Source organism: Scyliorhinus canicula, chromosome 5, assembly GCF_902713615.1.
Source record: "Scyliorhinus canicula chromosome 5, sScyCan1.1, whole genome shotgun sequence".
NCBI lineage: Eukaryota > Metazoa > Chordata > Chondrichthyes > Carcharhiniformes > Scyliorhinidae > Scyliorhinus > Scyliorhinus canicula.
The window spans coordinates 42234590-43317829 of record NC_052150.1 but is presented as its reverse complement, the minus strand read 5'-3'; the positions used below and the strand labels follow the sequence as shown (position 1 = coordinate 43317829).

The 1083240-nt window shown below is 45.5% G+C and overlaps 2 protein-coding genes and 1 long non-coding RNA gene across 6 annotated transcripts; 2 read left to right on the top strand and 1 right to left on the bottom strand.

The window, feature by feature from the left end:
- Positions 1 to 59510: 59510 nt before the first annotated feature.
- LOC119965939 (transcription factor E2F3-like) lies at positions 59511 to 139243 on the top strand. Its single transcript, XM_038796967.1, has 7 exons — positions 59511 to 60050; positions 99296 to 99407; positions 117136 to 117355; positions 125686 to 125844; positions 127347 to 127461; positions 127750 to 127891; positions 135298 to 139243. The coding sequence occupies exons 1-7, from the start codon at positions 59802 to 59804 to the stop codon at positions 135561 to 135563; spliced, it is 1263 nt and encodes a 420-aa protein (XP_038652895.1). The 5' UTR covers positions 59511 to 59801; the 3' UTR covers positions 135564 to 139243.
- A 20825-nt stretch (positions 139244 to 160068) lies between these two features.
- Positions 160069 to 942033, top strand: cdkal1 (CDK5 regulatory subunit associated protein 1-like 1). 4 transcript variants are annotated; one of them, XR_005460641.1, is made up of 16 exons: positions 160138 to 160333; positions 167899 to 168068; positions 181397 to 181509; positions 278544 to 278628; positions 343772 to 343868; positions 353060 to 353108; positions 370957 to 371077; positions 409262 to 409365; positions 527892 to 528058; positions 602155 to 602300; positions 725755 to 725935; positions 758258 to 758320; positions 902469 to 902552; positions 910286 to 910450; positions 919319 to 919473; positions 941528 to 942033. XR_005460641.1 is itself a non-coding variant. In XM_038796964.1 (15 exons), exons 2-15 carry the CDS (start codon positions 167902 to 167904, stop codon positions 941702 to 941704), a joined length of 1719 nt encoding a protein of 572 aa, XP_038652892.1. In that variant the 5' UTR covers positions 160069 to 160151; positions 167899 to 167901; the 3' UTR covers positions 941705 to 942033. The 4 variants fall into 4 exon arrangements, 3 of the variants coding, with proteins under 3 accessions (XP_038652892.1, XP_038652891.1, XP_038652893.1); XM_038796964.1 differs by lacking the exon at positions 919319 to 919473 and having other exon boundaries at positions 160069 to 160151; XM_038796963.1 differs by lacking the exon at positions 919319 to 919473.
- LOC119965938 lies at positions 598444 to 601798 on the bottom strand. The gene is made up of 2 exons (XR_005460642.1): positions 601715 to 601798; positions 598444 to 598947 (listed from the first exon to the last, which is right to left on the bottom strand). It is a non-coding gene; the product is annotated as an uncharacterized LOC119965938 (long non-coding RNA).
- Positions 942034 to 1083240: the final 141207 nt, after the last annotated feature.

The following is a 1083240-nucleotide window of genomic DNA, read 5'->3' as shown; positions in this document are numbered from 1 at the left end:
CCCTGCATGTGCAGATGACGTCAAGTGCCCTGTATGTATGTGCTTTTAGCACCAAATCATGAAGGACAGTTTCTTCCATTTTCTAGCTGCTGGCAAACAAGAAAAGAGTACTGTGAAGATGAATCATTTTCTTACACTGACGAGACCTTCAAAGTCACAAATAAACAGTATACCTACTGGCCAGATCTCACAACTGAATCTGCTGGAGAGAGCTGCTCGGGAGAGTCCAGTGCAGGACAGAACAGTGCTAGTGTCAGCTCTGTACAGGGTGCCAGCTGCAAAGAAAAAAAACATAACTTGGGAGAAAAGTAGTACCAAGATTTCCTGAAGTATGATTTTGTCAATTGTGCCAATGCAAATGAAGATGCAAAGCCCATGTGTGTTATATGCAGGAAAGTACTGGCAAATGAAAAGAGAAGTTTCAGATTTTGAAAGAGAAGTGGTGAGTGAAAAATTCCCTTTGAATCATAGAATTTACAGTGCCGAAGGAGGCCATTTGAGTCTGCACCGGCCCTTGGAAAGAGCACCCTACTTAAGTCCACGTCTCCACCTCTATCCCCATAACCCAGTAACCACACCAAACCTTTTGGACACTAAGAGGCAACTTAGCATGGCTAATCCACCTAACCTGGACATCTTTGGACTGTAAAGGTAAACCAGAGCACCTGGATGAAATCCACGCAGACACGGGGCGAAAGTGCAAACTCCACATAGACAGTCACACAAAGCTGGAATTGAACCCGAGACCCTGGAGCTGTGAGGCAGAAATGCTGACCACTATGCCACCGTGCCTCTCTTTGAGGCTGAAACCCCAGAGTTAGTTGATTCCCAGAGTTAGTTATTAACCTACAGCTGACTCTAAATGAAAAGATTATGCTGCTATATCTGACCCATGATAGCACATTTCCATTCTCACAAAGATGAAGACAGCACAAAGGAACTAGCTGAATTCTGCACCTGATATGCACATTGCTTTCCCCTGTGTACCTGATTGGAATGAGATCATGAGGATCAAGCAGGTTGTCTTTCGCATTAGGAGTAAGTGAATGTGGCATGTGTCACGAAGGTCGTCCAGTGTGGATTGCGAAGGTCGACCAGCATGGTCACGAAGGTAAACCGGTTGGCAAAAGTGGGTCCCAGGAAAATAAGTTTGAAAAACACTGTCCTGGAGAATCCTTTACCATGAGATCATTGGTTCATCCTGTCTTATTATGCATTACTTGGTCGAAAATAACCTTTTCCCTGATTGGTTCCACTATGTTTGTTCTAAGAAACTACCCTAAATAAACTATATGAACTCATCCTCAAATCTACCTTTGCCATTCCAAATGAAGATTAAAATCACTCACAGTTATTAAAATATCTTTCTTACAAGCCCCCATTATTTCATGACATATACTCTGTCCTGTGTTGTAGTTAATGTTAGGGAGCCTATAAACAAAATGTCCAGAAGAGCTTCATTCCAATGTAGTACTTTTGATAACTTAAGCAAGTCAGTTTTCACACAGTATTCCTGCAAACATAATGAGGTAAGTGATTTAATAATCTGTTTTACTTCATCTAGTGATTTGGAGATAATTGTTGATCAAGGCACCAGGATTAATCCCCTGATTCTATTTGATTTGTGCCATTGGATGCCCATTACGATCCCGGACCAGACCAAATGGAGATATGGTATATTAAAGCAAACTTTATTATTAACACAGTCTTAAACTAACTATAACGGCACATAAATATAGCTGACAATTACCAGTTAAACAATGCTTAACAGTAAAAATAAACATCTTAACTTCGAACTAATACCTTCTTTATCTCCAATCAAGCAAAATCCATCACAGGTCAAACACTACCTTTAAATACAGTTCGCAAACACAGCATTACTTGCCTACCTTTGGATAGAAAGTTGTTGTGAAAGACTGCTTGGAGAGAGAGAGAGAGAGATCCTGTCAGGAAGCAGCTTGCAGATTATTGTCTGTGTCAGACTACTGCTCAATCTGAGAGCCTTTTGAAGAAGCTTCTGTTCTGTTCACAGCCAAATCTAAACTGACTGCTCAAGACCTGGTACATACCTGGCTCCTCCCATTACTACATCATATTTATCCCACTCAAATCCTATGACCTCTTAACTTAAGTTTAAACACAATGTCTCTAATTATCTACTCCCCAGAAATCATAACAAAAACCCATTAGCCTCTCCTTTTAAATATAAGCATGGTTTGAAGTAATTATGATCTCACTTCTACGACATCTTAGTTGCACCATTTTGCAGCCACTGTGACTGTCCTTTTAAACCAGGATTTTAAAATATGTATATTACTGCAGCAGATATATACAGAGCCTAACCTGGGCATTTTAAACCATTACTGCACCAGATACATATAATACAATGTATATATATACCAATTTCTGACCTTCATCACATGCTTTCATCTGAAAGGACAGTTCAAATTCTTATCTGAAAAACGCAACCTCCATAAATGTTACTCTCTCAATACTACACTGAAATCCCAGCTAAGATAATACCTTCAAATGACTGGAATGGAGCTTGAACCTATGAATTTCTGACTAAGAGGGACTAAACCAACCATGGCATCTAAGTGCATTTAGCATTTAACTATATGTAATAGAGAAAGGAAATCACCCTTTTGAAGTACTCTGTGAAATTCTAGTCATCGAATGAATGAAGTTATTCCTCTTAACAGAGTACAGAAACATACCAATAAAAGTGATTGTGAGTATTCAGGAATTGAAGTTATGTATACAAATTAAGAAACATGGTCTTCTTTCCTTAGAGTTTTTCGGTAATTTAACTGAAGTTTTAAAGATTTGAAGAGAAGTGATGAAATTGATCGTGGGTGTTTAATCTATCTGTTTAAATGTCAAAGAACAAAATATGCAAAATATGCAAGTTAGGACACGCATATTAAACCTCTTCAACCAAAAGTAAAACAATCGTGAAATAAATTACCAGAGTAGACCATTAAAAAAGGCTGTATCAAAGAGTACCCAATTCATTTTTTCCGATTCAGGGACAATTTAGCGTGGCCAATCCACCTACCCTGCACATCTTTGGGTTGTGGGGGTGAAACCCACGCAAACATGGGGAGAATGTGCAAATTCCGCACGGACAGTGATCCAGAGCCGGGATCGAACCTATGACCTCGGCGCTGTGATGCAGCAGTGCTAACCACTGTGCCCCGTGCTGCCTCTGAAGATATATATTTAACGCTTTCTTCATTTATTAATTAATTATGACGCTCCAGAGTCAAATCAAAGGCAATTGTAGCCACCTAAGATGGACACTGGGCTACAAAATGGAGAACTGCTAAGGCTGCAGGGAGAAAACAGTCTTAGCAAGGACAAGCAGTTTGCAGAAGGATAATTAGCATTCTGCACGTACAGAAACCAGTTTGTGGCCAGGTGCAGAATCTCAGCTAAAGGTGTAAATGGCAACAACGATTTACATAGTAATGAGGTGATCCAGATCCAGGCCCACACAATAGAAACATTTAGGTATGAATGGATACTTTTGAGTAGACGCCCAGACGAAACGGCACCATAAGTATCCATCACAAAGAACCATAGAGACCGCCCCACCCATCGAGAAGCGACCCTCAGATTGGGGGGTTTGGAAAATATCGATTGGGAGAAGGCCCAATCGATACACAGCAGGTAGAGAACCGCCCCGAAGAGGCACGGACTTTGGGGACCTATAAAAGTAGTGTTTTTGGCTCCGGCTCTCTGCTGTTTTCATCGCTTTGCTGATACATCGCATCCTGACTCCAGTTCCATCACCAGCCGTTGAGCCACCAGCCATCGAACTGTAAGTGTCACCACAACGATCGCTACGTGATCCAGACTTGCTAGACCCTGACGATTTTAAGACCCTGAGAGTTGCAGACCAAGAACGGGACGAAGGCCTCGCTCCCTGACCTTGCCTGTTCCTGTCTAGATAAGTATTTCAGTCGTTTAGTTTAGAAGTAACTTAGTCTCTTTAGCGTATGCATGTGTATTTATTATATTTGTTATAATAAATATCAATCGTTTGAACTTACTAATCGGTGTACAGATTTATTACTTTGAACCTGACCTTGATGTACTTGTGAGGTGTCTAAATACGGCACCTGGCGACTCCTGAGCAGAATTACATACACAGAGCCGTAGTAGTGTTAAGCACACGGCCTTTAAACGGAGGCGTGTTAATACACTCCAATAAAACGCGTAACACTCAAGTAAAACGTGCAACCTTTTAGTGGCGACATCCTGACGGGACGCGGTTACAAGTGGCACCCCCACTCCGTCGAGGACCCAGAAATTTGAATTAGAAATCTGAGTAAAGAAAAAGGAAAAATCACAAGTAATCAAAGTGTTCAAACGAATAAACGTAATTCGGAAGTGTGTTTTGTGCATGCGTACTAACAGGGTTGTAAGGAAAACCTGAGAGCATTTTTGTTGCGACAAACTTTCGGGAGTTTTGTGAACGGAACATAGCGTAAGCCTTACCCGTCTCGTAAAACATAACCTCAACACCCCCTGTTCCAAATTTAAGTGAGTCAGAGAAAATGGCCATGCAGGCAATGGAACGCCTCATGAACCCAGAACGGTTTGTGGTCGCAGCGACCAGCAGTAGCCGAGTAGGTCAGTGTCCCGTGTGGGAGCTGGAACTCCGCAAGTATCTGCAAGGAAAGGGATGGCCCCTTTGGAAAGAGTTCTGTATGAATGAGGAGACAGGTCCCGGAAGTATAGGACATACTTGGTGGGAGAACCTCTCTCAAATTCATAAGAAAAACCTTAGTAAAGCACGCAAGCCGATGGCAATCGTGTCCTGTTTGGCACAATTGCGAGGCACAGAGGAGGTCGTTCAGACGCTCCGGGCAGAATTAGAAGAGAGAAATCGGATGAGCAAAGTGGATGTCAGGGACATCGAGAAGGAGAATATGGAACTTAGAGGGAAGCTGGCAGAGAAAGGTAGAGAGATAGATGATGCCAAGAGGGCACATCAGTCTTGTCTAGCCCATCTCAGCAGTTCCCAGACCCAGTACGAAAAGGCCTATCAGGACGTGCAACGTGCCGTCCTGATAAGAGAAGAATCAGAGAAGCAGGTAGAGGCTTTGCAGAGGCAATGCTCTGACCTAAAGGCAGCTTTAAGAGCACTCCGTGCTGCCACCACAGAACAAAGACAGAGTACAGTGGATCATGCGAAGTGTAGAAAGCAGATTGCAGAACTGCAATCTCTGCTTTCAGTGCAGAATGGGTTTCAAAGTACTTTTGGAACAAAGCTAGATGAGGAGAATGCCCCAGACTGGCAGGAATTAAGTGAGACAGCGCAGGGTTATGTTCAAGGAACATGTGCGCCAGCAGCGCAGCAGAAAAGACAAGCACCCCAACCCCCCACAGATCAGATAGTTACCGCACCAATGAATCCAGTCACCACCCAAAGGAAAGTGACCACAGAAGGCGCACCCGATATCACTTACACCACCCCCTTAACTGTAACCCAACTCAGGGACGCGTGTGAGAAGATCACTCCGTTTCTCCCCACCGCAGACCCCCACCAATTTTTCGCGAAAGTGAAACAACAGGCAACCATGTACGGCCTGGACGAGAGAGAGCAGGTTAAGCTCACGGTTCTGAGCTTAGACCAATCCGTAGTAGCAGCCCTCCCCGACCCACAGAACGTTGGTGGAGGCACCCTAGAGGAAATGCACACCACCATTTTAGATGCCATAGGGTATAACCGAGGTGACCCAGTTGAAGGACTTAACAAGTGCCGACAAAAGAAAACAGAGCACCCCACAGCATTTGCAGGAAGGCTGTGGATCCATTTTAACGCAGTTTTCGGCGATTTAAATAGAGCCCATTTGAACCGTGAAAACATGGTTAAATGGACGCGCACCATAATTTCCCATGCAACAGATGCAGGACAGAGTGCTTGCAACAGTTATGACCCCTCAGAAGAGGCCCACAATGAGAAATGGGTCCTGAAAAGATTGTCCCGCGCTTGGGAGCAATTAGTTCAGGGCAGAGGCAAAGTAAAGTCCCCAGAGGAAGCTCAGGCTGCAGCGGACATTCAGGCAGTGAGAGCACACCAAAACCCCGCGTGGGTAAATGAAGGGAAGAACAGCTCTCCACAGAAGTCGCAGGAATGCTACAACTGTGGCCAGTTAGGACATTGGGCTAAGGAATGCAATGCACCCCAAAGATCGCAGAGAGGCCAGCAGACAGGCACTCTGAATAGAAACAAAGCAAAGCCGATCCATAGCATAGGGTTACAGTCAGGACAGACCAATGTGGACGGGACGGACTGACGGTGTTCGGGCTCCCCCACTTGGGTCTGTGACACTCTTTGGGATCAATCCGGAAGACCGGTAGTCACAGCTAAGGTTAGAGGGAAGCCCATAGAGTTACTTTGGGACACAGGAGGGTCCCGCACCACGATTAATTCCACCACCACGGCACAGGCAGACACGTGGCCGACCACCTCCACCATCACACTTAGCGGTTTTACAGGTCACTCGCAGCAGGGACACATTACAGCACCCGTAGCAATCCAGCTAGGGAACATCTCCACCAAACACCCAGTTGTTTGAGTAAATCTTCCCCGTTCAGCAGAACACATATTGGGGATAGATTTTATGAATGCCCATAGCCTGTCGTTCGACCCAGTTAACCAGTGTGTCTGGCGAATGGCAAGATCAGACAGAGCACCCGCCACTCTCACAGTAGGAGAGTACGCTAATCGGATTAGCGCAGTAGGCGACTATTCATTTGACCTGACTACACTAAACACGGACAGACAAGTAAAAGCAGTATTAAACAAACACAGGACAGCATTTGCCAGTCACCGGCACGACTGCGGCAGAATGACTGGACAAATTCACGTTACCGGACCTGACCCCCGACCACAGAAACAATACAGATTTCCCCTAGAAGCAGAGGGAGAAATAGAGAAGGTAATAGGTAGCTTATTGGAGCAAGGGGTACTTAGAACAGTAGCCTCCACCAATAATGCCCCTATTTGGCCAGTGAGAAAGCCCGACGGATCATGGCGTCTGACCATTGATTATCGGGAGCTCAATAAAGTAACCCCAGCAGTAGCCCCCACGATAGCAACAAGTCCCGAGACCATGCTCAAACAGGGACTCAACTCCAAATTCTTCACGGTATTGGACATTAGCAATGGCTTCTGGTCAATCCCATTGGCAAAGGCGTGCCAGTACAAATTTGCCTTCACGTTCAAAGCACAGCAGTATACGTGGACATGCCTTCCACAAGGATTCCACAATTCCCCCTCCATTTTCCACCGACAGCTGGCAAATGGTTTAGAAAAATTTTCCCGCCCCGAATGTCTGGTACAGTATGTGGACGACCTACTACTGCAGACAGACACAAAGGCAGAGCACATTACGCTTCTGGCCGAGCTCCTGGAACTTTTAACCGAGATTGGATGTAAAGTCAACCCAAGAAAGGCCCAGATTTTGGAAAATAAAGTGATGTATTTGGGTACAGCCATCACACACGGCAAACGCGAGATCGAATTCAAAAGAATTGATTCGATTGTCAAATTGCCCCTTCCCCAGAATGTTTCAGCCCTCCGGTCGTTCTTAGGACTGGTTGGTTATTGTCGGAACCACATCGACGGATTCGCGACAAAGGCAGCCCCACTCTCAGACCTCCTTAAGAAAGGAGCCCCTTGGGAATGGCTTCCGCAGCATACAGAGGCTGTGGAGGAGTTAAAGAAAGCCCTTAGCGCAGCACCCGCGCTGCAAGTCCCAGACCAACTTTCCCCCTATGCAATAGAGGTAGCGAGCACAGATCTGACCCTCTCGGCCGTGTTACTTCAGGAATGGCACTAGCAGCTAAGACCAGTGGCTTATGCCTCCCGACTGTTAGACCCAGTAGAACAAGGATTCTCAGCCTGCAAGAGGCACCTCCTAGCAGTTTTCTGGGCAGTTCAATACTTCTCCTACATTACCGGACTCAACCCCATCACCATTTTGACCGAGCACACCCCCACATAGTTACTCCTAGACGGTCGACTGAAGGACGGTTCAGTTAGCCAGATTAGGGCAGCTAGGTGGACACTACTTTTACAAGGACGCGACATTACGGTAAAACGGACCCGGACACACACATTTTTAGCCGACAACCTCCAATACCCAGGACAGTCCCATGAATGTGAAATTGTAGCACCCCTACACAACACAGGACCCTTCATAGCGAAGACACCCCCCAGGAAGATAGGGAACCCAAGACAAAGCCCCCAACACACAGACACGTGTGGCCCACTAAGGATATACGTGGACGGTTCATCCACGGTTTTAGATGGTGAGCGTATCACTGGATGCGGCATCTATGTCGAGGACGCGCAGGGTCGCGCACTCGAAGAAATAGCATTAAAATTGCCAGGTCACTTAGGCGCGCAGGCAGCAGAGCTCGCGGCCATAGCTTACATAGTGGACCACCCCGATTCTTTCCCCAGCCCGGCAGACATATACTCGGACAGTCTATACGTCTGCAACAGTCTGACAGATTTTCTACCCCTGTGGAGGACACGAGGTTTTGTCTCCGCAGATGGGAAACCCCTTCCATCAGCCCCCTTACTCCGCCACATTCTAGACAAAGCGAAGGATAGGACCTTCGGCATTATAAAAGTTATAAGCCACCATAGGTCATCCCCCCCTGGGAATGTAAAAGCCGACGCACTGGCTAAAGCAGGTTCCAGGCGAGGACACTTGTGGACACCCCCAGCTAGCGCACCAGCTAGCGCCCCTGTGAGCGCAGTTCAAGTCTCACAGACGGACATCAAGGATTTAGCAGAAGCACAGAAGCAGGATGAGGATCTCAGGGAGATTTTTAAAGGCAACTTTGTGCCTCAGTATGATAAGTTCCGACACGCTCTGACCACACATGAGGGTGTGATCATCAAGGACCAGCTTTATGTGGTCCCGGAGCAGGACTGAAACCAAATGATTGCCTTGTTCCATGACGGACACGGACATCAAGGGATCGACACGACCACGAGGCACCTCAGGCAGCTCTGTTGGTGGCCTAACCTAAGGACCGATGTAACCCATTACATTGAGAATTGCCTTATTTGCGCCCAGAATAACCCGGAGAGGTATTCCAAGAAGGCACAGCTTCGGCATACTCGACTAGTTAATGGCCCCTGGACAAACCTCCAGATTGACTTTATAGGACCATTGCCCCCTTGTAGGAATGGCTATAAATACGTGCTGGTGGTAATTGATACCTTTACCAAATGGGTAGAGGCATTCCCCTCAAGAACAAATACAGCTAAGACAGCTGCAAAGATCCTGACCCACCACATCTTCACGAGTTGGGGTTTACCTAGAAGTATAGATTCGGACCAGGGATCTCACTTCACAGGACGTGTCATGAAGAACGTCCTGACCATATTCGGCATCAAACAAAATTTTCATATTGCGTATCACCCACAGTCCAGCGGGATTGTAGAGCGCATGAATCGGACACTAAAATCGACCCTTAGGAAAATGGTTCAAGAGAACAATTCTACATGGGATTCAATACTCCCATTTGCACTCATGTTTATCCGAAATACGGTTTCCACATCTACAGGTTTCACCCCACACACACTCATGACCGGACGCCCTATGAAAGGTACAGAATTCCTTTTAGGACTGGACATGACTAGCCCCGAAGTGACGGCCCTCACCCATGAGAAAGCTGTTAAAGACCTAGTTGAGACTGTGAGGTCTGCACAGATTGCAGCCGCAGTTCAACTAGGGAAACGGCGCAGACAAAGCACAGCCTGCTTTAATAAGAACGTACACCCCACAGAATTCCAAGTTGGGCAACAGGTAATACTATCTGTATATAACCCCAGCAGTTTTTTGGCACCATACTATTCCGGCCCGTATTCAATTTCGGACAAAATTAGCCCCTCAGTTTACAGGATAAAATACCCCAATGGAAAGACCACGTGGTTCCATATTAACCAGCTAAAGGCATATGGAACACAGTCTAACCATGCACACCATGTCCTGCTAGACGCAGCAGAACACCTCGCCCCGCCCACTAGAGACACGTTTCCACCATCCCCCTCACAGACCAGTTCTTCATCGCCCACGACTCCGCCCAGTGACCACAACAGACCACGCCCCGAAACGCCCACAAGCTGCCGCAGCAGAGACAGCGATACTGACACTGACTTTGAGGACAGCCACAGCACACAACCCTACAGCCCACACCGCAGCGACTATGACCCCGACTCCAGTGACCCCATGGAAGTCACCTATATCAAATATCCAGACCCACCACCCGACCCCGACTACCCCGACAACGCCCATTCAAGTTTAGACCCAACACTTTGGCACAGGGACAATTCCTACAGACTTGTCCGTAACGACGAAAGTGACCCCCGGTCACATAATTACAAAATTGCATGCCTGATCCACACAAGGGTGTGGGATCCGGGAGAGCAGGACGACACGGTGTCTGAATCCCGATACGGCAACCCCTTTGTGACCCTGTTCACAGAGGCAGAGAAAAAGTGAGGTGTCCAGATGATGTAAAATAGGAACCGCTTGAGGGAAGCGATATCCTTTCTGATGGAACCTACACGTATGTTTTGTTTGTGAGTTTATGTTTGTTTGTTTTAAATGTTAATGGTTCAGTTGGAGGTTGGACACCTTCTTTTCAGCTGAAAAGATTGTGACCACCTCGCCCGCACTTTAGCTTGTCCGCAGAAACCTTTGAGAACTTCAGTTCCCAATCCAATGGTTTGATTGGAGATCTTTTCAGCTGTAAGGCTTGTGACTGCCTTACACGCACACTAAGTTTCTCTGCTGAAATCTTTGAGAACTTCAGTTGTCTCCTCTGGTGAACTGACACGGTTCACGACTTGTTCCCTGTTTTTAGATGTTGGAGCATCTTGGCTCCTCCCTTGTTTTTAGGTGCCCCTCTATTCGGTGAATAGAGGCTGCAAACCCACGGTAAACACATTCTTGCCCGTTCATTCCAGGTTACTCAGGCAGTGGACAAACGGCACTGAGGACCCGCCCTGTCTGAGAACCCACTTTGGTCAGCCAAGCTCGGGTACGGCACAGCACGCCTTACCCGGGGATTCCATTCAAATCGTACCCGTAGCGGCCCATACGCAACCCATTGAACCTTTTGTTTCAAATTTGTTTTCATTTTTCGTTAGGTAGCCCTTAGGCCTCCATCCCACATGCTATTTACATCCAGGAACATTCGGATGGTAAATTAGCAAAGCCTGCGAGACGGCTCTCAGGAGGAAAGTTGTTAGGTGTATTCTGTTCCTAAAATTCGCTTTTGAAAAAAAAAAATGAGGGGAGTCACAGGGTGTGACTTGGCCAGTCATTTTAATGGGTCAATTGGAATGAGAGGACAGATACACTAACAAGTACAGATATTAAACTGTGTATTGACAGATACTGTGCTTGATCCCATAGCTTTCGAAGGACGAAAGAGGGTTCACAGCAAGGACCGGCCATACAGGAGGAAGAGAACAAAGAGAACGAAGAGAAGACCATGATGGAAGCCTACCTATTACTGTTAAATGTTATATTTGTATATGTGGAAGCGAGTCACGTTTCCCCCACAACCCCCGCCGTTAATGTTTCCCTCACACCAACTCCCCCGTGCTCAGCTCTGATCAGCGAAGTTCAGACCTGGTGCACAAAATTTATGACATGGTATTCAATGTCGTACGTGATTGAATCACTGCTAGTGATTGCAATCCTCTGCGTAATTGTACAGACCCTCAGGTTGAGGAAATGGAGAAGGAGAGCCTCCCGTTCCAGCCCCTCAACCATTTATGGAGTTCAATCCCCTATTTTTCGGTTTCATCAATCCCCCTTGCCCCTTGATGAATAAAGCACTATGTTAATAAAGGATACCCATGTATTATATTGTTCTGAACTCAACTGCCGAGTCAGGAAGTGATATGTAATGTGGTGTGAATGTATAAGGTTTTTAGACTGTAATAAAATGTTTAAGGATAAGGATAATAGTTGTGATAGGTAGAGGTTCCCGGTTTTGGTAATGCATGTCCCCTTTGACATAGCGCCAAGTAGAAATGTCAGATAAAAAAAATTTTCTTCCCATAGTTAAAGACAGAGTAGACGCCCAGGAACTTGCTGAGGTCAGGGAACCCAAAGAGGGCACCCAGAAGCACTCGAAGCAACGTGCATAGGTGATCCTTCACAATTTTATTGTGAGGATCACAAGGAGGGAATGTAGCCACCTAAGATGGACACTGGGCTACAAAATGGAGAACTGCTAAGGCTGCAGGGAGAAAACAGTCTTAGCAAGGACAAGCAGTTTGCAGAAGGATAATTAGCATTCTGCACGTACAGACACCAGTTTGTGGCCAGGTGCAGAATCTCAGCTAAAGGTGTAAATGGCAACAACGATTTACATAGTAATGAGGTGATCCAGATCCAGGCCCACACAATAGAAACATTTAGGTATGAATGGATACTTTTGAGTAGACGCCCAGACGAAACGGCACCATAAGTATCCATCACAAAGAACCATAGAGACCGCCCCACCCATCGAGAAGCGACCCTCAGATTGGGGGGTTTGGAAAATATCGATTGGGAGAAGGCCCAATCGATACACAGCAGGTAGAGAACCGCCCCGAAGAGGCACGGACTTTGGGGACCTATAAAAGTAGTGTTTTTGGCTCCGGCTCTCTGCTGTTTTCATCGCTTTGCTGATACATCGCATCCTGACTCCAGTTCCATCACCAGCCGTTGAGCCACCAGCCATCGAACTGTAAGTGTCACCACAACGATCGCTACGTGATCCAGACTTGCTAGACCCTGACGATTTTAAGACCCTGAGAGTTGCAGACCAAGAACGGGACGAAGGCCTCGCTCCCTGACCTTGCCTGTTCCTGTCTAGATAAGTATTTCAGTCGTTTAGTTTAGAAGTAACTTAGTCTCTTTAGCGTATGCATGTGTATTTATTATATTTGTTATAATAAATATCAATCGTTTGAACTTACTAATCGGTGTACAGATTTATTACTTTGAACCTGACCTTGATGTACTTGTGAGGTGTCTAAATACAGCACCTGGCGACTCCTGAGCAGAATTACATACACAGAGCCGTAGTAGTGTTAAGCACACGGCCTTTAAACGGAGGCGTGTTAATACACTCAAGTAAAACGTGCAACACAATTTACACCAGATAAATTACAATACAACAAAATATTGCATTATCATAGCAATATCAATATTGCATATGAGTTTGACTAATATTGATACCATGGATGTAGCAGAAATAAAGGTATGAAAGGACTAGGACACTGCATTGTCGTGACTGGATAAAGGGTGAAATTACTGTTTGAAAAGTTTTCATGTTCAATGCCATTTGAAAGATTTGAACAATATCTTGCAAAGCTATGTTTACAGATCTTGTAGCTTTGTAAAATGTTGAGCCCTGATTGTTCTTTTAAAAAGATTATATACCAGAATAGCTCACAGATTGGTTAAAAATAAATTCCCTTTTGAATAAATTTTTTTGAGCTGGAAAAATCTGAGCAGTTTTTACACACTTCGTTCCAGGGAGATTCACAGCCACAATCCTGCTGCTGAGAGCAAATGTAAATGTTACCACAGCCCAGAGGCTGCTCTCCGCTTTGAGAGCTGGCTGGTGGTGAGTTAACCTGAGGATCACCACACCTCAGGCAAGGGGCAGGTTTGAACCTGAATGAATAACCTCAGTTAGTATGGGAATTGAACCCACAATGTTGGCGTTGCTCCACATCATGAACCAACCAGTTGAGCTAACCAACCCCCATCCTGAGAGCATTACATTTTAAACAAATGCCTTTTCTTTGGGAAAGTTGTCATAGCATCAAAAAGTATGCAATCTTTTGCTTGAATGTGCCTCTACATTTTGTTTCCACACCTGAAAACTAAGAATATAAAACACTACGTATGGGAAATCCAGTACAGATTTAGATTATGTTTAATAGGAAAATATGGATCAATTCATACAAAACTATTCTTTCTAATGCTGTAGTTGTGGAATTTAAGCCATTCTGGAGCATGGTGTCAGGGATCCCCTTTTGACCTAAATGCATGGATTTATGTGTAATTCAGGATATTCTCCATTTCACTGAGCTACTAAATTCCTATCTTCAAATTCCTAGATGTGCACATCACCAACAATCTGTCTGTCCTAGTCCACCCATGTCAACACTACGACCAAGAAAGCACAACAGCGCCTATACTTCCTCAGGAAACTAAGGAAATTTAGCATGTCCACATTGACTCTTACCAATTTTTACAGATGTACCATAGAAAGCACCCTATTTGACTGCTTCACGTCTTGGTATGCCAATTGCTCGGCCCAAGACCATAAGAAACCTCAGAGAGTCATGAACACAGCCCAGTCCATCACACAAACCTGCCTCCCAACTATGGACTCTGTCCACACCTCCTGCTGCCTTGGAAAAGCAGACACCAGAGTCAAAGACTCCTGCCATAAGACCATAAAACCATAAGACATAGGAGCAGAATTAGGCCACTCGGTCCATTGAGTCTGCTCCGCTATTCAAGCATGGCTGCTATTTTCTCATCCCCATTCTCCTGCCTTCTCCCCATAATCCCTGATCCCCTTATTAATCAAGAACCTATCTATCTCTGTCTTAAAGCCACTCAGTGATTTAGCCTCCACAGATCATCACCAATGCTACAACCGATGTCTATGTTGATGTATTTACATTGTGTACTTATCTTATATACGACGTTTTTCCTGTATGGAACTATTTTCCTGGACTGTACACAGAACAAAACGTGTTACTATACCTCTGTACACATGACAATAAATCAAATCAATCAATTAATACAAACATTAGAATAATAAAGTTTTCCATATGTATATTGCTGTGGTGGTTTTCTAGCGGCGAGTCAGAAAGTTAAGGATTCAAGTCCCATTTCAGGGACTTGAGCACAAAATGTAAGCTGACATGTCAGCACAGTACTGAAGGAGTGCTGCACTTTTGGAGGTGCTGTGTATTTGATGAAATATGAAACCAAGGTCTACCCTTGCAAGTAAATGTAAAAGTTCTCATTGCATTATTTCAAAGAAGAGCAGGGGAGTTCTCCACAGTATACTGGCCAATATTTTTCTTCTACCATCATCACTAAAAATAGATTGTCTAGTCATTATCTTATTGCTGTATGCAAATTACTTGACATGTTTCCAACATTACAGAACAGTCTAAACTTCACCTAATTAGCTGTAAAACCCCATGTGTTGTCAAAGGTGCTATATAAATACAAGACCTTTATTTCATTAATACCTTTTTGTCACTTCCTACAGCCTCTTAAAATTTGAAAGTTCAGATGTAAGAGCAAAAGTGCAATATTTGCAAAGGTAAAAAAGTATATTTATTTCAAATAAGGAGATCAGAACTGTACACAGTATTCCAGATGTAGTCTCGTTAAGAGCCTGTACAATAGTTTTTTAAAATAAATTTAGAGTACCCAATTCATTTTTCCCAATTAAGGGGCAATTTAGCGTGGCCAATTCACCTACTCTGCACATCTTTGGGTATTGAGGCGAAACCCACGCAAACATGGGGAGAATGTGCAAACTCAACATGGACAGTGACCCAGAGCTGGGGTCGAACCTGAAACCATGGCGCTGTGAGGCAGCAGTGCGAACCATTGCGCCACCGTGCTGCCCCATGTGGCACAACCTTTATATTCCCACTCCCCTTGCAATAAATGTCAATATCCCATTTGCCTTTCTATTCACCTGCTGAACCTGCTTACTAACTTTTAGGTGATGCATGTACAATGACGTCTGATCCCTCTGTGCCGCCAAGTTTTGCAATCTCCCTCAATTCAAATAGTGTACTGCCTTCCCATGTTTCTTGCTGAAGTGGACAAGTTCACATTTTCCTACATTGTACTCCAGTTGCTAAATTTTTGCTCACTTACTTAACCGATCTATATAGAACATAGAACATAGAACAGTACAGCACAGAACAGGCCCTTCGGCCCTCAATGTTGTGCCGAGCCATGATCACCCTACTCAAACCCACGTATCCACCCTATACCCGTAACCCAACAACCCCCCCTTAACCTTACTTTATTAGGACACTACGGGCAATTTAGCATGGCCAATCCACCTAACCTGCACATCTTTGGACTGTGGGAGGAAACCGGAGCACCCGGAGGAAACCCACGCAAACAGGGGGAGGACGTGCAGACTCCACACAGACAGTGACCCAGCCGGGAATCGAACCTGGGACTCTGGAGCTGTGAAGCATTTATGCTAACCACCATGCTACCCTGCTGCAAAAATATCATTTTGCAGACACTCTACCTCCTCTTGCTAATTTACTTTCTTGGTGTCATCGGCAAATTTAGCTATCATGCATTCAATCCTTCACAAAATTCATTGGTGTAGATTGTAAATAATTCAGGCCCCAGCACTGATCCCTGTGGCATTCCACTTGCTCCAACTTGCCAATCCAAAAAAGATCAATTCATCCCTACTTTCTGCGTCTTATGAACTGACTAAACCTTTATCCAAGCTAATAAGCTACCTCCTACACTATGTAATATTATTTGGTGTAGTAACCTTTGATGTGGCATCTGATAAAATGCTTTCTGGAAATACAAATATACCACACCTTCATGTGCCTGTTACTTGCTCAAAAACCCAAATAAATTAATTAAACATGATTTCCCTTTCACAAACCCATGTTGGCTCTGCCTGATCAAATGATAATTTTCTTAGCATCCTGCTATGACCTCTTTGATAATGGACTCTAACCTTTTCCCTATGGCATTTTAGTCTAACCCGCCAGTAGTTTCTTGCATCCTGTCTTCCTCTTTTCTTAAATAAAGGTGTTGCATTAGCCACTTTCCAATCCACCGAGACTTTTTCAGGATCTAAGGAATTTTGGAGATTCTTTTTTTAAAATAAATTTAGAGTACTCAATTATCTTTTTTCCATTTAAGGGGCAATTTAGATTGACCAATCCACCTACCCTGCACGTCTTTGGGGTGAGGCCCACACAGACATGGATAAACACCACACCGACAGTGACCCGGGGCCGGGATCGAACTCAGTGCCATGAGGCAGCAGTGCTAACCACTGCACCACCGTGCTGTCAATTTTGGAGATTATAATCAATGCATCTACTATTACTACAGCCAGTTTGTTTAAGGCCCTCGGATGCAATCCAATTACTCCTGGGGATTTTTCAGCCTCCATCCCTCCATTCACGTCTTGTAGAATCATAGAATTTAGAGTGCAGGTGGAGGCCATTCGGCCCATCACATCTGCACCGGCCCTTGGAAAGAGCATTCTACTTAAGCCCATGCCTCCACCCTATCCCTATAACCCAGTAATCCCACCTAACCTTTTGGGCACTAAGCGGCAATTTAGCATGGGCAATCCACCTAACCTGCACATCTTTGGACTGTGGGAAGAAACCGGAGCACTCGGAGGAAACGCACGCAGACACAGGGAGAAAGTGCAAACTCCACACAGACAGTCATCCAAGGCCGGATTTGAACCGGGTCCCTGGAGCTGTGAGGCAGCAGTGCAAACCATCATGCCGCCGTAATTTTCAAGTATCTTTGGGAAGTTTCTGAAGTCTTCTACATGAAAGCAGTCACAAAATACCTATTCAAAGCATCTGCCATTTCCTTGTCTTTTTCCATTATCAATTCCCCAGACTCTCTCTAGACCAGCACTAGATTTAGTTACACTTTTCCTATTTAAATACTTGTAGATAGAAACTCTTATTTTTATATTAGCAGCTTTCATTCTCACATGTTTTTTTCTCCCTTTTTGTTTTTTTTTAGTCATTCCTTGCTGGTTCTTAAAATTTTTTAAAATAATTTTTATTGAAAGAGTTTTTCCATACAAACATTTACCCCTACTAATTTTTAAATTATTTACAACACAATCCCTCTAGGCAAATGTCCCTCCCTCGCCCGCCCTCTCGCGCGCACCAGTCCTCCCCCCCCCCCCCAGGCAACCTTAACAAACAAGGCAGCCTACAGTTTCAGACATGAGCAGCGAGCAGACTTGCCCGCGTTACAGTCGTGCATGTCCCCCCACGACCCTTGCTGCCCCCCCTCCCCTCCCCCCCCCTCCCCCCCTCCCTCCCCCCCCTCCCCCCCCTCCCTCCCTCCCCTCCCCCCCCTCCCTCCCCCCCTCCCCCCCCCCCCCCCCGGGTTGCTGCTGCCACGACCCCGAACGTCTATCTCTGATCTAAAAAGTCAAGGAAAGGTTGCCACCGCCTGGAGAATCCCTGTACCGACCCTCTCAGGGCAAATTTGATCCTTTCTAGCTGAATATAGCTAGCCATATCGTTAATCCAAGTTTCAACGCTTGGAGGCCTCGCGTCCTTCCATTGAATTAATATCCTTCGTCAAGCCACTAGGGACGCAAAGGCCAGTATTCCGGCCTCCCTAGCCTCCTGTACCCCCGGTTCTACCCCGACCCCAAAGATCGCAAGCCCCCATCCTGGTTTGACCCTGGACCCCACCACCTTCGACACCGTCCTTGCCACCCCCTTCCAGAACCCTTCCAGCACCGGACATGCCCAGAACATATGCACATGGTTCGCTGGGCTTCCCAGACATCTGACACACCTGTCCTCACCCCCAAAGAACCGGCTCATCCTTGTCCCCGTCATGTGAGCTCTATGCAGCACCTTAAATTGAATGAGGCTCAGTCTCGCACACGAGGAGGAAGAATTGACCTTCTCCAGTGCATCCGCCCACGTCCCGTCTTCTATCTGCTCTCCCAGCTCCCCTTCCCACTTGGCTTTCAGCTCCTCCCCTGATGCTTCTTCCGCCTCCTGCATTATCTTGTAGATGTCTGATATCTTCCCCCCTCCGACCCAGACCCCCGAGAGCACCCTATCACTCGCCCCCTTACTGGGGAGCAGGGGAAACCCCTCCACCTGCCGCCTAGCAAATGCCTTCACTTGTAAATATCTGAACATGTTTCCCGGGGGGAGCTCAAACTTCTCCTCCAGCCCTCCCAGGCTCGCAAACCTCCCCTCTATAAACAGGTCCTTCAGCTGCCGTATGCCCACCCTGTACCAGCTCTGAAATCCCCCGTCGATGTTCCCCGGGATAAATCTATGGTTCCCTCTTATTGGCGCCGCCAACAGACCTCCCATTTCCCCCCTATGTCGCCTCCACTGCCCCCATATCTTGAGGGTGGCCGCCACCACCGGGCTCGTGGTGTACCTCGTGGGGGGGAGCGGCCATGGTGCCGTTACTAGGGCCCCCAGGCTTGTGTTGCCACAGGACGCCCTCTCCATTTGTTTCCAAGCTGCCCCCTCCCCGTCCATCATCCACTTGCGCACCATTGACACATTTGCCGCCCAGTAGTACCCCGAGAGATTGGGCAGTGCCAGCCCTCCACTGTCCCTACTCCGCTCCAAAAAGACCCTCCTCACCCTTGGGGTGCCATGCGCCCACATGTAGCTCATGATGCTACTCGTCACCTTTTTGAAGAAGGCCCTAGGGAGGAAGATGGGCAAGCACTGAAATAAAAACAAGAACCTTGGGAGGACCGTCATTTTGATTGACTGCACCCTCCCCGCCAGCGACAACGGTACCATGTCCCACCTCTGAAATTCCTCCTCCATCTGTTCCACCAGCCTGGAAAAGTTCAACTTGTGGAGGGTCCCCCAGTTCCTTGCCACCTGCACCCCTAAGTACCTAAAGCTCTTTCCTGCTCGCTTGAAGGGGAGTCTCCCAATACCCTCTCCCTGGTCCCCCGGGTGTATCACAAAAACCTCGCTTTTGCCCAAATTTAGTTTGTACCCCGAAAAGTCCCCAAACTCTGCTAATAGTTCCATTATCTCCGGCATTCCCCCTTCTGGGTCTGCCACGTACAGCAGTAGATCATCCGCATACAGCGATACTCGATGTTCCTCCCCTCCCCTAGTCAGTCCTCTCCACCCCCCTGAACCCCTCAGTGCCATCGCCAACGGTTCAATCGCCAGTGCGAAAAGTAGGGGGGATAGGGGACATCCCTGCCTGGTCCCTCGGTGGAGCCCGAAATACTCCGACCTCCTCCCGTTTGTCACTACACTCGCCGTCGGGGCCGAGTAGAGCAACTTCACCCACTTAATAAACCCTTCCCCAAACCCAAACCGTTCCAACGTCTCCCACAGGTACTCCCACTCCACCCTATCGAATGCCTTCTCCGCGTCCAGCGCTACCACTATCTCAGCCTCCCCCTCCACTGCCGGCATCATAATTACATTCAGCAATCTCCGCACGTTCGTGTTGAGCTGCCGCCCCTTCACGAACCCCGTCTGGTCCTCATGGATTACCCCTGGCACACAATCCTCTATTCTAGCTGCCAGGATCTTTGCCAGCAACTTGGCATCCACGTTCAGAAGCGAGATAGGCCTGTAGGACCCGCACTGCACGGGGTCTTTATCCCGCTTCAATATCAGGGAGATCAGAGCCTGCGACATTGTCGGGGGCAGAACCCCCCCCCTCTCGCGCCTCATTAAAGGCTCGTACCAGTACCGGTCCCACCAAGTCCACATTTTTCTTATAGAATTCCACCGGGAACCCATCTGGCCCCGGCGCCTTCCCCGCTTGCATCTGACCTATTCCCTTGACTAGCTCCTCTAGCCCTATTGGCGCCCCCAGCCCTTCTACCAGCCCCTCCTGGACCCTTGGGAACCTCAATTTGTTTAGGAAGTCCTCCATTCCCCCTCTCCTCGTCGGCGGCTCAGACCGATACAACTCCTTGTAAAAATCCCTGAAGACCCCGTTCACTTCTTGCCCCTTCTGCACTACCTTCCCGCCCCTCTCCTTCACTCCCCCAATCTCCCTAGCCGCATCTCGTTTGCGAAGCTGGTGTGCCAGCATCCTGCTCGCCTTTTCCCCATACTCATAGACCGCGCCCTGTGCCCTTCTCCACTGCGTCTCTGCCTTCCTGGTGGTCAGCAGGTCGAACTTGACCTGCAGGCTGCGCCGTTCTCCCAGCAGCCCCTCCTCTGGTGCCTCCGCATATCTCCTATCCACTTCCAATAGCTCCCCCACCAGCCTCTCCCTCTCCTGCCTCTCCTTTCTTTCTCTGTGCGCCCTTATGGAGATCAGCTCTCCCCTGATCACTGCCTTCAGGGCCTCCCAGACCATCCCCACCTGCACCTCACCCATGTCATTCAAGTCCAGATAGCTCTCAATGCTCTTCCGGACCCTTTTACACACCTCGTCGTCCGCTAACAGCCCCACATCCAGCCGCCACAGCGGGCGCTGGTCCCGCGCCTCCCCCATTTCCACATCCACCCAATGTGGTGCATGATCAGAGATCGCAATGGCCGAGTACTCAGCTTCCCGTACCCTCGGGATCAGCCCCCTGCTCAACACAAAGAAATCGATTCTGGAGTACACTCTATGGACGTGGGAGAAAAAGGAATACTCCCTCGCCCTCGGCCTACCAAACCTCCATGGGTCTACTCCTCCCATCTGCTCCATGTACCCCCTCAGCACTTCTGCCGCTGCCGGCCTCCTATTGGTCCTTGAGCTCGATCTGTCTAGCCCGGGGGCCAGCACTGTGTTAAAGCCCCCCCCCATGATCAAGCCCCCTGCCTCCAGTCCCGGAATGAGGCCCAATAGGCGCCTCATAAAACCCGCGTCATCCCAGTTCGGGGCATATACGTTGACCATCACCACTTTCTCCCCCTGCAGCTTACCCTTCACCATCACATACCTACCCTCCTTATCCGCCACCACCTCCTCCGCCACGAACGACACCCTCTTTCCCACCAGAATCGCCACCCCCCGGTTCTTTGCGTCCAATCCAGAGTGGAACACCTGTCCCACCCACCCCCTTCTCAGGCGAACCTGGTCCACTACCTTCAAATGGGTCTCCTGTAACATTGCTACATCAGCCTTCAGTCCCTTCAGGTGTGAGAATACCCTTGATCTCTTGACCGGCCCATTCAACCCCCTCACGTTCCAAGTGATCAGCCGGGTCGCGGGACGACCCGCCCCCTTCCCCTGCCGATTAGCCATGTCCTGTTCCCTGCTCGCCCCGGGTCGACCCTCCCCTTCTGACCCGCTCCCCCTGGCGATGTCCCCCTCCCCCCACCTCTCCAGTCCTCCACTTCCCGTTTCTGGTCTTTTCAGCAGCAACCCGGTGTCCCTCCCTAACCCCCCCCCCCCCCCCCCAGGCTAGGACCCCTCCTAGCCGCGATGTACCCTCCATCGTACTCCTGTAAGTCAGCTGGTTCACGCTGACCCGGCTGCTCCTGCCACACTCCGACTCACCCCGGCTCGGGGGGGGCCTCCCCCCCCCCTTGCCACTCCTCCCTGGCCCCGCTCCAGCGCGGGAAAGGTCGCCATTGCTAGCCACGCCCCGCACTCCTCCCCTCCCCCCCTCCTCTGCCCCGCGCGCGGGAAAACAGAGGAAAGCCCGCGCTTTCGCCCTGCCACACCCCACCCCGCCATCTTCAGTTCCACCCCCGTCCCCGTCCATGCCTGTAAAGAACCCCCCCTAGGAGCCCATATCCCCGATCTGCTCTCCCCCGTCCCGCCTCCCCAACTTAACATTATAAATAACAGATAAATAACAAATAACAATGTACTTAACAGTCGCCCTCTACCAAACAGCATAAATAACCATAAATAACCATGAATAACCACAATAACAATAACTAAGGGAAGTTGGCAAAAGGGGAAAAAACATCAGAAGAAAAACCACAGCAAGAGTTCAAAATCCAAACAAAGAATTCAGCTGAAAGTACCCGAGCGGCTACGGCCGCCAAGTATCCCCTGGGTCTAATTTGAGTCCAGTTTCTCTTCCTGTACAAAGGCCCACGCCTCCTCTGGGGACTCAAAATAGTGGTGTTGGTTCCTGTAGGTGACCCACAAGCGCGCTGGCTGCAGCATTCCGAACCTGATCCGTTTTGCATGTAGCACCGCCTTCGTCCGGTTGTACCGGGCCCGCCGCTTTGCCACCTCCGCACTCCAGTCCTGGTAGACCCTCACCGTCGAATTCTCCCACTTGCTGCTCCTTTCCCTCTTGGCCCACTCCAGCACTCTCTCACGGTCGCTGAGTCGCTGGAACCGCACCAGCACCGCCCTCGGGGGCTCATTTGCTCTTGGCCTCCTAGCCATGACCCTGTAGGCCTCTTCCAGCTCCAGGGGCGAAGGGACGGCCCCTGCCCCCATCAGGGAGCTCAGCATTTCTGCTACATATCCCGGGAGGTCTGACCCCTCCAGGCCTTCTGCCAGGCCCAAGATCCTCAGGTTCTTCCGCCTCATTCGGGTATCCAGCTCCTCAAAACGGCTCTGCCATTTCAGGTGGAGTGCCTCGTGCACCTCTACCTTTCCCACGAGGACCGTGGCCTCCTCCTCCCTCACAGTCATCTCCTGTTGCAGCTCCCGAATCGACGCCTCTTGGGTCGCCTGGGCTCCCATCAGCCTGGTGGTCGTCGCATTCATTGACTCCAAGAGCTCCATTTTCAGCTCCGTAAAGAAGCGCAGGAGAGCGGCCTGCTGCTCCTCCGCCCATTTCCTCCATTCCTCGGGTGCGCCACCGGCCGCCATTTTGGTCTTCTTCCCCCGCTTTTTTTTGGGAGCTGCTGTTGCTTTCTTTACCACCCCACTCCGGGTACCGACCATAAAGTTGGTCTGGTTCTCTTCAGGGAGCCTTCCCCCACCGGGATTTGTCCTTACAGCGCCGTTGGGGCCCTCCAATCGGCCCGAAAACACCTTTGTAGCAGGAGCAGCCAAACGTGCGACTTAGCTGGTCATAGCCGCAACCGGAAGTCGCTGGTTCTTAAAATTTGACCAATCTTCTGACCTACCACTAATCTTTGCAGATTTGTGCAATGTTTCATTCAATTTGATACTTTCTTATTCAGCCACGGATGATGCATCCTTTTCAAAGAGTCTTTCTTTCCCACTGGGGATAAATTTTTGCTGAGGGTTATTAACTATTTCCTCAGAAGTCTACCACTACATTGCTACCATTTTACCTTGTAACATAGTTTCGTAACATAGTTTCCTTCAGCTAGATTTGCTTTCATACACTTACAATAATCTTTATTCCGGTCTAAAACATAAGTCTTAGATTCACACTTCTCCCCATCAAAATGAACATGAAATTATATCACGTTATGATTGCTGTCACATAGAGACTCCTTTATTATGAATTTTTTAATTAATCCCGTCTCATTACTCATTACCAGGACCAGGATATTTTGCTCCCTGGTTGACGTTATGTAATGAATGTAGAAATTGTTATATCGCAGAATCACAGAATACTACAGTGCAGAAGAGGCTCTTCGGCCCATCGAGTCTGAACCGACGCATGAAAGGCCCTGACCCGCCCACCTAATCCAGCTTGCGAGCATTTGACCCATAGTCTTGAAAGTTATAGCGTGCCAAGTACTCACCCAGGTACTTTTTAAAGGATGTGAGGCATCCTGCATCTACCACCCTCCCAGGCAGTGCATGCCAGACCGTCACCACTCTCAGGGTACAAAAGGTTTTCCTCAAATCCCCCCTGAACATTCCATCCCTCACTTTGAACTTGTGTCCCCTCATAACTGACCCTTCAACTAAGGGGAACAGCTGCTCCCTATCCACCTTGTCCATGTTCCTCATAATCTTGTACACCTCAATCAGATCGCCCTCAGTGTTCTCTACTTCAGAAAACAACCCAAGCCTATCCAACCTCCCTTTCTAACTTAAATGTTCCATCCCAGGCAACGTTCTGCTGAATCTTCTCTGCACCCCCTCCAGTGCAATCACATCTTTCCTATAATGTGGCGTCCAGAATTGCACACCGTACTCCAGCTGTGGCCTCACCAAAGTTCTATACAGCTCCATCATTACCTTCCTGCTTTTGTAACCTATGCCCCAATGATAAAAGCGAGAGTCCCATATGCCTTTTCACCCCCCTATTAACCTGCCCTTCTGCCTTCAGCGATTTATGGCCAAGGTCCCTTTGTTCTTCGGAACTTCCCAGTGTCAGACCTTTCATAGTATACTTCCTTGTTAAATTACTCCTTCCAAACTGGATCACCTCACACTTTTCCGGGTTAAATTCCATCCGTCACTTATCCGCCCATTTGGCCATTCCGTCGATATCTTCCTGTAACCCAAGACGCTCAACCTCACTGTTAACCACCCGGCCAATCTTTATGTCATCCGTAAACTTACTTATCCTACCCCCCACATAGTCATCTATGTCATTTATATAAATGACAAACAATAGGGAGCCTAGCACGGATCCTTGTAGTATGCCACTGGACATTGGCTTCCGGACACGGAAGCAGCCGTCTATCATCACTCTCTATCTCCTACCGCTGAACCAATTATGAATCCGCCTTATCAAATCACCCTGTCTCCTATGTGCATTTGCCTTCTTAATAAGTCTCCCATGTGGGACCTTGTCAAAGGCTTTGCTGAAATCCATGTAAAGTACCCTCCGAACCTTTTTGGACACTAAGGACAATTTAGCATGGCCAATCCACCTAACCTGCACATCTTTGGACTGTGGAAGGAAACCGGAGCATCCGGTGGAAACCCATGCAGATACGGGGAGAACGTGCAGACTCCGCACAGACAGTGACCCAAGCTGGGAATCGAGCCTGAGACTTGTAGCTGTGAAGCAACAGTGCTAACCACTGTGCTACCATGTCACCCAATACATCTACATCCTCTACATATTGATCTAAAAATTCCCCTATGTACATTTTAAGAACTCTATTCCATCTAAGTCCTTAACATGATGGCTATCCCAATTAATTTTGGGAAAGTTGAAATCACCTAATATAATTACCCCCTAATTACCCCCAAATATAATTAGCTTATTATTTTTACACCCCTCCACAAATCGTGCACATATTTGCTTCTTAATTTCCCACTGACTGTCTGGGGGTCTATAATAAACACCTAGCAACATAGCTGTCCCTTTTTTATTCCGAAGCTCTACCCACGAAGCTTCATTTGATGTCCCTTCCGAGATATCATCTCTCCTTACTGCAATAACTGCCTCTTTAACTGATAATGCAATGCCTTGTCCTCTTCTACCCCCTCCTCTGTCTTGCCTGAAGATTCTATATCCTGAGATGTTGAGCTGCCAATCCTGTCCATCACTCAACCATGTCTCTGCGATAGCTATTATATCATAATTACACGTGTCAGTCATCACCCTTAACTCATCCGTTTTACCTTTAATACTCCTGGTATTAAATTAGGGGCCATCCAGCTGCTGTATTCCCTCTGACCTGATTGTTTTTTTTTGTTATACTGTGTCCCTAGTGTGCTATCAGTCTGCGCCCCTTGCCTTGCCAAACTAGTTTAAACTCTTCCCAACAGCACTAGCAAACCCGCCAGCAAGGACGTTAGTTTTGATGTAGTCCGTCCCGCTTGTACAGGCCCCACCTTCCACAAAAATGGCCCCAATGGTCCAGGAATCTAAAACCCTCCCTCCTGCACCAACACTTAAGCCACACATTCATCTGTGCTATTCGCCTATTCCTGTACTCATTACCAAATGGCATTGAGAGTAATCCAGATATTGGATAGCACGGTAGCATTGTGGTTAGCACAATTGCTTCACAGCTCCAGGGTCCTAGGTTCGATTCCCGGCTTGGGTCACTGTCCATGCGGAGTCTACACATTCTCCCCATGTGTGCGACGGTTTCCTCCGGGTGCTCCGGTTTCCTCCCACAGTTCAAAGATGTGCAGGTTATGTGGATTGGCCATGCTAAATTGCCCTTAGTGTCCAAAATTGCCCTTAGTGTTGGGTGGGGTTACTGGGTTATGGGGATAGTGTGGAGGTGTGGACCTTGGGTAGGGTGCTCTTTCCAAGAGCCGGTGCAGACTCGATTGGCCGAATGGCCTCCTTCTGCACTGTAAATTCTATAATACACCCAGAAAGGTCGAGCTCTTAGTCTATTGCCTAACTCCTTGATTTCCTGATGCAAAACCTCATCACTCTTTCTAACTATGTCATTAGTACCAACATGTACCATGGCCTCTGCCTTATCACCCTCCCCCTTCAGGATGCCCTGCAGCCATTCAGTGACATCCAGGACCCTGGCACCAGGGAGGCACACACCATCCTGGAGTATTTTTCACGACCACAGAAGCGCCTATCTGTGCCCTGACTATGGAGTTCCCAATGCCTATTGCTCTTCTGCGCTTTAACCCTCCCTGCTGAACAACAGAGCCAGCCGTGGTGCCACAGCTCTGGCCGCTGCTGTTGCTTTCCCCTGATGGGCCATCATATTTTTGGCAGTGATATTATTAAAAACTCTGGTTTATAATACATACAGGCAGGGCTTCTATTAATGTTGTAATTATGAAGTCATAAAAGGTGAGGTAATTAATGATTTTAACCATTTACTTATTTACAGAGAGATGGCTCATAGGATATTGTTTTGATTGCTGAAGATTCCCTGAAAAGTGTGGCGACTAGGGGCTTTTTACGGTAACTTCATTTGAAGCCTACTCGTGACAATAAACGATTTTCATTTTTAGTGCTAGCTAACCAGGTGAAAGGGTGTCATGATGGTGCAGTGGTTAGCATTGCTGCCTCATGGTGCCAAGGAGCCGGGTTCGATCCTGGCCCCGAGTCTCTGTGCGTATGGAGTTTGCCCATTCTCTGCATGGGTCTCACCCCCACAACCCAAAGATGCGCAAGGTAAGTGGATTGGCCATGCTAAATTGCCCCTTAATTGGACAATTTTTTTTTAAAAACTGGCAGGTGATAGGACATCTCAGTGGGATACAGTGGATGTAATTAATGGGAGGAGCCAGGTCTGTCTGTAGTTTTCAATTTTTCAAAACGCTCTTAGGTTGAGCAGAAGAATCTGACAAGACAAAAGGATTTTCAGGCTGTTCCTGAAAGGGTCTCTCTCCAAAGATAAGCAAGTAATCTGTGTTGTTATATTTATTTATAAGTGGCATTTGAACTGTATTGTGCTGTTTAATTGTAATTAGTGGAAGGCGTAGATAGTAAATTAAGATTTTTCCTTTTATTTAGGAACGGTTTAACTGATAACTGTAAAGCTATTTCTTTGATGTTGTTTTTAAAATATTTTAATGCAAATTTTCAATATTTTAACATTCATACAAAGAATAAACACAAGCCCCTGCCCCGCCACAACCCCTTGACGGCAACCAGATTCCCAAAGTGGAAGATAAACAAACCCCATCTCTTGTGGAACCCGTCATCTGCCACTCTCAGAACAAATTTCACCTTCTCCAAGTACAGGAACTCCATTAGATCCCCCAGCCACACCGAGGCACAGAGGAAGAAGCTGACCTCCATCCCAACAGGACCCGCCTGCGTGCGATCAATGAGGTGAAGGCTAAGACATTTGCCCCCACACCCGTCTGCAAATCCGGCAGTCTGACACCCCGAATATGGTCTTCAGATATCAGGCTCCAAATCTACATGTAGGACATTTGACATGGTGCTAAGAGGCAACCCTCAAAATTTCTCCAACTTCGGGCAGGACTAGAACATGTGAACATGATTAGCTGGGCCACTCCCACACTCTTTGCAGCTATCCTCTACCCCCTCAAAGGGTTGGCTCATCTTCACGTTCATTAAGTGTGCCCTGTGCACCACTTTTAATTGAATCAATGCCAGCCTCGCATACGAGGTTGAGGCATTGTCCCTCCGCAGCACCTTGGACCATAATCCCTCCTCCAACACCATCCCCAGCTTCTCCTCCCATTTGGCCTTAATCTGTTCCATGGACACCTTATCCTCCTCCATGATCGTACTATAAATCATCCAAATGACCTCACCCTCCAGCCCCATCACTGACAGCACCTCCTCCAGCAATAAAGAGGACAGTGGCACCGGAAAATTAAGAAAGACTTTCTTGCAACGTTCCGCACCTGCATGTATCCAAAGCCCTCCTATTGGTGGAGCCCGACCCCAATGCTTGCGAATCGCCCCTCCAAAAACAAATTCTTCATCTCCTTCAACCCTCTCTCATCCCATCCACGGCACCTCGCATCTATTCTCCCTGGCTCAAATCCACGATTCCCTCTTATCGACAACACCCTTGAGCCTGTCCTCAACTTAAAATGCTGCCAAAATTGCCTCCAAATCTTGGCTATCACCACTAGACTCCCTGAATACTTGGCTGGGGAAAATGGTAGTGGCGCCGTTGCCAGCACCTGCAACTCCAACCTCTTACAGGAACCTGCCTCATCCACACCCATAAGGCATCCACCTCCCTACTCCCGCCCCGCACCTTCTCCACATTCGCTGCCCAGTAATAGTATCCCCAGAGTGCTGCCCTCTTTGAAGCACCACTTTCCTTATCCTAGCCATCTTCCCTGCCCACACAAACAACAAGACCAACCTATTCACCCCCTGAAAGCATGACTTTGGTAAAAAAAAGACCGGCAGACACTGAAAGAGAAACAAAAAACGTGGCAGAACGTTCACCTTCATTGCCTGCACCCGGACTGCCAACAACAAGGGGGACTATCCCACTGCAACAAGTCCTCCTTTATCTTCCCCACTAAGCTCATGAAATTGGGCTTATGAAGCCGTGCCCAATCCCGAGCCACCTGCACCCCCAAATACCTCAAATGAGTTGTCGCCAACCGAAATGGCAACCCCCCCCCACTCCCGCCCCAGCGCCTGGAGGAGATATTTCTTTGATGTTGATGTGGTTAATTCTGTATTTCAATTAAAGTGAGTTTTAAAATAAAAGATTGGTCAGAGTCATCACTCCTGAAGTATTGATTCCTCACAGTTTTAAAATAAAAAACGATTGTTTGATGCTCTCGTCCAGAAACCAAATGGGTGTCTGGTCCAGTCTCCAAACACACTCATGTTCCAGGCTACCTTTGCCAATCTGATTTGTCAAATCTACATGTTGATTAAAGTCACCCATTAATATTGCAATACCTTTTTACATTTTTTTTTACTCGTTCATGGGATGTGGGCATCGCTGGCTGGGACAGCATTTATTGTCCATCCCTGAGGGCCGTTAAGAGTCAACCACATTGCTATGGGTCTGGAGTCACATGTAGGCCAGGCCATGTAAGGACGGCAGATTTCCTTCCCTCAAGGACATTAGTGAACCAGATGGGGTTTTACAACAATCCACAATGATATCATGGTCATCATTAATTCCAGATTTCTAAGTAGAGGCGGCATCCTGTAAGAGTACGAGTTTGGAAGTTTTACTGTGGGGGAAGCCCGGCGAATCATGTACACATGTTTTGGGCGTGTCCAAAGTTGAGGGATTCTGGCAGGGATTTGTAGACATCATGTCAGAGGTCCTGGAAGGGAGGATGACTCCAAGTCCAGAATTGGCAATATTTGGGGTATCGGAAGATCTAGGGACCCGGGGGGTGGGGGAGGTCGATGTTCTGGCCTTCTCCTCCCTGGTGGCCTGGAGACAGATTTTGCTGGGATGGAGGGACTCGGAGCCTCCAAAGTCAGGAGTGTCGGTCAGCGACATGGCAGGGTTTCTCAGGCTGGAAAAGATTAAGTTTGCCTTGAGAGGTTCAATTCAGGGATTTGCCCAGAGGTGTCAGCCGTTCATCGACTTCTTCAAGGAAAATTGAACGTCAGCAGCAAGACGGGGGGGGGGGGGGGGGGGGGGGGGGGGGGGAGGAAAATGGGAGGCATGGTAGTGTAAAACAAGGATAGGGAACTTAATATATGGGTAATTAGGAAATAGGGTGGGTGTCATGTGAGAGTACCTTTAAGAAATCGGTGTTTAAGAAATGTACCTTTAAGAAATGAGAGTTTATCAGTGATGTCAGAGTGTGCGTGGAACTGTACTGTCTGTCAGATTTTTACTTTTGTTTTAGGCTGTTTGTTGCAGGGTGTGTTTTAGTTTTGTTTTCAATTTTGGAGCTGAAGCCAGACCAAGCAGGTGTACTGCTGCTCTCTCTGCCATCAAAAGACTATCCCTTGATCATTTGGTGAATTCAGAGTTCTAAATGTTCTCAGTAGTGCGGCAGCACGGTAGGGCAGCACGGTAGCATGGTGGTTAGCATAAATGCTTCACAGCTCCAGGGTCCCAGGTTCAATTCCCGGCTGGGTCACTGTCTCTGCGGAGTCTGCACATCCTCCCCGTGTGTGCGTGGGTTTCCTCCGGGTGCTCCGGTTTCCTCCCACAGTCCAAAGATGTGCGGGTTAGGTGGATTGGCCATGCTAAATTGCCCGTAGTGTCCTAAAAAGTAAGGTTAAGGGGGGGTTGTTGGGTTACGGGTATAGGGTGGATACGTGGGTTTGAGTAGGGTGATCATTGCTCGGCGCAACATCGAGGGCCGAAGGGCCTGTTCTGTGCTGTACTGTTCTATGTTCTAGTGAATGTAAACCTCACGTGCTTCTGTGAAAAGGTGTTTCTTTTGTCTTCTGGATGTTGTTTGGGAAGTTATTAAGCATTATTAAGCAGCAGGGTAGCATGGTGGTTAGCATCAATGCTTCACAGCTCCAAGGTCCCAGGTTCGATTCCCGGCTGGGTCACTATCTGTGTGGAGTCTGCACGTCCTCCCCCTGTGTGCGTGGGTTTCCTCCGGGTGCTCCGGTTTCCTCCCACAGTCCAAAGATGTGCGGGTTAGGTGGATTGGCCATGCTAAATTGCCCGTAGTGTCCTAATAAAAGTAAGGTTGGGGGGGTTGTTGGGTTACGGGTATAGGGTGGATACGTGGGTTGAGTAGGGTGATCATGGCTCGGCATAACATTGAGGGCCGAAGGGCCTGTTCTGTGCTGTACTGTTCTATGTTCTATGTACTTAGTGTTGTATTCTTTGGGGGTTGTTTTGAATTAATGGTTGCTAAGATGTTCACTGTATGTTTTAAAAAGATTAACTTGAGTTCATAGAATAAACATTGTTTTGCTTTAAAAAATACTTTTGCATTTCTGCTGTACCACACCAGTAGAGTGGGCCGTGTGCTCCCCAAACCACAATCTATTACAAGTTGTGGGTCAGGTGAACTCCATGATACACTTTGGGGTTCTCTGAAACCTGGCCCTTAACAGCGTGGGTAGTAGGGGATGTCATTCTTATGTTTTTTGTGTGTGTTGGCCCACGTGGTTGTTTAAGAAATGTTAAAGTGTTTAAACTGTGAAAATTACAAATGCTTCAATAAAATATTTTCTAAAAAAAAAATTCCAGATTTCTTATTGAATTCAGATTTTGAGATTCGAACTCCAGACCATTATACTGAATTTCTGGAATACTAGTCCAGTGACAGTACCACTGCACCACCACCTCCCCATAAATGGAGCTATTTATTTCTTCCAGTATACCTTATCCTACCATTTAACTACTGTTAGAGAGCCTATAAACTACTTTCACAGGTGACCTTACTATTTCTTAACTACTGAAACAGTTTCTACATTTTGCTGATCAAGCCAAGGTTACCTCTGACTCTTGTACTTATTGCATCCTATCTTAACAGAACTACCCTACCACCTTTTCTTCGCCTCCTATCTTTTCAAAATGTCAAATAGCTTTCAATGTTTAGATCCCAATCTTGCTCGACCTGCAATGGGGATTTTCCAGCCCCACCAGAGGCCGATGAAATGGAAGGTGGGTCCAGAAATATGGAGGAAGATGAAAAGTCTGTTTTGCACCATGTAAAAACAGGACACAAGTGTCCACTTCTGACTTTAATGGCAGCTCGGGTGTTCCACTGTGCCATGTTGGGAATGGTATTTGCATAGATTTAGATATCGGCCGGGATTCTCCGGTATCCGGCGGGGTGGGCCGTACCGGCGCCAAAGAGTGGCGTGACCCACTCCGGTGTCGGGCCGCCCGGAAGGTGCGGAATCCTCCGCACCTTTGGGGGCGAGGCCAGCGCTGGAGTGATTGGCGCACCGCCAACCGGTGCCGAAGGGCCTCCGCCAGCCGGCGCGAGTTGGGGCATGCACAGGTGCACCAGCGTGTTCCCAGAACCGCTGGCGTGATTCCTGCGCATGCGTAGGGGGTTTATTCTCCACGCCGGTCATGGCGGAGCTTTAGAAAAGCAAATTACTGCAGATGCTGGTATCTCAAACGAAAGGGAAAATGCTGGAAAATCTCAGCAAGGCTGGCAGCAAAGAGTCATCGGACTCGAAACGTTAGCTCTTTTCTCTCCCTACAGATGCTGCCAGACTTGCTGAGATTTTCCAGCATTTTCCCTTTCCTGGCGGAGCTTTACACAGGCCGGCGCAGAGGGAAAGATTGCCCCCACGGCACAGGCCCACCTGCAGATCGGTGGGCCCCGATCGTGGGCCAGACCACCGTGGGTGCCCCCTTGGGGCCCGATCCCCCGCGCTCCCCCGAGGACTCCGCATGCCGCCATCAGAGCCTGGTCCCGCCAGTACAGACCATGTGTAATTCACACCGGCGGCACTGCCCGAAAACGGGTGGCTGCTCGGCCCATCGGGGACCGAATCACCGGGGGGGGGCCACTTCCAACAGCCCCTGACCGGCGCGAACGCCAAAAAACCAGAGCCGGAGAATTTGGCAGCTGGCGTCAGAGCGGCGGGGTGGATTTCACGCCACCCCCGGCGATTCTCCGACCCGACCGGAGTCGGAGAATCCCGCCCATCATATATAGAAACATAGAAAATAGGAACAGGAGGAGGCCATTCGGCCCTTCAAGCCTGCTCCACCATTCATTATGATCATAGCTGATCATCCAACTCAATAGCCTAATCCCACTTTCCCCCCCGTATCCTTCCAGAGAAACATAGAAAGTGGAACAGGAGGATGTATGCTCATTACGAGTCTAGCACTTGCAGTGCCAAGCTGCGCAGGCAAGACCAGTGATAACTCAAGAGGGTTCTGAGGCAAGGCTCTCCATTTCAGACCTGCGGTAATGTGAGGGGAGAATAAAAGGGGCTGGAGGACAAAGGCTTGACTTGATATGAGGGGGTTCACACAAGACAGAGGCAAAGGAAGGGGTTGGAGGGCAAAGGCTTGACTGAGGAGCTGTGGAGACTGGCGAAGGATGCACTCAGACACATGGCGTGTGGTGGGGGGGGGGGGGGAGGGACATACTTGCAGTCAGAATGGAAAGTCACTCTTGTGCAAAAGCACAAATGATAGTTGGAGTCAATGGAAAGACTGTTCTGTGGCAAATCACACAATTTAGATGACTAAGCTTGGAAAGACAGTCCTTGGGAGGGGGAGGTTCTGTTAGTCCTTTGTCAGTCATATACAGCATGGTGTGCACAGGGCGTGATGATCCCATCCCACATGTCAGTCCTGGAGGTTTCTGGCTTCACATTATGCCACAGGGGGCACACTCTGTAATGACTTAGGCCAGGTCTTTGAAATTGGCCAATTAGCATATGAGTTGCCTGATTAGTGGCCGAATCAGGGAACCCCTTTCTCTGTATATAACACGGAGTGTCAGATCCCCTGCATTTCCAGTGTAGACAGCAAGCTGAATGCACCTGGTTGGTCGGCTGTTGGTTTTGTAAATAAAAGGAATTCTGGTGAAGCGTATTCTACCTCCGTGAACTTATTACACAGTCACAGTCAAGGGAGACATCTGCCGCCTATAAATAGGAAAGAGGTCATTTAGGAGCGGGCACTCAATGGTCTTATATTGGGATCTCTCGAAGTGACAGTACATTAGACTTCAAGTTGGAGAGGGGTCAGGTCAAGATGGGGCAAGGAGACATCAACATCAAACAGTTTGGTAGGACAGGGATACCCACGAATATGACTATGGGATCAAGAATCAGTGGGAGAAGAAGCAAAGTGATTGGAGGGCAGGAAGCCTGAGAACTGTGCTCCTCCAGGGTGATGGAAGAATTTCCATGTTCACAGGGGGAGATTCGAAGCTGGTCTGGAAGTCGTACCTCAGCACTACCATTTTCCAACCTGAATCGATAGTGCAGTTGTAAAAGAAAGTATGGCATACGCCTGCAGGGCAGGGCTCTTGAGGCTTGTGGAATGAGTCAACCACTGCACTGGTGAGCCAATTGATGGGCACCCTCCAAAATTCCACACCCCCAAATAAAGAGGGAGGCATAACTGAGACATGTTAGGAGCATTCAAACCCAATTTAGGGAATATGGAGCCTTCATGTTATAATGCTCTCATGCATGAGTAATTTATAATTAGGCTATTGAATGATCTCCTTACCAAAACCCTTTGTTCCATCAATTACGACGCAACGAGAGTAGAATGTAATCGAGGCTTTATTACACAGAGATGTTTGGCCTCCTGCAGCAGCTGACGAAATGGCTGCTGTTCAGAGAGCACACACATTTATACTCCGCCTACTGGGCGGAGCCAGCAGGCAGGGATCTACCCCCGTATCTGTAGTACAGGGGCCTTACCGTAATACCCATATATACAATATAATACAACAGTGGTGACTACCACATTCCAGTCTTGAAAAATCTAGATTGTAAGAATGCACCAATAGAAAAGGGGGCAACAGGACAAAATACTGATGCCTGTTGGCCATTACACCTCTAAACCCTACAACTGGCAGGTTTAGAGAAGGGGCCCCACACCCCTAAAATACTCCCAGTCCCGAATTGGTCATTTGAGCTGCTGTGTAAACAAATGGATGGAGTCTCGCAGAGCCATGCCTAATGTTTCAATGCCGGGCAAGGTTCTTGCAGGTTTAGGCGCCTGTCCAAAGTACTGTCATTGCGGTAGTGTCTGTTGGTGGTGGGGTAGCGCTTCAGTTGACCTGATGGCTGTAATAGCCTTGCCAAGGGATTAAATGGGGATGTAGCGGCTGGAATTGAAGTAACCCATTGGCTCCACAGTCACTCCCTGGTCAGCATCAGGAAGATGATATTTGGAGGTTAACACTCATTCACGTCTCTGTTCGATGATCCTGCAGAGAAATTTATGAGGGAAAGATGGATGGAGCTGCTAACATGGCCTTCATCCTGCCAGAAAGGTAACAGCAAGGGCAAATATGAAGGGCATATTGGTGCCATGTTGGTAAAAGGAAAAGGCATGTCAGTGCCATGTGGGTAAAAGGAAAGAGTCTCACCCTGATGTGCAAAGGGCCGTGGAGCATCTTCAGATCCAAGAGGTTGAGTTTCACAAAGACATTGAGCATAGGTGTCTGGCCAAACCACGGCCTCTTGTGGGCAGCGTTGACACTGACCACTGCTCACACCACCTCCAACACCAGATTGGTGATGTTGCTGCCCTCCTATGGTCAGTTTGGGGTAAAGGACATCATGATGGGCCTTCATGCATCCAAACGCCATTCCAGGGTGCATCACTGAATCGGCGGGGGGGGGGGGGGGGGGGGGGGGGGGCTGCACTCTTCTTGTCTTTCTGGGCCATGTCTTCAGTGGAGCAATCCTGGGCTGAAACTATTTGAGAACTATGTGCATGACTACAGTTTAAATATGGCACCAGGTGTGAGGAAGTGGTGAGTTAATGACATGGTGGCCGAGCCAGAGGCCGTCCAGCTGGCGTGTTTCCCATGCCTACATAATTAAAGAGGCGGGAAGCAGACGATACAGCACAAAAAATCAACATTATGGCCACAGGGAAAAGGCCAATTTCACGTCCACTCGTGCATTCAGTGCAATTCAGGGAAAATGCCACCCTGTCTTTTTACCATTCTCTAGCTTATCGGCTGGTGCACTCTTGAGTTTGTTATCTTTGTCCCTTTCTGCCACACTCTGGGAGGAGGAGAGGCTTTTAAAACAATTAATTTATGTGATGTGGGAGTCGCTGGTTAGGCCAGCATTTGTTGCCCGTCCCTAATTGCCTTTCGAAAGGTGGTGGTGAGTTGCCTTCTTGAACTGCTGCAGTCGCTGAGGTGTAGGTACATCCACTAAGACGTTCGGGAGGGAGTTCCAAGATTTTGACTCAGCGAAAGTAAAGGAATGGCGAAGCAACAACTTTGGACTAGTGGGAAAAATATTGTCAAGTCCACAAGCCAAGAGGGGAATTTTCCACCCCATTGGTGACAGGTGTGCTTGACCGCATGAGCAAACAATATGGCGGGAAGGCCAAACATCGATTTCACACCATTGTGAAACCAGTTAGCGGTCGTCCACTGTGCCAGTCAATGGTGGGCCACTGTCCTCGCCCTCCTACATCGGAATGTAATATTTATGTATCAGCATCTCATCACCTTGTCTGCCCACCGGAATCACCCCCCACATCTGATTTACCATCACATCGCCATGAAAGTACACCGGCCCAGAACATGTCCACATAAGCGTGTCATGCAAAAGTAGGCACTTACATTAATGGCCTTGCTCAGCTTACAGACATCCCAGGAGAGGAAGATGATGGAGGCCGACTGCTGCCGGATCCTGGAGGAACACATGTATTGCATTGTGGGTGGAGCATTATCAAGATGGCTTCTCTGTGAAACATCTTTCGGAAGATGCAAAGTCTCCACACACCGATTGTGACTTAGCTGCAGCTTCGGACCTGCTTCAGACGTTAAGAGACTGCACCATGGGAAGGTAGGGATGACCAGCGAGATTGGGGGACAGGAAAGGGTGAACCAGGGTGGGTGTGTTTGGAATGATGGATAAAAGTCTTAGGGAAGGGGTTGAGGCTGGGACGGGGGGTGGGGGAACCAAAGTGTCAGGAGGTGAGCATTGTGGTGATCTGCCTGTAAGCAATATCATAGAAGGATGTTGTGTGACCTCTAACCAGTAGGTGGCGGTGGAGACACACCATGCTGTCTCCAGACCGTGGTCATGTGACTAGGGACTCCCATATAAGTGGAGACACATCTGGTTATTATCAGAACATGAATAGAGGAGATGGTAGTAAGACATACAGGTGAACAGTTGTGCTCGGTGCAATTCCAGAGGAGTACAAAGAAATTTCATGACAACTTGCTCTGTAATAGATCGCTTTTGTGTTTGGTCCTTTATACCTTAGGAAGGAATCCACCAAACACTTCGACTTGTCCAAACCAAATTCTTTAACTGAGTCTTGTGTGGTAAGATAGCAATCTGATACAGAGCATGTTATAATGAAGTCTGTTTACTACTCCTCTAGACTGCACCTAGCACTGACCATTCACTTGTACGTCTTGTTACCCTCTCAATCTTCTTCTGAAGAGGGCCTGATGTGTCTCCCCTTATATGGGAGTCACTGGTCACATGCCTTGGTCGAGAGGCCGTGTGGTGTGCCTACCCGCCACCTGCTGGTCAGAGATTGCACACCATCCATCTGTGATACAGCCCATAGGCATATCACCACAATCACTATCTCAGCACACATGATTCAATAAAGATCCTAGTTTGGACAGGTCTAATTGGTGGATTCCTTAGCAAGGTATAGAAGACCAAACACAACATACTGACAAGTGTGCTGAGGATTTGAAGACAATGAAGGCAGTGACAAAGTTAGGAATTTGGTGGAGACTGGTAATCTGGTAAACTGAAGCCTGAGGCGACTCAACGCTATAGAAGGATGGAGCTAGAGATGGACAAAGTCAGTGGACCCCACCAGCTCCAGTTCACGTGTAACGTAGAAAAAAATTGGCGTCTTTTTAAGCAGCAATTCCAATTCTACCTTTTAGCCCTAGGCCTCCAGGCACAGCCTGTCAACAGGCTTATTGCGTTGCTGCTAGCGGTAGCAGTTCCTCAAGCAGCAGAACTATATACCTATGCCTAATGCAGTGAAGAGCAGAACAAGAGCTATGATGAAACGTTAAGTAACGTAACATAGTTAGTACGTGTACCCAGAAAGAAGGGCTTCAATCAGAAAGCCACAGTAAAATGTGTCTTGTGAATGAGGTGCCTGCACAGCAAAACCGCGCACTTAGCTCACACAATTTTGGCACCAACTCAGAGGAAGACACCAGCACCATTAGCGCTGTGACGCACGTCATGAAGAAACATGGTCTCAGTGCAGGAGGCCATTTTAATTGGCCGACAGGAGCCGCTGCCGCCACCTTGTGCCAAAAGTGGGGCACTCGACATGCCCCACGGCAGTGTCTGGCCTTTGGTAAAGTTTGCTCCAGGTGCGGCCTTATTGGGGATTTTGCAAAACAATGTTTTGCGCATTCTACAATCGACCACACACTGGGACACCAACTGCGAAAGAGGGAGGCGGCCAGGGAAATCGAGGGACTAAAGAATAAGGAGGGTAACACGGTCTTGGATCCAAGGGGCTGAACGGAGTCTTTAAGGAATTCTATGGTAAACTATACGAGTCGGAGCCCCCGACAGGAGTGGAAAGGATGAGGCAATTTTTGGACCAGTTGAGGTTTCCAAAGGTGGAAGAGGACCTGGTGGAGGGACTGGGCATCCCGATTGAATTGGAGGAGATTGTCAAGGGTATAGAGGGTAAAGCCCAGGGGCCGGATAGTTACCAGGTAGAATTCTATAAGAAATTTTCGGAAATATTGAGCCCACTCCTGATGAGGACCTTCAATGAGGCTAGAGAGAAATGAACCCTCCCCCCAACAATGTCACAGGCTTTGATCTCACTCATTCTTAAACGAGGGAAGGACCCGGAACATTGCGGGTCAGAGAGGCCGATTTCACTTTTAAACGTGGATGCCAAATTGCTAGCTAAGATTCTGGCCACAAGAATTGAGGATTGCGTCCCAGGGGTAATAGAGGAACAACAGACTGGGTTTGTTAAAGGCAGACAACTCAATACCAATGTCCGGAGACTTTTGAATATTATTATGATGCCCAAAGAGGGAGGGGAGGCGGAGGTGGTAACAACGATAGACGCAGAGAAAGCCTTTGACCGGGGGGAGTGGGAGTACCTGTGGGAAACGCTGGGGAGGTTCAGGTTTGGCGAGGGCTTTATTGGCTGGGTGAAATTGCTGTACCAGGCGCCTGTAGCAAGTGTATGTACAAACCGGCTGAGGTTGGGGTACTTCGGGCTTCACCGGGGAACGAGGCAGGGATGTCCCCTCTCCCCGTTACTATTTGCCCTAGCTATAGAACCGCTAGCTATGGCGCTGAGAGCCTCGAGGAACTGGCGGGGACTGGTTCGGGGGGGGAGGGGGTGTGTGGAACATCGGGTCTCGCTATATGCGGATGATTTGCTCCTGTACATTTCGGCCCTGTGGAGGGGATGGGAGAAGTGCTGCGTATCCTGAGGGATTTTGGTAGTTTTTCAGGGTACAAACTGAACATGGGAAAGAGCAAGTTGTTTGTGATCCAGGCCAAGGGGCAGGAGGAAATGGGATGCCCTGCACAGGCTCAACCTGGCCCGGTTGGTGGAGCAAATGGAAGGGGACTTTAAAAGCTGGGACATGCTCCTGCTGTCACTGGCAGGGAGGGTGCAGACCGTGAAAATGACTGTCCTCCTCAGAGTTTTGTTTGTCTTTCAGTGCCTCCCCATCTTCATCCCTAAGGCCTTTTTTAAGCAGGTGAGTAGGATCATTACGGACTTTGTGTGGGCGAATAAGACCCCGCGAGTAAGGAGATCGCTGTTGGAGTGCAGTCGGGGGGTGGAGGGGTGGGGGGGTGGGTTGGCGCTGCCGAACGTTCGAAACTACTACTGGGCGGCCAATATAGCTATGATTAGGAAGTGGGCGATGGGGGCGGGGGGGCAGCGTGGAAGCAGCTGGAGGCGGCGTCATGTAAAGGTTCTAGTCTGGGAGCTTTGATAACGGCTCCTTTGCCGCTCACCCCGACCCGTTACTCCACAAGTCCGGTGGTGGTGGCGACACTGCGGAGCTGGGGACAGTGGAGGAGGTACAAGAAGGTGGAGGGAGCGTCGGTCTGGACCCCGATATGTAACTACCACAGGTTTCTCCCGGGTAGGATGGATGGTGGGTTCCAGAGCTGGCAGAGGGAAGGCATCAGAAGGATGGGAGATCTGTTCATCTGTTCAATCTTTCCCAGTTTGAAGGCACGAGAGGACAAATTTAATCCTCCGCCAGGAAACGCCTTTAAATATCTGCAAGTACGAGCCTTTCTGAAAAAACAGGTAGTGGCCTTTCCAACGCTGCCGCCATTGAGGATACAGGACAGGGTGGTTGTGGTAAACCACTGTTGCACCTATATTAGGTGATGTATGGTAGGACCTGTACTACAGGTACAGCAGTAGTCCCTGCCTGCTGGCTCCATTCAGTAGGCGGAGTATAAATATGTGTGTCCTCCGTGCAGCAGCCATTTTGCCAGCTGCTGTGGGAGGCCACGCATCTTAGAGCAATAAAGCCTCAGTTGTATTCAACTCTCGTCTTTGTGCAATTGATCGTGCATCAGTGGTCTCCGGCACCTGGGTGGGGGAGGGGAGGGTGTCGGATGTCTACCAGGAACTACAGGAGGCGGAGGAAACCCCGGTGGAGGAGTTCAAGGGCAAGTGGGAGGAGGAGCTCGGTAAGGAATTGGAAGCGGGTCTGTGGGCAGAGAACCTGGGCAGGGTTAATTCCTCCTCATTATGTGCCAGGCATGTAATTCAATTTAAGGTGGGCCAGTGGGCACACATGACGGCAGCGAGAATGAGCAAGTTTTTTGGGGTAGAAGACAGTTGTATGAGGTGCAAGGGCAGCCCTGCAAACCATGTCCACATGTTTTGGGCATGCCCGGAGCTTAGAGAGTTCTGGCAAGCGTTCGCGAGGGCAATGTCCAAGGTGCTTAACACACTGGTGGTGCCGAGTCCAGAGATAGCAATCTTTAGAGTGTCAGAAGACCCGGGAGTTCAGGGGGCGAAAGAGGCCGACGTCTTGGCCTTTGCCTCCCTAGTAGCCCAGAGACGGATTTTATTAATGTGGAGGGACTCGAAGCCCCCCGAGCGTAGAGACTTGGGTTACCGACATGGCTGGGTTTCTCAGCCTCGAGAAAATAAAGTTTGCCTTAAGAGGGTCTACGCTAGGGTTCTCTCGGAGGTGGCAGCCGTTCGTCGACTTTCTCGGGGAAAATTAAAATGTCAGCAGCAATAGCAATCCGTGGGGGGTGGGGGTGAGTGCTTCATTGGGATGGTGTGGGAAGACTGGGTCGCGTGGGGTAATGTCTATTTAATTGTTATTGTATATTCTCTTTTTGCACTGTGTTAATGTTCACTCTAGTTTGTTTTGTATTATGGTTACTACTGTTTTATTATGAACAATTCTGCAAAACCTTAATAAAAATACTTTTTTAAAAAATAGACCACACACGAGTGGTACATGCAGTCGACGAGTTAAATACCGAAGAACAGTTTTTCTTCAATCTCATCGCGGCGAGGAACCAGAAGAGTCCGAAAAAAAATCATGAAAACATAATCGTTAGGAAGACTGAAGCAAGTAAGAACCCTCCGGAAACCTCGAAATCTACATTGAAATCGATAGTGATACTGAACAACTCTCTAATACGATGTGACTTTGACCATAAAGCAACAGCCAACCTATTGAGTGGGTCTGCCTTGCGAAAGCTGAGAGTGCAGCGGAAATTTGTTATCGGCCAGAGCTGCAGGTAGACTTCGGAACAAGAATGGTGGAGACCTTCTGTGTCTGTGAACTGGTGCTATCCATGGCAGACATGAGGTACTTTTCCAGATTGTAGACATGGACATTGCTTCCATCCGAGGAATAAAATCATGTGAATCCCTGAAGCTAGTCAAGCGACTATGTGTCCGAGAAGATGGCTGGTAAGCTGAACAAGACATTACAGTCTGCACGGGTTATGAGGATTCGGAAGAGATCCAGGTGGAGGATGACAATCCAGACGAGGGGACGGAAATGACGGTGAGCATTCTGCAATTCTGGTTAACAGTCTTCAAGAATGTACATCCGCTCAGTGGCATGATACAGTAACATGACGAACCTGTATTAAAGCATCTGCAAGATGTGAGTGTTAAATGGACAGAGCATGGGAAGCCATGGTACTTCACTCTGGAGTTTAAATTCGAGCCTAATGAGTATTTCACAAATGAGGTGATTACTAAAGTATATCAGTCGGACTCGCAGCCACTTAAATCATTCTTTGCAGAAGCACAAATCATCGGTTGCACAGGCTCCAAAATCGACTGGAGGGAGGGCAAGAATGTAATGAGGAGAACAATCCGAACGAAACCAAAGCACATAGGACGAAACACTCCCAGAACAGCGACGAAAACTGTACCAAACGAATCGTTCTTCAATTTCTTCAGTCCTACCGAAGTTCCACAGCGTTGAATGTTAAGCCAAGGTTCGGCGGACAAACTCAAGGCCGACTTGCGTGAACAAATAATTCTGTATGCAATGTTATATTTTACAGGAGAGATCATTGCAGGCGATGCTGAAACCGATGACGTCTACTACGAACATCGGCTAGAAGATGTCAATGATGACACAAAAAGTGATGGCATGGAAGGTGAGTCAGATAAAGACCAGTATGGATTGCTTGTAGATCTTTCTCACTGGAGCAAAGATGGATTCAATGAAAAGGCGCAAGAAGCGCTACCCTGGTGGTTTGGACGGAATTAAGTGGCGGTCACGGGGGACGTCCAGACCCTGCTGGACTCTGAGAAGGAGCATTTAAAAATTGAAGCTGCTGATACCACAGAAGATCAGCCACTGACTGAGCCAGAGACTGACAAAATCATCCCGATATTAGAGAAACTGGCCTCAGAGGTATGTGGTTACTCGTTCCAGGTCTTTGAAATGGTTCCTGGAATTCATCCCCAAACCATCTACAGCATCGATAGTGAATGGGAAGACATAAATGAGGACTGTGATGACAGCGACTTGGATGTTGCAGCAGTAGGCGACTCTGAGACTGACCCTGAGGAAGAGCTGATGACCATTTCAATATGCAGCTCCACATACCCCTCACACATTTGCGAGTTTGACTAAGATAACCCAGTGCCTGGATCAGCGCAACGTGAGAGCATTATAATCTCGAGTGACGAAGAGCACGTGAGTGATGCTCCAGCAAGCCAAGATACCTGCACCCCCAGTTCCAACCTTCACTCAGGCACCAGAAACTGAGGTACTCCAACATATCGGTGAGGCCGCAGATGGGGGCGTGGTCATACCACCCAAAGACGACACGATGTCTGAAACTCTGCACACCTCTCGGCACCGCGCCAGAGGTTGCTACGCCAAAACACAAAAGCAAGAGGCATAAAAAAATACATTATCGTGTTCCCAAAATAAAGAGGAAGAAGTAGAGAAGACTGAGAGAGCTAGCTCATCCTAACAACAAGCCAGCAACGGAAATAACGGCAAGTAGCAAACAACGTCATGCCAGGAAGCGCAAAAGAAAGAGACTGGTGTGGCAGTCACAGGCCTTCCAAAGGCACAGGGCAAAGAGGAAGAGAAAAAAGAGGCCGGCAAATGAACCGATCTTCGAAGAAGCAGGCAACAGTTCAAATGATCACAAAGCTGATCCTGTGCGGGATCTGTGCATAAAAACTAAACGGACACTGGCCAAGCATATCATGTTTTGGACACCCTAGTAAAACTAATTTTCCTTGTTAGACAAATATCATGATTGTATAAAGTTAAAAGATCAATGTTGCATGTCAACATATCTCAATGTTTGGTGAGGAAGGGGTATGCCTGTAAGCAATATCATAGATGGATGGTGTGTGACCTCCAAACGGCAGGTGGCGGTGCCGACACACCATGCGGTCTACAGACCATGGTCATGTGGCCAGGGATTCCCATATAAGTGGAGACACATCCAGCCATCATCAAAAGATGAATAGAAGAGATGGTGGTAAGACATACAGGTGAACAGTCGTGCTCGGTGCAGTTCCAGAGGAGTACAAAGAAACTCCATTATAACTTGCTCTGTGACAGATCGTTATCTTACCACGTGTGATTCAATAAAAATCCTGGTTTGGACAAGTCTACGTGTTTGGTGGATTCCTTAGCAAGGTATAGTAGACCAAACATAACAAGTATGAGAGTGGGGGAGGGAGATCAGAGGGGGAAAGTTGTAAAGGAAGATAGGAAGAGATTTTTTTTCAATATATAAAAGGTAAAGGGGCAGCACGGTGGCACAGTGAGTTAGCCCTGCTGCATCACGGTGCCGAGGCCCCAGGTTTGATCCTAGCTCTGGGTCACTGTCCGCGGAGAGTTTGAACATTCTCCCCGTATTTGCGTGGGTTTTGCCCCCACAACCCAAAAGATGTGCAAGCTCGGTGGATTGGCCATGCTAAAGGGGAGGTCATGTCTCACTAACTTGATAGAGTTTTTCGAAGAGGTCACAAAGATGATTGATGCAGGTGGGGCAATGGATTTTGCCTATATGGAGTTCAGTAAGGCCTTTGACATGGTCCCTCATGGCAGACTGGTACAAAAGGTGAAGTCACATGGGATCAGGGGTGAGCTGGCAAGATGGATACAGAACTGGCTAGGTCATAGAAGGCAGAGAGTAGCAATGGAAGGTTGCTTTTTTGATTGGAGGGCTGTGACTAGTGGTGTTCTGCAGGGATCAGTGCTGGGATCTTTGCTGTTCGTAGTATACATAAATGATTTGGAGGAAAATGTAACTGCTCTGATTGGTAAGTTTGCAGACGACACAAAGGTTGGTGGAATTGCGGATAGCGATGAGGACTGTCAGAAGATACCGCAGTATTTAGATCGTTTGGAGACTTGGGGGGAGAGATGGCAGATGGAGTTTAATCCGGACAAATGTGAGGTAATGCATTTTGGAAGGTCTAATGCAGGTAGGGCACATACAGTGAATGGTAGAACCCTCAAGAGTATTGACAGTCAGAGAGATCTAAGTGTACAGGTCCACAGGTCACTGAAAGGGACAACACAGGTGGACAAGGTAGTCAAGAAGGCATACGGCATGCTTGCCTTCATCGGCCAGGCAATGAGTATAAAAATTGGCAAGTCATATTGCAGCTGTATAGAACCACACTTAGGCCACACTTGGAGTATAGTGTTCAATTCTGGTCGCTACACTACCAGACGGATGTGGAGGCTTTAGAGAGGGTGCAGAAGAGATTTACCAGGATGTTGCCAGGTATGGAGGGCATTAGCTATGAGGAGCGGTTGAATAAACTCGGTTTGTTCTCACTGGAACGACGGAGATTGAGGGGCGACCTGATAGAGGTCTACAAAATTATGAGGGGCATGGACAGAGTGGATAGTCAGAGGCTTTTTCCCAGGGTAGAGGGGTCAATTACTAGGGGGCATAGGTTTAAGGTGCAAGGGGCAAGGTTTAGAGGAGATTTACGAGGCAAGTTTTTTACACAGAGGGTAGTGGATGCCTGGAACTCGCTGCTGTAGGTGGTGGAAGCAGGGATGATAGTGACATTTAAGGAGCATCTTGACAAATACATGAATAGGATGGGAATAGAGGGATACAGACCCAGGAAGTGTAGAAGATTTTAGTTCAGACGGGCAGCATAGTCGGCACAGGCTTGGAGGGCCGAAGGGCCTGTTCCTGTGCTGTACTTTTCTTTGTTCTTTGTTCTTTATTCTAAATTGCCCCTTAATTGTAAAAAAATTAATTGGGTACTCTAAATTTAAAAATAAATATATATGTATAAAGTGTGAGAGAGAGGCAAAAATAGACTTTGGACCACTGGAAAATGTGGCTGGAGAAGCAATAATAGGAAAGAAAGAAATGGCAGACAAACAAAATAATTACTTTGCATCAGTCTTCACAGTGGAAAACACCAATGGGATGCCAGAGGTCCAGGAGAACCAGGGGGCAGAGGCGAGTGCAAGGAGAAGGTTCTGGGGAAACTGAAAGGTCTGAAGGTGGATAGGTCATGTGGACCGGATGGACTGCACCCAGTGTCTTAAAAGAGATAGCTGAGGAAATTGTGGAGGCATTGGTGATGATCTTTCAGGAATCACTGGAGGCAGGAAGGGTCCCAGAAGACTGGAAGGGATGGAGGCAAAAGATGGGAAATTTTGGAGTCTGTTATTAAAGATGAGATTGCAAAGTACTTGGATGTGCATGGTAAAATAGGACTGAGTCAGCACTGCTTTGTCAAAGGGAGGTTGTGTCTGACAAATAGAGTTCTTTGAGGAGGTAACAAGGAAGTTAAGCTTCGGATATGCCCAAAACATATGGACATGATTTGTGGGCCCTCCTGCACACCTCACACACCTGTCCTCCATGCCAAAAAACCTGCTCATCAGGGCCACTGTCATGTGTGCCCGGTAAACCCAGTAAACCACCTTGAATTGTATCAGGTTGAGCCTGGCACATGATGAGGACATGTTGACTCTACTCAGAGCATCCTCCCACAGACCTGCCTCTAGCTCCTTGCCCAGCTCATCTTCCCACTTGCGCTTTACCTCCCCTCTCTGGGTTCCCTCCCACTCCATAAGCTCTTTTTAAATTCCCGAGACCTTTCCCTCCCCCACCCCCGTTTTAGAAACGACCTTATCCTGTATCCCTGTGGCAGTAGAAGCAGAAAGGTCGAAACCTGCCTTCGCACAAAATCCCTCACCTGCTGATAACGAAACCCATTCCCAACCAGCAATTCAAACTCCTTCTCCAAATCCTCCAACAAGGAAAGCTCCCATCGATAAACAGATCCCCCAGCCTCTCAATCCCTGCTCTCAGCCAACTCCGAAACCTCCCATCCAATATCCCTGGGACAAATTGATGATTGCCACAAATTGGAGCCCACACTGCCGCTCCTTCCACTCCCATATGCTTCCGCCACTGTCCCCAAACTCTCAGAGCCGCCACCACCACTGGGCTTGTAGAGTCCCGAGCCGGCGAGAATGGCAGAGACGCAGTTAACGAAGTCTTCAGACTCGTGCCGTTATCAGTGCTCCTAAACTTATGCCCCTACATGATGCCGTTTCCACCCGCTCCCATACCAACCACCCCCCTACTACCCACCATGGCTATATTTGCCACCCAGTAGTAATTCCTGAGGTTCGCCAGGGCCAACCCTCCCCCCACTAGGCTCCGCTCCAACAGCACTTTCCCTACTCGCGGGGTTTTACCCGCCCACACAAACCTACAGATCACCACATTAACCTGCTTAAAAAAAGCCTTTGGTATAAAAATAGGGAGACACTGGAAAACAAACAAAAATCTCAGGAGAACCGTAATTTTTACGGTCTGTACCCTCCCCGCCAGTGACAATGGGAGCATGTCCCACCTCCGAAAGTCCTCCTTCATTTGCTCAACTAACCAGGCCTAATTTAATTTATGCAACTGCTCCCATTCCCGTGCCACCTGAATTCCCAAGTATCGAAAACTCCCTCCCACCACTTTAAACAGCAACTCCCCCAGCCTCCTCTCCTGACCCCTTGCCTGGATCACCAAAATCTTACTTTTTCCCATATTCAATTTGTACCCCCAGAACTGGCCAAATTCCCCTAAGATCCACATAATCTCTCCCGTCTCCCCTAATGTGTCAGAAATATATAGGAGTAGGTCGTCCGCATACAACGAGACCGTACGCTCCAACCCCCCCCCCGCCCCTCCCCGCCCCGCCGGACTAGACCCTTCCAGTCCTTTGACGCTCTCAGCACCATCGCCAGTGGCTCTATAGCCAAGGGAAACAACAGTGGGGAGAATGGACATCCCTACCTTGTCCCTCTGCTCAGTCTGAAATATTCCGAACTCACCCGGTTCGTTTGCACACTCGCCACCTGCGCCTGGTACTGCAACCAGACCCAGTCTACAAATCCCTGCCAAAATCCAAACCGCCCAGTACCTCCCACAAATACTTCCACTCCACCTGGTCGAAGGCCTTCTCCGTGTCCATAGCGACCACCACCTCCACCTCCACTCAGAGGTGATGCACGATCAATGACTGCTAAAGCGAGGTTGTAGTCCAACCGAAGGCTTTAATAAGCTACATGTTTCCCCCCAGCAGCTCAGGTTCAGAAAGGAAGCTGCTGGGGCGGCACGGGCTCTTATACCCCGCCTTGCAGGGCGGAGCTACCATACAGGCTCGACCAATGGAAAGCATACATTATCTACAAATGGTGTTCCAGCATTACTTGGTACGTAATACCTCTACACAGACTACCACAGGAGGGCACCATGATGACATTCAAGAGCCTTCTAACATTGCCCGTTAGCTGCCTTTCTTTAACAAATCCAGTCTGGTCCTCCCCTATCACCCCCGGAACACAATTCTCTATTCTCAAGGCTAAAATCTTGGCCAGCAATTTGGCGTCAACATTTAGTGGGGAGATTGGTCTGTATCACCGGCGTTGTTCTGGGTCCTTCTCTCGCTTCAGGATCAATGAGATCGAAGCCTGTGACATTGTTGAGGGAAGATCCCCCCACTCCCTAGATTGCCTCAAGAGGTCCAGGTCCACAATTTTTGATAATGTTTTAAGTATCGAGATCCCCACTAAGAACATGTGGACATGATCAGCCGGTTCCCCTTTACACCTCTCACATTTATCTTCTACCTCTGTGAAGAATCTGCTAACTCTTTCTTGTGCCATATGGGCTCTATGTACTACCTCGAATTGTATTTTGCTTATCTGAAACAAAACCAGAAAATACTGGACAATCACAACAGCTCTGACAGCATCTGTGGAGAGAGAAGGGAGCTAACGTTTCGAGTCTGGATGACTCTTCGTCAAAGTTAGAGAGAGCTGGAAATAGGGTCAGATTTATACTGTTGTAGGCGGTGGGTGTGGAGTGGTGGGCCTGGATAGGGGGCCAGCGATAGGTGGCGATTGACAATGATGTCTTGAACAGAAAGACAAAAGGAATGTAAATGGAGGTGATTAAGGCGAAAAAGGATGCTGATTGGGGCACATAAAGAGATGAAGAGATGAAAGACATGAAAGAATAAAGATGAAGTATTGACCTGTGCATAATTTCGCTCTACAGCCCCCATCCCAATTCCATATTTAACTCTTCCTCCCACTTTTGTTTTATTTCTTCAATCGGTGTTTTCTTGGTGTCCATCAGCCACCTATAAATGTTTGTAATTTTCCCATCTCCTCAGACTCTCTTTGTCCTGCCACTCAGCAAATTTGTTAACCGGGTCAATACTTTGCCTTCGGTTCCATGAAATTCAACTTTAGTGACATGGATTAATGTTAGAGGTAATTCCTGCACTTCCCCATTTTCTTATTTAAATAATACAGGCCGAAGACCCACACTGGTATTAAACACCATTTTCTGTCTGAAAGTATTTTATCAATGTTTCTTTCTTTACAAGTCTGGGTTAACACAGGAACACGAGGAGGCAGTTCGGCCTTTCGAACCTCTGCCACCGTGCCATGAGACAATGGCTGATCTGTATCCAACTCCATCCACCTGTCTTGGCTCTATAATCCTCCATTTTAATTTTTTAAATTTTTTTTACGGTACCCAATTCATTTTTTCCAATTAAGGAGCAATTTAGCATGGCCAATCCACCTACCCTGCACATCTTTGGGTTGTGGGGGCGAAGCCCACACGAACACGGGGAGAACGTGAAAAATCCACACGGACAGTGACCCAGAGCCAGAATCGAACCTGGGACCTTGGCGCCGTGAGGCAGCAGGGCTAACCCACTGCACCACCGTGCTGCCCTCTATAATCCTCCATAACCTTAGCTTGCAAAAATATATTCCTCTCAGATTTAAAATTGAGTTCGGCAAGTATGGACAGCCTTTTGCGGGAGGAAGAATCACAGCTCTACCATCCTTTGTGTTACCCATGATTAATCTTGTCTCTTACCTGAGTCAAAGGTAGTGATAGGCTCAAGGTGTTGTCATTTGAATTAGATATTTAATTGAGGCCCCATCTGTCCTATCATGAGGACATAAAGGGCACGATTCAGCAACCCTGTTGCACATGGCATGAAAACGGGCACAACGGGTGAATCACTCGCGAGCCCAAAATCGGGCTCCTTGCTGGGCGCTGGTCGATCGCGAGTCACCCGACTTGTTGCACCCAGTGTAATCTGGATCCTGCCCTTGCTGGGCGAGATCCAGATTCGCACATGGCTCATTTAAATACCTGGACCACAGATTCACCAGGTGCCCAGGACTAAATGTCCGGACCTGGAAGGCTTCGCTAGGGTACTGTTTAGTACTGGTCCTAGTAAACATGGACCAGACGCAAAGGCACTTGGGATGGGTCCCAGGCCATTGGAGGCCCCCAGATGGTCTGGGACAGAGCAGTGTGGCACCCTGGCACTACCTGGGTGCAAACAGATCCGCCAGGGTGCCAGGCTGCCCGGTGCCAGGTCGGCACTGCCAGATGTTGGGCCTGGGTGTGCCTTGCCAGGTAGAGGGGGTCAGGGGGGGTTCCCGGGTCCCTCCTCCAAAGATTGGTGTTAAGGGGGGCCGCAAAAACGAGGGGGTGGGCGACCTAATATAGGGGAAGATTTAGGCAGCCTTCCAAAATGGCGCCCCGATCTGCGAGAAGCCTTTCTTGCTAGCAAGCTTCAGCTTGCCAACAGAAAATGGCAAAGTGCTGTTGAATAGTAGGGTCTTCCTTGCCACTACAGGCACTGGGAAACAGCCTGCTAAACCCCGCGTTCAGTGTACTTTAACTCAGGTCCGCTGAATCGCGCCACAAATATCCATGGGGACTATTTTGAAGAAGAGCAGGAATGTTATCATTGTAGGCAGCACGGTGACACAGTGGTTAGAACTGCTGCCTCATGGTGTCAAGAACCCAGGTTCAATCCCGGCCCTGAGTCACCGTCCGTGTGGAGTTTGCACATTGACCCCTTGTCTGCATGAGTCTCACCCCCACAACCCAAAGATGTGCAGGGTAGGTGGATTGGCCAGTACAAAAGGAAAGTTATCACTGGTTATATGGCCTGTATTTATCTTTCAATCAACAATACAAAAAACAGTGGGTGACACGTGGTCAGTGGTTAGCACTGGGACTACGGCGCTGAGGACCCGGGTTCTAATTCCAGCCCTAGGTCACTGTCCATGTGGAGTTTGCACATTCTCCCTGTGGCTGCGTGGGTTTCACCCCCACAACTCAAAGATGTGCGGGTTCGGTGGATTGGCCACACCAAATTTCCCCTTAATTGGGGAAAAAATAATAACTGGATACTCTTAAAAAAAAAAATTTTAATACAGAAAACAGATTTGCTAATCAGTCTCATGTTGGTTGTGGAAGGTGTTGTACTCAAAGTGACAACATCTTGTACTTGATTGGCTGAAAGGCACTTTGGGACATCCTGAGGTTATGAAAGATGCAAGAGAAATGTGCATATGAAGGTCTCAGGTGGATAACACGATTGAGAACAAGGTTCAATTTATAAGGTTCAGAGGAGTAGTGAAAAAACAAATAAGAAGCAGAGAGAGTATGGAAAGAGACTAGCAGTTAATATTGATTGGAATGTCAAAGTCTTCTGTAGGCACATTAATAGTAAAAGAGTGATGAAAGGTGGAGTGGGGCCAATTAAAGACCTAAAAGGGGAGTTAAGGATGGAAGTAGGGGGATATGGTTGAAGTATTAAATATGAATACTTTGCATCTGTTTTTACCAAGGAGGAAGATGCTGCATAAGCTATCGTGAAAGAGGAGATGGTGGAAACATTTGATGGGCTATCAATTGACCTTGTGAGTGTAAGTCATCAGTACCAGGCGAAATGCATGCAAGCAGGTTGAGGGGTGGTAATTGCAGAGGCACTGACTATAGTTTTTCATTCATCCTGACATAGAAAGGCAGTATCGGAAGACTTGAGAATTGAAACTGTTACACTGTTGCTCAAAAAATTCTATAATGATATGCCTATTAACTACAGGCCAATCAGTTTAATCGTGGTGGTGGGTAAGCTTTTAGAAATGATAATTAGGGACAAAAGTAACAGCCATTTGGACAAATGTGGACTAATTAAGGAATGTTAGCACTGATATGTTAAGGCAAAATTGTATTTACCAGTTTACTTGAGTTTATTGATGAGGTGATGAATGTAGGAATGTATTTGGTGGAATAAGAGTTAAAAGCCTGTGTTAGTGTGTGTATGACTGCTGCAGTAGTATTTTTAAAAACCCTGGTTTGCAAGGCTTCTATGTTTTGGGGAGCCAGAGGTGGAATTAAAGCATGGTAAAAGATTGGGATAATGGATTTTTGTTTGGATGAAGAAGGGTTCCCTGTGGAATACATTGTGTTCAGCTGGTAAGACGATGTAACTAATGGGAGGAGCAAGAGTACCAGACATTTTGCAGTGCAGTTCTGGAGATGGAAGTCAAACTATGAAAACAGTTTCTGAAGACGTCAGCTAGAGATCCTGCATTGTTCACATAGGCTTCAGGTCTATCTCTTATAACTGTCTCAAAGAACATCTCTTAAGCAAGTGTGGCTGGGTCTGCTAATTGTATTTAAAAATGGATTGACAGCTGAGATAGTGTTGTTGTTTGAGTGGGAATAAGGGCATCAGTTAAGGGTTATTGTGTTACTGTATTGAATAGCATTGTTTAAGGGGTAATTGTTGGCTATATTTCTTGTGTGACGTTAAAGATATTTTAATGAGCTGCTTCGTGCAGGGGCACCAGCTTGGCAGCCCTGGTCACGGCTCCTCTGCCGCTCCCCGCCGACCAGGTACTCCACCAGCCTATAGTGGTGGCGGCTCTGCGGATTTGTGGCCAATGGAGGAGGCATGCGGGGGGAGTGGGAGCATCAGTCTGGTCCCCAATATGTGACAACCACCGATTTGTCCCGGGGAAGATGGACGGCGGGTTTCGAGCGTGGCGGAGGGCGGGGTTGGGAAGGATGGGCGACTTGTTCCTGGAAGGGAGCTTCGCGAACATGGGGCGCTGGAGGAGAAGTTCGGGCTGGCGAGGGGGAATGACGTTCGGTACTTGCAGGTGCGGGATTTCGTACGTAGACAGGTCCCGTTCTTTCCACGCCTTCCACCAAGGGGGATCCAGGACAGGGTAGTTTCCAGGGGTGAGGTAGGCGAGGGGAGAGTCTCGGATATTTATAAGGAGCTTGTGGGAGCGGAGGACACTCCCGATAACCATACCCTTGCCCTCAGGGGCTTTGAGTCCCTCCATGCTAACAGTATTCGTCGCCGGGCTACCAGGGAAGCAAAGGCCAGAACATCGGCCTCTCTCTCTTCCTGGACTCCCGGGTCCTCCGAAACCCCAAAGATTGCCACCACAGGGCTCATTACCACCCCAGTTTTCAATACCTGGGACATGACATCTGCAAAACCCTGCCAATACCCCCTGAGTTTAGGGCACGACCAGGACATGTGTACATGGTTAGCCGGCCCTCCGGCGCATCTAGCACACTTGTCCTCCAGCCCGAAGAATCTGCTCATCCGGGCTACCGTCATGTGGGCCCGGTGCACGACCTGAAACTGGATCAGGCTGAGCCTGGCGCAGAAACAAGAAAAAAAAGATACATCCCAAAACGGGAGAGACACCACATATACTTAAAAGCTCTAACATGAGTCCAAACGTCCTCAGCTCAGGGCCAGCCCTTGCTTCTTAACAAAGTCCATCGCCTCTTCGGGTTCCTCGAAATAGTGGTGCTGGTTCTTATACATAACCCACAGTTGCGCCGAATTTCACCAAAGCAGCCCAAATTTCACCTTGTTTTTATGCAGTATCTCCTTCACCTGCCTGTAGCCTCCCCTCCTCCTGGCCACCTCCGCGCTCAAATATTGGTACACACGCAGGGTGGTATTGTCCCAAATACAGCTTTGTGTGCTCTTTGCCCATTGTAGCACCAGTTCCTTGTCTAGGTACCTGTGAAAGCTAACCACCATCGTTCGTGGGGGACCCCCTTGTCGCGACTGCCTCACCTGCACTCTGTGTGCCCTGTCCACCACCGGCGGGCACGGGAACACCTCGTTCCCCAGCAACTTCTGAAACAAACCCTCTACATATGCGGCAGCGTCTAGCCCCTCTGCCCCCTCCGGGAGGCCCACGATTCTCACATTCTGCTGGCGAGATCTGTTGTCCAGGTCCTCCAGCTTTCCAGAAGCACTTTTTGCTGGTCCCTCAGCCTCCGAATCGCCACATCCGCCACCGTTTGAAAGTCAGCCTGCTCCTCCACTGACTTCTCCAAATGCTGGAGCTTCTCAGCCTGATCATCCAGCCTTTTTCCCATCCGACCAATCGACTTCTGAAGTGGCTCCAAGTTGTCATGCTTCAAAGCCAAAAAGCCCTCCTGCATAGTCTGCAGCAGCTGCTCCATTGTGGGCTGGGCTGTCGGCTCCTTGCTCTGAACACCAGCCATGCTGGTCTCTCTCACAGCCTCCACTTGCCCTTACTCGACAACTTCTTCTTCATTTTACGGTCCCTCCGGCTTCTTAGATCCATACAATTCTGTATGGTTCCTGTGCCTGAGTACTATTGCTTTCCAGTTCCGCGCTCAAAACGCAAAAAAGTCAGGGGGAAAGGTCCAAAAGTCCGACCGAAACGGGAGCCACCAAATGTGCGACCTACTCCCTCATAGCCGCCACCGGAAGTCGAGAATTGGATTTGTAACTCTAGAGAAATAGTTGGCAGGGTCACAGGGAAAAGAGGGGTAAGTGGGATTGGGTGAGATGCTTTTGCTGAGAGCTGGCATTGGCACAACAGTCTGAATGGTCTCCTCCTGTGCTTTAACCATTCTATTATTCTTTTCTATAACTTACTTTTTGTGTGAAGAAGTGTTTCCTAACATCTCTCCTAAATGGCCTGGCTTTATTTTAAGGTTATTTCCTTTGTCTTTCGACTCCCTCAATAACACAAGCAGTCCTTTCTATGCTATTAGTTCCTTTCAAAATCAAAAAAAATTTCCGTATTCAACGTAATACAGGCCAAGTTTATATCAGCTCTCCTCCTAAGCCACTCCTTGGATCCCTGTTAACATTCTGGTGAATCGGGGGCAGCACGGTGGCACAGTGGTTAGCATTGCTGCCTCACGGCGCCGCGGTCCCAGGTTCGAACCCGGCTCTGGGTCACTGTCCGTGTTGAGTTTGCACATTCTCCCCGTGTCTGTGTGGGTCTCACCCCCACAACCCAAAGATCTGCAGGGTAGGTGGATTGGCCAAGCTAAATTGCCCCTCAATTGGAAAAAAATGAATTGGGTACACTAAATTAAAAAAAAAAATTCTGGTGAATCTGCACTGCACTCCTTCAAGGGCCAATATGTTCTTCCAAATGTGCAGTGAACAGAATTGTACATCATATTGCAAATGTGGTTTAAATGCAAGTCACCCGGCAGGATCCAGAGACCACCCATGCTAGCTCCTGACTGTAGTGAGGAGATTTGCTTGCTCCATTAGGAACCCAGCAATATGCACAGGAAGATCTGGTATCTTTCACAACGTTTTCACAGTGGACTGTTTAGCACACTGGGCTAAATCGCTGGCTTTTAAAGCAGACCGAGGCAGGCCAGCAGCACGGTTCGATTCCCGTAACAGCCTCCCCGAACAGGCGCCGGAATGTGGCGACTAGGGGCTTTTCACAGTAACTTCATTGAAGCCTACTCGTGACAATAAGCGATTTTCATTTCATTTCATTTCACATTGCAGTTTATGACATATGACACAAAGAACTTTTTTCTCTTTCTCAAAAAAAACACCTGCCAATCACTTTTTCATGGAGATTGTCTGTTTTAAAAGGGAAAATGGATCGCAAAAATGATCAAACACTCCCAAGTTTTATCCTGTTGAAACAATATATTTTTTAAAAATCACGTTTAGGTAGGAATTATCAAAATTGGAACAGTGATTAGCATTGCTGCCTACAGCACCAGGGACCTGGATTCAATTCCAGCCTTGGGTTACTGCCTGTGTGGAGTTTGCACATTCACCCCATGTCTGTGTGAGTTTCCTCCGGGTGCTCCGCTGTCCTCCCAGTCCAAAGATGTGCAAATTATGTGGATTGGTCATGCTAAATTGCCCCTTTGTGTCCAGGGATGTGTGCATTAAGTGGGGTTATGGGTTTCAGGGATAGGCAGGAGCTGTTTAGGGTGCTCTTTCAGAGGGGTTGTACAGACTTGATGGGCTGAATAGCCTCCCTCTGCACTGTCGTGATGCAATGATTCTAAAAGAAACATAGGAAATAATTGTGAAGTATGCCATTTGGCCCCTCAAACCCACTCCACCATTCAAGTCAATCGTGGATGATCTTCTGCCTCAACGCTGTTTTCCCACACTATCCCATATCCTTTGGTATCTTTAATATCTAGAAATCTATCTCTGTCTTCAACTTTTTTTCAAATTAAGGGAGAATTTATCATGGCCAATTCACCTACCCTGCACACCTTTTTGGGTTGTGGGGGTGAGACCCACGCAGACACGGGACAGAATGTGCAAACTCCACACGGACAGTGACCTGGGGCCGGGATCAAACCTGGGTCCTAGGCGTCATGAGGCAGCAGTGTTAACCACTGCGACACCATGCTGCCTACATCTCTGTCTTAAACATAATCATTGACTGAGCCTCCACAGCCCTCTGGAATACAGAATTCCAAAGATTCAACACCCTCTGAGTTAAGAAATTTCTCACCTTTCGCCCTAAATAACCTGCCTCTTATTCTGTGATTGTGTCCCCTGGTTCTAGATCCACCAGCCAGGAGAAACATCCGTCCTGCAACTATTCTGTTCAGCCCTGTAAGGATTTTGTATGCTTCAATGAGATCCCCTTTCATTCTTCTGAACTCTAAGGAATGTGAGCCTAGTCTCTTCAATCTCTCTTCCTAGGACAATCCTACCTGCCATCATCATAGAATTTTAAAAAAAATCATATGAATTGTAGCTAGATATTAGAAAGATTTTATGTTTAAATTATAAAAATATCCATTAATTAGAGGAATAACAAACAACAAATTAAAATGACATGATATAGATGTAAATTATTTAAAATGAGCTAAATAAGACCATACTGTAAGACACAGGAGCAGAATTAGGCCATTGGGCCCACCGTGTTTGCTCTACCATTCAATCATGGCTGATATGTTTCTCATCCCCATTCTCCTGCTCGCCATAACCCCTGATCTCCTGATCAATCAAGAACCTATCTATCTCTGTCTTAAACACACTCAGTGATTTTAGCTCTACAGCCGTCTGCAGCAAAGAGTTCCACAGATTCACAACTTATAGCTAAGTTCTCTGGCTGGAGAAATTCCTCCTCATCTCAGTTTTAAAGGATTGTCCCTTCAGTCTGAGGCTGTGACCTCGGGGTCTAGTTTTTTCTACAAAGCCTCTGCACATAGCTTCTCTGTATCCTGTAAGTTTCAATAAGATCCCCCCTCATCCTTCTAAACTCCAATGAGTACAGACCCAGAGTCCTCAACCGCTCCTCATATGACAGAGGTGGCTCGGTGGAGAACCATTCAATAACTGAAACTTTACCTCATTCTGTAGCTCTTAATCTTGTCCGCATAAACATGCAGGCATTGAAAAAAAATACAGATCAAAAAAGAAATAACTTATTACAACCTCATAAAGTTGTCAATGCAAATACCTCCCTTCTATCTATCCTTTTTACAAATTCATTCCTGGGATATAGGCCAGCATGTATTATCCATCTCAAATTGCCCTTGAGAGGTGGTGGTGAGTAGTCTTATTGAATCACTGTAGTCCATGTAGTTAGGAAGGGAGTTCCAGGATGTTGACCCAGTGACAGTGAAGGAACAGTGATATATTTCCAAGTCAGGATGGTGAGTGACTTGAAGGGGAACTTCCAGGTGGTGATGTTCTCAAGTGTCTGCTGCCCTTGGCCTTCTAGATGGCAGTGATCATGGGTTTGGGAGGTGCTGTCTAATCAGCCTTGGTGAGCTGCAGCACCGATGACCCGGGTTCGATTCCCGGCTTGGGACACTGTCCGTGCGGCATCTGCATGTTCTCCCCAAATCTGCGGTGGGTTTCCTCCGGGTGCTGCGGTTTCCTTCCTCAATCCAAAGATGTGCGGGTTAGGTGGATTGGCCATGATAAGTTGCCCTTAGTGTCCAAAAAGGTGAGGTGGGGTTACGGGTAGGGTAGGGTAGGCTGGGTGTAAACTTGGGTAGGGTGCTCTTTCCAAGGGCCGGTGCTGACTCGATGGACCGAATGACTTCCTTGAGGGGCTGGTTTAGCATACTGGGCTAAATCGCTGGCTTTTAAAGCTGACGAAGGCGGTTCAATTCCCGTACTAGCCTCCCCGAACAGGTGCCGGAATGTGGCATCGAGGGGCTTTTCACAGTAACTTCATTAAAGCCTACTCGTGACAATAAGCGATTTTCATTCATTCATTTCATTCTGTACTGTAAATTCCAAGATTCGAAGTGAAGGATCCGAAAATTGCAAAACGTACAATTGTTGCATTTATTTCCTGCAAGTGTACTTCGCCATCTAGTGGCTCGGTCAAACTGTTGTCAATAAGAAACAGAGAGCAGACTTTATTTGTTTTTTTTAATGTGAATGTCTACACCCAGAGTGATTATCAAAAGAGACAGAAAAGTCCCTGAAGCCGGGCGCAGGGGCGGCTCAAGCGTTGTTGCTGCTGCTGTGTGCGGGCGGCGGGGGAGGGGTACTGCGCCAGCACGTGGGGCATGTTGAAGGGGAGACCCGGGAAAAAGGCAACCTCCTGGAACGTTGAAGCGTTCCGCGGGCGTCATGGCAACCGGGAAGCTGGCAGCCAACCGGAGGCCTCGCTGCGGCCGGCCGCGCGCGCCGCCTCCCTCTCGGCCAATGGGGAGCCGGGGAGCCGTGGCGCCGCCGGGCGCGCTCGGCCAATGGGCGAGAGGGGGACATGCAAATGAGGTTTGAAAAAGCCGCGGGAAATCCGAGTTTCGCGGGAGGCATTACGCGCGGAAAGTGTCTCCCTTCATTCATCGTCAGCTTCCTGGAGCCATTTTCAGAGCTGGGGCTGCTTTAAGGACTTTTAAACCCTTCGCATCTGCCCCTCCCCGCGCTCAAATCCTGCCGTGACCAAAGCGAACGGCGGCCGGGGTCCGTCTCCTTCCGTGATCGGGGGATATTTTATTCAGGGAGGGCGAGTAAGATTTAAAAAAAAATAATAATTCACCAGCACCAGAGAGAGAGAGAGGGAGAGAGAGAGAGAGAGAGAAGTCTGAGCGGAGAGACCGTTCCAAAGTTGCGAGGTATGCGGAAAGGAATCCAAGCAGCTCCGGGGAGAGCCTCGGCCGGAGTTGGGGGTTCACCGGCGGCGAGCGGTCTTTTCGCAGTGTGCTCCGGACACGGCGGTCGACAGGAGCGGCCGGCGGGGAAGATCGTCGGTGTCGGCGGCCTCGGGGTCCGGGTCTTGTCGCAAGCGGCGGCCGAGGGTTACACCACTCCTCGCGGCACGGCGAGCAGGACGGGACTGGCGCCATCCACTCCGGGAAGGACTCCGGTAAATGAGGCGCGATTTCCTCCCCCCACTCCGGGGCCGGTGATTCCGCCTCCCGAGCACTGGGGTGGGGGAGGGGAGGGGAGATAAGGGGGTATTGGGGGAGGGAGGGGGTATTGGGGGTTACATCATTGCCCCTTTGGATTGTCACTGGTTGGAAGTGTAGCCGCGAATTGGATACTTTGTGAATGTATCAATTCTGGGAGGGTGCGGGTCAGGGCAGTGACTTTAACCTCGGCGTTTAGATCCACTCTGGTGGCGGATTGCATTTTTATCTCTTGCGGTGGGTGGGGGTTACACCCGGGGTTTGCTGTAGGACATCTCCAAGGAGTTCCCCATTCACATGTGTGTGTGTGTCCCTCTTCCACCCAGAACAGCCGTTTTTTGGGGGGGGTTTAAATGAACACGCCGCCGGCCCAGTGCTTGTGGGGAAATCAGCCGCGTGTCTCCAAAGGGCCTAGTGCCTGTGTGCCAGGTCCCCGTGTCACTTTAAACAGAGGCCTGGGTTTTTCTTTCTCTCCCTGTCTGGCCCCGGTGCCGGCTTTGCACCGGGCTGGAGTTTGCCATTTTGCTCCCACAGCTCGAATCCTCCTGCCGGTTCAGCTTGGTTTTCACCCCTTTCCAGGTTTACACACTGACCTTATTTGTGTTTTTTTTTGTTGTTGTTGCCTTTTGAGGAGTTTATAAAGAGCAAACAAGACGTAAAATTCGGGACATGTAGGGTTAAAGCCTTTACCAATTTTTTAAAATAAAGAAACGCCACGTTAATTTTATCCCACCCCACCAGCTCGAGAAAGCCAGGTATCTTCCAACAATGCACAACATCAGAATTTCAAAGTAGTACATTTTCCCACATATTATTGAGCTAAATATTACATGCTCCTGTTGCTGCATAACTGTTTTTCTATGTTAATTGTGAAAGACAAGTTTGTGCAACAATTGAATTGTCCTTTTGCTATAAAATCTTTGTTTGGGGGGGGGGGGGGGGGGGGGGAGAAATGTAATTATTGCATTTCCTGTCAGATTCTTGGAAATGTTGTAATGAATCAACTAGATATTATAGAACATTACAGCGTGTACAACCTTCCCAGAAATGAAGTAAAATAACTGAGGCCTAGATAATCTGAAAGGCCTTTGGGAGGGGGCAGAAGTGATTGGGTTAAAGTTTCAATCCATTAGAAATTTTTGTAGCTTTAAAAAAAAAAATTAAAACCATTTAAAACGTGTACCCACTATCCCATTCAAAACTTTGTTTGAAGCAGAGGAAGCAAAATGGAGTTTTGTCTAAGGCTACTAATACTATGTTAAGGTATAATTCGGATGCTTATGGCAGTGTCAAATTTTTATTATTTGCCCTATCATATACCTGTCTAGATTTAAGTTTGGGTAATTGATTATATTAACTTCTGAGTAACTGATTATATTTTGCACTGTCAGTAGTTCTTGTAGCTTAGGGATTGTTTCTTTTCCAATAACCAGCCCTACTGTCAAGCTTTGTTTAATTGGAAGCACTCACATTTGTGTGTTACACTGTGCACTCCCTTTGAAACTACCCAGCACTAATTGCAGCCTTTCACTGAATGGTATTTTGAATGAGCGGCCCTGGAATTTTATGTGCAGATTCAGCCATTTTCTTCTGGACCAAGTAAATGGCAAGTCCTCAAATATTGGGCTTTTTGTGTTAAAAGGGAGTCTGTATCATTAACAATGATATGGAAAAGTCATACAGCATCTTGGTGACTCTGTCAATTGAGGCCTGGGTGCAGTGAGGTTGGCAAGGCAGGTAAAGTTCTGCAGCTGTAGCATGTGGGAACTGGTGGACACCTGTGTGATCCACTGTAATCATGTCTGCAGTAAGTGACTGCTGCTTGAGGAACTTAAGCTCATGAGTTGGAACTTGAGCTTCAGACATTGTGGTGCATCAGGATGGGAGTAAGTTAACTGACACTTGTTCTTGGTGGTAGTCATGTCCCTTTGGTTAGTTAAATCTGATTTAGTGAGGGGTAGGAGGTGTGACTGAATGAGGCAACTTTGGGGATTGCCCAGGTAGCATTGGAGGAGCCACAGTCCTTGAACATGTCCAACAGGTTTGAGGTTGTTTCAGCCTCTGAGTGAAAGCAGGGAGTGTGAGCATAACACTGGTGTAGGGAACCATTACATTTGGGGGAATAACAATGAATGATCTAGTTGGGCAGCACGGTAGCACAAGTGGGTAGCACTGTGGTTTCACAGCACCAGGGTCCCAGGTTTGATTCCCCACTGGGTCACTATCTGTGCGGAGTCTGCACGTTCTTCCTGTGTCTGCCTGGGTCTCCTCCGGCTGCTCCGGTTTCCTCCCACAGTCTAAAGACGTGCAGGTTAGGTGGATTGGCCTTGCTCAATTGCTCTTGGTGTCCAAAAAGGTTAGGAGGGGCTATTGGGATATGGTGGAAGTGAGGGATTAAGTGGGTCTGTGCAGACTCGATGGGCTGAATGGCCTCCTTATGCACTGCATATTCTATGGGGCAGCATAGCTGAGGGGGATAGAAACTGTTCTCTGCAGCTGAGAACTTGAGTTCTGAAGGTGGCTTGCCTGTCTGGGCCAGGGTTAAGGACATCTCTGGGCTGGAGAGAAACTAGGAATTGGAGGGGAAAGATCCATTTCTTATGGTCCATTTAGGAAGTAATGGGCAGAATGAAAGGTTTAAGGGAATAAGAATAGCCAAGGGCTTAATTCAAAAACAAAAAACAACCACAGGTCATAACCTCTACATTACCACTTGAGCCATGAGTAATTGGTGCAGTAAATATGATCAGTATGTTGATGTGTGGCTTGAAGATTGTTGTAGGCGATGTGGGTTTTGATTTGTATGTCATTGGCCCTTTACTGGGGGAAGAGGGAGCTGTACTGCTGGGGCAGCCTTCATCTGAAGGATCCTGATGAATCGCACAGCAAGGCAGTAGAGAGGGCTTCAGATTTACTAGTGGTGGGGAGGGTGCAGGTGAGGGATGTTTTAGAAAATTAGAGAAAAGGTGAGGTAATAGTTTTAATTCATTTGGGCAATGCTAGCATTTATTGTCCATTCCTGATTACCACCACCTCAAGGGCAATGAGCTGCAACTGCAGTCCCTGAGGTGTCGGTACAACCACAGTGCTGTCAGGGACGATTTTCCAGGATTTTGATCCAGTGACTGGACAGGAACGGCGATATATTTCCAAGACAGGATGGTGGTGGAAGGGAACTTCAGGCAGTGGTGTTCCCAGGTATCTGCTGTCCTTCTAGATGGTGGTGGTTGTGGGTTTGGAAGGTGCTGTCTAAGGGGCCTTGTTGCGTTCCTGCAGTGCACCTTGTGATCAGTCTTGTCCAACTTTTTTGCTTTGGAGGGGGGCTCAGTTCCATTTTTATCCATTCGCAAGGCCAATGAGCAAATAAAAGAGAGAATTAATAAAATGAGCAGTGTGTGTGTGCGTGCCACCCCAGACTGGGAGGATGGTGTACACAAGCTCGCATGTGAACACTTACCCAATTCTATTTTCCCAATTAATGGGTAATTTAGTGTGGCAAATCCACTTAGCCTGCACATCTTTGAGTTGTGGGGGTGAGACCCATGCAGACACTGGGAGAATGACCCAGGGCCGGGACCGAACCCGGGCCCTCTGCGCTATAGGCAGCACTGCTAACCACCGTGCTGCCCATTCCATGAATGAATTAAAATAAACACATCCATACACATGCAAACCCCCCCTCCCACACACACACAGGCACCATTGGGGGCAAGAAGAGGCTGCTTGGCCCCTCAAACCTGCTTTGCCATTTAATAAGCTCATGGCTGATCTGAATGTGGCTTCAGTGCTATGTTCCTGCCTACCCCAAAGGACCTTTCATCCTTGAGCTTATCAAGAATTTATCTAGCTTTTCCTTCAAAATATTCCAAGGCTGCTTCCACTGCCTTTTGAGGAAGGGTCCCAGAGACTCGTAATCCTCTTGAGAGAAACAATTCTCATCTCTATCATGAGTTAGTGACCCCTTATTTTTAAACGTGGAGCCCTAGTTCTAAATTTTCCAACAAGAGGAAACATTCTCTCCACGTCCACAAAGGTTTAGATCAAGTCACATCTTACTCTTCTAAACTTGAGTCGGTACAAACCTATCCTCTCCCACCTTTCCTCATAAGACAACTTGCAAATTCTTGATATTAGTCTAGCGAACCTTCCCTGAGCTGCTAGCGGGTTTGCATCTTTCCTTAAGCAAGGAGACCAATACTGTACGCAATACCCCAGATATGGTCTCACCAATGCCCTGTACAACTGAAGCATGGCCCCCCTACTTTAGTAACTAATTCTCCTCAATATGCAATAACATTCCATTAGCTTTCCTAATTACTTGCCGTCTACTAGGCTTTTGTGGTGCATGCACAGGAATACCTAGGTCCCTCTGTATCCCCGAGCTCTGCAATCTCTCAGCATTCAGGTCATAAGCTTTTTTATTATTACTGCCAGAATGACAATTTATTTATTTTTAAAAATCTTTTTATTCTCCTCATTTTCATCAAATAAACAGCAAAAGAAAAAACAAAACAAATGCAGTACCAATCCCCCCAAACAGCATCCCCTCCAGTATATTGACCAAAACATCACCTGTATATTCCAAGTAAAAAAAAGAGTATAAGATGAACAATCAATCAGTAAACCATGTACTCAACAATAATCGCCTCCCCAATTTCAATGGCAACCAATTCTTGAAAGTGCCCAATAAACAGTCCCCATGGATTGCAGAACCCTTCCTTCACCCCCCCTCAGCTCAAACTTCACCTTCTCAAGAGTCAGAAATTCCAGTAGAACCCCCTGCCAAGCTGAGGCACGCACAGGGTGGAGGAGCTGACCTCCACCCCAACAGGACCCGCCTCTGGGCAATCAGCGAGGCAAAGGCTAAAACATCTGCCGCTGCAGCCCTGATCGGTCCAACACCCCAAAATTGGCTTCTAGGGGCTCTGGTTCCAAGTTCACATGCACCACCTGTGAGATGACACTGAAAACCTCCCTCCAATACTTCTCCAGCTTCGGACAGGACCTAAACATGTGTGTGTGTGTGGTTTGAGGGGCTCCGACCAGATCGGTCGCATACATCCTCCACTGCCTCAAAGAGTCGGCTCATCCTCTCCCTCGTGAGGAGCGCCCTATACACAATCTTCAGTTGTATCAGCCCAACCAGCGCACGAGATTGAGGTGTTCACCCTCCGGAGCACCTCACACCACAGACAGTATTCCGTAGCCTTCCTCAACTCTTCTTCCCACTTGTCTTTTTTAAAAAGTATTTTTATTCTCCATTTTAAACATTTTCTTCAGAATTTACACCCCACCAGTAAACGGTAACGAATACAATGTCAATCCCCTTATCAACAACACCGATCCCATTCTCCCACCAACCCAAACAACAGCCCACCTGACAAACCCTCCCAAGGTGGAAACAAAAAGGAATCAGGAATCACCTGTGGTCACCATTGACATGTACAGTCCACCCCCCAACCCGCCCCCCTAATATTCAATGCCATCCAATCCCCAAAAGAGTACAGTGAATGACACCCATGAATTGTAGACAACCCACCCCACACTCCTTCCCTTCACCTCCTCTTGTAAACTCCTCCCCCCAACCTCGGTTCCTTCCCCCAACTTTTCACTCCGGCTAGACGCACCAAAACCTGTTCTACCAGGTTCCAATGGCAGCAGCCCCTCCCCCCACCTCACCCCCGTTCACTGGCCAGCTTAAACTAGCCAGCGTGGAGGCCCTCCTCCGGGTCTCCATCCCCCTTGCCCGTTCCCAGGAAAACCAAGAAATCCCTTTTGACACAAACCCCGCATGCATACCCAAGCCCCAAAGAACCATCATTGCAAATGAAATCCCATCTCTTCCCTTGTCCAAATACATAGTGTTGACTCATTTAGTACATACACCAGCATGCAGTGAGAAAATAGTTACATGAGGCGCCATCGGTACACGACCGGTTCTCAATTCTGCCACAGTCTTTCTGTCTTCGCAAACTCCTCTGCTGCTTCCGCCGTCCCAAAATAAAAGTCCTTGGATTTGTAGGTCACCCTCAATTTAGCTGGAGAAACTATGCCGCCATGCACCTTGCTGATGTACAGTGCCTTCTTCAACCAGCTGAAGGCAGTCTGCCTCCTCGCCAGCTCCACTGTAAAGTCCTGGTATATACGTATACCAGCTCCAGCCCACTGCACCACCCGTTTCTGCTTTGCCCAGCACAGGACGTTCTCCTTCAAGCTATACCGACGGAAACAGAGTTACTACTCTTGGCGGCTCACGCGCCTTTGGTATAGGCCTCCATGACCGATGAGCCCGATCCAGTTCATATCAGGAGGGATTGTTCCCCCTCCCCCAATAGCTCCGCCAACATCGTGGTGAAATACTCCGTCGGCCTCGGGCCTTCCACCCCTTCAGGCAGACCCACAATCCTCAGATTCTGTCGCCTGGATCGGATTTCCAGGTCTTCCATTTTGGCTCGCAGACCCTTGTTGGTCTCTATCACCCTCTGCAACTCCTTCCCCATCGAGGTGAGTTGATCACTGTGCTGCGATAATGCCTCTTCCACTTCCTTCAGTGTCTCACCTTGCTCCCGCACCTCCGCCGCTGCGCTTGATACCGCCGCCCTCACCGGGGCAATCGCCTCCTCCACCAGCACTTTCAATACCGCTCCCATCTCCATTCTTCATCACTTCCATGTGTTTTGTGAACTGTTTTCCAAGTTCCATGGCCATCACCGTGGTCATTTCTTCTGCTGTGAATGGTGCGGCCTCCCCTGGTGCTCCAGCCTGCGCTTTCCTTACAGTTCCTGTGCTGACTTTTTCACTCACCGGCGAGCTTCCGTTAACCCCCTTTTTCACGGCCGTTTTTTCCCCAAACTTGGACATTTCTCCTCCCTGTGCCGCCTTACAGCCTTTTCAGCCTCTGTTGCCCTCGGGACGAGTGTTAAAACCCCAAAGTTTCTATTCCCGATCGGGAGCCCTCCTGTGTGCGGCTGCCTCCCGCCCGCCGTCACCGGACGTTCTTCCCACTTGTCTTTGATCCCCTCCATGGACCTGCTGTTTCCCCCCAGAATCCTCTGGTAGATCGCCGACGCCACCCCGTTCCTCCTGCCGTCATTACCTCTTCCAACAGTGAGGGTGTTGGCGCTATCTGGCTGCTCTGATCCTCCTTCCCAAACCTCTCCAGAACCACAATCAAATACCCCATTCTACTGGATCAAATGCCTTTTCCATGTCCAGCACAACCACCACCTCTGTCTCCTTTCCCTCAGCCGGCATCATGATTGCATTCAATAGCCTCCTAATATTTGAGAACAGCTACCTTCCTTTCATGAACCCTGTCTGGTCCTCTCCTATCACCTTTGGGAGGGGCCCCTCCAATGTAGCCACCAGTCTTTGCCAGTGTCTTTGCATCCATATTTAGCAGTGATATAGGCCTCTACAACCCACACTCTGCCAGGTCCTTATGTTTCTTTAACAAAAAGGAGATTGAGGCCTGCCCCAATGTTTAGGATAGCACCCCCTTCCCTATCGCCGCCTCATATAACCCCACCATAAGCGGTGCTAATTTCTCCTTAAATTTCCTGTTGTACTCTGCTGGGAACCCATCTGGCCCTGCCACCATCCCCAATTGCATCCTCCCAATTGCCTCCTTGACCTCCTGTTCCCTACCAACCTCTCCAGTGTGGTCCTATCTTCCTCCTCCAACCTTGGGTACACCAATCTGTCCAGGAACTCCCGCATCCCCGATCCTCCGGTGGCTCCGACCTATACAAAGTTTCACAGAATTCTTTAAACACCTTATTAATCTGGTCTGAAACCACCACCAATTTTCCCGTCCTATCCCGCACCTGGACAATTTCCCTCACCACTGCCTCCCTCCGAGATTGACCTGCCATCATGCGCCTTCAGCATACTCTTAAATTGCTTCCCTTGCGCGCCTCAGTTGGTGCACTGCCTTCCCCGTGGACAAATGATCAAAGCTAGCCTGTAGCTCCCTCCTTCTGTCCAAAAGTGCTGAATCTGCATTCCCGACGTACTTCCTGTCCACTTCCAACGTCTCATCTATCAGCCTTTGATGCTCTTCCCTCTCTTTATCCACCTTGGCCTCAAACGATATCACCTACCCCTCAGCATAACCACATCAGTCATTAAACGTTTTAGGTGCGCGAACACCCTCGACCTGTTCACTACCCCCCCCAACCCCTCATGTTCCATGTGACTGACCTGGCCATGGGGGCCTCACCCGCTCCATCCCTCCTATCTACCATTATCATAACTCCGGGCCCCCCTGTCCCATTGTTGTCATCAAGCCCATCGCCCTCCCAGAAACCCCCCCCCCCCATAACTTCCCCTCAAGCACCTCACCCAGTATCAGTCTCTCTTTCTCTCCCCCCCCCCCCCCCCCCCCCCCCCCCCACTTTTCACACCTCCTTGGCCCATCGAAACCTGTTCAATCAGGCACCAATGTCTGCAGCGCCTCCCCCACTTGCTAGTGTGGAGGCCCCTGCCCAGGCCCTACTCAAAATGGGCATTTTCACATTTGCCCTCAGTATACATTAAAAAAAATATATTTTTATTCTCCTCCTTTTTCACAATTTTTCTCACAAATTTACACCCAACAACAATCAATAACCAACAACAAATATCTCAAACCCCATAACAGTAACAACGGTCCCATCCTCCCACCATGCCCAGACATCAGCCCGCATGTTAACATAAACAAATGACAAAGAAAAAAAAAAGGAATCAGGGATTACCCATAGCCATCTTCAACATACACATCCCCCCCTGCCCCCGCACCCCCCACCCTCTCCCATCCCCCCCCCCCCCAACTAATGTTCGATGTTATCCAGTTCTTGAAAGTGCATAACAAATAGTGCCCATGACTTGTAGAACCCCTCCGAGCTTCCCCTCAGTTTGAACTTAACCTTCTCAAGGGTCAAGTATTCCAACAGGTCCCCCTGCCACGTCAGGGCACAGGGTGGAGAGGCTGCTCTCCATCCCAGCAGGATCTGCCTTCGGGCGATCAACGAGGCGAAGGCTATGACATCTGCCTCCGCACCCGTTTCCAACCCTGGCTGGTCCGACACCCCGAATATGGCCTCCCGGGAACCCGGGTCCAGCATCACATGCGCCACCGTGGAAATTACCCTAAACACCTCCTTCCAGTACTCCCCAAGCTTTGGACAGGACCAAAACATATGAACGTGATTAGCGGGGCCACCTCCGCAACGTTCACACACATCTTCTACCCCTTCAAAGAATTGGCTCATCCTTGTCCTCGTGAGCTGTGCCCTGTACATCATCTTCAGCTGTATCAGCCCCAACTTCGCACACGAGGTGGAAGCATTCACTCTCCGGAGCACCTCACACCAGACCCCCTCCTCTATAACCTCTCCCAATTCTTCCTCCCACTTTGCTTTGATCCCCTCCAGTGGTACCTTATCCTTTTCCAACATAGCTCCGTATACCGCTGACACTGTCCCCTTCTCCAGTCCACTTGCCGCCGCCACCTCCTCCAACATCGTGGAGGCCGGTTCCTCCGGGGAAACTCTGTATCTCCTTCCTGGCAAAGTCCTGAACCTGCATATATCTAAATACTTCTCCCTGCTCCAGCCCATACTTCGCTTCCAGCTCCCTCAATCCTGCAAATCGACCCCGAATAAACAAATCTTTTAGGGTCTTAATCCCCTTCTCTTCCCATTTCCGAAAGCTTCCGTCCCACCTCCCTGGCTCAAATCTGTGGTTCTCCCGGATTGGCATTTCCCTCGACCCTGCCCCCAACCTGAAGTGTTGGCGAAACTGCCTCCAGATTTTCAATGCAGCTATTACTACCGGACTCCCTGAGTATTTCCCTGGAGCTATTGGGAGCTGGGCCGTTGCTAGTGCCTTCAGCCCCGTCCCCCTGCACAAACTCTCTTCCAATCTGACCCACTGGGAATCAACCCCCCGGACCCAGCTCCGCAACTTCTTCACATTCGCCGCCCAGTAGTAGTACATCAGGTTCGGGAGACCCAAACCCCCTGCCTGCCTTCCCCTCTGTAGCAGCACCTTCCTCACTCTGGCCACCTTCCCTCCCCATATAAAAGAGGTAATCCTCCCCTCAATCTCCCTGAAAAAAGACTTTGGCAGGAAAATCGGTAGGCATTGAAAACTAAACAGAAATCGCGACAACACATTCCTCACTGGGCTAAATCGCAGGCTTTGAAAGCAGACATAGGCAGGCCAGCAGCACAGTTTAATTCCCGTACCAGCCTCCCCGGACAGGCGCTGGAATGTGGCGACTAGGGGCTTTTCACAGTAACTTCATTGAAGCCTACTCGTGACAATAAGCAATTTTCATTTCATTTTTCATTTTAACCGCCTGTACCCGACCCACCAGTGACACAGGGAGACCATCCCACCTCGCCAGGTCGGCTTTCACTCTCTCCACCAAACTAGTAATGTTGTATCTGCGAAGCCTTCCCCACTCCTGGGCAACCTGCAACCCCAAATACCTAAAGTGAGTCCCTGCCCTACGGAATGGCAGCCCCACCACCCCTGCCCCCACCCCCGGTTGAGACACCACAAAATACTCACTCTTGTCCAAGTTCAGCTTGTACCCAGAGAAAGACCCAAATACCTGCAGCAACTCCAATATTCCTCCTATCGACGCATTCGGCTCCGACACATACAGCAACAAGTCGTCGGCAGACTAGGACACCCTATGCTCTATCCCCCCCCCCCTAATATTCCTTTCCATGCTCCTGAACTACTTAATGCGATGGCCAACGTCTCAATCGCAAGCGCAAACAGCAGGGGGGACATAGGACATCCCTGCCTCATCCCACGGTGGAGAGAGAAGTATCTCAAACTGATATTGTTCGTGTGGACACTAGCCTTCGGCTCCTTATATAATAACTTTACCCAGTTCACAAATCTTGGTCCAATCCAAAACCGTTCCAGCACTGCCATCAGGTACCCCCATTCCACCCGATCAAACGCCTTCTCGGCATCCAGTGCAACCTGCAACCACCTCTGTTTCCTTCCCTTCCGCCGGTGCCATAACGACGTTCAAGACCCTCCTAATATTCGAAAACAGCTGCCTCCCTTTCACGAACCCTGTCTGATCCTCACCTATCATCTTTGGGAGGCACCACTCCAGCCTACCCGCCAGTACCTTAGCTAATACCTTTGCGTCCAGATTAAGAAGTGAAATGGGCCTATACGACCCACACTCCGTCGGATCCTTATTCTTTTTAAGCAACAGTGAAATCGATGCCTGCCCCAAGGTTTGCGGCAGCACTCCCTTCCCTATCGCCTCTTCAAACATCCCTACCATCAGGGGTGCCAACTTATCCTTACATTTTTTATAATATTCCACCACAAACCCATCCGGCCCTGCCACCTTCCCCAACTGCATCCTCCCAATCGCGTCTTTTATCTCCTGCTCCAGTATTGCTCCTTCTAATGTAGCCTTGTCTCCCTCCCCGAGCCTCGGGTACTCCAACCCATCCTGAAATTCCAGCATCTCACGGTCTACCCCGGGTGGCTCTGACCTGTACAACCTCTCGTGGAATTCCTCAAAAACCTTGTTAATCAGCTCTGGAGCCGCCACCACCAACTTCCCGGCCCTATCCCTTACCTGAAGAATTTCCGTTGTTGCTGCCTCCCTCCGGAGCTGACCTGCTAACATACATACCCCGCCTTGTCTCCATGTTCATAAACTTCACCCCTCGCTCGCCTCAGTTGGCGCACTGCCTTCCTGGTGGATCGTCAGTCGAAGCTCGCCTGTAGTTTGGGTCCCCATCCTCCGCATAACTCCTATATGCCTCCAACATCTCATCTATTAGCCTCCGCCGCTCCAAACTCTCCTCTTTGTCCACCCTGGCTTTAAACTAAATTACCTCACCCCTCACTACCGCCTTTAGAGCCCCCCAGACGACTGCCATTGACACCTCACCCGTACAGTTGAATCTTACATATTCCTTAATTACCATTTCAATTTTTTCACAGAATACTTGGTTCCCCAAAAGCCCCACATCCAGTTTCCACCCCGGCCTCTGCATTACCCCCTTCTCCCGTATCATATCCACCCTATGTGGCGCGTGATCTGACACAGCAATTGCAGAGTATTCTGACCCCTTGTCTCCAGCCAGCAAATCCTTTCCCACCAGAAAAACGTCAATCCGTGAGTATACCCTATGGACTGCTGAGAAAAACGAGTACTCCCGTTCCCCTGGGTGCAGGAACCTCCAAGGGTCCACCCCTCCCATTTCCATTATTAGCCCAGCCAGCGCCTTTGTCCCCCCTGATGGGACCAGTGAGCGCGTCTGTGATCTGTTCAGTCTTGGTTCCTGCACCAGGTTCCAGTCCCTCCCCACAATCAGCTCGTGTGTGTCCAAGTCCGGAATGGCTGCAAACACCTTCCTCGCAAATCCCGCATTGTCCCAGTTGGGACCGCATACACTTACCAGCGCCACTAATCTCCCGTCCAGCAGCCCGGCCACAATCACATATCTACCCCCCTGATCTGCCACCACCTCCATCTGGAAGCGTACCCTTTTGCTGACCAATACTGCTACCCCTCGAGCCCTTCCATCAAATCCAGAGTGAAACACTTGGCTAACCCAACTCTTTTTAAGGACCAGGTGATGGTCCTTCACCCTCAAGTGAGTCTCCTGCAGCATTGCCACATCGGTTTTCAGACTTTTAAGGTGCGCAAGCACCCTTGACCGGACCTCCTAGCCCTCTCGCGTTCCACGTAACTATCCTTACTGGGGGTCTCTAGTGTACGCCATTTGCCAGATTTTTGCCCACTTGCTGAACCTATGTCATTTAAACGTCCTTGCGTCCTCCTACAATTTATTTTCTTACCGTCACAATTTATTTTCCTGCTTATCTTTGTTTCGTCAGTGAATTTGGCAACTATACCATCAGTTTCCTCAACCAAGTCATTTTTATATAAATTGTAAGCAATGGAGGCCCCAGCACTTATCCCTGTGGCACACCACTTGTCATATCTTGCCAACCAGAGAAAGATCCATTTGTGCCCAGATACAAGCAAATTACTGCAGATGCCTGAATCTGAAACAGGAAATGCTGGAAAATCTCAGCAGGTCTGACAGCATTTGCCAAACTTCCACACTCCATTTGAAGTTGCACGCTTGCTTGCTGGCGCCTATGCTCGCCGGCACCTGTTAACCATTGGCCAGTTAGCTTGATGTCTTGAGGGGAGGCATTGAATCGATTGTTAAGAGGTTATCTCTGACAACTTGAAAGGCAATTGAGAAGAGTCAGCATGGTTTTGTGAAATGGCATTCATATTTAACCAATTAATTGGCGTTCTTTGAAGGAGTAACATGCTCTATGGATAAACGGGAGCCTGTAGCACTGTATTGGATTTCCAGACGACATTTGACGAGGTGCCACATCAAAGATTAGTGCGGAAAATAAAAGCTCCTGGTGCCTGGATAGAAGATTGGCTGCCTGGAAGATAAAGTGTGCAAAAATGGATCTTTTTCTGTATGGCAGGATGTGTTGAATGGTGTCGCGCAGTGGTCTGTGCTGGGGCCTCAATGTTTTAGAATTTATATCGACTTAGACAAGGGGAGCAAAGGCATTGTAGCTAAACTTACTTTCCTACCTATTAAGTATGTTGTGAAGAGACATGAGTTTGCAGATGGATTTGCAGAGTCAGTGGGCAAAAGTCTGGCAGATGGAGTATCATGTGGGAAATTGTTCACTTTGACAGGAAGAATTAAAAAAAAAAGCAGTGTTGCTTAAACAGAATGACTGCAGAATTCAGTGGTACAGAGGGATCTAGGTATTCTGGTGCACAAGTTGCAAAAAGTTAGTATGCAGGTGCAGCAAATAATTCAGAAAGATAATGGAATGTTATCCTTTATTGTGAGAGAAATTGGACATAAAAGTAAGGATGTTATGCTTCAGTTATACAGGGCATTGAGACCACATCTCTAGTATTCTGTGCCGTTTTGATATTATTTAAGGAACAATGTAAATGCACTGGTTGACGGTTCAGAGGAGGTTTACAAGACTGATATCTGGAATGAGCAGGCTTTCGTATGAGGAAAGGTTGGACCGAATGGGCTTGTTTCCAATGGAGTTCAGAAGAGTGCGGATACTTGATTAAAGTATGTAAGATCCTGAATGGTCGCGACAACGTAGACGTGGAAAGGATGTTTCCTCTAGTGATTGAGTCCAAACTAGGGGACATGGTTTTAAAATTAGTGGTCACCCTTCGCGGACGGAGATGGTGAGAAGTTTGTTTTGAGGGTTGTGATTTTGGAACTCTGCCTCAAAAGGTGGTGGAGACAGGTTATTGAATATTTATAAGGCGGAGGGAGATTGATTATTGTTGGGCAAGGGAATCCAAGGTTATCGTGGGTAGATTGGACATGTGGAATTTGTAACATGGATCAGCCATGGCCTTATTGAATGGCGGAGCTGGCCTGAGGGGCTAAATGGCCGACCTCTGCTCTTATTTCATATGTACATATGTTTCTATCTACAAGACAGAACTTGGGCGTATGATGGAACTCTGCACTTGCCCAGATGAGTGCAGCTCCAACAAGGGGCAGCACGGTAGCATTGTGGATAGCACAATCGCTTCACAGCTCCAGGGTCCCAGGTTCGATTCCGGCTTGGGTCACTGTCTGTGTGGAGTCTGCACATCCTCCCCGTGTGTGCGTGGGTTTCCTCCGGGTGCTCCGGTTTCCTCCCACAGTCCAAAGATGTGCAGGTTAGGTGGATTGGCAATGATAAATTGCCCTTCGTGTCCAAAGTTGCCCTTAGTGTTGGGTGGGGTTACCTGGTTATGGGATAGGGTGGAGGTGTTGACCTTGGGTAGGGTGCACTTTCCAAGAGCCGGTGCAGACTCGATGGGCCGAATGGCCTCCTTCTGCACTGTAAATTCTATGTAAAGATAAGCTGCACACCATTCAGGACACAGCAGTCCAGTTGATTGACACCCCATCCACCATCTCCAAAATCCACTCCCTTCACAGCCACTCAGTGGCAGCAGTGCGTACCATCCAGATGCACTGCAGCAACTGAACAAAGCTCTTTCAACAGCATCTTCAAAACCCGTGACCTCTACCACCTAGGACAGCGGGAGCAGATGCATGGGAACACTGCCACCAGCAAGTTTCCCATCATCCTGACTTGGAACTTTATCACCTTCCTTCATTGCTGTTGGGTGTTATTCCACCATACTGCAGCATTTCAAGGTGGCTCACCACCACTTTCTTGAGGGAAATGATGGTTTGGCAATAAATGCTGGCCTCGACAGCGACCCTCACATCCCATGAAAGAATAAAAACTAATTCTGCTTTCAATACTTGCTGATCCTTTTTCATGTCCTTGGCAGAATGGAATGATTTAATATGTGCATGCAAGTCTTATCTAAATTATGCCTGTACTGTTGTGTTTTTAAAAATAAATTTAAGTATCCAATTATTTTTTTTCCAATTAAGGAGCAATTTAGTGTGGCCACTCCACCTACCCTGCACATCTTTTGGGTTGTGGGGGTGAGACCCACGCAGACATGGGGGAGAATATGCAAACTCCACACGGACAGTGATCCGGGGCCGGGATAGAACCTGGGACCTCGGTGCCGTGAGACAGCAGTGCTAACCATTGCGCCACCGTGCTGCCCTATGCCTCTACAGTTGTGTGGGTATATGGGGCAGCCAGTTTTGCACACAGCAAAAGTCAGCAGTCGTTGATCTATGTTTTGGTGAGGTTATTTTGAAGGAAGGCTTTTGACTTTCACATCTTTGAATAGCACAACATAATGTTTAAAATTCACCCGAATCAGAAGACAGGCGAGGGTCACTTCTAACAGTGCCACAGGCCCTCGATATAACCCTGTGGCTGTGCATGGAAGCAATTGCTTCACCCCAAACCTGTACGTGCTTCCCAGAAAGACCAATCATGTGGACTGACAATCTACCAGGGATCTGCATCTGAATGCAAATGACAATTTCATGAATATGGTTTGCTCCATGGCACAGTACATCAGTCCTTTTGTACCTGCTCTATGACGGAGACGGCAATATCTTATAGCTCGATTTTAAGCCAGGCTTTTATAAGAACTGCTGCATGCCTGGCATATCCCGCACACCCATTGGTAAAAATCTGCATATAATTCCTGAACAATGTTTTACATACTACTTCTGGGATGCCCTCATTAGTCGGGCATTGCCTTCTGGGTGGCATGGTAGCACAGCGGTTAGCACTGTTGCTTCACAGCACCCGGGACCCAGGTTCCAATCCCGGCTTGGGTCACTGTCTGTGTGGAGTCGGCACGTTCTTCCCGTGTCTGCGTGGGTTTCCCCCCACAAGTCCCAAAAGACGTGCTTGTTGAGTGAATTGGACATTCTGAATTCTCCCTCGGTGTACCCGAACAGGCATCGGAGTGTGGGGACTAGGGGATTTTCACAGTAACTTCATTGCAGCCTACTTGTGACACTTGTTGACATTTCATTATCAATTTAGCCATTACTAAATGGAAACTGACTCCGAGGTTAGATACTGAAGATTGGGAATTGCTCCAATGATTTTACGAATACTCACTATGCTCTCAACTCCAATTTTGAGGTACTTATCTTTGTAATATTCTTGGCTATTTCACCTGAGAATTTTTAAAGCTAAATGCCTTTGGTGCTATTGTGTGGGATTATTTTTGTTTTAGTTCGCTCATTTTGTTGGTTGGCGTTTAATGGTAAAGTGAAGACCCTATGGACTCATCTTGTCTTCACTCTGGTAGCCACTGGTGTTGCTTTCTTCTGGATCAATTTACCTTGGGCCGCAAGAATTCAGATGTTTCCAGCTGAACCTTTCACTCCAATCCCCTGTTGTGTTATGGCCTCAGAAATCTTATATATTAAATCCAGTAACATTGGGGCTAACCTTTTGGCTTTTTGATTGGCAGAACTTGTGTGTGCAATGTGCACTTAAGTATATAAACTTGGAGTGATCCTTTCGCATCAGAAGGACGTGTGTACATTTTCTGTGCAGCAAAACACTTTTTGCAAAGTGATATTAAATTATGGAGCAGCATGTTTTGAAGTGCTACTCCAAATGAATATTGGAGCAGACTCGAAGGGCTAAATGGCTGCCTCCCGCTGCTATTTTATACATACTATTTTAAAATCTGGCATATATAGCAACATCAACAAAACTTACATTTACACAGTACTTTAGCTGAGCAAAATATATCAAGGTACTCATAAAAAAAAAAAAATAATTACCAGACAAAATTTTGCGATGAACTGTACAGATATTAGGTGGGTGATCAAAGGTTTGGTCAGAGATGCGGTTTTTATGGAGTGACTTGGCAGTGGAAAAAGACTGTGGGAATTGTAGGGCTTTGGGCTTAAGCAAGCAAGGGCACTTTCGGCAATGGTGAGATGTGGAAGTGTGACATGCACAAGAGGCCAGAATTGGAGGAGTGTGGCGATCTTAAACGGTTTTAGGGCTGGAGGAGGTTGTAATGGTGGGGGTGAGTGAGACCATGAAGTAAAGAGTGGATATTGAATTTAAAACAACTGGGTTCATTCGCGTATAATGTTGGCATCCCTGAAATCTATCCTCCTGGATCGGGGTTCTGATAAATGTATTTATAATGTCACCTCTGAAATAATTGAAGAATAATAGATACCACCATACATTTGATAGGGTCGTGTGGTTATGCACTGAGTAATTTATATGTGCCCAGAGAAAGGGAGGAGGGACAGAGACATGAAAATACTGCATCTGTTAAAGGTACTGCCTAACCTGCGAGGTGGGTTCATTCTCTTGATATTTTATGTTAATATTTTGGAGAATAATTAATTCCAGCTAGCCATGCATTGTCCTGGAAGACATCATGTTTGGGGACAGCTGTCTTTTTATAGAAAAGTTGCATTTTTGAAGTTAAAACCTTCTGGTTACTCAGTGTTCTTTTGCTTCCATTGACCCACGTCTCAATTTCTGCTCTGAAAACAGATCATGACCTTAAGACGGCTACTCCCGTGACAAACCAATTATTTAACAGAAATGGGATTAGTGCCTCTGATTAGTACAGCATGTCAGTAGGTGTAAAGGTTTCAACCCATTGTTCGCTGACCCTAATAGTAGTCAGGATGTGGGGCAGAAAATAAATCAGGAGATAGAAAAGGCTTGTAAAAAAAAAAGGCAATATTACAACTATCATGGGGGACTTCAATATGCAGGTGGACTGGGAAAATCAGGTTGTCAGTGGATCCCAAGAAAAGGAGTTTGTGGAATGTCTAAGATGTTTTTTTGGAGCAGCTTGTGACAAGAGTCTACCAGGAAACAGGCAATAGGGGATTTGGTGGTGTGTAATGAGGCAGACTTGATTAGGGAACTTAAGGTGAAGGAACCCTTGGGGATCAGTGACCACAATCTGATAAAATTTACCCTGCAGTTTGAGGGAGAAGCTGCAATCAGATGTAATGGTATTACAATTAAATAAGGGTAACTATAAAGACATGAGGGAGAAGGTGGCCAGAGTTGATTGGAAAAGAAGCGGAGCAGGGAAGACAGTGGAACAGCAATGGCAGGAATGTTTTGGGGTTATTCGGGAGGCACAACAGAAATTAATCCCAAGGAGGAGGAAACAGGCTAAGGGGAAGACGAGGCATCCATGGCTGACGAGGGAAGTCCAGGACAGCATAAAAGCTATAGAAAAAGCATACAAAGTGGCGAGGATTAGTGGGAAGCCAGAGGATTGGGAAGCCTTTAAAAGTGTGCAGAGGACAACTTAAAAAAAGCAACAAGGGGGAGAAGATGAAATATAAGTGCAAGCTAGCTAGTAATATAAAGGAAGATAGGAAGAGTTTTTTTCAATATATTAAAGGTAAGAAGGAGGCAAAAATAGACATTAGACCACTCGGAAATGTGGCTGGAGAAGTAATAATAGGAAACAAAGAAATTGCAGACGAACTGAATAGTTACTTTGCATCAGTCTTCAAGGTGGAAGACACCAGTGGTATGCCAGAGCTCCAGGACAACCAGGGGGCAGAGGTGAGTGCAGTGGCCATCACGAAGGAGAAGATTCTGGGGAAATTGAAAGGTCTGAAGGTGGATAAATCACCTGGACCGAATGGACTCCACCCCAGGGTTCTAAAAGAGATAGCTCAGGGGATTGTGGAGGAGTTGGTAATGATCATTCAGGAATCACTGGAGACAGGAAAGGTCCCAGATAGCTAATGTAACATCCTTATTTAAGAAGGGTGGGAGGCAGTCGACAGGAAATTATAGGCCAGTTATCCTGACTTCGGTAATTGGTAAGATTTTGGAGTCCATTATTAAAGATGCACGATGGAAGTGCATGATGAAATAGGATTGAGTCAGCACTGCTTCGTCAAGGGGCGGTCATGTCTGACAAATCTGTTAGACTTCTTTGAGGAAGTAACAAGGAAGTTAGACAAAGGAGAACCAGTGGATGTGATTTATTTGGATTTCCAGAAGGCCTTTGACAAGGTGCCACATAGGAGACTGTTAAATAAGTTTAAAGCCCCTGGTGTTAAGGGTAAGATCCTGGCATGGATAGAGGATTGGCTGGCTGGCAGAAGGCAGGGAGCGGGGATAAAGGAGTCTTATTCAGGATGGCAGCCGGTGACTAGTGGTGTGCCTTGGGTCAGTGCTGGGACCACAACCTTTCACAATATACATTAATGATCTGGAGGAAGGAACTGAAGGCACTGTTGCTAAGTTTGCAGATGATACAAAGATCTGTAGAGGGGCAAGTAGTATTGAGGAAGCAGGCAGACTGCAGAAGGACTTGGACATGCTAGGAGAGCGGGCAAAGAAGTGGCAGATAGAATACAATGTGGAAAAGCGTGAGGTTCTGCACTTTGGAAGGTGAAATGGAGGCATAGACTATTTTCTGAATGGGAAGATGCTTAGGAAATCAAAAGCACAAACGGACTTGGGAGTCCTTTTTCACGATTTTCTTAAGGTTATCGTGCATGTTCAGTCGGCAGTTAGGAAGGCAAATGCAATGTTAGCATTCGTGTCGAGAGGGCTAGAATACAAGACCAGGGATGTACTGCTGAGGCCATACAAGGCTCTGGTCAGACCCCATTTGGAGTATTGTGAGCAGTTTTGGGCCCCGTATCTAAGGAAGGATGTGCTGGCCTTGGAAAGGGTCCAGAGGAGTTCACAAGAATGGTCCCTGGAATGAAGAGCTTGTAGAGGAAACGGTTGAGGACTCTGATTCTGTACTCGTTGGAGTTTAGAAAGATGAGGAGAGGATCTTATTGAAACTTCCAGGATACTGCGTGGCTTGGATAGAATGGGTGTGGAGAGGATGTTTCCACTTGTAGGAAAAACTAGAAGCAGAGGACACAATCTCAGACGGAAGGGACGATCCTTTAAAACAGATGTGGAGGAATTTCTTCAGCCAGAGGGTGGTGAATCTGTGGAATTCTTTGCCGCAGAAGGCTGTGGAGGCCAAATCACTGAGTGTCTTTAAGATGGAGATAGATAGTTTCTTGATTAATAAGGGCTTATGGGGAGAAGGCAGGAGAATGAGGATGAGAAAAATATCAGCCATGATTGAATGACGGAGCAGACTCGATGGGCCGAGTGGTCTAGCTCCTATGTCTTGTGATGTTATGGACCAGGTGGTGATGCCGCTTGAAGGAATTGGATGCTCATATTGGCTCGACATGTGAAGGCCTTTTCACTGAGCATCTTCAAGCCCCTTTTTGTCCGTGTCTTGTATTCAGAAGTTTGAGATTTACAAACATGCTCCTGCTTGGTGGCTAACATTGATAATGAGAATGTTAACTGCAAAGCCATTACAAGTTCTGGCAAATATTACATACCAACAGTACAATGGCCGCTTCACTCTTTTTAAAGAAAATCTGCAGCACTGGTATAGACCATCCAGTCTGTTAACGTTTATGCTCCACGTGGGCTCCCCCCCCCCCCCCCCCCCCCCCCCCAACTCTAACCACCTTTTTCCACTCCTCCGACGTATCCCTCTGTTCTTCCCATTGATAGTCATCAATATCATCTGCTTCAACTACTCCATGTGCATTGCTACTTTGAGTGATATGATTTTTTAAACTCCATTCAGTTTCTTAACTACCAATGAACAAGTAGCTTCCTCATTCCTCCTACCCACATGAATGACCTTAATTTGCTTTGGCTGCACCCTTGAAACATTCTGCATTTTGGTGTATTCCTCTGCTTCATTTGTTCTACACCCCAACTGGTATCATCTGCAAATTTCAACGTCCCTCAACCTAGCCAATTTGTGTATGTGGTAACTGACCGGTCCCGGCCCTAAATGCATGTATCCCCATGGCAGACCACTTCCCACTTTCTGTCACTCTGAAACGCTGCTTGACTTGTACCCTCTTATTTCTGTTTTGTAACAATCTCTCTTCACCTTGTTACTTCTGTCAAGAGTGGCACCTTATCACAGACCTTCTGAAAGTCCAAGAATATTATATCCACTGAATTACTTTTGTCTACCTTCTGTTACTACATGAAATTCAGGCTTGGGCATAAAAAGGTTCATTGGCATGGCCTAGATGTCCAAACTGACATTTTTATTGCGATCTCTGTTTCCTGGCTCCGTTGTACTCCAGTTCTACACCTGTCGAAACATTAATGCTGTCCATTAATTGTTGAAATAATCTGATCCATTAGAAATTTAGTAAAGGAGTAATAACAACCTAAGTTGCATATCTGGACTTGTCTTTGTGTGAGCGGTGAGTTCATTTATGGGAAAGTGGAAGAGGCACAGCCAGTCTTCTCCAAATCCCCGATGCTGTAACTGTAACCATCCAGGAATGGTACAAAATTTACTCTCATGGTACAGATTGGAATTGTGTTGAAGCACTGAAAGGCTGTGACTGCTCTCTCGAATATTGTTAGCGATGTGATTTGGATAAGGGAGCAGTTTAACCATTCAGTTTCTCTTCTCTCTAGTTGTTTGTCAAGTTGGAACATGGTCTGAAACGAACAGGTTCTGCGTCAATGCTTCTGCTTTGTTCTTGGAGTGATTTCCCAAATCTGTGCCCATCTTGCCAGAAAATCGATGTTCGAATCTCTCCAATTGAGTTTTCGTCAGAGCATTGAAGTATTCTTTCATGGGACACCTCCAGTGGCAGCATACAGAAGGAGATCGCACACGTGGTAGCTCCCGCCAAGGAGTCCTCGGCTTCTAGTCCTTTGAGCTCATTTCCCGGGGCTAATTTGTGGACAGACTTATCCTATTTAATAGTTCTTCACAAGAAGGTGTCAAAGACTGCAAAACGAATATTGGAAAGAAGGGACAAGTGGTAGCCCTTCAGAGGAGCTGGGGAGAAGTCTGTCGGCAGCACAGATGGCAGAGGCAAGCTAATACATCAGTTATCAATAAAACATCAGTTCGGAAGACCCAAATCCCCTGCCTGCCTTCCTCTCTGTAGTAGCACCGTTCTAATTCTGACCACCTTCCCTCCCCATATGAACGAGGTAATCATCCTTTCAATCTTGGCAGGAAAATCGGCAGGCATTAGAAAATTAACAGAAATCGCGACAACTCGTTCATTTTAACCACCTGTACCCGACCCACCAGTAACAGAGGGAGACCATCCCACCTTGCCAGATCAGATTTCACCCTCCCCACCAAAGTAGAAACGTTGTACCGACGGAGCCCCCCCAATCCCGAGCAACCTGCACCCCCAGGTATCTAAAGTATCCCTGCCCCCACCCCCCGGCTGAGACACCACAAAATATTATAGAATCATAGAATTTACAGTGCAGAAGGAGGCCATTCGGCCCATCGAGTCTGCACCGGCCCTTAGAAAGAGCACCCTACTGAAGCCCACGTAACCCCCTCTTAACATTTTTTGGACACGAAGGGCAATTTATCATGGCCAATCCACCTAACCCGCAGATCTTTGGACTGTGGGAGGAAACCCACGCACACAGGGGGAGAACGTGCAGACTCCGCACAAACAGTGACCCAGCCGGGAATCGAACCTGGGACCCTGGAGCTGTGATGCCACTGTGCTAACCACTATGCTACCGTGCTGCCCCCACTATGCTACCGTGCTGCCCACTCTTGTTTAGATTTAATTTGTACCCCGAGAAAGACCCAACCACCCGAAGCAGCTCCATTATTCCCCCTATTGAGACGCTCTGTTCCGACATGTATAACAACAAATCATCGGCATATAAAGACACCTTATGCCCCCCCCCCCCCCCGCACTATCCCTTTCCATATCCCCGATGGCCAACGGCTCAATCGTGAGTACAAACAACAGGGGGCACAGAGGACATCACAGTGGAGAAAGACATATTCCGAGTTGATGTTATTTGTGCGGGCACTCTCCCTCTGCTCCTTGTACAGTAGCTTTACCCAGTCCACAAATTGTGGTCCAATCCCAAACCGCTCCAGAACTGCCATCAAATACCCCACTCTACCCCGTCAAACACTTTCTCGGCATCCAATGCCACAACCACCTCTGTTTCCTTCCCCTTTGCCGGTACCATAACCACGTTCAATACCCTTCTAATATTCGTAAACAGCTGCCTCCCTCTCACAAACCCCGTCTGATCTTCACCTTTGGGAGGCACTCCTCCAGCCTACCTGCCAGTACCTGCGCCTATATCTTTGTGTCTACGTTTAAAAGTAGTATGGGCAAGGGCAGCACGGTGGTGCAGTGGTTAGCATTGCTGTCTCATGGAGCCGAGGTCCCAGGTTCGATCCTGCCTCTGCGTCACTGTCCACGTAGAGTTTGCACATTCTCCCCGTGTTTGCGTGGGTTTTACCCCCACAACCCAACGATATGCAGGGTAGGTGGATTGGCCAAGCTAAATTTGACCCTTAATTGGAAAAAATGAATTGAGCATTCTAAATTTTACAAAAAAGTGACATGGGCCTATACGACCCGCACTCTGTCGGATCTGTATCATTTTTAAGCAACAGGGAAATCGATGTCTGCCTCAAGGTTTGTGGTAACACCCCCTTCCCTATCACCTCCTCAAACATCCCCACCATCAACGGTACCAGCTTATCCTTGAATTTGTTAGAATATTCCACCGGAAACGCATCCGGCCCTGACACCTTCCCCGACTGCATCCTCCCAATCTCATGTTTTATCCCTTGCTCCACTATCACCCCTTCTAATATAGCCCTGTCCCCCTCCCCTAACCTCGGGTACTCCAGCCCATCTAGAAATTCCTGCATCTGTATTTCGATAAGGTTAACTGACATTTATGATTCTGTATTGAGGGAGTTTATGATTCTGTATTGAGGGAGTATATACATCTGTCACCAGTGGATTGGTGAGGGCGAGTTCAAGTAGGTTATTCCTTCTTGGTTCCCTCACCACCTGTCGCAGACCCAGCCTGGCAGAGTCCTTCAGAGCTCTTTTCGCAGTGGGTCACTGAACCACTCTTGGTAATGAACATTGAATTCACCCACGCAGAGTACATCGGGGCTGGTTTAGCTCACTGAGCTAAATCGCTGGCTTTTACAGCACACCAAGCAGGCCAGCAGCACGGTTCGATTCCCGTACCAGCCTCCCCGAACAGGCGCCGGAATGTGGCGACTAGGGGCTTTTCACAGTAACTTCATTGAAGCCTACTCGTGACAATAAGCGATTTTCATTTCATTTCATTTTTCTATGCACTTTGCTACCCTCAGTGCTTCTTCAATTGGTGTTCAGCGTGGAGGAGTATTGATTGATTCTTTATCTGGAAGCAGGGGGTGGGGATGTTAGGTGATAATCAGCAGGCGGGTTTCTTGCCTGTGTTTGACCTGATGCCATGAGAGACCTCATGGTTTCTGAAGTCAATTTTGATGACCTCAGGGTCAGCTCTCTCTCGACTGAATACCATTATGCTGTATCTCTGGTGGGTCTGTCATGCCAGTGGGGACAGGCAATATCCAGGGGTGGCAACAGATGTGTCTGGGAGGTGTCTTGTCCCCTGTGCTTGTTAAATTCCAGTCTTGGATGAGCTGCAATTTCCTTGAGCTGAGCAATGGGAAGGCTTAATGCCGTTGACCTTGGCCTCCGTCACAAACATCAAACCATGCCATCGACTGCATCCCTGCCGTTGACCACCATCACAGGCTGAACGAGCTTGTTTGCAGTTTTGGTGTTCTTTACAATTGCAAACAGAACTTGTACCTTCATTCTCTTTTTAAAAAAATAAATAAATTTAGAGTACCCAATTCATTTTTTCAAATTAAGGGGTAATTTAGCGTGGCCAATCCACCTACCCTGCACATCTTTGTGTTGCAAACACGGGGAGTATGTGCAACCTCCACACAGACAGTGACCCAGAGCCGGGTTTGAACCTGGGACCTCGGCGCCTTGAGACAGCAGTGCTAACCACTGTGCCACCGTGCTGCCCGTACTCTCATTCTCTTCACCACAAGGATCACTCGCTTCCACCTCCTGCATTGCCTGTTTGAACTCCCAAATTCAAGATTTAGGATGCCATCAGAACCTGTTTGCAATTGATTCTGGTTGTTCATTTCACTTGCATGTTTTTCAGGACATAAAACATCAAACAAGAAGCTCACCTTCCTGATATCCACTTATTGGGCTTCCCACTGAATTGTTTCTCTTTCGCCATTCGTGCTGTGCAATGGGGCATGTTCTACAGTAGAGAGGCTATAATAATGCAAAGTGATGTTTCTTCTGTTCTCCAGAATAGCATACGGTCCGAGTTTGATTGGCAAAGGACTGAGTTCCTTGTGGTGCTTTTAAAAGAACAGTAAAATTGGTCGGACAGTTGATCCGATGCAAGCTGGTTCCAACCACCACCCGAGGTTTGAGGCAGTCATTGGCTGTACTAGAATGGCTCATCTCTACCTTCATACTGTTTTGGCGAGCAATCGCTGGAAAATAAAATTAGTGTAATGCTCAATCGGCATTCTTTCCCTATTTGTAAATACGTGCAGACTGCACAATTAAAAACAGAAAATGCTGGAACAACTCGGCAGGTCTGGCAGCATCTGTGGAGAGAGAAACAGTTAATGTTTCGAGTTTGTATGACTCTTCAGAGCTAAAAAGAGGGAGAAATGTGATTGATTTTATACTGTTGAGGAGGACTTCGGAATACGTGTTATCTGTCTTGACAATTGATGCAAGTCTTTGAGCCAAGTTATTTTACAATCAATCATGTTTATTTTCTGCAGATTGTGTAGGAGAAATGGACACCCAGGAGCTATTACAAGTAACAAGCACATTGAGAGATTCTAATGGTATCCTAAATCTTCAATGCAGACCTCAAACATGTTGCAATTGTCAACTCATCTTGATTCAAATGGCTGTCTCAGTTCGAATCAGTTAGAAGTGCCTCTAGCAACTGGTATTGTCTATTTTATGGAATAGCTTTGTTTTCTTTGTTGGCAATAGGTGCAGACCGTGTATTTGTGTTTGGGTTACATTGTAGGATTAATGATTGTGCTTTCAATGCTGCACAGGAATTTTGAAATTGTATGGCCCATGTAGATGTTATAAAGTTTTTGCACTGATTATGGTGCAACTTTTTATTTTTCATGGGATGTGTGTGTGGCTGGATAGGTCAGCATTTATTGCCCATTCCAAATTGTGCATCAGAATGTGGTTGTGACTGACCTCCTTGAACCACTGCTGTTCAGGAGGGACGACCCAACAAAATTGAAATGTGCTGTATAAGAAGCCTTGGTGAGTTTCTACAGTGCAACTTGTGGATGGTACACATTGCTGCCACTGTGTTGGTCGTGGAAGGAGTGATGTGGTGGAGGGGGTGCCAATCCAGCAGGCTGCTTTGTCCTGGATGATGTCCAACTGCTGTGGTGCTGTTGGAGCTGTATTCATCCAGGTAAGTGGAGAGCATTCCTTCATACTCCTGACTTGAGCGTTGTAGATAGTGGACAGGCTTTTGTGGATCAGGTGCTGAAGTTACACTGAGAGATGGGAGACTGTTGTGTTATAGGTTTATTTGATGTCTCACTGAGATCTGAGATTTGTATGTTTAAACATGAACCATTTGTTGGTAATCTTTAACCACGTACATATCTCTGTTACTCCCATACATGACACTGCTCCAATGCCGGTTTCTTCGAGGCTGTTATCACCGTCTATTACCATGCAACTCTACATAATACAGTGGGTGTGCCATTCTCCAGTACCCACAATAGCCCTCGCTCTGCTGAGCACCGTTACATGACAATGACATTCGGACAAATGCAGCAGCATCTATACACCCATGTGAATGTTCAAAGTGGGTGCCCACGGGCATGTTTTGAGGGGGCTGTGGTAGTGTCTATTTGCATGTGTGAGCATTTCTGTGTGCCGCACAGATGTGGCAGTTGGAGGTGTACGGGCGGGTGTGCAAAGAGCTGTCAGATGTGAGTTGCGGAACGTGGGCGCACACTGATACTTTGGGAGAGAAGAGGTGCATGGGGGTGACAAGAGTGTAGGGAAGTGTTTGTGTGTTATCTGGTTGGTGGTTGGCTAATGTGTGCAGATGTCGACCATGTCTACATTGGGATCGCTAGAAGTTTGGGCTAATGGACTTTTATTTATATTAAGAGGGTACCCTGAGGAGTCAATAATTAGAGACATTGTGCTCCGGTTAGTAAGATGTGGTTAATGGGATGAGCCAGAGGCTGAAGCAGTTGAGGTTTTCGGAGATAAATGTTTGACTGGAAGGGGAGCTGAGAAGATTTCTGGAGAATACAGCCAGAGATTCTGCATTATTCTGACAGGGTGTCGGGTCTCTCTTTCCAGCAGTCTGAAAAGATCTCTCTTTCTCAAAGTGGCGTATCCAAGATATCTCTTTGCAGCAAGCATTCCTGAGTCTGCTAACTGTATTTCAAAGTGGATTTTGAGCTGAGATGGTTTTGTTTAAGTGGAAATAAAGATGATCCTTAAGAGTTATTGTGTCACTATATTTATTGGCATTGTTTAAGGGGTAATTGTGAGCTAATTTCTTGTGTGATGTTAAAAATACTGTGTTAGTAATAAAGTGTGTTTTAATATGCCATATCCCCCCTGTTTTGTGTGAAATGACGCCTGGAGCGCGTGGTATGGGCGGCTTGGTTAGCACTGTTGCTTCACACCGCCAGGGACCGGGGTTCGATTTTCCCGGCTTGGGTCACTGTCTGTGCGGGGTCTGCATGTTCTCCCCATGTCTGCGTGGGTTTTCTCCGGGTGCTCCGGTTTCCTCCCACAAGTCCCGAAAGACATGCTTGTTTGGTAGTTTAGGCCGTCTGAAGTCTCCCTCTGTGTACCCGAACAGGCACCGGGGTGTGGTGACTGGGGCTTTTCACAGTAACTTTATTGCAGTGTTAATGCAAGACTACTTGTGACACTAATAAAGATTATTATTATTATTATTATTATCCTTTACTCGCAGTCTTAGAAAATTTAAATAAAATATTATGGTTTCTGTCTAGTGTTCTAGCAACTGTTGGGTCTAGCCTGGGATCATAATGTTCAACACAAAATCTGCTTGCATCGAGATGCTGCTCTCTGGATGAGATGCCCTCTTGGGTGGACATATCCGTGACTTTATTTAAAAAAAGAACAAGTGACTTATGTGTGTTCTGGCCAGCATTTATCCTTCAGTCCGCTTTGGGCTATGAGCCTGTATGACACCAAGGGCAGCTGTGGCCCATGTAGCATTAATGTATTGACCGGATTTAACTGACAGCTTCCAAGTTTAGTAAGTGTGTTCTTATTCATTTTTATTTTTGTCTTTTGGATCCTGTGACACCTGCACATTAGGGTTGACCAGGACTGGAAGCAAGCTCCCTTCTGCAAGATGACACAGTGGATTTAGAAAGTGGTATAGGGGCTGCATTGATCTTAGGATTCGGTTATATTGCAATCTGTAAATTCAATCCCTTGTGAGATCACCTCCCGCTTCACAGCTTAAGTGTGGGCAGTAGACTCCCAAGTCATGCTCTTAACTAATTTGCATTCAAGCAGAAGTTACAAAGTAACTATACTGTTAACTGGAGATTGATTTGTTGTATTCTGATGAGGTGAGGAACTTGCGGGACATTTTTGAAGTGCAAATGTGTTGGCCAATTTGTGCCGATCAGGGCCGCCTTGATGGAGAAATAAGAAATCCAGTTCTTGCCCATCGTCCCTCACCTTGTTGGTTCTATGCATCGCCTCCAGCACCTGGTATTGTCTAGCTGACGGGTTACAATAGGCATAGTCTAAGCAGTGTTTCTTGAAATAAATGTTTGCTTCTCAATTCCCCCTTGTAGCATCCATCCACTCTATCTTTCAAAGGACATGGTTTCAGCTCTATCTCAAATCCTTGGAACAACCAGAGGATATCGCGCTCTGGTTGCAATTTTCTTTTCCCGTGAGGAAGCATCCCAAGTTGGGGGAAGCTGGTTCTGCTAGTTGGGAAGTCTAGGCTTAGTGTACATAGCTAAAAAAATAGAGCTAAACTTTTAAAGGGGTGAAATTTGGAAACACCTATTGTAAGGGCCCATATCTATATGCAGTCATTTTGATCCATGGGGGAGGTTTTACTCGGGGAGAGGCAGAGACTGGGGGCACTATCCACGAGCAGGGCTGTGGAACAGCTTAGGAAGGCGAGGGGAGTGGTGTACGAGCATGGGGAAAAGGCTAGCAGACTGTTAGCGCAGCAACTCAGGAGGAGGGAGGCGGCCAGGGAAATAGGTAGAGTGAGGGACGAGGGGGGGCGCAAAGTGGAGGACCCGGCAGAATTGAATAGGGTATTCCGGGACTTCTATCGTAAGCTGTATACTTCGGAGCCGCCGGAAGAACCGGAGGGGATGAAAAGGTTTCTGGACGGGTTAACATTCCCAACAGTTGGTGGGGGGCGAGTGGAAGAGCTGGGGGCCCCGATTAGAGTAGAGGAGATATTGGGGGGCCTTAAGGCTATGCAGTCGGGGAAGTCCCCGGGGCCGGATGGATACCCAGTAGAGTTTTATAGGAAGTTCTCTGAGCTGGTGGGCCCGGTCTTGGCGAGGGTTTTCAATGAGGCAAGGGACAGAGGGACCCTGCCGCCGACGATGTCACAAGCCACCATATCTCTGATATTGAAGCGGGGTAAAGACCCGGAGGCGTGCGGGTCCTACAGGCCAATCTCCCTGATTAATGTAGACGCCAAGCTCCTGGCAAAGGTACTGGCGGGTAGAATGGAGGACTGTGTACCGGAGGTGATTGGGGAGGATCAAACGGGGTTCGTGAAAGGTAGGCAGCTGGCGGCCAATCTGAGGAGATTACTCAATGTGATAATGATGCCACCGGCGGGTAGGGAGGTGGAGGTAGTGGTGGCAATGGACGCCGAGAAGGCCTTTGACCGGGTGGAGTGGGACTATCTATGGGAGGTGCTCGGACGGTTTGGGTTCGGGGAGGGATTGGTGGATTGGATCAAATTATTATATCAGGCCCCAAGTGCCAGCGTCAGGACCAACAGAGAAGTGTCGGAGTACTTTAGGTTGTACCGAGGGACCAGACAGGGCTGCCCGCTCTCCCCGCTGCTGTTTGCGCTGGCCATAGAGCCGCTGGCGATTGCGCTGAGAGCCGCAGAGGGTTGGAAGGGGATGGTGAGGGGCGGGGTTGAACACAGGGTTTCTCTTTATGCAGACGACCTGCTCCTGTACGTGTCGGACCCAGTGGCCGGGATGGGAACTATACTGGGAATGCTGAGGAAGTTCGGTCAGTTCTCAGGATACAAATTAAATACGGTCAAGAGTGAAATGTTTGTGGTCCAGGCAAGGGGCCAGGAGAACAGATTGAGAGGGCTACCGTTTAGGCTGGTTGAGGAAAATTTCCGGTATTTGGGAATCCAGGTGGCACGAGACTGGGGCAGGCTGCATAAGTTAAATTTGGCCAGGGTGGTGGAGCAAATGAAGGGAGAGTTTCGGAGATGGGATGCACTCCCGCTGTCGCTGGCAGGGAGGGTGCAGACTGTAAAGATGACAATCCTCTCTTGATTTTTGTTTATTTTTCAGTGCCTCCTGATCTTTATCCCACAGTCCTTCTTCAAAAGAGTTAACGGGCTGATCATGAGCTTTGTCTGGGCGGGAAAATCCCCGCGGGTGAAGAAGGCGATGTTGAAGAGGAACCGCAGCGAGGGAGGGCTGGCTTTGCCGAGTCTGATCAATTATTACTGGGCGGCCAACATCGCTATGATAAGGAAGTGGATGGTGGGTACAGGGTCTATTTGGGAGCGGGTGGAGGCGGCTTCGTGCAGGGGCTCCAGCTTGGAAGCCCTGGTCACGGCTCCTCTACCGCTGCCGCCGGCCAAGTACACCACCAGCCCTGTAGTGGTGGCGACCCTGCGGATATGGGGCCAGTGGAGGAGGCATGTGGGGGCGTCTGTCTGGGCGCCAATCTGCGACAACCATCGGTTTGCCCCCGGCAGTATGGATGGGGGGTTCCGAGTATGGCGGCGAGCGGGGGCGGGAAGGGTGCGTGATATGTTCCTGGAAGGGAGCTTCGCGAGTTTGAGGAGCTTGGAGGAGAAATTTGGGTTGGTAAGGGGAAATGATTTTAGATACCTACAGTTGCGGGACTTTGTTCGTAGACAGGTCCCATCTTTCCCGCGCCTCCCGCCAATGGGGATCCTCGACAGAATAGTCTCTAGGAGGGAAGAAGGGGATGGCAGAGTCTCGGGTATATATAAGGTGCTCATGAGGGAGGAAGGGTCCCAGACAGAGGAACTGAAACTTAAATGGGAGGAGGAGCTAGGTGGGGAAATGGAGGATGGGCTGTGGGCAGAGGCCCTGAGTAGGGTAAATTCGAACGCGACATGTGCTAGGCTCGGGCTGATCCAATTGAAGGTCGTTCACCGGGCCCATATGACGGTGGCTCGGATGAGCAAATTTTTCGGGATAGAGGACAAATGCGCTAGGTGCGCGGGAGGACCAGCGAACCATGTTCACATGTTTTGGGCATGCCCTAAGCTGAGGGGGTACTGGGAGGGATTTGCGGGGGTCATGTCCCAGGTGCTAAAAACAAGGGTGGTGATGAGTCCAGGGGTGGCAATCTTTGGGGTTTCGGAAGACCCGGGCGTCCAGGGGGAGAAAGAGGCCGATGTTTTGGCCTTTGCTTCCCTGATAGCCCGGCGACGAATATTATTGGCGTGGAGGGACTCAAAGCCCCCGAAGACTAAGTGGTGGCATGCGGACATGTCGAGTTTCCTGGGGATGGAAAAAATTAAGTTCGCCTTGAGGGGATCTGTGCAGGGGTTCACCCGGAGGTGGCAACCATTTATTGACTTCTTTGCGGGAGAGTGAGCGTCAGCAAGGGGGGGGGGGGGTAGTAGAGTAGGAGGGAAAATATGGCGGGTAGTACCGGTGGGAGGGGAGCGGGCTTGTGCAATATGTTACGATGGAAGTATTGAAAGTACGTGGATGTTTGCACATTTTTGCTTTCTTTTTGATGATGTCTGTAACTGTTTATAAAGCCAAAAACTACCTCAATAAAATTGTTTATTTTAATAAAAAAAACTGTTCAAAATGACAAAAGACTAGGGTCAGATGACATGACCCATTAACGGGTTAATGGTTAACTATCAGTTTCTGTGCTTCTGGTCAGAATCCACTGATCTCCGTTTGGAGGTGGCGATTAGCATATCTTCCGGTACAAAGATTTTTGGTGATTCCCTTTTGTGGTAGTTTGGGTTGGTGAGCCAGTTCGTCTGCACTGCCTCTGCTTTTGTTGATTACAATGAGGTGCAAAATTTGCGAGAGGGGAATTATTTAGTTATTGGAACTCCTGGTGGTAATTCCCAGAACAAAGGGACTGGTTTAGCTCCGTTGGTTGGACGGCTGGTTTGTGCTGCAGAGCAAGGACGACAGTGCGAGTTCAATCCCCTTAGCGGCCCCTCACTCCTGAGGTGCGGTGATCCTCGGGTTAATTCGTCACCAATCAGCTCTCTCCCTCAAAGGGGAAACAGCCTATGGTCTCCTGTGGCTTTATTAAGGGTGGCGCAGTGGTCAGCACTGCTCCAGGGTCCCAGGTTCAATTCCAGCCTTGGGTGACTGTGTGGAGTTTTCACTTTCTCCCCGTGTCTGCATGGGTTTCCTCCGGGTGCTCTGGTTTCCTCCCACAGTCCAAAGATGTGCAGGTTAGGTGGATTGGCCATGATAAATTGCCCCCGAGTGTCCAAAAAGATTAGGTGGGGATACTGGGATACTGGGGTACGGAGGTAGGGTGGATGTATGGGCTGAACTAGGGTGCTCTTTCGAAGGGCTGGTGCAGACACGATGGGCTGAATGACCTCCTGCATTATTTCTCATCATGTGACTTGTAACAACCATCATATTCTGGCAGAAAGTCTATTTTTAAAAGAATAAAGTTTTGGATTTCTTTTCATGGCATATTAACTTTTTTTTTTTTTTTTTATTTTTTTTTTTAATAAATTTAGAGTACCCAATTCATTTTTCCAATTAAGGGGCAATTTAGTGAGGCCAATCCAGCTACTCTGCACATCTTTGGGTTGTGGGGGCGAAACCCACGCAGACACGGGGAGAATGTGCAAACTCCACACAGACAGTGACCCAGAGCCGGGATTCGAACCTGGGACCTCGACGCCGTGAGGCAACAGGGCTAACCCACTGCGCCACCGTGCTGCCCTTCATGGCATATTAACTTAACAGTTGCCACGACACTGCCAGTTTCTATACTTAATAATTGCATCTGCAATTCTCCTGTTTAAAAACAATACGTTAACATACAGTTGCTGTTTGAGAGGAGGGAAGCAATTGATTTAAAGTTTGCGGAAAGCTGTTGAACCTATCTGAAGGGTAAAATCGTTGTTATCTATCTGAACAGTAAAATTAATAACCTTGTCCGCCAAATGAGAAGAACTGCTTTCATCTGCGGTATTTCCACATGTTTGGGATCCGAGAAATGCTGTTGCTATTCCTGACCTTGACTTGCCCTGCTTCGACTTTTTAATGCAATGATGATGGAGTGCTTTTACTACTTTCATCAAGGTCTCTAGCTTTTGAAATATTGGGCACGTTTCAAATGCTCTGAAAGTCAGTTTAAAAATATTCGTTGCCGATCACTCTGGCGTTGCTCAGGGTGAGTCAGAGGATGCTAAAGTGTGGTGGGTTAAGAATGGGACACACAGGAAGTGTCAGATTCATGCAAAAACGTCAATATATTCTAGCTGCAGCTTGCGAATTTGCTGCTGATTATCGGTTCTGTATAAGGTGCGTAAAGAAATACGACATGGAGTTTGACCATACGGTTTTTGCCTTTCAAAGTGGACAAATGCATATAATGTGCAAACTTTGAGTGTGAATTATTGTAGTTACAAGCTCTGAAATGCTGTTGAAAGTTAAGTGTTTGGTTGCATTACTGAATAGTACAGTCTGTGTGTTTACCTGTGGAAGTGAACTGGAGCATGACAATTGTCACAGCTACTGTTTGGATTAAAACCTGCCTTTTTGATCAAAGGCAGATAATTTAAGGAAGGTATGAAAAGAGGTGAGAGGCAGATTTAGGCAGGGAATTCGAGGTTAGGACCCAGGCAACTGGGGATATTGCCACCAATGATGGCGTGATAATAAATTGGGGATGCACACAAAGCCAGAATTGGCAGATTGCAGAGTTGTGGGAGCTGGAGGAAGGGGGCAGGTGGGAGGGGTGAAGCTCTGGAGGAGTGAACGATTACTGAATGTGATACAGATGTGTGCGTGTTGCTGAAAGTCTTCAGTCCATCATACATTGTATATTTAGCAAGTATTGAATTCTCAGTCAAGATTAATAAGTCATGGAATCATATAGAACATAGAACAGTACAGCACAGAACAGGCCCTTCGGCCCTCGATGTTGTGCCGAGCAATGATCACCCTACTCAAACCCACGTATCCACCCTATACCCGTAACCCAACAACCCCCCCTTAACCTTACTTTTTAGGACACTACGGGCAATTTAGCATAGCCAATCCACCTAACCCGCACATCTTTGGACTGTGGGAGGAAACCGGAGCACCCGGAGGAAACCCACGCACACACGGGGAGGACGTGCAGACTCCGCACAGACAGTGACCCAGCCGGGAATCGAACCTGGGACCCTGGAGCTGTGAAGCATTTATGCTAATCACCATGCTACCGCGCTGCCCCTTATCATATAGAACATAGAACGATACAGCGCAGTACAGGCCCTTCGGCCCTCGATGTTGCACCGACATGGAAAAAAAAAACACTAAAGGCCATCTAACCTACACTATGCCCTTATCATCCATATGCTTATCCAATAAATTTTTAAATGCCCTCAATGTTGGCGAGTTCACTACTGTCACATGATCACAGAATTTACAGTGCAGAAGGAGGCCATTTGGCCTATCGAGTCTGCACTTACCCCGCCACCACAAATGTTGAAGAATAACAGATGTTATCCATGTGATCTTGACAACATGTACAAGCTTATAATTATCCCTAGCTTCGGGTTATCGACACCAAGAGAAGGAAGTGTTTTGTTTAAAAACAATGTTCTCTCTCGGTCTGTGTCCCTCACTTCTTTACCCAGGATGTCTTTTTTCCCCTCTGCCAAACCTGCATTCGAAGCTTTTTCTTTGGGGATGTTCTGGTTACTTTGAATATTAGTATTGAGCGTGTACGTTTTGCAATCTCATTATAATCAAATTTTTTTTTTTAATCCGCGAGTTCGATTTTGGCCACTGTTGCTGGTCCCAGAATCTTCTGCTCGAAGACATTGTTTCTTGTGCTTTATTCCAAAATTGAACTAGTGGGCTAAGATGTTTATTGTCATTGCAGTTGAAGCCAGTTGTAATAAATCTAAACCTGGCTGAATTTGCATTTTCTTGAACAAAAACAACAAAAAAAGGAATGAAACCGGGCAGGCCACCTGGCATCGAACCAGACACTGGAAACTACCACTGCACGGCACCGTCCTTGTCTTCAAATTGAGAGTACTCTATATCACATGTTGTGTGGCACTAACACCGTGCTAAATGGGATAGAGTCGAGGCTAGGCATCCATGAGGTGCTGTGGGCCGTCAGCAGTAGCAGAATTTTATTCAACCACAATCTGCAACCTCATGGCCCGGCATATCTCCCACTCTACCATTACGACTGAGCCAGGGGATCAACTCTGGTTCAATGAAGAGTGCAGGAAAGCATGCCAAGAGCAACATTTTGCATACCGAAAAAATGAGGGATCAACCTGGTGAGGCTACAACACAGGACCTCTTGTGTGCCAAACAGCAAGTGATAAACAGAGCCAAGCGATTCCACAACAAATGCATCAGATCTAAACTCTGTAGTCCTGCCACATCCAGTGAATGGTGGTGGACAAATAATCACATCACTGGAGAATGAGGCTCCGCAAATGTTCCCATCCTCCAGCCCATCTGTGCAAAAGACGAGGCTGGCGCATTTGCAACAATCTTCAGCCAGAAGTGCCGAGTGCATGATCCATCCCAGTCTCCTCTGGAGATCCCGAGCATCACAGATGTCAGTCTTCAGCCAATACGATTCACTCCACGTGATATCACAAAAACGGTTGAAGGCACTGGATACTGCAAAGGCTATGGGCCCTGACAATAGCGTTGAAGACTTGTGCTCCGGAACTTGCTGTACCCCTAGCCAAGCTGTTTTCAGTATAGCTACAACATTGGCACCTACCTGGCCATGTGGAAAATCGCCTAGGTGTGTCCTGCACACAAGACAGAGACAAATCAGCCCAGCCAATTACCACCCTATCAGTTTACTCTCCATCAGCAAAGTGGTGGAAGGAGTCATCAACAGTGCAATCAAGCGACACTTACTCGGCAATAAACTGCACACAAACACTCAGTTTGGATTCTGCCAGGGTCACTCAGCTCCTGACCTCATTACAGCCTTGGTTCAAATATGGACAAAAGAGCTGAATGCTAGAGGTTAGGCGGGAGTGACTGCTCTTGACATCAAGGCAGCATTTGATCGCCAGCAAAACTGGAGCAAATGGGAATGGGGCGGGGGTGGAGATAAACTCTCTGCTGGTTGAAGTCATGCCTGGCACAAAGCAAGATGATTGTGGTGGTTGGAGGTCAGTCATCTTCACTCCAGGACATCACTGCAGACGTTCCTCAGGGCAGTGTCCTAGGTCCAACCATCTTCAGCTGCTTCATCAATGACCTGCCTTCCATCATAAGGTCAGAAGTGGGGATGTTTGCGGATGACTGCACAATGTTCAGCACCATTTGCGGCAACTCCGGTAATGAAGCAGTCAGTGTCCAAATGCAACAAGACCTGGACAGTATCCAGGCTTGGGCTGACAAGTGGCAAGTTACATTTGTGTCAGACAATGACCATCTCCTGCAAGAAAGAATCTAACCACCACCCCATGACATTCAATGGCATTGCCATCGCTGAATCCCCCACTATCAACATCTTGCGGGTTACCATTGATCAGAAACTGAACTGGGCTAGCCACATTAATACTGTGGCTACCAGGCCAGGTCAAAGGCTAGGAATCCTACTGCAAATAACTCATTTCCTGGAACCCCACCCCCCACCCCCTGCACAAAAGCAAAAGGCTTGGCCACCATCGACAAGGCACATGTCAGGAGTGAAAATGGAATACACTCCTTGTCTGGATGAGTGCAGCTCCAACAACACTCCAGAAGCTCGACACCATTCAGGACAAAGCAGCCCATTTGATTGCTCCCCCTTCCACAAACATTCCAATCCTCCACCACTGATGAACAGTGGCAGCCGTGTGTACCATCTACAAGATGCAATGCTGTCACTCACCAAGGTTCCTTATGCAGCACCTTCTAATCCCACGACTGCTACCATCTAGAAGGACAAGAGCAGCAGATACCTGGGAACCCCACCACCTGGAGGTTCCCCTCCAAGTTCTTCACCACTCTGACTTGGAAAAATGTCGCTGTTCCTTCACTGTTGCTGGGGCAACACCCTGGAACACCCTCCCTAACAGCACTGTGAGTGTACCTACACCTAAAGGACTGCAGCAGTTCAGGAAGGTAATTCACCACCACCTTCTGAAGGGCAACAAGGATGGCCAATAAATGCTGGCCTAACCAGCGACACCGACTTCTGTAAAATGAATTTTAGCACAAAATTTTAAAAATGAAACGATTAATCAACAATTATTTTATTCCAAAATTGAACTAGTGGGCTACGTCATTGTAGTTAAAGCCAGTTGTAATAAATCTCGGCATGGCTGAATTTTCATTGTCTGAAGGAATGCAGCATTTTTATTTACTAATTTCCCATGAGATTGCAATACAACAAGCAGGTTGAACTGAGTTTACAACATGTAAACAAATAGGAATTTTCAGTGCACTCCTCGAAGCTGCAGTTGTAACTCTACCTTGGTTCATACTCATTAGCTTATCGTTTGGACGCCTAAATTCTAATAAATGGTGCATCCCAGTTGGTAACTGTTATATAACTTTGTCTAAGATATATATTACTCTTTTAAACCAGCTGAGTTGTTGGAATGAGCAGTCGTCTTCTTGTAAAGATACACTGATTTATTGAGTAATGTAAATAAGTATTGAGTTCTTTTTACTTAATACTCGACTAGTAAAACAAAGAAACACTTGTCGAGATAACTAATTAAATTATGCAATACAATACTTTGATAACTAATAACTTCCTCTCTCTAGCTTTCCTATGTCCGCTTTCTCTGCACTCCTGATACACACACCTTTAGAAAGAGTGGGAAAGCTATTTATATAGGTCCTGATAGTGAGACATCTAGTGTTCAACTGCCTGTACTAGCATTACATATATTGATCATGTATATTGTTATACAGAGATCACTACAGTAACATTTGGCATTGAGTTTTACGTGGCAGGAAAAGTTCTGGCAAAGCACAGTTGTGTGGTAGCTCGAGTTGGAAATTGTTTGAATTTGAAAACGCATCGCCATTCATCTTGAACTTTATCCTTCTTTTGGAAACTAACTCCTTGAAAGTGTTGATGGAAAATTATTTTATTCTCTGTTCTATGAAGTCATGTGTTTCAAATTTATTCTACATCTGATGCAGCAGAACACCCATGTCAAGGTTGTTCCTGATTCAGAAGCTTGGTTAAGAGTTGATTCATCCTGTTTGGTTTAAAAAAAAATATCTGCTTCACAGTTCTTCTCAATGCTTGCTTTCTGTCTGGTCTAATACATCAAGCGAATAAACCTTTATCAAGCTGCCTTACTACATGTGTTGCTTTTAAAGAGAATGGATGTGAAATGAGTTGATTGGGAGCATCATGGTTTATTTTTCCTTGCGCAGGCAAAGAGGAGACTGGAGTTGGAAGAAAGTGACCATCAGTACCTGGCTGCTGATGTTTGTACTCCAAAAGGAAAAGGAAGGGGTACAATGAGAAGCCCAAATAGTCCAAAAAGTAAGTGATTTGATGTACCTTGAGTTATCTCACCGAGGTTGACCGAATAGAGTGCAACTATCAGTCACATTGGAGTTGGAGCTTGCTTTTGGTGTGGTTGTAGAGTTCCCAGAAATCTGCAGGAATTTTCTTGATTTAAAAAAAAATATCGTATAAGGTACAGGAATAAATTAACTAATTGGTCCTGCTTGATTTCACCTGTGACCAGAGCACTTGATAGACTTACTGTTCTTGTTTCTTCCGATTTGTTCTCAATGCTTTTCCATCAAACAAATTGCAGACATCATCTAATAATTATTTTTCTACAGGCAACAATAAGAAGTAAAAAGTGACCAAAACTGATTGTGATAAGAGTTTATGATATTTGCATATACAGAGTTCAGCATATCTAAACCTCTGTTTTAAGGTTGCTTGCTGCAGTGTGGTTTCTCATTTTTCACTTGAGCTGCAGAAAATCATTATTGCTTTGTCATCTTGGACGGTGACTTTCAACAAGTTATTTATTGCATCCAAACTATTTATTTTTGGAAACTATAAGATTTGAACTGTCAATTTGGTTAAATACAGCTGCATTCTTTAAAAACACCTTTTCATCTGGGTAAAAATAGTACTTAAGTTGGCTAATATAGGCTGGAACTGTGTGCATCTTGCCATCGGGAGCACAATTGGAATACAGTTTAATTTCTGAGAATTAGATAACCCAGGATTCTTTGTAAAAGGTGCTATACATTTTAAGAGTGAATCCAGTTCCAAAATGGAATCCACAAGGTGTTTGCCGGGAGCACTGCTGTTCAATCTACCCAAACAATTTAATGCTAGAGAAGTGAAAGTAAAGTCGCTATAATCCCAGATGACCCTCGGCTGTTTTCCCCTTTGGGAAGCACATGAGGGAAAAGTGTATGTAATGCTATTAGCTCAGTAAGGTGGAGGCGTCTTGTATGGAACATATTAGCACTGAAACAGACCAGCTGTATCAAATGGTCGGATTCTGTGATCTAAATTCTACGCTAAATTGAGATTAATTAGGATGAGCAGTAATGGAAGAAAATTTGCATTGCACAGTTCTGCAAACAGCAAATTAGCTAAATGAACCAGGTAACCTGGTCACGTGACCATTATTGGCCAGGACAAAGTGAGCTTGCCTCCCTTCAAATCATGCCATAGGATTTTGTTTTCTCGGTCCATCGGAACAAGCAAATTTCAGCTGTGACGTTAAACAATGTACTTCACCAGGATGGCATTTTCAGGGTTAAGGTTGCTATTGCTATAACTGACTTGAGAGGTCTCACTGCTGACAGTATATCAGCATTTAACTCGCAGAATGAACATTTCTCATCCAAAATGCTCATGAATTTCGAGAAATGGATTGAATTGTTAAAAGGAAAAATTGTCAGAATTTGTTAAATATTTAGAATGAGTAATAATGTAATTCAAAATTGTATAGGTGTTGTGAATTATTACTGTAATCACAGTTGGTTCCAACACCAATTGTCTACTGGATCAAATGTATGGCCTTGTGCCTGTTAGTTTATCTTGTTTTACAGTTGGCGTGTAATGGAAGGTGCACGGTCATGCCTTGCTCATTTTGCTTAAGATGAGATGCATTGGAGAAAAATCCTCAATTATAAAATGAACCTTTGCCTTGCATATTATCCTTTTGTACGGCACCTTACTTGAATGCCATTTGAAAATCCAAGTATTCTGCATCTACGGATTTCTCTTCACCTACCCTACTAGTTACATATCCAAAATACAAATACATTTTTCAAACACTATTTTCCTTTTGCAAAACCATGTTGACTTTGTCTGATCACACTGATTTTTGAAGTGCTTTGCCAAGCCTTAATTAATAATAGAACCTGGGGGTGGGGAGAGAATTGGGCACTTAAAATTTATTTTTAAGATTAAAATAAATAAATAATAAAGTCTGACACTTTCCTGATGACTGATGTCAGACGAACTGGCCTGTACTTCTCTGTTTTCTCTACCTCCATTCTTGAACATTGTTATATTTGCTAACATCTAATCTGTCGAGGCTGTTCTAGAATCTAGATTTTCTGTTTGTGGAAAATCATGACCAGTTCCACTGTCTCTGCAGCTATCTCTTTTGAAACCCAATAGTGTAGGTGATCAGGTCCTGAGAATTTGCTAGATTTTAGTGTCTCCAATTTCTCCAATACTTTTTCTCTGCTGTTATAAATGATCGTTAAGTTCATCGCTTTTATTGGACCTGGACCAAGATTTGTGGACTGGATAAAGCTATACAAGGAGCTGTAGGTGAGTGTGGAGTGGAGATGAATGTGGAGAAGTCACGGAGCTGGGTCAGAGGGGTCAGGATAGAGGAGAGATTGGGTAGGGGAGGGGGATTGAAGGCGCTAGCAACAGCGCCACTTATGGCTCCGGGGAAATACTTGAGTCCGGTAATAAGAGCTTCATTGAGAATTTGGAGGCAGTTTTGCCAACACTTCGGGTTGGGGGCAGGGTCAAGGGAAATGCCGATCCGGGGGGGACCGCAGATTTGAGCCAGGGAAGTGAGCTGTAAATTTTCAGAAATGAGGAGAAAAGGATTAAGACACTAAAAGGTTTGTTTCTTGGGGGTTGGTTTGCAGGATTGAAGGAGTTGGGAGTGAAGTATGGGCTGGAGCAGGGGGATATGTTTAGATTATCATAGAATTTACTGTGCAGAAGGAGGCCATTCGACCCATCGAGTTTGCACCGGCTCTTGGAAAGAGCACCCTACCCAAGGTCAACACCTCCACCCTATCCCCATAACCCAGTAACCCCACCCAACACTACGGGCAATTTTGGACACTAAGGGCAATTTATCATGGCCAATCCACCTAACCTTCACATCTTTGGACTGTGGGAGGAAACCGGAGCACCCGGAGGAAACCCACGCGCACACTGGGAGGATATACAGACTCCGCACAGACAGTGACCCAAGCCGGAATCGAACCTGGGACCCTGGAGCTGTGAAGCAATTGTGCTATCCACAATGCTACTGTGCTGCCCAGTTTAGAAATTTTGCCAGGAAGGAGATGCAGAGCTTCCCGGTGGAGCCGGCTTCCACATTACTGGAGGAGGTGCTGACGACAGGGGGACTGGAGCAGGGGGTAGTGTTGTTGGTTTACGGGGCTATTTTGGAAGAGGGATCAAGGCAAAATGGGAGGAAGAGTTGGGAGAGGGTATGGAGGAGGGGTTCTGGTGCGAGGTGCTCCGGAGAGTGAATGCCTCCACCTGGTGTGCGAGGTTGAGGCTGATACAGCTGAAGGTGGTATATAGAGCACACCTCACGAGGCGAGGATGAGCCAGCTCTTTGAGGGGGTAGAAGATGTGTGTGAATGTTTGGGGGGGGGTTCATACGTTTTGGTCCTGTTCAAAGCTGGAGGATTACTGGAAGAAGGTTTTTAGGGTAATTTTTAAAGTGGTGCGCGTGAAACTGGACCCGGGCCCTCGGGAGGCCATATTCGGGGTGTTGGACCAGCCGGGGTCGGAAACTGGTGCAGAGCCAAATGTTGCAGCCTTCGCCCCATTGATCGCCCGAAGGTGGATCCTGTTGGGATGGAGAGCAACCTCTCCACCCTGTGCCCTGACTTGGTGGGGGGACCTGTTGGAATTCTTGACTCTTGGGAGAGGGGAAGGATGGAGGGATTCTACAATTCATGGGCGTTATTCATTATGCACTTTCACGAATTGAATAACATCGATCATTAGTGGGGGGGGCGGAGGGTTTGTGGGCAGGGGGGGGGACTGTATGTGTTAATGGTGGCTATGGGTGTATGTGTTAATGGTAGCTATGGGTGATTCCTGATTCCTTTTGTTATTTGTTTACGTTAACATGCGGGCAGTTGTTTGGGGCTTTGGGGGTTCAATGGGAGGGTGGGATTGTTGTTGTTGATATGGGGATTGACATTATATTCATTACTGCTTATTGCTTATTGTTGGTGGGTGTAAATTTGGGAGGAGAATAAAAATATTTTTTAGTTATTGCTCTTATTAGCCCTCAGGTTACCCCTCAATTTCTGGTATGTAACTTGTGCCCTCTGCAGTGAAGACGAACACAATATTTATTCGGTATTTGTGCCATTTCCTCATGCTCCATGATTTCTGCTGTCTCTGCTTCTAAGAGGTCAATGTTTATTTTAACCACTCTTTTCTATATACTTTTGAAAAGCTCTTACAATCTGAATATATATTCTTTGCTAGTTGGTTTCAAATGAAGTTACTGTGAAAAGCCCCTAGTTGCCACATTCTGGCGCCTGTTCGGGGAGGATGGTACCGGAATTGAACCGTGCTGCTGGCCTGCGTTGGTTTGCTTTAAAAGCCAGCTCTTTAGCCCTGTGCTAAACCATACCCGTAGTTAGCTCTCATTCTATTTTTCCCCTTTGATCTACTTTTTGGTTGTCTATTTGCTGGTTTCTAAAATGCTCCCAATCCCCAGACGTGCCCATTCTTTGCAGCATTATAAACCTCTTATTTTAATCTAATACTATTCTTAACTTCCTTAATAAGCCATGGGTGTCTTGAAACCTCAGTTATATTTTGAGGCCCACTATGCCCTTGTTTATCCATGTTGAATTTCATGCGAGTGTCAGCAAGTGTTCAGACATTGCCATGCCACATTGTCATAGATGTTTACAGCATGGAAACGGGCTCTTTGGCCCAGCTTGTCCATGCCACCCAGTTTCTATCACTAAGCTAGTCGCACTTGCCCGCATTTGGCCCATATCCCTCTATATCCACCCTGCCCATGTTACTGTCTAACTATTTTTTAAGGAAAAATTACACCCGCCTCTACCACTGCCTCTGGCAGCTCATTCCAGATGCTCACCATCCTTTGTGTGAAGAAATTTCCCCTCTGGTCACATTTGTATCTCTCTCCTCTCACCTTAAACCTATGCCCTCTAGTTGTAAACTCCTCGACCTTTAGGAAAAGATGTTGACTATCTACCTTATCTATGCTCCTCATTATTTTATAACCCTCTATAATATCACCCCTGAGCCTCCTACGGTCCAGGGGTGTGCATGTGAGGGTGTGCATGTGAGGGTGTGCATGTGAGGGTGTGCACCACCCACTTCTGCTTGGCCCAGCACAGGACCTTCTCCTTTACACTGTACCTACGGCAGAACAGAGTCACTACTCTTGGCGGCTCACTTGCCTTTGATACAGGCCTCCACGACCGATGAGCCCGATCCAGTTCATATCGGAAGGGATCCTCCCCCTCCCCCAATAGTTTCGGCAACATTGCGGCAAAATACTCAGTTGGCCTCGATCCTGCAACTTCTTCGGGCAGCCCCACAATCCTCAAATTCTGCTCCTTGGGTCTGTTTTCCAGGTCTTCCATTTTGCCTCGCAGATCCTTGTTGATCTCTTATCACCTTCCACATCTCCTTCCCCATTGAGATACGTTGATCACTGTGCTGCAATAATGTCTCTTCCACTTCCTCCAGCGCCTCGCCGTACCCCCGCACCTCCGCCACTGCGCTCGCCACCGCCACCCTCACCGGGGTAATCACCTCCTCCACCAGCGCTTTCAAAACTGCCCCCATCTCCTTCCTCATTGCCTCCATGTGTTTTGTGAACTGCCTTTCGAATTCCACGGCCATCACCGTAGTTATTTCTTCAGCCGTAAGCTATGCGGCCTCCCCTGGTGCTCCAGCCTCCATTTTCTTTACTGACCCCGCGGTGACCTTTCCACTCCCCGACGGGCTTTCAGCTGCTTTTTACACGGCCGTTTTTTTTACTGATCCTCAACATTTCCCTTCCCTGTGCTTTCTCCCGACTTTTACTGCCTTCGCTGCCCCTAGGACCGGGCGTTAACCCCCGACAAAGTCCATGTCAACAACATCGACTGCACTGCCCTCATCTACCTTCAGGGTTATCCCATCAAAAAACTCAATTAAACTGGTGAGACATGACTTTCCTCTTGCAAAGCCATGGCCTATTGGATGAAAAAAATTTCAGTTTTGCTGGTATATATCAAATTGATGTCTTTATCGAACTGTTCTGATTATTAATTGGAAATGTACTAGCATTGTCGGGGCTGCTTTGCTAAAGTTTGGATTCAGACATGTTAAGTACACCCCAAGACGGAAAGCACAGCCATTTTCTTGGAAATAACTTTCTGCAACTGATCATCGATGCAGTTGACCTGTAGTATTCTTGATTGATTTGAGATATTACCTTAGGGAGTTTGCCTCCTCCAATAGACACAGTCATGTACAAATGAATGTTCTCCTGACCTTCAGACAGATTTGAACCAGAGAATAAGCTCTAAGAACGTCAGTGTGCTAGATGGGGATCTCCAATTATTGGTCCATATTGTGATTTTTCCAGTGAAAATGAAAAATTAAAATCGCTTATTGTCATGAGTAGGCTTCAAATGAAGTTACTGGGAAAAGCCCCTAGTTGCCCTATTCCGGCGCCTGTTCGGGGAGGCTGTTACGGGAATTGAACCATGCTGCTGGCCTGCTTGGTCTGCTTTCAAAGCCAGCGATTTAACACAGTGTGCTAAACCAGCCCCACTATGTCAGATGGTAGAAGTATACACTCTGTGCCCACCATTTGGCTGCTAATTTTGTTTGGCCATTCATAACAGAAGATGTTAAAATTATGGATTTAGAACTGGTACAATGTTTTGGCAAAAGTAATGTTTAGTACGTTAACTCGCCTAGGAACAGGAGTAGGCCATTCTAAAAATTTGATTTGATCATGGAATCTTGCAGCTGTCATGTGAGAGTACCTTTAAGAAATGTATGTTTAAACAATGTACCTTTAAGAAATGGAGCAGCTCATATTACTGAAGTGATGTCAGAGGGGGAGCTGAGGTGAGATCACTTCTGCTTTTAGTTTCAGTTTGAGAAAGCAGCTGAAAAGTGCGTGGCTGGTTTGCTGTGAACTGTTTTGAAAGGAGAAAGCCAGTTTTGAGAAAAGAGTTTGGGTGTGTCTGTGTTTGCAGTAAGCTGGATCTGCTGTGATCTTTGCCAGGAAAGAATATCTTTGAATCATTTGGGTGATTTAAACTCATAATAGTAATGTCTTTAACCTGATGTGTTTCTGTTTAAAGGTATTAAGTCTTTTGGAAGTTTGAAGGAACATTTTGAGGAATTATTTAGTGTTGTATTATTTAAAGTAAGGGGTGTTAAGGGATCCAATGTTTATTTAAGAAGGTTAAGTTGAATTCATGGAATAAACATTGTTTTGTGTTTAAAAACCCACGTGTCCATAATTGTAGTACCACACCTGGAGAACAAGCCGTGTGCTTCAAAAGCAACAATACATTAAAGGGAGAGGTTGGTTGAACTCCATGATACATTTTGGGGTTCTGAAAACGCCTCTCCCATAACACAGCACAGAAGGAGACTGTCTGACCTATAATGCTCACCCTGACTCTTTGAAAGAGTTATCAAATAAGCTCTGCATGCCTGCTCTTTCCCTACATCCCTGAATATTTACCCCCTTCAAGTATTTATGCAAGCCACATTTCAACATTACTGAATCTGCTTCCATCGCCCTTTCAGATGGTACATTCCAAATCATCATATCTTGCTGTATAAAAATATTTTTCCCCATCTTGCTCTTTTGCCAATTACCTTAATGTCCTTTGGTAACTGACCTGTCAATCGGTGGATACATTAAATTCAGGCTCTTATCGGCCATTAGTTTAAACAGTTAAATCTACCAGTAACCACCTCTGCTGAGAAGAATCTCCGCTTCTCTCCTCCCTTCTGCATAATCCAAGTGTACCGTTCTAGTGAATCTTTGCAACCTCTCCATGACCATGATATCCTTCCTAAATCGGGGTGTCCAGAATTAATGTCCGATAGTAGAAGTATAAACTCTCTGTGCTCACTATTTGGCTGTTAAGTTTGTTTGGGCAGTCATAGTAGAAGATGATAAAATGATGAATTTAGTACTCCAGGTGAAGCCTGACCAGTAATAGGTTGAATATAATTTTCTCCCCCGTCCCCACACTCACTCTCGGCCTCTAAAGCCAATGACCCCATGTCCCTTTTTTGAGCAACGTTATCCTTTTGTCATACATAAACCTACCGGTTTCTTTTCCTGAATCCCTTTTAAAATTGCATTCCCTCATTCTTCCAAAATGCCTTATTTTACACTTCTCTGCATTAAGTTATATCTGCCGCACGTCTGCCCATTTCACCAGTCTGTGAAGTTTGCTGCTATTCCTCTTGCTGTTTACTATATTTGCAAGCTTTATGTCAACCTTCAAAATTATGCCCTCTCCAGGTCATTTAAATATGTTGAAAAGGACAGTGGCACTAATATGAACCTACGGAGAGCCTCAATGTGTATGTCACCACTGTTCTGTGCTTTCTGTCCCTTTGTCAATTTTATATCCATGTAGCTATCGTCTCTTTAATCCCATTGGCTTTTACCGATGGGTCTATTGTGTGGTACCTGTCAAATAGCTTTTAAAAATCCATATAGATTACAACTGCACCATCCTCATCACCCCCTCTGTTACTGCATCAAAGAATTCAATCCAGTTTGTCAAACACCCTTTGCTTTTAGCAAATTTTGGGTTGTGAAGTTTAAAAACTCACCACTATTCTTAGAATTCCCCCTATACTAAAAAGGGTCGATATTCTTTTTTTTTAATAAACAATTTTATTGAGGTAGTTTTTCGGCATTGTAAACAGTTACAGACATCAACAGAAAGAAAGCAAAAAAGGTGCAAACATCCACGTACATTCGATACTTCAATCGTAACATACTGCACAAGCCCGCTTCTCTCCCATCGGCACTACCCGCCAATTTATCCCTCCTACTCTACTCTACCCCCACCCACCCCCCCTGCTGACGCTCACTCTCCCACAAAGAAGTCAATGAATGGTTGCCACCTTCGGGCGAACCCCTGTACAGATCCCCTCGAGGCGAACTTAATCTTTTCCATACCCAGAAAAGTCGACATGTCCGCAAGCCACAACTCAGTCTTCGGGGGCTTTGAGTCCCTCCATGCTAATAATATTCGTTGCCGGGCTATCAGGGAAGCAAAGGCCAAAACATCGGCCTCTTTCTCACCCTGGACTCCTGGGTCTTCCAAAACCCCAAAGATTGCCACCCCTGGACCTATTGCCACCCTTGTTTTTAGAACCTGGGACATGATCCCCGCGAATCCCTCCCACTACCCCCTAAAAGGGTCGACATTCTAAATGGTGAACTTCCTGACTCCTATTCAGGCTTAGGTGAGTGCTATTCCGGTCAAACTATATTTTCAAGTTATCCCCCGGTATAACCCATACCTTCACAGAAGATTTCATCTGTTTACCACTTAGTAGCATCGATATCCTGGGTCCTGTGTTACTAAGTAAAGTAGGTTTTGTAATAACCACTGTTTCAGGTTAAAATTTTAAAGTTATTTTATTATTATACTTTTTCTTTTAAAAGATGCAATCACTGTCTTTATAGAAAAGTAAAAAGATCTTGCTTCTGGATTCTCCTGGTTGGTTGAAGAGACCTTCAGGTCCAACATGAAAATCACTTCTTTAGCTTTTGGTCTTCCTCCGATGGATTCACTGTTCTGCTCGGTTGCTATGCTCTATCTTTCCCACGTACCGAGCTATGAGAGCTGGCTCTCTCTCTTCAGCTTTTGGTCTTTCTCCGATGTATTAGCTGTTTTAGCTCGGCTGCTTTGCTCTGTCTCTTTCCCATGTCCGAGCTATGGGAGCTTACTCTGAGCTGACTCTGCTTGCTTCTCTTGTTCCTTCTCTGCTTCTCTGCCGACCGTCCCCTTTCACGGGGTTTATATATCTTTCTAACAGTTAAGTTTTTATGACTTTATTGTAAAGTAACTTTTATTTCACTTGGATTGTAAAAGGTACCTTTAATCTAAATTTTTCTAACATGACTAAGTATTCATTTTGAGCATGACTTCATCTCATAGATCTGTTTCCTTTGTGATGTTCAAAGATGCTTTGATTTCAAAGTGGTGCGACTTTTGATTCCTGTCATTTCTATACTTTTATTATTATCAAATTGTGTCCCCAGCTCATAATTTTGACTTTGATTTGGGTCTAATTTGTGTTCTCAAAGACACGTTGTCTCCAGCATTCATTAATTTACCTGATGTCAGTAGAACTTCACAACTATACATTTGTCACCTAATTCAACTGAAAACCTTATCCATTCTTTTCCAGCTGTTTACTTAGATAGCCAACTTCAAGAAGGTGCAAAACATTACTTTTAGCTGTATACTAAAATTGACTTGATTGTGACCTGAAAGACCTGCTTGTTTTATTTGCTAAGCCTGTTTGATGAAGGCGATCTGCATTTCACAGCCCTCTCCTGCAGCTGCTGTTAACCCTTCATTGGATTTTTCCCTACATTCTCTCATGCACTCTTAGATCAGGTATTGCCAGACCTCCATGTTTCAAATGACATATCTTTCCATATTTTCAATTACAGTTGGCTGTCAAATTATTTTTCAAGTTACGTTTGCTTTCCAGATTCTTGTGAGTCAAAGTTTTTCATAACTGACCTTGGGCTGTAATTTCTGAGTTTATGCCTCCTTTTCTTTAAAATAAAGAGTATATTGTTTGCAATACATTAGCCCTCTGCCACCACTCCGATATCTAAGGAGGTTTGGAAGATTGTGGCTAGAGCGTCTGCTGTTTCCACCTTTACTTCCCTCAGCAGCCCAGGGTGCATCCTGTTTGGGATGGTTACATCTGCCAACCTTTCCAATATCACCTCCTTATTTCTATTCCATGCAATTTTTCTAGCTCTTTCTCCTTTGCTCTTAATATTGATGTCATCACCATTGATGTTATCACCGTTGATGTTAAGTGCTGAGTATTAGTTTAGTACCTCAAACATGTTTCTGCCTCCACAACATGACCTCCTGTTTAGCAGCTACTTGCTCCCACATTTCCTTGATTATCCTTTTACCAGTTAAGAGTCAATTACATAACTGTGGATCTGGAGTCTAAGTCCAGACCAGGTCAGGATGGGGGTTTTCCTTCACTAAAGGACATTAGTGAACCGCATGCCTTTTTATTGTAATCACTATTACTGCGATGAGCTTTCAATTCACAGAATTGTTACGGTACAAAAGGAGGCCATTCACCCTGGCCTGTCTACATTTGCTCTCCGAATGATCATTGACTTTGTACCATTCTCCTGCCCTTTTCCCCTAACCCTGCACCTTGTTTATATTCAAATAATCATTTCATGCCCACTTGAGTGCCTCATTGAATTTTCCTCCACCACACTTCCAGGCAGTGCTTTCCAGACCTGAGCCACTCGCTGTGTGAAAAAGCTTTTTCTTGCACGGCTTTTGCAAATCACTTTAAATCTGTGCCCTCGAGTTCTGGATCTTTTTAATAGTGGGAATAGTTTCTCCCTATCAGCATTGTCCAGTCACCTCATAATGTTGAACATCTTCATCAAATCTCCTCTTAGCCTTTGGGGATTCTTGTGGCATGGGGTTGGGAGCAGCTACATAAATTAAATCTGGCCCGCTTAGTTGAACAAATAAAGGAAGACTTTTGGAGGTGGGACATGCTCTCGTTGTCACTGGCGGGGAGGGTGCAGACCGTAAAAATGACAGTCCTACTGAGATTTTTGTTTGTTTTCCAGTGCCTCCCTATTTTTATACCAAAGGCCTAAGCGGTTGAGTAGGGTGATATCTGGGTTTGTGTCGCCGGGTAAAACAGCGCGAGTAAAGAAAGTACTGTTGGAGTGGAGCTGAGGTGGGGCTGGCTGGCACCTCAGAACTTTAGGAACTACTACTGGGCGGCAAATATAGCCATGATTAGGAAGTGGGTAGTGGGGGAGGGGTCGGTGTGGGAGCGGGTGGAGGCGGCCTCGTGTAAGGGCACAAGTTTGGGGGCATTGGTAACGGCTCCTCTGCCGTTCCCGCCGGCCCGGTACTCCATAAACCCACTGGGAGTGTCGGCCCTGAGAGTTTGGGGGCAGCGGCGGAAGCATATAGGAGTGGATGGAGCATCGGTGTGAGCTCCAATTTGTGGTAATGACTGATTTGTCCCGGGGAGGATGGATGGGGGGTTCCGTAGATGGCAGAGGGCAGGGATTAAGAAGCTGGGCGATCTGTTTATTGATGGGAGCTTTCCCTGTTTGGAGGATCTGGGAGTTTGAATTGCCGGGTGGGAATGGATTTCGGTATCTGCAGATGAGGGATTTTATGTGAAGGCAGGTTTCGACCTTTCCGCTTCTACCACCACAGGGGATACAGGACAAGGTAGTTTCTAGAATGGGGGTGGGGATGGGAAGGTATTGGAAATCTATAAAGAGCTTACGGAGTGGGAGGAAACCCAGATAAGTGAGATGAAATGTAAATGGGAAGATGAGCTGGGTAAGGAATTAGAGGTGAGCCTGTGGTAAGATGCTCTGAGCAGCGGCAACCCGTCCTCATCATGTGCCAGGCTCAGCCTGATAACAATTCAAGGTGGTTCACTGGGCACACATGACGGTGGCCCAGGTGAGCAGGTTTTTTGGGGTAGAGGAAGGTGTGTGAGGTGGGCAGGAGGGCCTGCAAATCATGTCCACATGTTTTGGGCATGTCTGAAGCTCAGGGGATTCTGGCAGGGATTTGCGGATGTCATGTCTATGGTACTGAAAACGAGGATGGCGCCGAGCCCAAAGATGGCGATCTTTGGAGTGTTGGAGGACCCGGGAGTCCAGGGGGCAAGAGAGGCTGATGTTTTGGCCTTTGCCTCCTTGGTAGCCCGGAGACGGATATTACTAGCATGGAGGGACTTGAATCCCCGAAATCAGGGGTATGGGTTAGTGACATGGATGGGTTTCTCAGACTTGAGAAAATTAAATTTGCCCTGAGAGGATCAACGTTAGGGTTCATTCGGAGGTGGCAGCCGTCTATCGACTTCTTCAGAGAAAACTAAACTCAGCAGACTCCATAGGGGGTGGGGGGGGGGGGAATTCGGCTTCGATTAGGCGGGAATAGTGGGAGATGGAGGGATGTGTTACTCACTGAACTATGTTTGTATTTGTATCTTTTACTGTTATAAAACCATAACTGCCTTAATAAAATGTTTATTTAAAAAAAAAATCTCCTTTTAGTCTTCTCTTCAAGGAGAACAGTCCCAACCCCTCCAATCTATCTTCATAACTGAAGTTTCTTATCCCTGGAGCCATTCTTGTAAATATCTTCTGGACTCTCTCCGATGCACTCACATCGTTCTTAAAGTGTGGCACCCAGAACTGTACGCAATATTGCAGCTGAGGCCTATGAGCTCAGCTGACCCGCTTGTTCTTGTATTCTCGGAATAAAGCCTGGGATAATGCATGGTTTATTAACTGCTATCCTCACCTGTCTTACCATCTTTCACAACTTATGTACATATACACCCAGGCCCCTCAGTTCCTGCATGCCATTTAGAGTTGTATCCCTTATTTTATGTTGCCTCTCCATGTTCTTGTCAAAATGCATCACCTCTCACTTCTCCACATTGAACTTCATCTGCCACCTTTCTGCCCATTCCACCAACTTGTTTATGTCCTGTTGAAGTTCTGCACTGTCCTGCTCACAGTTTACAATGCTTCCAAGTTTTGCATCATCCCCAAACTTAGAACTTGTTCCCTGCACACCAAGATCTCGATCATTAATATATATATGCGGAACAGCAAGTGACCCAATATCAACCCCTGGGGAACTCCACTACAAACTTTCCTCCAGCCTGAAAATATCCATTAACCATTACTCTGTTTCCTATTATTCAGCCAATCTTGTATCCACATTGTTACTGCCCCTTTGCTTGAGCTATAACTTTTCTCATAACTCTGTGGTTTGACACTGTATTGAATGCCGTCTGAGAGTCCACGTGCACCACATCAACAGCGTTACCCTCATTAACCCTTTCTGTTACCTCTTCAAAGCCTCCAAGTTTAAGCACAATTTTCCCTTAGAAATCCATGCTGGCTCTTCCTAATCAATCCACATTTTCCATGTGACTACCAATTCTATCCTGAATATTTTTTTTCTCTAAGCCCCACCACCATCGAAGTTAAATTGACTAATCTGAAATTGCTGGGCTTTACAACCTTTTTTTGAACAAGGGTGTAACTTTTGCAATTCTCCTGTCCTCTGGCACCTCCCATGAGTCTAAAGATGACTGACAGATTTATGGCATGTACCCCTGCAATCGCCACTCAGTTTCTTCAATATCCTTTGAAGCATCTCATCTGGTCCGGATACTGTGTCAACTTAAGTACTGACAATTTATCCTCCTTCCTATCGATTTTAAACCCTTCTCATAATAGAGTTCCCTCCCCTGTCAACCTCAGTCTGGGTAGCATCTGTTTCCTTGGTAAAGACAGATGCAAAGTATTGATTTAACACCTCAGCCACACCCCTTATTCCTTGTGTAAATCCCTTTTTGGTTCCGAATTGGCCCTTTTACTATTTATGTGCCTATTGGAGACTCTGGGCTTCCCCTTTATGTTGCCACTCTTTGCTAATAATCCATCGTCACTTCTCGATTGCTTCTTCACCTCTCCTCTGAACCTTCTGTATTCCTCTTTGGTTCTCAGTTGTATTTTCTACCTGACTCCTGTCACAAGCACATTTTTTCTTAATCTTCGTTTCTATCTCCTTTTTCGTCCAGAGAGCTCTGGATTTGTTTCTCTTACCATTCCCTTTTGAGGGAATATAACTTGACTGTCTCTGAACCATTTCTTCTTTCAAGGTGGCCCATTGATTAGGTACAGTTTCCCCCACCAACCTTCGGTTCCAGTCTATCCAGCCAGCTTCTAATCATTCCTGCCCTGGATTGCCCACTATCCTTTTTTGCTGACTTCCGAAATCTGAGGATACAATGACCACCTTCGCCTAAAAATGTTCCCTCACTGACACTTGATCTATTTGACCCACCTCATTTCCAAGAACTAGGTTCAGAGTTTCCCCTTGTTGGACTGAACACAATTCTAGAAAAGTTTCCTGAACACTCGAGGGACCCTTGCCCCTCTCTTCCCTTAGATCACCCAAATATAGATTTGGAGAGTGGTGGTGTAAAGTCCTCCATCAATGTTCACACCTCTGTGCAATTTCCCTGTTGATTTGTTCCCCTACGTCCTCCTCATAGGCTACACCAAGTAGTGTAATTGCACCCTTTTTGATCCTTAACTCGAGCCAAATTGATTCTATCTTTGGACACTCTGGGACATTCTCTTTCTCCAATACTGCAATGCTTTCCTCAACCAATACTGCCACCTGCCTTGTCTTTCTTATGTACCTTGTACCCAGGAATATTTCACACCCATTCCTGCCGTTCTTTGAGCTAGGTCTCTGTTATCGCCGCAACATCATAATTCCTCATGGCAATCTGTGCCTGAAACTCCCCAATCTTATTTACTATACCCTGATTTTAGACTGCATTACTTTCTCCTTTACTCCACCTATTAATTTACTATTCTCTATTCTAATGCAATCTGTCTCTCCCAGTATTTTGTGCATCCTCCTGTTACTCTGATATGTTCTCCTGGCTCCCACACCCCTGCGGAGTTGGTTTAAAGCCTCCCCAACAGCAAAGGAAGGAACTGAATCCTGGCTCTCTTCTGGTGCAGCTCAACTTGCTTGTACATGTGCCATCACCCTCAGAACCAGTCCCACTAATCTAAAGCCCCTGCGCCAGCTTTCCAGATGGTGTGTGTTAATCTATATAGAATTGTAATGTTTAATCAATTCTCATATACTTTGCCCCTCTTGTTTGCTTTTTTTCTGTTCTCCCCTGTACTTTGCGTACTCTGCTCTGTTCTCTACTGATGTTTGTCATGAGGCATCGTCTTCTGTTTCTGTAATCTCCCAATTCAGTCATCTCGCGAGCTCTAGTTTTGGTTGCGTTCAATTACCCCATTTCTTTTTCCATCTCTCAGGAGTGGCACAGTGGGTTAGCACTGCTGCCTCACAGCGCCAGGGACCCGGGTTCAATTCTGGCCTCTGGTGATCGTCTAATTAAAAAAAAAAAAATCTTTATTGTCACAGGTAGGCTTACATTAACACTGCAATGAAGTTACTGTGAAAAGCCCCGAGTCGCCACGTTCCGGCGCCTGTTCGGGTACACAGAGGGAGAATTCAGAATGTCCATTTCAACCAACAGCACGTCTTTCGGGACTTGTGGGAGGAAACCGGGGCACCCGGACACAGGGAGAACGTGCAGAGTCCACACAGACATTGAACCAAGTGCGAATTGAATCTGGGACCCTGGAGCTATGAAGCAGCAGTGCTACCCACTGTGATACCGCATCTGTGTGGAGTTTGCACTTTCTCCCCATATCTGCATGGGTTTCCTCCAGGTTTCCTCCCACAGTCCAAAAATGTGCAGGTTACATTGATTGCCCGTTCGTGTCCAAAACATTAGGTGAGGTTACGGGGATAGGGTGGAGGTGTCCGCCTCGGTAGGGTACTCTTTCCTCGGGTCGGTGCAAACGCAATGGGACAAATGGCCTCCTTCTGCACTGCCCTGTAGGGATTCTATGAAACCGCTCTCAAATGGACAGAAATGAACTCCCTTCCAGGTGAATGCGCGTTATTTTTACATTTGATTGCACCTAGTTGATCTATGCCTTCCTTCTGGAAGTGAGACATCCCTCTCCTGTCACGTTACAATGCTGAGAAGGCATTTAGAAATACTTACTTGAAAAATGTCTGCAATTTTTGTTTGGGGCCGATGCTTGTTAAATGAATTGTTGTCCTTCACATGCACCCACCTGCTGCAGTAGCAGTCAGGCTTGATTGCTTCTCCATTTAAACTGTCCACAGGGAATTTAAGGAGTGCATGCTCTTTCCTCCTCTTAGCATTTCATTTTAGCTTTTGAGTGGTTAAGAGATTCTTTGTGCTTTTGAGAGTAATGAAAAAATTGGTTTTATTTCCATATTTGAAAACGTTGCAACGGCCATTTTGTTACTCAATTGAGATGCCAAACAGCATGTCTGGCATCTTATTTCTACCTGGTCATGTGCCAGCATTTGTGTCTATTTTGGGTCCAGGATTGTACTGACATATCTGGAGCTCAATCCTCTACTAAAACCCTCACGACAATTGCATTCGGTTTAGCCTCGTTTGGTGGGCTGAAGACAGCAACAGAAGCAATTGCCTTTGAGTATCGTTCAAGTTGAAGAGTGGATGCTTTTGGAAAATAGAACTGTCTCGCTGGGTTAAGAGTTGAAGTTGCATTGTTGTCAGAACTTTACTTTTCTTCCAAACTATTGGAGCTGGCTTGTTGCCAGAAGTACAGTAGAAATGTTTCCGTTTCTTAGTGCCGACGCCCCCACTTTTATGACCGGAAAGCGTTGGGCTGTGAAACCTCAGTTGGCAAAATTTGGACAAAAGTGTACATTTTACGGAGATGGGTAATTTTGCAGTAGGATGGAATTGGGGTTTTTTTTTTTGGTTTGTGGAGTAGTTGATCCAGTATGAAATTCTGCACGTATTGTTCAGTATTGATCTGACATTTTTTAGGCTTGGTCCCTTCGAAACATCTTCTAGCTGGAACGTTTTGATGCCATCTAAGCCTTTGTTTCCAGTCTGGGGAGGTTATGCCAGATTGCTTTCAAAGTAGTAGGAGATGCAGATTGGGATGTGCTAAAAGGGAAGTTGCTCCTACCTTATTTTCTTCCTGCTGAGTTTGTTACTGTTCGATCCACGGCTTCAAAAAGTGAGTAAGTTTGAGTTTCAGTGTGAGCCGGGTCAGTGAATGTTCTTTTATTCCTTTCCTTTCACAATACAGCTCCCAGGTCTCCATCAGAGAAGACTCGCTACAACACCTCATTGGTTCCCCTCACAAAGAATGTTGTTCAGCTCTTGAGCCAGTCTCTAGATGGGGTGTTGGACTTAAACCGAGCAGCAGAGGTCTTAAATGTGCCAAAGCGAAGGATCTATGACATCACAAACGTATTGGAGGGCATTCATCTCATTGAGAAGAAATCCAAAAATAATGTTCAATGGATGTAAGTTTTTATTTTGCAATTCCCATTCCTTACTTTGCCATTCAACTTGGATGTCTGTTTCACTTTTTCACTGGGACTCCATTATTTTACAGTAACAGAAATATTTCGGGGACTGTCACAGCCTACCTTATTTTAATTTTTAGTTTTGTTCGGTGCTGACAAATCTACTGTTCAAAATATTCAGATCCATACATAAAATCAATATATTTTTTCATGAATATACGTTGTTCTTTGTTCCGTTGTGATTATTTGAGCCACTGAATTTTGTGCTTTGTATTTATTTACTAGCACAATAAAGAGGAAATGTTATTTTTCTTCAGTCAAAGGGGAATCCTATTTCCTATGGGAATGACCTGTTGCCCTCTAAAATTGTAAAGCCTGCACCTTCATCTCCACTATGTATCTTGCCGTTCATGTATAGGCACCAGTAATTATTATTTTAAAAATCTTTTTGTCATTTTCACAACATTTCAACATTATGTACATTGACGTTCGTGTTTATTTATTGTACAGTGTAACGCAAAAAGGCCGTTATCTTATTTTACTTTATTTACAGATTGCTTCCATCTGTTTGCCATGTCTCTCCTCTTTCCCCCCCCCCCCCCCCAAACCCCCTTGCTATCCTCCCTGGTCGATACAGGGGGAATGCCCCCCCCCCCCCCCCTTTCTCCTTGCGCTCTCTATCTCTCCCTCCCCCCCCCCCCTCTCCCTTTGTCAGCTTCACTCCCTTGGATGGTGGGGGGGGGGGGGGGGCTGTCTCTCTTTGCCTGTCTCAGACTCTTTGCCCCCTCCCCCTTACTTTGTGCGTCCCTGGCATTGCTTCTTGTCTTTTGTTTTTTTTCACCTTCTCTAATCCTTCCAGTTCTCCCTCTACTGGCTGTTGATGGCCTCAAATAGGTTTTGGAACAGACTGACAAATTCCCCCATGCAGTAAGGAAGCCTTCTCCGACCCTTGGAAGGCGTATTTTATCTTCTCCAGGTGAAGAAATTCTGATAGGTCTGCCAGCCAGTCTGCAGCTGTGGTGGTGCTGCTGATCGCCAGACTTGCTGCTGATCGCCAGCCGAGAGGATTCTCCAGCTTGCGATTAGGGAAGCATTCGGGCATGGCTTTACCTTCACCCCCACCAGAGAAGGCTGTCCAGAACCCGGCAAGTTTGGGGCATGCCCAGAACGTGTCGGTGTGATTGGTCGGGCCCCTCTGGCACCGTTCACATTTATCCTCCACCTCCGGGAAGAACCTGCTCATTCGGGTTCTGCTCAGGTGCACCACTTTGAACTGCATGAGGCGGAGCCTTGCGTAGGAGGAGGTGGAGTTGGCCCTGCTCAGTGCATCGCTCCAGAGTCCCCAACCCACTTCTGTCCCCAGTTCATCCTCCCACTTCCGTCTGGTCTCATTCAGTGGTGTTCAAGCTCTGTCTAGTAGCTGCCCGTACAGTCCCCCCCCCCCCCCCTCCTTTCGGTCCGTGGTCATCAGGTCCTCCAATAGTGTAGTCTCCGGGGCCCTGGGGTAAACTACTGTCTCTGCGGAGAAAATGTTTTATTTGTAAGTGTCTAATTTCCTGTCCCTGTCGGCAATTCCCATTCCTCCGTCAGTTTGTTCAGCGTCGCTAGTCTGTGGCCGACGTAGAAGTCCCTAATTGTCAGCATTCCCCCTCCTGTCTCTCTTTTTTTAAAACATTGCATCTAACATGGCTGGCGGGAATCTGTGGTTACCGCAGATAGGGGACATCCTGGTCAGCCCAAAATGTTGTCTTAGCTGGCCCCACGTTTACAGTGTGGTCATTACCACTGGGCTCGATGTGTATTTCGCCGAGGGGGGTGAGTGTGCTGCTGTGGCCAGGGCCCGGAAGGTCGTTCCCTTACAGGAGGTCTCCTCCATCTATACCCACTCCAAGTTGGGCTCGTGCACCCACCCCCTCACTCTTTCCGCTTGTTTGCCCAGTGGTAATATTGCAGGTTTGGCAGTTCCAAGCCTCCCTTAATTTTCCTCCTTTTGCAGTGTTGATTTGGGGGATTCTTGCCCCCACCCCCCCATGGACCTAAACAGGAAGAGGAACCTCGGCAGCATTTTCATTTTGATCGTCTGCATTCTCCCCGCCATGAAGAGTTGGCTTGCGTCCCACCTCTGCGGGTCCTTTTTGACTTCCTCCACCAGGGGCTGGTTTAGCTCACTCAGCTAAATCGCTGGCTTTTAAAGCAGGCCAGCAGCACGGTTCGATTCCCGTACCAGCCTCCCCGGACAGGCGCCGGAGTGTGGCGACTAGGGGCTTTTCACAGTAACTTAATTGAAGCCTACTCGTGACAATAAGTGATTTTCATTTTCAGGCTGGTCAGGTTCCATTTGTGGATCTGTGACCAGTCTCTGCCTGTCTGGATCCCCAGGTATCCGAATCTGCTTTGAGCTGTTTTGAACGGGAGTCCCTCCCCCGTTTGGGTTCACTGGGAATGCCTCACTTTTGCCCAGGTTGAGTTTGCAACCTGAGAAGGTTCTGAACACTTTTAGGATCCGCATGATTTCTTTCAGTCCTTCCTGTGGCTTTGAGATGTACAGGAGCATGTCATCTGCACCGAGCGAAACTCTAGTGCTCTCTGTCTCCTCTTTGGATGCCCTTCCAGTTTTTCGCACCCTGAAGGTCTATTGCCAGGGGTTCGATTGCTAATGCAATCAGGAGCAGGGACAGTGGGCATCCTTGCCTTGTTCCTCTTTGTAGCTGGAAGTATTCAGAGCTGGTGGTGTTAATTCGAATGCTCCTGGGAGCATTGTACAGGAGTCTCACCCAGGCAGTGAATCTTGCTCCTAGCCCAAACCTTTCCAGTACCTTGAGGAGGTACTCCATTCGATTCTGTCGAAGGCCTATTGTGCATCCAGGGAGAGGACACCTCTGGTGTCATTATTACGTTCATCAACATTCAGCAGCAAAATGGGCCTATATGATACACATTCCGTCGGGTCTTTATCCTTTTTGGCTATCAGTGAGATTGTGGCCTGTGCTAGCATAGGAGGCAACGTGCCCATTGCCGGCGAGTCTGCGATCATGTCCCTTTAATGTGGGGCTAGGGCTGGTGCAAATTTTTTTATAGACATCTGCCGGGAACCAGTCAGGTCCCAGTTCCTTCCCCGCCTGCATGGAGCTGATGCTCTCCGTGATTTCTCCCAGATCTATTGGTGCTTCCAGCTCACCCGTCTGTCCTTCCCCCACAACCGGCATTTCCAGTCCGTCGAGGAACTGTTTCATCCCTGCGTCCCCATTGGGGGGGTTCGGAGGAGCACAGTCCTCCGTAGAAGGTCTCAAATGCTTTATTGACCTCTTTTGGTTCTGCTACTAGTCTACCTCTGCCATTCTGTACCTGCGCTATTCCCCTCGTGGCTGTCTGCTTTCTTAGCTGGTGAGCCAATAGACAGCCAGCCTTGTCTCCGTGTTCGTAGAAGGTCCCCCGTGTCTGGTGGAGTTGATTCACTGCTTTCCCGGTGGATAGCAGGTTAAAGTCCATTTGTAGCTTTTTCCTCTCCGCCAGCAGCTCTACGATCGGGGCCTCGGAGTAATTTCTGTCGACCTCCCAAGATGGAGTCGATCAACTGTTGCCTGGCCTCCCTCTCGTCTGTATTTCTGTGCCTTGTATTCTATTATTTCCCCTCAGATCACAGCCTTCAGTGCCTCCCACTACGTGGAAGGTGAGACTTCCTTGTTCCGGTTGTTAGTCACATAATCGCCTAAGGCTTGCGATGTTTTCTGGTAGAAGCCAGGAGGTTTGTGTCCAGCCTTCATGTGGGCCGGTGGGCACGGCCCGTCTCCAACCTCACAGCCATGTAGTGCGGAACATGGTTGAACATAAGAACATAAGAACTATATAAGAACAGAAGGACTATTGCAGAGTACTCTGCTCCTGTAATTCCTGGAAGCACCGATTTTCCCCACTGCAAAGAAGTCGATATTGGTATATACCTTGTGCATTTGTGGGGAAAAAAAACGACAATTCTTTTTCTCCCGTGTGCAGGAACCTCCATGCGTGCAATGCCCCCACCTGCTCCATAAATGCTCCCAGTTGCCCCCCATAATCAGTCGGTGTGTATCAATGTCGGGTATTTCCGCCTTGGTCTTTTTTATAAAGTCTGCGTCATCCCAATTGGGAGTGTACACATTTACCAGTACTACTGGTGCCCCTTCCAGGACACTGCTGACCATGACGGACCATCCCTTTGGATCCGTAACCGTCCTAGTCTGAGTAAGTCTTGCCCTGTTGCTGATCAGTATGGCCACTCCCCTAGCTGTCGTCCCGTAGCATGAATGGTACGTATGTCCCACGCAGCCCTTCCTTACCAGCAGTCTGTCCTTCTCCCTCAGGTGTGTCTCCTGCAGGTAGACTATGTCCGCCTTCAGGCTTCTCAGGGCGAAGACTCTGGATCTTTTCACTGGGCCGTTAAGTCCCCATGCGTTCCGGGTGACTATCCTGGTGGGGGTTTCTGACTTAACTGATGGACGTGCCCCTGCACTCCGGGTTTCCCTTTGTTAGGGGGCCATCCAAAATGGCTGCGCTCGCTGCTCTCACCATGAGGTTGGGCCCCTGCGCTCCGGGGTTTCCCCTTGTCCAGGGGGCACCCAACATGGCTGTCAACTGTGTCTGCCACATCGGTGCGCCAATGCACTCCAGGGTCTCCTTTTGTTTAGGGACCTTCCGAAGTGATTGCTTGCGGCGCCATCTTGATTCTTCGGCCTCCTCCATGCCTGCTGAGGCCTGTGTCTGTCTCGCAGCCAATCTTTTCCTATCCTTCTGCCCTTTTCCTGTTCTGTGAGGGCACCCGCCAGATGCTCCCTCTCCCCTGAGAGTTGCACCACGGCCCCCTTTACTGCTTGTTTTCCCGTGCTAGCCCTCCCTGGGCTGGTCTTGTCCTGTCTCTGTTCTGTCTGCCCATCTCCGTTCCCGTTGCCCATTCACCTGTTTCCCCTCTTCTCGCTTCCCTCTCTCTGTCCTACTTTAGTCCGAGAACGAGGCAGCACTGTCCTGCGCAAAGAGTCCCTACAGCGGATCTTCGTTCCGTTTCTTTCTCCACCTTCCGTCTTTTTCCCCGCTGCCCTCACCATTGCTGCGTCTGTTCCTTTTCTAGATTGTTGGTTTTCACAAACTCCTCGGCCTCCGCTGGGGTTACGAAGTAATGTTCTTTTCCTTTATAGGATACCCAGAGTCTGGCCGGAAACAACATGCCGAACCTCGCCCTGCTCTTGTAGAGCTTCGATTTCGCCTTATTGAATTTGGCCCTTTTCTTTTCGCGAGGTCTGCCCCAATGTCCTGATAAACCCTTATTCTGTGTCCTTCCCACAAGCATGACTTTCTCTGTTGGGCCAAACTCAGGATCTTTTCCCGTTCCTGGTACCAGTGCAGCTTCGCAATGATTGCTCTCGGTTGCTCCCCAGTCTTGGGTTTTGGCCGGAGCGACCTGTGTGCCCTGTCGAGTTCTGGGGAGGTTTGGGAAGCTGAATTTGCGATGTAGGTCATTTGGCCCCGTCCCCCCTCTCTGGCAGTCCCACAATACGGATGTTCTGTCGCCTGGACCTGTTTTCCTGGTCCTCTACCTTTCCCCTCGGGTTCCCTTGGGCCGCCACCAACTTTTTCATCTCGGTCTCCAGAGCCACAGTCCGATCACTCTGGTCAGTTGCCGCCCTTTCCAGGTCTAGGATCGTCCTTTCCTGGGCTTCCATCTTCTTTCCCAGGCTGTCCATTGTGCGCTGGAGGGCGGTCATTGCTTCCGTCACCATCTCTTTCTTCACCACCTGGAGTTCCATTTTGATCGCCTCCCTCATGGCAGCCAGTTATTTTTTTAGGAATGTCTGCCATCCATCCCTTGATAGAGTGGGGGGCATCGCTGCCTGATCATTCTCCACTGCCAGCACCCTCTCTTGCTTCGCCGGGGCCTCCGTCTCGCCTCGTGCCTCCGCTGGTCCGTCTGCTTTTTGCTCCTGCCCCTTGCTGCCACTTCTGCCTTCCCGCCGGCCCTTTGAACTACCGTTTGCCGGCATCTTCTCTTCTACTTCTTCGTTATAATGTCTTTTGGGTTTTTCGGAGTTTTGGGTGGCTTTTTGAGCCAAGAATCCTGGACAATGTGCTATTTTGGGTCCAATTGGGAGGAGAGTCACCTGATGTGCGCCGGTCAGCACATCGCCGCCACCGGACAGGCACCAGTAATTCTAACTGAAGTCGCCATCTTTTTTTTTTACACCTCCCGAGAGGACCAATGGAACATGAAGAATTTTCCCTTGGGGGGTAATCTTCATTTGTTCAGCTTCTATATTCGAATGGAAATTAATGTAAACTCTTGAAAGCTGGCTATTGTGTGGCAAATCAGATATTCTCTTCACCACGTACAAGACTCGAGCCAGGAGCATGGACCATCGCTGCTCACCTGGATGGGTGTTGCAGCAACAACACAAGGTTGATGACACAAAGTAATGCAGCTTATTTGACTGGTGCTATAGTCATTGGACCCTGTCAGCCCCCACTGCTGGTACATTGATTGCAGATCCAGATAATAGAATCACTACAGACAGAAGGAGGCTATTCAGCCCATTGAGTCTGCACCAACCCCCCTGAAAGAGCACTGCACCTCAGCCTTTTATCTTTTGAATTGTGGGAGGAAACCGGAGCACCAGGAGGAAACCCGTGCAGACACGGGAAGAAAGTGCAAACTCGAAACGGACAATCACCCAAGGCTGGAATCGAACCTGGGTTGTCTGTATTGCAGCAACTTGCCAGACTTGCTCCAACTGCCCTTTCCAGCTCTGTGACTTGCCACTAAGAAGGGGGGAAAAAAAAGAAACAATTCTGTGGAAACTCGAGCCATCTGTCACTTACCTTTCAAATCTTAAGTCATTCTGAGTTTTGTTTTTATTAATTCCTGGGATGTGGTGTCCATTGGCAAGACCAGGATTTATTGCCTATCCTTATTGTCCTTGAGAAGGTGGGTGGTATGCTGCTGTAATAAATGTGGTTCAGATACTTGTTTCATTCCGCGGTATTAAAGGGAGTGTGATACGTTTTCAAGCCGGGCTGGTCTGTGACTTGGATGTGAGCCAGCAGGTTCTGCCATTCCCATATACCTGCTACCCATAATCTTCTAGGTGGCAGAGGTCGCTGTCTGGGAGGTGAAATCAAAGTGGCCTTAGTGAGTTGCGGCTGTGCATCTTATACTTTATACCTGTTCCATCATCATCATTAGGTGTTTCTGGCAGCACCATTCCCTGCATAGAAAGGCATCATACCACGTTTTCATGGCGCATCAACACTGTAGCTTTTCAGTGTTATTTGGAGCAAAACTGGAAGAATCGTAGCCTTGTTATTTCTAGAGTGCACATTTTTGCACAGTTGAAACCCAGGGTTGAATAGGACTTGAAATCTCCCCTGGATCAAATTAAGCACGGTTTCCCTCCTACACAGCAATGGTGCTATTTTCAGTCATTCTGTCTGGACCATGGCTTGTTGTGCTGTGTGCCTGCTTATTCACCATGCTACTGTAGGTGAACTGAATGACACCCTTTGCTTGATCTCACTTTCCCAAGATACGCACGCGTCTTGATCTTTGTGAATGTGATACCCGCTGTTGCTGGGTCCAGGCTTGAAGCTCACTGAAACTCTCACTTTTACCCTTTCCGGGTATTCCCCTCACTGTGGGGTGCTGCCTTCAAATTCTGCCATGTAAATAGATTTACACTGAACAGTTTGTTTGATCTTGAAGCACAAACCACCACCCAATACACACTGGTGCGAACAAAATGACTGTCATATGATTGTCGAACAGCAATGTACGTTTTGACCTGATCTCCACGAAACACCACTTAATCTGCGCTGAATTCTATGGTTCTTTGCACTGAAGCATTTGTGATTGTGTTGAGGAAGTATAAGATCCAGTCTGCTGAAGGGCTCCCTGCTTTGAGGCAAAATATGCCATTTGTGTCAAATGGACTTTATTCAGAGATTTTTCCCCTGTAGAATGATGTGTTAAGAGTCTTCAAAATGGATGCAATGGTCTGAGTGGAGATATTCCTTGGCTTGTGCCAGAGTCTGATGAAAGAATTGGAACACAGAAAGTCATCGCACTTCAAAGGTGACTCCTCATTCTGAAACGTCAAGATTGGATCGCCTAGTAGTGTTGAAAGGATTGCTTGAGAAAGCTGCTGTCCCTCTGTTGGGTAAAAATGAAATGTGACCTTTCGATGGCTAACTCTTGCGGGGTCCGTTTCTCATCAACTTTCGACGAGGGGCTGGAGAGTGTCTCTTAATGATAGAATTTTTGACGTTTGTCAGAGTTGCTGAGCGCCATTTGTGATGTCTTCCTGCAGGGGTTGCAGCCTGACGGACAATGATGGTATGCTGAAACGATGCCAGGGTCTGAACCGGGAGGTGGCTGAGCTTAGCCTGAAAGAGAAGAGGTTGGATGACTTGATCCAGAGCTGCACCTTGGACCTCAAAAAGCTAACGGAGGACTCTGAAAACCAAAGATATCCTTTCTGATTTGCCGTTCCAAGTTTAAGAACTGGTCCAGTCATGACCGGTTTGGGTGCGTTTGATGATTTCTGAAGATCAGTAACATGGTTGTAGCAAACTTCTAGACAGCTCCAAAGGCCTTGCTTCTGAAAGCTTCAAGCCAAGTGAGGACTAGCATGACTTAAGTTTATTGACCAACTTTCAGTTAATCTGAAGAGCTTTCCATCAAAGTCTAACTTGTAAAGTTACATTGCCAATCCTTTTATTTATTTATTTTTAACTTGTTTCATTGTCCGCCATTTCAAAGGCTTTTGCCACGGTTACTTCTGAAATTGACGGCATCTACTGGCGTACACTCGTGCAGAGTTACACGTGGATGCCGTAAGTAAGTTATCAGTGATTCCGTGCTTCCCCACTGGGTGCGGACTGTTAATCAGACTGCAGTGAAGTAGAAATCACTGAACTAATGAGAAGTTGCTGAGTTACTTTATTAGTGCTGCTTTAAAAACCCTTAGAAAATTGAGTATTTAATGATATGCTGAAGTCATGGTTTCTGCTGAAAAACCCCTCTGTCCCTCGAAAATCGAATATGCATTTGTGGAATGTCAAATTTCTCATTTATGATATCACTCTTTCATTTTAAAAAAAAGTTTGATGTTGCACCGTCTGCCACGACTCCATGTGTCTCAGGACCAGGGGAAGCAAATTAAAACAGATGAGGAAGGGCTACTTTTCCCAAAGGGTAATGAATCTGTGGAATTTGCTACCCTAGAGTTCGGTGGATGCTGGGACAGTGAGTAAATTTAAGGAGGAGTTGGACAGGTTTTTAGTTAGTCATGGGTTGAAGGGGGTATGGAGAATGGGCAGGACGGTCGAGTTGAGGGCGAGAGGAGATCAGCCATGATCGTATTGAACGGTGGAGCAGGCTTGAGGGGCTAAATGGCCTAAACCTCCTAGTTGTGTTCTAAGAAGGAACTATTCTGTCTAATTCCACCTTCCAGCTGTTGATCTGTCGCCCTGTATGTAACCGCACCTCGAGCACAAATCTGGTGTTCTTGATTAATAATGGGGTCGGGGGTTATGGGGCACAGGCTGGAGAATGTGGATGAGGAACACAGCAGCCATGATCGAATGGCGGAGCAGACTCGATGGGCCGAATGACCTAATTCTGCTCCTATAATCTTATGGTCTTGTGTCAGTCCAATTGCTTATTTTGTTTCGTGAGGTTTGTCAGTGCATTTATGTCATTTGCTGTCTAATACTTTCAGAGCGATTGCTTACCCCGCTTGATGAGATCACTGCCCTAAATGCCTGACGATTCCCTTGGCACGAGGCTGGATTCGAACTTGCCTCGGGGAAAGTGGAATTGCATGTCGCCGAAACTTTTAGTTCACTTTAGTGCTTCTGCTGTCTAAGAATTTGAGGCCATTGTGTTTTTTTTTGTCCACCGAGTGAGAATTTGGGTCAGTTTTAATTGCTGTTCGATGCCCAGTTTAATCTCCTTAACATCCAACACGTTAAATTATGTGACTTATCAGGACATCCGAAAGATCCAGAGTTTAAAAGGACAAGTGATAATAGCTGTGAAAGCTCCTCCTGAAACAAGGCTGGAAGTATCTGATCCCTATAATGTAAGTTCAGGCTTATTGGAGAGAGCCGGTCGCATGTAATCAGTTGTTAGGTTTAGTATTACCTGATTTTTTTATCACTTGATTGCATATTTGATTGTCCTTGCTAATCCTGATCTGGGTGGAAATTTTCTTCGCATGTTGTTCAGACAGGCATTCACTGAAACAAATTTGAACAGGACAGTCTTCGCTCTGTATCTTTTTGTATATGTGTAAAATAGCTTGTGTTCTCCAAATGGCTTCCTAATTTTATCTGACATGCCTTCTTTTGCTTTTTTAAATTTCCTTTAGAATTTCCAGATACACTTGTTGAGCTCAAGGGGACCTGTTGAGGTTTACTTGTGTCCAGATGACACTGGAACATCCAGTAGTAGTCCGTTGAAGGCTGCCGGTCAGGAAAATTCTAGAAATATTTCCCAGTCACGAATCCGGGGTAAGCCCATGGCAATTATTATTTCTGATCTATGTGTAGTACATGTTTGTGTCTGCCTCTCGCAAGGTTTAGTTATGTATAATAGCTTTCTAAGGCTATTGAAAAAAGGTAAGTCTAGAACTAGCACTTATTTCTCGGAACAGAAAAATACACCAAAGTTGTGCTAAATTTGTATCACACCTTGGTTCAACCACACTTTGTGGGACGGGTGAATTGTCTAATGTTAGTAAAAAAAAAAGAAAGAAATAAAGGCACTGGAGGAGTGAAAAGAAAACATCAACCACGATACTAGAAATGGAAGGTTATATGGTGTTAAGGATAAGATCCTGGCATGGATAGAGGATTGGCTGACTGGCAGAAAGCAGAGAATGGGGATAAAGGGGTCCTTTTCAGGATGGTAGCCAGTGACTAGTGGTGTACCTCAGCGGTCGGTACTGGGACCACAACTTTTCATAATATACATTAATGATCTGGAGGAAGCAACTGAAGGCACTGTTGCTAAGTTTGCAGTTGACACAAAGATGATACAAGGGGCTTTCTTTTCACAGTAACTTCATTGAAGCCTACTTGTGACAATAAGCGATTATTATTATTAAGATCTGCAGAGGGGCAGGTAGTACTGAGGAAGCAAGGGGGCTGCAGAAGGATTTGGACAAGCTAGGAGAGTGGGCAGTGAAGTGGCAAATGAAGTACAATGTGGAAAAGTGGGAGGTTATGCACTTTGGAAGGAGAAATTTAGGCATAGACTATTTTCTAAACAGGAAATATTTAGGAAATCAGAAGCACAAAGGGACTTGGGAGTCCTTGTTCACGATTCTCTTCAGGTTAACGTGCAGGTTCAGTTGGCAGTTAAGAAGGCAAATGCAATGTTAGCATTCATGGCGAGAGGGCTAGAATACAAGGGATGTTATTCTGAGGCTGTGTAAGGCTCTGGTCAGACCCCATTTGGAGTATTGTGAGCAGTTTTGGGCCCCATATCTAAGGAAGGATGTGCTGGCCTTGGAAAGGGTCCAGAGGAGGTTCACAAGAATGATCCCTGGAATGAAGAACTTGTCGTATGAGGAACGGTTGAGGACTCTGGATCTGTACTTGTTGGACTTTAGAAGGATGAGGGGGGATCTTATTGAAACTTGCAGGATACTGCGAGGCCTGGATAGAGTGGACGTGGAGAGAATGTTTCTGCTTGCCGGAAAAACTAGAAGCAGAGGACACAATCTCAGACTAATGGGATAAAACAGAGGAGGAGGAATTTCTTCAGCCAGAGGGGGGTGAATCTATGGAAATCTTTGCCGCAGAAGGCTGTGGAGGCCAAATCACTGAGTGTCTTTAAGACAGAGATAGATAGGTTTTTGATCAATAAGGGGACCATGGGTTATTGGGGAAGGCAGGAGAATGGGGATGAGAAAAATATCAGCCATGATTGAGTGGCGGAGCAGACTCGATGGGCCGGGTGGTCTAATTCTGCTCCTATGTCTTATGGTCTTATATCAGCATGGAAGGATGAGCAGGCTGAGGCTGTTCTCTTTATAAGAGAACGCTGAGGTGTGAGCTGGTGCGTTGTTCAGAATTATGAAAGGTTTTAACAGAATATGGAGCTTCCTCCTGTGAGAAAAGCAAAACTAGTGACCATCAGCGTAAGTTGGTCACCACAAAAAGAATCTCCTTTACCCAGCGGGCAGTGTGAATGTGGAACTTACTGCCACAGGGAGTGTTTGTGGTGAATTGCAAAGATGTGTTTTAGGGGAAGGTAGGCAAGCACAGGAATAGAGCGTTTTTCTGATAGGGAAGGATGGGAGGAAGCTCAAGTGGGACATAAATGCTGGCATGGGCTAGTTGCGCCGAATGGCCTGTCTGTTGTATATTCTGTTAAATAGATCATTGTTGCCTTGAGGCTGTGATGCTGAACCACTCTGGTCTACGGAAATCTTGGCACATTATCTTAATTTTCCAATGCAGTGTTCTCTCTAATGCTCAAACCACCAATCTTTCCCATCTTCCTTTTCCAAAACAAGGCAAGGTCAAACTGCGGTGGTGTTCCTATATAAACTGCTTTGGCATTTCAATGCTTAATGTTTTTGCAAGAGCTTTGTTTTTAAAAGAGCGATGACATTTGTAAATGATCGTATAATAAATTGCAACCCCACCTGTGTGATTGTATCGGACTCGAGAGTACCAAACTGCTTGACCAGTAAATACTCCAGCGTAACGCTGCCATTGTGCTTTTAACCACTAGAGAGAGCTTGTGGTATGGTTTACCGTACTGATCTCCCTCTGGTGGCAGGGACAGTTTCTACAGAAGTGAATTCTCCCCCTCAAATTAATTTTCACTTTGTTTTGCACATTGATATTTCATGGTGAAGATCAAGGACTTTAGGTCCGTGCTCAATAAGTACATGAAAATGTTGATGTATGGTGGCCCCTGTTATATGTATATGTATACGTATGGGAACAGAATATTCTGCTGAGGCTCATTAATGAGGTATTGTTTAGCACAGGGCTAAATCGCTGGCTTTGAAAGCAGACCCAGGCAGGCCAGCAGCACGGTTCAATTCCCGTACCAGCCTCCTCAAACAGGCGCCGGAATGTGGCGACTAGGGGCTTTTCACAGTAACTTCATTGAAGCCTACTTGTGACAATAAGCGATTTTCATTTCATTTCTTTGTGACATTAGGAAAGTGCTTGAAGACGACAGTTGCCCAAGGAACCGTACCCCAACTGTGGGTTAATGTTTTTAGGAGAGGATGGAAAAAGTCAAGTTGTCCACCTTCCCCTTCAATTTTCTTTCCTTGTTTTCCCTCATGCATAGGCAAACTCAGTTGTTGAGGGGATGTAAACCCACACATCTCCATTATGCAGGTGTGTTTGACCCTCAAATCAGTCTATTGAAACACAGTGGGATCATTGTTGAGCCCAATCCTGAGCGTTCCCGCCTGTGTGGGTAACTTTTCAGAGCTGGCGACGGTGACTGAATTTCTCCCTCGTCACCTTTCCCTGGCTGCTTTAACCACTGTCCTGACTGTAAAACAATTTGGAACCTGAGACATTATGGCAATTGATGATTATGGTTACACTGAGTTTTTTTTTTCCTGGTTGGTTGATGGGTTTTGACAGGGTGAAGAAGTCCGAACTATTCTCTTCCAAAGGAAGCGAAGATTGGTGGGTAAAACTGTAACTGCCTTTTTAAAAAAAAAACAAAAGAGCTTGTTCACGTACAATCAAGGTACATTCCCAACGAAGTGGAAAGGTAGGGAAAGCAAATCCAGACCTCCTTGGATGATAAGAGGTAGAGAGTAATTAAACACCAAAACGAAATGCACATAACAGATGTCTGATGCGTAATACAGTTGAGAATTGGGCTCAATATTGAAGGTACAGAGAGGAATCTGAAAAGCAAATGAGAGAATCAAAGAGTGTGCGAGAAGAAAACCCAAGTAGAAAGCTGAAAAAACTCAGCAGGTCTGACAACGTTCATAGGGGGAGAAAAGAGAGTTTTTATTTTAAAAAAAATTAAAAATTATTTTTCCATAAGTTTAGAGTACCCAATTATTTTTTTCCAATATAGGGGCAATTTAGCGTGGCCAATCCACCTACCCTGCACATCTTTGGGTTGTGGGGACGAAACCCACGCAAACACGGGGAGAATGTGCAAACTCCACACGGACAGTGACCCGGAGCCGGGATCGAACCTGGGACCTCGGCGCCGTGAGGCACAGGGCTAACCCACTGCGCCACCGTGCTGCCCATGAGAAAACCGAGTTAATGTTTTGCGCCTGCATGACCCTTCTCCAGAATTGGAGAGGGAAAGAAATATTGGATTACACACTGTATAATGGGGGGGGGGGGGGGGGGGGGGGGGGAAATGGAAGAACTGACACAGTAATTCGTGGGAGCTGGGGGAGACTGCAACAAAAATGGAGCAAAACTTGAGAACAAGTGACAGATGGCCTGGTGGGGGCAGGGGCAGAAGGTTTTGTAATGATCATCGCTATTGTCACAAGTATGCTTCAATGATAATGTGAAAAGCCCCTAGTCGCCACATTCCGGCTCCTGTTCGGGGAGGCCGGTACAGGAATTGAACCCGCGCTGCTGGTCTTGTTCTGCACTACAAGCCAGCTATTTAGCCCACTGTGCTAAACCCCCCCCCCCCCCCCCCCCCCCCCCCCCCCCCCCCCCTCCCCCCCCCCCCCCGGTTGCTGCTGGGATTGACCACCCTCTAACCCTCCGGCAGAAAATCGAGAAAGGGCTGCCACCGCCGGAAGAACCCTTGTACCGATCCCCTCGGGGCAAACATGACCACCTCCAGTCTGATGAACCTGGCCACGTCATTAACCCAGGCCTCCGGGCTCGTGGGCTTCGCGTCCCTCCACTGCAAAAGAATCCTATGCCGGGCTAGGATTCCTGGATAACCGGCTGGACCCTACCCGCCAAAGAGAGCGGCAACGCGTCCCACCTCTTGAACTCCTCCTCCATCTGTTCCACCAACCTCGAAAAGTTTAGCCTCTGCAGGGCCCCCCAGCTCCTAGCTATCTGTACCCCAAGATATCTAAAGCTCCTCACTGCCCTCTTCAACGGGAGCTCTCCTATCTCCCTCTCCTGGTCCCCCAGGTGCAGTGCGAACAGGTCACTCTTCCCCACATTGAGCTTATAGCCTGAAAAATCCCCAAACTCCCCAAGTATCTTCAGCACCTCTGGCATCCCCCCCCCCCCCCCCGCCGGATCCGCAACGTACAGTAGTAAATCATCTGCGTACAGTGACAATTGGTGCTCTCTTCCCCCTCCAGTTCTTCGAATCCCTCAGCGCCATGGCCAAGGGCTCAATTGCTAACGCAAAGAGCAGGGGAGACGAGGGGCACCCCTACCTCATCCCCCGGGACAACCGAACGTCCTCTACCTCCTACCATTCGTTACCACACTCGCTACGGGGGCACTATACAGCAGCCTCACCCAACTAATGAATCCCTCACCAAACCCAAATCTCCTCATATTGACGGATTGCCGTCTGAGTCGCCGTGAGCTTGTCCAGCGAGGCCTTAAACGGTTCCAGGATCTCGGCCTTCAGCTCTCTGAAGCAGCGATGGAGCAGCTCCTGCTGCTCCTGCGCCCACTGCTGCCACGCTGCCGGTTCCCCGCCTGCCTCCATCTTTCTTTTCCTGCCTTGCACCTTTCTCTGCTCCAAAGCCAGTTTTTTGACCGCTCCGCTCCTGGTCCAGTCCATCCACCGGCAGATAATCTTAGTGGAAGTGTTCCCATATGGGGAAAAGTCCAACCAGCACGGCTACGGGCCCTTAAAGAGCCCAAAAGACCAAAAATAGCGGGAGCTACCGAATGTGCGGCTTAGCTCCGCATCACCGCAACCGGAAGTCGTCGCAAGTAGACTTTGACACTGCAATGAAGTTACTGTGAAAATCCCCTAGCCGCCACATTCTAGCGCCTGTTCAGGTACAGAGGGAGAATTCAGAATGTCCATTTCGCCTAACAAGCACGCCTTTTGGGACATGTGGGAGGAAACCGGTGAACCCGGAGGAAACCCACGCAGACACTGAGAGAACATGCAGACAGTGACCAAGCCGCGAATCTTACCCGGGACCCTGGCACTGAAGCAACAGTGCTAACCACTGTGCTACCATGCATTGCTTTTTGCAGAAGAACAAAGGTTCAGCTGGAGGAGAAAGGTCAGAAACTAAAGGTGTTGAGCTCCATATTGAGCCCCGAGGGTTGTAACGTGCCTAATCGGACGTTGAGATACTGCTCCAGTTTAAGAGCCTGACAGTGCACACAAGTGAATCCAGAAATAGCACAAATAGTAAAAGGAGGAGCGGGGCCGATTATGAATCAAAAAGAGGTGGTCGTTCAGGCATTTGAAATGAAATGAAAATCGCTTATTGCCACAAGTAGGCTTCAAATGAAGTTACTGTGAAAAGCCCCTAGTTGCCAAATTCCGGTGCCTGTTCGGGGAGGCTGGAATGGGAATTGAACCCGTGCGCGCTGCTGGCTTTGGTCTGCTTGACACGCCAGCTATTTAGCCCACTGTGCTAAACCAGTCCCGTGTGCTAAATACATTTGATTAGTTTAACATTGAGGAAGAAGAGGTATTGAATAGGCTGGGTGTGATGCATCCAAGGATGCTGAGGAAAGTGAAGCTGGAAATTGCAGAGGCACTCTGCATAATTTTCCGATTATCCTTAGACTTGGGGTTGGTGCCACAGGACTGGAGAATTGCAAATGTTTTTCAAGAAAGGGTGTAAAGGTCAGCGCAGCACCTTCAGGCCAATCACTTTAATTGTGTCCGAAGTCAGTTTCTAAACGTTTCCCCACCACAAAGTTAATAGTTACTTGGGAAAATGTGGATTAATTCAGGAAAGCCCGGCATGGATATGTTAAGGGAAAATTGTGTTCTACTAACTTAATGGATGGAGTTTTTTGATGAGGTAACAGCGGGTTGAGGAGGGTACTGTAGTTTGTGATGTACACTGACTTCCAAAATGCCTTTGAAGTGCCGGACAACAAGACTTGTGAGCAAAGTTGGAGTTCATGGATTAATAGGGACAGCAGCAACATGTGTACAAACTTGGCTGAGTGACAGGAAACTGTGATGAACAGTTGTTTTTTGGACTGGAGGCAGGTTTGTCGTGGCTTTGCCCAGGGGACCCTTGCTCTTCCTGATCAGTGAATGAAGCATATGGGATCCAGGGATTTCTAAATAAGGGCATAGAGCACAAAAGCAAGGAAGTTTTGATGAACCTGTATAAATGCTGGTATGGCCTCCACAGGAGGATCACAAAAATCGTTCTGGGTACCACACGTTTGGAAGGATGTGAAGACATTAGAGATGTGAGGAAAAGAGAATGGTTCCAGGGATGAGAAATTTCCAGTTATGCAGATAGATTGGAGGACCCAAGAGTTGTTCTCCTTTAAGAAGAGAAGGTTGAGAAGTGATTTGACAGAAGTATTCAAAATCCTGATGGGATTGGGTGCTGTGGGCACAGAGAAACTGTCCTCATTTGTGGAATAATTAAGAACCAGAGAGCGCAGATTTAAGGTAATTGGTAAAGAAAGCTACAGAAGCATGAAGGAAATCTTTTTTTTATGCCACGGGTGGTTGGGACTTGGAATGCATTGCTGGAGTGTATGGTGGAGGCAGATTCAATCATGGCATTCCAAAGGAATGTGAGATATTTGTAGGGCTACGGGGGAAAGGGCAAGGGGAGTGATACTTGGTGGATTGTTCTTGCAGGGAGTCAGTATAGATGGGCCAAATGGCCGCCTGTGCGATAACAATCCTTTGATTCTATGAAATGGGAGATTCCTTACTTTGAAAGGGAGCCAGCTATGAACTGGTTTTCAATCCTGTTGTGTGGTTGCCAGGTGACGGGACATGTGACTCATTTGTTCTTTTCTTTTCACAGACCTTGACATTTCTAATAGTTTTCAGCCCGGTGACAGTTCAGCGTCACACTTTTCACCTTTAACCTCACTGAACAGCCTCCTGCAGCAAACCGAAGATCAGATTTTGTTGCCCATGGAAGAGGAAGGACTGTTTGTAAATCTGTCTCCATCAGTTGCTCAGGAAGAGTACATACTGAGCATTGGTGAGAAAGCAGGAATCAGTGATCTGTTTGATTGTGATGTTGATGCGCTTTTCCCACTGGAAGATTTTTACATGACCAATTAAGTGTTCCTTTTTGAAGTATTGAATATCTGCTGCCAGTGATGGATCCAGGAACAGAATGTAAGTTTGGAAGCTGGTGAGTGATAAGGAAAGTCTGTATCTGTTACAGGAATAGTAATGGAACATTTTGCCAGTAAAACCACAGCCAGTTTTGTTGACCCTAACAGTCTACGGTCTATCTTGGCTACCGGCAATTGAGGTGTTTTGTGCTGGTATTTTATATAAATTATGTATTAGCATGAAATGAAACTTCACTATTGATTACCATACCCATGTAATAATGGAGTTGTTTTTAGTGGCTTTTGGCATGCACAATGTAGGTATTCACTCTTCAAGTTACTTCAAGGCCTGGAAACCTTTCTGACCATAGTCGTCTGAGGCGAGTTGAGCAGCTGTGGGAATTCTCTCGATAACCTGAGATGTGAAATAGTGTTGCATTTGGTCTTGCCTGAGAATAGGCTGTGGCTATACTGACGAGCCTTGTTTTGTCATGTGGCGGGTTTCAGTATGTGTTGATGAGTTTGATTTTATGTTGAGTGAGTAGAGGGAAAAAGAAGCTTATGAAGGGTACAAATCAAAGTTCAAAAATAATTGCCAATATGTTTTCTTGTTTGCAATAAAGACATTATTTATTAAAAAAACAAAAAACAAATTCGGTGTCTTTGCAACAACAACCAAGTTTGTAACTGCAGCTGGGTTTTTCCATGCATTTACATTTCTGCCCCTTTCTTCCATTATTGCTGTGAATGAATAAGGTGCTAGGTTAATTCTAGCTGCTGCTCCATACTGTCAGGCAGTGTTCCTCCGCTGCTTATTGCCAGCACTCGGCTTGTGGGGGATAATTTACATTCTACTGCTGCTGTATCTCAGATTGTGAAGTGAGGGATACCTGTCCGAATATACAATCTGACAACACCTGACCTATTATGGGAGATGCTGAGGATTAGCTAATACTCTTTTAGCCTTGGATTAATTTAGACCAGAGATGTGTTTGATTTATGTTACCAATGTCACAGCATTGTGCAGTCAATAAGTTTGTGTAATTAGCACCATCACCTATTGAACGGGTTCACAGCACATAGTTCCCTGAAATGTCTTTAGAGTGTGGGAGGGGGTTGGCACAAACAATGGTGGTTGAAAAGGCTACATTTCCTAGCATTATAATTCTTATTAAAGATCAATGCAATTAATGCAGATACATGCAATTAAATTCCTGATAAACAGAGCTGGAGGGTGTAAGGGGTAGTGATAGCATGTGAAAACAACCCCCCACCCCCTTATTAGCATGCTTGTTAAGTACACTGCCTGACATTTAACTGAGCCATCAAGACTAATTAGGTGCCTTGGCTATTGTCACTAGGGCAGCTGTAAAATTGGCTACAACATCCTTGCTGAGAGATGAGAGAAATCGACTGAGATTTGCAAGTACAGGATTGAAATCCATTTTGATGTCCCTTTGTGGTCCAATAGATGCATTTCCTTGAACTCGAGGTGTATAATCGCAAATTAGATGAGATGCTGGAGCCCTGCAGACATCAATGCATGAATTAACTTTCATGTGAATAGGTGCCTTCAAATAGGACATGTGGATTTTTGTCATGTTGTGAAATCCTTTGTTTGTGCAAGTTGATTAAAAAAGGTGATGGAGGCTGATGTAACGAGTGAGTGTGTGCTCTTTCTTTTTTAATCTGTGAAGTCTTGTCTTGGTCAATGATGCAAGAGTCCCATGCCACTGGTTTGGTGAGTTGAGGAATCGGCCAGGGTTTCTGCATCTGATCCTGTCCAATTCTGGAAAGTGCATTTATACAAGTGACGAGATTGGTTGACACCTGCCGCTGCAGGAGCTGATTTGTTTCCCTGGGTTTAGCTTTCATTTCTTCTGGCAGTTAATTTTAACCAGTTACAGCAAGCTTGAATTGGTTGCAAAGAATGTTAGAATTGATGAGGTATTGCATTGACATTTTGTTCAAGGAGCCAGCCTCCATAAGTCGATTCTTCTGTGGCCTCTCTCTCTCTCTCTCGTCCAAAACACTCTGAAGGATCACCACTTCGGGAATGGCTTATCCAAAAAGACTGAATGATGATAGAAACGTAGTAACCAATAGCTAAGTTACTAATTTTTTAAAGACTTTGTTGAAGAACCATTGTTTGGTAAACTCAGATTGTGATCAGCTTTGAGTCTGTTGGTTAATGCAGTGATCAAAGAAAGTTGAGGTGTCATGGCTACCACTGGATGCAGAACAGAAGTGTCCTCTTATCCTTTCCGCATTTGGCAATTTTAATTATATGTATAGATTCCTACTGGTGAAAACACGCAAATATATTTGTACCCCAATAACTGAACTGAATGTTGGACAGTGCATACATGGATTGCTTTCTCGTGACTCCTGGACTTTATACAACTTCAACAAATATCATCATTTCCCAACCCCACCCATTCTATACAGATATTTTGGTTGGCACACAAATGTACGTGCACATGTACTATCTCACAAACCAGTTCAAGGTCACAAAAAAATACTTTTTACTGTGCAGCACAAGTGCAATCTTAATCTGCCAATTATTTTTGTTCCTGGTCTCCATCCCCCACCCCCCTACAAGTGTGCTTCACTGATCTCTTGGCTGAGACTTCAGCCCACACTTTCTGCATAGTTGCCCAGTGCTTCAGCACTAAAGCTACCCTCAGATTCTAATAATTTCACTCCACTAGTGCCCATGCTTCAGGAGGGGTGGAGGAAGGGGGGTGTTTGGTCGCTTGTAATCTGTGTGGTAGCTGTGAGCACTTCTGGCCAGCGCCTTTTGAACCTGCTATTTACAAACCTATTCCGCTGTCACAATGACTAGAGGTACTCCAGTCCTGCACATTTTGTACGACAATTTTGTTGTTGTAAGACTATGTACTTGGGCGCAGGATACCAATGTTGTTTGTTTCCCATTTCTCTGTGCAAATCAAAAGGCCTATTTACACATCATCATCGTGAATAAAATTTAAACTTCATATTTCTCTACAAACCCATTTTGGATTCCAACACAGTTATGAAATGCTCATTTCAACAGGGAAGCATCCAGACCCTTGGTACCTCGTTGGCTGGGTTTTCAGTCTGTTGCTGCCCTTGAAGTTGTGCATTCAGAATCCATGCCTTTTTTTTCCCCCAGCTGTATAAATATGTACTGGAAGATCAGAGTGTAGCATGAGGACTGTGTGCAAAGGAATTGAACAATACATATGGTACTGTTTAGTACTGTGCTGGCTCTGGTTAATAAATTATGAAAAAAAAAATCTATAATCTATTTAAAGAGACTTTGCAATCTTTGACTTGTGTTCGCTGTCCTGCCTTTTTGTATAACATGTTTAGGCGCCAGTGTATTTTCTTGGCTTTTCCAAACTTAAATGGACACTGCCATCAAACTTTGTAAAGACTTGTAAAGGTTTTGTCACCTGCATTTGTAACTAGTTTTTTTTTAAAGATACTATTTAACCCGAGAACTGGATGCCTGTTTAAAAAGTGTACATAGTGTATATGAGAGAAGTGTGCAAAACACGTTAAACATGTGAAGTGCCAGCACAGTTCTAAATTGTGATGGTACCTTAAATAATGTTAAACTTTCAAGCTTTGTGGGGAAAGCTTCCCTTGAATTTCTAATGTTTAAATGCGAGTGTAAATAAAATATTTGAATTTAAATAATGTATCTTCCTGTATTCATCTTGGATTAAATATTTTTTTTCTCCATTCATCACATTGGGCAAAATGAGCCCGATAATTAGAGACGTTTATAGCAGGCATATCAGCAAGAGCCTGAATACAATGAAGCCGCAGCAATTAGGCCACTTGAAGCCAAGGCAGCATAGTCCTAAATGCCTCTGTTTCTCAGCTTCATGGTTTATCTTTTATTGGGCTGGACAGTTCTCTTATTGGCCTCGTCTCTCAATAGAACTATAGAATCCCTACAGTTCCGAAGGAAGCCATTTGATCCATCGGGTCTGCACCAATCCTCCAAAAGAGCACCCTACCTCGACCCACTCCCCCACCCTTTTCCCGTAACCCCACCTAACCTACACATCTTTAGATGCTATGGGGCAATTTAGCATGGCCAATTCACCTGACCTGCACATCTTTCGACTGTGGGAGGAAAACAGAGCACGTGGAGGAAACTCCAATCAGACAGTTGCCCAAGGCCGGAATGTTACCCAGGTCTCTGGCAGCAATGCTAACCACTGTGCCACCATGCCACCCATGATGAACAAAATTTATGGGCAGCATGGTGGCACAGTGGCTACCACTGCTGCCTCATGGTACCGAGGTCCCAGGTTCGATCCCGGCTCTGGGTCACATTGATTGATTTGATTTACTGTCACATGTACCGAAGTACAGTGAAAAGTATTTTTCTGCAGCTGAGGGAACGTACACAGTATGTACATAGTAGACAAAAGAATAATCAACAGAGAACATTGACAAATGGTACATTGACAAATAGTGATTGGTTACAGTGCGGAAGAAGGGGGTCAAACAAAGCAAATACATGAACAAGAGCAGCATAGGGTGTCGTGAATAGTGTTCTTACAGGGAACAGATCGGTCTGAGGGAGAGTCGTTGAGTCTTGTAGCTGTGGAGAAGAAGCTGTTCCTATGCCTGGATGTGCGGGTCTTCAGACTTCTGCCTGATGGAAGGGCCTGGATGAAGGTAATGCCTGGGTGGGAGGGGTCTCTGATAATGCTGTCTGCCTTCCTGAGGCAGCGGGAGGTGGCGGTGGCAAGCTTATGTGATGTGCTGGACTGAGTTCACCACACTCTGCAGTTTCTTGTGATCTTGGACCGAGCAGTTGCCATACCAGGCTGTGATGCAGTCGGATAGGATGCTCTCTGTGGCACATCTGTAGAATTTGTGAGAGTCGATGCAGACATGCCAAATTTCTTTCGCTTCCGTAGGAAGTAGAGACGTTGTTGGGCTTTCTTGACTGTTGAGTGGACCAGGACAGACTGTTGATGGTGACCTCCAGAAAGCTACGATCATCTCCACTTCGGAGCCATTGATGCAGACGGGAGTGTGTGCGTGCTACGCTTCCTGAAGTCGATGATCAGTTCCTTGGTTTTTCCAACATTTAGAGAGAGGTTGTTTTCGGTACACCATGCAACCAAGTGATTTATCTCCCTCCTGTAGTCTGATTAGTCTTTGTTCGAGATACGGCCCACCACAGTCATATCATCCGAGTTGGAGTTAAATCTTGCCACACAGTCATGTGTATATTGCGAGTAAAGTAGAAGACTGAGCACATATCCTTGCGGGGCCCCGGTGTTGAGGACTATTGTGGGGGAGGTGCTGTTGCTTATTCTTCCAGATTGTGGTCTGTTGGTGAGGAAGTCGAGAATCCAGCTGCACAGGAAGGAGTCAAGTCCAAGATTGCAAAGTTTGGTTATTAGTCTTGTCGGGATAATGGTCTTTAAGGAGCAGCTATGTTTGCTGAACAGCAGTCTTGCATAGGTGTCCTTGTTGTCGAGGTGTTAGACTGTTGATTGTAGAGCCAGGGAGATGTGTGGACCGGTTGCGGTGATAGGCAAACTGCAGTGCATCGAGGCTGGCAATGATCTGTCTCATGACTAGCCGTTTGAAGCATTTCATGATAACAGACGTCAGGGCCACTGGTCAGTAGTCGTTGAGGCAGACTACCTTATTCTTCTTTGCTACTGGTATTATGGTGGTCTTCTTGAAGGAGGTGGGAACCTCAGAATGGAGGAGTGAGGTGGTGAAGGTATCTGCGAATACACTCGCCAGTTGTTCTGCACAGGCTCGGAGTGCCCGCCCAGGGACTCCGTCAGGGCCCGTCGCTTTCCGCGGATTCACTTTCAAGCCCGTGTCCCTGCGGAGTTCGCACGTTCTCCCCGTGTTTGCGCGGGTTTTGCTCCCATAACCCAAAAGATGTGCAGGGTAGGTGGATTGGCCGTGCTAAATTGACCCTTAATTGGAAAAATTTAATTGGGCACTTTAATTTTTTTTTAAATGAATAAAATTTATGTAAGAAGACATGAGTTATGCCTGACCCATTATGTTTTTTTCAATACCTCCTACTGAGAAGGGCAGAGTAAGTACATGGTGCAGTTTATAGGCCTAAATTACACTTGTTGCCCAATACATAACTACTTGACTATTCGTAAACCAAAGGCCCAGGCTAATGCCTGGAATCAAAAGCTAGTCTCGACTACCATTGATTGTCATAACCCAACTGGTTTGCTTCATGAAAGAAAATCTTCCGTCTTTGCTTGATCTAGCCTCCATTTTATTTTACCAGGTAGAGATGGCAGATTTTCTTCCGAAAGGACAGAGGCAGCATGGTAGCATGGTGGTTAGCATCAATGCTTCACAGCTCCAGGGTCCCCGGTTCGATTCCCGGCTGGGTCACTGTCTGTGCGGAGTCTGCACGTCCTCCCCGTGTGTGCGTGGGTTTCCTCCGGGTGCTCCGGTTTCCTCCCACAGTCCAAAGATGTGCGGGTTAGGTGGATTGGCCAGGCTAAATTGCCCTTAGTGTCCTAAAAAATAATGTTAATGGGGGTTGTTGGGTTACTGGTGTAGGGTGGATACGTGGGCTTGAGTAGGGTGATCATTGCTCGGCACAACATTGAGGGCCGAAGGGCCTGTTCTGTGCTGTACTGTTCTAATTCTAAGGACATTAGTGAACAAAATGGCTTTTTATGGCAATCATTTCACCATCTGCCGTGGCGGGAGTTCATAGAATCGTAGAACTTCGTGCAGAGGGAGGCCATTTGGCCCATCGAGTCTGCACCGGCCCTTTGAAAGAACACCCTACTTAAGCCCATGCCTCCACCCTATCCCCGTAACCCCACCGAACCTTTTGGACACTAAGGGGCAATTTATCATGGCCAATCCACCCAACCTGCACATTTTTGGGTTGTGGGGATGAAACCCAGACAAACATGGGGAGAATTTGCAAACTCTACATAGACAATGACCCAGAGCTGGGATCGAACCTGTGACCTTGGTGCTGTGAGGCTGCAGTGCTAACCACTGCGCCACCGTGTTACCCTGAATCCACCTAACCTACACGTCTTTGGACTGTGGGAGGAAACCTGAGCACCCGGAGGAAACCCATGCAGACACGGAGAAAGTACGAACTCCACACAGACGGTCACCCGAGGCCGGAATTGAACTGGGGACCCTGGAGCTGTGAGGCAGCAGTGCTAAACGCTGTACCACTGTGCCGTTCCAGGTATCCAGATCTTGCTCTGGGTCACTCAATTGCTAGTCCAGTGATACTACTATGCCACTGCCTCACCCTAAACTTGTGAATTCAGATCCACAGCAATGTAGGTTGGTTCTTCACTGCCCTCTGAAATGGCCAAGCATACACTCAACTGTACCAAACTGCTAGCACTGTGGATGTACCTACAGCAGTTCAATAAGGTGGATCACCATCAACTTCGAGGCAATTGGGGACAATCAAAAAATGTGCAAGTTAGGTGAATTGGCCACGATCAATGTGTGGGGTTATGGGGACAGGGTGGGGGAGTGGGTCGAGGTAGAATGTTCTTTCGGAGGGTTGGTGTCGATTCGATGGGCCGAATGGCCATCTTCTGCACTGTAGGGATTCTATGGCAACAAATGTTGGCCTTGCCAATTACACCAAGTTCCCATGAAATAATTAAAAAAGAAAAAAAGAAAACCTACATAATATGCATATTGTTGCTTTTTTAACCTCTTCTGTGGTTTGCAAGTCCCACCACACATAGCAGACATGTTGGTCACAATTCAGTTTGTCCCCCTACGAGTTCAACAGTAACACTAAAAACCCAAATAACCAAAGGTTCTACTTTTTAAAACTGCAACTTGATTAAATGCGTTGCCTAATTGTTAACATCTGCATCAATAATCTCACCACAAAACTAATTTGCACTTGTACAAGGTGTGAGCAGCTGATTAAAACTCCCCACTGTGCCTGCAAGAAGCAGTGCCTTTACACTTCTGTACTTACTGAATTGCCCCAAATAACTTGAAGCCAGGCCGTGTTACAGAGGTGAGTTGGCTGTCTTGGCAATGGACAGGATATGAGGTCAAAAGCTTGTTGTCAAATGGGCAACAAGCTTGTGTACAATCTTGTTCAAGTTTAGACAATGGCTGAGGAGAAGTGAAGTTGGTGGGTAGGGAACAAAGTTTGTGGCAAGGGCTGAAGGCAATGACTTTGCTCTTGCCAATATTTAATTGGGGAGGACTTTCTGCTTATTTAATACTCGATGTCATAAAAAGTGTGTCATTGCAGATGGTGGAAATTTCGAGAAGTGGTGGTGTGGCAGAGCTGTACCTAGTTTGTGTACACGTGGAAACTGGTGTTTTCAGGGAATGTCACTGAATGGTGGAATGTAGATAGAAATGGGAGAAGGACAGATCCTTGGAGGACACCAGAGTTAACTGTGGGACTGGGGGGGAGGGAAACCAAATTATTGCAATTGATTCTCTGACTGTGACTAGAAATATAGGAATGGAGCTGGATAAAGCAAACCCACCCAGTTGGATAGGGAGGAAAGGTTTTGGAAGAGGATTGTATGGTCAATTGTCGTAAAGCCCAGACAGGTGAGAAGGGTGAAGGGGAATAGTTTACTACTGTCATAATAACAGAATGTCATTTGTGAACTTGATAAAAGCTATTTGTGTTTGACAGACGTGGAAACTACATGGAGTTGAACAGGAAGATGGGCACAAATTTGGGAGTGATTATGTTCAAGACGTTTGGAGAGGAAAGGGTGGTCGCAGATGTGATCATGTTCAACAACAGAGGTTTCAAGGATTTTTTTTTTTTAAGTAAGATGATAATGGCATATTCAGATGGGAGGGAGGCAGTACATTAATAGGGGGAATCAATATCAAGGAAAGTTGAGTGATCAGCAGTTCAGAGGAAATAGGATCAAGGGATTAAGAGGTGCGGGCAGTTGGTCTTGGCAAGTTGAAGGAAGGGAAGTGGCAAAGGCAGTTGAATGGAGGGTCTCAAATTTAGTGATAAATCCATGGGCTTCTTGTTAGACATGAGGGTGGAAGACACCAGGGAGAGGAGTTTGAGATGGAGAAGAGTAAACGGGGATTAGTTTTGCATCCCATCACACTAGCATAGCGACCAGTTTACACAACAGGGCTCAATAGTACTTTGTGGTCCAACCAGATCTGATGATTTGTGAAATCCACCATAAACACTCAAGTCTGCATCCCTTGGAATTGAGGGAATGGAGATGACTGTACCAAGTAAAATGACCAGGGCTTTAGGGGGTATCATCGAATCACGGATCCCTACAATGCAAAGGAGGCTGTATGGCCCATCGAGCCTACACCCTCCCTAGGTCCTCTGCCCGTCCTATCCCCACAATTCTGTACACATCTTTGGACACGGAGGGGAAATTTTACCATCACCAAACCACCTAAGCTGCACACCTTTGGACAGTAGGAGGAAACCGGAACACCCGGAGGAAATTCCACAAGGACAGTCACCCAAGGTTGGAATCGAACTCTGGTCCCTGATACTGTGAGGCAGCAGTGGTAATCACTGTGCCACCATGCCTCCCAACACACAGCATAAGGTAAGTGCACAAGGACTAAAGATGGAGACGAGGTATGCCATCACAAATTGATAACAAGGGAAATGTCATGTTCCATGTATATTCAATGATGAGAATTTGAAAATGATGCAACTTGATGGAAAGATTTTTCCAAAGGCAGACACACAGAAGTGGATTATGAGAGGGAAGGTGAATGTGAGTGGAGATGGATACAGGGAAGTGATCAGAAATGACCTTAATTGTGATTGATGTGAATAGTGAGACTACGTACAAGTGAGGTGCAGAGGGGGACTGAATATGAATAGGTGAGTTTATATGGAGGGAAGGAGAGGACAGAACTTGGAGGATAGAGGGCATGATGAGAGAGATTTAAATCACTAAGGATGCAAAGTCACTTCGTGCAACAGTTCGGATGAAAACCGTGAAGATATCTCGATGAGAAATTTGATGTGGCCACTTCAAATGAGCAGTACAGCCAAGGATTTTAAAAGTGGCGTGGAACAAGATGAGATTCTCAAAAGAGGGGAAGGTGTCACAGGAATAGGAGAGCACCTGAATGGTGACTTTACAGGCGCAGGTTAGGTCAGCAGCTGATCATAACTATACTCCAGTGCATGTGTGTGTAATGCCACAGGAACTCCGCCAGTGCTCATCATGCCAGATCTCAAAGCATTACCCTTGACCTCTGGTGTTCTGAAATATTTCCATAAAACACCAATCCATTTGAAGAGAACAGTTACAGAATATATCAATAAATATGAATGAAAACTTGTTACATACATATAGGCAGCCAGGAAGCCAATAGTATGGGCCACTGCACAAAATGTCTTGTGAAAAATGTTAGTCCCCTTGTTTCATCATTAACCTGAAGAACATAGATGGGAATTTTCAGTGACGTCATTGCTGTGTTAATGTAAGTCTACTTGTGACACTAATAAAGATTATTATTATTACAGACTACTATGTAGTGAAATTGAATGATTCCAACATTTCTGTTTACAAATGTTTAAAATTACTATCAATGACAATTATTGATGTGCCTGCAATCTAGTTTCAGTAACATCTATAGGTGCTGTAATTGACCAACTTCTATTAAAAATTGTCCACACTTTGTGCACAGACGTATATGTGTATGCATTCCTTGTATTCATGCCATTTCTAATTGAACGTTGCCACAAAGATGTAGGTTTTCCAGGTTCACTTGAATTTCTTCAACTTTGCTGAAGCATTTGCCTGTGAATGTCGAGAGCTGGAGTTGTAATAGAGCACACCCCACCACCATCCTGAACAAACTTAATGATTGAGTAATTGTTTTTAAGTAAACTGTAGAGTAATGGATTGATGGTTATGCTAATGCGACCATGTGATAATATAAGCACAACATCAGGAGTCAAACTATTCTGCGCCGAGCTCGTTTGCCGCCTCTTGTCATCCGTGTCTTAGAAACCATATAAGACCATAAGACTTAGGAGCAGAATTAGGCCACTCGACCCATCGAGTCTGCTCTGCCATTCAATCATGGCTGATATTTTTCTCATCCCCATTCTCCTGCCTTCTCCCCATAACCCCTGATCCCCTTATTAATCAAGACCTATCTCTCTCTGTCTTAAAGACACTCTGTGATTTGGCCTCCTTTTGCGACAATGAGTTCTACAGATTCACCACTCTGTCTGAAGAAATTCCTCCTCATCTCTGTTTTAAAGGATCGTCCCTTTAGTCTGAGATTGTGTCCTCTGCTTCTAGTTTTTCGTACAAGTGGAAACATCCTCTCCACGTCCACTCTATCCAGGCCATGCAGTATCCTGCAAGTTTCAATAAGATCCCCCTTCATCCATGTAAACTCCAGCGAGTACAGACTCAAGAGTCCTCAACTGTTCCTCATATGACAAGTTCTTCATTCCAGGGATCATTCTTGTGAACCTCCTCTGGACCCTTTCCAAGGCCAACACATCCTTCCTTAGAAATGGGGTCCAAAACTGCTCACAATACTCCAAATGGGGTCTGACCAGAGCCTTTTATAGCCTCAGAAGTACATCCCTGGTCTAGTATTCTCGCCCTCTCGACATGAATGCTAACATTGCATTTGCCTTCCGGACTGCTGACAGAACCTGCATGTTAACCTTAAGAGAATCGTGAACAAGGATTCCCAAGTCCCTTTGTGCTTCTGATTTCCTAAGCATTTCCCCATTTAGAAAATAGCCTATGCCTCCATTCCACCTTCCAAAGTGTATAACCTCACACTTTTCCACATTGTGTCCCATCTGCCACTTCTTTGCCCACTCTCCTAGCCTGTCCAAATCCTTCTGCAGCCTGCCTGCTTCATCAATACTACCTGTCCCTCTACAGATCTTTGTATCATCTTCCAGTTCCTCCTTCCAGATCATTAATGTATATTGTTGTGGTCCCAGCACCGATCCCTGAGGCACACCACTAGTCACTGGCTGCCATCCTGAAAAAGACCCTTTTATCCCCACTCTCTGCCTTCTGCCAGTCAGCCAATCCTCTATCCATGCCAGGAGCCTACCTGTAAAACCATGGGCTATTAACGTATTTAACAGTCTCCTATGCGGCACCTTGTCAAAGGCCTTCTGGAAATTGAAATAAATCACGTCCACTGGTTCTCCTTTGTCTAACCTCCTTGTTAGTTCTCAAAGAACTCGTAACAGATTTGTCAGATATGACCTCTCTTTGACGAAGCCGTGCTGACTCGGTCCTATTTATTCATGCACTTCCAAGTACTCCGCGATCGCATCTTTAATAATGGACTCTAAAATCTTACCAATGACTTAGGTCAGGCTAACCGACCTATAATTTCTCATCTTCTGCCTCCCTCTCTTTTTAAACAGCGGTGTTACATTAGTCATTTTCCAGTCCTCTGGGACCTTTCCTACCTCCAGTGATTCCTCAAAGGTCACTACCAATGCCTCCATAATCTCCTCCACTATCTCTTTTAGAACCCGAGGTATACTCCATCTGGTCCAGGTGATTTATCCACCTTCAGACCTTTCAGCTTTCCCAGAACCACCATCTTAGTGAAGGTCACTACACTCACCTCTGCCCCCTGATTCTCCTGGAGCTCTGGCATCCCACTGGTGTCTTCCACCATGAAGACTGATGTAAAGTAACTACTCAGTTTGTCTGCCATTTCTTTGTTCCCTATTATTACTTCACCAGCCACATTTTCCAGTGGTCCAATGTCTATATTTGCCTCTCCCCTACCTTTTATATATTGAAAAAAACCCTTCCTATCTTCCTTTATATTATTCGCTAGCTTGCACTTCTATTTAATCTTCTCCCCCCTTAATGCTTTTTTAGTTGTCCTCTGCTCGCTTTTTAAAAATAAACATTTTATTTAGGCATTTATAATTTTATAACAATAAACGGTATGAATACAAATATAAACATGGTGCAAAAAATATCTCTCACTAATCCTGCCTACCCTAAACGCAAAGTCGCCTAACACCCCGCCCCCTTATTGCCTCTGCTGACAGTTTTAACTTTCCCTGAAGAAGTCGATAAATGGCTGCCACCTCCGGACGAACCCTCGCGTTGACCCTCTCAGGGCGAACTTAATTTTCTCAAGTCTGAGAAACCCAGCCATGTCGCTAACCCAAATCTCTGATTTTGGGAGCTTCGGGTCCCTCCACGCTAACAATATCCATCTCCGGGCTACCAAGGAGGCAAAGACCAAAACATCAGCCTCTCTTGTCCCCTGGACTCCCGGACCTTCCGACACTCCAAAAATCGCCACCTCTGGACTCAGCGCCACACTTGTAAGTACCGTTGACATGACAACCGCAAATCCCTGCCAGTATCCCTTAAGCTTTGGGTATGCCCAAAACATATGGACATGGTTTGCTGGCCCTCCCACATTTGTCCTCCATCCCGAAAAACTTGCTCATCCGGGCCACTATCATGTGTGCCTAGTGAACCACCTTGAATTGTATCGGGCTGAGCCTGGCACATGATGAGGACACGCTGACATTGCTCAAAGCATCCGCCCACAGACCCGCCTCTACCTCCTCTTCCCCCCCCCCCCCCCCCCCCCCCCCCCGGTTCTAGAAACTGCCCTTTCCTATAGATCTCCCATCCTCTCAATCCCTGCTCTCTGCCATCTCCGAAACCCCCCCCCCAATCCAGCCTCCCTGGAACAAACCGGTGATTATCACAAGTTGGAGCCCACACCGATGCTCCCGCCACTCACATATGTTTCCTCCACTTCCCCAGACTCTCAGGGCTGGCACTGTCACCGGGCTTGTGGAGTACCGGGCCGGCGAGAACCCCAGAGGAGCCGTTGAAGAGCTTTTAAAGGCTTCCCAATCCTCTGGCTTCCCACTAATCCTTGCCACTTTTTGTACGCTTTTTCTTCTGCTTTGATGTTGTCCTTGACTTCCTTCGTCAGCCACGGATGCCTTGTCCTCCCCTTAGCATGTTTCCTCCTCCTTGGGATGAACTTCTGTTGTGCCTCCCGAATAACCACCCAAAACTCCTGCCAATGCTGTTCCACTGTCTTCCATGCTCGGCTCCTTTTCCAATCAACTCTGGCCTACTCCTCCCTCATGTCTTTGTAGTTACCCTTATTTAATTGTAATACCGTTACATCTGATTGTAGCTTCTCCCTCTCAAACTGCAGGGTAAATTCTATCATATTGTGGTCACTGCTCCTAAGGATTCCTTCACCATAAGTTCCCTAATCAAATTGGCCTCATTGTGTCATTGCACATCACCAAATCCCGAATTGCCTGTTCCCTAGTAGGCTCTGTCACAAGCTGCTCCAAAAAAACATTTCTTAGACATTCCACAAATTCCTTTTCTTGGGATCCACTAACAACCTGATTTTCCCAGTCCACCTGCATGTTGAAGTCCCCCATGATTGTTGTAATATTGCCTTTTTTACATGCCTTTTCTATCTCCTGATTTATTTTCTGCCCCACATCCTGACTACTGCTCGGGGGCCTGTACATAACTCCCATCAGGATCCTTTTATCTTTACGGTTCCTCAACTCTACCCGCAGAGATTCTATGCCTTCTGATCTTATATCGCTCCTTGCTATCGATTTAACTTCAATCCTTACTAACCATGCAACTCCGCCCCCTTTGCCCATCTGCCTGTCCTTTCGATAGGACACATATCCTTGGATATTTAGATCCCAGCCCTGCTCCCCTTGCAGCCACGTCTCTAATGTGCACAACATCGTACTGGCCAATTTCAATGCGTGGAACAAGCTCATTTACCTTGTTTTGTATACTGTGCGCGTTTAAGTACAACACTCAATCCTGCATTGACCACCTCCCTTCTCACACTTGTCACCTTTTTTGCTCTGCCTGAGGGTGATGTTGTTCTCTTATTTTGGTTCTCTATTTCCCCATCAATTATAACACCTTCTAAGCTAACATTCTGGTTCCCACCCCTCTGCCATGCTAGTTTAAATCCTCCCGAGTGACTGCAGCAAACCTCCCAGCCAGGATATCGGTGCCCCTCCAGTTTAGATGCAATTCTTCCTTCTTGTACAGGTCCCACCTGCCCCGGAAGAGATCCTAATGGTCCAGAAATGTGAAACACCCCCCCCCATACAACCAGTTTAGCTACGTGTTTATCTGCACTATCTTCCTATTTCTAGCCTCACTGGCATGTGGCACAGGGAGTAATCCTGAGATTACAACCCTGGAGGTCCTGCTTTTTAGCTTACTGCCTAGCTCGCTAAACTCCTTCTGCAGGACCTCATCATTCTTCCTGCCTATGTTGTTCGTACCTGTGTGTACTGTGACCTCTGGCTGTTCACCCTCCCCCTTCAGGATGTCCTGTGTTTGTTCAGAGACATCCTTGACCCTGGCACCTTGGGTGGGGGGTGGGGGGTGGGGGGGGGGGGGGGGGGGGGGAACACACCATTCTGGAGTCTCATTCATGTCTCTAGAAGCGCTTATCTGTGCCCCTTACTGTAGAGTCCCCTATAACTATTGCTCTCCTGCATTTTGCCCTCACCTGCTGAGCAACAGAGCCAGTTGTGATGCCACTGTTCTTGCTGCTGTTGTTTTCCCCTGATAGGCTATCCCCCTCAACAGTATCCAAAAGGGTATACCTGTTCGAGAGTGGGACAGCCGCAGGGGATTCCTGCACTGACTGCCTACCGTTTCCAGCGGTCACCCATCTGTCTGCCTGTACCGTGGGTGTGACCATGTCTCCATAACTCCTATCTATGACGCTTTCCGCCACCTGCATGCTCCTAAGTGCAACCAGCTGCTGCTCCAACCGAACCACGTGGCTTGAGGAGCTGCCATTGGTTACACTTGCTGCAGACGTAGTCGACCGGAACGCTGGAAGCGTCACGGATCTGTCACATCTCACAGTTGGAGCACTGCACCCCACCCCACTGAGTGACATTTAAGCACTCGTTAATTAATTTAAAATAAATACTTAAATTATTATTAGATTAAGTTTCAATTAACTATATGGCCCTGGCGCTAGATTTTTGCTGTAAAATAAAATGCTAAATACTAATTTCTGCCTCCGGTTTCGTTATTCCTCTACCAAGTTAATTAATAGGTTTTTCTCAATTTTTTCAAATTTAACAGATTCCCTACCAGCCAATTGGGTCCCAGCTTTACTGTGATGTCACTTCAGTTGTTTTCTCCCCACAATTTGAAAAGGTCTTTGTATCACTTATCTTCCCAGGATGCTCTCTGGATCTCTCTTTGCAGATTACCAGTTACAAAACCAGCAGGAAGAAAACAAAACAAAACAAAAAGGGAAAAAGCACCTACTCCCACTGTGCACCGAATTACCACACTGTTCCAAATAACCACATTTCAATCCTCACTCGGGCTCACTCACTCAGGCTGTCTCTACTTCATGTGTGCAAAGCTTACGTGTGCTTTATGCCTCCCTCTTACATAAAATCCAGCTAAACTGAGATGACTCGCACTAGTTAAGCTTTAAACAGTAGAATGCAATTTACACCTTTCGCCTCTAATCAGGCTTCAGTATTATGAAGTCTTGCAAATAGTGTAAATAAATAGTTTTTAGAAAAACAATATGCCGACTTTATCAAGTTTATTATTGATTAAGCAAAGCGACCTCAAGGCATGGTAAGACAAGACAAGGTAACAAACCTCACCAAAGCTTGGTGAGATGAAATAGAAACTACCAATGTGCCGACCAAAAGTGAGTCATGTTTTAAAAAAAGATCACTACCACTGCTGACACCGTGTGTTCATAGAATCACTGAATTATTATGCTGTACAAAGAGGCCATTTGCCTATCATGTCTCCACCGGCTCTCCAAATGAGCATAGCGCTTCTGTCATTCTCCTGCTTTCTCCCCCTGTACTCTGGCACATTATTTCTGTTCTGTTCTGTTCTGCAAGCACTCCCTCTTGAGTGCCTTGATTGAACTTGCATCCACCACACTTCCAGACAGTGCATTCCAGACCCCAGCCACTCGCTGTGTGGAAAGATTTTCTCTCTGACATCACATTTGCTTCTTTTACAAATCACTTAAAATCTGTGCCCTCCGTTCTTGACCCTTTTACGTGTGGGAATAGTTTCTCCCTGTCTACTCTGTCCAGTCCACTCATGATCTCTATCAAATCTCCTAGTAGTCTTCTCTCTAAGGAGAACAGTCCCAACCTCTCCAATCCAACTGAAGTTTCTCCCCCTGGAACCATTATTGTAAATCTCTTCTGCAATCTCTCCAATGTGCTCACACCCTTCCAACAGTGTAGCACCCAGAAGTGTGCAGAAAACTTCAGCTGAGGTGTAATGAGTGTCTTGTACAAGTTCAGCATAACCACCTTGCTCTTGTACTCTATGCCACTCTTATGCCCCGAATACAATCTGCTTTTTTAACTGCAAATATATACTCAGGTTCTCTGTTTCTGCACCCCCTTAAGAATTTTCCCCCTTATTTTATATTGCCTCTCCATGTTCTTCCTACCAAAATGCATCACCTCACACTTTCCTGCATTGAACTTAATGGAGTGCCATCTATCTGCCCACTCCATCAACTTATCAATGTCCTTTGAAGTTCTACACTGAAATCTGAGAGCAGACAGGGTCCTGAATTGTTAAGTATTAAATGTTTTATCAACAAACTATCATGGAGATATGGCAGCGCAACTTAGACACACTAGAGAGAACTCTACGCGTGATACAAATGATATCCGGAAGCCATATACAAGGCAAATGAAGGTCCCATGCCAGAACTGCTGTGTTGCCGCGACTCGTAGCCCTCCCTGCCAAATCTGCTTCAGCATCTTTGAAATCATTGATGAAGCAAACCATTGACTGTATTTAAATGTATGGAGCTTCCTCTGTCTGTTAATGCAAAACATTCAAGTATATTTTTGAAACAAAGCTATTCTGGTGTGTATTCATGTTTGTTCCTAGTTGGAAGCGGTCACTTTAAGAGCCCGATCACGTGATGCGTTGATTATGTCATCGGCCATTTGTGTGGGCAAATGTGTAGTCTATCTTTACAGCCTGTTGAATAAACACCTTTCCAATAAAGCTCTTGTTCGTTTGTACCTTTGTGATTTGCAAGTCTATCCTTTAAAAAATACCACAAAGTAGGCAGTAACCTCGCTGGCTGTCTCCTAGAGAAAGAAAAATAGTCAATTTGTGTGCAGAAAACCAAAAAGGATGACTAAGTTTAAAAAACTTCACTGCACCCAGTGGTTAACACTGCTGCCTCACTGCACAGAGGTCCCAGGTTCGATCCTGGCCCTGGGTCACTGCCCGTGTGGAGTTTGCACATTCTCCCGTGTTTGTGTGGGTTTCACCCCCACAACCCAAAGATGTGCAGGGTAGGTGGATTGGCCATGTTAAATTGCCCCTTAATTGGAAAAAATGGATTGGGTACTCTAAATTTAATAACAAAAAACTTCATTACACCAAAGCTGGCGACGGAGGAGTGCTAAATATCGGTAACAGCCATTGAAGGAACCAAAACTTAAACACAGATTTCAGAGGAAATAACATCGGAAAGAAACTTGTCACATGCTCTGTCTGGAAAGATCTGGAACAGTATACGGAGTGTCTTGTTATGCTCTAGGCGTAGCATAAGTGGCTTCCTTGTGGTGCGTGCGTGCGCGCGTGTGTGTGTGTGTGTGTGTGTCCCATTGGTCGTGTCCTATCTTACTGACCTATTGGTTGAGTGTCTGTGTGTCATGTCTCTGGTGCTCCCTCTAGTGTCTAGATAGTCTACATGTATTTACATTAACCCCTTGTGTATTTACAATGATGCACATCACCACAGGGAGCTCTACCCTGCAACAACAGTTTTGAGCTGGGGGTGTTCCAAAACTCAGCACACCCGTTCCAAATTTAAAATGGCATGAATATTAGCCGCCATGGCTCGTATGTTGAGAACACCAGGCGATGGAGCTCCAAATACTAAAAAATGTGATTATTTTGGCCAAGCAAATAAAATTGTGGCAGATATTGTAGGCCAACTTCCCTGAGTACGGGGGGGACACACACCTTCAACCACCTGCAACGTCTGTTGCAGCGAGAAAAACCATGCTTGAGATTGTGGAGATGCTGCATAAACTTCTCTCATAAACCTTTAGCCGACACGGAGAGGTTCAGGTTCCATAAACATAACCAACAACAAAGTGAATCAATCACACAGTTCAGAGCTACTTTGCAGAAATCATCTGAATACTGTGAATTTAGAGATTTGAATGACACCAGTAAGAGACGGGCTAGTGTGTGGGTGGAATCAGAAGGAAGACTTTTGAAGTCACGATTTCGATGGAATTAGCAACTAAAGAAGCTTCAACAATTAAGTTTGAGCATGAGAATCCATCAAATGCCGGCTGAGACCCGAACACAGATTTGAAATTGTCATTGATGTGCCAAAACTGGTCCCGCGTCAGCAGACAGCTGGTATAAAGATGCAAAATGCAGGAATTGTGGTAAAGGGCCACATCGAATGTGTTTTGGAGGAAGACGCCACAAATTCCAAACAAGAACTATAAAAAGCAAGAAACTGGTGTATCAAATGGAAAACCAGATAAAAGGATCCACATGGTACAAAAAAGGCACAATTTATCTATTTTGTTTTTCTCCTGGAGTCTTCCAGCGTGGTTCCTACCTCCTTGTCACCAGGTCAGATGACAAACTGTTGTTGAACTTACTCGCAGCTTACTTTGTTGCAGGCGCAACAAACTATTACTGGGTCACTCCTTTACTGGATGACAACTGGTAAAAATGGAGGTGGACACTGGCGCTGCATTTTATTGGCACCTGAAACTGTTTACCAAGAGAAACTATGACATATCACCGCAAAACCCTCAGTAGGTAACACTTAAAACCTATACTGTTGAAGAGCCATATCGATGTAAATGTGCAGCTGAACGGACGGACCGCAGACTTGTCCCTGCACGCTGTTAAAGGTCACAGTCCAGCACGAATGGGGAGAACCTGGCTGGAGAGAACCGAGCTAAACTGGGCCGAGGCGAATCTCCTGTCAGGAGTCCGAAGCAGGTCTATCGAAGATTTTAAAGAATCACGCCACAGTCTTCAATCGAGAGCTGGGAACATGAAACAGATCTCGATCGAGCTAAAGATTAAGGATGAAAGCCAAGCAAGATTCTTAAAAGGCTAGGTCAATGCCATATGCCGTCAGGCCTACGGTCGAGGCAGAATTAAAGAATGCCGAACAAGACGGGGACCCGTTAATGCGAGTGATTCGTCCACGGCCATAGTACCCACGATCAAGAAAGATGGTTCGGTATGAATATGTGGTGATTTTAAAGTCACTATCAACCTGGTACTGTGTGCAGAGTTGTGCCCTCTGCCTTTGATGATTTATATGCTGGGTTGGCTGGAGGCCAGCATTTCAGTAAAGTTGACCTTTGCCTAGCTGATCTCCAGATAAATGTAGACCCAAATTCGCAAAAATATTTGACAATTGTGTCATACAAAAGGCTGTTCGGGTATAAATGACTTCCATTCGGCATCATATCCACACCTGCATTGTTCCAATGTGCTATGGATCAAATTCTACTAGGAATCCAGTGCTACTTTGATGATATATTGGTTGCTGGAAAGAATGAAGAAGAGCATCTTCAAAATTTAGATGCTACATTCCAGAGACTCTAAGCTTATGGACTACAAGTACAGAGGGATAAATGTGAATGTCCAATGGTGAAGAAAAGCCAATAATGTTTGCATCAAGATCCTTGAACAAAGCATAAATGAAATATGTGCAGATAGAGAAGGAAGCTCTAGGCATAATTTCGGAATCAAACATTTTTACCGATACACATATGGACAAAAATGTACTTTACTAAACAGATCATCAACTCTGTCAATGATATCAGGGCCGCACACCTGTATTCCATACCCTGCAGCGAGCCGGATGCGTTGTTATTGTCAACACATACATATATGATAAAATAACTTCCATAAAATCTCCATGGGAATGCTGATGGACTCTCTAGATTACCTTTACTTGATGAGTCATCAATGAATAGTTCCACTGGTAATATTTTCTATTTTTAAGAAATTGATAACTCTCCTGTGACCGCAGGACAAGTTAAGACGTACACCAGAAATAATCCACACCTGTCAGAAGGTATGGACATGATATTTTGTGGCAAGGCCACAGGAGCAAACCCAGAGTTAAAGCCATATGTTACCCAAAGACTCAAACTATCCATACAGGCTGGTTGTTTCCACTGGGGAATTAGGGTTAACGTTCAACCATTGCTAAAGGAGAAAGTCATTATGGAATAGTTAGGATGAAGGAGATGATGTGGAGATGCCGGCGTTGGACTGGGGTGAGCACAGTAAGAAGTCTTACAACACCAGGTTAAAGTCCAACAGGTTTGTTTCAAACACGAGCTTCCAGAGCGCAGCTCCTTCCTCAGGTGAATGGAGAGGTATGTTCCAGAAACATTTATATAGACAAAGTCAGAGATGCTGGACAATGCTTAGAATGCGAGCATTTGCAGGTAATCAAATCATTACAGATCCAGGGAGAGGGATAATCACAGGTTAAAGAGGTGTGAATTGTCTCAAACCAGAACAGTTCGTAGGATTTTGCAAGTCCAGGCCAGTGGTGGGGGGTGGATGTAATGCAACATGAATCCAAGAACCCGGTTGAGGCCGCACTCATGCGTGCGGAACTTGGCTATAAGTTTTTGCTCGGCAATTCTGCGTTGTCGCGTGTCCTGAAGACTGCTGAAGTGTTCCCCGACTGGAAGGGAATATTCCTGCCTGGTGATTGTCGCACGATGCCCATTCATTCGTTGTCGCAGTGTCTGCATGGTCTCGCCAATGTACCATGCTTTGGGACATCCTTTCCTGCAGCGTAAGAGGTAGACCACATTGGTCGAGTCACACGAGTATGTGCCGCGTACCTGGTGGGTGGTGTTGCCACGTGTAATGGTGGTATCCAAGTCGATGATCTGGCATGCCTTGCAGAGATTGCCCTGGCAGGGTTGTGTGGTGTTGTGGTCGCTGTTCTGAAGGTTGGGTAATTTGCTGGAAACAATGGTTTGTTTGAGGTTGCGCGGTTGTTTAAAGGCCAGTCGTTGGGGTGTGGGGATGACCTTGGCAAGATGTTCATCATCTTTGATGATGTGTTGAAGGCTGCAAAGAAGATGTGAAGGAGATAGACAGAAGCTATTTTTGGTGGCCAGGATTCAATGCCAAAATCAAAAAAAAGGTGGGCGTGTGTTTGGTTTGTAACAAGGTTAGAAGCCACTAGCGCAATTAAACCCATGGGAATGGCCAGAAGCGCCATGGCAAAGAGTTTGTATAGATTAAGCTGGACCATTTGAAGGACAAACGGTTTTCATTGTGCTAGACATACAGTTGAAAAGGCTTGAAGACTATGTCCTCGGAGAGAACAATAGAAAGACTGGGTGATATTTTTGCAAGATTCTGTTACCCTGAACAACTTGTTAGTAACAATGGGCAGTTTATTTTGCAGGAATTTATAAATTATCTAAAGGTGAGTGGAATCCAACACATCCGTCCCGCTCCTCATCATCCTGGCACAGATGGGCTGGCTGAAAGGTTTGTTCAAACAATGTTCAAACAAGGTAGGTAACTCATAAACAAGGATGATTATCAAAACAACGAAGTCAATTTCCGATGTCATACAGGAATACAACATATTCGGCAACCCAAAGTCTTCTGACATTACTCATAGCAAAACATCAGTCACACACTGTTTGATCTGTTGAAGCTGCTTAATACACGATAAATTGTTGAAACGAAACAGAAAAATAAGGGTTTGCAATGTGAGAACAGGGCTAAAAGCTCAGTTTTTCAGAAAGGTCAGGAAGTATTGGTAAGGAACTATACCACCAGTGAGAAATGGATACCTGCCATCGTCTTAGCACAGGCAGGACCGGTCTCCTAGGCTGTTCAAACTTGTGCTGATGTAGTGGGGAGAAGACACGCTGATCAGTTTTTAGCAATTAGAACTAGTTTGCTAGAGATGAGAGTTGACGAAGAATCCACAACAAACTGTGCCAAGTGAAGACCTAGACATTCTTGAGAACCTGACAATACCAGAAACAACTGTGGAAGACAGTACCCCAGTTGAGGATATTTCAACACCGAGTCAACCTCCAAACATGACGTTAACTCCGGTTGAGACAACTATGGACGATGTCCAAACTAAACCAAAACACCATAGAGATTGCAGTCAACACGAAAAAGCAGACACCCGAAGTTCGCCGACATCCACACAGAAATCGATGCCCTCCAGAATGTCTAACTTATTGACTGTTGTATTTATTAATTGTTCATATTGTTAATTTTGATCATTAACATTAGAATAGAGGTTCCTGCAATGAAACACAATGTGAAGGGAGAGGAAAGTGTTCATGTTTATTCCGAATTGGAACAAGGTCACTTTTAAGAGTCTGATCACGTGATGTATTAATGATGTAATCAGCCATTTGCCCATAAGTCTAACTTTGCAGCCTGTAGAGTGAACCCCTTTCCAATAAAGCTGTTTGTTTGTATCTTTGTGGTCTGCAAGTCTGCCCTTTAAAAAAAAATACCACACTATTATAACTATTGCCTCTATAGAACAATGGAGGGTGTTTACATTTCACTTCATATAGAATCGAATGTGGTCTCATGTGGAAGAATGGTAGTGTTAAATCATCTACCAGTATAGATTTCTCTGGAAGAAGGGAAATTAGTGCAAGAATTTATTATTGGTTTATTTGTCTTTAATTCACTTCGTCCCCAAACGTGAGTGAAGATCTAGCAAGAAGACATCCACTCAAGCTCACAGAGAAGGCACTGAAGTGCATGAAAAGTGGGGACAAAAGTAACAATCAAAGGGACAAATAAACAATATATTCCAAAATTGCCCTTAGTGTTGGGTGGGGTTACTGGGTTATGGGGATAAGGTGGAGGTATGGGCTTGCCGAGGGTGCTCTTTCAAAAAGAGCCGGTGCAGACTCGATGGGCTGAATGGCCTCCTTCTGCACTGTAAATTCTATAAACATTGCAGGGGAATTCGATCCTGACTCTGAGTCACAGTCTGTGTGGAGTTGGCACGTTCTCCCCATGTCTTCGTGGGTTTGGCCCCTACATCTTAGAGATGTGCAGGGTACGTGGATTGGCCACGCTAAATTGCCTTTTAATTAAAAAAAATGAAATGGGTACTCTACATTTATTTTGAAAAATGAAACAAAAATTGAAAATCCAAAAACAAAACTGAAGATGCTGGAAATATACAATGGATTAGGAAGTGATTGTAGGTTACAAATTGGCAAATGTTTGGGGCAGAATCGTTCAAAAGTTTGCTGTGGGATTGCAGAAGTTTGCCCGGGCACTAATTTTGGAAGTGAAATGAAGAGGGAGGGTTGTGGTCATTTTAAGTGAAGTGATGTTTAGTCCAACAGGACAACACTGGGCCGTTGACTGCTCTCACTGCGCCTGCCCGGGGGCGGGACTCTGGGGAGCGGCACGTGGTCGACCGACCGCGCGTTTGAAATCTCTCACCAGGTTAATTGTGTTCCGAGCGGTCTGCCGTCCGACAGAGAGAGAAAAAAAAACCCGGGGTGAGAGTTCGCCGAGTGATGGCGCAGCGCAGCTCAAGACGCGCGTAGTGAAGCTCGAGCCCGGGGCAGCGCAGCTTGAGCCCGGGGAAGCTCAGCTCGAGCCGCCAGACGGATCCAGCGCTCGCCAGGCGAGACTTTAGGCCGCTCGGCACCTTTCAAAACCTGCGGCGCAGAGTTCAGCGGTAATTAGCCGCCTTTAATGTTGATGCGGGTGTGCAGGGTGTGGGCAAGGGAGGGGTGTGTGTAAGATTTGGGGTATGGGCAAGGGTGTGTGTGGGCAAGGGGGGGGTGTGGGCAAGGGGGGTGTGTGTGGGCAAGGGGGTGTGTGTGTGGGCAAGGGGGGGTGTGTGTGGGCAAGGGGGGGGTGTGTGTGGGCAAGGGGGGGGTGTGTGTGGGCAAGGGGGGGGTGTGTGTGGGCAAGGGGGGGTGTGTGTGGGCAAGGGGGTGTGTGTGTGGGCAAGGGGGGGTGTGTGGGCAAGAGGGGGTGTGTGTGGGCAAGGGGGGGTGTGGGCAAGAGGGGGGTGTGGGCAATGGGGGGGTGTGGGCAAGGGGGGGGGTGTGGGCAAGGGGGGGTGTGGGCAGGGGGGGTGTGGGCAAGGGGGGTGTGTGTGGGCAAGGGGGGGTGTGTGGGCAAGGGGGGTGTGTGTGGGCAAGGGGGGGTGTGTGGGCAAGGGGGGGGTGTGTGGGAAGGGGGGGGTGTGGGCAAGGGGGGGTGTGTGGGCAAGGGGGGTGTGTGGGCAAGGGGGGTGTGTGTGGGCAAGGGGGGGTGTGTGGGCAAGGGGGGGGTGTGGGCAAGGGGGGGTGTGTGGGCAAGGTGGGGGGGGTGTGTGGGCAAGGGGGGTGTGGGCAAGGGGGGGGTGTGGGCAAGGGGGGGGTGTGTGGGCAAGGGGGGGGTGTGTGGGCAAGGGGGGGTGTGGGCAAGGGGGGGGTGTGGGCAAGGGGGGGTGTGGGCAAGGGGGGGGGTGTGGGCAAGGGGGGGTGTGGGCAAGGGGGGGTGTGTGTGGGCAAGGGGGGGGGTGTGTGGGCAAGGGGGTGTGTGGGCAAGGGGGTGTGTAGGCAAGGGTGTGTGTGGGCAAGGGGGTGTGTGGGCAAGGGGGGGGTGTGGGCAAGGGGGGGTTGTGGGCAAGGGGGGGTGTGGGCAAGGTGGGGGGGGTGTGGGCAAGGGGGGGTGTGTGGGCAGGGGGTGTGTGGGCAGGGGGTGTGTGGGCAGGGGGGTGTGTGTGGGCAAGGGGGTGTGTGTGGGCAAGGGGGGGTGTAAGATTTGGGGATCTGTAAGATTTGGGGATTTGGAGGGGGGGTGCAAGATTTGGGGATCTGGAGGAGTGGGTGTAAGATTTGGGGATCTGGAGGGGTGGGTGTAAGATTTTGTTGTCTGAAGGGGTGGGTGTAAGATTTGGGGTGTCTGGGGGGGGGGGGGGGTTGTAAGATTTGGGGTGTCTGGAGGGGGGTGGTGTAAGATTTGGGGTGTCTGGAGGGGGGTGGTGTAAGATTTGGGGTGTCTGGAGGGGGGTGGTGTAAGATTTGGGGTGTCTGGAGGGGGTGTGTAAGATTTGGGGTGTCTGGAGGGGGGTGGTGTAAGATTTGGGGTGTCTGGAGGGGGGTGGTGTAAGATTTGGGGTGTCTGGAGGGGGGTGGTGTAAGATTTGGGGTGTCTGGAGGGGTGGGTGTAAGATTTGGGGTGTCTGGAGGGGTGGGTGTAAGATTTGGGGGGTCTGGAGGGGTGGGTGTAAGATTTGGGGTGTCTGGAGGGGTGGAAGATTTGGGGTGTCTGGAGGGGTGGGTGGAAGATTTTGGGGGTCTGGAGGGGTGGGTGGAAGATTTTGGGGGTCTGGAGGGGTGGGTGGAAGATTTGGGGGGTCTGGAGGGGGGGGGGGGGCTGTAAGATTTGGGGGGTCTGGAGGGGGGGGGGGGGCTGTAAGATTTGGGGGGTCTGGAAGGGGGATGGGGAGGAGCGGGGGTCCGGAAGGGGGGTGGGGGGGAAAGAGGAGAGTGGGTCTGAAAGGGGGGGTGGGAAGGTACGGATGGTTGGGGAGGGGGGGTAGTATAATTTAAATTACAAACACTGCCGCCCAGGTTAAAAGCAGGTGTGGTGGATTAAACATAGAGTGCAGGCCTTGCAGGTTCTTCCAAAACCGTATTTAGAGGATGTTAACACTGCAAGCAGCGATGTTCGACTGCCCGTTTCCCTGCGCAAACACCCAATGACGTCTCGTAATCGTTCTCTCAAAGTGCCCGTGTTCAGCTACAAGCTGCTTGTGAGGAAACACAATAAACACTATGAATACATGACATTTCCTCCACCTTTATTTAAAGGCCCCTGACATTAGCAATCGATTTGCAACACGAACAATCAACAACAACAGTTAATATGCCAGACGTTCTGGCCGTTGTTCTCTATGTGGTTGTTGGCCATTTCTGCACACACTGACCAGGATTCACTGGAATAATTTCAAAGTCTGGTTTTGGGCACATTTGGCAGGGTGTTTTGTGACGGTTGCAGTGCCGCGATTGACCCTGCTGTTCAGCGCCGCTTAGCTGTTTCTTTTGGGCCTGCGGGAACTTCTTCCTGTCAAGGCCACACTTGGAAGGTTTTCCCGCACTGGGTTAGATTTGATTTATTGTCACATGTACCGAAGTCTAGTGAAAAGTATTTTTCTGCGGCTAAGGTATGTACATAGTAGACAAAAAAAGAATAATCAACCGAGAACATTGACAAATGGTACATCGACAAACAGTGATTGGTGACTGTGTGGAACAAGGGGCCAAACAAAGCAAATACATGAGCAAGAGCAGCATAGGACATTGTGAATAGTGTTTCTCTGAGGAAAGAAATGGTGCCATGGCGCAAAGAAATCCTGCCACTTTTCTCTGTGGAAAGAAATGCAGCCATGGCGCTAAAAAACCCTGCCACTTTTCTCTATGGAAGGACGTGCATGTGCACAATGTGCCATGAATGTTTAGCACTACCTTGCTTCCTTTCGCTTCACAACTCGAGCGTCGTCTGTTTTCCTTTGTGTTTTGCAACAACCCCAGCTCTAAATTTGTTGTTGTCGAGTACTTGCTACTCAGCTGCTGAGTTTGTTTAGGGCGGAGCACATGGTGGGCTTTTCTCCAAGTTTGCTCCCTTTGGATTTTTCGGTTTCTCTGGTGGCTGCAACCGTTTGGCTTCCCCAGTCTCCAGCTTTCATGTGGCGACTATTTCAATTATTCATTATTTCTTCAGGAGCCTACTGTTGCTCGTCTTGCTAAGTGTGCTTTACACTTAATTGCTCTGTTTTATAACCTTACTCTAGAGTCGGCAGGTATCTTTATGATACCACCACGAGGTTCAAGTTCAAGTGATGATCAATAACTCAATACACCAGTTAGTAAGGTTCAAATCAAAACACATTTATTATATACACAGTCAATCGCTACTCATGCATAAAATACTACAGAACTAGACTATTTCCAACACTAAAAGGCAAATACATAGCTTTGGAAAAGGGACCTACTAGGTCAGGGAACAATGGCCTCCTGTTCGATCCTGAGTCTGCAGGCTTCCAGCTGGTATGGACTAATGGTTAGTCTCGTAGCGTGCGTTGACTGGACACTTGTTGGTGCAGCTGCTAGGAAGGTCTCTGTCAAGGGTTGTTTCGAGCTGCTGAGAGACCCTGCCAAGAAGACCGAATTGAACTTGGGGACTCTAATTTATAGCCCCCAGGGGCTTCACGCCCTTTTGGGCGGACCCCGTACCTGGTTCCAATTGATTGGATCATGTTCCCAATCAATTGGTTTGATTTCCCCAATACTGGGGCTGATCGCTGGGCGGTTCCTAAGTGTCCGTTCGCTTCTTCTGTTTTGGCTCCTGCTGGCGCCGAGGAGTCTGGCGTTGCCTCGATTATCTTAACTGTTGCTATTGTTCCCGGGGATCGCTCATCAACATGCAGATGGTCGTCAGTTTCAGTGCTGTCTGGTTTTCTGCAAGTTCTAATATACAGGGAGCTTGGCATTCTGCTTGCTTCCCTGTACCTGTCCATTTTTCCCTGCGTTCTTAGCGAATCTCCATTTTAAAGTCGGGAAGTGGCCAACCCAGGTGGCTACACTACAAAAGCTGTACGTCTACCTTGTTGCCAGTTTCTATGTGGTCGTGAAAGGCGTAATTCTGTCTTGTGGATTAAAGATGAAGTCTGCGGGGCAGCACGGTGGCACGATGGTTAGCATTGCTGCCTACGGCGCTGAGGACCCGGCTTCAAATCCTGGCCCTGGGTCACTGTCCGTGTGGAGTTTGCACATTCTCCCCGTGTCTGCGTGGGTTTCACCCCCACAACCCAAAGATGTGCAGGATAGGTAGATTGGCCACTCTAAAATTGCCCCCTTAATTGGAAAAAATAATTGGGTATTCTAAATTAAAAAAAAAAAAGTTGAACTCTGCAGGCCTTGGAGGCTCAACCAAAACTTAGAGCTTTATTTAGAAGATGTTAACACTACAGGCTGGGTTGTTAGACTGCCCGTGGAAATGGCCGATGGCGTCATCAACTCTTAACGTGCCCCTGTTCAGCCACAAGGCTGCTTGTGAGGAAACACTGAAAACACTATGAATACTAGTACGATCCCTGACCAGACCCCAACAGTGGCTAGGATACAGGACTGAAACCCCAATATTTAATTTTAATTTTGTAAGAATGTGAGGAAATTATGCTTTGCTTCAGGAGTGATGGCGCAAAGAATTCGAGATATGGGCCATGCCACTTTTCAGCCTCGACCCGCCATCGGGATTCTCTGTTATGCCGACCGGTCAATGGGGTTTCCCACACCGTCGGGAAACCCCCGGGCACCGGCAAAACGGAGAATCACGCCCATGGTATTTTAAAACAAAATTTTATTACTAACATAGTTTTTTTTTAACTTTAAATTTAAAAAAAAAAATTTGAGTACCCAATTATTTTTTTCTCCAATTAAGGGGCAATTTAGCGTGGCCAATCCACCTAACCTGCACATCTGACATCATCTCACCAAACCAGAAAATAATTAATTTCCCCCCCCACCCCTGGCTCGGTGAATTGGATTTTGTATGCTGCAGAGAAGAGAGACCGGGTCTTGGTTATCTCAAGACTGGCAGCTGTGTTAGTACATCACTTAACAAATAACAACTTTAATTCATAAAACAACTTTAATGTAGTAGAGCAACCCAAGGTTCATCACTGGGATGCTATCAAGCAACATTTGCTACTGAGCCATATAGGCGATATTAGGGCAGATGAATGAAGAGGTGGATTTTAAAGAGTTATCTTAAAGGAAGAAAGAGAGTTGGAAAGGTTTGGGGAAGGAATTTCAGAGTTTATGGCTTCATTGCTGAAGGCATGGTTGTCACTGGTGGGATGATTAAAATCATTCAAGAGATGGGAGTGAGAGATATTTTGGAATGTTGTAGGACTGGAGGAGATTAGCGGTAGGAAGGGTGTAACTATGGAATGATTTGAAAACAAGAGAAATTTTAAATTAAGGCATTGCTCAACCGGGAGCCAGGATAGGTTAGTGGCATGGGTGAATATGATAGCCTGAGTTTAGGTTTACGAAGATAATGCGGGAGGCTATCCATGAGTGTGGGAATAGTCAAGTATAGAGGCCACAAAGGCATTGGATGAAGGTTTCAGCATCAAATGAATGAATGAAAATGAATGAAAATCGCTTATTGTCACAAGTAGGCTTTAAATGAAGTTACTGTGAAAAGCCCCTAGTCGCCACATTCTGGCGCCTGTTCGGGAAGGCTGTTACGGGAAAGTGGATACTGTCAGGTGATGTTCCAGGATGGAAATCTTAGTGATGATGTGAATGTGCGGTTGGAAGCTGAATCCCACAAGATTGCACTGGAGGACTGTCAGTCTAGAATACTCAAGTATCTTCTGGTGGGATTTGAACCCACAGCAACAGTAGCTTGGATTTATATAGCATATTTTAATGTAGCAAAATGTCCCAAGGTGCTTATTAGGAGCTTTGTCAAACAAAATGTGACATTTCAGCAGTGATTTAAAAGAGGAGTGAGAAATGGAGAGGATTAGGAAGGTAATTCCATGGTTTAGGCCTAAGCAGTTACTTCGGCGGGAGACAGTGGTGAAGTGCTAATGTCACTGGACTACTAATCCAGAGGCTCTGGGAATATTGGTTCACATCCCACATTAATAGCTAGTGGAATTTAAATTCAATCAATACAATCTAGAATTGAAAGGTCGTCTCATAATGGAGACCATGAAACTATCATTGATTGTTGTAAAAATCCATCATGCCCATAAGAGAAGGAAATCTGCTGTCCTTAGCTGGTGGCTTACATGTGACTTCAGACACAGAGTAGCAATATGGTTGACTCTACTGCCCTCTGAAATTGCCAAGCAAGCCACTCTGTTCAAGGCCAATTAGGGATGAACAACAGAAGCTGACCGTTTCACATTCCATGAAAGAATACGTTTTTAAAAAAGGTATGGCCGCCAATGGTGGAGAAAGGAAATCAGGGGTGCGCAAGAGTACAAAATTGGAGGAGCATAGAGATCTGAGAATTTCTTTTGATGGAGATCTTTACAGGGCTGCTGAGCTACAGCTGGCAGCTAAGCTGGTTCCAAGTTTGTGAAACCAATTTTCTATGGTTTTCCCCACAGCTCACTTGTCTGACACAAAGAAACAGATCTGGGGCTGTCCTTGTGCGTCTTCAAAGCTGCAATTTCTTTTCTTCTGTTTCTCAGTAGTCATTGCTTGTTACGATGTTCATAGTTGCTTCAAGTGACCTTGAAGTATTAAAAATGCATAATTACATATAAACACATCTCGACATGTTTACATGAACAGAGACAATTTGGAGTTTGTGTGCACAAGTCCTTAAAGGTAACTGGGCAAGTTGATAATATGACATCTTGCTTACTTGGATCTTTCTAGAACTTTCTAAGTGATTGGTTATGTCTCAGCTGGAGTATTACTGACAATTCTGAGCACCATGCTTCAGAAAAGATTTAAAAGAATTGTTGTGTAGGGGAGATTTACCCGCTTAAGAGACTTCTGTTTCTAAAAAGTTAGAAACTCCTTAGAACAGAGAAGGTTAAGAGGAAACTTGATGGAGGCTTCCAAGATGATCAGTTTTGCTAGATTAAGTAGAGAAAATTGATTTGCTTTGGTTAGTGGGTCAATAACTGTCAATGACTAGAGGCTATAGATTGAAAATGATTGGAAAAAGATTGAGGAAGATAATTTTTTTTCACTTGGAGTTGATGACACCTGTAAAGCTCGACATGAAAAAGTGGCAGAAGTTAATTTAAAAAGGTATTGAATAGGTACCTGAGGATGAACTTACATAAGTTGCAAAAACAAAGCAAGGAAGTGGGACGAAGCAGCATTGTTCTTTCAAAGAGCCTGTACGGTTACAATGGGCCAAATGACCTCATGTGCTGTAATTTTGTATGACTTCTAAAATACCCAACAATGAGGTAAGCATTACTTAATCCTTAATGACCAAAATTCAGCTGATAATGCCCAGCTGAAGCAAACATATACATTATAAAGTGCCCTCAATCATCTGGAGTTTCAGCTTTCTTATCTAAAAGATACCAACAATTGATTTGAAGTTAATATTGACAATCTGCATTTATTTTAATAAGTTGGATCTATTTTGTGTAATAACTAATGCTTACACAGATTTGTGCATAACAATAATCTCCAAGGAAATTGGTGTTCAATGTTTAACATTTATAATGGAATTATTCAGGATTCTTTTTTTTTGTAGATCATGCCGGCTGCTTGTGATTCGTTAGTGGAAGACATCGAAGATATTGTTTCAGCAGAAGATCCAACACCTCATGATCAACTGTTTGCAAAAAGGAGCATTGTTCCACATGTTAGAAAGAGAAACAAGCACAAACAGGATGATGGGACAGAAGATTTGCATGCTGATAGGTGAGTTCCATTTCTATAATTTTATCAAAAGTTGCAATGCTTGACTGCAGTTCCATGTTGGAATCCTTCCAGTCAAATTTCCACCCCTGCCACAGCATTGAGACAACCCTTATCAAAGTCGCAATCGCCTGTTGTAAACTGACCCTCTCCTCCTCATTCTTGACCAATGTGTAGCTTTTGATATAGTGGCTCACACCTTCCTCTTCAAACAATCCTCCTCCCTGGTCCAACAGGATGGCACTGTCTCATGAGTTACTATTCCAATGTCCAGACATTGCCAGAGAATCATCTCCTGTGCTTCCTCTTTCAGTCCCTGCAAGTTCCTCTGGATACCCACAAGGATCCATCCTTGTCTTCCCACTTCTATTTCTCATCAACATGTTGCCCCTAGGGGACATTATCCAAAAACATGTTAGGTTCCAGATATATGCTGGTGACCTGTTGCTCTAACTCAACACCAGCTCCCTAGATCCCTCTATAGTTGCTGATTTGTCACACTGCTTGTCCAACATCCAGCATTGGATGTGCAAAAAGTTCCTAGGGATTTTCACACTAACTTCATTGCAGTGTTACTGTAAGCCTACTTGTGACACTAATAAAGATTATTATTATGGGGAAGACCAAAGCTTCTGCCTTTCATAGAATCCCGACAGTACAGAAGGAGGCCATTCGACTCATCGAATCTGCATTGTTGTCTTTTTTTCTGTACTCTTTACTCTGTCCTTTCTGTGGCTCTGTTCCAATTATGGCAATCAGCGAAGTTGCCCTTCTTTCTATGTTATCTATGTCCTAATGCTTAGAGTCGCCAGGTATCAAACGATGCCACCACAATTTTCAACCGGCTATCGATCAAAGAGCCAAACACCAGTTAGTTAGTTCAAGGTCGAGTGTACTTTATTTTAAAAAAAATAAATTTAGATTACCCAATTATTTTTTCCAATTAAGGGGCAATTTAGTGTGGCCAATCCACCTACTCTGCACATTTTTGGGTTGTGGGGGTGAAACCCACGCAGACACGGGGTGAATGTGCAAACTCCACACGGACAGTGACCCAGAGCCGAGATCGAACCTGGGACCTCAGCGCCATGAGGCGGTTGTGCTAACCACTAGGCCACCGTTCTGCCCTGAGTGTACTTTATTTACACACAATTAGTCATGCAACATAAACACTACTAGTTAATTACACCTATCGACTAAGACAACATGTACTTAACTTCGGGCACCCGCCTTAGGTCAAAGAAACAGTGACCGCTGTTCTATTCTGGATCTATCGAGTCCAAAGGAGTGACTTCTGCTCAGCTAGGCTCATCCGTTTGGTAGCGAGTGTTGAACTTGTACTTGCTTCTGGTGTTGCTGCACTTGGAGATGGCCGTGACCGGGGTACCAGGACCAAGAGAGGACAAACGTGGTGGGCTGCTCTTCTTATACTTGGGGGTTTTCGCGTTCTTTTGGGCGGTCCTTCGGTTTGGGAATTAGTAATTGGGTGATCCCTGATCACTCCGTTCCATTCCGAACCAATAAGTGGGCGGGGATCTGGATGGCTGGGCGTGTCCCAAGCAGCCGCGGACCCCGTTGTTTGCGTTTTCCTTGAGCAGGGCGTGGCGCTGAAATGTCTGGGACTGTACCGGTTGCTCGAGTACCAGTCCTTTGTTTTGGTGAAGATGGGCCATCAAATGATAATCGGCCCCACTAAAATGCTAATTGGTCGGAGCTTCGATACCGTCTGGTCTTCTTGCTTACAAATATGTATTTCAGGCTCTGAGCCTGCCTGAGCCTTGGCTTGTCCATTTTACCCGCTAGGCTTTGCGAGTTCCTCTGTACCTAGTTGGAAGTGGCCATCCCAGATGGCTACAGCATCGACTCTTGTAAAGAGCACCCTACCTAGGCCCACGCCTCCACCCTATCCCCGTAACTCAGTAACCCCACCTAATCTTTTGGACACTAAGGGGCAATTTAGCATGGCCAATCCATCTAACCTGCACATCTTTGGACTGTGGAGGGAAACCAGAGTAACCGGAGGAAACCCATGCAGACACTGCAAACTCCACACAGACAGTCACCCGAGGCTGAAATTATATCCGGGACTCTGGAGCTGTGGTAGCAGTGCTAACCATTGTGCCACCTTGCCGTCCACTGGCACGTGATCACTGCCACAAACTCTCCCCTCTTCATGATCACAGTCTCAGACTGAACCAAACTGCTTGCAAGCTGGGCGTCCTATTTGCCCTGACCTGAGCTTCTGGCTCCCATATTTTCGGCATCAGTTACAATGCTGACTTCCATCTCTATAATCTCCACGTGCATCAAATTGCTGAAACCCCTCAACCATGATATCTCTGGTCTTGACAACTCCAGCGTTGTCCTAGCCGACCTACCATCTTGCACCATCTGTAAAGAAACGACATAGGTTAAAAAAAGGGATGAGGTCCTGAAAGCAGAATATAGGGAGTTAGGAAGAAAGTTGATAAGTCGGACCTGAAAGATAGTAATCACAGGATTATTACCAGTGCTATGAGCTAGTCAGAGTAGAAATAGCAGAGGATAGCACGGTGGTGCAGTGGTTAGCATTGTTGCCTCACGGCGCCGAGGTCCCAGGTTCAATCCCGGCTCTGGGTCACTGTACATGTGGAGTTTGCACATTCTCCCCGTGTTTGTGTGGGTTTTGCCCCCACAACCCAAAGGTGTGCAAGGTAGGTGGATTGGCCACGCTAAATTGCCCCTTAATTGGAAAAAAATGAATTGGGTACTCTAAATTCATTTTTAAAAAAAGAGTAGAAATAGCAGGATAGAGTGATTGGGGAGGATCTAAACTAATATGGCAGGGGGATGGGAACTTGGATAAGGATTCAGAGCAGGGCGGATCAAGAACAAGAGAGAAACACAGCAAGGACAATACGAATAGTGGTAGGCAGAGAAGGCTTTGTACCTGAATGCGTGGAGCATTTGAAATAAAATGGATGAGTTAGTTGCGCAGATAGATCTAAAGGGGTATGATATCGTTGGGATTACGGAGACATGGCTCCAAGGTGACCAAGGATGGGAACTAAACATTGAGGGCTGTTCAGCTTTCAGGAACGATGACAGAAAGGAAAAGTTGCATTGTTGATTAAACAAAATATTGATACAATATTGAGGAAAGATATCAACACAGACAATGTAGAATCTGTGGGTTGAGTTAAGATTGCTTTTTCTGATTTATATAAATGGTTTAGAAGTGGGTGTTGAGGGGAAAATCTCTAAATTTGCAGATGATACTAAGCTAGGGAAAATAGTGAATTGTGAGGACGATGCTGAATGACTTCAGAGGGATATTGACAAGTTGGCCCAATGGGCAGCCACCAACAGATGAACTTCAATGCAGCGAAATGTTAGGTAATGCATTTTGGTAGAAGAAACACGAGGAGTAAATATAGGCTCAATGGTACAACTTTGAGTGGAATACAGGAGCAGAGAGATCTCGGGGTTCAAGTGCATAATTCTCTGAAGGCGGCCACGCAAGCTGTTAAGAAGGATTACAGCATCCTTGGGTTTATAAATTGAGGCATTGAGTATAAAAGCAAGAAAATGATGCAACACCTCTACAAATCATTGGTCAGATCACATTTGGAGTATTGTGTTCAGTTCTAGGCACCTTTTTTAAGGAAGAATGTTAAAGCCCCGGAGAGAGTGCAGAGGAGAATGATGCAGGAATGAGGAATTTTAGATACAAGGAAGGATTGGAGAAATTGGGCTTGTTCTCCTTGGAGCTGAGAAGATTAAGATTAAAATTCTGAACAATTTTGACAGGGTAAAGAAGAATATTCTGTTTCGACTAGTTGGTATGTCAGTGACTAAATGGTGGCAAGAGAGCTAGGAGTGAAATGAGGCGATACCTCTACTCAGTTTTTGAGGTTTGGAATGCGCTCCTTTAGAGAGTGGTGGAGGTGGATTCCATAGGAGGTTTCAAAAGAGAACTGGATATATATTTGCAAGTGATGAATTTACAGGGATACGGAGATAGGGCTGGGGAATGGGACTAGCTAGGTTGCTCTTTTGGGAGCTGTTGCAGACACGATGGGCTGAATGACCTCCTTCTACGCTGTAAATAACAATCAAACACCACGGGACAAAAAACATTCATAGCAGTGGTATACACACCACCGAACAGCAGTGGTAACGTTGGGAATTGCATTAGACAGGACATCAGAGATGCATATGTTAAAGTAACATCTGTGATTATGGGTGACTTTAATCTGCATCTAGATTGGGTGAGTCCAATTAGTCACAGTACAATAGAAGAGGGATTTCTGGAGTGTATACTGGCTGTTTTTCTGGAGTAATAAACTTTGAGGAATCATCCTCAATGAGGATGGTGCAATGAGAAAGGATTAGTTGTGAGAGAACCCTTGCGATGAGTGCCCATGAAATGATAGAATTCTTTATCATGGTGGACAGTGAGGTAGTTGATTCTAAGACTAGGGTCCTGAATCTTAATAATGTGATGGTATGAGGCACATAGGGCAGCACGGTAGCATTGTGGATAGCACAATTGCTTCACAGCTCCAGGATCCCAGGTTCGATTCCGGCTTGGGTCACTGTCTGTGCGGAGTCTGCACATCCTCCCCGTGTGTGCGTGGGTTTCCTCCAGGGTGCTCCGGTTTCCTCCCACAGTCCAAAGATGTGCAGGTTAGGTGGATTGGCCATGATAAATTGCCCTTAGTGTCCAAAATTGCCCTTAGTGTTGGGTGGGGTTACTGGGTTATGGGGATAGGGTGGAGGTGTTGACCTTGGGTAGGGTGCTCTTTCCAAGAGCCGGTGCAGACTCGATGGGCCGAATGGCCTCCTTCTGCACTGTAAATTCTATGATAATCTATGATAAATTGGCTATGATGGATTGGGAAATATTACTGAAAGGAAGGACAGTGGACAGACAATGGCAGGCATTCAAGGAATGAATGGGTGAATTTCAAAAGTTGTTCATTCCTATTTAGTGTAAGAGTAGAAAGGGAACCATGGTCAAACCATGGCTTACATGGGAAATTAGAGTTAGTATTAGATTCAAAGAAGAGGCGTGCCAGTTAGTAAGAAAAAGCAATAGACCAGAGGATTGGGGACAGTCTAAAATTCAGCAAAGGCAGACCAATTAAGAAGAGGAAAATACAATATGAATGTAAGCTAGCGGGGAACATAAAAACTGACTGTAAAAGTTTCTATCGGTATGTAAAGAGAAAAAGATTGGTAAAAACGAGTGTAGGCCCCTTCCAGTCAGAAACAGGGGAATTCATAACGGATAACAAAGAAATGGCTGAGGAACTAAATTTGTACTTTGTTTCTGTCTTCACAAATGGAGTCATGAATAATGTACCGGAAGTTCTGAGAAAAACGAGTTTTAGTGAGGAGCTAAAGGAAATTAGTATTAGTAGAGAAATAGTTATAGGGAAATTAAAGGGATTGAAGACAGATAAATCTCCAGGGCCTGATAATCTTCATCCTAGAGTACTGAAGGAAGTAGCCGTGGAAATAGTAGATCCATTGGTTGTCATTTTCCAAAATGTTTTGGACTCTGGAATGGTCCTTACAGATTGGAGTGTAGCTAATATTTAAAAAAAAAAATTAGAGTACCCAATTAATTTTTTCAAATTAAGGGGCAATTTCGCGTGGCCAATCCACCTACGCTGCACATCTTTGGGTTGTGGGAGCGAAACCACGCAAACACAGGGAGAATGTGCAAACTCCACAGGGACAGTGACCCAGAGCCGAGATTGGACCTGGGACCTCGGCGTTGTGAGGCAGCAGGGCTAACCACTGCGCCACCATGCGGCCCGGAGGGTAGCTAATATAACTCCGCTATTCAAAAAGGGAGGTAGAGAGAAAAAGGGAACTAAAGACCAGTGAGTCTAACGTCGGTAGTAGGGAAGTTGCTAGAGTCCATTAGCAAGGATTTCATAGCACATCATTTGGAAAGCAGTGGTGTAATCAGACAAAGTTAGCATGGATTTATGAAAAGGAAATCATGTTTGACAAATCCACTGGAATTCTTTGAAGATGTAACTAGTAGAGTTGACCAGGGAGACACAGTGGATGTGGTTTATTTAGACTTTCAGAAGGATTTCGAAAGGTCTCGCATAACAGATTACTATGCAAAGTTAAAGCACATGGGATTGCGGGTAGTGTCTCGAGATGGATGGAAAGCTGGTTAGCAGACAGGAAACAAAATATTGGAATAAAATGGGTCTTTTTCCTATCAGTAGGCAGTGACTAGTACCGCAGGGATCTGTGCTAAGACCCCAACTGTTCACATTATATACTGATGATTTGGACGAGGGAACTAAATGTAGTATTTCCAAATTTGCAGGTGATACCAAGTTGGGGGTGTGGTGGGGGGAGGATGCAGAGATATTTCAGTGGGATTTGGACAGGCTGAGTGAGTGGGCATATGCATGGCAGATGCAGTAAATGTGGATGAATGTGAGGTTATCCACTTTGGTAGCAAAAATAGGAAGGCAGATTATTATTTGAATGGATGTAAATTGAGAGAGGTGGATGCTCTCGAGGACATTTGCATCCTCTTGCATCAGTCCCTGCAGGTAAGGGCACAGGTACAGCAGGCAGTAAAGAAGGCAATGGTATGTTGGCCTTCATAGCGAGAAGATTTGAGTATTCGGAAGAGGGATGCTTTACTACAATTGTATAAGGCATTGGTGAGGCCACACCTGGAGTATTGGTGCAGTTTTGGTGACCTTATTTGAGGAAGGATTTTCTTCTATGAAGGGGGTGCAGCGAAGGTTTACCAGGCTGATTCCAGACGTGGTGGGACTGTCATATGAGGAGAGACTAAGTCGGTTAGGATTATATTCTTTGGAGTTTAGAAGAGTGAGGGGGGAATAGCACAGAAACTTTAAAATACTAACAGGATTAGACAGGGTAGATTCAAAAAGAATGTAGTCGATGGTGGGAGAGTCCAGAACTAGGGGTCATAGTTTCAGGATAAGGGGTAAAGCTTTTAGGACTGAGTGAGGAGAAATGTCTTCACCCAGAGAATGGTGAACCTGTGGAATTCTCTACCACAATAAGTAGTTGAGGCAAAAAAGTGCAATTTCAGGAAGCTCTTGGGGCTAAAGGGATCAAGGGATATGGGGGGGAAGGTGGGATCAGGGTATTGAACTTGACGATCAGCCATGATCATAATAAATGGTGGAGCAGGCTCAAAGGGCAGAACGGCCTCCTCCTGCTTCTATTTTCTATGTAAACTTGAACTCGGCCAAAACCACATTGCCTTTATCCTAACACACAAAGTCCTTCTTATCCATCATCCCTGTGCACATTGACCTACACTGGCTCCTGGTCCAGCAACACCTTTATGTTAGCATTCATTTCTTTGTTTTCAATTACTTAGAATGATACCATGGAACTCCAGCCGTGGCTGCCGGCTGCAAATTGTCACTCAACAAGTTTGCAGTATGGAAAGAGGCCATTTGGCCCAGCCAGTCCATGCTGGCGCTATTGTTCACTTGAGCCTCCTTCCCGTCCTTTCTCATTTAACTATCAGCTATTTTCTTCTCTCTCACGCTTGCCTACCTTTCCCTCAGATACATATTTGTGGGGGTGGGGGGTGGGGGGGGGGTGGGGTGGGGGGGGGTGGGGGGGGTGGGGGGGTGGTGGGGCTGGGGGGGTTGGGTGGGGGGGGGGTGGTGGGGGTGGTGGGGGTGGGTGGGGGGGGGGGTGGGTGGGGGGTGGGGGTGGTGGGGTGTGGTGGGGGGGGGGTGGGTGGGGGGGTGGGGGTGGTGGGGTGTGGGGGTGTGAGCCTGTTCCATCATTCATATGATCATGGCTGATCTTGACCTTCAACTCCGCTTTCCCACCCTATCCCCATATCCCTTGATTCTGTTATCCCAGCCTTAAATGTATTCAACGACTTGAGAGTCCATATCTCGGGGATAGAGAATTTCCAAAGATTTACAACCCTTTGAGTGAAGTAATTTCTCACTTTAGTCCTAATGATTGACCCCTTATCCTGAGATGTGTCCCGTGTTTTAGAATCCCTGACCAGTGGAAACAATCTCTCGGTGCCTACCCTATCAAGCCCCTTCGGAATCTTGTATGCTTCAATGAGTTTATCTCTCATTCTTCTTAACTCCACAGAATATAGTCCCAATTTACTCAGCCTCTCATCATAGGATAATCCTCTCATTCCAGCAACCAATCTAGTGCACCTTTGCTGTCCACATGGTTAGACATATAACTTAAATTGCACTGAACATGACTATTTGACTGGGATGTCCTGTTTCAGAAGTAGATTTCTATAGATTCAATACAAGGCACAGATCTGGGGTGGGATCCTCCGTCCCACCAGCCCGGTTTTCCTTCGCAGCGCAGGATTCTCCTTTCCTGCAGCTGGCCAATGGACTTTCCCATTGTGGGCCACCCCATGCTGTGGGGAAATGCTGCCGGTGGGGTGGAGGATCCTGCCGACAGAGAATCCAGCAGCAAGTCTCGCAATATTATTATGCTCCCCATAGAGGTAAGTGATACAAAGGCATTTGGAATGTAAGGGTGTGATGTCTAATGTTATAGCCAGCTCACTGGTTATTTACTATTCTTTCGGATTGAGCAGCCATGTTCCCTCAATGATCAAACCTAATTGCCTAGTATCTACTAATCAGCACTGACTTATAAAAGAATGAGGTCGTTTTCTCAGTTTGACATTTTCTGCAAAGGAATGCCAGCTTCTTGCATATTTGTTTCCGAATGTTGAGGCCGTTGACGTTCAAGAATATTTTGGATAGCAGCTGCATGGGAAACTGCTGGTTAATTATGTTTGGAACAGTACAAGTTGACTAGACAATTAGGTCAGTTCCCCTGTATTTGATAGGGTGAGAGTGCCCCTTGCCTAAGCCTGCTACTGAAGGTGCTTTGTTTCTTTTTTTGTTAAAAGGAAATTTTATTCCAAACATATTCAACAAAATAACACAAGCTTAACATCCAATCAAAGTTTGTACATTTTCCCCTTTAAACCCCCCCCCCCCCCCCCCCCCATAACCCGTACAATCCTCGATAGAGTTCCAAACACTGCCTCCTAAAAGTTCTCCAACCCCACACAACCCCAGAACATATGAGCTTGATTTGCCGGACCCCTCCCACACTTCTCACAACTGTCTGATACCCCTGGAACAGACCCACTCCTCCGAGCCTGTGTCATGTGGATCCTGTGCACCACTAAGTTGTATCAAACTCATTCTTGCGCAGGAGGAAGTTGAATTCACTCGCCAAATTACCTCACACCAAAGACCCCTTCCTATCTCCCTCCCTAACCCCTCCCATTTCCGCTTGATCCTTTTCATTAATGTCTTGCCCTGCTCTTTCAGCCATCCATATATATCCCCAATCTGCTATCCCTCAGCTCATCTGGGAGCAGCATTTTCTCCAGAAGCATATACTCCACCACCCGAGGGAACAAAGGAAGTTCCTTAAGCACAAGGTCCTGCACCTGCCCATACCTAAACTCACTACCCCTTGGTAACTCAAACCTCCCTCACAGCTCCTCTGACCCACAAACGTCCCCTCCGCAAAGATGCCCCTGATCCGCACTACCCCTCCTCCCTCCAGTGCCTATACATTCCTACCCCTCCTCCCCAGAGTGAACCTATGGTTCCCATACAATGGCATCAACACCAACATGTGACCCAGTGCCTCCTCAGCTGGTTCCAGGTTTTTATAGATGACTCCACCACCGGACTTCCCGTATACTTCCTGGGAGTGAGTGGAAATGGGGCCGTCACCAAAGCCCTCAGGCCTGTACCCTTACAAGACTCCTCATCTAACCTGATCCATTCCGCCCCCGCCCCCGCCCCTCCCCCTCCCACCATCATCTCACTTTCTCCGGTTCGCTGCCTAATAATAACACAACACGTTCAGGAGTGCCAACCTCCCCTTCCGACTGTCTTTGCAACAAAGCCCTCTTCACCCTCGACATCTTCCCTGCCCACACAAATTCAGAGATTAGCGCAACAACCTTCTGAAAAAGGCCTTGGGGACAGGAATCTTGGCAGCATGTTCATCTTCACTACCTGCACCCTCCCCGCCAATGTCGGGTGCAGCGCATCCTACCTTTTTAAGGTCCTCCTTGACCTCTCTACCAACCCGTCAGGTTCCACCTATGCATTGTGGCCCACAGGTACCAAAACCGCTTCCTTGCCACCTTTAACGGCTGAGCCAGGTGGGTTGTTTCCTGAGGTGTTCTGTCAAATTCTTCTGTATTTTAGACCTACTGTTGATCTGTAAGGCCTTTTCTTTAATGAAAGCTAATTTCATCTTTACCTTGCAACAGGGAATTTATTTCTTTATGTCTGCCAGATTGAGGTTTAATTTTGTTTGGCTTCCTTATATCGAATCTGATTTGATCACGCCAAAGATTGCTGATGGAACATAGGTGCTGCGTAATTGACAGGATGCAATTTCTCTGGCTGCTGACCTCTATTGTCATATACGAATTTCATCTAAGTTAGGGGGAATGGAACAGTGCCAGAGGTAGTGCACTATGCCCACATTTTAAATCACCAGTCAGTAATTAAATAGTTGTTAGACTGATGACTCATATTGTTGCTGTGTCAGATGGCATTCCTTTTGGGTATTGGTTTGGAAGACTGAAGTAATAATTTGAGGATTTCTGGAAATATACTTTGTTTTGCTTTAGTGATGTTGGCTGCGACAGTACCTTTCTTCCAGTGGTGTTGGGTTTTTGGGAATCTTCTTGAGCCTTCGATGAGGATCTTTTGAATTGTACATGTGCTCTGTGTAAACTGAACAAAATAACAAAGATGAGTTTGTTTTATTCTTTCAAAGTCCTTCAGAATGCTAAAGATTTGAATATTATAAGGACATCAGTAACAACTTGTATTTCTATAACTCATTTAAACTAGTAAAATATCCCAGAGCACTTCACAAATGCCCTTTTAAAGCAAAGTATGACACTGAGTCACGTAAGGAGATAGGACAAATAATCAAAAACTTGGCCAAAAAGGTAGGTTTGAAATGAGGAACATAAGATAAGGGAGGTTTAAGGAGGGAGTTCCAGAACTTAGTGCCAAGGCAGCAGAAGACACAGTCATCAATAGTGGAGCACAGTTCTAGAAGCTGGAATTAGAGTACAGATAACTTGGAGAGTTTTAGGGCTGGAGTAGAGGTAAGGGACTGGACCATGGAGGGATTTGAAAAAAGGGTGGGAATTTTAAAATCGAGATGTTGTTTAAATTGGAACCAGTATTAGGACAGTGAGCACAAGGATGATGGGTGGATGGGATTTGATGTGAGTTGAGAAGGGACTGCAGAGTTTTGGATGGCCTAAATTTTACTGAGGGTAGAATGTGGGAGACCGGCCATGGGTTTGTTAGAATAGTTGAGTCCAGACATAGCAAAAGTCATGAATGAAGGATTTAGCAGCAGAACAGTCTGAGGCAAGGGCAGAGGCAGGTGATATTATGGAGGTGGAAATAGGCGGTCTTCGCGACAGCATAGATATACTGTAGATCTCCAATTGTTGAAATTGCTTGTTTTTGCTTCTGGGCCCTGATCATTTGTTTGTGGAATTGTTGCATTCCAAGCTTTGTCAGACTTCTGTCATCTCTGTTGAAACAACTGCAGTTCATCCATTCATTGTCTATATCGTATGAAATTTATGGAGCTTTGCCTAGAACGTTCTAAAAAAGTTCAGGAGGATATCAGTGGGTTTGCTGATCACTGCTTGTGCATATACATGGTCCACGTGATCCTGCCAGGTCGAATTATTCTGTTAAAATTTGCAATTGGGTTACTATATAAACTGCTTTGCTCAAATTTGAGATTTTTGTTATACTTCAGTTCACTAGTGTCATTGATTATCGTGGATCTGGAGCACTTTTGTTTTTAACTTGATGTTCCTTGAGTATTCATTACTATATTGTCACCAAGTATGGGAATACTTGTCTATCTGTGAGCTTCTGTTAAGGGAGGGAATTGGGGACAGCTAGTAATATTTTTGGTGTACCATATTATCCAGGCATTTGAAGTCTTCGAATCAAACAAATAATACTGGAAAACTCGGCTGATCTGGCTGGAAGCAAGAGTTAATGGACAGACTTTAGTTTCAACAGACCAGCTTGCAGTGAATTGAGAGCCTATTTGCTTCAGCAGCAGGCTTTGTCATGTTTAATTTAGTCGTGGCATTAGTATCTCACTTCCACTTTGCTCAAACACGAATGTGAATGTAATGATGACCCACACCTGTCAACGAAAGATTGTTTATTTAAATGGACTCTTGCTGCATGCCAAATATTTGTGAAGGCTGCTGGAAGAACAGTGATAGCAGGAACACATGGGAAAGCTGCCACTGGTTCTCTAAATCTTCTCTGGAGGAGATGCTTGGTGAGGGCCAGAAAAGATGTCATGTTTCCTGCAGACAGGAGGAAGAGGTCAATCACCAAAATCAAATGAGTGGCTGGCGATATAATTAATAGTGAGTGGCAGGAATGTGGTCTGTCATAGCTGGATACAAGTAGTTTAATGCTTGAATAAGATGCAGGGAAAATTAATGGCACAACCTTCCAGATGCCAAACACCATGGTCCAACTTCCCAAGCATTCTCCTGCAAAGCAGTGCTCACACCAGCACACCATGTACAGCTGCACTCATTCATTTCACTCCATGCAACCCCTTAAAGCCAACACTTCCATAATCTGATGTCTCGTGCTCAATACTTTTTATTAACCTCAGTGAAACCATACGAGAGCCACGCCGGCGGAACTTGGCCGGTTGACCGCTGAGAATCGCCATGAGGTCCTCTTTCATCTGCCCACGACCGGCGCTGTATCGACCGCGTGCGCGACTGGTGGTGATTCTCCGGTCGCTGGAGAATCGCGTCCGGGCATTGGAGCCGATCGGGGGGTCTGAGGCCCCATTCTCTGCCCCCACGCCAAGCACGATTTCGGGGCGGAGGGTGGAGAATCCCGGCCAGTGACTTTGAAATTGCTGACACTTTGGTATAAAGCAGAGGAGGGAGATTTGAAAATAACTGAATGCAAATAGATTGACCGTTCAAGATCAGAACTGTAAATTGCATTTAACAACAACAACACTATTTGGAGATTCCATCCACTGATTGTGAAGTGCTGGTCTCAGTCTTAACGTCTGTATGTCACTACAAACTGAATATTTGTGATGAACTGTTGTCTTACTATTCATTAGGTGCTAATGTGACCCTAAATTGAAACCATAGCAAATTCTTGGAGATATAGGGGAAGATATAGTAAAATGTTTTGAAATGTTGATGTTAATTGTTTCCACTGATTTTTTTTTGTGGTGTTTACTCATTGCAGTGTTATCCCTGGAACACAGAAGATCTGGGTGAAGACCTGGGGTTGTTCACATAACAATTCAGATGGCGAATACATGGCAGGCCAGCTGGCCGTTTATGGGTATAAAATTACAGGTAATGCACAATACAAATGTATTATACAGTGGTCATTGTACACCAGAATTTTTACATTTGCAACTTAAACTTATTAAAATAAATTCTTTGTGGTGTGTTGGAGTAAGTAGCACAACAAGACTTTGTATTTACCTGTTCTCACCATAGCTGTTGGTTCAAAAGTGCTACAAGCAAACATTAAAAGTAAATTTGATCCCATTTGTTGATACTTTATGATGGAAGTTACATTGAGTCTAACTTGCATTTGCTGGATTGTGCTTGCCAACATTGTATGATTTCAGTATGATATCAGGCTGGCCTGAGTCTGCCTACTTTGGCAGATATAGTATTCCATTTGGAAATTGTGTTCCCAACTGAAATTCTTCAATGTGTAATAGCTTTGTTTTCTTTGTATGAAGACAGGATTTTGTGCAGCTTTTCTCCTTAAAAGAATACGACATTGGAAGAAAATAAATTATTTATTTATTACCCTTTGTGTTCGATCCAAGTTGACATAACTATGCAGTGTATGATAGGCTTTGTGGATTTGTTGCAAATATAACCTTTATTTACACACTATTTGCAATGGTTTAAAAACTGCAAGTTTTTTTTAGAAAAGGAACTTCAGCTGTTGTTAAGCAGTTAAAGAGCTTTCCACTGATCAGGGTTGAAGTTTGTATTACTGTAAAAGCAGAAACTGATGTCAAGAGATAGCATAAACATCATGTCTAGTATAAATGTATCAAGTGCAATTAATAATTGGTGCAGTTTTGTAAAGTAGTTCACTAAATATTGAAATGCAGTATTGAGAGCTCTCTGCGATGTTTAGCATCTACCTGAAACCCAATATGAACAAATAAGAGTGATTTGATTGCTTTCCCTGTTCAAAAACAAAGGTTAAATACTTTTGGAAATTTAATGACAGCTGTGGTAGCTCAAACATTTGAGTGCTTGATTTTCAGAAAGGTTGTAAAGTTAGTTTCATTGCCTCAATCAGGTGAGTTTTATTCGTTCTGATCCAGGCACTAGATGGAGCATAGCTTTTAAAACAAAAACAGGTGCAGGAACGCATCATTCATGAACTTAAAAATGTGAACTGAAGTGAATTTACCAACTATCTTAGTTTTGACAAGTTTTGATGTTTTTTGAGTAGAGTAGAGTTTTTCTCTTTAATTCTTTACATATTTACATTTAGTACTGCAACTTTCCACAAGGGGGCAGATAGGGAAGCTGCTTAGAGAAGTTGTTTTCAACAGGCTTGATGAAGTGAACTGGATTGATTCACACTCGTTTTCTCATTTCTCCCCGTGATTCCCGGACAACTGCCTGACCCAACTGAGACAGGAGCAGCACGTTCTCTCTGAACATTGAGAGACTTTGTGCCTTGGTGGCATAGCCAATTTTATATGCTAGAGTTGCGCCATATAGCAGACAATGGTGTATCGTTGAGAGTGACTGCCGAAAATTACAGCTTGGTTAGTGTGTCCTTTATGACTTGCAGTGAGCAGATGTTACATGTAGCGGTATTGCTGACCGGTTGAAATATTTTCTCATTCATGTGTGCTTAATATTTTTATTCGTATTGTTCAGCTCTGAAACATATTGGGACTCTATTGCCATAAATGGAAACTTATTGCTTTTGCAAATGGACTCTTGTAATCTAGCCAAAGAATTTAGCTGACTTTAATTAAAAAAAAATATATTTTTATTCTCCTTTTTCACAATTTTTCTCCCGATTTACACCCACCAACAACAAAAAATAATCAACAACAAATATATCAAACCCCATAACAATAACAACAATCCCATCCTCCCACCAACCCCCAAACATCAGCTCGCATGTTTACATAAACAAATGACAAAGAAGGAATCAGGGATTACCCATAGTCATCTTTAACATACATAGCCCCACCCCAACCCACCCACCCACCCCGCCCAACTAATGTTCGATGTTATCCAATTCTTGAAAGTGCATAATAAATAGTGCCCAGAGGGATCCGCCTTCGGGCGATCAACGAGGCGAAGGCTATGATATCTGCCTCCGCACCCGTTTCCAACCCTGGCTGGTCCGACACCCCGAACATGGCCTCCCGGGGACCCGGGTCTAGTTTCATGCGCACCACCTTGGAAATTACCCTAAACACCTCCTTCCAGTACTCCCCTAGCTTTGGACAGGACCAAAACATATGAACGTGATTAGAGGGGCCCCCCCTGCAACGTTCACACACACCTTCTACCCCTTCAAAGAATCGGCTCATCCTTGCCCTCGTGAGGTGTGCTCTGTACACCACATTCAGCTGTATCAGCCCCAACCTCGCACACGAGGTGGAAGCATTCACTCTCCGGTGCACCTCACACCAGACCCCCACCTCTATAACCTCTCCCAACTCTTCCTCCCATTTTGCTTTGATCCCCTCCAGTGGTGCCTTATCCTTTTCCAACATAGCTCCGTATACCGCTGACACTGTCCCCTTCTCCAGTCCTCTTGCCGCCAGCACCTCCTCCAACAATGTGGAAACCGGTTCCTCCGGGAAACTCTATCTCCTTCCTGGCAAAGTCCCGAACCTGCATATATCTAAATACTTCTCCCTGCTCTAGCCCATACTTCGCTTCCAGCTCCCTCAATCCTGCAAATCGACCCCGAAGAAACAAATCTTTTAGGGTCTTAATCACCTTCTCTTCCCGTTTCCGAAAGCTTTTGTCCCACCTCCCTGGCTCAAATCTGTGGTTCTCCCGAATCGGCATTTCCCTTGACCCTGCCCCCAACCCAAAGTGTTGGTGAAACTGCCTCCAGATTTTCAATGAAGCTATTGTTACCGGACTCACTGAGTATTTCCCCGGAGCTATCGGGAGCGGTGCCATTGCTAGTGCTTTCAGTCCCGAGCCCCTGCACAAACTCTCCTCCATTCTGACCCACTGGGAATCAACCCCTCTGACCCAACTCCGCAACTTCTTCACATTCGCCGCCCAGTAGTAGTACATCAGGTTCGGGAGACCCAAACCCCCTGCCTGCCTTCCCCTCTGTAGCAGCACCTTCCTCACTCTGGCCACCTTCCCTCCCCATATGAACGAGGGAATCCTTCCCTCAATCTCCCCAAAAAAAGACTTTGGCAGGAAAATCAGTAGGCATTGAAAAATAAACAGAAATCACGGCAACACATTCATTTTAACCGCCTGTACCCGACCCGCCAGTGACAGAGGGAGACCATCCCACCTCGCCAGGTCGGCTTTCACTCTCCCCACCAAACTAGTGATGTTGTAACTGCGAAGCCTTCCCCACTCCCGGGCAACCTGCACCCCCGAATACCTAAAGTGGGTCCCTGCCCTACGGAATGGCAGCCCCCCCCCACCCCTGCCCCCACCCCCGGTTGAGACACCACAAAATACTCACTCTTGTCCAAGTTCAGCTTGTACCCCGAGAAAGACCCAAATACCCGCAGTAACTCCAATATTCCTCTTATTGATGCACTCGGTTCCGACACATACAGCAGCAAGTCGTCGGCATATAAGGACACCCTATGCTCTATCCCCCCACGCACTATTCCTTTCCATGCTCCTGAACTTCTTAATGCGATGGCCAATGGCTCAATCGCAAGTGCAAACAGCATGGGGGATGTAGGACATCCCTGCCTCGTCCCACGATGGAGAGAAAAGTATCTCGAATTGATATTGTTCGTGCGGACACTCGCCTTCGGCTCCTTCTACAATAGCTTTACCTAGTTCACAAATCCTTGTCCAATCCCAAACCGCTCCAGCACTGCCATCAGGTACCCCCATTCTACCCGATCAAACGCCTTCTCGGCATCCAATGCCACAACCACCTCTGTTTCCTTCCCTTCCGCCGGTGCCATAACGAAGTTCAAAACTCTTCTAATATTCGAAAACAGCTGCCTCCCTTTCACGAACCCTGTCTGATCCTCACCTATCATCTTCGGGAGGCACCACTCCAGCCTACCCGCCAGTACCTTAGCCAATACCTTTGCGCCCACATTCAGAAGTGATATGGGCCTATACGTCCCACACTCCGTCGGATCCTTATCCTTTTGAGCAACAGTGAAATCGATGCCTGCCCCAAGGTCTGCGGCAGCACTCCCTTCCCTATCGCCTCTTCAAACATCCCCATCATCAGGAGTGCCAACTTATCCTTAAATTTTTTATAATATTCCACCGGAAACCCATCCGGCCCTGCCACCTTCCCCGACTGCATCCTCCCAATCGCATCTTTTATCGCCTGCTCCAGTATTGCTCCTTATAATGTAACCCTGTCCCCCTCCCCTAGCCTCGGGTACTCCAACCCATCTAGAAATTCCAGCCTCTCACGGTCTCCCCCAGGTGGCTCTGACCTGTACAACCTCTCGTAAAATTCCTCAAAAACCTTGTGAACCAGCTCCGGAGCCACCACCAACTTCCTGGCCCTATCCCTTACCTGAAGAATTTCCCTTGTTGCTGCCTCCCTCCGGAGCTGACCTGCTAACATACAGCACCCCTTGCTCGTCTCAGTTCGCGCACCGCCTTCCTGGTGGATAGTCGGTCGAAGCTCGCCTGTAGTTCCTTCCTCTTTTCCAGCATCGCTGGGTCCCCATCCTCTGCATAACTCGTATCTACCTCCAACATCTCATCTATTACCCTCTGCCGCTCCAACCTCTACTCTTTGTCCACCCTAGCCGTGAACGAAATTACCTCAGCCCTCACCACCGCCTTCAAAGCTTCCCAGACGACTGCCATTGACACCTCACCCGTACAGTTAAATCTTACATATTCCTTAATTACCTTTTCAATTTTCTCACAGAATACTTGGTTCCCCAAAAGCCCCACATCCAGTTTCCACCCCGGCCTCTGCGCTACCCCCTTCTCCAGTATCATATCCACCCAATGTGGCGCGTGATCTGACACAGCAATTGCAGAGTATTTCGACCCCTTGACTCCGGCCAGCAAAGCCTTTTCCACCACAAAAAAGTCGATCCGCGAGTATACTTTATGGACTGCTGAAAAAAAACGAGTACTCCCGTTCCCCTGGGTGCAGGAACCTCCAAGGGTCCACCCCTCCCATTTCCATCATTAGCCCAGCCAGCGCCTTTGTCCCCCCTGATGGCATCAGCGAGCGTGGCCGTAATCTGTCCAACCTTGTCTCCTGCACCAATTTCCAGTCCCCCCCCCCCCCCCACCCCCCCCACCCCCACCCGCCCCACACAATCAGCTCGTGTGTGTCCAAGTCGGGAATAGCCCCAAACACCTTCCTCGCGAATCCCACATCGTCCCAATTGGGACCGCATACACTTACCAGCGCCACTAATCTCCCCTCTAGCGCCCCTGCCACAATCACATATCTACCCCCCTGATCTGCCACCACCACCTCCATCTGGAAGCGTACCATTTTGCTGACCAACACCTCTACCCTTCGAGTCCTTCCATCAAATCCAGAGTGAAACACTTGGCCAACCCAGCCCTTTTTAATTCTCACCTGGTCCTTCACCCTCAAGTGAGTCTCCTGCAGCATTGCCACATCGGTTTTCAAACTTTTCAGATGCGCAAGCACCCTTGACCTCTTGACGTGATCTCCTAGCCCTCTCACGTTCCACGTGACTATCCTTACTGGGGATCTCTCACACCCCCCCCCCCCCCCCCCCCCCCCCCCCCCCCCAACCTTTCTTATCCACCATCATCATCCTCCCGGGCCCTGCCCCTAAGCCTGACCCGCCCCAGTCCATTGTTAACACCGAACCCCTCCCCCCCCCCCCCTCCCAAGAACCCCCCCTACATTTCCCCCTGAAACAACATCGCCCAACATCCATCCCCCCCTCCCCCGCTCGCCTCGCAGGCCCATTGAAGCCTGCTATCCAGGCTCCAACGCCCGCAGCCCTCCTGTTCTCTCACCACCGTTCACTAGCTGACTTTAGCTAGCTAGTGCGGGTGGCTCCCCCCCCGCCAAGACATATCCTCCCCTTCCACCCAGTCCCAGAGAAAGAAACAAAACCAACCCAACAATCCAACCCCTTCAATTCACTAACATAACATTTAACCGTCGCAACACAGAACGCCAATCGACCCACCATTAACTTGAACTCTATAACAATGCAAAGAGAAGTAAATTACAATACAGATCCGTAAAAAGAAAGTTATAACATTTATACATTTTCCGGCTGTTCAAACACAGTCCATAGTCTCTCTTCCAGTTCCGCTCTTCATGTCTGTCCCAAGCCTTCTGCCTTCATGAACACCTCAGCTGCATCCGCTGTCTCAAAATAAAAGTCTTTGTCGTTATACGTTACCCTCAGCTTCGCTGGGTACACCATATCAAATCGCACCCCCTTCTTGTACAACATCGCCTTCACTCGCCCAAACACTGCTCGTCTTTTTGCCAACTCCACCGTCAAGTCCTGGTAGATCCGGACCGCAGTACCATCCCATAGTACCTCCCGCTTCTGCTTCGCCCAGTTTAATACCTTCTCCTTCATGCAAAATGTATGGAAGCAGATAATTACTGCCCTTGGCGGCTTGTTCACTTTGGGCTTCGGCCTTAATGACCGATGATCTCGGTCTAGCTCGTACTGGGAGGTGTTCTCACCCTCCTCCATCAGCTCCGCCAACTACTTAGCGAAGTATTGTGTTGGCCTTGCGCCCTCTGTCCCTTCGAGCAAGCCCACAATTCTCAAATTGTGCCGCCTTGAGCGGTTTTCTAAGTCTTCAAGCTTTGCTCGGAGTCCTCTGTTAACCTCCGCAGCTCATCCCCCATCGAGGTGACCTGGTTGCTGTGCCGTGACACGGCTTCCTCCACTTCCTTCATCTTCTCGCCCTGCTCTCTCACCTCGGCCAATGCCTTTGCTACCGCCACCTCCACCGGGGCGATTGCCACCTCCACCAGTAACTTCAATGCGACCGTCGTCTCCTTTCTCAAAGCCTCCATGTGCCTCGCAAACTGTTTTTCCAGCTCCACCGCCATCACCGTGGTATTCTTCTCCACCTTAAATAGTGCGGCCCCACTTTGCTGTTCGGCTTCTGCCATCCTGTCACCACTTTTATTCGTCTTCTTCAGCGGCGACCCCGCGTTTCCTCCTTTCTTTGCCGCTGCTTTTCGCATCCTTTAGCGGCTTATTGTTTTTTACTTTCTTTCTCTTCTCTTCTCTCCCCCATCACCCTTCTGTCCTTCATCAATCTGAATTATTCTTTTTTTTTATAAAAAAAGGGGGAAGAGAGAGAAAAAAACACTTCACCAAACTTCCTTAAATCTTCAAATCGTCATTCTTTCTCCTCGTTTTCATCCAGAGCTCCCCTGGGACCAGGCTTCACCCTTCTTCCGCCTAGGTGGGAGCCTTCTGATGTGGGACACCCCACTTACACCTTGCCCTGGACTCGGGTCTGCCGCCTCGCCCACCTCGTAGCTCCGCCCCCGCTGCTCTGGCCCCGACGCTGCAGTAGACCCAGCGCCTCAGCCCCCGCCGCCCGACACCCGCGTGAGGTTCTTCGCCGGTTTTTAAACCGGCCCTGCTGGCTGTTCGCGACGGCCCGAGAGGCCGACGATAGTCGGGGCGGGGGCGGGGACGGGACGTCAAAACTCGGGGATTTCCCCGAAATCGCTGCGACACGTGGCCACTGGCGGGAGCTCTTCGCGCTGAGGCCACCCTGCCACCAGAAGTCTCAGCTGACTTTGATTTTGAGAATGAATTGTAAGTAGTTTCGGATTGATCTTAAAATTTGGATATTTACTTTTTAACACTGAAAAACCTCAGCATCATCCTATACAAAGCAGCTGACTTGATCAGCATCCCTTTTGCCATCATAAACATTTACTCCCTACAGCAGCAGTGCAAAATGGCAGCAGTGTGCACCATCTACAAGTTGCATGGGAGCAACTCGCCAAGGCTCCTTTGGCAGAACTTTCCAAGCCCAAGGCCTCTACCACCTAGAAGGACAAGGGTAGCAGACAAATGGGAACGCTATCTCTAACTGCCCCTTGTGTCAGGGGCTGGTTTAGCACAGGGCTAAATCGCTGGCTTTTAAAGCAGGCCAGCAGCACGGTTCAATTCCCGTACCAGCCTCCCCGAACAGGCGCCGGTATGTGGCGACTAGGGGCTTTTCACAGTAACTTCATTGAAGCCTACTCGTGACAATAAGCGATTTTCATCATCCTGATGTAGAACTACACTGCTGCTTCCTTGCTGTTGCTGGGTCAAAAACCTCAAAATCCCTCCCTAACAGAACAATGGTGTACATTGCATGGACTGCAGCAGTTCAAGAAAGCATATCATCATCTGCTGAAGGGAACTTGGGATGGGCAATAAATGCTGACCTTCCCTGCAATGCCCCCATCCCAAGAATGGATGAAACGGAATGTGATTTGCACAATTTCCTTGTTTTTGTGTTCAATGTCCTACAGGTATTTGCAAAACAAGGTCAACTTACCCTACCACTTTCAAAGATTTGTGAATTACGCTAGGTGCCTTCACTCTTGAATCCCCCTCAGATAGTTCAATTTGGATTACGCTGCCTCTCATGTTCTTGCTCCATAAGTGCATCTGCCTTGGGTCTGTCCATTTCCCCAATCTCTGTTTCCTCTGGAAATCTGCCACTTATCCTGCCTACTACTTACTACATTGCCAGGTTGTGTGTTATTTGTAAACCTTTGAAATTGTACTACTAATACTGAAGTCCAGGTTCTTTATGTGAAAGAAAAGCACCGGCCCTAACATCAACCTTAGGGGACCCTCGGGCACTTTTTTTTCAGTCAGAAAGACATAAGTTCACCACTACTATCTGTTTCCTATCCCCTTGGCCAGTTACACCTAACTACTTTTTCCCGACTGTAAATCTATTACATATGGTTTTTGTTTCCAACTATTTTTCTAATTCTATTTTTATTACTGCAAAATTCTTTGATGAAGCTATCTCAGCTAAAATTAATATGCGCTGTATTTTGTATTTCCTTCCACTTGCAGCTTTTTAAATATTTCAGTCTCTTGGTAAGTAGGTAGACATGTTTTTGGGAGATGAGTTATTCTCATTATGAGTGCCAATTTGAGAAATCTGTTTTGTTCATATTCACTTGAGATTTTAGCTGATTGCTGCAGGGTTTGCTGATGCCAACAGTAGCTGAAAATAATAAGTCAGCTGAGTGGATTTCGACTACTTGTCACATGTGAGGTTTTAATGATTTATGATAGTGAAAGTTAGCTACTGTTTGGAATAATTTTGTTTTGCCGATCCTGGTAGTGAAAGATTGAATGCACTGACAAAAGCAGGAAGAACATGTTGTGCTACATGGCTTATTTTAGGAAAACTGTAAAGGAAATTTGCAGTGATATCCTTTTCTGTAATAAAGCTATTTTCCTCATTTGGAACTCAAATTGGAATTCACCAAGATAGTGTCTCTTGAATTATTTTTGTTCCAGGAGTCATGTACATGGATTTTGCTTCTTACATGTGTGGAGTCCTCAAAATGCTTTAATGTTGCTTGCCTGTGTCGATGCACATGCTTCAACAATGATGTAAAATGTTGGTTTGTATTTATGCTTGGCATTAATTTATTTTAATGTTTTAAAACTCCGAGGTTTCCCCTTCCTGTTGAAGGAAGCAGAAATGATTACACAGAATGAGCTATTAGGTTCACAGATTTACTGATCTCTGGTTGAACTCTTGGGATTTGCAGAATTTCCAGTTTAATTTTAAGCATTGAGACGTTAGCTTTTCACTGTCCACTTGCGCGATAGTAGTTTCCCGCATGAGCATAATAAGGATTTGTACATTTAAGGTTTGCAAACCAGCCAAACTGAAAAATGGATTTACTGTATGTCTAGCTGTCTTTGTAAGGGATCCCCGGGGGGCATAGGAAAACAGTTCTGCTGGAAAACTCAAAATGTGTGCTTGAAAATCTGGTTAATTAGTGAAATAAGCTAAAAATGTTGTGATTTTTATTTTAAAAAGTGGGTACATTCTGAGGATTGTACTGTTGTAGAAAATAACATGGATCCCTAGAGCACAGTTAATTGAATAATAATTTTTTTCACTTAAAATTCCACTAATCCCATTGCAACTCAAGTACCAGATGCGTATTACCATTTTCTTCAAAGTAGTATTTGAGCTGACATTCATGACTGAGTTTCATTTTTTTGTTCTGCAGTGGAATAATATCACTTGTGAAGATTGTACTTGTCTGCATATCGATCATAACTATCACTTTCACCAAAGATCATGATTACTACTTGCCATTTGAAGTTGCCCAGACTGTTTAGACTTCATTGCTTACATTTTGAATAACTTGAATCACCTTCAGTAAGAACCAACCCAGTTAGTTTTAGACCAATTTGAAATTGTCAAAAATGGTGTGCGTGTGTAATATTGTTTATAATTCTTTGATGGGATCTAAATTAATATTGTAACATTGGAAGCTGTATTTATAGTTTTCTAGCTTTGTTTATTGATGACCGTATGGAGACAGTTCCCATCACCTCTTAACAGGTGTGCATAGAGATTATTGTCCTGACCATTGAATGCATTTTTAAAACTAGACAAAAAGTAACAACCCATCTAACTATCAAATCAAAATAAGTACATTATTCATATGAAAAAAATATCAGGCAGATACATCATGGAATATACAGCGGCTCTTTTTATTGTCTTGCCACAATTGGGTTCAACAAAACATTCTCTGCATTTGCATCTCACTCATTGACCCGGACTCAATTTTTCATGTCTCCTACCCGTTTCTCTTCTAGCACTTTGAGTTGCACCCTACATAAACTCCCAACTTGTTCAGAACTTTGCTGCCCACCTACACTCTGATCATTCGTAACCCCAATTGACTTTCCATCTGTTCGTAAATTATCTTCAAATCTCTTCCTGACGTAGTCTTTCCTTGCCCTGACTTTGTTCTTCAACCTAACATCTCTTTCCACGTCCTTTACTGTCACTGCTCTTTGCATTCTAGTTGATTATATTATCTTTCTACTTATTCCTCACTACTTATCATGACCCGTGGATCCCTCCCCCCCCCCCCTCCCACTTTTCTCTTTACCTATTCCCCCCCCCCCAAAAAAACGGTCATTTGTCTTGCCTTATTCCCTCATCTGTGCCCTGGGTGGTTTGCTGCCCGCCAGCTGAGCAGGATTTTCTGGTGGGCAATTAGGGAGGCAAAGGCAAGGGCGTTGGCCCTCCTCCCATGAATATTTGGATTTTGTTTATTGTCACGTGTACCGAGTACAGTGAAAAGTATAGATCTGGTTGTATAATATAATCTTTATTGTCACAAGTAGGCTTATATTAACACTGCAATGAAGTTACCGTGAAAAGCCCCTAGTCGCCACATTCCGGCTCCTGTTCGGGTACACGAGGGAGAATTCAGAATGACCAAATTAGCTAACAGCATGTCCTTTGTGGGAGGAAACTAGTGCACCCAGAGGAAACCCATGCAGACACAGGGAGAACGTGCAGACTCCGCACAGACAGTGACCCAAGTCGGGAATCGAACCTGGGACCCTGGCGCTGTGAAGCAGCAGTGCTAGCTACTGTTCTGGCTCCCCGAGGACTGCAACTCTTGGGCAAGGCTCTGCCCTCACTCCCACCACCTTGGACATTGCTTCGAGGAAGGCTGTCCAAAACCCAGCAAGTCTGGGGCAAGACCAGAACATGTGGGTGTGGTTGGCTGGGCCTCCTTGGTACCGTTCGCATTTGTCCTCCACCTCTGGGAAGAACCTGCTCATTCGGGTTCTGGTTAAGTGGGCTCTGTATACTACTTTTAGCTGCATTAGGCTTAGCCTTGCATATGTTGAGGTGGAGTTGATCTTGTGCAGTGCTTCGCTCAAGAGTTCCCACCTATTTCAAACCCCAAGTCCTCCCACTTCTCCCCCGACTTGTCCAGTTGCCCATACATGTCACCACAGTTACCTTTCACAAGGATGTCCGTGTCCAGCCTGTTGTTGGTGTAAAAGTCCCCAACTGTCAGTCCCCCCTCCCCCTTCCACCTTTTGAAGGTGGCGTCCAGAGTCGCCGGTGTGAACCTGAGGTTGTTGCCGATGGTGGCCTTGCTGGACATTTTGGTTAACCGGAAATGCTGTCGCAATTTGTTCCACAACTGGAGTGTCACTATCACCGCTGGGTTCATGAAATATTTATTAGGTGGAGATGGGAGTGCCGCCGTGGCAGGGGCCTGGAGGGAGGTCCCTTTGCAGGAGCTCTCCTCCATAAGCACCCAATCGTCTTCTGGCTCCTTTATCCACCCCTTTACTCTCTTTGCGATTGCTGCTCAGTGATAAGCTAGCCAGCCCCCCCCTCATTCTCTGCAGTACTGTCTTTGGGATCCTTGCATTTTCCCCTCCCCACACAAACGCCATAATCAGTTTGTCCAGTGAATTACAAAAGCCTTGGGGATGTAGATCGGCGTGTGTGTGTTTGTGTACGTACGTGTGTGTGTATGTACGTGTGTGTGTGTGTGTGTGTGTGTGTGTGTGTGTACGTACGTGTGTGCACACAATGTAACCTGTCACCTGTCTATTTGCAGACAAGAGACAGAGTAGGTATAAATGGGCCTTTTTCGAAGTGGCAGGCAGTGACTAATGACCTCAGCTATTCACAATATACATCAATGATTTGGATGAGGGAACCAAATGTAATATTTTCAAGTTTGTCGATGACACAAGACTTGGTGGGAAGGTGAGAATGTTAAGAGGCTTCCTCTGACAAGTTGAGTGAGCGGGCAAATATGTGGCAGATGGAACATAACATGGTTAAATGTGAAGTTATCCACTTTGAGTGGAGAAACCGGTTGGCAGAGCATTATTTGAATGGTGATAGATTGGGAAATGTTGATGTACAAAGGAACCTGGATGTCCTAGTACACCAGTCTCTGAAAGCAAGCGTAAGACATAGGAGCAGAATTAGGCCACTCGGCCCATCGAATCTGCGCCGCCATTCAATCATGGCTGATATTTTCTCATCCCCATTCTCTTGCCTTCTCCCCATAACCCCTGATCCCCTTATTAATCAAGAAACTATCTATCTCTGTCTTAAAGACACTCAGTGATTTGGCCTCTACAGCCTTCTGCGGTAAAGAGTTGGACAGATTCACCACCCTCTGGCTGAAGAAATTCCTCCTCATCTCAGTTTTAAAGGATCGTCCCTTTAGTCTTACATGGTGTCCTCTGGTTTTAGTTTTTCCTACAAGTGGAAACATCCTCTTCACGTCCACTCTAGCCAGGCCTCGCAGTATCCTGTAAATTTCAATAAGATTCCCCCTCATCCTTCTAAACTCCAACGAGTACAGACCTAGAGTCCTCAACCGTTCCTCAACCATGCAGACACAACAAACAGTTAAATGATCTTCATTGTAAAAGGACTTGAGTACAGGAGCAGGGATGTCTTACTGCAGCTGTACAGGGCCTTGGTCAGACCAAATCTGGAGTATTGTGTGTAGTTTTGGCCTCCTTATCTAAGAAAGGGTACACTTGCCACAGAGGGAGTGCAGTAAACATTCACCAGACTGATTCCTGGGATGTTAGGATTGTCATATGAGGAGAGATTGGGTCTACTGGGCCTGTATTCACTGGAATTTAGAAGAGTGAGAGAGATCTAATTGAAACTTAAAAAATTCTGGCAGGGCTGGGCAGACTGGATGGAGGGATGTTGTTTCCCCTAGCTGGAGAGTTTAGAACAAATGATCACAGTCTCAGAATATGGGGTAGGTTATTTAAGACTGAGATGAGGAGAGATTTCTTCACTCAGAGGGTGTTGAACCGATGTCAAAGGTTATGGGAGACTGTTGGAATATGTTGTTTAAGTCTTGGGTTAGCCATGATCAAGTTGAATGACGGAGCAGGATCGAAGAGCCAAATGGCCTCCTATTTTCTGCTTTTCCACACCCACTCATTTCATATTCCTAATGTATTGTTTCCAGAATCTGACCTGAATGCGGTATGGTTTGAAACTTACAATCTTAGATGTAGCAGAACATAGTAATGTTTCTCTTTTTTAAATCATAGAATTTACAGTGTAGAAGGAAGCATTAGGCCCATCGAGTCTGCACCGGCCCTTGGAAAAGGCACTCGCTTAAGCCCATGCCTCCACCCATCCCCATAACCCCACCCAATCTTTTGGACACTAAGAAGCAATTTAGCATGGCCAATCCCCCTCATCCGCACATGTTTGGACTGTGGGAGGAAACTAGAGCACCCGGATGAAACTTGCGCAGACACTGGGAGAAAGTGCAAACCACACAGACAGTTACCCAAAGTCAGAAGTGACCCTGGAGCTGTGAGGCAGCAGTGCTAACCGCTGTCCCACTGTGCCACCGTGAGGCAGCAGTGCTAGTCACCGTGCCGCCCTTTTCTTTTATCTCTGTTCATCTTGTCTGGAATAGGATATCACATTTGACACCCACCCCGTATCCAGGAAAGATTGGAAGACGATGACAGCACTTCCATTATCTCCACCCAGCCTTGCAACCAGGGATGCCTGCCCAGACCAGGCGACCTATGTAAGCATAAGCAGCCTTTACAAAACATCTTTCCTATCAATTGTCACCCATCCGTTGCCCCTACCATCACCATTACCTCTAGTACTTCCCCTTCGACTGATATTATGTCATCGTCCTCCTCCTTAGTAAACACCGGTACAAAATACTCATTAAGTATCCTAGCTTTAAGCATATATCACCCTCCTGGACCGAATAGGGCCACCTCATCTCTTACTCCCTGCTTACTATTTACATGCTGGTAGATAATATTTTGGTTTCCTTTTATGTTGACTACCATTTGATTCTCACATTTTTGCCAATCAAACTTTCCTCTTTACTTATCAACTCGTTGTATTTGGCCTGGATCTTATTTGAAAGATTCACTTGACATGCATCATAAACTCTTTTAAAAAATTCAATCATTTTCCATTTCCTTTGTTATGCAAGTAGCCCTGAATTTGGCTTCCTTGCCTAACACTCTTGCTGGAATGTACCCAGCTTGTGCCTGAAGTATCTCTCCCTTAAAGATCATCTGTTGGTCTGTTACAATGTGTTTCTGGGAATCTTTGGTTCTATTTTACTAGATCCCGTCTCAGCTCATTGACGTTGGCCTTCTTTCAATTTGGAAGTTCCACTTTAGATTGTTTTTTTGCTTATTTTCCAATGATGCAATGAAATTTCTTACCCAAGTGCTCCCCCACAGACACTTGGCCCACCTCATTCCCTAGTAACAGATCCAGTAATGCCTCCCTCCGAGTTGGACCAAGAAATTACTGGTTAAGGAAGTTCTCCTGAACACATTTTAAACATTCCTACTCGTCGCTCTTTTCTCAAAATTATCCCAGTTGATTTTTTGGTAATGCAAGTCCCCCATTATCACCACTCTATAATTGCATATGTCTGATTTCCCTGCAGATTTCTTGTTCTATCTCACATCCACAAATTTTGGAGATCTATAGAAGATCCCTGGTAGTGTGAGCATCTCCTGTTTGTTTCTCAGATCTAACCAGATGGATTCTGTCTTGGCCCTCTGTAGGACATTCTCTCTTTCCAACACGAGAATATCTTCCCCAATCTGCGTTACTACCCATCCTCCCATTTTTCCGTCCCTATCTTTATTGACTATTAAGTGTCCAGTCCTCATCATTTTTAAATCATTTTTCCGTTATTACCCCTACATCATCTTCCCACATTTGTGCTCAAAGTCCATCAACCTGATCACCGCACTTTGTGCGTTTACATGCATGCATTGTAAACCTGTCCTTGTCTTCCTTGTATACTTTCTTGTTCTGTTCCTAGCTAGTATGACACTGCTTCCTTCTCTAATACAATCCAAAACACTCTCAACACATCAGCCTTTTTTTTAGTTCTCTATATTGATTCCCATCTCCATGCCAAATTAGTTTACTCCCTCCCCAACCATACTCGTAAATCTTTCCGCAAGCACATTGGCCCATGTTCTGCTGAGTTGTAGCCAATTCCTTTTGAATAGGTGGCTCCTGCCCCAGAACTGACCCAATGCATGCCAAAGAACCATGGTTTAACCAGGAGGTTCGCTCCCTACTGAGGGCTTAGTCTGAGGCTTTCAAGACAGGCAACCCTGACCTCCACAAAGCCATCAGGATGACAAGAGACAATACCAGACAAAGCTACAGTCACAGATTAACGGCAAGGACTCTTGATGGTTGTGGCAAGACATAACGGGCTACAAAGCAAAGACGAGTAGAATCTCTGGCCACAGCGCACTCCTCCCCAATGAACTCCATGCATTCTCTGCTCATTTCGAGCAGGAAACCAACAAACCATTGTCAATTGCCCCAGCAGCCTTGGACACACCCATACCTACCATCACAGCTTCTTGAAAGTGAACCCTCAGAAAGCAATGAGTCCTGACAGAGTTCCTGGTCGTGCACTCAGTTCCTGCATGGACCAACTGGCGGATGTGTTCACGGACACCTTCAGCCTCTCCCTACTCCGTTCCGAGGTTCCTACCTGCTTCAAGAAGACCACCATCGTACCGGTGCCAAAGAAGAACCAGGCAATGTGCCTCAATGACTACCATCTGGTGGCCTTGACATCTATCATTATGAAATGTTTCAAGATGGTGGTCATGAGACACATCAACTCCATACTCCAGAATGCCTTGAGTCACTGCAATTCTCATACTGCGCCAACTGGTCCACAGCAGACTCTATCTCCTGGCCCGACACTCATCCCTGGAGCATCTTGACAACGAGGGCTTCTATGTCAGACTCCTATTCACGATAATCCCAGCCAAGCTCAAATCAAAACTCCAAAACCTAGGACTTGGCTCCGCCCTCTGTAAATGGATCCTCGACTTCCTGGTCATCGACCATAACCAGTAAGGATAAACAACAACACCTCCACAATAGCCATCAATACCGGGGCCCCGAAAGGCTGCGTACTCAGCCTCCTACTATACTCCTTATACACATGACTGTGTGGCAACATTTGGCTCCAACTCCATCTATACGTTTGCTGATGATATGACCGTAGTGGGTTGGATCTGGAACAACAATGAATCAGAATACAGGAGGGAGATAGAGAACCTAATGGCGTGGTGTAATGATAACAATCTCTCCTTCAACGTCAGCAAAACTAAGGAGCTGGTCATTGACTTCAGGAAGCAAAGTATCGTATACATCCCAGTCTGTATCAGTGTCGAAGTGGAGATGGTTGACAGTTTCAAATTCCTGGGTGTGCGCATCACCAACAATCTGTTCTGGTCCACCCACATCGACACTACTCCTGAAAAAGCTAAGGAAATTCGGCATGTCCACATAACTCTTACCAACTTTTACAGATGCACCATAGAGCGCATCCTATCTGGCTGCATCACAGCCTGGTATGGCAACTGCTTGGTCCAAGACCACAAGAAACTACAGAGTCGTGACTACAGCCCAGTCCATCACGCGAACCCCCCTCCCATCCATTGACTCTGTCTACATTCCCGCTGCCTTGGGAAAGCGGGCAGCATAATCAGAGATCCCTCCCATCCGGGTTATTCTCTCTTCCAACTTCTTCCATAGGGCAGAGGATACAAAAGTCTGAGAACACGCACTAACAGATTCAAAAACAGCTTCTTCCCTGCTTTTACCAGTGGAATGATCCGTCTGAACTGTATGCAGAACAATACCTTTCACTCTGCCTCGGTACACTTGACAATAAACCCAAAACCAATGGCTTAAAAATCTGAACCCTCCCTCCTGTACCATGCTGCAGCCAACCATTTACAGCATGATATAAAATGGCCACGCATAGAAAGGACGCTACTATGGCCTGATGAGAAATGTGGCTAACTAATTTCAGGAAAATGGTCAGCAGAATTAATTACTTTCGGCGTGATTTACCACAAATGTCTTTCATTTTACAACGGGCTATTAAGAGTCAGACTATAAATGTTTTCAAGGGAAAGGCTGACCATGACGAATTAGGAATAAAGCAACATATGTCCCCGATAATAAACTTGTCCTTATCCAGTATTTTTCAAACTATTTTTCCCCGGGACCCACTTATCAACTTGGTCAGCCTTCACGACCCACCCTGGCCGACCTTCGCTACACACCATTATTGCTTACGTTTAATGCGGCAGGTGAACCTGCTTGATCCTCATGATTACACTTGCTTTGTCATTCAGTGTTACATTTTCCTCAGGATTCAGCTGACGATTTAAGTTCTCGCTACATCCTTTGAAAAAAATCGAGAATTGTTTTCAAATGCCGTTGAAGTTTTGAGGGTTTTAAATTTTAATTTGCCAGTACTTCTCTGCATATAACACACATGGGCTTTGCATCCTGATTTTCATTGGCAAAATTAACAGTGCCATACCTCAAGAAATCACCTTTGTACTGCTTTGTTCATGATTTCAGTTTTTTCTTAATTGTTTGTTCACCCTGGAGCTCTGGATACAGCTCACACTGGCACTGCTTTGTCCTGCTGTGGACTCTCCTGTGCAGCTTTCTCCAGCAGATTCAATTGTGAGATCCTGGCCTGTTTATGCCTCTGGCCCTTTCTTCCTTTAGTACAAAATGATTCATCTTCAGTTCTTCACACAGTCTTGTTGCTTGTTTTCTGGCAGCTACCAAAGGGAGGAATCTCTGCTCATCTGATTTCATGCTCTGAGCACGTGATATCATTGTACGGGGTATGTAATCTGCTGTCTGCCACTGCTTCTGGCGGGACGACGCCGCAATTTTGAAAAAGAAATCTGGGCCTGGGACAGTGTGCTGATGTCAGGAGTAGGCGGTCTGTGCCGCATGGGCTCCGGGCATGGGCACTAGTAGATCCGCTTGAGGGGGAAAGCATGCATGAACGGCCAGAATTCGTGAAAGCTGCTGGGCAACGTCCCGCAATCGGGAATGCCATGGTCAATTGTTAAACGACTCTCATGACACCTGCCTGGGACCCACCCATGGCTTGCGACCCCGAGTTTGAAAATGACTGCCTTAATTGATGATCGAATGGACAGGAAGAGGGATAGGAATATGAAAATAATCAAGGCCAACTGGCCCTAAAATCAGGCATCCTGCAATAAACTAATTTGAACACACCACCTGTGTGTTCTTCGGAGAAGAAATACGACCCTAAGTGAGTCATGATACTTTGAACATTCCTGATCGGAAAGGACAGTGATTGATCAGTACTGCTCTTGAACATGTGACTAGGAGCGCACAGCATAAGAAAGTGAGACCAGGAGATTTAGTCAGTGTAACCTTGAGGAACAGCATCGCAGAAGGAAGCAACCTCAAGCTCTGAGCTTGCCTCTCTACGACCGGCAGTGCAAGTGGGTAGTAATGCCCCTACAGTCTATTAAGTAAGTATCAGCAGTTAAAATTTGTACTTGTAAACTTATAGTGATAGACTTAGAGGGGAATAGAAGCATTCACATGTGTGATACAGTGTAAAAGAACCAGTCTTGTAGCAGTCATAAGAATTGAAGTTTTTAAAATCTTTTTCTGATAAAGGTCTGATTTGTTTTGAAGATAAAGTTGTTGTGTCTGGCAGTTGACTGGAGCAAGGGTCTTGGTCAGCAATCCCTCAAGTCACGGTTTGATCCTCACTGTCCTCCTATTTCTATTCTTATTGGCACAGTCAGTAATCCAGAGATTGCCATCTTTTGAGGTCCTACTTTTTAACTTTCTCCCTAGCTCTGGAAATCTGACCATTGGACCCTCTTTTCTCTCTCTGTTATTGGTACCGATATATACCACAATGTCTGGCTCCACACTATTCCCGCTGCAAACTTTTTCGCCACTCTCTGCATGATACCCTTAACCCTGGCACCAGAAAGGCAACATATTGCATCAGACTCATGACAGCAGTTGGAGAAATACCTGTTGGTCTCCAATAATTCTCTAACCTTTGCTTTTCCCTCTTGTGCATCCCCAAGCACCATGGTGCACTCCTTCAGGGTGCTGTCACTCCCAGCAGTCTCCAGTGTTCACCTCAAACAAATTAACTTTGACGTGAATATTGATGATGCCCAACTCTCCACCTCCACCATTGTGTTTTGACAATATTTTGAAGTTTAGAGATAGGCCTTCAGAATATTATCACGTGTATTCGGTGATAATTCTATGAGGTTGACAGTAAATAATTAGCTTCACGATCAGCTAGCATCTATTTTGTGAACTCTTCCTTATTGAATGAGTTCATAGCACCCTATATCTGGGCCAAGTCCAATTAGGTTGTGCAAGCCTGATACAAGTAAAAATTGTTCATACTATATGGGGACCTTGCTTTTTAAAGTGGTCCGGAACTTGCTTCCTTGTCAAAAATTTGTAGTACATGGGGTACTGTGCTTTTGGTGAAATTGAATAAAGTTCTTGCTCAGTGGTGATTCGCTTAACATTGATTTACTTAACATCGTTGATTCAAGTAGTGTCAGTCCATCCGTTTAACATTACCGGTTTCACTTCAGTGTAATTTGTCACACATTTCCTCTTCCCTTCTGCCTGCTCACGTGACTTTTCCCAGTGCCTCTGCCCTTGCCCTAATCCCTCGGATTTGGCTCTCCCGGCCCATTATTCCCAGTGTTGAAGTTGTAATGATGTAAAACCTGTTCTTATCAGAGTGGCATCTTGAAAATAAACCAAGTGTTAAATCTTATCAGCTGGTAGGGTCCATGCTCTGCTAATTTATATTCTGCTCCATTGACCAGATAATGCACTAACTGGTCAGAATCACAGAATCTTTACAGTGCAGAGGGAGCCATCCAGTCTGCACTAGCTCTCTGAAAAAGCATTCTGCCTAGTCCCACCCTCCTGCCTTATTCCGTAACCTTGTACATTCTTTCTTTTCAAATAGCAGTCCAATTCCCTTTTGAATACCGGGATTGAACCTGCCTCAACCACCCTCTCAACGTACGTTCCAGATCCAATAACCCTCTGGGTGAAATTTGCGTTTCCTTTGAGGGTAGCACGGTGGCACAGTGGCTATCACTGCTGCCTGTCTCACAGCGTCAGGGACCTGGGTTCAATTCCTGCCTTGGGTCACTGTCTATGTGGAGTTTGTATGTTCTCCCTGTGTCTTGCGTGGGTTTCCTCTGCGTGCTCGGTTTCCTCCTACAGTCCAAAGATGTATGGGTTAGGTGGATTGGCAATGATAAAACTGCCCCTTAGTGTCCAGGGATGTGCATGTTACGTTATGGGGTTAGGGATGAGTACATGGGTGAGTAGACGTGGGTAGAGTGCTCTTTCGAAGGATCGGTGCAGACTTGATGGGCTGAATGGCCTCCTTCCGCACTGTAGGGATTCTATAATCTCACATCACTTTTACTCTTTTTGCCAACTAGTCTGTGCCCTCTAATTGGTGGTGATCTCTTGAGTTGCAAATTTGTATTACTATTTACCCAGTCAATGCCTCTCAGAATCTTGAATATCTCTATCAAGTGTTCTCTCAGCCGTCTTTTCTCCAAAGAAAACAGTCCCAGCCTCTAATCTATCCTCATTGTGATATTTTTAAAGGATAGGCTTGCAGACCATGAAGGTATAAATAAACAAGAGCTTGATTGGAAAGGTGTTTACTCAACAAGCTACCAGAATGAAATTGGTGCGCCAGTGTCCATCTCCATTTTCACTGGTTGCCCATCCAATAAAGGAGTGGCCCAGTAATGGTTTGTTCCGCCTGCAATGGCCAGTATGTTCAATGGCAGTCATCTGATTGTGACTGGTCCTTTTTTTGAGCCTGTTTTGTATCATATGGATATTTTTTTGGTTCTCCGTTTGATACATTTGGTTCTTGCATTTTATAGTTCTTGTTTGGAAGTTGTTGTTTCTTTCTTCAATGAGCACATTTGACGTGCCCCTTTTTTGTTAACCATAATCCTGCATTTTGCATCTTAGCACCAGCAGTCTGCTGTCGCGAGACCAGTTTTTGCACATTGGTGGCAATTTTGAACCTGTGTCTGTGTTTGGGTCTCAGCCGAAATGTTATTGATTTTAATGCTCAAACTTAATTGTTGCACTTCCTTAGCTGCTAATTCTATACAGATTGTAATTCCTAAAGCCTTCTTTAGGTTTAAGTTGCTTTCTGATAACAGCCTTTTTTGGATAGCTTCACTCCTGAACTCACACACTAGTTTGTCTCTAATGGTGTCTTTCAATAGCTTTCTCAATTCACAGGATTCAGCTAATTTCTTCAAGTAGCTATGAATGGTGTGATTGATTCACCATCTAGTTGGTTATGTTTATGGAACCTGAACCTTTCAGCAGCGACAGTGTTTAGATGAGAAATTACGCTGCAATCTGGTTGCACCAGACTTCACAGGAGGTTGAAAATTTTTCCCCCATTGTACTCCGGAAAGTTGGGACCACTATGCTGAAATTCTGCTCTCCTGGAGAAAGTATTTGAATCCTTCAGTGTATGAGTTCCAGCACGTGGTGCTTTCATCATATGGTCCCCTGGTGCCAAAACCTCCTGCCATTTTACTATGAGAAGGGTTGTGTCAGGCACAAATGTGCCACAAAGATTTAGCACTACCTTGCTTTTGTTTTCAAAGAAGGGAACCCGGAGCTCAGCCTGTTTCCTTCTGAGTTTGGAACATCCCCAGCTCTAAACTAATGTTGAAGGGTATTTTTTACTTTACTTTCTACTTAGAGTAGAGGGAGCACTGTTCCAGAACTTTGCAGGCAACGCATATCAGAAGCTTATTTTGATGCTGTTTTTACCACAATCTTTGTTTCAATTTTGGTTACTTTGATGGTTGTTACTATTGTTTGGCACCCCTCCGTTGTTAGATTTGGTGTAGCGATGTTTTTATCTTCTTGATCCTTTTCGGATGGCTGCGCGCAGATCAAAGATTTTTTAATATATCTTTTCTTCCCTGGAAATCTGCCACCATGGTTCCAACCTCCTCATCGCCAGTTTTACTTATGGAATTTTTAAAGGATAGACGTGCAGACTACAAAGGTACAAATGATAAAAGAGCTTTATTGGAAAGTTGTTTACTTAAAAAGCTTCTAAAACAGGCTGACTCATCCAAGCTGCCTCTGGTGTCATGAGTATGTCACATGATCGAAATCTTAAAGTGACTCTGTTCAAACTAGGAACAAAATGAAAACACATTGAAAGGCTACTTTAAATGACAGCAGTAATTGTGATCTAGACTGTGGCGTTCAGGGCATCATTTCAAAATTTGCTCATAACTACTGTTTTTTATCCCTGGAATCATTCTTGTGAATCTCCTCTGTACTTTCTCCAATGCTTTCACATCCTCCTTCAATTATAGAACATAGAACATAGAACATAGAACAGTACAGCACAGAACAGGCCCTTCAGCCCTCGATGTTGTGCCGAGCAATGATCACCCTACTTAAACCCACGTAACCCGTAACCCAACAATCCCCCCATTAACCTTACACTACGGGCAATTTAGCATGGCCAATCCACCTAACCCGCACATCTTTGGACTGTGGGAGGAAACCGGAGCACCCGGAGGAAACCCACGCACACACGGGGAGGACGTGCAGACTCCACACAGACAGTGACCCAGCCGAGAATCGAACCTGGGACCCTGGAGCTGTGAAGCATTGATGCTAACCACCATGCTACCGTGAGGCCCCTTTTTTTTTATCACCCATTGTGGCACCCAGAACTGGACAAGGTACTCCAGATGAGGCCTAACTACAGTGTCTTATACAAGCTTAACATTACCGTCTTATTCTTGCACTCAATACCTCTATTAATAGAGCCTAAGATACTATGTGCTTTATTTAAAAAAAATAAATTTAGAATACCCAATTATTATTTTTTTTCAATTAAGGGGCAATTTAGCGTGGCCAATACACCTCACCTGCACATCTTTGGGTTGTGGGGATGAAACCCCGTAGACATATGCAAACTCCACATGGACAGTGACCCAGGGCCGTCGGTGCCGTAGTCCCAGTCCCAGTGCTAACCAATGCGTCACCGTGCCGCTCTTACTTTGTGCTTTGTTAAATGCTCTCTTGATCTATCCTGCCATCTACAATGACTTGTATACATATTTACCCAGGTCTTTCTGTTCCTGCATCTCAGAGTTTCTCCCTTTGTTTTATACCGTCTCTGCCAAAATGAATCACCTCACACTTCTCTTTCTGAACTTCATCTGCCAGTTGACTGCCCAATCCACCAAAATCTCTGCCCTTTTGAAGTTCAAGACTATTCTCATCACAGTTGACAACGTTTCCAATCTTCACATATGCAAATTTTGGAATCATGCCCAGCACGCCAGTCTAGGTTGCGATTACTGCTGTAATTTAAAGTAGCCTTTCAATTTTAAAAATAGTGCCTTATGGAAAAGTTGAAAATAATTTGGATGCCCTTTAAGACGTTATGCTTCAGTCCCAAAATTATTGAGTTGAAATGTTGGAATATTTGTGGCTGGTTACAAATTAAAAAAAAAAATGTTTGGAGCTGATGTATTTTGCTGGACGTGGAAGATTATGGTCATGATATTTGCTTAAAATTTATTAATAACTCTCCAGATTGTTTAGTGTTTTCTGATATGAGACGATTTATTTTGCATGGTAGTTTTCTTTTTAATGAAGCATTTGTGTTTTGCAGTTTTCTCCTTAACTTTTAGTATTGAGCAGCTTCAGAAATGATGCTAAATTAAACTGGAATTCTCTTTCAATTGTTACAGAAGGGAGGCGGGTAAATTACACTGCACAACTATTACATCAGGCAAGTGATGGTAATAATTGTGGAGAATAAAGTACAAATTAACATACTGCTATGTAATGTGTGTGCTCCTTATTGATTACATTTGATGGTCACTTTGCTTGCCTGTATTGAGCTCTTCATGCAGGGGATTGGGATGTTTCAGCTATTGACAGTAGTTTTGGTCATTAGATGTTGAATATGAGTTTGCCTCCTCTATTTAATAATATTGATCAAATTTTGTGGTGACAAAATCAGATAACACATCATCTATTTATGATGCAAAACAAATGCTCGAGTTACTCAGCAGGCCTGATGGCATCTGTGGAGAGAAAAATGAGAGTTAACGTTTGAATTCGATAACGTTTATCAGAAATCTGAAATATTGAAGATATGGAAGGTTTTAAAGCAAGTATAAATTCAGAGAAATGAGTGGGAATGAGCAGAGAACAAAAGAACAGGCACATAGAACAGTACAGCACAGAACAGGCCCTTCGGCCCTCGATGTTGTGCCGAGCCATGATCACCCTACTCAAACCCACGTATCCACCCTATACCCGTAACCCAACAACCCCCCCCCCCCCCCCCCCCCCCCACCCACCCCACCCACCCACCCACCTTACGTTTTTGGACACTACGGGCAACTTAGCATGGCCAATCCACCTAACCCGCACATCTTTGGACTGTGGGAGGAAACCGGAGGACCCGGAGGAAACCCACGCACACACGGGGAGGACGTGCAGACTCCGCACAGACAGTGACCCAGCCGGGAATCGAACCTGGGACCCTGGAGCTGTGAAGCATTTATGCTAACCACCATGCTACCGTGCTGCCTCATGTTGGGGTGGAGAGATTAAATGACAAACGGGAGTGATAATGTAACAAATAAAGAATCAACAGATGTGTCTGGTGGAGGTGGAAATGGGAAAACAGAATCATTCATCCAGATTTATGTTCTAAATTCTGCTTCATTTTCCCTTTGACAAAAATGAGATTTTATGCAGATTTCTGAGGGTTTTTGAATTTTAGGAAGCTGTACCACTATCCAGTGGTTTTCAGTTTTTAAAAAATGTGTGGACGCCCTGCAAATCTAGCATTTCCAGAATCCCCTCCCCAGTCCTTCTTGTCTCGGAACCTGAGTTTGGAAATAATTTTTCTAATGACTAAAAAATATTTGTAAATGTTTGCTGCCTTTTGTAAGTGAATTCTCTGTGTACAACCTAAAAAAATAAGGATGACTAATCAAAAATGATAGAATCCACTGAAATCTTTTTTCAAGGCCGTAAAAGATTTTTCAAACTTCAGTTTTAGCTATTTAGCAGTTTATTAAATGTGTTGGTGTTGGCTTACCTAACAGCTAAAGACTCGTTCAGCTGTTGGGCACATTAAACTGTGCTGGCTGAAGCCAGACCTTAAAAAAACATGTCATAATAGCACTTTTGTACTCCATAAAATGTAGTTGAAAATGGACTCTCTATATGTCAGGATTTTATGTATGTGAACCAGACTGGTAATGTACTGTTTCTGGTGAATCGCTTGCATAGTTCATGTGAATGGTATATTTTTATTGTTGCATCAGTTTTATGGAATTAAATTTAAGCACTGATACACACATGATTCTCACTTGCTCTGTTTTGGTTTCTAATGCTTTTGATGCAATATTCTTTATTGTTATTTGATAGGCTAGCGTTCTTAACCAGTTACTTTGATTTAATTGCAGTGAAACTGCTGTCTTGGAAATTAAGCTAACGTACAAAGTTTACTTAATTTAACATCCTTGTAAACGACATCACTCTCAACATTGCTTTTGATTTTGTTAGTATTTGAATTGAGTTTAAATGAGCATTTTAAACCATGGTTGGATTTGAAGAGTTTCTGCTTCAACATGTATTTACTTATTCTTTGGTTCAGTGGAATGCCCAGGCACCAGATATGATTGCAAGAGTAGTTGAAAAAGAACCTGTCCTTGTTGAAGCATATAAGACTACTTTATATCATTGAGAATTGTATATTGCTGGGAAAGAGCTCTCGTAGATTGAATAGATAATTTTCTGTTTCACCTTCCACCACAGGGGAATTAAAGGAACGTGCCTTTCTTAAGGTGTCTATAATCAGCTCTTAGGCTTCTGAATCTTGTGAATCGGGTAACTTGTGAATCAGCTGCATTATGTGATGCCATTCGACATAAATAACTTGTTCTTCAACAATGTTGCAAAGGCCTTTGTCCCGTTTGCCTGCTTTCTATAGCATAGTGCATGATGAGGATATACTCCAGGGGATGTGCAACAATGAGAATGGATTTAATCAAGAAAATAAAGTATTTACTATGTATGAAACAGTAGGTACTTTGTTGTGTAGCACATGAAAATACTAACCCATGGTAGCAGCGACTAAATACATGCATTTCTTTAATTTAGTTATTTTATTGGGCTTATTATAAATTATACAAAATTACTTTGATATAATGTTAACCTACTTGTAGGATTACACTGCCTTAAAGTTGCATTTATTGTTGCAAGTTGGACAATTATTGTTGCAAAATTGAACAATGAAAACCAGGAGCACCAAGTTCCAGGATCCCCAAGCAATCTAATCTTAAACTTTGTTTTAAAAAAAGTATTGTTGGTATAGATGTGCTGTTTGCCCTGTGTTTATAATTTACAACACAACGAAAACTTAATGTTTATATCGTGCCTTTAATGTAATGAAATGAGGGGTTCAGATGAGGTTCACAAAAATGATCCCTGGAATGAAGAGCGGTTGAGGACTCTGGGTCTGTACTCGGTGGCGTTTAGCAGTATGAGGGGGATCTTACAAGATACTGAGAGGCCCAGAGTGGGTGTGGAGAGGATGTTCCCACTTGTAGGGAAAACTAGAACCCGAGGCCACAATCTCTGACTGAAGGGACAATCCTTTAAAACTGAGATGAGGAGGAATCTCTTCAGCCAGAGGGTGGTGAATTTGTAGAACTGATTGCTGCAGAAGGCTGTGGAAGTCAAGTCACTAAGTGTATTTAAGACAAAGATAGATAGGTTCTTGATTAATAAGGGGATCAGGGTTATGGGGCGAAGGCAGGAGAATGGGGATGAGAAACTTGTCAGCCATGGTTGAATGGCGGAGCCGACTTGATGGGCCGAATGACCTAATTCTACGTCTTATGGTCGGATGGTCTAAGGTGCTTCTCAGGCGCACCACCATGAAACAAAGCATTATACCAAGCCAAGTGAGAGATTAGGTCAGATGAGCAAAAGCTTGGTCAAAGAGTTAAATGTTAAGCGTTTTTAGGGAAGAGCTAGAGGTAATGAAGCAGTGAGGTGCAGGGAGGGAATTCCAGAGATTCGGTCATATGTAACTGAAGTCACAGTCACCAGAGTTGGACTGATTAAAATTGGGGATGCACAAGAGGCCAGAATTAGAGGACTGCAGAGAAGGGTTGTGCGGCTGGGGGGATACTACAGAGGTGGAGAAAGTTGAGACCATGGAGGATTTGAAAACGAGGATGAGAATTTTAAAATTAAGACCTTGACTGAGAGCTAATGTAGGTCAGCGAGGAGCATCAAGAAAGAGGATTACAACAGCAGATGAGCTGAGATGGGCAATATTACAGAGTTGGAAATAGCCAGTCTTCATGGCGGTGCAAATATGAAGTTGGAAGCTCATGTCGCGATCAAATGTGACCTCCAGGAGAGCGTTGTAGTTGGTATGAGGGAACAGAAGTTTGACTGGAGACTGAAAAAAAATGACTTCAGTATGATTTAATTGGAGGAAAATTCTACTCATCCAGTACTGGATGTCGGATAATTAGTTTGATAATTTATCAGCATTGAAGTAGTCTAGAGAGGTGATGAAGTAATGCTGGGTGTCATCAGCGCTCATGTGAAAACTAATGCTGTGCCGTTGATTGATGACAGCACGTAGAAGTGAAATAGGATGAGGCCAAGATTAGATCCTTCATCTGAAGAGGGGGAAGAAAAAATCAGCATATGACTGATGTGGATCGCTAGTGATGAAACATGTTGGAAATCTCCTCTTCTGTCCCCTGCCCTAACTTAGGCTAGAAACCCCATTACACACAAATGAGGTTTCTGCTGTACTCCCGATGGAGCTATGGGGTGTGAAGCTGGAATAGTTGAGAGGTCCATGGATGTGAGCAGGATCACAGGATCATCTGTGATGGCCTGCATGGTTGAACAGCCTACTGTTCACCGGGATTTGCTTGGAAGGCTTGTCATTTTAGTGAGGTTTTCTTCTGGTTTTCAAAAGAGCTCAGACAAGATTAAAATCAAAGAAAGGGCTTTCTTTTAAAGAAAAAGTGGTTTGTTTCCTCATTTAACAAGGGCTGGTTTAGCTCAGTGGGCTAGGCAACTGTTTGTAATGCAGAACAAGGCCAGCAGCGCGGGTTCAATTCCCGTGCCAGCTTATCTGAACAGGCGGCGGAATGAGGCGACCAGGGGCTTTTCACAGTAACTTCATACTTGTGGCAATAAAAGATTATTATTATATTATTAGTTTATTTTTTCCCCTATAGAATAGTTTGGTCAAAATATATATAGAATAGTTTGTTCGAAATATATATAAGTTTCATTTGAAACTTGGAGCCAGATAATTTCTATGTCCACGTTATCACCAAATTTTATTTAAACGCTAGCTCCATGTTCTCTCCACAGATGCTGTCAGACCTGCTGAGATTGTCCATCATTCTCTGTTTTTGGTTGAGATTTTAGCTGAAGAACTCAGACAAACGCACAATTTGATGTTTTCCCTTTTGTTAGCCAGGGCCGCTGCTTAAATGCTACTGAAACATGGGAGTCGATTTCATTCTTCCCATTCGCAGATCTGAAGGCAGGTGGCCTTTTCGCTATTTACCCACAAGCCCTGTCTTATCTGAAATTTTACAGGGTTGTGGGGAGTATTATTGAGGCCGTGATCCCTGACCGCTGACTTACCTAGACTCTTCAGCATGGGGACTGCATGTAGCTCCAGCCATGGCCACCGCTCCCAGCTAGCACTGCTAGGTCTACAGAGCTTCTAGCCATCTGATTGGCCAGCGACTATCTATTTCCTAGTCTATCCCTGAAATACTATTTTTCTTCCCAAGAAAGGAGTGGGAATCTTACCTTAAAGAAATGAATACTGCTTCCATTGTGAAATTGCTGCGGAACAGTCTGGAATAGTGGGTAGTCTCACCACCACCACCCCACCCAGCTAGCTGGTGGGGTTGTTCGCTATGGTCTTGGTAAATCTTGGTAAATCAAGCCCATTGACCATAAGACCACAAGACGTCGGAGCAGAATTAGGCCACTCGGCCCATTGAATCTGCTCCGCCATTCAATTATGGCTGATATTTTCTCATCCCCATTCTCCTGCCTTCTCCCCATAACCCCTGATCCCGTTATTAATCAAGAACCTATCTATCTCTGTCTTACAGACACTCAGTGATTTGGCCTCCAAACCTTCTGCGGCAAAGAGTTCCACAGATTCATCACCCTCTGGCTGAAGAAATTCTTCCTCATCTCTGTTTTAAAGGATTGTCTCTTTAGTCTGAGATGGTGTCCTCTGGTTCTACTTTTTCCTCCAAGTGGAAACATCTTCTCCACATCCACTCTATCCAGGCCTTGCAGTATCCTGCAAGTTTCAATAAGATGCCCCCTCATCCTTCTAAACTCCAACAGTACAGACTCAACCGTTCCTCATACGACAAGTTCTTCATTCCAAGGATCATTCTTGTGAACCTCCTCTGGACCCTTTCCAAGGCTAGCACATTAGATACGGGGCCCAAAACTGCTCACAATACTCCAAATGAGGTCTGACCAGTGCCTTATACAGCCTCAGAAGTACATCCCTGGTCTTGTATTCTAGCCCTCTCGCCATGAATGCTAACATTGCATTTGCCTTCTTAACTGCCAACTGAACCTGCACGTTAACCTGAAGAGAATCGTGAACAAGGACTCCCAAGTCCCTTTTTGCTTCTGATTTCCTAAACGTTTCCCCATTTAGAAAATAGTCTATGCCTAAATTCCTCCTTCCAAAGTGCATAACCTCACACTTTTCCACATTGTATTTCATTTGCCACTTCACTGCCCACTCTCCTAGCTTGTCCAAATCCTTCTGCAGCCCCCTTGCTTCATCAATACTGCCTGTTTTCACTTGAACTTTGCATAATATTTTTCATGGTATTTTCTGGAATGTCTAAAACCAATTCTGGATGTGAATTTTTCGCAGTTTTGGGGAATAGTGTGTAGTTATTTTTGTAGTATGTATTTGGTCACAAATCTGATCTTTTCACTTTTTTAAGGGACGAAGATATTCCTGTTTTTGAATCAGACAGACTGACTGAGAAAGTATTTAGCTTGGGGAAATCGGATTGTCTGCGAGTGAGGTGAAATTTAGGCCACAAGTGAATTTCATTAAATTGATACCCACAGCTCTCTCAGCCTGCCATATTAAAAATGGATGTAGGCCACAGGCGCATGACTCAGCTTAGTATTTGCTTTTCTTGGTGTTAAATTTGACAAACTGATTGTATTGGAATCATTGATTTTTTTTCCCTGCCAATTAAGGCAAACCACTCTCTATCAGGGGAGTTACTTCTGTGTAGTTTGATTGCATTTGTACCCATAATGCAAGTAAGAATTCACTGACATTTTTTCGTTCATATTGTCATCACCCACCCCTTTCTTTCAGGTTACCCTACTGTCTTGAACTCTGTTTATAAAAAGAAAAGGTATATGGATTCAACTTCATTTCCAACGTATGTAGTTTTGGCACAATTGACCCAGATTTGACTGACAAGCACAGTGTTAAGCTTAGGTTTAAAAGAAGAGGTTTGCCTTTTATACATTCAGGATGTTCCAAAGCACTTTAGTACCCAGTTAAGTATTTTGAAGAGGGTGGCATAGTGGAGCAGTGGTTAGCACTGCTGCCTCAATGTGAACACAATTTGGCATAGATTGGCATGTGTGCACTATTGCACATGCTCTTGCATCCAGCAGAAAGCTTAATCGAAGATCTGGAAAAGGTGCAGAAACCAAATTTAGCTGTTAAGCTAAATACGTTGCAAACGAAATCTGGTTTAGTTAAAGGAACACACAAATACTGGAAATTTAAATGAAAGCAGTATGCTGGAAATGTACAACAGATTAATTGGTGTCTAATAAGAAAATAAATAAAATGTTTTAAGCATGAATCTTATTTCTTTCTTCTGTTCTGATGGTCACATTTGAAATGTTAATCTGGTAAATTTTTCTTCTATATGCTAAATAATCTGTTCATTTACACAATTTTATTAAACTTGTCCACAATGCCAGAGCCAGATGACATTTTGCCCCTTGAGCCTGCTCCACCATTTAAAAAGATCATGGCAAATCTGCAATCTGCCTACCTCTGATAACCTATCATCTGATTGCTTACCAAGAATCTGTCCACCTCAGCCTTACAAATAGTCAAAAACTCTGTTTCCTGTGCCTTTTCAGGAAGAGAGTTCCAAAGACTCATGACTCTCCGAGAAAAATAACTTTCTCATCTCAGTTTTAAATGGGTGGCCCCTTATTTTTAAACAGCGACCCCTCATTCTAGATTTTTTCCCACAAGAGGAAATGTCAAGACCCCTCAGGATCTTGTGTGTTTTAAGCAAGTTGTCTCTTAATTTTCTAAACTCCAGTGGATACAAACCAAGTCTGTCCAATCTTTTCTCCCAAGACAACCCGCCCATTCCAGGTATTAATCTGGTAAACCTTCTCTGAACTGCTCCCATGCATTTACATCCTTCCTTAGATGACCAATACTATATGCAGTACTCCAGATGTGGTCTCACAATTGCTCTGTATAACTGAAGCATAACTTCCCTACTTTTGTATTCAATTGCCCTCACAATAAATTATATTCATTAGTATTATAGTGTTGTTAGTGTGAATCCTCTTATTTAAATCCATTGCAAATGTCTTCAGTAAGTGCTGTAACATAATTAGTTGTTACGTATGTATATTCGTATCTAAATGTTAGTTCTAATTCTATTCTGTTAGTTATTTTGATGTTTAACTAGTTGCTCCCGTTTTTGAGTCCATACTGTATTTTAAAAGTCATCATCTTTGTATATTAAAGAAGATTAAAGTACAAAGTATTTTTGACTACCTTTTTGTGGTCACGCTACTATATCTTTTTGGTAAAGAGAATAAATTTCAGCACATTCAACACAATATTTTGCTTATGACATCACAACATTACTGATGACATCAGCAATAGATTTTAATAAGAGATGCATAACAATAACAGTGTAACAATTAGCTTTCCTAATTACTTGCTGTACCTGGATACTAATCTTTTGTGATTAATGCATTAAGAAGTCCAGTTCCCGTTGCATCTCAGAGTTCTGCAATCTCTCATCATTGAGATAATATACACCTCTTTTATTCTTCCTGCCAGAATGGACAATTTCACCTATTCCCACAATACTCCATTTGCCAGATCTGTGTCCACTCACTTAATTGATCCATTTCTTTCTGCAGTGTACTTGCGTGTTCATAAGGGGTAATTTAGCATGGCAAATCCACTTTCCCTGCACATCTTTGGGTTAAATAACCAACCCCATCTCATTCCAGAAAAACAAATGTAGTATAACCCGCTCTCTGGCTGGCTCCAGAACATGCTGTTCCAGAAACTACCCTGAAAGCATTCTATGAACTCCTCTGTCCCAATATGACCCCTCTGTCCCAATTAAGACCAAAAGAGACTGGACATATTAAATTAATTTTCTTTGAGATCACTAGATGGCACTGTCTAACAATGAATGGTACTGTCCTTTCACACTGTCTATTTTATGTAAAATTTCTTGCTTTGCAATGATTGTGTACTCCATTTAAAAGACACTAGCGTCATTCAAACAAAATCCAGGCTAATTTTGTTTAGAAAGTCAGGCTTTTTCTTAAACATAATTAAAGCAATTGGCAGTTTGAGACTATTTAGGCAGTAGGTGGCAGTGTTTGACAAAGAATTACCGTTTTGACTGTATCTCTGATCTGCAGCTGTCCGACATTTACCTTTTGACACTGAAAGTGTGCATCACCTTGCTACTGTGATGTGTATATCACTTGTAATTTTGCATATTTCCTAGTTTATCTCTAGGCTTCATCAGAAATATTATACTACCAAATAAAGTTGAAATCTTAAAACCATTTTGAATGAATACACCAACATTTGTTTCTTTTTATCAAAAATACACCTGTATTTTTGGCAAATGTTAAAATGCGCACCTGTGAAACTGCAAGGAAACCATACATTAACAAAAAGAATGAGCATGGTAACATTGGTGGAATGTGGGACTAATGGTTGCATGGATTATTTTACTACGGTAACTGATTGGGAAAGATGAGCTGTGATTAATGAGAAGGTAAAAGATTCGAGTCAAACAGAATGAGGCAGTCCTCGTGTCTTAAATGTATAGAGGAGTTGTTTGCTGATGGAAATGATCATGTCCAAATAAAGCTAAATGGTGCCATGGTAGCTATGCGATGCTGCCTGACCTTGACCAATCAGAAGAACTCCTGTTTCTTCATTGCGCACTGGCTAGTCCTACTCAGTGCTGCAAATTGGGAAGCTAGCTGGTTACAATTTGTCATTTTTGATTTGAATATTTAAAAACAAAAAAAATCAGTGTTCATGGAAGAGAGGAGGAAGGAATAAAGGCAGGAACAGTTAAATGTAGTTATGCTTACAATAAGGTATGGTCTAGTATCGTAACACGGCGTCTGAATACAAAACCCATTAAAAATAATGCAGCATGTCCAGCAGTGTTTTGCATCTGGATGCAACACGTCTAAATTTAGGTAGGTGCAAGAAGAGACACAATTTCAGGTTTGTATTATATGTTAAAGTGATTTGTTCGTGATGTGACATTTGTTTCTTTGCATAGCTTTTTTTAAAAAAAAGGTTACTTTGGAGTTTGAACATAATGTTTCATGCAATTTCATTGAACCTGAATGGACTATATTAAATATACTACAGATCATTTTGATTATGAAGGTAGATCTTAAAAGAATCAGGTCCAGATGTTTCTTATAGCATCCTCAACTGCTTGCTCTTGATGTTTTGCTTCGAACGCTATTCATAAAGATAGCTTAAGAGCATGCAAATAGTTATGATGGGTTTTAAGTGACAAACATGGAAAATACAAATTTACAGGATAAAAGATAAGAGTTGTATATAACTCAAATATATTCCATGGCTCTGCTCACAGTGCGTTATAAAGGCAACTGTCATAATATGGACACCGATTTATGGTGCTTAAATAAGACACAGTGAGTTTTATTACACAATATTGGGGGACTATTACTCTGATTTGTTAATTAAATAACAGGACTGTCCAATATGTAGGAAATATTTTTTTCATGTTTCAAAAGTATTTAATTTTTAAACTATTTCAATTTTGCAGTTGTGTATTCAGTGCATGGTACACTAATTAGATATAGGTACCCGATATTTTGCTGAACTGGGGAGAACAGGTCGTGATCTTGCTGCTTGGCAGCATGCGCCTGGTTTAGCATTTTTTGTTTTGCAGATTATTTCGGCAGCAAGACATTTTTGAAACATGTAGCTTGGTTTATTTTCATTGGGTGAATAATTAGTGGTTTAATAATCCCTATGTAGTTTTTCATTGGTAATTTATTTGCTTTTAAATGGTCTATGTATTCATTTTGTTTTGGTATTAAGCGAAGTGGGAACGTATGATTTTGTAAGTATGACAAATAAGCAATTTGATGGAAGATTTGAAATACATCTGAGATTTTAGATTTTCATTTGACTGCAATGTTTTGTGAAATTTTAAAGAATAAATGTATTGCCACTCAAATTGTGCTGGTGCTGTCTGAATTTCGAGTCAATAGAACACAATTGCTCAGTGAAATGTAAAATACATTTGAGAATAAAAACTAAATCCCCATTGTGTCAAAGTTAACATTCACCAGTACAGCAGTCCAGCTTCCTCTATTAATCAATAAATGAGATTTTAATTTTTTGGCATTTTCTTTGACTTGATTTTTGTGTACCAAGCAATCCAATATACATATTGAAAAATAAACCCATTACAATTCAGAGGGCCCCTGATAGACAATGGAAATTGGAGAGTTTTTGAAAAATGCTATTGATCCTTGTCTTGAATTTTTAAAGTGCTTTGCTTTGTTCATATGCTTCTTTGTTCTTCCATTTTTTAAATTGATAACTTTCTCCATTAACACTTAATTTTATTGCTATCTCCTCCTACTGGCAAACTTGGCTGTCTCTGAAACCAATGGGTTGTCACATTCAATCTGTCGGCCCAGAGCACCGAGATGTGACTTCAGCAGTTGGACTTGAACCAACCTTGAGAGAGCCACAGTTGCTGCAACCCCCATGTAAACAACAGGCCACCCAATGCAGAAGGTGCCAACTAAAGGCATCAAGCACTTTGCCTGAGCAATCCTGCTAGTATCCATCATTAAAATATATTCTTGGTAACTAGTTACTGTTATAAGAACATAAGAACATAAGAACTAGGAGCAGGAGTAGGCCATCTGGCTCCTCGAGCCTGCTCCGCCATTCAGTGAGATCATGGCTGATCTTTTGTGGACTCAGCTCCACTTTCCGGCCCGAACACCATAACCCTTAATCCCTTTATTCTTCAAAAAACTATCTATCTTTACCTTAAAAACATGTAATGAAGGAGCCTCAACTGCTTCACTGGGCAAGAAATTCCATAGATTCACAACCCTTTGGGTGAAGATGTTCCTCCTAAACTCAGTCCTAAATCTACTTCCCCTTATTTTGAGGCTATGTCCCCTAGTTCTGCTTTCACCCGCCAGTGGAAACAACCTGCCCGCATCTATCCTATCTATTCCCTTCATAATTTTAAATGTTTCGATAAGATCCCCCCTCATCCTTCTAAATTCCAACGAGTACAGTCCCAGTCTACTCAACCTCTCCTCATAATCCAACCCCTTCAGCTCTGGGATTAACCTAGTGAATCTCCTCTGCACACCCTCCAGTGCCAGTATGTCCTTTCTCAAGTAAGGAGACCAAAACTGAACACAATACTCTAGGTGTGGCCTCACTAACTGAAGGACAACATTCCATTTGCCTTCTTAATCACCTGTTGCACCTGGAAACCAACTTTCTGTGACTCATGCACTAGCACACCCAGGTCTCTCTGCACAGCGGCATGCTTTAATATTTTATCGTTTAAATAATAATCCCGTTTGCTGTTATTCCTACCAAAATGGATAACCTCACATTTGTCAACATTGTATTCCATCTGCCAGACCCTAGCCCATTCACTTAACCTATCCAAATCCCTCTGCAGACTTCCAGTATCCTCTGCACTTTTCGCTTTACCACTCATCTTAGTATCATCTGCAAACTTGGACACATTGCCCTTGGTCCCCAACTCCAAATCATCTATGTAAATTGTGAACAATTGTGGGCCCATCACGGATCCCTGAGGGACACCACTAGCTACTGATTGCCAACCAGAGAAACACCCATTAATCCCCACTCTTTGCTTTCTATTAATTAACCAATCCTCTATCCATGCTACTACTTTACCCTTAATGCCATGCATCTTTATCTTATGCAGCAACCTTTTGTGTGGCACCTTGTCAAAGGCTTTCTGGAGACTTCCGGTTGCGGCTATGACTAGCTAAGCCGCACATTTGGAAGCTCCTGCAACAAAGGTGTTTTTGGGCCAATTGGAGGGCCCCAACGGCGCTGAAAAAACGAATCCCGGTGGGGGAAGGTCCCCTGAGGAGAACTAGACCGATTTTATGGTCGGTACCCGGAGTGGAGCGGCAAGAAAAACGGCAGCAGCTCCCCAAAAAAAGCGGGGGAAGAAAATCAAAATGGCGGCCGGCGGTGTATCGGAGGAGTGGAAGAAATGGGCGGAGGAGCAGCAGGCCGCTCTCCTCCGTTTTTTCACGGAGATGAAAGTGGAACTCTTAGAGTCCATGAACGCGACGGCCACCAGGTTGGTGGGAGCCCAGGCGATCCAAGAGGCGTCGATTAAAGATCTGCAGCAGGAGATGACCGCGAGGGAGGAGGAGGCCACAGTCATCGGGGCAAAGGTGGAGGTGCACGAGGCACTCCACATGAAGTGGCAGAGCCGCTTCGAGGAGCTGGACACTCGGATGAGGAGGAAAAATTTGAGGATCCTGGGCCTGGAAGAAGGCCTGGAGGGGTCGGATCTCCCGGGATATGTGGCGGAGATGTTGAGCTCCCTGATGGGGGAAGGGGCCGGTCCGGCGCCCCTGGAATTGGAAGAGGCATACCGGGTCATGGCCAGGAGGCCTAGGGCAAACGAGCCCCCGAGGGCGGTGCTGGTGCGGTTCCAGCAGCTAAGTGATCGAGAGAAAGTCCTGAGGTGGGCTAAAAGGGAGAAAAGCAGCAAGTGGCAGAACTCGACGGTAAGGGTGTACCAGGACTGGAGTGCGGAGGTGGCAAAGCGGCGGGCCCGGTACAACCGGACAAAGGCGGTGCTACACGCGAAAAAGATCAAATTTGGAATGCTGCAACCGGCGCGCTTGTGGGTCACCTACAAGGACCAACATCATTATTTCGAGTCCCCAGAGGAGGCCTGGACCTTTGTACAAGAGGAAAAGTTGGACACGAACTAAAACCTGGGAGCACCGGCGGTCGTAGCCGCCGGGGGACTCTTGATTGAGCAAGTGGCCCTTTTCTTTTTCAGGCCAGGTCGGAACTGGGTAACAGTTTCGTGGATTGTTTGGGGTGTTTTTTCTCGAACGGTTGACTTTTCTGAATATTTTGAAGGTTTCGAGTTGTTGGGTGTTTCTGTATATTTGTACTGTTGAAATCTCTATTGTGGGTCGTTGGCTTCTTACGGGGTGTTTTTTCCCGTTTCCAATTTCCCTTAGTTATTTACCCCTCTTACCCTTTTTCTTTGGGTGCTTGGGGGAGTTTTTTGTTCTTTTTTTCTTTTCAGGTTATGGTTATCTGCGGTTATTTATACTGTTTGATGGAGGGTGATGGTTGGGCACACTGTTAGTTGATAGTTAGTTAATTATTTTGTTATTTAAGTATGTAGTTAAGTATTTATGTATTTAGTTGCCATTGGGTACTTGTATTTATATCGTTAAGTTGGGGAGACGGGACGGGGGGGAGCGGGTTGATTATGCGGGTCTTTCTCGGGGGTTTTAAGGGGATCTTTCACGGGCGCAGATGGGGTGAACCGGGAGGAGTCGGAATGTGGCAGGAGCAGCCGGGTCAGCGGAGACCAGCTGACTCTCGGGAGTACGATGTGGGGTACATCGCGGCTAGGAGGGGTCCTAGCCAGGGGGGGGGGGGGGGGGGGGGGGAGGGGGGGGGGGGGGTTGGGGGGGGGACACCGGGTTGCTGCTGGAAAGACCAGGGACGAGAAGGGGAGAGCCGGGGGGGGGGGGGGGGGGCCATCGCTATGGGAAGCGGGTCAGAAAAGAAGGGATGACCCGGGGCGAGCAAGGGACAAGACATGGCTAATCGACAGGGAGTAGGGACGGGTCGCTCTGCGACCCGATTGATCACGTGGAACGTAAGGGGGCTGAATGGGCCGGTCAAAAGATCAAGGGTCTTCTCACACCTGAAGGGACTGAAGGCTGATGTAGCAATGCTGCAGGAGACTCATTTGAGGGTAGCAGATCAGGTCCGCCTGAGAAGGGGGTGGGTGGGACAGGTGTTCCACTCAGGCTTGGATATCAAGAACCGGGGGGTGGCGATTTTGGTGGGAAAGAGGGTGTCGTTTGTGGCGGCAGAGGTGGTGGCAGACAAGGAGGGCAGGTACGTGATGGTGAGGGGTAGGCTGCAGGGAGAGAGTGTGGTACTGGTAAATGTGTATGCCCCGAACTGGGACGACGCTGGGCCTCATCCCGGGACTGGAGGCAGGGGGCCTGATCATGGGAGGGGACTTTAATACGGTGTTAGACCCTGGGCTGGATAGATCGAGTTCCAGGACGAATAGGAGGCCGGCAGCGGCAGAGGTGTTAAGGGGGTTCATGGAGCAGATGGGAGGGGTAGACCCATGGAGATTTGGTAGGCCTAGGGCGAGGGAGTATTCTTTTTTCTCCCACGTCCACAGAGTGTACTCTAGGATCGATTTTTTCGTATTGAACAGGGGGCTGATACCGAGAGTGCAGGACACGGAGTACTCGGCCATTGCGATATCGGACCATGCACCACATTGGGTGGACGTGGACATGGGGGAGGCGCGGGACCAACGCCCGTTGTGGCGCCTGGATGTAGGGCTGTTGGCGGACGAAGAGGTGTGCAGAAGGGTGAGAACGGGCATTGAGAACTATCTGGGTACGAATGACACAGGTGAGGTGCAGGTGGGGACGGTCTGGGAGGCCTTGAAAGCAGTGATTAGAGGAGAGCTGATCTCCATAAGGGCACACAGAGAGAGGAAGGAGAGGCAGGAAAGGGAGAAGCTGGTGGGGGAGCTCCTAGAAGTAGATAGGAAATATGCGGCGGCGCCAGAGGAGGGGCTATTAAGGGAGCGGCGTAGCTTGCAGGCCAGGTTCGACCTACTGACCACTAGGAAGGCGGAAATGCAGTGGAGAAGGGCGCAGGGTGCGGCGTATGAGTACGGGGAAAAGGCGAGCAGGATGCTGGCACACCAGCTTCGTAAGCGAGATGCAGCCAGAGAGATTGGGGGAGTGAGAGAGAGGGGTGGGGACGTAGTGCAGAAGGGGCAAGAGGTGAATAGGGTCTTTAGGGACTTCTATAGGGAATTGTATAGGTCTGAACCTCCGAAGAGGAGAGGGGGAATGAAGAACTTTCTCGACAAATTGGGGTTCCCAAAGGTACAGGAGGAGCTGGTGGAAGGGTTGGGGGCGCCGATAGAGCTGCAGGAGCTAATTAAAGGGATAGGCCAGATGCAGGCGGGGAAGGCGCCGGGGCCGGATGGGTTCCCGGTGGAGTTTTACAGGAAATTTGTGGGCTTGGTGGGTCCAGTGCTGGTGCGAGCCTTCAATGAGGCGCGCGAGGGGGGGGGGTACTGCCCCCAACAATGTCGCAGGCCCTGATCTCCTTGATTTTGAAGCGGGACAAGGACCCGGTCCAGTGCGGGTCCTACAGGCCCATCTCCCTCCTGAATGTTGACGCCAAGCTGTTAGCAAAGGTCCTGGCAACCAGGATAGAGGACTGTGTGCCAGGGGTAGTCCATGAAGACCAGACGGGGTTCGTGAAGGGACGCCAACTTAACACAAATGTCCGGAGATTGTTAAATGTGATTATGATGCCAGCAGTGGAAGGGGAGGCGGAGATAGTGGTAGCGCTGGACGCGGAGAAGGCATTTGACAGGGTGGAGTGGGAATACTTGTGGGAGACGTTGGAAAGGTTTGGGTTTGGGGAGGGATTTATCAAGTGGGTAAAACTGCTCTATTCAGCTCCGATGGCAAGTGTGGTAACAAACGGGAGGAGGTCAGAATATTTTGGGCTCCATCGAGGTACTAGGCAGGGATGTCCCCTATCTCCCTTACTCTTTGCATTAGCGATTGAGCCGTTGGCGATGGCACTGAGGGGTTCAGGGGGGTGGAGAGGACTGACAAGGGGAGGGGAGGAACATCGGGTCTCGCTCTATGCGGATGATTTGTTGTTGTATGTGGCAGACCCGGAGGGGGGAATGCCGGAGGTAATGGGGATACTAGCGGAGTTCGGGGACTTTTCGGGATATAAATTAAATCTGGGGAAAAGTGAGGTCTTTGTAATACACCCGGGAGACCAAGGGGAGGGAATTGGGAGGCTCCACTTCAAAAGAGCAGTTAAAAGTTTTAGGTATATGGGGGTGCAGGTGGCAAAGAACTGGGGGACCCTCCACAAGTTGAACTTTTCCAGACTGGTGGAACAGATGGAGGAGGAGTTTAGGAGGTGGGACATGGTGCCGCTCTCGCTGGCAGGGAGGGTGCAGTCAGTTAAAATGACGGTCCTCCCGAGGTTCTTGTTTTTGTTCCAGTGTCTGCCCATCTTCCTCCCCAGGGCCTTTTTCAAGAAGGTAACGAGTAGTATCATGGGGTATGTGTGGGCACATGGCACCCCGAGAGTTAGAAGGGTCTTTTTGGAGCGGAGTAGGGATAGTGGAGGGCTGGCGTTACCCAACCTTTCAGGATATTACTGGGCGGCAAATACATCGATGGTACGAAAGTGGATGATGGAAGGGGAGGGGGCAGCCTGGAAGCGCATGGAGAGGGCGTCCTGCGGCAACATAAGCTTAGGGGCACTGGTAACGGCACCATGGCCGCTCCCTCCCACGAGGTATACCACGAGCCCGGTGGTGGCGGCCACCCTCAAGATCTGGGGGCAGTGGAGGCGACACAGGGGGGAAGTGGGAGGTCTGATAGGGGCACCACTAAGAGGGAACCACAGATTTGCGCCGGGAAACACAGGAGGGGGATTCCAGAGCTGGCAGAGGGCGGGTATTAGACAACTGAGGGACTTGTTTATAGAGGGGAGGTTTGCGAGCCTGGGAGAGCTGGAGGAGAAATTTGGGCTCCCCCCGGGGAACACGTTCAGGTACCTCCAAGTGAAGGCATTTGCCAGACGACAGGTAGCGGGGTTCCCCGCGCTCCCCAACAGGGGGGTGAGTGATAGGGTGCTATCAGGGGTCTGGGTCGGGGAGGGGAAGATCTCGGACATCTATAAGATTATGCAGGAGGTGGAGGAGGTACCAGTAGAGGAGCTGAAAGATAAGTGGGAGTTAGAGCTGGGGGAACAGATAGAGGACGGGACATGGGCAGACGCCCTGGAGAGGGTCAACTCGTCGTCGTCATGTGCGACACTAAGTCTCATTCAATTTAAGGTACTGCATAGAGCCCACATGACGGGGACAAGGATGAGTCGGTTTTTCGGGGGTGAAGACAGGTGTATTAGATGTTCGGGAAGCCCTGCGAATCATGCACATATGTTTTGGGCATGTCCGGCACTGGAGGAGTTCTGGAAGGGGGTGGCAGGGACGGTGTCGAGAGTGGTGGGGTCCAGGGTCAAGCCAGGATGGGGACTTGCGATCTTCGGGGTTGGGGTGGAACCGGGGGTACAGGAGGCGAGGGAGGCTGGAATATTAGCCTTTGCGTCCTTGGTGGCTCGGAGGAGGATCCTGATTCAGTGGAGGGACGAAAGGCCTCCGAGTGTTAACACCTGGTTAAACGACATGGCAAACTTCATCCAATTGGAAAGGATCAAATTCGCCCTGAGAGGGTCGGTGCAGGGGTTTTCCAGGCGATTGCAACCCTTCCTAGACCTCTTGGATCAGAGATAGAAACTGAGACCGTGACAGCAGCAACCCGGGAGGGGAGGGGAGGGCGGGAGGAAGGGGGGGGGGGGGGGGGGACAAAGACGAAGGAAGTACGGTAGCGGTGGTGGCACGGGCAAGGCCTGCCCGAGGACGCTGCTAGAAATGATAAGTTGATCTGACTGTCGGTTCGCCGGCGGGGGGGGGGGGGGGGGGGGGACGCGCTGGTAGGGGGGGGGCCTTTTTTTCTTTTTCTTGTTAAGTAGGGGGGTTTGACTTTGTTTTGTTATAATTTAAATGTGAATGTAGGGGGGGTTAAAATGTTTGTATTTTGAAAAATTCAATAAAAATTATTTAAAAAAAAAGGCTTTCTGGAAATCCAGATATACCACATCCATTGGCTCCCCGTTATCTACTGCACTGGTAATGTCCTCAAAAAATTCCACTAAATTAGTTAGGCATGACCTGCTCTTTATGCTACGTCTGCCCAATGGGATAATTTATATCCAGATGCCTCGCTATTTCTTCCTTGATGATAGATTCCAGCATCTTCCCTACTACCGAAGTTAAGCTCACTGGCCTATAATTTCCTGCTCTCTGCCTACCTCCTTTTTTAAACAGTGTTGTCACGTTTGCTAATTTCCAATCCACCGGGACCACCCCAGAGTCTAGTGAATTTTGGTAAATCATCATTCGTGCATCTGCAATTTCCCTCGCCATTTCTTTTAGCACTCTGGGATGCATTCCATCAGACTTTTCTACCTTTAGCCCCATTAGCTTGCCCATCACTACCTCCTTAGTGATAACAATCCTCTCAAGGTTCTCACCTGCCATAGCCTCATTTCTATCAGTCGCTGGCATTTTATTTGTGTCTTCCACTGTGAAGACCGACCCAAAAAACCTGTTCAGTTCCTCAGCCATTTCCTCATCTCCCATTATTAAAACTCCCTTCTCATCCTCTAGTCTAAAGGACCAATATTTACCGTAGCCACTCTTTTTGTTTTATATATTTGTAAAAACTTTTACTGTCTGTTTTTATATTCTGAGCAAGTTTTGCTCTCATACTCTATCTTACTCTTTATAGCTTTTTTAGTAGCTTTCTGTTGCCCCCTAAAGATTTCCCAGTCCTCTAGTCACCCACCAATCTTTGCCACTTTATATGCTTTTTCCTTCAATTTGATACTCTCCCTTATTTCCTTAGATATCCACGGTCGATTTTCCCTCTTTCTACCGTCCTTCCTTTTTGTTGGTATAAACCTTTGCTGAGCACTGTGAAAAATCGCTTGGAAGGTTCTCCACTGTTCCTCAACTGTTCCACCATAAAGTCTTTGCTTCCAGTCTACCGTAGCTAGTTCTTCTCTCATCCCATTGTAATCTCCTTTGTTTAAACACAAAACACTAGTATTTGATTTTACTTTCTCACCCTCCATCTGTATTTTAAATTCCACCATATTGTGATTGCTCCTTCCGAGAGGATCCCTAACTATGAGATCATGAATCAATCCTGCCTCATTACACAGGACACGATCTAGGACTGCTTGTTCCCTTGTAGGTTCCATTACATACTGTTCTAGGAAACTATCGCGGATACATTCTATAAACTCTTCCTCAAGGTTGCCTTGACCGACCTGGTTAAACCAATCGACATGTAGATTAAAATCCCTCATGACAACTGCTGTACCATTTCTACATGCATCAGTTATTTCTTTGTTTATTGCCTGCCCCACCATAACGTTACTATTTGGTGGCCGATAGACTACTCCTATCAGTGACTTTTTTGCCTTACTATTCCTGATTTACACCCAAATGGATTCAACCTTATCCTCCATAGCACTGATGTCATCCCTTACTATTGCCCGCATGTCATCCTTAAAAAACAGAGCAACACCACCTCCCTTACCATCCACTCTGTCCTTCCGAATAGTTTGATACCCTCGGATATTTAACTCCCAGTCGTTACCATCCTTTAACCATGTTTCAGTAATGGCCACTAAACCATAGTCATTTACGATGATTTGTGCCATCAACTCATTTACTTTATTCCGAATACTACGAGCATTCAGGTAAAGTACACGTATGTTGATTTTTTTACCTCTGTTTTGAATCTTAACATCTCCAGTTTTATTTCTTTTAGTATTACTGGGCCTATTCACTGAGCTCCCCTCAGTCACTGTACCTTGTACTGTCGCCCTTTTTGATTTTTGACTATGTCTTCTCTGCCTTGCACTTTTCCCCTTACTTCCTTTTGCTTCTGTCCCTGTTTTACTACCTTCCAACTTCCTGCATCGGTTCCCATCCCCCTGCCACATTAGTTTAAACCCTCCCCAACAGCTCTAGCAAACACCCCCCCCCCCCCCATGGGCATCGGTTCCAGTCCTGCCCAGGTAACGACCGTCCGGTTTGTACTGGTCCCACCTCCCCCAGAACCGGTCCCAATGCTCCAGGAATTTGAATCCCTCCCTCTTGCACCATCTCTCGAGCCATGCATTCATCCTATCTATCCTGACATTCCTACTCTGACTAGCTTGTGGCACTGGTAGCAATCCTGAGATTACTACCTTTGAAGTCCTACTTTTTAAGTTTAACTCCTAACTCCCTGAATTCCGCTTGTAGGACCTCATCCCGTTTTTTTTTACCTATATCGTTGGGGTGCCTATGTGCACCACGACAGCTGGCTGTTCACCCCCCCCCCCCCGCTCCGCGACATCCTTGACCCTTGCACCAGGAAGGCAACATACCATCCTGGAGTCTCGATTGTGTCCACAGAACCGCCTGTCTATTCCCCTTACGATCGAGTCCCCTATCACTATAGCCCTGTCATTTTTCTTCCATCCCTGCTGTTCAGCAAAGCCAGCCATGGTGCCATGAACCTTGCTGCTGCTGCCTTCCCCTGGTGAGCCATCTCTCTCAACAGTATCCAAAGCGGTATATCTGTTTTGCAGGGAGATGACCGCAGGGGACATATGTCAAACATATATCTCGTCGAAGCATACAAATTTCTTCCAAGGCTCGGCAGAGTAGATGCAGGAAGGATGTTCCCCCTGGATGGGGGTGTGGTCTAGTTCGGGGGTCACAGTTTCAGGATAATAGATGGGCTATTTAGGACGGAGATGAGGAGAAATTTCTTCACTTAGTGGCTGGTGACTCTTTGGACTTCTCTACCACAGATGGCAGTGGAAGCTCAGTCATTACGTATGTTCAAGAGAGAGTTCAATAGATTTCTAGATATTACAAGATATCAAGGGATGTGGAGTTAGTGTGGGAAATGGTATAGATCAGCCATGATCTAGTTGAATGGCAGAGCAGACTCAAGCTAAATGGCTTAGATCTTTTATTTGTCTATGTCCTGTTTACCAGCTTTATATGTGAAATTCCCTTGTGTCTGTTCTACTTTCCTGAACATAAGGCTAACCATTAAAGGTACAGAGCAGGAGGTTCTGTTTACAGACCTTTTGTGTACCAAGGGAAGATGTCAGTATTAATACACTTTTCTAGCTGTGAAAGTTTTTTTGAGTAAAACATCAAAAAAAGTTGAGTGACACTGTTTTTTGCTTGCACAGTTCCGCAGGAAAATATATTGCCGCTGTGTACTACCTGATCTCTTCTCTTCTCTCTCTCTCTCTCTCTCTCTCTCTCTCCCCCCCCCCCCCCCCCCCAAAAGATGTAGTTCACAGAATCACAGAATTATTATGGTGCAGAAGGAGGCCATTTGACCCATCGTGTCTGCAGCAGTTGTCCAAATGAGCATCATGAGTCAGTGCCATTCCCCTGCCTTTGCTCCGTACTCCTGCACATTGGTTCCATTCAAGTAATCATCTAATGCCTCAGTTGAACCTGCACATTTCCAGGCAGAGAATTCCAGACCCAAACCACTCGCTGTGTGAAAGTTTGTCTCGATCACATTTATTTCTTTTGCAAACCACTTTCATTCTTGATCCTTTTACAAGGGGTACCAATTTCTCCCTATCGACTTCAACCACCCCCCTCATGATTTTAGAAGATCTCTATCAAACCTCCTTTTTGTTGTCTTCTCCTCAAGGAGAACAGTTCAAACCTCCCCAATCTATCTATATAACTGAAGTTTCTTATCCCTGGAGCTATTCTTGTAAACCTCTTCTGTTTCTCTCCAAAGTTCTTCTTATAATGTGGCGCTCAGAACTCTACACTATTCCATCTGAGGGCGAACTTGTGCCTTGTGTAAGTTCCGCATAACCTCCTTTCTCTTTAACTCAATGCCCCTGGGATTGTTGGCCAGAGATGCAACTGAAGAAAGAACTGTGACTAGCTTGGCGGGCATACATTCGGAATTTATTCTTAAGTATAAATAAACATTAGCCACACTTCTGTTTGTGTTTATCTGAGAACACCAACTTGCGAAACAAACTGATTCATATAAACCAGGGGTGGGCAAACTTTTCCGTGCAAGGGCCGCATTCAGAAATTCACAATTCGCAAAGGGCCGCATAGCATATTAAGTAAAATAATTACTTCACCCGGTTATGATTGTGGGCGCCTCATATAGAACATAGAACAGTACAGCACAGAACAGGCCCTTCGGCCCTCGACGTTGTGCCAAGCAATGATCACCCTACTCAAGTCAACGTATCCACCCTATACCAGTAAGTAACCCAACAGCCCCCCCACCCATTAACCTTTAAAAAAAAATTAAAAAAAATTTTTAAAAAAATTTTAAAACAAAATTTTTTTTTTTTTTTTTTTTTTTAATGACTTGGTGGGCCGCAGAAATACCTTTGGCGGGCCGCATGCGGCCCGCGGGCCGTAGTTTGCCCACCCCTGATATAAACTATGGCAAGTTTTTTAAAAGTTGTACCAGAGTTGAAGTTTGCAAAGGAATTTTGCACGGACTCGTATCATCAAGTTACAGAGATAATTATTAAGGAAGAAAAGTCACAAAACATATTTTAGTTTCATAATTTTCTTGTCTTTGAATTAAAAATCCATTCCTGAACTGATGGACAGCAAAGGCAAAGCTGCTGCGCTATTTCACCTGCAGCAGCTCATTTATGAAAAGTGTAACTTTTATCTTTATCTATTGACCTGCGATGAGCGGATGAGTAAAGAAAATCGTGCTCATTTTCCAGGAACTAATCAAAGCCTCTGAAAAAAATCGCAAATTCGGATTCTATCCTACTTGTATGTCTCTTTAATCGCCAACTCCCCTTCTTCCTATCCCCATCCCCCATTTTGTAATAGCATCATCTCTGATTCATTGTGAGGCATACTGCAAGAAATGTATTTGAGGAGATCTGAATTGCTCTTATCTGATATGTTGTTTTATACAAACAGGATCATTGCTCATGTAACAGTGCAATTTTCTGCTGCTAAGTTGAAGCTGTGTCTGCTTAAGTCCATTTCATAATTGTTAAATATAGTGAGTCAAAGTTAATTGTTCGCCTGACCATTGTCTTGGACTGAACCAAATTCTAAGCAACTTCAGCATCCGATTTAACCCTGGCTCCAGCATCAAGATTATCTATTTCCACCATGGCAATACTGTCTGTCTTTGGCCCTGCTTCAGCTCATCAACTGTTGAAATAATTATCCTTGCTTCTATTACCTTTACACTTGACTATTCCAATGCCCTCCTGGCTATGCTCCCCTGTACGACCCCCATAAACTTGAGCTTATCCAAAGTTGCCCATATCCTAACTCCAACCTCGTCGCATTCATTGTTCAGTGTGCTCACTGATCTACATTGGCTTTAGGTCCACCAATGCTTCAAATTTAAAATTCTTCTGCATTTCCAATTTCCTTTGCTCCATCATTGGTCACTGCACCGTCAGCTGTCAAGTCTGCAATTCCTTCCATAGAATATCTCTGCCTCCTAGTTTGAGATGCTCCTTAAAATCTGCTTCTTTGACGAGGCTCTTTATCACCTGTCGTAATGTCTCGACCTTTGAATTAGTGTTGGTTTTGTTGAGCTGCGATTATGAAGTGCATTGGGATAATTTACTGCACAAAAGATGCAATAAATGTGTAAATTAAGATTGCAATTTAGATTTTAGAATTAAATGTCATTTTATTAGGCCTATTACTCACATTGTTACTGAAATTGTAAGGTGCTATCTCCCTGTTCAGTTGGAAAGATTCTATGACACTCCTTCTTTGGGGTGATGTGGAATGCTTACTTAGTGTCCTAGTCATTCATCTTGCCTGTTTATGGAACCTTTCTGTGCAGTGCGAGAATTGAGCATCCCCCTGGAAAATCTGTATTTCAGGCACCAGCTCCCAGAAGTGTAAGGTTGGTTGCATTTCCTGAAAATTACTCTTAATGCTGCTCTGCAAAAGATATTGACCTTTTCCCTTCTCTGTTTTGCTAGTTCTTAATGGAGAGATGCATATACTGCTAAATTTTCAGAACACAGAGTCAATTCATAAACAAACTTGTGTGTGAAACTGAAGTGTTAGTAGGTTTATTACTTCACTTCCGGTGTAAAAATTGTTTGCTGCATTTCTCCAAAAATCAATTTACTTTAGCTCTTTAAAATGGCAGGTAGAGAGAACAGGTCGGAACCATAAAAAAATGCACAAGGCTTGAAACTGCAAATGAGCACAAGACGGTAAATATTATGAATGATGTGAGCAGAAAACCCTGCCCAAGGAGATCAAAGTCTTAGGCAAACTAAGGAAAATCTTAAAGAACAGATAACATTTATCTCAGAGTACATCGACTGGAGACCAGAAACAAAATATATAAAACATTGTCATTTTAAGGGAATTGCAACATTGATACTGGTGAACATGGTGCCTATGTTCAAAAAGAGTGACAAATCAGGCATGGATAACTACAGGTTCATCAGCGTTATTTGAATCCCATGTAAAACTATTGAATTTACACTGAAAACTATTCAGTGTAAACTTTAAGATTGTCTTCACAATAGTTAGTTAATAAGTCATAATTCAGAAGTGGAAGATGCTGCTAAACTAAAAACCTCCTTTGACCTGAAATGATATCCCTTATTTTGTAAACTGGATAACACATTCTGGCTCCACCCTGAAGCATTTGACTAAAGCTCCACAGAAAAGCTTAGAAACTGGTGATTCAGGGTAAATCTTGGGTGTGGATAAGAAATGGCTGTAAGATGCATACAAATACTGGTTGGGGTTGGAGAAAGTGCTGAGTGGTGTGCCCCAGGGAATGTGATAGGATTTTGTATTTTGGGTTGCTTTTTGAAGTTTTCACAAGATTCAAAAGTAAGCTTTAGATTGATTTTCAAAGCTGAATGTCAACAGTTATTTTAATATATATTTTTTTAAATTTAAAGTAGCCAATTATTTTTCTTATCCAATTAAGGGACAATTTAGCGTGGCCAATCCACCTAACCAGCACATCTTTGGGTTGTGGGGGTGAAACCCACGCAGACATGGGGAGAATGTGCAAACTCCACATGGACAGTGACCCGGGGCCGGAATCGAACCTGGGTCCTCAGCGCTGCAGACCCAGTGCTAACTACTGTGCCACATGCCGCCTCAGTTATTTTAATACTTGATCCTGAACGATGTATAGCCAGATAAAAATTCTGATCAGAATGTGGAATGATTTTGACTATTTTGTTGAAACAAAAAACAAAATTGCACTTTGGAAGATTCCTCCGTAATCAGGCTTTGATTGTCATCTGTGTTTTGGTCACAAAGGAACGTGAATTTATATAACGATTTTGGCTCCAAGCATATTATTTGGAATTATATAGAACTTACAGCACAGGAACATATCATTCAGCCCAACTGGTCCATTCAGGTATGTGTGAGCTGCCTCCCCACAATTTCAAAAGTGCTTTATGCCCAATCAATTACTTATAAAGTGTAGTAACTATTGTTGTGAGCCAGGGTTTAGAGGGCCCCAAAGTGCATCATGGAGTTCACCTGACCCACGACTTTTATTAGATTGTGGTATGGGGAGCACACGGCCCACTCTACTGGTGTGGTGCAGCTGAACTCTAAAAGTAATTTTTAAAGCAAAACAATGTTTATTTTATGAACTCAGTTAACCTTTTTAAAACATACAGTGAACATCTTAGCAGCCATCAATTCAAATACACCCCCCAAAGAATATAGCACTCTTAAGTAATCCTTAAACTTTCCTTTTAACATCCAGAAGACAAAAATCCTTTTTACAGAAACACATCAGGTTAAAATTCTCTACTGAAAGCAGTTATCACTCTGAATTCACCAAATGATCTTGAGGTAGTCTTTAGATTGGGCAGCACGGTAACACAAGTGGATAGCACTGTGGCTTCACAGTGCCAGGGTCCCAGGTTCGATTCCCTGCTGGCTCACTGTCCGTGAGGAGTCTGCACATTCTCCCTTTGTCTGCGTGGGTTTCCTCCGGGTGTTCCGGTTTCCTCCCACAGTCCAAAGACGTGCAGGTTAGGAGGATTGGCCATGATAAATTGCTCTTGGTGACCAAAAAAGGTTAGGAGGGGTTATTGGGTTACGGGGATAGGGTGGAAGTGAGGGCTTAAGTGGGTCAGTGCAGACTCGATGGGCCGAATGGCCTCCTTCTGCACTGTATGTTCTGTTGCAGAGAGATCAAACTTACACCTTTGGCTGGCTCCAGCTCCAACACTAAAACGAAACAAAAAAACACAGACTTATTCCAAGTCTTTCCTCAAAGCGAAACTAAAAAGCAGAGCCAGAGGTCAGCTCCACCCACACTCTGACATCACTGCAGCCACTTGAGTAGACAAACATTTCTTAAAGTGACATTCCCATGACATTCTTTGACTGGAGGGGCAAGTGCTTCCAAATCAGAATTTAATTTATATTGGTAATTAGGCTTGACCGTCTGTTAATCTGTGTTTAATTGACACTTTTTGGCATTTAAGAAAATGTATGGCAACAAATGGATGGGTAGACAATGAGGGAAGAAACACTTGAATTAATGATTCATGTAGAAGAGAATCTTTGGAGCAGATTACATAAAGCTGGAGCTTTTAGTTTTATGATGCACGATCACATGGATTAACTGCAGATACTTTGAAGATGTTTATGGCTAAAGTTGATATAAATGAGTATTTCTATTAATTTATTTAAACATTTTATTTCAGAAACTAGACATTGCAAACCAGTTCCATTTTTTTTTTTTTTTTTTCATTTTTTTTTGTTTTTTAAATTTTAGAATACCCAATTCATTTTTCCAATTAAGGGGCAATTTAGCGTGGCCAATCCACCTACCCTGCACATCTTTGGGTTGTGGGGGCGAAACCCACGCAGACACGGGGAGAATGTGTAAACTCCACACGGACAGTGACCCAGAGCCGGGATCGAACCTGGGACCTCAGCGCTGTGAGGCTGCAGTGCTACCCACTGCGCCACCGTGCTGCCCAGTTCCATTTTTAAATGGGAGAATTGATGAGCAGCTAAGGATCTCTACATAAACATTGGCTGTTCATAATATTCTTAAATTTGTGCATGTTTTAAAAACCCAGCATTTACACTTGATTGTTGTGCATGGGTAATCAGAAATTTTATTTGTTTCAGTGATTTTTAATGAGGCATTTATTAGTATCATTTTACGCATTTGTTGAATGTTCAGATTTTAAGATTAAACATGGATTTTAATATTTCAAAAATATCCTTCGGTATACACGAGTTTTCCGCTTAAAAAGACAATTTTTAAAAAATTCATCAGTCTTAGTAGTTTTCTAATCCTACTTGTACTATCGTATTGGAGAAAAACATATTGGAAGTGATAATTAATGACTGCTAAAAATGAGTTAAAATAACTGCGTGTAATTTTCTTTAGTCATTTTCAATCTTATACTCCAATATTTTTTACAAGAATTGGTTTGTTTTATCTGCAGTCAGATTAGTTAAAAAGAAAAGGATGTCCTAGATATTCTTTGAGTACTACTGCTTCAGTTTCTAAGTTGGCTATCAAATAGTGCATTTGCTCCACCTTCTGACGATGCTGGACAGTGGACGGCTGATTAATGTGTTGCTGCCAAATAGTTGTGACACTAAAATGAATGTTAAAACAATTGATTTTTAAAATATTTTGATAAAATTACTTGTTGTGTTCTCTGTAGTACATACATTTTGTTAAATTAAATACTTAAAGACCCCTACTGAAAATGCTAACTTTGACTAAGATACTAATTTGATACCACTTTGTTGTGCTGCATTCTGTTAATCATTGAAAGGACTTTAAAAAAGAAACGAGCTATGTGTAGTGTAAAGCAATGTTTTTCAAACCTTTTTTCCCGGAACCCAATTTTGCCAACCAGCTGCCATTCATGACCTCTGCCGGTCGACCGTCACGACACATACCATATTCTCTGATGGGCCGAATGGAATTCTATGGTTCTATGGGAAATCCAACCTCGCACATGTAGGTTGTCGTTAAGGGCAATAGGAACAAAATAATTATTTTACTCAGCACTGGATACTCCTGGGAGATGCTACTCCAGAATGCTGACAGCTTCATGGGCTTTTGGTATCTTTTTACGGTGCTATCACAGGTCAGATACAGCTGCGTAGTCTTTTTTTCATTTGGAGTCCGCTGTAAGTTAATAATTGACTCGGGTCTTCACCTCAAAAGGAAGTTTTCACCCATGACTTCTCTTTCAAAATCTGAAACCTCTCCTCTCATTTCCCTGTGTATCATACACATGGGCTTTGCATCTTTATTAACATTATTTGCATCCTTATTTGCACTGGCACAATTGACAAAACCGTAGCTCAAGAAATCATCTTTATACTGCTTTGTTCCCAAGTTAAGTTTATTTTTGTGCAGGCTGTTAACCAGAGGCCCTGGAGCTCTGTACAGAGCTAAAACGAGCACTGCTGTGTCCTGCCTTGACTCTTCTGAACAGCTCTCATCAGCAGATTCAGCTGTGAGACCTTGTCCAGTAGGTGCATTGTCTATTTATGTCTCTGGCTGTCTCCTTTCCTTGTACAAAAATGATCCACAGCAAATAGCTCCTAACTCAGAAATTTAAGGATACCAATTATATATGTAGTATTCAAGGAATTGATGATGCAAGACAGTGAAGTGCCAGTCTTGGAAAAGTTACAGGATAATAATCTAATGGGGATGCAGACATTATGGTCAATGGCCATGAAACAAACTACAAATTAGATACTGGAGCATGTTTCAGTTCTTCTATGTGAACATAACAAACTAGGAGCAGAAGTAGGCTATTTGGTTCCTTGAGCCTGCTCTATTTAATAAGATCATGGCTGATCTGTTTGTGTTTTGAATTCCACATTCCCATCTATCCATATAATCTTAAATTCCTCAAGACAATCAGTGGCCGCGATTCTCTAGCCGCATTGCACTCAAGCGAGAGCGAAGCGCGGCCGGTGATTCCCAGGTGAAGCCTCTTGCAGGGCCCCCGGCAGTATCCGCGCCTCGTGGGATTCACCCAAGTCTCATGAGTCATCGGTTTCGGAACTCTGCCTAAAAGAGGCGTGACCAAACAACGCTTGCGGAAGTAGTTCTTAAACCTACTTAAGACCTCTCTACCCGATATCCACCAGCCTCCCCAGGGAGCTGCAGTCAGGTGCCGATCAGTGCTAGTCCACAGTAATGTTCCATGAAATAAATACCTTGCAGGGTATGCAAGTAGTGGCCTCCTGGAGGTTAGGTGGGGGGGGGGGGGGGGGGAAGAGAGAGAGAGAGAGAGAGAGAGAGTTGACCGGTGGTGGCCCTGGAAGGAAGGGGGTGCTGTAAGGGAACTTGGGGGAGCCTGAAGAGGAGTGGGTCCCCAGAAACCCCATAGCGGGGTGTCCTCACTTGGGTGTGGGATGGTGCCCATGTGTATGGGGGGGGGGGGGGGGGGACATTGCCCATGGGTGGTGGATGTGGGGAACCCACAAGCTTAGAGATCAAGGCACCCTTTCAAAATGGTGGACTGATCTCTGGGTTCAGCTCCCCAATGCCGAATGAAAGTCTAAGTGAGAGACTAAATCAAGGGAAAGCACAAACTTTTTGCATGATCCAAAATCAAGAGTACTTATTTCTAAGCCAAAAAGCTTGCACAGTCTACAACTCATCTATCAAATAATTGAATTGGAAAGCCAAACAAATCGAAAAAATTCATGACAGAATTTCCAAACTTACTTAGAGGCCTTGGGAAACTGAAAACAGCCCATTACATCACATTGAGACCAGGTGCCAAACCAGTGAGTTTGTTCACTTCCGAGGAAAGCTCCATACCTATTTTTACAAAAGATGAAGCTAGAAATTGCATTGGTGTAGCATAAGAGAATAGTCTCCCTGTAACAAAACCTACAAGTTGGCATTCAGGCATGATTCCAGAACAAAGCCAAATGGCTCATTGTGAATTGGTGTTGAACTCACACATGGTGGAAGGAGGTCCGCGATGGTATCTGTGGATGCCAGTCTGGCAAAGCTAGCAAAATGGACAGTATTTTTTCAAACTAGATGCAAACAGTGCCTTTTGATAATTATCTTTGGGTGAGATATCCGAACTATTAACATCATTCATCACACCATTTGGGCGATTTTGCTTCAATCGACTACCCTTTGGTATTATATCAGCAGGTATTTAATTGGGGGAGGTGAAATTATACTGCTATTAGACAGGAGCCGAGGAGCATAAAGTGGGAACAATTGTTCTTGGGGAAATGCACAACAGTAATGTGGGGATTGTTTAAGGAGCACATGCTGAGAGTGCTGAATTGTTTTGTCCCACTGAGACGAGGAAGGAATGGTAAGGTGAAGGAACCTTGGATGACAAGAGAAGTGGAACTTCTAGTCAAGAGGAAGAAGAAAGCTTACGCAAAGTTGAGGATGCAAGGATCTGACTCGGCTCTAGAGGGTTACAAGGTAGCCAGGAAGCAACTCAAAAATGGACTGAGGAGAGCTAAAAGGGGGCATGAAAAAGCCCTGGCGGGAAGGATTAGGGAAAACCCCAAGACGTTCTACACTTGTGTGAGAAATAAGAGGATGATCAGTGTAAGAGCGGGCCCGATCAGGGATAGTGGAGGGAACTTGTGCCTAAAGTCTGAAGAGATGGGGGAAGGCCCTAAATGGATACTTTGCTTCAGTATTCACTAGAGAGAGGGACCTTGTTGCCCATGAGAACACTGTGAACCAGGTTAATAGACTCAAACAGATTGATATTAAGAAGGAGGATGTGCTGGAAATTTTGAAAAGCATCAGGATAGATAAGTCCCCTGGGCCTGACGAGATATACCCAAGGTTACTACGGGAGGCGAGGGAGAAGATTGCTGCGCCGTTGGCGATGATCTTTGCATCTTCACTCTCCACTGGATTAGTACTGGATGATTGGAGGGAGGTGAATGTTGTTCCCCTATTCAAGAAAGGGAATAGGGAAATCCCTGGGAATTACAGACCCATCAGTCTTTTGTCTGTGGTAAGCAAAATATTGGAAAGGATTCTGAGAGATCGGATTTATGATTATTCAGAAAAACATAGTTTGATTAAAGATGGTCAGCATAGGGCAACACGGTGGCCTAGTGGTTAGCACAACTGCCTCATGGCGCTGAGATCCCAGGTTTGATCCCGGCTCTGGGTCACTGTCCGTGTGGAGTTTGCACATTCTCCCCGTGTCTGCGTGGGTTTCGCCCCCACAACCCAAAAATGTGCAGAGTAGGTGGATTGGCCACGCTAAATTGCCCCCTAATTGGAAAAAATAATTGGGTAATCTAAATTTAAAAAAAAAGATGGTCAGCATGGCTTTGTGAGGGACAGGTCATGCCTCACAAGCCTCATTGAATTATTTGAGGATGTGACAAGACACATTGATGAGGTTGGGCAGTGGATGTGGATTTCAGTAAGGCATTTGATAAGGTTCCCCATGGTAGGCTCATTCAGAAAGTTAGGGGGCATGGGATACAGGGAAATTTGGCTGTCTGGATGCAGAATTGGCTGGCCGAAAGAAGACGACAAGTGTTAGTGGATGGAAAATATTCCGCCTGAAGGTCGGTGACCAGTGGTATCCCACAAGGATCTGTTCTGGGACCTCTGCTCTGTGGTTTTTATACATGACTTGGATGAGGAAGAGTGGGTTAGTAAGTTTGCTGATGACACGAAGATTGGTGGAGTTGGTGAAGGTTGGAGGTGGTGAAGATGCTGCCTGGACTGGCGGGCTTGTCTTCTGAAGAAAGGTTGAGGGAGCTAGGGCTTTTCTCACTGGAGCGAAGAAGGCAGAGAGGTGACTTGATAGAGGTGTACAAGGTGATGAGAGGCATGGATAGATTTGGATAGTGTTGACGGTTGTTGCAGGTTACAACAGGACATTGACAGGATGCAGAGCTGGGCTGGGAAGTGGAAGATGGAGTTCAACCTTGATAAATGTGAAGCGATTCATTTTGGAAGGTCGAATTTGAATGTTGAATACAGGGTTAAAGGCAGGATTCTTGGAAGTGTGGAGGAACGGAGGGATCTTGGGGTCCACATACATAGATCCCTCAAAGTTGCCACCCAGGTTGATAGAGTTGTTAAAAAGGTGTATGGTGTGTTGTCTTTCATTAACAGGGGGATTGATTATAAGAACCGCGAGGTTTTGCTGCAGCTTTATAAAACCCTAGTTAAACCACACTTGGAATATCGTGTCCAGTTCTGGTCGCCTCATTATAGGAAGGATGTGGATGCTTTGGAGAGGGTACAGAGGAGATTTACCAGGATGCTGCCTGGACTGGAGGGCTTGTCTTATGAAGAAAGGTTAAGGGAGCCAGGGTGTTTCTCACTGGAAGGAAGAAGGCAGAGAGGTGACTTGATAGAGGTGTACAAGGTGATGAGAGGCATGGATAGAGTGGATAGCCAGAGAGTTTCCCCCAGGGTGGAAATGGCTGTCACGAGGGGACATAATTTTAAGGTGATTGGAGGAAGGTATAGGGAAGATGTTCGAGGTAGGTTCTTTACACAGAGTGGTGGGTGTGTGGAATGCACTGCCAGCAGAGGTGGTGGAGTCAGAGTCATTAGGGACATTTAAGCGACTCTTAGACAGGCACATGGACAGCAGTAAATTGAAGGTGTGTAGGTTAGGTTGATCTTAGATTAAGATAAATGGTTGTCACAACATCGTGGGCTGAAGGGTCTGTACTGTGCGGTACTGGTCTATGTTCTATCTTCTTCAGAGGATAGTGACGTGCATTTAGAAGGAGGAGTCGTGGTAAAAGATTGAAACCACTCAAATCTGTAAGTTGCTGCGCAGAGATTTTTATTCATAAGCATGCTTGGGAGACATAAACTGCTCCTACAGGGTTTCTGCCTGACACAAAAGCTGCATAACATATTTTATCGCCGTTACACTATAAAATACTATTAGAATAATACAGGCTGCTTTGTCTGATGGTTGAAGTCCGTGCTTCTCATCATACTTTTACTTACCCCTCCTGTGCAGGTCATTGTTCAAAACACCAAGGGGCAAAAAAGGTTCGTAGGGGTTGTATATAGACCCCCAAACTTTAGTGGGGATGGCATTAAACAGGAAATTAGAGACACGTGATAAAGGAACATCTATAATAATGGGTGAATTTAATCTGCATATAGATTGGGCAAATAAATTAGTAACAATACCATGGAGGAGGAATTCTTGGAGTGTGTATGGGATGGTTTTCTGGACCAATATGTTGAGGAATTAACTAGCGAAGAGGCCATCCTAGACTGGGTATTGTGTAATGGGAAAGGAATAATTGGCAATCTAGTTGTGTGAGGCCCCTCGGGGGTGAGTGATCATAATATGAGAGAATTCTCATCAAGGTGGAGAGTAACGAAGTTGATTCTGAGAGCTGCTTCTCACAACCAGCCATTAAATTTATGGGATACATTATTCACCCAAGCATCAGGGTTGATCGTCTAAAAATCAAGACCATCAAAGAGTTTCCAACACATCACAACATCAGAGCTTTAGCGAGTCAATGGAATAGTCAGTAAAGTAGGACAGTTCTTAACTAATCTGGCGCATGTAAATGAACCACTGCAACAATTGCAAAACTAAGCATGGTGTAGAGAAGAAAATCAATACATTTTATTCGAATTGATGAAAGACCCGCTCATTTCACCAGACATATTGGCTCACTATGATCCAGAACTGCCTGTGATAGTACCTGCAGATGCATCATTGACTGGATTAGGAGCAGTACTCTTTTGAATTCAGAGATGGTAAACACAGACCAATGTACGACACATCTGGATCGTTGATTGAAATGGAACAAAGATATGTTATAATTGAAAAAGGAGCATTATCAGCTACATGGGAGTGTGAGCGATTTTTCAATTACCAGTTAGACTGGAAGTTTATCATTGAGACAGACCACAAACCATTGATTACATTAATAAATGCACAGAGATAGGCAAAGATGCCACAAAGAGTTTTGCTTTGGGATTGATGAGATTTGATGCTGTAACCAAGTATGTTGAAGGAAAACGGCAATCTACAGTGGACACAATGTCACACATTCCTGTTGACAAACCTTGTTACAATCCCAGCTGATGATACTACTGGAGAAGTCAGATCCCAGGGTGGAATCCAGATTGATAAATCGTAACTTCTATTTTATGAACAGTCACAGGACTACCGATGAACATTTAACAAAAAGATAAATTAAAGAAGAAAAGATTAACAATAATATAGATTAGGGCAATGCAGTTGATGTGGTCTACACGGACTTCAGTAAGGCTTTTGACAACGTCCCGCATGGGAGACTGCTCAAGAAGATTGGATCCCATGGGATCCACGGCATTATGGCAAATTGGATCCAAAATTGGCTTTGTGGCAAGAGATAGTGTGTGTTGGTCAAAGGTTGCTTTTGTGACTGGAAGCCTGTACTGCAGGGATTGGTGCTGGGTCCCTTGGTGTTTGTAGTGCACATTAATGATCTAGACGGGAATACGGGCGGGGTATGATCAGGAAGTTTTCAGAAGACTCAAAAACTGGTGACGTGGTAAATAGCAAGGAAAAAAGCCTTCGATTAAGTGGATGGGCTGGTCAGATGGGCAGAACAGTGGCAAATGGAATTTAACCCTGAAAAGTATGAGGTTATGCATTTTGGGAGGATTACTAAGGCAAGGGAAAATACAATGAACGGTAGGACACTAGGAAGTATGGAGGGATCAGAGGGTTATATGTGTGACCCAGGGATGAAGGCGGAGACTTTGGGGGAAGATATAAGATGATGTACATAATAGAAACGGATATACAAGTAAATGGGTTAATGTAAATATTTACGTCATTCGTGATGTAAGGTCACGTGTTGCGAGTATGCAGAGACCTCGTGCCAAGCCTTATCGTATACATAATCAAAAGAATGTTTGATTTACGCTCACCAATAGCCTTGCTTCAAGCAGTCTCTGATCCTAACTAAGGACAACCTCGACTAAAACTTTTATGAAATCCATGCATTCTGTGTCTCTGTGTGACATATTGGCTCACTATGATTCAGAACTGCCTGCAGTAGTTGCAGCAGGTGTAACTGTGGCCTGTGGGGATCGTAACATTTAAGGTACAGGATGTTCCACTGCTTGTTACATTTGTCCCTGCCTAGTAACTAAGGTGGGACCCTCTTGGAGTGTTGTGATGGGTCACCAGATCAGTTCGAGGGTCAGTGAACAGCACTTCTTCAGGAGTCAGTTTGTATTCAGCCAGGAAATGTCCCAAGGTAAAGGCGATCGAGTTAAGAAAAGAAAAAACAGCCTTCAAGAACGAACTGTGTGGAGAAAACCTTGGGTGAAGTGAGCTTAATAGAAGCCTGGAAGATCCATGAAGGCAGCTGAAGGTTGGTGATTCCGTTCTGTGCACTGTTGGGACAGAAATACCCCTTTGGGGCAGTAATATTCTACTTGGTATGGCCGAAGGTCTGAAATTGGGCTTTTGGGTTGATGCTTGAGGGTGCTCTGGAATCCAGGGGAACAAAACCTCAGAAAATGAGATTGAATTTCTCTGAGGTGGGCCACATTAAAGCCATCCAATTTGGAGTGACTAATTCCAAGGCAAAATCTTTGAACGTGAAGATTGGAAACCTTCATGAGAGAGACAGAGTTTGTGAGATTGGTTGCCGCACAGTGTGACTGACACCTGGGTGCGTTGTTGAGAAATCCATGGACTCTGTTTAGGTTGGATCTATCATTTATCATGTAGTGTGGTGTGTCCAACCACAGTTTGTCTGTTAATTCACATGTACCTTGTACTTAACCCGGAATATTAGTGTGCGAGATAGATATTGTAAGCTGTTTTTGTTTCCTAAATTTGAGAGTACCCAATTATTTATTTTTCCCAATTAAGGGACAATTTAGCATGGCCAATCCACCTAACCTGCACATCTTTGGGTTGTAGGTGTGAATCCCATGCAGACTCGAGGAGAATGTACAAACTCCACACGGACAGTGGCCCAGGGCTGGGATTCGAACCCAGGTCCTCGGCGCCATAGGCAGCAGTGCTAACCACTGTGCCACATGCCGCTCTTATCTTTATGAACTTGTAGAATGAAGTTTGTTTTGTTTGTTCAAAACATTTGGATTCTTGTGGCTTCATTCACTTAATAATTGTCTTGAATCGTTAACTTTTGTCTACTTTAAACAAAATGCCATAGGTCCTGAATCTCGTCTCACTAACAACTTGCGGTCTGGCCAAGGAATGTAACAAGACCCTCAATGATGATATCAGACCATGTTCAACATGTTGTAAACAAGCAGATCTTTATTTATGTTTGAAGAATGGAATCAGAATTTAGTATAATTACTCATTCCTTTACATTAAGACTGCAGAATATGTCTTTATAGCATAGCTTGCCCTTAGTGGTAAATAAAATTAACAGTGGATTCGTAATAAAATTACAACATAGTGCAAATGTAGCCACATTCAATCATTATGGAGTGTACTGACCAATGATCTATAAATTAAGTATTACAGTTGGCATCAAAATGCAACCCAAAGCAGAAAGCCATCATTTTACTACAGATCTCTAACATATATCTGGATGTCCACATTTTGCAGTGAAAGCTTTTTAAAGTTGTAATCATATTTGGGATTCTGATGACAGCTCAGATTTCACTATCAAAAGTTTCATATCTGGACACTTTGTACTTCCAGCTATCCATTTTTTAAAATACTTTCCGCGATCTAACGGAAATTAAATAAAGGCCTGTGTCAAGCGCGTTTAGCCGGGTGTTTCCCGGCTTGTTGCGCCGAGAAAGACCCCACTTTCTAATGGGACTATTTTGGGGAATGCCCCATCAAGGCTGTGCTTAGTCTCATTTCCTGACAGATCAAGGCGCTATTTTTAAATGGTGGCCCAATCTGGAGACCCCCGGATACCCCCCCCCCCCCCCCATGTCCCAACTCACCTAAAGAGGGTCATCAAGCTCTGCATACCCTACATAATAAGGGCAGGGCACTCGTGAGCCCGATCCCCAGCTTGGGCAAAAGGCTGCCCCGGTACCTTGGCACTGCCAGCCTGGACTCTGGCAGTGCCAGAGTGTCTAGGTGACACGGCCAGGGTGCCAGGTTGGCATTGGAGTGCTAAGGGACCACCCTGTCCTGAGCCCAGCCACCCCAAGGCCCTGTAGCAATCAGACAAAGAGACTTTTGCAGTGTGCCCCGATGAAAGATAAAGCTCTTCCTGAAATTTATATTGAACTTGGTTGGTGGATTTTATAAAGCCAAAAGATCAGAATGAGAATGGGACAGGTGTTCAAGTGGAGTTCAGGATCATCCAGGCAAAGCAGTCATCATCCACTCTTGCTGATATTACTGAACAAAAAATACATTATATTGAATTGGTAAAATTGCATGTGTTTTGGAATGTTTGGGGTCTGGGTAATTGTGTGGGAAGCAGTGAATGGGAAGATGTTCCACTCGGGTTTCCATGGTGTTTCCATCGGTACTGCTTGCATTTCAACCTTTTCCTGATTTAATTTCAAGTTGACAGCATTTGCACTTTTGTTTTTATCTCCAAAGTAGAATTGTTTGTATAGCTGCTCTATTTTCTGCTTTATGCAGGGGTATACTGTCACGGTGCCCTTATTATCTTCTGTTTGCACATGAACCCCATTAGAATGATGTTGACAAAAGCCATCTGCTGTACAGCCACATGTTTGCAGTGTGATAAGGGTTACTGCATAGAAAAAACAAACAGACTTCAGAAAAACCGTGAAGCAGTCCCTGGGCCAATGATCAAGTGCAATGACTGAATAAAGAGATGCTTTTAATAGTTAAAAAACAAGTATGAAGCATGAACAGCTGCTCCAAATTTAGTCTTTTGTGCATTCTTGGGAAACCCTTCCAATCAAAATCAATTTGCTTCAATTTTGCGGGAGGACTGAAGAGTTGAAGGAACAAACTTGAGTTTGTCCCATTGTACATTTGATTTCTTTGAAATATTTTAATGCACACTGGTTGAAGTCACAAATTTTATGTTTAAATTTTATTTCATGCTCTATCACATTCCAAAGGCATAGGGAGCTATTTCATCCAGGAAAATGGGTCTGTTTGTGGAAGTGAGAATGGGGTTTTAAAAAGATAACTCACACTTGCGTACTCTAAAATTCCTATGTGCTTCTGATGGAAAGCAAATTGTATATTTTTCTACAGATTGAATCGTGGCAAATGTAACTCCGCTATTTAAAAAAGGGATGGAGGGAATTACAGAGACTGGTGTACCAGAACATGTTAGCTTAACATAAATAACAGGGAACATGCTGGAGTGTTATGAAGGATGCGGTGACGAGATACTTAGAAAACATTAACAGGATTTGACAAATTCAACATGGATTTATGAAAGGGAAATCATGCTTGACAAAACTACTGGTTTTGAGGATGTAACTGGTATAATAGATGTGGGTGAGCCAGTGGATATGGTGTGTTTGGATTTTCAGAATCTTCAGAAAGATAAAGTCCTACTCAAGAGGTTAGTGTGCAAAATTGAAGTGCCTGGGATTGGGGGTAATATATTGGCAAGGATTGAGAATTAGTTCGCATACAGGAAACAAGAAGGTTGTAATAAATGGGTCTTTGGCAGAGTGGCAGGCAGTGACTCATGGGGTACTGTAGAGCAGTGTTCTTCAAACTTTTTTTCCAGGGACCCATTTTTACCAACCGGCCAACCTTCGCGACCCAACCCGGCCGACCTTCACGACCCAACCCGGGCGACCTTCGCAACCCACGCCGACCGACCTGCGCGACCCACCATTTTCTCTTACCTTGTTTGCTACTGACAAAAATGGAAGAAATGGTTTTGGGTCCCTTTGGCCCTTGTACACGCTCCTCCAATGGAACCTGTTGGATGAAGGTGAAGCCTTCTGGTGTCGGAAAGTATGGCGTCTCCATCTGTCCAAAGTTCTGAATTTTTTTCATTTAAAATTTTATCAAATAACCCCCCCCTTCAACTTGTAAAAAAAACCCAATAAAATGTGTAAAATAAATGAAAAAAATGAACAAAACCCTCCCCCAAACTTGGAAAAAAATATAATGAATAAAATAAATGAATACATGAATAAAAACCACTACAGAACTTGTAAAAAAGCTGCAACCGTTTAAAAAAAAAAAGCGGCCGCACTGTGCATGCGTGCCCGATTTGCACATGTGCGCCGATCATCGTGCGCGCATGCGCAATGCTGCCGAATTTTTTTTGGACATGTTCCCGGCCACTTGCAGCCGGCGTTATGAAAAGCCGGCTGCTGCGTGGGATTTGCGCGATCGGGAGCGCCGCAGACAACTGCTCCGCGACCCTTCCGATACCCGCCCGCGACCCACCGACTTTGAAGAACAGTGCTATAGAGATCAGTGGTCCGGCCCCAGCTCTTCAAAATATACATTAATGATTTGGATGAGGGAGCCAAAAGCAATATTTCCAAGTTTGCAGATGACGCAAAACTTGGTGGGAAGGTGAGTAGTGAGGAGGATATTGGAGGCTTCAAGGTGATTTAGACAAGTTGAGTGAGTGTGCAAATACATGGCAGATGCAGTATAATGTGGATAAATGTGACGTTATCCACTTTGGACAGAGAAGGATTGGCAGGGTTTTATTTAAACGATGATAGATTAGGAAATGTTGACATACAAAAGGAACTGGGTGTCCTCGTACACCAGTTTCTGAAAGCAAGCTTTCAGGTTTAGCAAACAGTTAAGAAGACAAATGACATTTTGGCCTTCAAGAGGACTTGAGTACAGGAGCAAGGATATCTTACTGCAGCTGTACAGGGCCTTGGTGAGACCAAACCTGGAGTATTGTGTGCAGTTTTTGTCTCCTTATCTAAGATTCACCAGACTAATTCCTGGGATGGCAGGATTGTCATAAGAGTTGAGATTGGTCGACTGGGTCTGTATTCCCTGGAATTTAAGAGAATGAGAGGGGATCTAATTAAAACTTATAAAATTCTGACCGGGCTGGACAGACTGGATGCAGGGATGTTGTTGCCTCTGACTGGGTGGCCTAGAACAAGTGATCACAGTCTCAGGCTATGGGGTGGCCATTTAGGACTGAGATGAGGAGAAATGAGGGTGGTGAGCCTGTGGAATTCTCAACCACAGTGGCCAAGAATGAAATACAGCAGATAGACTTCCAGGCTTTAAAAGGTGTCAAGATATAAGGGGAAGAGTGCAGGAGCATGGAGTTGAGGGGGAGAATCAGCCATGATCACATTGGGGTGGCACGGTAGCAAAGTGGCTAGCTCTGTTTCTTCACAACGCCAGGGACCCGGGTTAAATTCCCGGCATGGATCACTGCGGAGCCTGCACGTTCTCCCCCTTTTGCCGTGGGTTTCCTCTGGGTGCTCCAGTTTCCTCCCGCAAGTCCCGAAAGATGTGCTTGTTAGGTGATTTGGACATTCTGAATTTTCCCTCCGTGTACCCGAACAGGAGTTGGAGTGTCGCAACTAGGAAATTTTCACAGTAACTTCATTGCAATGTTAATGTAAGCCTACTTGTGACATGACTAATGGTTATTATTATTGAATGGGAGAGCATGCACAAAGGGCCTAAAGGCCTACTTCTATGATTTTCTATTTTTCTGTTTTCAAAAATATGCATCAGTAAAAGAGATAAAGGAACTGGCTTGTTGAAGGACTCCTGTCGAAGATTAGTTGTTAGAGGTGGAAATATTCACACGAAAGCCTGAGTATAAGTTTTTAAAAAAAGCAGTTCATTATGTCAGAATTCTGGGAGAGGAGGTCTCAGACTCCGCAGCCTTTGACAACATCTTCTCTCACTTGAGCTAAAGCTGTCACGGGTTAATATACAGATTCAAGGGGCGGAATTAGTTTGTATTCTCATTTACATACAATCAATCAACTATATTAGTGTCACACTTATGCAGTCAATCAATTTTCCAAGCATCCCAATTATCACATATATGGTTAAAGTGAGTGTTGTCTTACCCACCCCTAACTTCATACAGAAGTCATTCAAAACTAACATAATAATGTGTCCTGTCTACAGTAGTAGATCTTGAGCTTATCAAGGATACATTGCATGTCTTGTTCTGTGAAGCTGTTATCAGCGGCTATTGGGTCACTCTCCATACATACCCACGCTTGGGCCTCAAGACAGTTTCCAGGGAATGTGGCTTGTTCAGCCATTTTATAATCACAAAATAGCTAACAGCCATTTTGTGTCTTTTCTGATATTAACAGCATTCTGTATGCGCTATCTAATTCTACAAATTTCCTCTTCTAAACAGGCATCTAAGCCAATGAGTACCTTTTTGTTTCATCAGAACTATTCAAAAGTAATATAGGAGCACAAATGTAGTTACAGGGCCACCTATAATTTATATCATAGCCCAGTATCACAAAATGCCCTCCAACATAGTCATATTGGGAACATAATTGTTAATCATAGTTCAGTAAAGTAGTTTTCAGGTGCTGCAACATAACGGACGGCACAGTTGCTTCACAGCTCCAGGGTCCCAGGTTTGATTCCCGGCTTGGGTCACTGTCTGTGTGGAGTCTACGCGTTTCTTCACGTGTCTGTAGGTTTCCTGCGGGTGCTCTGGTTTCCTCCCACAGTGCAAAGATGTGCAGGTTAGGTGGATTGGCCATGCTAAATTGCCCTTGGTGTTCAAAAAGTTGAGGTGGGGTTACTGGGTTATGGGGATAGGGTAAAGGTGTGGGTTTAGATCGGGTGCTCTTTCCAAGGGCCAGTGCAGACTCGATAGGCCGAATGCTTCCTTCTGCATTGTAAATTCTACGATAACGGATCTCATTAAAAACAGATACTAGAGTACCACCTAAATTGCTCTATCAAGAAATGTAATTTTTATCAACCAATCAGTATTTAAACATTATGCTGGATGGAGTACAGATAGATGTTTAACTTGAGTTGGGCATTTGCTGCACATAAGCTGATGGATGTTTCAGTTTGGCATATTTATTTCATTATCTTGTATGAGGAATGTGGCATTACAGTTTTATTTAATGGTCAGTCCTTAATTATTGTTCACATTTCCATTCTGCTATTGATGTTTAACTTTCATCTAAACTTTTCTTGTTGCATTGTGCAGAATAAATTTAGTATTAATTGATAATCTAGCTTGGACAGTTGCCTAACTTGAAGTCAATGCAAATATACCTTCAGTTTTCCATAATCCTGCTGTCATAGTGCAAATTAATTTGATTAAGCAGGTGTGTCTGTTGCAACATATTGAATTAATTGTTCTTATCCAGACTTTGTTTACGTGAACTGAAGCCAACTTCACTTGACTGGATTTTCCTGTCTCTTTTTTTTAAGCAGCTGTTTGTTTTTAATAGTCAGTCACAAGCCAGCCATCTATTTAGGCGAGTTAGGGTCAGGGCTGTAGATTTCCTTCCCGAAAGAATATTAGTGAACCAGTTGACCTTTTTCCAATAACCAAATATTCATGACTCGTTTTACTGGTGCATGTTTTAGTTTTCAGTTTTTCTTTACATACTGAATATAAACCTATAAGTAGTCAGGAGGGATTTGAGCTTGTGTACTCAGGATTATTAGTTCAATCCTTTGGGTTACTATTTCAATAATTTAATGTCTGTCTACATTATCATACTCCACTATTGTAATGTGACTTAATAATATAAAAGTTAATTACTATGGATGCGGGAACTGGAAACAAAAACAGAAAATACTTGACAATCTCGGCAAGTCTGGCAGCATCTGTGGAGAGAGAAGGGAGCTAACGTTTTGAGTCTGGTTGACTCTTTGTCTCATGTGACTTGCTGGTTATGTGTATGATGAGAATTAGCTAATTAACCAAATATTTGTCTCCTCTATTTCCTGTGTTATGGTTGACAGTGACATATATTGTAAATTGCTTTGTAGGTTCCAGTTACTTTTATATCTACCTGGTGAGACTAATGATTAAAAGATGTATTGAACTTAATTTAACGACATTTCAAAAGTACTTAATTGGCTCTGAAACTGATTTGGGATCTCCTGAAGCACTAAAAGATGTATATTATTTCTTCCATCCTATCCAGCTCTCCCTCACATGCCTGCCTCCACCCCCCCTCTCGACTGCACGTTTTGATGCGCCTTCCTCCTTTTTGTCCTGCCAAATATTGTATCTTGTGTACTTTTGAGTTTGCCTTGTAGTAGATTGGTTCAAATGCTTTTGGACAGGCGACATGATGGTACAGTCATGTCTTGAGAGTGAACATAGCATTCACCCTCTGCAACACCTCACTCATAGAACAGTACAGCACAGAACAGGCCCTTCGGCCCTCGATGTTGTGCTGAGCAATGATCACCCCACTTAAACCCACGTAACCCGTATACCCGTAACCCAACAATCCCCCCATTAACCTTACACTACGGGCAATTTAGCATGGCCAATCCACCTAACCCGCACATCTTTGGACTGTGGGAGGAAACCGGAGCACCCGGAGGAAACCCACGCACACACGGGGAGGACGTGCAGACTCCACACAGACAGTGACCCAGCCGGGAATCGAACCTGGGACCCTGGAGCTGTGAAGCATTGATGCTAACCACCATGCTACCGTGAGGCCCAAATCCACATCCCTTCCTCCAGCATTGTCCCTAACTCCTTTACCCATTTCGATTTCACCCCTTCCACCGAACTCAATTCTTCCCCGGCTATCAGTGCATACATTTTGGACGTACTGCCTCTTCCGACTCTGAACAGGAGAGAATCCCCTCCAATAAGGGAGATGGCGGCGGCACCATCGGGAAAGCCAAAACAAATCTTGGCAAAACTAGGGATAGCTAAACATGTCCGAGCCCAAATGTCTCCTTTAGCTCCTCTAGGCTGGCAAACTGCCCATTCAAAAATAAATCCACCACTCTCTCCAGCCCTGTCTCCCTCCTGTGCACAAAATGTGGCATCGACCTGTGCCGGCTGAAGCGGGTGATTAGCACAAATGGGAGCCAGCTTGAATCTGCCCCCAACTTAAAATGCTGGCAGAGCTGTCTCCATTTTTTAGCATGGGAGCACCACTGGGTTCATTGAGTATTTTGCTGGCGCTAACGCAAGTGGCATTGTTACTAATGCCCCCAAACTTGCCCCCACATGACCCCAACATGATCTGAATCCAGAGAGCCCTGGGGTCACCACACCACCCTAACATTTCTGCGTTGGCCGCCCAATAATAGGACAGCACATTTAGCAACGCTCAGTTCCCTGCCTGTCTCTCCCTTTGAAGCACTCCCCTGTGAATCTTTGGGGCCCTGCACGCCCAAATAAAACCGAAAATAAGCCGCTTGCTGTTTTAGAAAAATTACTTGGAGCAGGAACACCAGGAGACACTGAAATAAAAATAGAAATCTTGGCAAGATGTTCATCTTATCCGGCTGGACCCGGCCCGCCAACGATAACAGGAGACTATCCTACCTCTGCAAGTCCACCTTATGTGCAGAAGACTGCGCGCCAATGAAGGTAGTGCATACGTTCCCCAACTAGAAACCATGACTTATTTGGGAGATTGATTCCCTACTGAAGGCCAGGTCTGAGGTGTTTAAGTCAGCGACCACGACCTGTGCAAAAAATCCAAGTATGACCTCCGCAAACTTATCAGGGATGCCAAGAGATGGGGGCGGCACGTGGCGCAGTGGCTAGCACTGGGACTAGGGCGCTGAGGTCCCAGGTTTGAATCCCGGCCCTGGTTCACAGTCCGTATGGAGTTTGCCCATTCTCCCTGTGTCTGCGTGGGTTTCGCCCACACAAACCAAAGATGTGCAACGTAGGTGGATTGGTCACGCTAAATTGCCCTTTAATTGGGGGGGGGGGGGGGGGGGGGGGAGGGGAAATTATTTGGTACTGTAAATTTATTAAACAAAGGGATGCCGAATAAAAAATATTTTAAAAAAAAAGAAAATGTGAAAAAAGAGGTGGATAAAAAATATATATATATAAAAAAAAGAGATGCCAAGAGACAATATCAGACCAATCTAGAGTAACAGACTGACGTCACAGACTCTCGTAGATTATGGCCAGGTTTCAACAACATAACGAGCTACAAAGTGAAGCCGAGTAGAATCTCAAGTAGCAGCGCACCTCTCCCGATGAACTCAATGCATTCTGTGCTCGGTTTGAGCAGGAAACCATCAAACCGGTGTCAATTGCCCCAGCAGCCCCAGACATACCCATACCCACCGTCACAGCTTCCAAAGTCAGATCGGCGTTCTTGAGAGTGAACCCTCGGAAATCCTGGATCCTGACGGGGTGCCTGGTCGTACACTCAGATTCTGCATGGACCAGAAGGCAGATGTGTTCGCAGACATCTTCAACCTCTCCCTACTCCGTTCCGAGGTCCCCACCTGCTTCAAGAAGACCACCATCATAGGTGGCAAAGAAGAACCAGGCAATATGCCTCAACGAATATCGTCCAGTGACCTTGACATTGATCGTATTGAAGTGCTTCGAGGGGTTGGTGATGAGGCACTTCAACTCCATATTCCCAGAATGCCTAGATTCATTGCAATTCGCATACCACCACAACTGATCCACAGCAGACGCCATCTCCCTGGCCCGACACGCATCCCTGAAGCATTGATACCTTGTACGATACCTTGCTTCCTAAAGTCAATGACCAGCTCTTTAGATTTGTGGACATTGAGGGAGAGATTGTTGTCATTATACCATACCACCAGGTTCTTTATCTCCCTCCTGTATTCTAGAGAATAGGTCCCGCCGGTAGAACTTGCGAATCGTTGGTCTCCTACATCACTGCATGGAGAGGCAGACCAGCAGTGCTTGCAAAGGAAGAAATAGACAAACAGAGAAGGCCTGGGTTGTAGCTGCAGCGGGAGAAAGCATGGCAGAGGATTGGAGTCCTGGCTTGATGACCCAGCGATCGACGGAGCAATTGATGCAGTTCATACAAGAGGGCTTTGCCAAGCAAAAACAGGAATGGTTGGACCCGATTAAGGAATCGATCGCTCGGCTGGAACATAGGCTGGATACTCAAGATCGGGCGATCCAGAAAGTGGAGAAGGCACTGACTGAGCAGAGGGAACACCAAACAGCAATGGAGGTGGATACACTGAGAGACCAACAGAAAAGGCTCCAGGAGAAGGTGGAAGATCTAGAGAATAGGTCCTGCCGGTAGAACTTGAGAATCGTTGTTCTCTCAGAGGGGTCCAAAGTAGCGGACGTAGAGGCATATATAGCGGGCAAGTTCGAGAAGCTAATGGGGGATGGGACGTTCACCCGACCCTTGGAGGTGGACAGGGCTCACAGAGCACTAGAGGAAGCCACGTGTAGGTGACCCCCCCCCCCCCCCCCCCCGCCCCCCCCCCCCCCCCCCCCCCCCCCGCCCGGGGGGGGGGGCGATGGTGGTGAGATTCCACAGGTACCTTGACGAGGAGCGTATTTTACGGTGGGCCAGGCAGACACTAAGCTGTAAGTGGGAGAACAGCATCCTGCGTATATACCAAGATCTGAGCGCGGACGTAGCCAGGAGAAGGGCAGGGTTCAACCAAATAAAGTCGACCCTTTTCAAGAAGGTGAATTTTGGACTGCTGTATCCGGCCCATTTTTGGGTCACTTATTAGGAGCAACATTTCTACTTTGAGTCGCTCGAGGAAGCGATGCACTTTGCAAGAAGAAAAGGGCTGGCAGTGGACTGAGGTGTTTGAACTTTGCTGCAGCGTTTACATAAAAAAATGTTTTTGTTTTTGGACTATATCTGTAATGTCTTCTGTATTGATCCGGGGGCTACCGCATATGTGTGTGAGTTAAAGTTTGCATTTGTACTGATGGGGGATGAAGGTGTGAATTTTCAAAGTGGGGTTTTTGCTTTTCTTTGTGTTTCTTTCGGTCAACTGAGCTGGGATTGTTTTCTTTTGCATATATGTGGCCGAGCGGGGGACGGGAGGGGGGGGGGGAACAAAGGTGGGAAAATGTCTGGCACCATGTACGGGGCCTACCAAGCTAGTGGGCGGGCTGGCTGACAGAAGCGCAGTGGGGGGGGGGGGGGGGGGGGAAGGCACATGTTATGTTTGTTGAAGGGGGCGGTTTATATAGTGCTGTTATTAGGTGGTGAGGGGGGGGAGAACTGTTCTGCTGATGGGGCAGAGATTTTTGCTGGGGGACGAAAGGGAGGTCGGGGACGGAGGCTGCCTAGGGGTGGGCCTGCGGATGCACGAGGCACGAGCTGGAGACTGGCCCAAGAAATATGATGACTGATTGGCGAAGGGGGAGGTGGCGAGAAGCCCCGCGACCAGGCTGATCACGTGGAATGTTAGAGGGCTAAATGGGCCAGTTAATAGGGCACCCGTGTCAGCGCATTTGAGGGAATTGAAGGCGGACGTGGCAGTGTTACAGGAGACGCACCTTAGGGTAACCGATCAGATAAGATTAAGGAAGGGATGGGTCGGACAGGTATTTCGCTTGGGTCTAAGATTAGAGGGATCGTGATTCTGATTAATAAGCGAGTGTCATTCGAGGTGGGAAGAATAGTTGCGGATGTGGGACGCTGTTACATCATGGTTAGTGGGAAGCTGGAAGGGCTGCCGGTGGTACTCATGAGTGTGTACGCGCCAAATTGGGATGATTTGGAGTTCATAAGGAGGATGTTGGGGAAGATCCTGGACCTGGATTTACATAAGTTGGTCATGGAGGGTGGGTGGGGGTGGGGGGGGACTTCCACACAGTCATTGACCCAAGGCTAGACCGGTCGAGCTCAAGGACAGGCAGGGTGCCAGCAATGGCAAAGGAGCTAAATGGGTTTATGGAGCAGATGGGGGGAGTGGACCCATGGAGGTTTGGGCAGCCGAGAGTGAAGGAGTTCTCCTTTTACTCACACGTGCATAAAGTGTGTACTCGGATCAACTTTTTCATCTTGAACAGGGCTTTACTGACTGGCTTATTGGACACTGAGTACTCAGCGATCAGGGACTCAGATCATGCCCTGCACTAGGTGGACCTACAGGTGAGCAAGGAGGGTGGCCAACGCCCGCATTGGGGACTGGATGTCAGACTGTTAGCGGATGAGGAGGTGTGCGGGCAGGTGAGGAAATGTATTGAGAACTATCTGGAAGTTAATGATACGGAGAAGTCTCGGCTGCAGTGCTCTGGGAGGCGCGGAAGGCGGTGGTCAGAGGGGAGCTGATCTCGATATGAGCCCACAGGGAGAAGGTAGACAGAGCAGAGACCGACCGACTGATTAGGGAAATACTTCAGGTCGACAGGAGATATGCGGAGACCCCAGAGGTAGGGCTTTTAAGGAAGCAACGGAGGCTACAGGCGGAGTTTGGCTTGTTGACTATAGGGAAGGTGGTGGAGCAGCTGAGGAAGGCGAGGGGGGCGAGGTATGAACATGGAGAGGATGCCAGTAGAATGCTTGCGCAACAGCTCAAAGAGGGAGGCAGCCAGGGAGATTGGGAAAGTAAAGGACAGGGATGGGAACCTTGTCGGAGATTCAGCAGGGGTTAATAGGGCATTTAAAGAGTTTTATAGCAGTCTGTATGAGTCGGAACCTCCAGCTGGGCCGAAGGGGATGAGGCAATTCTTAGGAGGGCTGAGGTTCCCGAAGGTGGACGAAGGGTTGGTAGAAAGGCAGGAAGCCCTGATCAGGATGGAAGAAATAGCAGAAGGGCTGATGGCCATGCAGTCGTGTAAAGCCCCAGGGCCGGACGGGTACCCAGTAGAGTTTTATAAAAAGTTCTCTGGGAGGCTGGGGTTGCTGCTGATGAGGACATTTAATGAGGCAAGGGAGAGAGGGGTGCTTCCCCCAATGATGTCACAAGCCATGATCTCACTGATCCTGAAGTGGGATAGGGACCCGGGTCTATGCATGTCCTACAGGTCGATCTCCCTACTAAATGTAGACGCCAAGCTGTTGGCCAAATTCTAGTGCCTGGACAGTCAGGTGATGTGCTTCAATCCCTCCTTCAGGGCTTTGATCTTTGTGGTGTATTATGGGCCAGGGTTTAGAAAACTCCATATCATGGCGTTCACCTGACCTACAACTTTTAATAGATTTTGGTTATGGGGAGCACAAGGGCCCACTTTACAGGTGTGACGCAACAGAGAACTAAAAGTATTTTTAAACAAAAACCATGTTTATTCTATGAATCCAGTTAACATTTTATAAACACCACAGTAAACATCTTTACCAACTACCAACACTGATAACTCCTCCTATGTAATTCTCTAAAGGTAACCCTCAGTAACTTTCCTGACAACATCCATAAAACACTTTTTAACAAAGGCAGTAAGTTTGAATTCTCCACAGAGAACAGTTATCAGTCTTAAATTATCAAGTGATCAAAACACCTTGTTTACCATACAGAGAGAGGGGGCCAGTATATATCTGCTTGGTTTGAATGCAGCTCTTCAACTGAAAGCAAAACTAGAGCACAGAGCCAAAAAGAGCTTCCAGCTCAAAACTAAAGTAAAAAGCAGAATCACATTCCAGCTTCACCCACCCAATGACATCACTGCCGCCATTTGATAAAACACATTTCTTAAAGGGACTCTCACATGACAGGTGGTGTGCTGAGCTCTCCATAATATGGCGTTCCAGATAGATGAGATTTTGTGGATGATGAGGCTCTGGCAAGAGGTGAGAGACGAGCAGCAAGAGGAGGGTGGAGGGAAATGTTGCTGAACCGAGAGATGCCCCTGCTGTTTGACCAAGTGGCCTCCATCTCTAATCCCGCCCTCTTTGCAAATCTTAATTTAAATCAGTTTCCCATTGGAGGCAGGTTTCTGATCCAAGAAAAGACCTGGTTTCTGTTTCGGCCTTCATGGCAAAAGTTAAATGCCAGGAAATCACACTACTGGCTGGGAATGTGTCTTGATAGGAAGATATTAGGAATTCGTCCAGAAATGGGGTCAAGGTGAAGCAGGCAATTTAGCGGTTGAAACAGACTGGGACACGCACTGCAGGTGAAACGAATAGTGTTTGGTCGGAAGGGGCCCGATTTGAGGGAAGAAAAGTGTTTAGAATAGCTTAAATTTTGAACTGCATATTAACAATGTCGGATCTGTTTTTATCTGATCAAAGGAATTAGAAAATGAAATGATTGGTGGTAGGATTGAATCTATGTTCTGTCACTCAGTGGGATAATTTTTTTAAAGTATTGTATTTGCAGCATTAAACACCATAATTTCTCATAAGCTCCCCTCCCTCCTGGTCCTGGCTAATAATAAATGTTATTATGGATAACCCTACTATATGTACCCTGCTGTTTGTATAAAGGACTGCTTCACAGCTGCTCTTTTGTGCTTATTAGATTCCTACATACTCTAAACGTTGAAAATGGAGTCCATTTGTGTGACATAAATATTGGTTTCTCACTGTTCACAGAGTCATAGAAAGGTTATAACATAGAAGGATGCCATTTGGCCCATCTTGACCATGCCACCCAAGGGCACTCGGGTGCCCTTTCTAATCTCACCTTCCTGCATCCGGTCCATAGCCCTGTAGCTTGGAGCACTTAAGGTGCAAATCCAGCTACTTCTTAAAAGAGATTAGGGTCTCTGCCTCCACCACCAAATTGGGCAGCGAATTCCAGACTCCCACTACCCTCTGCATAAAAAAGGTTCTTCCTCATGTCCCCTTTGCACTTTCTGCCACTTATCTTGAATCCATGTCCCCTGGTTCTAGAATTCTCCACCAGGGGAAATAATTTTACCCTGTCTACCCTATGTCTTCCCCTGTAAATTTGTACACCTCAATTAAGTCATCCCTCAGCCTTTTTTGTTCCAAGGAAAATAACTCCAACCTATCCAATCTCTTCTCGTAGCTACACTTTTCTAGCCCTGCCAACATTCTTGTAAACCTTCCCTGCACTCTCTCTAGAGCAATAATGCCCCACCTGTAATGTGGTGACCAGAACTGCACACAATATTCCAGTTGTGGCCTCACCAGTGTTTTATTCAATTCCAACATTGTATCCTGTTTTATTCTATACCTCTGCCAATGAAGGAGAGCATTCCATATCCTTTCTTAAAAATCTTGTTGACTTGAACTGCTGCCTTTAGGGACCTGTGTATTTAACGCCGCAATCTCTCACTTCATCTACCCCTTTTAGTATATTCCCATTTATTGTGTACTCCCTATAACTGTTAGACCTCCCTAAATGCAAGGCCTCTCACTTTTTCTGTGTTAAATTCCATCTACCACTTTATCGCCCACTCCACCTAGTCAACCTATATTGTTTTGGAGATCATAACTATCCTCTACACTGTCCACCACTTGGCCAACCTTTCCCAATCATGCTCCCCACGTTTATATCCAAATCGTTAATTATATAACACAAACAGTGAGGGTCCCAACACCGAGCCCTGTGCAACACTACTTGAAACAACTTTCCAAGGGCAGCCAACGACTTTTACCCTTTGTTTCCTGTTATTAAGCCAACTTTTTATCTAGTTTGCCACATTGCCCTGTATCCAATGGGCTTTCACTTTCATGACCAATCTGCCATGTGGGACTTTGTCAAATGTCTTGCTAAAATCCACATACCCCAAATCCACTGCACTACCTTCATCAACCCTTATTACTTCCTCAAAGAATTCAAATTTGTGAGGCAAGACCTTCCTTTAACAAATCCATCCTGACTATCCCTGACTAGTTCATGCCTTTCTATGTGACAGTTAATTCTATCTCTCAGAATTGATTCTACTAATTTTCCCACCATTGACATAAGACTAGCTGGCCTAAAGGACCTCTTTTTATATTTAAAAAATTGCTTCAACTTGGGTGCAAGTTGTAATATGTGAAGCGGGACCTAGTATTTAAAACATTGTTCTTTGCTCTTTTAGGAAGTACTGAGGGTTTTGGCCAAGGGTGGCCTCATGACCGTTACAGGTTTGGAGGGCCGAAGGGCCTGTTGCTGTGCGATATTGTTCTTTGTTCTTAATTGAAAATATTATGAAGGTCAAAAAGTAGGAACTAAAGAAAAGTATTCCTTCATTACAGCTGACTGATATCAGTGCATCCTGGTAAATTAGGCACAATCCCATTCCAGTTTGAATCACTGGTCTGGGCAAGCATGTCAAGTCCAAGCCCAGGCTTTTGCAAGAGACTTTTAAAATAGCAAGTTCAGCAATTGCACAAAGAAGAATGCAATGGATAAAATTAATTTTTTAAGAAATTATTTTTATTAAATTTTTTGTCAAAAACATAATTTTTGCATAACCGTACGCAACAATTAACAGAACAAAATAAATGTTAACCATATATACAAAGAAAAGAACAATACAACGTAACGATTCCTGCCCCCTAGGATGCTGCTGCTGCTGACCTTTACTGCTCTCCTAGAAAGTTGAGGAACAGCTGCCACCTTCGAGAGAACCCCACCATGGGCCCTCTCAAGGCAAACTTTATTTTCTCCAGACTGAGAAACCCAGCCATGTCACTAACCCAGGTCTCTACACTCGGGGGCTTAGAGTCCCTCCACATTAAAAGGATCCATCTCCGGGCTACCAGGTAGGCAATGTCCAAAACCTCGGCCTCTTTCGCTTCCTGAACTCCCGGATCGCCTGGCACACCAAAGATCGCTATCTCTCGACTTGGCACCACCCGCGTGTCTAAGATCTTGGACACTGCCTTAGCAAAACCCTGCCAGAATCCCTTATGAGCCGGGCACGCCCAGAACGTATGGACATGATCGGCAGGGTTTCCCGCACACCTCGCACATTTATCCTCAACCCCAAAGAGCTTGCTCATCCTGGTTGTCGTCATGTGCGCCCGGTGGACCGCCTTAAACTGGATTAAACTTAGCCTGGCACATGATGGAGAGGAATTGACCCTATTTCGGGCGTCCGCCCACAGGCCCGCATCCAGCTTCCCACCTAGCTTCTCCTTCCATTTGCCGTAAGCTCCTCCACCTGCTGAAGTTCCCGGTAGATGTCCAAAACCTTCCCCTCCCCTACCCAGGTGCCAGCGACCACCCTATCCTGTATCCTGCGTGGGGGTAGCAGCGGAAATGATACCACCTGTTTTTTCAGAAAGACATGTACCTGAAGGTATCTGAAAATGTTTCCAGGGGCAAACTGAATTTCTCCTCCAGCGTTTTCAGGCTGGGGAGGTCCCGTCTATGAACAGATCCCCCATCCTTTTAATGCCTGCCCTATGCCAGCTTTGAAACCCTCCATCTATCTTGCCCGGGACAAATCTGTGATTGTTGCGTATCGGGGTCCAGACTGAGGCTCTCTCCACCCCCCTGCGCCTTCTCAACTGACCCCAGACCTTTAATGCCGGCACACCACCGGACTAGAGGAGTAGCGGGCTGGCAAGAACGGCAGAAATGCCGTTACAAGTGCCCCTAGGCTGGTACCTTTACATGAGGCTGCCTCTAACCACTCCCACGCGACCCCTCCCCAATACCCATTTCTTAATCATGGCTATGTTAGCCGTCCAACAGTAGCTGCAAAAGTTCGGCAGCGCCAGCCCACCCCCCTCCCGACTGCGCTCTAGGTACAGTCTCTTTACTCGCGGGGTCTTAATTGCCCATACCTGAGATGATCTTGTTCACCCGCTTAAAGAAGGACTTAGGGATGAAGATGGGAAGGTACTGGAAGACGAACAGAAATCTGGGGAGGACCGTCATCTTATCGGTCTGCACCCTCCCCGCTAGAGATAGCGGGAGCATGTCCCACCTTTTGATGTCCCCCTCCATCTGCTCTACCAGCCGAGATAGATTAAGCTTGTGGAGGGCATCCCACTTTCGAGCCACCTGTATCCCTAGGTACTGAAAGCTCTTCTCGACCAAATTCAGTGGAAGCTCTCCCAGTCCCTTTTCCTGCCCCTTAGCTTGGATCACAAACATCTCGCTTTTCTTCTCGTTTAGTTTGTACCCTGAGAAATTGGCAAAGTCCCTCAGAATGTGCATGACCTCCCTCATCCCCTCTAGTGAGTCCGAAATGTACAGGAGCAGATCATCCATGGAAAGCGAGACCCGATGCTCCTCTGCCGCCCTCCCTCCCCCCTCCCCCGACCTCTCTCCCCACCCAAGACACAAATCCACCCAGTGTGGAGCATGATCGGAGACTGCAATGGCCGAGTATTCTGTCCCCTCCACCTCTGGGATCAACGCCCTGCTCATCACAAAGAAATCTATACGGGAGTAGACATGGGTAAAGAAAGATAACTCTTTCGCCCTCGGTCGGGCGAATCTCCACGGGTCTACGCCCCCCACATGTTCCATGAATCCCCTCAGTTCTTCAGCCTACACTGGTCGCTTCCCCGACCTGGGGTTCGACCGGTCCAGTACAGGGTCTATAACTGTGTTAAAGTCATCCACCATAATCAGATTGTGTGAGTCTAAGTCCGGAATTTTACCCAGCGTGCGTCTCATAAATTCCACGTTGTCCCAGTTCGGGGCGTAAGCGTTCACTAGCACCACCTGAGTCCCCTGCAGTTTCCCGCTGACCATTATGTATCTGCCCCCCTTGTCAACTACAATATTCCCTGCCTCAAAAGCCACCCGTTTGCTGACCAGGATTTCTACTCCTCTGGTCTTCGAATCCAGCCCCGAATGGAACACCTGGCCCACCCACCCTTTTCTCAATCTTATTTGGTCTGCATGTTTTAGGTGCGTCTCCTGTAGTATGGCTATGTCTGCCTTTAACCCCTTCAGGTGCGAGACCACACGAGCTCTCTTGACTAGCCCATTCAGGCCCCGCACATTCCACGTGATCAGCCTGGATGGGTGGGGGGGGGGGGGGGGGGGGGGGGGGGTGGGTGGGCTGCCCCCCCTCCCCTGCTGATTAGCCATCTCCCTTTTTTGGCCATCCACGAGCCCGTGTCCACTGCTTACTTGAGCCCTCCCACTGGAGCCCCCCCCACCCCGACTCTCCCTCTGTTCCCCCAAGTTGGCACCTTTTTCTTTTTTTAAAAAAATAATTGTTATTGAAAATTTTTTGATTTTATACAACATTGACGCACCTTAGTAAAATACCGAAAATAACAATAATATTAACAATCATATACATTCGCCCCATCGCCATGAACAACCCAGCATTTTAACAACAACGCAAATTAACACACTATAAAGTTACACAATAAACACTACAATAATTCCCCCAGGCCCGCAAACCTCCCGCCAATAAACAGGTCCCTCAATTTGCTGATGCCCGCCCTTTGCCACCCCCTGAATCCCCCATCCGTGTTCCCCGGGATGAACCGATGGTTGCCACCCAGTGGAGCCTCCATCGAGCCCCCTGTTTCCCCCCGATGCCGTCTCCACTGTCCCCAGATTCTTAGGGTTGCCGCCACCACCGGGCTCGTGGTAAACGTCTTAGGGGAGAGCGGCAACGGTGCCGTTACCATGGCACCCAGGCTCGTACCTCTACATGACGCCGTCTCCATTCTTTTCCACGCCACCCCTCCCCCCTCTATTACCCATTTACGCACCATTGACACATTGGCTGCCCAATAGTACCCCAGAAGGTTGGGCAACGCCAGCCCGCCTCTATCCCTTCCTCGCTCCAGGAACACCCTCCTCACTCTCGGAGTCCCATGTGCCCACACAAAGCTCAGAATACTGCTGGTCACTCTCCTAAAGAAGGCCCTGGGGATAAATATGGGCAGGCACTGAAAGAGGAACAAGAACCTCGGAAGCACCGTCATTTTGACGGACTGTACCCTCCCCGCCAACGACAATGGCCGCATGTCCCACCTCCTGAACTCCTCCTCCATCTGATCTACCAGTCTGGTGAAGTTATGCTTGTGAAGAGTCCCCCAGTCCCTGGCCACCTGCACCCCCAGGTACCTAAAGCTCTCCCCTGCCCGCCTAAGCGGGAGCCTACCAATTCCTTCCTCCTGGTCTCCAGGGTGCACCACAAACACCTCGCTCTTGCCTAAGTTTAATTTATAACCTGAAAAGGTCCCAAACTCGGCTAGCAACTCCATCACTCCCGGCATCCCTCCCACCGGGTCCGCCACATACAGTAACAGGTCGTCGGCATACAACGACACCCTATGTTCCTCTTCACCTCGCACCAAGCCTCTCCACCTCTCTGAATCTCTCAACGCCATCGCCAGCGGCTCGATTGCCAGTGCAAACAACAAGGGGGACAGGGGGCAACCCTGCCTGGTCCCTCGGTAAAGCCGGAAGTACTCTGACCTCCTCCTATTCGTGGCCACGCACGCCATTGGGGCCTCATATAGCAGCCTTACCCATCTAATGAACCCTTCACCAAATCCAAACCTCCCCAACACCTCCCATAGGTACCCCCACTCCACTCTATCGAAGGCCTTCTCCGCATCCAGCGCCACCACTATCTCTGCCTCCCTCTCAATCGCCGGCATCATGATGACATTCAGCAATCTCCGCACATTCGTGTTCAGCTGCCTTCCCTTCACAAAACCTGTCTGGTCTTCGTGCACAACTCCTGGCACACAGTCCTCCCTCCTGGTGGCCAGGATTTTTGCCAGCACCTTAGCATCCACGTTGAGGAGAGATATGAGCTTGTATGAACCACACTGCTGGGGGTCCTTGTCCTTCTTTAAAATTAACGAGATCAGCGCCCGCGACATCGTCGGGGGCAAAGTCCCCCCTTCCCACGCTTCGTTGAGTGTCCGCACCAGCAAGGGGCCCACTATGTCCACAAACTTTCTATAAAATTCCACCGGGAACCCATCCGGCCCCGGTGCCTTCCCTGACTGCATCTGCCCGATCCCCTTAACTAGCTCCTGCAGCTCAATCGGCGCACCCAGCCCCTCCACCTTCTCCTCCTGCACCTTCGGGAAAGAAAGCCTGTCGAGGAACCTCTCCATTCCCCTCCTCTCCCCCGTTGGCTCCGACCGGTACAGTTCCCCGTAAAAGTCCTTGAAGACCTCATTCACCTCTACCCCCTTCCGCACCACATTCCCACTCTTGTCTCTCACTCCAGCAATCTCCTTAGCCGCATCCTGCTTACGGAGCTGATGAGCCAGCATCCTACTCGCCTTTTCACCATGTTCGTACACTGCCCCTTGTGCCTTCCTCCACTGTGCCTCCGCCTTTCTAGTGGTCAGAAAATCAAATTTAGCCTGCAGACTGCGCCTCTCCCCCAACAGTCCCTCCTCTGGTGCCTCTGCATACCTCCTGTCCACCTCCAGCATCTTTCCCACCAGTCTATCCCTCTCGCTCCTCTCCCTGTGTGCCCGGATGGATATCAGCTCCCCACGAATTACTGCCTTCAGGGCTTCCCAGACCATCCCCACCTGAACCTTCCCCGTATCATTCACCTACAGATACCACTCAATACTTGCCCGGACCCTCCTACACACCTCCTCCTACGCCAACAACCCCACATCCAACCACCACAACGGACGTTGGTCCCGCACCTCCCCCATCTCCAACTTTACCCAATGCGGAGCATGGTCGGAGATTGCAATGGCCGAATACTCGGCCTCCTCCACTCTCGGAATCAGTCCCCTACTCACCACGAAGAAATCTATCCGAGAGTAGACCCTATGTACGTGGGAGAAGAAAGAGTACTCGCGTGCTCTCGGCCTCACAAACCTCCATGGATCCACTCCACCCATCTGATCCATAAACCCTCTCAGTACCTTGGCCGCCGCCGGCCTCCTACCCGTCCTAGAGCTGGACCGATCCAGTGAAGGATCCAACACCGTATTAAAGTCCCCCCTATGATCAGACCTCCCGCCTCCAGATCCGGGATCCGTCCCAACATACGCCTCATAAAGCCCGCATCGTCCCAATTTGGGGCATACACACTAGCCAGTACCACCTTCTCTCCTTGTAGCCTGCCCCTAACCATAACATACCTACCCCCCTTATCCGCCACCACCTCCGATGCCTCAAACAACACATTTTTCCCCACCAAAATCGCCACTCCCCGGTTCTTCACATCCAACCCAGAGTGGAAAACCTGCCCCACCCATCCCTTCCTCAGGCGGACCTGGTCCGCCACCCTCCGGTGGGTCTCCTGAAGCATTCCCACATCTGCCTTTAGCCCCTTCAGGTGAGCCAGTACCCTCGACCGCTTCACCGGCCCATTCAACCCTCTCACGTTCCAGGTGACCAACCGGATCAGAGGGCGTCCCACCCCCCTCCCCCGTCGGCTAGCCATAGCTCGTCGACTGCCCGCCCCAGGCCAGCACCCCCTGCCCGACCCCGTCCCCATAGCGACAACCCCTCACCTCTGTCCCCCCAGCCCCCACCAGCTCCTTCTTGACCCTACCAGCAGCAACCTGGTATTCCCCTTTCCCCCTCTCCCTTCCCCCCCCCTCCCAGCCGCGAACCGTCCTCCATTGTACTTCCGTGGGTCAGCTAACTTCTGCTGACCCCGGAAACTCCCGCCAATAGCCCGACCCCTCCCAAAGTGGGATCATCCCCCAATCTATCCCTCCTCCAGGCACCGCTCCAGCGCGGGGAAGAACCAGTTAAGGCCCCGCCTCCCCGCCACCGTCTCCGCCCCCCAGCCCCGCAGCGCGGGAAACCAGAGGAAAGCCCGCGCTTTCGCCCTGCCCCACCACACCTTTCTGACACAGCTCCCAAATATCAGCCCCACTCCGACATAGAATACAACAGACCCCCCCGACCCTCCCCTCAAGATACACAGCCCAAACAATGCCCCACAGCACAAGAACAAAAACATAGCAGAACAGCCCCTCCGAAAATAACCATATCAAAATTGCAAAAGTACTCAAACAAGAGGAAAAAAACAGAAGAAAAAGAGAACACAGCAACAGCAGAATCCAGCACTAATATCTTACAGCCGACCTTGCAACCCCCAACCCCTAGTTCAAGTCCAGTTTCTCCGTCCGCACGAAGGCCCAAGCCTCCTCCGGGGAATCGAAATAATGGTGCCGGTCAAAGAAGTTACCCACAGGCGCATGGGCTGCAACATTCCGAACTTTATCTTTTTTCTGTAAAGCACCTCTTTCGTCCGATTAAATCCGGACCGCTGCTTAGCCACCTCTGCACTCCAGTCCTGGTAGATCCGTACTACCCCATTCTCCCACTTGCTGCTCTTCACCTTCTTGGCCCAGCGCAGCACGCACTCCCGATCACTGAACCGGTGGAACCTCACCAGCACCGCACGCGGGGGTTCATCTTCCTTGGGCCTCCTGGCCAGCACCCTGTGCGCTCCCTCCAGCTCCAAGGGCAGATGGAAAGACCCGGCCCCCACTAGCGAATTCAGCATTACAGCCACGTAGGCTGTCAGGTCCGATCCCTCTAGCCCCTCCGCAAGGCCCAAGATCCGCAGGTTTTTCCGCCTCGTGCGGTGATCGAGCTCCTCGAAGCGTTCCTGCCACTTCTTGTGGAGTGCCTCGTGCCCCTCCACCTTACTCACGAGGACCACGGCCTCCTCCTCTCGTTCAGTGGCCTGCGTCTGCAACTCCTTGATGGCAGCACCCTGGGTGGACTGAATCTCTGACAGCCTTCTGTTCGTTTCCTGCAGAGAGCTCAGTACCTCATCCTTGAATTCTTTAAAGCAGCGCAGGAGATCAGTTTGTTGCTCCTGGGCCCAGAGCCTCCATTCCTCTGGAGGTCTGTCGGCGGCCATCTTGGATCCCTTCCCCCACTTTTTCTGAGGAGCTGCTGCTGTTTTTTCCCCCTTTCCACTCCGAGTTCGAGGCATGGACTGCGGGGAAAGTCGTTCAGCACACCTTCCCCCACCGGGAGACGTCGAAAAATTTCCGTTTTGGGCTCTCAAAAGAGCCGAAAAGTCTCTTTAAAACGGGAGCTCCCAAATGTGTGGCTTCCTACTCCATCTTAGCCACCGGAAGTCGTTGGCACCTTTTCTGTCAGCCAAGCAGCAACCCCCCCCCCCGAGCATCCCCGTGATCCCGAACCCCCAAGTCAAGCTCCCGCTTGACACTGGCTCTGCCCCCATTACGCTTCCGTGAGTGAGCTGACCCATGCTGACTATGGAAAGCCCAACTTATCTGCTTCAACGGCCCCCAAAGAACATTTTCTGCCCTCTTCTCTCACCCCCCCGCGGCCGAGTTCTACAAAAGCTGAAAACAAGGACGTAAAAACAGGGAACAAACAAAAATAAGAGGAAACAACATAATGTCGCTGCCTCCGGCTACTCAGCAATTACCATCCCCACCAGAGTAACATCCCAGTGTGGCTGTCCTTTAGTTCGAGTCCAACTTTTCTTGCTTGATGAAATTCCACGCATTGTCCTGTGTATCAAAGTAATGACGCCGATCTTGATATGTGACCCACAGCCTCGCTGGATGCAGCAGCCCAAACTACCCCTTTGCTGTGGAAGGACGCCTTAGCACGGTTGAATCCAGCATGTCTCTTGGCCAGTTCTGCTCCCAGGTCCTGGTAGATGCGGATTACGCTGTTCTGCCACCTGCTGCTCCGCTCCTTTTTAGCCCATCGCAGGACTCATTCCTTATCTAAGAAGCGGTGGAACCGTACCACCATGGTCCTAACCGATTCATTCGTTTTGGGCTTCTTGCAAGGACTCTGTGCGCCCCATCCAGTTCCAGAGGCTGAGGGAATGCTTCTGGCCCCATCAGGAATCCCAGTAACGTGGTCACGAATGCGCTCACGTCCGACCCCTCCGCACCCTCAGGTAGGCCCAGAATGTGCAGGTTCTGTCTCCTGGACCTGTTTTCAAGGTCTTCCAGCCTCTCCTGCCATCTCTTGTGTAGGGCGTCGTGTGCCTCCACCCTGACGGCCAGGCCCAGTATCTCATCTTCGTTATCTGAGACCTTTTTCTCAATCTCCTTGATGGCCTTCTCCTGCAGTTTCTGGGTCTCAACCATTTTCTCCATTGGGGCCAGCATTTTCTCCATTGGGGCAAAGCAGCTTCTAAGGAACTCTTGCTGTTCCCACGACCACTGGGGCCCATGCTGCCTGATCCAAGCCGGCAGCCATTTTCTGATCCCGCGCCCGTTCCTGCCGCTTCTCGCTGGTTGTTTGTTTGGCCGTCCTGCGTCTGGTCCCCTCCATAAACTGCTGTGGGGAGCCTTCCAACGCCGTTTGCCCGCCGGTTTGCGCCGAAAATGGGCCGTCAAAGCTCCTTGAAAGAGTCCGTTAGCGGCGGGAGCTGCTGAAAACGCAACCTACCGGAAGGTCATGGATAACATTGATTAAGCCATTTTGAAATAATTTTTCAATTCAAATAATGGCTTCGTAGCGCAGTAATTCTGAGTTTATATAGGACATCACAATAAAAAAAACTGGCGCAGAATTTTCTTTGGAAATTGTGCTGACATAAAGTACGCACACATGTGTGATTTTAGACAGGGTGGAATGTGTAATCCAGGATACCCTGGTTAAAATTCTTTTTTTAAAACTAGATTACTGACTCTCCCCAGTTTCATATGATCGGTGTATTTTTTAACCCTGTGGTACCATTGTTAAAACATAAACTGGTATAAATTTAATTTTGCGTTGAAATGGAATGTGGGTTAAAAGACTTAAATGAATGATAATATCAAATTTTCTAAGGAAGTTTGCAAGTGCACTCTTCTGATTAGTGATGGACTTTGATTAAATTATTTTTATTTGTTCTTGGGATTTGCTGGCTGAGCCCCATTATCTTGCCCATCCATAATGCCTTTAAACTGAGTGGCTTGCTGGGCTATTTCAATGGGGACAGTTAAGAGTCAACCACATCACTGTGTGGATTTGGAATTACATGTAGGCCAGACCGGGTGGGACAGCAGATTTCTTGCCCTGAGGACATTAGTGAGCCAGATGAGTTTTTACAACAATCGGCAATGGTTTCATGGTCAACCGTGTCCCAGGTTCCCCAGTGTTGCATTTGGAGGGTACCCCTTTGATGCACTGGTGATCCTTCTTGCAGATTCCCAAATAAGGGTTTACCTGGCAATTGCCGAGAGGTGCTGACTTTCTCTGGACAATTATGCTGAGCTGGGAACCATCCGTCAGAAGCGATTTAAATCACTAACTTCAGATAGCTCTGCCAGTTTTACCTTGATAGTCACCCTGAAAGAGTTAGAAGGGAAGAAGCAGCTTCTAACTCCTGAGAAACTGTTTAGACACCCAGACCCAGCCTCGCATTGGACATCACGCACACACACAAGACTACTGGGTCCAACTCCAATGCCCCCCCCCCCCCCAAACTTACATGCTCCCTATAAGGTAGCACAGTGATAAGCACTGTTGCTTCACAGCTCCATCGACCCGGGTTCGATTCCCGGCTTGGGTCACTGTCTGTGCGGACTCTGCACGTTCTCCCCGTGTCCCATAAGATGCGCTTGTTAGGTGAATTGGACATTCTGAATTCTCCCCAGTGTACCCATAAAGGCCGCTGTTATGTGGCAATTGGTGGATTTTTACAGTAACTCCATTTCAGTGTTAAAGTAAGCCTACTTGTGATACCAATATAGATTCTTATAAATTTTCCCTTTAAACTGCCCCTTTACGGCTGCGACTAACACAAAATGGTGGGAGTGACATATCTGCCTGAGCCGCAGTTACTCTACGGCGATGCTGCCGGGCGAACTTCACTGCTCCTGCCTCACCCAGCCTGAGTGAGGAAAGTTGGGCGAGACGGAATCCCAGCGCAGGTATGTCTGCCGAGAGTGGCAATCCGCCGGAGATGGCCACTTCAGCGAAGGCAGCAGGCCAATGTAATGCTAGCTATTCCTAAATATGAAAAAAAAAGATGATTTTGGCCACCAGCCAATCACAGTCTGTGTCAGGTACCACAAGACCCTTCCCTACAACAGTGACCTACTCCCCCACCCACAGAAACTCCCACTCAGTGTCGGTGAAAGCCACTTGATCGAAGTATGAGTGACCTACAGACCACATGATCAGTGCTGCAGTCAACTGAGGCGATACCCACCCGAGCTGCATAGTTGAAGAGATGGGTGCGAATTATGAGCCAAGGTTAACCTTGGCTGAGACTGGCGATTCTGGTATAGTGATTACTTAATTAGTGTTGGATTAAATTGGTAATGACTGGGCGGACTGTTATGTGTTGCGGATTTCCATCCCCCAAGAGCAACTGGGAGGAGAAGGAATTATTCAGACTTAGTAGTAGAATTTAGTGGAGACAGCTTCATTCCCTCTTGCTAGGTGTTACAGGCCTTTTCTCTAGCTTCATCTGCTTGTGCCACACCCCTGATCTCCTGTGATGTTGCCTTCCCCTGACTTTCTGTTCCATCACTTCTGCTGACATCTCCTGGAATATGTCCAGCCAGAGTTGGCAATTCTAAGCACAGAGGAACTGTGTTGTAGGCTGTTAAACTTGGCTCAGTACAACACACTGGAGTAAACCTTGAGCATGTACCATGGACAGAATTTTATGGTCTCTGTTGGCAGATTTGCATATAGGGCCCTTAAAATCCCTGGATGACCTTCCCACTGCCCTCTTGCTTGCCCTGACTTTGCAACAATTTTACGCACGGATGGACAAGGTCTACACTGACCCACCTGCCCTTTAACCTTGGGCAATGAATGACTCTCCCTCAATTTTAGGCAGGCAAAAGCTGTTCAGGGGAAATGTGGTAGGTCTGCCTGCTCACATTCGGCACCCCACCTGGTGCACCCTCCACTCTGGTCCCCCCATAAATGCCTCCACCTTTCTGTGTCAACCTCCCTGGGCCTTACCTCTCCTTGCCATGAGAACACCCGCACTTGCCCGTCCTGAAATTAGGGGACTTGGATTCTGGGGGCTGCCTATTGTCCCAGCCCTGGCCAATTGCACTTCTGGTGCTGCTGGGACTAATGAGCTGCTGGCTAATGCAATTGGCTGGCAACTCTGAGGAGGGACATTCTCCTGAGGGAAGAGCAGAAGTCCCATCTTGAACCAATTAATGTTCTTTGGAGCGTTAAAGTTAAATGACTGCAGGGCAGCCAGTATCAGTGGGGATGCATTCACCATTGATTATTCGGGTCGGAGGGCAGGAAACCCTGCTATTCAAAAAAAATCCTGCCCCATATATTTAGAAATATTCAATTGTATTTTGCAAACCTATAGCAAATTATAACTATTTCATGATGAATGCTGGTTGGAACAATAATAGGAACTAAACCAATCCAAAAAAATGGTACCTTCTGTGTACAATTCATGAAAACACAAATCCGTGGTCTTGATTACATTCTTGCACTCTTAATTTGAGTAAGTCCTATATCGTACACATTTAAAAGCTTGTTGCTTAAATCAGAATCTCTAATTCTTCTGATACTTAGTTTTATGATTTTGGTTGGACTTTTGAGAGGTTAAGGTAACGATTTTAAATTCTGTTTCATCCATCCAAAACTCGTGTGGTCCATTCAGTTTGTTATCATAGATCATAGAATTTACAGTGCAGAAGGAGGCCATTCGGCCCATCGAGTCTGCACCGGCTCTTGGAAAGAGCACCCTACCCAAGGTCAACACCTCCACCCTATCCCCATAACCCAGTAACCCCACCCAACACTAAGGGCAATTTTGGACACTAAGGGCAATTTATCATGGCCAATCCACGTAACCTGCACATCTTTGTGACTGTGGGAGGAAACCGGAGCACCCGGAGGAAACCCATGCACACACGGGGAGGATGTGCAGACTCCGCACAGTGACCCAAGCCGGAATCGAACCTGGGATCCTGGAGCTGTGAAGCGATTGTGCTATCCACAATGCTACCGTGCTGTTCTGAGTTGTTTAGTTGTGTCTGCACTGAAATTATTTTTCTTGAAATTTATACTCTGCCTGGCATGTCTTGGCAAAGGTATTTGAAAGATGGCATGGATGAGATGATTCTTGGGATGAGGCAAGATTTGTATTGCACTTAGTGGATTTATGGGACTTGGAAATGCAACAGCAAGGCTGTATCTTTTGGACAATTCAAAAAATACAAAACACAAACTTATATAATGATCTGTTTCAAATTGAAAATAAGTATGTTGCTGTTTCTTTTAATGTTTCCCTTATACCAACCTCCGAGCAATTAGTATAATAATAATCGCTTATTGTCACAAGTAGGCTTCAATGAAGTTACTGTGAAAAGCCCCTAGTCACCACATTCCACGCCTGTTTGGGGAGGCTGGTACGGGAATTAAACCCACGCTGCTGGCATTGTTCTGCATTACAAGTCAGCTGTTTAGCCCACTGTACTAAACCAGCAATTGCATAGCAAGCCTTAATGAAAACAAGAAAGCTTTGCCTCCCAAAGCTTTTTATTTCTCATTTAGATCAATCATGTCATGTCATCGCATTTGGAACTATAATTTTTTGAAAGGTATACTGTGGAGTTTTGAATACTTTTAAAGATACTTTTTCAATCGTTACTGTAATGCAAATGCTCAAAATTGAATATTCCATATGTATGTGATGGATTGGTTTATAAAATTGCTTTGTACAATTTTCTAATTAAAGTACACGTTGAATTTACTCAATGGAGAATTGTTTATATTGTGTGAATGATCAGGAGAATCAAAATGTCACACTGAAGTAATTTCTCACTCACGTCAACTACAATGACGTGAGGGAGGGGGATTCTGGGAGGGAGAGGGAAATGGGGTTCGATATTAATAATGGATAGGGGCGGGTCAGGCTCATGGGGCAGGGCCCGGTGGTATAATGATGGTGGGTAAGAAAGAGAGGGTGGTGAGAGACCCCCAGTTAGGTGGAACGTGAGGGGGTTGGGAGGTACAACCAAGAGGTAAAGGGTGCTTGCGCATCTTAAAAGTTTGAAGGCCGATGTAGCAATGCTGCAGGAGACACACCTGAGGGTAAAGGACCAGGTGAGACTTAAGAAGGGCTGGGTTAGCCAGAGTGACAGAAGGGCTCGAGTGGTCGAGATAATGGTCAACAAAAGAGTACAGTTCCAGATGGAGAAGGTGGTTGCTGATCGGGGGGGTAGAGATGTGATTGTGACAGGGGCACTGGAGGGGAGGCTAGTGGCGCTGGTGAGTGCATATGGTCCCAATTGGGACGGTGTGGGATTCGTGAAGGTGTGTGGGGCCATCCCCGACTTAGACTCCACAAACTGATAGTTGGTGGGGGATTGGAATTTGGTGTAGGAGCCAAGGTTGGACAGGTCCCGCGTTAGCTGGGCTAATGGTGGAAATGGGAGGGGTGGACCCATGGAGGTTTCTGCACCCAAGAGAGCGGGTTTTTCTCAGCGGTCCATAAGGTCTACACAAGGATCGAATTTTTTATGGTGGGGGAGACGCTGCTGGCTGGGGTTAAGGGGTTGGAGTACTCGGCAATTGCAATATCAGATCATGCTCCGCATTGGGTGGATATGTTATTGGAGAAGGTTGGAAATTAGATGTGGGACTGTTGGGGGACCGAGGGTTCTGTGACAAAATTGAAAAAGTAATCGAGGAATATGTAGGTTTCAACTGCACGGGTGAGGTGTCGAAGGCAGTTGTCTGGAAAGCCCTAAAGGCGGTGGTGAGGGTGAGGTTTAAAGCTAGGCTAGACAAAGAGGAGAGGTTGGAGCGTCAGGGGGCAATAGGTGAGATGCTGGAGGTGGGTAGGAGGTATGCAGAAGATGGGGACCCAGCGAAGTTGAAAAGAGGAAGGATCTACAGGTGAGCTTTGACCGACTATCAAGATGATGAGCAAGGGGTGCTGTTTAAGAGCATGGAGTGAAGGCGATGTGTATGCTGGCGGGTCAGCTCCGGAGGGAGGCTGCGTCAAGGGAAATTGTCCAGGTGCGGGACTTGTTATGTGTCGGAACCGAATGTGCCAATAGGGGGAATACTGGAGCTGCTTCGAGAGTTTGGGTCTTCCTCAGGGTACAGATTAAATCTAGACAGGAGTGAATATTATGTGGTGTCTCGGCCAGAGGTGGGGCAGGGGTTGGGGGGCTGCCATTCCCTAAGGCAGGGGCTCACTTTAGATACCTGAGGGTGCAGATTGCTCGGGATTGGGGGCGGGGGGCTCCGTAGGTACAACATTTCTAGTTTGGTGGGGTGGGTGAAAGCTGATCTGGCAAGGTGGGATGGTCTTCCTCTGTCACTGATCAGTCGGGTACAGGCGGTTAAAATAAATGTGTTGCCACAATTTCTGTTTATTTTCCAATGCCTACCGATTTTTCTGCCAAAGGCATTTTGTAGAGAGATTGAAGGGATGATGATCTTGTTCATATGGGGAGGGAAGGTGGCCAGATTAAAAAGGTGCTACTACAGAGAGGAAGGCAGTCAGGGTGTTGGGTCTTCCGAAACTGATACTCAGGGAAATATTGAGGGAGTCCGGTAGTAATAGCTTCGTTGAGAAATTGGAGGCAGTTTCACCAGAACTTATGGTTGGGGGCAGGGCAAGGGAAATGCCGATTCGCGGGAACCATAGATTTGAGCCAGGGCAGTGAGATGGAAATTTTCGGGAGATGGGAGGAGAAAGGAATTAGGACACTAAAAGATTTGTTTCTTGGGGGTCGGTTTGCAGGATTGAAGAAGCTGAGAGCGAAGTATGGACTGGAGCAGGGTGAAATATTTAGAGACATACAGGTTCGAGACTTTGCCAGAAAGGAGATACAGAGTTTCCCAGTAGAGCCGGCTTCTACATTGCTGGAGGAGGTGCTGACGACAGGGGACTGGAGAAGGGGGGTAGTATCGATGGTTTACGGGGCTATTTTGGAAGAGGAGAAGGCGCCGCTGGAAGGGATCAAGGCAAAGTGGGAGGAAGAGTTGGGAGAGGGTATGGAGGAGGATCTTCTGGTGTGAGATGCTCTGGAGGGATAACGCCTCCACCATCTGCGCAAGGTTGGGGCTGATACAGCTGTAGGTGGTATATCGAACACACCTTTACAAGGGCGAGGATGAGCCGGCTCTTTGACGGGGTAGAAGATGTGTGTGAGCATTGCAGGAAGGGGAGGGGGCCCCGCAAACCACGTTCATATGTTTTGGTCCTGTCCAAAGCTGGAAGATTACTGGAAGGAGGTTTTTCAGGCAATCTCTAAAGTGGTGCACATGAAACTGGACCCGGGCCCTCGGGAGGCCATATTTGGGGTCTCGGACCAGCCAGGGTTGGAAACGGGTGCGGAGGCATATGTTGTAGCCTTCGCCTCGTTGATCGCCCGAAGGCGGATCCTGTTGGAGTGGAGATCAACCTCTCCACCCTGTGCGGGGGAACCTGCTGGAATTCTTGACTCTTGAAAAGCTCAAATTTGAACTGAGGGGAAGGATGGAGAGGTTCTACAATTCATGCCGTTATTCATTATGCACTTTCGAGAATTGGATTACATCGAACATTGAGAGGGGGGGGGGGGGTGTTGGGAGGGTTGGGGGGAGGGCGACGGAATGGTGATTCCTGATTCATTTTTGTTATTTGTTTATGTTAACATGCGTGATGCTGTTTGGTGGGAGGATGGGATTGTTGTTATTGATATGGGGATTGAGATTGCATTTGTTACTGATTATTGTTTCTGGTTGTTGAGTGTAAATTTGGGAGAAAATGTGAAAAGGAGGCAAATAAATTTTTTTTTTTCAAAAAGCCTTAGAAAATTGCATCACTGGGGCGAACAATGAAAGGAAAGTCCCCCCCGAATTGAGAGAGACAAAACCTGATCCTCCAATTACGGACTGTATGTCTTGTTGCTTCAGAGACCAAATATGTGGTTGGAGGAGCAGTAATGTTATGGGCCAGGGTTTAGAGAACCCCAAAGTGTATCATGGAGTCCACCTGATCCACAACTTTTAATAGATTGTGGTTATGGGGGACACACGCGCTTACTCTACAGGTGTGATGGAACAGAAATCTACAGTAGTTTTAAATTTAAACCAGGTTTAGTTATGAAACCAGTTAACATTTTATAAACCCACAGTAAACATCTTAACAACTATCAACACCAATAATTCCCCAAAGAATACAGTACTCTCTAAGTAACTCTTAATCTTTCCTTGTAGCATTCATAAGACACAAAAAGAACCCTTTTTACAGAAGGACATCAGGTTTAACTTCTCTACTGAGCAGATACCACTTTGAAATCACCAAATGAACATTCCCCAGCCTGCAGATTCACACACATCCTGCTGTGATTGCAGCTTCTCCAAAACTAAAACGAAACTAAACACGCCCTGTAGCAAACAGCCTAAAGTGAAAGTAAAAGCAGACAGACAGCCCAGCTCCACCTACACTCTGACATCACTGATAAACACCTATTTCTTAAAGGCACATCCATTGCACCTATTTTTATAAACATCCATTTCTTAAAGGCACTCTCACATGACAGGAAGGATAGGAGACTGGGGGACAATTTCCACCAAACAGTTGGAACAGCTTGTAAGCTTTACCATTTTCTTTGTGGGGGGGCCTTTAGTGAAAAACATGGAAAGCTGTTTTATTATCTAAAATCTAGATAAAATGATAAAATAAATGAGTGTTACATACTAGGCATTAGGGGAGATGAAATTGAGGTATACAAGATGATAAAAGGTATGGATAAAGGAGACGTAGAGCAGATGCTTCCTCTTGTGGGGCATTCTACAATGAGATGTCATAATCTTAGAAAAGAGGTAACAAATTTAAAACAGATTTGAGGAGAAACTACTTCTCCCAACAGGTTGTGAATCTGTGGAATTCGCTACCCCAGAGTGCGGTGGATGCAGTGAGTAAATTTAAGGAGGAGTTAGACAGATTTTTAATTGATGATGGGTTATGGAGGATAGGCACATCAGTGGAGTTGAGGGGCTGGTTTAGCACACTGGGCTAAATCGCTGGCTTTTAAAGCAGACCAAGGCAGGCCAGCGGCACGGTTCAATTCCCGTACCAGCCTCCCCGAACAGGCGCCGGAATGTGGCGACTAGGGGCTTTTCACAGTAACTTAATTGAAGCCTACTTGTGACAATAAGTGATTTTCATTTCATTTCATTTCATGATGGAATCAGCCATGATCACATTGAAGGTGATTAGGTTCGGGAGCCTAATTTGCCTACTCCTGCTGCTAGGTCTTGTGTTCTAGGGAGGATGTGGTTTGACTGATTTTGCAATCCAGCTCTTGGTCTGTAGCATCATAGATAACAGATGAGGAACATATCAGCCATGATAGAATGGCGGAGCAGACTCGATGGGCCAAATGACCTAATTCTGCTCCCATTTCTTATGAACTTATGAGTACTGAATATAAATTTAAAAAACAAAAAAGTTTAGAGTACCTAATTCATCTTTTCCAATTAAGGGGCAATTTAGCATAGCCAATCCACCTACCCTGCACATCTTTGGGTTGTGGGGCCGAAACCCACGCAAGCACGGGGAGAATGTGCAAATTCCACACGGACAGTGACCCAGAGCCGGGATCGAACCTGGGGTTTCGGCGCCATGAGGCAGCAATGCTATAACCACTGCGCCACCATGCTGCCCTTAGAGTACTGATGCATGTCTGCATTTGTCGTATTAAAACCGCATAATCTTAAGCGTGTATGTCGTTCTTTTCGCGTGTCAATATGAAGATTAGTTGATGCATCCAGAACCTTATAACAAGATTGAAACTATTGCCAGAATAAATCTGATAGACAAGCACTGAGTTGGCAATACTTCATTGTGCCTTTTATGTGACCATATAAATTAAGGAGGTTCTCTGTATACTTTGATACTTCTCTGCACTTTTGATGATGTCTTGAGTCTAGATTTTCACCAACAGGTGTAGTGTAGACCCATGTGGATAATGGTGGGCCTTAAACTCAAATAGACATTTCTGATATAAAGTTGTTGACCTGAAGCAGTAACTCTTTCTTTCCTATATTGCTGCCCAACCTGCTGAGAGTTTCCATCATTTTGCTTTTATTTCAAATAGTCACCCAATTTTTTTGATGATAGATTATTTTTGGTAGTTTCTGTGATAGGTTTGCATGGCTTGGGAGATCAAGGGTAGTTCTTGCGTTCCTTGGAAAAATGAAAAATTGGTGAAAAAATTTGGGACAGGTGCAAAAGTGGTTGTTGACTTAGCATCACGCGCTTTACAATATCAGACGAGATCAAGACCTATCCCAACTGATGGGAGCTAAAAATTGCCTGGACCGAGAAGCAGAGCCCAATCAAGAGAGGTCAGGAACGGATCAATCAACCACCATACCAGCCCCATCTCTGACTCTCTACAGTAGTAAACAGGCCTCTCATAGATTCGGTGACTGGCTCTGGAAAGAGCCTTTGGATTATTAAATGTACATTTTGCTCATTCTGTGCTGGCTAGTGCAACTCACAGTAACCTAGCCAAAAGATAAAGTGGCAGAAGGGCCACCTCACAACATGAGGATGGAAGCTATTGTTGCAACTTTCCCCAAATAAACCTCTGCCAGAGTCTTCTGACCCACAGACGTAGCCTGGTCTGAATTTAGTGCAAATTATCTAAATTTGAAGATTGGGAAGTAGAAGAAAGAGTCCGAAGGCCTCAAAGCCTCAGGTGGGCAACAAAGAGGCATTTACATCTGAGCAAATGAAGTCCAATGCAGCAACTTAAAATTTATATTGTGCCTTTAACGTAATGAGACTTTTCCAAGGCATTTCACAGGACCATTATAATACAGTATAACATTGAATCACATAAGAGTACATTAAGTCAAATGACAAACTTAAGTAAGTTTTAATGAGTGTCTTAAAGGAGGAAAGTGAAGTAGAGTACCGGAGAGGTGTAAGGAGGATATTACAGAAATTGTGGTCCAGACAATGAAGGCATGGCCACTAATTGTGGAGCAACTAAAATTGGGGATGCTTAGAAGACGATAATTAATTAAATATCTTGGAGGTTTAGGGAGCTGGAGGAGATTGCGGAAATGTTTTTATAATGTCTTTATGAACCGCTGTTACTCAATTTTTGATTTCATTTGTCTCTTGTAACTTTTTTGTAGGTTTAAAAATATGTATTTTAGGTTGCTCTTGTTTTCATTTTATTGTTTACTAGATTTGATTGTTGAATTTAGAATCAAAGGGCAAATACAATGCTTGTATACTAAAGTGGGCACCTTGATTTTTTAATATCCTTTTATTTCTTTTCATTTATAGACAATTCACTCGATGCAGATTTGTGGCTGCTAAATAGTTGTACTGTCAAAAATCCAGCTGAAGATCACTTTAGAAACTCGATAAAGTAAGTAAAGCAAGAGAAACCAAAATGACTCTGAAATATGTTGATGTTTTGAACTTCATTAGCATCTCATTGATATTAATTTTTACTGTTAATTAAAGTGGGACAAAAAAGGAGAGCAATTTAGATTTATGATTTTCAAATTGTAGTTGAGTAATATTTATAACAAAGTCGAAAAACAATCTTCAGAAATATTAGTATTTAGCAGGTTTAGTATCTATTAAATATTTGTTTTCTCATCTGTAACAGAGATGCTGGAGTGTAAGAAAAATAACCATTTGTTATGCAAAAATATATATACAAATAGTGCAACATCCAACTCCTTTTTCAATTTGGAAACTTAAATTTAGAAGAAATTAAGGATTTAAATATATTAATTTAAAAACAATAAATTTAGAGTACCCAATTCATTTTTTCCAATTAAGGGGCAATTTAGCGTGGCCAATCCACCTACCCTGCACAACTTTGGGTTGTGGGGGTGAAACCCACACAAACACGGGGAGAATGTGCAAACTCCACACGGACAGTGACCTAGAGCCGGGATCGAACCTGGGACCTCGGCGCCATGAGGCAGCAGGGCTAACCCACTGCGCCACCGTGCTGCCCTATTTTAATACATTAATGAAGAAATTAAGGATTTTAATATTCTCAACATCTAACTATCTTCCTTTCATACTCTTGTTTTACAAAAAAATAATATATGTAGAAAAGTAAGTATTTCACCCTGAAGAACATTGGAAGAAACAGTCTACTTAAATAGCTTGAGAACCTTAAGCATTTTTGCAGTGATAGATATGGGGTGGGATTCTCCAATAAGGGGGCTATGTCCCCACGCCCTTGGAAAAACGTGCGCGAATCACTCTGGACTTACCTGGAGAAAGTCCAGGATGATTCTCTGATTTGCAGGGGCTAGCACGGCCCCGGAGTGCTCCTCACAGCTCCGGCTGCCGATTTGGGGCCCTGCACTTCCAGTCGAAGGTCCGCACATGCGCATGGCGGCAGCCTGTATCGGCTGCCCCACGCGACATGGCCAACCCACACTGTGGACTGGCACCAAGAAGATAGCCCCCCCCCAAATCACGCGCGCCCACAGATCGGTGTCCCCCGATCGATAGCCCCTCTGTGAATGATCCCTCCGCAGCCGCCACGCCGAGTGCCCGCCGGGTGGAACCATGAGAGAACCACGTCGGCGGGAACTCAGCCAGCTGCACTTGGAGAAATGCCGCGGGGGCCTCGTTCAATGGCCCCCGACCGGCACCTCATGGACCGCGCGCGTCCGACTCGCAGCGATTCTCTGGGGACCGATCTCAGGTTTGACACCCATTCTCTGCCCCCGCGCCGAGTGCGATTTCGGCGCGGAGGCTCGGAGAATCCAGCCCAGGTTCTGCAGTTACTTTGTCCTTGAGATTGAAGCATTATACTTCTTCACCCTTTTAGAATGTTGGTATTTTGAAACCTAATTTGAATATTATAGGACAAATACATTGCAAACTGTCTCAAACCTCATTTCCATTTATACCTGGAATGATTTTGTTGCTATTCCCTGCAAAAATGTATCCACTGTTTTCAAGACTATTTTTTTCTCTTTTTAACCTGAAGTGTGACTTAGCTGGGGCAAACCCCAGTTGCAGTTCTCTGAAAATATTTCAGTGACCTTGCTCGCAATGCCATTTAGATTGGGGTAATTCAGAGTCCCAGATAATAGTGTTCACAATGTGCATAATTTTACGATCAGGAGGATAACCATGAGGTCATGTCTTGAACTGTAAATGGAATTCTGTTCTTTAATTGGAGGTGCCACTGATATACGCACAATGCTTTTGAGGAACTGCTTCATTCATATCACTTGAATGTGTTTTCAGTCTTTGACAATCCTCAGTTTTAGAGGAAATTCGAAATCCCAGTGGTTAATTTGCTCTACACCACTGCTTACTGCTTTTGGTCCGTTGGTGCAGGAGAATCGGGCATGCTACGTTGTCAATTCACTATTTTTATGTTCGTTGTAAAGTTATGATTTTCACCATTTTCTGGTGTGGTACCTTGCTAAAACTCAAGAATGTTTCTAGCTTGGTGGATCTTGTCAGCCGTGATGTAAGGGTGCGGATTTTCAAATTCTTAATACCAATAAGAATTTGTTACTATTGTTAGGATTATAATTCCAGTAATTCAGGAACAGCAGATGGATATTTTGTGCCTCTTCCATTTTCTCCCTTCTCCTGTACTGTTTGGTGCATCACCAATTCATACAATGAAAAGTGCACCACAATTGAAATAACATATCAAGCTTCAACCAAAGGCTTTAAATATGGAGCAAAATGCAACATTGACAATTATTGTTGGGCATGCCCAAATTATTAAGACACGTTGCCGGAACATATCATTACCAGTTATTAAATTTTCCTCGAGCTCTAATGGTATTCATAAAGGGCATTGGCACTATGTTTCTTTTTATTCAGGACAAAATTGACAACCATAAAATACTAAGGTATCCATTCCCTGCTGGGCGGCACTATTTATTCTGGATTTTTTAAGGCTTGTATTTCATGTTGCTTTTTAAAAAAAAAAGAATTCTTGTTTGATCTTAATGTCTTTGGTGTAAAAATGAAGTTATAGTTTCACCTCAAAGGTCAGCCTGGCTTAGCTTATTGTCACATAGATGGTTACAGCACAGAATTATTGTCTATGATTCTAAGTGGTCACTTTCTTGGTTGACGAAGAAGGCCGGGAGGTCTGTGTTCTTGATCGATGCCGGAAGCTCAGAAGCACGTCAACCATCCTTGGCAGGTTTGTGTTTTTCCAGGAATGATGAAATATTAGCCTGATCTGTTAATAGAGCCTGAAAGGGTAGATCTGGCATGGGGGATTACCATCGCTTTGTGGGACTCGAACGTATTTTCTGAGCTTAATACTTGCACTGAAAGAGAATGGTATATTACTGGAGGTGCTGTCTTTTGCATGAGACATTAAAACCTAAGCCCTGACTGTGTGTTCACATGGATTGTAAAAGGCTCCATCTCTCTACTAAAATGATACTACTGAAAGTTTTCTTTATGCCATGGTCAACATTCATCCCCTAACCAACACAAATCAGTATTTGCGTTTATACAGCACAAAAAGCATAACGCTTGCAAATGCTGGATATCTGAATTTAAAACGCCATATACTGAAATAAAACAACATTTTATGCTTGCATTTATATACAGTCCTTTTACTTAAATAAAATGTCCCAAGGTGCTTCATAGAAGTATTAAAAACACAATTTGACACTCAGCCATATAAAGCGAAATTAAGTCAGGTGACTGAAGAAAATAGAAGAGGGTCAGACTATCATTTTACAATTCTCACTGGATGCAGGTGTGGTGTTAGAAGATTGGAGGACCACCAACTTGGACCTTTGCTTAAAAAGGCGTGACGGTTAGACCAAATAATTACATGCCAGTCAGTTTGACCTCGCTGGTGGGCAAATTATTGGAATTAACTCTGAGGGACAGGATAAAGTGAAATTTAGAAAGGCGTGGATTAATCAAGCACAGTTGGTGTGGATTTTTTAAAGGGAAAGCTGTGACTGACTTAAATTGACAGAATATTTTGAGGAAGTAACAAGATGGATTGATGAGGGTACTCAGTTGATGTGATCTACACTGACTTTAGCAAGGTGTTGTGATAAGTTCCCACATGGCAGGCTGGTTTAAAAAATTAAAACCCCATGGTCTCGAGGGCAGTGTAGCTGTAGATTGCAGGAAGCTAACAGTGGACCCGTTAGATGGGCCGAAGGCCTACCTCCCACAGAGTATTTTGTGGAGATATTTGGGAAGATTAGTGCAGTTTTTGAAATGTTTTACCTGGATCTCTAAAGCTCGGAGCCCCTGATGGAGTGTTCGGCCAGCACTGATTTATTTGGATGGGTTATGAATCCCAGTAGTGGAGTTGGACAGCCATGAAGATTTGGTGAATCCCCATTCGGCCCAGAAGAAATTATGAAGTGCATTGCGTTGATGCAGACAGCTGAGGCTCCTGGCCCTGATGATTCCCAATTGAGCTTTATAAGAAGTTTGCGGAGCAATTGCTACCTCTAATTTTAGATATTTTTAAAGACTTCTTATCCCGAGGTTCATTTCCCTTCTCACTTGCGCAGGCCTCTATTTCTTTGATCCTTAAGAAAAACAAGGGCCCAAAATCTGAGTCGTACCGATCTATTTCACTTTTATATGCAGATGCTAAGTTACTTGATAAAGTGCTGGCATTGAGGTTGGAGCCCTGCCTCCCAGAAGTGATCTCGGAAGACCAGACAGGCTCCTTCAAGGGTCTGCAATTGTCAGCCAATATACGTCGTCTGTTAAATGGTGTCCTCTTCATCCTCCTTGGTGCCCAAACTGGAGGTGATTGTTTCCTTAGACATCAAAAAGGCTTTTGACAGAGGAGGGTGGAAATATCCTTTTCAGATTCTTGGTAGGTCTGGATTTGTATTAATGTTTAGATCCTGGATTTGTTTATTGTATAGGGCCCCCAACTGCTAGTGCTCACCTGAATGCTTTGAATTCTGGCTACTTTCTGCAGTTTAGGGGCACAAAGCAGGAAAGTCCATTGTCTCTGCTTCTATTTACTTTGGTATTAGAACTGCTTGCCATAGAACTAAATGGAGGGGATAAATCGGAATAGGGTGGAACATAGTATGTACTGGTACGCGGATGATCTCCTTTATATTATGGACCCAGTATCCACTATGGATGAGATAATGAAGTTGCTTGGGAGTTTTGGCTCCTTCTCTGGGTAGAAGTTGAATTTGGATAAGAGCGAATAAGTTCTGGTTAACCCCCGGGAAGAGGAGCCTATCTGGGGATGTTGCCTTTTCACCTTGCCAGATCTAGCGTTCATTATCTGAATTTGGATGGCCTGTGATTGGGCCTCGCTTCATAAACTAAATTATATTAGTCCAATTAATGGTGTCAAATCTGACTTTCATAAATGGGACAATCTCCCCCCCTCCTTTTTTTTAATAGAAGGTACAGTGCAGAAGGAGGCCATTCAGCCCATCGAGTCTGCACCAGCCCTTGGAAAGAGCACCTTTTTGTTTTATAAATTTAGAATACCCAATTTTTTTTTCCCAATGAAGGGACAATTTAGCGTGGCCAATCCACCTAATCTTTGGGTTGTGGGAGTGAGACCCACGCAAACACGGGGAGAATGCACAAATTACACACTGATAGTGACCCAGCCCCGAGATCGATCCCGAGTCCACCGCACCGTGAGGCAGCAGGGCTAACCTCTGCACCACCATGCTGCTGAATAGCACCTTACTTGGGTGGAGGAATCCTACTCAGCCCAGTGCCTCAGTTTAATTGGGTAACCACATGTCATCCTTGCATTTGGAGAACACTCAGTACACCATCAAGGTGTTGGTAGAATGGGTTTACCTAAGATGACAGCAATTCATTTTGTTTTTTAAAGAATTAGTCACCGTCCATTGTTCAGGGATTTAGTTGGGCAGCACGGTAACACAGTGGTTAGCACTGTTGCCTCACAGCGGCAGAGGCCCAGGTTTGATTCCCGGCTTGGGTTACTCTCTATGCGGAATCTGCACGTTTTCCTGTGTCTGCGTAGATTTCCTCCGGGCGCTCTGGTTTCCTTCCACAAGTCCTGAAAGACATGCTTGTTAGTTGAATTGACCATTCTGAAAAATCTTCAATAAACATATTTTAAAAGGAGGCTGGGGTTGTCCTCTTTGGAACAGAGGCTGAGGGAAGATTCAATCAAGATGTACAACATTGTGAAGCACTTGGATGGTGTGGATGGGAAGGGCCTCTACTTTAGCAGACAGGTTAGTGACCAAGGGGCATAGATTTAGTAGAAGGATTAGAGGGGAGATGAACAAAAGGGATTTTCACTCCAGAGGGTTGCAGGGGTCTGTTACAGAAATCCTCAGCTCATTTTAAAGATCTGCAACCTGTCGGGGCTATTGGATCAAATGTTGAAAAGTGGGACTTGGCTGGGTGGCTTGTTTTTTGGCTGGCACTGATATAATGAGCCAATTGCCTCTTCCTGTGTCATACACATTCTATAATTATGTTACTATTACAAGACACAACTGCAAGAGCAGATTTTGAACACCTGTGGGACTGAAAAACGAGGAACCGGCTGAACATGGAGCCCAACATGAAACTGAAGCTCTCTCCTGCTTGGAACCAGACATCATCTCATTGGCGCTTCATTAAAAACTACATTCGCAACTGATCAAATCTATTCTGAGAGGTTTTGTGCATGACTTGCTCCCATGATTCAGTCATTAATTGGCCAACGCATCCATTCTTGTGACGTGCTATCCTATGCTTGTTGGAAAGTAAAAAGACTTGTTACCTTCTTTTCCCCCATTTTCAATATTTTTATATCGGGTATCATGAAATATTCAAAGAAAATTAATTTTGTTTTTAATAATGACCCGATGATCTTTCTCCAGGGTTGCATACAACCATGCCCTGGATATTATTCTTCAATTCCTGGAGACTCCAGGCCAATCCTGGAGGGTTGGCAACCCTGTTTAAAAACAGTGCCATTCTTCCTGTTGATTCTCATGTGTATTTTGCAGTGGCAAGCAAAAGCAGGCTAGACAGGATAGGTTGGTGGTACCTGAAGTTTTTTTCCCACCCAAGTGGTTGTAGAAGATAATGTTTCAGAACCACTGAACAATGTTAATGTTAATTATTTGGCTTTATAGCATATTCTGAAATTAGAATGAACTTTCATCTCGGGATAGTTGACCACTAATTAAATTTTGTTTAAGTATATTTTCGACCAAGTGAATTTGATCGAATGAGCAGATGTACAATATGACAATGGGACATGCCTTAATTTGCTTTTCATTTTTGAATGTTTTTCAGTCACATATGACTTGTGAAAAACAACCTTCAGGTCTGCATAACCCTGCTTGCTTTCACTTTACAGTGGGCTGGTTTGATTGTGGTTTCTGCTCTCAGATATTTTCCCATGCAAATTATTAAAATGCTCTGATTGGAATGCTTTCTTCGGAGTTCATGGAACACCCATATTTGCATTAAAACTGTCAGGTTAAGCTTGAAACTGTTTTGCATTTTGACTATTTAGCTTTCAACTTGGCAGGCTATTAAGTTAATGTGTGCCTTTGATATAAACAGTCACTCAGACATTCAGGTACTCTGAATTAATCTGCAGCTCATCAGGAAGTAATAAATTGAATGATCATATTCGTGTGTGTGTGTGTAGCTGACATTTTTCTGATGTATCAAGCCATGATTTTACCATTGTCCAAAAATGTGAAGGGATGAAATGATAGAAACAGAATGATAGAAAACCAAAACAACTTCTGCATTTCAACAATCAAAGTTGACCCCTCTCTTGTAATTCATCAACAAAGCCTTGGGAGCCTTGACAGTTAATGAAATTCTTAAGCTGTGCTTAAGAGAGGGTTGTTTGTTTTTAATTACTTCAACTTGTTTGGGTTAGATCCTGTACAGATTTTGATAACTTTCATGTGTTGCATGTCCAATTTATGCAAGGTCAGTGGTTCCATTACTTAGTTGTAAAGACTGGCTGAATCATATTATCTGGTTGGAAGTCAGAGAAGTATCATTGTGGGAGAGTGATGCTGCCTTTTTTTCATTCTTCCTATCCATGCCCAGCAAATAATTTTGGAGAGCGATTCAGTTTCTTTACTCAAATGTTGCTGTCTACTCAATTTTTATCGTTATTGTTTGTTGTGCGCTCATTAATCTGGTAAATTCTGATTTTGCTTAATCAAGCCATCACTTTCAACTTGGATGCCATGGTCCACACTAAACCACGACCACCCATCAAGCTGGTCACTACCCTGGTATAGCCCATGTTTTTGTCCCTTAAATCCGAGAAACAAAAACTTGAATGGATATGTTAGACAAATAGTTTCGCTATTCAGTGCCAGATCTGGCTAGACCACTTGGAACACTGTTGGGTCCTGCTCTCATGTGCCAGAACTTCTCACTATTCTAGGATCATTCTGGAATATAATGGTAACCCCTGGCTGCTTTTTTCTACTTCATATGGTCTTCTTGAACCTTTCTACTCTGCCTCTTCCACCCACACCTCCTCCAACCAGTGCGAGGAGCACATTCATTCATGGGATGTGGGTGCCACTGGCTAGACTGATATTTGTAGCCTGTTCCACTTTCCCATGCGAAGCTGGTGGTGAGCCACCTTATTGAACCACTGTAGGCCATGTGGTGTAAGTACGTCCACAGTACTGTGAGAAAGGGAGTTCCAGCAACACTGAAGGAACGGCGTTACAATTCCAAGTCAGGGAGTGATGAAGCATGCACAGTTAGCGACAGCTATCTTGGGGGCAATGGTGGAGCCTGACCTCCTCCGCCGGTGCTCATTCCTCGGTAGGAGTGCATCTCCTGTGGGGTGGCTGCTGCCACCTCCTCCGCTGGCGCCCGATCCTCAGTAGGGAAGTCGTGGAGCATCTCCCCGTGGAATAGGCGCCACCACCCCCTCCTCTGGCACCCAATCAAAATGGCCTCTGCCACCTCCTAATATCGGCCCCAGAACCATGTTACACCGATGTCTGACGTCATGCTGCCGGTGATGCGTTCCTGACCACCAATCAGGGCCAGCCTCAGTCCCAGTGAAGACCAATCAGGGCCTGGCTATGCAATGGTGTCATGAGGTTTGGAGGGGAGCCTGCAAGTGGTGATGTTCCCATGCATCTGCTGCCCTTTTCCTTCTAGGTGGTAGAGGTCACAGGTATGGAAAGTGTTGTGTGAGGAGCCTTGGTGAGTTGGTGGAGGGAGTGAATGTTTATTGTGTTGGAAGTGGGCTGCTTTGTCCTGCATGGTGTCGAACTTCTTGAATGTCATTGGAATTATGCTCATCCAGAAAAATGGAGATTATTCCATCACTCAGGGATGGCTTTGTCACTTAGATTCATGCCATCTGATCAGCTGCCTTTGACACATATCTAGTCTATCCTCAAAACATATTGTTCATCTCTGGATCCAAAGTTTTGACATATTTCATAAATGTGAAGCTGAGAATTTGGCAAAATGTTCCAGCTGTGGCTAGCTAATGTTTTATATAGGTGTAGCATAATTCGTGGTTTTTGAACTTAGCCTCTGTTTATAAAGTTCAGGGACCCATGCGCTTTATTAATTGCTTTGAAGATGTGTGGCCAGGTGAACAAAATTTGAGCAAATGCACTGGGTTAGATTCTCCATTATTGGAACTACTGTCCCCACGCCGGCATCAAAACAGTAGAATTTTAAGCCAGAAAACCTGGCATCAAAGGGACACAAATTCCCAGCCCTGAAGAGGGCTAGCAGGGACCCGGAGTAGACCTCGCAGCTTTTGCTGCAGATATGGGCCTCCGCACTTCTGGGTCAGAGGCTGCGCATGCGGCCTCCAGCGGCCGCGCCGTGCTCCATGGCGGACTTGGACCGTGGAGCTAGACCAACAAAAGAGATCCCCCCCCCCCCCCCCCCCCCCCCCCCCCCCCCCCCGGAGTCTGCAGCAGCCATGCGAGTATCCCCACCGGCTGGAGCACATTAGTTCCACGCCGTGGGGAATTTGGCCGGTCGGGGCCGGACAATGGCTGAGTGGGCCCTCTGGCAGTGGCCCCAGGTAGATCCCTGGCGGCGCGGCGTACTCCCTGAGTTTGCCGCTTTTCGGGGCCTGCAGAATCGGTGAACCTGCGCTGGGGACATGGATTCTCCGCCTCCGCGCCGGCCACGATTTCGGCGTCGGGGTCCGGAGAATCCAGCCCACTATCTCTCAATTTTGGCTCCCTCTTTAAAATTGTACCAATTAGCTTGTCTCTCCCCATTCTTCCTACCAAAATGTATCCGCTCCCTTTTCTGCGTTGAATTTCAATGTCTGCCTATTCTACCAGCCTATGTCGAAGGTCTGTTATAATCTTCTTCATTTGTTTACTTGCAAATTTCATCTGATGTGCCAACTTCAAACTTGTTCTCTGTATCCCAAAGCCCTCAAGACATGAACTATTTATCAAAAGCAGCAATAGTCTTCGTGCTGAACCCTGGGGAATAAACACTGTATACCTTCCTCCAATCCAAAATATAAGGATCCACCCCGACTTTCTGTTTTCTATCCTGTGGCTAATTTTGTTTTCATGCTGCTACCATACCATTATCAATTGAACTTCAATTTTGTTATATGGGGTACTTCATCAAACACCTTTTAGAAGTCTAAATGTGCAACATCTACTGTATTTCTATTATCCACTCTTTTACACATCAAAAATGTTATCAAATGTAATTAAATTATTCAAACATAATTTAAGAAGGCAAAAGTTTGGCAGATGTATCATTTAAAAAAAAATTACAGAATGCTATGGTGTTGAGGAATCTTGTACAAGAATCACAAACAGTTTGCACGCAGGTGCAGCAAGTAATTAGGGGGGCAGATGGAATTGTTAGCCTTCATTGTAGGGGGGATGGAATTTAACAGCGTGCAAGTTTTGGTGCAATTGGACAGGGAATTGAGTACTGTATAGTGTTGGTGTCTTTTTTCAGGAGGGATATACTTGCATTGGAGGTAGTTCAGAGAAGATTAAGAGTATGATTGGATGAAGGGCGTTGTCTTATGAGGAGCAGGTTGGATCTGGATTCATTGGTGTTTTGAAGAATTAGAAATGATCTTATTGACATATAAAATGCCTACATGGATTGACAGGAATGTTTCCCCTCATGGGGGAATCTAAAACTAGTTTAAAATAGTTTAAAAATGAGGGATGTCTCATTGAAAACTGCACATCTTTGGGAGGAAATTGGTGCACCCGGAGGAAACCCACACATCCCAAATCCCTTCTAATCTTTCCCAGATCTTCATGCTTGACTCAGGTTTTCACTCCTGCGACAGTACTGAAATGGCTCTTATCAAATGCATTTTCAACTTGCCTGCAGTCTTTGACACAGTTGACCATAATATCCTCCAACTTCCCTACAACTATTCTCCAGCTGGGTGGGACTGCTCTCCTCTGTTTCCATTCTATCCTTGCAGCAGCTTATCTTTCTGCTTTAACATTATTACTTATGGTGTCTTCAGGTTCAATTTCTTGCCCCCTTCCCATTTCTGATCTAAGTACTGCTCCTTGGCAAAATCAGCTGAATGCATGGCATTAGTTTTACAAAGACTTGCTTGTTAGGTGAATTGGACATTTTGAATTCTCCCATTGTGCACCCGAACAGGCGCCAGAGTGTGGCGGCTACGGGCTTTTCACAGTAACTTCATTGCAGTGTTAATGTAAGCCTACTTGTGACAATGAAGATTATTATATATGTATGCTGATGATTCCCTCGCTATTGTCAAATTATCAGATTGCTCGCAGAGGACCAGACGGACTTTGTTAAGGGTAGGTAGCTAACTTCGAACATCAGGCGCTTGCTGGACGTGATAACGACCCCATCTGTGGAGTGAACACCAAAGGTGATCATCTCTCTGGACGCAGAAAAGGCCTTCAACACAGTCAAGTGGAAGTATCTCATAGAGGTACTGGAGCAGTTTGGGCTTGGAGCAGGGTTTATTGCATGGGGGAAACTTCTGTACAGAGCTCCCGTAGCCAGCATGCGGACTAACACCACCAGCTGTAAATACTTCCAGCTGCGCAGGGGCACAAGGCAGGGATACCCATTGTCTCGCTTCTATTTGCCCTGGCAATCGAGCTACTGGCAATCACCTTCAGAATGACGAAAAATTAGAAGGGCCTCCAGAGAGGGATCAGAGAGCACAGAGTCTCAATCTGTGTGGATGATCTGCTCCTCTACATCTCGGACCCGCAAAACAGCATGGAGAGTAGAAGATCACGATGCTCCTGGAAGAGTTTGGAGCCTCCTTGGGCTGCAAACTCAACCAGAGCTTAAATGAAATCTTCCTGGTGAACCCGCAAGAGAGGGGCAGAGCTGGAAGGACTGCCGCTCAAACAAACCCAAAGCAAATTCCACTGAGTGGGGATTCAAATTGCCCGTGATTGGACACGGATCCACAAATGGAACATGACAACTCTGGTGGAGGAAGTAAAGAAGGACCTGCAGAGGTGGGGCATGCTCCCACTCCCATTGGCGGGGAGGGTGCAGACGATCAAGATGGAAATACTGCCCAGGTTCCTCTTCCTGTTCAGATCCAGGCCTTTTTTTTTTAACACAATAGACAAAATGATCATCACATTTATGTAGGGGGTGGGGGGGGAAGGGGGGGTGCATTTGTGGGGGGGAGAAGTGGGGGGGGGGGGGGGGGGAGAAGAGGAAGAATCCAAGGATCCCCAAAATAGTTCCGCAAAGAAAAAGAAGCATTTGGGGGGCGTGGCCCTCCCAAACCTGCAATACTACCACTGGGTGGCCACAGCAGGATGGGCAAGGGAGGAGCTGGAAGCAGAATGAGTAAAGATGAAGGAGAGCTCCTGCATTGGGACATCCCTCTGAGCACTTGTCACAATAGCGCTCCCACCCCCTCCAGCCAAGCACTTAACAAGCCCAGTGGTAATAGCCACACTCTGGACATGGAACCAGCTGAGGCAATACTTCGGCCTGACCAAAACGTCCATCATGGCCCCCATCTGCAACCATTTCAGGTTTGCACCAGCTACAATGGACACCACCGTTAAAAGGTGGAGAAAGGATGGGGGACCGTTGACAGTGATTGTCGGAGAGGTTTCAGTTGCTCAAAGGGAACCAGCTGCAGCACATACAGATCAAAAACTTCATCCATAAGGAAATGATGACGTACCCAAGGAAGCTGGGACACTCACTAGTAGAGGAGCTTTTGGACGCTGGTGGCTTGGGGAACTGTGGGGACCTGTATGGGCAACTGTTCAAGGAGGCACACTCCTGCTGGGAGAGAGAAGGGAAAAAGAGGAGGAAGAACTAGGTATAGAAATGGGATGGGGACTCTGGAGCAAAGCTCCGAATGAGGCAAACTCTGTCTCCACATGTGCAAGCTAAGCCTAATGCAGCTAAAGGTGGTGCATAGAACGCACCTAACCCAAACTCGAATGAGCAGGTTCTTCCGGAGGTGGAGGACAAATGAGAACGGTGGCAGGGAGGCCACACCACTATGTTCTGGGCATGTCCCAGACTTTTCCTTTTATAAATTCACATGGACGGTGACCTGGGTCCGGGATCGAATCCAAGTCCTCAGTATGTGAGGCAGCAGTACTAACCACTGCACCACCATGCCGCCCTCGCGTGACCTTGACTTGTTGGGTTCTGGACAGCCTTCTTCGAGGCAATGTCCAAGGTTTTGGGGGTGAGGATGGAGCCAAGCCCAAAGGTCTGCAGGGTATCCAACTCTTTATGGGAGGGGGCCAATATCCTACCTTTTGCCTCCCTAATTGTCCACCGAAGGATCCTGCTTGGCTGGCGATCAGCGTCACCCAAAGCTGCAGACTGGCTATCTGACCTGTCGGAATTTCTCTAACTTGGGAAAAGCAAATTCGTCATCCGGAGGTCAGAAGAGGGCTTCCACAAGATGTGGAAACCATTCACCAACCTGTTCCAGGACCTGTTTTAAGGCAACAGCCAATAAGTTGGGGTGGGGGGGGGGGGGGGGGGGGGGGGGGGCGGAGGTAAACAGACCAGCCACAGATCGTGAAGGGGGGAAGAAAAGCCCATTTAAAGAAAAGATCGCGGACACAAGGGGGAATAGCCGCAGGGGACAGGCCCAAGGGCAAGCAGAGAACCAGATGGAGCAGCAATATGCGGGGAAATACATGCTCGGGCCAACACTAGGCATGACAACTTAATCAAATAGGGCCCACAGTCACAGAGAGGGATCAAAACATGTAGATATAAATATTTATAGTGATCCTCATTTGTTTGTGTTTTTGTCACTCATTGGTCTAGTTCCCTTTTGTAATTTTGACTTTGCCGTGGGCTCTTTTGTTTGACATTATGTGCGGTTATGACACTTGTAATTTAACATACAAACTGAAATAGACAGCATAAAAATATGAAAACCAATAAAAACATTTTATATTTTAAAAAGTTATCATAGTGCTTGTCTGACATCTAGTACTGGATGAGCAGAAATTTCCTCCAATTAAATATTGGGAAGACTGATGGCATTGTTTTGCTCCCAGTTCCAAACACTTTTCCTTAACTTCTGACTCTATCCTTCTCCCTGGCAATAGTGTGAAAGCCAGTCTGTTTGCATCTTGGGTGTCACCTTTGATTGTGAGATGAACGTCCAATCTCATAATTGTGCCATTTCTAAGATCACCCTTTTCCATCTCTGGAACATTGGTTGACTTTGCCTTGTCTTAGCTCATCTTCTGTTGAAACATTCATCCAAGCGTTCATGAACTTAAGACTCAGTTATTCTGATGCACTCCTGGCTGATCTCCCACATTTTACACTCTGTAAACTCAAGGTCATCTAAATCTCTGCTGCCCAAGTCCCATTCTCTTAACTATGGCATTTCCTGTTTTAATGATATGTTCACTGAAACATAAACAATGGAAGTTGGTGGAGGGTACAGGAGATGTGTAATGTTGAGGGCACTTCAGTCAATGAAGTTATGGAGCTGATCTAGAAAAGACAACCAGAGGGTCTCTCTGTTGGTAATAAAATTATGGCTCTAAAAAGATAACAAATTAGATTCCTGTGATTATCTTCTTTATATTGAAGTTAGCCAGAATATGGAGTACCCTATCACAAAACTGTTGATGTAGATGCCATTTAAAAAAAAGATTATTAAGCAATTGCTTGAAAAAGAGAAGTTAAAGTAATGGGAAACGAACAGGAGAGTGAGATTAGATTAAGTGGTTTACCATCAGAGAAAACTGGCGAGCAGAACTGAAGGGGTAATTAGCCTGTTTTTGAGCAGTAACTTTTCATTCTGTAATTGTATGTAAAATGAGGCAGCAAGAAACTCCCACCAAAACTAACTTTCCACTTCAAGTTTTGATTGTCCTTGTTTTTTTGTTGCTTTCTGCCTTGTCTATTCTTATGTAGAATGTCATTGGGGCTGGTTTAGCTCACTAGGGGCTGGTTTAGCTCACTCAGCTAAATCGCTGGCTTTTAAAGCAGATCAAGCAGGCCAGCAGGTTCGATTCCCGTACCAGCCTCCCCGGACAGGTGCCGGAATGTGGCGACTAGGGGCTTTTCACAGTATCTTCATTGAAGCCTACTCGTGACAATAAGCGATTTTCATTTCATTAAGTAGAATGGGCATTTGGGCCTTTCTAGAAGTGCAGCAGATAGAAAGCTGTGATTCAGTTAAGTGTTCATGTAATTAAAAATAACTTGGCAGTTTTTCTCATAACTGGTCTTAGATTTGTTCGAACTGAGAAAATGAGATTTAAACTGCATAGTAACTTGCTGCTAAACGACTCAACATCAGAACTTGTTCCCCCTCCTTAGTTTTGTCTGTTGTTTCAGTATTTCTGACTGTATTCTGTGATACAGGAATTGGACTTGTTTGCATTGGTGGGGTTGAGTTTGGAACATATCCTGTTTTTTGCTACTGTCCGAATGCAGAGCAAGTGCAATTGGGCTATAAATAAGTACTGCATTTCTTGGTGTCCTTTCAAAGAGCTGGCATTTAACTTTTTTTGAACAGTTTTGTTTCACTTGCCAAATGTTAAGAACTCCACTGATGTCTCAAAACTCCAAAGGATAACTTGAAACGCTGGTTCTTGGTGGTGTACGCAGTATTTTGGCAAGATAGACTGAAAGGAAAAGGAGGTGATGTAGCCCTACTGGTGAGGAAAGGGATCAGTGCTGTACTGAGAAATGACATAAGCACTGGATATGTAGAATCAGTCTGGGTAGAAATAAGAAATAGCAAAGGGAAAAAGTCCTTCGTAGGAGTAATCTATTGGTCCCCAAACAGTAGTTCTGCAGTGGGGCACAGTATAAATCAGGAAATACTGGGGGCTTATAAGAAAGCTACAGTAAGGAGCTGTTTAGCTCACTGGGCTAAATCGCTGGCTTTGAAAGCAGACCAAGCAGGCCAGCAGCACGGTTCGATTCCCGTAACAGCCTCCCCGAACAGGTGGCGGAATGTGGCGACTAGGGGCTTTTCACAGTAACTTCATTCGAAGCCTACTCGTGACAATAAGCGATTTTCATTTCATTTTGGCTGGTTTAGCTCACTCGGCTAAATCGCTGGCTTTTAAAGCAGGCCAGCAGCACAGGTCGATTCCCGTACCAGCCTCCCCGGACAGGCGCCGGAATGTGGCGACTAGGGGATTTTCACAGTAACTTCGTTGAAGTCTACTCGTGACAATAAGCGATTTTCATTTCATTTCAATAATCATGGATGATTTTAATACGTGCATAGATTGGAATCAAATTGGCAAGGGTAGTTTGGAAGCATAGTTCATTGAATGTATTAGAGATTGTTTCTTGGAGTAGCATGTTGGGGAACCAACCAGGGAGCACGCTACTCTGGATTTGGTACTGTGCAATGAGGAAGGATTAATTAATGACCTCATAGTTAAGGATCGTCCAGAGAGCAGTGACTATAGTATGGTAAAATTCAAAATTGGGGGCGAGAAAGTGGAGTCCCACACTTGTGTTCTAGAATTAAACAAAGGAAATTACATAGGCATGAGGACAGATTTGGCCCGAGTAGAGTGCGCAGGAAGGCTATCAGGTAGGACAGCTGATGAGCAGTGGCAGTTACTTAAAGAGATACCTAATTCCTCAGAACTAAAATATGTCCCAGTGAGGAAGAAAGATGTAAGAGGGGTAAAGAAACATCATGGCTAAACAAGGAGGTCAAGGACAATAGAAGGAGAAAAACTAACGTATGTCAAATACGTCAGTGGCAAAAGGTCAGTGGCAGACTGGAAGATTTGGGAAACTTTCAAACATAAACAAAGAGAAATTAAAAAAGTAATAAAAAGGGCTGAGGTAAATTACAAAAGAAAACTAGCGCAAAATATCAAAGGACAGAAAAAGCTTCTATAAGTACATAAAAAGGAAGAGAGTTGCAAAAGTGAATATTGGTACCTTGGAAGAGGAAATCGGAGATGACTGTGAGGGGTAGGATCAGTAAGTTTGCGGATGACACAAAGATTGGCCGGGTGGTTTACAGTGAGATTGGGTGTCTTGGGTTACAGGAAGAAGATATAGATGGGATGGTTAAATGGGCAGATGGCAGATGGAATTTAACCCTGAGAAGTGTGAAATGATGCTCTTTGGAAGAAGTAATTTATCAAGGAAGTATACTATGAAAGGTCTGACACTGGGAAGTTCCGAAGAACAGAGGGACCTTGGCGTGTTTGTCAAAAAATCGCTGAAGGCAGAATGGAAGGTGAATAGGGTGGTGAAAAGGCAGCACGGTGGCGCAGTGGTAGCACTGCAGTCTCACAGCGCCGAGGTCCCATGTTCGATCCCGGCTCTGGGTCACTGTCCGTGTGGAGTTTGCACATTCTCCCCGTGTTTGCGTGGGTTTCGCCCCACACAACCCAAAGATGTGCGAGGTAGCTGGATTGAACATGCTAAATTGCCCCCTGAATGGAAAAAACGAATTGGGCACTCTAAATTTTAAATTTAAAAAAAAAAATAGGGTGGTGAAAAAGACATATGGGACACTTGCTTTCATCAATCGGGGCATAGATTACAAAAGCAGGGAGATCATGATGGAGCTGTATAGAACTTTGGTGAGGCCACAGCTGCAGTACTGTGTGCAATTCTGGACGCCACATTATAGGAAGAATGTAATTGCACTGGAGGGGATGCAGAGAAGATTCAGCAGAATGTCGCCTGGGATGGAACATAAATTATAAAGAGAGGTTGGATAGGCTTGTGTTGTTTTCTCTGGAGCAGAGAAGACTGAGGGGTAACCTGATTGAGGTGTACAAGATTATAAGGGGTATGGACAGGATGGATAGGGAGCAGCTGTTCCTTAGTTGAAGGATCATTTCTGATGGGACACAAGTAAGGGGTGGGAGGCTTAGGGGAATTTGAGGAAAAACGTTTTTACCCTCAAGAGTGGTGACGGTCGAACTTCCGGTGACGGTGGACGGGAGACAGCCGCACACTGGAGTGCTTCCACTCTGGAATAGGAATTTTGGAGTTTTAACGCCCGGTCCCGGGGGTGTTGCTCGTTTTACTGGAGTGTGATTAACACGCCTCCGTTTAAAGGCCGTGTGCTTAACACTGCTATGGCTCTGTATATGTAATTATGCTCGGAGTCGCCAGGTGCCGTATTGAGATACCGTCACAAGTATATCAAGGTCAGGTTCAAAGTAATAAATCTGTACACCGATTAGTAAGTCCAAACGATTGGTGTTTATTATAACAAATATAATAAATACACATGCATACGCTAAAGAGACTAACTTACTTCTAATACTAAACAACTAAATACTTATCTAGACAGGAACAGGCAAGGTCAGGGAACAAGGCCTTCGTCCCGTTCTTGGTCTGCAACTCTCTGAATCGTAAAGTTGTCAAGATCTAGCAAGGTCTGGATCACGTAGCGATCGTTGTATTGGCACTTACAGTGCGATGGCTGATGGCTCAACGTCTGGTGATGAAACTGGAGTCAGGATGCGATGTAGCAAGCAGTCCTGAGCCGGAGCAAAAGCAGAGTAGAGCCGGAGCAACAACAGAGCAATCAGAGCCGGAGCCAAAACAGACCGAACCATGAGCGGGGTCTACTCTTATAGGTCCTAGAAGTCCGTGCCCCCTTGGGGCGGTTCTTTTACCTGCCCCAATCGATATCTTCCAAACCCCCCAATCTGAGGGTCGTTCCTCGATGGGTGGGGCGGTCCGTACGGCTCTTTGTGTTGGTTGCTGTGGCGCCATTCTGTCTGGGCGTCTACGCAAAAGTATCCATTGATACTTAAATGTTTCTATTGTGCGGGGTCTGGATCTGGATCACCTCATTACTATGCAGATCTGTTTCCATTTGCACCTTTGGCTGAAACTCTGCACCTGGCCAAAAACTGGTTTCTGTACGTGCAGAATGCAAATTAGTCGTCTGCAAGCTGCTTGTCCTCACTTTGACTGTTTTTCCCTGCAGCCTTAGCAGGTCTCCATTTTGTAGCCCAGTGTCCATCTTAGATGGCTACAGGGGCAACAGAGGCTGAAAAGGCTGTAAGAAGGCACAGGGAGGAGAAATGTCCAAATTTGGGAGAAAAACAGCTGTGACAAAGGGGGTTGACAGGAAGTCCGCCGGGGAGTGAAAAAGTCAGCGCAGGAACTGTAAGGATAGCGGAGGCTGGAGCACCAGGGGAGGCAGCATCACTCACAGCAGAAAAAATGACCAAGGTGATGGCTGTGGAACTTGAAAAACAGTTCACAAAACACATGGAAGCGATGAAGAAGGAAACGGGGGCAGTATTGAAAGTGCTGCTGGAGGAGGCGATTGCCCCAGTGAGGGCGGCGGCATCAAGTGCAGCGGTGGAGGTGCAGGAGCAAGGTGAGACTGAAGGACATGGAAGAGGCCATATCGCAGCACAGTGATCAACTCACCTCGATGGGGAAGGAGTTGCGGAGGGATCAGCAAGGTGCAGTGCGGCATAGTATATCCAGCTAAATTGAGGGTGACCTACTAATCCAAGGACTTTTATTTTGGAACGGCGGAAGCAGCGGAGGAGTTTGCGAAGACAGAAGGACTGTGGCAGAATTGAGAAATGGTCGTGTACTGATGTAGCCTCATGTAACTGTATTTTTTCACCGCGTTGGTGTATGTACTAAATGAGTCGACTTTATATATATATATATATATATTTGGACAAGGGAAGAGATGTAACTTTCATTTGCAGTGATGATTCTTTGGGGCTTGGGTGTGTATGCGGGGGTTGTGTGCTAAAGGAGATTTCTTGGTTTTCCTGAGACTGGGCAAGGGGGAGGGAGTCCTGGGCGGGGCCTCCATGCTGGCCGGTTTAAGCTGGCCAGTGAACGGGAGTGAGGTGGGGGGAGGGGCTGCGGCCATCGGAGCCTGGTAGAACAGGTTTTGGTGAGTCTAGCCAGGGTGAAAGTTGGGGGAAGGAACCGAGGTTGGGATAGGAGTTTACAAGAGGAAGTGGAGGGGAGAAGTCTGGGGAGGGCGGGTGTCTACAATTCATGGGCGTCATTCACGGTACTCTTTCGGGGATTGGATGGCATTGCATATTGGGGGGGGGGGGGGGGGGGGGTGGGGGGGTGGACTGTATACGTCAGTGGTGACCATAGGCGATTCCTGATTCCTTTTTCTTTTTTCCTTTTTTTTTCCACCTTGGAAGGGTTTGTTTTATTTGATGCTTATATTGTCGGATGGGTCGTTGTTTGGGGGATGGTGGGATGATGGGATTTCTGTTGTTGGTAGGGGGATTGACATTGTATTCGTTACCGTTTAATGTTTGTTGGTGGGGTGTAAATTCCGAAGAAAATGTGAAAATGGAGAATAAAAATATTTATTTTTTAAAAAGAGTGGTGAATGTCTGGGATGCACTGCCTGGAAGGATGGTAGATGCGTCACATCCTTTTAAAAAGTACCTGGATGAATATTTGGCATGCATAACATTCAAGGCTATGGGCCAAGTGCTGGCAAGTGGGATTAGCTGGGCAGGTTGGGGCCTTTCATGCATCGGTTCAGACTCAATGACCGAAGTGCCTCTTCTGCACTATAGTATTCTGTGATTTTGAGAGAGTCAGTAGTGGGGAACACAGAAATGGCAAATATGCTAAATCAATACTTTATGCCTCAGTTTTCACGGTGGCAGACACTAGTACCATTCCAATTGTAATGAGCAACACAGAGGTAATAGAAGTGGAGAACTTAGAACAATGAGCAGCAATAGGGAAATGGTACTCAATAAATTATTAGGATTGAGGGCAGACAAGTCCCTCTGGCCTGATGCCCTACATCCTAGGGTGTTGAAGGAACTGGCAGCGGAGACAGTGGATACATTGGTTACAATATTCCAAAATCCCCAGACACGGGAAAGGTTAACAGTGGATTGAAAAAATGCTACCGTAACACCCTTATTCAAAAAGGGAGGGAGGCAGAATTTGGGAAATTACAGACCAGATAGTAACATGTGTTGTTGGGAAATTGTTAGAAAAATTATCAAGGAAGTAATATGAGGACATTCGGAAAGTCAAAATGCTATCCATCAGAGTCAGCATGGTTTTATGAAGGGCAAATTATATTTTACTAATTTGCTAGAGTTTTTCGAAGATGTAACAAGCAAAGTGGCTAATGGGGATCCTGTAGATGTAGTACATCTGGACTTCCGGAAGGCGTTGGATAATGTGCTGCATAGAAGGTTAATTCACAAGGTTAGATCGCATGGGATTAGGGATAAATGATTAGCTTGGATAGAAGACTGGCTGACAGACAAAAGACAGAGTCGGGATAAATGGGTCTTTTTCTGGATGGCAAGGTGCAACTAATGGGGTGCCACGGGGTTCAGTCCTTGGGCCCTAGCTATTTGCAGTCCATATAAACGATTTGGATACAGGGACAGAAGCTTCTGGTTCTGCAGCCAAATTTGCAAACAACATAAAAATATGTGGGACAGTAAGTTGCAATGAGGAAATAAGAACCTTACAATTGAATATAGTTTAGGAGAGTGGGCCAAAATGTGGCAGATGGAGATTAATGTGGCTAAGTATGAGGTCATGCATTTTGGTCAGAGAAATGGGAAGTAAACTTATTTAAATGGGGAGAGACTTCGGGGTGCTCCAATGCAGAGTGATCTGGGGGTCCTCGTCCATGAGTCACAGAAAACTAGCATGCAGGTACAGCAGATAATAAAGAAAGTGAATGGAATGTTGGCATTTATAGCTAAAGGAATAGAGTATGAAGGCAAGGAAGTGCTGTTCCAACTATACAAGGTATTGGTGAGACCACACCTGGAGTATTGTGGACAGTTTTGGTCCCCTTATTTGAGGACAGCTGTAGTGGCATTGGAGGCAGTTCAGAGAAGGTTCACTAAGTTGATTCCAGAGATATGGGGTTTGTCGTATGAAGGGACATTGAACAGTTTAGGCCCATACTCTAGAGTTTAGAAGAATGAGTGGAGATCACATTGAGGTATCCAAGATGATAAAAGGTATAGATGAAGTATACTTGGAGCGGGTGCCTTTTGTGGGGCATTCTAGAACGTGAGGTTGTAGTCTTAGGATAAGAAGTAGCAGTTGAGAAGAAACTACTTCTCCCAAAAGGTTGTGAATCTGGAATTTGCTACCCCAGAGTGTGGTAGATGCTGTGACGGTGAGTAAATTTAAGGAGGAGTTAAGACAGATTTCAATTTGTAATGGGTTGAAGAGTTATGAAGAACAGGAGGCCAGGATAAGATCAGCCATGATTGAATGGTGGAGCAGACTCGATGAGCCGAAAGGCCTAATTCTGCTCCTGTATCTTGTAAATGTATGATATTTGTTTGGAATAATGTGAAGAACAATGTACAACTTAGAGAGGAACCAATTGTGGCACAGTGGTTTGCACGGCGCCGAGGACCCGGATTCGTCCCGGCCCTGGGTCACCATCCGTGTGGAGTTTCAACATTCTCCCCGTGTCTGCGTGGGTTTCACCCCCACAACCCAGAGATGTGCAGGGTAGGTGGATTGGTAACTCTAAATTGCCCCTTAATTTGAAAAAAATGAATTGGGTACTCTAAATTTATTTTTAAAAAAAGGAACCAGTCCTGTCATTGGGTAAATAATTAATAAGAAAAAAATTGCGTATAAGAAAAAGAGCACACGACAAAAGACTAATTTACGCCGTGAATCACAAGTATATTAATAACTAAACACACAGATATATCTGAAGTTACCGCTTATTCCCAAAATATACCCATGTTTCCTGAACTCGCTGAGACACTCCTTTTCGTAAGCAACATCCAATTTTGGTGGCTCTGGATCAAAACCAGGTAATAGTTACCACATAAAACTGCTTAGATGACCAAGCCTGGGAAATAGTCTCTTCCTGGTTCAGCAAAGGCACAAAAAATGTGTCCTTTAGAGGAGAATATCTGCAAATTGCCAAGGCTTTGAATGTTAGATGGAACAGGCCTCTGTGGCTTGGATTTAGATGGAACCGGACTGCTTGACTGTTGGAAGGAGAACTAGCCTCCTTCCCCAATGAGGATGGCAGCAGTTATACTGTTTAGTCTCTTTGATATCCCACCCTTTGGATTTAGCTGGCAGCAGGGTAGCATGGTGGTTAGCATAAATGCTTCACAGCTCCAGGGTCCCAGGTTCGATTCCCGGCTGGGTCACTGTCTGTGTGGAGTCTGCACGTCCTCCCCCTGTGTACGTGGGTTTCCTCCGGGTGCTCCGGTTTCCTCCCACAGTCCAAAGATGTGCGGGTTAGGTGGATTGGCCATGCTAAATTGCCCGTAGTGTCCTAATAAAAGTAAGGTTAAGGGGGGGGTTGTTGGGTTACGGGTATAGGGTGGATACGTGGGTTTGAGTAGGGTGATCATGGCTCGGCACAACATTGAGGGCCGAAGGGCCTGTTCTGTGCTGTACTGTTCTATGTTCTATGTTCTATCTCTCAAATTCCTAGTCTTTAAAAGTTATTGTTCGTATTGCCCCACTGATCTTTGGTAACCAATGTTTCTGATATGACCATTTGTACCTCAGTGTCTCTGAATGCCTGCTAATCTTGTTGCTGGGCAAATTACATCTCATTATTTCTCTAGACGTCTACTAATCTTGTTACATGTCTGTTATTTATTTTCATCTCAATTTCACTGTTAACCTCATTAAATTGCCAAATTTCTAAACCAAATTAGTGAATACTTAACTGTTTGCACATTATATCATAAAATAAGCCATAGGTTTTCTTGAGTTCAACAAAGAAACATTTTAGCTTTATTGTACTGAAACAGATCAGTGTACGCACACATTGAAGTTCAATAAGGTTTCCTTCCCGTGTTTGACATGGTGCCGTGAGACTTCATGGTGTCTGGGGCAACTGTGTGTCTGCCACCTGCCAGCTGTCATTAGTATGGCCTGCCGGTGGGATTTGACATAACCAGGAATGGCAATGGAGGATTCTTTTAACCTCGAGCCTTGCATTTGTGGGGTGAAAAATTGAGGCTGACGACTGGTGTGAGCATAGCATGTGATAGCTTGAAAAGGGATTGAATCTGAGACCGAATATATGCAAACGCATGGGCTTGGATTCTCTGAGCCTCCGCGCCGCAATTGCGCTCGGCGCGGGGGTGGAGAATAGGCATCAGACCCACAATCGGGTCCGGCGCCGCTCCTGTGATTCTCCGAGGACTGGAGAGTCAGCGCTCGCGGTCGACGCGGCGTCGGTCGGGGGCCGTTGAATGAGGTTCCATGCGGCGCTTCTCCGTCAATAACTGTCTGAGTTCCCGCCGGCATGGTTCACGCATGGTTCCACCCGGCGGGAGCTCGGAGTGGCGGCTGCGGACTCAGTCTGACTCAATACGGGCGCGCGTGATCTCGGGGGTGCGGGGTGCTGTGTGGGTCCGCCATGTTGCACGGGGCTGCTGCGCGCATGCGGCGGCCGCGCACATGCGCGGACCCGCGGCCGGAAGAGCAGGGCCCCGTATTGACAGCCGGAGCTACGAGGAGCACTCCAGGGCCCTGCCAGCCCCCTGCAAAACAGAGAATCACTCTGGACTTTCTCCAGGAAAGCCCAGAGTGATTTGCGCCCGTTTCCTCACGGGCATGGGGACATAGCCCCATTATCAGAACATTGCGCCCATGATTTTTGGGTCAGGAAAAATGGTGTTGTCTAATTCATTGGATGGACTAATGCCACAATTCTTGGCACCTGTTTGTCGTGCCATATGTGTTTGACACATGTCAATCAGAAAAGTCTGTGTTCACTCTCATGTAGTTGAGTGCTCACCAGATTGTGGTTACTTGACGGACTATTATATAGGTTTTGTTTTAAATCTACCACAGTGGATTTACTTTTAGATATGATAATATCTCAGTGAATTGAATCTAAGAAGCAAATTACCTGGCTAATCTGAACAATTACGAGGCTGCTTCATTCAGATTGCCCAACAATGAAGAATCTGACACTTCATTTAAAAATATTTTAGAGTTTGCCATCCATTTTAGATGTAATTTCACTCATTTCTCTGCACATAAAGGATGTGTTTTGTATAATCACCATTATCTTTGCTTCTGGATTATTGCCAGTCATCACGGTGAGATCAGTTCAAAAGTTCGAATTCAATATTTTGAAAACGTTTGTGAAATTCGTGTCTGTTGTGCTAAATTCGGTCTGGGGAGGGAGGAAATACACATGTTCATTTCCTCCGCTTTGTGCATGAGAAAAAGGCAGGTGCAAGTCTCTGCAGCTTTAAACTGACCTGTACCTTTTCATAAACCTTATTGGCTTTATACTTTATGCGTTGATTTTTTTAACAATCTTGGTGAATGTTGATCATTGAGGTGAGGGGTGGCTGCATGGGAAAGAATGTCTTTTTACTGAAGAAACCCAGTGTCATGTTAAGATACATGCACATCCAGCAGTATGGCTCAACTATTAGCAGAGCAAAACTTCTTTTGTACTACTGAGCAACAGCTTCAACCACAGGAGAGCATGCCTAAAATGAGAATGGCAGTTCAGTGGAACATAACAAATAGATTCCTTACAGAGGACCACACAGTACATAACCTGAAGAATCAGGTGTCCCTCACAAGCAGTGGAGAACCAACGATCACCTCAGAAATGTAGCTGCCTCAATTTTTTCCAGAGATGGAAGATGAAGGAATTCCCATCATGTGACTTTAGAGTTCCCAGTCAGACTGGAGCAATACATTGAACAGTGCCTTCAGGAAATTTACTGGCGACCTACAATATATTCATATTGTTACCCTGGGAGCTTTGATCTGAATATCTGACTTAGATATTTATATTTGAACTGCTTTTTTCTGCTATCAGGCAAAAGAAGAGTGAAACATTTTTGTGCTGTGCTGATATCCACTAACCCCATGGCACATTGTTTTTCAAACATTTTTTCCCGGGACCCACTTTTGCCAACTGGCTGATCTTCAGGACCCACTTCATGGCCGGCACAAACCTGATGGGCCGAGGGCCTCTTTCTGTGTTGTAGTACTATATGACTCTATGAAAGTAGATATATAGTCAAAGCGCAGAGGAGAGCCACGAGGTTGATGTCAATGTTTGAATTATGATTTAAAAAAACAAGATTTACATTTTTTCTAGCACCTTGACAACTACATGAGTATAAAGTAGTTTGCAACAAATGAAGTACAGTCATTGCTGTAATGCCAATTTATGCACAGCAAACAGCAATGTGAAAAAAACATAATCTGTTTTTGTGATGTTGATTGAGGGATAAATGTTAGGACATCAGGGATAATTCCCTGCTCTTAGTCAATGTAGTCCCATGGAATATTTTTCATCCATATGAGAGGCAGAGCCTCCATGTAATATGGTAACTGAAAAATGGCATTTATAGCAGGGCAGCATCCCTGCAGTACTACACTTAGCCTAGATGTGAAGGTGAACCCACACCCGTATGATGTAGTGACAAGAACATTACTCAGAGCCACGACTAACACAGAGGGAAGACTACATAAATTTAGAGGTAATTGCCCTTAATCTTAAAGATAATCTTGCAGGAGAAGATGCAGTGTGCTAATGGTTGGGGAAGATGAATCCGGAACATTACTGTAAATAAAACTGTGAGAGTAAAATGAAGGCACATAGGTTTAAACTCAGAAAAGCTGCTTTTGGGATTGATATCAATATTTTTTCATTTACGATGCATGATGATTATTTTTTGGGAGGGGATACATGTTTCCATAAAATTCTGAGGATCTTCCTTCGTAGCTGTTGTGAAAGAGCCCAAGTGTGATTGTTCTCTGCCAGGTTTACTCTGGTCCCTATTGTACAGTTTAATCTTTCAATACATAATTCAAATTTCAGTGAATTTTGCTGCGGTTGAGGATCGACACCCAGAAAGAAAGAAGACCGTTTTCTCCAAACCCTACTGTGCCTCACATTTTGAATGGATATGTAAATCTCCAACCTAGTGTTTGGCTTCCCAAAAGCTCCTTCCAACGAGAGGACCGAGAGAGAGTGTAAGCGGATGGCTTGCAGGGTGGGAGTCTGTTCTGGCTTCTACAGAAATGGGAACAGAGTCTCTTGGTGGGTGAACCTGAAAAGCTACTCAATTTAAGTTTAGTCAATTGAAAGAGTTCAGTTCAGAGTCGGATTGATTGGTGACGACCTGATATCCCCTAGGCATCAGTCTTGTCCGCGTGATGGCTCCAAATTACAGCTCGCCGTCTGGCTTGCTGTTGGGATGTCTGTCAGCCTGCCAGTCCACTCTGCCAGTTCTCCCGTATCTCCCCTCACAAAATCCATTTTTGTAGAACTTTTTCTGTTTGCCATCCTGATTTTACCCAGTAGTTGGGAATACCCATGTTAATTTCAGGGTGTGCCACTACCCTTTTTACTGCGGGTCGTGACCCCCACTTTGAAAAAGCCGGCCCTGGCATAATGCTACGGATTTCTGCTAGCTTTCCCCAGCCTGCCTTGGCTATCTCTGTCTCCGAATGCAGTTCATGTAGTCTTTGGAAAACTTTCTCTCTTTCACTTTCTCTTTCTCCTCTTTCCCTTTTGCTTTCATCTCTCTCTCTGTTTCTTTCCTCCGATTCCAGTTCCAATTTCCACTGCTCCAGTTTTAATTTATCTACTACTAATTCACCTGTTTTAGTGTCTTCAATTGCTTCCTCTCGATGTTCACCACACGTTTTAAAATTCCTGGTTTTCTGAAAAAAGTTCTGTTCTACCCTTTTTAACTCGAGGGACAGAACTTAAATTATCAAAAGTAATTTCCAGCTGTTCTAGACAGGTACTTTTGTCAATAATGGACATTTCAGCACTTTACTCTTCTGGACCCAAGGAAACCGTTGCAGCATTTAAATTGTTTCTCCCACTCTAAAGCCTTTGTCAGTCTGTAGGAACAATTTCTAGGCATGAGCCCGCAATTTTGTTATGACCAGATGAGAATTTTGAACTGATTCTTTCTTCTCTATTCAGCCTCCTTGGTTGGTCACAACAAAGGTTTAAATTCTTGCGAGAGAGAGAGAGAGAAAACACTTCAGAGACCTGCCTCTGGTTTGGTAAACCAGTTGTAAAACATTCTGTTGGCTGTATATTCCAGAGGATTTGAATTGCCATGTCTCATGTAGTGATTGTGTTGCAGAGTAGGTAAATGTACCTTTGATGTCATGTCTATGCACTCTTGATGAGTTTCAAGAAAGTGAAAGCAAACAGGGGTTTAGGGTCTTTCACATGCCTCGGGGTGCGGGTGGAGGGTTTGAGTATCCCTTCTTACTTCAGTGGAGTATAAATTGTATATGCTGGCCTGCTAGCAGTCCCCCATTGTCTTAATAAGATTACACTTTATTAAAATCCAGCACTTTGTACTTTAATATCTTTTCTGTAGGCAGTATTGAGTTTTGCTGAATCTACATTGTCTGTAATGTTCCTCACATCATCTTCCCTTTGGGATGTTTTGTTTGTTTTTCACACCTTCAGCTTGGAAGATGGTCTGGCATTTTTAAGTAGTTTTGTCTCATTTCAAGTTGCAAAATTCCCAGTCAGTTGAAAGTTGATATTTTCACAAATAAAGGGGTATAGCTTCATTACAGTGGTCAATTTTCTGTTAAACATTATCTGATGTGGCTCAGAAGCCCCACTCTGGCATTGCAGTTTTTACTGCACTTGCTGCAGATTGATGCAGTAGCTGAGAAGGTGCAAGATTTGCTGGAATCCTGTTTTCCCTGAGCCCTCTTGTTAAGCAGCTGAGCTCTTCATTTCTCCTTATTTCATCTGATGCCCCTGGGAACAGTCAGCCTCCAGAGATCCTGGATTTTAGCGGCTGTCTCCCAGTTGTCAATGCCAATATCTGCCACCCTAGTAACTCACTTGCAGCTGTCCTTGCATCAAAGGCATGGTTGTTCAGCAGATCATGACTCAATGGCCAGTTCACAGTGGAGAGTATCTTTGGCAGCAATCCACTTGGTGAATGTGGCTGAACTGTTAGAGACATTGTTTGCTTAATAGTGCATATGTACTGACAGAATTAATGTGCTCTAGGATCTGAATTGGTGACCTTGTCCTGCCAAGAGATGCCGTGGATACATCTGAGACAACAAATTAATATGTCCGCGAATACAAAGGTGAAAATTTTTCTGCCAATTGTAGAGAAACTGACTGAGGACATAGACTTGGTGGACTTGCAGCTGTTGTTCAACACACTCTTACTCAGCTGGACATAACAGCTGCAGTTTTAGCAATGCACTTCTTGATTTCAGAATCAAGTGTCAGATTGCTGATGATTGTGGAGCCTACATATATGTGAAGCGAATGGTGTTCCTTGGTTTGGAATACCTGAAAGGCATCATCAGCATGGAACAACACTGTGATGTCTTGGATCTCCGGTGGGAATGGCTAAACGGGATTTTGATGGTTCTGGTATTAAATAGGTACCGTCCGTAATTGGACTGAAGATGTATGACAGCAGCAAAGAGAGGAATATACCAAAGAGTGTTGTGCCAGAATGCAACCCTGTTTATTCCTACTATGAGCCTGGCAGGGTTCAGGGCAGCAGGGTAGCATGGTGGTTAGCATAAATGCTTCACAGCTCCAGGGTCCCAGGTTCGATTCCCAGCTGGGTCACTGTCTGTGTGGAGTCTGCACGTCCTCCCCCTGTGTGCGTGGGTTTCCTCCGGGTGCTCCGGTTTCCTCCCACAGTCCAAAGATGTGCGGGTTAGGTGGATTGGCCATGTTAAATTGCCCGTAGTGTCCTAATAAAAGTAAGGTTAAGGGGGGGTTGTTGGGGTACGGGTATAGGGTGGATACGTGGGTTTGAGTAGGGTGATCATTTGCTCGGCACAACATTGAGGGCCGAAGGGCCTGTTCTGTGCTGTACTGTTCTATGTTCTATGTTCTAGATGTTGCCCTTTTATAGCTGAGGGCAGACAGGAAAGCAGAGTTGAGACCACAACCAGATGACCCATGGTCTTACTGAAGGGTGGAGAAGGCTTGAAGGTCCTGCTCCTAACTTCTATGTTCCTAGCTGACTGTACCCATCACGTTGTCATGGATAGAGAAGATTGCACTGAGCAACTTCAGCTTCTTTCCAGTTTTAGACTGTCTCAGTTCATGTGATTGAATGCCTTGTTGAGATCAATGAAGACATATATATAGTTGCCTCCTTTTTGCAGGGCATTTCGCATACGGCTGCCAGCCTGAGAAGATCATATCTATTGTGGACCTTCGGGTTCTGAAAAAAACCAGGGGTTCTGGATAAATAGGTTTGGTCAAAATCTGCCGTATTACAATGACAATATGGGTAAATATCTTGCACACAATACTGAGCAGGGAGGTGCCTCAAAAATTGTTGCAATTATGGCGTTGCCCTTGTTCTTGTACAAAGTACACAATCTTTGCATCATGCATATCCTGGAGCACTGCCCTCCTTTCAGCAAAGACCAAAGAAATTTGTACAGATGCTGCAGGAGTGCCATTTTCCTGTGCTTGATGGGTTCATTTGGTATAGCATCATCATCTGGAGCTTTGCCAATGGCAAGCGAGTCAGTAGTTTTGCTAAGCTCTTTCAAAGTGAAGTGGATATCTGGCACTTCCATGACAGCAAGGCTCTTAATAGTTTCTAGAGTGTTCAAAGGTGCATCTGCTGGTCCCTTTGTCAGAGCACAGATCTGGGTATTCTGGCATAGTTGTAACCGTCTATTTTCTGGGCAGCTCTGATCTGTCACCCAGACCTCTTTCAACTATTGAGTGGATTACTTGACTCCAATCACAGGTTTCATTACAGCAATGTTATCCTCGAATCGGAAACATTTGCGTGCACTAGGCTTTTGCCCATGCAGTTGTTAAAAAGCCGCAGCTCTTGACCTTTGAGTTTTGCTTGCAGATTTCCACTCTGGATGGGGTGGTTTGTTCAGGTCACTGATAGGAAAGCTCTCATGCACGGCAAACTGAATGTCTATTTAAAACTGATGTTTTTGACCTTGCACATATCCTAGATAGTTAGATATGTTGATCTTAAACGTTGATACTATGAGTATTTCCTGCAAGAGAATTGCAGCTTATTGCACGAATGTTTCTCCCAATATTCACAACTTCATCACTTATGAATCCATTTTTCTACATGTGCAGTAATCACCAAGCTGGGCAATCGCTTCCGCAGTGGCTAAATGGCCCACTGAACCCTCAGCTGAATTTTGTCAGGGGCATTCTTAAATGATGTGAGCTGTGGGTGCACCACAGCTGCAGTCCGGGTTCCCTGCGAGGCCCCATTTGTGCCGATTTGCTGCACAAAAGCCTTGGCCAGTGCAGAAATGGTTGAGGAGTGCCAAATGTTGGTGTGGCATGTTAAAGTCGGGTGGGCGGCCTTTGGGACCTGTGATGAATGAATCTAATGACATTCTGTTACTGACAGAATTGCAGGTGTCAGCTCCTTCCTCCTTACTGAAGCCTCCCGTCTCTATACCAGGCTGCTTAGTTGAGGTTGTATTGAATACGAATGTGATTTGATTGGTAAGTTGTAAGTCACTGTCAGTGCTTCTTGTTAATATTTATAAATACAGTAGTTTCACATTATAACCATGGTATCCATTTCAGGAAGCAGTATCAAATGGCTTTACATTACAACTCCTGAGATGGTCTCTGTTTTTTGTTAAGTAACATATTGTTTCATTTACATTATAGAACAATGAGTTTGCTGGCAGCAGCTGAGCTGTCATGTAAAGTGGGCATCATACTGTATTTTTGTATAAAACTGTTTTATGTCTGATGGTTTAATTGCAAATGTTCACCTCCTGGTCAAATCCATGACATTCTGGCACTGACAGAAATCTGGTTTATAGTTTTCCACCTAACTAAAGCCTCTCTACCTTAGTACCTGGCTGTATGCACCACCATCTGCCCTATCAGAGTGCATGGTGCTGACCTAGCTTTGACAAACCCAATTAAGGATTTTTACAAGGATACTAATGCTGTTTCTCAGAAGAATAATTTTCAGGCACTCACTCTACCACTTCTCTTAACCCATGAGAACTACTGGGCTGTCAAATATCAAGTGATGAAAGATTCAAGATTACCTTCATCTAAAAATCAGTTCTCAAGTACATCTTCTCATGACGATAACCCAAACCATATGCCATCTGTTCAGACTAAATCAAAACTGGGAAAACCTGGGTGTCCTGTTGGATGTGGAAGAAACCTTGAAAAGCCACATCCTATCCATCACTAAGCGTACTTGCCTCAATCTCTGCATTATCACTCACCTTCAGCCATACATCAACTCCATATTTGCTAAATCTAGTAACGATGTTTTCTTCCAATGCTGGAATACCCTCCATGGTAGCACAGTGGTTAGCACTATTGCTTCACAGTGCCAGGGACCTGGGTTCGATTCCCAGCTTGGGTCACTGTCTGTGCGGAGCCTGCACGTTCTCCCCGTGTCTGCCTGGGTTTCCTCCGGGTGCTCCAGTTACCCCCCATAAACCCCGAAAGACGTGCTGTTACGTGATTTGGACATTCTGAATTCTGGAGTGTGGCGACTGGGGGATTTTCACAGTAATTTCATGAGTGTTAATATAAGCCTGATGGTGACACTAATAAAGAATATTATTATAGATTTCAGGATGCTTATTTCAGTATTCTATCAAGCCCTGTTTGGTTATTACAGCCATTGCACTGATCTATATTGATTCCCTGTCCCAAATGCATGAAATTTAAATTCTTCATACTATCCCCAGTTGCCTGCATGAATTTATACTTCCCTACTTGTGCAACCTCATTCTGTACATTTGTTCATCTTTGAGTGTCAGACTTTTGCTCTGTTAATCTGTCTCCCCGTTCGTCTAATACACAGCAAACTCTTCAACTACTTTGGGCCTCTTGCCCAAAACTATTTGCTTCCCCTTCTATCTTTTAAAAACCTCTTAAGACCGAACTTTATAATCACCATTTCTTCACCTCTCATCTTATTGATTCCGCAATCCATTTTATTTTCAATTTTACTTTCTACTGGGATGTTTCTCAACTTGGAAGTTGCAGAATAATCCAAATTGTGAATTGGTTTTATCTAGCCTATCTTAAATTTCTTATTGTATTTTTGCCTCCATAAAATGACCTTAAAATATCTGTTTCTTCAATTGTTAAAATATGTAGATCATGTGTGAATCTCAAAGGTTAAGGATGACAGAGATAATTGCATTAATGATTTGCACAAGGTTCAAAATATTGGTTTGAAATAGTTCCTGAATGAGTATTGAAATGGTAATTAATTTTCTTTGCAGCAAACAATAGGATTCTGTTTAATAGCAATTTTAACAACAGTTTATCAAGCACATTCAGTACACATAACATCACTCCACCTAATGCCTGTTGGGCTGATTTTTATCTAAAGCTGTAATTATTTACAATTTCTGCACCTGTCTCTTTTGCAGGGTTCGGTTTGTTCTTCAAACAGTCCAGTGTTTTCATTTCAGTGACAACAATTTGGCAAATAATTTGTGAGAGGGAGGTGATATTGATTTGAATGTAAACAGGGGCAATCTGGACCTCTTGCTTATTGTGCTTCATTCAGCACTGTCTTGCTTCATGTGACCTTGGAAAGATTTATTGTAAAGGATTTATTTGAACAAGCGTCTTGTTTAGACGCTGACATCTAATTGGAGAATCTTTCAGCCTGATTCATTCCACGGCAAAGCCATGGAACAGTCTGTTCTAAACATACTACTACAACACAACAATGTTGGCTACCACTAGGTTTTTTATTCATTTATGGGATGTGGTTGGGACTACATTTATTGCCCATCCCTCGTTGCCTTCTTGAACCGCTGCAGTCCCTGAGGTGTAGGTACACCTACAGTGCTGTTAGGGAGGGAGTTCCAGGATTTTGCCCGAGGGACAGTGAAGGAATGGCGATATATTTCCGAGTCGAGGTGGTGAATGACTTGGAGGGGAACCTCCATGTGGTGGGGTTCCCAGGTATCTGCTGCTCTTGTCCTTCTAGATGGTAATGGCCGGAATTTGGAAGGTGCTGCCTAAGGAACTGTGGCGAGTTCCTGATGTCCATCTTGTAGATGGTAGACACGGCTGTAACTGTTTGTGATTGGTGGAGGGATTGAATATTTTTGGAAGGGGTAGCAATCAAGTGGCCTGCTTCGACCTGGATGGTGTTGAGATTCATGTGTTGTTGGAGCTGCACTCATACAAGCAAGTGGAAATATTTCCATTACATTCCTGGCTTGTGCCTTGTAGATGGTGGACAGGGTTTGGGATTGGGGGGTCAGGAGATGATTTATTGGCCGTAGGATTCGTAGCCTTTGACCTGCTCTAGTAGCCACAGTGTTAATGTGGTTGGTCCAGTTTCTGATCAATGGTAACCCCCCAGGATGTTGATTGTGGGGGATTCAACGATGGGGGATTCAGCCATTGAATGTCAAGGGGCAGTGGTTAGATCCTCTCTTGTAGGAGATGGTCGTTGCCTGACACTTGTGTGGCGACTTGAGACTTGTCAGCCCAAGCCTGGATATTGTCCAGGTCTTGCTACATTTGGACATGGACTGCTTCATTATCTGAGGAGTTGTGAGTGATGCTGAACATTGTGCAGTCATGTGTGAACATCCCCACTTCTGACCTTATGGCGGAAAGGAGGTCATTGATGAAGCAGCTGAAGATGGCTTGAGTAGGGTGATCTTTGCTCGGCACAACATCGAGGGCTGAAGGGCCTGTTCTGTGCTGTACTGTTCTAAGAGCTAAGATAGATGTGGCATATGTTGTCATGTAAGCTTTCACCATGAGTTTTTTACACTGTTAGTTTAAGGCGCTTTTCAAATGTAAAACAGTAGTTGGTTGGTTGGTGGCATATAGTCATGATTGACTCTGACATTGTATTCTTCTTTACTAAGAAACAATACCGTTTTAATTTTGTTGAACTAGGAATGGAAATTCTGTCTTTCAGTAGCTAGAAAAGATGCTTACAATGAATTTGAACTGTCATTCAACTTTTCTAGATTTGAGTTATTTCCATATTGAATATTTCACGAAGAGTAAGGCCGTGCTACTTCAGACACTTTATCATGGAACCTTTTGTATTCAGCCTTATGACATGGTGTGCTCTGACCTCATGTGTAAGCATTAATTTGGAATGCTGAATAGAGCATGATTTTTCAAGGAAGCGTTTTAATTCCAAGATAAAATGTTAAATGTGTAAAATTAAGTGTTATATGTGCTCATTTGAAATGTTGTTAACATTTAATATACTCCTTTTTGGTTTATTTTACACTGATTCAGCCACTTGTGCTCCACCAACAATTTCCTGGCTTCCTTATCTGGAGTATGCAAAGATCACAAAATCAAAGTTATACGGATTTCAACACCTCTGTGATAGATGTGCAATACATCATCAACATGTTGTCACAGAGTAGCAAATTTAAGTCATTAAAGAAAGCAGGTCCACATAGGCTAAACGTTTCATCTTCTGCCCTCACATGCCGCAGCTTTTGACTGACGAGCCTTAAGAAGCTTGGGAGAATGTAGTTTTTCAGCTGTAAGATGGTACCTTGTAGTGGGTGACATTATATATTTATCCCATCTACCCATTTTGAGATCTGTATAACACCTATAAGTGGATAGAGAATATATGTAACACAACTTGCACTTCACCCTGTCTGCTGCAGATACATTTGCCCATGACAGTATTGTTAGGAGTGACCACCACACAGTCCATGTGGAGACAAAATCCTGACTTCACAATGCAGACATCCTGCATCTTGTGCTGAACAGGGTACTTTTTGAACAGGTCTAGCAACTCTGACTGGACACCCATGAGGCACCATGGATCAGCAACAGCAGGATTGCACTCAGCCACAAACTCTAATCTCATGGCCTGACATATCCCCCACTCTATCATTACTATTTAGCCAGGGAATCAGCCCTGGTTCACTGAAGAGTGTAGGAGGGATTGTCAGAAGCAGCACCAGGCTGTCAACCTGCTGAAACTACAACACAAGACAACTTTTGTACCAAACAACATAAGCAGCAAGTGATAGAATCCATAGAAGTCCTGCAGAAGGAGATCATTCAGCCCATCGAGTCTGCACCAACCCTCTGAAAGATCACCCCACCAGCCCCAATTCCCTCATTCTATCCCTGTAGCCCCACCTAACCTACATATCTTTGGACACTCAGGAGAGATTTTAGCATGGCCAAACCACCTAACCTGCATATTTTTGGAGGTGGAAGGAAACCGTAAAAGCAGGAGGAAACCCACACAGACACTGGGAGAGCGTGCAAACTACACACAGTCAGACATCCAAAGCCAGAATTGAATCCAGGTCCCTTGCGCTGTGAGGCAGCAGTGCTAACAACTGTGCCACTGTGCTGACCAAAATGGACCGAGGCCCTGCAGAGAGAGAGCCAAGCGATTCCACAACTAACAGATCAAGTCTAAGCTCTGCAGCCTTGCCATATCCAGTTGTGTATGCTGGTGGACAATTAAACAACTCTCTGGAGGAGACGGCTCCACAAATGTCCCCATCTTCAACGATGGAGGAGCCCAACCTATCAGTGCAAAAGATAAAGCTGAAGCATTTGCAGAGCTCTTCTGAAGTGTTGAGGGCTGATCCATCTCTGGCCTCCTCTGGAGGTCCCCAGCATCACTGATGTCAGTCTTAAATCAATTTGATTAACTCCGTATGATATGGTGAAACAATTGAAGACACTGGATTCTCCAAAGGGTAACAACCTGACAATATTCTGACAAAGTCCTGATTACTTGTGCTCCAGAACTAGCTGCGCCCCACATCAAGTTATACCGCCGGCATCTACCCATCAATGTGGAAAATTGCCCAGGTATTTCCTGTACACAAAAAGGACAAATCCAACCAAGCCAATTAGTGCCTATCGATCATCAGTGAGGCGATGGAAGGGATCATCAACAGTACTGTCAGGTGACACTTGAAGTGCAGCTCTAACAACACAAAAGATGCTTGACACCATACAGAACAAACCAACCCACTTGATTGGCATCAAATCTTCACTCAATACATCACAATTACACAATAGCAGCACTGTGTACTATCTATCAGATGTACTGCAGGAATTTACCAGGGCTCCTTAGACAGCACCTTTCAAACCCATGACTGCTACCATCTAGAAGGGAAAGGGCAGCAGACACATAGGAACACTACCACCTCGAAGTTCCCCTCAAAGCCTGGAACACCCTACCTGATAACATTGTCGGTGGACCTACACCACATGGACTTGCAGCAGTTCAAGAAGGCAACTTACCAAGAGAGCAATTGGGAATAGACAATAAATGCTGGCCTAGCTAGCGATGTTCTCATGCCATGGAGGTTGGAGGGCAGCAAATGTTGTGCGCTTGTTTAAGAAGGGCTGTAGGGATAAGCCTGGGAACTACAGAAAGGTGAACCGTACTTCTGTAGTGGGTAAGTTGTGAGAAGGTATTCTGAGGGACAGGATTTCCAGGCAATTAGACAGGTAAGAGCTAATTAGCGAGAGTCAGCATGTCTTTGTAAGGGGAAAGTCATGTCTCACGAATTTGATTGCGTTTTTTGAAGGGGTCAGCAAGAAGATAGGTGTAAGCAGTGTGGTCGAAGTTGTCTACACGGACTTTAACAAGGCCTTTGACATGGTACCATATGGTAAGTTGTTGCAAAAGGTTAAATCTCATGGAATACAGGGTGAGATCGCCAATTGGATACAAAATTGGCTTGGTGACCGAAGCCAAAGGGTGGTTGCGGAGGATTGTTGTTTTAGCTGGAGGTATATATATATAAATGATTTGGAAGAGAATGAAGGAGGCATGGTTGTAAGTTTGCAGATGACACCAAGATTGGTGGCATAGTGGATGGTAAAGAAGATTATATTAGATTGCAACAGGATCTTGACCAATTGGGCCACTGGGCTGATGGAGTTTAATTTGGATAAATGTGAGATGATGCATTTTGGTAGATCAAATCAGGCTAGGACCTACTCAGTTAATGGTAGGGAGTTGGGGGAAGTTACAGAACAAAGAGATCTAGGAGTACAGGTTCATAGCTCCTTGAAGATGGAGTCGCAGGTGGACAGGGTAGTGAAGAAAGCATTCAGCATGCTAGATTTTATTGGTCAGAATATTGAATACAGGAGTTGGGATGTCTTGTTGAAGTTGTACAAGACCACACATGGAATGCTGTGTTCTGTTCTGGTCAGCCTATTATAGGAAGGATATTGTTAAACTAGAAAGATTTCAGAAGAGATTTACAAGAAAGCTTCCAAGTCTTGAGGTCTGAGTTATAAGGAGAGGCTGGATAGGCTGGGACTTTTTTTTCCCAGGAGCATAGGAGGCTTAATTGTGATTTTATAGAGATCTATAAAATAATGAGAAGCATAGATAAGGTAGAGAGTCGACATCTTTTCCCAAAGGTAGACGAGTCTTGAACTAGAGGGCATAGGTTTAAGGTGAGAGGGGAGAGATACAAAAGAGACCAGAGGGGAAATTACTTCACACAGAGGGTGGGGAGCATCTGGAATGGGCTGCCAGAGGCAGTGCCAGAGGCAGGTACAATGTTTTCCATTAAAAAGCAGTTAGATTGTTACATGGGCAGGGTGGGTCAAATGTGGGCAAGTGGGACTAGCTTAGTGAGAAACTGGGCGGCATGAACAAGCTGGACCCAATCTATGACTCTATGAATGAATAAAAGAAACAAATGGTAAAATTCATATCCAGTACAGTGAACAAAAATGTCACCATTAAACAGCTATGAACTACAGTAGTCCCCCGTTATACCGCGCTCCGCAATACCGCGGTTCGCGATATACTGCGGGGGGGCTTATGGACCCCAACTGTCAGTTGTGTCAATTTCAGCGGCCGGCTCACTTTGATCCGGAGAGGGAAGCTGCTCTCTCACTGAAACAATCAGCCGGCCGCTGAAATTGACACTGCCGGCTGCTCTCTCCCTCCAATCAGAAACATTAAAACTTAAAAGTTGGATTGGAGGGAGAGAGCAGCCAGCAGTGTCAATTTCAGCGGCCGGCTGATTGTTTCAGTGAGAGAGCAGCTTCCCTCTCCGGATCAAAATGAGCCGGCCGCTGAAATTGACACTGCCCGCTGTTCTCTCCCTCCAATCCAACTTTTAAGTTTTAATGTTTCTGATTGGAGGGAGAGAGCAGCCGGCAGTGTCAATTTCAGCGGCTGGCTCACTTTGATCCGGAGAGGGAAGCTGCTCTCTCACTGAAGCAATCAGCCGGCCGCTGAAATTGACACTGCCCGCTGCTCTCTCCCTCCAATCAGAAACATTAAAACTTAAAAGTTGGATTGGAGGGAGAGAGCAGCGGGCAGTGTCAATTTCAGCGGCCGGCTGATTGTTTCAGTGAGAGAGCAGCTTCCCTTTCCGGATCAAAGTGAGCCGGCCGCTAAAATTGACACTGTTTTAATTAGATCCACGATGGGGGTTTTAAATTTATTTAAAAATCTATGCTAGCGCTTCCCATTGTGAGTCTACGGGGGTCTGACCTCTCCCCCCGCCCCCCGTAGATTCTCAATGGGAAGCGCTAGCATAGATTTTTAAATAAATTTAAAACCCCATCGTGGATATCCGCGGCTCGGTTGCAACGCGGGTGGCTGTCTTGGACCCCAACACCCGCGTTATAAAGGGGGACTACTGTATTATGATTTCCATGATGTGGAGATGCCGAAAGCTAGTGATTCGAAGCAAACTTGTTGGACTTTAACCTGGTGTGGTAAGACTTCTTATTGTGATTTCAGTCAGCAATAACTCCAATTACAATTCCAAACCTAATGTTTTTTTGGGTGACTTGAATTATTAACAAAACAACATCTCGAGAAAACCTGCAGCAATGTTGTATCTAAAAATATTTCTTCTTCAATTCTGTGACGAGTCTGGGTCATGGTTGGATCCCAGTGGAGATGGAAGAATGGAGTTGCAACCATTTTGTGATGACTTCAAAAAGTGTGTACCCAGTTTTCAAAAAATGTGTACCCAGTTTTAAGAGATTACAGCTTCCATGGTGTCACTGGTGCTGCTGAATTAAGGATCTTCCTGCTCTTGCCTTGTTTGGTGGCCTTTTCAAAATGGCAACAGTGCGCTTCTGCCTGAAGAAGAAGGGATATCAATTGCTGTGCTAGTCGGCTGGCTGCAAACTAATGCACTCAGTGGTATCGCTTTGAGTCGGGACTTTTAACTGCGGGCTTGCTGTTTCTGAACTTGGGACGGCCGTGAGGTACCTGGAATGGACAATTTTTTCCCCCGGACTCTGGAGCCACATGTTGAGACTCGGAGTCTGGGATTGGATTTAGCGACAGGTTCTTTTCAAATCATGTTTCTGACTCAATGACTTACAAAGGGTGCCTCAGGACTAACTGGCCTTAAAGTAAATGTTAGCACACCTTTGCAGGCTGTGAGCTCTGCTTGCTGAAGCTGTACTTCAATAGAGAATGCAATGGAATCTTCTGCTTGAGGAAATCTTCTATCCTTGTTTGCTTCCAGGCTTTTCAGTCTCTGGAAGTTTTTTAAAGTTTTTTTTCTGGTAATTTTTCTCAGTGTCTGTAAATTAAGTTGGGAGTTAGGTTCCCTGTGAAATCCATTGAAGGTGCTTTTTTTTCTTAGTTTCCCAAAATTCTTGTTACAATCTGATTTTAATCTGGATGCTGCTACCATGAAGAATCCTGCTTCAGATACCATGATGTCGGCTTCATTATCTTGAGTATATCAATAGTAAGTTTTTATTAATAGCTTATAACTGAAGCATCCCATTCTGTTCTCTACCACAAGACTTATTGTAAACCCCATTTCAGTCACCATCACCAGCATGATGCCAACCTATCAGTCCACCCTCCCCTTGAATATTCTAGTGCAAAACATGCAATCCCTTAACCCAGTTTTTCCTTGCTCTTAACAGCTTAATGCTGGTTTTCCAATACTAACCTGAAACCATTAGTTTGTTTCTCAAGATTGTACAGAATTATGCAGCATTATAGGCATGTGTATAAAGAACCTCTACGTTCCCAGTTCATGCTGGGGAACTTTGAAGAAGGAAGGTGGAAAAAGAAGAAAATGCAAGATGGAGAGATACAAGGAGAAGCTAGTGATCAAATTGTCACGACGATGGATCATAGCCCAAATTACTCATGGACATATTGAATGTTTACTTAAAAAAAATGGACATACAAGCTAAAGACAGCTGAAAATGTGAATTCTGGAAATGTAGTTCAGTTGCAGTCTAGAAAATTCCTGTGTGGATTATATATGTTCCCGATAGAGACAACGGAATGTTGCATCCTTTTCAGACAGATATTTCAAAGGAAGAAGCAATGCAAAAACTGAACTGTAATCTCCTCTGGAGATAAAGGAAGCTGATTATCCACTCTGCAGGAAACTATTTCCTGTGAAATCTATCCCAAACATGTTTGTGGTTTTCTCCTTCCAGGGATGCACAGAAAAGGGGTTAAAAGTCTTTGTGTGCTAGTTTGTATTCTAGTTCCACTGTGCTAGTGTGTGTTGTGAGGGTCATTGCTGAAGACCGTCAGCTAGGCACCCTGTTGCGTGCTGGTAAGTTACACTCTCTCTCTCTGATTGTTGGAGTCAAACCAAGTCAGCAAACTGCTTTCAGCTAACCTGTGGATCCGAGAATCAGCTGCCAAAGTCAGCACTACCAGAATCTGTCAACTTAGAGGCCTCACCGTTTCACCATCTACTCATCAAAGGCTAACTCGTATCTACTTTTAACTTTTACTTTTGAATGTTGTGTTTTGTTATTTTCTTGTGTTTTAGTAACTAATAAACTAATTGTTTTGTATTCAAGAAAGCTTAATTAAATTGGCTCCTTTTAAAATATAAATACATTTGAACTGGGTAAAGGTATCCACAAGGGAAGGGATCATTTTTAAATTCACCTTGTTGGGACGAACCAAGAAGCATAACCATTTGGGGATATCCCATCTGAAAACATAACAAATCTGAAGTCAAGCTGCAACAAAGATAAAGTAAAACTTTGGAGACTCCGGTCTGTTTTGGGCAGGGAGGCCATCTTATGAAAAGAACTGAAAGAACATCTGGTGAAATTCAGCTGAAGACTGGTCAACAATCAGTGGGAAACCTGCCTAATTTAAAGTGTGGGTTTCAGCCAAATAATGCCAGTGGTAAACCGCTCAACATGCTCTGCATTATTTGTTTCCTTTTACATTGTGCCTCCGTCTCCCAAAGCATAGCAATTACAATGCTTATTCTCACACCTTGAAATCTTTCAATGACTTTGGCAAGCTCCCTGCGTTACCTCATTGTATTCTCTATCTCTCTCCCCTGCCCCACTCTGATGTTTTCCACATTGAAGCAGGGATATAACTACACCATTTTTAAGAGTAGTTTTCTTATTATCACTGTCTGACAAAAATGATTACGGAGTAAACTTTTGCTCGCAACATCGAAGCTGCATTTCTTAGCTCAAAATATACAACTTACTGAGTACCCTCATATTATCCTGATTTATTCCAAGAATAGTTTTGGGGGAAAAAACATGTCAATTTTCTAATACTTTGACATTCTCCCACTCAGTTAGGATATGGAGTTTTCCGGCAATATCAACATCATTAATTAACAGCTAAACTGGTTCGGTACTGTTAATGAGCCAACATGATACATCAGCAATAATTCTATGGCTATTTTAAGCATACATGTTGATTCAAAAATTATACAAAATGCAAAGTAGGGGTTTAACTTGTGCCAATGATGCAGATTTAAATCTTTAATTCAAGTATATCCATTATTAATTTCAGTCGCAGACCTAAATAAAATATCTATTATATAAATAAGTAATTCAGATGAACAAATATCATTTTTTGTAGGATTTGTTCCTTGCAAACTTACATTATTTAAAAGCATTTAGATGAGCACTCGAAATGCCCTAGCGATCAAGTGCTGGAAAGCGGATTAGAATAGATAGGCACTTTATGGCTGGATCTGACACGATGGGCCATAGGGTCTCTTGCTGTGCTGTAAAACTCGGACTCTATGAAGTAGCAAATTTTAATTAACTATACTTACCAAACTTACCAAATCAAAATGACCGCAAGTTTTAGACTATTTTAATTTGCATATGTTGTGAAGATTCACACAAGTTGCAAGTAAAGCTGAATTTATTAATGAAAATAAATTAGAATCTGTCCAAATTTTGCTTGGGCTGAAACATATGCGTTTCTCATTGTACAGAAGAATTTGGTATGTCATCTGATGCTTACTTTTACTGAGAATATCCAGTCAATATATGTGACTTTTTTTTAGTTGCAAAGTGATGCTTTTCAGTGACTCAGTTAGTACTCTAAACATGTTGGGAACCCCAAGGTTTGCAGCACTATTGAGTTGCATATTTTTGCCCTGTTTAAGCATTGGACTTCATGGATTGAAGGTAAATATATTTGGAATTAAAAATGAAATGTGAACACTACTGTGATTGCAATTTGCCAGTTAGACCTTGAATCTAAAGTGTGTTAGATTTTGTGAAACAGCCTGGACAGCGCTAATGATATATGTCTAATGATATATGTTGTTGATAGTGAGGAATTCAGTGATGGTAATGCCAGTAAATGTTATGGGGAGATGGTTGGTTTCTCTCGTTTTGGACATGGTCATTGCCTGGCACTTGTACGGTGATAATGCTACTTGTCACTTAATAGCCCAAGTCAGAATGTTATCCAGGTCTATGAGCATGGTTTGATACAGTATCTGAGGTGTCATGAATGGTGTTGAACGTTATGCAACCATCAGTAAATTTATGACGGAAGGAAAGTCATTGATGAAGAAGCTGAAGGTCGTTGGGCCTAGTCCACTACCTTGAGGAACTCCTGCAGTGATGACCTGGGACTGAGATGATTGACATCCAACAACCACAAACATTTTCCTTAGAGCCAGATGTGATTATAGCAAAAGAGGATTCCCCTGATTCCCATCGACTCCAGTTTTGCTAGGGGTCCTTGATGCTGTATTCGGCCGAATGCTGCCTTGGTGTCAAGGGCAGTCACCGTCACCTCACTTCTGGTGCTCAATTCTTTGGTCCATGTTTGACCCGAGGCTCTAATGAGGTCAGGAGCTGAGTGTCCCTGGACAAACCTAGACTGAGCGTCGGTGAGCAGGTTATTGCGGAGTAAGTGACGTTTGACAGCACCGTTGACGACATCTTCCACCACTTTGCTGATGATTGAGAATAGGCTGATGGGACAGTAATTGGTCAGGTTGGATTTGTCCTGCATTTTGAAGACAGGACATACCTGGGAAATTTTCCACATTGCCAGGTAGATTCCAGTATTGTAACTCACTACAGGAGGAGGAGGATTTGCAAATATCTCCATCTTCAATGATGGGGGAGCCCAGCACATCAGTGCAAAAGACAAAGCTGAAGCAATTGCAACATCTTCAACCAAAGGTACTGTGTGGATGATCCATCTTGGCTTCCTCCAGTGGTCCCTGGAACAACTGGGCTAGAGGCACGGTTAGGTCTGGAGCACAAGTCTTCAGTACTATTGCCAGAATGTTGTTACGTCCCATAGCCGTTGCAGTATCTAGTGCCTTCAAACATTTTTTGATATATTGAGGAGTGAATCAAACTGGCCGAAGACTGGCATCTATAATGCTGAAAACCACTCGAAGAGCAACACTGGAGGAAGCCAAGATGGATCATCCACACGGTACCTTTGGCTCAAGATGTCGCAATTGCTTCAGCTTTGTGTTGTACCTTTAAAACCGCCGATACGTTCGACCAGTTTACTTACTCAAATGTTTTACCCAGGTGCCCTTATTTACAAGATGAACAAAGGACAAAACAGGTTCACAGTTCAACGCAATTTTAGTTACAATTCTATTACTCGAGAAAATATGACTCAGACTCGCAGCTGAGCTTTGGGTTTTATCCAAACTTAGTAAAGGAGGTTGGCAGGCTACGATCACTCGATGTGGATGTTCGAAACCAGGGTCCATACCTCTTGCGATGGTTGTGCCTGGGGAACTCCCAGGTTATCGCTCAAGATCTGTTTGAAGTTCCTTTCTTTATACTGGGAAGCTAGGGTTGAATCATAGGTATACACCCACCACTGCCCATTGTCCTAGCCAGGTCCCAATTTGTTAATGGGCAAGACAGGATACTCCTTTTTATCCATGGTGATTCAATCAAGACCCATTGTCCTCTGAATCTCCCCTTGTCTGCCCAGCCATCAGCTCATTATGGAGTCTGATGGCTTCTTTTGTCTGTTCTTTGTCTTGCTGCAAAGTTGATTACCTGTGTCCGGAAGTTTGTTACATATTCAGAGGGCTGGATTCTCCCAAAATAGGACTATGTCCCCACGCCAGCGTAAAAATGCTGGCGTTTCACTCCGGAGTTTCCTCAAAAAATGATAAGCTAATTCACTCACCTTCAGGGGGCTAGCAGGGACCTGGAGTGTTACCCGCAGCTTTAGCTGCGGATACGGCCCCCGCACTTCCGGTTTTGAGTCCCCGCATGCGCACGGCGGCGGCCTCCAGCGGCCGCGCCAAGCGTCATGGCGAATTTGGACTGCAGAGGCAGCTGGAAAATGTAGGCCCCCCCCCCCCCCGATCGGCCACGCGCCCGAAGATCTGACTGGCCCGATCTGACCAGCCCGATCTGACCCCCCTCCCCACCTGGGCGGCCACGGACTGAGTCCGCAGCCGCCACGTGAGGTTCACGAATGGTGATAGGTGGTTAGAACCACACCGTCGGGAACTTGGCCAGCTGGGAGCGGAGAATCGCTGGGCCAGCCTCTGGCAATGGACCCCCCAGCCACCGGAGTACTCCGCGAATCCGCCGATTCCTGGGTCCCGGAGAATTGCCAGCCCAGCACCGGGCCCGATTTTGGTGTGAAACTTGATTCTCTGCCCCCGTGCCAAACGCGATTTCGGTACGGGGCTGCGAAGAATCCAGCCCCAAGTCTTTGGAATGGGTAATCCCAAAGTCCAAATAGCAATAGCAGGTTTATGGCCTTAACTTGAGAGCTTTTGCAGATAGCCAGTATCGATTCCGGCCAGGGTTTCATGAGACAGTTTCCTGGCCTTTGTGTATCTTCTCACCCTGTTTTTTGTACCACTTTTGCACTGTCTTTTGCACTGATGTGCTGGTCTCCCCCATTATGGAAGATGGAGATATTTGTGGAGCCTCCTCCGCCTCCAGTAAGTTTTAAAACTTTCCACCTCCATTCCCAACCGGATGTGACAGGACTGCAGAACTTCGATCTCATCTGTTGGTTTTGCTGTTGGTTGGTATCGCTTAGCTCTGTCTATCGCATGCTGTTTTTGCATGCAAGTAGCCCTGGGTTGTAGCTCCTCCAGATTGACACCTCAATTTTAGTTATGGCTGGTGCTGCTGCTGGCTTGCCCTCCTACAGTATTCATTGAACCAGGGTTGATCTCCAAGCTTCATGATAATGAAAGAGTGGAGGCTATGCCGCGCCATGAGGTTACAGACTATGGTTGTATACAAGGACATTAGTGAACCAGGTGGCTTTTTCCAACAGTTCACTCCTGTTTTTAATTCCAGATTTGTTAACTGAAATGCAAATTAAATTTAAATTAGTGGTGGGATTCAAGCATGTGTTCCCAGACCGTTATCCTGGGCCTCTGGATGACTTCCGGTGATGTTACTGCCAAGCCACTGCCTCCCTGATTGAGAGAAGTTCAAAATGCATTGTTCTAGAGGGGTTCAAATTGAATTTGATATAATAGTTTACTATCAGTGCTTTTTAAAAAATGGCTTTATAATTGCCCAATGAGAACGACAGTGAAAATTCTGGTTGTATTTTGAACCATTGTTTATTATTTTGAAATGATTTATTGACAGTAAATTCATGTTGGAGTGAGAAGACTTCAAAAACTATGGAAACAGAACAAGTATATAAACAAACTGCATGGTCAATCGCCATGAAAGAAAAACTGTTAAGTTCTAGAAAGACTCAGCAAATTAGGCCGCATCTGTGGAGAGAGAAACACGGTTAATGTTTTAAGTCCAATATCTTCTCTGGAGCTCTTGTGAAGAAGAACCATATTGGACTTGAAAGGCTAACAGTTTCTCTCTCCAGAGATCCTGCCAGACTTGCTGAGTTTTTCCAGCACTTTGTTTCTATTTCAGATTTCCATGTTTGTATTTCAGATTTCCATCATTTTCAGTATTTTGCTTTTGTTTTAACTCTGCTTTCCACTGATGGGTGCAACGTTTGTTTTTTTATTATGTATCTTTATTTTGGATTCTCAAACATCATGTTGGGATTGGAATTGCGGGATGTTTGCACACAAAGTTGGTGAACCAATTAATTATTTTCAGAAGCAGTTTTCGAAGTGGAATCATAAACGTGTTGTCTCAATGCAAACCCCCCCCCCCCCCCCCCCCCCCCCCACCACACACACACACACTAGTCTTTTGTTCTTAACATTCTCCCTCCCTTCAGTTCTGACAAAGTGCCACAGATGCTGACAGACCTGCTGAGTTTTTCCAGAATCCCCTGTTGTTCTTTCAGATTTCAGCATCTGCAGTATTTTGCTTATTCCAACAATTTCTGTTTTTGGTGGCCAATTTAGTCTTGGTGAAATTTATTATGGTAGAATGGCAATTTTGCTTCCCCTCTCTTCTTGATAATGGACTCTGGAGCACACTAGCTGTTTCCTGATGCATGTTGCGAACTCCCCAGTCTACTGTAGATTGCAACGTATATCAACTCACTGGAGAAGACAACCCATTTTTCTGGCCCCCAAAATAATGTTCTTTGTATTACTTGGCATATGAATCATAGATTACATAGAATTTACAGTGCAGAAGGAGGCCATTCGGCCTATCGAGTCTGCACCGGCTCTTGGAAAGAGCACCCTACCCCTTATCCAAGGTCAACACCGCCAGCCTATCCCCATTACCCAGTAACCCCACCCAACACTAAGGGCAATTTTGTATACTAAGGGCAATTTATCATGGCCAATCCACCTAACCCGCACATCTTTGGACTGTGGGAGGAAACCGGAGCACCCGGAGGAAACCCATGCACACACTGGGAGGATGTGCAGACTCCGCACAGACAGCGACCCAAGCCGGAATCGAACCTGGGACCCTGGAGCTGTGAAGCGATTGTGCTATCCACAAGGCTACCGTGCTGCCCCCGAATCATCCTCCCTTTTTATTAATAAACATTTTATTGAGGTATTTTTGGTATTGTAACAACAAAATAAACAATGTACATGAAAAAACATAGTGCAAAAGCAGTCTCCCTTCCTTACAGGTCCCACCTTTATTAACCCCCTACTCTAAGCTAAACTAACCCCTCCCCTTTCTGCTGACAATTTTCTGCAAAGAAGTCACCGAACGGCTGCCACCTCCGGGCGAACCCTAAAAGTGACCCTCTCAAGTCGAACTTGATTTTCTCCAAACAGAGAAAGCCAGCCACGTCAAATAGCCAGGTCTCTGACTTTGGGGGCTTTGAATCCCTCCAAGCTAATAGTATCCAACTCCGGGCTACCAGGGAAGCAAAGGCTAGAACGTCTGCCTCTTTCTCCTCCTGGATTCCCTGGATTCCGACACCCCAAAAATCGACACCTCTGAACTCAGTGCCACCCTTGTTTTTAACACTCTGGACATGACATCTGCAAACCCCTGCCAACATCCCCTAAGCTTCGGACATGTCCAGAACATGTGGACATGGCTCGCTGGTCCTCCCGCACATTTTGCACACCTGTCTTCCACCCCAAAGAATCTGCTCATCCGGCCACTGTCATGTGAGCCCGTGAACGACCTTGAGCCTGGCACATGTTGCGGGCGCGTTGACTCTACTCAAAGCGTCCTCCCATAGACCATCCTCTATCTCTCTCCCAGCTCCTCGGTCTGCATCTCCTTTGACCCCATAAGTTCCTTGTAAATGTCAGAGATGCTCCCTTCTCCTACCCACCCTCTAGAAACTACCCTGTCCTGAATCCCCCTTAGCAGTAGGAGCGGGAAGGTTGACACCTGTTTACGTACGAAGTCCCGCACCTGAAGATACCTGAATTCATTTCCCCATGCCAACCCAAACTCCTCCTTCAGCGCCCTCATACTCTGAAAGCTCCCCTCTATAATCTTATCCCCCATCCTCTCATTCCCTGCTCTCCGCCATATCTGGAACCCCCTATTCCATACTTCCCGGAGCAAACCAGTGATTATTGCAGATTGGGCACTAGACCGATGCTCCCTCTGCTCCCACAGGTCTCATCCATTGCTCCCAGACTCTCAGGGCCGCCACCACCACGGGGCTGGTGGAGTACCGTGCCGGCGGGAACGGCAGAGGCGCAGTTACCAATGCCCCCAGATGAGTGCACTTGCATGAAGCCGCCTCCATACGCTCCCATGCTGACCCCTCCCCCACCACCCACTTCCTGATCATGGCTATATTCGCTTCCCAGTAATAGTTACTACAATTTGGCAGCGCCAGCCTGCCCTCTCCCGACTCGGCTCAAGAATTACCTTCCTTACTCGCGGGGTCTTGCCCGCCCAAACGAAGCCAGTGATCACTTTTTTGACCCGTTTAAAAAAGGACCGCGGAATAAAGATGGCGAGACACTGAAATACAAACAGGAATCTTGGGAGGACCGTCATCTTCACCGTCTGCATCCTCCCAGCCAGTGACAATGGAAGCGCGTCCCATCTCCGAAAATCGTCCTCCATTTGGTCCACTAGTCACTCCAGATTTAAATTATGCAGCCGGTCCCATTCCCGCGCCACTTGAATGCCTAGGTACCTAAAGCTTCCCCCTATTAATCTAAACGGCAGTTTCCCGAATCGCCTCTCCTGTCCCCTCGCCTGGACCGCAGAGATCCCACTTTTCCCCATATTTAGCTTATACCCCGATAACTGGCCAAATTCCCCTAGAATCCTCATGATTTCTTCCAGCCCCTCTGCTGGGTCCGATACATACAGGAGCAGGTCGTCTGCATAGAGCGAGACTCTGTGTTCCCCCCCCCCCAACACAACACCCTTCCAGCCCCCCCCCACACACACACAACACCCTTCCAGCCCCTTGAGGCTGTCAGAGCAATGGCTCTATAGCTAGTGCGAACAACAGTGGGGAGAGGGGGCAACCCTGTCTCGTCCCCCGGTGCAGTCTAAAATAGTCCGATGTCCTCTTCGTCCGTACCCTTGCCACAGGAGCATGATACAGCAACCTGACCCAGTCAATAAAGCCCCACCCAAATCCGAACCGTCCCAGTACCTCCCACAGATAATCCCATTCTACCCGATCAAAAGCCTTTTCTGCATCCATTGCAATCACTACCTCGACCTCCCTACCTTCCGGGGGCATCATGATCACGTTTAACAGTCATCTTACATTGGCCACCAACTGCCTACCCTTAACAAACCCCGTCTGGTCCTCCCCAATAACGTCCGGAACATTTTGGCTAGCAATTTAGCATCCACATGCAACAGGGATATCAGCCTGTAGGACCCATACAGCTCCGGGTTCTTGTCCCGCTTCAGAATCAGCGAAATCGTGGCCTGTGACATCGTCGGGGGGCAGCACCCCTCTTTCCCTTGCCTCATTGAACATCCTTATCACCACCGACCCCAATATCCCAGAGAACTTTTTATAAAACTCCACTGGGTACCCGTCCGGCCCCGGGGCTTTACCCGACTGCATGGCCTTCAGACCCTCCACTATCTCTTCCAACCCGACCAGGGCCCCCAGCCCTTCTACCAGCTCCCCGTCCACCTTTGGGAAATTCAGCCCCTCCAAGAAATGCTTCATCCCCTCCGGCCCCGTAGGGGGTCCGACCTGTACAGCCTACTGTAGAAATCCCTAAGCGCCTTATTCACCCCTGCTGAATCTCCAACCAGTTCCCATCTCCGTCATTTACTTTCCCTACCTCCCTGGCTGCCTCCCTCTTTCTAAGCTGCTGTGCAAGCATTCTGCTGGCCTTCGCTCCACGCTCATAGATTGCCCCCCCTCGTCCTTCTCAGCTGCTCCATCGCCCTCCCTGTGGTTAACAAGCCGAACTCAGCCTGTCGTCTCCCAACCTCCCCTTTTCAACCACAATACGTTAGTAGTCAACCTCAGTTTCTCACCCCACACATTGATGTTTTACTTACTGTTATCTTATAACTGGGTGAAAGGGATGAAGCAGGCTATATGGCTGTGTTTTGAAGATGCGTGGAAATGTACAACATAGGGCAGACCCTGTGGTGAATGACAAAGATGGTGACTATCCACACCATGTCAGTGGTTCGCTTTTATATTCAGTGAATAAGTCGATCCCTGTGTTCCCCGGCATTTTTCAAGGCTTCACAAGTCGACTTAAAAGTAAGGTCTAACCAATGGACAATTACAAAACTGCGACATAGGGGCAGAATCATTTGTCAACCCCTTTAATAAGAATGTTTGTAATGCAAATAATACAAATGTGTCACTGTAGCTTTTGATTGAGCAAACTGAAGCTTTGATAGAGGGAAAAAGGTGCGGAAAAGTCACATTTATTGATTGGGTAGCTGAAGGAACAGGAAAATGGCCAGGATTGGCAAACTGACCACAGCCAATCAGTGTCCTGCAGACATGTAAAGGATTCTGCTACAGTGGAAGGATGCAAGGCCCCCAAGTATGGAGACCTGGATCAGTGACATGGCGGGATTTATAAAACTGGAAAGGGTCAAATTTGCCCTGAGAGGATCAATACAAGGGTTCTATAAACGATGGCAGCCTTTTCTGGACTTCCTGGCTCAAAGATAGGTATCTTGGTCAATAGCAGCAGCAACCCGGGGGGGTGTTCCTTATTGTAGTGTCTATTCTGTAACTTTATATTGTGTTAATTTGCGTTGTTGTTAAAATGCTGTGTTGTTCATGGAGGTGGAGCGAATGTTTATGATTGTTAATATTATTGTTATTTTTGGTATTTTACTAAGGTGCGTTATTGTTGTATAAATTCAAAATTTTTCAATAAAAATTATTTCAAAAAAAATAAAATAAAAGGAACATCAATGTGGAGATAAACATAAGTATCTATGAGCCGTTGTACTTTGAGGGATGTGCAAAAGACAATGGCAAATTTGAAGAAAAGTGTCAAAATGGACAAAGCTGTCAATTGCTTTCCGTGATGTAAACGTGGGTATGATTGTCAATTATTTTATCTTTGTGGAAATAGTTCTACAAGTTAGCCAAATTTATCCAAATAATTTCACTTTAGTATCATTAAATTGGATTTAGTCATGCCTTGGGCAGGGTGGGGAGGCGTTGGAGTAATGTTGTTCAAAACTGCTAAAGCTATGATTAAGGGGTTAGGTGAGGTAATCATTGTTTTAACCATTTACTTGTTTACATATAGATGGCATATTTAGGAGGTTCCCTGTGGCAGGAGATACAAAAGTCTGAAAACACGCACAAACAGATTCAAAAACAGCTTCTCCCCTGCTGTTACCAGACTCCTAAACGACCCTCTTATGGACTGACCTCGTTAACACTACACCCCTGTATGCTTCATCCAATGTCGGTGTTCATGTAGTTACATTGTGTACCTTGTGTTCCCCTATTATGTATTTTCTTATATTTCCTTTCCTTTTCATGTATTTAATGATCTGTTTGAGCTGCTCGCAGAAAAATACTTTTCACTGTACCTCGGTACACGTGACAATAAACAAAATCCAATCCAATGCTTCACTCTGTGAATAAATATATCTCAAGTAAAGACCAGCTTTGGATTCTTCCTTTGTCAGCTAGCTATCAGGGTATAACAACAAGGGCACCGAGCCACTGCATGGGAATGCCACTACCACTAAGTTCCCCTTCAAGTCATGCACCATTCGAATGTAGACGTATATCATCATTCTTCATTGCTGAAAAAAATCCTATGACTCTTGACCTAGCTTACGTTTGGGTATGCGTAACTATAGAAACTGCAGTTGTTCGAGAAGGCAGCTCACCACCTTCTCAAGGGAAACATGGGAGGTACGGTCAGTGCTGGTCCCACTATCAATACCTGTATCCCAGGAATTCAGTTTTAATCTCAATCTCAGATCAGAATAATAAAGTACAGAACCATAGGTATGAGCCCATATCTTCACATTTCATTGTACATTTACCAACCCACTTCATTTATTTTTCTGTACTCACTCCCCACTCCACTCCCACCCATTTTGTCGGGTTCACAGCGTTATAAATTGTTTTCCTTTCTGAATTCTGTCCCCTGCATCTCCCTCTAATATTCCTCTTGAGATTGATGTGGAGATGCTGCTGTTAGACTGGGGTGGGCATAGTAACAATACCAGTTTAACCTGGTGTTGTAAGACTTCTTATCTCATAAGATTGATAACAGTTGAAGCTATTATGATTGTAGAACTGTGTTCCAAAATTGTTTGAACTTCCATTGGATTGTTTTTGTAAAGTGCAGTAGCAGTAGAAGACTGGAATCTAAAGGGACAATCAGCTATGTTTACTGTCTGGATCATTGCCAGTTGGAGTTATGAAATGTATATTTTGTCAATATTATTAGGAATTTGTAAGATTTTGTAAACTCATGTTTACATGTTTGGTCTCTGGTAATGATAGATGGCATTATGGTCATGCAGGAGTACATGGATCAGCTATGACATGTACAGCTGTAATTACTTAAAGTTCAACTTGACTTGAAATGAAGAAGCTTGTGCCATGAAAATTTGCAGCCATAGATTTGTGGTACAGCCTGATCTTAATAGTTAAGAAAGATACCGATTTCAGAAGCATCAGTTAGCTTGGGAACTTGGGTGAGTCAATGAGTGTTTTATGAAATAATAAAAATGGATTATTTTTGCTGGGGAGATTAATATATTACATTTTATTATGTCACATGCACAGACCTTCAGGGTGGAGAATTTCAAAGATTCACAACTCTTTGAGTGGAATCATTTTTGTATGTTTCAATTAGATTATCTCTTGTTCTTCTAAACTCCAGAGAATATAGGCCCAATTTACTGGTGTCTCATCATAGGACAAGTCCCTCGTCCAAGGGACAATTTAGCAAATCTTTGCTGTATTGCAATCCAGTGACTTGTGTAGATACATTTCTTCCAATAATCTTTGCAAATAAAAAGAAAGCCACCAATTTGGAATGTATTTAGTTAAATTTCTACACCATCCATTAACATTTATCAATGCAGGAGTCTGACTGGGGGCAAAGTAAAGAAAAGCTTGGGGAAGTGCTAAGTGATGGTGGATTCAAAGAACGGCCCAAAAAGATTTTTCCGACTTATGTTACTCCCGGAATCCTCTCATCCCAGCTAACAACAAATGGGCAGCACAGCGTGTCTCCACCCCCCCCCCCCCCCCCCCGCCACACACACACACACACACATGCACACACAGTTGCGCGGGGGGGTGGGTGGAAGGAAGGTGGGGAAACCACGAGAGAAGAGGATGGGTGCTGAAGCCAGAGGGGGAAGGAAAGGGTATTGGGGGGGGGGGGGGGGGGGGGGGGAGAATCATAGACCGTTCCAGAGGGCAACGAAATGTACATAGAGTTAGTTAAATGAAGGACAAAATTAACCTCTGTTAAATGAAATAAATTAGTACGGGCAAGAAAAATGTAATATATATATATATATACACAACAACTGTTTCAAATATGGGAAAAGCCAATACAAAGATTTTTAAAAACATCTGTGTTTTGGTTACCAACCCTCTGAATAGTTTCTCACTATTAAAAACCCCTCAAAATGACGAAACGTTTTGAGAGATTTGTTGGAATCATTTTGTTGTGACATATCTGTTTATTATTTGTGTGATAAGAATAAGGTGGTTTTCGATGAATATATCTTCTTGAAACTTCTTTTTCTAATAGCTCTAATGGGAACACTTGGTTGATGGCACCAAGTACACGTCAGAAGTTGCACTAAATTGACCTATGTTTCAGTTCTCTACAACACAAAACTTTGTCTTCACAAAATTGAAGTTCAGAAGGACAAAATGCGGTGTATGCCAGGATCTTGAGTAAATATAAGGAGGAGACAGATTTTTAACTAGTAATGAGTTGAAGGGTTTTGGAGAACAGGCAGGAAAGTGAAGTTGAGGCTGAGAGAAGATCAGCCATGATCGTATTGAATGGCGGAGAGGGACACATATAAATACGTTAAACTTTTGTTACTGAACCAAACTAAGATCAAGTTCTAAAATTCATTGGAACATATTTTTAAATAACCAAATTAAGAAAAATGTGAGGCAGAATTCTGTCGGTTTAATTGGAATAGGTGGAGTAGTTTCCCCTATTGATTCCCAGTACACCATTAGAAATCAACTGAGGTGATGGTAGCAGGGAAATTTAATCAAGTTTTTCCATTTAAATTTAGATACATATATTTTTTAATGCTGTATGTGATGAGCCCCAGGAAATGGGGAGTTTTGCTTGATCTGCTTTTGCCATGCCAAGCATGGATTGTAATACTGGGCGTGAGTGCATGCATGGTTTGAAAGGCAGATATGATAAAGTATCACAGCCTGTCTTGCATGCTATATGTACCAGTTGAATTGTGACAGGATTTCTTGAACTCTGAGGATTGCTTGTAATGCTGTAATTGATCAACGTGTTAAATTTAACACTACTTGCGGACGTATTATCATCCTTTTTAAATATTCTGTCATTCCTTGATGAATGGTTTATGGTATATATAAGCATTATACAGGCTGTGGGTTCAAGTCTCACTTCAGAGGCTCAGTCTGCCCTCTCGGGTGGATATAAAAGTTCCCAGGGTGCTATTTAAGAGCAGGGTGACCGCCTTAGTTTTCTGGCAAATACATATTCCTCAATCAACATCACCAAAACTCACATTACTGGAGATGTAACCTTGTTATTGCATTTTTGCTGCTGAACTTCCCATTACAACGATGACTGTGCGTAAAAGTGCTTCATTGGGGCAGCACTGTGGCACTGCTTTCATACGCCAACGAGAACTCTGGTTCGATCCTGGCCTCGGGTCACTGTCAATGGGGAGTTTTCACATTCTCCCCATGTCTGCGTGGATCTCACCCCCACAACCCAAAAAGTTTGCAGGGCAGGTGAATTGGCCATGCTAAATTGCCCCTTAATTGGAAAAAAAGAATTGGGTACTCTAAATTTATTTTATTTTAATTGTACAGCAGCCTCATGTAGCTTGCTCTCAAATGTGTCTTTTTGCCTAAGAAGCCTTTCTCATCATGGGGTGATTCCATGCTCTTGAGTCCCGATTGGTCGCACGGGCCACATGACCCTACTCTGCTATGTTGCCCTTGAAGGGACAGTCACCACAATTTGTTGCGTTGTTGTCAGAGTGGATGATCTGTTCAGAATTAGGATGCTCATCTCTGATGCAATTCACAAGGTTTACTCACTTTTGGAAGGAAGAACCTTGTCAGTTTTCACATTAATCTGACAGGTTGACCATCGTCTCTGGGCTGAATTTAAATGTGAAAACGTGAACCTTTCCTTTAATGCACTTTATCACATAAAGGAGATATGGGGAACTGACTGTTTGAATCTAATAAAATGAAAGATAATCATGTTGTTCAGTGTTTGAATATTTCAGTATTGTGCAGGTAGGTGTCAGTATGATTCAAAGATTGCAGGAAGTCCTCACTGTTTGTCATGAACCTGAATTCCCAATTAGAAACCCAACTAGTGCCTTATAACTGATTATAGAGGTATCACAGCAACAAAAGACATTTGTCAATCTAGTTCCTTTAATGTAGTAAAATGTCCCAATGTGCTGCTAAGGGGCACTATGAAGCAAACTTAGACTCTTAAGCTGCAGAAGGGCGGGTGGGCAAAAACTGTCAAAGATGTAGGAGGAGTTTGTTAAAGGAAGAAAGAGAAGTAGAGAACCACAGAGATTTAAAGAGGGAATTCTAGAGTTTGGGGCCCAAGTAGATGAAGAGCAGATGAAGATGCATCACCATTGGTGGAACAATCAAAATAGGAGATGTGCAAGACGCCAGAATTAGAGGAACATAAATGTCCTGTGATTGAAGTCAGAGGAGATTGCAGAGATAGTAAGGGGTAAGAATGGAGGGATTTCAAAACCAGGATGAGGATTTTTAAATCGCGCTTTTGCTTCTTTGAACACCGACCGATGTGATTGATGAACAGGGACACCTTGTGATTACATGTTGAAGTTTCATCTGCTGCTCCAGGTGTATAGAAAAGGTCCAATGACAGCATTTTAATATGAGCAGTGTAAATCTCTGAGATGTCCTGAACAACTATTGCAGAAAATAAGGAAGTATGGAATTGAAGGTGATTTAGCGGTTTGGATCAGTAATTGGCTAGTTGAAAGAAGACAGAGGGTGGTGGTTGATGGCAAATGTTCATCCTGGAGTTCAGTTACTAGTGGTGTACCGCAAGGATCTGTTTTGGGGCCACTGCTGTTTGTCATTTTTATAAATGACCTGGAAGAGGGTGTAGAAGGATGGGTTAGTAAATTTGCAGATGACACGAAGGTCGGTGGAGTTGTGGATAGTGCTGAAGGATGTTATAGGATACAGAGGGACATAGATAAGCTGCAGAGCTGGGCTGAGAGGTGGCAGATGGAGTTTAATGCGGAAAAGTGTGAGGTGGTTCACTTTGGAAGGAGTAACAGGAATGCAGAGTACTGGGCTAATGGCAAGATTCTTGGTAGTGTAGATGAACAGAGAGATCTCGGCATCCAGGTACATAAATCCCTGAAAGTTGCCATCCAGGTTAATAGGGCTGTTAAGAAGGCATATGGTGTGCTAGCCTTTGTAAGCAGGGGGATTGAGTTTCGGAACCACAAGGTCATGCTGCAGCTGTACATAACTCTGGTGCGGCCGCACCTGGAGTACTGCGTGCAGTTCTGGTCACCACATTATAGGAAGGATGTGGAAGCTTTGGAAAGGATTCAGAGGAGATTTACTAGGATGTTGCCTGGTATGGAGGGAAGGTCTTACGAGGAAAGGCTCAGGGAATTGAGGTTGTTTTCGTTAGAGAGGAGAAGGCTGAGAGGTGACTTAATAGAGACATATAAGATAGTCAGAGGGTTAGATATGATGGACAGTGAGAGTCTTTTTCCTCGGATGGTGATGACCAACACGAGGGGACATAGCTTTAAATTGAGGGGTGATAGATATAGGACAGATATCAGAGGCAGTTTCTTTACTCAGAGAGTAGTAGGGGTGTGGAACGCCCTGCCTGCAACAGTAGTAGACTCGCCAACTTTAAGGGCATTTAAGTGGTCACTGGTTAGACATATGGATGAAAATGGAATAGTGTAGGTCAGATGGTTTCACAGGTCGGCGCAACATCGAGGGCCGAAGGGCCCGTACTGCGCTGTAGTGTTCTATGTTCTATAACAATATGTAACTCTCAATTAAGACTGGAATTTGGAAGTGTAACAGGTGACTTGATTGAAACATATAAGATTCTGAAGGAATTTGACGGCACATTTTAAGACAGATGAGGGAGAAAAAAAATTATTTGACGGTTGGGCAACTTTGGAATTCTCTTCCTCCAAAGGTGGTTGAGGAAGAGTTCTTGAAAAAGCGGACGACTGCGTGCCAAAGAAAGCAGTACGTACGTTCTCCAACCGGAAATCATGTCTCAATCGCGAGATTGACTCCCTACTGAAGGACAGGTCTGAGGCGTTCAAGTCAGGTAACCCTGACCTATACAAGAAATCCAGGTGCGACCTCCGCAAAGCCATCCGAGATGCCAAGAGAGAATATTAGACCAAGCTAGAGTCACAGACTCGAGTAACAGACTCTCGGCGGATATGGCAAGGCCCAAACAACATAACGGGCTACAAAGCGGAGCTGAGCAGTACCTCCATTAGCAGCGCACCCCTCCCCGATGAACTCAAAGCACTAATGCTCTGTTAGAGCAGGAAACCAACGATCCGCTGTTGAGTGCCCCAGCAGCCCATAACACACCCATACCCACCATCGCAGCTTCCGAAGTCAGATGGTCTTTCCTGAAAGTGAACCCTTGGAAGGCGACGGTCCGGATGGGATCCCTGGTCGTGCACTCGGAGCCTGCGCGGAACAGCTGGCAGATGTGTTCGCAGACATCTTTAACCTGTCCTGAACTCCGCTCCGAGGTCCCCACCTGCTTCAAGAAGACGACCATCATACCGGTGGCAAAGAAGAACTAGTCAATGTGCCTCAATGACTACCGTCCGGTGGCCCTGACTTTAGTCGTAATGAAGTGCTTCACCTCCATACTCCCAGAACGTTTTGATCACTGCAATTTGCATACCACCACAACCGATCCACAGCAGACACCAAGTCCCTGGCCCGACACTTATCCCTAGAGCATCTCGACAACAAGGACTCCTACATCAGACTCCTATTTATTGACTGCAGCTCCACCTTCAACACCATAATCCCAGCCAAGCTCATATCAAAGCTCCAAAACCTGGGCAGCACGGTGTCACAGTGGTTAGCATTGCTGCCTACGGCGCTGAGGACCTGGGTTTGAATCCCGGCCCTGGGTCACTGTCTGTGTGGAGTTTGCACATTCTCCCCGTGTCTGCGTGGGTTTCACCCCCACAACACAAAGATGTGCAGGGTAGGCGGATTGGCCACGCTAAATTGCCCCTTAATTGGAAAAAATAATTGGGTACTCTAAATTTATTTACAAAAAAGCTCCAAAACCTAGGACGTGGCTCCTCACTCTGCAACGGGACCCTCGACTTTCTGACCCACAGACGACAATCAGTAAGAATAAACAACAATATCCACAATAGTCCTCAATACCGGGGCCCCGCAAGGCTGCGTAGTTTGCCCCCCACTATAATCCCTGTACTCGCATGACTGCGTGGCAAAATTTGGTTCCAACTCCATCTACAAGTTTGCTGACGATACGACCATAGTGGGCCAGATCTCGAATAATGACGAGTTAAAATACAGGAGGGAGATAGAGAACCTAGTCGAGTGGTGCAGCGACAACAATCTATCCCTCAATGCCAGCAAAACTAAAGAGCTGGTCATTGACTACAGGAAGCAAAGTACTGTACACACCCCTGTCAGCATCAACGGGGCTCTGGTGGAGGTGGTTAGTAGTTTCAATTTGCTAGAGGTACACATCTCCAAAAATCTGTCCTGGTCCACCCACGTCGACACTACCGCCAAGAAAGCACAACAGCGCCTATACTTCCTCTGGAAACTAAGGACATTTGGCATGTCCACATTAACCCTTAAAACTTTTACAGATGCACCATAGAAAACATCCTATCTGGCTGCATCACAGCCTGGTATGGCAACTGCTCGGCCCAGGACCGCAAGGAACTTCAGAGAGTCGTGAACACAGCCCAGTCCATCACACAAACCTGCCTCCCATCCATTGACTCCATCTACACCTCCCACTGCCTGGGGAAAGCGGGCAGCATAATTAAAGACCCCTCCCACCAGGCTTACTCACTCTTCCAACTTCTTCCTTCGGGCAGGAGACACAAAAGTCTGAGAACATGCACGAACAGACTCAAAAATAGCTTCTTCCCCACTGTTACCAGACTCCTAAACAACACTCTTATGGACTGACCTCATTAACACTACACCCCTGTATGCTTCACCCAATGCCGGTGTTCTGTAGTTGTATTGTGTACCTTGTGTTGGCCTATTATGGATTTTCTTCTATTTCCTTTTCTTTTCATGTATTTAATGATCTGTTGAGCTGCTCGCAGAAAAATACTGTTCACTGTACCTCGGTACACGCCTCAATAAACAAAATCCAACAAAATTAAAATCCAAATTTTTAAGGCAGAAGCAGATAGATTCTTGATAAGCTTGGGGGTAGGCAGGAATATGGAGCTGAGGTTAAAACTAGATCAGCAATAATTTTATTAATAATCTTTATTGTCACAAGTAGACTTACATTATCACTGCAATAAAGTTACTGTGAAAAGCCCCTAGTCACCACATTTCTGGCGCCTGTTTGGGTACACAGAGGGAGAATTCAGAATGTCCAAATTACATAACAGCACATCTTTCAGGAGTTATGGAAGGAAACCAGAGCACCCGGAAGAAACCCACGCAGACACGGGGAGAAGGTGCAGAATCCGCACAAATGAATGGCAGACCAGGCGCAAGGGGCCGAGTGGTCTACTTCCATTTCTAATTTGTAAGCTTGTATGTAATCTCATCAATTTGTTGAACATTTTTTTACTTTTTTGTTTGTCTTTAGATCATTTCCAAGGCTAAATTACCCTACAGTTTTTGTTTCTGCCAGGGGCTACTTCCAAAACATTTATTTTTTTCAGTATCAACAGACCTGCTGTGTGTATTTCCAGCATTTTCTATTGTATCTTGGATTTCCACATTGTTTTTGTTGATATTGTCCAGACAGCTTAGCTTTTTGGCTTGGAGTAAACATAGCATTGGTTGTTGATTAATTCCTATTAAATATTTGATGCTGTTCTCAGTGTTGACATTTACAATATTTTGAGTTTAACTTCTACAACTGAAATGTGTTCAGTGCCAGTTTACTCCAAAAAAAACTATGCCTTTTAAAGCTTATTCACCAGATCACAGTCAGCTAAAAAACAGCAAGGAACTAATGTTTTCTGATTGTCCCTTTAAAGACACTTGTTTGAAAGAGCGTGCTTTGAAGGAAAGACTTGCGTAAGAAGGCAAATGGAATTTTGTCCTTCATTGCTAGAGGGATGGAGTTTAAGACTAGGGAGGTTATGTTGCAATTGTATAAGGTGTTAGTGAGGCCACACCTGGAGTATTGTGTTCAGTTTTGGTCTCCTTACTTGAGAAAGGACGTACTGGCACTGGAGGGTGTGCAGAGGAGATTCACTAGGTTAATCCCAGAGCTGAAGGGGTTGGATTATGAGGAGAGGTTGAGTAGACTGGGACTGTACTCATTGGAATTTAAAAGGATGAGGGGGGATCTTATAGAAACATTTAAAATTATGAAGGGAATAGATAGGATAGATGCGGGCAGGTTGTTTCCACTGGCGGGTGAAAGCAGAACTAGGGGACATAGCCTCAAAATAAGGGGAAGTAGATTTAGGACTGAGTTTAGGAGATACTTCTTCACCCAAAGGGTTGTGAATCTATGGAATTCCTTGCCCAGTGAAGCAGTTGAGGCTCCTTCATTACATGTTTTTAAGGTAAAGGTAGATAGTTTTTTGAAGAATAAAGGGATTAAGGGTTATGGTGTTCGGGCCGGAAAGTGGAGCTGAGTCCACAAAAGATCAGCCATGATCTCATTGAATGGCGGAGCAGGCTCGAGGGGCCAGATGGCCTACTCCTGCTCCTAGTTCTTATGTTCTTATGTTTCTCAAGTGCTCTTTATGGCTTCAGGATGTCTTGAAGCCTTTGAGGGCAGTCACTGTTGTCGGAAATGTGACAGCCAATTTTGCACAAAGTAAGATTCCACAAACACAATGAACTAAATGATCTGATGATTGGTTTAAGGTTGCAGATGAAGCATACATTTTGGCTAGAATGCTGGGAGAATGTCTGCTGGTCTTCCAGTAGTGCCTTTACATTCACCTGAGAGAGCAGTAAGGGTTTTAGTTTCATGTACCATTGAAAGATGGCACCACCAACATAATAATGTTCAGTACTGAACTGCAGTGTCTTCCTAGCTTTTGTGCTCCAGTTTCTTAAGTGGGACTTGAACACAACTTGCTGACTTGAGTAAGATTGCTATACTGAGTCAGTGTTGGGTAAGGTCAGGATTGGGGTTCGTCTGTGAGGCACCCGTGATTGAAAGTTCATTAAACTCTCAGTCTTGGGCCCAGTAGGAAAGATTGGTCATTTGTCTATGCTGCAGGGATGGACCAGCACCAGTCGGACCCTTGCCCATTGCGGGGCCTACACCTTTTGGGTAGGGAGGGCTAAATTCTATTGGCCGCCTCCTTTCAAACTGTCAGGCAGAGGGTACCCCTTTTACCTCCATGCAGCTGAACTCATTTGTGTGTGAATGAACTGGTGCTTTTTTGCGGTTACTGTAGTGGATGATGAAACTCTACTTGCACACTGCCTCTTGTTGGCGCAAGACAAATAGACAGACACTGTTCAAGTTCCTTGACAGAACTGTTCCAGTTCCCGTACCAGGCGCCGGAATGTGGCAGCCAGGGGCTTTTTACAGTAACTTAATTTGAAGCCTACTTGTGACAATAAGCGATTTTCATTTCATTTCTGGAGCTCCCTCAGCCAACACTGGTAATCTAAGCTTATTACTTGTTAGTTGTAATTTTTCTTTGTAAAATGCTTGGTCGGTCTTAACTTCCTCTCAAAAATTCTTGAGTGCAGACCAAAACTCATCCAGAGGTGCTGCCTGTATCCAATACCATAATAGATCCTGTTTGCACCACAGGGCAGTACAATAGCACTGTTGTTTCATAGCGCCAGGGTCCCACGTTCGATTCGTGACTTGGGTCACCGTCTGTACGGAGTCTGCATGTTCTCCCTGTGTCTGCGTGGGTTTCCTCCGGGCGTTCCGGTTTCCTCCCACAAGTCCCGAAAGACGTGCTGTTAGGCAATTTGGACATTCTGAATTCTCCCTCAGTGCACTGGAATATGGCAACTAGGGGCTTGTCACAGTAAATTCATCGCAGTGTTAATGTAAGCCTACTTGTGAAATAAAGATTATAATTATTATGTGGTGATCCCTATTGGCTCCCAGTTCACCTGTGGCTCACATTCTTACTCTAAACCCCTCCATGGCCATTTCCCTCTCTATCTCCATATCCCCCTCGCTCTCCGTTTTTTTAATGTCTTCTATAGCTCTACGCTCTCGCTTTACTAAAAGCCAGGTATAAAACGAACTTAGATTTATGTAGTGCCATTATTGAGAGAATTGGGGGAAAGGCAGGGTGCAAGCGCGAATTCAGAGAGAGAAATGTTGATGCAGTGCGAGCATGAAAGAACAAAACTTTTATCATTAGTGCCTAAAACATTGCAAAATACTTAGCATGCAGTGAATGACCATTGTTTTGTTTGCATACAGCACAGTTCCATAAACTCATGTGTGAATAATGACCCATTAAGCTTTTTACAATGATTAACCAGGAGTAATATTTCCCAGTATATTGAGATAATTTCCTTCTCTTTGAATAACCCCATCAGTAATTTTGATCTGAACCAGGGTCTTGGTTTGATGTTGTATGTAAAGCATGGAGTCTCTGATAATATTGCACACCTTTAATACTGCCTGGGAATTTCGACCTATATCGTGGGTTCCAATACTGGTGTGGGTTTAGAGTCACACCCATTCTGATTCAGAGGTGAATTCTACCAATTGAACTATGATGGCATATGAGCAACTTTAAAACAAATGAGTGATCAGATTTGGAAATAGTGTACCTGTAGTTATTATCAAGACTTAACAATTCAAAAGAAATGACCGAAAGTCCCTATATTTTTCCACCCAAGTAATTGAAGTGTAGGGTATACTCATGTTCAAATAAATTATGATGAATTCAGGTTCCATTCCTCACTGAATGTAGTAATATTTGGGCTGTTTATAAGTTGCCTTCACGATCAGTTTTTTTGAGGTTAGTATTTGCAACTTTTCCATGCTGTGGCACTGTAACATCACCAATACCTAATGGACTTGAAAAATGTTATTTTTTTTAGAGAATCCAATTATTTTTTCCAATTAAGGGGCAATTTAGCATGGCCAATCCACCTAACCTGCACATCTTTGGGTTGTGGGGGTGAAACCCATGCAGACACGGGGAGAATGTGCAAACTTCACATGAACAGTGACCCGGGGCCGGGGTGGAACCCGGGTCCTCAGTGTCGTAAGCAGCAGTGCTAACCACTGCGCCACATGCCGCCCTCGCTGCCTAATTGACTTTGTCAATCTGGTGAATTCTATGAAAGTAATTTGACAATATTTTATTGTATCATTTGCCAGGTTATGCAGTTCACGTTCTGAACTTTTGGGGAAAAATAGTCTTTTGATTGAATTTTATGAAACAAATTGGTGGTGATGTAAAATTTGGTCTGTGAATACTTGTATTCATAAAATAGCAGGAAGTAAAGTAATAATTATGAAGGGCCTGCTTTAGTTTGGTTTGTAAGCACTGGACATAAATGTTAGGACTGTTCACTTTGGTTCTAACCTTTACATGAGATTTAATTATGTGAAATATACTGTCAGATTTTCAAAGACGTGTTAAATTAATACTGGAATTGGAATTTTAACCCATACTCTAATTCCATATCCCATTATTTCCACTTCAGGAAAGCTCAAGAGCAAAATAAAAAGGTCGTAGTTGCTGGATGTGTTCCTCAAGCCCAACCACGGATGGACTATATTAAAGGGTTGAGCATTATTGGGGTAAGAAAACTTTTCAAACACTTCACCTGAAAGATTTACTTCGTCAAGATGTTTACATTGCTTCTTGCAGGTTTGTGCATACTTATTTTGGATCTGGTCTGTGTTTTGTCTGAAGGATCTCCATGTTGTACAAAAACCTAGAAGTTGGCAAATTGAGTCTTGTGTTTCGAAGGAAGAAATACATTTGCAGTATTATATGATCACAATTTCCCAAGTATTGTTTCCTAACGTGGAAAAAAACCTGTGTTCTATGTTTTGCTCCTTTTTGGATTATTAAACTTTACAGGGAAATATTAACTTCCTAAGAACTGGTGGATGAGAGCTGGGAGGGTATGAAAAATTGTAGAAATTCCAAGCATGACTGCAACTGCCTCCTATGAAACCTCTTCCAGGTTTAATGGAGGTGTGTTTGATTGTGTGCACGAAACTTGCTCACCAGAAGTGAAAAATCACAAGTAGAAGCGTATCAGTAATGAGCACAAATACAAAATACTTTAAATGCTGGAAATCTAAAGTAAGAACACAAAATGCTGGAAAAACTCTGCAGGTCAGGCAACATTTGTGAGAAAGAAAATAGTTAACATCTCTGGTGATGACTTTCATCGGAACAGGTAATGGAAGTTCATTAACCTGAGATGTTAGCAGTTTACTCTCTCACAAATGCTTCTTGACCTGAGTTTTTCCAGCATTTTTGGTCCATATTTCGGTAATTCGCACAACTGTTTACGTTATTTCCTAATGAAAAATAAGCAATTTTGAATTGTTTTAAATAGGCAATTAAAATTACTGCTGGGAAACTTGCCCGTGAAAAGGGGACAAGATTGAGCATTATTTACACTTCAGGTTGTCCAATATTAATAAAGCCTCAATCCTTCACTGCTTTGTCCGTTCCCTCTGGCAAACAGATTATATGCCAATGCAGAAACCCCAAAAATTATGTAAGCAAATATTGGACTTTAAAAAAGACCTCAGTTGTATATTTTGAAAGATGGCTGGGAATGCATAACTAACCACTGACAGGAATAGCTGCAGGAGTTTTCTCTAAAGAACATTGGAACCCCCTCTTTGTGCTCCCAGACAAGGTACTTGTAAAATCATCCAAAGACTAATTGCCAACCCCAGGAAGGACAAAAGGACATAATGCCCGTACCAGCCTCCCCGGACAGGCGCCGGAATGTGGCGACTAGGGGCTTTTCACAGTAACTTCATTGAAGCCTACTCGTGACAATAAGTGATTTTCATTTCATTTTCATTTCATCTCCAATATCCTTGACAGGCTAGTACATTCCGGTCCTCTTGGAATACACACATCTGGGGGTTATCAGCCTGCTTTCTATCAGCCTGGGCTGGTCTGTCTGTTGGTCTTGTTCTATGTGTGTGTGCTGTGGGGGAAAATGGTTGGATGTTTTACACATATTGAAGGCGATACAGTGACCAAGGCCTGCCCCTGCAAAGATAGCCAGCTTTTGCAGAAACGTCCAAAACGCTCTCTGGGAATGTCAATAAACCAGCATCAAAGAATTAACTGTTCGCCAGCAGAAACCAACTATACTAAAAACAATTGCTATGGCTGTAGCACGTCATCTACTCCTTTCAACTCGAAGACTGTGAAAAATATTTACTTACTATAGGACTCAATAATGATCTCTAATCCATATGTCTGTAGATGCATGCATTTTATCTTTTCACCTTGCCTTTTAGAAGTTAATAAACTTACTTTATCTTTGCTGAAGAAAGCCTGATTGAATTGTCTCCTTTTTAAGCATAATTATTGGGTCTGGAAACAGTATCCAGGAGAAAGGGAACTGTGGTAGCGTGGCCCCTTTAAGGGGTGAACCCTTGCAGTTCATGTGACCTGCTCGGGGCCAATCGAATGGGAGCACATGAACCCTGACCAATGATAAAAAGCGCGGGGCCCTGGGAGCAGGGACCCAGGCAGTGTGGACCCCGGAGCCAGAAAGTTGAGACCCAGTCATTGTTGCTCTGAGCTTCGACATAATTATCTTTGTCTATTATAAATAAACCACGTTTACTGTAACTGGAAGCCTTCAGTATATTGTCTCGAGCCACCACATTGGCGGTGACTGTAAACTGGATCGATTGCTAGTCCTCAAGAGGTTCGCGATTCGAGCGGAGAAGGGAAAAGTCTCCAAAAAACAAGCGAAAAAATCGGGAAGCGAGTTGGCAGAGGGCAGGAATTAGAAGGATGGGGGATCTATTTACAGACAGGAGCTTTCCCAGCTTGAAAGCTTTGGAGGATAAATTGAAATTGCGAGCAGGGAATGGTTTTAGGTATTTGCAGGTGCGAGACGTTCTGAGAAAACAGGTGCCGGCCTTTCCGCTGCTGCTGCTACGGGGGATACAGGACAGCGTAGTCTCCAGTACCTGGGTGGGAGAGGGGAAGGTATCAGATATCTACCAGGAACTTTTGGAATCAGAGGAAACTCCAGTGGAGGAGCTTAACGGCAAGTGGGAGGACGAGCTAGGAGGAGAGATAGAGGTGGGTCTATGGGCAGATGCCCTAAGCAGGGTTACTACCTCCTCATCATGAGCCAGGCTTAGCTTGATACAATTTAAGGTAGTCCACCGGGCACATGTGACAGCAGCTAGGATGAGCAAGTTCTTCGGGGTTGAGCATAGGTGTGCGAGGTGCGCGAGAAGCCCAGCAAATCATGTCCACATGTTTTGGGCATGCCCCGAAGCTTCGAGGGTTTTGGCAGGGTTTTGCTGAGGCAATGTCCACGGGTAGTGCCGAGTCCGGAGGTAGCAACCTTTGGAGTGTCGGAACATCTGGGAGTTCAGGGGGCAAAAGAGGCCGACGTCTTGGCCTTTGCCTCCCTGGTAGCCCGGAGACGGATCTTGTTAATGTGGAGGGACTCAAAGCCCCCGAGTGTAGAGACCTGGGCTAATGACATGGCTGGGTTTCTCAGTCTCGAGAAAATAAAGTTCACCGTAAGAGGGTCAATGTTAGGGTGCACACGGAGGTGGCAGCCATTCGTCGACTTTCTCGGGGAAAATTAAAATGTTAGCAGATGCAGTATTCCGGGGGGAAGGGGGGGGGGGGGGCGTATTGTTGTTGTACGGTTGAGGTGGATGAAGATTGGGGGGGGGGGGGGGGGGGGGTAATGGGGGAATGTTTATTTTACCATGTTGATGTCATTGTTTACGTTACTGTTGTAAAAATTTTCAAATACCTCAATAAAATATTATTTAAAAAAAAAAGAAAAAATCGGGAAGCATCACCGGTAGCACCAAAACAAGAAGTGAATATGCCGATAATCAGGAAGTTTGACTCTTTCGACCAGGGTACTGAAAACGGGAGCCAGTATATCGAATGGCTTCACTACTTTATCACAGTGAATGAAATAGCAGGGGAGGACAAACTGAAGATGATACTATTGACAGTTTGTGGGCCTCAAACCTACCATCTGATCAGAAATCTTGCATCCCCGGAGGCTCTGGATGCCAAAATATTTGATCAGTTAGTGCGGTAATGTAGCCTCAGACCCTTGATCATCTTACAGCAGTACAAATTCAACTTTGGTGTAAGGGACACAGGAGAGTCCATCACTGCTTTCGTAGCTAGGTTCCACCAAATGGCCAAGCATTGAGAGTTTGGTACAGTGCTCAGCGATGTGCTGCGCGACCGTTTAAGTGTGAGGAATTAACAAGCTAAGCATCCAGAAAAACTCCTGACTGATAACAAAAATCCCATTAGACAAAGCGATCGAGATTGCTCAGGTGACTATCTGAACTCCAAAGCATGCAAGAAAGGGAAGTAAACCAGTTGTGGGGCAGCATGGCTATGATGCGCGGGGCAAAATCAACAGACACAGAAGAGAATCAGCCATGGTCATTGAGCCAGGATTGAGAGAACCTGGGGCGAAAACAAGTAATCAGTCAAGACAGGAATGTATTACTACCGATGTGGGGGAAACCACCCTCAGGAATCATGCCATTTTCGTGAATTTGTCTGTTTTCATTGCAATCGATATCCAGGCATGTTGCGTGCCAGGCAGAGTGCGCCAGCAGCAGCCGCAATAAGTCGCACCATCCCTGAACCAAGTGGAGAAGAATTCTGATGAGCACGGCATGTATCCACTAAATGTCGTCAAAGTAAACAAGACAGCACCAACAAGATAATCCTGCAACCGACTGCAAGACAGTTGAAGATCTAAGTCAACATGCAACATTGGTCACGGTTGCAGGGGAGCAGAAGTTCAAATACATTCAAGAAGAGGTTCAGTCCCTGAATTTGTGTAGGACAGTGGCCGTGTTGTCAACCTACAGGGGGAAACTATGAAAATTTTGGGGACCACCAGTACACCAGTGACTGACTATGAATACGAAACACAACTGCTTTTGATCATTGTAGAGGGGCATAGACCAAGCCTGTTGGGACGAGGTGACTGAAATAAATTAAACTGGCTGGTGGTCTTTAAAATTGAAAGTAGTGTTCTCCGGGATATCCTGTATCAATACGAAGACGTGTTCCGCAATGCGTTAGGCCGGATAAAGGGAGGGAAGGCTATAATTTATGTTGATCCAGACTCAATGGCAAAATTTTTCAGGGCAAGACCAATCCCTTAACGCCCTGCATCAAAAGCTGGAAGCCAAACTAAAACGGTTGGAGGAAATGGGAGTTATTAAACGTGTACAATTGTCCGAGTGGGCAGTCCTGGTACTGAAGCCAGACCAATCATGGAGGATATGTGTGAACTACAAGTTAACACTCAATCAAGCAGCCCAGGTAGACAAATGCCCAATTCCCAGAATCAAGGCCTCTACTCTGGCAAGTGGCTTTACATACTCCAAATTGGACCTCAGTCATGCGTACTTGCTGCTGGAATTAGATTAGGAGTTCCAAATGCTCGCCGCAATCAATTCCAGTACACTAGGCTACCTTTCAGCATCCTCAGTATTACGATCCCGCACCAGACCGCAATAGTTGCTAGGATACTTGTTTGTCACTTGTTTTTTACAGAGATGCCTGGATACTCCACTTTGGAAAAGAGAGTCCTGTTTTAAAGAAATAGACCGGACCCTGTCAGAACAATGCAGGATCTCGCGCTGAAGTCTTCAGAAACTGGTTTCATAGTTTGACTTCCATGTTCCAACTGAACAATCTCTGCTTCTCTGCTAAAATGCATGGTGCTCTAGATCCTCCCATTAGTTACATCACCCTACCAACCTGATACACAATGTCTCTAATTAAATACTCCACAGAGAAACAAACCCCTTAATCCAAACAAAAATCCATTAGCCCAAGCTTTTACAATGTTTTAATTACACCACCGCATCCCTAAGGGCCTTGCTGCTTTGCAAACTAGGATTTTTGAAAACACTACTGCAGCAGTCATACACACACTAACTCAGGCTTTTAATCCTTACTGCACCAAATACATAATAATAAAATATCTGAAATTCCTATATTCATCACAATCCTCAGGAAAGACTTCAACTCAGCTACGTTCTTTTTCTCTTACTTTTTCTTCAAATGGGTGTAAACCTGTGGCATTCACTCTAAACTTCAAATATATAATTTCAACAGCCTGAAAGGTGCATTTCTCATGTTGACGATAGACTCCTGCACCTTGGAATTGTCCAAGCTTGACATATGTCCTTAGTGTGTTGTCCAAGTTGCTAGTACATGATCCAGATAGACCATCACTTTTGGGATATCCTGAAGTAGGTTCTCCTTGGTGCATTGAAATATAGTGCACGCTGAGTGTAGGAATTTCAGACCGGGCTAGTGAATAATTTCAAAATGGTGTAATGGGACCACGCCATTGTTGCAGACAATATAAGGAAGTGGCAGAGGATGGATGGGGATCTGAGAGGTGACAACATGTTCAAGGAAACCAAAAGCAAAATGCTGCAGATGCTAAAAATCTGAACTAAAAACAGAGAATGATAAATTAAAGGAAAATAGAAATGTTGGTATTCTTAAGCCATTAGAAGGAGAACGGGGTAGGAAGAACAAAAGGGAAGGTCTGTGATAAGGTGGAGAAAAGGAGAAATTAACTAACAAAAGATTTTGTTCAGAAAGGGAGAAATTAACTAACAAAAGATTTCATTCAGAAAGGGAGAAATTAACTAACAAAAGATTTTATTCAAAAGCCAAAAGTATGTTAATGGATATGGTAAAGAAACAAAGTTTCTGTCCAGATGAAGTGTGAAAAGTCACGTAGAACAACATGGAGGCAGAGGTGACGATCTAAAGTTGTGGAAGTGAGTTCAGAAAGCTGTACCGTGCTGAGCTAAAAGAATGGGTGCTGTTTCTTGAGCTTGTGTTAGGTTGATTAGAACACTGTGTAGGCCATGGTCAGGAAGGTCATGGTGGGAATAATGTGGAGAGTTAAAATGACAAATAACAGGATGTACAGTATCATGCCTGTGGACCGAATTGAATGTAGGTGTTCTGCAAAGTGGTCACCCAGTTTGCATTTGGTCTCCCCAATGTAGAGACGATCACATCATGAACAGCAAATACAGTATACTAAATTGAGGGAAGTACATGTAAATTGCAATTTTACTAGGGGCCTTGGATGGTGAGGAAGTGAAAGTATAGGTTTTGCATCTCCTGCGCATGCACTTAACAGTGCTATAAGGGCGGGCAGTGTTGGTGATTACTGAGCAGTGAGCCAGGGTGTCTTGGAGAAAACAATGCTGAAAGGAGAGGGCAGAGGAAAATGTGTCTGGTGGTGGCCAATACACTGCAGCTTGCAAAAATGGCAGAGGATGATCTATCTTGAATAGAGGTCCAACCAGTCCCCATCCACTCTCCTCTGCGTGGCTGAGTTTGTTCTCACACTGAGCAACTTATCTTGATACTCACTCACTTCCTGCACAGAAAAGGTGTTGTATAGGTACCCACATGGGTCCTCGCAATGTCTGCCTTTTTATGGGATTTGTAGAATAGTCATTATTCTGCTCCTACTAGGGGACCTGTCTCTCATCTCTTTTTCTGGTACATTGATGACCGTATCAGTGCTGCCTCCTGCTCTCATCATGAACTGGCAAATATCATTGGCTTTGTCCAGTTACGTTTCTCACCTTCTCCTGATCCATCCCTGACATCTTTTCCATTTCTCGACTTCTCTGGAGGGCAGCATGGTAGCACAGTGGTTAGCACAGTTGCTTCACAGCTCCAGGGTCCCAGGTTCGATTCCCGGCCTGGGTCAGTGTCTGTGTGGAGTCTGCACGTTCTCCCCCTGTCTCCTCCGGGTGCTCCGGTTTCCTGCCACAGTCCAAAGATGTGCAGGTTAGGTGGGTTGGCCATGCTAAATTGCCCTTAGTGTCAAAAAAGATTGGGTGGGGTTACTGGGTTACAGGGATAGGGTTGAGGTGTGGGGTGCTCTTTCCCAGGGCCGGTGCAGACTTGATGGGCCGAATGGCCTCCTTCTGCACTGTAAATTCTATGATTCTCTGCCTCTCATTTCAGGAGTTAAGTTGTCAACTAATATTACTATTATCCTGCTTCCTGTAAGGACTCCATTCCATTCTCCCAGTTTTATGTCTTTGTCACTTCTGTTCTCATCATGCGACCTTCCACATTAGTGCTTCTGACAGGTCTTCCTTTTTCCCCAACCACTGATTCTCACCCAAAATGATTGACCGGCCTTCCAGCATGTCTGATCCATTTCACACGCCTGCTCTCAACCCTTCACCTCCTTCCAGACCATGTTAAGATTCCCTCATTCCCTCTTTGCCCAAGAGCTTCTGTATCAATGGGTCACCCTCTGCCATTTTCACTAGCTGCAGTGTTAGGCCACCACCAACTTCCTCTGCTCTCCCCTTTCAACAGTCTGAAGGGACTATCCTTCTATGACAGCGTGCCCCACTCCTACGTCACCCCTATGAACAACACCCTTCCTTTTGGTAACTTTCTGTGCAAGTGCAGGTGATGCAACACTTGTCCATTCACAAACCCCCTTCTCACCATCCAGGGCCTCAAACACTTCTTCCAAGTGAAACAGTGATTCACTAGTGTTTCCTTCACCTTTACTATATTCAGTGTTCAGGATATGGTCCCCTCTACATTAGGGAGACCAAACATCGACCGGATGACTGTTTTGCAGAACACCTGTGTTTCGGTCCAAAAGCATGGCACTAAACTTCTGTCGCTTACCAATTTAATTCTTGACCTTTCTCTCACACTGACCTCTCTATCCCTGGTCTGCTAGAGTGTTGCATTTAAGCTCAAGACAAAGAGCAACACCACCGGGGGGGGTGGGGTTTCATGCCACCTACAGCATGTTTCTCGGTGGTCGGTGGCCCGCTGTTGGTCGAAGGCAGATCTTCTGGTCCTGCTGCTGTCGATGGGATTTCCCATTTTGTGGGGGGCATCGCAGGGGGCTTCGCCGTTAGCAGGTCTGGAAGATGCCAGTCTGGAACCTGCATTCCTATCACAGACTTGCCTTTTTGTTCTTCCTGCTCCTTTCTCATGGCGTAAGATCTCTTATATTTCTATCTTCCTTTAGATCTGAATCTTAAAGGTTCTTCAGGGATTTTAAAGAGGGAAGCGGGGTTGAAGATTGGATAGTAATCAGCAATAAAATGTAAAACTGATGGGAGAAGAAATGGTTACTTTCGATCATATCATGCTGCTTTGAATTCAGGAAATCTTTGCAGCGTATGCAAACTTAGAATTGTTAACTTTGATCCCTGGTTAGCAGAAGTTGGGTTGACAACACATCAACCCGAGAGATTTAAAAATAGCATTTGGCCTGATAATACAACACATTGATGTGATGTCCACAGACTCCAATCGGAGGTTGAGTCAACAGAACCACTTCTGCAGATCTTCCAGCTGCTTGCTTGGAAACAACATTGGCAAAGACGTGAATTTACAGTAGTAGTCCATTACTGCTTGAGAAAGGCAATCCTTTTTGACAAATTAGGTAGTTTCTGTGCAGGATGATAACATTTGAGTTAGCTGAGTCCTGAACCGCTGAGAGAAGCAAATTATGTTGATAGCTTTGAGGAGAATAAGGTGAGAAGAAACTTTTTCATGAAGTTGTTTCCACTTTACAAAGCTCAGTGATGTTTCAGTTCCAAGTTACAGTGGCTAGTGCATGAATGAATACGTGGAGAGACTGCCTGCTTATCTGGCATTTGCTGAAACATCTTATAAAAAGATTGTTGTCAAATTCTTATCAGTAATGACATCCAAATATTTTTCTCGTTAGGTTCAGCAAATAGATCGTGTTGTTGAAGTCGTTGAAGAAACAATTAAAGGTGAGTAGATTCTTGAAACATTGTGAACTAGTTTATACATATTTAAATCTTAATTTGCCAACACAAAATGTGTCAATGTTTTATTTTAGTCTTGCATAAAACAAGTTTATGCCACGAAACAACCCTTTATTATGGTTTACTCCCATTTTCCTTTTCTAACCATAGGTGTCTGCTTGCAATATTTATCTTGGCGGTGAGGAAGACGGTTACTTTAGGTTTAATTTGATGTCGTCAAGTGCATTAGGTTATTTGATAATTTAATCTAATTGAGCTGAATGTAAGACTGTACTCAACATAAACTTGTATTAAAAACAAAACCTTTTATGAACTTTTAGTTTGAAATTATTTTAATTATGGTGCTGTTACTGATTTAGATGCAGCCTTCTGTGGCCAGTAATCCTGCTTCCAGTTAAGTTATCTGGGCGGTATTTAACATGTGGTTGGGCAACAGTTCAGCATTTGGAGGAAGGACTGATGAGATTATAATTATGTGACCTAATTTACTCAACATGCCAAGAATGTTCAATTTTACACCTGTTGATAATTGTACTTCAAGGTGTCAGAACAAAGATTTATAACCCTGATGCTGGGTCTGGGACTACAACTTTTCACAATATACATTAATGATCTGGAAGAAGGAACTGATGCACTGTTGCTAAATTTGTAGATGATACAAAGATCTGTAGAGGGACAGGTAGTAATGAGGAAGAAGGGGAGCTGCAGAAGGATTTGGAATGGCGAGAGTGGGCAATCAAGTGGCAGATGAAATACAATGTGGAAAAGTGTGAGGTTATGCACTTTGGATGGAGGAATGGAAGCATAGACTATTTTCGAAATGGGGAAATGCTTAGGAAATCAGAAGCACAAAGGGACTTGGGAGTCCTTGTTCAAGATTCTCTTAATATTAGCGTGCAGGTTCAGTCGGCAGTTAGAAAAGCAAATGCAATATTAGTGTTCATGTCGAGAGGGCTAGAATACAACAACAGGGATGTACTTCTGAGGCTGTACAAGGCTCTGGTCAGAACCCATTTGGAGTACAGTGAGCAGTTTTGGGCCCCCTATCTAAGGAAAGATGTGCTGACCTTGGAAAGGGTCCAGAGGAGGTTCACCAGAATGATCCCTGGAATGAAGAGCTTGTTGTATGAGGAACAGTTGAGGACTCTGGGTCTGAAAATTGGCATGGACTTGGTCACATTTGATAATGGTGTGTATCTATTAGCAGTCGATTAGTTTTTGAATCTGTGCGGCTGAGAAAGGATAGTAAGAGCATCACTGTAATAAATCATTTGAAATCAATTGTTTATTGCTGTGGCTCTCTAGTGGTTAGCACTGCTGCATCACAGCGCCAGCGACCCAAGTTCAATTCTAGCCTTGGGTAATTGTCTGTGGGAAGCTTGTACATTCTCCCCGGTTCCGCGTGGTCTTGCTCCGGTTTCCTCCCACAGTCCAAAGATGTACAGGTTAGGTGGATTGGCCATGCTAAATTGTCCCTCAGTGTCCAAAGATGTTCAGGTTAGTTTATGGGATTACGGGGATCGGCAGTTGGGTGGGGGAGTGGGCTGAGGTAGGGTGCTCTTTCAGAGGGTCGGTGCAGAGTCGATGGGCCAAATGGCCGCCTTCTGCACTGTAGGGATTCTATGATGGCATACCTAAAGTGCTCTACTCAAACAATAGTTCATAATTCTCAGACACAAGTTTTGCAGATTTGCTCAGGACTGGGAGTTTTGCCACTCTACGTCACATCCCAAATGTGCACAATCCAATGGAATGGTGGGATGTGCCATGAAGACTGTTAAAAGCCTGTTGAGGAAGGCAAAGGAAAAGACACTTACTTTGCCCGACTGGATTTCTGGAATACTCCATAGAGGGCATTGAATAATCTCCTAATGGAGGGAAGATGAAGAAAAAAACTTCCAACTTCGTCCTAATTTCTATTTCCACAGTCAGCGTTCAGGACTTGCGCGTTCAGGACTAGAGCGTTCAGGACTTGCTCAGAGACAGCAGAAACTGTACTTCGATTGAGGAGTCCAACCTCTTGAACTGAACATAACAGTGAAGATTCAGCAAGACGAAATCTGGAATTCTGTTGTTGTCGCAGGAACCACAGGACCATCAAGGTCTTGCATAGTGCAGATTCCAAACGGTAATTAGTACAGTAGAAATTGGAAATTCCTTGGAAAACAAATGAAGCGTGTCCCTGCTCTGCACCAAAAGGTGAAGCTTGGAAACCAGAATCCACCAGTGAAGCCTCAAGAGTTCTGATAACTATCTAAGCAATGAAAGTGTCCTGGTCTCTTGTCCTTTGAAATCATCTCAGTCACGATTCACAATATCTAGTGGAAGAAAAAGAAACAAAGAGATACAGAGATGAATTAAAGACAAAACCGACTGATCAAAACAGAGTGTAAAAGGATTAATAAGACACTTTGAGCGCGATCCTCCTGAAAGGGAGGGGGTGCTTGGGGGGTGGGCCTGAAAAGGGATACCCCCCGGTACCCCATAGCGGGGTGTTCTCACTTTGGGGGTGGGGGGTTATGGGGTAGTGTCCATGTGTGTGGGGGGTGACATTGCCCATGGGTGGGGCTGTGCCCCAGGCGCTCACTTAGAGATTGGGGCACCCTTTCAAATTGAGTTCAGCTTCCCAGTGCTAGGAAAATTCTAATTGTGGACTAAACCGGTGAGAAACTCCCCAAGGCCCAAAAATTGACTAAGTGTCGTTGAATAGCGGCGGGAAACCCTCTGAAAAATCTTGCACAAATTAACTTAGAAATTTTTTGCGAGAATCGCGTCCTTTGTGTACTTGAGTAGGCTATAGTCATAGTCTATTTTGTTCTCCGAAAAACTTGTCTTAATTGTTTTTGTTTTTGAAAAAAAGGGAAATGTCATGATATTAGAGAGATTGTGCTATTGGACTCCAGTATTCGACATAATGCTGTATACTCTTCATTGGGTCACTTGAGAATCTGAGGGCAGATAGTACTTGTAAATGTAAGCTGTAATCAGACTGTGGGTTTAGGCTGCAGGCCAGCAATTGTGTGTATATTCTGTTCTTAATAAAGTTAGTTTACAATAATTATATTGGTCATCCTGCAACATAAAACAAGACAGAAACCATAGTCCAGTAGTTAGTGCTGGATATGCGTGGAAAACTGCATACCTTTGCTACAGTCATATGTAGGATGTATCCGTGTCGATATGGTGGGAGAGAAGAGAGACAGGGCTTCTGGAGAGAGCTACAGTCAGGAACCCCTTCTCCTGAAGGTATCATGGAACGGCCATCGGGCTGCTATAGGGAGGGTCAGCCAGGCACCATCAGACAATCCACCTCGGACTCAACTGGGCTGTTCAGCCACTGCAAGCTTGTGACCCCAGCAATTCCAGCTGCTCAGGCTGAGAAGTGTGCACCTTCCCCACAGCAGATGACCCAACACAGGCCGGGTTTTCCAGGTCTGAGCTCACCAGAGAACGCCTGCCAAAATAATCACAGACCACAGGGGGCTGCCTCCATATCTACTGTGAATATCAGAGATACATGTAGATGTAGTGGTAGGGTAGGAAAGTTTAAGGAAGGTTGAGAGCGCAACGATTGCACCAGTGTTCACTCACTATATACTCTGCACATCTGTAAATATGTTGTTTATCTAAAATTTTCATTTTGCGAATGGCTCTGCTATCTGATTCAAGCTTGAGGTTAGCCGAGCGTTACAGGTGCGCCCTCTTCTCACTTATTTCCCATTGTGTGCCACAGGTCTATGGCGACTCCCACAATCTCTGTACAGTAAACTACCTTTCTGTCCACAGCAGCAATATGAGCAAAACCTCTCGCTCTAACAACATGTTTTGGACTTGCATCACAGGATCATATCATGTGGCCTTATGAGTATAGATTTTTTAGTTTATTCTCCTGATGTTGCTGCACTAAAGGCTCTTTGTGGATCTTATAGGTTTTAATGGCGACCTGTCAATCTAACTCCGTGTTTCTTTCAATGGCCTCCATGTAATGTATGTTAGGCTTGAGTATAGGTTTCATTCCAATTAATAATTGGGTATCTTAGTGGCTCATGGCAGCCTGTCGCGTGGCATTGTGACCATGCTTATAGCAAAGATTTGCGAGGTCAAAGGTGCGTGTCTAGGCCACCAACATCAGACAATTAAGTGGGAGGACGATGCTTTGGATCCAAAAGTCTGGCTAGTGTGACTGGACATCCCTGAACTAACTCTTGTCATTGTTACCTGATTGTACAATGCCATCAGTGTCCGAGGTTTCCTTGTGTATATTAAAATTGCTGGAATGCAAAGGTGGAGACCTCGCGTGGGATCAGGGGGAAGCTTCACTGTACTTGAAGTGCACTCTTTAGTATCAACAAAGTTGCTAAGTAATGCCTAAATGCCGTGTTGAGATTTACCCAGCCAGCTAACATCTAGATGCCAGGGCAATGCTGGATGTGAACTTGGGAAGCTCCATATGAAGTCTGGATCATGAGTGCTTGTCAATGATCAGACGATGTGCTGCTGAAGCACTCTCTGTATACACAAAGGTGTTAAATAAATTTAGAGTACCCAATTATTTTTTCCAATTAAGGGGCAATTTAGCGTGTTCAATCCACCTACCTTGCACATCTTTGGGTTGTGGGGGCGAAACCCACGCAAACACGGGGAGAATGTGCAAACTCCACACGGACAGTGACCCAGAGCCGGGATCGAACCTGGGACCTCGGCGCCGTGAGACTGCAGTGCTACCACTGCGCCACCGTGCTGCCCTATGCTGGAGATTCATAATGAGGATCAGACCAAAGTGTTATTTTTGCATGAGGGATGGCCTGTTACGAGACGACTTAGTCCGGATTCAGATCTGTTTTCAGACATTCACGCCAGGAAAAGTGATTGATGATTATCCTCTTTGCGACGCCTGGTAACGCTCCATGCATACTGCTATGAGCATCCTGAGGTTTGCAGTGTAGGCTCCCAGGAGGGGAGGAAGCAGCGGAAGGGGAAATTGAGGAGAGATAAGAGAAAGAGGAGAGCGAGAGAGGAGGGGGAGGGTGAGGAGGGGGTGGGCTGCCACAGACAATGAAATGTTTGCGCGATGCTTGAAAAACAGCACCACGTCTAATTTCTTAACCGTGTGCTTTTCACAGTAACTTCACTGAAGCCTACTTGTGACAATAAGTGATTATTGTTATTAATAAGAAGGTCTTATCTTATCTCATTACAGTATTGCCACATGCTCCATGTGTAGGCGGCCATGGCTGCCAAAGATGAGGCCATCGTGACGCAAGAGTGAGACAGGTCACTCTGCAACTCATTGAGAGGCTGAGCTTAACAAAGAAAGTGCTGTGTTAAGTCCACATGGAAAGCATAGCCATATCTTCAATATCCTGGGTCTTGCGGCTGTAAGGATCTCATGGGCACGTCTGCTGTATCTGGACAGTGTTATTGCCACTCTCTCTGGGGCCTCAACATCCTCGCCGTCATGTAGCTGTCCTCTCTCGCCTGTCTCCCTCCTCTTTCGCCCGTCTCCCTCCTCTTCCGCCCACCTCCCTCCTCTTTCGTCCGCCTCCCTCCTCTTTCGTCCGCCTCCCTCCTCTTTCGCCCGCCTCTTTCGCCCGTCTCCCTCCTCTTTCGCCCGTCTCCCTCCTCTTTCGCCCGGCTCCCCCCTCTTTCGCCCGTCTCCCTCCTCTCTTGCCCGTCCCCCTCCTCTCTCGCACGTCCCCCTCCTCTCTCGCCTGTCCGTCTCCTGTCACGCACGTCCCCCTCCTCTCTCGCCTGTCCCTCTCCTGTCACGCGCGTCCCCCTCCTCTCTCACATATCCCCATCCTCTCTCCCCAGGGTCTGATAATTTACATCCCATGGTACTAATAATGATAACCTTTATTGTCACAAGTAGGTTTACATTAACGCTGCAATGAAGTTACTGTGAAAAGCCCCAGTCACCACATTCCAGCGCCTGTTCGGGTACACAGGGAGAATTCAGAATGTCCAAATTACCTAACAGCACGTCTTTCGGGACTTGTGGGAGGAAACCGGAGCACCCGGAGGAAACCCACGCAGACACAGGGAGAACGTGCAGACTCCACACAGACAGTAACCCAAGCCAGGAATCGAACCCGGGACCTTGGAGCTGTGAAGCAACAGTGCTACCCACCGTGCTACTGTGTCACCCAGGAGGTGGTCATGGAAATAGTGGATGGGTTGGTTGTCATCATTTAAAATTCTGTATTTCCTGGAGCAGTCCCATTAGATTAGAGGATGGCAAATGTAACCCCGCTATTTTAAAAAAGGAGGGAATGAGTAAACGGGGAATTACAGGGTGGTTAACCTAACATCAGAAGTGGGGAACGTGTAATAGTAGATGTGGTAACAGCACATTTAGAACATATCAACAGGTTTAGATAGTCAACGTGATTTATGAAAGGGAAATCATGTTTGGCAAATCAATGGGAGTTTTTTGAGGACATAACCAGTAGAATAGGTAAGGGTTGAACCAGTGGATGGTGATGTATTTGGATTTTCAGAAAGCTTTTGATGGAAGTCCCACAGTAGATGTCAGTGTGCAAAATTAAAACACATGGTGTTGGGATTAAGTCATGGCATGGATTGTGAAATGGTTAGTAGACAGGAAACAGAGGGTAAGAATAAATGGGTCATTTTCGGAGACACAGGCGGTGATTAGTGAGGTACTGCTGTAATCAGTGCTTTGTCTGAAGGAACCAACGGTAATATTTCCAAGTTTGCCGATGAAACAAAACTAGCTGGGAATGTGAGTTCCCACATCATGGTCTGCAAGCCACCCAGTTGGCAATTTGAGATGGACAATAATGTTGGCCTAGCCACTGATGCCCACATCCCGTGAATAGTTTTTTTTTTAAAAAGTGAACGATATTACACAAAAAGGTTGGAAAGATCCCAAACATAAGATGATAATTCACATTCCTTTACTCCAGCAATATCTTTGCAAACACATAAACCAATGGCATAAAGGCTTCGCAATTCGGACTGGCACTGTTGCAAACGGTTTTCTTCTGTTGAGTTCCTGAACGTTCACTTGATGCTTCTCATCCAACTTGTATTTCTTTCTGAGACACCTAAAATCCGTACACTGAACCCCCTGTTTCTTCAACTGCGGAGCAAACAAATTAGTTCCCTGAAGTCAGTCCTCCAGTAACGCCTCCTCTGAGCTAATTGCTTTACGGAGTCCAAAACTGATTATTCAGTTAACTACTTTCCCTCCTCAGAGACCTTATAATCCATTTTCTCTCTCTGATACAAATATTGAACTCCCTTTCTCTTAATTCCTGTCTCTGCTGTGTCTGTGTCACTGGATCACTGTCTCTAGCCAATGGTAAAGCTTTTGCTTTGTGCTTTTTTGTTCAGAATCACTGAACTTTTAACCCCTTTTAACCCATCTCTTTAACATCAGGGATTGTAAGATCTCATTAAAAATGTGTATAGATACAAACAAACCCGAAAGACCGGAAACCTTTTAGTCACAGGCCTATCCAGGCTCACAAGCATCAAAGTTCAAAAACAAAACCTAAATTAAACTGAAACCGATCAGTTGATAGATTTCCTGAAGCAGAAAATGTTGATTAACAATATCAGGTCTAAGCTTGGAGCTGGCTTCATGCTTGCCTCTACACTCATCACTATCCTGTAAAAGACTGTACTCTGACTTAGGCTGTGTTCATTTATATCAAACTGGGCGGTACTATAGTCCCATGTTAGTCCTTTGTATGCCATATACTATGTCTCCCACTCCAAGTCTTTATCCAACATATTTACAAGACATTCTTGTTTACCCAAACTATTTACATGGCTTCGACTACCCCTTCTCCCCTCTGAAGTATCTGTGTTCACAGGTTCGGACTGTTTGGAGGATTTATCATGATTTCAGATCTTGTCATTATAGCAGTTGGAAGACTGGTAGTCTGTTATACTGTGTAAACATTGATAAAGGGGAGGTTGCTTTAAATGTGATCATTCTGGCATTTGATTAGTTGATCTAAGCTATTTTTCATTCTTTGGAATTGAATCACTCCTTACAAACTCCCCATCTGGTTTTATGGATGGTCATCGGTTTATCCCATTTCTTGCAGAGAGTACAAATTCTCAGCTCAACTGTAGTGCTCATTCTGTTCTTTTTTTCCTCTTCGGTGGGGTTTGGTGTGATGCATGAGGAGGTTTATGTTTTAAGAATGGAACCTTCGTTTCCACTTGTTACTTAGTCAAAAGTTGGATTATTCTCTTATTTTCCAATTGTTTTCTGAACTTTTGAATCTTTTCATTCAGTTCAGCAACTGCTCTCGTAAGTTCAATTGTGTTTGTTTCAGAGTTAACTATGGAGCTATTTTAGATAAGTTTGACAACTTCACCTGGGCATTCAGTTCTTTGTGTAATGTTTCTATCATACTTTAGATCCTTAGATACTTTCAATTAATTTGTTTGTTGGGTTCCTACTTCATGAAAATAAATCCAACGTTATGTTCAAAAACGTTATTCTTATTGCAATTTAAAAAAAAAAGAATTTTCTGCGAAACCAGAAATTATGGCTGCTACAAGTCACAGGACCACAGGGTGTCAATGCCTTATTAATTATCTTAAGGTCCAATGGCAATTATTTTGTGAATGGCAATTACATTGTTAAGGTAATTGCATTGTTAAACCGTTAGTGGGTATTGGTCCATTGGGGACAGTTGGAACACTGAGGTGAGGAGGAATTGGGGGAATCTGACTTTGTTTTACTGTCTTGGAAATAACAAAGAACAAAGAAAAGTACAGGACAGGAACAGGCCCTTCGGCCCTCCAAGCCTTTGCCGACCATGCTGCCCGTCTAAAATAAAACCTTCTACACTTCCTGGGTCCGTATCCCTCTATTCCCATCCTGTTCATGTATTTGTCAAGATGCCCCTTAAACGTCACTATCATTCCTGCTTCCACCACCTCCTCCGGCAGCAAGTTCCAGGCACCCACTACCCTCTGTAAAAAAAAAAAACTTGCCTCGTACATCTCCCCTAAACCTTGCCCCTCGCACCTTAAACCTCTGCCCCCTAGTAATTGAGCCCTCTACCCTGGGAAAAAGCCTCTGACTATCCACTCTGTCTATGCACCTCATAATTTTGTAGACCTCTATCAGGTCGCCCCTCAATCTCCATTGTTCCAGTGAGAACAAACCAAGTTTATTCAACCACTCCTCATAGCTAATGCCCTCCATACCAGGCAACATGCTGGTAAATCTCTTCTGCACCCTCTCTAAAGCCTCCACATCCTTCTGGTAGTGTGGCGACCAGAATCGAACACTATACTCCAAGTGTGGCCTCACTAAGGTTCTATACAGCTGCAACATGACTTGCCAGTTCTTGTACTCAATGCCCCGGCCAATGAAGGCAAGTATTCCTTCTTGACTACCTTCTCCACCTGTGTTGCCCTTTTCAGTGACATGTGGACCTGTACACCTAGATCTCTCTGACTGTCTCCCATTCACTGTATATACCCTACCTGCATTAGACCTTCCAAAATGCATTACCTCACATTTGTCCGGATTGAACTCCATCTGCCATCTCTCCGCCCAAGTCTCCAGATGATCTAAATCCTGTTGTATCCTTTGACAGTCCTCATCGCTATCCGCAGTTCCACCAACCTTTGTGTCGTCTGCAAACTTACTAATCAGACCAGTTACATTTTCCTCCAAATCATTTATGTATACTACGAACAGCAAAGGTCCCAGCACTGATCCCTGCGGAACACCACTAGTCACAGCTCTCCAATTAGAAAAGCACCCTTCCATTGCTACTCTCTGCCTTCTATGGTCTAGCCAGTTCTGTATCTATCTTGCCAGCTCACCCCGATCCCGTGAGACTTCACCTTTTGTACCAGTCTGCCATGAGGGACCTTGTCAAAGGCCTTACTGAAATCCAATAAATCTGTTTAAAAGTACCGGCTAGCTTTGGACTTATTCTTCCTCAACATTTTATTATAGCAATTAATATGGGTTGGCCCTTTATCCTGGGGGATGCCGCCAGGAGTTACAAGAACAAAAGAATGCTTCATTCAGCTAGTGGAATCCCACACCTCGTTGTACAGACTCATTATAATCAACAAAAGCAGAGGAAGTGTTTACAATCTGGCTCCCCAAAATACCGCGGTTCGCGATATACGGCGGGGGGGTTTATGGACCCCAACTTACTTGACTCATTTTAAACTCTTTTTGAAACAGCACCTTTTTGAGCCGCGATGATTAGACCGATTAGCAGCGATGATTACCCGCGATGATTAGACCGATTAGCAGCGATTATTACCCGCGATGATTAGACCGATTAGTAGCGATGATCACTGTCTTGTACTGTAGAACGATTAGCCGCGATGAGTAGCCGCGACCGATTAGCCCAGTTACACAGCCATAAAAGGGATACCTTTTCCAGTGCAGGTATCTTCGAGTTCAGTTGCTGTCGTGTCGTTCAAAATGTTTAAGCGCAAGTCTTACTCAGTGAGTCAAAAGATACATTTGATAGACCGGCTTCGAAACGGGGAAACGAAGGCAAAATTATCCAAGGAGACTGGTGTACCAGAGTCAACCCTCCGTGGGTGGGTGAAAGATGAGCCCAATTTAAGAGCATATGTTGGGACAGTTTCTCAGAGTGAAGGGCTTAGCAGGAAAAAGGCAAGGAACGCTAGTAACAGTAACTTAGAGAAGGCTGTGTTCACCTGGTTTGTCCAGGAACAGTCTGGTGGCACCCCCCTATCTGGACCTATCATCAGGACTCAGGCTGAGAAGTTCCATCACCAGCTCCACCCAGAGGACAGCAATTTCGTAGCCAGCAAGGGTTGGCTCCATCGGTTCCAGAAAAGACATGGGATAGGTGCAGTTACCATCAGTGGTGAGCAGAGATCCGCCGACTCAGGAGCCGCAGCAGCCTTTCCCGACATCCTCAAGAACTACATGGTGCAAGAGGAGCTGACCCCAGAGCAACTCTACAATGCAGATGAGTCAGGGCTTTACTGGAAGATGCTGCCTGACAAGACCCTAGCTGTCAAGGATGATGCCCACAAGACTCTGGGGTACAAGCAAGCCAAGAAGAGGCTCACCATCCTGTTTGCCAGCAATGCCACGGGAACACACAAGCTGAAGCCATTGATTGTGGGCAAAATCAAGTCTCCTAGATGCTTTCACCACATCAACATGGAGAACCTACCCATTACCTACCGGAACTCTGGCAAAGCCTGGATGACAGTTTTCTTATTTGAGGAGTGGTTCTTCAAGTTCTTCGTACCCAGTGTCAGGGACCACCTTAGAGCCCGCAACTTACCGCAGAAGGCCACACTCCTACTGGACAACTGCTCAGCCCACCCTCAGGGAGATGTTCTCAAGACCAGGGATGGGCAGATCCAAGTGCTCTATCTCCCAAAGAACACCACCAGCAAGATCCAGCCATGTGATGCTGGCATCATTCAGACCTTCAAGTCTGTGTACAAAAAGGAACTGATCCTGGAAATGATAGACTCTCCTCTCACTGTCCCAGATTACCTGAAAGCCATCACCATCAAGGATGCCTGTTATCTGGCAGGGAAGGCCTGGGGAGCTGTGACAGAGAAGACCATCGCCAACTGCTGGAACAAGGCCCTAGGAGCAGCACTCCCACGACCCCAACATTACCCGGATGAAGAGGATTTCGTAGGCTTTACTGAAGCAGAGATCAGGGCAGCTGAGGAGAGGCTAGAGGACCAACTGGATGAGAACCTAACACTCCAGGATTGGGTGGACAGGTGGGCAGCAGCAGAGGATGACATGGCACCCGCAGAAACATTCACAGAGGAGATCATCGACCAGGTCACCCAAGAGGAGGCAGAAGAAGAAGAAGAACCCCAGCCCACAGTGGCAAAGAGCCACTCTGATGCCATCACGCACCTGAAGTGGCTCATAGCATACACAGAGCAGCAAGACTTCGACCCAATATACATCCTGCACCTGAAGAACCTCCAGAGACAAGCACAAGTCAAGATGAGGAAGGGGATGTGCCAGAGGAAACTCAGACTTTTTTAAATTATTTTAAAAATATGCGTGTAAGTACAATTTTAAGTATATTATTGTATGTATACTGTATATTATTGTATATATTTTAATACATTTAAAACTTGATTTAAGACTTGAACGAACTTTGATGTTTTTTATTTAAAACGCCCTTCCATTCAGCAATGTTCAGCATAGTCAGCGATGTTTCCTCTCGTTCATTCATTTCGATATCCGCCATCTTGGATATCCGCGGCTCGGTTACAACGCGGGTGGCTGTCTTGGACCCGAACACCCGTGTTATAACGGGGGACTACTGTACTATCACAAAAGAGAGAAATCAAAAATTCATTATACTGGAAGTGACGCAAGTAACCACTTTGTCTCTGTCCTCAGGAAAAACAATGGAATTCTATTCGGAAGCACTGAAACTGATTATTGAACTGCAGTTAACCATTGATGCAACATGTCACATTGTTAGGATGGCATGGTGGCACTGTGGTTAACACTGCTGCTTCACAGCATCAGGGAGACCGGTTCATTTCTGGCCTTGAGTGACTGAGTGGAGTTTGTATGTTCTCCAGTGTCTGCATGGGTTTCCTTCGGGTTATCCGGCTTCCTCCCACAGACCAAAGATATGTAGATTAAGTGGATTGGCCATGCTAAATTGCTCCATAGTGTCCAAAGATATCCAAGTTAGATGGGTTTATGGGGCGTGGGCGTAGGTGGGGTGCTCTTTCAGATGGTCAGTGAAGACACGATGGACCTCCTGCACTGTCGGGATTTTGGCTCTTCTGGACAGTTTTAACATTACATCTTTAGCCGACAAGCTATTTGCTGTTTAAAATCCAACTAGTGAACCAACAAGAAGCAGCCTTCCAGGCAGAACAACAACCTGCTCCTCAAGCTCTCTGCTGAAAGAATTCATCCCATTGCCTGAAGAACCGACCCAGACTCTGTACCAACTTCATCTTGTGGTATTACCACCAACTGGTAATTCTTGAAGTGCATTCTTTAACTCCAGTCTTCAACCAGCTGATCGCTGGAATTCCAATGGATTTAATGGAGTTTTCCTGCGGCAGTGTAGAGCCCTACTTATGTAATCTTCAAGTCCTGCCTTGGAGTTTTTCTCTGGTGATCTCCTTCTGCACCTTCGCTTCTAGTCCTTTATGTCAGGTTGAATGCTTCTGTTTTTTTCAATCTTTCAGGTTTTAAATTTCTTCTCTAGCTTTTGTGAGGCTCTGGGTTGTTACGATCGCAGCCCCTCTTTGTAAGATGTGTTTAATTCAGTAGGTCACTGAAGAGATTCTGAATCTTATGTAGTTTTAAAAAAGTGTTCATTAGCTACTAGTAACCATATACGTGTAGTAGTCTGTTTGGAGCTGTCTCCGTGCCCAGGTATGTCATGTCCATAAAAGGCAGAACAAATCCAACCTGGCCAATTACCGCCCCATCAGACTACTGTCAATCATCAGCGTTAGAAGGTGTTGGCAACAGTACTATCATTGTGTCAGTTTGGGTTCCACCAGGGCTATTGAGCTTCTGATCTCATTGCAGCCTTGATCCAAACATTTATTTTTTTTGCAAGTCTTTTTATTGGCTTTTCTCATATTTATAAACAGTTGTCGTGTATATACATTACATTTTTGTTTCCCGCGCTAATTTACTTTATTTTACAATGAGGTTTATTTTGTCCTTCATTTAACTAACTCTATGTACATTTCATTGCCCTCTGGATTGGTCTATGATCATTTTTGCCACGAGGGAAATAGCGCAGGTTAAGGATAGCAGAGGCAGACTGGTAACCGAGCCAAAGGAGGTCAATCGAGCATTTGAGACCTTCTACCGGGGACTGTACACTTCCAAGCCCCCCAACGGGGACGTGGGAATGAAGCAATGAAATGAAATGAAAATTGCTTATTGTCACGAGTAGGTTCAAATGAAGTTACTATGAAAAGCCCCTAGTCGCCACATTCCGGCGCCTGTTCGGGGAGGCTGTTACGGGAAGCAGTTCCTAGACAGACTGGAACTACCAGTGGTGGGGGAAGACAGACGGGGACAACTGGAAGCACCATTAGACCTGGGAGAAATCATGGAGAGCATCAGCTCCATGAAGGCGGAGAAGACACCGGGACCCAATGGGTTCCCGGCTGACTTCTACAAAAAATTTGCATCAGTCCTGGCCCCACACCTAAGGGACATGTTCGCGGACTCCCTGACAGGGGGAACCCTGCCCCCCACCCTAGCGCAGGCCACAATCTCACTGATACCGACAAAAGATAAAGACCTCACGGAGGGGCTGGTTTAGCACAGGGCTCAATCGCTGGCTTTGAAAACAGACCAAGGTAGGCCAGCAGCACGGTTCAATTCCCGTACCAGCTTCCCCGAACAGGTTCCGGAATGTGGCGACTAGGGGCTTTTCACAGTAAGCCTACTTGTGACAATAAGCAATTTTAATTTCATTTCTTTTCATGTGGATCATACAGACCCATTTCACTGATGAACGTGGATGCGAATATACTCGCAAAGGTCCTGGCCAAAAGGCTGGAGGGCTGCATACCAGAGGTGGTCACAGAGGACCAAACGGGCTTTGTCAAGGGTAGGGAGCTCACCTCAAACATCAGGCGGCTGCTGAATGTAATAATGACCCCCCCAGGGAGAGAACACCAGAGGTGATCGTATCCCTGGACGCAGAAAAAGCCTACCACAGAGTCGAATGGAACTACCTCGTCGAGGTACTGGAACAGTTTGGGCTAGAAGCGGGATTCACCGCCTTGGTGAGGCTCCTACAACGTTCCCAAAGCGAGTGTCCAAACTAACACCACCAGCTCTGAATACCTCCAGCTTTAGAGAGGAACCAGACAGGGCTGCCCCTTGTCCCCACTCTTGTTCGCGCTAGCGACCGAACCCCTGGCGATAGCCTTGGTCCAAACATGGTCATAGGAGCTGAACTGATGAGGTGAAATGTTACTTCAAGTAATCAAGGCAGTATATTGACTGAGTGTTTTTGCATCAAGGAGTCTTAGAGAAACTAAAGTTAATGGGATTTGAGTGTGCAGTGGTGTGGGTTGCCGGGGGGGGGGGGGGGGGGGGGGGGGGGGGGAGGGGAGGGGGAGGGAGAGAGAGGGGAGGGGAGGGGAGGGGGAGAGAGATAACCTTGCATGTCTGTTGACATGTACGTAACATGAAAAAAGATGATCAATCCTAGGACATCACTACATGTGTTCCTTGTGTAGTGTCATCGGCCCAATCATCTTCAGTTCCTTAATTAGTTACCTTCATAAGGTCACAAGTGGGGATATTTGCAGATGACTGCAAAATGTTCAGCACTCTTCATGACTACTCCCCAGATAGGGAAGCAGCCCATGTCAAAATACAGCAAGACCTGGACATCATTCAAGTTTGGGCTGATAAGCGACATGTAACATTTGCATGACAAACTGCCAAACAGTGACCATCTCCAACAAGTTTATGTGCGCTTCTCCATGACATTTGATGGCATTATCATTGCTAATTCCCCCATCAACAATGTCCTGAGGGTTGTCATCGACGTGAAACTGAGCTGAACTAGCCATGTAAATGTACAAGCGCTGGTCAGATGGTGGGAATTCTGTGGTGAGTAACTCATCCTCTGACCTCCTGGAGACTGTACACCATCAACAAGGCACAAGTCTGGAATGTGATGGAGGACTCTCTATTTTCCTGGATGAGTGCAGATCCAACTACACTTGAGAAGTTTGATGCCATCCAGGAAAACAAACTAATTGGCACTCTATTCACCATCTTAATCATTTATCCCTTCACCACCAATGCAGTGTCGATGTATGTGCTATAAACAAGACACACTGCAGCACCTCACCAAGGCTCCTGCGGCAGCACCTTCCAAACTCACGACCTCTGCCATCTAGAAGGATCAAGGCAACTGATGAATAGGTACACCAACCTGCAAGTTCCCCTCCAAGAAACACACCATCTTGACTTGGAATTATTGCGTAATTCCTTCACTTTTGCTGGGTCAAAGTCCTGGAACTCCCTTCTTAACAATACTATGGGTGTACCTACACCTCACGGGCTGCAACAGCTCAAGAAAGTGGCAATTAATGCTAACTTAGCCAGCCACACATACATCATGTGAAAGAATAAAACAAAAACACAATTACGTGCCCTCTGAAGAGTTATAATTATGTGACATGTAACCATAAACTAGTGATTTGCAAACTTCCAATGATATTCTGGGATGAAATTAGCTATTATAAGAATACAAAGAATGAGCAAGAAATCATAAATTAAATGTGGCTAGTAGAACTTAAGAACATAAGAACTAGGAGCAGGAGTAGGCCATCTGGCCCCTCAAGCCTGCTCCACCATTCAATTAGATCATTGCTAATCTTTTTTGGACTCAGCTCCACTTTCTGGCCCGAACACCATAACCCTTAATCCCTTTATTCTTCAAAAAACTATCTATCTTTATCTTGAAAACATTTAATAAAGGAATCTCAACTTCTTCACTGGGCAAGGAATTCCATAGATTCACAACCCTTTGGATGAAGAAGTTCCTCCTAAGCTCAGTCCTAAATCTACTTCCCCTTATTTTGAGGCTCTGCCCCCTAGTTCTGCTTTCATCCGCCAGTGGAAACAATCTGCCCCATCTATCCTATCTATTCCCCTCATAATTTTGTACGTTTCTATAAGATCCCATCCCATCTTCTCCTCCTCTCCTCTCTCCCCCCCATCCTTCTAAATTCCAACGAGTACAGTCCCAGTTTACTCAACCTCTCCTCTTAATCCAACCCCTTCAGATCTGGGATTAACCTAGTGAATCTCCTCTGCACACCCTCCAGCGCCAGTACGTCCTTTCTCGGGTAAGGAGACCAAAACTGAACACAATACTCCAGGTGTGGCCTCACTAACACGTTAAACAATTGCAGTATAACCTCCCTAGTCTTAAACTCCATCCCTCCAGCAATGAAGGATAAAACTCCATTTGCCTTCTTAATCACCTGTTGCACCTGTAAACTAACTTTTGCGACTCGTGCACTAGCACACCCAGGTCTCTCCGCACAGCGGCATGTTTAATGTTTTATCATTTAAATAATAATCCCTTTTGCTATTATTCCTACCAAAATGGATAATCTCACATTTGTCAACATTGTATTCCATCTGCCAGACCCTATCCCATTCACTTAAACTATCCAAATCCCTCTGCAGACTTCCAGTATCCTCTGCACTTTTTGCTTTACCACTCATCTTCATGTTGTCTGCAAACTTGGACACACTGCCCTTGGTCCCCAATGGTTGGCCCCCAACTCCAAATCATCTATGTAAATTGTGAGTAGTTGTGGGCCCAACATAGATAGAGTAGGCTGTCAGTGACATTTTCCCCGCGTGGAACAAACCATTACAAGGGGTCATAAATTTAAGATGAATGGTGGAAGATATAGGGGGATGTCAGAGGTAGGTGCTTTACCCAGAGAATAGTGGGAGCACGGAATGCACTGCCTGTAGAAGTAGTTCAGTCGGAAACATTCGGGACCTTCAAGCAGCTGTTGGATAGGTACATGGATTACGGTAGAATGAGGGGGTGTAGATTAATTTGTTCTTAATCTAGGACAAAATTTTGGCACAACATCATGGGCCAAAGGGCCTGTTCTGTGCTGTATTTTTCTATGTTCTATGTTAACACTGATCCCCGAGTGTGAAAATTAAGGGGGTTACAAGTCGGTGTTTTGATTTAATTAACATAGATTTTTAATTTGTATTGCACCAGCAGACAATACTAACTATTATTGAAATTGTTGAAGTAAAAGACGTGTGATGTAACCCATTTTTCCATTTTATTTGTAGGTCACTCTGTGAGACTACTGGGTCAGAAGAAGGATAAGGGAAAACGTTTGGGAGGAGCTCGACTAGATTTGCCAAAGATTAGGAAAAACCCACTGATAGAAATCATTTCCATCAACACTGGGTAAGCTTCCACTGACCGAATATTTAGTAGTACTTAAGGATTCAGTTTTGTTTTCCTGTGCTCTGACAGTCTGTAATGTGGAATACTGTGTTAAACATTTGCAAAGTTAGAAATTACGGCATGTGGTTTATGCCATTTATGAGTTTTCTCTTGTATATTTTTATTGAACTAAGTCACACTACCAATTTCCAATCACGTACAAACATGATATTTCAAGGTGATTCAAATTATCTGATCACTGTTGAAATACTGTAGAATTAGGGCAGCATGGTGGCGCAGTGGGTTAGCACAGCGGCCTCACGGCGCTGAGGTCCCAGGTTCGATGCCAGCTCTGGGTCACTGTCCGTGTGGAGTTTGCACATTCTCCCCGTCTTTGCGTGGGTTTTGCCCCCACAACCCAAAAATGTGCATGCTCAGTGGATTGGCCACGCTAAATTGCCCCTTCATTGGGAAAGAAATTGAATTGGGTACTCTAAATCTATTCAAAACAAAAAGAAATACTGTAGAATTAACCAGCAATACATGAAAGTATTTATTATACAGCTGCAACCATTTATGTAAAATCACTGCCTTCATTTTTAATTGTCCTTCTGGAAGGCAAAATGTTGCTGCCCCATTTTTGTGTAAATGGTGTTAAAGGAGACTGCATGGAATCTGAATATCTTATGGGTCTGAGCCTTGGAATTTTGGGCAAGTAACTCATAGAACATAGAACATAGAACGATACAGCGCAGTACAGGCCCTTCGGCCCTCGATGTTGCACCGACATGGAAAAAAAAACTAAAGGCCATCTAACCTACACTATGCCCTTATCATCCATATGCTTATCCAATAAATTTTTAAATGCCCTCAATGTTGGCGAGTTCACTACTGTTGCAGGTAGGGCATTCCACGGCCTCACCACTCTTTGCGTAAAAAACCCACCTCTGACCTCTGTCCTATATCTATTACCCCTCAATTTAAGGCTATGTCCCCTCGTGCTAGCCACCTCCATCCGCGGGAGAAGCCTCTCGCTGTCCACCCTATCTAACCCTCTGATCATTTTGTATGCCTCTATTAAGTCACCTCTTAACCTTCTTCTCTCTAACGAAAACAACCTCAAGTCCATCAGCCTTTCCTCATAAGATTTTCCCTCCATACCAGGCAACATCCTGGTAAATCTCCTCTGCACCCGTTCCAAAGCTTCCACGTCCTTCCTATAATGAGGCGACCAGAACTGTACGCAATACTCCAAATGCGGCCGTACAAGAGTTTGGTACAGCTGCATCATGACCTCATGGCTCCGGAACTCAATCCCTCTACCAATAAAGGCCAACACACCATAGGCCTTCTTCACAACCCTATCAACCTGGGTGGCAACTTTCAGGGATCTATGTACATGGACACCGAGATCCCTCTGCTCATCCACACTACCAAGAATTTTACCATTAGCCAAATATTCCGCTTTCCTGTTATTCTTTCCAAAGTGAATCACCTCACACTTCTCCACATTAAACTCCATTTGCCACCTCTCAGCCCAGCTCTGCAGCTTATCTATGTCCCTCTGTAACCTGCAACATCCTTCCGCACTGTCTACAACTCCACCGACTTTAGTGTCGTCTGCAAATTTACTCACCCATCCTTCTGCGCCCTCCTCTAGGTCATTTATAAAAATGACAAACAGCAACGGCCCCAGAACAGATCCTTGTGGTACGCCACTCGTAACTGAACTCCATTCTGAACGTTTCCCATCAACTACCACTCTCTGTCTTCTTTCAACTAGCCAATTTCTGATCCACATCTCTAAATCACCCTCAATCCCCAGCCTCCGTATTTTCTGCAATAGCCGACCGTGGGGAACCTTATCAAACGCTTTACTGAAATCCATATACACCACATCAACTGCTCTACCCTCGTCTACCTGTTCAGTCACCTTCTCAAAGAACTCGATAAGGTTTGTGAGGCATGACCTACCCTTCACAAAACCATGCTGACTATCCCTAATCATATTATTCCTATCTAGATGATTATAAATCGTATCTTTTATAATCCTCTCCAAGACTTTACCCACCACAGACGTTAGGCTCACCGGCCTATAGTTACCGGGGTTATCTCTACTCCCCTTCTTGAACAAAGGGACCACATTTGCTATCCTCCAGTCCTCTGGCACTATTCCTGTAGCCAATGATGACCTAAAAATCAAAGCCAAAGGCTCAGCAATCTCTTCCCTGGCTTCCCAGAGAATCCTAGGATAAATCCCATCCGGCCCCGGGGACTTATCTATTTTCACCTTGTCCAGAATTGCCAACACTTCTTCCCTACGCACCTCAATGCCATCTATTCTAATAGCCTGGGTCTCAGCATTCTCCTCCACAATATTATCTTTTTCTTGAGTGAATACTGACGAAAAGTATTCATTTAGTATCTCGCTTATCTCCTCAGCCTCCACACACAACTTCCCACCACTGTCCTTGACTGGCCCTACTCTTACCCTAGTCATTCTTTTATTCCTGACATACCTATAGAAAGCTTTTGGGTTTTCCTTGATCCTACCTGCCAAAGACTTCTCATGTCCCCTCCTTGCTCGTCTCAGCTCTCTCTTTAGATCCTTCCTCGCTTCCTTGTAACTATCAAGCGTCCCAACTGAAACTTCACGCCTCATCTTCACATAGGCCTCCTTCTTCCTCTTAACAAGAGATTCCACTTCTTTGGTAAACCACGGTTCCCTCGCTCGACCCCTTCCTCCCTGCCTGACTGGTACGTACTTATCAAGAACATGCAATAGCTGTTCCTTGAACAAGCTCCACATATCCAGTGTGCCCAACCCTTGCAGCCTACTTCTCCAACCAACACATCCTAAGTCATGTCTAATGGCATCATAATTGCCCTTCCCCCAGCTATAACTCTTGCCCTGCGGGGTATACTTATCCCTTTCCATCACTAACGTAAAGGTCACCGAATTGTGGTCACTGTCTCCAAAGTGTTCACCTACCTCCAGATCTAACACCTGGCCTGGTTCATTACCCAAAACCAAATCCAAAGTGGCCTCACCTCTTGTTGGCCTGTCAACATATTGTGTCAGAAAACCCTCCTGCACACATTGTACAAAGAACGACCCATCCACTGTACTCGAACTATATCTTTTCCAGTCAATATTAGGAAAGTTAAAGTCTCCCATAACAACTACCCTGTTACTTTCGCTCTTTTCCAGAATCATCTTCGCCATCCTTTCCTCTACATCTCTAGAACTATTAGGTGGCCTATAGAAAACTCCCAACAGGGTGACCTCTCCTTTCCTGTTTCTAACCTCAGCCCATACTACCTCGGAAGAAGAGTCCCCATCTTGCATCCTTTCTACCACCGTAATACTGTCCTTGACTAGCAGCGCCACACCTCCCCCTCTTTTGCCCCCTTCTCTGACCTTACTAAAGCACCTAAACCCCGGAACCTGCAACAACCATTCCTGTCCCTGCTCTATCCATGTCTCTGAAATGGCCACAACATCGAAGTCCCAGGTACCAACCCATGCTGCCAGTTCCCCTACCTTATTTCGTATACTCCTGGCATTGAAATAGACACACTTCAAACCACAGACCTGAACACTGCCGCCCTCCTGCGAAGTCAAAACTGTGCTCCTGACCTCTCTACTCTCAATCTCTCGCACCCCAAAACTACAATCCAGGTTCCCATGCCCCTGCTGAATTAGTTTAAACCCCCCCAAAGAGTACTAACAAATCTCCCCCCCAGGATATTGGTGCCCCTCAGGTTCAGATGTAGACCATCCTGTCTATAGAGGTCCCACCTTCCCCAGAAAGAGCCCCAGTTATCCAGAAATCTGAATCCCTCCCGCCTGCACCATCCCTGTAGCCACGTGTTTAATTGCTCTCTCTCCCTATTCCTCATCTCACTATCACGTGGCACGGGCAACAACCCAGAGATAACAACTCTGTTTGTTCTCGCTCTGAGCTTCCATCCTAACTCCCTAAAGGCCTGCCTGACATCCTTGTCCCCTTTCCTACCTATGTCGTTAGTGCCAATGTGGACTACGACTTGGGGCTGCTCCCCCTCCCCCTTAAGGACCCGGAAAACACGATCCGAGACATCACGTACCCTTGCACCTGGGAGGCAACATACCAAACGTGAGTCTCTCTCGCTCCCACAAAATCTCCTATCTGTGCCCCTGACTATTGAGTCCCCAATTACTAATGTTCTACTCCTTTCCCCCCTTCCCTTCTGAGCAACAGGGACAGACTCCGTGCCAGAGGCCCGTACCCCATGGCTTACCCCTGGTAAGTCGTCCCCCCCACAAGTATCCAAAACGGTATACTCAACTTCTCACTCTCCAAAGCCTATAAGGCACAAGTTAGGAGTGTGATGGAATATTTTCCACTTGCCTGGTTGAATGCATCTCCAACAACTCTCAAGAAGTTTAACGTCATTCAAGACAAAATAACCTGCTTTATCGGCGCCTATCCACTACTTCAAAAAATTCACTCCTGCTATCAACGCACAGTAACAGTAGTATGTACTGTAAACGAGATGCGCTGTAGCAACTTGCCATGTCTCCTTCGGCAGCACCTTCCAATTCCATGGCTTCAACCACCTAGAAGGACAAGGGGACAGAAGGGAATGGAAACACAACATCTGAAAGTTCCCATCCAAGGCATACGTCTTCCTGACTTGGAACTGTGTCGCCATCCCTTCACTGCTGTGATCAAAATTCCGGTCCTCCCTTCCGAACAGTCTGCACCAGATGAAATGCAGCAGTTCAAGAAAGTAGCTAACCACTGCTTTCTCAAGGGCAGTTTGGAATGGGCAACAAATGCTGGCCATGCCAGCAGCATGCACATAGAACATAGAACGATACAGCTCAGTACAGGCCCTTCGGCCCTCGATGTTGCACCGACATGGAAAAAATCTAAAGGCCATCTAACCTACACGATGCCCTTATCATCCATATGCTTATCCAATAAATTTTTAAATGCCCTCAATGTTGGCGAGTTCACTACTGTTGCAGGTAGGGCATTCCACGGCCTCACCACTCTTTGCGTAAAAAACCCACCTCTGACCTCTGTCCTATATCTATTACCCCTCAATTTAAGGCTATGTCCCCTCGTGCTAGCCACCTCCATCCGCGGGAGAAGGCTCTCGCTGTCCACCCTATCTAACCCTCTGATCATTTTGTATGCCTCAATTAAGTCACCTCTTAACCTTCTTCTCTCTAACGAAAACAACCTCATGTCCATCAGCCTTTCCTCATAAGATTTTCCCTCCATACCAGGCAACATCCTGGTAAATCTCCTCTGCACCCGTTCCAAAGTTTCCACGTCCTTCCTATAATGAGGCGACCAGAACTGTACGCAATACTCCAAATGCGGCCGTACTAGAGTTTTGTACAACTGCAACATGACCTCATGGCTCCGGAACTCAATCCCTCTACCAATGAAGGCCAACACACCATAGGCCTTCTTCACAACCCTATCAACCTGGGTGGCAACTTTCAGGGATCTATGTACATGGACACCGAGATCCCTCTGATCATCCACACTACCAAGAATCAAGATCAAAAATTCCATAGGGATGAATGTTGTACATGCCAAATGAGAGGAAGGATGAAATCTGTGAAATGCTAATAGTTATCATGAAGAGTCCGAGAACATCAGTGAGGTCTCACTAGTTTGGAAACAAGCTTGTATTGTATTCATTTTCAAGAAAAGCAATGAAACGAACATAACAACTCAATTAGGAAAAATAGTGGAATTGATCATTGTAAGTAACATGAGTGTGGGCATATTTGACCGTAACTTACTATTGGCACTAATTATAGTTTCAAACAGTATTAATCCTGCTTCATCAACCTTTGATTTTTCTCAATGGGCAATGCACTATACCTTAACTTTAAGAAAATCTTTGATAAAGCTCCTCAGGATACAGCATAACCTTACGGCAGTGAACATGCAAGGTATTGGAGGAGAGAGAAAGGAAGCAGTGGGTCGTGGGCAAGAGAGTGATGTCAGACTGGGAATGTGTACAAAGGTCCTTGGTACTTGTACTGTAGCCCTCGCTACAAAGGTGATCTAGATTCAGACACTCAACATGTGTGGCACAAACGCTGCTAAATGGGACAGATTTTGAGCAGATAAAGCAGCATAAACGTGGATATCCAGGAGGGGCTGGGTCCATCAGCAGCAGCAGAATTGCATTACACCACACTTTATAAGTTCATGGGGTGGCATATCCCTCCATTACTAAAAAGCCAGCAAGCCAACTATGATTCAATAAGGAACATAGGCGAACATGCAAGGCGAAGTAACAAGCAAACTCAAAATGTATGTTAGCCATGTGAATCTATAATACAGAACTATATGCATGCTAAACAATGGAGGTAACATATGATACTCACAGGGAAACGACACTACAATAAACTGATCAGATCAAATCTATTTGTCCTGACATCCAGTCATGAATTGTTTTGAACTGTTAAACAACTAGTGGGAGGAGGAGGCTTCATGAACATGCACATCTTTAGTGATCGTGGAGCCTAGCATATAAGTGCAAAAGAGGCCTGAAGTATTTGCAACTATCTTCAGCTGGAAATGTGAAGTGGAGGGTCTATCTTTGACTTCCTCCTGATGTGTCTACTATTACAGATGTTAGTCTTCAGCCAATTTAATTCTGTCCCTGTGATATCAAGAAATGACTGAACGTATTGGATGTAGCAAAGGCTGTGAACTCTGGTAATAAATTGACTGTAAAAGTGAAGCCTTGTGTTTCAAGACTAGCCGTGCCTGAAGCTAAGTTGTTTCAGTACAGCTACACACTGGCATCTACTTGACAGTAGAAAATTGCACAGGAATGCTGAACAAATATAATTGGATCAATTACAGCCCCATCAGCTTGTTGTCAATCATCAGGAAAGTGGTGGAAGATGGTGACAACAGCCCTATTAAGTAGTACTTATAAGTTTCTCAGCAATGCTCGTTTTGGGCTCCACTAAGACCACCAGTAAAATTGAAGTCAATGGAAATTGGGAATACTCTGCACTGGCTGATGCCATACGTCAGAGCACAAAGGAAGATGGTTATGATTGTTGGAGGCCAGTCATCTCAGCCCCAGGACATCACTGCAGGTGTTGCTCAGGGTAGTTTGTGTTCTCGGCCTAATTATCTTCAGCTGCTTCATCAATCACTTTCCTTCAATATAAGGTCAGAAGTGATGTTTGCTGACGTTGCACTGTTTTCAGTTCTATTTACAACTCGGATAATGAAGCAGTTTGTTCTGTTAGGACCAAGTTGGGGGGGTGGGGGGGTTGAATGGCTGCCCTCTTTTTTCACTCCTTGCAAATTTAAAAGGATCTACTTGTCAATTTGTAAATGTTTAACTATTTATGCGTTGTGATCGTAAAAGAATCAAATCTGACAGATTTTTTTTTCCTTTGTTTAAATACATTTGAGTACCCAAATAATTTTTTCCAATTAAGGGGCAATTTAGCGTGGCCAATCCATCTACCCTGCACATCTTTGGGTTGTGGGGGCGAAACCCACGCAAACATGGGGAGAATGGGCAAACTCCACATGGACAGTGACCAAGAGTCGGGATGTAACCTGGGACCTCGGTGTTGTGAGGGAGCAGTGCTAACCACTGCGCCACGTGCTGCCCTTTGACAGATATTTTTGACCTTAACAGAGAGTAATAAAACATACCGATCTGGGTAAAATAATAGAATGTGTACAGACTTCTACAAGGGCAGACATGCATTCCCACTCACACATGTACCCCAAACGCACACACGCACGTCCCAAGTTTCCATCCAGCTGATTAACAATCAGTATTTGATACAAAAACATCTTTGTGACGTGCCCAGGAAATCCGAGGCAACATTTAGTTGTCAGAGTTGATAGATGGCTCATAACATTTATGCTAAACAAGTGCAAGGCAATGTATCAGCTCCAACAATTAACAGTCTAACCATGTCATTCAACTGCATTACCAATATTGACTCCCTCAACATTGCCATCTTAGGAGGGGGCTGTTGGGTCACTATTGACCAGAAACGTAATGGAACGAGGCACTACTGGCAATTCTGTGACAAATGACTCGCCTCCTGAATCCCCAAAGATTGTCCACCATTTACAAGGCATAAGTCAAGAATGATGGAATTTTATTCGCTTGCCTGGCTGTGTTGAACTCCAATAACACCTAGCAGCTCGGCACGATTGCGGAACAAGGCAGCCTGTCTGATTGGCACCCATAAACCACCTTCTTTATTCATTCTCTCCATCATTGGCTGAAATGCATGTCATCTGCATGATGCATTACAGCAACTTACTGAGGTTTTTATTTCAAATACGTTTTATTGATTTTTTTAAACAAAAAAAATTACAATCAATTTTTGACAGTCTGGGTTCATTGGAAGTTCTAAATCTGAGTTACTGAAATCTCCTGATTATAATTTCAGCTTTTACAGAATTTTCAGAAGCTGGTTTTACAGGAGGAACAGTTGATGAATGATCAGTAAAGTTGACAATCTGCAATTGGTTAAGACTGCACAATATTCTTGTTCTTTGGCGAGCCAACTTGTTTATTTTAATGAAGCAGCTGACACTGACGCTGTGCATGTAGAGGAAATCTTTCCCACTTGCTGCGTCACAAATAAACGTAGCCTTATAATAATATGGCTGTGCACCATCAAGAACAACATGCCAAGTTTTTGTTCTCCTTTTGCAATGCAGTATTGCTGACAAGGTGTTTATTGTTTCATCCCTAGTTGCCCTTGAGAAGGCTGTAATGTGCCACTGCCTTAAATTGTTGGCAAAGTAAAGGTCCTTCCACAATACAGTCTAACAGGCAGTTTTAGCATTTTAACTCAGCAATGATGAAGGAATGACTATGTTAATTCAAGATTCTGTATTACTTAAATGGGAACTTGGAAGCTTGCGCAGCAGCTGGGGTCACTGTGGCGCATCCGTGAGGCTGACAGCTATGTGGATAGCATGTTCAGAGAAGTGGTCACACTGCAGCTTAGGACCCCGAATGCAGCTTAGGAACCCAGGGGTAGCGTTGAATGGGTGCCCGGCAGGCAGGTAGTACAGGAGTCCTTTGGGGTCCCACCCTCCAATTGGTTTTGGATACTGGTGAGGCCATTGGTTGGCAGGGCAATGGGAACCTGATGTGTTATGGGCCATGGTTTAGAAACTCCAAAGTATATTGTGGAGTTCATCTGACCTATAACTTTTGGTTGAATTTGGCTAGGAGGAGCACACGAACCTTCACTTGAGATGTGATTCAACAGTCGTCCTCGACATTTTAATAAAGACACCCGACAGCTATAGTAATCTATTTATAACACATAATGAATTCCCCCATAACTGTTCCAATTCAAAAACAAAATCCCATAAACCAAAACTCCTTTTCAAGGGAGTGGCCCAGCACTCTGCATTCTCACTTGAGTAAGACTGGCTTCCCCTAAGATTCTGACCCCAACTCACCAGGTTTAAACCGTTCCGGAAAGCAAACTATATTTTAAAAGCCCCCACCAAGGTGATTTTTACAGGAACAGATATTTAAAATGAAACTCGAGAGAGACAGGACAAAGCACTTCTTTCTCCTGTCTGTGTCCACAGCAGTCAAAGCAGAAAGCGAAAGCAAAAACTGGTCGCAGAGCCACAGTCCAGCTCCACCCACACAATGACAAAAACATTTTTTAATGGGACACTCCCAGGACAGAGGGCAAATTCAGAGCAGGGAACAGGAGATGCAAAATTACTGAGTGACTTTGAAATACAAAAGCAGCACAGGTTAAACTCTGCACAGCACTGAAATTTGATAGTGTTAAAATGTAAATGTAAGGGGCATGGTAAATAAAGCTGATCAGCTGAGAGCGCAGATAGAAGAATGGCAGCATGATATCACTGTTACTGAAACTTGGCGTGAGGGGCAAAAATAGCAGCTCAATGTCCCTCGATATAGAGTTTTCTAGCAGGACAGGGAGGGGGATGAAAAAATGGCGGGGGGGGTGTAGCATTATTGGTTGTAAATCAATTGCAGCCATGTGACGACTTTAGGATTATTGGATTTGAATTATTAAGAAATTCAAGGGTTGCAAGCCTGGGGTTAGAGTGTGTTTCACTGCTGTGGTCATGTTTCCAAAAAAAATCTGTTTTGCAGGGCCTGGATGTTTATAACAGACAGCAGGTGAAATTGACAAAGGAATGTGTGTTTTCAGCCCAGGCTAATGAACTGTGATTTGACTGGGAATGTCCATGGGGAGTTAAAGTGCTTTGCAGCCTGCAGAAATAATTTGTTTTTCAACTTGGGGAGATTAGGTGATTGCTAGGTGGAGCCAGGGAATGCAGAGAGACATTTTGAGAAGCTGTGGAGAAAGGCAGTTTTGAGAAAGCTCTTAGAGAGACAGCGTTTTGGAAGTGAAGTCTGATCTGGAAACCTTGTCTTTTTAGACCACACTTAAAGTCAGTTTTCTTTCTCAGTAAGAGAGTTTAAAAACAAGAGTAATAATATTTTCAAAGCAGAACAGACTTGTCTGAAGATGAGGAAGAGGATGAAACACCCCAGTAGAAGCAGTTATTTGAAGACATTCAGCCAGAGTCTGAAGGAGTTCCAACCAGAGCCAGAATTTTGCTTCCTGCATCTCATTTGTGTTAATTTCAGCTTTGGGACTGTCGTTGACTGGTGCTGAGGTGTGGTGCTGTCACAGAGATCATTGTCCCAAGAAGTTTATTTGGGGGTTAAAGGTTCAGGGAGACTGGATGAGTTTATCAGTTTAACATTTTATATATTGTTTATATTCTAGATTTTAACTTTGTGGCAGAATGGGTATTACTACTCGAAGTAAAATTTTTCAAGATCATGCATTGAGATTATGCATTTTTACTTGACTCTGATTTCACATCATGTCCTAAAGCGTTGTTGCTCTATTGATGTATCCAATACATTTAATTATCCAGATAAATTGAAACGATTTGGGGACTGCAGATTGTAAATGTGAGATGATTATGTTGATTTGTTCATTACATTCATTGAATATCCTTACAATTAAAACTACACCAAAAAGCCACACTTCAAGAAGCACTTCATTAAATGTGTAACAGTTTGGCATGCTTTTGTAAGGCACTCAAAATTTAAGACTTTCTTGTCAATCGGCTACCATGGGGGTTTCCTGCTGCAGTTTAAAGCTCTAACTATTGTAAAAACAAGTCTGGTATGCACTGCCTGAAAGTGGTGGAGGAAGGTTCAATTGAGGAATTCAATCGAGCATTAGATTGTTTTTTTAAATATGCAAGGGTACAGGGGAAAAACAGGAGAGTGGCACTAATTCAAAATGCTCATTTGGAGAGCCAATGCAGACACGATTAGGCAAATGTGTTCTGTGCTGTGACAATTCTGTGATCTGAGTTGAGCTCAAATTGATAAAGGGGCATCCACAGTGCTAGAACTGTACTACAGCCCCCCAAATAGTGGCAGGGAGTTAGACGAGCAAACATGGAGACAAATTTCTGAGTGCAAGCACAATAGGGCAGTAATTGTTGAAAATATCAACTACCCTAATATCAATTGGGATTGAACAATGTGAAGGGCGTAGGGTGCAAAATTCTTGAACTACATTCAAAAGAACTTTTTTTTAGCCAGAATTTAACAAGCCCAACGAGAGGGGGTGCAATTCCAAATTGAATCTTAGGAAATTAATTGGGCAAGTGAATGAAATAGCAGTGGGTGACCATTTTGGAGATCGTGATCATACTATAGTTAGATTTAGCATCATTATGGAAAGGGACGAAGATCGAACAGGAGTAAAAATTCTAAATTGGGGGAAGATAAATTTTACAAAGCTGCGAGTTGAGCTGACAGAGAGGACTGGATGCAGCTATGAGAAGGAAAAAAATGAAGCATTTAAAGGTGGAATTCTATGAGCAAAGTGTAATTGGTATTGCCAAATCTGGAGCCCCCTGGTTATCCAGATGAGGTGTTAAAAGAAAGCATTTGTCAGTCACACAAGACTTGATACTGTAGAAAGCCTAGAGTACAGAAATTACAGGGGTGAAACAAAAATGGAAGTTGGGAAAGGAAAGAGAAGATATGAAAATTTTGCCAATAGATTGAGAGCAAGAGAATAACTAAGGAAAATATAAGGTTTATCAAAGATGTACATGGTGTAGATTGATTCAGAAAATGTGGACAGGGTTCTCAATTAGTCTTCAGTAAGGGGGGGGCGGGAAGAAACAGACATTCTAGTCAAAGAGAAGGAGTGTGAAATATTAAATGCAATAAGCATAGTGAGAGATGAAGCACTGGAGGGACTGGCATCCTTGCAGGTAGATAACACCAGTGTCAGATAGATCGTATCCCAGGCTGTTCAAGGAAGAGAGGGAGGAAGTAGTTGGTCTGGGGATCATTTTCCAGTCCTCACCAGATACAGTGAGGCCCCAGCAAATTGGAGGTCTGCGAGGAATAGGCTAGAAAACTATAGGCCGGTCAGTCTGACTTCAGCGGTGGGTAAATTATTTGAAACAGTTCGATGAGACAAGATAAATGTTCCTTAGAAAGAGATGGATTGATGAGGGATAGTGAGCATGGTTTGTAAGGGGAAGATCACGTCTTACTAACTCGATGGAATTTTTTGGGAAGTAGTAAAGAGGATTGATGAGGGTAGTGCATTAAATATTATCTACATGGATTTCATTAAGGCATTTGACAAGATTCCACACGGCAAACTGGTCAGAGAACTGAGATCTCATGGGATACGGGGGAAGGTGGTAGTTTGGATCCACAATTGGCTGTGACAGGAAGCAAAGTGTAATAGTCGAATGTTTTTGAGAAAGGCCAACAGTTTATTGTGGTATTCCACAGGTCTCAGTCTTGGGGCTCTTGCTGTTTGTTATGTATATTAATGATTCAGACTTAACGCTGAAGGCATGACTGGGGAATTTGTAGATAACACAAAAATTGCCATGTCGTTGATAGTGAAGAGACTCGAGAATCAGAGCGATGCATTAGTTCAGTGGGCAGAGAATTGGCAAATGGAATTTAATCTGGAAAAATGTGTGGTAAAGCACTCGACATGGGCAAACAAAGGAAGGGAATACTCAATAAATGGGAAGATATTTAGAGGGGATGAGGAAGTGAGACCTTGGAATGCATGTCCACAGGTCCATGAAGGTGGCAGGACAGGTGGACAAGGTGGTTAAGAAAGCAAATGGAATGCTGTTGTTCCTTGTGCGAGGTATTGAATACAAAAGGAGGGATGGAATGATGGAACTATATTAATTGTTTGTTTGGCTACAGCGGTAATTTTATGTACAGACCTAGTTACCACATTACAGAAAAGGCATAATTGCTCTGGAGAGAATGCAGAGGAGATTTACAAGAATATTGCCACGGTTTGAAAATTGTAGCTATGAGGAGAGATTGAATAGGTCGAGTTCTTTTCCTTAGAACAGAGGGGTGACCTGATTGAGATGTACAAACTTATGGGGAGCCCAGTTAGGATAGACAGGAAAGATTTGTTTTCCCTAGCTGTGGGGTCAATTACCATTGGCATAGATTTAAGATGATTGGTAGAAGAATTAGAAGCGAAATGGGGAAAAAGATTTTCATCCAGAGGGTGGTAGGTGTCTGGAGTTCACTGCCTAATTTTGTGGTTGAGGCTGGAATGCTCAATTCATTTAAAAGGTACCTTGATCCTCATCTAAAGTGCTGCAACCTGAAAGGATAGGGGCCAGGCACTGGCAAGTGCGATTGCAAGGAGTAGCTGGTTTCTTCTTTCTCTTCTTTGGCTGCTGCAGGCATGATGAGTTGAATTATGAATCTTTCTGAACCGTAACTCTTCTATGGTTCTAATGTGATAGTATCTGTTATCCTTGTCTTACTGAGTGATTCATGTTGTTGGATTCATACTGCTGAACAAGCCTTGGTGAATTGCAGCAGTGTGGGCAGCACGGTGGTGCAGTGGTTAACACTGCTGCCTCATGGTGTCGAGGATCCGGGTTCGATCCTAGGCCCGGGTCACTGTCGATATGGAGTTTGCACATTCTCCTCGTGTCTGTGTGGGTCTCGCCCCACAACCCAAAAAGTTGTGCAGTGTAGGTGAATTGGCCACAATAAATTGCCCCTTAATTAGAAAAAAAGAATTGGGTACTCTAAATGTGTAATAAAAAAAGAATTGCTGCAGTGCATTCTACACCTAGTAGACACCGCAGTCATGCTGAGGTGATAGTGAAATTGAAGGTGGATATTTAAACAAATGAACGAAGTACTGATCGAGTTGGCAGCTTTATCTTGGATGAATCATAGAATGTACAGTGCAGAAGGAGGCCATTTGGTCCATGGAGTCTGTACTGGCCTTTGAAAGAGCACTCTACTTCAACCCACACCTCCACCCTATTCCTGTAAACCAGTAACCCCACCTAACCTGTTGGACACTAAGGGATAGTTTATCGTTGCCAATCCATCTAACCTGCACATCTTTGGACTTTGGGAGGAAACTGGAGCACCTGAAGGAAACCCATGCAGACAGTGGGAGAAAGTGCAATCTCCACACAGTCACCCGAGGCCGGAATTGAACCCGGGACCCTGGAGCTGTGAGGCAGTCGTGCTAACCACTGTGCTACTGTGCTACCGTGCTGGCCCTTTGATGCCATTGAGTTTCTTTTTTCAAAATATTTTACTCGAAATTTCAGTATATAAACAGATATAAATTTAACCAGATTCATATACAAAAAATATCCCCTGCCGCCCAACAAGACCTCCAATTTATAAAAAATATATTTTGTTAACCATTTTCCAGAATAACGCCAATACAACAATTTATGTGCAACAGTTATACAATATTGAATTTCCTGAATGCCACTTTAGTGCAATTTGTAGATAATGCATGCAACAACCATAGTACCCAATGATGGAGGGAATTAATGTTTAAGATGGCGGATGGGCTATCAATCAAGTGGAATGCTTTGTGCTTGATGGTGCATACCCCATGAATGTTGTGCCTGTCCAGCCAAATAGCAAGTATTTCTTACCCATGAAAACCATTGTAGTAATCCACGGGAGGCAGGAGTTCCGTCACCACACCAATATTTATTTACAATAACGATATTACAGGAGCAGCTACGAACAGTGCTGCTAGCAGTCCAGTCAACTTAAGACTGCTCACAAAGCCAACACAGGTGATTATATGGGCCCCCTCAATGAGCTATCATTGAAGGAGCTCATACTCCAATTGGCCAACCAATAAAGCCAATTGGGAGTTCATTACAACCATAACCCTTGATTCCCATGTCTATCAAAAAGCTAACCCTGCCTTGAATAAATATAACGATCTGGCCTCCATTGCTTTTTGTGTGTGCACTCCCATTAAATTTCTGGGGCTGGATTCTCCATTTCTGGGATTAAGTCCCCACGCCTTTGGGAAAACTGTGGTCTTTTACGTTCGGAAAACCGGCGTCAAAAGGCCACAGATTCCCCGTTTTGCTGGGGGCTAGCAGGCAGCTGTCATAGAGATCGCAGCTCGAGCTGCCGATACGACCCCCCGCACTTCCGGGTCAGAGACCACGCATGCGAAAGGCGGCGGGCTCCAGCGGCCGGGCTGTGCCACATGGCGGACTCAGCCCACGGACCTTGACTGGCAAAATTGTGCCCCGCATCGGCTGCTCGCGCGCCCTGGACTCCTGCACACATTGCCCCCAGCCCCGAATGAAGCCCCGCGTGCCCACTGATCACCCTTCCCCTGACTGTGGCGGGCCTGGAATGAGTCCGCGGCCGGCATGCGTGGGACCACGAGATGTCCATGCCATCGGGAATTTGGCCGGTCGGAGACAAAGCATTCCGGGGTGGGCCTCAGGCAGTGGATACTCGAGGGTACGCCGGTTTTCGAGGGGTGGGAAAATTGAAGGACTAATGTCCCCCCCGATTTCATGCGCCAAAATGTGATTTCGGTGTCGGGGTGCGGAAAATCCAGCCCCGATCTGTGGCATCCCCTCCATCACGTTCGTGGGTGATTCAAATCTCTGTTGTCAAAAATGGTCATTGCGTTTCCACTTGCATTTATATGGTGCCCTACTGCACAATCTGACAAGTGATGGATTTACCTCCCTCCCATCTCTCTCCTCCTTTAAAACGCTTCTTGAAACCTACCTCTTTGACCAAACTTAAAGTCACTTGTCCTAATGTTCCCTTCTTGGTTTCTGTGTCAATTTTTATCTGATTACAAGTTCAGTGTTAAGTGGAACAGTACTATCCATGAATGAAATAGAATTTTAAATCTCTGCTTTTCACTTTTACGTGTCGTTATTTTAAAAGCTTTCTCACTGTTATGGGGCAGGGTTTAGAGAACCCCAAAGTGTATCATGAAGTTTACCTGACCGACAACTTTTACTAGATTGTGGTATGGGGAGCACACAGCCCACCCTACAGGTGTGGTACAGCAGAAATTGAAAAGTATTTTTTAAAGCAAAACAATGTTTATTAACTCAAGTTAACTTTTTAAAACAAACAATGCACATCTTAGCAACCATTAATTCAAATACAACCCCCAAAGAATATAACACTAAGTAATCCTTTAAGCTTTCCTTTTAATGAAATGAAATGAAATGAAAATCGCTTATTGTCACGAGTAGGCTTCAGTGAAGTTACTGTGAAAAGCCCCTAGTTGCCACATTCCGGCGCCTGTCCGGGGAGGCTGGTACGGGAATCGAACCGTGCTGCTGGCCTGCTTGGTCTGCTTTAAAAGCCAGCGATTTAGCTGAGTGAGCTAAACCAGCCCCTAAGACATAAACATCCATAAGACATAAAATAAACCTTTTAACAGAAGCACATCAGGTTTAAATTCACTACTGAGAACAGTTATCACTCTGAATTCACCAAATGATCAAGAGATAGTCTTTACATGGCAGAGAGAACAACATTACACATTCTTTGGCTGACTGCAGCTCCAACACTGAAACAAAACCAATGAAACACAGACACACCCAAGCTTTTCTCAAAGTGAAACTAAAAAGCAGAGCCAGAGCTCAGCTCCACCCACACTCTGACATCACTGCAGTAAATTTAGCAGAGTACCATTTCTTAAAGTGACATTCTCATGACACAGTGCATGAATATTTGTTAGATGCAAGTAACAATATGTTAAGATGAGAAATTATTTGATCCTGCTACTTGTTTGCTTGAAAATACTTGTCACAATATCTTACGTCTACCGGTTAATATCCAGATGGTTGAAAACGACATTCATGTTCAGTACTTGTTTCTCCACCATGTTTTCCGTTTTATAGACTCTCACCCTGAGTCTATGAAAAAGGTCACAAACCCAAACTTTGAGCGCATTCGGAAGCACCCCCTGGTTCTGAAGAGACAGGGAGATCCCCTCTGTTTAATTGCAGAGTAGGAGAGTGGTCATGTGTAGCGCAGGTCTGGATTTGCAGAAAAAACCATTCCGTCTAAAATCTGCCGAGATTACAACAGGCAAGAGAGGGTTAAATGTGGGACTATTTATCACTCGCTGGCATTGCCCCCGAGTATGAGATTAGTGCTGTATTTGACTCTGACACAATATCAGTAATTTTCAAGCGTCAAGAATTCCAGCAGGTTCCCCCGCCACGTCGGGGCACAGGGTGGAGAGGTTGATCTCCACCCTAACAGGATCCGCCTTCGGACGATCAATGAGACGAATGGTACAACATCTGCTTCATCGCCTGTTTCCAACCCCGGCTGATCCGACAGGTCTCCCGAGGGGCGGGTCCAGTTTCACGTGCACCACTTTAGAGATTACCCGAAACACCTCCTTCCAGTAATCCTCCAGCTTTGGACAGGACCAAAACATATGAGTGTGGTTTGCAAGCTCCCCCATCCCCGCAACGTTCACGCACATCTTCTACCCTCTCAAAGAGCCGTCTCAACCTCGCCCTTGTAAGGTGCACTCGCTTCATACACCACCTTCAGTTGTATCAGCCCCAACCCCGCACATGAGGTGGAGGCGTTCAGCCTCTGGAGCGCCTCACACCAGAACCCCTTCTCCAAACCCTCTCCCAACTCTTCCTTCCACTTTGCCTTGATCCCTTCTAGTGGCGCCTTCTCCTCCAAAATTGCCCCGTAAGCCGCTGATACTACCCCCTTCTCCAGTCCACTTGTCGTCAGCACTTCCTCCAGCAATGTGGAAGCCGGCTCTACTGGGAAGCTCTATCTCCTTTCTGGCAAAGTCTTGAACCTGCATGTATCGAAATATTACCCCCTGCTCCAGCCCATTCTTCGCACCCAGCTCCTTCAATTCTGCAAAACGACCCCCAAGAAACAAATCTTTTCGTGTCCAAATTCCTTTCTCCTCCCATCTCTGAAAATTTCAATCCCACTTCCCAAATCTATGGTTCCCCCGAATCGGCATTTCCCTTGACAATGCCCCCAACCCGAAGTGCTGTCAAAATTGCCTCCAGATTCTCAACAAAGCTATTACTACCGGACTCCCGGAGTATCTCCCTGGGGCCGTCGGGAGCAGGCGCTGTCGCTTGCGCCTTCATTGACGACCGGCTACTCAAACTCTCCTCCATTCTGACCCATTGGGAGTCAACCCCTCTGACCCAGCTCCGTACCTTCTCCACATTGGACGCCCAGTAATAATACATCAGGTTCGGAAGACCCAAACCGACTGCCTGCTTTCCTCTCTGTAGTAGCACCTTTTTAATTCTGGCGACATTCCCATCCCATATGAATGTGTAATCATCCTTTCAATCTCTCTAAAAAATGCCTTTGGGAGGAAAATCGGCAGGCATTGAAAAATAAACAGGAATCATAGAACATAGAACATAGAACGATACAGCGCAGTACAGGCCCTTCGGCCCTCGATGTTGCACCGACATGGAAAAAAAAAAAAACTAAAGGCCATCTAACCTACACTATGCCCTTATCATCCATATGCTTATCCAATAAATTTTTAAATGCCCTCAATGTTGGCGAGTTCACTACTGTTGCAGGTAGGGCATTCCACGGCCTCACCACTCTTTGCGTAAAAAACCCACCTCTGACCTCTGTCCTATATCTATTACCCCTCAATTTAAGGCTATGTCCCCTCGTGCTAGCCACCTCCATCCGCGGGAGAAGGCTCTCGCTGTCCACCCTATCTAACCCTCTGATCATTTTGTATGCCTCTATTAAGTCACCTCTTAACCTTCTTCTCTCTAACGAAAACAACCTCAAGTCCATCAGCCTTTCCTCATAAGATTTTCCCTCCATACCAGGCAACATCCTGGTAAATCTCCTCTGCACCCGTTCCAAAGCTTCCACGTCCTTCCTATAATGAGGCGACCAGAACTGTACGCAATACTCCAAATGCGGCCGTACAAGAGTTTGGTACAGCTGCATCATGACCTCATGGCTCCGGAACTCAATCCCTCTACCAATAAAGGCCAACACACCATAGGCCTTCTTCACAACCCTATCAACCTGGGTGGCAACTTTCAGGGATCTATGTACATGGACACCGAGATCCCTCTGCTCATCCACACTACCAAGAATTTTACCATTAGCCAAATATTCCGCATTCCTGTTATTCTTTCCAAAGTGAATCACCTCACACTTCTCCACATTAAACTCCATTTGCCACCTCTCAGCCCAGCTCTGCAGCTTATCCATGTCCCTCTGTAACCTGCAACATCCTTCCGCACTGTCTACAACTCCACCGACTTTAGTGTCGTCTGCAAATTTACTCACCCATCCTTCTGCGCCCTCCTCTAGGTCATTTATAAAAATGACAAACAGCAACGGCCCCAGAACAGATCCTTGTGGTACGCCACTCGTAACTGAACTCCATTCTGAACATTTCCCATCAACTACCACTCTCTGTCTTCTTTCAACTAGCCAATTTCTGATCCACATCTCTAAATCACCCTCAATCCCCAGCCTCCGTATTTTCTGCAATAGCCGACCGTGGGGAACCTTATCAAACGCTTTACTGAAATCCATATACACCACATCAACTGCTCTACCCTCGTCTACCTGTTCAGTCACCTTCTCAAAGAACTCGATAAGGTTTGTGAGGCATGACCTACCCTTCACAAAACCATGCTGACTATCCCTAATCATATTATTCCTATCTAGATGATTATAAATCGTATCTTTTATAATCCTCTCCAAGACTTTACCCACCACAGACGTTAGGCTCACCGGCCTATAGTTACCGGGGTTATCTCTACTCCCCTTCTTGAACAAAGGGACCACATTTGCTATCCTCCAGTCCTCTGGCACTATTCCTGTAGCCAATGATGACCTAAAAATCAAAGCCAAAGGCTCAGCAATCTCTTCCCTGGCTTCCCAGAGAATCCTAGGATAAATCCCATCCGGCCCCGGGGACTTATCTATTTTCACCTTGTCCAGAATTGCCAACACTTCTTCCCTACACACCTCAATGCCATCTATTCTAATAGCCTGGGTCTCAGCATTCTCCTCCTCAATATTATCTTTTTCTTGAGTGAATACTGACAAAAAGTATTCATTTAGTATCTCGCTTATCTCCTCAGCCTCCACACACAACTTCCCACCACTGTCCTTGACTGGCCCTACTCTTACCCTAGTCATTCTTTTATTCCTGACATACCTATAGAAAGCTTTTGGGTTTTCCTTGATCCTACCTGCCAAAGACTTCTCATGTCCCCTCCTTGCTCGTCTCAGCTCTCTCTTTAGATCCTTCCTCGCTTCCTTGTAACTATCAAGCGCCCCAACTGAAACTTCACGCCTCATCTTCACATAGGCCTCCTTCTTCCTCTTAACAAGAGATTCCACTTCTTTGGTAAACCACGGTTCCCTCGCTCGACCCCTTCCTCCCTGCCTGACTGGTACGTACTTATCAAGAACATGTAATAGCTGTTCCTTGAACAAGCTCCACATATCCAGTGTGCCCAACCCTTGCAGCCTACATCTCCAACCAACACATCCTAAGTCATGTCTAATGGCATCATAATTGCCCTTCCCCCAGCTATAACTCTTGCTCTGCGGGGTATACTTATCCCTTTCCATCACTAACGTAAAGGTCACCGAATTGTGGTCACTGTCTCCAAAGTGTTCACCTACCTCCAGATCTAACACCTGGCCTGGTTCATTACCCAAAACCAAATCCAAAGTGGCCTCACCTCTTGTTGGCCTGTCAACATATTGTGTCAGAAAACCCTCCTGCACACATTGTACAAAGAACGACCCATCCAATGTACTCGAACTATATCTTTTCCAGTCAATAATCGCGGCAGCACATTCATTTTAACCACCTGTACCCGACCCGCCAGTTACAGAGGGAGACCATCCCACCTTGCAAGATCAGCTTTCACCCTCCCCACCATACTAGAAATGTTGTACCTACGGAGCCCCCCCCCCCCCTCCCCCCCCCCCCAATTTCGAGCAACCTACACCCCCAGATATCTAAAGTGAGTCCCTGCCTTATGGAATGGCAGCCCTCCCACTCCTGGCACTGTTTCCCTTCTTGATTGTTCCGAGCCCTCTGTGTCTCTTGACCCCATTCGCCATTGCCCTTTTTGGTTGACAAGTCTGCACCTGTCTGGTGATTATGCTAATTCTTACCATTCCTCCTTTGCCATGTAAATTCTTAATGTACAACATCCTTCTTTCAATTGCTTACTGATCACAGGAGATGTCTGCTCATTGTTCCTTCTTCAGTCCTTTGTTGAGGAACATTTGCAGACACTCCATGTTAAATAGATCCTTAGTACAAGACTGCTCAGCAGGCCAGCTTGTTAAGCGATAATCACATTTCTTCCACAGCTCTTAACGCTGGTATAAGGTTGGCTTCTTTTTTCCATCATGCTTTAAGATGTTTACTGTTAGCCATATGGCTATATGCTTAATCTTTTTAATAAATTTAGAGTACCCAATTCTTTTTTTCCAATTAAGGGGCAATTTAGCAAGGCCCATCCATCTACCCTGCATATCCTTTTGGGTTCTGGGGGTGAGACCCACGCAGAGAAGGGGAGAATGTGGAAACTCCACACGGACCCAGGACCAGGATCGAACCTGGATACTCGGCACTGTGAGGCAAGCCATATGCTTAACCTGACAGCCTTTGGCAAAAGCTGCTGCTCAACTTAAAGCACCTAGCAGACTCAAACTAAACGGCCAGCTACATACCTGGCTTCTCCCATTAATTACATTATTGTTATCCCACTTAGATTCCCTGACCTGCTTAACTAAGTCTAAACACAATGGCCGGGATTCTCTGAAAACGTGGCTAAGTGTTGATGCTGGCGTAAAAACCGGAATGTTTCACGCCGGCGTCAACGGACCTCTTGGCGCAGTGATTCTGTTGCCCAAAGGGGGCAAGCACGGCGCTGGAGTGCTCCGGGCTGCTCCAGCTGATGTACACAGCCCTGCATTGCTCGCCGTGAGTCCGCGCAACATGGCGGAGCCACACAGCGGGCCGGTGCGGAAGAAGGTAGGCCCCCGATCGCGCGCATGGCCGTCGTGGAGGCCACCCCCCACCCCCCGAAGACTCACCCCCCCCCCGCCCGCCCACCCCACCAGGACGGCCACCACAGCCATGACGCAGAACTCCAGCCTAGTAGAACCATACGTGTACCATGCCGGCGGTAACTCGGCTGGTGGCCTCTTTCAAAGGCCCACGACCGGCACCCAGTCGACTGCGCTCGAGTGACTGCCGCCGATTCTCCAGTCGCTGGAGAAACCCTCCCCGGCGTCGTGGGCCGTCTCGGCGTCAACTCTGATTCTCTGAGCCGGCACGGGCTCAGAGAATCACAGCCAATCTCTCATATTAACTACTCTCCAGGGAATCTCCAGAAATCATAATAAATACTGAAAGCAAAGAGTGGGGATAAATGGGTGTTTTTCTCATTGGCGATCAGTGGCTAGTGAATGCCTCGATGATCAGTGTTGGGTCCACAATTGTTTACAATTTATATTGATAAGCTGGCGTTTGGGACCAAGTGTAATGTGTTAAAGTTCGCAGATTACACAAAGATAAGTGGTAGAGCCAGGTATGCAGAGGACACGATGTCTGCAGAGGGATATAGACAATTTAGGTGAGTGGGCAAGGGTCTGGCAGATGGAGTACAATGTTGGTAAATGTGAGGTCATTCATTTTGATAGGAATAACAGCAAAATGGTCTATTATTTAAATGGTAAAAAATTGCAGCATGCTGCTGTGCAGAGGGATCTGGCTGTCCTTGTGCATGAATCGCAAAAGTTGGTTTGAATTTGCAGCAAGTAATTAAGAAAACAAATGGAATTTTGTCTTCATTGCTCAATGGATGGAGTTTAAAAGCAAGGAGGTTATGTTGCAGCTTTACAGGGTGTTGGTGAGGCCACACCTGGAGTACTGTGTACAGTTTTGGTCTCCTTATTTGAGAAAGGATGTACTGGCACTGGGGGGTGTACAGAGGAGATTCACTAGGTTGATTCCGGAGTTGAGAGGATTAGCTTATGAGGAGTGACTAAGTAGACTGGGGCTATACTCATTGGAATTTAGAAGAATGAGTGGGGATCTTATTGAAACATATGAAATTATGAAGGGAATAGATAGGATAGAAGCAGGGTGGTTGTTTCCACTGACAGGTGAAACTAGAACTAGGCTTAGCCTCAAAATAAGGGGGAGCAGATTTAAGACTGAGTTGAGGAGGAGCTTCATCCAAAGGGTGGTGAATCTGTGGAATTCCCTGCCAAGTGAAGCAGTTGAGGCTACCTCGTTAAATGTTTTTAAGGCATTTTAAGGCAAATCACTTGGCTGGATGTTGAACTGAGAAATGTTGGTGCTTGTCGGTACACCACCTGACTAATTTGCGTGAGACATGCTGCCAACTTTCATGCTAAGGTTATCCTTTTGAATTAGAATCTTGCACTTTCTGCTGTGTTATTATCAGTGTGATGAATTATCAACAATGTTATTTTAGATGTGGCTGTGTAAGTAAATATTGAATAAGATGATTAGGTTAGCATTAAAATATTGATTTGAAAATAGTTGAAAGTATCATTCTTTCATTACCAGTGCTTGCAAAATCTTACACTTTTTAAATGTTTAATACTTTCATTAGGCAGACTGAGCATGCAACTCAACATTGCACATGCTGCATAAAACATGACCAATTTTGAAGGTTGTATCTCTTACTGGTTGCTCTCGTAGCCATTTGTCAATTAAGTGCCAGAATACTAGACCATGCTGGTGGGTGGGGGTGCTGAGCCCATTCTGTCTTCATGTGATATCATAGTTATGCATTTTGCAACTTGGACACTAATTATAAATCATTACTGATTTTCTTTCCCTTGTTGGGAATTCTGAATTCCACTACTAGACTGAAATGAACTTGCTGATTATTGTTGTTTTACTGTGCACTCTCGATTTGTAAATTTACTGTTATACATTTCAAAAATAAACTTAGCCCTATTACAATCCCGGATCAGACCCCAACAGTGGCTAAGATATGGGACAAAGACCCCAATATTTTACTTTAATTTCTTAAGACTCTGAGGAAAGGATACCGTGCTCGAGGAGATATGTTATATGAAAACAAATTTTATTATTGACATGGTGTTAAAATACCTTTAACACAGGAAAAATGGCTTACAATTACCCCTTTAAACCATGCTAATCAATACAGTGACACAATAACCCTTAACTGCTATCTTTATTCCCACTCAAACAACAGAATCATCTCAGATCTCAATTCACTTTTAAATACAGTTAGCAGACCCAAGCATACTTGCTCAAAAAATGTTCATTGAGATTGTTCTGAGAGATAGATCTGGATCCTGTCAGAGTATGCAGGATCTCTAGCTGACATCTTCAGAAACTGTCTTCATGGTTTGACATCCAGGAACCAACTGAAGAATCTCCTACTCTGCTAAAATGCTTGGTACTCTAGCTCCTCCCATTAGTTAGCTCATCTTACCAAGCTGAACTATGTCTCCAACTATCTACTCCCCAGGGAACCCTCTTAATACCAACAAACATCTATTAGCCCAAGCGTTTATGACCAGGGAGCCCTCTTAATACAAACAGAAGTCCATTGACCCAGGCTTTCCGATGCTTTAATTGCACCTATGGCTTCCAAAACCTTTCAAACCAGGATTCTTTTAAAACATGACTGCAGCAGTCACATACTAACTCAAGCTTTTTAACGCTGACTGCACCAAATACATACAATATATCTGAAATTCCTACATTCATCACACCCTTTCTCCTTATGACACAATTGATCATTTTGCATATTTGAATACACATGTGAAAGACACCAGAGACTAGTATTCAGCTGTTGCTCATTGGCTGCGTGCCTTGGGGCCAAAGATCTCCTTTGTCAACTGCCAAGTATAGTGAACAATGTCTCCAACTATCTACTCCCCAGCGAACCTCCCCCAAGCTTTTACGACCAGAAACTTCCGTTGCTTCTTTTGTTAATTGCTTTAAATCTATGCCTTTTTATTCAAGATCCTGCCACCAGTGGGAACAACGCCTAGACAAACACCTCATGACTATGAATAACTCTATCAATTTTCCTCTCAACCTTCTCATCTCCATGGAAAACAGTCCCAACTTATCGAATCGATTAATGTAACTGAAGTTCCTCATTCCTGGAACCATTCTAGTGCATCATTTCTGCACTACCTCTAATGATTTAACATCTTTCCTCAGATGTGGTGCCCAGAAATTAGATTTATATCCAAAGTGGCACTTTTGGATTGTTGGTCAAATAAACAATATTTCCTGAGATAATTTAAGAAAATGTTTAACTGCAAAACTGATTATTAGTAGAGTACGCTGATTGTAATGGTCACCCTTTTTCTACTTTTCAAAAGATGCAAAAGTTGTGGACTTTTTTTTTCTGAGTGTAAGTTAAATAAATGTTATTCAAGCAGTTGTGTGTTCATTACTCCAGCAATCCAGTACGTCTGGTATTTATTTATGTAGGAAAGCAGTATTTATTTTCCTACACCAGTCAAAAGCAGGGGATTTCTTGTAAGCAACTGCTGCCGGTCTTCAGGATCCTATCTTTAGTGCTGCCATATTTAATGTTCCTGACATTCTAAGAGAACAGATCATCTGATTTACTATAAGAAGAACCACAGCAGATTATGTATACTCTTAAATCCATGTATCCATGTATGAGCTATGCTAAAAATAGAATTTGAATTCTGTATGATGTATCTTCATAGATTATCATAGAATCATAGAATTTACAGTGCAGAAGGAGGCCATTCGGCCCATCGAGTCTGCACCGGCTCCTGGAAAGAGCACCCTACCCAAGGTCAACACCTCCACCCTATCCCCATAACCCAGTAACCCCACCCAACATGAAGGGCAATTTTGGACACTAAGGGGAATCCACCATGGCCAAGCCACCCAACCTGCACATCCCCGGACCGTGGGAGGAAACCGGAGCACCCGGAGGAAACCCGCGCACACACGGGGAGGAAGCGCAGACTCCGCACAGTGACCCAAGCCGGAATCGAACCTGGGACCTTGGAACTGTGAAGCAACTGTGCTATCCACAATGCTACCGTGCTGCCCTTAAGAACAAATTAATCTACACTCCATTATTCTACCTTAATCCATGTACCTATCCAATAGCCGCTTGAAGGTCCCTAATGTTTCCGACTCAACTACTTCCACAGGCAGTGCATTCCATGGCCCCACTACTCTCTGGGTAATGTGTATCACACCAAAACTGGAGCATATTCAACATATTCTCCAAATATCTATACTGCCGAGCGTTTCAGTGGATTTGTTTTATTTTAAGCTTACCATTTTTTTTGCTGCGTTACATCTGACCAGAAAAGTAATCATATATTTCCTTTATGCTTAATGACCAGTGATTTTTTACATTTATGGAAATTTCAGAATACCACTTAAATTTACACATTGATGACACTTGATAGAAATTAGGCAGAAACAAGAAAGAGGCAGTGTTAAAGTTCCATTCCGAAAAACATCTGAATTGTGTTAACTTAATTGGGACAATACAATTTTTGGGGGGGAGGGCTACATTGGAAGTTGCCTTTGGTTCCACTTTGAAGAAGCATTCCTGAATTTTAAAATATTCTGCAAGTCTAAAGTGGGTAGGCCAAAGAGTGAATTTTGTACTTCTCAATCAGACATGTTAATGACTTGATTATAGTTTGATGTACAATTGAAGGCCTTATTTGTAACACCCTCACTTTAAACAGCATTAATACATTAAACTCATTGAAAGAAAGAAAAAGTACAAAATGAAAATATTATTTGGAACTTCACTGCTCTAACTATGGTATAATATGCTGCTGAATTTCAAATTTCTAGTTTATGAAAATGTGGAAATATTGCCTCAAGTGTATTGCTGGTGATTTATTCCATAAATGTTGGTGATAACCAGGGATCACATAATTTATATCATTGCAGCAGAGATTGGAAATATGTTTTTGGCACAATGGCCCAGGATTTGAATCTGTTGATGTTAAAGTTTTCTTAAATTATATAAGGTTACATCTAAAGTTGTGTTGCTGTTATGGTAAAACGTCTGTAAGTTATGGAGTTAGTTATGGAAATAGTAGAGCGTCTTTCAGTAGTAGATTCATACTGCACTGCTTTAGTTTATGCAACAGGTCCTGTGTAACATCACACGGATATATTTTCCTGTCAATTCCAGTTCCCAGACTGGTAGATTTTCCCACTGCCTTGAAAAATATGATGCTACCTCTAGTGTATAAATATTTTGATGCCCACAAGCTGTGAATATGGAGTCTTTTTCTTGAACCCGTTTTTGAGCATTTCCATTTCTCTTGCTTCCATTCCCCCAAAACCGCATTTCTCTGATGACAGATGTCAGGCTCACTGGTCTGTAGTTCCATTTTCTTTTTCCCTCCTCTCAAGTAGTGGTGTTTCGTTTCCTAAATTTCAGCACACTGGGTTCTAGAATGTTGGGTTAGAATGGGTTAGAATCTACTTTGGAGATCCTCTTTTCACTGTTTAGTAAATCCAGTGTTTCGCCCAACGACATGATATGTGCACATTGACAGCTGATGGCAATAACAGTCTTGAGCTGTATAAAAGCAATTTGGGTTACCTCAATCTGATTTTCCATGGTTGTGGGTCCACGACACAACAATTGACTGTTTATCAGGAATGGTAAGACTCGCTCAAAAGTCACATAGGAATCTGTTCGTAAATTGCAGATTTCCCAGATGCCTTGTTCCAACTTCCGCTGGAGAAAATGTGTCAGCGCAGTACGGCAAGAGAACAGAAAATGAATAACGCGACAGTTTATCTGAGTTCTGTATATGCTGGTCAAAGAGGCAATGTTGAACAGACCATTACAAACACTCAACTCAACAATGGGATCACAGCACTGTGCTAGTCCTGTAACAAGGCCTGGGAAAGGATTTGGAGCAAGGCATTCAACTCTCATTGTAGAAAATTATTTTCAAGATTTAAAAAAAAAAAATGTCTTCTAGGTAGATGCCAGGAATATGTCATAGCATAACAGCTGTTATTGAAATAGCTTACATTGGATATCCTGGTGCATTTAAATGCACATTTCCTTCAATACTAATTAAACGCTTGTTCTAATTTTTTGTGGCAGTCTAAGGTGACTGAACCAGATGAATATCAAATAAGTATCCTAACAATGGACACTTTTCTGTTTAAGATTTCCTTTTATAATAAGACAAATTTCTTACTATTTACCTATGGAGTCAACATGTGTCAAAGATTTGCAGAATCAATGCAAAACAATATCCAGGACACAGGATATACATAGTATGTGCTGACTACAACAGTAGTAGCTTTTACAGGATACATTTGATCTGAAATATCATCTATCTTTGCTTAGCTACCATATCGTTGAATTTTGTAAGACTGTTTGATGGATTGTTTAGCTTTACTTGGACCTGACAAGTCATTGTGGCTAATGTCACGGTTGAAACATGACAGAAAATATATATATATATATTTTTTTTTAAATGTTCTTAAATTTTTTCCAATTTCATAGAATTTACAGTGCAGAAGGTGGCCATTCGGCCCATCGAGTGAGCACCCTACCCAAGCCCAAACCCCCACCCTATCCCCATAACCCAGTAACCCCACCCAACACTAAGGGCAATTTTGGACAGTAAGGGCAATTTAGCATGGCCAATCCACCTAACCTGCACATCTTTGGACTGTGGGAGTAAACCAGAGCACCCGGAGGAAACCCACGCACACACGGGGAGTACGTGCAAACTCCGCACAGACAATGACCCAGCGGGCAATCGACCCTGGTGCGGTGAAGCAATTGTGCTAACCACTGTGCTATCGTGCTGCCCCAAATTAACGGGAAATTTAGCCAGACCAATCTAACTTCCCTGCACATCTTTGGGTTGTGGGGGTGAGACCCATGCAGACACGTGGAGAATGTGCAAACTCCACATGGACAGTGACCCGGGGCCGGGATCATAACCCGCATATGCGCATGATGTGCTGTGCCCCCCCCCCCCCCCCCCCCGACACAGATCACGTCTATCATTCACCCCTTCAAAAAGTCGACTCATTCTAGCCTTCGTAAGGTATGCCCGGAACACCACTTTCAGCTGAATGAGACTCAGCCTCACACAAGAAGAGGTCAAGTTTACCCTCCTTAGAGACTCACTCCAAACCTCGTCCTCCAAGATTGCTCCCAGCTCCTCCCTCCACTTTGCCTTCATACCTTCAGCAGAGCCCATCTGCTCCTCCATCATCCGCTAATATACCCGATGTGCTGGCCACCTCTGAACCAGAGCAGAATAAGATCCTCTCGAGCAAGGTAGAAGCTGAAAAGTACTTTTTGACCCAGTTGCACTCCTGGAGATACCTGAACCCATCAGCATCTGTGAGCCCATATTTTTCTTTCAGTTCCCGTAAGCTAGCGAACCGACCTTTTAAAAATAAGTCAACACTTTCTCTGAACCTTTAACCTTCCATTCCCTAAATTTCACTTCTGACCTAGCAGAATCGAATAACTAATATATATGCCAGGCCCCTTATGCTTCACAAACCAGTATGGTATTATTTGAAAAGGATTTAAAAATAAATAGTGAAAAAATGTGAATAAGGGAAGTAAGATTTGAATGTACAGCTGCAGTTCAATAGCTATAATAGACACAAGAGACTAACAACAACTTGCATTTATATTTTCTTTATCGTAGTAAATCATCGAAGATGCTTCACAGGTGTGTTGTCAGACAAAAGTTGATATCAAGCCACGCAAGGTGACATGTGACCAGTTGGTCAAAAAGGTAGATTTTGAGAGTGCCTTAAAGGAGGAAAGAAAAGCCGAGAAGTTCAGGGAAGGAATTCTGGAACTGAAGGCTTTGGCAGGTGAAAGATGGGCTGCCAATAGTGAAGCAATTAAAATCTGAATTGTGCAAGTGGCCACAATTGAAGAAGTGTAGGTATCTTGGAAGTTGGAGATGCTGGAGAAGATTTGAAAGATGCCTCTTGTTCCATAAATTTAAGGTTGCGTTAGAGAATGTTTGCTTCTCTTTAGGATGCTGCAATCACATGTCGTTCCTGTAAGCCGCATTTAAGTCAGTGGCAGCTACCGTGCAGGGCAAACAATAGATTCTGTATTTGTAAATACAGCAGCTATAAAATCCCCCACTCTTTCTCCCCCACACAAACAACTATATCACAAATGGGGCTTGTTTATGATGTTTCTTTAAATAAGAAATTACCTGAATTATCTTTCTTGAGGAGTCTTGTAGCTGTGGGGAAGGAGTTGTTCCTATGTCTGGATGTGCAGGTCTTCAGACTTCTGTACCTTCTGCCTGATGGAAGGGTCAGGAAGAAGGCAATGTCTGGGTGGGAGGGGTCTCTGACAATGCTGTCTGCCTTCCTGAAGCAGCGGGAGGTGTATACAGAATCAATGTGAGGGTGGCAAGCTTGTGTGATGCGTTGGCTGAGCTCGCCACACTCTGCAGTTTCCCACGATCTTGGACTGAGCAGTTACCATACCAGGCTTTTGCTGATGCAGCCGGATAGGATGCTCTCTATCGCACATCTGTGGCACATCTGTCGATGCTGACATGCCAAATTTCTTCACCTTCCATAGGAAGTAGAGACTTGTTGGGCTTTCTTGACTTTTGCATCAACGTGAGTGGACCAGGACACACTGTTGGCGATGGTGACCTCCAGGAACCTAAAACAATCGACCATCTCCACTTCGGAGCCATTGATGAAGACGGGAGTGTGTGTCGTGCTACTCTTCCTGAAGGCGATACCACAATTAAGTGGTATTAATATTTTTGAAGTTACATTTTTCTGTCCGGGTTGGCTGGGTTGAATCAAGTCACATATTCCTTTGTTTGTCTGTTTGTTTGTGACATGTACAGATCATATTTAACCAACCTGTGCGGGCACTTAGTCCCGGGAGCGGAGAATCTCTCCCTATACTTTTGGAGAAGTTTAAAAATTCAATTCCTAATGTAGTGAGAACTCATGTGGAAGAGCAGAGGGTTAAAACTGTGAGGTTAGCAGCAGAAATGGCAGATGATTATGAATTAGTTCATAAATAAAAGTTTGGTTTCCGACATCATTTTCAGCCTGTGAGGGATAGAAACTGGGGAAAAGAGAAATACTCAAGTGGTAAAGGTGATCTGATGGGAGATAATAAGGAGTGTACCTCAGATTAAAAAAGAAATCCAGGAGGGTGGAAGAGACATGAAAAGTTTCAAATGTTTTCGCTGCAATAAACTAGGCCATGTAAAGTCACAGTGTTGGTGGTTGAAGAAAAGCACTGGGAAGGCTGATGTGGTAAAACAGGATAAGAGTGGGGTTTGTTAAAGTGGTAAAGGAAAGCCCAAGTGAAGTGAAGAAGGTGCAAAAGATTGTACAGCCTGATCAAGAGGTAATTGATAAGAAGGTGCCAGACCTCTTTGAAGAATTTACTTGTGTGGGTAAAGTTTACTCATGTATATCAGGAGGAGCAGGTAAATAAGTCACAATTTTAAGAGATACGGGAGCTAGTCAATCTTCAATGGTAAGAGATGAGGAGTTATGTAGTTTTGGAAGAATATTGCCGGAAAAGGTGGTCATGTGTGGAATTCAGGGTGAGAGGAGTAGTGTTCCATTATATAAGGTAAGGTTGGAAAGTCCAGTGAAGAGTGGTGAAGTAGTAGTAGAAGTAATAGAGAAACTATCTTGTCCAGGAATACAGTTTATCTTGGGTAATGATATAGCTGGATCGCAGGTGGGAGTGATGCTTATGCTGGTTGATAAGCAGTGGAAAATCAGACAACTGAAGTGTGGAAGGACGAATATCCTGGGATGTTTCCGGATTGTGTAGTAACAAGGTCGTAAAGTCACAGGTTAAGACAAGAGGAGAAATCAGAGAGTGAAGATTAAGTTGAAGTGCAATTATCAGAAATGGTTTTTGATCAGATGGTTGAAAAAGAACAAAAACAGGTGGAGGATGTGGTGGATATTTTTAGTTCTGGGAAATTGGCGGAGTTACAACAGAAAGATCTAGAAATAAAACAGATGTATCAGAAAGCATACCCGGAAGAGGAATCTGAGTGAATACCAGAGTAATATTACCGTAAAAGTAATGTCTTGATGAGAAAATGGAGACCTTTACATATGCAGGCGGATAAAAAGTGGGCAGAAGTTCATCAAGTAGTATTGCCGGTAGAGTATAGAAAGGAGGTGTTGCGAGTTGCACATGAGGTACCAGTGGGAGGTCATTTGGGAATAAGGAAAACTCAAGCTAAAATCCAGAATCAATTTTATTGGCCTGGATTACATAAAGATGTAGTTAAATTTTGTCAATCATGTCACACATGTCAAGTGATTGGGAAACCTCAAGCAGTGATAAAACCAGCGCCCTTAATACCCATTCCAGCATTTGAGGAACCTTTTACAAGGGTCCTAATTGATTGCGTAGGAACGCTTCCTAAAACAAAAAATGGGAATCAATATATTTTGATAATGGATGTGTCCACCAGGTCTCCAGAGGCCATTTCAGTATGTAATATTACAAGTAAAAAGATTGTGGAGGAGTTACTTAAATTCTTTACTCGATATGGACTACCCACAGAAATACAATTGGATCAAGTATCAAACTTTACCTCAAGGTTATTCGAAGAAGTTATGGATAGCTTAGGAATAAAACAACTTAAATCAACTGCATACCATCCAGAATCGCAGGTAGCGTAAGAAAGGTGGCATCAGGCATTAAAGACAATGTTAGGGCTTATTGTCACGATTATCCAGAGGATTGGGATAAAGGAATTCCATTTGTACTGTTTGCAATTAGGGATGCACGTAATGAGTCAACCAAATTCAGTCCTTTTGAACTAATTTTTTGTCATGAGGTAAGAGGACCACTTAAATTGATTAAGGAAAAATTGGTGAGTGAGAAATCCGGAATTACATGATTGGATGATGCGTCAAACTTTAGGGAACGATTAAATGGAGTAAGTGAATTGGATAGACAGCATTTAAAAGTTGTACAAAATGTGATGAAACGGGTAGCGGACAAGAAATCCAAAGTTCACAGTTTTGCCATTGGAGATAAAGTTTTAGTGTTATTACAAGTGGTAGGTGAACCTTTAAAAGCAAGGTTTTGTGGAACTTATCAGATTGAAAGGAAAGTAAATGAGGTGAATTATGTGGTACAAGCATCAGATAGGAGGAAGACTCACCATGTGTGTCGATTTAGCCGAGTGAGCTGGTTTAGCTCACTCTGCTAAATCGCTGCCTTTTACTGCAGACCAAGCAGGCCAGCAGCACGGTTCGATTCCCGTACCAGCCTCCCCGGACAGGCTCCGGAATGTGGCGACTAGGGGCTTTTCACAGTAACTTCATTGAAGCCTACTCGTGACAATAAGCGATTTTCATTTTTCATTTCATGTGAATATGCTTAAAAGGTACTTTGAAAGGGAAGGAGAGAAAAAGGAGGTTTTAATGATTCTAACTCATAGTGACAAACCAAATCCAGATGATTGTGAATTTGACATACCTCAAATTAAATTGGAAAACGAGGATGTTCTTAAAAATTGAGATAAATTGTTGAGTTACCTTCCAGAGGAAAAACGGACTGACCTGAAAGAATTATTGGTATCACATGGGCAAGTTTGGAGAGATATATTGGGAAGTATTAAAATGATGTAGATGTGGGAAATGTTGTTCCAATCAAACAACATCCATATAGACAGAACCATTTAAAATTGGCACAGGTTAACAAAGAGATTGAGAGTATGCTTGAAGTGGGTTGCGGCGAATGGAGCTCACCCATGATGATGGTACCAAAACTGGATGGTACCCAACGGTTGTGTGTGGACTATAGAAATGTTAATGCAGTTACAAGAACGGACTCTCATCCTATCCCACATTTGGAGGATTACATTGAGAAAGTGGGACAATCAGCTTTTATTTCCAAACTGGATTTACTTAAAGGTTACTGGCAGGTACCTTTATCCGAAAGGGCGAAGGAGGTTTCAGCTTTTGTGACTCCAGATGGTATATACCAATTCAAAGTTATGGCATTTGGCATGAAAAGCGCCCCAGCCACATTTCAACGGTTAACTAACAAAATAGTTTCAGGATTACCCAATTGTGCGGTATACATCGACGATCTGATAATTTTCAGCCAGACATGGAAAAAACATTTAAAACATCTGATGGAATTATTCGATCGACTTCAGGAGGCGGGTTTGGTGATAAACCTAGCTAAAAGTGAATTTGGAAAAGGCCAAGTCACTTTCCTTGAGTTTCCGATACCCTCATCACAAAGGGAAATAATGCGATTTCTTGGCAAGAGTGGATTTGATTGAGCATTTGTGAAAACTTTTTGTAGCGTGGTTACTCCACATATGGACTTGCTGAAGAAATGTCGAAAATTTAAGTGGACAGCGGACTTTCAACAAGCATTTGACTGCCTGAAATCTGTGAAAACCAATGCTCCTGTGTTGGAGAATTACAAGGGACTCTGTGATCAGATTGAACTAAAGTATCTGACTTGAAAGAGAAATGCCGAGGTGTAGAGGAATGGATGGATCGTGCAGAGACCTTCTTGTTCAAAGAGACTGTCAATGAAGAGGGATTCCAGTTGGAGGAAGAAGAAAAAAACGAAATTGACTATATTATTATACCTGTTTGCGTGTGTTTTTTTTTTAAACAAAAAAATATATTTACTATGTGCATTTCTTCAAGGATAGTGAAAATGTGAAAATTGAAACCATCTTGAAGTTGATGGATTTTTTTCTTGGGTGAGGTGTCATGTGAGAGTACCTGAAATTGGTGTTTATAAATGGGTGTGTACATAAATATCTGTAGTTAGAGTACCTTGAAGAAATGTGTGTTTATTACTGCAGTGCTGTCAGAGAGTGGGTGGAGCTGGGCTGTCTGTCAGCTTTTTACTTCACTTTATGCTTTTTTTGCTGCAGGGTGTGTTTTAATTTTTTTTTCAGAGCTTGATAGTTACAGTCACAGCCAGAAGGTGTATGAGTCAGAGTCTCTGTAATCTGAAGAATGTAAATCGATCCTTTGGTGATTTAAAACTAATAACTACTCTCAATAGTGAATGTCAAACTGATCTTTCTGTTTTAAAGGGTTTTTTTAAAGTCTTCTGGATGTGAAAAGGAAAGCTTAAAGGATTACTTAGTGTTGTATTCTTTGGGAGTTGTATTTGAATTGATGGTTGCTAAGATGTTCACTGTTTGTTTAAAAAAGGGTAACTTGAGTTAATAGAATAAATATTGTTTTGCTTTAAACAATACTTTTCCATTTCTGCTGTACCACACTGTAGAGTGGGCCGTGTGCTCCCCATACCACAATCTATTAAAAGTTGTGGGTCAGGTGAACTCCATGATACACTTTGGGGTTCTCCAAACCCTGGCCCATAACATTATGCATAATTTACACAATCAGTAAACATTATGATAGAATGGGCTAGATTAAATTACTTTTGTTAATATTATTTACAGTTTGTAGTTTAGGAGTAGTCATGTAGTTGTATATATTTGTAAAACCTTGGCATAAACAGAATGAGGATTATAATATGAAATTTTGGGAAAGACTGTAAAATAGATAAATGGACATCTATATGCATATCAGTATATATGGATGTATAACAGTAGATCTGGACCTTTCATTTCTACTACCGAAGCCTGTTATTTACTTAGATACGCCAAAATTTTCCAGCTTTGTCATGGCGTAATCTGACATGGGAGATTAGGCGACTCAGCCGAAAGCCCATTGACTTTCAGTGGGCTGGGCCAGAAAATCCTACTGATAGTTTCATGAATAGTGTATTCAGTTTTTTGCTGTCCTCAAATGTTGCCACTTGTCTCGTGGTTGCACTGGTACTAATAGGAACAGTTCTCTCTCGCTACTCTGTGAGGAATCCTCATGATTTTGAATGCTGTTAGGAAAAATGTATAGTTTCATGACTCGTACATTTTAGGAATTGATTTTTAAATGTAATATAAGTGGAAAAATATCTAGTTTTGAGAAGCAACCCTTAGTTTATTACCATTCAAAGATCCTTTATTTTGTATTACACTTTGGTCTGAAAGCCGAAAGGTATCACTTTACGCTTCTCTGCATTAAACTTTGCCCATTGCACCAGCCTGCCTGTGTCTCCTCGAAATCTATCATTATCCTCCGAACAATTCACAATACTTCCTAGTTTTGTGTTATCGACACATTTTTAAATTGGACCCTGTACATCCAAGTTTAAGTCATTATTAGCTATCAAAAAAGCAGAACTCCGCTATGTACGTCCCTTCAGTCAGGAAAACAACAATTTACCACTCTTGTTTCCAGTTAGAATCTCTGTGACTTGGAGGGGAACTTGCAGATGGCGCTCTTCTGATTTTAGGTGGCAGAGAATGCAGGTTTGAAAGGTGTTGTCAAAGTCTTGTGAATTGCTGCAGCGAACCTTGTACATGGTATACTACAAGAAGTCATAAAACACCAGGTTAAAATCCAACAGGTTTGTTTTGAATCACTAGCTTTCGGAGCACCGCTCCTACATCAGGTGAGCTTCGAAAGCTAGTGATTCAAAACAAACCTGTTGGACTTTAACCTGGTGTTTTATGACTTCATACTGTGCCCACCCCAGTCCAACGCCGCCATCTCCATCCACATCATGGTATACTGCTGCCACTCTGCAACAGTATTGGAGGGAGTAAATGTTTAAGGTAGTGTCTGGGTTGCTTTTTCAAGTGCCAAGCTTCTGGGCATGTGGAGAGTATTCCATCATACTCCTGACTGATGCCTTCTAGATGGTGGATAATCTTTGGATAGTCAGGAGGTGAGTAACTCAGCAGAATTTCCAGCCCCAGACCTGCTCCTGCTACCACATGGATATATGGATCTTCGAGTTCAGTTTCTGGTCAAGGATAACTCCCAGAATGTTGATTGCGGGTGATTCAACGATGGTAATGCCAGTGAATATCAAGGAGAGATGGTTGGATTCTCTATTGTTGGAGGTGGTCATTGCTCAGTACTTGTGTGGCACGAATGTTACTTGCCACTTATTAGTCCAAGCCATGTCTATTGCTCGTGTGCAGCAAGACCCGGACTCGAAACCAACTGCACAGTTAATTGCATATAAATGATGATTCAAAGCAAAGAGTTTGCCATGTGTCTTTTTGGAAATTTAGTCATAATTCATTCAACATAAAATATGTTAACTTTCTATATACATGAAGTAAAATGTCTGCTTTGCTTATGACTAACAAGTTTGACATTCTTCCCACAGAATTGAAGAATACAATTTGTTTCCCTGGTTAGGTTTATTGATAGATTATTGAAACAAAGCTATCTAATTTTAAAAACTATAGTATATTTCTTATGTTTAAAGTGACAATTAATTTAATTAATTTAAAAAAAAAATTTAGAGTACCCAATTCATTTTTTCCAATTAAGGGGCAAATTAGCGTGGCCAATTCACCTACCTGCAAATCTTTTGGGATGTGGGGGCAAAACCCACACAAACACGGGAAGAATGTACAAACTCCACACGGACAGTGATCCAGAACTGGGATCGATCCTGGGACCTCGGCGCCATGAGGCAGCAGCACTAACCACTGTGCCACCGTGTTGTCCCTAATTAATGATTTTTAACTTTTACTTCAAGATCTTTAAATATATTTGGTCTTTAAATTATCCTTTCACCCACCTCCTAACTTCCTGTCAATGTGCAGTGACATTGAGTAACCCTATTAAATTAAATTAAATTAATATTGTTCTTGTTACTACAGCTGCCTGAATGCTTGCACATACTGCAAAACCAAGCACGCAAGAGGAGACCTGGCTAGTTACTCAGTCGCAGAGCTAGTAGACCGAGCCATCCAGTCTTTTCAAGGTAAAATTTAATGGGGTTAGATTTGTGCAGTTTATAAATGTTTTCCTGGAGTTCAGATAAAAAGTCATTTTCTAACCTTGGCAGAATGTAGTTTTTTGAAGCAAGAATGTAGTAATTTGTCACTTTTATTATTCCCATATTTGGGTGTATTGGGGAGGTGGGGGAACAAAATATTTGATATAGTACATGCTGATATATGTTGCACACTGCTGTGAATTTTGTATAGTATTGTTTGTTACACTAAAGAATGAGGCTATCAAATTTTCAATACTTGCAGTCATTCAGTCTGTTCCATTGATTAATTCTGACTCCGGGTCTACAGCAGAGTAGTTGACTCTTAACTGCCCCCTATAAATGGTATAGCAAGCCAGTCAGTAACATCAAACCACAACAGAAAACCAAAGTAAGAATAAAAACAGACGGCTCATCCAGCTTTGACATCTGAGCTGGAAATGGCGAAGGTACACCCTGTCCAGTCCTTGCAAAGTCCTCCTGTCTAACATCTGGGAACTTATGCCAGAATTCGTAGAGCTTATTCCACAGGCTAATGTAGCAATAGTCTGAATTGGCCAAACTCACCACATCGTAGGTTGCAGCCAATGTCCCACACTCTGTTGTCACCATTCCTGGGTATGTCCTGTCCCACTAAAAGGGCAGACCTACCTGTGGTGGCAGCACAGTGGTATGCAGTCAGGAGGGAGTAGTCCTAGGAGTCCTCAACATTGAATCCAAACCCCACGCATTCTCATGGCATCAGGTTAAACATGAGCAAGGAAACCTGCTCCTGATTATCACCTACCGCCTTCCTTCAGTTGATGTATCAGTGCTTCTCCATGGTGAACACTACCACGGAGGATAATAAGGTAACAGAATGCACTTTGGATGGGGTATGTCTATGTCCCCAACTGACCGAGCTGGCTGAGCTCATATCCGCCAGACTGGGCCTGTTGTAAAAGAGGCAACAAGAGGGAAAAGCCTACATGACCTAATCTTCACCAATGTACATGTCACAGGTAGGGATGACTGCCGCCAAGTCTTCATTGAGGTGAAGTTCAGCCTTCACACTTAGGACATCTTTCTTCATGTTATATGGCACTAAATGGTGCCACCTAGGGGCAATTTACCATGGCCAATCCACCTAACCTACATATCTTTGGACTGTTGGAAGAAACCAGAGCACCTGGCGAAAACCCATGCAGACATGGGGAGAACATGCAAGCACCTCACAGTCACCGAGGTTGGAATCAAACCCGGATCTCTGGTGCTGTGAGACAGCAGTGCTAGCCACCGTGCCGCCTCTATCGAATCCAGACGTGAATGGCAGTGGACAATTAAACTAGCTCGAGGAGAAGGCTCCAAAGCCATCCACATAGAACAGTACAGCACAGTACAGGTCCTTCGGCCTACGATGTTGTGCCGACCATTTATCCTCATCTAAGATCAACCTAACCTACACCCTTTCAATTTGCTGCTGTCCATGTGCCTGTCCAAGAGTCTCTTAAATGTCCCTAATGACTCTGACTCCACCACCTCTGCTGGCAGTGCATTCCATCCACCCACCATTCTGTGTAAAGAACCTACCTCTGACATCTCCCCTATACCTTCCTCCAATCACCTTAAAATTATGTCCCCTCGTGACAGCCATTTCCGCCCTGGGGAAAAGTCTCTGGCTATCCACTCTATCCATGCCTCTCATCACCCTGTACACCACTATCAAGTCACCTCTCTTCCTTCTTTGCTCCAGTGAGAAAAGCCCTAGCTTCCTCAATCTTTCTTCATAAGACATGCCCTCCAGTCCAGGCAACATCCTGGTAAATCTCCTCCGTACCCTCTCCAAAGCATCCACATCCTTCCTATAATGAGGCGACCAGAACTGGACACGATATTCCAAGCGTGGTTTAACTAGGGTTTTCTTAAGCTGCAGCAAAACCTCGCGGCTCTTAAACTCAATCCCCCTGTTAATGAAAGCCAACATACCATACGTCTTCTTAACAACCCTATCAACCCGAGTGGCAACTTTGAGGAATCTATGTACATGGACCCCAAGATTCCTCTGATCCTCCACACTTCCAAGAATCCTGCCATTAATCCTGTATTCAGCATTCAAATTCCACCTTCCAAAATGAATCACTTCACATTTATCTAGGTTGAACTCCATCTGCCACTTCTCAGCTCATCTGTACATCCTGTCAATGTCCTGTTGTAACCTGCAACAGACCTTAACAGTATCTACAACTCCCCCAACCTTTGTGTCATCGGCAAACTTACTAAGCCACCTTTCCACCTCCTCATCCAAGTCATTTATAAAAACCACAAAGAGCAGAGGTCCCAGAACAGATCCCTGCGGGACACCACTGGTCACTGACCTTCAGGCGGAATACTTTTCATCCACCAGCACTCGCTGTCTTCTTTTGGCCAGCCAATTCTGTATCCAGACAGCCAAATTTCCTTGTATCCCATGTCCCTTAATTTTCTGAATGAGCCTACCATGGGGAACCTTATCAAATGCCTTACTGAAATCCACATACACCACATCCATTGCCCGACTTTCATCAATGTGTCTCGTCACATCCTCAAAGAATTCAATGAGGCTTGTGAGGCATGACCTGCCTTTCACAAAGCCATGCTGACTATCTTTAATCAAACTATATTTTTCTAAATAATCATAAATCCTATCTCACCGAATTCTTTCCAATATTTTTCTCACCACAGATGTAAGACTGATGGGTCTGTAATTCCCAGGGATTTCCCTATTCCCTTTCTTGAACAGGGGAACAATATTCGCCTCCCTCCAATAATCCGGTACTACTCCAGTGTAGAGTGAGGATGTAAAGATCATCGCCAATGGCGTGCAGCAATCTCCTCCCTCGCTTCCTGTAGTAACCTGGGTATATCCCGTCAGGCCTAGGGGTCTTGTCTATCCTGATGCTTTTCAAAATTTCTATTAACCTGGTTCACACTGTTCTCATGAGCAACAAGGCCCCTCTCTCTAGTGAATACTGAAGCAAAATATTCATTTAGGGCCTCCCCCATCTCCTCAGACTCTAGGCACAAATTCCCTCCACTATCCCTGATCGGCCTGACTCTCACTGATCATCCTCTTATTTCTGACATAAGTGTAGAATGCCTTGGGGTTTTCCCTAATCCTTCCCGTCAGGGCTTTTTCATGCCCCCTTCTAGATCTCCTAAGTTCATTTTTGAGTTCCTTCCTGGCTACCTTGTAACCCTCTAGAGTCGTGCCAGATCCTTGCTTCCTCAAACTTACGTAAGCTTCCTTCTTCCTCTTGACTAGAAGCTCCACTTCTTTTGTCATCCAAGGCTCCTTCACCTTACCATTCCTTCCTCGTCTCAGTGGGACAAAACTATCCAGGGCCAGCCAGCTCCATACTGCATTGCTGCTGTTGTCCAAACATGGTTAAAAGTGCTGATTTCCAGAAATGAGGATATCAAGGCAGCATTAGAGCTAGCGTGCCATCTAAGAACCTTAACCCAATTGAGATCATTTGGAAAACTCTCATTGGTTGGAGTCCTATCCAGCACAATGTAAGACGGGTTGCATTTGTTGTAGGCCAATTAACACAGCCCCAGGACATACCTTCAGAAGTTCCTTAGGATCGTGACCTGGGTACATCATCAGCTGTTTCATAAATAACTTTCCCTCCAACACTCAGAAGTGCAGATGTTTCCTGATGATTGTACAGTGTTCAGTGGCATTAATAACTCCTGAGTACTGAAGCAGTCCATATCCATATTCAGCAAGACCAGGTCAACATATGCAGGCTTGGGTTGGTAAGTGATATTCATGCTACAAAAGCTCAAGGCAGTGACCATCTCCAACAGGAGAAAATCTAACCATTTATCTTTGACATTCAGTGGCATTGCCATCTTTGAAACCCCCACCAGACGCTCTCTCCCTGGCCCTACACTCATCCCTGGAGCATCTCGACAACAAGGACTACTATGTCATCCTATTCGTTGACTACAGCTCCGCCTTCAACACCATTATCCCAGCCAAGCTCACGTCAAAACTCCAAAACCTAGGACTTGGTCCTCCCTTTGCAATTGATCCATAGACCACAATCAGTAAGGATAAACAACAACACCACCTTGACCTCTTGACCCATAGACCACAATCAGTAAGGATAAACAACAACACCACCTCCACGATAGTCCTCAATACCGGGGCGTCGCAAGGCTGCACACTTAGCCCCCAACTATACTCCCTATACACATGACTGTGTGGCAAAATTTGGTTCCAACTCCGTCTACAAGTTTGCTGATGACATGATCATAGTGGGTCGGACCTCAGACAACGATGAGTCAGAGTACAGGAGGGAGATAGAGAATCTTAGTAACATGGTACAAAGACAACAATCTCTCCCTCAATGTCAGAAAAACTAAGGTCATTGACTTCAGGAAGCGAAGTGTCACACACACCTCTGCCTGCATCAATGATGCCAAGTTAGAGATAGTTGGCAACTTCAAATTCGTAGGTGTGCACATTACCAATAATTTGTCCTGGTCCAACCATGTTGAAGCTATGACCAAAAAAGCAGAACAATGCCTATACTTCCTCAGGAAACTAAGGAAATTTGGCATGTCCACATTGATTCTTACCAATGTTTACAGATGCACATAGAAAGCATCCTATCTGGCTGCATCACAGCTTGGTATGGGAACTGCTCGGTCCGAAACCGTAACAAACTACAGAGAGTCGTGAACAAAGCGTAATACATCACGCGAACCCGCCTTCAACTCATTGACTCTCTATACCACCGCTTCCTTGGGAAAACGGGCAGCATAATCAAAGACCCCTCCCACCTGGGTTACTCTCTCTTCCAACCTCCTCCATCGGGCAGGAGATACGAAGATCTGAGAACACATACTTAACAGATTCAAAAACAGATTCTTCCCACTGTTACCAGACTCCTGAATGAGTCTTATGGACCAAACTGATCACTTTATGTATCGTTACCTACACTCCGTGTGCTTCACCAGATGTCTATGTCTATGTATTTCCTATGTTTTTCATGTATTGAACGATCTGTCTGGACTGTACACAGAACAATACTTTTTAATGTATCTCGGTACATGTGACAAACCTAAATCTAACCATCAATTTCCTAGTGGTTGTGGGGTTTCCATTGACTAGAAACATAATTGGACCAGCCATATAAACCCGTTGCTGTGAGAGGCTGGGAAAAATGTGGTGATTAATTCACCTCCTGACTCCCCAAAGCCTGTCACCATCAACAAGGCACAAGTCAGGAGTGTGATAAAATACCACCCACTTGCCTGGATGAGTGCAATATTCGAGAAGCTCAACACCATCCAGGACAACACCGCCTACTTGATTGGCATCTCATCCACCACGTGAAATATTCACTCCCTCTACCATCAGCACACAGTGGCAGAAGTATGTATGATTTACAAGATGCACTGCAGTAACTTGCCCAGGTTCTTTTCACAACGCCTCTAAACCTGTACCTTGTACCACATTGAAGAATAAAGATAACAACCGCATGGGAACACCACCACTTTAAAGTTCCTTGACAAGTTACTCGCCATCCTGACATGGAACTATATTGCTGTTATTTCACTGTCACTGGGCCAAACTCTTGGAACTCTCCCGAACAGCATTGTGGATGTACCTACTGCAGATGTTCAAGAAGACAGCTCACCACTGCCTTCTCAGGCAGTTAGGCATGAGGAATAAATTTTGGCCTGGTCAATGACACTCGCATTGCAAGAATTAATTCAAAAAAACATTTTAGCATTCAGTGTCTGAGAGTTACTCTCTTTACTCTCTTTATGATGCAATGCTAGCCTTTTCTCAAAATGGAAAGAAGGAGGATAACCACATGCCAAACTTAGCAAATTGTTTGTTGAGTAAGGGAAATATGCAATTTGATTTGGGTTGCATTTGTACATTAAATTAGTTTGCAGTCACATGCCCATATATAATTAAATCCTAATCCTTTGTATTCTATTTATGATGCCACATTTTTCCAGTGCTCTGGCCTGTGTGTATTATTTTTGTTAATCCAGGTCAAGAGGCCCATTTTGAAGAAACTTCATCCTCTTCGAAATTTCTGTCTCTGATTCACTGGCCACACACTAGATTTGTCAGTTGGTCTATATTGCACCCCACTGGTTAGAACAGATTTAATAATGGAAAAATAACAAAATGACAATCATGTTTTCCATTTTAAATATGCTTTTTGAAATAATGAGACTTAAAACTTCCCAGAATGAATTTATCCTCTGTTTTGTGGGTCTTCTGTACTTTTTTTAAAAACCGGGCTAATGGTCATCAGTTACTGAATGTGTCAAATTTTGCTTTCATTGATTGTAATGTTGAGACTTTTATTGGTATTTTAGGAATTGATTCACTCACTCTGTCTGTATTTCCTTGGAAATCACAAATCAGCTGCTTTGAACATGCATCCCTCAACCAGCATGACCAAAAATGTTTTTTTATTTTTTTTATTGTTGTTGTTTGTGAGACTGTGCTGTGTGTTGATTTGCTTCTTTATTTGTTTATCTACCAAAAGTGTATTTATGTCAGAAAAAAATTTATTGTGAAGCACTTTGAGACTTTCAAAGAGATCCGATTAAACTTTCTATAAATATAATGTGGTGAATTCACAGCCGGCGGGATTCTCCCTTCCGCTGTCAGCACAGTCCTGCCCGCGGGTTTCTAGGTGGCATGGGGGTGCCTACAATGATAAATTCCATTGGCCAGCAGCGGGAACAGAGAATCCTGCTGCTAGCAACGGATAGACAGAGAATTCATCCCAATGTTGTTTGAATATAATTCCATGGATGTGTCAGTCTTGAAATAATATAATATTTTTGATGATTGATTGTGAAGTAATTTCCAGGTCCTTCAGGTCATACAGAATATACTTTTAAAAAGAAAGTTGAATGAGTTTACATTTCGGCCAGAAACTTCCCAGCTTCGTTTAGGTGGCTTTGCGAGCTGGGGGCAAAGAAATTCCAGATGAAGCCTATCGGCTTGGCACCCTTACCGCATCTCTGTGCTTTTCCCGGACGTTTGAGGGGCGATGGCGGTGCTCCGAGTGGCAACGACTACTTACCTAGCAGCATTGAATACCTTATGGTCCCACTCACCTGCACCCTACATTCCCAGAATTGCCACTGAGACATCAGCCTGGACTATGGAACGAGGGATTCCAGATGGAGAGTCAGTGTGGAGGGATGGGTGTCAGCATTCCTAAGTGGGATGGTGGGGGATTGTTGGATGGTGGGGGTTGCTGCAGAAGTGCCTTGGCACTCCAACTGATTTACTTAGAGCTGCTCTGGGACCGGCTTTAAGTAAATTTTTAAAAACAGTATATTATGGACAAATAGCCCAAGGTTTATGTATTTTCCTGGTGTGGGTGGGGGTGAGAGCAGGCAGTGTGCTAGGGGGAAGTGTCTGGAGGCAGTGCTGGGGGGTGGCGGGGAGGAGGAGGAATGATTAAGTAAATTACTTTAGCGCTTGGATGACCTTTAAAAATGGCGTTCTGATCATCAAGGGGTTAAGTTGCTGGCACTGGCAGTGTTTTTTTCATGCAACACATCCCTTTAAATGTTTTACTCCTAAATCCTGCACTATATGGCGGAGAAAGCCTCCAACATTCTGATGTGTCATCTGTGTTGGTCTAACATCGACTGCAACTGGATGCAGTAAAACGAGAAACCGGCTTCTGACACAGGAGATGGTTCAACACTCTTTTATTGAACCTGTTGATTGCTGTACAGAATCTGCTGTGGGTTGACACTCTATTAACCTAACTGATAACCTCCTACTGGCTTGACCAGACTAGCTCTCTACCACATGGTGATGATGTTCATTGGCCTGTGCACTGTGACTATCTCCCTAGCCGTGTCCTGTGAGAGAGGGAGAGCCTTAATGCCCTGTGGGCTTTATAGTGGTGGTGTCCTGTCTGGTGATTGGTTGTTCTGTGTCGTGTGTGTTCATTGGTTATCCTGTGTGTCAATCACTACCTGTCTGTATCTCACGATATACATGAATGGAATAAGTTGAATATCCACTTTTCTCACCTGCTATCAACCGTTGCCAATTTCCGGGACAATTCAGCCCTGGATCTTTGGTGTTTGGTTAGCAGTAAATGGTTAAACGCACTCCAGAAAGGCGTGATCTTTCACAGATTGGGAAAGAGCAATTCCTTCAATATAAAAGCAGTTAGTGTGAAGCAACTAAAGTAGATAAGCTTTTTAAAAAAAAAAACTATTGTGCCTCTTATTCAACTTATATTTCATAATTGAAATGAATCACAGTTAGATTTAGTAATTGAAATTCATGTTGATGGTGGAAGATCAGCAAGCGGTGACCTGCATATGTGTTTCACCACACAGATAATGCATTTCACATTTCATAATAATGCAGGAAAATAGTGAACTGCTTTGAGTACCAAATGTTTTGTCTTTTTCTTTTCTCGCTCCTTCTGTTTTGTCTATGGTAACTCTCTTGATAACTCTATTTCAAGCGGTGGGATTTCTTGGCGTTCTTGTATTTTTTTTATTTCAGCCCTTTCACTGTCATTTACTCTGAGGGTGTTAAGATAATCACAACCCTGCAGCCTTTATTTCCTTTCCTCTGCTGGAAAGGAGATAAAGCATAAAAGGTAACTACTGCACTTCAGGCTGAGGTGTCCTTTGACTGTTTCAATCTTGTAATCAGTAAATGCTAGACAAATCTGGAGGATTGATACGTGCATGCACGCACAGTGAGCTGGATGGTTTTATACTTGGGCTATTATGTACCAATAAAATTGAAAGTTTTTAAGTGTTAGCATGGTGTATACAGACTTGAGCTGTGAGGCAAACAGAAATAAGTGACCCAATGGTCTTTGAAAAGGCTGACCTAGATCAGATCATTGATAGGTTGATCAGTGACTACATCAGTAACATCACAATCCTGTGGAAATGATAAACCTAGATGTCATAGAGTTCAGTTTTCCATAATAAACACGATACAAGATTTCCTAGATTTGTCACTTAGACTGGAGAAAGTCAGTTAAAAAATCTGCAGCCAACTCTCTCCCAGCTCTTAAAATCTTCATGTTTTTCTCTCTGTATTTTATTTCTTCAATATAGTTCTTTCCTTGTTTTTCTCTCTATGTCTTGGACATTTTGGTCAGTTATCACTCTGACTCATTTATTAATTTTCTATCTTAATAAATGCTAATTTTAAAAGTTTTTTTTACATTCTATATTTCCTCTTTGCTTTTCTTTGCCTATTAGTTAATTAAATAAATTGAAACAAATAAAAAGCAGTATCAAAAATGCTGACCATAAAACTTCTGGATTGTCATAGATTTGGGGTAGTAGCAGTCACTGGGTTTATAATCCAGAGGTCTGCAGTAATAACTTTTCCTGTCCCATTAGCAGAATAGACCCATCATGGCTGTTGGGGGAATTTAAATTCAATTGATTAAATTCAAATTTTAGTCTCATTAATAATAGGCATGAGCCTACTGGATTGTCATAGCAACCCAAGTGCTCCACTGATGATTTTCAGGGGAGAAAATTTGCATGTGATTCCAGACCCACATCGATGTGGTTGACTATTAAATGCCTTCTGGAATGGCCTAGCAAGCCACTCGCTTGTATCACAATGTATGCTACAGAAAAGTCAAATAAGCATAAAAGCTGGCATTGACCTAAACATCAAAAATGCCAAAGTGCCGAGGACCCAGTCTAAGCCCCGCCTCTGGTCGCTGTCTGTGCTGAGTTTGCACATTCTTCCCGTGTCTGCATGGATCTCACCCCCACGACCGAAAGATGTGCAGGGTAGGTGGATTGGCCACCCTAAATTGCCCCTCAATTGGAAAAAAATAATTTGTTTCAAGTGCCAGGCAATGATCATCTCCAACAAGAGAAAATCCAACCATTTCCCCACGACATTCAATGACATTACCATCACTGAACCACCCCCATCAGCATCCTGAGGGTTACCATTAGGGTTGCCAATCCACCATACCTGGAGCCTCCAGAAATTGATTATTAATCTCCAGGATTCTGCTGTGTGCAATCCTGGAGAAAAGTAAACAGGACATTAAAAAAATATTTTTTTGTTGTCATTGTCTTCAAACTTTTCTCTTTACCAGATGTAAAAATATTGAAAGTGGGAGAAAAAGGGCTGCTTATCTGACAGCCAAGTATCATCCAATTGAGTAATGAGTTTTTTTGTTTTCCAATTGGTGCATGAAGGCAGTGCATCACGAGGATGGATTTGTTGGTAATTAATGGCTGAAGCTGAGAGTCAAATCCTGTGATGAAACTTACAGGAATGCATTTAACCACATATGGCAACCCTAGTTGGGCAGGTCAGGGGCTTTCATATATCGGTGCAGGCGTGATGGGCCGAAGGGCCTCTTCTGCACTGTAGTATTCTCTGATTCTAATTACCATTGACCAGAAACTTAATTGGAACAGCCATATAAATACCGTGGCTAGAAGAATAGATCAAAGTCTGGAAACTGTGCAACGAGTAACTCACTAGTTCCTAAACCATGTCCACCACCTACAACAGACAAATCAGGAAAGTGATGGAATACCCTCCACTCGGCTGGCTGAGTGCAGCACCAACAACAGTCACTAAGCTGAACGCCATCCAAGACAAAGCAGTCTGCTTGATCGGCACCCAATCTGCCATCTTAAACCTCTTACTCCTTTCACCACTGGTGCAGCAGTGTGCACCATCTACAAGATCTATCCGAGCAACTTAGCAAATTTGCTTCAACACCTTCCAAACCAGTGCCACTTAGAAGGACAAGGGAAGCTCACACACCTGCCTTCAAATTTTCACTGACCTCGCCATTCCTTCATCATTGCTCGGTCACAACCCTGGAACTCTGTAACAGCATGAAGGTAGTACCTTCATAAGGACCTCAGCAGTTCATGAAGGTGGCTCTCCTCGAGGGGAAATTAAGCATAGGCTGGTCTTTCCAGCAACGCTCACATTCCATGAATGGGTAATTTTACAGTCTGCTGTACGGTTTCTGTTTCTTACTTAATTTCATTTCTTCCTGTGAATTTGGGTTGGAAATTGCAGCTGTGGGAGTGTCGTTGACTGGTGCTGAGTTGGCACATATACAAATTCAAAAAGCTGGCACTAAATGTCACAGAGATCATGTGGATGTAAAATATCAAACAGAATTTGGCCCTGAGATGGGGATAGTTTATTTTGGGGTTAAAGATTCTGGAGACTGGGAGAGGTTTTGGAAATTATTCATCAGTAGAAGGTTTTATGCATTGTTTATTGTTCTAAGTTCTAACTTTCGGCCAATTTTTAAGGATGCACTCAGTTCCCGTCGTGATTGTGCATTTTTATTTGACTGAAATTTCACACCATGGCCAAAGCTTTGTTGCTCTACAGACATATCTGAGGATTTTAATTACATCGATAAACTTGAAATGATTTGGGTATTGCAGATTTTAAATTTTGAAGTGACTATTTTAATTTGTTCTTTGCAAGCATTGAATATACTCATAAAATATTTACCTGACTGTAATTTCCATCTGGCAGTTATTGGATATTGACACAGGGATAATTTTGACTTCCAAACGGTGGCTTTGGTCACTTGTCGACTCCACGGTGATGCCTCATCTGACTTCTTTGCCCCCAAAAAATATACTTTATTCATACAATTTGAAGATATATTCCATACAGTTCAAATTTTACATAAGATTTCAAATTTAGCATCAAATGAAGTGCAGTACAGATCAGTTTTTCAGTACAGTATATGGTACTGTGAGGTTCCTCACTACACTTTGAATTATAGGTTATATTTGCAATAACTTATTTCATGTCAGTCATACAGCCTATAGGTTTTAAAGTATTTTCAACCCCTAGGTGTACTATAGTGGAAAGGACTTAAACAGTAGCGGCACGGTGGCACAGTGGTTAGCATTGCTGCCTCGTAGCTCCAAGGACACTGGTTCAATTCCAGCTTCGGGTGACTGTGTGGAGTTTGCACTTTCTCCCCATGTGGGTTTCCTCCGGGTGCTCCAGTTTCCTCCCACAGCCCAAAAATGTGTGGGTTAGGAGGATTGGCCATAGTTTTTAAAAAAAATTGCCCCTTAGTGTCCAAAAGATTAGGTGAGGTTACGGGTATAGGGTGGAGGCATGGGCTTAAGTTGGGTGCTCTTTCCAAGGGCTGGTGCAGACTCGATGGGCCGAATGGCCTCCTTCTGCACTGTAAATTCTATGCGTAGCCTTTTCCCAATGTGACTTTCAGTAGCTGCCCCAAGCTTGTGTGCATCCCTCGGCATGGTTTCCTAGACCTCGGAATGTGCCAGTCTGCAAGTCATCAGCAATTCTTTACAATGCACTGCAACGCCAGGGAAAACTCTGATGCCTTAGTTGATAATGAGTAGCTCGGCACTAACCAGCAATCAAGCCCGGGATGTTGATATGTGCTTTGCTTTTGGCTTTAGCATTTTGTTAATATCCATGGTGCCAGCCGTAGTGGTTCTAGTTCTGTTCCAGACGCTGGAATAAAATATCTTATTTGCACTCCACTGTAGTGCTGAGGGAGCACTGCTCTGTCAGATGTGCTTGTCTTTCAAATGAGACATTAAACTAAGGCCCTATGTGTTCTTTCGGGAGATTACTAAAAAACTGATTATCTGTTAATTCACGCTGCTGTCTGTGAGAATCTCCTGTGCACAAATGACAGTTACATTTCTGACATTGAAATAGAAACTACATTTCATGAAGTACTCCATTGACTGTCTAGTAGTTTGGCATGCTCTGAGCTTGTGGAATGCACTTGAAATGCAAGACTTTTTCACTTGCCATTGGGCTAATATAGAAGTTTCCCATTTAAATTTAAGTAATAACTACTGTGATAAATAGTCTGGAATGCACTGCCTGGAAGTATGGTGGAAGCAGGTTCAATTGAGACATTCAAGAGGGCATTAGAATATTAAATGAATAGAAACAGTGCGCAGGGATATGGGAAAAAGGCAGGAGAATGGCACTAAGTCTTGATGCTCAATTTGAGAGCTGGTGCAGACACAATGGGTCAAGTGGCTGCCTCCTGTGTTATAATAATTCTGTGAAGTTGTAAAAAGCATTGAAATCAATTAAAATCTTAAAAAATGACTTGTGTCTTTTTCCTAATGACAGTGTAATCCCTGCATGAAAGTTAAAGGGAGATGGGCTGACTTTCATGGTTGTACCACCTATATTCAGAGGGTTATTGCCAACCCCTCCCGCCATCCACCAGAGGAGGCAACTGGTATTTTCACAGGGTTTGTGCCACTTATTTGTTCGGGGGGGGGGGGGGGGGGTTTGCAGTAGGGTGTGTGACGGCAGTTGCGTTGCACATCCAGAACAGGTAAGAGACCTGTTGATAATTATCTGATAAGTTGTGTATTTCTGAAGTTGTTTCAGTGAACAGTTTTTTCCATTTTTAAATGAAGTTTGAATGCATTTTATTCCAACAATCAGATGTTTGTGAATTTCAAAAGCACATAGTACTGTTCTTGAGTTGTAGAATGAAGAATCAGTGCAGTTGCCTGTTGCCCATTGCTGCTCCTGTCCTTATGGCAATATAGAAGGTTATTTTTTGTGCATTTAAGTAAATGCATATAGCAACAATAGGGACTGGTTTAGCACAGGGCTAAAGAGCTGGCTTTTAAAGCAGACCAAGGCAGGCCAGCAGGATGGTTCAATTCCCGTACCAGCCTCCCCGAATAGGCGCTGGAATATGGCGACGAGGGGCTTTTCACAGTAACTTCATTTGAAGCCTACTTGTGACAATAAGTGATTTTCAGTTGTCAGCAGTAATTGCACCTGAGTGATGTCCTTAGCCTGCTTGAGTCCAGGATCTCTGGAAGCCTCCACATAAGGATCCAGTAACAGTATCTATAAATGCAGTGCTTTGGCCATACATAATCTGAATTCACAGTCTGGGAATCCATGTCTAACTGATAATGCTGGGAGCGTCTGAGTTCTGTTCTAAGTTTTCCTAACAATAGTCTTACTGCATGTGTATTTTAAGTCAGAAATAATGAATGGTGTAGCCTGCATGGACTGGACAAGATTAAATGTTAGTATATGGATTTTGTAACTGATACAATGATAAATATTTGATTGTGTATTAATTATGGTATGCACACAGGAAGGAAATTAATCTGGCAATTGTTACCCCTAATTTCTTTTTGGGTGAGAATTATAGATTTTTTTAGCCATATGATCTGAAAAAGTTCAGAACAGGTGATGAATGAGAATATATTTTTCTTATCCGATGGCTGGGAAATTTCTGTGTTCCACAATGCTCAGTTTAATTCCTTTCATGGCTTGTAGTATTATTGTGGTACTGATTATATAATTATGTGAATCTCAAAGAAAACAGGTCTAAAATGATCTTGCAGCACATTTGTATTGCACTTTGAGTTCCTCAATTATAAATGTCAGGTTGTGTTGCAAATAGAGTCCACAGATTGATATGAGTCATCACATGTTCGCACAGCTGCTTTCAAAATTGCACAACTTTGTCAATCTAAACACAAGAAATGGTATAGCTTACTGAAGAATTCTTGTAGTAGATCATGGCATTAAAGTTTTATATATTGTGGATTTTAGCAGGTACTGGATGGGAAAGGGAACCGATTGTAGAGTAGTAACTTTCTTCTCTGATCTGCACTTTTACGTTTTTCTGGTAACTAGATTTTACCCTCAAAATATTTCTTTCTCCTGCAATTAAAGAACGTTGGTTTCAATCAGCATCTGTTTCAAACTCATTTGTTCTTTCATTGCCTTCAGACTCAATTTAGGCTTATCCAGAACTTTGACAGCTGTCTTCTCTTGAAACCCAGTCTTGCTCACCCATCAACCCATCCATGCTGACCTACTTTGGATTCTGGGCCCCAAACACTTCAGTTTTAAAATTCTCATCGTCATGTTTAAATCCCCAGCCTTGCCAATCTCTGTTAATCTTTTCTGGTGATGCCCTTCCCTACCCAAATTCTTCATTTTTCTGCTTCTTATCTTGTGATTTCATCCATCCCTCTCCTTCATCTTATCTTTATCGTATACAATCTCTATGTATTTCTTAAAACCCCTCTATTTCACGAAACATTTGCTCACCCTCCTGATATCTTCTCCTTGGTTTTCTGTCAAAGATGTTTTTATCAGGGCAGCACAGTGGTGCAGTGGTTAGCACTGCTGTCTCATGCTGCCGATGTCCCAGGTTTGATCCCGGCTCTGGGTCACTGTCCGTGTGGAGTTTGCACATTCTCTCCGTGTTTGCGTGGGTTTCGCCCCCACAACCCAAAGATGTGCAGGGTAGGTGGATTGGCCATGCTAAATTACCCCTTAATTGGAATAAATTAATTGGGTACTCTAAATTTATATAAAAAATATGTTTTTGTCAAAATTGTTCAAATAGAAGAATAGTCAGAAATAGTCAAAGCCGAGGAAAGTTACCAAGGAATAAACAAGAACAATGAAATAGGTGAGACAGCTGCTTTGATATGCTATTGACATTGTAGTTTGATTTCTAAACCATGTCTCTTTATTACACCACAATACTGACTCTGGAAGGCTCTCGTACCTTGGCAGCCACCTCTCAAAAGGCCACCATTGACAAAGTGATCCAATATTGGATCAGCTGCGACAGTCAGCCTTCTACAAACTACAGCAGAAAGTGTTTGACAACAAAGACTTTTGCAAGTCAACAAAAGTTGTAGTGTACAGAGCGGTTAGCATCACCATACGTCTGTTATGTGGTGTGACCTGGATTGTGTATTAGCAACACACAAATCACTAGAGAAATGCCTCCGCCACCTCCTCAGGATTTAATGGGAGGACCATTGTGCAAATGCTAGTGTAATTCTTTAAGCCAGCACCACAAACATTCGGGCAAAATTCCCATGAAATCAATTTTCATGGACTGGATACTGTCCAGATGGCCGAAAAGCATCTCTCTATCTGATTCTGCGCTCTCAACTCTCAAATGTTTAATGTTCCAGGGGTGGGCAAAGTAAACACATCAAAGACACTCGGAAACTCTCCTTGAAATACGGCAGCATTGGTCTTTCATCGTCCTGACACTTGAACTCTGTTTCTCTCTTCAAGTTGCTGCTTTAACTGTTGAATATTTCCAGCATTTTCTGTTTTCATTTTGATTTCCAGCATTTGCAATATTTTATTTTTGTTTTTCCAATGTACAAGTTGTTGGCTATCCTGTTAGATCTCCCAAGTAGAACATTGCCAGTGTGTCTTTTGTGCTTGTTCCTTTCTAAATCCTGATGATGAATGAAGAACATGTTATTGAAACATTTTACCTTTCATCTGCAACATTTTTTTTGTTCAAAATTGAATTGCCAGATATAATTGTGATGGAGTCATGTTCAGCAACTTCATTAGTCCTGGACTAAGTATGGTTCACACTGTCCCTTCATGTGGATTGTTGGGCTGCTGCTGGCCAAACTTTAATGATTTGATTTTGAAACTGGTAGAGAATAATAATAATCGCTTATTGTCACAAGTAGGTTTCAATGAAGTTACTGTGAAAAGCCGCTAGTCGCCACATTCCGGCACCTGTTCGGGGAGGCCAGTACGGGAATTGAACCTGCACTGCTGGCCTTTATCTGCATTACAAGCCAGCTGTTTAGCCGACTGTGCTAAACCAGCCCCAGGCTGCCTTTTAAAGTAATTATGGAATCAGTGTGGCTGGCTAAAATCTGAGGGACATTTTTAGTTCACAACATAAATGAGTGTAACAGATGGTTGTAAACATAGATGGGTAGATTTTATACAATTATGTTTCCATTGAAATGAAATGAAAATCGCTTATTGTCACGAGTAAGTTACTATGAAAAGCGCCTAGTCGCCACATTCCGGCGCCTGTCTGGGGAGGCTGGTACGGGAATTGAACCGTGCTGCTGGCCTGCTTGGTCTGCTTTAAAAGCCAGCGATTTAGCCGAGTGAGCTAAACCAGCCACATTTGGAGCCTTCCCACAGCATGACCATATTGTAAAAACCCATTGCTGCAGGCCTTAATAGGACAGAAAATCAAAGGTAAGGTAACAATTCTCCATTAGGATTTTGCTGGGATATATTAGTGCACATCTTGTATGGTGCAAAAGTTTGCCTGAAATTTGTAAACATTGTGTAACGTGAAAATTGCTACATAAGAGTAAGCTTGAAGTGGGAGGGTACAAGGCAACTTTGGATCAATAAAACAAATATATTCAGGTTTGAAATACAGAGGAATAATCACTCTGATAGTTAGAACAGTGTCTGTTACTTTTGAATATAATTGTTATTTTATTAATGAATTCTTGCCGATGTAAAAGTTACTATACTTTAAATATAATTAATTGGATGTGAAATGGTTTGAGGACATGATATACAAGTGCAAGCCTATTTTTTAATGGTATTGACGCTAGACTAGTAATTCCAGGGTAATGCTCCGGGGATGTTGGTTTGAATCCCACCAGGGCAGATGGTGAAATTTGAATTCAATAAAAATCTGGAACTAAAAATCTAATGATGACATGAAACCATTGCTGAAAAGCCCATAATGTCCTTCAGGGAAGGAAATCTGCCATCCTTACCCGGTCTGGTCTACATGTGGCTCCAGACCCACACAGCGATGCCGTTGACTCTGAACTGCTCCCTTCTGAAATGGTCGAGCAAGTCACTCAGTTCAAGGGCAATTAGGGATGGGCAACAAATGTTGGCCCAGCCAGTGATGCCCACACCCCAAGAATGAAGGAAAAAAAGTTACCAGTCCCTACAGTATTAATAACAACTGGACACTAGCCTGCTTTTACTGTGTGATTGGAAATCCATTCTTCACAATGCTTCAGAGGCTATTAGTTAAATACTTGATCTTGGGTAGGAATACCTCTGTTGTCTGAATATTTTTTAAGACCAGGTACACGTGACACTGGAATTATTTCCCAATGACCTCAACCGAAATAATATCAGACTTCTTCGTCTAGAATGATATTGTAAAGCTTTTAGATATTAAAAAAAAAATTTTTTTTTAGTGTACCCAATTAATTTTTTCCTATTATGGGGCAATTCAGTGTGACCAATCCACCTACCCTGCACATCTTTGGGTTGTGGGGGCAAAACCCTTACAAATATGGGGAGAATGTGCAAACTCCACACGGACAGTGACCCAGAGCTGGGATTGAACCAGGGACCTTGGCGCCGTGAGGTAGCAATGCTAACCACTGTGCCACCCTATGATATTGTAAAGTTGATTGTTTTGTATAAACTTGGCATTACTTTACAGTAGAGGCTATTGGATAATAGTCAAATAACCATTATTACAAAAGGTGAACAAGGGGTGATTGAAGCCCTGACAAAACGCTTTCCGTTTTGCAATTATTTTTCTTTTTGTTTAGCTAATATCCTGCCATAGAAAATATGCTCAAAGAATAAAACTATACTGCCATTTTTCCCAGTGATGATTCACCTGATTGGTGCAACCATCTATGGAAGAGCGAAAATCATTGTAATTTAGTAAGGAAGTATTGGTGAGGGTCATTTTTATGTCAAACGGAAACATTAAAAGTAATTACTTGCGCACATCGTTAAGAACATTACTTAATTCAAGTAATATCTACTGGGGTCTTGATGCTGTATTAAAGTATTGTATTTCATTTTCAAAATTTTGACTTAACATGTTGCTGTTGAGTAATCCTTAGGTAAATAAATCGCTAATGAAAATACATTTTTTATTCAGTAAGATCCTAGACCACTGCAGCTGTTAATGCAGAACATGTTTCATTGTCATTTAAAAGCTGCAGTCAATTTACAAATAGTCTTTTTTAAGAAGCTATAAAATGGAGAGAAAAATGTCCTTCATAGTCTGTATTTTGTGTTTACCATTTTCTTGTTTCTTCACATACAGCTACCTTAAATTAAGTGAATTGAATTTTGTAATTGCTGAATTGACTTTTTGGAAAGTAAGCTGTAATGGATGTCCAAATAATTACATCTATAAGTTTAAGCCTGACAGAAAGAACTAGACACATTGGTAATTTTTGAACACTGTGCAAAATAATAGAATTGAATGTCGAGACTTAAGGCTATCTAAAGAGTAGCAAGGTCAACATGATTCAGAAGAGGAAGAACATTCCTATCTGACCTGTTTCCCTAACCGACCTTCCTGACTTATTTCAAAAGTGATACATTAAGAGGACTTGGGGTAAACCCTACAATATGGCTAACTTGGGCGTTGAAAATCATTGAACAAAGTTCCAGATGAAAAATTAATAGTTGATCTCAATATGATGGAAATGGATAAGAAGCTGAATGTGGTAGAAAACACTGGTTATTGTCAGAGTACAGATGGTGAGAGGGGGCAGGTGGTAATATACCAAGGGGTTGTGTCAATATAATCACCACTACTGTTACAACTTAGATTCAGAAATTCTGAAAACTGATCAGGAAATACAAAATGAAAGAGACGTTCTGTAAAAGAGTGGGGAAATTTAATGCAATAATGAAGTAAGAATGAACATAAATGCTGTTGAAATAACGAAGTGCAAAGTCCAAAAAGATCTAGAGATCTTGGATGTTCAGTGTGCTGTAGAGTTTTTTGAAATGCTGAACTATATAGCTAAAAGAATACAGATATTAATTTATAGAGAAGGAGGAAATTATGCAGAAACTGTATCATGCTCTGGTCAGAATACATTTTTTGTGTTTTATCTATTTTCGATCAGAGAAGCACAAAGGAGACATTCCATCTCTGATTTTGGAGAAGAGATTCCAGGATTATCCCAACATCAGAAGACTTGGGTACAAGGATAAGCTGGAGAAACTTGTGCATTTTAATCCTTGAAACCACAGAGAACAGCGATCATTGCACACCTATTAAGAGAGAAGCTCTTGTCAGTTTTCCCTCACTTAATCAAAGGCCAACTGATGCCAGTTTCCATGCTCCCAGCTGAAGCCAGTTTAACTAAACTAGAGATTGAAACTGAAGCCCATCAAATCTGATGGCCCAACTGTTCAAAGGAGCGACATTGGCTGATCTATTTATTTTTACTCTCCTTCCCTGGAACTGGGGTATTAAAAGTCTATTTTGTTCACCCACAACTATCTCAACTGAGGTCAAGGACCCCAGCGCACATCAGGGAATTAACCCATGATCTTGCCTATAGATATGGCTTTGTATCACACATTCTGTACATTTCTTCACTGAGCCACAGGAGAGGCTTCAATTGTTAATGAAATGAAATGAAAATCGCTTATTGTCACGAGTAGGCTTCACCGAAGTTACTGTGAAAAGCGCCTAGTCGCCACATTCCGGCGCCTGTCCGGGGAGGCTGGTACAGGAATCGAACCGTGCTGCTGGCCTGCTTGGTTTGCTTTAAAAGCCAGCGATTTAGCCGAGTGAGCTAAACCAGCCCCTGATTAATATGATTAATATAATATACATTTTGTTCCTTTATCTCTCAGACTAGATCCAGCATCGAATATTCATGAAATTTCCTTGGTTGTTTTACTTAAATATATCTGATGGCATTATCCATTTATTATGCTTTTAATCTGCACTACAGACCTGGCCTAAAATATAGATATGTTTATATGATATTTTACAGGCAGTTTCTGGTCTTTCATAGTTTATATTAACAAGATAAATGTGCCTATATTTAACTAAGTCCCAGTTTAATTCCATTAATTTTAGACTTTTCTAGGAACAAATGAGACTTCCACTTAATCCGTGCGTTTGGTTTAAATATTGGTATTTGTGATTTAGGTCAAAACCTTTTACATATTTACATTCATGGCATTGTTCAACCCATGAGATATGATTTTCACAGAACTATTTTCCATTTATGGGTGTAACAGAATAGGCTGCACAGCTGTTCCTTCCTCTCATACATGTGGTGAAGGAAATTGTCCATCAAATAAGACAAGTTTTCTAAGAAAAAACATACACTGGATCTGAAATAATATTTACAAATTGTAGTCACAAAAATGCTAATTTTTATTATTGCTTGGGGAATTACGGGAACATTTCTGCTATCTGTGCGTCTTTAGCAACAACAACTTGCATTTAGTTAACAGCTTTAATGTAGTAGAATGTCCCAAGGCACATCACAGGAATATTAGCAGACATAATTTGACACCAAGATAACAGGACAGGTGGTCAAAAGCTTAATCAAAGAAGTGGGTTTTGACGACCAAGAGGAGTAGAAAAAGGCAAGGATTTTTTTGGAGGGAAAGGATTTTTTGGAGGGAATTCCAGAACTTGGGGTTTCAGGGAACCTAATGCATAGCAGTCATAGTGGAGCAATGAAAATTGAGAGCAGACAGGCCAGGATTGGAGGAGTGTAGAAAGCTTGGAGGATTCTAGGACTGGATGAACATGTTGGGATAGAAATACCGATTAGGCAATTGGAGTTTGTGGCGGGCATCGAAGACAATGGACGAGTTTTAATGGAAAACAAAGACCCGTTTTTGGCGCATTTAGCAGGGTGGTTCCCGGCACTTGCAAGTTGTGGAAGACTGGAAGAATTTTCCACTCCCATCAGCGGTGGAAACTGTGGCATGATAGAAAGTAAGTTCGTTTGGAATTTTGTTTTCCCAGCATTGGCGGGTAAAGGCAGGCAAAGACGGGTCGTGTTTCCGCTGATCTATATCAGGAATAACATTTGCATTCATTTGCAGCTCATGAATTATCCTTAAAAACCTAACTCATCAGAATTACGTTCCCCTTTCAAATTAAGTACCTTTCCAGCAGATAGTTTGAATGGTCTGTTTCCTGACTCTATACAAATGGCACACACCTAGTGACTTCCATTTCATCAACAACCTCGAGATCAGTGATGCTGCTTTGGCTATCTTTAGGAAGTTGCTGGAAGATATTGGGTCCATACATCGTAACCTATGGTCATCACTTTTATACTTAACTATCTAGCTGGTGTTGTTCAATTTCATTTCATTTTAAATTGTTCCTTATTTGGCTGCACTTCCTTTAATTTTTCCTGCTTCTCTCAATGCAGACTTTAACTTGAGTCCACTAAATTGATCCCAACATAATTTAGTACAAGTGAAATCATGTTTAACCAACTTATTGGAGTTCTTTGTGGAAGTAACCTGTGCTTCTTGGATAAAGAGGAACCAGTTGATGTACTGTACTTAGATTTCTAGTGCCACCATCAAAGGTTATTGCAGAAAATAAAAGTCCATTCGCTACAGTGTAATATACTGGCATGCATACAAAATTGGCTGGCGAACAAGGAGTAAGCATAAATGGATCTTTTTCCGATTGGCAAGATATAATAAGTGGTGTGCCACAGGGATTAGTGCTGGGACCTCAACTGTTTACAATTTATATAAATGATTTGGACGAAGGAATGGATGGGATGGTTGCCAAATAAGTGGGAAAGTAATTTGTGAAGTGGACATAAGGAGAGTGCAAAAAGATATAGATAGGTTAACTGAGTGGGCAAAATCTGCCAAATGGATTATAATGTGGGGAAATGTGAAATTGTCCTTTGGCAGGCAGAATAAAAAAGAAGCATATTTTTTGAATGGTGAGAGATTACAAAGCTCTGAGATGCAGCGCTTTAGTGAGACCACATCTGAAGTACTGTGCAGAGTATTGGTCACCTTATTTAAGGAAAGATGTAAATGCATTGGAAGTCGTTCAGAGAAGGTTTACCAGACCAATACCTGTAATGGGTCGGTTGTCTTAGGAGGAAAGGTTGGACAGGCTAGATTTGCATCCGCTGGAGTTTAGAAAAGAGGCGACTTGATTGAAACATATAAGATCCTGGGGGGATCTTCACAGGATGTATGTGGAGAGGATGTTTCTTCTGGTGGGAGAATCTAGAACTAGGGGTCAGTGTTTAAAAATAAGGTGTTGCTCATTTAAAACGAGTTTAGGAGAATTCGTTCTCTAAGGGTTGTGAGTCTTTGGAACTCTCTTCCTAAAAATGTGGTGGAAGCAGTCTTTGAATATTTAAAAGGCTGAAGTTAATGGGTTATTGTTAAGTAGGGGGGTGATAGGTTATTGTGGGTAAGTGGGTGCAGATTTGAGGTTGATATCTGATCAGCCATGATCTTATTAAAGCAGGCTTGAGGGACCAAATGGCTTACTCCTGGTCCATGTTCATATTCATCTGTTCTGAGCAGTGAGTATGCTGCATTGGGCAACGGGGTTACCATTCCTCCTAAGTTGAGCAGTGTCAAGACATCTTTTTATAATTGAAACCCTTTTATTGTAATTAATGTCCTGATTATAAAGCGCTACTACTTTCTCTTGGTTAGGTATTTTGATTTTTCTTTTTTGCGAGGGGGGGGGGGGGGGGGGGGGGGGGGAGTGGCTACTATGATTTGTTGCAGGTTAAACGGGTCTGAACTTTCAGCTGCTGATTTTCAATTAAAATGCACACTCAATCCAAGTTAGATATTATGGTACCAAACTGTCACTACTGATAGCTGTACTGCAGTTTGCCAAGTGAGGTTTTGCATTAAAATCAAACACCACCACTGTGAGGAAAGAGGGAATTCTTGTGTTCTTAACTGACTACAGGGAAACCCCAAATACCGGCATGAAGGTGAGAATCTATGCATTGAGCATGATGGCAGAATATTTCATATCGCAAAGTGTTTTTGTTGGTTTATGATGGCTGCATGTAGTAAACACAAATAAAGTGGTACCGAGATTTAGAGTTTTGCAGAATTTACAGTGCAGAAGATGTGAATGGATTGGGTGAAAATGCAAATGTATTAAATTCTGAATAACTGTTAGACTGATATATTAATCAATATATTCACTGGTATATTCATGAATAAAAATCTTGATGCACCTTTTGAAATGGGCCATTAAGTGTGAATGCAGCTTATATTATATCAAATGGACTGTGTCGTACATTTAGATATCTTAAATTGCTGGAATCCTGTTTTCATGGCTAAACCCAGGGATCACCCTTTAATCTCATTCTCTTTTGTTATCATATGGAATCTTTGTTGAGCTACTACATTACAATTGTGAATACATTTCAAAAGTACTTAATTGGTTGTAAGCTGTTTTGAGACTTCTGGTCGCGGAAAGCGTTGCATGAATGCAATTTTTTATTTTACGTTGCTCGTAATGGACCACTTTTTAAACCTGTTACTAACCTTGTCATGCAGGTTTGTGTATTCAACTAAATTCTATCCAATGCCAGCCAAGTTGCAAAATGATTTATATATGCTTTGTTTATTCTTCTGTATTGCATCACCGTTTGGTGGAGGCTACTGCATTACCATTGAGCATTAACTTTCAATTCGACAGTTCTCTTTAATTTTAAAAATACCTGCCAATTCATTCTACTATTTTAATTCGCAGTATTAAACTTCACCATAATGGTCCATTTCAAAAGGTGCAGCATCTTCGTCATTAATTAATATAGTAAGAAGTCTTGTAACACCAGGTTAAAGTCCAACAGGTTTGTTTCGAATCACTAGATTTTGGAGCACAGTTCCTTCCTCAGTTTCACCTGAGGAAGTGCTCCGAAAGCTAGTGATTCGAAACAAACCTGTTGGACTTTAACCTGGTGTTGTAAGACTTCTTACTGTGCTCACCCCAGTCCAACACCGGCCTCTCCACATCATTAATTAATATACCAGTGAAGAAATGCATTTGAGCATGTGGAAGCCCCATTATGGCTTGTTCTAGATTCTTGACAGTTCCATCAAGGAGGGCAGTCACTAAATGACCATATTGGTGTAGTTGGTCTGTTGAGGAGAATCATCCCAGAATTCCTTATCATTGTTGAGTAACTTGATTTGTAAAAATTACACGGATGATGATGAAGACAGTTAGTAACAGTTGCTGTGTTCTCTGTGGATGAATAGCTTGCTTATAAGTTGAGCACGAGTTGGTGCCTCCACAGTAAATTGGGGAAAATTGAAACAGGTATGGGGTGGGGGCCCTCGTGAGGGAGTGGTAGTGATGAATTGCACCCTATTGTTCTTCCACATCAGTTCTTTTTGCAGTAATTTTTCCTAATTTTTAAATACCCAAGATTGCTTGTGACGTATGAAAAGCCTTATAGGCTGAAAGTCTACAGTAAGTACAGATTGATATAATTTCAAATAAATGTTATGTCTGAGAAGAGTTCTGCCAGATAGAGTTTATTGCCAACAGTTCTTAACAGCAGAAGAACATTGCTTGTCACTTGAATCAAACCCGTGTGCATAATTCAACACATGGTACCTTTGCGTCTTAGCTGAGGTTGAAGAAGGAGTATTTTTTGGAGGTGATGGAAATGGCTCAAAAGAATCCTTACACTTCTGCTCATTCAATAATGAGACCCGCAGTGAAGCAGACAGGAAGACTGGAGTTGTCTACATTTGTTAATCTCAGTGTTTTTCAGGGAAAATAACATTTCCAGGAAAGAGACTGATGATTTCTACTGCGTTATTTCATAACTGCAGACGTTTGCTAAAATAGAAATTGAACATGGTGTGCAGCTTGTCAGTTCCTAGAAAAAAATAATTTTAGTCGAACAATTTTTCTCGGGATGTAGCAAATGTTTACAATGTGACTGAGGTCCTGATTGAATTAATGGTTTGTCAAGAAATAAAATAAAAGCAGCAAGATTTCTGTACGGTGCTTTCATTTTAAAAAGGAACATGTTTTATATTTGCACTGCAGTGAATTGCTCACACTTACTGGAACCTACTTTTATTACTAATGTGACTCAGATTTTGCAGTTTTCCATTATTTATCTGGAACTTTGGTGTCCACACATCCAGAGCTGGATTCTCTCATCCCGCCCGCCGCAAGAACGCCAAGGGCGAGACGTCGACAATGGAAAAGTCCATTGACCTCTGGCGAGATTCTCTGGTCGCCAGCCCAATGCAACCGGAGAATCCTGCCCCCAGAGTTAAAAACGGAAATTCAGAATTTGCTGATAGTGATTCCCAAAGGGGTGAGTTGTTGAATTTCACACAGATGGAAATCGATTAGAAGTCACTGAACTGAGCTGGGCTTGTATGTTTTACACTATTGCTCTCGCTGTACAAAGTCTTGAAAAAGTTATGCCTTGTTGATTGAGGTTTTTTAATGGCATACTAAGTCATAATTACTGCTGGACAACTTCCATGGCCCTGATAATTTAATATTTGTTGAATGTCATTTCTCATTCCATTAGAAAAATTCCATAGATTTTTATGTTAAAAATGTAATAATTGTTTGCTGTTTCAGTTTCTATTTTAATCTGCTTGTTACTCCCTGGTTTGATGTCTCTGAGCTTTCTTCAATGTGTGTGCTTGATTAGCATGTTAAATAGCATGACTGTTTCTCAATGCCAGATATTCCTGTAGCTGAGACCAATAATGAAATTAATGTTGGAAATGCATTTCTAATCTTCTGAGCTCAGTAGACCTTGGTAGGCTGCATTCTTCAAGGTCAATGGAAAAACACCAGCACTTCATTGCAGACCACAAATTCCAGGCCTTTAATACAGGGTCATGTGTTCCTTTGCTTTTGTCCATTTTCGTGTTTGGACAGGCAATGAAAACTTAAATGATTGGCACACATTTTCTGCTTGGATCATGTGTTTATTGTAACACAAGTGCAATTAAATTATGTGGCTTGCGTTTCCACACGATTTCCAACTTGATACCTGCTTAATCTGGACAGAATCACATTAAGTTGTGCAAAAAAACCCTTGAATTTTAAACGCAATAAGATTTGTGCCAATAAATATGCTATGCTGGTGTGTCAATGATCTTTTCTGCTGTTTAAGAGTTCATTCTTCTGAAGCAGGTCCTGCCCACAAACCTGGCCATGGCTCTTTCTGCTGATTAAGTCTGTTTGGTCGACCGGGGCGGGGGGGGGGGGGGGGGGTTTATGTTCTCATCACATTACATATTCGGCACATTCTAGGTGCATTTTTCCAATTGCATATCTCGTAAAAACTCTTATATGATTAATAGTAGGTTTGTCTGGACTCAGCATTAGTTGTCAAATATGTTGCAATTGTAGTTCATGTATTAAATGCAGACAAGGTATGGAGAGGAAAGTGTAGCGTATAGTTGAACTTGAAACAGAATGTTATGTGGATGTAATCACTCAGTATTTTCAAACTAAACAGGCCATTCGATCCAATTGGCCCACTTTGATATTTCTGCTCCCACTCTTCATCTAACCTCGTCAACAGATCCTTCTGTTCCTTGGATTACGTAGAATAAACAGTTCAGAAGCTGGCCATTTGGCTCAACCAGTCCATGTGTGTGTTCGTGCTCCACTCCTAACTTTTCCGATCTAAATCTACCATTGTAACCATCTATTACCTTCTCCCTCATATGCTTGTCTAGCTTCCCCTTAAATGCATTAATATCATTTGTTTCAATCATCCCCTGTGATAGCAAGTTCCACATTCTCACCCCTCATTAAGTGAAGAAATTGCTTTTAAATTCCCTGTTGTATTTCTTGGTGACTGTTATATTGCTGGCCTCTAAATTCTCCCCCACAAGAATGTTTTGTTCCTTCTGAATTCAGTGTTAAAACATTGAAGCCTAGCAATCATTTCCTGATATGTATACCCACGCATTTCTGGTATCATTCTTGTAACCGTTCTCCGCTCCCTGCCTAGTGCCTTTGCATACTTCTTATAATATGCAGGCCAGAACTGCACGCAGTGCTCTAAATGTGGTCTAATCAAGGTTCATACAGGCTTAGCATAATTTCCCTACTTTTCAATTTTCTTTATCCCTTTTCTCCCTTGTGTTAATCTGGCTTCCCCTTAAATGGATCTATCTCCTTGTGATAGCTAGTTCCATATTCTTGCCATTCTTCAACAAAATAAGTTTCTCCTTTATTCCCTAATGGGTTTATTAGTGATTATCTTTCGTTCTGTTCCCTAGTTCAGGGAAAATATCTCCGCGTCTGTTCAATTTATGTCGTCTTCAAGACTTCAGCTAACCCCTCGGTCTTTTTTCTAGAGAAAAGAGCTCCGCCAGTTCAATCTTTCCTGATGGGTAGAAACTCTCAGTTCTGGTAGCATTCTAGTAAATCTTTAATTGTCTAGCTTAAATGCACCTATAACTTAAATTTTAAAACAGAAAAATAAAGGAATGTTCAGCAAGTCATGGCCGCATATATCGAAAGATAAATGTAGGTCATCAGGCAGTTCTCTAGCTTCCCGTTAAAAGATTCTGCGAGACTTAAATTTACTTGATAAATTTGTAATTACCAGTTCTATCTTCATTGTACTTAATTTGAATGAATTTTAAACTCACAAATACAAGCATTCTGTAAAATGTTTTTGAGATAAAACTCTTGATAATATACATTTTGGACAGAAATTTGAGATTAAAGACATTGCCTGCAGAATAAGTCAACACGAGTGTGATTATTGCCGGAAGATATTGCTGGTTCTTCTGATGCAGTAATCCTTGATTTACACAGTTCACTTTTGTTGAGATGCAGTGATGCATTGTCGTCTCGGCAATTAATTATATGAGTTTGTAGTTATATTTGTACAGACATTGAATTCCTAGAAATTGCTATATTGTTCATCAATTAACATCTTTACAATACTTGGAGTACTGCAAGCAGTTTGGGATTTACATAATAAAAGTATATAGAGACACTGGAGAATGTGCAAAAATTGTATACTGGAATGCTAGCAGAATTGAGAGATTATACTTAACCTGAAAAGATTGAACATGATTGAACTCTATTTATAAAAGAGAGAAGGGTGATCTAATGGGAGATCATTTTTGAGAGAGTTTGATGTTTCCACTCGTGGGTAAAACCAAAAATAGGGGCCATAAATATACAACTAGTTACTAATAAATCTAATAGGGAATTTAAAATGTGGAACCTGCTGCCACAGGAAGAAGCTGAGACAAAGGCATTGATGCATTCAATGAGAAGCTAGATAAGCAAATGATGGAGAAAGGAAATATGTTTGAGATTAGATGAAATGGGATGGGAGGAGGCTTGTGCAAAGCATACACGTGGGCATGGACTTAATAGACTGAAAGATCTATTTCTGTGCTGTAATTACTTTATAATATACAGTATATGGGGTTTGTGCATGCACAGGAATATTTAGACAAAAAGAATATTTGGCAGCAATTGGAGTCAGTGGAGAAGAATGGAACAATGAGGAAGCAATTAATATGAGAAGGAGGGACTCAATAATATAGGGATGCTGAGGCCATTTCCGGCTTATAACAGCAATGTATCTGTATTTAGCTCGATTAGCATCAGAATGTGATATAGGGTGGGATTCTTCGGCTGCATTCACCTGGCGACCGGAGAATCCCACCCGAGGTCAGTAGAGTTTTCCATTGTTGGCATCTCGTCCATAGAATCCCTACAGTGTAGAAGGAGGCCACTTGGCCCACCGAGTCTGCAACGACCACCCGAAAGACCACCCTACACAGACCCAATCCACACTCTGTCCCTGTATCCACACCTAACCGTTGGACACTTGTGGGCAATTTAGCATGGTCAATCCACCTAAACTGCACATCTTTGGACTGTGGGAGGAAACCGGAGCACCCGGAGGAAACCCACACCGGCATGGAGAGAAAGTGCAAACTCCACACAGATGGTCACCAATGTCGGAATCAAACCCGGGTCCCTGGCGCTGTGAGGTAGCAGTGCCAATCACTGTGCCACCGTGCCGCCCTATGTTGCTGTTGGACCTGGTATAAATTGATACTTTGTTGGAACGCAGACGGATGTGCTGGTAAATGGGTACTATTTAGCAAAACATGTACAGTTAGCAGCGGGATAGACTATCGGCTTCAGTGCTCCAGGTTATGAAAAGGATCTTTTATCTTGTGTTGCCATCCTCCTCGCCCGAACCTCCATTGGAAATGTGTGTGTCTGTGTGTGTGTGTGGGGGGGGGGGGGGGGGGGGGGGGGGGTGGGTTAACACAGGGCATCACGATGAGAGAATCAGAGCCCTCCTGGATAAATAGCTTGCCAATCCTCGTATGCAAACCTTTACATGCAAATTGACCACTGAAGTGAGGCAGCATGGTGCTATGGGACCCATAAATCTCTGAGACGTTAAAAGCCGAAAAAGAAATTTTATGTTCTTAAAGCACAGAGCTCGATTTTTAGGGTGCACTGGGGCAGGGCCAAATGTAGCCCCACCAACTGGCATGCCAATTCCCTTGTTCCATCCTGCCTTCCAGGCATTTATGGGGTGGGGAAGGACATGTGACATTGCCACACAATTGCACCTAACAGGTAGCTGCCCGTTATGGGGCCACTTAAGGTCAGTTAAAGGTTGACTAGGCTTTTTCTTTTTCAATCAGCCCCCAGGATCCTGCAAGCAGCAGAGGCCAGTTTAGGTACCTGGAGACAGCCAAGAAGTAATTCATCCCTGCACCGCTTTGTGCTGTAGAACTCATCCCATGGTCCACCCATAATGGTGGCCTAGTTGCAAAATTCATTTTTACTTATACTTTTAAAAGTTGGACAGAAGGCACTTCCATTTTGATCCATCCTCTCCCTTACTTATCTGTCTTCGCTGCCTGGAATCCTTAATTAGGTGGCGAGCCCATTCTTTGACCATTAATTGGACACCCCTGGGGCAATCACAATGGGTAACTGTTTCTGATAGATTCTCAGCCACATTTCAGCCTGACTGCTAGGTTCAGAAACCTGCAGGGAAAATCCTGCCTACAGTATCTTACAGCACAGGATGAGGCCATTTGATATGGGAAAGCCATACAGTGAAATCCTGCTCCTCTATACTTTCCCCATGGCCCTGAAAATTTGTACCCTCAGCAGGTGAGGTTTCCTCCTCAGGGAGAGAGCCTCAGCAGGTGAGGTTTCCTCCTCAGGGAGAGAGCCAAAAACTGGCCTTTTATATCTCAATGCTTGGCGGTTTGCAAATATAAGACCCAATTTCGAATGCTTGGCTTTCTTTGTTCAGATTCCAGATAAAAGGCCCAATTACAAGCATTGTGTACTGCTGTTTGTAAAGGAGGTTAATGTAGCTTGTGATCTTGCATTCTTGCTTACTTTATAGAGTGAATACAGTTAATTAGTTCTTCAGTATTTTTATTCTGTGGTTCAACAACAGACATTGAAATACCTAATAATTGCAGCTTGAGTAAGCTTCGGAGTTCCAATTCAAGGTACTGTAGCTAGGTTTTAGTGCCTCCAGATGCTTCTCCTGTCAAATTGTGGAGAGGCTATTGTGCCAAACTGGCAATTATTCAGATCTGCCCTTGAAAAATAAAATAGAGGGAGGCAGCTGGCAAAGCAGCAGCCCCTTGCTCAATCCACCTCATGCACTGTGACATTAAAATGACGGTGACAAAAAAAGTAAAGTCTGTGCCTGTAAACTTTGTATGTGCTTCATCCAAAAGAAACATGATCATAGAATCGGAGAAGCAGCTGCCACAGCCAGTATTTTATGTGTCGCAATTTGTTGTGAACATCCAGTCTCATTGCAGGCCTTTGTTATTGGGGTTGTAAAGATGACGCCATCTCTATCAAACCCAATTGGCACCTTCTGAGCTAACAAATGATTTGCTTGCTGCTGTGCTCTCTGTGGGGCAGCGTTAAAGAAAGAGAGAGGATGCTGAGATTTCACTGATTGATTCTTCTGAATGAAGGAAGTCTATACATGTGCACAGATTTTTAAAAAAGCTCTGGGTACGTTAGTCAGAAGGCGTCACAATTTTTGAAGTGTAATGAAACAGAAAAGCATGCTTTTATAATTATACCTCTACTGGGTGGTGCCCTGGGGTTTAGTTTATATAGAATTTCTTGAGGTGGTGGTTGTGCAGAGCAAACCATAGCAACATCATCTGCTGCTTCCTATTCACTCGTTAATTTCTCTGCCCTCTTCAGCTTAGGTTGGATTGACTTTGAACAGCAGTTTTTCTGTTAGTGCACAACACCCCTTGTAATTCAGAAAACTTTCCTCTGGGTATTGGATGGTTCCAATTCTCTAAACTATGATTAAAATTGTTAAAGAAAAAATTATTTTTCTTTGCCCAGAGTCAGAATTTGATATGGGTTTATTTTGCCATGAAAATGCCATTTTACCAATTACATCACATGCAATCTTCTGTGCCCCCCTGGACTCTCTGAGTTGACATAGTTTGTGGTGTTGCACATGTATGACATTTTTCACATCAGTTACATGAATCGTGTGTGAATATTTCGAGATACAATCATTATGGACCCTACCTTTAACTGGAAGCGTGGGCTTAAATCCTATAATTTCTCCATGACTTTGAATGCCAGTGCTCCGAAGATAAAGCAACAGGGGATATGTTGGTTGAGTGGTGCAATATACAAAATATCATGTTTCAGTCTGACCGGTCTATTGATGCTCTTTATTTTTTGTTTACTAGGTATTAAAAACTTCATTTTGTTGTAAAAATTAAACTCACCTTTGGTGTTGCTGGAAAAACTACATTTTTCATTGAAGCTTTTCAGCTTGCACTCATCAGGCCACTTTGCAACAATATAACGTAAGGGAAATCAACAAGTTTATGCTATGTGGGAAGAGAGTGCTGAGAGAGTTGGCAAGTGGACTCTGGTTAACATGTTACCATGGAGAATGCACCAATTGATGGTGATTGATAGTTTAACTACCAAGCATTGTTTGAAATTTAAACCAGGCAGATTGACTCTGGTGAAGGCATTGCCCTGAGGAATGAACCAGCAAATGGCTGTCACTAATTTTGTTTAGTTGAAGTAGGCACAATGAGTGTACATATTCTCTCTGTCTGCAAAGAGCAGGGCCCTGTGAAATGAAAAAAATGAAATGAAAATCACTTATTGTCATGAGTAGGCTTCAATGAAGTTACTGTGAAAAGCTCCTAGTCGCCACATTCCGGCGCCTGTTCGGGGAGGCTGGCCTGCCCTGGTCTGCTTTAAAAGCCAGTGATTTAGCCCAGTGTGCTAAACCAGCCCGTGTCTCAATATATATATATATAGTTTCCAGTGCACGCAAATGCGACACACTATGACCCAACTGACATTCTTAAATTGGTTGTCGTTGTAATTCTTAGCTCACTGAGGATGATTTCGCAAATGTTGTCCAAGCGTGGAACGTGCCTGGCATTTCAATGCCAGTGTGATGATAGATATGTAGGCCATGCATCTCAAAGCCTGGTGAATTATATTAAATACCATGTTCCTTCTGCTGTTTGCAATGGGCAAGATACATTAGATGTGATTCCCCGATTGAACAACTTTTTTTGCTAAGTAACCCTCTGTGTGCTAAGAAATATGCTGGCAACCAATTTAAGGTTGTCAGTTAGGCTCACAGTGTGGTGAACTTGTTTATATTGGAAACTACATATATTAATATACAGGGCCCTGTTGTTTGCAAACTGAAAGAACATGTACACACATTGTGCCTGTTTTACCGAAACAAAATAAGTGACAGGCAATTGCTGGTTCATTCCTCAAGGCAATGTATGGACCAATTAGAGTCGAGCAGTTAACTGTCAATCACCATCAACTGGTGCATTCGCCATTGCATCACTTCCATCAATCAGAGAGCCCACTTGCCAACCAATCAACACTCCTCATACAGTATAAATTTGTTGATTTCCCTTGCTGTATATTCTTGCAATTGTCCTGCTGAGTGCAAGACAAAAAGCTTTGACAATCAGTCTTTTTTTTCATCGATACTCAAGTTCTATGCTACCAAAAACTACTTGCCTTGTTGTTGAGAGTAGAGGTTGGGAAATTGAACACCCAACAAACTTTGGAGAATTTATTCCTGCTTCTGGTCTGCGCATAGATCGGGATTCTTTGCATTCATTAGGCCCAGAACATGCTGGAAGAAGAATGGCAAAAACAACTTGCACGGTAACCACTAGCAGCGCTCCATTGAGAAGAAGATTCCCAGATGGGGGACAGGGAGAGGACCCATTTCAGTTTAAAAGATGACCAGAAAAGAAAGCTCGTAGGAAAATGGCTTTGGGTAGCAGACATTAAATGAAGGGGGCTATGGGGCTCAAGGGAAGCTCTGGTAATCGAAGAGGGCTCCGCAGAAGTCTTGATGATCAAAGGTGACTCTGCTGTGGCCCATTGGGACGAAGGTACCCCTTTAGGGCCATAGTGTTCTGCTCGACATGGCCGAAGAGCTGTAGTTGTGTTTGTGGGCTGGTGCTAGAGTGCAGAGGAACAGAATCTTGTGAGATGAGCATGAACCCTTGCGAGTGGGCCATTGTTAATGTTGTCTAAGTTGAAATTACCTTTGGAGAAAAATTCTAGACTTAGATCTTTGAAGGTAAAGACTGGAATCCTTCGTGAGAAAGAAATGGAGTTTCAGCGAGATTGGTTGACTTAGTGTTACTGATTTCTGAGTGGGTTGTTGAGAAATCCATGGATCTTGTCTTGATCATGTCTGCCATTTATTATGTAGTGTGGTATGTTCAACCACATTTTCCTGTTAATTCACTCGTACCTCATACCCTGAATGTTCGAGTATAAGGTAGACATTGTAATTTTAAAAATCTCTTTGAACTTGTATAGTAAGGTCTGATTCCCCACTGGGTCACAGTCTGTGCGGAGTCTGCACGTTCTCCCCGTGTCTACGTGGGTTTCTTCCGGGTGCTCCGATTTCCTCCCACAGTCCAAAGACGTGCAGGTTAGGTGGATTGGCCATGATAAATTAGTGTCCAAAAAGGTTAGGAGGGGTTATTGTGTTACGGGGATAGGATGAAAGTGAGGGCTTAAGTGGGTTGGTGCAGACTCGATCGGCCGAATGGCCGCCTCCTGCACTGTATATTCTATGTTCTAATGTTTATTTTTGTTTATTCAAAAGCTGTGGAATCTTCGGGCTTTCTTCACTGAGCAAGTGTCTTAAATCTCAACTTTGTTGTCTTTAAATAAAACATTCTTGGTCCCTAATGAGATCCTACCAATAACTTGTGGGTCTGGCCATGGATCATAGACAGCATGTACTTGCGTATGTGTATGTTTATGTTTATTTTTAAATATTTGCCCCATTTTCATGTGTATTAATTTTTAAACTGTGAAGTAATCATATATAGTTATATTCAAACTGCTTATCAGCATTCCTTCCTGACTACCATTGCAAATATTGCCCATCCCTTTTAAAAGCACATTCTCAACAAAATCAGTTTCAATCCCTCGATCCTAACAAATTACTGCTCCATCTCCAACCACCAATGTTTCTGGCAAATATTTGAATACATTGTCATCTCCCAGTTAAATGTTCATCTCTTCCACAACTGCTTTAATCTCTCCAATGAGTTCTTCAATCTTCCCCAGAATTGGAATGGCCCTACCCACAGTAACGAAGTATTCTCTGCGACAGTGATAATGAACATTCTGCATTATACTTTCTGTCTCTCTACATAGCCTTTGATGAGGTCAACCATACTATCCATCACTAATTCCTCTCCTCCGATCAATTCTTCTCCCTCATTGCAGGCTTAGTGGATCCACCGTTGTTTGATTCTACGCTAATCCAATTGGGACCAGAGCTTCTTTAGCAGTCGCTTCTCTTCCAATAGCTTGTGTTCTTATCCTTGCACCATAATAGTCGAAGTTTCCTAAAGATCCATCTTTGGCCCCGGTTTCTTTTTCATCTTCAGTTCCCCTGCCCCGGCAACATCATCTACAGATGTGTATTGTACACATGCACACTGATTATGCATAGCTATACTTCTCCACAATATTTCAACTCCTTCACAGGAAGGCCCAGACGCCGCAGGCAGGAAGGGAATGGGTGACCACCAGACAGAGCAAGAGAGCGAGGCAGGTAGTGCAGGAATCTCCTGTGGCCATTTCCCTGCAGAACAGATATACCACTTTGGATTCTGTTGAGGGGAGTGACCTCTCAGGGGAAAATAGCAACAGCCAAACTCGTGGCACTACAGTTGGTTCTGCTGCAGAGGGGATGAGTGATAAGTGTGACAGTGCAATAGTTATAGGGTTAAGGGAATTGGAGGGAAATAGACAGGCGTTTCTGTGGCCGCAATTGAGACTTCAGGATGGTATGTTGCCTCCCTGGTGCTAGGGTCAAGGATGTCTCGGAGCGGGTACAGGACATTCTGGAGGGGGAGGGTGAACAGCCAGTGGTCGTGGTACACATCGGTAAAAACGACATAGGTAAAAAAAAGGGATGAGGTCTTAAAAGCAGAATACAGGGAGCCAGGAAGGAAGTTAAGAAATTGGACCTTGAAGATAGTGATCTCAGGATTACTACTCGTGCCACGTGCTAGTCAGAGTAGAAATGACAGGATATATAGGATGAATACGTGGCTGAAGGGATGGTGTCAGGGGGAGGGTTTCAGATTTCTGGGGCATTGGGACCAGTTCTGGGGGAGGTGAGACCTGTACAAACTGGACGGGTTACACCTGGGCAGGACTGGAACTGTTGTCCTCTGAGGGCTATTTATGAGAGCGGTTGGGGAGTGTTTAAATTAATGTGGCGGGGGATGGGAACCGATGCAGAAAGTCTGCAGGTAGTAAAACAGGGACAGAAACAAAAGGCAGTAAGGGGGAAAGTGTAAGGCAGACAAGCCATAGTCAAAAATCAAAAAGGGCGACAGTACAAGGTACAGTGACTGAGGGGAGCTCAGTGAATAGGCCCAGTAATACTAAAAGCAATAAAACGGAAGTAAAAACATAAATGGAAAGCGACATGGCAGGTTGTTACATGAAGCTATGGGTTCGACAACAAGGAAAATTAGGAGAAAAGTTAAGAGGAAAAATAACTTGGGAGAGGATACTGATCAAGGTGTTAAGATTCAAAACAGAGGTATAAAAGCCAGCATAAGTGTACTTTCCTTGAATGCTCATAGTATTCGGAATTAGGTAAATGAGTTGATGGCGCAAATCATCGTGAATGACTATGATTTAGTTGCCTATACTGAAACATGGTTTAAGGATGGTCACGACTGGAATTTAAATATCCAAGGATATCAAACTAGGACAGAGTGGATGGTAAGGGAGGTGGTGAAGCTCTGTTATTTGAGGATGACATCCGGGCAATAGTAAGGGATGACATTGGTGCGATGGAGGACAAGGTTGAATCCATTTGGGTGGAAATCAGGAATAGTAAGGCGAAAAAGTCTTGATAGGAGTAGTCTATAGGCCACCAAATAGTAACATTATGGTGGGGCAGGCAATAAACAAAGAAATAACGGATGCATGTAGAAATGGTACAGCAGTTATCATGGGAGATTTTAATCTACATGTCGATTGGTTTAACCAGCTCGGTCAAGGCAGCCTTGAGGAGGTGTTTATAGCATGTATCCGCTGATAGCTTCCTAGAACAGTATGTAATGGAACCTACGAGGAAACAAGCGGTCCTATATCTGGTCCTGTGTAATGAGACACAATTGATTCATGATCTCATAGTTAGGGATCCTCTCGGAAGGAGCGATTACAATATGGTAGAATTTAAAATACTGATAGAGGGTGAGAAGGTAAAATTAAACACTAGTGTTTTGTGCTTAAATAAAGGAGATTACTATGGGGTGAGAGAAGAGCAAGCTAAGGTAGACTGGGAGCAAAGACATAGAACATAGAACAGTACAGCACAGAACAGGCCCTTCGGACCTCGATGTTGTGCCGAGCAATGATCACCCTACTCAAGTCAACATATCCACCCTATACCAGTAAACCCCCCCCCCCCCCCCCCCAATTAACCTTATTTTTTAGGACACTAAGGGCAATTTAGCATTGCCAATCCACCTAACCCACACATCTTTGGACTGTGGGAGGAAACCGGAGCACCCGGAGGAAACCCACGCACACACGGGGAGGACGTGCAGACTCAGCACAGACAGTGACCCAGCCGGGAATCGAACCTGGGACCCTGGAGCTGTGAAGCATTTATGCTAACCACCATGCTACCGTGCTGCCCTGTCATGATGCAGTTAGCTGTATTATGTTGTTCACTGGCTCTCTGTTCACCGACTCCAGTCTTCGAGAAAACCATGATTTCTTCTGTCTCAATGCTGGGAAGATCATCTGACTCGATTGCCAGTTTTGTACCCTTGCCACTGTCTTCATGCCCCTCTGTAGTTGCTGTCTCAGGCTACCCCACTGGGTAAATATTGGCCAGCTTAGTGTATTGGATAAAAGCTAGGAGGTTCTGATTTGTGTGGTGGTATGCAACATTATTCAGCGTGGATTAATAGCCAATTGTTTATACAAAGCTGAATTAATAAACAATGAATGCAGGCATTGCAGTGCAAGTTACATAGGGGTGATCTGATGAGCATTTTCACGGATAATGAATTATATTGTGGTTATTTTGGCAAATGCAGGGAGCAATTTTCTCTGCAGTTCAATCCCACAAACAGAAATGAAATGAATGGCCAGTTAATTTGTTTTTCATTTTGAGGAAGAATTTTGACCAATGCAGTGGTAGAACTCTTTAAAATTTTACCGTAGGAAATAGAACAAACAGAATAGCAAAAAAGAGAACAAACAGTAAAGTAAGTTTTTATTCATGTACATGCATATATGATGAAAAGCATGAAATAAAGTTTGCTTCCCTCATTTTCCTTGGATAGTTTGCATCGAAAAATGCTTGAAAACCATTTGATTATTGTGATTTAAGTCCTGCTGTTTACATCTTAACTATCCAGTGTGTAACTTAGTCTTTAAGTATCAGTAGCCAAGTCTTGAATAAGCATACTGTTTCAACTTGTCATCCTGGGGCTAATTGAGAGTGGGTAAAAGGTCAGAGTCAGACTCTTCCTGTCAATATGAAGCAGACATGCCTTGTCAAATGTGGGTGGAACAGTGCTGCATGAAAATATCAAGAACAGTTACGCAATGTACTTGAGATATACAAACCACGTAAACATGTTATTGTTTTGAAATAGGCCCACTGAGACTTGCAGTATCTGATGGAGGAGGGGACAGATATATTTTTAGAACAAAATAGCGCTGTTGCTATGTGTTTTGCACCCTTCTGTAATGTAAACCTTGTTGAACAGCAAGATATGAATACAGTAAGACTTCACTAATGGTACCACTCCCATGAAGAAAAGTGGAAACAGGTTTCTTCAAGTTAAGTTCTTTGAACTTTGATGTTAGTGGAGGGTTTAATTTGACTCAATTGAAGCAAATTGTTTGAAATTTCACAATAGAGTAGCAAGGTAAACATGTAGCAATAAACAGAATTTGGAAGTTCGTTCTCGTGTAAAACTCATTGCAAACTGTGTATTAACTTTGGTACTTGTCAAAATAAATAATTTTAGTACTGAAGTTGACTTTGTTTATATTGTCACAAGGCTATGCATGCCCCTTTGTTTTTGAAAATATAATTTTTCAACTTTTAACTGATTGGGAATTTCGCAACTTGAAATCACACAGATTTAAAAATGCAAGGCGAAAAACAACAAAAATCCTCAGGAGTGCGAAGAAAAGCTATTTCCAGTAATAAATCCTAAACCCATCTAAAGCTCGTCACAGTATCTAAGAAAGAGACATTAAAATTCTGGATATTAAAACAATGGCTACCAGCGAACTGAGATCTCGTAATAATTGCAGCATATTCCACAACTGCCCGCATCCATGAATCCAGCTGATCGAAATCAACTGCAGTGTTTAAAAATATAAATCTGCAGGACGGTCAAAGTTTTTTTCAAAGCAAAAATTTGTCTTTTTTTTATTGCACTCTTAACTTTCCTATTTTTGATATCGATGTGTGTGTCATCTCGTTTTTAAATTATTTTTTCCTTTGGTTTTAGTAGTTAATAAACTTGCTCTTACTTTGACTCAAGAAAGCCTTTTTTGATTGGTTCCTTCTTGTTCACAGCTTAAATAGTTAAATACGTTTGGATTCAGAAAAGGTATATCCTTGTAAAACATAAACATACCAAGCCTTTGTTGCGACCAACTGAAAGAGGGGGGGGCCAGTTCACCCCTTCTCATCTGTTCATAACAATATGATTGAGGAGTTAGTTAAAGAACTTTTGAGCCTAACGAACCAGCATGATTATGTGTCATTTTATACAGTACTCAGGAAGTAAAAAAGGTTCAAATGAGGTGATCGATGCACAAGCATCTTAAAATTTATGGCTGGTTTGTGGTGTTTTGTGTGGTGGTGGTGGGGCTATGCATATTGTAATGATAGATGTACATAAGTATTCAATTGCAAAATCTGTGTATTGTGCACGCTATCGGAGTGATCGGCAATGCTTTTGAGAATACATAGAATGTACAATGCAGAAATAGGCCATTTTATCCAGCTGGTCCATGCAGGTGTTTATGCTCCACATGAACCACTTCCATCCCTCTTCACTTCAATCTATCAGTATTATCTTCTCTTCCTTGCTCCATCATGTTTTATTTAGATTCTATTAAAGTAGCTATGCTCTTCACCTCAACTACTCCTTGTGGTAGCGAATTCCACATTCTACCTATTGTCTGGCTAACTGAACTTTCTCCTGAACTCCCCTTTGGAATTATTAGTGGCTATATTAAATTACCAGCCTCCAACTGTGGTCCGCCCCGCGTGTGGAAACATTTCCTCTGCACTGTCACTGCTTAAACTAGAAATAACTAGTGTCCGTAAAAGAGGGAGGGTGGCAGGGGTGGTGGTGAAAAGGCACATTTGCATCAGGGAGGTGGGAGTGGTCGATACCTCAAAAGAGAGAATTGTTTACGGTATTAGCTAGCATGGGAACCAGAAAAGGAAGTTGGATAGTTAGCAGTTGAGTGAGAATCAAGTGTGGAGAGCAGGAGGTGCCTCACATGGACAAAGTATGGTTGGTGAGACCATTGGGAATAGTTAGAGGAAGATTTCGGGTTGAAGGCAAAGGGCAACGTGTTTGATGCTTGGCGTGATGGGCAAGGGAATGGTCATCACACTCTTTGTAGAAACAATGCCCTGTCTTCACACTGAAAGCCGCCTCCAACATTTTGTGTGACATTACCACCGTGCTAAAACTGATTTAAAGCAGATCTAGCAGCTCAGAATTGGGCATCCATGAGGCACTGTGTGCCATCACCAACAGCACAATCTTTAACTTCATGGCCTGGCACTATACCATTACCATGGTATCATCAAAAAGATTAAATGAGGAGTTTAGAAGAAGTTGCCCTTTGCCTTAGACCCCAAATTTTCCCTCTTTAGAAGAACATGCTAGGAGCAGGACCAGGCATTTGTCAAAACACGATCAACTTCGTGAAGCTATAACAGATATGCTAAACAGTGGAAGCAGCATGCTATAGACAGAGCTTAGTGATTCACAACTGACAGATCAGATCAAAATTTGGCAGCCCTGCCATGTTCTGTTATGAATGGTGGTGAACAATTAAGCAGCAAATGGGGGTGGGAGGAGAGCTTTAACGGACATTGCCACCCTCCGTGATGGTGACCCCAGCATGGTGGTAAATAGCAAGGCTGAAACATTTGAAACCATCTTCAACCAAAAGGGTTGGCACAGTGGCTAGCATTGCTGCCTTACAGCGCCAAAGTCCCAGGTTTGAATCCGACTTCGGTGACCGTCTGGGTGAACATAGAACATACAGTGCAGAGGGCGGCCATTCGACCCATCGAGTCTGCACCACCCCACATTACGTCCTCACTTCCATCCTATCCCCGTAACACAATGACCCCTCCTCACCGTTTTGGAAACGAAGGGCAATTCAGCGTGGCCAATCCACCTAACCTGCACATCTTTGGACTGTGGGAGGAAACTGGAGCACCTGGAGGAAACCCACGCACACACAGGGAGAACGTGCAGACTCCTCACAGGCAATGACCCAGTAGGGAATCAAACCAGGGACCCTGGCGCTGTGAAGCCACAGTGCTATCCTCTTGTGTTACCGTGCTGCCCTGTTTGCACTTTCTCTCCATGTCAGCATGGGTTTCCTCCCACAATCCAAAGATATGCAGGTTAGGTGGATTAGCCATGCTAAATTGCCCTTTTTGTCCAAAAGTTTAGGTGGGGTTATGCGGATAGTATGGGTGCTCATTCAGAGGGTAGGTGCAGACTCAATGGGCTGAATGGCCTCCTGCATGGTAAGGATTCTTCTCTTTAATTTCTGAAAGAGGCGAGTGGACGATACACCTACGCCTCCCCTGGGGTCCTGAACCTCACAGATGCCTGATTTGTGCAATTTGGTTCATTCCACGGGATGTCAAGAAATGGCTGAGTGTGCTAGAACCATGAGCACATTCAACATCCTGTCTGTAGTGTGGAGACTTGTGCACCAGAGCCAACTGTGCCTCCTGTGTCTCTAACCATGCTGTTCCGATATAGCTACAACCCAAAAAAGTGGAAAATTATCCAGTTATGTTTATCCATCAAAAAGGACACATTCAATCCATCCAATCACTGCCTCATCAGACTACTCTGCTATCACATTGGCAATGTGATAGAAAGCATTGTTGACAATGAGAGAGAACATGGGTGTTACTGGAAATAAGGGCATCAGAGGCAAAGGTGAGTGTGTGATTGAATTCATTAATTTTGCAGAAGTGGCATGGTAAATGGAGAGTCAAAGGTTAGACAGTTAGGAGTTTGAAAATGTCAATTTAAGTGACTTGGCAGAGAAGTGATTTCAGAAAGAAAGTATGTTAGAATGGGGAATGGTTCATGAGCAATGTGGGAAACAAAGAAGTAATTAAAGATGGCCTTGTTTGTGATTGAGATAATGAGAATATAGGCCACGTGAAATAGAGACATCAAGGTGGCATATATGAAAATGGGTAAGAGTTTATATGGAAGAAGGACAGGAGGGCAATGAACTCTGGAAGGAGGAGACTGAATTCAGAGAACAGGGCAAGGCAAGAGATCCTGAAATCACAATGAGAAATCACTCGGTTCTGAAAAGGACTAAGGATGTCTAGGTGAGAAACTAGCTATTAGGACTGAATGGACTGTCTAGAAAGAAGACAGGTATGGAGCACTGAGGTGCTTAAAGGAGAATGGGTCAGAAAAAGTAGGGAGGTAGACAGAGTTAAGACTTGGTGATGAGGGCCAAACTATCAGCTTGCAAGTTTGCGCAGGGCATGTGATATATAATGTTACAATCAGTCCCTGTTCGATGTCCCCTGATTTATTAATTTCCTGGACTGGATCCCAATCTTGCTATGCTCCTGGGTAAGGAGGAATGAGTTGGCTCCCCTTCTTTATTCAAGCCCCTCGTTTAGTCACTACAAAGTTAATTTAAAAGGGATCCATTTTCCCGTGGAAATCGTTTCCCAGTCCAAACGTAAGAGTCCATTTAACCAGTTTCTTAGATATTAAAAACCCAAGGAAAATAATTAAAACACAACACCCACTGGTCATAAAGTTTTAAAAGAGTATACAGATCTGCTCTTGGCATGCCCGTAAGGCACAGATGGTGGTTGCGGCCGTTAAGTTGGGTGATTCCAGAAGAGCTGACTTTGGCCATTAAGCAGATGGTTTGGAGACACTAGATTCTGCAAGGTGGCTGAAAAGCTGTCCAATTTAATTTTGATTGTGGCATTTGCTGAGCCTTTGACACAGCAACAGAGAGAGAGACATTTTTTGTCTGCTTTTCTTTGCAGGGGTACCTTTTGTGTCTGGTCACTCAGTAGACCCAGTTCAGACCTGCAGGGAGCTTTTAACCCATTTCCCTGTTTATTCCTGAAAGGGAAAACTGTGACTCACGAGCCGGCTTCATGTTCTTTTAACCTCAACCAGTTTACACATTTTGAGTGGAAACCAATAGGAGATGGGTTTTGGGTGTCTGCTGAGAAGTGCAATCAGTCTTTTATCTTCACAACTACAGGAAATTAAAGTTCAGCCTTTTGCATGCTTCCTACCTCTCTTTCAAATTCTGTTTGAAGAAGTCCATAACACCTTTCAGGTGCAACATTGCATGTTCTCTTGGGACTAGTTGGTCAAGTATAATCCACACAGGAATTTTCCAGAAGGTGTACACTTTATATTATCAGCCATCTTTTGCTTCGTGTCTTTGGTTGTATTTATTTTAAAAACAGGGCTTCCTTTAAAAATTCAATATGCCTGTAATTTGATGCTGTAATTTGATGTTGTGACAATAGCCTTTTTAATAATCGTAATCTTTAATAGTGCCACAAGTAGGCTTACATTAACACTACAAAGAAGTTACTGTGAAAGTCCCTAGTCACCACACTCCGGCGCCTGTTCGGGTACACAGAGGGAGAATTCAGAATGTCTAATTCGCCTAACAGCACATGTTTCTGGATTTGTGGGAGGAAACCGGAGCACGTAGAAGACACCCATGCAGACACATGGAGAACGTGCAGACCCTGCACAGACAGTGACCCAAGCCGGAAATCGAACCTGGGTCCCTGGCTCTGTGAAGCAACAGTGCTAACCACTGTGCTACCGTGCCGCCAAGTGGTTAAGATTCATTAAGGGTCAATGTCATCGTGTATGAATCGAATTTCTATCATGACCAGTATGTTGATGCAATCATCCACCGTAAGGTCATGGATGATATGCCTTGTTCACATATACATAAGCATCCTGGAAGGTGATATGAAGAGGGGTGGTGATTGTTGAACTCGTGGTTTAGTGAGCAAGATAGTAAAAAGGTGCTGACTAACCTCCAGTGGGCATGTAGTGAGTGAGAAGGATGGAGTCAGTTTGGGTACTGCTTGTAAAGAGGCAGTGACGAGTGCCTCGATTGGCCCTATAGAGAATGCCAAGAAAGGCATTGGAGAATTGTGGAGTTAGCGAGAGAGAGAGAGAGTAAAGTTTGGGAAGACAACAGGAGAGTGGTAGGGTCCCCGGAGTAGTGAAGGGACAATGTACCTGAAACGGCAGTTATCATGAGAGGCATGACTGGGCAACAGGAAGGGAGAAGTCAGGAAAAGTAAGCCTCAAGTGGGTAAACAGACCAAAAGGAAAAAGGGCAATGAAGTAATGGGCTCAGGTTTGAAGTGGCAGTGCAAATGCAAGTTTAGTCTAATAATAATAATCTAATAATCATTATTAGTGTCACAAGCAGGCTTACATTAACACTGCAATGAAGTTACTGTGAAATGCCCCTCGTCGTCACACTCCGGCGCCTGTTCGGAGGGAGAATTCAGAATGTCCAATTCACTGAACAAGCCCGTCTTTCGGAACTTGTTGGAAGAAACCTACACAGACATGGAGTGAGCATGCAGACTCTGCACAGCCAGTGACCAAAGTGGGAATTGAACCCAGGGGACCCTGGCGCTGTGAAGCAACTTGATCTGACAAAGATTATGGTCAAAGATACCCTGATTATAAATGGCAACAAGGGAGGATACAATGAGTGAGTGAGTGTCTTTAAGGTTAAGTCTGAAGCCCTGTGGTGGTATGAAGTTAATTTGTTGATCAATGAGTGAACTTAGTGTGAATATAAAACTTGAATTTGTTCAAACCATATTAATGCAAAATTCAATTTAGCCCTAAGTATAGTGGCTGGTTTAGCACAGTGGGCTAAACAGCTGGGTTGTAATGCAGAACAATGCCAGCAGCGCGGGTTCAATTCCCGTACCAGCCTCCCCGAACAGGCGCCGCCGGAATGTGGCGACTAGGGGCTTTTCACAGTACCTTCATTGAAGCCTACTTGTGACAAGCGATTATTATTATAGTAGGATATTAACTTTGTACTGCACAAAGGATTAATTAATATCTAGTTATACACAAAAGTTTGGTGAACAGTACTTTTGTTGCCAGTAGGTGGTGCCAATAGCATGCTAGTTATCAAATTTATTCCGTTTAATGATCTAGCACTTTAGTGTGCTGATCTTGATTTTTTTAATTTAAAGTGCCCAATTCTTTTTTTCCCAATTAAAGGGCAATTTAATGTGGCCAATCCACCTACCCTGCACATCTTTAGGATGTGGGGGTTGGACCCACGCAGACATGGAGTGAATGTGCAAGCTCCACATGGACAAACTGTTCTTAATTTTTATAAAAAAACCATCTTGTTTGTTACATAAATTAAGCAATTTGTGTTTATGAATTACCTTATTGGGGTGGCACAGTGGTTAGCTTTGCTGCCTCACAGCGGCAGAGGCCTGGGTTCAATTCCAACCTTAGGTGACTCTGTGTGGAGTTTGTATGTTCTCTCCATGTCGTGGGTTTCCTTCGGTGTTCAGGTTTCCTTCCATGGTCCAAAGATGTGCAGATTCAGAGGTTGGCCATGCTAAATTGCTCTTTGGTACCAATGGTTAGGTGGGGTTATGTGGATAGGGCAGGGGAGTGGGCCGAGATATGGTGCTCTTTCAGAGAGTTGGTGCAAACGCGAAGGGCTGAATGGCCTTCTGCACTGTAGGGGTTCTGTGATAACTCAGGAAATCACACAGAATGAATGCCTTAGAAGATCAAAGGCCTCCCACATGTGTACAATTTACCCTTTATTTCCCTGAATTTATTGAGACGGTTACTATTTGACTATCAAGAATGTGGCTCTATGCAGGCTGTAATAACACATTAAATTGCTGTGATTTCTTAGATTATGCACTTTCAAAGGTGTTAATCAGGATTTACATTGTGGATCATAATTATATTTAATTAATCAGAATAACCGTACAACTCAGGTTGTATTTTTTTGTGTGATGGAACAAGTTATCGCAAGCTTATCTGTTAATAACTAAATGCAGCACACTGTTATTTCATTATTTAAAGGCTTAACGACGTCAGCTTGTCGTACTCCCATCTCACATTGATTTATCTTTTCAAAATATTTATCTTAACATAATTGCCAGGCTCTCTGTACTTGTGTTCAATAGGAGCACCACCCATCTTGCATTTTTGTAACATCAGCCTCTTATGAGAATGCAGTATTTGGTATTAGTGTCTTTTTTCATGGCCTACATTTGGCTTGAGAGTTTAGTGTCTTGAAGAGAAGACATTCATGGTGTTTTCATATCAGCATGGCCAAAAAGGACAAGACTATACCATTGGCTGCATTGCAAATTGATAATTCTAATTGCAGTATACTTTATTGTCCATGAGTTGCATGAAGATGACGCTATATTCCATACCAATGCATGATATAAAATGCTAATCTGAAGTATTCATCAAATACTGCCATGTCCCTTTTCTGCTATTCAACCGCCTCAATTATTTAAAATCTAGAGTCTTTTAGTCAGAATCATTTGTTTTTCTCTTTTGAATTTTCTCTTGTAACTTTTGTTGCTTTGCATGATGTGCATCTTGCTGTGACCTATCCTTGACACTGCAGAGAAATAAACGGACGCAAAACTGCATATTTCCTAGTCACAGTTGGCAGCTCTTGGGAACATCTCGCTCTGATTAAAAAGCTATTTTCCATGTTTTGACAACCTACTTGTCTTGAGATACATTTATTAAATCTAAGCATTAATTGTTTTTGCTACTAGCTCACAAGCTAGTTTGTCAGTAACATCTTGTTTTTTAAAACTTGCTTTTTTTTCTCAGAAAAGGCCATCGAGTTCAAAAGTCTGGCTGCATGCTATATTAACATTTCAGTTGAAATTACTTCCAAGTTGACTCTCATTCTACTGAAGTGGAATGTTTTTGCTGGGTTACAGTCACCTACCATGAATCGTGGAAACATGGCTGTAAAGGAGCGCTGGGAAAATGTGCTTAGCAGTAACACTCTCTGATGAGGCTAACCTGTCCAAAATCAGACAGTCTGATTCTCCAAACACAGGTTGATTTTGACGTTTGAAGTTTCCCCTTCTGCATAGTTGATGGTGTATTTGGAGGATAAAAGCTATAGTACATCTATTTTTATTAATATCTCGTGGATAGGCTATAGACTGTCTGAAAAGGAAAGAAAAGGCTGTTTGAATGCGAGAGGTACTGAATGAAAACATTTCATTGTCAAAAAGTGCAATCTGTGGGAGGGTGCAAGTTATACTTGCGATACAATGGGCCTGATACACCCCCAAAAATTTCCAAATTCATTTGTGGCGGGTTTTTCATGAAGTTTCAGCCGGCGAGTTCCCCACTGCTATTTAATGACACTTGGCCATTTTTTTGGTGCCCTGGGGAGTTTCTCACTGGTTTAGGCCACACTTCAAATTTCTTTTTGCACTCGGGAGCTGAACTCCGAGATCGGACGGCATTTTGAAAGGGTGCCCCGATTTCTAAGTGAGCTTATACGCCCCCACCCATTGGCAATGTCAGCCCCTATGCACATGAGCACTACCCCACACCTCCCAAGTGAGGACACCCCACTATGGGGCCCCAAGCCCCCTTATAGCACCTCCCATCTCCCGGGACCCCCACCCATCACCACGGCCAACTTCCCCTACTTACCTGCCCTGCACACTCCCATCCTTCAAATCCCCCTCCACCCTCATTTCATGAGTACGGACCCCCTTGGCAGTGCCGCCCTGGCACTCGGGCACCCTTGCATTGGCATGCAGGCAGTGTTCCTGCTGGCTTGGCAGTGCCAGGGTGGCAGTGCCAAGGTGAAAGCTGGGCAGTGCAAAGGTGCCCATGTTCCAGCGGGTGGGCCAGGATGCCAACCTGCACTTACCCTGACCACCCAGAGGTCTCCAATGGCCCGGGAGATCCCCTGGGTGCCGCTCCGCCTGGTCCATGTTTGTGTGGACCAGCACTGATTGGTCCCCGGCTGCAGCCTCCCTGTGGCGGCCGTTGAATCGAAGGAGGCCATTGGATCCCACGCAGGTAGGTTGTAAGTAGGTTTACGACCTACTTCCACGAGCGTCATTGTGTCACGCCTATTTGGGGCGGGTTTCCGAACCTGACGTCTCACGAGGCACGGAACCTGTTGGGAGGCTCGCTGGAAACCTCTCCCAGCATTCTCCAGCCACATTGCACTCAAGCGAGAGCCCATGCGGCCCGAGACGCACCCCCATTATTACATTTCTAACCAGTGGAGTTTGGGCATTCTCCTCGTGTCTGCTTGGGTCTCACTCCCACAACTCACAAAAATGTGCAGGGTAGGTGCCCTTTAATTGGAAAAAAATAATTGGGTACTCTAAATTTAAAAAAAAAAAATTCTAACCAGTGGATCTCTCTTTTAAAGAAACTATATAATTTGCCAATCCGCTTCATTCAAATCAGTTTGCCATCTAATCGTGATGGAGCAGAGGTTGAGCCAGTAAAGTAGGAGTGGCTATGTTGGCCTTCCATTGAACATCTGCTATTGCCGACGGGCAAACAAAGGTCACGCTTTACTGATTTATCTGAGCAGTGGTCACAGCGGCAGGTGTGGAGTTGCTTAGCTTTTTTGTATGGCACCTGCTGTACACCAGGTAAGTATAAACAGCTGCTATTTGTAGGACAGCATGATCTCAAAGGTGGAGCTGGATTCGCTGCTGGATTGGGCCGAGTTATGCAGCTGTTGAAGGTTGCCTTTCAAAGAACCAAATGAGAGTTTTGCCAGATGAATTAATCTCCTGCACTGTGTTTATGCAAGTTTGAGTACAAACAGATTCTCATTTGATGCAGCAAACCTAAACCCAATGAAGTTAACTGAAAGCTGTTTCTTTCGTATTCTGAAATATTACTGAAAAGTAAATTTTCTTGAACAGATATCAATCACTTGTTTGGACAAATTAAAGCGCATATATATGTCAGATCTTTTTGGGTAGGCATGTAAGATTTATTTTTTAAATAGTCAGCACCTGTGATGAATGAAATTCCATTGAACATTCCCAGCTCTTCACAGAAGTCTCTTTGAGCAAGCATTTCAATGACTGGCCTTAAAAAAAACTTATCTAAGAACAAGAACTTAGTGGGTCTTTTGAATCTGCTAAATGCAAGACTTCTGCATCCTTCAGGTTTGTTGCTTGTCTGGGCAAAATGATTGCTCTAAAGGCTCTGGCTATATTGTTTTTATTAGATATGAACCATATTTAATTTATGTATTTGAATATGAAGAAGTGCAGAGAATTAGAGTAAGATCAACATCCCTTTCAGGCCATTATTCCTCCCCACCCAAAGGAGTTGGCCCTTAATATTCACATTTTGTTTTTTATTGAGTAGATGGAATACTCAACCCAGTGATGCTCAAGCTGTACGGCACGGGATACAGTGGACAATTGTTTTTTTGGGTGCATTTAGCGGGGTGTTTCTTGACGGCTGCAGTGCCGGGAAACACCCTGCTATTGAATGGCACTTTGCCAGATTTCTTTGCCTCGGAGAGTTTCTCTCTGCCGAGGCCTCATTTAGAGTGACTTCCTGCTGGTGAGCTGATTGTGAGCGGCACTGCCAGGATGCCCTGTTGCCAGGGGAGTGCCAGGATACTACCCTGCCATGTCCCCGACCATCCAGCAGTCTCCAATGGCCTGCGAGACCATGCGAGATGCTATTATGCCTGGTCCACGTTTGTGTGGACCAGTACTAAACAGTGCCCTGGTGACGTTTCCCATGTGATGTTGTTGACTACTGGGTGCAGGGTGAATCTGGTGTCCGGCTATTTAAATAAGCCATTGGATCATTTAAATATACAGATCTGGATCTTACCCAGCAGCCCGCTTGATGCCACTGATCCACTGCCTTAAACATTCACTCCTTCCAAACTGGGGCACAGTTGCAGCATTGTATGCTGTCTACAAGATGCACTGCAGCAACTCGCCAATCCTCCCTGGACAGCCGTTTAAACCTGTACCATTAAGGACAAAGACAGTGGATGCATGTGAAAACCACTTCCTGCATGTTCCCCTCGAAGCCCCACACTATCCTCACTGTAACTATATTTCAGTTCATCCATTGTCTTAAGTCAAGAATCTGAAACTCCTTCCCTAACAACACAGTGCGTGTACCGACACGTGATGGACTACGGTCGTTCAAGAAGGTGGCTCCTCACCACCCCCTTCTTGAGAGCTGATGGGGAAACGTGACAAATATTGGCCGTGGCAGTGCTTATTCACATCCCATGAAAGAATTTTTACAAAGGTAAATAGTGCAGAGTCTTGCTCACTCACTGGAATTCAGTTCTGAACATAGGTGAGGGTGATGTTCTTCTGGGAAGTAGAACCAGAGCAAAGTCCACGGGATCATGAATGTCTCACTTTTACATGATTGAGGGAAAGGGGTGCAGCATGCAGCAGGATGGTTAGAAAAACAACAGTGATGGGACATTCAATGGCTAAGGTAACAGACAGATCTTTCTGTGTCTAGCATGGTATCTTGCCTCCTTTGTGCCAGGATCAAGGATGTGACTGAAGAACATTCTGACGGGTGAGGGCTGAACAGCCAAAGTTTGTAGTCCATCCAGATACCAATTACATTGGGCAAAAGAGGGGTGAGATCCTGCAAGCAGATTTTAAGAGGATTAAAAATAAATTAATAAGCAGGACTCCATGGTAGTATTGTCAACATTATACTTGGTGCCATGTGCCAGTGACTGCAGAAATAAGAGGATTGTGCCATTGATGCATATCCTCAGAGATATGCAGGGGGCTTTAGATTCCTGGGACAGTTTTGGGGTTGCTGGAACCTGTACAAGCTGGACGGATTGCACCTCAGTGGGTCCAGGACCAGTTTCATGGCAAAAGATTTGCAAACACTTGCAAGGGTTTAAACTGTTTTGGCAGGGAGCGTAGATTCTCAGTTTTGACTCGGGTGGGAGAAAAGCAAAGATGGAAATTAAAGCAGAAAATTGGTAAGAAAGTGTGGAAGGAAAAGGAAACAATGGCCAAGATATAGACAAAACATAGTTTGCAAGGGATTATTGGAACATATTGTCGTACTTTTTACAACTCCTTAATTACAGTTTTAATAGACACAGCCTGAGAGCCTTAACCCAGGTTCTTTAGTAATATTACTGCAACAAATATATTCCTTAACCCAAACTTTTAATAACATTACTGCAACAGATATCAAATACAATATATAACTATTTACTTCCAACGCATTATAAAGGTGCTGTAGTAAGCCAAAAAGCATAACCGAGAGCAGGACTTGAGTCTCAGGAGTATCTTGTTAATATTACTAATTGAATCTCTTGTCTTGCATGAATTGTTGCAGCCAAGTATTACACTTTCACTCTTTCATCCTTTTGCCTTGCCCTTTCATCTCTTGGATTCTCTTGTGTTTCTCCACTCTCTCTCAAACAGCATTTCAATAGTCCTGTCTGCCTCTTCATCGTGAATAATTTGGGGCTACATCTCACTCCAGATTTACCTCCTGTCTTCTTGCTATCTCTGCTATCACACCACTGCATCTCAGACAGGCCACTCTCTGTACTAGTGCCTTTCTGATTTCTATTTCATAGTGTGAAATTTGGCTCCTCGAAGCAAGCCTATAGCTCAGAAGGAGATATTGGGGAGTGCGCTTTGATGATGGAAGTCAGGCAAGAATGGGGCAGGATCAAGACGCCACTCCTGAGATGGGGCAAGAACAATGCTGGAAGTGGAAACGAGGCCCTAATTAATATCACAGATTGCAGAAGGTGAGCCATGAACAGTGATTGGACAAGGACTCTGTACACAGCAGTACAGTTTCAATTGTGGCATTGAGCCAAAACTGAGGAAGAAATAATTAATTTGCCATCTAAGTTATGAGAGCATGGGCAGGATGGCTAAATGTTTGAGGGTAGGTACACAGATCCGGAGCAGAAGGGTAATAAAGTGGCGAGTAGGTCACTGAAATACGGCTACTTTAATTTTTTGTTTATACTGTGCTTAAATTATATTTGTAGCAACTCCCTTTAGTCCAACTGAGAACTAGCCTCTGATAATCTAAACTGTCCAAGTTTAAATATCAAGTTTATAATCAACTTACTTGCAAAGAAAAGTCACTTGTGAAAATAAGCAAGGCGGCGGCCAGGCTGGCATAAAAGCTTTCTCTCAGTTACTCAAAATTACGCAATCAGCATAACAATGGAACATAGGCAATGTAACACGGAGGAAACCCACGTAGATATGGGGAGAAAATGCAAACTCCACACAGTCACCCAAGGCCGGAATTGAATCTGGGACCCTGGAGCTGTGAGGCAGCAGTGCTAATCGCTGTGCCGGCATGCCGCCGTGAGGTGGGAAGGAGTCTGGGACAGGGGAGGAGGGAGACATGTCAACAGAATGTGGAGATGTCCCGGGGGTGTTTGCAGAAGATCAAACAGGCTTCGTGAAGGGCAGGCAGCTCGCGAGTAATATAAGATGGCTGTTGAATGTGGTGATGAATCCGTCAAGAGCTCTGGTACCGGAGGTGGTGGTGTCCATGGACGCGGAGAAAGCATTTGATCGGGTGAGTGGCGGTACTTGTTCGAAGTTTTGGGAAGGTTTGGGTTTGGGCCGAGATTTGTGGCATGGGTTTAGTTGCTGTATGTGGCGCCAAGAGCGAGGGTGAGGACGAATGATATGTGCTCACGAAGCTTTGACTTACACAGGGGTACGAGGCAGGGTGCCCGCTGTCGCTGCTGCTGTTTGCGCTGGCCATAGATCCATTGGTGATGGCTCTCAGGGGGTCGGCAGAGTGGCAGGGGATAATGAGGGGACATGGGGAGCATCGGGTGTCGCTCTATGCCGATGACGTCTTGCTGTGTGTTTCCGATCCGTTGGAGAGTATGGGAAGGATTATGAGCCTGTTGGGGAGGTTTGGTGGAGGGTTCTCGGGATACAAGCTGAATGTAGGGAAAAGCGAGGTATTCCTGGTGAATGAGCTGGCACAGCGGGCTAATTTGGGGGGATGATACCATTTATGGTAACGAGGGATAGGTTTAGGTACTTGGAGATTCAGGTAGTGAGGAAATGGACGGGACTCCATAAGTGGAACTTAACGAAGCTGGTGGAGGAGGCCAGGGAGGATCTTAAGAGGTGGGATATACTGCACTTAAAGTTGGGGGCGTGGAGGGTCCAAGTGGTGAAAATGAATATTCTGCCGAGGTTCTTGTTCATCTTTCAGGCTCTCCTGATCTTTATACCAAAGGCCTTTTTCCGGAAAGTGGACACAATCATCTTTGACTTTGTATGGGCGGGGAAGGTGCCAAGGGTAGGGAGGACCCTGGTACAGAGGCAGAGGCAGCAGGGGGGTAGGTGTTGCCACACTTGCAGCATTACTATTGGGTGGCGAATGTGGACAAGGTGCGGCGGTGGTGGGAAGGAGAAGCAGTAGAGTGGGTTAGGATGGAGGAGGAATCTTGTAAGGTGTCTAGTTTGAGGGTTATGGTGACGGCAGCATTGCCAATGGCTCCGAATAGGTATTCAGGGAGCCCAGTGGTGCAGTCCACGGTGAAGATATGGAATCAGCTGAGGAGGCATTTTAGGGTGGAAGGGATGTGGGTGCGAACGCAGCAGTGCGAGAATCATGGGTTTGAGCCGGGGGGGGGGGGGGGGGGGGGGGGGGTGGATAGTGTATACAGGAGGTGGAGGGAAGTGGGGCTGGTCAAGGTTGAGGGATTTTTATTTGGAGGAAGGGTTCACCAGTCTGGAGGAGCTAAGGGAGAGAGTAGAGCTGCCGAGGGGTAGCGAGTTCAGGTATCTACAGGTTAGGGACTTTGCACGTAAGGTCTGGAAGGTGTTCCCTAGATTGCCGGTATACACCCTGCTGGAGCGACTGCTGCTTCCCGATGTGGAAGGGGAGGCAAGAATTGGGGATATATATAAGTGGCTGGGGGGAGTAGGGAGGCGAGCGGATGGTGAAGATCAAGGAGAAATGGGAAGCAGAGTTGGGAATGGAGATCAATTGGGGAGTATGGAGTGAGGCACTGCAAAGGGTAAACGGGACCTTCTCTTGTGCAAGGATGAGCCTGATACAGATTAAGGTGGTGCACAGGGTGCATATGACTCGGGCGAGAATGAGTGGGTTCCTTCAGGGGGTAGCAGATGAGTGTGAGAGGTGTGGGCGGGGGCCAGCGAATCATGCGCACATGTTTTGGGGTGTGAAAAATTGGGAAGATTCTGGGCGGGAGTGTTCGCGGTCTTAGCCAGGATAGTGGAGGAGGGAGTGAACCCGGACCCTTTGGTGGCAATATTTGGGGTTTCAGAGAAGCCGGAGCTCATGGAGAGGAGGAAGGCCGATGTCTTGGCCTTCACCTCTTTAGTTGCACAGTGACAAATTTTGCTGGAGTGGCAGTCGGCCTCGCCACCGGGGTAGCAGCATGGTTGGGTGACCTGTATGACTTCCTGCGGTTAGAGTAGATAAAGTATGAGTTAAGGGGCTCAGCAGTGGAGTTTGAGAAAAGGTGGGGGATGTTTGTGACCGTGTTTGAGGAGATGTTCGTTGCAGGCAGGTGGGGTGGGGGGGGGGGGGGGGGGGGGTGGGGTGGGGGGGGGGGGGGGGGGGGTGTAAAAGGAGAAAACTCTGTTCAAACTGTATATTTGATTGTTGGGAAGGATGTTTCCAGGGGTGTTTATTTGCTGTAGCCTACTTTACAAGTTTGAATAAAATGCAATTTAAAAAAAAAACTGTGGAGATGGATTAGCTCAGGACAAATTTTCCTCTTTAATTTAAACACGATGTACTGGAAAAAATCAGCAGATCTGAGGAGATAGAAACAGAATTTAATTTAGAGTCAAATATAACTTTGTTTTCAGAGTTTTCCTCTTAATGGCAGCACAGAGTTGTACCAGGCTAAAGTCTAATTTCATCTCTTTGGTTGAGGTATAGTTTTCCGTTATTCTAGTTGGGGTGGTAATTGAAGAAATTTTAGTTCTGTAAGAAATGTGCTGAGCTGCTTCCATATAAAATGATAGTGACAGGGTAGATGGAAGCCTCCTGTTTTGTGTGGGAGATGCATTAATACTCATCGGTATTTTAATAGTCTCAAATTATTTTGGGGGAAAGAGGAAGATCGGGTTTGTGGGTATGAGGATGGGTGGTGGAAAAAGATGGCCTTTGTCTTTAGAGGATTTAGGAAGGCAAAATGTGTCCTCGTGCTGGATTGTAACACTTCAGCCGTCAGCAAGTTCTATGCTTAATCGGCCAAGCTCTAGTTTCCCTTCGGTGGGGATGGTGGTTGCATTTCTGTTGTCTGAGGGGATGAATGGGGTTAGTCGCCAGATTTCTGTGGGTTTCTGTTCCTTAATGGAGGGACTTGACCTTTTTGAATGGTGGTTTATACACCAATTTTGACTCTCTGGTCTCATTGTGAGTGGTGCGGTGATACAGTTTTTGTTCCTGTTCCATGAGTAGAAATTGTTAGCAATATTTCTGCTCAGTTGGAAGGAGATTGCTGAATGGATTTCTTCATGTTGCAAACTAGGGGAAATATCTGCTTGTGCATGCAGGGTGGGCCGAAGGTGCTCTGATTTCAGCTCAGTGAGGCAGTAGGTTGTTGGTTTCAACTCATTCATGGTTTGTTTTTGCCAGGCTTGAGAATTAGTAGCATTTTTTAAGCAAGAAAAATTTAGGGAACTTTAAACTTTTCCATTTTGTATGAATATTATTGTATTTAATCATATTTTTCTGTATTCATAATATTTGCAAATTACAATCCAAGTGTAAAATCCCAGTAAGCTTCTATTGGTAAATATTTGAATTTGGATTTGTTTGTTCTCACGTGTACCGAGGTACGGTGAATGTATTTTTCTGTGAGCAGTTCTAACAGGTCATTTAGTACATGAAAAGAAAATAAAATAAAAAGAAAATACTTAATAGGGGCAACCCAAGGTACACAATGTAAATACATAGACACCGGCATTGGGTCAAGCATACAGGAGTGTAGTATTAATCAGGTCAGTCCATAAGCGGGTCGTTTTGGCTTCTGGTAACAGTGGGGAAGAAGCTGTTTTTAAATCTGTTCGTACGTGTTCTCAGATTTTTGTATCTCCTCCCCGATGGAAGAAGTTGGAAGAGTGAGTAAGCCGGGTGGGAGGGGTCTTTGATTATGCTGCCCACTTTCCCAAGGCAGTGGGAGGTGTAGATTGTAGTGATCTGTACATCTGCATATACATTTGCACATACACCAGGGACTACAGACAGATGTAACAGCCACAGCATCACTAGAGGGCATCATTAGAGGGCAGCATCAGAGACGGGTATAAAGGGTCCAGCCCAAGGGAGGATCCGCCTCTTTCAGAAGCACAAGGCTAGTAAGCAGCAGCCGATGGAGACAGCTCAGCATAGGTAGCTTACCTTAGCTTCACTGGTCATACCTCTTGACTGTATTATATCTAGTTAAGCTCTGGAAACAGAACAAACCGATTGAATAAAGTATTTGTGTTAACTGGAAGTCTACAGTCTTTATTCAGACTTGGAGAATAACATATAGATATATGCAGATTTCCCCTCTTTGAAGACAGCAACTTTGAAATCTAGAACATAGAACTGTACAGCACAGTACAGGCTCTTCGGTCCATGATGTTGTGCCGAACGAGTCTGAAACTAAGATCAAATCAACCTACTCCCAATCATTCTACTGCACTCCATATGCCAATCCAATAACCGCTTGTAAGTTCCTAAAGTGTCCTTCTCCACTACCAAAGCTGGGAGTGCGTTTCACGCCCCAACCACTCTGAGTAAAGAACCTACCTCTGACATCCCTCTTATATCTTCCACCATGAACCTTGTAACAGCTACATCCACCCGAGGAAAAAGTCACTGAACGTCCACTGTATCTATCCCTCTCATCATCTTATATACCTCAATTAAGTCACCTCTCATCCTCCTTTGCTCCAATGAGAAAAGCCCTAGCTCCCTCAACCTTTCTTCATAAGACCTACCCTCCAATCCAGGCAGCTTCCTGGTAAATCTCCTTTGCACCCTTTCCAATGCTTCCACATCCTTCCTATAATGAGGTGACCAGAACTGCACACAATACTCCAAATGTGGTCTAACCAAGGTTTTGTACAGTTGCACCACAACCTCATGGCTCTTAAACTCAATCCCCGTTAATAAATGCTGACACACTGCAGGCTTTCTTCACGGCTCTATCCACTTGGGTGGCATCTTTCAGAGATCAATGGACATGAACTCCGAGATCTCTCTGCTCCTCCACATTTTTCAGAACCCTGCCGTTAACCCTGTAATCCTCATTCAAATTTGTCCTACCAAAATGAATCACCTCACACTTATCAAGGTTAAACTCCATCTGCCACTTTTCAGCCCAGCTCTGCATCCTATCAATGTCTCTTTGCAGCCTACAACAGCCCTCCACATTATCCACTACTCCAACAACCTTGGTGTCATCAGCAAATTTACTAACCCAACCTTCAACTCCATCATCCAAGTAAGACGTCTTACAACACCAGGCTAAAGTCCAACATGTCCGCCCCAAACACCCGCCCTCGGAGCACTGCTCCCCCCCCCCCCCGGCGTATGAAGACTGAGTTAAAGATTATCTTCAAATTGTTTTATGTTGTTGCTATATTATTGAGTACAGCAAGTTTAAAGAATAAGGTAAAGGGTCTGTCTGCATGACAGATGGGGGCATTCAATATTTTCAAAGTACCAACAGGTTGGTCATATCCTTGTACTTCATGTAGTGCTGATGTGGAGATGCCGGCGTTGGACTGGGGTGAGCACAGTAAGAAGTCTTAGGAAGGAGCAGTGCTCCGAAAGCTAATGTTTGAAACAAACATGTTGGACTTTAACCTGGTGTTGTAAGACTTCTTCATGTAGTGCAACATTAGTGGACAAATTGTATTTGGCTCTTTACAAAAAGAGGCACTGCCCTTCTGAGCAAATGTGTTAGTATACTGTAGTTACATAGAAGTTGATATATGTCTCACCTTGTACATAATATTTCCGATATCCGATTATGCATGATTAATATTTTGGAGGATAATGTGCAGCAGTGGGGAATATCATCTTTAATTTTCACTGCTTTACCATTGCCAGCCATATCTTCCACCAACGAGGCACTAAAATCTTGAGTTTCATACATAAGCCTTTCTGTTGCTTTACTTCTTTCTCCTCCTTTGAGCTGCTCCTTAAAACCAACCTATTAGAACAAGCTTTTCATCACCCATTCCAACATCTACTCAAGTGGCCCAGTTCCAAAAATGTGTAAATGCGCTTCTATGCCTTGGGACATTTCACTGCATTTAAAGGCACTATATAAATGAGGATTATTGGTGAATTTTCTCAGAGGCAAAATAATCGGTCGAGATCGCAAACAGACATTTTATATACAATATAGACGTGATGTATCAGCCGCCTAGTTTCTGATTTTTAACATCAGGTCAATAATGCATATAATTCTGCTCAGCACGCTGCCTGAATTCTTAGTCTGGTTTCAAAAAAGTTTAAATTAGCAAGATGAAAAAAAATCAATTCCAACCAAAGAATGAAAAGTTATCTGAGCAGGATTCCAATTGAAATTCTGCATCATTGTGTCGATTAGGATGAGAGCCAATGAAGTGAATATTCCGTGAGACCAAACTGCTGAGAGCACTAAACAGTATGATATGCTGTTTGAAAGGATTAACTCTTTAAACATTGTTTTTTTTTGGTTTCTGTTATATGTGGATCAAGATCTTTCTCGAAGGTAAAGAAAATTGGTAGAAGTAGCTTTGAATCCTGGCCATAACCAACAGGTTTCATGCATCCAGAAAACAGTAAACTATCTAAAGATGTTAAGTGCAGAATTAAGTGCCTTACTGGGGGTGCATGATTGTCTCAAGCCCTGTAAAGCTGGATGAAATATCTTGAAACGTTTCCATCCGTTAAAGTTGTTTACCTTCAAGGTGTGTGTTAGGTTTCAGGGAAGAATCCCAAAAGTTAATGATTATATTTCAATCTGTACACATCGAAGTGACAAATGGAATGCTTGTCTACTCTTTGCATTTATGCCAACATCAAGATCTCCCAGATCAGAGTAAATGAGGACTAAAAACTACATAATGTTTTGTTTTTCTTTGAATCAACAATGTGGCAACACTTTAACCGCAAAAGAACACGTTCAACTGTACCATTTCCATTTCTTGCACCAGCTATGCACATCAGTGCAAAAGACAGGGCTGAGGCATTTGCAATAATCTTTCAGCCAGAAGTGCCGAGTGGATGATCCATCTTAGCCTCCTCCGGAAATCCCCCAGCAACACAGATGTCGATCTTCAGCCAATATGATTCATTCCTCCCGATATCAAGAAACGGCTGAAGGCACTGCATACTGCAAAGGCCGTGGGTCTGGACAATAGGGCTGGAGACGTGCTCCAGAACTTGCCGCACCCCTAGCCAAGCTGTTCCAGTACAGCTACAATACTGGCATCCCGAGCAATGTGGAAAATTGCCCAGATATGTCCTGTACTAAAAAAGCAGGACAGATCCTACAGGCCAATTACCAATCCAGTCTACTCTCAATCATTAGTGAAGTGATTGAAGGGGTCATCAGCAGTGCTATCAAGCGGCACTTTATAAGCAAAAACCTGCTCACTGATGCTCAGTTTGGGTTCCTCCGGGTCACTCAGCTCCTGACCTCATTACAGTCTGAACTCCGAAGGTGAGGTGAGAATGACTGCCCCAACAGCAATGTAGCATTTGATTGAGTATGGCATCAAGGAGCTCAAACAAAATTGGAATCTATCGGAATCCAGGGGAAAAGTCTTCACTAGCTGATGGCATTGAACAACCATAACATGGTATTAAAAGAGTTAACAATGTAATTGTTGTGTTTCACTTTCCTGCGCATTGCTTGTACAGCTTCAGATAAATAGAAGTGTTTTTCTTCTGCAAAAGTAGTCCTGGTTCGAATTTGCTTTTCACTACTTTATGTCAACTGGTGCACAAATCAACATTGGTGGAGTGAAACTGCCTCTCAGTAACATGTGTTTCCCCATCTCCCCTGCCTCAATATTGTGTTATTTTTATTGCACGTATGTTGGGTAGATCAGAAACTATGTTTGCAGCTCACAGATTTAAGTGCATATTTGTGGGGAGGATTTCAATAATGCAACAGCAGCAGTTTTGAGGTATGTATTTTGTCAGGCAGGAAGGAATACAATGAATACAATAGAATATTTTGGCTGATTTATAGCTGTGGATAGCAATTTCACTTGTGCAGACTAAAACCTAGTTGAACATCCTAAATTTAGAGACTTCTGGTGGGGACATGTAGAAGGAGGTCGCACGTAAGGTAGCTCCCACTAGAGTCCTCAGCTTTTGGCCCTTTTTATTCAGCCCAGGGATAATTTGTGTACAGACTCGTCCCAGTTGAAAGCTGTTTGTCAAAGGATGTCAAAAAACCTAACAAGGAGTATTGGGAAGAAGGGTGCGAACGTTAGTCCTCGAGCAAGGTGCGGAGTCCATTGGGAGCGAAGATGGCGGAGGCAGGCTCGTCGGGTGGAGCCGCATCTATTACAGTAGATAAGCTGGCGGAGGTGCTGGTGGCTAAATTTGAACAGCAGTTCAATAAACACTTTGAACAGCAAGGGAGGGAGATGCTGGAGACCATCAAGCAATTGGTGGGTAACGCACTGGCCTCGATAAAGGAGGCTGTGGAAAAAAAGTTGGAGACAATGCGGGTGAGGTGTTGAACGGGGTGGAGGAGACACTGTCGCGTCACAATGATCTGCTGGCCTCATTGGAAGCAGATCTGTTGAAGTTGGAGGATAGGAATAAGGGCCGGGATTCTCCCCTACCCGGCGGGGCGGGGGGTCCCGGCGTAGCGGAGTGGCGCCAACCATTCCGGCGTCAGGCCTCCCCAAAGGTGCGGAATTCTCCGCACCTTTAGGGGCTAGGCCCGCGCCACAGTGGTTGGCACCAAGCCGACTGGCACTAAAACCGGCGCCAACGGCCTTTGGCGCCCCGCCGGCCGGCGTCGGGGCTGGCCGAAAGGCCTTCGCTGGTTCGCGCATGCGCCGATGCGTCAGCAGCCGCTGACGTCACCACCGGCGAATGCACGGTAGGGGGGGGTCTCTTCCGCCATGGTGGAGGCCGTGGCGGCGGCGGTGGAAGAATAAAAGTGGCCCACCCGCCCCGATCGTGGGCCAGGCCACCGTGGGGGCACCCCCGGGGGTCCGATCGCGCCCCCCCCCCCCCCAACCCCAGGACCTCGGAGGCCCACTCGTGCCCCCAATCCCGCCGCCACCAGAGGTGGTTGAAACCATGTCGGCGGGAGAGGCCTGTCAGCGACGGGACTTCGGCCCATTGCGGGCCGGAGAATCACCGCGGAGGACCCGCCGATCGGTGGGGGGGGGGGGGGGGAGAGAGCACGCCGATCGGCGCAGCGTGATTCCCGCTCCCCGCCGATTCCCGGGTGGCGGAGAATTCCGCCCACGGCGGTGGAGGGATTTACGCCGGCCCCGGGCGATTCTCCGACCCTGCTGGGGGTCGAAGAATTCCGCCCAAGGTCCTCGAGCCTAAAAATGAGGACCTGGCAAATAGGTCGCGGAGGCAGAACCTCAGGATCATGGGGTTGTCTGAGGGGGTGGAAGGCTTCAGGCCAACGGAGTATTTTGCGACCATGTTCGCAAAGTTGTTGGGAAGACAAATCCCCCCCCCCCCCCCCCCCCCCCCCCCCCCCCCCCTTGAGTTGGATTGGGCGCACCGATTGCACCGGGCGAAATGGGTCATGTCCCATCCATTGGGTAGGGCTATGTGCCACCTTGAGTGGGCTCCGATTTCAGGGGTTTGGTGGGGAAAGGGATAATTCCTCGCGGCGGAAATGGCTGACTTGAGAGACCCACAATTTGTCTGGTTACGTGGGATGTGAGTGGGTGGGGGGCCCGGTCTAATGTGTGCGAGGTTTCTCTCATTTGAAGAGTCTGAAGGCCGATACGGTGCTGTTGCAGGAGACCCACTTGCGGGTGAAGGACTGGGTAAGGCTCCATAAGTGTTGGAAGATTCAAGCGTTTCATTCAGGCTTTGATAGTCGGGCCTGGGAGTTAGAAATACTGATCAAGAAAAAAGTCCCGTTCCAGATGGAGAAGGTGGTGGCAGATTCGAGGGGTAGATATGTCATAGCTACAGTGTCATCAGAGGGTAAGTCGTGATTTTGGCGAATGTAGACGCTCCTAATTGGGATGATGTAGCGTTCATGAAGAGGATGATGGCGGCCATTCCGGACATGGACACGCACCAATTGATCATGGGGGGGGGGGGGATTTGAATTCAGTCTTGAATCTGAAAATGGATTGGTCTAAGCTGAAGTCACTGACCCCTTCACGGGGAGCAAAGGTGCTGGCGGCGTTCATGAGGGAAATGGGGGGAGCGGATCCATGGTGGTTTTTACATTGGTGGGCAGGGTGTTCTCCTTTTTTTCCAGTGGTACATAATGTATATTCGCGGATCGATTTCTTTATAATGGGGAGGTCTTTGTTGCCAAGCGTGAGGAAAGCGGAGTATTCTGCGATTGTTGGCTCGGGTTATGCTCCACACCTGGTGAATGTGGTATTGAAGAGGGGGTCATCTCTGGCCGGATTGCGGTTTGGATTTGAGGCTGTTGATGGATTTGGGATTCTGAGTGAAGTTGGCACGGGTAATTGACAAATATGCAGGATTTAACAAGAATGGGGAGGTCGCGCGTTCGGTCTTTTGGGAGGCCTTGAAGACAGTGGTGAGATGAGAGAGAATCTTGCATAAGCCTCAGATAGATAGGGAGGAATGTCAATGGGTGGTGGATGAGATCTTGGCGGTAGAAGCAAATATTCGGAGGATCCCACCCCACAGCTGCTGGCTAGCAGGAAGAAAATACAGACACAATTTGATTTGTTGTCCACTGATAAGGTGGTGCACAGTTGTTGTGCTCGACAGGGGTAATGTATGAATATGGGGGCAAAACCAGTCATCTTTTGGCTGGCCAGCTCAGGCAGCAGGCAGCTTCCCGAGAGATCGGTCAGGTTCAGGATATGGGAGGTGGGTTAGTGTCTGTGCCAGACAAAGTGAATGAGGTGTTCTAGGCATTCTACCAAAAGTTGTATAGGTTGGAGACACCTGGAAGTAAGTCGGATATGGCGGAGTTTCTGAAAGGATTGGACAGCTGTAGGAAAAATGCAGACTGGTAAGGCGCCAGGGCCGATGTGTTCCCAGTAGAATTTTATAAAACGTTTGTTGACCGGTTGGTACCTTTGTTGGTGGAGATGTTTGAGGATTCGGTAGCGCAGGGGGTCTCTTCTGGAGACGATGATGCATGCGTCCATTTCGCTTCTATTAAAGAAAGACAAGGACCCGGAGCCAACACCAACTTCTCCAACGTATCCTGCACCTGAATTACCTCCATCGCCACCGCCTCCTTCCGGAGCTGGTCGGCCAACATACGCCCTGCCTTCTCCCCATGCTCATAAAACTCCAACTGACGCTCCGCTTTCCATGTGGACAACTGATTGAACTCTGCCTGAAGCTCCTTCCTCTTGGCCAAGGGGGCAGGCCTGGGTTCCCCGCATATCTCTCATCCACTTCCAGAATCTCCTCTATAGGTTTTGGCGTTCCACTCTCTCTCTCTCTCCTTGTCCACTTTGGCATTGAATGAGATCACATCCTCGCTCACTACTGTCTTCAGAGCCTCCCAAACCACTGACTGTGAAACTTCCCCCGTGCAATTAAACCCCACATATTCCTCAATTACCTTTCCGATCTTATCACAAAAACTTTGGTCCGCTAACAACTTCACGTCCATTCTCCACCCAGGCCTCTGGGCCATCCCCTTCTCCAGAACCACCCACACAATGCAGAGCATGGTCAGAAATCACTATTGCTGAATACTGCGACCTCCTAACCCCAGCCAAGAGGACCTTCCCCACCATGAGAAAGTTCATTTAAACTAGTATGGCAGGGGGGTGGGGAACAGAACGCTAGCTTAGAAGGTGTAATAACTGAAGGGGAAATAGGGAACAAAAATAAGAGAACAACATCACCTTGTCTGCTCAAATGCACTGGTTTGAAATGTATTTGTCTCAAGTCAGAAGTATAGAGGGTAAGGCAGATGAACTTAGAGCACTTTTTAGTACTTGGAATTATGATGTTGTGGCTATCAACAGAAATGTGGTTAACGGAAAGGCAGGATTGGCAGCTGAACGTTGGAGGATATAAATGCTTCAGGAGAGATAGAGGGGGATGTAAAAGGGGTGGAGGAGTAGCATTACTGGTTAAGGAGAATATTATAGCCATACTGCGGGAGGACACCTCGGAGGGCTCATACACTGAGGCAATCTTGGTAGAGCTCAGGAACAGGAAGGGGGCAATCAACTGCCTGCAAGAGATAGACGAGCAGATAGATAGAGATTTTAGATAGGTGCAAAAGTAACAGGGTTGTTGTGGTGGGGGATTTTAATTTCCAGTATATTAACTGGAACTCACTTAATGCTAGGGGCTTGGATGGGTCAGAGTTTGTAAGGTGTATCCAGGTAGGCTTCTTGATGCAATATGTAGATAGTCCAATTAGGGAAGGGACAGAACTGGACCTGGTATTGGGGAATGAGCCTGGACAGGTGGTTGAAGTTTCAGTAGGGGGACATTTTGGGAGTAGTGACTACAATTCCGTAATGTTTAGAGTACTTTTGGATAGGGATGAGGGTAACCCTCGTGTTAAGGGGCTAAACTGGGGAAAGGCAAATTACGATAACATTAGACAGGAATTGAAGAACTTGGATTGGGTGTGACTGTTGGATGGTAAATAAACATCGGACATGTGGGAGTCTTGCAAGCAACAGTTGATTAGGATTCAGGAAAGTCATGTTCCTGAGAGAACGAAGGATAAGTATGGGAAGTCTAGGGAGCCTTGGATTACGAGGGATATTGTCAACCTCGTCAAAAAGAAAAAGGAGACTTTTGTATGATCTAGAAGGGTGAGGACAGTCGAAACCCTTGAGTATAAACAAAGTAGGAAGGTACTTATGCGTAAAATTAGGAGGGCTGGGGGCATGAAAAGTCCTTGGCAAGTAGGATTAAGGTGAATCCCAAAGTTTTTTTTTGATGTGTAAAAAGCAAGAGGGTGGTCAGGAAAAGGATTGGACCACTGAAGGACAGTGGGGGGAATCTGTGTGTTGAGCCAGAGGAAATGGGCGAGGTACTAAATGAGTAGTTTGCATTAGTGTTCACCAAAGAAAGGGACTTTGTGGAAGAAGATTCTTGGGTCGAGTGTGTGGACAGTCTGGATCATGGTAACATCGAAAAGGAGCTCAGGATACTGAGGGAAGCAAGGGAGGAATTTGATGGGGCCTTGACTGACATCTTTGTATCCTCATTGGCTACAGGTGAGATCCCAGAGGACTGGAGAATAGCTAATGTGGTACCGCTGTTTCCAAAAGGTAGCAGGGATAATCCTGGAAACTATAGACCGGTGAGCCTCTATCGGTAGCAGGTAAATTATTGGAGAGAATTCTGAGGGACAGGATTTATACCCATTTGGAAACAAATGGACTTATTGGCGATAGACAGCATGGTATTGTGAAGGGGAGGTTATGCCTCACTGATCTGAGATTTTTGTGGAGGTGACAAAGATGATTGATGTGGGGAGGGCGGTGGATGGACGTCAGTAAAGCCTTTGACATGGTGCCTTATGACAGACTGGTACAAAAGGTGAAAGCACAAGGGATCAGCGGTGAGGTGGTAAGATGGATACAGAACTGGCTCGGTCACAGAAGGCAGAGGGTAGTAGTAGAAAGGTGTTTTTCTGAATGGAAGGTTGTGACGAGTGGTGTTCCACAGGGATCTGTGCTGGGGCCTGTGTTGATTGTAGTATACATAAACGATTTGGAGGAAAATGTAACTGGTCTGATTAGTAAGTTCGCGGATGACACCAAGGTTGGTGGAGTGGCAGATAGTGTTGAGAATTGTCAGATGATACAGCAGGTCATAGATAGGTTGGAGACTTGGGCAGAGAAATGGCAAATGGGGTTTAATCCGGACAAATCTGAGGTAATGCATTTTGGTAGGTCTGACATAGAGGGGAAATATACCGTAAATGGCAAAACTCTTAGGAATATAGAAAGTCAGAGAGATCTGGCTGTGTAGGTCCACAGATCTTTGAAGGTGGCAACACAAGTGGACAAGGTAGTCAAGAAAGCATACGGAATGGTTGCCTTCATTGGACGGTGTATCGAGTATAAAATTTGGCAAGACCTCACTTGGAATATTGCGCACAATTCTGGTCGCCACACTACAGAAGGATGTGGAGGCTTTGGAGAGGATGCAGAGGAGGTTTACCAGGATGTTGCTTGGTCTGGAGGGTGTTAGCTATGTGGAGAGACTGAATAGAATTGGACTGTTTTCATTAGAAAGTCGGAGATTGAGGGGTGACCTGATAGAAGTCTCCAAGATCATGAGGGGCATGGGTAGAGTGGATGGACAGACACACTTTCCCAGGGTGGAGGGGTCAGTCACCAGGGCATAGGTTTAAGGGGCAAAGATTAGAGGAGATGTGCGAGGCAGGTATTTTACGCAGAGGGTGGCGAGTGCCTGGAATACATTACCAGGGGAGGTTGTGGAAGCAGATACATTAGCGGCGTTCAAAAGGCAATTTGACCAACACATGGATAGGATGGGTATAGAGCAGGGGTGGGCAAACTTTTCCGTGCAAGGGCCACATTCAGAAATTCACAATTCACAAAGGGCCGCATAGTACGTATATAAAGTAAAATAATTACTTCACCCGGTTATGATTCTGGGCGCCTCATATAGAACATAGAACAGTACAGCACAGAACAGGCCCTTCGGCCCTCGACGTTGTGCCGAGCAATGATCACCCTACTCAAGTCAACGTATCCACCCTATACCAGTAAGTAACCCAACAGCCCCCCCCCCCATTAACCTTAAAAAAAAATTTAAAAAAAAAAAAAAAAAAAAATTTTTAAAAAAAAATTTTTTTTTTTTTTTTTTTTAGTGACTTGGTGGGCCGCAGAAATACCTTTGGCGGGCCGCATGCGGCCCGCGGGCCGTAGTTTGCCCACCCCTGGTATAGAGGGATACAGCACAAGGAAGTGCTAAGGGTTTTGGTATCATGACCGGCTTGGAGGGCAGTTCCTGTGCTGTATTCTTCTTTGTTCTATCCTAGAGGCACTTATGTACCGAGGAGAAAAACAAATACTCCCGTTCCATTGGGTGCAAGAACCTCCACGGGTCCACTTCTCCCATCTCTCTCATGAGCCAGCCAGTGCCTTTTCCCCCGTTGACTGCGCCAGCGAGCATGGCTGAGACCTATCCATCTTCGGCTCCTGCACCATATTCCAATCCCCCCAACTATTAATTTTTGGGTATCCAAATCTGGAATGGCACACCCTCTTCACAAACCCCGCATCATCCCAGTTGGGGCCACATACTCTCACCAATGCCACCGGCCTCCCCTCTAACACCCCGTTACTATCACGTACCTGCCCCCCTGATACACCACCACTTTCTCCTCACCCTCTTGTCTGCGAACACTGGTATCCCCAAAGCCCTGCTATCGAATCCCAAATGAAAAACCTGACTCACCCAACACTTCCTAAGCCTCATCTGATCTTTCACCCTCCGATAGGTCTCCTGCAGCATCACCACATCAGCCTTTAAGCTCTTTAAATGTTTAAAAACCATTGACCTCTGCACTAGCACCCCCGCTGACCTCCACTTACATGTCGCCACTGGAAGTTCAAGTTACCATTATAAGCTATAATGATGTACCCCCCAGGTAGTTGAGGTGGAGGTTGGTCCTCCAGGTTATAGGCACCTCATCAGCCGCAGTCCCCATCTGTTTCACTGGGAAGGAGGCCTTGTCCCAGCTGGCTGCGAATGTTACCAGGGACTTATCATGTAAGCTTGAACCTTCTCACATATCTAGAAAACTGATCCTCTGCGTGTAGACCCAGTGTTGAAAGTCTTGCCTTCTTTCAGCTAGATCTCTTGTCCATCCCCTCTGCCCTGCAGTATGGTGTAAAGCTGAGGAGAAAGCAGCTGGTGTTGCTGGATAAATGAAGTCTCTTGCAAGAAGTTCTCTGTCAATCACCTGTTGAGCAGTGAGAGTAATTTCTGAGAGAGTAGTGCTTTGAGCAGCAGTTTCTCAATATCCATGGCTGGAATATTAGTTTCACTGAAGAAACCCGTCCCATGGTGCACTTACCTCAATGACAAGTTGTCAATTGGTCAAGGAAAAAGATGCCCGAGCTGGAAAATGAAGAATTGAGGGTTGAGACTGCTCCTAAATGGCTTCTTAACTGGCATAATTGCTTACAAATTCAAGGGGGTTTTCTGCTCAACTTCAATCGTCTTGCAGAAACCTGAGGGATTTCTCTCCGAGGTTGCTCTCATGATGTTGGGATCTGAACTCAAATCGATTTTAGGGGTTTTAACCTCCCACATGCATGAAAGTTGCCCTCTCCTCCATGAATGGTCATCAATCTGTAATGTTAGGACTGTTTTCCTCCACAGATCCTGCCTAACCTTCTGGGATTTTACAGTCTTTTAATTTTATTACTTTTTATCATCATAGCCCGCTTGCTGCATTTGTACAGATTGTTGGGAAAGTACCACAGCTTGATTTTAGTGAGTAATGATAGCTTGCGGAACCAGATACAGCTACAGGATCGCAAAGTTGTAAAAGCTGATTTCATTGTGTTTCCCCTTTTGGTACACTAATGCTGTGCTATGGAGCATGAAGATGTAATCTTTCCCTTTGCCTCGTCTTTTCGTATATTCACCCAAAATAATTTCCTCCATTCAAGTCAGTATGCTTGGTTGATCTGAAATCGGGTGCTTTCATGGAGGTTCATATCTTTACAGTTGGTGTAACAGTGGCATTTGCAGAAGTCAAGTTGCCTCAGTAGCCAATTAAGATGGGAAGCATTATTACCTTGTGGCACATGTCAGAGGAGGAGGGAGAAATCAAATGAAGTGAAAGGAGAGATAAGGGCTTGATTTAACGGAAAGCTCGCCAGTGCAGGAAGACAAAATGGGGCCTGATCTCTAGACCACTCCCGTGGCCTCGGGGCTCCCCCAACTCACCAATTAGTGGGTCATTGAGCCCCCTCCCTCCTGCCTCATAAGGGCAGGTACCCCTGGGTCTGATCCTTGGCACAGGCAAGATGTCATCTGGGCACCACCAGCCTTACAACCTGGCAGTGCCCCTTGGGCACCTGGCATGACCAGGATGGCACCCAGATGACACTGTCAGAATGCCTATGTGGCATTTCCAGGCTGGCAATGCCAGTGTGCCTGGGTGGTATTGGGGGTACCAGGCTGCCACCCCACCCAGAGCCCAACCACCCAGGGGCACCCAATTGCCTGAGCGACCCCACCAAGTGCCGGTACGCCTGGTCCACGTTTGTGGAAACCAGTGCCACATGTCGCCCGCTCGGAGCGCTGATAAATACAGCATTCGGCAAATACATCAGTTTCATTATGAACAAGGTTTCACTCAGAGTAGCAAATTGACTTAGAGCCATCTGCTCTTTCAAGACATGCTTCTGCTCTCCGTATTCCTGACCCTTATTAGAATGAGAGAAGCATAGCTACAGCTATATTACAGACTGACACCAACGTGGAGAGGATGTTTCCACTTGTAGGAAAATCTAGAACCAGAGGACACAATCTCAGACTAAAGGATCGATCCTTTGAAACAGAAATGAGGAGGAATTTCTTCAGTCAGAGGGTGGTGAATCTGTGGAACTCTTTGCGCAGAAGGCTGTGGAGGCGAAATCACTGAGCGTCTTTAAGACAGAGATAGATAGGTTCTTGATTAATAAGGGAATCAGGAATTATGGGGAGAAGGCAGGAGAATGGGGATGAGAAAAATATCAGCCATGATTGAATGGCGGAGCAGACCCATTGGGCCGAGTGGCCTAATTCTGCTTCTATGTCTTATGGTCTTACCATGACAGCGGTATAGATGATGGCAAGTGAAAGGGTCAGTTGAGATCAACTGGGTTAAGATAGTAAAGATTGAGGGCAGCACGGTGGCACAGTGGTTAGCATTGCTGCCTGTGGCGCTGAGGACCCAGGTTCGAATCCCAGCTCTGGGTCACTGTCCGTGAGGAGTTTGCACATTCTCCCCGTGTCTGCGTGGGTTTCACCCCTACAACCCAAAAGATGTGCAGGATAGGTGGATTGGCCACGCTAAATTGCCCCTTAATTGAAAAAAATAATTGGGTACTCTAAATTTTTTTTAAAAGATAGTAAAGATTGCAAAAGAATCTAGAGTGTAAATGTCATAGAATCATAGAATTTGCAGTGCAGAAGGAGACCATTCGGCCCATCAAGTCTGCACCGGCCCTTGGAAAGAGCACCCTACTTAAGCCCTATCCCCGTAACCCAGTAATCCACCTAAGCATTTTTTGGATACTTAAGGGCAATTTAGCATGGCCAATCTACCTATCCTGTACATCTTTGGATTGTGGGAGGAAACTGGAGCACCCGGAGGAAACCCATGCAGACACAGGGTGAACATGCACACTCCACACAGACAGTGACCCAAGCCCGGAATCAAACCTGGGACCTGAGCTGTGAAGCAACAGTGCTAACCATTTTTCTACCTTGCCCCCAGTCACTTCTCGATGTTGAATCTGCTTTTTGTGTTCTTCAATTTTACCTCAACAACTTTTCTCTTTGTATTGCAGACCACATGCAGCAAATGGTAATGAGCTTTTCTGCTATTAAAATGTTCTTATGAATACATGTTTGAGCATGTGGAATTCTGCATTTTTCTGATATATAATGTAATTGAAGGCCTTGATGCTGCATCTGTATTGGAAAACGTTTTTAAATCAGTCATACACGATGATGTGTTGGGTATGCTGGGTCTGCGAGGACTGCGTTTACCATAGCAGTGAGAGAGACAGGCTTTCAACACTTGTAGAAATGCAACTCTATTTTATTGAACTATGAACTGTTAAACATACTTGAATTGTGGGTTGACACTATGCTGAGTTGACTGGAGACCTGAGGCTAACCTGACCAGACTATCCTGCTACCACATGGTGGATGTTTGTGTTGCTGCTCATGGGCTCTGGCCGTCTCAGAGGCTGCATCCCAAGAGAGCGGGAAAACTAGTGCCCTCTGGCTTTATAGTGGCAGTGTCCTGTCTGATGATTGGCTGCTGTGTTCTGTGTATTAATTGGTCATCCTGTGTGTCAATCAGTGTCTGTCTGTGCACCATCATATACTTGTGTGTATATTATGACACACGGCACTGGTGAGACCACAACTCGAATACTGTGTTGTTTTGGTCTCATTTTTAAAAAAAATCTTTTTATTGGCTTTTCTCATATTTATAAACAATTGTTGCTTATATACATCACACTTTTCTTGCCCGCACTAATTTGCTTAATTTTACAGAGAGGTTTGTTTTCTCCTTCATTTAACTAACTGTTTGTACATTTTGTTGCCCTCTAGTTCGGTCTATGATATCTCTTTCCCCCCCCCCCCCCCCCCCCCCGTGCCCCCATTGGTTTCAGCGCCCTTCCTCTTCTCTTGTGGTTTGTGGTTTCCCCATCACCCCCCTGGTTGCGCAGTCCTTTGGTTCCCCATCATTTTTTTTCCTGGCTTACTCCTCGTTGTTGGCCTCGAACAGGTTTTGGAACAGGTCGACAAACTGCCCCCAAGTATGGTCTCCTTATTCAAACAAAGTTGTAAACGCAATGCAGGAGGTTCAGCAGAGTTTTACTAGATTGATACCTGGAATGAGCGGGTTGTCTTATGAGGTTGGACAGACTGGGGTGTGTTTCCACGGGAGTTTAGAAGAGTGAGAGGTGACTCGATTGAAGTATAAAAAATCATGAACGGTCGTGACAAGGTGGACATGAAAAGGATGTTTCCTCTTGTGGGTGATTCCAGAACCAGAGGGCACTGTTTTAAAATTAGGGGTTGCTCTTTTAGGACAAAAGATTAGATTTTTCTTTTCTCTGAGAATTGTGCAACTTTGGAACTCTGTCTCAGAAGTGCTGAAGGCGGGATGAAAGAATATTTTTAAGGTGGAGGTAGATCAATTCTTGCACGTGAATCAAAGATAATAGAGTAGATGGGAATGTGGAATTCAAAACGCAAGTAAATGATCGCATTGAATGGTGGGACAGGCTCAAATGATCTACTTCTCCCATTTCGTACGTACCCTCATGGGCAGTCGATGATGGGCAGTTAAATAAAAATGATGTGACTGTGGTATATATGCCAAGCTACGTATTTTGTTTTAAGTAGGAAAAGCTGTTTTAATCTACCTTCGGAATTCCTAAAAAAAAAGTCAGTTCTGTTTATATTAAAATTGAAAATAATGAACGTAATTTAAGATTTTGGAAATCCTCGCTTCAATTATTCAATGTATTTTATTCTTTAGTTTAGTTGACAAAATTGGAACAGGAACCCAGCTTTTTCTAAGAACCAAGTAAAAGCATATTATAGTTTTCATTTCACCATAATTTTGCACACTATTGACATTCACTTTGTACATTTTATAAACAAGCATTTTAAATCAATCAGAAGTGGGCGATGAATACCTTAATCCTGACATGATGCTAGTGATCCAAATCCACCTGAACTTTTATTATAATCAATTGACAGAGTGAATGTCAGTATTGAGAAGAATGTTTGCAGCTAGTTGTAACTCTAGAATGGTAAATCAGAGTATTTTTAGTATTCTTTGTATTTTGCGTGTAATTAAATTGAATACTTCAGGAGATGAGATGTCTGTGAATAGAATAGCTTGAACGGTGGCTAAGAAACTGTCAGTTTGATCGACTAATGCATGACTGGTCTGTATTAACACGGTAAAGTGTTGGTGTTGGGGGTCATATGGATCCTTGCTTTTAGCACCACTTACAAAGTTTGGAGTTATAAACAAGTCAAAACACTACAGGCATAGCTGTTAAAAATAATTCTGAAACTTTCCTTTATTTAGTGCTAAGGATTTCCTCTGATTTATTTTTGAAGTGATGCCTAAACTCTTCTATTGCACCTGACTGCTTCAGAAATGTTTCTACTGGAGCTATTTGCAAATGAATTCAAGGAGTTAATTTGTTAATTTTAAAGTAGATGTAAAATGCCACGACTTGTTTACAGAGGCTACTTACTACCTAATAGAAAAAATAATTGTTATCTGTAATCCAACTATCCTGCATATCAGCTGGAAGAACATGTGATACTGAGTCAATTGAGAATATCACTGTACCACACAGTGTTTGGGGGAACTGCAGACTGCAGCTGGGCAGGACTATGCAGCTGCAATCTTAGCCCAGCTGACATAAAATGGGTGGCCCTGGCATGATGGTAGAACTGCTGATCAACAAAATAATGTTGTGAATTCATTGTAGAGTTTATTGTTACTGAGAAAGATATCTGAAGCAGATCTGAATATTCAGAGGTTCAAATTATTTTGTTAGCCTATGTTCCGAACAAATATACGCAAAGACCCAAGCTTTTAATGTAATTAAATGTCCCATGGTATTTCACAGGGCATTCCAAGGCAAAATCAGACACCTCTACAAAACGCAACAGAGCATTTGGCTGAAAACTTGGTCAAAGATACTATTTTTAGGAGAATGGTGACTAAAACTGTATCAATATATTCCAAATTCCTTGAATGCGTGTCAACCTTGGAACAATCATTTGAATCCAGAAATATATTGTAAGCTTATTCATATTTTGTGTACTTTATAATGTAAACAGTTTTCTGTATTTTGTTATTGAGACCATTGGGCAATGTTGTGTTGTATTGTAGTACAAGTTTAACAAAGTTGATGCTTGTGCTAAATTAAGAGTGGTAGTGGTAACTGATTAGAAACTAAAGCTTTGGTGAAAAATAACTGTCAGAGATGTAAAATTTATGAGTTTATTGAAGAAGTATGATCGAACTCTGACTGAATGTGTAATTTGGTCGAGGGTGCAGGTGATGTCCAAAAAACATCTACCATGCAGTTGGATTATGCCTGAACCATGCAGTTGGATTATTACCATAACTTTCTTCCAGGAATCAGTCATAATTACTAATCTATTTGATGCACTGTCTTGTATATTGGGCAACATTAGACTGTATTAATGAAAGATGAGGCAACCAAATCGGTATATCGGGCAATCTGAATCACAAAACCGCTGATTAACCACAGTCTTTTTGTTGAACATGTTGCCCAACATACATTAGTTCAACAGTACGTGGAAATAACCACCAAACAGTACTTGGAACAAACCACCAATGTTATACATTAGTTCAACAGTACGTGGAAATAACCACCAAACAGTACTTGGAACAAACCACCAATGTTATTTGTGGCTAATTGGATTTAGCCTGGATTGTCTAAGCAAGCTGTTACTGTCTCTTGTCATGCTAAATTCAGAAACTATTCGCAATAAAAAGTAGTCTGGGACTAATCTTCACAGTACTGATTTGAAGCATCAGCTAACCCTTCAAAGGGATGATCATCATGTACATTTTCAAACATTTCCGTTGTTGTGAGAAGGTTGCGCCTTGCAGCACATGATAACCCAGGTGCCATTTTGTTCTATTCCATTGTGCACACTGAGGAATTTAGCCGAAGCAGCCACTGGAGAGCCTCGCACACACATCAAAAATAGGCATTCACCTCAGCACAGTAACTGTGATTGACTGCTCTGTGGATCAAGTCCTTTTTCCAACAATTTAAGGAGTATGTATTTTCAGATGGAATTTTGTGTATGAAATAGAACTTAATGTTTTAAGTGTTTCAGTTCATTTGTCATTCTTACAATGGGACAGTAAATGAATGAAAGTACTGAAGCTTAGGCTGCAATATTGGAGCCTGGTGGCGGGAGTTTTAGGTATGTTGTATCCACTTGTTAATGGCTATTTTGTATAATTTAATTGGAAGCTCCCAGATATATTTTTTAAATCTCTCGTAAGTACCAAAATACAATAAGAGAAATTGGAGTAAAGATGATTTCACCGGTTTCTGCGTACGCTGCTTGCCCACAGCGAACCCTTTCGGAAAAAAAAGGATTGAACCGAAGATCACAGAATCGTACGATGCAGAAGGAGACTATTGGCACACGGTGTCTGTACTGGCTCTCCGAATGGGCACTATAACTAAGTGCCATTCCTCAGCCTTTTCCTGTACCACTGAATATTGTTTCTATTCAAATAATTATCTAATGTCCTCTTGAATGTCTCCTGAACCACTCGCTGTGTGAAAATGTTTTTTCTCACATTACATTTGCTTCTTTTGCAAATCATGTTAACTCTACGCCCTCTCATTCTTGATCTTTTGAAAAATGGGAACAGTTTCTCCCTACCTAATTTGTCCAACTCCTTCATGATTTTAAACATCTCTATCAAATCTCGTCTTGGCCTTTTCATCTCCAAGGAGATCAGTTCCAACCTCTCCGATCTATCCTCAGAACTGAAGTTTCTCATTGTTGTAGCAACCATTCTTGTAAACCTCTTCTGCACTCTCTCCCATGCATTCACATCCTTCCTATAGAGTGGAGCCCCGAACTGTACACAATACTCCAGCTGAGGTAATGTCTTGTATAAGTTCAGTATAACATCCCTGCTCTGGTAGTCTCTGCCCCTATTAATAAAGCCCAGAATATATATGCTTTGTTAACTGCTCTCTCTATCTGTCCCCTTAAGATCTCAATCATTACTATACATCAGGAAAAGCAAGGGTCCCAATAACAATCCCTGGGGCACTCTACTACAAACCATCCTCCAGTCTGAAAAATATTTATTGACTATTACTCTCTGCTTCCTATTATTCAGATAATTTTGTATCGACGTTTCTACTTTCCCTTTTATTTCATGAGCTATAACTTTTCTCACTAGTCTGTCGTGTGGCACTGTATCAAATGCCTTTTGAAAGTCAGTGTGCACCACATCAGAAGCATTATCCTGGTTAGCCCTTTTCAAAAGAAACTCCAGCAGGATAGTCAAACACGATTTCCGCTTTAGAAATCCACGCTGGCTTTTCCTAATCAACACACATTTTTTCTTGTGACTACTAATGCTATCCCGAATAATTGTTTTTAGAAGCGTACCCACTGACTGGTCTCTAATTGCTGGGACTATCCTTACAAGGGTTTTTTAACAAGAGCATGACATTTGCAATTCTCCAGTTTCTGGCACCTCACTTGAATCTAGAGAAGACCGGAAGATTATGGCCAGCGCCCCTACAATTTCCATTCTCACTTCCTTCAATATCTTTGAATGCATCTCATCCATTCCTGGTTCCTTGTCAACTTTATAAGTGCCGACAATCTATTCGACAATTCCTCCTCATCAATTTTGAATCCTTCTAGGAACAGAGTTTCCTCGTCTGTTGTCATGCCTGGGTAGCATTTACCTCATTGGTAAAAATAAATGCGAAGTATTCATTTCATACCTCAGCCATGCCTCCACTTGAAATTTCCTTTTTCGGTCCCTAATCGAGTCTACTCATCCTCATGCCAACTTTTTACTATTTATATGCTTATTGTCATGGGAATGTCCCTTTAATAACTGTTTGTCTTCTCGAATGGCTGCAGTGATGTCATTGTGTGGGTGGAGCTGGGCGGTGGCTCTGGTTTTTACTTTCGTTTTGAGCTGGAAGCTATTTGTGGCTCTTGAGTTTTACTTTCGGTTTAGACAGTTGGAAGCTGGATTCAGACAAAAGAAGGCTTCTCTGGTCTCTCTGGATATTAAAAAGGTGTCTCCAGATCACTTGATAACTTCAAAGTAATGACTGTGTTCTGGAAGGAATTCAAACATACTGTTTTGTGGTAAAAGGGATTGTCTGATTTATGGATGTTGTTACTTGAGTGAAACAGTAAAGGGAAGTTATTAAGGGTTAACTATAGAGTACTGTAGCTGTGTGGGATATTTATGTTTGTAGCTGATAAAATGCTGACTGTTTATAAAATGTTAACTGAAAACGTAGAATAAACTTTGTTTTTGATTGCAAGTGCTAAAGGCCTTTGTTGTATAACACCTGAAAAGTAGGCCCTTTTCCTCTTTACAACCAAAATCTATAAACAGTTGTAGGTCAGGTGAACTCCATGATATACTTTGGTGTTCTATAAACTCTTGTCCATAACACTATAAAAGACTTTGGAATCCCCTTTTATATTTGCTCACCAGTCTTTTCTCATCCCATTTTTGTAACTTGGCTCTTGCCAAATTGATCTATTCTTGAACCCTCTGGAACATCCTCTTTATCCATCACTGCAATGCTGTCCATAACCAATTCTGCCACCCCTCCCCATTTTCTTTCATTTCTATCTTTTCTGAACATCTTGTACCCAGGAATATTTAACATCCAGTTTTGGCCCTCCTTGAGCCAGGTTTCTGTTACTGCCACAACATCATACTTCACAATGCAATTTGCGCCTGTAACTCCCCAAGCTTATTTACTATACTCCATGCATTCACATCCATGCACGTGCCTTCACACCCATGCACAGTAACCCTTCCTGACTTCACCTCTTAATTTATTATTCTTTATACTGTGTTCTCGGTATCGACCTGTAGCTTTTGCATTATGGTATTCCTCTCTAATATTTCCTCTTTGTTCCCACACCCATGCCAAGCTAGTTTCAAGCCCTCCTAACAGCACTAACAAAATGCACTGCAAGGAATTCAGCTCCAGCTCTGTTCAGGTGCAACTTGCCCAGCTTGTACAGGTGCCATCTTCCCCTGGGCTAGTCCCAGTGTCCAAGGAGCCTAAAACCCTCCCTCCTGCATCAGCTTTCCAGCTACAGATTGACCTGCCTTAAGCTTGGATTTGTGTACTCACTTGCAGGTGACACTGGGAGTGATCTGAAAATTACGACATTGGAGGTCCTGCTTGCTAATTTTCTGTCTAGCTTCCTAAATTCTGATTGCAGGATCCCATTCCCATTTCCTACCAATGTCATTGGACCATAACCTCTGCTTTCACCGTCTGCAGAAGAATGTCCTGTAGCTGCTCTGTTGACACCCGGCCCTGATACCAGGGAGGCAACATACCATCCTGGAGTCATGTCTATGGCCACAGAAACACCCCTCTGTCCACCTAACTAATTAATCCCCTATTACTATTGCTCTTCCCTTTATCTCCCTCCTCTCCTGTACAGCTGAGCCACTCATGGTGCCACAAACCTGGCTCTGACTACACTCCTGAGGAACCAATACTCCCACCAGCTTCCAAAACGGAAAACTGATTTCTGACTGGGACCACAGGGGATTCCTGCACTATCTGCCTAGTTCTCTTGGACTGCCTGGTGGTCACCCATTCCCTCTCTGGCCCTTGAGCTGCGGTATGGCCTCTCTAAACATGCTATCCACGTAACTCTCAGCCTCACAGGGCACCACAGTGATGACTAATTCTGATTCCTGCATATACGTAGGCTCTGAAACACTTGACTGCTTTCCATGTGTTTTGTATGCTAGTTGATACAATATACAAATAAAAACAATGCTCTGTTCAATTTCAGGCCAGATTGATTTCGTTCAAATAGCAGCTTTATTATATTGAATACTTAAAGTCACCATCATCCAGAATGGTCTGATAGGGGTTCGTCAGGAAATCCTTTGATCAAGCCTCTTAAGAAGTGAGCATGTTAAAACCAACTTTCTGGATGTTCATGATGTTTGGTAAGGACTGAGAGAGGTGCAGGGCAGGCTGCTTTTAATTCTGAAGTTGCTGATTCTGTTGAGAAATGCTGGGTTGACATTTTATGGTTCAGTGCTTTCTAATCCAAACAACATGCAGTCCCCAGTGGAGTTGATTGAATGAAAAGATCTACACTGGTACATCCCATCAATAATTTGCTGGACCTGTGGATTTAAATTTTAAAACATTTGCCTTTTTTCATTTAATCCAAGTGAGTAGCTAAAATATTTATTTATTGCCTTTATTTCAAATTACAATTTCCATGCTTTATGGTAGGTTCCAGAATTTCACTTTCTGAAATAAAAGGAGGTCAGCATTCTCTTCATGATGAAGTCTACCCCACCAGAAAGTGTTGATATAGTTTAGTATTCAATGTGCTTAAATATGATCAGTTATCATTTGACATCAAAAGATGTAATTTGGAATGAGTTCTTCATCAGTCATCAGCACTCATTGCCATCTTTTCATATTCAGTGTGATCAGGAGCAATTAAAAACGACCACCAGGCATCAAAAGCAACCAATTGGTCTCCCTTTCCACACATTTCCCCATGCCCTCCTTCCCATCCCCACTCAGCTCCCACTCACTTATTCCCCATCACCTGGATTTCACCACCTTGCCTGAATGTGGGAGACCTTTCACCTCCTACCCTCCGCCACTGACTCAGGCCAGCTGCCTGCTGCCGGATTGAGACTCTGGTTCATCCTTCCCTTCCACCGCTGATGACATTTTAAAATTTGTTCATGGGATGTGGGCGTCATTAGCTAAACCTGCATTTATTGCCAATTCTTAATTGCCATTGAAAAGATGGCAATATGCTGCCTTATTGAACCACTGCAGTTTGTAGGAACATACAGTGCTGCTAGAAAGGGAGTTTCAGGATTTTGACCCATTGACAGTGAAGGAACAGCAATATAGTTCCAAGTCAGGATGGTGTGTGTCTTGTAGGGGAGCTTACAGGTGGTGCTGTTTCCATGAATGTGCTGCCCTTGTCCTTCTACGTCGAGGAACTTGGCCTCCCACTAGCTGCCTGCGCTAGGGCGCTGACTGGGCAACTCAGGCCTGCAGTGTGGACCAGACCCCACTCCAACCCCACAAACCTACCTGCTTTGTCTCCCTGTCCTGGCTGCTGCTCTTGGTGGGACCTTCACTGGCAGTGTCTGTGGAACCCTTCCTCTTTGTGAGAGTTGATTTCTGTGGATCCCATACTCCAGTGAGAGTCCATCTATCTCAACAAATCTAAGTAATGCTTACGATTTCCTCCTAAGAAATCAAATATCAGTGATTTATTTATTCTAAACCAGTTAAGTCCAGTTAAGAAATTATCTAACCTTTTAGCTTGCTTGTGATATAAAATAGAAAAATGCTTATACGTGAGTCATAACATCGATACCAAGCCACAAGCCAGTTATTATCAACAAATAAGTTGGTTGGGTTGTATAAATGTACTGTGTAGTCATTGCTACATAATTACCTGGAGACAGTAGTTTCCGAATTTATGCAACTCAGAACAGCAAATAAACGACCAATAATTTCACAAAAGCAAGTAAACACAAATTAGCAAAATGGTGAGTCGTATTAAATGTAATTCCAAAGTATTGTATGATGACTAGAGAAGTGTTTCACTCTATTTTAATTTATACAAATAGTTTCCGAGATAACTACTGAACTGTGGAGTAGTTAGTTGCACATTAATCCAGTTTCACCGTCTGAGGTAGACTACCTTCTGTGTGTCAACATAGGCTCTTGGTTTGCAATCCATCAGAGAAGTTTCAATTTTTAAAAACTCCCTCTCAAGGAAAGAGACCAAATTGTCTTTTTGTTGAGGTAACTAATTGGTTTCTCATGCCCCTGTTAATGGTGTGTCGGGTGAGAGGCAATTTTAGATGCATAGGGGTATTACAATGTGTAAGAAACAAAATATTCTGCTGGTGCTGAAGTGCAAATTGTGTTTATCTTTTAAGCAGAAAGTGCAATTGGTTACACCTTGTTTGGTCAACTCAAGGATGTGTTCTTGAGCAAATTCTCTGGAAGAAGTGGAAGTTTGTTAGTACCTTAGAGACCAATAACTTTTTTAAAAAGAGGTTTGAATTTCCGAGTGACCAACTCAAAGGTTCACATGACAAGAATGCACACTTAAGATTTTTTTACTGTAACACACTAAAATCACATTGACTAATCACTACTTAGTAGAAAACTGACACATTAAATCATAGAAAAAAGGTTCCAAGTTAACTTATTAACCAAATAACAACCAAAACGCCTTGCCACGTTTACACATAACACATTCTCAGCAGATACGTAGCCTTGTATTTAAAGTCTCAAATATCTTCTAGCGATTCAACAGGCTTTCTCATGAGCTACCAGGGTAAATTCTACAGTGCTCGTTTAAACAAAGTCCTCTTCAGTCAATCTTTTGAACAGAGTTGAATGCGCTTCAGCAAGGCACCGACTGGTGATTCTTTGGTCTTCAGTTCCCGAGAACAAGCTTCATCTTTTGAACAATAGGGGTTCTGTCCTCACCAACACTTCACATATGATTAACCAAAAAGCAGTTATTTTCTTCTGCCTGGCATTACAGCACCTGCTGTTGGTCTGACTGTTTCCGAGAGTCTGCAAGCAGCAAGAACAGCTGCCTTTTCCTTTGTGTCCAGGTGTCAAAGTTTGCACCTGACCTTCAATAGGGCTTGACCGAGATCTTCTGTCTCTATGGCAACCCCGTCATGGGCCTGTCACCAGGCAAAGTGCAGGACAGCTTCACACCATCCCCCATTCCAGGGCATTCTGTTTTACTTCAACGTTAAAAGGCACCTAAGCATACCTCTCTTATAAATTATCGATGTCATGATAAATTGGTGTTTTACTTTTGTATTAAATTGTAGAGAGGTTTCTCTGCATATATTAAATGATTAGGGTACGCTTACCTTTTTAAAATGACCAGAATTGATTAGAACAGTTACAGAACAACTATTGATATATAGAAGCATTTTGTTTAACGGAAGAGGGACGTTTTATAATTCCCACTTTGATTGGGAACTGTGGACCTCAACCTTCCGGAGAGGCAATCAGCGCCAGATTGCCACTAAGCTCCGACTTTCTTACCTGAAATCTTTTTAATTGTATCCTGCCCAACTTTCTGATTCGGGCCAGGCAGGATCCGGGAACTGCAGCCTATTGCCTAGGCCTAGCATCGAGGGCACCGTTGGCGGATGTGAGGAGGCCACACCCCTTTTTTTGTATGTCATCTGACCTCGATAGCAGTGTGGGCGAGGTAGGCAGGGCTGTGGGACTGCACTGATAGTTGGGAAACTGGCCGGGGGTTGGGGGAGTCCAAACTGGGGAATCCTGTGAGAGGGAATCGGAGGGTACCAGCAGAGTTGGGGTGATAGAATATTTGTGGGGGTGCAGAACCCTTTTGGAGGGGTGTAGTTAAAGGCTGTGGGAGCCTGTGAGACGGGGGAGGATTTCCATCGGTGTCAAGTGTAGGCATGCACAATAGTTACCCAGAAGTCTAAAGTAGTTTTAACCCTCCTAACATTTTCCGGTAACTATTAATGTCACATAGTCGAAACTATTCAAAGTTTGTGATTAAAATCACATTTTCAGATTGTTGTCGGTGCAGGGTAATACTGCTGCACTTTTGGCGGGGGGTCCTGAAATTACGCTGTCCTGGCACTCAAGAGGTTATGGCCCGATATGTTCATTTGTCTGCATGCAGAAATATCTGGACCAATGTACTGACTATTGCACGACAGTCTATGTGTTGAACTAAAAATATATCCATCTGCAGCACATGGTGTGATATGAGAAATACATTAGTGAAACCCCAGCGTCTAAAACCATGATTATTTTGAACTTCTGGGGACCACAAGACAAAGTAGCTACCACATGAGATATGGCCTCCAGTTAGTCACTTGCTATCAGGTAAAAACTGCAGCATGAGAGCAAGTAGCGTGAAACTAGTGCCATGAAGCTGTGCAGTGAGAGTAATATGTAAATCACTGCTAATGTAAAACCATGGAGCAAGAATAATTTGCATGTGACTATATTATTGGATGTGAAGCAGAGTGAAGATACAGTACCACCAGCCCTCTCAATGTGCTGAATTGCTGCAGTCAAACCTTTTTGACCAAGTTTATCGTAATTTATTTTGTCACTTTCCAAAATAATGTTTTCCCAAAGCATGTGTTTCTTCTGTCTTATTATACAGTATAATAGCTGATGTTCTTGAATACAGTACTTAGATGGCTCCTGTGTTCAGATTACTCACCAAATGATTTCATTATAAGAAGAAAGATGATATCAGTTGGCCGAAAGCACCTTACTTAACCAGACTGAATTGAGAGCAGTTACATCAGTTTTTTTGATATCAGTTGGCCGAAAGCACCTTACTTAACCAGACTGAATTGAGAGCAGTTACATCAGTTTTTTTGATATCAGTTGGCTGAAAGCACCTTACTTAACCAGACTGAATTGAGAGCAGTTACATCAGTTTTTTTTGCAACTGGGGGCCAGATTTTTAAATGCCGGCGGAGTTGGGACCAGTGCAGGTGCGATTTGAAGGTTGGGGTCCTGGAGATCATCCCTGGATTCTGATGCTTTCTGGGCATCTATCATTTTTAAAGTATTGATAGGGGCGGGAAGAGGGGTGGGTAGAGGGAAACTTAGTGCCTCAAATTAGCATCCCATTGAACAGTTTTAGGCAGCTTGTAAATAGGCCAGAGAAGTTGACTCAGCAACTTTTAATGGTGCTTTCGACAACCATTTTTTAATTCATTTTTTTAAACAAACATTTTATTAAGGCATTTATGGTTTTATAACAAGAGATCCAAATAAAAATGTAAACATAATTCAGTGCATAACACACCCTTCCATCCCCCACTGTCCCCGTCTAAGCTAGATAAAAATAGCCTAACTCCCCCACCCCCTTACTCCTTAACCCCCCCCCTTATTGAATTTGCTAAGAGTTTAGTTTTCCCCAAAGAAGTCGATAAACAGCTGCCACCTCCGAACGAATCCTAACATTGATCCTCTCAGGGCAAATTTAATTTTCTCAAGTCTGAGAAACCCAGCTATGTCGCCAAACCATACCCCTGATTTCGGGGGCTTCAAGTCCCTCCACGCTAATAAGATCCGTCTCCGAGCTACTAAAGAGGCAAAGGCCAAAATGCCAGCCTCTCTCGCCCCCTGGACTCCGGGTCTTCTGAAACTTCAAAAATCGCCACCTCTGGACTCGATGCCAACCTCGTTTTTAGTACTGTGGATATGACATCTGCAAATCCCTGCCAGAATCCCCTGAGCTTCGGACATGTCCAAAACATGTGGATATGATTTGCGGACCCTGCACACCTCGTACAGCTGTCCTCCACCCCAAAAACCCTGCTCATCCAGGCCACCATCATGTGTGCCCGGTGAACCACCTTGAATTGTATCAGGCTGAGCCTGGTACATGATGAGGTCGCATTGACTCTGCTCAGGGCATCCTCCCACAGACCCGCCTCTAACTCCTTTCCCAACTCATCTTCCCATTTACGTTTTAGCCCACCCATCTGAGTTTCCTCCCACACCATAAGTTCTTTATAGATTTCCGATACCACCCCCTCCCCCATCCCCGTTCTAGAAACTACCTTGCCCTGTATCCCCTGCGGCGGTAGAAGTGGAAAGCTCGAAACCTGCCTGAGCACAAAATACCTCACCTGAGATACCGAAACCCATTCCCTCCCGGCAATTCAAAGTCCACGTCCAGATCCTCCAAACAGGGAAAGCTCCCATCAATAAACAGGTCCCCCATCCTCTCAATCCCTGCTCTCTGCCACCTCCGAAATCCCCCTTCCATCCTCCCCGGTACAAACCGGTGATTACCACAAATTGAAGCCCACACCAACGCTCCCTCCACTCCAGTATGCTTCCGCCATTGCCCCCAAACTCTTAGGGCCGGCGGGAACAGCAGAGGAGCCGTTACCAATGCCCCCAAACCTGTGCCCTTACATGAGGCCGCCTCCACCCACTCCCACAGCGACCCCTCCCACACCGACCCCTCCCACACTACCCATTTCCTGATCATGGCTATATTTGCCGCCACCATCTCCAACCCCGTTCTTCCCTCGCCCCGGTGGGCATCATGAATACATTCAGGAGCCTTCTAACATTGGCCGTTAGTTGCCTGCCTTTGACAAACCCCAATTGGTCTTCCCCTATCACCCCCGGAACACAATCCTCTATACTTGAGGCCAGAATTTTGATCAGCAATTTGCCATCGACATTCAGTAGGGAGATTGGTCTGTATGACCCACATTGCTCTGGGTCCTTCTCCCGCTTCAGGAACAATGGGATCATAGCCAGTGACATGGAAAAACACCCCACTCCCTTGCCTCATTAAATGCCCTCACCAGCAGCAGGCCCACCATCCCAGAAAACGTCTTGTAAAATTCCACTGGGTAGCCGTCGGGTGCGGGGACCTTACCCGACTGCATGGCCTCCAATCCCTCTGCTACTTCTACAATCCCGATCGGGGCTCCCAACCTCTCTGCCAACCCTTCCTCCACCTTCGAAAACTTCAACCCATCCGAAAACTGCCCTCATCCCCTTCACCCCAGCTGGGAGTTCTGACTCATATAACTGACTGTAAAACTCCTCGAGTACCCCATTCACCCCCCTGGGTCCAAGACCGTGTTCCCCCCTCTGTCCTTCACGCTTCCTATCTTCCTGCCCCCCTGCCTTTTCCTCAGCTGATGTGCTAGCATCCTATTGACCTTCTCACCATACTCGTATATCGTACCTCTCGCCTTTCTCAACTGCCCCACTGCCTTCCCTGTGGATATCAAACCAAACTCCATCTGCAGCTTCTGCCGCTCCTTCAACAACCCTGCCTCCGGGGCATCAGAATATCTTCTGTCCCCCGAAATGAATTGCTGTCTTAATAGTGGCTTGGAGAGGCATCTTGTACATCAATGCAGGCCATAGTTTCTCATTTGGGCTATCATGTGAGATGGAGTTTCACTCTCAGCTGAACTGTCTGGAGGAGTTAGTAAGAGTGGATAAGAGGGAAAGAAGCTAAATCTAAACAAATGCTGATGTTAGTCTCTCTTTAAGCAACGCCAAAGGACCCTTCTGGAAGATGGATGTAATTTATATGCATAGTGTCTTCATGTCGGGATGGTAGATGGTCAGTAGGTGGGGCAACATTGAGAAAAGATGGGATGGAGGAAGAAATGAAGATGATTAAATAGCGATTTGGAATATTTCCACGTAGAACTTCACCTCCGCTAAGCTATTTGCAAGACAAATCAACATTTTCAATTAATTATTATTTTTTTGCAACTGGAAATGCTAAGTTCCTATTGCTGAGTTTTCTCAGTGTTTATAATTGTGGGGGTTATTTAAGGGAGCTGTTTCACACTTCTATTGTGCAGTGGCTGCGAAAGTGGTATTTTCTACTAATTGAATGCTGCTATTGGTTAGCTCAATTGGCTGGACAGCTTATTAGTGACATGGAGCGCTGCCAACCAGCGCAGGTGGAATTCCCATGCTTGCTGAGGTTACTTATCCCCTCGCCTTTCTCAGCCTTTCCCCTCGCCTGAGGTGTGGTGATCCTCAGGTTAAATCACCACCAATCAGTTCTCTCTCTCAAAGGGGAGAGCAGCCTCTGATCCTCTGGGACTATGCCCCTCTGTTTCAAAATGGAAGTGACTTGCTCCCAGCTCTATGACGGTGCCACCCTTCAAATTGGCCAATGGATATAAGAAAACTGTCCAGATTATTTGAATGCTGATTTTTCACTTTGTGTGAGATTAGAAACACTCTGGAATGGTGGGCATTTCCTCACATTCTCCCAGTTTGTAGAATTTTGGAGATCTTGTGACTTAGCTTTTGATGTACTAATTACCCGCAACTTATGCAACCACAGTTGTCCAAATTAGGTCAATTTTGGGAGTTCAAATACAATACTTAGTTGGACCACTTCAGGTTTTTAAATTCAGTTCATTCGCATTCTTTGCAAGAACTTTGAATTTTAATTCAATGAGTTCATCTATAACAAATTGAGTGCACACAGTAACATGCGTATAAGGATAATGATTATAGTGCTGAAAGATTGTGTGCTCTTTTGATAACCATTAAAAAGATTATCAGCATTGTAGCTGTTTGATCTGTGTATGAGCAAGCTTTTTAGTTTTTCTCTGATGTATTTCTTTTCCTTTTTGATCTGTACAGTATCTTGTTTGCAAAATTTGTCTAATTCGGACTGTGGTTAGCTCTATTATTTGAGTTATTTTATCCCTTCGCTTTATTGTATTTCAGTCCTTTCATTCTTTTATAGAATAACTTAGATGAACAACCTCATCAAGGCTGTCATTGCAGTGGATGTTTCTGAAGAGTTGCTTCAATTGCACACAAATCTTTACCTGCATCTGCTGTGAGTCTGTAAATAGACTAAATGGGCACTAATTTATGCTGCCCAATTTACATCCGACATCTCCAGACCCAGTACAGATTGCCATTGTATAACTGTAAGGGGTTATAAATAACTGGATGCACTTCTAGAGGCTGAAGGGGAGAAGGCAATGTACTGAAATGGAAATGAACTGCTCTACTGGGCTCCTTGTACATGGAAAGCATATTTATCATCAGTGCTTTACTATTCTATTTTCCTATTTTTTTTAAACTGGTAATACCCTAAAAGCATAGCCTCGAGTCAAGCTGCATTACAAAAGCAATCTTTGAGATGTTATCTCCTTGCCATTAATAGTTTTAGGGTTTGTTTCTTTCCCTTGACCCTTAATTTGTCATCCATGAATAAATTCTTGATTTCTATTCTTATTCTTTCCATTTTTAAACATTTCTGGGCAAGCAGGTGTTAATTGAACAAAATGGGCGCGATTCTCCGCCCCCCACGCCGGGTGGGAGAATAGCGGGAGGACCTCCCGACATTTTTCACGCCCTCCTGCTATCCCACCCCCCAAGCCACAAATCGCTTTTTTACGGCGAGCGGCGATTCTCCGAAACCGAGCGGCCGGGCCTTCACGCCCGTTTCAACACGGCAGCAAACACACCTGCCCGCTGCCGTCGTGAAACGGGCGCCAGATGCCCGTTTGGGGAATCTGGGGGCCCGATTGGCACGGCAGTACCACGGCCGTGCCAAGGGGGGCATAGGCCTGCGATCGGTGCCCACCGATCGCGGGCCGTGCGTCCGTAACGGACGCACTCTTTTCCCTCCGCCGCCCCGCAAGATCAAGCCACCACGTCTTGCGGGGCGGCTGAGGGAAAAGACGCCAACTGCGCATGCGCGGATCGGCGTTGTCCAACCTGCGCACGCGCGGCCGACATTATCGGCCGCGTCAGCCGGCGTGACGCTTGACGTTCGGCCTTGACGACCATCGTCAAGGCCACGCCGCCGTGACGCACGGGGCCGCGCTCCTAGCCCCGCCCGGGGTGGGAGAATCGGCCACGGAAGTGGGCGTGAAGGCTGCCGTGGGTCACAGCCTGTCCCACGGCAGCCTTTACGATTCTCCGCATTTGCGGAGAATCTCGCCCAATGTATCTGTTATTTTATAATGCTAATTGCATTTAAACATTGAAGCTATTGGTTCTGTGATATCTCTTTTAATTTGTGAGCCCCCAAAAAGTGACAGCATATTAGCTTCTGTACAGTGACATTTTGCTTGGAGAAATGTTTCACATGAGCCCATTTTGTAACTAAATCATTTTAAGATGATATTGTCCGCTTGTAGAGTTTTTGATTCATATATTCAGAGAGCCTTGTCAACACTTGCATCCTATGTAAGTAAAAAAATTATAAATGACAAACTTGAACTCTGAATCTCTTATCATTTCTTTTATAGAACTAGTGGCCATCTTTCATAATGGAATAATGCTTTGTTTTTGTTCTCACACTCAGCACCATTTTATTTTTTCTGTTCCTGTTTCATCTCAATTCTTCCATATGAGATTTAATATTTTACCCTTTCTCTGAAGATGTCAGTCGTAGTAAATCTCTTAGGTGAATTAATGAGCCTAGCATAGTGAGTATCAGTATTTATTCAACTATGGGAGCTGTCACAAATGAACCCGATACTGTCCATCATTATTCGCTTTCTTTGTTTTCATTATTCATAATGCTTATTGGTTAAACCAAAAGACAAGTTCACGTTGTGAAATGCAAATTCTATTTGCTTAACATAAGGTAACATTAGAAGGGATCCATCTTCTCCTGCTAGGGTAGCCAGTTGTTATTAAATGTATTCCTGGAGATTACATCGCATGACTTATCCACATGCTCCAGCCATTTGCCACCGAACACACCCATCCATGTGACACACAACCTTCTTACGCCAATTGAAAAGCAAAAAGACTCATTACCCAATGGGATAATGCCTGACTGCCAGCCAAGCAGCCTTCTTTTCCGATTTATATTGGTAAAAAATAAATGTTTAAAGACAATGACCGAAAAGTACAATGGCTTTTAATGTTCTGATGATTTTTCTCCAGATTTGCAAACAGCAGTGTTCTGGTGATTACCCTTCAATTCATGGAGACTCTTGTCCAATCCTGGAGGATTGGAAACCCTACCTTCTGCAAGATGTTTCCAGCTGTTTTCATTACCCGTACAAAATTATACCAGGATATATCTTTGCAATCATATCAGTGCCAGACGGTCAACATTACCTTATCTTTTTTAAGCAACGTAAGTGGTCACAATTCTGCAAGTTTCTATTCGATCATACCATCATAAGAATTTTTAATAGTACCCAATAGTTTTTCTCCAATTAAGGGGTAATTTAGTGTGGCCAATCCACCTAACCTGCATATCTTTGGTTTGTGGGGGTGAAACCCATGCAGACAAGGGAGAATGTGCAAACTCATCACCGACAGTGACCCAGGATCGAACCTGGATCATCAGCACCATTGCAGCTAACCACTACGCCACCGTGCCGTCCCATACCATCAAAAGAAATAGGAGCAGGAGTAGGCATTAGGCCCATCAGGTCTGCTCTGACATTTAATAAGATCATGACTGATCTGATTATGTCCTCAATTCCCAATTTCCCACCTGCTCCTTATAACCATTGCCAGGTTTGTTGATCAAAAATCTGTCTAACTCGACTTCCGGTGGCGGCCATGGAGTGAGTCGTCGCACTTTTGGTGGCTTCTGCACAAGGTGGTATTTTTCATTCCTTTGACCATCCGAAGGGCGATTCTTTTGGTTGGAAAGTGTAGGAATACCTGGAGAAGGTGTAACTCTTCTGGTGTGGCTGGTGGATGGATCCACAAACTAGGAGTGGGACAAAAAGAAAAATGCTGCTGGAGCAGGAGAGTCTTCGAGGTGCACCACAGGTTAAGATGGCGGAGGGCAAAGGAGCTGTTTTGTTCGCCCAGTGGTCAACGGAGCAGTTAATGGAATTTCTGAATGCTAAATTCAGCCTGCAGAGGAAGGAGGCCCTGGAAAACTTACCCAAAGTGGTGGAGCCGGTTAAAGCAGGGACCGAGAGAGAGGAACAGAGGCTGGAGTCCCAGGGTTAGGTGATCCCAAAAGTGGAGGAGATGGTGCGGGAGCAAGAGGAGCAGCTTGCCTTGTTGGTGGCAGAGGTGGAGTGATGTGGGAGACCCAGAAGAGGCTGAAGGAAAAGGTGAAGGATCTGGAGAACCACTCCAAAACTGAAAATTTGAGGATTGTAGGGGTACTCGAAGGCATCAAAGGTGCGGAGGTTGATACTTACATGATGGTTTAGCTCACTGGGCTAAATCACTGGCTTTTAATGCAGACCAAGCAGGCCAGCAGCACGGTTCGATTCCCGTACCAGCCTCCCCGGACAGGCACCGGAATGTGGCGACTAGGGGCTTTTCACAGTAACTTTATTGAAGCCTACTTGTGACAATAAGCGATTTTCATTTCATTTCATTTCAAATGCTGGAGCAGTTGATGGAGGAGGAGGCCTTTGCCTGGCCCCTGGAGGTCTACCTAGCGCAAGGGCGCTGATGGGCAGGGTGGGTTAGTTAACGGGAGTGCAGTGGGGGGTTGGCAGGAAATAGAAGTAGGGGAGGGAGATGGGGTTGTTGTTTTGCTTGGGGGGGGGGGCGGGGAGGTTGCTGGCAAGGGTAGGGTTGATGTGGCGCAGCTGGAGAAGGAGTGATTACGGTGAACATCCGAGGGTGGTCTTAGGAGGGTCATGTGACACGGGCTGGGGGTGGCCCAAAAAGGGATTATGGTTGATCGGCAGTGGAGGGGGTTGTCACCACCTGTGCAGAGAAATAATGAGACAGCTTCAGGAAGATCAATCTAAATTTCAGAGTAGACAGATACAAATAAAGTTGTTAAACAACTTTTTAAAAAATCCTTCAGTTTCACTTATTGTTCAGGATTGAAGATCTGCTATGCTTCCTAATGTCCCTATATAGTTGGGTATTAAATTGTCCTTTCAGTCTTGCATGGAATTGCTTGGTCTCAACCTAATGGTTGAGAAATGGGAATTATCAGCACATGTTCACATCCAACTGCTCTGTCTCACCAACATGTATCCAGCAAATGTTCTTGAAGTGACCTGGTTCAAACTCTTTTGAATTGTTACCTAACACTAGAAAATATATTACATTGTGTATCATATGCAGAGGGTCTCACAGTTTTTAAAAATAACGTAATGGAGGCTGTTTATATTAAAGTACTGCCTCCAGCCCGTGTTGTCTTCACACACTCAAGCTTATCTTTAAGGAGTATTCATTAATAGTCTTAGTAGACTTGTTCAATATGTCCAACCAGGGCAGAGCTACAATTATTAAAGCCAATAGCTTATTGAACTACTTAGCCAAAGGATTTGGTCACGGGTTGAAGAATGCTTTTGATCAAACTATGCAGGGCTGTGATCAGACTGCATATTAAGTGCCGTATCCAATTCTGGTTGCCAAGTTGCAAGATGATGTAGAAGTACTGGGGCAGTGCAGCAAAAAGTTGAGATTAACCTAAAGTGTCAGAGGTCAAACCATGAGGAACTTGGGCTTTTCAATTTAGAGAAGGTGAGAGGTGATCTTATAGAAGGATGTAAGATGCTTAAGGAAATGTAAACGCTAAAATTAGAATGTTACTTGAAATTATACGTGTAGACACCAGCTCAAGCTAGCTAAAAAGTAAATGAAAAAGAGTGCTAATTGTGTGAACTACTATTAGATTCTTAGAATCATAACAGCATAGAACGAGTCTATTCAGTCCATCAAGATAATACCAGCTCTCCGTAAACTAATCCAGTCAATCTCAGCAAACCAGTCGCTTCCAATAGAGTACTCGGAACAAGCATTCTGTGTATATTTAAGACATAATTGGCAGCTACATTTGAGGGGTGGAGAAGGAAAAAAATTCAAATCTTTATTGGATGGTTGAATTCAGAAGGGCTGAATTGTGGTCCACTACGTTATTGCCTTGTGATTATCTGATTATATGATACGCTCAGTGTTTCTCAAATGTTCTTGTAAAATAAAGTTTTCTTTATATAATGTTTTCAAACAAATTAAGAATTAAAATGGACATGTTAACAAAAGATCGAATCAACAAATTAGAAGGTTGTCTTTTTTAACAGGTTATCTCAGCACCGTATCACATCTTCACTTTACAATTAATTGATTGCTTTTGAAGTGTAGTTATTTAATAGCCAATATTCAGGTGTATTATCAGGTAGATTCCAACTTTTAGTTGCATAAACCGCTCTGAAATTCTCTCCTTAACTTCGCCTCTCAATTTCTCACCTCCTCCTCAATCATTGCTAAAAATCCATTCCTTTAACAAAACTTGTGGTCGCCGGTTCTAATATCACCTTATTTGACTAGGTGTTATTTTGTTCGATAATACTTCTGTGAAGCACTTTGGGACATTTTACTACTTTAAAGGTGACAAATAAGTCAAAGTTGTACATGAGAGAGAGGTTGCTACTCTTTCTTATTCCCGCAGAGGCCAGAACTGTCACTAGTCACCTCTCAAAAAGCTCTCATAGTCATCAAACTCACCTCCGTGTCCCTGATGATAATTGTGGTATTTTTATCTGCTAATAGACTGTCCTGCATGTTTCAGTCTCTGTCTGTCGGATCTCCTTTCCTGGGTCCAGACCACAAACTGAACATTCCATCAGAAGCACTCCTGTTTCTGGGTTCCTGTTATAAATCTGAATATGAAAGAAAGGGTCAAAGAAAAATCAGTTGCAACAGTATAATGAAAATTGGAACTGGCCCCAGTTCAAATATCAGCCCCAGTTAATTTTGAGCTGATCCCAATTGACCAGTTGGATTGTCCCCACTTGACTAGTTGAACTGTTTGAATTGGCAACTCAGTGACACAGCAGTTAGCACTGTTGTCTGACAGCGCCATGCGCACGTATTTGATTCTGACCTTGGGTGACATTCTGTGTAGAGTTTGCACACTCCCCGTGTCTGTGTGGGTTTCCTTCTGGTTTCTTTCCATAGTCCAAAGATGTGCAGGTTAGGTGCATTGGCCATGCTAAATTGCCACTTTGCGTCCTGGAATGTGCAGGTTAGGTGGGGTTATGGAGATAGGGCGGGGTGGATGGGGGAGTAGACCTGGGTGGTGTGCTCTTTTGGAGGGCCTTGATGGACCGGATGGCCTCCTTCTGCACTGTCGGGATTCTATGATGGGTCTGTGTGTAGGGGGTGGTGATGGTCGTGCTGCTGATCATGGAGCAGGGGGTGGGAATTTCATAGGCTTGGAGAGTTAGGGGAGCAGTTGGTGTTGGGAGAGGTGGGGAGGAAGGGTCTTGAGGAACAAAACTTATAGCCTAAGTTGATGAGTCATCTCATCTTGAGTCATTCACTTGCAATCCCCCTTGAATCACTCAAACTCACCTTGGAGACTCCCAGGATCCATCTTCCATAGGCTATCCTACAAAATTTGTGTCAGAGGGTTATGCAACAAGCACTCGAAGGACAATTCCTTAAAATATGGAGGTTACCCTGCAGCCAAGTATTCAAAACTTGCAGTGGTGAATATGTAGAAAATCAATTCACCCACTCAGTTCACATAGACACCACTAATGAATGGAAAAAGTATAATGTGTATGTATGTGCTGTTGGCCGGTGAAATAAAACTTGACTGGGCTGTATGTAAGTTTGAAATCTTATTGTGTTGCATAGAAACACAAAATGCATGAAATAAAAACCAAATAACACGTGGGTGAACCAAAAAAAACATAATTGAAGTGCAGAAATGTTATATTGCAGCAGTTAATCAAAATACTGAACTTCGACATTATTTAAATATACAGCTTGAATGGTTCACCTGGTTTTTATCTCTTATTCAGGTCCTGAATCTTGAATATTATACATTTTTTCAAGCTCTTTCTTGAAAGCTCCACCGCTGTGTCTAGAGGTGGCAGATGAAACATGCTGTGAAGTAAGAGAAAAAGTTTAAACTTGAAATTAGTTGAGGGACTTCCAAAACAGGTGACGAGAGGCCTCCAAGCCAACCTCCTGCTGCAAGAAATAGGATCCATATGCTGCTTGCCATAAAACAGCCTGCCAGTTCGCCTGATCCATAGATGCCAAGAGCCGAAGACTTGGCGAATAATAAATTTGTCCTTTGGCTGTGTGCCTTCCATATTCTGCTGTCTCAATACTACCTGGCAGTTTTACCCAGAAGTAAAATCAAGAGCAAACTCAGTATCGTACATGGCAAGTTTGGAAGATACTACAGATTCAGATTAACTGTAGACTCTATGTGAGGTAATTTAACAATTCAGTCTCGGTGAATGACAGGTCATTAGTAATGGAGGCAAGTTTAACTTGCACCCACTGTCATAAGAATCCATCACATTTTGCTGAAACAAACATTGATTATCAAGTGTTTCTAAGATTAATTACCGTGCCATCAGTTGCATTATATAACTGCTTATTTGTCATTTTGTACTCCATGGTTATTTTGCTAACTCTGCCTGGGTGGTGCTGGAGGAACAGGCATCTCCAATACTCCTTCATTGCATAGTGCTGGTAGTGCATCACCTTCCCTAGCAACATGATAAAAAATTATTTGCATCAATCATATACCAGGATTGGGAGGTCATTGCACAGATCCACTTAATTCTATCATTTGTTTCCAATTAGAGCTACATTAGCCACAGTAAAAGGTGTACTACATCCACAGTAAAAGGAGTATACATAAGATTAAAATAACAGTTGTATCTCACCTAATCTTTTACAGTCTCACAATTTCCCCCTGTAGCTTGTAGTTCATATTCTCGAGCTGGTGCTTCTTGGACTAGGGGGGTGTATGGTGTCAAATCTTCCTTGCAGCCATTCTCTCAGGCCTTTGTTGGAAACAGACTTATCCTTAATACTGTCAGAGAGAACATATTTTTGAAACCATCTAGCTTTGATGCAACCATTAACCATAAACCGATCAACCATTCGCAACGGAAATCAGTGAGGAAATATTTTCACTTGCTGCATCTTCGAGTGTTCTCTTCTTCATTGCCAGTGCAAGGGGTATTGTCACTATTGCTGCTATCTTCGTCAATGCTGTCCACAATCTCGGGAACCCTGAACCTTGGGCCACTCTGTACCTTCTGCCTGATATTTTCACGGTATCTATGGATCAAACATTTGACACCATGGCATGTCACATTTTAGATTTACCTGTTTAGTCATTTAGTGCATTATATCAAGCAAACGTTTTCCAAGAGCCATAAGATTCTTCTCGCCCCTTTGATGAAAAGAAAGTTTCCTCATATTTTTTAAATCCAGTTGTGACTAAGTGGATGAGTTTGGAACGCAATTTACTTTTTGCTCTACTTCTTGGAGTCCGCCACTGTTTAATGGAATCCATCGCACCATACAGGCCAGGACTTAAGATGAGTCGCTCATATGATGTACATAATTCCAAAGATGTACTGTTGATTGAAGAATTAATTAAGGCAAACGCAGATGAGCAGACGGGCCTTAAACGATAAGGGAGTCTACATGTGAAACAAAAGAAAATATGCTAACTGAGTATTTAAAGAAATGATACTAAAACAACTCCACAGTCACAGACCTGTCTCCAGAAAAACTGTCAAATAAAATTACTTAAAGAGAAAATTTAAAAAAATTATTTTTTCATCTTCACCCACAATGCTACGCATTTCTCAAGGACTGGGTATATATGGTGGGGTGGGACACACACTGCTGATCTTTACTAAAGCTGACCAATAGGGGTCATGGGCAGGACCTCCTCCATCTATGTTCTCTTTCCGCTTCTGTGGGTCACCCTTCCGCATTTACTGCTTCCCAGCCACTTCAGAGCCGCCCTCATTGCTTCCATCCCACTGCTCAGCAATTGCTGCATCACCCTCACTCGACGGTAATGGCCACTTGCCTCGCCCTCCTGACACTTAACCTGCCTCTGCTACTTCCCAACCTCACCCTGATCACTGAATCTCTTGTTGGTCGCCATCCCTACAACCACACCTCTCATGAGCAACTCATTTCCCCACGCATTGTGAGGTAAAAATCGAGTCAATGGATATCAGGGGAAAACTCTACGCTGGTTGGAGTCATACTGGTTGGCACCCCATCCACATTTATTCACTCCCTCCACCTCTGACACACAGCAGCAGTATGTACCATCTACAAGATGCACTGTAGGAACTCACCAAGACAGCACCTGCCAAACCCACAACCACGACCATTCAGGACAAGGGCAACAAAATTCCCTTCAAATTCAACATAAAATAGAAAGAAAGAGAGGAATAAAAATGTCATGAAGTGGCGAAACACAAATGGAACACAAGCAACCAAAGGAAAATTACATGATCTGGTTAAAACAGTGATGTAAACTGAAAAGCCAAACAAATATTGAAAGATAGAAAATATTCAGACAGGCTTGGCTTCTGTCTCTGAAGACCGGTAACATTGATTTGGAGTAAATAATATTTCCCCTTTCTGTCCCAGAGACAGATATACAATTCTAAATTATTTCTATCCTTTGGGTGTATTAAATATTCAGTTTGTTGACATATTTTATATCACCAGTCCTTCACTGTTGCTGGATCAAAATCCTGGAACGCCCTCCCTAACAGCATCATGGGTGTGCCTACATCACACAGACCATAGTGGTTCAAGAAGGCAGCTCAACATCACCGTCTCAAGTTGAATTAGGATTGGGTAATATATGCTGATCTAGCCAGCCAAGCCCACGTCCTTTGAATGAATTTAAAATCTCCAGTTACTCCAATTGCATTCAGTTAAAACCAGTTGTGACGTGTTCTGTCCTGTAGAAATAAGATCTGATGGTTTGATATTTACAACTGATTTGACTGATTTCTCCTCGAGGGATTAATCCAGAAGCTGAATAAATTCAAGACAAAATAGAAGGAAAAAGAGGCATAAAAATGTTATAAAGTGGCATCCACATAAATGGAAAGCAAGCAACCAAAAGGAAAATTTACATAATTTGATGACAACAATGATGTAAACCGAAAAGCCAAACAGAATAATGAAAGGTAGAAAATAAACTATTCAGGAAGCTTCTGTTTCTGTCTCTGAAGACAGGTAACATTGATATTGAGTAAGTAATAATTCCCCATTCTGTTCAGAGACAGATATGCAATTCCAAATAATTTCTGTCCATTGAGAGTATTAAATATTCAGTTTGTTGACATATTTGCTACATTGTAGTCATATACATTCAAATTGTTTACATGGGTCACTATTGTTGTCCAAGTCTGCCAGCTTTAATTCCTATAGCACATGCTTGTGCTTTGATGTGCGTGTTTTCTTTTGTAAAACTGCCTTTTTTTAAAAGTATTTTTATTAAGGTTTTGCAGAATTTTTCATAATAAAATAGTAGTAACAATAATAACAAAACAAACCAGAGTGAACATTAACATAGCGCAAAAAGAGAATATACAATAACAATTAAATAGACATTGCCCCACGCGACCCAGTAAAACTGCCTTCTAAGATGAATTTGATTAAGAGACCATGCAGGTGGAATGAAAATATCCTCCCTTGGGCATGATTAAACACAGTTTCAATCCAGTTTTCCCCAGCTGTGAATTAGCCGACTCAGCCCCCATGAGTAAAATTAGCCCCAAAACAGCATTCCAGAAACTGCAGGTATGTTTCTTTTTTTTTTTAAATTCCCCAGGATAATTGATGAAGTCAGATCTCATGGCATTTGCTGAGCTTGGAATTATTTGGTCCTTTGGTGTAATTAAAGAAGTCTGTAATCTTTTATATTAATTACATTATAATAAAGCAGTTATGTGTGCTAAATATTCCACAAGTCAGAACATCCTGGGGAGGTTGCTTTGCAGTCGTGTTGGTGCTGTCCTGCTAATAATTACAATGCTTTTAAGCCTTAGACAGAGGAAGCAAGAAGATTGTGCTCATAACGTCAAAACATTTCATGCTGTTTCTAGGTTTGTATCTTGTGTGAGGAGAGATCATGAGAATTTGTTTGGAGAGATAAATCCGAGTAGAAAGTTGCTGTTCTATCTTATGGTTTTCGTAAGTCTAGAAGCCAGACTTTTAGACACCAATATTGTAGCTAACTCTGAATGTATTTTTCAGATCTTACTATCTGCTGCCGAATGATGTATTCTTTGTTGTGCAGTCGTGAGTGATATAGCATCCTGGATACATAAACGTAACAGTATAGCTCCTAATTATTTTTGAATAATATAATGGTATAACAGAGCTGTATTCAGACTGTACTGGGATACTTTGGGTACTTTTCATATTATGAATCAATATACCTTAACATTAATCCTTCGATTGTGTTCAGATGTATACAGTATCCTTTCATGAAGACATTGTACTAAACTCATTTGCCACCTCATACACTGATGTGGCATTTTTAACATATGGTTGGCATCATACCATTTTGGGGATCTTTATGGATCTGACCCTGTTGCTTATTGGCAGTATAGATTTGTGAAATTTATTAGATCCATTGAACAGATGTAGTCATCTCCAGACTCTCTCGCATATCACTTTGACCCGGCGCATAAGATTACCCTACTTTTGTAGTGCCAAAATCTACGTCAACTTTCCCCATTTCTCGGCTATTAAATGCATGTTTTCGGTTGTGCACAATTTAGGAGTCTTCCTCAATTTTTCAGCTCAGAAATATATGTTCACTCACGTTATAATTGAGTGCATGGGATCAAGCAGGCAATGTTGCTGAGATGATCTGTGGGTGTTTAAGACAAGCCCACACAGGGCAGATTGCACATGGCGACTATTAATCAAAAATGGGTCCTCCTGTAGAAAGATTAAAGTGTGAAGCTGGTTTAAAGCTAAAAGTTGTAACATTCGTTTACTCATCAAATACTGTGCTGCAATGGGGGAACTGGGTATTAGTGAAAAACTGGTGTGAAAATCAAAGAAGGAATCCGCCTTGATGAAGACACCCAAAGCCAAATGCACTGTGAGAACAGCAACCAGTCACTAACTTGATTTTGAGAAGAATGGGTCCTTGAAAATCTTCAATATGGTTACACCATCACCAGAAATGCGTACTCAAATGGCTAAATCAAACCCGGAATCCAAAACAGATTTCAGAGTAACAGCTAGTTGGTGTAGCTGCTTTATGGATTAAAATATCTAATGTTTGCAGTAGAAGACCAAGATTTCTCAGAGAATATCTGAAAACCTAAATGCCAGAATTACCAGTTTCCAGAGATTCATCACCAGACAAGGGCAAAAGCACAAGTGTCCATTGTGTCACATTGGCAACATGGATGAAACACCAATGAATTTTGATATTCCCAGCAGACAAATTGTGGAGTGAAAATGTTCTAGTGTAAAACAGGACATGAGAAAACAAGGGCCACAGTAGTACTAAAATGCATGGCTGGCAAAGTTAAAGTCGGTGATAATTTTCAAATATAAACCATGCGGAAATCAATTATCCTGGCTGAGATTTTGCACATGTCTATCACAATGATTGGGAGGATGAGGATGAGGATGAAGTTGTGGATTGATACTCTGTGGAATAGGCATCCCGGCTGTCCCTCAGTTTGAAGGTGGCATCGACCCAGGGTTGTGAGTTTCTACCTTAGTTTTCATGTGAGTGAACAAGCTGATTCTCAATCCATAAACCTTTGGGCACATGGGGCAGTGCATCCCATGACTAGTGCAGGTTTGCTTCCTTCTTCTTTGGCACTCCTCTGCCTTGTCATTTGTTCTGGTGGTCTCCGCAGCTCATTACTGGGGGCATGTTCAGTTCCCATACAACGGCACGGCAGCACAGTTGGTAGCACTGTTGCTTCACAGCTCCAGGGTCTCAGGTTCGACTCCCAGCTTGGGTCACTATGTGTGTGGAGTCTGCACGTTCTCTCCGCGTCTGCGTGGGTTTCCTCCCACAAGTCCCGAAAGACGTCCTGTTAGGTGAATTGAATATTCTGAATTCTCCCTTTGTGTACCCGTACAGGCGCCGGAATGTGGTGACTAGGGGCTTTTCACAGAAACGTAATTGCAGTGTTAATGTAAGCCTACTGACAATAAATATTATTATTAACTGATCAGATCAAGAGGCAGCAGTGAAGAAATAACACCCAAATTGCTGGTGGGGGGGGGGGGCTTCACCAAGCCATTCAAGGATGATCATGTTCACACTGAAATGGAACAGGTGGATGGTTGAGAAAGAAAAAACACGTTCACAAAGATTGCAAATTGCGTGATGATGTTTTGTGTGGTTTCAAATCATGGGATGCTGTTAATATACAAACCGGGACATGCATTTAATTTGAATACTGGTACTTTTTTATATGTTCAAATAGCGACCACCTACACCAACACTGGAGGTTTATATTTTATACTCCATATCAAGTTGACCCCCATTTTTGGAGGGATGCTTTGAAGCTTCAAAGGTCAATTTATACACCATGATCTATGGTAATTGCATTCAGCTTTTAATTCTTCTGGCTAACGAGCAGTGTAATCAAGGAACCAACATTTTTCAACCAACCTCCCTCCCTAACAGCACTGTGGGTGTAGCTGCACTACATGGACTACATGTTCAAGAAGGCAGCTCACCACTACTTTTTCAATGTCAATTAAAGGTGCTCAATAAAAATGCTGGCCTCGCCAATTACATCCACATTCTGTGAAATAATAAAAAAGAATTAAACAAGAAGTCGAGATAAGGGAAGAGGCCAAATTAGTATACCCTAGTATGGTATCAGAGCCTAGCTTGACATATTCTGCCATTTTGATTTGTTGTATGAGTTTCTCTGAACGTTTGTGCTTGACGCAGCATAGTGGTCCCACTTTCTCAATACAAGAGACTAAACCTCTCATGATGAAACCTTCACAGTAACATTGCAATCTTACTTTTAATTTTCATGTTCAAGTTGCCAATTCATAGATGACAAATATTTTGCAAACTATACTTATGAGTTGTGCATAGGACATCGATGTTTTGGAAAAAAAGAATCTCACAAATGACGACACCAGAAGCTTTGCCATGAGTGAGGGCATTGAGGAAAACAGTTTTCAAGAGAACGTAGACTTGAGATGGTGATGAATTTGTTTTGCCATTTTTAGATATTTGAGCTTATGATCTCATACAGTATATTAAAAAGAGCTAAGGAGACCACATTTGGAGTATTGTGTGAAGTTCTGGTCACCTCATTATAGGAAGGATGTGGAAGCATTGGAAAGGGTGCAAAGGAGATTTATCAGGATGCTGCCTGGTTTGCAGGATAGGTTTTATGAGGAAAGGTTGAGGGAGCCAGGGCTTTTTGGAGCGGAGGAGGATGAGAGGTGACTTATTAGAGGTTTATAAGATGATGCGGGGGATAGATAGAGTGGATATTCAGAGACTATTTCCTCGGGTGGATGTAGCTGTTACAGGGAGGCATAACTATAAGGTTCAGGGTGGGAGGTAGGGTTAGGAGGTAGGTTCTTTACTCAGAGAGTGGTTAGGGTGTGGAATGGACTGCCTGCTGTGATAGTGGAGTCGGACACTTTAGGAACTTTCAAGCGGTTATTGGATAGGCACGTGGAGCACACCAGAATGACAGGGAGTGGGATAGCTTGATCTTGGTTTCAGACAGTGCTCGTCACAACATCGAGGGCTGAAGGGCCTGTTCTGTGCTGTACTGTTCTATAATACTATAATACAATAAGCACCAGAAGTGAACAATGTCACCGCTTAAAGTTATCAATGTAGCTTTTTAGATAAGCTGGTAACTTAAATGTCGTGAAAGACCACTTGCACAATAGCAGCAAAGGAAATAGGTGTTAGATTCTTCTTGGCTGCCTCCCTTGCAAAACTTGCCAATTTTCTCTCTTCAGTATGGCAGTGTAAAAATACCTGGTGAGCCACAGTGCACACCGAACATATTATGTACGTGTGCATATTTATGTACCCATCAGCCATGGTAGAGGTCATTCCACAAATATCCTGTTGAGTGGTAACCCTTCACTCAGATGATACTGTTTGGGAATATTGCATTATGTTTAGAATTCTGATTTGACTTCCAGGAAAAAACAACATGCTGCTCAGAATGGAATGTCATGTACTTTGTGCTTGCTCAGTGAACACGTTTAAGACGGTGTGAGATGCTTGAAATACTGAGTAGTTCTGCAAGCATCTGTGGAGAGAGAGAAACAGAGTTAAAGTCACTGATCTTTCAGTATCAGTTTTGTTATTTTAGCTGGGTAATTTTGTGAAACATCGCCAAGAGCATGTTCAATAAGTACTGCTACAAAAGAACTAACTTTTAATTTTATAAGTATAACTACCAAGCAACCTAACTTTTAACGTTATGATTCTTACTGTGGTGTTTACCCTTGGCTCAATGGTGGCTCCCTCAAATCCCGTGTGAGGAGATTTTGGGTTCAAACCCCATTATAGCACTCGAGTACAAATACTGAGGAAGTGCTGAACTGTTGCAGGAGCCATCTTTTAGGCAAGATGTTAAAACCTGCTATCGCGGATGTATCTAAAAGATCCCATGGTACAAAAAGAAATGAGGGAATGCCTCCAGTGTTATTGTTAATATTAATCACTCAACTAATATTATTAACAAAGAGTATCTTGATATTTATCGAATTACTTTTTACGGGACCATGCTGTGCACAAATTGGCTTCCACATATCCCGACACAACACAATGACTATATACTTCTGAAGTAATTCATTGTCTATGGAGAACTTTGGGGTATTATGAATTTGTGAAAGACGATATGATATATATCATTGCAAGTTCTTTCTTCTTGCTTTTCATTGAGCAGATGTCACTGTTATGTTGCATAGATTTTACTGAATGCACACTGTGAGAAACCCCTTAATTTAGATACGTGTCTTAAAATAATGGTGCAGTATGTTTTTTACAGACTGATTTATGTTCCAGTTTGCTCATTGTACATCAGGATATGACTACCTATCACTGAGCAAAAATGTGATTGTGTGTTTGCTTATTCCAAAGAATAAAAAGTTGTATGGAAAATTAGAAAATCAGGCAGCATGGTGGTGCAGTGGTTAGCACTGCTGCCTCACGGTGCCAAAGACCCGGTTCGACCCTGGCCCCAGTTCCATGTGGAGTTTGTACATTCTCCCCATGTCAGCGTGGGTCTCACCCCCCACAACCCAAAGATGTGCAGGGTAGGTGAATTGGCCACACAAAATTGGAGAAAAAAGATTTAGAAAACACAATCAAAGTTAAAGAAGAAGGTGCATGTTTATGATAAATATAGTAAATTTTCCAGAACAAGTAATAGAACAGAGAGTATGGGAAGGAGCAGGAATCTAACTTCAGGCACAGCAGATAATGGGACAGCAATGAGAAAGAGGCGGTCAATGCAGGACTGAGGGTGTTTTACCTAAATGCGCTTAGTGTATGAAACAAGGTAAATGAGCTTGTAAAGGAAAAAAGACCTGATGGGTGTTACGTACAGGCCCCCTAGCAGTAGTCAGGGTGCGGGGCAGATAATATATCAGGAGACAGAAAAGGCATATGAGAAAGACAATATTAGAATAATCATGGGACAGCACGGTGGCACAGTGGTTAGCATTGCTGCCTACGGCGCTGAGGACCCGGGTTCGAATCCTGGCCCTGGGTCACTGTCTGTGTGGAGTTTGCGCGTTCTCCCCGTGTCTGCATGGGTTTCGCCCCCACAACCCAAAGATGTACAGGTTAGGTGAATTGGCCACGCTAAATTGCCCCTTAATTGGAAAAAATAATTGGGTACTCTAAATTTAAATAAAAAAAGAATAATCATGCGGGATGTCAATATGCAGGTGGGCTGGGAATATCATGATATCATGTTGGTGGCAGAGCCGAAGTAAAGTAAGTTGTGGAATGTCAAAGAGATGTTTTCTTTGAGAAACTTGTGGTGGAGCCCACCAAGGAAAAGGCAATTCTGGATTTGGTGATATGTAATGGGGCAGACTTGCTTAGGGAACTTAAGGTGAAGGAGCCCAAAGGGGGCAGTGACCACAATATGATAGAATTTACCTTGCAGTTTGAGAGGGAAGAAGCTGGAATTAGATGTAACGGTTTTACAATTGACTAAAGGTACCTACACAGACATGAGGGTGGAGGTGGCCAGAGTTAATTGGGAGTGGAGCCTCACAGGGAAGACAGTGGAACAGCAATGGCAGGGGGTTTTGGGGCTTATTCGGGAGGCACAACAGAAATTCATTGTGAACAATTTAGGGCCGTATCTAAGGAAGGATGTGCTGGCTTTGGAGGGGATCGAGAGGACGTTTGCAAGATTGATCCTAGGAATAAAGGGCTTGTCATATGAGGAGAGGTTGAGTACTCTGGGTCTGAACTCGATGAAGGGTGAGAGTGTATCTCATTGAAACTTAGAGTACTGAGAGGCCAAGATAGAGTAGACGTGGAAAAGATGTTTCCACTGGTAGGAGAGAGTAGACCCGAGGGCACAGCCTCGGACTGAAGGGACGATCCTTTAAAACTGAGATGAGGAATTTCTTCAGCCAAAGGGTGATTTCAAAGATTTTACAGTGCAGAAGGAGGTCATTCGGCCCATCGAGTCTGCACTGGCCCTTGGAAAGAGCACCCTACCCAGACCCACACCTCCACCCTATCCCTCAATTCACCTAACCTGCACGTCTTTGGACTATGGGAGGAAACCAGAGCACCCGGAGGAAACCCACGCAGACACTGGGAGAACGTGCAGACTCCGCACAGTGACCCAATCCGGGAATCCAACCTGGAGCTGTGAAGTGACTGTGCAAACCACTGTGCTACAGTGCTGCCCCTACCGTGATGAATCTGTGGAACTCTTTGCTGCAGAAGGCTGTGGTGGTCAAGTCACTGAGTGTCTTTAAGACAGAGGTAGATATGTTCTTGATTAATAAGGGAAGCAGGGGTTACGGGGAGAAGGCAGGAGAGTGGAGTTGAGAAACATATCAGCCTTGTTAGAATGGTGGAGCAGACTCGATGGGCCAAATGGCCTAATTCTGCTCCTATATTTTGTGGTCTCTTTTCACTTGATTTCAAAGTAACAGGTGCCTCAGTTTTTTAAAAATGAGGTAAACAGAGTGAGCAAAATCTGATCCACATGGTACTGGCATTTCTCTAATGTGAAGCTTAACATTTTTATGCTGCAGCTGAATCAGACATTTATTTCTGTGTGCAACGGTTTCTCTACAGCAACTCCTGACATGCCTATTTTCATCTTTTCTTGTGGTTTTAATTGGTATGGGATGTGGTTTTTTGACATGTACAACTACATTAAAATAGAAATGAAAATGTGAACTGCAAGAGCTGAGGAATACAGAAGCAAGGACTGATAAATGAAGACCCAGGCAGATTTGAATTATTTTTGAAGGCCTGCTGGGATTGGACACAATTTAATTTAACAGGCTAGCAACTAACACTGACTCAAACTTTTTTTCCCCTCCACTGCTGTCTCCTCGAACTGGTAATGGAAACAGTGATGCCCTCGACCATCAGAATGATGTATGATCCCGTTAGATTTTCCGTGAAAGCTAAATTACCAAACTGCAGAATTATCACTGTGTAGTCCAGTCTGGCGATATGCTATCTTTCTCTCTACCAACTCTTTTGGATCTCTTATACTTTGGTCAAAGTATCCTGAGTGATGTCTGTCAGTTTATATGTTAAGGTATTTAAATATTATTTTTGGCAAGGTTAATGGTCCAATTTCCAAAGCAAATAATACATTGAGCAGGCTTATTAACCTTAAAAAAAATCAGTTTCATTAAGAGCAGATATATTTTCTCCATTTTTGGTGATGATAGTGAGATTTAATTCTTTACATAATCAATAGTTAACAATGTTCTGGGAGCAGTATCCTCACAGTCAATGTCATAGTGAGGCGGGCTGGGAACGATTTCCTCGGAGTCAGCATCGCAGTGAAGCAGTCTGAAAACTGTGTGCTCGGAGTCACTGTCGCTGTGAAGCGGCCTGGGAACTGCGTCCTTGCGGTCAGTGTCGCGGTGAGGCGGCCTCACAGTCAGCATCACAGTGAACCAGTCTGGGTTTGGTATCCTCGCAGTCAGCGTCACAGTGAAGCAGTCTGGTAATGGTGTCCTTGCAGTCAACGTCGCAGAGAAGACGAAGGGGGATGGGACCCTGAGAGAAGCTTCAGCCGGGGGGGATGCACAACCAAAGTTAGAAGAGACAGTATGTGAGTCAGGAAGGCATATAAGTTATAAATCAGTTAAGTCACAGAGGAGTTTGGCAAGATAGAATCCTGACAGTGCAGAAGGGGGCCACTTGACCCATCGAGTCTGCAGTAACCCGCAAAAAGAGCACCCGACCTACACCCATTCCCACACGCTATCCCCGTTACCCCACCTAGAGACAGTTCAGCATAGCCAATCCACCTAACCTGTACATCTTTGGACTTTAAAAAGGAATCAGACCACCCGCGCAGACATGGGAAGAATGTGCAAACTCCACAGACAGGCACCTGAAGTCAGAATCGAGCCCGGGTCTCTGGCGCTGCGAGACTGCAGTGCGAACCAGTCGTGCCGATTCAATGGTATTTTAATGCAAGTAGTTTCACAAACAAGGTAGATGATTTGAGGATACAAATTAAAACATGGGGGTATGATGTCTTGCTGTCACTAAGACATGGTTCAGAGAGGGACAGGATTGGCAGCTCAACATTCCAGAATATAGGATCTTCAGGCGAGACAGGGAAGAAGGTAAAAGAGGAGGGGGTGTTGCAATTTTGATCAGGGAATCAATTACAACAGTAAGGAGGGACTACATCTTAGAAGGGTCTTCAAATGAAACCATATGGGTAGAACTTATATTGTGAAAAAGAAGCAATCGCGTTGCTGTTAGTGGTCTACAGCCCCCTTAACAGTTCGAGAGAAATCGAACAGCAGATATGTAGGCAAATTTCAGAGAGATGTAAAGGGTCGTGATAGTGGGGGATTTCAACTTCAATAACATTAAATGGGGTCGTCATGGTGTTTAGAGGGAGTGGAATACTTGAAATGCATCCAGGCAAATGTTTTAAGCCAGTACGTAGAAGGTCCTAGATGTACAGAATATGTGCAAGGGGGAACTTGAAAAGGAAATTAGGAGAGCAAAGAGGGACACAAGAGGATACTGGCAGGCAAAATAAAGAAAAATCTAAAATTGTTTTACAAGTACATTAAGGGTAAAAGGATAACGAGGGAAAGAGTAGGGCCACAGTGCTAATTTGTGTTTTGGAGCCGAAGGACATAGGTCGGGTTCTAAATGAATACTTTGTGTCAGTGTTCACTAGTGAGAGGGACAATGTGGGTTTGAAATCAGGGAGAAAAATGTGATAAAATTAAAGAGATTAACATAGAGGAGGTTCTGAGTGGTCTGGCAGGCTTAAAAGTAGACTAATTTCCAGGGCCAGATTAAATATATATTTGGGGCAGCATGGTAGCACAACGGGATAGCACTGTGGCTTCACAGCGCCAGGGTCCCAGGTTCGATTCCCCGCTGGGTCACTGTCTGTGAGGAGTCTGCACGTTCTCCCCATGTCTGCGTGGGTTTCCTCCGGGTGCTCCGGTTTCCTCCCACAGTCCAAAGCTGTGCAGGTTAGGTGGATTGGTCATGCTAAATTGCCCTTAGTGTCCAAAAAGGTAGGAGGGGTTTTTGGGTAACGGGGTAGGGTGGAAGTGAGGGCTTAAGTGGGTCGGTGCAGACTCGATGGGCTGAATGGCCTCCTTCTGCACTGTGTGTTCTATATCCCAGACAAGGGATGAAATAGCAGGGGCGAAGGCAATAATTTTCAATTTCTCTCTTTATAAAGTCCTAAACCACTCACTATGACTAACCCAGCTAATGTTAGGGAAGTTGAAATCCCCCACTGTCACGACCCTACTACTTTTACACTTCTCTAAAATTTGCCTACATATCTGTTGTTCTCTTGGACTGTTAGGGATGGCTATAAGACCAGAAGACATTGGAGCAGAATTAGATCACTCGGCCCAACGAGTCTGCTCCTCCATTCAATCATGGTTGATATTTTTCTCATCCCCATTCTCCTGCCTTCTCCCCATAACCCCTGATCCCCTTATTGAATCAAAAACCTATATATCTCTGTTTTAAAGACACTCAGTGATTTGGCCTCCACAGCCTTCTGCGGCAGAGAGTTCCACAGATTCACCACCCTCTGGCTGAAGAAATTCCTCCTCATCTCAGTTTTAAAGGATCGTCCCTTTGGTCTGAGATTGTGTCCTCTGCTTCTAGTTTTTCCTACAAGTGGAAACATTCTCTCCATGTCCACACTATCCCGGCCTCGCAGTATCCTGTAAGTTTCAATAAGATCCTCCCTCATCCTTCTAAACTCCAACGAGTACAGACCCAGAGTCCTCAACCGTTCCTCATAAGACAAGCTTTTCATTCCAGGGATCATTCTTGTGAATCTCCTCTGGACCCTTTCCAAGGCCAGCACATCCTTCCTTAGATAGTGGGCCCAAAACTGCTCACAATACTCCAAATGGGGTCTGACCAGAGCCTTATATAGCCTCAGAAGTACATCCCTGGTCTTGTATTCTAGCCCTCTTGACATGAATGCTAACATTGCATTTGCCTTCCTAACTGCTGACTGAATCTGCATGTTAACCGTAAGAGAATCGTGAACAAGGATTCCCAAGTCCCTTTGTGCTTCTGATTTCCTAAGCATTTCCCCATTTAGAAAATAGTCTATGCCTCCATTTCTCCTTCCAAAGCTCATAACCTCACACTTTTCCACATTGAATTCCATCTGCCACGTCTTTGCCCACTCTCCTAGCCTGTCCTTCTGAAGCCCGCCTGCTTCCTCAATACTACCTGCACCTCGACAGATCTTTGTATCATCTGCAAACGTAGCAACGTGCCTTCAGTTCCTTCCTCCAGATCATTAATGTATATTGTGAAAAGTTGTGGTCCCAGCACCAACCCCTGAGGTACACCACTAGTCACCAGCTGCCATCCTGAAAAAGACCCCTTTATCCCCACTCTCTGCCTTCTGCCAGTCAGCCAATCCTCTATCAATGCCAGGATCTTGCCCTAAACACCATGGGCTCTTAACTAATTTGACAGTCTCCTATGCGGTACCTTGTCAAAGGCCTTCTGGAAATCTAAATAAATCACATCCACTAGTTCTCCTTTGTCTAACTTCCTTGTTACTTCCTCAAAGAACTCTAACAGATTTGTCAGACATGACCGCCCCTTGTCGAAGCCGTACTGACTCAGTCCTATTTTATGATGCACTTCCAAGTACTCCGCGATCTCACCTTTAATAATGGACTCTAAAATGTTATCAATGACCGAAGTCAGGCTAACCGTCCTATAGGTTCCCGTCTTCTGCCTCTCTCCCTTGTTAAACAAAGGTGTTACATTAGCCATTTTCCAGTCCCCTGGGACCCTTCCTGCCTCCAGTGATTCCTGAAAGATCATCACCAATGCCTCCACAATCTCCTAAGATATCTCTTTTAGAACCCTGGGGTGGAGTCCATCTGGTCCAGGTGATTAATCCACCTTCAGACCTTTCAGTTTCCCCAGAACCTTCTCCTTATTAATGGTCACAGCACTCACCTCTGCCCCCTGGTTCTTCTGGAGCTCTGGCATCCCAGTGGCGTCTTCCACCGTAAAGTAATGGGGTTCTGAGTGTAATGGGACACTGAGTGTCTTTAAAACAGAGATATATAGGTTTTTGATCAATAAGGGGATCAGGGATTATGGGGAGAAGGCAGGAGAATGGGGATGAGAAAAATATGATGCAAACTAACTATTCAGTTACTTTAATTCAATTTACTTAAGGTGAAGGAACCCTTGGGGAGCAGTGACTACAATATTATAGAATTTAGCCTGCAGTTTGAGAGGGAGAAGCCGCAATCAGATGTAACGGTATTATAATTAAATAAGGGTAACTACAAAGACATGAGGGTTAGAGCTGTCATTTCTTTGTTTCCTATTATTACTTCTCCAGCCACACTTTCCAGTGGTCCAGTGTCTATTTTTGCCTCTCTCTTATATATATTAATATATATATATATATATTGAACAAAACTCTTCCTATCTTCCTTTATATTACTAGCTAGCTTGCACTCATACTTCATCGTCTCCCCGTTATTGCTTTTTTAGTTGTCCTCTGCTCGCTTTTAAAGGCTTCCCAAACCTCTAGCTTCCCACTAATCCTCACCGCTTTGTGTGCTTTTTCTTTAGCTTTTATGCTGTCCTTGACTTCCCTCGTCAGCCATGGATGCCTTGTCCTCCCCTTAGCATGATTCTTCCTCTTTGGGATAAATTTCTGTTCTGCCTCCCGAATAACCCCCAAAAACTCCTGCCATTGCTGTTCCACTGTCTTCCCTGCAAGGCTTTTTTTCCAATCAACTCTGGCCAGCTCTAACCCTCATGTCTTTGTAGTTACCCTAATTTAATTATAATACCGTTACATCTGATTGTGGCTTCTCCCTCTCAAACTGCAGGGTAAATTCTATCATATTGTGGTCACTGCTCCCCAAGGGTTCCTTGACCTTAAGTTCCCTAATCAAGTCTGCCTCATTACACATCAGTAAATCCAGAGTTGCCTGTTCCCTCGTAGGCTCTGTCACAAGCTGCTCCAAAAACCATGTCTTAGACATTCCACAAATTCCTTTTCTTGGGATCCACTACAAACCTGATTTTCCCAATCCACCTGTATATTGATTATTGTGATATTGCCTTTTTTATGTGCCTTTTCTTTTTTACCTTTGCGATTCCTCAACTTTACCCACAGAGATTCTATGCCTTCTGATCCTATATCGCTCCTTGCTACCGATTTAACTTCATTCCTTATTAACAATGCAACACCCCCCCCTACTTTATTGAACATTCCCAGCAATGTGATTGCTCCTTTTTTGTGCAGGAGAGGTGCCGGAGAACTGGAGGATAGTCAATGTGGCACCGTTATTCATGAAGGGAGGAAGGGATAAACCAGGAACCTACAGGCCTGTCAATGTAGCCTCAGTGGTGGGGTAACTGTTGGAAGCAATTTTGAGAGACAGAATTAATCTGTATTTGGAGAGGCAGGGGTTAACCAAGAACAGTCAGCATGGTTTTGTTAAAGGGAGGTCATGTCTGACCAACTTGATTGAATTTTCCGAAGAGGTGACCAGGTGTATAGATGAGTGCAATGCATTTAACATAGTTTACTTGGACTTCAGCATGGCTTTGATAAGGTCCCACATGGGAGACGGATAGCGAAGGTAAGAACCCATGGGATGCAAGGAAATTTGGAAAATTGGATCCATAATTGGCTGAGGAGCAGGAAGCAGCGAGTAATGGTCGAGAGGTGGTTTTCTAACTGGGAAGCCTGTGTCCAATGGGGTCCCGCAGGGATCATTGTTGGGGCCCTTGCTGTTTGTGGTTTGAATGAATTATTTAGGCTTGAAGGTTGGAGGGTTGATTAGTACATTCGCAGATGATATGAAAATTGGTGGGGTGGTAAATAGTGAGGAAGATAGCCTTAGATTACAGGAGGATATAGACGAATTGATCATTGGCAAATGGAATTCAATCCGGATAAGTGTGAGGTGATGCACTTGGGCAGGACAAACAAGGCAGGCGAATGCATGATGAATGTCAGGGCCCTGAGAGAACAAAGAGGATCAGAGGAGCGACCTTGGTGTGCATGTACACCTATCCCTTAAGGTAACAGGGAAGGTGGATGAAGTGATTAAGACTACATTTGGTATACTTGTCTTTATTAGCCAAGGCATAGAGTTTAAGAGAAGGGATTTTATGCTGGAACTGTATAAAATGTTGGTTAGGCCATAGCTAGAGTATTGTGTGCAGTTTTAGAATCCACATTATAGGAACGATATAGTAGCACTGGAAATGGTGCAGAGGAGATTTACCAGAATGATGCCTGGGCTGGAGAATTTTAGTCAGATAAACTTGGGTTGTTTTCCTTGGAGCAAAGGAGACTGAGGGGAGACATGATTGAGATGTATAAAATTATGAGGGACGTAGATAGGTGAAGTAGACGGGAAGAAACTTTTCCCCTTGGTGGACTGATAATTGACCATGGAACATAGATTAAAAGTAAGGGGCAGGAGGTTTAGAATAACAATAATCTTTATTATTGTCATAAGTAGGCTTACATTCACACTGAAATGAAGTTACGGTGAAAAGTTACTGTGTTTAGACGGGAATGTGAGGGAAAAGCTTCTCACCCAGAGGATGGTGGGAGTCTGGAACTCACTGCCAGAATGGGTGGTGGAGGCAGGGACCCTCATAGCATTTAAGAAGTATTTAGATGTGTACTTGCAATGACAAGGCAAAGAAGGTTATGGGCTAAGTGCTGCTAAATGGGATTAGAATAATTGGTGGTTATTTTTGACCGGCACAGATGCGATGGGCTAAAGGGCCTTTTCTATGCTGTTGACCTCAGTTGCTCTGCAATGAATGTACAATCCAATTTGCTGCAATAATGATGAAAAGGGAAGGAACACATGAAATTTAAATGAGAGTAGAGAACATAAAAGACTCCTAAATGTATGTAGTGATTGAATTAAAGCAGGCAGCTTTGAAGAATAGACTCTCTCAGGTTGAATTGCAGAGTAAGAGATGTATTACGCATGCTACAAGCAAGGGCAGTAGTTATTGGATCAATTGTCCTTTCGGCTGAAAATGGTTTGGAGTAACGTTTCACTCAGTCCCTCAACAGATGGTTTTGAAAACTTCTGGAGATAGTGGGAAGAAGCTTGAATTAGCCACATTGGAAGTGTATTGAAGGCCAATCTAGAGAGGTCATTTATGAGGAGGGGTCGGTGTTTAGAGAGGTCAGTAGAGAGGAGGGGCAGGTGTTTGTGGTTAGAGGACTCAGAGGGTCTGGAAACTAAACTCTTGTCAGCTGTGTGGCAGACTCTGACAATTCAAATTAGGAAGTTAGCAGGACAGGAAAGAATTGATGTTTGACCATCTGAGGCACCTTTTATGTTTTGTTCAAAGCCTTTTATTGGATTTTAGAAGATTAATAAGGAAGGAAAAATAAAGCATGAGAGAAAACTTGCTGGAAATATAAAGATGGATTGTAAGAATTTCTATAGATACCTACGTAAGAATTTCTTTTTTTAAAGTGAATGTGTATCTGAGGAATTAATAAAAATAGTAAAATTAGGAGATGACATTAATTGAACGGGTACTTTGCTTTGGCCTTCACCATAGAGGATCCAAGTAACATTTCAGAGATAGTTACAAATCAAGAATTTGAAGGGAAGGAGGAACTTGGGAAAATTACAATCACAGGGAAATAGTACTAAGCAAATTCATAGCTGTTTACAGCACAGAAAGAGACGATTCAGCCCATCATGTCCAACTGGTCACTACACTAATCCCATTTCCCAGCACTTGACCTATAGCCCTGGAGGTTATGACAACGTAAGTTAATATTTCTTCAATGTTACGAGAGTTTCTGACTCATCCACCCTTTCAGGCAGTGAATTCCAGACTCCTCCCCACCGCCCTCTGGGTGAAAAGTTTCTCCTCAACTCTCCTCGCTGCCTTCTTATCTTAAATTGATGCACCCTGGTTATTGGCCCCTCTACTAACTGAAAAGGTGCCTTCCTATCCATCCCATCTATTCCTCTCATAATCTTAAACACCTCTGTCAGGTCCTCTCTCAAATTCCACTGTTCCAAGGAAAACAGCCCTTGCCTATCCAGTCTTCTCATTGATCCAACCCTCTGGTCCAGGCAGGCTCTCCATAACCTTTCAACCCATTACTAATTAAAAATCTGCCGCCTCAAATTTCCTCAAAGTCCGGCATCCACTGCACTCTGGGGTAGTGAATTCCACAGATTCATGACCCTTTGAGAGAAGTAATTTCTCACCATCTTCTCCCCACCTTTGTCCCCAATCCCTATATTAGTAAGGTGAACGGGATAATTTCAGGGTTTGTGTGGGCGGGGAAGGCCTCGCAGGTAAGGAGGGTGTTTTTGGAGAGGAGCGAATGGGGGGGGAGGCACGTTTGATAAATTATAATTGGGTAGCAAACATAGCAAGGAAATGGGAGGTGGAGATGGGGTTGGTGTGGGGGCAGATGAAGTCCAATTCCTTCACATTTTAATGATGTAAATTAAAGAAGTTTTAAAAAACTTTTTCTTTCTCCTTCTCTCTCTCTTAATCCCATTTTCCCCTCTGTTTATTTTTTGTACGTGCTTTTACATTAAGTTAACTATTGAAACTTATTTTTCAGACTCTGCATGTCTCAGTAAGGATTCTTAATTTTGACTGTTCTGATCAGTTAAGGAGATGCATAGCTTTCTGCCGTGTTTGGACAGGTTCCAGATCAGCTGTTTTAGTCCTATAACCATATAAATTTCTAGCTTGAGATTCCTTAGAAAGTTGAGAGGCAAGCATAAGTGAAATGAACAACTACCATAATTCATTAGTTGCTGATCACTAAATAAAGACCACTAATAATAATAGTCTTTATTATTGTCACTGTGAAAATCCCCTATTCCCCACAATCCTGCGCCTGTTCGGGTACTCTGAGGGAGAATTCAGAATGTCCAATTCACCTGACAGCACGTCTTTCGGGACTTGTGGGAGGAAACCGGAGCACCCGGAGGAAACTCACGCAGACACTGGGAGAACTTGCAGACTCCGCACAGACAGTGACCCAAGCCGAAATCAAACTTGGGACCCTGGCACTGTGAATGTTGGTGTGTTGATTATCTGTGTACTTCTATGTGACTATTTTGGATTTTAATCCCTGATCTTTTAGAGTAGATTAGATTAAATTTAGATTTATTGTCACATGTACCGAGGTTCAGGGAAATGTATTGCTCTGCGCACAGTCATGCAGATCATTCCATACGTGAAAACTTAGAACAAACGATAAATTCATAAGGATACATAATGAAAATAAATGAACATAGTCAGCGGGTGACATATAAGGTATATAGCGTCACAACTGTAGAAAAGATGCTTCAGAAGATCAGTGCAGTCCATAAGGTCAGTTCAGACCTTAAGAGGGTTATTCAGGAATGTTTTAACAGTGGGGAAGAAGCTATTTTTGAATCTATTGGTGCGTGTTCTCAAACTTTTGTATCTTCTGTCCAATAGAAGAGTTTGGAAGAGAGAATAGCCCGGGCGGGAGGGGTCTTTGATTATGCTTTCCGTCTTCCCAAGGCAGCGGGAGGTATAGAACAGAATCAATGGGCAGGTTCACGTGATAGACTGGGGTGTGTTCATGACTCTCTGTAGTTTCTTATGGTCTTGGGCCAAGCTGTGATGCAGCCAGATGGGATGCTTTCTGTGATAGATCTATAGAAATTGGTAAGAGTCATTGTGGGCATGCCGAATTTCCTTAATTTCATGAGGAAGTATAGGCGCTGTTGTGCTTTCTTGGTCATCGTGTCGACGTGGGTGGACCAGGAAAGATTGTTAGTGATGTTTATACCTAGGAATTTGAAGCTGTCATCCATCTCCACCCCGGCACCAGTGATACAGACAGGGGCATTGACGTCACTTCGCTTCCTGAGGTCGATGACCTTTTTACCAATTTTTCACCAAGCCTCATCTCTGTATGATTCACAGGTCTTCCCTCTGTTTCATGTTGAACTCTTGATGTCTGAATGATTTGTCAGGTAATTTAGCTTAGATGATCATTGATGCCAGTGGGGTGAGGGAGTTCTACTAACATACCACATATGAATGATGGATTACTGAAACACCTTGATGAACGACTTGTGTTACCTTTGTCATGCAACTCCCTTGCACTGTTGGATTCTGCCTCCAGCCATCTGATTTCATTTATTAAACGCTGATACATTGTTCTAAATAATAAAAACAGGAAAAAAAGAGTAAAGTCAGTTATTTGCAAATGCAAGGACTGTATTCATTTTAATAGTACGCTCTATAATTCTTTGGGCTCCTTCCAGCTATATAACTTCCCAAATTGCAATATCCACATGCAATATTTTGTAAAAAGACAGTTACCTTTGTGAACAAAACGCTTTCCAGATAGGTACAGTTACTGGGAATGCTAGTACAGAGACTGACTGCAATGAAAAGTAATGGCATTCACATACCCAGCTCAAAGCTATCCTGTTCACTTCATCAAGGGCAGAATGGGGAGTGCTCAGAGCAGTCTTTAAAATCAGACTTGTGATTACGATTTATGTTTTTTTGTCTATTTTTCATCTGAACACTGGGAAAGTTACTAAACTAGACAGCATGTAGAAGCTCAATTACTATGTATCATTAGATATTCTGCAGAGCAAATCTCTATATGGAATCCAGGGAGATGTGGAAGCTTTGGAGAGGGTACAGAACAGTTGACCGGGGTGTTGCCTTGTATGGAGGGCATTAGCTATGGGGAGAGGTTGGATAAACTCAGTTTGTTCTCACTGGAATGACGGAGGTTGAGGGGCGACCTGATAGAAATCTACAAAATTATGAGGAGCATGAACAGAGTGGATAGTCAGAAGCTTTTTCCCAGGGTGGAAGAGTCAATTACTGGGGGACATAGGTTTAAAGTGCGAGGGGCAAAGTTTAGAGGAGATGTGCAAAGGAAGATTTTTTACATAGAGGGTAGTTGGTGCCTGGAACTCGCTGCTGGAGATGGTGATGGAATCATGTACGATAGTGACGTTTAAGGGGCGCCTTGAATAGGATGGGAATGGAGGGATACGGACCACGGAAGTGTGGAAGGTTTTAGGTTAGATGGGCAGCATCATCGGTGCAAGCTTGGAGGGCTGAAGGGCCTGTTCTTGTGCTGTACTTTTCTTTGTTCTTTGTATGAAATAATTTTTTATGTTTTCCAGTTTCATTCCGGTCATTTGTTAGGTTGTTGTTCAACATATGATGTAATCCTTATTTTTCACTTCTGGTGGAGTGCATCCTTAATCATTCTGACCTGTTTGGTGAAGCTTAATGCTTTTTTTTCTAATATAAGCTATTACTTTCTCTGATATTCTTATGGAAGTTGAGTAACTCTTGCCTGTTGATGATTTACAGTTACAGCTGTTTCCTCTTCATTTGACTTAATTTAAAGCCTGAGCTCAACAGGGGGCTTCCAGCCCCCACCTAGTCCGCTCTAAGAATTCAATGTTGTTTTCCACAGGAGTGCAGTTTCCATTCTATTCACAGTCCTCCCTTACAGAACACCTAACAACATGAGGGTAACTTTCCGTCATGATCCCCACCCAAATAAAGGTGAAAATGGTTCAACTGTTCAGATGGAAAAATAATGATGTTTTTCAAAAAGATCTTGCTGGGTGTTTGCAGCAGTTGTGAGCTGTGGCAATAAAACATTGTAACTGAAGTTTTCAACAATTTGGTTAGTTTTGTTGGTTAATGATAAGACAATGCAACAATTTTATGTGTGGAAATTCACCAAGTTTAATGTAAATCTATTTACAATAATTTGTGAGCAGCTGACTTTTTAACTATCGGGAGGTAAATTTCAATAAGTACAAATGAGCAGAGCTATTTTTCTGTAAACAAGAGTGAAAGAGAATGGGTTGTTTTCATAATGTTTTGTTGCAAATAGACTTGTGTTTAGGTTATACTTTAAACTTCCTAAAATTTAAAATGTATTTATTATTATTGACAGTAATAGTTAATTTTTTAAAGAAATCATGTGAAATTGACTTTCTGAAAAGCAGCTGAATGATTTAATGATTTAGTTCAGTGCTCTGACTCACTTAAAATCTTCACTTAAACTTCCCGCAGCCACATTATAAATTGGTGATGCATCTCGGTGTGTTTCGTACCCCAGTGATAATCAAAAAAGAACACTAAAAGGTTACAACTTAATAACTGGAGCTATATACCAGTTGGCACTGAACTCTGCACTTTGTAGATGAACATAGACAAAGTGAATTTCGAAGATTTTTAATTTTCTCATTTAATTTTCCTCAAACAGAAGGTGTCTGTGAAATATGGCTGACTAGCGAAGATACAGGGGCTTATGGAAGGGACATCGGGACAGACCTTCCAACATTGCTTTGGAAACTGGTGGAAGTAATTCCTGAAGGAGCAATGCTGAGGCTTGGGATGACCAACCCTCCATATATTTTGGAACATCTGGAGGTAAGAAAATATGTTGCTAATATCCTTAAAGTGCCATTTAACTTTTCCTACAACAACTCAGATGCATTGTTTTATTTGTGTAATAAACCACTATGCTCAGCCTTGTTGAGTCTCAAGTTGAGATTGAGTGATGTCGTTTTTCCATGGTGGAGCATATTGTCACGTACAACATTCATGTAGAGCACGCGTGCACAAACTATAAAAAGCACCAGAAGGCTGATAAACTCACAGCCTGGAGCCAGCAGTCTGACAGATTAAATTGTCCTAATTTTTGTACAAGCGACAACTCCATTGTTTTATTTGTGGATGGTGTCTAACAGAAGGTTTGTTGATTACATTTTGTAACCTTTAAAACCTTTTTCTCCCCCGGAGGTTGCACCCGATCCCTAGTTGGGTTTCTTTCTGATGGTCTCTTCTAGCATGTCCCCTGTTTGAATGAACCACTTCAGGGTTGGCCTTTCCTGAGTTCAATAACTGAGCCCTTTTGTTTTCACAGACTTGTCATCTTTCTTTCACGCTACTGATTTACAGGAAGCAGTTTTGAACTTCTGCTGACATTCCTGTTAGCAAAGGCCATGAAAAGTGTTTTCAGTTTGATTAAATTTAATCCACCCCGGCAAAGGCTGCAACCTGCCTTTTACAGGAGTATTTAAAGAAAAATTGAGGCTTATTATTTTCCATTACTACTTGTAATGAGATCAGTACTGTTTGTGCATTGATTTTCTGTTCGTCATTGAAAGCTAGTGTATTCTCCTCCAGTTGCCAGTGTAAGAATTTGTGTTTATGTAATGGTGTTTTTCAGCAAAATATTGGTGTGAACCTAAATTGGAATTCTCCATTTTTGTTTCAACATTAGAAATCAAAAGAGAATATTTCTATCTCAAGTTTCTTGTCGATATTTTGAAAATAACTCAAAATGCATTTTATTCTGAGAATTATCAAATTTTACAGCACAAAAATGGGCCTGACCCATGATGTATGCACTATACAAAACCCATCACACTCAATTTCACTCTCTTACAAGTTCACAGGCCATTTATTTACACCTTTCAAAGCAACAAATTTCCTTTTAAAACAATTCATGGACTCTGCGTAAACAATGGTTCATAGTGAACAATTTCACCTTCTTCCTATCCTGTTAATGAGAAAATGTTTTCTAAAACTTTCAGTTTTATTTGATAATTCGTCAAGGGAGCATTGTTGAAAATTCCCATGTTAGGTTCCACTGTGGATAGAATCAGTAATGGTGTTCTTTTGAGAAATGCGGCATTCTATCTGAAAGCTTGTTAGTAAGTCCAGCTGTGAGTCTGTTGCTCCAGGTCAGGTTTTTCAAAATGTGGATTGCAACCCGTGGGTGAGTCACAGGTGGGTGCCGGGAGAGTCGTGGAACGATTGGTTGCAGCTTTCCCACCGTGATCCCAATCGCGGGAGAAGCGCCCAATGGTCCCTACCGGCTTTTAAATTGAGAATGATGACCGCTATCGGCTTTTAAATGAAAATGAGCCAGTCTTCCAGCCATTAGTGGCAGAAGTGAGCAGGTCACAGGCCCTACATGTATACTTGATGCCAAGCACCCTGTACTTACGTGCTTTTGGCATGAAATCACAGAGGAGAGCCTCTTTCATTTTCTAGCCGCTAGTAAGCAAGGCAAGAGGACTATGAAGATTGTTTTGTTTCAAGAAAGAGATGGCCAGAGTCACAAATAGGCTGTGTACCTACTGGCCAGAATCTTGCATCTAAATCTGATGGAAAGAGTTGCACAGGAGAGTCCACAGCAGGACAGAGCAGTGTTAGTGTTAGCTCTGTACAGAGTTCCTGATGAACAGCCTAACATTTCCTACAAAGAAAAAACTTAATAGGGAACAAAGCAGTATGAAGATGATTTCTTGAGGGATGGCTGTAATTTGTGTCAATGCAAATCAGGATGCAAAGCCCATATGTATGTGCAGACAGGGGGAGAACGTGCAGCCTCCTCACAGACAGTGACCCAAGCCGAGAATTGAACCGGGTCCCTGGTGCTGTGAAGCAACAATGCTAACCACTGTGCTACTGTGCTGCCCTCGGGTGAGGGGCAAGATTGAGAAGGAGGAGCCTTCATGAATAACCTCAGCTGGTATGGGAATTGAACCCACGCTGTTGCATCGCTCCATATGGGCATGGTTGAGAAAGCGGGGACTTCATGAATAACCTCAGCTGGTATGGGAATTGAACCCACGCTGTTGCATCGCTCCATATGGGCATGGTTGAGAAGGCGGGGCCTTCATGAATAACCTCAGCTGGTATGGGAATTGGACCCACGCTGTTAGCATTGCTCCATATCTCAAACCAGCCATCCAGTTAACTGAGCCAACCGACCTCCTGCAGCAAAGGTCAGCTGAAAAACTGAAATGCATCCCACTTGGTGTCAACACAGTGGCTCACCGAATTTATGATATTACTGAGAATTTAGAAGTCCAGCTTATTTCTCGTTTATAGTCAGCACAGGAGTTCTCAATACAACTGGATGAAAGTACAGATGTTTCAGATTGTGCAACCTTGCTAATTTACATTAGGTACATTTGGCACAATTAATTTGTTGAGGACTTGCTGTGCTGGCTGACATTAACAACCAGTACAATTGGTGCACAGAGTTTTGAAGTATTAAATAGTTACGTGGTTGGAAAGTGCGGACTCGGCTGGGTTCTTGCAGAGGAATAGGAACATAGGAATTAGGAGCAGAAGTAGGCAATTCAGCCCTTCGAGCCTGCTCCACCATTAAATCAGATCATGGCTGATCTCTTCCTGATCTCAAATCCACCTCCCCATATGTTGACCATATCCATTTAACCTGTTTTTTTTAAAATCAGAAATGTATCGTATCTCCTTCTTGAAACCATTTAATGACTCAGATAGCAAGCAATCAGGCAGCCAACATGACTGGGAAAAACTGGAATTATAATAAGAATTAAGGCTGGTTTAGCTCAGTGGGCTAGACAGCTGGTTTGTAATGCAGAACAAGGCCAGCAGCGCGGGTTCAATTCCCGTACTAGCTTACCCGAACAGGCACCGGAATGTGGCGACTAGGGGCTTTTCACAGTAACTTCACACTTGTGACAATAAAAGATTATTATTATTGTTATTATTAAGGAGGCAGCAGGTCAGAATGTTGTTTGGAATCATTGCTTTATTCATCATGAGACATTGGCATTGAAAGGAATTCTGAAAGTTGTGAATTTCATTAAATGCAGTGCACTCAATACCAGGCTTTTTGAGGCTCTAGTCCGAAATGGGAACCGAGCACATGCATTTATTTTTCTACACCGAGATTATGCTGGCTGTCATGGGGTCGGATGCTTGGCAGAGTTTGCGAACTGAGGTGTAAATCTAAGCTTTCTTCCTCGTCCCTTCTGGCTGATTCATTTGCTGATGAAACTTGGGCACTAACTGTCTTGCCTTGCACACATCTTTACAATTCTAAACAAACTGAACCTCAAATTGCAAGGGAAGGATGATGATTTCTTTTAGCACTGTGAAGAAATAGATGCTTTCCAAAAATCATTGAAAGTGAGTGCAAAGGCAAAACTACTACATTTTCCCTCCAGTATTACGACACATCAAATAAAACAATGTTAGTAAGGGAACTGTCAATTGACTGGCAAACCTTATTCAATCGAATCTGGCTGCGCAATTCAACAGTTTTTATTGCTCCTTTCCAGAGGAGAAGTTTCAGATTTTGAAAGAGAAGAGATGGGTGAAAGATCCCTTTGAATTTGAGACCCCAGAGTCAATTATTAACTTACAGCTGACTCCAAATGAGGAGACTGAATTTCTGTGCCTGACCTGTGACAGCACATTAAAAACATGCCTCAAGTCCATGACGTTGTCAGCATTCTGGAGTAGCATCTCTGAGGAGTATCCAGTGCTGAGTAAAACAAGCATTTTGTTGCTATTGCCCTTCACAATGACCGACATATGCAAGGTTGGATTTTATGTTCTCGCAAAGATGAATGCCGCACAAAGGAACCGGATGTCTATGCACCTGATATACGCATTGCCCTCTCCTCCAGTGAACTAGATTGGAGTGAGATTGTAAAGACTAAGCAGGCTCATCTATCATGTTAAAGGTAAGCGAAAGTGGCGGAGGCCGGCTGACGTGGGTCGCAAATTTTTTTCGGTGTGGGTCCCGAATGTCAGCCGTTTGGCAAAAGAGGGTCACGGGGGGAAAAAGGTTGATAAACCCTGCACTAGTTTACACCCCTTAAATGTACACTTACTAATTTAAAAAGAAAATTACACTTTACAGTTCTAATTTGAGGTGTTTTACTGTTGGGTGTAATTTTTAAATAGTTCTGATCCATCATTCTTTGAAAGCTTGTTTCATCACATTAATGAGGTACATCATTTCTTCATGAAAAGGTTTCACATAAGTGTTCAGGCATTTTCTTGGATGATTTCTTGGAGTTGGTTGGATAGGAAAAAAAACAGATTGCTTAATAATATATATGGGAGCCAAAGGATTCCCTATCCAACGAGAGACCAAAATGTGACCTTCGAAGATGCCTGTGATCCTCAGAAGCAGACAATCCACTTCTTAAAACCATAAGTGCCAATATTTCTTCCACATGTTTTGTTGGGTTGGATGTTTAGAAAGGACTGTTCTTGGCACTGTTACCTCATCAGTGGATTAATCCTACACAAACCACTGAGATCTATCAGGAAAGCAAGTACAGATATAGGAAAATTAATTAAAACATGAATTTAAGCTTTAGATGTAACTCTCGGTAAAACCTAGGCATATTTTCTCTTAAAGTACGTGCAAGATACTTTCCTAGTCTCCACGTAAAATATTTCCTAAAATGCAGAAAATGCTCGACACAGAAAAAAAAGCGTCATCCGTTTACATAGCTCCAGCCTCCACAAAACAGCAACTAAACTGAGCAGTACTTCCTCAAAATATATCTTGAAAGAAACTTCTCTTTCCACCATCACCAACCCCCACCCCTGTGACCCTCAAAGAAATAACATTACAATGCAATAGAAAGTTGCAACCTGCTCTTTGTTAGTCGTTTCCAGTTACGGATATCTGACATTTAAATCTTGAAATTTCTGCTCTGAGGGGTTCTGTTAATACTTGGCAGGGAGCCCTGTTCACTTTACCATCCTATACACTGGTGTGAAATTGGCTGGTTTAGCTTACTAGGCTAAATCGCTGGCTTTTAAAGCAGACCAAGCAGGCCAGCAGCACGGTTCGTTTCCCGCACCAGCCTCCCCGGACAGGCGCCGGAATGTGGCGACAAGGAGTTTTTCACAGTAACTTCATTGAAGCCTACTCGTGACAATAAGCGATTTTCATTTCATTGAAGCCATAACAAAAGTGAAAATGGTGATGGTGATTGCAGGGTGTCCCACTGCTGCTGGCAGTAGAGTTCCGTTGTTCACATGTGCAACAACCACTGCGGAATGCACAAAGATCAGAATGGGACTTTGCTGCTTGACTACCATAATCCTCATCCTGTTTCCTGAGACGGTATTATAACAATTCAGTAATTAACTATTCAAGGTAGATTCACAGCAGAATCCCCATGATCAATGAGGAGCTTGCAACTGCTAAGGGAAGGACATGTGGCAGTGCTGCACCAGAATAGGAGCAGGATGATTTTAAAGAATGGAGTGGGGTCATATTGTATTTTTATCCTCCTGACAAGATTGGAGCCTAAAACCTCGTATCACCCATGAATTTGAGAAGCGTTAGAAGCTCCAGCTTCTGAGCCCTCTCTCTTCAAAATGCACATACATGATATCCCTATCGTTGCAAAATTAAGTACCACCACCCCTTTTGTGGTTATCCCTGAAGTTAGTGCTGTCAGCGGTGGTGTGGAAAGAATTCATGCAGGTTTCGAGGCCAAACCTATCCATTTATCATTTGCATGGAGCAAGGTGGGAAAGGGGGCAATGGACCTCATTCCTTCTTGACATCGGGGCTGGAAAATCTAGATGTGGGCATAAAGGCTGCAATAAGCCTCCCTGCCAAATTTCCTTGATTTGGGGAAGTAAAGCAGCAGTCAATGTAGCCTGAAATGGTTTGTCATGACTTTGCCTTCCTTTTAAGGTGTAGAATTTGGGGTCGCTTTGAGTTGTAATAACTGGAAAACAGTCATTAAGTCATCATCCTGGAGCACTCCAACCGTTTGTCTGTAAAATAATGCATGCGGCCAACCATAGTATCGTAGAAAAACGTGATCAGCATATGGTGAAAGGTTAATTGGTTGGGAGGAGTGAGTAGAGTACCATGGTAGCATAGTAGCTTCACAGCTCCAAGGTCCCAGGTTCAAATCCTGGCTTGGGTCACTGTCTGTGCGGAGTCTGCAAGTTCTCCCTGTGTCTGCGTGGGTTTCCTCCGGGTGCTCTGGTTTCCTCCCACAGTCCAAAGATGTGCAGGTTAGGTGTATTGGCTATGCCTACTCATAACTTCAGATTCTTCTTAGAATGGTTGCAGCATAGAAGATGGTCGTTCAGCCCATTGAGCCCATGCCAGAATTCTGCAAAACCAGTTAATTCGGGTTTCATTCCTTTACCCTTGCCCTGCAGCCCTGGACGTCTTTTCTTTTCAGGTGCTCATCCAATTTCCTTTTTAAGGCAATGGTTGAATCTTTAATGCCAGATTGTAACCACTAGTTTCTTGAAACATTTTTCCTCATATTTACTTTAGTCTTAGCCAATCACCTTAAATATGTCCTCTGGTTCTTGGCTCTTCCACCAGCGGGGACGGTTTCCCTCTGTCTGCTCTATGTAGCCACCTTATGATTTGGAACAGTCCATCAAAACTCCTCTCAACCTTCTTATCTCCAAGGAATACATCCCAGCCTTTGCAATCTTTCCATTTAACTGAAGTTCCTCATAATTGGAACTATACTCGTAAATATTTGTATCATTCCTTAAGCATGGCACCCCAGAGGTTGACACAATACTCCAGTTCAGGCTGGAGTATGATTATCCATTAGCAGGCATGCCGACATCCTTTGTCTTAAACCCCCTTTTTTTGAAGATATCGCATACATGTATTGCCTCAATGCAAACCTCTCTCCCCCCCCCCTCTTTCCTTGGACCTAACGCCATGAAGCCTTTGAGTCATCTGCCAATATATGATGTGCTGATAGCACAAGCCATACCATGTGGCAATGATTGAGGAGTGCGATATCTAAAATATGATATTGTCAGGTTATGTCAGACTGTTGCATAGCTATTCCATGGGGCAGTTCTCCTAACATGGGCATCAGCACCCCCTATTGTTGGTGCTGGGGCAGCAGGGTGGAGACTGCAAGTCTTATCCTGATATAGTGTCTAGGTCATTGTTGATGGGCTCACCACCTCCTTCTCGAGAACAATTAGGGATAGGCAACAGATGCTGATCTTGCCAAAGGCAGCCACATCCTAATAAAAAAAATCTCTTATTGTTGAACTCAATGCAGAGGTGGACTTACAATGAAACACACAGCCATGCAGCATGGGACCCCAAACAATGGGGGTTCACCATAGTGAGACGTGGCTGTGTGTGCTCCCAACAATGTAAGTCCGCCTCTGCTGCAAAGCCTTTAGCGAGACGAGGAGGAGGTGCTGGCCAATGGCCGTTGAGGGGAGCAGCGGGCGACTCTCGACCTCCAGGGCATGGCTGAGTAAGGAGGGCGGGCGACAAACCAAAAATAACAGAGGCCACCAGGCCAGATAGCCAGCAGCAGCTAAGGAGCACATTTGCCTGTCGTGGCTCGAGGCCCAGCCACCTGAGCGAGAGCCAAGAGGTGAACAGAGTAGCAGGTGCAAAAAAAGGTTAGTCTATTGGCCATGGCAGCACGGCGACTTGACCAGAGGCTACCCATGCAGAGCAGAAAGCGGGAGGGCTGGGTAGCAACCTGACCGGGCAACAAGGGTGAGAGAAAGAAGAGATCAGGCCGGATAGCCCGCAGCCAAGAGCACAAGCGGTCATCGAGGCTCGGGCTCCTGAGTGAGAGATGAGCAGAGCGGCATTCGGGAGATGCAACGAAGGCCGGGCAAGTGCCGGTGTCGTGTCTCGGAATCGGGGAGCATCGGCCAGAGGGAAGCAGGGTGACTCGACCAGAGGCAGAGGCGAGCCAGGCAGGGCTAAAAGTGAGAGGGCTGGACCAGGGCGTAAGGGCGAGAGAGAGCAAAGACCAGGCCAGATAGCCAGCAGCAGCAGTCTGGCAGCAGGGCTGAGAATGAGAGGACTGAACTGGGCAGCAACCAGACTGGGCAGCGAGGGCAACATTTTGGATTTCTGTGCCTTGCATTGTGTGAGCTGAGGGGGTGGGTGAGAAAGATCAGTAGGGCATCAACGTCATTGGGGCGTGGATCGATGTCCTTGGGGGCAGGTGGCTACATCACCAGGGAGCGGGGTGTGACTTGAGGCTACCGCAAAGAGAAAGCGCAGGGCCCCCGAAAGTGCAAGTCCTCCTCTGACTCCATTATTTTCATACGTCATTAAGAGTGAATCATATAGTCAAGTCGCCATATTCTCAGATGACCATCTGGTTGCTTTCCCGTTTGAGGAGGATAGCTGATGATTTATTCTGAGGATCACCACACCTCAGGCGAGGGGCGAGGTTGCAAAGGTGGGACTTTGTAAATAATCGCAGCCGGTACAGGAATTGAATCCGCGCTTGTTAATTTCACTCTGCAAATTAACACGTGCGGATTCAATTCCTGTACCAGCTATTCGGCCAACTGAGCTAAACCTCGTAATCCATTTAATTTGGCTTTCGTTTAACTTATTGTGTTTCAATATCCTACTTACAGGATGAATTGGCAGGATAATCTGGGCTCAGCTTTCGAATTCTTATGATTTTTACAGGATTACGCCCAAAACTTAGTTTGGCATCACTAAGTCCACTGTAGTTTCACAGTGAAAGTAAGAAAGGAGCATGGTACATGCATCATTTCAGAATTCTACCACTTTTTATGTGAGACCCAAGTTTTCTCAGCTCTTTTAACACAAGTAGAAAATAGAAAGAAAAACCTATGAAAATAAAAAACACCTATTTATACTGTAAGCTATACGTATGCATGCTTGATATAGTCCTAAACAGCAACTGAACAGTTAAATCTTATACAGCTAAAATAGGAAAGAAAGTAATAACACCACGTTTGAAGAATGTGCATTAACCCATGAAGTAAGGAATGCTTTGAAGACATATGCTGTGGATTATTTAGTGTGAGCAACTGTTGCATAATTTGCATCTTGAGTCATCATGCAATTCCTACGGTGCAGAGGGAGCCATTCGGCCCATCAGGTCTGCACCAACCCTCTGAAAAAACACCCAACCGGATCCACTCTGCTGCCCTACCCCCCTTAATCCCACCTAACCTGCACAAACCTGAACACTAAGGAGCAATTTTATCATTGCCAAATCACCTAATCTGCTCATTGTTGGACTATGGGAGGAACCCGGAGCACCCAGAGGAAACCCACACAAACATGGGAGAAAGTCCAAACTCGACACATGCTGAGAGGCAGCAGTGCTAACCACTGTGCCACCCAAAACGCAGGACCAATGTTTCATGTTTTGACAGGAATTGACTGCAAGAAATTTCTGGAGTTAACTTGAGGAGTCAGCTTGCAGAAGTAGGGAAATGATGATATTGATCTGTATTCAGATATCCAATAACACTTAGGTTTCGGTGCCTGTTTCCGGTATTGGTTTCGAGCTGTCATAATACAAGAACACAGAATAGCAACACAAAGAATGTGTAGTTGCAGCAACTCTATACCTGTATTTCGCTGCTGCAGTGACTGCTGTACCAATGTGAATATAAAACCAATAACAAAATTTAAAACAGGTGATGTTGTGCACAAAACAAGTACTTTTTAGCAATTTCAGGGCACTCACTTGATCACTTCATTCAGATTTGCTTCTTTTTACGTATATGTGAACTAGTCCATGTTCTCATGCTATCCCAGTATCTACCACACATGTTCAAAAAGACTACATATTTTTGGAAACCTTTGTTTGTGTTTTTATTCATTGAGCATGCTAAATTGTTCAGCTAACTAGCCACTTCAGTGGGGTGTACAGAATGTGTGTGCTCTTTTTTTTAACGTATTCTTTGCAGTCCTCTGATGATATGGTTTTCATGAACTCTTGTCTTCCATGTCATACCGTACATGCTATCTTTTCTGATGCTAGTTTTACAATTTAGAGTTACTTCTAAACTAAATGGCAATGAAAGTGATACAGACCTGGCTCCATTGTTGGTTAATGCATATTTAATAGAGTCGGTGACACGAATATAAGTTTGAAAACTGCAATCTCCAAGTATATGCTAATGACAGCAGTCTGACTCCTATATTTGGAAACAAAATTCAACAGCAATTTCTTTGCCTTGTGTCACTGTGTAATTTGTTTGATACATGTGCTTATATTGACCAGACATCCCAATTTATTATTACTACTTAATACAGATGTTGTTATTGTGGAGGGAAGGGATTAAAATGAATTCAGTGCCGAAATTAAATCCTGAATTAAGATCTCAGGTAGATTCTTTGTAGAATCAATAGCACAGAAACAGATCTATGCCACGGAATATGCTCCACACTGGCTTTCATCGAGCCATATCAGCATCCTTCTATTTCTTTCTCCCTCATGTTCTTATCTGGCTTCACCTAAACGTACCTCTTATCATCTTGAGTATACCGCGTGGTAGCCATTTCAACATTCTGGCAACTCTTTGGGAGTTTCTCACTAGAGTTAGAATTCATAGAATCTCTACAGTGCAGAAGGAGGCCATTTGGCCCATTGAGACTGCACCAACCCTTTGAAAGAGCACCCAACCTAGCCCACGCCCCACACTATCCCCATAACCCCACTTGAGTGGCACAACTTTGGATGCGAAGGAGCAATTTAGCACAGTCAATCCACTTAACCTGCACATCTTTGAACGGTGGGAAGAAACTGGAGCACTTGGAGGAAACTTGCGCAGACACGGGGAGAATGTGCAAATTCCACACAGACACACCCAAGGCTGAAATTGAACCCGGGTTCCTGACACTGTGAGGCAGCTGTGTTGGGCCACCATGCTGGGTTATTAGTGATTATCTTCTATTTATGACCCCTTCTTTTGTATACCCCACAATAAGTATCATTTTCTCAACATCTATTATTCTCTGATATCGTCGTTATTAGCCTCTGATAGATTCTGAAGACTTCATCGAAAGAGTTCTCGGCTGGGCATGGTTGAAATTTAAGTTCAAAATAATTTTTCCACTACTCTCATTATTTTGCAACCTGTTTATTACATGTAGTCATCAGGATAACATTTTAATTATTCAATTGGAGAAATATAAATATGAACCAATCAGAATAAATCAAATGGAATGTTGGAAGGTATACATGTCCATGCATTTTGTTCCCACAGTAAACTGATATCTGGATCGGCTGTTGTGGAGGAACAGAGTAGGCCCATTTTCATTCAGGTTCTTTGTGAAAGTCAAGTCTGTTTCAGCTAATGATCTGTCAGTTTATTGTGTTCAGTTCACATTACCTTAATATTTTAATTTTAACATATTTTGCAAGGCGAAACAGATCAATCGAGAAAATTATGAATTGTGTCATTTCTGCCCACCCAACATGAAATACTGTCAGAGCCAAAACTGCATGTACAATAAAGTAGATACTAACAGTCAGCAGCTTTTATATACATTGTACAAAGTTATTGGTTGCTAATCTGATTTTAATGCATGTAGTCATGAATGAATTTTTTTTCCTCAGAGGCAGAATAGGACGTCTTCTGGTGACTTCATTTATTTTTTTCCGTTCCTCGTTTGTAATTTGTATAGAATGAAAATTATTGGCTAATGGAGGTGGTAGTCTAGTAGTCACTAGACTAATATTTCAGAGACCCAGGGTAATGCTCTGAGTATGCCACCATGGCAGGTTGTAAAATTTGAATTCCACTAAAAAATCTGTGATAAAAAGCCAGTGTTGTTTGTCGGGAAAACCCATCTGATTCACAAATGTTCTTTCGGGAAGGAAATTAGGGATGGGCAATAAATGCTGGCCCAGCCAACGACGCCCACATCTAATTAATAAAACAAAACATTATGCTGACAGATAACTTAGGCGGCATGGTGGCCCAGTGGCTAGCACCGCTGTCTCACGACGCTGAGGTCCCAGGTTCGATCCCGGCCCCAGGGTCACTGTCCGTGTGGAGTTTGTACATTTTCCCCGTGTCTGCGTGGTTCTCACCCCCTCAACGCAAAATCTGTGCAGAATAGGTGGATGGGCCATGTTAAATTACCCCTTATGGACGGCACGGTAACACAGTGGTTAGCACTGTTGCTTCACAGCGCCAGGGTTCCAGGTTCGATTCCCGGCTTGGGTCATTGTATATGCGGAGTCTGCACGTTCTCCCTGTGTCTGCGTGGGATTCCTCCACATGCTCCGGTTTCCTCCCACAAGTCCCGAAAGGCATGCTTATTAGGTGAATTGTACATTCTGATTTCTCCCTCAATGCACTCGGACAGGCTCCGGAGTGTGGCGACTAGGGGATTTTCACAGTAACTTAATTGCAGTGTTAATGTAAGCTGACTTGTGACAATAATACAGATTATTATAAATTATAAATCTGCCATCCTTAACTGGTCTGGCCTACATGTGACTCCAGACTCTCAGCAACATAGTTGACTCTTAAATGCCCTTAAGGGCAATTAGGGATGGGCAATAAGTGCTGGCCCAGCCAACGAGACACAAATCTAATCAACAAAACAAAACATTATGCTGACAGATAACTTAGTTAGGAACAAGGTGGCACAGTGGCCCAGTGATTAGCACTGCTTTCTCACAGTGCTGAGTATCCGGGTTTGATCCCGGCCGCGGGATCACTGTCTGTGTGGAGTTTGCACATTCTCCCCATGTCTGCGTAGGTTTCACACCCACAACCCATAAGATGGGCAGAGTAGGTGGATTGAACCCAGGTCCTCAGTGCCGGAGGCAGCAGTGCTAACCATTGCACCGCCGTACCGCCCTTTGCTCCGCCATTCAATATGATCATGGCTGATCTTGGACTTCAACCCCATTTACCTTCCCTTTCTCCATATCCCTCTGCTCTACCATTAATGGCTGCTTGTTCAGCCATCTTGCTTCTGCACTGTAAAACATTTGACCATTCTCCCTATTTTCCTCGCTTTCAAAGCATTTTTGAAACATTTCTCTTCAATGCTCTTTTTGGTTTTCAGCCCACGTTTTTCCATTTATATGTTGAATATCCAAGTACACCTTTCCTCGCCATTGTGAGATTCCTTGAGAAACTTTGCTTTCAGAAAATGCTGGAAATACTCAGCAGGCCTGGCAACATCAGTGGAGAGAGAAACAGATGAAATGTTTCAGGTCTATGATTTTTGGAATCATAGCTTCTACAATAAATTCATATGAACCAAAACTGCCTTTTATTGATAGGCTTTTGGATGACTTCAAGTTTATGGAGAGTAGAATGTGTACGATTGATAAAAATGACAATAGTCAGATCTTGAGGTAATAATGCATGGAGGAAGGGATAGGCAAGTGACAAGGAGGTGGAAATAGGTAGTCTTAATGGTAGTGAGTATGTGACTGAAAGCACCTTGGGCACATATGACAGCAAGGTTGCAATCAGTGTGGTTCAGCCTCAGACATTTGCTAGAGTGATTGATGGTCTCAATAGCAAGGGAGAGGAGTTTGTGAGGGGGACTGAAGACAATCTTATCCATTTCTCCAATATTAGACAAAGTTTCTTACCATTCAGTACTAGAAGTCAGAAAATTGCTTTGGCAATAGAGATAATAAAGGGATTCAGAGAGCTGGTGGTAAGGTTACATGTGGAAACTGATATGTTTTTGGATGCTCATTGATACCCTCCAGATTCTCGCTTTCAAAGCTTGTTAATGAATTAATAGCCATTTGGGTATGACACTGCAGGGTAATTGTGGACCATATCACAGATGGAACTGAGGAAATAAAATTGGTGAAGTGAAAAAAAGTTCTTCCAAGAATTCTTTAAGGCTGGTAATTTAGGGACATAGGATATAGGAGCAGGAGTCCGGCCCTTCGAGACTGCTCTGCCATTCAATAAAGTAATGGCTGATCTGGTTAAGGTCTCAACTCACTTTCCTGTCTGCCACCCATAACCCTTAACTCCCTTGTCTGTCAAAAATCTATCTGACTCTTCCTTGATCCAGTCTTCACTTCTCTCTGGGGAAGAAAATTTCACATTCTAACAACCCTCTGATTTCAAAAAAAATTCTCCTCATCTCTGTCTTAAAAAGGAGACCCCTTATTCTTAAACTGTGTACCCTAATTCTATTCTGCCCAATGAATGAAAATCCCTCCCGAATGATCCACCCTGTCAAGTCTCCTCAGAATCTGATATGTTTCACTATGGTCACCTCTCATTGTTCGAAAATCCAATGTGACCAAGTCTTCTAAAATAATACAAACCATGCTGTATTTAAAGCTACAAACTGAATTTTCAGGGAATATTAGTACTCAGGTGTTCCCATTAGTTAATCACTTCTTCTGCCAAACAAACAAAAGTGAAGTCTCATCTCCTCTGCATTTATACCAGCGACCATTATGTATCTCAATTGGTTAGCAACTGGAAAGGACAGATTAAATTGTGCTTGCACTGTTTTAATGAGAGGTTGTCATTTTGCCCTGTTAGGGAAGTACAAATTAAGTGCCTTTTATAGTTTCTGCTCTGTTGAATACCAATTAAAAATGCCCAGTCGGATGACAGCTTTCTCTTGGCTGTGTCGGTGCTATGCTCATAGTTGGATGTTAAGATCCTGAATATAATCTTTTCTTGTCCAGTATCTCTGAAAAAAGTTGTAATTGATGAGCTGAACAAAAATTGAGATACTAATAGGTTGTAAAGTTGATTGAGATGGTATAATGCACTCCTTATGAAAAGATGAAAATAATTAGTTTGTGCCACTTTGCTTGAATTTGTAAGTGTGCCATTTACTGTGCTAAGCATAAAGGTTTGCTCATGTCAGTTAGCATTCTCGAACTGATCAATGTAAAATTGTGAACTGACTGTATGGGATAGCACTAATCCTTTAATATCCTGAGTGACAAATTTTGGCCAAGTCCACGCCTCAAAGTTCTTTGGCAATTAGGAAATCACTGATCATCCTGTGAAGGGTTAATGATTGGTCAGCGATGAATATCCCTGATTTCCCCAAATTGGATGATCAGTGATTTGCTAATTGCCAAAGAACTTTGAAGAGAGGACATAGGTTGTGCCCTTATCACCAGGGTTTGTTACCACAGGATATTAAAGGTTTTTCTCTGGGTCGTCACCTCCCTCAGACATCACATAATTTGGGGTGGGAGGGGAAATAAAGGCACTGTTATACACAGGTTATGCTAATTGTGTAGGACAGTTGAATGCACCAGAGGCGATTTACCTGGCCATCACTGTTCTATTTCGTAAAGAGATAATAGTTGTAAGGCTTTTAATATCAAGCTGTAATATTACATTTACAAATGTATGTCCATCTCAAAAATGAATATAAAACATCCTACAGGAGTAACCAACTTTTGGTTGCCAAACACTTTTATAATTTGATCTTTTGCCATGGGAAAGAGCTTTCTGTTTATAGAATCTTGCAGCACTGAAGGCCATTCACTCCATTATGCTCTTTGAAATAGCAGTATTTTCAAACAGAATTCCCTCACAAATGTTGGCATCTCGCCTCCATTCTTGAGTACATTTACTCTTTTTCCTGGTGTATATTTACACAAATGCTCAACTGCCACAGACACTTGGCCCAATTGGTCATCATTTACAAATGAAGGACGGTGTGGTGGCGCAGTAGTTAGCACTGCTGCCTCACGACACTGAGGACCCAGGTTCGATCCTAGCCCCAGGGCATTGTCCGTGTGGAGTTTGCACATTCTCCCCGTGTTTGCGTCTCACCCCCACTGCTCTTCTAATAGCCAAAATACTATTGGTCAAATACTATATGGTCAAATGCATTCAGCTATTGACCATATTGTCACCAAATCTGTGGTTCAAACAAATTCACAAAAGCTCCTGCACAAGTGTACTTTTTGTTTCACAATCAGTTTCTTGTTCACTAAGCAGGTTCTCCAGACTCAACTAATTCATTGCTCTTCTGTAAGCCTGCCAAGTCTATAATCTCAAACTCATCCAAAAGTTAGATGCTCATATCCTAACTTGCTACAAATCCTGTCGCATGATCCCTGCTTTTGCTGACCTACCTCTTTTGATCAGCAATACCTCCGCTTTAAATTATCAGCTATATGCTCAAAAGACGGAGCTAAGTGATCCCACATTCAATGGATCAGATCGAAACTCTGTAGTCCTGCCATATCCAGTTGTGAATGATAGTGGGCGGATAAGCAACTGGCAGAGGAGGCTTCACAAACATTCCTATTCTCAATAATCAGGGTATGCAACAGTGCAAGTGACAAGACTGAAGCATTTGCAATCATCTTGAGCCCAAAGTGCCGAGTATATGATCCATCTTGGCCTCCTCCTGAGGTCATTATCACAGTTGCCAATCTACGATTCATTCCACAATGTATAAACAAATGACTGTGCACTGAATATAGCAATGGTATGGATTTCAACAACTTTGTGGTGTAGTAGTACTGAAGACCAGAACTAGACAGGGCCCTTGCCAAGCTACTGCAGAACAGCGATAACGCTGGCATCTACTCTACAGCATGTAAAGTTGCTGTGGTACGTCCTGCCCATAAAAAGGACAATCTGATCCGGCCAGTTACCATGCCGTCAGTCTATTTTTAGATATAGGTTGAGAGGCAGTAAATTTGGAACTGAAATGAGGAGAAACTACTTCTCACAGAGGGTGGTGAATTTGTGGAACTCGTTGCCCCATATTGTGGTGAAATCTGAATCATTAAATGGTTTCAAGATTGGGGATATATATATTTCTGATTTTAAAAAGTGGGTTAAAGGATATGGGGAACAGGTAGGGAGGGGAATTTGAGACCAGGAAGAGATCAGCCATGATCTGATTGAATGGAGGAGCAGGCTCGAAGGGGTGAATTACCTACTTCTGCTCCAAATTACTGCAGATTGGAAGGTAACACATGCCACCCCACTATTTAAAAAGGGAAGAAGAGAGAAAACAGGAAACTACAGATTTGTTAGCTTAACATCTAGAATCTGTTAGAAAGGATGTGATAAATGGACACTTGGATAATAATCTGATTGGTTATTGTCATCCTGGATTTCGGAATGGGAAATTATGTTTGATAAACCTGTTAAAGCCTTTTGAGGATATTACTAATGGAATTGACAAAGGGGAGGTGATACACAATAGTGGTTGCACAGTGGTTAGCACTATTGCTTCACAGCACCAAGGTCCCAGGTTCGATTCCCACTTGGGTCACTGTGTGGAGTCTGCACGTTCTGCGTGGGTTTCCTCCGGGTGCTCCGGTTTCCTCCCACAAGTCCTGAAAGATGTGCTATTAGGTGAATTGGACATTCTGAATTCTCCCTCAGGGTACCCGAACAGGTGCCAGAGTGTGACGACTAGGGGATTTTCACAATACCTTCATTGCAATGTTAATGTATGCCTATTTGTGACTATAATAAAGATTTAAAAATAGCATATTTGGATTTTCAGAAGATTTTAAAGTGTCCCACGGGAGATTGGTTAAAAAAATAAAATCACATAGGATTGGGGGTAATATTGTGGCATGAACAAAGAAAAGTACAGCACAGGAACAGACCGTTCGGCCCTCCAAACCTGTGCCGATCATTATGCCCAAGCTAAAACAAAACCTCTGCCCTGACTCGGTCTGTATCTCTCTATTTCCTCCCTATTCATGTACCCATCCAGATGCCTCTTAACTGTTGCTAATGTGCCTGCTTCCACCACATCATCTGGCAGTGCATTCCAGGCACCTACCACTCTCTGCATGAAAAACGTACCCCGCACATCTCCCTTAAACTTACCCTCTCTCTACTTGAACCTGTGCCCCCTTGTAATTGACACTTGCACCCTTGGTCAAAGCCTCTGACTATCCACCCTATCTATGCCTCTCATAATTTTGTAGACCTCTATCAGTTCTGCCCTCAGTCTCTCTCTTTCCAGTGCAAACAATCCTAGATTATTCAACCTCTCCTCATAGCCAACACCTTCGAAACCAGGCAACATCCTGGTGAACCACCTTTGTACTCTCTCCAAAGCTTCTACGTCCTTCTGATAATGTGGTGACCAGGACTGCACGCAATACTCCAAATGAGGCCTAATCAAGGTTTTATACAGCTGCAACATGATTTCCCAACTCCTGTACTCAATGCCCTGGCTGATGAAGGCAAGCATGTCATATACCTTTTTAATCACCATGGCCATCGGTGTTGCCACTTTTAGGGAACTGTTGACCTGCATGCCCAGATCCCTCTATATGTTAATGTTCCTAAGGGCTCTGCCATTTACAGTATAATTCATACCTAGATTTGATCCTCCAAAATGCATCACTTCACACTTGTCTGGATTAAACTCCATCTGCCATTTCTCCAAGTATCCAAACTATCTATATCATGTTGTATCTTCTGACAATCCTTGGCACCATCAGCAACTCCGCCAATCTTCGTGTCATTCGCAAACGTACTAATCAGACCACCCACATTTTCCTCCAGATCATTTATATATACTACAAACAACAGAGGTCCCAGCACTGATCCTTGCGGAACACCACTAGCTACAGATCTCCATTCTGAAAAACACTCTTCCAACGCTACTCTCTTGTCTTCTGCAACCAAGCCAGTTCTGTATCCATCTAGCCAGTCCACTCCGCATCCCATGCGATTTTAGTTTTTGTACCAGTCTGCCATGTGGGACCTTCTCAAATGCCTTACTAAATGCCATACAAACTACATTTACAGCCCTTCCCTCATCAATTTTCTTTGTCACCTTTTCAAAAAAACTCACTCAAGTTGGTGAGACATGACCTTCCCCGTACAAAACCATGCTGCCTGTCACTAACTAGTCCATTTTCCTCTAAATGTGCATATCTCTTGTTCCTCAGTATCTTTTCCTAAAACTTCCCCACCACTGATGTCAGGCTCACCACCTTATAATTTGCTGGGTTATCTCTGCTTCTTTCTTAAACAAAGGAATAACTTTGGCTATTCTCCAGTCCTCTGGAACCTCGCCTTTGGTCAAAGAGGATGTGGAGATGTCTGTTAAGGCCCCAGCTATTTCTCCCCTTGCTTCCTGCAGTAACCTGGGTTAGATCCCGGGGACTTGTCTACCTTAATGCAATTTAGATACTCAACATTTTCTCCTTTGATATATTGACGTTCTGATGAGCGTTCACATACCTATCCCTGACCTCAACATCTGTCATGTCCTTCTCTCTGGTGAATACCGATACAAAGTAATCATGAAGGATTTCACCCACTTCTAGTGGTTCCACGCATAACTTCCCTCCATTGTTCTTGAGTGGTCCTACTCTTTCTCTTGCTACCCTCTTGCTCCTAGTATATGCACAAAAAGGGGCAGCCTGTGGTACAGTGGTTAGAACTGGGACTGCAATGCTGAGGACCCGGGTTCGAATCCCGGCCCTGGGTTACTGGCCTTGTGGAGTTTGCACATTCTCCCCATGTCTGCGTGGGTTTCACCCCCACAACCCAAAGATGTGCAGGGTAGGTGGATTGGCCACGCTAAATTGCCCCTTAATTGGAAAAAAATAATTAGGTACTCTAAATTTATTTTAAAAAGAATGCATAAAAAGTCTTGGGATTATCCTTGACCATGTTTGCTAAAGACATTTCATGGCCCTTTTTAGCCCTCCTAATTCCACGTTTAAGTTCCTTCCTACTTTCACTGCACTCTTGAAGGGCTTCGTCAGTTTTTAGATGCCTAGACTTATCATATTCTTCCATGATGTACATATCTTGCAGCGTTGTAGAGCTGGAGGGGATTACAGATATAGGGAGTGGTACAGTCATGGAGGATTTGAAAACCAGGATGAGTACTGTAAAATCGAGATGCTGCTTGACCGTGAGTCAATGTGGAGCAGTGAGGAATGGGACTTGGTGAAAGTTAGCACACAGGCAGCAGAGCTTTTGATGACCTCGAGTTCACCGAAGCCAGAATGTGGAAGACCAGCCAAAAGTGTGCTGGAATAGTAAGTGTTACGACTGGGAGGGGCGGAGTGCACAATTTATCTAACCTGACTACTCTACCGGTCGACCATTAGTTCAAATGCTCAATTCACTAAAATGGGCAATTATTTACCTGCGCTTCTGCTAGGCCCAGAATAAAATAACTTAAAAAAAATATATTTAGTGTACCCCAATTATTTTTTTCAATTAAGGGGCAATTTAGCATGATCAATCTACCTACCCTGCCCATCTTTGCGTTGTGATGGGCAGTGATCCGGGGCCAGGATCAAACCTGGATCCTTGGCACCGTGAGCCACTGCCACTGTGCCACCCAAGAATAAAATAACCTTCAATTAACTTCGAAGATTATTATAAACAAAACTTTTTAAAAACAAGTTGTAAGAACTGGTGCACAGATAAGTGTACTCTGGAAATAAAACTATCTATCCCTTTTAGAAATAACACAGCACCCAAGCCAAACCTAGGATTTCTGAAGAGATGGGCTGCAGAGGATGGGCTTTATAATGGATGGTTTCAATGCTGTTGATCTGGAACTCCCTCGTGTGAAGACAGGCCACTTGTTCCAGTAGATATTTGGAGGTTCTCGTCAACGTGGAGGAGAATAGAGTAAGATCAATCCCTCTTGTCTCAGCCTCTTGGGGTTCCAAAGACCTACATGTTACATTGAGTTGAAGATTTGTCGCTGGAAACTTCCAACCATTTTATTTCGGGCAAGCCCAGGAGAAAGCGAGCTGGACAGCTTGTTACTTTCTCAGTCAGTCTCAATTGAATTAAAAAACACAAGTTCAAAACTTAAAGCTCATCCCTATCATGTGATTTCCCGTAAATCACTGGCCTTTGCCTTTGAACCAGTTTTTGCCATCATTTAAAATAATTGCAGTGCAAACAAGCAAACTGGTCTTCTCCCTCGAGCAACGTGTTGGCCAGGTGATTTCTTGGAAAAGGAATTGATGCTGCTAGTCCAAGGCAGAATTTGGGACTTTTATGTAAAAAAAATGTCCAAGTGCCCAAATAATGCAATAGGTCCTTCCAAATTTTGAAAAGAAAACTACAGTTTGCGAAGACATGGTTTTCCCAACAAAGGCATCACACCTGGTGATGTTACAGAGGTGGAAATTGGCAGCCGTTAATGATGGTACATTAATGAGGTCAAAAACTAATTTTTATAAGACGTGAAGGATACGTCTGAGACAACCAAAGTAAGAAACGTTCAGCCTTTCTCCTGCCTAGCATATGTTATCCAAGTCTCACCAAAGTAGAGGAAAGCACCGTGGACACAGTCTTCATAGAGTCGCAGCTTGGCGCTCTTGGTCAGGATGCTGTTGTTTCGCACTCACTTATTCAACTTGAACATAACAGCTGTAAACTTTGCAATGCATGTATTGATTTCAGCAGCAAGTGACAGATTGCTGGTGATCGTAGAGCACAGATATTTGAAGCTATCAATAACCTCCAACATCACATTGTCAATGGCAACGGGCAGCATCCTGGCCGATGACATTTGTCTTACTGCTGCTGATGGACAAGTCAGACTCTACGGACCTCAGAGAGCCTTGAAGCTTATCAACATGGAACAATTCTCTAATGAAGACTTAACACACTTTTGTGTTGGATCTCAGATTGAACAGCTTTTTGTCAGGTCTGGTAACTGAGAAACTGAAGTCATGACTGGAGCAAAGAGAAGAATGTGCTGAAGAGTGGCAGTGCCAGAAGGCCGTCTTGTTGATGCTATTTTAAAATCTTTATTATTGTCACAAATAGCCGGGTGCTCTACGTTGCCGGCATGCTAGCCCCCAGCAAAACGGGGAATCGGTGGCCATTTTACACCATTGCTTTCTGGCGTAATTCCAACGCTGGCATGGGGACATAGCCTCAGAATCAGAGAATCCATCCACTGTTCTTTCATCTCTGTAGTGGAACACACTGCGGAAGCATAGATATTAAAGAGCCCTGTTTGATTTGAGAAACGGATTGAAAGAGACCATATCACAATCATCTATCAGAGGTTCTATCACGTGAGAAATGGGTTCTATGCTGTGAAGCATGCGCGCGGCGGCCCACCTTGGTGGGGGCACTGCCGACATGGCGAAGCCACACAGCGGGCCCGCACGGAGGAAGGTACATCCCTTCCAGATCGTGATGGCCTGCTGATCGGTGGCCTCTGATCGCGGGCATGGCCACTGCTGAGGCCCTCCCCCTGAGTCAGATACCCCCGCCCCCCCAGCAGGACCGCGGCTGCGGGTCCCAGCTCCTGCCGGGTGGTACCACATGTAAACCACGCCGGCGGGAGTTCGGCCGGTCGACCGCGGAGAATCGCCGCGGGGGCCTGTTCCACTGCTCCTGCCCGCGCCGCGTCAACTGCGCGTATGGGACTGGCGGGTCCGTGGAAGCGCCGTCACGCCGATTTGCGGCGTGAACAGCTATTCTGCCCTAAGTCCCCCTGTTGACCTTCCTCGTTAAGTTCAAAGGAAAGTAAAGCTTGGCACTAGCTTGGTTGCAGGGTTTGTCGGAAAGATTACATATTTTGGCATCAGTTCGCCTTTGGGCTCCAGATTTTTTTATTCAGGGTTTACTTCATAAAGCCTTTGTCTTTCCCAAGCTATCCACAAGGCAGTGGGGTTGTTATCCATATTTGGGAGCTAGGTTCATGAGTTTAGGATATGTTCATATACCAGTGGGCCTTCACATTACGTACCTGCAGGCCTAACTTCTTCTGGGTTCCTCTAATTTGTAGTGTTGGGCTGCGGAGAACCCAGTTTCCATGTGTCAATACTTGGAAGGATAGCAAATGACTTGCTGATGGAGAGGCTATGTACTGACAAGAAAGATTTAATGCATTTGGCTCTTTGTTCCACATAGCTGCTAACCAGTGATGTAGGCTGAAAATCAGAAGGGCATTAGCACAGAAAAAGCAGGAAGCAAGCTCTTCAGCCACACACTAGGTTCAGCCCATCATGCTATTGGTCACGCATACATGGTATAGCTGTTCAATCTTAAAATAATTTTACTTGTTCTTTTAAATGAATCTTTGATCATTGCTGAAAATTGTCATTGTGGCACGCTCACTTTGCATATGTACTTCATATTTTAGAGTGTGTTTTACTTTAAACACAATTAAAAGGTTAGTATTCAAAGACATTGTGGGGTTAAATATGACAGCAATTGTGCAATCCAGTGCAGGAAGCAAATTAAACAGAGTCAGCATACCAAGACCCTGGCAAACTCTTACACCGACACATTTGATTGAATGATAGTGTGAAATTCTTTACAGTCTCAAGAAATATTAACATTTTTTAAATGAATTTAAGGAATATAGACAGGTGTATTTTGCAGATGTTGCATATTAATCCTTGGCAAAGAATGAATGAATAATAGCATTAAGTGAACATTCAGAGCCTTGTGCCATAATTGGAGCACCATTGACAGTTTATCTTTATTACTTCACCATATAGGAAAGTCAATAGAGTTTGAAGTATAAAAATGAGTCGAATCCCATCCCCTTAGTATAAAAAAACTCAATCAAATCGCCATTGTACCATGTGCTTCACCAGATCATGTGACACAATTAATAGAGTAATTTACCATTCTGTAAGTTCACCAGCTGAACGTTGCTATAGTTTACATTTTTGACAGTGTACCCTGTTATCGATACTGACAATGATTCAGAACTTTCCCATAAGGATTTGAAATCCTTTTTTCTAATGGAACCGTTTTGAGCTATTTGTGACAGGATACACGAGCATTATTGGGAAGTAGCAACAGCATTGTGGGCGTACCTACGCCACATGGATAGCAGCAATAGTTTTCTATCTATGTAAATCTGGGGATATAAGATATGAATAGATATAATAGATGTAAATCTATATATCTGGAATGCTGATGTGTGTTGTCCTTTTCTTGTTCCCCAAGAGAAGGTGCTGGTAAGCCTCCTTGAATCACAATAATTACATATGGTGAAGGTGCTCCCACATTGATGTTAGGGAGCTCAAGGCTTTTGACTTTGTGCCTGGAATGCACGGCGATACATGCTGTTCAGGATTGTGTACTACTTTGAGTTGATGACCTTCTAGGTGAGTACAGAGCTGCCCTCTGGAATTGGAATCCGTGAAACAATAAAAACCTATTATAAAGTAAAGGTTTAAATACTTTATATTACAGTTGTATAACTGAATATTTATATTTGAATGTGGTTTTTATTTCTTTTCCTAGTTGTAGAGATGGGCACATCTCATTCAGTACTTCATTGGGTTATTTGTGCAACATTCACATAAGGAATTAATGTAATGTTTAATAGCTTTTGCCTGCACAACATCGATCAGAAGCAATCAATTTATTTTCAGGCAGCATAAGAATGCAACTTTCTTTCAACTAGCGTGCTCACTATAACAGAACAGTAAGCAGATTAATTTCTAATTTTTCATACATATCCTAAGGAAGTATTTTCACTATTGTTTCTATGGAGCAGGAAAACTGCTGTTTGTCGAGGGAATGCTGCTCCAGCCCTCATGCAGGAACGAGAGATTATTTTGACATATTGTTAATGGCAAAATAGTGATTTATTACCAATGGTGCCAATTTTGGTACAGTGTTGTTATATTTTCTAAAATTAGTTTTAATAGAATGTGTCAAATTACTAAAAGAGTTTTAAGTGAAATAGAACAACACCTTGCTGTGATCGTGCATATTACAACTTTTAAGTGGTCAGATGTAGATTTTCTCCCTCCAGCTTTTTTCTTAGTCGGAACACAATTAAGAGAAATATGACACCAAGTTGCCTTGATTAATTTTTTGATAACTTTGTAACAGTTGATGGGGAAAGCAAAAAATGGACTTCTCAGTAAAACAGCATTAATGCACATAAAATACAAGCAGTTAAAATATTCACTTTCTGGTTTGAAAAAGATTGGGAGTCGGCATACTCTGTCCTGCCAGCACCATTTTCCGGTGCGGTGCGTCCCCGCTGGAAACGAGATTCTCCATTCCCGCAACTGGCAAATGTGGGTTTCCCGTTGTGGGCCATCCCACGCCGTCCGGAAACACGTGGATGTGGGTGCACTGCTGGCGGGGCAAAGGATCCGGACGATGGAGAACCCCACAGTATTTATTTGGAAGAACCTCAGAGGCTGTAGAAACCAATGTACAATGTGAAAACTGTAATGCTTTTTTTGTATTCTGTTTGAAAGACCAATACAATTTTAACCAAAATAAATTAATTACATTGTTCCTGCCATCAACCAAAAAAATTAATTGTCCATATAACAATTGCTATCCAGTTGACAACCTTCAGGCTAAAATGGGAAAATTGTATTTCTTTCAAGTTTGCCCTTCATAGAGGTGGTTCACTTAGAAACCTCATTCTCTCACCACCTTTTTTGTCTATCTTGTTTGGTTAAAGTACAACAGGAGGGACTTCCGTGGCGGCTATGAAGGAGTAAGTCGCACATTTGGTGGCTCCCGCTTGGGTCGGACTGCTGGACCTTTTCCCCCGATTTCTTACCGGACTTGAGTTGAAATATTGATGACAAAGGCAATTGTGAACTAAATTCCCACATTGGTGCATGGAAAGGAAGACTGGAAGTGCTAGTAAAGGCCGAAACAGAAGGACAGAGAAAGCGTAGGCTGAAGCAGCACTGGGAGGAGGCATGGAGGAGGACCGGACCTCTGGTTTGTCGACCCAGCAGTCAACGGAGCAGTTGATGCAAGTGATCCAGGGGGGCTTCGCAAAGCAGAAATAGGACTGCTTGGACCCGATTAAAGAAACAATTTCACGCCTGGAACTTAGATTAGATATCCAAGATTGGGCGATCCAGAAAGTAGAGAAGGCGCTGGCTGATCAGGATCAAACAGCGGTGGAGTTGGAGGTGGGGATGCTAAGATACCAGCAGAAAAGGCTCCTGGAGAAGGTGGAGGACCTAGAGATAAGTCCCGTCGGCAGAGCTTGAGTATCGTTGGGCTCCTAGAGGGGTCCGAAGGAGCGGACGCTGGGGCATACATAGCGGACATGTTTGAGAAGCTGCTGGGGGATGGGGCATTCCCCCGACCCCTGGAGGTGGACAGGGCTCACGGAGCGCTTGTGAGGAAGCTGCGAATGGGAGACCTCCCCAAGGGCAATGGTGGTGAGATTCCACAGATACCTGGATAAGGAGCGTGTTTTACAGTGGGTCAAGCAGACACGGAGCTGTAAATGGGACAACAGTATCCTACGGATCTACAAAGATCTGAGTGCGGAGGTGGCCAGGAGAAGAGTGGGGTTTAACCAGATCAGGTCGACCCTTTTCAAGAAAAAGGTGACGTTCAGACTGTTGTATCTGGCCCGCTTCTGGGTCACACACGAGGAGCAACATTGCTATTTCAAGTCGCCTGAGGAAGCGCTGGACTTTGTGAAAAGGAAAGGACTGGTGTTGGACTGCGAACTTTGAATTTTGCTGTATTCGGACGTTATTTGTTATGTCAGCTGCATGGATCTGGGGCCAGCTGCAGAGCTGAGTAAGGTAAAGTTTCCATTTGCACTTTTGGGGGATGGAGGTGTGTTTGTTCAGATGCTGGTTCTTTTGCTTGATCCTTTTTTAAAAATGATGTGTTCAACTTGGTTTTTTAAAATCTGTCAGGCAATTGTGTTGGGATTGTTTTTCATTTGAATATGAATGTATGAGCGGTGGGGGGGGGGGGGGGATTGTCTGGCGCCGGGGCGAGTGCCACCAAGCCAGCTGGGTGGGCCAGCTTACAGAAGCGTAGTGGGGGGTGAACAGATGTTGGGCTTATCAAAGGGGCTGATTTATTTTGTGCTGTTACTAGGGAGGGAGGGGGAAAATTGTTCTGCTGACGAGGGAGGGACTTTTGCTGAGGGACAGTGAGTAGCTCGGGGGCGGAGGCTGTCTGGGGGTGGACCGGTGGAGGCATGGGGCGCGGGTTGGCAACTGGCCCAAGAGAGGGGTTGACTGATCGGCGAAGTGGGGGGAGGGCGCGATGAGCCCCCCAACTAGACTGATCACCTGGAAGGTAAGAGGGCTCAATGGGCCGGTCAAGGGGGCACGTGTGTTCGTGCACTTGAGAGGACTGAAGGCAGACGTAGTAATGCTGCAGGAAACGCAGCTTAGAGTAGCTGACCAGATTACATTAAGGAAAGGTTTTGTCGGACAGGTTTTTCATTTGGGACTGGACTCGAAGACCGGGGGGCCGCGATTCTGATCAACAAGCGAGTGGTGTTTGAGGCGGGAACATAGAACATAGAACAGTACAGCACAGAACAGGCCCTTTGGCCCTCGATGTTGTGCCGAGCAATGATCACCCCACTCAAACCCACGTATCCACCCTATACCCGTAACCCAACGACTCCCCCCCCCCCCCCCCTTAACCTTACTATTAGGACACTACGGGCAATTTATCATGGCCAATCTACCTAACCCGCACATCTTTGGACATCGACAGACTTTGGGAAGAATAGTCTCCCACAGATACTACCATTCTACTCAATCAAAAGCCTTTTCTGCGTCCATTGCGACCACCACCTCCCTACCTTCTGGGGGCCTCATCATCGCATTTAGCAACATTCTTAAATTGGACACCTACTGCCTTCCCTTAACGAACCCCGTCTGTTCCTCCCCAATCACGTCCGAACACAGTCTTCAATCCTAGAGGACCAAATTTTGGCCAACAGTTTGGCATCCACGTTCAATAGGGTTATCGGCCTGCACGGACACACACGTCTCCGGATCCTTATCCCGCTTCAGAGATTGTGGCCTGTGACATTGTCGGGGGAAGCACCCCTCTCTCCCTTGCCTCATTGAATGTCCTCATCAACAGCGACCCCAATATCCCAGCGAACGTTTTATAAAACTCCGCTAGGTACCCATCCGGCCCCGGGGCTTTACCTGACTGCATGGCCTTCAGCCCCTCCGCTATCTCCTCGATCCTGATCGGGGCCCCCAGCCCTTCTACCAGCTCCCCGTCCACCTTTGGGAAATTCAGCCCCCCTAGGAAGTGCCTCATCCCCTCAGGTCCCAGTGGGGGCTCCGACCCATACAGCCTACTATAAAACGCTTTAAACGCCTTATTCACCCCATGCTGAGTCTCCCAGCAGGTTCCCGTCTCCATCCTTTACTTTCCCTATCACCCTGGCTGCCTCCCTCTTTCTAAGCTGCTGTGCAAGCATTCTGCTGGCCTTCTCTCCATGCTCATAAATCGCTCCCCTCACCTTTCTCAGCTGCTCTACCGCCCTCCCTGTGGTTAACAAGCTGAACTTCGTCTGAAGCCTCCGCCATTCCCTTAAAAGCCCTACCTCAGGGGTCTCCGCATGCCTCCTGTCAACCTGTAGTATCTCCTTTACCAGTCCGTCCGTCTCTGTCCTGTCTACCTTCTCCCTGTGGGCCCACATCGAGATCAGCTCCCCTCTAACCACCACCTTCAATGCCTCCCAGACCACCACTGCCGAAATTTCCCCCGTGTCATTGACCTCCAGATAATTCTGAATACATTTCCTCAATTGCGCGCACACCTTCTCGTCCGCTAAAAGCCCTACATCTAACCTCCAGTGCGGGCGTTGATTACTGTCTTTACTAACCTGTCGGTCAACCCAGTGCGGGGCATGGTCTGAGATTGTGATCGCCGAGTACCCTGTGTCCACCACCCCCGTCAGTAGAACCCTGCTCAGAATAAAGAAATCGATCCGGGAGTACACTTAACTCCTTCACTCTTGGCTGCCCAAATCTCCATGGGTCCACCCCCACCATCTGCTCCATGAACCCTTTTAGCATTTGGGCGGGGCTTTATTGACTGGGTCAGGCTGCTGTATCAGGCTCTTGTGGCGAGCGTATGGACGAATAGGACGACATTGGACTATTTTAGGCTACACCAGGGGGTGAGACAGGGGTGCCCCCTCTCCCCAATGTTGTTCGCGCTGGCTATAGAGCCGCTGGCAATTGCACTGAGAGCCTCAAGTGGCTGGAAGGGTGTGGTCTGGGGGGTGGGGGTGGGCACAGAGTCTCGCCCTACGCAGACGCAGCAGAGGGGATGGAAGAAATTGTGAGGATTCTGGGGGAATTTGGCCGGTTTTCTGGGTACAAACAAAATATGGGGAAAAGTAAGATGTTTGCGATCCAGGCAAGGGGACAGGAGAGACGATTGAGGGAACTGCCGTTTAGAGTGGTAGGGGGAAGTTTTGAGTATCTAGGCATCCAATTGGCGCAGGAATGGGAACGGTTGCACAAACTTAATCTGGCCCGTCTGGTGGGCCAAATGAAGGATGATTTTCGGAGGTGGGACGCGCTCCCGTTGTCACTAGCTGGGAGGGTCCAGTTGGTGAAGATGACAGTCCTTCCGAGATTCCTGTTTGTGTTTCAGTGTCTCCCCATCTTTATTCCACGGTCCTTTTTTGAATGAGTTAACAAAATTATCACGTGCTTTGTGTGGGAGGGCAAGACTCCGCAACTAAAAAGGGGGATGATTGAGCGGAGCCGGGGAGAGGGCAGGCTGGCACTGCCAAACTTCAGTAACTATTATTGGGTGGCGAATATAGCTATGATCAGGAAGTGGGTGGTGGGGGGAGGGTCAGCATGGGAGCGTATGGAGGCGGCATTATGTAAGGGCGCCAGTTTGAGGGCGTTGATAACGGCGCCTCTGCCGTTCCCGCCGGCACGTTACTCCACCAGCCCTGAGGTGGTGGCAGCTCAAAGTCTGGGGGCAATGGAGGAGCGGAGGGAGCGTCGGTCTGGTCTCCAATCTGTAACAACTATCGGTTTGCCCCGGGAAGGATGGACGGGGGGGGGGGTGTTTCGGTGATGGCAGAAGGCAGGAATTGAGAGGATGGGGGATAAGGCTGCCAATCCTGTCGGGTTGGCGGCAGCCTTATTCTCCATGGTAGTCATCGCTAAAGAGCATTTCTCAGTCTTCATACCTGCATACTTGTGAGCATACGTCAGTGAGTAATGATCAGGGGAAGGAATAATGGTTGACTTGTTCCCTCCCTTGTTCCAAGGGTGATGAAGCACATTATTGTACCCCCAACTGTTATTCTGTCTAAGAACAGCTAACTCAGCATAAACTGAATAATTCTTAGTGTCTTGAATGAAATATTATTTGAGACTCAGTGCCATTAAATCACTCCCTGTAAAAGGCTTTATTGCCCCAGTGAACTGGAGTGTATCTTTTTCTACCCCGTATTTAAACAGCAGCATAAAACAGTAATAACAGAGCACCCTTATACATTCAGCACTGAAATATGGGACCTTGTGTATTTAGTCTGAAATGTGATAGCTTCGCATTTTATAATGAATAGTAAATTGTTTTCACTGTGGAAGCTATCAAATGCTATACATTTTTAAGTTATAAATCTGATTATAAAGGCCCAACTTGCTAGCTCTTTAAAAGTGGACTCACTAACTCCTCGATGGTTAGTTTGTTTGGACTTTGAAAGCATAAGGCAGCTTCTTGATGCAATTCTAAAAACACAGACCTGAAAATTGGTGGAGAGAGATTTCACAGTGAAATAAGAGCTTCACCAAAAAGTTTGATAAAACCTCTTCATGGCAAGAAATATCAACATATTTTAGTGTGGCTGTTGAAAGCTGTAAAATGTTATTTTTTATTTCTATTTCATTTTCATCTGATACTAGAAGGAGGCATGATAAAGTTTGCTTCCAATTTTGCTGAGTACAGATACAGGTATGTCCTGTGCACAAGAAATAGGGCAAATCCAACCCAGCCAATTACCGCCCCCAGCTTACTGTCAATCATTAGCAATGTGATGGAAGGAGTCATCAACAGCGCCACCAATCAGCATTTACTGAGCAATAACCTGCTCACGAACAATCGGTTTAGGTTACGCCTGGGTCACTCAGCTCCTGATCTCATTACAGCCTCAGCCTTGGTTCAAACATGGCCAGGGGTGAGCTGAGAGTGACTGCCTTTTCGTTGACAGCTTGACTATTACTCCTCACCTTCAGTCATCCGTGACGTCTTTCACAGCCCAAATCTTGTTGAACTGATCCATGAGCTTTGCTGTGATGGTTTTCTTGCCATGTTTCAATAGTTCTGCTATCTTTTTTTATCCTAGGTGTGATAAATTAATGGCAACTCTAGGGGTTTCTTTTCAGGGTGTTACCATCTATAGACCTCCATATCTTTTTGTGATGTTCTTTTGTCTGAGAAAGGCGTTTCCAATGAGTCCATTACTGCTGCAGAAGGCCAGCAGACATTTACAGTTTCCATTGAGCATGCTTGCTGATCTTTGGGCCTGATCGAACTGTTCAATTCTCGCTAGTTCTTTAGGCCCTGTTGGCTCTTTGGATCTCTGATTTTGCAATTTACCAGGTTGACGTTCTGCTGAGATGCAGTGCTGTCATTAAACTGGAACAAGGACCTGGGGTTGGTCTGGTTGAGGATCCCTCAAAACTGTTTATCCCTTCGCCTCCTGCTCCTCATCAGTCAATAGTGTTCTGTCGTCCTTGCTCACAATTGGTACAATGCTGTTGCTTCTTGCGCCAGTCAGTGGGACCTTGGAGTCAATCAAATTTGTTGCTTCATACGTCTCCCTGCCGTTTACAGCTATATATTCTCATTTGTCTGTCCTGCAGTTCTTCTGGTTTTGTCCAGTCTTCTGTACTTCTCGTCATCGTTTCATCTTCACTCAAGGTTCATTACCTGTTCCCTCTTGCTCTTCGCCAGCTTTCTTTCATTAATCAATTTCCACTTTGGGTCAGAGAACCACCATTCTTTGTTGGTGCACTCCTGATGGGTGACTTCTGCACTCTCTGTAATTCTTGTTTTGCGTCCCACTGTTCAACAATGTTGTCCGATGTCAGTAGCACTTTGAATCTGTTGGAGAGGGCCAACTGAAAACTGTCCGATATGTCCCTGTCCTCACGTTTCTCCGTTGCCAAAGGCCATTGTCGTTTTGTGATTGTTTCCTCCTCCCACTTCAAGTCGATCTTGCTCAACACCACGTGGTGGTCGGACCCTGCATCTTGACAGGCTAAGGACAAATGAGTGGTGAGGATGCAATGATTCTGTACTCTGGACATGAAGAGCACCACACCCATGCAGTTGGCTTCATACTGAACAGATGCACAGGATAAGCATTAGTTGGGTGGGAGCCAGTAAATCATTGTGTCATCACTGCCAGCTTCCACACAAGACACACCAAAGTCACTATCTTAAAAGTTTACGCGCCAGTAGGTAGACACACAGAGGAGAACGGTGAATTCTACCAAAAATTGCTGGACAGATTAGAAGAGGCACCCAGCTATGATATCAAGCTACTGATCGGTGACCATGATGCTAGGTTCGATGGCAACCAGCGAGAATTGAACCGTTCGATCAGGCCCAAAGATCAGCAAGCATACTCAATGGAAACTGTAAATGTCTGCTGGCCTTCTGCAGCAGTAATGGACTCATTGGAAGCGCCTTTCTCAGACAAAAGAACATCATAAAAAGATATGGATGGTAACACCCTGAAAAGAAACCCCTAGAGTTGCCATTAATTTACTATCACACAATATATGGTGATAACGTAAAAGAAAATACTAAAAATGTAGCAATTACGTTGATATTGTAGTTATATTATCAATGCCGCATTTTATATGTATTAATTTATCTTTTGATTCAAACTAAAATAAATACAATCTCCTTGATTTGAAAATTTTTAACAACAAACAGATCTGTAGAACTCCAAGCCACTCACCGTCCTAACTTGGAACTTTATCATTGTTCCTTCACTGTCGCTGAGTCAAGAACCTGGAACTTTCTTCATGACAGCAGTGTGAATGTACTTACACCACATGGACTGCAGCAATTCAAGATGATGAATCACAACCACCTTCTCAGGGACAATTAGGGATGGGCACCAAACTCTGTCCTTGCCAGCAACACTCCGATCCAGTGAATTTAAAAAACGATTCATATGTACAGGTATAGTGTCTCAAATCTGGCCGTCAAAAGAGCAGACATTTTTATAATGTGCCATGATTCAATTATAATTGAGTAAATATTTGGGCAATTCGGTTAGACGCTGCATTGGCGAGGTGTTGCAGCAGATCCACTTGCCACTTTTGCAATGGTTTATTCCCACACTCCAAATTACTCTGGACTCTATCCTAACTTGACATCTCAAATCACCTGACGTGTAATCTGGCAAGATTCACAATCTGATGCAGCCATGATCCTGAGGCTAGGAGGGCGGTGCCGTAAATCTCAGCCGCCGGGCCTTGTCGCTGGCGTCAAGGCCCGGCGCGCCGAGAATGACGCGGCCGGCGCGCCTAATGACGTCAGCCGCGCATGCGCGGGTTGGCCGGCTCCAACCCGCGCATGCGCGGCTGACGTCACGACGGATGACGGCTCAAACTCGCGCATACGCGGTTGCCGTCTTCCCCTCCGCTGCCCTGCAAGACGTGGCGGCTTGATCTTGCGGGGCGGCGGAGGGGAAAGAGTGCATCGCGTTGAGACGCCGGCCCGACGATCGGTGGGCACCGATCACGGGCCAGTCCCCTCCCGAGCACGGTTGTTGTGCTCATTCCCCTCTCCGCCCCACAAGCCACAAAACAGCTGTCGGTGCCATGTTCACGCCGGCAGCGACCAGGTGTGGTTGCCGCCGCCGTGAACCGGTCGGGAACGGCCGGCCGCTCGGCCCATCCGGATCGGAGAATCGCGGGTCGCCGTGAAAAACGGCGGCCCGTGATTCTCCGAGCGGCGTGTTGCAAAACGCGACACGCCATTTTGGGGGGGATGGGAGAATTGCGGGGGTGCCAGAGCGGCCCTCCCACCCGGCGTGGTAGCGGAGAATCGCGCCATGTATCTGTATCTGTATCTATTTAATTGAAATCTTTAATATTACGATTTCAGCTGCCAGAATTTTATGCTCCCCCAACGGCCGGTTTTTCCATCGTCCCAGATGACCATAGACTACTTTCCCGTCTTAAGGGGGAGAATTGACTGGTGGGGACAAGGCTGAGAAGGAGAGTCCGCATGAATAACCTCAGCCCGTACGGGAAATGAACCTGCGCTGTTGGTCCCACTCTGCATCACAAACCTGCCGTCCATTCAACTGAGCTAAACAAGCTCCTGTGAAATTTACGTGATGGGATTCCTTTCAGGTTCCCTCCCCCCTGTCCTGATCGCACTGTCATTTAATGGGAGGCCTGCCCTTGCCATAATTGAGAGGGGCCATTTTTAGGCTGGTGAGAGGATTCAACTTCCATTGGTGAAGCCCGAAAAAGAACTGAGTTAGCTCTCGGCTGGGAAGGTGGAGGTCGGGGTCCATCAGAAGCCTCCTCCTGAAGTTTGGTGTTTCCCTCTTTAAGGTCCAGCGGCCTCTGGACCTCACTCCTGATGTGTTAGACAGGTTGGTTCGATGTGGACTGCACTCGATGCAGGGAAGTTAGAAACAGAAATCAAACACTTGAGAAGATCCAACACTGTTTCATTCAACTATAGAACTGCTATACATACTCAGCGTTGGGTCGACACTATACTGATCTGACTGATGACCTTGTAGTAGCCTGACCAGACTTACTAGCTACTGCATGGTATTTGCACTTGCTAGCTCATGGACTCTGACTGTCTCAGTAGCTGGGTCCCGAGAGAGCGGGAAACCTAGTGCTCTCTGGCTTTATAGTGGTAGTGTCCTGTCTGGTGATTGGCTGTACTGTGTTGTATGTTTATTGGTCATCGTATGTGTCAATCACTGCCTGTCTGCATCTCGTTATATACATGAGTGGATATTATGACAACTCCCACCCCGGACTTTCGCCCAAGACCCTAATATCCCCCTCCAACGCTAACATTACAAACCTAGGCCCACTACCCAGACTTGGGCGTCAAGATCTTCCTGAACTTCCGCTTCTGTTCACTGCAGCGCTGTTGCTATAGGTGAGACTTCCTCTCGTTTGAGGTACAGAAGTCCCTCCTGCAGCCACTTCATGCTTATTCATGCATGAAATGGCTGTGGAGTACTCGGAGTCAGCAGGGATGTGTTCATCAGGCCAGTATGCTTTGTAAGTTTGCTTATGTCTTTGGTGATATAACACGCTGGAGGGTGTGCAGAGGAGATTCACTAGGTTAATCCCAGAGCTGAAGGGGTTGGATTATGAGGAGAGGTTGAGTAGACTGGGACTGTACTCGTTGGAATTTAGAAGGATGAGGGGGGATCTTATAGAAACATTTAAAATTATGAAGGGAATAGATAGGATAGATGCGGGCAGGTTGTTTCCACTGGCGGGTGAAAGCAGAACTAGGGGACATAGCCTCAAAATAAGGGGAAGTAGATTTAGGACTGAGTTTAGGAGGAACTTTTTCACCCAAAGGGTTGTGAATCTATGGAATTCCTTGCCCAGTGAAGCAGTTGAGGCTCCTTCATTACATGTTTTTAAGGTAAAGATAGATAGTTTTTTGAAGAATAAAGGGATTAAGGGTTATGGTGTTCGGGCCGGAAAGTGGAGCTGAGTCCACAAAAGATCAGCCATGATCTAATTGAATTGCGGAGCAGGCTCGAGGGGCCAGATGGTCTACTCCTGCTCCTAGTTCTTATGTTCTTATAATAATTCCTGATCAATTAGCACAGTGATAACTTTCAAGCATATGTAATTGTGCAAAGCCAGGTGACAGGTCAAAATATTGGACAGTATAAGGAACAGCAAAGGATGACTAAAAGGAGGGGAAAACTAAAGTGCGAGAGAGCGCTAGCCAGAAATATAAAAACAAATGGTAAGAGTTTTAAGACTTAACAAAGTGAACATTGGTCCTGTAGAAAGGGAGTCTAAAGAATTGATAATGGAAAACAAGGAGATGGCAGATGAGTTGAACAGGTACTTTTGTCAGTATAGAGGATACAAGTAACATCCCAGAAGCAGCTATAAATCAGGAACTGTAAGGGAGGCAGGAACTCAGGAAAATTACAGTCAGCAGAGAAGTGGTACTGATTAAAGTGTTGGAGCTGCGGACTGCTAAAGGCCAGGATCCTGATGGACTTCATCCTGTGGTCTTAAAAGAAGTGTCTAGTGAGAGAGCAAGTGCATTGATTTTAAGCTTCCAAAATTCCCTCGATTCGGGGAAAGTCCCATTAGATTGGAAGATAGCAAATGTAACTGTTATTCAGAAAGGGAAGGAGACACAAAGTGGAAAATTACAGGCCAGTTAGCTTAACAGCTGTCGTAGGGAAAATGCTAGACGTCATTATTGAAGAAGCTGTAGCAGGTCTAAAGGTAATCAGGCAGAGTCGGCATGGTTTTGTGAAAGGGAAGTCCTGTTTAATCAAATTATTTGAGTTAAAGAATTTGTACAGAGCAGAAGGAGGCCATTTGGCCCATCAAATCTAAAAGAGCTCCCTACCTAGGCCTACTCCCCATCTTATCTCCATAACCCCACCAAACCTACACATTTTTGGACTAAGGGGCAATTTAGCATGATCAGTCCTCCTAACATGCACTTTTTTGGACTGTAGGAGAATACTGGAGCAGCGGAGGAACCCCTCGCAGATATGAGGAGAAAGTGCAAACTCCACAGTCACCCAAGGCCCGGAATTGAACCCGGGTGGCTGGCGCTGGGAGGAAGCAGTGTTAACCTTTGTGCCACGCTTCTTTTATTCTTCGGGGAAGTAATCTGTGCTATGAATAAAGGGAAACCAGTGGGTGTACTATACTTATATTTCCAGAAGGCATTTGATAAAAAGCTCATGCTATCAGGGGTAACATATTGGTGTGAATAGAAGATTGGCTGGCTAACAGGAAGCAGAGTGTAGGCATAAATGAGCTTTTCAGGTCGGCAAAATGTAAAGAGTGGTGTGCCACAGATGAGATCTGTGCTGGCACCTCAACTGTTTATGTAACTATAATTTATGTAAATGACTTGGATGAAGGAGATGGTTGGTTGCCGAATTTGCTGTTGACACAAAGATAGGTAAGTTATGCAGAGGACATAACAATGCTACAAGTTATTTAATTTGGTTAAATGAGTGGCCAAAGACCTGACAAATGGAGTATATTGTGGAATAATATGAAATTGTTCACTATGACAGGAAAAATAACAAAGCATATTATCTAAAGCTTTGAGATGGAGAGGAAATTGGGTGTCCTAGTGCATGAATCACAAAAGTCTAGCATGCTGGTACAGTAAGTAATTAGCAAACTGATAGTCGTTTATTGCTAGGGGAATTGAATACAAAAGTAGGGAGGTAATTCTTCAGTTGTTCAGGACACTAGTGAGACTACATTTGGGGTACTGTGGACAGTATTGGTCACTTTATTTTCGGATGAATATAAATGCATTGGAAACAGTTCAAAGAAGGCTTACCAGCCTAATATTTGGAATGGGCGGGTTGTCTTTTTAGGAAAGGTTAGACGGCTAGGCTTGTATCCGCTGCAGTTTAGAAAGCTAAGAAGCAACTTGATTGAAACATATAAGGTCCTGAGGGGGATTGATGGGATGGATTTGGAGAAGATTTTTCCGTTGATGGGTGAATCTAGAACTTGGGGTCACTGTTTAACAATAAGGGGTTGTCCATTTTAAAAGGAGCTGAGGTGAAGATTTTTCTTTCCGAGGGTAGTGAATCTTTGGAACACTTCTCAAAAAGGTTGTAGAAGCAGTCTTTGAATATATTTAAGGCAGAAGTGGATAGATTCTTAGTAAGAAAGGGGGTGCAACGGCAGCACGGTGGGGCTGTGGTTGGCACTACTGCCTCACGGCGCCGAGGTCCCAGGTTCGATCCCGGCTCTGGGTCACTGTCCGTGTGGAATTTGCACATTCTCCGTGTCTGCATGAGTTTCGCCCCCACAACCCAAAGATGTGCAGGGTAGGTAGATTGGCCACGCTAAATTGCCCCTTAATTGGAAAAATGAATTGGGTACTCTAAATTTATTTTAAAAAAAGAAAGGGGGTGCAGGTTATTGGGAGTAGATGAAGTGCAGATTTGAGGGCTACTATCAGATCAGCCATGATCTTATAAAATGGTGAAGCTGGCTCGACGGATTGAATGGTCAAGCTCCTTGTTGGTATACCCCTTGTTGGTATGAATTTAAGCACCCCTTCAACCCTCTCATTAAGTAATACCAGGCAGCTTTAAATAGTGTACAATTGTTTTTCATTGCAATTTTATCTTTTAATATTTGCCAAAAAGTCGCTAAAGAAAATTGTCAGTGGTTTGTGGTGACTGGTTAGATTAAGAATGGTACGAATTGACCCAGTTACTCGCATTTAATGATTAATTAATTAATATCTCCTCATTTTGAAAATATGGTTCGGAATGGGAACAATCCAATCAGATTCTCAATCTGTTCCACCATTTAATGAGATCAGTTGTCTCATTATCTTAAATCCAACTACCTGCTTTGATTCTGTAACCCTTAATACCCTTGCCTGATAATAGGCAGGGTTTTATGGGCACATGTCATGTGTTCTTTTTTAAACATCAAAAGAATGCAACTCCAAAAAGTAAAAAGCTGTTTTACCTTATGCAAAAAAAAGCACTGGCACAGTCCTCAAAGTGTTAGAGTGAACAGCTGTCTAACACTAACAATAACCAGCAGTGGTGATGTCACTGTTTTAATCATGCTTAATGGCTTTACAGCTCCCGACGGACTTGACACTGTATGGAGCAGCATTAATTGTTTTCTGTGATAAAATGACTGTTTCTCACCATCGTGGATGAACAATGTTTGCCTCTTCCCCAATCAACATAGCAGAATTGTCTGCCCAATTAATTGAACACGTTCAGAACTGCTAGATTGAGGATTCATAAGAGAATTTGCTTTAAAAGTAAAAAAAATTGCAACGGTATAAGTCTCAAAATGATGTCGGTAGCTATTCCGTTTTATTCCTTTACGGATTGTAAGGATATGCCGATTTTATATTTTCTTGCTAATCACCAAACACTGAATTAAATACTATAACTGGCTAAATGAATACATCTGTATAACAATCAGAATTTTTAATGGAATCTGTGACATTAAAAAATTCATGTTTGCATTACATAGCATGAAGACTAGAGTGCAGTTTATCTACCGGGGGCTATTTAATAGTTGGAGTGCCTACTTTCCTTATATTAGTTTATAAAACCTCTGGGAGGTCTGGTAGACTGCCTGAGCACTTATAATATATGATTGTGCATAGGACGTCACTTATACTGACTGCGCTTTGTTCAAAGTTAAAGGAGTAGACTTTACTGGGCAGCACGGTAGCACAGTGGTTAGCACAGTTGCTTCACAGCTCCAGAGACGCAGGCTCGATTTTCGGATTGGGTCACTGTCTGTGCGGAGTCTGCACGTTCTCCCCGTGTCTGCATGGGTTTCCTCCGGGTGCTCCGGTTTCCTCCCACAGTCCAAAGATGTGCAGGTTAGGTGGATTGGCCATGATAAATTGCTGTTAGTGCCCAAAAAGGGGTTACTGGGATAGGGTAGAGGCATGAGCTTAAGTAGGGTGCTTTTTCCAAGAGCCGGTGCAGACTCGATGGGCCGAATGGCCTCCTTCTGCACTGTAAATTCTATGATTACTCAGCGTTTTCACATATTTTGCCTTGTTGTGCTCAAGAGTCATACTTCCAATCTACCTCCTGAGTTCTATTGGCATTTTTTTTATAGGTGAGTATCTTGGGTATAATATTCTGCTTGATGGCGAGCAGGATAGTCAGAGAAACTATTGCTGGCTGACAGTGCAGGTTGCCGCACCAGATCGCCTGCTTGTCAGCTCATTGGGTATACATAAATGAACATCTCGTTGTATCTTGTGGCAGGCAGGCAAGGATTCATCCAACCTGCCGTTACCTCATCAGGTCACAGTTCTGGGTGCCCAGATGAGGTATTCACTCTTTGCAGCCCAGGACATGCTGTGGTGAGTGATAGCCCCCAAGCAGAGACAAATGCCACGCTCCAGAGTTCAGCAACAAGTGCCTGGAGAGACTTCTCCAAGTAGTCGAGAACCAACAGAAGATCCTCTACCCCCGTAACGGAAGCCGGGGGTGCACCAACCTCAACAGGAGGTTGCCAGATCAGTCAGCACCTGTGGACATGCAGGAAGAGGATGAATAATCTCATGCACTCGCCCAAGGTAATCGACCTTATCCTCAATCTCCGCTCTCGCTTTCCGAAGGCCATCAGACATTTGCTGGGTTGCAGTGCCCAGTGTTCTTGTGCACCAGTAGTAGAAGGAACATCATCACTGAATTTCTCACACATACTTGAGCATCCTCATTTCTTGTCATATCCTGCACAAGTCACGTCTTCAGTCCTTGTAGGTCCACTCCGCACACCTGGCAGGCATGATAATCACCTGCTTTATTGTCCTTTCTGCTCACAGTCTGTCCACCTGTCTTTAAGCAGGACACGATCGGCCACAACAGTAGAGAGAGGCCCCAAATGAATGAAGGGCTGCTGGAGCTCAAGCCACTCACACCACCTTTTGAAGAGAAGTAGGCAGAGCTAACCGGTGAGGGCAGAGACCTATTCTGCACCGAAAGTGAGATCGGTGTCTCCCAACAAGTCTGAGGGTTCATCCAGTAGCCATCGTCCACCCGCTGGAACTAGGAGTGCTCTTTAATATATGTGAACCTCCAGCCAATCACTAATTATTACTTCTCTCTATTACAGTCACGAGCAAGAAAAGGTACCGACAAATCCAGCAGGCCATCAGCCCCTGCTCCTGGACGATCTCAGATGGTGATGCTGAGGACCCACTAGATATAGAGCCATCATAGGGGTCACATCTGGTGAGCACAGCACAGATTCTGGGCCACAGCAGGTGAAATAGTGACAGCCCAAGGCACCAATACTCAGGAGGACTGCTGGAGGCCGGGCTCCTGCTGAGTCTGAATTGAATGATAAGCCTCTGTAATAAGTCCTAATAGAGAGATGTTGGCGCTTCGAAGGCAGTGGCAGAGGCCATCACCAGAATAAGTGCAGGACGGAGGAATCCATCCATGTTTTGTTTGCTGTAGTGGCACAGACATGTAAGCACATTGAGATCACCATTGGAAGGGTGGCTTGTGCCGGATATATACTTGGATATGTTAGACTTGCGTCAAAGGATCATATCATCATAGTTCAATCATAGACTTTATAGTGCAGAAGGAGGCCATTCGGCCCATCGAGTCTGCATCGGCCCTTACAAAGAGAAACCCACTCAAGCCCATGTATCTACCCCAGGGGTGGGCAAACTACGGCCTGGTCTTTCTGCGGCCCACCAAGATCAAGTCATAAAAAAAATTTTTTTTTTTTTTTAAAAATAAGGTTAATATGGGGGGGGGGGGGGGGGGGGGGGGGGGGGGGGGGGGGGGGCGGCTGTTGGGTTACTGGTATAGGGTGGATACGTTGACTTTAGTAGGGTGATCTCATTGCTCGGCACAACATGTGTTTCATGTGAAGTTTCTACTTTAAAATATTAATTAATAAAAATTAATTGCTTTTTTTTCTTTAAACTGAGTTACTTTGTTTTTCAAATAAATGTGTTTCATGTAAAGTTTCTACTTTAAAATATTAATTAATAAAAATTAATTGCTTTTTTTCTTTAAAAACCTTTTATTTTGGCTATTTTAAATATTAATTATTTTACTTAATATACTATGTGGCCCTTTAAAATTGTGAATTTCTGAATGTGGCCCTTGCACGGAAAAGTTTGCCCACCCCTGATCTACCCTATCCCAGCAACCCCCACTTAACCTTTTTAGACACTAAAGGCAATTTAGCATGGCCAATCCACCTAACCCGCACATCTTTGGACTGTGGGAGGAAATCGGAGCACCCGGAGAAAACCCACGCACACAGGGGGAGGACGTGCAGACTCTGCACAGACAGTGACCCAGTCGGGAATCAAACCTGGGACCCTGGAGCTGTGAAGCAATTGCGCTAACCACTATGCTACTGTGCTGCCATGTGGCCTTATGAATATAAATTTTCTGTTTTGTATATTCCACTGACGCTGTTGCACTGAAATCCTCTTTGTGGATGTTTTGGGTTTTAATGCTGACTCGTATTAGAGTCATTCTAACCTGGCGCATTCCTCCATGAAATGTCTGTCAGGCTTCAGTATGGCTGACATTTCAGTAATAGTCGGGTCCTTAGCTGTTCATGGAGGCCTGTGGCGTGATGTAATGACCACGTTATTGTTAACATTACCCCTGTAATAGTTCCCACTCTCCATCTGCATGATAAACAGCTATGAACTGGTTAGCACTTGGTAACTCCTGAAGTGTCTGCTGGACGGTCATGACTATGAAAGGTTAGTGTGTGCCTGGCCTCGTGATGCCGGCCTATTACATTGGGAGCTGCTTGTTTGCACCTGAAGGTCTGGCTAGCATTGCTTGACATGATCCCTGAGCTAGCTCTCAGAAGGGCAGTTGACATGGCTGTCTGATTGTGGCAGTGCCATCCATGTCCGAGGCATACATATCTCAATCTGCTGGAATAAAAACATCTGGAGGCCTCAAATGGAATCAGAGCATAGCACCAGTACAATTGACGGTTGTCACTTTATTTTCAACAAGGTCAGTACATGATATCTAAATACTGTGTCAAGTTTGAATGAGCCACTGCACCTTCATATAGAACATTACAGCTTGCCAAGGCAATGTGGGATGTGAACTTGGGAAGCTCCATAAGAAGGCTAGATCGTGAGTGCTTGTCAATGACCCAACGATGGTGCTGCTGAAACTCTAAATGCACACAAAAGTAACCTGACCCACAGGCTTTCATCCATGATTGACACTGGCAGATCGTAACGTCCCAAAGAATGGTCTTATGCTAGGGACTCAGTGAGAAGATGAGGCTGGAACATTATTGTTACATGCGCGATAGCTTTTGGAGCAGTTCCCAATGGAGCCCTGGAACGAGCCCCTCTGAACACAATTGAGTGCGGCAGTCAGATTTAGACCCAATGGCAGTGGATGGCCTCCCAGTCCGTGTGGCATCAGATCATCATGAAGAACGTGGCATGAATGTGAGCCACAATGCCCTTTGACAAGCGAAGGCATGCTTGTCAATTAAGAGAGGTCACCCTGGGTTTCATCAAACGCCTCTGTGGAATTGATCTCTCCTCAGCTTCTAGGCCTTCATTGGGCCCAGCTGGCCCATGTTCCTTAGGGCTAGGCTCTTCCCTGTGCACTGCCTTATTGTGCATGCCTTTCTTCTCAGTTTCAGCCATCAGTAGGAAGTGTTGCTGCTGTCTGTATTCTGCATTCGCCCTCGTGGGTGGAAGCATTGATTAGAGACATGATTGAAAATTACGTTGCAATGATCACCTTTAATCACCAAAGCTCTAGGGAGTCATTGTGAAGCCCTTTGTCTGCTCTCATTCCACACATTCCATCCCAGAACCCCCTTGTGCCTGTAGCTAACATGACTCAGCTGAGCCTTGCTCCCCATGTCCTGAATCAGAAATTATTAGGGTGCCACTTTAATTGGCCCAAAGTTGCAGTAGTCGACTCCTTCCACAAGCGCTCAGACCTCTCCCTGGCAAATTATGTTTCCTTCCTAGGTTTATTGTTCAACTATGTCATTAAATCGGCTGTCGAAATGGTGCTGCTCCACTTCTATTATGAGACCAACTTCCCTGGACTGGGACCAGGAAATGTGTGCAAGGCATAGCCTTACAGCACAGTGTGCACTGTCCCAGGACAGCCTTTGCCTTCTGGCCCTGGCTACATGGTACATGGAGCATACTGCCCTAGGACTGCTTCAGACTCCAGCCCACCCACCGGACGAGAGCAGCGCAGCGTATACATGCCTCAGAGAAGTGAAGTGCAGTTGCCAGGTGCGCGTTCGTTAATTCCAGTCGTGATTCACACCAGTCTGACCATCTGCTGAGTTGCCGATTAGATTTGGAGTGTGAATGTGTTTCCAGCGAGCTGGGTTTTTAATGATAATTCATGAGATGCAGATGCATGCAAATAGTTCCTTTACACAGTATGGCGAGCAACCCGATTCACCATTCAAGTCCCGTTTTTTATGCTGGCAGAAAGCTGAACGATTGCTGCACTCTACATTTTCCGGTCCCACCCATCATGGTGCCTGCCAGGTAAACCAGGCACTTTTCAGGGCCCAAAATGAAGGCCTTCGGCCCATTCATGAGTTTGCGCAATATACAGGGCGGAATGATCCGATCAGGGTAGCCATTACCCGCAGGATGCCTTGTTATCAATTTAAACATTGATGTTGCATTGTGAGCAAACATTCTGTGCTCTATTTGCAAGGTTATTAATAAGGCCAGTTTATAACGCATGGAAATGTAAGAATCCCAACACACACAACCTACCTTCAGTGGTAGTTTGGTAGCACAATTTTTGTACCACCAAATTATTGTAATCTTAAGCTTTTGAGAGGAAGATGTACATGTATGTATTTTTAACCCCTGAATATGAGGACAATGTGATACACCATCAATAATACGCGACGAGTTGATAAAGTTAGGCTTTAATACACTAAACAGCAAGATTCCAGCCTCTGGACCCGAACTGGGGCCAGAGGTGGAGACTTGCCATTTTTATACAGAAGCCCCGAGGGGAGGAGCCACAGGCGGAGCCAACCTGGACAAACCCAGGCATGTATGATACGGTACAGCCCAGACAAGACAATCACGTGGTTTACCACATTCACCCCCTGTTTCAAAAACAGTCTGGCGGGGGTGAAGTGGTCTTAAAGATCCAGTCTGTCGTGGACCTTGACCTTCCGCCATGATCGCCTCAGTCCCGGCTGTGGTGTTGGCGCCGGCGTCGAGCCCTTGCGTCCAGGAGCGTGTTGTCATCAGCTTCTTCACCCAGATGTTGAGTCAGTGAAGGGGGGGTGGTATTTGACGCCGGTGGGCCTGCAGGTGTCAGTTCGTGAGGGAGGTGGCAGGGGTGGTGGAAGACGGTGTAGAGTGGGTGGTGGTGGTGATGGTCTCCGGGGAGCCTGCAGGAGCCAAATCCCGAAAGGAGACTGTGTCCTGCTGCCCGTCCTGGTGTGCCACGTAAGCGTATTGGGGGTTTGCATGGAGCAGCAGGACCTTCTCGACGAGGGGTTCGGTTTTGTGGCTCCTCACATGCTGCTGGAGAAGGACGGGCCCTGGGACTGTCAGCCAGGACGGGAGCGAGACCCCGGAGGTGGACTTCCTGGGGAAGGCGAACAGACGTTCATGAGGGGTCACGTGAATAGCTGTAGACAGGAGCGACCGGATGGAGTGGAGTGGATCGGGGAGGACCTCCTGCCAGTGGAAGACTGGGAGATTCTTCGACCGTAGGGCCAGAAGGACGGCCTTCCAGACAGTCGTGTTCTCCCTCTCCACCTGTCCGTTTCCCCGGGGATTGTAGCTGGTCGTCCTGCTGGAGGCTATGCCTTTGCTGAGCAGGAACTAACGCAACACGTCCCTCATAAAGGAGGAACCCCGATCGCTATGGATGGAGATGGGAACCCGAACAAGGTGAAAAGGCTGTGCAGGGCCTTGATGACGGTGGCAGAGGTCATGTCAGAGCAGGGGATGGCGAAGGGGAATCTGGAGTACTCGTCAACGATGTTGAGGAAGTATACATTACGGTCAGTGGAGGGGAGGGGCCCTTTGAAGTCCATGCTGAGGCGCTCAAAGGGGTGGGAGGCCTTTACCAGGTGTGCTCTATCTGGATGATAGAAGTGTGGTTTGCACTCCGCGCAGACCTGGCAGTCCCTGGTCACGGACCTGACCTCCTCGATCGAGTAAGGCAGGTTGCGAGCCTTGATGAAATAGAAAAAGCGGGTGACAGAGGTTGTTGTGGAGGGCTCGGAGTCGGTCTACTTGTGCGCTGGCACAAGTACCGCGGGAGAGGGCATCTGGGGGCTCATTGAGCTCCCAGGACGATACAAGATATCACAATTGTAGTTGGAGAGCTCGATCCTCCACCTCAAAATCTTGTCGTTCTTAATCTTGCCCCGCTGTGCGTTATCGAACATGGAGGCAACCGACCGTTGGTCAGTGAGGAGAGTGAATCGCCTGTCGGCCAGGTAATGCCTCCAGTGTCTCACAGCTTCTACGATGTTCTGGGCCTCCTTTTCGGCAGAGGAGTGTCGAATTTCGGAGGCATGGAGGGTACAGGAGAAGAAAACCACGGGCCTGCCCGCCTGGTTGAACGTGGCAGCCACAGCAAAGTCCGATGCCTCGCTTTCCACTTGAAACGGGATGGACTCATCCACAGCGTGCATCGCGGCTTTGGCAATGTCTGCTTTAATGCGGTTGAAGGCCAATCGGGCCTCAGCAGTCAGGGGAAAAGTGGTAGATTTGATCAGTGGGCGGGCCTTGTCCGCATAGTTGGGGACCCACTGGGCATAGCAGGAGAAGAACCCCAGGCATCTCTTCGGGGCCTTGGGGCAGTGGGGAGGGGGAATTCCAGGAGGAGGCGCATGCGGTCGGTGTCGGGCCTGAGGACTCCGTGTACCACAATGTAACCAGGAATGGCCAGGCGTGTCGTGCGAAAGAGGCATTTCTCTCTATTTTAAGTGAGGTTCAGGAGTTTCGTGGTGTGGAGGAAGCGCCGGAGGTTCTCGGCATGGCCCTGCTGGTCACAGCCGCAGATGGTGACATTGTCCAGGTACAGGACGTGGCCCGCAGCCCGTACTGGTCAACTATTCGGTCCATTTCCCTTTGGAAGACCGAGACCCCGTTAGTGACGCCGAAAGGAACCCTGAGGAAGTGATAGAAGCGGCCATCTGCCTCGAAAGCAATGTATTAGTGATCCTCCGGGCGGATGGGGAGCTGGTGGTATGCAGACTTCAAGTCGACTGTCGGGAAGATTCGATACTGCGCAATCTGATTGACCATGTCAGATATGTGGGGGAGGGGGTACGCATCGAGCTGCGTGTACCGGTTGATGGTCTGGCTGTAATCGATAACCATCCGGTGCTTCTCCCCAGTCTTGACGACCACCACTTGGGCTCTCCAGGGGCTGTTACTAGCCTCAATAATCCCCTCTCGCAGGAGTCGCTGGACTTCCGACCGGATGAAGGCCCTGTCCTGGGCACTGTAGCGTCTGCTTCTGGTAGCAATGGGCTTACAGTCCGGGGTAAGGTTTGTGAAGAGGGAGGGTGGGGCGACCTTAAGGGTAGCGAGGCCACAGACGGCGAGGGGGTGCAGGCGTCCGTTGAACTTCAAGGTAAGACTCTGGAGGTGGCATTGGAAGTCGAGTCCCAGTAATAGGGCAGCGCAGAGGTGGGGGAGGAGGTAGTTCATCGGGGAGGGGTGCGCTGCTGTCAGAGATACTGCTTCCTTCTGAACTTAATGCATTCTATGCTCGATTCGAGCAGGTAACCAACAATCCGTTGTCGAGTGCCCCAGCAGCCCATAATTCACCCATACCCACCATCACAGGTTCCTGAAAGTGAACCCGCGGAAGGCGACGGGCCCGGACGGGATCCCTGGTCGTGCACTCAGAGCCTGCGCAGACCAGCTGGCAGAGGTATTCACAGACATCTTTAACCTGACCCTACTCCACTCCGAGGTCCCCACCTGCTTCAAGAAGACCACCATCGTACCGGTACCAAAGAAGAACCAGGCAACGTGCCTCAATGACAACCGCCCGGTGGCCCTGACGTCAGTTGTAATGAAGTGCTTCGAGAGGCTGATCATGAAGCGCATCACCTGCATACTCCCGGAACGCCTTGACCCACTTCAATTTGCATACCGTTGCAACCGGTCCACATCAGACGCAATTTCCCTGGCCCTACACTCATCCCTAGAGCATCTCGAAAACAAGGACTCCTACGTCAGACTCCTATTTATTGACTACAGCTCCGCCTTCAACACCATAATCCCAGCCAAGCTCATATCAAAGCTCCAAAACCTAGGACTTGGCTCTCCACTCTACAACTGGACCCTCGATTTTCTGACCAACAGACCACAATCAGTAAGAATGAACACCAACACCTCCTCCACAATAGTCCTCAATACACAAGGCTGCGTACTTAGCCCCCTAGTCTACTCCCTGCACACACATGACTGCGTGGCAAAACTTGGTTCCAACTCCATTTACAAGTTTGCTGACGATAAGACCATGGTGGGCCGGATCTCGAATAACGACGAGTCAAAATACAGAAGGGAGATAGAGAACCTGGTGGAGTGTTGTAACGACAACAATCTCTCCCTCAATGCCAGCAAAACTAAAGAGCTGGTCATTGACTTCAGGAAGCAAAGTACTGTACACACCCCTGTCAGCATCAACGGGGCCGAGGTGGAGATGGTTAGCAGTTTCAAATTCCATGGGGCGCACATCACCAAAATCTGTCCTGGTCCACTCACGTTGACGCTATCACCAAGAAAGCACAACAGCGCCTATACTTCCTCAGGAAACTAAGGAAATTCGGCATGTCCACATTAACCCTTAAAACTTTTACAGATGCACCATAGAAAGCATCCTATCGGGCTGCATCAGAGCCTGGTATGGCAACTGCTCGGCCCAGGACCGCAAGGAACTTCAGAGAGTCGTGAATACCGCCCAGTCCATCACACAAACCTGCCTCCCATCCATGGACTCCATCTATACCTCCCGCTGCCTGGGGAAAGCGGGCAGCATAATCAAGGATCCCTCCCACCCGGCTTACTCACTTTTCCAACTTCTTCCATCGGGCAGGAGATACAGAAGTCTGAGAACACGCACGAACAGACTCAAAAACAGCTTCTTCCCCACTGTCACCAGACTCCTAAATTATCCTCTTATTGACTGACCTCATTAACACTACACCCTGTATACTTCATCCGATGCCAATGCTTATGTAGTTACATTGTATATCTTGTGTTGCCCTATTATGTATTTTCTTGAATTTAGTTTAATTCCCTTTTCTTCCCATGTACTGAATGATCTGTTGAGCTGCTTGCAGAAAAATACTTTTCACTGTACCTCGGTACACGTGACAATAAACAAATCCAATCCAATCCAATCCCTCCAGATGTTGATGTGCCTTTCTACAGACAGCACCTGAAGATCACAAGGGGACAAACATGGGTGCCTTACCATGAGCTCCTCACAATTTTAGTTGCTTTTCCAAATATGGCGGTGGTCTGAGGTTGATTAGCCACATTCTGCTTTATTGTTTTGAAGACATTCATCCTGAGGCTGGAAAAGTCATCTTTGCTTTTCAGAAAAAAACATTTAATTCAGGATTATCTTCCCATGGACTCGGGGTGGGTATTGTTGATACTTTTTTCATCTGGAATGTATTCTTTTGTCCTTGAGACAGTGAGGCCGTTTTTAAATACACAAGTTAGGTCATCTGAGCTTCAGGAGCCATCTTTGCAGCGATTTGGTCATTTTAGAAAAGAAAATTAATTTCAAAGAGTCCACGTAAGTTTGTATCTTGAAAGTTTTTTTTTTATTTAAAAAATTTTTTTTTTATAAATTTAGATTACCCAATTATTTTTTCCAATTAGGGGGAAATTTAGCATGGCCAATCCACCTACTCTACACATTTTTGGGTTGTGGGGGCGAAACCCACGCAGACACGGGGAGAATGTGCAAACTCCACACGGACAGTGACCCAGAGCCGGGATCGAACCTGGGACCTCAGCGCCGTGAGGCGGTTGTGCTAACCACTAGGCCACCGTGCTGCCCTCGTATCTTGAAAGTTAAGAATGTATGTCTTTACCGGACCTAACTATTGGTGTAGCTTCTTTCTGAATCGTAATTTATTTAACTATCTAAAAATTTAAACTAAAAGTGAAGGACATTAAATGCTTTTAACTTGCTAGTTGGTTCTGTGTAAATGTTCTTCAATATAATTGGCTGCTAACCTGATTGTTGACATAACAGTTGCTGCAACTAACAGATCCTCATGACTTAGTGACAGATTTAAACTTCCATTAGGTAAGGAGAAAACGGGGGCAGCGCGGTGGCGCAGTGAGTGGCACTGCTGCCTCACGGCGCCGAGGTCCCAGGTTCAATCCCAGCTCTGGGTCACTATCCGTGTGGAGTTTGCACATTCTCCCTGTGTTTGCGTGGGCTTCGCCCCCACAACCCCAAGATGTGCAGGGTAGGTGAATTGACCACGCTAAATTGCCCCTTAATCGGAAAAAAATGAATTGGGTACTCCAAATTTATTTTTGAAAAAGTAAAAGAGAAAAAATCGTAAGGAGAAAACCATGCTACAATGATTGCTCCCCCATGCTATCTGCTGCAACCACTTCAACCTATAAATTTAAGAAAGGCAACTCAAGATTTTGAGGGGGGAGAAAATAGGGCTCAAAAAGACTGGGCCACCACTATGCAGCTGACTGGCCCTTTTTGGAGGCCAGTACACATTTTCTCATTCGACATGCCGACCACCACTGCAAAGCCAGGACCCTTTCCATGGCTGAGACCAGGAACTCCTAGTTTAAACTGTCTCTGGCCCTCCATTTGTCATGGAAGGAACCAATCTCTTCAGGCTGTTCAGAAACTCGCAAAATAGCAGAGACCCAAGGTAACTGTGTCTTCACTGTTTCTTCAGGGTTGCAGGAACACAGAGGGATGGCTGCTAGCTGAAACCACAAGGAATTTCTAGACCAAAAGGTTTCATTTCATATTTGTTTTCCTTTTTAAATCTGATTTTCCCACAGCAATTCCCTTGCCCATCCATAATTTCCTTTGAGAAGGATTTGGCAAAACATCTCTTGAACCACCCCAGTTGCTATAGTGTAAGTTCACCGACAGTATTGTTAGGGACCGGGGAGAGGTTTTTTGATCCAGCCAGTGAAGAAAGCTCCAAGATGGAGCGGTGGGTGATGTTCTGATGGGACGTACTTGCCCCATTTCTGTGCAAGAATGGCCAAAGATTTTTTTTCCTGCCCATGTTTTTGTTGTATTTAAAGGTGAGGTTTTATCCATGACTAGACTATTGAGGTTGGGATATTGACATGTGAGTTATAGTGAGAACAGACCCTGATATATACAAGTTTGGAGAACCATTTGTATTGCCCATGTCTAGCATTCTTGTTGGAGATCTCCTCAAACCAAGAATATTACTTCTAACCAGCTGTACAGTAATGCCATGTGTGACAGTAGCTAGATCACATATATATTCTTACAGCATGTACACATAAATAATATATAGCAGGAAATGGTGAATCACTGGCAAAAAAAGTGGAAAAGGGTTTTAACCTGGATTTTAATGGTGAATTTAAGTTATGGTCTTATGAATAGTTAAGGGATTTTTAGATCCTATCTGCCATGTATTCAAGTGAACTCTGCACACAGGGATAGTTCAGTTAAGTCTTTGTTCTGATGTTCCCTTACTGCTGTAAGAGAGGTTTTTCATGTGTCAATCCTTTTCTTTCAGTATGTGTGCTGCAGTGGTGTGTATGTGTGTGCGCGCATCAGCATGTCAATCCGTAGAATTGTTGTTAACAAATAGAAGAGAGAAAAATAGATTATTGTTAGCCGACCAAGCAAGCTTCATTTTCTTATCGACTGCTGAGACATTCAGAAAATGTTAAAACAGGCAATTTGGCTACATAACACCGTAGCTATTGGAAATTACTTGTGAGTGACATAAATTCTGATTCCTGTTACAGTACTGCTGTAGGGAACTTTTTTGTAATATAATCTCTGATCACGTGATTTGGGGAGGTTTGTGATAGAGTAATACAGTGCCGAAAAGGCCCGTAAGCCCATCGAGTCTGAACTGACAAAACTTCACTAAATCTACTTGAATCCCACTTTCCAGCACTTGGCCCGTCGTCTGGAATGTTATGACATTTCAAGTGCTCATCCACAGACCATTTAACGGTTGTGAGGCTTTCCGCTTCTACTGCCCTCCCAGGCGGTGCATTCCAGTCTCCATCACCCCTTGGTGAAAAAATTCCTCAAGTCCCCTCTCAACCTCTTGCCCCTCAACTTAACAGTATGCCCCCTTGTTAGTGACCCTTCAGCTAAGAGGAACAGCTGTTCCCTCTCCACCCTGTCCATACCTCTCGTAATCCTATACATCGTAATCAGGTGCCCTCAGTCTTCTCTGTTCTAAAGAAAAAAAAAGCCTATCCAGCCTCTCTTCACACCTCAGATGTACCAACCAGCCAACATCCTGGTGAATCTCCTCTGTATTTTCAGGATTAAATTCCATGTGCCACAGATCTGGCCATCTGACCAACCCGCCTATATCTTCCTGCAACTCAAGACCTTTTCCTCACTATTAACCACTCTGCTAATCTTCATGTCATCTGCAAATTCACTTATCATCCCCCCACATTCTCATTTATATATATCATGAACAATAAGGGACCGAGTACTGATCCCTGTGGTATGCCACTGGGCACAGGCCTCCAGTCAATCAAACGGCCTTCTACCACTACCCATTGTCTCTGACCACTAAGCCACTTTTCGATCCAACTTGCCAAGTTACTCTGGGTCCCATGTGCTTTTACCTTTTTTATTAGTCTCCCATGTGGGACCTTGTCAAAGGCCTTGCTGAAATCCATATAAATTACATAAGACCATAAGACTTAGGAGCAGTATTAGGCCATTTGGCCCATCAAATCTGCACCGCCATTCCATCATGGCTGATATGTTTCTCATCCCCATTTTACAGCCCCCCCCCCCCCACATAACTCCTATTAATCAAAAATTTTAAAAATTATATAGCAATTATACCCTCATGTACACACCTGATCACCACCTCGAAAAATTCAGTAAAATATTTTAGGCTGACCTCCCTCTGACAAAGTCATGCTGACTATCCTTATGCTGACTATCCTTGATCAAACATTGCCTCTCCAGGCGGAGATTAAATTTCTCCTTCATAAAATTCTTCAATAATTCCCCTACCACTGATGTGAGACTCAAAGGTCTGTAATTCCCTGCTTTATCTCTGCCACCCTTCTTGAAAAGTGGAATAACATTAACTGTCCTCCAATCCTCTAGCACCTCCCCTGTGGCCAGAGAAGCATTAGAAATCTGGGTCAGAGCCTCTATAATTTTTCTTCCCTTGGCTCCCCAGTAGCCTGGGATACAACTCATCTGGACCTGGGGATTAGTTCACTTTTGAGACTGCCAAAACCTCCAATACCTCCTCATTCCTGATGTCAAAACTGTTCGAGAACTGTTCAATGAAAGTGTTTCAACAATCACTGTGATGCCACGAGACCTCAAAACATAAGTTTGCTTGTATCTTGGATTGTGCCGGTAGCGAAAATGGACATTCTGATACTTTAATAGACCTAACTCCAAACATTTTTTGCACATTTAGACTCAGTTAATTGATTGATTGATATTTATTGTCACATGTACCGAAGTACAGTGAAAAGTACTTTTCTGTGGCCAAGGGAATGTACACAATATGTTCAACAGGCTTTAAGAACTATTATGCTTACTTTAAAGGTAATACAAAATAAGGAGCCTTTCAGTACCTCAATGTCCCAAAGCACTTTTCAGCCAATCAATTTAAGTGTAGTCACGGTTGTAACACAAGAAAATGGAAGCTACATTATGCATAGCAAGCTCACACAAATAACAATAACAGCCAATATTCTGTTCTGATGATGCTGGTTGAGACATAATTATTGACCAATACACTGGGCAATGCCCCAGCTCCTCTTTGAAATAGTGCCATGAGATCTTTTATGTCCACCTGAGAGGGCAGAAGGAACTCATCTGAAAGGCTTGTGTAGTGATTGTGGATTTGCTGTATATCTTTTAAAGAGAGCTTGATCAATTCCTGGCTGTGTTGAACTCATAGCTTATAATATTGTGACCTGCTGAACTAATTTTGCTGCCCTTCGGAGTTGGAGGAAGCTTTTTTCTTATGTTGAACATAAGAACATAAGAACTAGGAGCAGGAGTAGGCCATCTGGCCCCTCGAGCCTGCTCCGCCATTCAATTAGATCATGGCTGATCTTTTGTGGACTATGTTGTGCCGAGCCATGATCACCCCACTCAAACCCACGTATCCACCCCATACCTGTAACCCAATAACCCCCCCCCCGCTTAACCTTACTTTTTTTTAGGACACTACGGGCAATTTAGCATGGCCAATCCACCTAACCCGCACATCTTTGGACTGGGAGGAAACCGGAGCACCCGGAGGAAACCCACGCACACAGGGGGAGGACGTGCAGACTCCACACAGACAATGACCCAGTCGGGAATCGAACCTGGGACCCTGGAGCTGTGAAGCATTTATGCTAACCACCATGCTACCCTGCTGCCCCTGCTGAAATTAGCTTTAGGATTTTAAAATTTAGTTTTGTGTTTTTTTTGTCCCTGGAGATTAGCTGATGGGTGAGTAGTTTTAGGAATCATGACATTAAATGCATTGTGACTTGTGGGCAGGCTGGTCATTTCCTACGTGTTGTTTCTGGATGTTTGTATGTAGATTTAACTGTCTGAAATTTCCATTATGAAGGCAGAACCAAGAATAGGCAAGTTGACATAACTTTTGAATCATTTCTGTCATCATTCTAAAACTCCCACCATATTTGGCTACTTTGTGACCCTATTCTGGCTTTTACTTCAAGATACATCCAGTAGCTGAGAGCAACAGGACAACCTGAGATGACACTGTCATTCATTTTTTAAAATGTCATCTGTTGATTTAGCTGGTCTCAGATGAAGAAGTAGTGGTAAAGTAGCTGTAAAGTTGTAAGGGTACAGTTGGTTTGCATTCAGGAAAAGAAGCTGACGAGAATTTCTCCTCCTGGCTGCTTTATCACAGATGGTTGCTGACAATTATATATGCAGATGTCAGTCTGGAATTATTACAGAACAGAAGCAGGCCTTTCATTCCATTGTATTTATGCTGCCTCTCTTAAGGCGCAGTTCCCTTATTGCTACTCACCCCTAGCACATTCCTCCTTCCCCAATGTTTAGAAAATGTAGCTGTTCTAATGGGCCAGGCGGGAAGCCTCACCATGATGTGCTCGAAAATATCATTCACTAATGAGTTCATGATACTCTTGGCCTTGGAAGAGATGCCAATGTTGGGCTTGATCTGTTTCATCACTTTGTAGAAGTGGATGGATCAATTCTCCTTCCTCAACTTAATGTAGTGTATTATCTTAATGTAGTAATGCAGTTTTTTTCAAAAAAATAAAGTAAATTAAATGGTTCAAACTGGACATTACATAAAGTGCAGTACAGAACAGTTTCATTCAATAGAGTATATGAGGTCTCTCACTACACTTGCAATTACAGGTTATATTTACAATACAGTTATGTTTCATGTCAAGTGCTCCCTGGTGCATTCAGTCTGTGGGTTTTACATGGCTTCAAGCCCTCAATGTACTGGAGGGTAAGCCTTTGACCATGGATGCTCTCCATTGAGTCCTTTTGGTGGCTGCCCCAAGCTTTAGTGAGTTTCTCGGTGTGTAGCCCGGACCTTACAATATGTCTGTCATACTGCATCACTCAGTTGTTGACAACTCTTTGCACTGGAAGATGACCAACAAGTTTCAGGTAGTAAAAGAACATCTTCGCTGAGTTGATGGTTCTCTAACAGTATTGGATGTTTGTCTCAGGGTGCATCCTTAAGAACAGAACAGTGTGTTGTTTGTTAAGTAGCTCAGGATGAACCTTGGCAGAAACAACCACGTCTCTTTCCGGACCTCATTCACGTGACAGTCTCTTCCTTCATTGCAGCCACCTTGAGGATAGCATGTGGTGATGCTGAGGCTCAGCGTGTGGAAGAAGGATGTGGTGGAGAGGGCCCTTCTTGCCATCAGCCAAGCATGGTACCTTTTTTGAAAAAGATAAATGCGCTTGCAATGACCAGATATAACTTTCTGTGCTGAGTTTACTTTGTATCTAACACACAAATACACTACCAACCTGATTTTCCCAGACCACCCTCGTATTGAAGTTCCCCCATGATTATTGTTCTTGTATGCCTTTTTTATCTCCTGATTTATTTTCTGCCCCACATCCTGATTACTGCTTGGGGGCCTGGACATAACACCCTTTAGGGTCTTTTTGCTTTTGCGATTCCTCAACTCTACCCACACAGAATCTACACCTTCCAATCCTATATCACTTCTTGCCGCTATCAATTTAATTTCATTCCTAACTAACAAAGCAATTGTTGTGTCATTCAATGTTACTTTTCTGCAAAGGACTTCAGCTGACGATTTAAGTGCTCACTGCATCCATTGAAAAAAATCAAGAGGTTTGTCCTCAAACTCGCCATGCTTAGTCTTCAAATACCTTTGAAGTTTTGAGGGTTTTAATCTTTCATTTGCCAGTATTTCCCTGCATATTACACACACGGGCTTCGCATTCTGATTTACATTGGCACAATTAATAAATCTAGACCGTAAATCTTTATACTGCTTTGTTCCTGATTTCAGCTTCTTAATGGGCTGTCCACCAGAGGCCCTGGAGCTCACAGCACTGCTTTGTTGTGCTGTGGATTCTCCTGAGCCGCGCTCTCCAGCAGATTTAGTTGTGAGATCCTGGCCTGTTTGTGTCTCTGGACCGCCCTTCCTTATTACGAAACACTCAATTTTAAATTCTTCAGTCTTGTAGGTTGCTTGCTGCTAAGAACATGGGGGAATCTCTCTTCAGCCCAAGGCATGTGAAGTCAGTATATGGGGTGTGACCTGCTCTCTGCTGCCGCACCAGTCAGGGAGACTGCATCAATTTACAAAATAATCTGCTCCGGGGTCAGCGCTGGGCTCTGGGCCTGCGCCCTGCTGAGAGGCCACGCATGCACAAAATCAGCTGGCATGCTGAAAACCAGTTGTGACCGGTATTTTGAAGAGCTGGTTTCAACCGTTACGCACTACATCCTGCGATCGGGAACGCTGTGACCCTCCCGACATCTGCCAGCGACCCACCCGCAGGTCGCGGCCCTGGGTTTGAAAATGACTGAATTGGAGAGTATCTCTCGATGCAATGGGTGGCAGAGGTTCGGAGCTCTCTTCCATAAACAGTAATTGATGCCCGATGAAATATTAATTTAGAATCAGAGATTGATAAATCTTTATTAATGAATGATATTAAGGAATATGGGGAAAGACTAATAGATGAAGTAAATCCACAGATGAGTCATGATCTCCTTGAATGGTGCTGAAGGCCCGAGGGGCTAAATGGCTTACTTGTGTTCCTATTTTCCGATACATATAAACATATATAATGTATAGTTATGAATTGTATGCCAGCAAAGTTCTCATGAATGAGAATGGTTCCAAAAATTAGGAACTTAGTTTTCTGTCTCGATTGGAGAATCTGGGTTGTTCTCCTTACCGAAAGAGCCGAGAGGCAAATTGGTGGAAGATTTCAAATTAAAGAGGGGTCTAGACAGTAGCCAGAGAGAAATAATTCCCTTTGGAGGAAGTGTTGAAACCAGAGGACACAGATTTAAGATGGTCAGCAAAAGACGCAAAGGCGACATGAGGAAAAACTTTTTTTAGGCAACGATTAGAATCTGGAATGCACTGTCTGAGAGGCAGAATCAGCCGTAGCTTTCGGAAGAAAATTGGCAAAACACCTGAAGAGAAAGAAAAAAAAGGTTGGGCTATGTGGAAAGGTCAGGGGAAGTAAGAGTAGTGAAAAGAGTCAGAACCTTCAGGAGGGCTGAATCCCCTCCTGTATCCATTCTGTGATACTTTACAATGATCAGCACCATGAACATAAACCAGGACAGTGAGTCAGCAGTGAAAATTGATCTTCTGTTGTGAGAGCTGCGATGTCCACCAAAACAATCTGTTGGTATCCATAAAAGGGAGGGTCCCAGGGTAAGAACTATATTGCAACCTGTTACATTCAGTATCATAACAACAGTTTATTTCAATAGTTAGAATAATGCTGTCTTTGCCAAAAGAAATATAGAGTTGCAATGGCGCAGCAAGACACACAGACAGCGTTAGACAGTCTCTTCTGTTTTGTGTCTGGTCTCCTGTCAGTGACTTGAAATACCATCTGCTGTGCACAATTACGTCCCAGAGCATCATTTACATTTCAGTGCCGGATTGTTGTCTTTTAGAAGGCCAGTATTAATTGTGTCTCCTCTCCTTTATGAATTCTGTGCAACCAATAGAGGATTTTATCTAGCCTTCACAACTAATTGGGGTATTTATTCAAGTTGTTGCCATTGGCTACAGGAGACTACAGTTATCAAATGTGTCTTCTCTGTGCTTCATGAATATTACTGCTTAATTAAACTGTCAGTTATTTTCCATCTCATGGCTGTAATTACTCTTGTGGCTATTGTAAACTAATCAGAAATCACTTTTTCCATACTTGGCTGTTTTTTAATGTTCAATTGAGCTAGTGATCAGACCTTGCTTGCTTTTGTTCTCAGTGATCTTGGGAAGATGCCAAAATCATTTACACTACTTTCCACCACAGTAACATAGGGGAAGATGTGATGAACCCCCAACAGAAAAGGGTGAAAAAACTTGCCTTATATTGCGGGTTTGGAAGTTGGAAACTCCAGTTCCCAGCTGGCCTCTGTCAGGGGTGTTTCTACGCTTCTGCCAGCCATGGAATGGCAGCACATGCGCAGTCTGTTTCTTTATGTTAGAAACCAGCCCTGCAAGCCTGCACAGAAGAAAAGAAGGAAAAGTGACACAGTGAGAAATTGGAGGTCAGGTAACCTGAAGAATACCATTCCAGGGAAGATGTCCCAAGAAACAGGACATGAGAAGGGGACAGGGAAATGGTCCAAAACAAGAAGAAAGTCCCGCAGCAGGGAGTGGGGCAGAAAGAGCTCCCGGTTAAGGGACAAGCACAGGAATCTGAAACAACCTGAGCAATTGATTCTGAGTTCAAGAGTAAGCTGGGGGGAACAAACTTAAAGCAAAGTGGGCTTGAGAGAAGCCATAAGATCAGCGGAACTAGCCAACGGTTGGTGCCTCCAATGTCTTTCAACGGTGATGTTCTACCCGGCATGGCCGAATATCTGAATGCGTGCTGGAAAGGTGAGGTGTGAGTGGAAGGGAAGATTATGGGGAAATAAACATTAGAAGGAGAGATTAAAATCCCGAAGGTAGATCCTTGGTGAATTTGTTCGAGTGGAAATAATGTTTGGGTGGGAATCCCAAGTCGAGTTCTTTTAATAAAAAAAAAATTCAGAGTACCCAATTCATTTTTCCGATTAGGGGGCAATTTAGCGTGGTCAATCGACATAGCCTGCACATCTTTTGGGTTGGGGGGCGAAACCCACACAAACACGGGGAAAATGTGAAAACTCCCCGTAATTTTCTTTGTTCTTTATAGAGACAAGTTTTAGATAAAGGATCTGGATCGGTGCAGGCTGGGAGGGCCGAAGGGCCTGTTCCTGTGCTGTAATTTTCTTTGTTCTCTTTGTTCTTTGTTCCACGCAGACAGTGACCCAGAGCCGGGATCGAACCTGGGACCTTGGCGCCGTGAGGCAGCAGTGCTACTCACTGCACCACCGTGCTGCCCCAAGTCAAGTTTTTTGAGTGTGAAGGTTAGAAGCCTTCGTGACAAAGACAGAGTTTCAGTGAGACCGGTTATCCTTATGAATTTGAATGTATCAGTGAAGAAATAGTGTGATTTGACTCATTTACTGGTGTTTGTATTGAAATGGTTACAATCTTTTCGTCTAGTGTAATGTATAGTTAATTTTTCTTGTTCAATAAATGTTTTATTCTTGTGTTAAAAGTACACTGGCAGATTACTGTTAGGTAACTGTTGCTCGTTCTTGGTGAGTGTGCTTAACACTCAATTTGGCTCTGTTTCATTACTTAGCTTTGAAGTCGCCAGGTATCGTTAAGATACCGCCACAAGTTTCAAGGTCCAGTTCAAAGCAATAAATCCATACACCAATTAGTAAGTCCAAACAAGACACGTTTATTATATTACAGTAATCTACTAACCATGCATATAAAACAATAAGACTAGGCTAATCCTACCACTAATAGGCCAAATACTTATCTGGACAAGGGGACTGCCGGATCAGGAAACAACGGCTTCTAGCTTTGTCCTGGGTCCGCAGGCTTCCAGTAGTTATGGTCTAACGGGGTCAGGAGTGTCTATTCCCGTAGCGTGCGTTGTGACTTACTTGCTGGCGGCTTCTGTCCAGACCTCTCCTCCTCACGGTTCTTCTGCTGCAATGGTGTTCTGCTGGGAGGGCTGGCTGGTCAAGGAGAGGCTGGCAGAGAGAGCGATCTGGGGTCGCGGTCTCTGTCTTATACTCCTCTCTGGGTCTTGCGCCCACCTGGGCGGACCCTCTATACTCTCGCAATCGATTGGGTCTCTTCCCAATTGATTGATTTGAATTCCCCAATAACGGGGCAGTATCTCGATCACTGGGGCGGTTCTTGGGACTTATTGTTTTGGGCTTCTTTGGCGCCGAAAAGTCTGGCCTTCCATTGAATGTATCGATTAGTGTTACCTTGTTTCTTTTGTGCCTGGGAATCGCCCGGTATCGCCTCATTAATATGTTAACTGTTTTCTTTTCATATTGCTGTCTGGTTTCTGCAACAGCCAAAACTGGTTTCTGCAGCAGTCCAAATATACAAGCGCTCTGCAGGCTGCTTGCTTTTTACAACCTGTCCATTTTCCCTGCATTCCTTGCAATCTTCCATTTTGTGTTTGGGCAGTGGTCACCCCACGTGGCTACATAATTTCCCCCCCACAGTTTCTAAAAAAAAATACTGAGTTAAGAGTGAGATGCTATTCTCATTCTTGACTTGAGCTGAGTAAGTATTAACGAGGCTTTGAGGTCTGCACTGTATGTTCTATGATGTGGAGATGCCGGTGTTGGACTGGGGTGAGCACAGTAAGAAGTCTTACAACACCAGGTTAAAGTCCAACAGGTTTGTTTCAAACACTAGCTTTCGGAGCACTGCTCCTTCCTCAGGTGAATCACCTGAGGAAGGAGCAGTGCTCCAACAGCTAGTATCTGAAACAAACCTGTTGGACTTTAACCTGGTGTTGTAAGACTTCTTACTGTATGTTCTATGTTCTTAGACCTACACAAAGCAGAGCATCCCCCCACTTCTCTTATTGTCACTGTGTAGATCTAGCTGACCTAATTATGATTCTAGTCAGTGGTGAACCCCAGCCGTTGATGCTGGGAAACTATTCAGTTGGTTTCAATGAAGGTTAGGAGGTTGTTCGAGAATTTTGTTACTCGGCAACAGACCCAAAGTTATCTGCCACTTGTCAGTATTTTAGGGGGCCACGGGACTGTTTCATTGTCAGAGGTTTTGTCAATGTTGAACACTAAAATTATCAGTGAGCAGTCTGACTTTGATGTGGGATGGAATGGTTGGACTAAGGGCGTTTTCCAACGGAACTACTGCAATGATGTCATGGGACATTCACAACAACAGGCCTTTCTTTGTGTCATATATGACTCCAGTGACTGGACAGTTTTCCCTCTAACCTTCATTATCTTTCAAATTACTTCTGCCTGAGTCTTTTGTGGCATACTTGGTCTAAAGCTACTTTCTCGAGGGTAGTTATTGTCACCTCTCCTCTGGTGCTCACTCCTTGCCCATGCCTGAATTAAGGACATCCTTGGCTGTTTTTAAATTCAAGGATGACATCTATTCAGGGTGGCAGAATTCTGCCATGGGACTTCATGTGACTAAATAGGCTGATTCTAAACCCACAGATCTTTGAGCACATGGGCAGGACGTCCAATGAGGTATTGGGAGCTGAAGTGCAGGATTTGCTTCCTTTCCTTTCCTTCTGTGACACCACTCTGCCTCATCATCAAGATGTTCAAAGTATGATGCAGCTTGGTAGACAAATAGTCACCACTTTGAACAATGAGTAGCAAGCTCCTCTTTGTCATTAACATGAATGTTGCGCTTCTAGGAGAACTACAGTGTCTATTAAATGTTTTCTTTGTCCTCCTCGAAACACTAGCAATTTGAAAGTTGAGAAAACAGGATTTGACAGGGGAGGTACTTTTTGGCTACCCGAACAAAGTGAACAGCCCATTGAAGTTGATTTTTCAGAGTTTTGCCTGATTACTTGTGGAGCTGCTTCAAGAAGGACTCAAGCATTTGTTAATAGTCCTCCCATTAAATCCAGAGGATGTGGAGGAGGCATTACTGATGCAATTTCTCTCGCTTTCATGGTGTCGGTGATACACAGCCCTGGTCTCACTGTAGTACAGAAGTGTGGTAACAACAGTTGTTCTGGAAACTCGGGCATTTGTTGATTTACATAAGTCTTTGTTGTCAAACACTCGCTGCCGTAGTTTGTGGGAGACTGCAGTGGTGCAGCTGACCCAGTGTTAGATGTCAATGAGCAAGTTACTTGTGAGTAGTGACACTTGATGAAATTATTCATTATTTCTCCCATCATTTTACTGATGATTGGGAGGAGGAGGCCAATAGTAGAAATATTTGAGTTAGATTTATTCTGTGTTTTGTATAGGGCATAACCAAGCAACCTTCCACCTGTTGTGTTACAGTTCTGCTAAGACAATTTGACTAGGGGGAGATCCTAAATCAATAGTAGTTCCTCCAACTCTATGAAGCTTCAGGACAATATAGAGAATCTTAAGCCATATGTAAATAACTTGGGGCGAGTGGAAAGGGGCCAGTGGAAAGGATTTCAAAAAAGAAAGATTTTTATTCTATGTAGCCATGAAGAGGGGGGAAGAGAAACAAAGTCTTGGCAAATGATAGTAATGATCTTAGCTAGATCAGCATTTGAGATGTTGTCATTGGCCTAAGTTCCCCTCAGCTAAGGTGAGGTAAGTCAGCCAGGGACGCTGGGCTGATACCTTGTTACCCCTGTTGGAAAGAGCTTATGTACTCTTACGGATGCCATCCATAATCAAATAGGGTGTTGATGCGCACACATTTAATATCCAACATTATTGATACATGCTCACTAGTGGTAGAGTCACTAACTGAAGGATTATGCAGACCCATTAAATCATGTGAAATTATTTCTCCTTGACTCTAAAACTAAACATTGTTTATTTAAATGTATCAGGCTGTACGTTGTATTCCTTTGAGTTTTTCAGGGCACATCATTCATTCCTTCTTTAATGGGGGAGATAACTAATTACTTTTTACTTCCATATGCTTCCGCTTTGAGTACCGTATTGGAGTTTGCTTTTTAAAAATGAAGGATGGACTTTATTTAATAAATGAATTACTGTTTGAGAATCTTGATAACATTTATCAGTAAGTTAGAGGTCACTGTTCATTCTCCCTCAGGAATCTGGTTGCAGGCTGTTCTCATTGCAGACATTCAGCTCTTGTGAAAGGTGGACATAGATCCTTACAATTGCGATGAACTTCACTTAATTAAAGCAGAAATATCTTGTGGCACAACAGTATTGTTTCACAGTTAGAACAGATCTGATTTATCACATCAGCAGAGCTGGGTTTTTGTTCTTGTTAGACTACTGAGCTGAATTTTAATTAGTAGGATCACCAAAATTCCCCTTCCTAAGATTTTAAGAACTGATCAGAACAGATGACAACCCAAAAAGGATTAGTTTAATGCCAACACTAAAGTAAAATACTGTGGATGCTTGAAATCTGAAATAAAAACAAAATGCTGCAGGATAAGCATACCACCACAGTGGTTAACACTGCTCCTTCACAGCACCAGGGTCCCGGGTTTGATTCCTGGCTTGGGTCACTGTCTGTGCGGAGTCTGCACGTTCTCCCTGTTTCTGCGTGGATTTCCTCCAGGTGTTCCGGTTTCCCCCCTCAGTCTAAAGATGTGCAGGATAGGTGGATTTGCCACACTAAATTGCCCGTAGTGTTCAAAGGTTAGGTGGGGTTGCTGGGTTACGGGGAGAGGGTTGCGGTGTGGGCTTAAGTTGGGTGCTCTTTCAAGGGCTGGTGTAGACCTGATGGGCTGAATGGTTTCCTTCTGCACTGTAAATTTTGTGATCTATGACTTTCATGTGTCTCTCTCTACAGATGATATCTGATCTGAGTATTTCCAGCGTTTTCTGTTTTATTTCAGTTTACGGTCAGTTGGCAATGAGCTCCAAGTAAGGCCTGACAAATTATCTGTGGCTGGGATTTTTCAGATACGGGGTTTCCCACCTCGTCACCTGAAGAGTCAGCAGGGTGTCATGTGAGAGTACCCTTTAAGAAATGGGTGTTTAAGAAATGTACCTTTAAGAAATGGAGCTGCTCATGTTACTGCAGTGATGTCAGAGTATGGGTGGAACTGAGATCCACTCCTGCTTTTTAGTTTCAGTTTGAGAAAGAGCTTGGGTGTGTCTGTTTTTCAGTGAATCTGACGTTAAAAGTGTGCTGCACTGCTGTGATCTCCACCATGAAGGACTATCTCTTGATCATTTGGTGAATTCAGAAGAATTATAAATGTTTTCAGTCTTGAATGTAAACCCTAATGTGCTCCTGTTTGAAGGTTTGTTAAGTCTTTTTGATAAAAGAACAGCATACAGGTTATTTAGTGTTGTATTCTTTGGGGGTTGTATTTGAATTAATGGTTGCTAAGATATTCACTTTGTTTTAAAAAAAGGTTAACTTGAGTTCATAGAATAAACATTGTTTTGTTTTAAAAAACCACTGGCCCATGTTTGCTGTACCATACCTGTAGAGTGAGCCGTGTGTTCCCCATACCACAATCTATTAAAAGTTGTGGGTCAGGTGAACTCCATGATACACTTTGGGATTCTCTAAACCCTGACCCATAACAAGGGAATATATACCTGCTGATCACAGAAATCTCACAGCCATTTAAAGCTCCGACTGTTCTGTGGTCCCCTGTTATGTATCAGAGAGTATATTCCTGCTTGTTATGCATCACGTAATGTGTAGTGGCATCAGCAGAGTGTTTGCGCGGGATTTGGGCAGCACACTATCTTTATTGTATGAAAAGCACCCTTAAACTTCTCATCATGTTTTACAAGCATCCAGGGTGTGACCACCTCGTACCTTTTCTCATTGTGGCAATAAAGAACTATAACAGAAAAGAAAACTGCCGACGAGGAATTGGGGCAGAAAACTGGCAATGGGGATTGATGCAGATAAATCGCTGAAAAAAAAGATTTAATCAACTAACAGTGAGATGGCATCTTGAGCAACGGAAGATTGTTGGGACGGACACACATGCAGATGTCAAGGAAAATGCTCCCGCCGATGTGGCGGTTTAACAAATTTTTCTACGGAAACTGTGAATAAGGAGACCGACAGTCAGGGAAGACTTTCTTGCATTGAGGTGAGTGCAGTCTGGGCTGCAGGGACCATGCCAGTGGCAAAGCTACACTGACTGCAGGAAATGGAGATTTCAAAGTCTGCAGACTCTGCACAGGCTCTATTCGGGCAAAAATCGAATGACAGTCAGGCAAGATGGAAAATAGTTGCTGGTTGCTTGCACAAAAAGATCGCTTGTGCCATACTTTACATTTAAAATCAGAAGAGAGGAAGTGCAGACCCCAAGGAGCTGAGATCCAAAACTGACCTGAAAAGTGGGTGCCATGGATGCGTTTGATGAGGATTATGATACATGGAAGTCAAACGAGGAAAGATTCCAATTTTTTCTAATAGCAAAACAGACGCAGGCGAACCTGAAGGTCACAACATTTCTCAGCTCAATAGAGTGTAAAATGTTTATGCTGCTACAGAATCTTGTTCACCCAGCAAAACCAGGAGATAAGTCCGATATTGAATTAATGAAAATCTTAGAGGGACATTTCACACCTAAACCATTGCTGATTGCAGAAACATTTTGGTTGCACCACCGTAGTCAGGAAGAAGGCAGTTCATGGGTGCTTGAAACGATTGTCTAAACTTTGCGAATTTGGTTTAACACTTGATATTCTTCATGACATTCTGGTTTGTGGACTCTGCAGTGAAGCTATTCAAAGGAAGCTTACTGTAAATGATTTGAATCTAAAAGCTGCTGTGGAAGTTGCCACATCTATGGAGCTAGCAACGAGAGAAGCTTCACAGATAGAGAGCAAAGAAACACAAAATGGATACCTCCAGGAACAAGGTTGAAACCATGTCACCACCGGTTAGACACTCAGCGGGGGAATACCGGAGTAAAACTAACACCTGCAAGAATTGTAGCAAGAAGGGCCACATTGCCAAGGCACGTTGGGCTCAAAAGACTTCTCCTACACCAAGAAAATGCAGGAAGGAAAACACAGTCAAATAATCTTGTGTTCTATAAATGAGTGGGTGAAAATCAAGGACACTCAAAAGAATAGCAAAATTCAGCCACAGCAAGAGGTAAAGTTAGGTGGTTTGTCAATGCAGGGCGATTTTGAGCACATCCAAAACGTGAAATTTAAATAGAAGTGGATATAGGCGCAGCAGTATCGTGAAAACCTGAGACTATTTATCATCAAAAGCTGCCTTTAAAACAGTCAGATATGATCTTGAGGATGTACACTGAAGAGATTGTACCATGAAACGGATGCATTATGCTGAAAATATAAACAAATGGACAGATGGCAAAGTTGCCTCTTCATGTGGTCCGTAGAAATGTTCCTGTTCTATTTGGAAGAGCGTAAGATTTAACTGGGAAACAATCAATCGATTAGTGAATTCAAAGAGCAACTTGCAACGTTTTCTGAAGAAGTACTGGAAGGTGTTCAAAGATTCACTCGGCTCTATGACTGGAGTAGAGGTACACCTACAAATCAAGCCAGGGAGCACACCCAAGTGTGTCAATTCTTGAACCGTACCATACACCATCAGGCCTAATCTTGAAGAAGAACTAGACAGATTAATTTGAATAGGAGTCATTGAATCTGTGGTGACACGTGATTGGGCAACACTAATCATTCCTGTATTAAAACACGATGGCTCAGTGAGAATTTGTAGAGGTTTAAAACTATTTTGTACCCAATACAGAATGTAATTCTATTGTGGGAATCTGTGTGATTATTCCTCCGTGTTTGCATAGTAGTCCTTGACCAACTGCATGAGGGACATCTTGGTGTGATGAGAATGAAGGAATTGGCATACAGTTAATTTTAATGGCCAGGATTAGATGGTCAAATTGAAGAGAAAGTTAGGCAATGCCAATCCTGTGCAAAACTAACTATTACATCTGTGGGAATGGCCAACGTAGCCATGGCAGAGCATAGACATTGATTATGCTGGTCCACTGTTGGGTCACATGTTCTTAGTGATTGTGTACGCACACTCAAAATGATCAAAAGTTGCGATATTGAAGTAGACGACGACTGAGCAGATAATTGAGAAACTAGATGAAATATTCACAAGATTTGGAAGACCAGAGCAGATTGTCAGTGATAATGGTATGCCGTTAACTTCAAATGAGTTTGAGGACTACTTGAAAGGGAATGGTATACACCATATCAAGTCAGCTTCACATCATCCAGCAGCAAATAGATTGGCTGAATGTTTTGAACAATTGTTAAAGCATTCTATCAAAGTATCGAAGAACCAGGGAACCTTATCAAGAAGAGCAAACAAATTCCTACTCTCTTATCGGAACACTGTACGTGCTACCGTGCAAACGGCAATGCTGCTGTTCAAGAGAAAACTCTGAACACAGTTTGATTTGTTAACTCCACCTGATGCTCCAGAGATTGTCAAACGACAATAACAAGAACAAATTGCTAAGTGGGAAAAAACCTCTAAAAAAGCGAGTATTCAACTAGGGAGAGAGAGTGTTAGCTAGGAGTTACACCACCAACGTGAAATGGGTACCAGCTATGATTTTAGCGAAGACCGGCCCAGTATCATGCAACGTACAGACAGATGATGAAAGAGTTTGCCGATGTCAACACTGATGAGTTACTTGCTGCATGAAGTGAGTTTGCAGACACTTCTCAACAGGTTCTACCCTTGAAAAATCCAGAGAGCAATACTTTGGAACAAAGAACAGAGACGATGGTGAGTTAAGATTCCATTTCTGAGGACTTTTCAACTTCAATAGTGACAGATACTGAAATGACTACTCGAGAAATGCCATCTACAGAAAGGAATGAAGACACTTCCAAAACCACAAGTAGCCAAATTCAAGAATACCGAATTCTACCATAAAAGAATAGACGTCCACCACAGAGACTGTCTGATTGAATTGTATATATGTATAGAAATAATACCTAAGAGGATCTGATGTATAGATGTTAATCATTGTAATGAAGTAAAGGGAATATATCAGAGAATGCATTCCTGCTGGTTATTGCATGATGTGTAGTGACGTCAGCAGAGTATTTGCGCAGGCCTTGGAAAGTTAACCATTTTGATATTATGAGCAACCACCGTTAATAAACGTCTCATCGTGTTTTACAAGAATCCATAGTGTGGGCACCTCCATACCTTTTCTCTCTTTGCGGCAACAAAGAAATATAACACCGCTGCAGTGTGAATGGCAGCAATAGCCAGGGCGGGAACTACAAGCGGTCTCCAGATTTTGTTTAGGGGGGGGGGGGGGGGGGGGGGGGGGGGGGGGGGGGGGGGGGGGGGGGGGTTGCGGGGTTTTTTCGAGGGGAAGTTGTCTCATGGCAGGAGTGGAGGCCTGGGGTCGGTCATCTTGATGGAGAGGCTGGGGAAGTGGGGCCCTTGATGGAGGTGCCCCTTGTCAGCCTTCTCTCACTACTACCTCTGAACTCCTGCCAGCCTCAAAATTGAGCATAAGTGGCAAATAATTGGCCCAAGGCCCTGTGTAAAATTTCTAATTGGCCGAGGGCAGGCAGAAAAATAGAGGGGTGGCCCCTTCTGGGATTTTATGGGCATAAACACTGCCTGCAAACATGCTGATGGGAGATCTTAAAATTCACCCCCAAGTTTTATAAAGTTGTTTTGGCTTTCTTCAGAAAATACTTGCAGTTGTTAAAATTATTCTAATATTCTTCTTATGTTCTTCTTTCTAAAAAAAATTCCCATACCAGCCTCCCTGGACAGGTGCTGGAATGTGGCGACTAGGGGCTTTTCACAGTAACTTCATTGAAGCCTACTCGTGACAATAAGCGATTTTCATTTCATTTTCAAATTATTCAGTAGATAAAGCTTTTTTGTCAGGAAATTACACGATTACCCATCTACCTGCATAATTTGAAGTCTTTTGACGAGCATGCGTATCTAATTTTTTTTATCACTAATAAGCCCCACTTGCAAAACATTCATTATACTTAGCTGCAAATTACCATTATCAGTCAAGTTAAACATTCTGATTTGGACATATACAAAAACCTGCCAGTCATAAGTTAGCAAACAACATAAACAGCCAATCAAACCATCACAAGCATTTTCAGCATTATCAGGAACTAGCAATCACCAAATTGGTCAAATATGGTTTTTTTTATACTTTTGAATGATTTACTTTCTCAGGTCAAGTATGTACAATCATGAATTAATATTAATGAAATAACAAAAATTGCATAATTCCAGAAAGAATATTGGCCAATAAAATTAGTTATCTAATGTTATAAATGCCTTCCGCGATGTTTTCCCTGCACAGATCTGCCCTTTTCTCTGAAACCAGGAAGTTGAGTTTTACTTCAGTCCCAGAATACAAACTTCAATTAAGCTTTGGGTTCTGGGGAATTTTTGATCTGTTGACATTCTGTATAGGATAGGCATTCATATTTTGGAACCCTCTCACTGTGGAACTAATATATCCAGGGTGCACTGTGCCAACCTATGTCTCAGGACCAAGTAAGAAAAAGCAACAAACTTGAAAAGTGTACTTGTGCAGGTTGCATCATTACAAAATATTTGAGTTTATTTGTTTCAGTTGATATGACCTTTTTGGTGCAGGAAGTTATTAATGATTGCACTGGAACAGGGTGGCATGTTTATAATTCAGTTTGACACTAAACTTAAAAATTTGCGGCTGAATCACTGCTTCAGATCTGGAACTTAGCAAATGAATAGTTGATGTGCTGAACACTGGAGTCTTTACAATCGGGGAGGAAAACCTCAATAGTGAAGCATTATTGTGGGGAGAAAAAAGTATCTTCTCAAAAAATGTTTAGTTTTTAAACTTTATTCTTCCATGAGATGTGGGCATAGCTGGCGAAGGCCAGCATTTGTTCCCCATCCCTAATTGCCCTTGAACCAAGTAACTTGCCACACCCATTTCAGAGCGCTGTGAATAGTGAAACACGTTGCTGTTGGACTGGGGTCACATGTAGGCCAGACCAGGAAAGGACGGTGGATTTCCTTCCCTAAAGGACCAGATTGGGTTGTTTTTTTTTCCACAACCTTCGACAATGCTTTCATGGTCACTTTTACTGAGACTAGCTTTTCAATTCAACATTAATTGAATTTAATTCCATCAGCTGCCAAAGAAATAATGGAGAATAACAGTTTTAGGGAAGAAGAGTAGAATTAGTAAAATAAATGAAATACTTGAGTCATTCACAAATATTTAATTCCCTAATAGAAGCTGGAATAAAGCACAATACTTCATAATAATTGCAAACATGAGTTTTGGGGACAAAAAAAAATATTTTCACTGCTTGAAGTATTGTTATTTATTGATAAGTAAGTCATTTTTTAAAATTATAAATCTGAGACTTGTTTCTTGTTTATTGGTCCAGTATGTAATGTTTTTTTGCTTTTTGATATATTGGCTCGAGTAAATTAGCTGTATTATTGATGATTAAACTTACTGCAATTTACAGGCTACAGAGAGGCAGTACTTACAACAAGAAATGATGTGGCAACACCTGAAATAACTGCTAACAATCCTACAGAGCTTCTTCTAATATTATATCACTGCTTTCATTTTTATGTTGCCTGAAGAAATCACCCACAAATCACTGAATGTTATCTGAACCAGCAGATGTTGCAATTGACAGAAGATTTGAGATGAACCTGTACAATAAAAAAAATCTTGGGCTGTGTGAATGTGGTGCCACAGTGTCCTTTCCACCAGTCAGATAGCACAGTCAGCAGTGTCTGTTCAATTGCATTTCAGAATTTCAGCCAGAGCTAATAGTTGGTCCAGAATGTCAGCAAATCTGTTTATAGAAACAATTCAAGCCATTACAGAAACTCAAGCATGTGCGAGAATGTTGGCGACAGAATAATCTACAAGGCTGGAATTTCTGCCTAGTACAAAAATTAACAACAAAACACTACAAAACAAAACTCTTGAGCTTGTTCATGATAATAATACTGCCATTTAATTTGGACATAATGATCATTATTGATACTGCAGAATACATTACAACCCTCACTTTACTTGAGCAGTATGGTAGATGGAGAAAAACACATGGCCCTAACCTTAAAATTAGAATTAGACTTTTCAGGGAAAAATCTGGAATTCTTTCCCCAAATTAGCTGTTGGAGCAAGTTCAATTGAAATTTTCAAAATTTACATTGATCATTGGGTGGCACACTGGTAAGCACAGCTGCCACACAGCACTAGGGACCCGGGTTTGATTCTGATGCCGGGTGACTGTGTGGAGTTTGTACATTCACCCCATGTCTGCGTGGGTTTCCTCCGGGTGCTCCAGTTTCCTCCCACAGTCCAAAGATGTGCAGGCTAGGTGGATTGCCCATGCTAAATTGTCCCCAAGTGCCCAAAAGTTAGGTGGGGTTACGGGGATAGGGCAGGAGATGGGCCCTAGGTAAGGTGCTCTTTTGGATGGTCAGATCAGACTTCATGGGCTGAATGGCCTTCTTCTGCACTGTAGGGATTCAAGTCTATGAGAGGATTGAGGGATGCAGACCAAGGTGGGTAGATGACATTCAGGCACAAATCAGCCCTGATCTAAATGAACAGTGGCAGCTGCCACTGGCCGTTCCCGACAGGCAAAACGTGGTTAGAACCACGGCGTTGGGAACTCGGCCAGTTTATGTTGGAGAATCGCCGTGGGGGCCTCTGTCACTGGCCCCCGACCCGCGCCGTGTGGACCCTGTGCGCTCGATTCGCGATGATTCTCCGGAGAATCGCGGGAGTGGCATTGGACCGGATTTCGGGTTTGACGCCCATTCTCTGCCCCCGCGCCGATCGCGATTTTGGCGCGGAGGATCGGAGTATCCCGCCCAGGATGTTTCAGTGCTGTGACAGATGTAAACCTGATCAGCGAGGCTTAGACATAGATTTGTAGTGGGCACAGCTTTGGGAGCTGGTGATATCATCAAGGATGTGCTAGCATGAGTTCCAAAGCAAGCTTTTTGTCCCATCCATTGGGGTGCTAGCCTGGGTGATATGCTGCCAAAGTAGAGAAACAAATCAAGCTTTACACTTTTTTAGCACTTTTCAAGACCGGAGGAGATTCCAAAACCTTTTCAGCCGATTCTTGAAGGGTAGACTCTGTTGCATTCTATGACCACACAAGTGGGAAAATGAGTGCTCTGTATAGTATCTCATTAAAAGATGGCACTTCGGACAGTGCAGCACATTCTTAGTACTGCCCTGGAGTCTCAGCCTAGATTTTGTTCCTAGTCTCCGGAATAGGATTTGAACCCACAACCTTATGATTCGGATGCGTTGTATCCCAATAAGCCACATATACCACATATCCCGTACCAGCCTCCCCAGACAGGTGCCGGAATGTGGCGACTAGGGACTTTTCACAGTAACTTCATTGAAGCCTACTCGTGACAATAAGCGATTTTCATTTTTTTCATTAGAGGCGAACAAATGAAGGTTAAATGTAGATTAATTGGAGCAGACTGTTCCTCATTCTTTAAATATGCTTTCCTCTGTGTATGAAACTATTCACCCTTCCCACTTTCCCATGGTCACAAAAATAATTTGAAACACAAATAATATTCATGGTAGCTTTAAGTAACCTTCATAACTCGGCATAATAATGTGAAAGCTATGGACTTTGATTTGGTATGCAGTAGAATTATTTCTTTTATAGGGTTTCTCGTATTCTCTAAGAACTTGGCTTTTGAAACATTTCACAAAAATTTCAAAGGCAAGTGGTGATGATTGCAAAAGATTCACATTGTGTGATGCAAGCACCTTGCTTCCAAGTATCAAATCACTTCGGAGAAAAAAGGGACACATATTTTGTGTGGTTTATTTTGATGCAAAATGCAGCTTCGAAGGTTAAAGAAGGCTAATCAAATGATCTCAGAAGAAAACATTGAAATATTTAAAGGTGATTTGTGCATGAGATGAAGGAGCTTTGGCACCCTGACCGCTGAGGAGGGCAAAAAAGATACTGACCCTTTTACACGAGGAAGAAAAAGTAGAAAGTACCATTGACAGTATTTGAAACCATAGGTTTATTTTGAGGAGCACTGATTTAGGTTAGATAATGAGTACCTCACGTTCGAAAAGAGTTGTAATGACCTTCGGAATAATGTTGGCGAGGAAATTGCTGTGTTTAAATGTATGTTGTTTGCTTATTTTCTCACCCACCCACCTGTATGCATGAGAAACATGGGCAATGTATAGCAGACACTTCAAATTCCTGGAGCGATATCACCAATGTTGCTCTGCAAAATCCTGCAAATCCACTGGCAGGACGGGCGTACCAAAATGAGTGTCCTCTCACAGGCCCTTCTCAGTATCGCGGCACTGGTCACGCTTGACCAGATGCAATGGATAGGCCACATTATCCGCATGTCCGACACAAGACTCCCAAAATAAATACTCTGCTCCAAGCTCCGCAATGGCAAGGGATCACTGGGAGTACAGAGGAAACGCTACAAGGACACTCTGAAAACTTCCCTAAATAACGAATAATCCCCATCGACACATAGAAATTGCTTGCCTTGGAACACATAACCTGGAGAAGAAGCATCCGCGATGGTGCCACTCACCTCGAGTGTCACAGGGTGAACGACTGGAAAGACAGCGCAAAATCCAGTGCTTCCGACCCAGGCTCCTCATCAAACACCACCTGCCAAAGCTGTGGCAGAGTCTGAGATCCAGCATTGGACTATTCAGCCATGACAGAACACACCTCCCCAGAGTGGAAGCAAGTCATTGTCGACCCTGAGAGACTGTCAACGAGTTGCCTGTTTTGCCTGTGATAAACATAACAATTAATCATGACTTTATTAATGACAATCCCATGTAATCTGAAATTTTACGCTGATAGTTATTGAATGTCATTTTGATTCTCCTTTCTTTCGGCAGTATTAAGGGTGAAAGATTTTTAAAAGACCCATGATTTGTTTGGTATCTTGTGAATTTCAGAGAAAAGATTTAACTCATGTACCACAGGTGGAGTTCACTGATGGCATTTTTTCTTCTGCAGGAAATGGCAAAAATCCTCCTTCACCCAAGGGTCTATTCCTTCCTTCATGTGCCAGTTCAGACTGGATCAGACAGCGTTCTTATGGACATGAAAAGAGAGTACTGCATAGCAGACTTTAAACGGGTAGCAGACTTCTTGAAGGAACAGTAAGTAACTTTAATTTAGCCAAGTATCACCAGTCTTATTTCAAAGTCAAACAAGTGTCCTAAGTATCACCTTCACATTGGGATTTTATAAAGATTAGGAATCTGAATAAAACTGATTGATGTGGTTTTTGACCACTCCTTGTTGTGAAATACTTTGTGTCTTTGCACGATTACAATTGCATTTCAAATCTTGTTTAAATACTGAAGTGCACAGTATTTTTAATGTCTGAGCTGTATTGTATATTTGAACTTTATATTTGAACTGCTGTTTCTTTTCATGTGGTTTAGCTCCATCTGGTCTTTCTTAATTAGTATCAGAAAAGCTTCCAAGTTTTGATAACAGCAAATCAACAACTTTTGTAGAGCAATTGTAGGTCTCTATTTTATACTCATGTGACTACTACCTTAACTTAAACCTTGTGTGACAATTGTGGCAGATCGAGAATAATTACTCTTCAATTTTCCCTTTCAACAGATCTATGTGCATTTTACATTCCATTTGACAGAGCAGAAAATTATAAATATATCGTAAAAAATTGTTTATTATTTATAGAGGAAACGCTGGTTTAGGCCCCAGATTTGTACTTCCTCTTGGGCGTGTGGGAGGAAAGTGGTGCAAAGAGAACTAGGGAACATTATGAAGAAAATGAAAAATAATTCGAAGTTAAGCTTCAAAAATTGAGTTGTCAGTTGAATGCAGTTAATGAAGGCTACTTTGAAGCTGTCAAAAATGAAATCCGATTTCCTGCTTCAACACGTAAAGGGGTACAAGCAGGAAAGAATCTTTATAATTGCTAAACATGGATTCTACTCTGCAATACATAACAGTACGCCCGCTTATCTTCCTTCCCCTTCATTTCCCTCTAACCCCATCCCTCTCCTAATCTTCACCTCTTGTTGTGCATTCACAACACCCTCAAATCTTCCCCTCTCTGACCTTAATCATTTTTCCCGCGCAAAGACCGTGACCCTTTAGCTCACCTCAATTAATTTCAAGCTTGGCACAATGCTGAACTCTTTCCGCTTCACCTCTTGTGCCACTTTTTTGGCACGGAGTCCTCCACTGCACAGTTGACCCTTTTATCCAATTCTTGTATTCTCCCTCTACCTGTATCTCCCACTGGTCTCTTCCTCTCCCTCAATCTTTTCATTGAGAACTGCTGGCATGACATGGTCATCTTAATTTTTTAGCTCCCTTTACTCATTCTAACCTGTCTCCCTCTGAACTTGTGGCATTTCATTCTCTCATATCCAACCCTGTTGCCACCAAACCACTCTTGTTGTCTGGAGAGCCAGCCTCTATCTTGCAGAAGCCAAAAGCGCACTCTCTTGACACTTCGACCCGACCCTCAGATCATAATAATACCACCACACATCAAGCCATCGTCTCTAAATCTGTTACTGATTTGTTTCAATGGAGGTCATCTGGGAATATATAATGGGGTGAATTTACAAGTACTTGCTGTTGTTCAGATCTTCACCCGCTGAGAATTTTTACATTACGAATTTCACCAATTTTAATAGAGCAAGTGCAGTTGCTCAAATGTCATACACATGACTTTAGCATTTAGCCTGACCTTCCGCAACTTCAGAGGAAGGTTGATGTTGCCGGCAATTTGATAATAAAGTTGTTGGCCTGTATGGATGGGTTGGGAAATTGAGCACACCTGAGGCCAGAACAAAATGACAGCTCTGATGGTAGATAGTGTAGTTTTAATAATTGCCCTGAATGCAGGGAACTAAATCAGAATTATGCTCCTTGCTTCCAGTGGCTTGCAAACTTATGTGATTTGCATAATAGCACTATAGTAAAAATGAGCCGATTTGACAAAATGTCTTGGGACGTTTTACTACAGGCACTATATAAATGCAAATTTCTGTAAAAATTATGACTAAACTGAGCCATAAGTTCAGTGCGACAGCTTTACACCGTCTTAAAAGCTGAAGCAAAGCTATTTTTATGATGGCTAATGACCAAGGTTACTGGGCTACAGTCACTGAAGAACCCAAGCTGCATTTAAAAGAAGGAATTAAGAAATCAGGCCTATTGTTACTGGAGTTGAATAGATTAAAAGGTGGCCCCAAATAGGTGTCTAGGGTTGTGATGTGTTTGTAAGTAATTGTTTTCACTTGTCAGCAAAGGATTGCACAAAAAGGCACAAATTAAGACCACCACCAAAAAATGAAACAGCAAATCTCGGGTGGGAAGTTGACAGTGTGGGGTACCTCGATCAGTAGCCCCTTTCACTGAGGATGCCCTCCTCTCGAGGACTGGATGTCTCTGGAGTTAGTAGCTGGGGAGCAAAATTTGCAGTATTGCAATATTTAATTGGAGGTAATTTCTGCTCATCCACTACTAGATACTGGGTAAGCGTCTAATGATGTAGCAAGAATGGAGGAGTTGAGAGAGGTGATAGTGAGGTAGAGCTGGCTGTGTCAGCGTACATGTGAAAACTAACTGATGCACAAGGTATTAATGGGACAATAAGTGGAACTTGGAAACTGTATTTTACAATTATTGTCTTCACTGTTCCAGCGGCTCCTCAAAGAATATTCTGTGCATCGCTACAGGAGCTTAATACGCTGATTGGACAGCTTTTATGGAATGATATCAGCCTTTGATGTTGTTTCTTTTTCTACATTATCCTGGGTTATACCCTGATAGAAAAATCATGTGCTCTGAGCCTGTAGCCTCAAATATGAGAAAACAATTATTCCTACAAATCAGTGCACGTGAAAATTAAAAAGGAGGTGTTGCACGTTTTACTGTGGTTGTAAAACGCGTTTATTGGAGTGTATTAACATGCCTCCGTATTCGACGTGTGCTTAACACTACTAGGCTCTGTTCTATGTATTTATTCAGCTCTGGAGTCGCCAGGTGCCGTATAGACACCGTCACAAGTATTCCAAGGTCAAGTTCAAAGTAATAAAGACGATACACCGATTAGTAAGGTTCAAACGATCAATATTTATTATACAGTTATAATAAATACTCATGCACACACTAAGAGACTAAGCTATAACTAAACTTAAGTGATCAGAATACTTATCTAACAGGAACAGGCAAGGTCAGAGAACGAGGCCTTCGTCCTGGTCTTGTACTGCGGCCTTCAGCAAGCGTTCTGGTAACTGGGGGTTTAGCGGGCTTGGATCGCGTAGCGAGCGTTGGACTTACGATTTCGGCGGCTGGTGCTCAACGGCTGGAGTCAGGATACAAGATGTCAATCAGAGCCGGAGCACGGGTTTAACAGACCGGGCTATGTGGGGAATTTGCCTTTATACCCCTCTCTAATGTCCTTGCCCCCTTCTAGGCGGGCTCTACCTTTCGGTACCGATTGGAGCGTTTCCAAACGGTTACCTTCGAAATCCTCCAATGCGAGGGCCTTCCTCGGTGTTGGGGGGTGGTTTCGATATTCGTTACTTTGGTGCCATCCTGTCTGCGCAACCAATCAAGTGTTACATTGAGATGGAAATGTTGCCATTGTTCGTGCCTGGATCTGGGCTGCCTCATCAGAATGCTAAGCGCTTTGCCATTAACACCTTTGGCTTGGAGATCTTGCACCTGGCCAGAAACTGGTTTGCTGCTTGCAAAATGCTAATTAGTTGAGAGCAGACTGTCTGCTCTCACTAAACAGGCTTTTCCTTCTGTCTTCCATTTTACTTTGGCTCAGTGTCCATTTTGCGTGGCCAGCATGGCTACATTCCCTCCTTGTGATCCTCACAATCATAATATTGTGAAGGATCACCTATGTACGTTGCCTTCCTTGTGTTCTGACCTCTTGCCAGTTCCTGTTCTACTCTATCTTAAACTATGGGAAGAAGAGAAAAAAATTTTAACTAACATTTCTACTTGGCCCTATGTCAAAGGGACATGCATTACTACAACTGGGAACCTCTACCTATCACTATTAACCTTAACCTTAACTTAACATTTCATCACTCTAAAACCTTAACCATTCACACCACAACATCACACTTCCCAACTCGGCAGTCGAGTATGGAACAATATAATACATGGCTGAACTTTTTATTTACAGAGTGTTGTAATCAGTGAGGGGTTGAGGGGTTTGGTGGAATCCGAAGATGGGGGATTGAACTCTATAGATGGGTGAGGTGCTGGAACGAGAGGCTCTCCTCTTCCATTTCCTCAACCTGAGGGTCTGTACTAGTATGATGAGGATCGCGATCACCAACAGTGATTCGATTATATAGGACATGGAGTACCATGTCATGAATTTAGTGCACCAGGTCTGAACCTCGCTGATCAGGGCTGAGCACTGGGGGTTTGCTGTAATTGAAACATTTACGGTGGGGGTTGTGGGGGAAACGTGTCTTGTTTCCACACATATACACATAACATTTAGAAACAATAGGTGGGTTTCCATCATTTTGCTGTTCTTCTTTCTCTTCCTTCTTCCTCCGGTATTGACAATCCTGGCTTCGACCTCTGTCTCGACCTTTGAAACCTTTGGGATCAAGCACAGTATCTGTCAATACACAGTTTAAGACCTTTACTTGTTAGTGCATCTGTCTTTCAAAACCCAATTGACCCTTTAAAATGACTGGCTAAGTCACACCCTGTGACTCCCCTCATTTTTTTTTTCAAAAAGCGAATTTAAAGACCAGCATACACCTAACAATCCTTCCTTCTGCGAGCCGTCTCGCAGGCTTTGCTAGTTTACCATCCGAATGTTCCCGGATGTAAATAGCATGTGGGATGGCGGCCGAAGGGCTACCTAACTTAAAATGAAAACAAACTTTGAAACAAACTTCCGAATGAGTTGCGTATGGGCCGCGACGGGTACGAGTTGGATGGAATCCCCGGGTAGGGCGTGCTGTGCCATACCCGAGCTTGGCTGACCAAGTTTGGTTCTCAGACAGGGCGGGTCCTCAGTGCCGTTTGTCCACTGCCTGAGTAACCTGGAAAAAAAAACGGGTACGAATGTGTTCATCATGACTTGCAGCCTCTATTCGCCGAATAGAGGGGCACCTAAAAAAACCAAGGGAGCCAAGATGCTCCAACTGAGGACATCACTGAAGTTCTCAGAGATATCTGCAGATAAGCTATTTGGCGTGTGGCCTTACAACTTTGGAAAAGATCTCCAATCAAACTGGGTTTTTGGAACCGAAGTTCTCAAAGGTTTCGGCAGAGAAATTTATTGTGTATGTGAGGTGGTCACAATCTTTTCAGCTGAAAAGAAGATGTCCATCCTCCAGCTGAACAATTTACAATCCTGAAAACAAACAAACATAAAACGAAGACAAACATACGTGCAGGTTCCGTCAGAAAGGACATCGTTTCCCTCAAACGATTCCTATTTTACATCATCTGGACACCTCACTTTGATTCTGCCTCTGTGAACAGGGTCACAAAGGGGTTGCCGTGTCGGGATTCAGACATTGCGTCGTCCTGCTCTCCCGGATCCCACACCCTTGTGTGGATCAGGCATGAAACTTTGGAATTGTGTGACCGGGGGTCACTCTCATCGTTACGGACAAGTCTGAACGAATTGTCCCTGTGCCATAATGTAGTGTCGAGTGTGTTGTCGGGGTAGTCGGGGTCGGGTGGTGGTTCTGGGTTTTTAAGGTAAGTGACTTCCATGGGGTCACTGGAGTCGGGGTCGTAGTTGGTGCTGTGTGGGCTGTATGGCTGTGTGCTGTCGCTGTCTTCAGAGTCAGTGACAGTCCTGCTGTCTCTGCTGTGGCAGCTTGTGGGCGTGGTCTGTAGTGGTCTGTGGGCGGAGTCGTGTGTGAGTCCGTGGATGTACTGGTCTGTGAGGGGGATGGTGGAAAAGTGTTTCTGGTGGGCGGGGTGAAGTGTTCTGCTGCATCCAGCAGTACATGATGAGCATGGTTAGACTGTGTTCCATACGCCTTAAGCTGGTTAATATGAAACCACGCGGTCTTCCCATTAGGATACTTTATCCTGTAAACGGAGGGGCTAATTTTGTCCGAAATTGAGTATGGGCCGGAATATTTTGGAGCCAAAAAACTGCTGGGGTTATAAACAGATAACATTACCTGTTGCCCAACCTGGAATTCTGTGGTGTGTACGGTCTTATTGAAACAGGCAGTGCGTTGCTGTCGGCGTTTCCCTAGCTGGACTGCGGCTGCGATCTGTGCAGACCTCACAGTCTCAACTAGATCTTTAACTGCCTTTTCATGTGTGAGGGCCGTCACTTCGGGGCTTGTCATGTCCAGTCCTAAAAGGAATTCTGTACCTTTCATAGGGCGTCCGGTCATGAGTGTATGTGATGTGTATCCTGTAGATGTGGAGACAGTGTTCCTTATGAACATAAGTGCAAATGGGAGCACTGAATCCCATGTGGAGTTATTCTCCTGAACCATTTTCCTAAGGGTAGTTTTTAGAGTCCGATTCATGCGCTCCACAATCCCGCTGGACTGTGGATGATACGCAATATGGAAATTCTGTTTTATCCCAAATATTGTCAGGACGTTCCTCATGACCCGTCCTGTAAAGTGAGATCCCTGGTCCGAATCGATACTTCGGGGTAAACCCCATCTCGTGAAGATGTGGTGGGTCAGGATCTTTGCAGCTGTCTTTGCTGTATTTGTTCTAGAGGGGAATGCCTCTACCCATTTGGTAAAGGTGTCGATGACCACCAGAACGTATTTATAGCCATTCCTGCAAGGGGGCAATGGTCCTATAAAATCGATCTGGAGGTTTGTCCAGGGGCCGTTAACTGGGCGAGTATGCCGAAGTTGTGCCTTCTTAGAATACCGCTCCGGGTTATTCTGTGCACAAATAAGGCAATTCTCTATATAATGTGTGACATCTGTCCTGAGATTAGGCCACCAACAGAGTTGCCTGAGGTGCCTCGTGGTTGAATCAATTCCTTGGTGTCCGTGGTTATCGTGAAATAAAGCGATCATTGCATTTCTATCCTGCTGTGGGACCACATAAAGTTGATCCTTAATGATCACACCCTCATGTGTGGTCAGTGCGTGTTTAAAGTGTTCGTACGCAGGCACAAAGTTTCCCTTGAAAACCTCCCTGAGGTCTCCATCCTGTTTCTGTGCTGCTACGAGATCTTTAACCTCTGTCTGTGAGACTTGTACTGCGCTCACAGGGGCGCTAGCTGGTGCGCTAGCTGGGGGGGTCCATAAGTGTCCTCTCCTGGAACCTGCCTTAGCCAATGCGTCGGCTTTTACATTCCCAGGGGGTGATGACCTATGGTGGCTGCGAACTTTTATTATTCCGAAGGTCCTGTCCTTCGCTCTCTCTAGAATGTGCTGGAGTAAGGGGGCTGATGGAAGGGGTTTTCCGTCTGCGGATACAAAACCTCGTGTCCTCCACAGGGGCAGAAAATCTGTCAAACTGTTGCAGACATATAAACTGTCCGAATATATGTCTGCTGGGCTGGGGAAAGAATCGGGGTGGTCCACTATATATGCTATGGCTGCTAGCTCTGCTGCCTGCGCGCCTAAGTGACCAGGTAACTTCAGTGCTATTTCCTCGAGAGCGCGCCCCTGCGCGTCCTCGACGTAGATGCCGCATCCAGTGATACGTTCACCATTTAAAACTGTGGATGAACCGTCCACGTATATCTTGAGAGGTCCACACGTGTCTGTGTGTGGGGTGCCTTGTGTTGGGTTTCCTAGCTTCCTGGGGGGTGTTTTTGCTATGAAGGGGCCTGTGTTATGCAGGGGTGCTACAATTTCACAGTCATGGGGCTGTCCGGGGTATTGGAGGTTGTCTGCTAAATATGTGTGTGTGCGGGTCCGTTTTACTGTAAGGTCCCGTCCTTGTAGAAGTAGTGTCCACCTAGCTGCCCTAATCTGGCTAACTGAACCGTCCTTCAGTCGACCGTCTAGGAGTAGCTGTGTGGGTGTGTGTTCGGTCAGAATAGTAATGGGGTTGAGTCCGGTAATGTATGAGAAGTATTGTACTGCCCAGAAGACAGCAAGGAGGTGCCTCTCACAGGCAGAGAATCCATGTTCAACTGGGTCTAACAGTCGGGAGGCATAAGCCACTGGTCTTAGCTGCTCGTGCCGTTCCTGAAGCAACACGGCCGAGAGGGTCAGATCTGTGCTAGCTACCTCGATTGCGTACGGGGAAAGTTGGTCTGGGACTAGCAGCGCGGGTGCTGCACTAAGGGCTCGTTTTAACTCCTCCACAGCGCCTGTATGCTGCGGAAGCCATTCCCAGGGGGCTCCTTTCTTAAGGAGGTCTGAAAGTGGGGCGGCTTTTGTCGCGAATCCGTCTATGTGGTTCCGACAATAACCAACCAGTCCTAAAAACGACCGGAGGGCTGAAACATTCTGGGGAAGGGGCAATTTGACAATCGAATCAATTCTTTTGAATTCGATCTCGCGTTTGCCGTGTGTGATGACTGTTCCCAAATACATCACTTTACTTTCCAATATCTGGGCCTTTCTGGGGTTAACTTTACATCCAATTGAAGTCAACAATTCCAGGAGTTCGGCCAGAAGCGAAATGTGCTCTGCCTTTGTGTCTGTCTGCAGTAGTAGGTCGTCTACATACTGTACCAGACATGCGGGGCGGGAAAATTTTTCTAGTCCACTTGCCAGCTGTCGGTGGAAAATGGAGGGTGAATTGTGGAATCCCTGTGGGAGGCATGTCCACGTATACTGCTGAGTTTTAAAAGTGAATGCAAATTTGTATTGGCACGCTTTTGCCAATGGTATGGACCAGAATCCGTTACTGATATCCAATACCGTGAAGTACTTGGCGTTGAGACCCTGCTTGAGCATGGTCTCGGGACTAGTAGCTACCGTTGGGGCTACTGCGGGGGTTACTTTATTGAGTTCCCGATAATCGATGGTCAGACGCCATGATCCATCGGGCTTCCTCACTGGCCAAATAGGGGCATTGTTGGTGGAGGCTACCGTTCTGAGTACACCTTGGTCCAACAAGCTACCTATAACCTTTTCTATTTCCACCTCTGCCTCGAGGGGAAATCTATATTGCTTTTGCGGTCGGGGGTCCTGTCCGGTAACATGAACTTGTCCAGTCATTCTGCCACAGTCATGACGGTGACTTGCAAATGCTGTCCTGTGTTTGTTCAGTAATGCTTTAATTTGTCTGTCTGTGTGGAGTGTAGTCAGGTCGAATGAGTACTCTCCCACTGCGCTAATCCGATTAGCGTAGTCTCCTACTGTGAGGGTGGCAGGTGCTCTGTCTGCTCTTGCCATTCGCCAGACACACTGGTTTACTGGGTCGAACGATAAGCTGTGTGTGTTCATAAAATCAATCCCTAGGATGTGTTCTGCTGTCCTGGGAAGGTTTACTAGAACTACGGGGTGCCTTGTGCTAATGTTCCCTAGCTGAATTGCTATGGGTGCTGTAATGTGCCCCTGCTGCGAGTGTCCGGTGAACCCGCTAAGTGTAATGGTGGATGTGGTCGGCCACGTGTCTGAGTGTGCCGTGATCGTAGAGTTAATGGTGGTGCGGGAGCCTCCTGTGTCCCACAGTAACTCTATGGGCTTCCCTTTGACTTTCGCTGTGACTACGGGCCTCCCTGATGGATCCCATAGTGTGTCACAGACCCAAGTGGGGGAGCCCGGACACCGTCAGTCCGTCTCGTCCACATTGGTGGGTCCTGACTGTACTGTAACATTATGGATCGGTTTTGACTTATTGCGGTTCAGAGTGCCTGTCTGCTGGCCTCTCTGAGATCGCTGGGGTGCATTGCATTCCTTAGCCCAATGCCCTAACTGTCCACAGTTATAGCATTCCTGTCCTTTCTGCTGAGGGCTGCTCTTGCCTTCATTTACCCATGCGGGCTTCTGGTGCTCTCTGACTGCTTGGATATCTGCAGCAGCCTGAGCCTCTTCTGGGGATCTAACTTTGCCTTTTTCCTGAAGCGATTGCTCCCAAGCGCGGGACAACCTTTTCAGGACCCATTTCTCGTTATGGGCCTCTTCTGAGGGGTCATAGCTGTTGCAAGCGCTCTGTCCTGCTTCTGTTGCGTGGGAGATTATTGTGCGCGTCCATTTAACCATGTTTTCGCGGGTTAAATGCGCTCTGTCTAATTGTCCAAAAACTGCGCTGAAATGAATCCACAGCCTTCCTGCGAATGCTGTGGGGTGTTCGGATCTTTTCTGTCTGCATTTGTTTAATCCTTCTACTGGGTCACCTCTATTGTACCCTATGGCATCTAAAATGGCGGTGTGCATCTCCTCTAGGCTGCCTCCTGCCACGTTCTGTGGGTCGGGGAGGGCTGCTACTACACTTTGGTCTAAACTCAGAACTGTGAGCTTAACCTGCTCTCTCTCATCCAGGCCGTACATGGTAGCCTGCTGTTTAACTTTTGCGAAAAACTGGTGGGGGTCTGCGGTGGGGAGGAACGGAGTGATCTTTTCACACGCGTCCCTTAGCTGGGTTACTGTTAAAGGGGTGGTGTAGGTTATGTCTGGGGCGCCTTCTGTCTCGGCTTTTCTCTGCGTGGTTACGGGATTCATGGGTGCGGTTAGGGTCTGAGCTGTGGGGGGTTGTGGTGCCTGTCGTTTCTGCTGAGCTGCGGGCGCACATGTTCCCTGAACATAACGCTGCGCTGTCTCACTTAATTCCTGCCAATCTGGGGCATTTTCCCCATCTAACTGTGCTCCAAAGGTGCTTTGGAAGCCATTCTGCACCGAAAGCAGAGATTGCAGTTCCGCAATCTGTTTCCTGCATTTCGCGTGGTCAACTGTGCTTTGTCTTTGTTCGGTCGTTGCAGCATGGAGTGCTCTCAAAGCTGCTTTGAGATCAGAACATTGCCTCTGCAATGCCTCCACCTGCTTTTCTGATTCCTGTCTTATCAGAACGGCACGTTGCACGTCCTGATAGGCTTTCTCATACTGGGTCTGGGAACTGCTCAGATGAGCTAGACAAGACTGATGAGCCCTTTTGGCATCATCCACCTCTCTATCCTTCTCTGCCAACTTCCCTTTGAGATCCAGATTCTCCTTCTCGATGTCCCTGACATCGACCTTACTCATCCTATTCCTCTCTTCTAAATCTGTCCGGAGCGTCCTGATGACCTCCTCTGCGCCTCGCAACTGTGCCAAACAGGACACAATCGCCATCGGCTTGCGCGCTTTACCTAGGTTCTTTTTGTGTATTTGAGAGAGGTTCTCCCACCAAGTATGACCTATACTCCCGGGACCTGTCTCCTCATTTGCACAAAACTCTTTCCAAAGGGGCCATCCCTTTCCCTGCAAATATTTGCGGAGTTCCAGCTCCCACGTGGGACACTGACCTACTCTGCTACTGCTGCTGGTCGCTGCGACCACAAACCTTTCTGGGTCCATCAGACGTTCCATTGCCTGCATGGCCATTTTCTCTGACTCTCTTTTATTAATTTGGAACAGGGGGTTGCTGGGGTTGTGTTTCAAGAAACGGGTACGGCTTACGCTATGTTCCGTTCAAAAACTGCCGAAAGTTTGTCGCAACAAAAATGCTTTCAGTTTTACCTTACAGCCCTGTTAGTACGCATGCACTAAACACACTTCCGAATTACGCTTATTAGTTTGAACACCTTGAATACTCGTGATTTTCTTTACTTTCTTACTTTCTCTGTAATTTGGAGTTCTAAATCAAATTTCAGGGTCCTGGACGGTGTGGGGTTTCCACTTACAACCGTGTCCCGTCAGGAAGTCGCCACTAAATGTTGCACGTTTTACTGTGGTTGTAAAACGCGTTTATTGGAGTGTATTAACACGCCTCCGTATTCGACGTGTGCTTAACACTACTAGGCTCTGTTCTATGTATTTATTCAGCTCTGGAGTCGCCAGGTGCCGTATAGACACCGTCACAAGTATTCCAAGGTCAAGTTCAAAGTAATAAAGACGATACACCGATTAGTAAGGTTCAAACGATCAATATTTATTATACAGTTATAATAAATACTCATGCACACACTAAGAGACTAAGCTATAACTAAACTTAAGTGATCAGAATACTTATCTAACAGGAACAGGCAAGGTCAGAGAACGAGGCCTTCGTCCTGGTCTTGTACTGCGGCCTTCAGCAAGCGTTCTGGTAACTGGGGGTTTAGCGGGCTTGGATCGCGTAGCGAGCGTTGGACTTACGATTTCGGCGGCTGGTGCTCAACGGCTGGAGTCAGGATGCAAGATGTCAATCAGAGCCGGAGCACGGGTTTAACAGACCGGGCTATGTGGGGAATTTGCCTTTATACCCCTCTCTAATATCCTTGCCCCCTTCTAGGCGGGCTCTACCTTTCGGTACCGATTGGAGCGTTTCCAAACGGTTACCTTCGAAATCCTCCAATGCGAGGGCCTTCCTCGGTGTTGGGGGGTGGTTTCGATATTCGTTACTTTGGTGCCATCCTGTCTGCGCAACCAATCAAGTGTTACATTGAGATGGAAATGTTGCCATTGTTCGTGCCTGGATCTGGGCTGCCTCATCAGAATGCTAAGCGCTTTGCCATTAACACCTTTGGCTTGGAGATCTTGCACCTGGCCAGAAACTGGTTTGCTGCTTGCAAAATGCTAATTAGTTGAGAGCAGACTGTCTGCTCTCACTAAACAGGCTTTTCCTTCTGTCTTCCATTTTACTTTGGCTCAGTGTCCATTTTGCGTGGCCAGCATGGCTACATAGGGTGTGGAGACTCTATGTCACTGAGAGATGAGCTGGACCAACTTTCATCTGATTAAACTTTATGAACATAAAAGCCAATTTCCTTAGGAATATAAGTTTCATTTTATCATGGCTCAGCAGATTTGTTCTGCTGATCCATAGAAATGAAGAAGATTCCATGTATTGGGGTGCTGGTAAGGAGTTTTAGAATTGGCTTCAGTGTTTCTGGATTGGCTCATAGGAATATCCTACTGCTGATTGTTTGATAGTAATCCGTGCTGGCAAAGCACGTGTTGGTATTTGGTGATATCTCAGAATCCCTACAGTGCAGAAGGGGGTCATTCGGCCCATCGAGTCTGCACCGACCCTCTGAAAGAGCACCTTACCGAGGCCCAATCCCCCACCTATCCCTGTCACCCCACTGAGGAGCAATGTAGCATAGCTAATCCACCTAACCTGCACATCTTTGGACTGTGGGAGGAAACCCATGCAGACATGGGCAGAATGTGTAAACTCCACACAGACACTCACCCAAGATCGGAATCGAACCCTGGTCTCTGGCTCAGTGAGCTCCAATGCTAACCACTGTGCCATCATGCCGCCCTGTGGCAATAATGTGAAGCAACTCCGAGGACTGAAAAACCTAATATTCCAGTAACAAAACATTAAAGGTTGTTTTATTCTTTGACATGAATGTTAATTTAAGTTGCGAAAATTAAAGATATTTTGTGGACTGGGGGAGAGGTTGGAATTGTCCTCTGGGGAGTCCAGTCTGGGGTGTTTAAAATAGTTACCGAGAAGTTAGAAGACATTTTAATTCTTTTGAATTTTTTGGATTCGCTTTTATTGTAACGCTGGCAGGACCATCCAAAGTTAGCAATTTAAATCACATTTTTGGATGGTTCTTTGGAAAGCGTGGTATCCTAGGGGAAGCTGAGCACTTCTGACATTTGCCATGCAAACGCTTACCCTGGGATGTTTCGAGAGGACTCCCCAGCGCATCTTTGGGGTATCCCCCAATCTGATGCTGGATAGCCTGGAGGTTACAACCCGTTACTTATTTCATTACTGGGGGGATAGAGCCATGGCATCAGGCATTTTGCAGAAAGCAGTTGAGCTGGGAGCTGAATGAAGCTGTGATACCATTTAAGGGTATTGTTTTCACTGTATTGAATGGTATTGTTTAATGGGTAATTGGAAGTTTTTCTGATGTGATATTAAAAAATCTTCTAATACTGTGTTAGTATTAAAGTTTGTTTTAATATACCATTTTGATATACCATTCATAATCACTCCTGGAGCGAGGTATCCTTTCTGCGCTACCGTACAAAATTAAAATAAAATATTGGGGTATCTGTCCAGTATTCTGGCCACTATCGGGGTCTGGTCTGGGATCGTAAAACCCAACTTTCCCTCCATCATAAGGTCAGAAGTGGGAATGTTTGCTGATGATTGCATAATGTTCAGCACTATTCAGAACTTCTCGGGTACTGAAGCAATCCGTGCCAGTGTGCAGCAAGACCTTAGAATCTATAATCTTTACTAGTGTCACAAATAGGCTTACATTAATGCTGCAATGAAGTTATTGTGAAAATCACCTAGTCGCCACACTCCGGCACCTGTTCGGGTACACTGAGGGAGAATTCAGAATGTCCAATTCATCTAACAAGCACATCTTTCGGGACTTATGGTAGAAAACCGGAGTACCCTGAGGAAACCCATGCAGACACAAGGAGAACATGCAGACTCCACAAAAACAATGACCCAAGCCGCAAATCGAACCTGGGCTCCTGGCGCTGTGAAGCAACAGTGCGAACCACAATGCTACTGTGCTGCCCTTGGGTAACATCCAGGCTTGGGCTGATAAATGGTAATTTACATTCATATCACACAAGTGCCAGGCAATGACCATCTCCAAGAAGAAAGAATCCAACCATATCCTCGTGACAGTCAATGGCATTACCTTTGCTGAAACTCGCATCTCAACACCCTATGGGTTACCATTGACCAGGAATTAAACTAAACCAACCATCTAAGTACTGTGGCTACAAGAGGAGGTCAAAGGCGGGAAATCCTATGGACAATAACTCGCCACCTAAATCCTCAAGATCTGTCCACCGTCTACAAAGCATAAGCCTCTTTCTTGAATGAGTTAAACTCTTAACAACAATCGAGAAACTCAACACCACCCGGGACAAAGTAGCATGCTTGATTGGCATCCCATGCACCACCTTCAACATCCACTGGCTCCACCACCGACACACAGTAGCAGCAGTGTGTACCACATACAAAATGCACTGCGGCAACTTAACAAGGCTCCTTAGACAGATCTTCCAATCCCATGACCTCTACCAACTCAAAGGTAGAAGATGCATGGGGACACCACTATCTGCAAGTTCCTCCCCAAGCCACACACCATCCTGTCTTGAAACTGTAGCACTTGGCTTTTAAAGCAGACCAAGGCATGCCAGCAGCACGGTTCAATTCCCGTAACAGCCTCCCCGAACAGGCGCTGGAATGTGGCGACTAGGGGCTTTTCACAGTAACTTCATTTGAAGCCTACTTGTGACAATAAGCGATTTTCATTTCATTTCATTTTCATCAGCGAATATCCGACTTCTGACATTATGAGGGAAAGGAGGTCATTGATGAAGCAGCTGAAGATGGTTGGGTATTGGACAATCCGCTGAAGAACATTTGCAGTGATGTGCTGGACCTGAGATGATTGACCTTCAACAGCCACGACCATCTTACTTTGTCCTAGGTGTGACTCCAACCAACCGAGTTTTCTGCCTGATTTCTATTGACTCCTGTTTTGCTCAGGCTCCAACTCTGTCAAATGTTGCCTTGATGTCAAAGGCAGCATTCTCACCCCACCTATGCAATTAAGCTCTTTTGTCTATGTTTAGACAAAGGCTGTAATGGGAACAGGAGGTGAATGGCCCTGGTAGAACACAAACTAAGCATCATTGAGCAGGTTATTGCTGAGCAAGTTCCACTAGGTAATACTGTCATGACCCCTTCCATCACTTTACTGATGATTGATAGTTGATTGATGAGGCAGAAATTGGCTGGATTGGATTTGTCCTGTTTTTGTGGGCAGGCCATGTCTGGGCAAAATTCAACATTGTTGGGCAGATACCAATGTTGTAGCTGTACTGGAACAGCTTGGCTAGGGGCGTGACAAGTTCTGCATTACAAGTATTCAGTGATATAGCTAGAATATTGGCAGGGCCCATAGCCTTTGCAGTATCCACTGCTTTCACCCCTTTCTTGATATCACATGGATCGTATCAAATTGGCTGAAGACTGGCCTCTTTGTTGCTGGAGACCTGGAGATGACCAAGATGAATCATCCACTCAGCCCTTCTGGCTGAAGATTATAGTGAATGCTTCAGAAATTTTGCACCGTGCCATCGAGCACATAATCAAAGGCATCAAAGGTGTACGTGAATGATATCGTTTGGGGCTCAAACATAGAAGAGCACAAAAAGAGGTTGCTTGTAGTGCGAACGAGCGTCAGGAGAAAAGGACTGAAGCTCAACAAGCAAAAGTGCCAATTTGGAGTAACTGAGGTCACATTCCTAGGTGACAAGCTCTCATCACATTGCATTGAACCTGGCAAGGCCAAAATCCAGGCAATTCTCAACATGCCAAAACCACGCAACAAGAAAGCCACTTTAAGAGTGATGGCTATGATCAATTTTACAGGGAAATTCATTCCAAACCTGTCAGCAAAAACAACACATCTACGTGATCTCCTGCACAAGACAACGGATTTCACTTGGACTGAGCAACATAAGCAAGAGTGGAAGAAACGCAAGACTTCACTAACCGCCATGCCAGTTCTCATATTTTTTGACCTGTCTAAGCAGGTAAAAATGTCAACAGATGTGCCCAAAGATGGTCTGGGAGCAGTTCTTCCGCAACTCGAGCATGACGATTGGAAACCAGTAGCGTATGCATCTCAATTCCTGATGTCAACAGAGCAGAGGTACGCTCAAATTGAAAAAGAATGCCTGAGTTTAGTTGTAGGCTTGGAGAAATTCCACGACTATGTCGATGAGCTTCCAACTTTCACAGTTGAAACAGATCATCGTCCTTTGGTTAACATCATCAAAAGAAAATCTCAACCAGATGTCTCCGCGCATTCAGAGGTTAATAATGAAGATACAACGCTATGACTTCAATCTCATCTACACGCCAGGCAAGTATTTGTTCTTAGCAGATGCATTATCGAGAGCTCCAATACAAAGTATTAGTAGTGAAATTGCTGAAGACGTAGATCTCATGCCAGTCTTATTTCTACACGACTACCAGTATCAGATACAAAATTACGTGATATCCAAAAAGAGACCAGGAAGGATCAAACTCTTCAAACCGTGATGAGGAACATCCAACTCACACTGCCTAGATGTCAGTATATGAAATTCTACAATATAAGATCTGAACTCAGTATCATTAATGGAGTGGCACTTTGTTTGAACACTACAGTCATACCTCAATCTCTTTGCAAGGATGTACTAAAGAAGATACACAAAGGACATCTAGGGATTGAAAAATATAAATGGAGAGCTCGTGACTCTATTTACTGGCAAGGGATAAACCAGAATATTGACAGGGTGGTCAGTTGTTGTGACACATGCCAGACATTGTTGCAAGCAAACCAGAGAACCTATGCAAAGATCTGGGGCTGGATTCTCCAGTGTGGTAATGGTAGCGTTTTACTGAAAAATCGGCACAAAACGGCCACCGATCCTCCGTCTGGTGGGGGGGCTTGCAGGCATGCAGCGTAGAGCACACGGTGGAGAATTGTCGTGGTACTACCGAGCCACTCTTGGTGATGGACATTCAAGTCCCTTTGCCATCCACAGTGCTTCCTCCAAGTGGTGTTCAACATGGAGGAGTACTGATTCATCAGCTGAAGAGGAGACAGTACTTAGAAATCAGTACAAGGTTTCCTTGCCCATGTTTGACCTAGTGCCATGAGACTTTATGGGGCCCAGAGTAGATGTTGAGGACTCCCCAGATCTGTTTGAAATCTATCCCATCTAGCATGGTGGTAGCGCCACGCAACGCAATGGCGAGTATCCTCAATGTGAGGACGGGACTTCACTGAAATTCCCATTTCAGAGGGTAGTGAAGAGTCGAGCACATTACTGTGGTTCCAGAATCACACCAGGTAAGGACAGCAGTTTTTCTTCCTGAAGGATTTCAGTACTAAAGTTAGGGGCTTGGGTAGTATTACTTTGAACAGCACCCCACCCACTAACCATTTGTTATTATTCAAAATTCGGCCAAACATTAGAGATGTTTTTACAAAGCAACTTAAAGCCCAAGTTATGCTGAAGAATTTCATTGTAATTTTTTATGAAGCAACAAGAAATAACTTTTCTACAGTATCTATGTCAGCTGTTAAGAAGAAAAATTCCATCATAAATCTTTTTTGTTTTAATTAATAGTTAGCCTGTAACATTGGCTTGACCATTGCATACTTCCTTAGCCTTCCTGAAAAATGGACAGTCAATTCCCTGGAGTGGTGCCTTGTTTCTCATGTAATGCACTTGGATGTGCATGTCTGGGCAAAGACTTCCTGTTCAGACTCTTGTCATGCACAGCTCTGCTGTGTATACCTTGTGGACAATTGCGTCTGAGCAGGAAGTCTCTGTCAGCAAACACATCCTGTTTCCCACAATGCACTGTATGACTACTGACAATCTGGTTCCTCTCTGGGGAATTTGCAGGAATTAATTTTGCTTTTTTAAAATAACAATCCCAAATTAATGCTCAGAACCTGAAAGCAAGACTAAAGAAAATGTTTTGGTCTAAATTATTTCTTTTTAACCACTCCTCAACCTATACAACATCGAAAGCAGAGTCCTCATTTCAACATCAAGTCACTCGAGCAACAGAAGAGAGCTGCAGTTGCTTAAATTCTGCCCCCAATTTCCACTTTATATTGAATAATGGATGCCTGGGAGGTTTGATGAGCAGTATCTGGGAGATTGAACTGATGCAGTGCCATAGTTGATTCTTTTGATGTGGGCGCAAAGCAGTTTATCAAAACAGGGTCACAAACAAAATGGTAGTGTGCTTTTTCTCCTTTGCCTTTTGCTTTAAGGTTCTATATAGCTATTAACAAGCAAATGAATCAAACATTCTGCTCTGTACACAGATATGGTGGCTCCAACTGTTGAGACAGAGATTAGGTGAGAAGCAGCCAATCTTTTAGACAAGGTAATCAACCATCCTTGCCCTGTCTAGTCTCCGTACCACAGTAATGTGGTTGACTAGTCGTTGCCTTCTGAAATGGCGTAGTGTGTTCCTCAGTTAAATCAAACACCTTTTGTCATTCAATGGCATTACCATGACTGAATCTCCCACAATCAACATCAACTGACTAGAAACTTAGCTGGACTAGCCATGTAAAATGCAAAGAGTAGGTGAGATGCTAGGAATTTTGCAGCAAGTAACTAATTCCCTGATTTGCCAAAGCCTGTCCACCATCAAAAGGCACACATCAGGAGTGTGATTGAATACTTTCCACTTGTTGGATGAGTTCAGCTACAACAAAACCCAAGAAGCTTAACACCATAAGGATAAGGCAGTCCGACACCCAATCCACAAACTTTACATGTTCACTCTCCCCACCCCAGCGTACAGTGGTAGCAATGTGCATTATCTACAAGATGCACTGCAGCAACTTACCAAACCTCCTTCACCTACACCTTCCAAACCCATGACCTCTACCACCTACAAGAACCAGGGCAGCATATGCACGGGAACACCACCACCTGCTAGTTTACCTATGAGCCATGCATGATCCTGGCATGGAACTATATTGCCGTTCCTTAATTGTCACTGGACCAGAAACCTGGAACTTTCTTTCTAACAGCACTGTGGATTTACCTGTACTTCATGGACTACAGCGGTTCAAGAAGGTTGCCCACCAACAATTAATAATCAATGACAATTAGGGATGGGCAATAAATGTTGGTCTTCCCAATGACACTGACATGCCATGAACAAATCCAGATAAACAAATTCTCAAAGATGAGCAGGTTTAAAACGAGTGAAACTAGCTCTAATAAGTACGCTGCTAAGTTTCAATATAGTTGCAACCTAATCAGGTTCTTCTATTTATTTTGTTAATATATTCTTGGTAGTGCATTCTATCTTATGCTTAATTTTACATTAAGGCAGGGCCTTTTCTCATATTGAACGTTACACTGCTCACATTGCTAACGCTACATAGGCAGAGATTATCTGCTCCTGTTCACATCAGGCAAGTTCAGCGATGGAAGTGAAAAATATCGTGCGAAGGCCAAAGTCGTGTTTAAGTTGGCATAAAGTTGTGAAACGATGTGTCGTTTCTCCCACACCCCTCCCACCTCTCCATCAGTGATGGGGGCACGTTTCCTGACATCCAATGTCGGGAACATTATTTAAATATATTAACATATAATTATCAGGCGCGTACACCTGAGTCATCTCTGCACTTCAGAAAATCTATCGCAATTCACATGATGGCAGAACGGCATGAAATTCGACTGGTCAACCAAGGCGAGAACCTGGCAGGCAGACCTTCCAAGTGAGTGAAGCACTCTGGGGAGAGAATCACGTCCAGGAACTGCCACTTGGCACTGCCTGAGCATACAGGGCAATGCGAGGGGGGTGGTTCCAAGGTGTACACCTTTGTACTAAGCAGCCTTTAAAAATGGTGGCCCAATCCTCGTGTGTCTAAGTTGCTGGTGGGGCGGGTGAACCAGTGGCCTCCCCACCAGTAATATGTCAGTTTTTTCTTTTGAAGTCCAGGACCTTATGATTGTTAAAGCAAATGCTGTCAGTGGCTTCAGCGCCGCTTTTCCCACCCGCCATTGGCCTATGCCAATTTCTGGGAAAATCTTGTCCATAGCCTTTCGGTATCAAAATTGTATTAATAGTTTTATGTAATGCATGTTAAATATCTATGTAGCTACATATATAGGAAGATAAATTCGAAGCAGAATGAAAGATGAGGATCATAAAAACACCTGAAAAGTTTTAATAGCTTGTAATGCCCAATACAAATCTGCAAAAGAACCTGAGGGCATTTGCAAATATTTTTATTGTAAAATTAATGGCATAGGTTGCAGTCTTCATTACTTGCATAAAAATGCTTGTGAATCGCCACGGATGAAACTTCTACACGGTGTGCTTTATTAACCTTGATGCTATCAATCATCTAATTTCTCCATAGTGATTTACGGTGGTGCTCAACGGGAGTAAAAGAAGATTCAGCAGAATATTGTTTATTCTATGAATGTGCAATATATAGGGCTGGATTCTTCCACCCCACCCACTGCAAGAATGCCACGAGTGAGACGCCAACAATGGAAAATCCATTGACTCGGGCAGGATTCTCCGTCGTCAGGCGAACGCATCTGGAGAATCCTGCCCATAGGGTTGGATCTTGCTACGACAGGATAGGTCATGGGGATCGCCATTAGTTAGGCTTATTCTTGCACTCTTCAGCTCAGATATTTTGCAGTGTAACTTGCTGAAAATGCAGACTTCTAATGGTGCGGCCAAGGCAACGGGCACCTGAGACCTAATGAACAGTGGAACCAACATTGTATCTCTGTCACCAACGAGATCAGAAATCATGAGAGAGAAGGAAAAGGAAGAAAAATCTTAAAATTTCAAATTTTCAAGATCTTTTGCAACAATTTATCACATGCAGGAATGAGATTGGATAGGTCAAATCATTCGCCCATCTGGACCAGAGAGCTTAAAGGATAATCATTAACAATTGCTATGTTCTTAAAAATGTACTTATGCTGTTAAATCCCAGCCCTAAATTTCGACAATGCATTTAATGTACATATCTAACAGGTTCTTTAAATTAATAGGGAGATTAAAGAGGAAATTATCTTTGTGCAAAACAGATGGTGGAGCAGTGTTCAATGTCCAGCAACTTCTGGAGATTTTCAACTCTTAGCATATCTCTTAGACCCCTGAATCTGTTGACTGACTTTCACAATAACAGAAACAGTAGCATAGTAATGTTATTACTGGATTCATAATCCAGGCTGGACTAATGCTCCGGAGCCATGAGTTCAAATTCCACAACAGCAGTTGGGAGGATTTTAATTCAGTTAATTAAATAAACCTGCAATAAAAAGCTAGCCTCAGTAATGGGGACCATGAGATGACTGGATTGTCGTGAAAACTTAACCGGTTCACTGATGTCCTGAAGGGAAGAATAACAACAAAGGTGGTTTGAATGTCTCATCTAAACATGATATCTCTGACAGTTACTGCACTGGACATCTCCCCACTCCACCATTTAAGATCGACGAAGCAATCATGGAAAATGTGGACCATTTTCCGTATCTTGGGATCTTCCTCTCGAAAAAAGACAGGCAGACAACAAAACACATAGTCGCCTCCCATGTTGCAGTTCAGCCTTTGGCTCAGGGAGGAATAGAGTATTTGAGAGCTAGAATTGCAACACTACGACTGATCCTTACAGCATTCATCCCTGCAGCACTGATTCCCGCACTCCTATATGCTTAGGCCACTTGGACAACCTACAGCAGACACTTCAATGCTTTGGAGAATTATAACCAGCAATGTCTTCGACTTTCCTCCAAACCCATTGCAAGAAAGACAGTCTGCAGCAGCATCATTCTCCCAAGCCAACATGCCCAGCCGCATCATTCTCCCAAACCAACATGCCCAGCCGCATCATTCTCACAAGCCAACATGCCCAGCCGCATCATTCTCCCAAACCAACATGCCCAGCAGCATCATTCTTCCAAACCAACATGCCCAGGAGCATCATTCTCCCAAGCCAACATGCCCAGCAGCATCATTCTCCCAAGCCAACATGCCCAGCAGCATCATTCTCCCAAGCCAACGTGCCCAGCAGCATTATTCTCCCAAGCCAGTATGCCCAGCAGCATCATTCTCCTAAACCAACATGCCCAGCAGCATCATTCTCCCAAACCAACATGCCCAGGAGCATCATTCTCCCAAGCCAACATGCCCAGCAGCATCATTCTCCCAAGCCAACATGCCCAGCAGCATCATTCTCCCAAGCCAACATGCCCAGCAGTATCATTTTCCCAAACCAACATGCCCAGTAGCATCATTCTCCCAAGCCAGCATGCCGAGCCGCATCATTCTCCCAAACCAACATGCCCAGCAGCATCATTCTCCCAAACCAACATGCCCAGTAGCATCATTCTCCCAAGCCAGCATGCCCAGTAGCATCATTCTCCCAAGCCAGCATGCCCAGCCGCATCATTCTCCCAAATCAACATGTCCAGCAGCACAGCCTCCGATTTTAAAATTCATCTTATAACCGGGGAAGGCACTAAATCTAACCACCATATCATGTCGAGACATCTGGCTTCGACATGAACAGCAGCACATCATCCGCATAAAGCATAATCATATGCTGTTTCTACCCACAACCCAGTCCCAATATCATGGGATACCCCCTAATATCCTCAGCCAGCGGCTCTACTTCCTATGTAAACAGCAAGCATGACGGGCCAACCCTGTCTGGTCCCTCTCTGCAATCCAAAGCTCTCGGACGAAATCCATTTGTGAGATATATCATCTGAACCCACTTAATACATTCCTCATCCAGCCCAAATCTCTGCAGCATGTACACCAGATAATTCCACACCCAATCAAAGGCTTTCTCCACATCCAAGGAGATCACCAGCCTGTCCTGCACTCTTTCTGCAAGGCCTGGATCACATTCAATAACTGTCCCAAAATCTATTTTTTTACCCAATTCTTTTTTTCAAATTAAGGGGCAATTTAGCATGACTAATTGAACTACCCTGCCTATCTTTATTGGTTATGGGGGTGAGACAGCCGCAGACGAGGGAAGAATGTGCAAACTCCACACGGACAGTGACCCGGGCGGCCAGAATCGAACCCCGGCCCTGGGTGTCATGACCATCTCACATTATTGCTGGAAAAACCTACCCGTTTTTTGAAAAAAAATATTTTATTGAGGAAAGCCTACCCTTTATGAACCCAGTCTGATCCTCCTGAACAATCACTGGAAGGATTCCCTCTATCCATCTCGCCAATACCTTAGACAACAACTTCAAATCAACATTCGCAAGCGAGATCGGCCTGTAGGAGGTGCATTCCTCCGGGTCTTTGTCTTTCTTAAATATCAGGGAGATGTTCATCGGCTGGTGCATGGTCAATTCCAGCCCACTTAAACCCGGAGCCGCAACAAAGATGAAATTAGATTTTATTTGCAATACCTTGGTTGAGGTCCTTGGTTGAGTCCAATAAATTACAGTCACCAGGTTTGTAACTTAAATGCAAGTAACCTTTTATTATGTACAGTATTCTAATCAAACTGACAAAATGTTTCTATCTAATACCCCTTTCCAACCACCCCTTTCTAACCACCCCCACTCACTACACAAATAGACGAACAACACAGGGGAAAGGGTGGTTCCGAGGAAAATAAAATATTAATATAAAAGGAAATGGATTTTTGAGGCACTGGGATGATTTCCAGTTAGTCTTTCAGGATGTCCAGCGCTGCCACAAGTCCGAGCTCTCGCTGGGTGAAACCAGGTTGGAACCACATCCTTGCCCCTTCATGAAACCAGGTCCAATTGCGCTTCGTCATCTATAGGACCTTCTGCCGATCTTTAGAATTATGGAAGAGAATGATTTTGGACCTGGAACGTTGATTCCTCTCGGCCTCGAAGACAGGATACGGTGTGTCTTTTTGAATTTGAAACGCTTAGCTTTGCATCCAACTTGAGAAAAGGTGGCAGCCAGTTCTCAAAGAAATTAACGGCAGTCTTACCCTCTACTCCTGCTGGCAGACTGACGTCCCAAATACTCGTTTTCAAACCTGGGTTCTCCAAGTCTTCCAGGATTTCTGACATGCCCGATAACTGGTTTTCCAAGGATCGAATACAAACTTCAGCTGTGGAAGCAACATTTTTGACATTCAGGATTCTTTCCTTCATTTCATCAGGCCTCTTATTAGTATACTGCTGTTTGGCCTCATGAGCACTCAAGTTTGGCGTAAGCAAGCCCAGCCTCTGATCTATTGCTCAGATAATATTTTTAGTCAACGTTTTCAGCACCTCAGAGAGCACCGGGATGAGAGACCGCTCAAGGATCAAGTCGGCGTATTGAAAAGGCGGCTCCAACCCCACCGAATCTGACTGCGCCCTTTTATCGCTGGATTTCCTCGCTTTTTTCAGCATTTGTTATCCAATACTTATCTAAAAGTTTTCTATGGACATACAGGGATTAGGTGAGCAAGTTTCAAACAAACAGGATAAAAGATAGATTACAAGGTGAGTGGTGCCAGAACCCGCAGAAAAGCCGCTGTTCCTGTGCCCGCATCACATGGTCCCTTTTCTGCTGTGGCTTTTTAACTTACGAATTTAAAGGACAGCTGCTTGTATACCTCTGTGGGGATATTTTTGTGGTAAAATGTAATACTTTAATTAAGGAGCAGACAGTTAAAGTATAAACATCACCCAAAGAAAAAGATAGACAGCGCGATTCTCCTTCGGCAGGATCCTCCATTTCACTGGCAGCGCACCCATGAATGTAGGTTTCCCGACAGTATTGGGTGGCCACAATGGGGAAACTCAATTGGCTGGCTGTGGGAACAGAGAATCCCACTGCCGGCAGGGGCACGCTGTGCCGGAAAACGGGACTGGCGGGTCGGAGAATCCCGCCCAGGAAATTTGTTCTGTATTGTGTTTTGGAAGAACGAAATTAAACCTAAAAACCTGATGTGGGACAAACACAAACACCGGTGGAAATTTCTACCATTCGTGGTAGAAAACTGAACATCTTTTAACCTCACATTGTGAAAACTCAAAGCTGTAGTGAGAGTTCCAAATATGGATTGCAAAACCTTTGAGAGAGGCTGATGTAATTCAAAGAAACAATGCTGTGACAGGCATAGTGTAAGATTTTCTGGGATTATTACCAGTATGGAAAACCATATTGCAGCAAGAAAAGGGAAGGCAGCGGTAAATTAAACTGTGCAATTAGCTCACTTTGCACTAATCCCAGGCAGATGGAGATATTAAAAATAGGGCCTCTTGAAAGGTACCACTGAGGAGCTGAGAATATTCAAGATAAGAAGAGTAAATCATCTGAAAAGAATGGGTCAGTGACAGGTAAGTCTAAGAAACTGGAAGAAAATAGTTAATTGAAGCGTGAAATTGTTGTGAGGAAGTGTTGTAGAAAATGTGTTTTTTACTTAATTATTTAATTATTAGAAGTTCATGGAAGATATCGGAGAGTAATGGGTTAATGGAAATGTTAATTGAACCATGATATTAATGATGTAAGAGTGACATCAGTAGTCGTAACTGAGGGGCTCCAAGAGAGCTTGGCGCAGGATAGTCTCTGTCGATCCTGAATAGCATGTGCTTACCTTGAGGTCTTTAACAATTTATTAAGAACTATTAACAAAGTTAACCTATACCAACTGTCTCAAGTCTGTCATAGGGAAGAAAAGTCTCATCAAGGTTCAGTAAAACTAGATAAGCATGGTATCAATAAAACCTCAATGCCCGGCAACCACATTGAAACAGATGTTACCATTATGGATGCCCACATAACAAAGTAATTTGGGACTACAGTGTGACAAATGTGACAATAGCACTTGGGTTTTTCAAATTATGAAACACCTGTGCACTTAAAATTTTTGGTAAATGCAATATTATAAAATGAGACAATAGTCTTTGAATAACACTTGACTTATTTAAAATACCTGAAAAGATTCCTATTATTCCATGTGTTAACAATGCCTTTTCAAATACTTCAAAAGATTCCTATTATTCCATGTGTTAATAAACAGTTGGTTTATTGAAAGGTATCTTCATCAGTGTTGAAATTAGCATTATTTCTGATCACTTCTAAACCCAGAAATAGAAAAGTAGGGGTTTGTTTTGCAGAATATCATGGGCTGGATTCTCTGTTCTCCGACACAGTAAACGTGTTCAGCGAACGGCCGGCGAATCCACATTTACGACAGAATCTGGGGCGGCGCTGCTTTTGCGATGCTCCGCCCCCTCCAAAGCCACACCACATATCGATGGCCTCAGGACATTGCCTGAGGCCCGCCGCCCCGATGCTCCGCCCCCGACCGGCTGAGTTCCCGACGGCGTGGGTCTCTCATGGTCTCATCCATCGGGAACTCGATGTGGCGGCTGCGGACTCAGTCCAGCGCTGCCACAGTCAGGGGAGGGACGATCTGCGGGCAAGGGGGAGCCATTATACGGGGCTGGGGACACTGTGGGGTGGGTGGTCCGGGGCATGTGAGACGGCCGAAGAGGGGGACTATTTTGCGGGCCGGATCCGCGAGTGGCTGCCGCCATGTAGCACAGCAATTCTACAGGACGTATCAACCTCCTTTCTGCTAGCCCCCAGCAAAACGGGGAATCGTAGGTCGTTTTGCGCCAGTTTTTCTGGCGTAAAACGCTAGCGTGAGGACATAGCCTCTGAATCGGAGAATTACGTCCCATGTTTCTGTTTCCTTTTGTTTGGCAATTTAGCCCAGGCATTGTCAAACTCGGGGGCGCGACCCGCGGGTGGGTTGCGGGCAGGTGTCGGGGGGGTCGCGGAGCCGTCCATCGCGGCACTCCCAATCGCGCAAATCTGCGCACAACAGCCGCAGCAGCCGGCTGTTAAAAACACCGGCTGCCAGCGGCCTTCAAAATGGCCGCGAACATGTTAAAAAAAAAAAGTGCAGCCGCACTGCGCGTGCGTGCCAGATCATTGGCACGCATGCGCAAAACTATACGCATGCGCGCCGATGATCGGGCACGCATGCACAGTGTGGCCGCTTGTTTTTTTAAATGGTCGCAGCTTTTTGTTTTACAAGTTCAGGGGGGGTAATTCATTTTATTCATTTAATTTTTATTTTTTTCATTTACTTTATTCATTTTATTTATTTTTTTTACACGTTCGGGGGGGGGGGGGGGGGTTTATTTGATAAAATTTTACCGGAAAAAAATGCAGAACTTTGGACTGACGGAGACTCCATACATTCCGACACTGGATGGCGTCATCTTCATCCAACAGGTTCCATTGGAGGAGCGTGTACGAGGGCTAAAGGGACCCAAAACCATTTCCTCCATTTTTGTCAGCAGCAAACAAGGTAAGAGAAAATGGTGGGTTGCACAGGTCGGCCGGTGTGAATTGCGAAGGTCGGCCGCTGCGGGTCGTGACGATTGGCCGGGTTGGGACCCGAAGGTTGGCTGGTTGGTAAAAATGGGTCCCCGGAAAAAAAGTTTGAAGAACACTGCTCTAGCCCATATGAAAGTTGAGGTGAATTGACCTTCTGCGAGAGAAAATGATTCCCAGGGTAAAAATGTGTAAACACGTCAACCTGAGCACTTCAGTAGAATACAATGCCCTAAGTTATTTTTTTTAAGTAGCTTAAATAGTTTGTTGATCGTTCTGGTAAAGTCCAGCTATTGCCGTTGCAGTTTTTCCACCAGAGGGAGAAGTTCCTTCTCCTTGTAGTGCTTTCTGGTTAAAATAACTCCACTGAAATTTTTTGCATTCTGTAGCTGTTTTCTATTATTGTTCTCGCAGGGTCACTTCAGTTAATTCATTTCGCCTTCTCAGGATTCACCGCACTATTTCCTGAAGGAATTATCGTAATTGTTCCTTTATTTGTGCTGCTGCTCTGAAGTGCTGGAAGAGCACTAAATGCTGCTTCATTTTTTACTTAGTTTTCCTTTATCTCCAACCAGCTTGTGGATGTGAAGACCTCATAGTGCAACAACTCATGGATGACAACCTATTAGGCTGTATTGTGAAAAGCAATAAACAGAAAATGTAGGAAAAACTCAGCAGGTCAGGCAGTATCTGTGAAGGCAGGAATGTTCGGTTAATATTTTGGCTCAATAAATGTTTCCGAACTTCCGGTGATGGCGTGCGGCAGGCAGCCGCACACTGGGGGGGCTCGCTCTCGGGAATAGGAACTTCAGAGTTTTAACGCCCGGTCCTGGGGATAACAGAGGCTGACAAGGTTGTAAGAGGGCATAGGGAGGAGAAATGTCCAAGTTTGGGAGAAAAACGTCCGTGAAAAAGGGGGTTAACGGAAGTCCGCCGGGGAGTGGTAAGGAAAGTGGAGGCTGGAGCACCAGCGGAGGCCGCATTGCTCACAGCAGAAGAAATGACCAAGGTGATGGCTGTGGAACTTGAAAAACAGTTCACAAAATACATGGAAGCTATGAAGGAGATGGGGGCGGTATTGAAAGTGCTGGTGGAGGAGGCGATTGCCCCGGTGAGGGCAGCGGTATCAAGCGCAGCGGCGGAATTGCAGGAGCAAGGTGACACACTGAAGGACGTGGAAGAGGCATTATCGCAGCACAGTGATCAACTCACTTTGATGGGGAAGGAGTTGCAGAGGGTGATAGAGACCAACAAGGGTCTGCGAGCCAAAATGGAATACCAGGAAAACAGATCCAAGCGACAGAATCTGAGGATTGTGGGTCTGCCTGAAGGGGTGGAAGGCCCGAGGCTGATGGAGTATTTCGCCACGATGTTGGTGAAGCGATTGGGGGAGGGGGATGATTCCTCCCGATATGAACTGGATCGGGCTCATCAGTCGTGGAGGTCTATACCAAAGGCGACTGAGTCGCCAAGAGTAGTAACTCTGTGTTTCCGTAAGTATAATGTGAAGGAGAAAGTCCTGTGCTGGGCAAAGCCGAAACGGGTGGTGCAGTGGGCTGGAGCTGGTGTACGCATATACCAGGACTTTACAGTGGAGGTGGCAGGCTGCCTTCAGCCAGGTGAAGAAGGCACTGTACATCAGCAAGGTGCAGTGCGGCATAGTATATCCAGCTAAGTTGAAGGTGACCTACCAATCCAAGAACTTTTCTTTTGGGACGGCGGAAGCAGCGGAGGAGTTTGCGAAGACAGAAAGACTGTGGCAAAATTGAGAACCGGTCGTGTACCGATGTAGCCTCATGTAACTGTATTTTTTCACTGCGTGTTGGTGTATATACTAAATGATCGACGCTGTATATATTTGGACAAGGGAAGAGATGTGACTTTCATTTGCAATGATGGTTCTTTGGGTCTTGCTGCTGTGTAAATTCTGCAGAAAATGTGAAAATGGAGAAGAAAAATATTTATAAAAAATAAAAAATGTTTCCAACAATTTCTGTTAATATTTTAGATTTCCCACATCTGCAGTATTTTCATTTGTGTTTAAGGTTGTGCTACAAAGTCACTTTTGTGATGATTCCCCAAATAAAGTTGTAATCTCTATTAGTGCCGCTTGTTTTTCAGCATCATTCTGCACTTCGCTTCTCCTGAAACTGTTCCTTGAGGGGGTATAGTTTTATACCAATAACCCATTCAACCAGCTCAATGTTATCTGCATATTTACGCGTTGTTTGTGGGATCTTACAATGTGAAAATTATTTGGTGCATTTCAAAAGTGCTTCATTGTCTGTAAAGCATCTTGAGCTTGTGAAAGACTTTGCCCGGGATTCTCCGACCCCGCGCTGGGTCGGGAATCCCCGGGGGACGACGACGCGAGAATCACACCCCGTGCCGGCTTCTCCATTCTCCCCCGCCGATTCTCGGGCGCCCGTGGGATTCCTGCCGCGTCGATCGGGGGCGTTGTAAGCGCCCCCGCCGATTCTCCGAGCCCCGACGAACCGAGTAGCCGCCGAGTTTTGCCGAATCCCGCCGGTGTGGATTAGTCAGGTCCCACATGGCGGAACCTGGAAGGTGTGCCTGCGGGGGCCGTTATGGAGGAGGGGGGGGGGGGGGGTCGGGGGGGGGGGGGGGGGGGATCTGACCCCGCGAGGGGCCCCATGGTTGCCTGGTCCGCGATCAGGGCCTACCGATCGGCGGGCAGGCTGGTTCCGTGGGGGCCTATGTTCCTCCACGCTGGGGCCCTGGAGGGCTCCACCATATTGCCCGGGGACCAGCGCAGGGAAGGGAACCCCCGCGCATGCGTGGAATCACGCCGGCCGTTGCGCGCATGCATGCATGGAATCACGCCAGCCGAAGCGCGCATGTGCAAACTCGTGCCGCCCGTTCCGTGCCGGCTGGAGCTGCGGGGACCACTCTGGTGCCGATCTAGCCCCCTAGGCAGGGGAGCATTCCTGATTATTGGGGACTGTTGACGGTGGAGTGGTTGGCGCCGCTTTTCACGCCGGCGTGGGGATATAGCCCCATTATTTGAGAATCCCGCCCTATATATAAATACGGGTTTCTTTTCATAAGCAAGGCTGATTCTGTCCTCATTTGATGTCCTGTGTCAGGCATTCTTGGAACTGAATCATTGGGCAGCAGAAACATAAGCCGTCTGAAACCCATGGGCACTGAGTTCCTGGGGTCTGCTCACTGAGCTCAGACCAGGGATTGCATTTCACGATTTCCTAGCGTGCAGGATTCTTCCATTCACCATATGTACTTACTTATTGTGAGTCACATGGTTTTAATTTGTAAGATCAGAACATCCCCGAAGAGAGATGCACTGTAGACTCATGGTCAAGTTGAAGGTCCTATCCTGCCTAATTGGATTTTTTTCTTAGGAAATTTCAAGTTTAAAGGTGTGAGCTGTACCTACAGGAGGGTGAACTTAAAGTAAAAATAATGTGTTGGGGAGGCACATCCTCAAATATTTTGTGTCACCAGCATCTGCTTACCCAGGGTCAGACAAGAATCTTTGCAGCTCATTTGCAGCCATATGCTGCGTACAAGATGGGCAACAGGTCAGGTGGGGGTCTCCTGTTGGCTATGTTCCTGAATGGTAACCCATGGCAACATGGAGGGCTGTTTGTTTTTGTATATAGTTATACTAGTCTGTGCCATTCCACAAATCTGCAGTTCCATCGTGTCAGGACATGTCTTATAACTCTTGAGGTGCCAGCTTTTTATTAATTTGATCTTTATTGCAGTATTTTGCCATTTCAGCAGGCAGACACAAACAGGAGATCTTGTCTTTGTTATGGCAACAATAATAGAGTGCACTGCAAAAATTATTCACTCCCCCAGAGTGCTTGGTAGAACTTTAGCAGAGTCTTTTAGACATTCTGTTTTGTTTGTTGCTAAGCCACTAAAACTGTCATTTCTGTTTAATGACAATATTGTGCCATTTCTTGGCAGATAGTGTGTTGACAGAGAGGCAGAGGTTAAAGTGGGTCATTGTTAGCGCGGGAAGGCAGGTAGTTTTGGTACTCTCTCCTGCTGTGATTGTTTCAAAGATTTGTGTGGATTTGCAGCAAGAGCCAGGACTGTTTAAAAATGTTGTTTCCATTACCTTCAAAGTACCACAAGATTCTATGAAGGCTTGATCTTTTTGTAACGTCCTAAGGTTCCTTCCCAGTCTGCCCCTTGTGTTCTTAACTGCTTAGTTAATCACTTCACCCCACACACCCGTGCCCCCAATTCCCCAAGTTTTATGGATTCATACTTCAAACATTTTCCCATAGGTTTTCTTTGCTTTTTTTCAGTTGAGTGCACTCTATGAAACATTATCATTTTGTTGTTTCGTACTGAGTAGGCCTGCACCTTTTAGCCTCTTTCCCTTACCAATAAACTTAAAATATTTGAAAGTACCTTGAATTTCATTGAAAATGAACCAACAAATATATCCTGTTTATCATTTTAATGATGTTTCCTTCTGGTAAAACAATCTGGCTGTAAAATGCAGCTCCTTGGCATCTTACTTTCCTGTGTTACGAATGCCATTGTGTCTCCAAAATAGTGATCTGTGCCAGACGTTATTTTGGTAAGGACGAAATAGAGGTTTGCATTTACAGGCAGCATCCATCAGAAGTGTGCAGAGTAGACCGATCATGACATCAGTCTGCATATGATACTGATTTGAAGTTATTGCGTACCATTTTGTTCAATGCCCCAGCTAATGCTCTCTTTTAACTTCACACAGCTGGACACGTTTTCAGCAGCAGGAAAGACCCCTGCTATTTAAAATCTATGTTAGTTGCTGATTTGCTTTTTACAAGCTGTTTCTCGAGTTTTAAAAGTTGCTGATGCCCAGGAATGGTGCAGCATGTGCTGAAGGACTTCAAGGTCCTGACTTCAAGGATTCCACTTGCTCCTGACGTGCATTAAGTAATATTCGTTCTCATTGGACTACGGCATGACCAAGAGAATGAGTGGAGGTAGGAGAGTGCAGGAGAAGCTGATGGAACAGGGAGGAGGAGGGAAGGGACTCTCAGTAGGTGGCCAAATTCACCTGAGGTATTCAGGGAGCAGTTCTACTGAAACCTCAGTGAGGAATATTATATCTCGAAGGACATTATCATTAAAATCTGCAGCCTCAGCACGAAGCAAGGATGGCATCAAACTTTTATGTTGGGCCTCTTCCAGGCTGGAGCTGGAGATATTTGCAGTGTTGCACCATTGAGACTTCACATTCCAATAGCATTGAATACATTTCATTCTCTCTCTCCTGAGAGAGCATGTGGTTTCACAAGGATTGCAGGCATTCCCATAGTGCAGGGTACCATTGCGGGGGTGGGGGGGAACATGTCTGCTTTGAGATGCATTGCAACTTAGAGGGACTCCACTCCCCAAATGTCCAATTGGTGTTCAATCATTTGCAGCAAAATTAATGTATCCTGGCAGCAGATATGATGCCTTCAGTCTGCTGTACCAGCTATATTTCAGCCACCATGCCAAACCAAAGGTTGGCTGCCAGACAACAAGCGTTATCTACTGTCATAGTTCATAACTCCAGTGCGCAATGTACACATATGTGGGCAAACTGTTTTACAATAAAAGCCATACTGCCGCATGAAATTTGATCGAGCAGACCATTGGAGTGCTAAAAAACAATTTTGCTGTCTGCCTTCAAGAATGGGTGGAGATTAGGAATAGAAAGGTACAGAGGACAATGGTGGGAGTAGTTTATAAGCCCTGCAAGAGTATCTGTACTGTTGGACACAGAATAAACAAGAAATTATTGGAGCTTGTAAAAGAAGGCAATGTAATACTTGTGGGGAACATTAGTCTTCATATGGACTGGACCAATCCAATTGGCAGAGGTAATCTAGAAGGTGAGCTTTGTAGAATGCTTTCATGACACTTTCCTGAATCTGACTAGGTTAAAGCAATTTTAGGTCTGATGGGAAGAGAGTAACAAAAGTAAATGTCTGCCCCTCAGAAGCAGAACCAGGAGATATTATCGTGGGCAATGAGGAAATGGAAGAAAAGAAGATACAAGCTACATACCAGAAATAAAAGCACCTATGGGCTAATTAAGAGTGAGGAAATTAAAGTTGATGTTACAGCAGCGAAAAAGTATTGGGGAAATTCAAAGGATGAAAATCCAAGACATCTACAGGGCCTGATGGTCTACGTTCTAGAGATCACTGCAGAGATGGTGGATGTGCTGGCTATAATTTTCCGAAGTTCCCTAGATTTTGGAACATTCCCAACAAATTGAAAGTTAGCAAATATAACTCTACAATTCAGGAAAGGAGGGAGAGAGAAAACAGGGGACTTCAGGCCAATTAGCCTGATAACACTTGTCATGAAAATGCTGAAATCTATTATTAAGGAAGTCCTAATGATGCATTTAGAAATACATAGTCCTGGATACTCCACCCTGCAATGCTGGCACGCAGATCGCAATTGGGCGGAGAATCAGGCGTCCGGCCGAAATAGAGGCTCGCGCCAAGTGCTCCCATTAGGACTGTAGTAATCCACGGGAGGCAGGAGTTCCGTCACCACACCAATATTTATTTACAATAACGATATTACAGGAGCAGCTACAAACAGTGCTGCTAGCAGTCCAGTCAACTTAAGACTGGCTCACAAAGCCTACACAGGTGCTTATATGGGCCCCCTCAATGAGCTATCATTGAGGGAGCTCGTACTCCAATTGGCCAACCAATAAAGCCAATTGGAGTTCATTACACCCCTCCCCCCCCCAAGGTCAGAGGAATTCCTGCCAGCTGGCATTCCTCTGAGCTTCTTCCTGCTCCTCATGTCTGGGTCTGTCATCTCTGTGTCGTCCACTGGGTCGTTCTCCGAAGTGGGCGGGGTGTACCTTATAGGTGCCCGTCTTTTCCTTGACGACCTCCTTGGAAGTTGTTCTTCCTCCTCCTCGGGGAGAGGTGTCGCGGCGGCCTCGTCGAGCGTGTCCATCTCCGACTCTGACGACTGGATGACGGGGTCTGGAGAAATTGCTCGGGGCTGGGGTGTGGGTATCCTTTCCGTCTGGTCTATCCCAGCTTGAGGCGGTCCTGCTTCGCCTGCCTCCAGTTGTGGTTCCGCTGCCCTTATTTGGTCTAGGTGTTTCTTCAGCACCTTACCTCCCATCAAAACCTCCTAGGATATGGGCCCTGTTTGGGACTCTACCGTGCCTTTGACCCACGTTGGTCCATTCCCATAATTCTTGACCCAAACTGGTGCCCCCACATGGAAATGTCTCTGCTGCCGACTATTATCGTGCCCCTGTGTTGGGCCTCCTGTTGTTTCTCCACTTTCCCCGTTAAATTTGGGAAAAGGAGACTCAGCCTCGTTCGCAGCCGCCTTCCCATTAAGAGTTTAGCTGGCGGTATGCCCGTTGTGGAATGCGGTGTGGTCCTGTAATCAAACAGCCAACGGGATAGCTTTGTGTCCATTGACGCTGCCGGCTGCTTCTCGAGTCCCGCTTTAAGTGTCTGGACCGTTCTCTCTGCCAGGCCGTTGGTCGCTGGATGGTAAGGGGCCGTTTTGATGTGACGGACTCCGTTTTCCTTCAGGAATGCAATCGGGGGTATTGACTTGTCTTCTTTTAATAACCCTAATAACGGCTTATGGTCCGTCACTATGGTGAATTTCCGCCCGTACAGATACTGGTGAAATTTGTTTACTGCGAATATCACCGCCAGTCCTTCCTTCTTGATTTGTGCGTGCGTACTTCCTCTCAGCCATCGGCACGGTCCTCGAAGCATAGGCTATTGGCCGTTCTTCCCCATTCCTTCCTCTATGGGCTAAGACGGCTCCTACCCCGTAGGGGGATGCATCACAAGTAACCACCAACTCCTTCCTTTGGGTCATAATGCTCTAGGACATTTTCGGATGACAGCTGTTCCTTAATGTCCCTAAATGCTCGGTTTTGGCGGGCGGGCTATTTCCATTCTTGCCCCTTTTTTAGTAGCTGGTGGAGGGGTTCTAGGATGGACGCCCTATTTTCAATATATTTTCCATATAATAGGTTACCAACCCTAGAAATGATCATAACTCCTGGAGCGGTGTGGGAGTTGGGGCTTCTTTTAATACCCTTACTCTGTCTTCTAATGGGTGTAAGCCTGACTCGTCTACTTTATATCCCAGGTACGTCACTTGTGGGGCCAGAAAAACACATTTTTCCCTTTTTAGTCATACGCCTGCCTTTGCAAAACGCCTGAGCACTTCCTCCAGGTTCCTTAAGTGTTCCCTGTTTGTCCTACCCGTGATTAAGACATCGTCCAAATAAATCGCCACCTGCGGTAGTCCCTGCAGAATATTTTCTATCGTACGCTGGAATATAGCACAAGCTGATGACACTCTGAAAGGTAGCCTAGTATAGCGAAAAAGGCCCTTCAGGGTATTGATCATAGCGAACTTCTGGGATTCCTTGTCCAGTTTTAACTGCAGGTAGGCGTGGCTCATGTCCACTTTCGTGAACAAAAGCCCACCTGCCAATTTGGCATATAGGTCGTCTATTTTTGGGATTGGGTATTTATCCAGCAGTGCGTATGTGTTTACCGTCTGTTTGAAATCTCCACAGAGACGTATCGAGCCGTCTGGCTTCAAAATTGGTACCACCGGCGCTGCCCATTCGGAGATCTGTACTGGTTTGATAATGCCGTCGCGCCGTAACCTTTCAATTTCGTCATCTACTTTCTTCCTTAATGCAAAAGGTACCGGCCTGGCCTTACAAAATTTCGGAAGGGCTTCTGGGTCCACGTGCAAATTTGCTTTGGCGCCTATCATTTCCCCCAAACCTTCCTGGAAGACCTCCGGGTATTTTTGGAGTACTCCACTCAACTGCCCGCTTTCACTATGGAAAATTTTCATCCAATCTAATATTAGGTATTTCAGCCAGTTTCGTCCAATTAAGCTCGGTCCGGAGCCCTCTACTATCGTCAACTGTAATCTGAGCAATTGTTTCTCATATTCCACGGGTACATGAGTCGTGCCTAGAACTTCCAGGGGTTCCCCCGTGTAGGTTTTAAGTTGGAGTTCATTACAAGGACCCATTCGCATCCACTTAGTGGGCCCAACACCAGAGTCTCTGGACCCACGTGATTCTCCGGTCCTCTGGCCTGGGAATCAAGTGGGTGGGAGTCACTACAGGTGTCACTAAACGTGATGTGGTGGCCCTCGTGGTGGGCCAAGGGGGTAACTCCTTAAGGGAGTTACTCCCAAAGTCCACATGAGGACCCCCCCCCCCCACAATGCACTACATGCTTTCCCCTACCAGACACCCCCCTCCCCCATTGCAAGCACCCCAAATAGGGAGACCCTCCCAGGGATCCCCTTACTAAAGTATCCCCCCCCCCCCCCACAGGGACCCCCTAATTAAAGGAACCCCCACCCCCCCATAGAGACCCTCTGAATAAGGAGACCTCCCCACATGGTGGGGAAGTGGTGGCATAGTGGTGTGTCACTGGACTAGTAATCCAGAGACCCAGCCTAATGCTCTGAGGTCCTGGATTCAAATCCAACTTTGGCAGATGGTAACATCTGAATTCAATAAAAAATCTTGAATTCAAAATCTAATGATGATTATGAAACCATTGCCGATTGTCGTATAAACCCACCTGGTTCACTAATGTCCTTCAGGGAAGGAAACCTGCCATCCCTATCCAGTCTGGCCTATATGTGACTCCAGATCCACACAGCGATGTGATTGACTCTCAACTGCCCCCCACCTAAATGCCACTCAGTTCAAGGGCAATTAGGGATGAGCAACAAATGCTGGCCCAGCCAGTGATGCCCAGATCCCAAGAATTAATTTTAAACAGGACCTCCTAAATGGGGAGGCACCCCACAGGCACCCCCTAAATAGGGAGCAATCCCACAGGGACCCCCTAACTAAAGGGACCCCCCCCAGTGGCCCCCAGAAAAGAAACCCCTATCTGGAAGCTTGAGAATAGTCCAGACCGGGTCAGTGAAACAAATTACAGTTGCAATACTCAGCTGGAAGCACCACGTGCCCATTCCTGGAAAGAGGATAGCTGTGACCTTTGTTTAAACCACTCAGATCCTTTAGCGGCAAGCCATTCATTAATTTCTCGTAATGCATTATGACTGACAACTTCCATAAAACAGCTGCAAACCTTGCTGCTGTAACCACAATTTTTACACACATCAACCACATCAAAGAGAGTTAAGTGCTGTCAATTATCAGCGCAGCACTTCAAAATCACTCAAGCGTGAAGGGGCGTGATTGGAATGCACATTTAAAAACCTCTAAACTCCCACACTTCAGGTTAAGACCCCTGCTACATGTGACATAGGATCTATTTCGAGTCGAGTTCAAATGTCCCTGCTGTGTTTGGATTTCCTGCATGTGTGAATCAAGCCTTGCTCCCTTTTCCCTCCTGCTGGACTAAGATCTTTTGAAAATGTGAACGCCACTTCTGAATTCAGTATCCATAACTTTATGCAAATCCGCTTTGTTGTTTCTTCTGGCTGGGGAATCTAGAACAAAGGGGCATAATTTCTGGATAAGGGGCTGGTAATTCAAAACTGGCAGTTGAGATGGGAATTTCTTCATTCAAAGTATTGTGAATCTTTGGAATTAATAACCCCAGAGGGCTTTGGATTTGCCATTATTGAATGTATTTAAGGCCAAGATAGACAAACTTTTCATTTCTCAGGTAATCAAGGGAAGTGGGGGGTGGGCACAAAAATCAAGTTGAAACCCGAGATCCATGAACATATTCAAATGACAGAGCAGGCTCTGTGAACCATATGGTCTTCTGCTCCTATTCCTTATCTTCATATGAACTCTATGCACCTTGCCACCTGCTAGACACTGTGGCTCACTGAAGAAGCACAAGAGTAGAAGGTGCTTAAAGAGAAAGGAAGATGGCAACCAACACAGCCCCTCACTGCCCAGGGTACCAGTGATTGACTTAAACAACTGCAGTGCCAGTAAACACAACCCTAGTTCCCCAATTACCTTAGCTTCCCTGTTGCTAACCATTACAGAATCTGCTTGGCCACATGGCTAAAAAAAAAAGCCGCCACAAAAAAATTCTACACCAAATTTATAAATAAAACCGGTTGTTTGACTGCAATGCTGCCTTGAATTGTGGCCTATTTATATCACTAGTTCTGCTTTAATACAACATGGTTCAATCGAACCATAGCTCAGTGCAAAATCCAGTTTAAAAGACTGTTCGTCCTATAGGTTAAACCTCATTCAAAAGCTAGCAAAAACATTGAAGTTGATACGTCCTCGAACACTGTACTGTCAACACTATAACTTGGGTTCGTAACTTGACAATTGAGAATACATTCAGCAGTCTAAGATTAGTTTGTCTGATTTTTGGCTTCTTCATTACAAATTTTGAAAAGACAGGACTGAATTTCAGGAAATGAAGCTGATAGTATTGTGAAGAGGTACTTTGCAGGCCTGTTTAACCAGTTTGCTGAACTGCTGTTTCTTTAGCTTTTTTTGTTTGGTCATGCGTTGGTTGTGTGGCTGGAATCCAGCTTTTCTGCTCAGTCACAAAGTTCATTTTTAGCAGCAGCTGTTGAGGCCTAGCTAGCTGTACAGCTGAACAGTGGTTGGTCACTTGCCAGAAGCCCTGTGAGGTGCAATTGTTCTCTGTTATGTAAAACTTTGAGCGGTAATTCTGCTCGCACTGGCGGGACTGATTTACTTTGTCACAAGAACTTGACTCATGTACCTGATCAACACAAAAGGCAGCAGCAGCTAGGTCAGGCAGTTCAGCTGTGAACTTTGGTCAATTGAACACATGTCCACGAATGCAGAGAAGTGCGTAATTTTTCTTTTTTCTTTTGTACTCCAGATGCAGTTAAAATAAAAGAATTGATTATTTCCTTGTCAGGCAATGCGGGTTATCAGTCCCCTCGCTGTTCAGCCCAGTCGTGTACAGCATTTATTATTTAGCTATAAGTCTGAAGTAACTGTTAATAACTAAAAGAATGTGTTAAATTTTACCCGGATAATTTTGCTCAGTCAGACTCATACTCATAGACCTGAAACACCCAAACCTTCCAGAGACCTGGATTAAATAGATGGCTTTTTACTTAAAATGTCAAATGGCTTGAAGAGTTATTTCTCGTCTTTCGCCTTTCCTCATTTTGCTTTCAAAGATTTGATGATATCAGATAACCTTGGATGATTTGCACGCTCCTCAATCAGAAAATCAGACTTTATTTTCCTGTACCTGGTTCCACAGTGTTCACTCAGAGCTGCAGCAACTGCTTTAACAAAGTATTTTACATGTTTAATTGGAAGTGTCTCTTTTTTTATAAAGAGCACTATGTACTCTGTCCTGTTTTAAACTTCTGCCATTATTATTGTTCTAAAAATTATAACATGATATACTACATTGATTGAATGGCACGTTTTTAAAAGCAGCACAGATGCATAATTCAATTCTGTATTATCAGAGTATCATTGCTAATAATTTTAATACAATTTGCTTTAATATACAATGGATGTCAAATATATACCATTCCTTTACATAAACTTCTGCACAACCTGATAGCTCATTGTACTGCTTCACTTAAATTTGATTAAGAGATGATTAATTTCACTGCAACATTTAACATGTCCCAGCAATACTATGCTTTCCTTAATGACTTTTGAGGGTCAAGGTGGCAGAAAGGATTTTCAATTCCAATTCTGCTTGGATTCTACACAAGTATAAAACATTGGTACCTTCGCACTTAAACCTTTGAGATGGATTTTAACGAACATGGTTTGGGGTGATCACAAATAGGATTAAGTTTTAAAGGGTCAGTGGTCAAACGTGAAGGTCACAGATGTTCTTTGTGCCTCAAGTCCAGCTCAGTGCACTACTTCAAAAACATTTGATACCTTGGAGATCGAAGCTTAAAAATGATTTTGAAGGAAAGAAACAGATGGAAAGAATGTTCACACAAGATGTCATCTTCTTTGCCAAATCAATTTTTGCTGCATAATAATCTACTGGTTGCTAAACCGAATTAATGCAAGTTGATTTGTGAGTCTTGATTTTTATTGTGACCTTCAGTCATTTGCAGATGCTTTTTGTCTTCTGTCCAAAAAAAAATCAAAATCAGATCCCATGTTTAGCTTTTCCATTATTGCACAATATTACCCAATTACAGGATCTAGCAACATACTGAGTTTTATCAGGATGGCATGATAATCTTGTAGTTCCAGTCTACTGCATCTTAAACGGGGGAAATTGAGCGGTCGTTTTCCATATCTCTGAGTTCCTATATTTTGGTGTGCTTTTGAATATTGCATAGACCAGGCACTTGTCTATTAAAAGAAAGAGGGGTCACTCTGAGGTAGAGTAGAGCATCTTGCCATGATCATTTACAGAGTAACATTAATAAAGATCATGCTCACCTCGCTAACTTTTTGCCTGGGGATAAACTACATGGCCGATTTGTCACAAAAACATGCTTTTAAAAAAAAAGATACTCGGTGCGATCTAATGGCCGTGCCGGGCGTAAATCTGACCGAGACGGTTAGAATGCAGTAGAGTCCGAAATCAGGAAGCGCGGCAGGCACTGATTGGTTTCCAATCTAATCGGCCCACCCCCATTGGCGAGATCCGGATCCAAATTAAAGCTAACCTCCATCCCATTAATGGGAAGGATCCCCTATCTAACGGTTCCCATGATCTAATCTGTTCCCCAGCGAACGGTCTTTAGCACAACTATTTAAAAATGTGAAGCTAGTGAAATGGCTGCTGTGGGGATCGGAGGAGGTGAGTAGCCACCTTGGTAAACGGCTAGTTAGCTGGGGGCACTGGGGCTGTTGCCCCAGTGCTCAATGCGGGGGAAGGGGGTTGTGGGAGACCCAGGGAGGGGTCAGCGCCCGCAGGCCCGACATCCCCCAGATCATGTATACCCATATCAAGGGCGACTGAAAATTCTGCCTTTATGTCCCATTGAACAACTCTAGGACAGAGCTCCATCCGTGGTAATATGGCGCAGGTCACTTTAACCCCCACTGACTCTGGCGGCCTATGGCCACACAGTTGAAGGTAATTGCTAATAGGCAACTTTCAATGTTCGTGATGTCTGCATTTCACAGCTCCCAAATGGATGCCCCTGAGTCGATGTGCCACGACGCAGGTGGGTGCTACTGCCTGGCACCCCAATCAGACTTTGTCAGACACATTTCCTGAACACTGGAGGCTGCACAACCACAGGAACAGCAGCCAGCAACCATACACCCTCGAGCTGGGCCCTAGCACTGGGGACACCCTCGTGACCAGAGGGCGGTTGTGTGTATTGGGGGCAGGGTCCTGGTCCCAGTTCCGTTCCTGGTGGGGGTCGAGGACTCAGTGTGCAGGGGTCCCTGTTGGGGCCAGGGGGTCATATGTAGGGCAGGGTCCCCCAGCACCAGCGGATCATTGGATGGCACACTGAGAAATGGCAGAAATGTAAGGGTGGGGAAGTGCTCAGGGGATTAGAGGATAACGGGGTGGAAGCCACAATTGAATGTCAGTTTCACATCCTCTCTAATTCCTTACAGAGATAATAGTGTGGATGATATTATGGACCCTGCAGCAGCTGCCCTCGCGGTACTGGTGGCAGTCCAGGCAGTCAGACACCAGAGAAAGGGGCGGCAGTAGCATCGGCAGAGGCTTGAGGCCGCAACCCATATGCAGAGGCCCACCCCACACCCTGAGGACCTAGATGCCCATCGGCTAGGAAGGGACCTAGTGGGGGAGGCCAGCGATAGCCCAAGGTGTACAGGCATCTTTGGTCATTCAACGAGATGTCAGACAGCATGTGCCGCAGGAGGCTCCATCCCAACAAGGAGATGGTGCGGCACCTGGGCTACGTCCTTGCAGACTTGGACGCCCATCGGGCCAGGACTATGTGAGGAGGAGGAAACCCACTCCCAGTGGTCATCAAGGTCACTGTAGCCCTGAATTTCTACACCTCGGCGTCATTCCAGGGCCCGAGTGGGGACTTGCATCTCCCAACCTACAGCCCACAAGGGCACCTGTGAAGTCACGGATGCCCTGTTTGCCCCGGGCAGATGACTATATAAACTTTGACCTGCACAAAGCCCATCAAGATGCCTGGGTGGCAGGATTCTCTGCCAACGGTGGGATGCCTCAGGTCCAGGGAGTAATAGATAGCTCACATGTTGCCTTGCACGTACCAGGCGGACCGGGAGCACTCTACATTAACATGAAGGAGTTCCACTCCCTGAATGCCCAACTTGTGTTTGACCACCACCTCTGTGCATGCTTCTGAGGTGGATGCAAGGGTGTGCTGGGGCGACAATGGGGACCGGTGCCAGGGGACCGATGCCAACTCACCCGCATGGCCCAGTGGGGGACGTTGAGCTTCTTGTGGCTCTGGGTGGCAGTCCTCCTGGTGACACACTCAGTGCTGACGGCTGCTGCCACTGCCTCCCAGGTTGCACTGATTGCCTTGTGACTGACCCTCCAACACTGCTTCCAACAATCTGGCCAGGTCGGCATTTCAGAATCATGGGGCTGGTCTGCGCAGTGGCATGGCTGTGTGCTGTCTGGGGTTTGCTCTGTGGGATCGGTTTAAGAGCTATTCCCCCTCATTAGCAGGGAAGTGCCAAGCGTCGTCCACGTGAATCACCTGGTGAGTTAGTCCTTTAGGCCATCGTTAAGTGCCCTAATTAATTTTATTTACCAGTGACGGCCTCACTGGGTTGACCGTCGGGAAACACCCGGCTGTTCTCGCTCGCTACTACACTTAGAAACTTTTCCATTAGATCGTGCCACTGTGTTTGGGTAATTTGCCCATTCCACCATATTTTGTAAAATAAGATTAGATTATTCCCAACAGGCTGTCAAGGGAAACATCAGCAACTGATGGTTTCTGATAAATAACCATGTGCTTCCCAAGTCTTAGTTTGGCAATTAATATCACCTTTCTCGATGTGAATTTGAACTTCATTCACCATAAGGTTAATTTCCAATGCAACAGATTAATTAAAACATAATTACGTCTAATGACATAGGATTACAGCAGTTTTTTAAAAATCCATTCATGGGAAGAGGGCGTCGCCGGCTGGGCCAGGCCACCTAACCTGCATGTCTTTGGACTGTGGGAGGAAACCGGAGCACCCGGAGGAAACCCACGCACACACTGGGAGAACGTGCAGACTCCACACAGACAGTGACCCAGCGGGGAATGGAACCTGGGACCCTGGCGCTGTGAAACCGCAGTGCTTTCCACTTGTGCTACCGTGTTGGCCATCTGGAGTCACAAGTAGGCAAGAAAGATAAGGCTAGCAGATTTCCCTTCCCTAAAACACATGAGTGAACCAGATGGATTTTTACGAGAATCGTTCATGATCATTATCAGACTTTTAATTCCACATTTTTTTATTGAATTCAAATTTCACTACTGTGGGATTTGAAACTGGGTCCCAGAGCATTACCCTGGGTCTCTGGATTAGTAGTCCAGTGACAATGCCATTACGCCTTCCTGTGACTGGTTGTAAACCCTGTATCAGCTGATGTGAAGGTGCATTTGTAACTAACTTACTTCCCATTTTCACCTCCTCCAGACTCATCTTTTTTTTTTTCATTTGTTCCATTGCCTTTTTCCCTTGCATAATTTTTCTCTCCTACGTTCCACCCATTCACAGATCTTCCTGTTTTTCAGATTGAAAACACTGGAAAAATTACTGGAAGCCTCAAATGTCCCCAGTTGAAAGTTCTCAGCTTAAATAAAAACAGAAAATGTTGGAAATACTCAGCAGGTCTGGCAGAGAAATAAAATTTACTTCTATTAGAAGAGAGAAATAGAATTAACTTTTCAGATCAGTGACCCTTTATCAGAACAGCAAGTGTTAAAGATGTAAGAGTTTCAAGCAAGATAGGGCAAGCAGAGGAGGGAGGAGAGAAAACAGGAATATTTGTGATCAGGTTAAAGGCAAGATTGATTAAAAGGATATTGGTGCAATAAAAAATAAGGATGTTAATGGAATAAGAAACAAAGATTGTGTCCCAAGGTGTAAATGGCAAAGCAGAATCACCAACAACAGCTGTCATTGTAAAATGAGGACAACTTATGATCTGAAATTGTTGAACCCAGTGTTGAGTCTTGAAGGCTGTAAAGAATCTAGCTGAAAGGTGCTGTTCCTTGAGCTTAGATCAGCTTTATTGGAACAATGTAGGAGGCCGAGAACAAAAAGATTAGAATGGGAGTGGGGCAGTGAATTAAAATGACAGCTTATACATTCTCCGGACACATCTTTTGTTCTCTACTTGTTGCTTTGCCATCTCTATTTTTCTCTGCACCATTATTCCTTTTATCATTTTACCTCATTATTCCTCTTATCATTTTACCTCTCCTTCTTCCACCCTGTCACGTATCTTCCTGTTTGTTCTCTTCTGCCACCCACTTAAAAACTGTTGCATCTCTAAGAATTCCAGCTTTGACAAAGGTCACTTGAGTTGAACCATAGGGCCAGATTTTCCCGTGGGTTCAAGAAAATCAACTTGTGCACTTCTGCACTTTTCGAAATGTGCACCCAACCCATGGGATTTGTGGTTTTCACTCCAGGTCTCAGGCCTGCAGTATATTTTACAAGTTGCAATGGAGTTTACGAGGCGTGTGGATGCGGAGGCAGATTGATTAGAAGGTGTGCCTTGGTTCTCCAACACAGCGGCCCAGCTCCCAACATTGTTTTAAAGCCCCCTAAACTTCACCCCTCACCCCACTCCACTTGTGCAGGGATGAGATGTTTCTGCCCTCTGCCTGGCCCAGGAGTTTCCCTCCCTTCTGAATCCGCTGCCATTCTGACTGACCTGTGTTTGGGAGATTTTGAAGCTATGTCCCCAGTAACTGCTGCTCCCTTTAAACCCTGCAGAGTACTTTCCTGCACTGGACCATCTAACTGGCACTGTCTCCACAGGAGGTGTCAATGCTGTTGTACTGGGGTGAGGACAAGACCAAGAGCGGTGTCAGAGTTAGGGTGGAGACTGATAGCAGGGATGGTAGGGCAGGCTGAAAGCAGGACTGAAGAGGGAGCAGGCCCAGGCCCTGGGGATTGGAATCTGGAATTGAACCCAGACAGTTGTTTCTCTCCACTCCAGCTCTCCAACATTCAGACAAAGTGGAGAAATTCATTTGTGAGGAGGTAATGAAGGAGTGGGGGAACCTGATTTACTGAGTTGGGGCTGAGTGTGGATGAGGGGGAGGGCATGAGTCAGTGTGAGGAGAAGGCTGGTTGGCAGAGGAATATGTGTGTGGTGGAACGGAGAGGCGCTGATTACAATGCGTGTATGATCGTTGGGGGGGGGGGGAGGGGTTACGAGTGCGGTGGAGGGATTTCACTGAGTTTTCTGTCATCAGGGAATCTGATGAAACCTACATGAGTATAGAAGTACTTTCAAAGTTCTGGGGCTGGATTCTCCGCCGGAGGGACGCTCCGTTTTGCCGGCGGCCCGGGGGTTTCCCGAAGGCATGGGGCTGCCCTACAATGGGAAACCCCATTGACCAGCTTGCGTAACGGAGCATCCCGCCGGCGGGGTGAAACAGAAATGTGGCGCAGCGTGTTGCAGAATCATGCCCCAGATTTTCTGTTTTATATTATGGTCAGAATGTTTCGTAGCTCAACAGGCACCTGCCCGACCCAGAAGTGTGTGAAATTGTGTGTGTGTGAATTTTGCACCTAAGACCGTTCCGATCCACGAAAAGGTGACACGAAAATCGTGCAAGCTCACAATGAAGTGTGGTAATCAAGAAACCTCTGTCACCGATTCAATGTTTCTCCAGAGTGTACTCTGTTTAATTCCCCCAGACTGCAAATAAATATCGCTGAAATTGCCCCTTCACCCAATTTGGCTCGCTGTACAAATGTGAAATTATTACACTTGTTATGGGGCTGGTTTAGCTCAGTGGGATAGACAGCTGGTCTGTGATGCAGAACAAGGCCAGCAGTGCGGGTTCAATTCCCGTACCACCTTACCCAAACAGGCGCCAGAATGTGGCGACTAGGGGCTTTCACAGTAACTTCATACTTGTGACAATAAAAGTTAATATTATTGTTGATTGAGAGGAACTGAATTTTTGTAAGGTATGCCAAGCTTGTACTAATTGGGCAGTATTTAATGCAGTTGAATTACGGGCTGAAGAGCCAGTATTGTCTCTTTGCAGGAAGGCCTGCCAAACAAGGAGGTAGCCAGGTGCTTAACTGGACAGCAGAGGCTTCGCCCAGATTGAGGACTCCAGCATGTGGAGTTCCCACCTGGGAGCGATGCCAGCCAGTCAGAGGCCGGCAGATCTTCAGTATCCAGTAGCGCCACCAACTGCTGCTGGCACTACACCCAAGGATCACCATGGATCCTGGCACAGGTGAGGGTTTGGTGGAGAGGGCTCACAGCAGACATTGCCCCACCCCATCCCTTCCCTTCTTTCCTGATGCTGGGTACCTCAGTTAGGCACTGTGTGCCTATGTAGTAATCCACGGGAGGCAAGAGTTCCATCACCACACCAATATTTATTTACAATAACGATATTACATGAGCAGCTACAAACAGTGCCGCAAGCAGTCCAGTCAACTTAAGACTAGCTCACAAAGCCTACACAGGTGCTTATATGGGCCCCCTCAATGAGCTATCATTGCGGGAGCTCGTACTCCAATTGGCCAACCAATAAAGCCAATTGGAGTTCATTACAACCCCCCCCCAAGGTCCGAGGAATTCCTGCCAGCTGGCATTCCTCTGAGCTTCTTCCTGCTCCTCATGTCTGGGTCTGTCACCTCTGTGTCGTCCACCGGGTCGTTCTCCGAAGTGGGCGGGGTGTACCTTATAGGTGCCCGTCTTTCCCTTGACGACCTCCTTGGAAGTTGTTCTTCCTCCTCCTCGGGGAGAGGTGTTACGGCGGCCTCGTCGAACGTGTCCAACTCTGACGACTGGATGACGGGGTCTGGAGAAATTGCTCGGGGCTGGGGTGTGGGTATCCTTTCCATCTGGTCTATCCCAGCTTGAGGCGATCCTGCTTCGCCTGCCTCCAGGTGTGGTTCCGCTGCCCTTATCTGGTCTAGGTGTTTCTTCAGCACCTTACCTCCTATCAAAACCTCATCGGATATGGGCCCTGTTTGGGACTCAACCATGCCTTTGACCCACGTTGGTCCATTTCCATAATTCCTGACCCAAACCTGTACCCCCACCTGGAAATGTCTCTGCTGCCGACTATTATCATGGCCCCTGCGTTGGGCCTCCTGTTGTTTCTCCACTTTCCCCTTTAAATTTGGGAAAAGGAGACTCAGCCTCGTTCGCAGCCGCCTTCCCATTAAGAGTTCAGCTGCCGGTATGCCCGTTGTGGAATGCAGTGTCGTCCTGTAATCAAACACAGCCAGCGGGATAGCTTTGTGTCCATTGACGCTGCCGGCTGCTTCTTGAGTCCCGCTCTCTCTGCCAGGCCGTTGGTCGCTGGACGGTAAGGGGCCGTTTTGATGTGACGGACTCCGTTTTCCTTCAGGAATTTTCCAAATTCCCCACTTGTGAATGCCGTTCCGTTGTCTGACACCAATACCTCCGGAAGTCCATGTGTTGCAAATGAGGCCCGGAGCTTTTCAATTGTCGATGCTGTGCTTGCCGCGTTTACCCGGTGGACGTACAACCATTTGGAGTGGGCGTCCACTATCACCAAAAACATTGAGCCCATGAAAGGGCCGGCGTGGTCAATATGTAGGCGGGTCCACGGTCTGCCTGGCCATTCCCACGGGTGCAATGGCGCCTCTGGTGGCACTCTTTGCCCCTGTTGGCACTCCTGGCACCGACGTACCAAGGCTGCTATGTCTGTGTCCAAACCTGGCCACCAAACGTAGCTTCAAGCTAGCATCTTCATTTAAGACACCCCTTAACTCAGTTAAGATTACCTGACGGCCCTGAGCTGGGACTATTACCCGGGCTCCCCATAATAGGATACCGTCTTCTACGGTCATTTGGTCCCTTCTGCTCCAGTATGGGTGCATCTGGGGGTCCACTTGTCTTTCCAGTTCCCCTGTTAGCAATAAATGCTTCAGCTTGGCTAAAACTGGGTCTTTTTGCCTCCACAACCTAATATGTTGTGCGTCTACTGGTAGGGTGTCCAAAAAATTTAGAGTCATTACTGTCTCCTCTACTTTTGGTATTTGCAGCGGAGTGTCCGGGAGGGGAAGTCTGCTCAAAGCATCTGCATTTGCTACTCGCGTTCCCGGTCTGTGCTCCAGAACGTATCTATACGCCGCCAGTAGCAACGCCCAGCGTTGGATTCTAGCTGATGCAATCGGGGGTATTGACTTGTCTTCTTTTAATAACCCTAATAACGGCTTATGGTCCGTCACTATGGTGAATTTCCGCCCGTACAGATACTGGTGAAATTTGTTTACTGCGAATATCACCGCCAGTCCTTCCTTCTTGATTTGTGCGTGCGTACTTCCTCTCAGCCATCGGCACGGTCCTCGAAGCATAGGCTATTGGCCGTTCTTCCCCATTCCTTCCTCTATGGGCTAAGACGGCTCCTACCCCGTAGGGGGATGCATCACAAGTAACCACCAACTCCTTCCTTTGGGTCATAATGCTCTAGGACATTTTCGGATGACAGCTGTTCCTTAATGTCCCTAAATGCTCGGTTTTGGCGGGCGGGCTATTTCCATTCTTGCCCCTTTTTTAGTAGCTGGTGGAGGGGTTCTAGGATGGACGCCCTATTTTCAATATATTTTCCATATAATAGGTTACCAACCCTAGAAATGATCATAACTCCTGGAGCGGTGTGGGAGTTGGGGCTTCTTTTAATACCCTTACTCTGTCTTCTAATGGGTGTAAGCCTGACTCGTCTACTTTATATCCCAGGTACGTCACTTGTGGGGCCAGAAAAACACATTTTTCCGTTTTTAGTCGTTCGCCTGCCTTTGCGAAACGCCTGAGCACTTCCTCCAGGTTCCTTAAGTGTTCCCTGTTTGTCCTACCCGTGATTAAGACATTGTCCAAATAAATCGCCACCTGCGGTAGTCCCTGCAGAATATTTTCCATCGTACGCTGGAATATAGCGCAGGCTGATGACACTCCGAAAGGTAGCCTAGTATAATGAAAAAGGCCCTTCATGGTGTTGATCGTAGCGAACTTCTGGGAGTCCTTGTCCAGTTTTAATTGCAGGTAGGCGTGGCTCATGTCCAGTTTCGTGAACAAAATCCTACCTGCCAATTTGGCATATAGGTCGTCTATTTTCGGGATTGGGTATTTGTCCAGCAGTACGCATTTATTTACCGTCTGTTTGAAATCTCCACAGAGACGTATCGAGCCGTCTGGCTTCAAAATTGGTACCACTGGCGCTGCCCATTCTGAGAACTGTACTGGTCTGATAATGCCGTCGCGCCGTACCCTTTCAATTTCGTCATCTACTTTCTTCCTTAATGCAAAAGGTCCTGGCCTTACAAAATTTCGGAAGGGCTTCTGGGTCCACGTGCAAATTTGCTTTGGCGCCTATCATTTCCCCCAAACCTTCCTGGAAGACCTCCGGGTATTTTCGGAGTACTCCACTCAACTGCCCGCTTCCACTATGGAAAATTTTCATCCAATCTAATTTTAGGTATTTCAGCCAGTTTCGTCCAATTAAGCTCGGTCCGGAGCCCTCTACTATCGTCAACTGTAATCTGAGCAATTGTTTCTCATATTCCACGGGTACATGAGTCGTGCCTAGAACTTCCAGGGGTTCCCCCATGTAGGTTTTAGGTTTCGTCGATGTTTTTGTTAGGGTTAGTGGCTGGAGTCCATCTTTGATTTTTCTAAATGCTGCCACTCCCATTACTGATACGGCCGGACCCGTGCCTATTTCCATTATTGTCGGCCGCCCGTTCACCCGTTGGGTAATCTTAATGGGTTCTGCTTTCTTTGTTGCAATATTATATAATTGTTCCCCTTCGGAGGAGGATGGGGCGTCTAGGTTGTGTACTTCCCTGCGTCCCCACCTGCTATTCCTCTTTTGCCACCTCCTTCTAGGGTTTCTGTCGCTGTTACCCCACTCTGTCTGGTGCCAGAAACAGTCCTTCTCTGTTGGGGGAGCCTCAGCCGGTACTTCCCTGTGTCTCCAGTTAGTCCTGGCAGACTTGGGGGCTGGAATTTTCTGTTCTGGGATTTTCCTTTTTCCCTCTATTCCTCAGGTTTTTCCTGAGAGCAGCTATCTGGTAGCAGGACCTGTTGTGTTAGTAACGCCTGCCTGCAGTCTAGCTCCGTTTCTGCCGACAGGCGTTTCTGTATTGTGAGGTCGTTTATACCACACACTAACCGGTCCCGAAGCATTTCATTTAGCGTCGGGCCAAACTCACATTTTTCCGCCAGCCTTCTCAGGCAGGTGAAGAAATTCATGACTGACTCCCTGTCTTCCCGCTTCGCTGTGTAGAATCTGTACCTACGCAAAATGAGGGGTGGTTTTGGGTCGTAGTGCTCTTTCACCAATTCCGTTACTTCTTGGAAAGTTTTCGTGTCCAGCGCATCGGGATAAGTCAGACTACGTATAATGGCGAAAGCTGAGGGTCCGCACGCCGACAGCAGGATAAGCCATCTCCTTTCGTCCGTCAGTATATCATTTGCCCGGAACAAGTAACACATTCTCTCCACATACTGGAACCAGTCCTCAATAGCCGGGTCGAATGCCTCGAACCTCACAAAAAACGGCATTTTTAAAATGGCAAGGCTTACCCTCCAATTACGGCAGCTGGTCTCCGCAAAATTCTTAGTTTACCTCGTCGCCACTGTAGTAATCCACGGGAGGCAGGAGTTCCGTCACCACACCAATATTTATTTACAATAACGATATTACAGGAACAACTACAAACAGTGCTGCTAGCAGTCCAGTCAACTTAAGACTGGCTCACAAAGCCTACGCAGGTGCTTATATGGGCCCCCTCAATGAGCTATCATTGAGGGAGCTCATACTCCAATTGGCCAACCAATAAAGCCAATTGGAGTTCATTACAGCCTGACAACGGGTGACCCCACAAATGCAAATTGCTCAACTAAGGGCCTCCATTTCTGGCGGACTGGGTAGGCCATCAATGCGCTTTCCTGCCACGGACTTAATTGAGGCTGATGCCAGGGTCCCCACTCACCACCCTCCCACCTGATTAAATGTTCCATGCCAACAAAGTCACCATCGGGCCTACTGTCCATGCAAAACTAATATACTTGTGGAATGCCAATCTTTTCCATTATGGTAATTCACATTTTTGGGCTTTTTAATTGATATTATTTCACTTTTATCTTAATCACTTGGGTGCACCCCTATAATTTACTTTGTACTGTAAAATTTTAATTACAAGTGACAAGTCAAAGTGAATTTTATTTATGTTCACGAGAATCTTAGAACATGATTGGATGCTTACCCAACTTGTTGACATCACAATGCTTGGACTTGGCACCAGATATAAACTGACTTTGAGAAGCAGGAAATCTGTGCCACTTATTATCACTTGAATATAGACTGATGTTTCTTCAGTTTTCTTCACACTGGGTCATAGTAACCTGAGTAGGAGTGGTGCATCAAGTTTAAGGATAAAAAAGAACTACCCTATCTTGTTGCTAATATCATTCCCCTCATTGCCTCATCTATTATTCACATGACGAACCAGGCATGTTCACTGTTTAGGGAACAGGAGCTGACACCTATTGTATCCTCACTTAACATTCAGACATGTTCACTGGATAGTCATCAGAAGCAGGAATTCTGATAGTTATTCCTTCCCTATCCCTCGGACATTCGGGCATATCGTAGTACCCTCACTCCTGCCCAGGCTTAGACCAGCGAGAATAAAAGAACTTGCATTTGCATTCATAACAATCTCAGTACAAACCAGGTAAGTTTCTCCCTAGTCTGCATGGTGCAAATACTCAATTGATCAACTGAATGAGCCATCAAGAGAATTTTACAACATAGGACTTGAATGTGTTTGGTTTCATGTGCCTGATACTTGAATTACAGTCAGTTTCTACTTGCAGATTGGTGTAAAATAAATGTTCAGTATGCTGTACTAGAAATTACACTTGGGGATGGCATGTTGTTGTTACGTGCTGGGCATTGTGGGCAGGACTTGCATTTCTGTCACTTGCATTCTTCGTTATCTCAGTCATGCTATCATAGGAAAGCAATGAGAATGACATCATGTAGGCAGACCGATGGACAGATCACATTCCTGCTAGTATTTATCTCAATTTGTGAGGAAGGGTAGGCACCTAAAAAGAAAATGTCTGCGTAAAACTGTGAACTGTTTTTGTTTCTAACCTCCGCTTTAATTTTTTTAGTAATGGTCTGAAATGTATCCTCTGTTATTGTCCTGCTGACCAACAGAAATAAACACAATTTACCTTATAGTAATCCATTACTTAGATTAACCTATGAAACTTCAGCAGAAAAAGCCCTAACTTCGCAGGTCACTTTTAATAACTAGCCTCTCATTTCTAGTGAAATCTTAGGGGTGGCCTTTGCTGCACCTTTTTTATTGCTCATATATCATGATTATTATAGCACTCCCAAAACTGCACTTTACTCCAACTGCGGTCTGAATAGTCTTGTGTAAATTCAATATTTTTTTTGTTTTATGTTCTGTAAGGTAGGTAGAAAACTAAGGGTCTTGTCACCTTACGGATTTTGTTGCCTTTCGTACTTGAGCTGTCATCTCTAGGAACTTGTGTTTCTCACCCTACACTTAAAATCCTACTATTTGAAATATTTTTCCCTTTCAATATTCTTACTTCACATTTTTCAACATTGAACTGCATCTGCAACCTATATTCACGCACAACTCCAGGTTTGACCTCTGTTGGGTTTGCTGACCTCAAGCAGTCAGAACATCAATAAGAACGCTTGGTCTTTGTGCAGCTATGGCAACAGCAGAAGTCAGAAAGAATTTTCACTGCCAATTACTATCCACTGATGCCTGTTGAAATTGCAGGTGTGCAGACCACAGCTGAGGACAGAATTGGGCTTGGAAATTATGTTGTCGATATTCAAATCTTCTGTTGCTGTTTATGCTTTTTTTTAAAAAAAGTACTTTATTCCAAACACGTGTAAAAAAAAAACACAGCAACATATACAAACCACCCCTCAAACTCGCAGTCCACAGTTTGTACAATTTTACCCCTTTTTAACCCCTCACCCACCCGCACCATGTCTCAAAGCCCTCTGCTGACCCCCTCGCTCAAACTTAATCTTTTCCAACTGGAGAAAGTCATACAAGTCCCCCAGCCAGACTGCCACCCCTGCAGGCGTATCCAACATCCAATTTAGCAAGATCCTTCGCTGGGCAATTAGAGAGGCAAATGCCACAACACCGGCTCTTTCTCCCCCACCCCGCCCCCCAGCAACTCCGGCACATCCGATGCCCGAAAGACTGCAACCATTGGGTACTGACCTCCACCCCTACAGTCTTAGATAGTGTCGCAAATACCGCTTCCCAGAATTTCTCCAGTTTCTCGCGACCCCCCCAAAACGTGTGTGCATGATTGGGTGGCCCCTGCCCACACTGTTCGCAGTCATCGGCCACCCCTTGGAAGAACCCACTCATCCTCACCTGGCTCAGATGCACCCTATGTGCCACCTTAAACTGGATCAAGCTCATGCTTGCGCAGGAGGAAGTGGAATTCACTCACAGCATCGCCTCACATCACAGATTCCAGCCTATGTCCCCCCCTCAATTCCTCTTCTCATTTGTTCTTGATCCTCAGCACTTGCGACCCGCCTGCTCCCCCAACCACCCATGCATATCCCCAGTCCTACCCTCCCCCAACTCATCCGGGAGCAGCAGTTGCTTCAAGTGTGTACTCCGGCAACCTGTGAAATGCCCTCCACTCCTTTCGCGCAAAGTTCCTTACCTGCAAATATCTAAATTCATTCCCCCTCGGCAACTCAAACCTCTCCCGCAACTCATCCAGACCTACAAACTCCCTTTCCAAGTACAAGTCCCTCACCCTCTCCATCTCTCCTCCCTCCACTTCCCATACACCCCATCAATCTCCCCCGGCTAAGTCCTATGATTCCCACACAGTGGCATCAACACCGCATCCCCTCCAACTTAAAGCTGATTCCAGACCCTGACCGTCGACGGTACCACCAGGCTCCCCATATACATCCCTGGAGCTAGTGGCAGTGGAGTATCACCATAGCCCTCAGACTGGAACCCCTACAGGACTCCTCCTTCATTATGACCCACTCTGCTCCTTCTCCTCGCCTCTTCCCCACCCCTCCACCCCACCCACCACCCCACCCACCACCCCACCCACCACCACCACTTCTCAACATTTGCTGCCCAATAGTAGTGCAACAATTTTGGGTGCGCCAACCCCCCCTTTCAGTCTCTGCCTCTATAACTGAGCCCTCTTTACCCTCAGCACCTTCCCTGGCCATAGAAACTCCAAAATCACTGTCTCCAACCTGCGGAAGAAGACCTTAGAGAGAGAAATCGTTAGGGTCTAAAAATCAAACCGGAACCTTGGCAGTACATTCATCTTTATCACCTGCACCATCCTTGCCAACGTCAGGTGTAACGTATCCCATTTCTTAAAATCTCACCAAATCTCCTCCACCAACGTTGTCAACATCTTGCCCATTCCCTTGTCATCTGAATGCCCAAATACCTGAACATTTCCCTCGCTACCTTGAATGGCAACCCGGTGCTCCCTGCTCCCTCTCAGAATCCCCTGCAACTGCACAGACTCCTCATGGAGTCATAACACATTTAACAGCTTCCTGACATTGCTAGAGAAATGCCAGCCCTTTACAAACCTCAATTGGTCCTCAGCAACCATCCCTGGCAACTTCCCTCCATCCTCCCCGCCAACAACTTAGCCAGATCTTTCACATCTGTATTAAACAACAAAATGAGCCTATATGACCCACACTTCAACAGATCCTTCCCCTTTGGGATTAATATGAGCAACGCCTGTGTCAGCGACTCTGGCATCTCCCACTTCTACAACGCCTCAGTAAACATCCCCAACAAATTTGGTGTGCGAGGAAGCCATCCAGTCCTGGAGCCTTCCCCGACTTCATCCCCCTAATGCTGTCAATCACGCACCTCCCTCAGCCCCAACGGCTCCTCCAATGCCTGCCTCCTCTCTTCCTCCTCTCTTCCTCCAACCTTAGAAACTCCAGCCCATCCAAAAACCACCCCATATCCCCTCCCCCTCCACCCGGCTCAGCCTTATACAGCTTCTCATCGTACCCCCTAAACACCTCATTTATCCTCCCCGGCTCTGCCACCAGCTCCCCCTTCTCTGCCCACACCCTTAGAATTTCCCTAGATGCAGCCTGGCTCCGCAGCTGGTGGGCCAGCATACGGCTCGCCTTCTCTCCATATTCATAATGCATGCCCCTTGCCCTCCGTAGCTGCCCCACTCCCTTTCCCATCATCAACATATCAAATTGCCCCTACATCATCTTCCTCTCCACTAACAGCTCTTTAGTGGGAGCCCCCAAGTATCTCCTGTCCACCTCGACTTTCTTGTTCAGCAACCATCCATGCTCCTCCCTCTTCTTATCCCTGTGCACCTTGAACAAGATAATCTCCCCCCTGTCTTCCGCCTTCAACGCCTCCCAGAATGTGGCCACTGACACCTTCCCATTCTGATTAATCTCCACGGAGTCCCCAATTGCCAACTTCACGTTATCACAAAACTCCTCATCTGCCAAAAGACTCAAATCTAATCTCCATCTCGGCCTCTACACCTACCCCGAGCTAAGCCTCACCTCCAGCCAATGAGGAGCATGATCCAAAATCACGATTCCCACATACTCCGCCCCCACCACCCCCATCAACACCACTTGACTCACCACAAAGAAATCAATTCTCGAGTACGTCTTGTATATGTGTGAAAAAAGGAGTAATCCCTCTTCCCTTTGCCCTCCGCCATTCTTGGCAATTGGTACTGCGCCACAGGTCCCCTCCAATTCCTTAGCCAGGTCTTTAACTTTTTTTTACCGGGTCTGGTAACCAGTAGACACGCCAACCTTGGGGAGAACCTCTCCCTCTATACCTTCTGCACCACTTTCCTGCAGGAGTTACTCCACTAAGGGTATAAAATGCCCAAACCAACATCTTTGAGCTGGAGCTGCCCTGTGTGCGACCACTCACTCCATGGCTGACACAGGAAGTACTGTTTGGACTTTCAAGGCAAGCAAGATCTCTTGGATTAACATACTGGAGGAATATTAATTCCCCACAAGGGTCAGGAGAGAAGAAAACTGGGAGTATCACAGTTGTCGACCATTATAATGCAGTAATTGTGAACCAAGGTGCTCTAAATACCAGGCTTGAGATCAATGGAATTATGTACAGTACATTTGTTTGGCAAATAAATGTTAACAGCCCAGATACTAGCATCTAAATTGACAAATTCCTGGATTGCATCAGTTGATAAGGTAATGCAAGTTTAATGTCAAATTTTCATTTCAGCAAATTATTAACCCATGTAGGCGCATATGTCAGGAGGCTTCTGCAATTAGAGAGTAAATAAATTGCCCAGTGTATCTGAGCTTGTGGTAGACCGGAAAGCAAAAACTCAATAATTCTTCGGTAACAATAAAGCTAGACCATATTGTATTTATTTATCCCAAGTTGAAAAATGGCTAAATAACAAGATCACTAATAGCCATGCTGCTCTCTGGTCAAATAAAAGTTTACAGTCAGTTTCCTATTAACGTTTGAACCGTTATTGCAAGTTAAAAAGTAATTGAAGCTGAACCTCCTCCTGGTACACTGTGCTCTGCACAAGAAGGAGCAAGGTGCTGCCTGTGTCCTTTTAACGGTATGTGTGACCCTGTGTCATGATATTATTCACTCAAATTACGCAAGTCATAGTTGAACAAAGCCTCTTGCTTCACTCTGAAGGGTTATACATGTAGTTACCATCTGGGCAACTCAGTAGCAAAATACAGATGGAGGGTGAGAAAGTAAAATCAAATACTAGTGTTTTGTGTTTAAACAAAGGAGATTACAAGGGGATGAGAGAAGAACTAGCTAAGGTAGCCTGGGAGCTAAGACTTTATGGTGGAACAGTTGAGGAGCAGTGGAGAATCTTCCAAGCTATTTTTCACAGTGCTCAGCAAAGGTTTATACCAACAAAAAGGAAGGACGGTAGAAAGAGGGAAAATCGACCGTGGATATCTAAGGAAATAAGGGAGAGTATCAAATTGAAGGAAAAAGCATATAAAGTGGCAAAGATTGCTGGGAGATTAGAGGACTGGGAAATCTTTAGGGGGCAACAGAAAGCTACTAAAAAAGCTATAAAGAAGAGTAAGATAGAGTATGAGAGTAAACTTGCTCAGAATATAAAAACAGACAGTAAAAGTTTTTACAAATATATAAAACAAAAAAGAGTGGCTAAGGTAAATATTGGTCCTTTAGAGGATGAGAAGGGAGTTTTAATAATGGGAAATGAGGAAATGGCTGAGGAACTGAACAGGTTTTTTGGGTCGGTCTTCACAGTGGAAGACACAAATAACATGCCAGCGACTGATAGAAATGAGGCAATGACAGGTGAGGACCTTGAGAGGATTGTTATCACTAAGGAGGTAGTGATGGGCAAGCTAATGGGGCTAAAGGTAGAAAAGTCTCCTGGCCCTGATGGAATGCATCCCAGAGTGCTAAAAGAGATGGCTAGGGAAATTGCAGATGCACTAGTGATAATTTACCGAAATTCACTAGACTCTGGGGTGGTCCCGGTGGATTGGAAATTAGCAAACGTGACACCACTGTTTAAAAAAGGAGGTAGGCAGAAAGCAGGAAATTATAGGCCAGTGAGCTTAACTTCGGTAGTAGGGAAGATGCTGGAATCTATCATCAAGGAAGAAATAGCGAGGCATCTGGATAGAAATTGTCCCATTGGGCAGACGTAGCATAAAGAGCAGGTCATGCCTAACTAATTTAGTGGAATTTTTTGAGGACATTACCAGTGCAGTAGATAACGGGGAGCCAATGGATGTGGTATATCTGGATTTCCAGAAAGCCTTTGACAAGGTGCCACACAAAAGGTTGCTGCATAAGATAAAGATGCATGGCATTAAGGGTAAAGTAGTAGCATGGATAGAGGATTGGTTAATTAATAGAAAGCAAAGAGTGGGGATTAATGGGTGTTTCTCTGGTTGGCAATCAGTAGCTAGTGGTGTCCCTCAGGGATCCGTGATGGGCCCACAATTGTTCACAATTTACATAGGTGATTTGGAGTTGGGGACCAAGGGCAATGTGTCCAAGTTTGCAGATGACACTAAGATGAGTGGTAAAGCAAAAAGTGCAGAGGATACTGGAAGTCTGCAGAGGGATTTGGATAGGTTACGTAAATGGGCTAGGGTCTGGCAGATGGAATACAATGTTGACAAATGTGAGGTTATCCTTTTGGTAGGAATAACAGCAAACGGGATTATTATTTAAACGATAAAATATTAAAGCATGCCGCTGTGCAGAGAGACTTGGGTGTGCTAGTGCATGAGTCACAGAAGGTTGGTTTACAGGTGCAACAGGTGATTAAGAACGCAAATGGAATGTTGTCCTTCATTGCTAGAGGAATGGAGTTTAAGACTAGGGAGGTTATGTTGCAATTGTATACGGTGTTAGTGAGGCCACACCTGGAGTATTGTGTTCAGTTTTGGTCTCCTTACTTGAGAAAGGACGTACTGGCACTGGAGGGTGTGCAGAGGAGATTCACTAGGTTAATCCCAGAGTTGAAGGGGTTGGATTATGAGGAGAGGTTGAGTAGACTGGGACTGTACTTGTTGGAATTTAGAAGGATGAGGGGGGATCTTATAGAAACATTTAAAATTATGAAGGGAATAGATAGGATAGATGCGGGCAGGTTGTTTCCACTGGCGGGTGAAAGCAGAACTAGGGGACATAGCCTCAAAATAAGGGGAAGTAGATTTAGGACTGAGTTTAGGAGGAACTTCTTCACCCAAAGGGTTGTGAATCTATGGAATTCCTTGCCCAGTGAAGCAGTTGAGGCTCCTTCATTACATGTTTTTAAGGTAAAGATAGATAGTTTTTTGAAGAATAAAGGGATTAAGGGTTATGGTGTTCGGGTCGGAAAGTGGAGCTGAGTCCACAAAAGATCAGCCATGATCTAATTGAATGGCGGAGCAGGCTCGAGGGGCCAGATGGCCTACTCCTGCTCCTAGTTCTTATGTTCTTATAATGTTCCATGTAGTAAAATATCCCAAGATGCTTCATAGGGATATTATCAGACAAAATTTGACATCAAGCCATGAAGAAAAAATTGTTGAAAAGGTAGGCTCTTAGGAGTGAACTGAAGGTGAAAAAAGCGTTGGGGGAGGGGGGGCACGTTTGGGGGGTGGGGGGCGGATTTCAAAGCTTCAGGTTTAGATGATGTTTCCATCAGTGATTTAGCAAATGAAATCAGTACTGTGCAAGAGGACAGAATTGAATGAGTATATAGATCTCATAAGATTGTAATATTAGAGAAGGTTATAGAAAGGGGGCACAGTAGTTAGCACTGTTGTCTCACAGTGCCAGGGACCCAGGTTCAATTCTGACCTCTGGCAACTGTGTGGAGTTTGCACATTCTTCCTGTGTCTGCGTGGGTTTCGTCCAGATGATCCGCTTTCCTTCCACGGTCCAAGGATATGCTAAATTGTCCCCAGATGGGGTTACAGGGATAGGGTGGGGGATTGGGCCTAGGTTCGGGTGCTCTTTCAGAGGGTCGGTGCAAACCCAACGGCTGAATTACCTCCTCATGTACTGTTGGATCCTATGATTCAATGAAATTGGGAGAGGTGAGACCATGTGTTTTTAATTTTATCTCCTCCACATTGATTGATAGTGACCTTCAATCCTACAGGTTCCAGCATGCTTCAAGTACTTTATTAAACTGTCTTGTAGGGAAGAAAAACTGGTATCCCTAATACTTAGCCATGCAGGGCAGCATGGTAGCACAGTGGGAGCACTGTTGCTTCACAGCTCCGGGGTCCAGGTTCAATTCCCAGCTTGGGTCACTGTCTGTGCGGAGTCTGCACATTCTCCCTGTGTCTGCGTGGGTATCCTCCAGGTGATCCGGTTTCCTCCCACAAGTCCCGAAAGACGTGCTTTTAGGTAATTTGGACATTCTGAATCCTCCCTCCGTGTACCCGAACAGGCGTCGGAATGTGGCGACTAACGGCTTTTCACAGTAACTTCATTGCAGTGTTAATATAAGCCTACTTGTGACAATATTGATTATTATATTATATTATATTTCATTATATTGCATTATATTATATTATAATACTACCAAATAACCACCCTGGCACTGAAGTGTGGAACCTCATTCTTTCAGAATTTCATTCTCCCGCTTTTATTTCTGTCCCTCTTAATCACATCTTTTTTAAAACCCCTCTGTTTTACTTTCTGTACATGATTTTACATTGAATTAAACATTCTCGTTTATACTTCCTGGTTTAGACTCTTCAGTCTCAATGATAAATTTTCAACCTGATTGATTGAAGAGATACACTGTTTTGTTTGACCTACATGAAAAATAAACCACACACGTCTTTGCAAACTGGCATATTCCATGATTTTATTAGTTAGGAAAGCTAAATCTGCCACTATTATTTGCTTTCTGTGAGTGAAGAATAGTTACATGTAACAAATTCATTATTTCTTTAGCAAAATGCAGTCACAGAACTCTCCACAACATGACTGTCTATATAAGTGTTACGTCTGCTACAGTAATAACAGATTACATTGACTGTGTGGACGATATTGTTGAAGCTTGCTTTGCACACACATGCCACAAGTTTCCTGTGGAGAGCGCTGTGCTGAAAAGGATCTCCAAATATGTTGAGTTGACCCTCAAAAGCCCAAGAAGAATCTGTGGACAGCTGTAGCTGTAATGAATAGTGAATGTCATTCCATCAATCCTGCCCACAAAATCTACGGCATCTCCACATCACAAAATCCAGGCAATTATCAAATTCATTTTTGAGTCTGTCCAATGCTTCAACGTATGCATGTGGACATGATACTCTGTTACTGGTACAGCAGATGTAACACCCACGGACAGCCATGTTGTGGAAGGTTCTGTGAGACCATCTATTTAAAAAAAAGTTGAAAGCACATGTGAATAATGCAGTGGTATATTTAGCTTTTCTGATAACTAAAATCATGGCCAAAATGCCAGTTTGTAAAGATCTAGCATGTGTGGTTTCTTTTTCACATAGTTAATGTAATTAAAGTTACTGTCTGTGAGTGGTTATTCATCTGCCATTTATGAAGTGGAACAACAAGAAGTGTACTAAATAAAAATCTTTATCACATTATCGTTAGTACACATGAGCTGACATTAGCATCTCCTCTGGGAGTTTGGGGATTAACAGAACTTCTCACAGGGTCTTGTCATCATCTAGAATTGTAGAAATAGGTGGCAACCCTGTGTCTGGCTCTTTCCAAAAACTTTGCAAGCACAGCTTTTTATTGGCAAGCTCTGAATTTAGCAGTATCTACATTAACTGTTTGCATTTTCCATTAACTGCCTTCAGAAATATTCTGAAATGCACCTGTTAAGAAGTAGTTACTCCAGATCAAGTTTTGATACCTGAATGCATCCACATTGATCAGGTAGAGAATTGGGCTGGCTTGTAGAATATTTAAGTATGTTTTTGTCTCTGGTGCTTGATAAACACTTGGAGTTAGGGAGTTCAAATGAGCAGCTGCAGTGTTAAACTCACACTGCCATATCCTTGATAAAGTTAGCAAAGCCACTTGTGCAGACATTTGTGTTGTAATGGAGCCAGAAAACAGCTTGCTTAGGAATACAACATTCAACCATGCTTTACTAAGTATATTTGCAAAAAGACCACCCGTTTTGCTACTAAAAATTCCAATCTTTTGAATGTAAATGCAAATTGTAAACCTCCGCTAGCTCTACATTCAAAAATACCTTGTAAATATTTATGTAAATATCAAAAGCTGCCTTAAGCACAAATATCTCTAAAATCCATTTCCATTCATTTGTCATTCAAAAAATGTGCAAATGAAGTTTATTTTTCCTTCTATTTTCTTCCTCAGCCTCTCATCTGCCCGCCTGAAGAATGAAAAGTGATCTAATGAAAATGTATAAAATTCTTCAAGACCTTGACAGAGTAAATACAGCCTGTTTCCACAGGCTGAAGTGTATAGAGCCAAAGGGCATAGTCTCAGGATAGGGGAAATTCCTTCTCTTGAGTTGAATCTTTGGAATTTTCTTCTCCAGAGGGCTGTGGATGTATAATCATTAATATATTCAAGGCGGAGCTCCGATAGATAGACAAAGGAAATTTTGGGATATGACAATAGGTCGAAAAAATGGAATTGGGTGGAAGATTATTCACGATGGAGCAAGCTCGAGGGTCATAGGGACTACTCCTTTTATGTTCTTATCAAGGGGCTATACATTCCACATGCCATTTGCCTCTGAATTATTTATAAATAGATTTTGACATTGAGTGGTCTCAAACTATTTGACTGTTGTGTACATTACCACTGAGCCTTGTCCTGTCCACATTATGATGTTCAAACACACAGGTTTCCAAACGTTCAATGGTCTCAAATGATGGATATTAATTTCATCCCATTGAAGAACCATAGAATGACTTTAGATTTCAAATGGCATAAACTTCAGGTGAAACAATGACAGCTAAAGGAATTTATCATTATTGTAACTTTATCCAAAGGCCTGACTGATAGCAGGGTCCATGATGGCATGACTTTCTCCTTTAATCTGTGTGCCACCTTCGCTTTGTATTAGTCAGACTTGAATTATGATAGTAAAGGTAAAAGAGCACAAAGAAAAGAATGTCCACAAAAAGCAGAAGGTATGGTTAAATAGATGCATGATGATTCAGGTTTACTTTTTCAGCACGTTATAGACTAAATCAGTGTCAGCAGACTATTTGACCATGTAGGTCATCACAGCTGAACATGCTTTCTTCTCCCCCGATGTCGACAGCTTGAACATTTGAGCAGAGATCACTGGACAGTGTCACTTGTTCGTGTACGGGTCCTTCCTGTCTGTTCCTGTTTATTCCCTTATTTCCCTTTTCTTTTATTTCTGCTGTTAGATTTTGATCCATGGATGTTTAATGGACCTGTGACTTTAAGGTAAAGCAGCCTGTGCCTTTAATTGAAACCTGAATCATTATGCATCTATTTAACCAGACCTTCTGTTTTCTACCTTTTGTGGCCATTCTTTTATTTGTGCTCTTTTACCTTTACTATCATAAATCCTAATATGAACATCAAATCTGTTAGTGCTACTTCAAAAAAATATTTTTTGAAAGAAAGAAATGCACTGGATTTCGGTGGATTGGATTTGTTTGGATTGGATTTGTTTATTGTCACGCGTACTGAGGTACAGTGAAAAGTATTTTTCTGCGAGCAGCTCAAACAGAACATTTAGAACATGAAAAGAAAATAAAAGGAAATACATAATAGGGCAATACAAGGTACACAATGTAAATACATAGACACTTGCATTGGGTGAAGCATACAGGAGCGTAGTATTAATCAGGTCAGTCCATAAGAGGGTCGTTTAAGAGTTTGGTAACAGTGGGGAAGAAGCTGTTTGTGCATGTTCTCAGACTGTTGCATCTCCTGCCTGATGGAAGGAGTTGGAAGAATGAGTAAGCCGGGTGGGAGGGGTCTTTGATTATACTGCCTGCTTTCCCCAGGCAGCTGGCGGTGTAGATATAGTCAATGGATGGGAGGCAGGTTTGTGTGATGAACTGGGCTGTGTTCATGACTCTCCGAAGTTTCTTGCGGTCTTGGGCCGAGCAGTTGCCATACCAGACTGTGATACAGCCAGGTCGGTGCATCTGTAAAAGTTGGTGAGAGTCAGTGTGGCTATGCAGAATTATCTTAGTTTTCTGAGGAAGTGTAGGCACTGTTGTGCTTTCTTGGTGGTAGCGTCGGCGTGGGTGGACCAGGACAGATTTTTGGTGATGAGGACATTTGTCTATGCACAGTTTCTTGTAAGAATCCAATGAAGTTAATCAAGCGTTCAGAACAATTTTGAACTTCATGTAAAAAGCCAAATGTTTTGTTCACATTTTTCATTCTTAGATTTACTGAATGTTTGAAACTTAATTTGAAAACACCCGAGCATGTATGAAACATTAGATTTGTTTTAGATTTGTGCAATAAAGGTGTAAAGCTATGCTTCCGATTGGTGGGCTTTTTCCTTTGAAATGAAAATCCAGATATTACTGCCAAAATGTTGGTTTTTGGTATCTGGAATACTGATTTCTGTTGGGAAAGGTTAGCAGCTCTGTATAAGACACCTGTATATAGAGTGGAGCTAATTCTTTGGATAAATGAGCTTGATTGACCTTAAGAACTCTAAGGGGTGAAGGAAAGAAAAGGAAGTTGAGGAAAATTGCACGTCCTCCACTATACACCCTAACTTGTAACAAGATATTCACTACGTATGTTCGCTGCCTCAATTGAAAGTTTTAATCAAGCTTGAAACTTAATGAACCTCTCAACATCTATGCCATTGCTGTAACCAGCCTAAAGAAATTAATTATTTAATCAGCCTTGAAAACAGACGCATACTTTTATAACCGTCAGAATGTGTGAGGTACTAATAATTATCAAGCTTAGATGTACTTTTTCAGTGATGGAGAATGAATTTTGAAGTTACACAGTGGATTTCTAGTATCAAAATTAAATCTCAGGTTTTTGTAAATGATTGCTTGCAGCAGTCTGAACGGTTAAGATCATCACATCTAGCCTCACTTATGCTCAACATGAAATAAGGTATCAAAAGTCATTTATCTACCAAATGTATTCACTTCTTATTAAAATATTTAATACTCTTTATTCCTTACAAGCTTCCAATATATATGTATTTTGTTTAATAAATTCATTTTACAGTTAAATTAAATCGATTCCAGAGGTATGCAATATGTTAAGTTCAGCTAGGAGTAAGATATGAATCCTGAGCTTGCTTCTAAAACTCAAAAGGCAAGTCATAATACATTAGATTTATGAATGCCATTAAAGTTCTTCTATTGTTCAACGCAAGTTTCTCAATATAGATGAAATTTCACAATATTGAGGAAAAACTAATTTGGTAATAAAATAATCTTTAGCAGGCAAACATTATTCATGGAATCTGGTTGCAGCACAGAAATAGGTCATTCGGCTCTCTGCAGGCTTGCTGAAGGAGCAGTTCATCTCATGCCAAGCCCTTGCCCTCTCCAATAGCCTTGCAGATTCTCCTTTTCAGATGATAATCCAATTCCTTCGAGTGCTTCGATTAAATCTGCCTCCAGCACCCTCTCAGGCGGTGCATTCCAAATCCTAATCACTCACTGCTTGAAAATGTTTTTCCTCATGTCACCATTGCTTCTTTTGTCAGTTACCTTAAATCTGTGCCCTCTGGTTCTAGATCCTTCCACCAGTGTGGACATATTTCCCTTACCTACTCTGTCCAAACTTCCCATGATTTTGAATACCTCTATCAAATCTCCTCTCAACCTTCTCTCCTCCAAGAAAAAAGGACCCAACTTTTCCAATGCATACACGTGAATGAAGTTCCTCATCCCTGGAACTACGCCACCCGCAGGGGGTTGGGAGGGTCGCGATTGCCCTGGTCACAGGAGAAGTGCCAAACGATTGCTACCAGCTTTAAATTTGAGAATGAAAGTCACTGCCACCTTTTTATTGAAGAAAAATGAGGTGGTCTACAGTCTTCCACCCAGAAGCGGCAGCAGTGAGAAGGTCACACGCCTTGCACATACACTTGATGTCAAGTACCCTGAGCGTGCTTTTGGCGCATAATCAGGGAGGAGTGCTGTTTCCATTTTCTAGCTGCTGGCAAGCAAGGGAAGCAGACTGTGAAGATGGATCATTTTCTTCAAGTAAAATGTGGCCAGAGACACAAATAGGCAATGTACCGACTGGACAGGATCTCACAACAGAATCTGCTGGGAAGAGCAACTCTGGAGAATCCAGGGCAGGACAGAGCAGTGCTCGTATTAGTTCTGTACAGAGTTCCAAGGCCTCTCGTGAACAGCCTACATTTCCTGCAAAGAAAAAGCTTAAATCTGGAATAAAGATGATTTTCCAAGGTATGGTTTTCTCAATTGTGCCAATGCAAATAAGAATGCAAAGTCCATGTGTGTTATATGCAAGGAAGCACTGGCAAATGAAAGGAGAAGTTTCAGATTTTGAAAGAGAAGTGGTGCGTGAAAAATAAATTTTGATGTTGAGACCTTCGAGTCACTTATTAACTTACAGCTGACTTACATTCTCCCCGTGTTTGCGTGGGTTTCGCCCCCACAACCCAAAGATGTGCAAGGTAGGTGGATTGAACACGCTAAATTGCCCCTTAATTGGAAAAAATTAATTGGGTACTCTAAATTTTTTTTTAAACTTACAGCTGACTCCAAATTAAAAAACGACACTGATGCAACTGACCTGTGATACCACATAAAAAGCACACCAAAATCCCATGAAGCTGTCAATATTCTGGAGTAGCATCTCCCAGGGTTTCAAGTGCTGAGGAAAGTGAACATTTTGTTGCTATTGCCCTTCATGACAACCTACATGTGCAAAGTTGGATTTTACATTTTCACAAAGATGACGATGACACAAAGGAACTGGCTAAAGTCTGTACCTGATATGTGTATTGCCCTCTCCTCCTTTCAACCTGATTCAAGTGAGGTTATGAGGAACAAGCAGGTACCCCTTTCACATTAAAGGTAAGTGAACGTGGCTTGGGTCGCGAAGGTCAGTGGCGTGGGTTCCGAAGGTCAGCCGGCATGGATTGTGAAGGTTAGCCAGTTGGCAAAAGTGGGTCCCAGGAAACAAAGTATGAAAAATACTGTTTCATACAAGTTTAACCTAACTTCCCTGCTTTTGTGCTCTTGCCTCTATTCATAAAGTCTAGGATACTGTATGTTTTATTAACTGTGCTTTTAACTTGTCCTGCCGCCTTCAATGATTTATGTACCTATACACCTAGGTCCCTCTGCTCCTGCAACCCCTTTAAAATTGTGCCCTTAATTTTATATTGTTTCTCTGTATTCCTTCTACCCCATGAATCATTTCATACTTTTCTGCATTAAATTTCATCTGCCACTTGTCTGCCCTGTCCACCATCCTGTCGATGTGCTTTTGACGTTGCACACGATCATTTTCGCAGTGCACAATACTTCCAAGTTTTGTATCGTCCACAAACTTTAACATTTTCAACAGTACACCAAGGTCTGGGGGCGAGATTCTCCGGACTCACGACGGGTCGGAGAATAGCGGGCGTCGGAAATTTTTACGGCGACGCTGTTCCGACGCCCTCCCGCTATTCTCCGAACCCCACAAATTGTCGGAGTCGCGTTTCCCGACAAACGCCTCCTTCCCGCCCCTGACACGACCAGAATCGCCACTGAGAGCCCCCCCGCTATTCACCGGCCCGGATGGGCCGAAGTCCCGACGTCATGGCGCCCTGTTTGGACGTCGTGAAACACACCTGCTTTTTAAATTCGTCAACCAGTCGGCCTGGCTGACGACTGCTTGGAGGAGGTCAGGGCACCACTCTGCGCACCGCTCAGCGCACCGCTCGAGTCTGGCCACAACGGGGAAGGCATCCCTGGGAACGGGAGGGGGTCCAGAACGGGGGCGGTGGGGGGGACGGAGGGGGCAGTGGGGGAGACGGAGGGGGCAGTGGGGGAGACGGAGGGGGCAGTGGGGGAGACGGAGGGGGCAGTGGGGGAGACGGAGGGGGCAGTGGGGGAGACGGAGGGGGCAGTGGGGGAGACGGAGGGAGCAGTGGGGGGCGACGGAGGGGGGGGGGGTTAGGTAGAGAGTGAGCCGTCCAACCCCGTAACAAAATGTCTGCCACCATGCCATGGTGTGCAGGTGACGAGGACACGGCCGCTGGTTCCCCTGTGGCTTCCGGCCACAGGCCACTGACGCACCCGTGAGGAGGACATAGTTTACTGGCCGTTGGATGCAGGAAGTGACCAGGGGTTAGGCTGACCGCGTGTCAGCAGCGCGACCAGGCCACCGGGACACACTGGTATCCCATGGCTGGCGGCTGCCGAGGTGTCGACTAACGTCCGTCTAACATGTCCCGTTTCTCTGCCCCCCACCACCCTTCTGTAGGTTAGAACGATGCATGGGAACAGAACGGCTATGTTCTGCGCAGTGGTTGGGGCAGCTCTACTGGATTTGGAGATGCAGCAGCATCCACACCCACAACCCGCAGTGGCTGCAGGGCCAGCTGCAGCAGCAGAGGGAAGGGCCGAGGAGTTGCCAGTCGTCGAGCAGCATGGGGGGGGGGGGAGGAGGAGGAGGAGGAGGAAGAGGAGAGAGTGAGGGTGCAGCCACGGCGTCAGAGGCGACGACCAAAGCCGAGGGTGTACCGTGTCCGGGTCTCTTTCCTAACAATGCCGGACATCACCTGCAGGAGAAGACTCCGGCTGAGTAGGCAGACGGTGATACATATCTGCGAACTCCTGTCGCACCTCGCCCCACGTGGAACGGGGGGAGGACACGCGATCCCGGTAGCCATCAAGGTGACGGTCGCTCTGAACTTCTATGCTACCGGCTCCTTCCAGTCTCCGAGCGGGGACGTCTCTGGGATCTCCCAGTCATCGGTGCACAGGTGCATCCGGGATGTGACCGACGCCCTCTATGCCATCGCCGATCGCTACATCACCTTTCCCGAGGACCGAGCAAGTCAAGACTCACGAGCCCGTGGATTTGCCAGTGTGGCCGGGATACCGAGGGTTCAGGGGTCAATCGACTGTGTTCACGTCCCCATGCGCCCGCCTGCTGTGGACAGGGACGTGTTCACAAACAGGAGGGGGACATACTCCATTAATGTCCAGGTGGTATGCGACCCCCACATGAGGTTCATGAACGTCTGTGCAAGGTTCCCAGGGAGTGTGCATGACTCCTACATACTAGCGCAGTCGTTCATCCCTGCGATGTTTGAGGGACGTCCCCCCCGGCTGAGGGGCTGGTTGCTAGGTGACAGGGGTTATCCGCTGAGGTCTTGGCTGATGACGCCGATACGGAGGCCTCAGACCAATGCGGAAACACGATACAACGAGGCCCATGCAGCAACCAGGGGTATGGTGGAGCGCTGCCTTGGCCTCCTGAAGATGAGATTCAGGTGCCTGGACCGCTCCGGAGGGGCCCTGCAGTACCAGGCCGACAGGGTCGCTCGCATTGTAGTGGTCTGCTGTGCGCTGCACAACATCGCGATGCAGAGGGGAGATGACCTGTTGCAGGAGGCGGAGGGAGAAGCTAGTGGCAGTGGTGCCAGCACAGAGGAGGAGGAGGAGGAGGAGGAGGACGCTGGCGGAGTGGCGGGCGCAGCACGCAGACACGACCCAGGTGCTGGTGATGTCCAGGAGGCGGCACGACGGACCCGGCAAGGACGGCGGGCACGCGACGCCATGGTGGCAGCACGGTTCACGCATCGCATGTGACGTCCCCGATGAACACGAAACCACCACCTGCATCGCTAGTCATGCAGAGGGTCACCACACAACTGCCACCACCAAACCCCCCCCCCCCCCCTCAGTGTACACTGCTCCACTTCGACATGACGCTTATCACTGGGTCCAGACGGAATGGCACAACATTGATGGCTGTGTCAGCGGGTGTGATCAGTGCCATGTGGAATGATGACAGCCCGCTCTGCGAAGAGCTGTGAGCTCAGAATCGTTAGAGAGAGTCTGACCCATGGCAATAGCTGAACCATCCACCTTGGTGGCCGCTGAGTTCGTCACTGACACTCCATCACGTGCCCGCGTGGGCTAGCTGTGGGAGGGGGGTAGGGGCAGGGACTGCACACCCGGCACCGAGGTTTCACCACCCGTCACCCCCAGCGACACTCGGTCACCATCACGATTCCTGTGGCTGTGGAACAATCACACGGTATTACAAGTAAGGTGGAACAGTGTGTTTAATATTAACAATTATTTACAGGTGCCCTAGCCCCTACAACTAAACTGTGCCCTTCACCCGTGCCAACTTACTCAGTGTCTATCTTAGTTGCCTTACGGGCCCTACCACTACGTCTAAGTGAATCCCCAGATGATACAGCAGGAGTGGAGGAGGATTGCTGCGAATCGCCCCCCTCGACTCGTTTCTCCCTTGGCCAAGCGTTTCCTGGGGCGACCCGGCCTTGATGGGCCAGGCTGCTCTGCGGGCGTCTCGGGTGACATTGTGCCACCCTGCTCTGCCTGCTGCCCACCCGATGCACCAGGGATGGGACGGGGGGAGGCCGAGAATTCCGGGACGTCCCGTGATGGAGTTAATGGGATGGGCCCCGAAACCTCCTCCTCCCTCGGGGAGCCTGGTGGCCCCCGGGCCTCACTTTGGGACAGAGGTGCGAGCGGGGAGGTTCCCCGTCGCACCACCGACACCTGGCGCTGCCAGTCCTGGAGGCCTGCAACGGTATCCACCAGGATCCGAAGGTTTGCAGAGACGGAGTCCAGGGAGTTAGACATTCCCGCCAGGGACTGTGCGATCTCAACCTGATTGTGCACGACGCCATCCAGCACATGTGTCAGGCGGTTGATGCTCTCGGCGACTGACTGCTGCGACTGGCCAATGACCTGCTGAGACTCGGCCATGGCCCGCAGGGCGCCGGCAATGTCGGTTTGGCTCTGGCACATTGCTGCCTGTGAGAGGGCAACCCTGTCCAGGGCCGAGGATGACGCGTGCACATTAATCCCAATGTCTTGCATAACCTGACCCATTGCCTCCACCGCGGATGCCACCCGTGCGGTGTCGGACTGGGTCTCTGCCATGAGCGGCACCACTCCCTGCTCTTGGACGCGGATCGACTCCTCCAACAGCGTCTGCAGAGTCTGGAAGGAACCCCTCATCCCGTCATTGTTTCCCTGGGTTTCCTGAGGCATCGGCTGTGCGGGTGGGTTGAGAAACTCCAGGAACTCCGAAAACGTCTGGGAGCCAGCTGCATCCTGGGCCTGGTCTGGCCTCCGCGAGTCCGGGCCCTCTGTTGCTCCGACCTCCACCTGCTGTACCTGCTCATCTGTGATGTGCCAACCAGACTGTGCCCCAGGAGACTCATCACTAAATAGGCCCGCCGGGGTGTGTATCTCTGGGATGATGGAAGTGGTGGGAGAAAGCAGTGCCGCAAGCCCGACGCTCTCAATGGTTAGGTCCTCGTCCAGGGTGTGGGGCCGCTCAGCGACAGGAGGGTTGTCCCTGGCCATTTCTGGTGGTGGTGGTGGACCTCGAACCCTCTGTGCGTCCTGGTCCGCAGATTGGGTTGGGGCAGATAGGGCTGCCCGCTGATCGGGCACCCTCTGTTGTGAGGCCCCGGGTGAGGTGGCGGCAGATTCCTGTCTCCGTCTGCAGCCAGACGGCCCTGGTCGTTCGGCATCACGTCCTAGGGAAGAGAATGAGACGGGTTATTTCGATTTGCTCGGCAGGCCGCTGGACGGTCCCAGTGGGCAGGGTGTGTGAAGGGACAGAGGATGGGGAGGTGTCCCAGTGGGCAGGGTGTGTGAAGGGACAGAGGATGGGGGGGGGGGGGAGGGTGTTTGTCAGGGAGGGTTGTCTCACTTGCTGCAGTTCCGCCAACCTCGCATTGCGCGATATCGCGGGTGGCAGACCCCCCAACAAGGTCCAGTGCCCTCTGTTCAAAGGTGCTGAGGGGGTGCATGTTGGGCGAACCCCCTCCAGTCTTGTGCCGCTCACGGTGGTTATGACCGGCCTTGGCCTGTTGGGGGAGGAAACATAGGTAGATCATTACAAAACGGTAGGTATCAGAAGTCCGTTCTGATACTGGCACAGTTTGGGGGGGGGGGCAAGCTGTCATCAGATGATTGCATCTCTCCTCGGGGCCAGAGCGCTGGGTCTGTGACAACTTTGTGAACCACCCTCAAATAACTCTGCCCCAATCCCTCTCCCCCCCCCGGGCAGTTAAGGGGGAGGGATGGTTGTGACTAGGGGGCACCCTCATGGCACTTACCCTGGCAGACCTGGTGAGGTCATGTAGCTTCTTTCGGCACTGCTCTGCTGAGCGAGGGGTCTGCCCCACAGCACTGACGGCAGCAGCCACGTCACGCCAGGCCTGGCGTACCGTGCTGGCAGGTTGGCGATGCCCTCTCTGCGGGCGGATGATGCCCCTCCTCTGCTCCACGGCATCGAGCAGCGCCTCGACGTCTGCATCAATAAAGCGAGGTGCAGCTCGCCTAGGCTCCGACATCCTGCCCAACAGATTCTGTGGTCGCCCGCGCCTTTTTACGGCGTCGGGCGGCGTCACATGGGCGGGTTCGTGTCGTCGTCGCGTTCCGTCGTCATCACGCACGTAATTGACGCGGCCGCGCTGCTAGCCCATTTCCAGGAAGTGAATCGGTCGGGAAATGAAGCCTTCGCGACCGTCGTAAAACGGTCCCGATTTTTACGACCGTTTGCCGACTTTCCGCGGGTGCGGAGAATTTCGCCCTGGGTGATTATTACAAATCAGGGGTGCGATTCTCCGAAATGGAGACAAAGTCCCAAAGCCAGAGTGAAAACCGGAGTGTTTCACTCCGGCGTCAGAGCCCGCTCCCAGCCCTCTAGTCTCCCACCCCCGGGGGGCTAGGAGCAGCATCGCATATTTTACGCGCTGGGCCTTGGCGCTGTGTAAAAAGCGGCGCCGCATAAATAACGCGGCCGGTGTCGCGAAAATGAAGTAATGCGCGGTTGCCGTCCTCCACGAGGCCGCCCTGCAAGAAGATTGCGGATGGATCTTGCGGGGCGGCGGAGGAAAGGAGGTCCTCCTTTAGAGAGGTCGGCCTGCCAATTGGTGGGCCCCGATCGCGGGCCAGACCCCATCGGAGGCGCGCCCCCCCCCCCCCCCGCGTTCCTGCGCAGTTCCCACCGGCAGCGACCAGGTGTGGACGGTGCTGGCGGGAACCTGTTGTGTTGGGGCGGCCGCTCGGCCCATCCGGGCCGGAGAATCGGCACTCGCCTTTTGCAAACGGCGAGCAGCGATTCTCTGAGCGTCCACCCGTGATTCTCGCCATGCTGGTTTGGGGGGGGGGGGGGTGGGAGAATCGGGTGCCGGGGCGGCGTGGCGGGACTCATGCGGTGCCCTGGCGATTCTCACACCCGCCGTGGGGGGGCGAGAATTCCGCCCCAGGAGTGGCAGGAATTTGCATACGACCCCTGGAGGAATCCCACTATAAACATTTCTCCAAAACAAAAAACGACAATTGACCAATGCTGTTTCCAATCAATAAACTAATTTTGTATCCATATTGTGATTCTCCCTTTTATTCCATGAGCTGTAACCTTGTACACAAGTCTGTGTAGTGACACTGTTACATATACCTTTTGGCAGTAAATCTATGCCATTGCAACAGCATACCCTCATCGACTCTCTGTTACCTCATCAAAAACCATGATTTGCACTTAACAAACCCATATGGACTTTCCTAAATATTCCTGCATCTACCTAAGTAACTATTAATTTTGTCCCAAATTCTGGAAGTTCCCCCAACATTGAAATTAAACTTACTGGCCTGCAATTGCTGGGTTCATCTTTGCACTCTTTTTTGAACAGGGTGTAACATTTGCAATTTTCCAAACCTTTAAAACTACCCCTTGTCTAAGGAGGATTGTAAGATTATGGCCAGTGCATCTGCAATTTTGATTGGATTGGATTTGTTTATTGTCACGTGCACCAAGGTACAGTGAAAAAGATTTTTTCTGATAGCAGCTCAAACAGATCATTTAGTACATGAGAAAGAAAACAAAATAAAAATAAAATATATAATAGGGCAACACAAGGTACAAAATGTACATGGACACTGGCATTGTGTGAAGCATATCGGAGGGTAGTATTAATATGGTCAGTCCATAAGAAGGTTGTTTAGGAGTCTGGTAACAGCAGGGAAGAAGCTGTTTTTGAATCTGTTTGCACGTGTTTTCAGACTTTTGTATCTCCTGCCCGAAGGAAGGAGTTGGAAGAGTGAGTAAACCGGGTGGGAGGTGTCTTTGATTATGTTGCCCGCTTTCCCCAGGCAGCGGGAGGTGTAGATGGAGTCAGTGGATGGGAGGCAGGTACGTGTAATGGACTGGGCTGTGTTTACGACTCTGAAGTTTCTTGTTGTCTTGGGCCGAGCAGTTGCCATACCAGGCTGTAATGTAGCCAGATCCTATGCTTTCTGTGGTGCATCTGTAAAAGTTGGTAAGAATCAGTGTGGATCTACCAATTTGCCTTAGTTTCCTGAGAAAGTTTAGGCGCTGTTGTGCTTTCTTGGTGGTAGCATTGACGTGGATGGACCAGGACAGATTTTTGGTGATGTGCTCCCCTAGGAATTTGAAGCTGATAACCATCTCTACCTCGGCCACGTTGATGATGACAGGGGTGTGTACAGTATTTTTCTTCCTGAAGTCAATGACCAGCTCTTTAGTTTTTCTGGCATTGAGGCATTGATTCTTGTCATTGCACCACTCCACTAGGTTCTCTATCTCCCTCCTGTATCCTGACACATTGTTTTTCGAGATCCGACCCACCATGGTCGTGTCGTCAGTAAACAAGTAGATGGAGTTGGAACCAAATTTTGCCATGCAGTCGTTTGTATACAGAGAGTATAGTAGGGGGCTAAGTACACAGCTTTGCGGGGCCCCGGTACTGAGGACTATTGTGGAGGAGGTGTTGTTGTTTATTGTTACTGATTCTGGTCTGTGGGTCAGAAAGTCGAGGATCCAGTTGCAGAGTGAGGAGCCAAGTCCTAGTTTTTGGAGCTTTGCTATAAGCTTGGCAGAGATTTTGGTGTTGAACGCGGAGCTGTAATCAATAAATAGGAGTCTGATGTAGGAGTCCTTGTTGTTGAGATGCTCGAGGGATGAGTGTAGGGTCAGGGAGATGGCGTCTGCTGTGGACTGGTTCTGGCGGTATGTGAATTGCAGTGGATCTAGGCATTCTGGGAGTATGGAGCTGATGCACTTCATGACCAACCTCTCAAAGCACTTCATTAGGACTGAAGTCAGGGCCACTGGACAGTAGTCATTGAGGCACGTTGCCTGGTTCTTCTTTGGCACCGGTATGATGGTGGTCTTCTTGAAGCAAGTGTGGACCTTGGAGCAGAGTAGGGACAGGTTAAAGATGTCCGCGAACACATCTGCCAGCTGGTCTGCGCAGGCTCTGAGTGCACCACCAGGGATCCCGTCCAGACCAGACGCCTTCCGAGGGTTCACTTTCAGGAAGGCTGATCTGACTTCGGAAGCTGTGATGGTGGGTATAGGTGTGGTTTGGGCTGCTGGTGCACTCGACAGCGGATTGATAGATTCCTGCTCGAACCAAGTGTAGAATGCACACTCTTACTTCCCTAGGTATCCTTGGATACATCTCACCTGGTCCTGGTGACTTATAAATTTTATGAATAGCCAGCGGATCTAAAACCTCCTTTATTAATTTTTAACCCATTCAGTGTCAGAATGACGTCCTCTTTCACAATGACTTGAGCAGCATCTTATTGCTTTGAAAAGATACATGTGAAGTTTTAATTTCGGATCTCAGCCATGTCAGCTACTGTTTTTCGGAGCACTGCTCCTTCCTCAGGTGAATCCGTCAAAAGTAGTCAAACCGAACACAAATTAATTAAATGGCCTCCTGTGCTATAAACATTTATGGTTCCATGTTGAAGTTTGCTTTAATTAAATTTAATGTAAGTATTTTCTTGTGTTCCATGATAACCAATCCTTTATCCATTACTATGCCTAGAGAAGATGTTTGGATTCTCTTTAATGTTAACTACCAGTATCTTCTCATACACTCATTTTGCTCTCTCATTTATTTTTTTCCACTTGCCCTTTGGACAATTGTCCAACTGACATCTGTCACATGCACCCTTTGTTTAGCTTCATCTTGCTTTCTATCTCTTTCTCTATCCTAACCTCATAGAAACATGCTGTAGTAAGACATGTAAAAAGGTGCTGGAATTTGGTTCAACAATTCTCTCAGTTTAGGGCCTGTTGAAAGCCTGTAGTGAACAGTAAGAAGTCTCAGAACACCAGGTTCAAGTCCAACAGGTTTGTTTGGAATCACTAACTTTTGGAGCACAGCTCCTTCATCAGGTGAATCTTCATTTGTTACGTTCCTCCTCGTCTGAGCAGATCCTGTGTATACAGAGGGCTTGTCCATAGGGGATGGCTTCTTTAATGTGTTTAGGGTGAAAGCTGGAGAAGTGGAGCATCGTGAGGTTATCTGTGGGCTTGTGGTAAAGCAAAGTTTTTTTTCTTGCGTTCCTCCTCATCTGAGCAGATCCTCTGTATGCGCTCTGAAAGCTAGTGATTCCAAAAAATAACAAGATAAGAGGCCAGAATTGGAGGAATGCTGATATCAAAGGATTATAGGACTAGTGGAGGTTATAGAGATGGAGTGGTAAGTCCATGAGGGATTTGAAAAGGATCAGAATTTTAAAATTGGGTCATTGACTTATGCTCCAGCAAGGTGAAACAGTGAGCACAGGGTTAATAAACTTCCACTTTAATGAGGAAATCGTGCGAATATGCCTGCAGGCGGACGTTAAGCCTGACAACACTAACAATAGCCAATTACAGCCACCAGCACAAATGGCATCTCATCATGGAAAACAAGAAAATACTTACATTAAATTTAATTAAAGCAAACTTCAACATAGAACCATAAATGTTTATAGCACAGGAGGCCATTTAATTAATTTGTGTTCGGTTTGACTACTTCTGACGGATTCACCTGAGGAAGGAGCAGTGCTCCGAAAGCTAGTGTTTGAAACAATCCTGTTGGACTTTAACCTGGTGTTGTAAGACTTCTTACTGTGCTCACCCCAGTCCAACGCCGGCATCTCCACACCATGACTACTTCTTGGAATGGTTCAAAACTAACCTCATTGATTCTTCTTCATCCCCCATAGCTCTGTATCATTCTCTACTCAAATATTTATATTTTTATCCTTTAAACATTCACTGGCAAAACATTTCACAGTTCCAACATTTCTTTTAACCTCTCTTTTTATTCTCATTAGTTACTTTTAATTACTGGTCCTTTATTTATTTTGTTCCCCAATCACCGGTAGATAGGGAGAATCTGTTCCCGGTAAAAGGATCAAGAACGAGAGGGCACAGATTTAAAGTGATTTGCAAAAGACGCAAATGTGATATGAGAAAAAGCTTTTGGACATAACGAGTGGTTCGGATCTAAAATGCACTACCTAGAAGAGTGATGGAAGCAGGTTCAATGAAGGCATACAAGAGGGTGTTAGATGATTATTTGAATAGATTATTTGAATAGAAACAGCGTGCAGGGGTCTGGAGAAAAGCTAGAGGAATGGCACTAAGTCATAATACTTATTTAAAGAGCCGATGCAGACACAATGAACAAAATGGCCTCCTACTTTGCCCTCATAATTAAGTGGTTCTGTCAAAATAATCTTTCCCTGTTCATTTATTTAAAAACTCGTAATTTAAAAGCTCAGTTAAATGTCAACTTAGAGCCCCTGTTCCTGTGGAAGCATCCCACCATCTCAACTTTGTGATCATAACAAAAGATTCCCATTCCCGGCACATCTTTTTAAGTACCTTGTCTATCTCTGTAAGCCAAAAACATCTGACAGTCTCTGGCGCTTGTATCGTATCAGGCTGCCTTTCTACAATGATTCTCCATATTGCCTTCTCCCTACAGGAAAACCTTGTCATCAATCTTGCATTGAAATGCGCTCAAAAATTATCAGCGATCATTAGAAATCAAAGGTTCTAATTTGAATGAGTTTTCCATGCAGGCAGCAGCGTTTTTACCATCTTTGACATAAAAAGCAAAAGATTGAAGCGCTCAAAGCTTCCAAATTAGCTCAAAGCTACCAAATGCGCTTAGTAATCTGCACTTAACAACACAAGGAAATTAATTAAATAACCAAATTCATTCCGTTTTTTCATTTGTCCAAAGAATTTTTCCACTATATGACCCTCAGTTCTTAATTAATGTTATTCATTCATTCATTGCCATCCTGGGAACAAAACATGCAGGACATGGGACAATCAGCATGAGTCTCGCCCTGTTTGGTGCCTCCTCTCCTGTCCTCCCAATGGTCCAGCATCCTGTCTCACCAGTCTCAGGGTCGACATCACTCCCCAGTTTCGAAACCTGGATGGTGTCGAGCTCAAGTGTTGTTGGAGCTGCATTCATCCAGGCAAGTGGAGAGCATTCCATTACACTCCTGGCTTGTGCCTTTTAGATTGTAGACAGGCTTTGGGGAGTCAGGAAGTGAGTTACTTGCTGTAGGATTCCTAGCCTTTTTTTGTCTGGAGCTCGGCTTGCTTCTGTTTCACCTGCTTTCTGTCTTTTGTATGGGAATGGTACCTGAGGATGTTGCAATGGCCCTGCAGCTTGTATTGTTTGACTTAAAATAGATTGTCCACTTCTTTTTTAAATTTAATTTACGGGATGTGGGCCTCTCTGGTTAGGCGAGCATTTATTACCCATCGCTACTTGCCCTTAAGATAGTCGTGGTGAGTTGCTTTCTCGAACCTCTGCAGTCCCTGAGATGTGGACACACCCACTGTGCTGTTAGGGAGTTCCAGGATGTTGCCCCAGCGACAGTGAAGGAATGGTGATATGTTTCCAAGTCAGGGTGATGAGTGACTTGGAGGGATCTTCCAGGTGGTGGTGTTCCCAAATATTTGCTGCTCTTGTCCTACATGGTAGTGGTCATAGGTTTGAAAGGTGCAGTCTGAGGAACCTTGGCGAATTTTTGCAGTGCATCATGTGTATGGTACACACGGCTGCCATTGTTCATCGGTGGTGGAGGGTTTGAATGTTTGTGGAAGGGGGAGCAATCAAGTGGGCTGCTTTGTCCTGGATGGTGTTGAGCTCGAATGTTGTTGGAGCTGCATTCATGCAAGCAAGTGGAGAGTATTCCATTACATTCCTGACTTGTGCCTTGTAGATGGTGGACAGGCTTTGGGGGGTCAGGAAGTGAGTTACTCGCCGTAGGATTCTTAGCCTTTGACCTACTCTGGTAACCACAGTATTAATCTGGCTAGTCCAGTTCAGTTTCTGATCAATGGTAACCCCCAATTCACCATCAATCCGGCTACCCTACAAATTAGATACCAGCTGCAAAAAAAATGGGATCTGCCGGAAATCGGAGACAACTCCTAAATTTAAGCTGCATCTGCCATTTTTGTGGATCTGTGTAGTCTGTGTTATAAAATATGTATTTATCCATGGAGTTATTCTCTTTGACCGCATTTCACCTGCCAAAATTATATTTTATACTCCCTCCTTTTATTTGAACACTCTTTGTTGCTGATCCTTAGACCTTTTCGGCTACTTTTCTGTCCAGTTAATTTGAACCATATAATTTCTTATTTTACTGAACCTTTTATTTTCCAGTCCAGCATCTTTATTTCTGACTCTTAAATTTGTACTTTTTCTATTATTTTATTTAGCACATATTGTGGCCGCTATTTTCAATATTTTCTGCAACTCATGCATCAGTTATTTGTCCCATTCCACATCCTCTTCATATTCTACGACACTACTGTCTTTAAATAAAAAAAGTGGGGTTTCATGACATCATAACAACTCAATTTCCAAACTGAATGGATCTACCACCTGGCTCAGGTGCGTGCTCTTCAGAGCCAGTAGTAGACTAGGAGGAGGATTGCAGCAGATATAGAGACAGATATAGAGAGAATGGAGCAGTATGGCATTTCGTACCATTTTTCAGGTGCCACTTCACCGCTTCTGTTGAGCGGCCACAAACTCTACTTTGTGACTGCAGCCTTAAGTAATTATCATAGAATTTACAGTGCAGAAGGAGGCCATTCGGCCCATCGAGTCTGCACCGGCCCTTACAAAGATCATCCTACTCAAGCCCACCTATCTACCCTGTCCCCATAACCCAGTAACACCCACATAACCTTTTGTTTTTGGACACTAAGGGCGATTTAGACTGGCCCATCCACCTAATGCGCACACCTTTGGACTGTGGGAGGAAACCGGAGCACCCGGAAGAAACCCACGCAGACACGGGGAGAATGTGCAGACTCTGCACAGACAGTGACACAGCCAGGAATCGAACCTGGGACGCTGGAGCTGTGAAGCAATTGTGCTACCCACTATGCTGCCCACATGCTACCATGCTTACCTACAAGATGTACAATGAATGAAGCAAGGGATATGACATCTAAGTTGATATTGGGTTCATATATTTTATTTATTATGCTGGATTTTGAAGTTCACCGTCGTTAACCTGGAAGTCAGGCTCAAGAACTTTGGAGAGGAAAGGGAGGTTGTAGCTGGGCTTGTAATTTACAACGGTAATGGGGTCAGGTCAAGACTTTATTTGAGGCGAGGTGTGATGATGGCAGACTTTTAAAAATAAATTTAGAGTACCCAATTATTTTTTTTTCCCAATTAAGGGGCAATTTAGCGTGGCCAATCCACCTAACCTGCACATCTTTGGGTTGTGGGGTTGAAACCCATGCAGACATGGGGAGAATGTGCAAACTCCACACGGACAGTGACCCAGGGCCGGGATTCGAACCCGGGTCCTCAGCGCTGTAGTCCCACTGCTAACCACTGCACCACGTGAGGCCCTGATGACAACACCTGAAGACAGGGACCATTCAACACCCCAGCCATCACAGCAGCGAACTGTCTCCTTAATAAAGTGATTCTAACCCCGGGATATATATCATTATTATTTTGTGACGTCTGCTTTTCTTCTGCAAGCTACACCTATTTATACTGTGTCCCAAAGACTGTGGGCAGTTGTCTAGATCAGGTGAGCTTATGGAAGTGTTGGTTTTGATACCTGAAGGATTAAAAGCTGATATCTGAAACAGAGGTGAAGTTCGATTGAATTCTGGTTGTTGATCAGATTTGCTTGCTTTTTTACTCTGAACATGTAATGTACAAAATGCTGATGTAGAAAATTGAGAAAGAAAACAAAAGCTATTTAAATGTATGTAGTAGAAGCCAGAAATTTCAATTTACAGAGATTCTTTTATTCCAACCATCCTTGGAAAGGATCAGTTACTGACTTGTTGTTCTTCGTGCATCTTGTTATAAATTGGGCGGTATTCTCCGCTCCCGATTAAAAATCGGGATGGCCGTCGTGAAATCGGCCTCGGGGCCCGCTCCCCGCACCTAATTCACCCCCACCTGGGGGGCTAGGAGCGGGCCTCCGTCTTTCCCGGCCGCGCCGGAAATGACGCGCAAAACGGCGCATTTGTGAGGTCATCCGCGCATGCGCGGGTTGCCGGTTCCAACCCGCGCATGCGCGGATGACTTCATTGCGCAGATGGCATGAACCCGCGCATGCGCGTTGGCCGTCTTTCTCCTCAGCCGCCCGGCAAGACATGGCGGCTTGGTCTTGCCAGGCGGCAGAGGGGAAAGAGTGCGTCTGTTTTGGACGCTGGCCCGACGATCGGTGGGCACCGATTGCGGGCCTGTCCCCTCCCGAGCACAGTCGTGGTGCTCCCGTGCCAATCGGGCCCCTAGATGCCCCAAACGGGCGTGAAGGGCCGGCCGCTCGCCCCATCGGGCTCGGAGAATCGCCGTGAAAAACGGCGAGCGGCGATTTTTCCGAGCGGCGGGGGAGAATCGCTGGGGGCGCTAGGGGGGGCGTAAAAAATGTCGGGAGGCCCTCCCGCGATTCTCCCAAGCCGCGTGGGGAGCGGAGAATTCCGCCCATTGTACTTGTTGTACTTGAAGAATATTCGGCTTTAATTTATTTCATAATTGAAGGATTATTTCAGTTTCTTCAGTGTGTAAACCTCTGGTTTGAGTATTAAACGATTGAGCGAAGTTCTATAGCAATAGAAACTACCTAACAGTTTAATTCATGGAGTTGGTTAATGATCACTATCAGAACCAACAGGGAAAACTGTTTGATAAGTTAATGCAGAATTTCAATGTTTTGAATGTATTTTGAAAGAGTCAATACTTGTTTTTGTCATAGATATCATAGAATTTACAGTGCAGAAGGAGGCCATTTGGCCCATCGAATCTGCACCGGCCCTTGGAAAGAACACCCCACTTAAGCGCACCCCATCCCCGTAACCCAGTAACTCCACCAAAACTTTTTTGGAGACTAAGGGCAATTTACCATGACCAATCAACCTAACCTGCGCATCTTTGGACTGTGGGAGGAATCCGGAGCACCCGGAGGAAACCCATGCAAACACTGGGAGAATGTGCAGACTCCACACAGTGAACCAAGCAGGGAATCGAACCTGGGATCCTAGAGCTGTGAATCAATTGTGCTAACCACTGTGCTACCGTGCTGCCCACGGTATGGTAGTGGACAGACAAGAATATAGTTTAAACATCTGTATTTACAGACCTCCTTTATATAAGCTATTCCAAATGCCGTAGAGTTTTTGACAGCCATTACATCCCTAAGGTATATACTAGATGGTAGCTATTTCTCATTGAATGAGAACTGTTGCAGCATTTTTCCGTCTAACTACTCAATTCTAAATCATAAAACTCCCGTGAAAGTGAATGAGGAGCTTTTGTAGAACATTTTAAAGTCCACTAGTCTGCTGGATGAGTTGGAAGCCATAGCAGGTTACAAAATAAGGTTATTTTACACAGAAGAACTGCTGTTCTTTTTAATAAGCTTGAAATTGCAAAAATAATTATATTTTCTATCAGTTTATTTGTGGTGTCATTATTTCATTCTGTGCGGCTGATTGTCCAGCTCTGGATTCATTGCCCAGATATAAATGAAAGTACAAAATAAAATTTGAAAACCACATGCTCAGGCTCAGGCTGGTATGAATCGGCCATTTAATTCCAGACTCTGGAAGAAACACAGTTGCAACTGTCACTGATTCTGTCAAAGTAATTTGATTTTCTCATGATTAATGTGGCAATTTTAGTTTGGACTGTTCACTCGACATTTTCATCTAAGTTTACTGAAACCTACCCAGTGTACCAGATACATTAATGCAGCATTTGATTAACCAACTATCCTTTGCCTGAAACCATAATGATTTCACTGGGGGTTCAACTTATAACATTGATTGACTCCTCCTTGGAACAGTGATGATCGGACAAGATGTCTCTGTGAAGCACCTTGGGATTTGTCTTTCAATATTAAAGGCACTATATAAATGCTAATTTTTGTTGGTGGTAAAAATGATCTATCAGACGATAAGCATGGACTGAAAATTCAGCCTGCTTGCTGCTACAACTTGCATTAAGAGCACCATTAAAACACCCCAAGGTACTTCACAGGAGTGTTATCAAACAAAATTTGACACAAAGCCACAAGATATGAGGACAGAAGACCAGGGGCGGGATTCTCAGGTCGCCGATGCCAAAATCGCGGTCGGCGATCGGCTGGAGAATCCTCGCGACGCTGCGTATTCTAGGAGTACGCTGCACACCGAATCAAAGGCCTCAGGATGTTGCCTGAGGCTCCCCACCGCCCTTGACCTGCCAAGTTCCGGACGGCGTGGGTCTCTCATGGTCTTAACTGTCGGGAACTCGGCCTGGCGGTTGCAGACTCAGTCCAGCGTTGCCACAGTTGGAGAGCTGATCCGCTGACAGGAAACTTTGGCAGGGGCTAGGGGCACTGTTGGGGGATGGTCCGGGGCTCACAAGCTGGCCAAAGTTGTGGGGGGGGGGCACTATTTTGCAAGCCAGGTCCGCGTGTGGCCAGCGCCGTGTTGCACAACACGACCGCTGGAGGCCGCCACGGGCCCGGGAATTCTCCAGACTGTATTGGCAGCTAGAGCCGGATGCTCTACACTGCCTTCCTGCTAGCCCCCAGCCAAAACATTTGGCAATTTTGCGCCAAATTTCAGTCGTAAAAGGGCACTGTTCCCACGCCAGCATCAGGACATAACCTCAAAATTAAAGAATCCAGCTCCAGGTCTTAAAAGAGAGGAGAAAATGGTGGAGAGGATGAGAATTTTAAGGATGGAGTTCCAGAGCTTAGAGCAAATGCAACTGAAAGTACAGCCACCATTGGTGGAGCAATGGAAAATATGGGATGTGCAAGAGGCCACTGTTAGAGGAACTCAGCAGTCTCTTAGGGCTGTTGTGCTGGAGGAGTTTACAGAGGCTGAGAGGCAATGGAGGGATTTGAAAACAAGGGTGTGAATTTTAAATTTGAGATGTTGCCAGATCGATTGCCCAGGTAGGTCAGCAAACACATCAGTGATGGACTTTATCTGAGTTAGGATATTAGCAGCGCGTTTTAAATAAGTTAGGGTGGGAGGCTGGCTAGGAGAATATTGAAATAGTTGAATTTTGAGTTAACTATGGCATGAATGAGGGTTTTGCAGCAGGTGATCTGAGGCAGGGGTTGAGATGTGATGTTATGGAGTTGGAAGTAGGTGATCTTGGTGATGGGGAGGAAATGCAGTCTGCTTAATGGCAAATTATGTCTGAGTGCTGCTTATTGCGCACATTGAGTAGCCTAGTTCCAGAAAGTTTCAAATTTAAAACAAAAAAATCAGGCAATTTACATTACATGATTATGTCTGATGTCATATTTGCTGTCAGAGGTGGCCCTGTAGTTGTACAAAGTGGATATATAAAAAATTCTTGTGATGTGTCATTGACAAAGCAGCCATTTATTGTCCATCACTAACTATCGATGAGAATGTGGTGGTGAGTTTTGTTTTTCAACCGGTACAATCTGTGTAATGAAGGTGCTCCTTCAATGCTATTAGATAGTGAATTTTATGATTTTGACCCAACAGCGAAGGAATGGTGGCAATATATGTTCAAATTAGGATGGGCTGTGAGTGACTTGATCTTGGAGGTGATGATGTTGCCAGGTACATACTATCCTTGTCCTTCCGGATGGTTGAAGTATTGGTAGGTGCTAGCGAAGAATCCTTGGCAAGCTGCAAACATGTGTCTTTTAGGCTGTACAACCTGGAGTCATGCTATGTATATACAGTATATATTTTTTGAATAATCTTTATTGTCACAAGTAGGCTTACATTAACACTTCAATGAAAGTTACTGTGAAATGTCCCGAGTTGCCACATTTTGGCGCCTGTTTGGGTACACGGAGGGAGAATTCAGAATATCCAAATTACCTAACAGCACGTCTTTCGGGACTTGTGGGAGGAAACTGGAGCACCCGGAGGAAACTGACGCAGACACGGAGAACGTGCAGACTCCGCACAGACAGTGACGCAAGCAGGTAATCGAACCTGGGACCCTGGTGCTATGAAGCAACAGTGCTAACCACTGTGCTACCGTGCCACCCGACCTATATGGTTATAGGTCTGCAGAAGGTTACATAGCCCAAGAGCATAGAATTTTAAATCTGCAATGCTGATATGCCAGGATGCAAAAATGTGAAGATTTGGGCAGCAGAGTTTCAGATGTGTTGTCATTTACCATTTCAGAATTTTCCTCAACAGGGAGGATGGTCCTGACCTAAATAGCATTGTAAATGAGATTTAGAACTAACTGTAACTACACTCAAGTTGTGTTCATGATTTTAAAGCAGCTGTGCATTTTCTGCCTATAAGTTACCTTTACTTACCAAACCCACCCTATGGCACAAACCAGGCAAAATTGGTATCAAAGGAATTCAACACCTAAACCACGTCATGATAAATGTTACACACCGCCCTCACTTCATATTGTGGGGTCTTTGCACGGATATCATTTGCCTGCTTTATGTATGGCTAGCATTAATAAAATTTAAAATCATTTGTACGTGTGACATTATGTAGAATGTCCACTGTCCCTGGCTCCTTCACGTGCAAGAAGTGTGTTCAGTTGCAGCTCTTGTTAGACCGCTTGACGGCTCTGGAGCTGCGGATGGACTCACTTTGGAGCATCCGCGATGCTGAGGAGGTCGTGGATAGCACGTTTAGCGAGTTGGTCACACCGCAGGTGAAGGTTACTGAGGGAGATAGAAAATGGGTGACCAAAAGAAAGAGCAAGAGTAGGAAGGCAGTGCAGGTGTCCCCTGCGGTCATCTCCCTGCAAAACAGATATACCGCTTTGGATACTGTTGAGGGAGATGGCTCACCAGGGGAAGGCAGCAGCAGCCAGGTTCATGGCACCGTGGCTGGCTCTGCTGCACAGCAGGGCAGGAAGAAAAATGGCAGGGCTATAGTGATAGGGGACTCGATCGTAAGGGGAATAGACAGGCGGTTCTGTGGACGCAATCGAGACTCCAGGATGGTATGTTGCCTCCCTGGTGCAAGGGTCAAGGATGTCTCGGAGCGGCTGCAGGACATTCTGGGGGGGGAGGGTGAACAGCCAGCTGTCGTGGTGCACATAGGCACCAACGATATAGGTAAAAAACGGGATGAGGTCCTACAAGCGGAATTCAGGGAGTTAGGAGTTAAACTAAAAAGTAGGACCTCAAAGGTAGTAATCTCAGGATTGCTACCAGTGCCACGAGCTAGTCAGAGTAGGAATGTCAGGATAGATAGGATGAATGCGTGGCTCGAGAGATGGTGCAAGAGGGAGGGATTCAAATTCCTGGGGCATTGGGACCGGTTCTGGGGGAGGTGGGACCAGTACAAACCGGACGGTCTGCACTTGGGCAGGACTGGAACCGATGTCCTAGGGGGGGTGTTTGCTAGAGCTGTTGGGGAGGGTTTAAACTAATGTGGCAGGGGGATGGGAACCAATGCTGGAAGTTGGAAGGTAGTAAAACAGGGACAGAAACTAAAGGAAGTAAGGGGAAAAGTGCAAGGCAGAGAAGACATAGTCAGAAATCCATAAGGGCGACAGTACAAGGTACAGTGACTGAGGGGAGCACAGTGAATAGGCCCAGTAATAACAAAAGGAATAAAACTGGAGATGTTAAGATTCAAAACAGAGGAAAGTTAAGAGGAAAAATAACCTATGAGAGGTTACTGTTCAAGGTGTTAAGATTCAAAACAGAGGTATAAAAGCCAACATAAGTGTACTTTAACTGAATGCTCGTAGTATTCGGAATAAAGTAAATGAGTTGGTGGCACAAATCATCGTAAATGACTATGGTTTAGTGGCCATTACTGAAACATGGTTAAAGGATGGTCACGACTGGGAGTTAAATATCCGAGGGTATCAAACTATTCGGAAGGACAGAGTGGATGGTAAGGGAGGTGGTGTTGCTCTGTTATTTAAGGATGACATCCGGGCAATAGTAAGGGATGACATCGGTGCTATGGAGGATAAGGTTGAATCCATTTGGGTGGAAATCAGGAATAGTAAGGCAAAAAAGTCACTGATAGGAGTAGTCTATCGGCCACCAAATAGTAACGATATAGTGGGGCAGGCAATAAACAAAGAAATAACTGATGCATGTAGAAATGGTACAGCAGTTATCATGGGGGATTTTAATCTACATGTCAATTGGTTTAACCAGGTCGGTCAAGGCAACCGTGAGGAGGAGTTTATAGAATGTATCCGCGATAGTTTCCTAGAACAGTATGTAATGGAACCTACGAGGGAACAAGCGGTCCTAGATCTTGTCCTGTGTAATGAGACAGGATTGATTCATGATCTCATAGTTAGGGATCCTCTCGGAAGGAGCGATCACAATATGGTGGAATTTAAAATACAGACGGAGGGTGAGAAAGTAAAATCAAATACTAGTGTTTTGTGTTTAAACAAAGGAGATTACAAGGGGATGAGAGCAGAACTAGCTAAGGTAGACTGGGAGCTAAGACTTTATGGTGGAACAGTTGAGGAACAGTGGAGAACCTTCCAAGCGATTTTTCACAGTGCTCAGCAAAGGTTTATACCAACAAAAAGGAAGGACGGAAGAAAGAGGGAAACTCGACCGTGGATATCTAAGGAAATAAGGGAGAGTATCAAATTGAAGGAAAAAGCATATAAAGTGGCAAAGATTGCTGGGAGATTAGAGGACTGGGAAATCTTTAGGGGGCAACAGAAAGCTACTAAAAAAGCTATAAAGAAGAGTAAGATAGAGTATGAGAGTAAACTTGCTCAGAATATAAAAACAGACAGTAAAAGTTTTTACAAATATATAAGACAAAAAAGAGTGGCTAAGGTAAATATTGGTCCTTTAGAGGATGAGAAGGGAGTTTTAATAATGGGAAATGAGGAAATGGCTGAGGAACTGAACAGGTTTTTTGGGTCGGTCTTCACAGTGGAAGACACAAATAACATGCCAGCGACTGATAGAAATGAGGCAATGACAGGTGAGGACCTTGAGAGGATTGTTATCACTAAGGAGGGAGTGATGGGCAAGCTAATGGGGCTAAAGGTAGACAAGTCTCCTGGCCCTGATGGAATGCATCCCAGAGTGCTAAAAGAGATGGCTAGGGAAATTGCAGATGCACTAGTGATAATTTACCGAAATTCACTAGACTCTGAGGTGGTCCCGGTGGATTGGAAATTAGCAAACGTGACGCCACTGTTTAAAAAAGGAGGTAGGCAGAAAGCAGGAAATTATAGGCCAGTGAGTTTAACTTCGGTAATAGGGAAGATGCTGGAATCTATCATCAAGGAAGAAATAGCGAGGCATCTGGATAGAAATTGTCCCATTGGGCAGACGCAGCATGGGTTCGTTAAAGGCAGGTCATGCCTAACTAATTTAGTGGAATTTTTTGAGGACATTACCAGTGCAGTAGATAACGGGGAGCCGATGGATGTGGTATATCTGGATTTCCAGAAAGCCTTTGACAAGGTGCCACACAAAAGGTTGCTGCATAAGATAAAGATGCATGGCATTAAGGGTAAAGTAGTAGCATGGATAGAGGATTGGTTAATTAATAGAAAGCAAAGAGTTGGGATAAATGGGTGTTTCTCTGGTTGGCAATCAGTAGCTAGTGGTGTCCCTCAGGGATCCGTGTTGGGCCCACAATTGTTCACAATTTACATTGATGATTTGGAGTTGGGGACCAAGGGCAATGTGTCCAAGTTTGCAGATGACACTAAGATGAGTGGTAAAGCGAAAAGTGCAGAGGATACTGGAAGTCTGCAGAGGGATTTGGATAGGTTAAGTGAATGGGCTCTGGTCTGGCAGATGGAATACCACGTTGACAAATGTGAGGTTATCCATTTTGGTAGGAATAACAGCAAACGGGATTATTATTTAAACGATAAAATATTAAAGCATGCCGCTGTTCAGAGAGACTTGGGTGTGCTAGTGCATGAGTCACAGAAGGTTGGTTTACAAGTGCAACAGGTGATTAAGAAGGCAAATGGAATTTTGTCCTTCATTGCTAGAGGGATGGAGTTTAAGACTAGGGAGGTTATGTTGCAATTGTATAAGGTGTTAGTGCGGCCACACCTGGAGTATTGTGTTCAGTTTTGGTCTCCTTACTTGAGAAAGGACGTACTGGCACTGGAGGGTGTGCAGAGGAGATTCACTAGGTTAATCCCAGAGCTGAAGGGGTTGGATTATGAGGAGAGGTTGAGTAGACTGGAACTGTACTCGTTGGAATTTAGAAGGATGAGGGGGGATCTTATAGAAACATTTAAAATTATGAAGGGAATAGATAGGATAGATGCGGGCAGGTTGTTTCCACTGGCGGGTGACAGCAGAACTAGGGGGCATAGCCTCAAAATAAGGGGAAGTAGATTTAGGACTGAGTTTAGGAGGAACTTCTTCACCCAAAGGGTTGTGAATCTATGGAATTCCTTGCCCAGTGAAGCAGTTGAGGCTCCTTCATTACATGTTTTTAAGGTAAAGATAGATAGATTTTTGAAGAATAAAGGGATTAAGGGTTATGGTGTTCGGGCCGGAAAGTGGAGCTGAGTCCACAAAAGATCAGCCATGATCTAATTGAATGGCGGAGCAGGCTCGAGGGGCCAGATGGCCTACTCCTGCTCCTAGTTCTTATGTTCTTATGTTTGGAATATAATAGGTTAATGTAATATCATAATTGACCACTAGATGGAGAACTATATAAAGCATTGACTCTCAGCCTTCTGGGAGAGCACAGTAAGAAGTGGACCTGAGGAAGGAGCAGTGCTCTGAAAGCTCGTGTTTGAAACAAACCTGTTGGACTTTAACCTGGTGTTGTAAAACTTCTTACTGTGCTCACCCAAGTCCAACGCCGGCATCTCCACATTCTGGGAGAGGACTGGAGAGAGTGCAAAGAGGTCTGGAGAGTGCCGAGTATAGTTATAGATAGAGTGTAGAGACTAGTGTTAATAGAGTGTAGATTGTAGATTACTAGATTATTGCTTGCTATAGGAGTAAGTGGTTGAGCTTTAATAAGTAGTGTAATCAATGTTAGCTTTGTTATTGAACTTAGCTTCTGTGGTCTTTGTGACCACTATGACATCCTTCCTGATAATAAGAATCACAAAGAACACCACAGTACAGAATTTTAAATCAGTTGTTCAGAAGCAAGAGCTTCAAAATATCCAAGGTGTTTTACGAGAGTATTAACAGACAAAATTTGACACTGAGCATGAAGAGATGGGACAGACGACTAAAGTAAGGAGGAGAGAAATAGAGAAGCTCAGGGAAGGATTCCAGTGGGGCTCTAGAAAAGATTGAGTTGCTGCTTCCTTGTTATAATGTGTCTCCAAGCCGTGTAGTACAGTATTCATGTCTGTTCAGCTCATAAGTCATAATTCAAGTCAGCAGAACCACTATAATGAAAATAAAACTGCATTGATCATTTTCAAAGTTCCTGAACTGATTTTGTTACATTTGTGATTGTCGTTCGGCAATCAACACTTCATTAAAGCAGTGTTGCAGGACAATCAAATCATGACAATTGGTGATGGAAGCTGCTTGAACTACCTGAACTAGCCAGACCTCTTAATAGGTTTTAATTGATATATTTGATAATGTAAATGGTCAGTGCCATTTGCCTGATATAGTCAAGGTGGTGTTTGTGGTGAAAGTTCACACTTCAGTCAGCTAATCTGGGGCAGAGCTGAAATATTAGCCATAATGAAAGGAAGAGGGAGACCCTATAATCCAGTTGTTTTGGGGGTTGTTTCATATACCTTCCAGCAGTCATTTACAAAGTAGCATCACTGCAGCTCACATGCTTCAACCTGATTTAATAAAGCTGTTTGGATAATCTTACCATAAGATTAATGTTTTGCTCAAAATGTGGACAAATATATTGCCAACCATTTGGACTTTTCACTTGAATCCCAGCTGTTGTGTATGAAAACAGATGGAATAAGGTTCCTTACCTTTTCTGTTGTGCAATGTTCATTTTGCAGCTGGTTGCTGTATGAAACACACATTGGAGTTTGCTGGTGAACGCAACCAATGAGTCATTAGCGCCACCTGCTTAAGTGATCAAACAGTTAAGCAAACCAAAAAAGGATAGGTAACCACAGCGCAACTTAGCCAATAGTAGCTGGGAGACCCTTCTCCCAGGATCAACCTGGCTCGTAATGCCTTGCGAGATCTAACGTGATCTTATGAGATGTTGCAATGTAAATCATGCCCATTGTGGGTGGGATCACTTTTTGGAAAATCTGCATATTGAAGCGTTACAGCTAGTCTCACTTTAATATGCAGTTCCCAGAGGTATCCGAGGAGTAGGGATCGATACATTTCGCCGAGGAGACATCGGGCGAGCTCTGTTCAGTACTGGCCACAAACGGGGACCAGGCGGAACGGCACTTGTCGGGATCTCCTCGGGGATTGGAGGTCCCAGTGCATGCCCTTTGGGCAGGGTGGTACCCTGGCACTGCTGGTATCACCTGGGCAGCTTGGCACTTGGCAGTGCCTCATCGGTGCCAGCCTGGCTCTACCAAGGTGCCCTGGTACTGCCAGCTGGCATTGGCACTGGCAGGGTACCAGGTAGGCATTGTCAAGTTGCCAAGCTGCATTTTTTGTACTGTGGCGATCAGACTGGGGGGTGTGGGGCGTGGTGGCGTGGTGTTGGGGGACCCTTCCATAGTGCATTGGGCTTGGGGGTGGGGGTCGGGGATTGCTGAATGGGCTCCAGAGATCAAGACATCATTGCACAAAACGGGGCTAAATGCGGCCTCAGTAGCGTGTTCCTCGCCGAGATCCCCTATCTGACCCAGATCCCGGGAAGCACACGGCTAAATGTGCTCGCTATGGGACTTTGTTCCCATTTAGTTAAATCTCGCCCTCTATATGGAATAGGCAGCCAAAACCAAGTCTCAAATCAGCATGCCATGCATTTATATGACTTTTTCCCAATTAAACATTCTCGCAGTACAATAAACCGTATAGAGCAAGAAGCAAAATTTGTAAGAATTTTGGGAACAAATGTGAACGAATAAATTAGTTGAAAAAGGCAAACTTAAACAGGAATGGGGAAAAACAAATATTCTCCTCTGTGATATAAAATTCTGTGATTCTATGAGAAAAGATATTGGACATTTAACAGTTTTTGTATTGCTAACCTGTTGTATGGCTCACTGTTGACTTGATAGGGCAGCATGGTAGCACAAGTGGATAGCACTGTGGCTTCACAGCACCAGGATCCCAGGTTCGATTCCCCGCTGGGTCACTGTCTGTGCGGAGTCTGCACGTTCTCCCCGTGTCTGCGTGGGTTTCCTCCGGGTGCTCCGGTTTCCTCCCACAGTCCAAAGATGTGCAGGTTAGGTGGATTGGCCATGATAAATTGCCCTAAGAGACCAAAAAGGTTAGGAGGGGTTATTGGTTACGGGGATAGGGTGGAAGTGAGGGCTTAAGTGGGTCGGTGCAGACTCAATTGGCCAAATGGCCTCCTTCTGCACTGTATGTTCTAAATGATACAGCATGAGATCAAGGTGGCACAGTGGTTAGCATACTGCCTCACAGTGCCAAGGATCTGGATTCAATTCCAGCCTTGGCACACTGACTGTGTGAAGTTTGTACAATCTCCCCTTGTCTGCGTGGGTTTCCCCCCGCACAGTCTAAAGATGTGCAGATTAGGTGGATTGGACATGCTAAATTTCCCCTTAGTGTCCAAAATGTTTGATGGCATTACGGGGATAGGGAGGGGTGTGGGCCCACATAGGGTGCCCTTTCAGACAGGTGATGCAGACTCGATAGGCCGAATGGCATTCTTTTATACTGTAGTGGTTCTATTTGTGATAGTGTAGAGTTCTGCTCTCGTGTCTGCCTAAATGAGACAGGATTGTGGTTTGTACCCATTATTTAGAATGTTATTGGATGGAAATTCAGGATGACACGCAACATTAAGACACAAAACTGGATCTTGATAACAAATTGCTGGCTTAAGTTCTCAAAGTGCTTAAAACTTCCACAGTTGTATATTGTTTGGGTACATTTTAAAAATGCGTTGTGGATTAATGATTTACTTTACAAGCATGCATATAAGCTTAGTGAATATAAAAACATGCCTCAATGTGTGCAACGTCACCAATTTCTGGTGAGAATTTTGGAACCCTCTTGAAGTCTCTTATGTCATATACGTTCAGTATCCTGTGGGGTTTCTGCCTACATGCTCTTTGTTTCAATGCTCAAAACTTGCAGACTGTGTTTGAATATACTTCCCCATGTCATGGGACTGGCTTTTCCAAAACTGATACAGACATACATATGCATGTATTAACACCAAGAGAAGGCCATTCAACCCCACAAGCCTGCTCCACCATTGATAAGATTATGGTTGATCTGATTGTGGCTTTCCTGTCGCTTTTTTTATTTTTTATTTTTTTTCTTCTTACTGGACTTTGCTTATCTTGATTTCAGTTTACAGGAGCACACAACAATAAAATGCCAGTAACTCATCAGTCATCCACATTAAATTGCCAGCTACTTGTAGAGAGCTCATAAAATAAAAAAATGTCATACAAATACAGTCAGAATACTCTTGTCTTTGAACTCACCATCAGGTTGTATAGGGGGTGATTTAATTTTGGGCCAGAGATCTTTTCCCATTCACCAATATTGAAATTACAGCTCCAAGAGAGGTAATTTGGTCATTGCATAAGTGCTATGTTAGCTGTTTGAAAGTAGTTAACTACTGTAATCCCACTTTGTCATCCTTTCCCTATCCTTTACGCAACTTTATTTTTTAAGTGGTGTTCATCTTGACTTCAACTTGTAGGGAATTTCATGTTATTCTCCAAATTTTTCCTTTCCTCGAGGCATAATGCTGAATTAACACTGTCTTACTAATTATAGAAGCAATTGTGTGTATTTCCCCCTCAAACCCTCTGCTATTTATCAAAATCTCTATCAGATGTTCCCTTAATCTACTCGTTATTGCGTAAGAAGCTCCAAATTCTTGGAGCCTTTCCTCAAAACTGTAACTCTCAGTCCTGGTATTCTATTGGATCTTTGCCATAACCTTTCCAGAATTGTAACATCATTAATGGAGAAGCCAGCACTGTACACATTACCCCAACCAATGTACCCCCGTTTATAAAGCCCAGAGTCCCACGTAACCTTCTGTTAATTCAAAGAGCAAGCACTACAATAATATTTACTCAGATAGTTCCTTTGAGGTCGTAAATCATTCTAAAGGGCTTTAACTTGGTGGTAGAGAAGTAGGGCTGGATGGACATAAAGGTGTTGCAAAGAGCTAAGTGACTGAAGCTCAGTACAATGATCAAAGAAACACAAATATGTAGTAAGTGGGATTTTGAAAATCATTCAAGACTGCTGGGCACGATAGATGAAAAGTATGCCATGAACGGTGAAACAGAGGGAGAAATGAATGCCACCATCAGAAAAGTAAATGGTTGTAAACTATGACTTTGCCAAGGGGAGGTAACAGAGCTAAATGGAATTTGTGGACTGTGATCTTCAAAATCAATGCACTGAGAGTTGTTAAGCAATTGAAATCTGGCAAGAACTTGGTCATGGATGAGCAGATTTACTTGGGGATAAGATGCAGAAAATAGTTTTGGAGGAAATTGACGTTTGTGTACGGTGGATCTTGGGCAGCTGGCCAGGACTGCATTGGAGAACAAGAGGCTGCTTGTGAAGAAGGCAGGGATGAGGTTTGCAGCAGGAGTGAAGTAGAAGTGGAGTTGGGTGATACGGAGAGAGGCATGGGCAGTCTTGCCAATTGTTAGGGATTGGTGTTCTGAGATTAAACATTATTGTCTTAACTCTTAAGTGGGGCAGCCAGAAAGTGGATGGAATAAGGGGTTGGGTGAAGTCTGAAAGGATAGCTTTGTTAAGCAGAGACAAATTCCACCTCGTCCATGAAACTTTTAGCTACAGGTCTCTGTCACTGTTTCCTCTCTGTTCACTCTCTCTGACTTCTGCGGACTCCTTAAAACTATATGTTAACATGTACTAGATGCTGTGGTATGAAGAGGCAAGAGTTCAACTCCTTTTTCACCAACACACCTTTAATGGTTCAAACTCACTCTGCACAGAACTCTACAGATCATCACAAGCTCCAGAGTCCACCTGAAGCCCCTTTACATATCAATGTCAATCATTGAACACTTAACACAAATGAGACAATCATTGAACACTTAACATAAATGAGACAACTAATTGCAATGTCTCTTAACCCTTACTTAACACTATATACCCCTAAATTGGAGGTTTTGGTGTCAAAATGCAATTAACTTGGATAATAAACCATCATTTGATTTGTTTGAATCATAGAATCTCTACAGTGCAAAAGGAGGCCATTCAGCCCATTGAGTCTGCACTGACCCTCTGAAAGAGCACTCCAATCAAGCCCACATCCCCGCCCTATTCCTATAACCCTTTAACATAGCCTACACAGGGCAGCACGGTGGCCTAGTGGTTAGCATAACCGCCTCGCGGCGCTGAGGTCCCAGGTTCGATCCCGGCTCTGGGTCACTGTCCGTGTGGAGTTTGCACATTCTCCCCGTGTCTGCGTGGGTTTCGCCCCCACAACCCAAAAATGTGCAGAGTAGGTGGATTGGCCACGCTAAATTGCCCCTTAATAGAAAAAATAATTGGGTAATCTAAATTTATAAAAAAAAACATAGCCTACACATCCCTGGACGCTAAGGGACAATTTTTAATTTAGCATGGCCAATCCACCTAGCCTGCACATCTTTGGACTGTGGGAGGAAACCGGAGCACTCAGAGAAAACCCACGCAGACACTGGGAGAAAGTGCAAACTCCACACAGTCACCTGAAGTCAGAATTGAACCCGGGTCCCTGGCGCTGTGAAGCAGCAGTGCTAACCACCGTGCCGCCCAAAACATTTAACACCATGTGTAGTTAACACGTGCATTTAAGTAGCACTGTTATTATAGTATAATGTCCGAAGAGTACTACCAGACAAATTTTGGCACTGAGCTACATGAGATATCAATACAGCTTGTTCACAGATGTAGGTTTTGAGGAGAAAATGTTGAGGAGGAGAGGTTTAGGAAAGGAATTCCAGAGTTTAGGGCTAAGACAGCGTGGCAGCCAATGGTGGAGCAATGGAAATTGGAAGGATCCACACCCAAAATATCAACTCCTTTGTTTCATTGTCTGATCTGCTGATAGGTTATAACGTTTTCTATTTCTGCTTTGGTAGAAGGTGAATCCAGTTTATGTAGCCCTCGATTCCTCCTCTGTTAAAGTTTCATTTAATTTTTTTCTCCAGGTACATTTGCAATTATTCATGGATCTCCTACTTCTCCCAACTAAGATTTCAGAAAATATCCATTTGGGATTGAGTGAAGTAAAGTGAAGTGAGCCACAATTCGTCTGTTTCTATAGAAACGGCATAGAATTTAAGAGGTGAATAATTTTGTACCATTAGAATTAAAGTGGGGGGAGGATAAATCTGTCTGTCTCAGCTCACTCTAAAGGGAGGTAGCTTGTGCTGCAAATAAGGAAGATTTAAATTTTTCAGTCCCAGATCAACGTCCTTGACAGAAGAGCTGGGTGAGAAGAGTGATATGCAGTGATCAGTGACTGTAAGCAATTCAGTCGCTGCAGTATTGCAGATAATAAATAAACCGAGAATAGAATAGTAAAGTAGTCACTTGTCCTGTTGGTGAAAGCCTCTTATCTTATTTTCCCTCCGTTCCGCTCTCATCCTTCCAAAGGCATCAGGCGTGATTTAATTAAATAGAAACAAAGTTCCATAGCAAGTTTAGCCACGAGTTTCCCGGCACTCACAGCGCCAAGAAACACGCTATTAAACGGCATGCGGGTTTGATAGGTGGCCTCAGTGGGCAACGCGTGGCCGAGGCCGCACATCTCCCCATTTTGTGCATTGAGGAGCTCCACTCGCTGGAACTCCTCACTGTAGCGAGAGATCAGGATGCCATTTTTAAATGGCGCCCAATCTCTGGAGCTCCTGACGCGACCCCCAACCCCCCATCCCAAGCTCCAACACACTATGGGAGGGACCCCAGCCCTCCCTCCCCCAACACCTGCGTACAGCACCGCTGGCCTGATCACTACCATGCAAAAAATACCAGTCTGGCACCTTGGCAGTGCCAGGCTTCTCAGGTGGCACCACCAATGCCAGTGTACCACCCGGTCCAAAGGGCATGGACCTAGGGGCCTCTGATCCCCTGGGAGACCCCCACGAGTATCGTTCCATCTGGTCTTCGTTTGTGAAAACCAGTACTGAATTGCGCTCTCCCGAGGTCTCCGAGGCAGAATGGATGGATTCCAATGCCTCCGGTACCTTGGGAAGCTGCATAATCAAATGAGACTAGCTGTCTCACTTTAATGTAGAGATTTACCGAGAAATATTTTTTGCAATTTTTTGCACGATCGCGTTAGATTTCAACATGGTGTTTCAAGTCGGTGTCTCCCACTTTCTATCAACCATCTTGCGCTGCAGCAAGCTGTTTTTCAGGCACAGCGTGGCCATTCGATTGTGCCCATCAACTCTTCATAGATAAGTTTCCTTGGGTGCCTATCGCCCTCGAGTATTCATGTTTGGACCTTGATACTGATTTTAAGTAGAAAGTTTAACTTTTGGGGCAATGTGTCAAACCTGAACCCTAACCTCACCTGATTTCCATGCACATATACTTCCAGCTGATGGTCATCAGCAGCAGGATCTCTTTATCCTTCCAACAGGGATATGGAAGCTAATTATATGTCCAAGCATTTGCCAAACTGGTAGTAATTAACTCAAAACAGATTGGAGATTGAATTTGGATAATCTAGGTCAGCATGGCTATTAGCCATCGGAAAAGCTTGCTCAGCTAATAGTTTGGATTGATGGTCAGTGGCAAATGTGGAAACTTACGGCAACTTGACTGTTGAGTGTTTATAGTCAATCTTGTAAGCCTAGATATTACAGTTGTGTTTGCATAAGCTGGTTTAGGGGCTGTTAGAGCTCAAACATTAAAAACGGTTGTTCTATATATACAACAATTTTCTGTTTTCCCTTAAGGCAGAAGAACAAATTGTATTGTATAAAACAAACAAGGTCACACACTGAGACTGATGTTCACTTACACAAACATACAGTTGCTTATTCTTTAACCTTCAACCGGACTTTGTACACATTTCAATTTGTTTAAGTTGGTTCAGGGCCAATTTTGTTGAATTTCACCTTTACATATCGTTGTGAGCATCAGCGGAACAAAATATTACCAACATTGATTAATTCAAATTCTGGTCTAATGTTGATGAAATATAATCGTCTATAGATGGAGGAATTCATTGTTCGGGCTAACCAGGGAATTATTTCTGGAAGAGCACAGGCAGTTGTTCAGTAATTTGCTTCAGAAAAGCCAAAAATTGTTTGTTCAAGAAGTTAAGTCCAAAAGGTATAGGTTAAAACATACCTTTTTCTACACACGCACAGGAGAATCAAGTGCATCCTCTGTATTTCATGTACAACGCACTGGCGCGAGCGATTTAATGAGACAAGTTCTGAGTACCGTAGCGAGCGAGGTTTCCCAGGAGCTCCTCGATGACTACTTTGGCAAGTTCCTGACTGCTATCTAACGGTACTTTGTCTTTTTTTTGGGCCTTTGCAAGTTCGCCTCCGCACGAGTCCACATTTTGAATTATTTTCATCACAGGGGAGCTGAGCTTGCTGGCCAGGCCCGCTCCTCAGAGATCAGGCCGCCGTTTTGGAAGGGTGCACAGATCTTACAGTGAGCTTGGAGATTCCCCAGACCGCTCACCCACGGCTAGTGTCATCTCCCACTCACATGGGCACTTCCACCAATCCCCCATCCCCAAGTAAGACACTCCACTACGGGGTCGCTGAGGCTCCCCCCTTTTCAGGCTGTCCCACATCCCCTTTCGACCCCCAGTCTCTGGAAACCCAACCTTCCAGAGACCCCTTCATGCCTGCGCTCCATACACACCCATCCCCCGCCCCCACCCCCCATACCCCCCTTCATCCTTCCTTTCACGGACATCTCTCCCCTCAGGCCCTAACCCATGGCAGTGGCATCTGGGCACCTGTGCACTGCCACCCTGGCATCTTGGCAGTGCTCCCACCAGCCTGGCAGTGCCACCTGGACACTTTGGTAGTGCCAAGGTGACAGCTGGGCCATGCCAGGGTGCCATGTGGAGAGCCATGGTGTCACCCTGCCCTATCCCTGACTGCCCAGGGACCTCCAACTGCCTGGGAAACCCCCTGGTGCTGTTCCACCTCATCCACATTTGTGTGAACCAGTACTAATCATCACTCGCAGACTTCTCACTGTCGAGCCAGGTCAATCCTCGGAGGCCAGTGGATTGGTTGACGATCTCTTAATGAGATAGAGATTGGCCTTAATTGGTGTTTATTGGTTTCTCACCGTGCCTTGGTGAGTTCTGGAATCTGCCAATGGGACCAAACTGGTTAGATTGCAAAGTGCTTGGTGCCTGTCGAGGTTTATTCCCACGATCTAACCGGCTTTGACGGATTCTCTCTAGGCACGCCAAGGCTGGTTAATTGGCTCACATTGGTTCATTTTGAGTTTTTATTCTCCGCATGAAGAGGTGGTGTGAAGCCACGACCAGCGACAACTTTGCAGGAGCAACACTGCTGGAGGTCTGGATGCAGCTCACCTGCCAGTCCTCGTGCCGTGTTTGCAGCTAATGTAAAATTGGGTTGTGTGCATGAGAGCAGGTGAGAAAGAAAGGCAGGATGCTTCATGTTTTTTTTTCTAACTTCTCTAATTTTTTATTCATTACTGGGGTGTGAGTGTTTTTTCACACAAAGGGTGATAGAAATTGGGAACTCAGCCGAAAAGTTGTGGGTGTTTTATCATTAGAAATTTTCAAAATGTTAGATTTTACCAGGTTGCACAATGGAAAAGGAGCAGCGACAGGTGAATGGAATTGAGTTACAACTCAGTCGCAATCCAGTAGAATGACAAAGAAGGCTTGGGCATTGGCAGGCCTACTCCTTTTGTTCTTTCATTCTGTGTGTGATAACCTCTGTTGACTCATAAGCACTGTGTGTCTCAGTAGGACTGGCTTATACACAACACTTTTCCATAATAGTACAACAAATTATGGGCCAGAAGTTCATATCCCACCCCGAGTGTAAAATAACATGGACTCTCAAAGTGATGGGCACCGAGAACTCACCATGCTGAAAATTCAAGCCATGTACCCAGTGTAAAGGGAAGGCATAGCTATGAACCTTCATCTGACAATTCCATGCCAAAATTCTGTTGCATGCAAATGGGATAGAAAACTGCAATTTATGATTTATCTCGTATCACTTGCACGTTGATCAAGCCTGCTCTGTCCAAACCCATCGTTCTTTTTAGTCCATCAAATCTACTGGTGTTTTTCTCCACCTGTACCAACTAGTCTAAACTCATTCTTCTGTTCAAGAAAATTTCCTTGTAAAATAATTCATGCTATCAATTTCAACAACAGTTGGCGGCAGAAAATTCCACATTCTAACCATCTTTCCTAGTCTTAGCCCACCTTTTGGACATGTACTCAATATTAACAGCCAGTAAGAATTAATTTGCAAATAAGCAGCAGCATGATTAGACATGTTGAATCAGTTCACACTTTTTTAAATCAATTTTTCTAACTGTCCCTTTAATTTTTTTTGCATTTATCTTCAATTTGGTCTTTCCTGTTACCATCTAGTCTGTTTGGTCTTTTCTCCACACACTCCAGGGATGGAATTCTCCGGCGGCGGGATTCTCCGTTTTGCCGGTGCCCAGAGGTTTCCCGACGGCATGGGGCTACCCCGCAATGGAAAATCCAAAGACTGTCCGGCATAACGGAGAATCCCGCCGGTGGGTTGAGGGGGTGCGGCGGGGCAGAGAATCCAGTTACAGCTTTCCCAGAATTTGGTAAACATCGTGGGCCACTTTTATATTCATGGTGTTATATAAATGGTCGTTGTTTTTGTCCAGCCAACAATTGGAAAAAATCTATTTCTATTTACCTTGCTATAGGCCTTTGTAATTTCTGCCAGGACACCCTTAACCTGTTCCGTTCAAATAAGAAGACCCAATTTTCAAGTCACTCATCATCTTGAGCCAGAAGTATTGATTATATGATCCATCTCAGCCTCCTCCTGAGGATGCCATCACCACAGTTGCCAGTTTTCAACCAATATGATTCACTCCACATGATATCAAAAAACGGCTCAGTGCACTGAATATAGCATAGTATGGAACCTGGCAACTTTGTGCTCATGTTTGCTCCGGTATTAGCCAGGTCATTTACCAAGCTATTGCAAACAGCAATAACACTGGCATCTACTCTACAACATGGAAAATTGCTGTGGTATATCCTTTCCATAAATACGACAATCTGATCTGGCCAATTACCACCCCATCAGTCTATTCTTAATCACCAACAAAGTAGTGGAAGGTGTCGTCAACAGTGCTGTAACGTGGCACTTAGTCTGCAATAACCTGCTCACCGATACTCAGTTTGGGTTCTGCTAGGAACTCATTACACTGTGGCATAGTGGTTAGCACTGCTGCCTCACAGCGCCAGGAACCAGGTTCAATTCCGGCAGAGGGTAACTGTGGAGTTTGCACTTTTGCCCTGTGTCTGCATGGGTTTCCTCCGGGTGCTCCGTTTCCTTCCACAGTCCAAAGATGTGCAGGTTAGGTGGCCATGATAAAAATTGCCCCTTAGAGTCCAGGGCTGTACAGGTTAGGTGGGGTTATCAGGTTACAGCGGGGATACACAGAGAACAACCAGAAAGGGGAGATCTCACCCTCCACATTCTGGGAAGCACTAAAGGCTGTAGTAAGAAGGGAAATTATCGCTTTCAAAGCACAAAGAGATCAGGAGGAAAGGGCGGCTAGGCAGCAGCTGGTTGTCTCCATACTGGAGGTAGACCGTAAATACTCCGAGGCACTGACCGTAGAGCTCCTGGCGGAGAGGAAAGAGTTACAAAGGAACTTTGATCTGCTCTCCACCAGGAAAGCAGTGCACCAACTCCGCCGGGCACGTGGGACCCTATACGAACACGGAGACAAAGCCAGCCGCCTGTTGGCACACCAGCTGAGAAAGCAGGCAGCCACCAGAGAAATTGCACAAATAAGGGATACCAGAGGCACATTAGAAACAGAACCAGAAAAGATCAACAAAACCTTCAAGGCCTTCTACCAAGGGCTGTATACCTCAGAGCCCCCAATGGGGGAGTCCGGGATGAAACAGTGCCTTAATGGACTGGACATACCAGTCGTAGGGGAGGGCAGAAAATAGGGCCTGGAAGCACCACTAGCACTGGGAGAGATCAAGGACAGCATTAGCTCCATGCAGGCAGGGATGGTGCCTGGACCAGATGGGTTCCTGGTGGACTTCTACAAAACATTTGCGACAGCACTGGCCCCGCACCTGTGGGAGATGTTCACAGACTCGCTAGCTAGGGGCACACTGCCACCCACACTAGCACAGGCCTCAATCTTGCTGATATCTAAGAAAGATAAAGACCCAACAGAATGTGGGTATACAGACCCATCTCACTGCTGAACGCAGATGCCAAAACACTGGCCAAAATCCTCACCAAAAGGCGAGAAAACTGCGTACCAGAGGTGGTCGCAGAGGACCAGACGGGCTTTGTTAAAGGTAGACAGCTAACCTCGAACTTCAGACGCCTGCTGAACGTGATAATGACCCCATCCGGGGAGAGAATACCAGAGATGTTCGCCTCCCTAGACGCAGAAAAGGCCTTCAACAGGGTCGAATGGAAATACCTCATAGAGGTACTGGAGCGGTTCGGGCTTGGAACAGGGTTCACCTCCTGGATAAAACTCCTATACAAAGCTCACCATGGTGAGCGTACGGACCAACAACACCAACTTCCGATACTTCCAGCTGCACAGGGGCACCAGACATGGATGCCCACTCTCGTTCTAGCGATCAAGCCATTAGCAATAGCGCTCAGAGCAGCAAAAAGCTGGAGGGGATCCGAAGGGGCAGCAGAGAGCACAGAGTTTCACTCAATGCAGATGACCTGCTCTACATTTCGGACCCACAAAGCAGCACGGACGGAATCATCTGAAAGAGTTTAGCGCCTAGCGCCTTCTCGGGCTACAAACTCAACATGAGCAAAAGCGAGATCTTCCCAGTGCACCCACAAGGAGGGGGGGGCTGCACTAATGGGACTGCCGTTTAAACAAGCCCGACACAAATTCCGCTACCTGTGGATTCAAATAGCTCATGACTGGAAAGGGATCCACAAATGGAACCTCACCAGTCTGACAGAGAAAGTAAAAAAGGACCTGCAAAGATGGAACACACTCCCACTCTCCCTCGCGAGGAGAGTCCAGGCGATCAAAATGAACGTACTGCCCAGGTACCTCTTCCTACTTAGATCCATTCCGATCTACATCCCCAAGGCCTTTTTCAAAGCACTAGACAAGCTAATCATGGCGTTCGTATGGGGGGGGGGAGGAAGAATGCTAGGATCCCAAAGAAGGTCCTACAAAAAACAAAATCCAGGGGGGGTGGCTAGCCCTCCCAAACCTACAATTCTACCACTGGACGGCGACGGCCGAGCGAATAAGGTGATGGATCAAGGAGCCAGAAGCCGAGTGGGTGCACGCAGAAAGGGCCTCCTGCATGGGGACCTCCCTCTGGGCCCTCGCCACGGCAGCACTCCCATCCCCACCCAAAAAACACTCCAGCAGCCCGGTGGTGATAGCCACCCTCCAGTCCTGGAATCAACTACGGCAGCAATTTGGCCTGACCAAAATGTCGGACAAAGCTCCCATCTGCAACAACCATAGGTTCACACCAGCGCTGACTGACGCCGCCTTTAAAAAGTGGGGACAGGACGGAGGGACACTGACAGTCAGGGACCTATACACTCACGGCAGGATCTCAATACTGGACAAACTGACAGAGAAATTCCAGCTAGCCAGGGCGAACGAGCTAAGGTACCTGCAACTCAAAAACTTTCTACGAAAGGAGACCAGGACGTACCCACAACCGCCACAACAGACATTACTGGAAGAGTTACTGGACGCAAGCATTCCAGATAAAGGGAACTGTAGCGACATGTATGACCGACTGGTAGAAAGGGCCGACATCTTACTGGGTGCAACAAGAAAGAAATGGGAGGGTGACCTGGGGATTGAAATAGGATGGGGACTCTGGAGCGAAGCACTGCAGAGGGTCAACTCCATCTCCACGTGCGCAAGGCTCAGCCTGACCAAACTAAAAGTGGGACATATAGCCCACTTAACGAGAACCCATATGAGTAGGTTCTTCCTGGAGGTGGAGGATAGATGCGAACGGTGCCAAGGAGGCCCGACCAACCACACCCACATGTTCTGGTCTTGCCCCAGACTTGTGGAGTACTGGATAGCTTTCTCTGAGGCAATGTCCAAGGTGGTGGGGGTGAGGGTGGAGCCATGCCCGAAAGTGGCGGTCTTCGGGGTATCAGACCGGCCAGATCTATTCCTGGGGAGGAGGGCGGACGCCCTTGCCTTTGCCTCCTTGATCGCTCGCCGTAGAATCTTGTTCGGCCGGCGGTCAGCAGCACCACCAAAAGCTGTAGACTGGCTGTCCGACGTCTCAGAATCTCTGCAAATGGAGAAAATCAAATTCGCCATCCGAGGGTCAGACGACGGTTTCAACAGAACGTGGGAGCCATTCACCCAATTGTTCTGGGACTTGTTTGTGGCCAAGAACAAGCGGAAGAATAGCCAGGAAGCCAAGAATGAGGGGAAAGTAGCCAAGGCATGAGAGGGAGGGGTAGACCAGGAGGAGCGGGGGGACAGCTAAACCTAAGAGGAAAGAAAGGCGAACCACAAGAGAAGGGAAGGGGGCAGAAGGGGGGGGGGGGGGGGGGGGGGGGGGGGGGGGGGGGGAGGAGAGAGAGTGAGGCGATGGAACAATAGAGGTGGGGGGGGGGGAGATAGGGGAATGATAGCTGGAAGGAGGGCACGGGAAACAATAATAAACTTGGCATCTACAGAGAACAAGGAAAATCCGTGCGAAAGACGGGACGAACAGCTGAAGTGGAGGTGAATGCGAGACGACAACAGCAGCAAAATACATCTGGGAGAAGCAAGTGACAACACCAGCACCAGACCCACTCGCGTATTGCCCCCTGTAATTGCTTCTCCGGCACACCCAAATGTATATCTACCTCCCCAGTTCCCCCCCCCCCCCCCCCCCCCCCCCCCTCCCCACACACACACACACACAGGTACCTACTTATGTGTCAAAAATAGTATTGCCAATTGTATAGAGTTGCTGCCGTTGAGCTGGGGCATAATATCCTGCCAGTTATTTTATTTTATGTTTGTTCTTTTTGTGGTATGTTTGTGTGTGCTTTTCTCTTCTATATATATATATATATATATATTATATATATACATCTTATCTTTGTACATAACGGTAAATATACTTTTTTCAAAAACCCAGGAAAAAACATTTATAAATAAAAGGTAACAGCGGGGATTGGGCTTGGGTGGTGTGCTCCTTCAGAGGGTCGATGCAGACTTAATGGGCCGAATGGCCTCTGTCTGCACTGTTGAAATTCTATGATAACTGAAATGCTTCGTTCCTGGGAATATCCAAGGAACTAGAAGACGTTTATTCTGTTGCTCATATATCCTTCCTTTTGGACAATTCCAAATGTAGTCGAAATTAGTTGTTCACTGAAAATGGTCCTGATAAAATGATAGTAATGAGCACAAACAAAAATGTATCCATTTGTGAAATTATTCCGTTTAGTAGCCTTACGATTTAGTGTTTCGGTGTGTCTGTAATATAATTATTTTTTCCCTCAAGTATTTTGAGGTCAATTGATTGGAAAAATTCAAGTGTAGTCTTAGTGGGGAAAAAGAGATACACCTGAATTTTTCAGATGGCAGGGGCTTGCCCCAACTGCACTGTAGCCAATTTACACTACAGTGAACATTGATTGGCTGCAGGCCGGACTTTCACCCTCACTTGCGAGGAATTTCCGTCTTTGAAATCTGCCGACCCGATCAGATAGGCCAACACACTCTAGTCCCTGCAGCAACACCACCTAAGCCTAAGTGCCGGAGGACAAGTTAGGTGTTAGGTGATCCACGGTGGGGAGGGTTGCAAGGGGGGACGATCAGACCTTTGGAGAGAGATGGGGGAGGCGGGGGGGGGGGGGTGCATTCGGGAGGTCCGGAGGTCACCAAGCCTGAAAGGCATGCACCCCCAGTGAGAAGGAGGCTTCAGATGTGTCATAATATACACCAGTATATCATGGTGCAGACACACACACTGATGGACATACAGTAGGACCAATCAACATGCATAACACCACAGCCAATCACCAGTTAGAGCACACTCACTATAAAGACAGAGGGCATCAGTTTTCCCACTCATTCGGGATGCAGCCTTTCAGAAGTACAGAGCTTATAACACAGATCCTCACCATGTGCTGAGTGATTAGACTGGTTAGGATAGGCACAGGTCTTTAGTTTAATGTAACATTGTGTTAACCCACAGTAAGAGAATGTTCAACAGTTTATAGTTTAATAAAATAGTGTTGTACTATTTTAAGTGTTGGTGGCCTGTATGTGTTCCACGGATCCAGAGCACCCAACACATCAAGGTGGAGCCTATCCGCAACCCCCTTCCTGCCAGGGATCTGATTGTGTCTTTTCGGCCTTCCCCACAGAGGGAAGTGTTCCCACAAGCCTAAACACTAGAGGCTGGGTGGGAATAATGGCCTCACTTGGGGCAACAGCAGGCTTCCTATCCGAGAACTCGTCCGGCAGCGTAATATTCTCGTGTGGTTGTAGGGGAGCATAAAATTCAGGCCATAACCTTTGCAATTTTAGATTTTGAGTACTCGTTACTGTCTTTGATGTTTTTTTACATGGAAAACCAAACTGTCCAGTAATCTAAAGTATAGACAACATTTAAGGGCTGGAAAAGAGAATTTTGCAGATTAAAATAGATGTTTGTTTTAAAGCACCTACTTTCAAAACAGCCACAGAGACTACTGAGTTTGCTGTACCGATTATATCTTAACTGTAAGTCCTTCTTGGATACAGATGTTTAAAGCAATGGCTCGAATCAGAAGATTTTACATGATTTGAAGGAAATGTCATCTGCCTAGTCAGATTTGTCTTTAAATCATTTATGTATCATGGAGGAATTTACGCATCCAGGAGCTGTAAGCTCTGGACCACAATGACGCTGAAGAAACATTGGCATTAATGCTGCACATCTGCCAGCTGTGGTTCTAACACTGCTACATTAACGCCAAAGTATTGAAATGTGCACTCAAACTAAAATATTTAAACAATTTAATTCTAATTGTTCATTCCTCAGTGTCTAGGCTTTTGAAATGTTTGGAATATTACCATTTATCGTAGATCCCAGTGTATAAATATATATGTGATGACCCCATTTTTCTCAGCACAAAAGTCAGAATGAATTCTGATGCCAAAGACGATGAATTTGCCAGTTTTAAAATGTTTTACTTGTGGTTGAAGGTATTTTGTACAATTGACTCCTCCAATAAGCCATGTCACCATGCCTTATTGATACGACTACCAGTATTTTGTTCACATTTCAAAATGGCGACCACCAACTCTCACACTGGTGGTTCACATTTTATAATTGTCACATAGGTTGATGCCTGTTTTTAGAGCTTCAGTGGTCGACTAATAAACCATGATGTACAGTAATTCTGAGTCTAAGGCAATAACGATCCAGTGTTATGAAACTAGTTGTCATTCCAAAGTGGATGTCAAGATTTAGGAGGACGGATGGGTAAGGAGGAGGTCTATATGTGCGTATATTAAAGAGATGAAGACAATGAATGGAAAAGGAGAGGAAGAGAGCATGATTAACAGGGTCAGCATAATTGAAATCCGAGAATGTTATAGCAAAGAAGGAGACCATTTTGTCCAGCATGCCTGTCCCAGTTCCTTAAAAGAGCCTTCCAATAGCCCCCACTCCCTGTTTGCTCTCCATAGCCCTGCAAAGTTCTCCTTTTCGAATATATATGCAATTCACTTTTGAAAGTTCTGACTGAATTTGCTTCCATTCCCCTTTCAGGAACTTAATTCCATATTCCAGTGTGTTTATTTTTTTAAATCAAATGCAATGCTTCTTTGTCTACCATGCATGGAGACATACAAGCTAGTCAGTTTACGATGCAGGTAGATAATTTAAATTCTTGAATGGTTATCCATTCAGGTGGTGAATGAGCCAATGCGATCTTGATGGTTTAGGCTTCACCTGAGTCCAAATGGTGAACTATGATTGCCAAGGAGGCACCCACATGTAGTTTGCTAGCTTTGGCAAAAACAGAAATGATGGCCCACGTGGATGGCAATAGCAACTGTGAGTAGATCCTGAGAAGAGGGTACGGAAGCAAGGCTAAGGGGACACAGATCTGAGCCAACAGTGACCCACAATGCTCTTGTGGGCCTTGGCAGAACAGATCTCAAAATCAACGGGGTGAAAGAAAGCAGTAAGTCTACTAACCCCATCTTGAAGCATTACTGCAACTTAACCTCAATTTTGGTAGGCTAAAATCAACCCAGAGGATTTCTTCATTTAAAGATATAAAAGAACACACTGACATGAATGATAAAGACTTTGATCCAAACTTCCAGAAATTCTGTGAGCAGACACGATAGCAAAACAGAAGATAGCAGAGGAAGATGTAGATCTTTAGAAGCACATTTCAAAATGTGCCCAAAAAAAACAACTTTTAACTGGAAGGTAAAAGTCATAAATCGGAAATCATTAAAATGAATGAATATCTATGTGCTTGGTAAAAATTTGAAAGTCAACATCCTCTCTAGCATATGATCTAGTAATGCAGCCATTCCATTTTCTAATTTGCAAGAAGTGTAGCTCATTTATTTACCTTTCTGATACATGTTTTGTAACAATGACTATTCTGGAAAGGACTGGGATGCAACTGGAATAATCTCTCAACTGGTTTGAAAAGCCATTAAAAGTCATTTGTTTATTGTAAGAATAAAAATAAACTGATGTGATGCTTAGATAACAAAACTGGGATAATAATCAGTTCAAGGATCTTGAATTTTCCTGTTCAAAATCTTTTGGCAGAATTGTTAAAGATATTGTTTTTCAACAAGCTGCAGTATTGTTTATCAATGTGGATATTGATCATTTTAAACAAATATAGTTCTGTATTGGATATGAACCTGTCATATAACATAATATTAGGAGATTGATATCAGAGATTGAGGGCAGCACGGTAGCACAGTGGTTAGTACAGTTGCTTCACAGCTCCAGGGTCCCAGCTTGGGTCACTGTGCAGAGTCTGCACGTTCTCCCTGTGTCTGCATGGGTTTCCTCCCACAGTCCAAAGATGTGCAGGTTAGGTGGTTTGGCCATGATAAATTGCCCTTAGTGTCCAAAATGCTTGGGCGGGGTTACAGGGTTACAGGGAAAGGGTGGAGGCATGGGCTTAAGTGCACTGGCTCTTTCCAAGGGCCAGTGCAGACTCGATGGGCTGAATGGCCTCCTTTTGCACTGTAAATTCTATGATTCCATGATGGAAAATTCACAGTGGTACCGAATTGTACTCCACCTCCTTATATACAGCCAGACTTATCTGCCTCTGCATTGTATGCAGCTCCCTTAATAGCAACTTTAAATTTAAAAGAATTAAGTTTCTTGGGCTTTGATATTTTGTCATTATTTACAGTAATGTTCATAACTGCCGTTAACAAATAATTTGCTTTTTCATGCTTCATCGAGCACAGAAGAAAAATAGGAAGGAATTATGCATATTTAAATCTTTGAAAAAATTACAAAGGCAACATCAATTCTCAGTGGTTTGAACATTGGTTTTGATTTATCTAAATTCATTTCTGTTCTTTTGCATAATTTAATCTTCTAATCCATAAAATCAGAGGGAGTGGACTGCTATATCGTAGTTCAATCTCTGTCAATGTTCTTGTTTTTTTAAACATCAATATATTTAGCTGGCTTTTCAGTTCAGTTTATTGCTTGTCATGCAACAGACAATATTGAATTGTGTCTGTATGGCTGGAAAAATGTTTGGATGGTTGAATGTACATCCCATTCTAGAAAAAAATGCGTTGCACTTAAATACAACTAGATGTCTCTCTGTTCACTTTGTAAGTAAGTGCAGTAATGACATATAACTTCAGCTTTCTGCTGAAAACCTTTCTGAAATTAAGAACATAAATTGTGGACTGGTGTCATTCGGTCCATAATATTTAATCTACATCGAAAGGATTGAATTCAATTTTTTATTGATCTAGAATCTTCCTGATTTGTTTGATCTCTTGAGGACAATTTTACCTCCTCTTTACCTCTAGATTCCATTGCCGATGGCATTCTATTCATGCACTTAGCCTTTTACCTCGTTTTATTTTTAAAAAGTAATCTTGAAACAACCAGAATTGCGAAGAACTTTTACACAGGTAATCAGAGAAGAGGGATACATAATACCAATCTCATGTTTAATCTTGACCAGGTATATATTCTACATTTTCGACATGGTTAGAGCTGCAGCATTCTGAAGGTATTTGGTTATATTGGGATTGTTGTGGGACCTAGTTGTGAGAACATTGCCAGGTGCATTCATGGAGATTATAAACCAGTTTCATTTACAGAAATTTCAGCCCACATTAAAGCACTTGTTAGATCTTGTTATTTTGTTTGTGTCGAATGTACATGGGAGGAACCAGTTCATTCAGTTTAAATATAAATATCTTTTAGGATTTATTCAGTAATGTATATCTTGGAAACATTGTTTTAAATTTTAATAGACAGTGATGTAAATCTGTTTGAGTCCTTGTTGCTCGATCTGAATCCATTTGCCAACCTGTCTTCATCAACTTGGGCAATCTGTCTGAAGCTTTTTTTAAAAAATGTTCAGGCTTAGCAACAAATATAAAATATTAGTTATGTTATAGCTGCTGTTCTTCACTGCTTCATTTAGCATTTCAAAAATAAGTTAGATGCCAAGTAAATGTGTTAATCTCCATTCTTCCAAAGATTTGCAGGGACAATGTAACGGCATGCGATAAAACTAGTAGTTGAAGTTAACTGATGGGAACGTTACAAATGTGTAAGGGAAGAAACTGCAAAGAGAAACTCTAGATGATTGATGACTGAGGGGGCTGAAGCCTGCCTACAAGAATAGTCTGAAATACAGCAATCAAAAAAACTAGGTTAAGAAAAAGTAAGAAAGCTACAACAAGGAAACCTGTTGCTGTAACTACAAAAACGCATGCATTGAGCAGTCACTTTTGGGACCAACCAAGTCTGGTGCTTTTCTGCAATTCACTCCCTAATTTGAATGAACAATGTTTTTTGAATAGAAAATTAGAAGTTTCCACTTACGCCGATGTTCAGTCAGAATCTATGTATTTTGGAACAGTGCCAAATGAATCCAATATTTCAGAGTTACACATGCATTCCAGATTATAGGACCAGGAAATCCTCTGTAATTGTGACCATACAATCATGACATTAACTCCTTGACCTTGGTACACATTTATCCAAGATGTCAACTTGAAGATTCCATATAAGGTCAAAATGCTTTTTTGTACATTAAATATACGTTACTTATTTGTGGACTGTACCACTAACCGATCATTTAACAGATAGAGGATGGGAAAATCCATTAAAAATGAAGCACCATGAAAAATGAGACACAATTAAGTCTGTAACAAAGAAAAATCCCAGAGAACATGAACATTTTCAGTCACTATAATCATAGAGTTATACAGTATAGAAGAAGGCCTTCGGTTCTACACCGACAAAACTACACTATCTACATTAATCCCACTTTCCAGCATTTGGCTCATAGCCTTGAATGTTATGACATTTCAAGTGCCCATCCACGTACTTTTTAAAGGTTGTGAGGTCCTCCTTCTTTTAAATGTATTTTATTACAAACATGTATCAAAAGAGGTTACAGCGAATAAGCACCCCGGGAAACATACTTCCCAACAATCAACTATAGTCTGTACAGATTTTCCCCCTTTATCACTAACCCCCCCCCCCCCCACCCGTCGTGACGAACAGCCCCTCAAACACGGTCACAAACATCCCCCACCTTTCCTCAAATCCTCATGAAGAGCCCCTTAACTCATACTCATACAGTTCACCCAACCAAGCCGCTACCCCCGTTGGCGATGCTGTCCGCCACTCCAATAAAATTCAGTGCTGTGCAATCAGAGAGGCGAAGGCCAAGACATCAGCCTTCCTCCTCTCCATGAGCTCCGCTTCTCTCACACCCCAAATATCACGACCAAAGAGTCCGGGTACACCTCCTCCTCCACTATCCTGGCTAAGACCACAAACACTCCCGTTCAGAACCTTCCGAATTTTTTTGCAACCCCAAAACATGTGTGTGTGTGATTCGCTGGCCCCCGCCCACACCTCTCACACTCATCTGCTACCCCCTGAAAGAACCCACTCATTCGCCCCTGAGTCATATGCACCCTGTGCATCACCTTAAACCAGGGGTGGGCAAACTTTTCCGTGCAAGGGCCACATTCAGAAATTCACAATTCACAAAGGGCCGCATAGTATATTAAGTAAAATAATTACTTCACCCGGTTATGATTCTGGGCGCCTCATATAGAACATAGAACAGTACAGCACAGAACAGGCCCTTCGGCCCTCGACGTTGTGCCGAGCAATGATCACCCTACTCAAGTCAAGGTATCCACCCTATACCAGTAAGTAACCCAACAGCGCCCCCCCCCCCCCCCCATTAACCTTAAAAAAAAAATTTTTTTTTAATTGTTTTAAAAAAAAATTTTTTTTTTTTTTAATGACTTGGTGGGCCGCAGAAATACCTTTGGCGGGCCGCATGCGGCCCGCGGGCCGTAGTTTTCCCACCCCTGCCTTAAACTGTATCAGGCTAATCCTTGCACAAGAGGAGGTCCCTACGTAGCGCCTCACTCCATACTCCCCAATTGATCTCCCCTCCCAACTCCACTTCCCATTTATCCTTGATCTTCACCACCCGCTCGTCTCTAGGTTTCCTCCCTCTACTACCCTGCCAGGCAGTGCATTCCAGACTTCTACCACCGTCTGGCTAAAAACATTTTCTTCAAATCTTCTCTAAACCTTATACCCTTAATCTTAAAATTATGCCCCCTTGATATTGGCCCTTCAACTAAGGGGAACAGCTGCTTCCTATCTATCCTGTCAATACCCCCCATAATCATATACACCTCAATCTGGTCCCCCCTCAGCCTTCTCTGTTCTAAAGAAAATAACCAGAGCTAATCCAGCCTCACTTCATAGCTCAGATGCTCCATCTTAGGCAACATCCTTGTTGTGTTTGGCCCTTTGTACTTCAGGAAGGAACTCACCAAACACTTTGAATTGTCCAAACCAGAAACTTATATTGAGTCTCGTGTGGTAAGATAGCAATCCGAAACAGAACATTATCATGGAGTCTGCAAACTACTCCTCTGGAACTTGCATCTAGCACTGACCATTCATATGTATGTCTTATTACCCTCTCAATCTTCTTCTGAGGATGGCCAGATGTGTCTCCCTTTATATCGGAGTTGCAGGTTACGTGACCGTAGTCTAGGGACCGCATGGCATGCTGTACTGCCACCTGCTGGTTGGAGATCGCACACCTTCCAACTACGATATAGCCCATAGGCATATCATCACAATCCTGGTGAATCTTCTCTGCACCCTCTCTAGAGCAATCATATTCTTCCTATAGTGAGGCGACCGGAACTGCACTCAGTACTCCAGCTGTGGTCTAAACAAAGTTTTGTTCGGCTTCAACATAACCACCCTGCTCTTATAATCAATCCCCCAACTGATAAAGGCCTCTTATAATCTATCCCCCAACTGATAAAGGCAAGTGTCCCGTAGGCCTTAACTATCCTATTAATCTGTCCTGCCGCCTTCAGGGATCTGTGGAGAAAACACCTCAAGATCCCTCTGTTCCCCTGAGCTTCTTAGTATCCTGCCATTCATTGAGTACCCTTGTCTTGTTTCTCCTTCCAAAGTACATTACCTCGCATTTTGTTGCAGGATTAAGTTCCATCTACCACTGATTTGCCGAGTTGAATAACCTGTCTATATCTTCCTGTAACCCAAGACTTCTTCCTCACTATTAATCACCCTGCAATCTTTGTGTCATCCGCAAACTTACTTATTGTCGTCCCCCCCCAAATTCTCATCTGTATCTTTTATATATATCACAAGCAATAAAGGACCTAGCACTGATCCCTGTGGTATGCCACTGGACTTAAGGCTCCAGTCACACAAACAGCCTTCTACCGCCATCCTCTGTCTCCTACCACAAACCCAATTTTGGATCCAACTTGCTAAGTTACCCTGGATCCCTTGTGCTTTTAACTACTTTATCAGTCTTCCATGTGGGACCTTGTCAAAGGCTTTTCTGAAATCCATATAAAGTACATTATCTGCGTTACCATCATTTACACACCTGATCGCCTCCTCGAAAAATAAAAATTCGTTCAGCATGACCTCCCTCTGGCAAAAGCTAAGCTCACTATCCCTCATCAAACCTTGCCTCTCAAAATGGAGATTAATTTTCTCCTTAAGAATTTTCTCCAATAGTTTCCCTACTGTCATGTGAGAGTACCTTTAAAAAATGAATGTTTAAGCAATGTACCTTTAAGAAATGGAGCAGCTCATATTACTGAAGTGATGTCAGAGGGTGGGGGAGCTGAGCTCACTTCTGCTTTTAGTTTCAGTTTGAGAAAGAACAGCTGAAAAGTGCCTGGCTGGTTTGTGAGAGCTGCATGAAGAAAAAGAGCTTGGGTGTGTCTGTGTTTGCAGTGAGCTGGATCTGCGGTGATCTCTGCCATGAAAGACTTTCTCTGAATCATTTGGGTGATTTAAACTCATAATAGTAATGTCTTTAACCTGATGTGTTTCTATTTAAAGGTGTTAAGTCTTTTGGAGGTTTGAAGGAACATTTGGAGGGATTATTTAGTGTTGTATTATTTTTGGGGTTATCTTTGAAGTAAGGGGTGGTAAATGATCCAATGTTTATTTAAAAAGGTTAAGTTGAATTCATGGAATAAACATTGTTTTGTGTTTAAAAACCCACGTGTGCATAATTGTAGTATCACACCTGGAGAACAAGCCGTGTGCTTTAGAAGCAATAATACATTAAAGGGAGGGGTTGTTTGACTCCATGATACATTTTGGAGTTCTGAAAACGCCGCTCCCATAACAACTTGTACATTAAATAGATTATGGAACAAAAAAAGAGCAAAAGCAGATTTGAAAAGAAAACTCAAGAAAATGTGAAATGGTTGCGTAAGAGGGAACAAATAAAGTGAAATTTATAAAAGGGGAGAAAATTGCAGGACTATGGGCAAGGGCAGTGGTGTGGGAATCGTTTGAAGCTCATTGAAAGAGCCATTGATTGTATTATGGGCTGAATGGCCTTCTTCTGTGCTTTGAGAGTTTATATGGCTCTGGGAATGCTACAAAACACATCTGAAAAAGATTTGAAGAAGTAATAACATATAGACTGCTCTTGTAATCTCAAACTGCAGTTAAAAAACTACTAATTCACATTGTATTGTAACACGAAAAGATTCTGGCATGTTTACAGGTGAAACTCAAGTTAATTATGTAAAGCTGAGTAGATTCATTGTGAAGAACTGAAGTGTTTGAGCTCGATCAATGAACAATGCTAGAAAACAAACTCAACAAGAACATAATCTACAAAGCTGTAAATCTTCCCTGTTGAATTCAGAGCAGTGCAGTATATAAACTGAGCTGCATCACCTCCAGGTCAGTCATCTAATGACAGCAAATGAGGTCCAGGTCACGTCCCCAGTGAATGGGACATGCTGTCGAGGCTCTCAGCCATGGCCGTCGGCACCCCGCTGCCCGTCTAGGCCCTCTCCCGTTTATTGTGGGCCAACTTCTCCTGCGGGGACACAGAGGGGGACATAGTGAGCTGCACATGCTGGTTATCGTGGGTGGGGGTGAGGCTGCGTGGGTGGCACTGCTGGACATGAGTGGGCCAGGGCATTGAACGGTGCTGGGGTTGTGCCAGGCCCATTCTCGGAGGGGTAGGGGGGTTGGGGCCCCGAGCAGACAGCTGCTGCCACTTCCTCCCTGTGGCTGACCCTCCGAGACCCTCGGGGGAACAGGGTATACCGTCTGGCCTCGGCCACGTCCTCCAGGTTGGCATCCTTGAATCGTGGAGCTGGTCATCACGGTGGCATGACTGCGAGCTATATAGGGTTTGCTCTGCAGGATCGGTTTAAGTGCTCCTCTCCCTTGTTAGCAAGGGGTGGCGAATGCAGTCTCGGTGAAACCATTATCTGCAGCATGGAGCATGTGGGCCTCGTGAAGTGGACTGGTTAACGCTTTATAGCGGTGACGGCCTTGCCGGTCCGAGCGTCTGGAAACTTGTGGCAGTTCCCGCATGCTATCAAACGTAGAAATGATTTGGCTAAATTGCGCCCTTCTTCATGAAAGCTTCTTATGTCAATATGTAGAAGGTCCAACAAGGAACAGCACAGAGCTGGATCTAATTCTGGGGAACAAAGTCGGACAGGCGTTCAAGGTGGCAGTGGGGGAGCATTTTAGTGATAGCGAAAACACACAGTATGATTTAAGTTTGTTACGGAAAAGGAAAAAGATGGTCTGCAAAAAACGCTTTTGGATTGGGGGAAGGCAGATTTTATCAGAATAAGGCAGGATCTGGCCAAAGTAAGGGAGGGGGGTGACCCTGGATATCTAGAAATATTCAGGACTGGATAAGAAAGAAAAGAGAGGCTTTTAGCAGGTATGAGGGAGCAAATCAACAGAGGCCTTAGTGGTGTACAGGAAGTGCAGGGGGAATCTTAAGAAAGCAATTAGGAGAGGAAAGAAGGGACAAGAAAAAGCACTGGCGGGTAGGATTAAGGAAAATCCTAAAATATTCTCCAAATATACTGAGGGGAAGAGGATAACAGTGAATGAGTAGGGCTCATTAGGGACCAATGGGCAAACTGTGCGTGGAACCGGAGGACATTGGTAGGTTGAAAAGAGTACTTCACGGCTGTGTTCACTCGGGAGGAGGAGGATTTAGGTACAGAATTCGGGACAGGGACCGTGAGGTTCTTGAAGAGTTTGGCATAAGGAGTGAGGGGGTATAGGAGGTTTTGGTGGGATTAAAAGTGGACAGCTCCCCAGGCCCGTACTTGTATTCCAGGCTGTTGTGGGAGGCAGGGGAGGAAATTACAGGGGCTCTGATCCAAATTACTAATGCTTCTATGGCCACAGGGGAGGTGCCAGGGGATTGGAGAACAGCTAATGTAGTTCCACTTTTCAAGGAGGGTGGTAAAGATAAACCAGGGAATTACAGATCAGTGAGTCTCACATCAGTGATAGTGTTATGGGAGCGGCGTTTTCAGAACCCCAAAATGTATCATGGAGTTCAACTAACCTCTCCCTTTAATGTATTGTTGCTTTTGAAGCACACGGCTTGGTCTCCAGGTGTGGTATTACAATTATGGACACGTGGGTTTTTAAACACAAAACAATGTTTATTCCATGAATTCAACTTAACCTTTTTAAATAAACATTGGATCCCTTAACACCCCTTACTTCAAAGATAACCCCGAAAATAATACAACACTAAATAATCCCTCAAAATGTTCCTTCAAACCTCCAAAAGAATTAACACATTTAAACCGAAACACATCAGGTTAAAGACATTACTATTATGAGTTTAAATCACCCAAATGATTTAGAGATATTCTTTCCTGGCAGAGATCACAGCAGATCCAGCTCACTGCAAACACAGACACACCCAAGCTCTTTTTCTCAAATCTGAAACTAAAACTCCCAAAAAGCAGAAGTGAGCTCAACTCAGCTAGCCCCCACCCTCTGACATCACTTCAGTAATATGAGCTGCTTCATTTCTTAAAGGTACTCTCACATGACAAAGTTCATTTATTATTGTATCAACAGCTGCTAAATCGAGTTCGATAACAGAAGTCCTGTCATTCTACCTGTCCATATAGTCCAAAGTGTTACATTTGAGGACCCTAAAATAGAAACAACTAACACCTGTGGGACAAGTGTCTCATTCCATGTACAGGTAAATCCTGTTTGTACGGAATGGTTCGGGGCCGAGTTCATTCCGTAACAAAGAATTTTCCTTAAAATCGGTATTGTTTCCGCGAGGGAAATCTTTAGCCTCATCCACCCTATAAGCAACATGACCATACATGGAGGCTGTGCTGCAGGACTGAACAACCCAGAATTGGCGTGGTTAGACACGCAGTCTCTTGAAAGAAGTAGATTGGCACAAGTACTGTAGTGCTGACTGAGTTTGAAGGTGATCAATAATTGATACAAATTGATCCACTGCAGAAATGAGACAAACAACCACAACCCAGTACAAGTTCGCAAGCCTGTCCATAAAACTGGCATTTCTGGTAAATTGGTATTGTGTAAAAATGGGATTTACCTGTAGTTTCTGAGTGTGTTACCATTGAGAGTTCACAGCACTGATCGGATGGCATTCTCTGAAAGTCTTCTTGTAATCTGTAGGACATGGGCTGTATTCAATTAAGAATAAAAGGAGATGCCCTCTGTCTCTCAATGAAATCTTTCCATTTAGTCAGTTTTTCTATCTTCATTATGCTATGTAATATTGTGCCAAAATTGGAAGAGCTCTTCCGCGGGTGAGTTGGACAACAACCTGTCATTGTTACACTACCAAATCATGCCTCAGACTCTGCGTATGCCCTGTCCCAATCACAAAAGGTAGAGGCACAATGGCACAATCGGGGTGGAGTGGCCTTAGGAATCCTTGACGTTGACTCTGGACCTAATCAAGTCCCATGGCATCATGTAAAACATGGGCAAGGAAACCTCCTGCTTATTATCACCGACTGCCTTCCCTCAGCTGAGCAACACCACTTCGAAGAAGCATTGAGAGTTGCAAGGGCACAGAATATGATCTGGGAGGGGGTTTCAGTGTTCAACACTGAGTGACTATTGACCGAACTGACCGAGACCGGAACAATGGAGACTGGGCTTGTGCCAGGTAGTGAGGAAACCAACGAAAGTGAAAAACCAAGTTGACCTTTCCCTCACCAATCTACCTGTCACAGTGTTGGTAGGATGACTACTGCAGCAGTCTTGTGGAGACATTGTGGCCACTCTTACTGGCAGGGTCTTCTGGTCACACCAACGGCAATCCCCTGCACCGCGCAGGTATCTCGACGGTGGATGTTCCATACAACTGTAAACCCCGTTAACAACGTTGGGACCAGAAGGTCCTGCCGGCGGCTAATAGCGGGGCAGAAAATCCCATCCAAAGTTCCATCTACGTAGTAAGGATACTCTGCATGGAAGGGAGGGAAGAACTCATGGAAATTACAATCGCTACGTAAGTGGTACTGAGTAAATTGTTGGAGCTGCGAGCTGACAAGTCCCCCGATTCTGAAGGACTTCATCACGGAGTCTTAAAAGAAGTGGCTCACGAGACAGTTGATACTTTGTTTTTAATTTTCCAAAACGCCCTAGATTTGGGCAAGGTTCCATTAGATTGAAAGATACAAAATGTTGCTCCATTATTAAAAAAGAGAAGGAGACATAAAGCAGGAAACTACAGACCAGGTAGCTAAACGTCTGTCATAGGGAAAATGTTAGAAGCTATTATTAAAGAAGTTTTCGCAGGACATTTATCTCAAGAGGGTTGGAATATAAAAGCAGCGATGTGCTACTGAGCCTTTATACGGCTCTGGTTAGGCCCCATTTGGAGTACTGTGTCCAGTTTTGGGCCCCACATCTCAGGAAGGACATACTGGCACTGGAGCGTGTCCAGCGGAGATTCACACGGATGATCCCTGGAATGGCGGGTCTAACATATGATGAACGGCTGAGGATCCTGGGATTGTATTCATTGGAGTTTAGAAGGTTAAGGGGAGATCTAATAGAAACTTACAAGATAATACATGGCTTAGAAAGGGTGGACGCAAAGAAACTGTTTCCGTTAGGCGAGGAGACGAGGACCCGTGGGCACAGCCTTAGAATTAGAGGGGGTAAATTCAGAACAGAAATGCAGAGACATTTCTTCAGCCAGAGAGTGGTGGGCCTGTGGAATTCATTGCCGCGGAGTGCAGTGGAGGCCGGGACGCTAAATGGCTTCAAGGCAGAGATAGATAAATTCTTGATGTCGCGAGGAATTAAGGGCTACGGGGAGAATGCTGGTAGGTGGAGTTAAAATGCCCATCAGCCATGATTGAATGGCGGAGTGGACTCGATGGACCGAATGGCCTTACTTCCACTCCTATGTCTTATGGTCTTATGGACACTTGGATCAGTTCAAAGTAATCAGGAAGAGTCAACATGATTTTGTGAAATAAAAATCATGTTTAACCAATTTATTGGAATTATTTGAGGAAGTAACACGTGCTGTGGATACAACATTTGATAAAGTTCCTGTCAAAAGTTATTGTGGAAAATAAAAGCTCACGGTGTGATGGTAACATATTGGCATGCATAGAAGATTGGCTGGCTAACAGAAAACAGAGCAGGCATAAATGGGTCTTTTTCCGGTTGGCAAGTTGTAACAAGTGCTGTGCCACAAGGGTAGGTGCTGGGGCCTCAACAATTTATCATTTATATAAATAACTTGGACGAAGGCATGGAGAGGATGGTTGCCAAATTGTTTTATGACACAAAGATAGGTAAGTTGTGAAGAGGGCATAAGGAGGCGACAAAAAAATTTAGATAGGCTATGTGAGTGGGCAAAGATCTGGCAAATGGAGTATTATATGGAAAAATGTGTAATTGTCCATTTTGGCAGGAAGAATAAAAAAGAAGCACATTACCTAAATGGTGAGAGATTGCAGAGCTCTGAGATGCAGAGGGGATCTGGGTGATTTGTGCATGAATCACAAAAGGCGAGTATGCCGATACAGCAAGTAATTAGGAAAGCTAATCATAGATTATCATAGAATTTACAGTCCAGAAGGAGGCCATTCGGCCCATCGAGTCTGCACCGGCTCTTGGAAAGAGCACCCTACCAAGGTCAACACCTCCACCCTATCCCCATAACCCAGTAACCCCACCCAACACTAAGGGCACTAAGCTAATGGAATGTTATTATTTGTTGCGCAGGAAATTGATTACAAAAGTAGGGAGGCTATGCTTCAGTTATACAGAGCGCTAGTGACCACATCTGGAGTACTGTTTACAGTATTGGTCACTTTATTTAAGGAAGGATGTCAATGCATGGATCAGATCAGAGAAGATTTACCAGACTTATACCTGGAATGGGCAGGCTAGGTTTGTGTCCACTGGAGTTGAGAAAAGTAAGAGACAACTTGATTGAAACATACAAGATCCTGAGGGGTATTGACAGGATGAATGTGGAGAGCATATTTCCACTTATTGGGAGAATCCAGAACTAGGAGCCTCTATTTTTAAAAAAAGAGGTCGCCCATTTAAAATTGAGATGAGACAAAAAATCTTCTCCAAGGGAACTCTTTCTGAAAAGGTGGTGGAAGCAGGGCCATTGATAATTTTCAAGGCATAGGTGAACAAACTCTTGGTAAGCACGCGGGTAATAGGTTATCAAAGGTAGGCGGGATGCAGATTTGACATTACTATCAGATCAGCCATGATCTTATTAAATAGTGGAGCAGGCTCGAGGGGCCAAATAGCCTACTGCTGCTTCTTGGTCGCATGTTGTCATATCACCATTCCTTCACTGTTGTTGGGTTAGAATCTTGAAACTCCCTGCCTAACATTGAACCACATTGACAGCAGTGTGTCAAGGAGGCAGCTAATCAGCACTTTCTCAAGGTCAGTGAGGAATGGGTGACAGAGGGCAGCATGGTGGCGCAGTGGTTAGCACTGCTGCCTCACGGCGCCGAGGTCTCGGGTTCAATCCCAGCTCTGGGTCATTATCCATGTGGAGTTTGCACATTCACCCTGTGTTTGCGTGGGGTTTGGCCCACAACCCAAAGATGTGCAGGGTAGGTGGATTGGCCACGCTAAATTGCCCCTTAATTGAAAAAAAGTAATTGGGTATTCTAAATTTAAAATAAAAGGAATGGGTGACAAATAGTGTCTTTGCCAGCGACACTTTCATGCCATGAACAATCCAAAAAAAGAGAAAGAAAGAAAATTGTTTAGGCACTTGGATTTCATATTTGTCGGTTAATTAGCATGAATAGGGTTGGATGTTTTAAAACATATATGAGAAAAAGGAGGAATGTGAGAATGGCAATCATCTACTAAATACCAGCGATTTACTTCCATTGGTATGTGGAAGACAGTTATACTCAGAATGATGGCAACCCTACAAGAGACGTCATCCAAGTGTTGCTATTTCCTGCATTTTGTTCAAATGATTTAATGATGCGCAATTGCCCTGAGCAGACTGGATCATATAAGTATGCAGGTTTGATTGAGTATTTTGACATTTGCTCTGCTGAATAGGGATTCTGTGTTTTGTGCACAGGACAACTGAAACAGTGAACAAACATTTCAGGAAATTATATAAAGAAACATAAATATTTAATCTGAATTTTCATCTTTTCACTCAGGGTGCCAGGGATTACAGTTGCCACAGACATTATCTGTGGCTTTCCCGGTGAGACAGAAGTGGACTTCCAAGAAACTCTAAAACTAATTCAGGAGTACAAGTTTCCGAGCCTGTTCATCAATCAGTTTTACCCACGTCCAGGAACTCCAGCTGCCAAAATGGAACAGGTTCCAGCCCAAGTGGTGAGCTCTTTATTCATGTGAACTTTCATCTTGTTTCAACCTTATGTAACTGTGGTGGTATGGCTAGCAGACCTTGCAGCACCTTAAGAGGTGTGCTACTATTGGGGCAGAGGACTCCCTGCCCATTGGCTCTGGCTGGTCATGTGCCTCTCTGCCAGTTGGCTGACGAGAGGCTGGTGGCTCCTCCCACGGGGAGGGGTATAAGTACCATCGCACCTGGCAGTCGGCCATTCTGTGTAAGTCGACTGCAGGGTTAACATCTAGCTCATTAAAGCCAAAGTTTTGGACTCACTCTACAGCTCGTGTCTGAATTGATGGTATATCAGTAACCAGATAAATCATAAATCCAGTAGGTCTTTAACAAACCCCAGTTGATCACCATTTTGAGTAAATTGTATGAAGCAGCCAACTGAGGGAATACGAATATAAACTAGAGATTACCAACAAAGAAATTGTTTTGGGAATGGGAGCCATGATCTTCAATATGTTTTTTTTACCCAAATCTGTGCAGAAACATCCACGGTTCCAGATTCCCTTAGAGAAATATTTAGCTGACATTCTTAAATGCTTGCATCTTGATTGACCTGATGTATTGTCTGCAACTGGCTTCTTGTCTGTTTAATACCAAGACCCACTTTTCACACCAGTATGTTCGAATCACCAATAGGTAAATGATCGAGAATCAAAATGATGGCAGAACAGTAGTATTTAATTCTGTCAAGACTTCTGTTGTAACTTGCTGAATTAAATGCTGCCACAATGAACAGGAACTGCGAGCACATTTGCACAGCATAGCAAAGCATTGTAAGGGTCCACAAGCTCCATTCTGTATTCTGCACACAGTTACTACTCTGTTTAAAGCTTCCTTCGGGAGCCTTGCAAAAGAAAAAGTGCAATCCTGAGGGTATTCTGCATTCTTTTCCCCCCCATTAATCAGTGAGCTATAAATAGTGTAGCTTCTATGCACAGCAACAATGTATCAGTGTACAACAAAAGGTTACTCTACTTTTTGCCCAACCACAAGGGTTTTTACAGCACCAGTCGGTGCCAGCTGTTATCTTGCAGTAAGATAGGATAAGGTTTTTGTATTAACGCTTAACATTTGGCAGGTAACGCACAACACTGTGACTTTATAAATTTCAGTATGACCTTAACAAATGCTGAATCAGACCACCACATGTATGTGTATATATCAGATTTCTGTGAAACAGGAAGTCTTCAAACACTGATAAATAAGAACAGGCAAAAGACCCTGAAGAAACCCATGTCTGTTTATACCTGCCAAACCAATGGAGTCAGCGTAACCTGTTTTTATGTTTACGTGGAAATAATCTTCAGTATCTGTGCTGAAGTCATTCTATGTATTTTTTGTAATAATTAAAGATCAGAAAAAAACAGATGCCTTCATGAATAGTGTCTGCAATGGGAAAATGTATTGCAGATGTAAAAGGGGGCTGTGTGAAGGAACAGAATGTGGGAAAATGCGTTCCATAAGTTTCAGTGTGGATGAAGGAGATGACCTATCTTCCAAAAACTTCTTCCTGGATATTTATATTCCAGATGTTCACTCCAGTAACTTAATCTGGTCACTCTACAGGATTTGTAGCAGATTTATTTTCAGATAAAATGACATTTTAATAATGTGAAATAAATGTCCTGATCCGAAGGAGGTTTTGGTGCAGTAAAGAAATGTATTGCGTCTTGACCATTGCCAATGTAAATGTTGATACTGGCAGTGGTGCAGAGTATGTGGATTTTTTATTTTTATGTTTGGTATTGTATCATCCTTCCTTCAGAAGGTCGGAACAAATTTAAATAGAATAGCATTGATTTGAACAAAAACTCTTGCAGAATGGAAACTCCCATTCTGTTTCCTGCTGACCCAGCCTGTAATTTCAGAAGTATTTGCTCCCCTGTATAATGCACCCTATGCTTGATGTTCTGATCTCTGTGTCTTTATAGTTCACCTTTCGTATATCATGTCACATAAGCCTTCATACATTATACTATGATGCAAGGCAATCTGGTCGAATAGATTGTTTATCACCTGAACTCAAAGACTGATCATTTTCATTTCTGTAAATACTTTGTAAATCCATTCCATGTTTCGATTTGATATGTGGGTGATAGAGCAGGCAATATGGGAGATGTGGATTGATAGAATTTGCTCTTGTCACCCAGGATTCCTTTGGGCTGAGGGAGGGATGGTATAACTACTTGGTGGGGTCATTTTCCTAATTGGTTTGTTCGACAGTGGATGGTGTTCCAAGAGTATTACACCTTTTCTTTGACCAGCTTTCATTCCTGGGTACGGTTTGGGGTTGTTGGGGGAGCTGGTTTGTGTTGACTGAGCCTCTAGGAAAGATTGTAGTTAGTTTAAAAATAAATATGTTGATGGCAATGATTTATTTTACAACTGTGGTTTGGTGCAGACTTCTATACAATCTCAAAAGGTAGAGCTGTGCCATGTTGGATACTGGTTGATTTTGAATTATGTAAACGTAAAGACCTGCCCTCTCCTATATCATCTAGCAAACCTCAGTAAACTGAAAGCAATAACTGTGTGAGAGCACTTGCATTTTGTGACTGGTAGATGAATATAATTTCATATTAAACCAGTTCTTATGTTCTTATTTGAAAAGAATATAAGTGCAAAAGAAAATAATTCTCAAAGCAACTTTAAATAAAACTGAAATATGTTAACACCCAAACAGCAGTACAGTGAAAATCTGTGAGTTGCCTTCTTTTAAAACATAAAATGTCAATATACAGGACATGTGCAAAAGTGCAGATTTCTGAGGGATTGCATCCTAATAGCAATCAATCAGAGAAATACAGTGAGATCGCACTAAAAGCACTAATTAAAGTGATCTGTTCGTTTTCACATTACAAACAGGAATATTTTTCCATTGGGATGATTACCAAATGAAAACATTTGAAGCTATTTGTCTTGCATCAACTGCAATTTTTCCTCCATGCATAATTTTCATAATGGAAAAATATTGTACAGATCTTTTTGAAATATTATACTTTGACATTGCATTCACACTATTAAGTTTGATGTTGGAATAAGGCAATTTCAGCTTTGAACTGTTATAACTTGTGTACATGTTGGTTTGAAAAGAGCAAACTGACTTTGAAGCCAACTGGAGTTGAGTCCTTGCTTCATGAACTCTTATTTTGTTCCCATGCCTTGTCAGATCCTGACCAGATTCTGGCCACACACAAACCAAGGCCGGGATTCTCTGTTCTGAATTCCCTACTACCGCTGCCAGCGGGAACAGAGAATTTGGCACTCAGCCAAAACTTTATTCACTGCAGTGGGAATGGAGAATCCCACCGGTGTGAATGGACAGAGAATCCTGCTCCATAATTTAACATCAATATGAAGTGCTTTACATCTTTGCCACAATCGTAGTGTAAAATCACCCTAAATATTATTTCTCCAGCTCACCACCAATCTCATTAAAATGACATTCTTACCTTTTTCATAGCCTACAGTGAGAACCAGCTGCCCTGGCTGCAGTCAATCCATCAGTGAGATAAGTAGGGAGGCTGTTGGCCTGGTGCAATTACAGCAAAGCCTCTTTTGATGTCATGAGCTGAAGACATGCCCCTTGCGGTCTGCCTTCAACTCAATGTCTGGTAAGTGTTGTGAGGATATGTGCATGCATGCAGTATAATGTGAGGTGCTCAGCAGAGTTAGCGTGGGTTGGTAAGTGGCACCGGCACTACTGAACATTGTAAAAAGGCAACTAGAAAATAAGAACCAGTCCAGTGAAGAATTGAATCAGGGAATAAGAGCTTGAAGAAGAAATTTACAGAAGAAACTAAGAAGTGCAATGCTTATTGAACTGAGTACGATTACCATACCCTCACACATGACAGATCGAGATGTGAAAGAACTGCCAACAAATAAGACTATGTTGTATTATGGAAATGAAAAATTGTATTGTATTCTCTGTTAAAAGACCGTAAACCTTTTGAAAAAGAACAGGGATATGATGATAAGGCGGATAAATCTCCAGGGCCTGATAATCTTCATCCCAGAATACTTAAGGAAGTAGCACTAGAAATAGTGGATCCATTGGAGGTCGTTTTCCAAAATTCTTTAACTCTGGAATGGTGCCTACAGTCTAGATCATAGATAATGGGAAAAATTCTCCCAAAGGGAGACAAACGCCGGAGTGAAACCTGGAGTGTATCCGCTCCTTCCCCCCCCCCCCCCCCCCCCTCCCCTCCCATGGGGGGGCTAGGAGCGGAGACGTGTCAATTTCGCGTGCTGGGCCTTGACGCTTGCGCCGCAGCGGAGCGGCCGGAATGATGCGGCCGGCGGCGCCTAAGTGACTTCACCCACGCATGCGCGGTTGCCGTCTTCCCCTCCGCTGCCCCGCAAGACATGGCGGCTTGATCTTGCGGGGCGGCAGAGGGGAAACAGTGCGTCTTTTAGAGATGCTGGCCCGATGATTGGTGGGCTCGATCCTCCCTCCGCCCCCCCACAGACCACATGCAACGGTCGCGCGATGTTCACGCCGGCAGCGACCCAGGTGTGGTTGGCGACGACGTGAACCGGTTGGGTTCGTCAGGCTGCTCGGCCCATCCGGGCCAGAGAATCGCCGGTTCTGTTAGAAACGGCGAGCGGCGATTCTCCGAGCGGCCTGTCACAAAACACGACACGCCATTTTGGGGGGGGGGGGGGGGGGGAGAATTGCGTGGGGGTGCCAGGGTGGCGTGGCATGATTTGCCTGGCACTCCCGCAATTCTCTACCTGGCGTGGGGGTCGGAGAATCGTGCCCAATATAACCCTGCTATTCAAAAAGAGAGGTCGAGAGAAAACAGGGAACTATAGACCAGTGAGCCTAACGTTGGTGGTAGAAAAGTTGCTAGAGTCCATTATCAAGGATTTCATAGCCCAGCATTTGGAAAGCAGTGATATAATCAGACAAAGTGAGTTAAGATTTATGAAAAGGAAATCATGCTTGACAAATCTACTGGAATTCTTTGAAGATATAACTAGTAGAGTTGACCAGGGAGATGCGGTGGATGTGGTTTATTTAGACTTTCAGAAGGCTTTTGACAAGGTCTCACATAGCAGATCACACTGTAATGTTAGACACATGGGATTGTGGGTAGTCTTGAGATGGACAGAAAGCTGGTTAGCAGACAGGAAGCAAAACGTTGGAATAAATGGGTCTTTTTCTGATTGGCAGGCAGTTTTGATGTCACTAGTCGGGGACCACAGGGATCTGTTCTAGGACCCCAACTTTTAATTCTAATGTATAATAATTATATATTAATGATTTGGACAAGGGAATTAAATGTATTTTTTTGAAATTTACAGATGATGCAAAATTGAGTGGGAGAATGAACTATGAGGAGGATGCAGAGATGCTTCAGTAGGATTTGAACATGCTGAATGAGTGGGCACATGCATGGCAGATGCAGTATAAATGTAATACACTTTAGTAATAAAAATAGGACGGTCGATTACTATTTGAATGCGTGTAAATTGAGAGAGTGGATACATAGCAAACCTTTGGTCCCCGTGCATCAGTTGCTGAAACTAAACGTGCAGGTACAGCAGGCAGTAAAGAAGGCAAATGGTATGTCGGCCTTCATAGTGAGGACAGGAAGAGGGATGTTTACTACAATTGTATAAGGCATTGGTGAGGCCACACTTGGAGTATTTTGTGCAGTTATGATGTTCTTATCTGATATGGAGGGGAGACTGTCGGTGAGGATTATATTCATTGGAGTTTAGAAGAATATGGGGCGGGGGGAATCTCATAAAACTTCTAACATTTTAACAGGATTAGACCAGGTAGATTCACAAAGAATATTCCTGGTGGAGGGGGAGTCCAGAACTAGAGTTCATAGTTTGAGGATAAGGGGGTAAACCTTTTAGGACTGAGGTGAGGAGAAATTTCTCAGTTGGATAAAGAATGTTTTGTAATGTTTTTGTAGTAAAAATATTCCATCATTACCTCTGTGGTCGGTCATTTACCATACATACCGACCTCAAGCCATTGATGAGCCTTTTCAGTGAGTCAGAATGTATCCCTCCCATGGCCTCAGAAGAATACAGCACTGGACGCTTATATTGTCAGCGTCTCAGTACAGCAACGTGTTCAGGGCAGGGAAGGGCAATGCTAACGTGGGCATGTTAAGTCATCTCCCTTTACTGCATTTGCCAACCCAGGTATTGTGTCCTAAGGTGATTTTCTTGCTGGAGAGACTTTCCCCATCTCCAGTGAGTGCTAAACAAATTAAGCAGTGGACGAACAGAGATCCTATTTGTGTCACAAGCCAAAAGATTTGTGATGCAAGGATGGCCATCTATCATAGAAGATGGAGGGCTGGAGCGTTTTGTGAGGTGCAAAGACAAGTTAAATGTGCAGGATAGTTGCATACTGTGGGAGTCGAGAGTGGTTGTTCCAGCCCCTGGACGTTTTCAAGCAATGGATGACATTCATGAGGCTCATCCAGGTGAATCAAATGAAGAGTCTAGCCACGTCATATGTGTCTTAATATAGACCAGGATTTGGAGAACAAAAGTGAAATCCTGTTCTGCATGTCGGTCTGACCAGAAGATGGCGCCACTAGCACCATTTCATTCTTGACCGTGGCCTGATCGTCCTTGGTCGAGACTTCATGTGGATTTTGCAGGTCCTTTCATGGGTCACATGTTTTTAGTCATCGTGGATGCACATTCTAAGTGGTTAGAAGTATACATCATGAGTAACATTACAGCTCCCTGTACCACAGAAAAGCTCCACCAAGCATTTACGACTCATGGCTTACTGCATTCTCGCATTTCTGATGACGGTACAGTATTTAAGAACGCCTTGTTCCAAGAATTTAATCAAAGGAATGAAATACACCTTGCACATCCCATGCCTTTTCATCCAGCTTCAAATGTTTTGGCAGAGTGAGCTGTTCAGACATTGAAAGAAGGATTGAAGAGGGACCAAGCTCTCTAGGTTCTTATTTCAATATCGTATCACACCACAAACAACTGCGGAACTTTCACCAGCTGAATTATTGATGGGTAGAACACTGAACTATCACCTGGAACTGCTACATCCAGATGTCAAAGCAAAAGTGAGGAGACAAGAAAAGCAGAGAGAGAGACATGATTCTCGTGTTAAGGGGAGACGTTTTAACCTGAATGATTGTGCCTATATCAGGAATTTTGGTGACCTGGTGTTGTTCTTGACCAAAGTGATCCAATATCTTTGGTCGTGAAATTGAATAATGAAAGAGTTATTTGCAGGCACCAAGATCATATTCGTCTACACCATGACTCAAGAGACAGCAAAAGTTCCAGATACAATAGAAGGAAGTGCTGCTGTGGAAATTCAACAAGAAGTGGTTTCTGTTGTATTCTGACTTCCAATGGACTCTACTTCAGGACAGGGACACCCATGCACAGATACTCAACCTACTCCTGAGCCCACAGGTTTAGTTGAACTAAGTAAAGCATCACCAGAGTTGACGGAGTCACCAGTGGTACTGCACAGATCACAGTGCAGCCACAAAGCTCCTGAAAGACTGACATATAATTAAGGCATTAGTTTCATCGTATTTCTGTCCTTAAGGGACATTAAAATTTATGGGGGGAGAAGTGTTATACAGTGTTATTATTATGCATCTTCTTATTTAAATCCATTGTTGATGTCATCAGTAAGTGCTATGATGTCATTAGTTGTTGTCATCTGTATATTCATATATTAATAATAATCATCATCATCGTCTTTATTTGTGTCACAAGTAGACTTACATCAACACTGCAATGAAGTTACTGCAAAAATCCCCTAGTCGCCACACTCAGGCGCTTGTTCGGGTACACTGAGGGAGAATTCAGAATGTCCAATTCACCTAATAAGCACGTCTTTCGGGACTTGTGGGAAGAAACCGGAGTGTCTGGAGGAAACCCACGCAGACACAGGGAGAACATGCAGACTCCGCACAGACAATGACCCAAGTCAGGCCTGCAAAGTAGATTTGAAAGAATAAGTTAGAATGGGATAGCAGCATCCATATCACTTGTACGGCAACTGACGAGATGTCATCAGGAAAATTGCTCTTTTGGTATGTGCAGTCAAGTCAGACAGTTATCTTAATTACATGGATCGATGGACCGGTAACTGTTACAATACAGCAAGATAAAAGCAGCAGAAAGAGGGGTGCTTGCTTTAAAATACCTCGACCACACCATGACGGAAGAAGATTTTTAAAAAATGTTTAGTGTAACCTAGTTATGCCTTTAAAATGGACATTGTTGAAATGATCCTGGTTACATGGTCATTGTTTCAGTACTACTATTGAAGAACAGGGAATTTTAGGCCATTTGGTAAGCGGATGCATGTCTGATGTAAAGGTAGAATAAAAGTATAATATATAACTGGTTAGTTCTAATTCTTTCCCTTGCTGTTGTTTCGATGTTTAGCTAGCTGTTCCCGTTTTTGAGTCCACAGTATATTTAAAATGTCATTATTTTTATATATTAAAAATGTAATTGCTTTTTGGCTACCTTTTTGTGGTCAAGGTACCATAGTTATCAAAGTTGGGGGTGTGAACAGAGCTCGGGTGCCGGGGGGGAGGGGGGAGAGGGTATTAATATATAGTGGTGGTGGTGGGGGGGGGGGATTGCCAGGGTGCTGGAGTGTTTTGACACTCCTCCTGATATAAAGTGCTGCACACCTGAGCAGCCATAAATAAATTAGTGTAAAAATTGAGCTAATTTACTGGGTTACCAGCCCAAGTTTACCGGAGCACTGACCGGGCCTGGGGGGACCGATGTTTTAAGAGGCACAGTATGCAAAAATTCACTTGGAAGACTAAAAGCTTTGACATCTGTACCTTTTCAAAGGTACTTGGGTACAATATTGCACCAAAATCCAGATGAGTCATGAAATTGGATTCAATAAACCTGTTGATTGGTGAGTTATCTCCAGAATAGAATAAATATGATAGCTGCTAATTTTTAACAAAAGACAAATGGTGCACTGGTGTCCGTCATGAAAGGAAGCCTTCCATCTCAATGTAGTCTGCTCTGTTCAATTCCAGTCAGTGGCACAGCTGCCTCACAGCGCCATGGACCTGGGTACAATTCCGGCCTTGGGTGACTGTGTTGAGTTTGCACCTTCTCCCCGCGTCTGTGTGGGTTTCCTCCGGATGCTCCAGTTTCCTCCCAAAGTTCAAAGATGTGCAGGTTTGGTGGATTGGCCACACTAAACTGCCCCTTAGTGTCCAGGGATGTGCAGGTATGATGTGGTTACAGGGATAGGGAGGGGAACTGGACCGAGGTCGGGTGCTCTATCAGAGGATCGGTGCAGATTCAATGGGTCAAATGACTGCTTCTGCACTATAGGAATTCTGGGAAACAAGGAATAGGCAGCAAATACCGCCTTGCCAATGTTCCCATATTGTTACAACAAAGATGAAAATAACCATAATTCAGCAGCCAAATGGGTTCTCATCTGAGGTTGTAGCTGTTGCCAAAGAAGGGAGAAGTAATTTGATTGGAAACTGAGGAAATAATTCCACCATCAGGAAACGTAACTTGGATAAATGCGCAATAAATGTTTAAATGTAAAAGCGTTGAATTAGCGACAAATGTCCAGAGATGCACTCCATTTTGCATCATTTGTGCAGCAAAGATCAGAAGTGAGATTGATTCACTAAGTAATATGAATAAATGGATCACTTAACAATTAAGCTGCAAAGAGTCACTGACCCCTTAAAGATTTTGAAACCAAAAACAGCTTTAATTTTCTGCAAGTGAAACTTGAAGATGCCTGACAAATGTGCTCATATATTTCTGATGTTAAATAGCATATTGGAGAAATCACAACCTCAAAACAAAGTATTTTAGAAATAAAATAATAGTTACGCTTTTGGTGCAGAAATTCTAGCTCTTGGTATCTCCATGGCAGTTTGTATTGTTCTAAATAAATATTTTAACAGCAGCTCGAAATTAATATCTTTGTATGTTTATCATTTTCAGTCGTCACACACAAAAGGAGTAGAGCAACTGATCAGCCGGCAAACATTTTTATTTCCCACTTGCCATGAATTATTAAAGCACCTGCTATTAGACTCTAACCAGAGCTGCTGTTAGACTCCGACCAGAGCTGCTGTTGATTCTGAGGTGACTTTTTAAAACTGGGATATTAATCTCCCACTTCAGGAGGACCCACTGTCAGCTTGCACCCACATTCTGCTGATAACATAACTAATGAGGGAAACTTAATGTGTGGGAAACACACATCCTGCCATCTCTCGTACATTATACTGAAGCAGTGATGTACTGTGCCACCTGAAATATTTTATATATTTAAATTTGCCTGTCCATTGCTGACAGATTTTACATTTAAGATTCTGTCAAATTGAATATTTAAGACTCAATGCAAGCATGTTTGGATTTAGTTTAATGACTTTGAACTTTCCTAGCAAGATAAATTATTTTTCAAAGGCACTGCAGTTGACATCTCAAAGACTTCTCTGACAGGTAAATTAAATACAACATAATGATTGTAAGAACAATTATGACATGTAAGTGAATAACATTACCTACCCTTTTGTGCAAACGTTTTGCACCTCAACACATTGGTGTTGATTACATCAAAGACACATTAAAGACATATCCCTTTGAGGATATCAATGCGATCCCAGACCAGACCCCAACAGTGGCGAGGATACTGGACAGAAAGCACAATATTTTGTTTTAATTTTGTAAGATTGTGAGGAAAGGATTCCTCGCTCCAGGAGTAATTACACAAAGAAGTAAGGATATGGTATATTAAAACAAACTTTATTACTAAGATGGTATTAAAATCTTTTAACATCACACTAGAAAATAACTTGCATTTAACCCTTAACAATACTGCTCAATACAGTGAATACAATACCCTTAATTGTTATCTTTATTCCCACTGAAACAACAAGGGGAAAAAAAATTCAGCTCTCAATCCACTGTAGCTACCAATGGTACATAGGAATACTTGCTTTGAAGAGATGTTCTTTGAGAAAGAGAGATCTCTTGAGACTGGTTTAAAGACAAGATCTGACTCCTGTCAGACCCATGTAGAAACTCTGGCTGTATGTCTTCAGAAACTTTCTCAGCTTGTTTCAGCTCCCCCTGGTTCCCTGACAAGTATACACTGCTTCAAAATCTGTTAATCTCTTTTAACTGAACTGCAGAGAGCATGAAAATGAAAAATGAAAATCGCTTATTGTCACGAGTAGGCTTCAATTAAGTTACTGTGAAAAGCCTCTAGTCGCCACATTCCGGCGCCTGTCCGGAGAGGCTGGTACGGGAATCGAACCGTGCTGCTGGCCTGCTTGGTCTGCTTTAAAAGCCAGCGATTTAGCCAAGTGAGCTAAACCAGCTGTGGTCACAGCTTCATCTAGAACTTCTCTGACCTGCTTTTCCTACAAAATGCCTGATACATTCACTCCATCCATTAACGACAGCAACTTATCCAGCTGAAATCTAATTAACTCCACTGGGAATCCTTTTAATCAAAACAAAACTCAATTAGCCCAAGCTTTTTTACAATGATTTAATTGCACACCGGTACCCAAAAGTTTTGTTGTCTTTAAAACAATTTTTAAAAAAAACATGACTGCAGCAGTCTCACACACACTAACCCAGGCTTTTACCCCTTACTGCACCAAAAGCCGATAATACATTATATCTTATTCCAACATTCATCACACCTCCCCCCCCTTAAAAAAATGAATCAGCAATTTAAAAAGATGGCTTCATTTTTCCAAAGCCTTTTAACTCTAAACATTTCTCATTATTAAATACAAATAATAAATGAAATGAAAAATGAAAATCGCTTATTGTCACGAGTAGGCTTCAATGAAGTTACCGTGAAAAGCCCCTAGTCGCCACATTCCGGCGCCTGTCCGGGGAGGCTGGTACGGGATACTCTACAAGACACTCTACAATAATACTCTACAAGATACATTTCATTATATTTTAAGCATGCAAACTTAAACATGAGTATAGTCCATTTCTGTCTTTTGTTTCAACTATGAACATTCCAGTCTTCTCACACTTCAAAGTCGTGATACAGCCATTAATTTAAACGGTTGGCACAGCAAACTCCTTCTGAACAGTCTTGCATTTCGATTCTTAAACTTTTCCAAAAACTTTAATGGATTATGGGCTATGTGTACAATTCTCTCCAATAAATTGTCAACAACATAAATGTCAAAATGTGGTAACGCTAATACCAAATTCAGTGTCCGTTTCTCAATGGTTGAATACATCTTTTGATGAATATTTATTTTCCAAGGGCCAGCACGGTGGTGCAGTGGTTAGCACTGCTGCCGCACAACGCCGAGGTCCCAGGTTCGATCCCGGCTCTGGGTCGCTATCTGTGTGGAGTTTGCACATTCTCCCCGTGTTTGCATGGGTTTCACCCCACAATCCAAAGATGTGCGGGGTAGGTGGATTGGCCAAGCTAAATTGTCCCTTAATTGGAAAAAATGAATTGGGTGCTCTAACTTTATATATAGTTTCCGAGAAAATAATCAACAGGCCTTTTGATCATCATCTTCCTGCAACAGTACATCACCGACACCCACATCACTTTCGTCAATTGCCACCTTCAATTGGTTAACAGTTTTCAGATCATCAAATGCCTGCTGACATTCCGTCGGCCACTGTAAATTCCTGCTGAGACCTGTTAAGAATGTAGGAGTCTTAGATAAACTTGGAAGCCATGCTGAGACCTCCAGGATGCATTTGCTGCAGTCACAAACCAGCTGAACATACAGCGAGTGGGAGGGAGGTTCTCATACAGCACAGCCTGTTACCACCGAGATCTGACCACCACATGAATACAACTAATGTAGAAATCCAGAGTACAGCGCAAATCCCAGCACTCTTGATTCTGGCTTGCCTGATTCAAGTTGAAATGCACAAAGTTGTGTGCCTTTGTGAAGAAGGCATCTGTGATCTCCTGAAATCACTTGTGTACGAAGAGTTTTAAGATCATGCAGAGGTCACCTGTGGAGGCCTGGGAGGAGTCACTGGCATGAAAATTGAATGCTGTGGTTACTTCCTCGGACACTGGCAGTGGATGCCATCCAAATCCCCATGGTGCCAAATATTGCAGCAGGTGGCCTATGTGACCAACCAGAGCCTGGGCATATGCAGTCTTTGGTGACACTTTTTCTCTGTCATCTGCACAAATGACAAGCGCTGTGTATAGTCTCTGGGTCTATCCAAGCACTGATCCACAATGGATCACTGTGGCTCTTAAGCATAAACAGGTGCCCCAGCCATCCCTTCTTCTTGAGGGTGTTAAACAGGAGCCCCAGCCATCCCTTCTTCTTGAGGGTCTTCCCTCTGTCCGGTCAGGCGCCTCCTTAACTTTCTTCTCCTTCATCTTTGCTGCCTGAAAGCCATGAGGCATTCAGCTAGATTACCAACCTCCATGCTCCTGATGTATTCCTGCAGGATATAAAAGAGAGACATGTAGGTTAGCATTGTTCTCCTCGGGGCAGACTGGACCAAACCTGCATAAAGACATTGCATGAGCACCTCCACCAGTGGCAATTGCATGGCCAGCTTTTGCAATAAGATTGTGTCACTTGCCCAGTCATTCAATTGTTCTGCAGCCACCTAAAATATTAATTAATCTTCAGTCTGTGCCGAAAGGGTGAAAGGTTCAGGAGCATTTGGTGACACTTCCATGTTTCTGCATTGTTTGAGCGGGCAGATAAGCTAGAGGCCCAACTCCAAGCATGTCAGTGTAGCTGCACCTGAACTATCTCAGCTGCGGAAGAATGGTCACTTTATACAGGCCTTCCCCCAACCCTGGCATATGCTTGTGGCTTGTGCATTATCATCAGATTGTGCTCCTTTGCATTGCCTCACCCCACCATTACGCAGTCCTTGCCCCAGCACCCCACTGTCAGCCAGCTGAGAAAATGCAACTTGCCTGTGCCCCCGCCTGAATGCACAGCGCCTCTTACTTGAAGCCCAATTGTCATGTGAGAGTACCTTTAAGAAATGGATGTTTATAAAATAGCTGTAGTGAGTGTACCTTTAAGAAACGGGTGTTTATTGGAGAGCTGCAGTGGTGTCAGTGTAGGTGGAGTTGGGCTGTCTGTCCACTTTTGCTTTGGGTTGTCTGCTACAGGGTGTGTTTTAGTTTTGTTTTGAGAGCTGGATAGCTGCAGTCACAACAAGAAGGTGTATTAGTCTCTCTCTCTGCAATCTAAAGACTGTCTACAGATCCTTTGGCGATTTAAAAATTATATCTGTTTCTGTAGAGATGTTAAACCTTTTGTCTTTCTGTAAAAGGGTGGGTTTTTTTGTCTTATGGATGTTGCAAAGAAAGATTAAGTTACTTATAGAGTACTGTATTCTTTGGGGATTTATTGGTGTTAATAGTTGTTCAGATGTTTACTCTGGGTTTATAAAGTGTTAACTGGCTTCATAAGTAAACATTGTTTTAATTTAAAAGTACTTTTACGCTCTGTTGCACTACACCTGTAAAGTAGGCCTGTGTGCCCCCTGTAGCCAAAATCTATTAAAAGTCGTGGGTCAGATAAACTCCATGATACCCTTTGGGGTTCTCCAAACCCTGGCCCATAACACAATGGATAACCCTTGTGAGTGCTACACAAGGTTGCACTCACCTCCAAATGCCCCTCAATGTTTAGCTTGCCGGCTGCACGCCTTTTAAAGGCAGTTGGGAATGATATCGTTCTGAGGTCATGCCAATGTGGGAGGTAAATTCGACATGGGGGAGATCATTGCGGTGGGAAGGCAAGGTGAAGAGATGCCAATGCATTAAAATTACATTCCCAACATTGGACGATGAGAAAGACAGCCTGCCATTGACTGGCACAGGGGACGATTGCTAACTGGTTTCACAATGGCGTGAAATCGATTTTGGCCTTCTCACCATATTGCCCACTCAAGGCACCAAGCACACCCGTAGCCAACGGGGTGGGAAATTCCGCCCATTGTTTCTCCTCTTTGAAAGATTTGTTTGTTTTCCTGATCTTAAACATTTATGGGTGGGATTCGCCATGGGCTGACACCGGAATTGGAAATCATGATTGAGCGGAGAATCGGTCCAGGTGTGCTGCCAGTTTTGCTGTCCTAGAAATCCACAAATCCTGTCCTGGCGTCAGCACTTCGTCTTGTTGCTATATTTATTTGGTTATAAGTATGGCGGTCAGTATGGTTGCCTTTCTCAATCCTAATTATGTTTATGCCTTAGAGTCGCCAGGTATCTTTCAATACCGCCACAAGGTTCAAACCCGAATACTATTTATTTACACACACAGTAATATCTACTCATGTACAAAATACTACAAACTAAACTATCTCTAACGCTAACGCCTATACTTAACTTCGGGTACCCACTCAGTCAGAGGAACAATGGCCGTTGTTCGGATCTGAGGTTGTTGGGTTAGAAGTGGTACAGGAGAACAGCTAAGGTCGTCCATCTGGTAGCGAGCGTTGACCTTGGGCTTAATTGCTTCTGGTGCAGCTGGTGGACGGGTTTCTCCGCTTTGAGAGCCGAGTCCAAGAGAGCGATTCTCTCTCGGGGGTTTCCTCTTATACCCGAAGGGGCTTCGCGTGCTTTTGGGCGGGTCTTGAACTTGGCCCCACTTAATTGGGCCGTACCTTGATCATTCGTATTGAACTTGACCAATAAAGGGGTGGGTGCCCTGATGGCTGGGCGTGTCTTTGGTGGCCGTTGGCCTTGCTTTGTTTACGCTTTCGGATTGCGGAACTGGCGCCGGGATGTCTGGAGCTAGATCAGTTGCTTGAGTGTCTTTCCTTTGTTCCCGGAGATGGGCCATCAATATGAATATGTTAATTGACCTATAGTTTCAGTCTCGTCTGGGAGCTGCCTTCTCCGATATGCATGCAGGCTCTGTGCCTGCTTGCTTTCTTAACATTGTCCATGTTTCCCTACAGTCATTGCAATCATCCATTTTGTGTTCTGTAAGTGGCCATCCCAGATGGCTACAGTCTCGGGAATGGAGAATCCTGCCCAATATATATAAAATGTACTCTCAACTGTCACTGAAGTGCAAATTTCATGTTGAACTGATGACTTGTGTCATAATATCCACTCATGTATATAATGAGATGCAGACAGGCAGTGATTGACACATAGGATGACCAGTAAGCATACAACACAGTACAGCCAATCACCAGACAGGACACGACCACTACCACTATAAAGCCAGAGGGTACTAGGTTTCCCGCTCTCTCGGGACCCAGCTACTGAGACAGTCAGAGTCCACAAGCTAGTAAGTCTGGTGTAAATACCATGCGGTAGCTAGTAAGTCTGGTCAGGCTACTACAAGGCCACCAGTCAGATCAGTATAGTGTCGACCCACAGCTGAATATGTATAGCACTTCTATAGTTGAATAAAACAGAGTTGGATCTTCTCCAGTGTTAGACGTCTGTTTTTAACTTCCTTGCATCTAGTGCAGTCCACATCGAACCAACCTGCCTCACACATCTTCTTGTTCAAAACTTCTCAGTCACAGTGAAAGCAATATTCAACTGATCAGAGTGCAGTGTTTTCAAATGGCATTTTGAAATTGTAATTAAAGTATCAATAATGCAGATGAATTGGAACTTCTCTGAGAAGCTATGGGACAAAAATGCATGACAGTGCTTTCATTGTCATTTCCTTCGCACATGTGCATCAATTAAACACTAAAGCACAGTGAATTCTGAAGAAGAATGCTCACTGGAAATGTTAACCTGCCTTCCTTTTACAAATGTCAAGTGGATGTGGCATGTGCCCTGAGCAATTTCTGTTTTTATTTTAAATATGCAGCAATTTATTTCTCTTTTTTTGAAGCACATTGAGGGTTGGAAAAGGAGGAGCACAGTTTAAATCTGTCTGCATGCAACCCGAGATCAGTCAAGCTCTTGTATCATAATAAGTTTGCTTGAGACATTTATTTTTAATGAATATTTGATTAAGAAAGCATGCATCAGTTCAGAAGGCATTTTGAGGATATTTGTACCAGATTTAAAACCCTCATTTAAATAAATAGCTCGACCTTTTATTTTGAGATACGCAAATAAAAAGCAGGAGTTTTGTTATCTTTTTTGCATTTGGTATTTTCGAGTTTAGTTTATACAGGAATCGTAGATCTTGACAGTCTTTGCTGATCAACCTTCTGAAAAGAAGGTAAGTGGTTATTCGTGAGAATCGTCAAGCTCGAGGAAAGAAATAGAATCTGACCCTCCAGTCCAGGGACAGTGAATTAGTGTTGATTTGTACCTTAAAAATAATAATTTTATTACTTTTCTAGTTAAATTAAAATGTAGATATAACAGGCCCCAACCATTTTTTCTGAGTTCTCAAAAAACTGGTATTAAAAATATATAGATTTGAGTCACTCTTTGCCCCTTTCTGCTGTCCCTTCTCTAACACGGTTCTTCCTCTACAATTGTTCCTCTTCCACCCCCTTGTTTTGTTTTGGGCACAAATACCACGTGTTTCCCAGTGCCTTCAGTGCCAAGAACAACCCCGCTATCAATCGGAACCTTTTTTTGGCCTCGGTCTGGAACGCTCTGCCAAGCCCGAACTCACCTCACTTCCTGCACCAATGGGCTCAGCTCCTTAGTGCTGGGAGAGATCAGGCTGCCACTTCTAAATGCCTCCCCAAACTCTCAACTCCCCTCGGACTTACCACTGCAGCCTCCGTACCCCCGCGATGCCCTGATTTACCTCTGAGGGATTCCACGAGCCCCTCCTCACCCCACCTCTTAAGGGCAGGAAACTACCTTGCCCGTTCCCTGGCACAGGCAACGTGGCACCCGGACTGTGGCAAGTTGCCTGGGTGCCACCCTGCCCCAATCCCAACCACCCGGGAGCCTCCGTCTGCCTGGGAGAACCCCCCACCCCCCCCCACCCCCTCCCCCAAGGTGTCGTCACGCTTGGTCCACGTTTTGTGGACCAGTACTAAACTCTCCCAGGCGCAGGATTTCAGTCCTGGGTCTCGGGCGAATTGGGCGGCAGCATATTTAAATGAGCCTAATGGGATCTTGTTAGAGGTTGTTCGATCGCGCCCATAGAGTTTCTGTTTATCTGATCTTGAGTACACGCTATCAGTCGGCAAAGACATACCCCAGTGCGCAGGTTAACAATGTTTGAGATCATACACAACAATCATACACATAGTAGTTTAGTCGCACTTCAGTACAACACAAGTGAAATAGATTTCAGGCTGCTGGCTTATCACAGAGAAAACATTCTTAACAAAAATATATTAGAAATTAAAAATATACTAGAAGTTTAAAAAATCCAGTGTGTGCAACTCTGGCAAAATTAAATGATTGACATTTAACATTAAACATTTTGGCACTAGCACTGATTATTCTACAGTAATTGAAAAATAAACTTAAATGTTCAGCCAAAACATGGAAACTATGAGACTCTTAACTCTGAAATAAATTATCCCTACTGTCATTACATATCAAAGTAAAATGGCAGGATCTGCTAAATGCCATTAATGTAGGCTTCCAAAAAGGTCCAGCTGTTGCTGGAGTCCTGCAACTGAAGTGACAGAAAAATTAGCACATTCTCTCCTTTTTGAACATCTACATTTAGCCCATTAACAGTGAATTTCTGAATCCTTCGTGACATTTTAAAAGAAGCAGTCTCAATTCTGAATTGTTGCTTTATTGTCTGGTTTCCCACAATTAAAAAGCAGATTAGCTGTCAATTAACAGATTCCTCCGATACCTATCATTAAACAAAAAAAATCACATTCACTGAATATTTAAGACATCTGGCTAAGCTAGTAACTTCATTGTGAAAAAAACTTGAACACAATATATTGCACAAATAATATAAATATAAAATCATAAATGACTAAGTGAATTGCAGTCCTGTCTATAAAAGTCACATTTTTATATTTGCAGAGTTTGTATCGTGCTTAATCTGGTGAGCTAAAATTTCAGAGATATGAAATTCAGCCCCTGGAAATTGCCTAGCCAACCAATTGACTCATAGCTGATCTGTATTTTTACTCCATTTACTTTTTTTAAATAAATGTAGAGTACCCAATTAAGGGGCAATTTAGCGTGGCCAAATCCATCTTGCCTGCATATCTTTTGGGTTGTGGGGGCGAAACCCACGCAAACACAGGTAGAATGTGCAAACTCCACACGGACAGTGACCCAGAGCTGGGTTCGAACCTGGGACCTCGGTGCCGTGAGGCAGCAGTGCTAACCACTGTGCCACCATGCTGCCCCAACTCCATTACTTATCTTGGTTCCAAAACCCTTAATTAAATCCTTTGTCTGAGAAAATTCTATCAATCTCAGTTTTGAAATTAGCAATAGTCCTAGCTGCCATAGGTTTTTGGAAGAGAGAGCTTCAGATTTTCACTGTCCTTTGCATGAAGAAGTATTTCCTGACATTGCCCCTGAATGGCCCAGCTCCAATTTTAGTTTTTTTTGGCCACATCCAATAGTTTTTTTTTTATAAATGTTTTTATTCAGTTTTCATATTTTATATTGAACAAATTACAAATTGTTAGGAGAAAAAAAACAACAAACAAACACGCAAAAATTAACATACATATTTACAGGTAAGCATCTTCGTAGTAGTAACTGCGCCCGCCCCCCCCCCCCCCCCCCAACATGTTTATTTAGTTTGGTTTTGGGCCTTAGCTAGCCATCGAACCCCCGTACCGAACCTGTAGCCCCTCCCGCTACCTTCCCCCGACTATTCTTCCTCTTGTACATTGGCCACAAATAGGTCCCGGAACAGTTGCATGAATGGCTCCCACGTTCTGTGGAAGCCGTCGTCCGACCCTCGGATGGCAAATTTGATTTTCTCCATTTGGAGAGATTCCGAGAGGTCGGACAGCCAATCCGCAGCTCTGGGCGGTGCTGCTGACCGCCAGCCAAACAGGATTCTACGGCGGGCGATCAGGGAGGCAAAGGCAAGGGCGTCCGCCCTCCTCCCCAGGAATAGATCTGGCTGTTCTGAAACCCCGAAGACCGCCACTATCGGGCATGGCTCCACCCTCACTCCCACCACTTTGGACATAACCTCGAAGAAGGCTGTCCAGTACTCCACGAGTCTGGGGCAAGACCAGAACATGTGGGCGTGGTTGGCCGGGCCTCTTTGGCACCGTTCACATCTGTCTTCCACCTCCGGGAAGAACCTACTCATACGGGTTCTTGTTAAGTGGGCTCTATGTACCACTTTTAGTTGCGTCAGGCTGAGCCTTGCGCACGTGGAGGTGGAGTTGACCCTATGCAGTGCTTCGCTCCAGAGTCCCCACCCTATCTCCATCCCCAGGTCGTCCTCCCATTTCCTTCTTGTTGCGTCCAGTACGGTGTCGTCCCTATCTACCAGTCGGTCATACATGTCACTACAGTTCCCTTTCTCTAGGATACTTGCGTCCAGTAGGTCTTCCAGTAGTGTCTGTCGTGGCGGTTGTGGGTACGTCCTTGTCTCCTTTCGTAGGAAGTTTTTGAGCTGCAGGTACCGTAGCTCGTTCCCCCCAGCTAGCTGAAACTTCTCTGTCAGTTCGTCCAGTGTTGCGATCCTGTCGTCCGTGTATAGGTCCCTGACTGTCAGTGTCCCCCCGTCCTGCCTCCACCTTTTGAAGGTGGCGTCAGTCAGTGCTGGTGTGAACCTATGGTTGTTGCAGATGGGAGCCCTGTTCGACATTTTGGTCAGGCCAAGTTGCTGCCGCAGTTGGTTCCAGGATTGGAGGGTGGCTGTCACCACTGGGCTGCTGGAGTGTTTTTTGGGTGGGGATGGGAGTGCTGCCGTGGCGAGGGCCCGGAGGGAGGTTCCCATGCAGGAGGCCTCCTCCGCACGCACCCACTCAGCCTCTGGCTCCTGGATCCATCCCCTTACTCGCTCGGCTGTTGCTGCCCAGTGGTAGAATTGTAGATTCGGGAGGGCTAGCCCTCCCCTGGTTTTTGTTTTTTGTAAGACCTTCTTTGGGATCCTAGCATTTTTACCCCCCCATACGAACGCCATGATGAGTTTGTCCAGCGCTTTGAAAAAGGCCTTGGGGATGTAGATCGGAATGGATCTAAACAGGAAGAGGAACCTGGGCAGTACGTTCATTTTGATCGTCTGAACTCTCCCCGCGAGGGAGAGCGGGAGTGTGTTCCATCTTTGCAGGTCCTTTTTAACTTCCTCCGTCAGGCTGGTGAGGTTCCATTTGTGGATCCCTTTCCAGTCATGGGCTATTTGGATCCCCAGGTAGCGGAATTTATGTCGGGCTTGATTGAACGGCAGCCCCTTTAGTGCTGCCCCCCCCCCCCCCCTTGCGGGTGTACTGGGAAGATCTCACTTTTGCTCATGTTGAGTTTGTAGCCCGAGAAGGCTCCAAACTCTTTCAGGAGCGCGATGATTCCGTCCATGCTGCTTTGTGGGTCCGAGATATAGAGGAGCAGATCATCCGCATAGAGTGAGACTCTGTGCTCTCTACCTCCCCTTCGGATCCCCCTCCAATTTTTTGCTGCCCTGAGCGCGATTGCTAGCGGTTCAATTGCTAGTGCGAACAGCAGCGGGGACAGTGGGCATCCTTGTCTGGTGCCCCTGTGCAGCTGGAAGTATTGGGAGTTGGTATTGTTGGTCTGTACACTCGCCATGGGTGCGTTGTACAGGAGCTTTACCCAAGCGGTGAACCCTGTTCCAAGCCCGAACCGCTCCAGTACCTCTATGAGGTATTTCCACTCGACTCTGTCGAAGGCCTTTTCTGCGTCCAGGGAGACGATCACCTCTTGTGTTCTCTCCCCGGAGGGGGTCATTATCACGTTCAGCAGGCGCCTGATGTTCGCGGTAAGCTGTCTACCTTTGACAAAGCCCGTCTGGTCCTCTGTGACCACCTCAGGTACACAGTCTTCTAGCCTCTTGGCTAGGATTTTGGCCAGTATTTTGGCGTCTGCATTCAGCAGAGATATGGGCCTGTATGACCCACATTCCGTTGGGTCTTTGTCTTTCTTAGGTATCAGCGAGATTGAGGCCTGTGCTAACGTGGGTGGCAATGTGCCCCTAGCTAGCGAGTCTGTGAACATCTCCCGCAGGTGCGGGGCCAGCGCTGTCGCAAATTTTTTGTAGAAGTCCGCCGGGAATCCGTCCGGTCCCGGCGCCTTCCCCGCCTGCATGGAGCTAATGCTGTCCATGATCTCTCCCAGTGCTAGTGGTGCTTCCAGATCCCGTTTTCTGCCCTCTCCCACAACTGGTATGTCCAGTCCGTCAAGAAACCGGTTCATCCCAGCCTTCCCCGTTGGGGGCTCTGAGGTGTACAGCTCTTGGTAGAAGGCCTTGAAGGTTTTGTTAATCCTCTCTGGTTCTGTTTCCAACGTGCCTCTGGTATCTCTGATTTGCGCAATTTCTCTGCTGGCTGCCTGCTTTCTCAGCTGGTGGGCCAACAGGCGGCTGGCTTTGTCTCCGTGTTCGTATAGGGCCCCGCGTGCCTGGCGGAGTTGGTGTACTGCTTTCCTGGTGGAGAGCAGGTCAAAGTTCCTTTGTAATTCTTTCCTCTCCGCCAGGAGTTCTACGGTCGGGGCCTCGGAGTATTTATGGTCTACCTCCAGTATGGAGTCGACCAGCTTCTGCCTAGCCACCCTTTCCTCCCTATCTCTTTGCGCTTTGTAGGCTATGATTTCCCCTCTTAGTACGGCCTTAAGCGCTTCCCAGAACGTGGAGGGTGAGACCTCCCCGTTTTGGTTGATCTCAGTGTACTCCGCTATGGCCCGCGCTATCCTTTCGCTGAAGGCCTTGTCAGCTAGTAAGGCGCCGTCCAACCTCCATTTGGGGCGCTGGGCCCTTCCCGTCTCTAGCCGCACATCCATGTAGTGTGGGGCGTGGTCTGATATCACAATTGCGGAGTATTCCACCTTGTCTATCTCTGGAAGCACCGTTTTCCCCACCACAAAGAAGTCAATTCTGGTGTACACGTTGTGTACTGGGGAGAAGAAAGAGAATTCTTTCTCCCCCGGGTGGGCGAATCTCCAGGGGTCTACTGCTCCCATCTGCTCCATATAGTGACTGAGTTCCCTTGCCATGTTTGAGGTTTTCCCCGTTCTGGGGTTTGATCTGTCCGTCGTTGGGTCCTGTACACAGTTGAAGTCCCCCCCCATGATTAGTCGGTGCGTCGCTATGTCCGGGATTTCTGCCATGGTCTTTTGGATGAAGCTCGTGTCGTCCCAGTTGGGCGCATACACGTTAACTAGGACTACCGGCGCCCCATCCAGGGCCCCGCTGACCATGACATACCGTCCCCCTGGGTCCGTAACCGTCTTTGTCGCCCTAAACATTGTCCTCTTGCCAATCAGGATCGCCACCCCCCTGGCCCTTGCCCCATAACAGGAATGATAGGTTTGTCCCACCCAGCCCTTTCTTACCCGCAGTTGGTCCTGCTCCCTCAAGTGCGTCTCTTGGAGGAAGACTATGTCGGCCCTCATGTTTCTAAGGTGGGTGAGGACTCTAGATCTCTTCACTGGGCCATTAAGTCCCCTTACGTTCCAGGTGACTATTCTGGTGGGGGGCTTCTGCCCCCTTGCTCCTGTGGGGTTAACCATATTTGTCCGGTGGACGCGCCCCTGCCCTCTGGGGTTTCCCTTTGTTAGGGGGCCGTCCAGGATGTCCACTATCACTGCTCTCCCCATGCGGTCGGGTCCCTGCGCTCCGGGGTTCCCCCTTGTCCCGGGGACACCCGCCATGGCCGTCCACTGTGTGTCCGCCACGCGGGTAGCCCCCTGCACTCCGGGGGGCCCCTTCACCCACAGACCGTACTGGGTGGGTGTTTGCAGCAGTTCCCTGTTTCGAGCCCTTGTCTGTGGCACTTTGTGGCCCTATTCCCTTTCTGGCCTCTTTTGTCCCTTCGTCCCTGCATTTCCCCTCCCTGGTCTCTCGCCCCCCGAGTGCCCCCCCCCCCCGCTCTATCCCTTTCGGGGATACCCCTGTGTACCCCTCCATTGCCCCTCTCTCCCCCATTCCTGTCCCCATTTGCTCTCCCACCTTTGATGGGTGATCCCCCCCCTCCCCTGCCTGGCGCCTTCCCCCCTGTTGGGGGTGCGCTGCGGCCCTGCTCTGTTGCGCGCCCCCTTCGCTAGCTTTCCTGCTAGCACGGTGGCTCCCCTCTCGGAGGTTGCTGTCCCCCTTCCCCTCTCCCCTCTCCAGTACTCCCGTTCCCTCGTGCCGGGGCCTGGCCTCCCACCTGGAGCGGGCCCTTGGGCATTGGGTTGTTTTTCCTGGGTGCTCCTGCCAGGGGGGAGGGGGCTGGCTTTGCCTCGCCCCTCCCCACCCCCCCGTCGGCATGACGTATCTCCTTGCCATGGGCCCCTCGTCCCTACTTCCCATGGCGTTTTTCCAGCCCGTGCTCCTCAACGAATCTATTCGCCTCGGCAGGGGCTGTAAAGAAATATTCCTTGTGTTGGTATGTGACCCAGAGTTTTGCTGGGTACAGCATACCAAAACGTACTTTGTTCTTATAGAGAGCTGCTTTCGCTCTGTTGAACTCCGCCCGTCTCTTAGCTATGTCCGCTCCAAAATCCTCGTAGATTCTGATGGCGTGCCCGTCCCAATTGCAGGCTCTATTCTCCTTGGCCCAGCGCAGGATTGTCTCCCTATCCCGGTACCGGTGCAGTCTGGCTATAACTGCTCTCGGTTTTTCCCCTTCCTTGGGCTTCGGGCGCAGTGACCGATGAGCTCTGTCCATTTCCGGTGGGGTGGGAAAAGTTTCCCGCCCCACCAAGGAGCCCAGCATCGCAGCCACGAATGTTGTGGGATTTCTACCCTCTATCCCCTCTGGCAGGCCCACTATCTTAATGTTTTGCCTTCTCGAGTTGATCTCCTGGTCGTCTACCCTGCCCTTCAGGCTCCCCTGTGTTGCACTCAGTTTCGCCATTTCCCTCTCCAGGGACATGACCCGGTCGCTCACGTCAGTCGCTGCCTTCTCCAGCTCTTTAATGGTTGCCCCGTGGGCTTCCAGTATCTTCCCTTGGGCATCCACTTTCTCCTCCATTCTGGTCAGAGCCTGCTGCACCCCTGACATGGCCCTGGTCATTGCTGCCTGTGCTGCGGCCTCTGTGTCTGCTTTTAACTCTGCCTTGATTGCCTGCAGCTGCTCCCTCACCACCTCTGCAATGGCTTCCTTCCAATTCACGCCCCCCTCTAACCCCAGGGGAGAGGTTGCCCGCCCGTCCAGCCCTTTTGGATGCGGCGATACATTCTTCCCGCTGCTTCGCGTGTTGACTCGTTCGCCCAAGCTGGTTTGCCCTTTGCCCCGTCCACCTCCGGTGCCCCCTTTCTCTTGGGTCCCTTCTGGCATTTTTTTCTCCCCCTTCCCCTTCATCGTTTCTTCTCTCCTTGTTCTTCTTTTCCCCCTTTTCCGCACCCTATTTTAATTTTATTTATATATATATAAAATATATGTATATATTTTTTTTTTAAATGAAAAATTTATTTCCCCCCTTCTTTCCTTTACCCCTTTATTTCACCCCTTTTCTCTTTACCAGTTTTCTTTTGGGTTTTTATTTTAAAAAAAAGAACAGAAATATAAGTCTCTTTTTTCTTTTGTTTTCTCTCCCCACTCGCCCAGGAGAGAGAGAGAGAGTCCCCCTTTGTCCTTGCCACGTGGTGGTCACTGCAGTTGGGGGGAGGGGGAGGGGCGAGTGGGGCTGCTGGTTGGGGGGTTGGGGGGGGGGGGTTTGTGTCCCCGCTGCTGGTTGGGGGGGGGGGGGGGGGTTGGTGTCCTCGCTGCTGGTTGGGGGGGGGGGGGGGGGTTGGTGTCCTCGCTGCTGGTTGGGGGGGGGGGGGGGTTGGTGTCCTCGCTGCTGGTTGGGGGGGGGGGAGTTGGTGTCCCCGCTGCTGATTGGGGGGGGGAAGGTGGTGTCCCGCTGCTGGTTTGGGGGGGGGAAGAGGGCCCGCCGCTACCGCACCGTTCCCGGCCCGCGTGGGGGGGGGGGGGGGGGGGGGGAGAGAGGGGTTGGACCTGCCGCTGCTGGGCCTCCCTGTCGCCGTCGCTCCTCGCCTCCGCCTTCCGCCGCCGCCCGCTCCTCCTCAGCTGCCGCCCGCTCCTCCTCCGCTTCTCCTCCGCTGCCGCCCGCCGCTGCCGCCCGCCGCTCCTCCGTTGTCGCCCGCTCCTCCGCCGTTGCCGCCCGCTCCTCCTCCGCCGTTGCCGCCCGCTCCTCCTCCGCCGTCCGGCCTGTCGGGGGGGTTCCTTCCTGGCGCTTGCGGGAGCCCCTCTCCCTGCGACCTCCTCGCTCGCCGCCCGGAAGTCGAGTCCACATCCAATAGTTAACCTCTCTCTACCCTATCAAATATTTGAAGCATCTTAAACTCAATGTGATCATCCTTAATCTTCTATAACCAAGGCTCTATGACGTATTTGGTGTACTGTGTGGCCCCCACGAGGGCTGGTTTATCTCAGTTGGCTCGACAGCTGGTTTGTGACGCAGAGCGAGGCCAGCAGCACGTGTTCAATTCCTTTACGGGCTGAGGTTATTCACAAAATAGCGTCTTCTCTTTCTTGCCCCTCGCCTGAGGTGGTGATCCTCGGGTTAAATCACCACCAGTCAGCTCTTTCCCTCAAAAGGAAAGCAGCTTATTGTCATCTGGGACTATGGTGACTTTACCTTTATTGTGTGGTGCATTCTGGATTGCTGTAAAGCAGCACACTCGTGGTTCAGAAATTTAAATTGGCAGCTTGACCCTGATTTGAAAAGGTATTGCCCTGGAAATGAATCAGCAAGTGGCTGTCATTTATTTTGTTCAGCTGAAACAGGTGCAATATGTGTACATGGGGATTTTCACAGTAACTTCATTTGAAGCCTACTTGTGACAATAAGCGATTTTCATTTCATTTCATTACTGCCCTCCGAGATCTCTACGCCTCGAATTCCAGCCTTTTGTGGATCCCAATTTTAATCCTTTCACCATTGGGGATAATGCCTGCAGATGTTGTTCCCCCTCAACCTCTCCGCCCCTTTACCTCTCCAATTTAAGATGTTCCTTTAAGCCTAACACTCTGACCAAGCTTTTGCTCACCAGCCTTCTTATCTCCTGAAGCAAAGTACCAAATTGTGTTTGATGGAGTTCCTGTGAAGATATCGAGTAAAGGTGCTGCATAAATTCAAACTGTTCAATCACAGAAGGAGAGCATGCACAACTTCAGTTGGTTTCAGTCTGGAAAGGATAGGGGTGAAATGTTTCCACCCTCCTCGACAGAGATGGGACATTCCAAGAGGGCATCCAACTGAAGAATGGAGAAAAAAAAAAGAGGATTCACACACTCGCTGAAACAAAAAGAAATGGAAAAGTCTGCAATGTTGATTGAAAATAGAAACTCTCAAAATCTATGAACTAATAATAGGAATGAACTCTATATCTCTAATAGAGGTGTGGGCTCGGGAGGTTATCATGATTGATGGCTCCAATCTTCCTTTCTTCATTCCAGACCTTCTGAAGTTAAGATTACTGAACTAGCAGGATTTGTGCAAGGCTTAGTAAACTAGATTTTGCTTGTGACTGATTGCAGCTGTTAGTGAAGGACTGTGACCTTTGTGAATATTTTTGTCTTATTTGTTTTTTTTACTTTGAAGTGGTCATTTATTTTACTGGTTCTTCCAATGCAGTCTTTCATTTTAATGTCTTGTTTTGCAGAGAAAGCCTTGAGAAAAGTTTTTTGACTAGAACAAATGAAATAAATTAGCATTGAAACAACAGAAAATTGAAAGTGCAATGATATTCTGACTTTGGTTAAGGAGGAGTGAACAGATCTTGTAGCCGGAACCTGGTTTCCTGGTAACTTCCCACCCTCTGCCCACTGATCAGAATGTGTTACTTTGTGTTATTTAATTCGCTGGTTAGCATATGTAATCAGTAGACCTGTAAAGGGGAACCATGTTTTCTTCAAGCCCCAGGAAAGCAGAGAAAAGAAGTTGGAGACACCCAGATCAAAGGCCACTCTTTTCACTCGTATTGTTCAAACATTGCTGATGTCACTTGCATGGCTCCAGGGCATATGCTTCATAATTTCTGAACTAATTTACTGTTGCTCGTTCTGGGTGAGTGTGCTTTACACTCAATTTGGCTCTGTTTTAGTCCTTAGCTCTAGAGTCGCCAGGTATCGTTACGATATCGCCACAAGATTCAAGTTCAAATTCAGACCAATAACTCAATACACCAGTTAGTAAGTTCAAACAAGACACGTTTATTATAATACAGTTAACTATTACTTATGCATATAAAACTAAAAGGCTAGGCTATTCCTACCACTAATAGGCCAATACTTATCTGGAATAAGGGAACTGCCGGATCAGGGAACAATGGCCTCTTGCTTTGTCCTGGATCCGCAGGCTTCCAGCTGGTGTGGACTAAAGGGGTCAGGAGTGTCTACTCTCGTAGCGTGCGTTGTATGACATTTGATGGCGGCTGCTGACCAGGCCTCTCCTTCTCAAGGTTCTTCTACTGCAAAGGTGTTCCGCTGGGAGGGCCGGCTGATCAAGAAAAACAAATCAGTCCTGGGACCTGACTTTTATAGGTCCCAGGGGCTTCACTTCCTTCTGGGCGGACCCTCTCTAAACCTGCAATCGATTGGGTCTCTTCCCAATCGATTGATTTGAATTTCCCCAATAACGGGGCCGTTCCTCGATCACCGGGCGGTTCCTTACACCTTATTGGTGTCCTTTGTCTTAGACTCCACTGGCGCCGGAATGTCTGACCTTCCATAGAATGTTTCAATTGCAGTTAACTGTTGTGTCCATTGTGCCTGGGAATCACCGTGAATCGCTCACTTAATATGCGCAGCTCGTTAGTTACAATTCTGTCTGGTTTCTGTAGCAGCTAGAATACAGGGGATTCTGCTTGTTTCTTTGTCAATGTCCATTTTACCCTGTAATCTTTGCGTTCTTCCATTTTGTGTGAGAAAGTGGCCAACCCAGGTGGCTACATTACGCTATGCCACCAGTGAGTTTGAAGGTGGGGAATTTGTTAAATCCCGGAAACAGGAGGCATTCTGTCCCGTCAACCACCCACTCCTGCCACATTGCAATTATACCAGCAGTGGGGGTAACATCGGGCCCACCTGCAGGCCAATTGGGGCCTTTGTGTGGTCAATTACCTCCCAATTACAAACCTTACCCCAGTTACTGGGCTTTAACTGGTGGTGGGAGAAGCCAGCACCTGGTGAGCCTGGGAAATTACCCTCTGTGAGCTGGTGATGGGTGGGGGTTGGGTCCTTCATTAATGGGCCCCCTGGGCTATCAGAGGGCCCTCCCTACATTTTGCTAAAAAAGCTGCAAGGCGCTGATGTTCCCCGCGGTGAGTTGTCCCTTGATTTTTTAGCATGGGAGCCATTGAATCTAATGCCTTGTGTAATTCAGCCCTCCTGTATCCTGTTCTGCAAATTGTGCAGTTGCAGTTCATGGAACCACATAGTAATTGGCCCAATTTTAAAAGTAACTATTGTTCAGAAATGTTGTGATAACACTAATCAGATACATATTTTAAATTGGGCAAATGGTTATTTATGCCCGAATAAATTGTACCAATGAGAAAATTCTTAATAATGGTCTAATGTTCAGTATTCCCCACTAGCTGTAAACTAAACATTTTCAAACTAGATAGAATTGGTATATGACATGCAAACTTTTGTGTTTTTTGACTATGTGACATAAGGAAGAGGAGCAGGAATAGGCCATTTGGTGCGTCAAGCCTGATTCACCATTCAATAAAATCATGGCTGGCCAGATTTTGGCTTTGACTCCAATTTGTAACCTCTACAGATCAAATATCTGCCTAACTTAGCCTTGACTATTCTCAATGACCTGGCCTGCCTTGTTCTCTGGGGTAAACAATTCCAAAGATTAATGATAATCTTTATTAGTGTCACAAGTAGACTGACATTAACGCTGCAATGAAATTGCTCTGAAAATCCCCGAGTTGCCTCACTCCGGTACACTGAGTGAGAATTCAGAATGTCCAATTCACCTAACAAGCGCGCTTTTCGGGACTTGTGGGAGGAAAGCCATGCAGACACGGGGATAACGTCTTGAGTGGAAGACTCCTTATTCTCAAACAAGCCCCCTATTTCCAGATTCCCTCTCAGCATCCACCCTGTCAAGCGCACTCAGAATTTAAGATGTTTTGATAAGATCACCTCTCATTATTCCAAACTCCAATGAATATAGGCCCATCCTACTCGACCTTTCCTCATAAGACGACCCCTTCATCCCAGAGTCAACCTGGTGAACCTTCTTTTGAACTGTCTCTAATGCAAGTATATCGCTCCTTAAATTAGGAAACCAAAATTGTCTACAATAAAAGAACATATCAAAGAAGCAATGTTGTGTAATTGTATAAAATATTACATTCACATATGAACTTTCAATATGAAAGGTGGACAGAGAAAGAATCCTCTTGCGGTCATGGGTAAAACATTGTAGTCATGTTGTTCTGTAGCAAGAAAAGTGTGTGTGTGCCGTTTTGTTTCGTATTTCTGTCTTTTATTGCAAACATACATTTTTCAAAATAGCTGTATTGTCCTGTTTTAAATTAATTCCTTTCTGAATTGAATGGAGATGATGGACAGTGGAGCCATCGAATAAAGTATGTAACCAATATTTTCCAGTCATTCCTGTCAGCGGATCTTCGGTTGTGTTACGGTGCTTCCTTCAGCCTCTTCTGAAATGTCCGTGTCTTCCTCCAACGCCAACTTCTGCATGATACTTGAAGGATCAATGAGAGAGCAAAGATGTGAATTAGATGAGAGTACATATTGTTGGTGACCCTTCAGATGGGGATGTGAAGAGATGCCTTGAGAAAAAGGAATGGATGAATCTGCAAGGTGTATTGGTCCGAGTACTGCTGTGCAAGATGAGGCTGGGAATGTCTGAGTGAGAGATTTGGCACTTGAATATGGCATACCACTCACCATACCTGCACCAGCGAAGTCACTGAAACTCAAATGGGAACTGCATCCATGAGCGAGGGACCACTTTTCTGCTGCATAACTGTAGTTGTGCCAGCTTGGTTTCAGCTGGCTTTTTCCTGCATGAGCTCTAGGGATACCTCAGAGGAGTGACAGTCTTCCCACATTGATACTTCAGCAGTATACTTGCTGCCTCCTGACAATTGTGGAATGGAATAATTCTGTCGCTTTTCAGGGTCCCGTTAAACGCAGTCTTGAATACTCAGGTCCAGATTGTGATCACGCCGATGCACTGCGATTGGTCAGGAAAGCTGGAAACAGGATGGAGCCGCAGCTGCTGTATTCTAAAGTCACGGAAAAGTCACGCAAAATCTGCTTCACAAACTTTCAGATTTCCGATCTGCTGGCTTTCCCCTCTGCCAGCGAGTGCAAAAGTTAAAATTCTGCCCTAGTTTTGGATTTGGTTGTGCATTCCATGTTGAATGTACAGACGATTTCAGAAAATAATTTGTCTTGTTGCAATTAATTGTAATCTACCTGGAAGGTTAGGGGGTAATCCGATCGTAATTTCTGTTCAAGGGGCACAATTGCCTTCCATGTACTATAGGAACCAACAGATAATGGTACTGAACACAGGAACATCCATGAGCAACGTGATTTCCAATTGTTTGGAAACCTCCACAGGTAATGCATTCTTGGAGTCATTTCTTAGACTACTACTACTACAACAACAACTACTTGAATTTATATATGCCACCAAGGTAATAAACAAGCAAACTTTGACACTGAGTCTGAGTCATGTCAAGGAGATATTAAAGTGAATGACCAAATGCTTGGCCAAAGCAGTAAATTTAAAGGAGGAAAGAGAGTACCAGAGTTCACAGACTTGGAAGATGAAGGCATGGCCACCTGTGGTGGAGCTCTTAAAATCAAGAATGCTCTATTGGCCAGAATTAGAGAAACGCAGATGTCTCGGAGGGTTGTACAGGTTGAGATTACAGAGGTGGGGAGGGGTGAGGTAGTGGAGGGATTTGAAAACGAGGATGAGTATTTTAAAATTGAGGTATTGCTTAATTAAGAGCCATTAAACGTCAGCGAGTACAGAGGTGATGGGTGAATGGGACCTGGTGGGAGACAGGACATGGGAATTCATGAGGATGACCTCAAGTTTGTGGAGGTAGTACAGTTCTGCTGCACAACTCTGCATTTGTGGCAGGAACAGAAACCCGATTGGAGGAATTCAAGTATTTGTACTATTAGTGCAGGATTTGAGAAGTGATTTGATGTCGCCAATCATGTGCATGAATCATCAGAAATAGTCTATAAAGATATATCATATTATTCTTTGGTTGGACCATTTCTAAATATTGGTTATTGTTTTTTTCTTTCAGAAAAAGCAGAGAACAAGGATGCTGTCCCAGCTGTTTCAGTCCTATACCCCATATGATTATAAGGTAAGATGTCTATGATATGCATTGTGGTATATTATTACTGTTTCATAAAGTAGTTGTAAAGTTAGACTTGCACATCACTTATAATAGGTGCAGGGTACCTGAAAATAAGGATGAGGAACAAGATGCAGTGTTCCATTTTTCCAAAATTTTGAACAGAGTAACTACCAACTGGTAAATTATAAGTCAGAGCTCCTAAAAATGATTATTTTTCATTGGTAATGAAGAGTTAAACCCACTGGTTTTGATTCACAGGACTACTCATTTTGTTGCGTTAAAATATTGAGGCCGATGTGTGGAACTCATGCATCAGTTAACTTTGGTGTGAAATCAATACTGGAATCTGTTTTGTATTGTCTTAGAACAGTTAGAATATCATTGCATTTTCCTTGCATTTTTTCTTTTTAAAAATCTCTGCGGCACGTGGCTCCCATTTCTCTGGAGGGCTTGTGGGTTGGGAAGACACTGTTGGACCAGACCTCAGGTAACTCCTAAAATGCTGAATTCAGATATGGAAAGTAAAAACAGAGGTATTGTATCTTTAGCAAGAAGAACAAGCAGATGAGTAATACAAAGAAGCAGCGGGCGGAATTCTCCGCTCCCGGGAAAAATCGGGAGGGCCGTCGTGAACTCGGCCGAATTTCACGACGGCCTCGGAAGCCACTCCTCGCCCCCTATTCTCCCCTCCCGGCGGGGCTAGGAGCGGCGCTCCATAACTCTCGGCCGCTGGGCGGCGTGCCGAGTGTGACGCAATGGCGGCGCCTATGTGACGTCAGCCGCGCATGTGCAGGCTGGCCGGCTCCAACCCGCGCATGCGCGGCTGACGTCACGACGGCTGACAGCTCGAACCCGCGCATGCGCGGTGGCTGTCTTTCCCCTCAGCCGGCCCGCAAGACGTGGCGGCTTGATCTTGTGGGGCGGCGGAGGGGAAATAGTGGGAACCGATCGCGGGCCTGTCCCCTCCTGAGCACAGTCGTGGTGCTCATTCCCCACCAGGCCCCCTACAAGCCCCAAAACGGGCATTTCACGGCGATTTCACGACGGCAGCGACCAGGTATGGTTGCCGCCGTTGTGAAATGGTCGCAAACGGCAGGCCGCTCGGCCCATCCGGGTCTGAGAATCGCCGATCGCCGTGAAAAAACAGCGAGCGGCAATTCTTCCGAGCCGGGGGTGGGAGAATCGCGGGGGGTGCCAGGAGGGCGTGAAACTAGTCGGGGGGCCCTCCAGCGATTCTCCCACCCGGCATGGGGAGCGGAGAATCGCACCCAGAGTTTTTACCACTTGAGTTTAATAAAGTACAATGTGCAAACATGGATACACAGTTTTCTATGCTTCATCCAAGTAATTTAGATGTATGATGAAAAGCAGAGGCATAACTATAAACCCATGGAGAACACCACTGTTCACATCAGGATGCATCACCTTTATTCCCATTGTCCGTCTCGATCCAAGGCCATGTGACAAGGCTATCTTCAATTCCATGCTAATAAAAGCAGAAAATACTGGAAAGACTCAGCAGGTCTGGCAGCATACGGGGAGAGCGAAACAAGAGTTAAAATTTTGTGTCCATTGGACTCAAATGTTAACTCTGTTGCTCTCGTTGTAGATGCTGCTAGACCTACTGAGTTTTTCCAGCATTTTCTGTCTTAATTTCAGATATCCAGCATCTGCAGTATTTTGTTTTTACTCCCAATTCCATGCATTTTATTTTGCTAAATATCTTCTGATCCATAGAATCACCTCTATCCATCAGATCAGTGACCGGAAAATAATTCAATCAAAATAGTCATGACCTTTCATAAATCTGATTGATTCACTTTGATCAGCTCGTACTTGTCCAAGTGTAAGTCACTCTGTTTCTGAAAGATTTTAGTAACTTACCCTCAACTTTTGTGAACCTAAAAACCCGTAAATGCTTGGTCACTCCTTCCTTCCCTTCAATAACAGACGAACATAGAATTCCTCCTGTACAGAAGGTGGCCATTCGGCCCATCGAGCCTGCACCGACCCTCCAAAAGAGTCCCCCAACCCAGGCCCACTCCCCTGCCCTATACCCGTTATCCCATGAGCCCACCTAACCTTTGGACACTAAGGGGCAATTTAGCATGGCCAATCCACCTAACCTGCACATCTTTGGACTGTGGGAGGAAACTGGAGCACCCCGGAAAAAATCCACACAGACAAGGAGAAAGTGAAAACTTCACAGTCACCAAAAGTCAGAATCGAAACCGGGTCCCTGGTGCTGTGAGGCAGCAGTGCTAACCACTGCACCGCCTGTAGGCAATATTCAAATCCAAAGGTGCAACTCCCAAATCTGAAAAGTTTGGGGAGATTAATAATGATAATCTTTATTGTCACAAGTAGGTTTACATTAACACTGCAATGAAGTTACTGTGAAAAGCCTCTAGTTGCCACATTCCGGCGCCTGTTCAGGTACACAGAGGGAGAATTCAGAATATCCAATTCACCTAATAGCATATCTTTCGGGACTTGTGGGAGGAAACCGGAGCACCCGGAGAAAACCCACGCAGACACAGGGAGAACGTGCAGCCACCACACAGACAGTGACCCAAGCCAGGAATCAAACCTGGGACCCTGGAGCTGTGAAGCAACAGTGCTACCCACTGTGCTGTCGTGCTGCCCACAAAGTCAGTTGGTTCCTCGCCTACATTGAAATACCCCAAGACAGAAATCATCACGATCTGGAAATTTGACTAGCCTAACCCCTATTACTTTCCGCATTACCGTTTTTTCTAACTTAAATCCAATGGGCTAAAAATTTATTCATGTAGTGTCTTATTAACATAAACTATGTAGAATGCACTGGGTCAGGCAGAACCTCAGGCTGCAATCTGCACAGCCTGCATGGGTTTCTTATTGATATTAATGGAGAAACCCGTTCTAATAGCAACCAGCGGTGCTATCTGCCCCAAGGATTCAATGTAGCCTGCTTTGCACAGCTTTGAAGGAGCACTAGACAAACAAATATTTATTGCAAACAATTCCTTTCCTTTACATGGTGTTTTGTTCCCTTCCACTGTTAGTATTTTGTCGTCTTTCTCTGCTGTGAAATTGGACACATAATATTCACTTAGCAGGTCTGTCAGTTCCTTATTATCAAATATAGGGGCTGATTTAGGGCTAAATCGCTGGCTTAGAGAGCCGACCAAGGCAGGCCAGCAGCACGGTTCAATTCCCGTATCAGCCTCCCCGAACAGGCGCCGGAATGTGGCGACTAGGGGCTTTTCACAGTAACTTCATTTGAAGCCTACTTGTGACAATAAGCCCTCACTTCCACCCTATCCCCATAACCCAATAACCCCTTCGAACCTTTTTGGTCACTCAGGGCAATTTATCATGGCCAGTCCACCTAACCTGCACATCTTTGGACTGTGGGAGGAAACCGGAGCACCCGGAGGAAGCCCAGGCAGGCACAGGGAGAATGTGCAGACTCCACACAGACAGTGACCCAGCAGGGAATCGAACCTGGGACCCTGGCACTTTGAAGCCACAGTGCTATCCACTTGTGCTACCATGCTACCCATCTACTTGTGAAACCGTGCTGCTATTAGATGGTTAACTAATTCTGCTTTCTAACTCGTAACCGAAACCAGTATGGCCTATACTTTTTGTCTCCTATTACTATAACTTGCATTTACAAAGTGTCTTTAATGTTGTTTAACAATGCAAGACACTTTACAGGAGCATTATTAGCCTAAATTTGACACTGTGCCACACAGGAGATTAGAGCACCTGGCAGAGTTTAGTCAAAGAGCTGGGCTATAAGATGCAACTTAAAGGAAGAGACGTCGTGAGGTCTGGTAGGAATCTGGGATTTATTTTCCTTCATCACTCCCATTTCCCAAGACCCTCACTCCTTTGGACATTAAGATTAATTTTAAAACCCCCGCAAAGTGTCCAACTTAGACCACCTAACTCAGCATAGCTCTAGTAATTAGCATTCTTTTCGTGTTGTTGTACCCATTACTTTTACTAGTTCAGTTTAGCTATGGTATACATCTGTACCTTGCCTTTTCCTACAATGTTCTTTATTCCCTTATTACGCGAATACGAATCTCGCGACTCCTGGACATTTTCCCACCACCCATAGTCAATGTAGAGTATACACAACTGCACGTGCATAGAAGTGTCTGATATGTGGGCTCTGATTAGATGTTTTTCACCAGACAAACCTATTACAATGTATCTTCCTTCCAGCCTATCCCTTCCAGTATGGGTCTTACCGGCGCAATGCAGATGAAGCTTATTGACATTTGCAAACTCTGTTGCAATATTTATGCCAAGTTTACACCATTGCATTGTGAATTTTAAATAAAAATAATATTTTTTAAAATCACAATGCAGGTCTGACTGAGATGTTACCTTTACCATTTTTTTTCTTTTCCAACCCGCTGTTTGCTTGTCTGAGTCTGGCAACTTTGTTTACAAATTGTGAGCAGTTTAATTTTGCAAAGTCTTCCCATCAAGCTAATTTCATATCGGCATCTTTAAAAGATGATACAAGTATAGTGCCTCAAATCCGCCTTTCCGCAAACCAGACATTTTTAAGCTGCCATGCATGAATTTTAACATTTATTAGATGAATAAAATATGTCTTCATAAGTGCTGCATTAGCACAGTTGCACGCTGACTAGCTATTGATTTTGCATGCCCATCTTTTCCTACACTCCAAGTGGTCAGAGCAACCCTTGACCCAGCCAGAACTGCCTGACCCAAACCACCTGACATGAAGTCTGGCAAATCCAAAATCTGCAGACTCAATCCCGAACTTGCTGGTTTTGAGACACTGCACCTGTCAGAGAGATAAGGCTACACTTCACTGACAGAAACCAAACTAGGGATCCCAATTTTGAAGTTATGGTCTACTAACTGTCTGCATTACTCAATCTCAACATTTCAAAATTAATGATCAATTAAAATGTGTTGTTAAAAGTGAAGACCTTTATTTGAAATTTCCAATTTGTAAATAACAAAACGTGAGAATGGTGGCTATTACTTCAGTACTAATACAATCAGACATACAGCTGTTATTAGAATTACATTTTGCCGTGAAGAAGGATACAGGGAAAAAACAATCTCAGTTGAGGTGTTAGCATGTGTGAAGAACATTGTCAAATGGATCACGTCTCTTATTAGATTTTTTTTGTAATATTAGTGTCTGGCACGGAATCCCAGATGAGATAGAGGCCAATTACAGCCCACAATTTTCAAATGAGTACATCGCCCAATTTGCCATCACATCCGGCTTCCACCATCTTAGCAGCTCCCCAACAGGTCCACAGTCAAATGAGGAAGCCGAAGGATAGGCCTGCACTATAAAAGCCCTCCTAAAAATGAACAAAGACTTCTAAACAGCAGTGTTAACCCACAGGTTCACCATGTTGCAATATGGCCTCGCCCCATCCCAACACCTGATGGGCAGAACACTCCACACACAACTACCAATTCTGCTGAAGAAATTAACACCAGGGATGGTAGCCAGGGATTACCACCCCTACCACTCTTCCGACAGTAATGAGAACAAGATATGGAAGGGTTCTCCTTCTTCACTGTGGCTGTCACCAGGATGGCGTGAGGGCTGTCCATTTTTTCCTTGCGCAGAGGCCCAAAAAATCCCCATCAACTACTACTCTCCTCTGTCTAGCTGAACTTGTTATCTCACTCAACAATTTCTCCTTTAATTTGTTTCACATCCTGCAATGAAAAGGTATGTCCCTGGGTACCTGCATGGGCCTCAATTATGCCTGTCTTTTTATTCCAGACTGGAACACTCCTTATACCAATCTTACTCAGGCCTGCTCTAGCCACATTTTTTCTGTTACCATGTCATGATCTTGAATAGGCCTGGAAAAATGTATGGATTTTGCTTCCAAGTTCCACTGTGCTCTCACCTTCACATGGTCCATCTCCAATTCTTCCCTTCCTTGATCTCTCTGCTACTATTTCTAGCAATAGACTGACCATCAATATTCATTGCAAATCCACCAATTTCCAGAGCTCTCTCGACTACGGCTCCTCACACCCCGCTCCCTGTAAGGAAATATCCCATTCTCCCAGTTTCTCTGCCACCGCTACATCTGTTCTGATTATGCCACCTTGCAAAACAGTGCTTTGGACATGTCTGCCTTTTTCCTCAATCGAGGTTCCCCTCCACTGTAGTTAACAGGGCACTCAACCCTGTCCAACCATAGAACATAGAACATTACAGCGCAGTACAGGCCCTTCGGCCCACGATGTTGCACCGTCCTGTGAAACCCTTCTAAAGTCCCTCTACACTATTCCCTTATCGTCCATAAATCTCCAACACCTCCGCCCTCCGGCACCTCCGCCCTCACCCCTTAGCCACTCCCCACCTCCCAGAATCTTGATAGCGTTCCTTTTGTCCTTACATTTCACCCCACCAACCCCCACATTCAAAGGGCCATCCCCTGTCATTTACGCCAACACAAGCAAGATGCCACCATGAAACACATCTTCCTCTCACCTCTCTCTCTCCCCCCCCCCCCCCCCCTCACCCAGGTCAACATTCCACAGGGACGACTCGCTCCGTGAACCCTGGTCTTCTCCTCCATCGCCCTCAACTCTTCAGTCCCTTCCCATGGCACCGTCCCTTGCAATTACAGAAGGTCCAACACCTGCCCCTTTGCCTCCTCACTTCTCACTGTCCAAGGTTTCGGTTTGATCTACTGTATTTGCTGTTCCCACTGCATTCTCCTCTAGACTAAACGCAGATTGGGTGACGGCTCTGCGGAACACCAGCTTAGACCACAAACGTGACCCCAACCGTCCTGTCATTTATAAGTTCACAAGATATAGGAGCAGAATTAGGCCATTTGGCCCATCGCGTCTGCCCCAGCATTCAATCATGTCTGATCTCAACCTGGCCGTAACTTCACCATCCTGCCCCTTCTCCAGAACCCTTCAACCCATTCATAGATCATAGAATTTACAGTGCAGAAGGAGGCCATTTGGTCCATTGAGTCTGCACCGGCCCTTGGAAAGGGCACCCTACTTAAACCCATGCCTCCACTCTATCCCCGTAACCCAGTAACCACACCTAATCATTTGGACACTTAAGGGGCAATTTAGCACGGTCAGTCCATCTAATCTGCACATCTTTGGACTGTGGGAGGAAACCAGAGCACCCCGAGGAAACCCACACAGACACGAGGAGAAAGTGCAAACTCCACACAGAGAGTCACCTGAGGCTGGAATTGAACCTGGGACCCTGGAGCTGTGAGGCAGCAGTGCTAACCACTGTGCCACAGTGTCATTCAATTAAAACTCTGTCTAACTCCCCCGTAAATTTACACACTGTCCCAGCATCCACCGCACTCTGGGGTAGCACACTGTTACTGCCTGTGCGATGTCTGCATGTTCTCCCCTGTGTCTGCACGTTCTCCCCGTGTCTGTGTGGGTTTCCTCCGGGTGCTCCGGTTTCCTCCCACAAGTCCCGAAAGGCATGTTTGTTAGGTGATTTGGATATTCTGAATTCTACCTCCGTGTACCTGAACTGCTGCTGGAGTGTGGCGACTAGGAGATTTTCACAGCAACTTTATTGCAGTGTTAATGTAAGCCTACTTATGACACTAATAAAGATTATTATTATTAAATCTCACAGATTCACAACCTTTTGGGAGAAGTAGTTTCTCCTCAACTCCGTTTTAAAATTGCTACCTGTTATCCTAAGAATCTTCCAGAATGCCCACAAGGGGAAGCATCCGCTCCACGTCTACCTTATCCATACCCTTTATCATCTTGTATACCTCAATTTAATCTCCCCTCATTCTTCTAAACTCTGGAGAGTATAGGCCTAAACTGTTCAATCTCTCTTCATATGACAGACTCCTCGGGCGGGATTCTCCGCCGGCGTGATTCTCCGTTTTGCCAGCGCCCGGGTGTTTCCCGACAGCGTGGGCTGCCCCACAATGGGAAACCCCATTGACCATCCGGCATACCAGAGAATCCTGCCGGCGGGTCAAGGCTGAAAAGTGACGTGGCGGGGCAGAGAATGCAGCCCCTCATCTCTGGAATCAACCTACTGAACCTCCTCTGAACTGCCTCTAATGCAACTCTCTCTTTCCTCAAATAAGGGGACCAAAATTGGGCATTTGTACTTGCCATTTCAATTGACCATCTTGCTCTCATCCCCACATATCCGTCCTTTCGCTGTTGCAATGCTCCAGTAAAACCCAACGCAAACTGGAAGAATAATGCTTCATCTTCCAATTGGGCACGTTACAGTCTTCTGAACTCAACATTGAGTTCAACAACTTCAGACTGTGAACATTCCCTTCCATCTTGACTACTGTTTTTATTTTTTGTTATCTTCGTTTGTCTCCAAGCAAATACCCTCCGCCTTGGTGGCACAGTGGTTATCACTGCTGCCCCACAGCGCTAGGGACCCAGGCTCAATTCCAACCTTGGGTGACTGTCAATGTGGAGTTTGTACGTTTACCCCGTATCTGTGTTGGTTTCCTCTAGGTGCTCCGGTTTTCTCCTACAGTCCAAAGATGTGCAGGTTAGGTGGATTGGCTAAGCTAAACTGCCCCTGAGTGTCCAAAGGTTAGGTGGGGTTACAAGAATAGGGTGGGGAGTGGGCCTAGGTAGGGTGCTCTTTCTGTGATCGGTGCAGACTCAGTGGGACGAATGGCCTCCTTCTGCACTGTTGGGATTCTATGATTCTTACATAGGGCCATCTGTCACTTGTTCTTTAGTTTTGCTTTCACCGAACACTCACCTTTATTCTCTTATTAAAGCATTCTACCATCTTACCTTTATGCCTCATTAAGTCCTTAATGCTATCTTGAACACTCCCTTTGTTTTGTATCCATGATGTCATTGTCAATCTCTCCTTTGCTCCAACCTATCCTTGATCTTCTATTCTACTCCACCTCCTCCACCCTGGTCTTCAACTATAACATCTCGCATTTCTACCCCTCATCAGCTCTGAAGAAGTCACATGGACTCTAAACGTCAACTCTGTTTCTCTCTTCACAATGCTGCAAACTTGGTGAATTTATCCAGAATTTTTTGTTTTATAACAATTGCCAATTATCTGCCTTTTGCCCATCCACTAGGTGAGGTTCCCAAGAACCTATCTCATGCTATTTCCAAATAGGACCGCTTTGGCATAATAAATCTGGATGACTCAATTCTGGAATTTTAATCCATTTTATTATAGAACCTGCTGGATAGAGGTGGTCAGAAATCCAAAAATCTGACACTGCTAATGCATCAAAATAACCAATTGCATTTTGCTCCTAATGGGGATGAAAATGAGAATATTTTGTGAACAAAGTTGAGATAGTTGTCCACAATCTTGGTATTTCTCCAAAGTTGCCCTGGGCTAGTTCCATTATCCACTCCCTGCACATTCAAGATTATGTCTGACATAAATGAACCCTGATTTTCTGTTGACTTGTCTATAATTTCAGTTTGACTGATATGACTTATGGTACGAATTTGGAGCGTTAGCCAGGGCTCAGACTTAATAACATAATAAGTTGTACTGTCTGATGATACTGTACATTGTAAATATGAGATGGGTTATGAACCTATGTGGGCTTTTGCAAGCAGTTTTTGGATCTTTGGATTCCACACATGGTCTGCACAACACTTGTGTGGTGATGTTGAAAATTGAGCTTTCCTTCAGTGAGACTGATGAAGAAATGTCTACGGTCACAACTAGTTTCTGTGGATTTCAGGGTAAGAAAAAGTGCAAGGCAACTGTGCATTTTTCACTTTGCCTCCCAACATGCCAATCTAAGAGAAATGATAGACAAGATCCTGAAATATCCGCGGTTTGCTCTTGCATTTTGTGCCAGTTATAAGAGAATCATCTGTGAGAAAAGGGAATTACGATATTTTTGGATTTGAGAAGACTCTCAAATCTATTACAGATTTATTTGTGGGGTGGCACAGTGGTTAGCACTGCTGCCTCACAATGCTAGGGACCCCAGTTCAATTCCAGCCTTGGGTGACTGTGTGAAGTTTGTACTTTCTCCCTGTGCCTGCGTGGGCTTCCTCCGGGTGCTCCAGTTTCTTTCCGCAGTCCAAAGATGTGTAGTTAGGTGGATTGGCCATGCTAAAATTGCTGCTTAACGTCCAGGGCTGTACAGGTTAGGTGTGGTATGGGATAGGGCGGGGAAGTGGGCCTGGATAAGGTGCTCTTACAGAGATAGATGCAGACTTGATTGGCCGAATGGCTTCTTTTTGCACTGGTTCTATAGAAGCTACCGAATATGTAACCTTTATTTTAATGTTACACTTAAAACTTCTAACAATTGCTGTTTAAAATGTTTTATTTGTAAAAGATGTTCACCAGTGGCATGAAATCTTTGATAATTGTATTCATTGGTCTAACATATGTGGTACAATGTGTTTGAACCATGCCTTCCCAGAATCCCTCCATTGGAACCATTTTTAGTTTACAAACAGTAAATAACAATAGCCTTCAAAGCCAGAAGCTTAAAGGTCTGCCAGTGTCAACATGAATTAAATGATCACAGTGATCTAGTGAGTATGGGAATATTAAAATGGCCCTGGACTTTTGTGTCACCAATATCCCAGAACAAATTGATTTTTATTTTGTTCACTCAACAGTTCAATGTGTCAAATCTTGTTGACTCCACTAAATAACTTGAATTCTGACCTAATTCAAGGTTTGACTTTATACTGGCATGGATTCAGTTGTGTATTAGTCTTAATTTAGCACCACACCCCACCCATAACACTTCCATTTCACGATCAAATCTACTATACACCAGGCCAAATCTTCCAAGGAATGGCAATTACCATTGGATTGCCACCCCGCTCTAATTTACTTACCCAACGCCAGAGCTCCACATTTCTGGTCCAGGCATCAGAACCCTGCTTCATCAGAAATGCGGACTGTACCTATTCTGGGAGTCTTTTTTCATAGTGCAGAATCATAAGGGAAGCCAAGCATGCCCTATTTTTACGGCATTGGCTACTTCAGTCTTCATTCCTGGCCCCGGGTCACTGTCCATGTAGAATTTGCACATTCTTCCATGTCTGCATGGGTCTCACCTCCACAACCCAAAACGATGTGCAGGGTAGGTGAATTGGCCACACTAAGTTGCCCGTTAATTACCCCTTAATTGGAAAAAAAGAACTAGGTACTCTAAATTTATATTTTCAAAAAAGGTTTACACTCATAATTACTCTGAAAGAATTAGAAGGGAAATAAAGCACTTCTTAGTTCAGAATAACTATGTTAAACACCAAGAATGAACCCTGTAGGGGATATTCCACAGTATTCCCGAATCCCCCCACCTGCACAGGGTTCTTCCCTCTCCCCCCCCCCCCCCCCCCCCCCATGACCTGAACACACACTCTCAATAACCCCTTGCCATCTCAAATGACACCCACTCAGCCTGAATGACACCCACTCCCAGCGCAAACTGACCTGAACAACCTCACAGACCCAACTCTCCCTGGCCCGAATTACAGCCCTATTGACCACTTCCAACCCAAATGGCAACTTCTACCACCCCCCCCCCCCCCCACACACACACACACACACACACACACGCGACCCAATTGACACCCAACCTGAACCCCTCCCCCAATGTCTACAATGCCCCCCCCCCGCCCATATCAAAATCCCTCACCAATGTCCAAACCCCCTCCTCCACATCTCATTTACTTATCTTCATAACTTACCTTCTCCTTATCAATTGGACCTTTAAATTCACTTGCTATATGACAGCTAGTGCTTTAAAAAGGTCGACATGTTCTCCTTCGCTCCACTCCTTTTGTAGTTCGCTGCTAGAGCTATGAACGTGTTTCACTTCTTCAGTCTCACCCAGCCGGAGTCAGAAAGGTCGGGTACTTTCCATTTAAGCACAGATGAGTCGCTATGGAGTGGCAATCTACCGCTGAGTGCCACTCCAAGGAAGTTATGGGCCATATTTGTCACATTTTGCTTTTATAAGTTGCAGACTCTTATTATCATCGCTCACGACAAGATTTGCTTATTGGTGGTGGCAAAGTGTTGTCCAATTTTGTTATTTACTTAATCCAAAAAGCTTCAATTGTGAAAATAAATGAATTAGATTACATTTTTTTTCTTCTAATAGAATCAAAGGTGTCTGTTAAAGACATAATGATGATAGATATCGTCCTTTCAATTAAGGACATTTCTGGTTAGCAATTACGTGGCCGTCTCCACTCCATAAGCGTGTCTGCTGCATCAGTTTCTGTAGACTCCCATGTGCTCAAATATTGTTTGTGTTACTGTTAATTACAGAGCGTTACTGCTTTTTGCAACCACTTGTCCATGATTGCCTAAGATCTTGCTACTACTTTAGAACAAAGTGCTCAGACCATAATATTGCAACACAAATGATGTGATTGCATTTGAAGCCCATCATTCACTTTTTTAAAAAACTATTTTTATTCAGGACATTTTCCATTTTACAATACGCATAACACTCATTCACTTTATACAGTTTTCAGAATAAACAAACAACCCACCTTTTGTGTCCCGTTTTATTTTTTGCAAACCCACTCCCCATGCCCACCTCTATTTGCTGACGACTACCAATTCTTGAAGGAGATAAAAAGCCTCCACCTCGAATAGAACCCCTCCTCCAACCCCCTAATGGCGTATTTAATTTTCTCTCCCATCCACGCTGTCGCCCTTGGCAGCTCCGGAGCCCGCCACGCTAGCAAAATTGTCCTTAAGGAGGCAATGGCCAACACGTCAGCCTTTCTCCCCTTCAGCACTCCCAGCTCATCTGATACCCCAAATATTGCTATCCACGGGCCCGGTGCCACCCGCACCCCTAAATTCTCTGACATTATGCCGAAAAACTACTTCCAGAACTTCCCCAATTTCGGACAAGACCCGAACATGTGTGTGTAATTCGGCGGCCCCTTGAACACTGCTCACATCTATCCTCCACCTCCGGAAAGAACCCACTCCTACGTGATTTGGTCATATGCACTCTGTGCAGTACTTTAAACTGAATCAGGCTCAATCTCGCGCCTGAGGAGGTACAGTTTATCCTATGTAAGGCCTCACTCCAGACCCTCACCTCGAATGCACCACCAACCCTTTCTCCCACTTCCTCTTTATCTCCTCTAGTGAGGCCCTCTCCCTCTCCATTAATTGCCCATGGATATGTAAAATCCTCCCTTCCCCATCTGATCCTCAATGAAGGGGTGGCGACCAAGGAAACGTAGCCAGTTCCTAACCTGTAAGTACCTAAACCCATTTCTCCAAGGAGCTGAAACTCCTCCAACCTTGCAGATCTACCCTTCACAAACAAATCTCTAACCTCTTTAGCCTCTCCCGTTTCCAGACCCTATTCATCGAATCCAACCCCACCGGGATAAATCTGATTTTCACATATTGACGCCCACAACAACATCGCCTCAAGCTTGAAATGTTGCTTAAACTGGTTCCAGATTCTTAACGAGGCTACTGCCACTGGGCTGGTGGAGTGTTTGGCCAATGAGAACTGAAGAGGAATCATCAGCAATGGACTCAAACATAACCCTGGTCAGGAATCTGCCTTCATCTTCCCCCACATCGACCCTTCCTCCAAGACCATTTCCGAACCTTCTCATTATTTGCTGCCCAGTAGTAATTCTTTACATTCGGCAACGCCAGCCCTACTGACAACCTATCCCTCTGCAAAAATGCTCCCTGAACTCGAGGTGTCTTGCCTGACCAAATAGAGGCTGAAATCAGTTTATTAATCTTCGCAAAGAAGGATTTAGGTAAAAGGATCAGGAAGCTCTCGAAAATAAATAAGAAGTTTGGGAAGACTGTAATTTTCACGATTTAAACTCGCCCTGCCAACGATAGTGGCAGCGCATTCCACCTCTTCAAACCTCCCTTCAACCCTTCTACCAGACCGGTTAAATTCAACTTATGCAACAATGGCCAGTCATGAGCCACTTGCACTCCCAAATACCTGAAGCTTGACTTAGCCAGCCGATTGGCAATTTCTACTGACCTCCTCCCTGTACCCGTGGGCTCACCGGAAACACCTCACTTTTCCCCACATTAAGTCAATACTCCGAAAAGGAACCAAACTGATTTAACACCTCCATAATCCTTCCCAGATAGGAGAGGAGTCTGTTACATACAACAGCAAGTCGTCTGGGTACAGGGACACTTGGTGCTCCATACCTCCCTTCTCTATACCTCTCTACTCCATCGATGACCTGAGGGCGATAGCCAGCAGATCAATTGCCAATGCAAATTGGTCATCCCTATCTTATTCCCCGATATAATCAAAAGTACCCCGAGCTTAATGCGGTAGGACGAACTTCGCAGTGGGGCCCTTATTCAGCACTTGTTTTTTTATAGAGTACCGAATTACTTTTTCCAATTAAGGGGCAATTCAGCATGGCCATACCACCTACTGTGCACATATTTTTAGGTTGTGGAGTGAGACCCAAGCAGACATGGGGAGAATGTGCAAACTCCACATGGACAATGACCCGGGCCCAGGATCGAACCTGTGTCCTCGGCGCCCTGAGGCAGCAGTGCTAACCACTGCACCACCGTGCTGCCCCTCCTTATAGAGCACTCTAATCTAAGAAATAAACCTGGGTCCAAACCCGAACCATCCTAGTATCTCGAGATACTCCCATTCTACCCAGTTGAACGCTTTCTTCGCATCCATGGAGATTATTATTTAGGCTCTGAACCCGATGGGGATGACATCACCACATTCAATAGTCTCCTTATATTGGCCAACAATTGTCGGCCCTTCACAAATCATACTGATCCTCAGCTACTACTCCCGGCAAACATTCCTCCAAGTGAGTTGTCAGCACTTTGGCCAACAACTTTGCCTCGACATTCAATAGAGATAAGGACCCACATTTCCCTGAATCCTTAACCTATTTCAGGATCGGAGAGATAGTGGCCTGTGCCAACGTGGTCGCTAACCTTCCCTGGGATAATGAATCATTAAACACCTCCATTAGATGAGGCCCCAGCTCCGTTGCAAACATTTCATAAAGTTCCACTGGTGAATCTGCTGGGGCCCGAGCCCCTCCCAGAATGCACTGAGCTGATGAACTTCATAATTCCCTCCACCCCAAACAGAGCCTCCAGCCCCTTCACTTTCTCCTCCTCCACCACCGGGAAGTGTAACCCATCCAAAAACTGTTTCATATCCAAGACCCCCTTTGGGGGCTCTGAGCTGTACAACCCCCGGTAAAATGCCACAAACACCCTATTTGCCTTTCCTGGATAAGAAACCATTTTGCACCATCTCCCTCGAGGCCACTTGCCACCTCAACTGGTGCACCAATAACCTGCTGGCCTTCTCCCCATGTTCATAGAATACCCCTCGTACACAATGCAACTGGCCAACCGTTTTTCCCATCGATACCATTTCAAACTCCATTTGGAGCTTCTTCATCTTCTTTAACGACTCCTCCTTTGGGGGGTAGCCAAGTATTGCCGGTCCACTGTCAGAATAGCCTCCATCAACCTCTGTCTCTCCATCCTTCCCATCTCTCTGCAAGTCTTAATCGAGTTCAGCTCTCCCCTAACCTCTGCTTTAAACCTTCCCAGAATGTGGAAGGTGAGACCTCCTCACTCTTATTAAATTCCACATATATTCCTATGGCCGCATGTATCCTCTCACATGCCCCCTTATCTGTCAAAAATGCCATATCCTATCTCCATGGCGATCGCTGGACGCAACCCCTCTCCAAACACAAATCCACTTAGTGTGGAGCAGATATGACAATTGCCGAGTATTCCGATCAGGGAGCAACGCCTTACCTACTATAAAAAAAAGTCAATGCGGGGGTAAACCTGGTGCACATGTGAGAAAAATGAGAACTCTTTCTCTCTCAGTTGCCTTAAATTCACGGATCCTCAACCATCTGTTCCATGAACACAACCAAATCCTTTGCCACCCCCGATATCTTCAGGGATTTAGGGCACAACCTATCCAGTCTGGGGTCAAGCACACAATTAAAATTACCCCCTCCCAAAATCAGCCGATGAGATTCCCAATTCAGGACCGCCACCAGCACCCTCTTAATGGGCTCTGTAGCCTCCCAATTAGGTGCGTACAATTCACTAAAACCATCGGGACCCCTTCCAACCTTCCACTCGCCACCACATATCTTTCGCCTCGGATCTTCCATTATATTACCCACTGAAAAGGCTTATTATTAATAAGCACTTGTTAATAGGCACCGCGATTCCCCTCACCTTTGTGTCAAATCCAGAATGGAACACTTGTCCCACCCACCCTTTCTTCAAACTCATTTGATCCCTAATCCTCAGGTCAATCTCCTGTAAGAAAGCCACATCACCTCGCCCAGATTCCAGGCCAACCCAAGATGGCCACCGCCACCTCCCTCCATCCAATAGCTCAACAAAGAAATCTTCACCGTCAGCAGCCCACCCTAAACCCCTCCCCTCCCCCCACCCCCAGCAAAGAAAACGCAACTGTCCTCGGCTCATTCTCCCACCACGCAAAGCCTCCCCCCCCCCCCCCCCCCCCCCTCCAAAATATTCAGCTGCGGCATTCTCTCCCGCTCTCCGCTTCCGTTAACCAGCATCTTTGATAGTAGTGTGAGCCCTACCTAGGGAGAAATGCAAGTTATATTGACAAAAAATTCCTCACCCAGTTCCCCTACCTCAGCCTACCTTTAATCTTGTACCCCAAACCAATCCTTCCCCACATCCACTCCCCCGCCCCCTCCCACCCCCAATCCAATGGTAACAACACTAAACACACTACCAAAACTTAGCCATGCAGGTGAATCCACCCAAAACATTCAAATGTCCACTAGTGCATGTTCCTTAATACAGTTGATCGCCTCTTCCGGCATGTCAAGATAATGGTCCTTACCCTTGTGCGTGATCCACAGGCGAGCTGGGTACATCATTCCAGTGTTCCTAAAAAGAGCAGACTTGGCCTTATTAAATCCGGCCCTCCTTTTTGCCAGTTCCGTTTCCAAGACCTTGTAGAGTCTAATGGTGTGGCTTTCCTAACTGCACTCTCATGTGTTTCCTTCGCCCACCTCAGAATCTTTTCCTTGCCCGAGTACCTGTGTAGCGGGACTATGATCACCCGTGGCAGCTCCCCAGCAATGGGTTTCTTCCTCAGCAATTGATGGACCTTGTCCATTTCAGCAGGTAATGCAAAGACTCCCTCATCCACCAGCTGCTCGAACATCTTTGCCATGTATTCTGTGGTCTTCGCCTCATCTATTCCTTCGGGCAGCCCAACGATACTCATGTCTTGTCATGTGGAGCGGTTCTCCAGGTTGTCAGTCTTAGCCTTAATAATTTTTACCCCTCCGGCATCACATCACCTCTGCCTCTAAGGAGAAATCCGATCCTCGTGGTCTGAGACCATCTCCTCTGGATTAACAAATTCTGCCTCCAACTGCTGTTCTACTCTTTCCAGGGCTGCCCGAATTGGTTCAGTCACTTTTGTCAGTTCCTCCATGATCACCTGCCTTTGCTTCTTAAATTCTGTCGACAAGAACCAACTTCTCAGTCGCCCACTGAGCAGGCATGGACGCCACCGGTCCCTCCGCTTGTCTGCTGAGTCCAAAGTGCTCCTCTGTCCAATACCACCTCATCATCCGCCGCCAATCATCCCTGGCCCATGCCCGATCACTCACTTTATTTTGCTTACCTTAAGGCTGCTCCAACACCAGAAGTGGCCCAATCTGCAATTATGATTCACCAGCTCATGGAAGTGTAGGATGAGGCCCAATATTCCTGCCACCTTGGGCCTCACCATTCTGCCATATTGACTTTGTACTGCACCCAAAATTGGGTTTCCCTGAATATCTGGCCATTCTGTTTTGTCAGTATACTTACCCAGCTACAAGGCACATTTACTGCATGCTGGTTCAACTTATAAGATAAATATAAACTCCGGTTTCCTTCCCACAACAAAAAAGTGTTGTTGTTTAATCAGTGACAATAACATAATGGGAATCAAAATGATGAGAGACCTGGTCTGTTGTAAAGCATTTCACAGATGAATAGCTATTTATACTCAGAATATTTGGTGCCAGCAGCTAAAATCAGTCAAGGCTGTAATCATAGATAGCAGGAATTTGGCAGTTGATTGAATTCAGTGAGGTATAGCTTGTTCCCAAGAACAGTGCATGCTGGAACTCATTATTACTGGATATGGTCTATACCTTTGAACAATTTTAGGAAAATTTTCAGGGATTGCATAACCCCCACCACATGGTATGAATAATACCATCTTCCTTTGGAGTGGCTTCACTAAGGTGCTTACATCAGTGTTGAAGATATATTAATCCTTTTTCAGACTTATTTTTTCTCAGGATGCATTTTTCAAGTTTTTTTTAAATCCAGACAGATTAAACATGAGCGTATTTTCCAGGACTTGTTCTACTAAGCCATCTATCCAATTCAGTTTCACCTGAATGTTGTAATTTCACTTGTCCACAATACTTCTCTTGCCTTGTTACGTTTTCTGTGCCATAGCTGATCTGTGTATAGACAATGCCACCCATTTCTAAATGCTAAACACAGAATATGAGTATTCTCTGTACCTCCTCACCCAATCTCTTCTTCCACTACAGGAAGCATGTGGCTGTACTCACTCCCTCCACATCACTGTTTCAGAAGCTCTATGCTGGATTGGGGAAGTTACCTATACATATAATATTTCACCTTGCTTGCTTCCATTAGTTAACAATTAGAGCGAAAAAGAACAGGAATAAATGAATCTTCTCTCTGCCAGGATGAAATTTGCACATGGACTAATACACATTAAGATAGCATTGAGAGTTTTAGCCTTCCATTGACTAACATGGAATTTTACACTTACAATAGATTGCAAAAGGACCTGTTTGTGATCTGATAATAATTACAAAACTATCTCTTTTAATCCATTACTACTGTAGTAATAAATTGAAGAACTACACAAAGGCATCTTAAGGTTCTTACTTTCTGACATATAATTAAAACAGGAGAAGTGAGGAGTGCGTTCTACTGACCGTGTCGCACCCAACTGGTAGATGCTGAGAGAGTCCTCTTCTGGGATCTACCTTGCTCGCCACGCCTCTCGAGATCAAATGCGATATCTCCTAAGCATGAAGCTATTTTGAACTTAAATAATATTTCTAGATTTTCACTAACATATTTTGGAGGAATGTTAAAAAAAAAGCTTAAATGTAATAATTTTCTCTTTGCTTGTCCAATAGTGATAATCTTTCAAATGGCAGTCACTTGATATTCTGCACTTTAATGTGCATTTCCACTTTCAGCTTTAAACTGGATTGCTGTGTCTACTCCTGGTCACCAGGATACAAGCTGAAATATACAGAGCTCATCTGAGATTGAGTTGTAATGAAAGTTTAAATAAGGCTACTTATCCACGAAAGAAAGTATGTAAGAGGCAATTTAAGAGGATTCTAGATTTTAAATGACATACATAAGGTAAACCAAGGACACTACTCTGAGGCGAACGTACACAGTAGAACTAAAACTGATGAAGTCTATTTAGGAGAGAGGTCAGGGAAATGCTCCCAGGAAATAATGAGGTATGATGGATCAAGTGGCTCCCACCTTGTATTACATCTTCACCCACTTCATTCATGTTGTCTTTATTTAGCTTCTTTTTAAAAAAAAATAATTTTATTCAAATTTTTGCATAATATCAACAACAAAAAGACAGAATTGTTTTGTTTTTTACAAGGAACAGAAAGAACAGTCTCTCCCCCCTCCCCCCCCCCCCCCCCCCCCCCCCCCCCGGCACATAAGCAGCGGAAGAGATAAACTAACACCCATCATTCCCCCAAAACATCTGCCCGTCCCTTCAATAGACAGGACAGAAACCCCCCCCTGCGTATACACAGACGAGGAAATGAATTAATGCCCGACATTGGAACAGAACAACTATGCCCGTCCCTTTAGTACAAAACAACAAAACATCCCCCCCCCCCCCCTCCCTCCCCTCCCCCCCGGGTTGCTGCTGCTGCTGGCCTGTTTCTACCGTTCTGCCAGGAATTTATTTAGCTTCTAATGGTAATGAAAGCAGAAGATAAATTACTTGGCAGGAATATAAAATAAAAAATGGATGTCAGGAAGGTTATAATTTTAACTATAATTTATCTATTGGCATATTGAAGTATTCATGCTTCATTCTCACTGCATCATCAGACCTGCTAAATTGAACTCCAGTCTTGCAGTTCAATATATATTAGTCTACATCAGTATTCCTCAAACTTTTTTTCCGGGGACCCATTTTTACCAACCAGCCAATCTTCGGGACCCAACCCGGCTGACCTTCGCTACCCACGCTGGCCGACCTTCACGCCCCACGCCGGCCGACCTTTACGACCCATGCCGGCCGACCTTTGTGACCCACGCCAGCAGACCTGCATGACCCACCATTTTCTCTTACCTTGTTTGCTGCTGACAAAAATGGAGGAAATGGTTTTGGGTCCCTTTAGCCCTCGTACACGCTCCTCCAATGGAACCTGTTGGATGAAGGTGAAGCCTTCTGCTGTCGGAAAGTATGGAGTCTCCATCTGTCCAAAGTTCTGAATTTTTTTCCTGTAAAATTTTATAAAATAACCCCCCCGAACTTGTAAAAAAGAATAAAAAATAAAATGAGTAAAATAAATGAAAAAAATGAATAAACCCCCCTGCCGAACTTGTAAAAAAAATGGATAAAATAAATGAAACAATTGAATAAAACCCCACTGAACTTGTAAAAAAAATGAATAAAATAAATGAAAAAAATAAAAATTAAATGACTAAAATAAATTAATAAAACCACAGAACTTGTAAAACAAAATGCTGCAACTGCTTAAAAAAATCGCGACCGCACTGCGCATGCGTGCCCGATCTGCGCATGCGCACCGATAATTGTGCACTATATGTTCTATGTTCTATAAGTAGCAACACAACAAGATTTCTCTTTGGAATTTTTTTAACATGTTCGCGGAATGCACATGCACGCGACCATCGTGCGCGCATGCGCAATGTGGGCAAATTTTTTTTTTACATGTTCCCGGCCGCTTGCAGCCAGTGTTATGAAAAGCCGGCTGCTGTGCAGCGATTGGGAGCGCCGCGGACAATGGCTCCGAGACCCTGTCGACACCCGCCTGCGACCCAACCGCGAGTCGCACCCCCGACTTTGAAGAACACTGGTCTACATGGCTTTATTGCAGCGATGGATCATGAACTATCGACAATATAATTTTATAAACTTACTTTATGGACAAAATCACAGTATTATGGTTTACAGAGAAGTAGTTTAGACTGGTGCTGGAATTTAGCAGTGCCCTGTCATCTAGATCGGTGACATTTTGAATTTATGGAGTGATCATAACCACAAGGCGATACTGCAACTCATAATATGCTGCATTTTGGTGTTAATGTTTATGGTTTTCCTGTTTCCTTATTGAGCTCTGTATTTGTGTTACTACTATTGCCATAATGTTGTTGCATTGTTTCTTTTCATCACATGACCACAGATGCGCCCTAATGATCGCAAAACAATGGCTTCTTATGCAAGAGGAAAATACTGTTTTGTGGGGAAAGAAATGCATCTCTTTCCACAATATTCACTCTCCTGGATTTACTTCACCATTGGGATCAATGTACTTTTTTTTTAAATTCCAAAGAGAAATCTTGTTGTGTTGCTACTTATAGAACATATAGTGCAGAAGGAGGCCATTCGGCCCATCGAGTCTGCACCGACCCACTTAAGCCCTCACTCCCACCCTATCCCAACAACCCCTCCCAACCTCTTTGGTCACCAAGGGCATTTTACCATGGCCAATCCACCTAACATGCACGTCTTTAGACTGTGGGAGGAAACTGGAACACCCGGCAGAAGCCCACGCAGACACTGGGAGAACGTGCAGACTCCGCACAGACAGTGACCCAGCGGGGAATCGAACCTGGGACCCTGGCGCTGTGAAGCCACAGTGCTATCCACTTGTGCTGCCCTAAGTCAGAAGATGCCCCAAATTATTATGTAGAATTCTTAAAAGCATGACGAGAAGGAAGTACATGTTATACACAGGACTTTTAATAGAATTTCTCCCATTCAAGCCAGATACTCTGGTAATGCAATGGACAAAACTAGGAGGAGAAATATGGTAATTTGACCTTTTAGGAATAGAATTGAATACCCAGTGAACCATTGCATTTGTTATTGTGGCAGGTAAGGTTTGGACAGGTGTTGGGTTGCCTGATTCATTCTTGAATTCTCATTTAAAGTTCAGTCTCTAGAGAGTGGATACTATTTCCCCTCCTACTTGGGATGTCTTAAATATTCTCTGAAACAAGACTGCTTGTGTTCAAATTTATCCAAAAGTACTCACTGGAGTTTAGAATGAGAGCTAGTCTTATAAAATTCTGAAATGGCTTGTGAAGGCAGATGATAACATTATGTATTCCCATTCTGGGGAACCGAGAAAGGGAAGACACAGTTTAAGGATAATGTCTCCCATTTAAGATGGGATGAGTAGGATTTATTTCTCTCAGAAGGTCGTTGGTGATTGGAATTCTTCCTCAGAGAGCAGTGGAGGCTGGCTAATTGAAGGTATTCAAGACCTAGTTAGATTTTTGATTGACATGGAGGATGGGAAATTGGAGTTAAGGCTCCAAATCGGATCAGCCACTATGTTATTGAATGGCGGAGCAGGTGCGAGAAGCCGAAGGCCTACTCCTATTTCTTATAATCTTGCATCTCCCAAGATGTTCCAAACTACTATTCACCCACAGAATTGTTTTTGAGGCCTGGTCACTGTTTTCCTATAAAAACTGCATTGGCCAAATAGCAAGATTTCCCAAATAGCTAAGGAACAAAGAATCAGATAATCTGTTTATGGGGGTGTTGATTGACACGTAAATGTTGACCACAACACTGGGAGAGATCCCCTGCTGCTCTTCGAATTATGGCCAAAACTTGCTGGCTCCCCAGGGCCAATTTGGGGGTTACCTCAAAGATGTGTTGGGGAATCCCTCTTGGAAGTTCCAGGTAAGGATTTTGAATTCCTACATTACAGAAGGAGGCCATTTGGCTCATCAAGCCTGTACCCACCCTCTAAAAGAGCACCCTACCTAGGTCCACTCCCCGGCCCAATCCCCACAACCCCACAACTCCATCTGACCTGCACATCTTTGGACACTGAGGGGAAATTTGGCTTGGCCAATCCACCTAATCTGCACTTCGGTGTTCGGTGTTTGTTGTCTAGCAAGGAATCTACAGAACTACTGGTGACTTGTCCAAACCAGGATTTTATTAATGCACAAGTGGTACGGTAACAATCGGATACAGAGCAAGTTATCAGAGAGTTTCTTTAGACTCCCCTGGAACTACCCCTATGCATGACTGTCCTCATGTACGTCTTGCCGGGAATAGTGCCAGAAGACTGGAGAATAGCAAATGTTGTCCCCTTGTTCAAGAAGGGGAGTAGAGACAACCCCGGTAACTGTAGACCAGTGAGCCTTACTTCTATTGTGGGCAAAGTCTTGGAAAGGTTTATAAGAGATCGGATGTATAATCATATGGAAAGGAATAATTTGATCAGAGATAGTCAACATGGTTTTGTGAAGGGTAGGTCGTGCCTCACAAACCTTATTGAGTTCTTTGAGAAGGTGACCAAACAGGTGGATGAGGGTAAAGCAGTTAATGTGGTGTATATGGATTTCAGTAAAGCGTTTGATAAGGTTCCCCACGGTAGGCTATTGCAGAAAATATGGGGGCATGGGATTCAGGGTGATTTAGCAGTTTGGATCAGAAATTGGCTAGCTGGAAGAAGACAGAGGGTGGTGGTTGATGGGAAATGTACAGACTGGAGTCCAGTTACTAGTCGTGTACCACAAGGATCTGTTTTGGGGCCACTGCTGTTTGTCATTTTTATAAATGACCTGGAGGAGGGCGTAGAAGGATGGGTGAGTAAATTTGCAGATGACACTAAAGTAGGTAGAGTTGTGGACAGTGCAGAAGGATGTTACAAGTTACAGAGGGACATAGATAAGCTGCAGAGCTGGGCTGACAGGTGGCAAATGGAGTTTAATGCAGAAAAGTGTGAGGTGATTCATTTTGGAAGGAATAACAGGAAGACAGAGTACTGGGCTAATGGTAAGATTCTTGGTAGTGTGGATGAGCAGAGAGATCTCGGTGTCCATGTACATAGATCCCTGAAAGTTGCCACCCAGGTTGAGAGGGTTGTTAAGAAGGCGTACGGTGTGTTAGCTTTTATTGGTCGAGGAATTGATTTTCGGAGCCATGAGGTCATGTTGCAGTTGTACAAAACACTGGTGCGGCCACATTTGGAGTATTGCGTGCAATTCTTGTCGCCGCATTATAGGAAGGATGTGGAAGCATTGGAAAGGGTGCAGAGGAGTTTTACCAGGATGTTGCCTGGTATGAAGGGAAGAACTTAAGAGGAAAGGCTGAGGGACTTGAGGCTGTTTTCATTAGAGAGAAGAAGGTTAAGAGGTGACTTAATTGAGGCATACAAGATGATCAGAGGATTAGATAGGGTGGACAGTGAGAGCCTTTTTCCTCGGATGGCGATGTCTAGCACGAGGAGACATAACTTTAAATTGAGGGGAGATAGATATAGGACAGATGTCAGAGGTAGGTTCTTTACTCGGAGAGTAGTAAGGGCTTGGAATGCCCTGCCTGCAACAGTAGTGGATTCGCCAACACTAAACGCATTCAAATGGTCATTGGATAGACATATGGGCGATAAGGGAATAGTGTAGATGGGCTTTCGAGGGGTTTCACGGTTGGTGCAACATCGAGGGCCGAAGGGCGCTGTAATATTCTATGTTCTATGTTCTGAGGATCACCCGATCTGCCCTGACTTATATCTGACGCCGCCTGCTGGAGGGAGGTCACATTGCTGTATACATGGAATATTATCTGCAGGCATATCACCACCGGAACCATTGCTAACTTCAGATGGTTCTGTCAGTGTTACACTAATAACTACTCTGAAAGGTTATAAGAAATAAAACCTCAGTGTAACTATTTTAAATACGCAGAGCACTCCCTGCATGGGACTCTCTCCAGATTCCTGATCCCACTGGGGACTCCCCCACATCTACCTCTAAGCACCCCACCCTCATGGTAATCCCCACCCCAAACTCCCACCTGCAAGGGATGATTCTCCCCCCGACCGGATGATCCTTCTTCTCTTCCTTCCCCTAGCCTCCACCTGACCTGACAAGCCGAGTCAATCTGACCCCCCCACCCCCTCACAGGCCTGGCTTGCTTTACAGAAGCTAGTGCGATTAAAAAGGGATCTGTCCTCTTTTGCTTGATTCCTCTGGACTCCAACACTGTACCCAGGGACCTGCTGCACTTCCTGGATCTCACCCAGCAGAGGTTTGAGCGAGGCAGCCACTGAAGAAATTTAGTATAGGCAAGTAGGTACAAAGTGGCAATCCGACACTTATCGCCACTCCGAGCAAGTTATGACCCAATGCATTGGCATTTTTTATGTTCACCCATATGGGCAAACCAGGCTTGAGTTTAATATCATCAGGAGTTGGCACCTCAAGCAATATAGCACCACCATATGTACTATGTTGAAGTTATCAGCCTTGGTGATATGTGAACATCCATAAACACATGACCTCTGACTGACGCAATAATGCTACGACTGGGCAGAGCTGACAATTAAAGGGGGAAGAGGGAGTGTGTCCATCAGGAAGAACTGTTCCTTTTCAATAACAACAGCTGATTAAAAAACATATTCCCAGTGACAATACATCACTGAACTGCCAGACTGTCAATAGCTGAAACTCATAACTTCCTTTTTCTTCTGGGTATCATGTACCACAGACTGTAATGTAGCTGAAAATTCTTGTAAATATGTTATTTGCAGCAGATTGTAATTCCATTTATCACAAATAAAGTCTTGTAATAAAATCTATGGAGAATCGGACTTCGGTCTTCAAAAAATGGTTGAATTTAATAGATGTTTGAAATTCATAATATTTTCCCTCTAAAATTACAAACTCTGAAGGCAAAATATACATCATTGTTCTACCTGTGAAGAAAGCTGATTCTGCATGTTGCTAAAGGACACAACAGTCTTCAAAACTCAAAAATTTAATAAGCATTTTTCATGCAGTCCTTGTATAAACAAACTTTGGTAGAAAAAGTGACAGTTGATATTTTAAAAGTCATGATGCTTGTTTTCAGATTTCATCTTCAGACTTAAGCAGTTAACTGAAAAAAAGTTCACTTGTAATTCCAGTTTTTTTGAAAGCATTTTTATATTGAAACCGAGCTGATTTTGTTGGAATGGAACATATGCCATTGCTGCAGAGTGCCATGAATATTACCATGAATTCATTTTGAACCTATTCAAAAATTCATTTTATTTCTCAACCCAACCTCCACCTGTTTCCTCTCTGTAAATACATTCTGAACCTCCCTTCATGAATCAACTTCCTGTTCTCAGCTCATCAGCTTGGGCAGCATTTATAGACAAGTTCATGTTGATTGATGGGAATGGTTCTGCACCTTATTAATCATAACGTAAACCAAAGCTCAGCCTAGCTTTTAATTATCCATCTTTGTACTGTATTAAAGTCATATTAGGGTGAAATGCTGCGAATTGGACAAGTTTTACCTCTGTGTCAGTACATATAATATTGACCACCATTTCTGCTCTAAAACAGATCGATGATTTTATAATTCAATTCTATCTTGCTCATTATAATGATGGTTTAAGCCACTCTTGCAAACAAAATAACACAAAAATAAACAAGTCAATAGTGTGTTCCTATCTCATTACGTTAATTGCTTCTGTATTATCTGTTATGTTTGAATGAAGTTGATGATGTAGGGGTTGTCGTCAACTGGATTAAACATTGCTAAATGGGGAAAGTCATTAGTTTCTTTATATGCAACTGTTGTGTTATGGATTAACTTCCTGTTGCCAGTGGATTTGTTAGCCAATGTTGTCTATCTCTAGAATTTCCCAGTACTGGTGAGTTAACAAAACCTGACCATTAATCTCTACCACAAACAAAAGGTACAAATGTCTTTAGTAAACCGTTTCCATGATTGTTTGGTAACATACAAAGGCAAGCACACTTTTTGTTGTCACATTTTGAGGCCTGAGGTGGTTTTCAGAATTAGTCGACTAATCGTCTGATTTTTATTTCACTAAATAAGAATTAAACCATTCTTTGAAGTTGCATCATAGAATCCAATGAATTGGTTGGTAAAATGCCAAAACTAGATGGTTAAAAATGCTTAATTTTTGCCCAGGACTTATTTTCTGTGAAAAACCATGGGAAGTTTCACAATGGTAAAGGCACTCTATAAAGTGAAAGTTCTTGTTTTTATACTTGTTTTACTGATCAGAAAGTACAGAAAGGGTTCAATTAAAGTGCATTTAAAACTAATAGTATTTTTAAATGCAAATCAGACCCACCAATAAACAATTGTTTGATATAAATATAAGGCAGATGTGTATGTAGATTGTAATTCTGCTTTTACTTGCCTAGTTTGCTGTATTCAAAAAACTGTTAATTAGTGACAATTTGTGGGCGGTTTGTTGGCGCAGTGGTTAGCACTGCTGCCTCACCGCGCCGAGGACCCGGGTTCAATCTCGGGTCACAGTCCATGTGGAGCTCGCACATTGTCCCCGTGTTTGTGTGGGTCTCATCCCCACAACGCAAAGATATGCCGGATGGGTGAATTGGCGACGCTAAATTGCCGCTTATTTGGGAAAAAAAGAATTGGGTACGTTAAATTTATAAAAACAAAAATTGGTGTCAATTGGACTTTTCAGCAGGATCAGATTAAATTGCTTCCAGGTAGGGCACAAAGCCATTCAGTTGAAAAATGAACATCTTTTGAATCTTTTAAAAGTAAATGATTGATATGCAGCTGTATTTGCAATTTGGAGATGTACTGTTCTTTTTCTTTGGCACAGTATAGCTTCAAAGAATTTTGAAAATAAACCTGTTGGTGGTTTTCTCTAAGCCAGCAATCATTCAAAGTCATTAGAAATTGGGACAGGCCAGATACGTAGTGGCACTAAACCATTATGTAAAACTGACATACTAGAAAACATTTAAATAGAGAAACAGAAAGCTGCAGCTGTGTGGGAAATGCTTGAATTCTCAGCACTTGTCTTGAGAGCATGTTTTTGCTGATGTGCAGACCAGGTACTCCTTTTTGGAAGTTATTTGACTTATCTTGGACTTTACTTACCTTGCTGTAAACTTCACAGCGCTCAGCCTTCATTGCAGAATGGTGACACCTTATGCAGCCATTATATCGGTCTCTGAAAACAGGAGGACCAGCAACATAAACACCAGCAGGAACAAGAGCAGCAATTGCCTTCTACACTGCCAATTGCCATTCACCATTCTAAGGCAGAATAGAAGGATACGTGCCTGCAGCTCATAAGAAATGATGCCCTCCAAACAGGGTGTACAGATAGAAGATCAACTTCTTACATATGACTGAGCAACAATGCCTCAGAAGATACAATTTTCTCATGGCGGTTCATATATTTTATTCGTTCATGGAACCTTGATGTTGCGAGCAAGGCCAGCATTTATTGCCCCTCCCTAATTTCCCTTGATAATATGGTGGTAAGCTGTCTCCTTGAACCAGCCCATATGTTGTAGCTACATCCACAGTGTTGTTACAGTGGGCAGCACGGTAGCATTGTGGATAGCACAAATGCTTCACAGCTCCAGGGTCCCAGGTTCGATTCCAGCTTGGGTCACTGTCTGTGCGGAGTCTGCATATTCTCCCCGTGTGTGCGTGGGTTTCCTCCGGGTGCTCCGGTTTCCTCCCACAGTCCAAAGATGTGCAGGTTAGGTGGATTGGCCATGATAAATTGCCCTTAGTGTTGGGTGGGGTTACTGGGTTATGGGGATAGGGTGGAGGTGTTGACCTTGGGTAGGGTGCTCTTTCCAAGAGCCGGTGCAGACTCGATGGGCCGAATGGCCTCCTTCTGCACTGTAAATTGTGTATGTTATGGAATGAGCTGCATCCGTGCCAATGGCATATGCTTGTATTCTCAGCACTTGTATTGAGAGCAGGCTTTCCCTGATTCACAGGACAGGAACAACATTTGGAAGCCATTTGACTTCTTCAGAGTCATATTTAGTCAATGCCCTGATGTCAAAGGCAGATAACGTTGTGACCCAGTGACAGTCAAGTGCCAAGTGACTTGCTTCATTTAATGTTGACACCTGTGGCGAGATTCTCTGATCCTGAGGCTAAGTGTTGACGCTGTCGTAAACGCCGTCGTGTTTCACGATGGCATCAACATGCCCTCAGGAGCAGCAATTCTGACCCCTACAGGGGGCCAGCACAGCACTGGAGCAACCCATGCTGCTCCTGCTGCCAATACCAGCATCAAATGGGCACCGCGGGTCTACACAGTGCGACCACGGCCAATCCACGCATGCGCAGTGCGACCAGTGCTATTGCGTGCATGCGCGGTGGCACCCTACTCCACGCCGGTCCCAACACAACATGGTGTAGGGCTACAGGGGCTGGCGCGGAACAAAAGAGGCCCCCAGCCCGAGAGGCTGGCCCGCCGATCGGTCAGCCCCGATCGTGGAGCCAGGCCACAGTGGAGCCCCCCCCCCCCCCCGGTCTCACCAGGCTGCCCCCAGGTAGATGCACGCCGAGGTCACGCCGGGTAAGACTATCACACATGGACGGCGCCGGCAGGATTTGGATTTTTTTTTTTACACCCAAGCGGAGAATCGCCAGGGTGGGGGGGGGGGGGGGGGGGGGGGCGGATCAGCATCACACGGTTTGCGCCCAGCCCAGCGATTCTCTGGCTCGGCCTGGGCTGACGGAATCCCTTCCTGAGTCTCTGGGCCAACCCCACCTCTTCATTGTCAATGGCCAGTACTAATGCAACTTTGCTGATCTCCATCACGGTCAGGGTGCATGACTGCAGGTAAATCCCGGTTCTCTGCCCTTGTCTGGAGTTGTGAACACTATTCTGCAGTGAAAAATGCCAGAGAATTCTGAGCGTGAGAAATGGGAAATTATACCACCGCTACCTTGAAGTGGTTATGCTAAAGTACAAAGAGACGATACAGATGATAAGACTGCCCATCCAGGGTATAGACTGCTTCGATGTAGGGAACAGGGCATTTCCAGCGACTCTGTTCATTTAAAACCAGAGGATTTCCTAACTGGGAAGAAATTAGAAAGTGCAGATGTATAAAGGGATCTTGTCCTTGTCCAAAAGTAATTGAAGACCAACACGCAGATGCAGGAAGCTATTAAGATGGCTAATGGAATGTTGATCTTTGTCGCAAGAGCATTTGAGTACAGGAGGAGTGAAATCGTGCTTCAATTGTATAGAATCTCGGTTAGACCGCACCTGGAGTACTGTGTGCAATTTTGGTTCCATTATCTCAAAAAGGATAGTATTGCCATTGTGCAACAAAGGTTCATCAGACGTATTCCGGGGATGGCTGGACCGTTTTATGAAGAGAGATTGGACAAACTGGGCCTGTACTCTCTGGAGTTTTGAAGATGAGAGCCAATCTCATTGAAACCTACAGAAATGGTAGGTGCAAGTAGGATGTTTGCCTTCGTTGGGGCACAGTTTCTTGAACCAGGGGGAAACCACTTAAGACTGAGATGAGGAGAAATTGTTTTAGCCAGAGGGTTGTGATTCTTTGGAATTCTCTATCCTAGACGGCTATGAAAGCCCAGTCATCAAGTATGCTTAAGGTGGAGATTTATAGATTTCTGATTCTCAGTAGTGTAAAGGGTTATGGGGATAGTGTGTGTAAAAGGCATTGAAGTATCCGATCAGGCACAAACTTATTGAATGGCGGAGCAGGCGTGATGGGCTGAATGGCCTATTTCTGTTCTTATCTTTCTAATAAGTGGAGAAACAACAGAATAACTGCAGTTCGCCTAGAATATAGACCACAGACAGCTTCCATCTCTGACTTCTTGAGAGAAGTACAAGTCTGTGACAAGGATTTAAAGCCCACTTTAAACTCAGCATGGATGCTAGGGTATTCATACTGGGTGATCATTTAGCATTGTTCAATACAATTCCTGTCCAGCCATCAAATATTAAACTCCAAGGTCCATGGGGAACTAATTTGCAGATCAGTGGTCATTTCACAGGCACCCTATGCCACAAGGGAGCTACAGATCACAGAGTCTCTCTACATTCTGCATAATCAAAGCATCTCTTTACTGAGCAGGAATGTATGTATACAACTGGGTATCCTACAAAAAGTAGATGAGATCCTTCCACTATACAACAGGACTGAAATCAGCTGGGAATTCAAGGACCATTTCAGGTGCTGGGTAAGCTAGAAAAAACAAATATCACATCTCACTACTCCCAGATGGCGTGCCAGTGTGTCTGTTCACACCTACAAGGGTACCACATCATCTACTACCAAATCTCAGGGAACAACTTGAGATATGATGCACAGAAGAGGTGTCATTTCACTGGCCACACCATCAACCCAGTGGTGATCCAGACTAGTGACAGTTCCTAAATCAAATGGTCAACTCGGCCTATATGTGGGCTCAAGCAATTCAACAAGACAGCCCAGGGGAAATCCACCCAATGGCATCCGTGGGTGACAGCCTGGTGAAGCATGCTCTTCACCAAACTCTACATTAATAGTGGGCTTTGGCAAATATGCTCAGATAGTAATCCAAGCTGCTGACAACCTTTATCACGCCATTTGGCTGGTTTTGTTTTTAACAGCCTTCATTACATCAGCCATTGAGATGTTTCATCATACCATGTCCATGATCCTAGAAGGTGAACAAGGAGTTACTTGCCACATGGATGATGTCTTTATCCACAGTTTCAGACGACAAAAGCTTGATTACATAGTTCAAGAAGTCTTTAAGGCCCCCCAGGAAGCAGATCCCGCATTGAATGACAAGTGTGAATTCGCCAAGACCACCATTAAATTTCTAGGCCATATCATTGAAAGACAGGGGATAATGGTGCACTCCAACTGAAGTGTATCACAAACACCCAGTGGTTCCTGGGGAAGGTAAACCAGTTGGGAAAGTTTATCCCAAACTTTGCCATCATCTCAGAACCTTGGGAAAACCAGCAATGGTTCTGGGGCACTGAACAATGTAATACCTTTCCATGTATTAAAGACAGGCTAGTCTCTTGATGTGCTAGCACGCTACGATTCAACATTGCACATTGTAGTGGCTGCTGACACTTCCTAACCTGGCCTTGGTGATGTTCTTATCCAATTCCAGAAGAATGGTGACAGGAAACCAGTATACTTAGCACCCAGAGTTGTAACAAAAACAGAGCAATGCCATGCCACCATCAAGAAAGAAGCACTGGCTGTCACATGGACCGTCCAGAGGTTCTTGGATTACCTGATGGGCTTTCCCTTCCATGTTTAGACAACCCACAAACCCCTCATTACTCTCTTGAATTCCACGGAGAGTATTAAAATGCCCCTATGAAATCAGTTTCGCCTTCGCTTGAGATGTTATATACGGCTGCCTACATTCCAGGAAAGTTGCAATCCACGTCTGGTGGTCTCTCCAGAGGTATATTAGACCAAGTATTGCCTTGGATTTCGCACTTGTCTCAGAAGTGGAAGAAATCTCTGCAATTGTTATGAATTTATTGCCCACCTCCACCTCCCAAGATGTCCTCCGAACACAAAAAGAGGGCGTGGAATGTGCTCACGTATGAGATTTCTGCCTGCATGTTTGGTCTAAATATAGCGCTGCAGACTAGCTGATCCGTAAATACCATGAGCAATGCAGATATTTAATCACAGTGGATGATATCTCAGTTTCTGATCATTGCTTGGTCATGCTGAAGCAAAGACCCTCCACAAGCTCCATGTAGGCTACCTGAGGATTACAAAGTGCAGAGCACGCGCACTGCAATCTGTGTGATGGCCAGGCATCATAGGCTGTTCGAGATTTTATCCTGGCCTCTCTCACATACCAAATTAACAACCAGATACCCACTGAACCCCTGGTGCCATCCCATTTTCCACAGCGAACTTGGCAGAAATTGGAGCTTTGATCATCAAGGATACCTCCTTGCTGCAGATTCCTACTCTAGATGGCTGGAAGTAGACCGACTCCACGCCATTACAGCTGAATTGGTGATCAGGACACTGCAGACCATCTTCTATACCAGTGATGGGGAATCTAGGCTCGGGAGTGGTACGCGGAATTGGGGCTGATGCCGGATTGCGATTCTCCTGCCCCTCCAAATTGGCATCATTGTGACGCGTGACGCGTGCAGTCGCAAGACCATTGACGCTTCATCCACCGGTCCACCCCCAATGGGCCGGATTCCCAACAGCGTGGGACACGTGTGGTCCCAGCTGGCGTACTGGTTGCAGACTGCGTCCAGTGCCACCACACTCGGCCGGGATCCATGCCGCTGGCCAGGAGGGTGCCTGCTAGGGTTGGGGGGACTGGTGGGGGTTGGGTGTGGGGTTACGGTTGGCAGGTTAAGTTTCATGCACAGCCAGCACCATGTACGGCGTGACTGGTGCTGGTCATCAGCCATCCGCATGCGCGGACTTACCCATTTTCAGCACGAACGGCGGCCGTTTAACGCGGCGCCGGTGCTAGCCCCTCACCGGTACTGGAATCGGTGAGGGTTTCGTGCCAGTTTGCCAGTCGTGAAACATCACGGGTCCCACACCGGCATCGGCTCTTAGCCACAGAAACAGAGAATCTCGCCCTTAATCTCCAACCGAGGAACTTTGGGCGGGGAGATGAGGTGGCAAAGCCAATGTAATGTAAATAGTCTCAAAGTAAAAGCAATGCAAATAGTTTGGACATAATTTACACTGTAATTTAGAAAGTAGGTACTTACCAGTTACTAATCATGCCAGCAGTAATAAATAGTTTTTCACTATTTGCACTCTCAAAATCCTGAACTTTGAACATCTTTTCAACAGTCCTCTTAAATCTTTCTTCATATCTCTCTCATTCTTGTTAGTATTCTAATGAATCACCATTGTAGTCCTTTCTCCGGTTCATCAGAGATGAGGAGAAATTTCTTCAGCCAGAGAGTGGTAGGTCTGTGGAATTCATTGCCACAGAGGGCGGTGGAGGCCGGGACATTGAGTGTCTTTAAGACAGAAATTGATAAATTCTTGATTTCTCGAGGAATTAAGGGCTATGGGGAGAGAGCGGGTAAATGGAGTTGAAATCAACCATGATTGAATGGTGGAGTGGACTCGATGGGCCGAATGGCCTTACTTCCACTCCTATGTCTTATGGTCTTATGGTCTAATGAAGCTATTATCATGGGTTCCCAAGAAGGAGTGACTGGGCAAGGAAGAAAAGTGGTCCAAAAGGCTGGGAGGTAAGGGTGGACAGAAGAGCTAGCAGGGGCAGTCGGGGACAGGGTAGTTAGCAGTATTGATTGTAGGTGGGCAGCAGTGCCAAAAGTATCCTGCAGTCTTTGAATGTGGGATTGAGAAAAGCACTCCTCCTACTTTCTCCAGTTTCAGGTCAGCATATTTTAAAAGCTTTGTCGGTGATGGTTTTAGAGGTCCCTTTAAGGACCATCTATGAGGCCTCTCGTAAACTTGTTTTTCCGTCGTACAGCCAGCACCAGCTAGCTTGGGGCAAACCAGCCTTGTTTGTATATCCAAAAGGCCTAATGACTGGTTAGCTGTGTGAAGTGCACCAATTTTTTTAGCCTTTACCAATATGGCGGTCATAACACTTCGGGATCATAATAAGAATTTATTCTGATCCTCTTATCTGGAGGCTTAAGAAGCCACCCAGTTCCATGGCTAAAAGAGCCGTAATTCTCCAGTTGTTACCAATTCAATTTTCCTGCCAGCAGCGCACCCCTGCCAGTGGGTTTCCCGGCAGAGTGGGGTGGTTACAATGGGAAATTTCATTGACAATCGGCGGGAAGATAGAATGGCGTGCGGCCCAGAAACATGCGGCTTGTGGACCCGAGAATCCCGACCAAGATTAGAATCGTACATTACTGGTGAATGCATCCATATTGATCTTCTATCATGAGAGACTATAGTTCATAATAAGTGAAAATGCTGCTGTTAAGTTTTAACCTTGGTTACAGTGTGCTATTTTAATAGCTGCCTTTTTTACCCAAGCTCTAGTGTCTGTGAAAATGTGCATCATGTGGGTTTACATGCCTTATGCATGCCATGTTGATGTCTCCCATGATGTTACAGGCAAAAATTAAAATTGTGTGGCTTTCTTATGTTTATCATACATTCCTGTATATTTTAATACAATAAGAGATATTTTTATGAAAAAGTGAAATTTTGTTAAATAGGCACTTGCAGTAACTAATCTAAACATGTCCAGTGATCTCCAACTTGGTTCTGATAAAACTGAACCATTGATTAAGCTGCATTATGCTGTGATAAATCTGGAGCAGAAAATGTTTTGAATTTGCAATGCTAGTCACATTAGGCGCATTAAGTCTGCTGTGACTTCCAGCTGACAGTGTAAAGGTATTAATTATGAATAACAGCTCAACGTGAAATGCATTAAAAAGCCTGCAGCAAAGTTGTGGGTTTCAAACACACTCTTAGCATGAGAGTGAAACCCAAGTAATTTCTAAAGTCAATTGAACCGCAAGAGTTGTTATGGCTTTATAATTCATGAACCATTCTAAATTCAGTCGCTATGTCTATGATCCACCATACTCTTTCAATTTGAAGCACTGCTGTAAGAATAGAGATTTTGTAACAATTCTAGAAGATCTGCATTGCATTAGTGATCTGTGGTAGGAAAAGAGTTTAAATATCTATGAGTGACTTACTAGGCATAACTTCCATCAAAGATTTTAATGGGTGCCATGACATTCTATATGAATGTTTCTGAACCTTAAGGTAATTGCTGTTTTTAACTCTGGTATTTTCATATTGTGTATAATATATGCTGTCTCTTTTTTTGTTCTTGATCAAACAAGCATTTTTGCTTTGTAGTGTAAACCATCAGTATTTTATTGATCCCTACTTCTTAGCAGAGTTGCTTCCTGCTGCTGCCTGTGAAGGTCATTCTATCTAAGTGTAGTCTGAGGAGGCAATTTAATGACTATGTTTTAGCTGTTTGAAATGGAAGATCTAGTTTTTACCACAGATGTTTGGAATGAGGTATGAAATGACTTGTAGATGAACCATTGAACTTGAAAGTTAACAGCACTGCTTTGATACTTGGCAATCACTAGTCGTCATGGTGAATCCACGTGCAAGATTATGGTTGTATAGAAATGATGTAGGCATAATTGTCAATATTCAGAACCTTTCTTCATGCTTGGGCAGTATATACTTCAGATTTTATTGAAAGAATATAGAATTTTCTTTTCCTTTTTTGGAAGGATTTGGACCTAGCAATATGAGCATTGGTGGTGGCAAGCCATGAATGAGTGTCAGGGGGGGATAACCATGGGTGCTGTTTAACCAAAAGAATAGTACGTGGAAAAGGTTTTAAACTTAGCATGTTTATCATCGCTCAGATTCCACAGTGGAGCTTTTAATTAATTAGCATAATGGAATCCTTCACTTCCCTGGCGAATAGAGCAAATTGGTAAATAATCGGGGAAAAAACCCACACTGTCTAAAATAAATCTTCTCACCCAATACCAAATATTTAAAACAAATCTTCTCGCCCAATACCAAATATTGGAGCTCATTGTATTGTAAATTCTACAAGGTACTGGGCATCCAGATAACCACTACATTTAACAATAACATTTTACCTTTAACATAGTAAAAACCATTTCATTGGTGTGTTATCAAACAAAATTTGACAACAAACTACATAGGAGATATTGGGACAAGTGACCAAAGCTTGCTCAAGGATGTAGGTTTTAAACAGAAAAGAGATGGAAAGGCATTGGATAAAATTGTATGACTGATCCTGCCATTGAGCACTTAAGCTTTGAATCTTATTTGCAGCTGCAAGTAATTTCCACCTCTGTACCATTTCTCTGCCCTTGTCACTTTGATGTTGTGCAAAACCTTTCTTTTACACTGGAGAACAAGTCAGTGGTCTCATTTTATTGTGCTTTACATGCTCAGGTGGAAAAAATGGACTGGAAACTCTCTTGAGTGATTCACTTCATTTAAAAGATCTTTTTCCCCAAACAGTGACTATCGCTATTTGCCAACTGATATTAAATGATTTCCCAAGTTCGCAACAAGGTGAGAGTTTGTAAAGTATCTGCATCTTAATTGTGACATATAGCTAAATAAGGATTGCTGGAAGGTGGTAAATAGTAAGAGCACTTTGGTTCATATTAATACGGGAGATGAGTGAAACTTGTAATTTCAGAGACTTGTGTGGAACAAAGAGTAACCAGAGTAACCATTACTTTCCATGGCCAATCAAATTATCAGAGTACAAACATTCCAAAAGTGGCAGTATAAAGCACTATACTTATTATCAAACACCGAGCAGTAAATTGAATTTACAACACATTGGGCCCTAAATTGGACGGCCCCCGCCAAGTGCGATTAACCTATGCCCATTAATAGTAATGCAAGCAGCAAGTTAACTTTATCTCAGGAAGACAGCATTAGTCCTGCCTCTCCACCAGTTCCTGTCAACCAGCAGGCCTAGATGATTACCCTCCATGACAAGGTGGTGCAGTCCATTTTTGCCGGGCTTTCTAGGCTCAGAGCTACTTGAAATTCAGCAGCCTTCCACCAGCTCTGTTGCAGATACTGGGATAACACCACATAGGATTACCAGGACAAGCAAAGGCATTCAGAAGACAGGAAATGCACAATCGTTCTAAGATACTTCTTATAAGCAATATGGCACAATTACATTCATGAATATAATTTGGAATGTCTATTTTGTTGGTTTTTATTTTTGTCTTGGTGTCAAGCAGGTACAACGATGATCAGTGGCAGAAGAAAAATAAGATGTGGCACTGCTAATGAGTAGGAAATTAGGTTCACAGTTACTGGTATGCAATATTTGGGTGCGTTCCTGATGGGCAGCCCTGACAGAAAGGGGCTGTCTAGATTGCCTCTCCCTTCCACCTCCTCCTCAAGCTCCTGCTTTCTGAGCTGCTCACCATATATTTGGTGGTAAGAGACTTTCCTTATGATGTCACGGTAATACAACATGCAACAGACCACACAACCCTTGACCGCATCTCTGCTGAGTACCATAGGACCCCTCCAAAGTGGTGTGGACAGTGGCAATGGTAGTTGTACGGCCTGTTCTGTGCTGTACTATTCTATGTTCTAACTACCGTGTTTCGTCTGACTGCGTGGTTTTCATTGCATGCATGTGTAGTTTGTGCACCAAAGTCATCAGCAATATCATCAGTAGATATCCCTTGTCACTAAATAACCACCAATCTGTTTATCATGGTGACTGAAATGCAATTGGCACAATGGAGTGTCACATTGAATGCATCTTGACTACTGATGGCGGACCAAATTTGACCTGCATGATTTTGTTGCCTCTGGTCACACACCTGCTGCCCATTGAAGGAGTGGAACCCCTCTCAGCTGCATTAGAGGAAAGGTTCAAATGCAGTGCCTGCAAATCAGTGTGCATGTAAATAATGGTGCCTTATACCATGGGTACGCCTGCAATTTTAGCAAAACCGTGTGTTTGTTTTGCCGCCTTGTCTCTGGCAAGAGAGAATGAAATGTAGTTAACTTTCTTTAAAAAGAGAGCCTCAGTGACTTCCCTTACACAACAGTGCATGACAAATTGTGACATGTATTATTATTTATTAATTATCTCCAGCCTCAGTCTGGGAGAAACTAGATGTCTGAAAGATTATTGCCAGAGTCACTTTCATAGCCACTGGCAATACAAACCTCATCCTACTCTGAGGTTGTAACTTTGTCTACAGCAGATGGCAGATTTCAGTGAAAACTTCCTTACAAAACTACAGATGTTTCATACATTGTTCCACTCAGAGAATCTGGCAGAAGAATTGCTCCCTGACTAAAAGTGACCTCCCTCCTCCTCCTCCCTCTTCCAGTAGCTTGTCTTGCTCTGTGTGGGTTCTGTTCATTCTCAAGTCATACAATATTTATACAAAGGAAATGCCAACTCGTGCACCCATCCTGGAGCAGCTGATCTGGGCGGAAGGAAACATTTAGGTGAACAAAAAGTATTCAGCACCTGCCAGTCCACTCTGGGTCTCTGGTTTACTAGTCCCAGTGACACTACCACAGGGTGTGTGCCCTGGATGTCATTTTGGAGCTCTAAGGGCACTCGTAGCAGCCAATGAACAAGTTCAGTTTCTCGGCTATCAGGTTTTAGAATTAGATTTGAGATCCTCATGCATTTAAAATAAAAACAAATGGACCGAGTAATAAGAAATGGTTTGAAATCTGCGAAAGAGAAGACAGGATTATAAATTTGTGTGAACCATTATAAATTTGTGTAAGCAAGATACACATAGCCAGCAATGCTTGTCTCTCATTTTCTTTTAATTTCTTTGCTGATAAATTTATTGATGTACCTGAATATGCATAGGACAGAGTGGGTAGCAGCCAAGGAGCTGTTAATGAATTTCAACTATTTTTTACTTGGCTACACGCAGCCAAAAAATAATTATTTTGGTATTATCAATGTATTTCTCATTGACATACTGCTCCTCAAAGACATCATCTAAAAACACAATGTTAGTTTTCATATGTAGCTTGCCTACATGTGAACAAGTAAAGTCGCCATAGTCCCAGATGATCATAGGCTGCTTTCCCCTTTGAGGGGGAGAGCTGACTCTGGTGATTTAAGCTGAGAATCACCACACCTCAGGTGAGGGGCAAGGTTGAGAAGGCGGAGCCTTCATGAATAACCTCAGCCTGTACAGGAATTGAATACGCGCTGTTGGCCTCACTCTGCATTACAAACTAGCTGTCCAGATAACTGAGCTAAACCCTCCCAATTACAGAGTGGATAAATGTATTTTAGAATGCCGTCTGTGCTTTATAGACTAACAAGGTCCTAGGTTTGCTTCTTGTCTGAACTGAATTACTAATGTCAGATGAGGGTGACGAGAATTGACCTTGATATTCCCAGTGTAAGGAGAGAGAAAAAATCAATGCATCCCTAATGCTGTCTATTGATCCATGCTGGAGAGTCCATCTATGGTGATAGGGTAATACTTCACTATGATGGCCCTCTACTCCCCACAGCCCAGTTGCCTGCCAACACGCACCTTTTACGTTCAGAGATGAAGAATAAGCAAGGTACTGGTGAGGTGTCAGAACTGTGGGAAGCTACTACAACATATGCCACTGCTGTAAACAATGGAGGGAAAAACTAGGTGAATTAATACCAACCCATAGTGAAATTTATTGCATTGGATTCCATTTGCTTAATCAGTTGCTTTTTCTCTCTTGTATGTATTCAGTCTTATTTGGGTGAGGCTAAAGAAAAGGAAGAGTTGGTGGGATCAGAGCCCTGTTTGCTGATAGCAGACTCCAGAACAGGACTGTGGTAATCAAAGTGGCTAATGGTTCATGATTTGAGTTTGGGGGTTGGATTCTCCGCCCCACCACGCCACGTTTCTGCCTCGACCCGCCGGCGGGATTCTCCGTTATGCCGGCCGGTCAATGGGGTTTCCCGTTGTGGGGCAGCCCCATGCCGGCGGGCAACCCCCAGGCACCGGCAAAACAGAGTATCCCGGCGTAGATATTTTAATTTCATTGACCACTCAGCTGTTTACCATGAAGTGCCTGTTCTTACATCCCCAAAATGTTTTCCTTGGCACGCACCTTGAATTTGCACTCCTATTTAAGCATCCTCTCACCCTAACTTTTGATCTATTGGTAGTTGTGGCTTTTTAAATACAGTTTGATGGATCAAAAACATTTCTTTCTGCTTGGTGGAAGAGGGCAATGAATTGGACAAAACCATTCTCTGGTTGGTGGGCTTCCACGCAGTAGTGTATTTTGCCAGTGTGTTCTAATTTGTGTGTATACAGGAACAATATAGGCAATTGAGCTTGAGTAATGTCTCTTGAGATGGCACTGCCCTATTGAGTATGAAAATTGAACCACATGTCCTGACCAACAGCCATGTTTGGATTAAATCAGTCCTTGGTGCTTTTATAACTGCCATAAACTGCTTCACAGAGACTTAAAGACCTACTATTTCTTCAGTATCTTAGGAACAGTTGGGGCTTTCAATGATTTCAATATTAATCCTTCATTAAGATAATTTCACAAGCAATTAATTTGAGTCATTTAAAGCGGTTTCACATAGTCACCCACAGATAGCAATAGTTTTGCAGTCTCGGTGCATTCTTTATTAGCAGCATGAGCAGAGAAATGTTTTGATAGCGTTTTTAAGCCCAAAAGAAATGGGCAGGAGCTTTTGTGTGAAAGTCTAAAGTTTCCTTTTTGAAATTTTCAACTGTACTTACTGTTTCCATTTTAACATGCTCCAATGCGAAAATGTTATTGCCTCCTTTGTCAGCTTTATGCTGTAGGTGGTCATATCTCTTTTTCTTGTGTTGAGTAAAATTTTACAGCTGTTACTTGATGTGTGTGTATTTGGGTGTCATGGTGCTAATTGTATGATGCGATTCACAACTATATTTCCATTATCTCACAATTTCATGTTGGTCTGACCCTATCCCCTCCCCCTATGCTTTACTTGGAATGGGAGTGGGGAGTTCACCTGCTACATAAATATTGTTTTGCAACTTTTAATACCTACAAACAACAATTTGAAGATTTCAGTGTTGGTTGGCATTTTGACTGTGAGATGAACCTTTTAAGATTTTAATGCTGAATGTTATGACTACATTTCAACTTAATGTTGCCAAATAGGTTGAAATTCATTTAAAATACTCATTAAATACTCAATAAATTATTGCGAGTTTTATTTATTTTTGTCAGTTTATGCCGAATGCTGATATATGGATACCTAGTTTACCAAAAAATGTGCTTAGATCATAATTTCTATAAAATCCCCAGATAAAAGCAGCCAATTTGCAAGCCATTGTACTTCAGACCATTTAATCAGTTACTTAACAGTTAATTCTAAACATTTCGGTAAACAATGAGAAAAAAAAAAATTTTCTGGGTGTGTGGGGGAGGAATGTTGTCTCGGGACTTGGTGAAGGATTGACTGTACAGTGTGTCAGAAACAGGAGTACGCCATTCATCCCCTCAATCCTTTTACATCAATCAGTTAATTCATAGTTGGTCTGTACCTTAACTCCATTTATTTGTATTGATTTCATATCCCTTGATATTTTGCCAAACATAAAACAATCAATCTCAATTTTGAAATTTTCAGTTGACCTAGCCTGCAACAGCTTTTTGTGGGAGAGTGTTCCATATATTTCCACTATAGTTGAGCAAATCAATAAAAAATTGAGCATTCGGTGGTTGTGCAAACAATTGTTTTGACAGCATTCCTGTGAAGTACCTACAGATGCTTTACCACATAAAGGGAGCTAGCTATATAAATGCAGGTTTTTGTAGTAGCATTTTTCCTTCCTTTTCTTATTTCCCAAATGGGTTCTTTCACAGCCACATATCTGTTATTTTTCTCCTGTCTTTGCCAGCAGTATCTGATATTTTCTTCGTGTCCCTTTTGGTATTCGGTGTCATTTTGACTTCAAAGGTATGGAGGAAGGCACTGTCTAATGCTCTTTCAAGGATTTTGGGTCAGAAATTTGTCTGCTGATGAGCATAATGCTGTCATAAGTTTCTGCTGTGTAGGTTGACATTCATGGCTGCAAATATATTTTGTGTTATTGCCACTAGAGCGCACAGTCCTCACATTCCAGCTTCCAAGCCAAATGGTTACCTTTGTTTGTTTCCTGCATAACCTTGGCATGATTTTAAGAGGTGCCGACATACCTAGCACCTGTACTAACCTATCTCAACCTTAGAGGCTGGTTTTCATCTGGGGCCTAGTCACTTTCAGAAGTTGCCTGAGTTGCTGAATCAAGTAAAACAGGCCTGTATCCTCACCCACATGTCATTTTGTTCACCATGCTCCTTGCATACTGGATCAGATGAAATGCTGTACCCACTGTCAAGACTAAAGGCAAAGTTAAAAACACATTGCATCCTAATCGGAGAACTTGTCTGCCCTGATGATGCTGCATAAGTTGCCAATGTGGGCAAGTAGCTATTACCTTTGGCCAACATACAAAACACACATGGAATAGCATCAGCTGACCCTTCGGATCAAGCTTATGGTTTAGATGGCCAGTGTTCTTAGAACCTTGTTGTATGACTGTGAAATATTGATGATTACAGCTATCTAGAAAAGCTCAACAATTTCCACCTTCACTAACGTGTATATATATTATATGCATTATCAAACATACAAATTAGGAGCAGGAGTAGGCCACTTGAGTCTGCCTCCCCATTCAATATGATCTGATTGTAATCTGAATTCCACATTACCACCTATCCCAACACCCTGACACCCCCTTGCTTATCAAGAATCTGTCTACCTCTGCCTTAAAAATTTTCAAAGACTCTGCTTCCTTCACCTTTTGACCCTAAGAGAAAAGATTTCTCCTCATCTCAGTCTTAAATGGGCGACCTCTTATTTTTAAACAGTGCCACCTAGTTCTAGATTCTCTCAAGAAGAGGAAACATCCTTTCCACATCCACCCTGTTAAGACCACTCAGAATTTGTTACAATCAAGTCACCTCTTAATCTTCTAAATTTCAGCCGACACAAGCCTAGCCTGTCTAATTTTTCCTCATAATACCACCCAACCATTCCTGGTATTAGTCTCATAAACCTTCTCTGAACTGCTTCCAATGCATTTATATCCTTCCCACCAAGATGACACGGTGGCACAGTGGTTAGCACTGCTACCTCACGGCGCCAAGGTCCCAGATTCGATCCCGGCCCTAGGTCACTGTCTATGTGGAGTTTGCAAGTTTTCCCCGTGTCTGCATGGGTTTCACCCCCACAACTTAAAAGATGTGCAGGGTAGGTGGATTGGGCAGGCTATGTTGCCCCTTAATTGGAAAAAAAATTGGATACTCTTTTAAAAAAAAAATAATAATTTCAATATCCTTCCCTCCCTAAATAAGAAAACCAATACTGTACACAGTATTCCAGATATGGTCTCACCAATGCCCTATATATCTCAGCAGTACAAAATCACCAATGCAACAGTCCTCTCAAAGATGGAGTTCCCAAATTTGTTGGTACTCATTAAAAAGTGCCAACTTCGTTGGCTCGGGCACATTCTCAGCATGAACGATAGTCGCGTACCCAAGGACCTTCTGTAGAGTGAGATAGCCAGATGCTCCATTTCAGAGGATCTTGCAAGTGCGTCATGAAGGCTCTAAACATTGCTTATCGCACCTGGACGTCACTATCTGACAACAGAGGAAAACACAGAGGAAATCACTTCCTGTGAGCTGGCTCACACTACCATAATGACCGATCACTACAGTGGTTTGGCAACACTCAACACCAGAACCAACAACTGATCGATTAAAGACGGAAAAGAAAAAGATGGATGTGCCTGGCAGTCCTGCACAGGATCATAAAATAGCGACACCATAACTACCATTGGCTGTGCAAAGTAAACCTCAAGGCCGCAAAAGGACGAAAATGGTGTAAAACATTGTGCACTTACAGCACCACCTGCCTCTCAACAATTAGCCTCATCTGTTATCAGCCATATGAAGACCCCCATTCTGAAATGGATTGTTTGCTGTTTGTCCGTCATCTGTCATAAATAAGAAGATGCCAACAACGGATTGACCAACACACACAAATTCCAGATGTAGATTCTGTGCAAGTACCCAAATGATCATAGACACTTCTTTAGGATATAATTATGCCAATATCATGAGCTTTAAAAAATTCCCAATGTTGGTCCTGTTGCTGAGGGGAAATTAGAGGGTGGGATTTACCTACCACTCCGCCGCGTGGTTTGCGGCGGCGGAGACGGCCACCAGTGGGATCTACCTGTCCCGCTGTTGTCAATGGGATTTCCCATTGCTTGCGCCCCTCGTCGGGAAACCCTGACGTGAACAGCTGTTAAATCCTGCCCAATATGTCAAGTTGATACCCAGGGAAGTCTGGGGATTGGCTGTTCATATTCTTTCAGAGTGGCACGTGGGAAGGTTACCTGAAAGGTGCGAGAAAGGATCCCATTGAAGTAGTAAGGTAAGTGCGCCAGATAATGTGATAAGCCCCAGATGCAATATTGGGTCTGTATTGGTCTAGGTAATGTGAAATGGGATTTTCCCAGGAGATCGGGTATTAGGGCATTCCAAACAGACTAGGTAGAGGAACTTTGCATGGCAAACCGGAATTATGACTAAATGGTCAACCCACATCATTTTTGCAAGAGAATGTTTGGAAATTTATAATCAAAAGGGAGAGAAGCAATGCAAAAGCTTATGGAAAGAGTCTCTTTCCAAAGAGCACGATAAAGCTTCCATTATCTGGAGTTTAAAATGTAGCTTCTTGCATACTTGTTTTGCGCCAAATAACTCAGTCACTGATGCTGAACAGTGGTAATTCAGCCACAGCGCCATATAAGACATTAAGGGGCATGCTGTATCTGGACTATTGAGGATAAAGCCAAATTAGTGACTATAAATGGAAATTGCAATTAACGTCACATTTTCCCAATCATAATGGATGAGTTTGATGTGGCTAGCGGCAGTGTTACTACTCTAATTTGTTTGATAGCATCGTGAAGCACCTTGGTATGTCTTACTACATTCAAGGTGCTACATTAGTGCAAATTGTTATTGTGGTTTTTCATATCAATTTTTATCCCTTTGTGCATGATTTCCAGGAGCACATTTAAATTTTCTTGTTCATAGGATGTGGGTAAGGCTGACTTAGGTAAGGCCAATTTATTGCCCATTTCATGAGAAGATAAGAAATAGGAGGAGTGGACCATATAGCCCCTTGAGTCTACTCCACTATCTAGCACCATAGGTGCCACAGCAGTAGCAGAAACTAGTTATATCTGAAGTCATGTTGGTTATTTGATTCCAGTAATGAAGCAATTTAGGCTGCCAAGAGGGCAGGTGTGCTACTTGTTTAAGGTACAAGTTAACAGCATGTTTCAAACACCAGGTCAGGGCACTTCGCAAATCCTTCCGTTTATCTGCCCCCGCCAGTAGCACTTTTGTTGGAAATATTACAAGAGACAGACCTAACAGACACTTTATGAAATGAAAAGATGAGGTATTATTACACCCTCAGGATACATCTGTCACTTCAGAAAAGGGCAGGAATGCCATCTGTTAGGCTTGCTACAATATTACAGCCTCAAGTATGTTAATGTTATTAGATATTAGAATAAGCTTTTACATTTTTAATAATGTGAGCTGTAAGAGTATTTTCCTGTTGTGGGCACATATCCATTGGGAGCTGGATTGCCCTAACATTTACTCAGGTCCTTATTAATCGATGGAGAGAATTTTGGAGCTAGATTTTTTTTTAAGTTTCCAGAAACCTGAGATGATTCCCTGCACCGAAGGCTTAAAATGTGGTAACTCCGTAATTTTTGATTCGGGTGCTTTAAAGTTATATTTTTTAGGATCCTTGGATACTTTTTTTTTTACTGATTGCCTATATTAAGCTCTAATCATTCTATTTGATCTTTCTGAAAAACCATACTGCATTTATTCATGCTTGCTTTTTCTTTTTATTGTGCCATGGTGAAAATTACTTTTCACTCTCATTGTTAAAGAACCTGCACATTTGTTATTTTTAGTACCTGGAGACCAAATTAGCTATTCAAAACCAATGCAGGTTTTCACCTGCAATACTCACACATGATGTTCCTGGTATGAACAGGGTGTCTTGGCATATGCATATATATTAAATTGTTTGCCACAATTATTTCTGTTTTGACTTTCCTCGGTTCGTTCATCCTAGTATCATGCAACATTCTTCTATGTAATGGGATTAGTGAAAAACATGCAGATCTCTGACTATTATCAAGGGTATCCCATAAACACCTGCCAGAAGGTGTCTGAAACCGCTATTATAATGGCTGATTCTCATCCTCTTCTCTTCCCCCCCCCCCCCCCCCCCCTCCCCACACACACACATGTGGAGTAATATGTGGACTCTGCTCAGTATTGCCTTCTGCTGGTTTGGCTGAGACCCGGGGCTGGATTCTCCAAAAATGGGACTATGTCCCCATGCCAGCGTAAAAATGCTGGCCTTTCACTCTGGACTTTCCTTCAGAAGACCAGGGGCTGGGAGGGCACTGGAGTGCTCCTCGCAGCTCTGACTGTGGACACAGGGCCCTACACTTCCAGGCGGGCGTCTACGCTTGCGCACGGCAATGGCAGACTCGGACCACGGACCGTCATCCAAAATGTACGTCCCCCTGAGATCGCGCGCGCCCACGGATCCGTACGATCTGGTTGCTCCCCTGCCCGTCCATGAGCCCCCCCGGTGATAGATCCATCGGCACAGAACAATTGTAGGCTTCCAATTGCACATCGAATTAAGACTGCTGTACCTGTTTGGTCATTGGCCTACAGATTTATTTGGAACCAAGAATGATGTGTTGGTTCCAACCACGTCTGACGAATGAGCTGAGCTATCTGGTCACTTTTCACTGTGTCCTGCTTAAGATATTTTAGTATTCTGACCAATCACCTAGAATGAAGACAGAGTTTCCTTCGCACCATGCATCTCCTAAATGAGAACCTGGATTAAAATGTTTGGAACTAAATTTTATAGGTGGAATATAAATGTTGAATAAAATCCAAAAGCAAAGCAAGTTCTATGTCATTTCCAGTTGCTTAATGAAGGCCACGGTTACTAAGGTAAAAGCCTTGTGAAAGTTAAGATAAAATGGATTTCCTGCAACTCTATGGTCTGGCCAACACAAGTTTAGCATATACTTTTTGTACACACAAATTTTGTTCGCACAGGTTGTTTACGGGAATGTGATTGAACTTTCTCCCAACAAACTGGTTCACATAGGCATTCTTTCTTTTCCACCTTCCATGCAGCTTCAATGCCCATTGTGTCCCATTAGGTAAATTCCCACTGCACCCCAGGGATGATTAGCTAACGGGCTTTAGCTTCAATTTGTTTATGACTGACCACACATGGAAGACAATTATAGGCCATGCCATCTGCTATCTGCCCTATCGGCAATCACGCATCATCCTGGAGATTGAGCACCTTGGCACAAGTCACTCATAAAACACAGGCCATCAGCCAGCACAGTTTGGCATCCCTCCCTTGTCAAGTGGCCAGCATCTATTCCAAAACAGCTGAGCTGTCATGTTGACAAAAGAGAAACACGCCCGCGATCCAAAGTTTTCTAGTAAACAATGTAACTGAAATACAAAGGGCTGGCTAAGCTATGTGCAATGTGATTGATTGAAGAAGAAAGTGAACTAAGGCCCGGATTTTGCTGTAGTAATGATGGTGAAGATATCAATGTTTGCCATCATTATTCCACTGAAACTGGCAGCAACTTATGGCGTCCCCACAGGCGCAGAATAATAAAGAAGTTCAAAGGTTGCTATCAGTGACTCAATGATTCTCCAGAGGATGCACTGTTGAGGTCCCCCAAGTGTGCAATCTCTAAGCAATAAGTGAACTAATTAAAACTTCAATTTTTACGCTGTTAGTCTCACTGTTAAGCCCTTTGTTGAATGTGGAGTAACTGGAATTTTACTGATGTACCAAGTTCATATTTTTTTTTTTTTGTTAAACTAGACTTGAAAAACAAATTTCATAATTGTGGAAATTAAAATTTCTCCATTATGATTTTTTAAAATTACATTTTTAATTGTGGGTGTGGCTGAGGCCGCCGTCGTCATCTTCTGGTCCAGCTGATATCTCTGGCATTTTGTGTGGCTTGTCTGCCCTGTCGCCGGGTTACCTGCCAAAAGCGATGGAGGGAGGGGGGGGGGGGGGTGGATTCACCTTCGGTGGGACCAAAAACCTCACCTGCGGCAAGGGCCAGAAAATCCTGCTCTTTATTTTCAAGTTTGCTTTACATATTCTAATTTCTCTTTTAATCTAACCCTAACTTTCAGACAACAAAATAGAGTTATTTTAAAAGTAAAGGGATTTAGTGCTTTTAATTTCCTGATTTGCTGTCTGTGAGAAAATACAATCTGAATGGCTGTTTAACCTGTTGTTGACGTCATTATGGCTGAATGCTTGCCGATCCCCTTGACCAGTTGCCAGATTTAGGAAAGGAGAAGGGTACTGCCACATGTATCTTTGACTTCTGCGTCACTGCAGGTTGCAGTGGTAGAAAATCATAAACAAAGAACTGTGCTTGTGTTTCTAACTCGGCAAAGCCTGGCAACAATGCTGGAAAGAGAAGGGCTAGTTTAGCTCAGTGGGCTAGACAGCTGGTTTGTGATGCAGAACAAGGCCAGCTTACCCGAACATGTGCCGAATGTGGCGCCTCGGGGATTTTCACAGTAACTTCATACTTGTGACAATAAGAGTTTATTATTATTATTATTATTAGAAGCTGCATTAACATTTCACATCAATGACTTATCATCAGAACTGGGAAAAGTTAGAAATGTAATAAGTTTTGAGCTAGTGAAAGGGGGAAGGTTGGAAAAAGAACAAAGGCGAAGGTGATCTGTGGTATGGCAGGAGAGATTAAATTGCAAAAGATTTAATTGTGTAAAGCCAAAGGGAACTGTATTTGGACAAGTAAAGAAACAGTGGATGTGTCGAGACAGATTGGGGGCAGTGGTTCTGATCATAAAATTTTGAACTAAAGTCCTGCAGGCTGTAAAGTGCACAGCCGAAAGATGAGGTGCAGTTCCTCGAGCTTGCATTGAGCTTCGTTGGAACACTGCAGGAGGCCGAGGACGGAAAGGTCAGTGTGGGAGCAAGATGGAGAATTAAAATGACAGGCGACTGGAAGCTTGAGGCCACATTAGTGATCTCAATGGAAGTGTTCCACAAAGTAGTCACCCAATCTGTGGTTGATCTCCGCCAATGTATAGGAGACCAGATCATGGGCAGCAAATTCAGTGCACTAAATTGAAAATACAGATAAATCACTTTTTCACCCGGACGGAGTGTTTGGGGCCGGAGAGGGTGAGAAGACAGGAAATACAAAGGGCAAACGGCGCATCTCCCAGCCTTTCGGGGCCCAGTATTGAGTACAACTCGAGCATCTTAACCTCCGTCCACAATTTATTTCCTTTCCCTTTGCTTGTTTGTTTTCTGTCTAGTTTCTTGTTTATTTTGCTTTCAGGTGGCAGCTTTTCTGGATCTGGCCATTCACATCTGCTCGAGATACATGTTTTGTTTCTTTGCTTGCCTATTAACCTTCCCTTCGGCCTTACACCACCAACTCTTTTGTCAATTAACCTCTTCTCTCTTCTACCCTATCACAGACCTTCCCAATTGTTCTTTTCCCCGCTCTCCACTGTTTCACTTGCTCAAAACCACTGCATTTCCTAGTTCTGATGGAAGGTCGCATTTTAACTATGTTTGCACAGATGCTACGAGACATTCCAACAGATTTCCAGCATCTGCACTATTTTGCTTTTGTATCACCAAAAAGATAGTTTTCCAAATGGTTTGGTGCAAGGTTGTGCACTATAATGACAGATCGGAGCTGATGGATGCATTCATCCAGCCACTATTTTCTGTCATATGCATTGTATTAATAGTTGCCTGTCATTTTGTATTATGATGTTATCCTAATATCTCCTCAAGTGGCTTGGTGTCAGATTCTATTCTTCTTTTGAAGTGCCCTGGGAGATTTTACTATGAAATGTGCTATTTATTGTTGTTTGTTGTCCCAAAGGGAAGTATCATTGGACAGGTATATGTTTATGATTAGTATGTTCAGACTGAAGCCACTAGATCAGAGTTTTCATATACTGTTGATGGATCAGTGCTATTTATATCATGCAACTACTTTGAACTGGCTCTGGGGGCCAACGTAAATCACAATGAAAGGTAGGTCATGTTCTTTTGTAACTTGCTTGACTGCTTCTTTATCCTTTGCGATCAAGTTGGATTACTGGAAAGTCTTAAATGTCTAGTTCAAAGGAATTGGGCATGCACCAAGGACCAAGAAAAATGAACAAGCATTGTGAGCAACAAACCTGTGAGCAAATGGCATTTGTGGTGACACAAACTCAGATAAAAATCAATTGCTGGTGGGGGAAAGACACATTTTGGTTTGGCTGAAACTTGCTAGGTTTGCAGTCCTGCGGCATACTTAAACTGCCTGTTGTGGGCGGCACAGTGGTTAGCACTACTGCCTCACAGCGCCAGGGACCCAGGTTCAATTCCAGCCTTGGGTCACTGTGTGGAGTTTGCACTTTCACCCCATGTCTCCGTGGGTTTCGTCCCACAGTCCAAAGGTGTGCAGGTTAGGTGGATTGGTCATGCTAAATTGCCCCTTAGTGTCCAGAAGGTTAGGTGGAGTTACTGGGTTATGGAGATAGGGTGGGGATATCAACTGGGTGGGGTGCTCTTTCGGGGAATCGGTGCGGACTCGATGGGCCAGGATGCCTCCTGCACTGTAGGGACTCTGATTCTATGATAGACTTGGAACATTCCGTTGTTTAGGAATACTTCAGGATGCATTTAAGTTTGATGCAACCACCGTAAGGTGAATCTAATCTATTTTAGTACGTGCATTGCAAAGGCAAAATGGACTACCTAAAGAAAATGATTAAAATATATGATGTCACAATTATCTTTCTCTCCGGTTTCACACAAAACTGGGTGAAATTCTCCGTTTGGGAGACCAAGGGTGCAATTTAAGGGAGTCCCATTTTGGGCATGTTTAGATGGGTTTTTCTCAGCGTCTCCAGTGCCGAGAACGACCCCACTGTCAAACTGGATTTTGTTCTTTTTTTTGGCCTCGGAGAGGAACACCCAGCCGAGGCTGCAATTACCTCCATTTCCTGCACTGTCAAGCTCAGGAAGAGATTGTGGCCATTTTGTATGTTGCCCTGATCTCCTCGATTTCTGGATTCTCCCCTCCGGACTTGCCCCCTTCCCTGCGCTTCCCCCCCCCAACCTACCTGTTAGGGGGCCCTTGAAACCCCATCACCCCACCTCATAAAGGATAAAGGCAGGGCACACCCAGGCCCAATCCTGGAAGTGCCGACCTGGGATCCTGGCAGTGCCAGGCTGGCACTGTCAGGGTGTCCAGGTGGTACTGCCAGGGTGTCAGTCTGGCATTTCTAGGGTGTGTGGGTGATAGCGGGAGTACCAGGGCCAGAGCCCTCCAATGGATGGGATACCCCTCCAGGTGCCATTACGCCTTGTGCTAAACGGTGCCATAGTGAGATCTCCCAGGCGTGGCCGTATGATCCCAGGCCTTGCGAGAATCTGGCGCAGACATATTTAAGTGAGCCTAACTGCTCACCCAGTGAGGGCGAGATCCAGATCATGACATCTCGCAGGCCTCATTAGATCTCACGAGGCATCCCAAGCATTGCGAGGTTTATCGGTCGCGTTGTGTCCCAAGTAGAATGCAACGAGACCATTCGATCGAGCCCTAAGTGTTGGCACCGGGACTGAATTGCAAGCAGTTTGCTTTCGTGTTGGGGGTGCTATTTGTGGAGCAATTCAGAGCATGCTACTGGACCAACACTGTAGGTGCGAATTCCGAGCAATTCCCTTCCCAGCGCGCATTCTAACCTCTGGGGGCTAGAGTTAGCGCCAAAGAGCCTAGCAACTGGAGCTGCTTTTAAGTGTTCCACATAACACACACTAACTGCAACCACCAAGATGGCTTAGAGAAGATCTGCCCCCCTCCAAGGTCAGGAGTCCGAGATGGACCCACAGCTCCATGCTAGTGATGAGCAGAGGGGCATCCTCTTCCCCCAGCGTGGGCCGCAGACTCAAACCTGCCCTCCTGAACAGTGCCTGGGAGGTGGTGGCTGAGACAGTCAACGCTGCCTGTCTCTCCAGGAGGAGACAGCTGATGATCCGCAAGGTTGGAGGTCACTGGTGAGACCTCTGCCCTAAGAGAGGCAGAGAACCAGGGAGGGTTTCTAAAGGCTGCAGTGCATGTGTCGTCTGGCTGGGGTGAGCTCTGCTGATCTCCTGCTTCCTCTGCAATGGGGCAGTGCTTCTGAGGAGTGCCAACTCCTGATTGATCTTGGCCCTTGATGATACAGCTGGAGTTGAGGGTCTAGAGGGGTGGACTGGATGGCCACGCCCCCCCTAATTTACAGCCCAAGTCCACAGACTTGGCACCAATTCACTACTCGCTACTGCACCCAGACGGCCCCCCTTCACCTTCAGCAAGCCCGAGAGCTTTCAATGGTTTTTCAGTGTTTTCTTTAGTCTCCCGCTTCCCTCTACAGCCATGGCACCTAGTCCACGTTTGTAAATACTTATGATTTACGCCGGCGAGACTTCCGCCTGAGAGGAACCGAGCATGTGCCCAACCCGCAAATGACATTTAAATCAGTTCAAATACTGGTTTTGCATGCTGGCCCATGTCGCAAACCTCGTTATCACCACCAGCGAGGGACTGAAGTATGGTGCCTAAATCAGTGCCGGGAGCAGACCTTGATATTGGCCGGACGCTTGATTCTCCGCCCGATCATGGTTCGCAATTGTGGCATCGCGAGCCGGAGAAGTTTGCCTATTGTCCTGGAGTTTGATGTTTGATCTTCAATTCCTGGAGTCTCCATGCCAATCATGGAGGGTTGCCAACCCTATCTGAATGGATGTCTATAGTCTCTGTCCTAAAAAAAAACACCAGTGTTTTGAAACTAATCTCAATGGATAATCATGTGAATTATTTATTTTTAAAATGTAAATTTTTGAATCAAAAAGAAACTGTGCATGCAGCCAATAGTTAGGAACTGACCCTTCAATTGCCAGTACCAAAGATAAGCATCCACAAAATAAATCCTGTCCCCCAGGTTGAGCACTCTAAAATTCATCTGTACAAAATGTGCATTTTAGAAAACGGGATGGGCAACACACTTCAGTATTGCTGGTTTTTGAAGGATCTAAATCCCCTTCATCATCCACCATGTTTATGCTAATAGAACTCAAAGGGTAAAACTCTAAACAATTAAAATGAAAATCTTTGATGTGCTGAAAACTTCAGTCTGACTATTAATGGAAAGGAACACATGCTGTCTTGAGCATGTGTGTGTGCTATTGGAAGGGCAGATGAAAATGAAAAACAAAGTAAGTGTGTATGTATGTGCATGTTAAAAAATCTATGAAATTGTTTGAAGATTTCTACTGGGATTATTTTGGACAGTTATTTAAAAAAGCAGAAGAACTTTTGTTCATGTCATAATTGCTCAGTTGGAGTAAAAATTGCCCAGGACATTTTGAACTGCAGCGTACTATAATTTTGCCTGTTATGCAGCTGTTGTGTGAAATTTCAACTACTTTCCCTCTAGCCTGAGATTTAACTGCAGTATTTAATAGTCCTTCACAACACTGTGGTAGCCATCCTGTATTGAATAGGACCTAAAACAGTTCTAAATCGCCAAATTAAAGTCTGTTCATTTCTGCCAATGCCACTTGCCTTTTGATTTGACTGGACACAGTGAGCGCGATTATCCCAAAAGGGAACAAAGCCCCCTAGCGAGAGTGTTTAGCCGTGTGTTTCCTGGCGCTCGAGCAACACATGGCTACTCAACACAACTCGCGTTGAATAAGGGGCTTGAATGAGAATGCGCGGCCGAAGCTGCACATATCCCCAATTTGTGGAGTGGGGAGCTCCCCAGTGTAGCGAGAGATCGAGACACCATTTTGAAATGGCACCTCAATCTCCAAGGCCCCCGAAACAATCCTTGACCTCCTCCCTTTATGAAAGACATGCTTAATACTGGCTTTACAATCGAGGCCAGACCGTTATCTGGAACAAGTATAAATCTGAATCATTTTGAGCAGTCTCACATGTTTGATTGAGAACAGCACTGGAAGAACAGATAACATGATTGTTTACCTTCGAACAGAAAACATTATGTGACGCAGCAAAGACAAATACGTCGACAGTGATACGTGAAGATGGAAGAAGCGCAGAATCTGTTTTATACAAATGGAGTATTTATAATATAATCTTTATTAGTGTCACAAGTAGGCTTACATTAATACTGCAATGAAATTACTGTGAAAATCCCCTAGTCGCCACACTACTGCGCCTGTACGGGTACACAGGGCTAATTCAGAATGTCTAGTTCACCTAATAAGCACATCTTTCGGGACTTGTAGGAGGAAACGGAGCACCCGGAGGAAACCCACATAGGTAGGGGGGAGAACGTACAGATTCTGCACAGGCAGTGACCCAAGCCGCGAATCGAACGCAGGTCCCTGGCGCTGTCAAGCAACAGTGCTAACCAGCGTGCCACCCATACTGTTCTGCTAATTATCAAAGCCACTATTACTTTCAGTGGAAAATGGATCAAGTTGTGGAATATGATCCTGAGTGCACAATGTTCATGTCATAAAAGTTCATTCTGACTTATTCAGTCACCTTAAGCCAATGCCCAGCTAATTGTGTAGGCTATAGTATCTTTAACCTTTTATGGAATAACACATGATTTTAATGATGAAAGTGCTCTGGGATGCTGGGGAATAGTAAAGATTTTGATTTATTATCATGTGTGCCGAGGTACAGTGAAAAGTATTGTTCTGCGTACAGTCCAGGCAGATCGTTCCATACTTGGAAAAACAGGACATACAATAAATGTAAATACATAGACATCAGGTGAAGGATACGGAGTATAGTGCTACTCAGTAGCGAAGATGCGTGATGGAGCGATCAGTTCAGTCCATAAGAGGGTCATTCAGGAGTCTGGTAACAGCGGGGATAAAGCTGTTTTTGAATCTGTTAGTGTGTGTTCTCAGACTTTTGTATCTCCTGCTCGATTAAAAAGGTTGGAAGAGAGAATAACTCTGGTGGAAGGGGTCTTTTATTATGCTGCCCGCTTTCTCAAGGCAGGCGGGAGATGTGGATAGAGTCAGCGGATGGGAGGCGGGTTTGCGTGATGGACTGGGCTGTGTTCACAACTGTAGTTTCTTATGGTCTTGGGCCGAGCAGTTCCTTTGCCAAGCTGTGATACAGCCAGAAAGGGTGCTTTCTATGGTGCATCTGTAAACATTGGTAAGAATCAATGTGGACATGCTGAATTTCCTTTGTGTCCTGGGGACGTATAGGCGCCTCTGTGCTTTCTTGGTCGTGGCATCGACGTGGGTGGACCAGGACAGATTGTTGGTGATGCACACACCTAGGAATTTGAAGCTGTCAACTTTCTCCACCTCTGAGTCATTGATGCAGCAGGGGTGTGTACGACACTTCGTTTCATGAAGTCAGTGACCACCAGCTCCTTAGTTTTGCTGACATTGAGGGAAGGCACATACTGAACTGAAAAGGATAGTGTAAAGGCAAGGTACTGCAAAGGCTGGAAATCTGAAATAAAACCGAAAAGGCTGGAAATGCTCAGCAGGTCAGGCAACACCTATTGAAGGGGAAACAGAACGAAAGACCACTAACCTGAAACATTAGCTGTTATTTATTTCTCCTGGAAATGATAGATGTTGCCTAACTGTAACATTGAGATGTTGTTAGTAACTCTAGGCGCCTGGGCCGATGGGGCCTTCGCCTCACTCTTTGCCCGGAAGCGAGTACTGCTGCGGTGGAGGTCCACACCTCCACCCAGTGCCTCAGTGTAGCCAGGGGAATCTCTTATACCTCAAGAAAATTAAGTACACCATGAAGGGAGAGATCAAAGGGTTTTATCGGAGATGGCAGCCATTTATTGTTTATTTCAAGGAATTGGTCACCGTTAGTTGTTAAGGTAAGGTTGGGGGGGATTTAGGTTTTGTGATGGGTCGTTCTATTTTACAATTTTTTATGGTTGATGTATGTAAATTTAGTTATTTATATTTTATATTATGAATTGAAAAAATTTCATAAAACTTTTTAAAAAAACAATGCAGTTAAGTGAAGTTGGATAAGCACGTGATGGTAACAAAGGAAGGAAATGTATTGATAGGCTTAAATGAAATCGATGAATGGAGACTCATGTATAACATAAACCTGGGTCTGGACCAAACAAAAGTCTACTTCTGTGCTGGTAGTCTCTATAATATTTTGTAAAATAATCATTCCTGTACTCCAGGCAGATTCCAGTTTTATTTTGGATTCAGCAGTCCCCAAATGCTTATTCAAAGGCTGTCCCTTGGCCTATACCCTGATCTACCTTAATAGTACTTTGTAATGGATACATATGAGAGCATCAGAATTTTTGGACATCACCCGGGTTTCATATTTGAATTAAGACTTGGCTGTCCCAATTTGCCACTCTCTATTAGATGGCAATCGAAAGGTTTTGTGTGTTTGGTAAAACCAAACTTGAGTTATTTCATTAATTGGAATAAAGGAAGATTTATTTTAAGATTAGGTTTATTCAACTAACAAATCAAAAATTCTGTAAATTGTCAAAACATTCTGTATTCACAATTCTCATTTGTCAAAGTCTTCTTTTTTTAAAAAGGCAAACGGTTCAAACAAAATAGTTCAAAAGATAAGCTCATGAACTAGTTTTTGTTTCTGTCCATTAAATAACTGAATTTGTACTTGTGGAGAGAATTAAGCTTCCAGTTGGCCAGCAATCTTTATTTAATATAAATATTCCTTGTCGGATTCAATCCAAAAGATTAGATTGAAATGGGTACGCTTCAGGAGCTTTGTGGATTATTTTCACATTTGCATCGTAAGGTTTATTTTCCAGCTCTGCTCAGCCATACTCTATTCTCTGAAGTAAACAGTCCTGCCTTATCTTACCACCACAAGCTGAGTCCAGCATCTGGAGGAGCTTAAGCACTCAGTGCATCAAATTACCCTGTTCAAACTGTTGTTTATTGCAGGCCATTTTGTCCTGTCATCTCCTGTGACAGAATGTCAAAGCTTTTCTTTCCGTTGCCTTCAGCATGCACTGTCTTCAGGGATCTGATATACTGCCACTGTATTACACAGGGGAAAGATGACAGCCCTTTGTGTTTAAGGCAGCAAGCCAAGCAACTGCGGGCACCAGTGGCTTTCCCACTCAACAAGAGAGTTTCTTCATGAGCAATATTCTTTGTATTTTGCCCTCGCTCTTTCTTGATGCTGAAGCATCTCTTTACTGACAATGAATATCTATTTTTCTTCTCGTTGCACTTTCTTTCCAGTTTAACAAGTGCTTATGAATGTGGAAGAATAGATCCACAATTTCAAGCCACTTGCTGAGCACTTGGAGTCACAGCAAATTTAATGTCAAAATTGCATGAAGGCTTTTTTTAATTCAAATATCAAAATTAAAGGAGTTTTTTGTTTAATTATTCATATTTAATGAGCTACCATATATTTATCATTCATACATTTTTAATAATTGGCTTAGTTGCATTTTATGCAGTAACTTTGTGAATTTTCTCATAATTCACACTATAAAATATTTTTCCTGTAGAAATAACTAGCAAAGTATTTGCTTTCTTAGTGAAAAAGAGTTTCCCAGAAATAGAATGGTGAACTGTTTCTCTAAGACTACTAATTGTGAAAATAAGATTTTATGATGGCCATGTGTTTCAGTAACCTCTTAACTCCACATAATAAAGCTGCCTTACCATCTCCTCTTCTTCCACCTGCTTAAAAAAATCATCCGTCTCTCAGATTGGGTGGTCTCCCAATTCTATTACTTTCTAAAATTAAGTTCTGAAACATTGCATGCTTTTGCTAGTCGTGACCTACTATCAATGCAATGCATCTGCTTACTGGAATCAGAGAGTATTTTGATCTTCTCGGAGCCAAGACTCGGTGAAGACATGTCAGTTTTGTCTGACCAGTAACAGATGTGGCTGTATTTGGGCAATCTACCACTTCAGTTCCTAATGCATAATTTCTGTCTAATTTTCTCAGCATCTTTCCTTTATTCTCCTAAAGATTCAGATCCATATCCTCTTGTAAGATGGTTTCAAGGGTTGGCAGCACCCTGATACACTGACCAAGTGAAGGTTCTTCATGTGTGAGTGTACAGAGTGGGCGGGCTATTGACTGTACAAGCAACATGACCAGCTGGCCCTGTTCACAAGAAGCATCCATATTTACATTATTAGCATGTGTCAGTTGGATCACCTTCCAGAGCCTGCAATGTAGCTAGTTTTCTACCGCTCCAGCCAGCTCAAGCTCAGGGAGACTGGTGCCAGTTGCATGGGGCCCAGGCCCAATGTTACATTGAATAGTGAATTAAGTCACTGACCCATTCAAACAATTGTAATTTATATTGTACAGTGATCTAGTTTTTAGCGGGTATTTACATACAATGCCATTGCATAATCTTATGGAGTATTATATTTAAATTACTATGGAATAAATTAACTGCTAGACCTAATAGGCACGACTCAGCAAGTTGGGATATATGTACAAATGGTCAGGATTGAACACTTTCCTTATCACTAATCTCTCCATAAGGCTTTCACACATGTTGCTTTATTGATGTCAATGTCTGCCGTAAGATGTCAACCATCAGGCTCAGATATTAGGACTGGGTGTAGACAGGCTCTCCATGAGCTGTTAGAACATTTAACGGAATCTATGACAAGAGGTTATAATAATAATAATCTTTATTGTCACAAGTAGGCTTACATTCACTTTGCAATTAAGTTACTGAGAAAATCCCCTAGTCACCACATTCCGGCGCCTGTTCGGGTACACAGAGGGAGAATTCAGAATGTCCAATTCACCTAACAGCACGTCGTTCGGAACTTGTGGGAGGAAACCGGAGCACCCGGAGGAAATCCACGCAGACACGGGGAAAACGTGCAGATTCCACCCAGACAGTGACCCAAGCCGGGAATCAAACCTGGACCCTGGCCTTGTGAAACGACAGTGCTAACCACTGTGCTACCGTGCCGCCCCTAATGTGGTTAGGAATTAGCATTGTGGAGAGAGGGGTGGGGTCTGAAGAAGATGTTCTGTAGCAGCCTTCCGTTACTTAAGATGGTGATTTGCACTATGTTGATCAACTCTGTGTTAAGCATTGCCTGGTGTAACTCAGGACCCCCACTCTGGTATGGCAGTCTCTACCACTTCTGCTGCAGGCCTCCGTTTTCTCCTGGCGCTCTTCTCAGCCAGCTTCCAATACCCTTCCAAAAAGTCAGACTTGAGCTCACGGCTGTCAGCAACTGTCTCCCAGTTGTCAGTGTGTCTGCTATTTTTGTATCTTGCTTGTAGCTGTCCTTTAGCAGATGTGTGGATACCCGGGCGGTCATGACCCAGTAACCATTTTACCATACAGAAGGTCTTTGGGTATACGGCCATCATCCATCTGATGAACATGGCCGAGACATTGTTGGCTTAGCATTGTGAGTATGCTGGTGGAATTAGCACACTCCAGGACCTCTGAGTTGGTGACTTTTTCTTGCCCCGAGATGCCCAGGATACTTCTGGAGTGAAGAAAGAATAGGGATTGGGGGAGAGTCACAGCAATTGGGGTAAGACCTGAGAGTTTCTAACAAGTGAAAGGGAAGGCTCAATGGGGAAATGGCCTGGAATTATTCAGGATCGAGTCTGGGACTTTGGAGCTTTTGTAAGAAGGGCCTGGACCTTGGAAATCTCATAAGGCGCTGAGAGAGAAGAGGAAGGTTGGGGTTGTGGACACAGTGGAGTGGTAGAACCCAGTTAACACTCCAAGAATATCATTGAGTGGATGAGGAGTGGGAACACTTGGACTAATGAGCACTCAAGTTAGAGGGCAGTGAGTTACTTGAGGAATGCGACAGGCACCCAAGGGGTCATTAAGCACTCAGGAGTTGACAGTGACCAGCTAGGACATAATGAACATTCAGAAGATGAACAGTGAACAAGTGGCAGGTATAAGCCATAATCGAGGGCAATGGGTGCTTATGGACAGTGAGGGGCATGAAGAATATAGGAGCAAACAAAAACTGAATGCAGGATCTGAGTCAGGTATACAGAAAAGACGGGGCCCTGCAATGGGCTAGTGTGGAGTACAGATGACTGACCTGAATTGGACAAAGAGAGTAAGGATGGGGAGTGATAAAGATGGGGTGTGAACACAGCTGTAGTGAGTGAAATGGCAGAGGATATGGAAAGACTATTGATTGCTAAAACAGGTTTTCTTTTAACTTCTGCTAATCTCTAGATAATAGCTGGAGCACAGTAAACAAAGGAAAAATAAATGTTATGCTTAAACTATTGGCAACAACTAGGGGGCTCGCATAGACAGAAATTAGCAAGAAATATTCAATGATGTTTAGATGACAGTGGCCAAATAACTACATTTGCATTGGATCTCTGAAATGCTAGTTTTATATTTTTGTAAAATAAATGAGCCTTCCATGATATTAGTCAGGCTGCACTAAGTAAATGACCACATGCAGACTGTTACAATCTCTGTAGAGATCAGTAATTTTATTGTTTAAAAAATATCCAAAATCTTAGTCATTAACTTAAAGAAAGAAGCCACATGATTTCACAGTTTAAACAGAAGAAGTTTAATTATACAATAGTCAAACAAAGTAAACACTAAATACTATATTGGTTAACCACCCATACTCTAAAACCCAGAATCAGCATAAGTTAAATGTAGTTTCACAGACAATTTGCTATTGATTATAAATTCTAAACGACGCATGAAATGGCAAATACAACCAAGACAGATCTCTTATGAATAGGCTCAACAGTCCATACAGCATAGAGGTCATCAATCTCTGTCATGAAAGTCCATCAGAACTCTGTCTCCCTCATGAAGAATTTCAGCATCTCTCCTTCTGGGAGCTATCCCAATCCCCATCGGATAGCAGTGCATAACCAACCCAGGTTCCATGGGCACGGTTTTCACCAGAAATGGCACACATGCATAATCTCAACTCGATCTGGATGGCATAGATCCAACAATATTATTTTCAAGTAACAGAAACAGCTGCAGCCACTTTGCTGATTCTTAGCTTCTGAATCAAGCCTCTGTCTTCTTCAGCATGTCTGTACCGCACCACTCATCAACTTCTACTGAGCTTGGACTGATCTGTATCCTTTTATATTCTTTCAACCAATTTCAGTTTCCCTGAAAGTGTTTGTTTCCAATCGCAATTGACGTTTTTTTGCCCTTAGAAACTGAGAGAGCCAGTTTCCTTTCTGTATTTCCCTTATCATTTTCCATTTTCATTACTGAAAATGGACTGGAGATGGACTTTTTGGAGTCCACCTCCAAAAAGGTACAAGCTTTGAAACCACAAATTCCAGCATAAGGCCAGGTAGATTCATTAGCAACCGCGATCTAACAGAATAATTTCTAAGTGTCATTTGTGGCAGGTTTTGCTGGGAGTTTTTTTTGGGGGCCCTGGGAGTTTCTCACTGGTTTACCCCACTTAGAATTATTTTCATCGCTGGGGTGTTGAACTCACTGGCCAGACCAGTACCACAGAATCAAGCTGCCATTTTGATTGGGTGCTCCGATCTCCAAGTGAGCTTGCAGGTCCTCCACTCATGGACACTGTCACCCCCCACACATATGAATATTACGTCACCCCCAAGCCCCCCCCCTGCCCAAATGACGACACCCCACTATGGGGTTGCTGAGGATCCCCCTTCTCAGGCCTTAGCACTCTCCTCTCAGGTTCCCCACCCCCCTTCCAAGACCCCCATCCTTCACTCGGTCAACCTTCCAGAGGCTTTCATATCCCCCATGCATCCCCGCTCTTCATCCTTCATACCCCCCACTAGCCTCCCTTCATGGGCATGGCCCCTTCAGGTTCAGACCCTTGGCAATGCCACCCTGACACCTTGGCAGTGCTCCTTTTGGCTTTGCAATGCCAGCTGGGCACCTTGGCAGTGCCAGGGTGGCAGTGCAAAAACGTCTATGTTCCAGGGGAACACCCAGCACTCCCTGACCACCTTGGGGCCTCCGATGGCCCAGGAGACCGTTAGATGCCGGGAGGCTGGTAGATCCCGGATGAGTATGCCTTAGTAGGTTTAAAACCTAATTCGCCCTGTGGCTTGGTCCTGCCTATTGTGGGTGGAATCCTGATTCCCCCAGCCTCGCGAAGTCTGGGTAGATCTCACAAGGCATACTGGCTGCCAGAAAGCCTGTTGGAGACTTTTCCTGGCATCTACCGGCCATGTCGCGCTCCTGTTCGGGTGCGTCACAGCCAGTAAATCGCGTCCAGAGAAAAACAACCTCAAGCCACTAGCAGAGTTTTGGTTTGAAGATGCAAAACATCAGAGACTTATTTTCAACAATTGAATAATCTGATGGCGGAGTTGAAGTGCTTCTTATTTATACATTGTATTACATAATATGTTGAACTAGATTTTTCTGAAATAAAATGTCATCTGAGCAGTTTTGCACTATCTTCTCGAGCAGTTAGGATGGGAAATAAATGCTGGTCTTGCCAGTGATGCCCACATCCAAGAAGCAAACAAAAATGCGGTTGCCCTCTGTTATTAATGCGCAACTTGGCCAGTAACTTGTGGTCAGGAAGAGATACCCCATGAATTGCAAATTGCTACAAGTTGCTGATTGATTTGCACGCTTCCCATGCTTTTCATGGCATTGCTGCATTTGTATGTTAGTTACCCATTAATTTCAACATAGAAAGTTAGTCTTGCAATTAATAAGGTAAGTTCTCTTTTAACAATGGGATAATGGTTGATGACTGCCAATCAACTTGTTACCGAGAATTTGAAAAATATAAGTGTGGAGTCTCATTTCTTCGAGTTATGAATTATTTTAGGAGATTTTAACAAGTTAATTTTTTTCTTTCATTTTCTGTCTAATTTTTCTCCCTATCTTAATCCAATTATTCATTCCCGGCCTTTATTTCTCTTCATGTTCCTTTCCGACATTGACTCTATCCACAGAAATTCAGTCTTCTCAGTCCTTTCTGTTTTCTTTCCCAATCCGTAAATCACATTGTTCAAGGAGAGGCATTGTTGGCCCCGCTGTTCACCAAGGTCCGTGGTACCTTGCTACACAGTTACCAGATCACAATTCCAGGGAATGTGTGTGAAAACAATGGGCTGGATTCTCCGTACCTGATGTTGAAATCGTGGCCAGAGCGGGGGAGGAGAATCCATTTCCCCGCACGGAATTGGGACTGACGCCGGTTCCCCGATTCTGCGGATCCCGAAAAGCGGTGTACTTCCCAGAGTACACCGTGCTGCCCAGCAACTACCTGGGGCCATTAATGGAGGCCCTCTCCGCCCCCGACCGGCTGAAGTCCCGATGGCGTGGATCTAATATGGTCCAGCCGGTCAGGATATTCGCATGGCATGGACTCAGTCCGTGGCCGCCCTGGTCGGGGACGGGCCAATCGGAGGGCAGGGGGGGCCTTATACGTGGCCCAGAGATGTTTGTGCGGGCGTTGATGGTCGGGCGCGCAGCCGATCGGGGGATTTATTTTCAGGGTCCAGCTCTGTGGTCCAGGTCCGCCATGGAGCACGGCGCGGCTGCTGGAGGCCGTCACTGTGCACATGCACGGCCTGCATCCCGAAAGTGCGGGGGCCCGTATCTGCAGCAAAAGCTACTAGATCTACGCCGGGTCCCTGCTAGCTCCCTGCAGGGCTAGGACTAGGTGGCCCTTTCATACCAGTTTTCTGGCGTGAAAGTCTACAGTTCTGACGCTGACTTAGGGGCATAGTCCCAATAACGGGGAATCCAGTCCAATGTAAAATCTTAAACGTGCAAGAACAAGTCTAAGTAAGGGGATACTCTGCGGCAAAGGTTGCTTCAGCAAAATCTGGCCCATGGTATTTGCTATCTGTGTGTTGTTGTCTGGCTGATGAAAAGTCGTTAGTAAGTTAAAGATTTTCAGAAAGCATTTGGAGCAATTTCAATGTTTGGTTTCTACTTTTGGTATTTAAAAAAAATATATTTTTATTGAAATTATAACATTTTATATCACACATTCACAGGGCCAAACAAGACCAACACATATATCAACAAAAGAAGTAGTTGCAACCAGCAACTGTAACAATAGCCCCCCTTAACAAAAATACTTGTCTTGCAGACTTTACATTGTCAGACTTGGCCAAAATACATATTTATAATGGTTAATGTTTATGGGCATTGTGGTTCTGGCATTAATTTGCCAGCAAAACAGACTCTTGTAGTTGGCTTCCCTTCTGCCTGTCTCCCATTTTTCTCTTGGGTGCATTTGCTTCCCCACACCTACCCTTTCTTTATCTTCCTTGTTTCATGAGTTGGTCTGTGTTGTTCCCCCTCCCTCGCCACTTTATTGGTTGCTGGCCAGGTACAGATCTTGAAACAAGTTGGTGAATGACTTCTACGTCCTGTGAAAGCCTTCTTCTGACCCACAGATAGCCATCTTTATCTTTTCGACCCTGAGAAATTCCGCCAGGTCGGACAGCCAGTCTGCAGCCTTGGGTGGTGCTGCTGATCGCCAGCTGAGCAGGAGGCTCTGGCGGACAATCGAGGAGGCAAAGGCTAGGGAATCAGCCCCCATCCCCCGTGAAGAGCTCTGGCTGCTCTGATACCCTGAAGACTGCCACCAGTGGGCAAGGCTTCACCCTCATTCCCACAACCCTGGACATGGTCTCAAAGAAAGATGTCCAGTACCCGACAAACCTGGGGCACATGCACAACATGTGGGTGTGGTTGGCTGGGCCTCCCTGGCACCATTCGCATTTATCTTCCACTTCCGGGAAGAACCCACTCAATCCTGTTCTTGTTAGGTGCACCCTGCGCACCATCTTTCTTGTGTTAGGCTCAGCCCTGCATACATTGAGGTGAAATTTGGCTTGTGCAGTGCTTTGATCCTGAGTGTTCCCCTGTCTCTCTGCCTAGTTATTCCTCCCACTTTTTCTTTGTCTTGTTCAGGGTTGAGCGTACCTCTTCTAACAGTTCTCTGTACATGTCCACAGTTATCCTCCCCTAGATTGCCCGCGTTCAGTAGTTTTCCTACAAGAGAATGTCCTTGTACCTGGGGGTACGTCATCGTTTCCTTGTGGAGAACGTTTTTGACCTCTATGTACCTTTTGTGTGGGCCACGAAGAATCCAGCACGAGTTGTAGGATAGAAAGAAATAACAGTTATTTACAATAATATATATATATATATATATATATATACACAACAGCGGCAGTAACTCCCTTGCTGCTCACTCCTCTCTCGCTGGTTCCAATCTGGCCTGCTCTATTTATGCAGGGAGTCTGCTAATGATTTCTCCGCTCCCTTCTTAGCGGATGCTCAAATTCCGTAAGGATTGCGGGATTGCCATTAGTCCCCAGCCAGTTGTAAGCAGGTAGGTTATAACATCCCTCCCCCCACACCCCCCAAAGACCAAGGAACCCACCGAAGACCCTGGCGAAGGAGGGCATGGGACTCGTTTTGCTGCAGACGGACACCATTTGCACGAGGTTCTGGATCGGGTGGTGTGTAGAGACGGAGAACGGCGCTTCCATGATGAACGGCGTAGCGATTGTACATCCACGGCCCGTGGGCCCGAGGACTCCCTCTCTGAGGCGTCTTGCGTCTCCATCTCAGAGTCGGAGTCCGCTGCCTCGGTCATCTCGGAGTCTCTATCTCCATGCAGTTCTGCAACGACCTGCGGATGCTTTGAGTGCGGCACCAGAGGAAGATTATGAGGAATACTCTCCACTGTGTCTGGTCTCTGTGGCTGTAGAAATGAGCTCCGGGGGCGGGGAATCTTTGGAAGAAATGGTCTTCTGGACCTAACGTGGTCTCCATGCTTGCACTGGAAACAAACCTGGGCTTGCACCTGGTGAGAGATAGGGCCCGTTCGGCGAGCAATAACGGCAGGTACCCACTGGCCACCCCCAGAAAAATTTCGAACGAACACTGGGTCACCGGGCTCAAACTGCCAAATCGGCCGATGCCGAGAAAGGCCATGTCCCTACCGTTCTTGAGTACGGCGTACATTTGCGCCAATGTCCAGGAAAACCATGCTAAGGCGGGTGCAAAGTCTCTAGCCCATTAGGAGTTCCGCGGAAGCTACCGCATGTGGAGTGGCCCTGTATGAAAACAAAAAACGAGCCAGTCTCATGTCCATAGACCCGGAAGACTGCTTCTTTAGGCCCCATTTGAATGTCTGCACTGCGTGCTCCGCCAACCCATTGGAAGCCGGGTGGTATGGAGCAGTGCGGATGTGGCGTGTGCCGTTCATCTTTATGAACCTCGCAAACCTGTCCGTGATCAGCACCTCGGGGAGGCCATGCGTACTGAAAGACAAACGCATCTTCACGATTGTTGCGCAGGACGTTGTGCCTACCATCTTATGCACCTCTAACCATTTAGACTGGACATCGATTAATAGAAGGCACATGGATCCTTGAAACAGGCTGGCGAAATGCGCATGCAAGCACACCCAAGGCCGCCCTGGCCATTCCCAGTGATGTAGGGGCGTGGCCGGCGGAAGCTTATGATGCTCCTGGCAAATGGAGCAGTTTTGGGCCAAAGGCAATCGGCTCAGTGCGTCGGCATTCGCTATCTGGGTTCCTGGTTTATGCTCCAGAGAATACTCGGAGGCAACGAGCAACAAAGCCCAGCGCTGGATCCGTGCGGAAGCAATGAACGGTATTGGCGTATCCTCTCGGAAAAGTCCCAGCAGAGGCTTATGATCAGTCACGATAATGAAATGAAATGAAAATCGCTTATTGTCACAAGTAAGCTTCAAATGAAGTTACTGTGAAAAGCCGCTAGTCGCCACATTCCAGCGCCTGTTCGGGGAGGCTGGTGCGGAAATTGAACCCGAGCTGCTGGCCTTGGTCTGCTTTACAAACCAGCTGTTTATTCCACTGTGCTAAACCAGACCCTCAGTGGTGGCCATACACATACTGGTGGAAGCGTTTCACCGCAAAGACCACCGCTAGGCCCTCCTTCTCGATCTGCGCGTACTTCTTTTCCGCTGCAGTCAATGAGCGGGAGGCGAAAGCTATTGGCCTCTTGGCCCCGTTCTCCATCTTGTGTGACAAGAAGGCCCCAATTCCATACGGGGATGCATCACACGTGATGAGCAAAGGCTTTCCAGGATCGTAGTGGGTTTGTAACCCAGACAATGACAATCGTTTTACCTGCCGGAAAGTGGTTTCTTGCGGCTGACCCCATACCCAGGTGTGGTTCTTCTTTAGCAGAAGGTGCAACAGGCCCAGCGTAGTTGCCAGATTGGGGAGGAACTTCCTGTAATAGTTTACGAGGCTGAGAAAAGAACGAAGATGCAAAGTGTCGGGCGGGGGCCTGTTGAATTGCACGCACCTTCTCTGTGGCAGGGTGCAAACCTTCATGGTTCACCTGATAACCCAGGTAGGCTACTTTCTTCACCTGAAAGACACACTTTGTGCGACGTAAACGGACTCCAGCCTCTGAAAAGCGTCAAAGGACAGCCTCCAAATTTTGCAAATGTTCCTGTTCCGACGTCCCTGTAATCAAAGCGTCGTCTAAGTAGACAGCGACACGCGGTAAACCTCTCAAGATGCCCTCCATGACGCTTTGAAAAATAGCGCAGGCAGAGGATACCCCAAAGGGCAACCGTGGAAATTCATACAGGCCCTGGTGTGTATTAATAGTTATATATGGCCGGGAGGCAGGGTCCAGCTCCAACTGTTGGTAGGCATGACTCATATCTAATTTCGTGAACGAGAGTCCGTCTGCAAGCTTCGCGTAGAGATCTTCTATGTGAGGCATTGGATATCGGTCGAGCAGGGAAGCCGTATTCACTAAGTTTATAGTTGCCGCACAAGCGAACTCTGGCTTCATTACAGGTATAATTGGTGCTGCCCAGTCAGCGCAACGGACGGGCCTGATAATACCCAAGGACTCCAAACGAGTGAGCTCCCCTTCTACCTTCTCGAGCAAGGCGTAAGGCACCGGGCGCGCCCGGAAACAGCGCGGTGAGGCTCCTGGTTCGACTTGGATACAGGCTACGGCCCCTTTTATTTTCCCCAAACTGGGCTGGAATACATCGGGGTACCGTCCTAGTACCTCCGTCAACCCTCCAGAACCTGTTTGGAGGATGTGCTGCCACTGCAGCCGCAAATGGCACAACCAGTCCTGATCCAACAGGCTGGGCCCGTGGCCGCGCACCACGATAAGTGGGAAACGCCCCTCCTGGTGTCCATAAACAACAGGGGTCATCGTATTTCCTAAAATGTCCAATGGTTCCCCCGTGTAGGTGACTAACCTGGCCTGTGTGTCGGTTAATGTAAGGGTCTGTATACCCTGCTTGATGTGGTTGAATGTCCTCTGGGCGATCACGGACACCGCTGCGGCTGTGTCCAACTCCATCTGAAGCGGGTGACCATTGACCCATACTGTTACCTTAATGGGGGCCACAAGGGGAGCTGTCACACAATGCAGCTGCAGGCAGTCGTCCTCTGTCTCCATGTCCTCGGGAGTAGTCGCCGCAGGTTCATCCAAATGGAAGGTGCGGCCCCAGTTCCTGTCAGATCGACGGCACCTCTGGCGCTCTAAGGACCGGGTTCCGTGACGGGGTCGGCACCCACAAGTCCGACACTGACATGGCTCCTCATCCATTGGTTCTGGAGAAGGCTCCTTTCGGGGAGGAACGTCCGGCGGCCACTGGCGTCGATCCGGACGTCGCCTCGCCCAAGGTACAGCAGGGGTGCAGGGAGACGCTTTTGGACGGAAGGGGTTGCACCCCAATGCGTCCACCTCCATTCCCTGTAGCTCCTGCACTCCCTGTTCTGCGCTCTCTCGGGACAATACTGTTTGGATGGCCTGTTGAAAAGGCAATATTGGCTCAGCTAACAACTTTCTCTGGGTGGCCGCATTGTTAATACTGCAAACCAAACGGTCGCGTAACATTTCTGACAAGGTCTCACCATAGTCACAGTACTCCGCAATCCTGCGTAGCCTGGATAGAAACTCTGCAAGGGATTCTCCTGGGGTCCTCTCAACGGTAATAAACTGGTAACGCTGGACTTTCGTGGACGGAGTTGGGTCAAAATGTTGCCCCACTAAGGTCACAAGTTTATCAAACGTTTTGGTGTCCGGCGCAGCTGGGTACGTAAGGCTCCTAATCACCCCAAACGTATGCGGGCCGCAGGCGGTGAGCAAAATGACCACCTGGCACTCATTTTCGGTGATGGTGTTTGCCCGGAAATAGTAACGCATCCGTTGTGTGTACTGATTCCAACTTTCTAGCGCAGCATCAAAAACATCCAAACGTCCATACAGAGGCATGGTGTAATAGAAAACAACTTCCAACCTGTATCCGACAAAAATCCAGGGAGGTGACTTAAGCAGCGTAGACAGCTATCCACTTTCACCCTCGTCGCCAGTTTTGTGAGGGCTAAGAAGAATCCAGCACGAGTTGTAGGATAGAAAGAAATAACATTTATTTACAATATCTCAATATCTGCAACATCTCTTGAAGTAGGTGCCCATTGTTGCAGGAGTGAACCCGTGATTATTGCAGAAACGGCCACGGTCGATATTTCGGATAGTCTGCTGTGCTGTCCAATTTGATTCCACAATCCGAGCGTGGCTACTGCAACTGAGTTATTCGAGTACCTGACCGGGAAGGGGGTGGGAGTGCGGTTGTGGCTCGCATTCAGAAGGATGTCCCTGCACAGGAACCTTCTACCACCCTCACCCATTCCCTCCCGGTTCCTTGACCCATCCCCATATTCTTTCTATTTTCGCTGTCCAGTGGAGGTTTGGGAGGGTCAGGCCTCCTAAATTCCTCCTCCTTTGCAGGACCTCCTTCCCAATCCACAGGCTCCTCTTCCTCTCCCCCCACCACCATCACCACAGACACACACGCCATGATTAACTTATCAGCTGTGTTGAAAAATGCCGTCAGTATCTAGATTGGGAAGGATCTGAACAGGAAGAGGAACCTGGGCAGCACGTTTATCTTGATTATCTGCACTCTCTGCAGGTCCGTTTTAAACTTCCTCCACCAGACTCGTCAGGTTCCACTTGTGGATCCGTGTCCCATGATGGGCAATTTGGATCCCCAGGAAGCGGAATTTGTTCTGGGCCAGTTTGAACAGCAGTTCCCCCAGCTCCGCTCCTCCCCCTTGTGGGTTCACCGGGAAGATTTTGCTCTTACTCAGATTAAGCTTGCAACCTGAGAAGAATCCGAACACATTAAGAAACTTCATTATTCCTTTCATGCTGGCCAGGGTGTTCTAGATGTAAAGCAGCAGGTCATCTGCATCAAGTGAGAGTCTGTGCTCTCTGTCTCCCCTTTGGATTACTTTTGGTATTCTTACTATTTGTAGCTGTTGTTGAATGTACATTTTTGACTGGAAGTTAATTGGTATTGATAATTGGTAACTTTTGCTACATACTGATTGGCAAATTCAGTAGCAAATATAGGCTCCTCTTAGCCCAGAATACTGGTAAAGCCATTGACATGGACTTTAGCATGGAGAAATTTGCAGGTACTGCTACCTTATGGGTTGCTTTCCTTCCTTCATGTACCTGGGCCATGTTTCCCCAGTTCGTGAGAACAGAGCTACAGAGAAAGGGGGGCAGTTCAAGTCTGCACATTTAGAACAAACAGTCACTATGTGCAGCCTACTACATGCTCCCCATTCACACAAGCCTCTTTCAGACCTGGAGGACAGAGAGAGGAACAGGGTTGCCAACCCTTCAGGATTGCCCTGCAGATTAGGTGGGATGGAAATGGGCAGCAGGAAAATGGGAGGCCATAGTTCGAGCTGTTTACACCTGCAGAGCGTGGTTTTCTCAGGACGTGGCGACGAATCGACTTTGAAAAAAGATAATGCACTGATTTGTAGCCACTTTGAGGAGAGGGTTCTGCACCTGAGAAGCTATAAAAGGAAATCTGTTCACCTTATGAGAGAGCATTACCTCAGGGTATCCCCATTTTCAATTTTGAAAATTTGGTCATCCATCCTACCCATGGGGTGCTGCAGATCTATGAGGTTGATACATCGAACATTGGAGGAAATTGCTGAGCTGATCCCAGATTGTCCCCTAAACAGATTAGGTACAGGTAAAGAAAATCCTTGGGATTAGCTCACAGTGTTCATGTGTTTTTTGGGAAAATGTTGTCTGTCTGCTCTCTTAGCTGGAGATATATGTGGCAAAGCAGCACGGTAGCATTGTGGATAGCACAATCGCTTCACAGCTCCAGGGTCCCAGGTTCGATTCTGGCTTGGGTCACTGTCTGTGCGGAGTCTGCACATCCTCCCCGTGTGTGCGTGGGTTTCCTCCGGGTGCTCCGGTTTCCTCCCACAGTCCAAAGATGTGCAGGTTAGGTGGATTGGCCATGATAAATTGCCCTTAGTGTTCAAAATTGCCCTTAGTGTTGGGTGGGGTTGCTGGGTTATGGGGATGGGGTGTTGACCTTGGGTAGGGTGCTCTTTCCAAGAGCTAGTGCAGACTCGATGGGCCGAATGGCCTCCTTCTGCACTGAAAATTCTATGAAAGAATGAAGCAAAGGTAGAAGGAGGGTAATGCAAAGGAAGAATGCGGCTGTGAAAGTGCCAAAATACTTTTTATTTGAAAGCTCAATTCAGTAGAAGTATGACTTCCTTTATTCATGATTGTAAAATGATGAATCTGAGACAGGTCACACGACTCTTCAAATTAACTTCTTCAGCTCAAAGTCGCCTGCACTGACTAAATTATTCCATTCTACCATATGCACAGTCGACTTTCTTGGCGTTAATAGACAATTATGAACCTTTTATGGCCATAATTTGACAAAGAAAGTAAGGTTATTATGTTAGTGATCAAGCAAAGTAGAAGTCAACTGCATTAGAGCTTAGAAATCCAGAAGCGTTAAAATGTCCTCAAGGCTTTAAGAGTTTGTTGCAACCGGGGCAGCATGGTGGCGCAGTGGTTAGCACTGCAGCCTCACGGCGCTGAGGTCCCATATTCAATCCCGGCTCTGGGTCACTGTCCGTGTGGAGTTTGCACATTCTCCCTGTGTTTGTGTGGGTTTCGCCCCCACAACCCAAAGATATGCAGAGTAGGTGGTTTGGCCACGCTAAATTGCCCCTTAATTGGAAATAAATAATTGGGTACTCTAAATTTATAAGAAAAAAAAGAAGAAAAAAAAGAGTTTGTTGCATTCTTAAGTTTAAACACACAGATTTCCTTGGAGACGATCATTACATGTGCAGCAGAAATTCTTCGGCAATTTCGCACGTACAGGGATTTATCTGGGATTTGAAATCAGACTTCTATTCTACAGCACATTGCCACAAAAAGAATTTCACAGTAAATGGAAAATATATGTGTCTACATGTGGCATATATCTTGCAGATTAATTCCATAAAATTACAATGAAACGATCCTGCAAGATAGAAAATACTAGAAAATTTGTCAGATTTCTCTCAATGAAATTATTATTGATTCCTCCCAGAAATATCTCTTGCCTGAAGCATGTACTATAAAAGTTGAACTGTTAAGTGTTGAAGGCATTTTAAACATTTATCGTTGTATATATTTGAAAAGCATGGTGCATGCAACAAAGATCAAAACATAAGTCTAGTATTTCTAAATGAAATTCAATGCTTTATAGTGAAAGTACATACGCAGGTTCATTTTGGCACCTTCGGATTGACCAATGGCTTTATGCAGTGTCTCTGAAAGCTCATCACTTCATGAACTCAGAATGCAGGGTTCCAACAGTTCAGTTGAAGGGCATTTAAGACCAATTTAAGATATTGTTCTGTCTCATTAAATAACAATTCAGTGCTGCAATAGGCATGGTCTTGGTTATGTACCCTGTTGTTCTTGATTGTTCTATGGGGTAGATGGCCTTCTGTTTCACAGTGGATGTGAAAAATTCTGTATATTGATAAAATTGGGGCATATTTAACTTTGTTGCTGACCAAGTTGAAAGACCGAACAACAAGAACAATTGAATGGCGGGCACTCTGTGTGAATGATGAGTTGATAAATCTATGAACTGGATTTTTGGCTCAGGTGCCCATGCACAATAACAGTAAATTATCCTTTATAGTTGTAGTTGCATTCCTGAAAAGTACAACTTTAAATGAAACAGCTTTAAGCAGATCAGATTTTTCCAGGTCAGTTGATTAAAAAGCGGGATGTCATGATAGGGAGATGTTACAAATTTGGATCCAGAAATGAAGTCTGAAAGGTAGCAGGCAATTCAGGGGTTAAACAAACAAAAAGACTGCTAGCAGCAGACTTAGAGGGATATGCTTACCACCTGAGTACCCTTGTCCCATTCAGACTAACCTCGTCAGTGGGAATGCACAGGATGATCCACTCAAGATCCATTGTCATTCAGGACAAGGCCAGCCATTATACCATCCCAGAGTCTGATGACCTATTTGCCCATCATTAGAAGGTTAATTGCATATGAATGGAATAGCTCTTCTTTTGTATAAACAGGAGTGGGCAATCAGCCAAGATCACGAGAATAGATTCAGGTCTGACCACCTCGGGAGAATCTTTGTTTGAGGATCTGGGTGGAGCTTAGAGAGAGACAGGAAATGCTGTCTTGGACATTCACAAGCAGAAGGCTGTGGAGGTTACCCAGAGTTCATGAAGGAAGCTGTTCCATATTACAGACTTTCAAAAACGGTTCCAAAGGAACATGACTTTCAGCAGAGAATTGCTTTATAAATACAAGAATCTTCTTTGCCTGTCTATTTGAAAATGAAAAAATGAAAATGAAAATCGCTTATTGTCACGAGTAGGCTTCAATGAAGTTACTGTGAAAAGCCCCTAGTCGCCACATTCCGGCACCTGTCCGGGGAGGCTGGTACGGGAATCGAACCGTGCTGCTGGCCTGCTTGGTCTGCTTTAAAAGCCAGCGATTTAGCCCAGTGAGCTAAACCAGCCCATTTAAGTGGAAAGAGAGTTGTGATGTTTATTGGAAACTGATTGTGTTAAGGTTAAGAAACTATCTGTAACCTGTTAGTGATAGAGTTGAAGTTTATTGTTGTTTTCTTTTGTTTTAATAAAGTTGTATATAAAATAACCAAGTCCTAGTTCTTATATTACCAGTCCCGGGATGCACCATCGTAAAACTTTAAAGAGTTACGAGTCTGGCTCAATATCTTAGCCATTGTTGAGGGCTGCTCAGGTGTCCATAATAGGTAGTAGGGTTCTGTAGGACTTTTCCCATCTGTAATAAAACATTATACCCTGTAGGTTGAAGTACTGTATGTCACTAAATTGCTATATATTTTTAATGAAGTAACTTTTAAAATATAATAAATGCAAATATATAAAAGTAAAATACTAATTCTTTATACATGCTTTGCGCTCACTACCTCTCCTGCAGGCCAATTCTCTCCTGCTCACTGACTCTTTTCCACAGGCTGACTGCATCCCATTCGCAGACTCTTCCTCCCCTCTGACTCTTTCTCCTAGACATGCAAGCATATGGCTTCCTCCATGGAGAGATTCGCAACCACCATGGAGAACTAGGTGCAACTGACCACTCATTAACTGCCAGATATGCGTTAGGACCTGCATTCCATTACTTTGGCTGTAGGCTGTACACATTGGTGGCCAGGTAAGAGGGAATTGAGGCACTTGGACCACTATCCTGGTGCCCCTTTCCCCCAAACGACTCAGGTATCCCTTTGCACTGAGAGCAAGGAAAAGCATCAGCCTTAGGGGGCTTTGTCCTAGGTCACTCCCAAGTGTGAGCTGCCATTCTTCACTCCTTCTGCCGTTGAGTCCAGTGTTCCCAGTAGCTGTGGTCGATGTATCTGCATGCAGCAGATCCTCAGCTGGCTGGAGCCCTCCAGGATTCAGATGGCCAGAGGACAGTCGCTAAGGTCATCTCGGAAAACATCTCCTCCCCTGTTCCAGCGAACTTCCATTGACAAGAAAAGCAGCTCCTCCAAATTCACCTCAAAGACTTCTTAAACTGCTCCACACCAGCTTTAACTGGTCGAGAAAGTGAAGATGCATGTTCCCCATTTGCCCCTCACTTAAGTGCAAAAGTACCATTTAATCTGGAAAAACTGATGTTTTAATGAGCATTCTTGACATACCAATGCATTACTCGTAGGTTCCTGCCACTCATGGTTGGGAACCTGACATTTCAACTCCAGCCAATTATGTTCCCTCGCCTGCCTCTTTCCTCACACTCTCTGGAACCATTAAAGTCCACTCAATGAGTGTCGCTGGGATGTTTGAATGAGATGGGCATCACAGTTGAGTTTGATTCTAGTCTTGCACAATGTCCATACATGTGCTTTTTCCACTAGGTGTCACTGAGCAGCTGTCAGGAATGGAAATCCTGGCTATTTCACCCATTTTATTCCTGGGACAATGAAGCCATGTTCCACTCGCTGAATCATCAGACTCCGCACAAACTAAAAATTTATTTTGACCATGTAGCGAACAACATCGAGTGATACTTTTACCAACTAGACCAACTGTAGATAGACGTTTTTCTAAATGTTATTTTTAATTTGCAGTTTTTTGAATGGATATATTTCATTTGCAATACATTTCTATTTACAGAAACAAATCTAGTGTTGAATCAGAGTCGGATTATTTCTTTATTAGAATGTTCTTCAATTTTACTGTGGATGAGTTGAAATATTATATTTGAAATGGCCAACCCTGAAAGTACAGAACTTGCTGGAATTGTCAATAGCTTAAAGACTTTAAGCTCTGGTATATTGGAGCACCCTTATGGCTAAGTCTCCTTATTTAATCTTCTTCTCATTAGCAAATAAAAATGTAATATTGTAAGTAAACAGTTCTTCTGTGCCTCCCTCCTCATTCTGCCCTGCTTTAACTCTTTCAGCAGCTAATTTCCCTTGTGATTTTCAAAATACTTGTATCAACGGCAAAACTAATCCTCTGCAAATTTTGGATGCTAAAAATCAAACTATAATTAAGGAGCACTGTAAAAGCATTGGTGTCTCAAGTGCCTTTAATTATCACAGTGAAAATGCAATGAAGGTGCAATTCAAAGGGGAAGCAGAGGAGAAACGATGAAGGAATAAAATAGCTAGCTTCCCCCATGTGGAAACATTTCGTTTCTCAAAAAGCACTTATGTAAAAGCGAATTGTTGATGCAAAACCCAACTGGAAATAAATTCAAATGGTCACTTTAATATTTATTTGTTGGTGAGAAGCAGCCATGTGAAAAATTAAACAGTTTAAACTAGATGCGATGAAACATATAGGAATTTAATTTCCTTTGGTGTGCCACTACTTGGTGTGTTGATGTAGAATTCCTTTATGCACTATAATAACTGCACATAGGAATTTTATATTAACACCAGAGGTAATTAAATCTGTGTATTCTTATTATGCCTGCTGTCTATCAGGGTGGCACGGTGACACAATGGTTAGCACTGCTGCCTACAGCGCTGAGGACCCAGGTTCGATCCTGGCCCTGGGTCACTGTCCGTGTGGAGTTTGCACATTCTCCCCGTGCCTGCGTGGGTTTCACCCCACAACCCAAAGATGTGCAGGATAGGTGGATTGGCCATATCCATTTATTAAAACAGTAAAAAATGTATATAAGGCCAAACGGTACAAACACTAATTTTGTGGTTGGAGAAACAGGGTACCCTCCCGTCAGTACCAACGTACAGGGAGGAGGGGGTAGGATACTCTAATTATTAAAACAGCTCACAGCACAGTTGTACAAAAAACAAACGGTACAAGCACTGATAATTGCCCCTTAATTGGATAAGTCTGCTATATCAATTGTCATAGAATTTACAGTGCAGAATGAGGCCATTCGGCCCATCGAGTCCAAACCAGCTCCCAGAAAGAGCACCCTACTCAAGCTCATTCCTCCACCCTACCCCCGTAACTCAGTAACCCCAACTGACCTTTTTATTTGGACATTAAGGGCAATTTATCATGGCCAATCCACCTAACCTGCACATCTTTGGACTGTGGGAGGAAACCCCAGAGAATGTGCAGACTCTGCACAGATTTTTTAAATGCTGTAAAAGTGCAAGCGAATGAATGAATGTGCATGCATACAATGTAGTACTGCAGATTTGTTTTGGCTTTTTAACATGATCATAGAAACGCATCAGCCAATTGCATTCCAAAAGAAATCAGCTCAGAGAATGCCTGCCTAGCAACCAGTCAGATCCCACTACCACAGAACAAAGACCAATCAGGTTCCATAGTCTATTGTAGGATAATTGCTGATTCAATCAACTACAAAAATTAATCACTTTCTACCGAAAACATGTCATGGAAGTGCAACACACTATACACTACACTGTTAAAAATAAGTTAATAAATGCCAAGAAAAATTCAAATTACCGGTCTGTCTTTCAGTCAATCCTAAAACACTCCCTCCCCCAAAATGTAGCTCTTATTGACACACTGTCAAGACCCCAGCAATGACCTCAATCCTTCCTTGTACACCTGGCTTGCTGACACCCCTGTACTCAACAACCCAACCCAGCTTAAAAATGACATGAGGAATGCATATGCAACAGACCAGAAGGAATATCCTATGATGACTCAAATGGTTTGGCTGCACATTTGGCCCCTCACTGTGGCCTAAATACTCCTGTTCCTCATTCAGCCCCAAGTGCTCAACAGCCTGTCTTCAGCCTCCACCTGCTACCAAACCCCCCTCATATGGGCAGATCTGGAAATGTTTATCTTCTCTTCCCCCCCTCCCCCCCCCCCCCCCCCCCCCCCCTCCAAAAGGCAGACAGGGAACCAGTGTAGTCTGCCAAACATAGTTGTGTCCTGCTTCATCCAGATGGCAGCTCAGAACGACTTCACAAAAGTTTTAGGGCTGTTTGATTATTTCCCTGCTCCTTTTATTGGCATTTCTTTTGACTTCCTATACTTCATTACATGCCCTCATTTTTGTTCTGAGCAGTTCCTTTTTGAAGGTATTCTCTGCATTTGAGTAGAGGGAAAATCACCAGTGACATCAGTACAGGCACGTCATAGTTGCTAGTCACAGGTGGGCACAGCAAACACTTTGGAATAAGTACCCATTTAGGTTGTTGACCAAAAAACATGCCAATTGTCAGGGCTTCAGATTGACAGGTTAGAGCCTGGTCAACAGTCAGCATTTGCTGACAAATCAGCACTGACTCAGCCCTTCTGCCTAATTCATTCCCTTCCTGCTTTCCAGCTGCTATTATCTGGACAGGGCCTTTTTCACTGCAAAAAATTACAGTAATTTTTCCAACCATAGGAATGCCCTCCTGTAGTGCTGCCAGTGATACTGTACGGAAAGATAGACCATGCTGGTGCAATGTTTCGTATCCGTGTTTACAAAGAAAATGGATGATGCAGATGTAGTAGTCCAGGAAGAACACTGTGAGATATTGGATGGGATAATCATAAAGAGAGAGGAAGTACTCAATGGGTTCGAATCCTTGAAAATTGATAAGTCACCAGGGTCAGATGTATTGTTTCCAAGGCTACTGAAGGAGGTCAGGGATACTGAAAGATAGCAGATGCTCTGAGGATGATTTTCCAATTCTCACTAGATACAGGGGAGGTACCGGAGGATTGAGGAAATGCAAATGTGATTCTATTGCTTAAAAAGGGATCAAAGGAAATGCCAAATAATTATAGGCCATCGGTGGTGGTCAAATTAGTAGAATCAATCCTAAATGATAGGATTAATTGTCACAAAGAAATACATGGATTAGTCAGGGATAGCCAGCACGGATTTGTTAAAGGAAAGTCTTGCCTCACAAATTTGATTGAATTCTTTGAGGAAGGGACAAGAAGGGTTGATGAAGATCGTGCAGTGGATGTTGTGCACATGGATTTTCGCACGGCATTTGACAAGGTCCCACATGGCAGATTGTCAAAAAAAGTAAAAGCCCATGGGATACAGGACAATGTGACAAACTGGATAAACAGTTGGCTTAATAACAGGAAACAAAGGGTCAGTGGCTGCCCTTGCAAATGGAAAGTTGTTTCAAGTGGTGTTCCACAGGGCTTGGTTTTGGTACACTTACTATTTGTGTTATATTTTAAAGATTTGGACGTGAACGTGGGGGACACGATTGGGAAGTTTGCAGACGACACAAAGATTGGCCGAGTCGTGGCCAGTGTAGAGGATAGCTATAATCTCCAAAATTATATCGATGGGTTAGTGGAGAGGGTGATAAAGTGACAGATGGAATTTAACACAGAGAAGTGTGAAATCGTGCATTTAGGAAGGTCAAACAGTTAGAGGGAGTACACCATAAATGGGACTATACTAAGAGGGGTAGATGAAGTGAGAGATTTTGGCGTACAAGCACACAAGATCCTAACGACAGAAGTTCAAGCAGACAACGTTGTAAAGAAAACACATGGAATGCTCTCCTTCATTGGCAGAGGTCCAGAATATAAAAGTAAAGATATAATGTTGTAATTGTATAAAACACTGGTGAGTTCACAATTGGAGTATTGTGTGCAGTTCTGGTCACATCAGGACGGATGTAATTGCTCTGGAGAGAGTGCAAAGAGATTTACAAGAATGTTGCCCGGGCTAGAAAAGTATAGCTACGAGGAGAGATTGGATAGGTTGGGATTCTTTTCCTTGGAACAAAGAAGGCTGAGGGGTGACTTACTTAAGGTATACAAAATTATGAGGGAAATTATTCGGGTAGCACAAGTGGCTAGCACTGTGGCTTCACAGCGCCAATGTCCCAGATTCAACTCCCCGCTGAGTCACTATCTGTGCGGAGTCCTCACGTTCTCCCCGTGTCTGCGTGGGTTTCCTCCGGGTGCTCCGGTTCCCTCCACAGTCCAAAGACGTGCAGGTTAGGTGGATTGGCCATGCTAAATTACCCTTAGTATCCAAAAAGGTTAGATGGGGTTATTGGGTTACAGGAATAGGGTGGAAGTGAGGGCTTAAGTGGGTCGGTGCCGATACGATGGGCCTAATGGCCTCCTTCTGCACTATATGTTCTATGTAAGTGATAGAGTGGACAGGATAAAATTATTTCCCTTGGAGAATTCTAGAACCGGGGACATAGATTCAAGATAAGTGGCAGAAGGTGTAGAAGGGAAACACTGGGTAAAGGGAGTATGGAATTCACTGCCGAAGTTGGTGGTGAATACAGAAACCCTAAACTCTTTCAAGAAGTACCTGGATCTGCACCTTAAGTGCTGTAAGCTACAGGACTATGGACCGGATGCAGGAAGGTGGGATTAGAAAGGGCACCTGGCTGACCTCAGGCTGGCATGAACAAGATAGGCTGTATGGCCTCCTTTGTTTGCATTAACTTTTCTATGGTTCTAATAGCACCAGAATTCAAAATAGGAGCAGGACTGAGTGGACACCAGGGAGGAATGATCGTAATGGGAGAGGGAATAAATAGCAATGGAAGACGGGATGGAGTGAAAAGGAGGATGTCACCATTAACCAAGAAGGAGTTGGGAAGGAGAGAACCAGTGAAACTGGCTCAACAATGGAGTGGGAGAAGAATACTGAGTTTAATTGGCTGAGGGACAATAGTGAGAAAGGTTGAATCTGGGGATAAGCAGGAGGGGTAAGAAATACCAGAATAAACTGGGAGAGTTGGCGCAGAACGGTTTCTCAATTGAGCTGGATCCAGAGGTTGGCACGGGGGTGGGGGAGGGGTTGCTGTCATGTAAAAAAAAGTTGTATTCATTCTTGGAAAGAGGGCATCAAGGTTACCATCCCAAATTACCAAGTGGTAATAGGTGGTGGTAAGCCGCCCTCTTCAACAAATATGTAACATAGTTGTCATGAAATACAGCACACTCGATACTTGTAAAAACAAGTGAATAAATGCTGAGAAAAATTCAACTTACTATTCCATCTTTCTATCATTCCAAAACACTCCCTCCCCCAGAATGCTGTCAATAGTTTCAATCCTTTCTTGTACCTGGCTGCTGACACCCCTGTACTAGGCAACTGAGTCCAACTTATATCTGGCAAGGCGGATGAAAATGCAAGACCAGAGGAAGTGACGCAAATAGTTTGACTGCTTATTTTGCCTCAGACTCCTGTTCCTGTGGTGTTGGTGCTCTCACAGTGCTTATGGGAGGGAGTTCCATTGTCCCAACAACAGTGTCATCTTCCCAAGTCAAGATGGTATGTCCTTTGAACTTCTCGGTGGTAGAGGTTGCAGGTTTGGAAGGTGCTGTAATGTATCTTGTAGATAGTTCACGCATGAGCCATGGTGCACTCGTGGTTGAAGGAGTGAATGTTTAAGAGGGGGCAGATGAGGTGTCACTCAGGAGGCTGCTTTGAGCTGAATTGTGGGGAGCTCCTCGAAGGTTGTTGAAACTACTCATCCAGGCAAGTGGATAGTATTCCATCACACCCCTGATTCGTGTCTGATGGGGTTTTGACAAGTCAGGAGGTGAGTTACTTGCCGGAGGATTCACAACCTCTGTCTTACTCTGGTAGTCATAGTATTTGTGGCTGGTCCAAATAGGTTTCATGTGGTTGGTAACCTCCAGGATGTTGATGGTGGGGGTTTCAACCATTGTAATTGAATGTCAAAGAAAGCTGGTTGGATTTTGTTTTGTTGGAGATGGGCTTGCGTTGTGCGAATGCCATTTGCAACTTACTAACCTGAGTATGTCCAGGTTTTGCAGACTGCAGATACTAGGTAGTGGGTTTGTTTAGTTTGTTGAAAGTTCAAATGTCATTTTGCTTTATTTATGATTTAAAAACAACTATTAATGATGAAATATAAAAGTTCTTAAAATTAATCAGAACTTTAGGAGTAAATATTTAAATTTTCCCATACATCGTGCCATTGAGAACCCCCAGAAATGCACAACAAATTGAACATTTGCACTTTCCTTTCAGGTTTCCTTCTCTGTACTATTTATTCTCCAACAGAAATGAAGATATGCTGTATATACCAACAAAGCCCGTGTAACCAGTAATTTTCATATGTCACCCTACCCTTGAATTGTCAACATTTACTGGAACATGAAAGAATGAACAAACTTACATTTATATAGCACCTTTCATGATTTCAGGATGTCGCAGCGTTTTACATCTGATTAACCTCTGAAATGTATCCATTGTTGTAATGTGGGAAATGTGACAGCCAATTTGCATAGAGCAAGGTGCCACAAACTGCAATGTGATAATAACTAGATAATCTGTTTTTAGATGTTGGTTAAAGAATAAATATTGGGCAGGGCTTCCCTGTATTCCTTGTACAGTTTTATTTGAAGCAGTTGGTCAGCTTTTGCTAGTTTTCTAGCATGGCGTGTATGAAGAACTAGTATAGCTGATTTTACCAAGCATCATATAGTGACGGCACCATTACTACAGTGAATGCAGAGGTTGAAGAAGGTTATTCAACGCCTCTTGCTCAGGATGACAAATGTGATCTTGTTAGTATTGCCCTCTTTTCAAGACCAATTCCTTTCTTAAAGTCCAGAAAAGGCAGGAAATTTGTGGAGTGGGTGTGGAAAGAGATTGTCAACCCCCCCCCCCCCCCATCCCCATCTATCTTTTCTGCAACATGGCAACAAGTAAAATCCATGGTTGGAATAAATGACTGTACTTACATAACACAAGACAAATTTACTGTAATGTATGGGGATTGATAAATTATGTGCCGATTCTTCCGTCTCTGTAAAATGTCGACCTGTTCTGACCATCTGTTTAAATACTAACGTATGAACATGAACTTGTCCACAAGATACAGATTTGCACCTGATGGTTTTAGTAATTAGTCCTCATTACAGGAGGTTCACCAAGAATGCCAGCCCCACAATACTGAGAGCGCAGTTTCAATCAGATGTTCTAGTTTTACTGCCCGTCTGCCAGCTCTTACCTCCACAGGCTGATAGACATATGTCACTGAAAGTGCTCCAATATTTCATTAAAAAGTTTCTTCAAACAAAAAGTAACAGGGCCAATATTGAAAACATTGATTCTACAAACATGCAAAGATTAAAGCATAACTTCCACTAGATTAAGCTTTAAGCAGCAAAATGTTATGTCAGAGTTTGTAACTAATTTTCTGGGAGGTTGAGGGACTTTTTGTGAGCTGTTGCACCCTGGTCACAAATTTCCAGGCTTTTCTGGAACATTAAGAAAGGAGGGTCTTGAAGAGACCAAAACTAGCAAGATCACATACATACCTTGAGCAAGAAGTGTTGAATTCCCTTCTTCAACCTCCGCAATCACCGTGGTAATGGTGCTCTCACTTGTAATGATTAATGGAAAAATTGCAAACGTTAACTGATAGTTCTGCAGTTGAGCTCGTGGCTGGTGGTGCTATGGGACAGGTTGGATTTTTACAACAATCTGGTAGCTTCATGATTCATTCTTGGGTCATGGATGTCACAAGCATGATTTGCATGTATTGTCTATCCCTACTTACCTCGAGTCCCCTGCAACTTGTAAAGCCACATTAGAGGACAATTGGGGATCAGTCTCACTGTTGAGAGACTGGAGTCATAGGCCTGACCAGCTAAGGACTACAGGTTTACTTTCCAAAAGGATACATGTGAACCAGTTTGATTTTTACGACAATCTGGTAGCTTCATGATTACGTACCTATGTGCAGGTCAAAGAGCAAAACGCTTGTCTCCAGAAGAAGTGTTGGCTGGATAAATATTTATCTGACTGTCTGATGGAAGCTGTTATATTTGCTGCTGGAATGCTTTTGAATCTGTGATGTATACCATGACTTTGGTGTGTCTCAGTGTGATGTTAATTAGTGCCATCAAAGAGGTACGGTTGAATTAAAACATAACTCCACTAGATTAAGATTTACAAAGTAGAATTTTATCTGTAGGTTATAATTAAGTTGTGGGCAGGTTAAAAGTTATATTTTTGACAGGATGGAGGAAAGCCAGATAGCAAAGCTTCGAAGCCTAGGGAGGAAATTCCAGAGTTTGGGGACTAGTGCTGTGGTGATTAAAGTTGGGGAAGCACAAGATTCCAGAATTAGAGTAGCATAAATAGCTTGGAGGGTTATGGGGCTGGAGGAGATTACAGAGATAGGGAGGGGACACGGCCATGGAGGAATTTGAAAACAGTGGTGGGAATTTTAAAATCAAGTTATTTGAGTGGGAGACATTGCAGGTCAACGAGCACAGGCATCATAGGGGAATGGCACTAACCACATGCGAGTTAAGACAGGCAGCAGAGTTTTGGATGACCTCAAATTTACGTGATAGGATAGAATGTGGCAGGCTAGTCGTAAATGCATTGGAATGGCCAAATCTAGAAATAACAGGCACGAGTGAGGGTTTCAGCAGAAGATGTGTTGAGACACGCTCAAAGTTACAGAGATGGAAATAAATGGGCCTTAGTGATGTCATGGATATGAATGTGGACTTCTTATCTGTAGTTTATTTGTCCCAGTAAAACAAGTGGCAAACAATTATTTGTCCATGGTGAACAGAGATTTTAAAAAGCTGAAGTAACATTTGTGGTTGCAAGAAAAAACACAAGAAATTCGCTAAAGATAAGTGAATCTTTTATAGAGTACCTTTAATATAGTCCAGTCAATTACTGAGTAAAATTGTAAGATGTATTCATTAAGGTTTAAGACATTGAAGTGAGTGTAATAAAGGCTGAAATGCAGAAAACAAAAAAAAAAGACATGCCTTCATATAACACCTCAGGATGGCCCAAAGCACTTTGCAGCCAATTAAGTACTTTTGAAACATGGACACTGTGGCAATGTAGGAAACGCAGCAGCCAACTTGCACATAGCAGGGTCCCCAAACAGTAATGTGATAATATTGCCAGGACACGAGCGATAACTCCCCTGCTCTTCAAAACATTGTCATGGGATCCTTTAAACAACCTGAGAAAGCAGACAGGACCTTAACGTCTCATCAAAACGTATTAGCTGGAAATTCAGCCCAGATTTTGTGCTCCGGTTTCTGGGGAGTGGGGCTTCAACTTACCAACTTCTGACTCTGAGGTAAGCGTGATATCAACTGAGCCATGGTTGAGACATGGCTGACAGAGTGCAACTTAACTCCAAAAAAATTCAAGCATCTTCTATCCACAGTCTACTTGAAAATGCAAAGTAAAATCTGTCAATTGTGTAACTATCCATTGTTATGTTAGCAGAGTAAAATGGTTCCAACAGCTAATGAACCAATTGGAAAGGCAAAACCATCACTGCACCAGGGGCATTCCACAGAAACAAAAACAGCAGAAATATTTCAATCGGTAATCTAAAAACTGCTTAAAGGGATCAATTTGGCAAATGATAGAACTTGTCAGACACTGGGTGCGTCATTGCGTCATTAAAATGTCATCATTGTATGTGATATCACACTGGCACTCAGCAGTTGCATTGCTTTTTGCTGAGTTAGTACCTCTGTAAATTATTTTATTGAGAGCACTGTGTCTAATACGATAGTGATGCTGTGTGTTGGAAACAACATACAAATCTGACATACAGCATGTTTAAAATACTACCTAACCTTTAACCTCAATTATCAAATTATTCTTATTGTTTTCAAATCACTCCACGGTCTCATTCCTTCACAACTCTAACCTCTTATTCCCTTCGGCACTCAAAGAACTTTGCATTCTTCCAATTCTGGCTGGTTGCACATCCCCAATTTCCTTTGTTTCAACATTGGTGGCTCTATATTCTGCTGCATTGGCCATAAACTCTGAATTCCCTCACTAAATTGTTCATTGTTCTGTCCTCCTTTGAGACGCTCCTAAACCTACCTGTTTGACAAAAATTTTCATCACTTGGCCTAATATCTTGGGCGGGATTCTCTGATCCTCGGGCTAAGTGTTGACGCCGTTGTACACGCCGGAGCGTTTTACCACGGCGTCATCTGGCCCCTAGGATCAGCGATCCTGTGCCGCGCAGGGGGCCAGCACGGCACTGGCGAGCCTCACACTGCTCCAGCTGCCAATACGGGCATCAGCACGGCCGACGCAAGTTCGCGTATGCATGCCATGGCCGGCTCGAGTTCACGCATGCGCATGAGTTGCCGTCTCCGCGCCGGCCCCGACGCAACATAGCGGACACTTACAGGGGCCCGGCATGGAGGTACATAGGCCCCCACCGGGATAAGCTTGCCCGCTGATCGGTACGCCCTGATCGCGGGCCAGGGCACTGTGGAGGCCCCCCCGGAGTCAGAACCCCCATTCCCCACCCCCAAAACCAGGCCGCCCCCCCGCAGCCAGAACGCCAAGGTCCAGCCGGGTAGGACGACGCCGTCGGGACTCGGCCCATCGCGCATCGCGCGGGGAGAATCGCCAGGGGCCGCGTTGTGCTGCGCTGGCGCCATTGCCGCCAATTCAGCAGACTGGCATCAGAGCAGCGTCGTGTGATTCCCCCCAGCGTGGGGTCGGAGAATCCCTCCCCTCATGTGGCTTGGTATCACATTTTATTTGATTATACTCTTTTGAAGTGCCTTACAATGCCAAAAGTACTATATTAATGTAAGTAGTTGTTGTTATAATCAAATTGTTTCACTGCAAGAGAATATTTTGATTTCCATCCCGAAGGATGAACTTAAGTTATTTTAATAGCTGGGTCAGAATTCTCTCGTCATTCACTGGCGGCGGCAGGATTCTCAGGTCCTCCCGGCGGCACAACCCCTCCCGCGAATTTCCTGGTGGTGTGGGGTAACTTCAATTGGGATTCCCATTGACAGTAGCGGGAACGGGAGTTCCCGCCCCAGATCTCTCAATTTACCAATCCACAACATAACTGAGAAGACCTTGAAAATGTCAGCAGTGAGAAAAAGCAAATTATCTGCTCTTTGTGAAGTAAGTTGCCACTAACTTTGAGAGCAGCGGCCAAAAAGTAGGGCCTTACAATACTTTTGTAATGTTCACTTTGTCTGCCACAGAAGGTTCAATAATTTATTTTGGGTGAGAGTGGGTCTGATCTGGTTTGGGTTGTCTTACATTCAGATGTCATTCTGGGAGCACTGTAGGTAAAGTATCATCTTTGAAAACACATAATATGTTTCTGAATGCTTTGCTATACCAAGCAGTAAGCTCAGGTGTAAAAGACAGACGGGTCACTAGATATTTCCGTGTCCTCTTATGTTCAATAGCCAGCTGGTACTCATGTAAAACCCAAAGTGGAATACCGGCTGCTACACATTGGCAAGGCACGTCAATATAGTGCCATGCCTATCAACCCAGCCAATATCGACAACTCACCATCTGGGATAAACCCAAGTGTGAAAGGCAGTAGAGGCTGTTCTCTGAACCTGTTCTCTGAACCTGAGTCTTTCAGTCTCTGTTGTAGTGCACTGTACCATGCAACAGTAGATCTTTGAAAACAACGACAAGTTACCAAAATATATTGTAGTCACCAGACAACACAACTATATCCAAATTATGTGAAGCTGTTTCATTTCATTTACAAAATTGCCATTGTGATGTCACAATGAACACGGCACAAGCTCATAATTTTGGTGGCCAGTTGGCCACATTTAGAGCCTTCTGTAGTCCCAGCAATGCACAGGATCTTAGAAGATTTGTAGAAACTGACAAGCGATGGCAGATCCTGCTCAAGCTGAGCAAATGAAACCAGGCCCAGATCACTGCAAGGCTGTCTAGAATGAGAGCCAAAATTCTGCCAAGAAACTAATGCATTTTTATCCAGCGATTTTAACCACAGTACATCAGCATACTTCCAGCAGCCTAATATCTAAATGCCCCGGCAACACTCTAGTATCTCCATGAATATTTTTCAGCTGAGGAATACTCACCATGGCAGGAAACCTATTACGTCACGGGATTAATCGAGCGGGGAAATCCCTTTGGCGGAAAAGCCGTTTTGGTTCTCCCGCTCAATTCTTCACTCTCTCCGCCATATCAACCCGACAAAAACAGGGGAGCAAATCCTCCTCCCATTCCTGAAAGTGCGAATTGGGGGCAGTAAGGATAAGAGAGGACTGAATTTCATTCTCCAGCTCAAAAATTAAGTGTTTTTTAATAGCATAGACAAGAGAAACTGTTTTCACTGGCAACAGAAGAGGGTTGGAAATCAGAGGACACAACTTTTAAGATATTTGGCATAAGTCCAAAAGGAGAAAGAAAGTTATACAGCAAGTTGTTACAATTTAGAATGCATTGCCCAAAAGGGCGGCACAGTGGTTAGCACTGCTGCCTCACCGCAGCACGGTGGCACAGTGATTAGCCTGCTGTCTCACAGCGCCATGGACCCGGGTTCAATTCCGGTTTTGGGTGACTGTGTGGAGTTTGCACTTTCTCCCCGTGCCTGCATGCATTTCCTCCAGGTACTCCGGGCTTCCTCCCACATTCTCCTGTCATCTCGCCGTACCCCTGCATATTCTTCCTTTCTAGATAATTACAGAATTCCCTTTTGAATGTTTCAATTGAATGTGCCTCCACCACACTCTCAGACAGTGCATTCCAGCCCTTAACCATGCCCTTCCAGAAAGAAGGTTTTCCTCGTGTCGCTTTTGCTTCTTTACTGTGCCCTCTTGTTCGCGATTCTTTCACAAGTGGGAACAGTTTCTCACTATCTACTCTGTCCAGACCTCTCGTGATTTTGAATAACTGTTGAATCTCTGTTGAACCGCCTTTTGTTCAACGAAACAATCCTAACTTCTCCACCTATCTACATAATTGAAGTTTCTCTTCCCTGCAACCATGCTCATAAACCTCTTCTGAAATCTCTCCAATGCCTTCACAACTTTCGTAAGGTGCACCGCCCAGAGCTGGCACAATGCTCCCGCTAACACTGAACTACTGTCCTTTACAAGTTCAATGTAACCTCCACGCTGTTGGACTCAATGCCCCTATTATTAAAGCCGAGGATATTAACCACACTCTCAACCTGTCCTGCCACTTTCAACGATTTACGCACATATATGTCCAGGTCCCTTTTAGGTGGGTGCTCCTGCACCCCTTATAGAATTGTACCCTTTATAGGAATAGCATGGTGGCGCAGTGGGTTCGCGCTGCTGCCTCACGGCACCAAGATCCCAGGTTCGATCCTGGCTCTGGGTAACTGTATGTGTGAAGTTTGCACATTCTCCCCGTGTTTGCGTGGGTTTCGCCCCCACAATCCAAAAGGTAGGTGGATTGAACACACTAAATTACTCCTTAATTGGAAAAAAAATTAATTGGGTACACTAAATTTATTATTAAAAAAAGAATTGTACCCTTTATTTTGTATTGTCCCTCCCATGTTCTTCCTACCAAAATAAATCATTTCACATTTCTCCGCATTAAACTTCATCTGCCATCTGTCTGCCCATTCCACCAAATGCTGCATAAGATGTTTCCAGTGGGTTAAAAACCGAATATCATGCAACATTAAACCTTTGCTACGTAGAGTACAGAAGCATGTTAGGGCAGCATGATAGCATTGTGGATCGCACAATTGCTTCACAGCTCCAAGGTCCCAGGTTCGATTCCGGCTTGGGTCACTGTCTGTGCGGAGTCTGCACATCCCCCCCGTGTGTGCTTGGGTTTTCTCCGGGTGCTCCGGTTTCCTCCCACAGTCCAAAGATGTGCAGGTTAGGTAGATTGGCCATGATAAATTGCCCTTAGTGTTCAAAATTGCCCTTAGTGTTGGGTGGGGTTACTGGGTTATGGGGATGGGGTGGAGGTGTTGACCTTGGGTAGGGCCAGTGCAGACTTGATGGGCCGAGTGGCCGCCTTCTGCACCGTAAATTCTATGATTATTTCACAGGATTTGTAATCTAGGGACCTGGGTTAATGATCTGGAGGACAAGAGTTTAAACCCCATCATGCAATTGGAAAATTTGAATTCAATCAATTAAATTGGGTTAAAATTCTGGAACCAGTACCACAAAAGTTTTTAAAACCCACCTATTCTACTCATGATCTTTAGGGGTGGAAATCTGCCATTTTTACCTAGTCTGGCCTATCTGACTTCAAATCTACAGGAATGTAGTTGGATCTTTAACTGCCTTCTGAAATGGCCAAATGAGCCATTTTTTATTGAAGAAGGCAGTTCATCACCAACACCTCAAAGGCAGTTAAAGACGGGCAATAAATTTGGGCTTGCCAATGATGCCCTCTGAATAAATAAAAATGGTTTTGTTGATTACAATACGAAAAAAGCAAACAGTAAATAGATGTCAATTGAAAATCTGGTGGATATATGTTACTATCACTCCATACTCATCCTCTAATGGATAATGAGACCTCCATAGTACATCTTCCTCACTTGCACTTTTATGCCACTTGTGCCTCTGTGTCTACGTGATCTAACTCACACATACTCTGGTTTCATGCTACTGTGATAAGGTTCTGAAGCCAACAACGTATTCTACCACCTGGCTTACTTCTCCCCTTGCATTAAGACATTGCTTGATACACTCACGTGAACCATCTGTTGAACAGGCCATTTCAGTGCAGAATAGGTCATTAAACCTTTTCCCACATTGGACCCAGGTGCACCTGTGAGACCCATGGCTACTAACCTCTGCGGCAATCTCCATCCAGATTTCTGTGGTCAGGGGCGAGGGTTTCCTGATGCTCTGTGAGCGGGGATGAGTACTTGCCAATGTTCCCAGACGATCTTGCAGGATGACCTGCAGGGAGGCATCACTGAGCCATGGGGCCTCTGTTATCTGCTCTGAGCCATGTTTTGCTTTATCTGGAAGCCAACTGGGTGCAATGTGAATCCGGGCCACAGATAAAGACAGAATCTGAGCTGCAGGTAGAGAATCCTGTGGCTCAGTAGCTGACTTTGCCGAGCAGATGATGCTGGCTTGTAGACAATGCACAACTGTCCGGATGCTGTTTAAATATGGTGCTCAGACCACCGGCCCTGTCAGCTGATGGCGTGTTCACCTCCCTGCCAATCCTACTACGTAATTGGCCAGGCACACAACTCTACATATCTAATTGGTTAGCCACCGTGTAATCATGCATGGTCAGCCTTTACTGACACAAGCAGATGTTCTGCCCACTTCTGGACCTGGTGGCAGGACCAGGTCTCGTGCCAATTTGGCCCACTGTTTCCACTTACTGAAATGCAGCCATGGTGGCAAGATACTAGAGGGTTCTCTCGTAAGAATCCATGCCTTGAAGTGAAAATTAATGATAAAATCATCATTTATGCTCAAACCATCTTACCACTTCATCCCTGATTCCCCTTTTCCTCTCTGTTGTGGATTCTCTGTATTAACTTTTAGATTGCATTTTAAAGATGTCTTCCTGAAATAGTACATTCTGCCTTTGTGTCTCTCGCTTCACACAATTCATTTTTCATTTATATATTTCCTACCTTTCATGCCATGACTTTGTTTCAACTATAAGGTGAAAATTATTCTTTTGCACAGGTTTTAGGTATAAGCCATCTCTATTTAATCGTTCATTAATTGCTGCACACTCCAGTTACGATTCTCCTAAGTATAATCTTTTTTTCCATGATCATTGTCAGTTTTTGTTTCTCAAATAACTTTTTTTCTGGTGTGCTGGGTTATTCACCCCAGCTTTCTGGCATAGGCTCTCTACTGGCGCTGTCCAGAGTTGGCAGATCTGCTTTAAGAAGCACGAGTATAAAACAGGCCAATCAAGTGAATCAGTGTAAACTGAAAGAGAGCAGAAAGCTGTAATGACCAGTTATAATCAAGAAAAGCCAAAGAATAAAATTACTCATATATATTGCGACCGGCCTAGAGAAAATGGAAAATATATGACTACTGACCAATATGTTTAAAACCATTTGAGATATCTATTTAAACATTTTTTTAAACATTTGCATTTATATGGTGCCTTTCACAACTTTAGGGCATCCCAAAGCATTTGACAGCCAATAAAAGTAATTGTGATGTGTAGTCATGTGTTGTAATCGAAGAAACATAGCACCAATTTGTGAGCAACACATTCTCACTGCAGCAGTGAGAGGAGGAGGTGATGTCGCTGTGCTAATGTCACTGGATTATTAACCCAGAGGTCCAAGCTAATGTTCTAGGGAATGCAGCTGGTGGGAATTAAATTCAATGAATAAATCTGGAATTGAATAGCTCGTCTCCGTAATGATGACCATGAAACATTGCAATTGTGTAACAGCCAATCTGGTTCACTAATGTCCATTAGGGATGGAAATCTGTCATCCTTACCTGATCTGGACTGCATGTGACTTCAGACCCAGAGCAATGTGATTAACTCTTAAATGCCCTCTGAAATGGCACAGTAAGCCAGTGAGTTGTATCAAACAACCACAAAGTGGAGAAATAATGGACGCGATTCAGCGGACAAATGTTAAAATCCGTGTGGTGAATGTATTCCCCTAAGTATGAACTGTCTGTATAGAGCTGTGACCTATGACCCGGAAATGATAATACGGTCTACTTGCAGGTACTGTACTGGAATCCCCGGTGGGCTCTGCCCTACCCGGGGCGATATATAGACCGGCCACCTGTGGGTGGCACTCATTTGTACAGCAGATACTGGCAGGCGAGTTCCTGGATAATAAAACCTTATGTTCACTCGTTCTCACAGTCTCGCAGTTAATTGATGGTATAACAATTTATTATTCAGCGACATCATCATGGAAGCAACTCTAAAGCCAGATGAACTCGTGCACGAGCAACAGAGGCTAAGGAGATCTTCTCACGCTGGCTTTGCTGTTTTGAGGCTTACCTCGACTCCTCAGCAACGCCTCCCCCTGAAACCCTCAAGCTGCGACTCCTCCACGCACGGGTGAGCCATCGGATCTCTGTAATGATAGAGAAAGCCGCCACGTACGAGGCGGCGGTCGTGACCCTCAAGGTGCATGTCGTGTAACCCCTAAATGAGGTGTTCGCGCGACAGCTCCTCACTACTCGCCGTGAACGCGCCGGGGAATCGCTGGACGAATACCTAGAAAACCTGACCCTACTCGCAAGGAATTGCAACTATCGGGATGTGACGGCAGAGGAGCATATGAAGCTGCAGATCCGGGACACCTACGTGGCTGGGGTCCGGTCTAACTACATCAGGCAGCACCTGCCGGAAAATTGGACCACTGACATGTAGGACACGGTAAAACTAGCCACCTCGTGGACACCACCGTCGCAGCCCCCACCGGACTCGACTAGGTCGCAGGCCTGTGCCGCGCGGCTGCCCGTCCAGACCGGGGAACCGCAGTGCTACGTCTGTGGCCAGGGTCAACACCCCCGGAGGCGTTGCCCAGCCCGCACAGCAACGTGCAGCGACTGTGGCAAAAAGAGACACTTCGCCAGATTCTGTCTGGGCCGACCGAAAGCCCAGAAGTCGAAAACTCACCAGGCCCAACCCATGGACTCACAGGCCCGCAGACCCCACAATGTGGCTGCGTGCCTGCCGGGAATTCCCCCTTCAGATGCGTCATCAGACTCGTGCGACTCGTGGGGGCCGCCATCTTGGCCGCCGGCTCCGACACCGACCGACACGTGCGACCGATGGGGGTGGCCATCTTGGTCGCCATCTTCGACCCTGTGCGACTCGTGGGGGCCGCCATTTTGTGATCCTCGTCCAGTCGCAGCCAAAGCACCTGAAAAGTTCTGTGATGGTCGTCCAGGTCAACGGGCACGAGACCCCTGTCTTTTCGACTCCGGGAGCACGGAGAGATTCGTTCACGCTGACACGGTAAGGCGCTGCTCCCTTCACATCTACCCCACATCCCAAACAATCTCTCTTGCCTCCGGATCCCATTCGGTTCAGATCCGGGGGTACTGTATCGCGAACCTCGGGATGCAGGGCGCCGAGTACGCCCACTTTAAGCTATACAACCTCCCTCACCTCTGTGCCCCCCTACTGCTTGGATTAGACTTCCAATGCAGTCACCGAAGCCTCACTCTACAGTTCGGCAGACTCTTCTCTTACCCCTCCCTCACGGTATGTAGCCTCGCGACACCTAAGGCCCCCCCTTCGCTCTTTGCGAACTTCACTCCCGACTGTAAGCCCGCCGCCACCATGAGCAGGCGGTACAGTTCCCAAGACATGATTTTTATCAAGTCGGATGTCCAGCGACTGTTGAGGGAAGGATCATCGAGGCCAGCAACAGCCCCTGGAGAGTGCAAGTGGTGGTTGTCCGGACCGGGGAAAAGAATCGGATGGTTGTGGACTACAGACAGACCATTAACCAGTTCACGCAACTGGATGCATATCCCCTCCCCCGCATAGCAGAGATGGTCAACCAGATCACGCAGTACTGGGTGTTCTCAACGGTCGACCTGAAGTCGGCCTACCACCAGCTCCCGTTCCGCCCGGAAGAACGCCACTACGCTGCCTTTGAAACAGCCGGCCGACTCTTCCACTTCCTCAGGGTCCCTTTCGGCATCACTAACGGGGTCTCAGTCTTTCAGAGAATGATGGACCATATGGTGTACCAGTACGGGTTGCGGGCTACATACCCGTACTTGGACAATGTTACCATCTGCGGCCATGATCAGCAGGACCACGACGTTAACCTACAGAGGTTCCTCCAGGCTGCCCAATCCCTCAACCTCACATATAACAAAGAGAAGTGCGTTTTCCGCACTACCCAACCACCCATTCTCGGCTACGTCGTGGTGAACGGAGTCCTAGGGCCCGACCCCGACCATATGCGCCCCCTCACGGAACTTCCCACTCCCCACAGCCTCAAGGCCCTCAAACGATGCCTGGGTCTATTCTCCTACTATGCCCAGTGGGTCCCCAACTATGCGGACAAAGCCCGCCCACTTATTAAAACCACTACATTTCCCCTGACGGCTGAGGCCCGCTCGGCCGTCAGCTGCATCAAGGCCGATATCAGCTCATTACATCTCAGCTGATGAATCAGTACTCCTTCATGTTGAACACCACTTGCAGGAAGCACTGAAGATGGAAAGGGCACACATGTACTCACGATGGGAGACATCAATGGCCATCATCAGGAGTGTCTCAGTAGCACCCCCCGAGCTGGCCGAGTCCTCGAAGACACAGCTGCGAAACTGGATCTGCAAGAGGGAAAATCCACTGGACCTCATCCTCACCAGTCTATATGTCGCAGGTGCACCTGTCAATGAGAGTATTATGGTGGGAGTGACCACAAAATAGTCCTTGTGGAGACAAAGTTCCCCTTTCACATTAAGGATACTCTTTAGCCTGTTGCGTGGTCCTGCTGCTGTACTGAATGGGTTAGAATTTGAATAATTCTAGCAACTCAAAATTTGGTATCCATGAGGTGCTGTGAACGATCAGCAGCAACAGAATTGTGTTCAACTACAATCTGTAATCTCATGGTCAGGCATACCGCCTCCTCTACCATTACCTTCAGGAGAAAATCAACTCTGGTTCAATGAAGAGTGCAAGAGGGCATGGCACAAGTAGCATCAGGCATGCCTAAAAATGAGGTGTCAACCTGGTGAAGCTACAGCACGGGACTACTTACATGCCAAATATTGTGAATGGTGATGGACAATTGTGCACTTAACAGGAAGAAAGAGAGGTACCACAAATATCCCCATCCTCAATAGTGAGGGAACCCAGCACATTAGTGCAAAAGACAAGGGGCCAGATTTTCTCAAATCGCAAAGGACGACGATGGATGGGAAAAGCAGCGTTGAAATTGCTGACAGCAATGGTGGCTTTTCCCGCCATATAGCGCAGCGCTTTGAAAAGAAAAGGTGAAGTCACAGGTTCCACAACATATTGCTGGTGGGACTGCCTATGATTCACCTGCCCCACCAACAACTTAATTTTATTTTCCAATTAAGAGACAATTTAGCGTGGCCAATCCACCTAACCTTTTTTTTTAAACAAACAATTTAATTGAGGTATTTTAGGCATACAGAAAAGTGACATTGTACAGTACAAAAAAAAAGAAGTCAAGACGCAAATTACAAATTAAACATAGTGCAAACCAAGGCTCTGTTCACGCACGGACCTGCCTCATTATCCCCCTGCTCTACTCTACTCTACCCTTTGCCCCCCCCCCCCCCGCTGACGCTTACTCCTCTGCGAAGAGGTCAATAAATGGCTGCCGCCTTCGTGTGAATCCTAGTAGCGAACCTCGCAAGGCGAACTTGACTTTCTCTAGGCCAAGAAAGCTCGCCATGTCCGAAAGCCATACCTCAGCCCTCGGGGCTTTGAGTCCCTCCATGCTAACGGTATTCGTCGCCGGGCTACCAGGGAAGCAAAGGCCAGAACGTCAGCCTCTCTCTCTTCCTGGACTCCCGGGTCCTCCGAAACACCAAAGATTGCCATCTCCGGGCTCATTACCACCCCAGTTTTCAACACCCGGGACATGACATCTGCGAATCCCTGCCAATACCCCCTGAGTTTAGTCCACAACCAGAACATGTGTACATGGTCAGCCGGCCCTCCGGCGCATCTAGCACACTTGTCCTCCAGCCCGAAGAATCTGCTCATCCGGGCCACCTTCAGGTGGGCCTGGTGCACCACCTTAAACTGGATCAGTCTGAGCCTGGCGCATGTTGCGGTCATGTTTACTCTGCTCAGGGCTTCTGCCCAAATACCGTCCTCCAGCTCTCCCCCCCCCCCCCCCCCCCCCCCCCCGAGCTCCTCCTCCCACTTAAGCTTCAGGTCCTCGGTCTGCATATCCTCAGCTCTCATTAGCTCCTTGTAGACGTCTGAAACTCTACCCTCTCCCACCTCTCCCTAAGGAACTACCCTGTCCTGCCTCCCCTTCGGTGGGAGACGTGGGAAAGACGGCACCAGTCTGCGTACAAAATCCCGCACTGCAAGCATCTAAAGTCGTTCCCTCTCGCCAGCCCAAACTTCTCATCCAGCGCCCTCATGCTCGGAAAGCTCCCTTCCAGGAACAGATCCCCCGTCCTCACAATCCCCGCCCTCCTCCACAGCCATATTCCCCGGGGCAAATCGATGGTTGCCGCAGATTAGGGTCTACACCTATGCTCTTACCTCCCCTACATGCCTCCTCCACTGGCCCCAGATCCGAAGAGCCGCCACCACTATCGGGCTGGTGGAGTACTGTGCCGGCGGAAGCGGCAGAGGCGCCGTGACCAGGGCTGCTCAGCTAGTGCCCCTGCATGAAGCAGCCTCCATCCGCTCCCAAACCGACCCTGCACCCACCATCCATTTCCTTATCATCGCTATGTTGGCCACCCAGTAATAGTTGCTGAAGTTCGGCAATGCCAGCCCCCCTTCTTCTCTGTTCCTTTCAAGCATCACCCTCTTCACCCGCAGGGACTTCCCTGCCCATACAAATCCCAGAATAATTTTATTCAGCCTGTTAAAGAAGGACCGCAGGAAAAAGAGGGGGAGACACTGAAAAACAGACAAGAACCGAGGGAGAATCGTCACCTTAACAGTCTACACCCTCCCCGCCAATGACAGCGGGTGTGTGCACCCCCGACCAGCCATTCCCAGCCCCTAGAAGCTCTCAATGTAATTGGTAGCCCTGTCTTGTCCCACGGTACAGTCTAAAGTAGTCCAATGTCATCCTGTTCGTCCTAACACTCGCCTCCGGGCCCTGATACATTGCCCCGAACCCGAACTGTCCTAGTACCTCCCACAGATAATCCCATTCGACCCAGTCAAAAGCCTTTTCAGCATCCATGGCTACCACTATCTCTACCTCCCTACTGCTTACATTGAGCAGCCTTCTTATGTTGGCCACCAGCTGCCTCCCCTTTACAAACCCGGTTTGATCCTCCACAATTACATCCGGTACACAGTCCTCAATTCTGGTCGCCAAAATCTTGGCCAGTAACTTGGCGTCTACGTTGATCAAGGAGATCGGCCTGTATGACCCACAGGCCTCCGGGTCTTTCTCCCATTTCAGAATGAGCGAGATGGTGGCCTGCGACATAGTCGGGGGTAAACTCCCTCTGTCTCTTGCCTCGTTAAAGACCCTGACCAGCACCGGCCCCACTATCCTGGCAGATTTTTTGTATAACTCCACTGGATACCCATCCGGCCCTGGGGCTTTACCCGACTGCATGACCTTCAGGCCCCCCAATACCTCTTTGACCCTGACCAGGGCCCCCAGTCCGTCCACCAACCCCCTCCCCACTGTTGGAAAGGTCAGTCCGTCCATGAATCGCCCCATTCTCCCCGGTCCCCCGGGTGGTTCCGAAGTGTACAGCTTCCTATAAAAGTCCCTAAAGACCTTGTTCAGCCCTGCTGGAAAACCCATTAGATTACCTTCCCCATCCACTACCCTCCCTATTTCCCGAGCCGCTTCCCTCTTCCTCAGTTGCTGCGCAAGCATTCTATTGGCCTTCTCCCCATGCTCATAAATCGCGCCTTTTACCTTTCTAAGCTGCTCTATAGCCTTGCCTGTAATCAGCACCCCAAACTCGGCCTGCAGCCTCTGTCGTTCCCTGAATAACTCTGGCCTCGGGGATTCCGCGTAACTCCTGTCCATCCGTAAAATTTCCTTAATCAGTCGGTCCGTCTCTGCCCTATCCATCCTGTCCCTGTACGCCCAAATTGAAATCAGCTCCCCTCTCACCACTGCCTTCAGCGCCTCCCAGAGCACCGCTGCCGAGACTTCACCTGCAGGTAATTCTGCATGCATTTCCTCAGCCTCTCACACACCGCCTTGTCCGCGAGTAGTCCAACTTCCAGCCTCGATGGTGGTCGCTGAAAGGTGTCCTTACAGAACTGCAGGTCTACCCAGTGCGGAGCATGGTCCGATATGGCAATTGCCGAATATTCTGCCCCCACGATTCCGGCCAGCAGGTCTCTACTCACCACAAAGTAGTCAATTCGGGATTACACCTTGTGGACGTGGGAGTAATACGAGAACTCCCTCGCCTTCGGCCGGCTAAATCTCCACGGATCTGCTCCCCCCATTTGCTCCATGAACCCTCTCAGTTCCTTTGCCATCGCTGGCAACCTGCCCATTCTTGAGCATGACCGGTCCAGGCTCGGGTCCAGGACTGTGTTATAGTCCCCGCCCATGATCAACTTATGCGAGTCCAAGTCAGGGATCTTCCCTAGCATCCTCCTAATAAAATCCACATCATCCCAATTAGGGGCATACACACTGACCACGACTACTCTCACCCCTTCAAGCTTACCCCTCACCATAACGAACCTGCCGCCTCCATCCACGACTGTGCCCTCCGCCTCAAATTGCACCCTTTTATTAATCAGGATCGCAACCCCCCTTGTCTTAGAATCAAGCCCTGAATGAAAGACCTGACTAACCCAGCCCTTCCTTAACCTAACCTGGTCTGCCACTTTCAGGTGCGTCTCCTGCAACAAGACTATGTCCGCCTTCCGAACCCGCAGATGCGCAAACTCATGCGCCCTCTTCACTGGCCCGTTTAACCCTCTAACATTCCAGGTGATCAGCCTGGTTGGGGGGGGGGGGTACTTCGCCGCCCCCCCCCCCCCCCCCCCTTTTGCCAATCAGCCATCCCCTTTCCTTGGCCAGCCCTCCAGCCATGTGTCGCACTTCCTCTGGCCTGCCCCCTGGTCGGCTCCACCATCACTGTTACCATGCTCAGTTTCCATCCCCGTCAGCAGAACAACACCCCCCCCCCCCCCCCCCCGCAACACCATCCTATCACCTAACCCCTGCTCTAATCTAACTATATGCACACCCCGCACCTCGACTCCCATTGACGAGCTGCACTCAGCTAGCCTGGGGCTCCCAGCCTTGGCACCAGCCCGTCTCCCACCCATTGTTCCCAGTCCCCCCGACCCCTCCACACCACTTCCCCAGATCAGTGCTACTTAAGCAAACACTCTGTACAAGTCAGAAACAACCCCCACAATAGCACAATTCAAGTTAAACAAGAAAAAAAAGAGTTAAGAAATAACAGGCACTCTTCAGTCCTATCCATACAGATGCAGAAAAAGATTGCACAAAGTTCCCCTGAAGCATCCATTTTAACCCAATCCTTTGAACTGTTTTCTTTATTAATTCCCCCCCAGCCAAACTCCAACGAACCAAAGAGCCCAAACAGGAAACATTCAGGAAAAGCACGCAAAAGCAAGAAAAAAAAGATACATCCCAAAACGGGAGAGACACCACATATACTTAGAAGTTCTAACATGAGTCCAAACGTCCTCAGTTCAGAGCCAGCCCTTGCTTCTTAACGGAGTCCATCGCCTCTTCGGGTTCCTCGAAATAGTGATGCTGGCCCTTATACATAACCCACAGTCGCGTCGGAAAAGGCAGCCAGAATTTCACCTTGCTTTTATACAGCATCTCCTTCTCCTGCCTGCAGCCTCCCCTCCTCCTGGCCACCTCCGCGCTCAAATATTGGTACACACGCAGGGTGGTATTGTCCCAAATACAGCTTTGTGTGCTCTTTGCCCATTGCAGCACCAGTTCCTTGTCTAGGTACCTGTGAAAGCTAACCACCATCGCTCATGGGGGACCCCCTTGTCGCGGCTGCCTCACCTGCACTCTGTGTGCCCTGTCCACCACCAGCGGGCGCAGGAACACCTTCTCCCCAGCAACTTCTGAAACAAACCCTCCACATATACGGCAGCATCTAGCCTCTCTGCCCCCTCCAGGAGGCCCACGATTCTCAGGTTCTGCCGGCGAGATCTGTTGCCCACGTCCTCCAGCCTTTCCAGAAGCACTCTTTGCTGGTCCCTCAGTCTCCGAATCTCCACATCCGCCACCGTTTGAAAGTCGTGCTCCTCCACTGACTTCTCCACCTGCTGGAGCTTCTCAGCCTGATCATCCAACCTTTTTCCCATCCGATCAATCGACTTCTGAAGTGGCTCCAAGTTGTCATGCTTCAAAGCCAAAAAGCCTTCCTGTATAGTCTGCAGCAGCTGCTCCATTGTGGGCTGGGCTGTGGGCTCCTTGCTGTGAACACCAGCCATGCTGGTCTCTCTCACAGCCTCCACTGTGCCCTTACTCGACCACTTCTGCTGTTTACGATCCCTCCGGCTTCTTAGATCCATACAATTCTGTATGGGTCCTGTGCCTGAGTACTGTTGCTTTCCAGTTCCGCGCTCAAAAGCGCAAAAACGTCAGGGGAAATGGTCCAAAAGTCCGACCGAAACGGGAGCCACCAAATGTGCGACCTACTCCCTTATAGCCGCCACCGGAAGTCCCCGCCAATCCACCAAACCTGCACATCTTTGGGTTGTGCAGGTGAGACCCACGCAGACACTGGGAGAATATGGAAACTCCAGACGGACAGTGACCTGGGCTGGTATTGAACCCGGGCCCTCAGTGCCATAGGCAGCAGTCCTAACCACTGCACCACCGTGCCACGCTACCCAATTTTTATTTGCCCCGCAAGAAACTTAGACAGCTATGGATCGGAACACCATTCTTAAAGGCCGCCCCAGCGCAGAGAAAACAACCCAGTTCACCCTGGAACCCCCTGTCCACCCCCAGTGCCAGGGTACTATACCTGGGCAGTGCCCAGGCATGACTCTTTCCCCTTGAGCACTGCACACACCTGAGCGGCCTGCTCACCAGATGCACGCCTTGGGAGACCAGTCATGATTTCTGTCTATCTACCCTCTCACTGACGTGGATGGATTTTCTGAGGGGGTTGGGAGGGCGGGAGATAATTCCACAAAATGGGCCTAATAATGATAATTTATTCTAAAGATGTTCATGACATAGAAGGTCGGGAAACGTGCCCTCTCACTGGTGGGGGGGGGGTGATTATTTTGCGTCACGCATTTACATTGGTGTAAAACGTGACCTTGCAGTTCTGGTGATATTTTCTGCTAACCACTGTGCCTCGAACTCCTTTCCCAACAGCACCATGGGTGTACTTACACCACAAGGACTGCAGCGGTTCAAGAAGGCAGCTCACCGCCATCCTCTCGAAGGCAATTAGAGATGGGCAACAAATGAGCCAGCGAAGCCTACACCCCTTGAACAAAAAAAAACACAGCTAATCTGTGTTTTGCGATATTGGTTAAGAGATTAATATTCTCTGGGAGAACTCCCTGCTCTTTTACTAGTGCCATGGGATATTTCATGATCCTGTGCGAGAGCAGACGAGGCCTCGTTTTAATGTCTCATCTGACAGACTGTGTGTCTGAAAATTTGGCACTCTCTCAGAACTGCACTGAAATAGCAGTCTGGATTTTTGTTTCTGTTGTGGAACTTGAACCCACACCATTCTGACTCATGAGACAAGGCTGTGACCATTGATTTACAGCTGATTCCTTAATATCTTGCTTATAATGTATATAGCCAACAATAGAATACTAATTCAAACTAGCAGTTTCACGACATCAGAAACCATGAGAGCAAGCCTTTAGTAAATGATTGCCAATCAAACCGTCTGTCCTTGAAAAGGGCCCAGCCAGCAACATGGGCCTGTCCTTTGCACAATGAGGTCTAATCTGTTTTGTATTTTAAGCTGTTAACACATGCACTAAGCACAGTAGGAATAATGGGCATAATTTAACGAAGAGAAAGAAAATCAGAGTCCGCTTTGGGGCGCGTTCAGCGGATGTTTCTCGGCGGCTATAGCACTGAGAAACACCTTGCTTTTTAAATGGCACTTTGACGGGTTTTCTGGCCTCATTGGGGACGACCCCGCCGAGGCCAATCCACCTGCCCTGCACATTTTTTTGGGTTGTGGGGGAGACCCACACAAACATGGGAAAAATGTGCAAACTCCAGCCACTCACGAGATTCAGTGGCCTCGTCGTGTCAAGTCAGGCGTGACGAGGCTGGTAAATCCTGCCCAATGTCTTCAATGGGGATGGGTAATAAAAATCATGTAGGAACTGGATATATTTTGTTTGATGTGTTTGGTGGAAAATAAGCAGAATAAAATGGCCTCTACTCTTGTGCATTACCTCATTCCTGTGTTTATGCTATTATACATGCATTAGATATTTGGTGAGTTATTACGTTTGGGCAATGTCTAGTATTGTTCTGAGCTATGAATATGAAAAAGGTCCCTGGATGGACCCCTACTCTGTTGTTAGCTTGCTTTGGCCAAGATTTTAGATCGGGGTATCTTCAATTGATCTCAACAACACCTTTGGCTAGCGAACCAGGAGAAGAAACCATAGTTACTGTTCCTTACTATCCATTAATCCTGTCAGAAGGTTTACAGAAATAGATGTAATTGGGGATGGTGGTGATGACCTCCATCCATGGTTAAATTGCCCACAACTGGGCTCTGCATGCTTCACTTTACGCAAGAATCATCATCACTAGTGTTATGGGCTAGGGTTTAGAGAACCCCAAAGTGTATCATGGAGTTCACCTGACCCACAACTTTTAATAGATTGTGGTATGGGGTGCACACGGCCCACTCTACAGGCATGGTACAGCAGAAATGGAGAAGTATTTTTTAAAGCAAAACAATGTTTATTCTATGAACTCTAAGTTAACCTTTTTAAAACATACAGTGAACATCTTAACAACCATTAATTCAAATTCAACCCTCAAAGAATACAACACTAAGTAATCCTTTAAGCTTTCCTTTTAACATCCACAAGACTTAAAAAATAAACCTTTAAAACACAAAGATCAGGTTTACATTCACTATTGAGAACAGTTATTAGCTTTCCTTTTAACATCCACAAGATTTTTAAAAAAATCTTTAAAACACAAAGATCAGGTTTACATTCACTATTGAGAGCAGTTATTAGTTTTCAATCACCAAAGGATTGATTTACATTCTTTAGATTACAGAGAGAGACTAATACCCCTTCTGGCTGTGACTGCAACTATCCAGCTCTGAAAACTAAAACACACCCTGCAGGAAACAGCCTAAAACAAAAGTAAAAAGCTGACAGACAGCCCAGCTCCACCTACTCTCTGACATCACTGCAGTAATAAACACCCATTTCTTAAAGGTACTCTCACTAGAGATAATTATATACAAACCCATTTATAAACACCCATTTCAGGTACTCTCACATGACACAAGGGAAAACCACTGTCATATTCTTCCTCACCGTGATTCCTTTCCTTCATGATAGAAGGTTCAGGAATAGAAAAAAAACAGAATATGAAGTGTTATGAAGTCCAGCAATTCAATACGCAGGTGTGTTCCTTAAGGTCTTATCCCAAATGAGCATGAATGACCTCATCATGCAATATTCAGTTTCTTATGGCCAGATGGTTCTGGAATGTTGTGGTCCCACTGGCTGATGATTTACACAGGGTTAAGATTATTTGCAATTTGACTGCTATTAACATCTAACAATCAGTGCCTTAGATGATACGAAGGGTGCCCAGGGAATAACACCTCTGTGCACAGGAGCATAACGTTCCTTCCAAGCTTAACATTTTCCATTCTATCTGTGAATGTTGGCATTCAATCCCTGCCCAAATTGACTCAGGCACACTGCGGCCCTTTTTAACTTTTGTGTCATTCAAGGACTCATTAAACTATATTTTTGTTTGCTTTTTGGATTCTTAAAAAAGAGAATTGCACATCTTCAGGCTAGAAGTTACATCTACCACAAGTAACAACACCATCTTGCAGAGCTTTTTCCCTGCATAAGCATAAATGTATTACATCAATTGAGATTAAAACCTGACATTCTGTGTAAGTAAATGGAGTTGCCTTCCAAGAACTGATACAGACCTCAGTAATAGCTGCTAATTATAATATTCACGTTTGAATTGAATATCTACACTTACAGAACATTATCCCCAATGAGTACCTTTGTCAAAGTTATTCTAGTGGTAGAAAGGGAAAATCTCTACATATTAACTTTCCAATGTTTCAAAGCAGTGCACCTTATCGTAATATGCAGTTGTTGAATGCAGTTATGGGTGCCATTGAAAAACCACTGCCAGGGGGTTACAACAAACTCCAAAGTCAGAGGTAATATAGTGTATTACGACTTGGGCCTATTTCAAAAATCCCAGAATGAGGAATTGCTGGCAGAAAATTGCAGCTATTACAAGTTTTATTGATCCCGCCTCCATTAATTTGGTTATCCACTGAGAAGCTGACTCATCAGAGGCCAGGAAAGCCCTAGGTTTGATTCTTGGTCTACTTTGAGTTAAAATATTATCCGCTGGTATCGCATGTGGATATCTTCCTTCAGCATAGGGAATTGGAACAGGATTCCATCCTTGGTCATGATCCAGCAGGAGGTACAGGTACATATACAGGATTAGACTTGTGTCATGAACATGCAGTCAGTCAACCTGCTAATTGGATGTGGTACCCAAGATGAATGCTGGTAAAAAAGTCAATATGTTGCTTTGAAAAATTATATATATATATATAATATCTACACCCACTAGTAGGATGCAATATGGGAACTGTGCACTTTTGCAGTCCCAGCCCATCCCACCCACGCTTTGGATAGAAGACAAAGGCAGTTCAGAACATTGGTGAACAGGGGCTGTTTAGCACAGGGCTAAATCGCTGGCTTTGAAAGCAGACCAAGCAGGCCAGCAGCACAGTTCGATTCCCGTAACAGCCTCCCCGAACAGGCGCCGGAATGTGGCGACTAGGGGCTTTTCACAGTAACTTCATTTGAAGCCTACGCGTGACAATAAGCGATTTTCATTTTTCAAATGTTTATTTGCGACAGTGCTATGTACAACAACTGTGCCCTAGCCCCGAATGAATGGTGAGATTGTGGGTAGGTGTGGTGTGGTGGGGGTGACTCACATGCCATAAGAACATCACAATGCATTAGAGAGTCACTTGGTTGCCCCATGCCAATCTCCGCCTCTGAGACTGTGTGCTCTCCCACCCCGCCAACCAAGTCCATCATCCTCTGCTCCATAGCAGTGAGGTGCCGCAGGTCTGGCAGGCCCCTTCCGGTCTTCTCCCGCTCCCAGCGGTTGTGGGCTGCCTTCTCTTGGGGGGACAGATCATACATAGTGTGCGACACTCTGCAGGCTGCACAAGGGGGTTCGCAGCTGATGGCCTGAGTGCAGGGGCACTCGCCGATGTCAGGCAGTATGGGTGTGACATGCAGTGCAGGGTGGGGTGCAAGCAGATTGCCGGAGGGTGGGGTCCAACCGCTCTCTAGAAGGGGGGTGTCGGCGTGCACTGGAATTGCACTAGTTCCACGTGGCGCCAGTCCTGGCCCATTTGCATGTCCTGAATGGCACCTCCATTGGGAGCATGGAACACCCCCCATTCAGTCCCCGCGTCAGCAGAGACTAAGTGAATGTGATGATCGGTACAAAAAATATAATATCATGGAACATAATCTGTACAGTAAAAGTTTGTAAATGTGTCATGTTAATCAATCCTTTCACATCTCTGTTCAGAACTTTTTCTGTCATAGCCTGATCTCATGCCTGTACTGCAGTTCACAGGGAAGGAGGATAGTTGAGGCCCTGATAATGCCTGTATTAATCAGTTGCTTCTTGCACGCTTAGCTATTTCACAGCATGTGGTTTCATGCTCTTAATTTGAGTGTTCGTACCTGGCTATGCTATACCACAACAATGCCATTTCCCTCGTGTAAATATAATCATTTATCGAGCATACTGGCAGTCTGCACTATCATTGAGGTCCCAAAATTGACTTTAAACTAAAACTGATTCCTATATATAAAATTAAAGGTAGGCGATATAAATAATACCCTGGACTGATTACAAGCCAGTGGTATAGCCTGGAGGTTCAGATAATTCTTCAAAACAGTGTTTCCTTTGCTTGCATCATTTATGATACCCTCTGAAGTTACTGCCTTGTAATCACTCACAGGTGCCTTCCATTTTCTACATAATTTACTCATAAAGGTGCAGGCTAGATAAGTGGTAAAGCTTGTGTTGTGCTTGCACGTGCATTTGACCTATGATTTTTAAATAGTTTTTGAAGACAAGTAAAATTTTCAAGGGTGTTTCTCATGCATGGTGCATGCAGATTGACATCCTGAAATGTGGCCCATGAGTGTCACTGGATATCTGGCCCATGAGTGTCACTGGATATCTGGCCCATGATTGCCACTGGATATCTGGCCCATGAGTGTCACTGGATATCTGGCCCATGAGTGTCACTGGATATCTGGCCCATGATTGCCACTGGATATCTGGCCCAGGAGTGTCACTGGATATCTGGCCCAGGAGTGTCACTGGATATTTGGCCCATGAGTGTCACTGGATATCTGGCCCAGGATTGCCACTGGATTTCTGGCCCAGGAGTGCCGCTGGATATCTGGCCCAGGAGTGTCACTGGATATCTGGCCCATGAGTGTCACTGGATATCTGGCCCAGGAGTGTCACTGGATTTCTGGCCCAGGAGTGTCACTGGATATCTGGCCCATGATTGCCACTGGATTTCTGGCCCAGGAGTGTCACTGGATATCTGGCCCAGGAGTGTCACTGGATATCTGGCCCAGGAGTGTCACTGGATATCTGGCCCAGGATTGCCACTGGATATCTGGCCCATGAGTGTCACTGGATATCTGGCCCAGGAGTGTCACTGGATATCTGGCCCAGGAGTGTCACTGGATATCTGGTCCAGGAGTGCCACTGGATATCTGGCCCAGGAGTGTCACTGGATATCTGGCCCAGGAGTGTCACTGGATATCTGGCCCAGGAGTGTCACTGGATATCTGGCCCAGGAGTGTCACTGGATATCTGGCCCAGGATTGCCACTGGATATCTGGCCCATGAGTGTCACTGGATATCTGGCCCAGGAGTGTCACTGGATATCTGGCCCAGGAGTGTCACTGGATATCTGGTCCAGGAGTGCCACTGGATATCTGGCCCAGGAGTGTCACTGGATATCTGGCCCAGGAGTGTCACTGGATATCTGGCCCAGGATTGCCACTGGATATCTGGCCCATGAGTGTCACTGGATATCTGGGCCAGGAGTGCCACTGGATATCTGGCCCAGGAGTGTCACTGGATATCTGGCCCAGGAGTGCCACTGGATATCTGGGCCATGCGTGTCACTGGATATCTGGCCCAGGAGTGCCACTGATGTGCCGGTTAGGTAGATTAGCCATGATAAGTTGCCTCTAAGTGTACAAAGGTTAGGTGGGGTTACAGGGATAGGGCGGGATTGGATCTGTGTAGGGTGGTCTTTTAAATAGTCGATGCAGACTCGATGGGCTAAATGGCCACCTTCTGCACTGTAGGGATTCTATTCTATGATCTGGCCCATGAGCGTCACTGGATATCTTAAACTTCGAAAATGTTTTAGATCATAGATGTGTTTACAATCTAAATCATAATTAGAATGAAAGGAACCAGGAGTAGTTGATCCTTCATAGTACTTTTGAGATCAATGAGAAGAAATCTGTGTTTTAAATTTGTAATCTGGTGCCACAAAATTATACTGCATTCCTCAATGGCTTATGTGCAGATATTAAAGCACCATGCAAATGACCTTTTGCTGCTTTCCAAATTGTATATTAAATGGGAACCCCATTCAACCACAGTTTTGTTTCCTTGACACACACTTTTCCTGAGGTCAGAAACACTGAGAAAGGAAAATTATGCCACAATGTCAAAAGATTGGATTTAACTGGCTGGCTGACAACTGAGTGTCTTCTCATTATTCATTAGAGAGGCGGGAATAGTGCACCTGAGAATAGGGTTGCTTTGATCATACTGCTTTTAGCTAGTGATGTATAAACATAGGGACAGAAGTAAGCCATTCAGCTCTTCAACCAAGTCTTGCCATTTAGTTAGATCATGGCTGATTGGTTGCTTAATTCCATCTATCCATCATTCAACTGTCCAACAGTTAAAGTGGTTGCGTGCTCCCAGCCATGAAGGTGCATCTTTCAAATCTCAGAGGGGAGAGGAACATATTGTAAATGTGTTTTAGTCATCTATTGGTCTTATCTATAGAAGCAAGGAGAAATGATTCATCTGAGGGTTAGGCAAAACAGTAAATCACTGCGCCCAATTTAGTCCACTGCAAATCACACTTCCTCTCAATAGTCAGCATGCTTGAATGATTGTGGAGTGGAAATCTGAGGCATTGATTAACTCCCGCCGAGTCCCGCCGGCGTGGTTCAGACCTGATACCACCCGGTGGGAGCTCGGGTCCGCGGCCACGGTGAACATCCTGGTTTTGGGGGGGTGGGATCTGACTCTGAGGGGGGCCTCCACGAGGTCCAGGCCCGCAATCGGGGGCTTCCAATCGGCGGGCGACCGCGATCTGGAGGGTGCCTACCTCCTTCCACGCAGCCCGCTGTAAGGTCCCCGCCGTGTTGCTCCATGCCGGCGCAGACACGGCAACCACGCACATGCGCTGCCACGGAGTCGGCAACCACACACATGCGCCAGCTCATAGACGGCCAGTGCGCGCTTACACGGATCCGCGTCGGCCATGCAGGGCGCACAGCACTCCGCCGCCGTGCTAGCCCCCTAAAAGCTGGTGAATTGCTGTGCCAGGAGGTCCGTTGACGCCGTCGTACACTACTCCAGTGTTTACGCTGGTGTCAACACTTGGTCGGGATTTCGGAGAATCCCGGCCAAGGTTTTCCTAAATGTATAAGTTTTCACTTCCCCCAGGCCCTTGTTGCTAATGTACTGGTGAGTATCACAGTTTGATGATTTTGAGGGCAGTGAAACTTATTCCCCTGCTCCCCCGGCATTACTCCAGCTTCGAAGCCTCTTTATGTGGAATGTGCAGCAAGATAGCAAAATGTAAATTTCGAACTTCACCAATTACGAAGAGCATTAGCGAATTAAATTAATGACTTTCGACATCCATCTTGTTGTTGTCTCTGTAATCTTCTTATGCCAGTCACAGCAGCTGATTCTGGCATTAACAAAAAGATGGTAATTCCATGCTCAGAATGAAATCATGCTTTTCCTTGAGATCAGAAGGTCCCTTACAGACTGCTGAGAATATCTGCCAGTTAATAATGAGCCTGGGGATTGGTTGGAGGTCACAGTGTAGCCTTAACAGGAGTCTACGCATTTTTTTTATTTTCACAAAGGACCGTGAACCAGTAAATCCTGTTATCATCTCTGTTTGCACAGTGCTCCTTTCGCCTAAGTGTCTTCACATTGCTTCTTGGCTTGTTTAACAAGCAGGCTGATGACAGCCCAACAGCAGATTTACAATGACAGGGTCAACTAATATCTGGGACGGAGCTGTCACCATTCTTAGCAATTACTTGAAGACGAGCCCTGGCTGTCTACCAGTTTTAGTCAGAAGAACACTATCTTGATAAGAACAAGAACGAGGATGCAAGAGTTTAGGGTGTGCACTGTACTCTGGCAGAGGACAACATTTTGAAAACTGTTATCCCTAATATTTGTTTTAATTGTCATTCATTTTCCCAACAGTCTCATTTTAAATAGTGATTTGTCACATACAGTTCAGATAAAGGTAGTTAGTTGAAGATTAAGTTAATGATTAAGTGGCTTTCCTTTGTGCTGTTTCAAATGCAAAGCAATGGTTTGTAATCCATACAGTTGTGATCTGTCCCATTCAGATGGTGCTTTGCACTTCAGAATGGTGTATATACGAACATACAAAATAGAAACAGAGTAGGCCCTTCAGGCCTGCACCGCCATTCGATAAATTCATGGCTGATCTGTTGTGATTTGAGTTCTACATTCTCATCTACCTCCTATAACCTTCGATTTGCTTGCCTAAAAAGAATCTGTCTTCCTCTGCCTTAAAAATATTCAATGACCCCGCTGACACTGCCTTCTGAAGCAGAGTTCCAAAGTCGCACAATCCTCCGAGAGAAGATTTCTCATTATCGCTCTCCCATAAGGGTGACCCCCAATTCAGTGCCCTCTAGTTCTGAACTCACCCACAAAAGAAAAGGCTGTTTACACTTCCACCTTGTCAAGAATATTCAGGATATATAGTTCATATCAAGTCAGCCGCACTTTTATACACTCCAGTGGAAACAAACCCAGCCTGTCCAACCTATCCTCATAAGACCATCTGCTCACTCCAGTTATCAATCTAATAAACCACCTTTGAACTACCTCCAAAGTATTTACATCCTTCTGTGAATAAGGAGGCCAAAACTGCACACACTATTCGAGATGTGCTCTCACCAATGCCCTGTATAATTAAAGCATGACATCCCGTTTAATTCCTCTCGTAATAAAGGATAGCATTCCATTAGCCTTCCTAGTTACTTGCCCGACATGCATACTAACGTTTTGTGACTCATGCACTAGAACAGCTCAAAATCACTACCTCAGGATTCTGCAGTTGTTCTCCATTTAAGTAATGCTCTGCTTCTTTTATTCTTCCTGGCAAAGTGAAGAACTTCACATTTTCCCAAATTATATGCCAACTGCCAGATTTTTTGCCCACTTAATCAACCTATCTGTCTGCCTGTCAACTCCTTATGTCTTCACAACATACTTTTCTACCTATTTTTGTGTCATCTGCAAAATTAATTTCCATACCTTCACTTCCCTCATTTAAGTAATTGGTGTAAATTGTAGAAGTTGAAGCCCCATTATCGAGCCCTGCGGGACTCCACTCGTCACATCCTGCCAATCAGACAAAGACCCATTTACACATTCTCTTTTTATGCCAGCTACCAAATCTTCCATCTATTCCCTGAGCAGATGTCCGAACCGGTAGCACAGTGGCTACCACAGTTGCTTCACAGCTCCAGAGTGCCATGTTCAAATACTGGCTAGGGTCATTGTCTGTGCGGTGTCTGCATGTTCTCCCAGTGTCTCCTCCTCTCTGGGTCCCCTTACCTGACCCAACCGCAGTCACACCTTCCTGTCCCTGACCACTGACTAAATCAGAAGCACTATCCTAAGTGGTGTGATTGCCTCCCAGTACAAAAAGTCCTTGTAACTTTCTCCCTCCCTAATGTGTTGCAGAATCTGCAACCCAGCCTCCAGCTCAAGAACTCTGAGCTGAAGTTCCTCGAGCTGCAAACACTTACTGGAGATAGTTTGCCCTGGATCATAATGGTATTCAAGATTTCGCACAGCACCTTTCCTGCCATCCGTAATGTGTTTTAATTAATTAGTTACTTAATTAAATTACGCACTTTATGTTGCCTTTTTGATGTCTTTTATTAACTTTGCCATTAATTTGTGTACAATTTTAAACATAGGGAATGAAATAGACCATAACCACATACCAGATACTCACCAAACAGTGAGTCCTTCCCCATATTTGAGCAAGAACCAATTTCTACAGGATGAAAACAATAGAAAAACAAAAGGAAACAAACACCTCCTTTCCCAACTCCCCCATTCACCAAACCCCCAAGTCTGCACTTAGTTCCTCAACTACACTCATTTGACAAGATGGCACCAAAGAATCCTGGGCGGGATTCTCCAAGCCCCACGCCGGGCCTGAGAATCGCCGCAACCGGGCCATGCCGCCCGACACCGGCACTCGATTCTCCGAGGAGCGGAGAATCGGCGCCATTTGCAGTGGCGCGGGCCGCTGTCCGGGGCCGGGCCGCCGATGCTCCAGCCTTGATGGGCCGCGTGGAAATGGCAGAGTCTCGCCGGCACCGTCCATGCCTGCTCGCAGACGGCAGGAACTCTGCGTGCAGGGTCGGGGGAGGCAGCCTGTGGGGAGAGGGGAGGGGGGCTCCTTCACCGGGAATAAGGGGGGCCTCCGATGGGGTCTGGCCCCTGATCGGGGCCCACCAATCAGTGGGCCGGCCTCTCCAGCCCCGGCCCTATTTTGTTCTGCGACCGGCCGCTGAACCCCCATGCCATGTTGCATCGGGGCCGGCGCGTTGAAGAAGTCCACCGCGCATGCGCGGGTTGGCGCGGCGCCCAGTTGGCGCCGGGAAGGGAGGCTGGAGAGGCATGAACCGCTCCAGTGCCGTGGGGCCAGAATCAGTAGTGCCCACGCCCGTTTCGCACCATCCTGAAACGCGACGGCGTTCACAACGGCGCGGACACTCTGCCTCCATTTCGGAGAATCCCGCCCCCTGTATTTATAGCTAACCTAACTGGAGCTAGAGAAACTAGATATAACCAGTTAACTAATTAACTATGCAGCTCTCACAGCAGAGTATGTTTACCCTGTCTAAACTGCAAGAAAGAAAGAACCTTAGTCTAGTTACACAATACTTTCTAGTTATTGCTAATTGCAGACTAGATTAGATTTTAAGAGCAAAATCTAAGAAAATTAACACTTTAAACTCCTCCAGTGACCAAACTCATGCTATTCAGTTCTTCAGCTTTTGTGGGCTTTAAGTGTTTCACCCGATCAATTCATCTTCAATCATTTGAAATGTGTTCAGTTGGGATTGTGTCAGTCTGAATCCAAATATTAATGGCTATGTTTTCTCTCTCTTTCTCTAAAAGAAGTTTTTTCGGGAAAGCATCCATGTTGCGATCTCAGTTGATGTTATGACTGGATAGGAGATTTCAGAATGGAACCCTGGCTGAAAAGACCATAACCTTTTTTTATAAAACATGGAGGAACAGAGTCCTCGGCCCGCTAAACAGTTTTAGCAGCAAGAGAAAAACATTTATTAAACATGGAAACAGCTTCCCAAAGAGCTATGAGAGATTCCTTCTCTCACACTACCTACCTTCAACTGCAATCATATTAGCTAACTTAAAACTTCAACTTTTCTCTATTTAAAAGACTCGAGTTGCGAAGCAGCCCATTATCTTAACAATTACATACAGATTGTAAGATTAACACAGATTACAAAGTACATCTTAAACTACCATGGTCCCGTTAACACGCAGTCACTTTTAAGCACCCAAGATGACTGTGGGCAAATACACTCTGAACCCCAAGTGAATGTTTGTGGATGTCTCCTTAGAACCTGCCCCCAGATGATCGTCATGTGTGTTTCCAAACTCCACTCCCAAAAATACACTTTAAAACCTTCTCTTATAAGTATACTCTCCCTTAGCGGTTTGCATCAAACTCCAGACCAGGTTTTGCAAATTATATTTTCAAACACAGCTTCTTATCTGCTTTTAACAGCGAATCCAGTCCAGAATTTTACACCAATCCCTTTAGGATTTCTTTGACTTAATTGCTGTGCAAACTGCTCAAGATTGCTTTAACTCTCGATTCCAAGACTGTATTAAAATGGCCACTTTAAATCTGGCAACTGAAATTGTCTCTTTAACTCAGAACACTTTCTTTACTCTTCCTTGAATTCTTCTGAACCATACCTTGGTCTCTGTTCACTTAACTCCAGACTCCTTGGATCCTTCACTTAATTAGGGCGGCACGAAAGCACAGTGGTTAGCACTGTTGCTTCACAATGCCAAGGACCCAGATTCGATACCCGGCTTGGGTCACTGTCTGTGCGGAGTCTGCATGTCCCCCCCGCGTCTGCGTGGGTTTCATCCGGGTACTCTGGTTTCCTCCCACAAATCCCAAAAGACATGCTTGTTGGATGAATAGGACATTCTGAGTTCTCCCTTTGTGTACCCGAACAGGCGCCTGAGTATGGCGAGTAAGGGATCTTCACAGTAACTTCATTGCAATGTTAATGTAAGCCTACTTGTGACACTAATAAAGAGCATTATTATTGTCCAGCATGAATCGAACTATAGGGTTTACTCTTCTCGGCACAGAAACATTAAATTAAACACTTAAAACTATACCTAGGGGCTGGTTTAGCACACTGGGCTAAATCGCTGGCTTTGAAAGCAGACCAAGGCAGGCCAGCAGCACGGTTCGATTCCCGTATCAGCCTCCCCAAACAGGTGCCGGAATGTGGCGACTAGGGGCTTTTCACAAAAGCTTCATTTGAAGCCTACTTGTGACAATAAGCGATTTTCATTTCATTTCATTTTCATTTCACCTTATTTCTATTATTTACCAATACAAAAATAAATTCCTTAAAGCTATCTTTGTTTTCCTAACAATCAAAATTCGTACAAAATGATTTTACATATGATCTTGTCAAATCTATATCTGTTAGTAAAAACAATCAAAGCTTGTCATTCATTATGTAGCTGTAATTATTTTGAAAATTTCACAGCAGCTAACAGGTACAACTGATTTATTTCTCTAATTCTGCAGTGCGGGGAACATCACTTCCATGCCATAGTTCCAAGAAAATAGAAAAATGCTAATTTGCCCACAATGCTGAGTGAAAAGCAGGTCATAAGCCGGCCAATTTAAGGAACTCACTGGCCCTTGGGCAGCAGGATGCACAGCATTTGTCACTTTCATGCCCTCCTCACTTTCAAGCACCAGTCGTCACATCCATAATCATCTTCTGCACGCCCATGTGTTATCTCAATTTTTGTTACTACTTCCCCTCACTTGACTCTTCACAAAGAATTCTCATGTATATAGCCTTAAGAATCATATTTTTGGCTCATTTTCATTAAAACATTTTAACGTGGGAGCAAGTCATAGATCTGCAATAAAAAACAACAAAAATACCCCTTCCTCCCCTTTTCAGTCCACATCTACTATTTTGGTAAAAACAGCAGGGGAAATTTCAGCCCCTCTGGGATCTTTGAAATTCTTTATTTGCTCACTTAAAAATACCAATATATTAGAAATCTCAGCAAATATTTAGGGCTGTCTCTCATGACAGAAACATATTGAGAATTGGTTGCAGATGACATTGGTAAATGCCAAGTTACTCATGTGTATAATGATTTAGAGAGCTCTTGAGAAAGTGACATCAGAACTCTAAAGCAAGATGATATTTTCTGAGCTAAAATGGACTTGGCTTCCTTTTTTAAACACAAGCAGTCTAATGATGTCAGTTTTCATTAATAGATAAATTAGGTAATCAAGGGATGATAGTCCCATAAAGCCTTATTTCTCAGTTTTGATTTTCATTTAGGAAATTCAGCTGAAGTCACATAGCAGACCATCAGGAACCAACAGTCACCGATAACATGATCTAGCAATAGTTTTCAGCAAACAATTATATCATAGTAGGCCAATAAATGAATGCAGTGTGCCCTGATTCCAGGATAATTTAATAAAATTGAGAAATATAATGAATTATTTAATCATTTGAATTTAGCTCCCTTCCAAAATATGTTGCTTTCAATATATAAAATGTTAAGTGATTATCAAAGATGATCTTCAAAGGGCTTCACAGTTCTGGGGATCATTGGTCATGAGGGTGATTTTCCAGCCTTGTCACACCCCGGCACAAATCCCGTTATGGCCGGAAACCCTCACAAGAGGGCCATAGCGATATTTGGGCTGAGATCTGCCCGCCCGATATCTTTGTCCATAAATTAGACAAAAGTAGTGGAAATATGTGGCTGGAATTTTAGTCGCTCTGGGGGTGAGGCCGTGTGCAGTAGTGTTTTGAAAATAGCACTCTTAGATAGTATGTCAATCTTCTGAAGCCTCCATGACGTGCTTGAATTTTTAAATGACGAGGGAGGGGCAATGGGGGAGGTTGGTAAGTAGTCTGTAACTTGCCATTAAACTTGTTGTTTAACAAAGTGGAGAGTGACTGAATCAAATTTTCAAAGGTAGGAACAGGAAGAGCAAATGGTCTGGGGCATTTTGGTGCATTGCTGTAGGGAGTACTGCGGTGATCCATTATTTACTGTGACGTCTGATTTAAAATCTTGCAAAAAAGAGGATAGTCAAACTGAGGTGTTCATTCCTTGGCACAAATTTGCCAACATTTGAGCAGAGAAGATTAAGTACCCGATGAGCGAACATTTGGGCACTTTTTTAGACAGTGAGACTGCTGACTCTCCATCCACCTGCCTGTTCCAATCCTCCAAGCAATGACAAACCATGTCTTAGCTGCCATCTGCTATTCAAAATCACTCTCCAGATTGGATATCGCCTCCAGGCTTCACCTGGTATCTCTAATTGGTAACCGAACTTTCAATCAGCCCAATGAGTGCCTATATTTAAGAATCACGTTGCATCACTGACACAGCGCCGAGGGACCCTAAAAGGATCTGGGCCAGACCCCCGGTTGAACATCCAGCCCATGGAGCTAACAAGTAGGGCGTGATTCAGCAGACTTAAAACTAAGTCCACTGTTGGGCACGTTTAGCAGGGTGTTTCTCGGCGGCTGCAGCATCAAGAAACACCCTGCTATTCAATGGCACCTCGCCGTTTATTTTGGCCTGGGGGGGGGGGGGGGGGTTCGCTCTTCTGAGACCACACTTAGAATGATTTTTTGCTGGTGAGCTGATCTCGCTGCTCTCAGATTGGGGCACCATTTTGATCGGCTGCCCCGATCTTCACCACCACACCCCCCCCTCCCTCCCGACTCGACTCTTGGCAGTGCCAACCAGACACCGGCCTGGCATCCTGGCAATGCCAAGGTGCCCAGGTGCTGGGAGTACCTGCGAGTCCCCCGAGGTGCCATTACACCTGGTCCATGTTTGCGTGGACCAGTACTAAACAGCGCCCTGAAGTGGTCTCGCAGACGAAGCCGTTGAGTCCCAGGGGCCGGATGAATCTGGCTTCCATTAGGCTTATTTAAGTATGCATATCTGGATCTTGCCCAGTGTGGGTGAGGTGCAGATCACACCGGGTGAACGAGTCGGGTAAGCCGCTATCGGCCTGGCGCGGAACACAATTTGGGGCTCTCACGCAATTCACCCATTGCGACCTGATCTGCACCAGGCACAATGAGGTCTCTGAATCATGCCAGTAATATTGCAATATGGTGCTTTTTGGCAAAACCTGTGAAGCATCCTTCATTTAATTTGAGTGTCGAATACACAATTTCCATTACATAGTGGCCTTCAAGGTCTGTAAGAAAATAGATGCCAAACGTTTGACAACAGTTTCATGGCTGTTCAGAACAGCCTATTTGATGGCCGTAGGATAAGGATTTTCAAACCTTTGTGTGTGGGATTCATACCGCCATGCCTTTCAGGGCCTTCTGTCTTAAAACCTGTATGCCACAGCCAACTTCCTAAAAGAAAACTGTCTCTCCAAGGAAGCAATTGCAAATAACTGATTACATGAAAAGAAATCTGAGAATCTCAGAATTGTCGGAATCATGGAACACTCCATTCAAATGAATGAAATGAAATGAAAATCGCTTATTGTCACGAGTAGGCTTCAATGAAGTTACTGTGAAAAGCCCCTAGTCGCCACATTCCGGCGCCTGTCCGGGGAGGCTGGTACGGGAAAATGACCATCACTTTTGTAAGTTTTGGGGTCTCAGGACATCAAACATCGTCCATTGCATCCTCAGAAATAACTATTCATTAATTATTTAACCTTTTATTCTAAATTATTGGTAATAAATATGTTCTTGGCTCTTTTTCACCTAAAATGTTATTAAGTACACTGATGTAAATCAAACTCCAGATCAGCAGATGACAGATGTTGTAGTTTAGTGATATCTTTCTGCCAGATGGCATTTCATTACAAGGTTATCATTTTCTTTTAATCCATAATCTCATATGCCTGCACATGGAAAGCATTCCTATTGTTTATATACTTATGTCCATATCGAGGCTATAATTTGCAGCTGAGTACACTGTAGGAACAAGCACTAACTGAAGCACCAGGAACCTGTTCCCGGCCCCTCAGTGCGAAATAAAGCCTGTTTGCTCTGCATCACAGTCAGCTATTCACATCTAATCTGTTTTCAAGTCAGATTTTGGTATTAGAAAAATCTGTCAAAGCACATAGAATTCTTCCCCCTAATAAGCGTGATGAAATTCATGTCCGAAATGGAAATTTTGAAATTAAAAGCTCGCAAAACTATTTACACATAGAACATACAGTGCAGAAGGAGGCCATTGAGCCCATCGAGTCTGCACCGACCCACTTAAGCCCTCGCTTCCACCCTATCCCCATAAACCAATAACTCCTCCTAACCTTTTTGGACACTAAGGGCAATTTAGCATGGCCAATCCACCTAACCTGCACGTCTTGGGACTTTTCCTCAGGAGCACCTGGAGGAAACCCACGCAGACACGGGGAGAACGTGCAGACTCCGCACAGACTCCGCCAGCGGGGAATCGAACCTGGGACCCTGGCGCTGTGAAGCCACAGTGCTAGCCACGTGTGCTACCATGCTGCCTTCAACTATATTGAAAGAATCAAATTCCTAAAGCGTTTCCCTCAGATTATACATATTAAATTCCAAATTTGCATCTTGGTACCACCAGTGGAGTCATATCACTGAGAGCTTGGCCTGAATTTTCACAAAGTTGGAAGGGCTCTGCGTCTTAGCCAAAATAGTGCCAGAGCCCTGATTGCAGGAGTCCCGCCCCCATGCCTGGAACCCACCATTTGCGCCAGGGGAAGGTGGGGGGGGAATGAGGGCAGGTTGGAGTTTGCACGTCCGTGGTTCACAGGGAAAATTGCCCATATAAAAGTGCAGCTGTCTTCAAGCAATTTTCTTTACTGCGATGTCCAAAATATAGGGCGAAATTCTCCCCCCCCCACGACGGGTGGGAGAATAGCGGGAGGGCCTTCCCGACTTTTTTGACGCCCTCCCGCTATTCTCCCCCCCCCCCGCCGAAATCCCGACACGAATCGCTGCCGCCGTTTTTTTACGGCCGGCAGCGATTCACAGCTGCTAGAAGGGCCGAAGTCCCAGCCCTTTACGACCTTTTTACGAACGGCAAACACACCTGGTCCTGCCGTTCGTAAAAACGTCGTGACCACCTGGAAAAAAATAACCATGGCACCGATTGGCACGGCAGTACCACGGCCGTGCCAAGGGTGCCATGGGCCCGCGATCGGTGCCCACCGATCGCGGGCAGCGGGCCCGATGCCCGCGCACTATTTGTCCTTCCGCCGCCCCGCAGTATCAATACGCGGGGCGGCTGAGGGGCAACCCGGACCGCGCATGCGCGGGTTTCGCGCAAAAACGCGATGACGTCACCCGCGCATGCGCGGGTGGGGTCTTCCCACCTGCGCATGCGCGGCTGACGTCATATGACGCGTCAGCCGGCGCTAAGTCCGACAAGCGGGCTTAACGATTTTCGTTAAGCCCGACTTGTCGGGGCCTCCGACGTCGGGCTGCTAGCCCCGACGGGGGACCAGAATCGGTCCCCCGTCGGGAAGGGGCGCGATGCCGAAAAAACCCGCCCGGGTTTTACGGCAGTTTGACGATTTCTCCCGTTTTGGGAGAATTTCGCCCATAACTTTTGGTGTATAGGGAGATGGTGCAGGAGTTATTTGGAGAGGTAAGCAACCCCTTTGGGATAAGCAAGGTGCCCTTTGTGGCGTTCTCTGCCTTGCTCTAACCAGATGGCTTTGATGTGTAGTGTTCATCAGAACTATTTATTTAACGCTAATAATAATAATCATTTATTGTCACAAGTAGGCTTCAAGGAAGATATTGTGAAAAGCCCCTAATGGCCACATTCCGGCGCCTGTTTGGGAAGGCCGGTACGGGAATTGAACCCGCGCTGCTGGCCTTATTCTACAAGCCAGCTGTTTAGCCCACTGTGCTAAACCAGCCCCCACAATTCGATTCAACACATATCCCTAAGAACTAGCAGTTGATTAAACACACATAATCTATAGTCATCTAACTCATTAACTACTCTCATGCTCTCTCACTATCTTCAGTACTCTTAGTTCAGCTCCTGCTCCAACCTTCTGCCCCACAAAGCTCAGCCCTCTCTCTTATATACCACTGAGACTAGCTCCCTCTAGTGGCTCTCTGTGTACATATATTAACCCTTAGTTTATTGGCATATATTATAATACCACACGCTTTGGATTGTTAAGAATAGACATGAATGTGCAGAAGAAGTGGACAAGCTCAGTGGAATTCTCACAATGTCAAGTCTTTTAAATCCCTAAGCCCTTTAAATATTTTTTTAAAACAGCAGCCCACTGTGACTCTGCTTGTAATTTCATTAGCTCTCTTGGGGTTATTAGTTGATTAGCATTGTGTGACTGCTTCCATAACCTATCTTTATCACAGTGGATGGTCTGTAAATTCACAGGTCGAGTGACAGCTCTACATGCTTATAAATAGATTAGCTACGAATACAAAATAATAGCAAAATCCTGCAGATGCTGGAGATCTGGAATAAAAATGGAAAATACTGGTTTGGCTCAGCAGGTCTGGTAGCATATGTGGAGAGAGAAGCATAGGGCGCGATTCAGCCACCGAATTGCGGCCGGCATGGAGCAACGGGTGAATCCCACAAAAGCCCCAAATTAGGCTCCACGTCGGGCAGATCAAGAATCACATGACTCACTCTGCCTACGTGACCTGGATCACTCCCTTGCTGGGCGTGATCCAGATCAGTGTATTTATATGGGCCATTAGTTTTCACCCAGAACAACTGCTATACTTGTTCGATTGAGCTCAGACCTTGAGGCCAAATCCAGAATCACCTCAAGTAACCACTCTTCCCATGGCTTTGTGAGATGATAAACAATTGATCTTCCACATGAATGACTAACAACATAGAGAACAACTGGAATGCAGCAGACTGAACCTCTGTCGCTTGCTGGATTGCTTATTAAAGAAAAGCTATTGAGCTGCCCCTAAGATCAAGCAGATTTTAAATATTCTCAGCATTATACTCCATACCTTCTTTCACAGTGTTAAATCATTGCCTTTCAATTGCAATTATTTGGGTATATAATAATATGCTCTATTGTGGCGTAGCAGTACTACAATAAATCTTAAATCAATTCACAGTTTCTAGTGACAATGATTTAAATTTCTTAGTCTGGGACTGCATTTCAAATTTTAATTATATACTATTATGTTTTCATAATTCTCCAGAAGTTCAAAATCCTATTCACATTGAAATTTTATTTTTTGTTTGAACTAAATATTCAGGTACAGAATTAGCTGAAATTAAGTATTTCATTAAATATTTCCATGTTGTGTGATGTCACACCTGAAAATGGCTTCTCATGTTTGCAGTTTTGTCCACCTTATTGGGCTCCAGTCAAAGCTACCATCTGGAACAATCTAGTACAAATCCAACAGGCGTTATTTGCATCAGCTTAAGTATTACAACTGCTGAGCCAATTTGGCAAGTAGAAATGCTTGTGGAAATGTGTCAGCTACAGGAAAGATGTAAAGCCAAAGCTGTAGTATTGTGAATTAGTTTTGGGAGCGAGAGCAGAATGCAAGGACAGCTGAATCAAGGCAACCCTTGCACGTTGCAAAGATTGTCCTCTACCATTCCTGAACTCCTCAGTTTTTCCCCCTTGTTGCCAGCTATGACTGGGCTGATACGACTCTCAATTACCCTCACTTCGGAGTCAGGTGGTCATGGGTTAAGTTCCACTCCAGAGACGTCCACACAAGATCCGGCCTGACACTCCCAGTGCAGTACTGATGGAGTGTTGCACTGTCTCTCAGTTAAGATATTGAACCAAGGCCCATTTTGGCCCCTCGGGTAAAATGCCCAGTCATACTATTCTGAAGAAGAGCACAGGAGTTTTGCCCGGTGTTCTGATAATCTTTATCCTTTAACAAGCATCACTTCAAACACATTATTATCTGGCCATTGCCGCATTGGTGATTGTGGTACCGTGCTATACTCAAATTGGTTATAACGGTTCCTACAAGAGTGCTTACTCATCAAACACAACTCAGCGTCTGTAAGACGCTTTGAGGTTGTGGCGATGCTATAGAAATTCCAGTCTTTTTCACTTTAGTCTATTTTTTTTTAATAAACATTTTATTGAGGTATTTTTTAGTATTGCAACAGCAGCAATATAAACAATCCACATGAAAATATAAACATAGTGCAAATACCACCTCCCTCCCCAACAGGTCCCACCATTAATTAACCCCCGAATCTACGCTAACCTAACCCCCCTCCCCCTTCTGCTGACAATTAATTCTTCGCGAAGAAGTCGACGAACGGTTGCCACTTCCGGGCGAACCCTAACAGTGACCCTCTCGAGGCGAACTTAATTTTCTCCAGACAGAGAAAGCTATCCATGTCCAATAGCCAGGTCTCTGACTTCGGGGGCTTTGAGTCCCTCCAAGCTAATAGTATCCGTCTCCGGGCTACCAGGGAAGCAAAGGCCAGAATGTCTGCCTCTCTCCTCCTGGATTCCTGCGACACCCCGAAAATCGCCTCAATGCCACTTTTGTTTTTAATACCTTGGACATGACGTCAGCAAAACCCTGCCAAAATCCCCTCAGCTTTGGACATGCCCAGAACATGTGGACATGGTTCGCTGGTGCTCCCGCACGTTTTGCGCACCTATCTTCCACCCAAAGAATCTGCTCATCCGGGCCACTGTCATGTGAGCCCGGTGAACAACCTTGAATTGAATCAGGCTGAGTCTGGCACAAGTTGCGGTCGCGTTGACTCTACTCAACGCGTCTGCCCAAAGGCCCTCTTCCAATTCTCCCCCCAGCTCCTCCTCCCACTTTCTCTTCAGCTCCTCGGTCTGCGTCTCCTCTGATCCCATAAGTTCCTTATAAATGTCAGAAACGCTCCCCTCACCTATCTATCCTCTGGAAACTACCCTGTCCTGAATCCCCCTTAGCGGCAGGAGTGGGAAGGTTAGTACCTGTCTGCGCTGAAAGTCTCGCACCTGCAGATATCGAAATTTGTTTCCCCCGCCAATGCAAACTTCTCCTCCAGCGGCCTCATATTCAGAAAGCTCCCCTCTATAAACAAGTCTCCCATCCTCTCAATCCCCGCTCACTGCCATATTCGGACCCCCCCTCCCCCCCCCCGTCCATCCTCCCCGGGGCAAACCGGTGATTATCGCAGATTGGGGACCAGATCTATGCTCCCACTGCTCCCACATATCTCCTCCATTGCGGACTTGCCCTGCCATACAAAGCCCTCTATAACTTTATTGACCCGCTAAAAAAAGGACCGCGGAATGAAGATGGGGAGACATTGAGATACAAACAGGAATCTCGGGAGGACTGTCATTTTCACCGTTTGGACTCTACCAGCTAGAGACAACGGGAGCGCATCCCACCTCTGGAAATCATCTTTCTTCTGATCCACCAACCGGGCCAAGTTCAGTTTATGTAGCCGGTCAATCCCGCGCCACTTGGATACCTAGGTACCTGAAACTGTCCCCTACCAATCTAAACGGCAGTTCCCCCAGTCGCCTCTCCTGACCCCTCACCTGGACCACAAACATCTCGCTCTTCCCCATATTAAGCTTATACCCTAAAAACCGGCCAAATTCCCCTAAAATTCCTATGATTTCTTCCATCCCCTCAATTGGATCCGAAACATACAGAAGCAGGTCGTCCGCATACAGCGAGACTCTGTGCTCCACCCCCCCGGACCAGCCCCTTGAGGCCCTCAGAGCAATTGCCAACGGCTCTGTAGCCAGCGCAAACAGCAGTGGGGAGAGGGGGCATCCCTGTCTCGACCCCGCGGTGCAGTCTAAAATAGTCCGAAATTGTCCTGTTTGTCCATACACTTGCTACAGGAGCCTGGTACTGCAACCTGACTCAGTCAATAAAGCCACTTTAGTCTATTCTTGATGCTGTTTTTGCATTTAGTGTGTTTTGCAGGTTAAACTATTTCAAGTTAATTAATGTTTTAAAATAACAGAAGTGCTCATTTGTAGGAAACATGTTATTTGCAAACAGTTATGAAATATTGCTAGTTATAAACCTACAGCTTCAGCTCATTTCTGCTTAATATGCATTTAAGAAGCAACATTCAGAATTTTATCGCATTTATCACTTTTAATTAATCCCTCATTTTATTCTCATGCAAGCCCTTGATGATACTGCTGTCATGCAACCATATGCCATTGCAAATAATCACCTATACTGGGCCAGCACTGCCTCTTACTACAAGTGCAATGTTCAGCAGCACAAAACTAGAGGGGTTTTCTGTACTGAACCCTGATACATTTGACTGGGGAAAGATTTTATTTGAGCATCAGAGTGACAGCGCACTGTATCATAATTAAACTGTTAGATGCAGGTGCATGGGTTTAAACCTGTGGGCTATTTACCCTGAAGCATGTACATCAGGCCAAAAAAGTGCATTAAACTGACCCTGTTTCAAATGCCTTCAAGACCAGGCAGAGTCTATTCATGGGCGGACAGAGTAATTGTTATTCAGTTGTCCATAATGAGATGCATTGCCCATAGACTGAGGCTCCCTCTTTTGTTATGCTAATAAAGTCTTATTAGAAGCCTGGCTGCTTTCAACTTCTAGCTAATCCGTCTTGCTTCTCTCCCCCCCCCCCCCCCCCCCACACAGCGGGGCTAGCTGACAGCAGGAGGCAGAGATTTTTTGGACTGGATGATTTGCATTCTGCTTTTCCAAAATCTGAAGACTTCTGTTAAATTTGGTGACTTACACGTTGTAGGATGAATTGGAAAGACTTTTTCAAAGTCGTTTAGTATTTAAATTTGGTAGAAATTGAAATCTGACCAGACAAACAATACTGGTTCTTAACAATATATGCACTTTTTTTTAAAAAAAGTTTCTAACTGTGATACTTTTTCGAAGGGGGACTTTCCTTTAAACTTGAGATGCATAGAAAGTTTTTAATTCCACTCAGTCTGTAAGCCCAGCCCTTGGAAACATCTCAGTGCTGCTCTGAATCTCGCCTCTAGTACATCCCCTAACAGCGCCGGCCCTAGGGTTGCTGGCGCCCCGGGCAAGCTGAACTTCGGCGCCCTTCGGGGGGGGGGGGGGGGGGGGGGGGGCGGGGGGGCCCGAGGGGGGAGGGGGGGCAGAGTGACCTGGTACATGATCGGGACCCACCGATCGGCGGGCCGGTCTCTCTGTCGGCAGGCCTCCTTTCTTCCACCGGCGAGCCTGGATCCATCCGCCATGTTTGTGCGGGGCGGCCTGGGGGAGGGCGGCCACCGCGCATGCGCTGGTTGGCACCGGCCCAACTGCGCATGCGCGGGACCCGAGTCTTTTACGCGGCGCCGGGTCTCTGACGCCGGTCACGCACTCCTTGATGGCGCCCCCTAGCACATGGCGCCCCGGGCGACTGCCCGAGTTGCTGGTACCTTGAGCCGGTAACTGTCCCCTAATTTCATTGCTCCTCTAATGCCAGCCGTGCCTTCAGCTGCTGCCTGAAGCTATGAAACTTTCCACAATAAAGCCAGAGGCACTAGTTTTTCGTTCTCTTGGGATCCAGTCTCTGAGACAGTCAGAGCTCGTGAGCAGCAACTAGAACATACACCATGTGGTAGTAAGATAGTCTGGTCAGGTTAGTTTCAGGTCTCCAGTCAAGTCAGCATAGTGTCAACCCACAGTTAAAGTATGTATGATAGTTAAGAGTTCAATAAAATGGAGTTGCATTTCTTCAAGTGTTAGAAGCCTGTCTCTCTCACTGCTGCAGTAAACGCAGTCCTCGCAGACCCAGCTTACCCAACATATCTTAAAACCTTTGACCAAGTTTTTGGTCATCTTTCTAATGTCCCTATATGTGATTCGGTCTGCAATTTTGTTTCATAATGATCCTGTGAAATGCCCCTGGAAGAGACTGTATAAATGCAAGTTGTTGTTGCAGATGTATGGGTCTCAGATTTTGCAAATGAGTTTCAATTGAAACTCAAGAAAAAGAATGAGCAGAATGGGTACATTTGCACAAGGATTGCTGATTGCTCCCAAAGCAGAATCTCTACCCCTGCATGAGGCCGAATATAGATTTGATCTTTTTCAATCTGTTCCTACTATTATCGGGAAGTGATGATCAATGACCAGAAGAAGTTTCCACAGATCACTCCAACATACATTTAAGGGCGGCACAGTGGTTAGCACTGCTGCCTCACAGCTCCGGGGTCCTGGGTTAAATTCCGGCCTCGGGTGACTATCTGTGTGGAGTTTCCACTTGCTCCCCGTGTCTGCATGGGTTTTCTCCGGGTGCTCCGGTATCCTCCCACGGTTCAAAGATGTGCAGGATAGGTGGATTGACTATGCTGGGGTTACGGGGATGAGGTGGAGGCGTGGGCTTAAGTGGGGTGCTCATTCCAAGGGCCGGTGCAGACTCGACGCTCGGAATGGCCTCCCTCTGCACTGTAAATTCTATGATTCTATGATTTAACTTTGAATGTGATGATATTCTGAAGCCCTATTTGCCTTCTGAGGTAGAAAGATCCCACGGCATGAATTTTGAGACGGGCAGAAGAGTTCTCCACTACCTTCTGGTCCATATTTATCCCTGAAGCAATGGAGAAAATCAGATAATCTTTATTAGTGTTACGAGTAGACTTACATTAACTGCAACAAAGTTATTGTGAAAATACCCTCGCCGCCACACTCCAATGCCTGCACGGACACACTGAGGGAGGATTCAGAATGTCCAATTCACCCAACAAGCACGTCGGGAGGAAACCGGAACACCCGGAGGGAAATCCATGCAGACACGGGGAGAACATGCAGACTCCGCACAGACAGTGACCCAAGCCCTAAATCGAACCCGCTGTGAAGCAATAGTGCTACCCTGCCGCCCACTGTACTACCATACCGCCCATTCCCTGGTCATTTATTAATTGCTGTTTACAAGATATTTCTGTGCACATATTGGCTAGCACTTACATTACAACAGAAATTACTTTTTTTTAAAGTACTTCCTTATTTCTGACGTGCTTTTGGGGGTGTCTTGAGGTTGTGAAAGATGTCTTTTTTGCATTAAGCTCTATTTTCAACTTGTTACTGGTTGTTTCGGCTTTTGTGACATCCTGAGAATTAATTATATATTCCATAGATATAGGTTAAGGTATCTTCTTCATGATTGTATTATATCAGTAAAATAACTGTGAAACTCCAGAGGCATCAAAAAAGAGCAGTGTCCTTTCAAGTTTTGTTTTGATGTAAATTTAATATGAATTAAACTCTGGAACAAATCCTAATAAGAAAACTGCCACAGTGCATAGCATTCATTCATTCACATGTTTTGCCTGAAGGCAGGTTCTTGACTTATTGTCTGCTAATGCATCATCCTTAGTTATTTTCTTGGCTGTTTTTCTTTTTTTTTTAAATAATTTTTATTCAAATTTTTACAAAATATTAATAACAACAAATTATATATATTAACAACTGAGAAAAACCAAAGAGAACAAACCCCCCCCCCCCCCATAAATACAAAACAGAAAAAATAGATTAACGCCCGTCGTAAACAAAGAACATATGTACACGTCCCTTCAACCCTAACCACCGAGACGACCCCCTCCCACCTTGCTGCTGCTGGCCTCTTTCCCTATCGTTCTGCTAGGAAATCTAGAAAAAGCTGCCACCGCCTGAAAAACCCCTGAACTGATCCCCTTAGGGCAAATTTCATCCTTTCCAATTTGATAAACCCCGCCATATCATTGATCCAGGCCTCCGCGCTTGGGGGCCTCGCATCCTTCCACTGAAGAAGAATCCTCCGCCGGGCTACTAGGGACGCAAAGGCCAGAACACCGGCCTTTTTCACCTCCTGCACTCCTGGCTCCCCTGCAACGCCGAATATCGCGAGCCCCCAGTCTGGCTTGACCCTGGATCCTACCACCCTCGACACCGTGCTCGCTGCCCCCTTCCAAAATTCGCTCAGCGCTGGGCATGCCCAGAACATATGGGCATGATTCGCTGGGCTCCCTGAGCATCTATTGCACCTGTCCTCGCCCCCAGAGAACCGACTCATCCTCGTCCCGGTGATATGAGCCCTATGCAGCACATTAAACTGTATGAGGCTGAGCCTCGCACAAGAAGAGGAGGAGTTCACCCTTCCTAGAGCATCCGCCCACGTCCCCTCCTCAATCTCCTCACCCAGCTCCTCTTCCCATTTACCCTTTAGCTCCTCCACCGAGGCCTTGTCCATCTCCTGGATCACTTGGTATATTTCCGAAATCTTCCCCTCTCCAACCCACACCCCCGAGAGCACCCTGTCCTGGACCCCACGCGGGGGCAACAGCGGGAACCCCGTCACCTGCCGCCTGGCAAACGCCCTCACCTGCATATATCTGAAGATGTTTCCCGGGGGGAGCCCGAACTTCCCCTCTAGCTCACCCAGGCTAGCAAACCTCCCATCTAAAAACAGGTCCCCCAACCTCCTAATACCCGCCCTGTGCCAACCCAGGAACCCACCGTCAATATTCCCCGGGACAAACCGATGGTTCCCCCGTATCGGGGACCTCATCGAGGCCCCCACCTCCCCCCTGTGTCGCCTCCACTGCCCCCAAATTTTGAGGGTAGCCGCCACAACCAGGCTCGTGGTATACCTCGTCGGAGGGAGCGGCAGCGGCGCCGTCACCAGCACCTCCAGGCTCGTGTCCACACAGGACGCCATCTCCATCCTCTTCCATGCTGCCCCCTCCCTGTCCATCACCCACTTATGCACCATTGCTGCATTAGCAGCCCAATAATACCCACAGAGGTTGGGCAGCGCCAACACCCCCCCCCCCCCCCCCCCCCCCATCCCTACCCCGCTCCAAGAACACCCTTCTCACCCTCGGGGTCCCATGCGCCCACACAAACCCCATAATGCTCCTGTTGACCCTCCTGAAAAAAGCCTTCGGGATAAGGATGGGAAGGCACTGGAACAGGAACAAAAACCTCGGGAGCACAGTCATCATGACGGACTGCACCCTGCCCGCCAGCGACAGCGGCAACATGTCTCATCTTTTAAACTCCTCCATTTGCTCCACCAGCCTTGTAAGGTTGAGTTTGTGTAGGGCCCCCCAGCTCCTGGCCACCTGGACTACCAAGTACCTAAAACTCCTCTCCGCCCTTTTTAGTGGGAGCCTACCAATCCCCTCCTCCTGGTCCCCCGGATGCACGACAAACAGCTCGCTCTTCCCCAGGTTGAGCTTGTATCCTGAAAACGCCCCAAATTCCCTAGGGATCTTCATCACCTCCGGCATTCCCCCCACCAGGTCCGCCACATACAACAATAAATCATCGGCATAGAGCGACACACGGTGCTCCTCCCCCCGTCGCGCCAGTCCCCTCCAGTTCCTCGAATCCCTCAACGCCATAGCGAGGGGTTCAATTGCTAACGCAAAGAGCAGGGGGGACAGGGGACACCCCTGCCTCGTCCCTCGATATAACCGAAAACACTCCGATCTCCTCCTATTCGTGGTCACGCCCGCCATCGGGGCATCATATAATAGCCTTACCCATCTGACAAACCCCTCCCCAAACCCAATCCTTTCCTGCACCTCCCACAAGTACCACTTAACCCTATCAAAGGCCTTCTCCGCGTCCAGCGCCACCACTATCTCCGCCTCCCCGCTACCGCCGGCATCATTATAACATTCAAGAGCCTCCGTATGTTGGTGTTCAACTGTCGCCCCTTCACGAACCCCGTCTGATCCTCATGAATGACCCGTGGCACACAGTCCCCTATCCTCGTGGTCAAGATCTTGGCCATCAGTTTGGCGTCGACATTTAATAGCGAGATCGGCCTATATGACCCACACTGCAGGGGGTCCTTGTCCCGCTTAAGGATCAGGGAAATCATCGCCCGGGACATAGTCGGGGGCAGAGCCCCCCCCCTCCCATGCCTCGTTGAAGGTCCTAACCAACAGGGGACCCAACAGGTCTGCATACTTCTTATAAAATTCGACCGGGAACCCATCTGGCCCCGGCGCCTTCCCCGACTGCATGCTCCCAATCCCTTTGACCAGCTCCTCGAGCTCAATCGGTGCCCCCAATCCCTCCACCTGTCCCTCTTCCACCCTCGGGAATCGCAGCTGGTCCAAGAAGCGCCCCATTCCCCACCCCCTCCGCTGGGGGTTCAGACCGATACAGTTCCTCATAGAAATCCCTGAAGACCCCATTGATGTCTACCCCCCTTCGCACCATATTTCCTCCCCTATCCTTGACTCCGCCAATCTCCCTAGCCGCATCCCGCTTGCGGAGCTGATGCGCCAGCATCCTACTCACCTTCTCCCCATATTCATACACCGCTCCCTGTGCCTTCCTTCACTGAGCCTCTGCCTTTCTAGTGGTCAGCAGGTCAAACTTGGCCTGAAGACTACACCGCTCCCTCAGCAATCCCTCCTCCGGAGCCTCCGCGTATCTCCTGTCCACCCTCACCAGCTCCCCCACCAACCTCTCCCTCTCTCTCCGCTCCCTCCTCTCCCTATGGGTTTGAATGGAGATCAACTCCCCTCTGACCACTGCCTTCAGTGCCTCCCAGACCGTCCCCACTCGGACCTCCCAATTATCATTAGCCTCCAGGTACCTCATGATACCTCCTCGAACCCGCCCGCTCACCTCCTCATCTGCCAACAGCCCCACCTCCAAGTGCCAGAGCGAGCGCTGGTCTCTCTCCTCCCCCAACCCGAGGTCCACCCAATGCGGGGCATGATCTGAAATGGCTATCGCCGAATATTCGGCGTCCTCCACCCTCGGAATCAGCGCCCTATTCATAATGAAAAAGTCGATCCGGGAATAGGCCTTGTGCACATGGGAGAAGTATGAAAACTCCCTAGCCCTTGGCCTCGCAAACCTCCAAGGATCCACCCCTCCCATATGATCCATGAACCCCCTCAACACCTTGGCCGCCGCTGGCCTCCTACCCGTCCTGGACCTGGATCGATCCAGTGGCGGGTCCAACACTGTATTAAAATCCCTCCCCCATTATCAGGCCCCCGGTCTCCAGATCTGGAATGCGGCCCAACATGCGCCGCATAAAACCCGCATCGTCCCAGTTCATGGCGTACACATTGACCAACACCACCCGCTCACCCTGCAGCTTGCCGCTCACCATCACAAACCTCCCGCCGCTGTCCGCCACCACGTTCAACGCCTCAAACGACACCCTCTTTCCCACCAGGACCGCCACCCCTCGATTTTTTGCATCCAGCCCTGAATGAAACACTTGGCCTACCCATCCTTTCCTCAATCTAACCTGGTCCGCCACCTTCAGGTGTGTCTCCTGGAGCTTGGCCACGTCCGCCCTCAGCCCTTCAGGTGCGCGAACACACGGGCCCGTTTCACCAGCCCGTTCAGTCCCCTCACATTCCAGGTTATCAGCTGGATCAGGGGGTTCCCTGCCCCCCTCCCCTGCCGACTAGCCATAACCCTTCCTCTGCCCGCCACAGGTCCGCGCCTCCCACTCGGCCCATTTCCCACGGTGGCAAACATCCGACTCGACCCCCTCTGCATACTTCAGCTCCTCCCTGGCCATTCCAGCAGCAGCCCGGTACACACCCCCCCCCCCCCCCCCCCCCCCCCCCAGCTAGGACCTCCCCTAGCCGCGTTACTCCCTCCATAGTATTCCCGTAAGCCTGCTGACCCCGGTAACTCCCGCCACTCCTCCGACCTCTCCCAATGTGGGGCTGCCCCTCCTCCCCAGTGCCCACGAGCAGGCTCTCCCCCTCCTGCTCTCACGCGGGAAAAAAGCCCGCGCTACCAGCTCCGGCTCCGCCGCCCTCAGCGCGGGAAAAAGCCCGCGCTTTCCTCCTGTCTGCCCCACCACCTCTAGAAGAACACCCATTGTCGCCCCCATACCCCGCGGGGCCCCGGCCCCCCTTCCCACCATCAGCTCCCCACACAGCCAGTCTGCCCCCCTCCTCGAGCCCATCCACTGAGCCCAAGCCCAAAAGACAACGCCCCACTCACCCTGAAAACAACATAGAACCAACATTAAACAGAAAACCCCCCCTCAAAAGATAACACAGTTACACAGAGTCCCCCGCACCCAACCCTCAGTTTGAGACCAACTTCTCGGCCTGCACGAAGGCCCACGCCTCCTCCAGGGACTCGAAGTAGAAGTGCCGGTCCCTGTAGGTGACCCACAAACGTGCCGGCTGCAGCGTGCCGAACTTTACTCCTTTTCGATGTAGCACCGCCTTCGTCCGGTTGTACCCGGCCCTCCGCTTAGCCACCTCCGCACTCCAGTCCTGGTAGATCCGTACCACCGCGTTCTCCCACCTGCTGCTCCGCTCCTTCTTGGCCCACCTGAGCACACACTCCCGGTCAGCGAACTGATGAAACCGCACCAGCACCGCCCGTGGCGGCTCATTCGGCTTGGGCCTTCTTGCCAGAATTCTGTGGGCCCCCTCCAGCTCCAGGGGCCCCTGGAAGGACCCAGCTCCCATCAGCGAGTTCAGCATGACGACCACGTAGGCCCCCAAGTCTGACCCCTCCAGCCCCTCCGGGAGGCCCAAGATCCGCAAATATTTTCACCTCGACCGGTTCTCCAGCTCCTCGAACCGCTCCTGCCACTTTTTATGGAGCGCCTCATGCATCTCTACCTTTGCCACGAGGGCTGAGGCCTCATCCTCTCTTTCAGAGGCCTGTTGTCGGATCTCCCGAATTGCCACCCCCTGGGCAGGCTGAGTCTCCATCAGCTTATCGATGGAAGCCTTCAACGGCTCTAGCAGCTCCGCTTTGAGCTCCCGGAAGCAGAGCTGGAGAGTCTCCTGCTGCTCCTGCGGCCACTGCCTCCAGGTCTCCGCCGGTCGACATCTTGTGCCTCTTCCCCCGTTTTTGCTTTGGCGCTGCCACCGCTATTTTACTCGCCCCACTCCTGGTCCAGGCCATATACCGCTGGGGGAATGTTGTTATCACCTTCCCACATCGGGAGCCGTCGAAAAAGTGCCGCTGGGGGCCCTAAAAAGAGCCCAAAGGTCCGTTCCTGGCGGGAGCTGCCAAACGTGCGGCTTAGCTCCACATAGCCGCAACCGGAAGTCCTTCTTGGCTGTTTTTCAATGATGGTTTGCCACTGCCTTCACTTTCAAGGACTGGGCAAGGACATAGGCCCCAAGTCTACCTCAGCCGGAACAGGAATTGAACCCATGCTGTCGGCGTCATTCTAAACTACACAGCCATCTGAACTAACCGCCCACCGCAATATATAGCTGAAAGAGTTTTTTTTAATTTGCTTCTGAAGTTGAAGATACGGAGACCATCATTCAGTTGTGCATTCAGAAATCTTTGTATTTGCATTGTTTTAACCTAAATTGGAACACTAAGTTGTATGAGTGGGAGAATCTTCATTGATTGAGTACATGAGATTTGGATGCATGTCAAATAGCCTTCCTTCCCCACAACCCCAGGAGTACCATGAAAAGGATCAACTTTACAACGATTAGATCGTGAGAAAAAGTGGATGAGGGATAAAATCAGCAGCATATTTTACATCTTGACCAAATTTCCTTCCATTTAAACATGCTTTTGCACTATCATCAAGCACAGTTTCAGTAACTCAGACTCAGAGTTTTATGCTTCCCCATGAGTGTGTCTGCAGCTCTGTGGGAAACTTTCCACCTACAATTTCGGGTTGCCTGCCTGCCTGCCCTCGCCTAAATTGAGGCTCTTAACTGGTCAAATCATGGGAGATGGTGGTGTGGTGGCAATGTAACTGGAGTAGTAATTCTGAGATCCAGGCTAACGCTCTGGGTCATGAGATCCACAGCAATATGGTTGACTCTTAACTGCTGTTTAAAATGGCCTGGCAAACTATTCAGTTCAAGGGCAATTTGGGATGGGTAACAAATGCTGGCCTTGCCAGCGATGCTCGCATCCAAGGAAAGAATAAAGAAAAAAGGACTGGTTTCTTTTTAGGCAAGCATCAAAGTCCGTACATGAATATTTCTGAATTTGACATAATGTGACAGAATTTTTCCGTTAAAGAGTTTTATATCACCAAGATCTAAATGACTCCATTCTTCTTACCTGCCATCAAAAGAATGGTCCAAAGCACTGAACTAGTGATTCTACTTGAAGTGCTTTACTGTTCAATCGCTGACTGAAAATCACATTGGTGAGCACTGTGGCAAAATTCCACAGTTGAACTTCAACCAAAGGACATTTAAATACATGCCCCAAATTACTCTTGAATATCTCAGATTTCAAAGTGGAGAATTAACTGGCAAGGCACTTCAAAATTGGATTCCCAGAACATTAAGCTCTTAATTCTGGTTATCTGAAATTTTGAATCAATTCCAAAGCACCTATGATCATGACTTGGGGTAATTTTTGCAAGTAGCATTTAGAATAAGTACTTTGAGTCACTCTGTTACCAGAAATGTGTTACGTTCCCATAGAAACCATAGTAACTTTTTTTAAATAGTAATTCAAATACTGAGTTGATAGCTGAAAGCTTGACTCAACAAGATTTCATATTATAAGACTCTTACTGGAACAAACGGAGTAAAACAGTATTTTTAGTGAAACACTATTTTTGTAGGCACCTTATACTTTATTACAGAACAGACCTTTGCCCTCTACTTTTAACACAATTGGACCCCACCCCCTTGTTTTGCAGGTATACATTTACATTGTCCTTGACAAAGACATTCAATTTTCCTGGAACCAATGCAAAATGATTTGTATCTCCTGAGGGTTTACTTTGTTCTTTTCCTTCCTCAGTCTGGTCACTTGTAACCCCAAAACTGTCCTTAACAGCGAGAGTTTTCTTGAAGATTCTCTCTCTCGTCCAGCTATGCGAATCTTCTAGTCTGGTTTTAACTCCTTACAAATTTGGGCTTTTTAACCAGAGCATGAGCTTGGATCTGACTGAAAGGCAGTGGGCAGAACCTACAGTTGAGATTAGGAGAAGTGGTCATAGTGTGCTGTGGGAATTATAGAATTTACAGTGCAGAAGGAGGCCATTCGGCCCATTGAGTCTACACCGGGCCCTGAAAGAGCACCCTACCTACTTCCATGCCTCCACCACATCCCAACCTAACATTTGGACACTAAGAGGCCATTTAGCGTGACCAATCAACCTAACACGCACATCTTTGGACTGTGGGAGGAAACCGGAGCACCCGGGGGAAACCCACGCAGACACGGGGAGACCGTGCAGACTCCGCATAGATAGTGACCCAAGCCAGGAATCGAACTGAGGTCCCTGGCGCTGTGAAGCAACAGTGCTAACCACTGTGCTATCGTGCCGCCCAGTTGTATGCCAGTATGGTCACTCAAATTGATGCTTGCTCATTTTGAAACTTTCTAATGTGGGTCATGGTGGAAAAGCCTTCACTACAATCGTATTCATAGTTATTGCTATATGTCATGCTCACAAATTGCAAAATCTGAGTGCAGTCTTGATTCCAAAATTCAGAACTCGCCACACCCATATTTATTCCTTCAATTATACACTTGCAAGTGCTCTGGCAAAGTTCAGTCTCAGCTTTGGCATTATTTAAGTGAAGACATGGAGCAAGAAATTGGCTGTCACATTTTTCTTTATTTTCATTTTTGTTAATGACATGGTTAAATCGAATTAATGATGAATGCTGATTTGTTCACTGTTCAGTTGTTTTAATCAGGAAATGTGACATTTGCCAATAATTTCAAAAACAAATTACTTAAACATAACTCTTGTAATTTTATGATTCCAATTGCTATTCACTTAACAATTACACATGAGTTTTAAGATTAACGCAGATGACAAAGTACACTTGAAGCTACAATTGTCTCATTGTCACACAAAGTCCCTTTTTTAAGTCATACCGATTGGCTGTGGTCAAATACACATCTCTGCTCTGAAACCCCAAATGAATGTCAGCGAATGTCTCCTCAGAATCCCCCTAGATGATTGTCATGTCAGAGTTTCCAAACTCTAATCCCCCAAAACAAGCTTTAAAATCTTCTATCATAATCATGCTCCCCGTTAGCGGTTTGTATTCTGAAATCCAGACCACATTTTCCAAAAGACTCTTATGAACAGAGCTTCTGCTCTACATTTATCACCGAATCCACTCCAGGATTTTACACCAACCTTCAGGATTGCTTTGTCTCCAATGACTTCCACCATAACACAAACTCTAATATCCAACTAATACTGTCTTTCAAATTACTTTAAAATTTGTTTTGCAGACTGCAGTATGACATTCCAAACTTTAGGATTACTTTAGAAACCTTCAGGATTACTTAGGAACCCTTTAGAAAACTATTTTCTCACCAGCCGATTCCTTCTCAGCTTTATCTGTGATGCCCATGAACAGTATCCTGTTCTATTTCCAGGTTTCTCGAACCAATCATCATTTAGTTTGTCTGGAGCTTGCTTTCTTGCGCATTACTCCATCGTACAGCGTTTCCTGCTTAGAGCTGAGAGATGTCTCATCTCCGTCTCTATCTGCAACTGATCTGGCTTTTAGTTTTAAAAATAAGAACAAAGGAAAGCTTTCTCTCTCTGGGAAGTGGCCTCCTGTTGCGAAGCAATACCTTTTGGCTTACTTATTTTTCACACCGTAGCCCTCTCTAAGCACAATAGAATCCGAGTTGTAATTGAAACCAAACCCCACACATGCAAACACCTTTGTCCTGCATGAATCTAGCTAGGGATCCCTTCCAGGCACAGAAACATTAAATTAAACCCACCTAAACCTATCCTTTATTTCTAATGTTTGCCCATACAAATACAAATCCCTTGAAACTGCTTTTGTTTTCCTAACAGTAACCAAGCCCCACAATTCTCTGCATTCCTCCAATTCTGTTCTCATGTGCTTCTCCAATTTTGATCGCTGTTCAATTAGTTGCTGCGCCTGGGTCCTAAACTCTAGAATTCCCTCCCCAAATCTTTCCACCTTTCCTCCTTGCAATCGTTCCTTAAAACCTACCTCTTTCGTCAAGCTTTGGTCACCTCCCCGAGAATTTCTTTATGTCACTCGGGGTGGAATTTTCCCATACTGCTCACCCGTGGCAGCCGGGAATGGAGAATCCAGCGGCAGGCAAAAAGTCGGCAACTCAATGGCGGGTTAGTGGTGGGTCAGTTATCCTGCTGCTTAGTGACGTGAATGCCATTTGCAATCATTACCATCTCATGAATGATCATTAAGATAGCTGCTCGCTGTAATTGTGTGACACTTTTCAATCTTCCGTCATGCCAGCGAGGGAAATTACATCAGCCTGAAATCTGTCTGTAAGAGTGATGTGCACACGACAGACCTTCGTTCATTTGTGACTGCGAGGTGAGTGCAACATACGTAGCCTACCTGTCACCGCTGCGCCAGTCTTGTTGCGGGCAATGCCACACTGCTAGAGTTGTAGCGTTAGTTTTCTCCTCTTTGACTATGTTGTTGGAAGATAACCACTGTATTGTGGTCCTCATGCAGGCCTCCACTTTCAGACACTGACCAATATTGCAGACATAGAGTTGGGGAGTGCAGGGATCTTCTGCTCTCATTGGCTGCCACGGTTGTTCAAAGTACACCATTGTGCTGTGGTACTTAGGCAGAACTCTACTTTCAGAAACAGGTGGGGTGTAAAGGGAGGGTGGAGATAATGATCACAAGAGGGGGCAATAGGGAAGGCAGGCTGTGAGGGGGGGAAGGGAAAGGCAAACACAAAGGGGAAGGAAATCTGTACATGGACTGTGAGGGGGAGAGGGGCCACGATGGAAGACTGAGGGGCAAGGAGGAGGATGGGGAACGATGGAAGGCAGAGAGTAGTTTGAGGGTGGGAAGCTGGAGTCCCATAAGGCTGCATGAAACACTGGCAAACAAGCCGTTCAAAGGGATAACGCATGTTTGAATGGAAGAAGACCATGAGACAATGAGTGGTGATATGTGTCTCCTGCTACTGGTTATGTGAGATCTTTGAAGAGAGTAGCCACTTGAGTACATGAGCGTTTGATATTGGAGGGAGTTGAAGGGTTGCTTACTCTGGAGGAGTGGATGAGATTATTCACCCTCTTTCTGGACTGGATGGCATTTCTGGAGTGATTACCAGTCACGCCTCCCAGGCCAGAGAGGTGAGGCAGGTGTTTTTCCTGGACCCATCTCTGGATACATAATAATAAGAACATAATAAGAACTAGGAGCAGGAGTTGGCCATCTGGCCCCTCGAGCCTGCTCCGCCATTCAATTAGATCATGGCTGATCTTTTGTGGACTCGGCTCCACTTTCCGGCCCGAACACCATAACCCTTAATCCCTTTATTCTTCAAAAAACTATCTATCTTTACCTTAAAAACATGTAATGAAGGAGCCTCAACTGCTTCACTGGGCAAGGAATTCCATAGATTCACAACCCTTTGGGTGAAGAAGTTCCTCCTAAACTCAGTCCTAAATCTACTTCCCCTTATTTTGAGGCTATGTCCCCTAGTTCTGCTGTCACCCGCCAGTGGAAACAACCTGCCCGCATCTATCCTATCTATTCCCTTCATAATTTTAAATGTTTCTATAAGATCCCCCCTCATCCTTCTAAATTCCAACGAGTACAGTCCCAGTCTACTCAACCTCTCCTCATAATCCAACCCCTTCAGCTCTGGGATTAACCTAGTGAATCGCCTCTGCACACCCTCCAGCGCCAGTACGTCCTTTCTCAAGTAAGGAGACCAAAACTGAACACAATACTCCAGGTGTGGCCGCACTAACACCTTATACAATTGCAACATAACCTCCCTAGTCTTAAACTCCATCCTTCTAGCAATGAAGGACAAAATTCCATTTGCCTTCTTAATCACCTGTTGCACTTGTAAACCAACCTTCTGTGACTCATGCACTAGCACACCCAAGTCTCTCTGAACAGCGGCATGCTTTAATATTTTATCATTTAAATAATAATCCCGTTTGCTGTTATTCCTACCAAAATGGATAACCTCACATTTGTCAACATTGTATTCCATCTGCCAGACCCTAGCCCATTCACTTAACCTATCCAAATCCCTCTGCAGACTTCCAGTATCCTCTGCACTTTTCGCTTTACCACTCATCTTAGTGTCATCTGCAAACTTGGACACATTGCCCTTGGTCCCCAACTCCAAATCATCTATGTAAATTGTGAACAATTGTGGGCCCAACACGGATCCCTGAGGGACACCACTAGCTACTGATTGCCAACCAGAGAAACACCCATTTAACCCAACTCTTTGCTTTCTATTAATTAACCAATCCTCTATCCATGCTACTACTTTACCCTAATGCCATGCATCTTTATCTTATGCAGCAACCTTTTGTGTGGCAAGACAGGTCTTTGCACCCGCACCCCTCTGATCAAGATCTTGAGGGCCTGGTGGATGAAGCAATGTGCTGCCCTCTATTGGAGGCTTGCAGCCCTCTTCTGGAGGCCTTCTTCTGGATGGAAGACATCTGTAATGGTCTCCTGGAGGCAGGTGGGCTGGACAGAGTGAGATGTATGTGTTCGACTGGCGTTTAAATATGGCACCCGGACCATCGGCTCCAGCAGCTAACGGCAAATGGACAAACTGGCTGCGGGCCCAATGGTGATTCGGAGAGAGATAGAAATCTAGAACTCCTATAGCACATAACGAGGCCAGCCAGCCCGCCGACCCTCTGAAAGAGCACCCTACCTAGGCCTACGCCCCCACCCTATCTCTGTAATCCCACTTCATCTGTGCATAATTAATGAGCCTCCAAGCGCAGAACGGACGCTTGTTCCTGCCATTTTGAGCAGCGAAATGGGTGCCACTGAAACTGCCCATCACTGCACTTCTCATAAATGGAAGGTTCTGACTTCAGTGTCAGATTTAGTTTACTGATGCTCCTTTGAAATGCTTTGCGTCTTTTTACTGCAGTAAGGTACCGCAGAAAGCAAGTTGATGTAATAAAACCAGGATAAGATTTTTTAAAAACATGCTTTTCAAGGAAAAGTGACACGTTACATTTTTCAACTGAGGATTCTTTTCTGTGCTGCAAATTGACAGTAAAACAATGTATAGGCCTGGACTGAACAATAAAGAGCAGGCAGTGGGGGGTGGGAGAGAACAATAGGTAAAAATCAACAGTCAATGGGCAGCACGGTGGCACAGTGGTTAGCATTGCTGCCTACGGTGCTGAGGACCTGGGTTCGAATCCCGGCCCTCGGTCACTGTCCGTGTGGAGTTTGCACATTCTCCCCGTGTCTGCGTGGGTTTCACCCCCACAGCCCAAAGATGTGCAGGGTAGGCGGATTGGCCACGCTAAATTGCCCCTTAATTGGAAAAAAATAATTGGGTACTCTAAATTTTAAAAAAAGAAGAAAAAAAAAAAATCAACAGTCAGCAATTCACATGAGTGAAGAAGTCGCTTACTTGATAAACCTACAGCAATATGCTGTGGTTTTTCATTGTAATTATGGTACTTCTGTTCTGACTTGGGCATTTAACTGTTGTTGTTTAGGTTTCCATCACTCCATAATTTGGAGAGGAGGCAACAGAAAATAGTTGAATTTTATATATTATAATGACTCAATGGAACTAACTGCAAAATAGTAATCTAATCAAAGACTTTGATTATGGTTAGAGAATAGCATCCTTTACAGTTGTCTAATTTTGGTGTTCAGATTGCTTAGCGATTATCTCAGAGAGTGCAAGGTAGTAATCCAATTTAGAGGCTCACAGTGCATCAAATGACATTGAAATTATCCATACCAGTCACCTGCGATTAGATTGGAGCTTTGAAATCACTCCAGGATACTTGTTATTCTTAACAATATATACTGTTCAATTGGTTGTGTGATCTTGTTCAATTCTTGTTCCGTTTTTCCATCCGACCGTCATTGTCACCACTGGCACAAAATGTTCAGGTGCCTTGTGTCACCGATGCTTGATGATATCTCCACTGAAGGATTAATAATTGCCACATAATTGCTGAGATTTATCAAGCCATAATTTCTAGTTGATAAAATGTTAATGATCATGTTGTTTCGCCCCCATACTTGTAGTGTGAGGGATGTGATCAGAATTGCCCAACATGCACAGCTTGGGATGTTGAAAGGCAAGGAGTATATAGATGTTACACAATAAATGCATTTATTTGGGTATCATTTCAAAACAACAAAAATAGGTTTTGATTTCCGACACTTTAAAACTATCAGACTAAACTGTACCAGAAGAATGTTTAACAATACTAGAAGACCGTTAAGCCCAGCAAGCCAGAGATCACCACATTTCTAGGGATTACCCTCGTCTACTCAAACTCTTGTTATAACACTGGATACCAAAAATGGCAAACCATTTTGCCGGCAGGAAATCACGCGGGCGACGTTCGGTATTCCTTTTTTAAAACGTGACGGTAGCGAGCTGGAATCGGAGGGGAAGTGAGAAGGTGATTAGCCATTTCCGTTTTCCGGCATGCAGCTCATGGGCACCGGAGCAGCTGTCCCAGTGCTCGGGGGGCATGGGGACCCCTCAGGAGGGTTGGGCTTGGTCGGGGGGGCTGAAGTGTTCCAGGTCAGGAGTCACCCCTGGAGGGTGGGGAGGTGGGGGTGGTGAAGGGCTTTGCGTCTATGAGGCCTTCAAGCCAACTTTAAATATTGTGGAAACCCATAACTGACAAGCTGCCGCTTCAGCCTGTCTGTCCTACTAAACACTTCCAGGACAGAGCCCTGCTGTGTCTTCAATGCTGAAGTTCAATTTCACTCCCTTTAACTATGAACAGCCTCTGGCTGCACAGCTGAAGGCTATTGCTAATGAGGAATTGGCCTTGTTAGTTGTGAGAGCACTTCACAGCTGCAGGTTGTGTTTGCTTCCACTGGTGACTTCCAGATGCCTGGAGGCTGCTGTAGCTGAGTGTTTGTTTGCTGCTGCCTTTTCTGCTTGCCTGCTGCCTTTTCTGCTTGCCTGCTGCCTCTTCACCTCGGGCTTACTTGCTGCTTTCTGGAGGGAAGGTAGAAGGTAGTTCATTCTCTTTTACCTGGAGTGTGGTGAGAAGAGGATTTTGGTACGCTCCTTACTAGACTGAGGATGCAGGAGGGCTTGCTTGAGCAGTCTGTGGATGTTTTTTAAAGGCCTGTTTTGTGTGTTGACTGTGTATTCTGTTCTGGACTTGTGGGTCACTTGGTGATGCCCCCTGGGTTCCTGTGGCCTGGTCCTAGGACAGGGGATGAGGGAAGATTAGAAGCCAATATTGAAGGAGAGGAGGGGCGGCCTGGCTCGACTGTGCAGCACAGAGGTTGCGCCAGGACACTTTCATGGACTACCGGTGACTTTTTATGTTTAGTAGCCATCTAATGCTCCCATTATGGGAGCCGTGCAGATCGCTGGTGTTTGTTGGGGGGGAATTGTATGATGGATACCATGTAACTGTGGTTTATCTTTTTGCCAATTGCAGCCCCTCCTGCCTCTGTAGTCAACTTGTCAAAAGACTGGTAAAATTATGAATCACACTTAACTCTCCAGGAAGTTGATGAGAGGCGCTGACAGTTGAAATGCACATCACTGTTTTTCTGATCCCATATCCACTCCTTCATAGAAAATTTTTATTTTCATTCCTATAACACTATCCACCTCGGATCCTCCCTCATTCCATCTGCTCCTCAAATCTTCATTCATGCCTTTTATCGCCTCCAGACTCATTCACTCTCGTGCTTTTATGACCAGCCTCCAACCTCGATAAAATTCAGCTCATCGAAACCTCTGCTGCCTCGAAACTCCTTTACCCATATCATACACCATCCCCCAAACTATGCTTCCTTGATTCTGGTCTCTCGTGCATTCCCCCGTGCTGATATCGTACCATTGGCAGCTGTGCCTTCAGCCACCTCTGGAATTTGCTCCCATCACATCTTTTACTCTCCTCTTTAAAGATGCTCCCTTAAAACCCATTTCTTTGACTAAGATGTTGTCTATCAGCTACTATCTCGTTTGATTCAGTGTCCATTCTTTCTTTATTCTTTGGTGGAAACGCCTTGGGAGAATTTTCAACATTAATGCTGCCAGAAAAATGCCAGCTGTTGTTAAACTGCCCAAGTCCATTGTAGATTTTGATATTACCATCCAGTATCATGCTTGCCTTCGAAGATAACTACGACATGGAAAAGGATTGAATTCACTCTGTTAAAATCAATTCCTGTGATAAGTGATTTAGGTTTTAAATTGCATAGAATTGCTCTTGCAATTCTTGTTTTTCCATGTTCTATTTTGCTAAAATGTGATCAAATTGATTTTTCAGATTGGTGAGAAGCAGCAGGTTCTGATAACAGAAGAATCATTTGATGGCCAGTACTATGTCGCTCACAACAAATTTTATGAGCAAGTAAGTTGACCACGGTTATTTCCCATTGTATTCTAGTAAATTGGACAAAATTGTATTAAACGGGCATCGCAAGATACTACATTCATCCAAAGGCAATGGCATGAGACCTAATAATTTTGTCACCAAATAAAATTAGTCAAGTGTGTTGTAAGATGTGTGCAGTTCAGTAGTTCACATGAAGAGGTTCTGAGTCTTATTAATTACTTGTAAATGTATACATAGTGTTATGACACCCTGGGTTAGTGCACGGTAATTCAAGCCACACAGACCCCAAAGTCCCAACACAAGTGAAAAGTTGTTGCAGCACCAGGCTTTCCTCCCAGGACGCAGAATGCTTGGAACCACTGGTTGGATCGCTAAGGAGGATCTTCTGGCAGTAACATTCAGTCAGAACTCCCAGCTGTAGAATTCCCTCAGCCTCAGGCCTGTGTAATTCTCATTTTTTCCCAACAACACCAGAATGACTTTTCATTTCTGAGATAAGACCAGAGTTCCCCACTGACCCTGCTTTCAACTGATGGCTTGACTGGATTTTCTTAAGATTTTCTTTGTCTCACCTCAAACCTCTAAGCGTTGTCTCAGCCTGAATTTTACCCTTACCTGGTTTCCAGTCTCATAGAATGTCTTCCTGCTTTATTGAGGAGAAAAGTAGTAGCATGGATAGAGGATTGGTTAATTAATAGAAAGCAAAGAGTGGGGATTAATGGGTGTTTCACTGGTTGGCAATCAGTAGCTAGTGGTGTCCCTCAGGGATCCGTGTTGGGCCCACAATTGTTCACAATTTACATAGATGATTTGGAGTTGGGGACCAAGGGCAATGTGTCCAAGTTTGCAGATGACACTAAGATGAGTTGTAAAGTGAAAAGTGCAGAGGATACTGGAAGTCTGCAGAGGGATTTGGATAAGTTAAGTAAATGTGCTCGGGTCTGGCAGATGGAATACAATGTTGACAAATGTGAGGTTATCCATTTTGGTAGGAATAACAGAAAACGGGATTATTATTTAAACGATAAAATATTAAAGCATGCCGCTGTGCAGGGAGACCTGGGTGTGCTAGTGCAGTGCATGAGTCACAGAAAGTTGGTTTACAGGTGCAACAGGTGATTAAGAAGGCAAATGGAATTTTGTCCTTCATTGCTAGAGGGATGGAGTTTAAGACTAGGGAGGTTATGTTGCAATTGTATAAAGTGTTAGTGAGGCCACACCTGGAGTATTGTGTTCAGTTTTGGTCTCCTTACTTGAGAAAGGACGTACTGGCACTGGAGGGTGTGCAGAGGAGATTTACTAGGTTAATCCCAGAGCTGAAGGGGGTGGATTATGAGGAGAGGTTGAGTAGACTGGGACTGTACTCGTTTGAATTTAGAAGGATGAGGGGGGATCTTATAGAAACATTTAAAATTATGAAGGGAATAGATAGGATAGATGCGGGCAGGTTGTTTCCACTGGCGGGTGAAAGCAGAACTAGGGGACATAGGCTCAAAATAAGGGAAAGTAGATTTAGGACTGAGTTTAGGAGGAACTTCTTCACCCAAAGGGGTGTGAATCTATGGAATTCCTTACCCAGTGAAGCAGTTGAGGCTCCATCATTAAATGTTTTTAAGGTAAAGATAGATAGTTTTTTGAAGAATAAAGGGATTAAGGGTTATGGTGCTCGGGTCAGAAAGTGGAGCTGAGTCCACAAAAGATCAGCCATGATCTCATTGAACGGCGGAGCAGGCTCGAGGGGCCAGATGGCCTACTCCTGCTCCTAGTTCTTATGTTCTAAAACAGACTCAAATCAGATGTCTGAGAGATATTTACCATTTCAGGGAGAGAGAATATCAAAGAGCCTCCTTCAGCTCTTGAATTCGAAACAAAACTAAAACTGGAAACACGGTCTCACAAAGGAAGGAATATTCCAGAATGTTCAGCACCAAACAGCATAGATTATCAGCTAAGGCCCGGCAATCTGAAACAGCTCATTGGCTGCCAGCAAAGCCCATCAAGATGAGTCATTACTTATGTCAGATCAAACAGCACAACCTGCTTGAGGTTCTTCTTTTTAAAATAAAGGTGAAGTCCATCTTAAAGGCATAGGTCCCATTAACTGTCCAGGTCCAAAAGTTGAAATTGCAAAATAACTAAAAGGAGAAAACAAGAGACAGACGGATTAACAAAAGAATCCTTACAAGATATACAGTTTAAGATTTAACTTAAGAGCTAATTCCATGCTTGCTTCTCGACATGTGTCTTAACTCTGTCCTCTAGACTTAGGTCATGTATTCCTTTGCATCCGTACCCAGTCCCACGTTAACCCTGGGGCTTTGGGGAGCGTAGTCAGAAGTGGGGTTTGCCTGTAGTCAGATGGTCTGTGGGGGAGTGGGGGTCAGAGAGGCTAGTGTGGGGTGGCGGGGGGGGTCTAATTTTCTAACTTTTTCTGGGTAACTTTTAATGTAACATAGTCGGAACCATCTGAAGCTTTCAATTTAAATCACACTATCAAACGGTTCCCAATGCAGGGAAATTGCCCATTGAAAGTTTGAACTGGGTTCCCCATCGCATCTTCGGGGTAACCCCAGTTACGCTGCCCCGGAGCTTGGAGGTTACAGGCCATAATATTGTAAAAAGTGTACCTAAGCATTAGGGTCCTTCAGTTAACAACAGGTTAATAAAGATATTGGAGGGGCAGCACGGCGGCACAGTGGTTAGCACTGCTCCCTCATGGCGCCCAGGACCCGGGTTCAATCCCGGCCCTGGATCACTGTCCGTGTGGAGTTTGCACATTCTCCCCGTGTCTGCGTGGGTCGCAAACCCACAACTCAAAGGTGTGCAGGGTAGGTAGATTGGCCACGCTAAATTGCCCCTTAATTGGAAGAAAAAGAATTGGATGCTCTAAATTTTATTTTTTTCAAATTTAAAAAAAATAATGATGTTGGGATCTTCAAACCTTAGTTCTCTTGAAATATTTTCTGGCATTAAATGCTTTTTTTTTCTCAAGGCGTGCGGACACCGCTTCAGATGAAGTGATGTCCCTTTTAAAAGGAACAGTAGGATGGGTTCTGGACAGCAACACCTTTTGGATGTCATTTTTGTGAGGGAAACCAACCCCGAACAAAATAAATGTCAGCATTTAAGTTCACAGGCACGGGTGAATCTCTATCTGCTGTTCCTGTGCCAATATAACTACAAGACCACAGATGACACTATGCAGAGGTGGCAGATGGAAAGCTGTCCAAACCCATTTTTTTCTTGCAGTCATAGTTTACAGTTCACATCAAGGATACAATCACATTACTGGGAGATACTTGGGCAGCACGGTAGCATTGTGGGTAGCACAATCGCTTCACAGCTCCAGGGTCCCAGGTTCGATTCCGGCTTGGGTCACTGCCTGTGCGGAGTCTGCACATCCTCTCCGTGTGTGCGTGGGTTTCCTCCGGGTGCTCCGGTTTCCTCCCACAGTCCAAAGATGTGCATTTTAGGTGGATTGGCCATGATAAATTGCCCTTAGTGTCCAAAATTGCCCTTAGTGTTAGATAGATAGAACAGTACAGCACAGAACAGGCCCTTCGGCCCTCGATGTTGTGCCGAGCAATGATCACCCTACTCAAACCCACCCTATACCCGTAACCCAACAACCCCCCCCCCCCCTTAACCTTACTTTTTAGGACACTACAGGCAATTTAGCATGGCCAATCCACCTAACCCGCACATCTTTGGACTGTGGGAGGAAACCGGAGCACCCGGAGGAAACCCACGCAAACATGGGGAGGACGTGCAGACTCCACACAGACAGTGACCCAGCCAGGAATCGAACCTGGGACCCTGGAGCTGTGAAGCATTTATGCTAACCACCATGCTACCATGTTGGGTGGGGTTATGGGGATAGGGTGGAGGCATTGACCTTGGGTAGGGTGCTCTTTACAAGAGCCGGTGCAGACTCGATGGGCCGAATGGCCTCCTGCACTGTAAATTCTATGATAACACCCATTAATACACAATAACTGAGTATGCTGAGAGATGTGGAGGAAGTGAGGAACCTTGGAGTGAATGTCTACAGCACATTGAGGGAGCAGGACAGGTCGTGAAGGCATTTAAGAAGGCAGAATGAATTGTTTAATTTTTTAGCTGAAGCATAGAATATAAGAGCAGGGAGCTTATGTTGGATGCATGGCATTAAGAGTAAAGTAGTAGCATGGATAAAGGAAAAATTAAAATCGCTTATTGTCACGAGTAGGCTTCAAATGAAGTTACTGTGAAAAGCCCCTAGTCGCCACATTCCGGCGCCTGTTCGGGGAGGCTGTTACGGGAATCGAACCGTGCTCTTGGTCTGCTTTCAAAGCCAGCGATTTAGCCCTGTGCTAATAGAAATCAAAGAGTGGGGATTAATGGGTATTTCTCTGGTTGGCAATCAGTAGCAGTGGTGTCCCTCAGGGATCAGTTTTCGGCCCACAATTGTTCACAATTTATATAGATGATTTTGAGTTGGGGACCAAGCGCAATGTGTCCAAGTTTGCAGACGACACTAAGATGAGTGGTAAAACAAAAAATACAGAGGATACTGGATATCCTCTGAGAGATTTGGATAGTTTAAGTGAATGGGCTAGGGTCTGGCAGATGGAATACAATGTTAAAAAATGTGAAGTTATCCATTTTGGTAGGAACAACAACAAAAGAGATTATTATCTAAATGATAAAATATTAAAACATGCTGCTGTGCAGAGAAACCTGGGTGTCCTAGTGCATGAGTCGCAAAAAGTTGGTTTACAGGTGCAACAGCTGATTAAGAAGGTGAATGCAGTTTTGTCCTTCATTGCTCGAGGGATGGAGTTTAAGACTAGGGAGGTTATGTTGCAACTGTATAAGGTGTTAGTGAGGCCACACCTGGAGCATTGTGTTTAGTTTAGATCTCCTTACCTGAGAAAGGATGTACTGGCGCTGGAGGGTGTGCAGAGGGTAATCCCAGAGTTATGGGGTTTGGATTATGAGGAGAGGTTGAGTAGACTGGGACTGTACTCGTTGGAATTTAGAAGGATGTGAGGGGATCTTATGGAAACATATAAAATTATGAAGGCAATAGATAGGATAGATGCGGGGATGTTGTTTCCACTGGCGGGTGAAAGCAGAACTAGGGGGCATAGCCTCAAAATAAGGGGAAATAGATTTAGGACTGAGCTTAGGAGGAACCTCTTTATCCAAAGGGTTGTGAATCTATGGAATTCCCTGCCCAGTGAAGCAGTTGAGGCGCCTTCATTGAATGTTTTCAAGATAAAGATGGATAGTTTTTTGAATAATAAAGGAATAAAGGGTTATGGTGAGAAAGTGGAGCTGAGTCCACAAAAGTTCAGCAATGATTTCATTGAATGGCAGAGCAGGCTCGAAGGGCCAGATGGCCTGCTCCTGCTCCTGGTTTTTCCTGGTTTTGTTCTAACTATTTAAAATATTAGTTAGGTCACAGCTTGAGTCGTGTGTGCAGTTCTGGTCACCCCTGTTCAAAGTAAAGTCGGCCTCGTTCCAGATGACCATAGGCTGCTTTCCCCATTGGTGGTGATTTAACCTCAGGTAAGGGACAAGGTTAACATAGCGGAGCCTTTATGAATACCCTCAGCTGGTACGGGAATTTAACCCGTGCTGCTGTCCCCGCTCTGCATCACAAACCAGCCGTCCAGCCAACTTTCAATTGCATAGGGGAATGAGGCAGGGTTGCCCTATGTCCCCTTGTTTTAGCATTGGCGATTGAGCCTTTGGCCATCACGATGAGGAATTCGGATTAATGTCCCTGTATGCTGATAATCTTCTCTTGTATATCACAGATCCGCCCCCCTCAATGGGTGACATAATAGGGTTGTTGAAGCGATTTAGGCCTTTCTTCGGATATAAATTAAATTTGGAGAAAAGTGACTGTTTTTCGGTTACTCGACCAAGGAAGAGAACCAATCTGGAGATGTTGCCATTCATTTAAAAGGCACTCACTTCAGGTATTGAGGGGTGTAGGTGGCTTGGGATTAGGCCCGGCTTCGTAAATTGAACTTTATGAGCCTGGTGAGTAGGGTTAAGGCCGATTTACAGAGGTGGGACAGACTCCCTCTACATTTTGCAGGCCAAGGTGAACATTCTACCGTGGTTTCTGTTTCTATTCCAATGTCTACCGGTTTTTCTGCCAAAAATGTTCTTCGTGGGGGTGGAGAGATTGATCTTGTCCTTCATTGTACAGCCAGATCTCTCTTCAAGTTAAAAGCTTTGTGAAAGGCCACATTTTAGCAGAAATGTTGTGGCTCCCAGGATAAAGAAACCTAGTTCTGGGGGTCGGTTAACTGGCTGGAAGGCTGATTCGTGATGCGGTGCGATGCCAACAGCGCAAGTTCAATTCCTGTACCGGCTGAGGTTCTCCATGAAGGCCCCACCTTCTCAAGCGTGCCCCTCACCTGAGGTGTGGTAACCCTCAGATTGAATCACCACCAGTAGGCTCTCTTTCCAAAGGGGAGAGCAACCCATAGTCCTCGGAGACTATGACGACTTTCGAATCCAATTAGCAAGAAGGATTTTCATTATCAGCACCGAACAACAAAAATATCAGTTTGCCTCAATCTTTACAGATATGTGTGTGGTTGGGAATGAGTGTGCAGTTCTTTCAGGATTCTTTTTTAAGAATCCAAATAAATTTTATTATTACTGCCATAATTTACATGCAGAAAATATTTCCTCGGTCTCCGTGAGCTACTGTTTGATGATTAAGCTGCTCCAACCATTGACTTGTGTTGCTGACATGCAGTTATTCTAAAGGTGAATGTGTCTGCTGCAGGGTTCTTTCAGAAGATAAACTTCTATCTTGGGGAGTCTGGAATTTGCAATCTCTTGAATTAGTTTTAATCATGTGAGACGATAAGGGAGACATTGTCAGATTATTGCCCTGGGCTTTTCCTTGCCCTTCAGGAGATTGTCTGGCTTGACAGGGTGTTTGGTGGGGTAGGGTGCAGAGTGGGTGGGTGTGATTGCGGTTGGGTTAGTATTTAGTCATCATGCTCCAAACTGTATGGTGTAGAACAAGCGTGTCTTTTCCTGCCCATCAGTTTTGTATGCTCATGTGCTTTTGTATGGTTAATTTAGTTAATGCTGTGGCAGTGCTTGTGCTTAAGCCTTTTCTGCGCCTCCAAAATTAAAGGGCAAGCGACAATGCTGGTAGTGGGGAATAAGGAAATGAAAGTAGATGAAATAATGAACAAGACGAAAATTAAACTGAAAGAAAATAGAATAAAATCATACAGTGCAGGAGGTGTCTGCACCAACACTCTGAAAGAGCTTCCTACTTCGGCCCAATCCCCCGCCCTAACCCCATAACCCACCTAGGGGTAATTTAGCATAGCCAATCCACCTAACCTGCACATCTTTAGACTGTGGGAGGAAACTGGAGCACCCAGAGGAAACCATTACAGACACGGGAACAATGTGCAAACTTCACGCAGATGGTCATCCAAGGTCAGAATCGAACCTGGGTCCCTGGTGCTGTGAGGCAGCAATGCTAACCACTATGTCACCGTGCCGCCCAAGGTAGAAGAAAGAAATTAGTGAAAGGAAAATAGTCTCAACTACATTGCAGTCAATTAACCCTCTGTTGCTCAGTTTACCATCATGTTTTTCCATATGGTCTTGAAGAAGTCAACTCTGCCAAAAGCTCTAAATCTTGGTTGCTTGATCTTGCTCTGTAAAAATTCATCTTTTTTTCTTTCTCTGCCCCCACCCTTCCTCCTCCTACAAAGGTTCTGGTGCCCAAGCAACCGGAACTTCTGGGAAAAATGATCGAGGTAGATATTTATGAAGCAGGGAAACATTTTATGAAGGGAAAGCCAGCACAAAATGGAAAGATCCACACTCCTTCAATCGTCAAACCATTACTAAAGGGTGAAGTATCAGGGATGACAGAGGTAAGTGGCAGTGCTTTCTTCATTTTACCCTTCTGTAGTTTCACAGAATTCTCTCCATGCATGTCTTGATGCAGGTGGGTCAGCGTGGTAGGCCCATTTGTTGATCAGAGCTAAAGCTATAAAACCTAAGAAGTGTGAAATTAAAATGTGTATCTGATTTCTGAATATCATTTGATCTCCCAGGAAAGTACAAATGTTTTTGAGTTACTATCCTGCAAAAATAGCGTGCAGCAATGCAATCATGCATGGGGAAGTATTTTCTCGTGTAATTCAGTGCAACTAAATTTCTCCAAAAAAACTTGCACCTCTACCTTAAGTCTTGTAGATGGCTATTAATATGATCAAGTTTCTTTTATTGAAAAGAAGTTTTGTGTGTCTTTAATGATTGTGACTTTGGTCACTTATAACCTGGTAGCTTTCAAGGCTTCTGCTGTAACCTGAGATGGTAACAAGCTGATATTTGCAGCTTGTATTTACCATTTTGCAAAACACAAAACTACCATCTACCAAAATGCAAACATGTTTTGCCAGAGGATAAGTCAGATCTCCAGAGGTGAATTAAAACATTAAATATTGAAAACATTCATACCAAAGGAACTGAAGATGGAACACTTACTCAGCAAAGGAGAGTCTAGAAAGGAAATGAACAAGAATCTAACCAAAAGGAAGATTTCAGCTTGAACAGGCATTTCAACTAATTTGGCCTGACTGCCAAATTCAAGAAATATACCTTCAATAAGACCCATTATCATTTGGAAGGTAGTTTTCACTTACTTTCTTTAGAAAATGTGGGGCTTCCAGGCAGGGATCGCTGTAATGGGAGGTTTCTGGTGCAAGTCTCTCTTATTGGGGGTTTCTGGTGGGGGTCTCTTTTATGGGTGAGTTTCAGGTGGGGATCTCTCTTGTGGGGAGGAGGGTCGGGTTGCCCTCGTACTGTGGGGGAAGAGGGGTGACCTAGAAGAATCTCATGGATGGGTGGTGGTAGGGGGGACAGCCACCAGACTTTGCTATAGGTCCGCCCACTCAAATGGTAGCCCAACAGGCGGCACGGTGGTTTAGTGGTTAGCACTGCTGCCTACTGCGCTGAGGACCCGGGTTTGATCCCAGCCCTGGAGTGTGGCGTTTGCATATTCTGCCCGAGTCTGCGTGGGTTTCACCCCCACAACCCAAAGATGTGCAGGTTAGGTGGATTACCTGTAATTGGAAAAATAAATTGAGTACTCTAAATTTATATTTTTTTTAAATGGCGACCTAATAGTGGGTTTTGCGAGAGAATCCCTTGCAATTGCCACCACGCGTAAATTCAAGTGGGAGCACAAATCAGAGGTGATTCAGCTCTGGCAGGAGAACATAATCTCCCAAATGGAGAATTCAGCTCTACGTCATTGATGTGAATTGATCCCTTTTTCCACCAACTAAATGTGTGCTTACCAATGAAGCGAATTGTAATTGTGACAAGGAATGGGATCTTATATTATATTAGTTATAGGGGCAATTTAGTTGTATCAGTAAGCACAGTGGAAATGTGGAATTCAAAAGGCAGTTGAGACTCGGGCCAGGTATTTCTGGCATCTCCCTCCAATGATGTGTTTTCGCAAAGATAAAACTTGCCATTGGCTGCTGGCAGGATCTTCTGCCCCACCAAGTCTACATTATAGCACAGTGGTTAGCACTGCTGCCTCACAGCTCCAGGGTCCCAGGTTCAATTCTGGCCTCGAGTGACTGTGTGGAGTTTGCACTTTTTAAAATATAAATTTAGCGTACCCAATTAATTTTTTTTCCAATTAAGGGGCAATTTTAGCGTGGCCAATCCACCTACCCTGCACATCTTTTGGGTTGTGGGGGCGAAACCCACGCAAATACGGGGGGAATGTGCAAACTCCACACGGATAGTGACCCAAAGCCGGGATCGAACCTGGGACCTCGGCGCCGTGAGGCAGCAATGCTATCCACTGTGCCACCGTGCTGCCCCTGCCCATGTGGGCCAATTTATCATTGTGACTACCTCGCGGGGATAAGCTTTGGGACATTTGCGACAGTTCCCGTTTCCTATCACACTTCTAAGTGCCATCTATGGCGGGTTTTGCTGGGAGCTTCCCACCAGCTCTGTCGGCAAGTCTCCTCCCGCTATCAAACTCACTTAGTCACTTTTATGGGCGCTGGGGAGTTTTCCCCCGGTCAAGCCCACACTTAGAATTATTTTCATCACCGGAAAGCTGAATTCGCTCGACAGACTGGCTCCTCAGAGATCGGGCCACCATTTTGAAAGGGTGCCCAATCTCGAAATGGCCTTGTAGGTCCCCCAAACTCCCCCCCCCCCCCCCCCCCCCCCCCCCCCCCCCCCCCCCCCCCCCCCCCCCCCCCCCCCCCGATTTCAGAAGAGGGGAAACCTAATTGGAGGGATATACGCATGCAGCTGGGGAAAAGGTGGACATGGATTAGGGAAGTAATAACATGGTCAAGAACTTTAAAGTGGAATGGGAAGTTTGAGATGGGGAAATAGTTTACAATGGCAAAGGTCTTGAGGGTGAGATTTTGTGGAGAGGGAACAACGGCGTTCTGAAAGCGAAGGGGAAAGAACTGCAAAGGGGAAAAACATTTACAACCTCTGTTAACAAGAGGGCTTGGGAAACAAGTTGGCTGTTCAGAAACTTAGTGGTCACGGGATCCAAGAGAGTTCGGGCTGGGTGTCATTGGACAAGTTGAGCTTAAATTGGAAACAGGGTAAATAGGAAACGGGGAGAGACCCAAGATTCTGGGTTAGGGCACAGAGGAGCCTGAGCAGAGGATTGGCTGAGTGGGGAAGGAGTGTCATGAACAGACGGTCTCGTCTTGGTGACAAAGAAGTCCATGAGCTCTTCACACTTGTTGGACTTGAGGGTGATGGGGAAGTGGAGAACGGTTAAAGAGATAGTCAGAAAGAAAAGAAACCAGGGGTTATTGTTACTCTCTAAGAGCATCTCGAGTGGTTTTGGCAATGGAGAGTGAAACCAAAAAACAATTTGTGGTTCAGCCAGATCAGTTGATGGACAGCTAAACTAGTTGCCTACTGGACACATACCTCAGCTTTTGACTGATTAATTACAGTATTGTATCCACCAATTCTTCTATACACATGCAGTTAGTCACATACGGTCACATACTTGCGCACCCAAATACATACTCTGACATTTATGCACTATCTAATTCAACGTGCAGCATCACATATTGATGATGCTAGTTTTCTATAACTGGAACTCAGCAAGCTTGACTCTTCAGTCTGTCACCATACAGACCTTATGATAGGTATATTCAGACACAGGAAAGGCCTATCAGTTTTATATGACATGTTAAATCCATGTGAGTACATACTATGAATATAGTTAACAATCAAACATTGTGGTTCAATAAAGTTTTATCTTAATCTTTCCATTAGCTGTAGATTTTGATTTGGTTTACTTGTCCATGTCCAAATGCAGCAAGTACTGGACAATATCCAGGCTTGGGCTGACAAGTGGTAAGTTACATTTGTGCCACACAAGTGCAGGGAATGACCATCTCCTGCAAGAGAGCATCTAACCACAGTCCTTGACATTCAATGGCATTACCAATGCTGAAGTTCCCACAATCAACGTTGATTACCATTGATCAGAAACTGAACTGGACTAGCCATCCTGAGACTACCAGAGCAGGTAGCACCCCAAAGCCTGTCTACCATATACAAGGCACAAATCTGGGCAGCACGGTAGCACAGTTAGCATAGTTGCTTCACAGCTCCAGGATCCCAGGTTCGATTCACAGCTACTGTCTGTGTGGAGCCTGCATGTTCTCCCCGTGTCTGCGTTGGTTTCCTCCGGGTGCTCCGGTTTCCTCCCACTGACCAAAGATGTGCAGGTTAGGTGGATTCACCATGATAAATTTCCTTTACTGTCCAAAAAGGTCAGGTGGGGTTACAGGGATAGGGTGGAGGTGTGCGCTTAAGTAGGGTGCTCTTTCCAAGGACCGGTGCAGATTCAATGGGCCGAATGGCCTCCTTCTGCACTGTAAATTCTATGATTTCTATGAAGTCAGGAGTGTAACAGAATACTCTCCACTTGCCTGGATGAGTGCAGCTCCAACAAAACTCAAGAAGCTCAACACCATCCATGACAAAGCAGTCCGCTTGATTTCTGTCCCTTCAGAAACATTCAATCACTCCGTCACTGACGAACAGTGGCAGCCGTGTGTACTATCTACAGGATGTACTGCAGGAACTCACCAAGGTTCCTTAGGCAGCACCTTCCAAACCCTCAACTGCTAACATCTAGAAGGACAAGAGCGGCAGATACCTGGGAACCCCACCACCTGGAGGTTCCCTTCCAAGTCATTCAGCACCTCGACTTAGAAATATATTGTCGTTCCTTCACTGTCGCTGGGTCAAATTCCATAACTCCCTCCCGAACAGCACTGTGGGTGTACCTACACCTCGGAGACTGCAGCAGTTCAAGAAGGCAGCTCACCAGCACCTTCTGAAGGGCAACTCGGGATGGGCAATAAATGCTGGCCTAACCAGTGACGCCCACATCCCATAACATTTATTTTTTACATATTTGATCAATTACATCAGACGGAAATGAAAACTGAAATTTTAAAAATCGATACTTGAAGATATGTTCCCACATTTCTCCACAACTTTATGTTTTCTCAAGTGCAGTTTCATAGTTGCAAATAATCCTCTATAAACCTCATCAAAATATCCGTTCTTTACATGTAAAATAATGTTCCTAAGATATTCAACATTGGAGGGCATCTCAGCCAATCTAGCCCTATTGTCGTGGGAATGTCCGTTTAAGAAATGTTTCTGTCTTATCACATGGCATCAGTGATGTCATTGTGTGGGTGGAGCAGGGGTGTGGCTCTGTGAGTTTTTACTTTCGCTTTGAGTTTGGACTGGTTTTGAACTGCACAGGTTGAAAGAAGTGTCTCTCTCTTCATTTTAAAAGCTGCTCCCAGACTGCTTGATAACTTAAAAGAGATAATTGCTTTCCGGAAGGAATTCAAACCTGCTGTTTGAAAAGGGGACCAGGTATCAATAACAAGTCTTATAACAATAAGAATGCCGTGTCCTGGGACAGGCCTTTGAAAATTGGTTTCTGGTTTTACTTGGATTTTGTTATTGAATTGGAGCAGTTAAGGGGAATTCATTAAGGGTTACTGTAGCTGTGTGGGGTCTTTATGTTTGTAATTAATAAAAAGCCTTCCTGTGTGCGCTTATATAAATGTTAAATAAATTTGTAGAATAAAGCTTGTTTTCTGATTAAAAGTGCCTAAGATCTCTGTTGAATAACACATGAAAGGCAGGCTCTTGTGCTCATCCCAGCCAAAATCAATAAACAGTTGTAAATCAGATGAACTCCATAATATACTTTGGAGTTTTCAAAATCCTGGCCCATAACACTGTTCACATCTGAAGTTCACATATTTGCACTTCCACTATGCCCAACTGATGATCAGGAACTGGCATTTTGGTTGGCCTTTCCCTTCCTAACCATAAGGCACTGAGACCGACTGAGTGTAGTACTCCAATTGCTGTCCTACGAGGGTAGAAGTCCTTTGTACTCCAATGGCCGGTAATGACATTTTGCAAGCCTACAAGCTCTGATAGCTAGAACAGTGCAGAAGGAGGCCATTCAGCCCATCGAGTTTGCACTGACCCTCTGAAAGAGCACCCTACCTGGGCCCACTCCCCCACCCTATCCGTGTAGCCCCACCTAACCTGCAAAAGCGTGGACACTAAGGGACAATTTTATCATGGCCAATCCATCTAACCTGCATATCTTTGAGCTGTGGGAGGAAACCAGAGCACCTGGAGGAAACCCGCACAGACACGGGGAGAAAGTGTAAACTCTATACAGTCACCCAAGTCCAAAACTGAACCCGGATACCTGGTGCTGTGAGTCAGCAGTGCTAACCACTGTGCCACCTACTATAAGCATTCAACTCAGTATTGACAGGCTCCATAGTACACCTACCCACTGAGACAATCCATTTCAGAGAAAACATGCAGGTATCGCATTCAGTATCGCATTGGTGGAATATTTGATTCACATTGCTGGATGCGGTTGGTGAACTGCAGAATGGCACAAGCTAAGTATAACCATACCATAATGTTACAGAATTTATCTTTCCACTGTTCCACCAGACTCTGAACTAATTTATTTTGCTGAATTCTTGCCCCATGGTTGTGTGGGATTTTCAACATAAGAAAACTACTGTATTTGAAAAGGAAACATCTGGAGATGACTATTTTGAAACTGAATCCAGAAACTTAGCTTAGAGTGAGTGCACATGTCCCATTTGTACTCCTACTTTACAAATGCAGACATGTGAGGCTGGGAATGTTTTTATTGCACTTTCGCAGTCTAGTAATCAGAATGACAAGATAAACAGATGTCCTGCTTTTTGATCTCATTGTCCTAGTATCCTGACCAGCTGTATCAAGATTACCGAATGGCCCAGTATATGATTTTTTTCCCATCTTCTCTTCCCTTTCTTAGTTTTAGCAATCTGTTCTTTGCGCTCCTTTAACATTTTCTGAATGTGCAACTGCATTGTGTTAAGTTTGCAACTGTTAAGTGGAAATGTAAATTTTAAGTAATCTATAACACACTCATATAATTTTCCTAGGACTACATAGTATTTTACAGCCATTTACAGAAACTAACCATTCAGCGCAACAGGCCTATATAGCGCAACAGGCCTATATGGATGTCCATCCTCCACTTAAGCATCCTTCCACCATATCACCTTCTATTCCTTTCTCCCTCAGGTACTTCTCTTAAAGGTATTTATGCTGCTCACCCCTCTGAGTCATGATTTCGCTGGGCTGGGCCTATCTACACCTCATGACCATTGAGGAATGCTCCCACAAACCAGACTGGGAGTATATTACAATATTCAGGTCTCGAGGTGACAAAGGAATGAGTAACTGTTTCAGTAGAAGATGCACCAAGGCAGAGACAGAATTGGGCAGTGTTACAAAAGTATTCGGTGGGATGCAGTGTTCCTCAGGGAAACCTAACTGGGGTGAAATTTAACAGGGCTGCGCAGCATCTTGTAGCATTGATATGGTGTGCATCCTGAATTTTCCCATGTGCACAAGGTGTTCCTAATCTCAGCTGTGCAATCACAGAAATGCATCAATGAGTCATATAGATTGAGACATAGAGCAAATTGCATTCTTATTCCGGGATCGCATATTTATCAAAAAGACCATAATTAAATGCAAATATTTAATTAAATTCACAGTAAGGAGTTCCGAAATTCAATGAAAATAAGAGCTAATTTCCCAATAGCCAAAAGGCATTCCTCAGGTTCTGTAATGTTCTTTGATTGGGCTGATGTGAACAAAGAACATTAAACTTTGTTTTACAAACAAAGCTATTTATTACGAACACTGAATTAACGAATAACTAAAATGTCTAAGATTAATACAGTTGGTAATAAACATCTATCACTAACTTACACGAAGATACAACAGTGCTACTTTAAACTGCGACTCCTGACAAACACCTCCTCATGGAGCACATGGTGCATCCCAGGTCCTGGGACTCCGTACTCGCCCCACCTACTGGTCGGATGGTAGAGCTACAACAATAAAACATATAACTTATAATACACATGCAGATCATAGAATTTACAAGGATGATGAGCTACTCATATTATACACAAATGATAGCCTACCTATCATCACAGGTTCCACTGAGCCTGAGTACAAACCAGAAGGTTCTATGTTCAGTTCTTGATCTGTAAGTTAGCGGGAGCTACCACTTGGGATACTATTGTTGGTCTCCCTGGACCAAACAGCAATTAATGTCAGTCTTAATTTATCAACAATTTCTTAAAATACAAATAAAGTCCCATTTCAGCATAAAGTGTAGGAATTGAAGTGAATATTGCAAGCTGTATTCTGTCAGTGCAGAGTTTGTGAGCACTGAAAATTAGGAAAGAAACCTTTCATATTTTTACAATATCAGACTAATTTTACTGCTTTGATAATTCTATGATCTAAATCAGTGGGGCTATTGCACTGTCTTGAAGGAAAGAAGAAAATGCTTTTGTGTTGCAATCACAGATTAGTGTTTGCCATTCCCTTTCTTTTTTTGTTATTAAAGATCGGCGATAATGTTGTAAATTTATTCTCCAGCGCACATGTTAGGAACATTGCTCATTCATTTAATTTCCACTCGGTTAAAATTCAGTTTTTATTTGATGTGTGCGTGTGCATACATTAGCATCTGATGATCATAGCCTTATCATACTTGTGTTCAAGTTGGGTGCCTATCTGGTCTTCAGTGATTTATGGACATAATTAATTATTGTGCAGCAGCAGCGGGGCGTTTTTGTATGTTAAGAAAATGGTGACAAATTAAGACTTGCATTTTGTGCTTCTCTGGAGATTTAACTGGCTGTTGTGGCAATGCTGAGCTTCATACATTCATAAAATCTTTAAATATAAGTTATTCTGTGATAAGTAATTCAACCAACTCCCATCAATCTAGGAATTCTCTCCAATTATTATAATGATGCTATTGCAGCATATGATTTAAGGGAGTACTTTGCATCCTTCCATTTTGTTCTAAATAACCCAGAGTAAAAAAGCAAAAGTCTTTACTTGTGCTGATGGCTTGCCCATAAATGAGTTGCAAATGAGCAGAGGTGGTAGATTTTTCTCAGTGAGATTTTTTTATTATATGATTACTTATGTTGTTACATATCTCTACGATACCCAACATTTTCTTGGATAAGATGCAATTACTCATTAGGTAATAACTTTTTCCTGACATTGAGCACAACTTTTCTCTTGTCATTTTCTTCATCCTCCTTTTTCTCCATTTTATGCATACTCAGCTTGGCTCACTTGATTGCAGTCTTACCACCGAACTCAAATGTTGCGGGTTCAAACCCCACATCAAGAGTTTGCACTTGAAATCTATGCTGGCACTTTAGTGCGGAGTAACATTAAAAAATGTAACACTGGTGAAGCATGTCATCCTTTAGACAAGGTACGTAAGCAAAGCCTCTTCTGCTTGTTCCAATGGTTCAGGTGAGATGCCTTAATTTTATGCAAGACCAGTACTCCTGTCAAGCACAGGACTTGCTGTGGGTGGCTCCCAGGAAGATCTGTTCTTAGCATGTCCTTGCAGATTTGCATTTAGCTTGAGGTTGCTTATGGCATTAGTAGAACATAAAAATGCCTGAAGATCCCACTGCTTTAATTAAGGAAGAGCGGGGAGGCCTTGTAATGAGCTAGTTAGCATTTTTTCTTAATCTATACCGTCAAAAGCAGATGAACTATTACTGGTCTTATTGCTGGTTGTGCAATTACTGTGCAAAATATCTGGTGCATTTATCTACATTACAGAAGTCACTGATCTTTAAAAGCAATTAATTGCCTGTCTTTCTTTGTGGCCATTGCTCCTTTGAATTTTTTTCTCTTGTTCCTCCTGCTCTGGAGCAATGCTACACCATATGCTCTTCCTCTTCACTACTTTGCTAAAATCAAGACACAGCCATTCTAACCCATTCTTTCTAGCCTCCAAAGCTGTAGAAACTTTCCTCCTCAGAACTTCCCTTTCTGGTAGTATTCAACTTTCAAAACCCGAGCTCGGTTCAACCTATTCATTAATTCCCAGTTGACTGTATATTCTCTCTTGATCCTTCCAACTTCCTTAATGCTGTAAACAATGTCGGTGACTCTTCATTTGGGTTTCTCAATTTTAAAAAGAAGTCAATTGTTTTGTGGAAGAGTTGGACTTTGGAAGTCCCTCAAAAAGCATGTTCCTGGGCTTGAGCAGGATGTATGGGAAGAACTACATAATCAGCATGGGAGTTGCCCCAGGCCATTCTTATATACCCTCAAAGTGGTAGCTCAAGAACATGTTTTCAGAGTAATTAAAATAGATTTCTTGGCCAATTGCTAGTCTGAGGGATGGACCATGAACAAAGGAAACCTGATGACAGGAGTATATTTAATTTCTTAAACATCTGGAGGAAGATGTGGAGGGAGGATAGGAGAAGCTATTTTTAAGCATAGTGTACTGTGATGTACAGAATTTCAAGATTTAAAAACAAGGGATATAAGAGGGGTGTCATGTTAGGTGTCAGGATTAGGTTTCTTTGAAGAGTGGCTTTCTGATTTTTTTAAATGGCTTTGGGTAAATAGTTTTGGAAAGTGGATTTCCTCTTTTTTAACTTATTTGTATTCAGCTTTTAACATTTTATGCAGAAAACAAAAAACGCAAAATAGACAGGATAACAGAAGAACCCCCCCACCCCCCCAACACACTACCAACTAATTAAAAACTTGACTCGAAACACACACACCCCTGCCCCCGCCCTGCCATTAGCAGCTCAATCCATCTCTGACAGCACCCCTCAAGGTGAAATTAGCCTTCTCAAGATACAGGAACCCCGTCAGGTCCCCCTGCCACACCGAGGCACACGGTGGAGAAGATGACCTCCACCCCAACAGAACCTGCCTTCGAGCAATCAGTGAGACGAAAGCTAAAACATCCGTCCCCATCTATAGTTCCGGCAGGTCCGGTAACCCAAATATGGCCCCCAGGGGACTGGGGTCCAAGTGCGAAATTGCTGACATGGTGCTGAAGAAAGAACCCCAAAACCTCTCAACTTCGGGCAGGATCAGAACATATGCACATGATTGGCCAAGCCCCACTCACATCGCTCACGAATGTCCTTTCCTCGGTCAAACAGCTGGCTCAACCTTGACCTCATTAGGTGCACCACCTTTAATTGTGTTAATCCTCGTCTCCCGTGCGAGGTTGAGGTGTTCACCCTCCGCAGTACCTGATACAACAACGCCTCCTCCAGCGCGCCACCCCCCCCCCCCCCCCGCCCTCTCCCCGCCCCCCCACCTCCTCCTCCCACTTGGCCTGTGCCCCTTCCAATGAGGCCATATCCTCCAGAACCCTCCCATAGATCGCTGAAATGAACCCGCCAACCCCATCACCGACAATACCCCTCCAACAATGAGGAGGGCGGTGTCACCGGAAACTTCGGAAAAGCCTTTGCTGCAAAATCCCGCACCTGCATGTACCTAAAGGCCGCCGTCCGTGGGATCCCAAACGTCTCCTCCAAGCTCGCAAACCGCTCGTGCAGAAATAAGTACTTAATTTCCCTCACCCCCCACTCCTCCCAGCCCTGAAACCGAGCATCTAATATCGCCGGCTCAAGCAAATGATTCTTTCGATTCGGCATCAACTTTGACCCCGCCCCAACTTAAAATGCTGCCAAGATTGTCTCCATATCTTCAGTGTGGCCACTACCACTGGACTACCTGAATATTTCTCTTGGGCAAACAGGAGTGATACTGTTGCTAGTGCCCACAACCCCGACCCCCTACAAGAGCCTGCCTCCATCCTCACCCTCCCTGCCCCAGCCCTACACCTTCTCAGCATTCACCGCCCAAAAGTAATATATCAGATTCGGCAGAGCCAAGCCCCCTAACTGTCGCCTTCTCTGAAGCACTGTGTTCCGAATCCTCGCTACCTTGCCTGCCCAAACTACGAAATCAACCGTTCCACTATAAAAAATGCTTTTGGCAAGAAGACCAGTAAACACTGGAATAAGAATAAATACCACAGCAAAATATTAATCTACCGACTATACCCAGCCTGCCAATGATGGGGCGAAACTGTCCCACCGCAACAGATCCCCCTTGCCCTGGCCACCAGGATAGTAAAATTCAGTTTGCAGAGCCAGGTCCAGTCTCGAGCCACCTGCCCCCCCAGGTACCTATACTGAGTGATCGCCACACAAAACGACGATCCCCCAAGCCAGCTCCCTTCCCCAGCGGGGAGACCAAAAACCATTTGCTCTTCAAATTCAATATGTATACTGAAAAAGCCCTAAATCGCTTGAACAGCCCCATTATATCCCCACCATTGGAACTGGGTTGAAGATATGCAACAAAAGGTCGTCAGCATGCAGGGACACCCTATGACCCATGCCACAAGCTTAGGCCCAATCCCAAACCGTTTCAATACTGCAAACAAATAACTCCAATCTACCTAATCAAATGCTTTCTCCGCATCCAGTGCCGCCACCAACCCTTGCTCTCCCCCACTTCTGATGGGGAGAGCACTAAGTTTAGCAAGCGCCGCATATTCAAGGACAACTGCCTACCCTTTACAAACCCTGGCCGGGATTCTCCCCTACCCGGCAGGGCGGGGGGTCCCGGCGTGTTGGAGTGGCGTGAATCACTCCGGCGTCGGGCCGCCCCAGAGGTGCAGAAGTCTCCGCACCTTTAGGGGCCAAGCCCTCACATTGAGGGGCTAGGCCCGCGCCGGAGTGATTCCCACACCGCCGTCTGGCGGAACGGCCTTTGGCGCCACGCCAGCTGGGGCCGAAAGGACTTTGCCTGCCGGCCTAGATCCGCGCATGCACCAGAGCGTCAGCGGCTGCTGACGTCATACCAGCGCATGCGTAGGAGAGGGGGTCTCTTCCGCCTATGCCATGGTGAAGACCATGGCGAAGGCGGAAGAAAAAGAGTGCCCCCACGGCACAGGCCTGCCCGCCGATCGGTGGGCCCCGATCGCGGGCTAGGCCACCGTGGGGGCACCCCCCGGGGTCAGATCGCCCCCCAGGACCCCGGCGCCCGCCCACGCCGCCAATCCCGCCGGTAAGAGAGGTGGTTTAATCCACGCCGGCGGGTGAGGCGAGTCAGCGGCGGGACTTCGGCCCATCGTGGGCCGGAGAATCGCCGCAGGGGGCCCACCGACAGGCACGGCGTGATTCCCACCCCCGCCGAATCCCGGAGAATTCGGGACACGGCGGGGGCGGGATTGACGCTGGCCCCGGGCAATTCTCCGACCCGGCAGGGGGTCGGAGAATCCCGTCCCCTGTCTGATCCTCCTCAATCACCTGCGGGAGGCACTCCTCCAGCCTTAGCGCCAACATTTTAGCAAGAATCTTGGCTCCACATGTAACAGGGATATTGGGTGATAAGATCACACTTCACTGGGCCCCTACCTTTTTTTTAGCTAAAGTGAAATAGATGCCTGTCCCATCATCTCCAGAAGCGCCCCCTAGCCATCACGATCTCAAACATCATTAACAGCAGTACTAACCTTTCCGAAAACCTCTTATAAAATTCCACCGGGAACCCATTCAGCCCTTGTGCTTTACTCATATGCATGTTTACTATCGCCGTCCGAACCTCCTCGATCCCCACTGGCTCCTCCAACCCTGCCCTATCCTCTTCTTCCACTGTGTGGCACTCCAACCCCTCCAAAAACTCTCGACTCATCCCCTGGAGGCTCCGACCTATAGAACCTCCTATAAAATTCCTCAAAAGCCCTATTCACCTGCTCTGTGCTGTCACCAGCCCCATCCCGGACCTGAACAATCTCCCGGGAGGCACCCTGCCGGCGGAGCTGTCTCCCCAGAAAGTGACTGGCCTTCTCCCCATTCTTGTACAACAACACCTTTGCCCGACTCACTTACTGACCAAAAGATTCGGAGTGGAATCTTCCACATACTCCCCATCAACTTCCAAAATTTAATCTATCAGCCGCTGCACTCGTCCCTTGCCTCCTTAACCAACTGTGCCTTATACGAGATGACCTCTCCCCTTACCACTGCGTTCCATGCCTCCCAACCACTGAGGCGAGACTTCCCCATTTTTATTAAACCGCACATAATCGTCAGTAACCTTTGCCATCCTCAAACAAAAACCCAGATCCGCTAGGAGCCCCACATCCATCCTACACGCCAGCCTCTGTGTAGGCCCCTTCTCCAAGACTACATCCACCAGGTGCAGAGCATGATCCAAAATAACAATCACGAGTATTCCGCTTTCCTCACCCCCAACAACAACGACCTCACCATAATAAACAAATCAGTCCTTGAATATACATTATGCACTGGCGAAAAAAAGGAATACTCTCTACCCCCTGGAAGTAAGAACCGCCATGGGTCCACTTCCCCCATCTCTTCCATGAACCCCCCGGCGGGGTCAATGATCACTGTTTAGATCAATCCATTTTGGGGTGCTACACTGTTTAAGTCACCACCTAAAATTAACCGATGCCCAGAATGGCCACTAACATGCTCTTCATAAACACCACGTCATCCCAATTCGGGGCACCAGCTAACCAACACTACCAACCTCCCAATACCATAACGTATCTGCTTCCTGATCTGCCGCCGCCTTTTGATTTCCTCTTTTTTCAGTGGGTACTGCTAATGTTCCCTCTGAAGCCACGTGGCAACACAAAATTCTCACCCAGGCCGAGCACAAGTCACGAGTTTTAGACTTTTGCATGTGCGTGATCATGCAAAATAATTTAAAAGAGCTGTGATATCAAACAAATCATCTGTATACTGCAAACCAAAAATTAGAGGTTACGTTGAGCACCAGTTTGGAGAATAAATGCTTGGTCATTTTTACTTAATTGCTAAATCTGGCCCAATAGTGTAAACCTTGTCCAAATGTAATTATAAAAATATTGTGACAATTACTACACTGGAGGCTCTTCTTTACGCCCTTGTTTTCTTCATTTTATAATCATAATCTTTATTAGTGTCACAAGTAGGCTTACATTAACACAGCAATGAAGTTACTGTGAAATTCCCCTAGTCGCCGCACTACGGCGTCTGTTTGGGTACTCCGAGGGAGAATTCAGAATGTCCAATTCACCTAACAAGCATGTCTTTCGGGATTTGTGGGAGGAAACCCACGCAGACACAGGGCGAACGTGCAGACTCTACACAGACAGTGACCCAAAACCGGGAATCGGACCCGGGTCCCTGGAGCTATACGGTGCTATCTATACCCTACACACTACTATCCCTGGCCAAGTTGGTGAGTGGGCAACTTTTTTCCCCTCTATTGTTCTGAAAATTACCACTGGTCCCAGTGGCGGATTGTGGTGATTTGGTGGGGGGAAATAAGAGCCTCTATTCAATACCATCCCATGATAGCGTGGCTAACTGTGGGAAATTGGCATGTGAAATATTGTGGCACAACTCCATGCTACAGGAGGTTGGACTGAACAGCATTTACATCAAAACTTTTATTTGAAGCAAAATTAAAAGTGTTCAGTCAAGCAGTTTCCACTAAAAAGCTTGCCACTTTTTTCTTAAGGAATTGAGTTTCAGGCAGGATAATACATTAACAATCCACCTTTTCTCGGTTAACCATTGGCAGATTCAGAAGTGGTTTCATCCAATGTCATTTAATTTTACCTTAAAATAGGTTCCAGTCAATTGTATAATTGGTGGCATTTCAATTTATAAATTGTTGAATATCTATTACATTCTTTCCTCGTATCATATGCTGGAGCATATGACTTCCTTTTATCTGTGGAATATGCTAATTAGCAGAAATTGCCTGTCTCTGCGGCAGCTTTAATTAGGCATTTAAACCAAAATTCTAAGATATAGCAAATTTTAAGCATATATAAATTAGTACAAGAGCTTCTTCTTCAACCTGAAAGGGACATCTTATAATTTACATTTTATGTCCCAGTCTACAGTTGAATACCAGAATTACAAATTGGTCTTCAGGTAATGACATATATTCTCCCATTAAAACCTGTTACATAAGAATGATGATGCTTGCAGCAGGGTTGTGAGTTCACACAGAGATTTAACCCTTTAGGATCTTAATGGAAAACTGGTGAAAGAAAATAAGTAATTACAGTTTCGAAATCAATCCTGTTTACAAGTTGAATAAATATATAACAATAAAAATGCCATAAAATGAATAGAAATCTTGATTTCCAATCTGGCAGTGAAAGAAAAGCATTGGACAGGGATGCTCCTTTGCAAAAACCAACAAGAAAAGCAAATAGAGCCATGGGATGGAATCTTCCCAAAATTGCATTGAGGGGCGAGGGAAACAGTGTGAAACTCGCCAGCTTCACAGTCGCCTTTTCTTGCCTGATTTAACGGCACTGTGTGCAATTTCAAAGTGCTGCCGAGGAGGGACAGGGTCCAAAGGGTCCGACAGCGCCAGGAGTCGTAAGGTCACAGCACCATGTTTAAAGGGCGCCTCAATCTCAAAGTTACATTCAAGGATTCCTCCCCACACATGGACATCGGGCCCCCATCCCCTATGGATGTCAAGTGTTCTTCCTACACCCCCCCACCCATTTAGAAGGGGAACCCCCCCCCCCCTTGTTAGTGCAGCCTCTGATGGATAACGGGGGAACGCCCCTCCCCCGCCCCCACCTCCACATGCAGAAGGGGACCTCCCTACACCCCATGTATCAGAGGAACCAACCCACACTCAGAAGTTAACCTCCCCACACATGCCCACCCCCTCCAACCTAGTCAACCTAGCCCAGGCATGACCCTCAACCCCTAGGGAATACAGGCCCCCCACACGCCCAGCGTGGTCATCCCGACTGGAAAAGTTGCCGCCAAGGGGGGCAGGTGTTACAGTGTTAAGCCCAGTAATTAGATCGTAGTGCATTAAAATGTGCGGAAATACAGGAAGGGTATGAACCTGATTTCGTCACCAGGGGACGGGGGAGAGATCTCAAGCTGAGATCTCGCTGCCATGAATCCTGTTTACAGCGCTCATGAGATTTAGCGGTCATTATGGGATTTATGCCCATAATTCCGCCCATAATATTTTTTTTCTGTAAAGCATCAGGAATTCTACAATTTTGGTTTGCGCTGTGGTTCATTGCAGAGTTTGTAAAATCTACTCTCGATAATTCCATCTTCTGACTGTCAGAATGATGTAACCAGAAAATCTGTAGTGTACCCTTGGGTTAGTTTCCTCGAACAATAATTGCCTGACCATAGATTTCTGTATTTTAGTTCCTTTTGATTTCTTCACTAAATCATAATATTACTGACCTGTCTTTGCTGTGCTAAGGAAACACTTGTCAGGAAAGCCTTGAGGATTATGTACAAAATTGATGTCGTAATTGAAAAGGGGGTGGGGGGGCAGGATACAAGTGGGGGTGTTCCCCTTATCCACCGGAGAGGATCCCAAAGCCTAGTGGTGCTGGAATTACCTCAAACTCCGCAGCAGTCAACTGAACATTGAGAGGTAAAGCGATGAAGGTGAACATATTGGAGAAGTGCAAATAAATGACAACACTCTCAAAAAACCTAAGATCAACAGGGAAAATGAAGGAAATAGACCAGGTATTTGTCAAGTCAAAGTTCAATGAAAGGATGTTACAATTGGTCGAATATTCCTATTGATGGTCATTGCATCATGTTAGTTCACAATTGTGTTGTACTATACAAAGAATAAGGTTAAATAAGCAAAACATTTATTGATAAAGACCTGATAAATACATTTCCCTGATCCACTCATGGGGAGATGACTTTCATCCAAAATTGACATCCTACCCGCTGTATGAAAATGGCCAATAAAGGGTCAATTAGGTTTGTTATCAAGCTGGTCAGCTTCATGCTGACGTGGTTTCTGGGGTGTGTGTGCATTATCTGCAACCCCCCCCCCCCCCCCTCGCTACCACCTGGAGAAAAACGAACCGCCTCCTTATGAGTATGTTTAAAAGCCAAGCAGAGTGAAAAGGTTAAACGGGGAGGGTTAAGTCTATTGAATTGAGTTTCAGGTAGATGCTCATATTGTTTGGAATCATCTTATCTGCGCAGTGTGTCTCTTTAGGCATTATTGTTTGTGTTTGTTTTATTCAAGCATGTGTAGTAAAGATTATTTTGCTGTTTCAAATTAATCTTTGAGTCCAATACGAACATAAGAACTAGGAGCAGGAGTAGGCCATCTGGCCCCTCGAGCCTGCTCCGCCATTCAATGAGATCATGGCTGATCTTTTGTGGACTCAGCTCCACTTTCCGGCCCGAACACCATAACCCTTAATCCCTTTTTTCTTCAAAAAACTATCTATCTTTACCTTAAAAACATTTAATGAAGGAGCCTCAACTGCTTCACTGGGCAAGGAATTCCATAGATTCACAACCCTTTGGGTGAAGAAGTTCCTCCTAAACTCAGTCCTAAATCTACTTCCCCTTATTTTGAGGCTATGCCCCCTAGTTCTGCTTTCACCCGCCAGTGGAAACAACCTGCCCGCATCTATCCTATCTATTCCCTTCATAATTTTAAATGTTTCGATAAGATCCCCCCTCATCCTTCTAAATTCCAACGAGTATAGTCCCAGTCTACTCAACCTCTCCTCGTAATCTAACCCCTTCAGCTCTGGGATTAACCTAGTGAATCTCCTCTGCACACCCTCCAGTGTCAGTACGTCCTTTCTCAAGTAAGGAGACCAAAACTGGACACAATACTCCAGGTGTGGCCTCACTAACACCTTAGACAATTGCAGCATAACCTCCCTAGTCTTGAACTCCATCCCTCTAGCAATGAAGGACAAAATTCCAATGCCTTCTTAATCACCTGTTGCACCTGTAAACCAACTTTCTGTGACTCATGCACTAGCACCCAGGTCTCTCTGCACAGCAGCATGCTTTAATATTTTATTGTTTAAGTAATAATCCCGTTTGCTGTTGTTCCTACCAAAATGGATAACCTCAAATTTGTCAACATTGTAATCCATTTGCCATACCCTAGCCCATTCACTTAACCTATCCAAATCCCTCTGCAGGCTTCCAATATCCTCTGCACTTTTCGCTTTACCACTCATCTTAGTGTCATCTGCAAACTTGGACACATTGCCCTTGGTCCCCAACTCCAAATCATCTATGTAGATTGTGAACAATTGTGGGCCCAACACGGATCCCTGAGGGACACCACTATCTACTGATCGCCAACCAGAGAAACACCCATTAATCCCCACTCTTTGCTTTCTATTAATTAACCAATCCTCTATCCATGCTACTACTTTACCCTTAATGCCATGCATCTTTATCTTTGCAGCAGCCTTTTGTGTGGCACCTTGTCAAAGGCTTTCTGGAAATCCAGATATACCACATCCATTGGCTCCCCGTTATCCACTGCACTGGTAATGTCCTCAAAAAATTCCACTAAATTAGTTAGGCACAACCTGCCCTTTATGAACCCATGCTGTGTCTGCCCAATGGGACAATTTCTATCCAGATGCCTCGCTAGTTCTTCCTTGATGATAGATTCCTGCTGGTTATTTCTTGGCCTTGGTTCTTTCATGCACTACATTCCTTAAAAGATTATAGTCTATCAAGTTAGAACCTAACTAGCATCCGACGTGTCCAGTACTCTCATTGCTGGGACCATAAAAACCTGATGCTACTTCTCATCCAGTTCTTTATGTGCCACAACTGTGCAGTAAGAAGCAAGAATAGACAGGAAAGCTTTACAAGAATGGGTAAGAAGTAAAGAGGGGCAAATCCCAACGGTATTGACTGTAGCGCTGAGAAACATCCCGCTATCCAACAGCACGTTGCCGTTTATATTGGCCTTGGAGATTTTCTCGTCGAGGCCGCACTTACACCAGCAGGAAAGGCTCCTCGCAGATCAGAAGCCATCTTGGAAGGTTGCCCTGATCTTTCTCTTCATACCCCCCCCCCCCCCCCCTCCATTTTTGTGATTGCCACTCACAGCCTCAATCTACCTGTCAAGGCCTCTCCTTCCTGGGCCTGGCACCCTGGCAGTGCCAAGTTACCCAGGTGCCAGGGGGAGTGCCAAGGTGCCCCTGCCATGTCCCCAACCACCCAGCATCAGCAATGGCCTGAGAGATACCCCTAGGTGCCATCACGACTGTTCCATATTTGTGTCGACAAATACTAAACGCTGCCCCGGCGAGATCTCCCAGGCACAGCCGGGGCAGCGAGTGAATCCGGCATCCAGTTATTTGAAATATTGAGATCTGGATCTCACCTAGCGAGAGCGAGATACAGATCGCATGGGGCGAAGCGAGTTGGGTGATTCGCGATCTGCCCTTCGTGGAGCCCGATTTGGGATTCACGCGCGATTCACCCATTCTGCCGGGCACAAGGGGTCGCTGAATCACGCCCATTATCTAAAATTGACAAAAGAAACAATGGAGGACAGAGTTCAAGCAGTTCATTTCATTCACTGAAATAAGTAAACCCTCTTTCAGGGTAAAGGAGACGAAGATAAAGTCGCCATAGTTTCAGATGACCATAGGCTGCTTACCCTTCGAACAGCAGCGGGATAACCGACATCCCTGCCTTGTGCCTGTATGCACCTGGAAGTGCTTGGAGCTGGTGGTGTTTGTCCATACGCTCGCCGTGGAAACGTTATACAGGAATTTCACCCAGGCGGTGAATCCCTTTCTGAGCCTCACCTGCTCCAGTACTTCTATGAGGTACTTCCATTCGTCTCTGTCGAAGGCCTTTTCAGCGTCCCAGGAGACGATCACCTCAGGTGTTCTCTCCCCTGACGGGGTCATGATCACGTTCAGCAGGCGTCTTATGTTTGAAGTAAGCATACAGAGTGGCAAAGGTTAGTGGGAGACGAGAGGACTGGGAAATCTTTAGGGAGCAACAGAAAGCTACTAAAAAAGCTATAAAGAAGAGTAAGATAGATTATGAGTGTAAACATGCTCAGAATATCAAATCAGATAGTAAAAGTTTCTACAAATATATAAAACAAAAAAGAGTGGCTAAGGTAAATATTGGTCCTTTAGGGGATGAGAAGGAAGTTTTAATAATGGGAGATGAGGAAATGGCTGAGGAACTGAACAGGTTTTTTGGGTCGGTCTTCACAGTGGAAGACACAAATAATATGCCAGTGACTGATAGAAATTAGGCTATGACAGGTGAGGACCTTGAGAGGATTGTTATCACTAAGGAGGTAGTGATGGGCAAGCTAGTGGGGCTAAAGGTAGACAAGCCTCCTGGCCCTGATGGAATGCATCCCAGAGTGCTAAAAGAGATGGCTAGGGAAATTGCAAATGCACTAGTGATAATTTACCAAAATTCACTAGACTCTGGGGTGGTCCCGGTGGATTGGAAATTAGCAAACGTGACACCACTGTTTAAAAAAGGAGGTAGGCAGAGAGCGGGTAATTATAGGCCAGTGAGCTTAACTTCGGTAGTAGGGAAGATGCTGGAATCTATCATCAAGGAAGAAATAGCAAGGTATCTGGATAGAAATTGTCTCATTGGGCAGACGCAGCATGGGTTCATAAAGGGCAGGTCGTGCCTAACTGATTTAGTGTAATTTTTTGAGGACATTACCAGTGCGGTATATAATGAGGAGCCAATGGATGTGGTATATCTGGATTTCCAGAAAGCCTTTGACTAGGTGCCACACAAAAGGTTGCTGCATAAGATAAAGATGCATGGCATTAAGGGTAAAGTAGTAGCATGGATAGAGGATTGGTTAATTAATAGAAAGCAAAGAGTGGGGATTAATGGGTGTTTCTTTGATTGGCAATCAGCAGCTAGTGGTGTCCCTCAGGGATCAGTGTTGGGCCCACAATTGTTCACAATTTACACAGATGATTTGGAGTTGGGGACCAAGGGCAATGTGTCCCAAGTTTGCAGACGCCACTAAGATGAGTTGTAAAGTGAAAAGTGCAGAGGTTACTGGAAGTCTGCAGAGGGATTTGGATAGGTTAAGTGAATGGGCTAGGGTCTGGCAGATGGAATACAATGTTGACAAATGTGAGGTTATCCATTTTGGTGGGAATAACAGGATTATTATTTCAATGATAAAATATTAAAACATGCTGCTGTGCAGAGAGACCTGGGTGTGCTAGTGCATGAGTAGCAAAAGGTTGGTTTACAGGTGCAACAGGTGATTAAGAAGGCATTGGAATTTTGTTCTTCATTGCCAGAGGGATGGAGTTCAAGATTAGGGAGGTTATGCTGCAATTGTCTAAGGTGTTAGTGAGGCCATACCTGCAGTATTGTGTTCAGTTTTGGTCTCCTTACTTGAGAAAGGACGTACTGGTACTGGAGGGTGTGCAGAGGAGATTCACTAGGTTAATTCCAGAGCTGCAGGGGTTGGATTATGAGGAGAGGTTGAGTAGACTAGGACTGTACACGTTGGAATTTAGAAGAATGAAGGGGGATCTTATAGAAACATATAACATTATGAAGGAAATAGATTGGATAGATGCAAGCAGGTTGTTTCCACTGGCGGGTGAAAGCAGAACTAAGGGGCATAGCGTCAAAATAAGGGGAAGTAGATTTAGGACTGAGTTTAGGAGAACTTTCTTCACCCAAAGGGTTGTGAATCTATGGAATTCCTTGCCCAGTGAAGCAGTAGAGGCTCCTTCATTAAATGTTTTCAAGATAAAGATAGATCGTTTTTTGAAGAATAAAGGGATTAAGGGTTATGGAGTTCGGGCCAGAAAGTGGAGCTGAGTCCACAAAAGATCAGCCATGATCTCATTGAATGGCGGAGCAGTCTCGAGGGGCCACATGGCCTACTCCTGCTCAAAGTTCTTATGTAAGTTAGCTGTCTACTCTTGACACAGCCTATTTGGTCTCCTGCAACCACCTCTAGTACGCAGTCCTCCAGCCTTTTGACTAGGATCTTGGCCAGTATTTTTGCGAGATGGGTCTGTAGGAACCGCATTCTGTTGGGTTTTTGTCTTTTTTAGGTATCAGCGAGATTGAGGCTTGTGCTAGCGTAAGTGGCAGTGTGCCCCCTGCCAGTGAGTCTGTGAACATCTCCCACAGGTGCAGGGACAGTTCTGTCGCGAATCTTTTTATAGAAGTCTGCCAGGAAACCATCTGGTACCTGCGTCTTCCCTGCCTGCATGGAGCTAATGCTCTCCATGACGTCTCCCAAATCTTCCAGACCCCGTTTCCTGTCCTCCCCCACAACTGGCATGTCCAGTCCATCAAAGAATTGCTTCATCCCCGAGCCCCCTGCTGGGGCTCCGATGTGTACAGCCCTTGGTAGAAGGTCTCAAAGGCTTTGTTAACCTTATCCAGCTCCACTACTAATTTGCCTTTGCTATCCCTCTCTCTGTATTTTCCCTCTTGCTTTCTCAGTTGGTGAGCCAGCAGGCGGCTAGCCTTGTCTCCGTGTTTGTACAGGGACCCTGTGGCTGGGGGAATTGGTGTACTGCTTTCCTCGTGGAGAGCAGATCAAAGTCTATCTGTAGCTTTTTCCTCTCCGCCAGGAGCTCTACGGCCGGGGCCTCGGAATATCATCGGTCTACTTCCAGTGTGGAGTCGACCACCTGTTGCCTAGCCGCCCTCGCTTCCCTATCCCTTCATGCATTATTTGTCCCCTGATCACAGCCTTCAGTGCCTCCCAGAATGTGGAGGATGAGACCTCCCGTTCCGGCTATTAGTAATATACTCATCAATGGCCAGTGATATTTTCTTGCAAAATGCCTTGTCGACCAGGAGGGCAGTGTCCAACCTTCAAGAGGGCGTTGGGCACCGCCCGTCTCCACCCTCACATCCATATAGTGCGGAGCGTGGTCGGAGATTACGATCGCAGAGTATTCCGCTCTTGCCGGCCCTGGAAGCATAGATTTTCCCATTACAAAGAAGTCGATCCGTGTATAGACATTATGTACTTAGGAGAAGGAGAACTCCTTCTCCCCTGGTTGGGTGAACCGCCATGCGTTCACCGCCCCCATCTGCTCCATGAATAGTTTCTTTGCCATGTGGAAGATCTTTCCCGTTTTGGGATTTGACCTGCCTGTTCGTGGGTCGTGTACACAGTTAAAGTTCCCCCCTCCCCCATGATCAGTTGGCTTATCTATGTCGGGGATTTCTGCCATGGTCTTCTTTATAAACTCCGTGCTATCCCAGTTGGAGCATACATTTTTTTTAAATGTTTTTTATTGAGTTTTCATATTATATTGAACAAATAACAAATTATTAGAGAGAAAAAAAACACGCAAAAATTAACATGTATATTTACAGGTAAGCATCTTCGTAATAACAACTGTGGCCGCCCCCTTTAGCCGGCTTACATATTTTACATTCCCCAATATGGCCGAGGCACATGTTTATAGGCATTTATTTACAGTTTGGTTTTGGGCCTTAGCTTGCCATCAAACCCCCATAACGAACCCCCCCCCCCCCGGCTACCTTCCCCCGATTCCCATCCATTTTCCCCTGATTCTTGGCCACCCGACTATTCTTCCTCTTGTACGTTGGCCACAAACAGGTCCCGGAACAATTGCATGAATGGCTCCCACGTTCTGTGGAAGCCGTCGTCCGACCCTCGGATGGCGAATTTGATTTTCTCCATTTGGAGAGATTCCGAGAGGTCGGACAGCCAGTCTGCAGCTCTGGGCGGTGCTGCTGACCGCCAGCCAAACAGGATTCTACGGCGGGCGATCAGGGAGGCAAAGGCAAGGGCGTCCGCCCTCCTCCCCAGGAATAGATCTGGCTGGTCTGAAACCCCGAAGACCGCCACTATCGGGCATGGCTCCACCCTCACCCCCACCACTTTGGACATAGCCTCGAAGAAGGCTGTCCAGTACTCCACAAGTCTGGGGCAAGACCAGAACATGTGGGCGTGGTTGGCCGGGCCTTTTTGGCACCGTTCACATCTGTCCTCCACCTCCGGGAAGAACCTACTCATACGGTTTCTTGTTAAGTGGGCTCTATGTATCACTTTTAGTTGCGTCAGGCTGAGCCTTGCGCACGTGGAGGTGGAGTTGACCCTATGCAGTGCTTCACTCCAGAGTCCCTACCCTATCTCAATCCCCAGGTCGTCCTCCTATTTCATTCTTGTTGCGTCCAGTACGGTGTTGTCCCTTTCTACCAGTCGGTCATACATGTCGCTACAGTTCCCTTTCTCTAGGATACTTGCGTCCAGTAGGTCTTCCAGTAGTGTCTGTCGTGGCGGTTGTGGGTACGTCCTTGTCTCCTTTCGTAGGAAGTTTTTGAGCTGCAGGTACCGTAGCTCGTTCCCCCCAGCTAGCCGAAATTTCCCTGTCAGTTCGTCCAGTGTTGCGATCCTGTCGTCCATGTATAGGTCCCTGACTGTCAGTGTCCCCCCGTCCTGCCTCCACCTTTTGAAGGTGGCGTCAGTCAGTGCTGGTGTGAACCTATGGTTGTTGCAGATGGGAGCCTTGTCCGACATTTTGGTCAGGCCAAATTGCTGCCGCAGTTGGTTCCAGGATTGGAGGGTGGCTGTCACCACTGGGCTGCTGGAGTGTTTTTTGGGTGGGGATGGGAGTGCTGCCGTGGCGAGGGCCCGGAGGGAGGTCCCCATGCAGGAGGCCTCCTCTACATGCACCCACTTGGCTTCTGGCTCCTGGATCCATCCCCTTACTCGCTCGGCTGTTGCCGCCCGGTGGTAGAATTGTAGATTCGGGAGGGCTAGCCCCCCCATGGATTTTGTTTTTTGCATGACCTTCTTTGGGATTCTAGCATTTTTACCACCCCCCCCCCCCCCCCCCCCCCCCTTGCGGGTGTACTGGGAAGATCTCGCTTTTGCTCATGTTGAGTTTGTAGCCCGAGAAGGCTCTTTCAGGAGCGCAATGATTCCGTCCATGCTGCTTTGTGGGTCCGAGATGTAGAGGAGCAGATCATCTGCATAGAGTGAGACTCTGTGCTCTCTACCTCCCCTTCGGATCCCCCTCCAATTTTTTGCTGCCCTGAGCGCGATTGCTAGCGGTTCGATTGCTAGTGCGAACAGCAGCGGGGACAGTGGGCATCCTTGTCTGGTGCCCCTGTGTAGCTGGAAGTATTGGGAGTTGGTATTGTTGGTCCGTACACTCGCCATGGGAGCGTTGTATAGGAGCTTTACCCAAGCGGTGAACCCTGTTCCAAGCCCGAACCGCTCCAGTACCTCTATGAGGTATTTCCATTCGACTCTGTCGAAGGCCTTTTCTGCGTCCAGGGAGACGATCACCTCTTGTGTTCTCTCCCCGGAGGGGGTCATTATCACGTTCAGCAGGCGCCTGATGTTCGACGTAAGCTGTCTACCTTTGTCGAAGCCCGTCTGGTCCTCTGTGACCACCTCAGGTACACAGTCTTCTAGCCTTTTGGCCAGTATTTTGGCGTCTGCGTTCAGCAGAGATATGGGTCTGTATGACCCACATTCCGTTGCGTCTTTGTCTTTCTTAGGTATCAGCGAGATTGAGGCATGTGCTAACGTGGGTGGCAGTGTGCCCCTGGCTAGCGAGTCTGTGAACATCTCCCGCAGGTGCGGGGCCAGCGCTGTCGCAAATTTTTTGTAGAAGTCCGCCGGGAATCCGTCTGGTCCCGGCGCCTTCCCCGTCTGCATGGAGCTAATGCTGTCCATGATCTCTCCCAGTGCTAGTGGTGATTCCAGGTCCCGTTTTCTGCCCTCCCCTACGACTGGTATGTCCAGTCCATCAAGGAACCGGTTCATCCCAGCCTTCCCCGCTGGGGGCTCTGAGGTCTACAGCTCTTGGCAGAAGGCCTTGAAGGTTTTGTTAATCCTCTCTGGTTCTGTTTCCAACGTGCCACTGGTACCCCTGATTTGCGCAATTTCTCTGGTGGCTGCCTGCTTTCTCAGCTGGTGTGCCAACAGGCGGCTGGCTTTGTCTCCGTGTTCGTACAGGGTCCCGCGCGCCTGGCGGAGTTGGTGCACTGCTTTCCTGGTGGAGAGCAGGTCAAAGTTCCTTTGTAGTTCTTTTCTCTCCGCCAGGAGCTCTGCGGTCGGGGCCTCGGAGTATTTACAGTTTACCTCCAGTATGGAGTCGACCAGCTTCTGCCTAGCCACCATTTCCTCCCTATCTCTTTGCACTTTGAAGGCAATGATTTCCCCTCTTAGAACGGCCTTAAGCGCTTCCCAGAACGTGGAGGATGAGACCTCCCCGTTTTGGTTGTTCTCCGTGTACTCTGCTATGGCCTGCGCTATCCTTTCGCTGAAGACCTTGTCAGCAAGTAAGGCACCGTCCAACCTCCATGTGGGGCGCTGGGCCCTTCCCGTCTCTAGCCGCACGTCCATGTAGTGTGGAGCGTGGTCTGATATCACAATTGCGGAGTATTCCACTTTGTCTATCCCTGGAAGCACCGTTTTCCCCACCACAAAGAAGTAAATTCTGGTGTACACGTTGTGTACTGGGGAGAAGAAGGAGAATTCCTTCTCCCCTGGGTGGCCGAACCTCCAGGGGTCCACTGCTCCCATCTGCTCCATAAAGTGACTGAGTTCCCTTGCCATGCTTGAGGTTTTCCCCATTTTGGGGTTTGATCTGTCCGTCTTTGGATCCTGTACACAGTTGAAGTCCCCCCCCCCCATGATTAGTCGATGCGTCGCTATGTCCGGGATTTCTGCCATGGTCTTTTTGATGAAACTCGTGTCGTCCCAGTTGGGCGCGTACACGTTGACTAGGACTACCGGCGCCCCATCCAGGGCCCCGCTGCCCATGACATACCGCCCCCCTGGGTCTGTAACCGTCTTTGTCGCCCTAAACATTGTCCTCTTGACGATCAGGATCGCCACCCACCTGGCCCTTGTCCCATAACAGGAATGGTAGGTTTGTCCCACCCAGCCCTTTCTTACCCGCAGTTGGTCCTGCTCCCTCAGGTGCGTCTCTTGGAGGAAGACTATGTCGGCCCTCATGTTTCTGAGGTGGGTGGGACTCTAGATCTCTTCACTGGGCCGTTAAGTCCCCTTACGTTCCAGGTGATTATCCTGGTGGGGGGCTTCTGCCCCCTCGTTCCTGTGGGATTAACCATATTTATCTGGTGGATGTGCCCCTGCCCTCCTGGGTTTCCCTTTGTTAGGGGGCCGTCCAGGATGGCTGCTATCACTGCTCTCCCCATGCGGTCGGGTCTCTGCGCTCCGGGGTTTCCCCTTGTCCTGGGGGCACCCGCCATGGCCGTCCACTGTGTGTCCGCCACGTGGGTAGCCCCCTGCACTCCGGGGGCCCCCTTCGCCCACAGACCGTACTGGGTGGGTGCTTGCAGCGGTTCCTTGTTTCGAGCCCTTGGTTGTGGCACTTTGTAGCCCTGTTCCTTTTCTGGCCTCTTTTGTCCCTTTGTCCCTGCATTTCCACTCCCTGGTCTCTCGCTCCCTATGTGGCGCTCCCCCCCCCCCCCCCCCCCCTCTCCCTTTTCCCTCCTCCCCTGTATACCCCTCCTTTGCCCCACTACCCCCTATTCCTGTCCCCGTTTGCTCTCCCGACTTTGATGGGTGATTCCCCCCCTCCCCTGCCTGGCGCCTTCCCCCCCTGTTGGGGGTGCGCTGCGGCCCTGCTTTGTCGCATGCCCCCGGCGCTAGCTTTCCTGCTAGTACGGAGTTGGAGCGTACATGTTCACCAGGACTACCAGGGCCCTGTCTAGGACACCACTGACCATGATGTACCGTCCCCCTGGGTCCATAACCATCTTCTTCACAGTGAACACTGTCCTCTTATTTAGCAAAATGGCTACTACCCTGGCCCTTGTCCTGTGGCAGCAATGGTTGGTCTGTCCCACCCAGCCCTTCCTTACCCGCAGTGGGTCCTTCTCCCTCAGGTGTGTCTCTTGGAGAAAGACTATGTCAGCTTTCATGTTTTTCAGGTGGGTGGAGACTCTGGATCTTTTCATCGGACCGTTAAGTCCCCTCATGTCCAGTTGACTATCCTGATGGGAGGTTTTGTCCCCCAACTCCTGTGGGATTAACCATACTTACCTGGTGGATGTGCCCCTGCACTCCGGGGTTTCCCTTTGTTAGGGGGCCATCCAAAATGGCCATGGTCACTGTTCCCCCCATGAGGTCGGGCCCCTGTGCTCCGGGATTTCCCTTTGTCCAGGGGGCATCCAACATGGCCATCAACTGTGTGTTCGCCATGTGGATGAGCACCTGCAAAGGGTTTCCCTTTGTTCAAGGACCCTCCAAAGTGGTTGCTTGCAAAGCCATTTTGTTCCAAGTTGCCACATGTGGCCTGTTGTAGCCAGTCTAATGTAGTTCGTCTCCAAAACAAGGCAGTGTTCTCCCATGTAAAGCGGTTGCTGCGTTAATGGTCTACTGTTGGTTGTGCAGACTGTAAAGGGAGAGAACTTTTTTTGTCAAACCATTGCATTATAAGAGTCTCATCCTGCGGGCTATTCATCGCTGCCCCTGCTGCCGTTTCTCCAGTCCGTTCTCTGTGACGAACTTGTCGGTGTCCGCAGGGACCGTGAAAAAGTGCTGCCTGCCTTGATACGTGACCCAGAGCTTGGCTGGGTACACCATTTCTGTACAGTGCGATCTTTGTTTTGTTAAATTCGGCCCGGCGCTTGGCCAGGTCAGCTCCAATATCCTGGTAAATCCGGATCCTGTGACCTCCCCAGCTGCAGTTTTTGGACTGCCTGACCCCGCACAGGATTCTTTCCCAGTCTTAGTACCGGCGCATTTTTGCAATTATTGCCCACGGCTGTTCCCCGGTTTTGGGCTTTGGTCGGAACGACCGGGGCACTCTGCCGATTTCTGGTGGGTTGGGGAAGCTGTCCCTTCCCACCAGGTTACCCAACATTTGGGCCACGTAGTCTGTGGGATTCCTACCTTCGATCCCCTCCGGTGGCCCATGATTCGCAGGTTCTGCCGCCTCGACCGGTTCTCCTGATCCTCAACCTTTCCTCTCAGGCTGCTTGTGTCACGACCTTGCCACCTCCTTTTCCAGGGCGACGATCCGGTCGCTCTGTTCCGTTGCAGCCCTTTCCAGAAATTTAATCGTTACCTCCTGGGCCTTCAGTCATTTTTTGGCTTTGTCCAGGGCCACCTGCATGGTTGCCAGAGCTTCAGCAACCACACCCTTCACCACAGTTTATATATCTGATTTTGTTTCTTCTCGCTGTTCCTTCAACTCTCTTGAGAGAAACATCCTCCTTCCATCCCCTGGCGAGGGGGGAGGCTTCTTGTGTGACGGGTCGGTTCCTCTTGCTCTGGCAAAGTTCGAGTCTCACCACCTTGTGCGCTGGTTGGCTCAGCCATTTGCTGTTTGTCCAGGCTTTTCCTACCCCTGGTCTCTACTCATCCTCTGGACTAGCTGTTGTTCGGCATCTTTCCCTCTTCCTTCGTTTTGTTAGTGGTGTGGGGTAATGTGGATTGTTTTCAGGTGTTTTCTATTTCGTGGGAGCAGAACCACCAACTTCTCAGCGCATCCCCATCATCAGAAGTCCTACTCTATTGCTTCCACACGTTGCCACAGTCACTTCCATCCGGCGAGGGGCAAGGTTGAGAAGATAGGGCCTTCATGAAAAAACAAATGCATGTTAGGTATCCGTTAGGCATGAAGAGTAGAAGTCAGAGGTTTTTGTTCCTGATTTCTCCCTGTTTTGCTTTCTAATATGTGCCACAGACAATAATCTGGGATTGCTTTGACCAATATGTAGTCATGCCCAGAAATATTACACCTGAAGGAGCCTACTTGATTGACAACTGCTGTCCATATCCAAACTTGAGCCAAGTCCCATTCACTTTTCACCCCTGTGCTCACTGACTGACAGTTCCCAGTTATACAAAGTCTTCACTCTTAAATTCTCATCCTTGTTTTCAAAACCCTCCAGCGCTTCACCCTTCTCTACCTCTGTCGTATTCTCCAGCCACATAACCTTCTGAGAATACCCCTTTACTTTGGCCTGTTGAATATTCTGTTCTTCATTGGCGGTTGTACCTGTAACAGCCATGGCTCTTTTTTTTGGAACTCCCTCTTTCTTCCTTTTAAGACACCCCTTAAAACCAATGCTTTGACAAGCTTTGGATCAACTGCATTAATATCACTCTGCAAGCTGTCTATCAAATGTTGCTTTATAATGCTTCTGTGAAATGGAGGTGAGTGTTTTGTTAAAGGTACTATTTAAGTACAGATTGTTTTTCAGTTTTCATGTTTGACTGAGCTTATTTTGCTCTGGTTGATCAAGTGTTATAATGATAGACCTAAGTGCCCCTGTTTTAGGTGAAGAACGCTATAGCAGACTCCAAAATGTGGCAAGCTATGTAACGAAAGCAAAATTAAGGCATTAACAGATGACCTATGATGAACTACAATATGTGTATCATCTTACCAAACTTGATGGGGCGATCGATAAATTCTGCTTTCTAATCTTCTGAAGTTACACAGCCTAACAGCCATTTGTAATGTGATTTTGTTCTGAAAAGACTACCCAGCCTCAGGTTTCGATCTTTTGTGCTTTCTCAAATTCAGCAGTGATCCTCATAAATGGTGACACCAAATAAATGGTGAAATAATCTCTCTCTCTCTCTCTCTCTCTCTCTCTCTCTCTCTCCAAACAGTGAAATAATCTCTCTCTCTCTCTCTCTCTCATATCTAGGAAATCAAGACCCTGAGTAAGAATGGCACAGCCCTTCCTGCACATTGCACTGGTGAGAGGTCCTTCAGTGCAAGCCTGTTGCCTTGGAACGTGAAAGGCCCAAGAGTAAAGATAGTGTCTGTAAGCCTGGCTGTGTTGGCAGTGATAACGGCTGTAACTATGGCGATATTCAGATAGGTCTTTTGATGTCAACTGAGCAACCTTCCACCTAAAAAGAGACCGGAGAAATGTAGGCTCAGTATTTGCACGCAGTACTGAGGACACTTTAATGCGTGGTTGAACATCAAAGACTAACTTTTCATTTTATTTAATGTTATCCTGTTTAAGGAACATTGGCAACATTTTTTACATCTTTTTACATGATGGCTATTGCAATACAAGATCATGCAGTCATGTGTACCTTGTTAGCCAATAAGAAGAGTATTTTTATTCACACTGTAAAATCATCTGTGTTCATGTTTGAGATTTTAAGTGTACAAGACTCAATAAAATATGAGTGATTTGCAGTTCCCTGGTCAGCTGTTTGTGTGTGTGTGTAACTCTGTTTTCTTCATATGTTTACATTCTCAAAACATCACGCCAACACCTATTAGAATAGGTGAAACCTTGCTAATGGGTGCAGACACAAGGAACACACCACCTTGCATGACCTTCACCATTGGCAAAGTGAAGACTAATAGGAACAGCAGAAAGCCTGTCAGCTTATGTTTACAGTGTTGGAGCACAGGAACGAAATGAACTGATGAATGTGTGCCACCTCAAGCAGCTTTTTACTATTGTTAGACGAGAACATGGCTTTCACAAACCATCCTATTTTATATAGAATACGACAAACCCGTTACTTGGCACATTCCTGTGAGCCTGCTGGGCCTGCAAGTCAAAGAACACAGTTAATGATCATAATTAAAAGTATATTATTTTTTCCATTGTTTTAATTACACTGCTTCTAATTAGATTTTCGTTAACCAGATGAACAGGGTCAGGCTGCATTTTGCTGTTTAAATGCTGCTAAATTGCATTTGGTGCGTGTATTTACTCGTCCCAGGTGTGGTGTCATCATCCTGCTTTACCTTGTAAGTATATTTTCATTGCCTGTGTTTATGTGCTTTATATTAAAGGGAATCTTCATCTAATGGAATGATAATGAGTAGACTTCAGTCAGTAGATACAGTTCAGTGTGGGATCTTGATACTATGGATATGATACTTAATCAAAATTAGTAGATCATATGTGAAAACTGTGAGGAAACAATTGTCACATGAAGTATATCTTTGTCATTACAATCTCCGATACTTGGTCAGACGGCTGATTTAAAATTTACTGACTTTATAATTTAAGGACAGAAGAAATGTACCAGGAAACTAGCCAGGCAGCTAATAATGCTGATTTATTCAAAATGATTTTTCCTCTGGCTACACAGTATGAGGGCACCATCACAAGCAGCACACTACTTGTCTCCAAAACTGCAGCAAAGTTAAATGATCTTTGAATATGACATTTTATTTAGTAAATGATGCAGAGCTGAAGGAGGCCGTTTGAGCCATCATGCCTGTGCCAGCTATTTGGGAGAGCTATTCAATCAATCCCAACTCCCAAAGGCCTGTAATTATAACATTTAGCCAAAAGTCATCACATTAGAGTCACTCAATGATATACATTAGTGTTGAATGGTAGAGCTTAATGGATCTTGTGTGTGTGGTGTGGGAGGGGCGGGGGGGGGGCAACAGTAGGGGAAGGGGGAAAAACAGAAAGACAAAGAGATGAATGGAGAATTTTAAAAATTAAATCACCTTTTACCATATTAAGTATAATAGTGGCTGGCGGCTTTGTGAGGTTACGATGCTCTGGTCCAAAAGCAATAAGGGGGCCTCACGGTAGCATGGTGGTTAGCATCAATGCTTCACAGCTCCAGGGTCCCAGGTTCGATTCCCGGCTGGGTCACTGTCTGTGTGGAGTCTGCACGTCCTCCCCGTGTGTGCGTGGGTTTCCTCCGGGTGCTCCGGTTTCCTCCCACAGTCCAAAGATGTGCGGGTTAGGTGGATTGGCCATGCTAAATTGCCCGTAGTGTAAGGTTAATGGGGGATTGTTGGGTTACGGGTATACGGGTTACGTGGGTTTAAGTAGGGTGATCATTGCTCGGCACAACATCGAGGGCCTAAGGGCCTGTTCTGTGCTGTACTGTTCTATGTTCTATGTACTATCATTTACCCTGCAGCCTCTGAATAGCCAGCAGGTTTGTGGGGGAGGTGAGCTGTGTATAATCCTTACCATCGTTTTGTTGCTGATTGCACTTACACCTAAAAATGTGCACTTGAAGCCTCAACAACAACTTGCATTTATAAAGTACCTTTAATGTAGTATAACATTCCAAATGCTTCACAAGAGCATAATCAGCAAAATTTGACACAGACACTACATGTGATATTAGGACAGGGGATCAAAAACTCGGTGAGAGACATAGGTTTTAAGGAGCATTGTGAATGTATAGAGGGAAACTGAGTGCTTTAGGGAGGGAATTCCAATGCATAGAGCCTATACAACTGAAAGCAGGGTCATCAAGGGAGAGCCAAAGGAAATTGGGGATGTACAGAGGCCAGGAATGCCAGGTTTTTGGATGGTTGGAGCAAGGTTGCAGAGCTAGAGAGGGGAGAGGCTAAAGAGGTGTTTTAACACAAGGATGGGAATTCTAAATTTGAACCTTACCGGTGATGTATTAGCCTTAAATAGCATTTTCATTAATTTGCATACATCCTAGGCTGGTTGTGAACACTTAAATATATGAGTTCAGATTCAGTATTTATTCACACGTGAGATTGCAATGCTCAGAGCAGACCATCCCAGATATATATTCAAGGCTGTGAAAATCAAACAGATAAACCAGCTACTAAAATAAGCAAGTGAACAGACCCCAATTCCCTTGGTTTTACGAAAACACATCAAAAACACAAGCTTTAGCAATCAGTCATTTTTTGGTCTCTTAATGATGCATAACGTTTTAGATTCTGTTGCTTTCATTTTCAACATTAAAGCTATCGAATATATTGGTTGGACTTTGTGATTAAATGAGTTAGTAATTGTGTGGCTAAGTCGTCGATACAGTAATTGTCACCGTTCCTGCAGGAAGCCAATTTCTATCTAAATGTTCTATGAATTGTGAAAAATTTACGTGACCCAGTGTCACACCATAGACTCTACCCACAATCCTATACCACAGTGCCATAAACCTACAGTCAAGAGAAGCAATTATAATTTCACGGTTTAAAATTAAAATTTTTCCCAAGTGCTTGACAGTAATAGGAGCTGTCACATTGAAGCAACATAGTGATTCCGAACCATGTGAAGCTCACTGGCTTCAAGACGAAATGTATTTTGCAAAGACCAAGTCAAAGAAATTCCTGGATGGAAACGTTGTATTCAACATAGGTTACAAGTTTGAGAATTTTGCAGATATATCCCCCAAATGAAAGCTCATTAAAAATATTATGATCTGTGAGTGTGTCACTCAATTCCATTTGAAGCAGCCAACTGACCTCTTCTTTCATTCTTTCCAGTTTGTCAGTTGATGGCTAAGCTGTGCTTCTTGTTCGTATCAAAGCATTAAGCAGTATCTGAGTGACTGCTTACTCCTTCACATTGCTTCAAATGTGACAATAAAATGCACTGGCACAAACTAGTGTTCACCTTTCAGTCATTGTTGAATAGTCTCTGAAATTGTTTCCAAAACAAGCACAGCAATTGACACCCTGGATTTTCTTCACATCATATCAATTTTTATCTTTTACTAAAATAAATTCACTAAGAAATGAAATAGCTCTCCTTTCAACAGAGGGACAGAATAGGTGATAGGCCTATCTGTTTCTTTGTGTGTGACATCGGCAATTCAGGCTGTTCAGATGCACCTAATCTGCAAATAAATGCCTATTTGAATGTGTTCTTAAGGAAAGGCTGTCCAGTTAGAGGAGTAAGAATTGATCTGGGCCCGCCTGGCTCAAAATTGGGCTCTGAGCCTCATTGACATTATTTCAGAAAATTCCACAGGGACTACTTTTAAAGATGAAATTCAGCCCGGCGCCAGGCCCATTTAAAGATGAAAATATTTGGATCAACTTCTTCAGCAAATGTAAGCCTCAAGATAGGGGGCAGTTTGGATACTGGGTGGCTGAGAAACCCCTTTTGCTTCTGACTCCACAGCTAAGATTCTTAAATTTTTTAAAGGAAAAATTGTCTTTGTTGGCATCGGTGCAGGCCACAGCAACGCTGAAGAATCCTAAACAACAGTAGGCCCCTCCTGCCCTCTGCTCATCACACACCAATTTCTGCCAGGCGGCCTAAAACAGGTGTATGTTTTCTTGTGTGCAGTTCAATGGCTGTTGTAAACAAGCCCCAGCAACACCTAAGATGTGGCTTGCTCAATTTTGGGTGCATGATGTTGGCCCTGTAATCGAGCCTTTATGCACTTAACAATTTCTACTCATAATCCCTGGTTTCTGAAAACACAGGTCTCCACTCAACACCACAATAGAACATGTTCCACTTAGTGCTGGGTCACATCATACAGGATTAAAGGATTTCTGTGATGAGATGGATATTACTGCAGGTGCAGTCCTGTTATTACTTTGTAGGAACACTTTCAACTGCAGTCTTGACCTATCTAGTACCTTTTATGCATTTTTATTCATGCTGAGCATCAGACTACCAATTTTATGAATTTGCCTAAAACATCACGACATTCAACACACATTCCTGTATGTGCCTGCTGATTAGGTGCAAGGCTGCTTTCAAGTTATTAGCATAATAAGGGCTTGTGTGCAGATACAATGTGAAAGGGGAGCAACGAAGGTCCCATCAGGTGAGAGACCAGGGGCGGGATTCTCTGCGCCAAAATCACGCTCAGCGCGTGGGCGGAGAATGGGGTCTCAAATTGTCGGCAGCTGCGCGTGGCGCCGGTCGGGGGCCGTTGAACGAGGTCCCCGCGGCGATTCTCCGCGATCGACCGGCCGAGTTCCCCCGGCGTGGTTCCAACCTGGTTCCACCCGGCGGGAGCTCGGTTCGCAGCCGCTTGGCCATCCTGGCGGGGGGGATCAGACTCCAAGGAGGCCTCCACGACGGTCAGGCCGGCGAGCACGCATGATCCGGGGGGGGGTATATCTTCTGCGCTGGCCTGCTGTGTGGCTCCACCATGTTGCACAAAGGCCGGTGCAAAAATGGCCGCCGTGCATATGAGCGGACCCACAGCCAGAAATGCAGAACCCCTTATCGGCAGCAGGAGCTGCGCGGTGCATGCTGGGGCTCTGCTATTCCACTTAAAACCGGAGAACCGGACTTTTTGAAAAAAGCCTGGAGTGATTCACGCCCAGTCACTGGTGGGCGTGGGGACATGGCCCCATTTTCGGAGAATCCCAGCCTAAGCCTTTAGTGCAGAAAAAAATATTATGAGCAGGATGGGAGAGAAGCAACATCAAATAAGTGTAAGGGCCCTTCCTGTTGATTCCCTGGTTTCCCATTTCTTTTACTTTGTCGTCTTCATTTTGGTCCACGGATATTTAATGGACGTACACCTTTAAATCGAACAGATGAAATGAGGAACTTCAAAGTTGCAAAATTGTACATTGGAGGTTTAGTTTTTGAACAGAATAAATCTCAGACTTTCTGACAGCCGAGGAATTGGAGGGGTTTGGTTGGTTGGCTGAATAGGCCAACGGCTGTATAGTGCCCGGTGACAGGCGGTGATTAGGTCCCACCAATGTGAGAACCAGGAAGGGACAGTTGGGTCCAGGACACAGAGACGAAGCTGTGAACTGCCGTCTTTTTTTCTCCAGAAATGTTGCCTACCTGCTGCCTTCTGAACCTGCAGAGAAGTGTTTTAAGACCTTGATGAATCTACAGTGAACACCTTAACAGACTGAAAGCAAAAACCTCAAACTGAAGGCCTAGGCCGAAGAAAGGTGCCCTGGAAGACATCCATCTGAAACAGAGACTTTTATCATTTTTAAAATGTCTTCACATCCCTCGTTCCCCTCTGTTTGTCTTGTGAGTGTGTGTGTATATAGAGGTTGGGGTGAGTTAAAGATGGGGGTTAGGAATTAGATAATAGCTAACCAGTTGTATGTAAAAATTAATTGTGTTTAAATTTACAAACCTGGTGACTGTAGTTATTGGGCAGCCAGAGACCAAAGACTCTATATTTTCCAAAAATGAATTGTTAATTTCAGTTTGTGTTGCGCCTCCGGGTCAAGAGGAGCTGGAATTGACCACATACTAGCATAGTGCCATAACATAATGAAACATGATTAGCATTAGCATTTTGCCGTGGATTCAGCAAAACATTTGGGAATACGGGACAGCTTATTGCACATCTGCATGATCTAAGGAGTTCTACACCTTAGTTATAATGATAGATCTTCAGTGATGCTACCCATGGTGATCTAGGGGATAGTTTACAACAAGATGTAATTGCAAATTTACATGATGAACCATGTCCAAAACTTTCAATTTTCTGACAGCTGATCTCCCATGCTTGAGTCATTGGAGTTGGTGTCTTTGGTTGATTTTCCTGACACTGGTCCAGGACACCAAAGTGAATTTGGTACCCTAATTTCTACCCTGGCTGAGATCAGCTAACTGGATAGTGTCTGGAAAATTAATCTACCACTTCTTGGCAGGTATCATTCAGCTATTTACAGGTTAAAACCTTTGAGCAATTAAAACATCCATGGATATTGTTGTGCAATCAAATAACAGTTTCATACTTTAGTCTAAAAGGAAAACTTGCATTTATGCATATTTCTTGCTTCTTGCCCGAGACATGCCAAATTCTGGGTAACACTGGTTGGTGGCATGGAACATGCGAGGGCTGGGGGGCACTGGTGAAGCGAACAAGAGTCTTCTTGCATTTGAAGAGCTTAAAAGCTGATGTGGTCCTGTTGCAAGAGACCCATCTGAGAGTGAAGGACCAGGTGAGGCTTTGGAAGGGCTGGGTAAGTCCAGTGTTCCACTCGGGCTTTGATATTGGACCCGGGAGGAGCAATACTGGTGAGTAAAAGGGTGAGGTTCCAGATGGAGAAGGTGATGGCTGACCACGGGGATAAGTACATAAGAGAAAAGGGTGCTTTCAGAGGGAAAGTGGCGGTGCTGATCAGCATGGATGCCTGAACTTGGGATGATGTGGAGATGCCGGCGTTGGACTGGGGTGAGCACAGTAAGAAGTCTTACAACAAGTCAGGATTCACCTGAGGAAGGAGCAGTGCTCCGAAGGCTAGTGTTTGAAACAAACATGGACTTTAACCTGGTGTTGTAAGACTTCTTACTGAACTTGGGATGACGAGGGTTTTATGAAAAAGATGTTGGCTGCCTTACAGAATTTGGATATGTGCCAGTTAATACGGGGTAGGGGTGGGGGTTGGATGACTTGAATACAGTGCTGAATCTGAAGGTGGATAGATCCAAGCCGTGATTGCTGACCTCCAGGGGAGGGGGGTGGGGGAGAGAACAAAGGTGTTGGCTGTGTTTATGAAGGAGATTGGAAGTTTTTGCACCGACGGGATACGGAATACTTTTCACCAATACATAATATGTATTAAAGGATTTACTTTCTTGTCATTGTGTAGCCGCTGTTGGCCGGGGTGGGGAAGACGGAAGATTCTGCGATTGTTATTTCGGACCATGCTCCGCACTTGTGGATGTGGTCTTGGAGAAGGGGTTTTCACAGAGGCCTACGTGGAGATTGGACATGGGGTTGTTGGCGGACCCATATTTTTGTACCAAAATGGGAACGATGATTGAGGATTATATAGGGTTTGATAGGAATTTGATTTGATTTGATTTATTGTCACATGTACCGAAGTACAGTGAAAAGTATCTTTCTGTGGCCGAGGAACGTACACAGTACGTACATAGTAGACACAAGAATAATCAACAGGGAGTATTGACAAATGGTACATCGACAAAACAGTGATTGGTTACAGTGCGGAACAAGGGGCCAAACAAAGCAAATACATGAGCAAGAGCAGCATAGGGTGTCGTGAATAGTGTTCTTACAGGGAACAGATCAGTCTGAGGGGGAGTCGTTGAGGAGTCTTGTAGCTGTGGGGAAGAATCTGTTCCTATGTCTGGATGTGCAAGTCTTCAGACTTCTGTACCTTCTGTCTGATGGAAGGGTCTGGAAGAAGGCAATGCCTGGTTGGGAGGGGTCTCTGAAAATGCTGTCTGCCTTCCTGAGGCAGCGAGAGGCATCAATCTGGGGATGGCAAGTTTTTGTGATGCATTGGGCTGAGTTCACCACAGTCTGCAGTTTCTTGCGATCTTGGACCGAGCAGTTGTCATACCAGGCTGTGATGCAGCCGGTTAGGGCGGTCTCTACTGCACATCTGCAGAAGTTTGTGAGAGTCGATACAGACATGCCAAATGTCTTCTTTTTTTTTAAAGTATTTTTATTAAGGTTTTGCAGAATTTTTCATCATAAAACTGTAGTAACCATAATAACAAAACAAACTAGAGTGAACATTAACATTGTGCAAAAAGAGAATATACAATAACAATTAAATAGACATTACCCCACGCGACCCAGTCTTTCCACACCATCCCAATGAAGTGTTCACCCCCCCACCCCCCACGGATTGCTGCTGCTGCTGACATTTTAATTTTCCCTGAGAAAATCGAATCGCTGCCACCTGCGAGAGAACCCTAGCGTAGACTCTCTTAAGGCAAACTTTATTTTCTCCAGGCTGAGAAACCCAACCATGTCGGTAACCCAAGTCTCTACACTCGGGAGCTTCGAGTCCCTCCACATTAATAAAATCCGTCTCCGGGCTACTAGGGAGGTAAAGGCCAAGACGTCGGCCTCTTTCGCCCCCTGAACTCACGGGTCTTCTGACACTCCAAAGATCGCTATCTCTGGACTCAGCACCAACTGTGTGTTAAACACCTTGGACGTTGCCCTCGCGAACCCTTGCCAGAACACTCTAAGCTCCAGGCATGCCCAAAACATGTGAACATGGTTTGCAGGGCTGCCCTTGCACCTCATACAACTATCTTCTACCCCAAAAAACTTGCTCATTCTCGCTGCCGTCATGTGTGCCCGGTGGACCACCTTAAATTGAATTAGACTGAGCCTGGCACATGATGATGAGGAATTAACCCTGCCCAGGACCTCTGCCCACAGACCCACTTCCAACTCCTCACCTAGCTCCTCCTCCCACTTGCCCTTGAGCTCCTCCACCGGAGTTTCCTCCGCCTCCTGTAGTTCCTGGTAGATATTCAACACCCTCCCCTCCCCCACCCAGGTGCCAGAGACCACCCTGTCCTGTGTCCTCAGTGGCGGCAGCGTCAGAAAGGCCACTACCTGTTTTTTCAGTCAGGAAGGCTCGTACTTGCAGATATTTAAAGGCGTTTCCTGGCAGCAGATTAAATTTGTCCTCTAGCGCCTTCAAACTGGGAAAGCCTCCGTCTATGAACAGATCTCCCATCCTTCTGATGCCTGACCTCTGCCAGCTCTGGAACCCACCATCCATCCTACCCGGGACAAACCTATGATTGTTGCATATCGGGGTCCAGACCGACGCTCCCTCCACCCTCTCATGCCAAATTTCTTTAGCTTCCGTAGGAAGTAGAGACATTGTTGAGCTTTCTTGACTGTTGCTTCAACGTGAGTGGACCAGGACAGACTGTTGGTGATCGTGACCCCCAGGAACTTAAAGCTATGACCATCTCCACTTCGGAGTCATTGATGCAGGCGGGAGTGTGTGTCGTGCTGCACTTCCTGAAGTCGATGATCAGTTCCTTGGACTTTCCAACATTTAGAGGGAGGTTGTTTTCGATACACCATACAACCAAGTGATTTATCTCCCTCCTGTAGTCTGATTTGTCATTGTTTCAGATGCGGCCCACCACAGTCATATCATCCGCAGTCATGGGTGTATGGGGAGTACAGTAGAGGACTGAGCGCACATCCTTGCAGAGCTCTGGTGTTGAGGACTATTGTGGAGGAAGCGCTGTTGCCTATCCTGACAGATTGTGGTCTGTTGGTGAGGAAGTCGAGGATAAAGCTGCACAGGGAGGGGTCAAGTCCAAGATTGCAAAGTTTGGTTATTAGCCTTGTTGGGATAATGGTGTTGAAGGCAGAGCTGTAGTCTATGAACAGCAGTCTTACGTAGGTGTCCTTTTGTCGAGTTGTTGGAGTGTTGATTGCAGAGCCAGTGAAATAGTGTCTGTTGTGGACCGGTTGCAGTGATAGGCAAACGGCAGTGGATCGAGACCGTCTGGGAGGCTGGCAGTGATCGGTCTCATGACTCGCCGCTCGAAGAATTTCATGATAACAGACTTTAGGGCCACCGGTTGGTAGTCGTTGAGACAGGCTACCTTGTTCTTCTTTGGTACTGGTATTATAGTGGCCTTCTTGAAAGAGGTGGGAACCTCAGAGCGGAGGAATGAGGTGGTGAAGATATCTGCGAATACACTCGCCAGCTGGTCTGCGCAGGCTCTGAGTGCTCACCCAGGGACTCCATCGGGGCCCGTTGTTTTCCGCGGATTCACTTTCAAGAAGGCACCTCTTACCTCAGGCTGTAATAGTGGGTATGGGTGTGTCCAGGGCTGTTGGGGCGGGTGGCACTGATACATTGCCTGACTGCTCAAAGCGGGCATAGAACTTGTTCAGATCATTGGGTAGGGATGCTCCAGCCCCAGATATTCCGTCTGGCCTTGTTTTCTCGCCTGTGATCTTGTATAGGCCCTGCCATAGTCATTGTGGGCTAGTGCCGTTGGCCTGAGACTCTGTTTTGATGCGGTATTGTCTTTTTGCATCCCTGATGGCTTTCCGTACGTCGTACCTGGATTTCGTATATAGATCGGGGCGTCAGACTTGAACACCTCCGTCCGGAACTTCAGCAAGGAATGAACCTTCTGGCTGCATCACAGCCTGGTATGGCAACTGCTTGGCTCAAGACCAAAAGAAATTACAGAGAGTCATGAACATAGCCCAGTCCATCACGCGAAACCGCCTCCCATCCATTGACTCTGTCTACACCTCCAGCTGCCTTGGGAAAGCAGCCAGCATAATTAAAGATTCCTCCCATTTGGGTTATTCTCTTTTCCAACCTCTTCCATCAGGCAGAAGGTACAAAAGTTTGAGAACACGCACTAACAAATTCAAAAACAGCTTCTTCCCCGCTGTTACCACACTCTGAATGACCCTCTTACGAACTGAACTGATCTCTCCACACATCTTATCTACTGAGTAACACTACACTCCCTATGCTTCAACCAATGTCTGTCTATGTCGTTACATTGTGTATTTATCGTCGGTCCTACTTTTTTAATGTATGGAACGCTCTGTCTGTACAATCAACCAGGTAAGTCTCAGATCAACGCACGCTACGAGATAGAAGCTCCTAGCTACTATTCCGTACCAGTTCGAAGCCAGGAGTTCTGTATTCCGGAAATTAGCGTAAGCCGTACCCATGTTTGCATCGCCGCTTTATTACCCCCTGTTCCAAATTTAAAGAGAACCCACAGAAATAGGAAGAATCAGAGGGCCATTCGAAGCTAAGTATAGGCTTTTAGTAGTAGTGATAGTTTAGTAAGTAGAGTTTATGCATGAGTCGTGATTGACTGTGTGTATAATAAATGTGTATTGATTTCAAACTTACTAACTGGTGTATTGAATTATTGATCAGTACTTGGCTTTAAACCTTGTGGTGGTATCAGAAGATACCTGGCGACTCTAGAGCAAAGGTTATTAAAATAGAGCAAATTAAGGAAAAGCATAACGAGCAACATTTACTGGCGAACTCTGACGGGACTCGACTTAGATGTGCCCCCCCCCCCCCCCCCCAACTCAGAGAGAACCCAAAATTTGAATTAGAATCCAATTGGGAACAGCAATAACCACAAGAGTTTAAGCAGTACTGATCAATCCTCCAGAATTCGGAAGTGTGTTAATGCATGCGTACTAACAGGGATATAAACTAAACCTGATAGATTTTGTAGCGAAAAACTGTTGGGAGTTTTGTATTCCGGAAATTAGCGTAAGCCGTGTTTGCATCGCCGCTTTATTACCCCCTGTTCCAAATTTAAAGAGAACCCACAGAAATAGGAAGAATGGCAATGAAGGCAATGGAACACCTTATGAACCCGCAGGAATTCGTGGTCGCAGCGACCAGTAGGGGTAGGACAGTGTCCCGTTTGGGAAGATGAGATTAGAAAGTACCTCAAAGGGAAGGAATGGCCCCTTTGGAGCGAATTTTGTGCAAATGAGGAAACAGGCCCCGGGAGTATAGGAAATACTTGGTGGGAGAACCTGACAGAGATTCACAAGAAGAGCTTGGGAGAAGCTCACAAGCCGATGGCAATCGTGTCCTGTTTGGCACAATCGCGAGGCACAGAGGAGGTCGTTAGGACGCTCCATAGAGAGATAGAGAAGAGAGATAGGATGAGTAAAGTAGATGTGAGCGAGATAGAGAAGGAGAACAGAGAGTTAAAAGGGAGGTTGGCAGCAAAAGACAGAGAGGTGGATGATGCCAAGAGGGCACACCAGTCTTGTCTGGCGCACTTAAGCAGCTTCCCGACCCAGTACGACAAGGCCTACCAGGACACACAACGTGCGGTCCTGGTAAGGCAAGAAACAGAACAGCAGGTAGAGGCATTGCAGAAGCAGTGCAGCGATTTAAAGGCAGCCCTACGAGCACTCCATGCTTCCACCACGGAACAAAGGCAGAGCTCGGAAGACCATGCAAAGTGCCCAAAGCAAATTGCAGAATTGCAATCTCTGCTTTCAGTCCAGAATGGCTTTCACAGCACATTCGGATCCCAATTAGATCAGGAAAACGGCCCCGATTAGCAAGAATTAAATGAAGCAGCCCATAGGTACGTACATGGAGCATGTGCGCAGGAGAAGCCCCAAAAAAGAAGAGCACCCCAACCCCCCACAGAACCAGTAGAACACACCCCCATGAATCCGGTAACCACACACCACAGAGCCGCAGCACACCGAGTCGCGGATTTCATGTATACGACCCCCTTAACCATGACCAAATTACGGGACGCGTGCGAGAAAATCGCACCGTTCCTCCCCACTTCATTCAGACCCCCACCAATTCTTTGCAAAGGTTAAGCAGCAGGCCACCATGTACGGCCTGGACGAGCGAGAGCAGGTGAAGCTCACAGTTTTGAGCCTAGACCCTTCCGTAGTAGCAGCCCTTCCCGACCCACAGAATGTAGGAGGAGGCACCCTAGCAGAGATGCACACAGCGATCCTTGATACGATCGGCTAAGACCGAGCACCCCACAGCGTTTGCTGGACGCTTGTGGATTCATTTCACGGCAGTTTTCGGAGACTTAGCCCGCGCCCATTTGTCCTCAGATAACGTGGCCAAATGGACTTGAATCCTGATCATCATGCCACAGAGACAGACAGAGAGCTTGCGCAAATTATGACCCCTCAGATGAGGCCCACAACGAGAAATGGGTTTTAAAAAGGTTGTCCGCGCTTGGGAGCAATCCGTACACAATAAAACCGCATTTAGGAAACCCGATGAAGAGCAGGCAGATGCAGATATGCATGCAATTAAAACGCACCAGAACCCCGCATGGGTAAATGAGGGTAGGAACAGCCCATCCCAGAAATCGCAAGAATGTTACAACTGTGGTCAATTACAACACTTTGCTCGAGAGTGCAATGCCCCGCAGAAAGCACAGAGAGCCCAACAGACAGGCACCCTAAATAGGAATAGGACAAAGCCTATTCACAGTGTTAGCGCCCGTTCAGACCAGGGAGACATGAACGGCACAGACTGACAGTGTTCGGGCTCCCCAACTTAGGTCTGCGACACCCTTTGGGATAGGTCCGGCCGACCGGTCGTTGCAGCAAAAGTACGGGGTCAGCCCGTTGAATTTCTTTGGGACCCAGGAGGGTCCCGCACCACACTTAAATCCTCCACCATGTTTCAGAAAGACACGTGGCCCACTACAGACACCATCACCCTCAGCGGCTTCGCAGCAGGGACATATCACAGCCCCTGTATCCATTCAGATCGGCAATATAACGACCAAACACCCCATAGTTTTAGTTGATCTACCCCACACAGCAGAACACATTTTGGGAATCGATTTTATGAGCTCCCACAACCTTTCATTCAATCCAGTAAACAAATGTGTCTGGACAATGGCAAAAACAGCAAGTGCCCCCGCCACGCTCACAGTAGGAGATTATGCAAATAGGATTAGCACAGTAGGCGAATACTGGTTTGAAAGAAGGACAATTAGTTCAGACAAACATTTTTTTTATAAATGTTTTTTATTGAGTTTTCATATTTTATATATGACAAATTACAAATTATTAGAGAGAAAAAAAGAAAACACAAAAATTTAACATGAATATTTATCGGTAAGCATCTTCATAACAACAATTGTGGCCGCCCCCTTTAGCCAGCATACATATTTTACCTCCCCCAATATGGCCGAGGCACATGATTATAGGCATTTATAGTTTGGTTTTGGGCCTTGGCTTGCCATCAAACCCCCATAACGAGCCCGTAACCCCCCCCCCCCCCCCCCCCCCCCCCGGCTACCTTCCCCCGATTCCCGTCCATTTTCCCCTGATTCTTGGCCACCCGACTATTCTTCCTCTTGTACGTTGGCCACAAACAGGTCCCGGAACAATTGCATGAATGGCTCCCACGTTCTGTGGAAGCCGTCGTCTGACCCTCGGATGGCGAATTTGATTTTCTCCATTTGGAGAGATTCCGAGGGGTCGGACAGCCAGTCTGCAGCTCTGGGCGATGCTGCTGACCGCCAGCCAAACAGGATTCTACGGCGGGCGATCAGGGAGGCAAAGGCAAGGGCGTCCGCCCTCCTCCCCAGGAATAGATCTGGCTGGTCTGAAACCCCGAAGACCGCCACTATCGGGCATGGCTCCACCCTCACCCCCACCACTTTGGACATAGCCTCGAAGAAGGCTGTCCAGTACTCCACAAGTCTGGGGCAAGACCAGAACATGTGGGCGTGGTTGGCCGGGCCTCTTTGGCACCGCTCACATCTGTCCTCCACCTCCGGGAAGAACCTACTCATACGGTTTCTTGTTAAGTGGGCTCTATGTACCACTTTTAGTTGCGTCAGGCTGAGCCTTGCGCACGTTGCGGTGGAGTTGACCCTATGCAGTGCATCGCTCCAGAGTCCCCACCCTATCTCCATCCCCAGGTCGTCCTCCCATTTCCTTCTTGTTGCGTCCAGTACGGTGTCGTCCCTATCTACCAGTCGGTCATACATGTCACTACAGTTCCCTTTCTCTAGGATACTTGCATCCAGTAGTTCTTCCAGTAGTGTCTGTCGTGACGGTTGTGGGTATGTCCTTGTCTCCTTTCGTAGGAAGTTTTTGAGCTGCAGGTACCGTAGCTCGTTCCCCCCAGCTAGCTGAAATTTCTCAGTCAGTTCGTCCAGTGTTGCGATCCTGTCGTCCGTGTATAGGTCCCTGACTGTCAGTGTCCCCCCGTCCTGCCTCCACCTTTTGAAGGTGGCGTCAGTCAGTGCTGGTTTGAACCTATGGTTGTTGCAGATGGGAGCCTTGTCTGACATTTTGTACAGGCCAAATTGCTGCCGCAGTTGGTTCCAGGATTGGAGGGTGGCTGTCACCACTGGGCTGCTGGAGTGTTTTTTGGGTGGGGATGGGAGTGCTGCCATGGCGAGGGCCCGGAGGGAGGTCCCCATGCAGGAGGCCTCCTCTGCACGCACCCACTCGGCTTCTGTCTCCTGGATCCATCCCCTTACTCGCTCGGCTGTTGCGGCCCAGTGGTAGAATTGTAGATTCGGGAGGGCTAGCCCCCCCCGGATTTTGTTTTTTGTAGGACCTTCTTTGGGATCCTAGCATTTTTACCCCCCATACGAACGCCATAAGTTTGTCCAGCGCTTTGAAAAAGGCCTTGGGGATGTAGATTGGAATGGATCTAAACAGGAAGAGGAACCTGGGCAGTACGTTCATTTTGATCGTCTGGACTCTCCCCGTGAGGGAGAGCGGGAGTGTGTTCCATCTTTGCAGGTCCTTTTTAACTTCCTCCGTCAGGCTGGTGAGGTTCCATTTGTGGATCCCTTTCCAGTCATGGGCTATTTGGATCCCCAGGTAGCGGAATTTATGTCGGGCTTGTTTGAACGGCAGCCCCTTTAGTGTTGCCCCCCCCCCCCCCCCCCCCCCCCCCCCCCCCCCACCCTTGCGGGTGTACTGGGAAGATCTCACTTTTGCTCATGTTGAGTTTGTAGCCCGAGAAGGCTCCAAACTCTTTCAGGAGCGCGATGATTCCGTCCATGCTGCTTTGTGGGTCCGAGATATAGAGGAGCAGATCATCCGCATAGAGTGAGACTCTGTGCTCTCTACCTCCCCTTCGGATCCCCCTCCAATTTTTTGCTGCCCTGAGCGCGATTGCTAGCGGTTCGATTGCTAGTGCGAACAGCAGCGGGGACAGTGGGCATCCTTGTCTGGTGCCCCTGTGCAGCTGGAAGTATTGGGAGTTGGTATTGTTGGTCCGTACACTCGCCATGGGAGCGTTGTATAGGAGCTTTACCCAAGCGGTGAACCCTGATCCAAGCCCGAACCGCTCCAGTACCTCTATGAGGTATTTCCATTCGACTCTGTCGAAGGCCTTTTCTGCGTCCAGGGAGACGATCACCTCTTGTGTTCTCTCCCCGGAGGGGGTCATTATCACATTCAGCAGGCGCCTGATGTTCGCGGTAAGCTGTCTACCTTTGACGAAGCCCGTCTGGTCCTCTGTGACCACCTCAGGTACACAGTCTTCTAGCCTTTTGGCTAGGATTTTGGCCAGTATTTTGGCGTCTGCGTTCAGCAGAGATATGGGTCTGTATGACCCACATTCCGTTGGGTCTTTGTCTTTCTTAGGTATCAGCGAGATTGAGGCCTGTGCTAACGTGGGTGGCAGTGTGCCCCTAGCTAGCGAGTCTGTGAACATCTCCCGCAGGTGCGGGGCCAGCGCTGTCGCGAATTTTTTGTGGAAGTCCGCCGGGAATCCGTCCGGTCCCGGCGCCTTCCCCGTCTGCATGGAACTAATGCTGTCCATGATCTCTCCCAGTGCTAGAGGTGCTTCCAGATCCCGTTTTCTGCCCTCTCCCACGACTGGTATGTCCAGTCCATCAAGAAACCGGTTCATCCCAGCCTTCCCCGTTGGGGGCTCTGAGGTGTACAGCTCTTGGTAGAAGGCCTTGAAGGTAGTTCAGACAAACATGTTAGGGCGGTACTGCAAGACCACAAAGTAGCATTTGCACAGCACAAGCTCGACTGTGGCAGAATGGCTGGCTCAGTGCAGATTACAGGTCCTGACCCCAGACCCCAGGAACAGTACGGATTTCCCCAGGAGGCATAGGGAGAAATCTCAAAGGTAATAGACAGCTTATTAGAACAGGGCACACTAAGATCAATAGCCTCCACTAATAATGCCCTGATTTTGGCCAGTTAGAAAACACGATGGATCATGGTGACTGACCATCGATTACCGGGAACTCAACAAAGCAGCAGCCGCCCCCACTGTAGCCACAAGTCCCGAGACCATGCTCAAGCAGGGACTCCATTCACGATACTTCACGGTTTTGGACATTAGCAATGGCTTCTGGTCCATTCCACTGGCTAAAGCGTGCCAGTATAAATTTGCCTTCACGTTTAAAGGACAGCAGTACACGTGGACATGCCTTCCACAAGGATTCCACAACTGCCCCTCCATTTTCCAGACAGCTGGCAAATAGATTAGCTAAATTTTCCCACCCCGAATGTCTGGTCCAGCATGTTGACGACCTGTTACTGCAGACAGACACAAAGGCAGAGCACATCTCGCTTCTAGCAGAACTCCTAGGACTCCTGAAAGAAATCGGATCTAAAGCTAACCCCAAAAAGGTGTAGATTTTGGAAGAAAAGGTGATATATTTGGGAACAATTATCACGCATGGTAAACGCGAGATCAAGCATAAAAGGATTGACTCGATTGTTAAATTGCCCCTTCCCCACAACGTCTCAGCCCTCCGGTCATTTTTAGGACTGGTTGGCTACTGTCGAAAACATATCAACGGTTTCGCCACTAAAGCAGCGCCCCTATCCGACCTTCTCAAGAAAAAGGCACCTTGGGAATGGCTTCCACAGCATACAGATGCCGTGGATGCTTTAAAATGAGCCCTCATCGCAGCCCTGCACTACAGGTTCCAGACCCACTTTCCCCTACGCTATAGAAGTGGCAAGCACCGACCGCACCCTTTTGGTCATGCTCCTCCAGGAACGGCATGAACAATTAAGACCCGTGGCATACGCCTCAAGAGTATTAGACCCTGTCGAGCAAGGATTTTCTGCCTGTGAAAGGCACCTACTCGCAGATTTTTAGGCAGTTCAGTATTTCTCGTACATTACAGGACTCAACCCCATCACCATCCTCACAGAACACACCCCAACACAGCTATTATTAGACGGCCGACTTAAAGATGGCATGTCAGCCAAATCAGAGAAGCCCGTTGGACCCTTCTTTTACAGGGACGGGACATCAGCGTTAAAAGGACGAAGACCCACACTTTCCTCGCAGACAATTTACAGTACCCAGGCACCCCTCATGAATGTGAGATTATCTCAACACATCACAACACAGGCCCCTTCATTGCAAAAACACCTCCCAAGAAGATAGGTAGTTCACCCCAGAGACCCCAGCCCACGGACACGTGCGCACCCCTGAAGATATATGTGGATGGCTCTTCCACAGTGTTAGACGGAAAACGCATAGCAGGATGCGGTATTTATGTAGAGGACGCGCCCTAGAGGAAATTTCACTAAAGTTGCCAGGACACTTAGGCTCGCAGGCAGCAGAACTGGCAGCAATAGCGTACATAGTTGATCACCCCGATTCCTTCTCCAGCCCAGCAGACATCTACTCAGACAGCTTGTATGTCTGCAACAGCTTAACGGAATTCCTATCCCGGTGGGAAGCAAGAAGATTTGTTTCCGCAGACGGAAAACCCCTACCATCAGCCCCATCACTCCACCATATCTTGAATCAGGCAAAGGACAGGAAATATGGCATTATAAAAGTTTGTAGTCACCACGGTTCTTCCCCACCTGGAAATGTGAAAGCTGACACACTAGCTAAAGCAGGTTCTAGGCATGGTTATTTCTGGAGCCCCCCTGAAAGCGCCCCAGTACACGCAGTTCAGGTCTCCCAGACCAACATCCAAGATTTAACGCAGGCACAGAGACATGATGAAAAGCTCAGGGAAGTTTTAAAGGGAACCTTCCCAGCCCCTTATGACAAATTTCGGAATACTATAACCACACATGACGGTGTGATCCTTAAGGATAGCCTTTATGTGGTTCCTGAGCAGGACAGGAACCAACTCATTTGTTTGTTCCATGACAATCATGGACATCAGGGAATTGAGGCCACTGTAGCCCACCTCAGTCAGCTCTGTTGGTGGCCACATTTAAAAGCAGACATCACCCACTACGTTGAGAATTGCTTGATCTGTGCCCAGAACAATCCGGACAGATATACAAAAAAGGCTCAACTTAGCCACACCCGCCCCGTTAATGGCCCATGGACTAACCTCCAGATCGACTTTATAGGACCCTTACCCCCTTGCAGAAATGGATACAAATATGTGTTGGTGGTCATCAACACATTTACAAAATGGGTAGAGGCATTCCCATCACGAACTAATACGGCAAAGACCACAGCCAAGATTCTGACCCACCACATCTTTACGAGATGGGGACTCCCCCGCAGCTTAGAGTTCGACCAAGGCTCCCACTTCACAGGACGCATTATGAAAAACGTCCTGACAATATTTGGCATTACTCAAAAATTTCACATCACGTACCACCCCCAGTCAAGTGGTATTGTCGAAAGGATGAATCGGACACTAAAAGCCACCCTTGGGAAGATGGTTCAACAGAACAACAGCACTTGGGACTCTGTTCTCCCATTTGCGTTGATGTTTTTATGAAACAAGGTATCCACGTCCACAGGATGCACCCCCCACACTCTCATGACCGGATGTCCCATGAAAGGCACAGATTATTTATTAGGTTTAGACTTGACCAGCCCCAAAGTGACGGCCCTCACCCACGAGACTGCTGTGCAACAGCTTATCGAAAATGTTAAAACGGCACAACTGGCAGCCGCAGTAAGATTGGGCACACGAATGTACCAGAGCAAGGCTTGTTTCGACAAGGCAGTGCATGCGACTGAGTTTGCAGTAGGGCAGCAGGTTATACTCTCCCTTTACAACCCCAGCACATTCCTGTCACCTAAGTACTCAGGTCCGCACTCCATTTCGGACAAAGTAAGCCCCTCCGTGTACAAAATAAAATACCCCGATGGAAAGTCTGCGTGGTTTTATATTAACCAGCTCAAGGCTTGTGGCTCGCAGTCCAACCACGCACACCACATCCTGCTCGCCGCAGCAGATGACCTCGCCCCGCCCACAGGAAACGCATTCCTACACTCCTGCAGCCCATCCACGGACTCATCAATTTTTTTTGTTTTGTAATGCATGTCCTTAATGACATAGCGCCCCATAGAGTTTTGATGATGTGTATGTAAAATTGTTTAGTTAAAAATTTATTGCATAGTTAGGGTCAGAGTAGAGCCTAATCATGAGTGCCCGCTTGGTCAGAGGACGAAGACATTGCAGTAATGTGATCCTTCACGCTTCGCGTTGAGGATCACAAGGAGGGAGTGTAGCCACCTGGGGTGGCCACGTCCCGATTTCAAAATGGACACTCGCAAGGAGTGTAGGGAAAATTGGACAACACCAGAGAAAACAAGCAGGTGCAAGGTTTCCTGTGTATAAAGATTTGCAAAACCCAGACAGAAAATGGAAAAATGAAAATCGCTTATTGTCACGAGTAGGCGTCAATGAAGTTACTGTGAAAAGCCCCTAGTCGCCACATTCCGGCGCCTGTCCGGGGAGGCTGGTACGGGAATCGAACCGTGCTGTTGGTCTGCTTTAAAAGCCAGCGATTTAGCCCAGTGAGCTAAACCAGCCCCTAGTGAGCTAAACCAGCCCCAATAGCCATTAACATATTAATGAGCTATCTCCAGGGACAAAAAGAGACATTGAAACAATCGGGACCAAGACAGACTCCCTGGCGCCAGTGGGAGCTAGAACAAAGGCAGGCCAACGAACGCCTAGGGGCCCGCCCAACAATCAGGGAACAACTCCAGTATTGGAGAAAATTGATAAGAACGATTTAGACATGGTCCAATTAATTGGGACCAAGTCCGGGGTCCACCCAAAAGGGCGCGAAACCCCTGGGGCCTATAAGATAGCGTCCCCAAGTTCAATTCGCTCTCTTGGTCTTGGCTCTCAGCGAAGATAGACCTGCCTAGCAGCTGCATCAACCCCAAGTCTCAGATCAATGCACGCTATGAGATAGACGCTCCTAGCTACTATTCCGTACCAGTTCGAAGCCAGCAGAATCAGAATCGGACAACGGCCATTGTTCCTCTGACCTGGTGGGCCATTCGAAGCTAAGTATAGGCCTTTAGTAGTAGTGATAGTTTAGTAAGTAGAGTTTATGCATGAGTAGTGATTGGCTGTGTGTATAATATATGTGTATTGATTTCAAACTTACTAACTGGTGTATTGAATTATTGATCAGTACTTGCCTTTGAACCTCGTGGTGGTATCAGAGAGATACCTGGCGACTCTAGAGCAAAGGTTATTAAAACAGAGCAAATTAAGGAAAAGCATAACGAGCAACACTTTTCACTGTACCTCGGTACATATGACAATAATTCAAATCCAAGGACCCTACCAGTCTTTTCGCCAAAATCGTTGTTTGTGGGGGTGAATAGGTTGGTCTCATCATTTGTGTGGGCAGGGAAGGTGGCACAAATTAGGAGGATGGTACTTCAGAGTGGGTGACAGTCGGGGGCGGCTTGGCCCTTCCAAACCTGTTGTACGATTATTGGGCGGTGAATGCTGAGAAGGTGCAGGGCTGGATAGGGAGATGGAGGCTTTGTGGGTCAGGTTGTAAGGGGTCAGTGTTGTGTGTCATGGTAACGGCGCCGCTGGCATTTGCCCCAGGGAAGTACTAAGGGGGTCCAGTGCTGGTGACCACACTGAAAATATGGGGGCAACTTCATCAGCACTTTCGGTTGGGGGAGGAGTCGAAATTCATGTTGATCCGAAGGAACCATGGGCTTGAGCCAGCGAGGATGGACGCTAGGTTCCAGGGATGGGAAGAGTGAGAGTTGAAGGAAATAAAGGACTTGTTTTTAGAAAGGCGGTTTGTGAGTTTGGAGGAGCTGGGGGAGAAGTTTGGAATACCTGCGGGGGGGGGTGGGGGGTACGTTTTTGGATACATGCAGGTGCAGGATTTTACGAAAAAGATTTTTCCAACTTTTCCGCTGGCAGCGCCCTTCTCGTTGCTGGAAGGGGTGCTGTCGGTGATGGGGCAGGAGGAGGGCTCATCTCGCCGATCTATGGGAAGATTTTGGAGGAGGATATGGCTTCTCTGGAGAGGTTAAGGCTAAGTGGGAGGAGTTGTTGGGGATGGCGCTGGAGGAGGAGCTGTTGTGTGAGGTGCTGCGGAAGGCGAATGCCTCAACCTAGTGCACTGAGGCTGGGGTTCATACAGATAAATATAGTGCAGAGGATGTATCTGACCAAGTCGAGGATGAGCCGGTTGTTTGAGGGGGTGGAGGATATTTATGAGCAGTGTGGGAGAGGCCCAGCCAATCATGTACATATGTTCTGCTCCTGCCCGAAGATGGAGAAACTTTGGAGGTCGTTCTTCCACATCATGCACACGGATTTAGAGTCCAGTCCCATAGGGGCCATATTCGAGGCGTCGGAGTTGCGGACGGGAGCGGGGACAATGTTTTAGTTTTCACCTTGTTGATCGCTCGCAGGCAGGTCCTGTTGGGGTGGGAGTCAGTTTCTCTACCCCGTGCCTTAGTGTGGCTGGAAGATTTAATGGAGTTCTTGCACTAGGAAAAGGTGAAATTTCTCTGAGAGGGGAGCGAGTGAGGGGTTCCATAAGAGATGGGGTTTGTTTATACTCCATTTCAAGGAGCTGGTTACCGTCAGCGTTGGTGGTTGGTTAGGGCGGGTGTGGGTTTGGTGTTGGTTTTAATTTGTACTGTTGTATGCTTTAAACGTTAAAATGTTAAACATTTTGAATAAAAATACTGAAAAAAAAGAACTAGCCAATTTAACCCACTCACTTCTCTTTCACCGGACAAGTCTTTGCTTTTTGAGTATACACCTAACTCCCTTTTGAAAGTTGTTGTTTCATTTGCACAAGCAAACTGCCGTCTCAGAGTCACGGAATTGTTGCAGTACAAAAGGAGGAAATTTGGCCCCTTGTGTGCACCGGCTCTCCGATTGAGCAATTAACCTACATCATTCCCCTGCCTTGTCCCTCTAACGCTGACACCAATAATCTTTTATTGTCACAAGTATGAAGTTACTGTGAAGAGCCCCTAATCGCCACATTCCAGCGTCTGTTCGGGTAAGCTGGTACGGGAATTGAACCTGCACTGCTGGCCTTATTCTGCATCACAAACCAGCTGTCTAGCCCACTGAGCTAAACCAGCCCTTTATAAAGTGTATTGCGATGTTTTACTGAGGGACAAATACTTTCAAATGTTAGATTTTACGACGGCTCGTATTCTCAACCTGATGCTCTTTATGATAGAAAGTTACTTATACTGGTGGGGGTGTATAGCACAAGGAGATATACACTTAAACCCAGAGCCGGGCCATTGAGAAGAATGCTTAGGAAACATTTCTTCACGTCTCAGTTTACCATCTCATCCAAAAGATACACCTCCCAGAGAGCAGTTTCGGTGTCACATTGGTGTCAGCCTCGATTATGTTACTCAAGTTCCTGGAGTAGACTTGAACACACAATCTTCTGCCTATGGTGAGAATGTGATCACACCTCAATATTATCATTTTCAGGTTCTTATTGCGTGACACTTCAAAATGTTTGTCCTGTGGAGGTGGAAATGATCTGCTGTGAGAGTATATGTCATTTCTCAATCATGCAATTGAACCGCAAAGCAGTTCAGGTCGTCTCCCAACTATGTGGTGGTGGTACCCACCACATCAATTCGTTTATCTGTCTGCAGAGTTTTGTCAGGTTTTTAACCAAGTTGGAAAACTTGAGACCATCCCGTGGCTGGGAGAGGAAGAAATAAGAGAGTTCATGTTCGAATTGCACCTGCTTTTCGCTAGATTTGCATGTTCTTAAAATTGCTGCGCAGTTTGTAACAGGTTGGGGTGGACAATGGAATGGAGAGCAATCCTTGTCTGCACTGGGTTTTTACGATTGGTAGTATTAAGCTGTGATGACCAGGATCTTTGCATGCTAGCTAAACTATCTGGGGGCTTCAAACCTTGGCTTAAAATTGGATGAGATGCTAACATGAGTTTGTTAATGTGCATGGGATGCACAATAATATTTAGATTCTCCTTGTACAAGACTTGAAAATAACCATGCCAAAGGGGTTTAGTGTTGAAATGCTGTGACTATTACTTGGAGACTGTAATTAATGAATGTCAGTTTGTATCACTTGTAATACTGACATTTGATAGTGTTTCATCTTATGAATAATCTTTGACGAGAGAACTTGATTCTCATGTTGAAATAACTACAGGGTATGATAAAGAAGGTTAAAATGTATTAATTAATTTAAACGTCTATTATCGCTTACTAAAACAAAATTAATGCAGGAAAGTGAACAAAAGCTGAACACAAGAAATGAAAATTTGATCCTAGATAAAACAAAGGAGTGTGTAATTAAAAGTGGCTGAATGAATATGAATACAGTCTGTATCTTGGTGCAGATCCTAGTTATCCTGCTGGGTCCCTGTCTGATTAGTTACAATACATCTGCTCTGCTTCTCAATACCCATCTTGCAGTGCTGAAGGGAATTACATTTTGATTTCATCAATCAGAATAATAACATTCCGAGATGTCAGCCCTGAAAGACTCCAGATCATTGTTTGGCGCGAGAGTGATTGTGAAAGCTTTTCTCCCAGACGTTACGATGGTTGTGATTTTTTTTTTTCTCTCTTTTTAGCATTGTGCCGTGAATCACATTCGACATGTTAGGGTGGTAGCTGTCTCATTGCTTCCTCTGCAGCGACAAACCTAACCTAATTATGTTTTTTTTCTCTCAGATGGATTACATTAAGATTGTGTGAATACATTCAAAATGAACGGTAACTTAAAGATAAATGAATGTATGGCAACAATGAAAGCAAGATTAAAACTGCAATATTCTGGGTATACAACACATTCTTCCTATCTACACAAAGGGAAATTCATTGATGTCAGCATCTGCCCCCTCACCCCCACCCTGATCTGATTCCACCATTCCTTTCACAGTCAAACACGTCCATGTGATTATCTTTAGCTTCACATCACCTTATTAGCATCCATACATGGCCTACCTCCATTGGGACTCATTGTCAAGTCTCTAACCTCAGTTTACCCCATTTATATTCACATGTGACACTGTCCTCTGCTGACATAATCAGCATGCACAGAGTCACATGCTGGTGCACAAGAGTTTTGTTCAGGTACCTGCTTATGCCAGACCAACATGTTTGTGGCCATTACAACACTGGAGTACATTCACACCTCTTGGAACTGCTTCCGGTGCTGCATTAGTTGGTGCAGTATAACTTGTTGCATATATAGTGTGAGTAATTTTTAAACATCCCAATATCCTTCACAGGGGCATTGTCAAATTGCAGCCAAAAGCACAGCTGCTAAAGGTGGGTCAAGGAAAGTGAAGGAGGCACAGGAAGACAGAATTGGAAAAGCACAGAAGGTTGTCAAAGAGGACAAAGTTAACGAAAGGTGTGGCCATGCCAGAATTTGAAAAAAAGGATGAAGCCTGCTCCCATTTTTTATATTCTTAGAATGATTAAACTGAGGTATTGCCGGAACGGGAATCGATGTGGGTCAAGGAGCACAGGCATGAAGGGGGATGGTGTGAGTTACGGTCTGAACAGCAGGGGTTTGGATAGGTTCAAATTAACGCAGGGTGCACGGTGACTGGGTACTTTTACATAGGGGGCGCAATGAACGGCCTTGTGCCTGACTCTGTGATGTGCCAAGGCCATTTAATCATGCGAGAGGCCTCTTGCAAGGTTTGCGACGCTCTGAATGCCTCACGAGATCGAACAAGATCTCGCTAGATGCCGCAATCTGGATCTCACCCACCTCAACAAGGTGTCATAATCTACACACAGGTATATGATGGTGCACAGACAGGCAGTGATTGACACACAGGATGACCAGTGAACACACAGAACACAGCAGCCAATCACCAGACAGGACACGGTCACTATAAAGCCAGAGGGCACTAGTTTTCCCGCTCTCTTGGATCCAGCCTCTGAGACAGTCAGAGTTTGTGAGCAGCAACTAGAACATGCACCATGTGGCAGTAAGATAGTCTGGTCAGGTTAGCCTCAGGTCTCCAGTCAAGTCAGCATAGTGTCAACCCACAGTTAAAGTATGTATGATAGTTAAGAGTTCAATAAAATCGAGTTGCATTTCTTCAAGTGTTGGAAGCCTGTCTCTCTCGCTGCTGCAGTAAACGCAGTCCTCGCAGACCCAGCTTACCCAACACATCACAAGGTACCGTTTAGCACTGGTCGACACAAACATGGACCAGGCAGAAAGGTACTTGCGGTGGGGGGGAGGGGGTCTCCCATTCCAAAGGGGCCCAATGGGTGGTCGGGCTCTGGGTAGGGTGATGCCCTGGCACTCCCACTGCCAGCCTGGCCCCTTGCCACTGCCACCCAGAAATGAAGGTAAGTGCGGCCTTGGCAGGGCGTTCTTCACCGAGGCAAAAAAAAAGCCCCGTTTGATAGCGGGGTCGGTCTCGGCGCTGCAGGCGCCAAGAAACACCCCGCTAAATACACCCAAAATGGGACTCTGTTTTCCCGTTAAATCGAGCTAACAGTCTACTTATTATTCCTTCGTTATTGAGATCATTTTAATTACATCCCTTTCTAAATCTATTATACTATCCTCTTGGTATCCTGTGTACAGATCTGAAATTTGCCCATTTATTTATTTATTATTGTCACAAGTAGGTTTACATTAACACATGAAGTTACTGTGAAAAGCCCCTCGTCGCCACACTCCGGCGCCTGTTCGGGTACACGGAGGGAGAATTCAGAATGTCCAATTCACCTAACAGCACGTCTTTCGGGATTTGTGGGAAGAAACCGGAGCTCCCAGAAGAAACCCACACAGACACCGGGAGAGCGTGCCGACTCCGCACAGACAGTGACCCAAGCCGGGAATCGAACCCGGGTCCCCGGCGCTGTGAAGCAACAGTGCTACCCACTGTGCTACCGTGCCACCCATCCTGGCATGCAGTGTTCAGAATAACTTGAATTTAATCTGTCATGCTTTGGTCTTTTTCATGCTCTCTTTCTCTGGCAGTTTGGTGAACAAAGCGTGATGGGATGAGAGGGCTGTGCCACAAAATGGTGATTTCTACTTAACCTTGCGACGCACCTTGCAACCCCTGCTTGTTAAGGCAATCACTGTGCACATCTTAGTTGTCAGATTAGTCTGCTAAAGTGTTCTTTAATGAAAACGAAATGAAAATCGCTTATTGTCACGAGTAGGCTTCAATGAAGTTACTGTGAAAAGCCCCTAGTCGCCACATTCCGGCGCCTGACCTGGGTGTCTCAACGTAATTTATCCAAATGCGATTATGCACTTTCTTGACTCGATGATTGTGAAAATCAGGGGCTGGATTCTCCGTTTTGTGACGCCGAAGGCGCGATTGGGTGGAGAATTGAGCAAAATGCTAAAATTGCAGTTGACACCTGCCGGGTCCATATAAAACCCTAACTTGCATGGATTTAAATTGAAATAGCGGGTTGGATACAGTATGCTCCGCCCTTCCACAATGCACTGCCCCTCTCAGGCCCAAGTCATGCGGCACAAATTGGTGCAAATATTTACAAACAGGGCCTGGGCAACATGGCTACTGAGGGGAAGCGAGAAAGGTACAGCACAAAAATAGGCCCCTCGGCCACCAAGCCTTCACCGGCCATGCTGCCCATCCAACCAAAACTCTTCTACACTTGCTCCATATCCCTCGGTTCCCATCCTATTCATATATTTTCAAGACGCCCCTTGAGCATCGCTATCGTACCTGCTTCCACCACCACCTCCGGCAGCGAGTTCCAGGCACCCTCTACTCTCTGTGTAAAATCTTACAGGTCCGTGGATTCAGAGCATCCCCATCGGGATTGGGGTGGCCTGGCTCAGACCACCATTGATGCGGTATGCGTTTTGGTGCTACTTACAGGCCCCTGGCAGCTCACTCTGCTGAACGCTCACTGTGTCCTGTAATATTCACAAACACTCCGGTCATTTGGGAGCCCACCCAGCATGTCCCTCTGGAAACCCTCAGACCCCAGTTGACTCATCAGTGGGATGGGCGTGGCCAAACTCAATCAGTGACACACCAGGTGCTGCCACTCCTCAGTGCCCTCATCAGAAGCGCTGCCCTACTGTAGGGGAAGCAGGGGAATTGCAGAGCTCACCCCCAACAAAGGACACATGCACCGTGGCCGTTGGCACCCTCCCTGGCACACTGCCCCTCTCAGGGCAGAGGCCTCACCAATGACACTATCAGCTACTCTGCAGTGACTGCAGAGTGACTCCAAGCCCTGACTGTGCACCGTGCTCCTGCTCCCAACCACCCTGCCCCCGGTCAGGTTATCACAAGCTGAGAGTCACACCCGGGCCCCATTTCACACTGCAGCTAAACTCCCAGGAGAAGCATATTACCCTCGCTCACCCCCATCTGTACGATCTGCCCACACACAAGCTCCTAAGCATGGAGGCAATTGGTGGCGCACTGTGACCCTCTCCACTGCACAACCAGACGCCACCCTGCTGACGGGATAACACACGGCCCATCCATTGAGGAGACTACAGTCAACCCCACTGTGGGAGAAACAGGACAGGACGGGAGCAGCAGCCACCAGTACCCCTATTGACAGGGATGGGTGGTGAGGATAGAGGCTCCCAGGTGCCACTCACTGATGGGGGCAGGGGTGCAGTGCAGACGGCAACATTTCAGGCGGAACAACTGAGGAGTGGGGGTGAGTTTGGGGAGGGCAACTTGAAGGTGGCCCTGAAGTACAACTCAGGCTCACCATGTAACCTACCCCCCCCCCCCCCCCCCCCCCCTACTGCAGATAATGAATTTCAGAGCCAGCAATGCTCGCTATCTACCTGGATGCAGCTGCCGTCCCCGATGCACGTAGGTTGGAGGCACAGAGCCTGCTCAGGGAGGATCCTGCATAAGGTGCAGAATCCTGCCCCAGAAGAGCAATGCCCAGCCATTGAGGCTCGAGTGCTGGCCGTCCAACAGGCCGAGAAGGAGGTGTGGCATCAGGGCACATGTATAATGTGAGCGCCTGTCCTTTGTGGAGCTGCCGGCCGCATGTGCCACGTTTGCTGACCATTGAGACCATGTGGCACCTGTGCAAAGGTGGTGGTTCACCTGGCACCGCTAGGTTTGGTGGAGGACACCCGCTCCCGGTGGCCGTCAAGGTGAACGTTTATGCCTATGGGTCTTTCCAGGGACTGAGCAGGCATCTCTGGGATCTCTTAGACACCACACGCAGGTGCATCCGTGCTGTGATGGATGCCCTATATGGCTGGGCGGTGGATTATGTAATCTCCAGTCTGGATCAGGCTTACCAGGACACCCGGGCAGCAGGATTGCTGCCATCGCTGGGATGCCCCACGTCCAGGTGTGATTGATGGCACACCTGTACCCCTACGAGAATGGCTCATCGGGGGGGTGCCCTGCCCTTCACTAAGAGGAAGGACTTCAACTCCCTGAATGTGCAGTTGGTGTGTGGCCACCAGCTGCACATCATGCATGCCTGGGCTCGATATCCAGGTCAACATGCAGGATGCTTACATCTCTAAGGTTCCTTACACTCTAAGGTTCGGGGCACTTTTGAGGCACTCCCTCGGGTGAGGTGATGGCTCTCCAGTGACAAGAGTTACCCGCTGAGGCCTTGGCGAATGATGCCTGTCCAGAGGCTGCAGACTAACGCAGAGACCTGTTAGAACGACGCCCATGCAGCAACCAGGATCGTCGTTGAGCGGTGCATCAGCGTCCTCAAGATGCACTTCCGATACCAGACAGCTCGGTGGGGTTCCCCAGTATCGCTCTCCGCCGATCTTCAGCATCATGCTGGCCTGTTGCATACCGCACAACATCGCCCAGCAGAGGGGGGATATGCTGAAGGAGGAGGAAAACCAGGCCCCATCTGACCAGGGGGATGGGGAAGATGCTCAGGAAGAACTGGGAGCCCTGGGCTTGCAGCATTAGCGAGTCTTGTCCACGGGACGGAGGAGGATTGTGATAACTTGCTGTGAGATGAGCTCTGGTGATCCTCATCGTTTGACAATGTCTGACTCCTGCCTATGGCACCGCATTCCATTGTCCGCCCGGGTAATCCCTGCATGTGCTGGCCATTCCATTTTGTATATCCTTTGGGCGGGTGGGGGTGGAGGGGGGGGGTTGATTCTGGAGAGGGTGAGCGGTGACTGGACACTCACTGGGTGAGCTGTCATACAAGGTGGCCTCACGCTTCTGGCCATGTTCCCAGCTTCCTGTTGAGTGTAATCCCAGCTGGAACGTTCAAGTGTCCTGCGGGCCCTGCCCCGAACCATCCTCCAACCCCCACACCCCCCACCTGGCACTCCCTTTACACCCAGTCCATCCCTAACACCCTTCAGACAGAGGTTTGAGGCAGGTTGGAATGTTGGTGAATACCTGTTTACTGATAACGATATACAGTGTGTGTTATGGGCCAGGGTTGAGAGAACCCCAAAGTGTATCATGTAGTTCACCTGACCCACAACTTTTAATAGATTGTGTACCAGTCCCGTGGTGGTGGCGGCCCTGAGGATCTGGGATCAGTGGAGGAGGTACGTTGGTGCAGTGGGTGCATAGGTTTGGTCCTCAATATGTGACAACCATCGGTTCGCTCCTGGGAGCCTAGATGGGGGATTTCAGTTATGGCAAAGGGCGGGAATTGAGAAGATGGGGGACCTGTTTCTGGAAGGGAGCTTCCCCAGCTTGGGGGCGCTGAAGGAGAAGTTCGGGTTGGCAGCAGGGAATGATTTTAGATATCTTCAGGTGCGGGACTTTCTGCGCAGGCAGGTATCATCCTTCCCACTCCTGCCACTAAGAGGGATTCAAGGTAGGGTAGTGTCTAGGAGATGGGTGGGGGAGGGGAGCATCTCAGACATCTACAAAGAATGACTGGGGGCGGAGGATATGCATATAGAAGAGCTGAAGCGTAAGTGGGAGGAGGAACTTGGGGGTGAGATCGAAGATGGCCTATGGGCGGAGGCACTGAGCAGGGTCAACGCAACCGCTATATACGCAAGGCTCAGCTTGATCCAATTTAAGGTGGTGCACCTGGTGCACATGACAGCGACCCGCATGAGTAGATTTTTTGGGGTGGAAGACAAGTGTGTCAGGTGTGCGGGTGGACCAGCGAACTATGTCCACATTTTCTGGGCATGCCCAAAAATTAGGGGATATTGGCAGGGGTTCGCGGATGTCATGTCCAGGGTATTGAAGACAAGGATGGAAATGAGTCCAGGGGTAGCGATTTTTGGGGTGTTGGAGGACCCGGGCATTCAGGAGGAGGGAGAAGCAGATGTTCTGGCCTTTTCCTCCTTGGAAGCCCGGTGATGGATACTACTGGCTTGGAGGGAGTCTAGGCCTCCGAACTCAGAGGCCTGGTTAACTGACATGGAGAGCTTTCTTGGCCTGGAAAAGATCAAGTTCGCCGTGAGAGGGTCGGTGTCAAGGTTCGCCCGGAGGTGGGAACCATTCATTGACTTCCTTGCGGAAAATTAATCGTCAGCAGGGGGTGGGGGGGTGTTGGGGTAATATAGAGTAGGGGGTTAAATAGGCGGGCCTTGGAGGGACGGATATCGGCGGTTGCTTTTTGATTACTGTTCTTTGTACTCTATTGTTTTTGTACTGTGGTTGTTTGTTATGCCAGAAATACCTCATTAAAAATTGTTTGTTAAAAAAAACTTTTAATAGTTTGCGGTTATGGGGAACACACGGGCCTACTTTACGGTGTGATGCCACAGAGATCTACAGTACTTTTAAATGAAAGCAGTGTCTATTTATGAAACCAGTTAACACTTTATAAACTCACAGTAAACATCTTTTTTTAATAAACATTTTATTGAGGTATTTATGGTTTTATGCTAGTAACTAGTGTAAAAGCCGTCTTCCTCCCTCACAGGTCCCATTTTTCTAACCCTCTACTCTAAACTAAACTAACCACCCCCCCCCCCCCCCCCCCCCCCCCGGCCCTCTGCTGACAGTTAATTTTCCCTAAAGAAGTCGATGAACGGTTGCCACCTCCGGGTGAACCCTAACATTGACCCTCTCAGGATGAACTTGATTTTCTCCAAACAGCGAAAGCCAGCCATGTCCGATAGCCAGGTCTCCGACTTTGGGGGCTTTGAGTCCCTCCATGCTGATAGTATCTGTCTCCGGGCTACCAGGGAAGCAAAGGCCAGAACGTCTGCTTCTTTTTCCTCCTGGATTCCCGGATCTTCCGACGCTCCGAAAATCGCCACCTCTGGACTCGGTGCCACCCTTGTTTCTAACACCTTGGACATGACATCTGCAAACCCCTGGCAAAATCCCCTAAGCTTAAGATATGCCCAGAACATATGAACATGGGTCGCTGGTCCTCCCGCACACCTTGCGCACCTGTCTTCTACCCCAAAGAACTTGCTCATCCGGGCCACTGTCAAGTGAGCCCGGTGAACGACCTTAAACTGCATCAGGCTGAGCCTGGCACATGTTGAGGACGTGTTGACTCTACTCAACGCATCTGCCCATAGACCATCTTCTATCTCTCCTTCTAACTCCTCTTCCCATTTGTGTTTCAGCTCCTCGGTCTGCGTTTCCTCTGACCCCATAAGCTCCTTATAAATGTCCGAAACTCTCCCTTCTCCCACCCACCTCCTGGAAACTACCCTATCCTGCAACCCCCCCTTGGTGGTAGGAGGTGGAAGGTTGAGACCTGCCTGCGTAGGAAGTCTCGCGCCTGCAGGTACCTAAATTAATTCCCTCCCGTCAGTTCAAATTTCACCTCCAGTTCCCTCAAGCTGGGAAAGCTCCCATCTATAAACATATCGCCTATCCTCTCGATCCCTGCTCTCTGCCATCTCCGGAACCCTCCATCTAACCTCCCTGGGGCAAACCAGTGATTATTGCAAATTGGGTGCCAGACCGATGCTCCCTCTGCTCCCACATGTCACCTCCTTTGTCCCCAGACACTCAGGGCCGTGACCACCACGGGGCTGGTGGAGTAGCGTGCTGGCGGGAACGGCAGAGGCGCTGTTACCAACGCTCCCAAACTAGTGCCCTTACAAGCTGCCGCCTCCACTCACTCCCACACCGACCCCCCACCATCCACATCCTAATCATGGCTATACTCGCCGCCCAGTAATAATTACTAAAGTTTGGCAGCGCTAGCCCGCCCTCCCCCCGGCTGTGCTCCAACATCCCCTTTTTAACTTGCGGGGTCTTACCCGCTCATACAAATCCCGAGATCACCTTGTTGACCCATTTAAAAAAGGACAGAGGAATAAAGATGGGGAGACACTGAAACACAAACAGGAATCTCGGGAGAACCGCCATTTTCACTGTCTGTACCCTCCCAGCCAGTGACAACGGGAGCACGTCCCACCTTCAAAAATCCTCCTTCATTTGGTCTACTAGTCGGGCCAGATTAAGTTGTGCAGCCGTTCCCATTCCTGCGCCACCTGGATGCCTAGGTACCGAAAGCTTCACCCTATCACTCTAAACGGCAGCTCCCCCAGTCGCTCTCCTGCCCCCTTGCCTGGATCGCAAACATCTCGCTTTTCGCCATGTTCAATTTGTAGCCCGAAAACCGGCCAAAATCCCCAGAATCCCCGGAATTTCTTCCATCCCTTCCAAAGGGTCTGACACATATAGGAGCAGATTGTGCGCGTATAGTGAGACTCTGTGTTCCACCCACCCCCCGGACCAATCCCTTCCAGCCCTTTGAGGCTCTCAACGCAATTGCCAGCAGTCCTATGGCCAGTGGGGGGAGGGGGCAGCCCTGCCTCGGTGCAGCCTAAAATAGCCCAATGTCAACCTGTTCATCCGTACACTCGTCACAGGCGCCTGGTACAGCAGCCTAACCAAATCGATGAAGCCCCGTCCAAATCCAAACCGACCCAGTACCTCCCACAGATAATCCCATTCCACCCCGGTCAAATGCCTTCTCTGCGTCAATTGCGACTACTACCTCTCTGTCCCTACCCTCTGGGGGCATCATAATTACATTCAGCAGCCTTCTTAGGTTGGCCGCCAACTGCCTCCCCTTAAGAATCCTGTCTGGTCCTCCCCAATCATGGTTGGGACGCAGTCCTGAATCCTTGAGGACAAGATGTTAGCCAACAGTTTGGCGTCTACATTTAGTAGGGAGATCGATCTGTAGGACCCGCATAACTCGGGGTCCTTATCCCGCTTCAGGATCAGTGAGATTGTGGCCTGTGACATCATTGGGGGAAGCACCCCTCTCTCCTTTGCCTCATTAAATGTCCTCATCAGCAGTGACCCCAGCATCCCAGAGACCGTTTTGTAAAACTCCACGGGGTACACGTCAGGTCCCGGGGCTTTACCCAACTGCATGGCCATCAGCCCTTCTGCTATATCTTCCAACCCGATCGGGGCCCCCAGCCCTTCTACCAAGTCACCTTCGGGAACTTCAGCCACCCGAAGAATTGCCTCATTTCCTCCGGCCCAGCTGGGGTTCTGATTCGTACAGCCTGCTGTAGAATTCCTCGAACGTCTTATTGACCCCAGCTGAATCTCCGACCAGGTTTCTATCTCTGTCCCTTACTTTCCCAATCTCCTTTGCAGCCTCCTGCTTTCTAAGCTGCTGCGCAAGCATTCCACTGACCTTCTCCCCATATTCATAGATCGCCCCCCTCGCCTTCCTCAGCTGCTCTACCGCCTTGCCTGTAGTTAACAAGCCAAACTCCACCTGTAGCCTCCATCATTCCCTTAGAAGCCCTGCCTCTGGGGTCTCCGCATACCTCCTGTCGACCTGTAGTATTTCCTTTATCAGTCGGTCCGTCTCTGCAGCTCCTCCAGCTTTCCATTGATCGAAATGTACCGACCCCCCACGTCCGCAACTATTCTTCCCGCTTCGATTGACACTCGCTTATAAATCAGGATCGCGACCCCTCTGGTCTTGGAGTCCAGTCTCAGATGGAAAACCTGTCCAACCCATCCCTTCCTTAGTCTGACCTGATCAGTTACTCTAAGGTGCGTCTCCTGCAACATTGTCACGTCCGCCTTTAGTCCACTCAAATGCGCGAACACGCTTGCCCTCTTAACCGCCCTACTTAGCCCTCTTACATTCCATGTGATTAGACTGGTGCCCCCCGCCGATCCGCCATCACCTTTCTTGGGCCACATGTATTATTTTTTAATGAAATGGCTGTAACAATAAACTCCATCGAAACAGGCATGTTATTCCTGAAACACTCCAAAAACGTCAATAGATTATGATCAATATATCTAATTGTGTCAGACGGATTGCTGGTCACATAAATGTGAAAATGTTGCAAAGCCAGCACCAAACTCAAAAGTCTCCTTCTCAATCGTTGAATACTTTTTCTGGTGAGAATTCAATTTCTTTGAAAAATAAACAACAGTCCGCTCTAGCCCCTCGTCGTCGTCTTGTGGAAGCATCGCACCTACGCCCACATCACTCGCATCAACAGCTACTTTGAATGGTTTGGTATAATTTGGGATGGCTAACACAGGAGCAGTGGTTAACACAGCCTTCAGGCAGTCAAATGCCTGTTGACACTCCACTGTCCATTTAAATTTGCTACGCTTCTTTAGCAAGTCCGTCAGTGGAGCAACTACACTGCTAAAATTTGCCACAAATTTCCGGTAGAATCCACTCATGCCAAGAAATCGCATTATTTCCCTTTGTGTCGAGGGTATTGGAAACTCCCCAATAACTTTTGTTTTCACATCCCGTGGGACCATTCGACCCTGTCCGATTGTATGGCCAAAGAAAGTGACTTGGGCTTTTCCAAATTCACTTTTGGCTAGGTTTACCACCAAACCCGCCTCCTGAAGTCGATCGAATAACTCCATCAGATGTTTTAAATGTTCTTTCCATGACTGGTTGAAAATTACCAGATCGTCGATGTATACCGCACAATTGGGTAATCCTGACACAACTTTGTTAGTTAACCGTTGAAATGTGGCTGGGGTGTTTTTCGTGCCAAATGACATCACTTTGAATTGGTATATACCACCTGGAGTCACAAAGGCTGAAATCTCCTTTGCACTTTCGGATAAAGGTACCTCCAGTAACCTTGAAGTAAATCCAGTTTGGAAATAGAAGCTGATTGTTCCACTTTCTCAATGCAATCCTCCAAACGTGGGATAGGATGAGAGTCCGTTCTTGTAACTGCATTAACCTTTCTATAGTCCACACACAACCATTGGGTACCGTCTGGTTTAGGCACCATCACTATGGGTGAGCTCCATTGGCTGCAACCCACTTCAATTATGCCATTTTTAAGCATACTCTCAATCTCTTTGTTAACCTGTGCCAATTTTAAAGGGTTAAGTCTATATGGATGTTGTTTGATTGGAACAGCATTTCCCACATCTACATCATGTATCGCCATTTTAGTGCTTCCCAACTTATCTCCACAAACTTGCCCATGTGATATCAATAACTCTTTCAGGTCAGTCCGTTTTTCCTCTGGAAGGTAACTCAACTATTTATCCCAATTTTTAAGAACATCTTCGTTTTCCAATTTAATTTGAGGTATGTCAAATTTAAAGTCATCTGGATTTGGTTAGTCACTTTGAGTTAGAATCTTTAAAACCTCCTTTTTCTCTCCTTCCCTTTCAAAGTAACTTTTAAGCATATTCACTTGAAACACTCGGTGAGTTTTCCTTCTATCCGGCCTTCGTACTACATAATTCACCTCACTTAATTTCCTTTCAATCTGATAAGGTTGCTTGGAAAGGTTCACCTACCACTGGTAACAATACTAAAACTTTATGTCCACTGGCAAAACTACAAACTTTGGATTTCTTGTCCACTACCCATTTCATCACATGTTGTGCAATTTTTAAATGTTGTCCAGCCAATTCCCCTGCTCTTTTTAATCGTTTCCTAAAATTTGACACGTAATCCAATAATGTAAATTCCGATTTACAACTAACCAATTTTTCCTTAATCAATTTAAGTGGTCCTCTTACCTCATGACAAAAAATTAATTCAAAAGGACTGAACTTAGTTGACTCATTGGGTGCATCCCTAAATGAAAACAGTACGAATTGAATTCCTTTATCCCAATCCTCTGGATAATCTTGATAATAAGCCCTCAACATTGTTTTTAATGTCTAATGCCACCGTTCTAACGCTCCCTGCGATTCTGGATGGTACGCAGTTGATGAAATTGTTTTACTCCTTAGCTATCCATAACCTCCTTGAATAGCCTTAAGGTAAAATTTGAGCCTTGATCCGATTGTATTTCTGTGGATAGTCCATATCTAGTCAAGAATTTAAGTAACTCCTCCACAATCCTTTTAGCTGTAATATTGCATACTGGAATGGCCTCTGGAAATCTAGTAGACACATCCATTATAGTCAAAGATATTGATTCCCACTTTTCGTGTTAGGAAGCAGTCCTACGCAACCAATTAGGACCCTTGTAAAAGGTTCCTCAAATGCTGGAATGGGTATTAAGGGCGCTGGTTTTATCACTGCTTGAGGTTTCCCTATCACTTGACATGTGTGACATGATCGACAAAATTCAACTATATCTTTATGTAGTCCAGGCCAATAAAAATGTTTCGGGAGTTTTCCTTATTCCCAAATGACCTCCCACTGGTACCTCATGTGCAACTCGCAACACCTCATTTTGATACCCTACCGGCAATACTACTTGATGAACTTCTGCCCACATTTCATCTGTCTAGATATGTAAAAGTCTCCATTTTCTCATCAAGACATCATTTTTCACGGTAACAACACTCCGGTATACACTCAAATTCCTCTTCCGTGTATGCTTTCTGATACATCCGTTTTATTTCTATACATTTCTGTTGTAACTCTGCCAATTTTCCTGAACTAAAAGTATCTGTTTCATCCTCCACCTGTTCATTTCCAACCATCTGATCAAAAATCATTTCTGATAATTGCACTTCAACTTTATCTTCACTCTCTGATTTCTCCTCTTGTCTTAACCTGTGACTTTGCGACCTTGTTACTACACAAACCAGAAAAAATCCCAGGATATTCGTCCTTCAACACTTCAGTTGTCTGATTTTCCACTGGCTTATCAACTATAGTAGGCATCACTCCCAGCTGCGATCCAGCTATATCATTACCCAAGATAAACTGTATTCCTGGACAAGATAGTTTCTCTATTACTCCCACTACCACTTCACCATTCTTCACTGGACTTTCCAACCTTACCTTATATAATGGAACATTACTTTTCTCACCCTGAATTCCACATATTACCACCTTTTCTGGCAATATTCCTTCCAAACTACATAACTCCTCATCTCTTACCATTAAAGATTGACTAGCTCCCGTACCTCTTAAAATTGTGACTTCTTTACCTGCTTCTTCTGGTACACGAGTAAACTTCATCCACACAAGTAAATTCTTTAAAGAGATCTGACACCTTCTTATCAATCACCTCTTGATCAGGCTGTACAATCTTTTGCACCTCCTTCGCTTCACTTGGGCTTTCATTTACCACTTTAACAAACACCACTGTCTTATCCTGTTTTACCACATCAGCCTTCCCAGTGCTTTTCTTCAACCACCAACACTGTGACTTTACATGGCCTAGTTTATTACAGTGAAAACATTTGAAACTTTTCATTTCTCTTCCACCCTCCTGGATTTCTTTTTTAATCTGAGGTACAGTCCTTATTATCTCCCATCAGATCTCCTTCACCTCTACCACTTGAGGATTTAGCTTTTCTCCAGTTTCTATTCCTCACAGGCTGAAACTGATGTCGGAGCTTTGATTTCTGAACTAATTCATAATTATCTGCCATTTCTGTTGCTAACCTTGCAGTTTTAACCCTCTGCTCTTCCAGCTGAATTCTCACTACATCAGGAATTGAATTTTTAAACTCCTCCAAAAGTATAGTTTGTCTGAGAGCTTCATACGTTTGGTCTATTTTCAAAGCCCTTATCCACCTATCAAAATGACTCTGATTCTTTCAAACTCCATGTATGTTTGACCAGGTTCTTTCCTTAAATTTCTAAACCTTTGTCTGTCGGCTTCAGGCACTAGTTCATATGCACCCAAGGTGGATTTTTTCACCTCCTCATACGTCCCAGATACTTCCTCCGGTAGTGATGCAAACACCTCACTAGCCGTACCTACCAGCTTTGTTTGAATCAGTAATACCCACATGTCCGGTGGCCATTTCATTTGTTTAGTCACCTTCTGAAATGAAATGAAAAAGGCTTCTACCTCCTTCTCATCAAACCTTGGCAATGCTTGGGCATATTTAAATAGATCCCCACCAAGCCTTCGACTGTGACGCTCTTTCTCACTATCCTCATCACTGTCCTCCAACTGTACATTTCCCTTTATGTCTGCCAATTTTAACTGACTGTCATGTTTCATGGCCATTTTCTGAAGTTCAAACTATCTCTCTTTTTCCCTTTCCTCTCCCTCTTTTTCCTTTTCCTCTCTCTCTCTTTCTTTTTCCCTGATCTATACCTCCCTTTCTCTTTCTTTTTGTTCTGCTAGGTCTATTCTTTCTTTGTTTCTTACTTCTCTCCAATTCTTTCATTGCATATTCAAGCTGCTTTAATTCTTATTCATGTTCATGTTGCTTAATCTGCAACTGGATCTTTGCCATTTCCAATGAGTCAGACTGTATCTCAGGCAATTTTAAATGCTCAGCTACCGCGGGAAGTACCGCTTCTTTTCATATTCTGTCAGGTAATGTTAACTGCAATGTTTTTGCCAAATCTAAAAGCCTGCTTTTAGTCTCTGTTTGTAAGGTACTGCGTGTGACCATCACCACCCCCAAAAACCTCAGAGCCTCTGAAAGCCATTTTCCACAGCACACTCTCTACTTAAACTGGAATACCACACCTGAAAAGCACCCACAATATGCTCACCCCTCACTGTCTTTAAGTTTACTAAGCCACCCAATAGATAGACTTTTATCCAGGACGAGCCCCCAATTTGTTGTGGGCCAGGATTGAGAGAACCCCAAAGTGTATCATGGAGTTCACCTGACCCACAACTTTTAATAGATTGTGGTTATGGGGAACACACAGGTGTGATGCAACAGAGATCTACAGTACATTTAAATTAAAACAATGTTTATTTATGAAATCAGTTAACACTTTATATACCCACAGTAAACATCTTAGTAACTATTAACACCAATAAATCCCCCAAAGAATACAGTACTTTATAAATAACTCTTAATCTAGGGGCTTTTCACAGTAACTTCATTGAAGCCTACTCGTGACAATAAGCGATTTTCGTTTCATTTTTTCATTTCTTTCCTTGCAACATTCATAAGACAAAAAAAAACTTTTTACAGAAAGTCATCAGGCTTAACTTCTCTACAGAAACAGATATTATTTTTAAATCACCAAAGGATCTGGAGACAGTCTGCCGATTGCAGAGAGACTAATACACCTTCTTGTTGTGACCACAGCTATCCAGCTCTCAAAAGAAACCTAAAATATAGCTGCCTGCTCAAAACGAAAGTGAAAGACAGACAGTCCAGCTCCACCCACACTCTGACATCACCGCAGCCATCTGGTAAACACCCATTTCTTAAAGGTGCACCCACTACAGCTATCTGATAAACACCCATTTCTTAAAGGTACTCTCACATGACATGTGCCCTGACCCCTAACTATCACCTATGTGCTACACCCATGCCACCTAAAGTAGTGTCTCACGTTCTAATCTTCTGTGCTCTAACATTCCTTCCAGGTGTTACTCCAGATAGCACATCAGACATGGAGACTACCAGCTCTGTCTCTTGCCCTCTGACCTGAGATGCGTTTGGATGCCATCCTCTGGAGGGCCTGAACCTGGTTGGGCCCTGCCAACCTTCGGGTGTCTCAGGTGACAGAGTATCACCCTGTTCTGCCTGATCAGATGCGCCGGTGTCAGGTTGGTGGGTGGAGGGGGGGGGGGGGGGGCAGAGATTTGGAAGCGCTGAGGTATTCCAGCACCACCTCTTGCGGGAGGCACCCTTCAATTCCATTTCCCTTGAGGTGCTCAATGGTCCGCAGACTACTCCATGGGATGGAGGTGAGGCCGGAGTGAGCTCCAGAAGCTCTGCCATCACCTGGCACTGTCAGTCCTGGAGGTCCGTTCTCATTTGTGCCATGGTCTCTACGTCCTCAGCCATTGAGCACTGAAACTGGGACACATCCTTCAGCGAGCGAGGCAGGTCCCTCACTGCCTCAGTCATGTCCCTCACTGCCTCGGTCATGTCCCTCACTGCCTCGGTCATGTCCCTCACTGCCTCGGTCATGTCCCTCACTGCCTCGGTCATGTCCCTCACTGCCTTGGTCATGTCCCTCACTGCCTCGGTCATGTCCCTCACTGCCTCGGTCATGTCCCTCACTGCCTCGGTCATGTCCCTCACTGCCTCAGTCATGTCCCTCACTGCCTCGGTCATGTCCCTCACTGCCTCGGTCATGTCCCTCACTGCCTCGGTCATGTCCCTCACTGCCTCGGTCATGTCCCTCACTGCCTCGGTCATGTCCCTCACTGCCTCGGTCATGCCCCTCTGCGCCACTGCCATGCTCCCCTGCGCCTGGCCCAGATCAATCAACACATGGCCAATGATCTCAACGCCCTCAGCCATGGCCCTTTGTGACTGGGCAAAACTCTGGAGCACTGCAGCAATGTCCATGTGCATCCGAGACATGTCCGCCTGTGACTGGGCTCCCCTGACCTGCACCTCTTCCCTTGACTGCACAGATTGCCCCAAGCCTTGGACATGTTGCCCCAGGGCTTCCATTGCGGACCCCACCCTTTCGGTGTTGGCCTGGGTACCACGTATTGTGGGCACCATCTCCTCCACATCATGGTGGTTGGACACCTCCAGCTGTACCTGTAGGCACTGGAAAGTCGATGACTACCCCTCCTGTAAATCCTGGCTCTGTGTTTGCATCTGTACCAGTGATGGGATCATACCTTCCAGAAGCGTGACACCTGCCTGGACTACAGCTGTTTTCTGGGATCAGGCAGCCCTCCGACCGCCTGCTTACTCGGGAGTTGCTACCTCCACCTGATGTGTTGTAGCAGGTGTGAAGTGCGCACCAGAAGGTGAACAGGAGCCTCTTCACTAAAATTTCCCATCGAGGTGATAGTGTCTGCGATGGTGTAGGGTGCGGGTGACGGCAGTGACGAGAAGTCAGTGTCTTCCCCGGACTGGTGCTCCAGGATGTGCTGGGGTTGTGGCTAACGGGGCGGTACCCCAGGCAGGCTGGCATGGTCTGATGGTGATCCTAGAATCATGGAACCTCTACAGTGCAGAAGGAGGCCGTTTGGCCCATTGAGTCTGCACCTACCCTCAGAAAGAGCACGCTACCGAGGCCCAATCCCTATTCTATCCCTGTAACCCCACCTAACCTTGGTTCTGCAAGACAAAAGACAGGAGACATTGTGAGACCTTGCGAAGGAGAGGTCTGTGGGAGAGGGCACTTGCTAAAGGGACACCAGCTTTGCATTGGGAGCTCACTTGCTTACTACATGGTGACCTCCACGTCTGAGACAGCTTCGCCGGCCAGCTCCATCACCCTCTGCTCAGCAGTAATTTGCAATCTGAAGCCTGGTTTAACCCCGCTGGTTTTCTGCCGCTCCTGTCGATTATAGGCCACCGTGTCCTCGAGGAAACAGAAAGGACATGGCGAGATGCCTGCAGTGGAGTTCCACGGGATGTTTGTAGCTGGTGGCATGTGTCTACAATGCACCTGGCCAACGAGGACAATACAGGTTTTGAGGTTTGGTGGAGGGGGGATATAAGGGATATGCAGGCAGTGGGTTTTGATTGGCCTCCAAGGGAGGGGTGATGTGAGGTGTGAGGGACAGGAGTGATGCCAGGGAAACAGAGGTGGTGACTCACCCGAGTTGCCCAAAGGAGGTCGTTCAACTTCTTTCAGCACTGGCTCCCAGTCCTCCAGGTTAGGCTGGCAGCACTGACCACCTCTGCCACGTCTTCCCAGGCCCTGTTGATGATGGCTGGCTTTAGTCTCCTGCGCAGCGTCGGGAAGAGGGTGTCTCTCCTCTCCTCCACCTCGTCCAGCTTCTGTACAACTCAGTTCCGTGAATCGAGGGGGCAGGTCTTTGCGGAGTAGTCTCCTTGGCTGGAATGAGAGTGAGTGGGGAGTGAAGAGCTTTTTAGCAGCTCCAGCTTGCCAGACTCTCCAGCACCAATTCTGGCCCCAGCAAATCAGACGCCAGCGGGAATGGGAATTGCTCCAGACTCATGTGGGCAGAGTGCTGGCCCATTTGCTTGCCCTGAATCTGCCCTCAACGGGAATGTGAAACACAAGCTATTCAGTCCCGGCGGCAACATTTAGTCTCCCAAATGGAGAATACTGGCCCAGAAAAGTGGGTTTTGATTGAACAGACACCAAAGAGCACGAACACTTTAGAAAAAGAGAACTTTGATTCAGATAATGTAAAATTAACAAAATACTTCAGAATAAGGCCTTGTGAGTAAAGTATTAGAACATGTTTACAGAGATGGGGAGAGAAATGATCATTGAGGGATTTGAAAGCAAGAATGATTTTTGAAGTCACAGTGTTGCTGGACCAGGGAGCAATATAAATTAGCAAGAGCAGGTGAAGGGTGAGTTAGGATACTAACTCACAGCAGAGTTTTTGATGAGCTCATGCTTGCAGAGAGTGCAAGGTTGGAAACGCGGAGGGTGCTTCAATGTCAAGCCTGCAGGTAGCAAAGACATGCATGAGGGCATCAGCTGCAGATGAACTGATAGTCAGAATTGTAGATGTTACAGAGGTGGAAGCAGGTTCCGCTGGAAAGGATATGCAGTTGGAAACTTCATTCACCTAATGTTGATCAGTGAGAACCCCCTTCCTCTGCCATATTTGATGCAGTAAATTCCTACACTCCACCTATCACATCAAACATTCACTCCCTCCAGCACCATTGTACCATGTGTATCATTTGAAGATGCACTGCACCAACTCACCCAGGCTGCTTAGACAGCATCTTCCATCCCACGGCCTATGTTTGGAGGAACAAGGATAGCAAGTGCAAGGGAACTCTTGCAAGTTCTCGTCCAAATCACCCACCATCCTGACTTGGAAATATATCACTGTTGCTTCTAATAAAAAAAACTGGTTAAAGGAATATGGGGAACAGGTAGGGAGGTGGATTTGAGACCAGGAAGGCATCAGCTATGGTCTGATTGAATGGCGGAGGAGGCTCGACGGGTTGAATTGCCTATTTCTCCTAACTCCTCTGTTGCTATGTTCGTCGCCATTAGGTCAAAGTTTTTGAATTCCAATTCCACATAAACTGCAGTAGTTCCAGAAGGTGCCTCAACATCACCTTCTCAAGGGCAATTAGAGATGAGCGATAAACACTGCCCTTGTTGGTGATGCTCATATCCCGAGAATGAATTCTGCTCTAAATGTTTTCCTCTCATCCTGAATTGCACCATTTGCAGCTGCTAATTTTTTTTGGGATTCTTTTAGTACCAGTGTATAGTAGCAGCCATGAATCAAACTGGTGCTCACTTACTCCACGCTAATGTGCTGGACCCAAACACAGAGGCAGGTTCATCACAGGTCATTTCAGACTTGCACAGATATTGCTCGGATACTGGCCGAAAGCAAAATCAACCATGACGCTCGACATACTTATTTTTTATAAATAATGTTGAATGCATTTGGACAATGTTTTTTTTTCAGTGGTTTAAAAAGGAGAGGGAGATGTCCCGTCTCCATTTCCAGAAAGGTAAAAATACAGGTGACAGAGACCTTGGGTGGGATTATCCGACCCCCCCCGCCGTGAATCCCGCCCCGCTGGCTGCCGAATTCTCCGGCGCCGGGGTTTTGGCACGGGGCGGGAATCGCTGCGGCCAGTCGGCGGCTGCTACCCCCCCCCCCTCCGGTGATTCTCCGGCCTGCGATGGGCTGGTCCATCGGCTGGCCGTTTGCGGTGGGTCCCGCTGGCGCAAATCACAACAGGTCCTTACCGGCGGGACCTGGCTCCACGGACGGCCTTCAGAGTCCGCAGAGGGTCACGTGGGGATCTGGCCCGGGGGAGGCCCCACGGTGGCCTGGCCCGCGATCGGGGCCCACCGATCCGCTGGTGGGCCTGTGCCGTGGGCGCACTCTTTCCCTCCCCAACGCCCGCTGTCAGCCATGGCCAATGCGGAGAAGAACCCCTCCTGCGCATGCGCCAACTCGTGCCAGCCGGCGGAGGCCCTTCCGTGCCGGCTGGCACGGCGCTAAACACTCCGGCGCCGGTCTAGCCCCTGAAGGTGCGGAGCATTACGCACCTTCGGGGCGGCCCGACGCCGGAGTTGTTCATGCCACCCCTTGGCACCGGTATGGCCCACCCCGCCAGATAGCGGAGAATCCCACCCCATTTACTTAACCTAATGCTCCCTTCCTTGGAAAAAATTATTCTATTTTATGTGTAATGTGTTATTCCCCAAAGTTTGCCAGCTTTGCAAAGACCATTTTTAAAAAAGTTACATGCAGCAGTTTTGGGTCCTATTCATTATTATTTCATTGCAGAGTTGTCGGATGCTATCTAACGGCTCCCTTGCCCCCGACGTGGGTCTGTGAGAGCCGGTTAGATCACAGGAGAGGCCGAATCGGGATCTAACCAGCATGTTCCCATTGGCAGGTTCCCGGTCCTGCCTTGACGTGGTGAGAAACCAATAATCGCCAATTAAGGCCAATCTCCATAGCGTTAACGGGACGGACCCCTATCGAACAGCCTCCCGTGATCTAACCGGCTCTCCAGCAAGCAGGCGCCATTTGGCAAACCTTTTTAAAAAATATATTTTATTCCAAACACAATCAGTAACATACACATACCACAACCAAATATAAACTTGATTCAAACAATTTGTCAATTTTCCCCTTTTTCTCCCCTAAACTACCCCAATGCCCCCTTTCCCCCAACGTGCCCCCCCCCCCCCCACCAGCCCACCCACTGGCGACAAATAAGTAAGAACAGAAAGAGCCTACATCTTACATTGAATCCCTCTTCTGACCCTCTGAGAGCGAACTTCTCCAGTGTTAAAAATTCATACAAACCACCCAGCCACACCGGGATCCCCGGCAGCGCTGCTGTTCCCCAACTCAGTAGGCAATCAGAGGGGCAAAGGCCACGACAGCTGCCCCCCTCTACCCCAGCAGCTCCATAAGATTCGAAACACCAAAAACCGCCACCAAAGGCCACGGCAATATCCTCACCACCCCACTATCTCTGACAGGGTCTTGCAAACCGCTGCCCAGAACCCCCCAACTTTGTGCGCCCCAAAACATTTGAGTGTGGTTTGCCGGCCCCCTCCCACATCTCTTGCATCCTTTCTTCACTTCTGGCAAAAACCTACTCAATAGCCCGAGTCATATGAGCCCTATGCACCACCTTGAACTGTACGAGGATCATCCTAGCACAGGTCGAGGTTGAATTTATCCGGTACATAATTTCACTCCCGGCCCCGCACCCAAGCTCAATCCCCAATTCCTCCTCTCATTTCCACTTTGTCCCCCCCACTGGCGCCTTCTGCATCTCCACAAACCACCGGTAAATTAGATGAAACAACAACGGGACTGCTAGTATGCCTGACTGGGAAAAACGGGACCAGGGCCATCGTCGGAGCCCTCGAGCTTGTCCTCACAGGAGGCCTCCTCTACCTGCACCCATTCTGACCCCCACTCCTTCCACCAACATCTGGCCTTCTCCATGTTTGTTGCCCAATAATGGTACAACAGGTTTGGGAGCACCAACACCCACTGACCCCCACTCCCTCACCCACCTCCTTCTCTGTAAAAAGGTCCTCCGAATCCTATGTACCTTGCCTGTCCAAACAAATTCCAAAATTAATTAATCCACCCTCCGGAAAAACGCCTCGGGAAGGAATATTGGAAGGGACCGAGAAACAAATAAAAACCTTGGCAAAACATCTTCACTGTCTGTACTCTCCCCGCCAGAGACAGCGGCAGGGCATCCCACCTTTTCGAATCCCCTTTGACCTCCTCCACCAGACGTGCCAGGTTCCATTCTGTTTTGTGGTCCAGTCATGGGCCACTTGAATAACCAGATACCGAAACCTTATCCTGGTCACCTTGAAAGGCATGGCTCCCAGATTCACCTCAAATACCTCGCTTTTCGCCGTGTTCAGCTTATATCCCAAAAATGTACCCGAACTTCCCTAATGGGTCCATTATTTTCCCCATGCACTCCAGCGGGTTTGAAACTTATAACAACAAATCATCCGCATACGGTGACACCCTATGTTCCGTACCTCCCCTCTCAAAGCTCTTCCACTCCCTTGAAGCCCGCGGCACAATCACCACCAAGGGCTCAGTAGCCAATGCAAACAGCAACAGGGACAGCAATCACCCCTGTCTTGTGCACCTATGCAACCTAAAATACCCCAAATTCATCACGTTCGTCCTCCGTGGGGGATGCACAGGGCAACCGCACCCATGAAACAAACGTTGCTCAAACCTAAACCTCCTCAGGATTTCGAACAGGTCCCTCCATTCTACCCGGTCAAAGTCCTTCTCCTCATCCATTGATATGATAACCTCCAGCGCTGTACCCCTAATGATGGGGCCATTACCACGTTCAACAGCCTCTTGATGTTGCTTGACAACCATCGTCCCGTATCATCTCATCAAACCCCATCTCATATGCCAAGACCACACCTGGCACACACCCAACGCCTTACCAACACCGTAGCCAATACCTTCTCATCTTATTCAGTCGGGAGATGGACCTGCAAGACTGACACTCTGTCAGGTCTTTATCTTTCTTTGGAGTCAAAGAAATAGAAGCTTGCGCAAGTATGGCCGGTAACTGCCCCCCACGCCAACGACTCATTGTGCACACCCAGGAGATGGGGAGCCAAAGTCACCAAAAACTGTTGGTAAAACTCTACCAGAAATCCCCCAACACCCATGCCTTCCCTGACTGCATCAGCTCCACACACTCAACTATCTCCTGCAACCCCAAAGGCGCCTCCAATCTCTGTCTCTTCCCATTCTGCACCTCCGGAACACCAAGCCATCCAAAAAATGTTCCATACCACGTGCTCCCCAGGGCTCAGATTTATACAGCCCCCAATAGAAGGCCTCAAATGCCTGATTGATTGTTTTGTGCAATGCTCCTCCTGCCTCCCTCACCTGCCGTCTGCCGTCTCTTCAGATGGGCTAGCAGCCAACTAACCTTCTTCCCATACTTATACTGACCCCCCTCCTTGCAGTGTTAATGTAAACCTACTTGTGACAGTAATAAAAGATTATTATTATTGAGCAGCAAAGCTGTGCCAGAGCCTTCCCTGCCATCAATAGATCAAAATGCCCTGCAGTTTCTTCCTTTCAGCTAACAGCATCCGAGTCGGTGCCACCGAGTATCACTGATCTACCTCTACAATATCATCCACCAAGCTCTGTTTCTCCTCCCTCTCAGCTTTGTCCCTATGGGCTTTATAAGAAATGCCCTCCCCCCAGACCACTGCCTTTAATACCTCCCAGAACGAGGAGGAGAGACGTCCCCGTTCTGATTAAGTTCCACATAGTTATTTACCATCAATGCCACCATTTTGCAGAACACTTTATCTGCCTGCAGCACTGAATCAAACCTCCACCCTGGTCTCTGTGTCCATCCTATTTTGAACCTCACATCCATATAATACGGCGCACGGTCCAAAATTACTATCCCTGCATATCCACCCCCAACAGCACCAACTTCCCCACCACAAAAATCAATACTGGGGTATACCTGATGTACATCGGAGAAGAAGGAATAAGTCCAGGATCTCTCCAGGATGTGTAAAGCCGATGCCCCCACTAACCATCATGAACCTCTCCACCACTGCCCCCCACGCCCCGCACCTCCCTGGCTACCCCGAATGCCACCTTTTTACTCAATAGGATCATTACCCTCCTCAACCTCGAGTCAAACCCCAAATGGAGCATTTGCCCCACCCATTCCTTCCTTATCTGTGTCTGGTCCTTCACCCACAGATGTGCCTCCGAAAGGAAAACCACATCTGCCCTTCAACCTTTTAGTTCTGGGAACACCCGAGACCATTTAACTGGAACAATCAGACCTTCCATGTTAATATCTGCCGGGGGGGGGGGGGGGGGGGGGGGGGGTACGACACCGTAAAGGGGGGGGGGTATTAGGGGGATGTGGGGTGGGGGAGGATGGGCCTGCTCAGTGGGACTGGGCATCATTGGTGACGGGCTCAGCGTCTGCAAGTCCAACAGGCCACCCCCCCTCGGATCGCGTATACCCATACCAGGGGCAACTTCAGCTGCTGCCTGTCTGTCCCACTGAACACAGCCGGGCAGAGCCCTGTCCGTGATAACGTGGTGAAGGTCACTTTAACTCCCTCTGACCGTTGCAGCCACTATCTGCACAACTTTAGGCCGTTACTACTAAGAAATTGGCAATCTTAGTTACATGAGCACTTCACAGCACTCCGATGGATTCCCGTGGGTAGATGTGCCTTGTCACAGGTGTTATTGCCCAGCATCCCAATCAGACTGTGAGGCCTGAACACACTGCTGAACCCTGGAGGTGTCGACACCACAGAGGCAGCAGCCAACAATCAAACACCCAAGAGCTGGGCTTCAGCACTGGGGATATCCCCACGACCAGAGGGTGAGTGTGTGTGGATCAGAGAGGGGACCCCGGCAGGGGTATTAAGTCCAGGGTCTGGGGTCCAGTGGCCAGAGGTGCGTGTGTAGAGCAGTGTCCTCAGAACAACCGGCCCATCGGATGGCACCCTGAGAGAAGGTGGGGAATGTTAGGGTGGTGGAGGCTTGGGGGACTCGAGAGTGGAAGCGGTAAATGATTGTCGGTCTCTCACACTCTCCAATTCCGTACAGATAACACATTATGGGTGGCATTATGGACCCACAGCAGTTGCCCTCGCAGTTTTGGGCCAGACGGCCAGATAACGGAGAGGGCAGCGGCAGCAGTGTCGATGGAGGCTTGAGACGGTAGCCCATGTGCAGAGCCCCGCCCCACATCCCGAGGACACGGCCGCCCACCAGGCGGGGAGGGACGCAGGGGGGGAGGCCAGCGACAGCCCAAGGTATATAGGCATCGTTGGTCGTTCGAGGAGATATCAGATAGCATGTGCCGCAGGACGTTCTGTCTCAACACGGGGACTGTGCAACACCTGTGACATGTCCTTGCGGACTTGGCACCATGTGGAGGAGGAGGATACTCACTCCCTGTGGCCGTCAACATCACCACAGCCCTGAGCTTTTATGCTTCAGATTCATACCAGGTCCCGAGCAGTGACTTGTGCGGCATATCCCAGCCAACAGCCCACAAGGGCATCTATCAAGTCACGGATGCCCTATTTGCCCAGGCAGCCAACTGCATAAATTTTGATCTGGGCCAATCCCAACAAGATGTCCAGGCAGCAGGATTCTCTGCCATCGCCGGAATGCCCAGGTCCAGGGGTAGTAGATGGCACACCTGTCACCTTGCGCAGGGAGGGCCAACAGGGAGTGCCCTTCATCAACAGGAAGGCGTTTCACTCCCTAAATGTTCAACTCGTGCGACAACCACCTCTGGATCATGTGTGCACGCTTCCCCGGGAGTGTGCATGACAGCTAAATCCTGGGTCAGTCAGAGATCCCCGGCGTCTTCGACGAACACCCCTGGATGCCGGGTTGGCTCTGGGTGGGGATAAGGGCTACTCGTTAAAGTCCTGGCTAATGATGCCAGTACGGAGGCTGGAGACCGATGTGGAGACCCAATATACAAGGCCCATGTGGCCATCATTGAGCGGGCATTGGGCAGCTGAAAAGGCAGCTCCGATGGCTTGGCCGCTCTGGTGGTGCACCCCCCAGTGGGTCAGCCGCTTTGTGGTGATCCCTTCTGCCCTCCACAACCTGGCACAGCAGAGGGGCAACGTTCTGAAGGTGGAGGGACAAATTGCGTCACCTGAGGAGGGGAACAAGGAGGGGCCGACCAGAAGGGGCTGGCGGACAAACCTGGGAAGGACCCGCCAGAGCAGCTGGAGGACGGAGGGCAGGGGTGAGGGTCTGGCATGCCCGGAGCACCAGGGAGGTCCTCCCCCTCGCACGCTTCTCATAGGACCAGACTTCATCCGTCATCTCACCCCTCCCCCTTCCCACCTCCCCTCCCGACCCACCTCCCTCTCCCCCACAACCATTCCCTCACCCACCCATCACACACCCCCCCCCCTCCCCTGTTCCACCCTCCCAGGGTCTGTGTAACATCACCCCGGTGTGATGGGCCTGTGTTTTCAGGGTGGTGATAACCCGCGGTGAAGTGAGCTCTGGTGCCCTTCAATCTCTCCCACAGTCTGACCATTCTCTTTCTGCTGACAGCGCGCTCACACCCATCACCGGCACGTGGCGTGCTTCGGGGGACCCCAGATCTCGGCCACTGTGCCTGGGGGGAGGGGGCTGGAGCCGGGGGATAGCCTGCAGGGTATGGACTGCAGGCCGGCCCGCAGAGCAAAATAACATGACAGAGACTTCACATGTCGGGTGTAACGTTTATTAATTTGAACCCCAACTGTCCCTGGCTACTGATGGTTTGGCCCCCTCACCCCCCCCCCCCCCCCACCCCATGCTCTCGCAGTAATCCTCAATCTTCTTAGCTTGCCGTGCTCTGTCACTACATCGAGGTGTGACCCTGTGGTAGTCACCACTGTTGTATATATATATCACATATGAGGTGTATTACGGTAAGGCTCCTGTACTACAGGTACGGGGGTAGATCTCTGCCTGCTGGCTCCGCCCAGTAGGCGGAGTATAAATGTGTCGGCTGTCTGAGCTGCAGCCATTTCGGCAGAGTCGGAGAATCGCCCAGGACCGGCGAAAATCCCGCCCCCACCGTGGCAGAAATTCTCCGCCACCCGGGAATTTGTGGGGGCAGGAATCATGCCCCACTGATCGGCGAACCCCCCGCGGCGATTCTCCGGCCCGCGATGGGCCGAAATCCCACCGCTGACAGGCCAATCCCGCCGCTGTGGTCTGAACCACCTCTGGTGGCGGCGGGATCGGCGGCGCGAGCGGGCCTGGGGGGGCGTGGGGCGATTGGACCCCGGGGGGTGACTCCAGGGGGTGCCCCCAAGGTGACCACGCCCGCGATCGGGGCCCACCGATCGGCGGGCGGGCCAGTGCCATGGGGGCACTCTTTTTCTTCCGCCGCCACCACGGCCTCCACCATGGCGGAGGCGGAAGAGAATCCCCCAGCTGCCGCTGACGTCACCACCGGCGCATGCGCGAACCGGCAAAGGTCTTTCGGCCGGCGCCCGGCGTCAAAGGCCGCTGGAGCTGGTTTTGGTGCCAGTCGGTGTGGTGCCAACCGCTCCGGCGCGGGCCTAGCCCCTCAATGTGAGGGCTTGGCCCCTAAAGGTGCGGAGAATTCCACACCTTTGGGGAGGCCCGACGCCAGAGTGGTTGGCGCTACTCTGCTACGCCGGGACCCCCAGCCCCACCGGGTAGGAGAGAATCCCGCCCCCTGCGTGAGAGTGGACATGTGGTCAGTGGGAGGGAAGGATCACTTTGTTGATGTGAAAAACTCACTTCAGACAGGTTATTTGGGTGGGGGCCGGTGAACCCTGACCTCTGCTGCACAGGCTGACCTCGATGTTGGTAACCTCCTGGGCCCATTCCTCTTAGTGGGTGAGAGCTCTGATGTCTGGCACCCCTCTGTTCCCGCCTATTTTGTGCCAACTTCTCTTGCGGGGACAGAGAGAGGGCATAGTGAGCCCCACGCTTCAATCATCTGGACGAGGGGGTTGTTATGGTGGGGGCCAGGCGTGGGCGCCACTGCTGGGCATGGGTGGGTTGTGCTGGGGTACCTGGCAATGCAATAGTTAAAAACATTGCGCATGTCAAAAACTGGGCCCATGTTGTAATCATGTTATGGTGTTTATATTCTTCTGTCCTACTTGAAAGTCTTCGCTAATTTAAAATGATGTTCCTTCTTTGCATGAAACATTTGTACAACATGAAGCGGGATTCTCCGGCCTTGTCCGTGGTGGGAATCGTTGTGAGCGAGAACAGAGAATTTGGCGTTCCAGCCAAAGCTCCATAGCGTCACAGCAGTACTGGAAAATCCCAGCTGCGAACGAGGAGGTAAGATACTGTCCATGGAATTATCTGCAAACCAAGAACATTCTCACTACTTTGCACTGGAACCTGATGGGGGACTGAACGGTTAATTGCCAAGTGCCTGACTTTAGAATCAAAAACGGCCCTGTCATATGATTTGGTGTGAAGATTTAATCTCTCATGGCTTTGAAATACATGCTGTGTTTGTCAACATGAGGCTTAAAGTAACTTCTAATGAATTTTATTCATTTAAGGAGGTTTCTTGATTCAAATATTTACAATCTACTGAAAGCATTGTCATCTTTAAATAAATCACCTTTAGAGATCAAATACGTGTGATGTTCTTAAGGACTCTTCACTGAGTCCTTTAGAACATTAAAATATGATTTTTCAAGACCAAAACATAAAAATAACGTACAATTTATTCGTTGAATGTCTGTGCCATTGCAACCTTATCATGTCAAATATTATACATGGGAGGCAATCAAACATGAATAGGGTAATGTATTTACATTATATAAAATGTGTTTGCTATTATTTAACCTTGTAATGGATTCTGACACAATAACCGACGAGCTTAACAATCCATTAATTTATTAAACCACTCTGTGGATTTTCTAATTAGCTAGATATCATAGCAGATGTATTCCTGCCTTGAACACAGGAATTTGTAATAAATCTGTTTCAATATTCAGATCAGCGACCCTGGTGCAAAGATAGATTCTCTTCACGTTGTGACATTTGAAGTCTACATTTCGGCAGTGACTTTATTTGTGGATATTATCCTCCTTGTGGGTGAGAGTGGTGCTGACCTGATAACCAATTCTGTCCTGCTTGTTCCTTTTTCTTGTAACATCAGATTTCAGTGTTCTGATCCTGAGCAAATCCACAAAGAAAATGTATGAATTAGTTATCCTTTGAAATATGAATACACACAGCCTCTTCAAAGGTGTAATCCCCTATCTTCTTTCAATATACTAGCCAAGGACTGCGAGCGTCTGAGGCACAAACAGAAGGCTGATCTGTGCTTCATGTCCCTTGTACTGATGTCAACTTCTAACTGTCATTCTACCCGATTCCACTGCATAGAAACTAGATGCTCAGGAACCGGTGCAGCATCTGCCCAGTTCCGGCTGTTCTAAAGTCTAGGGGTGGATTTACCAACCAACCCGCCACATACATTTCAGCAGAGGAGGCTGCCCGTCAGCAGGATTTACAGGTCCCGGGATTTCCCATTGACTGCACCCGTGTGCCGGCGTGGGACCGGAATATCCCATCGGCGTGAACAACCGGTAAATCCCGCCCGAGAAAAATAGATCTGCTATCAAGGAGAGTCGCTAATTGAAAGCAAGTGCATACATTAAATGAAAATGAGCCTTCTTCACAATGTATCAGGAAGAGGCACACGTGTGGACTTGCATGCCCAGATTAACGTGCTTGATTTATACTTGGTTACAGTTTCACAAATAGCCTTAAGTGCTCCACTACCTCATGCAGCTGACTATTCTATATGTGTGAAAGAAAGAGAGGCTTGTATTTATTATAATGCCTTTCACAACCTCAGGGCATTGCAAATTGCTTTACAGCCAATGAAGTACTTTTGAAAGGCGGTCATTGCTGTAATGTATGAAATGCAGCTGCCAAATCGTGCAGAGCAAGTCTCCACAAACATCAATGAAACAACTGGTCAGATGATCTGGTTTATTTATTCTTTTATAAATTTACGGGATGTGGGTATTGGTGGCTAGGCCAGCATTTATTTCCCATCTCTAGTTGCCCTTCAGAAGGTGGTGGTGAGTTGCCTTCTTGAACGTGATATAGATGCACCCACTGTGCTGTTAGGGAGTGAGTTCCAGGATGTTGACCCAGTGACGGTGAAGGAGCGGCGATATATTTCCAAGTCGGGATAGTGAGTGACTTGGTGTGGTATCTCCAGGTGGTTGTTGTTGTGTTCTTTGTTTTAGTTCTTTCAGGATAGTGAAGGTGTAGTGTTAACAAAGAACAGCAAGCTTTCTTTAATAAACAAAGCTAATTTATCACACTACTATGAATTAGATTCAAACATATTACTAAGGAATTAGTTAAGTAAAGAGTACACTTTCCATTTACACTATTAACTGTGCTATTAGTTCAACTACCTCACTACTCTGTCTTGCTCTCTTCCACTTTCTCCAACTATCTCCATCTGTCTCTCTCTCCCAGAAGTCAAGGTGGCATGTGATATTTCTATGGTTGCTCTATAGCACCATCTAGTGACTAGAGTAGTAACATTACATTAACCCTTTATGTGCTTTACAATATCCACATATTGTGACAGTGGTTGAAGGATTAATGTTGGCCAGGATACTGAGGTCGACTCCACTGCAGTTCTTCAGAATAGCGGCATGGGATCTTTTACTTCCACTTCATAGAGCAAATGGATTGGCCATGATAAATTTTAACAGCCCCCGATAAGCCACTAAGTGCTCAGCTGAAGTGTAGCCTAGACTATGTGTTCAAATCCCTGGAGTGGTCCTTGACGATTCAACTTGGAGGAAAGAGTGCTATCAACCTGAACAATGCATGCCAGTGGGATGTCTAATTGTGGAGAGCAGCAAGACTCTGTCCTGGTCCACTCTCTACAATTGAGTATTTTTTAGCTTGTGTTTTTGAGAGTTCAGATTGTAAATTAATGTATAATTGCAGGATACATCTTCTCCAATGGCTCAGATGGTAAAGCTCGTGCGTAACTTATGCCATAAGACCTGGAAAGTTTAATAGACTCCCTACAGTGAAAAGGAGGCTATTCAGCCCCTTGAGTCTGCATTGACCCTCTGAAAGTGCACTCTACCTAGGCCCACTCCCCTACCCTATGCCCAAAACCCGGCGCATTGATTGTGGCCAACCTAACCTGCACCATCTTTGGACTGTGGGACGAAACCGGAGCACCCGGAGGAAACCCACGCAGACACGGGGAGAACATACAAACTCCACACAGCCAGTCACCCAAGGCCGGAATCGAACCTGGGGCCCTGGTGCTGTGATGCAGCAGTGCTAACCACTGTGCGGCCCTGGCAAGTTCCACGTTTGATTTTCAGTTCATGCTGAGTCAGTTGATTTAGGCTGGGGTGGTTATCGGCTTTGTGAGACATGGACTCACGTATTCTGAGAGAGAGTGAGAGAAGGAATGAGCAAGACTTTCTGCTCCTGATCGCTACATTGTGATTTTTAGTTTAAAAAATTGTATGTGTGTAAACAACAAATGATTAAAATCTGCTGCATTGTCCTTCGGTAGGATACATTGGGCTTGGACGGGTGTACTGCAGATTTATCTGAATAATAGCAAGGTGTGGACATTTAAATTAAGAAGAAAAGTTATACTTGGCTTGTATTCCTAGGAGTATAAAAGAATTAGTGGTGAACTGATTGAAGTACTTAAAATGTTACAAGGGTTTGGTCGGGTGGATAGAGATATTTTCTCTCACAGGCGAATCAAAAATGGGGGGGTCGGGGGGGGGGGGGGGGGGGGGGGTCGGGGGTCGGTGGACACAACCTTAAAATTAGAGTTATGCCATTTACGAGGGAAATGAGGAAACACTTATTTCACTAAGGGGAGACGAAATGTGAAATTCTCTGCCGCAGAGAGCTACCAGGCTGCGACATTTAGAGCTTTCAAGACAAAGACCATTAGACTTTTGTCAGGTAAGGATATGAAGGGATAATGGCCCATAATGTCCATGTTTTGTGCTGGCATACGGAGATCATAGAGAGATCACATGGAGATCGTACATAGATCGAATGAAAATCACAAGGCGATCATACGGAGATCATATGCCGCAAATGTGCATTGGGAATATGCGGAAGTCCCGATGCACGGACATGTGCGCTGAAAGCGGGCCAAGTTCAACCTAGCATTCTTATGTTTTTTGAGTCTTTTGCTGCAAGCACTGCGCTGAAACAGCTGAATGTAAATCAGCAGGAAGGCTAATTTAGCCTGCCTGCCCCGACATTAGGTAAGATTTTACGCTTGTTAATTTGCACATTTTTGTCTTGTCCAGAATCATCGCGCAGAGGCAGGAGACATCGGAGAAGATTTTTTATTCGGTGGGTTAATCTTTTATAATAGTGTTTATAAATATGTTGAAAATGCACATGAAGTGAAATAAAGATTTTTTTTAAATATTGGTTTGTCGTGAGGCTGTTAATTCCATTAAAATGTACTTTAATATATAAAGTGAGTTTGGAGTCACAGAAAGTGAAAGAAAGATTTCTTTTAAACTTTGGCTTGTCATGAGGATGTTAATTCCATTGAAGGAACTATAATGGATAGAGTGGGTCTGGAGTGTATGTATTAAGCTTCAGCTATAGTTGTGTTGTTTAAGAATCTCACTGATATAAGTTTGATCCTTACAGGCCTTAATGATTGCTTCAAATGCTTTAGGAAAGTTTAATGCCTTAGTTGACGTATGAAAGGCTCCTGTAAACTCATGTGAACTATCTCTCTGACTGGTATTGCAGAATCTAGTCCAGATTCAAAATCTGGAGGCATGTTCCACCACCGTTGGTACATCATACTTTTAGCTTGGCCTCTTAAAATCATTAAAGTTTTTTTTGAGGCTTCGACGGAAAATGTTAATTGGGTACTCTTAAGTTTATTTTTTTTAAAAGGAGCATGTATAAGAAAAGGGGGCAGTAGGCCAGACCCTCTCCAGTCAATAAATGCTTCTAGGCATTATGGCCCTATTTTGCCTGCAGAAGTAAATGGAAATGTCCAGCATTGAGATAGCTGAAAGCTTGTGCCCAAGGGGACTTTGTCCAGGTAACAGCATTTATGACACCCCAGAAAGCTAGCAAGGAGACAGCCTTATTTACACTGGTTGGGCCCCTTCGCTGCATAATCAGTATTACTGCATTTTTGACCCTCAGAAAGTTAGCAAACAGACATCCTTGTGAGTTATCATGATTGCATCTGACACATTAAAAGCTGAGTAGGCAGAACAACCATTATATCCTTTCTTAACTTTTACAGTCAGAAACTAGGATTAAATTTTTAAGCTATGTTATCTAATAAGATATATACACGCCCTACATCCAACTCATTGTCCATGAAGTTCTGACTTCACGACTAAATTTTGAGCTGCCATATTCTCAATTACAACATACAAACACCTTTAAGCATGCCACATATAAAGTTAGATGATGTATTGCTGATTTATATAGTAATTTCAAAGATTTAAAACAAATCACAAAATCTACGTTCACTTAGAAATATTGAGTAATAATCAATCATGAAAAATATTTAAAATTACACTTTAAATGAACCAATGACAGTAGCTACAATTGTTTAAAAGAAAAGACAAAAAGAAGCTTCAACGTACCTCAGTAATAGCAGCCAATCCTTTGGCTGTCGCTGTCTTCACTTCAAAACGGCCCTTTGCACAGCCTACCTTCAATGGGCGTTCCCAATCTGGCCCTGTCAAACGGGGGCCCAGCTGCACTCCTCCTTCGTTGAGGCCTGCCAAAGGCTGCTGCACCCATCGGGATTTTTCAACGGATGTAAATGTGCAACGAATCCTTCTATTTTCAGCAGCCCATGGCTTTACGCTGCTCGGTGGGAGTTATGGGCCATTGAATTGATGTGCAGTTCAGCCATTATTCTAATTGAGTGGTGGAGCATACTTGAGGGGCTGAATGGCCTACTTGTGTTCCTTTGTTCACCATCGTTAATAGTGCGTACCACTTGGGTAAGGTACCCAGAGGGCAGTCATTCCCTGTGGAATGATATTCCAACATGCATAGGTGCCTTCATTGAAGGAAAAAGAACAAACCTTGCTGAGAAACATCACTTAAAAATAAATTGAGAGTACCCAATTTTTTTTTCCAATTAAGGGGCAATTTAGTGCGGCCAATCCACCTTCCCTGCACATCTTTGTGTTGTGGGGCTGAGACTCACGCAGACACAGGGAGAATGTACAAACTCCACACGGACAGTGACCCGGGGGCGAGATCGAACCCGGGTCCTCAGCGGCGTGAGGCAGGCAGTGCTAACCAATGCACCACCGTGCCGGCCTCCAAGAAATATCACTAAAAGGTGTGGAAACTTTCAATCTTTTAAATTAAATGGAAATAAATTGTCCCCTCACCCAAATCTGTCAAGCAATTGCCATAACAGATGTTCCAGTGCTTCAATTAGTTCACAGTTACCTCATTAGCATAAAGCACACGGGATTGATCGTTACAATAAAAGTCTAATTTGAAAAGCCCATCACATTTTTTCCCTTCTTTCAACTTCCTTTCTCTGATTCTCACCGCACAGATGGCAGCTCATGCTGGGCTATGGTTCCACCAATAACAGCGGCCTTTGATACATGTTAGCTGGCAGGTTAGCCTTTATATGTGAGACTGGACGTTGAATGGTGGCAGCCTGTTTGACTATGGAGAGCACCAGAGCCAAGCCCAGTCCTATCTGCTGATATGTATTTTCAACTGATGTCAATACAAACAAAGGGTGGAATTTTACATTTTTGTGACTAAATGCCATGGTGGTCGGGTTACGCAACATGTTTCCTGCTGAGTGCGGCAGGAAACCTTGCTTGATTTCGCACTCAAAAGCTCGTTAATTATGCACAAACTAGATTCTCTCCGAATCATGTGGCCAATCGGGAATTGATTCACATGCCCTGCCATTGCCTAATGGACCCAAATTAAAATTTAAATGCCACCCTGAACCTCTACAGCCAAGCTTTGAGAGGAAGATGTTTCAAAATGGTTGCTTCAAAGAAGAGAATTGCTCTGGAGATCAGCACTGACTCCTTGGATGTGCTCATCAAGGGTGTGTATATCCTCCAGGATATCCTCTACCCAAAGGATGGCTTGGGAAAGCCCACCAATCTCACCCTGCCACCTGGGAGACCATTGCATGGGTAGTCAGCACATCGGGCAACTGACTTCAAAATGCCATCCAATGTAGGGAGAGAATGAATGATCTCATCCACTCATCCAGGGTAAATCAACTCCCAGCTCACTCCAATCTCACACTCTCATAATGGCATTTTTCCCTCAAAGGGCAAACTGCTCGGATCTCGCACAAAGTTAGCAGGGGACATTTCACCACTGATTGCCTCATGGGCACTTTCAAAGCCCCAGCATCTAATCTATCATGCCGCACAAAATCCATCCTCACTCCTTACTGAGGAGGGCTCAGCACACAGAAGGCATGCAGGCTTCCCAACTCTCCCCCAGCTCTTCTCACCACAACCCATCCATTTGTCTTCACCCAGGCCAAACTTGTGCACAACAAGAGGAGAGTTCCCAGACCGGAGGAGGGAGGGCCAACATTGTTTGCCCTTCCCTGTTAATGAACATCAGGGGCTGCTGCCATGGAGCTATGGGTGCCAAATGTGGGCAGTGGACTTCACCCTGTATTCTAGTGAAGTCTGAGATATCTGAAAACCACCAAAATATCTAGCAGCCCGGTTGGCTTCATCGAGTGTGAACTTCACATAACGTTGGGCATTATGGTAGAGGACATCTGTCATCCTCTTGGCACATTATGTATTGAGGACTGTGAGATGCCGTAAGGTCTTCTGTGGATCCCTGGAATGATCTGCAGGCAACACTGTGAGTGTCGTGGTGACCTTCATGGACACTGGCAGGTGATTCCCCCAGTCTGTGGGGTGTTAGATCCTCTCAGATTGTCGCAGAAATGACTGGATGCTCTTTGGCCTGTGATCCATGCCAATTGAATATAATGTGGAGATGCCGGCGTTGGGCAGGTGCTCGCATTCCGGGGCATCTCTGACTGTGTCTATATAAACATTTCTGGAACAAGCCTTTCCATTCACCTGAAGAAGGAGCCGTGCTCCGAAAGCTCGTGTTTGAAACAAACCTGTTGGACTTTAACCTGGTGTTGTAAGACTTCTTACTGAATTGAATATAACACATTCAAGGCTTTCATTGATGATCTGGTACATATGCAGCAGCAGCGGTTCCTTGACGATTGTCCTCATTTACATTCTGACATACCTCTCCTTAAAGCTCAAATGGAGTGGAAAGTTTTGTGAAGCCTGTGACTCTGGCAGACTCTCTTTAAAGCTCAAAAAAATTCAACGGCCCCAGCGGGACCTTCTCACAGAAATCTTCCTCTTTACTATCCACTTTGACTCTATTTCAAAGTCTTGAGTCCAAGCAGTTAGAGACTGCTCCCCGAAATGTAGCCTTGGGCTCTTCCCATACTAACTCTGACCCCTGTATCCAGATCCTTTTCCATTTTCAGTTTGTTACTGCATCATTACCTCTTGTTGTCAAGACGGTGGTGTTGAGACTTTATTCTGAGGGCAGCTTCGACCCTCCCTCAGGGAGTGTTTGTGCTCCTTCAATCTCCACGGAACCCCATGGCGTAGAGGGAGAGCTCTTTCCCATTATTCTCCAGCCCCCCCCCCCCCCCCCCCCCGTTTCCCATAATCCTGGATCCCATAGTTATTGTGGTTGATATTCCAACCCGCCCACCTGAACCATAACTATTGATGTGATGACCCCAAGCCACTGTGGATAGCACCCCTCCCCATCTTGAGGCTGTATGCATGGTCACTTACAGAGGAGACCTCTCTGTTTACTGCCGAAGGATTGAAAACTGGATTTGGGGGTTTGGTTGGTGTTGGCATAATAGAAGCACAAAGGATTTCAGTACCATAGTAAGTTGAACATTTAGCATAATATTTTCTCTTGTCTGTTACACAATTCAAACATCTTAGGCCCGGACTTTCACTCCTGTGTCGAGAGCACACAGTTGGGAAAATCCCCAAGTCCGCAAACCTGACTTGGGAAGAATTTCCCTGGAAGGTCTGATTTACATTCCAGCAAAGGGGGGGGGGGGGGGGGGGGGGGTTCTGGCCCACTGACCCACTGACCCTGGAAACAGTGCAGAGGCAGCCACAGGGGCTGCTGGGTGCAGAGGACAGTCTCGGTTCTTCGGCATTTTGTCCTGGCTCTGTAAAAAAAGAAAACCTAAGCAACCAGGGTGGCACAGTGGTTAGCACTGCTGCCTCACAGCGCCAGGGATCTGAATTCCGACCTCGGGTGACTGTCTGTATGGAGTTTGCACTTTCTCCCATTGTCTGCGTGGGTTTCCTCCGGGAGCTCCAGTTTCCTCCCACAGTCCAAAGATGTGCAGGTTAGGTGGATTGGCCCTTAGTGTCCAAAAGGTTAAGTGGGGTTACTGGGTTACAAGGATAGGGTTGGGGTGTGGGCTTAGCTAGGATACTCTTTCCAAGGGTCGGTGCAGACTCGATGGGCCAGATGGCCTCCTTCCAAACTGTAGAGATTCTACGATTCCAACCCTCTGGTACTCACCCTCCATGCCCCCTCACTCCCACCCACTCCCGATGCCCCACCCATGTTAATCTATGCCTTTTTTGTCCCCTCACACCCTCCACGTCAACCTATTCCCCTCTATCTACCCTCATGGTCCTTCATACCCTCTATGCCACCTCATGGCCCCCTATGGACCTTTATAGTCCCTATGCCAATTTAGTACCAATTCATGGTATTCATTGAACACCCCCCCCCCCCCCCACCCACCCACCAGCCTTTGCCAATCAATGTCAATACACACATATCCACCTTAGGAACACCTCAGGAGCCATGGTGAAATGACATAAATAGCACCATTTTGTATTCGACATTATCTCCATAAATATCAACATTTGAATTACGAAATTGCAGCACTATCATCTTCTATATGTTCCTAGTGGTGAAGAGCAGCAATGTCTCAGCTTCTGTTCAACCTTTAACGATGTGAGGCATTTTTAAAAGTTGCATCTTGGATTACAGACAAGACCAAGCTGGACAAATTGTTGTGTTAGAATTCTGGTCCACAATTTATTCGAAATGAAAGTAAACATCTCAGTTGTTTTCATAGAATTTACAGTGCAGAAGGAGGCCATTTGGCCCATCGAGTCTGCACCGGCCCTTACAAAGAGATTTGAAGACAATTTGCTGCGTCGATGGTCTCCTCACTTGTACTGCTTGGGCCAACATACCTCCTTGGAAATGATGGGATCATGGAATCGCTCCTTGTATACAATCTTCAGAAGCAGCAATTTGCCTTCGTACTGTCCTAAAAATAATCCATGACATGATGATTTTTTTTCCAGTACCAGGCAGTAATTTTATGGGTTCCGTACATGACCAAAATTAGTCACCTTTTAGCCAGTGGCCTGTCACATGAAGAGTTCCTTATTGCCATTGGGCCAGAGGAAGAAGACTGAATACAGAGTGATCATGTTATGACAGGAAGGAAAGCAAAATCAAGCATTAAGTCACCCATTTGTGTCTCCAGCAATGACCTGTTTACCTGTTACATTAGCAACCCACCTCTGCCAAGGGGATTCCTCACAAGCAACTGAAGTTAAAGCTGGAAGTTGATGAACTGATGTTAGCTTCCTGATGCAGGGGTAACTAAGGAAACTCAAGAAACTAAGGAAATTTGGCATGTCCACACTGACTCTTACCAACTTTTACAGATGCACCATAGAAAGCATCCTATCTGGCTGCATCACAGCCTGGTATGGCAACTGCTCGGCCCCAAGACTGTAATGAACAACAGAGTCGTGGACACAGCCCAATGCATCATACAAACCTGCCTCCCATCCATTGACGCCTCCGGCTGCCTTGGGAAAGCGGGCAGCATAATCGAAGACCCCCTTCCACCCGCGTTATTCTCTCTTCCAACCTCTTCCATCGGACAGAAGATACAAAAGTCTGAGAACACACACAAACAGATTCAAAAACAGCTTCTTCCCCGCTGTTACCAGACTCCTGAAAGGCCCTCTTATGTACTAAACTGATCACTCTACGCATCTTCTTTACTATGTAACTTCTTTACTCTTTATGCTTCACCCGATGTTTATGTCTATGTATTTAAATTCTGCATTTATCATATGTCCTGGTTTTCATGCATGGAATGATCTGCCTGGATTGTACGCAGAACAGTACTTTTCACTGGACACATGACAAATCTAAATCTAAATCACCGTCAATTTTAGCCCATTTACTTTTTCAAGTTAAAGTTTGTCCTCCGTTTCCCAGCAAAATGAGATTTCATCTGCCCTTTGATGTCTATGCTGAGACTGGCAACATGGTTTATAAAAACCATAGGTATCAGTGCAACTATTCAGTTGCTCACCTTATAGAAGTCAATGACATGAAATAGATCATCACTGCACGTGATGTGGCCGTTCGTGGGTTAATTTCAGTGATGATGCTGAACGTTAATTTGGAATGTTGACCTTTTTGGTCCATTCATAGTGATCAGAATTAAATGTAGACCGTCAGAAATTATTAAAAGTGGCTTACATGTCACCTTAAGGATTGATAACTGCCCATTTATGAAACATTACAAATCGAGCAGGAACGCAACAAATCCTAGAATGAGTTACTAATCACAAATGATGTGGCAAGTACAGTTTTGCTCTTTGAAGCCGAAATGCAAAAATGGCTGAACTAGTGATGCACTGTTAACTATTAAAACTGAACGAAATGCTATCTTGCACAGCAAACTTTGTTAATGCGATGTACTTAGTATGAATGTCAAGGAAGAGACTTGGTGACTTTTGACACCACATCACTTATTGACCTTTTAAATATCAGAGACAGTGGGGATATTGCATTGGGAATTGCAGACTGAAATTACCTTTCCCTGACATTTTAAACTAACCTTCGGTTTAGCATTCTAGTCCAGCGAGAAGAGATAAATGCAGGACATTTATTTACAAATGGGATTTGCCAATTAAGAGTGACTATACTCTCTGAAAACATGACCTCCTGCACGCTGGACAGGGCTGGCAAATCTTTAATGTGGAACGTATTGAATGCAGATGTGAACAGCAGTGATCACATGCAAAATAAGTAAACCATTTTATTTTTAACTTACAAAGACTTGGGATGTCCAGCTATATTTTTGCATATACCTGAGATAACTCAAGTTGAACTATGATCAAAATATTGGCTTGCTCCAGGTTGGATAGAACTTGTGGGCACGACTCTGGACCTCCGTTTGAGTATTAGTGGTATTCAGATAACATCCGTATGTTTGATAAAATAAATTAGAGTGGTGATAATTCAGTGCCAACAACAGGAAGATGTGTTCTGTGTGGTTGAGCTTCCTGGTATTACAGTCTATGTCCCAGTTTAGAATGCATGTTAACCATTGGTAGAAATGCTGGCATAGAATTGTAACCACAATGTGCCCACTTTATGCCAGTAAATTTGGAGTCTAAGGACACAATATGGCAGGTGTTTTTTCTATCCTGGGAGGGTGCCACCCCTCCCTTATGGGATGAGGTACCTCTGTAGCCATCCAGGTATTTAAGTAAAGGTTGCAAGCTTGACGTAGAAGCATTTTATGAAATATTTTTGCCCAGTGCCTGACTCCACTCTACTTCTCTTCCCACAGTTAGTTGTGCACGAAGGCAGACTTTTATCCATTTCCATAGCTATTAATTCCTGGAACAGGTTGTTAGTCTGCTGCCAGCGGCTTATGGATTGAGCGGTGCCACTCCACATCCAGTGTGGCTGACCAGGAGTCTCTCCTCTTAACGCCAGCCATTGAGTGCCTGAAACACCATGGCATAAACATACTCTGCAACTAGTGAGGCTAACAGGCAGTAAGGATGATAACGTTATTTAATGGGTTCATCCACAACATTGTTGCTGGTTTGTCCTTTTATGTTGGTAGTAAACATCTGTGGGGTTTTTTTTGCCTATTCTCTGCCGTCTACTTTTTCTAAGCTTCTGATGGGCTAGACTGCTGTTGGCTGTCTTGCTGTTATTGTGTCATGGATGGTCCAGTGAGTTGTGGTCATGGGTGGTCCAGTTGAGTTTGGAGGATGAAGAGGAGAAGCCAAGAAGACAGGAGAGAACAGGAGTAGTCAGGAGAAGAAGGAGGAGGAGAGAACTGGGTGGGAGTAACACCCACAGTGGATCTTCATGTTTGACTTCTCCTAACTTAATTTTACTGAGGAGCGAACATGTCATCAAGCTGTGTCACCTGCTGCAGTCATAAGCCTCGAAGCAAGACTTGAACAGCATTGTCAGTGACTGATAAAGTTGCCACAATCCTTTTATAAAATAAATTTAGAGTACCCAATTCATTTTTTTTAAATTAAGGGGCAATTTGGCACGGCCAATCCAACTACCCTTTACATCTTTGGGTTGTGGGGATGAAATCCACGCAAACGCGGGGAGAATGTGCAAAATCCACACGGACAGTGACCCAGAGCCGGGATTGAACCTGGGATCCCTGCGCCGTGAGGCAGCAGTGCTAATCACTGTGCCACCGTGCTGCCCCGACTACATTGAGGTCACTTGGTTCTTCCAGCTTTCAGTGTATGATATCAGAAACATCGTTTTCCATTTACCGTTGTATGAGATGATCAAAGCCAAGACTTTCTGCATGAAAAAAGCAGTGAGTCACTTGAGGGAGTGGTGTACAAACCCCCCAAAAGTACCTGCACAGTCGAGAGAGATAATGGGAGCTTGTCAGAAAGGTAGGGCAATAATCATGGTGAGTTTTAATTTACATGTGGACTGGGAAAATCAGATGAGCAAAGGTAGCCTAGATGAGGAGTTTTGGAAAATACTTTTGGGATAGTTTATTAGACAGAGCATTCTGAAGCCAACCAGAGAGCAGGCTCTACACTGAGTTTGCCCTGATTGCTCCGTTAATGAGAATCCATATAAAATAGATAACATTTCCACTATCAGAACAAAGTATCTGATAGATATTATGGTGAAAAAATACTGCATAGCATTAGAAAAAAAAGACCCCAGATAGTTAGAAAATATTTTCCTTACTTTTGGTTCCCCAACACTGATATATTTCCCATCATTAAGCAGCAAGGCACGTCACCTCAGATTTCAACTTGACCATCTCTTCATGTAACTGCAACAAGGTTCATCATCGTATAGCCTGGAGTGACTGCCTGCCCATTTACCCTGTCCTTCGGTTGGGAAGTAACCAGCTTCTGGTCAGGAAATCTCATTGGCACAATTAAATCGAAGTGCTTTTCCACATGGACTGATACATTCTTACATCAGATATGGAAAAACAGGACTTGCTTTAGTTCATTTAAGGAGAGACCTTGCATTTATATAGCAACCGTAGCAACCTCAGGACGTCCCAGCAACTTTTAATTATGGTTCCAGGGATGAGAAACTTCAGTTATGAGGAAAGATTGGGGAGGTTGGGACTGTTCTCCTTGGAGAGAAGAAGGCTAAGGAGATTTGATAGAAGTTCAAAATCATGAGTGGGCTGGACAGAGTAGACAGGGAGAAACTGTCCCTGCTCATAAAGGAATCAAGAACGAGAGGGCGCAGATTAAAAGTGATTTTCAAAACGAGCAAATGTGATGTGAAAACGGTTGTGTTCTGTAATCTTGTCGTTGCAACAATATACACAGAACATGCAGTTGTTAACTAGAACGATGATTTATTGATGAACACGTGGAAAGATAGCAAACAGATTACGATATTGTTCTCGCCTGCCTGCTTACCATTAGCTAGGGACTAATGGCAATCCCACAATCCTTGGGGAGTATGAGCTTCCCCAATGAGGGGGCGGAGAAATCATGAGCAGATTCTCTGCATAAATAGAGCTGGCCAGTTCGGAACCGGCTAGAGAGGAGTGAGCAGTAAGGGAGTTACTGCTGCTGTTATATATGTGATATTGTAAATAAATGTTATTTCTTTCTATTCTACAACTCGTGCTGGATTCTTTGTGGCCCTCACAAAACTGGTGAAGAGGGTGAAAGTGGATAGCTGTCTACGCTGCTTAAGTCACCTCCCTGGATTTTTGTTGGATACAGGTTGGAAGTTGTTTTCTGTTACGCCATGCCTCTGTATGGACGTTTGGATGTCCTTGATGCTGCGCTGGAAAGTTGGAATCAGTACACACAACGGATGCGTTACTATTTCCGGGCAAACAATATCACCGAAAATGAGTGCCAGGTGGTCATATTGCTCACCGCCTGCGACCCGCATACGTTTGGGGTGATTAGGAGCCTTACATACCCAGCTGGGCCGGACACCAAGATGGTTGATGAACTTGTTACCTTAGTGGGGCAACATTTTAACCCAACCCCGTCCATGATAGTTCAACGTTACCGGTTTAATACCAGTGAGAGGACCCCACAAAAATCCCTTGCAGAATTTCTATCCAGGCTACGCAGGATTGCGGAGTACTGTGACTATGGTGAGACCCTGTCAGAAATGTTACGTGACCGTTTGGTTTGCAGTATTAACAATGCTGCCACCCAGAGAAAGTTGTCAGCTGAGCCAACATTGACTTTTCAACAGGCCATCCGAATAGCATTGTCCCAAGAGAGCGCAGAATGGGGAGTGCAGGAGCTACAGGGAATGGAGGTGGACGCATTGGGGTGCAACTCCTTCCATCCAAAAGTGTTTCCCTGCACCCCTGTGGTACCTTGGGCGGGGCGGCATCTGGATCGACGCCAGTGGCCGCCGGACGTTCCTCCCTGAAGGGAGCCTTTTCCAGAACCAATGGATGAGGAGCCATGTCAGTGTCAGACCTGTGGGCAATGACCCTGTCGCGGACGCTGGTCCTGGGGGCACCAGAGATGCCGTTGTTCTGACAGAAACTGGGGCCAGCCCAGGGGTTGTACATTTCATTTGGATGAACCTGCGGTGACTACTCCCGAGGACGTGGAGACGACTGCCTGCAGCTGCATTGTGTGGCAGCTCCATGTATGGCCCCATTAATGTGACAGCACGGGTCAATGGTCACCCACTTGAGATGGAGTTGGACACTGGCGCAGCAGTCTCCATGATCGCCCAGAGGACATTTGACCGCATCAAGCAGGGTATACAGACCCTTACATTAACCGACACACAGGCCAGGTTGGTCACCTACACGGGGGAACCATTGGACATTACAGGAACTACGATGACCCCTGTTGTTTATGGATGCCAGGATCCAAGAATCAGGGGAAAATGGACGGGAATCGGGGGAAGGTAGCCGGGGGGGGGGGGGGGGGGGGGGCTACGGGTTCGTTACGGGGGTTTGATGGCTAGCTAAGGCCCAAAACCAAACTAAATAAATGCCAATAAACATGTGCCTCGGCCATATTGGGGAATGTAAAATATGTATGCCGGCTAAAGGGGGGAGGCCACAGTTATTATTACGAAGATGCTTACCTGTAAATATATATGTTAATTTTTGCGTGTTCTTTTTTTTCCTCTCTCTCTAACAATTTGTAATTTGTTCAATATAAAACATGAAAACTGAATAAAAAACATTTATAAAAAAAAAAATGGATGCCAGGAGGGGCGTTTCCCACTTATCGTGGTGCGCGGCCATAGGCCCAGCCTGTTGGGTCAGGACAGGTTCCGCCATTTGCGGCTGCAGTGGCAGCACATCCTCCAAACAGGTTCTGGAGGGTTGACGGTGGTACTAGGACGGTACCCCGATGTATTCCAGCCCTGACCCTAACCTTACACTCGAGAAGGTAGAAGTGGAGCTCACTCGTTTGGAATCCTTGGGTATAATCAGGCCCGTCCATTTCGCTGACTCGGCAGCGCCAATTGTACCTGTAATGAAGCCAGAAGCCACAGTTCGCTTGTTGGGCGACTATAAACTTACAGTGAATACGGCTTCCTGGCTCGACCGATATCCAATGCCTCGCATAGAAGATCTCTACGCGTAGCTTGCAGGCGGACTCTTGTTCGCGAACTTAGATATGAGTCATGCCTACCTACAATTGGAGCTGGACCCTGCCTCCCGGCCATATGTAATTATTAATACACACTGGGGCCTGCCCTTTGGGGTATCCTCTGCCTGCGCTATTTTCAACACGTCATGGAGGGCATCTTGAGAGGTTTACCGCGTGTTGCTGTCTACTTAGACGACGTTTTGATTACAGGTACGTCGGAGCAGGAACATTTGGAAAATTTGGAGGCTGTCCTTAGACGCTTTTCAGAGGCTGGAGCCCGTTTATGTCGTACAAAGTGCGTCTTTCAGGCGAAGGAAGTAGTCTACCTGGGTTATCGGGTGAACCATGAAGGTTTGCACCCTGCCACAGAGAAGGGGCGCGCTATTCAAAAGGCCCCCACTCTGACTGACACTTCGCATTTCCGTTCTATTCTCTGCCTCGTAAACTATTACAGGAAGTTCCTCCCCAACCTGGCAACTACACTGGCCCTGTTGCACCTTCTGCTAAAGAAGAATCACACCTGGGTTTGGGGTCAGCCGCAAGAAACCGCTTTCCAGCGGGTAAAACAACAATTGTCATCGTCTGGGTTACTAACCCACTATGATCCTGGAACGCCTTTGCTCATCACATGTGATGCATCCCCGTATGGTATTGGGGCCGTCCTGTCCCACAAGATGGAGAACGGGGCCAAGCGGCCAATAGCTTTCGCCTCCCGCTCATTGATTGCAGCGGAAAAGAAGTACGCGCAGATTGAGAAGGAGGGCCTAGCGGTGGTCTTTACGGTGAAACGCTTCCACCAGTATGTGTATGGTCGCCACTTCACTATCATTTAAAAAAAAAAAATTTAGATTACCCAATTATTTTTTCCAATTAAGGGGCAATTTAGCGTGGCCAATCCACCTACTCTGCACATTTTTGGGTTGTGGGGGTGAAACCCACGCAGACACGGGGAGAATGTCCGCTTCACTATCATGACTGATCATAAGCTCTGCTGGGACTTTTCCGAGAGGATAAGCCAATACTGGCCATTGCTTCCGCACGGATCCAGCGCTGGGCTTTGTTGCTCGCTGCCTACGAGTATCCTATGGAGCATAAACCAGGAACCCAGATGGTGAATGCCGACGCACTGAGCTGATTGCCTTTGTCGACCGGCCCTATGTCGACCCCCACGACCAGTGAGATGGTTGCAACCCTAAATTTTATGGACTCCTTGCCTGTCATGGCATCACAGATCCGTGAGTGGACCCAGACGGAGCCAGTCCTGTCAAAGGTTCAGCACATAGTCCTGTATGGTGCTGCATATGTTCAGCACATAGTCCTGCATAGGCATCTCCCAGGCGAGTTGCGGGCATTTTCCTCCAAGCAGTCAGAATTTAACGTGGAAGACAATATCCCCTTGTGGGGAACGCGTGTGATTGTCCCGGAAAAAGGACAGGAGCTGATACTAAGGGACTTGCACAATGGGCATCCGGGTGTGACCAAAATGGCCTGGAGTTATGTCTGGTGGCCAGGCCTCGACACCGACATTGAGAAGGTGGCCCAAAACTGCTCCATTTGCCAGGAGCATCAGAAGCTTCCGCTAGCCACGCCCCTACATCACTGGGAATGGCCAGGGCGGCCTTGGGCGCGCTTGCATGTGTATTCCACCGGCTCTTTTTAAGGATCCATGTTCCTTCTATTAATCGATGCCCAGTCAAATGGTTAGAGGTGCATAAGATGGTAGGCACAACGTCGTGGGCAACAATCGAGAAGATGCGTTTGTATTGCAGTACGCATGGCCTCCCCGAGGTGCTGGTCACGGACAACGGCACTCCGTTCACAAGGACTCCTGACACCTGGGTGGGCACCTTGGCACTGCCATCCGGGCACCCTTGCAGTGACACCCTGCTAGGCTTGCAGTGCCAGGTTGCACGTGCGAGGGATCGGACCCGGGGGGGGAGGGGGGGAGGGGGGGATGCCTTGTCCTTAAGAGGTGGGGTGAGCGGGTACTCGAGGACCCCCTCAGACGTACGTTGGGTACAGTGGTGGGGGAGGGACGGAATCACACTGCACTCGTGGTGGGGTGGCTGAGGGGGGGGGGGGGGGTGGTTTCAAAAAGTTGGGGTAGCATTTAAAAATGACGCCCTGATCTGCGAAAACGCTTGAGGTAAATGCTGCCTCAGTGAGGTCAAAAAGAAATCTTAGGGCTGGGAAACACCCACCCCAAAACTGTACTCTGTTTTTGCCCCGTTAACTCGCACCCAATATCTTTTGATCTGCAGCTTGATTACAATATTGATTGAATCTTCTCCTTGTAGACCCACAGAGTTCCTTTGGTAAGAAGCAATGGGATGAAGTTAGCAAGATTTTCCCCCTTGCAAGTGTTTAACTATACACCAGCTGATCAATAAACACATTCTTGAATCTGGTGAGGATCCCAGTTAACTATTTGTGTATCTTTATTTTTCTTTTGCAGGATTTAGGATGCCGAACTATCAGACATGCTGTAAGAGTGCACTCATTGCTTCCTGTTACCTGGTCCACATGGAGGGAAATCATTAAGCTTCTGGCCAGCCGAGGAGAAAGGCTTGTTCTTGTGGAATGAGTTCTGATAGACTGAAATTACTACTTTGGGCAACCTGGGCCAGTGAGTGGGCCGCCTGGGTGGCTTTCCTTCATCTCAGTGGGCCGCAGGATAGAAATCGGGCTTGTTCACTAACTGTGATCCTTGAATTAGATTAAATACATTTAATGCATTCTGAATATTTCATAAGTTTAAAGAAAATGCGTAATCTTTCATACATTAATAGAACTGTCATCAACTTTAAGTGGTGAAAGCAAAATAAATATTTATTCTTGGTTGGACACAGACGGAGCGCACGGCTCTCAGTCAATGCGAGCAATCAGCAAGCACCTCACTTCACTTACCCTTGCTTTATGTGCCATATCACTTCAGTCATTGCGGTAGCACAATAGCTACACAGATCAAAACCAGTGGAATGTGGAAACCCCATTCAGGGCAACAGTCAACAAAATGTCTGGTGGGTCGCACTCAGAAGCCAGATGGGCCACATGTGGCCCCTGAACCATAGGTTGCCCACCGCTGACCTTGAGAGTCAATTTCAACTTTTTGGAAGTATTTTCAACATCCTTGGAGTATGCACATGTTCATCCCAACTTCCTTACTCTCAGTCTTCACTGCAGCAGGAGGGCAACTTGTGTGCTAGTGGCTTGCACTTGTGATGAGCAACAAGAGCATTCAGTCATGCCAGCAGCAGCAACAACAACAGGAGCCACTGCAATGCTGCAACAACAACAGCAGCAACAACAGGAGCCACTGCAATGCTGCAACAACAGCAGGAGCCACTGCAATGCTGCAACAACAACAGCAGCAACAACAACAGGAGCCACTGCAATGCTGCAACAACAACAGGAGCCACTGCAATGCTGCAACAACAACAGCTGCAACAACAGCAGGAGCCACTGCAATGCTGCAACAACAGCAGGAGCCACTGCAATGCTGCAACAACAACAGCAACAACAACAGGAGCCACTGCAATGCTGCAACAACAACAGCAACAACAACAGGAGCCACTGCAATGCTGCAACAACAGGAGCCACTGCAATGCTGCAACAACAGCAGCAGCAACAACAGGAGCCACTGCAATGCTGCAACAACAGCAGCAACAACAACAGGAGCCACTGCAATGCTGCAACAACAGCAGCAACAACAACAGGAGCCACTGCAATGCTGCAACAACAGCAGGAGCCACTGCAATGCTGCAACAACAGCAGCAACAACAACAGGAGCCACTGCAATGCTGCAACAACAACAGGAGCCACTGCAATGCTGCAACAACAGCAGCAACAACAACAGGAGCCACTGCAATGCTGCAACAATAGCAGGAGCCGCTGCAACAACAGCAGGAGCCACTGCAATGCTGCAACAACAACAGAAACAACAACAGGAGCCACTGCAATGCTGCAATAACAGCAGGAGCCACTGCAATGCTGCAACAACAACAGGAGCCACTGCAATGCTGCAACAACAGCAGAAGCAACAACAGCAGCCACTGCAATGCTGCAACAACAGCAGCAGCAACACCAGGAGCCACTGCAATGCTGCAACAACAGCAGCAGCAACAACAGGAGCCACTGCAATGCTGCAACAATAGCAGCAACAACAACAGGAGCCACTGCAATGCTGCAACAACAGCAGAAACAACAACAGGAGCCACTGCAATGCTGCAACAACAGCAGAAACAACAACAGGAGCCACTGCAATGCTGCAACAACAGCAGCAGCAACACCAGGAGCCACTGCAATGCTGCAACAACAGCAGCAACAACAACAGGAGCCACTGCAATGCTGCAACAACAACTCAGGAGCCACTGCAATGCTGCAACAACAGCAGCAACAACAACAGGAGCCACTGCAATGCTGCAACAATAGCAGGAGCCACTGCAATGCTGCAACAACAGCAGGAGCCACTGCAATGCTGCAACAACAGCAGGAGCCACTGCAATGCTGCAACAACAGCAGAAACAACAACAGGAGCCACTGCAATGCTCCAACAACAGCTGCAACAACAACAGGAGCCACTGCAATGCTGCAACAACAACAGAAACAACAACAGGAGCCACTGCAATGCTGCAACAACAACAGAAACAACAACAGGAGCCACTGCAATGCTGCAATAACAACAGGAGCCACTGCAATGCTGCAACAACAGCAGGAGCCACTGCAATGCTGCAACAACAGCAGCAACAACAACAGGAGCCACTGCAATGCTGCAACAACAGCAGAAACAACACCAGGAGCCACTGCAATGCTGCAACAACAGCAGCAGCAACAACAGGAGCCACTGCAATGCTGCAACAACAGCAGCAGCAACACCAGGAGCCACTGCAATGCTGCAACAACAGCAGCAGCAACAACAGGAGCCACTGCAATGCTGCAACAACAGGAGCCACTGCAATGCTGCAACAACAGCAGCAGCAACAACAACAGGAGCCACTGCAATGCTGCAACAACAGGAGCCACTGCAATGCTGCAACAACAGCAGCAGCAACAACAGGAGCCACTGCAATGCTGCAACAACAGCAGCAACAACAACAGGAACCACTGCAATGCTGCAACAACAGCAGCAACAACAACAGGAACCACTGCAATGCTGCAACAACAGCAGCAACAACAGGAGCCACTGCAATGCTGCAATAACAGCAGCAACAACAACAGGAGCCACTGCAATGCTGCAACAACAGCAGCAACAACAACATAGGATGTCATTAGTGGATCACCAGGTCACTGATGCCTTGTTTTCCAAGGCTACCAATTATATGAACACTGCCACAGATGAGGCTATTCAAACTCCGAAAGTTGTTTCTCTTACTGCAGTGACTAACCTACCAAAGGTGCAGGGAGTTGCTGAATGTATTGCATGTGGCAACCAAGGCACCTTCAGATAGGCCTGCAGTCTTTATCAATTGCAAGGTTTTCCACTTCTTTCATGTTCAGTTAGTTAGTGACCATTAGAAGGTGATCAAGGAAGACTGTGTTCAATATCCAAGGAGCTGCCATGACTCATTCATTCCATGGCAACCACAGTCCCTCCATTGATGAGGGCTACCCTCTGCCGGCCTAGCTGCTGACTCCTATAAGAAACCCTGAAGAATGAAATAGCTGTTGCCAATATGACTCCAGGGTAATAATAGAACAAGCCATTAGGTTTCTCAAGATGCAGTCCAGGTGCCTCAACAGATCTGAAGGCACCCCTCAGTTAACCCCATCAAAGGTCTCCAGGATTGCTGTGGTCTGCAATGTGTCATGTGAGAGTACCTTTAAGAAATGGGTGTTTATAAATGGGTGTGTATATAAATATCTGTAGTGAGAGTACCTTTAAGAAATGGGTGTTTACTACTGCAGTGATGTCAGAGAGTGGGTGGAGCTGGGCTGTCTGTCAGCTTTTTACTTTTGTTTTACGGTGTTTGCTGCAAGGTGTGATTTAGTTTCGTTCTCAGTGTTTGAGCTGAAGTCAGACAAAGCAGATGCACTGCTGTTCTCTCTGCCATGAAAAGACTATCTCTTGATCATTTGGTGAATTCAGAATTATAAATGTTTTCAGTAGTGACTTTAACCTGATGTGCTTCTGTTAAAGGTTATGTTTTTTGTAAGTCTTCTGGATGTTAAAAGGATAGCGTAAGCATTGCTTAGTGGTGTATTCTTTGGGGTTGTATTTGAATTGATGGTTGCTAAGATGTTCACTATGTTTTAAAAAGGTTAACTTGAGTTCATAGAACAAACATTGTTTTGCTTTAAAAAAAAAACTTTTCGATTTCTGCTGTACCATACCTGTAGAGTCGGGCCGTGTGCTCCCCATAACCACAATCTATTAAAAGTTGTGGGTCAGGTGAACTCCATGATACACTTTGGGGTTCTCTAAACCCTGGCCCATAACAAGTGCCCTTCATTAAATTGGGCCATCACTTCCAATCGAGTGGCAATTAAGTCAGGTTGCCATCCTGCTCAAAAGTACTTACCTGGAAATCCAGGCGATCCTCTCTTGTCAGGCCTACCAACTCAGGCTGGGTGAGATCTGTATAGTGCAGGTCACTCCCGGGGCCTACTGAGGGCAGTTCAGTTGTGGGTAAGTCAGCCAAGCCCCCTTTTTTAGGGCACTAGCTGTCATAAACCGGGTATGTTTGAATGTCCAGCCAGGTTAAGGTCTTTGACAAGCCAAGGAGAAGATAAGTGTATAGAGTAAGTTGGTAGGATATGGGGTGTTTGGAAGGGTATTTGGGCCTGGCAGGAGGAGCGGGGGGGGGGGGGGGGGGGGGGTGGAGGTGGGGGGCGGGTGGGGGGGGGGGGGGGGGGTTGGATGCTTAGCCTGGCTGGGAAGGAAGCGAAGGGGAGGATGTCGGACCTGGCCCAGGGAGAGGTGTAGGGCCGAGATTTGGACAGGGTTGGAGGGTAGCAGTCGGTGTTTGGGAGAGGTGGGGAAAGTCAGGAGTCGGACCTAGTTTGGGGGAGAGACCCATGGGGATGGGGGTATGTGGGGGGGGGGGGTGGAAATGGTAGTCTGGGGTGGGGCAGTCCCCTCGGTGGGGTGTTCCCATGGGGGAGAGGGCAGAATCGCTTGTGGGGTGAGGTAGTCATGGGGTGGAGCGAATCCCATGGAGGTGGGGAGGGGAGTTGGAGGGCGGGAGAGTCTCATGTGAGGGTAAACGGGGGATGTGGCATTGGGGGTGTCCCGGGGGGGGGGGGGGGGGGGGGGGCGATGTCCTGTGTGGAGGGCAGTGTACAATAGTTACCCAGAAGCTACAAGAGGTTTAAATTCTTCTAACTTTTTCTGGGTAACTATTGATGTAACACAGTCAGAAGTATCCAAAGTTTGTGATTTATATCACACTTTCAGATGGTTCCCAGTGCAAGACTTGGGAAACTTTGCACATCCGGGCAATTGCTGTGCAATACTCACCTGGAAACTTGGGGTTTTCCCCAGCGCATCTTTGGGTTACCCTGCTCAGGAGCTCGGCAGTTGGGGCTCATTGTTTTGCAGAGAGGAGTGAAGTGGCGGCGGTTGAAGGTGCAGAATGCCTGGCATCTTCCTCCGAGGAGAAGGCAAAGCAAGGAGAGGAAGAAGCTGAGGAGCTGCCAGCGTGGTTTGGATGGACAGGTAGCAGATTCATTTTGATGCAGAGAAGTGTGAGTGATACATTTTGGTAGGGAAACAAATACATTAAAAAAGGGGTGCAGGAATAGAAGTGACCTGAGGGTAGACTTGCACAAATTGTTGAAGGTCGCAGGGTGGGATGATACATGTGCTGCTGGGTTTTATAAATAGAGGTATGATATAGACCACAAAAGCAAGAAAGATATGGTGAACCTGCATGAAAAACTGATTTCACCTCGACTGTAATACTGGCCGGGATTCTCCGTTTGGGAGATTATGCTGTCTTGCCAGAGGTGAATGGCACCTGATTGGCACTCCCGCCAGGAGCACAAGTCAGGAAGCAATTCACTATCCTTTGCCATGTCCATTTATGTAAGGTGAGGATTGTGAGGGAATCCCACTATCGGTCCGCCATTTTGAGTGGGCGGCCCGACAGCGAGGTCCCGTAGCTGGCCACCCCCTCCCCCGCATCGTCAATCAGCCCCCGACCCACCGGATTGTTGGGGTCCCCCTCCTTTCCCCAAGATACGCGGGTGGCCCGGCCCACCTGCCCCCACGACCCAACCCCCAGAGACCCCTTGAATAGGGAGACGCCCACAGAAACCCCCTAAATACAGGAATGCCCCAGAGACCCCCCAGAAAGGAGACCCCTATCAGGAATTTAGAGGGTCTCTTTATTTAGGGGTCTCTGAGGGGTGGGGCATAGCGGGGGGGGGGGGGGTTGCTGGTGGGGTTGGGGTATGCACCTCTGGCATTGTGGGGGGTACGGGTGGCCCTCGGATGTACTCAGGAGTTACCCCCTTGGCCTGCCGCGAGGTCCACGCCGTCAGGGCCACGCTGGGAAATATCAGTGAGAATTCCTGTCCATGTGATTCCTGGCCCAGAGAGTCACGCGGGTCCGGAGAATGGAGTCGCCGGCTCGGTCCTCTGGCACGCCGGATGCGAACCTGATTCTGGCGCCAGCGGGAGGCCGTAGCACTGCAAGTGGACCGGTGCCCGGTGGCGACCCCATTTTTACCCTGGGAGCCCAATTCTCCTCCGCTTCGGGAACCCTGCTCCCGGCAGCGGGAAGTGGAGAACCCAGCCCACCGCGTCCAATCATGGGCACGCAACCTCAGGAAGTAGGTGAATTAAAACATTGGAGAGCATGCAGAAAGGGTTGACAAGAACGGTTCCAGGGATGAGAGACTTCAGATATGTGGATAGATTTGGAGAATCTGGGGCTGTTGCCCTCGGAGATGGGAAGATTGAGAGGCGATTTGAGCGAGGGGTCTGGACAGAGTACATAGAAGCAGTAGTTCCCAAATTGTGGGTAATCACCCCAATTGGGGCTGCGGGAACAGTAATTGGGGGTCACCAGCTCCCCTCATCTGAGACTGCGCCGAGCATCTAAGGCCCAGGTGGTGTCCGGCCCAGCCTTTGCCTTGTTCACCTCGATCTTTTTTTTGTTATTCAGAGTGCGGTGAAGGATAATGTTAGGGAACTCTGAGAGCGATGTATTCCACCTGTAGGTGGTTTGATGCTCACATTTCCAGACCTAATAGGGTCATTAAATCTTTCCTGGCACTGAATTCAGGTCCTGGCACCGCATTCCTGCTGCTCACTCTGTGCTGCATCCAGCCCACAAGTGGGTTTCAGAGGTGCCAGCAGAAAGCCATCAAACTAGCTGTCATCAATTAACCAGGCTGGGTAATAGACAGCAATACCTTGAAAGCAAAAGAAGGACTCCAGCCCCTCCCCTCACCCCATCCATCCTCAAAGCTGTTCCAACTTCACATTCACCTGATTACCAAACTCTTGGCTATTCAACTACAAAGAGCCTCACTCTAGCCAAAACATCAACCATCTAAGAAACTGCAGGCCTGTTGTGAAAGAGACTGAAACAATCTCAATGTGAAATGGTATTTCTATTTTTCTTCGTCTTCATCTATTATTTGTTTGATTGACGGTGTTTGTGAGTTGGGTGAGTGAGATGGAACTCTTTTTTTTTAAAAGCTCGGTGGCAAGTGAGGAATAATAAATAACTTCCCTTATTTCAAAATTCACACAAGCTTGCTGCTGGAATTACTTAAACTGGGGCAACCACTCGGAGGACAGGAAAGTCCACACACCTCACATACATTTTTATTCCTGACAATAGTAAAACAGACAACTTCTGTCGGTGACACTCAAGACTCTGTCAGACCATTTAACATGATCTTATGGTTCCAATGACAGCTCTGAATCCCTCTTCCTTCGATCTTACGATTTAAGAATGGGCCTGGATTTATGTGGTGAGCCCTCACCTCCCGACTCCCCAAAGCCTTTCCATCACCGAGAAGGCACAAGTCATGGAATACTTTCCACTTGCTCAATGAGTGCAGCTCCAACAAGACTCAAGAAGCTCAAAACCATCAAGCACAAAGCAGTTTGTTTGACGAGAACCCCATCCACCATCTTAAACATTCATCCCCTCCACTGGCAGTGCCTGTGGCTCTAAAGTGTACCTCTAAAAGTTGCACTGCAGCAGTTTTCCCAGGCTCCTTTAACAGCGCCTTCTAAACCTGTAATTTCTACCACCCAGGGGTACAAAGGGAACAGGTTCATGGGAACAACCATCACCTCCAAGCTCTGCCCAATTCTCACGCCACCCCAATTTGGAAATATATCACCATTCCTTCATCATTGCCGGTTAAAATCCTGGATCTCCTTATCTAATAACAATGCTACACAGAGGTTCAAAAGAAAATTTACCACCGCCCTCCGAAGGGAAATTAGGAATGGGCAATAAACACCAGCTTTGCCGGCAAAGTTTGCACCCCATGAATACATTTTAAACAAAACACCATGTGATTCCTTCCATTATATCATACTTATGTAGCACACTGCAAAGTATAAGTTGTTATGTAGTTTTTGAAGCCATATGGAAAATTTATAATCAGAATTGAGATGTAACTTAAAGTTTAGCCTTACTACCAGCCCACCGTGTTCTTTTCACCTCGTTTTTACCCCTTTTATTTGAGGGTAAACTCCCAGTGCGAAACTTCTTTGCCTGCATCTCTTCGGGTTTTTTGAGGACACACATGAGTTGCAGTTAAGAAGCCAGACAGATTGGCAATGTTGGAGCACTGCCAACCTTTTCTCTGAAGCAGGCACTGAACAGTGTGCCAGACTGCCCCCAGGGATGTCTGAGTCATCCCTGATGGGTTCGCCATCTCGTGTGGTGAAGTGGAGGAGGAGCCTGGACATTATTCAGGGCCACCCTGCAGCAATGCAGCTGGGAAACCAATTATATTGGGACTATCAAACCTACACACTGCATCTCAGCAATGACACCCTGCACTGTGCTTTGCTTGTTGCTTTAATAATGATGGATTTGTGTTTCCTGGTGTCACTGAAAAGCAGCAGTCCCATGAAGTTTTTCCTCAGGATACACAGAGACAGAAAGGTATTTTAATGTATGAATATAATGTATGTGTCAAAGGTGTCATGTTTCCAACAAAGCATTACATTTAGGCCCTGTCTGCTCTCTCTCTCAGGTGGTTGCAAAAGTTCCCAAAAAGGGCCATCAACAAAAGGAGTGGAGGGGGATTAGTTTGAGGGGGCCCTGGACAGGCTTTTTATATGTCAATGTCTCTTCACCCCTTGTCATCTTTGGAATTTGGAGATTTAGATTCATTGTCACTTGTACCGAGGTACAGTGAAAAGTATTGTTCTGCATATCGTTCTATACATGAAAAATATAGGACATAACATACAATAATAATCTTTATTGTCACAAGTAGGCTTACATTAACACTGCAATGAGGTTACTGTGAAAAGCCCCTAGTCCCCACATTCCGGCGCCTGTTCGGGTACACTGAGGGAGAATTCAGAATGTCCATATTACCTAACAGCATGCTTTTCGGGATTTGTGGGGGGAAACCGGAGCATCCGGAGGAAACCCACACAGACACAGGGAGAATGTGCAGACGCCACACAGATGGTGTGGATGGTGACCCAAGCGGGAATCAAACCTGGGACCCTGGAGCTGTGAAGCAATAGTGCTAACCACTGTACTACCATGTCACCCACATACGATAGATACACACACAGTGTAAATACATAGACGCAGACATCGGGTGAAGGATACAGAGTGCAGTACTACTCAGTAGAGAAAATGTGTGAAGAGATCAGTTCAGCCCATAAGAGGGTCATTTTGGATTGTGGTAACACCAGGGAAGAAGCTGTTTTTGAATCTGTTACTGCATGTTTTCAGACTTTTGAATCTTCCGCCTGATGGAAGAATTTGGAAGAGAGAATAATCCGGGGTGGAAGGGGTCTTTGATCCAAGGCAGCGGGTGGTGTAGACAGAATCAGTGACTGGGAGGCGGGTTTGCGTGATGGGCTGGGCTGTGTTCACGACTCTCTGTAGTTTATTACGGTCTTGGGCTGAGCAGTTGCCATACCAGGCTGTGATGCAGCCAAATAGGATGCTTTTTATGGTGCATCTGTAAACATTTAGCACAAGGTCAGCACAGGTAATACTAACCATATTGGATGACCCACTGGCACTGCAACCAAAATGGTTGGAGCTGAGCCAGGACCATAGCCGAAACCCTGAAGATTGGGCCAAGAATTTAGTTAAGGGGTAACCGATGTTCTTTCAGTGGATGGGGGAAACCCATCTGGCCGTCCGTCCAGTCCTCCACCAAGTTTCTTCACCGGGGAGGGGGGGGGGGGGGGGTTAGGAACATCTCAAGCACGCCCACATCCTGCAGAAGACGTTGAGATTGTTCAGCCTCCACTTGACCCTGTGTGCTTTGGCAGGGTCAGCAATGGCGTTCACATCTTGGCACTTTTACGTCACCTTGCAAATCGTCGCAGCCAGATATTTTTGGAACTTCGGAAGGTTTGCTTTCCAAAGATAATAATCCTTTGGTATCACAGTTAAATCCTAATAAACACAGAACCAGTTTGCCAAGTTGTGCTTTGACCTGGGTTTCTGTGAATCACAGATAAAATTAGTCAGTTTACAGACCTTTTATATGTTCCACAGCCCTTTAATCATTCAGGCCACAGCTCCATCTAAACAAAAATGACAAAAAAAAACTCTCGACAGAGCTCCCCTGTCATAAATAGGATTACTGAAACTCAAGTTATTTAAAGCTCTGACCTGCTCCTAACGGTTAGTGCGAGAATGTTGTACAGTTCTTCAAAAAAAAACATGCTTCTCTAACAATAACAGAATAACCACTTTGGAGTCAGTCCTGAGAGCAGCTGGGCCATCTCCTCAAGCACCTAATGTTTCAATTTAAATAATCATGGTTTACCAAGCTGCTGAAGAAAAGGAATTGGCTGATAAACATGCTGAGGGTTTACATTCTAAGATGTCAGTCTTGTCTCAGTTGGTAGCACTCTTGTGACTGAGCCAAAAGGATGTGGGTTCATGTCCCACTTGAGTTAGGTTGGTCCCTCAGCACCGTCTTTCCGATGAGATGTTAATCGGTGGCCCTGCCAGCTCTCTCGGGTATGTAAAAGGAGAGCAGCGGATTATCCCTGATGTTCTGGTCAAAGTCACATTTAAAAAGGCGGATTACCGGGAACTTCCTGTGACGGTGGGCGGGAGGCAGCCGCGCGTTGGAGGGCCCCCGTTCGGGAACGGCATTGTCGGGGATTGACGCCCGGTCCTAGGGGCAGCGAAGGTCAGGAGAAAGCACAAGGAAGGGATTTGTCGAGGACCAGTAAAAAAAAAACGGCTGTGAAAACAGCTGAAAATCCATCGGGTAGTAGAAAGGTCACCGCGGGGTCACCAAGGAAAATGGAGGCTGGAGCACCAGGGGAGGCCGCATTGCTTACGGCTGAAGAAATAACTAAGGTGATGGCTGCGGAATTCGAAAGCCAGTTTACAAAATACATGGAGACAATGAGGAAGGAGGTGAGGGAGGTTTTGAGTGTGCTGGTGGAGGAGGCGATTTCCCCGGTTACGACGGTGGTGGCGAGCGCAGTGGCGGAGGTGCAGAAGCAAGGGGAGGCGCTGATGGAAGTGGAGGAGACATTATTGCAGAACGGTGACCATCTTACCTCGATGGGGAAGGAGATGCGGAAGGTTATGGAGATTAACAAGGATCTGCAAGGAAAAATGGAAGACCTGGAAAACAGATCCAGGCGACAGAATTTGAGGATTGTGGGGCTGCCCGAAGGAGTTGAAGGGCCGAGGCCGACGGAGTATTTTGCTGCGATGCTGGCGAAACAATTGGGGGAGGGGGAGGATCCCTCCCGATATGAACTGGATCGGGCTCATCAGTTGTGGAGGCCTGTATCAAAGGCAAGTGAGCCGCCAAGGGTAGTGACTCTGTGCTTCCATAGGTACAGTGTGAAGGAGAAGGTCCTGTGCTGGAGCTGGTATATGTGTATACCAGGACTTTACGGTGGGGCTGGCCAGGAGGCGGGCTGCTTTCAACCAGGTGAAGAGGGCACTGTACATTAGCAAGGTGCAGTGCGGCATTGTATATCCAGAGAAGCTGAGAGTGACTTACAAGCTCAAGGACTTTTATTTTGGAAAGGCGGAAGTAGCGGAGGAAGGACTGTGGCAGAACTGAGAAATTGAGAAATGGCCATGTGCCGATGTAACCCCATGACTGTATTGTTTTCTTTTTTTTTGTTTCACTGCGTGCAGGGTGTATGGGCTAAAGGAGCCGCTGTTGTATATATTTGGACAAGGGAAGTGATGGGACTTTCACTCGAAGTGAGGGCTCTTTGGGGTGTAGGTGGATATGCGGGGTTTGTGTGCTAAAAGGGGATTTCTGGGCTTTCTTAGGGCCGGGCAAGGGGGAAAGGGACCCGGGTGGGAGCCTCCACACTGGCCGGTTTAAGCCGGCCAGTGAACGCGAGTGAGGTGAGGGTCGGGGCTGCGGCCATCGGAGCCTGGCAGAACAGGGTCCGAGTGGTCTAGCCAGGGTGTAAATTTGGGGGGAAGGAACCGAGGTTGGGGGAAGGAGTTTTTACAAGAGGCAGTGGACGAGAGGAGTTGGGGAGGGTGGGGGTGGGGGGGTTTGCAACTCTTGGGTATCATGTACGGCAGTCTTTCAGAGGTTGGACGGCGTTGAGTGTGTGTGTGGGGGGGGGGGGGGGGGGAGGGGAGGGGAGGGGGGGGAGGGGGGGGAGGGGGGGCCCTATGGTGACCATGGGTGGTCCTGGACTCCTTTTTTCTTTTTCTCCTTTGTTTTTTGTTTCCACCGTGGGAGGGTTTGTTTTATTGGATGCATATGTTGACAGGTGGGCCGTTGTTTGGGGTGGTGGGAGGATGGGATCGTTGTTATTGTTAAGGGGATTGATTTTGTATTTGTCACTATTTACAGTTTGTGGGTGGGGTAAATTTTGAAGGGAAATGTGAAAATGGAGAATAAAAACATTTATAAAAAACAAAGGTGGATTATCTGGCCAATGTCACAGTGCTGTGTCCGGGCCCTTGATCTGTGCAAGTTTCTTTCTCTTCTTTCTTTGCCTAAAGCGCGTTACTTCGGGCCAAATTAAAGCATAATTAAATTAAAGATACTCCGTTAAAAAATGGTGAAAGATCGCAAATGGGTCTGTTAATAATCTGGAGTTGACTTTTATAGATGGAGAGTGTCGTCATTCACAGGAAATGTCTTCAAAGAGCGTTCCTTTGCCAGTGCCTGAAGGAAGAATTTTCAGCTCCCAGTTGTGGTAGACAGGGATATCTCCCAGATCACTTGACCTTGTCTCCTATGAGTAGTATGAGGGGCGGACTAATTATTTTCTCCCCTACATGTATCAACCTGTTATGGACGGCCACAATCGCAAGCAATGAAATGCCTGAAGGTGGCTCCCGAAAACCTATTATAAAGCATCCATTTTTTCCTATTTTACAACAGTGTTTTTCAAACGTTTTTTCCTGGGACCCACTTTTACAAACCAGCCAACCTTCGAAACCCATGCCAACTTCACGACTGACACCGGCTGATCTTCGTGACACACCCTAAACTTACCTTTAATGTGACAGGTGAGCCTGCTTGGTCCTCATGATCTCACTTGCTTTGTCATTCAATGTTACATTTCTGATAAGCACTTCAGCTGATGATTTAAGTTCTCACTGCATCCGTTGAAAAAAATCAAGAGGTTTGTCCTCAATCTCGCCATGTTTAGTCTTTAAATGGTTTGAAGTTTTGAGGGTTTTAAACTTTCATTTGCCAGTGTTTCCCAGCATATAACACACATGACCTCAAGAAATCATCTTTATACTGCTTTGTTCCTGATTTCAGCTTCTTCTTTATGGGTTGTTCACCAGAGGCCCTGGAGCTCACACCAGCACTTCTTTGTCCTGCTGTAGACTCTTCCGAACAGTTATATCCAGCAGATTTAGTTGTGAGATGCTGCCCTGTTTGTGTCTCTGGCCTTCTCTCCCCTATTACGAAATGATCCATTTTCAATTCTTCAGTCCTGTTGCTTGCTTGCTGGCAGGTACAAAATGGAGGAATCTCTCTCGTGCACAGAGCACATGACGCCAGTGTCAGGAGCACGTGACCTGCCCATCTGCCGCTTCTGGCGACAAAACTCCATCGATCTCTGAAAAACGTCAGCTCCTGGGTCAGGGCGCTTCCTCCTGGGTCAGGTGTTCTGAAATCGGGTCACGGCCGGCATTTTTAAAAGCTGGTCCCAATTGTTGGGCACTTCTTCCCACGATCGGGAACCCTGTGACCGATAGCCTTGCGACCCGCCTGACGCCCACGACCCGACCCTGAGTTTGAAAATCACTGTTTTACAACATTGTGTCCTCTCCCCCCCCCCCCCCTCCGCCCCCCCCCCCCCCCCCCCCGATTATCAGCACCACTTTCATCCTGTAGCTAACCAGCTGTGAACTGAGGCCCAAAAACCTCCGAAGAATCAAATTTGCTGAGGCTTATCCGAGTAGAGGACATGCGATCAAGCCATCCCAAGCTGTGCTCTAATTAAACAGGGAAGAAGTCAACCTTCGTTACGGGTTGAGGTACAAATAAGAGTGAATCAACGAGCCTTGGCCTCACCGTGAGTACCACTGACACACGCCACCAAGTATGTTGTGTGAATGCTTTAAACCAGCTGAAGTTTATATACTTGCAAACTATACAATCAGATTGTAGCAGGAATTATCATTTACAAGTGTCAGACATGCTATGTAAGCTGTTTTACTTCACACTGTGCTAATGGGAGAATTTTCTTTCTGACAGATCAGAGTTCCAGAAATAAATACAGTAAATCACAATCATCTCCCCTGGATTCGAGTTAAATGCCCATTTCCATGGTTGAAAAGTAGATAGAAGTGGAACAAGGATTTGGCTTTGTATATGCAAAACAAAAGTTCTGCAATATATCAAAATAATACCAGAAGGTTTGCTTTAAAAAGCAGGTGCAGTCAGGACGAAGTGTGTGGGCAAAGCTGGCTGTCAGAACATGCCTCCATATTAATTTACATGTTCAGTTGAACTAAAAATACCGACCAAAATTCTCCTTTTATTTCTGGGAATCTGGGTTTGAATCTAGCCCGGACTGATGGCCTGAAGAGCCTTTGTAATGATTTTGGACAGTCTGATTTCAACTCAGTTCCTAGCCCTGTAAATTGACAATAAATTGGCATATGTTTAGAATACCATCAATTGATTGAAGAAACTGGAACTGTAACTCTGGGTTGACTCGCTATTTTATCTGGTGCAATGTGCACTGTTTCTGGATTTCTCCCAGATTTGGCATGGAGTGAATCAAGTGAAGGGCAAATCATTCCTGCCATAACATCTAGACACAAGACTGTGTGCAATAATACATTGTATTTTGCGGGTCATACAGGCCGATTTCACTTTTAAACGTGGATGCCAAATTGCTAAGCTAAGATTCTGGCCACAAGAATTGAGGATTGCTTCCCAGGGGTGATGGAGGAAGACCAGACTGGGTTTGTTAAAGTAAGAAGTCTTACAACACCAGGTTAAAGTCCAACAGGTTTGTTTCAAACACGAGCTTTCGGAGCACTGCTCCTTCCTCAGGTGAATGGAGAGGTATGTTCCAGAAACATATATATACACAAATTCACAGATGCCAGACAATGCTTAGAATGCGAGTATTTGCATGTAATCAAGTCTTTATAGATCCAGAGATAGGGGTAACCCCAGGTTAAAGAGGTGTGAATTGTCTCAAGCCAGGACAGTTGGTAGGATTTTGCACGCCCAGGCCAGATGGTGGGGGGTGAATGTAATGCGACATGAATCCCAGGTCCCGGTTGAGGCCGCACTCGTGTGCGGAACTTGGCTATAAGTTTCTGCTCGGCAATTCTGCATTGTTGCGCGTCCTGAAGGCTGCCTTGGAGAACGCTTACCCGGAGATCAGAGGCTGAATGCCCTTGACTGCTGAAGTGTTCCCCGACTGGAAGGGAACATTCCTGCCTGGTGATTGTCGTTTGATGCCCGTTCATTCGTTGTCACAGCGTCTGCATGGTCTTGCCAATGTACCACGCTTCGGGATATCCTTTCCTGCAGCGTATGAGGTAGACAACGTTGGCCGACTCTCACGAGTATGTACCGCGTACCTGAGAACACCACCCACCAGCCTTTCCGATGCTGCTGCCACTGAAGATAGGACAGGGTGGTCTCTGGCACCTGGGTGGGGGAGGGGAAGGTGTCGGTTATCAACCAGGAACTACAGGAGGCGGAGGAAACCCCGGTGGAGGAGCTCAAGGGCAAGTGGGAGGAGGAGCTGGGTAAGGAGTTGAAGCAGGTCTGTGGGCAGAGGTCCTGGGCAGGGTTAATTCCTCCTCATCATATGCCAGGCTCAGTCTGATTCAATTTAAGGTGGTCCACCGGGCACACATGACGGCAGCGAGAATGAGCAAGTTTTTTGGGGTAGAAGACAGTTGTATGAGGTGCAAGGGCAGCCCTGCAAACCATGTCCACATGTTTTGGGCATGCCCGGAGCTTAGAGAGTTCTGGCAAGGGTTCGCGAGGGCAATGCCCAAGGTGTTTAACACACGGGTTGTGCCGAGTCCAGAGATAGCGATCTTTGGAGTGTCAGAAGACCCGGGAGTTCAGGGGGGGAAAGAAGCCGACGTCTTGGCCTTTTCCTCCCAAGTAGCTCGGAGAAAAATTTTATTAATGTGGAGGGACTCGAAGCTCCCGAGTGTAGAGACTTGGGTTACCGACATGGCTGGGATTCTCAGCCTGGAGAAAATAAAGTTTGCCTTAAGAGGGTCTATGTTAGGGTTCTCTCGGAGGTGGCAGCCGTTCGTCGACTTTCTCGGGGAAAATTACAATGTCAGCAGCAGCAGCAATCCGTGGGGGGTGGTGGTGGGTGGGGGGGGGGGGGGGGGGGTGTGCTTCATTGGGATGGTGTGGGAAGACTGGGTCGCGTGGGGTAATGTCTATTTAATTGTTATTGTATATTCTCTTTTTGCACTATGTGAATGTTCACTCTAGTTTGTTTTGTTATTATTGTTACTACTGTTTAATTATGAAAAATTCTGCAAAACCTTAATAAAAATACTTTTTAAAAAATACATTGTATTGGATATATATGGGGCAGGATTCTCTGGTCGATGATGACAAAATTACATTTGCCGATCGGCCGGAGAATACCCGATTGCGACCAAATCGGGGGCGACGCCGCTTTCGCGATGATCCACCCCCTCCAAAGCGCGCCACGTATCGATGACCTCAGGACATTGCCTGATGCCCGCTCCCCGATGCTCCGCCCTCGACCGGCCGAGTTCCCGGCTGCGTGGGGCACATCGGGAACTCGGCGTGGTGGCTGAGGACTAAGTCCAACGCCGCCACAGTCGGGTGAGGGCAGATCCGCGGGCGGGGCATTATTCGGGGCTGGGGGCACAGTGGCACAGTGGCGGGGGGTCATCCAGGACATGCGAGCCGGCCGAAGGGGTGTCTATGTTGCGGTCGCGTCCGTAAGCGGCTGGCGCCATGTGGCACGGTGCGGTTGCTGCAGGCTGCCACCATGCGCAAGCGCGGCCACAGACCTGGTAATTCTCCGGGGCGTATCGGCAGCTAGAGCCGGGTGCTCTACGCTGCCGTCCTGCTAGCCCCAGCAACATGGGGAATCGGTGATCGTTTGGCACCAGTTGTTCTGGCATAAAACCCATGTTCCTGTTCCCACACCGGGGTGCGACATAGCCCCAGAATCGGAGAATCCAGCCCATGGTTTTAACAGGACATTACAGTAGCTCAGATGGATCGGTACTTGTCTTACACAATGCATAATTTAGCATTTTTAAACAAAATGTAAATTACCTGTGGTGTAAGAAGAGAAAGATATAAACAACTTACTCCAACAGCTTTACTGGTGGCGACGTCCGGTGGTGGCCATGGCGTAAGTGGTCGTACATTTGGTAGCTCCCGCTCAAGTATTTCTCGGTCCTTTTCCCCTGTGTGCTGGGCGGATGTTTTGATGGAAAAACGTGCAGATGGTGGAGGAAAGTTGTACTCCATGGTGGTGTCAGTGGATGGATCTGCAGGCCAGAATTGGGTCGAGAAGGATGGAGCCGCTAGAGCAAGAAACTCTTTGTGCGACACAGGATGAAGATGGCGGAGGGTTAAGGGTCGGCCCTCCCAGCCTAATGGTCGACAGAGCAGCTGTTAGACTTCCTGAATGAGACGTTTATCCAGCAGAGAAGGGAGTCTCAGGAGGACCTGCCGTAATTGGTAGACCCGCTAAAAGCTGGGATTGATCGGGTGGAGCACAGGCTGGGGACCAGGTTGGTCACATGGAACGTGAGGGGGCTGAATGGGCCAGTCAAACGGCCACGCGTGTTTGCACACCTGAGGAGCATGAAGGCAGACGTAGCCTTTTTGCAAGGAAGACATTTGAAGATCAGGGACCAGACTAGGCTAAGGAAAGGGTGGGTAGGGCAAGTCTTCCATTCGGGATTAGATATGAAGACGTGTGGGACGATGATGTTCATAAATAAGCTGGTAGCGTTTTAGGTGGGTCTATGAATCGGAACTCCCGGCTGGGTGGGTAGGGGGGGATTGTGGCGATTCCTAGATGGGTTGGAGTTCCCCAAGGTGGAGGAGGGCTGAGGGAACCCATTCGATTGGTGGAGGTAATGGAGGCTGTGGAGGCGATGCAGGCAGGGAAGGGACCGGACCCGGATGGGTTCCCGATAAACGGCTTGGGGCCGCCGAAGATGGAGATGTGCATGAGCGACCTGGCAGAGTTCCTTACGCTGGAAAAAATTAAGTTCGGCGGGCAGAATGGTGGCGCAGTGGGTTAACCCTGATGCCTCACGGCGCCGAGGTCCCAGGTTCGATTCCGGCTCTGGGTCACTGTCCGTGTGGAGTTTGCACATTCTCCCATGCTTGCGTCGGTTTTGCAGGGATGTGCAGGGAATCGCAGGGATTCCAAAGATATGCAAGCTAGGTGGATTGAACACGCTAAATTGCCCCTTAATTGGAAAAAATGAATTGGGTATTCTAAATTTATATTTAACAAAATTAAGTTCGCCTTGAGAGGGTCAGTGGATGGGTTTGGGGTGGGATCAGAGAAAATTGAGCAGGGCAGTCCTGTCAGCATAAATGCTATTTTGAGACTTCCGCATGATTCTCTGCCCCCTCCTCCATTCCCGCCCACCAATAACAGGGGCAGAATAAACCCCCCCCCCCCCCCCCCCCCCCCCCCCCCGGACCTTCCAAGAACACTCGCAGTTGATGTGCTGTTGACCTTCAGCCAGCTCCATGGTTTTTTGGCCGGATTCTCATTAAAAAAATCAGAGCCACGAAGGTCAGATGCAGCAGCAGCAACCCATGATGCTGAGAGACTGGCTGTAGAACATTGGAGCCGAGTCTGAAGGTTCCATTTTTTAAAAAGTTGGCCTCTCAGGTCGGCAGCTCTGCCTCTGGCTGAACAGGTTGGGGGTCAACAAGAAACACTGTTTCGAGCAGGAGCTCAGGGCCCCCCTCGCCACCGCCCGCGGCCCCCCTCGCCACCGCCCGCGGCCCTCCTCGCCACCGCCCGTGCCCCCCCCCCCCCCGGTGTTTGCCACCATCTGCATCCTCCTCTCCTAGATCCTTTGAATAATTGCAATCCTCATCTTTTGCAGGTGCACTGTGCATGGCAACGATGAGGGCAAGTTTACTGATGAAGATTTATTTGTTTTGTTCAGACAGGACAGCTAATGTGTCGCAGGGAAATACTCACCCTGGTGCAGTAAGGAGCGTGTTACTGAAGTTATGGAACAGAATATTTAACAGGAGCAAGTAATAGAGTTTTACTGCACAGAAAGAGACCCCCTAGACTCGCTGTGTCTGTGCCAGCCATCAAGCACCTATCTATTCTAATCCCATTTTCCAGCACTTGCTCCGTAGCCCTGTATGCTATGGTGTTCCAAATGTTCATCTAAATGCTTGAATGCTGTGAGGGTTCCTGCCTCTCCCACCCTTTCAGGCAGCGAGTTCCAGATTCCCACCACCCTCTGGGTGAAAAAGCTTTTTCCCACATCCCCTCTGAATCTACTGCTCCTGACCTCAAACCTACACCTCAGGTTATTGACCCGTCAACTAAGAGGAAAAGAGAAATGGCCACAAATCAAAGAAGAACAATAAATTCAATTGATCCAGTGTTTTATCTGCAGGATACCTGATATTGGTGTCCAAAGTGACAAGATATTCTCTTTGCTCACACTAACAATCTTCAGCTTAATGTATCAAGCATTTAAAAGGGCAGCACGGTAGCATTGTGGATAGCACAATGGCTTCACAGCTCCAGGGTCCCAGGTTCGATTCCGGCTTGGGTCACTGTCTGTGTGGAGTCTGCACATCCTGCCCGTGTGTGCGTGGGTTTCCTCCGGGTGCTCCGGTTTCCTCCCACAGTCCAAAGATGTGCAGGTTAGGTGGATTGGCCATGATAAATTGCCCTTAGTGTCCAAAGTGCCCTTAGTGTTGGGTGGGGTTACTGGGTTATTGGGATAGGGTGGAGGTGTTGACCTTGGGTAGGGTGCTCTTTCAAAGAGCCGGTGTAGACTCGATGGGCCAAATGGCCTCCTTCTGCACTGTAAATTCTATGATATCTATGAAACTTCACAATACTTCAGCAGAATAAACATATTATACAATAAGAAGATTCATACAACTCAGACCTGATCACCAATGGCCAACCATGAACTGATTACAATCCAGTGGCTCTGTTGTCCTGAATTAGTCTATGACAGGGGTGGGCAAACTACGGTCCGCGGGCCGCTTGCGGCCTGCCAAAGGTCTTTATGCGGCCCACCAAGATCAAGTCATTAAAAAAAAAATTTTAATTTTGTTTTTTTTAAATTTTTTTTTAATTTTAAGGTTAATGGGGGGGGGGGCTGTTGGGTTATTGGTATAGGGTGGATACGTTGACTTGAGTAGGGTGATCATTGCTCGGCACAACATGTATTTCATGTGAAGTTTCTACTTTAAAATATTAATTAATAAAAATTAATTGCTTTTTTTTCTTAAAACTGAGTTACTTTGTTTTTCAAATAAATGTGTTTCATGTAAAGTTTCTACTTTAAAATATTAATTAATAAAAATTAATTGCTTTTTTTAAAAAAACCTTTTATTTTGGCAATTTTAAATATTAATTATTTTACTTAATATACTATGCGGCCCTTTAAAATTGTGAATTTCTGAATGTGGCCCTTGCACGGAAAAGTTTGCCCACCCCTGGTCTATGAGTACTCATGTTTTCAAGATTATGATGAGACTGGTGTAGACTTTATCTTCAAAGATCATTGCTCGGCACAACATCGAGGGCCGAAGGGCCTGTTCTGTGCTGTACTGTTCTAAAATTCTAAAAATGTAACATATGGAAATGGCAGACAGGAAAATGCCATCGAGCCGGGTTCCATATACATCACAATGCATACACTCTCCATCTCATCCATGGCCTTGCCATTTCCTGGGAAAGGTGAAAAATCAGAGGAAAACAGGAAAATTCTTCTCCAAACTGGTCAGGAAATTGAAACTAATCCAGGAGATTTCCGGTTCTGAGTTAAAGGACACCTACCGTGTAAGTGAGGTGATTGTCGCAGTTTATTTCTAATCAACCTTGAAGTGCTGTTCTCACCAGCACACAGTATTGAAATGTTGAAAATGAAGTACTCAACTTTTACTGAGCACTAAGCAATCAAGGCATCTCAGTGGGTAACTACACTGAGTGGTGTGGTACTAGGCCAGGAATTCAACCTCTGGTATCTGCTAGCTTAGGAATCCAAGGGGAGAAGTAATGAGTTACTGTGGTAGATTCTGATGATGAGAGGGACGCCACTCTAAGATTCTTCGGTGGAATTCTTCATTCCTGAGACTAAGTGTTGACGCTGGGGCAGGATTTGCGGAGTTCTACGACAGCAAAACTGGCACCTGGACCAATTCAACAGCTGTTAAGGGGCTGGCACCGGCGCCACGTGCAACACAACCAATTCCAATGAGAAACGGTAAGGGATTTGCCGATTGACACTCAAGAGGCCAACAAGCTGCAGCCACATATATACACTTCATTCCCCACACACATCATCCCAGCTGACAAGTTGGCAGCGAGGGGAACGGCACCCCGTTTACAGATGCCGAGACTGAGACTCTACTTGATGCTGCAGAGGAGAGGCAAGCAACTCTGTACCTCTGCCCGGGAAGGAGGCTGCCAGCTGCCGGCATTTGCCGTGCCTGGGCGCAGGTGGCAGAGACCATCAGCGCCATGAGCAACACCGTCCGGACTGGCCAGCAGTGCTGTAATAAACTGCATGACCTCCTCAGGGCGGCCAGGGTGAGTAGGCATTGTGTCCCTGGCACCAAGCCCCATCCCACACACCCGTAACCCTAACCTCCCCACCAAGAGGGCGGGCGAACATCCAACCTGCACCACATGCCGGCACCCATACCGGCCGCCATGGCCAGGCGCCCTGGCCGTTGAAGCCACCATCTACCCACTCCCTGTGCTGCATGCGTCGGAGCGTCTGACACTTTGCGTTTTCTGTTTCCATGCCACCCAGGTGAAGGCCGCCCATAACCACCAGGAGTGGGGAGAAGACTGAAGGGAGACCGCCAGACCTGTGGCTCCTCACTGCTGCTGCGTAGAGGGCACTGGACGTGGTACCCGGGCCTGGGGAAAGGGGGTCGCCCAGGTGAAGATCGCCCTTGGACGAGGAAGTGAGGCACCACCTCGGCCAGCATCTGCACACAATGCCCACAGTGATGTTGAGGGGCCCCCTAGAGCAGTACAGGGAGCTGAGGCGTTTCACCAGGTTGCTGAAGCACACTCCTATTTGCTGCATGATGCCTCCAACAGTAGTAGCTTTGCTTTTCTTTTTAACCCATATTAGCGGGTCTCTGTGTTGGTCTGTGGCCTCCGGATAGATGTCATCAGCTATGACCGCAGTGGATAACCCCTGTCGCCCAGGTGCCAACCCCCTAGCCCGGGGGTTGTGCCTTGAAGAGTCCGGGAATAGTCAAGTGTGCCAGGATGAAGGCATCTTGTACACTGCCCAGGTATTGGGCGCAGACATGCATGATGTGCATCTGATGGCCACACACCAGCTGCACATTCATCAATCGGAGCCCTTTACAGATTGTTTAGAGTGGCCTGTCACCTGCAGGTGCTCATAGGGCGACATACATCCCATTGATTAGCCCTGTGGGGTGGAGGGTGGGGGCTGATGTGGTGGGATGGGGGCACCCATGTGGCCGGTGGCACTCTGCAGAACCACGGGCCAAGGTGGGTGGTTAGTGGGATGCGGAGCAAGATGGCTGCCTTACGGGCTGCAGCAATGGCTGTCCATGCCTGGACACCGCCCCAGTTCCGTGGGGGGCCACCCCAGCCGCATGCGCCCCCCGTCACCCCCCCAACCCGCCACCCCCCCACCCCCCCTACCTCCAGCTAGTCATGTTAGTGTCAGGACCGGCAGCCCACGGTCGTGCCTCTCGTGTTCTACCTCCTCTCTCTCCCTCATCAGCCACTGCGCATGTTTCTCAATTTTAAAAAGTGAACCTGGTCCTCGGGAATTCCTCCCAGTGGAGGCGGACAATCGCGGGGGCCCTGGAGCATACCGGTTCAGGCCTGCAAACGATATGCCGCTGGCGTTCACTATACGTGCAAGTGGAACGCATTGACGCTTGTGTCGAGGCACCAGAGAATTGTAATTTGGCGTGAAACCGCTGCCCGTCACGATTGTGGCGTCAGAACCGATTCTCCGGCCAATAGCGTTTCCTGATTCTAGCGTCAGCCGACGGAGTATTTCCCACCGCCATCTAACGTCACTTAGGGCGTGATTTAATGGCCACGTTGCGCTTAAGTGAGAGTGTGAGGAGGCCTTTAAATCACGGGAGAGGCCAAAATGGAGAACTGCACCGGACGCCGATCAGTTTGCGATCAAACCAGCCCGCTCCCATTCGCGAAATCTGGAACCCACGTTAGCCTGGCAAGAAACCAATAATCACCACTTAAGCCCAATCTCCACACAATTAACGGCAACAATGACCTATTTAATGGTCTCCCGTGATCTAATGGCCTTCCCAGCAAGTGATAATGCAGACGCCGATTAGTACTCCTCTTTAAAAACGTTAAGCTGATGGAAGGGCTGCTGCGAAGACCTGAGGAGGTGAGTAGACATTTTCGCTCACAGGTAAGGAGCCCGGGGGCACGGGGGGTTGCTGCCTTGGTGTTTGTAGGGGGGTGAGGGAGCCACCGGGGGGGGGGGAGGGGGGGGCAGCATCGGTCGGGATAGGCTGCCATCATTTGGTGGGGGTTGCGGAGCCTGGGCTGGGAGGGAGGGGGCGATGGGTGTCTCACCACCCGCAAGTCCGTCAAACCAACCCCTGTACTGCGTGGTCCTGTTCCGGGGGCTGCCCCAGCCCCAGCCCCACCGACCGCCCATAACTCCCACTGACCGCAGAGGCCTCTGGCCATGCAGCTGAAGGCTATTGCTGATAAAGAATTGCCAATCGTAGTTAAGAGAGCACTTCACATATCCCAGGTGGATCCCTGTGTGTGGTTGTGTTATGTAGCATGTGGGGGTTATTGCCTAGTATCCCAGTCAGACTGTGATGCCTGGACACTGTGCCTGAGCACTGCAGGAAGCAACACCACGGATGCAGCAGCCAACATCTGAACCCCAAGAGCTGGGCCTCAGGACTGAGGACATTTCAGTGACCAGGGGATGGCTTTTTGCACCGGGGAAAGGAGCAGCACCCAGTCCAGGTAACTTTATGTGTGTTTGTCTGGGGTACAGGGTCTGGGGTCTGGTAAGCAGGGGCCCCTGCTATGGTTGGGAGGGTGTGGGTTGGGTGTGTCAGATGGAAGGCAATGGGGTGACTGCAAGGTACCGGGGTGGAAGACACCGCTGGTTGTCAGTCTCGAACCCTCTCCAATTCCTTACAGTTAGTAAACGGTATGGACGATATCTTGGATCCGGCGGAGCCCAGTGCCCTTGGTCACTGTTGAGGGCAGGGGAGTGATGATAACACGCTGAGAGCTGAGCGCCAGTGCTCCCCTATCTATGCCATAGTCTGACCCCTGCCTGTCTGCCACGTGCTCGCTCACACCCATCACCTGCATGTGGGGTGCCGGGGTTGGGTGGGCAGGGGATGCTGGTGAGGGGGGGGGGGGGGGGGGTGGGGAGTATCCAGGTCGTCCGTGTCCAGGGATATGGGGCATGGGATCAGTGCTCAACCTGCATTGTGGAAGAAAGTGGCAGAGGCGTCATATTGGTCGAGGTCAACGATTTTTAATTATTTATACATGTATTCCCAACTGCCCTCATCCCCTGATGGTGCCGCCCCACTCTTCCCACTCCCCTACCCCTCCCAGCTCTCTCCCCACTCCTTAACCCCCCCACAATGCACCCAACCTCCCAGTGCCCTCTCAGTGATGCTCAACTTGCTTAACCTTCTGTGCTGCACCACCACGTCTCGGTGTGTTCCCAGGATGCACATCAGTGGTGGAGACAGCCTGCTGCCTGCCGGCATCCCGTGCCCTTTGATGCCCCTGTCAGGCTTTCTCTGGGGCCGGGCCATCCTGTTCCGGGCGCCGTTATCAATGGGGTAGGTCTCAGGGGAGTAGGTGGCTGTTAAGCTCTGGTGCTTGGCCGGTAGGAATGATGCACAATATTTCTTGACTAGTTAAAGTGTTTTATTATAAAATAAATGTGGTTCGGATAACTATGAGAAATATCTTACAAACTACTAATTATAATAAATAATCCTAGAGCTACTGGAAGTATGACGATCCACTAACACGACTATCTCCAGCCGACTATCTCCTCAAGGTAGAGTCACCTGGTAGATGCACACTGCCACCTGCTGGTTGGAGGTCATTTACATCACTATATACATGATTACTGATGCATATCATCACAGTGGCAATGCCCACCTGAGACTGGGGCATGTCCCGCAGCGCCTCATCAAGGTCCGCCTGGTACTGGGTCACATCCCCGAGCGACTGGGACACGCTGTCGAGGCGCTCTGCCATTGCCGTCACCGACGGCGCCACGCCTTGGACACCTCCACTCATGCTCCCAATGTCGTGCACCAAGCTCACCACTAGGGTTGCCGCTCCTGCGCCCGTAGCCTCTGGGACTCCTCCAATCTGCTGGTGGGTCGCTGACATTCCCCTCTGAATGTCAGAGCCGCACCCTAGCGTCAGCATCAGCTCCAGGTAAACCTGGTCCAGAGGCTCAGCATCTGACTGGGACCCAGCTGGGCCCTGGGATCCAGCAGACCTACAATTGCTGTCTTGCCTGAAAGTTCCTGCCTCCACCTGATATGGAAGCTGCTGGAGAATGGATATGTGGTCAGTGGGAGGGATGGGTCATTATGTATGGAATTAACAACTCGCGTCTGACAGTTCATCTGGGTAGGGGCCAGTAAATCCTCACCTCTGCACCGCGTGTCGACCGTTACGTTGGTGCCAGATCTGGTCCTTGGCCACCTCTATGATGTCCAAGGCCCGTTCCTCATAGGGGGTGAGAACTGAGTCCTCTCCCATCTGTTGTGGGCCAACAATAACTGCTGTGGGGACACAGAGGAGGCATCGTTAGCCACATGCGACATTCGACGTGTTGGTGGGAAGGCCCGAGGAGGGCTGGAGGCTTAGGTCGGTGTGGGAGGGGGGGGGGGGGGGGGGGGGGGAGGTTTGCGAGACGGGCCTTAAGGGGGGGAATGGGGAGTATGGGCGGCCAGGGAGGATGGGGATTGTGGGGGGTGTGGGTGCCTGACCGGCACTGCTGGACATGGGTGGTCAGGGGCGGTGCCAGGGGCATTTTCAAGGGGGCATGGTCAAGGTTCGGTGCCAACCTACCTGTGCGGCCGAGTGAAGGTCGTTAATCTTCTTACGACACTTGGTGCCGGTGCTCCTGGTCACGGTCCCCGAGCTGACAGCCATTGCCACTTCCTCCCAGGCGGCACTGTCTGCCCTGTGGCTGGCCCTCCAAGACCCTTGGGGCAACAGGGCATCCCTTCTGGCCTTGAGCGCGTCCAATAGTCTGCCCCGAATTGTGGGGCTGGTCTTCTGGGAGGCATGGCTGCAAGCTGTGTGGGGTTGGCTGTGCAGGAGCTGTTTTAAGTGCTGCTCTCCTTTGTTAGTCAGGGCTGGCAAGCACGGTTCCGGTGAATCAGCTGGCGGGACCATCATTAACAGTGTGAAACCCATGGGGCCTCATTAAGTGGATCCATTAACGTTTTAAAGCGGTGACGGCCTCACCAGGCCGGCCGTTGGGAAGCTCGCGGCAGTTCACACTCGCTGCCACACTGAGAAACGTTTTCATCAAATCACGCCCTTAGTCACTTTTGTGGGAGCCGGGGTTTTTTCTCCCTGGTTACAATTTTTTTTCATCACTGGGGAGCTGATCTCAAAGTGAACTTGTGGGTCCCCACACCCCTCACCCATGGGCAATGTCACCCCTCCCACACATGGGCATTACCCCACACCCCTCCAAGTGAGAGCACCCTGCTATGAACATAGGTCATAGAACATACAGTGCCATTCGGCCCATCGACTCTGCACCAATCCACTTAAGCCCTCAGTTCCACCCTATCCCCGTAACCAATAACCCTATTAACCTTTTTGGTTACTAAGTGCAATTTATCATGGCCAATCCACCTAACCTGCACGTCTTTGAACTGTGGGAGGAAACCGGAGCACCCGGAGGAAACCCACGCAGCCACAGGGAGAACATGAAGACTCTGCACAGACAGTGACCCAGCAGGGAATCGAACCTGGGACCCTGGTGCTGTGAAGACATAGTGCTATCCACTTGTGCTACCGTGCTGCCCTATGGGGTTCTTGGGAGCCCTCCTTCTTCAGCGCCCCCCCCCCCCACCTCCTTACAGGGCCCCAACCCGTCACCCCCCCCCACCTCCAGAGGCGCCTTTGTACCTGCCCAGCACCCCTCCACCATCCATACCCCCTTCCGTCCTCCTTTCATTGGCATGGCTTCCTCGGACTCTGACCCTTGGCAGTGCTACCCTGGAAGTGATCCTCTTGGCTTTGAGGTGCCACCTGGCTGTCAAGGTGCCAGCCTGGCAGAGCCAAGATTCCTGCGTTCTAGGGGTAGGGTCAGGGGACCAGCTGCCCTATCCCTGACCACACAGGGGTCTCCGGTGGCCTGGGAGGTCCCCCCGGGTGCCATTCTGCCTGGTCCACGCTTGTGTGGACCAGTACTGAACGGCGCTGCTGCCCCCCCCCCCCCCCCCCCCCCCCCAAGAAAACCGGAAGATCCAGGGAGGCCGGTAGATAACGTGTTAAGTAATGGGTTAAGAGACATTGCAATTAGTTGTCTCATTTATGTTAAGTGTTCAATGATTGTCTCATTTATGTTAAGTGTTCAATGATTGCCAGTGATATGTAAAGGGGCTTCAGGTGGCCTCTGGATCTGGTGATGTGTAGAGTCTGTGCAGAGTCAGTTGCAACAAATAAAAATGTGTTGGTGAAGAAGGAGCAGTACTTTTGCCTCTTCATACCACAGCATTTAATACGTCTAACAATTGGTCGCGGAGGATGGTTGCTGTGTAAATGTGAAGGGTTAAAAGATACGATTTTTCCAGATCAAACCAAGGAGTGAAAAAGAAAAACAAAAAGGGGAGATATGGCTGAACCCAGGACGAAGATGGCCCATTTAGTAATGGTGTCTGCGAAAGAAATCATGCTGTTATCGATGACATGCTTCGGAAAAGTTTGGGAGATCGACCAAACTGCACGCTAAATTCAGCTTTAGCATGGGCGGTTCATGCAAAGAATTCATTGCAGATGGTTGGGGGCTATAGTCCTTATCAGTTGGTGTTTGGTAGAAATCCTAAAATTCCCTCCATTTTGGATGACCAGCCCCCAGCTTGGGAAGGGACTACAATTAGCTCAGGTTTTGCTGAACATTTAAACGCGTTACATAGCAGTAGAAAAGCTTTTTTGGAAGCAGAAGTCTCTGAAAGAATTCGCAGAGCTTTAAGACATAATGTACGGCCATCAGATGCCGTTTTTCAGCAAGGAGAAATGGTATACTATAAGAGAGACAATTCTAATGAACGGACAGGCCCAGGGAAGATCATAGGCATAGATGGCAAAACATTTATTTTGCAACATGGTAATCAAACTGTTAGGGTACATTCATCAAGGATAATGGGTACCGATTACAAATTTTCAAATTTAGACAGAGCAGACAGACATGATGAGGAGCCAGAGTCATCTGGTACGCATGTGTTACAGAACTATGAGGACCAGTTAACTGATATAGACAGGGTTTCTGTAGAGGAACACGACACTTCTGATAAATTAGATCAAGCCATTTTTCCGAAAGGGCAACTGCCAAAGGTTGGTACAAAAGTGACATACTTGCCTGAAGGATCTAGTCAATGGAAGGATGCAACTGTTATTAGTAGAGCAGGGAAGGCCACTGGAAAGTATAAACATTGGTTGAATGTACAGCATTCAGGGGAGGAAGTTAAGACAATGGATTGGGAAAACGAAGTTCAATAATGGAGGGCACAGAAACGCAGTGCCAGTTCAGATAGTACATCAGATAGTGAACAGGTTTGCAGGAAAAGGTCGAGAACTATTGAGAGGACATCCCGCTACAGCAGTGAAAGATCAAGCAGTAGCAGTACAGAACGAGATACCAGGCAGGAGAGGGGACGTAGTTTATCAAGATCTCGGAACAGGAGTAAGACTACGAATACTAATAGAAGTAGAAGCCCACATGCACGTGAGATTTTGGTGGCTTCAAATAAATTAGATGAAAAGGTTATCAGAGATGCTAAACAGCAAGAATTGCATAGTTGGAGTGAATTTGGGGTATACACGGAAGTATCGGATAGGGGACAAAAAGCTCTATCCCACAGATGGATTTGTACAGAAAAGGTTCTTCCAGATGGAACTAATAAGGCAAAGGCCAGGCTTGTGGCAAGGGGATTTGAAGAAAACTTAGAAGACCTACAGCAGGAAAGGTTATTCTTGGCTCTATTAGCCACAAAGGCATGGGAATGCAAATCTATAGATATAAAAGCTGCCTTTTTGCAGGGGCGTCAGCTCCAGAGAGAGATTTTTCTCTGTCCTCCTAAAGAAGCAGCTAACACAGAAGGGGTACTCTGGAAGTTGAACAAATGTGTATATGGATTAAATGATGCATCTAGTGTGTGGTACTTTTCGGTAAGGTCAGTCTTGTTAAAGTTAGGCTGTTGCCAGTTGAAAGCAGATCCGGCAATGTTTTACTGGCACTATAAAGGAAATCTTTCTGGCATCTTTATGATGCATGTCAATTATTTTTTTGTGGGGTGGGACTAGTGATTTTGAAGCTATTGTAATCTCTGGTTTGAGAAAAGAATTCAGGGTTGGAAGTCAGGCTTCCGGTGCATTTAAATATATTGGACTGGAAATCGGACAGACTAAGTTAGGGGTAACTTTACGTCAGCAATCTTATTTGGAAAGCATCAGCCCAATAGCAATTAGTCGTGGCCGGGTTTCACAAAAAGACGCAATGGTTTTGAAGATAGAAAAAGAGCAACTGCGGAGTTTAATTGGGCAACTGAACTGGTTAGGTAGACAGACTAGACCGGGCGTGAGTTTTGATGTCTTAGATTTGAGTACAAAAATGAATGATCCCAAAGTGGAAGACATAATAAGAGCAAATAAAGTGTTGGCCAAACTAAAAATGCAGGAGTGTGTTTTGAAGTTCCCGGTTTTAAGTGATCTTAGGCATTTGAAACTCATAGTTTATAGTGATGCGCCCTATGCAAATTTATGTGATGGAGTTTCAAGCGCAGGAGGTTTTATAATTTTCCTTTGGGGAACAATGGTAAATGTTGCCCTCTTGTGTGGGAAACAAAGAAAATAAGGAGAGTGGTCAAAAGCACTTTGGCTGCTGAGACGTTAAGCTTAGTGGAAGCAGTGGATATGGCTTTTTATATAAGTCAGATATTGACAGAAATTTTGGGATTAGGGGATTTGGGTAATATACCTATTGACTGTCACATTGACAATAAATCCCCGTGGGAAAATGTGCACGCTAAAAACGTGTCAATGAAGAGAGGTTACGGATAGACATCGCAAGTTTGAAGCAGATGTTGGACAGAGGGGAAATAACAAAAATTAAATGGGTTGACAGTAGCTATCAACTGTCAGACTGTTTTACGAAAAGAGGGGCTAGTTCACAGAAACTTTTGGATATTGTGAATGAAGGGCGCCTGTTTCTGTGAATGTTGTTGTTCTTCTTCGGGGCCTCACGGTAGCATGGTGGTTAGCATCAATGCTTCACAGCTCCAGGGTCCCAGGTTCGATTCCCGGCTGGGTCACTGTCTGTGTGGAGTCTGCACGTCCTCCCCGTGTGTGCGTGGGTTTCCTCCGGGTCCTCCGGTTTCCTCCCACAGTCCAAAGATGTGCGGGTTAGGTGGATTGGCAATGCTAAATTGCCCGTAGTGTAAGGTTAATGGGGGGATTGTTGGGTTACGGGTATGTGGGTTAAGTAGGGTGATCATTGCTCGGCACAACATCGAGGGCCGAAGGGCCTGTTCTGTGCTGTACTGTTCTATGTTCTACTCAAAAAAAGGGGGGAATCACGTGTGTGTTTTATTTTCTTGAAATTTTAGTTTCTTGAAATTTTAGTTTCTTGAAATTTTGTTTTCACCTAATTGGTTTTTTTTCTCCAAGGAAGGGGAGACTGTTAAGTAATGGGTTAAGAGATATTGCAATTAGTTGTCTCATTTATGTTAAGTGTTCAATGATTGTCTCATTTATATTAAGTGTTCAATGATTGACACTGATATGTAAAGGGGCTTCAGGTGGCCTCTGGATCTGGTGATGTGTAGAGTTCTGTGCAGTCAGTTGCAACAAATAAAAGTGTGTTGGTGAAAAAGGAGCAGAACTTTTTGCCTCCTCATACCACAGCATTTTATACGTCTGACATAATGGGTAGGTAGATTTAAGGCCTACTTACACGGGCGCGGCTTGGTCCCGCCCATTGTGGGTGGGTCCCTGATCCTGGCGCCTCGTGGGACTTGGGTAGATCCTGTGAGGCGTCGTGGCTGTCGAGAAGCCCACAGGAGGCTTCAGCCCCGGGATGGAAGCGCGATGTGACCGGTAGACCGCGCCCGTTATCTCTGTCCTCTGATCTCTGTGACTGTCAGCTGAGGCCACAACTGCCTCCTCCAGTTGAATATCCTGCGCGTGCTCACCATCTTGACTGACTAAAAGGATTGCCAATCATCGGAGCAGAAGAGAGCTCTCTGCCCAAGGAGCTGTGCCTGAGGTGAGTCACCACCTTTGGGGGTAAAGTGGAGGGAAGATTATTCCCCTTTAGTTGCCATGGACACACCACCATGGCCACAAGATCTAACACCCAGTAACAGTCAAACTGCCCAACGGTACGTGTGAGGGGTTTTGAGAAACATGTCGCCCTAGCACTTATAACTTGGGGATGAGATACTGCGACTTATGTGAACCTGTTAGTTCTCTGGAGAAATTCCACACATAGCACTAACATAAACTCCCCGTTGGTGTGACAGCGAGTTGCGTGTCAAAGTTGGAGAAGAAGTATTTGCTACAGGAGATCCTTGTGCACAGTTAGAACCCGCCAGGCAAGATTGTGGTTGTTCAAATTTCCCAACAAACATGTACGTGGTATGAAGGGTTCCAATTATATCATGACCTCTGAAAAAATAATCTTATTTTAACCTCCAACAGACAAATTGTTCAATGGGTAGTTTCCACAAAGTACTGAGACACAGACAAAACCTTAGGGTGACACTCATTTGCCTTTTAATGCTCTATTCTTAACGGCAGCTGTTTATTGAGTTCAGCTCAACTTTGATTAAACTATTTACAGAGACCAGGCTTGTATTCCATTGAGTTACAGGATTTAAAGAGTGATCTAACTGAGGTGGCTAAAATGACTGAACAATTTAATTTGGTAGATAGAGGGAAACTATTTCTTGTGGTGGGGATTCTAGAGTAAGAGGCACAGTTTAAAATCAGAGATAGGCTGTTCAGGGGTGATGTCAGGAATCACTTCTTCATTCAAAGAGTAGGTCTTCCCCCAAAAATGGTTGAGGCTCAGTCATTGAAAATTTCAGAACTGACAATTTAGAGTTTTACTAGGCAAGCGCATTAACAGATATGGAACAAAGGTGGAAAGATGAAGTTACAGTACAGATCAGCCACGATCTAATTGAATCATTATTCAGGTTAGAGGGGCTGAATGACCTCCTCCTTTTCCTATGTTCCATTCGCCCTTCATTTGCTACACAGCTACACCAATGACACCATTGGATAAAAGACGCCTTCAGAAGCAAATTAAGTGTCATTTTCATTACCATAGGGCGCGATTAAACGGAAATGAAAGAGTCCTGTGTCGAGCACGTTTAGCCGGGTGTTTCCCAGCACTGAGAATGACCCCATTATTGAACAGGACTCTGCTTCATTTTGAGGTCTCAGTGAGGAACACCTCACCAAGGCTACACTTAGTCCCATTTCCTCCCATTTAAATTTTTAATCTCAACCCCAATTGCAGCCTCTGTGCCCCCCAACACTCCAACTCATCTAAAATGGGGTTATCATGCCTCCCCCACCCCACAAAGACAGGGTACCCCCAGGCACAGTCGCCAGCAGAATGCCATCCAGGCACTACCCGCCTGGTACCCTGGCAGTTCCAGGGTTCCCATGTGGCATCAGGGATATCATGGTACCACTCTGCCCAGAACCCGACCACCCAGGGGCCCCTGATCACCTGAGAGACCTCCCAAGTGCTGGTACACGGTCTATATTGGTGAAGACCTGTACCAACCAGTGCTCACTCAGGGTCTCCAAGGTGCTGTGGTTAGATCCCGCACCTTGGGTAACTCTGGCGAGTGCATCTTGAAGTGTGCCTTACTGCATGCTTTATTATGCAGATTTGGGCAGGATCGCAGCATCTCGTGAGCTCATGTGGTATAGTGAACTATGTAAAGGCCTCTTGTGAGATTTACCAGCTGTGATGGGTGTGGAGTTGAGCGCGGCCGTCAGATTTTGTCCATTGACTTTAGATCAGTTTTTCTTTCTAAAAGATTACTCAGGTGGACCCTCGGTTTCAAACCCAATTGCGATTGTTCACCAAATTTACTGATAGCACATTCTGGAGTCATGTGCGGAGATGGGTAGTGAGAGCTGGACCATTGGCACAATCCACAGGATCCGTACTGGGAAGGATAGCAGACTGGAATAAATGAGCAAGATCGGACCTCAGATGGCACTCTGTGTGGGGAAAGTCAATGAGTGAGTGGGATGGAACATTTAGAGTTGCTTCTCATGAGGCTGTGACAAGTCCCTCAATGGCTCCTTTGGAGGATGCCAAGAGAGACACAGAGGGAGGCTGTAGATTTATAGAGTCAAGACTGGGAAGGTGGCAAACAAGCAGGAAAGTTGAGGAGTATTGAACGGTTGGGATGGGAATTTTGGAAGGCAGAGTACCTAAGTGGGAATAAATGTGAGGAAGCACGATGGCAAGAGAGAAGAGTCTAGGAATGACCAGGAGCGGAAAGATGAAACGAGGGAGGAAAATATTAACAAGTACATGGACGTGGTGGACTCAGATGTGCAGCAGTAGCCAAATTAGGCACAGCGGATACTGAAGTTCCAAAGGTATGGTTATGTAGTATTTATCAGAATGCATATATCCTAGTGGTGAAAGAGAACAGAGAAGAAGTAATAGGAGAGAGTCCGGAGTCAAAGGCATAAGTCCTGGAGCGTGTTAAAGCTGATGCAATGAATAATTTCTAGGGCTTCTGCTGTATCTGCTTCCATTTTCCTCTGGATCCTTGGGGCTGTCCCATCACATGCCAGGGCCTGGATTCTCCAGTTTTCTGGGTGCAGTGTGCCCCCACTGGCAGCGGGATCCTCCATCCTAGCAGCCGGCCAATGGGGTTTCCCATTGTGGCCACTCCCACGCCGTGGGGAAATCCGCGAGTGTGAGTGTGCTGCCGGCAAAGTGGAGGCTGATAACTTTGTCCTCTGTTAGCCTTAACTAATTCCTCTAATTGGCTTTTATTTGTTGAAACAGCGCAACACCCCAAACCTCACAATTCAGGATTTACCTCCTTAGTATCCATCTCTTTTGTTAATAGTGATGCACTTGTGAAATATTCCTGCTGATTTCCACTTACCCTGCTCAAACTCACTGGATCCTCTCAGGAGTCCCAGCTCACATTTGGCAATCCTCCTTTCACTGATTTATTTCTGGAGTTCTTTACTATGCTCCCCATTCTCCTTTTTCACCCCTTTCTTACCCTCTTTCTTACCCTCTTTCTTACCCTCTTTCTTACCCCCTTTCTTACCCTCTTTCTTATCCTCTTTCTTACCCCCTTTCTTATCCCTCTTTCTTACCCTCTTTCTTATCCCTCTTTTTAAAATGTTGGTACTTATTAGCTTACATTTTTTTTGTCTTTATTTTTCTATAGACCTTGTAAACCCGCATCATTTTTACTTTAGTATTAACTGCATTATTTAACTATGGCCTTGTGGATTTGAAGCAGTCTATTTTTAATGATATATATTTATTTTGCAACCGCTTTTTAAAAAATATCCTGCTGCTGATCAACATGCTTATCCTAACTGCTTCTTCCACTTCTCATTAGCCAGCTCAGTCTTCATCTTCTTAAGATTTACCCTATTCCAATGAAGTGCCCTTGATTTTGTGGTTAACTCTTTCAATTTGGATCTTACATTTTATTATGACCAATATTCCTTTTTTTCTCTTTTTAAAATAAAAAAAAAAAATTTCCAATTAAGGGACAATTTAGCGTGGCCTATCCACCTACCTTGCACGTCTTTGGGTTGTGGGGGTGAAGCCCATGCAGACATGGGGAGAATATGTAAACTCCACACGGACAGTGCGCCGGGGCCGGGATCAAACCCGGGTCTTCGGCGTGGTGAAGCAGCAGTGCTAGCCGCTGTGCCACCTTGCTGCCGAGTCCCCATCTTTCCTGAGGCACTCCCTACATTTAACTGAATCACCTGTTCCATTTTGTTACTCGTAGCTAATCCTTTTTTAAAATAAATTTAGAGTACCCAATTCATTTTTTTCAATTAAGGGGCAATTTAGTGTGGCCAGTCCACCTACCCTGCACATCTTTGGGTTGTGGGTAGGGCAGCACAGTGGTGCAGTGGTTAGCACTGGGACTACAGCGCTGATGACCCGGGTTGGAATCCCGGCTCTGGGTCACTGTCCGTGTGGAGTTTGCACATTCTCCTCGTGTTTGCGTGGGTTTCACCCCCACAACCCAAAGATGTGCAGGGTGGGTGGATTGGCCACGCTAAATTGCCCCTTAATTGGAAAAGAATAATTGGGTTCTCTAAATTTATATTTAAAAAAATCTTTGGGTTGTGGGGACAAACCCCACGCAAACACGGGGAGAATGTGCAAACTCCACACGGACAGTGACCCAGAGCCGGGATCGAATCTGGGAACTTGGCGCGGTGAGACAACAGTGCTAACCACTGCGCCACCGTGTTGCCCTACTCAGCTTATTCTAACAATTCTTCTTCCATTCCAGGTTTACAGGTGGTTTCTTGAGGAAGGAGTTCTGCAATCATTTTAGGACTTCCATTCCTTTATCCCCTAGTTACCCTTTCCCTGATCCAATGAAAAAGAAAGGAATTGCTTTTCATATCCTCAAGATATATAAAGGACGGGATTTTCTGGTCGCGCCCGGCCCAAGACCAGAAATTCTCACCCAAGGTAATGGCCCTTTAACTGATCGGCCAAGTTTTCCATCCCACCCGCAACATTTTCTGTGGTGGACGGGACTGGAAGATCTACCCCAAAGTGCTGTACAGCTGGTGAAGTGCCTTTGAAATGTGGTCACTGTTATATGTAGAGAATGAGTGATAATTCAAGAAGTGAGTCATTACAGTCAACCAGAACAATAATTCTATTCCTTCTGCTGGCCTATGGATTTTGATCTTCTATTTTCCTTCCATCATTAAAGGATTTGTGTGCGACCTTATTTCCTGACCAAATGAACATTTCAGGTTCACTTTAGTCAGGGTGCTGCGGACCCCGGCAACAAGCCCCTGATGGATTGGCTGTGCTAAATTGTCCCTTAGTGTCCAGGGATGTGCACGTTAGGTTACCAGGATAGGATGCGGTGGGTGGGGGGGCTAGACCTGGGTATGGTGCAGACTTGATGGGCCGAATGGCCTCCTTCTGCACTGCAGGAATTCTATGAAAAGCCTGGGGCAATCCCACCTTGGCCATTTGTAGGACTCCTAGCCCACCTGGTAACCAATTAGTTGCCGCTGGGGCTCCCATCCCTTTAAAAGATGGCAACCTGCCTCCAAGTGTTCCCAGCCTTGGTCTGCATGACAATAAATAATATCCACCTCGCAACCTATTTAGCCATCTATTGCAACTGCAGTCCTAACTGGATTGCTAATCTCCCTATCCCTCACCACCTTGAGTCATCTCATGTCTTTTTTTGTGGCATTGAATTCATTTGAAAGTCATGCCCAAAGTCTTCAAACTGCACAGGAAGCAAATGCTTCCAACCTCAATACGTCCCACTCCCGCTCACACCCTACTCAGTCCACAAGCTGTCTAACCTCATTGTTGACCGGGTCATAAGGACAATGTTCTCTATACAGGTTCAGCCTGTTTAATTTTGTAAGTGGAGCAGAGTGAAATGAAACCGCAACAGAAATAGTCCTGTAATACTCTGGTTACATGTCTAACTGTCTGACACATTGCATTTCTTTTTAACAGGAAAAGATATCATTTTGTTTGGGACAGTTTTGGAGATATGGCGGGAAGGTCAGGGAGCGAATCAGGTTGATGGACCACCCACAGGAGAGAGATTGCAATTTGGGGTTGCACCCAAATGAGCCAAAACTCTGCCTCATATAAAAAGAGACGATTCTGTCGGTTGTATTTTGGTGGGGCTGGGGTAGTGTAGTGAGGGAGTTTCCCACCTCCCAGTCTAATATCCTAAGACTGTTTTGTGGATATATCTAGGGCAGTTTTCAATTTGCTCTGGAAACTCTCCCCAAAGCCCAACCTCCGATTGACTCCCACAGTCCAAAGATGTGCAGGTTAGGTGGATTGGTCAGGCTAAATTGCTCCTTAATGTCCAAAGATGTGTAGGTTAGGGCGGGGAGGGGAGTGGGCCTAGATGGGGTGCTCTTTCGGAGCCAGGTAACTCTGGCCAGCTGAGAACCTGGAAGAGCCCTGAGACTATGCAAGAGAAAGGGAATTGATTCCAGAGCGATGGGTGTTTTATCCTTAGAATCCCTACAGCGCCGTGTGGAGTATGCACATTCTCCCCGTGTCTGCTTGGGTCTCATCCCCACAACTCGAGGGTAGGTGGATTGGCTGCGCCAAATTGCTCCATAATTGGGAAAAGATATTTTTTTAAGAATCCCTACTACGTAGAAGGTCGTCATTCGGCGCATCGAGTCTGCACCAACCCTCCGAAAGAGCACCCCATCTAGGCCCACTCCCCACCCTAACCTACACATCTTTGGACATTAAGGGGCAATTTAGCCTGGCCAATCCACCTAACCTGCACATCTTTGGACTGTGGGAGGCAATCGGAACACAGGGGGAACGTGCAAACTCCACACAGTCACCCTCGGCCGGAATTGAACTTGGGTCCGCGGTGCCGTGAGGCAACAGAGAGCTAACCACTGTATCATCGTGCCGCCCTATATTGCGGAAATTTCTGTAATAATTGGCAGTTGGTTAAGAATAGGGACCTGGTCTTGAGGAATTCCTCCTGGTGCAGCCTGATTATAACACATTAGGCTAGCTCATTGAATTACAATGCAGTGGCTATTCAGAAGTCTCCCTCTGTTGGGATATAAAAGGGAGTTTCTTGTTATGTATAGCGGAGTGGACAGCTGGTTCCTCGCTAATATCCCCTTAAGCATCACCCTGACAGTCAGCTTTAGATTTTTGAGTTTGTTCAAAAGAAAGTTGTGTTTTCTTTGACAACTGGCCTCTATGTCGAGGAGGTGCCCAGTTTTTGCAACACTTGGGTCCCGTTATCTGCCACCAACATAATTTGCAATTGCTGACGAGTGGAGGCTTCTCTTAACCTGAGGGTCAGGAGAACGGTAACCCCTCATTCGAATTGCTCGACACGGCCCTTGCTGATCCATTCCCTTATATTGTCTGGGGTTTATGGCACACAAAAAAATGATGTTTCTCCAACTGCTGTTTCCTTTCTGGGTCATTGCTGGAGCTTGCCTGACTTAGTGGATAAGCTTAGAGAGGAAGTGATTCTTATCAAGGCAGCTAGTTGTGGGGGGGGGGGGGGGGGGGGGGGGTGGACAGTTCACACTCTGCGATCAGAAGGATTTTTTTGAAACCAGCAGCAATAAATCACACACATGCAGACGGGAGTGAGCTACACTTTGGTTTTAAAGAAACTGCTGCATATCTGGAGCTGAAACACAGGCAGAGGAAATGTCACGTCAACCCATTTTCCTTTCACAGAATTGCATTTTGTTGACGTTATTCCAGAATTGTGCTGGCAGCAGTCCTTCCACAAGCCACTGTTTTTTTTTAAACATCAGTGCCAATTAGAGCAGATCCCCTGTGAAAGTTCAGGTGGGTTTTCTGGTGGAATTGGATTCATTTGCCGCAGAAATACACTCAGATCCTCAGAAAGTAACATCCTGCAGACATACGGAGCACACAGATAGCACACTGACATTTGGAGGCTTTCCCACACTGTGCAGGATTTTGTCTCGGAATTGCAACTGTCTGTTTCATAAAACATGAAGTGTGATCATTCAATTGAAGACATGTCACATACCATCATAAAAAAATGAGAAGTCACTGACAGCAAGGGTAGTACAATTTAACGAGTTACATTGGACTTAACTCTGCCTTGACTAACCAATGGGGGATGGGGCTAAGTGAAATAAAAAGCAAAAATCTATAACTTTTCCTCACCAATTAGATCACAAGCAATTACAGAAAGAAGTTGTATTTATAGGGAATCCTGACTGATGGGCAGAAACGAAACACTTAATGTTTGGTTGGGTTGGTGAAAATAATGTTCCATGGGGAAGCGAATTGTAAGGACCACCTCTGACCGTTATCTAGCCAGAATCAACATAGGCCTGGATTTTCAGGATGGCAAACAGCCGGCGCCCATCATCCGGAGAGTCGGCGGACCTGCTGCCATTTATTGCTCAAATGAGCACTGATTGGCAGCAGGCTGCACTAACTTGCTCACCTGGATGGAAGCCTCGCCGTGGAGAGCTGTTTATCGATCAGATTGTCAGACAGCTCTCTAGCCCATCCAAGCACAGTGCTGCGTGGGGCCAGAAAAAGTACATGATGTGGAGATGCCGGCGTTGGACTGGGGTGAGCACAGTAAAAAGTCTTACAGCACCAGGTTAAATCACTAGCTTTCGGAGCACTGCTCCTTCCTCAGGTGACTCAGACGAAGTACTGCAGTGCCTTACCTGAGCCCAAGTCCCGGTACCAGAGAGCTCGGGAAGGGGGAGGGTAAGGGATCCTCAGGGGGATCGTGACTGGGGTGATCTCACTGTTGCGGGTTTGCTGCGGGGGGGGGGGGGGGGTGCTGGAGGTCTCCGAGAGGAAAGGTTGACCCCCTGCAAGTCTGAAGGGGCCTTCTGATTGAGCTACCCCCCTTCCTGCCCAAGATCGAGGGTGATGAGAACCTTTTATTTTCCAACTCTCATTCATTGGGTGTCCGACAGCCTAGAAATTGAGGGTGGGATAAAGTAGGGCCTTAATTGGGGCAAGGATGGGCTTCCTGACTGAGGCCCTGCCTGCCCCACCGTAAAATCCCATCCATGTCAGGGTAGCAGGATCCTGGAGGGAATAATGTCCATGCTATTTTACATTCCTCCCTTCCTCAAAGCCGACCCGGGAGTGGTAGTGGAGTGTAAAATCTGGCACATGAGATGGGCGACAATGAGCATCAGTATCTCCAGCTGGGGAGAGCCAACTGTAACTATGACTTCTTGCTCCTGAACAGTATTTGGTGGACTTACACATTGCAAAGTATGTTGATTTGGGTGCAGAGAGCATTGGCCCCAAGTTGCGATTGAATAACTTCCTGACACAGATTCATTTTCACTGCAAAAGCCTGTCTTGGATGTTAAGTGTTAGCCAGCTGGCAATATCTGAGTTATTGTGCCTTGCCAAAGGAATTCTTCAGGAATTCTTTTTCTTGGGCAGGGGTGTGGGACAATTACAGCTGTGAGAAGTGATGATAAAGCAGGAAAGAGATGACGCAGAATTGCTTCCACATAATCGGAACGAATTTGCACAGAGCTGCTTCATGTTCGGAGTGGGAACAGCTTTGAGGAAATCTTTCTCAATGTTCAATTTTTTACTCATCTGTTCTCTTTCAAGCCATAAGTTTAAAAACAATTGTCTTCTCTATTCAAGCTACAGTCTTTGGTAGACCAGCCTGAGAGAGAATTTCACGAAGTAACAATTTGTTTTGATTATGGTGTTTATATGCTAAAATCATTCCAGTGTGGCTGTCTAAGAGAGAGAAGAAACTGTTTGTCAACAATTTTCCTTTCGACATTGTCAAATAGCAAAGACACGCAGCGATGACTTCCAATGGGAATTATGTTATTGGAAAAAGTGGACGACTAAACAGTGTATTGTGAAGTCAATGCATTTTTGATGTCTGATCACCCTACCAGGAGTAAGGTTTGGGGCTGGTGATTTCTGGGGTAGAGGAGTATTTAGAAGGGAAAGGGAAGGTTGATCACTATATAGAGCTGCTAAAGGTCAGAGACTGCAGCGCATCTTCAAGATGTTGATAGACCGCTCTATCACAGGTGGATGGCATTGTGGGCCTTGTTGTAATGGAGCAGAGGCCCATTACAACGAGGCTCACAATGCCATCCACCTGAGATAGAGCGGTCTATCGACCTCTTGAAGATGTGCTCCCTCTGCCTTGACAGATGCAGTGGGGCCCTCCCGTACAGCCCCTAGAGGGTCTCCTGCATCATGGTGGTCTGCTGACCCCTACATACCCTGGCTCTGCAGCAGAGTGAGATACCGTCATGAGAAAATCCTGGAGGAGCAGCACACGTCCTCATCTGAGGAGGACGTTCAGGGGTAGTTGAGGAAGAGGCCGCTGGGGATCTGGACGATGGTGACCCGATGGGGGCAGAGGTGCACATGGGCAGCAAGACTAGGGATGCTCTCATGGTCTCTTGCTTCAAGGAGTAGGACCAGCATGTTGCCTGATAGTGCAACACCCCACACCCTACCTCCCCGAGGACATTGTGACCCCCCTCTGTGACCAGGGGATGAAGGTTGCAGAGATCTTGCTCATCAAGGTGCTGGGGCTGGAGAATCCTTGAGTGCCTGCTGCCCCGTCAATGCTGGAGGAAGATGACGACTCGCTGTGAGGAATGGCCTGAGATGCTCCTTAGCTACTGCTTATGTCTGCCTCTTGTCTGCTGCCAGCACGCTGACTCGTGTCTGAGAGAGGTTTGGCCCTACATTCCTTTGGTCCTTTAGCTCTAGAGGGGGATTAGGGGCGAAAGTCTAGGGTTCAGTGAATCATGCCTGAGCCATATCACTACGAATGAAACATTCGCAATGAGAGGGCCTAACCATCTGCTTGACAGTGGGGGCCAGTTAAAGGAACTGTGTCCAGATGGGGAGAAGCACTGGCAGGTTAAAGAATGTGAGGCGTTAAGGTGCTGAAGAACAATATTTAATTCACAGAGGGGTCACAATGTCCTCGGGGATATGTGCAAATGTTACAAGTGATAATAACCCCCAACTACCTACACCTAACGTCACCCGGGCCCTCTCTGTGCCCCTACAATTCCTCACACTGAGAACCCTCCCACAACATCTTGGTGTGTACCCAGGATTCATATCAGAGGTGGAGGTGGCCTGCTGCCTTCCACACCCTGTTGCCTGAGGTGCTGTTGGTGGGTGTCCTTTGGAGGGATGTGACCTAGAAGGCCCCGGGCTGCTTTGGGGTGGCACTGGTATTGTCCTGTCACCCTGTTCTGCCTGCTGTGCCTAAGTCCTGCCAGTCGCAGATTGGCTGAGCTCCCCCAAGGTCTCCAGGGTGGATGGACCCGGGCGGTGATCCAACGGACTCTTACCCCTCCGGGTGCTCGTGGGCCCCTGGGTTGCTTCACGGGATGGAGGATGGAGGGGCAGCTGGAGTGAGCTTCATAAGTCTCAACGTCATCTGGCACTGCCAGCCCTGGAGGTCCACCATTGTCTGCACCATGCAGTTAAACCCATCAGCCATGGTCCTCAGGGACTGAGCCATGCTTCGGAGTTCTCCTGTCATGGGTCTGACCTCTTGCCCCAGGCTTTCCTCTGTGAACACCACGCTTGCTCTGGGAGCCACATAAGGCCAGCAACATCTCCTGTGACAGGAGGCTTTGGCACTCCTCCATTCAGCCTTGACATCACAGTAACATTGCTGACAGACCCTCCTGGTATTCCCGGTTCTGCCATTGCACCTGCTAAGCCTGCCTGCTAGGTTTGCCCACCAAGATGTGTGTCTCTGCGATGGTGGATGGTATTTGACATCTACGACCCTTTCTCCGTGTCCTCCAAGATTCCTGTGGTGTTGAGGGTGGGTAGGGGTACACCGCTGGTTGATGGGCCAGGCTCTTCGGCTGATGTTCCTGAAAGGCAAGGGACATGGATCCTGCCGCCGGTTTTCTCTCACTCGTGACAGTTGTGGGTGAGCTTCTCCTGCAGGAACACAAATGAGGATAATGAGCTGAATGCTTGGAGGGTCAGAGGTCGATGGCACCTGGTATTGTGCCTAAGCACAGAAGGGTTCAGGTGTGGAGTGCCAGAGGGGTTTGAGGATGATGCTGGGAGATCGGGTTCTGGTGCCCTGCGAGGTGGCGACAAGTGTGATCAAGGTGACATTCTGGGGGGGTGGGGGGGGGGGGGGGGTGGAATGTAGAGAGTAGGCAAGGAGCACTTAACCTGGCTGTTCGGAATAAGTCATTCACATTTTTTCTTCATTGCACACCTGTCCTCTTGGTCGCCCTGTCAACCGTGTGTTCCCGTATTGGGGGCATCCCTAGCCCCTGCCTGTCTGCCCCACCGATCACCTTTATCTCCCACTGATCTCGGAGGCCTCTGGTCTTGTGCTTAAAGGGAATTGGTGATTGGAGTTACACTTCACGTATGCCATGTGGATCCCCGTGCATGAGCAGGCCATGTAGCATGTGGGGCTGATTGCCTAGCATCCCAATCACACCTTGACGCATGGACACTGTGCTTGAACACTGTGGGAGGCAAAACCACAGACACAGCAGCCAACCTTCAATCACCCAGGGCATGCACTCCATCCCTGGGCACATATCCTTGACCAGGTGTGCGTGGGAAGAGTTTCTCGGATGGGAATGCATGGTGGTGGTGGGTATTTGAGAAGGGTGGGGGGGGGAAAGGGGGATGCGCGAGGTAGGGGGAATGTGATTGGTGGTCGGCTCGCTTCACAGCACAAAGAGCCAGAGGCGACATACTGATTGGGGGCAGGGTATTTTAATGTTTCTCGTACATGTGCACACCACTGCCCCACTCTCCCGATGATGCCGTCCCACTATCTCCATCCTCCCTAACCCCGAACCCTCCCCTTCCCCAACATACCGCCCCCCCTTACCCCCCCACCTACCCACCCACCCCAGTGCCCTCAGTGCTTGACCTTCCTTGCTCTACACTACGTCTAGGTGTACCTCCAGGCTGAACACCAGAGATAGATAGAACAGTACAGCACAGAACAGGCCCTTCGGCCCTCAATGTTGTGCCGAACAATGATCACCCTACTCAAACCCACGTATCCACCCTATACCCGTAACCCAACAACCCCCCTCCCCCTACCCCTCCCCCCTCCTCCCCCCCTTCGTCCCCCCTACCCCCCTCCTCCCCCCCTCCTCCCAGCAGCTGGATTGAGTCCCAGCGGCCCCTGCATCGTCTGGCTCTGCCAGCCCTAGCGGTTCCCCATTGTATGAACCATCATGTCGACGTCCTTGGCGAAGCTCCTCGGTGATTGGGACATGTTCTACAGTGACTCGGCAATGCCAACCTGTGGCTGGGACAAGCTCCGCAGTGCCTTGGCTATTCCCATCTAAGAGCGGGACATATCCTGCAGAACCTCATCAAGGTCAGCCTGGTACTGGGTCATGCTGTCTATCGAGTTGGACTGTCTTATCGAGGCCTGAGGCCATGGCCGCCACCGACTGCGCAATTCCTTGGACAGTCTTGGCTCATGCTGCTGATGTTGTGCACGAGTATCTCCACTGTGGTCACAACCTGAGCAGTATTGGCCTTGGTGCCACTTATTCCTGGCGACATCTCCAACGCCCGTATCCTCTGGGGACTCTTCCAATCAACTATAGACCTGCTGGAGTGTACCTGACATCTCTTTCTAACGTCTCCATTGTCATAATATACACCAGTATATCATGGTGCAGACACACACTGATGGACACACACAGGGACCAATCAACATGTACAAACACCGCAGCCAATCACCAGTTAGAATACACACACTATAAAGGCAGAGGGCACCACGGTTCCCGCTCATTCTGGGTGCTGCCTCTGAGTGTAACAAGAACTCATCCAGCACAGCAGAAACTCACAACACGTGCTGAGAGAATCAACTGGTTCGGACAAGGCTAAGATCTCTAGTTTAAATTAGCATCATTTAGACCCACAGTCATCGTGTGTTAGTTAGTTAGAAGTAGTTAATAAAATTGAGTTGAACCTTCTTCAGTGTTGGAAGTGTCTGTTCATCTCTCAAGTCTACACTAGCCAACACTTCGTCCATCAGCTCCGGGTAAACCTGGTCCTGAGGCTCAGCATCTGACTGGGACCCAGCTGGGTCCTGGGATCCAGCAGCCCTCTGACTGCTGTCTCACCTGGGGATTCCTGCCTCCACCTGATGTGCATCAGCGACTATGCGGTGCTGATTAGATTGTGCCCCAGAAGCCTGACCACTAATGTTGCCCACCGAGAATCGTGTATCTGCGCTGGTGGAGGGTGGGGATGACAGCTGTGATGCATCGACTGTGGCATCCTCGGAGCTCTCCTCCGAGGTGATCTCATGGAGGCAGGGAGGGGGACACCACAGATGGGCCGGCACCATTGACTGGAAGATCTGTGGGAGAATGAACACATGGTCAGTGGGAGGGATGGGTTTGAACGGCATTGACAACTCACGTTTGACTGGTCCTCTGGGTGGGATCTGGTGGATCTTTAGTGCTGCGGCGCACGCGCACCTCCGCGTTGGTGACCGCTCTGTCCTCGGCCACCTCCTAACCTCCAGATCTCATTCATCAAAGGTCGTGAGGTATTTTATGTCCTGCACCCCTCCAGCAGTCTGAGCCCTCTCCCGGCAATTGTGGGACAGCTTCTCCTGCGGAGACACAGAGAGGGCATCATTATCTGCAAGGGTGGCTCACATTTGGTGGGGTGGGGGGTGAAGGGAGGGTTGGAGTGATGGGAGGGCTGGGGTGAAGGGAGGGGGGTGAAGGGTGGGTTGGGGGGAAAATGGAGGGTTGGAAGGGCTGGTTGCATTGTGGGGGCGGGGGGGGGTCACCTCACCGTGCTGCCCGGTGTAGATCGTTGACCTTGCAGCACTGGTGGCCAGTCCTCCTGGTCACACTGCCCGAGCTGACGACCGCTGCCACTTCATCGCAGGCGGTACTGGCTGCCCTGTGGCTCACCCTCCGGAGCCTCAGGGGAACAGGACATCCCTCCTGGCCTCCATCGAGTCTAGAAGCCTCCCTGGGTTTGTGTCTCCAAGCCTTGGGGCCGGTGATCTCAGTACCATAGCTGTGAGCGGAGTGGGATTGGTTGTGCATGGTGCTATTTAAGTGCTACTCGGCCTTGTGAGCGGGGGGGGGGGGGGGGGGGGGGGGTCTGGCGACTGCAGCCCCAGCAAATCTTCATTTGCAGCATGAAGCCCTTGGGGTCACGTTAAGTGGACCAATTAATGTTGAATAGCGTTGCCGGCCTCGCTGGACCGAGCACCGGGAAGCTCGCAGCAATTCCCGCTCGCTACTGTACTCATAAATCTTTCCGGAGAATCGCAGCCTTTGTTATTTTTTTCGGAACATTCTGCACTCTGTATCAATACTACTCGATCCTTAAAAGTAGCAAAGTCAAACTTACTGGAGGTGTAAATATCTCCACCATTCAACTCTTAATACTCATCGTTTACATATCAATCTCTCCCTACCACCCCCCCAACCTCCTTTATCCTCATGCACCAGGCCCCAATGACTGTGATATGAACCATGGTGTATCTGGGCTAAAAAGTGTAAATTCCAAGGACCCGTTGCATTGACTAGGCTTGTATCCTCTAGAGTATGGATGATTAAATCGGGGGGTGGGGAATGAGGGGGTGCCTAATTGAAGTATTTAAGATAATTAAAGGAATTGAATGGTTCATAGAACATAGAACATAGAACAGCACAGAACAGGCCCTTCGGCCCTCGATGTTGTGCCGAGCAATGATCACCCTACTTAAACCCACGTAACCCGTATACCCGTAACCCAACAATCCCCCCATTAACCTTACACTATGGGCAATTTAGCATGGCCAATCTACCTAACCCGCACATCTTTGTCCGGACAAGGAAGCATAATCCTGAAAATTAGAGCGAGGCCGTTCAGAAGGGTGTCAGGACACAAATATCTTCACACAAATGGTTGTGGAAATCTGGAAGGTTCCCTGAACACTTTGTTGAGACGAGACTAGATCAATTGAAAATTTCGAAGCTGAGGTAGAAGCATTGGAAGGGTGATAGACCAAGGGGGTTAACTGGAGTTAATACACAGATCAGCTACAATCGACATGAATCGTGAAGCAGGATTGAGGTGTTGAATGGTGTAACGCTGTTCCAATGTCCCTTTGATCGCTTTAAATTCCATCTATCCCCAGACCCGTTAATTGTTCCCAAGCTTCCCATGGATTTTCCACTTCTCCGATTGCTGTTGATGTCCTGATTTCCTGTGGCCACAGCCTTGAATTTCCCAATTTTCCTGCTGTCCAATGGAGCGGTCAGGAAATAAAATTCGGGTGCTCACCAAGACTGTTCTCAGAATGGCGAGTGTTGGTGCGTACTTCCAAGAATCTTAAATTCATTGAAAATCTCACAACGATCCCATGTGCCATTGGTCCGATTACATTTGTGATGTCTTGGGCAATCTCTTTTTTTTGCCCCAGCAAGCTTTCTGCTTGATGCATAACTTAGAAACACAGAGCAAAAATAGTTCAAAGCCCAGTAAACATAGAGTTGAGAATGAAAACTGCAGAGGATAAAATTTGGAAGCTGACAGCTGGGAAATAAAGGACAGCTACAGATGATAAACGCTTCAAAATGACAGAATGTTGGGAGCTAAGAAAGAGGAATGTTTGAGAAAAATCAGGAACCTGATTAAAATAATGTTTTTGTTTATTTTTCGTGGATGTTTCTGTCGGACCCTTTTAAACACTTTACTATTTGGTTCCACAAACAAGGCAGAAGTCACTATCCAACATTGACTAGCAGAATCATTTTTTAAACTTGTTTTTTTCTCTCTCTAATCTTTGTGTTTCTCCTGTATTGAGGATGAGACAGATGGTAGATTTCCCATGATCTGTGGGTAGCCAGAATGGGCAAAGAGCCCACACATCTTCCACTCAGCAAGCTGCTGGCTCAGGCAGAGGCTGACCAGCACTAGAAACTCGACTGGTGGCAAAGTATGCCTTTTAATCCACCCTTGTGCCTGTAACGCTTATTGGAAGAGCTCCAATACACATAATTATATTTTTTGTGGAAGAGAGTTTAAAGCGAGGCTCCATCTGCCCTGTGAGGCGCATGTAAAAGGTCCCATGGCACTACTTCGAAGAATTGCAGGGCAGTTCTCCTGGATTCCTGCGTTGGTGGTGATCCCTCAAACCACCATCACTAACCAGATTATCTGGTAATTATCACATTGCTGTCTGTGGGACCTTGCTGTGCACAAATTGGCTCTCACATTTTCTGCATTACTACAGTGATTACGTTTCAAACTAATTAATTGGCTGTGAAGTACTTTGAGATGACCTGAGGTAATGAAGGTGGACATATATTTATAACTTGTTAGATACAGAGGAGACGCAAGTCGCAAAAATATGTTGAATGTTGCACAACTGATCCATACCTTATTCCTGTAGAGAGACGTGCTACGGAATTCTCCGGTCCGCCAGTCGCATTTTCCTGCATGGCGCTGTAGCAACCAACTATTTTCGAATACACCTGATAGATAAGAGCATAAATATTTAACCCCAGTTTTTACCCATTTTAAATTAAGAATTTCCGCACTCTCATAACCTCAGGTCATTTTAAATCATAGCTTCAATAGAACGCAGAAACAGCATAATTCATTATAGATTAAAACGGCATTCTTATTCAGCTAACAAATACATTTGCAAGATAATGTGGCACTAAGCAGTCCAAGGACAGGGCAGGCTTCATGACAACAGCATAGCAATGGTACAGTAACCTAAAGGAGCCATTGTCCCAAGTCAAGTCAGCAAGAATCCACTTCAAGCCGCTTGCGATAACAGTACCAAATCGCATTCCATAACACATATAAGAATTAATTTCTGAAACATTTCAAGTTAATGTTGCACATTAAAGACAGACAGCTGACCGTCAAATCAAACTTATTTGATTCTAACCCAAACCAATTAAGATTACATAGGGTTGTAGATAGATGGCTAAAGACTGATATGATTTAGTATAACCATGATAGATCGTACGTCCATTTTCCATTCCGGAATCAATCTGTACTTTGACCTAACTATTCGCTGTCTCTATCTTTCATACTTTCACTTTCCAACTCTGACTCTTGAAGTAAATGCAAGCTGTTTTGCCGTAAGCAAGAAAATCATTTCTGTATTATTTGAAAGTTAAATTGTGTACAAGTTGCTTCTCTTTGAGTCCTTTTGCTAGCATGACTTAATAAAGAATAAAATTTAAGTGATTCTCAATTGTAATCAACTAGAGTCAATAAAACGATTCTTATTTGCACCCGAGAAGTGTTAACTCCAATTTCTACTGCGTTTCAGTGTTCGCAAGTGCCACTAGATCCACATGGTAGATCTCTACAGGCGCGAACTCGCCGGCAACAGAATCCTCCGTTCCGGCAGCCGACCAATGGGATTTCCCAATGTGACCACCACATGCCATCGGGAAACCTCGGGGCATGGGTGCACTGCTCGCAATGTGGAGGATCCTGCCGATGGAGAATTCTGCCCACAATGTTGAACGCATATGATGGCATGTCTGGGATATATATATATTTATTCATTCACCAAATAAGAGCATCACTGGCAAGGCCAGTGTTTATTGCCCTTCAACGTGGTGGTGAGCTACCTTCTTCACTGCTGAGGAACTCCTAGGTCATTTCAGGAGACGTTCAAGAAACAAGCACATTGTTGAGGCTATGGAGTAATGGTGGGTCAGACAAGGGGCTGAATTTTACGTGGGAGGTGGTTGGGGTAATTCTCCTGCCACCGGCAGGAGTATTGGAGCCACACTGACTGATGTTCAACAAGGCTGCCCCCAGCAGCAATATCCCTTTGGGTGCCCCTGGGGAGATAAATGGTCAGACTTCCACCCCTCACTGGGAGGAAGTTCTGCCCTTGAGAGCTGCCAGTCGATCTGGCCATGATAAATTGCCCTTAGTGTCCAAAAAGTTTAGGTGGGGTTACTGAGTTAAGGGGATAGGGTGGAGGCATGGGCTTAAGTAGGGTGCTCTTTCCAAGGGCCGGTGCAAATTCGATGGGCAGAATGGCCTCCTTCTGCACTGTAAATTCTATGATCTACGGTACTTAAATAATTGCCTACTCATTCCCGCCTGCCTGCTCTTTGCCACCCAAATGGGCAATTTGGGTAAATCGTGCAGTAACTGTATTATGGGGATCGGGTTGGGGATGGGTGGGAAGGTGGTGGGCCCGCCATCATATTTTAAGTAGAACTCCCCCAACCTCACCGGGAACATGCCCAGCGAATGGGACTGCAGAGGGAGGCGGTGGCGTAGTGGTATTGTCGCTGGTCTAGTAATCCAGAGTCATGCTCTGGGGACCCAGGTTCAAATCCCGCCGTGGCAGATGGTGAAATTTGAATTGAATAAAAACAAATCTGGAACTAAAAGTCTGAAGATGACCATGAAACCATTGTTGATTGTCGTAAAACCCCATCCGGTTCACTAATGTCCTTTCGGGAAGGAAATCTGTTGTCCTTACCTAGTCTGGCCTACATGTGACTCCAGATCCACAACAATGTGGTTGACTCTTAAATGCCCTCTGGGATGGGCAATAAATGCCGGCCCAGCCAGCAACGTTCACATCCAATGAATTAAAAAAAAATCGCAAGGTAACGACGACAGATTTCCTCCCCTGAAGGGCATTTATGAGTCAGACGGGCTTTTGTGGCCATCCAGTCATCACATGGTTCTCAATACAGATACTAGCATTTTATCCCAGATTTAGTAAATAAAACTAATGGAATTTAAAAAGCCGAACTGCTGTTGTGTACTTTGAACTTATATCTGTGGATCATTCATCTAGGGGCCTGTAAGTTAATTTCCCAGTCGTATAACCATGATGTTACCAATCCCAATGTATAGTGCGACAAACAGTTGATTTTAACTCGTGGCAGGTTAGAGTGGGAACAGTGCAGAGCAAGCGGGACCCCTCATGGTGAGGTGGGGTCATGGGGAGGGCTCTGTGTGAGGCTCAATTTCACTCTGGGATCTCATATAAGTATTCCTGCACACTCTCTTACGCAGAATTGGCCGGGTGAATTCCAGGGCATAGGACAGGTGCAGAAAAGAAGCTTATGGCCCGAAGGTAACGGAAACCATAAGGAATGAAGTTGGTTGCTGTGCCAGGGTGGTTGAGGAGGAGGCAGAGGCACGGCAAAGACGTCTGGTGACTCCTGAGGGAGAACTTCTCAAGTAATTGTTTTCTAACTTATCTTGGCCACTCTAGTCACTTCCATCATGAAATAAAGTCTAATGCTTGTTTTATTTTTTAGTAATTAGTGAATTTGTATTTCAAAATAATTTTATTCCCCTACCCTACCTCGACTCGCACCTTCCAAGTAAAAGAACCTCCTTGTTCTTCTCCCAAAGTATACCACATCTAACTGTGCTGAACTTCGTTTGCCAATAATTTGTCCACTCTTTCAGGTTACTAATGCCATCCTGTAGTTTGTTGCCATCCTCTTCAGTCCCCGTTTCAATTTGGGGGCATCCACAAATCAAGAAATTGTACTTTTGATTTCAAAGTCCAAATTATTAATGTAAAGTGTGAACAGGAACACCTCCAGCACTAATCCCTGTGGAAACCACTACTAGTCCTCTACCTTTTCCCCCTACTTTATGCCTTGAGACCAGCCAACAATCCATTCTGCCACTTGTACCCTGACTTCACATTCTCTAACCTTATTCATTGGTTTGTTATTGGCCACGTTATTGAAGGCCTTTTGAAAATCTATATAAATTGCATTTACGAAATTGCCATTATCTACTCTCTTACAACACTATAAAACTTATACTGATGGTCAAGCATGATTTTCCCTTTTGAAATCCATGCTGAGTATTCATTGTTTTTTTTTTGTTTCTAGATGTTCTTCTATTCTCTCCTTATGCAGTGATTAATTATTTTTCCTGCACCAATGTTAAGTTGACTGGTGTATACATAGGAACATTGAATTAGGAGCAGAAGTAGGCACTCTGCCCTTCGAGCCTCCTCCGCCATTCAATCAGATCATGGTTGATCTCTTCCTGGCTTCAAATCCACCTCCCTACCTGTTCACCATATCCCTTTAACCCGTTTTATATCAGAAATATATCTATCTCCTTCTTGAAAACATTTAATGATTCAGACTCCACTGCACTCTCACCACCCTCTGCGAGAAGTAGTTTCTCCTCATCTCAGTTCTAAATTTACCAACTCTCAACCTGTACCTGTGACCTCTCGTTCTAGATTGCCCCACATGGGCAAAATCTTTATCTCCTCTTCACTGCCTGCTTTCCCACCTATTTTAGTATCATCTGCAACATAAATTTTGTTATGTTACATTCTGTCCCTGCTTGCAGATCATTTATATAGATTGTGACCAGTTGAGGTCCGAGGACTGGCCCCTTGCGGCATCCCGCCAATTACGACTCGCCAGTCAGGGAAGAACCCATTTATCCTGACCGTCTGCTTTCTGTCAGTTAGTCAATCCTCAGTACAGCCTCGTACTCAACCCCAATCCCCTGCCATCTCACCTTCTGGATCAGTCTTTTAAGCGGCACCTTGTCAAATGCTTTCTGGAAGTCCAGATATACCACATCCACAGATTCCCCATTATCCACCTTGCTAGTTACGTCCTCAAAGAACTCAAACAAGTTTGTCGAGCATGACCTACCCTTCATAAAACCATGCTGACAATGGTGGACTGAGCTTTGTCTTTCCAAATGTCCAGTCATCTCTTCCTTAATGATTGATTCCAGCAACTTCCCCACCATAGAGGTCAAGCTAACCGGTCTATAGCTTCCTACTTTTTGCCTCCCTCCCTTTTTGGAAAGTGCATCACATTAGTGTGTTTCCAATCCACCAGGACCTTTCCAGAATCCAGGGAATTTGAAAATATCATCACCAATGCATTCACTATCTCTGCTGCCATCTTCTTTAATACTCTGGGGTGCAGGTCATCAGGTCCTGAAGACCGATAGGCCTTTAATCTCATTAGTTTAGAATTTAGTGTGCATGTTCTCTGCCCTTTTCTATACATAAGTATTACATTTGCTATTTGCCAGTCCTCTGGCACTACATCTTTTTCTGACCAGTTACTAAATATGCCCAGTCATATGTATGCTATGTCTTCCCAAGATTTTTTAAAAATGTGTGGGTTCAATTCATTCAGGCCAGGATTTTATCCTCTTTTGAGTTTGATTCAGTTATTTAATACATCCCTGATAAATACCCACAGCAAAATAATTTTTGTGCCATCACTTCATCTTTACATGAGTCCATTCCTTAATAGTCCTATCCTCATCCCAGCCTTCCTATTTATTGGTGTGCCTGTTGTCATGTGAGTGTTCCTTTAAGAAAGGTTTGGTCTTACCTCATGACTTGTAGCATGGCTTCAGTGATGTCATTTGTGGGTGGAGCTGGGCTGTGGCTGTCAGGTGAGAGGGGTTTTTAGTTTTTTTGGGTTTCAGTTTTGGTTTGTTGCTTTGGACTGCAGAAGAGAAGCAGCGTTTCCCTGTTTTCATTTTAAAGCTGTTCCAGGGAACTGAAAGCACATTGGGTGTGGAAAATTGCCTTGGTAACTTTAAAGATACAGTTGCTTTCCGGAAGGAGTTTTGAATCTGCTAGTTGGAGGCTGGATCTCAGGGAAAGGACCCGTCTTATTCAAGTGAGATTACAGTGTGCTGGGCCATGCCATTGAAAGGAGTTTTAGTTTATTGGAGTTTGTATTGAATTGGAACAGCTACTAAGGGGGGAATTCATTAAGAGGTATATACATAGATTACTGTAGCGGTTGTGTTTTCTTTATGTTTGTAATTGATAACAAATTTTTGCTGTGTTTCATATATGTTTGAACTACATTCTTATAATAAACTTTGTTTTGATAAAGGCGCCTAGGAAGTCTGATGAATCTGAAGTGAAGGCTCTTGTGCTCATCCTAGCCAAATTCAACATAAAGGATATAGGTCAGGCGAACTACATAATACACTTTGGAGTTCCTAAGCCCTGGCCCATAATACTGTAAAATGTTTTTCAATTTTGTTTTATGTTTGTTGATAATTCATTTTCATGATTCCCTTTACCTTCCCAATTGTCTATAACTTCTTTCCTAATCTTTTTGAATTCTCTCTGTGCATGCACTCCTCCACTGCCTGTGTACTAAATGTTTGCCTATTTCCTTACCCTCAACTTCTCCCTTATGTCTGTATTGATTCATTGTGTCTCAGTAATGTTTGTTAGGTACTTTCCTTTATGGGGTTACTGTATATTTTTTCTTCAATCTGTTGAACACCACTTTAGATGTTTTCCATAGTTGGGTGACATGATTGTTTTCCAATATTGTTGACCAATTTATTTTCCCAAGCTGTATTCCCCACCCCTCAAAAGCAGTTTATCCACAATCCAGTAACTTAATTTTCATCATGCATATATCCTGTTCTGTTATCCTCTAAAAGTGTATTACATTATGGTCACTATTGACTTTTTTTTGGGGCTAAAGAACCCAAAATATATTGCGAAATTCTGTGGAACAACAAACAAACCTCTCTCCTTCCTCTTAACGCAATATTGAAAGCCAAGTTGAACACTATTGAATGAATGAAAATGCAATAAATCTTAACGATTATTCTTTGTTAAATGGGAGAACAAAACACCTTGAAGAAAAATTTGAAGAATTAAGGGGGATTTTGCATCCTTTTTTTGGAGGTCAGAAATGGAGGAGGGGGCGGAGAATCAAGCGGGAGACCCAAAATAGCTTCTATGTTGGTTGGATTTCTCCACTCGATTGGCTCACCCCCCACCCCCACTAATGACGTAAGGGGGATCCCGACTTTTAAAGTCAGGATCCCCATTTACATCTGTTTGTAGATGCATATCAGGGCCAGGGTGCAGTGACAGGGGATACTGGCCGGACATGTCCCTCTCCTCACTGGAGGCTGTACTTACCTGTATACATCACCTGGTTCTCTTTGTTTGGTTCATGTCAGTCCAGACTTGTTGTAAACCTCGTCGATGTGACGTCATGATGGTGAGGGTAGAGATCTGAATGGGGGGGGAGATACAGCGGGTTACCCGCTAATGTTATTAAAATGTATTTAAATGCTTTTTCCTGTCATTCCATTGGCAGGAACCCCACTCTGTCACTGGTGGGGGGGGGGGGGGGAGAGATCGCACTGCGAGATCTCACCAGCATGAATCTCGTTTTTGGCCACTAGTGGGATTGTGTGCTTCCGTGGCCATTGGGGCGCAAAATCCTCCCCCCCCCCCCCCCAGTGTGAAACTTAAGGTGGATGAGTTTTGCATATTCCTTTTATTCTCGGTTGATTTGTGGATAAACGTGATCACATTTCACTCCCAAGGGGTAGAAGTCGTTCTCTTTCATGAATTTATGATGTTGACAAGAGTTGAAAATCTGAGTCTGCATAGATATGATGGTGAAAATTGCAGCTGTATCTTCAGAGCCGTCTTCACAATATTGGCCTATCTCGGGCTATTCGGTTTTGATGTTCATCCAAAATGAGTCCAGTTTGTGGTGTTTTTACTTCAGTGTTCAATCATTTTGCCCATGTGTCAACTCTTCTCCCTTGAGAATGACCTGTCTTGTACCGAATACTTCTTCTAACAGTGGGTTTCTCATCCACTTGTCCTTTTCAACTGACGAAGAAGGAAAATAGAAACTGATACTCTCTTGTAACGAATCCAGATGATCGAAAAGAAGAGGGAGAGTTTCTTCATGTTTTGTCTGAGCAACCAAAGGAAACATATCCTGATTCCCATCGGAAGCAAGTATTTTCCACATCGTCATTTTCTATCGAAGTGTACAAATTTTGTCGGTTTTAACTCGGGATATTTTCTTTGTGTCTCTGCATACTAATGTTTACCATGTTCAAATGCAGAAAAGTGACAGCTAAATAAGGCAACTTTGAACACCAGAATCCATTGCTGAGCAAGTTAGAAAACTCAACTATGTTTTCTCACATAAAGAGAAGCAACAATCTTCTTCTCGGTCACAATCTTGGGACAATACCTTTCCTCTTGACCACCATCTCACTTCCATGTTAGAATGAGGTTGTTTTGCGCAGATGGTGTGGTAATTTTTTTTTAAATTGCACGATTCAATGGTTTTACTTTCATGATGTTCACCATTTTCATAATTTGATCTCATACTTTACAAATGGTATTTTAGAAACAAGGGCTACTCGATGTAGCAAACAATGGGCAGTTGCAATGTTAGGATTCTTTTTGCTTCATAATTGGCGCAAACACTTGCTAAGATCCGGTCACAGAGGGGCCAGTGCAAATCCCCACATGTGTATTGCGCGACCAAATGCAACTTTCCAAATAAGGAATCAAAGAGCAGGATTTTCCCTTCCACGCACAATGTATGCTGATGGGCGGGTAAAGCAGCGTATTTCCCGTCTGGTTTTTACATTGTATTGTCTGTTCCCCACCTCATTAATTAAACATCAGCAGTAAACACGGCACATTGTGGCCTGGCGGCCTCTAATTCCCCCCCCCCCCCACTCTGCTGTGACCTCAGTGGATCTTAACTGCGGACACCATAATCTACTGGCGCATCGGGGTGGCATTTTGAAAGGGTGCTCCAATCTCGAAGTGAACTTAAGGGTTTCCCCCCACCCCACAGGGGGGCTGCCAGGTTGGCAATGCCAAGGTGCCAAGCTGGCATTTTGTGTGCGCATGCGATTGGGCCGGTGTTGCCCAGCATGGGTGTTTGGGGCCAGGGCCAGTGACCCTCCTATACTGCGTTCGGACTGGGGATGAGAGGGAAATTGGGGATCGTTTTGGGGCGTTGGAGATTGAAAAGCCATTTAAAAATGGCACCCTGATCTCACTACATGGGGAATTCTGGCGAGCAACTGTACAAAATGGGGCTATTTGCAGCCTCGGCCGCACGTTCCCCGTTCAGGCCCCTCATACAACGCGACTCGCGTTGAAGTGCCATGGGCGGGATTCTCTGTTTCTGAGACTAGGTGTTGACGCCAACGCAGAATTCATAGACTTTTACGACAGAAAAACTGGCGCCATACCTGGACTGATTCCGCTACTGTTGAGGGCCTAGCACAGGTGCCCTGTGGAACACCATCGATTCCAATGAAAAATGGGATTGGCCAGGTCCGTGATTGACACCCGGGAGGCTGAAAAGCTGTAGCCGCACATACACATTACACTCCCCACACACACTCATCCCAGCCAGCGAGATGGCACTAGTTGCACTGGAGGAGCCCAAACAGCTGATGGGTCAGCTGGGGCCAGAGGGCAACCGGGGTGGGTGCTCTGGGTCACACCTATACGACCTGTGGCATTAGGTTCAAAGTTGGCTGTTAGCGGTGTGCGCAGCTGCATGGCTGCCTTGCCGGCTGCGGCAATGGTGTTCCATGCCCATCCGCCCCGATCCTACAGCCCACCTCCTCGCCACCCCCCACTACTACCTCCAGCCCTGGCAGAAGCCTCCTGGCCAACGGCACAACTGTCAGCAAACTATGGCGACGTTGGACACCTTCCATACCCTCTCTCTCTCCCTCAGCAGCCGACACGCCGGTTTCGCGATTTTTAAAAGCACAAGTGAACCATGCCGACGGGAACTCGGCCCATCGGAGGCAGAGAATCACGGAGGCCCCGGAGAAAACCAGGTCAGGCCCGCTAATTATACGCTAATGGTGTCTACTGTGCATGTGTTCTGGAATGCATTGATACGCTGTCGAGGTGCTGGAGCATTACGATTTGGCGTCAAATCAGCACCTGCTGTGATCTTGGTGTCAGAACTGATTCTCCGCCCAATTGTCTTTCCTCCGGCTAACGGAGAATCCCCCCTGCAAGTGCCGGGAAACATCGGCTAAATGTGCTCACTTGGGGACTTTGTTCCCTTTTGGGAGAAACGTGCCCATAGCCCTACTCACGGAGAGGATAAAAAAAAGCTGACAAGGGAATGCTAACCAAAGTGCCTTCCGCAATTTGGACCCACCCATAAAGACCTAAACCTTCCACCCACCTCCCAGCAATGGAGCCACTGAATTCTGTCATGATTAAAACAATAGATAATAATCAAGCGGCACAGCTAGGATAAACCCCTGAGATTCTTCAGGTTAAGATATTCAGTATCGTGCTCAAATGTTAACATCTCCCAATAAACAGGATATAAAGCAATATATAATCAGACCTAAAAGCAACATAACAGGGAAAAAGTCCAAATTACATCAAGTTGCAGATTGTCAGTCCAAGTCCTCGCCTTCTACGAAGGCCAAGGCACGAGTCAGATTATCGAAAGACTTAACAGAGTCATCGGATATCGCTCTCAGGGTTGCAGGATGTAGCAGCGCATAACTCACTCCAGCTGCCTTGAGGTTTACTAATTTCATCAAAGCCTCAGCTGTGTCGCCACTGAGACGACCTCGGATCCAGGTCTTGCCACGTCTCACCAGCTCCAGGTCTCGCCACGTCTCACCAGCTCCAGGTCTCGTCACGTCTCACCAGCTCCAGGTCTCGCCACGTCTCCCCAGCTCCAGGTCTCGCCACGTCTCACCAGCTCCAGGTCTCGCCACGTCTCACCAGCTCCAGGTCTCGCCACGTCTCCCCAGCTCCAGAACCTACTGGCAATCTTTGCAGTTATGAAAGCGAATGATTATGGACCTGGGACTGATTGTCTCTGGACCTCAAAACAGGATACGGTCTGCCCTTTCTAGCTTGAAACGCCCAGCCTTCTCATGGAGGGGTGGCACCATGGTTAGCACTGCTGCCTCACAGCGCCAGGGAACCGGGTTTGATTCTAGCCTTGGCTGACTGTTTGGAGTTTGTACGTTCTCCCCGTGTCCGTGTAGGTTTCCTACAGGTGCTCCGGTTTCCTCTCACAGTCCAAAGATGTGCAGGTTAAGTGGATTGGCCATGATAAATTGCTCCTTAGTGTCCAAAAGTTTAGGCAGGATTAGGGCGATAGAGCAGACCAGTGGATCTGGGTAGAGTGCTCTTCCGGAGGGTCGGTGCAGACCCGATGGACCGAACGGCCTACTTCTGCACTGTAGGGATTCTATGATACCAGCTTAAGGTAACATGGTCGCCAGCTCTCAAAAAACTTAACTGGAGTCTTGCCCTCCACTCCTTCTTGCATACCGATGACCCGAATATAGTCTTGGTTCTCCAAAACGTCCATGATTTCTGACATACGGCGACCCCTCCCCCCAGCAAACTGGCTGCAAAAGTAGTTTATTGCTATTTACACCATCCCTGCATTGTTTGAATATTCTGTTAAATCTCCCTAAGGAGAAAAATCCCATATTGTCTGGTGCCGCCGCTTAACCGATGGCTGGTACATTTGCATCTACAAAAAGGTTTACTGCAGCCATAAATCTCTGCGGGCTTTGATCTCTGCACTTTGCTCTGTGTCTTTGCCCTCAAAAAATGTTCATTTGGAGTTAGAATGTTTGCACCAGAGTTATTTTCTTTTCCAAAGTTGGCTTTCACTCGTTACCTCAGAAATCTGCTGATTTGTTCTACTGTTTCTGAGCCATTTGATGCTTTATAAGACCATAAGACATAGGAGTGGAAGTAAGGCCATTCGGCCCATCGAGTCCACTCCGCCATTCAATCATGGCTGATGGGCATTTCAACTCCACCTACCAGCATTCTCCCCGTAGCCCTTAATTCCTCGCGACATCAAGAATTTATCTATCTCTGCCTTGAAGCCATTTAGCGTCCCGGCCTCCACTGCACTCCGCGGCAATGAATTCCACAGGCCCACCACTCTCTGGCTGAAGAAATGTCTCCGCATTTCTGTTCTGAATTTACCCCCTCTAATTCTAAGGCTGTGCCCACGGGTCCTCGTCTCCTCGCCTAACGGAAACAGTTTCTTTGCGTCCACCCTTTCTAAGCCATGTATTACCTTGTAAGTTTCTATTAGATCTCCCCTTAACCTTCTAAACTCCAATGAATACAATCCCAGGATCCTCAGCCGTTCATCATATGTTAGACCCGCCATTCCAGGGATCATCCGTGTGAATCTCCGCTGGACACGCTCCAGTGCCAGTATGTCCTTCCTGAGATGTGGGGCCCAAAACTGGACACACTACTCCAAATGGGGCCTAACCAGAGCCTTATAAAGGCTCAGTAGCACATCGCTGCTTTATTCCAACCCTCTTGAGATAAATGACAACATTGCATTCGCTTTCTTAATCACAGATTCAACCTGCATGTTTACCTTTAGGGAATCCTCGATTAGCACTCCCAGATCCCTTTGTAAACTTATGTTCCCAGGACACTTTTTTTTCCAGCCCAGCAGTTGCCACAATTTGTGTAGACCATAAAAAAGAGGATTATTGAATCACGTGATATCATGATTTGTTTTAAACCCACAGTTCATTGTGATTCGGGACAGTAAAAGTGGAGCTCTCTTCTAACAGACATTGTGCTGTTATTTATGTTGTTACTGTTCCAAGCAGCAAACTCAATCTGCCAAAGCGGGTTTTCTTTATGTCATATGTATTGAACTTCTATTCACACAAGCCTGACGATCAAACATGTCGCCTTAACACCAATTAGCCTTCAGCATATCAAAATGCCCCTGGTGCTTCACAGCTGGCAAGCAGGGGTGAGATGGAGGGGAGGTCAGACTCTAACAGGAGGGCAATTTGGACATGAGACAGAAGATACTCGGGCAGAAATGTGGCTCTGTAGTGTGTGCTTTTTGGTACCATGTGGCCTCCTAATGTTCGAAAATGGGATATAATTTGTATGGCTTCACTTCCGACGCACCTAGTGATTATCAACAGTATGCAGAGCAGGCAGATTGTGGTGTTGCTAAGTGTGCAATGCTAATTTAACACCAGGCTACCATTTCCAAACTACACGCTCCAGCCTATTACCTGTGTTAACTTTACATATTTGGACATGCATTTAACAAAGTAAAGGAAGACCGACCAGGCTACTGAAACTATCATGAACTACTTACAGGTTGTGGGGCTAGATTATTTCTTTCTTGCTGCAAATATAATTGCGTACATTTTTTGAGCTTTTCGATATTTGTCTAAAGTTTAAATTATATACAGAGGATGGTCTAGCTGATGCTGACGTACTTTTTTGATTTAAACACTGGTGTTGAGTAAAATTGCTTTCAGACAGGATGGCTTCCTCTTAGAATTGAGCATTGCGGTAGTCACCACTGTTGTATTATATTGTATATATATGTGTTCTACGGAAAGGCCCCTGTACTACAGGTACGGGGGTAGATCCCTGCCTGCTGGCTCCACCCAGTACGCGGAGTATAAATATGTGTGCTCCCCGTACAGCAGCCATTTAATCAGCTGCTGTAGGAGGCCACACATCTCAGTGTAATAAAGCCTCGATTACATTCTACTCTCGTCTTCTCGTAATTGATAGTGCATCAATTTATTACACAGAGATTTTTTCAGCGATGGACCTCCGCATCAAGCCGGATCGCCTGCAGCTGAATCCTCAAGCAGACAATGCCAAAAAGGACTTTGAACATTGGCTACCCTGTTTTGAAGCGTACATCGGGTCTGCGCCAGACACAATCCCAGAAGCACAGAAGCTCCAGATTCTGTACACGCGGCTGAGCTCCAACGTCTTTCCCCTCGTCCAGGATGCGCCAACCTACGCAGAGGCCATGGCGCTACAAAATCTACGCCAGGCATCTCCTCTCCACGCTGAGCCAACTTCCCGGTGAGTCGGTGGAAGATTTCTGGCGTTCCCTGCTTGCCCTAGTTAGAGACTGACTGCCAGGCCGTTTCGGCCACAGAACACTCAAATCTGCTGATGAGAGACGCATTCGTTACGGGTATAGGGTCTGACTACATCCGCCAGCGCCTCTTAGAAGGGGCCACCCTCGACCTCGCAACGACCAAAAATCTAGCGCTCTCACTTATGGTCGCCTCACACAACGTTCAGGCCTATTCCCCCGACTGCGCGGCCCACCCCCTCTGTGCACTGTGGGCCCCGCCGATGGCCACGCCATCGTGGACTCCATCAGCGACCGCCCTCAGCCAACCCCACGCCTGTGCCGCGTGGCAGCCAACCAATCCCGGGGGACCCAAATGCTACTTCTGTGGGCAGTCAAAACACCCCTGACAGCGCTGCCCTGCGCAGAGCGCCCTCTGCAAGGCCTGTGGCAAGAAGGGACATTTCGCTGCAGTGTGCCAGGCCCGCTCAATCGCCGCTATTGTCACAGCACCCCCCCCACGTGCGGCCAGTGGGCGCCGCCATCTTCCCCTCCTCGGACCACGTGCGGCCAGTGGGCTCTGCCATCTTGCTCTACTCACAACACGTGTGGCCCATGGGTGCCGCCATCTTGTCTCTCTGTCAGAACCAATGGGCGCCGCCATCCTGTCTCCACCAGGACACGTGCGGCCCATGGGCGTCGCCATCTTACCCGCCTCAGGACCCCTGCCCGTTGGGCACCTCATTGGGCCGCTCATCGCCTGCAACCGCCGACGACCAGCCGCGTCTCGCCTCGGTCACGATTGACCAGTCGTGACCACACAGCCTCGCGACCGCTTCAACAAAGGTGAAGGTCTACGGGTACAAGATCTCCTTCCTGTTGGTCTCCAGGAGCACTGAGAGCTTCATTCACCCCGATACGGTAAGGCACTGCTCCCTCGCGGTACACCCCGCTAACTAGAGAATCTCCCTGGCCTCCGGATCCCACTCTGTGGCGACCCGGGGGTACTGCATCGCCATCCTCACCGTCCAGGGCGTGGAGTTCAGCGACTTCCGCCTCTACGTCCTCCCCAACCTCTGCGCTGCCTTGCTACTCGCCCTGGACATCCAGTACAACCTCCAGTTCCTAACCCTGAAATCTGGCGGGCCCCTACCACCCCTTACTGTTTGAGGCCTCGCGACCCTTAAGGTCGACCCGCCGTCCCTTTTTGCAAACCTAACCCTGGATTGCAAACCCGTCGCCACCAGGAGCAGACGGTACAGCATCCAGGACAGGACCTTCATCAGGTCTGAAGTCCAGCAGCTGCTTCGGGAGGGTATGATCGAGGCCAGCAACAGCCCCTGGAGAGCCCAAGTGGTAGTGGTCAAAACTGGGGAGAAAAACAGGATGGTCGTTGACAACAGTCAGACCATCAATCGGTACACGCAGCTCGACGCGTACCCCCTCCCACGCATATCTGATATGGTCAATCAGATTGCACAGTACCGGGTCTTCTCGACAGTGGACCTGAAATTTGCCTACCACCAGCTCCCCATCCATAAGGCGGACCACCCATACACTGCGTTCGAAGCAGACGGCCGCCTTTACCACTTTCTTAGGGTTCCATTCGGCGTCACCAATGGGGTCTCGGTCTTCCAACAGAGATGGACCGAACGGTTGACCGGTACGGACTGTGGACCACCTTCCCGTACCTGGACAATGTCACCATCTGCGGCCACAACCAGCAGGACCATGACGCCAACCTTTCCAAATTTCTCCACACCGCCACACTCCTCAACCTCATGTATAACAAAGAGAAGTGCGTGTTCAGCACAAACTGCTTAGCCGTCCTTGGCTATGTGGTCCAGAACAGAGTTCTGGGGCCCGACCCCGATCGCATGTGCCCCCTCATGGAACTCCCCCTTCCCCACTGCCCCAAGGCCCTCAAATGATGCCTGGGGTTATTTTCGTATTACGCCCAATGGGTCCCAAACTATGCAGACAAGGCCCGCCCACTCATTCAATCCTCTGTTTTTCCCCTGACAGCCAAGGCTCACCAGGCCTTCAACCGTATCACGGCCGACATCGCCAAGGCCTCGATGCACGCGGTCGACGAGACCCTCCCCTTCCAGGTCGAGAGCGATGCATCAGACGTCGATCTAGCCGCCACCCTCAACCAAGCAGGCAGGCCCGTGGCATTCTTTTCACGCACCCTCCATGCCTCTGAAATTCGGCACTCCTTTGTCGAAAAGGAGGCCCAAGCCATTGTTGAAGCTGTGCGGCATTGGAGACATTACCTGGCCGGCAGGAGATTCACTCTCCTCACTACCAACGGTCGGTTGCCTTCATGTTTAACAACACACAGCAGGGCAAGATCAAATCTTGAGGTGGATGATCGACCTCTCCACTTACAACTATGAATTTTTCTATCGCCCCGGTAAGCTCAACGAGCCCCTCGATGCCCTATCCCGAGGTACATGTGCCAGCGCACAAGTGGACCAACTCCGGACCCTGCATGACAATCTCTGTCACCAGGGGTCACACATTTTTACCATTTCATCAAGGCCCGCAATCTGCCCTACTCCATTGAGGACGTCAGGACTATCACCAGAGACTTCCAGGTCTGGGTGGAGTGTAAACCGCACTTCTACCGGCCAGACCATGCACGCCTGGTGAAGGCCTCCCGCCCCTTTGAACGCCTCAGCATAGACTTCAAAGGGCCCCTCCCCTCCACCGACTGAAACACGTACTTCCTCAGTGTGGTCGATGAATATTCCTGATTCCCCTTTGCCGTCCCATGCCCTGACATGACATCTGCCACCAACATCAAAGCCCTCAACACCATCTTCGCTCTGTTCGGCTTCCCCGCCTACATCCATAGCGACCGGGGATCCTCATTCATGAGCGATGAGCTGGGCCAGTACCTGCTCAACAGGGGCATTGCCTCGAGCAGGACGACCAGCTACAACCCCAGGGGAAACGGGCAGGTGGAGCGGGAGAATGGGACGGTCTGGAGGGCTGTCCAGCTGGCCCGACGGTACAGAAATCCTAACCCTAACCCTCCCGCTGGCAGGAGGTCCTCCACCACACACTCCACTCCATTCGGTCGTTCCTGTGCACCGCGACTAATGAAAGCCCCAATAACGTCTCGTTGCCTTCCCCAGGATGTCCACCTCTGGAGTTTCATTCCAAATATGGCTGGCAGCTCCAGGACCCGTTCTCCTCCGTAGACACATGCGACTCCACAAGGCAGAACTGTTGGTTGAGAAGGTACAGCTACTCCACGCCAACCCGCAGTACGCCTACGTAGCGTACCCCAATGGCTGCCAAGACACAGTCTCCCTCAGGGACCTGGCACCAGCTGGGTCTCCACACAACCCCCCACACCCCCCACCCCCACTCTGCCCCGGCGCCACCCTCCCTTCCCCCAGCGCACCCCCCGCAGCCCCCCCCCTCTGGGACAATCGGTCCTCCCCTTGCTCCCACCCGGGGATAAAGAGGATTTTGACATGCTCCCAGAGTCACCGAAGACCAAGCCGACGCCTGAGTCGCCACCAGCACTGCGGCGCTCTCGCCGGCAGATCAAGGCACCGGATCGCCTAAATTTGAAATATTTGTGATTTTAAACACAACTTTCTGTATATAGTTCTCCACCACCCCCGCTGGGCTCATTTATTAACAGGGGGTTAATGTGGTAGCCACCACTGATGTGTATACTGTGTGTATATATATATATATATATATAATATATATATATATGTGTTTCACGGTAAGGCCCCTGTACTACAGGTACGGGGGTGGATCCCTGCCTGCTGGCTCTGCCCAGTAGGCGGAGTATAAATATGTGTGCTTCCCCGTACAGCAGCCATTTTGTCAGCTGCTGTAGGAGGCCATACATCTCAGTGTAATAAAGCCTCGATTACATCCTACTCTCATCTTCTCGTAATTGATAGTTCATCAAGCATGAATGGCAGAATGAGTTGAGCATGTGGAGCAGAACAGGCTGAAGGAAGGAGGAGGATGAAGAAGGGCTCTTGGCAGGCAGCTGCATAGAGAAGGGCTCTCGACAGGCAGCCATATTGAGAAGGGCACTTGGTCGGCAGCCATATTGAGAAGGGCTGTCGGCAGGCAGCCACATCCGCCAAGGGTCTTTATCTTGTACCTCAGAAAAGGACAATTCCAAGATGTCTTTGCCAAAATGGCTGCAACGAGTGGCTATGCTGGAATCAGCCAACCACCGCAGCCACAAATGCAACCTCAAAGTTGGTCAAGGGCTACACTGTCTGTGAGTGTCAAGATGACTGTGGCTCTTACTTCTAGAAGTGAGTCTCCTTCCAGACTGCGGCTTATCCTGCAATTTTCAATACACTGCTGATAAGAGAAATTACTGAGATTCACACTACAAAGGGTGACAGCTCCATCTCAATCCCTCCTGCCAGAGCAAGAACCAACACCAGGTTCAAGTCCAACAGGTTTGTTTTGAGTCACTCGCTTTCGGAGCGCAGAACCCTTGGTCAGGGTAAATTTCAACCACAACCAGAAAAAGATGCAGAGACAGAAGACTGGCAGATAACAAAAGTTACATTAAAATTTAAGATGAGGGCCAGAACATGCCCAGGAAGTTATTGACCAGTCATCTTAACATCAGTGTTCGGAAAAATAACGGGATCCCCACTAAAGGAGAATACATGAGAGGTTCTAGGAATTAAAAATATAATAATGAATCGTTGGCAGTGATTACAAAAGGGAAACCTTTGCTTGACTAGCCTCAGAGAATTCTTTGAGGAGTTAACAGAAAGAGTAGGCAATGATAATGCAGTAGATATCATATATCTTATTTTCAAGGGGTCTCCTCTATCAGACCGCAAAATGGAATAATGAATAGCATCAGAGAACATGGAGTCCGGGGACAAGAGGCAGAATGGATTGGTAGTTGGTTTCAAGACACAGGGCAGAGAGTGGGAGTAAAGGGAGTTATTCAGAGTTACAGCAGTTGGGAAGTGGTGTCCCATTGCTCATCACTATTACATTAATGTAATTTGAACTTTGAATCAAAATCTTACATTTGTGAATAATCCCAAATAGGATTGGGTTAATGGTGGGGAATAACCAATAATGAGGAGGACAGCAGCAATTACAGGAGGACATTAATAAACTTGCTACTTTGACCTTTGTTTGCTAAAAGAATTGGCAAATGAAGCTCAACACAGTCAATGAGTGGTAGTACAAAGTGTGTCACAGGTTAGCTATGCCATTTTAAAAAAGCAAAGCAAACACTATGCTTTATTTCTCGAGGAATTGAAGCAAAAGTATGGCAGTTATGTTAAACTTTTATTGAACATTGATCAGACCATGTTTAAGAGTATTGAGTCCAGTTCTGGTTTCCACGTTATAGGAAGGGCATTTGGAGGCACTGGAGAGGATGCAGTGACGATTTACAAGGGTAGTACCAGAAATGTGTGGGCATGAATTGTAATGTTGAGTAGCAATTGATAGAAATTGTTGGTGGGTGAGTGGTCTGGAGGGCCTCCTGCTCTCTTAAGGGTATAGATTGCCTCTCCTTTCCTCCTGTTCAGTCAAAACCTCGGTGCATTGTCAGGAAGTCTTGGCCCATCTTCTCTTTGCAACTTCAGCAGCTGACCAACATCCCACAGCCTAGAGTGACTTTTGGAAAGCATTGTTGCAGCCGCATGAGGAGATGCGGGTTTCCTTTAAGTGCTGCTTACAACTATTGCCCCTCCCCCGCCCTGCTGATACATGCAGTCAATGAAAAGTGAGGTGAATGTGATTTTGTGCAGCAAGCTTTTCAGAGAGGAAGCAATATCATTTTAATTGCATGGCGAGCATGCTCCTTAATGAGCAAGGATTAATCATGTGTCACAATCCCCAATCCCATTTTCGAGGTTGGACAATTTTACCCCCAATGGACCATATTTACTTGCAGGAATGAGTTGAACAGCGTGTGCCATTAATTAAACTTGCCCTTCCCTTTTTAATGTCAATACTGTTGCAGGCTGCTGCAAGTGCGAGCTCACGTTGTCACAGTGAGGGAAACCAGCCCCCTGGGACCTGAATGAAAAGGGCAAGCAGTTCAGTATCTCCTTAACCAATCAGACTGAAAGACTGAAAGATAAATAATGCAAGAAAAGAAAAGCAAGTGTAAGTTAACGTGTCAAATCAGGGACTGAAAGAGAAATGAAAGATTGAATTAAAGAGCAGAAAAATTGCAATGGAAAGGAAATGTAATACAAATTCTGATGTTTTGAATTACACATCAATTAAAACCTGAAGCCCCAGTAATTGCTCATTTTCAATGCCAGAGAGGTTCAACAGCAGTAATTAACAGTACGTGGGCTGAGATTTTGTGCCCACGTTCACCCCGACTGCAAACGGCGACGTAGGCTCACAATACTTGAGATCGGAAAATGAGAATCTCGCCGGCAAGATCTTGTTTCCTGATATTACCCCCCCCCCACCCCCACCCCCACACCCCCCCCCCCCCCACCCTTCACCGGTGACGTAACGAGGGTCCTGCCAATTAGCGGGCTCCCCCGACGCATCACCTCCCCACACTTGGAAGTCCCACCTCACCGACATGAGATCAGCAATGTTTACATCTGCTTCTTAAAGACTGGAAATAGGCGAAGTGAAGCCACGGGGGGAGTGGGGGGGGGGGGGTGAGTATGACCCCTGGGAGGGAAGGACATTCCCAGCTAGTAATTTGACACTTCTCCCAGCTCTGCCTCTGGCACAGCTGGGGCAGGGCCGAGGGGCCTTCTGGGTAGATACATTGGTTGGGGGGGGGGGGGGGGGGGGGGGGTTCACCTTATTGATTGGGGTGGGTTACCTCTTGTGCATGTGAGGGGTGGGTCCGTGGGGGTGGGTCCCTTATGTGGAATGGGGAAGGGGGTGGTACTTCTGTATCGGAGTTTGGGGGGGTCCCTATAAAAAGTGAATCCAATCTTGGTGTCCCCAGCTGGTGGTATTTTGTAGCCCCACTAATCCAACATGACGTGGGTCAAAGCTCCAGAAGTTTTGTGCACAGATTAG

What these genes read in the sequence shown, in the direction of transcription:
- LOC119965939 (XM_038796967.1), top strand. Translation starts at nt 59,802, where the DNA reads ATGCGGAAAGGAATCCAAGCAGCTCCGGGGAGAGCCTCGGCCGGAGTT. An exon ending in CCACTCCGGGAAGGACTCCG is followed by an intron (nt 60,051 to 99,295) that starts GTAAATGAGGCG and finishes TTCCTTGCGCAG; the next exon opens with GCAAAGAGGAGACTGGAGTT. An exon ending in TTCCCAGTCACGAATCCGGG is followed by an intron (nt 127,892 to 135,297) that starts GTAAGCCCATGG and finishes TTCTTTTCACAG; the next exon opens with ACCTTGACATTTCTAATAGT.
- cdkal1 (XM_038796964.1), top strand. Translation starts at nt 167,902, where the DNA reads ATGCCGGCTGCTTGTGATTCGTTAGTGGAAGACATCGAAGATATTGTT. An exon ending in GAAGATTTGCATGCTGATAG is followed by an intron (nt 168,069 to 181,396) that starts GTGAGTTCCATT and finishes TACTCATTGCAG; the next exon opens with TGTTATCCCTGGAACACAGA. An exon ending in AGCCATCCAGTCTTTTCAAG is followed by an intron (nt 409,366 to 527,891) that starts GTAAAATTTAAT and finishes TTCCTCAAACAG; the next exon opens with AAGGTGTCTGTGAAATATGG.